The 1,153,433-nt window shown below is 39.7% G+C and overlaps 33 protein-coding genes and 8 long non-coding RNA genes across 79 annotated transcripts; 25 read left to right on the forward strand and 16 right to left on the reverse strand.

Moving 5' to 3' along the window:
* The first annotated feature begins 18,453 nt into the window (after positions 1–18,453).
* spryd7b (SPRY domain containing 7b) lies at positions 18,454–58,534 on the forward strand. Its single transcript, XM_047369561.1, has 7 exons — positions 18,454–18,583; positions 42,319–42,366; positions 48,106–48,224; positions 52,000–52,116; positions 52,505–52,671; positions 53,681–53,783; positions 57,489–58,534. The coding sequence occupies exons 2-7, from the start codon at positions 42,338–42,340 to the stop codon at positions 57,584–57,586; spliced, it is 633 nt and encodes a 210-aa protein (XP_047225517.1). The 5' UTR covers positions 18,454–18,583; positions 42,319–42,337; the 3' UTR covers positions 57,587–58,534.
* On the reverse strand, positions 45,225–47,231 carry trim13 (tripartite motif containing 13). 2 transcript variants are annotated; one of them, XM_047369559.1, is made up of 2 exons: positions 46,719–47,231; positions 45,225–46,633 (listed from the first exon to the last, which is right to left on the reverse strand). In XM_047369559.1, the coding sequence occupies exon 2, from the start codon at positions 46,628–46,630 to the stop codon at positions 45,446–45,448; it is 1,185 nt and encodes a 394-aa protein (XP_047225515.1). In that variant the 5' UTR covers positions 46,631–46,633; positions 46,719–47,231; the 3' UTR covers positions 45,225–45,445. The 2 variants fall into 2 exon arrangements, with proteins under 2 accessions (XP_047225515.1, XP_047225514.1); XM_047369558.1 differs by having other exon boundaries at positions 47,099–47,206.
* Positions 58,535–60,990: 2,456 nt separating the features above from the next.
* kpna3 (karyopherin alpha 3 (importin alpha 4)) lies at positions 60,991–82,207 on the forward strand. The gene is made up of 17 exons (XM_047370888.1): positions 60,991–61,186; positions 64,386–64,430; positions 69,318–69,407; positions 70,650–70,679; positions 70,799–70,851; positions 70,941–71,036; positions 72,081–72,166; positions 73,719–73,805; positions 73,883–74,052; positions 75,064–75,108; positions 75,207–75,338; positions 75,430–75,558; positions 75,823–75,927; positions 76,180–76,251; positions 78,127–78,289; positions 79,197–79,291; positions 79,374–82,207. The coding sequence occupies exons 1-17, from the start codon at positions 61,118–61,120 to the stop codon at positions 79,470–79,472; spliced, it is 1,566 nt and encodes a 521-aa protein (XP_047226844.1). The 5' UTR covers positions 60,991–61,117; the 3' UTR covers positions 79,473–82,207.
* A 3,638-nt stretch (positions 82,208–85,845) lies between these two features.
* LOC124871983 (RCC1 and BTB domain-containing protein 1-like) lies at positions 85,846–102,669 on the forward strand. 2 transcript variants are annotated; one of them, XM_047371633.1, is made up of 12 exons: positions 85,846–86,002; positions 88,565–88,725; positions 91,335–91,485; positions 91,572–91,738; positions 93,992–94,150; positions 94,226–94,333; positions 96,730–96,872; positions 96,948–97,138; positions 99,977–100,103; positions 100,198–100,349; positions 100,452–100,582; positions 101,562–102,669. In XM_047371633.1, the coding sequence occupies exons 2-12, from the start codon at positions 88,600–88,602 to the stop codon at positions 101,700–101,702; spliced, it is 1,596 nt and encodes a 531-aa protein (XP_047227589.1). In that variant the 5' UTR covers positions 85,846–86,002; positions 88,565–88,599; the 3' UTR covers positions 101,703–102,669. The 2 variants fall into 2 exon arrangements, 1 of the variants encoding a protein (XP_047227589.1); XR_007039174.1 differs by lacking the exons at positions 100,452–100,582; positions 101,562–102,669 and adding an exon at positions 99,748–99,870 and having other exon boundaries at positions 100,198–100,212.
* A 304-nt stretch (positions 102,670–102,973) lies between these two features.
* On the forward strand, positions 102,974–105,087 carry LOC124871864. The gene is made up of 3 exons (XR_007039135.1): positions 102,974–103,358; positions 103,714–103,927; positions 104,302–105,087. It is a non-coding gene; the product is annotated as an uncharacterized LOC124871864 (long non-coding RNA).
* A 426-nt stretch (positions 105,088–105,513) lies between these two features.
* Positions 105,514–129,517, reverse strand: phf11 (PHD finger protein 11). 5 transcript variants are annotated; one of them, XM_047371278.1, is made up of 19 exons: positions 129,296–129,517; positions 124,198–124,293; positions 119,732–119,836; positions 119,517–119,650; positions 119,409–119,437; positions 119,248–119,321; positions 118,983–119,056; positions 118,844–118,890; positions 118,682–118,743; positions 118,568–118,590; positions 114,712–114,788; positions 114,573–114,634; positions 114,469–114,491; positions 114,271–114,305; positions 114,130–114,194; positions 113,849–113,993; positions 112,996–113,418; positions 111,918–111,989; positions 105,514–105,970 (listed from the first exon to the last, which is right to left on the reverse strand). In XM_047371278.1, exons 1-19 carry the CDS (start codon positions 129,401–129,403, stop codon positions 105,894–105,896), a joined length of 1,731 nt encoding a protein of 576 aa, XP_047227234.1. In that variant the 5' UTR covers positions 129,404–129,517; the 3' UTR covers positions 105,514–105,893. The 5 variants fall into 5 exon arrangements, with proteins under 5 accessions (XP_047227234.1, XP_047227232.1, XP_047227231.1 ...); XM_047371276.1 differs by having other exon boundaries at positions 118,682–118,752; XM_047371275.1 differs by having other exon boundaries at positions 118,844–118,905.
* Positions 129,518–130,562: 1,045 nt separating this feature from the next.
* mcf2lb (mcf.2 cell line derived transforming sequence-like b) lies at positions 130,563–178,247 on the reverse strand. 7 transcript variants are annotated; one of them, XM_047371528.1, is made up of 33 exons: positions 177,340–178,247; positions 160,355–160,438; positions 159,197–159,311; positions 156,931–157,021; positions 153,401–153,520; positions 151,655–151,771; positions 151,232–151,381; positions 151,019–151,143; positions 149,933–150,047; positions 149,720–149,839; positions 147,980–148,171; positions 147,702–147,893; positions 147,297–147,456; positions 145,968–146,020; positions 145,786–145,871; positions 145,584–145,650; positions 145,382–145,497; positions 145,211–145,280; positions 145,031–145,123; positions 144,856–144,948; positions 144,642–144,767; positions 141,787–142,008; positions 141,601–141,693; positions 141,428–141,506; positions 141,226–141,298; positions 140,620–140,723; positions 140,273–140,365; positions 136,367–136,426; positions 135,920–135,985; positions 135,305–135,405; positions 135,004–135,116; positions 131,578–131,681; positions 130,563–131,483 (listed from the first exon to the last, which is right to left on the reverse strand). In XM_047371528.1, exons 1-33 carry the CDS (start codon positions 177,416–177,418, stop codon positions 131,404–131,406), a joined length of 3,552 nt encoding a protein of 1,183 aa, XP_047227484.1. In that variant the 5' UTR covers positions 177,419–178,247; the 3' UTR covers positions 130,563–131,403. The 7 variants fall into 7 exon arrangements, with proteins under 7 accessions (XP_047227484.1, XP_047227481.1, XP_047227485.1 ...); XM_047371525.1 differs by lacking the exon at positions 177,340–178,247 and adding an exon at positions 171,960–172,720; XM_047371529.1 differs by lacking the exon at positions 177,340–178,247 and adding an exon at positions 171,284–171,518.
* A 2,202-nt stretch (positions 178,248–180,449) lies between these two features.
* On the reverse strand, positions 180,450–227,043 carry LOC124871907 (phospholipid-transporting ATPase IH-like). 4 transcript variants are annotated; one of them, XM_047371532.1, is made up of 31 exons: positions 226,580–227,043; positions 214,786–214,908; positions 214,459–214,548; positions 213,255–213,335; positions 212,657–212,764; positions 205,968–206,096; positions 203,728–203,831; positions 203,571–203,621; positions 201,259–201,323; positions 201,088–201,169; positions 200,825–200,975; positions 200,533–200,730; positions 200,266–200,439; positions 199,259–199,425; positions 198,494–198,565; positions 197,779–197,852; positions 197,550–197,653; positions 196,469–196,650; positions 195,812–196,045; positions 195,525–195,702; positions 195,324–195,426; positions 194,673–194,818; positions 194,241–194,300; positions 192,156–192,283; positions 191,929–192,064; positions 191,431–191,454; positions 190,569–190,634; positions 188,754–188,857; positions 188,496–188,661; positions 187,558–187,674; positions 183,775–183,911 (listed from the first exon to the last, which is right to left on the reverse strand). In XM_047371532.1, the coding sequence occupies exons 1-30, from the start codon at positions 226,616–226,618 to the stop codon at positions 187,597–187,599; spliced, it is 3,417 nt and encodes a 1,138-aa protein (XP_047227488.1). In that variant the 5' UTR covers positions 226,619–227,043; the 3' UTR covers positions 183,775–183,911; positions 187,558–187,596. The 4 variants fall into 4 exon arrangements, with proteins under 4 accessions (XP_047227486.1, XP_047227487.1, XP_047227488.1 ...); XM_047371530.1 differs by lacking the exon at positions 187,558–187,674 and having other exon boundaries at positions 180,450–183,911; XM_047371533.1 differs by lacking the exon at positions 191,431–191,454.
* LOC124871909 lies at positions 226,813–251,365 on the forward strand. Its single transcript, XR_007039154.1, has 3 exons — positions 226,813–226,930; positions 238,047–238,113; positions 251,315–251,365. It is a non-coding gene; the product is annotated as an uncharacterized LOC124871909 (long non-coding RNA).
* Positions 251,366–251,522: 157 nt separating this feature from the next.
* Positions 251,523–258,856, reverse strand: LOC124871908. 2 transcript variants are annotated; one of them, XR_007039153.1, is made up of 5 exons: positions 257,739–258,856; positions 257,431–257,607; positions 255,217–256,313; positions 253,284–253,509; positions 251,523–251,658 (listed from the first exon to the last, which is right to left on the reverse strand). It is a non-coding gene; the product is annotated as an uncharacterized LOC124871908 (long non-coding RNA). The 2 variants fall into 2 exon arrangements; XR_007039152.1 differs by having other exon boundaries at positions 255,217–257,607.
* Positions 258,857–260,569: 1,713 nt separating this feature from the next.
* Positions 260,570–385,403, reverse strand: LOC124870763. The gene is made up of 3 exons (XR_007038882.1): positions 384,476–385,403; positions 384,075–384,400; positions 260,570–260,846 (listed from the first exon to the last, which is right to left on the reverse strand). It is a non-coding gene; the product is annotated as an uncharacterized LOC124870763 (long non-coding RNA).
* Positions 275,908–278,377, reverse strand: sox1a (SRY-box transcription factor 1a). Its single transcript, XM_047369554.1, has one exon. It carries the CDS (start codon positions 278,024–278,026, stop codon positions 276,995–276,997), a length of 1,032 nt encoding a protein of 343 aa, XP_047225510.1. The 5' UTR covers positions 278,027–278,377; the 3' UTR covers positions 275,908–276,994.
* Positions 385,404–388,501: 3,098 nt separating the features above from the next.
* Positions 388,502–441,629, reverse strand: arhgef7a (Rho guanine nucleotide exchange factor (GEF) 7a). Of its 5 annotated transcripts, XM_047370430.1 has the most exons (23): positions 437,816–441,629; positions 433,104–433,187; positions 423,348–423,432; positions 423,091–423,224; positions 422,627–422,828; positions 415,099–415,187; positions 414,517–414,611; positions 414,314–414,409; positions 413,933–414,055; positions 412,294–412,432; positions 412,152–412,211; positions 411,906–412,052; positions 403,930–404,016; positions 403,740–403,818; positions 403,525–403,664; positions 402,809–403,030; positions 402,604–402,697; positions 401,783–401,872; positions 400,747–400,919; positions 396,798–396,804; positions 394,571–394,670; positions 392,274–392,328; positions 388,502–390,344 (listed from the first exon to the last, which is right to left on the reverse strand). In XM_047370430.1, the coding sequence occupies exons 1-23, from the start codon at positions 437,978–437,980 to the stop codon at positions 390,222–390,224; spliced, it is 2,589 nt and encodes an 862-aa protein (XP_047226386.1). In that variant the 5' UTR covers positions 437,981–441,629; the 3' UTR covers positions 388,502–390,221. The 5 variants fall into 5 exon arrangements, with proteins under 5 accessions (XP_047226386.1, XP_047226382.1, XP_047226383.1 ...); XM_047370426.1 differs by lacking the exons at positions 396,798–396,804; positions 400,747–400,919 and having other exon boundaries at positions 415,099–415,191; positions 422,628–422,828; positions 437,816–438,066; positions 438,162–441,626; XM_047370427.1 differs by lacking the exons at positions 396,798–396,804; positions 400,747–400,919 and having other exon boundaries at positions 415,099–415,191; positions 422,628–422,828; positions 437,816–438,099; positions 438,162–441,626.
* Positions 433,105–434,182, forward strand: LOC124871261. Its single transcript, XR_007038987.1, has 2 exons — positions 433,105–433,251; positions 433,334–434,182. It is a non-coding gene; the product is annotated as an uncharacterized LOC124871261 (long non-coding RNA).
* A 1,077-nt stretch (positions 441,630–442,706) lies between the features above and the next one.
* On the forward strand, positions 442,707–480,379 carry aff3 (AF4/FMR2 family, member 3). Of its 2 annotated transcripts, none has more exons than XM_047369877.1 (19): positions 442,707–442,886; positions 445,019–445,063; positions 450,707–450,781; positions 460,838–460,871; positions 460,960–461,017; positions 463,477–463,528; positions 463,680–463,714; positions 463,863–464,055; positions 468,829–470,826; positions 470,942–471,066; positions 473,643–473,808; positions 473,891–473,997; positions 474,115–474,178; positions 478,245–478,381; positions 478,469–478,540; positions 478,637–478,730; positions 478,822–478,871; positions 478,984–479,189; positions 479,669–480,379. In XM_047369877.1, exons 1-19 carry the CDS (start codon positions 442,815–442,817, stop codon positions 479,788–479,790), a joined length of 3,705 nt encoding a protein of 1,234 aa, XP_047225833.1. In that variant the 5' UTR covers positions 442,707–442,814; the 3' UTR covers positions 479,791–480,379. The 2 variants fall into 2 exon arrangements, with proteins under 2 accessions (XP_047225833.1, XP_047225834.1); XM_047369878.1 differs by lacking the exon at positions 442,707–442,886 and adding an exon at positions 444,706–444,802.
* Positions 480,380–485,119: 4,740 nt separating this feature from the next.
* On the forward strand, positions 485,120–501,599 carry rev1 (REV1 DNA directed polymerase). Of its 3 annotated transcripts, none has more exons than XM_047370719.1 (22): positions 485,120–485,476; positions 486,108–486,183; positions 487,060–487,192; positions 489,687–489,855; positions 489,953–490,378; positions 490,511–491,364; positions 493,033–493,134; positions 493,251–493,367; positions 494,109–494,235; positions 494,308–494,436; positions 494,518–494,672; positions 494,762–494,881; positions 494,976–495,196; positions 495,279–495,451; positions 495,835–496,061; positions 496,146–496,315; positions 497,082–497,312; positions 497,663–497,762; positions 497,832–498,034; positions 498,136–498,280; positions 499,392–499,494; positions 499,593–501,599. In XM_047370719.1, the coding sequence occupies exons 2-22, from the start codon at positions 486,118–486,120 to the stop codon at positions 499,702–499,704; spliced, it is 4,083 nt and encodes a 1,360-aa protein (XP_047226675.1). In that variant the 5' UTR covers positions 485,120–485,476; positions 486,108–486,117; the 3' UTR covers positions 499,705–501,599. The 3 variants fall into 3 exon arrangements, with proteins under 3 accessions (XP_047226675.1, XP_047226674.1, XP_047226676.1); XM_047370718.1 differs by having other exon boundaries at positions 485,121–485,476; positions 496,143–496,315; XM_047370720.1 differs by having other exon boundaries at positions 485,122–485,476; positions 490,511–491,355; positions 496,143–496,315.
* Positions 501,600–506,993: 5,394 nt separating this feature from the next.
* txndc9 (thioredoxin domain containing 9) lies at positions 506,994–511,513 on the forward strand. The gene is made up of 5 exons (XM_047370729.1): positions 506,994–507,084; positions 508,325–508,515; positions 509,503–509,621; positions 510,590–510,844; positions 510,933–511,513. Exons 2-5 carry the CDS (start codon positions 508,345–508,347, stop codon positions 511,039–511,041), a joined length of 654 nt encoding a protein of 217 aa, XP_047226685.1. The 5' UTR covers positions 506,994–507,084; positions 508,325–508,344; the 3' UTR covers positions 511,042–511,513.
* A 544-nt stretch (positions 511,514–512,057) lies between these two features.
* On the reverse strand, positions 512,058–516,206 carry mrpl30 (mitochondrial ribosomal protein L30). Its single transcript, XM_047370731.1, has 5 exons — positions 515,935–516,206; positions 513,159–513,245; positions 512,715–512,861; positions 512,364–512,437; positions 512,058–512,247 (listed from the first exon to the last, which is right to left on the reverse strand). Exons 1-5 carry the CDS (start codon positions 515,974–515,976, stop codon positions 512,115–512,117), a joined length of 483 nt encoding a protein of 160 aa, XP_047226687.1. The 5' UTR covers positions 515,977–516,206; the 3' UTR covers positions 512,058–512,114.
* A 192-nt stretch (positions 516,207–516,398) lies between these two features.
* On the forward strand, positions 516,399–520,209 carry mitd1 (MIT, microtubule interacting and transport, domain containing 1). 2 transcript variants are annotated; one of them, XM_047370727.1, is made up of 7 exons: positions 516,399–516,712; positions 516,794–516,895; positions 517,710–517,846; positions 519,298–519,384; positions 519,473–519,588; positions 519,701–519,761; positions 519,854–520,209. In XM_047370727.1, the coding sequence occupies exons 1-7, from the start codon at positions 516,568–516,570 to the stop codon at positions 519,947–519,949; spliced, it is 744 nt and encodes a 247-aa protein (XP_047226683.1). In that variant the 5' UTR covers positions 516,399–516,567; the 3' UTR covers positions 519,950–520,209. The 2 variants fall into 2 exon arrangements, with proteins under 2 accessions (XP_047226683.1, XP_047226684.1); XM_047370728.1 differs by having other exon boundaries at positions 519,476–519,588.
* A 5,398-nt stretch (positions 520,210–525,607) lies between these two features.
* Positions 525,608–539,781, forward strand: cracdla (cracd like a). Of its 5 annotated transcripts, XM_047370517.1 has the most exons (11): positions 525,608–525,815; positions 527,839–527,897; positions 528,025–528,169; positions 528,261–528,393; positions 528,481–528,624; positions 533,805–534,053; positions 534,138–535,212; positions 536,493–537,394; positions 537,603–537,717; positions 538,369–538,493; positions 539,298–539,433. In XM_047370517.1, exons 2-10 carry the CDS (start codon positions 527,849–527,851, stop codon positions 538,485–538,487), a joined length of 2,931 nt encoding a protein of 976 aa, XP_047226473.1. In that variant the 5' UTR covers positions 525,608–525,815; positions 527,839–527,848; the 3' UTR covers positions 538,488–538,493; positions 539,298–539,433. The 5 variants fall into 5 exon arrangements, 4 of the variants coding, with proteins under 4 accessions (XP_047226473.1, XP_047226471.1, XP_047226469.1 ...); XR_007038996.1 differs by lacking the exon at positions 539,298–539,433 and having other exon boundaries at positions 537,603–538,256; XM_047370515.1 differs by lacking the exon at positions 539,298–539,433 and adding an exon at positions 527,705–527,740 and having other exon boundaries at positions 537,603–538,493.
* A 1,446-nt stretch (positions 539,782–541,227) lies between these two features.
* On the forward strand, positions 541,228–544,798 carry creg2 (cellular repressor of E1A-stimulated genes 2). The gene is made up of 4 exons (XM_047370518.1): positions 541,228–541,794; positions 542,268–542,437; positions 544,079–544,192; positions 544,275–544,798. Exons 1-4 carry the CDS (start codon positions 541,243–541,245, stop codon positions 544,414–544,416), a joined length of 978 nt encoding a protein of 325 aa, XP_047226474.1. The 5' UTR covers positions 541,228–541,242; the 3' UTR covers positions 544,417–544,798.
* Positions 544,799–548,882: 4,084 nt separating this feature from the next.
* On the forward strand, positions 548,883–592,707 carry mgat4a (alpha-1,3-mannosyl-glycoprotein 4-beta-N-acetylglucosaminyltransferase A). 2 transcript variants are annotated; one of them, XM_047371280.1, is made up of 17 exons: positions 548,883–549,470; positions 549,622–549,904; positions 574,078–574,245; positions 576,234–576,374; positions 580,313–580,446; positions 580,554–580,600; positions 580,713–580,826; positions 582,875–582,950; positions 584,309–584,423; positions 585,434–585,564; positions 585,656–585,763; positions 585,860–585,934; positions 586,069–586,187; positions 588,077–588,155; positions 588,453–588,513; positions 589,061–589,173; positions 589,297–592,707. In XM_047371280.1, the coding sequence occupies exons 2-17, from the start codon at positions 549,811–549,813 to the stop codon at positions 589,321–589,323; spliced, it is 1,602 nt and encodes a 533-aa protein (XP_047227236.1). In that variant the 5' UTR covers positions 548,883–549,470; positions 549,622–549,810; the 3' UTR covers positions 589,324–592,707. The 2 variants fall into 2 exon arrangements, with proteins under 2 accessions (XP_047227236.1, XP_047227237.1); XM_047371281.1 differs by having other exon boundaries at positions 548,883–549,271.
* Positions 592,708–592,889: 182 nt separating this feature from the next.
* On the forward strand, positions 592,890–595,655 carry LOC124871755 (cytochrome c oxidase assembly factor 5). The gene is made up of 3 exons (XM_047371286.1): positions 592,890–593,100; positions 595,038–595,121; positions 595,283–595,655. Exons 1-3 carry the CDS (start codon positions 592,999–593,001, stop codon positions 595,322–595,324), a joined length of 228 nt encoding a protein of 75 aa, XP_047227242.1. The 5' UTR covers positions 592,890–592,998; the 3' UTR covers positions 595,325–595,655.
* On the reverse strand, positions 595,653–599,772 carry si:dkey-4e7.3 (uncharacterized protein LOC402865 homolog). 3 transcript variants are annotated; one of them, XM_047371284.1, is made up of 7 exons: positions 599,754–599,772; positions 599,370–599,454; positions 599,083–599,270; positions 598,718–598,897; positions 597,195–597,306; positions 596,192–596,328; positions 595,653–596,074 (listed from the first exon to the last, which is right to left on the reverse strand). In XM_047371284.1, the coding sequence occupies exons 3-7, from the start codon at positions 599,260–599,262 to the stop codon at positions 595,727–595,729; spliced, it is 957 nt and encodes a 318-aa protein (XP_047227240.1). In that variant the 5' UTR covers positions 599,263–599,270; positions 599,370–599,454; positions 599,754–599,772; the 3' UTR covers positions 595,653–595,726. The 3 variants fall into 3 exon arrangements, with proteins under 3 accessions (XP_047227240.1, XP_047227241.1, XP_047227239.1); XM_047371285.1 differs by lacking the exon at positions 599,754–599,772 and having other exon boundaries at positions 599,083–599,273; positions 599,370–599,473; XM_047371283.1 differs by lacking the exons at positions 599,370–599,454; positions 599,754–599,772 and having other exon boundaries at positions 599,083–599,286.
* A 1,280-nt stretch (positions 599,773–601,052) lies between these two features.
* LOC124871753 (inosine-uridine preferring nucleoside hydrolase-like) lies at positions 601,053–611,137 on the reverse strand. Its single transcript, XM_047371282.1, has 8 exons — positions 610,983–611,137; positions 608,665–608,722; positions 608,454–608,577; positions 608,059–608,246; positions 606,144–606,323; positions 605,954–606,065; positions 604,324–604,460; positions 601,053–603,692 (listed from the first exon to the last, which is right to left on the reverse strand). Exons 3-8 carry the CDS (start codon positions 608,554–608,556, stop codon positions 603,345–603,347), a joined length of 1,068 nt encoding a protein of 355 aa, XP_047227238.1. The 5' UTR covers positions 608,557–608,577; positions 608,665–608,722; positions 610,983–611,137; the 3' UTR covers positions 601,053–603,344.
* Positions 611,138–618,747: 7,610 nt separating this feature from the next.
* On the reverse strand, positions 618,748–647,766 carry inpp4aa (inositol polyphosphate-4-phosphatase type I Aa). Of its 2 annotated transcripts, XM_047371406.1 has the most exons (24): positions 647,634–647,765; positions 639,768–639,988; positions 639,642–639,686; positions 636,998–637,116; positions 636,790–636,906; positions 636,603–636,682; positions 636,367–636,484; positions 635,946–636,036; positions 632,793–632,940; positions 632,360–632,490; positions 629,823–629,927; positions 629,613–629,721; positions 629,494–629,511; positions 629,176–629,362; positions 627,431–627,712; positions 627,195–627,342; positions 626,971–627,003; positions 626,611–626,783; positions 624,919–625,042; positions 622,986–623,253; positions 621,343–621,440; positions 621,106–621,218; positions 620,863–621,017; positions 618,748–620,781 (listed from the first exon to the last, which is right to left on the reverse strand). In XM_047371406.1, exons 2-24 carry the CDS (start codon positions 639,865–639,867, stop codon positions 620,649–620,651), a joined length of 2,895 nt encoding a protein of 964 aa, XP_047227362.1. In that variant the 5' UTR covers positions 639,868–639,988; positions 647,634–647,765; the 3' UTR covers positions 618,748–620,648. The 2 variants fall into 2 exon arrangements, with proteins under 2 accessions (XP_047227362.1, XP_047227363.1); XM_047371407.1 differs by lacking the exon at positions 626,971–627,003 and having other exon boundaries at positions 647,634–647,766.
* A 1,136-nt stretch (positions 647,767–648,902) lies between these two features.
* On the forward strand, positions 648,903–665,318 carry slc9a2 (solute carrier family 9 member 2). The gene is made up of 13 exons (XM_047370684.1): positions 648,903–649,369; positions 650,746–650,960; positions 651,032–651,280; positions 653,563–653,813; positions 653,911–654,128; positions 655,529–655,728; positions 657,835–657,924; positions 658,017–658,087; positions 660,290–660,457; positions 660,561–660,666; positions 663,003–663,119; positions 664,705–664,792; positions 665,098–665,318. Exons 1-13 carry the CDS (start codon positions 649,105–649,107, stop codon positions 665,316–665,318), a joined length of 2,259 nt encoding a protein of 752 aa, XP_047226640.1. The 5' UTR covers positions 648,903–649,104.
* A 4,971-nt stretch (positions 665,319–670,289) lies between these two features.
* Positions 670,290–680,531, reverse strand: mfsd9 (major facilitator superfamily domain containing 9). The gene is made up of 6 exons (XM_047369814.1): positions 680,401–680,531; positions 676,919–677,006; positions 676,280–676,323; positions 675,442–675,571; positions 673,231–673,440; positions 670,290–673,144 (listed from the first exon to the last, which is right to left on the reverse strand). The coding sequence occupies exons 1-6, from the start codon at positions 680,485–680,487 to the stop codon at positions 672,327–672,329; spliced, it is 1,377 nt and encodes a 458-aa protein (XP_047225770.1). The 5' UTR covers positions 680,488–680,531; the 3' UTR covers positions 670,290–672,326.
* A 4,730-nt stretch (positions 680,532–685,261) lies between these two features.
* On the forward strand, positions 685,262–692,386 carry tmem182a (transmembrane protein 182a). Its single transcript, XM_047369898.1, has 5 exons — positions 685,262–685,696; positions 687,025–687,151; positions 688,093–688,191; positions 688,265–688,402; positions 690,662–692,386. Exons 1-5 carry the CDS (start codon positions 685,538–685,540, stop codon positions 690,883–690,885), a joined length of 747 nt encoding a protein of 248 aa, XP_047225854.1. The 5' UTR covers positions 685,262–685,537; the 3' UTR covers positions 690,886–692,386.
* Positions 692,387–741,230: 48,844 nt separating this feature from the next.
* Positions 741,231–743,771, forward strand: pou3f3a (POU class 3 homeobox 3a). The gene has a single exon (XM_047371158.1). The coding sequence runs from the start codon at positions 741,827–741,829 to the stop codon at positions 743,096–743,098; it is 1,272 nt and encodes a 423-aa protein (XP_047227114.1). The 5' UTR covers positions 741,231–741,826; the 3' UTR covers positions 743,099–743,771.
* A 6,551-nt stretch (positions 743,772–750,322) lies between these two features.
* Positions 750,323–760,309, forward strand: gpr45 (G protein-coupled receptor 45). The gene is made up of 2 exons (XM_047371159.1): positions 750,323–751,421; positions 757,162–760,309. The coding sequence occupies exon 2, from the start codon at positions 757,250–757,252 to the stop codon at positions 758,417–758,419; it is 1,170 nt and encodes a 389-aa protein (XP_047227115.1). The 5' UTR covers positions 750,323–751,421; positions 757,162–757,249; the 3' UTR covers positions 758,420–760,309.
* Positions 760,310–761,329: 1,020 nt separating this feature from the next.
* c7h2orf49 (chromosome 7 C2orf49 homolog) lies at positions 761,330–765,083 on the forward strand. The gene is made up of 4 exons (XM_047371566.1): positions 761,330–761,490; positions 761,674–761,828; positions 763,743–763,989; positions 764,208–765,083. Exons 1-4 carry the CDS (start codon positions 761,380–761,382, stop codon positions 764,262–764,264), a joined length of 570 nt encoding a protein of 189 aa, XP_047227522.1. The 5' UTR covers positions 761,330–761,379; the 3' UTR covers positions 764,265–765,083.
* A 959-nt stretch (positions 765,084–766,042) lies between these two features.
* Positions 766,043–770,975, reverse strand: fhl2a (four and a half LIM domains 2a). Of its 3 annotated transcripts, none has more exons than XM_047371563.1 (6): positions 770,844–770,975; positions 768,568–768,743; positions 768,294–768,468; positions 767,013–767,182; positions 766,751–766,937; positions 766,043–766,670 (listed from the first exon to the last, which is right to left on the reverse strand). In XM_047371563.1, the coding sequence occupies exons 2-6, from the start codon at positions 768,721–768,723 to the stop codon at positions 766,519–766,521; spliced, it is 840 nt and encodes a 279-aa protein (XP_047227519.1). In that variant the 5' UTR covers positions 768,724–768,743; positions 770,844–770,975; the 3' UTR covers positions 766,043–766,518. The 3 variants fall into 3 exon arrangements, with proteins under 3 accessions (XP_047227519.1, XP_047227518.1, XP_047227521.1); XM_047371562.1 differs by lacking the exon at positions 770,844–770,975 and adding an exon at positions 770,484–770,622; XM_047371565.1 differs by lacking the exon at positions 770,844–770,975 and adding an exon at positions 768,847–768,958.
* A 23,407-nt stretch (positions 770,976–794,382) lies between these two features.
* Positions 794,383–839,910, forward strand: nck2a (NCK adaptor protein 2a). Of its 3 annotated transcripts, XM_047371352.1 has the most exons (5): positions 794,383–794,634; positions 825,324–825,475; positions 826,050–826,291; positions 833,653–834,422; positions 837,067–839,910. In XM_047371352.1, the coding sequence occupies exons 3-5, from the start codon at positions 826,066–826,068 to the stop codon at positions 837,259–837,261; spliced, it is 1,191 nt and encodes a 396-aa protein (XP_047227308.1). In that variant the 5' UTR covers positions 794,383–794,634; positions 825,324–825,475; positions 826,050–826,065; the 3' UTR covers positions 837,262–839,910. The 3 variants fall into 3 exon arrangements, with proteins under 3 accessions (XP_047227308.1, XP_047227307.1, XP_047227306.1); XM_047371351.1 differs by lacking the exon at positions 825,324–825,475 and having other exon boundaries at positions 826,028–826,291; XM_047371350.1 differs by lacking the exon at positions 825,324–825,475.
* Positions 839,911–865,460: 25,550 nt separating this feature from the next.
* ecrg4a (ECRG4 augurin precursor a) lies at positions 865,461–876,972 on the forward strand. Its single transcript, XM_047370380.1, has 4 exons — positions 865,461–865,615; positions 873,486–873,533; positions 873,633–873,802; positions 876,527–876,972. The coding sequence occupies exons 1-4, from the start codon at positions 865,546–865,548 to the stop codon at positions 876,668–876,670; spliced, it is 432 nt and encodes a 143-aa protein (XP_047226336.1). The 5' UTR covers positions 865,461–865,545; the 3' UTR covers positions 876,671–876,972.
* Positions 876,973–878,343: 1,371 nt separating this feature from the next.
* uxs1 (UDP-glucuronate decarboxylase 1) lies at positions 878,344–932,175 on the reverse strand. 2 transcript variants are annotated; one of them, XM_047370378.1, is made up of 16 exons: positions 931,972–932,173; positions 931,372–931,555; positions 927,237–927,264; positions 926,512–926,560; positions 921,429–921,472; positions 920,039–920,099; positions 912,930–913,110; positions 909,414–909,518; positions 903,761–903,820; positions 899,693–899,814; positions 894,801–894,920; positions 894,499–894,542; positions 881,116–881,176; positions 880,948–881,005; positions 880,339–880,442; positions 878,344–879,089 (listed from the first exon to the last, which is right to left on the reverse strand). In XM_047370378.1, exons 2-16 carry the CDS (start codon positions 931,460–931,462, stop codon positions 878,958–878,960), a joined length of 1,260 nt encoding a protein of 419 aa, XP_047226334.1. In that variant the 5' UTR covers positions 931,463–931,555; positions 931,972–932,173; the 3' UTR covers positions 878,344–878,957. The 2 variants fall into 2 exon arrangements, with proteins under 2 accessions (XP_047226334.1, XP_047226335.1); XM_047370379.1 differs by having other exon boundaries at positions 931,372–932,175.
* A 10,368-nt stretch (positions 932,176–942,543) lies between these two features.
* LOC124870791 lies at positions 942,544–943,100 on the forward strand. The gene is made up of 2 exons (XR_007038887.1): positions 942,544–942,928; positions 943,012–943,100. It is a non-coding gene; the product is annotated as an uncharacterized LOC124870791 (long non-coding RNA).
* Positions 943,101–946,630: 3,530 nt separating this feature from the next.
* tmtops2b (teleost multiple tissue opsin 2b) lies at positions 946,631–1,023,962 on the forward strand. 2 transcript variants are annotated; one of them, XM_047371572.1, is made up of 5 exons: positions 946,631–947,374; positions 963,870–963,956; positions 964,137–964,195; positions 1,011,233–1,011,466; positions 1,019,876–1,023,962. In XM_047371572.1, the coding sequence occupies exons 1-5, from the start codon at positions 947,008–947,010 to the stop codon at positions 1,020,026–1,020,028; spliced, it is 900 nt and encodes a 299-aa protein (XP_047227528.1). In that variant the 5' UTR covers positions 946,631–947,007; the 3' UTR covers positions 1,020,029–1,023,962. The 2 variants fall into 2 exon arrangements, with proteins under 2 accessions (XP_047227528.1, XP_047227527.1); XM_047371571.1 differs by having other exon boundaries at positions 963,870–964,195.
* st6gal2a (ST6 beta-galactosamide alpha-2,6-sialyltranferase 2a) lies at positions 1,011,536–1,086,872 on the reverse strand. Its single transcript, XM_047371570.1, has 7 exons — positions 1,086,605–1,086,872; positions 1,049,769–1,049,827; positions 1,048,631–1,049,687; positions 1,035,567–1,035,664; positions 1,034,144–1,034,245; positions 1,026,092–1,026,266; positions 1,011,536–1,017,028 (listed from the first exon to the last, which is right to left on the reverse strand). The coding sequence occupies exons 3-7, from the start codon at positions 1,049,604–1,049,606 to the stop codon at positions 1,016,781–1,016,783; spliced, it is 1,599 nt and encodes a 532-aa protein (XP_047227526.1). The 5' UTR covers positions 1,049,607–1,049,687; positions 1,049,769–1,049,827; positions 1,086,605–1,086,872; the 3' UTR covers positions 1,011,536–1,016,780.
* Positions 1,086,873–1,118,751: 31,879 nt separating this feature from the next.
* LOC124871540 lies at positions 1,118,752–1,120,523 on the forward strand. The gene is made up of 2 exons (XR_007039040.1): positions 1,118,752–1,119,107; positions 1,119,636–1,120,523. It is a non-coding gene; the product is annotated as an uncharacterized LOC124871540 (long non-coding RNA).
* A 5,804-nt stretch (positions 1,120,524–1,126,327) lies between these two features.
* On the forward strand, positions 1,126,328–1,127,931 carry LOC124871777. The gene is made up of 3 exons (XR_007039114.1): positions 1,126,328–1,127,192; positions 1,127,428–1,127,471; positions 1,127,643–1,127,931. It is a non-coding gene; the product is annotated as an uncharacterized LOC124871777 (long non-coding RNA).
* Positions 1,127,932–1,153,433: the final 25,502 nt, after the last annotated feature.

Raw genomic sequence — 1,153,433 nt, forward strand, 5'->3', positions numbered from 1 at the left:
CCCAATTCACAGTGGTACACAATTTTCTTAGGTTATGTCACATTTAACCCCAGTATCACACGCTGACGTTTTTGCTTGTAACATGCCACGTTTGAATATTTTCAGGGTGAATCAGTACTATTGCAAGATTCTGTAGTTATGATTTTGTTTTTCTGTCCACAAACCAGAGATGAAAACTGATTAAGGGTTGAGAATAAATTATTTTGGTACTTCTGGTACTTTTTTCAAATGGCCTGAAACGTACTAACTTTTTCAAGGCAATACATTATTCCTAGCAAACCTTTTCACAAAGCAAACAATAATTTGTCGAAACAGTTCTGCTTTCTGTGCAGCCGTTTACATAGGCTGAACAAAATGATTAAATAATTATGACCACAGCTGTGGACTGCAGTTAAAATAACTTACTTCTTGCACTTTCGCCCGCTCCTTCACTGGGCTCCCCCTTGGGCGCTGTGCCCAGTCCCTGACCTTTTTAAATACGTGGCTAATGTGAAGCATGTGGCGGCAAATTGGAAACACCAAGCTTTTAAAAGTTGTGGACTTTTCTTTCGCACATGCTAATTTCTCCCAGGAGATCCCATCAGATGAAATGACCCAAAACATGTCAATGTTAGGGGTGACAGTTGAGCTCACGGGGTAAGGGGGCAACAAGGTTTTGAAGAGTGGACAAAGATCAGTTGAAGGGCGAAGGATTGAGTTAAATAGGGTGTGTTTAATGGTCTCCTCCCTCTTGATCATGAACTCACACTAGCGTGCACAGAAACAGATATGGTTCCTACGCAAAGGTGGAGAGCCGTCATGCTGTTGTGAACTGTTTAAGGGAGAACTGTGTGATCTTTTTAGGGGAACAGGTGCATGCAATGCAGGAGAGCACATGTGCTTGTGCGAGTGTGTCTGAAAAAGATGTGCGTGGGGAAGTGCAGAGAAGCAGAGGGAGAGTTTGGCTGCAGAACACATCTCAGATTGGGTGGATTACTGCTCAGCCCCCTCAACACAACAAATGAAAACACCATTGTTATTCTAGCGCTTTCCTACTCCTCAAACCTTTTCCACATTTTGTCCCATTACAACCACAAACCTCATTGTGTTTTATTGGAATTCTATGTAGTGAACTGACACAAAAGAACATACAATTGTGAGAAGAAAGCACAATAATAGTTTTAAAGCTGTTGCGTGCATTTTAATTCAGTCCCCTTTACTCTGATACCCTTAAACCATAACTAACCAATTGTCTTCGGAAGTCGCCTAATTATTAACTAGAATCGAAGTGTGTGTAATTCTGAGCATAAATACAGCAGTTCTGTGAAGGCTTCAGAGGTCCATAAAACAACATCCTTGAACAAGCAGCACCAAGACCAAACATACCTGGAGGGTCAGACCTAACATTTTTAAAGCAGGGTTACCTTAAAAAACAATATTTAGACTCTAAACATGTCACATAGCACAGTTCAGTCTACCATCTGTTCATGGAAAGAGTCCAGCTAACTGTAAACCTACATAGACATGGATTTAAACCTAAACTAAGAGGCTTGGCAAGGAGAGCATTAATCATAGAACCAACCATGATTCCCATAGTATTTCTGGAGGAGCAGCAAGGAACCACAGCTCAGTTAATCTATTAACAGGGCAACTATTAGTGCAATACATAAAACTGCCTCTTACAAAAGTTTGGCAATACAAAACAGGAAGAACTTCTGTTTGGAGTCTCCCATGAGCAATGAGGGGGCACACCAAATATGTGGAGGAAGGTGCTCTGGTCAGATGAGAACAAAATTTGCATTGATGCAAAATGCTATGTACACCTAAGAAAAACCACACAGTTCAATAGGGTGGTGGCAGAATCATGCTGTGGGCATGTTTTTCTTGAGCAAAGACAGGGAAGCTGGTCTGAATGGATGGGAAGAGGGAATATGGAAGTGAAATGCAGGGAAATCCTGGTAGAAAACTTTTTAGAGGCTTTAAAAGACTTGATGCTGGGGTGGAGTTTCACTTCAGGACAACCTTAGGGCAATGACCCCAAATAGACAGCCAAAGCAACAATGGTATAGTTTTTTTTTTGTTTGTTTGTTTTTTTAACCGTGTCCTGTCCGACAGAGCAGTGCTCAGAATTGTTGTCTGAGTGCCAAGGAAAAAGACCAACAGATTTACTTTCAAAAGTGGAGCATTACAGCTAACGCTTTAAAGCTCTGCTTGATATTTATAAAAGAAATGTTATTAGAAACTGCTTTGGGATTATTTAAATTGCTACGGACACAGAGACAGAAACAAAAAGGAAAAAATAAGAAGCAAGACAGAGAGAGAGGTGGGGCAAAAGGGAAAAGGGGAAAGAAGGAGAAAAGAATGGAGGAGAGAAAGAAGGATGAAATGAATCCAAGATAACACCCTGCTTGCTTCTACACCTGCAGAAACCTTCGTATTACCAGTATTTTTACCAAAAAGTGCACAGTACTTGTCAGTGCAAGATGTATTTAGTGGTAAATGCTTCTCAATATAGAACATTTGTGTATCTGTTAACACCAGAATCTAAACAATGGTATAGTTTAAAACAAATCATATTCATGTCCTAGAGTGGCCTAGTCAAAGACCAGACCTAAATCTAATTGAGAATTTGTTGCAAGTCTACTAAACTCACCTTCACAGAGGCTTTCAATCCAAGGTGACCGAGTCTGAAGTTTTTTGCAAAGAAAAATGGACAGAAATTTCAATCTCCAAATGACAAACAGCATATTGCCATTTTTTGCGGTATGTATTTTTGCATATACTCACATTTAGCTCCTGAAAAAAAAACGTTTTAACGGTTAAACAGTATTTCATGCACTGCTAACATATGTATAAAAATAATCTTTAAACATTATTAGATTGCCATTAATATATATTTTCAGTCATTTGTTTAGGAAAAAATTGCTATAATGTATTAATGATTTTTTTACCATGAGGAAGCATAAACAAAAGAATGAAGTCAAGTCCTTCAGAAAACAAATTCAGTATTTAAACATATTATTTAATAGGTTTTGCTCTGTTAATTAAAGATATGTCAAACATTGTATGACAAAAAAAAGTTATTCTCAAAGGTTATGACACTTCCTGGAAGGGCAGCTACAAATGCCCATGACTAATCTTGTACTCAGGGTTGAATGTTAAGTTTGCATCCAATGAAACGTGTTCTTGAATTTCAAATTTCATTAGCGCTAATGCAGAATGGTGGGCAGAGCTGAACCAGACCTGAGAAGCTGAACAGTAAGAGCAGATTGTTTCTTTCTTCTTATGAGAGTGGCTTTTCTCTGGAACACACAAACATGTGGACGTAAATGTCACCTTCCACACTGAAATCAAGAGATAAAGGAGGTAAAGGGAGGATAAGCTTAATTTTTACCTACTTTTTTGCATGTGAGACCACTTACGTTTATTTTTGGGGAAACTGTGAACAATAGTCTTTTGAATGGAGGGACGTTTCACATTTTACTTGGAAGGACCAAGATACAACATCATCAGTTTAAAGATGTAACTGAAAAGAACTAAGGATGCGGTAGGACAAAGGGATTGATACATTTTGAGGAAAATATCTGGGAGAAGACAGGGAGTCTTAGAGTTGGCGTTTCATCTCAAGAGGTAGGGAGGACAGATGAATAAGGCAAGCATGAGGATGAAGGATGAGAGATGATGGAGGTTTGGGAAAGGCGTGCTGGATGAAGGAAATAAGAACGATGGATCAAGGAGGTGGGGATGAGGGATGTTGGGATGAAGGAGGGACGAGGGGTAAAAGGGGTGGGGACAAGGAATGAGGAATGACAGATGAAAGAGGTAGGGATAAAGGATGTAGGATTTAGGGGACAGGATAAAGAATGAGGGACAAATGATGAAGATGGTAAAAATGAGGAGTGAGGGTTGATGAATGAAGGAAGTATGATTTAGGGAAGTATGAGGGATACACAGGTTGGGAAGCGGGATAAAGGAGGTAGGGATTATGATGAGGGGAAAAGGAGGTTAGAATGAAGGTTAAGAAGGATGAAGGATGATGACGTTCATAAAAGAGGTACAGTTAAAGAATTAGGGAGAATGAAGGTGACAGATAGGGATTAGGGATGAAGGGAAAAGGCATGAGGTAAAATGGAGGTGGGGATAAGGAAAGAAGCAGAAAGAAGGTAAAGGTGATGGGTGAAACAATAAGAGAGGTAGAAATGAGGTATGAAGGTATGGGGATTAAGGATGACTGATGATAAAAGAGGAAATGCAGGAGGATGGAGGTAGAGATGAGGGATGAAGGATGGATTTAGGAATGAGGGATGGAGGAAGTAGAATTGAAAGATGATTATGAAGGGGTAGTGATGATAGATGGTGGAGGATGGATTGTGGGATGAAAGACAAGGAGGTTAGGAAGAAGAATGGGGTATAACAGGGCAAGGATGATGCATAATGGAAGTCAGGAAGAGGGATGAAGGAGTTAAGAATAAAGATGAGGGAGGAAGGATAATGTATGAAGGGGGATCAGGAATGAGAGGATGAACAGATGATTGAGTGAGGGTGGCATCAAAAGAACATCAACAGTGCTGAAGAAAATCAAAGTATAAATTTACTCTTGGGTAATTAGAAGTGCATCTGAGGCCATACCCAAATTCACACATTGACTCAATTTGTTGTTTGCTGCCTCCGATTTTTAAGGTACAGAGAAGGAACAGAAGATTCAAACTACTACTGAGTTAACCAGCAAAGAAAAACTCATCACTGTATTCAGTAAAGCTGTTCCCACTCTTTCCTGCTGTTTGAAAACACAATGACTGTTACAACACGACGTCTCTGCTCAGTCAGTGTCAAACAAGCAAAATGAAACAGCAGCAGCTTAATGCCTTACATGCCTTTTTCTCCATCAATATAGCACAACCAGTTTGTTAAAAAAAAAAAAAAAAGATCTTTGGCAGCTTTGTTAGTTTAAACAGACCACGTTCTTGATTTCTTGGTGAAAATATTTCAGGCATGGGTTGATAGACTCTTATTTTAGTTTCCTAATCTACACTAAGATTATCAGGTTAATCACCCCTGAACAGACTGTTGGAAACATAAGGACTGTATCTTTTTACATTCAGTGGCCACACACTGACAACAGCACTCTTCAGTGTGGACACTATTGCTGAGTGAGAAACATTTAGCTATTTTCAGAATGAGGGAGGTGTTAAAAATGAAGTTAGCAGAAGAACAGGGATGTAAAAAGTTATTTAAAAGGGAAGTGTAAAGTTCAGGCTCTGTGTCAGAGACCAATCTGGTTAAACATGAGGACACAGTGGTAGTTTTCCAAAGAAAATGGGTTTTATTTCCGCATAGCAACAAACTCAACAATTATTACAGGGCCCGTAAAATAGGCCAAATGAAGAAACTAAACTCAAGCCATAACGTAACACTATTCAAACAAAATAAACAGACAAAACAAACAAAGCAGACTTAAATACTGGCTGATCAGACCAGACTGACACACTTGGGAGGGAGGAAGGGGAATATCTATTTACAAATTTAACTAACAAAAAGGAACTAAATACACAATAAGTTCAAGAATTAACTTAAATGACTAATAACTAAGTTGACCTAATAAGCAAATCACAAAGCAAAAGCAAAAGATTATTATCTCAAAAGCTAGATGTAATAACAGTTCAAATTTCTATGGCATCTTGTCAAACAGAGCCGGCCTAAGGCATAAGTGAACTGAGCTGCTGCTTAGCGCCCCACCCAAACATCACATGGATCCCATAAAGTCTTGAATTTTAACACATTTGTTAATTTAAATTATTTTTTAACACCAATATTGGTAGGTAGACAGGAAGTGGGATGAACAGAGGGTGAAGACATGCAGCACAGGTCAGCATGGTAGGGACTCAAACCAGGGACAGCTGCATTGAGGACTGAAGCCTTCATATATTGGTAGCGTGCTCTACCGCTATGCTATGTACAGCACCTGAAGTTTAACACAATTTTAACTACTACTTTTCATTCATTCATTCATTCATCTTCTATAACGCTTCTTCCATAGTGGGTCGCGGGGGAACTGGTGCCTATCTCCAGTAGTATACAGGCGAGAGGCAGGTTACACCCTGGACAGGTCGCCAGTCCATTGCAGGGCAACTACTAGTTTTATACTTGTTTATTGAGAATGAGAATACAATTAAATTTTATTTCAGCGTAGATATTTTACAATATTTAAAATAATTTAAATTGAAGATTTAAAGTATTTGGCAAGTCAGTCATTTTCTACTGCTTATTCCATAGTGGGTTGCAGGGGAGCTGGTGCCTAACTCCAGCAGACTATGGGCAAGAGGCAGGGTACACCCTGGACAGGTTGCCAGTCCATCGCAGGGCAACACACAAACAACCATGCACACACTCATTCATACACCTAAGGGCAATTTAGAGTGACCAATTAACCTAACAGGCATGTCTTTGGACTGTGGGAGGAAGCCGGAGTACCCGGTGAGAACCCACGCATGCATGGGGAGAACATGCAAACTCCATGCAGAAAGACCCCTGGTCAGGAATCGAACCCAGGACCTTCTTGCTGCAAGGCAACAGTGCTACCAACTGCACCACCGTGCAGTATTTGGCAAGTTTTCTTAGTAAAATAAAATAAAATCTTGGGCTTGATGGAAACCTGGTTTTCAAATGAGCAAACAAAATGATACGGGCCCTACAAAAATATCACATTTCAGTCTATCCATTAGTTGCTCAGAATTTTCAGGAAGAAAAAGTAAGTCATTCTTTGCTGTTCCAGCCAGTTAATGATTCAACAGTGGATTCATAATGATAAACAATCTAAAAAATAAATTGAACGCTAAGCACTGGTAATAGATTTTTATTCCTTGTTTCTTTCTTTACCTAGGTAATACCATTCTTGATTGGCATAAAAATGAAATGCCTAGTTTTCCAATTATTCGGAGGACATACAGGTCCTTCTCAAAATATTAGCATATTGCGATAAAGTTCATTATTTTCCATAATGTAATGATGAAAATTTAACATTCATATATTTTAGATTCATTGCACACTAACTGAAATATTTCAGGTCTTTTATTGTCTTAATACGGATGATTTTGGCATACAGCTCATGAAAACCCAAAATTCCTATCTCACAAAATTAGCATATTTCATCCGACCAATAAAAGAAAAGTGTTTTTAATACAAAAAACGTCAACCTTCAAATAATGATGTACAGTTATGCACTCAATACTTGGTCGGGAATCCTTTGGCAGAAATGACTGCTTCAATGCGGCGTGGCATGGAGGCAATCAGCCTGTGGCACTGCTGAGGTCTTATGGAGGCCCAGGATACTTCGATAGCGGCCTTTAGCTCATCCAGAGTGTTGGGTCTTGAGTCTCTCAACGTTCTCTTCACAGTATCCCACAGATTCTCTATGGGGTTCAGGTCAGGAGAGTTGGCAGGCCAATTGAGCACAGTGATACCATGGTCAGTAAACCATTTACCAGTGGTTTTGGCACTGTGAGCAGGTGCCAGGTCGTGCTGAAAAATGAAATCTTCATCTCCATAAAGCTTTTCAGCAGATGGAAGCATGAAGTGCTCCAAAATCTCCTGATAGCTAGCTGCATTGACCCTGCCCTTGATAAAACAAAGTGGACCAACACCAGCAGCTGACACGGCACCCCAGACCATCACTGACTGTGGGTACTTGACACTGGACTTCTGGCATTTTGGCATTTCCTTCTCCCTGGTCTTCCTCCAGACTCTGGCACCTTGATTTCCGAATGACAAGCAGAATTTGCTTTCATCCAAAAAAAGTACTTTGGACCACTGAGCAACAGTCCAGTGCTGCTTCTTTGTAGCCCAGGTCAGGCGCTTCTGCCGCTGTTTCTGGTTCAAAAGTGGCTTGACCTGGGGAATGCGGCACCTGTAGCCCATTTCCTGCACACGCCTGTGCACGGTGGCTCTGGATGTTTCTACTCCAGACTCAGTCCACTGCTTCCGCAGGTCCCCCAAGGTCTGGAATCGGCCCTTCTCCACAATCTTCCTCAGGGTCCGGTCACCTCTTCTCGTTGTGCAGCGTTTTCTGCCACACTTTTTCCTTCCCACAGACTTCCCACTGAGGTGCCTTGATACAGCACTCTGGGAACAGCCTATTCGTTCAGAAATTTCTTTCTGTGTCTTACCCTCTTGCTTGAGGGTGTCAATAGTGGCCTTCTGGACAACAGTCAGGTCGGCAGTCTTACTCATGATTGGGGTTTTGAGTGATGAACCAGGCTGGGAGTTTTAAAGGACTCAGGAATCTTTTGCAGGTGTTTAGAGTTAACTCGTTGATTCAGATGATTAGGTTCATAGCTCGTTTAGAGACCCTTTTAATGATATGCTAATTTTGTGAGATAGGAATTTTGGGTTTTCATGAGCTGTATGCCAAAATCATCCGTATTAAGACAATAAAAGATCTGAAATATTTCAGTTAGTGTGCAATGAATCTAAAATATATGAATGTTAAATTTTCATCATTACATTATGGAAAATAATTAACTTAATCGCAATATGCTAATATTTTGAGAAGGACCTGTATGTTGTGTCCAAAAATGAGCTTCCTTGTTGATATAAATTAGTCGTGGTCCCCTCTGGAGGATGAAGCAGGTGGAGGTGATGGGGGTCTTGGCCTGTTCTCATAGAACAGATGGGCAAACACCATGACTAAAGCCCCAAACCTGACAGAGTTGCTCTAGGACTAATGAAATCCCCTCCTCAACACAAATACACATATGTCTCTAAAAAAACCATCATTACAATCATTCTGTGTTAAAGAATACAGCTGATTTGACTGTTAAACCACTTATGAAACATATTCTTTACATAAAAACCTCCAACCATGTCTCAATATTTTGAGACTTACAAGATGTAATTTGATGTACTTTTTGTGGGCACACTTCAAAGGTCATACTTTGTCCTTTGTAAATTAAAAAAAACACACACACGCATCATCACACGCAGCAAAAAAAGTAACCTACACCTTTATCTTAATACAGTAACTTCAGTACTACCAACTATGCTTATCTACACCATTCTTCATTTCAGAAACTTGCTGATTGCTAATTTGCTGGCCCATACACCAGAATGACATCACTGGTTTAAACAGTGCCAACTGTGCTCAATAAAACCCAGGCTCGTTTCAAAGTGGGAGTGCCTCTGCATGGAGACATATGAAAGATGTGAGTGAGACGATCTTTGCACCAAATTAGTCATGGCAAAAAAAATGAGAGAGCACTCAACGGACAACAGAGATTAAACTGAATCTTCAATGTCCTTTTAGGACTTTCAAAATTATTAGTCATTGAAGTTAAATGCGCACTGAGTAAGTTCTGTTAGATATCATCTGTGGACAGAGCTAAAGCTACACCAGACTTTCTGCGACGTATGTTTTTTTTTCTAAAGCTACATGTGTCTGTTAAAGCTACATGACATTTTCTGCTAAAGCAACACCTGCCTTTCTACAAAGAAATGATTGAATTCTTTCTAAAGGTACGCGTGACTCTGTGAAAACTACTGGTAACTTTCTATAAAAGCTACAAATAACTTTCTGCTAAAACTAGATGTGATTTTGTGCTAAAGCTACATTTAATTCTGTGCTAAAGCTATGTGCATACATCTGATAAAGTTCCATATTACTTTCTGTTGTGCGATTATTATTTATTTATTTATTTTGCCTAAAGCTGCGTGTTTCCATTTGCTAAGACCACATGACTTTCAGTTAAGGTTGCCTGTGATTTTGTTTCTAAAGCTACACGTTACTTTATGGTAAAGCTATATGTGTTTTTTTGTTTGTTTTGTTTTGTTTTTTGTACTAAAGTTGCATGTGACTTTCTACTAATGCTATTCAGGACATTCTGCTAAAGTAAAAGCGCTGAGCTAAACTAACTAGCTTCACACTGTAATGTCACCATGGTTCAAACGGAAAAGGGGTTATATAAATACGCAAACATTTTTAGGGTTTTAGTCTAGTGTTTTAAGTGAAATTGTCTTTTAACAGCCCCAAACCAATATTTTGCAGTAATGGGCTCCAGGGGGGGAAACATCTTGAAATGGCACCTTTAGTTTTTCACATAGATAGTCAATTTGCTAATTTTTGAAAACAGTAATGTGCTATGTCCTATGCAGACTTTTCAACTTAAAATGTACTTGTACCAAATCTTTTTCTCTCTTTTTGATGTATTTATCTGGCTCCCTTACGGTGCCTGGCATTGTCACTGTACCAGTAGTTCTTTGAAGACAGAAGATGTATTTTGTATACACGAAAAGGCAGCAATGTGTTAATAGATAGTCTACTGGTTGGCAGTTTTGTGCGTAAGGCTGATTTTATAAGGGCCAAATAAAAGTTTTTACGTAGACTTGAGTACTGCAGCTTTCACTATAGTGTGTGCATGGAAATGTCAGAGTTAAACTAAAACATATAGAATGCTTCTACACGTTTACCTCTGGAACACTGAAATTTAAAAGTCTCAGTTCAGACGTAATGCACCATTAGATCACAGATAAATACCCAAATAAGCCTGTGCTCCAAAATGCTGTTTTAGTCCTTTAAACTCGTTTGTTTACCAGAAATCTGAACCAGGTCATTAAGTCTTATATATAACTGTGTTAACAACAGACAATAGAGCCAAGAAGAATTCAGACAGTCTGTGGCACTCCTCCATGAGGTACTTTTTTATCTTAATGACAGTTTATGCCTTGGCTTTGTGGTGTTATAGTAGCAGCAATGTTGTGTAGTTAAACCAAATCGCCTCTGTAGTGCCCATCCCCTCTTCGAGTTCTTGCCACACCTCCACACTTCTTTCTCTGCCCTCACAGCATTACTACCACCACTCTAAACACCACTTCTCCTCCTTCTTCTGTGTATGAGTGTGTGTGTGCATGTTTTTGCGTTCCTGGCAGTCCGTCCGTTTCCCTCTCATTCTCCTTGACCCAAGCCCTTTGTGCAAGCATGGCAGTTTGGCTTATGGTGGGTGTAGCTGGCGTTTGTCAAATAGCGCCTTTCTTCTAAGGAAAGAAGCAGAGCTGCAGGATGAGGGAAGAAGTGTGTGTGTAAATGGGGGTGTGAGGTGAGGAGGGTGGGGGTACTACACGTACTCATACACACAGCACAAACACACATACACTGCATGGTGATGTCATCTGAAATGACATCATCTTATGGAGGGGAGCCAAGGGACCTGATGGGTTAGCATCCTCCAGTTAGTTAAAGGGAGAGAATAAGAGGGAGAGTGAGCGACTTGTAAATAAAGAGCTGGACAAATGAAGATAGACGCGATCAGGAAGACAAAGATTCTGTTCTGAATTGTCCTTCTTTGTTTTCTGTAAGACTGTTTCATGTGCGTTTCAGGGTTTCAGAGAGCATATATGCATTTTTTTCAAGAAATACTTCCTTTATTGCCATTTGCAGGTGTTACGATCTTGAGGGAAGCATGCATGAGTGCTGGTCAAGTGCAACTAGAGTGCAAGGGAATCAATACCAGAGAACAACAAAAACACTCAATCTACATGAGCACATGAACTCTCCAGAAGAATATGAACGTATGCTATGTGCACGGCAACATCTAAACATGTGTACACATGGCACCAGATTCATAAACATTTTCTGTCACACACTGGGTTCGTGGCAGGGACACCCGAGCCTCTACGTGCTTCCATTGTTGCCCACTTGGCTGTGCTGTGCTCCACAGTGTGCTCTCAGCATGCCTGCCATCTGAAACCAGACACCTATGGACCAGCATCCAGCTGGAGTGGTGTATGTCTCCGTCTCTGTAGCAGTTGAGGTCCACTGTGTGTGTGTGCTCGTGTGTGTGTGCGTGTGTGCGTGTGTGTGTGTGTGTGTGTGTGTGTGTGTGTGTGTGTGTGTGTGTGTGTGTGTGTGTGTGTGTGTGTGTGTGTGTGTGTGTTTGTGTGTGTGTGTGTGTGTGTGTGTGTGTCCCTTGGCTTCTTCTCTGAATTATGCCCTCCTCGACCAGCCTGTTAGTTGAGGTGGATGATGATGCATTGGTAGGTGCCACACTCTTAATTTTTGGGTGATGGATTGAGCATTGCTTTGTGAGATGTTTAAAGTTTGGGTAATTCAGATACTATTTCCTTGGTCTTCATCATGCTGTTTTTGTTCACTAATGGTCTTCCTCAAACTTCTAGCCTATAATGTTTTCTTCAAGGATTGCCCTGTCTTTAGCTCCATCCATCTTCTCATCAGCTCTGACCAGCTTCCCTGCCCCTACTGAAGAACAGGATCTCCACAGCATGATGCTGCCACCACCATGTTTTACCATAGGGATGGTGTGTTCAGGGTAATGTGTTTCAGGGTAATGTGAAGTGTCATGTTTCCACCACACATAGCATTGCAATACTCAGACCTTGTCCTGCTCTTGAACACTTAGACAACCACACTTTCCCTTTTAGAGCATATTGACAGTGGAAGATTTGTTTTGCTAATACATGATGAATCAATTTTCTTTATCACTCACTGCTGTCAGTGGAAAACGGACTCAACAGTATACATTGTGAAGCGTGTACAGGAGTGTGTGACAGAAAAGAGCAATGGGAAGTGAAACAGAGAGGATTCATCAGGACTTGAGGGTGTAAATCCACAAAATGAAGAAAAAAGTTGGCAAGGCAAAAGCTAACTAAAGAACCAGATAAAAATCAACATCTATCTTTCTTTCAGCGTTGGTATAAGATTAGATACTGGTGGAACAGAAAGGGGGGAAGCAGAAGACTTTAGCCACTACTGCCACTACTTCCCCTTTAACCATCTTTCAATGTGGTCTTTAAGTCCCTTTACTTCATTGTGCGTTTTACTGGAAGGACTGCAGGCTCTCTCTTTAGGTCTGCTAAAGAGCACATGTTATGCAGTCTGTCTCGTGAGCACAATAAGTTAATAATTCACAACCGCAGAAATGCATTTACGCACATATTGCACATGGCATTGGAATAACACTCTTAGCACTTTTACGCAACCTTCACTTAAATGTAAATGTTTACTGAAATGCATCCCACTACACACACGTAGCACTATTCTGGGTCTCATTTTTGGTGTGTCCGTTCCCTGGTCCAATCAAAATCACCCTGTTCCTACCCTCTGCCTTTTCTCTCCGCAGCATTGGTATGGCAACATTGGCACAGGCACACTCCTACTCTTTTCCAATCTTAGTCATAGGCCTCACTCATAAGACACCAGCCCCTCCAATAGTTGATGTGTTTTGTCACTTCCGGGTGTTTTCTCTCTCTGCGCCTTTTATCACCCTTGCACACGCATACTGTACAAATGCAAATGGAGCCTCTCCTTTTCCCCTCACTCATGAGTCCCACTCTCAAGTGAGAGGACAGAGAAACCAGGATTCAGCTGATGGCTCTGGACACCTTCTTTTTCCTGGTTTACAGAGGACATTTGCATGCATGTAAATAATATATAACTTGCAGGTGATTGAAAAGGAAATATATACCTCTGTGGTAAGTCACTATGTGTACTTTCTTTCTACTGTTTAAATTGTGTTTAGCTAGGTGAGGAAGGTTACTTGATGTTTCACATTGTGTTGACTGACTAAACAGAGCAAATCGAGGAACTTATAAGACAAGTCGTCCCTATAGGTTGCGTTTTGACCATACAGGCATCATACATTGAGGGTGTGTGTGAGTTTAATTTCCTGTCAGCTAGGTTATGCAGAATATGAATCAAATGAGGAGCAGATAAAAAATGCTGTTTTTCAGTAAACTTATATATTAACACATGGCAATTGACATCATTTCTGTGTGTAAACATGCCGAACATTTAATATAAGCTGCATCATTTAAGTGTTGGTACTGCATCAAAGGTGGTTTTGCTGTGTTTTGAATCTACCTCACAATAATGCAGTAGTGGCAACAGGAAAATGTGGATAGGCAATGGTAATGGCACGCATCGGGCAACATGTGGGTACGAACTGATAAATGGAGAGTTGACCTGGAGCCAAATAAATAAATAAATCTCGCAACTTAATGTTGCTGGTCTTATGTGTATATTGTTTTGAAAAAAAAATATTATTGCAACTCAAGCAGCAAGCTTGAGTTGCTAGATTATTTATTTGGCTCCAGGTCAATTTTCCAGTCACCAGTTTGTACCCACATGTTGCCATTATATCCCTTCATAGTTCAATTCATGCCCATTAATAAAGCCTTTCGTTCCAACATACACAGAAAATTGAATATTTGTTTATTTTCATTTTTAAAGTACTTTCATGGATCAAGGATATAAATGTTCATTTAGAAATCTCAAATTTGACCTTTAATTTAATTTAATTGTCCATTTCAGCCACCCATCCTTCCATCCATCCATCCATCCATCTATCCATCTATCTTTAAGTCCCATGTCACTTTTGTGCCCTTCATACTGAGCCGCTTCTGAATGTTGATCACTGATCACTCATATACCTAGAAAACTCTGACATTTCTAATGGCTTTCAGTTTTCGTGTGGTACCTGAAGATTACTGGTGGCCCCCAGCTAAAAGCCGGTTTAAAAAAACTCTCTATAGACACCCCTTCATTAATGCACATGTACTCATGTGCCATTTACATTTTATTTGGCATTAAAACTAAAACCTACAGATTCAGCTGACTCTTTCTGACCTTTAAAACCAGAAAATTCTTCTTCCCAGCAGAAGGGGTGTCTAGCATTCCATCGACCTTCTCTGTGCCCAGTTTGCAACAGTTTATTCAAGGGGACAAATGGAACAAACGGTTTCAATTATCCCCTCAACTGAAGGCAGGGATATTCTTTCTCCTGCCTTTTTCTCGCGAACTTTCGTACGTGTGCATGTGTGAGAGAAAATGCAGCATCGTTCCAACTCACCAACCAGTGGACTCTGTTGACCTACTTCCCCTCTGGACACAGGGTGCTTTGGAGGAGGCAGGGCCTCACCCACTGTCTCCAGGCCCAGAGACAACACAAGTTACGGACACTCAGAGAGATAAAAACTCTACACACATTGCCTTCCATAACCTCACTGATGTTTTGTCCATCAGGTTAATTGAGTGCACATCATTGATCTTGGAACATGTCCCCAGCTGACAAGTATATCATCAGAGTGGCAGTTGCAGTTTGCATGCAGGCGGTGCATTTTTAGTATAGATGACATGAGTGAGGAGTGTGCTATAATGTGACCTGAGTTGTGCAGTCCTAAGAGAGCTTTGGGATCTAGGCTGCATTTTGCATTGCAATTTGTTAAAGCAAATCAGTCACCTGATGCAGGACAGAAAATTCAGTATGTTAAGTGTTAAACAATTACTTTTTTTGTTATCTTATCCTTTAATCAAATAAAATGTCTGTGGGACTGGGAGTATGCGGTCAACGATTAAAGACAGTAATTACCACAAGCATAAATAAATAACTAAATAAATGAACCAACTTTTGACTTCTCTTACCTTATGTTACATTTATATAGTATCCGTATGAGACTGACAGGGGTTTGATGTTACCCTTCCCTTGAACCCCATGGTGGCGCCACGGGTTAAATCTAATCATGACCCACTTCAAGACTCTGCTATTAAATTTTGACAAAGTTCTAATTTCAGTTTTTGCTAAATTTGCATGTGTCTTGTCAACCATAACGTCTCCAGTGCATGGATTCAGCTAAGATGCTTATCTGCGCTATTTTTCACACGGCATAGCTTATACAAAAAACAAACACGCAAACAGACAAGGGTTTTTCGTTTTGAGTCAGGTAGATTCCTCCCACACAATATGACCTTTCAGTCTCTTCTCGTCTTATAAATATCAGAATTAGGTGAAAGAAAAACGGAGAGATGTATGATTATTTTCCTGTCTCATCTTTGCGCACTTTACTGCGCTGCTGTGATACGCACGGACAGGTTTTTCTCATGCAAAAAGCTTTAGAAGTTTAAACTCATAAAACACTAGCGCAGATGGAGAAGGCTGTTATGATTAGTCTTTAGTTGCTTCTCTCTCCAAACCGCTGACGCACAGTGCAGCATGTTGGTCTACAGAACTGAAGCCCGTTGGAGTATACAAAACCTTCAAATGCGCACTCTGCAATTCTGACCTAGAGGGAAAAAGGCGATAAGACACAGAGAGACTTGCGGGTTTTTTTTATTTTTTTTATTCAATATAAGAAACTATGTGATCTATACGGATTTAATTTTAGAAATCATAACATGTCTCCACAACTATTTTTGACGCTCCCCTTTGCAGCGTTTCTTGTTTTTCGTCGATGACCTTTAAGGGGAACCGCAGCCCAACAGATAATTGCGCCTGATTACGGTTTCTACTTTTGCATTCTGACTCTGCATCACCCACACATCGGGCGAATATTCAAATTTTGCTGCGTGTATAACTGCGAGCGTGACACTCCCAAACATAAAGACAGCAATCCTCTTATTGGTTTTATACAAACTTTTACTCATCTCTATCAGAACCAGTTTACAGGTCAGTGCTTCTACTGTTATGAAACTTTAGTGTGAGGAAATTTGCTTATTAAATGCAGGCGGGAAAGTATGTTGTGCGCCTGACCTGGGACTGATAACTTGAATCTTCAGTATGAACCTTAATGGACCTTCAAAACAGCAAATTATTTGGGATTAACTTGTTAAACAAGAGCTTCTTATAAAACAAAACCTTATAATTTTATATTTCTGTTATCATTTTTGTTCAGCATAAACATTTTACACACGTTTTTTTTTTAATAAACTGTGTTACTGAATCTAATTTAATACCATTAAACCTCTATATTAAAACATCACACATGCACATTAAAACCTTGAAGTTTCTGCAAGCGATCTATCAAGAAAAAAGGAAATGCAACGTGATTTACAAATTAACATTAAGCCCATGCATGGGCAGGATAGTTTGGATCATGCAACTTCTTTGATGAGAGAAAATGAGGAGTTTAACCTTCCTTTTTACGTGTTTTTGCATCAGAAACAGTTTTAAGGTGTCTCTTATGTCAGACCTAACAGCTCAACGGAGCGCGTTTTGTCTGTAATAATGCGCCACAACAGACAACAGCCTAAAGCGCTTTAGCCCTTCTTGCCGCCCTTCTATTTGCACGCAGATAAAAGTTGGTATTGAGAGAAATGCAATAGTAGCCTACTTAAAAAATGGACGCATCTTGTTTGTAATGAGATACTTTTCCAACATGATAAACTCAACTTTCCCAGCTTGTGACTGTTTTGCTCACAGCATGTTGCAGGATCTAATACTGTAACTGTTACTTAGCAAGTTTGTCATATCTTCTGAAGGGGCCTATGTCAGGCCTTGAACTTTCAAGTTGAAGTGTGCAGCGTATGATTTACTTCCTCTTCCTTTTATTTATTTCGTCGGCTAGAAGTTCAACATAGAACCCCTGCAAGCGCTCTGATGATGACAAGGACGCGTTTAGGAGCAAGTTGAGAATGATCTAAAGGGTCTCGGTTGCTGCTGTGTAGTGGCGGGGGTGAGGAAAATAGATGGGCGTACCTACCATAGTGATGGTGATTTCACTGACAATGGCAACTTCCTGACGCAACGCTTCTGTAAGAGCGAGGAAACGGCGCTCACCTTTTTATCCGATGAACCAACACGATCCTATTTCTGCATAGTAAGCCGTCTCAGCTGTCCCCTCCCTCCTAGTCCTTCACTTCCAAGAAGATTGGCAGGTACGTCGCATCAAAGAGTACCTTTCTCCTTGTATATATTAACTAATAGTTGTTGCATTTACTTTAAGGTCCTCTGAGACACACAACCTACAGGTGCTCTAATTGTTTCTTGTATATATTTTTATTATTATTTTCCTTTGTGTGCAAAAATGTAAACTTTCCTGCATTCTGTAAATGAACCTCTCTTGACAAGATCGATGTTAAAGACCGGATTCAAACGCTGTCTTTTTTGTGCGTTTAAACAATGATGGCAAACTGTGGTGCACCTCGCTGCCGCCCTGCGCTCTCCCTGAGAACCAGCAGAGTTGAAGTGGACGAGAGGCGTACGTGCACCACGCATTCTCGTTTTGACGACGCAAGAACTGAATGGCAGTGTACGGGATGTGTAACTCAGCCGCGCTCTGCAAATGCCTCCCCCTTTCCCTCCACCCTGTTCCATGCTCCTTCCTTCACTATGCGCACCGACCTGTGTATATAGGCTGATCTTGGAAAGCCTATCGGACCCGAGCAATTGAGCGCACTCTGAACGGGACGCTGGTCCAACACCCAAACACGTGAGCTGAGCTGATGAGACGACTTGATCGCGGATTTGGATGTGGGGGATCTCTCTATAGCTGTAGTGCGGTCAGATGTGTGTGTTTTTTTCCGTCCCTCTCACGGTGGCTCCGTGGATTCACCACCGCTCCGCCTCCTCCTCCTCCCCCTAACCTACACCCCCCCCCCCCCCCCCCCTCCTTTCTCTTTTCGCAACATTGACGCAACCAAAAAATACTGGAACAAAAGAAACAACTTCCTTGAAGCTTTGCTGAAACTGCACTTAGTCGGGGAATGGCAGCTTGTTGTCAACTTGCCTCGCTCGGGTGGGAAACATCGAGGTGAGGGGTGGCCCGGCTGGCAGCGACTGAGTGAAGAGAGAGAGATGCGGGCGATGACTCCAGAATAGACAACCGAGTAAGTACGGATGAGACAGACACTTGAGTAATTTCAACTTTTGCTGTGTGACCTCTCGAGTGGGTAGAGATAAAAGTGGACCTGATCAACTGTCTAAAGTCTCTGTATGATGTGTAACTGACGGTGCAGAATATTATAGTAACAGGCCGAGATATTCATTGTGTGCATGTGTTTTTCAGAATGAGAAGTTTGTCATTTTGCAGCCATTGACAACGGCGGCGCAACTAAACTGCCAACCCTAAATATGGCCTAGGGATATACTACACTGTTTAAATGACGCCTCTGTGCAAAACATAGAAATAAACAGACATTTTCGATTAAACGTGAATGTGTTGGTGAGATATACGTGCAGCAGCCGGTTGCAAGAGGATCCCAAACATGCCCGTAACATAGCGGCGGTATCCAAGCTATTTTTTAATTATAAACCCGGAGGTTTGTCGTGATTATAATTGAATTGTGCAACTTTGTTGCGAGGTTTGACGCGCGGTCTCCACGGAAGATCGCCGCGCTTCCTCGCCTCCAGTGTTTTTTACTGCACGAACAAAGGGCTGGATGGAGTAGTCGGCTCCTGCACAGAGCGTCGGTGGGAGAGAGCAGGCGGGCTGTTTACAATAATAACACGGCGGTGGTGACGTCACCGCGAGTGACAGCCACCTCGGCCAATGAGGGCGCCACTCGGCCATCAGCAACACGCTATATTTGGAAAGTGGTTACATCATCGAGGCGCAACAGTGGGACAACGGAAGGCGGGACTTCCGCGGGAACTCAGTTTGTAGTCCAGAAACAGGACAATAGACACACTAAGTTGTTTTTTTTGTTGTTTAATTTTGTTTCTTTGAAAACTTACATTTGTATTTATTACCTAGAGACTGTAATAAATCAGGGTTAAAAGTGCCACAATTCAATAAATTAACTAAATTGTTTAAAAATAGTATTATATGCTATCATTCGAATATGATTTGAAATAAATCGATCAAGTAAATAGATAATTGTATGAATTATCTTGAAATAAGGTGGTTTTAGGATTTTTATGTATCTTTCTGTTTTTAAATACTGTTAATTAGGGTTACATTGCGTTACACTTGGCTGTTTTAAATGTAGTCTATAAATAAAGTTGCATTGATTGAATGAAACAAATTAAAATAATTTATAAAATAATCAATTAAATGCATAAAAAATTATTGTTGAGTTGAGTTCATTTTGTGGTGGATATAAAAAGTCAACACACCCCTGTTAAAATGCCAGGTTTGTCGTGATGCAAAGAAGGGGAGGGGGGGGCATGATAGATGATTTAACAAATATTTTCACCTTTAATGTATCATGTACAGTATCATGAGCAAATGTGTTTGAGGGAAAATGTAAACATATAAATATACATATATAAATATACATATATATATATATATATATATATATATATACACACACACACACATATGGAGCAACAACACTTTTTTGTCAGAACTGGTTGTGTAGCACAGAAAATAACCAAACAGCTAGGCATGGTTAAAATCTTCCAGACCCTTGGGGGACAATGTGCTATGAGAGCAGGTTCCAAATGGTAAGTTTGGCACCAAAACTTCACAGCACATCACCAACAAAGCACAATACCATTGTAAAATGAGATAGTGGCAGCATCATGCTCTGGGGTTACATTTCCTTAGACAAAGATGGAACAAGCCTTTTTGTTAGGTTCGATGAAATTATAACAGGCCCGAAACGTTTAGGTGTTTAATAGAAAGCTCAACATCTTCACAATAAATCCAAGCATATCTCCAAATCAACAAAAGTTGATTTTCACTGAAAGAAAATTTATGTTTTCAAATGACCTGTCCAGAGGCCAGAACTAAATCTGGCGGAAGATATATGAGGTCACCCGAAGACGGCTGTGGACAAGGTATGTCCTCACAGTCTGATAGATTAGAAGATCTTTTACAAGGCAGAATGCCCAAATACCTTGTCAGGATGTGTGATGCTGCCAGACTCCTACCAAGTAAAACTGGATGCTGAAATTATATAAAATTTCCTTCAGCAATATATTATTTTATGGATGCACACACCTATGCAACCAGTTTATTGCACCTTTCTTATTTTTAAATTTTTTGGCATCAGTGGCCATTATTTTATTTTTTTTAATTCAAAAGTGAGTTGACAGGAAATAGGGTGGAGAGAGGAGGGAGGACATGCAGTAAACATCAACGGGCCAGGACCAAATCCACAACAGCCTTTGTCAAGGACTCAGGCCTTCATACACGATTTGCATGCTTTACCCCTGCACCACCGCCACACCCGCAGCTTTCTTTTTAAAATATTTTTTACTCTTGCAGAATTGTTTGTTTATCACTTGAACTGTGCAAGATATATGTCATATAAAAGGTTAAAATCGTTTTTAAATTAGTTATAATAGTCTCATGTTTTGACATCACAGACACTTGGAATTTTAACAGGGGTGTGTAGACTTTGAATATCCTCTATATTATAAGCATGGGATTTACACAGTATTACCTGGGGTAAAAAACTGGGTTTTTACTCAAATATTTATACAAATTATTTTTTTTTTCAACTCTTGTAGCACTAGTGGCCTGTATTTCATAGTATATGGGCAGAGAGAGAAGGGCGAAGACATGGAGCAAAGGTTCCAGGGTCAGGAACTGAACCCCAGGCGGCTGCGTCGAGGACTCATAGCCTCTGTATACTGTGCGCACACTCTACTTCTACACTGCGCCCCATCTTCATAACAAATTTAAAGCAAGAATGTAATGTAATAGGTGCAATTTGGCATGAGATGGTCGCATGTACCAAGGTTTTAAAAAGTCATGGTTTCAGAATCCCTAAAATGTTCCCTCATACTAATTCTGTGGTTTAAAGTCCTTTTAATGAGAGTGGCAGAGTGCTTGTCACCTGTGCAAATAGACAGACTAATTAACCAGTTATCTAAACAGTAAATACCTTTTTTATATGTGTCAAGTTTAGATTATGTTTATTCTATATATTTTTAAATCTCACTACATGTGGTTTCAGTTATATCATGTTATGCTTTGTTGTGCCAATACCATGATCCTATAAAACTGCTGTTTTTACTCAAGACTATCAAACTTCCTATACCTTGTTACACTAATGTTATCTATAACATTTATGTACTTTTAGACTATTCAACAAAATGTTTTTATGTTCAATGGGCAAACGGTTATTACTTTTGCCCTTCTCTCTTTGTAGAGTAACACTGAGATATGTAGTCGAGTTGTCGGCTCTAGCAGATCCCGCAGCCGGCAGACATATTGCTCACAGCTTGCCAAATGTAGTTTCAAAACTGTGTTACCTGAATGAATTTGATGCATTTTCATATGATGACATTCTGTTTTTTTGCCACAGTACTTTTTTCAGAAGAGCAGAATTTGTCTTTCTTGTAGTAAAGGTAAAGGACGGTAGCCTACTTTCAGCCAGCTGAATGGAAGTGTTCAGCATCAGGTAGGGGAAGGGGCAGTGCTGGATTACTCAATGGTCCATACAGCCACGGGAAACTTTCTCTGGCATCTCAAAGGGTCTTTAAACCATACTCTGCACACAAACATTTTACCAGTTACCTATCAAAGTTACTCGACACTACTTACACTGTTGTAGACAAAGGGATTGGTCTGCAGTGAAACTGCTGCTGCAGATTAACCAACCAAATGAGGGGGTCAACTTCAATTCACTCCAGTGTGTTTACATACTGCCAATTCACGACATACCTCATTTTAAGGCACTTCACAAGACAAAAAGATTTAATTGATATCCATAATGAATAATTAAATCAATCCAATACAGTCACACTGCACATAGAGAATAAAATTTAATTGCATACATTCCAATAGGGCCCTGCGATAGACTGGAGACCTGTCCAGGGTGCACCCCGCCTCCTGCCCATAGACTGCTGGAGATAGTCACCAGCTTCCCCGTGACCCACAATGGAAGAAGCAGTAGAAAATGACTGACTGCTTGACTGACTGACATTCCAATAGGATAGAATCAAATTCTGTCAATTGGTTAAGATCTTATCTAGGGAAGCCCAGCTTAGCAAACGGGTTGAAGGCATGTAGCAGCAGCAGAAATAAACGACTTCCTTTTAAATGGAAAGAACCTCCAGCAGAACCTGGCTCAGTATGAGGGCCATCTGCCATGACCGACTGGGGGCTGAGGGGACAGAGCAGATACAAACAAAAGAACCGTTGTATTTCAATATTATTTCATTTTGTATTTTAACACAAGAAATAAGAAATAATTACATGAATGCCTAAATAATAAAAAACACTTACTTACATTTACTTCAAATGTTGTATTACTTTTGCTTTTTACTGTTTTACCTTTATATCACGTTCCATGTTTCAAACAAGAAGATCATCGGTGGTGCACCGCCTCCAGCCTCCATTTTCCATGTAAAAAATGATCGTCTTCTCTGTAAATAACCATCCAATGCAAACCTGATGAGGGTTTAAATTTTCATTAAATAGCCTTTGCATAAACTACCATGACGTTTTTGTGACTAGGGTTGTTTTAATTTGGCAGAAGTCCACTTTTGCCCCTTTTGTACCAGAAGTTAAATTCAGCCTCTGGGTGGTTGAAGTTAATAACCTTTATACTGTACTACATTAAGACACAAAGAGAGTTATCTCCTGACTGGTACGCTAATAACTGCTTGTAACCTTTTAACAGAACTTCACCTCAGAAATTCTGGACTATCCCTTTAAGAGGATGCTAATGAGTAGTGAAAATAGGAATGTTGTTTGTGTCAATCAAACAGCAGAAGACTTCTGAAAGAAGAAGTGTGCTGAAGAATAATCAAAAACAATGGCACAATACTCTTACAAAGTGGGTTCTCACAAATATATTTATATAAGAATAAAAAAAATCTATAACTGACATAAATTATCTTACATTAAATGTGCCCAGTCAAGACAGTCAGTCATAAGTCAGTAAGTAAGCATACAGATTGTACAAGGGTTGCAAATAAAAATATGAATAATAATCCTACCAAAACAAACAAGCAAAAACTTCAGACCCTGGAAGAGAGAAGAATAAAGTGTGAGCCAGATGGAGGATATAAACAAATATTATCCAGGGAGGCACAGGTAGCTGGTGTTCTAGTTCTCTCTGAAGGCTCTTTCTTTTGATACATTTTATGTGATTCAGAATGTTACTGATAGCAAAATCTGGAATTGAAAGTATAGGACTGCTTGTAAAGGGTTAAATATGCTTGAAATGAAAATGTTTGAGCAGCTCTTTTACAGCTGGATTTTTTTAAATGTTCCAATTCATGCAGTGTTGCCATGTGAATACTATAGGTATACTTATTCACATCTTTTGGTAATTTGCTTTGATTTTGTTTCAACATTAAAAAAAAACATCAGTGTGTCCCTCTATTTATAAGCATTGTAATGGGCAGGTAAAATGCCAGAGAAATAAACTATAAAATCTTTTTTCAGCTTACATGGAAACAAAATGTTACTCGTAGATGTATTCTAACACCGTTTAACAAGATGCTTTGCCTCCGTAAGCTTTGTAAATGCCACCAGAGTGGGGTTTATCTCATACACTAATACAGTTATTACCTAGTCTTATTGTTTTGCATCATTTGCGATTTAATGTCATTTACATGAAATCTTTCTATTCACTTATCAGAACAAAGTTATGTTCTCTTTTGAAGCAGGTATTCACATGATAGCTTTTTTGCATTTTATTAGTGCAGTTGTACATTCATTCAGGGAGAAATCATTGAGCCTCAAAATGTCATTTGTTTCAGTAAAAAAAAAACTGAAATTCAAAAACTTTGAAATTTCTTCAAAACATTTTTCAAGGTAACTCCTCTGCCCTAGGATTAGGATCTTGTTTGTGTTGAGCTCTCTGTGTAATCCCTCTTAGCAGCTTGCCTTAATAAAGAATAAAATGCTCAAGGGTGTGGACAGTTCACTCAAGACACGAAAAAAAAGCTACTGGAACAGGAAGCGACATGAATCGTGTTTTGTTCTGGGATTTAAATCGTCACAAAAACCTTTCTGGGAATTGGGAAAACACTCACAACACCAGACAGGGCTCCGGGTGTTTGAATGAGAGTGCAACAAGGACCAGCCACAATTTGTTGGTCACAAATCTGTCACACATCATGCATGGCATCCTTCTGTGTTTTGGCACCTGACTAGATTAACTGTAAAAAAAAACAAAAAAATAAAACAACTCATAGAGACCTTGCAGTGCATTGCAAAAGTGTGAGCATACATCTTATGTAGTAATCCTCCTGAGTTTGTAGAACCACCCCTCGCTGTACTTACAGCTTTGTGCATCTTTTGAGGTATGTCTCTACCAGCTTTGGTCTAGAGGCTGAGGTTTTACATTCTTTTTTGCTAAATAGCTCAAAACGGGGCATAGCACTGGATGACATAACACATAGATTCTTGATTACATTTAGGTCAGAGCTTTAACTAGGCCACTCTGACACATTAATATGCTTTGATCTAAACCCATACATTGTTGCTCTGGTTGTATGTTTAGGGTCGTTGTTCTGCTGAAAGGTGAACCTCTCCATTAACTCTTACCAGCCTTCTGTCTTTGCTAAAGAAAAGCATCTCCACAGCATGAGTCTGGCTCCACCATGTTTCACATTGCGAATGGTGTGTTCAGGGTTGTAGTTTTCAGTGCATGATTAATAATTGTCTTTTTACCAAATTCTTCCTCCTGAGCTGTGGATATCTTCAGCTCCACTGGAGTTATCATGGGCCTCTTGGTGGCATCTCTGACTAATGCCCCGCTATCCTGGTCTCTCAGATTATGTGGGCAGTCAAGACTTTATAGGTTTGTAGTAGACCCATATTAACTTGGAATATTGTTTTATAACCTAACCCTGCTTTAAAGTTCTCCACAACTTTATCCTTGACCTGTTCCTTGGTCTTCAGGATGTGTTTGGTTCTATAATGTTCCCTAAAGAACATCTGAAGCCTACACAGTACAGCTGTATAATTTAAAACGTGTGCCCTGCACACGTTTTAAATTTTTATTTGTTCAAATTTAATGTAATCTTCCACTTCACTCTTATAAAATTGGCCCGGGTTCGAGAAGGTCCTGGGTTCGACTCTAGGCCTGGGGTCTTTCAGCATGTAATTTGCATGTTCTCTCCGGGTACTCCGACTCCCTCCCACAGTCCAAAAACATGACTGTTAGGTTAATTGGTCTCTCTACATCCCCTTTAGGTGTGAATGAGTGTGTGCATGATTGTTTGTCCTGTGTGTCTCTGTGTTGCCCTGCGATGGACTGGGGATTGTCCAGGGTGTACCCTGCCTCTCGCCCATAGACTGCTGGAGATAGACACCAGCTCCACCGCGACCCTGTAAGGGAGAAGCGGGTGTAGAAAATCGATGGATGGATACGTTAAAGTTTGTGGTTTTAACGTGATGAAATTTGGCAAGTTCAGTGTGAACAAATACTTTTTTCCATCGCTGTATATCTTAGAAATAAACCAACACAGTTATACATATCCTCTGTTTTTGATTTAGGGTCTCATAGCACATGTAATTAAACTTTTTACTTCTTCTCTGACCTTTTTTGGTAGTAAAAACAAATCTCAGTCCCTGTCATCACTCTGTTTTCCTTCCTAATTGTGCCTTATTTGTTATGTAGCCACAGCCTACTGTATAAATTATGCCCACTTAATTTGATTGCTATGCATCAGAATGTGTGCAAAACTGTGGTGCCTCAGTCAAACAAGGCTTCTTGTACTGTAAGATCTGGACTTGCTGCCCTGGCATGTAACGGTTTCACAGAACAGGCCTTAAAAGTGTTTTTTCCTCTCCTTTTAGTTCAAGCTAAAGTTATCCCGGGTTTAAACTGAGATTCGGTTAGTGCAAGATGTGTATAGCACCGTTTAAGACCAATTTCACACGTGAAAATTTGCATGTTAAAACGTGTGTGCTGTGCACTTTTTATAGCGCCCGAGGGTTAATGTGGCCACCTCGCAGCCTTTTGCGCTAAAAAGAGGTCAGAGGTCTCTGTTGTGTTTTCAGGATGACCTGCTAGTGACTATTAGCCATTGATGAATGTGATGTCCCACAAGTGTGCGGGACGGACTCCTCCAAAGGGGGAGGTGTCACAACACGCCCTACACTAACCTCCTACCAAACCCCACCTTAGCGAGTCCATACACACACCACACACACAGGCAAACACACACACTCTACCCTGCTGACAGGAGCACAAGGGGGCAGCTGCTACAGATGTCTGAGAGGGGGAGGGGAGCTGAGAGGACATCAATGGAGACTCTCTGTAGTACGGAGTTCTCTGTGGGGCTCATTGTGTTCTCTAGAGACCAAGACGAGGGAATAGCCGGTGTTAATATAGTAAGCTCATAGTCTTTCATACTTTGTTGCAGGGTGTAGTTCAGAATGATTTGTTGTTTTGGTCTCGAATGTCCTGAAATGTTACAAAGGTTGATAGTTTCTAAAATGGATGTCTTGCACCAAGACATTACTTCTAGCTTAAGAGGTGACTCTAATTCTTAGTTTAGTTAAATTTACCCTGATTTAATTTCTACTTTGGGAAAAGAATAAGAGTGGTTTTCATACCTGGTTGAATTGTGATGCCTATTTTATCTCAAGTATAGGGAGAGCTGTGGTAAAGGGAGCTAACAACGTGCGGAGCCATGAAAACAAACACCTCGTAAAATCACCTGCTGATGTTATTGTAAGTTGACAAGAGAGCGGCGAGTTGTTTTTTTCTGTGGAGAATGGGTGCATAGTCCAAGTTTAATTTTACCCTTGACACAAATAAATCAATTTCTGTATTTTTAGGGTGTCTCAAGAGTATTCATACCCCTTGAGGTCTTTCACATTTTTTGCTGTTACATGAGTGTATTTTATTTGTATTTTATGTGATGGACCAACACAAATTAGGGCATAAATGTGATTTGAAAGAAATGTGATTCGTGGTTTTCAGTTTTCTTACAATTAAGAATTTGAAAGATGTGTGGGATACATTTGTATTCAACCCCCTTTACTCTGATGTCCCCAAATAAACTCCAGAGCAACCACCTGGTAAATGTATCTGTTCCATGAAGGTCCCAGAGGTTTCCTAGAGAACATGAAAGAACAAACAGCATCATAAGGACCAAGGAACACACCAGACTGTTCAGGGAGTTATGGAGAAATGTTGAATGGAAAGAGTCTAGCAAAACTGCAAAAATACCAACAAATGACTATCCGTCTAAACTGACAGGTCAGTTAAGAAGAGTATCAATCGGAGAAGCAAACAAGATGACAATGGGCATTCTGGACAAGATGTAGAGATCCACAGCTTTATTGGGAGAATCTGTTGACAAGGCAGCTGTTAGTCATACACTCCACAAATCTGGCTTATATGGAAGAGTGGCAAGGAGAAGGTCATTGTTGAAAGAAAGCCATTGGTGATCTTATTGGCAGTTTGCCACAAACCATGCTGGGACACAACAAACCTGCCTAAAGGTGCTCTGGTCAGAGGAAATCAAACTTGAACTTTTTGGCCTGCATGCAAAACAATATCAGAGGCAGAAAATTAACAATGCATATCACCCTGATCACATCATCATCATTATGAAATTAGGGTGTTGGGAGTGTCATGCAATGGCTTAGTCAAAGTCCAGACTAAAATTTCATCTGAGAATCTGTGACAGGACTTGATAATTGATGTTCAAAGACGCTCTTCGTACAGTCTGTTTGAGCTTGGCAAGAAATTAGGCAAGAAAAACTCTATAGATGCACAAAGTGGTAGAGACATCCCCAAAAGATTTGCGAGCTGTAGTTGCAGTAAAATGTGGTTCTACAAAGTGATCCACTTAGGGAGCTAAATAATAATAACCTGGCAGCAATTCCTTCCAGTTTTTATTTGTAAATCATGTGTCATTTTCATTCACTTCTTAACTGGGCACTACTTCGTGTTAATCTGGGGGTATAAATACTTTCAAAAGGCATTGTATTTTCTAAACTTCAACAATAAAGAGCAATCTGTGTGTGCTGTTACCGCCTTTTACTCCATCGTCTGGCACCAAAATATGGAGCCCGGTGACACAAACAAGGGCCATGAAAATGTATAAAATTTACCAAGGGGGAGGCATATAACAGTCAGTCACCTGTGCATATTAGACGTCCCAACAAGAAATCAAATTACACTGAACTAAAACCACCCCAGCCTGGCAACTCTGCAAGCCGGGTTTGCCTGCTGTGGCCAAACACCGTAATACATGACACTGTGGCTGTTGTTTAGCTGGCCTATCAGAAGACAAGGGAGAGACCTTCTCAGTCTCAGTCCAGCTAATGAAGAGATGCATTATGATGTGATTTCATTTGCGCCTGCACAAAAAAAAGAAAAAAAAGAAGAAGAAGAAGCTGCGGTGCTTAGCTGCGCCTGAGTAGCATAGTTCATTTGTGTAGTAACATGTGACTTGTGTTTTCGTGAGTCATAAGGATCTCCTGCCTAATGGAAGGCAGTGTGCACTCATGTGACGCTGACACAATGCAAGAATAACTGTGTAGTATTCTCCACAGTCCCGTTTTGCTACTGTTTTGGTCGCTACGACTTTAGGCCAATGAGTGCGTTTCTAATTTTTATTGTGAAGCCAAACAAACTTCAAATACTGCTCAGGTTGCAAAACAATGCATTCTTTCTAAAAGTGTTCTTTCTGTACTTATCTGCAAAGCTGGAAGTATGACTTAAGTCTGCTGTGGATATTTATTACCACAGAATGTGGGACATGTCTAGGAGTACAGCGTGATATCTGTCCCATGGTCACAGTCGTGTTTTTGCTGTCTCATCCCTGTCTCTCCACATGCCTGTTTAACAACACAGAGCTCCTCCTTACTGGCTTCCTGTCCAAACCAGTTTATCAGTAAACAAGTGTGTTTTTTTCCTCTCTGCCCAATTGTCCACACTACACCAGAATGTATATGCATTGGGCGCCCTCTCTCTCCTAGTGGGCTTTTGTGCTCCAAAAGTAGAAAGCGTCATAGGTGTTTACGACAACACACAGATGTGTAAAGAAATATAGGGCTTGAGGAGATGATTTAGAAAGATTTAACACTTTTAGAATGTCACTACTTTCACTTATAAAAAGTGAATTCCATTAGTATTTATGTGAATGTGAAAGTTTGGCTTTTAAGCACACTTAAAATGATATTTTTAGTGCATGTTCTAAGAGGAGCTCTAGCCGATCAGTGTTTTGCGCTATATGTGCATTTTGCTTAAGTCATTATGCTAAAGTAGATGTGAAAGAGGCACGGTTGCTATAGAAGAGATATGTGTACACCACACCACACCACATTGGTCAGCTAACTTAAACAGTGTTGCCAGTGAGATCCTAAACTGAATGAAATAGTTATATTATAATTTATTCACACCAAATGTTCTCAATCCAAGTCCCATTTAAAAATGGATGTTTGGTCAGATGGAAAATTAGTGAAAATGTCGTTAAAACGATGCGACTGAAAATTAAACTTAATTAAAACTAGAGCGGACAGTGTGATGTCAGCATAATTTTAGATAAAGAAGAAATGTCCTCATTCAGACTAGGGGAAAATAAGTCAACTATAAAGTATGACTGAGAGAAAGAACTGCAACTTGAATGTCTGTGCTTACTGTCGCTTACACTGACTCTGTTTTATTTTAATCCTGAAAATATTATAGTCATTACTTCGCATGTTGACCTGACAGGCTTGGCACTGCAAGACAAGCCCAATATGCTGACGATAGATAACCAACAACTCTATATATACAGAACACATTTTAAATAAGTATTAAGAGAGCTTTTATCAAAAGTGTTGCTATTCATTTGGTTCTTTAATAAAGATGTGTAATAAAAAAATAACTGTTACATATAATATGTCCTTGATAACAGGATAGATCATGTTCGTTTTAGTTAGGTTCTGTTAAAAGGTTATATGCAGCTAATTTCTTACCTGCAGTATCTAAATCTCAAGATAAATTAACCCTTCATGCAGCGTAAATTCTAGATTAGTAAGTCCTGAGCCAAAAAGATTTCTGTTGTATGAAAATAACGGCAATTTTAGAAATGTCATGGAAGTTTATGCTATTGGTATTTTTTAACCTTAAACTTATCGACATGTTTGCATTAGGAGGTTATATACAGAGAACCCAATAGTTATTTACACAGAAAATAAAGGCAGGAGGGGTTGCCCCAGCAATGACCTTATGTGTGAAACACATACTGTGGAAGGATGATGTAAAGCGTGTTCGGTCAGAGTAACTGTCTAAAAGAAAAGTTAGGCAGCATAGAAATGTATAATAGCCATTCATGTAAACTGATATAATATTTTTGCTTTTTACGCTCGAAACATTTTATATTCAATTCTCAGAATGTGTTTTATACAGGTAGATTACTGGTTGTGCACTGCCCCAACCTCCATTTCCTGTGTATGAAATCATCAGCTTTGCTGTAAAAAAACATCCAATGCAAATGTGACTACAGTTTAAAGGTTCATAAAATAGTATTCACATACACTGGCATGATGTGTTTGAGATAGGAGTTCTTCAAAGTGATTCAAAATGAAAATACTTTGGTCTTGGTCACAGTCAGATTAACTGTTAGTTTCAACCTCCTGTTGACAAATACCGAGAATGGAACATGAAAAGCATTTCAGAGTAAGTGCCTGAAATAAAGGGGCCTAAAAAGCAAAAATATTATAAGAGTTGAAGTTTATGGTATTTTATTGATTTTCACACTGCTTTGCCTTTCTATCAAAATTACTCTGACCAAAAAACACTTTACATGTTATGTTCTCAGTATTTAGGTAGATCAGTGGCGCGCAGCCTCCTCATGTAAATGTTTATTGGCTTCTGTGTAAATATGCAGACATAAAAAAATTGTTTTCAAAAGGTTCATACAATAGCATTTACATAAACCACAGTGATATTTTTGAGATTTCATTGTTTTTAGTTACCTTTTGTCCTGCCCAATCTCAAGGTAACTGCTTCCACCTTTAGGGCCAACTAATCTGGATTTATGCCAAATGAAGATACCAATCTATTTATTTTAATTTATTCGTTTATTCAACAGGGATAAAGGCAGGGAATATTGCTATATATGTATAATGCAAAGTATATGCTCTGCATATAGGTTTCTAGCCAAAGCTAATTTCCAACCCCTGTCCCTGCTTCAAAAGTTTCTAAAAATTTGAGTAACTGCAAATGTCAGTCGTTTTCTATACTGCCTCTTCCATAGTGGGTTGCGGGGAAGCTGGTGCCTATCTCCAGCAGCCAGTCCATCGCAGGGCAACACAAAAACACACTCATTCATACACATAAGGGCAATTTAGAGAGACCAATTAACCTAACAGGCACATTTTTGGACTGTGGCGGGAAGCCAGAGTACCCGGTGAGAACCCACGCATGCACGGGGAGAACATGGAATTGAACTCAGGACTTTCTTGCTGTAAGGCAACACTGCAAATGTAATTACTAAAATAAAATAAAGTTAACAAAAATATGCTACAGTTATTTAGAATTCCAAAACCAAAACGAATGCTCACATGCTTGTTGAAGTTTTAGCCAGTGTAAGAGTTATCTACATCAGGTAAGATATTTCTTATGACCTTTTAACATAACCCCGATTTAAATATTTTCAGATGTTCCTCTGTTGTTGGTAATATGTGTTAGCAAGACATAGCTTTTTTATGTTTACATATTTTGAAAAGCTGTCCACACACTTGCAAAACAAATATGAGGTATGAATCATTGAGTGGAAATACAGACAGATGACTAATTTGTGTCTTCCTGGTAAAGTACAGAGTAGTGTAACAATGAGGATAAATAGAACTTTGCAGTTGTTTTGATGTGGGTCACTCAGTACACACCAAAGACTTCCAACAAAGTCACTGTATAAACAAGAGTAGCGTTAGGTGCTAAGAATGACAGAGACATGACAGAGAACAGCATTTGATGTTACATTATGTCAAGGAATTTGGTGCAACGTGAATACATCAAAAACAAATGCAGCAGTCTGGCCTGTTCATGACCTGTATCCTAATAGGGGCATGTTGTTGTTCTTATTGCAGTTTAAAATTTTCCCAAACTTTCAGCTGCAAATATTATTAAACTACAGATTGTGGCGTTCGTTTAGTACCCACATTTTGCTTTTTAAATGTTTTAACGTGATTCCCTATACGTCGTTTTGCTGCAAAAAGCCAGCCTGGGACTCAATCGGTTAAGCTGTCTGATTCAGCCGACCGCTGCGGTGAGCTGTGACATCAGCAGAGAGTGCATTTTCAGTGTCCAATCAGCTGCCCGAAATCCGCTTCGCATTCAGCCAATAGGGAGAATGGGAGGCTCTATCGAATTTGAATGAGGAGTGTATCTTTCGGCGCCATTTTCGAGTGAGCAGCGATTGCCACAACAGCTGCGGGGAAAGGATGCTGCTGCGAATATAGAGAGCTGTCGCTGAGACGGAGAGGGGGGGTCGAGAAGAAGCCAAGTGGTTAAAAACCTAACTGCGTTTTTAGAGAAGAAAATCCTTTATTTCAGCGGGAACACAGGTATTTGCAGCCACAGATGTGAACATACGTTTTTATTCTGGTTAGTCGGACAAATTTAAGGAGAGGAAATACGTGGAAAACGGGAGGGAGACCGACCGTGGCGGGGAGACGTTAGCCGTTTGGCCAGCGTTGTCAGCCTATACTATTCGGAGCGGTTAGCAGGCTAGCTTAGCGTGCTACCTCAAAGAGAGGGTTTTCTGACTTTCCTGCGCTGTAACGGTAAAGGAAAAATGCGCTCATACAGTGGATTATTTTATCCAAAGGGTGATGGGGACCACTTCAGATAAAATTAAATGCAAAGGCTTAATGAATTTATTTTTTATCACACCAAGGAGGTACTTAACTTTGCTGTTATTGATGAAAGTTGAGCTATATTGGAGATTTTTTTTCTGCATTGGCCAGTTTTGAGCGGGAGGTGCAGTGGCTGCCAGGTTCGAGGCAGCGGAGAGTCGCTAGTGTCAACAAATGCACACGGCACTTGCATTGGCCTGGGAGGGAAAAAAATCAAAATGAAAGACCGGGACGGACACGGTGCTTTTTGTACAAACTTAATTTTAACGATCTTGTTAGCAAAGACAGACATTTTGTCCGGGCTTGTGAATTACAATATGTGGACTTCTGGGGATAGTTGACAGAGGACACCTGGTAAGTTTGTCATTATGTCGTTTTATGACCTCAAAGTCAGTAATGGCAAGAATTAGACAAGGAGACGAATATGTTTTATTTTCTTAGTCACAAACTGATGGTAAATAATGCTGGTGAAAATTCGTTTTGTGTAAATTTAAGCCTTTTGGACGCTTCGCAGTCTTTTTTTTTTTTGTCAGTTTAAAAAGATGTGAATACCTTGGGGTGGACGTTAGATGATCTGTGTGGCTCTGCGCCAAGTGACAGTAATCATATCGTAACTTCATATGGTTTCACATAAATTGTAGCTGTCATAATCACTAACGATATGAATTGAGATTATCTTTTTTTTTTTTTTTCAAATGTCTAATGTCGGTGCTTTTATAGCTTCACTTTGATGTCTGAATCTTTGGCTTATCTTAGTTTGTTGAAGGACACTTTCTGACGTTGCTTTTTGCTTCCATCTGTCCTTTTTTTCACCCATTTTAGCATCGCTGCACTTTTTGTGTGTCTTGCACTCAGATTAATTTTAAGTGTAGGTAAAATACCTCGTGGTCTTATCGTAAAGGATGACAGAATGGACCCAGTCATGCATCATCATACCACCCTTAAATGGCGATACATTATGCAGCTATATACTATTTTTTTCTGTCTTTTCTGGAAATAAGAGGAAAACGGGAAGCTCGATGTATTTGATCGTCTAAACCCGCCCCTTTTACTTCCTTTTTACTTTCTTGCAAGTAGAGATCGATTTGATGTGTTACATAATGTGAGGCCTTTTTCTGTTTTGCAGTTTTATACCAATGTCGACACAGTTAATTACATTTGGAGTTTATAAAAAAAAAAAAAAAAAGATCTCAAATACTTAAAAATTGACACAAGGCAGCCACCTCTGTAAACTTGAACTGCCTTGTTTTTGTTCTTGTCCACCCTCATTACATCTGGAAGCGTGCTTACTAATAGCTTTTCATGTGCTATCATATTAAATACGTGATACACCGGAGTCGAACGGAAGTATAACTAAACAGCTCTGTTGTTTTCATTAGTATTTGCATGTGGTACTTTAATATAAAAGCTGTTTCTGAATTGGGGCAACATTCATTGTGAAACTGTTGGCTCATCTAGTCAGAATTTGGTTATCTTTGTGGGCATTTAGTTCAGAAAGAATTTGGCTAATCTGCTTCGATGGAAAATTGTCATGAACACACAATAAGTAAATTATTGTACAGTTACACTCTGTGTCTGACTTATAACAAAACTTAAATTGCAGGGTCAGGATTAAGCATATGTTACATTTTTGTTGATATCTTAAAGTTTTACATGTGTGTGATATTATGGTTCACAAACTATGATCTTTATATGGAGTAAAATGTATAAATCACTTGAATTTTAAGTTTCAATCGTACTCCTATAGCAAAATTGTGCAGACCACTATGCAAACATCTCACAAGCTTATGTTAAAATTAAAAAAAAAAAAAATTATTATTTATTGTTAATAAGTACTTTTGATATTCAGCATTAGCGAAAATGAGCAGTCAGGGTCCACACACCAAACTTGACTCTAGACAGATATGGTGTAAACTAGTGATAGTACAGTATTGGCATTGAGCTGTCAAAATATTCTTCAGCAAGGGCTTTTTAGCATATTTTTTTTATTGATACATTAAGGCTAAAGCCTTCCTTGTGATGTTCAGTCATTTTACCCACACTGTTGTTAAAAATCTTCTGAGGTCAGAAGGCACATTGCCAAAATGCCGTACACAATCTTGAAAAAAATGTGCTGACCTACATAGAGAGTGTCATGTGCATACAAAAAATATTTTTCAGCCATCAGTATTAGTCCATTTATTGAAATAAACAAGTATGACTTTAAAGGGGTGCATTTATTTTTCAGGAAAGGGAGCTTTACTGAAATAAATTCAGTTTGATGAAGTAATGCTCTAAAATGTTACCTGTATATTACATAATGTATATCTTTTCAAAACAAACCGTAGCAACCAGGAGTTGTGAATCATATTTGCATGTTTTCACTTGTGTAGTATAATTTTAAACAAGGTATCTAATGTATCCAGACATGTTGGTTAAATATTTTTGTTAGGAAAGAGGTGCTAATGTTGCTACATGATATCCCACCCTGTAGTGTTAATCTGCTGCAAATGCTACAGGTTGTTTCCCCTTCACACTGTGTTATTTGCCTTTTCACTCTCTTTGTAGAGCACAGTCGTGCTGTTTCAGACCGTTAGCATGACATTCTGTGACTCATCATTCTATCTTCTCAGACCCCTCTGGTAAAATGGGCTCCCAGCCCCATTTCCTGGTGAAACTGTTCCTCTCTTCTTGCATTTGCTCACGTGTTGTAGCCAGACTGCAGAGAACCCACCCTTCTCTGTCTTCTTTCTGCAGCACTCAGCATAAACTTTATAGTATTCCAATTTTGTTTTGACAAGAACAGTTTTCATGGGTCTTGTTGGTTCATGTCCAGGCATTGGCCATGGTTTCAGTTCTGCATCTGATTTGCATAAAACAGAAGCTGTCACATAGTCAGTCCCTTTTCCTACAGACATAATTCAAGTTCTGTAATCACTGGAACGGTGCTCTTTGTAGTCAAGGATTTACTGAAACTGCAAAAAAAAAAAAGTTAAGATGCAGTCCTGAAAAGAGCATTTTCACTTGCATGATGTTAGCTCAGGTTGTGGCAACACTGCATGAACAGATTATACAAAGTCCTTGTATGTCCTTATGTTTTGCTTTTTTTTATTTATTTATTCCTAAAATAACATAGCCAAGGCAACACACATTTTTGTATACAAGGATTTACTTGAAAGTTGAAATTTTATTTACTTTTATTTTTTCATAGCAATGTAAGTCACTGTCTGACCTGTATATATGCAGATTTACTGAAACATGATTTGGAAGAATGCAAATCCATAGTCTACCCAAAGTTTGGTTATGTGCTGTATTTAAGCAATATCTTTAAATGAATTTTCTTTTTTACAGAAAGTAAAGTTATTGTAAAAATTTAGGTGATAACTTGATAACCTGCAGAAGCACTGGCAGTAAAACACACATGGTGTTTTTATGGCTGCAGCTTTTTGGATGTTACACTAGTGTTATAAAAGTCATGTGTCTGGAAATTTTTCTTTTAATCCATAAAAATTAGGAATGCTTATCTCCATAGTTTTTTTGTCCTGGGACCATAAGTTGTTATAAGCAACATGTGATTGGAATTTTTTTCAGTTTGGTATTTTTATTTTATTAAATACAGTATCTTGTTCTCTTTAAACATTTAACATAACTTCCTTCTTCACTGTCAGTACTTTTGTCATCACTGTTGCATTTAATGTTGAACTGCAGATGTCTATTTGCCAGTTTAGAGCTGGACCCATTGTTGGGCCAAATATGGAACAGTTATACATTTTTGTAACTGCACAGCTTATAATTGTATCACCATACAATTCTTTTCTTTTCACAAGTAATATTGTTCAAAGGCAGAAAAACATTTTTAAGTCGCTGTATGGTCTAATTTTTTTAGCATAAAAGCTGCTGAGCCATGAGTGGAGCAAATAGTCACTTTGTTACACTCTGAATCAGCCCAGGTTTGGCATCTAATTTTTAAAATAACAGTTTGTCTTGTGTTTCAGTAATTGCTGCACAAGTGAATGGGGGTGTGAGCCTACTCTCACACTTTTGCCTTGCTTCCTCTTTTGCCTCACTTGCATATGGGAGTCTGCAAAAACAGCAGACTCACTTTCGTCCTAGTCTAACATTGCTGTACTTTTGCAAGTAGTGATATGCAGGAATAGCAAAAAATTAAATAAATAGAGGCGGCAGGAAATGTTTTTTTACTTTTTTTACCACTACTGCTTTTTCTTTTAGTTGCCTCTTTATTGGTCAAGTGTAAATTCAGTTCCCTGCTATACATGTAAACCTACATCCCAGTGTGCTGTGTTGCCTCCATCCAGTCTCTTTTATGTAAGAGTAAGTGAAAGCCTCAGATAATTGGAATAAAATTATTAATTGCCAGAGAGCTCAGAGATCTATTTGCTAAAGAGTGTGTCCCTGAAAAATTAGTCATTTTGTTGTGGGAATAGGTCGACTTCCTGAGTATTTGGATTAAATATTTATTTGAGTCGTTGGAAAAGCCTGATGTTTGCAGCCTGAATTTACACTGGACTTGCTAAAAGTATTGAATTACAATTAAGTGGTGATCTTTATCAGTGTTCTATAATATTGTAAGTCTTAAATTCATCAGCAGAGCAGGCTGAGAAATAAACGGGTACATGTTGCACCCAATGAAACAATAGGCAGATTTATTTATTTAGTTTTGCACTCAGGTTTTCCTTCACAAATTTTTAATTTTTCATTAATACAGTTTTAGAGTCTCAGGTATCACTGTTACACTAAACAGTACATGGAAAGGTTTGTGTGTACCTAAAAAGGAAGAACCTGCATACCCAGTACTGTTGTCCCATGATATAAATTCATCCATGTGTCTCTCACCTACTAAGCCAATGCTTGTTTCACTGGGTGTGCAAATGTTACTGGCATTTCTTGGATTAAGACTTCCTGTTTCTGCATTAAGCAGAGCAACGTTCTTTGGTTGTGTTGTTTGTTTTTTTCCCAAAACTTGTAAAATGTTAATTTAACAGGGCAAACAGCTGGTGTTAACCTGGCTCACATTTGTGTATCAAAAGTACCTAATTTGTAATTTTTAAAATGTGTATTTTAATTGCACACCAGAGTGAAAACAGAAAAGTCCCCTTTATTTAACAATTTGATTTTTTGATTTTGATTTTCAAACATTTTCTATTATTTTGTTACATGGATAGATTGGGTGTATGTTCCCAAGTGGTGTCTGTTCTTATACAGATTGAAGACTGTAACACCAACTAGAAGAGGCAAGCCCAGACCACCTGATCAGGGTGTTGATAGGTTGTCATGTCAATGTCCCTGAACCCAGCAGGGTGTAGGAGGTTACTTGACCTTTCAGCCTCAGGGTCAGGTGACTCTTTCAGGTCATTGTATAAGGAGCAAGTGTCAGGAATGGGTTAGAAAGGCTGAGCAGTGAAGGTGACTTGTCCAGGCACGCTTCTCTAAATGAGAAAGAGGAAGAAGAATAGGTGAGGTTAGTCACTGAGTTAGAAGGGTTTACAAATAGACTTGTAAAGTAATTATTAGCATCTAAGGAGGTTATTTGGCATACCTGATTTGTCCCTGATGAGCAAGGTGGAACATTTCTTGTTGGAACTTCAGTTTAAAATTTACATGCATGCACCCTCCTCTTTTACTGCTAAACACACTTGTTCTACATGCAGCTTTCCAGGGACCATTGGATGACTAGTTTTATTTGATTCATGTCTGTTTTTCTTTTATAAATAGTAGCCCTATAAAAAGAATTTATATCCACATAATCAAGAAGCACTTCTGGTTTCTTTTTCTTTTTGGGACTAGTGCTTAGATTTTTCTGAACCTCGGCACAGTAAATGAATATCACATCGTTTGCGCTTGGGTGCACATATTTTTCCCCTACAGTGTTTTAGATTTTTATATATATATTTTTCATACTGTGGCTCAAAGACTGCAACACAGCTGCCATTGTGCTTTTTGACAGGGTATGTGTTGTCTCTTAGCTTAGTGCTAACTTAAGATCTGTGTATGCAATTAATACAGAATAGCTTATAACAATGTTTTATTTATCTTTTTTCTCATATTATTTTCAGAAGGGCATGTGTGTCAGCATATATATATATATTATATATGTATTATTTTTTTGCTTGTTTGAGTTGAAAGCATTTTATCCCTTTCAGTATTTTCTTCCATGTTTTTGGTTTTAAGTTTTTATTTTGGCATCTCAGATATTGTTTGTTTTTTCTTCTTTTTCTTTTTTTTGTCTAATTCGCATATGTAAAGATTTAATGGAATTACAGTATTGTGGAAGTCAAATATCTTATGTAGTAATGCTTTTTACACTTTGGGATAGTACTGTGATGTTTATCAACATGTTTATAACACTTATTTAGCTGTTGTTTTTTTGTTTGTTTGTTTTTTACACTATTTTAAAATTGGTTTTCAAAAAATAGTGTTTTGGTAGGGAGACATTCTTTCAATTTACATTTTACTGTAGATTGCCATTGAGGGAGTAAAACATCTTTTCAAATCTTCTTCTTTAGACATCCACAGTAAAAGGCTAGGGGGGTAACATGCTGACCTCATTGGTCCTTAGTGTCTTCCAATAACTGTGCTACTGTCTGTAGTGCCAGGGTGTTAATACAGCTGTTGAACTTGTCTGGTCTGACATTCTGTCACCCAATAAATTTCTGACGCCTGTCACTGTTTGAGAAAGCATTTATGCCTCAAGGTAGGAAAAGAGTCACAGGTCCCTTATCTTTAAGTGTGACTAATGTCAGTCATAATAAAAAAAATTTTTAAACACTTTTCATGTGAGTTTTTTGAATGCTCTTATTAAAGTGTTATTAACATAAAAAAGATTAGTATACTCTGTGAACCGGTTACAATTGTCAGATTTAGAAACTGGTCAATGAATTTTGACTTTCCAGTGTTGTCGTTTCAAAAGGTTATGTACAGCGTCTGACCATGTTTCTCAGCTATGCCACCAAATATTAGATCAACCTTAAGCTATTTATTGGAATCCAGTGTTGACTTCTAAGTTCATTTATGCACATTGCTGCTCTGTCTTTTCCAGGACAGTAACATGCAGAGTATAAAAGTCTGTTTGTTTGTTTTTTTTAAAGAAAATATATTTTCCCATTAGGCAATAAAATTAACGTTATTTATTTGACATCCTTTGATTGTCAGACAGACAATATAGGTGTTGAACAAAAGCAGTACCTGGGTTCATCTAGGCTAGTAGCTTGTAATGTTGCTTTGCTCAAATGTATCCATCACCTACGATGTTCTGAAGTTTGTGTGACACAGCTAAGAGAAAGACCTGCATTAGTTGTCTGTGACATTAGAAACAAAAGTTAAATGTGATCTTATTAGATTCTGGCTATTGAGTCCGTTTAGGTCGGAATCACAGGTCCATTGAGACCTCTAGTGGCAACACAATCACCACGTCCTAACTCCACTGGGATTTCTGTAAAGATAAGGCATGTTGGAAGAACTTAAGAGCTTCAAGTATTTTGTAATTACTCACTTGAATGTTGTATTTCTCAAATACGCTGTTTTTGCCTCATGTATGAATCATGTGTTTTATTTTTTTTCCTCTTGTTATTTACAGATTCTGTATTCATTTTTAAACAATGAATTTTACACTTGTCAGGGTTATTTCTTTATTCAAACAAATCTCTTGTCCGTCACACATTTCTATAGATGCTCATTTGATTTTATTTATTTATTTTTAAGCCAATTACTTTCTAAATATAACCCCCACCACCCTCGTCAGTGTTTCATGTGTTTATCCTTCTCTGAATGTGATCCAGTACAGCAAAGTTAAAGACATACTACACTTCTCTTATAATATCTCATATTTACTTTTTAGTATGTGTTCGGAAAGAGCATTGTCACTATAGGTTTGGAATAGTTAATGTAGTTGAGTTGGTACAAAGCTGTGTGTGTGCGTCCTGTATGTGAGATTAGGAACTGATTATGTTCAGCTTTTTTGGAGAAGTACCCAAAGTTGTTTCATTTTCTGGGTTTTACCGAGCTTGTGAAGCAGTTCTGCTATTGCATTAGAAATGAAATCTAGAGTTGCACCAATCAAAAATCCTGGAGCCTAGAATCGGGCCAGTTTTCCCCTGATCGACTCTTTCTATTCATTAAACGCATCAAAACGAAGAACTCCCAGTGTTTCCAACCTTAGAACGCATCAAAAAGCTGCAAGTTCTTTTGAAACACTTTTTTTTTTTTTTTGGATTAATACGCATTGCATAAGGGATAGGAATTCACACTTTGATGCATAAATGGGGAACATGTAATTCCTTAATATTCTTAGATTCAAAACTACCACCTCTATCAAGGAACCTGTAATACATTTTTCCTACAGTGTGTTTTATGGCCATAAGCTGCTGCTCAGAATCAAAATGGAAAATCAGACCTTGGAGCAAACTGGAAATTGTGATCGTTACGTCTCTAATTAAATCACTTGATTTACTTCATTCGTCTTGATAAATGATCTGGAAAACACTTGACCTCACAAAATGAGACGACGTGGTTGCACCCTGCGGCCAGTGGAAACATCTCCAAGCTCTTAGGGAATCCATATATTGTATCACATAAAGATAATCTTTGTCTACACTGCTTCCTGTGTTGCGGCAACAGTTTGGGAAAGGCCCCTTCTTGTTTCAACGTGACATTGCCTTTGTGCATTAAGCAACTTGTAGGAGAAATGTATTTTTTGAGTTTAGATGGAAGGAACTGTACTGTTCTGTGTAGAGGCTGGAGCTCATCAAACAGCTCATGGGACACTGAGCCAAGACTTGACATCCAACATCAAAGCTGTCTCCTTGGGACCAAACTGCTGCAGCCAGTCTTTTGAATGTTATGAAAGTTTTCCTGAATAAAGTACATTTCTTCTGCAGAAGTCACTGAATTGTCTTTTCTTTGTTTCAGGTGGAGATCCTCCTTGCATATGAAGGGTGTAGATGGAAGACATGGAAGGTGATCATCTACACCTTGTTAGTTAGATTAATCCATCTTCATCTGTGAACGTGTGGATTTGAGGCATGGATAGCAAGGCAAGTGGAAAATGCAGAAGCAGAGCAACAGCACTTAACATCCGGTCATGTTGTAGCAGCACAGAATGGTTTGTGGGTTACTCAGAGATGCAGGCCATACCGTGCTGCCGCAATACAGCCTGAAAAATACAACATGCAGCGATCGGCTTCAAGTCCCTCCAGATGTCTTTGACAACCATTGGCTGCCTGCGTTAATATTATCTAGATAATTGTTTTCCTAATGGAGAACGGTGAAACGTTTCCATGGCATTTATCATTCCAATTTGCTGGTTGCCTTACTGTAGCAGCACGTAAATATTGGAGTTAAGACTAGCTGAAGTCTCCAGTATTGATCGTGCTGCTGAAGCAAAGCTGACCACTCACAACCCACCAGCTGAATGCTCTCAGACCCCCTCTAGGTAATCACAGGTACTTGGATTACAATGAATTAGATTTTTTTTTCTAATAAACTATTTTGTTTGAAGATTTTAAGACTATATATACATATTTTGTGTGTGTATATATATACACATATACATACATATTTTGAGAAATAAAATCTTTTACTGATTTCCTTTGTGATGTTTTTGTTTTGTGATGTTTTTGTATCACTATACTTTAATTTTCTCCTTTTTTGCCATAGTAATCCTAAACGCCTTACAACAGCTAATATTTTTCGCATTGCTCCAGAATAACAGCCACTGGTAAAGAAGAGACGCTCATCAAGGCCTCTGCTGCGCTGCTCAAGATGATCGTCTGATCAGTGAGCATGTCCGCTGCAAACTGCTGGATTATAAACACTCAATTCGTTTCCCCCTAATTCTTAGGAATTAAAAACTGGGTTTCATTTTGACAATCGTTTTTGGTTGTTTTTTTTTTTTTTATCTCGCATTTTTAAAGCGACGCAACACCCCGGATTTTTAGCCGCTGTAAGTCTTGAAATGTAAAGCTCTGCTGTTATAAAATCCCAGTGCCGCTAGCAGACTCCATTTTAAGCGCTGCTGGTTGCGAACGCGTTTCGGACATTTACCATGTGTCCAGAATATTATTGGCGATGATCTCAAATTTGATTCGCCGAAATAAAAAAATAGTTGCGTTTTAGACTGGGAATACTGCTTTTTCCGTTTTTTACTAAAAGTATATACTGGTACGAAATGGAGAGTAATCTGAAACCTGCTTCACAAATATTAAACTGGTTTAGGAATAACTTTTTTGGCTTGTTTTTTAAATTACATTTTCAATGAGAATCATATTTTTCCTAATGTAGTGTGTTGCGAGTGGGACCAATATTTTTGTCCACTTCCCAGCTTTTATTTTTACTCCGGCCCTTTCGGGCCTGTTTTTTTTTTTTTTTTTATTAAATATCAAACAGCCTACTTAAAAAAAAAAACTAATCCTATATTATTTAAGGAAATTTCTACTTTTTCTAAAAAAGTTTATGGATTCTTTTAATGCAGAAACATTTGGGATTTTATAAAATGTCCGTTTCACACTGAAGCGCATGTGTAGGAAATATGGCCTTCATATTTTAATTTTTTACTTTTAAGTAAGTACCTGTATTTTAGGTCGCTTTTAAATATATAAACACACTCTTAAATACCGACAGGATATCAACGGTCCACATATAAATATGGAAATAGAAAAGTAACAATTTCCTCTTGAGCTGTTTTTTTGTCGGTTTCCATATTCTCTGATCCCTTTCTTTTTCAATATTCTGTATTTTTATTAAAATAACATTTTCCCATCCAAACATGTCCCCTTTGGGTTCGCATTTACGCTGACAGAGGGAAACCAATGCGCCATATAGATATAGTAGGACTAAATTATATACTTCTGGTATGTGATCGGCACGCAAAGAAGTGCTGGATTCATCCTGACACAATAGGAATTAAAACATTCTTGGTATTTAAGGCCCATAACTGAGAAAGAGGCTTATTTTTAACGTCCCTATATGCGCATCTTTATTATAAAGAGTTTGCGCTTTGGTTTTGATATGCAATGATAATAACTTTACCGGGTAGTTTTGTTTTCTACAGAAAGCGTGTGAGGTTATATAAATGAAGGTGGCATGAGAATTAAAATATTAATACATCATCCTATATTTGCCTGGCAACAGTAAGCTATATATATATAATACGTGGGCTTATGTACAGACCTGTGTGACGTAGATGCTGAATCTTTGCTTACATCACTGTTTCACTTTATGGTCTTATTTTTGTTTGTTTATACGAGGAATTCCCTTATACTATATAGCAGAGTAAAAATAAATATATAGGTAAATGATTTACTCCTTGCTAATTTCATCTGACATATTTTCAATAAAGACCGCTTGTGGTGACCTGATAAATCCGAAATGTGGAGAATTTCATTGCGCTGTCACTGTCTATGTAAAGGAAATTCAATTTTAGGAAGTTAAACTATGGTTTGTTTTTAATAAGGGCGCACCTTGTTGATTCCCACTGCCTGCCGTGAAACCGAATGAACAGCAGAAGCTCGGATCTAATGTTATAAAAGAGCTGCTCAGCATTTGTTTAGTGCTGAGGTTGATCGTCTGACTTAAATGCAGCGATTTTATGTTTCATGGAAATAATAATAAAAGGAAAAAAGCATGACCGAGCAGAGTGTTTTCATACCTTTTCTCTGCAGCCCCGCTGAATATTTCACACGGGCCCTGTTACATAACGTTTGTAACCTTGAAGAGGTTGCAGCATCACTGTGGTGCGGGGAGCGCTGAGTTTCTCCCATCGTTACAGAAGCCTGAGTTTTACCCTGGAGCTCTGAAGGAAAACAATCAGCAGTGACTCGGGATTTTCCACATTTATTTTTTTCATAATCAAGTAAAAATAAAAAAGTGAGTGTACAAAATAACATAAAAAGTCTAGCTTGCAACCTCCGCGGATTTAGAGAGAATTCTGTTTGATTTTGAAGCTTCATTGAGGAACGAAGGCAAAAAATAAAAAAAACAACACAATGTAAACAGGTGTTTCCACTAACCTGCTGCTCTTTTGGAGCAATTAAGATCACTAACAACTGAAAATAGCGGAGAGAGCTGAAATGAATATATTTATCATATATTCCTGACCTGCCTTCAAACCTGTGCATATGTCAGTCATTCCTTGCGGGTACACAGCAGTGGGAGGGAAACATTCAGTGATCGTCGCTTGGATTTTTGAGGTCAGGTCGATTGAAATGTATGGCAATGACAGGAAAATGATAGATAGTGTTGCCAGGAAGAGAACCGGGGCTAAAACTACCCATTTGGACCATGTTATCCGAGAGCCACCTGTTTGGTAGGAGCCACTCTCGTGGGGGACTGAGATCTTATCTATTTCTCTGAGCTTGAGGGAATCCCACTTTTTCACGTCGAAATTGCGCACAAGGGGCCCAACGTCCATGTCTTTCCGAGAGGGCAGAGGGGTCTCCTTCAGGATCTTTATCTTCTCGCGGAACTCCTGCATCTGCTGCAGAAAGCACAGCGGCTCGGAGACGCTCCTGAAGGACTCTGCCAGTCCGAGCGCTCGACTCTGCTCCTCCAGTGCTGCGCTCAGCTTGGTGATCTCCGGGTCGTAAGCCTGCATCACCACCAGCTTTAGCGTTTCGAAATCGGAAAGGATCTCGCTCTTTTTGCACTCGATGGACCCGATGAGTTTGTCAAAGTAGTCGGCCACCTTCTCCGCGTCCCTGGTCACCGACTGAAGCGCCTTTTTCTTGCTGGCTTGCAGCGTCTCCAGGCAGGTTAGGGTCTCTGCACTCTGCCAGCTCTCCACCTCTCGAAGCAGCTCTCCAAACGCCCCCTTCTCTCGCTCATATGCGTCCTCCAGGGAGCTGAAGCAGTGCCCCTTGTGCTCGTCGGTCGTTGCGCACAATCCGCAAATGAGCCTCAAATCGGTGGCGCAGAACATATTAAGCGGCTGCCCATAGTGCTGTTTGCATACGGACGTCTTAGGCATCACTTTAATTTTGCTGAACTTGTCTACGATCCCGCGCAGAGAGTAGTTGATCTGCAGGCTATTTGCGCCGTTATGGGGGGTCTCTTTGCGGCATGTGGGGCATTTTAAAGGCGTCCTGAAAGCCGGACCTCGGTTCCCCTCCAGGAGTTCCTCCAAGCACCTCTTGCAGAAGCTGTGGGAGCACAGCAACATCCGCGGGTCCTCGAAGAGCCCGCAGCAGACTGGGCATGTAAGCTCCTCTTCCAGCTGCTCCATCATGTCCTGCAAACACATCATTACCCAGGGGTCAAACGTGCAGAAAAAAAACAATAAAATAACTCAATACTACAGACTTAACGATACGCACCACACGCAGAGGGATGCAGCTATGAAAACGAATTACAAACGACAACACGGTCGCAAAAGGATACAGGTTGTTTTTTTGGGGGGGGGTGGGTCAAGTCATGTTCCAGCTGTTTTTGATGCATTCCCCCCCCCCTGAAAGTGAAACTGTCTCGGATCGTTGTGCCCGCGTAAAAATCTGCCCACCGGCGCTCTGTTTGCGCATCTAAGGCTGTGCCACATCCTTAGGCTTTTTGGATAAAACCAGCACAGTCTGGTGAAAAATACCTCAACAACTTAGCTATTAACTCCTGCAACAAACTATTCCCTCTTGTTTTGCATTCCTTGTCAGTAGGACTGCGGTTAGCTGACAGCTGCGCTCTAAATCACAACGATTCTCCTCACCAATCCAATGCGACAGATTATCGACAGAAGTGGGGTTTGCTCCTGTTGGCAACGTACCGAAAGGAGGGCTGTGACAGATTTTTGCAAGCGCATAGTAACATGCAACTACTGGACCAAAAGAATCACTCACCCAGCTGCGGAGACGCGCGGCGCCACGCAATCATGGCGCTTGTTGCTGTGCAGACTTTGCTCTTTCCGGGTGTGCAGTTAACCGCTTCAGTGCCAAACGGAAACATGAAATCTGCTGATTCTACTTCATTTGTGCAAAAAAAAAAAAAAAAGAAAAATCAAACTTTGTAATTTATTGTGAATACATGTGTTCTGAATGGGTTCAGCATTATTTGTCAGCTTCGATCAGACATTTTTAAAAGCGTACGTTTTTGTCGCCATGGATTAATTTGCAGACAATCCCTAGCAGTCAGATGGGGGAGGGGCTGTTGCTATGCAAAACATTACAACGTGAAAGACTGTCAAGTAAGTTTTAGCATCTTTAACTCTGGACTACTTCAGTATCGTGTGCTGGCGCGAATGAATTTATGCAGCTGTTAACTTTTAACACTGTAAAGGTGTAGCTGCTGCGGCAGATTAACCGACACAGAGTTGTGGTTCTCTTGAGTGCATCCAGACACTGCTCCAACATCAATCCACATCGACCTGGCTGCATGCTCCGCGGTGATAAACAGCCATATTACAGATTGAACCCTTACATTGAACCTAATCCACTCTCTGTTTACTCGGGGTTATGTAACATCGACACCCAATAGTTACTGAGTCACGTGGAGACATGTTGACCTTGATTTTCTTCCCTTGTTTCCATGCCATCAGGAGCAACTGCCTATCTTTGCCACTATGATTGGATACACTAAAAAGGAACAGCCGCTCTTGTAGCTCCGCCCCTCTGGCGCTAGGTGTCGCTGCAGTGTCCGGGGCACTTCATTTTTTTTTTTTTTTTTGACGCAGCAACAGCACTCTTTGGTTTGACAGCCTCTTTCCGGATGTTTGGTTAGGATCGGGAGGAGAATGGCCGCGATGTTTACGTGTTGTTTCGGCTGCTGCGGAGAGGGCGGCTCGGGGCATATCCCCCTCAAGGAGATGCCCACGGTGCAGTTGGACACTCATCACATGGGTGAGTAGGTTTATATGATCTGGACACAGTCCGTTTAGAAACGGTTAACCATGTTTACATCAATCATCTAGCGGAACAATTGCTCCATTTAACCGAGCTAGTTAGCTTGTAGCTACGGGTGGAATTGTAGACTTTTTTCCCCTTTGTGTATTTTCCTTGTATTTGTTTTTAGCTTGAAGCACGTGTGTTTAATTGTCTGAACTGAATAATGTTGCATGTCTTCTGCAACTAAACCAGTTATCTAAAATGGTAATACTGTGTTTGAGGCTGGTAACTGGAATGAAAATAATCCACCTGGACACACGTAGACAGGTTCATTCAGCTTCATTCAGTGTACAGTCTTTTAAAAAGAACTACAATTATTATGCCATTTATTTTAAAGCAAAATGCTGTATATCAAAAACGTAATAAAGGGGAAAGATAAATCATCCCCTCGTGATTTAAAAAGCTTGCTCACTTAAAAAGAACATCCATCCATCGTCTTTCACTTATCCGACCCCAGGTCATGGGGGAACCAGCTCCAGAAGGGTTACACGGACATCCCTCTCCACCATGAGGCATCCAGATCAGATGCTCGAGCCACCAGATCTGACTCCTAGGGATTGGAGAAGCAGCGAATCTACCTTGAGCTCCCCTCAGTCGATGGACCTCCTCCATACTCTAAACAAAGATATCCTACAGAGGGAGTTCATTTCAGCTGCTTGTATCAGATACCTTGTTCGTTCTGTCTTGATCCAAGCAGCCAACAGAACTAAATTCCCTTAAAAAAAAAAAAGCACCCCAGACACTCATATATCTCTGACTATGCCTCGAGATCCTGTCTATGAACACCACAAACAGGATTGATGTCAAGGGGCAGCCCGGTGGAGTCCAGCTCGCCCTGGGGACAAGCTCAACTTTGGGCCAAGGGTGTGAACACCATTCTGCTTGATGGTGTAAAAAAGACCTGAGTGCCCACCCCAAGCTCCCAACACACACAAAACAGCTCAAGGGACATGGGTGTACCCCTTCTCCATATCCATCAAACACAAATGAACCGGACAGCCAAACTGCTGTGAGCCCCTCATCAGTTCAGTCAGGGTAAACATCAGGTCTATTCTTGCACAGCCAGGACAAAAGCCACACTGCCCCTCCTGAATCTGGGGTTCAACAATCAGTCGGAGCCTCCTATCCAAGGAGATAGACATAAAAAAAAACAATTACAAAAAACGTTTACATGAAAGTACTACATAAAGATGGCATAAAATGTTATATTTATATTCATGTCATTGACTACCAAGTAGATGACCCACAAATCTCCCTAAACAGGGCCACTAACAGAGCTAGTTCCAGTATTATCTCCATTTTCTTTCCCACCGAAGGTACTTCTGGACCTGTGTTGTTATTTAGTTTGCTTTCAGACCCTTTGTCAATTGCAGCCGCTCACACTGAAACACGTTCTGCAGGAGGTTTCTTCCTGTTAACAATGGATCAGAAAAGCACAACACTTCACTATTTCCACATTTGTAATGTTACAGCCTTATTCCAAAATGGATTAAACACAATATTTCCCTTAAAATTCTTCATGCATCACCGCATAATGACAATGTAAAAATAGTTTTGTTTTTATTACGCTTTTTTTAAATATATAGAAAAAATTTTAAAAAACAACTAAGAAATCACTAGACCTTTTCCAGATTTGTGCCTTGAGACTATCCTGTCTCGGGCGTCTCCAGACATTTTCTTTGGCTTCATGCTTGGTTTGTGTTCTCAAATGCACTGTGTGCCTTTCCAAGTCCGTTCCAATCAAATTAATTTACCCCAGGTAGACTCCATTTAAGCTGGTGAAACATCTCAAGGATGATCATTGGAAGCATGATGCACCTGAGCTCAATTTTGAGCTTCATAGCAAAGCCTGTGAATGCTTATGTACATGTGATTTCTATATTTGCCAAAATCTAAACAAAAATAACATTTTTCATGTTATTATGGGGTTTTGTGTGTCGAGCTTTGGGGGATAAATGCTTTTAATACATTTTTGAATAAGGCTTTAATGTAATAAAATGTTTAAAAAGTGAAGCGTTGTGAATACTTTCCAGATGGACTGTAAACAGGAGTTGCTCCTCTACTTGGTCAGAAGGAAGCATTGCCTCAAAGTTGAGGACTCCATGCGGTTGCCTGGGCCTTCTTAAATAGACTCCTTTTCTAATCTGAATTAGATGGTCTTATATTACATTTGGACAGTTACATGGACATAGATCGTATTGAAATTAATTTTGTTTTTTGTGTATTTTGCTTGTAAAGGACCTGCTGCTTTTGTAGTTGGTCGTTGGGTTTGCACACATTTCATGAGGGACTTTGGCCCACCCCCTTTCAACAGAACTCTCCTAAATCCTCCAGATTTCTTTGTCAGCTTAAAGCTTCAGCTCATTCCTCAGTATAGAGCTCTGGACACTGGCTAACCCCCACACCATGACCCTAATGTGCATTTTATTTGCTGCCCACTATCCATCCACAGTCTCTAGTGTTCTGCCTGAACAAATAAGGTTCCTGTCTAAAATTGTATGGAACAAGACCCTGACCACTGGCCCTTCAATGCATTGAAGTCGTACTCTTAAGCGGCTTGCACACCAAATGCGGCACCAGCAGAGCTGAGCTCTGAAATCTTCACTGAAAAGATTTTATTTACACTTTGCCCAGCGCAAGTGGAGTGCGGCTCCCACTTCAATGTGGAGGTGTGAACAACTCCGTGGAGCTCGCTGTACTTGGGTCAAAGTTGATATTTGTTGAACTTTGCCCTGGTTGCGCTGTGATGGATAGTTGCGATCAATAGAGACAGGATACCTAACAAACCGCTCCAGATCAAACAAGAAGCAGCCAGTCAGCATTGGAACAGAACTCCTTCACAGCACCACGCTGCTCTCTGAATCATCGTTTTCTCAGTGTTTTTTCTCTTCCTCTTTTTTGCACTATACCAGCTTTGGTTCTGTTGGTTGTCGCACAAGACAAATTGCAGCTTTGCAGATGAAACATAGCCATTATCTTCCTGTTATTTGGAGAACTCTGCCTCTTTTGCTTTGTAGTCTTGAACGGAGCGCAGTGCCATCGGTGTACTTTATCTCCACAGAGTTCACTCCAGACTTCCACGGACAGCTCAGTAAAGGCAGTTGTTTCTGTGGAAGCCCCTTTAGCAGGAAATCAGACCCTAAGCATGATGTTTTCACCTCTGTGCTTGACTGCGGGGATAATTATTTATGGCATATCTAGCATGTCTCTGTCCCTTAAGACAGCGGAAATTGATGCTAAAGACTTCCTTTTTAGTCTCACTTGACCAACGCATTTCCTGTCTCAAGAACAGTCATGAATACTCATTTAAAGAGCTGCTAAGTTCTCTGACCATCAGGGTATGCATAAAAAGAGAAAACTATGAAGGAAAAAGTCTATTATAGACAAAAACTGACTACTGCAATGTTTAGAAAAGGTAATAAATCAAATGAACCTTGGGAGGCTAAATCATGCAGTGTGTAAATAGAAAAAAGTTCATGTTTCAGGAGTTTATTCTTCTACCAGGATGGTTTAAAGCCTTGATTTTCATGTATCTTAATGAAGATATATTTTTGGGTTTCTTGTGTACAATGTACAGACCCTAAGAATGATGTAACATGGTTACATGGTAAGAGTACTGCACGAGGATGTTCACCAATACCTGCCTTGTGTCTGACCAGGTTTGATGAAACCAGAAGATAGAAGAGTAAGAGGAGTTGATGAATTTATTTGTAATGTTTTTGCTTTGCAGGCACAGATGTTGTCATTGTAAAGAGCGGCCGGAGAATATGTGGGACCGGAGGCTGCCTTGCCAATGCTCCTTTGCACCAGAACAAAAGCTACTTTGAATTTAAGATCCAGTCCAGTGGTAAGTCCTTGATTTTAGGTTTTTACTACATTCCTAGCCTGTTCTTCTACCTTTGTTTTCTGGTTTAAATTTCATTTTTGGGGCTTTTTGTAGTTTTTCCTTGCAACACTGTCATCCAATGCAAAGATAAAACCTCCATGTTTATATTTAGAGGTACTGTAACTGAACATGTTTTTTTTGTTGCCTGTATGTAGCTCCATGTTCATTTAATGATATTTTTATTTCAGCATTGACCTAAAATGCACTCAGTTTTGCTTGTGTTCTGCATTTTTGTATTATACGTAAGTGCATTTTGTCATTAATGCACATTAAGTATCAGTAGCTGTATTAAAAAGATTCCATCTAAATGTATATATATTATATAAATTGTTTGTGGGGTTTTTTTCAGGTGTGTGGGGGATTGGAGTGGCCACCCAGAAAGTGAACCTTAACCAAGTGCCTTTGGGCAGAGACACAAACAGCCTAGTCCTGCGACATGATGGGTCAGTGTACCACAACAACGAAGAGAAGAACCGTCTGCCTGCAAACAGCCTTCCTCAGGAGGGCGACATCATGGTAGGTGCAGTAACATACGTCATTTACTGTGTTTCAGTTTAAAGATGTGGTCCGCACCACTTTTGCACCTGTTATCAGTTTCACATGCAGTCTTAGTAGATCACCTGCAACACGCCCACTTTAGCAATTTTTTTGTTTGCACAAGCAATTTAGCTCTCCTTATAAGGGATCTCAGTAGATCAGGCCCCAATGCTGTAAACTACCACATCACACAGTGCATTGCAAAAGTATTCATACCCAATGAACCTTTTCACATTACATCCATGAACTTAAGTGTATTTTCCTGGGATTTTATGTAGTGGACCAACACCGACTACTGTATAATTGTGAAGTAGGGAACATAATATGTAGTTTTTAACTTCTGTTTAGAAAAAAAAGAATGAAAGGTGTGTGGCGTGTGCATTTGTATTCAGTCCCCCTGAGTCAATATTTTATAGAATAACCTTTCACGTCGTCCACCTTCCCATACACTGGAACCAGCTTCCCTGTCTCTGCTGGCAAGAAGTTTCCAGGTCTCATCTGACCAGATCATCTTTTCCACATGCTTACTGTTTCCCCTACATGGCTTGTGGCAAACTTCAAAATTGGCTTGTGGCTTTTTTCAACAATAGCTTTCTTTTTGCCACTCCTCTATAAAGGTCAATAATAGTTTTCCTGTTAACAGATTCTCCCACCTGAGCTGTGGATCTGTGCAGCTCCTTCAGAGTTACCATGGGCCTCTCTTCTGCTCCTCTGATTAATTCTCTCATTGCCTGGCCTGTATGTTAAGGTGGATGGCCATATCTTGATGGGTTTGCAGGTCTGCCACACTCTTTGCCATCTAGACGTTAACATGCTTTGTGAGCTGTGCAAAGGTTGGGATATTAAGAATATCTGGACAAATTCAAGGGATATGATTAATTTTTCAAGGCGTGGTATTTTTATAAATCCAGGAAAGTTTCCTTTTAAGAAATGCACAAGGTTTGCTGATGTTTTGCAGTGTATTCACATGTGTATTTTTGTTCCTCAGGGCATCACGTATGACCACGTGGAGATGAACCTATATCTTAATGGAAAGAACATGCATTGTCCTGCCTCAGGGATCCGGGGCACAGTGTACCCAGTAGTTTATGGTAAGTTGAAATTCCAAGTCTATTGTTGAGGGAGACAAACAGGAGTGTTTTAATTAACTGCTTCAACCAGGGAGGTTTGTTTTTTTGTTGCTTTGCACAAATGTGTATGAATATTTTTACAGCTTTGGATGATTTCAGTAAGTTGAGAAATTGAAAGCACAATGTTTTTATTCTGTGGCGGTGAATGTACTGTCTTTAAGTTGCAGTTCCGTGTACATTCCACCAGAGGGCTGTATATGCACTTATTTTTTCTTCACTCTTAATATCTAGCGTGGGGGAAAAAAACAACTTTATTTTGCTATTTGACAACATATCACAGTTTTAGGAAAAAACTTTAGATCAATCTGGGGCAGGATCATTCAGACAACGCTGAGTTGGTATAGGAAAGAAAACCAGACATGAGCAGTTTAGCATTCAGTTTTGTCCTCCCACTCTTCAGAAAATATTTCCAAGCATTTCTGTCCACAGCATTGTAAGTCATCCTGCTAAAAAGCTCAACAAAATGTACCAAACACATGGTCTCCTTGTGGTAGTCATAAAAGTAAACATTGAATCGCTAAAAATACCTTAACGTCACAAGCTATTGGTGGAGGTCTAAGCATTAGTAAACACGGCTCAGCATCTAGGAGAACAAGGTTTATATAGTAACAGTGGGAAGGCTAGATATGGAGTCTGCACACATTATGATGATTTTTAAGTTTTAGGCTAAAACAAAGATCACAACTCATTAACCGCTGTGCTCTGCCATGTTTTTTGCAACTCCAACAAAACGAAAACACTGCTCCATGGCACAAATTCCTCGATGGGCATTTGGATTCAATGAAATTAGGGATGTGCTATATTATTAGGAAAACAAGCGATAAGTAATAATACTGATGAATGTTGCGATAACTTCATGAGTGTTAACGGGGCATAGTGGTGGCGCAGGGGTAAAACTCCAGACTCATATTCAGTGGTTTCCGTCCTTGACGCAGCTTGTTCAACACCCAGCCCAGGCGACCTTTGCTGCATGTCTTCCCCTTCTCTCCACCCCTTTCCTGTCAGCTAACTGTTTAAAAATTGGGATAAATGAAGGTCACTAGTGCTGCGAAAAAAAATTAAAAATTCTTGCTGCTAGCAAACCTAGACCCCAGATAATGATTAGTCCTTCAAGGTACTAGAAAACCTTAACTAAAATTCTATCAAGTAATCACATTATTGTTTTAAATGTTATGACTTTAACCAGTACCCATTAGAAGACCCAGTCTTGCTGTAATTAGTTTACATGAAGTATTTCCATTTGTAAATTCAATTCAATTCAAAACTACTTTATTAATCCTGAAGGGAAATTAATTGTTGTAGCTCATTATGAAGGTTTCTTCAAAGAGCCGTTGTAGATGCTGATGGCTGTGGGCAGGAAGGATCTCCTGTAGCGCTCCGTCTTACAGCAGATCTGAAGAAGCCTCTGACTGAAGACACTCTGTTGTTGTAGGACAGTCTCATGAAGAGGATGCTCAGGGTTCTCCATAATGTTCCTCATGAAGAATCCTTCTTTCCACAATGATCTCCAGAGGATCCAGAGGAGTCCACAGAACAGAGCCAGCCTTTATCAGCTTGTTGAGCTTTTTTAAGTCCCTGGTTCTGATGCTGCTTCCCCAGCAGATGATGGCAGAAGAGATCACACTTTCCACAACAGACTTATAGAAGACATGCAGCATCTTGCTGCAAACACCAAAGGACCTAAGCTTCCTCAAGAAGTACAGTCTGCTGTGTCGCTTCTTGTAGATGGCTTCACGGCTTCACTCTTTGGTTCACTCTCATACAGTGAACCAGTTGTTTTTCTAGAATTTGCTCAGCTGTTATCTATGGGCATCTCCTCTGCATCCTCCACAGCTCATACTGACAACTGGCTATCACACAGTCTAACATTGCGGTTTGAGTAGGAGAAAGAGGTTGTGTCTCACCAGCACGATGAAAGATTATTTGCACAAAGCGTCAGTCACTACGCCAAGAGATTTATAAAGTTGTAGAAAAAAGATTTTGCCATTTGTAGATTAAAAATATGGTCCCACAGTTGTAATCCAGCAGATGTTTTTGTTAGTTAGAAAAAGAAAAAGCCCAGGTTTGATGGCAAACAATAACTACACTCATAAACGGGCACACATTGATACACCACTATGCAGGTCTTGGGGTTAAGTGCCTTGCCAAGGAGCACACCAGAGGAGGACGATGGAATACAGCACAACTTTCTGGTGGCAAGACAACTGCTTTTCCCACTAAGCCACAGTGATCCTTTTTCCAAAATGCATTGTAACATTAGAAAAAATCTACACCAATTTTTCACATTTTGCGGGGTTACGACATATGGCCAAAAATAAGTTGCCACCTGGATTTCACTAAGCAAATAGGTACGAGCCTCCCATTGGACTGCATGGACGATTATGTTTCAGCTGGCAACAAGTTATTTAACCCCAACTGATGCAATGAGTTGCTTCCCGTTTCTTAAACAACCATGTGGAAAGAAACATCCCGTGGTCGTGGAAAAGATGTCAGTGTTTCAGAAGGGTCAAATCATTGGCATGCATCAAGCAGAGTAAACATCTAAGGAGATTGCAGAAACTACCAACATTGGGATATGAACTGTCCAAAGCATTATTAAAAACTGGAAGGATAGTGGGGACCCATCGTCTTTGAGGAAGAAATGTGGCCAGAAGAAAATCCTGAATGATCGTGACTGGCGATCACTTAAACATTTAGTGAAATCAAATCGAAGAAAAACAACAGTAGAACTCCAGGCTATGTATAATAGTGAAAGTAAGAGCATTTCTAGACGCACAATGCGAAGGGAACACAAGGGATTGGGACTGAACAGCTGTGTAGCCTTAAGAAAACCACTAATCAGTGAGGCTAACCGAAAAAAAAAGACTTCATATAGGGAGCATAAAGATTGGACTCTGGAGTTTTGGAAAAAGGTCATAGGGTCTAATGAGTCCAGATTTCCCCTGTTCCAGAGTGATGGGTGCATCAGGGTAAGAAGAGAGGCAGGTGAAGTGATGCACCCATCATGCCTATTGCCTACTGTACCAGCCTGTGGGGGCAGTGCTATGATCTGGGGTTGCTGCAGATGGTCAGGTCTGGGTTCAGCAACAGTATGTGTTCAAAGAATGAGGTCAGCTGACTACTTGAATATACTGAATGACCAGGTTATTCCATCAATGGATGTTTTCTTCCCTGATGGCACGGGCATATTCCAAGATGACGATACCAGGATTCATCAGAGTGGTTCAGGGAGCATGAGACATCATGCTCACACATTGATTGGTCACCACAGAATCCAGACCTTAACCCCATTGAGAATCTTTGGATGTATTGGAGAAGGCTTTGCACAGCCGTCAGACTCTGTCATCATCAATGCAAGATCTTGGTGAAAAATTAATGCAACATTGGGTGGAAATAAATCTTGTGACATTACAAAAGCTTATTGAAACAATGCCACAGCGAATGCGTGCCGTAATCAAAGCTAAAGGTGGTCCAACAAAATATTAGAGAATATGACCTTTTTTTCTTGGTGGCAACTTTTTTTTTTGGCCAGGCAGTGTATGTAAAATATCTCGTATTCTTTCATTAGAGTGTAATGATTCCACGTTTCTACGGAACATGAAACCTTTTACCCTCAGAAGGTGAGGTGTCTAAACTCTAACCTTGTGCTTTCTGGTGTGGTTTCAGTGGATGACAGCGCCATCTTAGACTGCCAGTTTAGCGACTTCTACCACACTCCTCCACAAGGATTCGAGAAGATCCTCTTCGAACAACAGATCTTCTGAATGAGCGCTTCGGCTTCTCTTTGTGTGGCTGCCCTCCTCTGAATCCTACAGCACCATCTGTGTTACTACAGTTTGACTTTGATTGGGTATTATTTTGACGTGTAACTTCACTACATCTCATGTCATTTTTGTTAATTGTTATATGTTGAAGAAATGGATTTATCTGATTATTGCTCTGCTGTTGTGGGCTGCTACAGTCTGTGCAGGTAGAATACTATAAAATAATTGACCTGTTTCAGCAGTAATCAACCTATGTTAACTGAACAACTTTCACTTGCTGCTTACTTCCAAGATGTGTAGTTACCGGACAATTGTTGTAACAGTAAAATGTTCCCAGTTTCAGGATCAGAAGCTATGTTTTAAATTGCTTTATACCTATCTTTGTCAATTTTTAACCTTCTAAAGGTTCTACTGACATCTCAAAATGCATCACATATTTATTTGTATTTATTTCACTTTCATGTCAAAGTGAGATGTCTTTTTTTTGCATCACAAAACATGTAGTTGTAGTTGCAAGATAAGAGGTGTTAGTTTGTTTTAAGCATAGGGACATTGCTCTTTTAATTTTTGTTGAGACAGGGACGTTTTAAAAAGACTGACACCAGTAAAGCAGTTCACATTCCAGTTGTCTGTTGTTGCTGGAAACTGATTTGCAGAGAGAAGTATATATTTAGATTACTTTTCAAATCACTTTTCTGGATAATCCTTTTCTCTCTCCAAACCTTTGGAACCTGTTTATTCAAAGAAAAAATGTCTAGAGCTGGTGCTGGTTGTCTCTGATTTGGGATGTATCTACAAATATATCAGTAAGTAGTTCTGTACTGGCAAAGCATACCTGCTGCTGACGTGTAACAGTCAAATATGTCAACCGCTTGTCTTCGTTTGCACTAATAACGTTGTACCAATCCAAATATGGTTGATTCATTAAACTTGTGTTTTTGGAGGCGATATCTTGTGTCCTGTGTTTATTGAAAGGTTATTTATAGTTATACGTGGTATTTTTAGGTCTCCTTGTACTGGTAATGCAATCTATGTATGAAACAGACGTTCTCAAACACGAAAAAAAATATTTTCTCTAAGCTGCAAATGAAGAAAAGAAAAAACTAAAAATGTCTAAAGCTCAAGTAGTTAATACAAAAATCACAGAGTCAATCATTTTAGACATTGGGGATCAAAAGTATATACATCCCTGTTAAAATACCATGTCTTTCTGATGTAACAAAAAAAGACCATGGTAAATCATAAACTTTTTCCACCTTTAATGGAATGTTTATCCTGTAGAATACAACAGGAAAACAGACAAATCTGTCAAGAGAAGCAATGTATTGGGATTGGAATAACCTGAGTGCAAATGTTTGTACACCCTTAAACTAAAACATTAAAGCATTTTTGATTTAATTTCAGAACACTTAACATCAGTTAAAGCAAATCTGATTAATGTAAAAGTAGGTTCACTGTCTTGGTAGAATTTCTTTTTCTTTTAGGCACTAGTGGTCTTTGACACTTACCAGACAGGAAATGGGCAGATAGAGAAGGGGGAAAGGAATTGAACCTAGGACGGCTGCGTCGAGGACTATAGCCTCTGTATATGGGGTGCCCGCTCTTCCACTACACCACGCAATGCTCTTTAGGATTTTCTTCACATCTACTTATATGTATCCTTTAGCTACAGCTATTGTTTGCAGAGAATTTACAAAGGATCTTATGAACAAATGTATCAGTCAGGAGAAGGATACAAGAATCCAAAGCATCATACAGGTTTTGTCCAAAATGGATGAAAGCAAGAGACAGAGACTGGTCAAGTAGGCTTGCAGTAGCCCTGAAGGAGCTGCAGGAATTTCAACCAAGTACTGTTTTTTTTTTTTTCTACATGAGGCCTCTTCTTTCAATATCAGAAAGTAAGGTTGACACAAAAACAACAATGAACATTAGCAACAGAACACCATACCCTCACTGAAACATAGTGGTGGCAGTATCATGATCAGGGGTTACTTTTCTTCAGATGAAATTTTGTGTTGAGGTGAATGGAAATGTGAAAGTTCCAGATGCTGGTGAGTTATGAGTTAAAACCGTCACGTGTTTGCTAAAAAGTTGACAATGACAATTGATTTCATTTTTCAGCGTCACACTGAGTCCAAGCATACATCCAAATAAAAAATTTAGGGAAAAATGTAAGTTTTGGGCTGAACTAGCCAGAGTCCAGAACTAAATATGACTCAAAGATCTATGGGGTCACCTGAAGAGGGCTGTGGACAAGAGATGTCCTCACAACGTGAAGAATTAGGAAAACTTGTGCCTGTCAAAATGGGAAAATATTACCAAGTCAAATTTAGGATGCTGAGTGAGTCCTGCCAAAGAAGACTTGAAGGCTTAAATGTCATACAAAGGTGATTCCACACTGTGAATAGACCTTTTTTCAGTTAAGCTGTACAGGATAACTGTCACAATATTTTGGATAAAAGTTTTGAGATGATTTGACCTTTCCTGAGGGTTTCAACTGATAAAAGGACTCAGAGTGTATGCAGTATGTTTTGTGTGCATGTTATAAATGGCCCCCTCGAAAAACTACCTGTACAATATATCTATTAATTTCAATCAGGTGCTAATAGCCACATGTAAGAAAATCCTTGTGGCTGGAGTGCCCAGCGAGAAACCACATATGCAGAGGGAACAACATGCAAATTGCAACCAGAAAGGCCCTGTCTGGGATTTAAACCTAGAGCCTTCTTGCTGCAAGGTAACAATACTAACAACTTCTCCACCATGCAGCCCACAGAGTCCAGTAGTTTGTTCCTTTATTCCTAACCCACTTCTGACATTTTCTCTTGTTCGGGAATGGCTGATCACAAGGAATGCAACATATGTTAGCCCATGTCCTTTCTGCGTGAGGTGAGTTACTCCAGCTGCAAGGAACCTGTGAATCTCCTTTTTCTATCACACTTTTTTCTTCCACTTAACTTTCTGTTATTATGCTCGGATTAAAGCACTGCAAATAGCCAGCTACTTTAGCGAAGAGCTTTGTGGCTTACCCTTATTGTGGAGGGTCTCAATCACAGCCTGCTATAAAACTGCCGAGTCTTCGTCAGGATGGTGTCTGTCATAACATGAAAATAACATTTCTATATTAAAATATTTTTATTGGTCTTAATATAGTGGTGTTCTAAGAAAATAGATTTGAGGTTTTTGTTAACTGTAGCCATAATCCAAATGAATTAAATACCAGAACCTTTGATTATATTCTCAATTAGTGAGATGCAATTTATATGCTATGTCCACTCATATACGTGAAATTGGTTAGAAATCCGAAGGATTCCCTTTCTGAGTCTCTTACAGCCAGCTGCCAGGTGAAGTTAGAAGGTCCTGCTTCTCAGTGGAAACCAGGACAGCCCAGCAGGCAGGAGGAACTCCTCCCCTCACTGTGCGAGCTGTTACCTCCCCCTCCTGAGGAACTACCAGCAGCAGCACAGGCGCCGCCGTGCCTTTGACGGAGCAGATACAGTAAGCCGGAGTCAGAGCTACACCCGCACAGCCATGGCAGACAACGCCGGCTTGGAAAACCACCGTATCAAGAGCTTTAAAAACAAGGGGCGTGATGTCGAGGTGAGCTTATATGGGAACACAAGTACAAGTGATCTTTTTTGAATATGTTTCAGCGAATTAAATCACTGTCTGCGGGCCTCGTTAGGTAGTCTGGCCCCAGCTGAAGCTGCTTGCCTACCAGTCTGTCAGCTACCTAGCTAGTTGGGTAGCTAGCTAATTTTAGCTACCACAAGGAGTTCGCCATCAGATGTCCCACTAAAACACGATATAGGTGTTTCAGCTTGTAAATGCGAGTACTACGGCGATCTCCCAATTCGCTGAACCAGAGCGACCACTGCTTCTCAGCCGAAAGGTTCATGGCAGATGGTCCGTTGGAAGACTTCAGGGCAGGCGGTGTAGCTGTCAGGTTAGCTTGCTGGTTGGATGGACACCGGGTCACAAGCGAGGCTGGGCCTGCCCGGCTTCGCAGCCGTGACATTTTCAGTGTTATACAGCCAACATACGCTAATTGACGCTAATAAAAACAGACCAAAGTCTAACCTCAACGTTATTGTATGTGAAATAGAATAATATATTAAATTACTTGATGCTAGCTAACATCGTCAGGCTGCTACCCAATGCTAAGCCACTAAACGCTTAGCTAAATGAGAACGATATTTTTGTTTGACCTTAGTTTTCCCTATCGCTAACTATAAATAATTGCTAGTTCCACTCAATGGTAAAGGGGCCTTTACCATTGAGTGGACAAATAACAAAGACGACATTGACATAAACTAGCAGTGCTTGTAAAGCTAGCATTGACATGACATATTACATGCTTGAACGGTAATGCGCCAAACATACAAATCTATGACTACAATAATTGTGTGAGCATCCGTTTGATTCACATATTCTTAGAAAAAAAGAGTGTTTTGTGTTTGTCCCGTTTGCAAATCTGCATTAAAAAACGTTGCTAGCAAGATTTTTCTGTTGAATTGGTCATACTCTGTTTAGATGCTGTTTGTCACCTTTAGCAGTGGTTCTCAACGCTAGTCCTCAGTGCCCGCTGTCCTGCATGTTTTAGATGTTCCTCATATGCTACACAACTAACTAAAATAACTGAATGATTAACAGTCATCTGCAGCACTTGATGGCATGATGATGAGGAGGTAATCTAATCATTTGAATGAGGTGTACAGGAACAGAGACACATCTAAAACATGAAGGACAGTAGGCCCCAAGGATTGAGAACCACTGACCTATATAATAATGTAACGGGTGCAGTTTTTCACTCTTTATTCTGAGTAGTTTTTAATCAAGCGAAAAGCCAAGCACATATGCCTCCGGTGACATCACATAAGACATTAAGCATCTGATCAAGGCACTTTTGAGCATTTGGGCATTTCATTTGTATCAGACGTTGTAGCCCGGTTCTTGGATTCCCATCCAAGTTGAACTTGTTCTAGCTGAAAAGCGAAAGACCAGTGGGATTTGCTAATTGTTGTGGAACTAACTAACTAATAGCAATACAAGCAGATACTAAAGGTACATGTTGAAAAATTGTGGTTGTCCAGTACTATGGGAGCCATTGGTTTAAGGGCTAATTATTGCTTGTGTGGCCACCATATTGGATTCTGAACTCGAGCCAGTCAGAACTCTGACTTGGGTGAACTGTCTTGTTGAAATTCTGACTTTGAACTTGGAAAATTGGACTTTCTCGATTTTCCTTCTATAATCACCTGTTTTAAATATCTGCAGAGAAATGTTGAAGGAATATTTGGCATCATTAAAACACAAGTGGACTAGAGTAGAACTTGAACCCTTCAGGATCTTGTGCCAGAATCTGTCGACAGATATTTTTTTTTCTAATGCCAGCTAAATTATTGTGACACAAAGCAGAACAGTTGTCCTTTTTTTCCAGACAGTTTTTTTTTTTTTTTTTCGTGAAATCCTACATCTCTTAATTCTGTTCTTCATTACCTAATTGTTTTTATTGTTGGTGAACATTTGTTGGGGGAAACAAAAACTAATATCTTTAAACATACAAATATAAGGAAGCTTATTAAATCTGGGCTAAAGAATGACAAATCTCTAGATTTATTCTATTTATGCCTAATGTTCGAGCAATTTCTCAGGAGGTATTTTTCTCAGTCATGGGATTGTCAAACAAAAACATGCTTGTGCTTGGTCATTCTGGTTAATCCTGAGATAATCCCTAAACAAAAGTTTGTCCAAATTGGGGGTTTGAGTTTTTCTGTAAATGTTAACAAACACTAATTGGCGTCCCATGTAGGTAGTTGTTTTGAAACCAGGAATCTGGTTGACAAGCATGTGGCTACCATGATGCAGTCTTTGCCAAGTGCATTCCTGATGCTATTCCAGGCATCCAAACTGTCTGACCCAGGCCTTCCTAGAACCTTAGCATGAAATTGAGTTTTTGAAAATGGGTGACTTGGGCTTCAGCACAGGAAAAGGGTTTATCTTTGTTTATTTAGGTCAGCCACCCAATATTTGGTGTCACCTTAGAAAATGTTATTGAATTGCAAAACAGTAATGACAAGCACACTGTCAAAAGCCACGACAAGGTTTTCCAGGATATTTAATAGGTTTTTGTTGTTTTTTTGTAAAACCAACAATTCAAATGTTGTGAGTTTATAGTTAGAATGGAAATATGCAGTTCATATATTAGATATCAACACATTTAACTTCACAGATTCTTTCTACTAGGCATCGTTAATGTTCAGATTAGGCCTTTAGATGCTTTAGATGCTTTACTGTAAAGGGACCATTTTTGTTTGGGTCTGTGTACCAGTCCTTATGGCTGCTTTGCGGGACTTGGGAGATGCCTTTCTGTTCCCCTGCTTCCTGAGTTACGACTGCCCCGAATTACGTAAGAGGCTATTTAGGAAGGCAACATGAACCTTTTTAAACAGTCACAAGATCATAGACCATTTCCAACTGCTCTGAATGATCTGGAAACCCAGCAGACACACAAATACAGCAATTAGCTAAAGTGTGAAACTGTCCTTCATCTCTTGGACTGGTTTTGAGTTCATTCACAGACCTTTCTTTCCATGTCATCTTGACATGATTCTGTCACAGAAAAGTAAAATTTTGTCATCTAATACAAAATGTTTCACTTTCTTTGCTCATATGTTGTGATTATACCCACTGTACTGCATTACTCTGAAAAGTATGTAAACCATCCAATGTGTATTTTACCTCTCCTGTTAATATTTGTAAATAAAATGGCTTCATTCACTGTTTTTCTCTGTTGCAGACTATGAGAAGACATCGAAATGAGGTGACAGTAGAGTTGAGAAAGGTGAGAAATTAAAAACACTTTAATACATCTCTTAGATCAATCTGAACACAGCAGGTTTTTCCACCAAAGCAGTTTCAGTGATCTACCAGGGCTGGTGCTTTAACCAGTTATTTCCTGGTTCTATAAAAGAACACAGCCAGAGAGCCAGCTTGAAGCTCTGTCACTTTCTCACAATAAAACATTTATTTCAGTAAATGTTTGATCCTCCCTCTGTTGTATTCTTGATTTTTGTAGAGGATTACTGCACGGGGAAGCAATTTCACTAAACAAATCCCATTATTCATTTCAGTAACACTGCAAACAGTTGCCCTAATATAACCTGATTTAATTATTAATGCTGTTTTAAACATGTGGTTTGTGAACACTTCAGCCCTGGCAGGTTCATCTCTGATGTCATCAGCACCAGCAGCCTTGCAAATGGAAGTTGTATACAGCGAGGTTGTAAATGTGGTACTCTGAACATTGTGATTGTTTGCCTCTACAAGCCCGCCTTTAGTTAGTGATAAAATGGCTCTAGTTCTTCAGTTCAAGAGTCGGCGCGTGCAGTGGTGGAAGCACAACGGGTACAAGAGGGTGGGGGAAAAAAAACCCTTAAGGATATTTCCCCGGTAGTCCTGCAAGCCTAGAGTTTCCATGATTCCCTTGTTTCTCAGGTAATGTTAGGTTTTTATCACACAGTCCTATCCCCATTTTCCAAAATGGCTGACATTTGGGCGGTTCTTTAACACGAAAGTCTGCGCTAAGAATTTTTTGAAGTTGTCTTTTGCTTCCATCTACATGGCGCTTAGTCCGGCCTGCTAAAGGTTTAGTTGTTTTAGCTGTTTTGAGTCTTCTCTTTATTCTCTTGACACTGCCAGGATTTGTGTTACAACAGCCTCTACTGGATCAGAATTGGGGGAACCTTGGTTCAGATTTCACACTTAATAGTTGATTTATTGACTCCTATCCCATCCATCCATCCAATTTTTTTCCCCCACACTGATAATAATTGATATGTGATTAGCTGATGCTTGCAGCGTGTTGTCACAGACAACAAACACGTTTGCCAGAAGATGCCCACATTTACTACTGAAATCATTGTTAAATAGTACATTGAAGTTTTAAAGTAAAACGTACATTTAAATCATCATATGTAATTTGTTTTATAGAGCTTTCTAGAGCCCAGTCAACACAATAGTTTCGGGAATGTTTAAGACATTGGTACCTTTTTAAAACTTTCATTTCAAAATTCAGTGCCTCTTTGGGATTATTGTTTCTAAGAAAAGGTGAATGGAAGGACAGTTTATTTTTATAGCACCATTGATACACAAGGCAATCCGAAGTGCTTTACTGGACATCAAAGGAAAGACAAACAAAAAACTTTTGGAAATTGCTTAAAAGAGAGCCTAATATGTTCTACACTGTGAAGCATTGCATAAAAGAAATTGATGTTAAAATACAGATTTATAAAGTCAGTACCTAGCAGGAGTCAAAAACTGTAAAATTGAATAGAATAAAATTGAGTCAAAAGCATCAGGACTTCTTGTAGTTCTTGAAGATTTCTTCCCAAAGGTCTTCAGTTCTGATTCAGATTCTGCAAGAGGTTGAATGGTCTTCATGAATTAAAATAAATCCAGTTGCTTTTAACTCAGTTTTTTTCGACTACCTTGACCGGTATGACTGAGGATCAACACCAGTATGTAAAATTGAGGGGATATTTAACTGCAGTAGAAGAGCTTAGACCATGTATGTTCTGTAATAAAGAATACACTAACGAGAAAATAAGTGTAGTGGAATTTTAATGAAGTTGCAACCACTGTCTTTTAATCGAGAGCCTCAGCACAAACACCGAGAGGGCCAGTGAATGTAAAGCAATTACAACTCCAAACATCATGTCTCAGTCCAATACAGGACATGTCTAACTTGGAATCTTCTTCCTGCAGTAACAGCTGCTACACTGAAGAGTGTTGTGCTTAGCACGATTTGGTAACACCTGGGTATGGTTTGTTTGCTAACCGTGAAAAGATCAGATGTACAATAATTTAGATTATTATTCTAAAGTACTGATAAAAAAAAAATTGCCTTATAAACAGAATGAAGAAATATTTTGTTTCTGAGGTGTCGTATAAAAATGCAGTCACCTTGGTCTTATTTACCTTTGTCCATTAAATTAAAGGCTTTCATTTACTCAGAAAGTACTGCAGCCTGAACAGAGAATGAATAAACCTAAAATTGTGTGTTTGCAAAATAATTACTGACATTGCTATTTTACACTTTGCTTAGTTTACTACTGAGAATTTTCACTTCTCCTCTTGTTGGTGGCCAAAACCTGTGGCATTTTGGCTTTTACTTCTCCAATTTTCCTCTCATCTATGTTCCATCTTCTTTCATCTATCTCAGAATGCAGCCACATATTGAGATGGACGGTTTTGTGGTCTCACAGCATGTGACCATAAATCCTGTCCCCACGAAACATGCAACCACTGCGGTATCAAAACTGATCTAAAAACTGAAAATATTATCTTTCCTTAAAGTACAGGTCCTTCTCAAAATATTAGCATATTGTTATAAAGTTCATTATTTTTCATAATGTGATGATGAAAATTTAACATTCATATATTTTAGATTCATTGCACACTAACTGAAATATTTCAGGTCTTTTATTGTCTTAATACGGATGATTGTGGCATACAGCTCATGAAAACCCAAAATTCCTATCTCACAAAATTAGCATATTTCATCCGACCAATAAAAGAAAAGTGTTTTTAATACAAAAAACATCAACCTTCAAATAATCATGTACAGTTATGCACTCAATACTTGGTCGGGAATCCTTTTGCAGAAATGACTGCTTCAATGCGGCGTGGCATGGAGGCAATCAACCTGTGGCACTGCTGAGGTCTTATGGAGGCCCAGGATGCTTCGATAGCGGCCTTTAGCTCATCCAGAGTGTTGGGTCTTGAGTCTCTCAACGTTCTCTTCACAATATCCCACAGATTCTCTATGGGGTTCAGGTCAGGAGAGTTGGCAGGCCAATTGAGCACAGTGATACCATGGTCAGTAAACCATTTACCAGTGGTTTTGGCACTTTGAGCAGGTGTCAGGTCGTGCTGAAAAATGAAATCTTCATCTCCATAAAGCTTTTCAGCAGATGGAAGCATGAAGTGCTCCAAAATCTCCTGATAGCTAGCTGCATTGACCCTGCCCTTGATAAAACACAGTGGACCAACACCAGCAGCTGACACGGCACCCCAGACCATCACTGACTGTGGGTACTTGACACTGGACTTCTGGCATTTTGGCATTTCCTTCTCTCCAGTCTTCCTCCAGACTCTGGCACCTTGATTTCCGAATGACATGCAGAATTTGCTTTCATCCGAAAAAAGTACTTTGGACCACTGAGCAACAGTCCAGTGCTGCTTCTCTGTAGCCCAGGTCAGGCGCTTCTGCTGCTGTTTCTGGTTCAAAAGTGGCTTGACCTGGGGAATGCGGCACCTGTAGCCCATTTCCTGCACACGCCTGTGCACGGTGGCTCTGGATGTTTCTACTCCAGACTCAGTCCACTGCTTCCGCAGGTCCCCCAAGGTCTGGAATCGGCCCTTCTCCACAATCTTCCTCAGGGTCCGGTCACCTCTTCTCGTTGTGCAGCGTTTTCTGCCACACTTTTTCCTTCCCACAGACTTCCCACTGAGGTGCCTTGATACAGCACTCTGGGAACAGCCTATTTGTTCAGAAATGTCTTTCTGTGTCTTACCCTCTTGCTTGAGGGTGTCAATAGTGGCCTTCTGGACAGCAGTCAGGTCGGCAGTCTTACCCATGATTGGGGTTTTGAGTGATGAACCAGGCTGGGAGTTTTAAAGGCCTCAGGAATCTTTTGCAGGTGTTTAGAGTTAACTCGTTGATTCAGATGATTAGGTTCATAGCTCGTTTAGAGACCCTTTTAATGATATGCTAATTTTGTGAGATAGGAATTTTGGGTTTTCATGAGCTGTATGCCAAAATCATCCGTATTAAGACAATAAAAGACCTGAAATATTTCAGTTAGTGTGCAATGAATCTAAAATATATGAATGTTAAATTTTCATCATGACATTATGGAAAATAATGAACTTTATCACAATATGCTAATATTATGAGAAGGACCTGTATGTAGTTTGCTTATCTTCTCTTTTTGGAACATTACATTAAAGATATCTGATGTCTAGCAGAAATATTCCTACTTAATTTTTGGGTTCATCATAGGAAGTACGTGTTACGTAAATTTAAAAGACGTTTTGCCAATACCTTTTTTTTTGTTCAAAGATAGTCAGCATCTTAACACCATTCACAACCTGTAACCTAATGGTTGAAAGATGTTCAAGTCTACAGGCTTGTTGTGGCTCAGCAAAGAAAGATGCCGGGGAGCACAGCCGTCACCACATGACAGGAGAATGCTGGCCCAAGTAGAGGAGCTAAACATTCTCTACGTGAAGTACTAAAGTGGTTCTGAGTCTAGCACATTCCCTTTAACTGGATCGGAGCAAAAAGGAGCACTGCACCAGCTGATTAGTCATCAGTGACGCACATCAGCATGATGCACAGGAATGTAGGACAAGGGAATCTCCTCCTACCACTGACTCACATGCCTTGTAGACACACACTGAATCAATATGAGCCTGTCAGAGTTGCAGTGTGTTGGGATTTAAACTCAGGATTCAGTGTGTATCAAAAGATGAATCTGTGCTTCCTAACAGTTTCTGTCAAACTGACCACTTGATGTTTGGGTGAAAGTGAGGCTGCTGCAAAGAAAGTGATTATCCGAGTACAATAAGATTCGTCTATATTGCGTGTTTCTTTGAACATTCATGAACATAGGAACACGTTGGTTTCCTCTCCTCACTGCTCTTCTGTGTTTTTTCCTTTGGCCAGAACAAACGAGATGAACATTTACTGAAGAAGAGAAATGTCCCTCAGGAGGAGAGTCTGGAGGATTCTGATGTCGACTCCGACTTTAAAGGGGTAAGAGTGGGTTTATGTTGGACCGAGAGGCAGGGCTGTTAAGATAACAGATCATAGGGGTTTAAATTATGAGCCTGTTTTTGCACTTACTTAAATTGCTTTCCTTTATAATAAAAAGAAGCCCACAGTTCTGGGGTAAAAGGGTGAAAAACAAAGATCTTTAAGCAAGCTAAACATTTACCATACACCTGAAAATCAGATGTATTGCAAAGCATGAGAATGGCGAGCTGTGAAAGAGCTGGACATAATTCAGAAAACAGGGTAATTGGATCTGCTTAAAGGTGATTATGAAAAGGTTCTGCCCCAGTGGTGACGTGGGTGATGCTTGTATAAATTCACATGATGATGTGAGGATGTTTCATACCTCACCATCAATACTGTTTGTTCCCTGGAAGTATGTAATGTATTGTGATGATAAAACTGTAATAGTTGAGTCTTAACTAAATTGAACTTTGATACTGTTTAACTGTTTTGTTATTGTTGAATGATCTTCCTTTTGACAAAAAAATCAGTGAAGTCACTGTGGAATAATAATATGGCCTAAAATACCAGAGAATCTACAATAACAAGCTCATAATTCACAAAATATCTGTCTTTAACTATTATAACTTGAGAAAAACCCTCAACCTAAAACCAGACATGGACTCTAATGTACCAATGTGCTTATAGTGTAATTCAAAAACAGGAACTTTGTGTTAAAAAGTAACATTTTTCTGTCGTAAAGTAGTTTTGCTCTTCACATGAATACACACTAACATTAACTTCTCCATATTGGACAGAATTAGTACAACATTTTATCTCTTATGTAATATTTTGTACATGTGCGCAATGTATTACAAATACATCATCATCCCAATAATAGTGTCTGCAATATTAACAGACTCCCAATCTCACAAGTTCAGGTTTTGCACAGCAGAAATAAATTCAGCCTGTTGCATGGAGTCTTCCAGCAGTAAAAACTGTGGGAAGCAAAGATGAGAAAGAGAGCAGTGAGGAAAATGTGGATTTATTGCAACCAGCATCGTAATCGCAGTATTTTTCAGTAACGCAAATCTAGCCCTACCCTCTTAATACCCGTAGTTTCAATGTTGGTCTGAATTGTTGCAGTTTTGGTCACTAAATATAGCTCTGAGAATTACCATCGGAAAACTGCACCTACCATGAAATGCTCATGAAAAATAATATATGCATTGTAACTTTAATGGTCTTAGCTGTTAATGTTCTCCACTTCTTGTTTTGCAGCAAAATGTTACACTTGATGCAATCTTACAGGTAAGTGTTCAATTCATACTAGGATGGTTAAAATGGTCCCAAATACTCTAAATGTTGCAAACAAAGTGGATTATATAACCATATAATTATGTGTTTTATGTTTTATTTTATCACTGCAGAATGCAACCAGTGACAATGCAGTTATACAGCTCAGTGCAGTGCAAGCAGCCAGGTTAGTAGCTCTAAAACCTAAGAGTACATAAACTAAAACTACATGGTTTTTATTTCTAATCATCTTGACGTTTTCATTTGCTTTGTCAGAAAACTTCTCTCCAGTGACAGAAACCCTCCTATTGATGACTTGATAAAGTCTGGGATCCTGCCCATTTTAGTCAAATGCTTGGAGAGGGATGACAAGTAAGTCTGTTCTGATGTGGTGTAGCATTTACATAAGGATCTATTTATTTGCCCTTTTTAAAAAAAAATTATATATATTTTAATCATTTTTGCAAATCTGAGTCTACTGTAGCAGGTTTTTGCTGCGACAGAAGCTCGGTGTGCACTAGCCTTGTTGTTTCCCAGTGTGACCACACGTGAGAGTGTGTATGTGGAGGCATGCAGGACAGCTGGCTGGCTTTCTCAGCTCAGGCCAAGCCAAATATATCGACATTCCTGTCTCTAAGAGTTCCCCAATTCCCAGGACCTTGTGTTCACTTAGGGGAGAGATTGAATAGCTTGGTTGCAAGAACCTTAAGGACGAGGTGGTGTAGGAAATTATAATGGTATCGCACCACGGCTGTATTGTGGAGCACATTTCTTTTTCTGATCATCATGCAAAATGAATAAATTAATATTCAGTAAAATATTATTATTTTTCACTATTATGACAAGAAGCCAAGCCTGTATGGAATCAATCACCTCCTAACAAGGAAAAAACAAAATCATTTCTTTTTACGGATCTTTGAACTGGGCCTCTGAATGCTTGTTAGGAGAAAACGGACACCTTTAACTACCAGCAGGCTTGTCACACCATAGCGATGTGATGTTTATTTGGCATCCATGCTGAGGAGGAGTAAAACAAACAGTCAAGAATTCCAGATCATTGCTGGAGCCAGTTAAACATTTATTGTGGTAGATGGATTAATCACCCTTGACCACAATATGTTGACATTTTCCTTGTGTTGCATCAGTTTTTCTAAAAACAGTTTCGTTGTAGTGCGACATCATAAACACAGCCCCATTCTGCTAAGTAGTCTGAACTCTGAAGCTCTTAGCTGATTTCACTCCATGCAGAATGCAGCTTCTCCTACTGACCTTCTTAAAACCAATAGGTTTTTTTTTTTCCCCCAACAAGGAAAATATCCACAATATGTGGGTTTATTGATATTCCATTAATTCTTTTATATCTTAAAATGTCTTGCTAATATCTTCACCTGATTCAATTTTCTCTTAATTTTACAGTCCTTCACTTCAGTTTGAGGCAGCTTGGGCTCTGACCAACATCGCCTCTGGGACATCAGCACAGACTCAGGCTGTGGTTAAATCAAGTACGTAGTCCCTGCATCCTGTGTTACCCCCTTCAGTCTGTGTATATGTACTATCTGCAGTCTGAAGAGTGGGCATATTTTTTCATTTTTTAGAAAATGGGTTGTCAGTGGAACATAGATTATTGGTGCTGGCAGTGAAGGTAAATCTTTGAAACTGACTGCATGTTAAAGCTTTTCCTTGAAGTTAGGAAGTACACCTTAGGAATACATGCGATTTAGGATAGTGTTGGTGAGCAATAATTATGTTCATTGTAAACAGAGATCCCAGTAGTCTATCCAGAATAGTGTGGGGGGCTCATTATTTCCTTCTTTAGCAACATATTTTCATTGAAATTCTGTATCTGTCTACAGCTGCGATTAAGCAAGTTTGTTGGAGGTTCTTAATCTGTTTTTGTCAGAATATCCTCCTTAACATTCGCACCAAATCCTAATATTTATCCCGTGAGCCTTGAGGCCCTACCACTGGGCCCTGTGGCTTACTTAAGGGGTTAATGTCCTCCAAAATCATTTTCTGCTGCACTATACGAGCACCACCAAGCATGGAGTTCATGAATGCGTAGTAGTTGTATAATTAGCTCAAACGTATTGCAGTCCAAGCAGTTGTTGATATCGATGTGGCATACAGATTCAGGGTTCAGGTGTTTGAAATCCTTGAAAATGCTTGAATTTTAACAAGGTGTTTTCAAGGTTTGGAAAGTGCTTGATTTCTGTATGTTTGATCTTATAACTGCACAGTTTAGTAATAAAGATCACTTTAACAGTTTGATTAAAAAGCTCAATTTGATATTTTTATGTTAGAGGCACAAAAAGAGCAAACATTTTGCCTTAAATAAAGCCTCGCTTTTGCTCAGTGTGGGCTTCTTCCTTATCGTAATAACAGTGTGTGATCAGTAGACATCACCTGATGAAAAGACTAGCCGCTGAACCGGCAGCATCCTCTAGCATAGCCATGAACCAGCTTTGAGCATGCAACTGTGTCTTGCTAGTTGCCAGATGGTTATTGTTTTTATGACCACTGGCTTGAAAACGTTATGGCTGAAACGAGGACCAAATCCTCAAGTAGCTTCTTCATTCAGCACATGCAGGATGGACTTGCAGGTTTTTGCGATGGGAGAGTTGGCACTCTAAAGCATTAAGCCTAGTAGTGGTGGTAGTTTAATTTAAGCTAGCTGAAAACTTTGCAGGTAAACCAAGTTACTCTGAAAATAAAAAACTTGTCCAAAAATAATGATGTGTTGCAGACATGTAAGATTATTTTGAAACTGTACCAAAGTTTGCAGGGCAGAAACAAACATTCAGCCATGGTCCTGAGGAGAGAGGAGTGTGCACCCCAACCATTGCTTTCCTCATTTTAAACAGACCCAATGAATTATTTATGGAGTTTTTGTTGTCGCCACTGTTTGGGTTTTCACGTCATGTTCTGGGCAGGAGTTGCAGCAGTGGATTTGTGTTTATTTTGGCTTTTTTGCGTTCCCAGGAAAACAAGCATGTCTGCAGAGTTGCACGAGCTGTCACCTCAGGCAGAATTTTGATTTGTTGTTTGCATATCCAGACGCAGTGCCCTTGTTCCTGCGGCTGCTACACTCTCCCCACCAGAACGTTTGTGAACAGGCTGTATGGGCTTTAGGAAATATTATAGGTAAGTGTGACCCGCTGACAGATGTGTGCATAAGTAAGCAACAACCCAAGCTGACACATTTATTTCTTCCTGCTCAGGTGATGGTCCACAGTGCAGGGATTATGTCATCTCCCTGGGTGTAGTGAAGCCTCTGCTCTCTTTCATCAACCCATCAATCCCCATCACCTTCCTCCGCAATGTTACCTGGGTCATTGTTAACCTCTGCCGCAACAAGGATCCACCTCCGCCCATGGAGACTGTGCAAGAGGTGGGTGTGTCTGGAGGAGAGTCTATGCTTTAGTGCGTTTATCTGTTTAACTCTACTGGCTGCATCACAGATCTTTTTCAGGGAATTTTCTCTTGCCAGCTCCTAATCCTTCCCGAAGGAGGATGAGCATAAAGCTGTCATAATTGAAGTCTGGTTTTAAACCCGGTTTCTGCCTTTTTGCCTGGCTTTTCTTACTATGATGGTGTTTGTTTTTGGTTTGTTTTACACTGATGATAAAAACACAGCTGGAAATAAAATGTGGGTGATTTCCACGGCAGGATTTCACAATTTACAAAACAAATAAAAAAAAAAAACATGCTAAAAATCCTGCCATAATTAAGCTGTGTGTGATTTGGGTGGATTAGATAACAAGAGGCACAAGGATGGAGGTGATCAGCTGGCATTAGTGAACACTATAAAGTGAATGCAAGTAGACACCCTTTGAGGGAGGAATTTGATGAAAAAATAAGCAAAAATAGAGGAAAAAACAAGAAAAAATTTAAATGGATGCACTTAAAAGCTTTAAACAGTTGTGATGTGATGTCATCAGAGGTAGGGGAGTGGTTAAACTTGTTGTGGGAAGGTAGATTTTATCATTGCTAAACAACGAAATAGAAAAACTGACCGCGGCATGTTTTATTTGTCACATGCTATATCTTATGGTGGGATCTTGTTTTTTCTGATAAATCTGGCTAGTAAATTTAACTCATTCAGGATGTTGCAATGTCCGAGTTTCTTGAGAAAAGATGTTTTGTCCTAATGGGTGTTTGTTTCACAGCTACTTGTTAAAGAAATATCTGACCCCTAGAATCCAGCTACAGTCTTCCATAAACTTGTATCTTCGTAATACTGATGATTTTTTTCATGCAGATCAGTTAGCTGGACGGCTAGCCTAATGCTAGCATGTTTACTCTGTTTTGATGCGACTCGCAACAGATTTTGTGCTTTTGACCCTATCAAGCTGTTTTCTTCCTTACATCTATCTCTCAACCTGTTTCTCTATTTTCACAGATTCTGCCTGCTCTCTGTGTGCTAATATATCACACTGATATAAATGTAAGTGTTGCACTCAAATGCATTTGATCCAAGCAGACTTTGTTTAAATCGTACAAAAATTGTTCTCAGTGCTCACGTCACGATTGCGTTATGTTTAGATACTTGTCGACACAGTGTGGGCGCTGTCCTATCTGACGGACGGAGGAAACGAACAGATCCAGATGGTCATTGATTCTGGAGTTGTTCCATTACTTGTGCCTCTCCTTAGCCACCAGGAGGTGAAGGTTCAGGTAGGACAATGTTCTGCTGAACGTTTCTGTTTTGTTCTTCATGATTAAGTAAATGGATGTTGTTGTTGTCCCTTTATCTTCGAACTCGTAGACGGCAGCTCTGAGGGCAGTTGGAAACATAGTGACGGGAACAGACGAGCAGACCCAGGTGGTTCTTAACTGCGATGTTCTCTCTCACTTCCCCAATCTTCTCACCCATCCTAAAGAAAAGATTAACAAGGTATCAATGCTGCTCCTCTCTGTATCAAAATGGCTGCAAACATCTGTAAATGATAAAAGTTAACCCACTGTCTTGTTTTCATCTTGGTAGTGTGAACGTTTACTAATCAAAACCCAGCCTTGAAATGTAATCACAGAATAATTGCAAAAAATAAGATCATAGAAGGAATGGAGATGGTTTTAGATCCAGAAGTGATTGTTGTTGTTGTTGTAGTAGTGAGGTTTTGGGGATAGTTTTGACCATTTCTGATTGGTTTGTGTACAGGAAGCTGTTTGGTTCTTGTCCAACATCACAGCTGGGAACCAGCAGCAGGTCCAAGCTGTCATCGAGGCCGGGCTAATTCCTATGATCATCCACCAACTGGCTAAGGTTTGTTCACATAGAGGAGCTGCTCAGCATTCAAGCTTTATCTTTTCTGTTCTTCCTCACTTTTATCACAGGTGGTAACAGATCCGGCATTTGGAAAAATACATCGTTTTAGAGCTACTATGTGTTCTTACGTTCTTTTTTTTTTTTTTTTTATGACATATTATGAAATTATTACAGGAGGTAAAGGCAGTATACATTTTCTGTCTGCTCAGCTGTGGTAGGGTTTCTTGGTAACAGACTGGCTCTCCACAGGGTGACTTTGGCACTCAGAAGGAGGCAGCTTGGGCTATCAGCAACCTCACCATCAGTGGGAGGAAAGACCAGGTGAGTCTGGTTTTTGATCTACACCTTTTTTTGTTTCCTTACAATAAATTCCTTTTGGTGGTAAATACAGGTCCTTCTCAAAATATTAGCATATTGTGATAAAGTTAATTATTTTCCATAATGTCATGATGAAAATTTAACATTCATATATTTTAGATTCATTGCACACTAACTGAAATATTTCAGGTCTTTTATTGTCTTAATACGGATGATTTTGGCATACAGCTCATGAAAACCCAAAATTCCTATCTCACAAAATTAGCATATCATTAAATGGGTCTCTAAACGAGCTATGAACCTAATCTGAATCAACAAGTTAACTCTAAACACCTGCAAAAGATTCCTGAGTCCTTTAAAACTCCCAGCCTGGTTCATCACTCAAAGCCCCAATCATGGGTAAGACTGCCGACCTGACTGCTGTCCAGAAGGCCACTATTGACACCCTCAAGCAAGAGGGTAAGACACAGAAAGACATTTCTGAACGAATAGGCTGTTCCCAGAGTGCTGTATCAAGGCACCTCAGTGGGAAGTCTGTGGGAAGGAAAAAGTGTGGCAGAAAACGCTGCACAACGAGAAGAGGTGACCGGACCCTGAGGAAGATTGTGGAGAAGGGCCGATTCCAGACCTTGGGGGACCTGCGGAAGCAGTGGACTGAGTCTGGAGTAGAAACATCCAGAGCCACCGTGCACAGGCGTGTGCAGGAAATGGGCTACAGGTGCCGCATTCCCCAGGTCAAGCCACTTTTGAACCAGAAACAGCGGCAGAAGCGCCTGACCTGGGTTACAGAGAAGCAGCACTGGACTGTTGCTCAGTGGTCCAAAGTACTTTTTTTGGATGAAAGCAAATTCTGCATGTCATTCGGAAATCAAGGTGCCAGAGTCTGGAGGAAGACTGGGGAGAAGAAAATGCCAAAATGCCAGAAGACCAGTGTCAAGTACCCACAGTCAGTGATGTTCTGGGGTGCCGTGTCAGCTGCTGGTGTTGGTCCACTGTGTTTTATCAAGGGCAGGGTCAATGCAGCTAGCTATCAGGAGATTTTGGAGCACTTCATGCTTCCATCTGCTGAAAAGCTTTATGGAGATGAAGATTTCATTTTTCAGCACGACCTGGCACCTGCTCACAGTGCCAAAACCACTGGTGAATGGTTTACTGACCATGGTATCACTGTGCTCAATTGGCCTGCCAACTCTCCTGACCTGAACCCCATAGAGAATCTGTGGGATATTGTGAAGAGAACATTGAGAGACTCAAGACCCAACACTTTGGATGAGCTAAAGGCCGCTATCGAAGCATCCTGGGCCTCCATAAGACCTCAGCAGTGCCACAGGCTGATTGCCTCCATGCCACGCCGCATTGAAGCAGTCATTTCTGCAAAAGGATTCCCGACCAAGTATTGAGTGCATAACTGTACATGATTATTTAAAGGTTGACGTTTTTTGTATTAAAAACACTTTTCTTTTATTGGTCGGATGAAATATGCTAATTTTGTGAGATAGGAATTTTGGGTTTTCATGAGCTGTATGCCAAAATCATCCGTATTAAGACAATAAAAGACCTGAAATATTTCAGTTAGAGTGCAATGAATCTAAAATATATGAATGTTAAATTTTCATCATGACATTATGGAAAATAATGAACTTTATTACAATATGCTAATATTTTGAGAAGGACCTGTATACCTTTTCATGGTAATATTTGATTATTTCAGATGTAAATGTCACTCTTTTCAACAAGTCTCAGTTGAAGGATGCATCTAGTCAATATTCTGTTAAGATATTATTGTGAACGTTGAGTGCGATTCTATTACAGACCTATAACTGTGTACCTGTGTTGCAATAAAGTATGAATGTGGTGTGTATGTGTGGGTTTGTGTAGGTGGAGTTCCTGGTGAAGCAGAACGTCATCCCTCCGTTCTGTTACCTGCTGTCGGTGAAGGACTCCCAGGTGGTGCAGGTTGTACTGGACGGCCTCAAGAACATCCTCATTATGGCTGGAGACGAAGCCAGCACAATTGCTGAAATCATAGAGGAGTGCGGAGGTCTGTGTTCATCCGTTTCTTTGTGACTGTTACATCTCAGCATCTGGTTCACATTAGGGATGTCCCTGAAGAATAGACATCCGTAACTCTAGAACGAGAATGAAGAATGGCTTTCAAAAAATAAAATAGTTGGGTTGATTTGGGTTGAGGCACAAGCAGGTGTTAAAAACGTGCAAGAAAGGGGGTGGGAAAAAACAAGCAAAAATACAACATTCTAATAAACAACATTTCACGCATTGCAATATCAGATTTCCTTGACAGCAGAAACTATTTTGTCTCAACAGGATTTTCAGCTCTACTGCCATTTGTTTCTAAAGATATATCAGACTCTGAACATCCAGATACAGTCTTTGATAAACTTGCATCTTCCTCCTGCTGACTGTTTTAATGCAGATCAGTTTCCTGATGCTAATGCTAGCATGTTCACTCTGTTCTGTTATGACTTAATATGTTTCAGTTCTCTGCCAGTAGTATACTGAGAAATTTACCAGGCAAAGTTGTCCTCTTGCTTAATAAACTTGGCTCTTTGCTTTGAATGCTGTAAATTGTTATGACAAGTAGATCTGCAGTGGCCAACACAGTCTCTCTCTGACAGTGAACGTCACACAGAGTAAAACATACTTTGCATTAAACACTGAATAACACTGGGAAAACCCAAATTAGTTAGATCAACAAAATAATCCACCTGTCCTGAAACAGACTTTTGCAACGCCTATTTTGTGTCATCTCTGTTTGAAGTGTATGTAATCTGGTTTCAACTGTAGCTTCCTTTCTGTAACTGGAAAACAATGTAATTGACTTTTCAGTTTGTAAAAGTCAACTCTGCATGGCTTTTTTAAATTTTGGTAATAGCAGAAGAAATGTTTTGTTTGCATCATGTTGAAATGTTGTTTTCTTTGTTTCTAAGGTTTGGAGAAAATAGAAAACTTGCAGCAACACGAGAATGAAGATATCTACAAATTAGCCTTTGAGATCATTGATCAGTACTTTTCAGGAGATGATGTAAGCCGTCTGTCACTATAATGTGTCTTCTTTTCACTTGGTGTTCGCTTTAAATCTGTTTGACAATACCTATTCTTTTCAGATTGATGAAGACCCTAGCTTGATCCCTGAAACCACTCAAGGAGGAACCTTCAACTTTGACCCTGCACCCAACATGCAAACAAAGGAATTCAATTTCTAAAAAAAAACAGGATGGTACGGTTCCACCAGTTGCACGGGTACCTTGTAATCATCGCAGACACTCATCCATCTCCCCCAACAATCTTGGCAACCCGGTACCGAAGGATTCTTTAAACACCAGTCTCGCCACTAAAGGATTCTAATCACAGCCACTTCTGCACTGTGGGGAGCTTTTTCTTTGTCTTTTTTTTTTTTTTTTTTTCCTTCTAGTGCAACTCTTCATAGGAGCCCTGGTTGTTCATCTGGCACCCTGCATGAGGAGAACTGTCAGTGCTGCCAGTGCTATCACTCAAAGGTAAAATCAGATGGAGGAAAAAGCCTTCTTGGCAAGGTTGAAATTGCCAAATGTCAAGTCTTCACAAAGACAAAAACACAAGCACATTTTCAGATACAACCACGTACACACACACACTCTCTCCCACATTTATATATAAATGTATAGAAATACATATATATGTATGCACACTTTTCAACAATTTAAGATTTATGTGCATACTTCTGTTAGAAGCCGTCATATCGCATCTGGGGAAGAAATACTGCTGTTAGTTTGTGGTTTCATTTTACGCTTTCCCTCTCCTGGGTTGTCCTCGGCTATAACCTCACCGCTGCACACAAGCGAACGCACACACAGAAACACAAGCGCAGACCTGAACACACAAGATCACAATGTTTGCTGATGACCAGACGCACCCCTCTTTCACTCACTGAGAAGAGATGATTCCTGATCTATGCCATGATTTCCACGGACCCCCTCCTCTCTGTCCTCCAAGGAGGGTCCTTGGGGAGGTGTGAAAGGGCTCAACGGTAGAACAAGGAACAGCAGAGGAATTCATGGCAAACTGACAAGACTTCTGACTGAACTTTCTGTTTTCTTGGTGTGACCTCTGTTGACGTATATAAAACTTTAAAGAAATTCATCAAATGTGAAGAAAACGCCATATTTTTTTCCCCCTCAACACATAACAGTTGTAAGACATGTTAACGTCCTGCTTCAGATCCAGAGGAGCTTCTTTTTTTTTTTTTTTTTGTCAAAGGATGTAAATTTCTGTCATCAGGCGGGTGATGAAGGCGCAGAGACTTTCAAAAAGAGGGAGCACATCAGCTTTTTCATTCACCCCTGCCCCCAGGACACTCATATCCTACCCTGTACCCTGCAAACTGTTTTCCCCCTGAACTCCTCCTGTAATGTGAAAAATCTAATCTGAGGGGGATTGTCCATCAAAAACCTTCAAGCTGAAATGTTCAGAATCAAACCATGAGGTTATTTTTAGCTTCTTTTTTTTCATAAAAAACTAAAATCTCATTTTGAATAGATTAATTTCACATTTCAGCTTGGTCTGGTATAATCTGTGGCATTTCTTTGTGTTTTATTGGTTTGATTTTCCTCCAGTCTTATGCACACAATCGAAAGGCACAGTGATGTCTGGACGGCAGAAAAGGGACCTATGCTCATTGAATACTAGACTCATACAGAGTGCAGGTCCTGATCTTTATAGTGTAACTACTTTTTTGATTAAGAGGTCACATGTCATCAATCGATTTGAATAATTGTAAAAAAACAAAAAAAACAATGTGATGTGTATCTCTCCTTACCGCCTAACAAATATATGACTATATTTACATAAAGCCTGTACAAAGCTGCTGCAGCTGACGGTCATTGGATGGTTGATAACTGTCCCAGATGGCTGGGGAGGTTTTTTTTTTTTTGTTATTGGAAGCAATATTTTTTTGTTTTATTGTTTCTATTTTTAACTTGCAGATGTATTGTAATTACATGCTGTTGAATTGGAGTAGGCCGGGTTTTTGTTCGTCTTGTTTTTACCACTTCGCGGTGACGGCTGTTTGAAAGTGTACCGTCCCACGTTCCAGTTGGTGTTTAGATCCGGGGCTACCGGGTACTAACTTTAAATCCGACCCCTTGCCCCGGACTTGTAGATGATCCGCTGGTTGGCTGCTAACTATTGCGCTTAAAGGGGAGGGTGTTCAGAGCAGCGACTAGATCACAGTGGGGCTTTAAATATCTGGTAGGGCTGTTTAAAAGCAGCCAGGACATGTTTTTTGGGACTAGCTAATATTACTGAACAAAAGTATAGAGAAAGGTGTACAGTCATGAACTAGCAGACTAGACCGAGCCACTTTAAAGATTTACAATTTTGTTGCCTTGTATCCGATCTGGATACAAGCTTATGTTTGCAAGATTTTTACTTGCTAATAAAAAGCTGTTTTAAGTGAAATAACAAGAGGAAAAAAAGAAGCAACAGACAGCGTTTTGGCCTCTGATTGTTTGTATCTTTTTATAAATTTTAGATTGAATTCTTCTCTTTAAGGTGGCTCATTGATGCTTTCAGCTCTTGTGCATATTAAAGACGATAATGAGTTGAGAAATTGTTGTGCCTTTTGTTTTTCATTTTGAATACAAATAGATTTTTCTGAAGAGGAAAAAAAACGGAGCAACTGGAGAATCTTCACATGGGGCAATTTGTCGCCTCTCTACTGTTGGAGTTTGCCATGAGGAATGGTCAGTGCAGCTGTCAAAAACAGTTTCCTTTCATATCTTTACCCATTGAACAATGTACTACACCATTCCTACCCTCCCCGACACCACAAAACTCACTCATTTTGCCATAATTTCAGTTCACAGATTGTGGTTTCCTTTCTGATCTCGCCCTCAGGACACTGTGAACGTCTGTGTTTCTGGTTCCAACCAAAATAAACTTGCTGTTTAGCTGTTCAAAGTGTTTGTTTCACACATCCAAGAGCTTTTGTTTTTTAAAATTAGGTTTTTCGCAGAGAGGGTTTCAGACTGTTTATTTGATAAAGACCCAGTAGGCAATCATTAACTTAGCCTTAGACTTTGAATAGAGGTTTCCTGTGGAGTCGGTCCAAACAACGTGCCGTATAAGATAACGAGCTTGAAAAATGGAACTTTTATCCTGCCTGACCTATGTTCACATGCTCAGGTTCACTCTGGTACAGTTATATGTTTTTATCACATTAGTACTGCAATCTATTTGATAAACCAACGTTAAGTGACTCCTATATTCCCACAGTCTGAAAAGTGTGGAATTTTGTTTATCTTTTTTGTATGCTTATCCAGATCTGGAAAATGTTAAAGGAGAATGGGAAATGTTCACTTTTCTAGACTTCATTTCATATTCTGTCTAAAACATAAAAAAATGAAATTTCTAAAAATGCGTCATTTCAAAATATGATATTGAACTGAATTTTTATCCAAACTTATTTATTTGTTTTGGTTTTATAAGGCCTATAAAATCCATTGAAGTTTCTTGTTTTCTTTTTGTCAGTTCTACAGGTAGGATTATACCCACTTTGTTTCAATAAATAAGTGAATAAAACCTAGAAGAAAATGGATTTTGGGCCCTGCTTAAGAGGTGAGACAATCTGCTGATGGGAAAAATATTTCACTTCTTTCTTGGATTGAAGTTTTAGTCTAGATCTGTCTGTGTTTTAAAACTGGGTCTGGTGTAGGCTCCAAATTTGTGAACTTTTGCGAACAGAAAAAATGATCTTAAGTGTTTTTAGATGTCGTAGTTGATTTAACTTAATGAAAAAAAATCAAATTAAACCAGTTCGCCTTACCAGAAGTCTGGATTGGAGGCCAAGCTCACGATGTTTCATGATTAATGGGGAACATAAGGATAATAAAACAAAAAGTATTTTTTTTGTACTCTGTTTTCAAGATTGATTCTGGAAGATCATTGAATTTTGACAGGAAAATGTGTTAAATCCTTGTAATTCATAATGAAGGAAAAGGAGGCATAGGTTTCAACGTTCTTTACCAAAACAATCTGAAAAGTGTGGTGTGCCTTTCTGCTTGGCCCCCCTAAGCCAGTACCTTGTACTAAAACCCTCTTTCAGTGCGGTTACAGCTGCAACTCTTTTTAAGTCTATCAGCTCTGGATTTCAGGAAACTGTGAAGTTTGTCCTCATTCTTTTTAAAGTAACTCAAGTCAAATTGAAAGACCATATATTTTCAGTCTTTGTCACGGATACTCAATTGGATATTCGTGTGGACTTTGACTTGGCCACGATCTCATGGATATGTACCTTTTGTTTTTAAGCATTCTAATGTTGCTCTTCAGAGTCATTATTCGAGTGGAAGGCCCAATCTTGAGTCTTATTGTTTCCAAAAATACCCTCTATTTAGTTTAATCTTTCCATCAACTTTGACCTGCTTCCCCGACCCTGCTGAAGCAGAGCATTCCCACAGCCTAATGCAGCCACCATCATGTTTCACAGTGGTAAATTTTCCAAAGCTTTGTGTATTCTTATGTAACTTAACACTCAACTCATACCTGTTCACAGCTGTATCCCTGAACTGTCTTAAGTGTTCTGTATAGTGATTGACCTCTGAAGACAGTTGGTTGCACTGGATTTAAGGTTATACAAGAGTAAATAATGCACACTACACTTTTTAGATTTTTATTTGCTAGCAAAAAGTGGAAGCAATGATCAAGTTTGCTCTGTGATTTATGTAGTACTTTGTTCTTGTCTATTACGTTAAATCCCCATAAAGCACATTACTATTGCAAGGAATTTTATAAGTGGTGAGATCCATTCCTGAAGCAGAATGCTTGAGTCATACTGTATTCATACTCAACAGGGACATCGCATTGTCACACTATAATTACGGCAAAAAGACCCCATAAATAAATCACAGAGATGAAAAGTCCCTTTATGCTCTCTTGAAAAGCTGCAGAGTGCCACAGACATTTGTAGCTTGGTAACAACTGTTGAGGACACCAGCCGGCGTCAGCAGGTCATGCTGCTGAACTCTCGGGTGTCAGCATAGAGCGAAACTCTTGATCAACAGCTTATCTTCTCCTCTTCTACTTCTCTGTTACTGTTCTGTCTGCAATATCTGTCTAAATAGGTGTTAGAGGTGCTGGTGTCTTGAATAAGCTTCTACAGTCATGCTTCACAACAAAACATAACTTTCCAATACCACCTAATTTAAACAAAATTTGAAATGCATACATTAGAGGAATACTTTTATCAATTATTTAAATTGTGCAATTCTTGATCAAATACATAACCTAAATATGAAAATAATTCATTAGAACCTGCATTCATTGCCTGTTAAAATATTTGTAATTAAGAATGTTTATTTATTTTGGATTCCTGTGTGGCAGCATCTCATGAATTTACCTCATGTCTCAGCTTTACCCATCAGTTAGTATGCAGGGCTATCATTGCTAGAGACAAGGTGACTGGTGGTTAGTTAACACACTGTGTGTTACCTTATGAGACGTTATCTAAAGTAACAATTATGGTGTGTAATTCAAATTTCAGTTGGTGATTTTAGGTTGTAATTGTGTGCTACATAAATGTAAACATTTAGATAATTATAGAAACTATTGTGTTTAATGTATGTATTTCAGCTTTAATTTTATCACATAAATATATAAACAAAAACATTTGCAATGCATTGCAATTTTACGTAGATTATTAGATATAATAATAGATATATTGGCATTGTTCGAGTTGACTATTTTGAACATTTTCAACGTTTTATGCAGAACACCTTGTAAACCATGGTTTGTTTTGAAGTGCCCTAAAAATAAAGCTGGTGGTGAATGGTATGGTATTACAGTTAGATATAAACGGTTATCTGTATGAATATTTATATAACATAACAGTTAAGATAATTTTATTCCAATTTTAATTAGATTAAAACAATTTTATTCAAATTATTAAATGAATAAATATTTAAATGAAATCTATGATAAATTTTAGGTATGACGTGTAAATATTTTTATGGAATAGCGAGTCGTCAGTGTTTAATTTTTGCAGTTTTATTTATATGACATGTATGAATATGTACATTACATATACATGTATTTAACTAAATGGTTTTTATTACACTTCTATTTAATTACATGAATATATGTTTAACAAATAATTCAATGTATTCATTGCAATTTATTACTTTATTACTATAATTTATTAAATTACTTAAAAATAATATTTTTACAAGTTTTATTACAATTCTAATTAGATTACCTGCAAAATAGGGAAGAAACATCCATAATGATTTTATGCATTATTGTGTTTGCATATTATTACCATTTTATTTACATCATTTCGTATAAAAAAAATGTGTGCAAATTATTTATTCGGAGGTGGCTTTTTTTTTTTTTTTCTCGCCAGTAATATTAAAGCTTTTTTTGTTTGTTTGTTTTTAGCAATAATAAACAACAGGCTAGACTCAGAATGAAATATACATCATGAATAAAACATCTCCACCAAGAACGGGAAGAAATATTAAGTTAACTTCTATGAGATTTCTAGCTAACCGGAAGTCGAACTCTGCGGTCGATTGTTTTGGTCTCGCGGTCACGTGACGCGACGTCCTCTCACCGCGTCCCCAAACAAACGTCAGTCGGAGCAGCTGTTTTTTGTTTCGGCCCCAGCAGAGACAGTAAAAGCAGCGCAGGAGTCGACCTCTCGACATGCGATGGTGAAGCTGTCAGACGGACTAGCGTCCCCTGAACCAGACCCATCACTCAGGTGAGCCAGTCATGATTATCCTCTTATTTAAGGCCATTTTTCGACCTGAGATCCGTTTTTTCCTTTTAATTGCAACCTAGAATAGATCGGATTTTTCTTGCGGATCAGTCTAGCAGCAGCTCCCCACAGTGTTTTTGCTGACCGGTGTTTTGCTGAATAATGTTTGCAACAAAAGCAAATATTAACATTCAGCTGTCAGCTTGCAGTTCCTGTCAGTGTTTAGAGATCACAAACACGCGCACAGGTGAGCCAGATTCACCTTTACAACCATTTACACAACAGAACTCCTGTTTAGTCCACATTTGGCAGTAATCCTTAATCCGGCGAGGATAATGAGGTGTTTCATAAACAACTGTTAGAGCAAAACTGTAGTGGGAAGAGAAAGGGAAAACAATTTAAAGCTACAAGCCAGAGTTTTCTGTAAAATCATTCAAACTCACTTGTGAAACGGCTTATTATGATCCGTTTTTCCATTTGTTGGACAATTTTGTTGTCAATCATATTTTATTCAAGATAAAACTGACCCGTCCCAAAAAAAAAGCTTTTCCGGGGCACATGCCTCTAATGACATCACATAAGGTATAAAGCAACTTATGAGAGTTCTTTGGGGCACTTCCATTTGTATTTTTCTTCTTGAGCCATATTTAGGAACACTCATGTATTTCAGGAAAATTTGGTGAAAGTAACACATGAAAACAAGGTTTGTGAAGTACACCAAGGCTTACTGGAGTGGCCAGATTGCATTATGACCGATCTTCAGCAATCGTTTCTGGCCAAGTTGTTACGAAATCTGTTCAGCTTGGTTGATACTTGTCATAAATGCAGCCCTGAATGCTTCAGACTCCATCTAAAATCTCCCAGAAGTCACTCATGCACCACGATGTTTACCAATTTTACCTTATCAGCTCAATTTTTGCACCTCTTGTGATACCATTGACCCCAATGTCCACATAAGCAGAATTACCTTTTCTCCCCTTCTCCAGTAAGTTATTCAAAAACATTGAAACACTGCAGTGTAAATTTATACCATTATTACCCGACTGTGTTTATATTCTCAATGTACATATATCAGATAAAGAAAAACACCACTTTATTGTAAATATAATCCCAGCAAATTGTACCTCTCAAGAGGGAACTTTAAGGTGATGATGTGTAGAGCAGCCACGAACACAGATTTTGTAATTTTTCCAACTTTATTAAACAAAAGTCCATTGAAATAATTGCCACACATCATATGGTTGACTTTTGCAATCTTAACTTTTTTCTGTCACTTTCTTCTCCAATCAAGATCCAGTGTCCACCATTAAACAGTCCCAAACACTGTAGATGCACAATTGAATACTGAAAAGACAGTCACAACAATATGGTATATTACCCTTTTTAAACATGTATTAACAACATTAGAACCAAATAGAAGGACAGTCACTGCGTGTGTCTTTTGCACCACATAAGTTTGCTTAATGTCTGCTTGTTCTGTCGATGTCCATCTAGGAAACAACCCCAGTGAATGGAGGACACGTAGGACATTCAGCTGCATATAAGTGACATGTTACACGTACCGATCAGAGCATTAAATCTTTCAGCCAATGATTGAAGTAGGCCTTTTTTTTTTTTTTAAACCTAATCTGCCGGTAAAAAACAGAAAATTTTATTTGTGTTTTTTGCTGTTCAATAAATCCATCAAAACAGAAAACGTCTATTATCTGTAAAGTCATCAATAATGTGCCTGGACTTTGTCAATCACTGTAGCAAATAGCCATTTAAATGAAATAGAAATATATTCAAATCAAGCAAAAAAACAAAAAAAGAAAAGCAAGGAAATATCCCATGTTCATACACCAAACCAATGGAATTAAAAATATTGGCAAATGTTTTTAGTTTCACTAACATGCAATCATTGCATCATTTGCAGCTGATAGGTTGACACACGTCTTTAGAAATAAACATTTATTTGGGCAAATAAGCTTTTTAGCTGTCACATTTTTCTAGTTAAACACATTAGGCTGCTTTAAGATGATGTGCATTAGTTGCACATTTAATCTATTAGTAGTTTCTATTGTGTTTATTTAATGTTTTTTTAATGCACTGAACCCTTAAAATCAGATAATACATTTGTATTATGTTCTGGATTTACTAAAGCAATATTTACCTAACAAATTTCACATGTTCATATGAGGATCTTTGTGCAGAAAACTCTGCTTCTATATGACTTTCAGACACATTTATGCTTGTTTTCCCATCATGTCATTGGAGCTGAAACAGTCTTCCTGAAGATTAAAGGTTAAAGGAGACAGATTTTCACTCTTTTAAGGCTTTGCAGTGCTTATAAGCCCTTATCTCAGAGTTATTATGAAACCTTGTGATGCGGCCTATCTCTAATCTCCATTGCGTGTGTGTTTGTGTTCAGCTTTAGTTCATATTCAGCATTAATGTGTGTGTGGGAAGTTCTTTGAACAATATTATGAATCTGACAACTGATCCAAGTATCAGAGCAGGCTACACTTGTCAGGTGAAAAATATCTGTGATGTTTAAAAGTATGCAACCTCATCCACTCAAAACAGCAACACTGGGACCTTCTGGCCAATGTGAGCACATCATGGTGGACGTAACCAAATGGCCCATTTTCAGCCTGATGGGGCCGGAGGAGCTCTCATCTATAAGGAAGGTCTGCGTGTTTGGCTCGTCTGCTAATGAGGCCATCTACATCACCAATGACGATGAGGTGAGAGGTCAGAGGAAACCCATTTTTATGGTTTGGGGTTAGTTATGCGATGGGTGAAGTTTTAGAAAGTTACTGTATGTAGGATTTAACTTTACATGCAAGTTTTCTGCTGATGTATTTGCACAGACGCACATTTAATACACTGTTCAAATAAATAAAGGGAACACTTAAACAACAATATAACTCCAAGTAAATCAAACTTCTGTGAAATCAAACTATCCACTTAGGAAGCAACACTGATTGACAATCAATTTCACATGTTGTTGTGTAAATGGAAAAGACAACAGGGGGAAATCTTTGGCGATTAGCAAGACACTCAATAAAGGAGTGGTTCTGCAGGTGGGGACCACAGACCACTTCTCAGTACCTATGCTTTCTGGCTGATGTTTTGGTCACTTTTGAATGTTGGTGGTGCTTTCACACTCGTGGTAGCATGAGACGGACTCTACAACCCACACAAGTGGCTCAGATAGTGCAGCTCATCCAGGATGGCACATCAATGTGAGCTGTGGCAAGAAGGTTTGCTGTGTCTGTCAGCGTAGTGTCCAGAAACTGGAGGCGCTACCAGGAGACAGGCCAGTACACCAGGAGACGTGAAGGAGGCCGTAGGAGGGCAACAACCCAGCAGCAGGACCACTACCTCCGCCTTTGTGCAAGGAGGAACAGGAGGAGCACTGCCAGAGCCCTGCAAAATGACCTCCAGCAGGCCACAAATGTGCATGTGTCTGCACAAACAGTTAGAAACCGACTCCATGAGGATGGTATGAGGGCCCGATGTCCACAAATGGGGGTTGTGCTCACAGCCCAACACCGTGCAGGACGCGAGCGATCTGCTGCCTGCAACATCCTTGGATCAGCCTCTAGTGTGTTTTTCCACTTGAATTTTGTGTGTGACTCCAAATCCAGGCCTCCATTGGTTAATAAATTTGATTTCCATTGATGATTTTTGTCTGATTTTGTTGTCAGCACATTTAACTTTGTACAGAACAAAGTATTCAATGAGAATATTTCATTCATTCAGATCTAGGATGTTTTATTTGAGTGTTCCCTTTATTTTTTGAGCAGTATATTATTTTCATCACTATTTTCTGATCGTTGTGTTTAGTTTCTTGTTTCTATGGCTGTTATATACAATCTGTTTAACCTCTGTTAGCAGGAGGAAGAAAAACATCTTCACTGAAGAAAGAACATAAAATATTGACTTTTGTCTGCAGTTTACTGTAATGTTACAGCTGCACTTATCAATATGTCTAACAGTAAAGTCACATAAAATATGTTTCCCAGATGATGTGCAGAGACCAAAACTTTACATATTTTAAAAACAGGTGCTGGTTTATAGCTTTTTACCTACAACTCCAGTCATACATTTACGCACATCCGTCATGGGCATTGATGCCATCTTCATTTGGGGATTTTTTTTCTAACTCTTACCAAGGAACATTAAACTGGGGGGGTTGCATGTTGTAGCAGTAGGACAGGCGCCCCTTGAGACCTTGAAACCTGTGCTGCGTGTCTTCCCCCCCTTCTGTGTCTGCCCATTTCCTGCCAAGTAACTGTCCATGAAAGCCAGCAGTGCCAAAAAAATCTTAAAGAGAAAGGAACATTAAACAATATATTAGTGGGGGTGCATGTATACTTTTGACCCTGCATGAATTTGAGAAAATCCACAATAAATTTATTGTATGTTGTATTAAAAAACAGGCTCAAAACCATCATTGAAAGCCTGAAACATCAAATAATGTGACAATCATGCCGATGATGAGTTGATGCAGATATCTGACTGAAATGGCGTCTTTTTTTCCACCGACAGCAGTCAGACAAGATGGTCACCCCTAATTTGATATTAATGATTGAGCTAAAAGGAATCTGAAATTAACTTCAGAAAATCATCTGAAAATCAGTTGATAGCTTTGTTTTGAATTTGTAATTGCTTCCGTACCAAGTTTTAAAAAAAAATGTGAGTAGCTTCAAATATTTTGTCCTGGGATTTGGTCTCTGAAGCCATAATGACGCGGCGCATATAATGTTGAGCTATGATCCCTTCGGCACCTCCTGCTGGTGCTCATAATTGGCTGGAAAATGACCCACAACCTGCTCAGCTCAGTCTTGCTATCCAGACTTAAGAAGTCTGGAAAAAGTGAGGTGGAAAAACACAATTTAGGGGAACATACAGTAGTTGTTTCCAGACTGAATTCCTTATGTTTTATATAAAAGACAAAAGGCAGGATTTCTGAAATATAAATGACTTATAAATTGATATTTATTTATAGGTGACTTCTTATAGGTTCTAGATCAATTCATTTGTTGTTTGTTTCTTTTAGTCAGATCAATGCAAACTCCTTCAGAAAACAACCAAAAACAACATTTCACAACTTTAATGGCTTTTAGATGACCTGTGGTTCTCGTTTGGATGCAAAACCATCAACGCTCGTATTTTTTAAGTGTTTCCAAATAGAATAAAGGTGTTACAGATCACAAAATGCTTTACATAATCTGTATTTGGGATTTATGGGGTTTTAACAGGAAAATGCACAGGAACCCTAAATAGTGTCTCTGTTTAGCACTAATTGTTGCTGATCCCCATCACTTCTCCTGCCTTCTGTCCCCAGATCTTTGTTTTTGGCCTGAACTGCAGTAACTGCCTGGGACTGGGGGACAGCCAGAGCAGCATCATCCCAAAGAAGCTGGACTTTCTGAGCGGCAGGAAGGTGGTGAGCCTGAGCTACGGGAGTGGACCCCACATCCTGCTGGCTACAGATGGTAGCATCACAAAACCTGTAATCTATCCTCACTTTTACTGCAAAAACAAAACATACAGCAGACCTACGAATGTGTGTGTGTTACAGAAGGAGAGCTCTTTGCATGGGGGCACAACGGCTACAGCCAGCTTGGAAATGGGACGACCAATGTAGGAGTAGCTCCAGTGGTCGTATCTGCCAATCTACTCAACAAGAAGGTCACCGAGGTGGCTTGTGGCTCCCACCACTCCATGGCTCTGACTGACTCAGGAGAAGTAAGCTTCCTGGGATAAATACAACAAATTGTACATATTAGGTATTTGTGTTTAACCAGTGTCTGTAGAGAGCAGACAGCTTGCTGGCTGTGCTGAGCAGAAACCAAAGTCCAGTCACAATTAAACCACTCTGAGTGAAACCTGGAGAATATACTGCTCAAAAAATAAAGGGAACACTCAAATAACACATCCTAGATCTGAATGAAGGAAATATTCTCATTGAATACTTTGTTCTGTACAAAGTTAAATGTGCTGACAACAAAATCACACAAAAATCATCAATGGAAATCAAATTTATTAACCAATGGAGGCCTGGATTTGGAGTCACACACAAAATTAAAGTGGAAAAACACACTAAAGGCTGATCCAACTTTGATGTAATGTCCTTAAAACAAGTCAAAATGAGGCTCAGTATTGTGTGTGACCTCCACGTGTCTGTATGACCTCCCTACAACACCTGGACATGCTCCTGATGAGACGGCGAATGGTCTCCTGAGGGATCTCCTCCCAGACCTGGACTAAAGCATCCGCCAACTCCTGGACAGTCTGTGGTGCAACGTGACGTTGGTGGATGGAGCGAGACATGATGTCCCAGATGTGCTCAATCGGATTCAGGTCTGGGGAACGGGCGGGCCAGTCCATAGCTTCAATGTCTTCATCTTGCAGGAACTGCTGACACACTCCAGTCACATGAGGTCTAGCATTGTCCTGCATTAGGAGGAACCCAGGGCCAACCTCACCAGCATATGGTCTCACAAGGAGTCTGAGGATCTCATCTTGGTACCTAATGGCAGTCAGGCTACCTCTGGCGAGCACATGGAGGGCCATGCGACCCTCCAAAGAAATGCCACCCCACACCATTACTGACCCACTGTCAAACCGGTCATGCTGAAGGATGTTGCAGGCAGCAGATCGCTCTCCACGGTGTCTCCAGACTCTGTCACGTCTGTCACATGTGCTCAGTGTGAACCTGCTTTCATCTGTGAAGAGCACAGGGCGCCAGTGGCGAATTTGCCAATCCTGGTGTTCTCTGGCAAATGCCAAGCGTCCTGCACGGTGTTGGGCTGTGAGCACAACCCCCATTTGAGGACGTCGGGCCCTCATACCATCCTCATGGAGTCGGTTTCTAACTGTTTGTGCAGACACATGCACATTTGTGGCCTGCTGGAGGTCATTTTGCAGGGCTCTGGCAGTGCTCCTCCTGTTCCTCCTTGCACAAAGGTGGAGGTAGTGGTCCTGCTGCTGGGTTGTTGTCCTCCTACGGCTTCCTCCATGTCTCCTGGTGTACTGGCCTGTCTCCTGGTAGCGCCTCCAGGCTCTGGACACTACGCTGACAGACACAGCAAACGTTCTTGCCATTGATCTGCCATCCTGGATGAGCTGCACTACCTGAGCCACTTGTGTGGGTTGTAGAGTCCGTCTCATGCTACCACGAGTGTGAAAGCACCACCAACATTCAAAAGTGACCAAAACATCAGCCAGAAAGCATAGATACTGAGAAGTGGTCTGTGGTCCCCACCTGCAGAACCACTCCTTTATTGAGTGAGTCTTGCTAATCACCAAAGATTTCCCCCTGTTGTCTATTTCATTTACACAACAACATGTGAAACTGATTGTCAATCAGTGTTGCTTCCTAAGTGGACAGTTTGATTTCACAGAAGTTTGATTTACTTGGAGTTATATTGTGTTGTTTAAGTGTTCCCTTTATTTTTTTGAGCAGTGTATGTTCAGTATAAAAGAATCTATTGTGCTTCAAGCAGGTCTAGAGTAAAAGCTGCACTTTGGAGTAAAAGCAGGATATTCTACACTTAGATGTTTAAACTTTATTCTAAAAACTCTCACCAAAACGCTTTTGTACCTTCAACTGGCTGGAAAAATGACAAAGATTATTTAGTAAAAGTATATGTTAACATATTCTACAAACTTCAGTGTATTATTTCATTATTATCACTGGGATTTTATGTGACAGACCAACACACGATTGCAAAGCAAAACGAAATGTGAATCATTGATGACATCTTGCTGAATGGAGGAACGAGGCAATTCAGGAAAAAAAAGCTAAAAACAGGAAAATCCTGGAAAAAAAACACAAGCCTGTTGGAGGCTGTAAAACACCTGAGGTTCACCTTCTAACAGGTCAACAAAGATATTGAGTCAGTGAACGCTGCGCTGCCTACAGATGAAATCTTTGGTAAACTATTTAATGTCAAACTTGAATCGTTGCCTTTTCAACGTGACCATCTTGTCCTCCAGGTGTACGCGTGGGGCTACAACAACTGTGGTCAGGTGGGCTCCGGCTCCACAGCAAACCAGCCTATGCCTCGCAGAGTGTCCATCTGCCTGCAGAACAAGGTGGCGGTCGGCATCGTCTGTGGTCAGACCTCATCTCTGGCCTTAGTGGACAACGGAGAGGTGACTGTTTGGGTTGCAGGCAGAGCTGTTGCCATGCGGGCCCTGCTCTGACCCATTCTTTTTATTTCTCTTCAGGTGTATGGGTGGGGCTACAACGGGAACGGGCAACTTGGACTCGGAAATAACGGGAACCAGCTCACTCCCTGTCGGCTTGTAGGTCTGCAAGGTGTATGTGTGCAACAGGTGAGAGGTTCCAGACTTGGAACAACCTCAGTCAATAAATGCCATGAGGCAAATACACAGTGGTTTGAAAAGGTACTAACACCCCTTGACCGTTTTAGCATTACAACTACACACATCTACTCATTTTATTCACATTTTATTTGACAGACCAATCTAAAGTCATTGTAAGGAAATGATTAATTGTTTCCAGAATTGTTTACAAATAAAAGTCTGTAAGTTGTAGTCAATATAATCACTGCAATTTAAACCTGAAAGTCATTTGGTGTTTGTTTCTACTAGCTTTACGCATCTAGGCTGACATTCATCTTTACAAAACAGCTCACGCTCAGTCAGATTGGATGGAGAACATCTGTAAACATCTGTTAAAACAGATTCCCAACCAAATTTAGGTCTGGACTTTGACTAGGCTATTCTACCACCTCAATTTCCTTTTGACCTAACCCATTCTATTGTAGCTCTGGCTGTATTTATACGTCTACCCCAGCATCAAGTCTAGTCCAACCTCTTATTTCTAATCCAGTTTTCTTCCAGGATTTTGCCATATTTGGCTCCATCCATCTTCCCATCACTTGAATAAACAGCGCTCTGAATAGGAATAATAAAATAGCAAATGCAATGTTTTACTATTGTATTAATAAGACTTTAACCAACACCTACAAGACTGTTGTTGACTGAGGCATAATTGAGAAAGAAATTGTCTAATTATGAGGGAGAAAAAAAATCAAATAATCTGTATTATTCTGATTAAGGACCACAGTACTTTTAACAAGCGAAGAAGGACATCCCTTCATCTGCTTAACATTGGGGCCAGCACACATGGACTTCTTCCTAAAGAGGCAGGAAGGTGACCACAGGTCTATGAAGACTTTTACGCTGTCAGAGTGATGAAGAGTGTGAGAGCCGCACCATCATAAGCCTGTTAGCTAAGCAGAAGTTTCTAGAACTCATTCCGCTTGCTCATGAACACAGTAGGTAAAAATATAATATAGAAGAAAAACTTTAAATAGGTACAATAGCTAAAGTTTTGATGATTGGTCAAAAAACTAAAGAAAACAACAAAATATATATTTATCAACATTTATTTGTCTAAAACAATACTGTAAAAACTTTATTTAAAAAACTTAATTTTGTCTAAAAAAAACAAGAAGATTGCTTTTAATTAAAATTTTGTGTCATACAAAGTTATTCAATCCCTAAAACATAATGTAAAGATATGTAAGATGCATGAAGACTTCAGTAAAAATACCAAAAATTGGTATTTGTTACTACATTTTTTATAACAAAGACTACAGTCAAAATACAACAAAAAAACTTTGTAAAAGAACCTTCAAGATTTAAAACACATGGACACTAATTTTATCTGGCTTTTCAATGTGTGTATTTTGAGGAACAAATGAAGCTTTCAGTCTGCAGGATTTGGAGCTTTATTTATAGAATCCATCTGGATCTTCTCCTCAGATCAGGACAAAAACAGAAAGGGCTCACTTGGCCAGAACTTTGAAACAGCTCACGCATTTCATCCTGTAGAGGAGATCCTTCCTTCCCACAGATTCAGTCATAAAACACAAAAGAGAAGCAGGCATCCTGCTTCCTTGTAATAACTTAATGATCTGAGAATTTACCCATGATTCAATGTGACCTGAACTCTTCTTTAACTATTAAGAGGAAGTCGGGTTATAATTCAGTGTGGACCGGTTTCTGTTCTGTTATTATTACTGCTATCATTACTACTACTACTACGACTACCATTACTTTTACTATTCCTTATATTACTTATACTAATACTATTAGTACCACTACGACAATTAATATTACTTCTATTACTATGATTACTAACACTGCTATTACTATTCCTACTATTACTAATGCTATTACTATTAGTACTGTTACTACTTATACTATTATAATCACTATTTCTACAATTACTGTTACTCATATTTCTTTTACGAATAGTTGTCAAAATTACTATAATTACTGTTACAATTAATACTACCACTATTACTATTATTATCATTACTATTAGAATTTTTACTAATAATACTAATATTACTACTATCACTCATACTTTTACTGTTACTAAGACTGGTATCATTACAATTATTATCATTAGTATTACTATGATTACTATTATTCTATTAGTATGACTACTATTACATTACTATTACTACTAATACAACAATTACTATGACCTCTACTTGGCAACAATAAAGTCTAACAGCCTTATGTTAATCCATCTAAACTCATTAAACCAACCAGTGTAAGTAATCTGCATACAAATTTGCATACAAAAACAATACATTTGGTCTGTATTTAATAGTGTATGATAAAAATTCAGAGCAGTGGAGTTTGCTCTGTTTGTTGCTGTGTTTTAACATCTGAAGTTAATTTTTCCCCAGATCGTCTCCGGCTACGCCCACTCCCTGGCGCTGACAGACGAGGGACTACTGTACGCTTGGGGTGCAAACACTTATGGACAGCTGGGCACAGGGAACAAGAGCAACCAGCTGAGCCCGCTTCAGATCCTGACGGAGAAGGAGAGGTGAAGGAGTCTCTCAGGGCTCTCAAACTACGATTCCTGCTGCTGCTGCTTCGTCTGACTGCTCTTTCTGTGCAGAATCGTGGAGGTCGCCGCCTGCCACTCAACGCACACATCAGCCGCTAAATCCCAGAGTGGTCAGGTGTACATGTGGGGCCAGTGCCGGGGCCAGTCCATCATGCTGCCTCACCTCACCCACTTCTCTTGCACAGACGACGTCTTTGCGTGCTTCGCCACGCCCTCCGTAATGTGGCGGCCTCTCTCCATGGGTAAGACAAGATACAGGGGTTGGACAATGAAACTGAAACACCTGTCATTTTAGTGTGGGAGGTTTCATGGCTAAATTGGACCAGCCTGGTAACCAGTCTTCATTGATTGCACATTGCACCAGTAAGAGCGGAGTGTGAAGGTTCAATTATCAGGGTAAGAGCACAGTTTTGCTCAAAATATTGATATGCACACAACATTATGGATGACATAACAGAGTTCAAAAGAGGACAAATTGTTGGTGCACGTCTTGCTGGCGCATCTGTGAACAAGACAGCAAGTCTTTGTGATGTATCAAGAGCCACGGTATCCAGGGTAATTTCAGTATACCACCAAGAAGGACGAACCACATCCAACAGGATTAACTGTGGACGCAAGAGGAAGCTGTCTAAAAGGGATGTTCGGGTGCTAACCCGGATTGTATCCAAAAAACATAAAACCACGGCTGCCCAAATCACGGCAGAATTAAATGTGCACCTCAACTCTCCTGTTTCCACCAGAACTGTCCGTCGGGAGCTCCACAGGGTCAATATACACGGCCGGGCTGCTATAGCCAAACCTTTGGTCACTCATGCCAATGCCAAACGTCAGTTTCAATGGTGCACGGAGCGCAAATCTTGGGCTGTGGACAATGTGAAACATGTATTGTTCTCTGATGAGTCCACCTTCACTGTTTTCCCCACATCCGGGAGAGTTACGGTGTGGAGAAGACCCAAAGAAGCGTACCACCCAGACTGTTGCATGCCCAGAGTGAAGCATGGGGGTGAATCAGTGATGGTTTGGGCTGCCATATCATGACATTCCCTTGGCCCAATACTTGTGCTAGATGGGCGCGTCACTGCCAAGGACTACCGAACCATTCTTGAGGACCATGTGCATCCAATGGTTCAAACATTGTATCCTGAAGGCGGTGCCGTGTATCAGGATGACAATGCACCAATACACACAGCAAGACTGGTGAAAGATTGGTTTGATGAACATGAAAGTGAAGTTGAACATCTTCCATGGCCTGCACAGTCACCAGATCTAAATATTATTGAGCCACTTTGGGGTGTTTTGGAGGAGCGAGTCAGGAAACGTTTTCCTCCACCAGTATCACGTAGTGACCTGGCCACTATCCTGCAAGAAGAATGGCTTAAAATCCCTCTGACCACTGTGCAGGACTTGTATATGTCATTCCCAAGATGAATTGACGCTGTATTGGCCGCAAAAGGAGACCCTACACCATACTAATAAATTATTGTGGTCTAAAACCAGGTGTTTCAGTTTCATTGTCCAACCCCTGTACTTATGTCTAGATATTAAATTGCCAGATTTTCACTGATCTAAAGCCAGGCAGGTGATCCCTGATCAGTTCATGAAGCTATCAGGTGCCGAAGGCTAACCTAGTCATCCCTCTTCCCAACTGGTTTCTCCAGCTCAACATGGAGGTGTTTCCAGGCCAAAGTTCTCCTTCAAGTTGAACGTGCCTGAAAACCTCCAAAGGCAGGTGCCCAGAAGGAATCCTGATTAGATGTCCAAAACACATCAAATGATTTACACAAGAACAAAGGCTTTATTTCTGCCTGTGTCCAGGGTCTTATTTTTTGGGTCGTGAGCCATATCTAAAGACCATCGGTGAGGGCTGAGAGTTCTTCCATTTCACTTCCTTCTTCTCTATGAAAAACCAGCAGATCAGGATTAACAGCAGGGCAATTGCGCTGAGCTTGGTATATTTTCTTTCTTCCCCTGATGAATTAATGTTAAGGAAGTAGTATAGAAATAAAACAGGAGCTCGCCTCCATGTCTATGGCATTACACGCATTTCCGCCTCTGATCCTAGCCTTCCCACCCTATATTCCAGGTCATCAAAGCCAAATATAAATGTTACATCAGGTTTAATACAGATAACCTGTTGAGACATGTCCTCCAGTTGCACCTCGAGGCATTTTGGTTCTGTTAATGACTGAGCTTGGGAAACGAAAGTGAACTGAGCAGCTGCTGTTAGAGTTGTTATTAACCGCTACAAGCGGTTCTTGTTTGTTTTCATGCACAACCTTTATAGGACGCCAAAGCCGTTAAGCTGAATAGATTCATATACTCTGCAGCATCCAGGCATAAAAAAATTAAAAAAGAGCAGATTTAGAAATTTTTTAAGAGTTTAAATACACTGTATACACCTTTTTTAGGTCAGTTAGAATAAATTTGCTCAAATATGCAGGAATAAACACTGAGTGTGAGAGATTAACATATTTTGGTGCGAAATGTGCGAATCAACCCCAAAACAACAGCTAAAGGACCTTTTGGCTGAAGCCTGTAACAAAGTGTCATCATCCTAAAATAAACCAGTCTTGTAACAATATGGGTGAAAGGTCAATCAGAGAGGAAGCAGCTATCACCTAAAAAGTAACATAAACAGCTGGATTATGGTTTGCAAATGCACTCAAGGACACAGACCTTCATTTTTGTAGTCATGTCCTGTTGTCTGATGAAACTAAAATTAAAGTGTTTGGATATAATTTACATCCTTACGATCAAAGTAAAAAGGAGGAAGCTTTTAAGCCTGAGAACACCGTCCCGACAGTGAGGTATAGAGGTGGCAGCATCCTGTTGTTTGGGTGTTCTGTTGCAGGAAGGACTGGTGCACTTCACAACAGAGATGGGTTCATGAGGAAAGAAAAGTATGTGGAAATATTGAAGCAACATCTCAGGACATCAGCCACAGTTAATCCTAACTGACCTAAAACAGGAAAAGGTTGAGTCCGATTTATTGTCACACAGTGAGGAAAACAAACAATTTTTTATATAGTGTATGTAAACCTCTGGTTTCAACCATATGTGTGATGCTTTTCTCCCTCCAGAGCACGATGACTTCCTAACTGTGGCTCAGGCTCTTAAGAGGGAGTTTGATAACCCAGAGACAGCCGACCTGAAGTTCTGCGTTGACGGCAAATACATCTATGTCCACAAAGCAGTGCTTAAAATCCGGTCAGAAATTCTCCGCCCAGATGTTTAATCCCTGTTTAAATCCTTTGTGCATGGATCAGTTGTTTAACTGCTGTTTTCCATCTCTGGCGTCCAGGTGTGAACACTTCCGATCAATGTTCCAGTCCCACTGGAACGAAGACATGAAGGAGGTGATAGAGGTGGACCAGTTCTCCTACCCCGTCTACCACTCCTTCCTCGAGTTCCTCTACACAGACAACGTGGAGCTGCCTCCTGAAGATGCCATTGGTCAGACACGCACACACACGCACACACACAGTAGCCTGACTTCTGCTGGCGTTTGTTTGTGTCACGGTTAAGGGCTGATCCTGTCTGCGGCTGTTCCCTCAGGGCTGCTGGATCTGGCCACATCTTACTGCGAGGACCGCCTCAAACGTCTGTGTCAACACATCATCAAGAGGGGGATCACGGTGGAGAACTCCTTCTCTCTGCTGTCTGCCGCTGTGCGCTACGATGCTGAGGTTAGTCTTCAGCTTTACTAAGCCTCAAATAGAGGGCAAACAAAATCAACAATTAGTGTGAAAGTGTCCATGGTTGGTTCCAAAAATAATCTGTGAAATGCTGCTCATTCACAGCCTCCCTTCCTAATGCGTTGCTTTGAATCTTTCCTCCCTCTCTCGTGTCCCTTCACCTGTTCTTTCCCATTTTGTCCTTCCAACCTGGTGCCACACCTCCTTCTGAATGATCTATTCTTCATTCTTTTCTTATTCTCCATTCTTAATGTGCTCTGACTACCTGTTTTCTTATTTCCTTCCTTGTCTTCCATCTTGCCCTCCTTATGCTCCATCCTTCCTACTTTCCTTATGTCTTTTCTTCTTTCCTTCCTCATCTTCCAGATTTCCTTTTTACATGACAAAGTATAAAAAAAACCTTGGCCTTCCACATTTGTTGCCAAATCTCATAAATATGTATTAAACAGCTAAAAAAACCTGCTGAATTTAATGAGTACATTTAATAAATTGGAAAACATCCCAGATTTAGAAATATATATTTTTTTCTTTTTACTGAATCAATGAAATATGTGACAATGACCCATTTTAGTTTACCCCTAAAGGCCACCAGATCTTTATTTAAAACATCCTGATATTTCAAGGAGTTAATGATGCCGCTTTAATAAGGTTCCCAGGGCCTTTGAAACAGACCCACAGCATCACAGATCCTCCACCATACCAAACAGTGGACATGAGATTCTTTCTTTGTCTCCCCTGATCAGAGCACCTGCGTCCAGTTGAAGTCTGAGTTGAGTTTAGCAACTCTGGTGATAGGACAGATAAGGGTGATCTCCAACATAATCTCAACTGCAACTGCATTTTTATCATTTTTTATTCCTTGTACAATCCTGCTTACTGCTTGTAGCGGTAAGATGAACTCAGTCCCAGGAATTACTGCTCCACCATGAACCTGAAGTTCTTCTTTGTTGGTTTCCTCTCTTCTCTTTAGGACCTGGAGGAGTTCTGCTTCAAGTTCTGTGTGAACCACCTGACTGAGGTGACCCAAACAGCTGCTTTCTGGCAGATCGATGGCAATCTGCTTAAAGATTTCATATGTCGAGCAAGTTGTTGTGGAGCCTTCAAAAACTAAACCTGGACTGCAGGAAGTGATGGAAAACACATGCAGAGAGACCCCAGAGGAGCTTTCTTGGACACCTTCAAATCCAGTCAGAGAATGTTTGCGCAGTGGGAAACTTCACTTTCTAGCCATCTGTGTCAGCTTTGGGTTTGATCCCAGTCTGGACATGAGTGTGCATAAACTATATTTTCACACTGGGAACAGCAGCTGGTTTCCCATAGTGCCTTGCTTTATAATTTACATATATTGTGTAAGGCATGAGTTAGGAGTGTTATTGCTTTTATCGTTTCAGTTTAACTGAAGACTCTGAAATTAACTAAAGTAGCTGGTTTTGTTTTCATTTTAGTGAATTATTAAGATTTGCCCTTATTTTATATGACTGTGCTGCTCTTGGTTAGAGGGACTTATGATTTGGTTGCGCTGCCAATTTTGTAAGGTATGCAGGTTGAAGCTCTTTGTACTTGGAGATAATCGGATATGAGAAAAAAACAGACTGAAAACTCAGATCATGAATGTTGCAGCATTCATCGATGTAGGTCAAACTCCCTGTATGAGCTATTAGTGCCTTTCAGTCTGTGGTAAAATGATCCAAAGGAACCGGAGTTATAGGCTGGTCTCAGAACAGTCGCGTTCAGGATTAGATTGTGGACTTTTATTGCTTTGTTTCATTAAGGTGTGTTTTTTTTTCTCCGTAGTGTTAAATAATCATGTTTGTGTTGTTTTACCAAACAGTTTAGGCTGTGGTGATGGTCAGTGAAACTGTTTATTGGTGGATACAAGGTCAAATCTGCGACGTATGCTGACGATTACATTTAACAGTATTACAATTTCTAGTTTTTTGGAGTATTATGAAGTATTTTACTAATTTCTATGCAGGACATTGCAAATCAACAATTATCTCTGTATTGATGCTGAATAATATGTGCCAGTGAAACCTGACCTCTGAAATCGGATGAATAAATATTTCTATTTTCTTCAACGTTTTACTTATTACTGTAAAGGTGGAGAGATGTTCACCAGATCTTCTCAGCGTTGCTCCAAAGAGAGTATGACTGGAGTATTTTTACATTTCATGTGACACAATACTCCATAAATGTATCAGGGAGTAACACAGAGGGTCACATTTTGTTTGTAATAAATATTACTGCTACTACTTAGTCTTATTACTTACAGATATGAAGTCCAAGTATTTATGTATAAATTATAACTTTTAAAAAACAAATTCCGGGATTCTTTTAAACTGGGACCAATCTGAGTATGTCATAGAGGCAGCCAGAGTTTTTCAGACTCATCTTCACAGCACTCCCAGTACTTTGCAGTCATTTAAAAATACTCCAGTTTACCAAAAACGTATGGCCGATATTTTCACTGCACACAACTTTAAATATGGAAACGAGAGAAAACTGTTAGGAAAGAAAGAAAGAAAGGCAGGACAGAAGAAAAAAGGGTTGTTAGGACAGTGGGGAGAAACGAAAGAACATAAAAGAGGAAGGAAGGAATGATGCAAGGGGGGAGGACACAAGGAAGGGAAAAGAGGAAGGATATAAAGGGAGGGAAAAAGGAAGGACAAAAAGGCAGGACACTAGGGAAAAATAGAAGTAGGACATATGGAAGGATGAAAGGACACAAGCAATGATATGAGGAAGGAAGACAGACACAAAAAAGAAGGTAAGAACAAAATTTTGACAGTGGGATAGGGAATAGAAATGTTTCCCTTATTCTTTTTTTTCCAATACTTACTGTCACCTTTTCTAGACTGTATTAACACTACTATTTTTTTTGTTTGTTTTTCCATATTTGAGCAACGTCAAATGAACAGAAGCAACTCAACTTTAATAAGTAGTTATCACCAAAATATGTTAATACTGCATTTACAAAACACACTTTAAACTTTCGAAACAGGGATTGGTTTTCATTAATTAATAGTTTTACAGGATGCACATTTGAATAGTTCACACATTTTGTTTTGATAAATGTTTGCTGTTAATGGCACCTGGTTGTCATGTGCTGTTGCTACCACAAGGCGGCAGTTATGCACCAGATTCTCTGACGACGGCAGTGGAGCAGCTAAAGCAAACCACTTCTGCTGCATTTGAAATGGTTATGCAGAAAGAGATGCATGCAATGTCCCACCAAATACCACAAGATGGGAGAACTGCATGAGACTGAATGGAAAATGGGAGAAGTGGCCACTTAACTGCTGAGTTAAATCCAGTGCATCCGACTGCACTCCAACTGTGAGTAATTTGATCTCAGTATAAATCCAACTGTTCTGTTAAGGCCTCAGAGGTTTGTTAGAGAACTTGGTGAACAAGCAGCACCATTAAGACAGATGTTGCTTTTTCGTTGTCTGTCATTTTGACTGACTGGGAAAAAAAGAAATCCGGTCATAATCTATTTTTATCAGTCACTTTTATTGTGATAATAATTACACAGTCATTTTTTTGCCCATTCATTTTATGTAATATTCAGTCCAAACAAGCTGGACAGCGAATCCACATCAACTAAATGAATACATTTAACTTCTCCGCAGTGACAAAACCACTGACTGTGTTCCCAGACACTAAATATAAACAATAAAATTAAACAATTGCAGTTCAAATATGAACAGATCAGCTGCTGTGACCTGAACCACGTTGTTCTGGAGGTTGAATCTGCCGCCACACTAGTGACTGTAATTACAAGCGCAACGTCAGCCAAGGCAAGAACCAGGCGTCTCCTGATCCAGCAAGCACTCTGCTTCAGCGCCCCACCGGTAGCAAACAGGTAAATAATTTGCAAACTCGCCACCAAGTGGTCGAGGGTGTGAATTGGAATCTGTCAAAATGACGGATGGTCCTTCAGATTTTTCTGTCACTGTTTAAAAAAAACAGGTCAAAACTGTAAAATATTCGGTTAACGCGACCCCTGCTTTAAGCCTAAAGGACACAAAAGAACAGAACCTAACAGAACCCTTTTCAGGCTTTGCACATTTTACAGAGAAGCCTTCAACACATTCCTGAAAGTACAAAGACTATGGCACCACCGAAACGGACAGGTTGGACAAGGAGAGCATTACTCACAGAAGCAACTCTGGAGGAGCTGCTTGAATCTAAAGCTCAGGTGGGAAAATCTGTCAGTAAGACAACTTTTACACTCTTCAAATCTGTCCTTTATGGAGAAGTGGCAAAACTAATGAATTGTTGAAAGACAGCCACAAATCCACCCTGCAATTTGCTGCTAACCTCAACAGCAAACATGGAAAAAGTAGCCCTGGTCAGACAAAATTCAAATGTAACCTTTTGGTCTACATGCAGATCACTATGTGTGAGGGAAAACCAACACAGCACCCTGAACACAACATCCCCATTGTGAGACATAATGTGGCACCCTACATCTGTTCTGACTGAGAACGAAATGTTTTGCAAAAGCTTTAGTCTCTAGTTGTGTAAAGCTGGCAGAGAGATGCCCCTAAACACTAAACCCAACTGTAATTGCAGTGAAAAGGTGGTGCTGAAAAGTACTGACTCAGGGGGGATGAATATAAATGTGCACAAAATTTCACAGATTTATATGTCAATATTTTTTCTTTTTAAACAGTGTATAATTATTTGATGCACTACTTTGTGATGGACCCACATGGTTTAACAAAATAAAATGTGCAAAAATTAAAGGGGTATTAAAACTATGAGTCGGTAATTAGCAATGCAAAAGCAAAATGTGCACGAAGGGACAATATTTCAGGACTAGCAATTTTTCTTCAAATGCCCATTCCTCAAGTTAAATGGTTTCACATGTGAGAGCTTAGGAACCTGTTCACAAAATGCAGAGAATTAGCCTTCAGTTCATTTTTTATAAGAGTTTTATTAAAAGCACATAGACATTAATTCCTCAACAAACAGACATACATGCATCTGCCTCTGAGGTTATAGTTAAAACATTTCAGATCCTCAAATATGGTCATGTAAACAGTCAGTCGAGACAGTAAAATACAAAAATATTAAATACATCAACAGCCTTAAAATACAAACAAATTTGCACATTTAAAAAGATTGTTTTCACAATAACAGCGAGCCTAACATGGCTAGCTTTATTTCCTAATCACACACTTTCTAATGCAACTACCTTAAATACTAAAAGGTGTTTCAAACTGTGTGACCCTGTTAAAACATGGAGATCTCCAGTATAAGACTAGTACCTTCACAGTGGTACCAGTGGCTGGACTCATCTCCTCAGAACTGAGGCCATGTCCTTCAGAGCTGCCGACGCTCTCTGCAGCTCCATTCGTCTCCTGTCCAACTCTAAAATCAGAGTTTTCAGGTAAAAGTTAAACCCTGTTTGAAGGCGGATTCAATTGAAGAGCTCATTCAACCATGCCTTTCTCACTGGTAAAACACTGAATATATAAATCTTTTTTATTTCCCTTCTTCTATATATTTATATTTAAATTTAAAAAATAACCTTTTTAATAAAAGCTTATTCTGATAAACTTTGACTTCAAACCCAATTTCAATTGTTTTCGAAATTAAAACTTCCTCTATTAATTTACAGAAAAAAACGGTTCTTATTTTTCCTGCATTTGTGTCATTTGTCAATTTTCTGGAGTCTTTTAAGTGATGTAGACTCTCTGGATGAAGAACAAATGACCCCAGAGCCCACAAACCTAAAAACCACTGAAAGTGTGTTTTTGTTTCGTTTTTCTGTGAGGAATTTAAATTTCAAATGGGCCCAGCTGCGGCTCGGCTCATTTGTGTCTGCTGCAGGCACTGCTGGACAAGCTTTAATGGTGAAGTTTCAGGATGGAAGAACAGATTGACGTGTTCTTTAAAATTCATTAAAATTAGATTAGACCGAGAGGTCCAAACCTGTGAGAACACACCAAGCTAAGAGCGAAGCGAAGCCGACACATTTTGGAAAGTTTATTAATCTGGTTGAGAAAACAGCGAGCTTTCTCTGCTTGGTTCACGAATGACGACTAATGACAGGAGAATTTTAGGTTTGACGTCTCAGCGGTGGTTGAGCCTTGGTTTTTAACGCCACCGGCGTTGATCTTACAGGCATGGTGCACTCTCTGCAGGTTACCACCGTTTAAGGGGAAGAACATTTAAAAGAAAAAAAAAGGACTGCATCTAAAACAGAAATTTAAAAAAACGCCTATACTCATAGAAATACACAGTTAATATGTTTTTAACCAGTTACAGTGGCTTGTAAAAGTATTCATACCCCTTGAACTTTGCAGTTTGCCAGAAGCCATGTCGGGGACACAGCAAACATGTGAAAGAAGGTGTTTTGGTCAGACGGGCCCAAAATTTTACTTTTTGGCCAAAATACAAAATGCTATATGTGGCGGAAAGCTAACACTGCACATCACTCTGAACACAGCAACCCCACTGTCAAATATGGTGGTGGCAGCATCATGCTCTGGGGGTGCTTCTCTTCAGTAGGACAGGGAAGGTGGTCAGAATTGATGGGAAGATGGCTGGAGCCAAATACAGGGCAATTTTGGATAAAAACCTACTAAAGACCTCAGACTGGGGTAACACATATTAATTTGTTAGAATGGTCCAGTCAAAGTCCAGACCTAAACCCAATCGAGAATCTGAGGCAAGATCTGAAAACTGCTGTTCACAAACGCTCTCCGTGTAATCTGACTAAGCTTGAGCTGTTTGGCAAAGAAACGACTTCAGTCACTGGATGTGCAGCAAAAGTTGGTTCCACAAGGAATTTGCTCAGGGGGGCTGAATACTTTCGCACACTGCGAAATCATCTATAATTTTCGTTTCACTTCACAGTTGTATGTTTGTGTTGGTCTTTCACATAAAATTCCAATCAAATATATTTCTTTGTGGTTGTAATGTGATAATACGTGGAAATGTTCAAGCGGTATGAATACTTTTACAAGCCACTGTATGTGGATAACTACAGGTCCTTCTCAAAATATTAGCATATTGTGATAAAGTTCATTATTTTCCATAATGTCATGATGAAAATTTAACATTCATATCTTTTAGATTCATTGCACATTAACTGAAATATTTCAGGTCTTTTATTGTCTTAATACGGATGATTTTGGCATACAGCTCATGAAAACCCAAAATTCCTATCTCACAAAATTAGCATATTTCATCCGACCAATAAAAGAAAAGTGTTTTTAATACAAAAAACGTCAACCTTTAAATAATCATGTACAGTTATGCACTCAATACTTGGTCGGGAATACTTTGGCAGAAATGACTGCTTCAATGCGGCGTGGCATGGAGGCAATCAGCCTGTGGCACTGAGGTCTTATGGAGGCCCAGGATGCTTCGATAGCGGCCTTTAGCTCATCCAGAGTGTTGGGTCTTGAGTCTCTCAACGTTCTCTTCACAATATCCCACAGATTCTCTATGGGGTTCAGGTCAGGAGAGTTGGCAGGCCAATTGAGCACATTGATACCATGGTCAGTAAACCATTTACCAGTGGTTTTGGCACTGTGAGCAGGTGCCAGGTCCTGCTGAAAAATTAAATCTTCATCTCCATAAAGCTTTTTAGCAGATGGAAGCATGAAGTGCTCCAAAATCTCCTGATAGCTAGCTGCATTGACCCTGCCCTTGATAAAACACAGTGGACCAACACCAGCAGCTGACACGGCACCCCAGACCATCACTGACTGTGGGTACTTGACACTTGACTACTGGCATTTTGGCATTTCCTTCTCCCCAGTCTTCTTCCAGACTCTGGCACCTTGATTTCCGAATGACATGCAGAATTTGCTTTCATCCGAAAAAAGTACTTTGGACCACTGAGCAACAGTCCAGTGCTGCTTCTCTGTAGCCCAGGTCAGGCGCTTCTGCTGCTGTTTCTGGTTCAAAAGTGGCTTGACCTGGGGAATGCGGCACCTGTAGCCCATTTCCTGCACACGCCTGTGCACGGTGGCTCTGGATGTTTCTACTCCAGACTCAGTCCACTGCTTCCGCAGGTCCCCCAAGGTCTGGAATCGGCCCTTCTCCACAATCTTCCTCAGGGTCCGGTCACCTCTTCTCGTTGTGCAGCGTTTTCTGCCACACTTTTTCCTTCCCACAGACTTTCCACTGAGGTTCCTTGATACAGCACTCTGGGAACAGCCTATTCGTTCAGAAATTTCTTTCTGTGTCTTACCCTCTTGCTTGAGGGTGTCAATAGTGGCCTTCTGGACAACAGTCAGGTCGGCAGTCTTACCCATGATTGGGGTTTTGAGTGATGAACCAGGCTGGGAGTTTTAAAGGCCTCAGGAATCTTTTGCAGGTGTTTAGAGTTAACTCGTTGATTCAGATGATTAGGTTCATAGCTCGTTTAGAGACCCTTTTAATGATATGCTAATTTTGTGAGATAGGAATTTTGGGTTTTCATGAGCTGTATGCCAAAATCATCCTTATTAAGACAATAAAAGACCTGAAATATTTCAGTTAGTATGCAATAAATCTAAAATATATGAATGTTAAATTTTCATCATGACATTATGGAAAATAATGAACTTTATCACAATATGCTAATATTTTGAGAAGGACCTGTATTCATTTATGCATAAATAAGCTTTGTGGTACCACTAAATTCTTCACCTTCATCTTTAACCTGAAAAATCCCATTACAGTGGTGAGAAAAAACATTTGCCCCTTTCTGTTTTTTGTCACACTGAAATTCACCACAAATCACCACAGTTTAACATCAGACCTGAGTGAATAGAATATATATTTATTAGGGGAAAATGATATTCAATAAAAGGCCAAGCGAGTTTATTTGTATAGCACAAAAAGACAATTCAAAGTGTTTTACATGATGACCATACCATTTAAAAAAGTAAATTGCAGTGATATGATAAAGTAAAGTAAAGTTGGACTTCAGATTAAAATGAATGACCACAACTTTTAAAGTTTGAATCTTTAACCCATTCATTGATGCACCTGGTGCTTTTTGGCCCATATAAAACAGAAGGAGACAACCCCTTAGGACTGTTCTGACCCATTATGCATCCCGATAATGGGAGAATGTTCCTTTTAAAACTGGTCCACTTTTAGAACAAGAGTCAGAGACATCCTGGTGCTCTGTACCTTCCTCCTAACTTCTATGAGAGCCCAGCTCAGCCGTGGTCTGTCAGGGAGGGGTCTTTTACAGTGAACTGCTTCTCACTGTGGATAGCGAGGTCCTAGCTGTCTCTTCCAAGGTGGAAAATCCTAATTAACCTTTATCCTAAATAGAAATCTTTAACCAATATGTTTTAGTTAATGGTTTAAATAGAACAATCAAAAACAACTCTAAACAAATAGGTTTTAAAACTTAATTTAAAAGAACTCAGGGATTCAGCATTTTTCTGGACGTTTGTTCCAGATTAGAGGATGACAATTGAATGCTGCTTCCCTATGTTTGGTTCTGGTTTTGGGGATGCAGCGTAGACTTGAACCAGAAGACCTGAGTGGTCTGGAGGGTTAATGCAACAGCAATAAGTCTTTCATGTATTTTGGTGCTAAGCCATTCAGTGACTTATAAACAAACAGAAGTATTTAAAGTCTATTCTTTCAGATACAGGGAGCCACTGTAAGGACCTCAGAACTGGGTTGATGATCTATACGGTCTTAGTTTTAGTGAGGATGCAGGCAGGAGCGTTCTGGATCATCTGCAGCTGTCTGACTGACTTTTTAGGCAGACCTGTGAAGACACCGCCGCATTAATTAAGTTGACTTGAGATAAGCACATGGATGAGATTTTTGGGACATTATTCCTTTAGTCCTGGAAATATTCTTCAGGTGACAGAAGGCCAACTTAGTGATTGTCTTTGTGTGCCTCTGAAGGTTCAGGTCTGAGTCCATCCCAGATTTCAGACCTGATCAGTGGTTTCTAGCTGTAGTAACTGACGCTGTGTGCTGCCTCTAGAACGCTCTTGATTGCTTCTCCTTTGGTCTAAATATAATTACTTCCGTTTTGTTTTTATTCAGTCAGTCATTTTCTACCGCTTATTCCATAGTGGGTCGCGGAGGAGCTGGTGCCTATCTCCAGCAGTCTATGGGCGAGAGGCGGGGTACACCCTGGACAGGTCGCCAATCCATCGCAGGGCAACACACATACAACCATGCACACACTCATTCATACACCTACGGTCAATTTAGAGTTACCAATTAACCTAACAGGCATGTCTTTGAACTGTGGGAGGAAGCCGGAGTACCCAGTGAGAACCCACGCATGCACGGGGAGAACATGCAAACTCCATGCAGAAAGACCCCAGCCGGGAATCGAACCCAGGACCTTCTTGCTGCAAGGCAACAGTGCTACCAACTGCGCCACCGTGCAGCCCTTGTTTTTATTCAACTGAAGAAAATTATGGGACATCCACACACTGATTCTGTTCAATGCTAAGTTGTCCAGAGTACCACGCTACCGTTTTGAATGTTAGTATGATGTTCCTACTCTGAAATGCCAGACGGGTTTGCACACCTTCCAAGATGTTCCGGTTTTGTCTCGTTAGCCCACAGAATATTTTCTTGGGGATCATCAAGATGTTTCATGTTTTCTTTGGTCAGCAGTCATTTTGGCCTTGAATCATGAACGCTGACCTTAACTAAGGTGAGTGAGGCCTGCAGAGCTTCTTATTTTATTGTGGGCTGTTTTGTGACCTCCTGTGATGCACTCTTGCAGTAATTTTCATAGGCAGGCCACTCCTGGCAAGGCTCACCACTGTTCCATGTTTTTTAATTTGTGGAGAATAGCCTCACTGTTGTTTTCTGGAGTCTCAGAGATTTAGACTGAGAAATGTCAAAGACTGCGTTTCTCATCTGTTCTTGAATTTCTTCTGATCGAGACATGATTTGTTGCTTTTGGAGAACTTTTAGCCTAGTGAAACCAAAGCTTTATGGAAAATCACAGCTAATTCACGCTTTAGAAATCAAGAGCAATTACTTTTTTTATACAGAACTGGGCTGGTTCTGATAGCCTTTTCCCCTTAATAAATAAAATCATCATTTGAAAACTGCATTTTGTAGTTAATGGGGACATCTTTGTTTGATATTAAAACTGCACTTTATAAGTTAAACCTGCTTTGGCTAGAGCTACAGCATTGGGAGGTCAAAACAGAAAGAACTGGTTCCCAGTTAGGCACCTACTCTAAAGTGGCAGTATCTTTGTTTATAGGGAAAGCCTTTGTTTGTTTGTTTTGAGCATTCAAAATGAAGCAATAATGCCAAAAATATAAGGTTTTCTTTGATGATATAAACTGAATGTAAAGTCAGGTAGTTAACATACCTTCGTCCTGCTTGGTAACAAAGTCTGCAAGTCTTCCAGAAGCCCTCATCACTGCAAGTGCCCGGTCATAATCTGTGAGGAGAGCAAAGTTTGACTGTTTTAGTTATTAAAAACATATCCTGTGCTCCTGGTAAGAATTGTAAACAAGATTAAGAATCGTTCTTAAACACTGGTGCAACAATTATTGACTCCCAAACATATTAATACGTTGGAGGTTCTACTTTGTAGTACCTCCTATTGCCAATAGAAAAGCACGTCCTCTCCTTTCATCTCCTCACAGTTTTGCTATAGGATTTAGGATTTTATTGTCGCAATGATGACCCATTTTCAGTTTTCTGGTATAGTCCCCACAGATCCTCCACCATACATTAAGTGCTTTTACACATTGTTATCCTTTGTTTTAAACAAGACTAACAAGACTGTTTGTCGCTGAAAAGCTCAAAAGAACAAGACCACGTGGTTTCCATCAAAGATCCTCCAGCACTTAACCCTGGAGCGGTTCGCTTGCAGGGTGAATGCAATGCTGGGCCACAGTACCAAAACCAGGAAGAGAGGATGTGACGTAAGAGGCTACGTGGAGGAGTGAAGAGGTGCAGGCGCAGAACTACATGTGGCAACAGAAGCCCTGATAAGACGGACTTTCTTCTTCGTGCTTTTTGTCTTCTCCATTAGCGCAACACTGGAGCAATACTGCCCCCCGAAACAATCCGTTGCAACTACACGGCGCTGTTTGGCCCGGCCTAAAAATCTGTGTGAAAACAAGCCGGGCCAACTGAAGGTTTTTCTAACTTCTACCGATCCCTGGACCGGCCATGTAAATACACCCTGAGTGAATTCTCTGTCGCATCATGTTCATACACCAGGGAAACAGGAAGTCATGGGTTATAAATGACATGTTGATAGAAACTCTGATCACCTTAAACATAAAAGTATAAGTTTAACTACAAATTGTTAGTGCCTAAATGTGTGCTTTTGTAAAATTAAAAACAAAAAAACATTTTTCCTAATATCACCTTAGTTGTGTTTAGCAAAAAGATAAGCTCTTAGTTGTGTGCAGTATTTGTTTTCTCTTCCTTACCCTCTTGGCTGGCCTGATCACACTGGATTCTGCAGGAAATGTTGTTTATTTCTGTAATAAACTCAGTGAAGATGGCCTGCGTACAACCAGCCATGTTGCAATTTCTCCAGAATGTGGCTGAGTCTATGTCAGGCTTTGGGCCTGAGGGAGGTGTTTGGGTCGGGGAAACCTCTGCAGGAGAAGGCCTTTGGCAAAAGGACAACTCTGGGATAGGTGTAGAGGGAGGAGAGGGGGATGGAGATGAGAGCACAGTCATATGGATGGGTTTGTGCAGAGCGTTGTCGAAGCTGAAGCATGGCGCATGGCCGCTGGGCTTAGAGTGCTCTGGGGAAGGATCGGCAGCAGCGGGGCTCTGCTGCGGGACACAAGGTCTGTCGACGTGTTCTTCAGGACCTTGGACCAGACACTGCTCATAACTGGACTCTGAAAACAGAGACAGAGTTATGTCTTTCCAGCCTATTGCAAGATCACAATGTTTTAGTACGATGATTGATTTGTCCAAAACACACCTAAGGGTGAATGATCCTGCTTCATCCTAGGAACCGGGTTCAAACACAAACTTTCCTACAAGGCAATTTCCAGAGCCCTCAATCTAGGTCTTAAATATAAATACTGACAGTCGAACGAAGTTCACATAGATTGGTGGATGAACAAATGACAGATCAACAGATGGATGGATTCAACACGTCAGACCACAGAATAGGTAATCAAGTCTAGAAATAAAAGTATTTTCCACATTTATCCAGACCTGGAAAATAATTACATTCCACACTGTGTAGGACTAAAACACCACTCCTACCAACTTCCTAATATTACTGCAAGGAGACACCATACCAAGCTAGGGAGATTGTACCTTCAAATTCTCTCTTTATTGTCTGCACCTCCTTCTCAACCGACTGAACCTGGGGACACTCGTCAGGTACGGTTTGAGGTGGAGGATTAGAGTGAAGCTCAGCGCAGTTCGGCACTGGAGACAGCAAACTCTCGGACTCAGCATCCTGAGAGGAAACAACACATCTGACATCACAACGCCATTCTGCTGCTCGCACTCCCCATAAAAATCACATATTATAAACACAGAATCAGAAGAATTAAATAAATCTTAAAGCTGCTTGGAAAAGATTGAGATCTCACAGAATGTATGACTGTTTCATCCTCGTTGGTATTTACATCTGCTCTCACGTTCTCCACCTGAATCCCTGAAAAACCAAGCGAGGTTAAAAGAAGCATTACATTCTGCATTAATTTTCAACTAAAACTGCTGTGTGGGCTCACCTGGTGAGGAACCTGAAGGGTTTTTGGAGTGCTTGCTGTGAGAAGAGAACATTGTGGTAGTTATGCTCTAATGCAAACTCAACAAAAAGTTATGCATGATAGCTTACATTTATGCACAAATGAAAAATATAGGAGCCATTTTGTTTCATCAACATTTCAAAACGTACAATCAGGAAGTAAAAATACAGCATGTGGTACCTGATGAGTAGAGGCACAGCTGACTGAAAGAGAAAACATCCGATTATTAAACATCTTCAGGCTCCAGTAATCGCATCAAAGAAACAATAAAAGACCCAACCTACTTCATGCTCCTGCACACTTTCCTCTAAATCTGACTCTAATGGAGCCATAAGTCCCTCCACATCTGTAGAAGAAAGTGAATAAATATAAATACAATAAAAGGAATATTAGTTACTATTCTTTCATTCTAAAAGTTTTAACCTGTGTTTGAATGCTCGTCAGATAATATCCTGTTCCTTTTTACTGATTTCCTCTTGGATGCACCGCTCTCTCCTTCCCTGTGAGAAAGAGGTCAAAGGGATCATCATAGCTTTCAAGACAAGAGAACAATTAAAAGAAGAACATTTGTTTTGTAGGGTCCTGCCATAGGCATGGCTTTGAAGCATTGTTCATAAATTTAAATAGTGCTGTAGTTGAGGCCATTTCAGAAACTACATTTTAGGCTACTTGACTGGAATCAAATCTATGTTTTACTCACCTAATTGCTGAGTTTAGATGGAGTTAGAAAATTTAGAGCTAATACTCCGTCTTCATCATTCTACCCAGTACCACTGGCGGCAAAGCAGTCCCTCAGCATGATGCTGCCACCACCGCTCATTTTACCATAAAACGTTTCAGAAGACGTTAGTTTTGTCCATGTCGACTGCAGACAAATTCAGTCAAGCTCGCAGGTGTCCATTTTGAAGCAAATGTTTCTTTCTTTGTCAGCACTCTCCAATTACACGCCGATATAAAACTACCTTCACTGTGGACAGTGTTTCAGTAGTTTTCCAGTTTATGGAAGGCTTGAGTTTTGGTGGTTTCCTGAACATGCTGACCACTTTTCTTTGACCTGAGGGTGACAGAAGGGGTCACGTGACTGACACAACAGGACAATGATCCCAAACTCACACCAAAACCGTTTTTGGAGTGAATAATGCAGCCAGGATAATGACGGGGCCTTCCTGACTGTTTGTGTGTAGCTTGCTTAGTGGCATCTAGCCAAATATTTATGTGAGTGAATGTATAATTTTAATATGGGTATATAATTAAATATGGGTATGTAATGCAGGAGTAAACCAGTTGCGGTGGGCACAGCTAACCAAAAAGCTAGCACACAGCAGAGGACACATTTGAACTCATTTACAAAGATCGTGGAAGCATGAAAATCCTTGTTTGTTGTAATGTTTCCCGGTACAAAGCAGCATCTTTCTGTGTAAATCATATTACAACGTGGGACACCCGCGGCTTAACATCCGGTGCGGCCTGATGTACAAAATTGGTTTTCTTTCTAAAATTAGAGCATGAGGCTTTTAATCAGGTGCGCTCTGTAGTCAGCAGGTAATTATTCTGTTTTGACAAAACGTCCCAAATTTAGGTGGCATTTTAGCAGCAAGTTTATAAGGCCTTTTAACCTTACTTACGTTTGCTGGTCAGTGGTCTGCAATGTCAGGGCAGTTGAACTCAAATTCTTGTGTTTATAAACATGCAAGTTTTAACAGCAAAACATACTTCGTTAAATAGAGATTGCGTACCTGTGAGTTATCTTTTAAAGGTTGATTTTTAAGCTGTATTTTAAGATTTCAGGGAATTTTTTTTTACAAATACCTGGCATTGGACACCACCTCCTTTACCACAATATTAGTGTAACTTTTGTCACAACATTTTCCTCTTTAAGGCCAAGTTCTTAGAATGAAAAGGCAACAGCGCCTCCTGGGGTCACAAAATACGGTGGTCAGAGAAAGATATAATGTGTCGGGAGAGAGCAGATCTCTGAAGCAATCTTTAAAAATACGGACTTCGCGTTTGTCCGCATATCCCATTCTGCTGAGCTCTTTCAATATTGTGGCATTTTCTGACATTTATTTCCAAAACAGCCAGTGCCATTGTAGCCCCCCAAAATTCAGCAGTCAAGAGTTTGGACAGCTTCTTTAATTCAGATACCTAGACATGTCCTTTTGATCAATCATAATTAAGTCTGAGATATCAGTCAGTCAGTCAGTCATTTTCTACCACTTATTCCATAGTGGGTCACGGGGGAGCTGGTGCCTATCTCCAGCAGTCTATGGGCGAGAGGCGGGGTACACCCTGGACAGGTCGCCAGTCCATCGCAGAAGTCTGAGATATCTTGAATTGTAATTATGGATGTGTGACCCTTTAAATTACAAATCCAGTGACGTCATTTGAGATATCTTGAAAGGCATTTTGATCCATCAAAATGTGATTGAAGATGTCTTGAATTTTTATTCTTCTTGGTAAGACTGTAAATGGCAGATTTCCTTAAATGCCATTCCGGATAGTCAAAATGTGGTGGTGATTATTCAAAACAAATTTTTAGAAATCCAAAATGTATTTGCACATATTCAGACGAAGCAGATTTTATGTTAAAACATCCTGGCATAAATCTTCAGCTAGCTGCTGCTGTGTTGCAAAATGACGTCTTGTCACATGTACACGCACTAGTGTGCCTACCGGACTCTTCGGAGACATGGCCACAACAGAAAGAAACAAATTAAGGAACTAATCCATAGACGTAAAGTTGTCGAAACATTGCTGTACAATGTTAGGGAGAACGAGGTTGGTAGTCACACAAAACATTTTGATAGATGTACAGTGGCTGTCCTGGTGTACAGTTTGGGTGTGTCCACTTCTTGCACTGTGTGCACTAGACCCATGTGACAACCAACCCTGAAGAGCATGTTTTTCTTGCAGCTGTGCTAGCAGGCACATGCTGTAGTCTAGCAAAGAATAAACTCTCCCTTTGTATTTTAAATGATAATAAGCGTTTAATTATAAATATATTGTCTAATGACAAAAGAAAAGGAACAGAGAAAAAAAGTTACATTATGATGGGAAAACAGGTCAAGTCCTCAAGTCAATGTCCCGTATCAAACTGCTAAAATGAAAATTTCGTCAGTGAAAACTATTTTGAAAATTTACATGCAAACATTTTGTAACAGCGCCCTCTAGGAGATGAGTTTTGGCGACTGTGACAACCAACCGCGTTCTCCCCTAAGATGTATAAGAAATGTTCATTCTTCTCTACTTTTATGTGTTGTTAGTATGTATATTCAGATTTAATTATTTAGGGAGGCATATATGAATTGTTTCATATAGAAAGACTTGCAAATGTAAAGATGTCTTATTTTGTTTGTTTGTTTGCGTGTGTGTGTGTAGTTCTGTGCAGCTCTTTTTCCTGTTTTGTAAAAAAAAAACAACGAATAACTAAAAAATAAAAGTGGCAAAACCTAATTTAGCGGAGGCTAAATGGTCCGATAGCGGTTTGGAAAGTTAGCAAAAACGCTATTAGCTGCAAGGGGATTAATGAAACCATGCCCCAACAAAACCTTTGCAGTGGCACTTAGACTTCATAGAAATTTTACGGCAATAAATAAACAACATTTGTCAGTAGAGAGAATGGTCAATAACAGCATATTAATGATTATAAATTGTCTTAGGACAACCTACAACATATGACAAGAGTAATGCCATTGAATCTTTGCTCCTTACCAAATGAAAACCAAGAAAGTACTTCGTTTCTCCCTGCTTGACGACACCCTATACCTAGTTTGTTTTTCACTTGACCCCAGTCCATCTTAAATGAGGAAAGAGAGACACAGAGATGTCTTGTGGTCTTATTCTTCCCCCTCTTTGCATGGTTTGTGGTTGCAGCCACTATGTTCACTGAAAATGATTTTCCAACAATCTTCTGAGACTAAACAATAGTTCCCACCACATAGCTGACTCTTCTTTTTGCCTGAGGGCCAACATAAAAAATAATTCATATGGGTTTAAACGGTTTGTCTGTAACATTTAAAGATTTCATTTGATTTAGTTATATTTTTGAAATTGTAGCTGAAACCCTGAACATTTTACTAGATTTATAGAGAACAACAATGTTAAACTTTTATACTGTAAAAACATTTTACAGTATCCAGTTTGATATGATGAACTCTCATGTTTTTTGATCTCCAATTTGGACTCCACAGTGTTGTGAAACATATTATAAAGGAAAAAAAAAACGAATAAAACAAAGTAAGTAAGAAGATCTGATCCTAGAATGCACATTGTTACTTACGGCTCATTAAAATTCTGCTTTCTCTGAAAAGCAAAAACAAACAAGCACAAACATCGGATCGGTAAGAAATACATGGAATTAAAGGAAAAGTTTTAAAAATGTTAAATGTAATACCTCTATAGATTTAAGTGATGCGGTGGATGAGTCACTACTGGATGAGGACGACAGTCTGGCAGCTAAAGGATCTCGAGCAAAAAGGTTTAGAAGATTTAAATATAAATGTATGGAATAAAAAAAACAAAACAACAAAGGACGAAGCTTTGGAACGGCTCTCACCGGATTTCCTCTTACGTGATGAAGGAACATGTTTGTCACAGTACAACCTTAAAAACACAAACCTGTTCCGGTTACTTCTGACGCTGATGTGAACTGTAAGAAGTGGAAATAAAAGAATTGATGTATGTGAAATACTCACATAGCATTGCTGCTAGATAAACGGTCCAAGCTGATATTTTCTTCTTTCTTCTCACAGACACGGCAATAAATCTCCTAAAATTAAAAAACGGGTATCATAATTTCATAGAAAGGATGTGGTCCAGACCAGAACTCTTAAAAGGATTTGGATTTATATTTAATTAAAGAAAATTTAAGGGGAAATTGGTCCATGAATTAATACAGAAGGGACCGCAATTAAAAAGCTTATACTCAAATATCCACAGCTGATAAAAATGAATGCAAACCCCGGATGATCCGGTTCCACTGGGGTTCCTGGAGGACGGGGGCGTTTTGGGTTCATTTACAGAACTGCTATTTACTGGCCAGGAAAAAGAAAGGGTTCAATGCATCATGAATAAGAAAAACCAAAAGACAAACATAAAAACATGCAGCTCTGTCCCCTTACCTTGTCTACTGTGGTTTAGGCAGTACAGTCTGTTGCACAACAAAGGTGAAGTTAATAGACAAGAAGTTTCTCTAGAATGTGGTGCTATTTTCCTTGAGCCAAACCTACCCGTATGTCTCATTGTCATCATCCTCAAATGTCTTGGCTCCCTCTTCGACAGCACACGGATAATGGAAGGTCTTCTTGCAGCGTTTCACCTCGCACCCTGCTGTGGCACCCTTTCTCCTGCATCGGCCGCAAAACTAATACCGATAGAATGAACGCTGCAGTTAAAGCAAACAGGCAGGATCTGTTCAGATGTAAAAGGTTTCGACCGTCTTTACCAGTTTGCCTCCTCGTTTCACCTCTTTCAGCACGTCTTCAACAGAGAAGCCAAACAGGTCGTCAAACTGCGGAGTGTTGGTGCAAAAAATGCCAGACGAGTAGAGCTGGAAACAGATATGTGAAGAGCAAATATGTTATAAAAGTCAATTGTATTTGTTTTCACTGAGATTAGGTCGCTATAATAAAAGATGAACTTATTTCAAAGCTTATTATTGCAGCATGTACCGCACCTTGCAGAAGTATTCATACCCCTAGAGCTTTTTCACATTTTGTCATGTTGCAACCACAAACTACAATTTGGTTTCATGAGATTGTATGGGATAGACCAACACAATAACGCATGGTTTTCCAAATTACTTACAAATAACATTCAAAATAGTCTGATATGCTTTTGTATTCATCCCACCCCCCTTTACTTTGTTACCCCTAGAGAACATTGAGGAAGAAAAAGCATCATGAAGACCAAGGGACACAGCAGACAGGTTGGGAATGAAATTATGGGGTAGTTTAAAGCGGGATTAGGTTATGAAACATTTAGTTTTATAACCTACTCCCAAGTTTTGAACATCTTGCCCCTTCATCTGAAAATAGAGAAAGTACATCGCAACAGCAAACCTACCAAGACATGGCCGTTCACTAAACCTGATCAGGAGACTTCACATGTTTGACTTTCATTAGAGGCAGGAGTGCAACTACCTACTGTCTGAGGGGCATGCAGACACATTACAGGCGCTCCAAACAGCCCACCATAACCCACCCACCAGGCCGGACTTTCTTTTTTTTCATGTTAACGGCCGGGTATAAATCTTATTTATTCTCAGACTTTGAATAAACAAGAGTATTATTAAAGACTTTTATTTTCTGTTACATATTACAGGAGGTGATTATCTCAGTCAAAAACAAAAAAAAATGTATAATAATGTAATAACATGTAACAGCAGCGGCACCCAGTGCTCAATACATTCTTTGCAGTGAAAATATTTAATTCAATTCACTTCAATTCAGTTTTATTTATATAGCGCCAATTCACAACACATGTCGTCTCAAGGCACTTCACAAAGGGTTTGGAAAGGTGCGGGGTTGTTGGAGAGGTTAGATTAAACTGCTGAATGTTACGAGTTTGGTCATTGTAGAACGGGCTATGTGTAGGGGTACTAAGTAAAATAATACACTGATAAAAGTTGTCCAAAAGAGAGGGGGTCATACAGGTAGCAGAAATGGAGGGTGTGTTTGCACCTCAACCACAACTGAGCCGGTTTAGGCTAAACCTGACTCCCCCTTACTCCAACCAACAGGGAGGGAGGAAGGCGGAGGTAAAAATAATTGGTAAGTGTTGTTTCCTGTTGCATTGTGTGAAAGGTGGGTAACTTTAAAATGGGCTAAGTCAATTCAATCGAACCATATAGATTTCAAGTCAGGTACAAATATTCCAATTAATCCTAACTATCAAACAGTGCAGTCAGATTCAGGTATTTATTCAAATTGGATAAAAAGTTTTTCTATCTTAGGAAACCCAGCAGATTGCATCGAGTCAGTGACTTGCAGCATTCACTCCTCCTGGATGAGCATGTAGAGACAGTGGACAGTCACTGGCGTTGACTTTGCAGCAATCCCTCATTCTGAGCATGCATGTAGCGACAGTGGAGAGGAAAAACTCCCTTTTAACAGGAAGAAACCTCCAGCAGAACCAGGCTCAGTGTGAGCGGCCATCTGCCATGACCGACTGGGGGTTAGAGAGAACAGAGCAGAGACACAAAGAGAACAAAGAAACCCTGATCCAGGAGTACTTTCTATGGGAAGGAGAAGTAAATGTTTATGTATGTAGCTCCTTTAGTCGTTTCACCTAGAAAGAAAAAACAGATAAACTCTGAGGCAGTTTAGGGCCAACTTTAGAGTATGAGAGAGAGCACATACAGTTAGTCACAGTAAAAGCTCAGGCAGTAGCTACGTCTAGGAGAAAAATAGGGTTAAACACTAAAAGACAGGGCCATGTGGATCATCGGTAGAAGGTGAGCATTAAGTTGTTGGCAGCAGAAGCTTGGACGATGCCACCCTTCTAGGAAGGTGTCACAGGTACACACGTGGACAAAATTGTTGGCACCCCTCGGTTAATGAAAGAAAAACCCACAATGGTCACAAAAATAACTTGAATCTGACAAAGGTAATAATGAATAAAAATTCTATGAAAATGAACAAATGAAAGTATGACATTGATTGTCAAACATGCTTCAACAGAATTATAAAAAAAATAAACTCATGAAACAGGCCTGAACAAACATGATGGTACCCTTAAATTTGTATTTTTTTGCACAACCTTTTGACTAATTGCTGCAATCAAACGATTCCTATAACTGTCAATGAGACTTCTGCACCTCTCAGCAGGTATTCTGGCCCACTCCTCATGAGCAAACGGCTCCAGTTGTCTCAGGTTTGAAGGTGCCTTTTCCAGATGGCATGTTTCAGCTCCTTCCAAAGATGCTCAGTAGGATTTAGGTCAGGGCTCATAGAAGACCACTTCAGAATAGTCCAATGTTTTCCTCTTAGCCATTCTTGGGTGTTTTTAGCTGTGTGTTTTGGGTCATTAACAACGTCAGATGGTGCGATCTGACACTGATGTTCCTTGAGCTTGAAGTTCACCTTTAAGTTAAGTTTTCTGGGCTCTTTTGTTACCGTTCATATTATCCATCTCTTTGTTTGGTCATCAATTTTCCTGCGGCCACGTCCAGGGAGGTTGGCTACAGTCCCATGGATCTTACATTTATGAATAATATGTGCAACTGTAGTCACAGGCTTGGAGATGGTCTTATAACCTTTACCTTTAACATGCTTGTCTATAATTTTATTTCTAATCTCCTGAGACGACTCTTTTCTTCGCTTCCTCTGGTCCATGTTGAGTGTGAAACACACCATGTCACCAAACAGCACAGTGATTACCTGTAGCCCTATATATAGACTGATTACAAGAATGTAGACACCTGTGATGCTAATTAATGGACACACCTTGATTTAACATGTCTCTTTGGTCACATTATTTTCAGGGGTACCATCATGTTTGTCCAGGCCTGTTTCATGAGTTTATTTTTCAAAATAATTCTGTTGAAGCATGTTTGAAAAGCAATGTCTGACTTTCATTTGTTAATGTTCATAGAATTTTATTTATCATTACCTTTGTCAGATTCAAGTAATTTCTGTGACCATTGTGAGTTTTTCTTTCATTAACCGAGGGGTACCAACAATTTTGTCCACGTGTGTAGATACAGAGTCAGGCCAGGTGTAGCTTCTAGAAAGAGAAAAGAGAGAGACCATAAAGTTAAAAGCTGAAATAACAGCAAATAATCCAAATTTGGAGAGTAGTAGGATACTGTAGCACAGAGGGTGAAAGTGGTCATTATGTCCTCCAGCAGCCTAAGCTTATAGCAGCATAACTACAGAGATAGCTCAGGATAACCTAAGCCACTCTAACTATAAGCTTTATCAAAAAGGAAAGTTTTAAGCCTAACATTAAAAGTAGACAGGGTGTCTGCCTCACGGACTAAAGCTGGGAGCTGGTTCTACAGGAGAGGAGCCTGATAACTAAAGGATCTGCCTCCCATTCTACTTCTAGAGACTCTAGGAACCACCAGTAAACCTGCAGTCTGAGAACAAAGTGCCCTGTTAGGAACATATGGAACAATCAGATCTCTGATGTATGATGGAGCTAGATCATTAAGGGCTTTATATTTGAGGAGGAGAATTTTAAATTCTATTCTGGATTTAACAGGGAGCCAATGAAGGGAAGCTAAAATAGGAGAAATATGATCTCTCTTTTTAATTTTCATCAGAACTCTTGCTGCAGCCTTTAGAATCAGCTGAAGGCTTTTAACTGCATTTTGTGGACATCCTGATAGTAAAGAATTACAATAGTCCAGCCCTGTATTAACAAATGCATGGACTAGTTTTTCAGCGTCACTCCTGGATAGGATATTTCTAATTTTGGCAATGTTCTGGAGGTGAAAGAAGGAAATCCTAGAAACCTGTTTAATATGGGATTTAAATGACATGTCCTGGTCAAAAATAACACCAAGGTTTTTTACTTTATTATCAGAGGTCAATTTAATGCCATCCAGGTTAAGTGATTGACTAAGCAGTTTCTTTTTTAAAGACTCCGGTCCAAAGACAACAACTTCTGTCTTGTCTGAATTTAGAAGCAAAAAATGTAAAGTCATCCAAGCTTTTATGTCTTCAAGACATGCTTGTAGTCTATCTAACTGGTTGGGCTCATCAGGATTCATGGATAAGTAAAGCTGAGTGTGTTAAGGAAATAATTTAATAATTGCTTCCCAAGGCATTTACAAGCTGAAGGGGAAATGTGCCTGAACAAAAGGTGTTTTGTTTCTCTTCCTGTCCCTGGAACCCCTGCTGATCCAACAAACAATCAGTTGCAGAGGAGTCGAGATGTCTGCGTGAAAGTTAGGTTGATTCTCACCTCTACTCTTCCTAGAGGGGGTGCCAGCCTTTGTCTCATCGGATTCTGGTCTCGGCTCTGTTCAGTAATATGTCTGGTGCTGTAAGACCTGTCCCCCTTAAGGCAAAATTAATAAAGCTGATTGAATGGTTATCATCGTTCTCTTTCTTTAGAAAATAAATTTTTTCTACAACAAGTGTCATCAGCGTAACAGTGAAAATGTATCCCATGCTGCCTGATAATTTTACCTATTGGAAGTATAAATATAGTAAAGAGAATTGGCCCAAGTACTGAACCCTGTGGTACTCCACAATTAACCCTGGAGTTTAAAGATGATTTATCATTTACATGAACAAACTGGAATCTGTCAGACAGATAAGACTAAAACCAGCCTAGCGTTGTTCCCCTGATCCCTACAGCATATTTCAGCCTTTCTAAGAGAATATTATGGTCGACTGTATCAAATGCAGCACTGAGATCTAACAGAACCAGAACAGACACAAGTCCATTATCTGAGGCTAGAAGAACATCATTAGTGACTTTCAGCAGAGCTGTTTCAGTGCTATGATGAGCTCTGAAGCCTGACTGAAACTCTTCAAACAGGTCATTGCTGTGTAAATGCTCACACATTTGATTAGCAACTATTTTCTCAAGAATTTTAAATAAGAATGGAAGATTGGACATAGGTCTGTAATTTTTCAAGTCATCTGGATCAAGTGAAGGTTTCTTAAGTAAAGGTTTAATTACAGCTAACTTAAAAGCCTGTGGTACATATCCATTTACTAAGGATAGATTAATCATATCTAAAATGGGGCTGGTAATCAGAGGGAACACTTCCTTAAATAATTTGGTTGGGATTGGGTCTAACATACAAGTTGAAGGTTTAGATGAAGCTAATATTTCTGATAACTCAGGAAGCTCCACATGATCAAAACACTCCAAACACAAATCAGGTTCTGCAGTTATTTCCAATGTTGTGTCACTTGCTGAGGATGAAGTAATAATCTTCGGGAGTATGTCAGAGATTTTATTTTTGATAGAATCAATTTTATTTTGGAAGAATCCCATAAAGTCATAGCTGCTAAGAGCTAAGGGAATGGATGGCTCAACAGAGCTATGACTCTGTGTAAGTTTAGCAACTGTACTAAAGAGAAACCTAGGATTATTCTTGTTCTCTTCTATTAATGATGAGAAATAAGCTGTTCTGGCTTGGCGAAGTGTCTTTTTATACAACAGTAGGCTATTTTTCCAGATTAAGTAGGAATCCTCTAGGTATGTAGAGCGCCATTTTCTCTCCAATTTTCTAACATTGTGCTTTAAAGTATGCAGCTCTGAATTAAACCAGGGAGCTAGCCTCCTACAAATAATTACCTTCTTTTTCAACGGGGCTGCATCAACTACAGGTCCTTCTCAAAATATTAGCATATTGTGATAAAGTTAATTATTTTCCATAATGTCATGATGAAAATTTAACATTCATATATTTTAGATTCATTGCACAATAACTGAAATATTTCAGGTCTTTTATTGTCTTAATACGGATGATTGTGGCATACAGCTCATGAAAACCCAAAATTCCTATCTCACAAAATTAGCATATTTCATCCAACCAATAAAAGAAAAGTGTTTTTAATACAAAAAACGTCAACCTTCAAATAATCATGTACAGTTATGCACTCAATACTTGGTCGGGAATCCTTTGGCAGAAATGACTGCTTCAATGCGGCGTGGCATGGAGGCAATCAGCCTGTGGCACTGCTGAGGTCTTATGGAGGCCCAGGATGCTTCGATAGCGGCCTTTAGCTCATCCAAAGTGTTGGGTCTTGAGTCTCTCAACGTTCTCTTCACAATATCCCACAGATTCTCTATGGGGTTCAGGTCAGGAGAGTTGGCAGGCCAATTGAGCACAGTGATACCATGGTCAGTAAACCATTTACCAGTGGTTTTGGCACTGTGAGCAGGTGCCAGGTCGTGCTGAAAAATGAAATCTTCATCTCCATAAAGCTTTTCAGCAGATGGAAGCATGAAGTGCTCCAAAATCTCCTGATAGCTAGCTGCATTGACCCTGCCCTTGATAAAACACAGTGGATCAACACCAGCAGCTGACACGGCACCCCAGACCATCACTGACTGTGGGTACTTGACACTGGACTTCTGGCATTTTGGCATTTCCTTCTCCCCAGTCTTCCTCCAGACTCTGGCACCTTGATTTCCGAATGACATGCAGAATTTGCTTTTTCGAAAAAAGTACTTTGGACCACTGAGCAACAGTCCAGTGCTGCTTCTCTGTAACCCAGGTCAGGCGCTTCTGCCGCTGTTTCTGGTTCAAAAGTGGCTTGACCTGGGGAATGCGGCACCTGTAGCCCATTTCCTGCACACGCCTGTGCACGGTGGCTCTGGATGTTTCTACTCCAGACTCAGTCCACTGCTTCCGCAGGTCCCCCAAGGTCTGGAATCGGCCCTTCTCCACAATCTTCCTCAGGGTCCGGTCACCTCTTCTCGTTGTGCAGCGTTTTCTGCCACACTTTTTCCTTCCCACAGACTTCCCACTGAGGTGCCTTGATACAGCACTCTGGGAACAGCCTATTCGTTCAGAAATGTCTTTCTGTGTCTTACCCTCTTGCTTGAGGGTGTCAATAGTGGCCTTCTGGACAGCAGTCAGGTCGGCAGTCTTACCCATGATTGGGGTTTTGAGTGATGAACCAGGCTGGGAGTTTTAAAGGCCTCAGGAATCTTTTGCAGGTGTTTAGAGTTAACTCGTTGATTCAGATGATTAGGTTCATAGCTCGTTTAGAGACCCTTTTAATGATATGCTAATTTTGTGAGATAGGAATTTTGGGTTTTCATGAGCTGTATGCCAAAATCATCCGTATTAAGACAATAAAAGACCTGAAATATTTCAGTTAGTGTGCAATGAATCTAAAATATATGAATGTTAAATTTTCATCATGACATTATGGAAAATAATGAACTTTATCACAATATGTTAATATTTTGAGAAGGATCTGTAATGCATCACGCAATGATGAAGAAACACTATGAACAAAAGAATTTATTTGTGAAGGGGAAGAACCAAATTATTGCCCTCCACTGTGTTTTTCTGTGATAATGAGGAAATTAAAAGTGGAACAGGCTGTTTAAAGGTTGTAACAGCATTGTCTAATAATAATGTACTATAATGACATTTTGTTTCAGGTGTGGATTACTCAGTTAAATTCAATTCAAACGTTATTAAAAATGGTCAGACAGGACAGGGTTATGAGGAAATATTGTTATTTCTTTACACTCAATGCCATATGTCAGCACAAGGTCCAGAGAATGAAGACAAAGGTGGGTAGGTTGGTTAATGTTTTGAGCAAAGCCAATTGAGTCTACGATAGCATTAAACGCTATATTTAGGCTATCACTTTCAGTGTCAACATGAATGTTAAAATCCCCCACTATAATAACTTTATCTGTATTTAACACTAAATCAGATAAAACGTCTGAAAACTGATCTAAAAATTGAGAGTAAGGGCCTGATGGACGGTACAAAACAACAAACAGAAGTGGTTTTAGTGCTTTGCAATTTGGATGAGGAAAACTAAGGATTAAATATTCAAAAGAGTTGTAGCTATTGATTGGTCTGGGACTAATACATTTTTGTTTGATCAATCAGTATTTTGAGGTATTAGAAAATTTACATAATTAGTAGGAGTTGACTCATTTATAGTAACATAATCCTGTTGCTGCAACCAGGTTTCTGTGAGGCAAAATAAATCAATCTGATTGTCACAAATCAGGTCACTAACTAGCAATGTCTTTGAAGAGAGAGATCTTATGTTCAGTAAGCCACATTTAATTGTTTTCTTTTTCTTTTGAGTTGTGTTTATTTTTATGAGATTTTCATGATTTCCTTCTTTTAGATTACTTTTTGACCTCTTCAATTTTGACAATTATGACATCTGAACAATAGCTGTACAACAGCTTGAACAACATGTTGTGCCTTTTGCACTCGCCCATTTGTCAAGTATAGCATGACATAAAACGCGCCACACTGTTTAGAGATCACTGCTAACTGGGTCAAGCGACCGTGGCTCATACTCAAACAGTTTTAATAAGCTTCAGCTTGCTAAAGGGTCTCTCGGCAGGTGCAACCGTCAGAACCATTGTAGGCATACTTCACGCTTGCCTGTGTTCTTCTCCGCTGAGTCATGTGGCCAAAAAGACATTATTTATTAGCTTTAAATAAATTACACATCTTGCTAATCTACTTTGTTTAATATTAATAATGTTTAAAAGTTAATCACTTGGTTCCTACACTTCCACCTAACATTAGACCAACCTGTTGCCTTCCTCTGATTCTTTGTTCCTCTTCTTATATTCTTTCTCTGTGGAGTGCATCACTCCCAAGTTCTATAATTTATCTGTTTTGATTCACCTGAGGTAGAGGGATTATGGTATGGGATGTTCTGCTGCAGCAGCTGAAAGTGAGAAGAGGGACAAACCTTTCTCAGACCGATGTCAGGCACTGGTAGATGGTTACAAAAAATGAAGTTATTGTTCCTAGGAAACACCGTTTTGGTTATATCTTTTGTCTACTGATTAAAACGAGGCTAATTGTATATATCAAAACAGGATTAAACATAAATTTGTAAGCATTTTGTTTTATGGAGTGTCCTAAGGACGGTACCAAAACTTGCAGCTATATTTGCAGCCAAGGGAAGTTGTGGTAAGTAATCACTGAGGGAGGCCAAATAGAAATGCAAGCCACACTTCTCAGATTGTTCTTGTTAAAACGTTTTGAAAACCAACCTTTTCCTTCGTATCACATGAAATCCCAACAAAACATAGTGCAGTTGGGAGATCCAACCAGAACTTTCCCAAGTCAAAGTATGAGCCAGGAACCTGTTTGTGAACGTGTTTTTCTTTTAAAACAAATTAACGCGCTGCACTACTTTTATCTTCGGGCTTAATCATAAGGAAGATCCCATCTTTGATTTGAGTTTCCGTTTAAGTAACGGCTCACATCTACAATGTTGCGTCTGAAAGTTCATCAAGCAGCATTTAGCGTCATTTTATAAACCCTTATGGTTGGCTAATGCTATGACTGAAACAATTCAAATGGGATTATATTTACCAGGCAGTTCTGATGGGCCGTGACCTGGTCTTTCGTCGATAAATTTCCGGTTATTTCCGTCTCCTCGGACCGACGGCAGAGGACGCAACACGCCGTGCGGCTATTCATTTCTCCGCACTAATACTAAACAGCAAGCAGACAACTTTGAAATGGACCCGCTCGACTTTTCCTTCCTGGAGCAATTCACACTCCCCACGGCTTTCTTCCGGGGTTGCCAGATTTGACAAAACATACGGTTCCCCAGTTCTCGCGAGAACGGAGCTGTGCAGAACAGAAATGTCTAAAGTAGAAAATCAGCATGAAATTCTAAATAAGTCTTCGTTTGATAGTCTTAGTGTACTTCTCATAAGAATAATCAGTTGTCACAGAAAAATAAAAAACAGTTTTAGGAGCACCGCTTTCTTTAATTTGTCACCATTTTTAGAACTGGTGGTAGAACACAGAAAATGCCAAAATTACTATTGGTCATAAATGTAAACTATATAAACTTCACTTAAAATCTAAAACTATTGAAATACTTTTATTTGGAGGACAAAAGGATGGGAAAGACATAGTTTCATATTTAATAATAAGGTCGGTGTATTTTTATTGTTCCTAAAGTGAACACTGGGACAATGTTAGAAAAATGTTTCATTATTGCAGTCAGAGAGTCTTTGCTGCAGGTCACAAATAATTAACCGGTCCGTTATTAGTGATCCGACACAAATTTAAAAAGAATCCAGCTGTAGCCCCCCTTGTTCTCTGTCCCCCACCACTACCTGGCCTTTTTCCACTTTGTTAATTCTTTACTTTCACGTCCTAAAACCTAAACCTACTCCTAACCTTGACACTAAACCAACACACTCTAACCTAAATCACAAACTACATAGAGATTGTTAATTAGCCGGTAAGTCCGCCAAATTTAATAATAGCACATACACTTTATTAATTTATGAGTTGCCTAAACATGCATTTTAATACCGTTTTTATTTTGGATTCTATACGTTTGATGTCCTTTTTATTAGCAATAATGTTTTCCTCATAAAAGGGCTTAAGTTGTCCACTTTATTTTCTCTTTTGTGTAAAATTCTATCTTTAGGTTTGTAGAGGTAGGCCACTCTCTCTATAATCAAAGCAAACTTTGTTATTAAAGTCATTCTCTCCTTAGGTTCTTATTGTTCAGAACAAGTTTATGTGTATAAAACAAGGATCTGGCAACCCAGAACAGTGAGTTTCAGTTTCATTTCTCGGGATTCTGCATTGCGTAAAACAACCACACAGGTACTGGTTCATTACGATTTGTTTATGTAAAAAAATTAGACGGGTCACCAGGTAGTGACATCACCATACTCGGTGTACAATATAGCATTTTCATTAACAAATATGTCATGACAGACAGTTATTATTATTACATAATATCTACATTCAGAACATGGAAATAAGTTAGCACTATACAATGATCTTTGGGTGTTCACACAGAGAAAAAATTGTTATATTAATGAAAACTGACAAAGAGAAGAAAATTTACAGACAAAGTTTGGACAGCTAAAGCGGTTTCTACAGACAAGCTGGCAACAGACAAACAGCAGACGAGTGAAAAGGATGAGGAGGAAATAAATCTGCATAAATACTAATGGGTGTGGCTTACATTTAAATAAATGCTGAGCTGACAAAAGAGAAACATACACAGCAAGTAAGCTGCATGTACAAGTTTTTCCCCTTTTTTTATTAAAAAAACCCCAGAAAGATCCATTAGTGCTGATGAACATAAAGACACCGTCTTTTCCAGAAAAAAATCACTAACTTTTCCCTGCTTGAGATGTGAACATAAACAGATGCATTAACAGATCTCAGTCCTGCTGGTCCACTCATACATCTAAAACTGATCAGAAAAATACCAGATCACTTTACTACACTGCGGAGTTATTCTTGTGATGTTTACACCTTTACAAGATGGCGGTACAACATTATGAAACCACATGGTGTATGGATGTGATAGAAACAATGACAAACATAGAACTTTTTGTGCAAAATGCAGGAGTACTGATGTTGGCATTACAGCACACATGCAGCCATGTGATGCTTGCGTTCAGAAGGCCAGTTCCTTTACAGGAGAAGTCCAGAGGAGTTCAGGGTTTGGTGTCTGATAGGTTTGTGTAGGTCTCGCTGCAGCTGGACGATGTGCTGAGGTTCCCGGAGCCACTGCCTTCTGTTGGAAACGCAAGCAAACACTGAAGAGCGCTCTCAGAAGGAAATCAGCGCATGTTCATTCACTTTTAGGAGGTAATGCTTGTTTCAAATACCTGAACTACTGAGAGACTGACAGGACTTGGACTTCTCAATGAGGGTGATAAGATTAGCAGCAGCCATCCAGCCTTCCTTAGACGTGTTCAGGTTGCGAACAAACCTGGGCGCAAAAGTAGCATTACTGTTCTGGGAAAATCAACACTGCTGCAAGCTCATATCAACCAACTGGAAGCATCTACAGTCTTTAGTTTATGTGTGAAGTTTGTGAATCATTTATAATGATGTTACTGCTTGTTAAGCTATGTAAATCTGTGCATGGGGGACTATGTTCAAGTTCATTGTGCTCACTTACAGTTACAAGTGCATCCCAATAAATTCTAAAAGTAAATGTATTTCAGCAATTCAATTCAAAAAGTGAAACTCATATTATATAGGTTCATTATACACCAAGTGATACTTTTCTGTTAGAAAATTACATAAGATAAATAAAAGTACTGTGGCAGCCGCACCGATCCGTTTGTCGATCTCCCGCTCCATTCTTCCCTCACTCGTGAACAAGACCCCGAGATACTTAAACTCCTCCACTTGAGGCAGGAACTCCCCTCCAACCTGAAGAGGACAAGCCACCCTTTTCCGGTCGAGTACCATGGCCTCGGACTTGGAGGAGCTGATCCTCATCCCAGCTGCTTCACACTCGGCTGCGAACCACCACAGTGCATGCTGTAGGTCTTGGCTAGAGGGGTCCAGCAGGACCATGTCATCCGCAAAAAGAAGAGACGAAATCCACTGGTCCCCAAACCAGACCCCCTCCGGCCCTTGGCTGCGTCTAGAAATCCTGTCCATAAAAGTTATGAACAGGACCGGCGACAAAGGGCAGCCCTGCCGAAGTCCAACATGCACCGGGAACAGGTCCGACTTAGTGCCGGCAATGCGTAATGGGGACGCTGTGCCGGTCCGTTGTGGTGAAGAGAGAGCTGAGCCGAAAAGCAAAGCTCTCAATTTACTGGTCGGTCTACGTTCCTACCCTCACCTATGGCCATGAACTTTGGGTCATGACCGAAAGAACGAGATCACGGATACAAGCGGCTGAAATGAGCTTCTTCCGTAGGGTGGCGGGGCACTCCCTTAGAGATAGGGTGAGGAGCTCGGCCATCCGGGAGGGGCTCGGAGTAGAGCCGCTGCTCCTCCACATCGAGAGGAGCCAGTTGAGGTGGCTCGGGCATCTATACCGGATGCCTCCTGGACGCCTTCCTCGGGAGGTGTTCCAGGCACGTCCCACCGGGAGGAGGCCCAAGGGACGGCCCAGGACACGCTGGAGGGACTATGTCTCTCGGCTGGCCTGGGAACGCCTTGGGCTCCCCCTGGAGGAGCTGGAGGAGGTGTCTGGAGAGAGGGACATCTGGGCGTCTCTGCTGAGTCTGCTGCCCCCGCGACCCGGTCCTGGATAAGCGGAAGACGACGAACGAACGAAATAAAAGTACTTTTAAAACTGAAATGTTCACAAGCTGGGTAAGCCACACAAGGTCATTTTTGAAGGAGATGGTTGTTCACAGAGTGCTGGATCTAAGCATGATGATGGAAAATTGAACTGGAGGAAAAATGATGATAGACCAAGGAGCACCAGCAACAGGGATAGCCGCAGCCATGAGATTCACAAGGTGTGGACAGCCGCTGGAATCGGAGCTTCAAGAACCTCCACACACAGATGTATCCAGGACATGGGCTACAAATGAGGTAGAGTGGAGGGGCACAAAATCAACGTTGCTCGAAGTCCGGTCTAACGTTTCCAGCCAGTGCTGGTTTTTGGGTGCCATGTCATCTGCTGGTGTTGGCCCACTGTGTTTCCTGAGGTCCACAGCCAGTGCAGTCATCTACCAGAATATCTTAGAGCACCTCATGCTTTCATCTGCTAACAAGCTTTCTGGAGATGTTTTCCAGAGGACTTGGCACCGGCCCACACTGCCAGAGGTACCAACAGCTGGTTCAATGACGGTACTGTGGTTGAATGGCCAATAAACTGGCCTAACCCGAACTTCATAGAGAAGCTATGGAGGATTGTCAAGGGAAAGATGAGATAGACCAGACCCAACAATGCACATGTCCTGAAGGCCACTCTCAACGCAGCCTGGGCCTCCATTACACCTCAGCAGAACCACAGGCTGATCGCCTCCATGCCACGCCACATTGATGCAAAGATTAATCCAAAAGGATTCCTTCATTTCGAGTAGGCCCACATTTCTGTGTAAAGATCCTTTTTTAGTGGTCCTAAGTCATATTCGAATTTTCTAAAAGCTTCCTAAAAGTTTAGGTTTTTATTAGCTGTAAGCCGAAATCATCAACATTAATCAAATTTAAACTCTTGAAAGATGTTAATGAAAATCTTACTGTCTTGCTTAAATTCCTTGGTTTATGACCTGATGCTTTGCATGACCTGATAAAAGTATTCAACCCCCTTCAGTGCTGTTCTGTTACAGACTTGATCTATTGAAAGGATCAGGACAGGTGGTTCTGTTGAGTCTTAGAGAGATGGCTCCTCAGCTTTCTCCAGAGCACCTGTATGAGATAACATACATGCCACATTGTGTACGGGTCAATTTCTGTAGTCAACATGTCTAGGAGAGAATTACAACAGGTTTCACCTCGTCTCCCTCCGTTGTGAGTCTGCGTCCCATGAGAATCACATTAAAAGCTGTTATAGGGAAAATGTTTGCTTTGTCTTGTCAGAATGATTTGGCAGCACTTCGGAGCACATGTCCAATGCTGTAAAAAATCCTTCTCTCTTGCGAGCTTTTAATAAAGCTGATTCTGAGTGACAATCATCAGCTCTGTCTTGGTAAAAACTCATTTTTCCACAGCAAAGACATACAGTCATATTTAATAAATTAGAATATTCTTTCTGATGAGGCTCATTCGTCAGATTAAAGTTAGCATATGAAAATAATCTAAGCAGGTACTAAACAAACTTTTCATAAAGAACACATTTCTATAATAAAAATATTTTTTTAAAGGTCTGATGTAATATTCTAATTTAAAACGTTAAATGCAGTGTTTTTATTAACTGTAAGCAGAAAATCATCATAACACAAATACAGGCTTGAATACATCAGTCTTTGTGTAATTTATATAGTTTTACTTGGTGAATTGAGTTTGTGAAATAATTAACTTATTTCATATTATTCTAATTTATTGAATATGACTATATATCAGTCTATGTGTTAGGAATCTAAAAATATTAGTTTCACTTTTTTAATTAAATTACTGAAGAAAATTACATTTTCAACAATATTCAAATTCACTGAGATGTGCCTGTAAACAGGAGACTGATTTTATCACAAACAGTCAGAACACACATGGAGACATATTGTAATAAAGCAGTCAGCTAAACCTGATCCAACTCTGTTTATTTATATGTTCATATAATCTCAACAGAATGGCTAAAGTAGAAGAATTTTCTCAACATGTGCATTACAAGCTGCTCTCACCACTGTCCGTCGCCCCCCTCCTTCACCAGCTGCACCATGTCTCCACTCTTCACTAAAAGCTCTTCTGCAGCTCCAATCTCACAGTCAGCCATTACAGTGTATTTCCCAGCACACTGTTCATAGTTAAACACAAGAAGCAGACAATGATGCAGAATCAGACTGAAAAATCTGCAACAACCATGAGCTCAAAAGTAATTGTATCTAACAGGAGAATCATCTCCGTGAATGGTGTAAAGGAAACTCATATCTGGAGAAGAACACAAAATAAAAACTATTAAATGGCTTAAATCATATAACTCACCAGCTTCTTGATGTTTTCATCTTCTGGATCAGAGTTAAGAGGATCCTCAGCGCTGGAGTAGCCGTCATGTTCGTCCAATGACAGGGAGGTCTTATTCCATCCTGATCAGAAAGAGGCAAACATTTGTTTTAGTTTAAAAGCTAAAGCAGCTGTGATCTGCCATCAGAAGAGGGAAACGGTGCTAAACCCAGAACCCAGAACAACCAAGAGGTCCTAAGATTCCAGATACTGGCATGCATGTTTAATAGTCAAACAGGAAAAAGTCTCAGGCAACCATTCCCTTCATGTAAGTGGCTTTTCTATGATATTCACTAAGTCTGAAATGGGAAAGAGGCTCTATGTGAAAGGATTAAAACGGTGAAAGAGTGGGCCAAGACACAACCAGCGTGAGCAAGCTAGTGCCAAAATACCTCTCCACTTTGTCTGTAAGAGACTAGAGGTGCTGAACCACCTGGCCCTGGTCAGGTGGAGCGGAGGAGGACCTGAGGGACACGAGGTACAGCTGGTCACTCAGCTTGAGTTAGCTATACGTGGTCAAACTCATCAATGCTTAAAACCACGACTGTGCTTAACCATCAGCCAGTATAGGCCAAGGAGAGCAGCAGAACAGGGTACCTTTAAAGCCAAATGGCGTGGGATCGCTCTGCCGCTTGGTGCTGTGATCTGGGCTGGTGGGAGATCCTAACATCAAGGAGGAAATGGAGAAAAACACAGATGTTGAGGAATGAAAGACATCATCAGCAAAATATTACTCTTTCGAAGGTAACAGAGCAAACAGCACAACTTTAATCCAACCTAAAGAGCACACAAAAACAGGCAGGTAAAGGTAAGATTGCAGAGGAAGAAAACTACCCTTAATGAGGAGGGAATAAGAAATGTTTCATCTACACAGACATTTTTCACAGAATATGCTGGACAGTACATTTACTGTAACTTTAAGGTGCCATCCATTTAATTTGTAATATTTGTTAAAATGAGCATTAAATTACTTTGCTCATTGGGTGAAAATATCTGCTGTGAAAAAGGCATTGATTAGATGTAGGGTCTAGAGCTGCTCAATACCTGAAGATGGGCAGATTATCATGGGGAATGTATAACATTTGTCACCAGTGGTTGAGGGCTCTGCAGACAGAAACGTACCTTTAACAGTGACATGTCACGAGTAGTTTTTATCTTGCTTACTTAGTCCACAAATGAACCAAAGGTGTCTTTTAGACCTCCTTACACTGGATTAAGACGGTCTCCAAATTCGTCAAGTTTGAAGATCACTGGATCGCAGCAAACTTGAAAAACCGCTCTCTTAGTATACAGCATTTAGGTTTTTTATCCCTGCTTTTTTTCCAAATCTATTACAATACGTCCGCCACACTTGTTTCTTATTCTTCCCTATATAAATGTGAGGTTTCTGTATCTCCACCATTAGATTCAGCCTTATTGGGGGGAGGAAAAACTATCAGTAGTTTCATTATTTTATTGGCAGCATGAAAGTATGCACTGCTTGTACTCGTAGTCTTCCACTTTATCCAGGACCGGGGCAGGAAACTCAACAGAGACGCCCAGACGTCCCTCTCCCCAGACACCTCCTCCAGCTCCTCCGGGGGGAGCCCAAGGTGTTCCCAGGCCAGCCAAGAGACATAGCCCCTCCAGCATGTCCTGGGGCGTCCCCTGGGCCTCCTCCCGGTGGGATGTGCCTGGAACACCTCCCGAGGAAGGTGTCTAGGAGGCATCCGGTATAGATGCCCGAGCCACCTCAACTGGCTCCTCTCGATGTGGAGGAGCAGCGGCTCTACTCCGAGCCCCTCCCGGATGGCAGAGCTCCTCACCCTATCTCTAAGGGAGTGCCCGGCCACCCTATGGAAGAAGCTCATTTCAGCCACTTGTATCCAGGATCTCGTTCTTTCGGTCATGACCCAAACTTAATGACCATAGGTGAGGGTAGGAACATAGACCGACCGGTAAATCGAGAGCTTCGCTTTTCGGCTCAGCTCTCTCTTCACCACAACGGACCGACACAATGCCCCCATTACTGTGGCAGCTGCAACGATCCGTCTGTCGATCTCCCGCTCCATTCTTTCCTCACTCGTGAACAAGACCCTGAGATACTTAAACTCCTCCACTTGAGGCAGGAACTCCCCTCCAACCTAAAGAGGAGGGGAGTTCCCAGTATGAACTGCTGCAACTATAAAATTATATTATAATCCCAATAAGCTACTGCTCATGCGTTTTCCTTCTTCTCTGCCTGATGATTAAGGCAGCTCTTTAGCCGCAACATGTGACATTTTGCATTTGAACTGCAGCCTAAAGAAGTCACAACTTCCCTCAAGTACCAAAAACCTGCACACGTGCAATTTGGATGTGTGTGCACCTTTCCCCTGCTGTGACCAGATTCCAAGAGGGATGCAATGCACACCAACGGTTGTGCGCTTAGGGGAGGGACAATGATGCTAGTTGAGATCCTTTTTGTTGCAGTCACAGCAGTAGCAGGACCTAATACACATTGAAGCTGTTGTTGAGACCACAGCCATGGTTACAACGTGAAAGGCCAGTAGAGACTTTCCTGGAACTTTCAAAATAAATCGCATTAACCTACTTTCGGCACAGCCAGGAAACGGGGTAACTGCGGACTTCCTGTGACGTCACTGTCCAAATAAAAGCACCGCTCTTGCTACATCCTGTCTCTTCCATCGGGACTCCGCTGCGAGGCTGGCCGGAGAGACAGCACACTAATGTCTCTTTGCTGGCAAACAAACATAACTCTTCAACTGGATCCAAGGGTGTCATACGACCATCGATCATATGCATAAAGTTAAGTACGGATGAATTGCTGTATGTGTATCTGGTATTCATTCAAGAACGGGAATAATTAAGGTACAAGCATTGCCTGAGTTTCTCTCTGAGGCCTGCAGAAGCAAACTGTGTTCCAGAGAGTTCCCTGCAGACACGCTGTCTCTACAAAGCCAAGTGGAGCGGTTTTCCCAGTCTGAAGGAAGGACACCGGCACCGCATCACCGTGGTTACAGTAACTGTGCAGTTGGTTGGCGGACAGAGCGACCCGCCTTTCACCCACAGCTACGGAGGTTAGCTGAAGCTAACCCTTTGATCACAGAGCTTTCTTCAAACGTCGTCGTCGCCCGGACAACTCCTCCTCAACACAATTCAAACGAGGTTAGGGTTTGGGGAGAGAGATTTAGGATGAAATGATCTAAACGTTTTTCATTTTATGAAGTTTGGTTTTGTTTGTGTTGAACTCAGCTATCTTAGTGCTAGCAGGCTATCTGTTCACCACGTGCTCAGTTTTGTGTTCTGTGTTTGTGTGTTTTTAAAGTTAAGACAAACTTTACTTGAAGGGTGATTTTAAACAGAATATTGATCATAACGCGCCGTCCGCGCTTATGCATTTTACCCTTTTATTAACGGTATTTTAAAGGTGTGTGTTTGATTCTGGTGCTAAGCTGTCAGCTTCTTTTGTTAGCTTCAACTTCTAACAGGTAAGAACACGTGCTTGCATACTTAAGCCCATTTCTCCAGAAAGACTTGGTTCTATTCCAAAATACCTCCCTAAATATTTTACTATTTCTTTAAGTATTATTTCAATGAATAAAGGCAGCCAATGAGACACCATTGAGAATTAGTCATCCAGAAGGTTGGTTTTATTCAGCAGATCATTCTTTAAAACATTATTTTAATAAAATAATATTTTTATTTGATCTTGCATTGTGAATGGTTGTCTAAAGGTATGCTGATTATTGCCTAAGTTGGTCCCAAGACTAACTTAACTTCACTTCTAGGTTCTTCAAGATAATCCTTGGTTCTCAAACATAAACATTGCATGGTAATGTTGCATCACTGTTTAGGTCATGGTTGACTTATTTTTGTTAATAAATTCTTGTATTTTAAGAGATTGTGTGAATTAATTCCATGTGTGTGCAGAGTTTTGCTGTCCAATAATATCAGAGCTTGGCTCACCCTTTTGATTTTGTCCTATTACCACTGCCTTACTGGTCTGGTATTCACAGGATAACCCTTAACAGACCGAAATATTATGTGATAAAATATAAAATTATTAATATTAAATAATATTTTCAGATTCATAGTCACAACACTGTGGTGCCAAAAACAACACAATAAACTAGTTGACAGGCCAAAATTGATGAAAGGATAAACTGTTTGGTGCTGCCAGTCAGGTTTGGGTGTAATGAGGTTGTAGTTGTGGTTCCACATGACTACAACCAGCGAGGACAGTCCACATGCAAATTCTCAGATGAATAATCAACGCATGTTTGCACGCCACACCTAAAACTCCCACTACTGCGACCAGGCTGCTCCGTGTCACACGAACCAGATATACTAACAACACAATAATGAACCACTATGTTCTCAAATTAATGCTTCTATCAAGGGAATCACATATATACTACCATGTTTCTTCTTTCCTATGAAAATAGAAGGTTTTTGCAACTCCACCATCAGTTTCAGCCACACTGGAGGAGGCAAAACCAACTTTATTTTCAGCAGTTTCTACCATATGAGCTAATGCTCACACTTTTCTCCATGCCTTGACCAATCCATGCAGGTTTACGCAGGGCACGTGTTATAGATAAGCTTCAACCTCTGCTACCAGGCCCCTCCAAGCAGTGCCCAGGATGTGCTGACATCATGACAATGAACCATCGTCTTCTCCCATGGTGTGCATTCTCAAAACAGTCCAGGAACTCTCACACTCCATCACACATAGCAGGGAGGGAACTAGGTAATTGGTGCAGGGTGGAATACCTTCCTAAGACTCTGCAGAGATCATCCAATATTTAATTGCTTTTTAATGTCATGGTGCAGTCTTACTCCAGTGTAAAAGGGGCCTTGGGGATTTATGTTCAGGACTATTTGCTTATAAGAGGCCCACATATTTACATTAAACCCTTCTTTGGCTCTGATTTCATATGGTTGTTGAGAAAATGGGCTGAAAGTTACCTTTCTGAGTTTTGAGGTTACTGAAGCCCTGTAAAGTAAAACGCTTTTTAGCCACAGCAGCTCTGTCTGAGGTCGGACTCGTCACCGCCTCGTCTGACCCCCCAGGAAAAATCCAAAAGAAGGAAAATCAGAAGGAAGGAAGAAAGAAGGTAAGTTGAGCAAAGCAAATAAATCATCATTGAGGGAAGAAATTATTGGAAGACAAATAGTTAAAACGTGTCAGAAAAGGGAAATAACAAAAGTTGACAAATACATAGTTTTTATAATACATGCAATACAAATTATTGAGGCAGATTTGTTAGAACATTCAAAGCAGGACTGGTGCTTTCTTTGTTTTCCTAACTTACCTTTCCCTGTAATTTTTGGGGAACAAGACGAGATGATGTCAGGGCTATAAGGCTCAGCCTTCTTCTCCTCTCCCTTTTTAGCCTTCTGACTGGTCTTAAATGGACTGTAGGTACACAGAAGAAAAACCTATGAGTCAATGTTTGAAGCTTATAAGAAGTATTTATTTAGAAACATTAAGCTAGAGTAAATCCATTATTATCTTTGTCATGAAATTGTTTCTGACAGGAATTGGCCTCTGGTAGTAGGGGAGTATGAATAGATAGAGTCTAAAGATAGAGGGAGGCTGTTTGTTAAACAGATTTAGATGTTTAAAACTGTTTAGCTGATAAAAGTTGGTATTGTTGAAACAGATTTGATTTCTTGTATAGCACCACCCAAACTTCTAAAGAACAGTCCAAAAGGTGCTTTAAAAGATCAGAAAAGCTTTCAGAGATGGAATGAACTTGCCACATTTTCACATTTGTGTTTTGTTCTTCTTTAGGCCAAGTTATACAAAGTTGGATATGTATAAAAACTGCTGGAGAAACCAAAAATTTCAGTCCATTTATCAGAGTGTACAATAAATGAAGCAAGTTAATACATGAGATGGAGGAATACAAACTTACCTGAGACTTGCTGTTCCAGTTGGCGCTGGAGGAAACTGAAACACTTGGTCTGGTGCCCTCTGCTGGCTGGCTTCTGAAAGACAACACCAAAGTCAAAGCAGATTTTTAGGAGCATTATTACTGCCATCAAGAGTTTGAGTGCTTGTGTTTCCAATCAAACATATTTTGCATGTAGTAATAGTTTTTTTTTTTCTCTTTGCACCTCTGCAGGCCTCCAGCTGGGTTGTCAGAACCTTCCTGATCTCATTCACCCATCTGGTTTTTACCTCAGCAGTTGGAGCCTGAAAAACAGCACCAGAACAAATATTGAAAAGTAAAGTTAACTTAGAAACTGATTCATGCAAATGAATCAGGAATAACTATTTATTTATTTACCTGAACAATATAAACCTCTTCTCTGGAGCTTGACCAGATTTCAAACTTCTTGTTGTCTCCCTTTGCATTCTCAGTAAACCCCACTGCATTCATCTGTTTAGAAGGTTTGAAGAACAACATAAACCTATAATAATCAATCACTGAAACCGATGAGAGACAAACGTATGATTCTGATGAGCAACTCACACTAAGTGACTGTTTGAAGCTGTATGAAGGAGCTTTCTCGTAGCCCTCCCCGTTCTCCTCTCTTCTCTTGCAGAAGAGGAGAGCCTTCTCATGGAGAAACAGGTGTCTCTGCATGGGCTTGAAGCGAGCCAGGTCCTTGACTTTGGCGTGGCCTTTTTTGTGCTCCGTCCACACGCTGAATGACCCCTGCATGAGGAGCTTACCCAGTTCACTCAGGTTACCCTGAGAAAGAATAAACGATGTAGATAAATGATCTAAAATGTACAAACCATACCCTATAGTTCTGTCCAGAGATGATCATTGCTAATGCTTATAAGCTTTAAAACCTCTGTTCTGTATTATTCATCAGTGCTACCTAGAGGGTCTATATTCTAACAAATATTGATGCTGAAAAATGTGTTTCTTTGTTGGTGAATGGGAACAAACCCGTCAAATAATTTTTCTGATTCAAATTGGAAAGAAAACTGACTGATTGCCTGATGGAACTGAAATATTACATTTACACAACCAGAGCTGATTCTGGAAAAGTCTAGAAAAGTGTGAAATTTGACTGACGTACTCTCCAGATCTGGATAAGTATGGATAACTAATCTCTATCCCAATGTTTAAATCAAGGGTGTCCAAACATTTTGTCACCTGGCCCAAAATCGTCAAGTCGGAAATACTCGAGGGCCAAAGAAAATGTAATAATGTTAAAAACTAAAATCACTGAAAAAGATTTTGTGATTTTTTTTTCCTGCTCAACAATAAACTAAGCATGTAATAATTTAATTAAACAAATAAAGTAGTCAAAATTGGTGTAGTAAAGGGATGTTGTAGATCCAAAACCTGTTTTGCTTATTTTGAGAAAAACATCCAGTTTGCTAATTCTTTTGGGTCTACTCTCAGCAATAAGAACAGAACTTGTGTCATTCTTTCTTTGAAAAGCTTCCTGTATTATTTTCTTAATTTTTTAAAAGCAGATTTGGGTTCACCAAACTCTGCTTCTTTGCAGAAGTCACTGCATAGATGGGGTCCAATTTACTTTGAAATAAGTAAATGTTTCAAACATTTCCCATTGTGATATGATTTGAATTTGTCAGGAATAGGTTTGCCCTCAATAAAAATATCCATCCATCCGTCCATCCATCCATCCATCCATCCATCCATCCATCCATCCATCCATCCATCCATCCATCCATCCATCCATCCATCCATCCATCCATCCATCCTACTTCTGCCTGAAAGATGAGGAGAAACAACATATGGAAGAGGTGTGGATGCTACTGCCTTCTTTCTCTGTGTCTCTTCTGACTGACTGCCTCTTTCTGCAACATCGCCTGAGATCACATCCAGCTGGCTCGGTTTAAGTCAAGTTATCGCTTCAATAAAAAAATAAGATAAAGAAAGAAACACATAAAATCCTCATGCTCACATATGTGCACACAGGGAGTAATGTTTTATAGGTCTACAAGGTGTTCATGCTTCTGAAGGTGACCCTTAGGAGGAAAAACAGTAAGGAAACTTTTACAGCAATGAGACAACATCCTGCATCAGAGCCCCACACTTCAACTACTAATCATCCACTCAAATCCGTTGCCACACAGTCTCTATTTTTAACACACATGATCCTAATAAAATAAGTAAGCATGCTGTTCAGTTTTAAATAGGAGACGGAAAGTCCTGAGAAATAACGGGACTGTCCAGTGAGTTGAGATTAAAGTGCAAAACCCCATAAATATATATTTATAAATAAATAAATTGTCACTTATTTCATTTTCATGCATTAATATGTTTATTCACAATACACAAAGCCAGTTTCCCAAGTGTCACCCCAGTCGATGCAGATGCCCCATAAGTGGTTATGTGTGGCAGACGATTTCTATATTCCGCTCAATTCCTCCTGGCCTCTCCACCTCCAATTCACTGTGCCAAATGGTACATTTACATTGGCCATAACCCCAATAACCATACTCACAGGCAATGCTGAATGTGCAGGCAGACATTTTTGCTGTGAGGGGATGCAGACAGGTATAATGGGAGCAATAGATAGAAACCTACACCAGAGGCATCCATCAAACCAAACGACTCCATTACAGTAAGTCCGACGGAGGCAAACGGTAATGTGCACTGTGATAAACACTGGGATAATAGTCTGTTTATGGTCGTGGACACACTGTTTCTGCTGGGAAACACTGGCAGGAAATACAGATAAGAAACAGGAGCACCAACCTCTCTATCCATCCATCCATCCATCCATCTATTTTTTGACAGGAAAGTCATTTTGATAATGTCTTGACTGACAGAAACTAGTATAACCTTTTATTATATATTAATTGAAATGTATAATTGTATTCTATTATTTTAATATTATTTCTAGTTCTGTTTTCCTCTGGTTTTAATATAGGCCTTTCATAAATGCATTCTCCCTTCCTTTGGATTTTTCACCTCTATGTGGTACAAAAACCTGTTAAATCTGCATATCAAACAGGAACATTTGTTTGAACATAAATACCATCTGTAAGAGTTTTACATCCATCCACTGTCTATACCTGCTTTCCCTGGCCGTGTTGGATTAGATTAGTCGAAGCAGACAATATTCTCTACTGCGAGAACCTCAACAGGATAGTTTACATAAAAAATATATTTTTACCTTAATATTTTATCAGTTATTCTTTTCCCAAACCCTCTTCTCAGGTCACTAAGGTAAACAGCTAAAAAGCAAATTTTAAAATATTCTAAAATTATAGAAATGCTAAAACCACTCCAAATAGTTTGTTCATCCTCTACTGATAATAATCCAAGTTAATTCCACATTTCTTCAGGAATTGATATGTTGTCACGATCAACTTATTTGGTGCGTTTCAGTATTTCACCTCATATCCTGTGATGGCGATGAGGTGCATGGAGTCGTTGACAGCCTTGAGGATCCCCAAGATAGAGGTTAGCGCCTCCTGCAGGTCATTTGCCCCATCGCAGCTCTTACTGTACTTCAGCATTTCCTGCAGTCAGAAGCACACAAACTTCAAGCTCAAAGCTGTGACACAGAGACAGGCGGTTATTTCCAAAGAGACAAAAATCAGTTCTTACTTTCAGGAGCAGCTGATATTTGGTTATTCTCTGAACTGGCTTCAGCAGATATGAATCTAAACCAAGCTTATGTTCCAGCTTCTTCTGACATTCCTGAAACCGAAGAAAAGCAAAAAGGTTACCAGGTACATTATGAGTGGTAATCATTTGTACCATTGGAGCAGGTTAAATGTACCTGAAAGAAGGCGCAGTCTGAGCACTGCCTCCAAAGGCTCTCAGACCGAGGTTTATTGTGACAGTACTTCTCGTAGATCTGCAGGTCGGTCATCTGAGGAAATAAAAAAAAAAAATTAAATGTGCATGATAAGAAAAAGCAAGTCCTTAATCCTATCAGATGATTCCTCAATCAATTTACCCTCTCCAGAAAGCATCTTCCAACTAACTCTGGGCAGTCTGTGTATTGCTCTAACTCCCTCAGAAAGGTTCTGCAGTAGAACATGTGTTTTTATTAACGGTGAAGATGACGGCAAATAAAGATAATATCAAAAGATCACGTGCCGTTACAGGCATCATGGTGCTCATTTACCTTTTATGAAAGTGGTAAATTTCGGGCATGTTACCAAACAGAACCTCCTTTTTGTTCTGCAAAGCCGCAGGGATGAGTTGAGACATGGATGGATTGTCCATCTCAGATGCATATCCCTGTAATCACAATGAAAATAAAGCATGTAGTTACAGGCGCTGAAAAAAAAAAAAAAAAAACTAGGAAGTTTTGTGTTGCAGATCACCTGCAACACACAGAGTAGCTCCTCCACATAGGCCCTCTCAGTTTCCAGCAGCTCATTCATTACATGTCTGGAGACAGGATAAACAAGCAGAAACAAAGATCAAATATGAGCGGCTGTACTGATACGAGATAATGATGTCATGTTTTTCACACAGCCCATCTGCTGTGTAATTCGATTAAAGCTGAAAGAGCTGAACTCTCACCGCCTGAGCACTGCCAGGTTCTCCTCCTCCTCTGACTGAGACGCTTGTCTGCTGCTGCTGTCTTCGTTCTGCAGTTGGCCGTTTCTCTGGAAAAACAAAGGCAATGAAATAGGTCAGAGGGCATTCAAAAGAGGTGGAAACATTTCACACTTCAGCAAGCTAAACAGGTTCACAACACTTACTTTTTCACAGCTGATGTTGGACTCTGAATTTTTTTCCAGCTGTTCTTTGTGTGCTGTGTGAGAAAAAATACATTTTCAAATGACTGACTGTTAAAGAAATAGTTTTGTAAAGAAAATTTGATGATTTTTTTTACAAAACAAAACAACTAAAATCACCTGGTTTTCCTTTTTTTAATATCATATCTGACACATTAGGCTTCAACAGTCATGTAATTATTATGCCCAAAAACATACAGCAGGTTCTCCAAGCATTTTGCATTTTCATAAACAATGTGTAAACATATTTAGCAACATATTTACTCAATAATGCTTTTTTTTTTTTTAGCAAAGCACAAACTTTGTTAAAACACAAGACACAATTTTGGCATAAAATCTGGTGCAAGACATACAGTTGGTATTACATAGTTATTTCAAGTTTACAGTGTCAAAACCATGACAAATCATGACAAGCATCATGGTGTGGGATCTAACTGGACGACTACTCTGCAAAGAGGGTAAGATAACAGCAGTGACATACAGGGAGATTATTTAAGAAATCCTGCTCTAGAGTGCCTTGGATCTCAGACTAGGACAACTGATCTTCCAGCACAACTATGACCCAAAGCACACAGCCAGGATGACAAAGGAATGGTTTCAGGAGCAAACTGGGAAAACCCTTGAGTGGCCTAGCCAGATCCAAGACTTAAATCCAATTGAAAACCTATGAAAAGATCTAAAGATGGCTGTCTACCAAAGCTGCCCATCCAACCTGAGTAATCTTGGGAGGATCTGCAGAGGAGAATGATAGAAAGAATCTAAAAACAAGAGTGCCAAGCTTGAGACATGCCCAAGTTACTCCAAGCCTGTGATCTCTGACAAAGGTGATTGAACAAACCATTAAATCGTTGATATAAAGACTTAATAACAATAATTTTCATTTTTTTTAAATTAAATTACAAAAGTGTATAAAAAATGATTTTATTTTGGGAGCTTTGAACTTTTGAACTATAATTTTATTTTATTTATCTTACACCAAATATATTTTATTTATTTTATTTAATTGAGTACCTGTTTATCAGATTTTAATTATGATTATCTTTCTTTAATCCTGTTGGAGTTTAATGTACTCTTAATGCTTTTTGCCTTTTTAAATTAGTTTTTAGCACTATTTTACACACTCTACATACTTGATTAATTAATTAATTGATTGATTGACTGAATAACTGATTAAATAAAAGGGTTAAAAGTACAAAAAGTAGAAAATTACAGTCCATGCAGTGTATGGAGTGTTTTAATTATAGAAAACCACATTTTCATCCTTACTTCATGAGTCAACATGTGAAGACTCACCAGGCGAGCTGAGCGGTGATTTGATGAAGGCTTCTGGTCTCGGGGCTACTGGCTGCACTGGTCTGGTTTGTTTGGCTGCTAGCTTCTTGAGGCTGATCCTCCGCTTGTCAAACATCTCCTGCATGGACGCCTGCTTTTGGTAAACTTTCTCTACTTGCTCCTGTCACACAGAAAGCCATCAATGCGGTTTGAGCATCATCTCAGTCGGCAGATGCTTATCTGATGTATAAGCAGCAAGGCAGCTGTGACCCTCTAAGGTGAGACCTCACCACTCTCTGATGTTAGAGACATGACAATAATCGAGCCATAAGGTAGCTGCTCGTTTCTCCATAGCTGCATCAAGTTATAATTCCTCTGAGAGTGGCAGGGTGACATTTAAGGTGCAGCACATGCTGGTTTTCATACCCTGAACTGCTGGTTCAGCACCTCCTCATACTCCTTCCAGATGACGCTGAGGTCAGTCAGTTGGTTCTGGCCTGCGTTGTCCAGGTAATGCTCCAACTCCTGCAAGGCCAGCTCAGCCCCCTCGTGGGACTGACACTTGTCTACTGGCTGAGACGCCAGTAGATAAATGCCATCATCGACCCATTTAGATGTCTACACAGCATAGACAAGAAGCAAGAAAATGTAAAACGGTAACCAATCAAAGATACTATGATGGAGGCGCTTGTGTGTTTTCTCACCCTCTCCAACCGATGGTGCAGCTCCATGGCTTTCAGCAGGTAGTCCTTCTTGGCCCTGAGATTGCAGCTCACACTCTCGCTGACTGCTCTGAGCTCGCTGCATTTGGGCTGAATGGAGTCCTCTGCATAGTGGGAGTTCTGGTTAAGCTCATCGCCCTCACGAGACAGCACTGAGGCTCTGTCCAGAACCTCCTGCAGAACAGCAACATCAGTAGATTTGTCTACAGGTGTTTCCACAAATGATTAGTTTAAAATAATAAATTCATGAGCAAAACAGGTTTCTGATTATTAAATTCTAAAGCCTTGTTTTAGTATTCAACCAACCATGTTTCCTGTAAATTTACATCAGGTTTATTTAAGGGAAAAGGAAGTTATGCAGGACTTAAACCACCTCTAACCCTTGTTTCCACTTGGCCAGATTTTTTCATAATCCTAAAATGATCATGATCAACAGCTCTCCAGGCTTATAATAACACATGAATAACAGTTTGAAAAATAAAATAGTATTTCCGCATAAGTGAGGTAATACTTAACCTAGAAACAAGGCAAGCTGAAGTTCAACTGAACGTTTGGACTTTGGCTACGTTTTCATTAATTTCAGCAGCTCTTGTACCTGACTATGACACCATGCTTTGGAATATGTGTTTAGCAGAGCACAAAAGAGCTGTCAGGCATAAAAAACTATCACCAGCGGCTGGACAGTGTCTAGAAATTAGATCTTTAATGAACAGGACACATGGCATCAAACCTGAGAGATGCATCACGGTTCGGTTGATAATCTTTGGTTTGCCATGTTTTCAGCAATTAAATCCTTAGGAGTCACATTTTTAACTCTAAAATACTATTGTATGTGTCAAACAGTATTATTTCTATTATTTCATTAGATTCATTTAGGTAAAGGTGGTAAAAAGTTTGTATTTGTGAAAGTCTTCTACTAACCAAGTGCCTAAAGATGCAAAAACTGGTTCTTTACTAAGTTGTTTGTAGATGCACTGGTGGTTCAACTTTTAAGTAAGTAGCCTTTTTTGCCTAAATTATTAATGTCTTTGAATTTAGCGGCTCAATAAACAAAGAACTAAAAGAACCTAAAGAAAACCTAAAGATCTGTTGATCAAGAGCACTTTAAAAGATTACAAGATAGTTTCATTTGGAGCAGAATGTAAAGACATGAAACATGACTCAAGAGGTTTGGACCAAACTTCATTTTCCAATGAAATGAGAATGTTTTATGATACATATCCAGGTTCAGACCAGGACCAAAATATGTTTTGTCTCTTGAAAAAAATAAGCTAAACAGTCAAAACTAAACTTTTCTGTCTTTCTTACTTGGTTCAAATGCATATGTATATAAAACTAATTACTTGAAAGAGCAATGTGTTTTAGTAGAGATGCACAATATAAATGTAATCACAATCATCATTGCCCTCTATGTGTGCAAAATAGCAATCACAAAGAGGTACTAAATAGGCGAGGATAATAAAAGAGGAGAATGATGAATTGATGCTTATTGTAACTGATACCATAAACTGCAATATTACAAATGCATGTTTTGGTAATATTGTGCAGTCCTAATTAATATTATAACTGGTCAATAAGATGAGGTATGCCTAATATAAAGTAGTGCTGTTAAAACATTTAACTTGGCAGGCTAATTGTCATTTGCTAGTTTTGTGTTGTCTACAGACCTATAAATCTGTACTATAAGTCTGCATTAGCAGTGTTTTATGTTAAGTGACTTACACAGACTGTTTCTTCAAAGGAGGTGAGCTCACAGAAGATGTGGTCAGCATGGGCAGGGCTGATCCCAACCTCGGAGAAGGTTGCAAGCTTCTCAGACAGGTTATCGAGCAGAGCTCTCACCTTCAATGATAGGCATCATTTTCAGTTGTCACGTTTGCAAAAAAAATGGATTAGGTCGACTAAAAGAGCTTTTGTGAACCAGGGTCAGCTCACCTCTCTGTAGTTGTGCTCAAAGTGTCGCAGCTGCAAACACTGCTCCAGTTTGGTCTGATGCCTCACCCAGAACTCATCAAAAGCCCTCTCTGTCTCGTCCAGCTGAGACAGCAGTCTGAAAATTAAAAACAGTGAAATAAATGAAATAAAAAATACAAAAAGGAATGCAGAGGGTTTTTTGTGTGGGGTGGGGGCTGATGGTCCTTGTCTATGTCTGTATATCAGAATCAGAATCAGCTTTATTGCCAAGTTCGTACATAAAAACAAGGAATTTGACTCTGGTACACTTTGCTCTTTTGTTCTGTTTTTGCATTACAGAATATACAAATTTACAATGTACAATATACACATATATAATAAAAAGCCTATTGAGATAACCTGCATTCTGTTGATCGATCACCAGGGGGACCCCAGAGATGGTAAGTTTAGAGTTCTGCTTAACAAAGAACAATGGAACAGGATCAAATCCTGTTTTTTGGGTCTTATGTGATGTTCTAATTAAGTGAGAAAGTAAATTTTGTGCTTCCATAAGATGTAAGCCATAGTCATCTAAATTAACATAAATAAATGCTTGAAATATATCACTCTGTGTGTAACAAATTTGGAAAATATGACTCACTTTTTCAATTGAATTATTTAAATAAATGAACTTTTTGATGTTAATTTAATACGTTTTTCTGTTTTCTGTGGTCCTCAGTAGGATCCAGTGCTTTAAACAACCAATTTCAACAAACTTAAATGGTGACAGTCAAAGTTTTAACCACAAGGGTCAAAGATTAGTGCACTAAAATGCTTTAAATTGAAATATGGTTTGTTGCTGCAAAAGTCAGTTTAGGTTTCAACTAATAATGTTTACATTTGCTGTGCAAATGCAAAAAAAAACTATATCAAAATTTTACTTTACAAGTTACAACCCATCTCAGTTAATCCTAACGGACAAGTCCTCATTGTCTTGTTGAGTGGTGCCTGTAGATACGCCCAACATTTAAACTTTTAGCCCCTTTACCATTTATTTGAGTGTCTTTGTAAACAAAAATGTCTAAATTGTGTTTAAATTTTGGTACCTAAGATAGAAGTGTGACTGACCTTTGTACTGTGGCTAGATTTTCCAGTTCATCCTGGTTCATGTTGTGGTCAGGGTCCCGTATTACAGGTTCATTGATGTTCTCCAGCAGCCTGCTGCCTTGATTCAGAGCAACCAGTATGTCATCCTGGATGTACACAGAGACATGGGACAGCATTAATTAGCCAGAACAAATGAAGAAGCAGACAACAGCATGTGTTCAGAGCTGGGGATACCTTCATTTTGTCCCTCTTGCTGGTGTGTGTGCTAAGCAGGATGGTTGTCGTCTTAATTTCATTTGGGAGTTCAGTTTCTGCCAGTTCTGTCCCAAATGACTGCAGCGTCTGCGCCGTTCTCTTAACCACCAAGGCAAATCCCTCAATGGCCTGGAGCATGCAGAGATAACAGAGATTTTCAGCATGGACTCTCATCATTACGCTAAAAGGGATGTTTGAGTTTTTTGTCTGTTTTTTATGATATAATTCAACAGAATTTCTTTTCTAGCTTCAAGATATGAATAAATCCTTTGTAAGGCATGTTCTCACCACCTAAAAATCTCCTATCTGTTTATATTTTCCCGTATCTATCACACTATTCATTTGCCTGTAATGGACATTAAATCGGGTGCATTGCAACAGTGTCTGTGTGTGTTTTCATACAGTTCGATGTGAGATCCACTTCTCATGGCAGTATTCCTGCATCCCTCCCAGTTCCCGTGTCAGCTGGGTGCGGTCGATATAGGAGTGCAGCTCACTCACTGAGCTCAGCATGATCACCTGAGGAGAAAATATCCCAACACACACGTACACTGATGTGAAAAACGTAGGACACACCATAAAATATAAATATTTAGTTCACATATCTATGTCTAATCTTTTTTTGTGTGTCCGGAATAGAAAATTATTTAATCACAGGTTAAAACAGAAATTACATTAATTAAACAAGCAATATCAACCATAATGTTTATTCTAACTGGGGAAAAAGTTTGAACAGTATCCGACATAAGGCTGAGAAAAATGTGCCCCACTCCTCACTTTTATTTGTGAGATGTTTCTTGTATTTACAGCCCTTTGTGAAAACGCCCCACAGCACCTCAACTAGATCAAGATCTGGGCTTAAACCCGGCTGTTCCAGGACTTTGAGTTTCCTAATTCTCAGCCAGTCTTTGGTGGTTTTACTGCCATGTTTCTGTTATTAATATGTTGGGAGGGTCCAGTTCTGCTGCAGCTTTAATTCTTTCACAGATAGTTTCACATTTTCACACAACCTCAGATACATGGTAGAATCCATTGTGAATTGTATGATGATGAGCTGACCAGTTGCAAAAAAGTCCTCCACTTCCGTGCTTCAAAGTTGGTATGAGGTACTTTTCCTGGAAAGCTGTATTTATTTTATGTCTATTCAATTCAATTCAGTTCAATTCAGTTTATTTATATAGCGCCAATTCACAACACAAGTTGTCTCAAGGCACTTCACAACAGTCAGGTACATACATTCCAATTAATCCTAACCATTGAACAGTGCAGTCAGATTCAGTTATTCATTCAAATTGGATAAAAAGTTTTTCTATCTAAGGAAACCCAGCAGATTGTATCGAGTCAGAGACTTGCAGCATTCACTCCTCCCAGATGAGCATGTAGAGACAGTGGACAGTCACTGGCGTTGACTTTGCAGCAATCCCTCATACTGAGCATGCATGTAGCGACAGTGGAGAGGAAAAACTTCCTTTTAACAGGAAGAAACCTCCAGCAGAACCAGGCTCAGTGTGAGCTGCCATCTGACACGACCCACTGGGGGTTTGAGAGAACAGAGCAGAGACACAAAGTAATTCAGTGTGCAAAGGAATACATTTTAGACTCATCTGTCTGGGTAGCATTATTCCAGAAATCCTGCTCTTTTTCTGCGTTCCCTCTGCCAAACTTCAGCCTGGCCTTCATGTTTCGCTTAGAGAGCAGAGGTTTCTTCCTTGAGTACCTCCCACGAAAGTTAAACATGCAGTCCTTTCTGATTGTACAGACATGCACTTTCAACAGTAGCGGGAGTCTGCTGTAAGTCCTGTGATGACAATTTAGGCTATTTCAAGTCTTCTTTTAGCATCTTTTGGTTTGCTTTCAGGGTGAACTTGCTGGGATGGCAGGACCTGGGCACGTTGACAGTTGTTGTGAATGTTTTCACCATTATCTTAGACAAAATTTGTTCATATCATAAAAAACACATGTACACATTAATCTTCGATAGATAAATTCACTCTTATTTTTTATACAGTAATGACTTTCTGAAAGTGTGCATAAAAATGTTAACCCTCATTTCTAAGGGATTTGACTGTTAGGAGCCATATAGAAGACCACAAACTACACACAGAATACACAGCGTATTTATAGACCAGAGAAACTGGTTACACGCACCGGCACCTTCATCTTGAACTCATCCTTGTTGAATTTAAAAAGGATGTCTGAGAGAGTTCTCTGCAGCAGGGTGGTGGGCCTTAGAACCAGGACCAGCCGGAGGTTCCCGGGAAAGGAGCCCTGAAATTAGATCATTCGATCTATATTAGATCAACAATATTATTTACTGATAATTCCACATATTTCAGTGTTTTTTACAACATCTTGAAGTTTTGAGTATAAAACCTTTATTGGAATGTGTTTTTCTATATGTACGTTTCACAAATCATGAAACGTAAAAAGGCTGAACTTTGTTTAATGCTCTCCTGGCTTCTAGACCAACTTATACCACTTAGAGTTATAAGGACAGAGTTGTCTTATAATAAGTACAAAATGTTGAAAGCATTGTTTATCTGTGATAGATTTATGTTGTTTACTACACTACAAAAAAAGGATTGTCAATGTTGTGTTTTGCATTTCAATCAGATCCAGTTTAAGAAACTAAGGTCCATTTTTAAACCCTAATTTAAGATGGTCTATAGGTCAAATTTCTTTATGATTTTTGAAAAAAAAGTGTGCTTATATTTCTTGATGTGGCAAATAAAAGATAAAGAGCATATTCAAAATATAAATCAATGCAAAACGTACTTTATTCTTCATAAATGAATGTTTCCTTTATTTGTTGACAGTGGATTATGGAATAGAGTATACGTCTGTTTACATTAATTAGCCAATGAGCTAAACGGATGCCTCGGCTGATTGGTCCCTGTACAAGGAATGAAGGTAAATGCTGATGTAAGCAGAAGTGATGGTAAACATATTGTAGATATAAACCTCATGGGAAAACCTCTCTTAGTTGAATTAATAAATCAACTCAGTGTTTGTCCTTGCTTGGGGCTGCGAGAAGGAAGATAAGTGCACAGAAAGTGGTTGTTCACCATCTGGGCGGATAAAGCATACAATCTGTGGAATATGCCGATGTTTTTAAATTGCTTTTCAGTAGAACGATGAATAATCTATTTTTCAGGGTATAAAAGATTAATGGCTCTGACAACATTTTTACAAAATAAAATAAAAAATGGATATGTAAACTAAGTCTGTCAGGGTTTTAAAAATCTCTTTAGCAATAGAATCATATCTTGAGTAAATATAATGAACACGTCACAATAGTTATTTGCTTAGATTTCACTGTTTAACTAAAGAAATATTTATACCTTTACTTTCAAAGTAAATAAAAATAAAATACACTTTTCTGAGGATTTATTTTAACATAAAAAAAAAAACAAGATATATTTTATAGAAATGCACTAAAAACATCAGACAGTAACCAGAATCAGACTATTTTTTAGCTTGATTGTCTCTGGTCAGTAGCCTTTTGGTTGAAAATCAGAAATGAGTTATTTTCCCAGTCAGTGAATGTATCACACGAAGCGCTACCAGGTCACGCTGTGGACACTGAAACTGCATCAAAAATACTCCAAGTTAGCTTTCAGTATCAGCAATGTGTGAAGTCAACAATGAAGTCAAAGGAAGCACAGAGATGAAAGAAGCTGTTTAAAAGAAAACTGTTCTCTGTATGAAATGTATGTGAAATGTATAGATCTACATTCTCTGGAATATAGACACAGTGGCTGCTGTTTATGTTGTACTAGCTGTGCTGATCGCTACTATAAGATGCTGACAACACTTTAAAATGTTAACTGTAATCCTTTGGTCTTTGTTTTAAAATAATATAATAACCCTGTTTATTTCTGCTTCGAAAATAAACTATTAATGACTGCTTACTAACGGCAAGCTAGAAAAATAAGTATTATAGGTCTCAAAAAACTGACAAAGTTAAACAAAAATTATATCACTAGTTAGGAGCTTTACAAAAATCACAGATCGGAAATAGGTGGCAAATGTTTGATTGTTGTATCCCACAATCCAAAGTACACATCAATTGTTTATATGCATAGATGAAAAGACTAAAGCCCTTAAAAATAATTATGTTAACTAGGAAAAAGCTTATTAACTCACACATATCCCCACATCCTTGCAAATATAGAGGCTGAACAACCTCTCCTCAACAAAAAAACTTTCATCATCATGTATTAAGCAGCTCGGCTGAATCATCTCAAGCAGGATGTTAATGCAGGCCTGACTGAATGCCGTCTATTAAAGTCTGCCAACCTGTATAAGTCTGCCCTGTTGGATTAATATAGTTTAATTGAATTTGAAATAGCTGAGTGGGTCTCCAATGTGTCTATAAACAGTCGGCGGTGGCATTCAGCTCTGATTCCCCCTCTGTAATCCTTTTTTTTAATCCTATGTGTGATTCAGTATGTATGACTGACCTGAAGATCTTCTCAGCATGAAGCAATGCTGTTATTTAGCACACCAGAAGAAAACTGTTTCTTCTACAGTAAATTGCCAAATGTTTTAATCCTCTTTCTTAGTCTTATTTTACCAGGGAATGTCTACACTGGGGAGAAACAAAGGCTTCTCTGTGTTCATGAAAATAGAAAAAAACATTTGGCCAATCAGTAGTTCATTCTTTATAACAAAACCAAATGCGGGGAGACTGTTCAGATATCTACTTAATTAAATAGCTGTGAGGACATGAAATAAATATCATTGTTACAATGAAGAGTGAACCATGTGAGAAATTTTCCAGACATCCAGCGACTGGCAACAGTTAACTGGATGGATGGATGGATGGATGGATGGATGGATGGATGGATGGATGGATGGATGGATGGATGGGTGGGTAGATGGATGGATGGATGGATGGATGGATGGATGGATGGACGGGTGGATGAATGGATGGATGGATGGATGGATGGATGGGTGGATGGATGGGTGGATGGATGGATGGGTAGGTGGATGGATGGATGGATGGATGGATGGGTGGATGGATGGATGGATGGATGGGTGGATGGATGGATGGGTGGGTGGATGGATGGATGGATGGATGGATGGATGGGTGGATGGATGGATGGGTGGATGGATGGATGGATGGGTGGATGGATGGATGGATGGATGGGTGGATGGATGGATGGGTAGGTGGATGGATGGATGGGTAGGTGGATGGACGGATGGGTAGGTGGATGGATGGATGGATGGATGGATGGGTGGGTGGATGGATGGATGGATGGATGGATGGATGGGTGGATGGGAAAACACAAAATGAAACTGATAAAAACAAATTTTTCTTATGGTCTATTTTGTTTTATATTTATTCAGACTTGGAAAATACTTTATACTTTCCCTGACTGTACCATGGGTAATGAACTTAAATTTTAAAACAAAATAAACAAAAGAAGTCTGTTACTTTTCCTACAACTATGAAAACACATGATGGGCTGTGATGGGAGAACAGTAAAGGATGTGATTACACCCCTACCGACCCCCGAGGGTGAAAGTGATATTAGCAGTGAAACTGTGACAGAAATATGATCATTCTCGTACAACTCTCCATGAGATAACAGACACCTTCCACCCGTGAGAGTAAATGCTCTCATTGTTGGGACCAATGTAAGTGAGACCTGCAGACACAAAGGCAAACTTACTGCGATACGAAGTAGTGTCCCTTTGACAGCCGCCCATCGGTCCTGCCTGCGATCAATGACCAGGATAAAACCTACGTCTGTTGATGACAAGCTGCAACAAAAAACAAAGACGTATGTTTAACACAAAGCAACAATCCGACATGTCAGGATAGAGGATTCATGGTTGAGGGATTCAGGTGGGAAAGATCTGTTTGAATTAAAAGTCCTTTTAAACAACAGCTCAAAGAAGTAAAAACAAATAAAACATACATATTGTGTCCCGTGTGGCACAGATGGGAATCCTAAATGCTCACAGCCTGCTGCTTTGTTATGCTGCTCCTTATCTTCTTAGACAGCTGGTCCAAAAACAGAGATGCTCTGAAGCTTCTCCAGATTTTTTTGGCCACCTGCCTTAAACGTTCACATTTTTCCTCCGGCAACCCCTTCCTTTCTACAGCTATCCCGCGGTCTCAGAAGAGAAGATCGTGCACACACAGACAACTGCATGTGAAATCCAGCAGCAGAACTTGCAGCATATTTGAAAGCAACATGCACCGTCAGGAAAAGTACACAAAAGCCTCCCAATATTACTTGTTTAAATTCCTCAATCTGTAGCTGTAAACGACACAACCAGGTTAAAAAAAAAGCTTAAACAAAAGCCTTCCATCTGCAGTAGGTAAAGGAGACTGCGACCCACCGTGTTGGTAGTTTATGGAGCATAATGCTTCAGACAATAAAAGATCTGAGGGTATGCACCGCCCTTATTGCAAAACTAGACTGTCCAATGAAAGACTGGGAACAAGTAAAACTTAAGCCAATCATAGTGTTGCAAGTAAATAATAGATGGCTGTAGTAGCCAATTAGGAGAGAGTAATAGAAACAGAACAAATGATCTTGAGGTTTCAATCCTTCACTCTTTACTTTATGTTAACAATGTCTGACAACTTTAAAATATTGTTAACAGATGCACAAAAAAGCTGCATCAATAACACTATTTAGTGTGGAAGTTGTTGCTTAAGGAAGAGGAATCAAACTATGCTTATTTCATTTTCAGTGATGTATCTGAAAATGACCCTCTGTTGAATTGCCACCTTAACGTGGTGGAGGAGTTTGTGGACTCCTGGTATGGTCTCCCATGGCGAATTTGCTTCAAAGGAGAGGTTGAAGTAAGAGCCACTGACTGGATCAAATGAAATGGCAGACCACAAGAACAGGCGAAGGGGGACCAAGGGACTTTCCTGGAGTCTCTGCTCCTGGGGCTCGGCCAGGCTCAGAAGCAATAGGAAGTGCCCTCATGCAGGTCCACCACTAGCAGGAAGGAACATATTATGAACTAGCTTCTACAGAGGAAGCAAATAGGAAATTAGCTTCCTCTGTAGGGTGGCCAGACTCAGCCTCAAAAGCTCCCACATAGCCCAGCGTACTGTGCGCATACTGTAAGCCTCCTGGACTCTGCTTACAAGGGAATCTTAAGGCCCCAGAGTTGCATGACCCGCAGCAGTACCCCAACCCCAAATTTGCTGTACAAGCTTCTGTTGCAATGATAGTTCAGTTTCCCAGGACGAAGTGCACAGGAGCACTCTGAGCTGTGTGTTCCTCTTTAAAAAACAGTGTTAAGGGAAATGTGCTGCATGAATGGATTTGCAGACACAGCAATGGAAATTTTGTTATACACTCCCCTCCCCTCCTTCGTTACTAAGCCAACCATATCTCAGTGATTATAAGAGAATACAAAAATATTTTTCTGGACAAACAACCTGCAGATATCTAACAAACCTCTGTAACCCAACAAGGAGTAAGTTGATTATATGTTAGAGGCAGCCTATAACAATGTGTGAAGAAAAATAAATCTTTACTAAAATGAAAGGGATGGTTTATATTTTTGTGACCACAAATCTCTAGAACCTCAGTCTAGATTTTCTAAACATATAAGGCCAAACCTAATCTTAGTAAGCATATGAGTTCATATGCTTGCTAAGCATATGAGTATGCTTCATATAAGTTCACCAAACACCCATTTATGTGAAAAATAGGTCTGCTCAGTTGTGTGTATACATTATTCAGCCTCAACCAGTTAGACTCATTACAGTTTCTATTTTTACCCCGTTGGCTTGTCCAGACTGGATCAGGTAATCAGAGAGCAATGCACTATACTGAACCGTCTGTCCGTCTGTCTGTCCGTCTGTCTGTCTGTCTGTCTGTCCGTCTGTCTGTCTGTCTGTCTGTCTGTCTATCTAAAGAGGACAGCTGGGAATATCATCCACTGTTGGTTAGTAACAGACCATACCTGGGCACACTTGTGAGATAGGTCAGGACGTTGTGAAACTCTCTGTCCGTGATCTCCCCAAATGCAGGAAACTCTGGAAACACAATGATGGGACTGCCATTATCTCCTCTACCTCCTGAAAGAAAAAGAAAGAAAAATGTTGAAAAATTCTCTGTTGATTTTAAAGAAATTTTGTACAAGCACACTGTGTATGGGATCAATTAAACTGAATTTGTCATTTGACGTCTGAGGTCCTATTATTAGTCTGTAAAGGAAAATACTTTTAGTTTTGGAAAGAAAGGGAAGAATCAGAGGTCACAGCGACGAGGAGATGAGAAAGTTCTATGAGATTAAAGGAAAATAGTTTAAATCCTCTTAACGAGATGCTATAGAAGGTGCCAGTGTAACTAGAGTGTTTTCCATCTGTATCAAGATTTACGTAGTGCTAGACAAGAACTTCAGGTTTATGTGTGATTGGTGCATCACTAAATATTATTAAAAACTACCTTTCAAGTATCGGCAGACTCACACGAGTGAAGATGCAGAAAAGAGACATGAAATGAAACAGAGATGCCGCTGTGTTGCAACACTAAGCTTGTTGTTGACCTAGACGATCTCACCTCTTACACACACACACACACACACACACACACACATCTACCTCCCTCCTAGCAACAGCTGCTCTGTCAGCACATATGACCGGAATGTCAATCAGCCTGCCTTTTTTTCTCTCATTGTCATGGCAACAGCAAGTGCATAGTCATGGTTTCAATGTCTGCTTGGATTTTTCAAAATGTTTCTAGTGTCTGCTGCATCCACAAGGTCATAATGTAGAGGTGAATTTTGTATTTACTCTAGGAGTTGATGGAGCAGCTACATTAAAAATGAAGCATATTGTGAGCAAATGTTAATGAAATATATATAGATCTTGTAAAGAAGTGACAAAGCAGCAGCTATTTGAAGCTACATCCAGAGAGACAGTGAAGAGGAAAGGGACAGAAATGACATTTGAATGGCAAATATTAACTGTTCAGAGGGCAAAAAGGTCCATGTGAACTATGCAAATATAAATTAGATCAGTCAAAACACAAGTGATCACTAGAGGTGACAACAGCAACAGAGAGATAGGACAAGCACAAATGTAACCACTGACGGGAGGTAAAAACATGAAACCATCACCTGAAAGGAAGGCAAACTGCTTTCTGAGATCCAGTGAGATGTCAGCAGCACGGGGGGGATTGGTCTCCAGCTGCATGATCTCATCTGGAGAAGAGAAGCGAATTCAAATATTTAGTCAGCCCTTCAGTCAATACGAGAAAAACAATGTTCAACTGTTGATGATAAATAAATTCACATTTTGAGCACATTTTTTTACCATAGCCACAAATGTGGAGATGCTGATAATGTAGAGTTATGTAATCAGACAGATTATATAAACTCAGAATTATATTGATAGGAAATCTTGGTTCATTTGGATAAAATGTAAAGTGGGTCATTTTATTTAAGTCTCATTGTAATCTTACTTAAATAGAAAGTACTTGTACATCTGTGGTTCTGTATTAGCTGTGTCTCTTTCCTGGAGCGAGCTACTGACAAAGCTATTGATGCTAATAACATTGTGTAGCCCCCTACTTTCTTTGCAATAAAAAGTACCCCTTCTCCAGCTTTTCAGTTTTTTTCTGTCTATTTTCCATCCTTACAAACCCTAAGCCACTCACAAAAGATGGCCACCTATATTGAGCCTTTTTACTGCTGGAGGTTCTTTCCTGTTAAAAGGCTTAGTTCCTTTCCACTGTCGCCACATGCTTGCTCAAAATGGGAAGTTGCTTTAAAGTCATCAACTCAAAGCAATTGACTGCATTTTTTAGACAGATAACATTTTACCAATTGGCATATTATGATTAACTGAATTTGACTCTGTGCCATATGCATTCTGTCCAACTGTATATGAATTGGACCAATGTTTTTACATTTCTGTTGTAAATTGGTGCTATCTACAGTTTAATTGAACTGAAATTCATCTAGAAATCTACTGTTATTTACAGTGAAGGCCAAGGCAGTCTGCACCATGTTGCAGGTATTAATGTAATTAGCAAGATTGGTGTTAGTTAGATTGATAAAGCAGATCTCTGCTTCAATACAGGCCCCAGCAGAGGGCACATAAAACACTAACTGCTTCAAATCAGTTCACACAAATCACACACTGAATTTTACCTTTGAAGGAAACCATCATCCTGCAGGCACAGTTCTTCTAATGATTCTTTAAGTCTAAGTGTTACCCCTCGTTTTCCAGTAAGAGAGCCCATCACTGGTTATCATTGATTGTTTCATTTACAAACTCATAAACTGATTCACTGACAGGATTCATTCAGGAATGTTGTTCTGTCTCAATACTTCACAGAGAACAGATAACAAGAGAACATCAAAGGTTTTACCTAACCCCGAGGATTAGAAGAATGAATGAGATTATCATACTCACTTAACCCATTGACCTCTGCTAAAAGAATATGAAAAGTGCTTCAAATTACTGTCCAATTAGATAAAAAAAAAACAGTTTACATAACCATTTTTACATTTTTCTGCAAATATATGATACCTCGCATGTGCATATAGGAAGAAAAACTAAATGTCAAGCAAAACAGAAAGTTAATAACAAAAAAACAGTTTCAGGAATGTTGAGGAGCAAGGTAAAACAAATATGAGAAATATAAACACTTCCTGGACAAATCTGAACAGAGAACTATGCATTTATAACAGCTGATCTTCTGACCTTCTCTCCTGATGCACTGATCACAATCATAGAGCCACAGTCAATAAACTATTTTGACATAAATAAGACCAAGATGAGCTCTATATAATTAACATAAAGTGTAAAAAAAACCTTTAAAGTGGCACAATGGCGCAGGGTCCTATTAAATTGACAACAGTGAGATACCAACCAATGAGAGAAGCAAACAGCAACATGTGTTAACAGATTAGAAAACTAATGTTCTAATGAGCTGGTTTATAATGACTTTTCATCAGTTTGTAAGCACCTTTGGAGACCTTTGACCCAAACCGGCACAAAAACCAATTACACTTTACAGAAACAGTGGAAAATAAAATCTTCATAAAATAACATACAACAAAATAAAATTATTTTGTAGAATTCGTTTAAAATATTCAACTCATAGGAGAATTAAACTCATATGCTATAGTCAAGTACATGGGTACGTTACAGTTTTTGTACAGATATAAGGTGAAAGTAAGGTAGGAGAAAATGGCAATAAGAATTGTCCAAGGAAGGAACTGACCCACTGTGGGACCTCAGATGCTTTATCCAATTAAACCTCTGAACCAGATGGTTTTAAATCTTAAATGACAGCTGGAGATCACTGAAGTTGACACCTCAATTACTCTAATCTTACACAGCAAAAAGTAAATACACACATGTAATTGTGTTAACTTGTACATAATACACCTGAACACAAAATGAATTTCACAACTTTAAAACCAAGATAAACACCAGGAGCTAGAGTGCTCTTCAATCACTAGAGCTGTAAGAATAATCTACTTCTTTTTCTGCAATGAAAACACTTGTGTTTCTAAATCAAACCAAAGTCTACTTCTTCATAAGCCTGTTTGATTGTGCCTGTTTTGTGTTTTTAAACATAGTTTCCTCTTATTTTAATATTTTAACCTTTAATTCCAGAACCTTCAGGAGGTTTTCATTGTTTTTGTATCAGGGCTAACTAGATTTTTCCTGGTGTTTTCTAGTTAACGTGCCTCAATCAGGAACTGCTCACTGATAGTTCTCTGTATGTCAGCTGAAGCTCCATTTCTGCTCCAAAAAGGCGGACAAGCATGAATTAAAACAGATTCTCTGTGATGATTGCGACTTTGTGAAGCGAAGTTACCATGATAAAGAAAGGTCAGCATAGCCTTGGGCGTTCAGACACAAACTTGCAGCCTTTGCAGTCTCTCTCATGCTCTACATGAACTGAAGTTCATAAAGAGACCTCCATCAGTTTCCTCTCTCTGACCCAATATCACTTACTCAGCCAGCCACACCCTACCCCCAGAAACTCCCACGCATATCACATCAAAAACAGCCCCCCAATTAGGCTTGAAAGAGGCTATTCTGTTTCTGAAAAAGTCCCCTCACTAATGTCCAGTTTCAGCTTTAGCCCATTTTTGTAGCCATTTTCTTCATCAACATGTGTAAATATCCTTTCACCACACTGCTTGCTCAAATATAAAAGCCCAGAGGGCCATTCCTGTGAAACAAGAGCCAGTATCGGATGGTGATGTCGCAATAAACGAACGTTAAGCTCTAAAAAAACAAGACTATAGTGCACATCCCATACATCTTTACAGCAAATAAAATAAATATTGTGAAGCTTAAGAGTTTCTAAATATCCTTCATTGCAACAACATCTACTGGAACTTTATGAAATGATGGATACATTAAGAATATCAACAGTGAAACGCTGTCAATAAGTTTTTGCTCCCTTACAGATTTCACCTGTTTTTGCTTTTTTGCCACACTTAGTGTTTCAGATAATTAAACAAATCATACGGGCAAAAAAATTAGATTCGGGTCACTTCAAGCTGCAGCCGCGGACCCCGGCTGTCTTTCTGCATGGAGTTTGCATGTTCTCCCAGTGCATGTGTAGTTTCTCACCTGGTACTCCGGCTTCCTCCCACAGTCCAAAGACATGCCTGTTAGGTTAATTGGTCACTCCGAATTGCCCTTAGGTGCGTGTGTGAATGAATGTGTGCATGGTTGTTTGTGTGTTGCCCTGGGATAGACTGGCGACCTGTTCAGGGTGTACCCCGCTTCCTGCCCATAGACTGCTGGAGATAAGCACAAGCTCCCCCAAGACCCACTATGGAAGAAACAGTATAGAAAATGACTGACTGACATTTAAAGTACAGGCTGCACTGTACAATAATAGATAAAACAATCAAACGGATACTTTTGTAAGGCAATGTAGTGCGATTATCCATCCATCCATTGTCTTCCGCTTATCCGGACTCGGCTTGCGGGGGCAGCAGCCTAAGCAGAGAGACCCAGACGTCCCTCTTCCTAGCAACTTGGGTCAGCTCGTCTGGGGGAATCCCAAGGTGTTTCCAGGCCAGCCGAGAAACAAAGTCCCTCCAGCGCGTCCTGGGTCTTCCTCTGGGCCTCCTCCTGGTGGGACGGGCCCGGAACACCTCATCAGGGAGGCGTCCAGGAGGCATCCTAACCAGATGCCCGAGCCACTTCAACTGGCTCCTCTCGACGTGGAGAAGCAGCGGCTCCACTCTGAGTCCCTCCTGGATGACTGAGCTTCTCACCCTATCTCTAGTGTCTATAAAGATGGTAAAACGGTAAACCCTGGTGTTTTTAGGAAGGCTTCCCAGTGTTGAGATATGAATACTGAACAGCACCAGATTAATAATTTTAACTTTCTACAACTAAATAAAAATGCTTTGCTTTTTAGTGACGAAGAAATTCTTGCCTAAACACACACCCCAACCGCACACAGAGCTCAGCTGCCGCTTCAAGCGTTAATGTTCTTAATAAGGCTCAGGGTTTAAGATTAGTGTCCGCTTGGGCTCACATTTATGGGTGACGAGTCAAACGTTAGCGGGTCACGGTTGCATAGCGGGTCACGGTTGCAACACCTGGATCGCCTGCCACTACTGACACAGATTAAACAGGACCAGAAGGCAGGACTGAAATGTACTTAACAAAAAACTAAAATAAATGCTTACGGTAACAGAAAAAAAATACTCAAAACAGTTAGTCACATGTTTTCTTGCTTTGTGCAATGAAATGTTAAATAATGTTATCTACTAATATTCATACAAAACAGTTCAGTTCCAGTTTAGATGACCTTTGCCCTTTTGGATCCTTCATTTTGTTTTCATCATGCTGACATTGCTTTTGAGCGTCCATTCACTCCGACCTTTAACCTTCAATACGTAGCTGTGCATGTAGGGCTACATTTGAATACATTTATAAAAGTAATAATGACGCAGTTCATGCATATAAATGTAAGACACAAATAGACTGGTAGGCTTAGGCTATTTGGCTACACAATCAGAGGCTCAAAAATGACTTATTTAAGTAACAGGGCATATATTAACAGAGAAATGGAGGAGGCCAACAGATAGCAATAAGGAGAATTACAGCAATGACAATGAAAGAAGATAGAAAGAAGGAAGAGAGGCACAAATAAAGTTAACTGCTGTCTGCAGAGTGTTGACAGGTAAGTTCATCAATATGAAGGAACACAAAGGGTGAGACGGCTCCGATGGCAGCTCAAAAAGCCACCGTCTAATGTGATGGTGATGATTAACTGTGCTTATTGTGCAGATATTATTACTCAGAGTAATAACGGAAATAACAAACGAGGAACAGAAAAATAGAAAACTGTTGCTTGAAGATAACTTAGGATTTATTCAACCTTTTAATAAATATGGTAAATCAGAGTTCCATTGAAAATCGGCTGGTGATCGAACTTTTGAAATTCAAAATCGAATCTTTTTTAGATCAATGAAGTGTCTTTGCAGAGCAAGAAGACTCAATGTTAGCTTTTTTCAGTTCCAGTGAGGTTTCCAAAAATCAAGTCAGAGGAAGTGCAGATATGTAAAAAAGGTGTTTAAAAGATGTATTTTCTACACTTCAAGCCATGTCTTTGATTTATTTAGACTGGGAAAGAGAGAGAGAAACTTCTAACAGAAAACAGGAAGGCTCAGAAGATCCGTACTCTGTTTAACCCTTTTGAGTTTTCACCCTCTGTGAGCCATGGAATATACTTCCATTTGGAAATGTTGGAAACTTTTTAAAAATCCTTCTTTTGGAACCAAACAAAGACTGTTGTTTTTGTTGAAGCTAGCGGCACTAACAAGAGGAAAAGCGAAACTAAAAGCGCTAACTAAAGTTAGCATATATTTTTGTTTTTAAATAGTTACAACCTGGTTCTACAGACACTGCTCTCTCATACATGCAGTGTAAATAAATATTTATTGAACAGGCACAGCAGGAAGGCTAGAAAAATATTTTTATCTTATATCTTCATCTTTTATAGCTCTTAGAGAGAAACTGAATACGGCCAAAATCGATATCGGTGGGTTCAAAGCTTTTACAAAAATTGTCAATTGGAAAAACAACCACAAAATTCTGATCAATGCATCTTCTAGACTAAATCATGATTAAAATGTTTTTGAGCCACATTCATTTGAGCTATTTAACACTTACCACAGAGCCAGTGGCAACGACACGAAAATTTGTAGAAACTCTCCACCTCCTCAAGAGAAATCCGAACATGACATCCACGCTTTTTTTCATTGATCTCTTCCTCAGTCCGATTATCAGTCTTTTCTTCCATCAGTCGTTCAATCTCTTCATTCTTCACCAAAACTCTATCAGCCCCAATCTCAAATCTTTCAGTTTGTTTCTTTTCATCTCCTCCTGGACTCTCCTCGCTTTGCTCCTGACTTGTAGACAGAAACTCTGTCCATCCTGCAGTCACAAACCAATCCAAGACTTGCTTCTCTAGGCATTCATCTGAATCAACAATCATATCCTCTGCCAGAGCCAGCTCTGAGTTTGCCTTCATGCTAAACCCAGAAACTAACCCAGGGTCCACATCCGCCTCCATTAAGAAGCTTGAATTTGCCATCTGCTCTCCTCACATCTTTCTTCTGACCCACTCTACTCCAGGCTCGTGGCTCATCTGCAGCATTTGCTCCATGAAGCTATGCAGGAGTATCACATGAACCAGCTTCTCTCCCATGCTGACTCCACCTTTCCCCAAACCCTGCATGCAGCCTATGCAGGTGCTCCACAGCCTGCAGACATCAGTCACTGAAGGGACTTCCTTTTTCAACCTCAGGTTACCTTCCCTGTATACAAAGGCTACAGTGTAGTGCTCTACCGTGCCCTCCCTGACAACCCAACTACTTTCATCTATCTGCTAAAGAACAATGCATCCAACCTGCTCTTAAACCACTGAGTCTGACCTCTAAAATACATCCACTTATGACTGTCAGTGGCTACAGGAAAAAGATTCAGCTATCCCAGGTAAGATATGCTAAAACATGTAAATAATGTGACTTGGTGATCATTTACCTAGGTCAGCCAAACCTGGGACAGCCCAATGGCTTATCTCAGGAAATGTGCACCAAAAGTACAAAGCTCCCATTCTGCCCAGCCCTTTAAAACATTGCCTGCAACCCCATTTAACCATTCACTCCCTGTCAATTGAAAGCCTCTATTTTCGTTTACTCAACTCAAAAGACCCCATTCTTACAAACTCAGTGAAGGACCCTATTCTGAGAAGACTGCCCGAAGAAAGACACTGTTTCTAGACAGAATGTGGCAATTAAAATTTTATTTTAATAAAGCCCAGAAAAGATAGATTTCAATTAAAGGCAAGGCAGATGACAATAGTTTGTTTTTCAGTCCCATCATTATCTACTTTATGCACTAAATTGTTAGAGAAAGATATGTTTTAGAGTGGGTGTTTGTTATGTAAGCTTAAATTTGCATGGTCTTTTTTTAAGCAGTGTTGCAGGACAGACTGAATAACGTGTGTTCACTTTGTGACCAGTGGCATGCAGGAGGTTATCAGTGTCATACACATGGTTATAAAAGCCTTAGACAGCAGTTTCTAACAAATTTAATGCAAACAAGAGGCACAAAGACCACAGAACAGGAATGGCTTTACATTTTAAGGAAAAAGAAATCACTCAAATGGACTTTACTAAACTTGCTTGATCTATTAATTGACTACAGGACCACCTAAATCTCAAAAATATCTATCTATTATTTTCATCATATTGGTATACCAATTATTCATGGATTAATTACAACCTAAGCTACACATAAAACTAGCCAGTTTTCCCTTGGTTGGCTTTGACTCTCCATCTGCAGGTAAAAAAAAAATGTGACATCACTTTTTTTATTTTTTATTTATTTATTTTTTTTGGGCTGCATGGTGGCGCAGTTGGTAGCACTGTTGCCCTGCAGCAAGAAGGTCCTGGGTTTGATTCCCAGCTGGGGGTCTTTCTGCATGGAGTTTGCAAGTTCTCCCCTGCATGCGTGGGTTCTCACCGGGTACTCCGGCTTCCTCCCACAGTCCAGAGACATGCCTGTTAGGTTAATTGATCACTCTAAAATTGTCACTCTAAAATTGCCCTTAGGTGTATGAATGAGTGTGTGCTTGGTTGTTTGTGTGTTGCCCTGGACTGGTGACTTGTCCAGGGTGTACCCCGCCTCCTGCCCATAGACTGCTGGAGATAGGCACCAGCTCTCCCGTTACCCACTATGGAATAAGCGGTAGAAAATGACTGACTGACTTTATTTGTTTTCATACTGAGAGCTTGACCGTCTTAATCTGAAAGCCCAATGTAGTCTTAGGACTACACTGAGTTCTAAGACTACCAAGCGATGAAATAATTATAAGCTATATCCCTGAATTAGCCCAGAATTATTTGGATAAAGAAAGCAACTCCACTGCCATATCAGCCACTTCAAGCTTTTGGCATGCTGAAGCGAGTAACTCATAATCAATGCGGAGAGGGCGTGTGCATGACATAGAAGGTAATTTGGTCATTATCATTACTGGCTCATTGCTATGACACGTGGTTAGCATCTAAATACGTTTTGTAGCAGTGGAAGAAATAGTACATGCGGTACATATTGCGTCTATAAGTTGTGAAGCTTTTGCCAGAGAAATCTTTTGAGGTGTCCAAAAAAATCCATGGCACCATGGCTTAGTTTAGAACATGCCCAGAAAGGCGATACGAGAGGGTTGTTAACTGAAATCCACAGATCTTTGTACACCCTTGAAACATAAGGCAGATACATAATGACAGGGACTTTAAAAACAAATAAGAAACTACCAAAATTTTAATTAGTAGATTAAATCTGCCAACACGATATTGGTGTTTTGACCAGTAAAACCTTGTTTAGTGCATCTCCAATGTCAATACCAGAAGATGCTGATACTACAGTTACAGTACAGGACAGTTATGAAAAATGTTTTCCAACAATTTCATGTCTTCATTGCTTTCAAATAAATCTTTTTATACTGTGTTGAACTATCATGCATGGCTGTTGAGAGACAGATACTTCAGATTAATTCCCTTGCTGCTTCTTTATTGCCTCTAAAACATTTTAGAAATAAAATAAAAGACAAACTGAGGTACATATGTTAAGTTTTGGACAAACACATTAGTGTATAAAGAGATGTGGGCAGTTTGTTAAGCTTATCTTCTGGTTTAAAAGCACTGAGGGTCCATCTTTAGGGACAACCTTGAGTCTGCTGAACGAGACGGTAGACTGCAGCTGCAATACAAAAATCAATAGATTTATCCAAATATACACTGTGTTAATGGGCACTTCTTTGTAAATCACACATTATCAAATAACAAATACAGCTGGAAAGAATGAAGAAGCAAATGTTTACAGAATGCTCAGAAGGACAATGATGAATGTGTCACGTACCTGAGCACTGTTTGCAGTTGATTAAAACAAACAGGGGAGCAGTCATGGCTCAGGTGATCAAAAACATGCCGTTTTAACCACAACTGACCGATTAGACATATGGACAGTATATACAGTATAAAGTTCCCATCAGACAATGATGTGTAATGAAGGACATACATATTATTTCAATTTTTGGCTTTAAATTAGTTATTTTAAGTGATCTTTTTCATTGTGGAAGAATTATCTAACATGAAACTTCAAGGTCATTTGAAAGCTGTAACCAGGTGCAAACGTTATTATTGATTTCCATTTTTCTCTAGCCCACACAGGCTCGAATGCATACAAGGCCAAGGTCCTTTTTCTAAATAATAGGTTTAACGTCCCTTAGCATATTACTCGACCAGATACAACAATGTCATGCCTTAATTCTGACTGGGAGAATTGGTCAAATTCATTTATATTGGTTTGGTTTTTGTTTATTTTACCATTTAACATTTTATATATAGTCTTATTTTCAATAGGGTTCAGGTCAGGGGTATGAGTAGGCTATTCAGGACGTTTAACATTAGCCATTTAAAACTACTTTGGTGTGTTTGGGACCAATGTTCTGTTGGAAGATCTAATAGTTTTAACCATCTTAGTCAAACTCTCCTCCTGAATTTAAGAACAACCCAGGAACTCCCAAGGCACAAGCCACTCATTAAATGGCAAATAGAGCATTTCTGTGCCTTTCTACAGTGAAGTACATTTATTATCCACCAACAAAAGGCATTTGTGCTTACACCTACCCCATCCAGAATCACCTAGCCAAATGAGCAAGCCAAATGCACTCTAAAGAAAAACGTTTTGGTCAGCAAAAACAAAGATTGAACTATTTGGCCACAATGACTCTCTCAAGAAGACGAAGCTTTCAAACCTACAAATGCTGTACCACCTGTCAGGCACTATGCTAGCATCAACAAGTGTTTTACACTCAGTGGTAGTGTTGCAAGGTACAAACTGGGTGGAAAAATTAAGAAGGAGTACCTCTGTCCTTCAGCTTCACCTCAAATAAACAGCTAGAGGGCAGTAACCTGGACAGAGCTAGGTGTTCCAACAGGACAATGGCCCCAATCATTCCAGCTGTATGTATATATTTGAGCCTGTGTGGATTTAAGAAAATCCAAACTAAATTCAAACTTGTGTAATTATTTCTTTTGAGAAATGTTCCATTCTAGATTTTTCAAAATATGAGGTAAAAAAAAAACACTGTCTCAAAAAATGACTACACAAGAATGAATGATTTGCCGTTTAAATTCTTCTCATGTCTTCTTCAAGGATAACGACTTTTCCAGAGCTGGAAGGATATAAAGACCTTCACAGGAGACCATGCAGTATAAGCATTAACACAGTGCTTACGGACATGCTGTTGTGTCGAGTCGATGCTCCAAAGCAAAAAGTGATGCTTGTAAAATCTGTAATTATAAGCTATAATATACATTCATCCAGATACAGAACATGCACAGATGTCTGAGTGCAGCCTTTGTGAAAAATAAGAAACAGAGAGGTGGGTGTTAAAGGAATACTCTAAGCTTTAACTTATAAATGCAGCAACCTATAGTAAAAATGCTTTCAAATGCTAAAATTAACAGAAATCATCTACTTACTTGGCTTAAGTGGTACCAATGGTATCCCTTTCTCCAATTCAGATGAACGTTTCCTTGTTTTCCTCACCATTATTTTTTTGCTGAGCACTAGAACGTCTTTTTAAAATAGTCACGAAAACCAATGTCTCAAAGTGGAAAAAATCTAACAGGATGCCAAACTGAAACCCAAGCATTTTTAACCGGCAGTGTTTTTTACATTGCACCAGTCCTTCTCCCAGTAAGGTGCTGCATGCTGGGAGTACCGCATTTGCTGAGAAATCCTTTTTCTCCTATGGAAAAATGTCAGTGCAGCTGCAGGGATCTGTGAGCTAGAAAAAGAGGAGGCTATTTAAGCTGCACAGTCATGCCCCTTACACATACAAAGTGTGATACCACAAATACACAAAACACCCCAGTGGGAAACACTGGGAAGCCCATAGGAAACACTTTGTGGGGCTCTGGGCATGTTGCCTTGCAGAACTCTGGCCAGATGAATATATTACGCACAATACACACACACACACACGCACACACACACACGCACGCACACACACACACACACACACACACACACAGAGTGTCTCTGCATCCATGCTTTCTCCACAAATCTGCAGCACTGCAGAGTTGCAGCTATAGAAAGATAGGATTTTAACACAAACACACACAAAAAGAGAGGCTTTCCTACTCTCTGTCTTACCATCCCAGTCCCTCCAGGAGTTCTTGCGACTGGTAGGGCTGAATGGGAAAGGAGAACCCAGTCCTGAGATGTCCAAGTTCTGGATCAGATGACTGAGGCGATTCATGATCCGGCAGGATGCCTCTCCACCCTCCCGCAGAAACTCAGGCAGGGACATGACAGTAGGCCACTGGTCTTCACACTCAAACAAAAACTGGCATCCAAAGAGACCTCCCGCCGCACACTCCAAGAGACTACAAAACGCACTCCCCAAATCCGTACATGGACAGGAACCTTTTTTTTTGCCAAGTTTGTCAGGATCACAATGATAGGATCTCATGTGCATTCAGTGAAGAGATCTCTGCACTGGGTACAAGACCAGTCCAGCGTCTTCTGCAGTGCCACATTGGGGACCTGAGGAATCAGTGCTGTGCCAACCCGGCAGAATCGGAAAGAGCTGAGTCACTGTCTGCACAACTTCTGAAAACAAAACGGTTCACTCTGGAGGTGAGAATGGAAACACGTACACACTCTGACACTCATACCTTCACGCAAGTGACTACTGACTACTGACAGTTCAGAGCTGCAGCAGCAAGTAAAACAAGAGGGAAGGAAGGTCGACTGCAACAGAAGCAGAGGGCAGCCGGTGGAAGGCAAATCCCCTTCTGCTTCTCAGGCTAATTATACTCCACTCCTCAACTAATCTGCTTTTGAATCTGTAAATTCTTTCACACATCCAATGCCTGATGAACAACAGGATCATGTAAAGGCCTGAAAATTGCTAAAAGCCACTGTGTGCAAAAATAATGAACTACCAAACAATCTAAAAACAACAACAATGAAACTCTAGTTAAATGTAGTTTATTTTGCAGCGCTAAAACTGATTATTGAACAACATGCCTTGTACTGATTTTAACATCTTTAAATACTGGATTGGGATTCTGTATTGATAAATGCCTAATCATAAATGACTCTGATCAGTATTGGTCATTGTGGGGTTCTTGACACATATTCTGGGCAGAGCTTTCTTCCCGGGTTTCGTACAAGAAATAGGAAGTGGGTGAACTGTAGTGGGAGGGCCCACCAATGACTTCCCAGGGGTTCTGCTCGTAAGTGCTTGTGAAGTATGAAACATCTTGATCAAAAATTACTTAGCCTTGTCCCCTTGAGTGAATTAACAAATCTCTGTTCTGGTGGAGTATCAACAGGCCTTCAGAATACTCATTCTGCTGCACCTGAGTATGAAAACACTAACACAAAACTTAAAGATTCTTTCCTAATTTCTCCTGCCTGGTTTATTAAAGGTTAACTAAAATAGTACAACCTTCCTAAACACCACCAAATTGGAGGTATTTTAGCACTATGAAAAAAAAATAACTCTGGCCAAGATACTGTGTAATGTCAGCATACCACCAAGAAGGACAAACCACATCCAACAGGATTAACTGTGGACGCAAGAGGAAGCTGTCTGAAAGGGATGTTCGGGTGCTAACCCGGATTGTATCCAAAAAACATAAAACCACAGCTGCCCAAATCACGGCAGAATTAAATGTGCACCTCAACTCTCCTGTTTCCACCAGAACTGTCCGTCGGGAGCTCCACAGGGTCAATATACACGGCCGGGCTGCTATAGCCAAACCTTTGGTCACTCATGCCAATGCCAAACGTCGGTTTCAATGGTGCAAGGAGCGCAAATCTTGGGCTGTGGACAATGTGAAATATGTATTGTTCTCTGATGAGTCCACCTTTACTGTTTTCCCCACATCCGGGAGAGTTACGGTGTGGAGAAGACCCAAAGAAGCGTACCATCCAGACTGTTGCATGCCCAGAGTGAAGCAAGGGGGTGGATCAGTGATGGTTTGGGCTGCCATATCATGGCATTCCCTTGGCCCAATACTTGTGCTAGATGGGCGCGTCACTGCCAAGGACTACCGAACCATTCTTGAGGACCATGTGCATCCAATGGTTCAAACATTGTATCCTGAAGGCGGTGCCGTGTATCAGGATGACAATGCACCAATACACACAGCAAGACTGGTGAAAGATTGGTTTGATGAACATGAAAGTGAAGTTGAACATCTCCCATGGCCTGCACAGTCACCAGATCTAAATATTATTGAGCCACTTTGGGGTGTTTTGGGGAGCGTGTCAGGAGACGTTTTCCTCCACCAGTATCACGGAGTGACCTGGCCACTATCCTGCAAGAAGAATGGCTTAAAATCCCTCTGAACACTGTGCGTGACTTGTATATGTCATTCCCAAGATGAATTGATGCTCTATTGGCCACAAAAGGAGGACCTACACCATACTAATAAATTATTGTAGTCTAAAACCAGGTGTTTGAGTTTCATTGTCCAAACCCTTTATTTGTTTGTACAGAATCTTTTTTGTGTGGCAAATTCAGATTTGCTTGAGAAACATCCAAACAAATGATTTCTATTAAATGAAGAAATAGAAAACATAAATTAGATATCAACCATTCTAAAAATACATTTTACTGCAACTTGTCTTTAAGTCCTTGACTGACAAGCTGGGGACTAATAGCAGCCTGCTGGATCCATCTGGCTCTACACCTGCTCTGCCTTTAAGGATGATCACACAGGTCAGCTGACCTCCAACCAAAATAGGAAACAGAACTTCACACTATGTTCCCCAAAACAGTCCCATATTCATGTCTGATTTATAAACTTCCTCAGTGACCTTTATGTTCAGACAATGGCAGAAAGGTGAATCTGAAAAACAACAAATGGCTAAGATCAAAAAGCTACCTTTTACCCAACTGTCTCTGGGCTGCGTGAAGCTAAGATGAAACACTTTCTAGGTATGAATAACAATACGCCCATATAACATACTGTATTTACTTAATGCATAAAACAACCCTAACCTGTGTAAATGAACAAAATTCTGCTGGAAGAGCTTACTGTAACAAAAGCAACTGGATGTGTCCCTTTAAATACACTGGAAGTGGGTCAACTGTCCACTTAAAGAGTCATGAAAAAGCTGTCTGTTACTGTGGCTGCAAAACAATTACAATGACATTCATCTAACCCACTGTGGGCACTATCCCTCTTGATAAAAAAAAAACAAAAAAAAACTCAGCTAATAATAAACAAGAGATGCACAGAGAAATTGGTCGGTTACTGGGATCAGACAATTTTTATCTTGATCAGCTCTACTGTTCTCTCACACAGTGACATGATGCCGCCACTGCTCCTAATATAAAATATTAATAAATATTCGTAGAGGGAGGAAGGCTAAAAACAGATATTTTGATGCTGTACTTATCTCTTATATTTTAGTTTTATAGAAAGAGGAATCAGAAAAAAATCTGTCGGCACATCAAAGCTTTGCAAAAACAGTAAACAGTTAATTAGCCCCTGAATTCTGATTAATGTATTTCTAAGTAAAATAATCAGCAGTTACTAGGCAGAAGCACTGGCTTGAGACCCGAGAATAGCCTAGTTACAAGCTAAATCAACATTTTTGTCAGGACAAAGATCACTGACATTTTCATGTGTTTTGATATTTCCTCACATGCCACCAGCAGTAGAAATGTTCACTGATTCAACAATGTCTCACCACTACATTATTTATGGTGCATAATGAATGTGTGTACACTCTATTGTTACCTTTAGTATCAATAAAGGAGTCGATTTTTTCTAACCGGCAACAATCTTGCCTCTGAAATTCTGCATCCATCTGCTGAGCATTAAAGAAGTTTTGACATTTCAGTCATTTCTATGAGTTTTGTTTGTTATGCATGTTTGGAGAGCTCGAAACTTTCCTCATTACTCATTCAGTGCGATTTATAAAGGATTATGCCCTTCGTGTTGCCTGAGCCTGATAAATGACCATGATAAAATAAAATACCTGCCTCATTTCTTCAAATCAGAAAATAATGTTACAGTAAAATGGAAGTACAAAAACAGTGAACAATATGATACTGATTACAATGACCTACATCCATATTTCTTGCCTAGATTAAATATAAAATAAAATAAAAACTTTGTTTGTCCCCAGTGTTTTAAATGAGATGGGTTAAATATAAACTGGGTATGTCTGACTCTATTTCTACCTGACTACCATTTAAAAAAAGGATTATATCTCAGTCACCTGTAGGTTGGGAAGAAATATGATCGCCTTATTTGTTTAAATTTAGTTATTAAATATAAGTTACTAAATATAAGCTTGTGTAACAAAACAGAATGCCAAAAACCATAAGCCGAATCAGGTGACTGTGTGCTGGGTACGGTTTCTCTGGGAAATAAAATAGATTAAATATGGCTGTCTCTGTTTACTTCAACAAAATGCTTCTCCACCTAATTTTATTTAAGAATGCGAAATCATTCTAGTGACCCAGTTTTCTGCGAACCTCTCTTCATCACTCTCCCTTCCGCCCTGTCTCCTGTAGTCAGTGTCAGGTTCTCCTCTCTAAGCTGATTTCTGCTCTCATCCTCCTGCCACACAGCATTCATGTCACGTTTTCTTTAGGAACTGTTACTGGGCTGCTATGTTAGATTTGATGCCCCTTATTCAAGCTCTATCAAAGTAAACAAAGTGAAATGTGCCATATGGAGGAGAAATGCAACCTAAATAACACTGTAAGAGTACAGATTTATGCATTTTCATTCCTGTAGTCTGGCCATATTTCTCCTCCTTTCTCAAGTCCACCCACTCACTACTGACATGCTTTCACCATCTTTGATGCTGGGAAGAAATGGATGGAAGTGAAACCAAAAGCTTCTAAAACTGTATTTACAAATACCTGAAAGTGCTTCTTTAAACACGTTTTACACTTTAAAGTCAACAAAAGAAATCTAGCTAAATGTTTGTGTATAAGTGTATATGTGCTAGTGAGAGGGAATGGTGTGCCCACGCTGAATGGATCAAGGCAGGTTTCTCTAAATGGATCAGAGGAGATGGGAGACAGACTTCAGTTTTGGAAAGAAGAAGCAAAATAAAAATATGCTGTGACACTGGATATGTGGAAAGGACTCCAGTTTATTTAGGATCCTAAATAGCTACGAAGACACTATAAAAAGAAATTCCATTACAATGAGAAAGAGAAAAGGAAATGGACGGATGGCATATTAAAGAGCTATGATTAGGCATTAAGAATTAAAACTGCAGAGAACTTGTAATTTTTTGAAATAATCCAATTAAAAAAATCATTCCAGGGTTACAGATGTCAGTGAGGTCACAGTCTGTCAGTTCCTGACTTATATGTAAGATTTTAAAATGTCTAAGAGAAAGTCAGAAATAATTTAAATGAACACAAATAGCTCCCACTCTTTTAAAAAAAAAACTATCCCACAGGATCAAATATGTGATCCATTTTCTAAAGTGAGACAAAACAATAAATATGGTAACATTGCTGGCTTGGATCGTCATTGTTACCCACCTATGGTTTGGGCGACACTCCTTAGTCTCTCCAACAGCTCCCCAAGAGCCATTTCCTCTGTCTTCATCCACAGGAGCATCTTCCAGAGGGACAGTGGTAAACCAGCTGTCCAGCCAAAAAACACTTTCCTAGGAAGAAGAGACAGCTTGGCAGCTTTGGAGAGAATATTATGGCAAAGATGATGGGAAGTCGAGACTCTATGATGACGAGCTCAGGCAAGCAGAAGGGAAGAGGGGGGATGCAGCGGGGAAGAGTCACCGAGGATGTGGCAGCTTGGCTGATTTCGATTTTGGCTTGCAGATTCTGAGACAGGGGAAGAAGAATTTAAATAAAATGCTGTGTGCTCAAGCTTGGCAGACCCTGGATGCTTTTGAAAAATGAATGCTTTCGAGGGTGGAGAAGATGCTGCTAAAACAGAGGGTGGATGGATGCTGAGGCAGCCCCAGGAACGATGAAGAGTCGTCCACAGAGGGATGCAAAGCAGCGGATGGCAGTGGTGAAGACGGCGAGGACTTGTAGCAGGAGACAGCCTCATTCACACATGCATGTTTCAGCCTCAGCACACATGATGGTGCAAACCTGTGCAGACCCGCGCAGACAGACAGGGGGGAGGGGAAGTGATGATCAGCATTGCAGGTTTAAACAAAACAGCTAATGGAACAATGACATCTAGTGAGTGGGAAAGGTATAACAGCTGCGTCATGATCTGAAAACCTCCACAGTAATATTCCAGGCCATGCAGATATGCTTTATTGCTACCGGGTGATGACAAATGGTGATCCTCATGAATAAAACTGGGATTATTGACTGATGTTTACTCACATAAGTATCTCTTAAGAAACCCAGCTTGACACATACTTACACACCGCCTGTACAGTACTTTATACGTAAATGGGGGCCTAATTGTCTTCTAGATACTCTAACTCCAGAAACAGAACAATTGCAGGCACCACGGACTTGTTGAGTCTATTATAGTGTTTGAGTGAGAGCATCACAAGCAGCTAAAATTGGTAACCAGTTTGACACAGACGTCTGGAGAGAGTCGTGAGCACCCAGCGGCTGGCTGCAGTTATATCATGCCAACACATCTGGGCTGTAGCACAAATGACAATAGCAGCAGTGCATCTAAAGTGGTAATAAATGGTGCATTTAAGCCAGATCACATGAAATATTCATTCACGTGCACACATCGCCACAATACTCTTTATAAGTTACTTACCATTATTTTTCACAACACAGATGGGTTCCTTGCCCATTTTAACAGTGCACCAAAGGCTCTTTATGTTTAGTTCAAACTGCTTTTTCACTGTCAAACTAACGTTAAAATGAAAATAATAGGATAGTCCACGAAAGATTGCATTTTTAAGACTATGCCCAAAAATGTTTTGGCATATGGATATTTAATATAAATGTTTACGCCAATAATGTCAAGTACTAAAAGTAAGCCATTAAACTGAAGAAAGGACCTTTTAAAGATTTGTAAAATTTTATAAAAATGTAATTTCAGGTAAGGAATAAATTAGGACATCCACACATTTATTATCACTTAAAATGACTAAAACTCAACGTATGTGGACCACATCAGGGGCTCATGATTGGATCATCGTTACTCAGCACTTTGAAGGAAGCTTGTCCTGTTCACACCTCGGACATTTAGTTTGTTGTGCTCCTTACTGTTTAGGTGAGAGTGAACACTACAGTGAGGTGGAGAGTTACCTGAGGCCACGAGATAAAAGGGTTTTTGCAGGTTATGAGTCCAGTAATGGATTTAAAGGAATCTAATATCAGCATTTCCACTATACGGAAAATAGCCTGACTACCTGTTCGCTTGCAAGAAAGAACCTGCAAGATGGTAAAAGGTGTCCCCAAAAACCCAACAATATCATCAAAGGACCTACAGCATTGCCTTACTACTGATGAATGTGCATGCCTTTACAGTCAGAAAGAGACCGCACATGTTTACCTCTCATGGGATGTGTGCAAGGATGAAGGAAACCATTGCTCTCTAAGAAAAACATGAAGGCCAGACTGAAGTTTGGCAGATAAAGAAGACAAAGACCAGCTTCTGGAATAACGTTCCATGGACAAATAGTCTAAAATTAAACTCTTGGGACATCAGAACAGAGAACATGTTTGGTATTAAACAAGGAAAGGAACACCATACCATCTGTGGAGCATAGATAATGGTTTGGGTATGCTTTGCTGCAGATGGACCCAACCAGCTCATCGTCATAGAAGTCAGAGGGAGCTTGAGGAAAATGTGAGGCCAGCTGTATTAAAAATAAAGTTGTAGTAGAACTGGGCCCACCAAGGACTGGCTGAGAATGAAAAACTGGAATAGGCTGGGTTTCAAACCAATGTCAGAGGCTGGTAGATGACCACAAGGAGCATTTCAACACAATCAAGTTATTTCAAACAGAAGGGGAAACACAAGCTATTAGGGGTCAGGGTGTCCTAACTTTTTCCTTAGCTAGAAAATGCTTTTTTGTTCATATCCTTTGTGTAATTAGTAAAACAAGATTTATTTTGGTTTAAGCACAATAACTATTTTCTAGAGCTAAAAAACTGGACATAACATCAATGTGTAAAAGGGTGCCTCGGTTTACTCATGTTCTGTCTGTTTTTATTTCATTCTAATCTTGTATCTTATTCCTCTCTATCCTATTATACTTTTCTATGTGCTTTAATGTTAACCATAAAGTAGCTTAGCCATTTTCTGTCAAAAAGAAAACTTGACATATAACAAAATTAATATAGGAGACGTCAAGAAGGAAGTATATTTACCTGACCCCTGCACTCCTCTTTAGATTAGCATCTCCTAGCATTTTAGCTATCTAACCTTGCAGATAACATTTCTGTGTCTAAGCTAAGTCGGTTTATATTCACTATTGTTCATATTTTGCCAAGATGAAAAATTTTATTATTATTCCTTTACTTTTTAAGTTTTCAGAATAAAAAACCCAGATGAGTAATAAAAAGGCCTGTGCTTTAACTTTTCAGTTTGGCATGGTGGTGCGCATGCGTGGAATGGTTGACTGTAGAAACGGTCGCAGATCCATAATGGTGGACGTAGGACCCCTGCTGGACAGAAATTGATTTACGGGTCAGCGTTTGAACAACAGGAAAACATCTTTCATTCTTTATTACAAGCAGAATGACAATACAGTGCTTTGTCCTCATTTGCTACAGACAGGCTGGCAAAAAGTCAACAGGTGAACTTTTGAAATTTTTTATCCAAAAACAACAAAAAAAACAAAAACAAACAAGTGATTTGTCAAAAACTGTTTAGTAGTACAAACAGTGCCATACTAAAGGTACTATGGTATGTGTGCTCCCCGGAGCAGAGCAGTTGATGTTTCGGACCTTTGCCAATCTCAGGAGTGACCGGATGAGCACCTGCTGTTGTGCTGATGGACTTAGAAAAAGCAGTTTGACATTCTGATCTGCAATAGAAGGCTGGTGTGATAAACCCACTGAGACAGAGGCTGGCACCTACAGACAGTTCATTCCTAGTCAAGTCATTTGGTCACTTCTTTTTTTTTTTTTCTATTCTCACCCACTACAATCTTCTTAGAAAAATAGGTTGTGAGGAAGAGTGAGCTATAAACTCCATTTGACAGACCTTGTTGTTTTCTTTAGGGTAAAACTGATCTGTTGTAAAATAAAGTGCTGTGTATAGGACTAAAGGTAACTCTAACAAACCATATAATTTTAATTTTACTCTCACTTTGGTTACAAACATCAATGCGAACCTTAACAGTTAAAATATAGTCTTCCCTCTGAGATACAAAACTAGTGAACAAAATATGCACACGGGACACCACAAAAAATGACAAGAATGGTGAAAACTCAAATACTGAAACATAAATAACCTTTACAGCATTGCTGTAGTAGGGCTGGTGCACAATATGTGGAAGTATCGCAACGACACCACCACAAAAACATGAAGGTTTGACCCGAGGTGGCTCTTTTGGAGGTTTTGGGTTGACAACTGAAAGGGTGAATCTAAACTTTTCATTAATGTAATAAATCATCTGTGCCCCAGTAGAAAAATACTGAACACTTGTTATCAAATCTATACAAGTTGGCAGATGGTGATGTGTATGAAAATAAACTGTATAAACATATAAAAAATGCTTGAGAATGTCACATTCAAGACTTCCAGAGTCAGTAAATGTCTATGTAAGCAGACAAGATAGACTTTGGAAGAGGACTTCGGAAATGCTCTCAGAAATGTGGAAAAGGTGGTTCGTCCATTATGAGCTACAATCTTCAGATACAGAACATGATGGACAAATCAGTTGAACATTCTCATTGATTTTGATTGTGACGTCGCCGATTCAAGTCTCCCACCTATTACCTACAAACTGTATCCGCCATCAATAGACTATATATAGGAAAATCTTTGTCATTTACATCCATACATACAACACTGACATCAATAGTTTCATAGAGCATTACAGAAAAAATAAACATTGGAGTTAATGCAACACAGAGACGATCCCTAATAACACAGCTACCATATATTAGCATTCTGACGTTAACTCTTGCATGACACATATCATGGCAGCAAATGCACAAGCACATTGCAACAGGAAGGGATAGCAACATCCATTCATCCATCAGTTCCAGACTATTACCTCAGGCTGCCACACGGTGGCAGCAGAGGGAATGATCACTGATCAAAAATTAAAAAAAGAAAAAAGTGACTTGATTAATTATGTCTGCAACAAGTGGTGACACAGAAGAATAGTACAGCATGCAGAGACATTTCAACATGCTACGCTGACAGATAAATGAAAAGATGGCACAATTAGGAGGGTACAAAGAAGACAGGGGGATAACAGACACTGTAACAGACATCATATTCCCTGTGAAAATCCTTGTACTTTCATAAATGTCTTTAAAACTGACCTACTGAGAATGGTGTCTATGAATTAAGGCAGGGTGGCTAAAATACTGCACTTTTCCTCTCTTTTCATCACCTTTTACAGTGCCTTGCAAAAACATTCATAACCCTTGACCTTTTTCATATTTTGCTCCGATGCAACCACATACTTTAATGTTTTTTATTGGGCTTTTATATATGACAGACCAACACAAAGTAGGGAATAACTGACTAATTATACATGGTTTACACTTTGTTTAACAAATAAATATCATAAAAGTCTGGAGTAGATGTATTTTCACCATCGCGGAGAGAATTATTTGTAGAACAACCTACTTCTATAACAGAGTCTATTGGCATAGGGCTCTACCAGCTTTTTGACAACTAAAGTAGCTCAAGCTCAGTCAGACTGGATGGACAGTGTCTATGAACCCCAATTATCAAGTCTTGCCACAGATTCTTGGTATTTAGGTGTGGACTTTGACTAGGTCGTTCTAACCCACGAATATGGTTTGAACTAAACATTACCACTTGGACTCAGGCTGTATGTTTACGTGGCTTGTCTTGAAGGTTAACACCCACCCCATGAATTTTACAGCTTCTAACAGGTTTTTCTTCAGGATTGCCCTGTATTTAGTTCCATCCACCTTTCCATCAACTCTGACCGGTTTCCCTCTCCATGTTAAAGAAAAGCCTCTCCACAACATGACGCAGCCACCAACACGTTTCACCTTGTATAAAGGGGCAGAATAAATAAACACGCCTGACGTTTTTAATAAAAAAACAACCAAAAAAGAAATAGTTCTGCAAGGCACTGTAAAACTAATGAACATGTGTCTGTGTAAGGCTTTGTAAAACACAAATTCCTTTTCACGCCTTCCTCCTTTAGCTCCCATTTCTGTTGCATACCTGTAAGGCAAAGGTGTAAAGGTGTTTGTCACATACATACAAAAAAACAGGCAATTACATGCGTACTTGTAGAGTACATGCACACGCACTCGTACCTAAAGGGCTGAGCAAGACTGCTACCCCTTTACTTGGCCAGACCATAGAGTTTTCATGAACAGCGTTTTTAACAAACATTTACAAAAAGGAAAAAAAAGAAAGTGACAAGAAAGTGGATGAAGAGGCAATAACGCCAATAAAAACGAGGCCGAGTTTAAAAAAAACAACAAAAAAAGCATTGTTCCTCAAGGTTCCCCTTTAGTTCTCAAACTGTTCTGATTAGGAGCTTGACAAAAAATGATAAAGAGTCAGGGCACTACTATGTAGAAGTTTGTCCATTCAGGTGGACCCCAGAAAATGCACATGAGGAACTGAAGATGGAGAGTCCATGCTTTTAATGGGTGTTTCATAAATTCTTGATCCTTGCAGTGGAGATCTTAATGACACATCTTCAGATGTTTTTATTTCACACAGGGGTCTCCGGTCCGGGAGCGTAGTAGGCAAACCCGGCCCCTGAGAGACGGAGCATGTAGGGGCTAAGAGAGGACAGGTCGGACCTTCCTCCCTCTGACAGGTGAGCCAGGAGTTTCTGGGGAAGAGGACTAGAGCTGTGCAGGGACAGTGTTTCTGCAGCACCGAGGTGGAGGAGGGTGGAGTCTGTATTCCTGCCTTTGTGGGATCGACGAAAGGACAGTGGAGTCAACTCAGCCACGCTACCAGACAGTAGCTTCTCGTGGACCTTTAGAGACGAGGAAATTATTGTCAGAAGACAAATCCAGACTGAACCTGAGAAGAACAGAAACATGCAGAGCAAACAACCAAACTTGTAAACATTAACACACAAACTACAAATGAGCCTTGTAATGACAGAAATAAAAAGCATTTTTCCAAGACATTTTTTTCTTATGATTATGGGGGGTGTAATTATCCATCAACTGGTCATAGATCCCTGGGGGAAAATTAACATGAACAGACTGAAAGATTTCTACTCAGTAAAGAGAAACATTTACGTTTGTGTAAGATTTTGTATCCTTGAGAAAGAAAACTACATTTACACTTGCAGTACTGGTTTGTAACACTAGATGTCAGGAGAACACTTCATCAAAAGAGAGCGAGAGATTGGAAAACGTGTTTTTGTGTTGGATTTTGTGAAGTAGCAGTAAAATATCTCAATGTTGCATAAATACCAATGAAATTTGTACAAACCTCTAACATATCTCCCATTTCACAGCTACACCTAAGATCCAGATAGCAACATTTTGAGCTTCATTTATATGCCTGTAGAAAAATATATAAGAAACTGAAGTTTAAACAAGTTTGCATTTTATCTTTAATCAGGAGTAAATGTTTTAATTTCATTTGTCAGATCTTGAACTTCCCTCCTTTAAACCTCTCTCAGTGTCTTCTCTTGGATTTTCTCCACTTGCCTCTCTATTATGAACAAACCAAAACCCCTTATTTGCATGCTTTATATAGCGCTGTCTCATCGTGACTATGCTTGTGCTTAAAAGCATATCTTGCATTTTATTGCTACTTAACTGGCTTCAGATCTCCATGAGTGAGGAATTACATGGTGGTACAGATGAAGCCTGAACTAAATTAAATCTAAGAGCAGAAGCAGTTTTGAGATGCAGCAGAACAGCAAATGTTTTGTGTTATGGTACCTAAACCAATGTCCATTTGAAAATGACCTACTTGTACGCACTCCATTTTCCAGATTTTTATAACATGCGCTTGACTTTTGATTAAAAAACTTTTACCTAGCTAATCTAACTTTACTTTAATTTTCTTATCAATCACGTTATCATTAATCTTTGATGTTATTTTATTATCATCTTTTTATTTAATATTTTTTGTACTTTTCCAATTATGTTTCTTTTTTTATGTACAGCACTTTGAATTGTCTTGCTACTGAAATGTGCTATATAAATAAACTTGCCTTGCCTTAGCTGGGTTGTATTATTAAGTTGCCTTCCAATGTGGCAGAGACAAAGATGGTTGTTTGACTGCTTCTTTGGTATCTGGACCAGTTTAAATCAGCTTTATTGTAAGATTCCTGAAAGCATATACAGGTCCTTCTCAAAATATTAGCATATTGTGATAAAGTTCATTATTTTCCATAATGTCATGATGAAAATTTAACATTCATATATTTTAGATTCATTGCACACTAACTGAAATATTTCAGGTCTTTTATTGTCTTAATACGGATGATTTTGGCATACAGCTCATGAAAACCCAAAATTCCTATCTCACAAAATTAGCATATTATTAAAAGGGTCTCTAAACGAGCTATGAACCTAATCATCTGAATCAACGAGTTAACTCTAAACACCTGCAAAAGATTCCTGAGGCCTTTAAAACTCCCAGCCTGGTTCATCACTCAAAACCCCAATCCTGGGTAAGACTGCTGACCTGACTGCTGTCCAGAAGGCCACTATTGACACCCTCAAGCAAGAGGGTAAGACACAGAAAGAAATTTCTGAACGAATAGGCTGTTCCCAGAGTGCTGTATCAAGGCACCTCAGTGGGAAGTCTGTGGGAAGGAAAAAGTGTGGCAGAAAACGCTGCACAACGAGAAGAGGTGACCGGACCCTGAGGAAGATTGTGGAGAAGGGCCGATTCCAGACCTTGGGGGACCTGCGGAAGCAGTGGACTGAGTCTGGAGTAGAAACATCCAGAGCCACCGTGCACAGGCGTGTGCAGGAAATGGGCTACAGGTGCCGCATTCCCCAGGTCAAGCCACTTTTGAACCAGAAACAGCGGCAGAAGTTCCTGACCTGGGCTACAGAGAAGCAGCACTGGACTGTTGCTCAGTGGTCCAAAGTACTTTTTTCGGATGAAAGCAAATTCTGCATGTCATTCAGAAATCAAGGTGACAGAGTCTGGAGGAAGACTGGGGAGAAGGAAATGCCAAAATGCCAGAAGTCCAGTGTCAAGTACCCACAGTCAGTGATGGTCTGGGGTGCCGTGTCAGCTGCTGGTGTTGGTCCACTTTGTTTTATCAAGGGCAGGGTCAATGCAGCTAGCTATCAGGAGATTTTGGAGCACTTCATGCTTCCATCAGCTGAAAAGCTTTATGGAGATGAAGATTTCATTTTACAGCACGACCTGGCACCTGCTCACAGTGCAGAAACCACTGGTAAATGGTTTACTGACCATGGTATCACTGTGCTCAATTGGCCTGCCAACTCTCCTGACCTGAACCCCATAGAGAATCTGTGGGATATTGTGAAGGGAACGTTGAGAGACTCAAGACCCAACACTCTGGATGAGCTAAAGGCCGCTATCGAAGCATCCTGGGCCTCCATAAGACCTCAGCAGTGCCACAGGTTGATTGCCTCCATGCCACGCCGCATTGAAGCAGTCATTTCTGCCAAAGGATTACCGACCAAGTATTGAGTGCATAACTGTACATGATTATTTGAAGGTTGACGTTTTTTGTATTAAAAACACTTTTCTTTTATTGGTCGGATGAAATATGCTAATTTTGTGAGATAGGAATTTTGGGTTTTCATGAGCTGTATGCCAAAATCATCCGTATTAAGACAATAAAAGACCTGAAATATTTCAGTTAGTGTGCAATGAATCTAAAATATATGAATGTTAAATTTTCATCATGACATTATGGAAAATAATGAACTTTATCACAATATGCTAATATTTTGAGAAGGACCTGTATTATGATCTGCGGTTTATTTATTTTATTTTGTAATAATAATCACTTTTAAAAAGAGTTTTAATACTATGTTTGGTGTCAAAGATCCATAGATCTAAGTTTAAAATCCTCACCTAAAATGATTAACTGTGAGACGGTCATTCTTGATTTTTCAATGAGTTTACATTACTGGCAGGTTCTCCACTGATAACTCAGAAACCAAAACTATTAGTATGTTTCAAGAAAACTACTTTTGTTTTTAGAAATTCCTATTGTCTTAAGTAATAGAGAAAGGAATAAAGTTTGGAAACTTGGGTTAGTCTGAAACCAAATTATGTATTTTCCCAGACATTTCAAGACGGCACCAGAACCTTGTTAAAAGCAGGAAAGTATTTGCAGAAATTAAAGGATTTTCAACACAATAAACAAAACAGACTCTGCAAATCCAAAAGTGCCGTTTTAGGAAAGTTTGAATTGATAATATCTTTTTGGCAATTAAAAAACCAGATGGCAAAATGGCAATATTGAGGAATTAATGTGACCTAAAGTCAATGCAGGAAACAGGAAATGATGAGAAACAAAGGAATGGCAGTAACTGGGGTAAAAATCAGAAAACGTGTTGTCATCAGTGGTGGGTTAGTTTGCACATTAGCCAAGGTGACAAGCAGTTTGACACCGGGCCATGCCAGCATGTACACTCAAATGGGGGCTTAAAGAACAGAGTCACCTCCACTTCCTGCTCCTCTCTCTCGTCTCTCTGGGCCAATCAGAAACTGATTCTGCTGGAGGACTGAGAAAGCACGAAGATGGTGGACGGCTCCACAGTAAGGCACGGGCGGGTGGTCTGTGGTTACCAAGAAAGGGCAGGAGAGTGAAGCGTGTCACAACCACACAGAGAAGAGGAAGAAGAAGAAGAAGGGAAGACGTGATGGCAGGAGAGAGGAAACGGCAGAACAGGGTGAAGGAGAAGTGAAAGGAGCGACAGGGAACGTGTCAATATGGATGATGGAGGTCCATAAAGAGGAGTGAGGAGGGGGGAAAGAAGAGAAAGAGCACAGCAGGAAGAAATCAGTCAGACTTTCACTTGTTTTTTTCTTCTCCTCGTTTCATGGTAAAGCTACGCTACTGGGAAGAGGAAGTCAGAGCAAATCCAGCAGGTGCTTAAAGCTATTAGACACATTAACGGTCTTCCTGGGCGATTGATAAAGAGGAGGAGATGTACAGCTTCTAGGATGTCAAAAAATTACAGGTGGTTCAAACGATTTCTACTCACTTTACAGTCATATTCAATAAACTGGAATAATATTGAAAAGTTCATTTTCAAGCCTTTATTTCTGTTAATTATGATGGTTTTCTGCTTACAGCTAATGAAAATATGACATTTAAGATTAGAATATTACTTATGTATATTAATACATTTAATACAGAAATGTGGGCTTAAGGAGAAGTATGTTTAATAAAGATTGTTATTCCTGTAATTAAGCCTCATATGTATGCATTGTCTAATTTACTGAATATGACTGCTAAAGTTGGAATTTCTTTAGAAACTAAAAGCATTAATTAGTCATGTGTTAAATGGTTTTAGCAAAGTATTTTATTCCCACTATGAAACATCAGCAGAAGTAAAAATTTAAAACAATATAGATTTCTCTATGGGGATTTTACCTGTGCACGCTCGGTGGCTGTGGGACAAACGGCCCTGCAGAGGACCTTTTTGATGACATCCGGCAGGAGGCTGACGATAATAAGGAGGATGATGCTGAGCCAGGCCGGACCGCTGGACAACATCTGCATAAACACGTAGTACATCCTCTGGTAGTTCAGGAAGGGCCTGCGCAGCAACGTGGGGAATACAGAAACTTATTCCCAAACAGAGCCTATCTGCAAACACAAGGTGGATTGTAGTTTGAATCGAGGCCTTACCAAATGATGCCGCCCCAGAGAAGAGAGAAAATGACGTAGAAGAGCAGCGAGCCCCAGATGACAAAGTGGTTGATCCAAGTCCAGTGACGTGTGTCCAAGGCAAGCTGGGTCATAGAGAACAGAAGCAGTGTAAACCAACCAGTAAGTAGTCTCATTAGTAACTCTCCAGTATTTCTGAAGTCTTTCAAAGTTTTTATTTAGACTGGAGCTGCTTTTTTAACTGTCATACAACAGCATATTTTTACGTGTATGCCTTATAAAATGAGGAAAGTGGACAATAAAAAGCAAAAGAAGAAGAGTCAGGTAAAGAACAGAAGATGAACAGAATCTGAATCTTTTAGAAGCAGGGAAGTAACTGTGCCTCTGTTACACGCTGCTTTTACCTAAGGGTCCAGTTTAAAATTGGTTCTTTGCTAAGCTGTCTGTAGATAAAACTGGTTTATCACTTCAGTCCGGAAGCTTCTGTACGTCTGAGCGATTCAAACAAAGAAAACAACATTCTTCTGAAAGTGGTCAGGTACTGGACTAAAAACTAAGGAAGATGTCTCTTAAATTAATTACAATAAATAAATTTACCTTTAGCAAGCCTGAAGAAATAATGATTATGGCCTCTTCAAAAGATTACCAAAATATTTGACTTTTTGAAAGCAAAATATAAAGAAGAAATCTGGTTTACTTTACATTGTCACACAGGAGTCAAAGTAGCAACTGCTGTTAATTATTTAGTGGATTATAATCACATGTGGGGCTGATCCATTATCTGTATGGGAACTATACTGGTGCCGTTCTTGGATCGAATATTAGGTCGAGACCACTGCCCATGTTGCTAGAAGTAATGTTCTGGCAAGTGGAAGTTTACGCTTACAGCCCAAAACATGATGATCCATGATGTATCTTAGATATCAAGAGACATATTAAGACTCAAGACACAAGAGAGGCATATTTACACTTTAGAAAATACACAAATACACAGAAAGGCTGCTATTACACTCAGTAATGCTAACTGTGCTAATTGTGCTGACTGCTAATATGACCTATTAAAAATGTCTTTGAAACACCACCATCATATATTTTAGACATTCACTAAAAGAGTTGTGTTTGTTCATGAATAATTTTAGACCATTTACAGCAGAGTAGGCTTGTTAAATTACACTTTTAGCAAGTATTGTTGTTTTTGCTTGGGATGACATATGAGATGATTTTACTAATGGTATCTTTCCCTTGGAAAAAGGGCACAGAGTTGACAGCAGCATTTGTTTTCAGCTGCCGTTACATCCTAAAGCCGCTTGTGACCCCCGCCTACTCCCTCTCTATGGTCTGCAGTTCAAATTTAGCAGTTCTGCAGCTGACAAGAGAGTGAATATGGGCATGAAAGGATTGCTCTTAAGCGTATTACGTAATTATTGATTGTGCAAATATGAATACACAAAAAGATGCGGGCAAAACGTTCAGCTGTATAACTGACAGTGCCTGTGTGGTGTCAAATCTACTTTTACAGCAACAGGGCCTAAAGTTTTAAGCCAAAGCTTTCTAGATTGTAACATATTGGCATCAGCAGGTATTTAAATTCAGATGGATTGGACTGGAACTGAAAAATAAAACTCGACTGGTGCTCCACCAGCTCCACATCTGTTAACCTTTGTAGTTCAGAAAGAAGACCACTCTAACCATTGGCTCAGCCTGTCCTTTACATTTAGAAAACTCGTTCAGTTGTTACGCATGAGCTAACACAACTGAGGCAGTTACACTATATAACCAGCAGGATTTTCTCTTTCATTTTTTTCTGCCACCGATCACTCACTAACTCACACACACCTTGAGTGTTACGGTGAAAACCAGAACAGTGAAGATGAGAGTCCCAAACGTCCAGTTTCCGAACATCTGCGAGAAAAACAAGAAGCCGACGGTTAGCAGCCACACTAACAATAAGTTAATTACCAGTCTATGGCTGTACAAGGCATAAATGAGCACAAAGTATAGAACACTCACTCTCTGTTTTATTAACTGTGGAAAGAGGCACTCATTTAAAAAGATAGCAATTACAATAGGATTATGGCCAATAAACTAGAAGTTCTATTTTATTTGACAGAATTTACATGTTGCTACTTGTTAAAATCCTAGAAAGGTTTAGGCAGAAACCAGGAGTTAACAGATGGGATGGGAGTATGAGAGACGGGAGGAGGGCAGGAAAACAGGAAAATCGACTTATATAACAGCGAAAGCTGGCTGTTGGTACCAATAAAGCCTATCTGGAATTCCTACATCCATTACTACGACCTATCCTAAATGAGAAGATGGAGCAATATTAATAAAAGTACATAGAAACACAAGTACGCACAAACAGAAACACGGTAGACAGAAAAAAACCAAACAGATGTTGGATCTAAATCAGCAGCACATTTTAGATTCCCTATCAGAGCACAAGACAGGAATAATGTGGAGAAGCTTCTACGATTTCTACCATGTCAGCAGAGTGCTTAGGATCAGGTACGTTGCAGCAATCAGGGCGTTGCAGAAATTTAGAAGGGGGAATGTAAGCGCTAGGAATCTACACATCTAAATGGGAGTGCATGGATTAGGTGGAGTGAGGATGAACTGAAAGCATAAACAATACGACAGGAACTGAAAAAGGGGATGGAAGACAGAGAGAGCTGACAGGGGAGGGAGACAGGCTTACCATCTGTGTGTTGGTGGTCATAAGCTGAAGAAGAAGAAGAGGAGGAGGAGGAAGAGGAGGAAGAGAGGAGCAAAATAAAGATCGAGGAAGCAGAGAAAAGGAGGGGGGGAGAAAAGAGAAAAGAATCAGGACAAAGGATAAAATGAATTTCTGGATGTTTTAACTAAAAAAAAAAAAACAGGACCAAAGGCAATCAAAAACAGTTGACATGATACAAATTAACAATACAGAGAAAGATGCTATTGTGTTGTCGATATGAATGGAGATCCGATGTTCCAGGAAAGAAACTTAACTGGTACAGTACCATACAGACAAAACACGACCACAATGTCAAGTCGCTGCACCTAAAACGGCAAGAAAAGCCTCCGGTGAAGATGAGTTCATGAGGGTTCATGGTGACGTCACAATTCTCCCCCCACGACAGATGCCTCAGACCCCAAACCGTATGTGACTGCTGTTGTTTTTCCACTGTTCTCACGGGCAGATACAGAAGCTCACCTGGCCGTTGCTGGTGAAGGTGGTGTTGTCAAACAGGAAGTAGGCACCAAAGAAGAAGATGACTGCGTCAAACACACCCAGACAAGTCCAGTACAGGAAGACAGGCCAGCGGAGGAGGGAGTTCTTCGCAATATCCCTAAAACACACGGGCAGAGGCAAACTTGTTATGGCGGCAGCATAGTCAACAGCATACAACTTACAGCATCATGCAAATCAAACACCATCACCTGTACAAAGAGGGCTCCCTCTTCAGTGTGTCAATGGTCACGTGCTGCTCGACCAGGCTGTACAGGAGGATCGGGAGGGAGGTGAAGCTGATGTTGTACAGCGTCAAATATGCTGTGTCGTACAGAGGCTGCAAAGAACAGAGATGCTTTAGAGATCTGGAGCTAAAAGAACGTTTCTGTCAAAAAACGCAAACAGACATTTGTGTTTTTTAGCCAGAAAATCACACAAGGAAAAAAAACAATATTGTGAATTTTGGACCTTTATTGTGGAACCATTTCCTTCTCTAGCAGCTCCACCTCCAACCTCCCAAGACAAGATGCATTTTCACACTTGCTCTCTGACAAACCTCCAGCCCCAGCTGCCCCCAAAGCAGCTCAAGCATTGAGGACCACTCCAGCTACAAGTGGACTTAGGAAACCAGATCACGTTAACCCAGAGTAGGGCTGAAACAATTAATTGGATTATTTGGGATTAATCAATTATTGAGACTTTTTTTTTTTTACTGGATTATACAGACTCTAAAACATGCCATTTGCTGAAAGAACAACTCACTCAGAGCAGTACTTAGGCCAAAATTGTAAAAAAAATATATATAAATTTTGCATTTAAAATAAAAAACCTTCTCTGTAAATATGCTCTATCCAGACCTCCAGACGTAGCATAGCTTTAGTTTCACCTGGTTCAAATTCTGTCAAAAATCTCCTATTAAGCACTTTTTGCTCGAATAAATTGTCGGCAGATTAATTAATTAGTAAAATAATCGTTACTTGCAGTCCTAAACCAGAGGTTAACTCTTCAAGACAAGAAGCAACCAGATTCTTCTTCAAAGAGCAGAAACAGGACCAACCATAGAGACACACACCAGAGAAATGTTTTCTCAATATTTTGTTCACAAAAATGATTTAAAGACCTGTCTCAAATTTGCCAAAAAGCATCTTGATGATCCCCAAGATTTTGGGAAAGTATTCTGTGCACAGATGAGACAAAGGTGTAACTTTTTGGAAGGTGTTTATCCTGTACCCTCTGGTCTGAAAGTAACCTAGTATTTCAGAAAAATAAACCCATACTGACAGCCAAAAACAAAGGTGGTAGTTTGATAGTCTGCGACGGACTTGCTGCATCAGAACCTGGACGACTTGCCATAACCGATGGTACCATGAATTCTTACTACCACAAAATCCTGAAGGAGGATGCCCAGCCATCAGTTTTTGTCCTTAAGCACGACAGTGATCTGAGGCACACCAGCAAATCCACCTCTGAATGATGTGAAAGAAACAACAACACATGACTGAAGGCTTTGGAGTGGCCTAGACAATGTCTGGACTTAAATCCAACTCAACTTGTTCATGCTCGAAAGCCCTCCAATGTGGCTGAATAAAAGCAATACCGCAAAGAAGAGCGGACTAAAATTCCTCCACAGCAATGTAAAAGCTTCACCAGGTTTTGTAGACCCACAAGAGTGACACAACCAGTTATTAGGCTTAGGGTACAACTACCATTTCACAAAAGGTCAGGTTGGTTTGGATAGCTTCCCTTAATGAATTAAATCATTATCTGAAAACTTTGTTTTCTATTTACTCTAGTTATTGAAGTCTGATATTAATATTTGTTTGATGATCTGAAACATTTAAGTGTGAGAAAAGAGCACAAACAGAAGGAATCTTTAAGGGGTCAGCTACTTTTTACAGCACTGTAGTTATTAGTCACTGCCTTTCAGGTTCTTAATTTCATTAACAATTAATTGTCTTTAGAAAAGTAATCATACTAATAAATTATTAAGCTTCTGCAGAGCACACCGATAACTGTAATGGGACCATACTGGTCAAGCTGTATGATGATGTGCAGATATGATTATCTGGGTTAATCCAAACTTTTCCGATGTAAAAATCTGCTTGATGCTTTTAAACACAAGAATAATGAAGCATTTGTGGAAAATTTGTCAAAACACTAAGCAGAACAGAGGGGAAAAACAAAATAAGGAGATAATTCATTGTGCCTTCTGCTTTGGCACCCTTTACATTGCAGAGGGCCATTCTTGGAAATATAAAAACGATTTTTTATCCCACACAGTATGAAGGACCTACCTGCTGTGAGAACCCGCAGAAGAACTGATACAGGAACTGGGGGAAGATGAAGCACACATTCTGCAATGATTTAAGAGAAGGGGAAAAAAAAAAAAAACCCAGTGTTAAACCACTGACAAGTGAAACAAATCAAACGTCTAAAAAGGCATCTATCTACACATTTTTGTTTATGGTGAGATTGTGCCCTATGAGCTCACTTGAGTGGGCTGTAAAAAGGTAAGGATGCCAAATAGAAAAAGGTTGAGTCAGTTGGCAGGGCACCGCATGCTGTGGAAGCCACCCACGCTGATCATCACATCCGGAGATTCAGGAGAATGCTGCACCTTACTGGAATCCAGTAATCTGCTCTATTACTCATATTTCAGTTGAAATCACTATAATTGTGATCAACATCTGTGGGCCTCTGGTGGACACAAAGCATTTGGCCTTTACCTTGTAGAAGAAGTACTGAACAAGCTCTGCGATTCGGATGTAGTAATAGTGGCCGTGGACCAGCAGCATCTTCTTCAGGTGTTTAAATTTTGGGATGGCGTAGTCACTGTTTCTGGCTGCCTGTCGGCCTTCTTTACCCATGATGCCTGGCGGAAAGAAACTGTTTGGTTACAATCTAGAATGCAAGCTCAGAAATATCAAAGTGGAGTTCCTACTAGTAATGAACATTATTAGAAGAGTAGGTGATGATGGTATCATAGTTAAATATTGCAATATCATTTGCATCATTCCACATTTTTGCCCTCCTGTCTTTCTCCTTCTTCCTCCTCCCTTTCTTTTACCTTCTTGGGCACTAACAATTGTGTTAGATGTGGGTGTCTACTACAGATATTCCTTCCCACATGCAGAAAATAGTACTGGCAAGCAACTGATGAATTCCTGACACACTGAATGTATATATATATATTATATAATCCTTTGTAATATTATGTAATAATAATGGATGGATGGATGGAAACAAACATTGTTTCACGTTTTATATGTTTCTATTTTCTCAGATTTCAACCGGCCTGCCAAATTAGGATCGACACCAATAAAAACAGTTTGCACATGACTGAGAACATTATTATTTAAGGAGGCAATTGAACGCACCAATGCCAACATGTGCTTCTAGGATCATGCTGACATCGTTGGCTCCATCGCCAATGGCGAGGGTAATGGGGTGTTCCTTGGAAGATTTAATTAGCTTCACAATCTGTCAACAGGAAAACATTTTAAGCCAAGCGAAAGAGTTATTTAGACATATTTTACTGAGTACATTTTCAAAGAAAAGAGGAAGGAAGTCCCTGTCACCTGGGCTTTCTGCAGCGGTGCCATGCGACAGCAGAGAACAGCGCTACAGTTGCGACATATTTCAAGAAAGATCTCTCTGTAGTTCCCATGGCCAGAAACCTCTTGGGTGGGTTTTAAAACTGCAGAAAGAGTTGCCCCGTCGATAATTAGGCCAAAGTCGAGGCAGTCTACCGACAACCTGGAGTAAGACACCAGATAGAGTTTACCAAGGAGATCCATCTACACAAGAAACTAACCAGGTCTAGAGCTTGCACCATGTTCTCAAGAAAGCAAGCTAAATTCCCTACCCAGATATGGAGCGTTGCCTAAGAACCGTCCTATTCAGCTCGAACAGAACGTCGTGCAGGCTCTGCTCTTTGGTGCGTTTCTTGGTAAGCTCCAGAATCTGGGTGCGGCGACGGAACAGCTTGCTGGCGTAACACGTGGCGGCGGCCGTCTCCATCTTGTCTCCTGTCAGGACCCAGACTTTGATGCCGGCCTTGTGTAGCGATTCGATGGTGTCCGCAGCTTTCTCCTGCAGCCTGTTCATCAATGAGTCAATAAGTGTTTTAGGGTCTGCTCGGGTGGGCACAGCTATCAATCAAAGCTTAGGTTAATCCATTACCAACGGGTGATAACTTTTCAATGCAAGACTTCCCCCCTGCCATTTCACATCGGCAGTTTATCTGTTAGAAAATTAAACTGTCAAGCACTTGATCAATCAGTCAGGGACGAGGCTGGAGGCTGTTTCTTGGTGCACAACATATTCAGTTATTTCACATCCAGAGAAAAATAAAAAACAAAATAAATTCAGGCTCTGCTGAGAGTTCATACTGAAGTTTTTTTGCTAGCATGAGTCAGGACAATTGTCTGAATTTTGTCTAAAGCTTCATTAATCTTCACTTCTGTCTCCTTGATGCACCATTCCTAAATCTTTCCCTTCCTCTCCTCCTGCATTGACTAACCTGTCCTCCACCGCTGTAGCACCCAGGAGGACAAAATCTCTCTCGATGACATCATAGGCCTGGGCCAGCCTCTGCTCCCTGTCCTGCAAGGACAGCTTGGCTTCAGTCAGGTAATGACACGCTTCCTGGTACTCGGATTGTGACAGCTTTCGGTAGGCGACGCACAGAGTCCGCAGCCCCTCCTGGTTTTACAGCGGAGAGAGAGAGAAAGATGTAGAGGAATGCATAGACTATTAATATTATGCATTTTAAATGTGCTGGATAAAAGTGAATCTTTAGAGCATTCAATTTGTTCTAGCTTGTACAAAGCAGCATTATTATTCAGTTGTACCTTTCCTTGAGTCTTTGTCCCTTCTAGCCCAGGACAACATATAACAGTACTTTGATAAAGGCATAAACATAGGGACCACATAATCTGTCCACTTTCGCTCATACCTCCACACTAAAAAGCTTCCTCGCTCTCCTCCTCAGCAGGTGCATCTTAGAAATTGGCACATGTTTTAAGATGCTCTGCAGGGTCTGATATCTGGGTCATAGACAAGTGGAGCAATGAGAGGATAAAGGCAGGCAGAGCATTGCACATCTAGAGACTCACATTTTCGCCCATTCTTCTTTTCAAAACATCTCAAACTCAGTCAGACTGGATGGAGAGTGACCAGTAAGAACCAAGTCTGAAGTCTTGCCATAGTTCTCAATCAGATTAAGACCTGGACTTTGACTTGAACCTCAGCCCTAGTCTCATGTCCTTTGCAGCCACTTTGTACAAATCGCAAGGCAGACAAAGACCTCCAAATGTCCAATTCAATCCACTCAAACATGTGAAATCTGAAATAAATCTCTTTACAAGCTAGAAATGTTCTAGGGTACAGTCACACAGTTCTAATAAGGATTATTGTGGGATGTTTAACCCCTTTACCACATTACATTTTAATTTTCCTTCAACTATTTAAGGTTTTAATGTAAGAAAATACTCACTTGATTTGCTGCCCTACAGATATGACAGGTAACTAAACGTATAAATGAAGGCATGGATATAAGGTTCTCTCAAAGCCAGTCTTTGCTGGTGAAAAGGTTCACTCACTACAGCGTTCTGCTCCACGTGGGCTTTAACTTGCTCCACCTTTCCGGATACTACTCGAGGAAAAATAGATGAGTCTGCCCCTTTACAGAACAGCAGGTACTCTCCTGAGAGCACACACAGAAACAGAGAGCCAAACATATTGTTAGCACGCTGCAGGCCCAGTCCAGCATCTAATTTTGGACTTAATAATGAAATAAATGAAGTGCGGGCGCGTGTGCCGACATCCTACCTGAGACGGACTTTACTATGACGCTCATTCTCCTCCTGACAGAGTCGAAGTTCAGCACATGGAGCAGCTCAAACCTGAAGAAGGGATAGAGTTAAAATGTGCTTAGCTCTCTTCTAAATTGCTTCCTTTTAGATAAAGGACAACTTGTATAAACGGACAAAGTTTCTCTTTCCACATGGTTCCCTTTTTAAATGCAAAGCATTCACCTTTGAGTACACACTGTACTCCTATCTCTGACAGTTGTGTCTGCTGTGTTCCACCGCAAAAGTTAAAGCCAGAATAGTTATTTTATTCCTATGAGGCTTTCAGAGGTGGCCTTTGTTAAATAATGACTTCACTCCCCTTTCATTCATCTACAGAACAAAGTGACTTCCTAACACCTTTTCAAACTGAAGATGATCCCTAAACTTCTCAATCCAGTGAAATAAACCTCACATATACTGAACTTTGACAAAAACAAGGTTCATTTAAAAAAGTAAATCTAAGAAGACTTTAGAAACCAAAAGCAGAGCCCCCTCCTCTCTCTCCAGCTTCCTTAAAAATAGCTCCCTATCGACAGGCCGCTGCTGGCAGTGATGTACGGCCAGGTTGCTTACGCAAACACGCAATGGATCAAATCAGAGAATTTCTGTACATCCGTACGTAACTCCATCAGCTGGATTAATCCTGCTTTATCTTTTGTGGTGTAACAACTATGGAAACTTATTGAAATGACCTTTCGATCTCGTCATCTTTGTTGAGGATCTCCATGTAGTTGTCCTTCAGTCGCAGATAGGTGTAGCCCAGTCTGCCAACGACAGCAGGAGGAAAATGATTAATTAGAGTGTGGCAGAAAGAGGACATGTACATGAACAGTCACATCTGTCACAGGAGGCAAGACTGAAGATGCTGTGATGCATGTTGCGTAACTTAAGCTGAGAGGTTCGTACAGCGAACATCTTAAGCTGAGAAGTTCTAATCTGTGAAAGCTACAGCGGAAAGCAGATATTTACATACACTGTATAAATCAGACTAAGCACTTCCTGTTTCACGTCAGTTAGGATCAAATGCCAGAAAAATGAGTTAGCATTTTAATTACTTTCTCTAAATTCAGAAGTTTACATACATTACGATTACTATGCCTTAACACAATTTTGGGCTCAGCGGGTTCAATTATGGGAGATCCGAATAAACTCTGTCAAACGTATCCCATTCTAAAAGGTAAAACCTTTCACAGGTTTCAAAAATACGACTCTATAGTTTTAGAAAACAAATGCAGACCAGTTTTGTGCAATGCAGCCACGACTTTACTACCTATTTGTTTTTAGCAAAGCTGATCTCCCAAACTCAATCATTTCAATAAAAAAACTGCTAATATTACCATACAGACTTGTGTATTATATGTGATACCGCACATAGTCCCAACCAAATACCAAATAATAAAAAAGTGACTTCTGTAACCCTAACTTTGATTTAAGTTCACTAAAACTCATGATGTTACCTTTTCATTCCTTCCACCAAAGCTACTTCATCTGGCGACGAGGAAATGTAGAAGGAAGTGGGCCTGCCCTGATGGATGCCCCGTTTGATACCGTCCACCGTCTCCTCCTCCTTCACCTGCACCGTGTGACAGAGACACAGTGCCCGGAAAAACAGATCCTCGTACTCCTACACACACACAGGGAACAAAAAATAAAAAATCTTAACTGGTCACAGTAGAGTTCAGTTCAGAGCCCTGGTTACTCATCTTGGCATTTTCAGGACTCTGATGGTTTTGTTTAGTTGTGTGGGAGAAGGTGCTCTGTTCTACATGAAAAATGCTATGTGTGGTGAAAAGCTTACACTTCAAATAACTTTGAATATACCATCCCCAGTGTGATACATGGTGATGGCAGCAGCATGCTGTGAGAATGCTTTCATTCAGCAGGGACCGCGATGCTCATCGGAGTTAATGAGACAATGGATCAAATTAAAGAGGAATACTGGAAGAAAACCTATTAGAGGCTGCAAAAGACCTGACACCGGGGTGGAGGTTAACCATGCAGCAGGACAACAACGCTAAACATACAGCCAGAACTACAATAACATGGTTTAAATGAAAGCATATTCATGTGTTAGAATGGAACAGCAGAAGTCCAGACCTAAACCAAACTGAGAAACAAAAACAAGGAAAACTGATGATCACAGACACTTCCCATCCAATCTGACTGAGCTATTTCACAAAGAAAAATGGCAAAACAATTCAGTCTATAGATGTGCAAAGCTGTTAGAGATATACCCAAAAGGTCGTTGGGGCCCGATGCTGACAAAAGCGAAAGATGGCTCTACAAAATAAAACACTCAGAGGGGATACAGGTCCAAAGCACGACCCACTTTTCAGATTTTCATCCGTAAAATAAAAACATGTATCATTTTCCTGCTATTGTACAATTTTACACTACTTTTTGTTGGTCTATGACATAAAATTCACATAGACGTTTTTATGTTCAACATATAAAACACACTTACTCTCCTGTATCCCCCAGGTGAGGAGTCGATCATGTCAATGCTAGAGGCAGCACTGAGGATTTGGCCATTACAGATCGCATGTGGGATGTAGACATTGCCATCCACGCAGCATTCGATAAACTCCATGTTGTTCTCCGTCAGAGTGCCGGTCTTATCAGTAAACACATACTCCACCTTGAAGAAGGTAAAAGCAACAGCACGTTTACAGGAAGATTAGGTTCAGGAATCTATGCAAATGCGTCTGCTCTTGTGTGTCCAGCGACATACCTGTCCCAGCTCTTCGTTCAGGTCCGAGGTGTTCACTTGGGCCCCCTGCCCCAGCTCTTCATCAAACATCTCCTCATCCCAGGTAATGAAATACGAGCCAAGAAACTTCTGCATCTCTACGGTGACATACATGGACACCGGAATGATGTAATTAAACAAGACCATGAAGGCCAGGAAGTCTGTAAAGGCTCGGATCACCTGGGAAAAGGAGGACATATAACAGGTCTGTCGCTTTAGAGAAATTCTAACAGCTGCGGAAATGTTGTTTTAAATACAGGGAGTTTGGACAAACCACATGGCGCTGGCGCTCGATCTCAGTCCTGTGGTTGTACCAGGGCTCGTCCCGATCAGGGGACCACTGCCAGGCGTACTTCAGGACAGTGTTGATCACAGCTTTACTGATCAAGATGCACAAGTACACAATCAGGAAGGCGTTCATCGACCTGCAGAGTGATGGAGTGAAGAGGGGTCAGCGCCACGGGGCTGGGAAGTAAACCACTCCCCAAAGACACACTCTAAATCATGCAGTGGGTAGGACTTCATCATTAATCTTACTTCTCAACAGCAGAGCGCTTCTGAGATTTAGACTGGTAATTAAGTGCCATCTTGGTCTCCATGCCAGTGTAGACTGCAATAGCTAAGAAAAAAAACATAAGTGTTTTTCTGAGGTTTTTTTTATTATGAATGTTTTAACGATTATATGCAGGTTAAAGGTTACTGTCCTACCAAAAATATGTTGTGTATTCTTCAGCGTGGCTCCTCTCAGAAGTAAGTTCTCAGCTCCCAGTGTTCTGCAAGAGTAAAACATTTAAATTTTGTTATATAATTCAGAAAATCCAATTAAAAGGGTTAAATTATTAGGGTAGCAGCCCATAATACAGCTTGTAATTTCCTGTAACTTAGAGATGTCCATGAGACTTCTGTCTGTAAACTAAGAACCAAATTTAGTTAGTTCCTGAAACTTACCAGGTGGCTTCCAGAACTTAACAAGTAATCTTGTGGAAATTACGGGGTATTTTCTGGTACTTATCAGGTAATTTGCCTGAACTTACCAAGTACTTTCCAGAAGTAAACTACATGATCAAACTACATTAATTATGAAAGTTCTAGGAAAGCATTTGGTAAGATCCATGGAATTTCTGGAAATTAACCTCTCAGTTTCAGGAATGTAAGGGCTATATTATGAGGTTCTAGAGACAAATTTAAATCTTTAAGAAACATATCCTTAAAAAAAAAAAAAAAAAAAACATTTAGGGCCTGATCTTCAAAAGGTTCAAATCTTCAAAACCGCTCCGCAAACCTCTTTGCGTCAGCAAAGCCGATCTACAAACATGGTGGTAATCAGATTGTATGTGCAAAATCAGCGGAACTGCGGGCGCACACTTTTTAGCCTGTCTGCCTTCATGAATATGCAAAACATATAATAATGACCCAAACATACAAATTCAGCAAATTTAGCACGTTTGAAATGCAAGTGCTAACTGGGACGCAAAAACGTCCGCTGTCACTTTGGCCAGAAGGAGGCATAGATAGAAGGACAGCTGACAGGGAGACAGAATCTTGGTACATGTGCCAACAGATTTGGGTTGTCAAAAATAAAATGATAAAAAATAGATAAGAATAAAGGATTCTATGTAGGATTATCTAAGCTCTGATTTGGAGCCAATCAGAAACAAAAGCCATGATAGTTCTCCTGTGGTAAAACTCCTTACAACACTTCATTCAACATCATTAAAGCGTAACATCGCTGTCAGTGATCATCTGCTGAACACGCATAAACCTGATCATGGCAAAATGCGCACATAGCTGATCAAGCACGCACAGCCTGTAATTGCACATCATGCAAAAGACTCACTCTGCTTTGATGTTGATAATATAATTAATAGGAAAGAACTAAAGACATTATAAGGCAGATTAAATACTTCATTTGCAAATTGGATGCTAAAATCACTTTTTAGCAGGTGTAAAAATCACCATTTTAAGGCAGCTTTTCCATGTGGTGACAAAGACAGTGTATGTTTTAACCTTGTCACTAAACAAAACACATCGCTTTATTGACAGTAACGTTAAGTCATTGCAGGGCAATCGGAGCTGGATCAGTTTGATTACGTTGTTTAAATGCAAACATATGTCAGGGGAGGGTTTCATTTATGCAGTAAAAAATTATTTTGTCGCCAAAAAATAATTTAAACAATCAAATGTATATCGTTTAAATATTGGCAAAACAAACATAAGAATTTAGTAAAATCATTGGAAAATAATTTATTTTTACGTGCATAAATGTTCGATTTAACTTAATTTCACAGTTATGTGACGCTATGTTTTAAAATTAGCAAAGCTATAACATACAGATAGCCAACACCTACAAGAATCTCTTGTTATGTTGCAAATATTACGTTCAGGCTTAAATATTGTGGGTGTTTATGATAAACTCCAAACTCTTCAAAACACAGACTCTCAAAAATACAACAGAACCCGGTGAGTCTGAAAAGAATTAAAAGATCAAGGAAGGCAAATTAATTAAAAGACATATTTATCTTTTATATTATTAAAATTGATTGGCCAATTTGTTGCGAGCTACGTCAAGCAACATAAGAGTATTAATGTTGTCAGGGCAGATGACAGACCTGCTCTGAGTAGCACAACAAAAGCTAACTAACTGCAACAGTTCAAAAAAAGTGAGGGCTAAACAGAACAGAAGGAAAAAATCAGCAACTGGATCACTTATAATGATGCAGCGTAACAATCCCTGCATATTCCTAGTAACACAGCAGAGGATCTGTTTGCTTTTCCTCTTGTTCCAGCCAGCAGCACACGCAATTTCCTCATTTAAATAGGGCGGACTTCACCTGTTTATCCAATGCATGAACAATCTTTGAAAATCGCACGCCACACGCCTACTTATTGCACGTGCAATTTATTTATAGTAAACACAAATTAGCACCTGCCATTTGGGATCTTTTGAAGATCAGGCCCTTACAGTATATACATGTTAGAAAATATGCCACAACACAGAATATGCACTCAAAGCCTCCCACCTAGACACAGGCTCCTCTTTGTCCTTGTAAACGTTGATGCGTCCCACAAACCTGAAACAAAGTGGGAAAACAAAATTAAATCAAGATGCCTACGGCCATAATGTTACATCTTATAAAAGGTCTGCGTACAACGATCCATCTGCTGGGATGCACTCACTTGTAGAGGTCAGGCTGCGGTTGTTCACATTCAATAGTAGCATGTAATGAATCCACCTCCTGCTCAGTTTTAAAGGCCATGGTATCTGGTACAGCGTAATAGGTCTGAAACAGAAAGGTGGCAGAAGGCGGGGGAGCAAAAAAAGAAGACAGAGGAAAATGTCACCATCACACCTACCATGGGGACTAGATTCATTTGGGGTCTTAGCCGGTGTAGGTTTTCTAAGTGACCTCAACAATAAGCTGCAAACGACCAGTTATGAAACGTTTCCTGGGTGAGCAGGAAAATGTTAAGCTAATGTGGTGAGTACATCAAGTGTTTCTGTGAGGGCATCTATGGTGAATCAAGCGCTTTACTCTGCATCGCTGACAGTATACATGCTAGTGTGTGTGCCCACTCAGACATTAAGGATGAAACAGGAAATTGAGACAAGATGTGTGTCACCAATATCACCAGTAACAGATGCAAGACTGTGCTGAACTGAACTGAAACGTTTAAGGTCTCGTTTGGGGTTATTTTTATTAACTCGCTTTAATTGCTATTGATTCGACAGTTGAACACTTGCAACCTAAAGCTAAATTCTGAAATAGATGTACATTAATGATTGCATTTAAGGTGACACACAGTAAGGAAAGGAAATCTTTAGATTCATAAAACAGGTTTTTACTGGATAAACGCTACTAATACTGGAACTGCATGCTTTGGTCAAATGAGCTTTCTGGAGGCAAACACTGACAGATGGGTCGGAGATAAGACAAAGAACGAAAATGTTAAGATGCTAAGGATATGTTTCTCTTCCAAAGGCTCTGGGAACCTAGTTAGAGTGCATGGCATCATGAACTTGTTGAAATACCAGGATATTTTAAATTATGCAAGAAAACAGAAAATGTCTCATAAGCGGGTCTTTCAATAACATAATGACCCCAAACTTAACTCAAAAACACCACTGCGGCCGACGTTTTGCTTTGTATTTGGGTATGTAAAGCTTGGATGTAGCTGCTCGGGCATGGAAACCCATTCCATGAAGCTCTCCATGTACTGCTCTATAGTTGATCTGAAGGCCACATGAAGGTTGGAGGTCTGTAGTAATTAAAATTTGAAGAAAGCTGGTGCCTGCCTTAGTATCTGCTGACATTACTCTGTGATTTTATCACACCTGGACGTAATGCACGGGTGGCCTCCTGTCAAGGTACCACACTGGAATGGACGGAGCTTGTGAGAGAGACCCATTCTTTCACAAATGTTTGTAGAAGCTGTCTGCATGCCTAGGTGCTGGGTTTTATACACCTGTAGCCATGAAAGTTTCTAGAACATCTGTATTCAAGAATTTGGATGGTTGACCTGAAACTTTTGGCAATCTGGTTTTTGTGTGGCTCAAGTCTAGGCTGCAGACTTGCCTCACCATGTCTGATCAAGGATGCCAATAAGTGTGGAGGGTGCTATAAATGGCTAAACAATAAAAATTAAAGCACTGGTGGATTTTAAACTATGTTTGCAATTTGAAGTGTCAGGCTAAATACATGAAAAAGTGTTCATTAATTACATTAAACTCATGGTATTCAAGCACCTCTAAATAAACATTTTCAAAGAGGGGAGGAATGGAGGTTATTGTCACACTACGCCACCTTAAATCAGCCCCAGAATAAAGAAAGGTAATATAAGATGGCATAATTAATCCATCGGTAAACCTGTCCAAAGTAAGGAAGAACTGTTAATTGTAATTTGTTTAAATAATTTCATAGAACTCTTAGTAGAAATCAGGACATTGTGTCAGTCTCTGAAGAATAAATCTAAAATAAATCACTGCAAGCTGAAAGTGATCTTAAGATGGATAATACTGATACATTTCTTGCAATGATTCCAACGTGCCTCTTTTAATGCTTAACAATCTCTTACAATCCTCATATAACAAATATAAGGATTTGTTGTACATAATACAACATCAAAAAGGTCTGATGTAACCTGCATAGGAACAGCTTTGTTTGTTTTAGCGTTTTCATAGAGGCTGTAATTGAATTTATACTATTGCATAACTATTGCATTGTTCTGTGTGAGCAGGCATGCAACGTTATGATCAAAGGAGCCTAAATTATTGGTACTTTTAAGATCCTGAATGTAGTCTTTTAAAGCATCCATGTGAAATTACTCATGTTTTCAGTGATTTTAGATTACAACTTCAAATATATTAGAGCTTAAAACAGAACTGAGACGGAAAGTCATAATTTGTCTCTTGTGAGCACCTTGTGACTCGACTCCCCGTCGAGGCTGGTGGTGGTGACGTAGCAGGTGCCATCGTCTCGGCTGGAGGAGAGAAAGATGAGGTCACAGGGGAAAGTCTCATCCTCTCTCACCATGACAATGTCGCCTACCTGAAAAGTAGCACAGCAGCTCTCATATAAATAACAAAGCAAACGCAGTAAGATTAGAAAATAATATGTAAGAGCAAAACGGAAGAGATCTGCTGATAACCATCTGCTAATTTTTTTACTATTCCTTTCTTTTCAAAGGATTGAGAAGTTGTGTAACGGATTATGTGAGCAGAGCAGCTTAAACTCTTATAAATCCCATCTCTATGGTGACCATACACATAACACACACTCTCTGATTTCATATGATTAATGTATTTATCATTATTCCTACTCCCAATGCACGCTGTAATCCTCGCTGTTTGATCTATGGAAGAGAACAGAAAACGCCAGAGGACAGACAGCCAGAAAGAAGTGACTAAGGCCCCGTTTACATGACAACAATCCATTGAAAACAGTTTTTTTTTTTCTGTTTCTGTTAACACATCTACATGACAATGTTTACCATCTTCGTTCACACAACAGTACAACACAATGTGAAGATTGTAATTTCCCCACCACGCCACTAGCTGGCAGTATGTTCTCTGAAACTCAACTATATGCGCAAACACTTCCTGCTTACAAAATGTGGGAGAACATGAGCAATTTGTCGGAGGACCGTCTTTAGATACAAAAGAGTCAGCAGCACAAGTAAGTACTCTGCAATCTGCCGTTGTTATTGTTGATATCTTCATCTCTATGGGTTTTAAACTGGTTGGCATTCGTTATGTTGTGCGCGTGCGCATTAATTTCTACTGATTTCAGTGAGCTGGGGCTTCCTGGAAGAAAGATTCCATTTTTCACGTCTACACAACAGCGGAGACAGGCACGATTTCAATCATTACACACTGGAAACCGTTCTCAAATTATTTCAAAGAAAAAACGTGCGTCATTGTGGTGGAAATGAAGAGTAGAAAACCTAAAATTTTCAGTTTTCACCAGAAAACGTTGTGTAAGAAATATTTCAACCTGGAAAGACTCATATAGCGGAGAAACAACAAGAAGACGGTTAAAGAGTTTATTAATGAAAGATTATTTCTTTGGCGCTCGGACCCCTGAGGAAGACGTGAATGCTGAGGATGAAATGAGTTTGAATAAACATCTTAGGATTATGATTTGGTACATCTTCCCCCCCCGGGATCCGATCCTGGTGGTGACGTAGGCCTTGGTATGGAAGGAGTTGGGAGCCTATGGTGGAGAAGGGGTGGAGGAGGGTCGAAGCTCAGCAGAAGAGCGGTGTCTTCCATGCAGAAGGTCTTTCAAAGTGATGCCCTGGGAGATGATTGGCCGAAGAGGAGTGCGGGCGGACCTGCCGTTGATTGGAGCAGCCAGTCAGGAGTGATTGGACGAGACGGGGTGGTGAGTTTTCCATGTTGAATTTTCGTTTAAACTCCATTTCAACCTGGAAAGACTCACATAACGGAGAAACAACAAGAAGACGGTTAAAGATTTTATTATTGAAAGATTATTTCTTTGGCGCTCGGACCCCTGAGGAAGACGTGAACGCTGAAGATGAAATGAGTTTGAATAAACATCTTATGATTATGATTAGGTACGTCTTCCCCCAAAAGGGCCGAGGCCAGGCTGAAGCTGAACTGTAGGAAAAAGGAGAGTAGTTATGGATGATCTGAGACGAGTGGGGATTAGAAACTCAGACCAAAAAAGTTTTAATGGATTAGACTCGAATGGGCTTACCTGAGTTATGACTGAAGATACGTGGATGACCAATGCCAGGTCGGGTGAAGATGGGCTGCACCTGACAGGCATCAAGGTGGCTAGATGAATGCCTGACAAGGCATAGGATTGAGATGCCTGCCAAGGCATGTTTGTAAACGCCTGCCAATGGTGTGTGAGAGCCCGACGGCTGAATGAAACACCTGCCAATGGCGTGGATAGTGATGAGCCTAAAGAGGCAGGATTGCTATGCCTGCCAAGGCATATTTCGATACGCTTGCCAATAGCGTAGACTGATGGGCCTGAAAAGGCTGAATGAGGACCATGACAAGGCTTGGTTGGATATGCCTGCCAGTGGCGAAGATCCAGGTGCGTCTGAAAGAGAGAAAACTAAAAATAAAACTGTCTAAAAACATGGTAAATGAATTGAAATAGGAGAATAAAGTATGCTAATTTAAAAGGTTAGACCAGGAATGGAGAACGAAGATTAATAATTGATCTAGCTAGAGGAAAGGATGGATAAGGCCGACCACCACCAGAGTTCTTACCTAAGAACTGATAAATCGTAGAGTGGATAAGACAGATAGGAGGTCAGGATGGACATATGAAGAGAACGCTGCGGAGGACCAGCGGCCGAGGTGTTGGAGTGAAGCAATCGAAACTACTAGTGAGGCGGCTGTAGTGGCCGCCCCGATTCGAAATGAGTGACCTGAGAACTGACTTGGGGAAAGATTGCATTGAACTAAAATTTGTCTCAGATGGTTGAGAAACCAAGTAGCAGTCATGGGAACTCCTTCTGGAGTAAGGAAGAGGGGCAAGGAGGTTGGAAAGAGTTTATGGCGCTTGATGATGAATTTAAAAATGGCATGAAAAGGGCAGAATGGACCGTTTAAACGAGCAATGAAGATGAAGCAAGGACCTTTTCCTTTTGAATGTTTAAGATGAATTTTAAAATGATCGGGATAGAACTTTAAGTCAGAAATAGTTAGGTCTCTAGCAGGATCGAATGAGCTTGATGGGGTAGTAAATTCCCCTATTCTGAGGAAGCCATAAAAAGTTAAAAGCCAGGTGCTGGAGAGAAGACATTTTAGGTAGGATGAAGAAGGGCCTGAACGGAGCACTAGAAAGAGATCTTTTAAGATGGAAAGAGTGATAGGTTTCCTGGAATCTGGCTCAGGAATGCTATGATTTTTTAGACCTTTGAGTAAAAGTTTGATGGAATGATTTGAGAAAAGGCTTGGAGAGGGTTCGAAGAGATGGCCTTTTGAAAATAAATTTATGCCGGCTTATAAACTCTTAATGTAAGGGAGTTTGAAATGCCGGACATCGAAGCAGTAAGTAATAAAAGCTAAGACGGTAGGAATGCAAACAGGGTAAAGAGGAGTATTATGAGCGATGCAAAATTTTGAAAAAGTTTGCCAAGCAAAAAAATAAGACCTGAGAGTGAAGGGAGCCAAGCCTGAATTACAATAATAATTAGCTGATTGGAGTAAAGGAATGAGGGATGAGTTTAGTCGAGTATCAGGACTTTGAGAGGTGGTATCTGTGTTGGATGAACATTAGCTGAAGGACAAAGACGACGGAAGACCTGGAATTTTGAACGAGAAAGAGCATCAGTAAGTGAGTTATGATGACCGGGAATATTGCGGGCAGTAATGATAAAATTGTGAGTTACAGCTTGCCAAGTGATGCAGCGCATGAAGGGCATGATTGACTTAGAAGAGGAGCAGCCTTTATTTATTACTTCCACTACGGCTGCATTGTCGCATAAACGGTTATGCATTTTCTTCTCCATTGATTGCCCCAGACGCAGCATGCGATAGTGATGGGGATTATCTCATAAAAGGCTGATGATTCCGATTGGGGAAAAGAAGGTGGCCAGATGCCAGCGAACCATGCACCCTGAAGAAATCCCCCAAAACTGAATGGAATCTGCTGATTTTTTAAAGAGGGGAAGTGTAATAGATCTCCGGGAGTCAGGCTACGGAATGCAATGTTTTGAGATGCCTTTGAGGAAACGTTAGCGCGTAATGAGTGAAAAAGGCTCGGAGTGGGCTCAGAAAGATGATCTTTCGATAAAAATTGATGCCCGCTAAAAGGCTGCGGCTGTAGGGGAGCTTAAACAATGGTGTTCAAAACAATGAGTAATGAAAGCTAGGACTGAATGTAAACCAGGTACAATAACGTGTTATTAGCAAGGTAAAATTTTCAAAGATTTTCAAAGTTTTGCCAGGCGAAGGAATAAGGTTTGAAAGTAGAAGGAGCTAGACCTGAGAAACAGCAGTGTTTGGCAGATTGCGAAAGAGGAAGGAGAGAGAGAAATAATCGGAGTAGGGTAAAAGTAGGCGGAAGACCTGAAAATTATAAACGAGACAGGGCATCAGTGACTGAATTAGAAACCTGGAACATGGGAAGGATTTGTGATATTGATAGAAAAATCTGGAAGCCATGTTTGAAATGTAGGTTGACGATGAGGGATGGATAGGTATCGCGCTTTTTCTATGCTCAGATAACAGAGCAGAAGACGTCTCTGAAATGCTTAAAGGCGGACGGAAACTCGCCAAAGGGGATTCTTTAGAAAGGTGGGGAGTAGATAAATTAAATACAGCATTGAAGCCATCAGGGAAAGCGATACAGTGGACAACCTCAGGAGATAGTAAAATGAGAGAAACCAGTTTAATGAGCTGCCCCTGCTGGATTTGGAGCGGAGCCTGAGTGAGATGTTAGAATACATGGGAGTATAATATCTACCTGAGATCGGAGGAGAATCACTGCAGAAGCCAGGCCGGGTGACGCAGAGGCGGAGACGGGGTGAAGGCAGGGCGACCTCTGAGACGCTTAGTAGGAGTATTGGAGGAGTTCTTAAAGCGCCTTCCACATGCCCGGAGCTGAGACGAGGGAAAAGGGGCCATCAAGGCAGTAGGCCAGTCGAATGCTCCTACGAGCGGAGGAGGAGGAAGGAGGGCGGGATTCGTCATGAAACAGTGCGAGGAATCGCCAAGTCGCCAGAAACTAGTTGGACATGTCGCAGCTGATCATCGAAGCTCAGCAGAAGAGCAGTCTCTTCCATGCAGATGGTCTTTAAAAGTGATGCCCTGGGATAAGATTGGCCAAGAAGGAGTGCGGACCTGCCGTTGATTGGAGCAGCCAGTGAGGAGTGATTGGACGTGGCGTGGTGGTGAGTCTTCCATGTAGAATTTTCGTTTAATCTCCATGACTACATTGGTTGAAAAAATCTTTTTTTTGTATGTAGGTCGATGCAAGTTGCATCTCATTCACAGAAATCCAAACAAAACTACTGCAATGACAGGACCAACTATAGTGCTGAGCAGCCCTTTAATGCTTGGCAGCAGTGGTGGGACTATATATTCTGAGCTGACCCTGAACATCCCACACAGTCTCTGCACATTCACAGCGTGCAGCAGAAACTAGATGTACCAGAGCTCATTACCTACCTGCTGACAAAATGGTGCTACAAGTCTGAAATATAGCAGACCGGATCGATAGATCCGAACAGGAGGTGATGAGCTAGATCAGTCACATTATACAGTCTGACACTGTTTTCATTTAATCCTTGGATGGTGAAGAAATGATGTCTTCAAGGGTAATAAGCAACTACATGTGTCAGCTTTTAATGGTTTTTCAAAAGAAAATATAAAGGTCAGTACTGTTCCTGTTACTGGGAGGCACTTAAGTGTATTACTGCTACCACCAGTTTCTACATGATCATGTATTAGAGTACGGACTAAAAACTGACCTTGCTTAACTTTAGGTATGCCATGTACAGTGGTTGTAAAACTTTAAATTAAAAGTACCACTTCAGAAAATAGTTTTCTAAGACATTTTGAAATGGTAGTACAACAGGACATTAAGAAATAAAAACGACTGATTGATTAGTTGAAAGATTCCTTGCAATTATCCTCTATAGTTTTACTCAGGAGTGGAAATTTCCAATTATGAAGTTCTAAAATAAACAGAAAAGTCCCTCAATGTTGGACGTTTGAGAGGGAAAATCCGACTTCTCTCCCGAACACCATCATCAAAATCCAATACGGCAACTTTACATGCAAATCTTTGTGATAGCCACAGTTCATATCGGTCTTTTTGCACTTTTGACATTTACATCTCATTGAACCTTTCACACGTAGTACAACACATACACCGTACAACAACTAGTACAACAACTCCTTTAATGAATCTCTACTACAGTTTCAGAACCATGGACGCAGTCCATCAGTGGCATCATCCCATAAATATGGTCAAGAAATACAGATATTTAGTCTGGTGGTGTATCATTTTAGTAAAGCAGTTGGAAACAGACTGTCCAAGTTTATGAAAGTATGATAAAAATCTATGTTTGGAGAATGCAACAATATAGCAGTGGTCTTTATGCAGTGGGAGTGAATACAACTGTATGCTTCACCTTTCAGGTTTTTATTTGTAAAAAAATTTTAAAACCATGCCTTGTTTTCTTTTCACGTCACAGTTCTGCTTTTCCATGCTGGAATGTCACATAAAATCCACAAATGTGGACAGGTTCTAGGAGTATGAAACCTTATGCAAGGCACTGTGTTAATAATTCAATCAAGAAAACAATTCCACGTCACCAAAGACTGACCTGACCTTCATCAGAATGACAAAAGAAAACAAAAGCCGATGCTGACAAGAATATCATGACTCATAAAATACATCCGTACTGTTCATCCTTAGAGAAACCCTTGCAGGAGGGAACGATCTACAACAGCTTCACAGCCAATCACTGGTCAGAAAGACAAGGGAAACAATCAGAGAGCACTGCAGAGAGGAAAGCAAAGTGGGAGTGGGAATGACGGTTTTAGCAAAAGTAAGCATTGCAGCAGTGTTGCTTTGTGGCCTCAGGTGCAGCGCCGGCCTAATGAGGCCATTCTTACCCGTAGTTTGTGACTCTGCGTCCTCACCACCTTCCCCTGCTGCACCACATCCACAGGACACTCGTTTATGGAGCAGTCAGCTTTGTGTCTGAGCCAGTCTTCATAGCCCTGACAGAGTGGCAGCAAGAAACAAATAGGAAACGATCTTGTAAAGATATAAAAAAATAAAGATGTTTGGGCAGATTGTTAGGGCATGAGATACAAAGACAAGGAGGAGGGAGATTTCAGACTCTATGATTAATTATTATTGAGCTCTGTTTGCTTACTGACCTGTTTCCTATATTTTAAATGAAAATGCCATGTTTTAGATTAATGTCCCATAAAGTTAGAACAGCTTCATCTATCACTGATAGTACCCCATCTCTCAGTATTGGGTGATGTATCTCCCAGAGCCACGAGATCCTCTGCTCAAGTGATTAACAGAAGAGAACACTCATTATCATATTTTTCACATCACCAGACCTATTCAATAGTATGTCCTCTCACCAGGAGAGGAATGTGTGTATACAAAAATAGAGCAGCTGCAGATTGGTGTGTGTTTGTTTGAGGCCACTAGCTGTGGGGGCCGATATTTCCCAGAGATCGGCGCATGTCCTACCTGCTTTATGGCGGTGACGGTGATAACAAAGAAGAGGGGCAGGCCGCTGGTGACTGGGCTGGTGGGGGTGTCGATGATAAGCTGCGAGGAAAAAAGACAAATGTGAGAGAGGGAGAGGAGGGGGGAGTTTGAAGAAATGCCAACAGAATGGGGAGGAGGGAAAGTATGGAGTCAAGCAAAGCTGAGGTTTGAAGATGTAGCTCATAAAATTACTAAAAAAGCATCGAACTTTGTGTCCACGGTGTCGGGCTGCGTCCTTTAAAAAGGTGAAAATAACATTTTTAATAAACAGATTAAAAAAAATCAAACCGAGATTGAAGTGAATAAACAAAACAAAGAATCCAGCTAATGTGTTGTGACACACCCAGTTCCCCCCACTAACAGTGTTATATTTCACATGATACTGGTGGAAACAAACAGCATGAAGCAGTGGCTTCATGCTGTTTGACTTGAGGCAGCTGCTGGTTGGAACCTCCCAGGAATATGCATAAACACACATAATCAGTCTAAAAGCTTTTACTTTATGTTCCATTTTACAAGCAAATGAAAAAATTTGTTAAAAGAAAATTTTTGCGAGAACGTTTTACTAACCTAACTACTTTGTTCTCAAAGAATACACTTTTGAGTATTAACTCAGTTATATACTCAATTATAGAGAATTCATATCTTAAGTTACAGTACTATTAGAAGATGTGAGGCTTGTTTTGGTAAAAGAAAACAGCGGGCTGTGCTCTAATAAACCAATTATTTAAGGGAATTTGTCTTAGGTTTCCTTAAAACAACTCAAAAACCTACATGTCAATTACTGAACCTTTACAAAGTTCCAAATGTTGAAACATGAATGAAAACCAACAGTTCTGGCAGCCTTTGCCCAGACCCCAGAGCTCCCACTGAGTGAAGGAGCCTAATGAAGCTCAGAGTGGCCAGGCTAAAGGGCACTGCCATGGTTTGGTAGCTCGAGAGTTTGGCTACCGGCGTGAAACCAGCGTAGCCTCAATCACGATGTTTTATCTGTCACAATGTAAGGCTTTCTGATTTGAAAAAAACCCCATCTTTAGCAAAGTTAGCTTTGGTGAGTCTTTAACGCAAGCTAGCGGTCAAAGTAAAGGCAGTAATTTCCAGTAGCTTTAGAGGCTTCAGGATGATTTCTTTACAAAACTAAAAGCTGACATTATATGTTTTTCAACTCGAACACAAATCTTACCTGGACCAAAAATATGACCAAGAAGTAGAAGTTAGCGATTCTTCTGAACTGCTCAAACAAGTTCTTAGGAATGAAGCTCCAAAAGGTGTACTGTGGAACAGAGTGATGGGAAAAATGTTACTACGGAGACCTACTGAAGCTGTCAGAAAAACAACGACACTTCCTCTTCACCAGAGAAAACAGAGACTTCACAAAAAAAAAAAAAAACAAGAGAATCATTTCCTTTTTCAAAAATGTGACAGAAGACATTACATGGTTGGCTAGTTTTAAAACAGAAAAGGAGCACGAAGATAAACTATGTCATGGCAGAGACTGGGTATGGCTCACCTTGGAAGAGACGATGCGGTTGTCGGGGTAACGCTGAGGGATGTAGGCCTCAGCTCCCGGAGGGGGCTCTTTATGGCCGATATACACCGTCCGACTGTCCACCCAGTTCTCCTCCCCTGCACACTGACAACGATACCGAGAATGTCAGGATAAAAACAGCAACATAGTGATTTCCCATTTAAACTATTCCTAAAGTCTGGGCTTTGCTTCATTATTCTATCCATGACAGCTTTGTGTTTTTGTTTTAACTTTACAACGTATTCAATGCAAAACCAGTAGTTGTAACATAGCTGTTAACAAGCTGCATTACAACTAAACAGCTCCTTGGGGACAAATAGGAGTTTATTCCAGGGAATTAGATCAACAAACACTAACCCTCACCCCTCATTAAGCAATACAGCACTATTGTGGCACAAAGGTCACAAGAATAATAAAAGAATAAAAATCTGTGGTCTTAGAGGGCCAAGCCTGGGGCAACACAACCTGACTGACAAAGCTTAAAGAAAATATGGGGATCACAGAAGTACTGACCAAAAAAATAACGTGTTTATTTAAAACACATGTAAAACGATTTTGCACTATTATAGTGATGTTCTTAGTCCAGATGTAAAAGGTTTTCCGCTTTGATCTCATTTGATGTGTTTTAAATATGGCTTTAAAGGCTACTGTAGCATCCTTGTTAAACAATCGAACTGAATAAAAGACATAAATCACTTGGTGAAAAGCTCCCTGTGACAGATCTAAACTTATCCACTGTTTATCAACAGGAACCTGCCAAGGGGTAAAAATAGTGATGTCGTTAACACTGTAAGCTGAGTTAAGACCCCACCAAAGCTATAGCAGAGGCAACATGACCCCCGGTAGATACTGTGAAATGAAAACTGACGGGGGAGCACAGCAAGCGACAGGAGCAATAGAAGAAAAAGAGTTTACTGTAAAAGTGAGAAGAACAGATTGTGACAACATTAAAACTATTTAAAAGGCAACAAGAAGGACAAAGCTGAGGAAGAAATCTATCAGCTTCTTTGGTGCCATTCACAAGTATTCACATCCTTTGAACTTTTACATTTCTTGACATCTATTGACCAAAAACCTCAATGTGTTGTTTTACTGGCATTTTATGTGATAGACCAACACAAAGTAGCGCATAACTGTAAAGTGGATGAAAAATAATACATTTAATTTTCTTTTAACAAAGAAAAGAAAGTGTTCTGTGAATGCCTTAAACAGCATCATGAAGACCAAGGAACACAGCAGAGAGGTCAGGGAAAAAGCTGCGGAGAAGTCAGGTTATAAAACAATAATGGATCATCGTTTAATCCATTATCCAGGTATGGCACAACTGCAAACCTACATGGCCATCCACCTAAACTGACAGGGAGAAAAGAGCTTTAAACAGATATGGAGCCAAGAAGTAACTCTGGAGGAGCTGGAAAGATGCAAAACACTAGAGAATGGGGCGAATGATCACCTTCCACCCGGACAACAACCCTAAACAAGCTAGAATGGAGTGGTTTAGATCTAAGCACATTGATGTGTTAGAATAACCAAAGACTAGTGGCAAGACCTGAAAATTTCTCTTCACAGATCCCCTCTATTCAATCTGACTGAGCTTCAATTATTTTGCAAAGAAAAATCATCTGTGTGCAAAGCTGGTAGAGGAATACACCAACAGACCAGCAGCTGTATGTGCAGCAAAAGGTGTTTCTAGTATTCTGGCCCAGGGGCCTGAACACAAATCCAGGCCACATTTCTCAGATTTTATTTGTAAACATATTTGCCACCCTTCACAATTATGCAATAGATTATGTTGAACTAACATTTAATCTGCCAAAAAACATTGAGGTTTGTAGTAATGTGTAGTAAAGGGTATGAATAGTTTTCCTAGCTAGTATACATGTTTCTTTAATTATAACATTTCTATCCTAAATATACAAAATCTTCATATCTGTCACTCATCTCCTCTCGTTTCTGTCCGCACAGCTCTCTGACTTTGCTCCCACTATCTCCTGGCACTGACTATCACACCATGACAGAGGGGAGCTGCAGGACAGGGATTGGGAACGACAGAGAGACTACATTGTGGGCTTTAGTTATTTGGTCATTAATTCCCACTGATCTGGATCAACCTTCATCCCACTTTCCCCTCTCTACCTCAGAGCTCCATCAGACAAATTGGCTTCCTGCTCGGTTGCAGGACATGGAAGCTTTGTCTTTATCACCAAAGTGGGCTGATTTCACATCACTATCAATCATCAGCAGTGACACGATGTCTGTGATAACAGCGGAGCGTCCCACCACTGGCGCTCCCTTACTGTGCTGTGACACAGCTCTCTTTAGTAGTAAGTCTCTGTTTTAACTCTGGATTTATAGAGACAGCAGCAGGAGGCCTGCTATTTAAAAATTTAGAGATGTTGCTATAAAAAGCAATGAGAGTATTTCTAACTCTGGCATGGTCTTTATTTTATCTGCATGCTTCTGAAGATAGATCCCAAGAGAGTTTTCCAATCCTCCCTCATGAGGCGAGTCCTTTCTGTCACAGAACTGTAATAAAAGATTCCCACCATTAACTGGCCTGATTACGCCGTCATGCCTTAGACTTCCTCCCCTGTCCTGTTATGGCGAGCTGCAGAAGAACACAGCACACTGATCAGAGAACCCTCATTAACCAGCAGATCAGATCTCTCTGACTGAGCTTTAATGGACTCCCCGTGTTAACACAGCATTTATAAACAGCGGAAGACAGCTACTCAGGGCCACTCCACATCCGAGTTATCTCAACAATTTAGCAATCAGACTGAGTTTGAAATATTTAAAATATAAGTTTTTAATAAAGTTTGTTTTTACATACAATATTACTTCGTTGCAATTTCATGACGTTTTTGTTTTAAAGCTAGCAAGTCTCTACTAGATCAGGGGAGCAAACAGACACAGTTAAGGGTCAGGGTTAGGCTAGAGCAATGAATGGAAGTCGATGCAAGGTCCCTGTAAGGATAGCAAGACACTACAAGTGTGTGTTTGTGTGTGTGTGGGTAGCACTCCCTGTGGTCATTAGCCTCTTGGGAACTGTAGTCTGTGTCAGGTGAGGGCGTCCTGCAGGCTAAAGAACTTATTGGCATGCTAGATGTTTTATTCATAACCCTTTGAATACATTACCCAACCAATATTGCATTCCAATGATTTGAAATATTGATACTGATACTGCATTGAAAATATATTTGCAATACTGTGGTTTTTATGCTAATCTAATTCTAAAGGCTCTCACATAGTCGGGCGCACTATGAGCAGCGGACAGGGATTTTTGAAGTTTCATAGTCGAGTGTAATTTTCTACATTTCTAGTGAGAAATTTCTACATTTCCCACACTTTCTGCCATGGCGTCATCAGGCAAGTAGGAATAGCTAATTTGTCTTGTAGCTTTGGAAAAACAAAAAGAAAATAGGGCCATTAAACCACACTAGGGACAAAGAAGGGAAAACACCTGTCAGTGTGGCGCAGAGAGTGGCAGTGACATTGACCGTCCTCAAGACTGGTCGATCGGAGCGGTGTGTCACATATAAAACAGTTTGATTCTGAGAATTGTGATTTCTTGTAAAGATGATAAAGTCTAATAATATAACTACATTTCCTACTGTTGGTTAAATGAAAGCATTCATTATTGTCAATATATTTCAAATTATAATTGAATACATTTACTGTACACTGTTAACAGTACAATTGCACAATTTAATGCAACTGGTGTATTGAAGAAGCCTAAATAACGATTAACTTTTATTTTTAAAGCAGTATTTGTCTGTAGGGTTTTAATGTATGTAATGAGAGATTCATTGTAAAAAAAGGACTGATTTATTGTCTGATTACTTTTTATAGTCACTTTTACCATTATCACACATTACCACAAAAGATCATGACAAATCTTTTTGTTTATATTCCCCATCCTGACACAAAATGCAGTTTAAAATTGCTGCAGGTTTTTAATATTAGCCAATTAGCACCTTAAAAGAATTACTACCTTTTTAACTTCAAAATATGTCTCCTACATAGATTAAACAGTAAGTTAAGCATAGAGTATAAATCTTCATATCAGGGGCTTGCAACAATAACTTACACTTACTTCTTCCAGGCGAGAAATATTGGGAAGTAGCATCTTGTTCCACCCCTAAAGATAACAGAAATGGGAACCTTGCAGACCTACTGGCTGAAATTGCATGTCTCTACTGCTAAGTTGGACCCTTTGCTGGTAAATTGAAAGCAATTAAAAGCAATCGGAGAAGTCGTCTGTATGAGTAACAATACATCTAGTTGTAGTGAAACCCTGCAATGTTTTTCAGGGTTAGGTTAAGTAATTCCATTCTGAGTTTTAACTTATGCTTTACAGAAGATTTCATTTTTACGGTTCACTGCTACAGTTTAAGCATCTCATTAATTTGACTAATTGGGTTTTTTCAGAATATCTCTTTGAGGAGGCAACCAAATGTTATGAGCAAATACTTCTTGATCTTCACTGCAAAGTATTTTTTTTTTAAATCAAAAGCCATGCAATGATCGTGAAATTTAATATCACACCCAGCAAAGATAAAATAAGTTTCAGACATTAATGAATTAAAAAAGAGAGGCTGAAGATGCCTTCTGTTAATCACCATAGTAACACTTTCTCAGTCTGCGAGTTCATCTTTCAAAGAAACAAAACTAAATGGAAGACAGTTATTTTAGAAACTGTAAGCTGAGTATGTCTTCTCTCCTAGTGATGTGAAAATGGATTTTGAATGAGATTATCTAAGGTGGGACCAGCGATGTGATTCATGCATAAACAGTCTCTGTATCTTTGTTTTAAATGGGGTGTCTTGGGTTGTTGGAAATTAAATCCTAGGTCAGATCCTGTGCTTCCTTAACACAGTTGGTGGAAGGAAGTTGAAAGCCCTTCGTTTTTTCAAAAAGCAGCACATAAGCTAGCCAAATAATTAATTTCACTAAAGACTGATCTGGTGAATTGTTGCTAAACTTCCAAAAGCCATCTCTGCAAGTTGCCCAGTGTTAAACCAGGACACAGGAAACATTGTTGCTATCTCACATAGTATCTTAAAGGTGTTCAAGCTGTTTTTATAACTTTAATCTTCAGTCAGTTTATAATTAAAACAAAGTCACATTGTTCATCTAGGTTAAGGCGCTCTTGTAATCCCCTATCCAGTTGCAGGTAACATGACTCCTGAAGATGCCTCAACACTTTTAATCATTTTTTGCACAAAACAAAAAATGCTGATCGAGTGAAAGACAAAAGAGTAACAATTTGTAAGCCAAGAAACTAGAGAGGGATGCACTGAGAAATCGATTGGTGACAGAAAGGGCAACATTTTCTGGCCTTAATCCAATCTTTTTTCCAGTCAGTGAACACACCATACCAAAGTGCTAACAACGCCATTGTTGAACACAAAAGTTGTTACCAGACGAAGAAGGCTTGGTTTTAGGAATTTTGGCATTAAGAAGATGCTGTTGTGCCGACCTGGGGGGAATTTTGCATTTCTTTACTTCACTTCTTTTTCCAAAACAGTGAATACAAGGGGGCAAAGCGTCAATCATTCAGGATGTACCCCCTTTTACCTTAAACACAGTGAAATGGTAGGGAAATAACACAAACACAAATGGCAACAAGATGAAAATAAACATCAGTTGTTATTGGGCCACTTTTACTTAAGGGACCGATACCAATATGTTAAAGAAATTACTAACATGGGCCAGTACTGATGTTGATGTCTATATATCATGCATCCCCACAAAATATCAGCACCATTTTTGACATCAAGACCATTTTTATAAGAAATGACCAAACAAATCCTCAAATAACCTAAAGGAGCCGAGTTTATGTAGTGCACATCATGGAATCTGTAGGTGATCGTTTTTTTCAGCAGGAAAAAAATATTTTCTGAACTATTATTTGTGGATCTTAAAGAAAATCTGACCTGGCTAAGGTATCTACAAATCATCTGCTCTCACGAACAGAATGCATCATCACACCTCTGATCTACAACTGCCTTTGAGAAAAGCTATTGTAGGTCTTCAAAAAGGATTTTGCCTAGACCTTAATATAGTGCAACGTTACAGCTGTACACCCAGTGGGAAAGAGCTACCAGAAACCTGATGATACATCTGACAAAATACCTGGGACAAAATCAAAGCCTCAATATAACACTGTGCTTCTTAATGTCAACATTTGTATTCATGTATGATGTCCCAGCTTTCTCCCCCAATTGACTCGCTGTGATCCAACAGTTACATAACTCCTTAATCCAGCTGTGCCACTTCTCCTCTTCACTCCCTCTGCTCTCTCCTTTTCTCTCCTGCCGCCGTAATCTGCATTCCAAAAAAGCTCTCATTTTGACTGCTCCTGACGTCGACACACTAATAGAGGGTTGGAAATGGCTCTCAGAATAAACAAAAATGACATTCGGACCTTGCTAAAGAAGTCAAATATCGCCCTCGACCACCTGAACTTTAGTTGAAAGACCATGTTTCAGGACATTAACAAAGGGCCGGCGGGAAAACCTCTGACCAAGCGCACATTTTGCCTGATTTTACCACCTACCGTTGCTGTCTCCCCACCAGGGCCCCTTCACCATGTGGTGCACCGGACAGGAATAGCATGCCCTTAACCAATCTTAGCATTGGCAAACAGTAATGTAGCACACAGGAATCAGGCTTTCAACACACACCTTTTAACGTATATTCGCTAACTTTTCTCTCGTCTCATTAGCTGTGAGAGGTGACAGCAAGCTTACGTTTTATTCAAGGAAAGATGTAAAAGCCATGTGCATAGAACAGAAGCTGGAGGTCAAAGTCCAGATATTCGCCAAAATAACCTACAGTGAAACATATACAGGCCATGACCCCATACAGCTCTCACAGTCTGCACCAGTCTGAAGCATCACATCATCGCCATTAATACCAGGCAAGAAAATAGTGGGACGCACATCACAGATGCACTGACCCACTCATACGCACAACCACAACTACACAGGGTATGTACCCGGCACATTTTACAGGTTAGCATAATAATTAAGTCAATCTCTTAAAGCAATGTCCTGACCCAGGGTTGATTATATGGTGCTGGAGTGTGAAAGGACACACACTATATACAATATACCACACTAAATGAAGGCTGACACTTTCTAAACACCAGCGACACAAAACACTTGAAACTGATCAAAAAACAGGCTGATAAGCAGAAAGTAAAACACACATTTTCTGATTCATTTATTTTTTGTTTTTTCTGGAGTCATGTCTTCAATATAATAAAACTGGATTCTCGTCTGGCCTTGTAATGTAAATGTTACAACTAATGCTCTAACTGTTATTATGAGCAAGTTTGGGTGAGTGGGTTTGTTGCACCCCTTTCTTGATTTTATAAACATCGAGACATTTGCCTGTTCGCTTCTCCTTCCCATTTTGAGGACTGGCTAAAAAAAATGGGCTCCTGTGTCACGTCATATTTATACACCAGGGAAACAGGAAGTCATGGATTAGTAACTAAAAGTTCGTACACACTCTGAACTACCTAAAAAAGTTGTGTAATTTATACTTTCTTTTCTTTTCTTTTTTTTATTTCTTTTCTTTTTTTTAGTTTAAGTATGTGAGTCAGTTAATGTTTTACCAGGACAATTATTTCCTAAATGTGAGATATTATCCTCACAGGCTCAATGTACTCAAATTAAAGGCTGGCCTTCATTTAAAACTGTTTTAGCGTGATAATGTGCTATTGCAATAAATAATTCCTTTATTTTATTTTAAAGCTCTATACCAGGATTGCAAATACATCTAGAGAGCACTGTCTATAATTCAGTTTGCCTATTTTTACTTTTTATCCATTTTGAAGTCAGACATTGTTAACAGCCTTTCTGGATAACATTTAGGTAAGGCCAAACTGTACTGAAGTCAAAGACTTTACATTTTCTTCTCGCTAGCAAAGCATAAAAAGCTATAAAGTATTTCATTTAAACAAAATGGCCAACATGTGTGTTAACAAATTGAAGTAAAGCAGGACTTACCTAAAAGTTACTTTCCTCCACCAAAACATGAACAAGTTCTACCTGATTAAAGGGTAGAAATAGGAAGACAAAATACAACATACAAGCCCTCAAATGCGCTCTCTCTGGGGAAAGCTGGACTAAATTAAAAGACCATCCTTTAATGGCTGGAGATGATTTATTAATTCATTATTAGGCCGCGTTTGGGCTGTGACCTTGTTGGGAGCAGACTATTCTCTCCGTCTGAAAAGGCTTCGACTCGACTGCTTATCACATTTTAATCACCTTGCATGATGTAATGTTTGTTCTGCTGTGTAGTCCATTACAGGAGCATCTGCTCAGAGTGTAGGAGGGTTAACAGAAGGCCCGTACATCATCCTGCTCTCAAATTGTAAATCATTATCTTGATAATTGAAATAAAAATGAATACCTTGTTGAGTTAATAATACTGGAGAATTTGTCAGGATGCAAAGGCTGCGGGTTGAGGGATGAGGGGCGTGATCAGTGACCCATTTCCCCCCTGCCTCCTCCTCCTCGCCTCACAGTGAATATGATTTCCCTTGATACTGGCTCAACTTGAGCATCGGTCAAGCTCCCTGTTGTTCACACAGGCATACACATAGGGAATACAATTTACAGAAAACAAACCCGACTGTCCTAAAAGATGTCATCTTAACAGCACCAGAGTCTTATGACTAAAACCTTGGAAATGTGTGAAAACTGCTGAAAGCTTCACCAGGCCTGTCACAGTGGGTTTGAATAACCCACTGTGCATTTTTCTCTACTTCAGCCACCCACCAGCCAGCTGCTTCCTGTCCTGCCAGATAATCAGAGGTTGCTGAGGGCAGCGACCCATTCAGACCGGGCTACACAGTAATGTGGCTAATGCATAAAGTTCAGTTTTACACTGCCGTTGTTATGTGGATATTCCCAGCTTGCTACAAAGACACGCTTCTTTTCTTAAGCGTAGCAGTTTCTACCTGCATGAGAGACAGAGGACGGCAGGAACATCTGGTTACGTGTGAGTCCAAATTGGTCTGAAGGATGGATCAACACAATGCGTTGCATAATTGCGAGCAGAAGGAATTGGATATGTGGCTTCAAACCTTGTTTACAAATAAAAATCTGAAAAGTGTGCCATGCAAGGATATTTATTGACCTTTACTCTGTTACCACTAAAGAAAACCCAGGACAACCAACTGCCTTCACAAGTCATCTCAGTAAAAACAGAGTCAATCTGTGTGTAATTTATTCTAATACAGCTGTTCTGATGAGGTTTCAGAGATTTGTTAGAGAACATTCAGTGAACAAACAGCATTATGAAAACCAAGGAACACAGCAGACAAGTCCGGGGTTACAGATGTGGAGAAATTGGAAGCATGATTAGGTTATAAACCAACTACCAAGGCTTTAAACATTTCATGGAGAATTGTTGAAAGCATAATCATTTTAAAATGGAGAAACCTTAGCACAGTTGCTAAGCTACCTAGTCCACCTAAACTGACAGGACAGGCAAGGAGAGTATTAAGAAGCAGCAAAGAGACCCATGGTCACTCTTGAGGAGCTGCCAAGATCCACAGCTCAGATGGGAGAATCTGTCGACTGGATAACCTTTAGTCATCCAGTCTGCAATTCTGGCCTTTATGAAGGAGTGGCCAGGACAAAGCCATTATTGAACCTAAACCACAGTATGTCCTGTTTAAAGTTTGCCACTAGACATGTAGGGGACACAGCAAACAGGGGAAGAAGGTGTTCTGTTCAGATACCAAAACTGACTTTTTGGCCTACATACAAAATGCCATGTGTGGCACAAAACTAACATTGCACATCAACCTGAGATCGTCGTCCCCACCACGAAGCATGGTGGTGGCACCATCAGCATCATGCTGTGGGGATAGCTTTCTAAAGCAGGTCCAGAGAAGCTTGTCACAGCTGATAGGAAGATGGATGGAGCTAAATACAAGGAAACCCTGGATTCAAACCTGTTATAAGCTCCAAAAGCCTTGAGTCGGAAGTTCATTTTCCAGCAGGGCAACGACCCCAAACGTACAGCCAAAGCTACAATGGAAGAGTTTAGACAAAGTATATCCATGTGTTGGTCAAAGTCCAGGCCTAAATCGAATTGAGAAGCAGTGGAAAGACTTTCACAGATGCTCTCCATCACATCTGACTGGGCTTGAGGCATTTGCAAAGAAGAATGTGTAAAGCCAGTAGAGACATACTCCAGAAGATTCACAGCAATAGGCGGTTCTTCACTGACTGTGGGAAGCTGAATAAAAATGCTTGCCACATTTGTGGCAACAAATTGAGGTTGTAGTATGACAAAATCTGAATAGTTGGAGAGGAATTAATAGCAAAGCTTCTAAGACATGGCTGTCTACCTAAACTGATAGACCACAAAATTGGAGAATTTATCAGAGAATTGGCCAGAAGCCCCATAGCAACTCTGTGGAGCAGAAGTGGGAGTCCAGGTGAGAGAATCTGTTGAACGTACAAACATTAGTTGTGTACTTCACAAATCTGGCCTATATATCAGAGTGGCAAGAATAAATCCTTTGTTTAAAGATAGCCATAAGGAGTCATGTTTAAAGTTTGCCAAGAGCCAAGTAGGGTACACAGCAAACATTGTTCTAGTCAGAGACTAAAATGTAGCTTTTTAGTCAGTAGACAAAATGCTATGTATAGTGGAAAACTAAGATATCACCCTGAGCACACAATCGCCAATGTGACACATGATTGGAGCAAAAACATGGTTTGGGGATGGATGGATGGATGGAGCTAAACACAGGATGATCCTGGAAGAAAACCTGTTAAAGGCTTCAAAAGACTTGAGACAGAGACAGATTCACAGGAGAATGACCCAAATATAAAGCCTGAACTACAATAAAAGGACATATTATTATATATTAAGCTAGTTAGTTAGACTCTGTGTTTATTGCCCACACCAGATGTATGTTTTTAGTGACTGAGATGCTAGAACTTATAAAGTGTGATGGGACATTGTAAAAAGGTCAAAAAAGGTGTTTGGTTATTTGTAATTAAGACCATCATTACAATTTGCAGCAATAGTATTGCACTCCATGTTTAGATCAGAGCATACTCATGAGTTAGAATGGCCTTGTCAAAGTCCAGACCTAAATTCAGCTAAGAATCCATGGCAAGATTTGAAAATTTCTGTTCACAGACGTTCTCTATCCAGCCTGACTGACTTTGAGTTGTTTTGCAAAGGATGGGCAAAAACGTCCATCTCTACCAGATGTGCCAAGTTACAAATGACATGGTGGTCGTATGACTCAGGCAGCATGAACATAAATACACGCCACACGTTTCCCATTTTTTATTCCTAAACATTCTTGAAAACCATAAATCCTTTCCTTCCATTTCAAAATTATTCACTACTTTGTGTGGGTCTATCACATAACATCCAGACGTTAACGTTTGTAGTATAGGTGACGAAATGTAAAAAAAAAAAAAGTTAAAAGCACTGTAAATGGGCCAGCAAAGTTCGTATCTGTCCAACACATCTCCACAGTCATTACTGGATCTGCAGCTACTGGCACATTCTCATAGAGCTCCACAAAAACAGCAGCCAGGTGCCTGTCAGAGCTGATCCGGTGACATGTGCACCACTGCAGATGAACAAAGCGTTTGGCATTCTGCGTGTCACCCACCTCTGTGGGAAATCAATGTAAGGTTAGTTATTAAAACGTGTGTAACACACTGCAGGGCATGCAAACATCAGCGATAGTATGGCTGTGATTGACGGCGGCCCTTACGTATCTGCTGATGATGTTCCGGAGCAGGCTGAAATCCATCCTAGAGACGGCGCGACAGAGACGGGTCTGCTCTCCCTGGATCTTCGTAAGCGCTACCTAAAAAAGCGGATGTTTCCAGCTGGATCCATCTCTCTCTCTCTCTCGGCCACCACCGCCGCTGCCTCGTCTGTGATTGTAGCGCAGAGCAGCGGTCTCTCTCGCTCAGTTACTCCGCTCCTGTGATTTTCATGGCATCCCTGGAAGACCCACAAAGCCCCCCGAGCGTTACTCTAAAACCGTTCCTCCTGCGCCTCCCGTCACATTTCAGCAGGATTGTTCTCTTTTAGCTCCTCGCCTGGATTCAAACCTCCGGTTCGTATTGTTTTGAATTCACTGTCTGATAAAGTGCTTAATTCCTAAAAGAGATGCGTCCTGGTGTAGACTGTGTGTGTCTCCGTAGTGAGAACGGTGGCCCTCGGTGTGGCGCTGCGAAGCATCAACAGCGCGCAGCCGCGGCGCATGCGCACATACATTCCTGACGTCTCAAATTTAAATAGCACTGATGCAGCGAGCACCTGCTCATGTGGAAACAGCGGACTGCAGTGCATATTATATTTACGTCTTAAACCCTTTACCCCGTCTTCCACGCAAAATAGCTGCAGCTCAGTCAGATTGGAGGCAGGACATCTGTAAGCAGCCGTTTTCAAGTTTCACCATAGATTTTCTAATTGGACTTAGATTGGACTTAAACTTGGCCATCCTAAATCATTCCATTTTGTTATGAACGCTTTTATTTAGCGAGCTAAGATGTTTAAATGAGAGAAAAATCCTATATTCAAGATAGACCTGGCCGCAGAATACACAACAACAAATGCATTATATCTATTGCAAATAAAGACATCTGATCTTCAGCTTAAGCAAGTGCCCTACCTTGCGCAAAAAAAAAACAGAACAGTCATACTGATCAAGCAAACATCGCAGCTCTGCTGTATGTTTGAAGGTTAATTTCTGTTTCGGTTCCAAGAAGTTTGCGGCCTCTAACAAGATTTAATCCATAGTTAGGGTTCTGGTTTATGTGTATGTAGCTTCATTCACCTTAACTGTCTTTGCTGAAGAAAAGCACCCATTCAGTATAATGCTGACAGCAGCATGTTTCACTGTAAGGTGGTGAGTTTTCTACACACACATCAATTTGCATGTAGGCCAAACAATGCAATGTATATCACCTTCTTCCACGTGTTTATTACTGTGTTACCTGCATGGCTTGTGGCAAACTTTCAATAGGATCTCTAATGACCTCCTCCAGAGTTGCCATGGGCCTTTTGACTGCTTAACTGATTAAGGTTCTCCCTCACTTCCCTGTCAATTCAGATTTACGGGGCAAGTTTTGGTAGGTCTGCAGCTTTGCCACACTGTCTCTGTTTTCAGATGATGGTTTGAACAGTGCCCTATTAGATGTTTAAAGCTTGGAACATAATCTAATTATGCTTTCAGTTTTTCCACATCTTTACCTCTGACCTACAGGAGTTGGACAATGAAACTGAAACACCTGGTTTTAGACCACAATAATCTATTAGTATGGTGTAGGGCCTCCTTTTGCGGCCAATACAGCATCAATTGGTCTTGGGAATGACATATACAAGTCCTGCACAGTGGTCAGAGGGATTTTAAGCCATTCTTCTTGCAGGATAGTGGCCAGGTCACTACGTGATACTGGTGGAGGAAAACGTTTCCTGACTCGCTCCTCCAAAACACCCCAAAGTGGCTCAATAATATTTAGATCTGGTGACTGTGCAGGCCATGGGAGATGTTCAACTTCACTTTCATGTTCATCAAACCAATCTTTCACCAGTCTTGCTGTGTGTATTGGTGCATTGTCATCCTGATACACGGCACCACCTTCAGGATACAAAGTTTGAACCATTGGATGCACATGGTCCTCAAGAATGGTTCGGTAGTCCTTGGCAGTGACGCGCCCATCTAGCACAAGTATTGGGCCAAGGGAATGCCATGATATGGCAGCCCAAACCATCACTGATCCACCCCCATGCTTCACTCTGGGCATGCAACAGTCTGGGTGGTACGCTTCTTTGGGTCTTCTCCACACCGTAACTCTCCCGGATGTGGGGAAAACAGTAAAGGTGGACTCATCAGAGAACAATACATGTTTCACATTGTCCACAGCCCAAGATTTGCACTCCTTGCACCATTGAAACCGACGTTTGGCATTGGCATGAGTGACCAAAGGTTTGGCTATAGCAGCCCGGCCGTGTATATTGACCCTGTGGAGCTCCTGATGGACAGTTCTGGTGGAAACAGGAGAGTTGAGGTGCACATTTAATTCTGCTGTGATTTGGGCAGCCGTGGTTTTATGTTTTTGGATACAATCCGGGTTAGCACCTGAACATCCCTTTCAGACAGCTTCCTCTTGCGTCCACAGTTAATCCTGTTGGATCAGAATCAGAATCAGAAAAGCTTTATTGCCAAGTACGTTTTTGGACATACAAGGAATTTGTTTTGGCGTAGTCGGTGCAATCGGTGTGGTTCGTCCTTCTTGGTGGTTTGCTGACATTACCCTGGATACCGTGGCTCTTGATACATCACAAAGACTTGCTGTCTTGGTCACAGATGCGCCAGCAAGACGTGCACCAACAATTTATCCTCTTTTGAACTCTGGTATGTCACCCATAATGTTGTGTGCATTTCAATATTTTGAGCAAAACTGTGCTCTTACCCTGCTAATTGAACCTTCACACTCTTACTGGTGCAATGTGCAATAAATGAAGACTGGCTACCAGGCAGGTCCAATTTAGCCATAAAACCTCCCACACTAAAATGACAGGTGTTTCCGTTTCATTGTCCAACCCCTGTACAGTGCTGTTTTCTTTGGTCTTCATGATACTGTTTGTTTACTAATGTCCTCTAACAAACCTCTGAGGCCTCCACAGAACAGCTGGATTTATGCTGAGATTAAATTATACGCTGGTGGATTTGTATTTACTGGTTAGGGGACTCTTGAAGGCAATTGGGCAATTGGTTGGACTGGATCTTAATAAGGAGTATCAGAGTGTGGGTTGAGCACCAATGCATGCCAAACCTTTCAGATTTTTATTTGTATAAAGTGTAGAAAACCATATATCATTTTCCTTCCACTTTACGATTACACAATAGTTTGTGTTGGAGTGTGATATAAAGTCCTGATGACATACATTGATGTTTGTGGTTGTAATGTGATAAAATGCAAATAAGTTCAAGGGGTAAAAATGCTTGCCATACAAACTGGTATAGTTTCTATAGCTTTAAACGTGTTTGGTTGTAGGATTTTTTACCTTTTAGTCTTCTAAAGGTTTTGAGAATGAGCATTTTAACAAACACTGTCCTTACAGCGTTGTAGCGCTGTTTAATTATGTGTAACAATATTTTATCCTTGGATCTAAAGTTTGGGAACTTAGGTGAAATTTCTCCATGATATGGGCAGTACATAGTTACACAAGTCTCGAAATACAATATGAATATGAATATGTTGGCTGAATATGAATATTTTCTTTTTCGTGGAATAAAGAGTAAATCATGAACAAGTCAAATAGGTTTTTAAAGTTCTAAAGCAGCATTTTTAGGCCTATCCTAATTTTGTCAAAATGTCTTTAAGAAACTGGCAGACAAACATTAGCAAAATGCTGCAAAAAGGTTAAAGTAATATCCAAAAATACTTTGCGTTACTTTGTGCCCTTGTGCACTGCAGGTCTGGGTCTTTGACATCATTTTTTGCCATCGGTATATTTAACCTTTGAGTATGTTTGGTCAGAGACATTTCACATGCCCTGAGTGCCTTGAGTGCAAGCGGCTGGTTTCCACAACATGCTTTGTCTAAACAAGAGAACACCCATGTATTTCAGAAGTCAGTGTGACAGCTCTACAGTTGGTACAGTACTCTCCTCAACATCACTACCTGTCGAACATCCTTGCTGTATTTTTCTAAAGTGTGTCAAGGGTTCACTTTCTTTTATAGAAACAGCTTCCTAGAAAGAGGTTAAAATGTCACCCATAATGCGTTTCCGAGTGTTTGTTTAGTTTCTTAATAATATTTCAGAAACTAACATTCCCTTGGGTAGATTACATTTTTGTGTGCCATATCTAAATTATTGTTGCCATTATATTATAGCTATGCTGTTGCCCACCCAGTACTGACCTGAATCTGACAGAGAATTGTTAAGGGAGTTAAAGATTAGGGTGATGGCAAGGACATGCTCCATCCTCAAAGACCAAAGGTAAGGGGATCAATCATTTTAACATGCATTTTTCAATAAAATGTAAATAAAAAAAATGGACAGTCCTTTTATATAGTTTTATAACAGTTTTATAATGTTTTGGGAGATATCTGTCTCAGTTCTAATCAAAAACAAATGTTTAAGTGGAATAAAAATTATTTTAGATCTAAATCTGCCACCAGAATAAGGATTTTCTTAGCTTATAGCTTTTTTCTTAGTTGATGTAACATTATAGAAAGGCATAAAATATACCAAAGGAAAAACTAGAATCACAATGTAATACTTGATTTATTTCAATCAAGCAAAAACGCAGGAATCTAGGTGATTTGATAAAAACAGAAAACCTAAACATTAGAAATTATGTCAGTATATTTACATTTGGGGCCTGTATTGATAAGAAATGGACTCGAATGTGCCCATGCACCCATGTTGGTTGATAAGAATTTATCAATGATTGATTCAAATATATGATGTATAGCCCCAGTCAGAGAAAATATAATGCAGCCATGCTACTTGGAATGTGTTCTGTAAGTCAAACACAATGCAAGGTTCAAATATCAACTGCATAACTGATCGAGACATAATCCAAAATTAGCTCTGACCCCATCCAGACAAAGATCCTCTGAAAGCAAGGATGTCAGACCCAGGCATTTCATTTGCACTGTTAATACTGTCAATTAGCTCAGACCCTATAAGTATTGCATGGGGATACAGCACTTCTATTCTGACCTGTTAATCCTTGACGTGGTTGTTTCTCTTCGTCAAAACCCTGAGGGTACTCAGAACACTATGATGAGTCTGCATCAGTGGACAAATTACAAGCTTTCTGTTCATTAACTGCAACATTCATGTACATGTTTTAACGTAATGTTTATGCACACTATGCGGTCATTAAAAATGTATGTTGCTGAGATTCCTGCCATACTGAAGAGAAGAAATCAATTAGTGCGCTAATTTCTCCATCCTGCAATGTTTTTACATCAATTCCAATAATATTTCTTTTTCTGTTTCTGAAAAAAAATTACTTTGGTGATCAGCTTTTCAGATTTGTGAGCTGGCCTTCATTTCTAAGAAAACCTGTCTGAAATTGCTGCTTGGTTTGCAGCCAAGATTAATATTTACACAGGTGCTGTTGAGATTATCACATGGGTGACCGACTGCTTCGATTTCATCTGAGTGGAGGAAATGGGTCATTGTTCTTTCCTTGCTTTTGTCTTCTGTGTGGGCAATAAGGAGTTACTACACATATGGGGCAGTAGGGCAGTTACCTGAAGTCGCCATAAGGTCTGTGTGTGCAGAATCTATAAATCTGAAAATTAAATCATTTATTTGAACAATAACAGTTTTACTGTTAATACTTTGCACAACTACTTTTACTCCAAGACATTGTTAAGGATACCAGTTGTAGTTTCACTGCTGATTTTGTCAAAAACAATTATTTCCTTATATAGAACCCCCCCATGAATTAATGTCCTCGGTGTAAAGTACAGATTTTTAAGATTATGTTACTGCAAAAAAAAAAAAAAGTGATGAATTCATTTTAAGACTTTTTTCCACATAATTTAAATATTTTTAGTTTTTTCAAGAACACATTTTTTCAATTTAAGAGCAGGGTTCCCTCTTTGAACTCTCAGATATTATTCTGCTGTCGCACAAAACTCTACTCACTCTCAAAAAAAAAGTCTTGCTTTCTTACAAATATGTACGGCTCCCCGTTATTTTTTTTCTAAACTGCAACATTCAATTCAATTCAATTCAAAGATACTTTATTGATCCCCGAGGGGAAATTAGAAACATATGGTCTTTTCAGCTGAACTGGAAAGAATAATCCATGCATTTGTGTTGTCATGTTTAGATTATTGCAATGCCCTGTTTACTGGTTTGAATAAATCTTCACTTTTACGGTTCCAAGCCGCACAAAATGCTGCAGCCAGGCTACTTACACAAATCTGCAAGCGAGCACATATAAACCACCATTTAATATTCTTAACATTGGCTACCAAAAGATATTAGGATTCGTTTTGAAATTTTCACACTTACAGAGTACTAAATAGGGCCCAGATTGCTCATCTGAACTTCTCACAATATATACTGCTGCTCATTGTCTTCATTCAGAGGCCCAGAAGTTTCTAGTTTTTCATGCACCAGACTGAAGACCAAGAGGGACAGAGCCTTTCAGTCTGCGGCACCAAGGCTGTTGAACAGTCTACCTTTACAACTACCTTTAGCTGACTCTTTCAAAAAGCACTTAAAAAAGTATGTTTAAACATGTTTTCAATTTACTGATTATTTTCATTGTATGTTTCATGTTATTATTTTATCTTATCGTTTTGTCTGTGAAAGGCATTTAACAAATACATTTGTTTTACAGTCAGCTTTAATGCCTCTCGCACTAATATCTTTTGCCCCTTTTTGAATGAAACTCTTCTCGCTCAAACTTGCTCTGTTTGTGGGTAAATCCTTTGCTCTAAGTTCGGTTTTCTTTGCTCATGGGTCCCTCTGGAACTCCCGTGAGCAAAACAGGCATCTCAACCTCACATTGTTATTGCATTGGTTGGAGCTGTTAACAGGCAGAAATATGGTCTTATTACAAGAGTGAGTAATGAAAGTCTACACCTGAGAGCACAGATTCTGTCACCTACAGAGGAGGTTAAAGTCTGAAATGCTAAATTCAGACAGGAGCAGAATATATTGTTTTGGCCAGGAAGCATTAAACTGGAGAACAGAAACATATTTTTGAGAGGGAGCAGACCAAATTAGCAAGCAGTGATGGAGAGTTTTGAGCAAGAGCAGTTTCTCAAAGTGAAAATAGGTTAGCTCTACTCTCCAACTGAAAATGTATGGCCTTATGTTTTCAGAAGAAACATTTCCCCATAGAGTTCGAACTACACTCACATCTGTCCAACTGCTTGTTGACGCAAATTTCTAATCAGCCAATCACATGGCAGCAACCCAATGCATTTAGGCATGTAGACATGGTCAAGATGATCTGCTGCAGTTCAAACCGAGCATCAGAATGGGGAAGAAAGGTGATTTAAGTGACTTTGAACGTGGCATGGTTGATGGTGCCAGACGGGCTGGTCTGAGTATTTCAGAATCTGCTGATCTACTGGGATTTTCACATACTAACATCTCTCAGGGTTTACAGAGAAAAGTCCAAAAAAGAGAAAATATCCAGTGAGCGGCAGTTCTGTGGGCGCAAATGCCTTGTTGATACCAGAGGTCAGAGGAGAATGGCCAGACTGGTTCGAGCTGATAGAAAGGCAACAGTAACTCAAATAACCACTCGTTACAACCATGGCATGATGAAGAGCATCTCTGAACATACAACACGTCGAAGACCACAACGGGTGCCACCCTGTCAGCCAAGAACAGGAAAAGGAGGCTACAATTCGCACAGGCTCACCAAAATTAGACGATAGAAAATTGGGTAAACGTTGCCTGGTCTGATGAGTCTTGATTTCTGCTGCAACATTAAGATGTTAGGGTCAAAATTTGGCGTCAACAACATGAAAGCATGGATCCATCCTGCCTTGTATCAACGTTCAGGCTGGTGGTGGTGGTGTAATGGTGTGGGGGATATTTCCCCTTAGTACCAATTGAGCATCGTGGCAACGCCACAGCCTACCTGAGTATTGTTGCTGACCATGTCCATGTTGCTGACCATGTCCATCCCTTTATGACCACTTCTGATGGTTACTTCCAGCAGGATAACGCGCCATGTCATAAAGCACGAATCATCTCAGACTGGTTTTTTGAACATGACAATGAGTTCACTGGACTCAAATGGCCTCCACAGTCACCAGATCTCAATCCAATAGAGCACCTTTGGGATGTGGTGGAACGGGAGATTCGCATCATGGATGTGCAGCCGACAAATCTGCAGCATCTGCATGATGCTATCATGTCAATATGGACCAAACTCCCTGAGGAATGTTTCCAGTACCTTGTTGAATCTATGCCACGGAGGATTAAGGCAGTTCTGAAGGCAAAAGGGGGTCCAACCCGGTACTAGCAAGGTGTACCTAATAAAGTGGCCGGTGAGTGTATAATGTGCTGACTGCTGTGTTAACTGCTTATAGTAGGAAAATGAGTTGCAGTTGTTGTGTCAGTTAGAGTATGAGATTTTGCCTCTTCATTTCAAGGTATTTTTTAATAAAAGAAGCATGTGCTAACTTAAGATGGTTTACTCAACAGAAAAAGGAAAAATAGAGAAATCAGCCAAGCCCCATATGCTGACAAGTTGTATAGTGGCTGCTACATGCTAAAATATTTATACGGGAGATTTTCAGCACACGTCTTTCTTGTAGTTTTCATCAGAACAGCTCCTGCAAGCGGCTGACGCTGCATTGCTCTCAGCACAAATCCCGGATCCTATTATACTGTACACATAAAAATGATCTCTATATCTAGTGCCTCGCTTTGGAAAATTGTGAATATGAGGAATATTGCAGAGAGAAACAACAGCATCAATATTAAATGAGCAGTTGTCCCGTAAAGCTTTGGAATCAGCTATATATAGACTGAGTTATTAATGTAGCTGTTTATTGTTAGTATTTAGAATTTAAAGTCTGCACTTTGTTTTTTTTTTGTTTTTTTTTTGCAATTGCATATTTGGTGATGTGGGATGTGTGTTTAAGCTCACATTTAAATTGCTCTACATTATTTCCTGAACAATACAAACGAGTTTCAAGTCATTAAATGCAATTATCAACAGAAACCAGGTGCATGCTGCAAGCTGAGATCAGAAGATAATTGCATTAGGAGCTTTGACAATGGATCACAAGGTTTACCACAAATCCTCTGAGGGCATTAGTATTAGTTAAATCATTTCAGTGCACAGTAAAATTATTCATACACTGTAAGCTTTTTTTTTTTTGTCATTGTGTCACATTAAACCACCAGCTACCTCAAGGTATTTTGTCAGGACTTTAAAAAGCATAAACACAAGAAGCAGATGATAATTAAGAGGAAAAGAAAATGATACATGGTTTTTCAAATACGCATTGGACTTGTAATTAACCCCCTTCACTCTGTTACCCCTAAATAAAATTCAATGTGAACCTAAGAAATAACCTAATTAGTAAACACAGACTACCTTTGTAATATTTAATATCAGTATAAAACCACATGTTCTGTTAAAGGCCTCAGAGCTTTGTTAGAAAACGGAAGCGAACAAACAGCACCATGAAGGTCAAGGAACAACCCCGACAGGTCAGGGATTAAGTTATAGAGAAGCTTAAAGCTGGGTTATTCCACGCTTTAAACATCTTAGAGCCGTTTCAATCCATCATTTGAAAATGGAGAAGAAGTTGCTCTGGTCAGATGAGACCAAGATTGCAGTCTTTGACTAAATGCAAATGCCATGTGTTGCAAAAGCCTAACAATGAACCTCATCCAGAATTAACCAAATCAGTCAAAAATGGTAGTGGCAGCATCATGCTGTTGATATGCTTCAATAGGTATAGGGAACCTAGTTGGATTTGCTGGGCAGATGGATTTAACTCAACACAGGGCCATCTTGGGGGAACGGAGCAACAGCTCTAAACATTCAATCAGAGCTACAATGGGAAGTGGTAAAACTCAAAGTCTAGACCCAAATTCAGTCTAAATCAGTGGCAACACTGATTTAGATAAATGAAGATGCTCTTCATTTAATCTGACTGAGCTTGAGAAACTGACCATAAAAGTCTTGCAGCTGTACTTGTAGCAAAATGCGCTTCTATTGTTTTGACTTAAGGGGGGTTAATACAAATAAATGCCAAGATTTTCAAATTTTATTTCTAAAAAATATTTTAGAAACTACATATTATTTTCCTTCCACCTGACAATTGTGCACTAAATTATACATTAAATAATACATTAAACATGACAAAATGTGAAAAACTTCAAGGGGTTCATGAAATTTTATGAGACAGTGTTGGACAACTGAAGCGCTTGAAAGCAAACCCATAGGTATTTGGCGCCATCTAATGGACATTGTCCAAAATCACACACATAGGTAGACGAATGTAACATCCTCTTTACGCCCTCATGGCTCAGTTACTGTAGATCCAGGTAATTTAGCCACTAATTAATTTTCTAAGTAGCTATAATTGGAGGACTGGCAACGCTTTCCCTGTACCATGTGAGAGCAAATGAGGAGAAAGTGGCAATTAAGTGTAACATGTTTTGTTTTCAGTTTATTATTTGCAGAGCTTGAACAGTTGCAGTCACATTAGACTCATTTGTAGTTCACTGATTCACTGAATTTTGGAGTATGCTCAGTTCTGCTTGGTTGCAGATTTGTGTGACCTCTTGCCTCCTAGCAGAGGTTAGCCGTTGCATTTAGTTCATCATGCAAGACCAATATTTTGCAAGCGTGTGAGCTGCAGGACCTCAAAGATAATAGGTGCGTTTTTGTCACTGGTGGTGCTGATGCACGTCACATGCCATCTCTCCGTGCCCAGTCCGGGTGCCAAGAGAGGGGGCTTAAACCTGCGTCTGGAGATGGGAGTTGTGAGATCCCACGGAGCGCATGCTTGGCACTGTGAAATAGGATTTGGGAAGGACCGAAGCAATGAAGCGAGAGGGAGAAAGGCGACTGCCAAGTCCTCTCTAAGGATTTGGTAACCCCCTCCTCACCCCATAAACACATAGTCTGAGTCCTCACACAAACATGTGGGGGTATGAGAAAGAGGGGATTTTGAGGATGGAAAAGGCAGAGAGGGAAATATAATGAGAGGAACAGTGTTTGGAGAAGCATAGTGACCTAAACATGTGTTCCTCACCGCAACCAACTCCTACAACTCTAATCCTGCCAGAGCTTCTCCAGGTGCCTCCTGCCCACCTATGCAAACATATCCTTGCTCACATAGGCAGTGAGATGCATGTGCTTCTCTCCCACATGCAAGATCAGTACATCATTCTTGACAAGTGACAAAATAGACAAGGAACACACTAACTGCAGGAAGAAATGGGAAGGGGACATAAATGGGCGGGGCTTCTCACACAGCTGTCAAGAAGGTGATTGATTTTCCGCCCCCCTCTTATCGAGGCCAGCAGCCACTAGGACCCTGTCCAACACTTGCAGAGCTATCAGGAGCTCCGTGGGCTGAAAATAGGCCTATCAAGCCTCATCTGTCTGTCTCTCTGAATCACGTGGTCATTAGGAATATCTAATCTGTATAATTGTGTGTTTTTGTGTGTGTGTGTGTGTGTGTGTGTGTGCTTGCATGCAGGAGAGAGGCAGCCAGAGGATGCTCAGTGTGGCTGCACGCAGCAGAGAAAACACCATGGGAGCAGAAGGTATAATTGTATGAATGAAGAGAGTAAGTTAAATCTGTCTAAACTGAAGCTGTGGTAGGTTTTTCTAATTTCATAGTGATGTATGATAAAAGAAAATGTGCTGCTCTTGAAGATAAACTGTTGTTATTAAAAGTGGAAACATATTTTCAAGTAAAAGCTCTGAATCTCCCTGTCTTCACCTGCCCTCCCACTTCTTACCTTTTGATCCTCACCCTCTCGAACTCCCCCTGTTGAGTGATTCAAGCCCCCCTTTCCAATTTTCCACAAAAAGGACTTGTGCAATTTTGCCATTACTCATATTATTGCTGGTGGCTGCAAAGCGAGTCTTGGCTCTGTTCCCCCGGGGTAATTGGAAACTGCAGGTGTGAGAGGGCACATTAGCATACCCAAGCCTTGCACAGCATACTGCTTCAGCCCTAATGGCAACGTGAAAAATACATCTATCATGCTAATGTTGAAAAGATGGATGTGTGCCGCAGTTGCACCGCCGAGGCCAGTCATGAAAATGTGGTGGCCTGTGGTGTTGGTGAGCCACAGGACTCTTTCCCCAAAGTGTTTCGACAGTATGTATGTGCAAATACCCGGGACACGGTAAGAGAGAGAGAAAATTTAGTGGGCATCTCAGACTCACTCAATTATTTGGCAAACTCACCTTAGAAATGTGCTCCTTTGTTCAGTAAAAACATACAACTCTAGCATTTCAAAAAAAAAAAAAAAAAAGTTTTACATTGCAGGGTGAAGAGCATTTGACAAAGCACAGCTCAGCTTTAACATTCACTTACATTGTTAGTTTAAATAGCTGAAGGAGTTTTCAGATGTGTGGGGTGATTGAAAGAGCAATCACAGAGAAATTGTCAAAACAGAATAAAAGACAACAAATGACCTCTGTAAGCAATTTGAGTGTGGGTGACCTACAGTTGCATCTCCTATATACATATATTCAACAACCCACTGGAAGTAAAGTTAATTAGCAAAAATCGAGTTTCCTTAAGTGGTTGCATTGAAAAAGTTACAGAAATCCATTTAAAAAGTAAAACAAACAACTATTTTTACAAGGATTTTATCCAAATTAAACGTTGCATCCTACTTTCCTTGACTGCGTCTCCACACATTTGCAAATAAGTTGTGGTTTCAGGCACCTGTCAGGGGCTTCATTAAAGAGAAATCCACAAGTGCCTGGACTGTTGATCTAGATGTTATATTGAAACTATTTAAACTAAGTCAGGAAAATTATCTTAAAAGTTCAGGGAAGAGATCATAGCATTGCTCAAACAAGGGAAAGTAAGCAAACATACAGTACAAAGGCACTGTTACTTTGCCATACTGGAGGCATAAACAGTTCTTTAAATATTAAATAAATTTACAAATTTATTTTAAAGTGTAGAATGTATATTATCATTTGATTATCAATATTTGCATCAACTATATATATCCAAAATATATAATCATCCTTGAAAAACATTTAAACAAATATTTAAGATCAACATTATTAGCTAGAAGTCAAGTGCTCTTGTAGGCCCCCTGCTGACCTGGGGCCCCTAAGCAGCAGCTTAATTTGCTTGTGCCTTGGGCCGGCTCTGATCCTAAGAAACGGGCTGACGAAGAACGATAAAAAACATAATAAATAAAGATTCTTAGATCATATACCATCCAAGGTGTAGCCTCAATGTCACTCATTCAGTTATTAATTGTAACAACTGAAATAACCATAATCTAATATCTTTTTTTAGTTTTTTTTTTTTTTTTTGCATCTTCCAAATAAACTGACTAAACTACACCATCCTTTTCTGCTTTGAACATAAAAGACACAACAGTATAAAAAAAATCTCATATCCACTAAGACAGGGGTGGCCATCAATTCACTGCACTCCTGCCACTTTTAATTACATCAAACTTGCAATGTCCTTGAAGCATTCACTAAGGAAACTAAAATGTATTACTGCATGAAATTTGTTAATTTATTCAATGTAATTCTAGCAGGTTATAATTTACACATAACTTTATTTCAATGGAACATTTTAGGCTGCATTTTGTTGTTAAAGTATAACACACAAATAATGATTAAGATTTAATCAATATTGTTTTTTCTGTTATTAAACAAATTTGGGATTTAATTTGAGTCAAATTGAATTTATTTAATTGGATGGTATTCATTACTGCAACATGCAAAGCACACAGAAATTAATGAGCGGGGAATTGTCAAGATCTCCAGCTTCTAGTGCAGTTAACTTCTTTTACACATTTATACTGTGAAGTTAAAACATATTTAAAACAACTGATGTTGACATCATGACAGCTTCAAGAACTGCTCTTCCATCGTCACTCTGAGGCAAATAAAGCCAATAACTCTGCATTGACATTAAACAGTCCATTCCAATCTTACCTTTGATTTGTCATTGGATGATCAGCATAACCAGGACTTTAAATGGTTGACAAGAACATCACCATTGCAAAATATACTTTTTAGTAATTTATATTTGCACATACGATTTGAGCTATTAAGGGACAGACCTGGGTTCCAACTAATTATTGAAACTAGATACCTCTGCAATGCTAGCATTGAAGGGTCAGAATAGATATGACTTGTGCGAGTTAATCATTATTTATAAACAGAAAGTTTACACAAGAAAAATAATGAATCCTGCTTTGTAATTTTAGCTTTTCAAGACATGCAGCAAAGGACTCTAGGATTTCAACCCATGACGACTGTGCCGACAACGAATATGTGGGCACCGCCTAATCTACCTCTACACCACATGCCAACCTAGCTCTTCATAGTTAAGGGAATCATAAAACCACCAGGAAAACTCTCATTCCTCCATGTCTGTCAGGTTAAAACGGAAAATCAAATGCTCAAGCATTTAAAGAAATCTAAATTGTCAAATCTAATTGCAGTATATTTTGTGTAACTGGGTGTACAACGAGTCACCAGGACGCAGTTTTCCATCAGAAAAGAGAAATTTAAAGCAGAGCAACCAATTTCTTCTAAGGAAGCAAAATAATGACCCATTTGGACCCCCCACCAAGTGTGCATCAGGGTGTATACCCCTTTCAGCTTGCTAACCATGTTATCAAATTGAAGGGGCACACAAGTCTGTATGTGTTATTACCATATCCACACACACATGCACAAGCAAAGAACTGCACAGTCTCCCTTTGTCCTGTCTTCATTTTTTTTTCTTGTCTATACGGCAGAGCTGTAACAGCTTGTTAAACAGTGACATCCATTGACTCCCAGGCCCCCTGCAGAGCACATCTCCCTGCATTCGGGGCAGCGTGTACTCTACATGTGCCAGCCGTCACTCCACGTCTTTAGGAAAGCTGTGGTTACCCCACAGTGACAAGCTTGATCTGACTCCCAGATCAGGATCATAATTTTGAATGTAGAGAAGGACAACCAAGCAGGTTGAAGGCAAAAAAGATGGGAAACAATCAGAAAAAAAAAGATAGCTGGAGAAAGGTGTTAAAAAGACTGAACTCTACACTCTACATGAAACTAGATGAGCTAATTAACTGTTGTTAAATACATGTGCAGAATGTCATGCACTGAGCTGCCAGTAGCAAATGGCAGAAAATCTCCAAATTAGAATCACTACTTTTCAGACAAATTAAAATTCCATTTTCTTCAATGTTTTGATTCATAATAAATGCACAATATCAAGATATTATAAATATTGTGATTATGAATCTGAGAATATTATTATTATGAAGGTGCGGCCGCTCTGTGAACAAGGGTTAGCTTCCAGCTAACCTCCGTAGCTGTGGATGAAAGACGGCTCGTTGTGTCCACCAACCAACTGCACGTTACCACAGGATGCGACTCCTGTTGTCCTCTTTTCAGACCGAGGAAAAACCGCTCCACTCTGCTTGCAGAGACCGCGTCTCTGCAAGGAACTCTGGAACACAGTTTGTTTCTGCAGGCCTCAGAGAGAAAGTAAAGCAATGCTTATACCTTAATCTCCCTTTTATGAATGAATACCGGATTCTTTCAACAGTAATTCATCAGTACTTAACTTGTGCATATGATCGCGTGATCATATGACACCCTTGGATCCAGTTTGAAGAGTTTATGTCTTGTTGCCAGCAAAGAGACATCAGCGCGCTTGCCTCCCCTATCCGGTCCCTCTGGAGGCCGTGTGGAAGAGACAGGATGTAGCAAGAGCGGTGCTTTTATTTGGACATTGACGTCACAGGAAGTCCGCAGTTACCCCGTTTCCTGGCTGTGCCGGAAGTAGGTTAATTCGATTTATTTTGAAAGTTCCAGGAAAGTCTGTACTGGCCTTTCATGTTGTAACCATGGCTGTGGGTCCCAACATAAATATTAATAAAAAAATGAATATGCAGTAATTTCAGTGCATTTAAAATATGATGTTTTTGTGTATAATAAATGCCTTCACTATGCAGTATTGCATAAAATAATTGAAATGTATGGTCAAATTAAAACACATATGCTTTAAATTCCAGTTTAAAGGGTCTTTATTGTCTTGAAAACATGTTTTTGGGGGTTTTTATAACTGTTTTTTATTACCAAAGTTTCTATTTTGGCTTTATCTTTCTTTAACAAATAATCATATGATGAAATCTGACAAGTTTGCTTTGAACAATCTAAATAATCTTAGCAGCTGGTAAAGACCACATGTATTTTTTCCTGTTCAAATCGAGCCACAGATGTTAAAAAAATACATTTGTGATTTCAGCAGCAGATATGATTATGTGAACTGCCAGATCCTTACTACCAATGCCGAAGAGCTTATTCTGCTATTGGCTCTTGTTTTGTGCCATTTATTAAAATGGATGATTGATGTTTGAAGAAACAAGAAATATGGCCAATTTCACAATTTATAAAGTCAATCAGTAGGAAATGGGAGACCATCACACAACCACAACTGCTTGGCACCTGTTCATGCAGGTCACCAGCTTGGTAAAACACTGCTGTGGGATGGCATCCTATTCATCAGCTGTTGCAAGTTGGCCAGTGTGGTTGTGTTGGTCACCCCAGCATGACCAGTACACCCAAGCTGATCCCATTGAGGTCAGGACTGCAAAAACGCAATCCCATCCTCCACTCTCAAAGTCTGGAGTGGGTCTCTGATTACCCACTCTGTGGGAGCTACCATGAATATCTTGGTGGATAGAGTTCAAATAAATGATAATATGGGATTGCCACTGGTTGCAGAATCTCAACTTGGTATCTCTCTGCATTAAGATGGCCACTAATAATGACTAGCCATGTTTTTCCAGTGAGAGAGACATCTCTCCATACAATCACGCTGCCTTAAACAATAGCTGTTTGGTATTGGCAGAGAGAGGATTTTGCTGTTTTTTTAATGGGTGCAAGCCATTTACTCAACCTATTAATGCAAATTCCTTATAAATGTGGCACCAGGTAAAGGGAAATAAATAGACCTTCCAATGGTATAAGATTTATTGCAAGGAAATACTGTTACAAAAACAAAATGATCGACCAACCGCTAATTTCTTTACTTTTTGTCCAGATAAAATCTTACACTGAAACTGCTGTTGATTCTGAAAATAAATGAGATTCTGTTGCTTTTCCCTTTAGCCTTTGGCTTCTTGTTTTCCTCATTGCAGGAAATGGCTTTAACCAAATAAAGGTTTTCTCATTAGTTCTATTCATTTGGATTTATGAATCACACCATCATTAAAAGGATCCTGGACCTAAGCAATAAACTAGTGTTGAGTCTACAACAGACATCTTTTTTAGACTGTTTAGCATTTAAAAGTGGATGCTCAATGTTGCTTCCATTTGTGGGAAGTCAACTTGCAGTCTACAAACTTCTTTGGTGTAGAATTGGTTGTGTCAGTGCATTCGGAGATGGGGAAGGTATTTGTCACTCTATTAAAAACTGAGCAATTAAAACATTTAAGAAATGAAATACATTCCCCTAATTATTTAGACACAGTACTGACATGTTACAGAATTAAATTTGTTTCATCCAGAAAATAACAGAAAACCTGCCCTGAAAAAATCCTAAGAACAAATAAAATGTATTAATAACAATATTTTGCTATATTTTATGCTGAAGTCCAAATGAAATTGTTACAAAGTCTGAGGAGGATAAATGATTTTTAAACCAGATTCTAAAATGTGTTTGCCTTCTTTAAGCACAAGACTCTATTTTGTGAATAACTGGGATAAAATGTCTGTGATTTAGAAAAATATATGCCTTGACAGATTCTTTATGCTCACATCATCCTGTTCAGAGAAAGTGAGGGTCTGATTTCATCCCAAAAATATAACAAACAAAAAACAGGCTGGAAATCCGTACATGGCCTTAAAAAAAGTATTAATACCTCTTCAACCTTTTCATATTTTACCATGTTACAAAAGCAAACTTCAATGAAACATGGTTTTTAGTTTTAGTTTTTTTTTTTTTTTTTTTTTACAAATGTGTCAAGTATTTGTATTCATTCAGCTTCCCTGAGTCAAGATAGAGAAGAGTGACCTACTGTTGCAAACCTTCTGGAGTAGCTCTCTACTGGCTTTACACATTTTTCAGTTTAAATGTCTCAAACCCAGTCAGATTTGATGGAGAACATTTGTGAAAATTAATTTTAAGATCTTGCCACTGCATCTCAATTGGATTTAGGCCTGGACTTTGACTAGGCCATTCTAACACATGCATATACTAATCTAAACTGTTCCATTTTAGCTTTGTCTGTGTATTTGGGGTTGTTGTCCTGTTGGAAGGTGAACCTCTGCCTCAGTCTTCGCAGCCTGTAGGAAGTTGGCTTCAAGGACTGCCCTGTATTTAGTTCCATCCATCTTCCTATTAGCTGTGTCCCCTTTATGGCTTGCGGCAAATTTTAAACAGGACATCTTGTGGTTTTGGTTCAACAATGGCTTTCTTCTCACCACACTTCTATGAAGGCCAGAATTGTAGAGTCCATTCGACAGGTTCTCCTACCTTAACAGTGGATCTCTGCAGCTTCTCCAGAGTGACCAAGGGTCTCTCTGCAGTTTCTCTGATTAATGCTCTCCTTGCCTGGCCTGTCCGTTTAGGTGGGCTAGGAAGCTTTGCAACGCTTTGGACATTGTCTTGTAACCTAACTCTGCTTTAAACTCACCTCTTCATCCCTGACCTGTCTGCTGTGTTTCTTGGTCTTCATGGTGCTGTTTAAACACTTATGCTCTTGAACAAACCTCTGAAGGCTTTACAGAACAGCTGGATTTATAGTAAAATTGAGTTTTACACAGATAGACTTTTCTGCCTATGTGACCTCTGAAGGTAGTTAGTTACACTAAAGTTTATTTTAAGCAGTGTTTCTCAACCCTGGTGCTCAAGGCACACTGTCCTGCATGTTTTAGATGTCTCCCTACTTCAGCACACCGGATTTCAGCTGATGGCTGATTGGCAGGTGTTTGCTGACCTGCAATCATCTGAAAAAGGTGTTTTAAAGCAGGGAAACCTCCAAAACATGAAAGGCAATGTGCCTTGAGGACCATGGTTGAAAAACACTGCTTCAGAGGTATCCATACAGCGGACATTCCCACTGAATATCAGAGGCAGCAGGTGTGTATCCTCTTCAATGGTGGGCTGTCCTTTTATACTGCGGACTAGTGTCTCACACATTTTGTAATGTCCACAGATTTCCACAGAATTGTCCTGAAGGTGTGTGGAAAACATACACAGTATGTGAGCTGTTGCTCTCTAGGGTTTGCTTACTTATAAGTGTGAAAGTCTTCATGTGTTTTTTTTAGTACACGTGTTTGTGTGCATGTGCTTTCCTTGCAGGAGGTCAGGCGCTCCCGCTCTGACTGACTGTGAGGGATTATTATGGGATTAGCAGTTTCTCGGTTACCACGGTGAGATGATAATCGCAGTGGCTGTCCTCTGATCTCTACCGGGATAGCAGTGTCAATCAAACAGGAGGCTCTCAGAGACGAGGATAGGCAGCGCTATCGTGAGCGTGAACATGTGTTAGACGCTGTCTCTGAGCAGGGTGTTACATGTTGCGTTCATGTGTTGATGTTTTGTGTGAATCAGCTGTCAGCTGTTGAACGGAGGGGATAAAAAAGTTTTTTTTTCTCCCACCAGAAGATGAGTGAATTTATGTTATATGGAAATAAAATATGGCTCTCACTCCCCTCCTTGCCTCCAGATGGTCCCTGTGGAGAGAGGGTGATTATCTGGCCCATCTGAGCCAGGGAACCTGAGAGTGTTGATGTTGGGTGGGCAGTACGGTACCACGCCAAGTCTCCTGTCCCCAGGAGCCTGAACACGATCCCCTTTACCTGCCCCCCCTACCCCTCCCTGTCTTTCTGGTCCTCCGCCCTCCCTCCACCACCACACTACCGGCTTCACTTACTTCAGCTCGCCACAGCCCTCGTCTCCACCCTGAGATAGACTTTCTTGATCCTGGGAAGGAATGGCATGGATTACAGGAATACCTGAACATGCTTTAGAAGAAGGTGTCAGGTGAGACAAAAACGGGAAAAAAGCGAAGAGAAACAAGGGAGGTAACTTCTTAGGTGCAAAACAGTTAGCAGGGACAGGGTGGTAATTGGGAGCTTAGCAGAGCTGTCTGTTCCAAGCTGCTCTTTAGTTATAAATAAATAACAAAAGGTCAACATTGATGAAACCTTAATCTTTCTTTCTTTCTTTCTTTCTGTCTTTCTTTCTTTCTTTCTTGCTTGCTTGCTCCTGCCCACTTATCAGGCCAGGTCTTTGGTTTTCTTGCCTCTGTGTGATCTGAATTTATAAGAGCTGCCCATCAAAGCCACTGGGGTCGAAGAGTGGTTCTGTGGACCGGAGCACAGGCAGAGCCAAACAGCTGACAGATCAAAACCAGAACCAAAACCAAAAAGCTACAGCAGTGGAAGGAAAACATGATAAGCGGATATTATTACAACAAGGTGCTTCATAGTTTAATGACATCTAGGGTAAATGTGTTAATGGATTTTTAACGACTGATCTGTGGACCCCTTTAATTGAGTACAGCTCTTAAACAGAATGAATGTACTGAAATACTTTGAAATTTCATTAAATACCTCACAACTACATCTTGCACATGGCAGACACACACACACAGACAGTTTTAAAAATGTCTCAATGTATCGTAAAAGTGTATCTTTCAGTAGTTTGTGTAAGGTAGACATAATTGTCCTATCATTTAATATTTTCTTTCTATTTTCATTCATTAGCCAGTTATTATGACTTCCCCTTTAATGGCTTGACTCCTGAGACTTTTCCCTGAGAGAGTTGCTGTTGCAGAAAATAACACAGGTTACTTTTCAATGACAGGTCCTTCTATTCTAATTTAAATGAATTGATTAAATGTGTGTTTTGGTCTTTCCAGCAGTAACTTTTCAAAGCATTTGATATACCTACGAGAACTGAAATGAGTTCCATTCATCACCATGGAGATCTGGATTTACAGGATTAATTAAGCAAGAGAACTGAGGAAGCACGATGAGGGTCATACACAGATCCTATATTTAATGATTTTTGAAATACTTTGCTGCTATTATAAACGTTCCTGTTTTCATCCTTCGGGCCACCCAACTGTGTAATACCACCGACACCCCCATCCCCACCCACCCCCAACTACTCAAAAATCAATTTGTTAATATAAAATAATATGATAATATGAAATAAAGATAAATAATGTATTTGGTGACTTGTTACATTTATTTCTTTATTTATTTCTTTATGTTTAAATTTTATATTTAATTTTTTGTATATAAAACTGACTATTTAAAAAAAAAAAAAACTTACATGTATATAAATAAATAAAGAGCAAAAATTATCGTAAAGCAACAGCATCATAGAACTTCTAAACTCCTGCTCCCGGTTTTGGTTTTGGTGTGCCACTCCAAGTGGACCCTGTCTCATTGACCCCTTGAAATGTTCTGGATGCGTCCCAGCAATAAACATCTCAATCCAGTTTACAACTTTTAATGTAAGTAGCTGTTTATCACATTTGTTAATTGACTAGTTGTTCCTGAGAAAATTACTAACAACCTGCATAAAAATATCCGCTGGACATTTGTACGTAATTGAGCTTTGCGATACACAAGGCTTTCCATGATTCCTGGCAACCTTAGTAAAGGCGTGTCTTCAAATAATTCATCTTTTATTAAATAAATCCACCTTTTAATACGAATACATCACTTTTGGGTGAAAAAATCCTAAATTAAGATTTTAAGGATTTGTTTGGTTGTTGTAAAATCACTAGTGCCACCCCAAAGAACTCCTGTAAAATTAATGTAACTGAAACATTTTTAATATGGTTTACTTTTAAAGACTTCTTGTACTTAGTAATCCATGACTTGATTTTTTCTGTGTGGTATAAATAAATAAATAAAGCAAACAAATCACTCCCAGCCATGCTTCAAAAATGGGAAAAATAAGAGAACATGCAATTCAAGTAAAGCAGTTGTGTGTTGATCTTTAGAAGTCAGTCAATGGTAACAAAATAATATCTATTTTCTAAGGAATATTTAGAACTTTTAAAACAATTAGAACTTAAACAAATAAGACAAGACAGACAGGATGAGGGTAAGGGAGGTACATTTTCCAAAGCTCCCTGTGAGAGAACTGCAGCATTAGTTCTGTGTTTATTTTCACATCTGTACCAGGTGTACCAATAAATGTGAAGGGCGCTGAATACTGGTTATACGTGGAATTGCAAGATTTGACAGAAAGATGATGGTTTTATTTAGTTTAAAAGATAAATATGTGAAGGAAGGTTGCATTTTTCTCTAACATGTTCCATTTCACTTTTAACCACCACGACTACAAAACACAGTGTTGTTAAATTATATGCAGACTTAATAATGAGATTACTAAAAACAATTTAAGTGATTAAGTTTAATTTGTAAAGTGGTCAAAACACAAAGTTTTACTGTTAATTGCAATTATGGAACCAAAACTTGATACATTAAAGTATAGCAGCTTTTTCTATGTGCTTCCAAGGTGAGTTAAGCTGTTTTGGTGTAAAATATAAAATCAATTTGTCACAACCCTGTTTCTTTATGTCAGAGAGAGAAATAGAAATGCTGACCACGTTTCTGCCTCTTTCCTTTTTCTTTGTCTCCCTCTGACTGGAACAAAACCTGATTCTGCTGCAGATAAATATAACAAATCCCACAAGAACCTTTAATGGAATTATTTCCAGACAATTTGAATTTAAATAAATTAACATTACATCATACTTCAATTTTAACATACTAAGAATGCTTATTTAGTTCATCTATCCGTTCTAATTAAGAAATCTGAAAATTGGTAATTTGCCTGTATTTTCCACCTCTGCAGTGGTTTATTGAGAAACACTGCTGTGCACTCAAAAGAGGGCAGTGTAACCACACTTGCAGGTGATGCTTTTTCATTTTCCTTCATATAAATATTTTTTTCACACGAGCTTTAAATGTATTGTTTTTTGTTTTTTTTTACTTAGCAGCAAAGCGTCTCTTACACCATCTTGTTTTTTTTTTTTTACATACTTTTTAACTTTATTTTTCAAATGATTAATCTTTGGGTCGGGGCAAAACGGCTGGAAAATATTAAGTAGGCCTAATTTCAACAGACATTTTCAACAGTTAGTGAAAAACGCAGTGGTCAAGCTGTGAGGAAAAAAAAGCTGCACCTGGTAATTGCTGCAACACCCACCGACCCATGAGCAACGTGCATCAGCATACACCTAAGAAAATTGCTTCATAGTTAGCGCATTATTGTTTCAGTGATGGCGGTGAGGTTGCTTTGCCTGGCCCTGGGTGGCATCATTAACACAGGCTGGAGCAACACGTTTAAATCAGATGGCTTTGTCACAGGTGTAACTACTGCTGTTCATGCATGTGATTAATGTCCCCTTCTTTGATTAATTTCCTACGTCGGCTGAGAAGCCCTCGCATTTGTGATTAATGAACCTGCAGTCTAATACAATATAATGCCAGTCTGGTAAGTGCTTATTTATTTATTTATTTATTTTGTTTTAAACATACATGCATATGTGTGGATGTGTGCTCACTTTGTTGCCAGTATGCAGCATCCTTTAAACCCACAGTTCAGTCAGTGGGGACACCAAAATGTCAGTATGGAATAAATCATTCATGACAGAAAGAAAAAAAACATTCTCAAAAAGGAGAGTTTCTGTTACTTTAAAGCTGTGATGGAGTCAAACAGTAGCCTTGCAAAAGTATTCACCCCTTAAATTGTTTTACATTTTGTCAAATTACAAACTTCTACAAATTTTCTGAGATTTGAGTGGACGATGTGAAAGAAAAATGCCACATGGTTTTAAATTTTTACTTTTTAGTTTACAAATAAAAATCTTGAAAGTGCTGCGTGCAATAGTTTTCACCCACTTTTACTTACCCTCAAAAAGAAAATTCAGTGCAACCAGCTCTCCTCAAAGGGAAACAAATGAGTAAATAGAGCAAACCTTATCCTTAGCATGAATACAGCTGTTCTGTAAAGGCCTTGGAGATTTGTTAGAGAACATTAGTGAACAAACAGATTCATGAACACCAAGAAACACAGCAGAGAGGTCAGGGAGAAAGTTGTGGAGAGATTTAAAGGAGGGTTAGCAATATCCAAAGCTTTAAATATCTCATACAGCACTGTTTAATCCATCATCTGAAAATGAAACGAGATTGGCCCAACTGGATAGACATGGCCATCCATCCAAACCACCAGGTCCGGAAACAAGAGCATTAATTCGAGCAGCAGCCAAGAGGGCCATGGTAACTCTGGAGGAGCTGCAGAGATCTGAAGCAAGTGGAAGAATCTGCCAAAGAGACAACGATTTGTTTTGCACTAAGCATAATTGGTATTTTATGAACCAATAGCAAGAACAAACCGACTGTTGAAAGATTCGGTCCATTAATTATGAACTATTCTGTGTTGTGCTGTTACATCAAATACTTATAAAATACTTCCAGTTTGTGGTTTTAATGTGACAGATTGTGAATTGCTTAAGAGGCGTGAACATCTTTTGCAAGGCAATGTGTTTTTAATCTTTAAGATTAAAGATAAAAAAAAAGAACAAAGCTAAAGCTCACAAATCCACATCCACTGTCCAATCAAACATGTTCTGCTGTCGAAGGGTGCAGAACCTCACAGAACTTCAGTCTTTTTTTATTCCACAAGAGGAAGAAATGTACAGCTTGGTTTACCATCAGTGTTGACCTTTTGATATCTAAGTCGATATTTTCTCCTTTTATCCCCTCTCTTTTCAGGCCTCTTCTCTCCCCACCTTCGCCATTTTCCCAGCGGTGACAGAGACGGAGGACACAGGGATCTGTAATTAGCTGCTTGACCCGGGGGTTGGGTTGTGTGACCCCGGCAGCCGCGGAGCGCAGATCCAGGCTGATCAGATGAGTAGTTCTCAGGGATCAGTGGTTGAAAGACAGCCGCCTCCGCAACTCGGCCAAGTCAGTCACTCTAGCCAACCCCTCGCAAAGACGGGCACGGTTACAGGAACCCAGCTGCCGAGGCCCGGACAAGGTCTCAAACACCTGTCTCTGGATGGTGTACAAATATACAGACGCATGCTTTTCGACTTCCTCCGACGGTGATGTGCCTGCAAAATACATTACCTGTCAGTGAAGAATCGTGAAGGATGAAGGTAGGGGTGGTGGTGGTGTGGGGTGGGTAATTTGACCCTGTTAGGGGAAGGATAGGGAGGGAGGGGATGGGAGACGAAGGAGGAGCAGTGCTGGCCCTTGGTCAAGTGCCTTGTACTCCACAAACAGGACGCATCTAGTTACACTTTACCTGAGAAGCTGAGCCTGGGGAGAGGATTACAAAAAAGAAGCATGTAGACCACCCATCCTTATAACTGCACCTTCTTTGGCTAATACAATTTTTACTTTTATTAGCTACAATTACATTAAAAGAATGGAGTTTAGTTTAGATGTCCCATTAAGATCTTCAGGTCTTTATGAAAATGTGACAGAATTCTGTACAATTTAACTAAAAAGAAAAAATATCTGTCACAGGGAAAAATCTAAAAAATAAAGAAGGTTGCAAGTGTGCAAACCCTTAAACTAATAATTTGTTAAAGCACTTTTTGATTCAATTTCAGCATCCAGTCTTCTTTAGTATGACTCTGGCAGCCTTCCACATCTTGACTCGACTCCGTCTTGCAAAAGTTCACCAAATCTATAAGATTGGGACATCCTCTCTTGTTCAAATCCTCTTGGTGAAATGTAGAGTTGAGACATCTAAGCCATATATTAATGTTTTCTTTGAAAGAAATAGGGTTGTGTCTTTTAACCATTATTCTTACTCCAGACATATGGAGAAGGCAGCAGGCTGCTGTCACACGTAGAACACATCCAGTCCTAACCCTAAACTCCTGAAGCTCCTTAGGCATTACTGTCAGACTCTTGGCAGGTGCGATGACTAGTTTTCATCTTCTTGTCCAGTTTTAGTAATGTTACTGTATTATGCAATTATTGCTAACTGGTTTCACTCTGGGCTACACGGTGGCGCAGTTGGTAGCTCTGTGCATCAAGAAGGTCCTGGGTTAAACTCCTGGCGTGGGGTCTTTTTGCATGGAGTTTGCATGTTCTCTCCATGCATGTGTGGGTTCTTTCCTGGTACTACAACTTCCTCCCACAGTCCAAAACATGTTAGGTAATTGGTCTTTCTAAATTGCCCTTAGGTGAGAGTTGGTGTGTGCATGGTTGTTTGTCCTGTGTGTCTCCTTGTTGCCCTGCGATGGACTGGCGACCTGTCCAGGGTGTACCCTGCCTCTCGACCTTAGACTGCTGGAGATAGGCACAAGCCAGGTAATTGCAATTTATTTAGGTTTATTTTTGCATTTTTTCCTCCAACAGATTTGTATCAGTGGAAAAATGCTGAAAAACCTCGGATTTTTACCAGGGGTGTGCAGACTTTTCACATTGGTAGACAGGGAAGGAGTGCGTCATTAAGGACAAGTTGGGAGAGATGTTCACCTGAGACAGCACAGTCACCAATGCTCCGAGCACATTAGCGTGACCTAAATGCTGACAGTGTTTGAAGTTTCAAGAAAAAGCAACACAATAGCGTCTCGATCTGAAACTGTTGCCCTGGGGGGTAGGGTAGTGGGTGGGAGGGAGGGAGTGAAGAAATGGTAAGTAAGACAGTGAGGAGATGAGGAGAAGACAAAAAACTTTCCCACAGGCCTGCATGAAAGTTCAGCTCAGGCGTTTAGTATACCTGTTCTGTCGTCGTACTCCTCCTTACGTCTCTTAAGTCATCATGTTTACACAAGCTGTTACTGCCGTCTCCCTGTTGTCTAACCCGCCGCTGCTCTTCCTCCGTCTTTCCCGTCTTTCTTTGTCTCTTTTCCTGCTGGTTGGAAATCTGCGAGGCTTGCTCATCGGCGCCAGCGTCTGTTAATCCCCTCCCAAAGCACCTTAGCAACGCTAGGAATTTAGAGATACTAAAAAAACACAAACACACACACACACACACACACACACACACACACACACACACACACACACACATGCACAAAATGACAACAACTGTTCTTAACACTGGGCTCATATTGGCAAGAGTGGCCACATCTTTGAGATGTGTGTGTATGTGTTTTCCATAAGTAGTTGGTAACAATCTGGAAGGGTGTGATAACCAGGGATCTCTCAGGAGTGTGCATTTGTGTGTGTGTATGTGCAAAAAAGGAGCGTAGGTTTTTGTGGTAACACCAGAAACCTGGTAATCACTGCATGTAGTCACCTGAGAAGCTCATTATCTTGTCTCTATGCATGTTTTCGTCTTTGTCCATTTACTGTTCACCATACATCGGCATCAAAGAGAAAAAAAAAATCAAAAATAGGCAAATAATTACATGACTTATTCTATCGTGGGTGCAACTTTGATGTTGTTACCCGAATGCCTTTTCTAAAAAAAATGCAACTCAATAAAGCAAGGTTACAACAACTCACAGGAATTACGATGTCAGTTATTTTTCCATTTATCGGTTTGTAGTTTTTTTCACAGCAACACAGATCCCTCCATCCCTCCACCTCCTGCTTTTCTCTGCCCAAAATCAATTACTTAAGGGGCAATGGTAAAATAATTGAGGGCACATTTAGGCCTTGGAATTAATACATATTTTAAATGCTAAAACTTTTTTGTGTAACTTTTGACTTTGAGGTGTTAATTTACTTTTGAATTCAAAAGGATGTTTTTTTACATTGTTATTTTTAAGCAGGATGAAGATTTGACAGTCTATTTAATTTGTGCTTTTTTTTCCCTTCCTAAACCCAACCAAATGTCATCAGCTTGAAAACAAAACATTCGGCTCTGAATCTAAACCACAATCTTTGACATACACACTCACGCACACCAGAAAGATGTTAATTAGAACATAACTCCGTATCGAGATAATAAACACTGTTTCCTTTTTTCGTGTCCCTGTGAAAACCGACCTGCCAATGGTTTGTTTTTCTCCCTCTTACCACACTGACTGAGGGCCTTAGCTGAACAGAAAACAGACGGTAAGGTTGTGATTGATTCCCTTTAACAAGCACTAACTCTGTAAGTTGGCTGTTTCCTGTTTATACAATAAAAAGTAATATTCATAAAAGCTTTGTCACAAATTATATTAATATGAAAATGCAGCTAAACTTGCCAGCTAGGGGTTAAGACTATTCAGATGGTGAGGCTGTTTTCGGCAAAAGCAACAAGGAAAGGAAAGCTTTTGTAGGTAATTGCAAAATTATTCCCACCTTATGATTTTTTTAGGTCTTGTCACATTACAACTACAAATGTCAGTGTATTTAAATCGAGTTTATGTGATAGATCAGCAGAAAATAGTGCATGATAGTGAAGTGGAAGGAAACAATATCATTTTTAATTTTTTAATAAATAAAAATCTGAATTTGTATTGAGCCCCCCATAGTCAGTGCTTTGAAAAACCACCTGTTGCTGCAGTTGCTTCAGGTTCTTTGGGGATATATCTGGACCAACTTGCACACCTATGGGCCACATTTCTTGCCCTTTCCTCTCTGCAAAATGCATTAAGCGCAGTCAGATTGGAAAGCATGCATGAACATTAGTTTTCAATTTTGTCACAGATTCTCATGTTGTCAGATCTACAGAGGTGTGTGCTGGTTGGTGCTTGTTGTTGTGTGTCTCTCTTCACCTCTTCTTTGCAGGGTATGACTTGCAGGTGTGGCCCCGGAGCTGCAACTCGTCAGGAGAAAACAGGAGGAGCAAAAAAAGGAACAGAAAGCACAAGGCAGATGCCATTCCTTTTAGGAATGGAGGGGTAAATCCATAATCAAAAGAAAATACATAAAAAACTTGGCTAAAAAGGCGGAATGAAGATAAGAAAGGAAGAAATTTATACAAAATACAGAAATGGGTACTAACAAAGAACTATGGAGAGAGAAGCAGAAGAGAAGAAGTGATAATGATGAGAATGAGGGTAGGTCATACCTGTCTAAATGACATGCCCAATGTAATTGGGAGAAAAAAAACAATGATTAATGTGAGGGATGTTGAGAAAAAGAAAATGTTGAACATATATTGTTGAACTATAAAGTGTTTACAAATGAAAGAGAAAGATTGCTGGAAACAGTAACAGAGGCAGGACAAGTGTATATATATGTGTACATTTTAAAATATATTCTTTAGCAAAGTGTACCGGAGTCAAATTTCTTGTTTGTCTGTTCAAACTTGACAATAAAGCTGATTCTGATTCTAAATCTGAATGGAGTTTAGAAGGAATATTGGGATCTGAAGGGAACAAAGAGAAAACCAATCTATTTAGAAAAGCATTGTTCATAAATCTGTATAATATGAAACCAAAAAGCAGAATTTGATGAGTTGACGTTGTGGATGTTACACACTCATGTACAGTAGGTGGCACCTTTTAGCTGTTTGCGATCCTAGAAAAAAAGAAGAAGAGGCAGATGCCAGGTGGTTTGCTCACCAAGCATGGTAATCAGGGCAATCTTCTCTGCATTGTTGTTGTTATTCAGGTGTTTACTCTAATCTGTGTTTTGTCCCACTTTCCAGGAGAACCACTCCATGCCTCTTCTCAAGCTCTCACGCTCCTGTGCTCTGCATCCTCATTCCTGCAGCTATTGGAGAAATCCTCTCGAGATTCCCTCCACTAATCTCCTTGCAGTTCTTCTGGTTGTCCTCCTGATATCCACCCATCTCAACGCTCAGCAGCTTACCTCATACTCGCCTACCTGTCCACCGTCCGCTATTCGGTTGTCTACACTCCTCTTTCTGAAAGGAAACAAACAAAGAGACATCATCACCAAACCACTGTTCACCACCACCAGCCGAACTCCGCTTATTTAGCTCTGCCCACCTCTCCCTGGATCCATCCCTCACTGCTAACATTAAGGATCCTTCTCTATCTGTCAGTTCCTTATTCATCATCTCATGGTCAAGTCAATAATGCTTACATCTTCTCCTCAGTGTCCAACGAGAATCCTGCCGGTAACCCAGAAGATCCATTCTGCCATTCATTGTATTGGCTTAATCTGTTAAATTGCTACACGGTGTCTGTAATTGTTGTCTGAACTAGAGTCAAGCCGCAAACCAACATGACATTCTGACTCTGTGTCCCAAAATATGGACAGATTTCTGTCAACGAGGTGTTTTGCTTGGTCATCACGATTCCATTCTGCAGTCCCTCATACAACAACAGACAACAATGGCTCAAAATCTAGATTAGGTTTCCAGATGATTTAAGACTTCCGCCTCCTCGGACTAACCCCACTCCATGTATTTTCCCCTCTTTTTACACTAATCCCGCTTCTCCACCTGATGCTGCCTTTTTTGTCGTCCAAAGCGCTGTCTCCCTGACTTCAGAACTTTTTTCAAGGGAGCTTGGTAGATGTCGGGGTTTCCTGTTTCAGTGTTCCCTGGTGTTCTACTGATCTCCTTGCTCATTTCCCGATGACTCCAGTAATATTTCTTAGTTTATCGGTCTACTCAGGTACTAGGCTCAGGTGGGCGAAGGAAATCATATATATAACTACAATAAATCTCTTATTTTATGCTGAGTTTCTAGACCTCTTGAAACAGACCTTTGTGTACAAAGTTAGTGATGAGAAAATGGCAAAAAGATTATGAAACCTTAAACAAGGAAACAGATCTATGGCCATAGACTTCCGTACCCTGGTGGCAGAAGCAGACTAGAACTCACCTGCCCTAAGAGGAACCTTCCTCAATTCATTAAATGACAAACTTAAAGATGAATAAGCCTTAGACGTAGAGAGAGATCCATTATGAATGCCTTGTGATGCCATTTGGCCTAACTGATGCCCCTGCAGTCATTTAGGCTCTTGTAAATGATGTTCCTAGAGACTTTTTGAACATTTTTGTCTTCACCTACTTGGATGATATCTTGATCTCTTCTTGAATTCTAGAGGATCGTCGATCCCATGTGAGATTGGTCATCTAGAGGTCAGTCAAAAACCATCTCTTTGTAGAAGCGGAAAAATGTGAGTTCCCACTAAGTTGATAACCTTCCTAGACTTTGTTTTCCAGGGTGGACAGGTGATCCCCGACCCTGTCAAAAAAAAAAGCAGTACAAGAATCGCCCACTCACACCTTTAGAAACAGCTTCGTTTTTTAGCATTTGCAAATATTTGCAAACATTTCATCTAGGATTTCAGTAGCATCACCTTTGACAGCACTCACCTCCACTAAGAAACCTTTTCTCTGGTTACCTGAAGCAGAACACGCCTTCTCTGAACTTAAGGAAAGATTCTCCTCAGCTCCTATCCAGACCCATTCAGATCTTTCCATTAAATTCAGTTTGGAGGTCATCGCTTCAGATTCTGGCCTAGATGCTGTACTCTACTAAAGATCGTCCTCTGATTATACGCTCCATCCACGTGCTTTCTTTTAAAAACGTTTCTCGCCAAAGACATTATTACATTGGGGATTGGGTCCTCTTGCTATCAAGCTATCACTACAGTAATAGAGACACTATCTGGAGGGCACGGAGCAGCCTATAATTGTTTGGACAGACAACAAGAACTTCTCCTACCTCCAGACAGCTAAGACGTTTAATTCAATCAATCCCGTTGGTCACTGTTTTTTTCTTTTGTTTCAGTTTCTTCGTCACTTATTGCCCAGGTTCCAGAAACATCAAACCTGATGTCCTATCTCAACAGTTCTCCCCAGAAGAAACATCCAATGAGCTAGAACCCATCCTTAGTCATGCACTGTTCAGACCCATTTCTGGTATCTTGAGAACCTAATTCAAACTTTAAAAAAGCTTATTGCTTTTTTTTTCAACAACGGATTCCCTTCATAAAGGTCAGATTTGTGGAGAGCACAAGTAGGCATGCAGATTCTCCCACTTGAGTTCTGTATCTCTGTAGCTCCTCCTGAGTTACCTTGGACCTCTTGGCTGCTTGTCTGAATCATACACTTTTTGCCTCATCTGTCAGTTTAAGTCAGACGTGTAGGTTTGCAGTTCTGCTGTGATCTTTGCATTTCTGAATAATGCCTTAAAATAGCTTAACGGGGCATTCACAACCATTGTATTGTTTTTAAGCTTCTCCACAACTGTGTCCCAGACCTGGCTGGTGCGCTCCTATGTCTTTATGATGGTTAGTTCATCTAACTAAGGGGATTAAATACAAATGGTGCGGTCAGGGATGAAGACGATCACAGGCTTCAAGCAGTAGGAGACTGATGGATTTCCAGACAGAGCCAATGAACTAAACACATACTTCAATTGCTTCAGTTCAGAAACAAGCTCAGCGTCCTCCTCTCCTGCCCACAGCCAAACAGACATCCGACCCTCCTTTGACCCACAGCTTTACTGTCACACCTCAAATGTTTTATCTTCCACCTCATCCATGGACCCTTCTGCTTCTACATGTTTGCCTTCAACCAAATCAGAAGATGCTGATGCTCCTTTTGCCTCCCCCTTCCATCTGTGTGTCTCAAGAAGTCAGTTGAAGAGACAACTGGAAAGACTGAACCAGAATAAGGCTGCAGGTCCAGATGGTGTCAGCCCTAGAGTCCCGAAGGCCTGTGCAGAGCATAGCCTAGCCCAAAAGAAGGTTCCAGTGTTGTGGAAAACCTCCTGTCTTGTCCCGGCACCAAAGAAAACTCACCCATCAGTCATCGAAGAGTATAGACCCATTGCCCTAACATTCCACATCATGAAGGTCCTAGAGAGACTCCTGTTGGCCCACCTGAGTAAGCAAACAGTAAACCATCAGGACCCCCTTCAGTTTGCTTATCGTGGTGGAGTTGGAGTTGAAGATGCCATCATACACCTGCTTCAACAAACCCACTGTCATCTGGACAAAGCCAGCAGCACTGTGAGGATCATGTTCTTTGATTTCTCCAGTGCATTTAACACAATTCAACCTGATTTGCTTTGTCAGAAACTCCAGAAGACTCAGGTGGAGGCCTCAACAATCTCCTGGATCAAAGACTACCTGACAAACAGACCACAGTTTGTGAGACTGAAGGGTTGTGAGTCTAACCAGGTAGTCAGCAGCACAGGAGCACCACAGGGGACTGTACTCTCACCATTCTTTTTCACTCTGTACACCTCAGACGTCCAGTACAAGACAGACTCCTGTCATCTGCAGAAATACTCAGAATGATTCTGCAGTTGTGGGGTGGATCAGAGATGGACAAGAAGCTGAGTACAGGAAGGTGGTGGACCGCTTTGTGGCATGGTGTGGAAACAATCATCTCATTTTGAATGTGAATAAAACAAAGGAGATGATTGTAGATTTTAAGAGAAACAGGAATAAGTCATTTCTATCATGGGAGAAGAAGTGGAGGTGGTGAAGGAGTATAAATACCTCAGTGTTCACCTGGACAACAGACTGGAGTGGAGATGCAACTGTGAAGCCATCTACAAGAAGGGACACAGCAGACTGTACTTCTTGAGGAACCTTTGGACCTTCATTGTTTGCAGCAAGATGCTGCATATCTTCTACAAGTCTGTTGTGGAAAGTGTGATCACTTCTACCATCATCTGCTGGGGAAGCAGCATCAGCGTCAGGAATTTAAAAAACCTCAACAGGCTAACCAAGAAGACTGGCTCTGTTCTGGAGACAACTCTGGAACCTCTGGAGATCATTGTGCAAAGATGGATTCTTCATAAAATGAAGAACATTATGGAGAACCCTGAGCATCCTCTTTATCAGACTGTTGTACAGCAACAGAGTGTCTTCAGTCAGAGGCTTATTCAGATCTCCTGTAAGACTGACTGCTACAGGAGGTCCTTCCTGCCCACAGCCATCGGCATCTACAACAGCTCTTTGAAAAAACCTGCATAACACGAGCTACAGCAACATTAAAGTTCCTTTTGGTATTAATAAAATATTTTTGAATTTTGAAATTAACTGAAATGCATGCCACCTTTTTCTAAATTGCACTTGTAAAACAATTTGAAAACCAAGCATCCTTTTACGTCTGCCTCACAACTATGCAAAGGTTATGAATACTCTTAGAAGGCACTGTATGTGTACATAGTCCAGATGCTCTGAAAGCCCTTTTACGGCAAATATTAGACAACTGGGAAGAAGTGCTCATGTCATTAAGGAGTTTATATGGTTGACAATCACAGGGTAACGAGTCAATAGAGGAAACCTTAGGCTCTGACTGTCTCTAACATTTCTTTAAAGGTCCTCCTTTTTTCTGCTCACTGCACCCATCTCCTGGTACTTGATGCAATGATGGCCTGCCAGTAGAGAGAAGGGACAAGGTGCTATCTGTAAATCACAGTCTCCACTGTGTGATCCACATCCACTGGGGATGGTCACTTTGCTGGAAAAGACAAAAACAGAGAGAGGCAGATGGATAAAGTGTGAGTTTCAAACATTAAGAGTCGTTTACTCTCTCATTATGTTGTTACCATGATGCTGATTTATTAATTTATCAGCTCAATCAGTAATAATCCGGTGAATCCCATCTTAAACAGCTTAATATCTGGCATCAGTTTATTGGCTGTGGAAACTAATAGCGCACGGTTGTAATCATTAAGAACAATTTTTCTGTGCCTCTTCGACATTTTGTTGTGACATACAAATCCTTCACTTGTTCCAATCAGCCTTATCTAAATGACCCTGGTTGTTGATCACTAGATGCAGTCGAGTTCAGAGGTCAGACACTTCAAGCGGCTATCAGCGGGTTGCAGGTTGCAGCAGGTGCCATAAAACTGCTGTTTCTTATCTGAACTCTTTGACCCCTCATTAACCCCTCGCTGCTGCTTTGAGAAATATCACTTGACACAGAGGAAAAGAAATCCTTCACAGCATCCATTGAGCTTGTGTGTTTATGTGTTTCTGTGTGTGTCAGATTTCGGAAGTTAGTGAGAGTTGGCATAAATGAAAAAAAATGGAAAAGTATAGCAATTAAAATATTTTAGCAATTTCTTAAAGTCATTCAGTCAGTCATTTTCTACCGCTTATTCCATAGTGGGTCGCAGGGGAGCTGGTGCCTATCTCCAGCAGTCTATGGGCGGGAGGCGGGGTACACCCTGGACAGGTCGCCAGTCCATCGCAGGGCAACACACAAACAACCACGCACACACTCATTCATACACCTAAGGGCAAATTTAGAGTTACCAATTAACCTAACAGGCATGTTTTTGGACTGTGGGAGGAAGCCGGAGTACCCGGTGAGAACCCACGCATGCACGGGGAGAACATGCAAACTCCATGCAGAAAGACCCCTGGCCGGGAATAGAACCCAGGACCTTCTTGCTGCAAGGCAACAGTGCTACCAATTTCTTAAATAAATAATTAAATATTTAAACGTGAAAATGCCTACAAATTTAAATGCATTGTGTTTAAAAACATTTATAAGTATATAAGTATTTATTCAAGTCCTGTGTTGCAGTTTATCAGAAATGTATTTTATGTGTCATTGGGCAGAGCAAAGACTGCTAAGGACAGGATGATTGGTCAGTAGTTAACCTGCTATGCAGGTGAAAAATGATAAATGAAGGTCTGGACTTGTATAGAGCTTTATCATGTCCAAGAACTCTAAAGTGCTTTACATTACAATCAGTCATCCACCCATTTATCCACCCATTCACACACTGACAGTGTTAGGCTACATAGTAGCCACAGTTGCCCTGGAGTAGACTGACAGAACATACAATCTACCGAGCCCTCTGACCACCATCAGCAGACAAGGCGCATGAAGTGTCTTGCCCAAGGACACAACAAACTGAGACAGACAGAGCAGGGGTTTGAACGTGCAAACCATCCGGTTACAGGACGAACCCACCTCAGCCACTGTCACGTCTGATTGGTTAACCAATCAAAGGCGACAGGCACAAGTATAAACTCACACTTTTAGAACAAGACAGTCAGAGACCTCATACGTAAGGTCACAGACGCCATAGAAGAAAAAAATCCAGGATCTGGATCATAATCCAGATCACCAGCAAAATATAATAGATTCATACTTGGGCTAAGACACACCTCTGGTTAAACATTTAGAAGAATTTGTCTGTAACTTTCTCTGAAAAAAACTCAAACAGATAGAGACAAACAAACTCAACTGAAAGCATATGACTACATAAGGGAAAATAAACGTTTAATTTGAGTACATTTATACAGTGGAAACAGAAAAATAATGGCTATTAACAAAATCACTGCCGCCAGAATTAGTTGTACACCAAAGCCTTTTTTTTTTTTTTACCTTGATACACTATATTGTCAAAAGTATTGGGTCCCACCACCAAATCAATGAATTCTGGTGTTACAATTACTTCCATAGCTGCAGGTGTATAAAGTTTGGTGTGGACCTGACTTCAACCTTCTTGAACACCTTTAGGATGAAATAGAGCGAAGGCGGCAATTCTAGTTTTCTCCTCTAACTATGAACACACTCCTAAGGAAGATGTTTACAGAAAAGTTGCTTTTACTGGCAATGGTGGGTCTATCCACAAATTGGACCTTATAGATTAAAAAAAGGATGTCATCAAAGTTCATGTACAAGTAAAAGTAAACAGACAACTACTTTTTGCAATATAGTGGACTTTATTTTTTAAAGCTGACTACAGTGTCTAGGAACATAATTACCACTTAAATAAATAACCCATGACTTTCTGTTTTACCAAGATATAACTGTCCATTTCCTTTACACACTTATAAAAATAAGAAAGACAAGAGGTGCCAGGAGTGGGCTTTTTCAGTAATAATTGTTTTTGCAGCACATCCAGCAGATCTCAAGCAGATCTCTGGAAAGTTTGAGGACTACAGGTAGGTGCACATCTTGCACTTCAAGGTGTTTCTTCCAGGAAGCGGGATGCAGTGTGTTGCTGAAATGTGTCTGTGAAGTTGAAATATTTGGTCAAGAAAGAACCCCATAAATGGCTTGGATCCAATGTTTCCCATCATATTGTCACTTAAGGCAACAAACCAGCTGGGTGGTGAGCCATGTCTTTTCCAGATAAGAAATGCTATCAAACTTGTCTTAAAGTAAAAGTAAGCAAGATTGATCAAACCAGGGCACTCTGTCCCACCATTGATGAATACACCAATAATGGTTGGTCAACAGTTACACATCAGCATGTAAAAAAACACATTAGATGCATCTGTAGGGAGGCTCACTTCTATCGGAGCAAGGCTTTACATCTTCAGTATACTGAGTTTAGTTAATCTTTTTACAGGGTTGAACAACACAGCTCAGTGAATTTTGGCCATTTTGTTTGTTTGCCTCTTGACTTCATCTCTTTTTCTAGGTATGACTACTGAAGAAAGGGGACCATTCCACAAGAGCTGGAGTAGTGAAGATGCTATGACCTTGTTGTCTAGAAACCAGACATCACCTCAAAATCTATTAAAGTTTTCTGTCTGGTACTTTATCTGCAAGGACAGAATGTTTACTTGCTATCTAGTACATGCCACTCACTTCCAGCTAGAATCTCAATGAGACAATGTGTTTTCTAATGTTTTCTAATATGATTAGTTTTCAAAGAGCACCATAAGAAAAACAATTTCTTGTTAGATCACAAAATCTTAAGTCGCTTTTCTTTCTGCCAAAGTCATAGAAATATGAATGAAATGTGAATGCAACATATAAAGCAGTAAACATTTGTTTTCCATGAATGGTTTTTTTAACTAAAATTGGTCACCAACTGCTCTTATATTGTCCTATTACTAAAGCAAAGCAATAATATGAGAAAAAAGGAAATTAGCCACTAATGTAGTGTATTCATGCTGGAGAGAGTACTGTTAATTAACCAACCAATCAATATTTGTGTTGCATCTTCCATATAATATTGTGCAAAACAGTGCCAACTAACAAAAAACACTAACAAGCTCAATAATGCGTGACAAATATAATGAATCAAAGAAAAATGAAAAGTTAAAACCACATAATCATCAAAAATCACATAAAATGGAGCACAGGTTTTTTTTAAGGCCTCTGAAAACAAATGGGTTTTAAGTCTAGATTTAAAACAATCAATGAAAGGAGCAGAGCATATGTGGACAAGGGAGTTTGTTGCACAAGTTGGGCCCTTACATGAAAAAAAGCACAATCATCTTCACATCTTAAGCTGCTGGTTGGAACAGAGAGAAGAAACTGGTCAGCAGACCTCAGAGTTCCTGTTAGGAAGGAGGAATGAATGAGGTGAGTGGATAAGTTGAGGCTGCTATTATGTACATACTAGCAGTGCAATAACGCAGAGGGCTGAAGAAAGGCTCAACCGTATCATATATACATGCATGCTTATTACATATAGAGCCTGGCAATGCATTCAGATTCATATATATTCATGCCCCTTAAACTTTTGTCAAGTTACAACCACAAACTTTAAAATATTTTATTAGAATTTTATGTAAAAAGACCAACACATTTCTGTAGACAAAATGGTAAAGTGGAATTACCCTTTAGAACCATTTTCACTGCAGTTACAGCTGCAACACATCTGGGGTCTTCACCTCAACCATTGTTCTTTGCAAAAGCAGCTCAGGCTTGGTCAGATTGGATGGAGAGCATCAATTTTCAAGCTATGCTACAGATCCTCATTTATATTAAGGTCAGGACGTTGACTGGATCATTCTAAAACATGAATTTAATTTGATCTAGGCCATGCAGGCGTAGCTCTGGCTGTATGTGTAGGCCTGTTGTGAATCTCCACCCTACCTTTTGAGTCTAACAGGTTTTCCTCCAGGTTTTCTCTGTATTTTGCTCCCTCCATCTTCATCTTTTCATCTTCATCTTCAATTCCAGCTTCCCTGTCATTGCTGATAGAAACCACTCCACAGCATGATGGTGCCACCACTATGTAGGATGGTCTCAGTTATGTAAAAGTGTTTTTCATTTTACATGGCATTCCTTAATGCCCAAAGTACATTCATTAGAACTCAAAAAGTGGAATTTTAAGAGTGTTTTTTTGTTTTATGGAAAAAAAAAAATCAACAACAAAAGAAACAGTAAACTATTGCCCAAGGAAGTTTCATGTAATGTAGCATACCAGGAGACTGTAGGATACTAAAAGAAGTCATCTAATTCCCACTGCTCATTAAGCTCTGCAGGTAGGTGCGACAGAGTTTGATGGTTTGAAAAATAACTGTAATTAATGTGCTGACAAAACTGAACTTTTACAATTACAATACATTCTCCTTTCAGATTTATATAATAGGCCTGAACCATCGGTCTACATTTGAACTTTTATTGATATTAATCATTCATCCATCTATTTTCTATACCCACTTCTTCCGTATAGGGTCGGTGATCTCCAGCGGTCTGCAGGTGAGGTGCAAGGTACACCCTGGACAGGTCGTCAGTCCATCGCAGGGAAACACAGAGAGACACAGGACAGACAACCATTGATACCTAAGGCCAATTTAGAGAGACCAATTAATCCAACAGTCATGTTTTTGGACTGTGGGAGGAAGCTGGAGTACCTGGAGATAACCTATGCATGCACAGGGAGAACATGCAAACTCTATACAAAAAGACCCCTGGCCAAGGGTCGAACCCAGGACCTTCTTGCTGTAAGGCAGCAGTGCTACCAACTGCTCTACCGTGCAGCCCCTAATAATCATTATGTATTCAAAAAAGTTTTTTCATCTCTCACTTAAAAACATCATACCTATACATTAATGTACCAACAGAGATTCATGTCAGCAAAACGATTTTAAATAGGCTTCACTGATGGACATTTTATTAATTGGACTTTCAATTTTATTCAGTTACTGTAAAAAACACTGCTTGCTCATTTTTAGCTGTTATCTGAGTATCATTTCAACTGAAATTATGGTTTGTAACATTTAGGTTTTATGAACTATAGTTTTGGCTAGCTGTTTTCAGACTCCTGGGAACTAAATACAAATACATGCCACACTTTTCAGATTTGTACTTGTACAATTATTTGTGAACCATGTATCCCTTACATGTATTCTATTTTGGGTTGGTCTTTTATAGTTTGTGGTTTATCTGTGACAAAATATGAACAGTTTTAAAGGAGCTAAATAATTACAAATTAGTATACAGTCTCTAGCTACATCAATGATAAAATTGTTCTGTTAGCATGACATTTTATATTGCACTTAATAAAGTATGTCAAGGGGTTGTAAATGTGTCAATCATAAATAAACATTGTTATTTTTAAGCTTGAACACTCAGCTTATGAATGGTTTTCTGTGATGCATCATTTCGAAGGTGTGCCTATAAGAAGAAGAAGAAGTGGGCACAATGTAGTGCTCATCCCAGAATTTTTGGAATAGCCAAGCAACCTAATTAGAGATGACAAGGCATGTAATGCCAAAATATGAATGAAAACAGTACAAATTTCCAAGGAAATCTGAACCCTTTGCCAAGAGTTGAGCATAAATGTAAACCCAGTTCAGAAAAATTCAGACTGGAGTCCCAGGAGTCCAAACACTGCTGACAGCAAAGTCTTTTCAGCAACTACACTGTTGTGACTTTTCTTTAAAGCGATACCATGATTACATGTAAAGATGTGTATGCACTTTTTTTTGTACAAACATGTCTTGTGATGCTTTCCGTGAGAATGGCTGGATTTAACATGAGGCCTAAGACAGAGATAAGGTGCAGACCAACCAGGTGTTTATTCACCAACACTGAACAGGTACACAAACAGGCAGAGAGACCTGTTCAGCAAGTCACACGAGGTCTCCACAAAGTCTCCAATGATCTTAAAGGTCAGCCTTTCATAGTCTAGTACACTCTCTTATTAACAGACCTACACAGGGTTTGTTGTTCTGACTATGCTTGTAGTTATTGCCTAAGAACCATTTCCTGATTTATCAGAAGTTCACTTTTACTTAAATGGTTCTCTATTCTTACCCAGTTTTAAGAGTGGCTAAGAGAAAAAGGTGTTGCATCATATTTATGCCTCATGTGGCAGGAAGTCGAGGACCACTCTGATTAACAAAGATGTTTCAGATAAATTTATTTTAAAATTATTACCTTTGTCAGAAATTGTGGAAGTAATGATTTTATTAATAACAAAAACCTCTTAAAGTGGGACCTTTTCCTCAGTCATAAGATGTACTGTTTAAACAAGTTAATTTTTTTTTATTTTCAGTGTGAGATTTTGCTTCTTCAACAAAAGATTATTTTTTTAAAGGATTTATATGGTAAAGTTCATTTGATAACATTCATTGCAGCTTATTACCAACAGTAAATACAGTATTTTCTGACTGCTTTTATTTTAATATCAGCACAAATACCATTGTTCTTTGAAGGCCTCATTGGTAAACTGCACCATGTAGACCCATGAAAACACCTGATGGGTCGGGGATAATGATGAGGAGATGTTTAAGGCAGGGTTAGGTTATAAAACAACATATAAAGCTTTGAACATCTCACTGAGTGCTGATAAGTCCATAACCTGCAAACTCATCAAGATGTAGCCTCTAACTTAACAGCCAGGCTGGGCAATTAATTCATTAATTAGAAAATCATCCACAAGGTCCATGGGAACTCTGGAAGAGCTGCAAAGATACACAGCTCAGGTAGGATAATCTGTTGACAGGACAACAATTAGTCATCACCTCAACAAATCTGGCCTTTATGTAACAGTGGCAAGAAAAAATAAATTGTTGCAAAAAACTCAAGAAATCATTTTTGCAGTTTGGCACAAGCCTTTTGGCAGACAGAGCAAATGCATGGAGGAAGGTGATCTCATCAGATGAAAGCAAAATATAATTTTTGTCCAATGTCCAAAATGCTTTGCATTACAGAAAATGAACATTGCCCTGCACTCTGAACAGACCATTCTAACTAGGATACTTTTCCTCAGGGATGCTGGTCAGAGTTGATGGACAGATGGATGGAGCTATGCGATGTTATTCTGGAAGTAAAAGACTTGAAAGTGAGGTGTAAGTTCATCTTCCAGCAGGTCAACAACCCTAAAAATACGACAAGAGCTACGATAGAATGCCATACATCAAACATCAAAGGTTCATGTGTTAGAATGGCCCAGTCAAAGTCCAGAGCCAAATCCAATTGAAAATATGTTGAATACTTGAAACCTGATGTTCACAGATGCGTTCTATCCAATCTGACTGAACCTGAGCTGTTTTGAACACAAGAATGGAACATGAAGAGTGAAAATTTCAGTTTCTACATGTGTAAAGCCTGTTGAAACATTGCACAATAGATTTCAGCTGTATGTGCAGTAAAAGGTGGTTCTACAAAGTGCTGACTCAGGGGGGTGAATACAAATGCAGGCAAAACACTTTGCATATTTTTACCTGTGAAAAAGTTGGAAAACCATTTACCCTTTTCCTACTTGGTATCAGTAAAATAAATTCATATATAGAAAGGTTTGTGGTTGTGACATTGCAAAATATGTCAAGGTTAAAAAGGTATGAATGCTGAAATGGAAAAATATTTGAAACTGTAAGTTAATGATAACCAGCTGAGTAAGAAATAAGATGAGATTTATAACATTAGCCTGTGGTGGAAAGCACAAAAGTATATTGTTAAAGCTTGGGTTTGCTTTTGCTTTATTTTTGCGTGGCTACATTATGAACAAAGAGCTCTTTTGCCAGCTGCTGTGATTAACACTTGGGGTTCTTTTTATGCGATGAGCTAGAGTACCACCAAATGATGTTCATCACCCTTGGACTTTCTTTTAACTGTTTTTTTAATTGTTATTGAGACATTTAAGGAGTTCCTTTTGTAGTTGAGATGCAACATTTCACACACAATGATTTGTAAACTGCAATGCAAATTTTAGGATTTAAGATCCATCATAATCTGTGCAGAACCAGTGATGGCAGAACCGCTGCGCAGATGCGTAGATCTCAGTGATGCAGGTGAAGACACCTTCCGTTGAGATTGGATCGCTGTTGATATTTTGTAGAGCTGCAAGACCTGAGAGCATGGGATTACACATCTGCAGCCAAAGGGTAAAGTTTGTGTTGAAAGGTTGGTTTTTAATCATGTCCTGCTTCATATAATGCTTGTTTCATTACAGCACTTTGATCTAAAAAAAAAACAATCATTCATCCAGATTTCAGCTCCGTTGTGGGTGTCATTCAAATTAGTGAAAACATAGTAGAGGTGTTTCTAAGCTGCATATATGACACCAGTTCAGTCATACTTCACATCTTTATCCAAGTTTAATTTTAAGAAGAAAACAAGAAATAGTATGTTTGGCAGAAAGGCTGGAAGGGAGGCCATGATGCACAGGATTAATGAGATCCACGTTTCCTGCTGAAACTGGTGGAACATTAAGGTGCAGCCCGATAGTGTGACGGGGTGGAGAGGTGCAGCCTGGTTTACACAGCAGAACATTTTGACTTATTGCACCTCCCAGACTTTTATGATAACTCTCTTCTGCCATGAGAGAGCAGGAAGGGAAAAGATGGAACAATGCTGTTGGGACCACTGATAATACTACATTCAGTGTTTCGGAACATAGTAGTTAAAAAGGATATTTTGCATGTTTAATCAGTGAAGGCTTTACATTCACCAATCTAAAACTGTGACTTTTAGTGTGGTAAACATGTTGATTATACTTTTTAACATTTTGTCATTTTATGTGATAGACCAGCACAAAATTGTACATGATTTTGAAATGGAAAGAAAAAGAAACATGGTTAAAAAAACTTTTGTTAAATTAAAATCTGAAGTGTGGCATGCACACTAAGTCAATACTTTGTAGAACAACTATTTGCTGCAGTTACAGCAGCAAGTATTTTGGAGTATGTCTCTACCAACTTTGCACATGTACAGGCTGGACTGTTTTTCCTGTTTCTCTTTGTAAAATAGCTTTAGGTAAGTCAGACTAGTTTGAGAATATCTGTGGAGCTAAAATTTAAAGTCTTTCCTCAAATCCTCAGTTAGTTCCAGACTTTGACTAAGCCATTCTAACACATGAATAGACTTTCAACTAAACCATTTCACTGTAGCTCTGGCTTCATTCTTAATGTCATTATTCCCCTAAATTAACCTCCACTTTAGTCCTAATCCTTTATAGCTTCTAACAGTTTACCTTCTAAGATTGCCGCCCTGTATTTAGCTTCATCCATCTTCCTATTAACTCTAAACAATGTTTTCCTGTCTCTGCTAAAAGGCAGGGAAAGTTTTCAGGGTGAAGTTTTAGTATTAGTTTTCCTTCGCCCGTAAAATGTTGAATCTGGGCCAAAAAGTTCAGCACTTTCTTCCACATGTTTCCAGTTTTCTGTACATGGCTTATGGTAAATTGTAAATTAGGCTTCCTTCAGTTTCCTTCAACAATGGCTTTCTTCTTGCCACCTTCTAATGAAAGCCACATTTACCTAATGGTTTCCTTGTCAAGAGATTCTTCCACCTGAGCTCTGGATATCTGCAGCTCCTCCAGATGTAACATGGGCCTCTTTTCTGCCTCTCTCATTAACACTCTCCTTGCCCTACCTTTCTGCACAGGTGAACAACCATGTCATGGTGGGCTTGGACAGTACTCCTCATGTTCAAACTTGGGCTATTGTTTTATAAACTAACCCTGATTAAAACTTCTCCACAACTTCTTCACGATGCCGTCAGTTGACTAATGTTCTTTAACAAACCTCTGAAGCCATCGAAAAAGAGCTGTATTTACTTGGAAGATTTTATTTAGGGGCTTCAGAATAAAGGGGCATAAATACAAATGCATGCCACAATTTTCTGATTTTTATTTGTAAAGAATTCTGAAAAAAACCTGTACTCTTTTCCTTCAACTTCACAACTGAATGCTACTTTGAGTTGATCCATTGAATAACATCACAAAAACAAATAATGGGGTTAAAATGTGACAAAATGTAAAGTAGCTTGAAGGGTGTAAATACTTTTGACAGGCACTGTATATGTCTAAAAGAATAACAGCAAAAAGTCAAACCTGTGGGACAATGGAAAAGCTTAGAAGCATTTGCAAAAGTTGTGATGGAAGGTTTTGGACACATGACCCGACAGGATCCTTAATTGGAACCTCAGTCACTCTCTCTTTCACTCACAGACAGTGAGGCCCCTTAGTACGCTACAACCCATCCCCCTAAATTCACATCTTGTACACAATTATCTGCTTTCTCAACCTGGTTCCTGAGAAGTGACTGGTTGTGTGTGGTCCCAGGACTGTCCTGTTTTCATCACCACCCTGACGGGTTACCCCCTTGTACCAAACCTCATCCTCCACCCTTTCTTGCACCTGCATCGCTCCCACATCTCTACAGGAATGCGCTGGGGCTTGTAATCGCCTTTGTGGGGGCCATTGAGTTGTATACGGCTGACTGAAACTTCCCAACCTCACAGCGTCCTGCATGGCTGCTGAATGGGACTCAGCGTGGGGCGACTCTCCAACCCATGGACGCTGCCAAATTCCAACAGTGGCGCTCCACAATCACTCCCACACAGGCCCTGGTACACCGTCTGGCAGGAGGGAACGGGACAGGAAGGGAGGGAGGCACTGTGGGCCCGAGATGTGACTGTCATGAATGTGTGTACACTATAAAAACGAATTTTGGGGGGCAGTAAATATCAGCCATTAAAATTACATGAATTTTAATTGACCGTTTTAGTTTTTAAATGCAATGTTCTGACAAGATTAGCTACTTTATTTTGATAACAAATCCTGCTTAAACATTTTGATGAGTGTCCTATGAGTGTCCTATACACCCCAACTAAAGTCGGAAATGTCACAGTAAGTTTTTTTTGTCTACTTTTGTTACATCAAACCAATTTTCGCATTCAACGCACACATCATAACAGGTTCTGGTTCGTATAGTTGAGTATAGTTAAGTATGGCTAATGTGCTCCAAGTACCTCTGTTTGGATTTTTATCAGCGTTTTTAATTCACATTTGTTCTCTAGAGGGGCTTTCTTGTATTCTGTAGAAAATCCTTGAATCACAACTGGGTTTCCAGATGATTCGGTGACAAAAACACGTGGAAGTGGTTCATAAAAAGGACTATGTTACACCGGAATGGACAGATTTTATTTTCAAGTACCAACTATACATCCGACCAGGAACATGAAAAATAACATTATCCGCCACAGCTACCAAGAATGATCGCCAGGGAGATGGACTAGGGATGGTCTAGTCAAACCCAGCTAGCTTAAAGATGACTACACATGGAGCATGATCCAATGTATGCTAATCACAACATAGGGAGCAAGTGCAGAGTAGTGAATGCAGTAGACTATTTTGTTCTGCACAACAAAACAAAATCAAGCCCTCTAAACTGCTTCTTGTATATAACAGGGGAATTGCGCGTCGTCGCTACGACTGCTCTGCAGGCATTTTACACAGTTGAGTAGAAGCTCGAACTCGAGGTTTATAAGGGGTAAACACATGGCAGTCAGTCGAAAGATAAACGTTTAAGTATTTAAGGTGACCCTTATCCTTGTCTCTGCTTGTTTCAGCCTCTCGTTAGTGTTAACATGTTAAAAGTCTTTACTAAAGCCAACAAATTCCCCTGAAAATTGGAACCTTCTGCCTGCCCTCTTTGTTCACATTTGTTCTAATGCTCAAGTAATGCTTGTTAGCAAGCTCAACTTCTCAAGAGAGGAAACACTGAGGCTGTTATTGCCAATGAATGGTACCTTTTAACTGTGGTTGTCAGGGAAACGGTTTACATGCCACCTTTCCAGATTAAAAAAGTTATTCTCTAGTGTTTTGTACATTTATTACAAATACATTTTTATTTTTTATTTTTACTAGAGGGTGGATAAACCAGATTAGCCACATTATCTTAATAAAAAGTTAGATTTTAATAAATTGTTAAGTTTTCAAGATTGGTTGGGATGTAGTTAAATTATTTATTGTTTTTTATCTTTTAGACTTTGGTAATTTTTAATCCAAAGATAAAATCAAATCTATCCAAACAGAATGTATGTATTACACTGCTTGTTTGATCAGTGTAAGGTAAAAAAAAAAAAAAAAACTCGATAGAACTCCAAGAGAGACAGTTTCTGCTACTATTTAATCACCAAATTTGTGCTTAATAACGTGTCTCTTCAAATTTTGGTGTTATTATCACACTGATTTAGGATAAACTCATAACACTGACAACGTCTCACCTCACTCTTCTAAAACCTTCTGTAAAGATTCAATTCCAAACCCAGCGAAATCAGAACACTGAAATAAATGGAGAATAAAACAACACTTGGGGGGTGCTGCCGGGTAAAGTTAGAAAATAAAGCAGTTTTTCCTTAACTTTCGCCGTATTTTTTCTGCGTTTTGGTGCATTAGGTCTGTGCGCCGGCGTGCAGCGCGGTAGCTGTGGGTAGATAGAGCAAGCACTACAGGATTAAGAGGCAGCAAGATTGTTAAACATGTCAACGTGTAATAGCACGATAAGGCCCTTCCGAGGAATCCATTGGCCCAGCTGCTTTCTCTATTCCGCGCTAATCTCGCCCGGCACATTCGCTCTGTGCAATCTGTCTCCATAATCTTCTGTGACAGAGAGCAGGCTGCCTGGTAATTTTATATTTTTTTTTTTTAGGAAAAGAGGGGGGAGAGGTGGAGAAAATATGCAGAGGCGTGATAAAGTGACGCTAATTATCCCCATTTAGGACAGGGAGTGCAAAGGATCGGGGCTTTGCGAACAACCGATTGTGCGCCGCTGCTGATGGCCTCATAGCGCGGAATATATCGGTGTCCATAAGATAAGAGCAGCACACGGAGGAGAGATTTATTGGCCGGTCAACTAAAAGCATGCGCACAGACGTGCACAGGCGCACATTCGCGCGCGCAGGAAACCGGTTTCGCCACAAACCGAATCCCCCTGTATACGTTGCACTCTACACTCAGCCCTCTTTGCACCTCAAGGTGTAATTTATGCGGGTTAAATTTGCCAGAACGCGCCTCTTTTAACCTGGCGATGCGCCGTGACGCGCTCCGCCTCTCGGAGCTTTCAGCTTCTAATCCGCATCTCTTCACATCAGCAGATAAGAGAGGAAACAGATGCAGAAGCACATGGGCAGAGCCCTCCTTCGCCCCACGCTGCGCAGAGATCTCTCCATCGACGCACTTTGTTTTTGCGCTTTGGAATTTGAAGTCTTTATTCTTCCTCTTAGATTTGCTCCAACAGATTAACGCGCATCTAGACGTTTAACACGCTTTACTGTGAGGCCTAACAGGTTTAATCGACGCGCCTGGCAAGTCTTTATCAGTGTGAAATAGGCCCTTTAACTATGTATTTGAGAATTGATTTTTAAAATGCATAAGCAGGCATAATTTTCACCCTTATTTGCATGTGCATGGATATTAGTCAGTATCTTCAAACAAGGTCCATGGCAATCAAAACATGAACAGCTGTCAAAAATGAAGTCGTTTTAAGAAGCAATTTTCATTCTTAAATTACTTTTAAGAGGATTGAAACTTGAAAACGACGCTTTCCTTTTTACATAAATACGTCAGATCACTTCTGCGTTGTTCCTAAAAAATAACTGTAGTGTGAAATCAAACACGTGGTTAATTCAACAAGATTTGTCTTGTATTTCTGCAGCTGTAAAAGTTTTCTTCCAGCGTGCGCAGTAACATGCACACCTTTCTGTTAGTTTGTATTTTTAATGCCATTAAGATTTCCAATCTGGGCCAACTGTGCGTCAATATGTTCTTTCATTTGGGCCACAAACTGTTTACTGACTCCCACGTTTCTTGTTGTGGTTACATGATTGCTGCGCCTCAAGCACTTTACTTTCTTCTACTTTACCGAGTAAAGGCTATCAAGTGTCAAAAAGGAAAACTCTAAAAACGGATTGCAGCATCTGAAAATCACAGGATGCCAAAATGACGAAAGAAATCGGGTTATTTTTTTATTATAATGACTAAGATCCCAAATACAGTTCATGAATTGATCAAAATATCAATTTTTAAACTATTTGAATGTTCCTCTATTGTCGACTCTATTGTTGCTTGCAGGCAGTCAGGATATGGAAATTGCGCACCGCCTATAAAGCCTAGTTCACGGACAGGTCTCACAGTTATCAATTAATAAAATGCAAATAAACATTACTTGGTGGTATTAGTAGATGCTGCAATCTAGTTTAAAAGTCGATGGTTACTGTAGATTAAGACATTTTTTGTAAACCTTGTAGAAGTTTAAAATCAGAAAATTGTGAAACCAGAATTTCCAACCACATTCCAGAAAAAAAAAAATGTAGCTCAGCGCATCAGTAACTCCGGGAATGTCAGATTTTCGGCCTTTGTGGTTTTCATAGGAACGACCAAAATAACCTGAATTTAAAACAAAATCCAACACATTTTCGACAGGTTTTCAAATATTTTGGAGAGCACGTTTTGAAACCCACAGAAAAGAAAAGAAGTCTGGAAGAAATATGTAATTCTCAAAAAAAAAAAAAAAAAAAATCCCTTTGAATTAAGAGGGAATTTATGAGGCTTTATTTGAAATAAACGACTCAGATTATTTGGCTCTTAAGTGGAGGAAAACGAAAAAATTCCATGTAAATTTTAATTTAAAAAATCCAAATCCCCAACATGAAATGTTAGGAAAATTAACAGGTGGTTATCAGAGGCCTTTTCTGTATGAAATTATTTCATAAATTAAACAAACATGCACATTTTTATGAGGAGAGCATCGATATTAGCCTTAATTTAGGGTATAACATACATTTTAAATCTTTTAAAATATACAATAATATACTTAGGATGTGTGTGCAATAGAGGAAAGGGGTATTCCTTTTTTCTTTGGGAGCAAAATTCTGATTAAAGTAATACCTTAAAAATGATAAAACACATAGTAAAACTCTTGTTCCACAAATGGTCTCAAAGTGCCGGAGCAATTCGAAAAGAAGTATTTTTACTTTACTCGGCTAGAAAATATTCTTTTGTCAGAAAACGTGAATAAATAATCAATCTAAGACCGCCCTTTTAGGAATCAAAGCAACATCTTGCGAAATTTATTCAATTATTCTTCATTGCAATATCAGGGGCTTTTCACCCGCAGAAAAGCGCTTAAATTACAACAGCGGGTTGTCCGTCATTCTGTGGAAATATTAAAATTATTCACAATTTACATTAATTAGAATGTCACAATAAAAAGAGATGACCTCCAAGGAACTAAGACACAGGCTTCTGCAAATGAACACAAGTATTTAAGGAATGAGTTCTTCTCCATGTCTTTTAAAGCACTGTTTCATGAATATGACGTTTTCTCACTTTTAAATAACTTACAATTACTTAACTGAAAAATTATGTGAGAATTGAAGCAAATAAAAGACCCTCCTATGCATGGGAACCTGGCGTCCCCCTTCAAATAAGAGTGTGAAGTGATGAGCAAACAGATGGTAGCACAATTATTAATTTCTCAGCGTCATATTCGTTATATATATTTCCACTTGGGGGAACAGCCGAGATGATAATTATTTACCCATTCATTTACAATATCATAAACATTCTGTACAAAATGCATGGAGCTCTGGGGAGCGGGGTTATTTAGAAAAGAGGTAAATATTTGGTTATGTGTTCAGTAGCAGTTTGCAGGTATTTTCTGTCAGTTCTAAATGTGCGTCAGAGGGACCGTCCCGTTCACTCCAGCCGCGGCGCTCTGGTAATGCTGCGGCAAGGCGTGCAGTCTGCTCTGCATGGACGGGTCCCCCGGCTCCCCGGTCGGTAAATACATGCTTATCATCTCCCTCAAGTCTCCAGGGCAGGGACCCCGGGAGTGCGTGCCGCCGACGGGTGGACTCACACTCGGTTCCGTCTTCACCAGCGACCCCAGCGTCCCCATGGCGGCCGAGGAGGAGACGCCGGAGCCCTGGTGCTGCGTATAGGTGATCCCGCCGTAGCTGGAAGGAGAGGCGTTCATGTAGCTCTGAGAGTTCGAGATGGGGCTGTATTGCAGGGCTGTCATGTCGTAGCGGTGCATGGGCTGCGGGTTGTGAGAGTGGTGGTGGTGCGAGTGGTGGTGGTGGTGGTGCGCCCCGCTGCCGGGGTGCTGGCTGTAGGCGAGCTGCGCTTCCTGCATCATCGCAGCGGCCGCAGCAGCTGCGGCCACCTGCCCTGAGTAGGCACCGTTTGCCCAGCCGTTCATGTGCGCGTAGCCGGAGCCAGCGGAGCCTCCGTGACCCCCGGGGCTCTCTAACCTCTGTCCGACCCCGGATGAGCTCATGCCGACGCTTAAACCGACGCCACCGCTGGGCCCAGAAAGCAGCCCGCCGGCCAGTGAGTATTTGTCCTTCTTCAGCAGCGTCTTCGTCTTCCGCCGCGGCCGGTACTTGTAATCCGGGTGCTCCTTCATGTGCATGGCTCGCAGCCGTTTCGCCTCGTCGATGAAGGGACGCTTCTCCGCCTCGGACATCACCTTCCACTCGGCGCCCAGGCGCTTGCTGATCTCCGAGTTGTGCATCTTGGGGTTCTCCTGTGCCATCTTCCTCCGCTGGCCCCGGGACCACACCATGAACGCGTTCATGGGTCTCTTCACGCGTTCCTGACTCGCTTTGGAGCCGCCGTTCGGCCCCGTTGGCACCGTACTCGTGTTCGTTTGGGGGCCGGGGGAATGAAGGTCAGTCTCCATCATCATGCTATACATTCACCCTAGTTTTAAACTTCACCACCAACAGAGAGAAAAAAAAAAACTTGTTTTAAGATCAGGTCAGGCGCGCACAAGTTGGTACGGGGTAGCCGACGATGACTGGGTCACAAAATTATTATTCGCGCCCCTTAATGAAACAAACTTGAGATGAAAATTAATCCGAGAAGGCATAAATATATTTAAAAAAATATTGTCCACGCAATATTTCACTCAGGCTTCGGTCTTGGGGTCGCTTCTTATCCAAATGTGACAGAATGCGCCTTTGAGCCACTTTCTCTGTTGGAGTTGGAGAAGTTGGTTACAGCGGCGGCCATGTGATGCGCACTGACAGCGGTTAAATGAGCCACAAGCGGCCAATGGGGCTGCAGCAGCAGAGTGATTTGCATGGCATTTGGTCAGGTGACTATAGAAGAGCATGGAGGAAGAGGAGGAGAAGGAGGGGGAGGATCAAACCCACAAATAGCACGAGGCATTTGAACATTTTCAAATAGGCTCTCAGAGACTTCAGCAACAAAAATAACTAAGATTTGTTTGCCGTGATGGTGGGTTCTGTCAGTGATAGCAGTGAGTCACATTATCATGCTTAAAGATGATCAATAGTTTCTTTCATCTTAGCAGAGGCGTCTCAAGAAAGTTTTTAAAGGAGTGGCTGGATGGTATCTTTGTATGGCACCAATGGCGCCACCCGCAGGGACGCAACGGCCTCTGTCAAGTTTATAAATTTGCTGTCCACCTCACTTGAAGATAGAAGAGTACATAATTCGATAAATTGAAATGAAAGTCTATTAAATAACTGTATTTATTTTCATATATTGCACAGCTCTTTGCAAAAATAAGTACACTTTCAAATAAGAGATTGCATGTTTCAGTGAATACCTTGAATGGCCTGTCTTGGTTTTCTGCGTAGACCATTACAGAAACCCCCCACCCCCACAGCCCTCAATCTGCCAACCTCTGAAATCTTTCTAGAGACGTCCCTGAGTGGCACATCGAAACCAAAAGCCATAACTGAGTTTCGATAGTTTAATGCTGTTGTCCAGGGGTGGTCCTGCCCTGTTGGTTCAGGGGTGCCCTGCAAAAAAATACAATGCGTGCATGTATAAATAAATAAATAATTAAGTAAATAAATACAAAACCCAATGAGAATGAAAATTTCAGCAGGACACAAGGGATTAAAATTCAGGTTGGATTTTATTTAAAAAAAAGGCTACATTTTGGACTCTTGTAAACAATTTAAAAATCTCTTTTGACTTTGACTTTCAAGCACTTGTATACAAAACATCAGCTAATTCAATGAGAACATACTTGTTTTAGCCCCTGAGAAATGTAGTGTCCATGATTTTAAAATGATTTTTTTCATGATTTCTTCTCTTATTTTTCCACCAATATGTAATCCTGGCATCATTTGAGGGCGGCTCCAGCGGTGAGCAGGCACTAAGGAGAAAAACTGAAAGCAAATCAAATAAATAAATAAATAAATACATACATACAAAGTGCTACTTGTTCCAACTTAGAACATTTAATGCACAAAATTGTGTTTTAATTTTTTTCAGGTTATGTTGAATCTAATATGCTCGGTCATTTTACTGTACAAAACCCATCCAGCGTAAAAACACTCTACTTCATCTGATTTCCTACGAACCAGCACTGTAAAATCAACTTCCAGTTTAGAGCGACGTTTTTCTCTTTTCCCTCCCTCTCTCTCCCTCTCTCTCTCTGCTGTTCTTCCAGGTATGTAATTAAGGTATGTAGTAATACCATGTGTCAGGGAGAGAAAATGCACGCACTCGGAGCAGGAAATGATATGAAAGCGATTCTGTAAAGAAAGCAAAGTAAATGTTCCAAGGGGAGAGGCTCATAAAAAGGATAGCCGTTTAATGAGGTAAAACCAGAGGAAGGGGCAAAGCGCAGGTACCGCCGTCTGCTGGTGATGGTGATTCTGACAACATTTAACATTTACATTCTGCGTAAAGCATATAATGGCTCTTATTTAGGATTCCCTTTAAGTATATAGCCCGATGACAGAGCAGGCAGCAGAGAGGAGCAGTTTACGCTTCTTAGAGTGTGCGAGTACATAATCCAGATTTCACAGCTGACCTCCTCTGAAAAGCCCAATCAGCTTCTAATTGAAAGGGAAAACGAAATACCACTTCCCGTGGCGAGACTAACGATTTAATCATTTCTATCTTCCTTCGCTGTGTCCCCCCTTCAGCTCTCTGTTTTTTTAAAATAATTAGAGTTTAGTCCGATGTTGCTCTTTGTTGAGGGGTCTGAGGGAGCAGGATCTCTCGGACCGATCCGCGCGTCTTCTGGTAATGGGGTTAACGGGGATGTCGCAGCGCTCAGTGAACGCTTCCAGCGCTTCATTCCGGGGTGCCATGTGGCTCCGGGCCTGAGGAAGATGACAATGTAACAATGAGGTGAGAGCCAGGAAAGCACACAGTAAACACGCAAAGAGGATGGAGCGATAGGGAGAATAGAAGATATGTTTTGGGCGTCCAAAACATGAAATAAACAGCGAGATGATTTTGTGGCATTTTGCCATTTAAAATAGTTTGCGACTTTTCTTATTTAAAAAATCATTTCGTAATATTTTACGCATTTCGTTGACGTTTTAACAATTTAATTTGAATTTATATTTTATATATCGATTGTTTTATCTACCTTAAAGACTGCAGATGAAAATAAGCACATCATCGCAATAATAAATGTCAATATAGAATGGATTTGCGTTTTAATTTCTAATATTAAATTTGCTCATTTTTCCGATATACCAAGTTTTTATTAGGGTTTTGACAAAGTCTATCACACTTGCTTTCACAATATACTAAAAGGTAAAATGATGAAATGAAACAAATTATAAAAATGTCGAGAGCGTATTTTTTAATCTCCTGGGTGCAATCATGAAGTTGTCTAGATGTAATGATTAATACTGCTCTTTATTCTTCCTGTTGAGAGAGGATTTAGGAGTTGTACATGAAGGATTAGCCTTTAACACCGACACTAGGACCCCGGTGGCCCCCTGTTTACTTTCTCCGCCACCCCCCCTTCTTCAGTTCCTCTTTTAACAAACCTCCTTTTCAAACCTCAAACCTACACGCTCCTTTGTGGCCCCTGCCTCTGGAGGAGAATGTGTGAGCGCTGTCGTGACGGTGCACGACTGGGGCCAAGGGGTCAAAGCAGTTATACAACATAAGACCTCCCCCCCATCAAACACATACATGCTGCTCCCTCTATATATAGTGTATATATATATATATATATATATATATACACAAATATAAGCGAATGTTTAGTGAATGCAACCCTCATGCGCTTATGGGGGCGCAGCGGCCACCGCGTAATTGATGCCTTCTCTCGCAGTTTAACCCCAGTTGACGCATTTAATATATCTATATAGATATATCTTTCTGTTACGGTTTTTTTTTAAAGCAGGTCACCTGAGCAATATTTTTCCACACACGGTGGCCAAGTTATAGGTTTGATTGTTCGCAAGGCTGGCTCGAGTGGAATTGGATGGGAAGGGTAAAAAAGGCAGCGGATCATCCGGTCTTCACCTAAACGAAGTGAAGAGACAAAAGTGCGTCCGTTTGCGCGTAAATTTAAATCTAAAGATGTTTTGAACAGAACCCCCCCCCCCCCATGCAACCTACGCGCAACATGTCAGTTCATCAACCAACGAGAGAAAAAAAACCTCACGTTTAAATAATAAAATAAAGCTTTAAATAAAGCTTTAAATGTGTGTTTTTTTTTTCTTTTGGAAGTCAGATAAATCCACTCTTTTAAAAATCAAACTGAACCCGACTAAGAGCAACTGGTAGAAGGCGCAAACCTGTGCGCTCTCATGCAGTCAAACCCCCGAGGGACTCATTGGCTCTAAAATAAAACCAAAGCCTGCAGGTGCAACAGACAGGGCATCTGCACTGAACTGAGCACACACATACGAAACCAGACACGCCGAAATAAAAGAAATGTCCCACTAATGCGTTCAACACCTAAAAACCGATTTTAGCCACTAAATACAAGTTAATCTCAAAAGCCACCTCTCGTCTTTAAAAATTGTCGTGTGCAAACTTACTCATGTTCCCCTCGTCGCTTCTGCTCCAGACAGAGTGGGCATGATTTCTCCCATCCACCGTCCTAAACCCCTCAATCCAAAGCTCTGTGTAAAAGCCCGCCACACTCCCCACCACAGTCCCGGCCGCCTGAGTGCCAAGGCCATCCATGCCCGGTGCCCAAACCCACCATTCAACACACACTGAGGGGCCGACACAAGAAGAAATAACATTCATTATACTCTGTAAAAAAACCAGACAATTCCAAGTTATTGTTTCTCTCTGCGAAAGGGGCTTGCTTCTAACATAATGAACGTCTTTTGTGTGGCGCAGAACAATACAAAACAAGTATTCTAATAAATAGCCACTTTTTTTGATGGGGGTAGAGGGGAGTGGGGGGTGGAGGGGTGTGGGGGAGGGGGGGGGGTGGAGGGGAGTGGGGGGTGGACTCCAGTATGAATGGGCTGTAGCGGCGGGGTTCTGAAAGGCAGCTGTGCCGCATTCCGTGGAGGAGGGGCGAGGACTTGGCGAAGAGACCCTCCCGCCCACCTTTCCCCCTTGTCCTCCTGGATACTGACTCCCATTGCTGATCCCGAACCAGAAAAGGATGCAAAAAGGGGTGGGGGGTGTTAGAGAGAGGAGGTGGGAGAGGTATCGACTTATGGAGGCAGTTTGTTTACGGAGGACATACACAAGAGAGAATCATCAACTATTGGTTCAAACTGTGAGGTGCGAAGCATCCAATTTAGTGCATGTATATGTGAACCTGCGCAGCTTAAGAGCAGGTGGGTGTGACAACTTCAAGGTGGAGAAACACACACTCATAGCGCGCGCACACAGTATGCAACAAACTCACAAATGGGTTAATTAAAAGATTCCTAATTAAACAAAGGTCCACCGTTCTGTGATGCAGTCGAGCGTTTCTGGTTAATTTACTACTCTCATTAAGAATCTCAAAGATTAATTTCTTCTCAGCCCAAACCTGTGCACGTTTGTTGTGCAAACACGGCACAAAAAAAGCAGAGACCGCGGCCGAGAAGGGTCTGCTTTTGTTAATGAATCTTGCAGGCTGCTTTTTGCCTGTTGCAGCAGCATCCCGTGGCTTTACTCCTGTTAGACTTGACGACCCCCCCCCACCCGCCCTGACTTGTGGCACCTGTAGCAGGCAGGTGCATTTGGTGTCTAAAGCATCCTTCTGCTTAGCCTTAAGTTTTGTTTTACTGATCAGGGAACAGTAACAAAATAAGAATACCAATTGATCAAAGCCTGAGCATTTATTGTTAAATTGTTTTGACCATCTTGTGCATTTCTTTAAAAGCTCTAGAATGATCACACAAAGTCATCATAACGATTTAACTTTTTAAAATTTTTTAGCTGCAACTCCAAACTTCCATGTATTTAACTAAGGTAACCCACTGTATTGCAAGTTTACCGCATTGCAATGTCAATGTGCACAATATTAATATAGGAAAGCACTGTTAGGAATGCAATGTTTGTTGGATATTATATTCCATTTGTGAAGAATTCATGTTTCGAATGGCAATATTATATGATCTGTGACCTTTGCATGTTACATCAGTCTCATCAGCAGCAAAGGTCACAGAGTGTTTAAAGCATTGCACGGAAAGAATAGAAGAAAAGACTAAATGTGGATTTATCACCTCTGAAGTCATCCGTGCAACATTTAACAGCAGTATCACCATTGCATACTACTTTTTTTTATATGTTCCTGCCTTTTTGATAGGCCAGCACGAAGTAGCACATATTTGTGAAGTGGAAAGAACAGGAAAAATGGTTTTCAACAGTTTTTACACATTCTAATCTGAAAAGTGTTGCATGCATTTACATTCAGTCCCCTTTCAATAAAATCCAGTGCTACCAACCTTTCGAGCACTGGACATGCATGGACATTTTTAGGGCTATTTAAGGTTAGACAGTACATTGTTTTCCTTTAGCCTCGGAAAAAGGTGTTTAAAATATGACTTTTTTTAGTTCAAGCGTCTCGTCCAAATTTTGCCCAAATGAACAAGCTTCATCAACCTCAACTGCTTTGCAACAACATATTCAACAGAGATGTTGAAGTGGACGTCTTTTCACCTTTTAACCACAATCTCACATTGTTTAGATGGAAGGCAATGACATCTTTAATATCTCTGTTCAACAAAAACTTTCCTTTAGGGATTTGCCTTCAGAACTCACCTAATCAGGTTTAAAAATAGACCAACTCAAGGGAGCAAATACACATTAAGTGGAAGGAAATGTCTACATGTTTTACAAATACAGATCTGGATTCTGCCTGTGTGTGATTTAATCTCGTTACAGTTAGAGCTGTTCTGTGAAAGCTTCCAGGATTCTTAGAGAACATTAAAGAACAAACAGCATCATGGATGCAGGAGACGGGTCAGGCATAAAGTTTGTAGGGACATTTAAAGGTTTTTCTAAGCCTTGCTCATTATATATTTGAATGGTCAAATGCAACCCCAACATAACCCTACTGCATGTGGTTAACCAGCTTTTTCTTTTACTATCCTCAATCACTAAAAAACAGACTGCCTCCAAAGCTAAAACTTCTGCAAGATTACTTTTGCCCCTTTTAAACGTTGCAAAAGAAACCCATAAACCACATGACGAGATTGACACAGAATGGTTTGGCTAAGTAAATGTATGTTAGGTAAGTGATGGGGAGAGGAGTAGGAAATCAGCTAAGTTCCGGTCTAAAAAAGCAAAGGTCTTAACTCAGCTGCACTCTCACCCTCTTCAACACCATAACACAGTGCTTAAAGCCTTGAAAGACCCATAAATCAAAGGCAATTGATTTAGAAGGATAATAATTGGAGAATAAAGACTTTGCTAAATTGCATGGACAGAGATGCAGTGCAGATAATGTCAGACCTCAAAGCATATTTTAGAAAATAATGTAATGCATCTGATGCAGTTTAGAGCAGCGCAGAAACCTAAAAGTGCCAAACCCAAAAGTGTGCTTTTTATTTTGCAAGAGAGCATAACATGTCATTCAAATCAGGGCACTCTTGTCTACGAGCAGTTTGGTCTTTTGTTTGCTCCGTGTGCTCTATTTTCATCTTGTTCTCCTGCAAGAGAAGAGCACATGAGGGCTTCATGAAGTGGTGAGTCAGAGAAGGGGTGACACTGAGGGAGAGAAAGTGAGAGAAGGAGAAGAGGGAGACCATGGAGGCCAGTGTCAATCCCGTGGCAAACAGCGGCGGATAATCATGGGCTTTAGGAAAACACTGTGTCCATAATGCTATTACCCAGGATTACCTACTCCAGCGGAGAAGGCAAGACTCTCCTCACAATGTGCCACAGACCTTTCAGATAATCATCTTATCACAGATGACAAACCCAGAAGAAACATCCCATAATTCAAGAGGGAGTGTAAAAAATCCTGCAGCATGTTTGGATGAAGACATATTGTAAGCCTAAATTATTCTAGTAGAAAAGTATCAGATTTTGAAATTAGCAAAGCCAGTCACTTTCATACACTCTTCCTCTTTTTATTTCATTCTTTCACTGTCTCTTTCTCCCTGGGTGCTTTCTCTTTTTCCCCGCAGGGCAATTAGAGACAAGATTTTTACACATTGTTGAGCTTATCAATTAGCCATAACACCTTCCCCTCTGATTGGTCTGTAATGAACATAATGGTTTTAACAGTCAGGAGTTGCAACTCTTAGAGGTGCTGTGCTAATGGTGTCACCACAGCGATGGAGTCAGAGTAACAGCTTTGCAGAAAGGCAGAAGGAGGAGGAGGAGGAGGAGGAGGAGGAGGGGGGTTAAGTCAGCTCTCCCTAACACATCTCTAATTAGAGCTCACAGTCAGTCATTACTGATGTAATAGGGTGTAACACTAATGGTTATCAGGCAAGCTCCCACAAACAACTGAGGGGGGCTCTTGTAAGGTGAGAGGAGCTGAAAATCTATGGAGGAAGAGAAATAAAAGGAGATTACAGTGAGGAGGCAAGGCGAAATGGAACGTTGGAGCGTGGATGTGTTTGGATAAGGGGTCAAGGAATGATTTTTATAGAACGTCTTGCAGCAGAGAAGGTTTTTTTTTAAGCGAAGCTGTCAGACGAGGTCAGGATCCATTAATGGAAAGCCTCTTAGATGATGGGGAAATCTGTCATGTTAGTCTGGCCAGATGCAGAGACTTGCAAAACAAAAGAAGAAAAAGGACACAAAAAAAAGAAGGCACGAGCAGGTTTGTTTGTTCATGGGGAGGGGGGGATAGATGACTCATAGAGAAGCAGGAAAAGCGAGAAGCAGGCAAACTCGAGAGGCAAAGTTAATCACTTTGGCACTTAGACCTTGTTAGTGCGGATGCACTCAGAGGCCCATTCAGCTTCTGATGCATGTTTTTAGGCTTTTTGCGACTAAACTGCAGCATCTGTGTCAAAACAGAGCCAAGGGATTGAGGACAAATGATGTGGACATAAGGAAACCACTGCTTTAATTAAAGGGGAAAGTTCTTTCAGAGACCTGCGAGTACTCCTTATTGCCCCTGTGTGCACAGGGAAACCAAACCTGTGTTGGGCTACAGTTTATCTTATTCTGTCCAGAGATAATTGTGCGTTAGTTTTATTCATTTTGAGTGCACTTCTATTTCAGCTTGGGATGTAGAATACTAAAAGGATTTTATGTGACATAAAATCACAGAATAGTGCATAATTGTAAAATGGAAGGTAAAGACATAGATCTCAAAACACTTTATAAATAAAAATAAGAGAAGTGTGGCATGCAGTTGCATTCAGCCCTTCTTTATCAATACTTTGTAGAGCCAATGATTGCTGCAATTACAGTTGCAGTTCTATTGGAGTATTTCTCTACCAGTTTTGTACGTCTAGAGTGTAAAATTTATGCTCATTCAATTCCAGAATAGCCTAAGTCGTGTCAGATTGGATGGAAAGTGTCTGCAAACAGAACTTTACAAGATTATCAATTGGATTTAGGTATTGTCTTTGACTAGGCCATTCCAGGCAATCATTATACTTTGACCTAAACTATTCCATTGGTAGAGTTTTAACTTGAACTTGTAGATGTAGTAACGAACTGTGTTAACTGACAATGGTTTTCTGAAGTGTTCCTGAGCCCACATGGTGATCCATTACAGAATGATGTTGATTGCCTCCTGAGGGATCAAAGGTCATGGGGATTTAGTGTTGGTTTTTGGCCTTGTCGCTTGCATGCAGATTTCTCCAGATTCTCTGAATCTTTTGATGATATTATAGACTGTAGATGATCAAATGCCTAAATTCTTTGCAATTGTAAGTTGAGAAACATTCTCAACCTCACACAGTTCAAAAAATGATGAACCTTGTCCCATCCTTGATTGTGATTGACTGAGCCTTTTGGGGATGCTCCTTTTATACCCAGTCATTAAACTCACCTGTTACCAGCTAACCTGTTCACCTGTGCAATGCTCCAAACAGCTGTTTTTGAGCATTCCTCAAATTTCCCAGTCTTTTGTTTTTATAAAGCATTTAACGGGTTAGGTAAAAATGCCACTTCTTTTTTATAGTTAGAGAGCGGTCCCTCAGAAATATAAATGCCTTTAAGACAGATAATTGTGTAAAACTGCGGATATAAAATGACAAAACTATCTTATTTATATTGAGATAGTATTGAAAGTTTCCTTTTTAAATTTGCAAATGCTCTAAGGTGAAAATAACTAGTTAAATTTCCTTCTTTATCTGAGTACAATTGTCCAATTCATTCCAATCCAATCCAATCCAATCCAATCCAATCCAATCCAATCCAATCCAATCCAATGCAATAAGCACCGTAATGTTAATCAAAATGCTATACAGCAAAAATGGCATTCAAATTGAATAAGTTATGATTCTGAAAATATTTTCTGCAACTCTAAACTTCTTGTCTTCTCTCTTGCTTTCTGTGCTCCACTATATCTAAAGCATTTTACAGTCCAGTCTGTGCCATTTAGGGTATTCTACTGGCAAAGCAAGATACCCAAAATCTGGTTTTAATTATTCTTTTACTAAAGTTTACGCATATTTTTGGTCATCGACCACTTGTCGAAAACTCCCCCATGCAGTTTTTTTGGTAAACTACAACTCCCCTTTCATTTCTTTAAAACATCCTTGTTTCCCAAACTTGGTTCTCAAAGCAAAGCACTGCCCTGCATGTTTTGGATGTCTCATTAGGTGGACACATATGATTTTAGGAGATGAATAACCTAATCATCTCATAATCATCCTTTATTTGAACTCAGATGAAATTGACCTGCCAAGCACATGCAGCTTTCAGCTTCAGCGTTAGTAATGTATTTTATCTAGAATATAATAGTCAGGGGCACCAATTATTTTGGTACCAGTACTTACATACTTTTGTTTAATCTGGAAGTTATATGATGCATTTTTATAATACATGTTTTAATATTAATATTTTAAACTTGTTTAAATACTATATACTTTTTTCTATCACTACTTTGATTGAAAACGTTGTAATTATGCATAGAAAGTAAACCTTACCTATACAGTTCCAGTTAAAAGTTTGCATACATTCATCATGTATGCAAACTTGATGAGTGTTTCTATGGTTTCTATGTAGAATTGTAATATTTTTATCATCATGGAGGCCATATTAATTTTAGATTTCTGTTAATGCATTTGAACCAATCTTTTTTAGGCATGTAATGATGATGCAACATACAGCGTCACAGATTTTGAAAATCAAGAATTTGGTGCACAAATTAAAATTTTATGTAATATTTGTCAAATCTACACAAGTTCAAAATTATACATACAGGATAAAATATTTCCATACACCCTGTTAATATTAGGTTGTTGAGATGCCCAGCAGTTTTTCTAGAACTTTTCAAGAAGCTTCTGGCATAATTTGACCCCTCTTCTTATCAGAAATGATAGAGCTCATATAAACTGGTTGGTTTCCTGGCACGGGCCTGGCTGAAGCATAGTTCATAAATTTTCAATAGGGTTGAGGTCTGGGCCATTACAGAGGCTTATTGTTGGCCTGCTTTATGTATTCCAAAACAAGCTCTGATGTGTGTTTGGGATCATCGTTCTGGTCGAACAACCAGTAGTGTCCAAGTTTTAACCATTAAGCTGTTGGTTTACAGAGAATTTCAAGGTAATTCTCCTTCTTATTAGTCCACCCACTTTGTGCAATTTATCAGTACCACTGGCAGCAGACCCTCGGCATGATGCAACCACCACTCTCGACAGCTGATATAGTGTGTTATGTTTGAAAGATACAAATTGACTCATTAAGACATACTTCCTGTCATTGGGGCCAATAAGCTCAATCTTTATTTCTTCCAACCGTAAAACCTTTCTCCAGAATGGCTTTGGCTCATCCATAAGGGCTGTAAAATTCAGCCATGCTTCAACATGTTGATTTGTAAGCAGACTTGTTTTTCTTAGTAACCAACCACTTAGGTTATGTTGATGTTACAATCGATAGAACTGGTGTCCCAGAACCCTCCAGGTTATGTTGAGGTTCTGATGTGGTGGTTCTTGTATTGTTCCCATTGATTTATTTAGGAAACAGTCAGTCAGTCATTTTCTACCGCTTATTCCATAGTGGGTTGCGGGGAAGCTGGTGCCTATCTCCAGCAGTCTATGGGCGAGAGGCAGGGTACACCCTGGACAGGTCGCCAGTCCATCACAGGGCAACACACAAACAACCAAGCACACACTCATTCATACACCTAAGGGCAATTTAGAGTTACCAATTAACCTAACAGGCATGTCTTTGGACTGTGGGAGGAAGTACCCGGTGAGAACCCACGCATGCACAGGGAGAACATGCAAACTCCATGCAGAAAGACCCCAGGCTGGGAATTGAACCCAGGACCTTCTTGCTGCAAGGCAACAATGCTATCAACTGCACCACCGTGCAGCCCTATTTAGGAAACAAATTGGGTAAAATTATTGAAAGTTGGACACAAATGGGTGATCTAACTAGACAAGAATCTGAAACAAAAAAATTGGTTTTGGAATAGATAAAACAGGGTAACATTACCTTTCTGGCATGGCTCTGACCTCAGCCCAATTGAAAATGTTTGAATTGCACCTAAAAGGTCCAAGTCCATATAAAACCGATCAATATAAATGAGATCTAGCAATTCTCATAAATGAGTGGCTCAATCTCTAGCCAGAATTAGACCAGTATCTTGTTAATGGAAGAAAAACTGTGGTTTCTTAAACTGACTCAGTGTGGATTAGCGAAATTGTACAGTAAATTTAAACTTGTTCACCGAAGTCTTGTCTCAAAAAAATCCCTGAAGTTGTATGTCGGACAACTATTTAATCTCTGAAGAGGAGACTAATGTCACATTGATGCCCATGATATGTGTATGTACACTTCTAAGCAAACTGTTAAGGCTAATGTCTCATATCTAATATATGCAGTATGCAGGAAAGCACACACGTCCATCAGATACATGATGCTAAACTAATGCATGTGATAAAACTGTAAGCACTGAGCCCTGGAAAAGGATTTAAAGTGTGTAACCTATTCTGTGGCTCTGCAAAACAACAGGGGCAGCCGCTTGGCCTTTTAGGGGACTGCAGGACTTCAGGGGAGCTCTGCTTTCCTGAACTCAGCCATGAAGGCGGGTTTGATTATGTGTGCATGCGTGTATATCTGAGACTTTCGGACGAAGGTGGGAGGGAGATGGGGTCCTCAGTTACCTAAGTGTCATCCCTCACCTAGAATTTAAAATAAGGTCATCATCCCCAGGAGGCCTCAAGTCAAAGCATCCCTTCTTCACCTGCCCTTTAACTCTCTTCATCGTGTTCATTTTCTTCCTTATTTAGCTCTTCAAATCAGTTTCTCTCCTCTCTTGTCATGATTTCTTTTTCCTCTTTGTCTAAAAGCAGTTGCTCGGTTTGTCCCTCTCCCAAAGACAGTGTAAACACCAAAAGAAGAGTGTCTCAAAGAGTCAGCCTCTTCACTTGTACTCTTGTTAACTATTGTCTTTTACCTCAAAAGTTGTAACTTGTTCCTTTTTTCCCCTGCTTGTTTGATTCTATCCTGGTTTTAGCACCAAAAAGGAAAAAAAAAGAGCTTCCAATAACGTCATTGGCTCTTTAAACCATAATTTGATTGGCAAAATGAATTTTCTGGATTAGCAAAACAATAACAGAAATGGCATCGTGCGTTGATAAGGCAGGTAATAAGTGCATTAAAGCTTGTTGTCCAAGTGTGTGTGTGTGTGTATCTGTGTGTGTGTGTGTGTGTGTAGTAGCACAGATGCATATCCAACAGTACGCATATTGAGCAGGACAATACCTCACCATTCTTATGCTAATCAAGGAGGCCATTAATGTTTACATTTAAAATCAGGCCATGCAAAAGAAATACATTCACTGCCTGCTAAACTGGGATAATTAGTTCCCTCTTAAACCCATATTCCATTAACTCAGGTGAATCCATCTGAGTTTCATCAAATTTCTGCTTCATTTTGCATAATAAAACAATTTAAAAGATAATGACATATTCACTATTACTCCGGGAAGAGGAACGGCTGTAAGAAACTAATTTGTAAAAAGGGCTTTTTGTTCTAGTTCACCCGTACCTGAAAATATTCAAAGGGTTTTCATATGAGCCAGTAAATAATTTTATGTATACCTTAAATCTTCAGCCCTGTGCAGCTTATTGGAGATTAGTGACTTATGTATTAAAGGTTAGCTGTTGATATTTTAGGTGCATATTGTATACATGAAAGCTTGTATTATTTTTACACCTTAAATATATTGTGCAGTGTTTTTGAAGCAGTTGATATCTGTTGTAGACAGCTCTCTTGGCATCTTCATCCAGTATAAATATAGATTAGTTGGTGCCAGAGTCAGAAGTTAACTGCTAGTCTAAGAGGGACCAAGAACAAAGTGGACTTTTACCATTATAGAACAGTTCCTGTTTCAACAACACCATAGTAGTTTATGCAAATGCTATTTTCTGAACCTTTAAACTATTTGCATGGGGTGGTAATTTACACACAAAAATGATTGTAGTACACATTAATTTGACCTTTCACCTTCAAGAGCTCTTTTTTTTTTCCGGATCACTTCGAATGAACTTTGCCGCACTTAAGATTCAGATTCAGTCAAAACAACCACCAGAAAAGAAACATTTGTGAATTTGCCTCTATAAGTATTGGTTTCTATGCAGAATTGTAATATTTTTATCATAGTTTTACCCTGAAGTCCACACTTTTATTCAGATGTGACACAAGTCATTTGCTGTTTGGACTTACTTTAGATTTGTTTTTTCCAACCTTAAACTTTAGAAAAAACATCCTAAAATCTATCTAGTATATTGTAGATGCTAAAGGCTTGGGTTAATTTTGAGTTTCGTTGTGGAGTCTCAATTTATCCCCTCTGTTATTTTTTTCCAACCTTGCTCCTTGTTATTGTCCTGTCTGTAAATTGAAAGCTTCCAGCCCATATGTGAGTCTCTTACTATAGAACAAAGATTTTACTTAAATCCAGATACTTTTATAACAGTCCACAGTGAACCATACATCTCAAGATTAGTTGTTTATGTAAACTTTTTTACATCAGCCTGTTTTTTTGTTCAGTGGATTACATGTCTGAAATCATAAGCATCATAAGCTACATCTACTATAAGTTATTTCTACTTTTGTGTAAAGTGGACAGTTTTTCCACCACTTACACAAGTGAGGCTCTGTTGGCCTAACTGCAGCTTTTATTTTTAATATTAGTAATTTAATGTCATTGTGACCTAAAGTAAGGAACCCACAGACATCCCAAGCCCAGTGCCAGAAGAGATCAGTACCGCCTGTCAGTCTCACAGTGACCTCCGGGTTGACCGAACCAGTGTTTTGTCCATTTATTCAGAACAACCTCTGAGCCAATAGACAGAAGCGTGGGAGCAGCATCTCTATAGAGATTTAATCTGGTTCTGAGAGAAAATTAAACCAACAGCTGATGTGGTCCCAAGGTAAGACAATCTTTTTATATGTGTTTTGGCGGTTCTGCAACTGATGTATCGAGGCTAGTTCTTAGTCTTCGTATCATCTCCTTTTAGTGTTCTTTCCCTTGTTAAATAAAACATATGTAACCCATAAAAGGCCTTTCTATGAGGCTTCTCAGAGACTGACAAATTCTTAATTAATTTTAGGTCTTTATTCCGTTTTAACTCTTGTAGTTTGTGTGCTCATTTATTGATTATCAGTCATTTCTTTAGTAGTTTATAGATTAAATTGCGCTACTTTGTTTGTTTTGTCTTTGTTTTGTGTGTTTTGTGTAATGAGTAGTTAATAGATATTAGTTAATAAATAATACAACTTATTTTTGATTTTAGTTACTTGCACTAGTTGATTTTTCTTGTAATTTTTATTATGAGTATTTTTTATCTTTGTGCGATTCCAAATTTGCAAATTCACAACACATGTCTCAAGGCATTTTACAAAATCAGGTTCATACATTCCAATTAATCCTAACCATTGAACAGTGCAGTCAGATTCAGTTATTTATTCAAAATTGGATAAAAAAGTTTTTCTATCTAAGGAAACCCAGCAGATTGCATCGAGTCAGAGATTTGCAGCGTTCACTCCTCCTGGATGAGCATGTAGAGACAGTGGACAGTCACTGGCGTTGACTTTGACTTTGATTGGCTTCTGTGTACCCTAATGCAACATAACAATGGTTTAAAGGCTCATGAAATAACCTTAGCATAAACCTTGATTGTATTTTTATTTTATTTTAGCTGTTTTAAAACAGCAGAAGGCCGCTTTGGTCTTTGCTCATCTCTTACCAGCCATTAGCTTTATCCTGTGTGACCATTTAATTTGGATTTCAACTAAATGAAGACACCAAAATAGTCATCTATTGAAGGTGAGAAAATTTGCTACATATAACCTATCAACAGAAAGTTACTTAAATCACAGGTTTAGCTTAAATCTTTTGTCTTACTTAGTGTTCTTTCATTAACAGAGAGGCGCAAATGCCTAATAAAATGTATGCACACATAAAGCTGTAAGTCATTTCCATTAGGATGTGTTGCTGCAGTCATGCTTTGTTAGTTTGCAAGTTTGCATTGCCAAGAATTGTGCAATGGTGTGTAATGGTGAGTGTGCAATGTGTGCATCAGTCAATAATTTCATTCTTCAAAACAGGCAAAACACAGCAAATTTTCCTCTTTCATGTTACCCTTTAAGCAATATCTATTGTGTCTGTCTTTGTATCAGAGGCATTTATTGTGGTGAAAACACTTATGGTTTATACAGTTAGCAGCCTCACACGTCTCACTCTCGCACTTACTCAAGCACACACACAAACGCACACACGGTGTAATGGATAGGAGCTGGCTGAGGGCGTCTGTCAGGGGCGACTGTTCTAATCAGAGCAGTGGGGAGAGAGATAAAGGAGAAAATAATGAGTGTGGCATCGGGCCTTTCATAGCGCAACAAAAGGCCACAGGATCAGATAGACACACACAATGTGGAGAGGAGAGGAAGGGAGGAGAAAAAGAGAGGGAGAGGAGAGGGGGAGAAAGGGAGGAATAGGAGGAGGCAGAAACCCTGAAGGAGGGGATGGCCATGAAGAGGGTTTCCAAATAAGCTTCCTTGCACCATGGGTCATTACAAAATGAGTTAGTTCTGTCAAATTGCAAATGGTCAGTTATGTCTTGACTTTCCCTCGGAGGATGCCAACGAGCTGAGAGGATGGACGTTTCTGTGACAGCAGCAATCATTTGCTCCAGACTGGCATTTATAACATTAAACTTTTCCACACATTACGTTACTCCCACAAATGTCAACGTTTTTTTATTATTTCATGTGGTCGACCGGAACTGAATATAAACCTTTCTTTTAAATAAAACACTGAAAGATATGGCATACCTTTGTTTCCAGCCCCTTTTACCCTAATATCCTGAAATTAAATCCGGAAAAACCAACTAGTTCATTTTAGAGACAGGCAATCATGGAGTAGTTTATCGAACTCTGGAAAGAGGAATGAATTGTGAAGCATCTTTATAATGATCAACTCTAATTTATGAAAATCCCAGTCATTGACAGTATGGTTGGTACTATTAATTTTACTGTTTGAACATGTTTTTTCTTTTCTATTTCCATTATAGCATCAATAAAATCAGTATATCTTGAAATATTATTGAAGACAATAACTTTGTACTGTTTAGCAGTTTGGTTGCCCGGCTTAATGTAAATAATGTATTGGAGTACTCTATATGATAATAGGCATTTTTTGTGCGGTTTGTGAGGCTCTGAAAGCATGCGTAGTGATGCTAACAGATTCAATAGAATGGCTTAGATCAGACCATATTCATGTATCAATCAGATAAGCAGCCAAGAAGCCTGTGGTAACTCAGGAGGAGCAGCAAAGATCCTCAGCTCAGGTGGTAGAACCTGTAGAAGAGAAAGCTATTTGTCATGCAATCCACAATTCTTGCCTTTATGGATGAGCGGCAAGAAGAAAGTTATTTTTGACAGAAATCCATAAGAAGTCTAATTTAAGGTTTGCCCCAAGTATTGTAGGGGACACAGCAAATATGTTAAACAAGGTGCTCTAGTCAGTTGAGAGCAAAATTAAACTATGTGCAAAATGCTATGTGTAGTAGAAAACTAGCACTGTACATCCAGATAGCACACTACTCTCATTGTGAAACTTGGCAATGGCAGCATCATGCTGTGGGGAAAGCTTTTATTCAGTAGGGATAGCGAAGTTGTTCAGAGTTGATTGAGTATGGCTAAAGATATATAAAGGGCAAGTCTGGAGAACCTGCTAAAAGCTGCAAAAAACCTGAAGCTGGGGTATAAATTCACTTTCCAGCAGGACGTTGAGCGTAACATACAGCTACAATGGAATGGTTTAGATCGAAACTTGTTCATGTGTTAGAATGGCCTAAGGGGGGCTTTAGCTATTTTACAGAAAAGAGTGCAAAATGTCCAATGAAATAAGTTAAAATTTTTTGGTTTTAACAAGATAAATTGTGAAAAGTTTGAGGGGTATGAATACTTTAGCAAAAGACCGTACAGACTAGACAGATTTTTTTTTTTTTGCCTTAAAATACTTTTCTGGCCCTCTGCCCTCTTCCTCACTGCTGATTAGCACCACTTCATTTGCTGCATGTGATCATTTCCAGTCATCCTTTGATTATTAATGCTTAATTTAGCCTGATGACACCAATCATTAAACTGTGCACCAAACTGAAAGCAAACAACCTCAGCAGTCCTCCAGTGTACCGATACAGACTCATCTACAGATAATGATACTGTTCCGAGAGGCCGGTGAGAGTTAAGTCAAAGCCCACGTTTTTTCACCGAAACTCCCATCAAACTTTAAAGGGAGAAGAAATACTAATTAGAAACTGCAAGCTAGGAGAAATGAGCAGGCAGACTCAGAACAGAAAATCCTATTCAAAGACTTAATGAACTTGTCGAAGCTGAATAATTGATTTCTAATTCTAGCCTGCAGCCGTTGACCCAACCAGGGAGTGTTTTGAATGGATCTGAAATATGTTGCGCTCTGACTTGGAACCATCGGCTTTCTGGTAACGAACCCATTACCAAACCACTTCCACATCTACCTCACACCTTTATGTTTATTTTTATTTTTTTGCTTAAACCCCTTGATTCTATCCAGATATCTTTAGTGTCACTTGAACATTCATCACACGTAATTCCCCTTAGGTCTCAACGCTCCCACAGATCTTGTTGGATGTGTTCTTTTGACTGGAGGATGTTCCATTTTCAGCTGCAGAAAGTACGGCAAGGTAAGGCTCTCCCAGCGTTGGGAGCCGCAGTCCGTATCAGATTGTGGGTGTTTTATGTTTCGCTCATTTGCTGCAGAGTGATTCTTTGTTGCCCTGCGTGGACGATCATATCCTGGGGGGTTCTGGGGCAGGAGCAGCATAGAGCACCCTGTGTGTGAACCACAGCCGCCCAGCGTCCCTGTAAGATGACCTCACGGAAAATAGGCCTAATTATTACCGTGACAGCCCACGCTATCATATTCTGCCAGATCAGTCACTACACAGGAGGGAGAGGGCGGGAGAAAAATTAACAGAAATATATACCCTGGTGGCACCAACCCCCCCCAACACCACCCCGCCCCTCTTTCCTAAACTGAGCCCATTTATTTTTAATACCCTAATCAACGGGGCCCAAAGGTGGCCCAGCTCTCACTCACCTGCACAGACACAGGTGAGTCCAGGTAGGGCAGCAGGGTCAGGAAATGCAAGGTAACAGAGACTTGTGCTTGGATTAAGCGAATATGCAACTTCTGTTTTGTTTAAAACAACATTTCCAGTTTTTAGGCAAATAGAAATACAAAAAGATGCTGTGATTACCAAATCCAGAGATTAATGAAGACAGCAGTGATTAACTTGATGCCCATCCTGAACTCATGAAGCCATAGTCATTAGGGCTGGATCATTATATGATAGATTTCAGGGCTATTTGCCTGGTTTTGTTCCCAGGGACAGTATTCCAAGAGACACCCTGGGAATGGGACATACTACACCAACAGCTACCTCCGTGAGAAAAACACAGCAAATATCAGTGCTTTGCGGTGACGTGTTCTTGACGCTACTGTTTTAATGGGCTCACCACGAATCATGCAAGATGCTGCCTGAGCTCACAACATTGTTATACAAAGGATAAGAATGTCTACATAATAAAACAAATCTGAAAGATTGATCTTTTTCAAAAATGTCTATCAATTTCTTTTTTCTCAGCTATGTTATCGGCAGTGTGGCTTTTCAAAAACATGAATATTGTTGTGAAGGCTCACCACCCAGAGCGTCATTTCCTCAGGGGGTTGCAGGAGCATCAAAAACGAAATGGTTCAATTAACCTGCATGTCCAGTGCTCCTCTGTGGGTCGTCACATTGTAAACCAGGGGTCAACAACATTTTCAAATCAAAGAGTCACTTTTACCCATGCTACTACAAATATAATTTGTCTAAAGCTACAAAAAAAGATTTTATAAATAGATACGAAATGAGATTGGGTTGTTTTCAAAGCTAAGTAAATGAAACTAAAATGTGTTTCTTTTTTCAAATTTTAGAACAAAATTAATCATCTAACTTTTACACAGGAAAAAAAAAACCTTTTATGTAGAGTCCAGCTGAGGCCATCTGAGTGAGCCCTTTCCTTACATATGGAAATTGATGAAAAACCGGTAGCCCACTTAAAAATATAAAGCACATAGTTTGAAGCTAAATAGGCTAATTTATTAAATATGACTGTAAATGTCTAGATCCCGAGGTGTTAGGTTAGGGTTTTCATTTGTGTTCAGGTTTTTCAGCATGTTCCTTATTATGTTTTACATGTTTAAAAATATGAAAACAAATTAAACCATAACCAAATACCCCAGGATCTTGACAGTAAATGGCTCACATGCATAAAACCATTAACATTATTCCTTAACCAGGTATTTTTTTCACAACTTAATAAATGTACTAAAATGTAACTTATTTTGTAAATATTTTAGCTTGAGAACATACTACTTATATACATTAAAGCTTTAAGGAAAACCAGTTTTCAGCCAACTGAGTTAACTTGTGAATTTTTCAAAGCTCAATGTTTGCCTGCTCAAAATAGTAGCAATTTCACCATTTTATTTTAAACTCAATAACATGTTTCAATCTTTTTTATAGAATGACATGGTTTCATCTAACAGACTTTATTATTGCATAAACATCTCACTTATCGTGTGACTTTACTTTTCTATCACAACACCACACAGCTTGTTAAATAATATCATGAAAAGCAAAGGTGACCTTTCAAGGATTTTTGGATGTCACTCATTCAGGATAATTATTTTGAAACTACAGATTTTTTTGTGTTTAATCAAAATGTGTTAAATGTTATTACAAGAAATGTATACCTTTCATTTAAAAACCGGGAACCTCTGATTTTAAATTACATCTTGCTAGATGAAGCTATTCTTAACTGCTTCTCAACAATTAAATGAAACACATTTTTAACTATGAGGATTAAAAGTCTAAAAGAAATGGCAGCACATTTTTATTTCTTTAATCCTCACACTTTATCAACAGGACAGTTCGCCAAGTCAAAAACAACAAGCTGATCCTCCTGAAAATGTAAGGTCCCTGACAGAAATTTCAAGGCAAACATGCTCTCCAGCTTCTTCTGCTCAAGCACAAAAAAATGCCCAATGTCCGGGTCAAGTAAAGGAACCAGGTGCAGTAGACATTTCAAGCTGACTTCCTTTCAGAAACGGAAGATGCATGTTCAACAGGGGCATCATTTTGCAAGTGGCAGAATCAAGGGGAAACCCAGTACACCTATTTACACTTCAGAAAGGTCTGGCCAGAAGTGACTGCTTCCATGACCAGGAAACTACAACAGGCAGTATACACAAGAGCCAAAGAACTGGCCTGAAAAGAAAGAGCACGATGTGCTCTGGACATATGATAGAAAATCTCTGATGTTTGACTGTAACAGAGGGCAGTCTGTTGCTGCTGCAGGACTGGAGACAATACTGGTAGAAAACCTGTTGGAGGCTCACCGTGGGCCCGAGGTTCAATTTCTAGCAAGACAATGACTCTAAACATGCAGCCAGAGCTACAATGGTAATATTTAAATCAAAGCAACGAAATGCATTTTAATTACCCAATCTAAATCTACACCTAAATCCAACTGTCTGCGGCAATATTGGAAAATTGAAATTCGCACACTCCTTCAATCCAATCTCACTCTGCAATTTCAGATTTGATAGGTTTCGAAAGGTCCCTAATTCACAGCAATGATCCTAAATACAGGTCCTTCTCAAAATATTAGCATATTGTGATAAAGCTCATTATTTTCCATAATGTCATGATGAAAATTTAACATTCATATATTTTAGATTCATTGCACACTAACTGAAATATTTCAGGTCTTTTATTGTCTTAATACGGATGATTTTGGCATACAGCTCATGAAAACCCCAAATTCCTATCTCACAAAATTAGCATATTTCATCCGACCAATAAAAGAAAAGTGTTTTTAATACAAAAAACGTCAACCTTCAAATAATCATGTACAGTTATGCACTCAATACTTGGTCGGGAATCCTTTGGCAGAAATGACTGCTTCAATGCGGCGTGGCATGGAGGCAATCAGCCTGTGGCACTGCTGAGGTCTTATGGAGGCCCAGGATGCTTCGATAGCAGCCTTTAGCTCATCCAGAGTGTTGGGTCTTGAGTCTCTCAACGTTCTCTTCACAATATCCCACAGATTCTCTATGGGGTTCAGGTCAGGAGAGTTGGCAGGCCAATTGAGCACAGTGATACCATGGTCAGTAAACCATTTACCAGTGGTTTTGGCACTGTGAGCAGGTGCCAGGTTGTGCTGAAAAATGAAATCTTCATCTCCATAAAGCTTTTCAGCAGATGGAAGCATGAAGTGCTCCAAAATCTCCTGATAGCTAGCTGCATTGACCCTGCCCTTGATAAAACACAGTGGACCAACACCAGCAGCTGACACGGCACCCCAGACCATCACTGACTGTGGGTATTTGACACTGGACTTCTGGCATTTTGGCATTTCCTTCTCCCCAGTCTTCCTCCAGACTCTGGCACCTTGATTTCCGAATGACATGCAGAATTTGCTTTCATCCGAAAAAAGTACTTTGGACCACTGAGCAACAGTCCAGTGCTGCTTCTCTGTAGCCCAGGACTGGGGAATGCGGCACCTGTAGCCCATTTCCTGCACACGCCTGTGCACGGTGGCTCTGGATGTTTCTACTCCAGACTCAGTCCACTGCTTCCGCAGGTCCCCCAAGGTCTGGAATCGGCCCTTCTCCACAATCTTCCTCAGGGTCCGGTCACCTCTTCTCGTTGTGCAGCGTTTTCTGCCACACTTTTTCCTTCCCACAGACTTCCCATTGAGGTGCCTTGATACAGCACGCTGGGAACAGCCTATTCGTTCAGAAAGTTCTTTCTGTGTCTTACCCTCTTGCTTGAGGGTGTCAATAGTGGCCTTCTGGACAGCAGTCAGGTCGGCAGTCTTACCCATGATTGGGGTTTTGAGTGATGAACCAGGCTGGGAGTTTTAAAGGCCTCAGGAATCTTTTGCAGGTGTTTAGAGTTAACTCGTTGATTCAGATAATTAGGTTCATAGCTCGTTTAGAGACCCTTTTAATGATATGCTAATTTTGTGAGATAGGAATTTTGGGTTTTCATGAGCTGTATGCCAAAATCATCCGTATTAAGACAATAAAACCCCTGAAATATTTCAGTTAGTGTGCAATGAATCTAAAATATATGAATGTTAAATTTTCATCATTACATTATGGAAAATAATGAACTTTATCACAATATGCTAATATTTTGAGAAGGACCTGTATGTTGATATTCTAAATAAGAGGTGGTGAAACCGATGTTAGGAGTCTGAGAGGGCTTACTCATAACTGCAGCATCACTTAAAAGCAAGGTTACATTACACTCACTTAACCAGCAGTTATCCTAAGAGATTTCAAGGTGTCGAACAAATTGGGGTGAGTGTTGGGTTAAGTTACACTTTGTCATGTAAACTGGACAGGTTGGGTATCAAAGCTGCAACCTTCTGATCTTTATCTTTATGTTCTGAGCATCAGCTGAGGAAGCACATGAAGATGCAGGAAACACTGATTCAATGTGAATCCATAAAGAAGAGCAACACGTTTCCCTAACAGGTGATCAGGAGCAGATTAAGGGATTTAACTAGGTTTTATTTTCTTTTAAATGTCATAAACAGACCAGATTTAGGACACAGCAGGGACAGTACTGGAACGGCTCTTAAGTGTTTGAATTTCTGATTTTATGTTTGCACACACCTTTGTGTGTATGACTGCAGCTGTCGCCTTGTTTTATTTTGTTCAGATAGAAAAGAACACAGCAGTAGCCCTTGTAACCCAGCCCTGCCCTCCACCTCCCCGGACCCTCTCTCTGTCACTGGCCATGTGTAGTGCGTAATAGCCCCTGACAGTTGTGGTGCAGGTCAGTAACCCTGTGGCCCCGTCTAATTGAGGCTAAGGATCCAGGCTTGTCCTGCCATCTATAATTAACCGCATCATCTGCAGCCATATGAAAGATTCAGCTGGACCGGGAGTGGCTGACACATGATCCCACCAGTGGCGTTTATTCGCTTTGTGTGTACGAATACGTCTATGATGGATGCATTAGTGTAACTTTGAAGAATCTTGCCATTTACGGTGCCTGGTCACATTTTAATCACAGATTGTTGTGTATTTTATTTGGATACTCTGTGATAGACCTTCACAAACTAGTGCACAATTTTGACTTAAAAGAAAAATGATCATAGTTTACAGTATGTTTTTTACAAATAAAAATCGGAAAATATGGTGATCACATCTGTATTAATTTTTTGAGATAATAATTTGTAGAAGAGCAATTACAGCTTTAGTCTTTTGGTGTTTGTCTCTACCAACTTCACCCATTTGAACAATTGTGTTTTTGCTCATTCAGATTTGTAACATAGTTTAAAATCAGTCAGGTTGTATGTTCATAAACATCCCTTTTTAAATCTCACCCAGATGCTCTATGAACAGGCTTTAATCTAAGCTATGCCCCCGTTAGCTCTGGTTGTATACTTAGGTTTGTTGTCCTGTCTCTAAAAGGACAAAAAACAGTAATAAGTTACAGTATTTTACTCCATCCATCTTTATATCAACTCTGACCAGTTTCAGATCAAAAACAGTGTTACCACAGCATGATGATGCCACCTCTATGTTTAACATTAGGGGTAGTATGTTCATGGTGATGCGCTGTGTCGCCATTCTGTAATTTCTTCCAGGTTTGCTGTGCTGCGGAGATGGTTTATGGCAAACTTTGACAGGACTTCTTTGTTTCAGCAATGGCTGTCTTCTTGCCTTCATCTATAAAGGCCAGATTTATGGGGTGCGCAACTAATAGCTATCACGTTAATAGATTACTTCACCTGAGCTGTGGATCGCTGCAGCTCCTCCAGAGATACCACTGAGGTCTTGGATGCTTCTCTGATTAATCCTCTCGTTGCCCAAGCTGTCAGTTTAGGAAGACAGCTCAGACCTTTGAATGTTTCTTCATACTTTCTATTTTCAGATAGTGGTTTAAAAGACCTCAGTAAAATGTTCAGAGTTAGGGATGTTTTTCATGACCTGCTTTAAACCTCGCCACAACTTTATCCCTGACTACAAGGCTTTCACAAAACCGCTGTACTTATTTTGGAATTAATAAACACACAGATGGAATCGATTTATTATTTATTGGGTCATTTCTTATGGTTGTTGGTCGCACTGGATTTTAGGGTTGTCCAAGTAAATAAGAGGTCAATACAAATGCCCACCACATTTTTCAGATCATTATTTGTAAAACAAAATTAAAAAGCATGAAAAGCACATTCAAGTAAAAGACTGGCCCCGTCCAAACCTTTCAACGTGTCCAAAACTTAAGATCGACTGATTATCTGCAGCAAGACTTAAAAAAGTATGTCCACTCACAGTCTCCGTCCGATCTGACTGAACTTGAGCTATTTTTAAAAAGAGGTTATCTGTAAAAAAAAAAATTAAAAAAATTGAAAATCATGTATTATTTTCCAGCCACTTTGCAAACTACACTTTGTGTTGGTCTAGGTTAAGGGGTCTTAGGAATGAATGGGTGTGTGCATGGTTGTGTCTTTGTGTTGCCCCCGCTTTTCGCCTGTAGACCCCTGGAGATAGAGATCATCTCCCCCACGACCCTGAATAGAAGAAGCGGGTATAGAAAATGATGGATGGACGGATTGATGCATGTCTTTGATGCTAAAACCAAGGATTGATCATATTATTATCTTCAGTTAAGTTACTGGACTTGAAGCATTTAATGAATACCGAAAATCCCTGCTGTCTTCAAACTTAGTTTTTATTTCTTTAATTTGTCAGCTTTAGTTGTGCTGTGACACAAACTCAACTGTACCATGGTCCTTCAAACAACTTGGCTGTATCTTCCTTGCCCTTTTCTCCTTCTCGGCCTGCTCCATCTCCACCTCCTCCTCCTCGTCCTCCTCCTCAGCTCTCCCCTCTCACACTACCCCACTCAACTCCACTCTCTGTCCTGTCGATGCCTTTGAAATACGGCTTTCAAAACTGATGCTTTTTGAATTAATGAATCATTTTTCGCCAGGTGTCGTTGAGGGAGGAGGAGGCGGGGTGGTGGGGCCAAAGGGGGAGGGAGTGAGGGATAACAAATACAGAGTGTGGAGAGTCTCACCACTACCAAATCCTCCCCTGCTTTGCCCAGCACACTCTCTACCTCTCCCCACCCAACACACACACACACTTGCTCACACCCATTTGCCTTCCTCCCCACCCCACTCCTCCATCCACCTCCACCCCGGCCCTAGATGAAAGGCCTGGCTCGTTCCTGTACCTTTAATTTAAAGCTGAAAAGGAAAACGAGAGCGGGGGTGCGAAACACGCTTATGAATATGGAGAAAATTGAATGAGAACCATCCCTTTGAATAAATCAGTATGAATATCCCTTGGCCTTGTTGGGAGGAAGGTCGCAAGAGACCCTTGGATATACAGATGGAGAGCGGCTAGATGGACCGATGTGTGTGTGCATGTGGTTGTGCCACAAACCATGTGTGTTTTCATTATGTGTATGCAGATGATTTAAGAAACGGAGGCTGTTCATGATGCTTCTCAGTTTTCTAAATAAAAAGTGGATTAGAAAAACCCCAAACAACAGCCAATTGCTGATTAAATGAGACCCTGATAATTGGAATATGATTTAACGGCTGTAAAAGCATTATATGACCACATACAATATGAGCAAATACCAAATAAGAGAAGGACATTTTTTTAAAGTTCTACAAGATAACTATATAAACTCAGCAGAAGCCAGGCATACACAGGGCATTGTTATATCAAATGCACACCGAAAGCAAATTATAAGCAGAAAGAACAAGAAGAAGAACAGGGCTTTGCAAAAGTAAAATAAAAACTTTAATTTGTTACATTTGTTACCTCACAGCCACAAACTTCAGTGTGTTTTATTGTGGCTTTAAGTAATAGATCAACATGATTGATGATTTTTAACATTTTTGTTAAAAAAATGCCCAGTCCACCAATCTCTGTATCCATTGTCTGTACCCGCTAATCCCTGCCGGGAAACGAGAACCTGGTGACTATATCCAGCAGTCATTGGGCGACAGACAGGGTTAATTTCTTCTTTGCAAAATAATTTAAGCGCCGTCAGACTGGATTTAGAGTGTCTGTGAATATCTATTTTAAAGTCTTGCACAGGTTGACAGAAAACTGTATTTAGGTCTGGTATTGACTGGCTTATTTTAACACAATGATATGCTTTGATATAATACCAGTTCATTCCTGTATGTATGTTCAGGATTACTACCCTGGTGGAAGGTAAATATTCTCCCCCAGTCTCAAGTCTTCATCAGAGTAAAGAGGCTGATATTCACAATTATGCACTCATTTTTCAATTGGCCACATAAAATCCCAATGTAACACCCTGACGTTTGTTGTTGTAGTGTGACAAAATCCGAAAAAGGTACAAATGAGATGAATACCCCTGCAAGGCACTGCGGGTAAAAATTTTGATGAGGACAAAACAAAATGTCCCAAAATATGGCATCATCTGCTAAAAATGACACCAAATAAAGCAAGAATACAACCTCATCTACTGCCATAACCTCTTAATATTTCACATGGCTACATTCTAAAACAAAAAACATTTTTTTAATTGTTACATCGGCTTTATTATGTCTTAAAAGCACATTGTAAGCACATGCTTAGCCTCTCTGAGAGCTACCCTTCTTCACCACAGCTACTGAAAGTTAAGATCTTAACATTTAAAATGTGGAACATTGAGTTAGGAGTGACTTCATATATGTTATAGAGTGACACAGCTGTGTATACATTTGTTTATAGTTTGGTTGCCTATAATCAGAGCTCATCACTTTTGCAGGAGGATCAAACACTTTTCAGCGAGTAGTAGGTTGGAGGGGGAGCGACTCTGTCGACTTCACTGAATGAAATCGACACAAACTGCAGAACAGTTGAAATGTCAATAACTAACCGCCCAGGGGAGATTAAGGGTTTGGGGTAATTAGATTCTGGCAAATAAAGGTTCAGGATAACAGAATGGACACACTCCTAATGGTTATGTTGTCCACTATCTCTAAATAACTCTACAATTTCTTTAGCCAGTCATTTTTGAAAAAAAAAAAAAACATATTTTGAGAATCAGATCTTGAATACGAGTATTTTTCAGATTTCCAGATATAACTTTTGACTCTAAAAACAATATTTGTAAACTGATCAACATATAGCTAAATGCACTGGTCAGTCAATTATCTGAATGTTTTATGACGGAAAACTTTCAACAACATATAGCTTCAGTAAGGTCACTGGATCTTTCACTGCACTGACTGAATTTATTGTCCGCTGGTCATTAAGTTCAACAGAAATACTAAGTTTTTTATTCTAAAGAAAAATAACACGCTTTAAGTTTTATGATTATGGTTTTGTTCTATATTCCAACAAGCCGCTGACAACCACAGGCTGCACTGCATTCCTCTGAACAATAACTGACTGTAACCTTGACAAAAGTATACGATGTCATGCAGTTCACTGTACAGACATCTCTTTTTTTTTTCCTAAACTGCCCTTTATGCTGAGTCAAGATGAAACAAAGAATGTGGCATTCATGGTCAAATGGTAGACCATGGCACTTTCACTAATTTGTCCACACATCACTACAGAATTTATTGGTGAAAGAAACTCAGAGATACTTATGTTTAATTTAAATGCAAATATAAAGAAAATCTGAGAGTGCATCTTTTAGAATTCAGATTTTTAGGCAGCTATTCTATTAAGACTTTTGCATTTCTAAATTTTCTCAGATATTTTGCAGTTAGTAATCCAGAGAGATTTTATTATTTTTCAATGATGAAAAATATATTTTGTTAAGCTGCATTGTTTTACAACCAATTTTTTGTGTTGTTGAGGTGGCAGTTATTTTTCTTTTTTTTTTGGACAATTAAAAAAAACATAAATTATTTTGTAAACTGCAATGGATTCCACATTGCATAAAAATAGCTTAATTTGCACCTCTTCTTCATATGGAAAAAGTGAACAGCTTATTGCAATCTATTTATTTTCTTTGTTGATGTTAACCCCTCCTTGAACCGCCACCTTAACGTGGTGGAGGGGTTTGAGTGCTCGAATGATCCTAGAGGCTATGTTGTCTGGGGTTTAATTGCCCGTGGTAGGGTCTCCCATGGCAAACAGGCTCTAGGTGACAGGTCAGACAAAGAGCGGTTCAAGAATCCTTCATGAGGACTAGTAGATCGAGGCACATGACGTCGCCCGGTAAGGCGGAGTCGGGGTCCCACCCTGGAGCCAAGCCAGGGGTCGGGACTCGCCGGAGAGCGCCTGGTGGCCGGGTTGCTCCTCGCGGGACCCGGTCGGGCCAATCCCGAACGAGGGACACGAGGCCATCCCCCAGTGGGCCCACCACCTGCAGGGGGAACCGTGAGGGACCGGTGCAAAGAGGATTGGGCGGCGGACAAAGGTGGAGACCTCAGCGGCCCGATCCCTGGATGCTTAGGCTGGCTCTAGGGACGTGGAATGTCACCTCGCTGGAGGGGAAGGAGCCTGTGCTTGTGTGGGAGGTCGAGAGATATCGACTAGAAACAGTCGGGCTTGCCTCCACGCACAGCGTGGGCTCTGGAACCCATCTCCTTGAGAGGAGCTGGACTCTCTTATACTCTGGAGTGGTCCATGGGGAGAGGCGGCAGGCTGGGGTGGGTTTGCTTGTTGCCCCCCAGCTCAGCCGTCTCGTGTTGGGGTTTACCCCAGTGGATGAGAGGGTCACACCCTGTGCCTTCGGATTGGGGACAGGTCTCTGACTGTCGTTTTGGCCTACGGGCCAAGCGGTAGTGCGGAGTACTCAGCCTTCTTGGCGTCCCTGTCGGGGGTGCTGTCGGGGGTGCTGGATAGTGCCCCTCCCAGGGACTCCATTATTCTGCTGGGGGACTTCAACGCCCACGTGGGAAATGACAGTGACACCTGGAGAGGCGTAATCGAGAGAAATGGCCTCCCCGATTTGAATCCGAGTGGTGTTTTGTTATTGGACTTCTGTGCTAGTCACGGGTTGTCCATGATGAACACCATGTTCAGACATAAGGGTGTTCATCAGTGCACTTGGCACCAGGACACCCTAGGCAGGAGGTCAATGATCGACTTTGTTGTCGTATCATCAGACCTTCGGCCGCATGTTTTGGACACTTGGGTGAAGAGAGGGGCTGAGCTGTCCACTGATCACCACCTGGTGGTGAGTTGGATCTGCTGGAGGAGGAGAAAGCCGGACAAACTTGGCATGCCCAAGTGCATAGTTAGGGTCTGCTGGGATCGTCTGGCCGATCCCTCGTCCAAGGATGTATTCAACTCCCATCTCCTGGAGGGCTTTGACCAGATTCCGGGGGATGTTGGAGACATAGAGTCCGAGTGGACCATGTTCTCCGCATCTATTGTTGATGCTTCTGCCTGTAGCTGTGGCCGTAAGGTCTGCAGTGCATGTCACGGCGGCAATCCCCGAACCGGGTGGTGGACACCGGCAGTAAGGGACGCTGTCAAGCTGAAGAAGGAGTCCTATCAGCTGTGGTTGGCTTGTGGGACTCCTGAGGCGGCTGACGGGTACCGTGAGGCCAAGCATGCCATGGCCCGGGATGTGGAAGAGGCAAAAACCCGGGCCTGGGAGGAGTTCGGTGAGGCCATGGAGAAGGACTACCGGTTGGCCTTGAACCGATTCTGGCAAACCGTCCGGCGCCTTAGGAGGGGGAAGCAGTGCTTCGCCAACAGTGTTTACAGTGGGGATGGGAGGCTGCTGACCTCAACTGGGGACATTATCGGGCGGTGGAAGGAGTACTTCGAGGATCTCCTCAACCTGCCATCACGCATTCCCTGGTGGAAACAGAGGCTGGGCACTCGGGGTTGGACTCTTTCATACCCAGGCTGAAGTCACCGAGGTGGATAAAAAGCTCTGTGGTGGCAGGGCTTCGGGGGTGGATGAGATCCGCCCTGAGTACCTCAAATCTCTGGATGTTGTGGGGCTCTCATGGTTGACATGCCTCTTCAACATTGCGTGGCGGTCAGGGACAGTGCCTCTGGACTGGCAGACTGTTGTGGTGGTCCCCCTTCATAAGAAGGTTGACTGGAGGTTGTGTTCCAACTACAGGGGGATCACACTCCTCAGCATCCCTGGTAAGGCCTATGCCAGGGTATTGGAGAGGAGAGTCCGGCCGATAGTCGAACCTCAGGTTCAGGAGGAGCAGTGTGGTTTTTGTCCAGGCCGTGGATCACTGGACCAGCTCTATACCCTCTACAGGGTACTTGAGGGTTCATGGGAGTTTGCCCAACCGGTCCACATGTGTTTTGCGGACCTGGAGAAAGCATTTGACTGTGTCCCTCGTGATGCCCTGTGGGGGGTGCTCCAGGAGTATGGAATCGGGTTGCCATCCGGTCCCTGTACAAGTGGAGCAGGAGTTTGGTCCGCATTGCCGGCACTAAGTCGGACCTGTTCCCGGTGCATGTTGGACTCCGGCAGGGCTGCCCTTTGTCACCGGTCTTGTTCATAACTTTTATGGACAGGATTTCTAGGCGCAGCCAAGGGCCGGAGGGGTCTGGTTTGGGGATCAGTGGATTTCGTCTCTTCTTTTTGTAGATGATGTGGTCCTGCTGGCCCTCTCTAGCGAAGACCTACAGTATGCGCTGGGGCGGTTCGCAGCCGAGTGTGTAGCGGCTGGGATGAAGATCAGCTCCTCCAAGTCAGAGGCCATGGTACTCGACCGGAAAAGGGTGGCTTGTCCTCTTCACGTTGGAGGGGAGTTCCTGCCTCAAGTGGAGGAGTTCAAGTATCTCGGGGTCTTGTTCACAAGTGAAGGAAGAATGGAGCGGGAGATTGACAGACGGATCGGTGCGGCTGCCGCAGTGATGGGGACGCTGTGCTGGTCCGTTGTGGTGAAGAGAGAGCTGAGACGAAAAGCGAAGCTCTCGATTTACCGGTCGGTCTACGTTCCTACCATCACCTATGGCCATGAACTTTGGGTCATGACCAAAAGTAGGGTGGCCGGGCACTCCCTTAGAGATAGGGTGAGGAGCTCGGCCATCCGGGAGGGGCTCAGAGTAGAGCTGCTGCTCCTCCACATCGAGAGGAGCCAGTTGAGATGGCTCGGGCATCTATACCTGATGTCTCCTGGATGCCTTCCTTGGCAGGTGTTCCAGGCACGTCCCACCGGGAGGAGGCCCACGGGACGGCTCAGGACATGCTGGAGGAACTATGTCTCTCGGCTGGCTTGGGAACGCCTTGGGCTCCCCCCGGAGGAGCTGAAAGAGGTGTCTAGGGAGAGGGACGTCTGGGTGTCTCTGCTGAGTCTGCTGAGTCTGCTGCACCCGCGACCCGGTCCCGGATAAAGTGGAAGACGACGAGCATGAGTACGAGTGTTGATGTTACATGAATGCTGAAAAAGGGGAAAATACATGCGAAAGGTGGGGTGCACCCTGGACAGGCAACACAGAGCCAAATAGGACAAACAAATATGCAAACACAAATTTCACGTAAGGTCAATTTTAGAGAAACTAATTACCCTAACAGTCATGCTTTTGGACTGTGGGAAGAACCAAGAGTACCCACACATGCACAGAAAGACCTCAGGCCAGGATTTGAACCCAAGACCTTCTTGCTGCAAGGCAACAGTGCTACCAACTGCTCCAGCAAGCAGCCCGATTTCAAAATATTCAATATGGGAAAAACCTATGCAAGCCAATTTAGCCCTCATTGAAAAAGTAACTCTCTTCTTAAATCAGAATGTAACTATGTGTAACTATATTTCTTGGTCAGCTGAGTTTCACTAACCACACTGATTACTGCCTGATGAGCAGAATAAAGAGATTGTTGAAATAAAACATGTCTGAAAACATGAAGTGGACTGAAATATCTCAAAAAGCAACACAACTGAACAAATTTAAGAACAGATGAGAAACAAAGTCATAGGAGTGATCAACCTGCTGAAAGTTTTTGGAGTTTTACATCTGGTGCAAACCTAACAGCGTTTCAGAAAAAGAACATCATACAGAAAGTGAAACATAGTGATGGGTATATGAAGGTCTGGAGATAGTTCGCTTCTTCAAGACCTGACCGACTTAATGTAATAGGGATCATGAATTCTGCTTCCCATAAGAAAATCCTGAACATTAACTTCTGGGCATGTCTGGGGACCCTAAGCTCAAGCCCACCTGGGCTATACAGCAGGAAAATAATCCAAAACACACCAGAAATGATGTGGGATGGTTTTAAACAGGCTCTTACTCGAAAACCATCCAGTGTGGCTGATTACAAAAATAAAACAAAACTGCAAAAAAAGGCGACTAAAATTCCTCCCCACAAATGTTTTAATTTCACAGATTCATGAACAGTTATCACAAATAACTTATGCCAGTTGCTGCCCCCAGTTATTAGGTTCAGGAGGAAACCACTTTTTTGAATGAGACCAGGTTGGTTTGGACACCTTTTTTTTTTAACAAATGAAGTAATTTTAAAACTGCATTTTGTCTTTACTCAGATTTATATTGGTCTGGTATACATTTTTCTGATGACCTGACACATTTAATTGCAACCAAAAAGCTAATACAGAAAAAATCTTAACTGGGGTAAATATTTTTTTTCACAACACTGTTGTTAAAAACTGTGAGACTACAATTTGTTGCAGTGCTACTGTGCCGCTGAAGACCTTCCCAGACTCACAACCATTCAGCTTCACAGTGATCTGTCAGCAAGATAGATAAAAATCCATGCAGCTATACTTTATACTTGTGTTTCATCAAAAATGTCACTTAAAGTTGCAGAAAGAATCTACCTGAAGACACAAGACAAATTAAAGAATGCAATCCCCAAAAATTAACCATAAAAAGGGAGCTGCTCTAGACATGAAGTGCGTGTGCTGAAGAACAAAATATTATCAGCACAATCTAAGTGCAAAATAAAAAAGAAAAAAAAAGAAATGTTTCTTTAGTCTTATTGTACCCACTTATTTCTTGTAACTAATATTAAAAATGATTTGCAAAAATGTTTCTTCTCTACTATTTGAATTTCCAAAAAAAGTAATATTTGAGTTTATAAACAACAGTGGTTCCAAATCCCACAAAATGAACCCTGTGTTCATCTTACACTGATCCACACTGCTATCTTTACTTTTGCAATGGGTGGATGGTATTATAGTGACCAAGGTAATGTATATATTTGTTTGATGCCATTAGTTTTATGGTAAGGGTTAATGCAACCCAGCTTTGAACACACATACATGAGAAAGGGTCTTTTCAGGTGTTAATGGGGATTGCCTTTATTCAAGCATATTTTTAATGTGCCCTTTTTTTTAACACGGCTCACTGAAAGGATTGTGTGAAATGTTTTCCCAACCGAATCCAACATGTAAGATGAAAACTAGAGAAAAACCGAAATTACGAGCCTAAAACATTTAATTATCCTCTTTCAGTGCAGGATCTTATTGCATAAATATACATGTTCACAAAGTTTTATGTGTCCTTTAAAAGAACTTGCTTCTTAATTTGCCAAATCGCCCATTTCTCCTGAGAGTAAAGAGCAACATTTACTTTCTGGCTAACCCCTAAACAAAAATAAAATAAAATCATAACTTTTACAGAAAAATAAAATGAATGATACGGATAATTAGAAACACAATATTTATAGCATTTTTAAAATAGGAAAAGTGGATTAGTATATTTCAGACAAACATCCTACATAATAATTTCTAGCTAAAATCAAAATGATTCAACTCATTATGTTATGCATTCCAACAAGATTGCAACAGCATCCATCTCTCATCTTTATAAGAGTTATGATTTAGATTTTCTTTTTTCTTAGCAAAACCCAACAGCTAGACATCTTAAACTTGATGCGTAGAAAGCAGAGAGGAGGTAGGGGTCTAATACTGGGAGGTTAATTGCTTTTTCTGGTAAAAATATGAAAAAAACAATACATTTTACTGCAAAATGTTTCTAAGTAAAGGTTCAGGGAGAAGAGACGAGTCTATACTTTCTCCAACGGCTTGCCTTTCTTTTCTTTTGCATGACAAAACATTTCAATTGACTTTGCCTCCTGCTTTCTGCTTTTCGGTCAAAACTCTAAAAAAAAAGGAAATAAAAAGGGACACTTCCCTATGTAAACCAAGCTATAATCACTAAAAGGTCTCAACAAGGATAAAACTGAGTGGCAGAAATCTGTTAAGAAAACATTAACCTCAAATTCTAGTTTTAGTCATTGATTTTTTTAGGTCCAGCATACAATTACACCCATCATGGGCACGAATCTCAGATTATTCCGGAACTTAATTAATTTTATTAGTCCTTCTTTTTTAAAGGTGGAATAATCACACAAACAACGTCAATGACTTCTTAAAAGTAAGAATGGATTGTACTAGTGTGAATTTTCTGTGAATCTTCTGCAGTCCAGAAAATATTACAGTCTCAAAAACATATATAAACCACCACTAATATTGCCTTTAAATGTCCCTTAATAAGTTCCTCCTTCACTACACACTTTTTGTAGCAGTCAACAAGCTTCTGGCATTAATCTGGCTGGAGATTTAACCATTTTTACTATAAGAGTTAATTTCAACTATAATTTTGAAGTGGGGAGGGGGGGAGGGATAGTAAGCATCAATACTTTTTATGATTTGAATCTGAAAAGTGTGGTATTTCTTTGTGTTCAGCCCACCCGAGTCAACACTTTGTCAAACCACCTTTCAGTGCAACAAAGTGAAAGGTACACATCTTTTGGGTTATGTCTGTAACAGCTTTCCAGATCTAGAGACCGAATGTTTCCTCATTCTTCATTGCAAAATTATTTAAACTCACCCAGAGTGGATGGATATCATATCTGAATATTCACTTTCAAGTCCCTACTGAGTAAATTATCCCCAAAGCATGATGCCACCACCACCGTATATTACTGAGGGGAAGGATGTATTCTTGTGTCAAATTTTAAGCAGAACTTTGTATGGCTTCATTCCAACTTTGGTTTTCTTTTTGCCACTCTTCCATGAATGCCTGATTTGTGAAGCTCACATCTAATAGTCCTGTCAACTGATTTTCCCTCCTGAAAATCGGTTGACCTTGTTGTAGACCTTTAATGATTGGGATCCCAATCATTAAATTAATATGACACGCATGATGAGAGTATGTCAACTAAACTGCTTGCAAACAATAAATGTTACCTAAATTGTTTGAAAGCTATGAGTGGAAATTAATTAAAAAGGTGTACTTTGTGCTTCTCACTCTAAATCGAGAAGCTTGTCTCAGGGTCTCTCGCTCCTCTGCTAATTGCAACCTTATTAGCCTGAAAGGACTCAGGTGCTGCGGACTCCTTCAGCAGGGGACATCTGTGGCTGACAGTTCCAGGAAAGCTGTGTCATCCAGACTCAATAGCTAATGAACAGACACAAGGATTTTCTCTCAAATTCATTATCGTCACAATGAATGAATCCAAGGTCCCTTCGGTTGTTGTTCTCGGCATATTATCTTCCCATCAGCCTGTCCATCACCTCAGCTGCACAAACAAAACCAAATCCATATATACGTGAAGCACCAACACACCCAAACACACACACACATTCACAGAAAATCAGATCAGCTAATTAAGATGTGCTGGCTGAGTGGGAAGTAAACTCAAACAGGGCCGGACAGATGTCTCACTCTGCTGACTTCAAAAGGGATCCAAGGAACACAGGGCCATGTAATGTGATTTAGATATAATGCTTCCAGGTCAGGGGTGATGGCTAGACTGCTGGGCAGTGAGAGAGCAGCTGACAAGCGTGTAACTAACCATGACGGATGGGAATTCAATGGACTGCCTAGTCTATACACTTAAAGCTAGATGGGAACAAATTACATAGCTGACCACCTTGTCAGTTGGAGCAGAGGCAAAAATGCATCTGTTTCCAGAACAGTTTTTGACACATGTGGTCTAAAATCAACTCTGACAAGACAGTTTTCTGATTCAACCTGCCTTAATGTTGCACCTGCAAGTATAAAGCAGTGAGCTTGCAGTAACAACTATTGGCTGTGTAGCTTGTGGAACTTGAATTTGACTTAACAAATTAATGTGTCACCAGCGCAATGTTTCTTTCATGAGAAAAAAGTATCATAAATGCTTGTGGTAAAAAAGGATTTAGCTTATGGCAGGATTGTTTGAACAACCAAGGAATGCATTGACAATGCCGTAATTTATAAGGATCCTATGGGGAAGGATAGCAAGAGAGCCAGTATAGATTACACTACCGGTCAAAAGTTTTAAACACACTTTCTCATTAAAAGGTTTTCTTTATTTTCATGACCATTTACATTGTATGTAGATTCTCACCGAAGGCATCAAAACTGTGAGTGAACGCATATGGAATTATGTAGCAAACAAAAAATTGTTAAAGAACTTCAAATACGTTTATATTTTAGATTCCTTAAAGTAGCCGCCCTTTGCTGTGATGACTGAAACATTAACCTTTGACCATTTCTCATCGAATCCCTTGGAAGTTCTTTCAAGACTCTTTGGAAAACCATTTCAGGTGACCACCTCATGAAGCTCATGGAGAGAATGCCAAGAGAGCAACGCAGTCAACAAAGCAAAGCGTGGCTATATTAAATAATCTAAAATATAAAAATGTTTAGAGTTATTTTACACTTTTTGTTTACTACATAATCCCATGTGTGTTCATTCACAGTTTTGTTGTCTGAGGTGAGAATCTACAATGTAAATAGTCATGAAAATAAGGAGACCGATTAAGTGAGAAAGTGTATCTAAAACTTTTGACCGGTAGCGTACCTCTCTTTCAATCTTTACGATTCTTTGACCTTAGATAGAAAATGTTGCTTTTAAAATGACTGAAATCCCAGAAATAAATGTAATGAAGTTGTTGCGACCAGACAGTGGATTTCAGCGCCTCATTTTGCAAGCTCATTGTAAATATGAGCAATAACAACCTGTGACATAAAACCTAGGAATATCTCCAGTTTGGGATTTCGTCTTTGGGATTTTCTTTGCTTGACTTGGCTTTTGTCTTGCAGCTGTAATAGTGTATATGTTAATTGTCTGTGGGTATTTGTCCTTAGGAAGTTATGCCCATCTCCATCAAACTGATGCCAGACTCAGTCAGAGCAGAATACTTTGCTTTTCTACTTTAAGAGAAGTCCTCAAGAAACGATTAATTGAGAATCTGTGTAGTCTTGTCTGTTTAGTTTAGCTGCATTTGACTCAAACTGAGTTGACTGTATCTTTCAGAACAACAATAAGGCTGCATATTTGCAACGCCCAAGGAAAATACAAGTGAACCATGTACTAATAAGGGTCAGCAGTTTGTCTTTGGGTTTCTTTCTTTATTTTGCAGTTATTCAGGTTTTTTGAGCATTATGTTGCAATTACAACTCATTCATTGACATAGACACAATTCAAAAATGCGGTCTAAAACCACAAAACTTCCCAAATATTATTTAAGCTTTGTCTGTATTTTTTAAGTTACGCTTGTTGTGGATCAAAAACCTCAGATCAGGCAGAAGGTTGTCTCTGTGGATAGATGCTGTTGGTGAGGGCTGTTCTAACACAGTTTGAATGAATTAATCTTGGTTGTGTAGCAACATATAGATGAGTGGAAACATTTCTTCAACACTGGGTTGGAATTAAGAACTTCTTTCATTTTCTAGGCTGTTTCCGCACTCCCAGAACTTTTCAGTATGTCTGAATTTATGGAGCCCCTAGTATTTTATCACCCCGTATTTGATAGAAAAACACAATTATTACACAATTTATTTAATTTCAATAAAATCAGAGTCAGAAACTTTATCTATTCATGTTAAGAATTGTTGTTAACGTGACCAGCGTTTTACCAAAAGTTACTGTTACTCTCCACGATCAAGTAGTGTACAAATATGTTATCTTGACCAATCACTCAATTATTTACTGTACTGCCAAGTTACATATAACTCTCTACAAAGCTGCTATGTTTGAGTAGGAGCTAAAAAAGACCCTAAATGCAGTGGCATGACCCACAATAGTATGACTTCCAAAGGTGGGGGAACAAAAGAAACACATTGAGTATAGGAAGCATGAACAATTATAAGTCAGTTATTTACTTACAAACATTTATATTTTGATTTTGCTGTGAAAAAGAACTTGCATTCATTTTCTAATTTCAGTCTTGGCTGAAAGTAATATAGATGGGAATATTCAGTACATAATTTAGAATTACCAGAAGAGTTTCTCATTAATATAAAGCAACTCGGTTCAGTTTGGTATTAAAGTCATGCAGATTTAATCTCAGTGAATTGTTTGTAAAATGCTCTTCAGGAACTTGCTGGAAAATAAGCAGATGTGTTCATGTTACCAAGCTGTGCTTCTTCAATTATAGAAAAACGCAAACAGGGGAATTCATTTTTCTTTGGAAACATTGGAAATTCATAGCAAATCTCTCAACATTTACTGGTAAAAGCTATTAGATGTACATTTGTTTCATGATTACATAAAATAAACTGCCAAAACCTATTTCTGTCTAACAATGTGCAAAAAAAACTTTTGAAAATAGCTGTGTTTTAGTCATTAACAAATAACTAATATAACAACAGTTTTTTTTTTATAATCTTAGAGATAACAGACATAAATGAGTAAGAAACTGAGAGCTGAGGAGATTCATTATGCAAAGCATGCAGACATTAGTAAAGATATTAAGGCCCTGAAGGGTTAACATGTCTCTTATTGTGCCTCACTCCTACATGCACTGAGAAATTAATAAGAGAAATTAGCAAGGCAATTACCACTTTTAATTGGACTATTTCATCTGGTCCTGTCAAAGCTGCATCCAGAGGTAGTTTTAAGCTTCGTTGTGCATGTCTTCTTCGCCCTTTCACAAACGCTGTTATTAATTTCTGGGGCCTCTTTTAGCCTTTGACATCTGAACCATTGAGGGTGAACTGCTGTCAACCTCCCCCTTGATTATTATCTCGTTAGAATCTCTCTATCTCTTACATAGACGCTCTCCAGACCCTGTCCCTCTGTACTGTATCTTATTTTTATCTCCTATTCTGAAAAGAGAATGTCACACTGCTGGAAGATAACAGGTGTGATCTATATATAAGCTAAAATTTGTAAATTCTTTTTGAACACAGTTTTTCAAATGTAATACCATTGCTTATTTAAACATCAACAGACTGCTCAGTTGTTTGTTGCAGACATTTTTCTGTCTACGTGGTCATACTTCTTATTTGTATGCAACAACAGCTTTCCTTCTAATACTAAAACTATAGTACTACCTTTGCTGCTCCACCTTGTTTGTATGAACTGTCATGTCACTGAAACAGCTGTGCCAGACATAAAGATTAATCTGCTGGAGGCCACAGAGAATGTAGTGATCAGAAAACTAAATCCTATTGAATATTTGGAAACTATCTGGCTATAAAATGACCCTAAGTGGCTAATTAGGAAGTCAATATTTTATGAAAACAAACTATCTTCTGTTTTACCTATTTAGACCTATTTGCCAACCATTGCCAGCAATGTCTTTTAATGGGATTTTATGCAAGAGACCAATATTAAGGCCTGCAGAATTGTGAAGAAAACACATAGAAAAATGTACTGTCATTTATGTTCAGCCCCTATACTTTGTAGAACCATCTTTTAGGTCAAATTACCTGCAGCTGCCTTAAAGACAGGTGCAGGTAATATGGTGTATGTCTGTAACAAATTTGCACTTGCAGAGAATGATATTTATGCCATTATTTTCATTGTAAAATAGCTTAAACGCAGTCAGATTGGATGGAGAAAATCTGTGAGCATCAGTTTTCAAGTCTTGTCACAAATTCCTCCTTTTATATTTAGGCCTTGGCTTTGACTGGGCTATCATAACGCATGTTCTTTGATCTAAACCATTTATTTTAGCTCTGGCTATATGTTCAGTGTCATTTTTCTGCTGGTAGATGAACCTTCTTCCAGTCTCCAGTCTTTTGAAACCTCTTAACAGGTTTCCCTCTAGGATTTCCCTGTTTTTAGATCCATCCATCTTCATATGAACTCTGACCAGCTTCCCTGTCCATCCATCCATCCATCCATCCATCCATCCATCCATCCATCCATCCATCCATCCATCCATCCATCCATCCATCCATCCATCCATCCATCCATCCATCCATCCATCCATCCATGTGTTTTCAGGGTGACTCTGTAACACATGCCCAGGAACATTCATTTATATAGCGACAATTCACAACGAATGTCATATCAAGGGATGTTACACTACAAACATATCAAATTATTTACAGAAATATTCAGTCAAATTCAATAAATTTGAATATTTGTTCTGATGGTTTGTTGCCGTTTATCATATTAAAAAAACTTTTTGAAAATAACCTTTAGGCAGGTATTAGTAATGGCCTCAGGCAAACATACTTTGCCTGAGGCCCACATTTTTTTTATTAAAAATGTTTTTTTTATTTGTTGATGTAATATTGTAATCTTAAATGTTGTGTTTCGATTACTGTAGGCGGAAAATCATCATAATTAACAGAATTAAAGGCTAGAAAACATCGGTCTGAGTGAAATTAATCTATATAATGTGTTTAACTTAGAGAATTAAGTTACTGAAATAATTGCATGAATTAATCAAATATGATTGCATAATCAAGTCATTCCAATAATAAAGACCGACTGAAACTCACTTGAATACATTCCAGTTCAATCCTAGTTATAACACAGTGCAGTTAAGTTTATTATGCTAATTGGTAAAGAACTTTTCTATCTAAGGAAACTAAGGTGATTGCATGGAGGATTTAACTGTGCAGCAGTTCATTACACCGTGCACGTTTGTGGTGAAAAGTGATGAAAAAAAGCCTTTTGTCCAACCCTGTCAATTAAATTATTAAATGCTTGCTTTTGCAACGTAATTTAACTCGATTTTCTCCTTTTGATACCCTGTATATTTTGTAGCTTTCATGCATTGCTCTTGTGCTTGCTCTGTGATGTGACATTGGCTGTTTTCAATGGCACATGTAAATAAAATAAATACTAATTATTATTATATGTTTTCCCTTCTTCTGCTTTACTGTGATAGGACACATTTTTCTAAAAAACTCGTTGGTCATCCTTTCTAAAGCAAAAAAACCCCAGTCAAATTTAAGAGAGGAGGTTTGCTTCATTCAAGCAGGTTTTAAGGTTCATCCATGTAAGGTGAAAATTGCTACATTTAAATTTAAAGAATAAACAAATACTACTCATTCTGTCTTTGGTGAGGTTATAAAAGATGCATCATTTCAGCAAGAAAAAATTTGACACAGAATATTTTGTTAAGGGGCAGAGAATAGTTTAGTAAATTTATTTGAGAGGTTTAGGTTTTTTTAAAGAAACATAGTTGTATTTTTTTGTTTTGTTTTGTTTTAATTTTAAGCAAGCAGTAAAAGGATAAACAGTATCTGTGTGAAATGTAATTAGCTTCTTTCACCCTGATGCCATCTCTGGCTCTTGGCTGTTTCTTATATAGAAACCCATCAAGGTAATTTCAAGGAGGTTTATCACATGTACAGTATTAGCACGGCTAAAATCAAAGTTGCATTATTTGAATTTTACTTCTGTTGCAACAAATCTGGTAGACCTGGAGTTGAGGATTTTTGGAGCGGGTTCCGTAACATTAGTATCACTGGTTCATTGTTATAAGCTTGTTATTTATTGTCCAGTATTTAGTTTTGAAAGTAAGCAAATGACTGAGTTTTTTAAATGAGCCTGGTCTGGATATAAATATAAAAGTCCAACTGATTTTCAGATTTCTCCTGAGTGTCTTTCATCAATTTTAGCCCAAGGTTGTCTGGTCTGACGTTCCAGCTGTGGACCTTTAGCTGGCTAAAGTAGAGAGTTTTTTTTGGGAAGTTTCACAAAAGAGCTCAGCGCTTAAGAAATTTCAGCAGGACCTGGTTCAGTCACATATGATAAACACTTAGTGTTTTCTCAACCATGAGGATTGTATGGCTGGGTCGGTAATCATTTCTGGTATAGAAAGGAAAAAATATAAACAGAACATCTAAAAAAAAATGTTTTGAAGACACGGTGAAAAAATGGAAAATCATCTGTATACCTCATCAAATTAAATTAAATTATTAGCTATGTAGAGGACACAGCAAGCATGTGGAAGAAGGTGCTCTGGTCAGATGAGACTAAAATTAAACTTTTTGACCTACATGCAAAACCTATTTGCATTTGTTATGGAAAAATAACACTGCACATTACCCTGAATAAATCATACCACCAGTGAGACATGGTGATGACAGCATTATGCTGTGGGGAAACCTTTCTTCAGTAGCGAACAGGGAAACTAGTCAGAGTTCATGGGATGATGCATGAAGCGAAATACAGGGCAATCCTGGAAGAAGTAACCTGCTAGTGGCTGCAAGAGACTGAGGCAGAGATTCACCTCCCAGCAGGACAAGAACCCTAAAAATACAGTCAGAGCTACAAAGGAATGGATTAGTTGAAAGCATATTAAGAGTGGTCCAGTCAAAGTCCAGATCTAAATCCACTTGAGAAGCTTTGGCAGGATTTATAGATTTCTGTTCGCAGATGATCTCCATCCAATTGGACCAAGTCTAACCTCTTAAGCCCAACCCCCAGTACTGGGGGCAGAATTTAACTTTTTCTTCTACTTTCTTTACTGCAAGTTCCATTTGGTAAACATAAACATATGTGGTATCCCCAGAAATAGTAGGATCCTGGGTAAAAGCTGATGTAAACCATTTCTACAAACACCAAAAACAGTTAAAACTAAAGGCAGTTGAATCACAAAATAAACAAACTCCACAAAATGACATACCCGCAAAACTCGGTCTCAGCTGTTCCCCACACGGCTTCTACACACACAACCAGCATGTCTGCTGTAAGCAGAGAGCTCACAGATTCCAAAAAATAAATTTTGTCGCAATCCACCCAGGTGTTACTCAACCAGCAGGAAAGGAAGGCCAGAATTATCACTCCCATCTGAAAAACATAATTATTAACATACTGATTGTTTAGATAGTATGTCAATTCTCAGAAAATTTTGTTAGCTTTGCGCATGGTATTTCGAGCTCAAACTTCACAAAATGTCTTTGTGCTTAAGAGGCTAAACTATTTTGCAAAGAGGAATGGGTAAAAATGTCAATGCTGAGATGTGTAAGGCTGTTAGGAGCATACCCGAAAAGACTTGAAGCTGTAACTGCAGTGGAATGTGTTTTTACCCTCTTCAGTTTATTCTTTATAAAACATATAGAAAACCATTCCTTCACTTCAACATTATTCACTACTTTGTGTTGTTTTGCATAAAACCCATCTGTTTTGTCAGACAGACTATCCGATATCCAAGGACAGGACTTTCTGCAGTAATGTACAGCATCAGAGAAGTGTTTTACTTTCAACCCATAATAAGGAATGTGGACATCTGAAAGTGGATGAACAAAAGCTACATTAGAACTTTGTAAAGGATCCTTATATGTACTCAAATCTCACTCCAGTGCGCAGAGTACAAACAAAACAAAAGACATAAAAGGATTACTCTGATCTCCAAGGTGTCAGGAGACCTTCAGGTGCTGTTATTCAACACTACTTTCTGATACTAATCCATTGATTTGATTGATCCCCAAGTGTTCCACTTGAGATGTAGTCGGACTGTATTTTTCACTTGGAGGGGGAGAGAGACAGGAGCATCTGTTGCCCCAGATAGCTTTGACTTATTTGACTTTTCCTGACACAGAAAGATGGGCACCTGCTTTGAAGCTTCTCAGATACGTTAACCCCGGGCCGTAGCTACGATTCCCACAGGGGCCGCTCGCAGAATGTCCTGCCCCGATGTGCTGATGGGAATCAGGAGGAAATCAATAAGCAATGATGGACTTCTGCTGTCCACTCAGCTAATCCTGTTAGTGATAGCTGCGGATTTAATCGAATGGTTGCACAGGCCACAGACACACAGAGACGAGTGGGCACACGCACACACACACGTATCAAAGTACACTTAACACAATAACATTCTCGTGGATAAGATCTGTAGATCTTCCTCACACACTCTCTCTGTTGTCATTTTCTTGAAACAAGCAGCAAGTTAGCAGACAATTCATTCAGCGGGCAGAAGAAAATCAGTCAATTTATTAAATCCTTTGCTCATAGTCCATGTTGGACTGCAGGAAGATTTCCATTCAAGCTGAAGATGTGGAATAAAGACACATTTTGTCCCAATGATCACTCGATAAAGGGTGTCTTTTTGATATGGAGATTGGCACAATGCATGGCAGCAGAGTATGGGAAGCTGAGCAGAAACGGACGTCCTCCTGGCAAAAAAAGACAATCCTCCACACGTATACATATCAAAGTGACATAAATCCCGATAACTACTCTTAATACATGAGACACATATCTGTTGCAAAGTAGTTCTGGGTTAATACTTCAACTCCCTCCCCTCCACACTCCCATGTGTGAATAGAAATTATAAAAGCAGGCCCCAGTGGCACAAGTTTAAAGGTACATTAAGAGAGCACATCAATTGTAGATGACATAATCCCCAGCCCTCTTTTCAGTCACTCTCTCTCTCCTTCTTAATCTCTACGTTCTTTAACCCCCTCCCCATCATCTTCTAAGAGACTGAAAGCTCCCTTCATCTTCTCCTCAAGCTAGTCGAGAAACCATGAGCTGCCTCAGGAGGAGAAGACGAGGTATGACTGAAGTCTGATTCAATTAACACTCTGATGCAGATTTCTTGCCTTCTCCTCGCTCCTCTCGTCTTTCGGGCCTTTGAAAATAAGACGTATTCATTACAATGGGGTCTTGCCCATGTTTAACGTGTGCGTGTGTTTGTGAGTATGTGTAGCTTCCCTTCATTCAAATCGGTTTGTGTTGTGGAGTTGGGATAGTAATGAGAGCTTATCATGTCTTCACTGCACATATGCAATCTCTACTCTGTAGCAATAGAATTGCTGTTTTCTTAAGACAGAAATCATTCTTTGTAAAAGTCATTTGATTACAAGTTTTCCTCATCCAGATAGGAAGAGGTTTACAGTACCTTGTAATTCATATCCCGTAAATTTCATCTCATTTTGTCACATTACAACCATAAATGTCAATGAATCTAATTGGGATTTTATGTGACAGACCAGCACAAGGTACTGCATAATTGCCAGAAAATACATTGTTCAAAAATCTCCACAAGCAAAACATGCAACCAACTGAACTTCACAACAAACGCAATTAGTAAATGGGATCCATCTACATGTAATTTAATATCAGCAAACAAACAGATGTTCTGTGGAGACCTCAGAGGTTTGTTAGAGAATAAGGTCCATCATGAAAAGAAACAAAAGAACACAGCAGACAGATCGGGGATGTACTTGTAAAGTTGAAAGCAGGGTTTGGACCTTTGGGCCTACATGCAAACTGCTACAAACATGGCACACCATCCCCACAGTGAACTATGGTGGAGGCAGTATTATGCTGTGGGGAGCCTTTACTGTGAAAAGATTCAAAAGAGTTGAGGCTGCAATGGGTGTTCACTTTCCGACAGGACAAGGGCTCTAAACACACAGCCAGAGTTATGAAGGAATGCTTTAGATGAGATGGTAATCATCTGTTAGATGGTCCAGTCAAAGTCCACACCTAATCTGTGGTCAAATGTGACAACTGATGTTTACAGTTGCTAAATTTTCAGTCTGTATTTGTGTAAAGCTGCTTGGGACGTAGCCCAAAAGCTTTGCAGCTGTAAAAGGTGGTTCTGCAAACTCTGGGGGGGCGGAATAATAATAAAGTTTTGCATGTTTGATTTTGTAACATAACAAAAAGGTTAAAAGGTTCAAGGATTATAAATATCTTTACAAGGCACCGCCGTGCTTACAGCTCAGGTAGACTAGGTTCCCAATCAGACATCGGTCAAATCCTGTCTATTTGAAGATAATTAATCATTTCCACTGTGCTTGATATGGTCACTGGAAAGGTGACACTAATTCACAGAATACGGCACCTCATCTTGCAAGAAATAGATTCTGCCTCTGGAGATTATTAACTGTATTCAATAAGTATTGACCTAGACAGTATGAAGTTGGCGACTACAGCAGAAGAAGAAAGACATTTCTCCTACTGAGCAAACCTCTCCATCAAAACGTTGCATCTAAGAGTTTTCAGTGTCTCCCTAAATTTGATCTTAATTTATCAAGGGAAAAAAAGAGATACCATATGGAAATGGCGCAATTTTATTACTTTCGCCAGTTCAGTGTCTGAACCAGTGCCATTGTCCTGCTTCTTCTTCATTGACCCCATCCTGGCGCTGCCCATCTGCTCCAACAAGGTGATGTTTATCTCCGGCAAGAGGAAATTAAAGCCTTGCCTCATGAGCTGCAGATATGCAAATCTCATACCGTGCAAATAGATTGCGGGCTTACATGGCGGACGGTGTGCGTTGGCCTCCGACAATTTGAAATCAAGACATGTGGAATTGCAAGGCACACATGCAGCCTGCTGAATAAAATAATATTAAAATGACCATAAATAAAGAAGAGGGGATGCAGAAATAATGGAGAAGGGCTAAATTAAAAGAGAGAGAGAATATTTATTCAGCTGGTCTATCAGAGTAGATATAGTTTATTAACTGTTGTTGCACCACAGGTGGACGCTTATCAGAAGGGAGCCCATGGAAATATGTCCACTGTGATGTCCCCATTACATGGAAGATGTTCTTTCTTGAACTCCTAAAATTGGAAAGTAAGAGCAGCCGTGCAGAAATGCCCTGCAGTTGTGGAGCATGTAATTTTGATATGCATTAGTGCTATTGTCAGGCGGGCTGTATGGGATGTTTCCTCGTGTGATTGTGGGTCTCTGGCTTGCATTGTGGGAGGGGAGGCAGACAAGGGAAGATAGTATTAAACCTGTCCTTGCCATTCCAATCTGTCTGCATGTTTCTCTTTATCATTCCGCAGTTTCTATCCACTTACGCTATAATTAAGTTTTCTGACCCCTGCCTTGCAGCCTTAACTAGGCATTGGGAAATATACAGCCATTGCAGATCTTTTAGCCTGATGTGCTCTCTCCCTCCCTCCCTCCCTCCCTCCCTCCATCTCCTCTCCCGCCACCTTAATTTGTCTCGTTCCCGGTTTCAGAAAATATTTTTCTCCCACTTCTCTCTCTCTTTCTCTCTCTTACCCCTCCAAGTCTCCATAGCACAGTAATGGAAAAAGAATTATTAATTAAGTAATTGTGCAGAATACATTAGTTTGCAGAGAATCTCACCCTCTTTCATTTTTGATGCTTGATTATCATGCTGATGCGCTTTGTGTGCCCCTTCCCATCATGGCCTTAACCACAGCCATCCACTGGACTAGTTTGCACTCTTTCTCTGCATTGCATGATCCCATCTTCTTTATTTTAAACAGTAATATAGATTGTCAAAAAAATGCGTGAAACACGCTACGTATGCGTAGTGGCTATATAGCCATGATCCAGTTTTGAATCAAAGTATGGTGAGATTTTAAAAGGTTGTCGTTTCAAAAAATCAAAATGTTCCTTCATTCCACTCCTGCAATTTAAAGTCCTTTAGTGAGATGCCACAGAAAGTGTCAGAGTTTTCTCCCTGTATAGTATTTACCGTGACTGAGTGGCCTCCCTACCCCAACATATTGCTCCACACTGCCTGTCAGCTTGGTGAAAGATCCTACGCTTTAATCTCACTGACAAGACCACAACTCTATCATTTTGGCTCAAACTCAGATTTATGCCGTTAAGTTTGATGGATATGGCCAAAAACTAAAGGTAACATATTTTGGGGCTTTATAAAAGTTACCGTTCAAAACCAGTGAAACCTTTTGTCATACAATTTAAACTCCTCTTAAAGAGTAAGTGACCAACCAGAGATTATTACAGGGGTATCAGCAGTGCCCCTCCACGTTGCTGTGAACTGCTGGTCAGCTTGCTGAAAGGAGGCTAGTACATTTTTCTTTCACTTACAAGAAAGACAATGTCAGCTGTTTGGGAATGTTTCTGGTCACATAAACAAACAAAACGTAATGGTGTGGATACTAAAGGAGAACCGCCAAGCATTCTTATTAAGGTAAGTCTGTTCTAAAACTACAGTTGGCCTCCTGAATGGGGCAAATCTGTTGAGCATCTAACTGCAGGCTGGCTACCTGAGCAGATAGCCATACTAATTAACCAACTAAAATCAGCTGGTTGTACTTGTGTTACTCTGTAAAGAGCAGAATAGTGAAAAGGTATAACATTTTCACTACAAGCACAAATCCAGGTACATTTTTGTAAGTTAGAATATCAGTGAAAAATTAATTTAGTAATTAAATTTTCAAGAAACTGCAATAATACATAAGACCAAAATAAAAATAAAATAAAAATAATTTTTATTACAGACAACTTATTACCATATTATGGCCTACATTATCATGGGGAAGATTGCCAACTTCACAGTTGTTCGGCAGACATTCACCTCCGACTAAAGGTATAACTGTTGCCTTGATATCATTGTAAAGAAAAGCCCAAACAAGAGTTCTAGGGAGACTTACTCCGGAGTTACACAGCGTCCGTCTCAGCTACACCCTTCGCCACCATTCGTTCCAGTCCTGATTTACATTGCAAGCCCGAGGTGCTCCAAGAAGCATATACAGATATTGCATTAAAAGCCAGTGAAAATGTGGAAATCAGACCAAAATAACTACTTCTGTGGAAGTTAAAATTGTTTAAACTGCCTTACTTTTCGTTTTTCTGCATCCAGATATTTTCACAAGTTTTGTTCTACAAAGGATGAGTACACCGGGTAGAGGCTATATTTTCTTTTACTGATTTTGGTGAATTTAATGTTTAATCGTTAGGTTTTGATTACTTAAGATAATGTGTATATCCCAGTAATTGATCTAATGTATACAACTGCTAATACGCATATATATACAGTACTGTACAAACGTTTTAGGCAGGTGTGAAAAAATACTGTAAAGAAAGAATGCTTTCAAAAATGAAACTGTTAACCATTTATTTTCATCACTCAACAAAATGCAGTGAATGAACAAATCTAAATCAAATCAATATTTTATTTCTGAAAGCATTCTTTGTTAACAGCATTTTTTACACCTGCCTAAAACAGTACTATATATATATATATATATATATATATATATATATATATATATATATATATATATATATATATATATATATATATATATATATATATATATATATATATATATATATATATATATATTATCATTTCTAAGATAAAGCTGTTTATTAATTTTTCTGTTGGTGCAGTGTGATCTGTGTAGATTAACTCCAACCTGGCTCTGGCATCTGGCAAAAATAAAATGGGATCGAATATTGCCGAAAGGCTTGGCGCCCTACGCCGTCCTGCACCACCCTGAGCCGCTCTGTGAAGGAAGTGTAAATGTTCTCATTGACTATAAAGGGGGTGTAATTACTGCAGAGTTTGTTCCGTGGCGTAGCGGAGGCGGATGCTGTGTAAACTAGGGGTCAAAGGTACAGATTTTGGCTGGACTCAAAACTTCAAGAGCCACCACACAGGGACGTATCTAGGACATTGACTACAACTGTTGCATTCCTTGTGTCAAGCCACTAAAGATCAAAAGCGTCTTATCTGGGCTGAGGTGAAAAAGAACTGGACTGTTGCCGAGTTGTTCAAAGTCCTCTTTTCAGATGAAAGAAAATTTTGCATTTCATTTGTAAGTCAAGGTCTCAGAATCTAGAGGATGAGTGAAGAGGCACAGAATCAAGATAACTTGAAGTCCAGAATACTTTTTTCATAGTCAGTAATGATTCGGGAGAGCCATGTCATTTATTTGTGTTGATCCAGTCAATTTTAAAAAGTCCAAAGTCAGCACAGCCATATACCAGGAGGTTTCGAAGCAATTCTTCTTTCCTATGCTGACAAGCCTTATTGAGTTGCTGCTTTCAGTTTATTCTTGCACCTGTCTACATCCCAGTAGTACTAATATGTGGTTTAATGATCAAGGTATGACTGTACTTGATTAACACCTTAGCAGGGCAACAGGCTGATCGCCACCAAGGCTCACCGCATTGATGAAGTACTTCATGCAAAAGGAGCCCAGACCAAGTATTGAGTAAATATATTAAAAGGTTCATGGACATACTTTACAATAGGCTGACAGTTCAGTATCAATAATCCATTTTCAGCTAAATTGACTGAAGGAACTAGTTGAATTAGATCACCCTATTTGTAAGAAATCTCCATGATTTATGAGTTTTAACCTTGAGTTAAATCACTGTAATCGATTTACTTTTCAAAGATATTCTAATCATTGAGATGCATCTGTATATGTTATATATACAACAATAATTTCAATAATAAATGCAGTTCTCCTACTTTAAACAAAGCAATATTAGATGATGATGTAGATTTTTACGTTAATATGAAAATATCGTAGAGCCAAGGTATTTTTATTCAATGTTATAACACTATGACAATCTCAAGCAAACAAACTGTTGCAGATGAAAGAAAATTGTTGTAATATCCCTTTAACTTCCAGCCAAATTGTGCTACATGAAAAAAGCTGAATAAAAAGCACAGAAAATAACCTCCAGCACATCTGCAGACATGAATGACATAAAGCCGTCAACCCTAACATCAGAAACAGTCGTGCAGGCACTGACATTCATCATGGAAAAAACCCTCTTCAGTCATAATTAGTCTAATTAATTTAAATCAGTGTTGGATGTCTATCTAAATACAGTGACAACACAAAATGAACATCCCCCCTGCAGCCCATAGCCTCTGCCTATATACGTTCCCATAGTGAAACACACCCTCGTAGGATTAGAGCGGAAGAATAGGGGGATTATTATTTCATGACCTTTCAATCCGCTGCCTGTCAGGTTGAACTAAAGCCATATATGCTGCTGGAGGACTAATCTCTTTCTCCCTTTGTGTCCGCAAGGGATGTGTCATTTCTTTATCCCCTCTATCCAGATTTACTCCATAAAATAAACTTCCCAGCCTGATCTGATAAGAAGCCATCTCCTCGGCGGGATAAGGCTGCGGTGCCTCGTCTCCCCTGCTTCCCTGGTAGCCGTATTTTTTTTTTGGGGGGGGGGGTCAGATAACTCAGATGGGGATGGGAACAGTCAGGAAATGCCACTTTGTCTGTCTGGGGGCAGGTGACAACAAAACGACAGTGACTCTGATTAGAAAACACCCCCACACTTCTTCTCTCCCCCACCAACGCTACCCACCACTTTCTTTTTCCTCCTCTACTAATATCACACATTATCACTCCTTGCGTGGAACTGTGTTGAGACACTAACAGTTTCTACTGCTATTTTCAGACATGAAAAAACACACGTGCCAAAACTCCCTCCATCAAAGATCATCTTCAAGTTACCAGCCAGACTTTCTGTAAAATCAATCAAACTCACTTTAGACATAATCTATCACCTATAGAACAACATGAAGTGATCAGTTTTTCTATTTTGTTGTAAAACACTCAAACAACAATCAAAATAAAATGTACCTTCCCACAAACAATTTTCCATGGACACATGCCTCTAATGATGTCACAGGAGGCATAATTCATCTGATCAGACTTCTGTTGAATACATTCATTTGTAATTCTGTATTTAATTTTTCCAGTTTATTATTTTTGTTTGTTTGCTTTTTTTGAATCAAGTGTGTTATGCACATCTGCAGCACAATGTTTAAGAACTCTGTGTGAATTTCAGGAATGTTCAGCAACAAAAAAAGACTCATACAAACAGCTTCAGAAGAACAAACTGGAATGAAATTCAAGTTTTCTTGGAATCTGTCTAAATCTGCCAAAACTCAGTTTTGCCACAGCATCTACGAATGCCAGCTGATCAGCTTGCTTCTTGTAACTCTTGTTATGTTATCAACACAAACACACACAAAACAGAGCTGGCAATGTTGTGTTTGTCAGAGCACCTTTGAAACAACTTGCGTTTAGTTAAATCTTTCATTACCTTCATTATGCAGTAGAATATTTGTTGCCAGTGGAAATTTGCAAGTGGAAAAACACACACCACTGGATAAAATCTTCAGCATCTAAGCTCTATCTATTAGTTTAGATCTGCAGATCGTCACCTGTTTCAGTAAAAACAACCCCCTCCTGTTGCTCCTCCCTTACCTCCTGGTATTTTTATTTTCGTCCTTTTTTTTTCTACAGCCTTGACTCAAATATCCATTTGGATAGTTTTGTACAACCTTAACAAACCATTTCCAACAATTTTGCAAAATGTTGTTTGATATTTGATGCTGAAAAACATTTCAGTGCATCATCTTTGCGAAAGGACACAGCCTACAGGTGCCACAAACAAGCATGATGACCTTAAGCAGCTGAAAGCAATAAAACACTTTTGGTATATTAAAAAAGAAAAGAAATCTGAATTACTAGCACCAAAAAATATTATAAAGTAAACCATGCACCATCAGAAAATTCTCCTCTCTTGCAATTTACATGCCTAATCAAAACACAGATCCATTATTAGTCCTCACTCCGGAGAGCCTTAAGATTAAAACACTCTTGAAAACAACAGAGGGACCCAAAATAAAAATAAATGCTTGTAGAAACATCTCTGTCATGCTGTGCAACAATCAGCAGCAGGGCTCGATTTTCTGCAATTAAATCTCAGTAAATACTGGCAACTTAGTAAAAAATATGTGTCTTCAGCTTCTTTTTGAATTGCACTTTGTTGCCAGCATCATCATTTAAGACTTCATCTTGTTATTAATTGATTTTTTCCCCACCTTAAAAAAAAACCTAATATAGTCTTATATATGTCATGGTGTTTGCATTTACAGTGTTTGTTTCATGCTACAGAAACTGTAAAGCACTGTGAAGAAATATAGCCCTCAAGGACATGTTGCAGCACCTGCTGCCGTGGAATGGCCCATCTGCTGCGAACTGTACAACAACTATTCAATGGCCCCTGTTGAATCCAGTCAACTGCTCCATAGCTCCCAAACTTTACTGTGATTGGCTCGGCGCAGCATTTCTGCAAACCCCGCATCATCAAGGTTGTGCTATTCCTTCATCACCTCATGACTAAGAGTAGTTTTTATACACCAAAAATGTCTCCCACAAACATAAAGAAGATATAAACAGTTGCTATATAAAAAAATAAAACGCCAGGCCATCATAAAAGAGGCAGAAATGTCATTTTTTAATGTCACAGTTGAGAGGATAAGAATCATAGGGGGGAGCGGAGGAGAATTTGGTGAGAAGTTACTAATTACCCCATGGACCGTCCTGATAGTGGAGAACAATTACACCCACACAAAAGAACCTAAACCAGCATCTGAGTAACAAGAGCAACACTGTTAGTAGAAAATCTAATTTGTTCCCCCCCTCCTTCGTGTAGTGTCAAGGTAACTGTGAGAAAGAATTAAGGGTGTGAATATATATATATATATATATATATATTTGTGTGTGTGTGTGTGTGTGTGTGGAAGAACATGTATGATTGGAAAAAAAGCTAAATGGTTGTTTGTGTATTTACAAATAGGGTGTTGCAATAGCCAAACATCCAGATTAAGCCTCAATTAAATTAAAACAACTCTCATATATTTTTATTATATTGTCGTTGTCATTATTTCTTGTTCTCATTCTTATGTTTTGCGTCATTAGATAAGAACTAAGTAAAATACTTTTCTGAACACCTAATTATTTCTTTTGAGATTTATGAATTAATGGATTGATGAATTGAAAAAATGGCTTATAAAATGAATGCCTAATTAATGTGTTGAGAAGTTGCAGGAAAAAAAGAAAGCAGCAACCAAAGAGGCAATTCTGGAAAGTCAAATGGAAAGAAAAATTAATTAAGAGAAATCTTTCCTTATCATTCTGAAATGGATGCCTTTTTATCTTGGCCTATATAAATGGGCATATGCTAACTAACTATGTAGGCCATGCTACATGGAAACGGTGTTAAGAGCGCTTTAGAAGATTAGAAGATAGACACCCGGCCCACAGCAGGCTGAGAGGAGTGGGCTCCCCTCCAAGACTGCGTCCTACCTCCTCAGGACCGAAAAAAGCATCCTAATCCTTTACCTTTCATAGTGATCTAAAGCCGATTTGAAACTGTCACCATCCGAGTTTGTGTTTGTTTCATGTTCAACTGCAGCTCAAGGCGATTGCGCTCGCACACCCACTTGTGACATGTGCAAAAAGATGTTTGTGTGTGTGTGTGTGTGTGTGTGTGTGTGTGTGTGTGTGTGTGTGTGTGTGTGGGTGTGTGTGTGTGTGTGTGTGTGTGTGTGTGTGTGTGTATTAGCATGAGGAAGAAGCAGACCAGGAGGTGACAGGATGAAAACAGAAAAAGGAAGAGAGGGAGGTGCATGAGGCTAACTGACCAGTAGATGAAGAGGCACACAACTCCTGCAGGTGTGTGAACTGACAAGTTAATGAGCTTACGTTTTGTTTATAACCTTTTATTTAAGGTATTGCCAGACAAAAATCAAGTAATTCAAGCCCCTTCTATGAGAAAGAGGCATAAGCACACTTTCTGTAACAACCATAGGTACACACACACACACACACACACACACACACACCACACACACACACACACACACACAGTAACACGGTGCATTGACCGCTGAGCCTGCAGGCCTACAGGCATACTGCCTTCCTCTTCTCTCCCTCCTGCTCCTCAAGGCCTTACTGTATTATTCTGTAAGCAGCAAGAGCCCTGCATTGACAGAGCTAATCACTGGAGGCAAGAGCTCTCTCTTCGTCTCTCTCTCTCATACACACATACACAGAATGATTGACACACAATGGCAGTGAATCTATGCAGCAACCCCCCTCCTCTGTCTGCATTTTGCTTTCTCTGCTGAAAAGACAAGCAGGGAGGTTAGTGTGTGCGTGCATGCATGATGTGCATATGTTTGTGTGTGTACGCAGGAGGTGGTTCAGGTTAACAAGTAGTAATGTCCAACCCACCTAAAGCAGAGCCAGAAGAGAAGTGAAGATGGCAGAGAAAAGGGATGAGCTTTGTGACTAATGCTGCAGCTATCCGTACTCCTGTCCCTGTAATCCCATGCTACGGTTAGGTAGGCAGTCTCGAGAGAGTCTCAGCCCCTCTCATCTGAAAATGATCCCTGCACTGGCTGAGGCTCAGTGAACGGCTGATCCTGTTCTCGTCTAACCTGTGAAAACCTGAAGCAGGAAAACAGACTAAAACCAAATGGGTAAGGAGTGTAGAGAGTTATTTATTATTCACGCAGGTGTCCTATATCTAATATGACTTTTACCTTGGCACTATGAACCTCAACGAACCCCTGTCAGTGCTGTTTACATCAGTGGGTGGAACTCAGATAACTTAGGCTTCAGTAAATGTAAAGTTTGTGGCTTTCACTGAGTGATTTATGAATATCTTCCATAAATCTATTTTCTATAAGTGATTAATACTTACAAGGCCACTGAAGCTGTAGTGCCCATCTCTCTCCAAATGGCGAGAGGCAGGGTACACCCTGGAGAGGCTGCTAGTACATCACAGAGAACTAACAACCATTAACGTATTGATATCTGATGGCAATTTAAAACCTTCATCCACAGCTTCATCCACAGCTCCGCAGAGATCCCCAGCTTCACTGGCAAAATCTGTTGACTGGACTGCAATTAGTTGTGCTCTTTACCATTTATGGCCTTTATGGAAGACAGACAACAAGGAAGATTGATTTGTTGAAAAAAAAAAATAAAGAACAAATATCAAGACCTGTTTTCCACATGCCATGCAGAGGGACACAGCAACCATATGAAAGAAGTTGCTCTGATCAGATGAAATCAAATTTTTTGGCCTGACCACATGCATGGTGGAAAACTAACATTTCGCATCATCCTAAACACGCTAACCCCACGGTGGAACACTGTGGTGGCAGCACCCTGCTATGAGTATGGTTTTCTTCAGCCAGGACAGGAAAGGTGGTCAGAGCTGATGGGCAAATAAATGGAACTAAATACAGGGCAACCTGGCAAGAAAATCTGTTAGAGGCTGCCGCCGACTAGAGACCGGGGCAGAAGCTTTCCGTTGAACAAGCTAACGATAACAAGCATACAGCCACAGCTACAATAAAATATCTTATATCTAAGAAAATGTATGTGTACAATGGAATACAAGAATGTCAACACTCAATGTGTCTATCTTCTGTTTCGATGTCATCCAGAAGTACTGTTTCTTGGTATTACCGATTTCCACCATAACCCTGCACCCATCATCATGTTTTAAGCTTTCAAGCTGTGCACACTGATCATGTCAACTGATATGATTCATAATGGCCCAGTCAAAGACCAAAGCAGAGCTAAATATTACTGTGATGTTAGACTGCATCCTTCTAATTTGACTGAGTTTGAATTATTTTGCAAAGATAAATGGGTAAAAGTTTCAGTCTCTAGATGTGCAAAGCCAGTGGTAACAGCAAAAGGTCCAGGGAGGCTGCATTCAAATGCACGGCACACTTTTGAGATTTTAGTTTTAAAGAATCACAGTTATGCTCAACTTTGGTTTGTGTTGCTCTGTCACATAAAATTCCAAACAAATATATAAAAATACACAAAATAATGTGGGAAATTTCAAGGAGTATGAATACTTTTGCCAGGCACTGTATTTATTTCAAGATGAAAAATCTTGAAATAAATGAAAATTTGAAAAAAAATCTTGAAAAATGACAACCTCATGAATAAGCTAAAATATATCCTTTCTCTGTTATTACAGCTTGTTTTGACATATGCAAGCCAGACGTTTTTCTGGCTGACATGTGCGGGTTGCCCGAGGTGACAGAAGGCGATGTGGATAATTAAAGAGTGGCCAGCACTCCAGACTCCACTCACACACTCCTGCCATTGTTGTAAGCACCACTCTGATCACACACTCCCTTAAGAGTCATTACCCTCTGTGTTTTAGGGACATCCTAGGCATCTGCATGCCCTCAGGGAACTTCAAGCACACTTTGGTAGATCTTTTACAGAGAAGGACACATGGATGCACACAAGTTCACGCTCGCCATCTCCATATAGATTCACTCTGATAGCCATCAGATAACGCCCTATTCAGCTTGATATTATCGTTTCCTTTGCAAAGAGAAATATGAACCTGTCACATGAGGCGCCTTAAAGATTTGTTACATAGTTCTACTGTAGATAAACCCGACAATAGGGGCCAAGGCCTCGCCCCCTTCCACATGCGCTGCTAACAGGGCTGTAGCGCTAATCAGTGGGAGAAGATCACATCTGGCCTGACAGCAGCTGCATCACTGTTTAGAGGAGCTGACAGCATGAGAAACATGCAGGTCGATTCCCTTTTTTCCCTGGACAGAGTGGGTGTTCTTCTCATTCATTTCTTCTTTTTCAGTCCTTTCTTTGAGGAAGCCAATTAACCTGGGAGCAGTGCACTAATGAGTTCCCTCTGGTGGCTCTGCGGTGCTCATTGAAGAAGAGGGAAGAGCAGGGAGAGCAAAGAGGGAATGAAGAGACGGGTCAGGCAGGGGAAGCTTGGGGGGGTGCTTAAAGGTGTGAGGGGCAGGGAAGTGGACCTGGTGAAGGCACAGCGGGCATAGAGTTGGAGAAAAGAGGACTGATAATAGCGGTGAGGAGCGAGGGAGAAATTCGGGGCAAGGAAATATGCGACGGGATGATGCCGGAGAAGGGACAGAGCACCAGCCAGTTGGCCACTACGGCCTATCACCAAGACATTGTCACCCAGACAATGGGCTTATCAGCGTCCTTTTCACACCAGTCTGATTAACTGGGAGGAATGGGAGAAGAAGAGGGGAGGAGGAAGGGAATGTCCTTGTATGAGCCCAGTAAATGTCACAGAAAGAACCAGGCACCTAAGCTAGGCTTGAGCATAGATCACTGAGAAAACAGGGATGGTTTGAAACACAGTGTAAAATCTGCATCCTCCCCATATGTGTTTCTATTTATGGAGAAAGGAGGGGAGGTTGTCTAACTCTAATAAATCTACAACCTCTGTGAATCACTTACCAGAATAGCAACAATGTGATAAGCACCTTTGACAACAATTAGATACATTTGTGTGTGTCCTCTGCCTCACAAAGACTACAAAGGCCAGTCGGATGCAAGACACAAAAAGATACGTTAATGTTGGAACAGTAAAGAGAAAGAGAAAAATCTCATAACTTTCAGCAAAATGCACATAATATAATGGTTAGGGAAAAGTTTATTTATACTCACCAAAGGCGTGAATATCATTTTAAGTTTGTACCTTTAATGCTACTTTTTAACTATGCTTTTTTAAGGGTAGAATGATCACTTAACAAATCAATTCAATGATTTTTAAAAACTAAAACTAGATCCAAAAGTTTATATTTATTGTGAGTTGTCTATGATCCACACGGGGCCAATATAATAGATACATGTTTGAACAAATACAAAGAGCCCCACTAACATTTGGTTGTGATGTGCTTTAACATGTCGGACCGAAACCAAATACTTTCATGGTCATAACCAAGGTCTTCGCAGAACTCTAGTTTTTGACCCCTCCTATTTTTTTTTAACAGAACTGGTAGAGCTTAATTAAACTGGTTGATTTCTTTGAACAGACCTGGCTTTTAAGCAAAGTCCACACACTGAGGTTGGGGCCGTTCCACAGCTTAATCCCATCCTGCTTTATCTAGTTTCCACTGTTAGACCCTATCTGAAACCCGCAAAGGAATGAAAATTGGTTAAAGAAAAACCCAGACTCAAGACTCAAACCTGCCCTGAATTGGAAACTGTTGGAATACCAGTATTACTGTCTACAGCACAAAAATCTACACTCAAGTGCAAAATTATTCATACCCTGGCAGATTTAGGTTTCTAAGATAATCTTCTGGCTGGAAGCATTATTGCCATAGTAAAGTGGGTCAGCCTGAGTACTGACTGTTTAACTGAAGGTGTCAAATTTCTGACGGGAAATGACCGGGCATCTCTCAAAAGATAATAAAATAATGTAAAAGGAGTTTCAGTGCATGCTGAAAATAACTTCACCCTCTCAATAATGAATCGAAAAAGGGTTTACAGCAATTAAACCCTTGTTTTGTTTGAGTACAAAATGTTGGCATTACTTCCAATCAGAAGAAAGATGTATTATTTTAAACCTAAATTCGTCAGGGCAATGAAAAATGTAGGGCTTAAATGGGCTATTATAACAAGATGTATGCTTGGAGTCGAGATGGTGCTTTCAAACCTAAGAAAATTGTAACAACTGTCAAGCATAGTGGTGGCAGCATCATGCCGAGGGTCTGGTTTGCTGCCAGTGGGTAGAAGAAGAAAGAAGGGTGATTACCTCAAAATGTTATAACTTAGCCTCAAATCAACAGCTGGATTGTTAAACCTTGGACACAGTTTGTCATAATCTGCCTGTGTTTATTTCAGGTCATTCAGGATTATTAGATTCTGGGCTTAAAATAAAAAATTACTAAAAGCAGGCTTCAGTAAAATTGTTTGGGACATTGTGCAATTAGTCTCCCTAGATATTGATCCCAGCTTGTTTGTTTACTTGCTTAGAGCTTCCCATTTGTGTGGCCTTAAGAGCCATGTGTCACACAGAGAGAAAGAAGGTGGAAGGCAGCAGAGTGAATGGGAGAACAATTTGTTACATGCACGCTGAGTTCAGCAGGTGAATGGCAAAACTTCTGAGTGGAGACTTAATGTAATACAAGGGGAAGTGAGTGTGGCATTGACACACAGAGCATGAAATGTTCCTCAAAGTGAGCTTTTATGAAGAAAAAGAAAAAAAACACAGAACGCCTAAAAGCTAAGGTTCTTCTACCAATATGACACCAGTACACTGGAGACGTTCAGTTGGAGCAACAAGTGGTTGCAGTCTTCTTGTTCCCCATTTCCCTTTTTTCCACTAGATTTTTCCTCTAAAGAAGTATGCAGTAATTAGAGAGCAGGCCAGGTGGAAGTACACAACTCAAGAGCCCAGCACTTCCTCACCCTCTCTACTCCACAGGAAGATGGAAAGAGGGACGGAGATGTGCAGGAGGGCAGTAGAGGGTGAACGTGACTGGAGAGAAGAGATTGGCAGAAGAATACAAGTAGGTAAAAACGGGAAGAGAGGGGGAGCGGCAGCAAGGCTTGGGAGCATATCGGGTCAAAGAAAATAAAACGTGTCATTTAGCCAAAGAAAGAAGATGAGAGTGGTGCAGGGCGGTGAGTGGTGGGGGCTGGAGCAGGGATGGCTGGGCGAGGTGAAGGAGATGTAGAGGCTGGGTTAGCTGTTAAATAAGGTTGGGGTCAGAAGAGAGGGGGTGGATGCCCACCGTGATACAAATGAGGGTCTGAAGGCAGGGGGGCCACCCACGGTACAACTTGGCCAACAAAGGTGCTTCTGTCTTGGCCTCCCTCCTCCACAGACCTCCTTGAGTGGATGGGATTCCATTAGCGAGCTGCAGAACCTGGGGTCTATTCATAGGCCCTGTCCATACCCAGACTGAGCGTGTATGTGAGCACAGACTCACATGCACATGCGCCCATTCACAGTCACTCACCAACACATGCATACACACACGTATACACAAACACGGCTAATTAATCCTCAGATTACCCCGCCAATTATTACCACACTTGTACTAATTAGAAATTATTTAAAGCATTTCCCAATTAGGGTTTATGTGCTCAGTTGGGCAGGAGTCTGCCTCGGCAATCCAACTGGTGCAGCAGTGGGCAGAAAAAACGGTTGGCTCGTTCACAAACAAAATGCATGTGTGTGTGTACACGCACGCAAGGAGCTATCTTTCTGGGTCCGGCTGTGGTAATCAGGCCGTCTCGGTTCAGACGAGGGGGATGAGGATGGGCAGGAGGACGAAAGAGAGAGAAATAAAACAACAAAGACGTGCTCCTTTAGTGGAGCAGCAATACTGTAGGTCGCTCTTGTTAGGGCTGGGGACAGTGATTAGGAGAGGCCACAATGAGACCTGCTGGGGAACACATGCCAATTAGGTTACCAGGAGAACAGCAGGCCCTCATTGCTATGGAAAACCCTCCAGACTCCATGCAACACTGCCCCCTAACAGAAACATATGTAGTATATTTTCAACTCTGTGGATCTAAAATGGCATGGGGAAGAAGAGCGTTGGAAAACAGGTGTTAGCACTGCATCAGAGAGGAGCAACAAGTAGAGGTAAACATGGAAAAATAAAAGTTCAGGCTAAATCCTGTTTGTTGAAAAAAAGATAATCCTTGTTCCTCAAATGTCTCATCTTATTGACATACCCTTGTATAAACAACAGGAAAGTCAAAGAGATGGAGACATGGACCTACCGTGCTTTGAAAAAGTAAGACCTTTTATATAACCTGATATAATTATGGATACATATAAAATATGATTTAGACCAAGAAATATTTGTCCATTCTTCTGTTCAAAATAAGCTCAGTTTAATGACTGGGGAGCATGTGAACATGTGTTTTCATCTCTTGGCACAGAAAGTCTGGATTTTGAGAGGGTCATTCTAACACATGAACATTCCTTGATCTAAACCGTTCCATTGTAGCTCTTTAGGGTCACCTTCCTGCTGGGTGAATCTCAACCCCAGTCTCAAGTCTTTTGCAGCCTCTGATAGGTTTTTATTTTCTCAGGATTACCCTTTGATTCAATTCAAAAATACTACATTAATCCTAAAGGGAAATTAAATGTTGTTGTGGCTCATATTATACAGGTTTCTTCAAAGAGCTGTTGTAGATGCTGATGCTAAATGATTCACTCCATCACAGCGTTATGCTGCCACCACTATGTTTCACCTTGGAGATGGCGTGTCAGGTTGCTGTTTTGCATGTAGGCCAAAAAGTTACATTTGGTCTTATCTGACAAGACCACCTTCTTTCACATTTTTGTTCTGTTCAGCAAATTGCCCAAGGCAAACTTTGTGTCTTAATTTCAGCAATAGCCTTCTTCTCTCCATTTCCTCGTGAAAGCCAGTTTCACATGTGCATGACTAATAGCTGTCCTGTCAACAGGACTAATAGTTGTCAACTAACCGCAGAGATCCACAGCTTCACACATGAGCTTAGTAGCTTTATTGTTTGTAGTTTTATTGTTTTTCAATGTTCAGATGATAGATTGAACAGTGCTCTGTGAGATTTTTGAAGCTTGTGGTATTGTTGTATAAGCTGAATCAGCCCTTGAAAGATCTTCATGATGTTGTTGGTTCAATAATGTTCAAAACTCAGAGGCCTTCGCAGAACAGCTGGATTAATACTGAGATTAATTTACAAGAAAGTGGACGTTCTTTACTAATTAAGCGGCCTTTGAAGGTAATTGATTGAACTGGATTTTAGTTAGGTCGTATCATAGTAGGGGAGCTAAATAGAACTGAATGCCACACTTTTTAGATTTTTGTTATTAAAAACTGTTGAAAAGCATGTCTTGATTTCCTTCTATTTCCTATGTATGCACTACTTTGTGTTAGTCTATGACATAAAATTGCAACACAGCACATTCTGGTTGCAATGCAAAAAAAAAAAAAAAATGACAAAAAAGTAAAGGAGTCTGAACATTTTGCAAGACACTGCACAACAAGCAAACCGCTTTGGGAAAAGGGGGTCTTCAGGGGAGAATTATTGGCAGATAGAATTACAGGCTCATCCATGAGTGACGTGTAAGCCGCAGAGACGCACTCAAATGTTTACAGCACTCATATTTGCTCAACCGCGATGTTATCGGCTCTCGTTGTAATACTCAAAGCCTTTGTTCTGACTTGCATGTGTGCAGATGCAATAAGCAGGAGGGAGATAGCACCGGGACAACGTTGCCTGTGATTTTATACCGAGAAAGCAGTGACACGACCCACCCAGCCAGGCAGGCAGGCAGGCGGACATGGGGGGGGGGAATATTTGCGCTGATGTGATGATGGCTGAGATGTTGATTAATGTGCACGGTCCTTGTTATTAAATAAACAGGGTGAATACACAAAAATATTGAATAAATTACAGCGTGAACCGATCTCCTCTGCAACATCCAGCTCATTAGAATGCATGAGGAAATGATGTTCTGATTGCGACAAGAGTCACTTATTAAGCCATGTTTGTCCCCAGCCAGAACACGTAACCCCCCCCTTCTCTCAGGCCCAAAAACACTTACCCCCTCATGCTTGCTACATACTACACATCAAACTCCTCCCTGCTGCACACTAAAAGCTTTCTGACTTAACTTTCAGCTATTCCCCACGGACATCACCAACAGACCACAAACCCTCTTTTCACCTCACCCCCCCACTTCTCTCCACACACCCTCCATGAATATCCCCCCTCAACCATCACCACCACCTCCTCCTCTTCTCCTGCTCCTCTGCTGGGATCTGTGTCATCATTTTAATTAATTTCTAATCAGGCGAGAGTAAACTAATCAGGGGAGGCGTTAAACAATGACAGCTCTGCCTGCTCAGCCTCACACTGGGAGCTGCCACGGCTGCTCTGCATGCTGAGAGGAGCTGCGCTCTGATAAACAGCTCAGCACAGACAGGGCTATCTTTACTCATCTCCTCGCTTATACATGTTAATATGGAGTGCAGTGCAACACATGCACGACTCGGTTTGCAGACTGGGCAAGTTGCAAGCTCTGATTGATTGGTGCAAGATTAATTATATTTGTATTATCACCTTTGTTGCCATTATTGTTCTGCATTAAGGCACACAGATTTGTGACTGAATAAGCACATCAGTTCACAGACGTGTGATGGAAATGCATGTAAATGATCAGAATGGACAAATAAATAGCCTAACCCCCTCTGAATGGAACAGTATGTATGTGCTTAGAATGGCGTGCACAAAGACTGTAGTTATCTGTAGGCGGCCAGATCCCACCACCAAGGCTGAGCCATTCTGAAAAACAGACAGACGGAGGCAGGAGGGAGAGAAAGAGAGCACTTTTAGGCAATACATTAACAGAGAAAATGTAACAAGCAAGCACTGATTAACCTCTTCCAGGCTTACCTTGTGTCTGAAATACCTTAAGCCAACAGGAGCTAATCATAATTGGCAAACTCTAACTACGTGATTAAATCACAATGAGCCTGATGACAGATGATGACAAAAAATTAGGTTAATGACCACTATCACATCGTTGCCAGAAGGAAATGTAATAGGAGCATTTTTAATGTGGAAGAAGAGCGTGATTGGCATGAGCGAGGCCTTCCTTCTGCATGTGTTAGGGCGTACAAATGTGGTTGGATCACCCTGAAATAAACTAAAAGGTGAGTTCACAGACTCCTGCAAACAACTCTGCATGCATTGAGATGTTGTGACGGTGGCATGAAATGGCCAGTTTGTTTGATTTTGTAAATTTAAAATTAAGCAGGAACTCAATAGAGCGAGATATTCTCACTTTTAGTGCCTGACAGGAGTAAATGGTTTTAATTTAGGTAATTGATTTTGTCAAAACCTCCGGTGGCACAATTATTGATACCCCTTTGAAATAAAGCTAACTAAAGCATTTTGTAATTACATTTATTTTTTTAATGGTCAAATTTTCTACAAACTTTTAATTAATGACTTGATTTTTCAATAGGGTAAGAATACAGTATAGAAGCTCAGTTAGACAGGAACCCATATTTTATCTTGCTAAGTTGTGTGTGAGAAGGTAAGGGAGGCATAAAAAAATAACCCTGAGCTCACTAGAGTCCCATCAAAAACATGACATGCCAAATGGAAGGAAAAAGCCTTTTCTGTCCAACCATTGCAAGCAGAGTTTGCTAAACTTCATATTAGTCTTAGGATGTTAAAACTATTGTTGTTAAGAGTTTTTCAGCAACAAACACTCCAGGTGGGATTGGACTGAACCAAAGATTAGGGACCTATCTGAGTCCTTGCATCAGATATTTTCAGAAATACCAGGGCAAGTTCAACTCTGGTCAGATCAAGCAGAAAACTGAAACTGCTTCATCGCTGTTTTTTTCAGTGGGATATAGATCCTACAAATGTGGCCATATCAAAGCAGAAATGATTCACAAGACAAAAAAAAAATCAAGCCTCTTTTAAAAACCTGGATTTTTATAAAATATTCAGGCTATGCTACAAAGATAAATAATTGATCAATTGTTACCAGGTGGACCAATAAATGTATCCAGCACTCTATGGTTGAAAAGACTTGAGTTATTATTCTCTCTGTAGTGTGTATTAAGGCCATGTCACACTTGTTTTGTACAGACTCATCTTGTTGTGCAGAATACCTTTTTATTAATATTCTCATCTGTATATTTAAAGTTTGTAAATGTTGTTTCTAAATTATATGCATAATCTGCAATAAAATGATGAATTTTACAAAGTCCAGATGAGCCATTGTCCACGTACCCTGGTTACGCTGAAAGCCCTGAAATATTGGCAATTGGTCCCAGAGACATAGCCCTCATTAGCCTATAGCTGATTGGTTTCCAGACTCTTGAGGTTTGTCTAGGTGTTAAAAAGAAAGAGGCTTTTATGTCTCCCTCATCAAGGCTTTGTAACTGGACCTGATTTCTCCTCCTGCTGCTTCCACGGCAACCGATGACCTAATGACCAATGACAAGTAGCAGAACTACACAGCATGCAAGAACAGAAATGCACTCCTGCACGCTAACACTAATATCGGCCTGGCTCAGTTTGCTCTTGTAAAGTTTGAGTAAAGTAACGCAACATCAGGGCATGAGACTGGCAGTGAGCAAAGTTTAAATGAAGTGCATTGGAAATGAGGATATTTAGGAAAAAACACAGCAAGACAGAGTGTGTTTGAAAAGATCCTTTTTTTTAAACACAACACCCTACCCCCACCTCCTTCCCCTGCCCTCTTTGCCAAGTATTAGATTCCCATGCCAACCGCTTCCCTGGGATAGAATAAGGATTGCGGAGGTGGGAAGCTGAAACCCTTCCATAACATGTCAAACAACGCTGGAATCCAAAATGCAAGGGGGGTGGGGGAGAGGTTGGGTTAGAGGCAGATTTTCTATGGGGAGAAAGAAACTGTCACATCATCAGATTGGTTATTCTAAGTGGAGGGATGTGGGTATGGGGGCGGGGAGTGAGGGGCGGGGTGGCAGAGGCTTGGGCTGGCAGGATCTGGCACGGATACACGATGGCGGTATTTCCACTAAAATAATCGGCCCCCAGGCAACGGAAAAGGGTTGAGGAGGAGGGGGGTTGCAAGGGAGAAGAGAGACACAGAGAGGTTATGGATTGTAGGGGTAGGAGAAGAAGATATGAGAGAGGATACAAGGGAGGGAAAGTGGCAATATGGGGAGAAAGACAAATCTGGGAAGCCAACCAAGGAAATCCTGCTTCTCAGATATGCAGCTGTGGAATTAAAATTGGTATAAAAATGTGAGAACAAAAATATACTTCACACTTCACAAGCCTATTGAAGGGTGAGGGTTGGGGGGCGGTGTGCCACTTTGTGATGGCACTAATACCTCAGGCGTAAGGGGTAAACAGCTATTCTCCTCACTTCACTTTGTCTGGTGCTGTAGTTTCGGGGCGCATATGACTAAGTGCGGCGCCTGCTGGGGGCTCATCGGGCTACAGGGCAAGCTCAAGAGAGAGAACAAGAGCACGTCAAAGAATGCAAACACAAAATGTCCCATGACACAATTTGGACACCTCTGCTTTTCCCCTCCCTCAAGCGCATTGCAACGCACCAGCGAGGCATTGATTCATGATCAAACGACCGTGATCGTCACTCAAATTCAATAATAACAACCTTCACAATCCGGAGCACTCTAAATATACAGTACCTCCACTTCAGGCCAGGATTAGGCTCTTTCTGTGCACCCCGTTTATGTTGATGTGCTACATTACGGAACAAAGAACTATCAGAATTGGAAACAAGCATGCAAACACACAGATAAACGACAAATCAATTAATTTTTAAATATTTAAACTGTGCAAATAGCACTCTGCGTGATTAATGCAAGAAATTCTGCACAGGAGGGCACAAATGTACAGTAGTAGCACAGAAACCCCTGTTGTTGGTGCTGTAGCATGAACCAACCTTTACTTTGACCTTTTTTTTCCTGAGACTCAATGCTCTCCTGCCTACTTCAGATTTTATGATTTAGTCATAATCATAAAATCCATTTCAATCAAAGTAAAGTATATTTTAAAGTGCTAAACAATGATTTCCTTTAATTAAAAAGAACATGTATTTTGACCTTCCAGATTGTTGTTGTATCATTCTGTTTGTACAAAAGCCCTCTGCAGCTGCACTGGAACGTCTTTTGTCAAACAAAACATGGGATCAGAAGGTTAATCATCTAATTTCCTTGTAGTTAAAACAGTTCGAAAATCATCATAACGTTCACTACTAATGGTTTATTATGTTAAGGGGTAATAAGAGGAAATGCTACACATCTATAATTACGAATGTGTAAACTCTTCAAAATTGGTTAACTTGTTCCCCCAAGTTCCTCAAAAGCCTGCCTCTGATTGGCTGAGCAGCCCTGGTGCCAGCTCTAGTCCTAGACCTTTACTCCCAGAAAGTTTATTTTCACCACAGAACTTTGACCCAACTGAGTCCGAATCAGGATCTGGCTTAGATTGTGATAAGTGGTTGCGTTCCATCATACATGTTTCTCCGCTAAGTCCATTTACTTTGAGTAAGGCTGTATTTTTGTTTATTTTGGTATTTCCACCTATAGTGAGTATGTGCTTTGCTTCCTTCAGTAACAACCCAGTTCTAAGTCCAAAGCGAAGAACCTCAAGACATCCACACCTGGAGCAAAAGAGGCCACCATAGTTTTCCTATCTCACAGTGATGTCCATGGGCTGACAGATGCAGTGCTTTCATCAGTGTCTGGATGTGTCCCTGAGCCAGAGATGGGCATTAGAGAGACTCATATCTGTAGAGAGTGAGCTGTGAGCAATGGAAACAACAGATCATATTGGACCCAAAAGGACACTCTCTCCTTGTGTAGAACTGGTTTGGTTGCGAATCCCGGTGAGATCTATAGTTGTGCTGTTCTTCATGTTTTTCTTCTTCCATTTTCTTATTTTCAGCTCTCCTTTTAGGATAGAAATAGGTCACAAAGCTCTGAATTAGAAAATGAAAATAGCTTTCCTCTTTATATCTAAGAGTCAAACACATTCTTGATAACCTTTAATCAGCTTTAATCAGCTTCATGTACAAGAGAGCATTTGTTTTTTGATTAACTCTTCATGAATAGATAGCGTGTAACTGGAGTAAAAATAATGGGTTCAGTACCAAGTAGTTGGTTCACAGTGGACTTGATTTTTCCTTTGTAATCTTTTGTGAACATTTACATTTTTATTTATTATTTCTATAGATATTTAGCATTAAAATATACATAATACATTTTTCTACCTTATTAGTGCAGTTTTACTTTTATTCTATCCTTGAAAGGGAAGAAGAAGATCCTACAGGTAAAAATAATGATATTGATAATTTATGGAACTGATTTGATTCTTGACTGGCCAGTCAATGGACATTATAGAAAGTATTAAGCCACTCATGCAAGAACATCCATAAAGATGCTATTGAGAGGTTTTTATTTTTTCACTAACAAATGTGAACAAGCAAATAATGAAACAGCTGGGAAATGAAATGTAGATTTCCATTTAAGAATTTCACAAAATACAAAATCAACCTGATCAGCTTGCTCTACTAAACACCAGTGGCGGTTTTTGATATGCCCCATAAGGGCAGTTGCCCAAGGGGGCATTAGAAGGGATGGGAGCATGAAGACAACATGAAAAAAAACATTAGCAGCTGGGAACATTAGACGTGACAACCGTGAGTCCGAGTGGTTGATAACTCCAAACACGCAAAAGCAACAACCTACCGCTGGGCCAGCCAGACTCACATGCTTGTCTTCCTGCTCCATTTGACTGTGTATCTTTCTACCACTACTACTTTAAAGCACACCAACAGAAGCACACCTTTGGCCTTTCAAAATAAAAGCCCTTACACACTCTGCACATCAATACCATGGATATTAAAACATGTATTTATCATTCAATCCATGGCCCAATACCAATATAAGCACTGTCTGGTACTAGTCTGAGGCCTGGTGGTTGGAGACCCCTGGACTAGACCATATGGTTTTCATGAGAGCTTGGCTTGAAATATTCACTGAAGATTTTTGTTAATGTACTCAGTCTATCCTGACCTGTTTTGGTCTTCTTCACAAATGGCTTCCATGATTTTCTTTTTCACCAAATCTTTCAGAAATCCATGCAGTCTTCTCACATGCTACTCAAATGTTATGCTGTGACCATACAAAATACAGGAAAATACCTTTCGATGAGGAATTTGATCAATAATATGCAAATAAACAGGACAAAAACTTAACAAGAAAATACAAACTGACATATTTAAAAGAACTCCTATTATTTGCTATTCCAAGAAATAACAATTTACAACAAAATAGCAAAACAAATAAATAAAGGATGACCATGACATGATTGTCTTTAGGTGACAAACTGTTTAAGTTGGGTTTGATTGATTTTAAAGAAAAGTTTGGCCAGTACCTTTAGGTTATGAATATTAATCAACAAAACCAAACAACTTCTTTCATGATCTTCAGATGAAACAAAAAAAACAAAACATTATTGAGCTCTGAGAACCATGTTTTCAAATCCAACTTGTTGGAGTGTGATGCCACTAAAATAATACAACCATCAACCATAATGAGTGATTTAGAAAGTACCTCTCACTGCATGCAGAGCAAATGGTTGTAGCTGAGCATTGTGCTCTTTTCATCACTGCAGAGACTCCATCTTAATACAAATTTCTGCGTAATACATACCTATCCAATGAGCCTTGCATTTAATTATCACATGCTTTTTTTTTTGCAATATGATCAATTAAAATATCTTCTAGAGTTTATTTCTCACAAAATAATTTAGCTGAATGTAAATAAGCGTTTTTAACATTTTTAGGTAGATAAAAATAGAAACATTTCTTGCAATTTGCTCAAAGCTGAAAACACTGTTGAATAATTGTCAGTAAAAAGATGAACGCAGTGATCAATGAAGGAGAAGAGGGTTGAGGTCTGGCCTGTCAGTTAAAGCAGGGTTTTCCTTCCCGCTGTCGCTACATGCATGCTCAGTATGACGGATTGCTGCAAAATCAACGACACAATGCATGCTCGTCCAAGAGGAATGAATGCTACAAGTCAGTGATGAAATCGATGCAATCTGCTGGCTTTGCTTAAATATATTTAAACCTATTTAAATAATAAATTAAACTTGACTACATGTTTTAATACCTAGGATCAATTTGGAATATATGTACTTGACTTTAATCTGTCTATATGATTGAATTAAATTGACCTTTTCTTTTTAAAGTGCCAAAACTTTGTTGTAAATTGGCGCCATATTTAAATTAACTGAATTCACAGATTCAGGTTTATTTCTAATTATTAAATCACAGAAGACAGAAAAACGTGCCACATGAGGTGGTCATTTTGAACCAAACATAAAATGACGTAAATATAGGACTATCCCTATTAATGCTTCACAGCATTTTTCTTTAAAAAGAATAAATGCAGCTGTTGGTGCGTTTCTAAGCTGAAATTGGTTGTATAAGTGTAGATTGAACCAAGCTTTGGACTTTAAACTTTCATCTTTGGATAATGTTTTGATTTTCTGCCCACTTCAGCTAACCTGTTCAACTGTACGATAAAGCCTAACAAACTCAGCCAAAATACAGCATCTTTCTCACAGTGATAACTAATTTCCCAAAACAGAAAATATGTTGTAACCTTTCCAAGCTGCTGATGTATTATTCTGTTTCTATGAAAGTCACCAGCTTCTGGATTCTTATAATCAAGCAATCAGGAAAGATCATCATTTCAATTTATTCTAATTAAACTAATCCATAATTAATCTTCATAAAGTTCAATGCTGAATTTCACTATGTCAAATTTTTAAATATGAAACTGTTGTTATTCAGTAGAATTATGTTTAAATGACCTTGATTGAGCAAACAAAATTTTGTATTTAGTTTTAGTTAAGATAAAAAGTTGTGAGCAAGACCTCCCATCTATGAGTCTCTCTGTGAGAGAGGAAGAGTTCTTGTTGCTTGGCTAATCTTGGACTCCCTTTAACTCATTGGCTGCCTAAAGTGACACAGCTAAAAAGTCTGTTTCCGACTCACTGATTGGCCCTTGCTGATCAAGTCTGGGTGAAAGTGCAAGTCCAGGTGGAAGAGAAGTTCTGAGATAAACTCTTGGACAGCTCTTCTCCATCAAAGAAGCCAGATTTAAGACAGAACATATTTAAGCGGGGCTAAACAGTGCTTCACACGTGTCAGATGTGTGTTAAACCCTTCAATCACTTTTTTAAAGCATGCTCTCTTAGCATGAACAATCAGGTTCCGAAATCAAAGTGAAATTCCAGAAGAAAAAGAGAAAACCGCTACGGTCCGATGTTAAAATGCCTGCTTTTCCAACAGATATAGCGCTGTCCTCTGTTTCCATATGTGTTCCTAAACCAAGAGACGATTGAAAATGGTGGAGTTGTTCTTTTGCTCTCCCATTTTCAATGTTCCAATGTGAATTAGACAGAAAATCTAGTCAGAATATATTTTTTTCTTGGCATCTAACAGTTAAAAAACTCTTATTAACTATTATTTCTTTAATCAGATTAAATCATATAAAAAGAGCAATACATTGTGTGTAGCTGAGGGATACAATTAGTTGCCCATAATTTATTTAGTTTATTAATGGTAAATACACTAATATGAGACAATATTTTTCCCTCATGATCTCAAGTAAGATATTTGATTTTCCATGCTTACCCTTTGAATAAACATTATTTAAGATGAAAAATAAGTATTTTTATTTTTTTTAGGAATGCAAATGTCAACTATTGTTTCAGAAAAAAATTATTTTATTCCTAAATCTTGATACTGGAATGATTTTGGACAATGAGTGTAACTGGTTGCTTGACAGTCATTAAAGTTTCTATATCAGTTTTAAAGCATTTAATAGGAGAAGAATTTCTTTAATAGGAGAAAATTGGAGAAAAAAAACTTTGATCTTTCAATATTTGAAGAGCCAGTCAATGAAAAATTGTGCAATTACGATTTTTGGCCAATTGATTTGGCATCTGTAGTTTTGTTTTTATATCCTGCAAGGAAAAAAAAAGCCTCAGTACCGTGATGAGAATAGACAATTACTGAAGAAAAAGACCGAAAAAGCAAAGCACGTCATTCAGCGAGCTGTCGTTTTCTATTTTTTATTTTATGTTAAGGAGTATTCTCTACTGAATTTATCATCTTTCATTTCCTTTCTCTGACATTTTCTCTGTCTGACCATCCAAGGCCTCTCCTGAGACAGATGAGTGGAAGCAGAAGTCCAGAGAGAGCCATCAGGATTAGGATAATTAATATCATCTCATTTCACTGTGATCCTCTCTGCGGCCCATTGCACACACAAGGACAGGATGTAGAGTATATTGAGGCAAGAGGATCCAGCCGGCTGTCAATCTAGTTCACACAGCATCCCCCTCCTCTACCCACCCACTCCCACTCTCACACACACACACACACACACACACACACACACACACACACACACACACACACACACACACACACATGCACACACACATACACACATCCTGACTTATTCACATACAAGCACACCCTCTTCAGTGGCTAAATTGCAGTTTGAGAGATGACGGGGGAAGGCTGCTGTGGCGGCGGCGGTTGGGTTGTGGCTGGCTGGGGGGCCCACGGGACGCCATACAATGGAGCGTGCGGCTGACCAGCGTTCAGGTGAAATTGAATTGGAAATCTTCCACAGCTGGTTAGCATAACAAAGGACCTCGTGGCTTTAGACAAAGGCAGCTTCTCTAATGCACAAAATCAATCTCTCTGCGGGCTCGGTGCATTGTTCCTTCCCGCCATACAGGTGTTCCTTCAATGGTCCTTAATCAAAAGTGTCAAAACAAAGTTAAGAGTTATCTCTGCTCCTCCACATCTGCTTCTGCAGAGCAGAAAGACAGAAAGAGACAGGCACTCGGAGTGGCAAACAGCTGAGCCTGGGTGTATGCTAAATACATCCGCTGCATCCTGTACCAAAGTATGCTGGGAGAACAAAGTTAAGGCACAGAGAAACAGATGTTCTTCTTGGGCCATGACTGTATGCCTGTTTTACAGGAGAAGAACAGAGCAGTAGAGTTTTAAGCAAGCTGAAACATCTAAGTGTTCTAAGATGTTCTCCATGACGTCTCACATCTCAGCCTTCAGTTGCAAGATCTGATTAGTAACATTGTTAATAGCTGCATTTCTCCCTGAAGGTTGTTTAACAATGGGAAACCTCAATAACAGCTCTTACAAGCAGCTTCTTAATCTCCCCCATTTAACCTGCTTACTCCATTTCTCTGCAGGCCTGGGACCGTGACTCGTTAACAGTAGACTAAGTGCAGAGTAGTTAAATCCATAAAGGATATTTTCTTCCATTGCCCTTAGCTCCTAAATGTGAATGTCAGCTGACTCTAATTCATCTACTAGTGGGTGCTAAACATGATTTCTCCTTGGCTATGTGTACTGAGTCCTTGTAACATGGTACTAATGATAATCATACATGAGCTTTGCACAAAAAGTACTATGAAAGGCGTTATGTCAGGTCAGTCTCTTACCTGAACTAGATGGCTCCCAGAACAGCCTGCTTAAACTGTGATTTCTTTTTTTACCTAATTTGTGAAAAAATACGTCTACACGGGCTCTGTATTTCCCAAAAAAACTTTAATATCAAGCTTGTGCCAGTAGGTCATGACACTGTCAACATTAATTCAAAAATAATTCTGCAAAAGAAAATTTTTAGCATGACTAAAGCAGTTCTAGGTTCTGGATTTTGTTAAACAACTGCAACTTATGTTTTTCTTGACATCGTTTACTGTTAATTTTGTCATTGCATGTTTGTACCTTGAAGGCAACATACGAAAAATGCAATGAGAGTGTCTTTAAAACTATATATATATATATATATATATATATATATATACAGTACACACCAAACGTTTGGACACACCTTCTCATTCAAAGAGTTTTCTTTATTTTCATGACTATGAATATTGTAGCTTCACACTGAAGGCATCAAAACTATGAATTAACACATGTGGAATTATATACTGAACAAAAAAGTGTGAAACAACAGAAAATATGTCTTATAGTCTAGGTTCTACAAAGTAGCCACCTTTTGCTTTGATTACTGCTCCGCACACTCTTGGCATTCTGTTGATGAGCTTCAAGAGGTAGTCACCTGAAATGGTTTTCCAACAGTCTTGAAGGAGTTCCCAGAGATGCTTAGCACTTGTTGGCCCTTTTGCCTTCACTCTGCGGTCCAGCTCACCCCAAACCATCTCGATTGGGTTCAGGTCTGGTGACTGTGGAGGCCAGGTCATCTGGCGCAGCACCCCATCACTCTCCTTCTTGGTCAAATAGCCCTTACACAGCCTGGAGGTGTGTTTGACCTATTCTCTAATCTGAGCTGCTGTTAATCTGCGATTTCTGAGGCTGGTGACTCGGATGAACTTATCGTCCGCAGCAGAGGTGACTCTTGGTCTTCCTTTCCTGGGGCGGTCCTCATGTGAGCCAGTTTCTTTGCAGCGCTTGATGGTTTTTGCGACTGCACTTGGGGACACTTTCAAAGTTTTCCCAATTGTTTGGACTGACTGACCTTAATTTCTTAAAGTAATGATGGCCACTCGTTTTTCTTTACTTAGCTGCTTTTTTCTTGCCATAATACAAATTCTAACAGTCTATTCAGTAGGACTATCAGCTGTGTACTGTATCCACCTAATGCACAACACAACTGATGGTCCCAAACCTATTTATAAGGCTTGAAATCCCACTTATTAAACTTGACAGGGCTCACCTGTGAAGTGAAAACCATTTCAGGTGACTACCTCTTGAAGCTCATCAACAGAATGCCAAGAGTGTACGGAGCAGTAATCAAAGCCAAAGGCGGCTACTTTGAAGAACCTAGAATATAAGACATATTTTCAGTTGTTTCACACTTTTTTGTTCAGTATATAATTCCACATGTGTTAATTCATAGTTTTGATGCCTTCAGTGTGAAGCTACAATATTCATAGTCATGAAAATAAAGAAAACTCTTTGAATGAGGTGTGTCCAAACTTTTGGTGTGTACTGTATATATATATATATATATATATATATATATATATATATATTATATTACACTACATTACTTCCATCATGTAGTTAAGGCGCAGTGTCTTTATTTACACTTTCTGTTTTGTCACAGAGCTAAAAATGGAACATCCTCATCTTTAAGTAAGTATCCAAAGATTCCTGCATACAAGGATGATAAAAGACCATTCACATTAAGCACTATAAAAATGGACTGGAGTTGTGTAAGGATGGCAGAAATCCTGTCATGCTGTCTGCTAATAACCTTTCCACAGAACCTTACTAGACTAAATAAATCCAAAATATCTCTTCAATTGGCCTGAATATTACATATGGAGTCACAAAGTAAAAATGAAGGCAAAGAGATCCAGTTTCTAGATGCGCACCACTGTGTGCACTGTGTGGGGAGGGTGTAATTATTTGCCTTATTATTTTCAAAATATGAAATTCCCTACAACGCTGCTCGGTCTGTGGATTACCAAGTAAATAATAAGATAAATTATCTGTAGACTAATCCCATCGCCTAATAGGTAGCATCATATGTTGAACGCCTTCATTTGACAGCTGCCAGAAAGCCATCCCAGCAGCATACGTTCTTCACAACATTATAGTGTACCGCATGGTTTTAAATGTCAGTAGACTGGCAGTAAAAAAAGGAGTTTTATACTTTAAATGACATTTCATGACTGTCATTGTAAGCTGATAAAATCTTCCACCAAGGCTAAAAATATATATTGATATTTTAGTAAGAGTTTTTCCAATCAATGTCTGTTTCAATTTTGCCTGGAGTTTAGGAACCTTATGGTGGAAGCCCAGTCAATACATTGATATTATTAACTGAAAAGACGTTTTACCTTCTCAGAGTAAAAGAAGCACTTTCATGTTACAAATGTTACTTTTGATATAAAATGTGTTGCAATAAATAATTATCCCATAATGCAAGCTTTTACTAAAGGGAAATATTAGAAATATGTTAAAATAGTATATTCCTGCACAGCAATAACATAAAGGTAGAAATAAATCAAAGAATGTCTGAAGAATATTGAAATCTACAAAGTATGTTTTAGAAAAAAAACTGCTGAGAAGTAATTTTTTTAAAATCATAAACATTGGGCGTGGTGCTGGTGGCGTAGGGGGTTAAGTGCACGACCCATGTATGGAGGCCTCAGTCCTCAATGCAGGCTGTCACGGGAATCGAATCCTGGCCCGTTGATCCTTTATGCGCTCCTTTACCCCACTCTTTCCATACCATTTCTTATCTCACTACTGTTGAAAGAATAATAAATGCCACTAGAGGCTAAAAATAACTTTAAAAATAAATCATAAACATTTTAGTTGGTGACTCCTAGTGCACAGAATTTATTGATGTCCTGGTCAAAGGTATCTACTCAGGGTTCGCAATCATGGCATTTTGTAATTGATCTGTATCAGAGTAGCTTCTGTTAGTTTACTTTCTAGTTTTTATGTTGGCTGTACTTAAAACAGTGGACATAAAATAAAACATTGTGATGGAATGTGCCAATGACTTGTCTATGTCTGCTGGTGTGAAAACTACCACAGTTCAGTTACCACTTGCAAACTTAGCAGCTGAGGTATTTCTTGAGGTGGTAGTGAAAGAAATTCGCAACCGAATACAAGTTTGCCCAGTAAACTACAAAAGTAAAAAAGGTGAATCAAAAACTGTAGGATAAATTCTAAACAGAAGAAATAAAGTTTCTAAGCGATGCCAATAAGACAAAAGTTATTATATTATATGGTGGAAAGTATAGGTTCTTCTTACCTTTTGCAGCGGCTGGAGCCACTGTACGTCCTCCCCTCTCGTCACTGCATATAGTCGATTCATTGCTACCCAAGGAGGACAAAATGTTTACCAGCCTCCTAGGTGCGGTGTTATCTGATATGACTGCTTTGCTGCAGACGTTCTGAGGTTTGCCCAATGTCACCACTCAGCCTTACTGAATAGACCCCCTCTTAATTAACAACTCGTCATGTGCATGCCCGGACCTTTCATAAATTTGATCCCTCACACAAAATATTCCAAAATAGTGTTTCCAGGTTATGTTACGTGATAATGCAAGAAATAGACAGAAAGTGGTGGATGATGTAGAAATATAAAGTCTGAATTGCTTCAACCAGTGTTTGGACTGACTTGTCCAGGGTGTACCCCGCATTCACTTAAACTCAGTCAACAGCTGTGTTTAAAAGATTTGTAATTGGCACTAAGGGGGGCAAAGTGTCCAAAGAAAGTATCCTTCATACCTTAATACCTCCATCACCACACAGAAAAAATGACACAAGGCCGGAAGGATTCATTCTTTCATGTGGTTTACATAAAATTCTGACCCTACGATCATAATGTTACATTTAAGACGCATTGGACCAGGCAACCTTTTTTCTGTCTTGTATTGTCCAGTTTTGGTACGGATGTGTGAATTGTAGCCTCAGTTTCCTGTTGTTGGCTCACCCAGTGTGGTTTTCACTTGCAACAGCCCATCTGCTTTAAGGTTTGACGTGCATTCAAAGATGGCTTTGTGCATTTGGTGTATGAATGGTTTAAACTACAGGTTCCTTTCTATCATCTTAACCAGTCTGACCATTCTCCTCTGACCTCTTTCCAGACCAGCCTGTCTGAAAACCAACAACCATGCCATGTTAAAGCCACTTAAATCCCCTTTCCTTCCATTATGCTGCTCGATGTGAACTTCAGCAAGTCATCTCACCACACATAAAGTGACAGTTGAGTGTTTTTTTTCCTCTGTTTTCTTCATGAACCAAGAAAGTCGAGTAAATAATCACAATTTTCCCTAATCTATATGAATAAATGCACCAATTTCAATAAATACTCAGCCACGCAGAAAGGACCCAGTAGAGATTAGAACCTGTAACCCTCTAGTGAAGAAACCTTGCTAACTTAAAGAGTCACTGCGCAGATTTATTCAGACAGAAAATACTTGTGCTGTGTGAATATTATCAGTAGCGTAAATATATCAAAATGGTTATAATAGTGTTGGATAGTTTATTATAAGTTATTTTCTGCCAGGGAGAGACTGCTTAGGTCCAACATTAGATTTCATACTAAATGTAAAAGCTGCTATACCTGCTGAACATCTAGTAGATCTTAGCATGTAAGCAGGTTGGGTTTTGTTCTCCTTTATTGCTGTGCATTATGTGTAAAAACTTTAAATCAACCTTAGGATAAAAACAATCCAACCTCTATCTACGTGTAAATATTCAACATCTTAAATAAGCAGATCTGGAATGAAAATAACACTCAGAACTTTACTAAACAAAAGACTGAGCAGAGGGCCTCTGACATCCGGACAGTCCTTCAGCAGAAGCTGATGACTTCCAAGCTTAAGCACTTTTCAAGCTTTCAAGAGGAGTTTTCGAGCTTTTTCAGCACCTTGAATTGAAACAATGACTGTGATGAAGTTGTTTTCATTAAAGACCAAACAATCAGGCAGAATTCATTTTTTTTCTTTCTCCAAAGCAAATCTAAACTGATTACAGTTTCAAGTAGTTTTGGAGATTTCAAGTAACCCCAACCCCTCCATGCCCACACACACTCTGAGAAAAAAGAAATAGCTCTTTATAGATCGAATATGCTGCAATCAATATATCTTAACTGGATATTTTTTTTAAAACAGATGATTATTTAAAAAATCTGAGATGATTAAATAAAATGTCATAGGTGACTAGTCAGATGAAAACCATATTTAACTTTTATAAACTCACATGCAGTTCATATATGGAAATATTTAATGATGAAGAGAGGGAGACTGAACCAATCCTTTACAAACAATCTTAGAAGTCACAGTGGACAGCCTCACCCAATACTGTTTAACCATCTGCAATAAAGCTGTGTCGGTTGACTTTTTCCACTGTGGAAAAGTCCGAATAACATCCTCCAGGAAAGACTTGACATAAAAGTGGGATATATCTTACTGACAAAAAATAAATTCATCATTTATTTCTGTAGCATAATTGCACCTGGAAAATGTGTTCAAGTGATCTTTGGAAACATTTCTTCTCACTTCCATTTGCCTAAAACCTGTAGTTATTGATTTGAGTGTAGACATGGGCAGGTAAAAGGAAGCAGATATATTTTTCTGGAGGTATTTCCTGCCTTACTTGAATAGCATGTTCTCTTTTCCTTCCCATTTTGAAGCATGGCTAAGATAAAATACTGTCTGTGTCCCATCATATTTGCAACCTATGACACAGAAAGTCATCGCTTTCTAATTAATTTCTGACAGAGTATAAAGTATTCACTGCAAAACTGCTTTACTGACATGTATTTTGTAGGAATTGCTCTGGTGCTTAGAATTTGTAAAACAATAAACCAGTATTTCTCAATGTGTTAATTTTTTTCCCCACTAATTAAATGTATTTAAGTTATAGGTTGAATGTTTCCACATCTTTAAGTTTCAGAAAATGTTTCCAAAAGAAAAATAGTACTGTACTATGGCTGCTCTTACTAAAATTCACAATACCAGCAAATTTTCTCATTCCTTTCACTGTTTCATGTCTGTCCCACACTTGGTATCATCAGCAATAGGACCCATTTATTTAACCTTGTTTTTCTAAAACAGCAGTTTAATTTGCTGTTTGGTGGGATCAATAAGCCTCCAAATGACTTGAAAATAATTCTTAGTAACACAAACATTACGCAGTGTGTTAAAATGAAATATTTTTGTAAATTAACGTCTTCTGTAAAATTCTTGTTTCACAACTGATTGTCTGATCCGGTGTTCGCTGATGTGAACTAACCATCTAATAGTTTTTAGTTCTGTAAACGTTTTAGTTGTACAGGAAACAACCTTCACCAAACGTGTCTGAGGTGCTGCTTATAGGTGCACTGATATGAAGTATTTAGGAAAATAATTATAATTATAACAAAATGTATTTAGAATTTCTATGAGCATATAAACAATGAGAAGCATTTTTAATGTTATATTCAATAATGTCATTTGTCGGGAGAATATTTTGACAGCTTATTTATTTATTTAGTCATTAATTGTCTTTTGTCAGCTGTAGTTTTAAGAAATGTTTGCTATCTCCAGCCTAGCGCTCAGTGTCTTAAATCCTCAGCTGCTCAGGCCCCTGGGAGGACTCATGCAGGCCAGTTGATCAAGAATCACTTAGTGCAGAATCCAAACAAAGCTGTTAGCCCTTGGCTTGCCCATGGGAGAGATGTGGGAGAGGGTGGGGGGTGGGGGTTACGGCAGTTTGATTGTTTGAAGAAGACATTAGGAGATACTTAGCCGTTCAAGTTAGATCTGAAGCTGGTAAAACAGGGTAAACGCTATTAATATTAATCTCATTGTATTATTTCTACATTTCTACAGGTCTAAAAATGAGACATTTCTGTCCAGTAGCCTTGTGGTAATGCGCATGGTCATGAAAATCAATCACTGAGGATATTAAGTAACATTTAATTATTTAGATGAAGATACCCTAAATAACTGAAGCAGTAAGGGCCTCTTTATGAAACTTTAGGTTACACAAAAAGTAAAACTGAAATTTATATTTCCTTATATAAAAAGTGTCATTATTTTTAAAAGCTTCCCCTAAGGATGGAGGTCAAGCCAAGGGAGGTAGATAAAATAAAAAGATATTTCTAATTTAAAATGCATAAAGAGAAGTCAAATGAGTTGTATTCTTTACCAGCTTTATCAAAGTAATTTCTTATTGTTTTAATATTGTGATGCACTAGATTCAACATTTTACATTTCTTTTGAATCAGTAAACACCAGTTATGCATGTTGCTGCACATGGCAGACATTCACATATTATTGTGAAAGATGAGAATACAGGGCTGGACTGATGTGAATAAACTTGCAAATGACTGAATTTGACAGTTTAGAGTTTACAGTTTAGAGTCTACTTTTCAATGTTTTCTACCGTCATTTACACCATTGGTATACCCTATATCTATCTGACGCACATCCATAGATTTAAGAATATCACAAAAGAACATTAATGCGATTGACTGGTGACCTGTCCAGGGTGTACCCTGCCTCTTACCCGTAGACTGCTGGAGATACGCACCAGCTCCCCTGTACGGAAGAAAATGGATGGACAAAAGTACTTAAAATGAAAAAGCTACTATAATGCTCTTTTTGTGTTTTTACAAATAGAATATCATTTTTAAGAAATCAGTGTTTTAGAGAATCCACATCCAGTCTATAATTATCCAGTTCAGGTTTGACCAATTAGAAACTTAGAAATATATCAACCAAGTTGTAACACTGGCTGTTACTTGCTGTTCATTGACTTCTACATAAATCAGTTTGTTTCATGCCTACACCTCCAAAAAATTAACACAGACCCCCACACACACATATTCTGATGGGTCCACACAGGAACTGCTTTTTAACTAGACGTTTTTCAAAATGTTGCAAATAGATCTTAGTTATTTTATCTATTTGCCAGGTGCTCACGCCACCTGCAAGGCTTTGCCTCCCAGTGTGCTGAGCCATATTGCCTATATCAAAACCACCACCAGAGGTGGTTCCAAGTCAATACTTCCCAAGCCAAAAGAAAGTCTCAAGTCTTTATAGTCAAGTCTCAAGTCAAATTCAAGTCCTATAGTTTAAATTAACAAGTCATAATGAGCTATCCCTGATACACTATACTCAGAAAAAAACTAAAAAAGTGTTTATTCAAATTTCACTAAGCATCTAAACAAATGCTTTCTGTTAATGTTTAACTTCTTTCTGAATTATTCACTCTGTCGGATGAAAACCATGGAAAATAAATCTGCAATCTCACAATTAGCTACAGCTATCGACTGTTAAAATCTGTAAAAAAAAAAAGAGCATCTGCAGAACTACTGAAATGGAATTAATGTTAAGTTGAATAGCTACACAAACTGAATCATTAACCGATATTCGGCCAAAAAACATGAAAGCAAACATTGCTCTCTGGAAAACTAGCTTTAGCTTTCATTGTAATGTAACTGTGATTTACCATTCTTTGTGCTGCTTTAAATGTCGAACGAAGTTCAACATTGTCGTGTCTTGGTCAATAACACATTCTTCTCTGGAAACCTCGTAGTCTTTTTAACCAAATTAAATTTCCTTTGGAGTCAATTTTTTGCCACCACTACTCACTTAGTGACCGCTTCGTGACAGTCTCCTGCTATGTGATTGGACAAGGTGATCAGCTGATTTCGGTGTGGGGTGGGGGAGGGCGAATAAGAAAATGTTACTGACTTGAGGAAACAAATTATGTGGATAAATATTTTATTTTCATTATTATTTTGCGTGGTTTCTTTTTTCACTTTAATGAGAGCATCAACTCATTTGAAATACACTCAAGTTCAAGTCAAGTTACAAGTCATTGTTTTTCAAGTGAAAGTCGAGTCGCAAGTCTTTGCTAATACAACCAAGTCAAGTCTCAAGTCATCAAGTCTTTGACTTGAGTCTGACTTGTGTCAAGTAACCAAGTCAAAGACCAAGCCTCTGCTGTCTACAGGGGTTGGACAATGAAACTGAAACACCTGGTTTTAGACCACAATAATTTATTAGTATGGTGTAGGGCCTCCTTTTGTGGCCAATACAGCGTCAATTCGTCTTGGGAATGACATATACAAGTCCTACACAGTTGTCAGAGGGATTTTAAGCCATTCTTCTTGCAGGATAGTGGCCAGGTCACTACGTGATTCTGGTGGAGGAAAACGTTTCCTGACTCGTTCCTCCAAAACAACCCAAAGTGGCTCAATAATATTTAGATCTGGTGACTGTGCAGGCCATGGGAGATGTTCAACTTCACTTTCATGTTCATCAAACCAATCTTTCACCAGTCTTGCTGTGTGTATTGGTGCATTGTCATCCTGATACACGGCACCGCCTTTAGGATACACACATACGCACAAGTATTGGGCCAAGGGAATGCCATGATATGGCAGCCCAAACCATCCCTGATCCACCCCCATGCTTCACTCTGGGCATGCAACAGTCTGGGTGGTACACGTCTTTGGGCCTTCTCCACACCGTAACTCTCAAGGATGTGGGGAAAACAGTAAAGGTGGACTCATCAGAGAACAATACATGTTTCACATTGTCCACAGCCCAAGATTTGCACTCCTTGCACCATTGAAACCAACGTTTGGCATTGGCATGAGTGACCAAAGGTTTGGCTATAGCAGCCCGGCCATGTATATTGACCCTGTGGAGCTCCCGACGGACAGTTCTGGTGGAAACAGGAGAGTTGAGGTGCACATTTAATCCTGCCGTGATTTGGGCAGCCGTGGTTTCATGTTTTTTGGATACAATCCGGGTTAGCACCCGAACATCCCTTTCAGACAGCTTCCTCTTGCGTCCACAGGTAATCCTGTTGGATGTGGTTCGTCCTTCTTGGTGGTATGCTGACATTACCCTGGATACCGTGGCTCTTGATACATCACAAAGACTTGCTGTCTTGGTCACAGATGCGCCAGCAAGACGTGCACCAACAATTTGTCCACTTTTGAACTCTGGTATTTCACCCATAATGTTGTGTGCATTTCAATATTTTCAGCAAAACTGTGCTCTTACCCTGCTAATTGAACACTCTGCTCTTACTGGTGCAATGTGCAATCAATGAAGACTGGCTACCAGGCTGGTCCAATTTAGCCATGAAACCTCCCACACTAAAATGACAGGTGTTTCAGTTTCATTGTCCAACCACTGTACATCCCTGTTATTATTGGTGAAATGGATACATCGTTGCTGGGACATACATTGGATTTGATTGAAAAAAAAAAAAGACTTTAATTTTACAGTCATGGAAAAAATGAAAAGAAATCATCTTTAAAAAAGTAATTTTTTGCAAAACATTAATTTACCTGACAATTCATTAGCCTTGCAGTAATTTTAGCTTTCATTCACTCTTCGTTGACTACATCAGTTTGTCTCACGCCAACGCTTCCAAAACAATCGCTCCAATAATTAATTAACACACACGCACACACCACACACACACACACACACACACACACACACACACACACACACACGCACCACAGACACACACATCTGAGGGGTGATAAGTGTTTTTGCATCCAACAAAAGCTTTTAATCTAGAGATTTTTCAGTTTCAATTTTCTACTTTTATTGATCACTTGAAAGCATTTCTTAACAACAAGCCACAGTCACCCTTCCACTCAGAGATCTTTGACAATGTAAGTGTCTTGCCCAAGGACATGTCGACATGTGGTGGGGGAAGCTGGAAGCAGATTGACAATCTCCTAACTGCCAGACAGCTACATTTCTGTCTCTACCTCAAACACCATGTTTCAAAGTTTCTGTCTGAAATGTGTGAGTTTAGGAAGGATGTCACTTTTTTACATATTCACTTTTGTCTCCCCAGATCTTAACAGAAACCTGCAATCTGCACTGAAATGCACCCTGACCTTGATATTACATGGTCTATTTATTTTTCTGATGAAAGAAAGAAAATAAAGATCATTTTAATGGTATGTTTTGTTTGTTTTCTTTAGCGTTTCTTCCTCAGTTTTTTTGCAATATCCATAGGGACAGCCTTTTCCCCTCCTGCTACCCCACCCTGCTATTAGACTATTTTGCCAAAACTTTATTAGGATCTTAGTCCACCAGTTGGACAGTGGATAAATGTACACTGGCCAAGTCTTGTTTGCTAAGTATGAGAGTTCTTGATTCTGCCTGTGGAGAAGTCCACCTTGTGGGACTGTCTTCTCACAGAAAGCATGGCTTCTGTCAGACTGGTTTCCCATTGTACACATACAGTGGCTTCCTAGTCTTTATCTGCTAAACCCAAGTCAAAGCCTGTTTGCCAGAGCCAGCATCACCAAAGCCAACCACACCAAGCTGCAAAAGCAGCTTACCTGGTGTTCGGGACACTCTGTCCTACAGGTTTTACATTTTTAATACTCCAAAACCCCTTGTTTCAAAATAACAGATCAACTCAACACCTTCTCTTCAAGCTCCACATGTTTTGATTTATCCATTAACTTATCCAATATCTACCATTTGCAAGGCTATATACCTTGATTGGAAGAGTTGGGATGGACATTTGTGAACCAGCCAAACCAAAACCAATTTCCATGATCTTGATTGTTTTTTGTAAGACTTATATCCAGATCTTCACATTTAGAGGCTACATATAATTTAACTGTAGCTTTAATCAAGTTCTTGTTTTGATTTTATTTTCACTTTCTTTTTTTTTGCTGCCTCCAACCCAAGCTTTTGACTGACCTTGAACAACTATCGTTCTGGCCATGGTTGATGACACATTTAATGAAAATATAGTAAATAGTAATGTTCATGGTTTGGGAACAAGTAAAATATTTAGCTTGTAAGGCTGAGCACTCTGTGAACGGTGAAATATAAGGATATCTGATAACAATGGCAAGAAGAATGTCTAGCTGTGGCTTTCAAACCTAAAAACAATATACCAACAGTCAGACCTGGTGGGGGCACCATCATGCTGTGAGTATGTCTTGCAGCCAGTGGTATTGGTGCAATACATAAAGTTGATTAAATAATAAAGAGATAAGACAACATCCAAACTGTTCAACTTCACCTTAAATCACCACTAGCAAGTCAAAATGAACACAAATTGTTTTCCAACAGAACAATAAACCTAAATTTTTTTAATGAATAGACAGACTTACATTAAGCTTCTGGGCTGGCCCTGACGTCAATCATATTGGAAATTTGAGAATTTGTTTAGTCTGTGGCAGGAAACCAAACAATTTAGAGGAGCTCCACTAATTCTTCCATACTTACAGCCAGACATCTGCCAGATGCTTGCAAGCTGGTATGTATAATGTAGATTTTTTTGGTTTGCAGAAAATCCACAGTAAGTTCAATTTCAAACCCAATTCCTGTTTTTTAAATTTTAGTTATAAGTTGCAGTTTAGGTTGTGTGTAGTACAATTTCAAAATGTGAAATTCCAAAGTTCTAGATCATTAAAAGCCCAAAATTAATTTGACATTAATTTGGCCCGAGATGGGTGTGACCCTTTACTGAAACAATGTCAGCTTTCAAATCACACATTGCAAACACAAAGTTATTTAGACTCTGAAGCCATTACAGCACAGCATATGTTGCAATGCGACGCAGCTACAGAGAGCAGGAAAGGAAGCCAGACTTGCCAACAAATGATGAACGTTTTCTGGTTCGATACCAGTGTGATACTATGACATTAATTAGTAAGCACACATACACACAGGCATCATGCTGAAAATGCAGATTTGCTGAAAAGCACAGCTGCCTTTGACAAGGGCAGGGCAGCGAGGCTCCAACGGTTGCCTGGCCTTCATTAGCAGATGGTAGCTCTCAGTGGTTTTCCTGAAACAGACGAGCTAAAGGAGTGTTCAACCCCTCAATCATTATTCGTGTACTGCTCAGGGTTGTGGGACTTACTCCTTCTATGTCCTTCAGCAGGTACATCATTATGTTTAACAAGCTCTTTAACAAAAACAGATCAAAGCTGCAAAAAGCTTGACCTTCACAATCCATGCTTTGATGACATTAGTGAAGGTAAAGAAAAATCTGAGAGCATCAGAACTGTATTGATTTGTTCAATGCTTCAATGAGTATGGTTCACACAGGAATACCCAACAGTGACCTGCATAAACCTTGAAAACCATTTAGGAGAGGGTTGAGATCTTTCCCTGAGGAGAAAGTCAAAAGAGAAACTCAGAGAGTAAATAGTGAAGGACTGAAGTACAGACAGACAATAAGAGAGAGATAACATGTATGTGATGTGGGCAAAAAAAGAAACAATGAATACAGAGGTGTCCCATGCTGCATGAGCAAAGTCACCCCCTCAGATATCTCCACTGAGGCCTTTAAGGGTCAACTAAGGGCTAGGAAGCACATTAGTGTCCACTACATTGCTTGTTCAGATGACTGGAGAAGGAATGAGAGGAACACAGTCCTACCTAGTGAATTATACATACGTTCACACTCACAGACACACAGGTTACACTACGCCTCTCTCTTATGTCAACCCTTTCTCCTGCCACTGTAAGCCTCAACCTTATTTCTGCTGACCTGTATATGGAGGGGTTGACAGAGGTGCGCACACAATCTCCCGACGCCCCAAATACAGCGAATTGGATCACCCCTGGAGTGACCTTTTTCCTGAGCGACACCTTGCCTATCTGCACCTATTGCCGTCTCAGGGACCATTCAGGGAGATGACCCCTGTTTGGTCTCCAGGTCTGTGAATCCTCTGCCTCGGCTGCAGGGCAGCATGACAACCTTAAAGGAAACTGTCAAAATATGTGATTGACACGTCCCCACCCTCCTCCACCAACACTAACAAACACCACAGCAAATTATCCCCTGGAAAACCCAGACAGACAAACAAACCTTGGCTCTATATTTGCTCTCTTGTCATCCTCAACACAAGGAGAAAATGTGTCTTAAACACATCAACATGTTTCCTAGTAAATACATTTCTAATGGGGATAATAACAAGAAATCCACACTATATGTTGATAACAACCCAAGTATTCCACTCACTCAAAGAACTACAAACAAATAAATCCATTACGTTTTATGAAATTACATAGAATGACGTACAGAATAATATTGAACACATGAAGAAAACAAGTTGCAAAAAGGCATGGGAAGCCAAGAAAATAACTAAAATCTTGAGGCATTCAGAAAGCAATTAATGCAGGTTGGTTTAGTCCTAATTAATGGTTTATAAAAAGGTTGATACAATGACAAAATATAACAAGAATTATCTCATGAAGAGTAAAAAAGAGCTTTATCAAGACCTTTACAAGATTATTTCTGCAAAACAAGCTGATGACATTGGTTAAATATATATTTCTTAACTGTATAGAATGTTTCAGTGAGCACACTTGGTTCCATAATCAACAACCAGAAAAAAAATCCCAATAGCCAATCACTTAGAGCTCCAGGAAGAACTAGAAGTACAGTTTTGTCATAAAAAAACAAGTAATGCACTCAACTAGAATGAACTCTTAGCAACTCACCACCCAAGACTCCACTGCTGAAGAAAAAGCATGTTGATGCTTGTCCAAAGCTTAATGCACAAGAATCCAATGAAATAAGATAACACCAAAACTAAAGTGTGTAGATGTGATTGTACACAGTATGTTTGGAGAGGGAACGGCACTACACGTCCCCCCAAAAACATCATGTGTGGTGCTGGGCTGATTTTCAGCACATAGTGCTGACAAACTTTCATATAATTGAGAAAGCGTGAATGTAGAATTGTGCCGGTTCATTTTTGATGAGAATCTGAAGACTAAACAACAGGGGATTTGTCAGCAAGTCAATCATCCGAAATACAACCAGAATTAGGATCAGAGTCAGAATTAGCTTTACTGCCAAGTTTGTACAGAGGAACATGGATTTTAAGTCCGGTACAATTTTTTGTATATATATATATATATATATATATATATATATATATATATACCGTATTTTCCGCACTATAAGGCGCACTTAAAAACAGTGCGCCTTGTAATCCGGAGCGCCTTATATATGGATCAATTGGTTAATTGGTTGATCCATACTGGTTGTACACGGCACTCTGTCAAAATTTTTCAGTACGACTGGTAAACTACAAAGCCGCACCGCTTGCAGCATTACGGCTACCGTAGTCAGGGGTGTCGCCGAAGTAATAGCGGTAAACACCTGTACTGTGCTTACTCCTAGTCCAACACCACTTGTGTGTGTATAACAACCCCAAAATTGCACCTTTCAAGAGACACGCTTACGATGCTGAGTTCAAACTCAAGGCTGTCAGCTACGCAGTCGAACATGGGAATAGAGCAGCAGCGAGAGAATTCAACAGTTAACGCTACTATATTGTGAATGTACTAACGTTTGATTTAGTGCATCAAACTGTTTCTGTTACGTGTTTACTGAATCAGGGAAAAGTTCCCTTTCACGTTTTAACTAACGTTTGATTTCAACTTCAACTTCATAGACTCCAATGCATTCCCAACGTGCGGTTGGCTCTATTCAATAGATTTCTATGTAGAGGAGACCTTACCATGAGAGTGAATGGAGTTATCAGAACGCTGGTTTGTAGTGTATTAATAAAGTTTCACTGACTGACTTATCTGACTGTTTTGTTGACATTCTCTTTAGCACAGCTCCATCTAGTGGATGCATAACGCAACCCCAGTCAAACGTTTGACTGCAGTAGCTTCTATTCTATGCGCCTTATAATCCGGTGCGCCCTATATATGAAAAAAGTTCTAAAATAGGCCATTCATTGAAGGTGCGCCTTATAATCCGGTGCGCCTTATAGTGCGGAAAATACGGTATATATATATATTTATACTATATATATATATATATATATATATATATATATATATATATATATATATACATATATTTATACTATATATATATACATATATTTATACTATATATATATATACCGTATTTTCCGCACTATAAGGCGCACTTAAAAACCTTAAATTTTTTCAGAAAATGACAGTGCGCCTTGCAATCCGAAGCGCCTTATATATGGATCAATTGGTTAATTGGTTGATCCATACTGGTTGTACACGGCGCTCTGTCAAAATATTTCAGTACGACTGGTAAACTACAAAGCCGCACCGCTTGCAGCATTACAGCTACCGTAGTCAGGGTTGTCGCCGAAGTAATAGCGGTAAACACCTGTACTGTGCTTACTCCTAGTCCAACACCACTTGTGTGTGTATAACGTTTGAATGTACTGTTGCAGGAATTGCCTGAACTATATGTGATTAGAAGCTCAGTGTGTGGGGTGTATGTTTCGTGTGTGTGTATGGAAGATGTTGACATTACTCCTCCGGACAGAGGTGGCGCTGTGTGCTGCCGTAGCTGAGAATCAAGAGTGAAGGAGTGACGTCGGTATTATTGTGTGTGTGGGGTGGGTAGAGACGGTGACCGGAGCAGCGGTGTATGAGTCTGTAAGCCCTGTGTTTTTACATGCTGCAAAGTCATTAAAAAGAACCCCGAATCTCGTCAAAAACTCAGTGTTTTGATGCTGTTTCTTCATGCTCAACTCAGCAACGTATGAGTGAGGGAGTTAACCCCGAGGAAACTAGTAACTTCGGCCCTGGAGAAAGCGTCTCCCCTGTGTCATCAGACTACGGTCAGGGGACAGAAACAGGAAAGGTTAACAGTACTAACGTTTGATTTAGTGCATCAAACTGTTTCTTTTACGTGTTTACTGAATCAGGGAAAAGTTCCCTTTCACGTTTTAACTAACGTTTGATTTCAACTTCAACTTCATAGACTCCAATGCATTCCTAACGTGCGGTTGGCTCTATTCAATAGAATTCTATGTAGAGGAGACCTTACCATGAGAGTGAATGGAGTTATCAGAACGCTGGTTTGTAGTGTATTAATAAAGTTTGACTGACTGACTTATCTGACTGTTTTGTTGACATTCTCTTTAGCACAGCTCCATCTAGTGGATGCATAACGCAACCCCAGTCAAACGTTTGACTGCAGTAGCTTCTATTCTATGCGCCTTATAATCCGGTGCGCCCTATATATGAAAAAAGTTCTAAAATAGGCCATTCATTGAAGGTGCGCCTTATAATCCGGTGCGCCTTATAGTGCGGAAAATACGGTATATATATATATATATGTCAGTGGCAATTGCTCTAAGACTGCAAGGGAAGCTCAGCTTCCGCTAAAATGTCAAAAAATAAGTGATCAAATATATACTGTTGTGTGTACATGTCATTGACTAAATATGCGCTACAACGCGTTCAACTTTTGTTCAGTATCAGCTTCTTATCACTGGTAACGACGCGGCTTTCCTCTCACTCATTCCCGCAACTTCACAGTGCTTTAAACAGTGAGTTCAATAGAGAAGTAAAAATGGTGGGCTTTGTCCTGCCCATTGGACGCTCAGCGTCTCTGGGGGTCTATGGGGCAGTGGGATGGCCTCGGCTGGCCCGGACGCTCAGCTTCTGCATGATGATTGGATGATCTGTCTGAGGCTGAATCCCTTTTTGATTGACAGCGAAATGAGCGAATCAGCAAATCAACAATCTTGAAATTGAGCTTCCCCTCCTTGAAAGAGGAGGGGAAGCTCAATATATATATATATATATATATATATATATATATATATATATATATATATATATATAGTGGAATTAGAAAAAAAAATCTTGAGAGTGGAGAGGACTCTCAACTTGTTCCACAGAAAGAATACAAAGCTGAGAGAATAGTTTAGTTATTTTTAGTTATTCAACAAACGTGAATCCAATGGAAAATCTGTGAAAAGATCAAAGTGCATAGAAGAGGCCCCCAGAACCTTCAGCATTTCAAATCATTTCAGTGGAAAAATGGGTAAAAGTCCCACCTGAACAATGCACTCAACTAGTATGTCCTCGAAAGAGACATCATGAAGTTGTCAATACCAAAAAAGATCTTTTTACAAAAAAATAAATTCCAGGAAGTGGGTTATTCCCTGTGTCATTCCAAATGTTTACAGCTAGTTGATTAATGACTGATTTCTTTGTATTTATGGATTACTTGTGTTGCCACCATCTGATGTGAATTTCAGGTGAATAGCTACATTAGAAATATATTTACCAATTAAAAACAGTGAGGTGTTCAATACATATTATCTCCACTGTATGTTGCTCATGCACACACACTGGTCTGCTCTGGATTTATTGTGCCAAACAGCTTAGAACTGGATGATTTTAGGGACAGAAAGGGTTCACAATCAAGGCCACAAGTCTGGCTCAATCCATGCGAAGAAATAGGTTACATAGTGATGAAACCAGAACAAGCGCACTCCATGTGTTTTAGTCTCATCTATTTTGTCCATCTCATTGTGTTTGATTTCGTTAGTGCCACCGGGGCAGTCTGATCACGCACCGTTCTCCATAAATCACAATGTGTCCCATGCCTTCGCTGTACCTGCGGAGGAGAATGGTGCACAAAATAAACACAAACAAATTGCAGGCACACACAGAGGAAAGGGACCCGTACACACAAGCACAAAAAGAACCCCCCCCCCCCACCCCCCCACCCCTCCCTGCTGGGAGCAAAAGAGCTACAGTACTCCCTACACCGACAGTGGCCTAGATAAACACAATACACACAAAAGAGTCACCCCATGAAAATAACCCTCCATCTAAGCATCACTGCACTTATCTACTCATAAACATAGGGATAAATCAATTCAGTGAGAAACACATGTTTTTTTTCTCTCATTTGAAATTACAGCTGCGGGACCAAAGCTAGCATGATAGCATAGGTCAAATTCACTAACCTCGTCTCTCCATGGCAACAGTCTACCTCTCACAAAAAAAGCCTCTGTGTGGTTTGCTGAAGTCATTGAGAGAGAGTTTTTTTTTTCCTTTTTCTGACATGTGAATGTGTGTGCCAAAAGAGTATTGGTGTGTCTTTGCACAAGAAAGAGTGCATGCAAGTGTATACGTTGACATGATCGTATATATCTACAGATCTGTGCTCGAGCTGGGTGGCTGAGACGACAACCCTGTTATCACGGCGTCTGTATTAGCATCGCAACGTTTCGTCGCTTTGTTTTACCCTGACCTGTATAATCAGTGTCACATTAGCAACACAACAAATCAAACGGTGTGATTCCCCTCCTCTCCTCTCATACTCCCTCACCCTCCACCCTGCAACCTTTAACACACACACAACCACATGGACGCCACAAGTCCGCCTTCATGCTTCCAGCTGGCTACCATGTGGCGTCAAACAGATGTTAATTAATATGATAACTAATAGTTATCACTTAACACAGAGAGCTTCCAAAACAGCAGTTTAATACAGCCTTTTTTTAAATCAAGATACTTTATTTACAGTTTTAAAACATTATAAATTATCACAGCTTTATTTTTTTATTGTATATATTTTACCTAAACTTAATTGCATAATTTAGATAATAATGAAGAAAACAAATTTAGCATAAAAAATAAACACCAAAACTATTAAAACTGCAACAAAACTGCTGTAGTAATCTATACCATCTTCATTTCCACAAAATAAATACATAAAAATTATACTAAAAAGAAAAATAACAAAAAAGGAAGAAAATGGTTAAGAGGAGTAAAATTATCAAATACATCTGTTACATACCTCAAAATGAAAAGTACATTTTCCAAATCTAAAAAAGAATAAATGTCCCATTACAATGAAGCCGATGGGGGAGGAACTTTACCTATTTAGTTCTTATGATTTAAATATGTGTTTGTATGTTTATATGTTTTTGTCTATTTATGTGTTTCTATACCTTTTCCTTATACTGGCCTTTGAGCTAATTTTGTAAAAAAAAAAAAAAAAAAGATTTAAAATAATACATGTTAATGTATTATTAGAGAATATATTCAATTAGATTGTAAAATACATCTTAAATGTGAGTTTATTATAAGAAATTCATGACACAAGACTGAAATGATTTTTCATTCACTTTGTTTGTAAAACTGAAGCATTTTAATAATGAATTGTTGTCTAGCTAAATAGTAAAATTATGAAACAGTTTAATTGCTAAACTTTGAGTTTGAGGGTGTGCTCATTCAATCTATTATTAATATCACCTTACTGATTAGTTTAAAAGTCATTTTCCAATGTTGTGAAGAAAAAGATCAGCCAAAAGGTAAAATAATATGCAAAGAAATCTCAATGATCCGTTACAGCATAGTAATGCAGGAAAATCACACTTTATTTCTTAAATGAAATGGTTCTGATCATTTTGTTGCACAACTTTAGCTTAAACTAGGATCTTACACGTTTGCTCTTATTGGCTCTGAATGTCTCAACTCAAAGGTAAGCTTTCAATTTAACAGGCATTTCAACCAAATAAAGACACTCCTGACCATTTGAAAGTGAAAAAGATTCTACGATGTATGATTCCTTTTCTCAATATAAGATTTAGGAGGGAAGGACGTAATGTGCCTAATCTGTTATGATTATTTTTTTATTTTAAAATGTTGAGACATCATGTCACCATGAAGTTGAAAGACGTTTATACTCCCACAATGAAAAGAATCTACTGTGCTGTTAAGTAAGTTAAATAATACAATTCTGAAAGAATGTGAATCTTTGAGTTTGGGTATTAAAAGGTGATGTCTTCAGTTTTTGTGATGCTTGAAATACAAGGGAATCCAGATGATATAAAGTACATATGTCAATTAATTCTTAGCGATTAGCTGCAGCATATATATATATATATATATATAGAGAGAGAGAGAGAGAGAGAAAAAAAAGTGGGATTTTCTTTCTTAATATATAAATATTAAGAAAATATAAAATACTTGCTTTTGATCAAGTTGAACACACACACACACACACACACACACACACACACACTTTTTTAACATAGAAAGTATTCTCAAAAGACTCAAAAGAAAAGTTTTAATTACATGAGTGTTTTGATGAATTCAACATAGTTCCTAATATCTAAAAATGAAAGAAATTGCACATTTTTTCAAATTCTAAATATAACTTAAGATCCACGAATGAGAAACTGATAAAAGGTGCCATGCTTAATGAGATGCACACACAACCCTCAGAGATAAACCAATTGCGTACAAGAAAATTTTAATTTAAAAAGTGCACATTTCTTTTAAAAATATCAAAAAACCAAATGGAAAGCATGCATCCGCCCTGCTTCTTCTACTGTACAGCCTCCAGCCTAGCAGAAAAGAAAAGGAGAAGAAAGGGCAACGACTGGAAGGAAGAACTTGAGTTGAAGGGAGAAGAAGAGGAAGAAAAGGAGAGAGAAGACAGATTGTGGCAGATGGGCAAAAATACAAGTGCGGAAAAGGCAAGACGGGAAGAGGGGTCTTGAAAGGAGAGGGATAGGAGATAGAGGGATGGATTGAGGAAGGGAGAAGGAGGCATACTGTAGGAGATCCAGCTGACATTAACGGGTGAGTTTATGAGATGTGATGATTAGCTAAATCCTGCTAATCAATGACACATTCAAGCGGGTTCCTGCTCTGTTGCTAAACACTAATTGGTCTATTCTGCAGCAAATGGGGAGATGCTGTTTCCCACTTCACCGGGAGCAATGTGAGCTGACACGGGGGCACACATGGGTGCACACAGACATGTGTCAAATCTCGCTTGTGTGCACATACTGTACATCTGTTGCGGATTCTGGGACATAAAAGGTCAAATTGAGGCTGATTCAATTTGAAAGTGGATGAGGACTGGAGGATCCTGCTCAACAACCCCACCTTCCATCCCCCCAACAATAAGGAGAGAATGGGATCCTGAAGCGGGCTGGTTGAGCCTGCGGAGTGGAAGGAAGAGGTGCATGTGTGTGAGTGTGTGTGTAGCAGGAGTCCTAAATTCAATTTCACTTTGTTGAGTATTTAGATAATGTCCCCTAATGTAATGCTGGGCAGTGAGTGGATCCACAGTATAGCTGCCATTGTGATTAATCACAATGCAGCAGCAGCGCCATCAATGTTTGAACACAAGCACTGCATCAATGAGAAATCGACTAAAATAATTACACCTCGGAGAGATACAAAAGTTAAACCTGCACCTGTGTTGCAAGCACAACCACCTGAACAGAGGAAATTTATAAAGAACCCTGCTAATCACACTTATGAAAAGGTTTTGAACAAAAATGTACAAACCTTCAATCAATGTTACATCTGAAATCCAAGCAGGATGGTAGTCCAAATAAAGGGGTGCAGTTAACTGCTCTTATTTTCACACAGTTACATGGCTCTGTTCACATTAGCTTGATGTCAATTTTTATTCATTCTGAACCTTGTTCATGATGCACATAGAAGGTATAAAAAAACTGAAATTGATCTTTGTATATTAAATAAGCAGATAGACTGATAAAAATGACTTAGAATCACACCAATAAAATTAGCGTTGCAATTTGCATACATTTTATTTGGGTATTTCTGAGCAACAACGTTGACAGCTATAAAATGCCTAAATAAATTGCTCAGTTTCAAAAGCTATATTTGGTCAATTCTAACAACTTATTAGGATAATTTTTCTAGTTTGGCTTCCCAGGCAAAAAAAAAGATTTAGTGAAAAACCTTTTTAAACTATTCTAAAATGGTGTCATGCAAACTTTTTCCCTGACAACCACGGTTAAAATGTGCCATTCACTGGTAAACAACTGGCCAAAAAGCACAGCTTGCTAGTTTTTAAGAAGCATTAGTGCTGTCGCTGAGCTTATTAAGACATAAAACGTCACTGAACAAGTAATTAGATTTTAAAACTATTCTAAGAAGGTCATATATAAACATTTCCATGAAAACAGTAGGTAAGATGTGCCAATCTTTTGCAAAGACTGTCTCATGATTAAGAAGCTAAGTTTACAAGTTTAACTTTAGCATTAGCAAAGTTGCTTAATTATTGAAGGTATAAAAAGTTACCAAAATATTAATAAACTATTAAGATATGTTCTAAAAAGCTTTCATGTCATCCCTTTCCTTGACAACCACAACTAAGATTTACCAGTCATCAGAAATAACGGCCCAAGAACCTCAGCTTGTTACCAAGTTTGATACTAGTATTAACATTGCTGCTAACCTAGTTGTATGAAAAGCATTTTCCCTAACAACTGCGGCTAAGATGCAGTTTATTGACAATTACTGTTTCATGGTTAAATAGCTCTACTTACAAACGTGTTTGACATTAGCATTACCAATGTTTCCAAAGAGTCATAGCAAAATTAGTGACATATTAATAAATATTTTAAATATATTCTAAAAAAACAAAGAAGCCGTGTAAGTTGTTTAACTGAGTACAACAGCAATTATGTGCTGTTCATTGAAATCAACTGCCTCATTGTTAGGATATTCTCCTTACTAACAAGTTTGACTTTAGCAATAGCAATGTTGCTAAACTTTTCAAACCATAAAACATGAAATGAAATTTGGAAATCCATTCTACAAAGGTGAAATGTAAGCATTTCCCCCAACAACCACAGCTAAGCTACACTGTTTATTGACATCCACTGTCTTACAGTTAAGGAAATCAGCTTGCTAGCAAGTTTGACTTTAGCATTAGCAATGTTGCTAAACAAGTTGAAGATAGATAGTCAAACTTAAAAGCTTAATTTTTTTAGAGACACATTCCTAACTTAATGTCTTATGGCATTTCTGAACCGTCCTAAGTTGATATATTCAATGATAATCCAAAAAAATATAAACATATCAGCCTTAATATTCTCCACCAGACATGACCAATGAGAATAACATCTAACTGAGCAAACATTTTTAGTTAAATTCTAATTAAAATGTTTAGGAAACATTTGTTACCAAAATACATATATCATGATAGAATCTAACCCATTCAAAATGCATTTACCAACAAAGATTCTCAAAAAATGTTATAACTTTAATGGCCAATGTTTAATATACTCCAAAATTCTTTTTTATAGTGTATAAGTAAATACATTTCATTGTGAATATAGATTTTCCAAGTCTTATTTAAAATTGTGGCTTCAGTTATTTTGCAGTATATTAGTAAAAATTACGTTTATTCTTTGGCCTTGGGAAAAATTTACCAGTTGAATTATATTAATATTGTTTAATAGATTCATAGATACAGGTTAGGTGTAGCAAATGGAAAACTGAAAGAAAATGTAAACTATTAACACAGGTTATGTTTTCTCATCAGCAGAACATACTTCACATTTAAAGTGTTACAAATCAGAAAATGCTATCTTAAGAAGTCTGAAATTTGAATTCAACATACAATAAAATGTATTTGAAAAACAAAACAGAGTGAACAAAACACTTACACAGTGCATATAATCCTTAACCTTGGAGGATTATAGTTGTCCTAATATTTTCCCTCTCTCAAAGCACTAACTCGCTCACTCACACACACACACACACACACACACACAAACACACACACACACACACACACACACACACATTGCATCCAGAGCTCAATAAGTGTGGTCAACGTTCTCCTCTGAGAGAGTGCCGGTGGTTAACGGTGCTTGCGTTGAAGAGGAGGACAAGAGGAGGGCTCACTCCAACACATGACTGTTTCAACCTAAATATTAGTGCAGAGTGGGGACTCTCCCACTCTGCGAGCGCACATCTCTTAGTGTGTCTGTGCAATGGAGTAAATGCAATTTCGAGTAGATGAGAGGCAGTTTGGGGGTAAATAGAGTTGCTATTATTCTTTTAACCTGTTTGATTGTCAGCCTCGCTACAACGCACACAAATAGCTAGAGACCAGAGACAGACAAATAAGTACTATATTTAATGACAAGCAGAGAAGCACATTTAACTCAAAACTAAATGCCTTAATTTTGTTCATAGTTAGTTACTGTCAGAAAGGGGATTTTGGAGCTCAGTTTGAATAAATATACTTTTAAGGACTGTATGTCTTTAACATGAACCCTTGCAATTCAATATAATTTTCTCCATTCAGAATAATAACTGTGGTGCGACAGTAAAAAATGGTAAACGCAGGGCGGGAGGGGGGGCATTTATGCAGACATATGTTTTCTAACGGGTTTTATTTTGAAACCAATTTGGATGTGTAGGCCCGTTTTAAGGTAGATGATACTATTGCACCAACGCATGATATCCGAATGTGAAGAACAAACACATTGATTTAATATGTGGCGCACTTAATGTTAACAGCTGTTTGACTGAGATGAAGAAGCAAAGCAAGCAAACCATACAGTGTCCTCCAGATTATTGGCACCCCTAGTAAAGATGTGGAAAAAGTCTTCAAATAAATAAATTTTTCCTGCGGTTAGCATACCCTCAGATAGGACTTGAAACAAATCTAATTTAATGTAAATGAGAAATCGATCTTTAAACATTCATCCTTGTACAACCTCTCTATATCATCCAGAGCCCCACGTCTTCTCTTATGACATCTTCCCTTGAGATTTATATTTACTGAATAGGTAGAGATCGGCATGAAAGAAGTTTGATTTGTATCTGGTGAGCTACCTCTGTGCTGACATGGCCTTGGATCATTTTACTGCTGAAAGACCCATAATGACCCATTTTCAGCTTTTTGGGAGATGCCACATAAAATAATATCCTGCTATTTCAAATAATTCATGATGCCATATGATCTAACAAGGCTCTCAGTGAAAGAGAAACCGCCCACAGTATTACTGTGCCTCCACCATACTTAGTAATGGGTATGAGATGCTTATGTGCATACTGCCCACAGCTCCATTAAAGTTCCACCAACATTTAGAAAACTATCAAGTTTTTGATAGTAGAATCAGATTTTCCCTGGCATGCTTCCCAAGCAACTGGTTTGCGTGTAGATAGGATCTAATGGTGGCTACGGTGACTCAGTGACTCCAAGATTCAATTTAATTCAGTTTATTTTTGTATCGTTAACTCAACAAATATAATCTCAAGGCACTTTACAAAACAAGTCAATTCAATCCATTCATACAAACAGATTTGAAGTCAATTAAATATATTTCAGTTCGATCCTATTTAATTAAGTCAATTTCCGTTTATTATTCAAATTGGTGAAAAGTTTTCTATTTAATGAAACCCATCGAGTCACTGACTTGCAGTAATCACTCCTCCTAGATGAGCAAGTAGTGACAATGGACAGTCGACTGCACTGAGTCAGTAACTTTGCAGCAATCCCTCATTCTAAGCATGCATGTAGCAACAGTAAAGGAAAGGAAAACTCCCCTTTAACAAGAAATCCCCAACAGAACCAGGCTCACTGTGACCCATCAGGTGTTTGCAAAGATGCAGCTCTTTGCTGCAGTTCTCTAACAGGGAGCTTTTTGTTAAAATTGACGTAAGTTCTCACTAACATTTCCAGTTGTTTTCAATATTTTAATTCTTGTCCTGATTGTATTGGCAAGTTTGAACATCTGCTCTACTTGTTCTTTTGTCCTTCGCATTTTGAAGAGTTGCTAAGAAAAATTGGCTTCTGTGCCATATCTATATATATATATATATATATATATTCCATACCTCATGGAAATAGAAAGTTTTATAATATAGTTACAACTTTGTAAACACTGAAAACAATTTAATGAAGTATAAATTAAAATGCTTCAATAACATTTATTTTCCCGGATTGGTAGGTAAGCCAATAACTGTGACACTGGTGATTCGATAAGACAATTATTTCATAGCATGAGGTTATCCTACTCAAATAAAACATCTATTTATTTTAAGGCCTTTTATGTATCTTTACCAGAGATGCTAATAAATGTAAAATAAAAGCTGTACACTGTCAAATTAGAAAACAATTATTTTAAAATTCCTAGAATGGTTTTTAGGTGTATAATATTCCTCTACATTTTACAGTTTGCCACCCTACTTACATGTGGGCATGCACACAAAATGCAAATAATGTTATCGCCTCAGATCACAAGCTCAGCAGATTCCATCGACGTCCCTTACAATAACTCAACATATGCATGCACACACCTACACACACAGGCACAGAGTTCTTTGGCCTCTGTCAATAGGACGTTAAGGGTTTTGGCACTAATGACCAGTGTAGAGATAAGAGAGGAGAGGTTAATGTGTTGCTGTGGGTGATCAAGATAAGACCGATTCCTTCAAGCTCGCACACAATGAGACAGTGAGAGACAAAAGTGAGACTGGACACATAAAACAGAAGTTCCAAGACAAAACTGCGTTAAAAATATAGAGAAAAAAGCTAAATATTTTTGTGCGGGACCACTGATGTATAGTGATCAGTGATGTGCATTTAAACACAGACAACAAAACACACCCATAAAAATCTCAATAGCCACTGTCAATCACTGAATGGGTTATCAGTCCAGCTCAAAAGACAAACCAAATATATGACCCTGTCCTGCATACAAAAGGACTTTATTTGACTGCTATCTTTGTGCAAGTCAGGATATATGTGTTCACACATGAATAGGTCCACGTTATGTGTGTGTTTATCTCTGCTGATGTCTTTGCTCTGTGTATTGTTAGCGTCAGGGTGCAGGCAATTTGTTGTGATTGCTGTTTAAGGTCTTTTTTCAGTTTCAAAGGAACGAAATCGACATATATAGATATATGTATGCATCTATGTCCACAATGCACACATATTCCCACCCTATGAGTGAAAGAGGCATAAAATTGGCACACAAACACGCACCCCTCCTCCATTTGTGTGGCCAGGCTGGGTCGGCTGACATTTGGACACTTGTCAATCATCTCTTTCAATAGCCAAGCGGCAAGAAAAACGGAGTCAGGGGGTCAGCAACTCAGTGTATCGCCATGGCAACAACTGCACTGAAGTTCATACGCCTGCTGGGCCTGAAGTCCCGAGTGTACGCACGTTTGCATGTGTGTGAGAATGTCCATTTTGTTTCTGCACTTGAGTGCGTGCATGCGTGCGTGCGTGCGTGCGTGTGCCGGCTTATGTGTCCAATTGTTCCCCATCAGCCGGAGACAAATACTCCTCCCATTTTAGCTCTTCCACCTCTCACCTTGCTACCTCGCATGCAGCTTTAGCCTTTTCTACCCTCCTTCCTCTTGCTCAAGATTTTTTTAACCGCTCTCCTCTAACCAGCAGGTCAAGGAACAAGGCCCCGCAGGAAGTACAGCATCCAAAAAAAGAGAGAGTACTTAACCTTTCACCACCTCTGCCTCTCCCTTTGTTTGCCCCTCTGCCTCTTGCCGTTTTCCTCCTTCTCGCCAGTGTGTGTCTCTTTTTCTCTCGAAATCTAATTGTTTTCTCACTCTGCCACAGTTGTGCATTCATTACATTCGCCTGCGTTGTATTTGGCCTTTGTTTATGAGCGGGTGAGAAAAGCCTGCCCCATCTTGAGTGTAGGCAGTCTTGAGTGCAACCAAAGCACAAGAAAATAGAGAGAGTGAGCCACAACAAACTATGTTGAGTTTTCACCACCGGCGGTCTGTTTAGGGAATGAATGCAGAGGATAATTTGTGTTCTCAGCCTGTGGAAAATGGCTCAGAGGACAATCAGCAGACCTGTTTGTGGGACACTTATCGCAGAGAGGTTCACCGGCACCATTTATCCCTCTGGAATCCCAGCAGATACTCTATCTGCTCAGACTTTAATGAGAACAGGATGGGCACCGACAGCAACCAGACAATACAAACTCTGATAGGTACATAAACCTATAGCTATAGAAATAAAAATATCTCGCATGAGAATTAACTTATATTGCACATTTACAGTGCCTTGCAAAAGTAGGTATCCACATTTTGTCACAATACAACTAAAAACATTGATGTATTTTGTTGGGGTTTTATGTGATAGACCAACACAAGCAGAACATAACTCTGAAATGGATACTTGGTTTTCCTACATTTTTACAAACAAATCTGAAGGGAGTGGTGTGCACTTGCATTTAACTCCAAGTAAGCGGACACCCATAAATACAATCCAGAGCAACCAACTGCTTTCTGAAGGCACCTAGTTAGGAAATAGTGTCCAAATGTGTATACTTTAATCTCATTATACATCCAGCTGTTTCTGTAAAGTACATTAGAGAACAAACAGTATCGTGAAGGCCAATGAACACACCAGACAGGTCAGAGATAGGTGTGGAGTTTAAAAAGGGTTAGGTTCAGAAACAATATCCCAAACTTCAAATATTTCACTAGGTTTTGTTCAGTCCATCAACAGCACAACTGCAAACCTATGAAGACATTACACTCCACCTAAACTAGCAACCTGGGTAAGGAAAGGATTTATCATAGAAGCAACCAACAGCCGTATGGTAACTCTGGAGGAGCTGCAGAGATTCACAGCTCAGGTGGGAAAATCTGGTGGCATGACAACTATTAGTCACACCTCACAAATCTCATCTCGTACCTTACAAAGCCAGAAGAAATTGTTTTTGCAGCTTGCCACCAGCCATGTAGGGGACACAGCAAACATGAGCAAGAAGGTGTCCAGATGTGCTGAAAAACTAACACCTTAAATTCAATGTTCCAGCAGTGCACCATGGTGGAAGCAGCATCATACTGTGGGAATGCTTTTCTTCAGAAGTGTTGGAAATCTGGTCAGTGTTGATGGGAAGATGAATGAAACAACAAACAGGGCAATCCTGGGAGAGGTTGCAAAAGGATCCCTACAAGGCACCTTATCTAAGATTTTAGAGATGAAATGAAGAACTCTTTTATTTTTTACTTCTTTAAAAGCAGTAGACTCAGCAACAGGGATGTCAATTAAAAGATGCTCTTTAGTTTGTACTTCCGCTCAGCATAACCAGTGATTGTACAAGTAAAATCTGCTAATAGCAGTTTGATGTGGATTAACATGCTCCATTACCCCAATGTACCAACACTGCCAGAATCATTAGAGACATGCACACACTGTTGCACTACATGCAGATCAACACTGCTTCATCCAAATCTGCCCAACAGTTTATGTGTGTCTGCACACACACACACACACACACACACACACACACACCCCTACTCGATCCAATGCTCTCCCTCTTCCCATTTTCCATCAATGGTGACTGGAATGGCGTAATTCTGGGGGATAATTCATGGATAATTTTGGGATAATCTCCAGCAAACCATTCGAAGCGCTGCCACCCAGTTTGCCCACAGCCTGATTACCAGGCAAGGAATGCCAGCCACTTGTAGTGACCAGCGCCGCCAGCAACCACTCTGGTGCATGAAAATAAACAAAAACAAAGCAAAGAACACCCAGCGGGGAAACATCCAGCTCTGGTCACATAGAGAACCACAGAGTAATTAAAAACGCATCAAAAAGAAAGTTCACTCCATGCCATTACTAAGGTTTTGCCATATTCATCATTTGGTCTTTACACTGTTCTATAAGAATTCAAAAGTAACCTCCAGAATACAAAACCACGGATTCCAACAGATGAGGACAAAATTTAAGATTTTGTGAAAAATAAGTACACACCCCAAATGCTCTAGATACACAGACGATACATAAAAACCTTCATTTTATGTTTTACAGTGAAACAATTTAAACACATTTCATTATTTGCAAAAGCATCCATGTATGTAAAGCCCTTTTCAATTCTCCAACAGGGACCACTTCAATCTCACGCAGATAGTTAGGGGGATTTTCATTATACTTCATTGCCATCTTGTGGAGGAGTGACCATCATGGGATTAAAACAAAGTATAATACCCAAATAAATGCTACATTTTACAATTTTGATTCATTCATGACACATAGACAATTTCTAATTTTTTTATGAAACATGGGAATCTGCCTAATGATATTAGATCAGCGAAATGTATCGTTACAGTACCCCTGAATTTATGCCTTTGTGTGTTCGTGTGTGTCATGCAGTTTCCCGAAGCATTTAGTCTACAGGTGCTGGAATTTGATGCAAATCTTAATGCATGCTGCCATCTAGTGGATGAAATGAAGAACCTCACCTCGTCGTGTAGTAACAGCACTACAGCAAAACAATATCAGGAAGATTTTAACTCAGTTTAATGAGATTAATATTTGATGATCTTTCTTGTTTTTATCGGCTTGATTCTTTCTTTCTAATTTTTAAACGTGTCTCAAAATTAAGTAATATAATAGAAGTCCTTGAAAGAAAACTTTGAATTACCTCAAATCACAAGTTAACTATAAAACTGGATGCTATGTTAACATCTAACCACAAGTAGGAGTTTAATGAGAACTTAACTTTTAATTTGCTTTCTTTTACAATATAATACCTTTATATTATGCCATTAATTTTTTATTTACACGTGTGACCTCATCAAACATGATTATTCACACTGTTTGCTTTGCAGAGACAAGTTCTCTAAAACAGTTATAGTCTTTGAGAGAGACAACATTTCCTTACTGTGTGTGCAAATATGAAGAAAAACTAAAATCCACGAGTATGCAAACATCTGTTAAAATAGGTACAAAACAAAAATTGCTATTTCAGATTTACTTACCATTCCTAACATTTGAAAATATACTCCTCAATTCAAGTTTTTCTCCAGTGCTGCAAACATCTGTCCCTAATGCACTGCAGATTTTCATTTGAAGCCATATTTTCAGGTAGTATCCAGAGCATTTTCCAGGTATAAAGATCTCCTTCCCAGACCGATATTACATGTCACAGCAGCAAGGATCCACTACAGGAAGCGGGGGGTCTCCTCTGCCAGCCTGCGTCGCCACACAGCACTCATGTCCAGCTCTGTTTTCTTGAGTCCTTGTAAGTAAAAAACTCTTCCCCCACTTTCAGAATGACTGACCTCCACAGAGAAGGAGCCTTTACCTGCAGAAGTATGAATGACAACAGTAAGGGCATCATCTGCGCAGACAGATAAAGCATAAAAGAAACAAGACTCACCTTTTTCCCCCGGCTGTGAAAACCTTCCTGACAGATTTCAAACCTCAGCGGTAACACCATCCTCCTCACGCCACTGTTTCCTCTCCTCTATCCCTGCACTTGACCGCTCTTCTCTCTCAGCTTTCCGCCACTCTAGTTTTAATGATACTTTTACTCTCTTGGCTTCCTCCAAAACCAGTCACCTGTAGCCATTTCCCAATCTCCCGCCCACCACCTCTCGCCTCATCCTTATCTTGTCCATCTCGCCCGTTCCTGTCATTTTTACCTCCCTCACTTGCACTCACTTCTCACTCCTGCCCACTTAATGTCCTTTCACTTGCTCTATTAAATCCTTCGCCTCTACCCAACCATTACCAATTTTCCTTGACCCACTGTTTACTATTAGCCCCTGGTTTTCCTCCTCCCCTCCACTCTCCATCGCTGTCTCTGCCTATCCTCCTTATATATCCTCAGCCTTCGCTTTGCCTTCTCCCCATCTCCAGCGGCATGAATATATTATTATCTACACAATGGAGCCCTGCTTATTGTTTATGAATTACCAGCCTTGCGGCCAAACAAAGCCTATTTTCATAAGAAACCTCCATTTCATTTCAGCTCCAATTAGATTGGGGGCTAAAGAATAGGAGTCCTCAGGCCTCAGCCCCTAAGGATGGCAGGTCCATTCAGCTTCATTCAATGGGGCCTTATTGCTTTCCCATACAAAAGAGCACGTGGACGGGCTTTCAGGCTGAAACACCAACCAAAAATGACTGTGAGACAGTACTGTACAATAACAAATCTTTAAAGAAAGGACACAGAGTGCTTATCCTCCCATCCATCAATTCATCCCTCATTCCTCGCTTTCTTCCTCTCCTCCATTGGTACATTGTAAGACCTGGACATTAATGACAGACAGTTGAAAGAGAAAAGGAGAGAAAGAAAGAGAAGAAGAAAGAGGCAAAGCAGCTCAGTTTTTCACAATACATGTCAAGTCTAAATGATCACTGGCTGCTGAATAGACGAGGGGAAGGTAGAAGAAATGAGTCGTGTGCTTGGATATGTGTGTGTACAGCTGATTGATTCTCTGCTTTGCGGAGAGAGAGAAAAGACTGAAGGAAGGAGAGTGGAAGACCTTGATGCTTTTTATTCTTTTTTTATGAGCTCTACAACAGTCAGTAGAAGCCGGAGTCTTATTGTGGAGCAGCCGTGTTGACAAGCTGTCATTCCATCCTCGTAACAAGAAAGAGTCAAAGTGTGGAGATGGTAGGGCAGGTTCAGAGATTTGACAATGAGTCTCTTGACAGGGAGAAAAGGGTCCTCAGTTGGTTTCTGTAAAGTTGGAGTAATTCTGTGAACTGCATTTTTAATGTACAGCTAGCAAAAAAGGCAGGCATTTTTAGGGAAAGAGAGCTCTATGTACAGTGCCTTGCCAAAGCAACTTTGTTGCATTTTGTCACACTAAAACTACAAACTTATATGTATTTTAGGTGATAGACCAAGTAGAATATGATTGTAAAACGTCACAAAAATGATGCAAAGCTTTCTGTGTTCTGTACTTGTATCTAGTCCTTTTCACTGATACTGCTTCATAAAATACCGTACAACCAATATCTTTTCCAGAAGTCATCTAATTAATATAATTATAAAGGTTAGAAAGCAATGTCCCGAGATTTGAACATCTTAAAGAGAACTGTTCATTCTATAATCTTAAAATAGAAGTGTGGCACAGGTATAAAAAAAAATTAGCGGAATGACATACACTACCATGCTTGTCAAGAAGAGCATAATTCAGAGAAGTAGCCAACTCTGGAGGAGCACAAATATCCACATCTCAGGTGGGAAAAGACAAGGTGGCAGACTAGAATTTGTTGGAGGGACTCTGGAATCTTTGTGTCTTGGTTTCCCTTCTTAACCAGGATCTGCAACTGGATCTCATATGTGGGCGAGAAGGAGGAAAGAAATGGATAAAGCTTTATTTATGTAAAACATAAAGAATTGTGTGGAAATGCATCTTCTTGCCAAGTTACACTGAGCCTTGTATATCTGGGTAAGCTTCCAAATGTAAAGGAAATAGTTCATCACTGAGTGCTGAGCTGCAACTGGACAGCCAACACCTTCTGAGAGTCAAACAGCAAGGTCAAAGTGTGGCAAAACAGAAGACTTTATCTTCTAAGATCTGCTTTCCAGCATGAATGTGAATCGTGGCTTTGTTCCTATGAGGGAATATTCAACATGAAACAAAGGGGCCACTGTTTTCACTACCAGCGAAGGGGCAAGGTGAGAGTCCCAGTGAGAAGGTTGACATCTGTGCTTATTCATCTGGCCGAAGAATCGGATCATCTCTTTCACAAAGCTTGACACAATTACCTTGATGCACAATAGATTTCAAAGGCCTCCCAAGATAGGAAAAAAACACTGATGTTTTACACACACATAAGATGAAGTCAATGAGATAGCACATCTGTCTATTTGTCTGCACTTTAAAGGATTTTATTTAAACAACATGACCCTTTAAGGTCATTTTTTGTGTTTTGGCTTTAAGTTAATCAAGCCATGTGGATCTGATTTATAAAGTGTACGCTCAACATGGATCAGCAGCAGATAGCACAACAAATTAGAAAGTATAGTTAAAGCACTTTAATTACAAAGCGTTATCCAGGCAACAGTAATCCTGACCTACCAATGTTGGTTATCTCAGGGAACAAGTGGAAGATGCTATCTTAATGAAACGAAAAGGTTAAATCCATGTGTGTGCAGCAACAGTGTAATACATGGCATACTAAAACCAACTTAATATGACTATATGAATATATCATGCAACACGTGTTAAAAGTAATTAATTATTGATAACAAATCCACATTCAGCAATTGGGACATTTTTTTAGTTCAAATGTTTTTCAGCTGTGCCTATCAACTCTGGGTCCAGCTGAAAGACTTCTTCATTTCCTGAAGCACTAAACCCAATATTTCTACTCATTTTGCATTTTAAAATACCAAAGATTTCCAGTCTCACTTCTTAATATTTTAGTTTGGGTCATTTGTGGCATCCATGTAACCTTGGACATGGTATTTCTATACATTTTCACATAAAGTCATATCCAGGGAACATGTCTATTTTTAAAACTCTGTCAAAAGCACTTTCATTGTTTAAGCAATTAAGATTTCTTGGAAATCTTTTTAAAAAGTAGCAAGATTGTGGAAACTGAAATATTTACTCTATATGTGGGGTCCATATATTGATTCTGGAAGTCCAGGTTTCAAGAACGTCTTATTTAAGTCTTGAAACATTTGTCAGCACTGTCCGTTTAGGCAGTGGTTCCCAAAGTTTATGTTCCCACTGTCAAGCACCAAGTGGGGTGGGATAAGATGTACAGAAATCAATGTAGTTAAAGATGACTGATAATATATTGCAAACATTTTTGCAAAAGTTTTTTTTAAAACAGTCATAAGTAAAAAATAAAAAAAACAACTGAATCATGGGTGCAGCGGTCGTGCGGGGTAATATGACCCATATTCAGAGGCCTTAGTCCTCAGCGCCAGCATGAAAAATGGGTTTCAACATTTTGTTTATGATACTTAGAACAAGTATGTCTCTACCAGCCTTGCAAATCTAGATGCAGAAGATGTTGCCCATGGAGAGTATCTCTATACATTATTGTTCAGGCCTTACCCAGATGTTTAATTGAATTTAGGTCTGGACTTTGACTGGGCTATTCCAACGCATGAATATGCGTTAAACAGGATAATCTGCAGTTAGATTTCCACAACACATTTTTGTTTCCTTGCTTTTGATGTAGCTCAAAGTGTTACAATTTAGTCTCACATGACCAGAGCACCTGCTTTCACCTGTTTGCTGAATCACCTACATAACTTCAGGTGAACTGCAGACAGGACTTTTTATTTCTCTCTTCAAGTGTACCACTAATAGTTGTCTGATCAACAGATTCTACCACCTGAGCTGTTAATTTCTGCACCGCCCTGGTCTCCAAAGAGTCAGGAAACCTTTACATGACTGGTCTGGGTCATATTCAACAGTGATTCAAGGTCTTCATTTTAATAAACATTTATTTTCCAAAGAAAAAGGCTCATGTTTTAGCAGTATTTACATCAACACAGTACAAGTCTCATATCTGTACAATTCACGCAGAAAGTTGTACTGCAAAGTGGTCAAACAATAAAGACAAAATGAAAGAAACAAAAAGAGGGAAAAAAAATCACTTCGGCCTGAAAAAACATACTTAGCCTGTGTCAAATAAAGATCCCTGCAAAACTTATTTAATGAAACATTAAATAACAATAAGAGGTTATGAAATTGTATAGTTCAAGTAGCAACCTTTCCAAAGCCCCCTTTTCCATTGCCTGTACAAAAAGCCCAGGTCCGGTTTCAATACAAATTTACCAGGGTAATTTCACTTTTGCTGGGCTTTATTTTTTTAATTGCCCTGGTCTGGAGTAGGTCTTTCCAGCTTTCCCCGGGCTTTATTAAAGGAGCGGAGTTATATGAAGCTAGGCATGGCACCAGCAGCTTCAGTAATTACAGATGCTACTAAAGAAATTGTTTTTATACCATTAATTTGTCACAAAAAGTAGTTTTAAGATGTTTTTAATGAGAAAGTAGACCTCAAAACTTGGATCTGTGCAGTCAGTTAATCCAGAATGAGCCTATATTTAAAATTTTTTTGCAGTCTTCGGAGAAGCGGAGCTCCACTTACAGGCTGGTCTGGCCGCTAAGCTAAGCAAACCAGGCGGCTGGATGGGGATTTCCCCACTAAACGCTGCCTGTTCTTGGTCCGGCACTCTAGGAGTTCCCGCTAGCTGTTATTTGTTTGTGGAGGCTAACAGTTAAAATAAAGCGTTTAGTAGGTATGTGGTGAATAACTGCAAGTACAATAAAAAAAGCGGTATTTTTCGCTGGAAATTTGTGACGTTCTTAATGTTTCACCACAGTTCTGTAGGACAAACGTTTTAATGCAGTGCTGATGATCAGAGCACTAATCAGAGGACTGATTATCAGTTTGTTTTATTTTAATAAATAAATGTTTTACTAAAAACATGTTCTGCAGTTATCTGATATGAGTTCACCTGATGATAAAAGAAAAATAAATTTGTTAACCCGTATTTAGTAGTTATTGTGAATGAATCACGCAGTTGTAAAGCAGCAACTCTAGCCTGATGCTGGTTGGTTAATAATTTAATGTAAAATAAAGGTTTAAACTTTTCCTGCTTCATGGTCCATGGCGATGGAAAAGGACTGTATGAGATTCCCTGGGATTCCTTTTACCCGGGGAAAACAAATCCTGGGGCTTTATATCCTGGGGCTTTTGGTGGAAAAGGGTCTTTTGTGATCATTAAAACCATTAGAGTACCATTTATGTACCACATGAGGCCATCCCGTAAGACTGACAAAAGAAGAAAAAGTCTCTCTCATTATGTTTCCAGATGACCCTTCCTAAAACAGTCACAGACAAGGATAGTGGATGCAGAAATGATAAAAGGGTATGATTTATTTTTCTAATACTGGCTTTTTGCTTAAAGGAATGTAATCAGGGGGAAGATGGTCAACACACCTGTAAATTAAAGACAAGCAGTCTTTACATATCCACTGCAAGAAGGACCCACCTGCTTTAAATCCACTCTTTGTCTCACTCACAGAAGATATTTTTACGTTTTCAAGCAGGTGTTTACCTTCAAACGTTTGCATTAAGTCGAGAAATGGTACGTTGGTGGTTTTTTTGTCAAAGCTACAGACGGATGCGACCAATATAGCTCACAGGTTAGTCTCATCCCACGCTGGGTCATTAATACTCTTAAGCACTCTCCGCACAACTTTCTCCAAATCTCTTCGTGCTCTCTGCTCTTCCTCCAGTGACCTCTTCATCTTCTTATTGTCCTATGAGGATAAATAATCAGTTATTCTGAAAGACGCGTATGGAAAATGTTCAGTCCCTCACATAAAACTATTCAAATTTGATATGTAGCCAATAATGATTCCAAATATCATACTAAACCGGAATTGTTTTCCATATCTTAAAAGGTACATGGTTGTGGCTCAGATCACCAACATGTCCATATTTTTCAGTCAAGGAGCATTACTTTCTGATCTTCATTCTCTCTGATGGGTTTTCAAAGTTGCTCTTTGAAAAATCACAGCTTTTTCTCTAATTTCCAGCACTAAATAATCTAAGAGGAATGTTTGTTTTTGTTAATGTCACTTAATTCTGTCTTATGAATCATTCAGGCATTAAAAGGCTCCTAAACTCACCACACAAACCAGTGTGGTGTTAACAATTAACAGCCACCTTTGCCAAGGACCAATTTTAAAGGGAATCTTTTATCACCTTTTTAATAGCAATCAAAAAAAGACTACATAGGCATAATCTTTTAGCACCAACAAGGTCCCTTCTATTGGCTGAAAACTAGCTTTGCAGAATATAATCAACTTACACCCAATTTAAGGTCCCTGACTTGGCTGCCAGCACATTTTAAAATTGATTTCAAGTTGCTTTTATTGGTTTGTAGAATTACTAAGTCTTAGTCCAACATACCTAAATCATGATTAACTGTTATCCTACAAGCTCTCCAGCCCGATCAGGTTTCTGGGAAGGCTCTTCTGTTCGTACCAAATAGGAGAACTAAAATTCACAGTCAGTCTTTTTACTGTTACAGCCCTCACCTGTGGAACATACAGTACTGCCAAAAGTATTGCGTGAATCGCCTTGATAAAAACGTAAATTTCAGTGACACCCCATTCTTAATCTATAGGGTTAAATATGATGTCAACACACCCATTGCAGCAAGAACAGCTTCAGCTCTTCTGCAAAGGCTTTCTATAAGGTTTAGGAGTGTGTCTATGGGGATTTTTGACTACTCTTCCAAAAGTGCATTTGTGAGGTCAGACAGTGATGTTGGATGGCAGGCCTGGCTCATTGTTTCTGCTCTAAATCATCCTAAAACCATTGTATGAGTTTGAGGTCAAACGTGTTAAGTTCCTCCACACCAACATCACTTATGTCTTCATGGACCTTGCTTTATGCACAGGTGTACAGTCATGCAGAAACAGTTAAGGGCCATCCTCAAACTGTTGCCACAAAGTGGAGAGCATGAAATTGTCCAACATCCTCTCAGCATCTAATTTAACAAAAGTAAGTACGCTCGGGCGAGTGCGTTTGTCCTCCAGACCACTGCTAGCATGCTTCATACCACTGCATCCAACATTCCTGAACAAAGGGCTCCATGAAGTTTGAAGACCTGTAGGTATTGACTCAGCAGAAAGTTGGTCATCTTTATGTACCTAGGCATCCCTTACCCTGCTTAATGACTGAACCTACTGCACAGGTGGCATCCTGTCCTGATCTGCTTTTAACTTCTACAAACCAGTGTGTTTCACATGTTTGCATGAAATGTCTATAATACTGATTTATTTATTTATTTAAAGGCTAATGTGTCTCTCAGGACCTTTGCCAACTTGGATTCTTTTTTGGTTTCTCAAATCCATAATAGTGTTTATTTATTGTAGAGAGGTTTGCAGGTCTGTTATCTTTGCTTTGTCCTTAATTTCTCAGTTTTCCTTATTTTGAGTTTTAGTCCAGGCAAAACAACTGGACATAAAATGAGTGCAAAGGCAGCAAACCTTGATGACCTCCAGAAACCCAACATAACTACTATAAAGTCTACTTCAAATGACCACGAGAAAGTTTGGCAACTTTAAAGCAAAGTATAAATAAATTAGGGGTGCACAACGTTTGCATGTTTAATTTAAGGACAGGTAAGTACATGATTTACTGTCAGAGTTTATGATGAAACATCTGCAAACATTCACCTGTTTCAGCTCTTGAACCTCATCCCGCAGGGCGTATACCACATCCACCAAACTCCTTTAATGAGATCAGATTCACACAGACCGTTAAATAAACCAGCATCAGTCATGCTTAAATTAGGTTGTACAAAAGCTGTAAATATGAACTTAGAAAAAAAGAGGCCAAAGTTGGGCTTTGCATGGGTTTCGTGAAACAAAACATTCAATTCAATTCAATTCAGTTTATTTATTTAGCACCAATTCACAACACTTGTTGTCTCAAGGCACTTCACAACAGTCAGGTAAATACATTCCAATTAATCCTAACCATTGAACACTGCAGTCAGATTCAGTTATTTATTCAAATTGGATAAAAAGTTTTTCTGTCTAAGGAAACCCAACAGATTGCATCCAGTCAGTGACTTGCAGCATTCCCTCCTCCTGGATGAACATGTAGAGACAGTGGACAGTCACTGTTGTTGACTTTGCAGCAATCCCTCATACTGAGCATGCATGTAGCGACAGTGGAGAGAAAAAACTCCCTTTTAACAGGAAGAAACCTCCAGCAGAACCAGGCTCAGTGTGAGCGGCCATCTGCCACGACTGACTGGGGGTTTGAGAGAACAGAGCAGAGACACAAAGAGAACAAAGAAGCACTGATCCAGGAGTACTTTCTATGGGAAGGAAAAGTAAATGTTAATGGACGTAGCTCCTTTAGTCGTTTGACCTAGAAAGAAAGAACAGATAAACTCTGAGCCAGTTTTAAAGGTTAGAGTCTGAAAAACAGCACATAGAGTTAGTCACAGTAAAAGCTCAGTCAATTGCCATGTCTAGGAGAGAGAAAGGGTTAAACAATAAAAGACAGGGCCATGTGGATCATCGGTAGAGGGTGAGCATTAAGTTGTTGCCAGCAGAAGCTCGGACGATTCCCCTCTCCAGAAATGTGTCACAGGTAGACACAGAGTCAGGCCAGGTGTAGCTTCTAGGAAGAGAAAAGAGAGAACAAAGTCAAAAGCTGAAATAACAGCAAATAATGCAAAATTGGAGAGTAGTGTGAGAATGTAGCGAAGAGGGTGAAAGTGGTCATTATGTCCTCCAGCAGCCTAAGCCTATAGCAGCATAACTACAGAGATAGTTTCAGTTCAGATTATTTAGTTAAACATACCATGACCTATACTACTGGTCAGAAGTTTACATACACTCATTGGCATGAATGTAGTATACATCTTGGGTTTGTAAATGATGCGTTTGAACCATTCATTTTAGGGTGGCCCAATAATACAACATGCGACTTGAGTGATTCTTTCAAAGAATTGAGCGCACAACCATATTTATTGTGGATTTATTTTACATTTTCTTTATTAGGAAGTTGCATCTCTAAAACACAATGTTTGAAGAATTTTGATGAAAACAATTAAGAACAACCAAGGAACCTGGAAGGTTTAAGCTTCCTTCATAACCAATCAACACCTATTTACCAGTTTGCCCACAAAGTCAAGAGGAGAGTGAAGTTGAAGGTTTCACCACTAAAAACATTTAACCAACTGTCAACCATGGAGAAGGTAGCATTATCCTGAGGGTCTGTCTGGCTTTCAGTGATACTTCTACATACTGAAGACAAATGATTACTTCTACATTCTTAAATTTGCCCTTGAATCAACACTAGATGGCTGAAACAAAGCAGGCTAAAGTTGAGTTTCAGGTATAGCTCTGACCTGAACCATGTTGAAAGCTGATAGAGTATGCTTTCAAGTCTGGCATGTCAGGAAATCAACCAGATTAAAATAACTCTACAAATTGTTCCAGGAAACGTGGTCAAATATTGAGCCTGAAATATGCCAGAAGTTTCTTGACGGCTATAAAAAAGTGTTTAGAGTCGGCGCGGCACTGGTGGTGTATGGGTTAAGCGCGCGACCATGTGCACAGGCTATAGTCCTCGATACGGCTGTCCCGGGTTCGAGTCCTGGACCTGACGACCTTTGCCGAATGTCTCCCCCTCTCTTTGCCCTCTTTCCTGTCTACCTACTGTCGGAAAAATGAAAAAATAAAGGCCTCTAGTGCCGCTAAAAAAAAACGTTTGTAGTGTCTTTCCAAAGTGCTGATTTTACCAAGTTACCTGTATATATAAATTTGATCCTGTGTGGATTAGGAAAACCAATTTTTGTTTTTAAAAACACTTTAAGCTGTATTTTGAATTACTGGGCCACCCTGAATAAAGAATGGGTGAAATGCATCAGGCAAAAGCACAAAATGTGAACATGACATTCATGTTGAGGAAGAGTGCATGTAAACAACTTCTCAGCACCGTCAGTGACCCTTACTTTTCTTCCAGTGCACTTTGTCCATTGCGACCTGGATCGTCTACAAAAACTTTGTCCTCACCGGGGATGATCACATGCAGCCCTGTTTCCGGTCGCGATCCTGGGTCAAAACAGAGAAGGAAACAACCACTGGTACTTCACTATGTCTGAGCTTGTACTGGTCAGCGAGTAGTAGTGAAATAATTTCAGACTGCAGTCAGTGTGGACTTTATTGGAAGTATAGCACATTTGAACTAGTGTGTTAGTCATGACACAAAAACAAGAGTCAGAGGAAAGTAAAAGACATGAAAAGTTGGAGAAAGGTTCCAAACACAATCAGATCGGCTCTACAAATCAACAGAACACCAGTTTCTATCAACTGATAGATTTATTAAAACTCATAATACAGCATTTGGGAGTTTTAACACTTTAGCAGTGTAGAGCAAATACACTGAAGGCTGCTTTAAAAAAAAAAAAAAGGACACAGTCAGATGTGTGACTTGAATGCAACATTAGAGCACACTGAGGACAATGTTGGTCAAAGACATAGTTTTTTCACCCTGTGTCCAAGAGTTTGACCTGTTAAACCACAGAATACACCTGTCACAAAATTCAGCACATGACAGAAGGACAGCCATATTCCTAGATCAAATATTTTTTTTAGCTGCAAGACCAATACTATTTACAAAAACAGGACATTATGTGCTCTTTATATACCAAGTCCACTCTAACAGCCTTCTGAAGCTGAAATAGATTAACTCCGTCTTTGCAGTCTCTCACTTCTTTTGTTTTGTTCTTTGTTTTTTACCTTCAATGCCACCGAACCACCAAAGGTCAGCATTTACACTACAAATAAGTATTCACTTTACAATTACACTGAATACTTAAGTCTATCTTTAGGATTATATCATACAGTCTTGGTAGACACTAAAAAGAACAGAATTTCACGGAGTCCACAACCCCACTCCCTTTTGTCCGTTATATGATTGTGCAAAATAATTAAAACATTTCATTATTAATTGTAAACTTGAATACAGATCAATCGAAATGGATCAAAAGGGGTGCAATATTCTTCCAGAGATCATTTTGTAAACATTGCTGTACACAGTTTTAAAATAAACAGATCAATGAAAAAAATTATAAAATGTGTACAAAATCATACATACAATAAATAAATTATTAACACATGTGCATGTATGTATGTATGTATGTATGTATGTATGTATGTATTTATGTATATACTAAATATATATACAGGGGTTGGACAATGAAACTGAAACACCTGGTTTTAGACCACAATAATTTATTAGTATGGTGTAGGGCTTCCTTTTGCGGCCAATACAGCGTCAATTGGTCTTGAGAATGACATATACAAGTCCTGCACAGTGGTCAGAGGGATTTTAAGCCCTTCTTCTTGCAGGATAGTGGCCAGGTCACTACGTGATACTGGTGGAGGAAAACGTTTCCTGACTCGCTCCTCCAAAACACCCCAAAGTGGTTCAATAATATGTAGATCTGGTGACTGTGCAGGCCATGGGGTCCCTTTCATGTTCATCAAACCAATCTTTCACCTGTCTTGCTGTGTGTATTGGTGCATTGTCATCCTGATACATGGCACCGCCTTCAGGATACAATGTTTGAACCATTGGATGCACATGCTCCTCAAGAATGGTTCGGTAGTCCTTGGCAGTGACACGCCCATGTAGCACAAGTATTGGGCCAAGGGAATGCCATGATATGGCAGCCCAAACCATCACTGATCCACCCCCATGCTTCACTCTGGGCATGCAACAGTCTGGATGGTACGCTTCTTTGGGGCTTCTCCACACCATAACTCTCTCGGATGTGGGGAAAACAGTAAAGGTGGACTCATCAGAGAACAATACATGTTTCACATTGTCCACAGCCCAAGATTCGCGCTCCTTGCACCATTGAAACCGACGTTTGGCATTGGCATGAGTGACCAAAGGTTTGGCTATAGCAGCCCGGCCGTGTATATTGACCCTGTGGAGCTCCCGACGGACAGTTCTGGTGGAAACAGGAGAATTGAGGTGAACATTTAATTCTGCTGTGATTTGGGCAGCCGTGGTTTTATGTTTTTTGGATACAATCCGGGTTAGCACCCGAACATCCCTTTCAGACAGCTTCCTCTTGCGTCCACAGTTAATCCTGTTGGATGTGGTTTGTCCTTCTTGGTGGTATGCTGACATTACCCTGGATACTGTGGCTCTAGATACATCACAAAGACTTGCTGTCTTGGTCACAGATGCGCCAGCAAGACGTGCACCAACAATTTGTCCTCTTTTGAAGTCTGGTATGACACCCATAATGTTGTGTGCATTTCAATATTTTGAGCAAAACTGTGCTCTTACCTTGCTAATTGAACCTTCACACTCTGCTGTTACCGGTGCAATGTGCAATCAATGAAGACTGGCTACCAGGCTGGTCCAATTTCGCCATGAAACCTCCCACACTAAAATGACAGGTGTTTCAGTTTCATTGTCCAACCCCTATATATATATATATATATATATATATATATATATATATATATATATATATATATATATATAGGCATTAATACTATGAATTAACACATGTGGAATTTTATACTGAACAAAAAAGTGTGAAACAACTGAACATATGTCTTATATTCTAGGTTCTTCAAAGTAGCCACCTTTTGCTTTGATTACTGCTCCGCACACTCTTGGCATTCTGTTGATGAGCTTCAAGAGGTAGTCACCTGAAATGGTTTTCACTTCACAGGTGTGCCCTGTCAGGTTTAATAAGTGGGATTTCAAGCCTTATAAATGGGGTTGGGACCATCAGTTGTGTTGTGCAGGAGGTGGTGGATACAGTACACAGCTGATAGTCCTACTGAATAGACTGCAGCTATGTAAAGAAAAACGAGTGGCCATCATTACTTTAAGAAATGAAGGTCAGTCAGTCCGAACAATTGGGAAAACTTTGAAAGTGTCCCCAAGTGCAGTCGTAAAAACCATCAAGCGCTACAAAGAAACTGGCTCACATGAGGACCATCCCAGGAAAGGAAGACCAAGAATCACCTCTGCTGCGGACGACAAGTTCATCCGAGTCACCAGCCTGGACATTAGACATTATGGACATTAGACCAGTGGAAATCTGTGCTTTGGTCTGATGAGTCCAAGTTTGAGATCTTTGGTTCCAACCACCGTGTCTTTGTGCGGTGCAGAAGAGGTGAACGGATGGACTCTACATGCCTGGTTCCCACCGTGAAGCATGGAGGAGGAGGTGTGATGGTGTGGGGTTGCTTTGCTGGTGACACTGTTGGGTATTTATTCAAAATTGAAGGCATACTGAACCAGCATGGCTACCACAGCATCTTGCAGCGGCATGCTATTCCATCCGGTTTGCATTTAGTTGGACCATCATTTATTTTTCAACAGGACAATGACCCCAAACACACCTCCAGGCTGTGTAAGGGCTATTTGACCAAGAAGGAGAGTGATGGGGTGCTGCGCCAGATGACCTGGCCTCCACAGTCACCGGACCTGAACCCAATCAAGATGGTTTGGGGTGAGCTGGACCACAGAGTGAAGGCAAAAGGGCCAACAAGTGCTAAGCATCTCTGGGAACTCCTTCAAGACTGTTGGAAAACCATTTCAGGTGACTACCTCTTGAAGCTCATCAACAGAATGCCAAGAGTGTGCGGAGCAGTAATCAAAGCAAAAGGTGGCTACTTTGAAGAACCTAGAATATAAGACATATTTTCAGTTGTTTCACACTTTTTTGTTCAGTATATAATTCCACATGTGTTAATTCATAGTTTTGATGCCTTCAGTGTGAAGCTACAATATTCATAGTCATGAAAATAAAGAAAACTCTTTGAATAAGAAGGTGTGTCCAATCCTTTGGTCTGTACTGTATATATATATATATATATATATACACATACATACATACATACATACATACATACACATATATATATATATATATATATATATATATATTCCATGTATCATTCTTTTTGCCTACTGTAAGAGAATGTCAAGTTGTACTTTTCATAACAATAAGATACTGGAAAAATACTTCTTCATAAAAATAGGTATTAAGGAGAGAAAGAATGGGAAGCCTCACAATCTGGCAGCGGTAGTTGGAGCTGATGAGGCACCAGCATAGGTGCTAGTTTCTTAAGATTCCTGCAGCTAATCTTGATCTCACTGATTTAAGCAGTTTTTACTTTCATACTTAAAGTTATTGGGGTAATCTCAAACAACAGCATTTACAGACGTGATTTATTATCAGCTACCCTATTACTAACAAAATAAGCTCAGTTCAAGCTTATAGGTTTATAGTGCGGATAGTTTCCTGCAAATTCTAAATTTCAGGTTTATTAAATCAGTTCCTCTGGGAGGACTTTAGGAGGTATTTAATTCAATAAGTGGGTTTTGAATATATTGCATTACAGAAGTATTCATACCCCTAAGACTTTTCAGGTTTTTTTTCAAGTCACAACCACAGACTTTAATGTATTTTTCAAATATTTTAGGTGATTGGCCATGGTATCTCTGAAGGAGCTGCAGAGATTCAAGTGGAAAAATTGGTTGAGATGCCTGCACTCCACCACTCTTCTTTTATAGAAAAGTGGCAAGAAAGAAGTTACTGCTGAAGGTAGAAAGCCATGAAAAGTCATGTTTAAAGCTTGCTACAAGACATTTAGGGAACACAGCAAACATAGGAAAGAAAGTACTATGGTCAGATAAGACCAAATGTGAGTTTTTTGTACTACCTATAAGACACTATGATTTAAAAAAACAAAACAACTATTACTGCGCAATACGCTGAACTGACTATCCACATTGCAAAACAGGGTGGTGGCAGCATCATCTTTAGCAGGAATAGGGAATATGGCTGGGATTGATCGCAAGTTAGGCGGTGCTAAATAAAGGGAAATCCTGAAAGAAAAACAGTTAGAGGTCGCAAAAACAATTGCCTTTAGGAGTCATCTAATTCGTAAATACAGTGTGTGTAATAAAATCTCCATATAAATACAGCCACATTAAATACATTTTAATGTTATTCAAAGAACTCACACACATTATACACAAACTCATCTTTGTGTGTAATTAACTCAGCCTAGTAAAATGCATTGTAGTTTGTGGTTGCAACGTAAAAAAAATGAAGCCGAAAAAAATCGAAAGGGTATTAAAATGCCTATCCTTAGCCTCAATGCAATCAGACCTTTATTTTGTGTTTTCCAAATGAGATCAAAGTGCCCAGGACTGTGCCAGATCTCAACAGGGCCTACTACTTCACTAATAATTAATCAATCAAGGAATTTAACACAATGTTATGTTTCCCCTGAAATTAAGGAATTTGAACTGTAGGTTTTAGGGAACCTCAAGATAATTTTTGTTATAATGCAAAATTAAGATTAGCTCTCAGGATATTCCTGAGTATCCCAGTGGAAAGTGCCATAAGAGGACGCAATGATAAGACTGTATCATCTTTATGTTTAGCTATAGATTCGGTTATCAAAATCTGCTTGTTCCTACAGTAGTGTGTGTTTTTCATTTTTATCCTCACCAAGGTTTACAACAATAATTAAACAAGGGACCATGAAAGAATATATGTAAAACCTGTATTTGCTTCATTCAGCAGTGTGTGTGTGTGTGTGTGCCTGTTTAGCATCTCTGCTATGTTTGAGCATACGCACCTCAAAACCACATCACGAAAAATAATATGATAAACTGAAGACACTCATTCTTGAATTGCATCTGAATATCAGACAGGAAAAAAATAAGACCCCATCTCTCCCTCCCCTGGATCTCCCTCTCCAAAACTACATGCCAAAATACCCATACTCTCCAATCAGAGTCCACCAGATCTATGGTTAAACAAGGAGAACGGTCACATTCAAGATAAAGTAACAATAATTAGCTAACACTTACTGCATGACATCTACAGAAAGAGAGGAGGCACAAAAAAGGGAAAGGCAACAGGAAAATGCTGAAAACATCTTTGAACAAGCTGTCGGAAAATAAATTAAAGCAATAAATTACCCAAAATAAAAATAAATAGATAAATAAAAAAATCTATTTCTTTAATACGTCTACGGTAAAAGAGGTAAGCGCACTATACGTTACATTATAGTACAGCGTGGAAGCGCTGTACATTCTCTAGTTCTGATGCGAGATGCAACTCTTTCGTGGCACCGACCCCATCCTGTAACTGTGGGTGGTCCAGATGGAGTCGTAGTCAGAGTCCTCCGACAGGTCAGAGCTCAGTTCTGGCCGAGACACGCTGCTGCGGCGGCCTGGCGAGTCCACGCAAGACTGGTCCATGTCGGCGAGCACGTGGTTGTGCATCAGGTCGGTGCCCTGCCAGGCTGGCGAGGGCCAGGGTGACAAAGGGACGGGGGTGTTGCAACAATGTGGAGGGAGGAAATGGGGAGTCGAAGAAAGGGATTGGGGACGGTGTACGTAATGCACAACAGATGGTAAATCAAAAAAGAAATGACAGATGCAAAAAGTAGAGATGGAGGAAATTATAACGGTATGAAAAAAAAAAACACAAATATGGAAAAAGTTACTCAAGGTAAATCAGAAAAATGCCCAACAGGAGGAAACGGGAAAGAGAGAGAGATGAGATATTGTTAGAAGGAACAGTTCAGAGTACCAGAGTTAAAGACAGGCACTGAGTAGAAAACACAGGTAATGTTTCTACAAGGCACAGAATGGTTGATGCTATCAAAACATATCAAATTTAAAAAAAGCTACAGTTTAAAAAATGCTAAAACTTTCCAGCATACCAAAACCGGTCACTGTGTGAAAACTAGAGATCCCCCATCACACCGTGTTAAAACTACAGCAGACAAGCTACATTTGTAGAGAAGCTTTCTGCAGGTTCGAGTGCAGAACAGAGAGCCTCACAACGCTGATGGGAAAAATTATAGCATTATAACATTTGAAAGCTGTTGGTTATGATTAATTTTTGTTTAAACTATGTATCAATATCCATATAACTGTAAATAAATGCCTAATATTGTAAGTGTAATTAACAGGATATTATCAAAGCAGGAAAAAAAAGGTTTTCCTGCTTTAAATAAAAGCATTTGGATCAAGCCTGATGGCTTTTTTTTAAATGTTTGTTTAATTGTCACTCAGGGTTATCATACTAAAACAGCAAACACCAGTATGAGCCCCTCCTCTTTTCCTAAATGAACATTTATAAGATTTCCATTTCTCTTACTGGAGTTGAGAGTCTGCCTGGTTTTGGCGCTGGTGCAGTATGCCTCGATAACTTTCAGGATCTGGGCGTCTTCTTCCAAAGCAGCCGTACCTGAGAGGGCGAACAAACAAGTGAAAACAGTTTAGTTCCCACATTCTTATTTTTGACCATTTATTGATAACATATACAGTAGAGTGACAAAATTTCTATCACCCTTAGATACTACTGTATAGCATGTTTTGGATTAAATTTCTTGATTTATCACCAGAAACATTGGCCTGCAGCTCCCTTCATATACCCACGCAGTTAAAAAATCATATTATACAGAGAAGAAGGGACACCTTTGAGTGGTCAGACTTAAAGCTGTAGTAGGGAGTTCTGAGAAAACCGTGGACTTAGTCGGAGAATTTGAACAAGCACACCTTGTAGGTCCTTCCCCCTTGCTCTCTGATGTGCTACAGTCCTCCCTCCACAGCAGAGCCTGCCATGAACACGCAGGCTAGTAAGCAGGGCCACCGATGATGGCGGATGATGACACATTCCCTAGTAAGGACAAAACCTGAACTATATGCTTTACATTGACTATGGCCTGCCCATTCTTAGACTAAAATCATTAGCACAGAGGAATTAAAGGGGCTTAATTTTTTCATAGATTATCCGTTTTATATTCTGCTGTCAGGGCATAGTGACAGTTTTAACAAGTATGTAAAAAATACATTTTTACAAAAGTTACCTACTGCAGCCTTAATAAGAACAGCAATGATTAAACCTTAACTATAAAGTGAGAGTAGGCATATAATACAACAGAACATGAAAATGTCCAAGGCATATTGTACACATACTCTTCCTCACAGCGAATTCCTCTTCAGACTGCTTTCTCTCAGGTTTGCGTTTTGGAAGGAGCTTCTTCACACTCTTAGGACTTTTACTGAGATCCTGCAAACAAGAAGCAAATAGTAATTTCTTTTTACCAAAATGTATAATTTGAAACAAACAGCACTATTTAAAAAAAAAAAAAACATTGTATAAGAAAAAACAGTCCCTCACCTCTTTGTAGCAAAGTGCAGCGGAGGGCCGTAGCGGCGGCGCAGGTCGCAAGCAACTCAGGCTCCAGGGTTTGGGGGTGTTGGGTGGCTCCAGGGGGCCCCACGTCATTGTGCTGTGGGATGTTCCATGAGAGGATGGGTGAGGCAGGGTGTGGTATGTGGGGGCCACCGTCATGGCCCTGCTCTCAGCATGCCGGGATGGGGTGAGAGGATGAGATGGGAGCTGAGAAAACAAAAAAAGTAATCTCCATATTACAAGATGATATTTTTGTTTTTTCTCTCAAAAAAAATTTTCTTTAAAAACACACCCACAAGAAGCAAACATGTACTCTACAAACTACAGGTTTTGGACAGATCAAAGTTGGTAACTGATATACAACACCTAATGCTGCTTATTATATATAATTTATCATCCCCTTGATTTAGTCAACTTCAACACATTCTGCCAATAAAGTCGATTCTTATGCATTTCTGTTATTTCAAATCAGTTTGTTTATTGAAGGTATTCTAATGAGAGAAACAAACCACTTCACCGCGTCGCTGCAGTCACTTCTGATGATTGCTAAAGATCATGTAAAGCCAACCTCTCATAACATAATTGATTTCTAGGATCACAGTCAGCATGAAACCAACATACATATTCACAATGTTGGGCCCCATACTGGGCAAAGATGAATGGAGACCAAATGGGGCTGTGTGTATTGATTAGCTGCTGACCGTGTGGCAGGGGACGGTGAGCGGTTTGTGGCTGGGAGCCGTGGCGGCGCTGTGTTTGATCTGTCTCGTCAGGTGTTCTACCCAGTCCTGCAGGTCCTGCTGATTTGCGCACACCACCTGGAGACGGTCAAACATTGTGCCTGCACACAGAGGGAGGAAGTTTAAAACACTTTATGCATGTTCGTTGCCTTTTTGCTCCTCTCGAGAGGTCTTACCGTTCAGCTCAAAGGTATTTTTATGGGCTTCACAGTCTTCTAGTTTGGTCACTATCATGCCAGTCAAAGGCAGCTTTCCCTAAAAAGAAAAACACACGAGACAGAGAAGAAATATTGGCTCTCATCCACTAAATTTTCATTCGGGTATTTTAAAACGGATTGATGTACACAGACAACATGGATGTCTAACCTGGAATATGAAACCACTCATCCTGGGACTAGCAGACAGCATGAGGAGGACATGAGGAAACAGCATGAGGTAGCGCTCATTCTTCTCCTGATCAAAATGAAAAGAGAGAAAGAAGTGTAAGTGAGTGAGAATTTGAGGTACTGGTCTTTAAAGAAAAATGTCCTTCCGTTTGCTATCCTGGTTTAATCCTCATAGGATTACATGGGTGCTGGTACCCATCTCCAGCGGTCAACTGGCATCCTGAACAGTCACTACTGTATCATTTTGTAGTGTCCAGTCAGCCTAGAAATCATGTTTTTGGACTGCAAAAGGAAGGTAGGCTACCCAAATAAAACCCAGACATGCATGGAAAGAACAAACCAACTCTGTCCTGAAAGCCCCAGGATGGGAATCAAATTCGGGACCTTCTTGATGCAACATAACAATGCTCCCCCATGCCGCTTTAATAATCCATCCATTTTTCATATTGCCTTTACCTCTGAGTAAGGATCTCATCTCAGCAGCCATCAAGCAAGAAAGGAGACACAGTCGTGTTGGCAAATATTATACCCTGCAGCATCCTGTGTGCTTTTCTAACATAGTTCGATATCTGAATTTTTAACATCAACACAATGCTGAGACATCAAGCAATATAACTAAACAATAAAAACTTTAAAAAAAAACATTTACATTTTCCTGTGAAATATAATTTTAAAAATGCATCAAATCAGGAGCCCGTGGTTAGGAAATCATTACTACACTAACTTGAAGGAGGTTTGTGCTGTTCAAGAGGATATGTTTGGAATAAATACAGTTGTTTAGAAAATCTAAATTATGCATAAAAATCTTGAATTCACGTTTCAGAGGGATGCTTTGATTAAGTCTTTAAACAGCTAAAGATAATCTGAATGCTCATTCTCAACTCCCCTAAGTGGTTATATTTCATGTTTGATTATATCCTGTTAATTATTTAATCAATGTAGAGGTGTGATTACTAACACATTAATTGATCCTTTTAGTGACTACATGCAATACAAGCATTTACTTTACAACTGAAATGTTAGTTTTATGATTCTGAGAATATATATATATTTTAATAACCTATTCCTCTCATTTTAGATTTTAGAGAAAAGTACAGGTTTTATTTAATGAGACTGAAGAGACTTTTGATAATTAAGTAATGAATCAGTTGCTACAGTTAATGAACAATCATTTATGAGGCTTATCACTTCTATACATACTGATACTATTCATGCATCACGTGTAAGCTTCAAAGAGGCATTATTCATATCCTTTTAAACACACATATGTTATCTTGTCAATGTGTAAAAACGTAATGTTATGCATATAACTTGTGTTCCCTGAAGGAGAGTAACGAAGTACTACACATGAGTATGGCATATCACACCCTGCGTGTCCTGGCTGAAGCCACCTCTAGCCACTCGTCCTAGGCAAATGACGTGATGACGACAGGTGACAGGCCCCGCCTACACTATATACCTGTCCGTCATCACCATCATTACTTAGTTCGATAGCCGCTATTCACCGATCCCAGCTGAGCAGTGGGACAGCCATGCGTTACACTTTGTTACTCTCCTTCAGGGAACAGTAGTTATATGCATAACTTTACGTTCCCTTTCAGTCGATTCACTCAGTACAACACATGAGTAAGGGACATACTGGTCCTTCTCAAAATATTAGCATATTGTGATAAAGTTCATTATTTTCCATAATGTCATGATGAAAATTTAACATTCATATATTTTAGATTCATTGCACACTAACTGAAATATTTCAGGTCTTTTATTGTCTTAATACGGATGATTTTGGCATACAGCTCATAAAAACCCAAAATTCCTATCTCACAAAATTAGCATATCATTAAAAGGGTCTCTAAACGAGCTATGAACCTAATCATCTGAATCAACGAGTTAACTCTAAACACCTGCAAAAGATTCCTGAGGCCTTTAAAACTCCCAGCCTGGTTCATCACTCAAAACCCCAATCCATGGGTAAGACTGCCGACCTGACTGCTGTCCAGAAGGCCACTATTGACACCCTCAAGCAAGAGGGTAAGACACAGAAAGACATTTCTGAACAAATAGGCTGTTCCCAGAGTGCTGTATCAAGGCACCTCAGTGGGAAGTCTGTGGGAAGGAAAAAGTCTGGCAGAAAACGCTGCACAACGAGAAGAGGTGACCGGACCCTGAAGAAGATTGTGGAGAAGGACCAATTCCAGACCTTGGGGGACACTTTTCTTTTATTGGTCGGATGAAATATGCTAATTTTGTGAGATAGGAATTTTGGGTTTTCATGAGCTGTATGCCAAAATCATCCGTATTAAGACAATAAAAGACCTGAAATATTTCAGTTAGTGTGCAATGAATCTAAAATATATGAATGTTAAATTTTCATCATGACATTATGGAAAATAATGAACTTTATCACAATATGCTAATATTTTGAGGAGGACCTGTATATAAACGCCCCACAGAGCAGCCATCAAACCTGGGTCATGCACAGCATATTAGTGCAGCACTTCAGACCCAGCAGAAAGAACAGAATGAGTCACAGATGGGGCCGTCACATCCAAAAGATAAAACTTTACAAATGTGTGTGACCAGCTGGCTGCAGCACAAATGTCACTCATGGGCACCCCTCTTAATAGGGCCCAGGAGGTTGCTACGATCCTGGTGGAGTGAGCCCTCACAACACGGGGCATTGGGAGACCCTTGCTGCTTTCCCCCTTGCTGGGTTAGCAATACACACAAACAGTTGATTACACAACCTCACAGACTGTGTACGGTCACAGTAAATGTGTAAATGTACAGTGCACATAAAGGGCACAGGAAGTGTAACCTCCTTTCTTCCTCAGATGCAAAAGGAGATGGACAAAAACTAGAAAGCTCCATAGTCATGGAGCTTTAGTCCGAAGGTATAACATTAGGAAGATAAGCTGCATTAGGTCGCAAGGAGACCTTGGAACCATCAGGTGAAAAGTGTATGGAGGTGGGATTTACAGACAAAGCATGGAGGTCTCCAACCCCTTTGCAGAGCAACCTTATATGAAAGGAACTTCATATCTACTGACTCCAAAGGTTCCAATGGAATATCAGAAATAGCTTCTAGTACCAATGTGAGATCCCAGGAAGGAAAGCTGGGTTTAATCACAAGTCTGAGTCAATGAACCCCCTTTAAGAAGCACACAGCCAGAAGATGAGCATCTGGTGTGACTCTATTAAAACCAATATGGTAGGCAGAAATGGCAGCCAAGTAGACCTTTCTAGTTGAAGCGCAGACCAAGCACCTTCATTATGGGCTAACCCATCAAGATACTCCATATAATCTACCCAGCTGGAACCGGCGACTCTGACCCGAAAAGCCGTCCTCGTCGGAATCAGACGAAACCGTGTTTCCCGATTTGGAGAGCAGTGGGTCTCACCGTGAGACAGCAGCCTCTCCCAGCACCTTTTCGAGGAATTTAACCCGTCTCTCCAGGGTCGAGCGACGAAGCCGGCAAAAAAAGCACATGCTTCAGGCTCCGCCAATGCTCTGGGAGCGTGAACGATCCCAAGATAGACAGGACAAGCCTCATGCTGGTCCTTCTCATGAAGCAAGAAGCCGCATCCCTGTGGACAGGGACGAATAGACGACTTGTGCTTCGCTTGTGTTGGCTTTGTGCTCATCCCGAACCACAAAAGCCGGATAGAACTGCTTGAAATTAGTGCTTCGCATGCAGAAACGCTTACCAGCAGGTAGCAGTGACGAACTCCAACAAACGCAGTTGAAATACTTCTAAGTAGCCTTTCGAAAAGAAACACAGAGCAAACTAGCAGGAGCTGGCTAACCTGACTCAAAGAGGTGTTCTTAGCGGGGTGAAGACCATAAAAACTGAGTAATGACGGCAATGACGGACAGGTATATAGTGCAGACGGGGCCTGTCACCTGTCGTCATCCTGTCATTTGCCTAGGAGGCGTGATTAGAGGTGGTTTCAGCCAGGACACGCAGGGCGTGATATCCCATACTCATGTGTTGTACTGAGTGAATCGACTGACAGGGAACCAGGGTTTTAAAGCTGTGGCACAGGCATCACTGCAGGAAAGAGGGCTGCCTATTTAGGGTGAATCAGAGGAACCCTCAGTATCAGTTATTTGCATAGTTAATAGGAATAAACTAACCTATTTAGAGCTAACAAGCGCAATTGGACAAATAGTAGGGATGGTTCAAAGGTATTGATATTTGCTTCATCCTAAACTTTTAATCAGAGAAGTGCAGTAGAGACGATATCTAGAACTCCCAGTAGAAACTGAAATAGAAGACCAGAAACAGATGCATTCTGCCTACCTGTGCTGTTTTCTATAAGTCTGAACCTGGACCCAAGCATCAAAGCCAACTTTACTGTAATCCAGTTCCAGGTTTTTGCTAATTGAAACGCTCAGTGATTAGGCTAACTACAATTAGCAACACAAGCTGGCAAACAGTGTAGTTCTCAGCATTTTGGACTTTTAAATACTGTAGCAACATGTTTACTAAGGCAGGGTGTGTACTACCATGTATGAAATAAAAGTCAAAAGAAGCAGATAAGCTTTGTTTTTTGCTGTCACTATTACTAAGTTTTAAAGTCAGGGCAGGCATGTTGGATTTTTAGTGAGGATTGACAAGAGGCCTCTAACTTTCTAAATTGGACTGACTTCTAGGGATCTTTCCATTAATTATGCCAACCTTAACCAGAAAATTTCAACTTCTGAGTAAAAATCTAACAATAAATTACACTGTAAAGCTTCAACCAATCACACAGCACCAAAGAAGATGTTTCTTGTCTATAAGATCAAACTGAGAAGGCTAATTGTTGCATGATTTTAAAATATTAATCAATGTGGTGCTTTTTGTAAAACTCAGTATTTACTGATGTTATACTTATTATGAAAAGTTGGAAACCCCTTCTTTAAACAACATGGTGCTCTTTTCCTATATGTGCAATGTTTGTTTTTACATGTTTTTAAAAAGTTCGGGTAAGGATAGCGTGAGCTCCACCCTTCTTTGCGTTTGTCATTTGACTTAATCGGGTCTCTAATGATTCTTGCACAACTGCTTCAGGTTGTTTATAATTACTGGCCTTAATGCAGCTCAGTTTGCTGTCAAAGTTAGTCTGTTTCAAGTCGAAGATTAATCAATGAGTCCCAACACCTTTGCACATTCAACCTGAAGTGCTTCAAGCTGTGAGGCATCTGATTCAGCTGCAGCTTACTGGACGATGTGCAGAAAATCCTGATTTCAGCTGACATTACATAATGATGTGCTTAATGCCTCATACCTGAAGAGATTGCTAGCAGAGCACAGCATTTTGTCAAACACATATTTTATTCTTTAGATGCCTCAACTAACCTGCATATTTCTATTGCAGCCAAATACATTGCTCTGAGCCTAGCTTTCATCCACAAAGCCAGGCTACCTGTACACCACACATTCATTACTGAAACTGCAGCTCTGCATAAAGCCACAACTGATACTGATTTCCACTCCCATGTAGTACCACAAACCCATGCAGACATATTTCGAAATAACCATTTGTAGATATAAATGCTGCGTTTACAAGTTGTGGCATAAGATCATTTTAGCACCTGGAACAAAACAAAAATCACCAATGCAGGACTGAAATAGTGTTGGGATTACATTTTACTTTATTCTTAAGCAATCAAAAGTCAGTTGTTGTCTGCTTTTAAAATTTATAGTTTTAATGGTTCATATCCAAACATCCTTTGAGGACATACAACACATTACTGGCTTGCATGTAATTAAATAAATGTTCTCAGTGGGAGTTTAAAGGTGTGACCTAATAAATTAGAATATTATCACACAGACGTTTCCAGAATGTGACTACTGCCACATTCCTGTGTTAAGCCAAACCTGAGACCAGAGACAACATCAGACGTGTCTTACTTGGGCTGAGGAGAAAAACAATGGACTGTTTCTCATTGGTCCAAAGTCCTTTTTTAATAATTTTGGCAATTCATTTAAAAAAGAAAATTAAGGTCCCAGAATCTGGAGGAAGAGTGGAGAAGCAAAGAATCCATGTCGCTTGACGTCCAGTGAGACGTTTCCACAGTGATGACGCCATGTCATCTGCTCGTGTTGGTCCACTGTGTTTTAGTTCGAGATCAGTGCAGCCATTTACCATTTATTAATTACCTACAATACTGTCATTCAAATGCAACATATCTCCGCTCCAAGTTCCTTGGAGCCCAAAGAAAGCATGCGCGAAAGGTAAATTGGTTGACCCGATCGGAGCGAGACGAACCGGAATGGAATAGTAAATTGGAATTGGTTTCCGTTATTTCAAGGAGAACAACAGAGAGCGGGTCGGTCGACGGTGACGTTCGGAGTAGTCACAGAGAATGCGGAACAGTTCTCATTAATTAACATAACAACGGAGTTGCTCCGTCGGTCAGAACGGAACAGAACAAGAACGAAGGATGTGGGATTCTTTCGCCTCCCTCTACAAACAACTGTAGCAGCAGGAAGGAGCCGGCGGTGTCAAAATAAAGTTAGCTTTTACAGCTTCCTTCTGTTAATGTAGCATGTCAGCAACGGCAAGCCAAAATACGGAGAAATAACTTTAGTACCAGTAGAGACACACAAGCATTTAGCCAGCATTTCTTACCTGAGGATCTGGTAGATACACCGGGGGGAGGAGATGGTTAAAAAGGGTTGCTATTCCCATTTTATTTGAGTGGAACAACTACTCATTGCCTGAGAAAAGACCCGATATGTGGGACCGTAGGCCTCGGGAGGAATCTGCTGCTGCAGATCCACCTGTGGACCCTTCAGAGTCGGAGAGGTGGTCCTAAAGTCAGAGGGTGTAATACAAAGCCATTGCTTTTGGTGGTGAACAACCAAACAGGAAGTACTCGCCCTCACAACTTTCGATTAGCGGGTGGTGAGTAGCCACATCGTGCAACGAGCCAATGACATGTAGTGGAAACCCTAAGCTTTATGGACATGCTGATTTCATTTTCCAGGCGGTCCTGACGCCTGTCCACACTGCTAAAGATATCAAAATCTGGTTCAATGACCATGGTGTTAGTGTGCTTGATTGCCCAGCAAACTGGTCTAACCTGAACCCTATAAAGAATAAATAAAGGATTATCAAGAGGAAGATGAGAGGATGACCAGACCCAACAATGCAGATGACCTGACGATTGCTATCAAACCTAGGCTTCCTTAACACCTTAAAAGGCCACAGGGTGATCGCCTCCATGCTATGCTGCATTGATGCAGTAATTCATGCAAAACCAGGCCCAACCAAATACTTAGTCCATATGATGTACAATGCAGAGACAAAACCTATCGCTAGGCTGAATTTCAGTAATAAAAATTCATTTTTTATTGGCCTTATGCGTGGGTTCTCATCAGGTACTCCAGCTTCCTCCCACAGTCCAAAGACATGCCTGTTAGGTTAATTGGTCTCTCTAAATTGCCCTTAGGTGTGTGAATAAGTGTGTGCATGGTTGTTTGTCCTGTATGTCTCTGTGTTGCCCTGCGATGGATTGGCGACCTGTCCAGGGTATCCTGCCTCCCACCCATAGACTGCTGGAGATAGGCACCAGCTTCCCCGCGACCCACTATGGAAGAAGCGGTATAGAAAATGACTTGACTGGTCTTATGTAATATTTTAATTTGCAGAGAAACTGAGATTCAGGTTTTCATTAGCTGTAATCCAAAGTTATCAAAGTTTCGAGGAATAAATACACACCACTCTGTGGAATAAATCTATATATGAGATTATCTTAAAGAATGAAATTCAATAAGACTGATGTGCAGTGATATGCCATACAGACGGTAAAAATGATGGCTTGTTTTAAATTTTCACACCATAAATTTATATATGCTAATACTTTCAGTGACATTATTTTGGCATCTTCACCTACAGTTATTGATGTTTTCTGCATCACAGGAAAAACCTGACTCTGTCAGTGTGATGTGATGGTGTAGATACCTCAGACATAGGACTCTGGACCAAGACCTGGCTCATATATATCACCGAGCCCAGGGTCTTGATGTCGTCCCCCTCCCACAGCCGGATGGTCTCTGTAAGGATCTGCAACTCCAGCTCCTTCCGTTTCCGCACCTCCTGGCACTGAGCCTAGCAGAATCGAAACAGAAAACCGCTTTAGTATCTGCCTTCAACTCATTCTGCATCTAGATGCTACATATGACAGGAGGAGAAGAGCACTGAGCTTACAGAGAGACTCTTGAAAGACCCCATGCACTTCAGAATGTCTGGTCGGTCAGCATGATTCTCCTAAACCAGAGAAAATGTATAGTCATTAGACTAACAGCCTAACACGAAAGATCTGAACTAAATTTCAGGCCATAATACACACCTCCATATGCCTCTCCAGCTCTTTGAGCAAGGTGGGGTATTTGTCCAGTCTCATAAATGGTTTACTGAGGCCAGTGGTCAGGGTGAGGATCCCAGCAGTGCCTGAACCATGCCCCTCCATAAACTCCCCCAGTATTTCACTGAAGTTAGAGGAGAAACAGATGAGATTTACTGTAAACTCCTAATTCAAGCTTAAATAACTGCTATCTTTCATCTTTTGCAAGTCCTAGCCAACATGTTTTCCGGATGTTTGAGTCATATCTGTCTGTTTGTAGTGAGTGAGTCAGAGTGTATTGCCAAAGAAGATCAACCTGAAGCAGACAGTGCAGGATGGGTAATTTGTTTGTTGTTTGAAAAAAGTAAATAAGCTCATGAAATGTGGCGGGAACATATGATGAAGAAATCTAAAATACCTTCACAAAATGCTACAAGATTAAAGCATTAAAAGGTTTCAAACTATTCTGAATGCATACCAAGTAATTATAGTCCGTGTTCACTGAATATACTGAAACTTTAAACTGATCCAGTCTGATGAACTGGAACATTACATACCTCGGTTCTGTATCTTCTTCTTTTTCTGCTCTGTAGTTTAAGGTCTGATTACTGCTTTTTAATAACAGCCGAGTCTTTTTGATCCTTCTAGTTCACTGCAAAAGTGGTAAACCTGCAGAGTGGTTGACTTGGATTATTATCTTACCATAGATTTGACTCGGAAGTCAGAACTCTGTTTTAGTAACGGCACCACACCCGAATTGAGCGCCGTCTAGTTGCAATTTGGAAAACTGTTCTGGGATTAAATCCCAGCATTGGGTCTTTCTGCATGGAGTCTGCATGTTCTCCCCGTGCATCCAAGGGTTCTCTCCGGTTATTCCGGCTTCCTCTCACAATCCAAAAACATTACAGTAGATTATTCTGTCTCTCTAGATTGTCTTCAGGTATGAGTGTGTGTGCATGGCTGTTTGTCCTTTGTGTATCTATGCTGCCCTGTGATGGATTGGCAACCTGTCCAAGGTGCACCCCACCTGTCGCCAGTGCCACCTGCCCTCCTCCGCTACCCTGCACGAATAAGCATGTATAGATGCTGGATAGATGTATGGGATCAGGTGCAGATATAATCAAAGGAGGGCATCAGCTGAAAGTAAAGATGATCAAATCTTCACATTTGTCTGATATGGAAAAAACGTTTTCTTTAAAGAAATTAAAGTGTTGATCATGCCCCTATCCCCCACCCCTGCTTGCCTGCTTGTCCGGACATTTATGCGTTTTATTCATCTTTCATATGAATAAGAAGCTAGAAAATAAATCAAACAAAGAATGGATCAACAATGCAATGACAACAATAAATTATTCAAACAACTGTCACAATCAGCAAAAAGCTAGAAAACGTCCTTCTCCAACCATGATCACCTGAGACACATCAAGTCCATTCAACAATCAGAGCTGATTTACAGTTACAATCAGCAGAAAAAAACTAGTTCAGGTTCACCTAATTAGAATCAAATGTCTTTTTATCCTATTTAATTTATTGTTAAACCCTAATACAGCAAGCAGTCGTGCAGTCTTTTTAAATCCTGTCTTTCAGAATAAACGTGTAAAAAACCCATTTATCTCCAGGAGAAACAGCATCGGTGTGAACCTACCTATGTTGGGAAAGCACATTGACAGCAGAGGGATGGTTGGAACAGTAACCGACGTAGAGCGCCTTCATCTGTGGCATGAGGTTCAGAAAGAAGCTACCTACCCTTTGCTGGCTTTCTGGAAGCCTAACAAAAACAAAAAATATCACACACACACTACATGTTAGCCGCTGAAATACATGGAAAGGAGTTAAAATATGAAAAAACTGTTGGTAAGAAATTCCTTAAATGTATTCTGAAATCAAAAATGTCTATAGTAGCAACTTCTACAGTCTATAGTTTAATCTAGTCTGCACTAGATGTTTCTCTATTGCAACACAGGTTGCAGTAGGTGTGAGTGTTCAATGCTGGGAGACTGGGAAAGAGAGAGGGGGGGGGACTAACTTAGTAGATTCCTCCAACGACTGGACCAGCATCTGCTGAAAGGTGCTGATCTCCTCGAGGTTCGCCAGAATCAAAGCTACATCGGAGCTGCTCAGCCTGAGAGGAAGATATGATGCAAACCGTGTCATTGAAAGCCGAGTGATGTTTGTCATTTGTTTGCTGGCCAGATGGCCTGTTGCAGATTCACCAGAATCAAGTCGTACTTGTCAATGTTCTGAAGAGGTCGCAGATAGTTTGTAAGGAGGCTTTGAAGGTCCTTGGAATACTCAGTTTCTGTTTCTAAAATGTTCTGTAACACCTACAAAAATAGCAAAAAACAAAACCAATTAACAAACACGAGGTATCAATGTTTAAAGGTGATCGGTAAGCAGTTTTCTTGTATGTTTAGACTTGTCATTCTTTAGTAAATTACATGTTACAGCATTCAGAGGGTAAGCCACATTCATATTGATTATGATCTTGAAATCGCATCAGAAAGATACTACAAAAGTGCTCCTATCAAATGAAAACAACTATTAATTTTAATGGGTGTTTCGCTGTAATTAAAAAGAAATACAGTGCATTTTTCTCTACATCAGACTGACAATCATTCCTTTTTACACATCCAGCAAATAATGCTGCCTTACAGTGGTTTTAAATATCTAAGAAGACAGACTCTGTTGAAAGGGAGGAATATTTTATACAGACATCAATAAAAAGCTCCAACAGTGTCCATCAAGCCCAACAACTTAGATTTAGACAGTAAATATTTGTGAAACTAACAGGAGACATTTAGGCATCCTTACCAGGTTATAGTATGTCTTGCTGATAACGGAAGTGTCGAAGCCTTTCGGTGGGCTCTTCAGGGTGCCAGACTTCGGGGACACTTGTTTATCTGCGGCCAGAAGTAAAAGCAATGAATTATATTACCAGATGGTGGCAGTATTGCATGAAACTGAACTATATTTTTACTGCAAAAGGCGTTTTGAACGTCTTCAAGCAGCAGGAATTTTATTGGATCTAATGATACAGACAAAGTATAATTTTGGGTTCACAAGAACAAGTCCTGATGGGACTTCAGCAAACCTGGAGGGAAAAGTACATATTCTATTTTTTGTTTTGACAAATAAAAGCTTCAACAATCACAAACTGTTTTCAAGAATCTGTTGAAAACTGTTTCTTGAAAACTGTTTTCAACAGTGAAAACACTGTGGAATATTCTAGAGCAGGTTTGACAAGCCCAAATAGGTTTGCATATGTGTCTAACTCTAAAGCGGTCCTAAAGTAAAAAAGCTCAGATCCTCCCTTTCTGTGTTAAAACTAGGGCTTCACAATAGTCGGAAAATATTTGATTGAGGTACTATTATTGTAAATTGCAAAAACAATATAAATTACAATTAAACCCTCATTTTCCAGGCCTTTCTTATTTCTTTGCTATTACATAATGTCCCGCCGCCCGGAGAATTTCACATCTCAGACACTTGATGTAGGCATTAAATGATAGAATCTGTTTATCTGACCAAATATGGTTCAACACATGCAAAGTGTTAATGCATGACCCTGAAATATTATATCCTACCAAATGTTGCATTCAAGCAGTCTGTTGCGATTAAGATATTGCATACAATTATACTGATATGCCGATTGCAATTCAATATATTGTGCATCTCTAATTTAAACAGAGGAAAGTTGTTTTTTATTCATATTTTAAATTTTAAACCAGAGGTGATCAAATTCATTTCACAAAATAATATTTAAATTATTAATTAAAATATCCTTATAACAGATGGTTAATTAGGTACTACACAATGTATCTGTCTTTCCTTAATCACGTTTTCTTTTATTTTCAGTTTAATTTCATAGCAAACAGGACCACAAATATTGTTCTAGGCAGACTTATTCTAGGCAGACTTGTATTCATCAGGCTTAGCTAAATACAGCAAGATTTCATAAAACATAGTGATCCATTATCCTTCTTTATGGAACTGATGGAACTGTTTGCACAGGTCGTCTTACATGTCCTCTCCAATAGAAAAAAGCCTCCCAGACTATAGACAGCCTCCTTCTCACACCTTCGCCTCATCCTCCATTTCAGTTCTGGAGCCAAACACAATCTCCACACCATCCCATGCGGACTCATTGAGATACCTCCTGCCTCCCATCCAGCTGTCAAGTGGCGCAGCTGTTAAAAAGACGTAAAACTACTAGTTCCTGAATGTTGTGATTTTCACTCAAAAAAGGATCTAAACTCACGAATCATTTTGCACCTCCAACTGTTGTAGTCCATGAGAATGATGTTGTATAGTTGAAATAAGCATACCCTACTTATTCATGTGGAACATGAGAAACTTCATAAACCAATTAAAAGATGCAGGACAATAATTATCACGCTCTCGGTTACAAGACAGGTTTTCATAAAAGGTCTCTTCGGGGGGATTAAGGGAAAAAAACAGTATTTGATTTTAATATCAACAATGAATCATTTTGTTTTGCTTTCATCTCATTTGACAATGCATCTGTTGACAGAGATCCCAAAAGGCTTCACACCACAGCAGCTTATGAGCAATAGATGCGTCGCTGCATTACTGTCAGATTGGATAACAACAACAAAGGCTGTTGTGATGTTGGTAGCTCTGATAGGGATGTGACGAGGTTTATTCAGAACAATATCATTCACAAAGGCATGCACAGACAGGAAACCTATTTACATCACAAAGACAATCACAAAACCAAAGTCAATCCATTCATCTATCAATCTTCGACTGCTTATCTGGAGCCAGGCTGGTTCCAGAGGCCACAGACATTTTTGAAACTTCGTCGATAGGTGCCTGTCCTAAATGGCTTCTTTTTATGTGTAGGAGCAAAACATTTATTCTGAGCATGTCCTGAATGACTAGTCTCATACAAATGAAGTTTTGACAAAAATTCAATGTGGAAGACTCACATCCGCCACCGGCTCTGTACTATAATTCCATCATGGGTCTCCGCTCCAACCAATCAGCGTCAAGTCTGCATTCCTCCTCAGCCAATCACCCTTCAAGGCTTCGCTTTTAAGGACCTCCAACCATGGATCTCCCTGCTCTCCCGCCGAGCTTCGATTCTCCTTCTAAGCATCAACAAGATGCTGTAACCCGGCTCCCGCCGCAACATCACCCCGCCGTCTCCGGCAGCAGCTTCTCTTCTTAGCGATCATCCGGCACCACAGGCTTCCACGTCTTCTACTCCGGTTGTCCCTCAATCATCCTTGCTTCGTTCATTCCGTTCATGGATTCTCTCCAGCGCTCATCATCCATTACTCAGCTTCTCCGGGAGTTCGCCTCCGACTATGCCACGTCAGCACTTCCTCTTCTCCGCTCTGCCGACGCTTAACCGGCTCCTTGGCCCCTCCCACCGACATTCAGTCGCGCAACGCCCGTCCTGGCTCGCCTCTAAAGGTGAGATGTATCATTCTCTCTTCTCTATTTCCTCATTCATATGCCCTTCAAGCATGCTGTTTCCCACTCCTCTTCTACATTCAGGTAGATAATGTACTCCCTTGCATTCTAACACCTCACTCAGGCTCTGCTCCAAAATCCTGCAGGGGCAGCTCATTAAATTGGTTTCTCTCGTTGTTACCATCTCCTGAGGTTCCCCTGATGGCTGTACTGCTATGTTTGAATCATCTCATCCCCGCCTCCAGTCTCCTTATGAACTGGAATGGTATCTCTTTCTTTTACGGTTCTCTAGGCTGACCCGTTTCAGTTTTTTATGGCCTCTAGTCCTGGTCCAAAAGATGGCCTCTCGAACGGATGGTTCACAATCCTGTGTTGACAAAGCCTTGCATGTGAACACATCATTAGAGCTAAGAATATACAGAACATAATACCTTAGTAACTAACAATATGCTGCTTTTAACCTTTTTGCCTTATCATTTATAAATGAATTATTTACCTTAAATTATTACAACCCCCTTTAATGTTAACAATTTTTCTCTTGGATGCCTTTATCCTGTTTTACCACGTATATTTATTAAACTTGTAAATATCGCCTGCTTTATTTTCCGTGTACCATTAAACAAAATAATGCAACACAATTGTCTGTGACTTTACTTAGCTTATAATATTGAAACTAGTTAAAATATAAAAGCAACCTGTTAGCTCCGTAGAATATCAAAATATTCATTTACGCATTTGAACATTTATACCAACCTTGTTCCCTTATCATCAAGCGCTAAGGACCATTTACTGTTTCGATACAACTTAACTATACTTTTTCCCCGTTATAATCGTGGCGCACACTTTCTCTCGGCAGACCGGGTCGGCGCTGCTCTGTTCAGCTTGCAACAATCGATTTACAGCACCTTCCCGGACAAAGTGTTATAAGCATTAACTGCATTACTGCCGCAGCAGAATAACAAACTCTTACCAAACAATTTATGAATAGACAATATTAGTAAGGTCATTTCACTGTTGTAGCTCTTACCTCCATCGAATCCTGGCAGGCCTGTCATGTTCAAGGTTATTCTAATGCAGTCGCTGATGCCCTGTCTTGTTTTACATTTTCAGGTATTCCATCGTCTCTGTCCATCAGCCTACTTTCACCCTACTCCTATCATTCCTCTCTCTCCTTCCTCCATTGCAATCAGCCAAACATTGCTGTATCTCAGGTGTAGCTCCTTTCACTTTCATACCCCATTCCTTCGCCTGGCAAACCTTTGAAAATGTTGCCTTGCTATAACACACCATCGTACCTGGTTCGCATTGAAACAGCTCTAGCTTTCATTACTCATTGTTTTGAACATCGTCGTTTCAAGCTCCCCTACATCCGCATCCTATTAGCAGGCATAAATTTTTATCAAAAAATCATCTTTCTGAGCCCACGCTGAGCTTTTCACTCCGCACGCCATTAAACTTCTTCTCAAAGGCATCTCAAATCATTGCATTCTGCAGCCAGACTTATATTTTAGACAAATTTAGCCTTTTCAGACCTCAAGTTCTATCCAGTCCATTTTAAACTTTATTTTAAACACATCAAAGGCATAGGTCCATGTTTCATTTCCATAGCTCGCCTCGATGGCCTGTTTTGTCCTTTTCAAGCCATGTTCTCTTTTGTTCTCAAACATAACAAATCAGCTCACCCTTCATGCCCCTTTTCCTTACTCCAGAAGGAGTTCCCATGATCACCTCCTGGTTCCTCAAATTTGTGAGGCAAACTTTAGTTCAATGCAACCTTCCCCCTAGTCAGTTCTCAGGTCACTCATTCAGAATCGCGGGAAGCCACTTCAGCAGCTACCCAAGGAGTTTCACAGCTTCCCTACTACAACTCAGCCGCTGGTCAACTTCAGCATTCTCTTCATATGTCCGCCCAAACTTCCATTCTGTGCTCTGCTCAATGATCTATCAGCTCTTAGGTAAGACCTTCTGCATTATCTGGTGATGGTTGGCCTTTTCAGTTTAAACTTATCCTTGGTTCCCCTTCTTGCCTGTCAGGCACGACCAAGTCTTTCTCTCTGCCCGCCTCGTCAGGTTTACCAAGTTCCCATCCTCTTGCCTGTCAGCTATCACTTATTTTCTCCCTTCGCCAGTCGGGCTCGCCCACATCCGCATCCGCCAGGCCTAGTCAGGTTTATCATTTTCCATCCACGCCTCATGAGGCGCGTTCCAGCCTAAGCAGTTTATTCCATTCCCTTTCCAGCCAGTCTCCTTCATCTTTCTCCTTCACTTGTTAGGCTCAGCTTAGCTCTTATTCAACACTTCGTTATGTTTCCTTTCCCTTGACTTTGGCCAGATTCATGTCCTTCCCCTTCTTCGCCTGTCCGGCTCTTATCATCCTTTTCCTCCCCACCCTTCTCCTCCTTTCATAGCTCTTTTTGCTCGGCCTTGGCCTCGGTTTTGGGGGGTGACATATCTAATCCTAACTCCATGATGTTCAAGCCCTCTACGGGTTTCAGGTTAAGTATATTTAGTCTTCTCAGACTTCCAGTTCTATCCTGATCATTTCAAATCCCACCTCAATATACCAAAGGGAAGGTCAACGTTTCATCTCTATTGTTCGCCTCGATGACCCATTCAGCTAATTTCAAGTCATGCTCAAATTCACACTCAAACATCACCCATCATGCCCCTTTATCTCACTCCAGTGGGAGCCCTATGTCTGTCTCCTGGTTCCTCATATATTTTAGACAGACTCTAATCCAATGCAACCTGCCCCTGGTCAGTTTTCTAGCCATTCATTTAGAATAGGGGCAGCCATTACTGCAGCCACCCAAGGAGTCTCAACAGCTTCCCTTCAACAACTTGGCCGCTGGTCATCTTCATCCTTCTCATCCTATGTCTGTTCAGACTTCTTCTCTGTGTTAGCTGCCCAAAGATCTCTCAGTTCTTGGGTCAGAACTTCTTTCATTATCTGGTGATGGATGGCCCTTCATTAAATCGTATTTATCATCTTAGACAGATCGTCTTATCTTAATTCTTGTCTCTTATCCCTGTTTCTTCAAGGTCTTTCGTCAGCATCCGTCATCCTCATTCATTCATTCTCTCACCACCTCGTCATCTCTTCATTCTCCCCTTCATCAGGTTCAACTGCGTCATCAACCTTCGGTCTAAATCATGCTCATGCCTACGCAGGTTCACTCACCACAGGCATGCCTATGCGGCCCATTCTCCATTCTCATGCCTATGCGGGCTTACTCACCTGCATCCATTCAGCACTCTCCTGCCTTCGCGGCTCAATTCATTCATCATCCTTGACGCCTTCAAGGCTCGACCTATCGTTCTCATGCTTCTGCTGTCTCATTTTCCTCAGTACCTTCGCAGCTCAACTTCATCCCCTGTCCACCTTTGTAACTCTGTCCTTCATCTATTCAACTTGAATCATCTCATCCATCCCCGCTTGTCAGACCAGAACTACCAGAACTGCCATATCATTTATTTCAGCCTCGGCCCGGCCTCCACCCTTTTTCGGGGGGGAAGACATCTCTAATCCTAATCCTAAATCATTCATTCAAGCTTATGTCATTCATAGCATTCATGTCTTCCTCCGGGGTCCGAGCACCAAAGAAGTAAACATCTGCTATTTAACTTCTCTAATCGGCATCTTTGTGTTTTTATTGTGAGTCTTTACAGGATTGAAATGAGGTTTATTCAATCCAACTGTGCTTACAGGTAATTTCTTTACTCACCAACCTCATGGTCACTTGTGAGGTTGAAATTACAGGTCCTATTCACACCTGCATTTGCATGCGCCCTGGCTGATTTAAACACAAGTGTTCACACAAGACCATAAAATCAATCATAACTGAACTGATCTCTACTGTCCAACCAACATGCAAACAAACAAGCAGCTACAACACAGTCAGCTGCTACTCCGCTGCATGACGGAAGTCATATAAGGAAATTAAATCTAATATGATTTCAAGATTTATTGAAGAACTTCAAACTAAATGTCTGTGTTTTTTTCCATGAGGATTTGAAATTTGCATAGCACCCCTGGCAAAACAAAACAACAAAAAGCGCTGCTATATTAAGAAGTTAACACTGTAAACTGAGAAACTTTTATTACAAGTACCAGCTGGGGGTTTGCAGTCACAACAAAGACAAGCAGAGGATCCTTTCTGTCACTTCCAAATGTTCCTAATGTTGATCATCGTACGTGTACAGCAGTACGATGCGACAAGTATAGCAGAAATAAGAGCACAGATTACGTCTTCAAGTATTTTATGAAAAAGGAACAGCAACGTTGTGCTGCTTTGTCTAAATGTGGATAGTGTTATTGGGAATTCAGCCAATTCAAAATACAGTTTATTTGAGCATAGAGCAAAGGATGGGATCCAATAGGTGTAAATAAGCTGACAAATGACAATCAATATGTGAATTGGTGCATTATCAATATATTATTATATTATATTATATAAAAATAATAAAGTCTTATAATAAAGTCTTATATATAATATAAGACTGTATTTAAAAAATGAAGAAGGTATAGTAAAATGTTGATAATTAGAATTTCAGTCGTAAACTATGAACATGAATGAATTCAGTTTTAACCTGTGTGGGCAACATTTTGAAGTAGTTCTTGTGAAGTATGAACTTCCACAAAACTTATCTTAGTTCAATAATTAATAGGCCTGTATAATGTCAGCATTATAAACAACTCTGCCCCTGGTGCACTGTGCTGCGCTCATTTACAACTGAACACAGCATGGCAGAATATGAGCTTTCTGTCAGAACATTATTAGATTAACATCATAACAGGACATCCTAATTCTATTAAGATGTTAATCTTCCTCTTCCACATAATTTCCAATTAGGACGTCATTATTACCCATATCTCCGTGTCTGATCTCGTGGCACCTACCAGAGCCTTTGACCTCACGCACATAGTTGCTAGGAAACCACCCAGTCTTGCCATTGAGAATCCCCTCCCACCAGCCACCCTCCTCCTGACGGGTCACGCTGATGATGTCACCCTTGGTAAAGGTGAGCTCATCCTCGTTGGTCTGCTGGAAGTTGAAACGAGCCTTCACCAGAAGCTGCTGTCCACTGTTTTCTGACATGTCCTGATGAAGCAGGACAGAGACAAGTAAAAGACACACACCTACCCAGGAAAGACTTAAAAAACCTTTTTAAGCTCAGATGTGTTTCAATTAAAAAAATTATATATATATATATATGTTAAAAAGGGAGAATCCCACTATTTTTGACTTAGCTGTTAACAAGAGCTGTTTCAACAAACAATTTAATAGTCATAATAAATTACATATTAAAAACTAGGTTATGCATTTTCATGAAAACACTTGCTGTGTTGTGTGCAAACCTTACCAGACTTCGAAACTGGTTCTGCAATAGCTTGGAGGATCGGCCCAGTGAAGCCTGAGAAGACAGCGACTCGAATGACTTGATGCGGAGGGCGGAAGAGTGTCGGGCGCACACTGAATCGCTGCCCACACCGATATCTAGACAAATACAGCAGAGTATAAATAAAACAGAGCTGGCATCCGCAGTCAGCTTGCTGTTCTTTCATAAAAACAAGATGACCTCCTTATGTGACTCTAAACAGCACACGTATTTCAACCAACCTGCAGTGACTTTATTCAGCGCCACCAGACTGCTCAGCACCTTGGAGAAGTTCAAGCCCAGCAGAAGGTCACTGGCCTCGAACGGCTGTGGATGACAGAGGACAAAACATGAGCAAATGAATTTCCTTCGTGAAACAAGTTAATTATTGTAGTGCAGCAGGAGCATGTTATCAGTCTATCCAGTGCCAAGAGATCATTTTCAAAGCAGCAGAGAGGGAAACATACAAGCTCAGCAGACCGATACATCAATCGACAGCATCTACAAACACAACTAGCAGCTTCCCTTTTTTAATACCAATGAAAAGCATTTCCTTTATTCATAAAAGGCCATGGCTATATTTAAATTCACTGTGGCTCTAAATGTAAAGGCATATGTCAGAGATCAGAACATAAACCAAAGAATGAATACAGACATTTTTTTTATTTTAGCTTATAAGCTTAAAGTGACAGATTTACTGTTTCTCTAGCTTTTTTACTTAGTTAAGCCATCTAAGAAAAACATATCTATAACACAAAATATTTTTTTCCCACAAAAAAGCAATTCTTGCTATTACCTTTTTTTCTGACCCACAAATAAACATGTAAAGGCAGAGTGAACAGCAAAATTGTTTATCCCATTTGAACATCCCCCATTTTGTCAAGTTACAAAGTTACAAATTTATTTATATATCATTATGCTTTTATGTGATACTCCAACACAAAGTAGTGCATAATTGCGAAGTGGAAGGAAATGTTCATATTTTTTGTGAGGGGTTTATTTCTATTCTGCCTCCGTGAGTCAATACTTTGTGCCAACCTTCCGCTGCATGTACAGCTGTAACGCTTTTAGGGTGCATCTTTAACAGATGTGTAAATGTTTAGATTGATTTTTTTTTTTTTACTCATTCTTCTTCACAAAATAGATCAAGCTCTGTTTGAATGGATGGAGAGAACAGGAAAACAGTTATTTTTACATCTTAATTCAGTTTCTCAACTGGATTTAAAGCTGGACTTTTGACCGCCTTTCTAACATTGATTTTGGTTTTGATCCAGAATGGCCCTCTATTTAGCTCCATCCAATTGTCCTTTTAACTCGGACCAGTTTTCCTGTGCCTGCTGAAGGAAAGCATCCCTAAATCATGATGCTGCCACCACCCTGTGTAACAGTAGGGTTGGCCAGTTCAGTTTCATGTACAGTGTACAGTTTTTCACCACCCAGCTTTTTTTAAATGTAGGCCAAAAAGTTTAATTTTGGTCTCATCAAACAAGATCACTTTTTCCAAATATTTGCTGTGACGCCATACATGACTTGTGCCAAACTTGAAACTCTTTTTGAATTTCTTCTTTCCAATGTTCCAGAAAAACAAGATTTCAGGACGCCCCATTTACAAGACACGGTAATAAACACTCGTTAAACATTGCTCCTACTGAAAACAACACAGTTTTTTTTGCCATTGCCTTTTTTTGTTTTCGTCTATGTATCGGTGCATTTCAAAATCTTTAAATATTTGTGATTCCCAGCGTTTTTTTTAATGGATTGGGCTCTGATAACTAAATCTGGATTGCTCTTAAATATAAAATAAGCCAATGTTACATCTGTCCATGTAAACAGATGTGGAATAATGATGTTTATTCCACATGTTCCTTACTTTTTTCTTTCTTTTCCATCATTACAATTTTTCCCACCACTTTCTGTAAGCTTTAGCATCTCAGCCAATAAAAATATACATCTAGCAGGCCTTCAAGTGCAGTTAGAGAACATCTATTTGGCAAATAATGGGATTAGCATGCAGAGTGTTCATGAAGGCAATTTTTCTTTCCAACCAAATATTGGATCCAGGGAGTCCTTTATGATTGCATTATTGTAAACATTGATATTTTGATGGCAATTGCAATTGCTACTATTCAACAATGAAGTTGCATAAAGTCATTTTTTCATATATCGTTCGGCTTTATTTACACAAGTTTGTATATATGTTGTAACTCTGAGAAACAAAGAGCAGCCAAAATTGGAAGCAGCAGGTCGATTCGAAAAAAAAAAACTGAAATCAAACTGTTTGATAAAGATTTTCCAACACTCCAGGAGAACAACTGTTGTTAAATAACTGAATGCAGTAAGAGATGAACCATTGGACAGGTCAGAGATCAAAATTCACCAATTTTCCCTTAATCTGTTCTGATCAGTGATTGGTAGGTCAAATGCTGAGAAAAAAATTATTATTTAATGTATTAAAACTAAGAAATTTCCAGCACTTTAGCTCTATAATATTCCTTAGTTAAAAAAAAAATCTAAATCTGCAAAAATTTAAATTGGTAGGTCTGACCTGAAACAAACCATGAGAAAAGTAGCTGCAGCATCTTTATCACAATTTCTTTCTGGCCTCCCAGTAAGGATGAATAGAAGTGATTGAATCTGTTGCTGAGCATATCTCGCCTCTCTCTTCCTCTGTAAAGATGTCATGTGATGAGTTGCTGTTGCTTCACTGAGCGACAGGGAGTTACGATACCATTCATCTTACACTCTAAACAGACATCCTCAGGGAAATGTTTCAGTGATTGTGTTTTAGTGTGTGTGTGTCGAGCATGTGTGTAAGTGCTGTATGTGACTGCTTAAAAGCTGCGTGACAATTAGCCTTTTTCTTACAAAAGATAAAGTCTTATGCTTTTTTATAAATCTTATACTTGTTTATATGAGTCCACTGTTTTAAATAATAAGAATAAATAAGGTAAAGGCATCATGAGTAATCAGTTCTTAACATTGTTTCTGTATTTGCAAAGGCGGTTTCACCCGGTATAGCACAGACCAGAAACGACAGGTTTTATGTCTTAGCAAGTTCCCATAAGTTCACCAATCAGAAGTGATTTAACTTCTAGGGTTGATCTTTAAGAGACGCAATATAGTGACAAGCGTCAGTCAATATTACCCTTGAAAAGCCCTAATTAGTGATCGACCAGTCAGAAACTAAAACTACGATCTTTTTGGGAAAAGGAGTCAACGTTTGCTATTTTCAGTATTGGTGAGGTGTTACAAAATTAAGTGAGAGGAGGTACAAAAGGTGCAACATGGTTCAAAAAAGCCTACAGATGTGTGTCAGATGTTTATTCAGATTTCCATACAAGCTGGGTGACATCAGCAGATAACAGGAAGGGTATTACAGCACTGCTCTGATTTATCCTTTAGAAGAGTCCAGCCTCTGTAGGTTATGGAACATTTTAGATTAAGAAATGTTCTCTTGGAAATCTCAAGTAAAGTTCTACCTATTCATCAGGGAACAGCTCTGAGACTTCTGTTACTGTGCTAACCTCCCTAACAGTGCAATCACCTGTATAAGATGCTATGGGCAGTTTAAAATTTGAACGCTGTGATCATGTTGTGTTGTCTTTAGAAATATTAGTGCAATCCTGTTTAACTGCAGAGCTGTGTAAAGCCGACTGGCCTCTCTCACTCACACTGTGCAACGCCGTCTCAGTTCCTAATATAATAATGGATTATGACAGAAAGTGTTAGACGCATTTGTTTTTGTTTTTTTTGTTGAGATTATTTTGCAGAAAAAATATATATCTGTGTATAGTTGCACCTCTACATTTTCAGGTGTTCAAACAAAGAAAAAAAATTTGTGAGATATGGTTTGCTTTAATTCTTTTTAGTTCGGTTTCATCTGCACAGATACCGCAGTCTAATAAACTAGAAGATTTTACTGTATTTACAGATTTTCAGTGCAGAGAAAGACAGCTCTGTAACTTTGGGCTGCTTTTGAGGTACCCTCATCAAAATAAAAAAAGTACAAATTGCCCAATGGAGAAAATGGTTGAACATTATATCATTGGAACAGTTTAACTTTCAATTTATCTAGAAAGTAGAAGAACACATGTTGCGGTTATTTATATTTCTTAAAGAGAAATCTGAATGGGCTCATATTGAAACTCCGCAAAATTGGTTATTGGAAATCTGTTACAAAATTTCTCATTGGTGCATCTCCATTGCTTTCAATAAGATGCCAGAAACAGTGTGGGAATTTAATATTCATAACAGTCCCCCTGCCCCTCCCTCATAAATTTCTGCAAGCTGTCGGTTAAATTTGTTGGGCTGTAGAAGTGGAAAAACCCTTAACTTTTCTACCTCCGTATGACAAAATCAGCTGTAAAGAAATGTATTTGTGGATTTTTCCCTGAACTGAAAAACACAGACAATGGGTGAGCAACTAAAGGATTTTTATCATGATTTGAGGCAACACTGGTTTCAACCACCAATTAGAAACAAGCTGTCTGGTAAAATAAACAGCATGCTGTATGCTCATAACAGCTAGTGTCAATTTGTAACTGTCCCAATGTTAATTCACAAAGAGCAGAATTGCAGACAAGCTGTTATATTTTCATTTAGGTCTTATCACTGTGTACACCAAAAACACAACAGCATCTATTTAAATGCACTCATACTGGCTTATGCCTCTTTTAGGCCACGGAAGAACTTAGAGGCTCCATAAGGGTTTAGCATCCAATATTTTTCTAAATGTAAATACTCAACAGCTTACCATACTGTGGATGCTGAGCATGACGGTCTGCCAAACCCATTTGTGTGTATGTGCAAAATAGGCATGCAATGTGTTCAGTGTGCTCAAAGCAGAATTGCATGTAATTTCTGTGCATGCTACCCTACAGTAAAAACATGCTTAGCTTGGTTGCAGTTTTGTATGACGACACTTGAAGAAGTCCAGGCAGAAGAAATAGCACAAACACTGTGACATTTCTATGTTTATATCAATAACTTAGTCCCTCAAACTCAAAGACGTGATGCATCTTTAACCCCTTTCTTTCTTCTGATTTGCAAAGTAAAAATAGTTATTTCTCATAACACAATGAATGATGACTATTATGGTTTAGTAACGTAATAAGAATGACTAAACGTTCAAGCTTCGACTTGTCCCTTTTTCTCCAGCATCACAGTGAAGAACGGATCCTTCTGAGCAGGTTGAGACAACAGTGCAACACCCAACTGTGACTCAACATGATAATCATTAGAAACATGCATATATACCTCCATGTGGTGCTACAGCAGACGGCTACCATCAGGAGGTCACATTTTACACCTAAATCAAACTAAAACTACATTTAAAAATATGGGCAAAAATTACACATTTTTTGCAGCAAGTTCACTTTTATTTCCAGACAGTATTTAATTTTACTTTGACAATATATTTACCAGATTTTAAGACAGTCTTTACAGCCAGCAGCTTTAAAGACATGCTGCCGAAAAATCTGACCGTTTAGTCAATCATGCATTAAAGCTAAAACATGTTTAGTTTGGTTTATCTGGTCTGCGTGTATTGCCATAAAATCTGGGAATAATCTTTAAACACCGAAACATCACCAGTATAAGCTCCACAATAGTAAAACCAGCTACATAACATCAAAACTAGTCTGAGCTTATCGTCAAGCCAGAAGACGATTTAAAAATAAATGTGATCTACAAAGTTTTTCATTAATAAATGCAGAGAAATGTTGCACCTGTTTTTAATAAAGCTGCATCAATCTGGGGTTTACTTGCAAATACCAATCTGCAGTTTGTTTTGAGATTTAACCTGCCAATTCTGATTTTGTTGAGCCCCTGGGGTCTACAAAATAAAAACGAATTTTTGCAAGCTGTGCTTTAATTCAACAATTGAATTTAACACATATTGAAAATAAGAAAATGTGCTGTCGATTGCTCGATAGAGATAGATAGCTGTTATCAGTCGAACAGAAAATTAAGGGACTACATGATTATTTCCATTTATGCACCAAAGTGGAACCGCTCGGTTGCAAGGAAAAAAAGACCAGAGTGAGCATTTTAATATATGTTCATTTACTGTGCTTAAAGAACAAACTAGGAAAATACTTACAAAGTTGTACGTGGCCAAATTATTGTAATGACGATCATTTAAATGTTGATTATATTGTTTTAGTACCTTTTTTGGAGCCAAAACTGCACCAAACTTCAGACTGCACAGTTATACACCAAAGCATATGCCTCTAATCTTTATTTGTTTTTTTCCTGTCTATTGTTTGTTGATTTATAGACCATTTATTTATAGACCAAATATTAGGAGATTTCAGATGTAATAAATTCATTAAAAAGGCAATTTTGGGGGGGAAGTTTTTTTAGTATTTAACATAATCATCAATACCTGATCATGTAAATAATTTTTAACATAATTGCATTTAACAGCCAATTGCAATATAATTTTATAAAATAATTGCTGGAAACAATTAAAATTTGTAAAGAGTAAAAAAATTACCCACTTTTTTTTTTTAAATAACCACGGATGTCGCAACACCTTCAACTCAAGACTGTGGAGATGATGGTGGACTTTCGGAAAACACCACCCTCACATACCCCCCGCATCATCCTCAACAACACTGTGTCTGCTTTGGACCACTTCCGGTTCCTAGGAACCACTGTTTCTCGAAACCTGAGATGGTTCGCAAGAAGGCCCAGCAGAGACTGTACTTCCTGAGGCAACTCAAGAAGTTCAACCTTCCACAGGAGCTGCTGGTCATCTTCTACTCTGCCATCATTCAATCTGTCCTGTCTTCATCCATCTCAGTGTGGTTTGGCTCATCTACCAAACAGGACAGGTCCAGACTGCAACGAATAATCAGGAATGCAGAGAGAATCATCAGGGCTGACCTTCCCTCCATCCAGGACTTATACAGGTCTAGGGTCAGGAAAAGGGCAGCTAACATCTCTGCAGACCCCACACACCCCGCACACAAACTGTTTAGACTTTTACCTTCAGGTGGCGCTACAGAGCACTGTCTGCTAAAACTAGCTGCCACAGAGACAGTTTCTTCCCCCCAAGCTGTTTCTCTAATAAACACTTGGCAGTCAGAGTTTCAAAACAACACCATGCATATTTGGACTGATCTCATGTTATATTCCATTGTAAAGTCAATTGTGTACATATGTACATTTAAAAAGATATTCTTGATTATTGTATTATTATTGTGTACCGGAGTCAAATTCCTTGTTTGTCTGTGCAAACTTGGTAATAAAGCTGATTCTGATTCCCAGAAAGAGGGCATTTGAATATTTTCTTGGTGAAAAATTACCAAGTGGATCATAAACTATATGGTGTAATTGGTTCTATGACAAAATGGTTCAGCCTTACATTATAATCAACTAAAATTCAAACCTAAATACATGATTTTTATAACTCAAAATTAATCTGAGAAACCCAACACAACCCATATTGTTTCTTCAATTTACATTGTTTTAATTGTAATTTTTAAAAAAGATGTTTGAACCACAGTTATATTGGTGTATTAAAAGTATTTTTTTAAGTTTATTGATAACATAATGAGAATTTCACTTGGTAAGATGATAATGGACGCTTTTGTCAAAATAGTTTACCATATTTAAAAGTTGGTTATGCAACTGGGTGTTTTGTCATCACAAACTTTAACTTTTCCCATAGGTGATAAAATGTTTGTAATTAATCAAAATGTAGCTACTTGGATGAAGGTAACTGCCCACAGGCACCAGAGAGGTCATGGGAACAATCAAGAGAACTTCCTATGGTCGAAACCACAAGAGGTTAAAAGGTAAACATAAGCAGAGACGGAACCAAGTATACAAATTAGATGCAAAACAGATCATCTACATTTATACACTCTGGCAACATATGCAAACAAGTAAATTAACTCTATTAACAGCAAGCTGGTAGAGCTGCAAAAGTGAAGAAACGTTTCTTCTGTCTTTTAGATATTAAAAGCTATTCCTCTTATCTGCCACCAAAGCTAGCAGGGGTGGGAGCCAGCAGAGCTCTGGATGTTCTTTTTGGCTCTAGAGACTTCGAGCAGCTGACTGCCAAAACACAAATTACTGTAATCCTGCTTTGCCGACCTCACTAAAAAAAAGGTCACACGTATCTGATCAAAACCGTGCTTATGAGATCCCATGAAGTGTAGAAGTCTAAGACATGACTTCTATCAGCACAGAAAATAGTGCATCCAGCAGTAAAATGACTGTGTTAACACAGAGGACGCACATGGGTCGCCATGCGGTTCTTACTATTTGATAAGCCCCAACCCCCAGTACTGGGGGAAGAATTTAACTTCTTTTTTTCTACTTTCATTACTGTAGGTTTCCATAGTTAAACATGAACCTGTATGGTATCCACAGAAATATTTTTTAAATGGAGTTTGTAATTTCAGAAAAAAACCCAATTAGTTTTGGGCATGTTCTTCCAAGCACAAATTTTACAAAAACTCATAGTATCATGGTATTTAGAGAAAATTTAAAAGACTGTGTTGTAAGTTTTTTTTGTTTAAAAAAGAGAAGCAATAATTATTCTTACTGCTGCATTAAAATAAAAACATTGATCATTAAACTTACAAAAACATTAGTTATTATGTATTTGTTATTTTAATACACAGACTTATGCACAACTTTAAAATACCCACAAATATTATTGTATTATAGGTGCCTAATGTGGAGAATCGTATCTGTTTTTCCTCTTCTGCTTTTTACAGACCAACAAGTATAAAAAGCTGACATTAGTTGGCTAATATGTCAAGTTATCTGCTTGTGCAGCTAGCCTGCAGTCTGGTGCTTAACAGATGCCCAATGCAATACCATAGCAACATGATAGTTTTGGTTTAGTCTTACTTGAAAGCAAGGGAAATTGTAGCTGCCTTCTTTCAGCCAGCTGACAGGATGTGCTGCATTATGCTACATTCTACAGACACTACATTCAACCAGAGAAAACTCTGTTCACTTTGCCACTTTCTCCACCATGTCTTTAAAAGGACTTTAAAGCACAGGAGCGGGTTTGAAACCTTAACATTTTAAAACCTTGGTATAACATAAAACCAGTAACCATGCCTACAAAGAAGGAGATGAGATATGGAGTCACATCAGCAAAAATCTGCTGATTATTTCTCAACAATGCTTGTCAAAACCTGGCTTTACAGCACACCAAAACAAACACAGACCGTTACCAATAAAATAACGACACACTGCCTTTGCTTCTCTTGCATTTTGTGCTGTATAACTTCTAATTTGCATGTTTCACAAAGTCGGTGTGACAGAGCTCTGTGCAGCTCTGGCTCTTCTTGCTCAGTGGCCGGAGGCTCTGCAGGGAGAGGCAATGCTGAGGAACACTGAGCTGCATTGTCAGACTGGTTCAATGACCCATCTATGCACTGGCCAATACACAGGCATAAACAACAGTCTGTCCTTAATTTGCTTTAGACTGCGGTAGCACTCCCATTGGCCTTATAGACAGAAAACCAACACATTCCTATTAGGATCTACTAAACATAAAACATCACTTTGAAATAATATAGCTATAATTACAATGTAAGAAAAGCCCCAGTTATATATAAAAAAAAGTCTTTGTTCACAACTGCAGGGTGGAAGATGATCTACAATGGACAGAGTAAACTGCTGGTGACAATAAAACCAAGCACCAGTCCCTGGACAAAGCTTTGCATTCATTTAAAAAAGCGTAAACATTAACCAGGATTAAAACAGACCTCGTTTTAATCCTGTATTTAAATCAAGAACTGCTATTTGTACGGGAAGCAAAAAGCTCTCCCAGCCGGGCTATAGGTGATTGTCTCGGTTGCAAATTCACTCCTCCTCCCCCTTTTCTGTCAGGGGTCCGCTCCACAACACAGCGCTTTTATCTAACATATCCTCCCAAACATGCAAACTCAACGTTTCAGAAAGCTCCCTTTAGGCATATGTTGTGCAGAAAAGCGAAACGCAACCCCGTATTTTAACAATGTACTCACCTCGACGCGGAACGATGTGCAGCCCTTGAGAAACTCCTTTATGTTGCTCAGACACTCGCCGTCGTTCTTCGGCTCTGGATAAATCTGGAACAAAAACAAAGGGACGTGAACGCTGATGCTCGACGAACCGACCGTCTTCACGCTGCGGGTGAGTTGCTGCTCGTCATGCGCCTGTTTGTGAATCTGGAAGCTTTAAAGTGTCTTCTCCTTTTCAACACGCATTCTTACAGCTTCTGTGTGCATGGGGCCCGAAGCTCCTGGACGCTGAACACAAACCAAGCTGTGGGGAAGTAAAGGAGGCTGGAAGCGCTCAGTCGAGGAAATGACGTTGCCAAACAGGGATCCCCCACCGATGATGATGTTGCAAGACTTTTACGATAACCCCCTTTTAAACAAGTAGAAAATGCATGAAAATGTTCTGAGCTATTTGGAAGGACTATCATAGTACAACAGAATAGTGCTTCAAAATATGTTTACCTTTTATACAGCTGTACTCTAAATGTAGTTTTGACCGAATATATTCCCATAGTAGCCCAACACCCACCCACCCCTCCAATGTCAAGAGGATGTGAAGATGTGAAACATAAGGAAGATGTGGGAAAAGATGTGAAAAATTCAGGATAAAAACTTATCAACTCCTTGCTGTTTGCAACTCCACCACTAGAGGCGCGTTTCTCTAGCAGTAACCTTTTCAGGAACCAGGGTAGTTTTTCTCCCAACTGCGTTTCGACTGAAGGAACCACGATCAAATTAGACAAAAGCGGGAAGAAATCTAACCTGAAAACGGCCCTGCTAGGGAGGGAGCACTTTACCTGGATGGACCCTGATCTAAACAGTGGAGCTTAGTGGTGGGAGGATATTAAACATTTCAAAACTGGTTGAATAACCCCAGCATTTAATTGCAGTCATACCACAATTTATAATCCTTTGCATGTAATGTTTTCTGCTTACTTTAAATTCCGACAGGCGTTCTGTAAAAATATTTACAACCCAACATTTTAACCCAGCGACCCATCCAGAACATTACAGAGTTTTACATTGTTTGCATTCAATTACATTGATTAAATCTGCCAACCTTTGTGGAAATGTTTATTTAAAGGGAGCTTGAACTTTTCTGGAGATGAAGAGACAAAAAAGAAACCACTTTCATCGAAGCCATTTTTAGGAGATTTTAACCAGTAAACTAAAACTATTTTCAGTGTTTATGTTCTGAGAGCAATCACAACTGTCCAGGAATGTTCATCATTCACTGATTTTAAGTTTGAAAGGAGCAAAAACACTGCATCTTTTGTGCGGGTAAAAGATATGTGAATTATTACAAACTTCCGTCTTAGAAGTTATTTTATTCCAGTCTCAGAGCTTAACCGGTATGAAATTGTCGCAAAGATGTTTTTAGCTATCCGATTGTAATCCTAATCAAAGCTCTTTCGTATCTTTCTGGGAGTCAGGTTAGTTGCAGTTTTTTTTTTTAATCCATTAGATTCTTGGCCTGAACAGATTTAAAATAATAAGTCAAATTAAAATGAGGAGATTCCGATATTCATAACTTTTAACTGAGACCAACTGTTTCTTCTTAACTGTGCAGGAAATCATCAAAATATCTAATTTCAGTTATATAAAAGATTGAGCAGCTCCAGCACACGACAATGGAAGTTTCTCATGTGTAATCTGACAATAGTTGTCACAAATCTCTCCGCCCATTAAGTCAGTCCCAAGGATGACTGAAATAGCTGTAAACATCAAGAAATTTTATAATGAAGTATATCACTCATTCAGTCTGAACATTTACTACACCACTAAACAGAATAAAGCAAAATTTCACTTTATTTGTGTTAACAGACACAATTTGTGTGTCTATTTGGGTGATTTTCCAAGTAATTTGGGTCAAAGTTTTCTTTAGGTTTTTAGGACATGATAAGTGGGCCACTGTGCTTGCAACATGCATGACTATGTTTTTTATTTCACTACCAAGTCTACCCAGCTTTTGATTTTATGCAACTTATAAATATGGTTTTCATATGCATTATTATCTGACATAGCATTGTGCCCACTGGCAGGAGAGGTGACTGATCTTATCACAAAGCATGGGCCGGTCATCGGTAATAAAGGTAAACCAAGACTTACTTAAGTTACAATTTCAAAACTGCAGATGTCTTTCATCATACGGTTCATATGGTTTTTACCCGTTTTAGTCAAAGGCTAGAGAAAGAGGTGGATGGGGTGTTGGTGTTTTCTCTAGCTGTAGAGAACCACGACGTGTCCTGTCTGGAACCTGTTGCTGCACACTGCCAGTCAGTTCAAAGAAAGCTACTATATTTTTACAATGCTTTCAGGAAAAATATTTAGTGTAATGTTCATAAACGTTACATGTCAGATGCTGATAGGTACAAAATGGCCAAAACAACAGAGGTGGGAAATGTCAAAAGGGTGGAATTTACTAACCATGAGGCTAAGGAGTATTTAAACAAGCTGATAACAGTCTGTTTCTTAGCATTTTATACATTCAGATACTAAAGGGATATGTTTGCTGATAAATGTTGTGCAGAGATTAATACTACCATTACAATCGGGGTGCATGTTGGAGCAGTTTTGGCACTGCTGCCTTGTAGACAGATGGCCCTAGGTTCAGTTCCCAGCCAGGGTATTTCTGCATGCAGGTTGCATGTTCTCGCTGTGTATTCGTAGGTTCTCTCTGTGTACTCCGGCTTCTTCCCATAGTCCAAAAACATGACTGTTAGGTTAAATGGTCTCTCCAAATTGGCTTTGGTATTTCCCTATTAAGGAACTGGTGACCTGTTCAGGGTGTACCTTGCCTCAAGTCCAGTGGTTGCTGAAGATAGGTATCAGCCCCCTGCAACCCTGTGTGGATAATCGGATATAGAGAGTGGACGGCTGGACGAACAGGTGGATGGAATTACAATGAGTCTCTCACTATTAATACCAGAATTTCATGAGAAAACATAAAGATGAATATAACAGAATGAGCTGGATGACTTTAGACCAGCTGTGACAAAGGTTGTAATCAACTTGTACAGGTGCAATTCCCGGCTTATGGTCCTTTGCTCTGTGTGGTTGCTTTTACCTCCCTGCTCTCCTCCTGTCTACAGGCTGTCTACTAAAGACGTGGAAACTGGTCAGAGGTTGATGGGAATTTGGATGGACAGAAATGCAGGCTAACATTGAAAGAAAACCTGATGGAGGCTGGAAAAGACCTAAGACTGGGGTGGAGGTTCACCTTCCAGCAGGACATTTACACTAATAATACCACCAGAGCTAAACTGAAATGGCTAAGGTTAGGGTACCGCAATATTAGGAAAACATTTAATTTCAGTACTATTGATAGATTTTTTTGATGAATACATAAATTAAAGTTAACCAAAATGTACCTAGCTATTTCCTTATGTCACAAAATCTTCACCACTCTTTGCTTTAGCACTTCAACCTCCAAAAATGTACCATACATCCAGTATGGGCATAGAGGGTCATGAAAGTCAATTCAACAGGGCCAATATACAACTTGCATGCAGAATTTGCATGCATGGCATTTGAAATATAACATCCATCCATATATTGCATACAAGCAGTGCTTTGCAATTGTAATGTTGCACAAAGGGATATTGCAATGAGGATTTCAATTCAATTCATTGTGCATTGCTGGTTTAAAGTATATTAATTAGAATGGCCCACTCATGTTAGAATGGCCTAGTCAAAGTCTAGACCTACATTCAGTTGAGAACCATGTGGCAAGGCTTTCATATTGATCTTCACATTCGCCCTCCGTCCCATCAGGATGAACTTGAGCTATTTTTTTAAAGAAGATTTTGCTTTCTAGCCTGTAGATGCACAACTGTTAAAGACAAATCCTAAAATAAAACCTGCAGCTGATATTGCAAATGAAGGTGTTTCTAGAAGTGTTGACTCAGTGGTACTGCACATTCCATGCATTTCATACCTTTTCAGATTTTTATTTGTTAAAAAAAAAACAAAATAAACAAATAAACATACAATATAATTTCGCTAACACTTCACAATGCACGACTTGGTGTTGGTCTACTAAATCCCAATCAGACACATTAAGGCTGATTTTCCTCTGACAGATACAACCACTGCGCTGTTCCTTTAAATTGGGAGAAGAGTCCATCTCTGCCTGTGTGCACCTCTGCTGTCAATGGCGGCCTATTCCTACTGATGCTCTGTGTACATATAACATCCTGTCATCCCTCGCTGATCCCCAAAGGCCTACAGTATGTTTACCAACATGACATGCAAACCATGGATTATATTCTATAGGCTTTCACAGCTGGGGTTATCAAATGATGACATGCTTTATAATTTGCATTTTCAGCTTAATAATTCATTGAAAAAACACCATAAAGCGCCTATTAGATTTAATACTTCCTGACTGATAATATTGATAAACGTGAAGCAGCCTTTTTTAATGGCAGATCAATGGGAAACAGACGAGGCTTTCTGTTTTTACACGCTGACACAGGCAACATATGCGCAAGCTGCTGTAGCAGACAATAACAAGAGCCGCCGTGACCTACAAAAGAAATTCTGGCATGGATCAGTGGACAAAAAGAGAGGCCAGACAACAAACCGCCGCGTCGGTGTCACGGACGTGGACAGACGCGCCGACGGATGGACAGGCCGGGCGGCTGGGTTATACAGAGGAGGAGGAGGAGGAAGAAGAGGGAATGTCTTGCGCTTACTTTATCCGTAGAGCCCGGGCTGAGCCGCTCCAGCAGCTTACAGAGGACCACCCCATCCTTCAGGGAGCTCTGCAGGAAGGCTTCAGGGTCCGAGATGCTCTTCTTCGGCGACTCCAGCACCCCGAGCGTGATCAACCACGTAACCGTCTGTTCCGCCGAATTCATGTCCAGTTTCTGTAGCTACAGATCCGTCTCAACAAAGAGGTTGCAGTGGAGTGTTTGACAGCTCACCGCCCCGGTTATGCTGTCATCTGTGCGTTAGAATATCATCAACATCATTATTCCTAAAAAAAAAAAAATATGCAGTAGGTGAGGGTGGAAGGAGGCAAAGAGAAACCCTCTATACCTCAGCTGGATGCGGATAATGACGGCTGATTAGTCGAAATACAGCAGGTCTTCTGCTCTGTCCTTGAATGCTCCGTTTTCAGCCCGTCTAACCTGGAAAAGCTGTCAGCTCGCTGTGATGCGCTGAGGCAGCGGACCGCATACATATGCGCATCGCAGCCGCCAGCCGCTCATCGATTGGATGGTGAGATCACATCAGAGGGGGGACAAGCCAGTCCGACCAGTTGTTGGAGCGTTTCGGCTCGTCAGGAATAGGCGGCTTTGCATGCCCTGTTCTTTTATCCTTTTAATGTAGACACGCCGCAGGCTGTGGCTCGTTATCTGCTCCAGGCGCTGTTTTGTTGGTCAGATATCAGTTTAAAAGAGGAAGCAAAACTATCATGTTGATTTAGAGTCATATGGTTTAAAGGATGACTATGGTTCTTATATTTTCATGTACTGTATAAAATGGCACAACCGTTTTTCTAATTGCCTGATATTAAATCAGGGCACACGTTTACTGTTTAGGGTCAGTTAGGATGACCACAATTATTTCCTTTTATCAAATTCTTGAAAATTGAGACTGAGAAGTTTATATTCACTTAGAAATCTATGGTTTAAAACAGTTTGGGAACGCCCAGATGATAATTTCATGACTTTGACAGCTTCTTGTAGTTTGATTCGCAATATCTGAGTTTAACTGAGGCACAACTGCAGATGTATTTTAAGGCAACACCTCGCACATACTCTCCTTTGTGTGACATCATAAAAAACCATCACAGGTAACCAGCCAAGATATCAGGAAAAGAATTGTGGACTTTAACAAGTCTGGTTCATCCTTGGTTACCATATTCAAACACCCGAAGCTGCCACATTTATCTTTTCAAATAATTATATGCAATCATCAATACCTTGAGAATTTCCACCCATCATATGTTTAGAAAAGACACCTGAGATGAAAATGTTTTGGTGCAAAATGTTTGAATCAACCCCGGAACAAAAGCAAAAGTTCTTATGAAGATGCTGGCTTAAGCTGACAAGAGGGTGTTTGCCAATTGGACAGCACTTAATATTCACCTATAAGTCTTCAGAGAGTTGGAGCATATAGAGAGAGAGATCTATGACCAGATCTACCAAAGACCTGGGTCCTCTCTTATGCTCTCTTTTCCTCAAGTTGCCCCACATATTATCTATAGGGTTTAGTTTTTGTGGACCAAGTTGGGCACAGGAGATTGACTTGCGGTCTATCTCTGTGTTGATTTAGCAGAATGTTTATGGATCATTGTTGTTCTCAAAGACCCAAATGATGACCCATTTTGAGTTTTCTGTAGAGGCTGCCAGATTCTAACTTAAAATGCGCACGTATTTCAAAGAGTTCAAGATGCCATGCACACTAACACAGTTTCCATAGCCTTTGGAAAAGAAAAAAGGGCCAAAAGCATCACTAATATTACAACATACTTAACAATGGACAAGGGGCCTCTCCACATATTCATTCTTTGCTTCTACACCATACCCACCTGGAGTATTTGTAGTCGAGAAGCTCAGTCATATTCCACTTGAAGTCCCAGTACCATTTAGCAAAAACTCTACTTTTCTTTTGTGATGACAGGACAGAAACACATTTTTTCCTGGCATTCTTTCTTGAATTCTGGCTGGAATTAAGTTAGCATCTCATGGTTGTTATAGAGACTTGGTGACCCTGAGATGCCACTTTTTGCTGCAGTTCTTCAACAGTTTCAGAGATTGATTTTACCTCCCTTACCATCCTGCTTACACTGCAGATCAACCCCGGGCACCCCATCTCCCCTGTGAAACATGGTGGTGGTAGCATCATGCTATGGTAATGCTTTTCTTCAGCAGGGATGGACAAGCTGATCAGTTTTGATGGAAAGATGGATGCAGAGCTTAGAAAAGACTTGAGACTGGACTGGAGGTTCAGCAGCATCTCTACTGAATTTATATTCTGATCATCATTCATTTTGATTCATTTCCTTTAACTGGTGAGATAAAAAAAAAAATTTCTAATTATAAGAACCTCCAGTCCAATCTCCAGTCTAGATTCTTGTGATTTGCCTCTACATTTAAAAGTGTTACTTCATACACTGGCCACAAGATGGAGGTCTCGGTTCGTTTTGTTCCACTCTAATCCACCTACAGGTTGACAAACTCATCAGACCTGCTCCACAGATGTAAGGTCAGCAGGGTGCCCGTAGGGAGTCATTAATACCTGTGGTCCAAGGAAAAATATATCAGCATTCAACTTTTTATGAACTGTGAGCCACTGGTGACTGAGTTCAAAATAAACCCAATTAACGATATTTTTTCGGCACTAGTGGCCTTTATTTTTTATTTTTTGACAGTAGGCAGACAGGAAAGAGGGGTAGAGAGAGGGGGAGACATTCGGCAAATGTCGCCGGGTCCGGGACTCGAACCCGGGACGGCCGCTTCGAGGACTCTAGCCTCCGTATATGGTCGCGCGCTTAACCCCCACACCATCAGCGCCGCGCCAAAAATAAACCCAATTAAAGGAAGATTTCACATTTTTATAGTAAGTTATTTGGTAATCAGTTCGTAGATTCCTATATCACCAAAGATACCTGTACAGATATTAGACTTATGTAAAGAAAAATATTTTTAGGGGTTCTAAGCTTCTGATACCTGACGTTCTGACAGAAAATGGACACATGTCGTCTTTTTTGGTCTATAGCTACAAGAATCTGTATTTGGGACAGGATCAGTAAAGAAGCAAACCAAGCAGCAGGTCCAGGCAGTTCAAAAGTAAATCAGACTCACTGAAGCCGTCCTCACGCTTCCCTGTTTCCCTGTCTAACATTTCAGCATATGTGTGTGTAAGGGCAAAAAGAAATGCGTGCGTTGTCAGGAAGGATGACTCCTGAGGCTACATGTTTGAAACAAGCAGTGCCGGGGGATGCTGCTGGGCCTACGAGGTACTGTCGCCATGGGTCTGTAACCAGGAGTGCTATTGTGTGGAGAATGAGGTTGGCTCTGACTGAACTCTCTGTTAGATGCAGCCATAACCAAATTCAGTGTTTAATCAGTAGGAAGCATGTCACCTACTGTAATACTCCTGAATCGGAGTTCTAATGCATCAGTCATCATAAGATCTCCTTGCTGTTATCTCTCTCGCTCTCTCTTGCATCATGTCTGACTCAGGGAGATAGCTCGCATTTAAAGATGACAAATTAAAGCCTGTACAGCTCAGAGCCGCTTCACAGGCCTGAGCGCATTTAGCAGAATAACTGATGGAGCAGACATTAAACAATGACAGGATGTCTGGAAGAGAGATGATCAGATCTGCACTTGCTAACGAAAGGAAGCAGTCGACAGGAGGAGACAACAAACCAGATTCTGATTTTTGAAAATGTATTCTTGCATTTTGTACAGTGTAGGTACTCACACTTAGTGCGTGTTTAAAAGAACAATTCGAGCACTGAGACCTGAAGCTGAGTTGGATGATGAAGTAAAACATACAATTATGACAAGGTTTTACTTGCTATTGTGAAAAGGAGTCATGAATATGTTTCTGTTAATACTTGTGTTAATAAAAGTTCCTTATACTGTATTACATTTGTCTGATTACTGTTACATCTTCTTTCCTCCTGCCAGTGTTTATCTTCAGTGTAACCCATTCACGAAAAGCTGTGTCAGATATTTAAAGTATAACAAGCTTTCACTTTAATGAAACACCATGCAAAGGCGATGTACTTAAATTAAGCTGAAAAAAAGGATTACATACTTTACAACAAAGTCATGTTGCTTTAGTTTTTTATACATACAGCCCCCTCCACACTTGTTGCAGAATCTCTCTTGGTCGTCCACACAGTCCTGGTTGCCCTCTCTTCTCTTCAGCTCACTCCTGTGACACAAAGCTGTGCATAATTATGAAGTTAAATAAAAATAATGCATGGTTCAAAAAATCTTCTACAAATAAAAATCTGACAAAGCGGACACGTTTATTCCTTAATAAAATCCGGTGCAAACAAGACTACTGTTTAGTAGTTTCCGGTGTAGAAGTCATCTGTTTAATAATAAATACCACCTGCATGTAATTTAACATCCGTATTAATTCCGCTATTCCATGAAGGGATTAGAGTTTAATTAGAGAACATTAGTGAACAAACAGCATCAAGAAGATCAAGGAACACAGCATCAAGGAGAAAGGTAAGGAGAAATTTAATTTATTTTATTTATTTATTATTTCAGGACAAAAACATAAGAAGCACCGCGGTTTGTTGGGGAATTACACATTACACATGGTTTTACAGCTTTCTGCTCCCTCATACCATATTAATGAAGCTAAACTCGGCCATAATTTCAGGACACCTCTGAGAGTGAAAATGCATCATCTTTAAACCTTTCCCATCATCATCAGTATGCTTGCAGTGATGCCCTCTCTGTTCATCCTAAACCAAGCACCGGCGATGATCACAGCCAGCAAGTCGTGATCCCCTCGCGTGAAGCTCCGTCATCTGTGACGTTCCCGGCCCGCCTACGTCTGTGTCCGTCCGTCACAGGGAGGAGAAGGAGCGCCCACGGACACGGAAAGAGGGAGGGAGAGAGAGAGAGGAGCCCGGCCGGAGTGAAGCCAGGTCACTGACGCGCGTCCTCACTGATATGGACACCGGAGAAGGATACTGAACATCCAGGAACCATGCCTACTGTCCTCGGTGGCAAAGGGAAACTTTCCATTGTCTGCTTTTTGCTCCGATACGCATATTCTCAGGTGAGAAGCTGCACGCAGCCTGGAATAAAGCTTAGAAACAAGTTATATACTATTCGTCTACACTTCCTAAATGTAAGCTATACTTCATTAAATTGACTTGATCAGCTTTCTTGCATCAGAATCCTGCAAATTTGAGGTAATTAGTTTGAATAGGTTAGAGTTCAGTGCACAGATGCAGGAAAGATTACTTAATAAATAAAAATGTTTACTTAATGAATATAATTAGCTTAGTGTTTAACATGTTCTGCTTTAATAGATACATTATTTCAAACCAGAGGTTAAGCTGCTGCAATGATAAGCATAACTTTAGTAATAGGAAAGACTCTAAGAATGCAACAGCATGGTTATTGTCTGTATTGTTGCAGGTGTTATGATGGGTTGTGGTTTGTTTGGCCCCTAGGGTATGGGGGTTAACACACTTGGGTATTGCACCAGCGTTGTAGCCTGCAGCACTTGTGGCTCTGAATGTTTAATTTGTTGATGAGGCTAAAACTGAAAGAAATGAGAGGGTCAGAATTTTATTTAATGTGCAGAACCACAGGAAGCTGAAATATTGACTATAATTATGTGTAAGGCCTGAGATGTTCTCCAAAGTTGGATAATCAGATGATAAACATAAAGTGAATTGCAAAAAGTTTTCATAACTCTTAAAACTTAACTAAACTCCAGTGTATTTTATTGGAATTTACAATGAGTGCAACATAGTGCAAAACTGAGATTTATGTCACATTACATTTTTTACATATAAAGATGTGAAAACTATATGTATTTGTATTCAGCAACCCCCTACAGCAGTATCCCTACAGCATGATGCGACCACCGCCATGTTCCACCATTAGGGAGCCGTTGTTTAATCATACATTTTTCTCCACAAAGCATTTTTACATACCAAAAGTTCAATTTTTGTCTTATCTTACCTGAGCACTTTCTTCCACATTTGCTGAGTCTATTACATAGCTAGTAGCGAACTGCTAATGTAGCTACTGGCCACTCATTCATAAAGGCCAGATTTGTGGGGTGCTGACGTATTTTCCCACCTGAGTTGTGGATCTATGTTTTCCTTTGTGTTTATGATGCTGTTTTTCCACTAATCATCTCCAACAAACCTCTGAGGCCTTCACAGAACAGAAGCTGTATTAATACTGACATTAAAACACACAACTCTATTTATTAACTAAGTGACTACTGAGTGGTTGCACTCGATTTTATTTAGGGGAATCAAAGTAAATGGGGCTGAAAACATATGCAAGCCACATTTTACTTTCTATTGGTCTGTGGTGATCAGATAAAATAAAAAAATGACAGAAGAAATGGAAACCTGACAAAATATGGTAATGTGTAAGGGGTTTGAACAGTTTTGTAAGGGGATGTATTCCCTTTCTAGTCAAAAACATTGAGCAGTCAATCACTTAGTTGCCCATGTAGTTCTGATTGCTGTTTATATGACAGCCCTGCTCAGTAGATAAGGATTATGTTGAAATAAACAGGCTCTAAATTTCTACAAGAAAAACGAAAATGCATTATTTGTTGATTAGTGCCCCAGAATCCTCTGCGTCCACACAGATCAGCAGTGATTGCGCAGTAACGTGTTTGTGTAACATGGTATTTCTGACTTTTACCTGTGAGTTTACTTACTCAGAAAGGGATTTTACCACCTGAAGTGGAAACCGAAAGTAGCTTGCCTCAGTGTCGGTATCCGGCTGATCATCCTGCAGCTGTGATTACTAAGATATGAGTCATCAACGAGCTTCAGAAAGGCTCACAGTCACTGTGTGTGCATGCATGTAGGTGTGTGTGAAGCTGTCAGAGTTACAGTAAAGTGTTACAGTGGGTTTTGAATGCAGCCGATAAAAAAGGCGCGAAGGTGAAGGCTTTTATTTTAAGAGTCTGGGCGATAGAGTCTGCAAGATCAGATGGTGAGCAACAACTAATAACTGATCAGGTTTTTTACTCATTATGTGTGATATATGATGTGTTTGTTGACCAGCATGTCATGTGTAAATGTGTTCTGCATTTAAAATTTGCACCCAAAGTTACTCTAAGATACAATAAGCTCCCTGTCAGTGTCTGTCTTAAATGTCTTTAGGTGCGTTGCTCCTTTAAAAAAGTTCTCCATCCTTTGGTTTGTACAGGGAAAAAGAAGCCAACACAAGTACTGTGCCAAAGATATTCTCGAGGTAAGAAACAGATAAATTATTAATAATTAGACCAGTTTGTTTTATAATGACAACAACTTGGTCTCCAAATGAATCACCCCATGTTCAAGGTTTATTTTATGCTTTGCGAGTTCCCTCACCTTCATTTTTAATATCGCAAACGTTCTGTCATTTGAAAGTTGACTCAACGGACGATCCAGCTGTAGCTGCTTAGAGGAGGAAACAAAAGCACCAGCTTACATGGTTTTATGCATCAGTAAATTCTGACAAGAAGGTTTCTTTTCATGAATTTTCCAGGTGTTGTGAAAAAATAAGTTACTATTCCCTGTAGATAGTGAGTTAAATAAGTAAATCTCATTGATTAATTTAAATCTCTTTTGAAAGTTCCTTACACAAATACAGGTACATCTCAATAAATTGAAATATCATCCATTGGTATCTGGGACAATCTTCTCTCCAGTCTGGTACTTGGATTTTCACATCAAATGCTAAATTTATTTTCACCTGAAAAAAGAACCACTGAGCAGCAGTATGCTCTATTTCTCTGTAGCCCAGGTAGGCCGCATCTGATAACTTTAACTAAAGAGTGGCTTAACACAAGGAATGAGACATTTGCAGTCTATATCTTGGGTGTGTCTGTGTGTTATGGCTCTTAAAGCACTGACTCCAGCTGCAGTTCATGACTAGCGAATCTTCCCCAAACTCTTGAATGGGCATTGCTTCACAATATTTTCAAGTTTGCAGTTATGTGAGCTAGCTTGTTTAGCAATGACCTTTATTGTGGCCTAACAACTTTCAAGGCAGCAGTCTTTCCCATGATTGTGTAGGCTATAAGATTTCTGAATTTATGGGTCTTTTGTAATTTTCTGAAAAAGTAAATATTATGCTTTCATTAGATGTAAGCCCTAATCATCAAGCGCTTTTAAAACATCAACTTGCATGTACTGAATGTACATCAAGTGTGAGCTTTGATTTTTTAATAAATTACTGAAATAAATTACATTTTTATTGATACTATAATTTATTGAGATGCACCTGTACTTTTTTGATTCCTTCTCTGCCTGAGTGAACTTAAGTGAATGAGTAGAAAAGACAACACCTTAAACAGAGGGATTGGGGTGGGAAAGAGCAGGAGAAAGATGGTGTTCCACCTGGGAGACCTTGTTATTGTTGGAGGAGGAAAGCGGTGAGGGCCATTGCTGTGTCCTTGGTGACTGAGGAAGGGGAGATAATGAAGTGAAAAGGATGAGCACAGAGAGGAAACACTCACCCTCCTGGGTGCTGGAGAGAAGACTCAGAGAAATTGGCCAGGTTCACCAAATACTGAGCATATTTCAGGCCTCAAAGGCCTCACTTCAAGCTCCCCTTGGGGTTGAAGAAATATTTTGACTCATTGGGAAATATCCACAAACTGAGCCCATATGTTTGCTGTTCTAATTTAAATGAACAGATTTTAAAAAAAAGTGTCATGCAATGGTGAAGTGGAGGACCCAAATGTCGGAAGGAGGCAGGCATGTGAAACTAAGCTGTTTTACTTAAAAAAATTAAGAAAATCCAAAACTTCAAAAAAAATCCAAAAACCTAAATGACGAGAGGACCGCGAAGACATAGGCTAATATCAACAACAGGAGGATCTGACCAAGAAAAGACTTGCTGAGGAGAGACTTTAGTTGGAGAGGTGATTATTTAACGAGGAGCAGGTGGTTGGTTAATAACAGGGTGCAGCTGTGAGGGAAGTCAAGGAACTAAGGTTGAACTGAGGAAATGGGAGAAAATGACTGAAAAGTAGACTATGTGACAATGAGGCAAGGAAACTGAAATCAGAGAAGCATACGAGCCAAAAACACCAAACATCATAAGAAATACATTCAAACCAAAATGTGACAAAGGAACACAGAAACAGCAGCAACAGGAACAAATTGAGTAATTAGAACACACTTGAAGCAAATTCAGGTTTTCAAAATAAAGTTGGAAGAGCCACAGGATACAACCGTAGCTAAAGACTGCAACAGCGGTCTTTAGAAAGTAAATACATTTAAGTGCAGAACAAAAGCAGGAGGAATCTTCAAACTCAGGAATGAACTAAATATGAAAAGCAAAGAGTCAAAAATCCCCAAATAATCCAAAAACAAAACCAAAGTCCCAAAGATCATAAGAAAAATGGTTAAAAGGGATAAATAAAACAAGCAAATCAGAGAGAAAAGCACAAATTGTTGTCGATACATTTTCTTGTGTTTTAATTGTCAAACTCCACTTTCCTCCTCCTATTTGAGTTCTTTTTTCAGCACAGCAACTCTTTCACATAGATGCAGAAATTAAGATGTTTTTTCATTAGTAGTTTTCTCATTAGACAGTAAATAATTGCACATCTGTCAGTGCATTTGTGTGCTTGGAGTTTAGTGACGCAGTCTGCATGAATCATTTAAATAGTCGTTTCTTCTTCAAAGTTTGCTGTCTAAAAGGAAACTCCAACTTGTTCTTACGGAAAAGGCCCCAGGAAGAAAGATCAATAATTCAGCCAGTTTACTTCTGTGACTGGATATCAAATTAGACCCAGCTGAACTAGAACTGCAACTAACGATCATTTTGCTAATCGATCAATCTGTCAAATGTTTTTATTTATATGTTATTTAATTAATAATCAGATAGTAAAAGGTGCTTAATAGGAGCTGTTTTATAGAATTTGATCCAGGTTGACGAGTTCTGGATTGAGCATATTTACAGTCAAAGAAGCTTTTTCATCTTAAATGCAAAATGTACACATTTTTGTACAATTTTGGCCTAATTACTGCTCTGAGTGGCTTGTTCTTTCAGCAAATGGCATCTTTTAGAGTCTGTATACTCCAGTTAATTATTTGATCACTAAATGAGTTGACGATAATTTCCATAATCAATTAATCACAATTAATCTAATTAATTATCTCAGCCCTACGCTGAATGTTCTCATCAGGACTTGCTTTTTTGACAGATACAAAGTCACAGAAAGTGTGAGTCCAGCATTATGCAGTTGAAACCAGAAATTTACATGTCCTCTTTAAATAGACACCAAACCGTTTTTTCTAACCTTAAGTTAAACTAAATATTTCCTGTTTCCCGTTAGTTAGGATCACCCAAATTACTTATATTTGCTAAATGCCAAAGGAATGAGAGATATATTTTTTTAGAAATGTTCTTTTATTACTTTTTTCAAGTCAAGAAGTTTACATACATTTCCTCTGTATTTGGTAGCATTGTAGTTAAACTGTATGATTTGGGCCAAACAAGTTGGGTCTCCTTCAACAAGCTTCTCTCAGCAGTTTGACCCATTCCTCTTAACAGAACTGGTGTAACAGAGTGAGGATTGTAGGCCACCTTTTCAGCTGATACCTTGGCTTATGTATTTTTATTTTCCATAACGTCACATAAGGAATCCATGTCTCTGTGGGGTTACATCAAAATACATCCACAGGTATGACTCCATTTAACTTAAATGTTCTGGGTTCACCTATCAGTAGCCTATAAAGCCATGTCATTATCATCTTGGTTTCCTCTAATTGTTTCAAGGCATAGTAATATTAGCGTAAGTGTAACTGAATTTGAAGATAGTAATGCAAAAACATCTTAAAAATCTAAAAAAATATATAATATCTCATTATTCTGGCTTTTAGTAGCTAGAAATTATTTTTGGTAAAACCCTAACTGACCTAAAAGGAAATGTTTAGTCTAATGTACAGTCATGTGGATGTATTCTTAGACTCCTGTATTTTATTTACAGTACATAAGACTCATTTGGGGGATTTTCTGTGGAGAGGCACCTGGTGTTTAATGAACATACAACCTATAATTATCTTAAAAACAACTTTGGTAAAATATGAAAAAAAAAAATAAAAAATGTTTCCAAAGCTTCATCAGTGTTGTTGTAGAAAGAGGTTATTCCATCCCTAACCTTTATCACTGTTTAGCTCAGAGACGAATAACATCTGCAGAATTTGAAGGGTTCTCTTTTAAAAGATGTCTCTTTGGGTCATATTTCAGGGTAACAAGTTCATTTGGATTGGAGGAAGCATTGCATAGTTGCTTAACAGAATGAATTAACAGAAGAGGGATGGTTATTGTCTTTGATAAGTCATTGTTTCAGAGCGGAGTTTTGTGTAAATCATAAAATGTAATCAAGTTCAGTGTCTTTATCCTGGTAGGATTTTTACCTGTGTAAAATTAGCTATTTTTTTCAGGGTCTTTACTGTCTGTACATACACCACCACTTGATCTTACCTTTTTTTATTATTACTGGAGTATTATGTGACATTTAGCATTCATTAGACTATCTACACACAGTATTTTTCTTGGCATTTCTGGTAAAACCTATGAAACACCTCTTAAATAAATGTACCTTTTTTAGCAGCAATATAGTCTCACAATGGAAATACTTTTTTGAAAAACCCAACTTTTAATATAAGTGTATTTATTTTATGGCTTTTCACACATCTTCACTAGGGGTGCCATTAAATTGTCGTCATCTGTAAATGTTATGGAAGTAATTGATGCCTTTCCTGTTTTGGCACCTGTTATTGTCTTTATGTTTGCTCTGTTTTTAACTAGCATACCGTATTAACTAGGATAGGCGGCACTGCTGTATGTAAGTCAACGACAGCACAAGAAAACAATACAAGTGGATTACTATTACAACAAGAGAATGCTGGGAGCTGTTTCTCTCCTTTTTCTTTAATTCTGCATGGATAGTTAGTGTTCATTCAAGACCCTAATATCAATTTGGAAGTAAAAAAAAAATGAAAAGGAAAAATAAGTGCTACAATTAAATACAACTATTTAATTTATTGAAAACTCTTCTCAGTCTATCTCAAGGGCGTATAGTTAACTGAAGCAAGATGTTTATATTCAAAATGCTTCAACCAATAAGCATTGTTTTCCTTGTTTTGTGTGTACAGCCACAAATAGACCACTTTTATGTGGTTATGACAGTTGATGCACCTCTTTAGACAACACTTCTCACTGTAGATACCATCTGTGTTTCCTGTTTTAATGCACCATTGCAGGGGGGATGATTTTTAGAGTGAGTTCCCCCCTCTGAGTGTCCAATTAATTCAAATCTGCAGAATTAACATTTATTTTTATATAATTTTCTAAATGACTGCAGTTGAAAGCAGTTTAAGTCTCTAACTGCTGCACCAAAAACCGATTATGTCTAACTGACATCTTCCATATTTTGCATATCTTTTGCATGGTGGTTCACAGGTCCACTTACGCTACTGTATTACAAATCCTTTAGTTCTCCTGCTAAAAAAATGCCCTCCTCTTTTCATGTTTATGAGAACCAGCTTTAAATCCTCAGTGTGTGATTAGTTTCTTTCCAGAAACTGAGCTTCTGCACGGCTACATGAGCAGGTGCAGCAGTGGGGCTTTACCACACAGTCACTGATCACAACCACTTCAAGCATGTTATTCACGTCTCTGAGCCTGAACTAGACGCTAAAGTGAACACTCGTCTTCATCAGGGGAGGAGCAGGGCCGCTGATGAGAGTCAGATGTTGATCTCTGCTCTGTGTGTTTGTGAAAGGGAGAGGAAAGTCGGCCCAGTATGAAAGACAAATGAGGCAAACTGAATGTTGTTTCCTTTGTTATGATTGTCCAGTCACCTTTAACCTCACTCCTATTTCTGTTGTGCAGGACATGACCCAGTCCTGGCCATCCCAGCAAGCCTTGAGGGGGGACCAGGCTCAGCCAATCCTCTATAACGCCAAGGTGTGTGTGTTTGTCTCATTAAAAGGGAACTGTGCCTGATTTCATGAAAAATTCTATGGTTTGATGAAATATGTTTTTAAGAGGTGGAAAATTGCTGTAATAATGAGCTCAGGAAACAGTCAAACTATTAAATACTGGATCTGTTAGGGTGAAACATTTCCCAACTTCTTTGGCAAACAAAACACAGAGCATTGTGGGTAACACAAAGTTAACCAAGCAGGCTTTGACAAGGAGGAGGGTGTGTAGTTTACTTGTACTCGTACTCGTCGTCTTCCGCTTTATCCGGGACCGGGTTGCGGGGGCAGCAGACTCAGCAGAGACGCCCGGACGTCCCTCTCCCCAGACACCTCCTCCAGCTCATCCGGGGAGAGCCCAAGGCGTTCCCAGGCCAGCCAAGAGACATAGTCCCTCCAGCGTGTCCTGGGCCGTCCCCTGGGCCTCCTCTCGGTGGGACGTGCCTAGAACACCTCCCGAGAAAGGCGTCCAATAGGCATCAGGTAAAGATGCCCGAGCCACCTCAACTGGCTCCTCTCAATGTGGAGGAGCAGCAGCTCTACTCCGAGCTCCTCCCGGATGGCCGAACTCCTCATCCTATCTCTAAGGGAGTGCCCAGCCACCCCTACGGAGGAAGCTCATTTCAGCTGCCTGTATCCGGGATCTCGTTCTTTCGGTCATGACCCGAAGTTCACGGCCATAGATGAGGGTAGGAACGTAGACGGACCGGTAAACCGGCTCAGCTCTCTCTCCACCACAACGGACCGGCACAGTGCCCCCATTACTGCGGCAGCCGCACCGATACGTCTGTCGATCTCCCGCTCCATTCTTCCCTCACTCGTGAACAAGACCCTGAGATACTTGAACTCCTCCACTTGAGGCAGGAACTCCTCTCCAACCTGAATAGGACAAGCCACCCTTTTCCGGTCGAGAACCATGGCCTCGGAGTTGGAGGAGCTGATCTTCATCCCAGCCGCTTCACACTCGGCTGCGAACCGCCCCAGCGCATGCTGTAGGTCTTGACCAGCAGGACCACGTCACCTGCAAAAAGAATAGAAGAAATCCACTGGTCCCCGAACCAGACCCCCTCCGGCCCTTGGCTGCGCCTAGAAATCCTGTCCATAAAAGTTATGAACAGAACCGGTGACACAGGGCAGCCCTGCCGGAGTCCAACATGCACCGGGAACAGGTCCGACTTAGTGCCGGCAATGCGGACCAAACTCCTGCTCCGCTTGTAGAGATCGGATGGCCCCTAATAAAGGGCCCCCGATTCCATACTCCTGGAGCACCCCTCCACAGGGCACCACGAGGGACACAGTCGAATGCCTTCTCCAGGTCGACAAAACACATGTGGACCGGTTGGGCAAACTCCCATGAACCCTCGAGTACCCTATAGAGGGTATAGAGCTGGTCCAGTGTTCCACATCCGGGATGAAAACCACACTGCTCCTCCTGAAGCCGAGGTTCGACTATCAGCTGGACTCTAATCTCCAATACCCTGACATAGACTTCACCAGGGAGACTGAGGAGTGTGATCCCCCTGTAGTTGGAACACACCCTTTGGGTCACACTTCTTATGAAGGGGGACCACCACCCCAGTCTGCCAGTCCAGAGTCACTGTCCCGACGGCCACGCGTGTCAACCATGACAGCCCGCAACATCCAGAGACTTGAGGTACTCAGGGCGGATCTCATCCACCCCCGAAGCCCTGCCACCGCAGAGCTTTTTAACCTCCTCGGTGACTTCAGTCTGGGTGATGAAAGAGTCTAACCCCGAGTCCCCAGCCTCTGTTTCCACCAGGGAATGCGTGATGGCAGGATTGAAGAGATACTCGAAGTAGTCCTTCCACCGCCTGATAATGTCCCCAGTTGAGGTCAGCTGCCTCCCACCCCCACTGTAAACACAGTTGGCGAAGCACTGCTTCCCCCTCCTGAGGCACCAGATGGTTTGCCAGAATCGCTTCGAGGCCAACCGGTAGTCCTTCTCCATGGCCTCACCAAACTCCTCCCAGGCCCAAGTTTTTGCTTCTGCCACAGCCCGGGCCACGGCACGCTTCGCCTCATGGTACCCATCAGCCTCCTCAGGAGTCCCACAAGCCAACCACAGCCGATAGGTCTCCTTCTTCAGCTTGACAGAGTCCCTTACTGCCGGTGTCCACCACCATGTTTGGGGAGTGCCGCCGCAACAGGCACCGCAGACCTTAGATGTGGAGAACATGGTCCACTCGGACTCTCTGTCTCCAATATCCCCCGGAATCTGGTCAAAGCTGTCCCGGAGGTGGGAGTTAAATACATCCCTGGCCGAGGGCTCCGCCAGACTTTCCCAGCAGACCCTAACTATGCGCTTGGGCCTGCCAAGTCTGTCCAGCTTTCCCCTCTTCCAGCGGATCCAACTCACCACCAGGTGGTGATCAGAGGACAGCTCAGCCCCTCTCTTCACCTGAGTGTCCAAAACATGCGGCCGAAGGTCTGACAATACGACAACAAAGTCGATCGTTGACCTCCTGCCTTGAGTGTCCTGGTGCCAAGTGCACTGATGGACACCCTTATGCTTGAACATGTTGTTCATTATGGACAATCTGTGACTAGCACAGAAGTCCAATAACTTTGAGTTTTTTGCTGTAAAAATCTAGATAAAGAGACAGATAATTCATGAAATTAGTAATGCATCACGTTTCAAACGAACTGTGACAGGTAGCTCACAAAATGTTAAAAACCAGACATGAATTTGATGGAAATGATAAAAAAAAAAATTATAATGCTAACTGCATCAATAAATTAAATTTAGATTATGTGGTGCCAATAAATGTCTTCTTAAGGCACTTTATAAGAGAGACAGACCCAATTTATACATCTATTGCAGTTCAGTCCTAGTTATATCACAATGTAGTAAAGTTGAGGTTCTTATGGCAATTGATAAAAATGTTTTCTATCTGAGAAAAGCCAGGAAAAGGCATCAGGTCAGTGCCTTTGCCACAATCTTTAGAGGAATCATGTGGCGAGGGAGGAATAGATTAATGCATCAAGTGCTGTTTTTGATGCATCCACAGATTTAAAAAAAGGGGAATTTAAGGCTTTGATACATCTAACAAACAGAAAGAAATTCTCATTCACTGGTCAAAGCTGATCAAGGAAAAATGGTCTCAATTCAATAACTAGTCAATTTATTGGTGGATTACTGCACAAATTCACAAAATAAAGACCAGTTCCCTTTATCTGACCAGCGTTGTGGTAGGTCACCATGGCTACAGTTACGTTTCCACCATGGACTAATAAAAAGGTGATCTTGACTCTCATTGTACGCAGAATTGGATTTGTAAAAGATAATTGAGTTGTAATGATGATGCAACTCAACCAGAACCCAAAACGCAGCCAGACAAGAGAATGGTTAACCAAAAGTTTTAATATAAAAAATAATAATAATAATTGGGTAGAAGAGGTTCCACTGAAGAGGTCAGACAGGAAGGACAGGAATGGAGGTTTATCAGGGAATTGAAATCCAGCCAGGGAGGAAGGGGAAGTGGACAACAGGAGGTCCTGGGGGTTCCAGGAACAAACAGGAGACAGAGAATATTTCCACCAACCAGATGCAGAAGCGGGAGACAATCCAAGGTAAAGCACTGGAGGGTTTCAGGCAGGGATAGTCCAGTAATCCAGAGACAAAGTCAGAGACAGGCAGGTTTCAGCAACGTGAGGTCAGGACTTTTCCGAACAGCAGAAGGACAAGGCAGAAATCTGTGGTCAAAAAACAGGCAGGATCAGATAACCAGAAAAAAACTCTTGAAACATGAATCAAGGCTTGAAAGCTGTGACAGAGGCAACAGACGATCTCGCACTGAGCTGGTGACGAGCAGCTGATTAAATAGGAGCAGCCCAGTGCAGGTGAAGGCAATGAGTAATCAGCACAGTCAAGGTGAGCTGAAGGGCTGGAATCATGACATCACCCCCTCCTCAAGGGGCGGCCCTTGACGCCCCTGTAGGCTGGTCCGGATGTCGGCGATGAAAATCACGGATAAGGCCATTATCCAGGATCCGGCGAGAAGGTATCCAAGACCTCTCCTCAGGACCATAGCCCTTCCAGTCCACCAGGTATTGGATGCCACGGCCCCAATGCAGCAAGCGTTTTACAGTGAAGACAGGGGCTCCATCTATGAGTCGGGGGGGTGGAGGGGGTCAGGAAGGAGGGCAAAACCTGGATGACCTTACAGGTTTGACCTTGGAGACACGGAAAGTGGGGTGCACACGTAATGAAGAAGGTAGACTGAGACGCACAGCTAGTGGGTTAATGACCTTGGCAATAGGAAAAAGACCCACAAAACGGGGTGCCAACTTGCGATTCTCTACCTTGATGGGTAAATCCTTAGTGGATAACCAGACCTTCTGACCCACCAGGTATCTTGGAGCTTGGGATCTGTGACGGTTGGCATTACGGGCATAGACAGTTGAGGTCTTGCAGAGAGATGCTCTGGCCTTTCTCCAGACTCTGAGACAACGATGTGCTGTTAAATGGGCAGCAGGAACCTGGGTAACCCCTTCCTGAACAGAGAGAATAGGCAGTTGATAGCCATAAACAACGTGAAATGGTGACAGACCTGTGGCACTTGATGGCAATCCATTGATGGCGTACTCCACCCATGGTAAATTCTGTGACCAGCGACTGGGAGCATCCATGCATAGGATGCATAATTTGGTCTCAACTTCCTGATTCATCCTTTCTGTCTGGCCGTCCGTCTGAGGATGGAAACCTGAAGAAAGGCTGACGTCAATGCCAAGAAGGGTGCAAAACTCACCCCAGAAACGGGAAATGAACTGAGGTCCTCTATCTGAAACGATGTTACGGGGAATGCCATGAAGTCTAAACACCTCTCGGGTTATTACATCAGCGAGTACAGGAGCTGAGGGTAACTTGCGAAGAGGAATGAGGTGGGTCATCTTGGAAAATCTGTCAACCACAGTGAGGAGTACAGTGTTACCATGAGAAGGAGGTAGGCCGGTGACAAAATCCATAGAGATGTGGGACCATGGTCGGTGTGGAATAGGAAGAGGCCTTAGTAGACCGGCTGGAGGGCGTCTTGAGGGCTTAACTCTGGAGCAGGTGGTACATGCTGACACAAACTCTCGCGTGTCCTTTCTGAGTGTGGGCCACCAGAAACCTGACTGGACCACTGCCAGGGTCCTAGTAATACCTGGGTGACAGAAAAGTTTAGAGCCATGACAGAACTGAAGGACTTTAGACACCATTTCCTCAGGAACATACAGAAGTCCCTTAGGACACTGAACAGGAGGTGGTTCCCTCTGATGACTCCTCTTGAGCAGGCTTTCGATACTGGTAAGAGCTAGCCTGGTCTTGGGGAAAAGGATGTAGTCGTGATCAACAGAATCAGAAGGACAGACAGAAAACTGATGAAGTCTAGAAAGTGCATCAGGCTTGATGTTCTTGCTGCCAGGTCGATAGGCTAGGGTGAAGTTAAATCTACTAAAAAATAGTGACCATCTAGCCTGGCGTAGGTTACGTCTCTTGGCAGATTTGAGATATTCCGGGTTCTTATGGTCTGTCCACACAGTAAAAGGATGTGTGGATCCCTCAAGCCAGTGCCTCCATTCCTCTAACGCTAGTTTGATAGCCAATAGTTCTGTTCCCAACATCATAGTTTCTCTCGGAGGTCAAAAGCCGGCGAGAAAAAAAAGCACAAGGATGTAACCTAGCATCGTCTGAAAACCTTTGCGACAGGACAGCGCCAACCCCAGTCTCCGAGGCATCAACCTCCACAACAAAAGGGTTCGATGAATCTGGAAAACGCAGAATAGGAGCTGAGGTAAAGAGACGTTTTAGTTTGACAAAGGCCTGTTTGGCTTCTGAGGACCATTTGAACTGAGTCTTTATAGAAGTGAGTTGATAAAGAGGGGCGGCCATAGAACTATAACCCTTGATAAAACGGCGGTAAAAATTGGCAAACCCAAGAAAACGTTGAAGTTCCTTCAAACTGGATGGGTCAGGCCACTCCAGGACTGCAGCCACCTTTGAGGGGTCCATGTGAATTCTGCCAGGAGCTATGACAAAGCCCAGAAAGGATACAGATGATTGATGGAATGAACATTTCTCAGCCTTAACAAATAGTTTATTTTGGAGAAGCCTGAGAAGAACCTCACGGACATGTTTGATATGGGTAGAACGATCCTTTGAAAAAATTAAGATGTCATCAAGGTATACAAAAACAAATCTGTTTAGCATGTCCCTTAAAACATCATTAATCAATGCCTGGAAGACGGCTGGGGCATTGGTGAGCTCGAAAGGCATGACCAAGTATTCATAATGACCTGAAGGGGTGTTAAAAGCTGTCTTCCATTCGTCTCCTTCTCTTATGCGGACCAGATGGTAGGCATTACGCAGATCCAGTTTGGTGAAGACAGTACTACCTTGAAGGAGCTCAAAAGCAGAAGTCATGAGAGGTAGAGGGTATCTGTTCTTAACTGTAATTTCGTTTAGACCTCGATAATCGATGCATGGTCTAAGTGAACCATCCTTCTTGCCAACAAAGAAGAATCCTGCACCTGCAGGAGAAGAAGACTTTCTGATAAGTCCTGCCTTGAGGGCATCAGAAATGTATTCCTCCATTGCCTCTCTCTCAGGACCTGTAATGGAATAGATTCTGCCTCGAGGAGGGGTAGTACCAGGGAGAAGGTCAATGGCACAGTCGTACTCTCTATGGGGTGGTAGAGAAGTGGCCTTAGATTTGTTAAATACCTCACACAAATCATGATAAATCTTAGGGACCTTAGACAAGTCTGGATAAACAAGGTTGATCTCACGGGGAGATGTCATGATAGGGGCTTCCCTCAAACAATTAGTAGAGCATGATGGCCCCCAAGACTGAACCTCACCAGTGAGCCAGTTGATGACTGGACTGTGTTTGATGAGCCAGGGGCGTCCCAGAATCACAGGAATCTCTGGAGACCTGGTTAGCAGAAACATGATCCTGTCGTGGTGGTTTCCTGAAATGAGTACAGAAACAGGCTTAGTGCAGCGAGTTACTTGATCAATGAGATGCCCATCAATAGCAAAAATCTCACGTGGTCTCTCTAGAAGTTCCAACTCCAGTGCAAGCTTATGAGCTAGGCTGACATCAATAAAGTTAGCATCAGCCCCAGAGTCAATGAAAACAGGTACCTCCTTATTTTCAGGAGAGTCGGGAAATCTGATGGTGCACCGATTATGGGGAGGGTTCTGAGACCTGAGGATAGGGCTCAGCAAAGACCTCCCGAACTTTACTGAGCCTGCCCTTTTAACGGACAGTTAAAGGCCCGATGATTCCTCTCTCCACAGTAAAAACATAGGTGATTCCTGAATCTCCTATCCCTCTCTTCAGTGGAGAGTCTGGTCCTGCCCAGTTGCATGGGCTCCTCAGTGTTAACAGGAGGAGGAGTGAAGACTTGGGGCATAGTGCTTGAACTGACCTGGACGGTTGAGACTCGTCTTTGATAGTTAGATGATGACCTCTCCCTCTTACGTTCACGAAGGCGTTGGTCAATCCGTGTGGCCAGCCTTTCTAAGGCCTCGAGGGTCTTGGGAGGGTCACGAGTGGCAATTTCATCCTTGATATCATCTGACAGACCCTGGTAAAAAACGTCAAACAGGGCTTCATTATTCCAAAAACAACTAGACTTCAAGGCATGGAAATTGATAATGTAGTCAGTAACAGGTCGAGAGCCCTGTCTGAGAGAGAACAGTCTCCTGGCAGCCTCTCTCTCAGGTCGAATAGGATCAAAAACCCTCTTTATCTCATCAGAAAACTCTATAAATGAGTCACAGCAGTCAGCATCATTCTCCCACTCAGAAGTTCCCCAAAGCTTAGCTTTACCAGACAGTAGAGAGATTGTATAGGCCACCTTGGCCCGTTCCGAAGGAAAGGCAGTGGGCTGGAGTTCAAATAGCAGGGAACACTGGGTCAAAAAAGGTCTGCATTGTTCGGAATCCCCATTAAAACGCTCAAGGGGGGGAAGCTTAGGCTCGTTGTTTGCGTTAGCCGTCGGAGTAACAGTAGAGGGGAGTGGTTGAGCAACTGAGGAACTAGCTTGGACCTGGGTGACTTTAAGAGAAGAAAGTCCCCGTAAAAGCTCCTGGACATTTCTCTCTAGGCCAGTAATAGCCCCCTCTACTTTAGAACACCAATCGGGATTTGGCTGTGGGTTCATACTGGCGAGATCGTACTGTAACGATGATGCAACTCAACCAGAACCCAAAACGCAGCCAGACAAGAGAATGGTTAACCAAAAGTTTTAATATAAAAAATAATAATAATAATTGGGTAGAAGAGGTTCCACTGAAGAGGTCAGACAGGAAGGACAGGAATGGAGGTTTATCAGGGAATTGAAATCCAGCCAGGGAGGAAGGGGAAGTGGACAACAGGAGGTCCTGGGGGTTCCAGGAACAAACAGGAGACAGAGAATATTTCCACCAACCAGATGCAGAAGCGGGAGACAATCCAAGGTAAAGCACTGGAGGGTTTCAGGCAAGGATAGTCCAGTAATCCAGAGACAAAGTCAGAGACAGGCAGGTTTCAGCAACGTGAGGTCAGGACTTTTCCGAACAGCAGAAGGACAAGGCAGAAATCTGTGGTCAAAAAACAGGCAGGATCAGATAACCAGAAAAAACTCTTGAAACATGAATCAAGGCTTGAAAGCTGTGACAGAGGCAACAGACAATCTCGCACTGAGCTGGTGACGAGCAGCTGATTAAATAGGAGCAGCCCAGTGCAGGTGAAGGCAATGAGTAATCAGCACAGTCAAGGTGGAGCTGAAGGGCTGGAATCATGACATGAGTGGGAATTAGGTTATATTGCATCAATTCTTTTTAGCAAATTAACTTTTATTTAACAAGCACCTCTGATTAATTGGTCCAGCATCATTATCCCAGTATTTGATACCAAAATAGAGCATGAGCCAGACGTTTACATACACTCATCATCCCTAAAAGTGATTTAGGGATTTTAATTGTGCATTTAAACTCTTCTGTTTCCACAGTGGGACTGATGAAACATATACAACCTAAATCTTTAATGAATTTTAAAAACAAAAATTGGGTTCACAGGTGTGAATTTATTGTGCATTTATCTACTTCTCCAAACAGAGTCAAAAGAAAAATACATTTGTGCGATGAATGAGTAGCACTTGCAGCTAAACATTCCCACAATGCTCGGTGGTAGTAGCAATTCCTGCATGCAGACGTCTTGGTGTTGTCGCCAAACAGCTCAACCTTTCTCTCCTTGATGAAACAAACTTTTTTTTTGGATCTTAAAAGTGTGGATTTTGGAGCAGCGGCCTGTTTCTTGGCCTGCACCCAGTCAGTCCATGATGATGTTAAACCCACTTCACTGTGGACAGGGATTCTGGTGGTCTAGCAGCTTCCACTTTATGAAAGGGTTGAGCCTTGGTGGTTCCTGGAATGCATTTGAACATCACAACCAATTTCCTTTTATCTCAGGATGCCAGTTTAGGGCAGATGCTTGGAACTTGAGAGACGACTGGACTCTCCAATAGGACAGCGTTCTCAAGCACACATGAAAACGGCTTTTTATGACTAACATCAAACTTCTAGAATGGGCCCGATCTCAGCCTTTTAGATGACTTCTGGGCAATGCTCAAGAGACCAACCAGTTTAAATTAGTTCTACCATTTCTTATAACAAGAGTGGTTAAATATCCATCATTTGCATGACAGTCATGGCCATGATCATTGCATGCAAACCTCTGACTTGAGCCCTATTGTGTAGAAAGCCAATCTGAACCTTTGAGATACCAAACAGGACACATATATGAGTTTAGGGGAGTGATCACCTAACTACAGATATGAAATTAACCATGTTTGGTAACACCATGTCAACAAATCTCAAAGTCTGCAATATTGTAGACAACATTCAAATCAAACAGCCCTGCACCTCAAGGTTAATTTATATCAAGATGTTCTGTGATGTTCTCAGTGTATATCTGCAGAAAGGAGGAGCTTTTATATTCAGTAATAAGATATTTTTTTAAGACAGATTAATTTTTTTTCCTTTTTTTCCTAGGATGCAAAACATTCAGCCGCACAGCACAGGCAAAGTAAGAATTTACTGACTAATAAATTTGCACATTTGCCTGATGCAATGATTTCCAAGCAGTTGTTAATGGTTTCTCCCTTTGCTATCAGGTCGGGGGGATGCTCAGCAGCGAATGGCTTGCCATCCTTACGTTGCACCTCACAAATCGTAAGAAGAAACATGATCCGGCTGGAGTCATGTACCGTAAAACTCTGCTGTGCCACATGCAGGAATCACCTCTTATTTGATTTGTTTGTCTGTGTAACCTCTTCAAAACCCATTTGTGATATTTATCATCCGAACAGCTACAAGGCAAATTGAGGGAAGAACAGATGTGAAACTGGATACATTACATTAACCAGGCAAACTGTGTTTCAGGCAGTAGTTTGGGTCAAAGGTTACTTTACATTCCTGAATGTTGTCAGTGAAGACCGATGTGCTCCTGTTTGTTAACATTTTACATCCTGCTTTTAATCTGAAACACATGTTTTCGGGGGGTGGGCGTCAACTGCATGACTCGCATTATTTTTACAAGCTTTATTTTGAAACTGATTTTTTCACCTAAACTGTCAAAGACATTGATTTTATTTACTTATTTAAAGTTTTTGTAGGTTCTGGAAATCATTAAGAGATGTTCTATTTCCAGGATGATGACTCTATAATGTATGTTTACTGTATTTATTTCTTTTTAACTTTAATATAGAGAAGTCGCTATTATAGAACGCCAAAAAAATTTTCACTTTGATTTTAAGTTTGTTGAGATATAAAACATTATATATAAAAACAAGAACAATATAAGCTGCCCTAAAATCTGGTGGTAAATAGCAACTTCCACGTTTATTGGCATGCCAGCTACAGTGAAAATAAATGAGTCTTTTATGGCAATAGCATCATTTCTAATTGAAAATTAAAAAATATATATTTTTTGTGCATTGATTTTCAAGTAAAGGTATTTTGGGGTCTCCAGGTCTCCATAACCACCATTGGAGGCTATTTACATGATGATGAGTTATCTGGGAGAGAAGCCAGAAAAAATCATTTTTTGTCCTACTGTCACAAACATAAATATGTAGACTTCTTTCTTGGGTCCCTCCTTTATTTCTTTATTTCTTTTTGTCCTACATCTGTTTCCAAATTCATTTTCTCCTTTTTCATCTTGTGTCCTTCTTTCATTGTTTCCTTATTTCCTTCCTTGTGCCCTTCTTTTTCATTCATTCTGTTTCCTTTCTTCCTTAAATTCTTTTCTCTTTGTCTCCTTCCTTGTGTCTTTTGCTTCTTAATTTCTTCCTGCCTTCTCACTGTATTTATTGTCTTTCTTTTCTTTTCCCTTCCTTCTTCTTTCCTTCCTTCCTTCCTTCCTTCCTTTTTGCAGATCCATATTTAAAACCTGCCTACTGATGAAATATCTCCCATAAAGTCATTGTAATTTATATTTTAAAATGATTGTAAATGACTCAGAACCCATAAAAGTTGTGTCTGGATTTTTTTAAATTAAAAAAACCCTGTAGGAACCCTGTAAACTGGAAACATGTGCTTTAAGATGAGACCAACAAACACTTGGGGTGTGGTGGGGTGGGTCTGGTATAGTAAAACACATATGGTCATCATGGAGAAGAACTTCATGTCCACTTTTAAGTACATGAGAGGACATGTGATGCTGTGGATCTGTTTATCCTCCAAACCCCCTTGAAACTTTGTTAGAGTGCATGGCATTATGAACTCTTTGAAGTACCAGGACATTTGTTAAAAAAACTTTCTGACAGAAAACTGTAGATGGGTCATCAATGGGTATTTCAACAGGATAGTGATGCAAAGCATATTGGAAGATAAACACAGAAAGCATTCAGCAGTCGGAAAAGTTAACCTTATTTTATTGTAATTGTAGTCCTCAATCATAAAAAACCCTGGGACTCTGGATGATCTAGACATACAGGAAAGATGAAATATCTTTACCAGGGGTGGCAATAAGTGTGAAAGGTGCTACATATGTATTAGGTTATTTTATAAGAATAGGGTTTATCTCAGAAATATAAAATAGTCACAGGTTGCTGTTCCCTCAGATTTTATTATGTTTCCAGCATTCCACTCTTGAAGCTAAGATGTAAACAAGCGGCCAAAACAGAGCATTGTGGTTTTTAGGGTTAAGGAATAATGAACTTAAAATTGGTATTATTCTCCACCACATTACTCAGAAGCCTCTTCTAAACTTTCTGAGAAACCTAGTCTGATCTCAAGACTTCTTAAATGTTCCTTTTTTGTTTGAGTCAGGCTGTCGCTCATGTACAGAAGGGCTACCTTGTGGCTAGTTTGGCTTGCACACTGTCTTCTTTGACCAGTCAGATCAGAATGGACATGTCTTTGAAGTGGAGGTGAACAGAGCAGTCTGAAACACTGTCTGGTTGTTGCAGAAATGTACAGTTTACAGTTTAACAAACACATTTGACATGTTTTGAACTTTACACAAAAATATTAACTTATAAAAGAACATAGTTGAGTTGTTATCAGCATCAGAGTCTGCACAGATTTGTTCCTCAATATTAAGGAATATCTGTTAACATGAGTTCCCTGCAGTGTTTTATACAACTTTAAAAGCTGAACAGCTCAGGTTTCTGGATGTGTGTTCACAGAATGCTTGCTGACGACCTGAAGTTAAGCAGTGATGAAGATGACACTCAGAGGGTAGGTGCTTCTCAACTTGTTTGAATTTCAACCATATTTTTGACAATGATTTAATGGTTTTAATGGTCCTCCTGATGGTTGTAGTTATTCTGCTAGGTTTTTTTTACGCTGCTGCAGAGGATGATCAATTTCTGTGTTTGTGTCCCTAAAGGCCATTCATGAGTCAGCTTCCTGGGACAGACACAGGTACTCACACTGATTGCTATTTGGATGATTTTTTTGTTGTTGGTATTTTGGTTTAGAAATCTGTTTCACTGCGTGCGTAACATTGTTCCACTTGGCTCAGTGCCTCTGTTGAACTGTCTCTGATGTTTGTACCTGTTTTGACTGGCAGCCTGTCGGCACAGCGAGCATACACACATGGCAGGAGGGTGAGACATTCCAGCTCAGACTCCTCAGACTCAGACTCCTCTGCAGAGTCAGCCAGCAGCAGCAGCACCAGCCTTCATTCTCGCGGCCCAAGTCCAGATCTTCACCTAGATCCTCAGTCACCCACAAACACGCAACTACTATGCAACAACAAGGAGGTAAGGAATACAGCTGCCATGGGATTTTATTCAATTTTATTTATTTCTGTCCATGTAGTTCTCTTCCTGAGTTTGTGTACCTTAGGATGAAGTCTCCAAAAGCAGTGGTGGGCTAGAGGCGGTCGACAGCAGGTGTGGAGAGGGACAGAGCAATGAGGAATGCCTGTGACTTGGGGGTTAAGGGGGCAACTTTGGGAATTAGTGCCTCCCTGTCATGTCAACACTTTGAGTCTTAGAGGAAATCCCTAGGGGGTGGAAGTCTATGTTGACTTGTATAAAACAAAGTGTACAGAAGAATCTATTGCAGATAGGTTTTATAGGCTTAAGAGACGAGCAGAGCGTTTGGAGGTGCGGGGCATTGTGGGGGTTGAGATGTGTGCTGTGTATGCATTGAAGGAAGAAACCTGCTTCTGTGTTATGAATGGAAGGCCCTGTGCAACGTTGCACACTGTATTACTGAACATGCTACTGTGGGCCCCTGCAGAATGTAAGGGAGGGTGTTTGTTGGGGTGAGGGGGGTGCACCATGTGTTTTTCATTTAGGTGGAGTGTTTGAGTGTCTCCTTGAGAAAGAAAAAAGATGGGGGCAGCAGTTATGGAAGCAACAAACCAAGAGTTTCAGGTAGCGAGAAAAAAAAAAGGAGGGAGGGCAGTCGAGACGGTACAAGAGATGCAGTGTCTTCTCTGAAAAGAGAGTGAGGGATGAGGGGTGGAGGTGGAGGTAGAGGTGGAGGTGTGGGGGTCACTGTTTGACTTAAGGAGTCGAGGTTTAATTTAGCTCTTCTGGTTAGACCGAAAAGGTGAACGCGTGAGAGAAAAAGAAACCTGCTCTCAAGCTGTAAGTACATATTTGGTTTCTTTAATTTGAGTAAAAACTTCTGTTTATCTCAAAATTTGTATGCTGTTTAAACCAGTTTAGCTGAAAAAAACTAAACAAAGCTTTAGTTATACTGTAAGCACAGAGTGAGCCCGCTACAGCTGTGAGTGTACGTAATATACAGGCTATTGATAAGTACTACATTTTCTGTTTTATGTTTTTGAGATACAAATTATACTCTGGATTTGTTAAGTTTAATAAGTTTAATAATTTTTTTTTAAATTCAGGAACAAGTGAAATTGTTGTTCACTATATTTTTTAACTTAAGATGTTTTTCTCAACTCTGACAGTCACATTGGTTTATTATTTGTATTTGTATTTATTTATTTATAAAAGGGACAATGCATAGTCATGAACACAATGCAAATGTGTGAGATTATAGCCAGAGCTAATTTCCATCCAGTCACTCGGCAGGCAAAGCCAGCTACACAAAGCAACACAAAACGGTAACAAAAAGAGCAACGGAAGAATACTGAGATCTAAAAATTTAAAAACGCTATTACTAAACAGAAAACAAAATATAATTGTCCATAGTTTTTAAAATGAAGAATGCTAAAATGTATCACATATTCTACGAAATATCCACATAGTAATGGCAGTGCATATTCTCACAATCAAGTTTTACTTAATTATTCTTACACATTAATCTGATTAAATAGAAAATCCATAGAAAAACACATTTAGTAAAATCAATCTGACCAGTTTTTAAACAATTAACATGTTTAAAAAAAAGCACTGATATGTGCATTTAAAATAAATCCAGATAAGTTCATGTCAGGTTGTGGAAGCAGCTTTGACTCTTAAATAACCATATTTTTAGGTGCCTAGTAAATAATTTGAGTTATTTGAGTTGACTGATTACTTATAGCAGCAGGTATTATATTGCATGTTTGTGAAGCATGATAGGGGAATATTGCCTGTCCAAAGGTACTTCTCCTGAAAGGAGCAAAACAGTCACCCTTCAGACTTGCCCTGGTTGACCTGCTTTGATTTCTTTTTTGTTAATAAATTCTTGCAGTGGAAGAGGAGCTAGTCATTGAAGAAACTTAAACACCTGAATGGACTCTGCATATGTAATCATATTCTCCCACCTCAGTAAATCATGTTTGTTTAAGATCCTGCAGTGATGATACGTCTTTGTTTTTTTATTCAAAGATTTTAGTTCTTGTCTGTGTATTACTGATTGCAATATGGTTCTGTAGGCAGATGTCCAAGTTTTTATACTGTACATCATGTGTAACATAACCGTTGCATTTAAGTACAGCTTTGCTGCTACAACTCAAGTTGAGTATCTTGGATCATCACTATGGGATCTGTATCTTCCACATTTGATTGTTTTGAAGAAAATAACAACAGTTTTAGATATATTGAGAAGTAATTGAGAATTTTCCAAACAATCTGATACTTTTCTCATTGAAAGTGACAGTTCTTGAGCTGCTTCATGTTTATTTTTATCATGATCATACGTAACAGTATCATCAGCATACATTTGACATCATATGCTGGGTGGGAGGCTGCTTGCTAAACCATTTATTTTCAGACTAAACAATATTGGTCCCAAAACTGAACCTTGCGGGACACCTGAATCTAATTACTGCCTTTTTATTTGTGCATGTTTGAAGCTTAACAGATACATAGTTAGGACGAAGCAGACAAACAAAAACCTCAAAAAACAGCTTCACTGCTATTGTGGTTTTTTGCACAGAAAGTCAGAGGGGGCAAGTGGAAAGTAAGCCTCTGTGTCATTGTTTTCAATAATCTCCAGACAGCTAGTGCACAAATACACCACCAACGGAGACTTTTAAAGTCCCCACTTTGAAAAGCGGTTTTAAAAATGGCAGTTGTCACCAAAATCTCAATTTGAACCTGCAAATGCTGAAGAAAATGTCTGTTTTGCAAAATCTCTGGGATTGTTTGCCCTAGGCATGAGGGGTGTGTTTCATTTTACTGAGAAATGTCACAATCAGGAACCTTTGGTCAATGATACTGGTCCAAGTAATTAAGGAATAGGCCTTGTTAAGGTTATTGCCATTTAGATATGACTGAAAACTCAGTAGGTTTAAAGTTCAGCAAAATACCGGACAGATTTATTTGTATTACATCATCTTTGTTAGGATTGGTTTCTACTCAACTCACTCTCCAACGACGTTCCAGATGCTGCTGGATCCCCTTTTGTTCAGCCCCAAATATATGTTTCAGCAGGACAGTCATAGATTTCTAAACATATATCTCAACACAAACATCTGCAGCCTTCAGAAACGTCTTGGTACTGTTGATGATGTTTTCATACAGAGTAGTTTACTGAGGTTGGTAGCTTAATGCTTTCATGTTTGCTCTCTGTTTTTATGTGACTCATTGATAAGGCTGCTTGTAAAATAGTTGAAAGTAGTTCCAGTTAACCATGGGTGGAAAAAGCACACAGAAATAGTCTTTCCCTCGCTTTAGAAACTTGGTACTTTGTTTTGAACCTCATTATATTTAACAAATAACTTTTTAGTGGCTCTCCACTACAGCAAGAGCTGTCTGGGCTCAGCATCATGCAGACAGATAGGAAGGTGCAGCAGCCACTACAGTCTCTCTTTGACTGAGAACTTATTGCGAACGTTTAAAAATTACTTTGTTTAGGAAAAAGATTTGTTAGAGCAACAAAATAATGTGCATGGCTACATTTTTGCAACCGGTGGACATTAAATAATATGGAGGACCAATCCTGCCATAATTAAGAAAATATACAGAAATAAATAAATGCTCAATAAATAAATATGCATACAATTAAATACACAAACATGCAGTAAATAAATAAATGTAGGCAATAATTAAATTATTCAAAGACACATAAATGTATATATCGTATTTAATTAGCTTCTTTATTTATTCACCTTTTTTAATAATTACCTTATTTATTTATTATCCATTAAGTTATTTTTTATTTACTTATTTTTAAATGTATTTATTAATGCGTATGTTTTATTATTTTCTGTCTGTTTTATTTTTCCTTTGTATTTTGTACTTATTTTGTATTTATTTGTTCAATGCCATTTATTTATGCTGGTGCTTTTTACATTTCCGTATGCATGTCTGCCTCCTTATGCTAATGACGAGGGGCTGTGTCTTCAGGCATCAACTTCTGCCTATTGGTTGGTTAGCTTTAGCCTGCATAGCTCGAATCCACGTGGCTTTTCCCACCCGAAAAGCATTGTTTGGCAATGGCGAACTCAGCAGACAGACATTTGGTGTCCGACCTCTTTACAGTCTATTAGTCCTCCTGTCTATTAGAAGCTTCCCTGAAGAGCTCTGAAGCTTTTTAATGTTTTATTTTCTGATGTTAAGCTGACAGATTTAAGATTTACCAGATAAACATTATAATACATATTTTTTTTTATCAGGTTGCAAGAGTAAATGACAATTTTCCAATGACCGCATTAATGGCTTAATATTTTCCTATGTTTAACAAAGGTTTGTTAACCTTTGTCAGACATTGACTGCTTTTAAAATTACTTTTCAAAAAATTTAAATAGTTTTCATTTCTGTCCTTGTACTTGGGAAGTTAAAACTGGCTCTATGCCACGTCGGTTATTTGATCATATAGACCCGGTTAATCTTTTGAGCTTAAGGGTGTTTGTTGGCTTATTTTAAAACAAGATTTAATGGATTCTCAAAATAGTCTAAAAATGGCCGAGGACTGAACTGAAAAGCAGGACATTTTCAAAAGAAGGAAAGGTAAACAAATAATGGTTGGCACAGATATCATGGAAAACCAGGTGTCTGTTTTGCCAAGTATAAATGTAGATGTGCCTTCTTTCAACATTGCAATGTGTGTTAGCCTCATTGTTAGCACAAAATGTATATCAAATAATTATATGTGTCATTTTGTTTCTCTTTCTTTGTTTTCTTAAGACTGATCATCGTTGGCAGTTAGATAAATGGCTGAAAAGGTCAAAGAAAAAATCTGCCAGGACTGATCAAGATTTCTCGCAAACTATTGAAGAACCCCATGTCTCTCCCTTAAGTCAGAGAGCGCCTTCACCAGCCAGGTCATGGGACAGCAATCAGGAGTACAGCCCTAGCCAAACCCCCATTCCAAGTCCACAATTCAGTTACAGTCACAATAACAGCCCAATTCCCAGCCCTGGTTACAGCTACTGCGCAAGTCCCAGCCCATTCCCCAGCACCTGTCCAAGTCCTACCCCTAGTCCACGGCACAGCCCACTTCCAAGTCCAGTTCCAAGTGTTTGCCCTAGTCCTTGTGGAACTCCAAGAATCAGTCGAAGCCCAAGCCCTATACCTAAACATCCCCCAAGAAGTCCAAGTCCCAGTTTATCTGCTCCATCGAGGGGTTTTCACTACCTTGGGGGTCAGAACCAGAACCAGTCACATTCTATTCTAACGTCTACCCCCCACAGAACTAAAATAAGACCAGGGATTGCTCCATTGCCTACCACCAATTCAAAGAGTAAGCCCACAGGTAACAGTCAATTTCAACCATCTTATCAGCACAAGCCCAAGAATCACCCCACACAGGACCAAGTCCAAAGCCAAAGCAGGTTGAAAGGTTCTGTAGGTTTAAACTCCCAACCAAATCCCAACCAAAAATTTACACCCAAACCTACGTCATATCCAAGAACTAAACAGCTCTCTGACGGTCCCAAAACAAAAAATCTAACACATTTTGATCAAATCCAAGGCAACCAATCCAAACCAAAGCCACAGCCACCATTTCAACAGCCTTTACAGCACAGCCCCCAAAAATCAAAGCATTTAGTGCCCACTGGCCGGGATACCAGCACAGTTTCCAGTAGTCACCCCCAGTCTACTTGTAACACTACTAACAATTCTGTTACTGTGTCAAGCTCTAGACCCATTTCTAACCTTATACATTGGACAAAGCTGTGGGAGACTGCAGACCCAAACGTTACGCATGCAAGCAATGCCAAAACCTCACAAAGGAAGCTCCAACCTAAGATACAGGAAGTGGATCAGAGAAGAACTCATCTGACCCAAACAGAGAGGAGAATACAAGAAAGAAAGGAGGATAGACATCGTGAAAAACAACAAGGGAAACTAGAACGAAAGGAAGACAGAAGGCTGGCGGAGGAGCAGCTACTAAGACGTCCCTGGATCCAAAGTTTGGCAGAAGAAGGGGAGGAAGAGGAGGACAGAACAACAGAAAAGCACAGTGGAAGAAAGGATACAGCAAGAGGGGAAAATAGGAGGAAGGAGGAGCAGACAAAGGAAGAATGGAAAATAGTCAAACAACAAGTGCCTGCTAACAACAAACAGCACCGCCTGCGAGAGGGTTTAAACTCTCAAGTGAGGACAAAAAAGGGAAGGAGATGTGAGGAGGACAGAGAGGTACACGAAGACCTATCACCCCGAATATCCACACATCCTGCAACTCCCCAAAGACCATCCATCAACTCCTCTTCATCATTATCTTCCACAACCCCTTCCAATTCAGACTCTGAATCCGAATGTCTTCCTTCAGTCACCAAGGTTTCAGCTGAGTCCACTTCTCACAGAAGAGTTACCAAGACAGGGAACCTAGCTCCAGGCAGACCTGACACCACCAGGTCTAAGGTTGTACAGCCAAGACGACCTAGCTCAGGTAATCCATGTGAGGGGCAGCAAAGTGAGGCAAAGCAAAGGCTCTACACGCTGGTCCCATTTGGGCGAGGGGAAAAAGCTCCTTCTACTGCCCAGCGGGGGCTAAGAAATCTGGTGGTGCAGATAGACCTCTGTCTTCTCAAGAGAGTTCCGGAAAGCCCTACAAACTCCACTGCTAAAATCCCTTCCCCTTCCAAATCTTCTTCATCGACTAAGGAAAAGCCTAAAGAGGTTATGAAGCACATTTATGACCTTGAGACTTCAACTAAAGACAGCAAAAGGAAACGCAAGGTAGAAAAAATTTGTTTTCGCTTTTATCTCGAGAAATTACACCAAGAGTATTTTTTCAGACATTGATGTAACACAGAACTATTTTATGCCCACATCTTCATTGGTTTGTCACCAGCTGGAGAATGGTGTGACACAGAGAGAAACCAAAAGGAGTCTCCTTTATCCAAACGAGGCCCCAGGGCAGAAAGAACCTTCATCATTACCGGCTGAGAACATTGTTACAGAGACGGTGCACAATGGGTAAAAATTACAACACTTCACATCATGAATGTACTTCTAGTTAATGCTGCATGCCATTAAACTATCTATGTGTCAAATGGTTGTGGGAGGCATGGGAGGAGAAAGCAATTTCTGTCCTACCATCACAGACGTAAATTTGTCATTTGCTAAACTCTGCTTTACCTGGAACCAGGTGTTTTGGTCAGATGATAGTAAACCTGGGCTTCTCTCAACATTTCAGGTGGGTCCAAAAACATGGAAAAGCACCCCATGTCCACTGTTAAGTATAGTAGAGGCAGTGGCAGTTTTTGGAATGAGCAGTTGCCCCAGGTTCTATTACAATGGTGAGGAGCACAAGGAAGTTACCATCAGCTGCGCTTTAAACAAGTTTTCTATTGCTTTTATGCTGGTGCAAACCATAGGGAATTAGTGCCCCCCTGCTTGCTGCTGAGGATAGGGAAAGTATTATATGTGCTTTGTGCAATACTCTACTGCGTTTTATCCTCTTCCAGACTGGTTCGGTATTGGCAAAGGGTGGGGCTCGCCCAGGTCACCATTCATGAAAGAATCATCACTGAGTGGAGGATCTGTGATGCTTTGGGGCTTGCTTTTTATTCAGATACCCTGGAAACTGCGTTAGAGTGTATGACATCATGAGCAGTCTGAAATACCAACACTTGTTTCTTAGACACTTGATAGCTTCTGTCAGGAGTCTGAGAATTAGGCGTCACTGGGTTGTCCAGTAGAATAGAGATCCAAAACATCCAAAACCAGAAGAGAGCAGTGGCTTTCCAAAACACTGAAGCTGAATTTTCTGATGTTTTGAATGACACAATAATAGGTCAATCTGAGATCATCGGTTTGTCCTTTGTCAATCCAGCACTTTTTTTCTGTCATCATCCAGCTGAAAATGTGTCTCGCTTTCTAAATCAGCCTGGCATTAGTTGGAGATAAACATCATATTTTTGAATGTCCTAAGAGCTACACTCCTTTCGAGAACCAGACTCCATGTAACAGTCAATACAACAAGAATTGATTTGCTAATAAATAAATTAATTTCCCAAATCATAATCCTGCCTGTTACTCATTTAACTGTGATGGATAGATGTTGCAAATCTGCATACCAACATGTAAACATGAACCCCTTGCCTAAGACACACACTTAAAACACTATACAACACCCTGGGCCTTGTTCTCCCTACTATTGCTACCATATGATGCTTTTTCTAACTTATTACTCCAGTTTAAATATAATTGACTCATCTGCATGGAAATATTGGTCTACATCTAGGTGAAATGCTCTTTTAATCCGAAATAAATCTGAAACAGTTATTACAGCGTAATTATATTCATTATTTTATATTGTTCTAGTTCCAAATACACTTAAAAAAACTGTTGTATCCAAGAACACCCATTGGCTTTTACTCAACAGCAGAATGGGGTGCACCCATTTATAAACCTGGTGAAATAAAGCTAGCATTGTCAGTGAAAGAGTGACCCATATGCTGTTCTTGTTGCTGAGAGATAAAGAAAATAGGAATCAATCACCCCAAAACATTTTTAACAATGTGTGCTTTTTTTTTAAATAGGGAAAATGGTTAAAACACTTTTTCTGTTTCGGATCTACAATGATTTACGAATCCCTTTTCCACATAAATCTGACTATTTTGTAAGTTTCATTAAAATACTGAATGCTTAGTTAAATGTTGATCAAATGAAAATTAGATATTTTTGCATTTTTAATTATAAAAATTTTACTTTTTTTATGGCCTGGGAGTGCTTGCCACTCGGCAATTCTGGACACCATCTGTCTACAAAAAATCTAGAAAAGCACTAGAGCGCAGACCTCCGCCAAGGCAATATGGTCATTAACACATGTCAGCTTTTTTTTATACTGATGCGCTATACTCTGGATGACTGGATGTCAGCTTCTGATAGGGTGAGAAACCATATGTGAATTTCAAGTTCTTGCATCATGGTCTGGCAATGATAAAGAATCCTTCAGAACAATCCTAGATCCAGATGGTGCTCCACATCACCACCAAAATCTGATCATCTGTTTGTTGTCCTAATACATGCACTTGTCTAAAACTTTTATCCAAGTCCATTAATTACTTTTTATAGAGATATTTTGCAAACTGAAAGATGGACAGACGGACAGACAGACAGACAAACCAATGACGACAAACACATAACCTCTTTTGCAGAGGTACAAAAAAAAGGTTAAAAAAAAAAACCATAAATTAACAGTATCAAGCAACACATCACCACCAACCACCACCCCCTACTCCCACCAGCACCACCCCACCCCCATCAACAAGCTCGCTAACCCCACCTTGGGATCCACCTTGAGACAGATTTTGATAAAAGGACTGGAATAAGCTCCCTCTATCTGTAAGCTTAACTTAAAAGCTTAACTTTAAGGTTGGATTTTTCTGATTGTTTTTGTTTTAGTTTGAGATAAGTATGCTACAATAAAAGACTTGTCTATCGTAGCTTTTTAAACATCTTTATGATTGGTGCCCAATACGTTTTGGTGTATTTTGCCATGAAATGTGTTGGGTTTCAAAGGAATGTGTGGATATGCTTCCTTAAAGATACCTGGAGGAGTACTTGGACAACAAGAGACCAGTTTCTCCCTTGTCTCCACTGCCCCAAAGCCCTGAACCCACCAAGCCTGCCTCCAAAGCAAAGACAACAGCCGAACAGCAGCAGCCCCGCGCGAATAAGAGCAAAGACAAGAACAGAGATGTAGCTGTAAAGGTGACATCTTGACACACACATTTGTTTTTACTACTCTCCTCCTTGCCACATTTGGTTTTATTTTAGCATTTTTTTGGTGCAGCCTAAGATGGAGGTGGAGTGTGTAAAAGTATCAAGGCAGCCTCAGCCACCGTCTGAGTCCACCTGGGGACCTGCTGGCCACAGAGGGACGGTACCAAGCGAAGAAATGTGAGTCCACAAATGAGCCTCTGCACAGCTATCAGGTTACATAAAAAACTAAAATAATTCAACTTACTGGTGACAAAGCACCACAAGGTTTAAAATATGTGTTTGAATTTCACGTAGTTCTCACCATGCTGAATACTACTTACATGAAGCTAAACGGATGAAGCACCGTGCTGATGCTATGGTGAGTTTTTGAACTGCGATATTATGCAATAATTTTAAAAATTACAATTATGCTTTTTTTTACTTGAGAAGCATGCAGCAGTTTGCTGATTGTGCTCAATAAGGCATTCAAGCAGCAATGCTTAACAAAAACAATACATTAAAGTAAAGGACCTCATAGCAATTATTGGGCCATTAAGAAGCAGTAATTTTCATCTAGGATGTCTATTTAATTTCAGTGCGAAAACAACTAACTTTGGTTTAAGTAAACAGGAGGCATTAGAGTCTGATCTTTAAAACATGTACTGAACTGATCTCCCACATCACCTTCATAGATGTTCAAGAGAATGTGGGACAATTACAATTACAACATCTGCTTTTTACATGTTTATGTTACAGCAGGAAATTTGCTCATAGTGGCTTGCATTCGGTGTCTTGCTCTGTTGATATTCATACTGCATGTCTGGAAATATTCAGATCTGTGAGAAAAGAATGGAAAACTAAATTCATGTTAGACCGAAAATAGCAGGATGTCCTGCCAACGTACCGAGTTGCAGAAAATGCTTCAAAACATTTATTATGAAATCCTCACAATATCTTAACCTATGATGTTTTAGTTCATGCTACCAAAGGGTTGGGTGGCAGCTAAACCAAGACGTCTGAGGCTATTGATGGTGGGATTGCTGTGCCACTGTTTAGCTTTTCTAGAACATTTCAGGACTCTAGTATATTAAGAAAAAAAGGTTTTTCTTCCGAGCTACTGTAGATCTGAAGTAGAAACATGTAACTCAATAAAAACTGAGAATATCTGTGCATCTGCAGATCACCCAAAGGAACAATGGTGGACAGAATCGCTGTGCAAACGATTTCCATTAGAATTCACCAAATTAGGAAAAGGGACTCTACTCGTGCGTAACTCAGTCCAGCTGACCTCTGAAGGCCTCAGAGGTTTGTTAGAGAACATTAGGGATCAAAGAGCATTATGAAGACCAAGAAACAACAGACAGGTCAGAGATAAAGTTTAGGAGAAGTTTAAAGTAGGGTTAGGTATTAAACCAATATGCCAAGCTTTTCAACATTGTGCAGAGCACTGTTTAGTCATGGATGACATGGCTGTCCATCTGACAGGCCCACCAAGAAGAGGTAAATGAAAGCATCCAAGAGGCTCATGTTAACTCGGGAGAAGCTGCAGTGATCTCAGCAGGGAGCATCTGTAGACAGGATAGCTATTAGACCAAAATTGTACTTTTTGGTATACAGTACAGACCAAAAGTTTGGACACACCTTCTCATTAAAAGAGTTTCCTTTATTTACATGCCTATGAATATTGTAGCTTCAGACTGAAGGCATCAAAACTATGAATTAACACATGTGGAATTATATACTGAACAAAAAAGTGTGAAACAACTGAAAATATGTCTTATATTCTAGGTTCTTCAAAGTAGCCACCTTTTGCTTTGATTACTGCTCCGCACACTCTTGGTATTCTGTTGATGAGCTTCAAGAGGTAGTCACCTGAAATGGTTTTCACTTCACAGGTGTGCCCTGTCAGGTTTAATAAGTGGGATTTCAAGCCTTATAAATGGGGTTGGGACCATCAGTTGTGTTGTGCAGGAGATGGATACAGTACACAGCTGATAGTCCTACTGAATAGACTGTTAGAATTTGTATTATGGCAAGAAAAAAGCAGCTAAGTAAAGAAAAACGAGTAGCCATCACTACTTTAAGAAATGAAGGTCAGTCAATCCGAACAATTGGGAAAACTTTGAAAGTGTCCCCAAGTGCAGTCGCAAAACCCATCAAGCGCTACAAAGAAACTGGCTCACATGAGGACCGCCCCAGGAAAGGAAGACCAAGAATCACCTCTGCTGCGGACGATAAGTTCATCCGAGTCACCAGCCTCAGAAATCGCAGATTAACAGCAGGTCAGATTAGAGAACAGGTCAATGCCACACAGAGTTCTAGCAGCAGAACAACTGTTAAGAGGAGACTGTGTGAATCAGGTCTTCATGGTAAAATAGCTGCTAGGAAACCACTGCTGAGGACAGGCAACAAGCAGAAGAGACTTGTTTGGGCTGAAGAACACAAGGAATGGACATTAGACCAGTGGAAATCTGTGCTTTGGTCTGATGAGTCCAAGTTTGAGATCTTTGGTTCCAACCACCGTGTCTTTGTGCGGCACAGAAGAGGTGAACGGATGGACTCTACATGCCTTGTTCCCACCGTGAAGCATGGAGGAGGAGGTGTGATGGTGTGGGGGTGCTTTGCTGGTGACACTGTTGGGGAATTATTCAAAATTGAAGGCATACTGAACCAGCATGGCAACCACAGCATCTTGCAGCAGCATGCTATTCCATCAGGTTTGCGTTTAGTTGGACCATCATTTATTTTTCAACAGGACAATGACCCCAAACACACCTCCAGGCTGTGTAAGGACTATTTGACCAAGAAGGAGAGTGATGGGGTGCTGCGCCAGATGACCTGGCCTCCACAGTCACCGGACCTGAACCCAATCAAGATGGTTTGGGGTGAGCTGGACCGCAGAGTGAAGGCAAAAGGCCCAACAAGTGCTAAGCATCTCTGGGAACTCCTTCAAGACTGTTGGAAAACCATTTCAGGTGACTACCTCTTGAAGCTCATCAACAGAATGCCAAGAGTGTGCGGAAGCAGTAATCAAAGCAAAAGGTGGCTACTTTGAAGAACCTAGAATATAAGACATATTTTCAGTTGTTTCACACTTTTTTGTTCAGTATATAATTCCAGACCAGACGTGTTAATTCATAGTTTTGATGCCTTCAGTGTGAAGCTACAATATTCATAGTCATGAAAACTCTTTGAATGGGAAGGTGTATCCAACCTTTTGGTCTCTACTGTATATGCAAAACCCTATGTGTGGTGGAAAACTAATACTACAATTTAATATGAATGCACAATCCCCAATATGAAGCATGATGGGGGCAGCATAATGCTGGGGGGATACTTTTCTTCAGCAGGGACAGGGAAGCTGGTCAGAGCTGATGTGAAGATAGATGGAGCTAGATTCAGGGCAATACTTGAAGAGGATCTGTTGAGACATTTGAGACTGAAGGTGAAGGTTCACCTTTCAGCAGGGCAACAAATCTAAACATACAGCAAGAGCTACAATGGAATAATGTAGCTGAAACGGTATTTTTACTCAGCGGGTACTCCTGCTTCCTCCCACAGTCCAAAAACATGAAGAACTATGAGATAATTGCTTTCTCTAAATTGACCTTAGCTATGAATACATGTGTGCATGGTTGTGCAAGGATAGATGTTCAGATGGTCACCTTGCAATATACTTTGTATTGGTCTGTCAATAAAAATCTCCAAAGACTACACTGAAGTTTGTGGTTGTAATAATACAAAAATATGAAAAAGTTCAAGAGGTATAGATAATTTTGGCAGGGTACTGTAAGAAGCCAGTGCTTTACCAGAATCAATGTGGTACAATTTACATGGTTTTAATCCTGCTTTGGGTCACTTAGGTCACAAAGAGATGTCATCATTAATGTAACAACAAGTTCTGAATTACACATGTAAAATTTGAAGAGCAACTCCCCCGAAGGGATCAGTAGGTTCTAACAGATGATGGTAAAAGAAAATACGACTAATAATTCAGAATTCCTCATCAAAGTTCTGACATAAATCCAGTTGAAATGTTGTGGAAGGATCTTACTGTGCAGTCAGTGTTTATTAAATGTTTTAGAAATCCTTTAGTTTCCCATATTGCTGAATTTTGGTGTCCTACCAGCTGGTACAAGCAAAGATTCACATAAAAACATATAAAATTAGATAACGTTTCCATTGATAATAAATATGACATGAATAATAGAATTGCATAATTTGTTTAATTTATCTCTTTCTGTTATTTAGCTTTTTTCATAAATCCTGATTATCTATTTCTTGTTTTAAACACAACAGACAAATACAGAAATAACCTTGAATTTGTAACTGTTTAATATATTCTAGTCCAATTTATGTCTTGGACAGGACACATGAATGCTTGTCTTATAATTTGCCTCATTCTTGTTTTTGTTTTTTTTATTTGGTTTACCTGTATTTTCCAGGTGGACAAGCTCGGAAAAGCTGTTAACTACATTGATGCCGCTCTGTCCTTCATGGAATGTGGGAAGGCGATGGAGGAAGGGCCACTCGAGGCAAAGTCTCCATTCACCATGTATTCTGAGACAGTGGAGCTAATCAGGTGAATGACATTAACTAACAGTGCTAAAGCAGATGTGATTTAAAGTTTTGAATTTTAAAAAACCGACTGACAGCTACGTGTTTTAAGGTACGCAATGAGGCTCAAGAGCCACTCTGGTCCTGGTGTGAGACAGGAAGACAAACAGCTGGCGGTCCTGTGGTACGTTTGTCATACTCTCTGTTTATGCCACATCTGTCACTGCGACAAAGGACGTGCGTTTTGAGAACGGTTTGTGCGGTCTGTCTGTGTTTACAGTTATAGATGCCTTGCCCTCCTTTACTGGCAGATGTTCCGCTTAAAAAAGGATCATGCACTAAAGTACTCCAAAGTGCTGCTCGACTATTTCAAGGTATATCAAATGACACACAAGTCAATTCATGGTAGAATGGTAAAACTTTAGTAAGGATGGCTGCATACATTTTGTTTTGGTCTTAATATAGGGTTCTCCCAAAGTGCCTACAACACCACCCGGCTGGATGGACTCTGAGAAGTGAGTGGATAATAACTAGGCTTCTGTGTTTAATCCTCTTGGCTCCTCGGTTCCGACCTTTGAAATTATACTGACGGGCATCGCTCTGCTGTGCATGTCTTCTCACTCCCAGGGGTACAACAGGACTCTCGTCCTCACTGTCACCCACTGCAAAACACCACAGACGGGGTTCAAATGGGGGCAGCAGCGCCGCATCTCTCATAAGCATCCCCCAGCGCATCCACCAGATGGCAGCAAACCACCTGACCATCACCAACAGTGTCCTGTACAGCTATGAGTACTGGGAGGTGGCAGACAACCTTGCAAAGGAGAATAAAGGTAAAAAAATATATATATATATACAGTGCCTTGCAAAAAAAATCATACAGCTTTAAACTTTTTCACATTTCGTCACACTGAAACCTCAAACTTCAATTTATTTTTGTAGAATTTTATGTATTAGACCAACACCAAGTAGTTTAGAGTTGTGACTTGGAAGAAAAAATGGATAAATGGTTTCTCATTTCTGACACACAGTTTTATTCATCACCTTTAATCTGATAAGCTTAAATAATACCCCTAAATACAGTGGAACCATTAGAACCACCTTTAGAAGTGGAGGAATCTGTTAGTCCATTTCATATGTGCTTCTTTGTGTTGGTCTGTCACATAAAATCTAAAATAAAATGCATTGAAGTTTGTGATTATGTCATGTTTTTGCCAAGAACTTCTTGCATCTATTTATATGTATAACTTTTTCACAGACAAGTACAGGTTTTCAAAGTTTTTATGAACTCTGTTTATCTTTGTCATTACAGAATTCTTCAATTACTTGAATACCTTATCTGGGCCATTGACTCTTCACAGTAGCATTGCTCATGCTGTCCAATACACCAGGCAGGCTCTTCAGTGGATACGTATTAGTGCCAAACTGAACTGACTCTGGAAGAGAGGATTTCTCCTTAACCGACCAAGCTGCTCCTCAGACTTAATTCCACTGCAGAAGAGTACAAACTCTGCAGATCTCCGAGCCGCTGAGAGGACAGCACTGATAATCAATGTGGTGTGTGAAAATGGACACAGAAATAAAATCCCACCGAGCCACAGACTGTTCTTGCTGTACGTTGGGATGTGAACACCAGCATTATGTGTGCAAAGCCTTCTAAAGGACCAGTTTTACAACCTTCTCCCTCGCTGTTGGATTAATCTGAAGACTTGTGTGTTCTGCGGCTGATTGAGGCCTCTAAACCTTTGCCAAATGTATCCTGAATCTCAAAGAAGAAATGAGCGAGACATGTTTGTGTTTTAGACTTTGTTGTTGTTCAGCAAAGCTTATCTCTGGGTGCAAAACAAGAGAAAATGCTCAAAAAAAAAGACTGATGGACCATGTATGTCTCTCAAGGAGGGTAAATTCTCTAAGTGATTTTTCCTTTACAGTATATTATATTTTCACTTTTTATGTTTTTTACTGTGCAATATTTGATAGATCATCTTCTTTGTAAGAAAAAATAAACTGGATATGAAGAATATATTCTGTTGCTGTGAATCTTATGAGACAGTCATGATCTGGATTTGTTCACACTCAGTTGTCTAATGCACTGGTGACCTTGAAGCGTTTAATGATGCACTTGCATCGTTCTTTTTCCGGGAAGGAATTATCATATAACAAACAACTTTCAAATGTCTAGCAATAAGAACTGGATACACAGGTTTGTGTATCCACACAGTCAACATTATTCATACAGGCTCAAATATATACATAAATACCGTAAATAGTTGTTTAACTGTGCTTCCTTAACAATGTTTTTGACCTCAACCACACACTCCTTATCAGCATCAATAAGCTTCTGGCCGGGTTCTGGATGGATATTTGACCACACCTCTTGGCAACATCGGTAGAGTTCATTTAAATCAGTTGGTTTCTGGCACTGATGCAGCTTTTAAATAATAGTCCATAATTTTTCTCCAGCGCTTAGGTTAGGGTTTTGGGAAGGCCATCCCAGAAGCTTAATGTTAGCCTACATTGTCATTAACCATTTCAAAACTGTTTTGATGTGTTTAGAATCATTCCTCGGTTGTAGGACCCAGATGAGTCCATGTTTCAACCCTCTAGCTGTTGATTTGAGTTGAAGGTTAGGATTTTGAAGGGAGTTCTCCTTTTTCTGTATTCCATATACATTTACTGCAAAACAGCCCCACCCCACGGCATGATGCTGCCATTACCGTGCTTAACAGTTAGTCCGGTGTCCGTGGGTTCGAGACCCAACTTAGCTCCTCCAGTCATTGTGGCCAAGTATCCCAGCCTTTGTTTCCTCTAATCAGAAGTCCAGACGCCATTTTGTCTGTCCATGTGAGGAGTTAAAATTTCAGCCTTGCTCAAGGATACCAATTTTGGAGCAAGGGCTTCCTTTTTGGTCTACACCCTCTTAGTCCATGATGGTGTAAAGCCTGGCTTACAGTGGACAATGACACTGGTGTTCCTGCATTTTCCATTTCATGGCCGGACTGGAGCCTTGGTGGTTCATAGGTTGTTCATGAACATCCTAACCAATTTCCTTCTATTGGGCCGTGACAGTAATAAAGGATAAGTGGTTGAAACTTAGACAAAAACAAGAGTTAGCCGAGTCAGTGTCGGAAAACCAACCAGTTAAAAAGAAATGTAACAATTACACCAAGTGGTCAAATATCCAACTATGCCTCCTTAGAAAGCTTTCACTAAATGTATTTGAGGGGGGGATGTATACAATGCCTACAAAAAATATGTTTCTCCATTTAATTGCTAGTAGAAATGGAATCATAGTCATTACAGTTTAGCTTTTGGACTAAAAGCAAACCCTATTTAATATCAAAGTAAAAAACATATTTATTTACAAAATAATGTCAGTTAATTAAAATGTAAATGGTAAAGTCCGTTATTTCATTAATATTCACCTCTTTCTGGTATTTAATACATGCACCATTGGCTGCAATCAAAGCACAGTCTTTGTGAATATGTCTCAGTTAAGCTGGCACATGTGGACACCGTCATCTTTCTCCATTCTTCCATACAACCAAGCTCAAACTCAGGTCAGGCTGCTTGGGGATCAGGCATGAGTAGCTTCTATCAAGTCCAGCCACAAATTTTCAATAGGATTAGAATCTGGGCTATTATTCAGTTACTCCAGAATACATATGTCAAATAATTAATTATCTATGGCCCCCTGGATGATATTTAATTACTATTAGAACCGGCCCGCAGGCCACAGCCGCCCGCTGGCGTTTTGCACGCACCAACACTACATTCCCCACAATGCAACGGTAGTCCGCGAAGTCACTGTAGCGCGCACAAGCGGCTTCGTTGTTCATCAGCAATCACAGCAGAGATCAACTTTCAGGTACCCCCCTCCTCAAACATGGCTAAACGTGAGGTGGACGCTGAGAGCAGGGGGTTTCAAGCCAGGTGGGAGGCAGAGTACATGTTCACGGAGGCAAAAGGCAAACCTGTGTATCTTCTGTGTGGAGAAAGTTTGGCTGTAATGAAAGAATATAATGCAATATAAAGTTTATAATGCACACACTTTTATTTATGTATTCATCTTGATATTAAGAAACATACTTTGTTTTTCAAACCAATTAAATTTTTTGCTGTTTGCCTGTTGAAAATGTTTCCCCTTGAGGTTACTGACAGAGCCATGACAAAATATTGCTTTATTCATTTAATTATTAAATAATGTACTCTGTGCTAGGTCTTGGTTCAATAGGCTATGTGCAATCATTTCAATATGTTTTAATAAACATTGAACCAGGCTGGCCCTTGGCTTGTAGCAAATTTGTTTTTTTGGCTCTCGGTGTATTTGACTTTGACATCCCTGCTCCAGAACATCAGCCTTGATGTTTTTTTTTAACAATTTCTTTGTTGCTTGCGCTGTACGCTTTGGGTCACTATCTTGCTGCAGAATAAATCTCTCAAGCCGTGAATTTCCAGTTGTTGGAAATATTTTTGTAGCCCTGCCCTCAATTATACCGGAGACTCTGTTGCCATCACTTAGCTGGACATCTGTTGAATTAGATCAGTTACTTTAAAAGGGGGGAATATTTATACAAACCTTTGCCTTACCTTGTATATTTTCAACTAATTGACAGTAGTTTGAATAAGTCTGTCTTTATTAAAAAGTCGTTTATTTCTATAAAACTAAAGCCAAAGATCAAATCATATTCATGATTTTTTTTTTTTTTTTTTTTTTTACATATATATCCAAAGCGGGTGAATGATTTTTATAGGGATTCATAAATCATAACTCAAGTGTTAAAGTATAAAAAGTGTGATTTACATCATAAGAGTTTGGCTTTTGTACAGTCAAAGGACAGAGGATGTGACTGTAAGCAGGTTTCCCACAACATTAAGCGTAATAGCCCACAAGCGTCTACTGATTGTGTCATAGCCAGACCTGTGACTCAGTCCAGTTGCTCAGAGCTCAGCTGAGAAACCCAAAGCGCTCAGCATCAGATGTCTGGTGCCATAGCAACAAAGATCAACCAATAAGAGGGATTTTTGAGACGGCATCAAACAGCATCGTGACTTTTCTTTAGAATGTGAGTTCTAATTTACATGAATTCATCGTTTAGCTATTTAATTTTTCTTGAGTCTAATTTAATAACTAAAGCATGCAGCTGTGGTTTAGCTAAGTGGTTTGTCATCTTATTTCCTGCTGCCAGTCGCTCTGAGACAGCCTATAGATCACGTGTCCAAAACAAATCAGGCTCTGAGGAGGTTGAGCTCGATTCTTTCTTAAAAGACAGCACAAGGCTGCTGTCATCACGACAGGACTGCACGGTCGACTGACTGCTGACGTCTCAGGATTAATAGCTCCTAAAGTCACATCGAGTTACAACAAAATCCCTGACAAGACTGATGTTAAGGTGACAAAACAGGCAGGACCAATACAACCACACAGCCTCCACAGTAAGCGACATGATGGTCGCTTTCACTACAAAACCAGACGGTTAGTTTCTGCTTTTATGGATAGGGCTACAAGTGGTCAGATTCACAATGAACTAATGTGGTCCATTCAGAAGACATTACTTCGGTTATCCGCGTAGTGGCGCTATAACACCGAGTAAAGCTGCAAAAAAGAAGCCGGTGGAATGACATCTGTCAAGGTAACCAACGATCGTCACAACCCCGGAAGTTGCGTTTATCCTATTTTTGAAAATAAATGACTTCTGGGTTGTAGAAACGCCTTAGCGCCTCAAATAAAAATGTGTAAGACTTATTGAAATTTGTACTAAACCTCTACGTTTGCGTAGTAGTTGTTACAATACTAAAATGAACCGAGACAAAACGAAATTGTGAACTTAACCGAGACACTACGAGCAAAGCCAATGTCACTGGAGTCATTAGTCTCTCATTACTTGAGTAGATTTTTTATTGAATCTTTTTTTCTCTTGCTTAAGTCATTTTTTGGATGATAACTTTTTAAAATTATATTGAAGTACTGGTACTCTTACTTAAGTAAAATTTTTGGCTACTTTACCCATCTCTGCTACTACTACTACTACTAATAACAATAATTATAACAATAATAATTAATGGTAATTAATAGGGATGCAGCTATCGATTATTTTAGTAATTGATTATTCTAGGAATACATTTTTCGATTAATCAAATAATCCAATAAGATAGTTAATTATCATACTTCAACAAGTGTTTTGAACTTAAACATTAATTGCGCACTTTAAATGCATTGCAAATGGCAAAAATGCAAATATATATATATATATATATATATATATATATATATATATATATATATATATATATAGTGGGCTGCATGGTGCATGGAGTTTGCATGTTCTCCCCGTGCATGTGTGGGTTCTCACCGGGTACTCCGGCTTCCTCCCACAATCCAAAGACATGCCTGTTAGGTTAATTGGTAACTCTAAATTGCCCTTAGGTGTGTGAATGAGTGTGTGCATGGTTGTATGTGTGTTGCCCTGCGATGGACTGGCGACCTGTCCAGGGTGTACCCTGCCTCTCGCCCATAGACTGCTGGAGATAGGCACCAGCTCCCCCGCGACCCACTATGGAATAAGCGGTAGAAATTGACTGACTATATATAGTTTAAAAAAAGTCTGCATACTCCAGTTCGATTACTAAATTAGTTGGCGATTATCGCCAACTAATTTAGTAATCGATTAATTTGATTGTCTTAGCCCTAGTAATTAATAGTATTTGTTATTAATAACAATAACAGTATGCTTTTATTTTGAAGGAAGACACCAGAAGTCTTGTATCGCTTGCTTTCACCCTAGCAGAGAGAAAACAGAAACGAGGTAAATGGATCAGGCAGTTGAAATGGAGAGCGAAAGGACTGGGTGGGTGACCAGAAATATCCAGGAGACATGGCGTGGTTGCGTGACACAATAGGAAAATCTCACCCCACCAAAAACAGGACTTTTCTGAGGAACAAAGTGAAGGCCGTGGCTTCGAACTGCACGCCTGAAGGGTTTTCATTTCGGCTTGCTTTGGTCTCTTACCTCGTTTAACCCAAAACAGCAGCAGCGAGCAGCCCGCAACGTCTCTGCTGAGCGGTATCCGCAGAGAGAGGGACGTCTGTGGCCAGCAGCCTCGCCTGACAGCTTGAAAGGTACAACAAAGAGAACTACAACATGACTTCTGCTGGCGGGACCCTAGTTTGTTTGCACACATGTTTAAGGCTGCTCTGAAGTTACACAGCCACGCACCCTGGTCATTGTTTGGCAGCTAATTTCGCCTGCATTGCTGTGTTAGCAAATACAGTGAGAACATTTCCAGCGCTTCTTATTGAACTGACACGATATTAAAGCGACGTGCTGCTCTGTAAGGCACCGATTCTCAGAGCTAGGCTAATGTTGGCAGTGTGCTGCTGCTGCTGTTGTGACCTATCTGTCAGTGGGTGAAAGTCTGCCCAGACGTGCCTCTGGAGAGCAAGTAGCTCTCTTCAGGCCAGCCGAAGTCACAGCATTTGCCCTTAAATAGTATTAATGCATGCAAAGAGGTCACAACATTATTAAAGATCACTAAAAACAGTTATTAGATAGATATAGCAAATGAAAACAGTTAAGGATTGTTGACATTTCCAGAATGTCTTTAATGCAGCATCAGATCACTTATCATTCAGTTAAGTGTTACCAAATATGCCTCATTACTGAGTTTGAAGTGGTTTTGGTTTGGAATGTGAGTTAATATTTTTCTACTTTAATCCATTCCTGAGAATTGTGCTCTTGTTGTGTTTACAGGAAGCTCAGTATGAGTCGAGATGGTTGGATGAGAAAGAGAGCCAATGCCAGCGATGACAGTGGTTGGGGAGAAAGTGTGAGTACATCCAGCTGTGAAAGCGTCACACTGGACACGATCCATCACCTTTAAAAATGGAAAATATACGGCAAATCTACAAAGACATGGCTGTTGACTAAATGGATACGCCAGGCGAGATCAGTGAAGCAGCCAAGAGGGCTCATGGTAACTCTGGAGGAGCTGCCGAGATCCACAGTTTAGGAAGGATAATCTGTCGACAAGACAACCATTAGTTATGAACTCTAAAGAGAATCAGTGACTGTACTTGAGTTATTTTTGCAAAGAAGTCTTGTCTCTAAAATGCAATAAACCATGCATCAATTTACGTACACTTACGTTGTGTTAGTCCGTCACCTAAAATCCCAAAGAAGTACACTGAAGGCTGTGGTGGTAAAGTGAAGAAGTGTAAGAGGTGTGATTACCTCGGTTATTTAATGTATCCTCTGAGCAGTCTTGTTTAAGTCGGCCATCCTGATTCCCAGTTCCCATTATACCATATGTTCTAACAGCCTAAGAACCTAAAGGGTATACCAATTATTGTCAGAATAAAGGCATACAGCAGAAGATTTATCAGAACTACTTAGAAGTTTCAGTCATCACGTCAATTAAAATCAGACCAGTCTAAGTCGCAGAGCTAAAGTAAACTTTTAATAAACACATGACCACAAACCATCATGACTTGTTTAAAAAGGTCTGTCGGTAGATATATGGTGTGTTGTTTATGTTCCAGTCCTGTCTTCTGTGTACCCAATATTATTTAGTTTGATATCACGTCCTTTCTCCAGTAATTGTGTAGCTCCAACCAGTCACAAAATGTTGAATCATATTAGATACATTTGTGTCCCGATTTCTCTTTGCCTCACTCTTTTTGTTGCTGAATTTCTTCCGGGTCAGGGCGGCTACATGGCTGCTAAGGTTTCCAAGCTGGACGAGCAGTTCAAACTCAATGCCAACAGAGAAAAGCAGAAGGAAGGGACCAGCTCCAGCATCTTCAGTGGGGTGGCCATTTATGTCAACGGATACACAGGTAACACTGTGTACATGTAGTTTGTATGGCTCATGATCAGTCCGCCCCTTCACCAGGTTTATATCCTTCGCATTGCTGTTTCATCCAAAATAACCTTTATTTGTACCTGTAAACAAACCACTTTGTACCTATGTATTTAAACCATTGTGTGTCACCTTTTTTTTTCTTTACAGGTAAAAGTTTTTTTTAAATTATGAAGATAAATAGCGGATGGTGGATGTTGAGACCTTGCGCTTCTCCACCTTCAGTTTGAGGATGCCCCACAGCTACTCAACAGGGTTTAGGTCTGCAGACATGCTTGGCCAGTCCAGCACCTTTATGCTCGGTTTCTTTAGCAAGGCAGTGGTCGTCTTGGAGGTGTGTCTTGGGTCGTTATCGTGTTTAAATGCTGCTCTGTGACCCCGTTTTCTTCCATAGGTCACAGTACATGTTGGCATTCATAGTTCTCTCAATGGACTGTAGCTCCCCACTGCCATCAGCATTCATGCAGCCCCAAACCATGACACTCCCACCACTGTGCTTGACTGTAGTCAAGGCATACAGTACTGTGCAAAAGTTTTAGGCAAGTGTGGGAAAAATGCTGTAAACAAACAATGCTTTTGAAAATGAAAGTGTTAATTATTTATTTTCATCAATCAACAAAATGCAGTGACTGAACAAGAGAGAAATCTAAATCAAATCAATATTTGGTGTGACCACCCTTTGCCTTCAAAACAGCATCAATTCTTCTAGATACACTTGCACACAGTTTTTGAAGGAACTCGGCTGGTAGGTTGTTCCAGACATCTTGGAGAACTAACCACAGATCTTCTGTGGATGGAGGCTTTCTCACATCCTTCTGTGTCTTCATGTAATCCCAGACAAACTCCATGATGTTGAGATCAGGGCTCTGTGGGGGTCATACCATCACTTCCAGTAAGTCTTGTTCTTCTTTACGCTGAAGATGGTTCTTAATGACTTTGGCTGTATGTTTGAGTTCACTCACTTAGCATTTTGTAAACTGATAAAAATAAATCATTTGTATTTCTGAAAGCATTCTTTGTTTACAGCATTTTTCACACCTGCCTAAAACATTGCATAGTACTGTACTTATCTTTGTCCTCCTCACCTGGTTGCCACAACACATGCTTGACTCCGTCTGAACCAAATAAATGTATTTTGGTCCCATTAGACCACAGGATATGGTTCCAGTAATCCATGTCCATAATCTGCTGGTCTTCAGCAGACTTTTTGCGGGCTTTCTTGCGCATCATCTGTAGAGGAGGCTTCCTTCTGGGACGACAGCCATGCAGACCAATTTGATGCTGCGTGCAGCACACGGTCTGAGCACTGACAGGCTGACCCCTACCTCTTCAACCTCTGCATCAATGCTGGCAGCACTCATACGTCTATTTTCAAAAGACAAGCTCTAGATATGGCACTGGGCACATGCACTCAACGTCTTTGGTCAACCATGGTGAGGCCTGTTCTGAGTGGAACCTGCAGCTCAGTTTCAGGGTGTTTGCAGTCCTCTCAAAGCCTCGGCCATCTTTATGTATCGCAACAATTCATTTTATTCAGACCCTTAAAAAGTTCTTTGCCTTGAGGTGCCATGTTAAACTTCTGCCGACCAGTATGTGTGAGTGGCAGAGCGATAACGCCAGATTCAACACACCTGCTCTCCTTTCACACCTGGGATCCTGTAATACTAACGAGTCCCATGACACCAAGGAGGGAAAATGGCTAATTGGGCACAATTTGAATGTTTTCTCTTCAGGGTGTACTCACTTTTGTTGCCAGCGGTTTAGACATTTATGGCTGTGTGTTCTTATTTTGAGGGGACAGCAAATTTTCACTGTTATACAAGATGCACACTGAATACTCTACATTGTTGTACAAGTGTCGTATTTTCAGTGATTTCCCATGAAAAGATATAATGAAATATTTACAAAAATGTGAGGGGTGTACTCACTTTTTACAAGATTCTGTATTGAAAGAATAATTTAGGAAAATCTGACTTTTAGTTTTCAAAGATGATCGTATAAAATATCACATCTCATATTAATGCATCAATGTCTACATATTCAAAGGAACTAAACTATATATCTTTTAAAAAGCCTAAACACTAATAAACAAAACAGGACAAATGACCTTTTTCAAGATTTTCTGCTTTTTTGCTTTGGATGTTTATTGCTTTCGAATTTGGCGAGATCCCTGTTTTTTTTTTTTTTTTTTTTTGTCTTGGTCTGTTTTTCCGACTGCTCAGTGGTGGTTGTGATGGTGAAAACCACCACAAATGTGCAGTTCTAAGCTCTCCAAATGTCTGCATGGGTTTCGCTTCGTTCCAGTTCTTAAACATGCTCGTTGGGTTCATTTCTAATTGCAAAGACATGAGTGAGTGTCTGTGATGGCTTTGTGATAGCCTTTAATCTGCCAAAATGGTGGACTCTTCCTCCTGGACTGCTGGGTTAGACTCTAATCAATGAATGAATGACTGATTTGTTTCTCCAATCAGACCCGAGCGCAGATGAGCTCCGCAGGCTGATGATGCTGCATGGGGGTCAGTTCCATGTCTATTATTCGCGCTCAAAGACCACCCACATCATCGCCAGCAACTTGCCCAACTGTAAAATTCAGGAGCTCCGAGGAGAAAAGGTCATCAGACCAGAGTGGATCACTGACAGGTGTGTTTAGTCCAAGGCAAGAGTTTTTGTTTTTAATAGAAGTCTGTGGAGGATGAGCTGAAAATCTGTGTTCATTTTGTCATTTTGTTTTTTCCAGCATTAAGGCCGGCCGTCTCCTGCCTTACTTGAAGTACCAGTTGTATGCTAAACAGAAGAACACACTCTTCCCCGGCGTGATCCTGCGCCACACCTCAGAGATGTCAGAACCGAGCCACTGTCCCCTTCAGTTAAACACGCATCAAAAGCCTCTTATGCCAGCACACAACACTGAGCCCTCTGTTCCCCGCAGCGGGGGATCCTCAGACAACTCCTTCCCTGTCCCCGGCTTCAGCCAAGCTCAGCCTCAGTCCATCCGCCACAGCTCCAAAGGAAACTTGGATAACCACCAACCGAGTCATTTAAAATCCAGTCAACTCGTTTCAGGTGCGCCGCACATGAGCGGATCTTTACACAGGAACCACCTTTCCAACAAGCGCCACAAGTCTCCCAGTTCTTCACACATGCATGAAGAAGAGTTAAAAATGTGAGCATTTTCAGGAAATTATTAGCTGGACACATTTCATTCTTTTTCTTTTCATGCATGTTCAGCTTTTCAGTTAAATTAATGTGTGATGTTTATTCTAATTCATTTTCTTTGCTCTCTTTTTTTCTCCAGGAATGGAGTTCCACAGACCTCACTGGATACTTTGAGCCATTCTAAAATGAAGGAAATGCAAGAGCGTGGAGATCCTTGTCTTGTCGGGGCCTCGGTTATTGTGGAAGAAGCCCCCCTGACCAATGGACACGCTCATCTTTTTAACGGTGCCTTAAAGTCAGAGGACATGTCCCCTGTAGCAGATCCTTCCTCCCCTGACAGGGACGTGTCCACATGTAGAGCGAAGAGTTCAACAGAGAAACCTCAGAGTCCTGCAGTGCAGTCACACACCAAACCTGATCCATATGAGTTCCCCCCCAGCCCTCCAAAGCAATCAGACTGTTTTCCTATTCTTCTGGAGCCATCCAGCACACAAGAAGGAGGTGGTTATGAACCTAAACCTCTGCCACCCTCCCCTCACGAGGCTTCAAAAGCCAATAAACCCCAGCCCCCACTGAAATGTCTCCAACCTCCCTCTCAGGTTGAACAGATTTCTGAGCAGACTCCTCGATCTCCTGCATCTCGCTCTCTTTCACACTCTTCAGTTAGACTGAACGGAAGTCACCACAAAGTCTTCCCGTCTGACCCCCCTCAGCTTAAAACGGCCCATGACACAGCCAAGCTTGATCCTCCTGCCGAGGGGTCATCAGCCTCCACGTCCTCGGACCAGCTGCTGGAGCAGACAGGAGGTCTGATCTCGGAGTTCTACTCTCACTCCCGTTTGCACCAGATCTCCACTTGGAGGATCGCTTTCTCCGAGTATGTCAACGAACTACACAGCAAACGCAAAACTGAGGGGAGTCCATCGTATCCCGGGAAAGATCGAATGAGGAAATCTGTGGCACAGCGATCCACCCATGCACAGGGTAGGAAAAGTATGTCTACCTTTGCTGTAAATGTATGGCAGCTGTAGGATTTAACTGCAAAGTGCAATCATTGTGGCATCGCATCAACCCCGCCCATCCAGCAACTCATTGGCTTCAAGCGTAGGCTTAACCTCTACATCTGTCTTCTCCATTTGTTTCATAAAGTTTTCTGAATTGTCCCTAAAAATCAAGAAAATTAAATTTATTTATTTTTTTATTTTTTTACTGTTGAAGATGAATGTGCCACAAATACAGCTGGAACCGTAGCGTTTCGCTTTGGGGACAAATTGCCTCTGCTGATTGGTCAGTTGCTGACAAGCCTACTGGATTGATTGACAGGTCGTGTCATATCAGTTGAGAAACCCAAGAAAAAGGATACCTGATTTTCAAAATCTTTTCCTTATAAGTGTAGGTCACACTTTCCCTGAGTCAACGTTCATAGAACTCACCTCCACTGCATTCACAGCTGCAGGTCTTTTGGGGTGGGGCTTTACCAGGTTTGCACATTTAGAAACTGACATTTCCGTCCATGTTTCTTTGCAAAATAGCTCAAGCTCAGCCAGACTGGATGGAGAGGCTCTGAAAACAGCAGTTTTCATCTCTTACCACAGATTTTAAATTGGACCTGGGTACTTTGGACTGGGCCATTCAAACACACAACTATGCTGGGATCTAAACCAGTGGTGTTGTGGCCTTTTCTTCCAGTGTTGCTCTGTAATTGGCTCCATCTTTTCATCAGCTGATAAGCTTTCCTTTCCTTGCTGATGCTGCTGCTATCATGTTTCATGCTGGTGATTGTGTGATGCACAGTGCTAGTGCACTCTTAGCTATCTTCTCACATTGGGTTTTGCATTTAGTCAGAAAGGTTTGAGCTTTAATCTCATCTGACCTGAGCACCTTCCTTCTCTCTTATGGCTTTCTCTCAACGATGGCTTTGTTCATGTAGCTCTTCCATGAAGACTAGATGTGTAGAGTGTCTGATTAATAGTTGTCTTGTTGATAGATTATCTTACCTGAACGGTGGATCTCCGCAGCTCCTCCGGAGTTAACGTGGGCCTCTTGGCTGCTTCTCTCACTATTGCTACCAGTTCTGTCAGTTTAGGTGGACGGCCAGGTCTTGGTAGGTTTTCAGTTGTGCCATACGTCTTCTACATTTAGATGGTCTCGTGAATTTAACTGTGCTCAATTAGATGCTTAAAGCTTGGCGATATTTTTTTCTATCCTAATCTTTAAACCTCTGAACTGCTTTATCCCTGCCCTGTTTAGTGTGTTATTTGGTCTCCATGATGCCCCTTGTTCACTAATGTTTTCTAACAAACCTCTGGGGCCTTCACAGAACAGCTGGAGTTACAATTGGACAAATTTACACACGGAGGGGGGGGGGCTCTAGTTACTAATAAGCTGACTTATAAAGGCAGTGAGGGTGAATGGATTTTATTTGGGAGTGTCAGAATTTCAGATTTGTATTTAACAAATGTTAAAAAGTCTTTTTCCTTGCACTTCGTAGTTATACACTTCTTTGTGTTGGTCAGTCACATAAAATTCCCTGAAAAACACCTTAAAGGTTTCTGTATAACGTAAGGAAATGTGACGTGGTGTCAGTTAGTTTTACACTGTAAATATTTGTGTTTCGAGATCTAGGAAAGTGTTTGTTGCTTTAATTCTTCTTGTTTGTAGCAGGAACATCATCAGCAGGCGGTGTGAAATCCTGTATCTTCCATGTGGACATGGACTGCTTCTTCGTGTCTGTGGGGATCCGACATAGACCAGAACTTAAAGGCAAGTCTTCTTTATCATTTAGATGGACACCGGGAACAATGTTTATGCAAAACACATTGAATAAGAGGGAGATTTCTGGTCTCTGTTCCTGGCTAAACGTCTGTTATTGTGTGCAGGGAAGCCTGTCGCTGTTACCAGTAACCGTGGACTGGGCAAAGTCCCCATCAGACCTGGAGCTAACCATCAGGTGGAGCTGCAGTACTATCAGAGCAAATATACTCATTCTCAGCCAGGTGAGATAATGTTGTCCAGGTAGTTTATCATTTTATCAGAGTCTCTGGTACCCTCATAGAAACAATGCTTAATGTCTCCTGAAAAGTCATCCAAGTAAAAGAAATGGTTTAATTTATTTCTGCAAGCCTTTAGTCTGTGATAAACTGTACCATAATAAATGATTCATTGGTTATTTAACAGACATATGCCAGAAGGGCATTGGCATATTTGTTGTTATCCCTTTCAATCCTTGCATTATATTTATGGTTCAAACTAAATGTTTGACCTTAATTATCAGAAGAGGTGCCTCTAGGCTTTTCATCAGCCGTATTTTAAAAAGAACGGACGTGCTGCTGGGTAGTTTGGCACTGTCGCGTGCAACATACTGAACATGGAGCAGAGAAAGCAAAGAGGAAAGTTGTCTAAGGAGTTCAGAAGAAGATTATACATATCCATGTTAAAGGAAAAGGCTGTTAGACCTTCTCCAGGCCTGACCACCTCCCAGGACGTGGACACCAGAGCTAATGCAACCACAGGTTGGTCAGATGACTACTGTGGAAGGGCCTAGGAAACTCCAAGGCCTCTCTATCCACAGCAGTCTTCACAGCCGTAATGTGGTTCATGAAAGGGCTTCACTACTGTCACTAATGACAGAAACAACACTAAAGATATGCCGGAATTCACCAAATTGTCTCCATCTGTATTTCTTGTGCATCATGTCTAAGTTAAGCGTAACTAAATGTGATGTTGCTTTTTGTCAGAGAGAGCAGATGATGATCTACCTGTAACTCCCTCGCAAGACATTCCCAACTTCTACGGCAACAGCGTAGACCAGGATGCTGCTGCCCTGTCGATGGCAGAGATTGCGTCCTGCAGTTACGAGGCCAGGTGAGATATCAACATGATCATGGCTGTCCTGTACTAACAGAAATGTCAGGAAATGTTGTTTCCTTCTTACAGGCAAGTGGGTGTGAGGAACGGGATGTTTTTTGGCAAAGCAAAAAAACTATGCCCCTCGCTGCAGTCAGTCCCATATGATTTTGATGCATACAAAGAGGTGGCTCTAAACATGTATGAGATCCTGGCCAGGTAAGGAACCTTTAAATCCGTCTGTCTCACTTGAATTACAAATGATTTACAGTACATGTAAAGTTAAGTTTCTCTTCGCAGTTACACCCATGACATCGAGGCTCTCAGCTGTGATGAAGCGCTGATAGATGCTTCTTCTCTGCTGACTGAGGTGGGTGTTAGTCCAGATGATTTGGCCAAAGCCATCAGAGGAGACATTGAGGAGAAAACCGGATGCTGTGCTTCAGTGGGAATGGGTGAGCCCCTGTTTTTCCTCACAATATAAAATAAATCCAGGCAGCATTCATATGGACATCATTTAGACTGACTGCTCCGTTCTGTTCAGGGTCCAACATTCTTTTGGCTCGACTCGCGACCCGTAAGGCCAAGCCGAACGGGCAGTACTTCCTCAGGTCTGAAGAAGTGGATGATTTTATCAGGGACCTACCAGTGACCAGTTTGCCAGGTGGACACACTGCACTACATGCTGGTCTGCTGTGGAATCTGCAAGAGTTTCTGTGATAAACTAAAGGATTGTTTTATTCATGTTATTTTCCCAGGTGTTGGGCATGTTATGGCCAAAAGACTTGCTGTTATGGACGTTAAGTCATGTGGGGACCTCCAGCAAGTCTCTCTATCTCAGCTGCAGAAAAAGTTTGGACCTCGTACAGGACAAACTTTGTTTCGATTCTGCAGGGGCTTAGATGACCGGCCCGTCCGTTTTGAAAAAGAAAGGAAATCCGTCTCTGCTGAGATGAACTACAACATCCGCTTCACCGCGGTTAGACCTGCAAGGTTTATTCTGTCACATATATCTCCAGAAGTTGCTTGATTTCTAATCTTCTTGCCTTAAAACTCACCAGGTCGATGAGGCAGAGTCTTTCCTGACTAATCTATCAATGGAGGTGCAGCGGCGTCTAAAAGAAGCAGGTCTGCGGGGTCGTAGAGTTACTCTAAAGGTCATGGTTCGCAAGGTTGGAGCACCTCTGGAACCGGCCAAATACGGAGGTCATGGCATATGTGATAATCTTGCCAAGTAAGGACTACTGGCAAGCATTTACAGTTTGAAAAGTATTCATCTACACATTATATTGCATTACAGCCACCAACTACTGTGTATTTTGGTAAGGTTTTGTTTGTGATGGACCAACACACAGTAGTGCATTATTGGGAAACATTTCTAAAAGATGTTTAATTAATTTCTGAATTGATATTTCTGCATGACAAGCTGGTTTGTCATATGAAATCCATTATTAAATACATTAAAGTTAAAGTGTGCTTGTAATGTGAGAAAATGTTTTGGTCATTGAATGAAAAGGTAATGAATGGACGAACACGCGATGCGCTACATGTTAAAGATTGAGACTTGCATTGATCATTAGTGTGAAAAGGGATTTGTTTCTTCTTGCTTCCTGTCAGGACTGTGATGCTCGCTCAGTCCACCGACAGTGGCCAGCTGATCGCCTCTGCTATCATCAAGCTGCTCCACGCCATGAAGCTACAGGTCCAGGACCTGAGAGGTGTCGGCATTCAAGTTCAGCAGCTCGAGGGAAATCGACTTCAACCACAGGACTGCCGGGGATCACGGACACGCTCCATCAAAGACATGTTGTTAGGCCAGGGATCAAATCCCATCACTAACAAAGGTCTGATTTGTCGTCATGGTTTAATTATTGTGGATTTTCGTCATCTCAACTCCTGACTTAGTCTGTGTGTTACAAATGCAGCAGACACTCTGCTCGAGCAGACGTCTTCAACAGCAGGTAGCTCATCACCACAACCTTCAACACCTGGAGAGCCGGTCCCAGGAACAAGCAAAGAAACACCCGTCTGCAGACAAACGCCAAAACATTCCCGGACCCGTCTCAACTTCAGCATTGAAATCCCCTCCCCCTCCCAGGTAAGTCATGGATTTTGGATGTTGGGACCCGACCAGGGCAGGCATGAGATTCTTGCAGCGTTAGGGCCTTGAGGGACAAATACCACTATTTTACAGTATGGTGATCTTCGGACAAAAATGTTTTAAAACATTTACAACATGATCTAAATACTTTTATTTAAAGCAGAACTTTGCCTTCTTGAACATGAGACGCTGTGTGTCAATGAGTTTTACCTGTATACAGGTGTGATAATGTATAATGAACTCTCACTAAATGTAGTAGTTTAAGCAGAATCTAGTGTCTTTTTGCCATTCTGCTCTTTGCAGAGTAACATGTGTATAATAAGGTGATATTAGCGGGTTAATTCATTCTCTTATGTAGAGGCTCAACATTCAATCTCCTCACAGCTGCAGAATCAAAACAGCATCGTCTCAGTAAAATTGGATGGTGCGTGTTTAGTCTGCTCACCATCACTTTTCTTTTTTTTTTTTTTTTTGTTAAATCTGTCTATCCTCAAAGAAATGGGAATATCTAGAAGTCTTATTTCAGCCAGCTAAGCAGCAATAGGGGTGGGAGGGGGTAATGTTGCATTACTCTATGCTCCATTCAGCTCCTGCTTTCATCTGGCATGCTTATACTAGAGCTGACCAACAGTGTGTTTTTAACATATTCTACTGAAGTAGGTACCTTTTCTTAACCTTCTTTTATTTTTTTCCTGCATGTTTTAATTTCAATGGTTCAGTTGGCTTCCATTTTACCATATAGTGTTTCTGAACGATTCCCAAGGTGGATCGTTCTGTCCTGGAGGCCCTGCCAGCTGAGCTGAGGGAGCAAGTGGAGCAGTCGTGGACTAAGAGAGAAGAAAGACGGAATCACTGCCATTTACCTGATATGCAGCTTTCCTCTCCTAATCCTTGTCCCGCCCTGTGTGCTCCACCTGCTGGAACATTGCTGCTGCAGTTTCCAAACCAGCCAGACGGTCCGGGAATTGTACTGGAATTACCAAACTTCTCACAGGTAGAAAATTTGACCATCATGTTTGGTAGATCTGTATTAATCCTGGAATATCATAAAGAGGGAACATATCAAGTTGTGGTTTGTTTGTTAATAAATAATTGTCCATCACATCTCTAATTTAAGAAATGAGGATAATATACCTGTGGAAAGCCCTGAAAATGCTTCATCCACGTCTACATTTGCTAAAGAAGCTAAAAGACGCAGCATGACTGCTCACACTGCACCAATATTGCAGACAAAAGTTTACTGGTGGATATAGAGATTAATCATTGTTGTTTCCGATGAGTCTGAATAGTCTCTCCAGCAGATTCTTTATTTCTCAGACACTCAGCTTCTGTAACTAATCGCAGGTGGACCCAGATGTATTTGCTGCCCTTCCCAAAGAGCTGCAGGATGAACTGAAGTCTGCCTACAGCCGTGCAAACAATGCCCAAGCACAGGCAAAAATGGGTGAGTTGTTGCCTTCTGCTTCCACCACATAGATTTTTTTTTTTTTTTGACATTTCGGTTTGTTTCCAGCCGAGCTGAAGAATCCGCTGTTGCAGCTTAAACAGCCCACTGCAGGAACTGGCGTTGGACGGGTGAAGCGGCGCTACAAGAGGAAGAACGGAGTGAGTCCTGTTAAAAAAGGAACCTCACCCTTAAAGAGGCGTCAAGTAACAAACAGTCCAGCCAAAAACGTACCGCCGATAAAACCACAAGAACCTGTGAATGTACCAAAGGTGAATGTGTGGTTGCAGATATAAACATATTAGTATTTATTTTTATTCATTGTTATTTGGAACTGATCTCTTTGGCTTTCACTTCTTTTCTCGTCCTTCAGACTGACATTAACCCCTCCACCTCACAGCAGGACATTGTGGTGTCTGTGACAAAGTCATTTCCTCGTCCTGTTCCAACGTTGGCTGGAGCTTGTGACCTCACAGACATTAAAACACTCCTACGGGAATGGGTCACCACCATAACAGGTATGGTAGATGTCCCATGTCAGAACCCTTTATGTTCTACAGAATTTGTCACGTTGCAACCACAAACTTTCATATATTTGATTGGGATGGGATATGATCAATCAACACAAAATAGTACAAAATCCTGAAGTGACTGGGAAACACAAGGTTTTGTTTTGCAAATAAATATCTGGAAATTACAACTCGTATCTGTTTATCCACGCTGTCCCAGGACTTTGCAAGTCTTTTTGGGTGTGTCTATCACCTTTGCACATCTAGAGATGGACATTTTTGGCCTTTTCTTCTTTGCTAAATAGCCCAAGCTCAGTCAGATTCTCATTTGGACTTAAGTCTGCACTTTGACTAGGTCATTCTAGCACATAAATATGCTTTGATCTAAACCATTGGTCTCCAGAGTCGGTCGTCCAGGGCCAGAATGGTGCATGTTTTAGATCTTGTAGTTTTTTTTTAGTTTTTTTTTTTTACCAGGCTCCTGTAAAGGTTTATAACACATTGAGGAGATAATTCAAAGATTTGAATAAGCTGTACTGAAACAGGGGCACATCTAAAACATGCAGGAAACCGACCTTTGAGGACTGAAGTTGGACACCTTCCATCTGCCTAAACTATTGTAGCTCAGCCTCAAGTCTTTTGCAGCCTCTTAACAGGTTTTCTTTTAGAATTGTATTTAGTTCAATCCATTTTCCCATCAACTCTGACCAGCTTCTCTATCGTTGCTGAGAAAAAGCAATCCCGCAGCATGATGCTGCCACCATGTTTCTCCATACGGAAGTTGGATTTATGCTGAGATTAAATTTCACACAGGTGGACTCTATTGGCTAATATGGTGACTTCTGAAGGCAGTTGGGTGCCCTGATATTGATTTTAGGGGTGTTGGAGTAAAGTGGGATGAATACAAATACACTTCAGATTTTATCTGTAAAATCCTGACAAATATTATTTAAAATATGAATTATACTTTTGCAAGGCATTGTACAGTTAGATTGTACAGCTATGTATGAGATTTCATCTTTTTTGTTACCATTTATCTCCATAATTAATTTAATACTTGAAGTACATAAACAAAAATAAACTGATACACAGTGGCTTAACTTGTCTGTGGTTTGATTAGAACCAATGGAGGAGGACATCCTGCAGGTTGTTAAGTACTGCACTGATCTGATTGAAGATAAAGACCTGGAGAAGTTAGATTTGATAATAAAATACATGAAAAGGTCAGTGCTGTACATTTTAACACCGTGTGAGTGCCTGATTCTCTCTCATTGCCTTTTCACAGTTTGCTTATAGTTTTGTGTTGATCTTTCTCCTGCAGGCTCATGCAGCAGTCGGTGGAGTCAGTTTGGAGCATGGCGTTTGACTTCATCTTGGACAACATACAGGTGGTTCTGCATCAAGCTTACGGTAGCATCTTGAAGATATCATGAAAACAAGGGGAAAGAAGTACCTTTGCTGTTCTACCATGATCTACCATGTACCAAACGAATCATGACATCTGAATGATCATTTTATGCTTTCTTATCTTCTCCTGCAACATCTCCCTGTTTCCTCAGTGGCCAAGAAAATAATGGCAGAAAAACAAAGAGCCATCGTGGTATTTTTTTAAAAGCATGTAACGTATGTCACGTTTTGTACATATTCTTTTCCAATGTTGAAGCAGCTCAAACTGACGGACAAAAACACGTTCTCACTGTCTACTTAGTGCAGCTTAAATTGCTGATAATCATCACACCTTTGTTGTAAATTTGCGATTTGTGTTTCTCCAGGTGATTAGCACTGCGTTTGATTTGTCCCAGAAGTTTGGTCCGGGCATGATGTCATATCCAAGCTGAGCCCGTTCTGATTGTAGGTCAGTAAACCAATGAGATTACACTGTTGAGGTGCTACTTTTAATGTTACAAGCCAGGCACAGCTGCTTTGTTTCCCTTCTGTGGATGCAACATGCATGGTAATGGAGATTTTGATTTGTGTAGCTAGTTAAATTTGAGACAGATGGTTAGAAGTGCAAAGAAACAGGTTGTTCCTTCAACTTTAACCATGGTTTAAACGTGTAGGAGCCATATTGGATATTGAACGTGAAATGGCTTGGGGACCCCTAGATTTCCCAGTCGACGTTCAGACTTTGGTGTGTGTTCTGTTCCGATTTTTCCGAATCGCGACTTTCAAGTACAAATTGAACGCAGCCCAGTTCTGTTTGCCCACTTTTTATCTTGCCCACCTGTTCGGGCCCAGCATTGAAAAGTTTAAAGATAATTTTCTTTCCCGTTTTATTTTCAGCAGAGCAGTTGACTTACCTCACAGGTGCAGGTAGTAGCTTTGAATATGAGGCTCGTCATGTTTAAACACAAAACCAAACTCTGTGATCACTTTTAGCAACTGTTAACCTCGTAGCACTCCTCCTCCTTCGGTGCTCCGATCTAGAAGCACTTAAATGCTGCACTCTGTAGTATTTCTCTTGTCCGTTTCAAAATAAAAGTGCCAAACCTTGTTGTTATAAAGTGTAAATAATGTTTTGAAAGATATTTGTCAAATGTTTTAAAAACAAAATGTAAGTGGAGGAATTGCCTCTTGTATTGTTTACCAGTAGTGAATTCTTAGTAACCGTCTTTAAATTGTAACTCTGAAGTCTAATCGCCTGTAAGTGTTCCAACATGGAAATCTAAAGCTAGCCAAAGTATTTCACGGACGGTTAGCTTTTGATTCTGTGTAGCACTATAATTTGGGAGGGCAGCAACATTTGTCATGGCAATCAGTCAACCTATGCATTTCCTTTTTTTCCCACAAGAAGAGAGAGATCTGCTGGATATAATGAAACGTCCGTTGAGCAATTTTATTGGGAATAACTACAAGCTGTTTTCATTAGGTTCCAAATCTGTTGAAAATAATGCTGGATTTGCATAGATTCAGGTGATCCATCTTTTGTAATTCACTCTGGAAACACTTGTATGGCACAGGACTTTATTTCTGTATATATGTTCTGAATTTAACTTGTATGACTGGTGATTGGAAGCACTCATCAGACACAGCTGACTGACTGCTGATCCTCCTCACAGGAGACAATATGTATGTTGAAAAGTTTGCTTAAAGCAGTAACTCTATATGCAAACCAGATCAGTCTGAATGTAATTTGGAATGTGTGAGTTTTCACTTACTTTTAAGATGTTGCTTCTCATCACCTTTCACTTCTTTCCTGAAAGAAATGGCCACAAGTAAAAACTGGCCAGTGTTGGTTTTCTCTAAACTGGCTTGTGCCTGAAGACCTGAAGCTGTGAATTTGTTTGTAAGTTTTCTAAACCTTCCTAATAAACTTAAACTTCTAATACTTTACCTGTCCGTTTCAGTTATTAGAAGTTGCTGCTTAATACTGGAGAAAGGAAACTAAAAATTGCTAAAGAAGTCTAAAGTAAGTTAGTGTTTTTGTAGTGGGACAAAAAGAATGCTATTGTTAAAAGTAATAGGAAGTTCCATAAAAAGTTTGCAACCTTTTCCTGGAACATAGCCATGAACAACCATGAACCGTGGTGGTGGTAGCATCATGCTGTGAGATGCTTTTCTTGAGCAGGGATGAGGAAGCTGGTAAATGGAGTGAAGATGGATGAAGCTAATCAAAGGGAAATCAGGACAATGACCCTGAACATACAGCCAGCGATGACAGAAGGGCTTAATTTGTGTTAGAGTGGCCCAGTCAGATTTATGAACTACTTTTGGTTTGGTTTATCACGAAACATTTAAATATCATATACAGGTCCTTCTCAAAATATTAGCATATTGTGATAAAGTTCATTATTTTCCATAATGTCATGATGAAAATTTAACATTCATATATTTTAGATTCATTGCACACTAACTGAAATATTTCAGGTCTTTTATTGTCTTAATACGGATGATTTTGGCATACAGCTCATGAAAACCCAAAATTCCTATCTCACAAAATTAGCATATCATTAAAAGGGTCTCTAAACGAGCTATGAACCTAATCATCTGAATCAACGAGTTAACTCTAAACACCTGCAAAAGATTCCTGAGGCCTTTAAAACTCCCAGCCTGGTTCATCACTCAAAACCCCAATCATGGGTAAGACTGCCGACCTGACTGTTGTCCAGAAGGCCACTATTGACACCCTCAAGCAAGAGGGTAAGACACAGAAATAAATTTCTGAACGAATAGGCTGTTCCCAGAGTGCTGTATCAAGGCACCTCAATGGGAAGTCTGTGGGAAGGAAAAAGTGTGGCAGAAAACGCTGCACAACGAGAAGAGGTGACCGGACCCTAAGGAAGATTGTGGAGAAGGGCCGATTCCAGACCTTGGGGGACCTGCGGAAGCAGTGGACTGAGTCTGGAGTAGAAACATCCAGAGCCACCGTGCACAGGCGTGTGCAGGAAATGGGCTACAGGTGCCGCATTCCCCAGTCCTGGGCTACAGAGAAGCAGCACTGGACTGTTGCTCAGTGGTCCAAAGTACTTTTTTCAGATGAAAGCAAATTCTGCATGTCATTCGGAAATCAAGGTGCCAGAGTCTGGAGGAAGACTGGGGAGAAGGAAATGCCAAAATGCCAGAAGTCCAGTGTCAAGTACCCACAGTCAGTGATGGTCTGGGGTGCCGTGTCAGCTGCTGGTGTTGGTCCACTGTGTTTTATCAAGGGCAGGGTCAATGCAGCTAGCTATCAGGAGATTTTGGAGCACTTCATGCTTCCATCTGCTGAAAAGCTTTATGGAGATGAAGATTTCATTTTTCAGCACGACCTGGCACCTGCTCACAGTGCCAAAATCACTGGTAAATGGTTTACTGACCATGGTATCACTGTGCTCAATTGGCCTGCCAACTCTCCTGACCTGAATCCCATAGAGAATCTGTGGGATATTGTGAAGAGAACGTTGAGAGACTCAAGACCCAACACTCTGGATGAGCTAAAGGCCGCTATTGAAGCATCCTGGGCCTCCATAAGACCTCAGCAGTGCCACAGGCTGATTGCCTCCATGCCAAGCCGCATTGAAGAAGTCATTTCTGCAAAAGGATTCCCGACCAAGTATTGAGTGCATAACTGTACATGATTATTTGAAGGTTGACGTTTTTGGTATTAAAAACACTTTTCTTTTATTGGTCGGATGAAATATGCTAATTTTGTGAGATAGGAATTTTGGGTTTTCATGAGCTGTATGCCAAAATCATCCGTATTAAGACAATAAAAGACCTGAAATATTTCAGTTAGTGTGCAATGAATCTAAAATATATGAATGTTAAATTTTCATCATGACATTATGGAAAATAATGAACTTTATCACAATATGCTAATATTTTGAGAAGGACCTGTAGTGACATTTATGGTAGCAATGTGACAAAATGTGAAAATATTGAAGGGGTATTGACACTTTTGCAAGGCCTGGTGCTTGAATAATTGACCAAAGGTGTTACAAGGAAAATTCTGCCCTAATTCCTTTTAATACAACTTCTTAAGTTATGCAGATAACAGATGTGGTGTTGCTTAATGTAACGTTTAGGTTAATCAGTTTATGCTGCGAACATTAGAAAGATAAGCTTGGGTAAATGTATTTTGGTTCGGTTTAGTTTTGATAAACCTTGCTGCTATCTATTATTTCATTGTTGAAATAAATAAAGGGAACACTTGAACAACACAATATAACTCCAAGTAAATCAAACTTCTGTGAAATCAAACTGTCCACTTAGGAAGCAACACTGATTGACAATCAATTTCACATGATGTTGTGTAAATGGAAAAGAAAACAGGGGGAAATCTTTGGCGATTAGCAAGACACACTCAATAAAGGAGTGGTTCTGCAGGTGGGGACCACAGACCACTTCTCAGTATCTATGCTTTCTGGCTGATATTTTGGTCACTTTTGAATGTTGGTGGTACTTTCACACTCGTGGTAGCATGAGACGGACTCTACAACCCACACAAGTGGCTCAGGTAGTGCAGCTCATCCAGGATGGCACATCAATGCGAGCTGTGGTAAGAAGGTTTGCTGTGTCTGTCAGCGTAGTGTCCAGAGCCTGGAGGTGCTACCAGGAGACAGACCAGTACATCAGGAGATGTGGAGGAGGCCGTAGGAGGGCAACAACCTAGCAGCAGGACCACTACCTTCGCCTTTGTGCAAGGAGGAACAGGAGGAGCACTGCCAGAGCCCTGCAAAATGACCTCCAGCAGGCCACAAATGTGCATGTGTCTGCACAAACGGTTAGAAACCGACTCCATGAGGATAGTATGAGGGCCCGACGTCCACAAATGGGGGTTGTGCTCACAGCCCAACACCGTGCAGGACGCTTGGCATTTGCCAGAGAACGCCAGGATTGGCAAATTCACCACTGGCGCCCTGTGGTCTTCTCAGATGAAAGCAGGTTCACACTGAGCACATGTGACAGAGTCTGGAGACACCGTGGAGAGTGATCTGCTGCCCGCAACATCCTTCAGCATGACCGGTTTGGCAGTGGGTCAGTAATGGTGTGGGGTGGCATTTCTTTGGAGGGTCGCATGGCCCTCCATGTGCTCGCCAGAGGTAGCCTGACTGCCATTAGGTACCGAGATGAGATCCTCAGACCCCTTGTGAGACCATATGCTGGTGCGGTTGGCCCTGTGTTCCTCCTAATGCAGGACAATGCTAGACCTCATGTGGCTGGAGTGTATCAGCAGTTCCTGCAAGATGAAGACATTGAAGCTATGGACTGGCCCGCCCGTCCCTCAGACCTGAATCCGATTGAGCACATCTGGGGCATCATGTCTCGCTCCATCCACCAACGTCACGTTGCACCACAGACTGTCCAGGAGTTGGCGGATGCTTTAGTCCAGGTCTGGGAGGAGATCCCTCAGGAGACCATCCTCCGTCTCTTCAGGAGCATGTCCAGGTGTTGTAGGGAGGTCATACAGACACATGGAGGCCACACACAATACTGAGCATCATTTTAACTTGTTTTAAGGACATTACATCAAAGTTGGATCAGCCTGTAGTGTGTTTTACCACTTTAATTTTGTGTGTGGCTCCAAATCCAGGCCTCCATTGGTTAATAAATTTGATTTCCATTGATGATTTTTGTGTGATTTTGTTGTCAGCACATTTAACTTTGTACAGAACAAAGTATTCAATGAGAATATTTCATTCATTCAGATCTAGGATGTGTTATTTGAGTGTTCCCTTTATTTCTTTTAGCAGTGTGCATGTATGAATATATATATATATATTCATATATATATATATGTGTATATATATATGTTATATATATATATATATATATATATACACCTGTGGTCATTTTAGTGTGGGAGGTTTCATGGCTAAATTGGACCAGCCTGGTAGCCAGTCTTCATTGATTGCACATTGCACCAGTAAGAGCAGAGTGTGAAGGTTCAATTAGCAGGGTAAGAGCACAGTTTTGCTCAAAATATTGAAATGCACACAACATTATGGGTGACATACCAGAGTTCAAAAGAGGACAAATTGTTGGTGCACGTCTTGCTGGCGCATCTGTGACCAAGACAGCAAGTCTTTGTGATGTATCAAGAGCCACGGTATCCAGGGTAATGTCAGCATACCACCAAGAAGGACAAACCACATCCAACAGGATTAACTGTGGACGCAAGAGGAAGCTGTCTGAAAGGGATGTTCGGGTGCTAACCCAGATTGTATCCAAAACACATAAAACCACGGCGGCCCAAATCACGGCAGAATTAAATGTGCACCTCAACTCTCCTGTTTCCACCAGAACTGTCCGTCGGGAGCTCCACAGGGTCAATATACACGGCCGGGCTGCTATAGCCAAACCTTTGGTCACTCATGCCAATGCCAAATGTTGGTTTCAATGGTGCAAGGAGCGCAAATCTTGGGCTGTGGACAATGTGAAACATGTATTGTTCTCTGATGAGTCCACCTTTACTGTTTTCCCCACATCCGAGAGAGTTACGGTGTGGAGAAGCCCCAAAGAAGCGTACCACCCAGACTGTTGCATGCCCAGAGTGAAGCATGGGGGTGAATCAGTGATGGTTTGGGCTGCCATATCATGGCATTCCCTTGGCCCAATACTTGTGCTAGATGGGCGCGTCACTGCCAAGGACTACCGAACCATTCTTGAGGACCATGTGCATCCAATGGTTCAAACATTGTATCCTGAAGGAGTTGCCATGTATCAAGATGACAATCCACCAATACACACAGCAAGACTGGTGAAAGATTGGTTTGATGAACATGAAAGTGAAGTTGAACATCTCCCATGGCCTGCACAGTCACCAGATCTAAATATTATTGAGCCACTTTGGGGTGTTTTGGAGGAGCGAGTCAGGAAACGTTTTCCTCCACCAGTATCACGTAGTGACCTGGCCACTATCCTGCAAGAAGAATGGCTTAAAATCCCTCTGACCACTGTGCAGGACTTGTATATGTCATTCCCAAGACCAATTGATGCTGTATTGGCTGCAAAAGGAGGCCCTACACCCTACTAATAAATTATTGTGGTCTAAAACCAGGTGTTTCAGTTTTATTGTCCAACCCCTGTATATATAACCTTTATTTCAGGCATAAATTAGTCCATATCACTAAAAATCATAACATAAAAAAAAATCAAAAGGGAACAGGAGGTCATGTTTTGGTTCCAGTTTATCCTCTGCAGAGCCATCTGGTCTGCAGTATTGTAGCTGAAATATTCAATACATTTCACTGGTCTCTTAAAATAAACATTTTATTTTGTAAAATACCCGGAAGAGATTTGCGTGAGATCGACTGGGCCCACTTTGACGTCATATCCGTTGTGGCTGTTTCACGCACGAACTTAAGTTGATCATCTACCAGTTTTTCTATCTGGTAATGTTTTGTTTAGTTATTATATTGTAAATGTCTATTTCTGCTGAGCACGTTACTGAAGATATTATCGCTCTAAACTCTAACCTTTTTTAAGTATGTAATATGTAAGTTATATGGAGAAGGTAGCGTCAGCTAGCTAGCTTAGCAAGCAAATGTAGCGTAAATAGTGGTATGTATTACGAGCTTCGTGTATGTTTTGCATTTGTGATAGCTGGCTAAAATTTGTAGGACTGTCCTAATATGCTTTTTTATAATGACGCTCAGAGTTCGCCTTTTATTTAAAACCAGTAAATCAGCGTCATGGATAATTGTATAGACTTCACACACACTACAGTGAAAACAAGGCGTGTCCTGTGGTTACCTTTGCTTTGTTAGCTGCAGGTTTGTGAGATTCACTGCTTCTGAAAGATGTACATGTTTTTCTTTTGACCTGCGCAGATGAATACAATTCTAGACATTTTGAACAGTGTTTTAAGGAGTTCAATGTGAGACAGACGCAGTCTGGTGGACAAGTTATCTCTTTGTCTGGCGCTTTTAATCAAAGGAACGGTCAATTTAAACAATTTAAACATTGTCTTCTTGGGACCAGCTGTTTATTTGGCCACACAATGGTTCCAAACTTTTGCAGTATGTATTGAAAAATTAAAACATCCCAATTGATTGCGCATCAATTCAAATAACAGAGGAATATTAGAAAAACAGCAGGAAATATCCCTGGATCTCACTGTAGATCATTATGCTACACTTTTAGTTTGATGAGTGCAAGTCTAGCTTCCGGCTGCCCTTTAAATGCATTTTATTGAATAATTTGTTCAGTTTCCCCAAGGTCTGGTGATATTGATGAAATGAAAATGAAATAAGAACCCCTGCAGTGAATGCTGACATTCCAAAAAGCACCTTCAAGTGCTATCAGCTTCGTAGTTTCTTCTCTTTTCACTAGTATAGTATATTTAGTGTTTTGTACTTATAGCTGATTTCTAGCTTAACCATTAGTTGGGCTGTTTGCTGCCTTAGTTTCTACACCAAAACCTGCCTTGATTTACACAAATGGAAATGTTTCTTATCAGCAAATGAAATGTGTAGTTGGATTTCTTTCAACCAGCTGATTGGCAGTGTGCAGCAATGTGTCAGGAAAGGGTCAATCCTCCTTCAGTCACTTGCTTACCACCCCAGGCGTAATCGTACAACGTTGGCGTGTCTCAGTTTACTCTACTTGTCCTTTCCTCCTCTTTAAATTCAGAGTTTTTGACACTGGCAGCCATGGCCAATCCCGTTGAAATCATCAACAAGGTGATGGAGCAAACAGCGAAGGCTGTAGAGGAGCAGGTGGATGCGCAGTTAAGCAAACTGAATGATATGGACGACGATGATCTGGAGAGGCTGAAGGAGAGGCGGTTGGAGGCACTTAAAAAAGCACAGAAGCAAAAGCAGGTGAGATTTAGCCCACCTAGATAAATCTTACTTGTTAACATCATCAGTTATTAGGATTCATTATTTTGCCAGTCTGATACTGAACTACTGTTTCCTGTCAGCAGAGCTACGGTATCAGCCGCTGCGGGATTTTAACATTTTATCATTTTTGATGCATAAATGCCAGACAGATGCTTCATTATTAGAAGGAACAATTGCTTGTCTGAAGTCCTAATGATGCAGGTGCAGCTTGTGAATGCGAGTTTAAGAGACGTAGAGGAAATGGAGGCTGTAATTATTTGAAGGAAGCTAGAGGCACTTAAAACCATTCAGAAACAGAGACACGTGACCGGAAGTATAAACTGCATAAATGGCACAGATGTTTCAGGTTAAGACAGCAACTGTGGCTCGATGATCGATGGAAATCAAAGCATAGTTTAAACGTGGTGAGAGATACCGTTATAATCTGGTGAAGGCTCTTGATTTACTGTCAAATGGTAAATGGCCTGCACTTGTATAGCGCTTTATCAAGTCCCCAGAGACCCCCAAAGCGCTTCACACTACAGTCAGTCATACACACATTCCCAGTGGTGAGCTACATTGTAGCCACAGCTGCCCTGGGGCAGACTGACAGAAGTGAGGCTGCCATACACAGGCGCCACCGAGCCCTCTGACCACCATCAGCAGGCAAGGCGGATGAAGTATCTTGCCCGAGGATGCAACGACTGAAACAGACATCGCGGAGGCTCGAACCGGCAACCCAGCAGTTACAAGGCGAACCCCTGCCACCATCGCCACGGTCGCCAAAATGTAGAAAATAAGAATGACCTACAGTTGTGTGATTAAAATTCATGATAGGAAACCCCAGAGAAATCTTTAAAAAATATGTATGTTTACTACACTGAGACGTATCTTTCTTATTCAGCCTAGGAAAGTGATATTGGTGTGTCACCACACTTAAAACTAACAGACTTTCTTATTTCCTGTCCTGTATTTTCTGCTTTGAAGGAATGGCTGTCCAAAGGCCATGGGGAGTACAGAGAAATCTCCAGTGAGAGAGACTTTTTTGGCGAAGTGAAGGAGAGCAAGAATGTTGTCTGCCACTTTTACAGAAATTCAACCTTCAGGTAAATCCATACATACCTCAGGAATCATCAGCATATTACAAACATTTGACCTTTATGGACGTTTATTGTTTTACCGCAGTGTTGGCTAATAGCTGTCGTATCAAACATCAGCTACTTTCTTTATCAGAGAGTACAGCGAGTGAAGCTGGGCACTATCTTTTCTGATAAAATCATCACCAATGAAGGCAGCCCCCAAGGTGCTTGTTATTTATTCTGTATACTGTCAGCTGAACCAGTGGCCGTCCTGGTAGGTACCTAATCAGGTTTGCTGCTGATGCAGCCCTGGTCAACCTTCTCTAGAACAGAAGAATCAGCTTTATTTGCAAAGTTTGTGAACGAAATCAAGGAATTTGACTTCTGTTTTGCTTTGCTCTGAATGAAGACATTTAAAATATAAAATGAGTGAAAACATGGTCCGGTGTTGGATGAGTTTCTAAAATGGTGTGAGAAGTCCCAACATAGATGTTGATCAATTTTAGACAGAACCAGATTGTCACGTCCGCAAGTGTGACAATTATTAGAGGGCCTCCAATGAAGACTGGTAATGAGTGTGAGTATCTCTGGGTGGTTCTAGATAACAAACTGAAGTGGGACAAACACATAGAGCTTAATCAGATAAAGGGAACGCAAACAGTTTATTTACTGAAAAAGCTGCTTTTATTTGATGTCAACAGCATAATGCTAAAGATGCTTTACAGTGCTTTGGTGGGGAGTGTTTTAACTGGACTCATAAGTAAGAGATTCCTCACAGGTTTGTTTATTAAAAGCGTCAACATGGAAAATCTAACAGTTTAATCAAGATGATAAAGAAAAAAATCTAGTTCAATACGGACTGAAACTAAACATGTCAGTTTTACTTCTCAGCTCAGATTAAAAAGAAACATTTGGTCAAAATTCAAAGGTTTATTCTTGCTGCATTGATAATAAAATAATTTGCCATTCTGTCCTCCTTATTTTGTGTCTTGTAGATGTCAGGTCCTGGACAAACACCTGGCTATCTTGGCAAAGAAGCATGTTGAAACCAAGTTCATCAAACTGAACGCAGAAAAGGCCCCGTTTCTGTCGGAGAGGCTGCGCATCAAAGTTATTCCTACACTGGCTTTGCTTTTAGATGGAAAAACAAAGGATTATGTAGTTGGATTCACAGATCTGGGCAACACAGATGAATTTTCCACTGAGATGCTTGAATGGAGACTTGGACGCGCAGATGTGATCAACTACAGGTGAAACCTACAGAGAAGTCACTGTAAGATTTCAGGAATGAAGAATCCCATTCATTTTAATGTCAACCTGCCTGTTTTGTTTTTGTAGCGGTAACCTGATGGAGCCACCAACAGGAACACAAAAGCCTGGTTCAAAGTTCACTAAAGTGGAGAAGAAAACCATCAGAGGCCAAGGTTACGACTCCGACTCCGACTGAAAAGCTTTCAGACGCGGCTGGTTTTCTCTCTCAAGGCTACCTCACTAATATGCTCAGCAGACCGCCCTCTTTAATTTTTACCTCTCATCGTTCATTCGTTTCTTTGTACAAATTAAAAGATGTGATTCTTTCTTTTGGTCCAATTTCAAGTTTTATTTAATGAAAGCCGTTTTAATATTTGTCAGATTATATCCTTGAGCAAGAAATCACACTATATGAAATTCACTGTTTATGTTTTTATTCTGTCTTTTCACGGCCTAAAAACTTCAAGCCTTCTCTTTAAATCACAGGCTTGTTTGGTTCATTGTTTTTATGTGGAGTGTTGTGTTAGAAGAGAGCCTGTGATGTTTGCGGGTGTCAAGATCAAATGTGTTCGGTTTTTAGCATCACAATACATTTTTACATGACATGACCTTGTAGCAAAGAGTTTAACTTACATACTGGCGTAATAAAAAGCAGTGGAAGAATTTCACTTTGCTTCTGTGATTTTCTTTTTTGGTACAATTCTTTATAAATAGGGTCCATAGTATGTAATTTGACAGGGTGGAGACGCAGACTGGGGAAAAACTTGATTTATTTTGCATGAAGAATAGATGTAGGCGTGAAAACACCAAGCAAAGAACATTCCTTTTGCAGTGGACTTTCTACCATTTTTCCTTCCACTCAACTTTCCATTATGCTTGAACACAGCAGTATGTCAACACTCCGCTTCTTTAACAACGAGCCTCTTTGTGAAGGGTGTCGTGACTGCTGGACATCTATCAAGTAAGCAGTCTTCTCCACCATTCGTTGTAACCTATCGTTTTCCAAATTAAACACTTGAAACGTGTGTAATGAACCTATATAAAAAACCAAACTTTTCAATCATATTCTGACCTATTCAGATGCACCTATAGTTTTAAACTGGGCATTTCTGTTTCAGGTCAGATTTGCTGAAAGATTTCAAAGTAATCTGATCTCTGTACTCTTATTTCATGCAAGATCAAAGGACACCTTAGAAAAGAACAAGACAGGAATCTATCTTATTTTTTAATATTAACAGCTGGAATTTGAACAAACATCACAGAGCAGAATTAAGACTCTACAGCCTTGTGGTCGACAGGTCGGAGAAGGCGACGCACAATCAGCTCTCCTTTGGTGTTGATGTACGTGTCGGCCATGTCCTCCTCAGCAGGGAGCCCATGTGGAGTTTTCAGTGGCTGTATCCTTCATGCATCAGGAAAATGGAAAAGATGGGAGAGAAGTCGCAATCATACATTTATAACTTTATAATGAAGCTAACAGAAGGCTTAGTGTTACTTTGCATTTTCCAGTAATCTTACCTTACAAGGTGTTTGATAAACTTCAGTTGGTTATTAACTGAATGTGTGTTTTTATGGATTACAGGCTGGTGGGCCTAAGGGAAAGAGAGAGAAAAAGAGAAAATCAGTACATTGTATATGCATTATACTACACTGTTATTTATAGTTATGAAAGCTTAAGGGATATGTTGACACACTGTGTGCTTATCGTGCTCCTAGGCGGTTAGTCTGCCAGCTGTTAATAATAAATAGTTGGAGTTTATGATCTTATATTGATAAGTAAACATAAATGCCATGGAGATGTTCAGTCTGGACTTGATCCACATGTGCAACCTTCCTACCTGCTAGTTTTAGATATGACAGTTACAGTACCTTTTGAAGTCCAAGGCATTTCACCATCTCCTTCTCCCAGTAGGGCCTTCTGATCGCACTTTTGACCCGGGTCACTATATGCAGTTTGTGAGGTTGCTCCGGATCGCCCCCATACTTCTCATGCTCTTTTGACCTCTCATTAAAAAGCTGTTAAATGGGAAGAAATATTTAAGTTCTCACGATTGACAAACGAGCAGCAGAAGACACGTTATCCGGTTGGTTTTGGGGCAAGTGAGACAAGCACTGAAAATTTTTAAATATCAATATAAAAAGTCATTCGAATAATAAATATTAAAATAAAAAAAGTTTTCTATTTCATATTTTATTCTAATGATGATTAAAATTTTAGACCAAAAAAACTGTAGTTTTTTTTAATGTAATTATTACCACCACAAAGTGACAGGGTGAGAACATTTAGCTTTTTTTTGTGGTGTTAATTCTTACCTCTTTTGGGATTCTTGCTTTGGAAAATTTGCTGCGTGCAGACACAAACCACCCACAAGATGATAAAACTGTTGCTTCTTTCAGGGTCTGTAACATAAGATTAAATACAAATTGTATTATACCAATGTGAGCTAAGAGGGAGGTCCCTTTTCTGATGCGGAAGATTTTGTCAAAAGTGCTCCACAGGACAAGTTTCTGCTACATGAGATTATCATCCATATACAGGTCCTTCTCAAAATATTAGCATATTGTGATAAAGTTCATTATTTTCCATAATGTCATGATGAAAATTTAACATTCATATATTTTAGATTCATTGCACACTAACTGAAATATTTCAGGTCTTTTATTGTCTTAATACGGATGATTGTGGCATACAGCTCATGAAAACCCAAAATTCCTATCTCACAAAATTAGCATATTATTAAAAGGGTCTCTAAACGAGCTATGAACCTAATCATCTGAATCAACAAGTTAACTCTAAACACCTGCAAAAGATTCCTGAGGCCTTTAAAACTCCCAGCCTGGTTCATCACTCAAAGCCCCAATCATGGGTAAGACTGCCGACCTGACTGCTGTCCAGAAGGCCACTATTGACACCCTCAAGCAAGAAATTTCTGAACGAATAGGCTGTTCCCAGAGTGCTGTATCAAGGCACCTCAGTGGGAAGTCTGTGGGAAGGAAAAAGTGTGGCAGAAAACGCTGCACAACGAGAAGAGGTGACCGGACCCTGAGGAAGATTGTGGAGAAGGGCCGATTCCAGACCTTGGGGGACCTGCGGAAGCAGTGGACTGAGTCTGGAGTAGAAACATCCAGAGCCACCGTGCACAGGCGTGTGCAGGAAATGGGCTACAGGTGCCGCATTCCCCAGGTCAAGCCACTTTTGAACCAGAAACAGCGGCAGAAGCGCCTGACCTGGGCTACAGAGAAGCAGCACTGGACTGTTGCTCAGTGGTCCAAAGTACTTTTTTTGGATGAAAGCAAATTCTGCATGTCATTCAGAAATCAAGGTACCAGAGTCTGGAGGAAGACTGGGGAGAAGGAAATGCCAAAATGCCAGAAGTCCAGTGTCAAGTACCCACAGTCAGTGATGGTCTGGGTTGCCGTGTCAGCTGCTGGTGTTGGTCCACTGTGTTTTATCAAGGGCAGGGTCAATGCAGCTAGCTATCAGGAGATTTTGGAGCACTTCATGCTTCCATCTGCTGAAAAGCTTTATGGAGATGAAGATTTCATTTTTCAGCACGACCTGGCACCTGCTCACAGTGCCAAAACCACTGGTAAATGGTTTACTGACCATGGTATCACTGTGCTCAATTGGCCTGCCAACTCTCCTGACCTGAACCCCATAGAGAATCTGTGGGATATTGTGAAGAGAACATTGAGAGACTCAAGACCCAACACTCTGGATGAGCTAAAGGCCGCTATCGAAGCATCCTGGGCCTCCATAAGACCTCAGCAGTGCCACAGGCTGATTGCCTCCATGCCACGCCGCATTGAAGCAGTCATTTCTGCAAAAGGATTCCCGACCAAGTATTGAGTGCATAACTGTACATGATTATTTGAAGGTTGACGTTTTTTGTATTAAAAACGCTTTTCTTTTATTGGTCGGATGAAATATGCAAATTTTGTGAGATAGGAATTTTGGGTTTTCATGAGCTGTATGCCAAAATCATCCGTATTAAGACAATAAAAGACCTGAAATATTTCAGTTAGTGTGCAATGAATCTAAAATATATGAATGTTAAATTTTCATCATGACATTATGGAAAATAATGAACTTTATCACAATATGCTAATATTTTGAGAAGGACCTGTACAGTACAGGGGTTCCCATCACTTGTATTTCCTTATTTATTTGGACCATTGCAGACAATTTTAATAAACAGGGCAAGTATACAACTAATAGGACATGTAGGGGGTTGTGTTTCCCAGTAACAGTTGTATTTGCTTTTTTCCATGAAAGCAGAAGTGGATGTATGAATCTCTCCTGCAAGTTCTGGCTGTGCCAGGGGGTTTACTCCCAGTGGGGTATGCCCAAAATACCTCTCCAAAGGGCCAATGAGGCATCCTAATCAGTCCCCTGAATGCTAAAATGAATTTCTGTGAAATACAATGTTGGATTATTTGATGACTGTAATTTCCTCCCAGGTCTGAGAGTGGGCATGAACAGTTGTCCCCCTTAAATGGGTGCTGGACCTCTTGGCCGTTTCGTTCCCTTGCAAAGTTGGTCATTTTGTGCCCAATTTTTCTGTCACAAAGAAGAGCTGTTTACCAACACAGGAGATTTCGTACCGATCAAGACTCATGCCTACCTTGACGGCGTTTCGTACCCATTTTGACAACTGTTCATTTATACGTTTTCTGTGAGAAACCTTTTTTTGATAAGATTAATTATGTACCAGTAGAAGTTATTTTGGTTTGATCAGGGCTCATAATCTGTCATATTCCATAAGAGTCGACTGGTCCAAACAGAGAATAGATCTATCTACAGAAATATGGTGTAATTTAAAATATTTTAAAAAGAAGAAAAAAATATATATACGTAAGATATGACCATTTAATGTTCCCAAAACTCTTTTTATTTATAACCCCTTATTGTGTAATCATGTGTAAACCCTTCTGTGCTGACATAAACAGAAAAAAACTATATAAATAATAATAATAGTTGAGGGAGATCCATAAGCATCACGATTATTTCCAGGATAGCAAACAGCGACATCTGATTTCTAAACTCGGATAGACAGAATCAGAATAAAAAAATAAAAAATACACTTACGTTAATTGTCAGAAAGCTCACAGTGCGACACACAGCTGACATGTTGAATTTGTGAGACACAAGATGCTCCTCCGGCGCAGAAACGCCAAGGTTACAACGCAACTGATGGCTAAATCGGAACAAAATGACTAATATTTAGATCGCAATTAAAAGGTAACAACGAAGGGCTTAATTTTTAACAATAGTCACTAAATTTACCACCGAAACATCTGTATGAGAAAATAAAATAACACAAAAAAGCTAATCACGTTTGTCCTGAGTTTACTTTTAGCTCAAGCTAACCGGAAACGTGGAGTTACATCTAAACTGCACCGGTGGGAAAATACTAATTTCTTTATTTATTAAAAACATATTTTTTTTGTAGTTAAAATGTGAGATTAACATAAAAAAAAATCTATTAAATAAATTAGCATTTTTTACAAGTATTTTTAAAACTCGGTCTCATCTGCTTATCGTAAACTGACAAATGAGCCGTTATGTTTTCCTGGGGATTTCTTTTGCAGAAACACTTAGGTAGCTGTCAACATGTAGGTTGCCTTCAACTTTTTGTTCAGGTGTTTTTCTATTACAAATGAACAATGAACGAGCAATAATATAGTATAACTATTTAAAGGAAAAAAAGCATAAAGGAAAATGACAGACAACCATGTGTCCGGCATGGAGGCTTCGGCCGTGTCCGTCCTGAAACGGGCCGTGGAGCTGGACCAGAGCGGCCGCTTTCAAGACTCTCTAGTCTGCTACCAGGAGGGGATCCAGCTACTCATAGACGTGCTGAAAGGTATCCGATTATTCCTGATATAAACGTTACGACCCTAAAATTTACAACCCCCCAGTTAACATTTGTTTGCGGTTTTAACAGCTTTAAAGGATGAGTCAAAGAGAGGACACTACAGGGAGAAGATCAAGGGCTACATGGACAGAGCAGAGCAAATCAAAGCTCATGTGAACCAGATGAAAGAAGGTACAGTCATTTAACGCTGAAGGGTCCAATGTGACGTGCCTTCCAGAACTATCCAAACTCTTTAAACGTCCTTCCAACTAGTTGAATTACAACTTTAATACAAGCACAAGTTTTACGTTTGCTGTGTCCCTACATGCCTTCTGGCAAACTGCAATGGATACTTTATATGGCATTTTCTAAAAATTGCTTTCTTGTCACCACTACCTAGAGGCCAAATTTGTGAAGCACACTACTAATTAGTTGTCCTAATAAAAGATTTTCCAACCTGAGCTGCGGACCTTTGCAACTCCTCCAGAGTTACCACAGGCCTCATTGCAGGTTCTCTAAAATAATGCTCTCCTTGCCCGGCCCAGTCAGTTTGTGTGGATGGCCATGTCTTGTTAGACATGCAGTCGGGTCGTAGTTTTTCCATTTTCAGATAATGATTGAACAGATCTTCTGTGAGGTGTCCAAAGTTTGAGATATTGTTTTATAATCTCACTCCGCATTAAACTTTTCAACAACGTTCTCCCTGACCTGTCAGCAGTGTTCCTTGGTCTTCATGATGCTGTTTGTTCTCTATTGTTCTCTAACAAACCTCTGAGGCCTTCACAGAACAGCTGCATTTAGGCTGAGATTTAATTAAACAGAGGGATGAATAAAAAAATTAAAATAAATCTTGTGAATATATATTTTTTCGCTTCTCAATAATTTGGTTGGTCTATCACACAGATTTCTATAAAAATACCTTGAAGTTTGTGGTTGTAACAACACAAAATGTGGAAAAGTGGGAATAGTTTTGCAAGGCACTATAGTTTATGCTTTTTCCTGACAGATGGTAAATATCACGAGCAGATAAAGATCCCAGAGGATGCCACAGGCTTCAGCTATGAGGCTCTGTTTAAACCATACATCAGCAGCGCTCTCTCAGAGGTTTGGGTGGAGGATCCATACATACGTCATACCCACCAGGTGTGATCCCTGTTTCTGTCCCTGTGTTGGCTTCTGCCTGCTGCATTTTAAACTCTGTATGATTCCTTCATATTAAACCTTGCTCAAAGAACAGCTTCTTATATGTGTATTCTGATAATTAGTCATCCTAAGTGATTAATTTTAATTTTTCTTGGATTGCAATACAATGTTTTAAAAGAAACAAAGTTTGGTGCATTGGCATGCATGCAAATTCTGCTCTGCAATAGTATATTTAACCTGTTGGAGGGACTTTAATTCCCATTAATGCCCACCCTGGAACCATATTTTAGGCGCTAAAGATGCTAAAACTGACTACGATTGGTGGGGATTGTGATAAAGGAAAGTATAGAAAAGAGTCAGGAAAATGTTGGCTAATCATCATCAATGTCATCATCTCATATTCAGTATTAGTATTACAAATGCATGTTTTTCCTGATATTGTACAGCCCTACGGATTCCTTGTAATACACATTTGATGTGATTGTTAGACTTTAGGTCAGTTTTTAAGAAGGTTGACAGTTTATTAAAATATCACCTTCCACACCTATTGGCACCGCTGGTAAAGATGTGTGAAAAACATTGGAATAAATTTCGAATTTATTGTAGCATCATAATCGCCTAATAAAACTTGTACAGCACTTAGTCTTCTCCTGTAAAATTCCACAAAGTTGGAGCATACAGAAAAACAAGCCACTGGCAATTCTTAACACAAGCTCTCTAGATCTCTTCTCTTCAGCTCATTCCGCTGGCTTACCGAAGGTTTGAGGTCTGGGGGATCCTAACCCTAACCTTGGGTAGATGTTAGGATCATTATCTTGTTGAAAGACTTTGTTACAGTTCCAGAACCTTTAAGCTTTTTGACTCTTGTTCTGACTGTAAATATGGGTAAATTTAGGCGAGCAGCTTTTTTCTTGCAGTATTATTTTAATTTATAAAATCAACGAACATCTGCCTTATTTGAATGGTATGTCCTCTTGTCTTAGTTGCTATGAGAAAGGGACACAAAAAACAAAGTTTTTGACAACTAATTAAAGTTCCTAGAAACTACAATAAAGTAAAAAAAAAAAAAATCTGTTACATTTGTTTATCTGGATTGTGGATTGATTGCGGCTCAAAAAATTGTGGAACCATTAATTGTGTAAAAATAAATAAAATGAGATTTAGTTTTTTCGCTGCGAATCGATGTACCAAAGTTAAAGGTTGGATTCTATTTCTTTTGTTGACTTTTTGAAGGTTCTTTAAACATTTTTAATGTTTTATTTATTTATTTTTCCAGAAAATTGATTTTCCTACTCAGCTCTGAACACAGAGTTATTTTTAAATCCTATGAATCGTATTCCGCCCACCTTTCACCTTTGGTTTGAGTTAGACTCCATACTACTGAATAGCTTGAAGTCTCCTCTCAGCCCATACATGCTGTAAATTAAACCAGCACCTCTCCTCTCCACCAGTTGTACAACTTCCTGCGGTTCTGTGAGATGTTGCTAAAATTGTGCAGCAAGGTGAAAAGGATCCACCTCCTCACATCACAGGATGAAGTAGGTTACCTAAATAATGAGGTGACGTTGTGTGATGAGTGTCTAGCAGCCACAGATGTTCGTGCTGCTGACGGATTGTTGTGTCCAGCAGGCTGATAAAACCCAGCAGAGCAGCGCTCTGTCCGAGCTGAGAGACAGTCTGGGTGGTCAGGGGGTGACTTTGGATGTGCAGTACTCCTCCACCATCCATGACAGGGAGATCAGGTATATCCTTCACCTACATGTTGTTCTTACTTATTTGCTTTCAGTTTGAAATTAGTGTGTAAAAAAATGTTTTTTGTGTTCGAGGAATTACTATTTTTGGATTTACTCGTAGGTTGGACAATGGTTGGATCATAAAAATCGGAAGAGGGTTGGACTACTTCAAAAAGCCACAGGTGAGACTGCAGCTTCATGCTATAAGTAATAATTCCTCTTTTTTTTTTCTGATATTCTCCAGATGTTAAGTTCTGATTGTTGTGTCCAACAGGGCCGGTTCTCTATCGGATATTGTGACTATGACCTCAGACGCTGCCAAGAGACCTCTGTAGACATTTTCCACACAAAACACACAAAAACTCTATGAGATTCATCCTGCTCTAAAGGAACATTGTCCTCCAACTCCGGAGATTGACGTCAGAACCTAAAAAGTAATACATCTGCAATGTTTTTTTTAAATTTCGCCTTAACATACAGCCCCTCATGCAGAGTTGGGATGTAGAAGTTGTTCTTGCTCTGGAGTTTCATAGCCAAAGCGGACTGGACCAATAAATCTTTTTTTTATGCCTGTTATTCTCTGCTGTAACTGTGGTTGTATTTATTAAAGATGCTTTTATGGGTCTTGTACCAATGTGTGCTGAGATAAACTGTTAAAATGTCAGTCAGTCAGTCAGTCATTTTCTACCGCTTATTCCATAGTGGGTCGCGGGGGAGCTGGTGCCTATCTCCAGCAGTCTATGGGCGAGAGGCGGAGTACACCCTGGACAGGTCGCCAGTCCATCGCAGGGCAACACACAAACAACCATGCACACACTCATTCATACACCTAAGGTCAATTTAGAGTGACCAATTCACCTAACAGGCATGTTAAAATGTGCTATATATATAATATATTTTGTAAAACTGGTTAAATGTGCTTTTATTGATCTAAAGGCATCACTGTCGTTTTTGCTGTTAATTTAAATATGAATATAAGTGAAATATACACTTAAACTCATAAAGCCATAATAAAAAATAGCATAAAAGCAATGAGATTAGAAAAAGGAATTTTTTTTTTATTATTAGTTAACAGAAAATGTCCTATTAAAAATAATCTTTTCTCTTTCAGTGATCCCTGGTCAGAGTGGCAACAGAGACTAAAGCAGATAGCAGAGTCATATGAATTTTCCATTACAGTAAAATCATCTTAAATATTAATCCAATGTTCAAAGAAAAGGGAGATGGCATATACAGTGCCTTCCGAAAGTACTCGGCCCCCTTGAACTTTTCAACCTCTTGCCACATTTCAGGCTTCAAACATAAAGATATAAAATTCTAATTTTTTGTGAATCAACAACAAGTGGGACAAAATCATGGAAGTGGAATGAAATTTATTGGATGAGTCAAACGTTTTTAACAAATAAAAAACTGAAAAGTGGGGCGTGCAATATTATTTGGCCCCTTTACTTTCAGTGCTGCAAACTCACTCCAGAAGTTCAGTGAGGATCTCTGAATGATCCAATGTTGTCCCAAATGACTGATGATGATAAATAGAATCCACCTGTATGTAATCAAGTCTCCGTATAAATGCACCTGCTCTGTGATAGTCTCAGGGTTCTGTTCAAAGCACAGAGAGCATCATGAAGACCAAGGAACACACCAGGCAGGTCTGAGATACTGTTGTGGAGACGTTTAAAGCCGGATTTGGATACAAAAAGATTTCAAATTTGGTGGTGGCAGCATCATGGTTTGGGCCTGCTTTTCATCAGCAGGGACAGGGAAGATGGTCAAAATTGATGGGAAGATGGATGGGGCCAAATACAGGACCATTCTGGAAGAAAACCTGTTGGAGTCTGCAAGAGACCTGAGACTGGGACTGAGATTTATCTTCCAACAAGACAATGATCCAAAACATAAAGCCAAATCTACAATGGAATGGTTCACAAATAAACGTATCCAGGTGTTGGAATGGCCAAGTCAAAGTCCAGACCTGAATCCAATCGAGAATCTGTGGAAAGAGCTGAAGACTGCTGTTCATGAACGCTCTCCATCCAACCTCACTGAGCTCCAGCTGTTTTGCAAGGAAGAATGGGCAAGAATTTCAGTCTCTCGATGTGCAAAACTGATAGAGACATACACCAAGCGACTTTCAGCTGTAATTGCAGCAAAGGATGGCGCTACAAAGTATTAACGCAAGGTGGCCGAATAATATTGCACACCCCACTTTTCAGTTTTTTATTTGTTAAAAAAGTTTGACACATCCAATAAATTTCATTCCACTTCACAATTGTGTCCCACTTGTTGTTGATTCTTCACAAAAAATTTGAATTTTATATCTTTATGTTTGAAGCCTGAAATGTGGCAAGAAGTTGAAAAGTTCAAGGGGGCCGAGTACTTTCGCAAGGCACTGTATTATACAAATCTGTACCACTGACTAGCTTACCTTAATTCAATTCTTAAAAAAAGACCTGTAATAGCAGGAATGCTGGTCATATTTGTAGGATTTTTCCATGTAAAGAAGTCTAATTCTGGCCTACAAACATGGACCAGATTTAACAGGTTTTTCATCAAACGTGCATTTCTTCTTTTGCTTTAATCAAATCCACCCTGAAAATTCACATTAGGTGAGTGAGCCTGCATCTGATACAACATCTGATACAGAGTCTAATTCTGCTGAATCCAATCTTTTAAACACAGATGCAAAGGCTTACATATCAAATAATGCCATTGTTTTCCCAGTGAGAAAGCAACCATTGCACCATATGATCTTCAAAGTTAGTGTTTGTTTTCTAAATAAACCCCATTTCTAAGTTTTTTTTTTATTACAAACCAGAATATGAAAAGCAAACTTTTTTATCTAACAGTTTTTGTGAAATGTATTATTCTTCTAGTGTTTAAAACAAAAGGATGAGTTATCTTAAAGCATAAAAACATAATTTTTTTTTCTTGTTTATGAATTTCTCTCCTTTTAAGATCAGTCCCATAGAAAGATTTGCTTGTAGCATCAGGGTCATTTTCCATTTGGAAGACCCATTTGTGGCAGAGCTTTAACCTTCTGGCCGATGTCTTGAAATGTAGCTTAAATACTTACAAATCATCTTCTTTTCTCATGATCCCAACTTTTTATAAAGTGCACTGGTCTTTCCTGCTGCAAGACACCCCACATCATTATTCCGCCACCACCTTACTTCACATTTGTGTTCACAGGCTTGCAAGCTTCTTCATTTTTTTTTTTTTAACAAAGAACAATTATGTCCAAACATTAATGTAATTTTCTGTTTTCAAGTTTCTGGTTTAGTTCCTGTGCTCAGATCTTTTAAAACTACTAACTCAAAAACACAGCTGTAACAAGATTATTGTAAATTTGTTATGCTCCAATCTAGCGATCACTAATTTACAGAAAAATTACTATTTATTAGGTTATGAACACTTAGTGTAACGGATGTATAAACACAAACACAACACAGGCTGTTTATAAATGCAGAGTTTAAAACTAATCCCATGTTTCTCAATGAATCTTATGTTGGGAACTAAATTTCTTGGCTGTGCTAAAGGTGTATCTTTTCTCGCATAACATCTGAGGCAGCCCGACTGGTTTAAATGGTTAAGAATTGTTTTTTTGTTGTTGATATAATCTCGAGCTTACCTCAAGGCACACCCACGCCAGCTCTTCCACAGACCTTGACCATATTGCATGGACTTTATCAGCAGGCTGAGCTGTTACACATCACAAAGTTATTCTCAAGTTATTCTATGCTATATAGTTAATTTACATTTACTGTTTGATATTAATATTACTTTTAACAGAAGTGTAATCTTTTAAAAAACATTTATCGAAATTTACAGTGTTAGGTTTGGCTTTAAAACTCAAAGAAATCAGATCCTCGTCAACAAGCTTTATTTCTGTTACATGTTTATTTTTCATTTAAAACTGACAAGGATGGTGGTTTGAAAGGTGGAGCTTATAGAAAATTCTCCGCTCGTTGCACTAATTGCATTCATGATTTACATAAAGTTCTAAATCACTAAAAAAATGTAAATACATAAACACAATTTGATTTTAAACCTTTGCATAGTGAATCCCTATAAGAAAACCAGGCTACGGTGCTGCGATGCATTCTGTTGAAATGTTGCATTTTTCTGATTGAAATAAAAATAAAACAAATCTAAATTTTCATGGGAAACCCTTTGCTTGACTGAACAGTAACTCTCATGGGTCCACACAGCTCTCTGATCCGATTATCTATCAGCCTTAATCTCGATATGCACAGACCTCATCTGGGATCAGAGATGAAGAAATTATAATCTATGAGGAATCAAATGAGACAATCAAATGCATTAAATAAGGTCTGTTTCTTTCTGTTTATCCACAGCAAGAAGGGAAAGAGCTGCAGTCAAAGAGACAGACAAAAAGGTGTCATCATGTACCATGTAGTATAAATGTCTTTGCACCCCTGCTGCTATCCCTTACTGTTGCTAAGTGGCCCAGGTAGTGATTCCATGACACATTTAATATATTTTCTGTTTTTTTCCTATTTACAAATAAAAATGAAAGTGTTACAAAAATCTGGAGCTCAAAAATAAATCAGGGAGATTGTAGTTACAGTGCATGTTGTCAGAATCCCAACCACACCTGAACTAGAATTATATCAAAATACCATTAGGAAATAAAATCTGAAACCTTGCAGTTAAATGTACTCAACTACTGGCAGTTATTGTTATGCTATTTCTGTACTAAAGCCTCTAAAAATGTCTTAATGTGCGCAGCAAAGTATTTGCTGCTGGTTGTATTTCAAGTACATCCATTTTTATTTTAATCCTACAGTTGTTGTTTTTTTCAACATTGTTTGCTGTCTATTGTTGTGCTACTATAGATTTAGGTTGCTGGAGGTCTTAACCATTCTTTCTTACTAGCTATGTCCGTCTACTACTCTATATTTATGCATTATTTGCAGCTAATGTAGCCATTGCCTTTGTGCTCCCCCTCCTCCCCCTCTGTGTTGCTGCTGTTTTGCTTCTGTATTGTCGCTGCATCTTCCTCCTGGATGGAACAATTTTCAGAGCTTTTGCTAGTTTTTCTTTCCCACAGAACTCCTAGTTGCTCAGTGCTTCAATCCTTCCCAGCGACTACTTCCTGTCCTTTCAACACACAACTGGTCACACCAGATGGTCGCTCATACTGAGCCTGGTTTTGGTTCTGCCGGAGGTTTCTTTCTGTTAAAAAGGTGTTGTGCCTCTCCATTGTTGCCACATGCTTGCTCAGGATGAAGGACTGGAGCAAAGTCAACGACTTCATTCAGGTGCCTCAGCCAATTAGATGAATACATTTGAACTAACTGGCAATATATAATCAGTATGTATTGCAATATAATTAATGTTGGATTCTTAAAGCAAATCTTTACAAAACCAAATTCAATTTAATTGCATATAAATGGGCGAGTTTATATTGCTTTGTTATTTGGCACTGCATAAATGCTGATTTTTATTGCAAGATTTTAGCATTTTTAGAGCTGTTCTAAACTGTTAAATTACCCTACATGGACTGTTGTCCAAAACTGCAAAACTAAAGGGACATTGAATTATTTTTATTTTTTTCATTTTTACTTTTAGAAAATTCTTGTTTTTATGCTCTAAAAGTATCTGAAGGCAAAACAATTATGCTTTTAAAAAGAATTAAACATTAGTCTTATAGTTTACTAAGCATATGAGATGACTAATTTACAACTGACAATTTAAACCTTCTCATTGTTTTTGTCCCAGACATCCCCCTGTATTTATGTGGGAGAGCAGATGACCCAGTGTGGTTTATGAACCATCTCAGGAGCCATGATTCCTGTATGCATGCTCTTTCCAGCTGGACTGGAGCTTTATTTTTTTCCCTCTACTCTCATTTCTGGGCCTAAAAATCAGGTTAGCGTTTTATAAGGAGCTTAGCGCAGAGGGCCACAGTGTGCCACTAATGTAATAGAGTATCCCTCCCTTTCCCTCTCTCTCTCACACATTCTCATCTGTCCTCTTTTCTCTGTGCATTTGCTTATCCTGTCATGCAGTGACCTTCTCCCTCTGACGTCCATTCTTTCTTTTCTCCCAGCCTGTTTTTTCCACTTTCCCCACTCCTTTGCCTCTGCTTGAACAGATGTGCACGATGTCAGCCTGAGGGTTAAACATTAGGTTTGTCACACGGCTGAGAACTCCGGCTGGAGAGGAGGACAAACAAGGAGGGAGTGAAGCCGAGCTGCTGGCTTGGTTGTTTGGTGAGTTTCAGACTAGAAAGAGAGAGAATGTGTGTGTTTGTGATTGTCCAGGTTATATTCTTGGAAATTTTATGTTTTTGAATGCAACACTCTGATAAGCTCTGTCTGTGTGTTACTATTGGGTTTTGAAATCTTACAAGGATCTCTCTGCAATGTCAATAATCCACCAGATTATCCTCTGTCTCTCTTGTGGCTGAGGTTTGGCTCTGTAAACATCACAACTTCAGTTCACTATGCTTTAATTTTAATCAACTGTTAATGCTAAAAGCACAAGGCAAATTTTATTTTAGGCTTACATTTTTTTTCTGTGATTGTTACACGAGTGTCAGGTGATTGTATCCTTTTAAGAAGGTGTACTCCATGCGAGCAAAAGGTGCAGTATGGACTTTGTATGTTTGTCTATAACCTGATCTATCTTGCGTTATCAGTCAGCCAAGCAAGATTACACTCTGTTGACTCCTTGATGACTGAGGCACAACAGAATCACGAAGTGTGGCTGTAGCCTACACAGACCAGACCGAAGTTAAAATATAGAAATATACAAAACGAAGTAAACTGACCTCAATCTTGTTTCTTATGTTAAATCTCCCCAATTTGGGTGCTTATGATTCTTTAAAATGGGTTTAGTGTTTATAAAATAGAGTTTCACTCTGTCAAATGTGTTTAGACACCTTTTTGCCACTTTAAAACAACAAACCTCACTCTGGAAGAGCTGTGGAGAACAACATCAGCAAGACAAAATAGCAGTGGTGCACTCCTCAAATCCGATCTTTGTGGAAGGTTTGCAAGAAGAAAGACTCCATTGAAATAAAGAAATGTGTAAAACAAATGCGTAAGACGATCCTCTGATCAGATTAGACCATAATTAAGCTTTTTTGCCTACATGCAAAACACTATGTATGTCAAAAAAAATTACCCTGTTCACCCCCCTGAGCACTCCATCCCGACAATAAAAACGCTAAAACATAGTGAAACTGTTTAGCAAAACTGACCATCCAACAGGAAGATGACCCTAAACATACAGCCAGAGCTTTAATGGAACGGTTTAGAGCAAAGCCTATTCATGTGTTTGAATGATTTGAATGACCTAGTCAAAGTCCAGATTTAAATAAAGCAGAGGATCAGTGGTACGAGTTGAAAGTTGACTTTCATAGATGCTCTCCAGTCTGACAGAGCGTGACTAAACAGAACCGTAAGTCTTTAGATGTGCAAAGCTGGTAGAGAATTACCCCTAAAGACTTGCAGCTGTAAGTGCAGCTAAAGGCAGTTTAGATTTAGATTTGTAAAACAAAAAAAAGAATAAAAACCATGTATGTTAGTTAGTCTATCACATAAAACAAGTGGCTGAAAACAATTGCATGCCACACCTTTCTGAGTTTTATTTGTTTGTTTAAACCATCTAACATTTTCCTTTCAATTCACTATTATGCTGCTTTACATTGATCTATAACATGAAATCTCAATTAGTACACTAACGTTTTTGGTTGTAAAGAGAAAACGTGGAGAAATTAAAGGTGTATGAAATCGCACACCAGACTGTGTTGTTTTTTTTTGCCCCTACTACCATTGTACTATCTTAAGCAACATTTTTAGTCATTTTAAAGATAATTGGATTGTTAGACTGTTTGTTATTAACTAAAAAAAAACAAAAAACTAAATAAGGCTACAAATTCATTGAATGACCAGCCTTGATAGAATATTAAATCAGTTCCTCTTAATAATGATTGCATTTTGCTGATGAGGACAAGGTGCTGGTACCCATTAATGCCTGGTTTACAGTGAAGGTTTTTTCTGCTACTGATAATCACTGTAATAAACCTTTGAACTGCACGTCTGTATTTATGCTTGAGAACAAAGAGCACGCCACTGCTCTGTTTGTGCCACTTTAGATGTCCTCCACCATGGGACGACAGCCTGCAAACATGGTATGCCTGGACCTTTTGTTGAACCAGGTACTTTATGTTAATGTTTCCTTATCGTTAAAACATATTTTATTCTCTATCTTGTATGTTTTCTTCTGAAGCATTGGGCGGATGGAGTCTTTCTTTGGAGACAATGAAGAAAGCACAGAGGACATTACAAGTGAGATTGTCTCTAGTAGAAATTTTAAGAAGTGTTCATTTGAAGCGACAAAAAACGTGATATTTTGGTGAAGTGGTTGTATGCGTTTTGTTTGAATAAACCTGAATCTGTTTTTTAACCCTTGCAGAACGTAAAAGCTCCAAAATCAAGTCTCTGAAAACTCGTTTCTTCAGGAAGAGTAAGAAGACGGGTGCAGAAGCTGATGCCAAGCTCAGCCAGTCAACCAGTGATATAACTGCTGGAAAAGTGTTGGGTTCAGATGAAGATTTAGCGTGAGTGCACAGATGAAAGGAAACCTCTGCAAATATTACATCTGTTTCACGTTCCTTATTTGCCTCGATCTTCTCTTCTTTGTCATTAAAGCTCTCAGGGTGCGATGGGATCCCGAGCGTTTTCCCATGACAGCATCTTTCTGGATGATCAAGTCCTTTCAGACCCTGATCCAGTCAGGGTTTTATCTCAGGAGAATGTTCACAGCAAAATCAAATCTCTGCAGGTATGTTCTCTTTGCGTTTCTCAAAACCAGGAATTTGAGTCAAGAGTAGCACATTTAACAGCAACATCCCGTGCTTCACTATCATAGATTAAACTCCAGCTGGAGAAAAGGCATTTTGGGCCACCCCCGATGGTTCTGCCCACCAGGAGTCCAGAGAACACGGCTCACCAGTCAGAGGACTTTCCTTTCCATAACTCTAATGAAACCTCAGAAGAAGGAACCCTCACAAAGGTAATTCATCATCTGATTTTTGTAGACTGAACATATAAAAGCATGCCATGCGGGGGTCCCTAGAATTAATATTATCTACAATGTAAACAAAAGGTGGAAGAAATATGCTCATAATTTAAACATTGTATGCAACTGATAACAACTGAGACAGAATAATAAAAACTAAAGAAATTACTGTTGACATTTAATAACAGCAATATATTTAAGCAAGACTGGTACACTGGACTTGGCCTTGTTTTGCATCATCTTGTTTTACACAATGTGTTTTGTGGATTATGGGTCTAAATGATTGGTTTTAAAACATGAAATAAATTAATAAATGTTGCCCTAACCATTGTTATAAAGTTACTCATGCCTAGTTTCCTTCGTTCGCAACACATTGATGACTCTGTTTTTTAACTGTACACAAAGTCCACTTCTATGGTCCCTCTTTTATACTATAAATAGTTTAAGAATTAAATTGAGAAGATAGGACAGGGTAAGGTAGAATTCAGAACATTTTATCATTTTGTCACATTACAGCTACAAGCCTAAATGCATTTAACTGAGATTTTATGTGACAGACCAACATAAAGTAATGCAGAATTATGATGGAAAAGTATTTTATGGTTTTCTAAACTTTTTAGAACAAACAATCTAAAATACATGGCATGCCTTTGTATTCTGCCCTGTTTTACTCTAATACGATTAAATAAAATCAAATGCAACCAGCTGCCTTTAGAATTTGCCCAATTACTAAACACTCGTACTCGTACTCGTCGTCTTCCGCTTATCCGGGACCGGGTCGCAGGGGCAGCAGACTTAGCAGAGACACCCAGACGTCCCTCTCCCCAGACACCTCCTCCAGCTTTTCCGGGGGGAGCCCAAGGCGTTCCCAGGCTGAGAGACAGAGACATAGTCCCTCCAGCGTGTCTTGGGCCGTCCCCTGGGCTTCCTCCCGGTGAGGCGTGCCTGGAACACCTCCCGAGGAAGGCGTCCAGGAGGCATCCGGTATAGATGCCCGAGCCACCTCAACTAGCTCCTCTCGATGTGGAGGAGCAGCGGCTCTACTCCGAGCCCCTCCCGGATGGCCGAGCCACCCTACGGAGGAAGCTCATTTCAGCCGCTTGTATCCGGGATCTCGTTCTTTCGGTCATGACCCAAAGTTCATGGCCATAGGTGAGGGTAGGAACGTAGACCCACCAGTAAATCGAGAGCTCCGCTTTTCGGCTCAGCTCTCTCTTCACCACAATGGACCGGCACAGTGCCCCCATTATTGCGGCAGGTGCACCGATCCGTCTGTCGATCTCCCGCTCCATTCTTCCCTCACTCGTGAACAAGACCCAGAGATACTTAAACTCCTCCACTTGAGGCAGGAACTCCCCTCCAACCTGAAGAGGACAAGCCACCCTTTTCCGGTCAAGAACCATGGCCTCTGACTTGGAGGAGCTGATCTTCATCCCAGCCACTTCACACCCGGCTGCGAACCGCCCCAGTGCATGCTGTAGGTCTTGGCTAGAGGGGGCCAGCAGGACCACGTCATCTGCAAAAAGAAGAGACAAAATTCAATGGTCCCCAAACCAGACCCCCTCCGGCCCTTGGCTGCGCCTAGAAATCCTGTCCATAAAAGTTATGAACAGGACCGGTGACAAAGGGCAGCCCTGCCGGAGTCCAACATGCATCGACCGGGAACAGGTCCGACTTAGTGCCGGCAATGCGGACCAAACTCCTGCTCCGCTTGTTCAAGGACTGGATGGCACCTAATAAAGGGCCCCCGATTCCATACTCCTGGAGCACCCCCCACAGGGCATCACGAGGGACACAGTCGAATGCTTTCTCCAGATCCACAAAACACATGTGGACCGGTTGGGCAAACCCCCATAAACCCTCAAGTACCCTGTAGAGGGTATAGAGCTGGTCCAGTGTTCCACGGCCGGGACGAAAACCACACTGCTTCTCCTGAACCTGAGGTTCGACTATCGGCCGGACTCTCCTCTCCAATACCCTGGCGTAGGCGTTACCAGGGAGGCTGAGGAGTGTGATCCCCCTGTAGTTGGAACACACCCTCCGGGTCACCCTTCTTATGTAGGGGGACCACCACCCCAGTCTGCCAGTCCAGAGGCACTGTCCCCGACCACAACGCAATGTTGAAGAGGCGTGTCAACAATGACAGCCCCACAACATCCAAAGACTTGCGGTACTCAGGGTGGATCTCATCCAACCCCGAAGCCTTGCCACCGCGGAGCTTTTTAACCACCTCGGTGACTTCAGTCTGGGTGATGAAAGAGTCCAACCCCGAGTCCCCAGCCTCTGTTTCCACCAGGGAATGCGTGATGGCAGGATTGAGGAGATCCTCAAAGTACTCCTTCCACCGCCCGATAATGTCCTCATTCGAGGTCAATAGCCTCCCACCCCCAACAGTGTTGGCGAAGCACTGCTTCCCCCTCCCGAGGCGCCGGACGATTTACCAGAATCGCTTCGAAGCCAACCGGTAGTCCTTCTCCATGTCCTCACCGAACTCCTCCCAGGCCCGAGTTTTTGGCTGTGCCACAGCCCGGGCCGCGGCACGCTTGGCCTCACAGTACCCATCAGCCACTTCAGGAGTCCCACAAGCCAACCACAGCCGATGGGACTCCTACTTCAGCTTGACAGCGTCCCTTACTGCCGGTGTCCACCATCGGGTTCTGGGATTGCCGCCGTGACAGGCACCGCAGACATTACGGCCGCAGCTACGGGCAGCAGCATCGACAATAGATGCGGAGAACGTGGTCCACTAAGACTCTGTGTCTCCAACATCAATCTGGTCAAAGCTCTCCCGGAGGTGGGAGTTGAATACATCCCTGGCCGAGGTCTCCGCCAGACGTTCCCAGCAGACCCTCACTATGCGCTTGGGCCTTAAGTCTGTCCGGCTTTCTCGTCCTCCAGCGGATCCAACTCACCAGCAAGTGGTGATCAGTGGACAGCTCAGTCCCTCTCTTCACCCGAGTGTCCAAAACATGTGGCCGAAGGTCTGATGATACAACAACAAAGTCGATCATTGACCTCCTGCCTAGGGTATCCTGGTGCCAAGTGCAATGATGGACACCCTTATGTTTGAACATGGTGTTCATTATGGACAATCTGTGACTAGCACAGAAGTCCAATAACAAAGCACCACTCGGATTCAGATCGGGGAGGCCATTCCTCCCGATCACGCCTCTCCAGGTGTCACTGTCGTTTCCCACGTGGGCCTTGATTACTAAACACAGTGTGTGTCATTTCAGCTCAGTATATAACCAGCTGTTCTGTGAAGGCCTCAGAGGTTTGTTAGAAAACATTGGTGAGCAAATAGTATCATGAAGACCAAGGAGCACAGCAGACAGGTCAGGGATGAAGTTATAGAGAAGTTTAAATCAAAGTTAGGTTATAAAACAAGATTTTAAGCATAAAACATTTCACAGAGAACTGTTTAAAGGGAATACTCTGGCACAGGTGTTGACCTACATAACCGGCAAACCTAAACTGCCATGTTGGAAAGTGTAGGTAGCTTTGAAGGAGCTCCAGAGATCCACAGCTCAGGTGGGAGAGTCTGTTGACCACAAAACTATTAGAGATGCACTCCACATATCTGACCTTTGTAGACGAGTGGTAATTGGACGAGTGGTAATTGAAGAAAAGCCATGTGAGGTGTTGTTTGCAGTTAGCCACCAGCTATGTAAAGATGTGAAAGATGGCCCCTTAGTCAGAAGAGAACAAAACTGAACTTTTTGATCTACATGCAAAATGTTATCTTTGGGAGGAAATTACCACTGCACATGAAACTGGACATATCTGTCATATTGGTGGGTTTAAGACTCTGATAACACACAATCACGAGAAGCAGAAAGTATGTTTTGAAACGGTTTATTCTTAAAGCCAGGGTAGTGGATGAAACAGAAACCAGGGCTGGGTCAGTGGATCGAACTGGAATTAATCTAGGCATGTGGGAGAAGGAGACAAATTTAGATGGATTCAGAACTGGAATGTTGGATCTTGCAGGATTGGAATTTATTGGAAGACTTACTGAGTTGGTGGTTTGAGCTAGACGGTGGGGGAATAAGTCCTTCTCCACAGTGGCTGTGGTTGGCAGGCCGCCAGCAGGCTTGTTCCAGTAATCTCCAGTTGGTGTTCTCCCTTTTTCTGCAGCGAATCTCCGCTGTGACTTGAGGGGGACATTGGAGGGTGGACAGGCAGGTGAATACTCCTCTGAGTTAGGTTTGGTGAGGCTGGGCTTGGAGTTGGAGAATAGAGCACGGACCATAAGTTGAAGGCGTTGTGACTTTGAGCTGTGACACTCCTTCAGAAACGACTCCAGACTGCTGGTGCAGAAAAATCCACGAAACACCCGACAAGGCTGGATCTGTAGATCAAGGAAGACAAATGAAACGATTAATTTTCAAGGATAACGAAACTGCATAGAAGCAGGGGTCGAGCCGTTTACCACTGAGTGAACAACGGGCTGATGCCTTCCGCTGGCTCTCCGCTCCCTAAAGAAGCCCAGCTGATTGCTGACAGATGAGGTACACCTGTGCAGAAGCACCTACCCGTCACACCCTAAAACTGGAGAAACAGAAAAAAACAGCACAGCACACACATAACCTGCACACAGCCACCGTGGATTCTGACAATACCATTCCCACCACAAAACATAGTAGTGTCAGCATCATGCTATTGGGATTATTTTTTCAGCTCAGACACCAAAGCTGTTCAGAGTTGATTGACAGATGAAGCTAAATTAATGACAGTCCTGGATGGGAATCTGTTAATGGCTCATAAGAGTGGGGCAGAGCAGGAGCCAGAGCCACATGACAAGAGTTTAGACCAAAACATATTCATGAATTAGAATGGCTGAGTCTGAGACGCTCTTCATACAATCTTAAGGAACTTGAGCTATTTAAAGAATTTAAAGAATTGGTAAATTTGTAATTCTCTTGGTGTACAGTATGAAGCTTGCAGCCATAATTGCAGTGAAATGTGGTTATAAAAACATTTGTGTTCAGGTGGGCTGAACACAAATGCACACCACCCTTTTCAGATAAATTACTTTAAAGTTTATGATTAAAATGCAACAACACCTGTGTAAAAAGTCTAATTATTGTTGCAAGGCCCTGTAATCAATGAAATATTTTAAATACCAATAATATTATGAAAGGTAAATGTTTCTGTTGCCTTTGCCTTTACAGACAACATCTCAGCCAACCACTCCTCCTGTCTCACCAATCTCCAGACTGTCTCAAACAAGATCTCAGCCCCAAATTCATTTTTCTCCCCTTGGATCCAACTATCCCTCAACAAGTACAGTTGAGGCCCCAGTAGACTTCAGCACCCCAGCTAAATTCAGCACCTCCTTAGATACATCTGCTGCCCGCCACAGGATGTCCATCAAACCTAGAAACCAGAGGGCCCTTGCTAAGAAGAAACCATCTTCTGGGGTGAGAATCTGCACTCTCACAAATACAGCACTAAACATATGTTTCACTTACATTCTCTTAATATTATTTATCTTCTCTATTTAGACTCAACCTGCATCTCCTATATGCGACCTTAAAACCCCTGAGTGCTTTGAGCTTGTGCAAGAACAAGAAATGGAGGTTGTTCCTCAAGAGGGAGAAGTAGAGGAGAGAGATAATGCCAATCTTTCCCAGCTTTCTCCTTTAAAATTTGAAGAGGTGTCACCAGTTTTACCTGAGGTAGCACCCAAATTACCCACTCAAAGTTTTACCCAACAGGACAAAGCTCTTCCTGAGACTGACGCCTTCCCAGTTCCTCGAGTCAAGCCTCCTAGGCGATTGGATACATCGTCCAGTAAACGGCCGCACTCTTCCTACATCGAGTCAGAAATAAAGGAGAAAAAAGAAGCCAATTTGGAAAGCCAAGTAGCATCCCAAAACAAGAGAAATACTTTTAATGTCAGTATGACTGAAGTCTCCTCTGACCAGCTCTCCCCGTTCAGCTCGTTTTTGGCATCCAAGGCATTTTCTGCTCAGCAGCAGCCTCTCCAAAGGGATGAGGACACCGCAACAAGAATAAAGAGACAATCACCAAGATCTGGCTCTTTTCATGGGTCCAGAAACTGTGAGGAAGAGAGACCTCGATCAGGCAGTTTCACAGGAGTCCCGCAAAATCCTGAAGCCAAAACTAAAACGTTTGGAGGAACAGAAGAGAAAATCACAAGAGAAAAGGAGGAACAAAAATGTTTACAGCCTAAAGGAAGCCCCTTTGCTGCAGAAAGACCCAGTAGCTCATCTCTTCCATGGGAGAGAAATTTCAGCTTTAAAAAAGCAGAACCAGTGTCACCAGCCAAAAACGCACCCTCAGACACATTCACCTTGGAGACAATGAGAGTGGACAGCACCCAGGAGCTACTGGATCAGGCAGAAGAAGCAAAACAACTTCCAAAGGATGAAACAAAGACACCTTTTGGTATTAAGCTTCGTTCCACATCACACTCATTTAAGTTCCGCTCTGAAGCAGGTGCTCAGCGCCAGTCAACAATGCTGCCGCCTGATGACCAAGATGATAAAAAGAAAAGTTCCACTCAAATGTCTGAAAGGCTACTAGCAAACACGAGCTGCATGCTCAAATCATCAGGTGAGTAATCCCTCACTGAACAAATGTGCAAAACAAAGCCTTTAATTTGACTACCTTTATTTAGAGGGGAATAAAATAACTCCTGTTAGGAAATTATTGAAAGAGAAAACAAATACCTGGTGCTCTTCCAGTTGAGAAAGACATGAATACATTCTAGTCAGGTAAGGCAGAGGTGTATTAATCTTCACAAGTCAGGAAATGGCTGCAACAAATAGCTACTGGCTTGAACTTGTTTTTTTTTCCACAATTAGAGAAAGAATGGAAAAAGTACAAAATAGCTGGAACTATGAGAAACAAGGCTGAAGGAAGCTTATTTTGCAGTGAAGATGAAAGTGAGGGAGGTATTTCAAAAGCTCACTATTAGAGAACTGCAGCAATGGCTGACATCTTTGGGTCTCCAAATAAAAAGACACTATCCAAATTTCAACAGATCGTTTGGTAAGCATGCCAGAAAAAGCCTTTTCCGTCAAACTATTACAAAACTTAACATATGTAGTACTTTATTGGGAATCGTGTTTTGTTCAGATGTAATTGATGCTTTTCAGCAACAAACACTCAAGGTCAACCTGGCATAAAACCAAGGACAAATATATGGGGAAGCACCTCAAGCCCAGTGTTAAGTTTGGTGAAGGATCAGTGATGCTGTGAACTTTTTTCTCCTTCTGGAATCCTTTTTAGAGGTCATCAAATCATGAACTATTTGAAATCCCTGAACATTTTGATTAGAAATCTGGTGACCTCTGCCAAAAAAGAGAAAATTAGTCATCATTGAGTCTTTTAGTAGTGTAATGATCTGAAACATATGACCAAATCAACAAAGAAACGGTTCATCGGACACAGAATCAGCTTTGTTCTATGATATCAGTCCCCAGACTTTAATCCTATAACAAACATATAATGGCAATAAGAAATATTTTCTTTTATGGCTTTTGATGCATCTGTGAGCCAATAAGTGTCTAGGGTGTTGTATTTAAAAAATATATAAAACTACAGGAAATGGAAAAGATAAAGATAACATTTGCATTTTGATGAGATAAAAGGGGTTTTAATTGCAGACAGCTGACAATGTATGCACTTTAACATATGGTGTGGCTTTACAGCTTTTGCAAAACTTTAGTATTCTAGTTAAATATTGTATGATGTGCTGCTGTGTCTTCATAACAAGAACATGGTAAATGATCAATCCAGAAAGATAAGGCTTTTTGTAATCACACAGGAACTTTGCACTCATTTAAATACCACTTGGCTAACATATCTAACAGAGTTGTGTCACTCATTAGATCCAGCTCCTTTTGGCATCAAACCTTCACTCAGGCATACCACTTCACTTGAAGAAAGTCCTCAAACCACTCCCACAGAAGTCCAAACAACCTCCCTAACCCCAAGGGAAGCTGAAACTACCCCCCTGGAGACTCAGCCTAGCCCCCAAGCAGCCTCATCTGAGGTGTCCTGGATGAGTCTGGCCATGGAGAAGACCAGGAGCCTCCAACTGCTTTTTACCAGCAGATTTCAAAGAGATTTTACTGGAACACAAACTGCAGCTCAGCCTAAAAGTCAAGAAGAGACAATGACCGGGTCTCAGATCCAAGTCCAGACGGTAAAGATTCAACAAAGCACAACACAGCCATCATCGGACACACTGAAAGATGAATCAGTTCAAAGCAGTAGTCAAGAGCAAGCTGCCAAATCTTCAACAACCGCAAAGCAAAGGAAGATGACCCTGATATCTCAGTTTGAATCATTCAGCGCTAAAGACTCTCCGATGTCTAGACAAACGAGCCAATCAGATGTTCAAACCATCCCAAAAACAACCCAGTCTCTATCACGCTTATCTCCTCAAACAGGTACCACATCTCCATTTACACGAGGGAATGTGTCCCAGTTGCTTGGACCATCTTGCCTATCCTCAGTTCAGCAGCAAACCTCCTGGAGCAATCGAGGTCTCCAACCTACCACCCAGCTCAAACCTGCGCCTTCAGCACCGGAGTCAGAACCTGCAGTCATATCAGCTGCAGCTCCTACTCTAAACTCTGCCTTGGAAAGAAGAGAAAGAGAAGCCAGTGTTCCTAAAGAAAGTCCATCCCTCTTAAGCAAGAGGGTACTTTGGAGTGGATCAGTGGCCGACAGGGCTGTCTTTCTGGAGAAACGGGCAGAGTGTTCAACGCTGCCATTGCTAAAGGAGGTTAGTGGCACTTTGGAGCTGTATCTCTCTTGTAAAACAAATAGTAAAGAGACTTTTAAACAATTGGAAATCAGACAGTTGTATAGAATGGATATATTGACATTGATTCAAAAATGTAATTAGGTGTTAAAAATTTTTTATTTCTTTGAATAGTAAAATAAGTCTCCTTTTCTGAAAAATGAACAAATAATTTTGTTTTTTTTCTCAGGTGGAACAGAAGAAAGTTCAAACACAAATGCCGACCTCAGGTGATAACACTTTGGGTAAACTTTTCCCTCTAAGCAAAGATACAGTGGAAATTAGGCAAGTGGCAAAATCAGCAGGTATGTTGGCACACATTTGTCATAATAATGCAGTTCCTTGCAAAAGCATTCATACCACTTCACAATTTGTCACAGTCCAGCCACAAGGACTTTATGATAGACCAGCACATAACAGCATAATCAGTAGAAAGAAAAATAATACATGGTTTTCAGATATGTTTACAAGAAAATCTGAAAACTTTGATGTGCATCTTTATTTTGCCCCTTTGAGTCAAAACTTTGGAGAACCACCTAGAGGTATAAGTGGTTAAAGAGCAGGTATAAAGGTATAAAGAGCAGCATGTCTTCTGGGGTATGTCCACTACCAGCTTTGCACGTGACTTTTTTCCTCATTCTTCCGTGCAACATAACTCAGGCTTAGATGATATATAGAGTTTCTGTGAAAATCTATTTTTAGGTGTTGTCATAGATTTTTGGTTGGATTTAGGTAAGGACTTTGACTGGACCATTCATGAACAAGAATAACCTTGGATCTAAACAAGTGGTTTTCAGATTTTTTTTATGACAAGAGTCATCTCACGAAATACTACATTTTCCAGGTACCACAGTATTGTCAAGACATTTCAAAACAGTTGTACTTTTCTGCTTGTTATTTTTTTGTCATATGACAGCAAAAAAAAAAATTTTTTCATTTGTATTTCATGTTTGAAGTAAATGTTCCAGGCTGGAAAGATAAACTGAAAGGGCCCAGGAAGTTAGAGTTCCAAGTGGAAAAGATGAAGCTTTCTCACCAGCCCCAACCCGTGTCCCCTGCTGTGTCTCCTACATGACTTGTGGTAAAGTGCAAATTGGATTTCTATCTACAAAGGCTCTCTTCTTGCCACTCCTCCATAAAGGTCAGATTTGTGGAATGCCCAACTAGTTGTTCTGTCATCAGACTTTCTCACCTGAGCTGTGGATCTCTGCAGCTCCTCCAAAGTTACCATTGGCCATTTGGTTGCTTCCCTGACCAGTGACCTCCTGGTGTGGCCAGTCAGTTTAGGTAGAAAGACATGTCTTAGGTCTTTCTTTTACTGTTGAGCCATCATACACGGAACAATGTGCAGTGAGAGGTTCAAAGCTTAGGATACTGTTTTATAATGAATCCCTCTTTAAACTTCTTCAGAACTTTATCCCTGCTCTGCCTGCTGTGTTCTTTGGTCTTTGTGATGCAATTTGTTCAATCATTTTCTCTAACAAACCTCTGAGGCCTTCAGAGAACCTTTACATTTATACTGAGATTAAATCACTCACATGTGGACACCATTTACTAATTAGGTCATATCTGACAACAGTTAACTACATTATTTTTGTTTGGGGCATCCGAGTAAAGGTTAAATATAAAGGTGTGCACCAGATTTTTTCAGATTTTTATTTTTCATTTCTGGAAGCCATGTGTCACTTTCCTTCTACTTCACAATTCTGCACTACTTTGTGTTGATTTATCTCAAAGATCACAACAAAACACACTGAGGTTTATGGTTGTAATGTGGCAAAATGTAGAAAGGTTCAAGGCACTGTAAATGTACAGATGCTTCACTAATATTCAAAATGGTACGCTGGGCTGTGATGTAGAGTTTTCCTTCTCTTGCATTTTATAGAATCAAGCCCCTCCAGGGTTTTAGAAAAGCCTCGTGAGGACAAATGGACCCGGAAAAACGTGGAGTTGCCCTCATCCCCATCTTCTTTACGCACTCATTCGTCAGAGCTGGAGTCTGACAGTGGCCAGCCCTCCTGGATGGAGCTGGCCAAGAGGAAGTCAATGGCTTGGAGCGATAAGAGCATGGACTAAGAAGAGAAACTGAGAGATATACAGGTTCTGGAAACAAGTACTGCTCCGAATGTGAGAATAAGGCAGAAGTTCAGTGAAGCTGCCTGGAAGGTGTTGATCAGATGTAGTGGGTTAGGATTTTTATTTAATCACAAAGTTTCAGTGTTTTAGCAACAGAAAGAGAGACTTAATAAAATTCATTTCATTATAACCCCACTTTATAATAAGATGTGTTTATGGATAATTTTTAATAATATTAAACAGTTTACAGCTGTAAAATGTTTATACTAAACAATAAAATGTAAATTAAATTAGTTTCTCTTGTTGAGCATCTTATTTACAGAGTAAACCAAAAAAGTTGTTAGTTTCTCTTGTATTATGTCTACACATTTGGCCTACAACGCCACCTACAGGTCAGTCTAACAAAAGAACTTCGTTTTAACTATGATCCTTATCCTATTTGTAGACCTTTTTTTGAAGTAAGAAACTTAAACATCAATAAGAAAAAGTGAAAATGGTTCAAATCCATTTAACTGCTTTATTTACAAGCTCCAGACATTGTGCGTGTATTCTCTCATAATGGCTTTCTCTGATATTTTATTTCAAAAAAGCTTTTGAGAATGTTACTAATAAGATTCAAACCTTACATGCTCTGATAAATGAAGGTGTTTCATGGATTAAAACACTCGTACAGTCGTACAAGTGCTCCGATTTTCTCTGACTTTACATCCCTGAAGGACGATGTGGTTGTGATTGATCAGCATCTTAATTATTCATTTTTAATCAGCCGGTATGCATAATTAGCACCACAGGTATTATAAATTGTATAAGGGAAAGGATGTGTAATTTTTTTCTTTTTTATGCATATTTTCAATATGGTACAGTGCTTAACAAACAAAGTTCCTATGTGAACGAAATGCCTCTTGTTCCACATTAAAACATCACAAGTGTATTAAATGACATTTGTAATGTGGAACTTTATTTTATTGACCAATTAATTTTTGATAATAATTGGTGTAGAAGAGCAAACCCTTTCCATTGATGGAAGACATCCATCAGTAGTTTATGTACCTTAAATGTTTTCCCCGTATGACATGTCAAACTGTGTGCTGTAAAATAAGCCAAAACCAATAATGATTTATTTCTCAACCTTGTTAAAAGTGTCTTAAAGACAAACACATATATACACAAAGCTGTACTGAGAGTCTAGGCTAACAAAACTACAGATTTTAAACACTATTATGCAAAATTGCCTGGTCTTTAATTATTACCACTTACTATTTGTTTCTCATATTACACAGCTATTTCTTTGAAGGACAAAAAACTCCCATTATGTATTTTCAAACATCATGTTAGGTTATGTTACACAGACAAGTAGCTAGACTAAATAATTGAAAGTATCACCACTTTTTTATGTAAATGAAAGTTTAGATCACTGCAATTAAAAGATGGGTTGTTGGCAAGCAGGTACAGAGGGGAAAATAAGACATAATGATATGACTCATTAAAAAGTCTGACAAGATGAATGTCCTGCTGGATATGCATAATTTATAGTGAACAGAGCAGTGAACTCTCCAGATGGATGTGAGAGCATACCTAAAGAACAGGAAGCACCTTTATAATTCTTATACTCCATAATCATACTTTAATACCCTCACAATCCTAAAAAAAAAAAAAAAGTGAACAGTGCGCATGTGTTAACATAGTTTATATAAACTGAATCTAAACTGGAATTCATAACATTAGCTGATTTTTGCAAGTCAAATCGCCGTTCGATGCAGTTGCACCTGACAGACCACCAGAGGTCGCTGCAGAAAGCTGCCTCTGCAGCTGAACGTCCTCGTGTTTTGGACTCGCCCACACGTGAGTTTGTAAACACCAGAGTGGATGTGGACAGCCATCCTCCTAGCTCCATGAGGCCCAGTTACTTTCCCCTGGCGCTGTGTGCCAGCCTCCTGTGTCTGTGCTGGAGCTACACCCTCAGGAGCTCCGTGTCCTGGGTCGTGTCTTCCAAAGACGTGGATGTAGAAGACGCCGACCTGTCCGAAGAAGTCGCCCCGGCGCTTCTGGTGGACGGCGCGGGGCTGTGGAAAGCCAACGTCCTCGGAGACCGCCTGGAGACTCCCGGACTCGGAGAGCAGGTGGAGCCCGAAAGCGAAGAAGCGGCGCAGCTGTCCTCTCGCCTCTTCTCGTATCCCGTGGAGAAGGTGAAGAAGTCCGGCAGCAGCAGCTCGCCTCCTCCACACCAGGAAACCGCCAGGACTGCCAGATACATCGCCCACTACAGCGACTGGGGTCATCTGGCCACCATTTCCACTCAAGACAAGGTAATGCTTTGTGGACTGGTCCTGACTGGGTGGGTAGACTTCACACAGCCCAGCAACAAGGCTGGAATGTTCCTTCTACTAAGGTTAAAAACCCAAACACATTCACAGCTTTATTAAACTAACAGTGCATTGAAAACGTGGTAATCTTAGAAACAGTCAAATTAAATCTGATGCTCCATAATGTATTATGTAGCAGATTATTCAAGGTCATCATGTAGAAGAAAAAAATACGGAAACCCCGGGGTGCAAAACACCAGAGAAAGAACTTTTTACAGAACAGAAACATGTTGATCATGCGATGTAAGAAAACCCTTTTGGAAAATGCTACATCGTGGAAAGCTGCAAAACAGATCCAGGAATCAAATTTTAATGCTTCTATTTTTTTTTATTGTTGCCTTTTCAGTCAAGGGTCGATTGCTTCAATATTCCAAAGATTTTAACAAGATGCCCTTTGTGACATCTGTTTTCCGCAGATCAGAGGTCTTCCCTTTGGAAACATCTTATCGGTCAGTGACGGACCACAGGACAACAGCACTGGAGTCATCTATTTTTATGTGACTCCAATGGACAACACTGTGACGGACCTGAAAAATAACCCGTATGCCTCTCTCACGTTCTCAGAGGCTGAAGGGGACTTCTGCAGGCAAGTCTAAGCTTACTGAAAACACACATATATATATTATATATGTGATGAAATAACACCAGTCTTACAAGTTATGGCGCACTGATTGCAGTTTTCTGGACGATCTTTAAAAAGCCTGACCTGCCGATACAGATTTTTTTGTTTTATGACTGAGACTGTCAGGAGTTATAAGGTCACAATACACCTTCAGTTTTCTAATCTTTTTTTTTTATTGAAAAACATTCAACAATACCCCTGAAACCAAACAAACTTGCGCTGTCAAATATAAATGAAACGTTTAGAGCACTGCAGTTCCATCAGTCTTTCATTTTTTTTTTACATTTAAAAAATAAATAAAACGTGCACCACATGTTAGACATGTAGATAAGATCAGTGAGATCGGTTTCACGTGTAACGCACTGGCTGATCGCAGGTCACCCCAAATTAAGGAAATGGGGCCAATCGATCGGTCGGTGCAGCCCTACTGACAAGTTTTCCTTTTTAATACTTTGACTAAAACCACATGAAGTATACATTAAACAAAGCTAAAAAAAAAATGACTTACCAGAAACTGTGACTTCGGTTAACTCATCTGTCGGGCATTTGATGTGACACCCTGTAAAGAAATTGTATGTAAAGCTAAAAACACACCAGGAAGTTCAGAACAATGTGCCAACATACCTCATTTGACTACCATTGAATTGTGCTGCTAGGGCTTAAAAAAGTGTCCATCTGCAGGGTACTTCTAACTAGACATTATGATTTATTTTGACATTAACGTTGTTTCTGACCTTATTATAGATCTAGGTTTTGGAAAAGTTAGAAAAATACACTTTTTGATATCAAGTAACATTCTGAAAGTGGCAGAATAATCTGCAAAATAGTATTTTTCAGATTGTGTAAAGCCTTTAAAATCTGATCTCCCCCAATAACAAGAGATGACTGCGTTTACCAGCTTCTGTCAGCAGGTGGCAGAGTTTCAGTGGGAATAAAATCAGAGGTTCTTAAAAGATAAAATTAAAATCTTATCCTTTTACAATCGATTGTTCCCTAATATATATTTTTGATATATGATTCTATAAACAGTTTTATAATATATAGTATTTCTAATGTTCAGTCTGTGTGGATCCTTTACATGGAGGGGCTGTCATAATACAAAATAAAAATCTTTCATGGAACATAGGAAGGTCCAGGTTTTCCACGTTTTGCAGCCTGTTTTACCCAGCATTCACTGACATCTAATGAGCAGGACAGAGGCAGCACCTTCATAAAAAAATTTGATCTGACTCGGTACGCAAGGAGACTTTGACAGCAATTAAATCATTCTAACCTTTTTTCTCCTTTTCAGTTTACTTCTGGGAAACGTTTGGCCAACATTCCTTCCTCTTTGCTGCGTTTGCTTTATTCTGTAATCTTGGTATACCTTGAGAGCAAATAACAAACTCACACCTTGTTGAATTATATCGATATTCAGCTTTAAAAGAATTTCTTGTAGTGTCATCAAAACAAACACACATTTTTCTGATTAGCAATAAAGCAACATTTGAAGAAAAATACATCAGTTCTTGTTACCATAGACATGAAAAGAAATTATGCCACCGCATAATATAGTTAACTTAAACCTTTTGGTAACAAAGGTGTCCTATTCTGCTGTGTTTCAAGGCAAATGGTGTATGATCCAGAGGATCCCAGATGTGCTCGACTCACACTGACAGGCAAAATGGTGGAGGTGGCCCCAGAGGAGCTCGCTTTTGCAAAGGAGGCAATGTTCTCGAGGTGCCAAAGCTAAAAACAACTGTAGTGTGCTAACAGTACATTTGATAAGTGTAAACTCAAATGTTGCTCTATTTTAAAACAGGCATCCTGTGATGGCAAAGTGGCCAGTGGGACACAAGTGGTTCTTTATGAAGATGGATTTGATTCAGGTCTGGCTGCAGGACTGGATCGGGGGAATATCAATCATCCCACTGGAGGACTACTTTAAAGCTACGCCCTTCTGAGATCCTGCCTCGCCTCGCTTCGTAACAAACACATATCAGTTCTGCTGCATGCGCCACAGTTAATACTCGGCACGGTCTGATAACGAAGTGGCGATGTGCTAAGACTATAAATATAAAAGTGTGTGCGTGTTCATCTATTGCTTTTCAGAATGCTGCTGCTGTTTTAATTAGTGAGAGTGAAAAGTTGTCGCATGTTTGCCTCCCGTTCCCTCCCAGCTTGTCACACAATAGCAGGTATAGGTTTTCCTAGGCTTCCTGTGTGAATGTATGTATAGTGTTTTAAATTGACTAATTATATGTAAGTGTAATGTTTATAGTGTATTTTATGGGTTTGCACTACAATAATGGTGTTTAAAAAATAAAGTTAAATTTCCTATTTAAATTTGTACTTTGATGTTAGTACTCCAAGCATTTTCTTCTATGGTTTTAAATTGCTTCTATAATCATATCAAATTTCTATGAAAATATGCCAAACGTTTTTAGTAATTGGGAATATTGTGAAAAAGACAGGGTTCCTGAAATTAGGGTGAAATTAGTATATTTTGAAGTAATGATTACCCTTATCTGACTGGCTGTTGCATAAGGTGTTTACACAGTGATACACGCTGTGTAAAGCTAACAAATTTACATTTTTGTACGTTTACAAACATATTAATATGAAATCTTAATGTGTATTAAGGGTCCATTTCTTCTAATATAATTTTCTACTCAGAGGAAGTGGTGTAAGTAATGCATTATTGATGAGTTGTATACCACATGTTTTGCAAGTTATGCACAAATGCAAAATAAATAGTAGCAATAAAGATAAGGTCTGGGAAAATGGGATGTAACGCCATCTGAGAGTTTATAACTGCAGGTATATCTAACAAAAGTTTAATATGGTGAAAAAGTTCAATATTTTTTCACTCATTTCAAAAAGTGAAACTCATATAGATGCAACGCACATAGAGTGAAATATTTCAAGCCTCTAACTGGTCTCTCAGTCTGGGGCAGTCAGCTACACAATCATGCAGCCATCTAGATGGAAATTTTAGAACACTTCATACTTTCTTCTAACAAGCTTTATGGAGATGTTGATTTTATATTCCAGCAGGACTTGGCACCTGCCCACACTGCCAAAGGTATCAAAAAAGAGGTTCAGCAAACATGGTGATACTGTGCTTGAATGGCCAGCAAACTGGCCTGACCTGAACACTATGGTGAATCTATGGAGGATTGTTAAGAGGAAGATGACAGAAACCCAACCCAACAATGCAGATGACTTGAAGGATGCTATCAAAGCAACCTGTGCTTCTATTACACCTCAGCAGAACCACAGGCTGATCGCCTCCATGCCACGCCGCATTGATGCAGTTATTTATGCAAAAGATGCCCGGAACTAGTATTGAGTGCTTAGAAATGAAAATACTTTTCAGAAGCCTTAGATTTCTCTCTAAAACATCCTTTTTATCAATCTTATGTAATATTCTAATATTCTGAGACACTGAATTTTGATTTTCATTATCTGTGAGCCATAATCATCAAAATTACAAGACAAAGGCTTGAACTATTTCAGTATACAGGTCCTTCTCAAAATATTAGCATATTGTGATAAAGTTCATTATTTTCCATAATGTCATGATGAAAATTTAACATTAATATATTTTAGATTCATTGCACACTAACTGAAATATTTCAGGTCTTTTATTGTCTTAATACGGATGATTTTGGCATACAGCTCATGAAAACCCAAAATTCCTATCTCACAAAATTAGCATATCATTAAAAGGGTCTCTAAACGAGCTATGAACCTAATCATCTGAATCAACGAGTTAACTCTAAACACCTGCAAAAGATTCCTGAGGCCTTTAAAACTCCCAGCCTGGTTCATCACTCAAAACCCCAATCATGGGTAAGACTGCCGACCTGACTGCTGTCCAGAAGGCCACTATTGACACCCTCAAGCAAGAGGGTAAGACACAGAAAGAAATTTCTGAACGAATAGGCTGTTCCCAGAGTGCTATATCAAGGCACCTCAGTGAGAAGTCTGTGGGAAGGAAAAAGTGTGGCAGAAAACGCTGCACAACGAGAAGAGGTGACCGGACCCTGAGGAAGATTGTGGAGAAGGGCCGATTCCAGACCTTGGGGGACCTGCAGAAGCAGTGGACTGAGTCTGGAGTAGAAACATCCAGAGCCACCGTGCACAGGCGTGTGCAGGAAATTGGCTACAGGTGCCGCATTCCCCAGACCTGGGCTACAGAGAAGCAGCACTGGACTGTTGCTCAGTGGTCCAAAGTACTTTTTTTGGATGAAAGCAAATTCTGCCTGTCATTCGGAAATCAAGGTGCCAGAGTCTGGAGAAAGACTGGGGAGAAGGAAATGCCAAAATGCCAGAAGTCCAGTGTCAAGTACCCACAGTCAGTGATGGTCTGGGGTGCTGTGTCAGCTGCTGGTGTTGGTCCACTGTGTTTTATCAAGGGCAGGGTCAATGCAGCTAGCTATCAGGAGATTTTGGAGCACTTCATGCTTCCATCTGCTGAAAAGCTTTATGGAGATGAAGATTTCATTTTTCAGCACGACCTGGCACCTGCTCACAGTGCCAAAACCACTGGTAAATGGTTTACTGACCATGGTATCACTGTGCTCAATTGGCCTGCCAACTCTCCTGACCTGAACCCCATAGAGAATCTGTGGGATATTGTGAAGAGAATGTTGAGAGACTCAAGACCCAACACTCTGGATGAGCTAAAGGCCGCTATCGAAGCATCCTGGGCCTCCATAAGACCTCAGTGCCACAGGCTGATTGCCTCCATGCCACGCCGCATTGAAGCAGTCATTTCTGCAAAAGGATTCCCGACCAAGTATTGAGTGCATAACTGTACATGATTATTTGAAGGTTGACGTTTTTTGTATTAAAAACACTTTTCTTTTATTGGTCAGATGAAATATGCTAATTTTGTGAGATAGGAATTTTAGGTTTTCATGAGCTGTATGCCACAATCATCCGTATTAAGACAATAAAAGACCTGAAATATTTCAGTTAGTGTGTAATGAATCTAAAATATATGAATGTTAAATTTTCATCATGACATTATGGAAAATAATGAACTTTATCACAATATGCTAATATTTTGAGAAGGACCTGTATGTGTAGTAAATCTATGAGTTTCACTTTTAAATGAGTGAGAAAAAATATTGTATTTTTTCACAATACTTCCACTTTTTAAGATGTACCTGTAATCATGAATGTGTGCTATGTCCAAATGTAAATATGGTTCGCATTGTGTAAATGAATATCTGGACCATAATATTTACCAGTCTTTCTTGTCACACGTTGACACCTACAAGGTGATGCTCTTCCACACAGCCATCAATTGTCTATAGCTCCTTGCAGGGTCTGTGTCAGGGGGCCTACTGCAGCTCATCTCCAGTAGTCATTGCGGGCGAGTTAGATCCTGGACATATTGCCAATCTACCACAGGGCAACACAGAGACACAGGCATGCATGCACACACTCATACCTAAAGGTAATTTAGAATAATGAACTAACCTAACCTGACTGAGGGAGGAAGCTGGAGTACCCAGAGTTAATCCACGCATGCACAACAGGATCATGCAAACACTATGCATAAAGATCTCGGGATACAATTCAAACACAGGACCTTCATGCTGCAAGAAAGCAGTTCTACTATCTTCTCCATCATGCAACACCTGTTGGATAACATGGGAAAGTAAAACCTGATAATGTAAAAACTGGTAAAACCGACTGGTAAAGAATTTTAATATCACAAAACAAGCCCAGCTTTATTCGTAAACATTTTGAGAAACTAGAGATTCTAGATTGATGGCTCTCAACGGATACTTCTCAAGAGAAACATTGATACTAATTATTTGTAAGGTAAAGACAAACAAATCATGGAGTGGATGATCCTTTCTCAAAACACCGAAGCCATCCTGAGGTGCCTTCTTCGCATCTTGTGTCATGTGATTTCCTGACCTTTGAGGGCCACGAGTAACGATAGTAGTTAGATAGCCAAGCTGGCAAGTAGGTCTGAAGTGGTATCTTGGGGGACGGGCCCAACATTATAACCTAGATGTTTTTTGACTCACCGGTTCCAGTAGTGGAACCCAGAGAGTCACAACATGTGAGTTTTTACTTCTGTGTAGAAACCGATGACATCATTATACTACATCCTTGCAGTGCATACGAATGTTTTTTATTTTGTTTAATAACATAACACAACAAAAAAAGCCCTATTCCTGTTGTACTGCTGTTTTAACACATCAGTGAAGATGGTCCTACTCGAAAAGCTTGGTCTTACATGAGGTGGTGCTTCTTGTAAAAGGTCTGAAAAGCACTGTGCTAAATAATTCATTTTAAAGGTGTAAATTATCTTTGAACAGTTTCATTTCTAAAAATGGACAAAAACAATTATTTTAATTTGAAACATTAACACCTGAACATCAGGGGCTTTATTTTGAAAGTTCCCATCGGAAGACATGTTTCTGTTAAACGTCAGACGTGACAGGTGGACCCATTAGGAAGCTACTAAAAAACATTACGTCTGGGTTTTAAATGAAGTATGGAAAAAAAAAAACTGGATGTCCTTCCGTTTCGGTGTGTACGTTAACAGAAACGGAAAACGCAAAAATGATGAATTATTAGCCCACAAAGAGTGAAAAGAGTTCCTGGTCCGGTTCTCGCAGCTTTGGTTTGGTGACTGCAGGTTGACCGACAACCAGCTGAGTTTCTTCTTCATGTTAGCTCAGTAGCTAACTAGCTTATCGGAACATTGTCGAATTGGACCGGGGCTCGGCTAGCTGGTAAAACTTGGCGGCGTGCTTCTTTTCACGTTCCCCGAGGAGGCAGCAACACGTAGGTTTCTACTGCAAACCCTCCTTTATCTGTCGGATGGTTGAAGCGGAATCAACGTGATTTGAGGCGTAGCGTCCCGCACAGCGTCAGAGCTCCAGCAGCCTATCCCTTCACTTCAAATGCTTTTACTTGGAACTTGTAGCTAACGAGCGGTGGCTGTAAATATCAATATGGACCGTGTGGGCAACTAGGTGATCATGTAAGCTATCTTGTCGCGTAAATCGTTCGAATTGTCGCAGATCGCAGTAGAAAGGCACAAGAAGAGCACGTTTCAGTCCTCCGACAAACACCCGACCGGAGAAAACGTTAGACCAAGGTTACATCTGAGCACTGGTCTCTCTCTCTCTCAGGTGAGAAGTCGGCGATCACCGTGTTGTGAACTGGGCCGTTTCACCGTTTGAGACCCCCCCCCCCCGTATGCCCTCGCCTACGCCCGTCTCGACATCCTGAGGGCAGGAAGAGGAGGGCGGAGAGGGAGGCAACGGTAGCTCCGGGGTTCCCCCCGACACTCAGCCGAGAAGAGGCATCGCTGAAATGAGATGAGGCTCAGAAATGGAACTGTGGCCACTGCGTTAATTTTCTTCACGTCCTTCCTCAGCCTGTCCTGGTACACAGCATGGCAGAATGGCAAAGGTAGGTTCAATACAACTCTCATCAATGGGCTTATAAAGGGCCAAGACTTTCTGCATACAGGAAGTGTTCTGTTGGTTTAACGTGTCTCAAAACTGTGTATACTGCAAAGGTTTTGAAGCATTCATTCACTTAAGTTGTTATTTAGCTCTTGCCATTTGGATTTATTTGCGTCTTGTGCCCACTTATGAGAGGTGCACCTATCAGCCTTTTTAATGGTCATTACTCAGATTTTCTTTAAGGCCTGACTTACAGATTCCAATTTATTTTTCTCTTTAGACCTTGACTTATAAATAAGCAAAAAGTGTGCTGTAGTTCTTTTTGAAGGATGTAGTAGTTCTGAGAGAGAGGAGATGAGCTGTCAGCCAGAAGGGTAGTAAGTAATGACTGGCCACCACTGCTGACCCACCAAAAGGGTGTGTGTTACGGGTAAGGGCTGAAGCATCCAACGAATGTTGGCATCCATCTGAAAACAAACCCTACTGGCTAAAGTCTGTAGAACTTGTTGAGCAATGACTGAAGGAGAAGCATCCCAGGATGGATGCAACCATGCAATAAAATGAATGAGTTATCAGATTATCCCTAATTATACTTTACCGTTATCTGAGTTGCTACCAAATTAAAACAATGCTCCTATTAGCACGCTATTAGATTGATTAGTCTGTTGAGAGAAAATTGTGTAAATTCTTAGTTTTGATGCTTGAAATGAATTTAGAGGGAAATAAACATAACAGAGCTGATCAAGGCAGTGTTTGCAGATTCTGATTTCTGGCAGATTGTTTGGCACGTTTCGTTTTTATAATTTAACATTTTTAAGGATTTCCTGGATACTTTTTTGTGGTGTTTTGTGGCCTCCTTGTTTTGTGTCTTACTTTGTCATAGTGTTGCTGTTTTAATTAGTGAGAGTGAAAAGTAGTGTCATGGTATTTATTATCCAAAATGTGGTTTCCTGATTGCATTATTTGCTTTTCTTGCTGTTTTCTTATGCTTGCTGTCACATTTGAATTTTCATATTTTATAGTGCTTTTCATTATTCCCTACACAGTCTAGAAAGATTTGTAAAAGAATGGAATTTGTCGTGATGGGATAAGTATGGAAAAAAAACCTGAGTCTGGAAAAGTGTTTAAATTTCCAGATTTTATTCCTTACTCCTATCTGGGGGGGAAAAAAATCTATCTCTAAGAAATTAAGGGCTTTTATGTTGATTTATTTTTGAATCTTTGATTTGTCGCATCAATCGAAGTCACTGACTGAGCCCGCTGATAAATAAACACATGTACAATTTTTTTTTGTTACAGCTTTTTGGCCTTTAAACCCTCTTAGATCAGGGTTTTATACTAGACTTTTGGTTCTTCATTTGAGTCTGGTTTAGATGCCACAAGTGGCACTTTACAACAAACAAGGTGTTATCGAGAGCAACCTGTGGTGTAATCTACTGCATCCCACATTTTACAGCTTCCAGCCTATGAAATAACACTGAAAGAGACTATTGACCCTGGTTGAGTATTTCCATTAAGTCAGTTAAACAGAGGAATGATGACACAAACAGCATTAACTACCAATACATTTGTTTTATATATTTCTGTTTTTTTATCACTTCTAAGATTCATACTATAAATGTTTTTTCCATGATCAGTTTGGTGCTTTGAGAGGATCTCAAGACCCCACAGTTGTTTATTTGCGACCCAAAGTAGGGTCCTGATCCTAGCTATTACAAAGAATGTGTATTTAATGTTGTGTAATCTAGTTCAGATTTTACAAGTCGAAAGTATTATTGAATTTTCACACAGAGCTCATGTAAGGTGGTCCAGATGCCACAAAAGCACGGAAATAACTGTTTACCGCTCTGGTGAAACCAAAACAAGCTTCAGCATTATTTTATTTGATCAGTTCTAACACCCAATCTGGTAACTGGTTTGTAATCGAAAGTCCAGTCATGAAAACTGTCAAGAAAAATCAAAATGCGTAAGCCAGGAATAGTGGGGCGATTTTGAAGTGGGAAACTTACAGGAACCCTGTTTTGTGCCTCACTTTGTTTTTGTATTTCTTAACTTGCTGTTAACATCTGCCTCCTAATATTATCAGTGGATTTTGCTAGGTCTCTTGCTTAAATATTACTGTTAAAGACTCTTCCTGCCTCTGTGGGATCAGTCCTCAGAGCACTGTTTTAGAGCTGCTCTGTGCGGGTGTAGCTGCTGTGGCTTTGACACAGTGTCCAGATGAGGCATGGTTAACTATCTGGCTGACAACAACCTGACATGGGGCCAGGTGAATATTGTAAGAGAGCAGATGCTGCTGTGTATGTAGATTCATAAAGTTTTTCCCGATTAGCTTAGCCTTTACAGGGAACATACATAATCTCACTTCATGCAGGGACACAAAACCCACTTGAAGGAATTTTAGTCATTTTGAGTCTTTTCACTGATTTACATGGGAGTATACAAACCTCTGTTAACACAGTGGATAATTTCCTAAGCAAGATAACTTAACTTATCTATGTGCATTAGTCAAAGCAACATGTAGCACAGTTGCAATGCCTACTGCACCATTGAAATGCAGTTTGCTTTCAATGAAAACCTTGATGCCTTTCATCAGATCATTAATTATATTTAAATATGTCCTGTCAACGTTTGAGCATAGGATTATGTCCCTACCTGCTGAATCTTTGTTTTGGTTGTGCATTGGAAGGAATGATATCATGCTAACTCAGCATATGTCGGAACGGTTAAGGACCTCAGTGTCTTGTTATCAGCAGAGTGCAAATAATTGCGGCTTTTAGATCAATTACCAGCCACTTCACGGCTTTGTGTTGTGATATCTCAGAAGCTTCGGTTAGATGGCATGTTTTCCATTAAAGCCAGTCCTAGTGAGTGGCAGCACTGAATGCAAGCAGCGAATACTCACGATAAGCAGCGTTTAAGAGATTATGCCATCCGCTCTGTCTGTAGCCACTGTTAATAAAATGTGTCGTGTAAGTGACATTAAGAGGGGGCACTTCTGCTCAGTTTAATATGAACATCACATACTTGTCTTATAATGCCTGTTTGCTCTTAGACTCTGATGCTGACTCATTTTGGAGTTCATTTGAAACAATGATGATGACTAACCTTAACGGTGGGGCGGGGCTCTACTGTAGCTGCTCTTTTATCCTATATGCAGGCTTCCTGGATACAGAGATTCTCAGTTCTCAGAGAACCTGTTGTTCAAGGAAGTCTTGTGATGTAGAAATGCCACCTGTGAATCAAATAGGCCTCCAGGAATGATAAAAATACCTTGAATGTCGAAGCCCGTGGATTAGCCAACAAGGCCCTGAAGCTAAGTATCGCTTCTGCTGCTATTGAAGGCACTGTGTGCTCCAAGTTGGTGTGGCTCAGACATGGTTCACCTTGATCTAGCAAAGTGATGGCTGCCAGTGGCGTCACACTATTCAACTGGGCTGCAAAAAGGGACATTGTGCAAAAATGTACTGAATTAGGCCAACAAAGGTCGGGTAATTTAGGCAGCAATTAAATTAAATTGAACAAATCTGGATTTAAAATTAAATTACATTATTTAAAAACGAAAAGAAATGCTGCTAGTTCTATGAAAGCTGAACTATGTTTTTCAAAAGATATAACTTCTAACGCAGGGGTCACCAACCTTTTTGAAACCGAGAGCTACTTTATGGGTACGGAGTCATACAAAGGGCTACCAGTTTGATAAACTCTTCTGAAAAAACAAATTTGCGCAGTTTGGCTCTTAATTATACATTATTAATGAATAATGACAATCATCTATATGAAGACGCGTCACGTTAATGATTTCTCACAATCATCGGCAATGACAACAAGGCGAGGAACAGATATCAATATTCAAAACTTTATTAATCACAGTAATTGATACATTTTCAGATAATCACTTACATCACTATATTTTGTAGAAACAATTTCCCATTTTCATAAGCCAATAACAAATCCTTTTAACTAACTATGTACTATGTTTCAGAAAGTTGTAAATTATATAACGTTAAAGGAAAATAAAATATTTATAAAAATCACATATTTCATGAATACATATTTTTAAATAAATCTTGTCACATTTTGAACCAATTACTGAATCTGATGCATTTTCAAGAAAATTATAACTTACATGTCATGAACACATGTTTAAATTGAACAAAATTCTTAAGTATTTTAATTTATATTTGCCATGGCAGTGCCATGTTGCCACTGACATCTGGTCCTTGTTAGTGGGAAGACTGGCATTGCATGCTGTTCACCAGTGCACTGTAATCTGGTGTGTAACTTGACACTGCAAGTGTGAGTGAGTCTTTCAGATGTGCATCAGTGAGGCATGTTCTGTGTTTGTGCTTAATGAAGTTCATGTCAGAAATGCTGATTCACAGAGATAGGTTGAACCAAACAGGCTGGCAACCTTCATAGCTGCTGTGCATACACCACTGTACTTCTCTGTGTCAACAAGGCACCAAACGTTTGGTCCAGCCTTGTGGGCTTTGAGGTGGAGGTCATTTTGCAACGTAATGATTTTAATCTCCACCTGTCCAGCATCCAAGAAAACGAAAAAGCAATGTCTGCTTTGTTTTCTTTTTGATTATGGCATGAAATGTGCAGTTGTGAAGAAGAAAATGCAAATAGGATGATTGATTACTAATTTTATTTGTAGGTCACATAATGCAGCCACATTCTTAAAATGAAAAAGCATTTCTGGAAATGCTTTTTCATTTTCAAATTTTACATTTCAAATTGAATTTTGGTATCTATTTGCTGGGGTACATTTTGAAAAATAAATCTCAAATGTCTTTTTCATTTTAATTAAGTGAAAGAATGAGCAGTCTTGAAGAAGAAAATTAAAATGCAAATAGGATGATTGATAACTAATTTCATTTATGAGTCAAACAATGCAGCCACATTCTTAAAATGGAAAAGCATTTCTGAAAATGCTTTTTCATTTGAAAAATGGTAATGATTTGCTTCCATATTCTCCATCTGAAAATGCCTTCTTCTTCATCAGAAAACGTGTAACTCTAAACGAGGCTTCCGTTGCTTTTTGTGACTTTTTTGTCGGTCTTGTTAAAAAAGACTGTTGCTTACCCAAAGCTGCCTTTATCTCACAGGCTTTTTCTGTCCGTAATGCGCTTCCCGGTGGGTAGTTAGCATTGTAGCTTTCATGACATGTAGTGAAGTGTCTCTCCACATTGTGCCACTTCGCTGTCGCCACAGTAGCCCCGCAAATAAGACACACACAGGTTCCTTTCGCAGTTGTAAAAAAGAACTGCTCCTCCCGTTCGTTGTGAAAATGATAAGTTTTCTTTCTTTTTTCTGCCATTTTTGGGGTGTAGGAAACTGCATTCACCGATCACCTTTGCAGCACCCGCTAGCATACTTTTCACGACCACTGATTGGCTCACACAATACTGCTCTTTGAACTAGATTAGGTCAGAGTTCACCGAAGCTTACATTTTAAAAAATGTACAATGAACATATTTTTAAGATAGACATTTTTAAATATATATAAATACAAAAAAGAATAACAACTGAATAAAATGAAATTTTAGATGCAGCTCAGTAGTGAGTTGTGCTATTTTTAGAACAGGTCTACGGGCGACTCAAATGGTCCTTGGGGGCGACTGGGTGCCCGCGGGCACCGTGTTGGTGACCCCTGTTCTAATGTTTTTAAAAACTGCCCACGTTTGTCCCAGCCCAACAGTTTTAGATTTTAGTTATTTACGCTATATACTGTTACTTATATGTCGTTGGCAAACTAGTGAACGTATAAATTTTTTGTACTTGTCTTTTTTTAAGAAAGGCTTTGCATTGACCAAATATTGCATTTAAATAGGGAAAATAAACAAACAAAAAAAGAACTATGTATGTATAGTCATTTTTTTAACATATTGGTATCGGGCCAATATTAATAACCTGTGTTTATTTCCATCTTGTTGCGGTTTGTGTATGTGTTTCGGGAGCGTGAGGGGAGGGTTTTGGTCATGTGGTATTTGAACAAGTTTTATATTCATGTGATAAAACGCTATATTCATGGATACTGGAGAATATTCACAAGAGTTACTGGTTTTATGTTTGTTCTGAGAGCTGCGATTCGTCAGTTTGTTCTTAGTCCGTCAAGAGTGGAGTAAATCTTTTGATTTTGCAACAGACTGTTTTATGCAACAGCATTGAAGGTGGTATGTTCTTGTGAAAGTGTGTACCTTTCAATATCCGCTAATATACCATTGTGCCTCCTTGATGTGAACATTTCAGTTTAAATTACTGTTAATAGCTAAAACAAAGGCATATCTGACCAGCTAATTGTTAGGTAGCTAATAATGATAGCTTCACAGAACCTCTCTAGAAAATTTCAAAACCTTCCCTTCAAGGTCCCTACATATCTTAACCTGCCCTTGAACATGAGCTGATGGACCTCGCTGATGTGCTCGTATTCATAGTATTTATGGACTGTTTGAACCACAGTGGTCTCCTTGGAGATGTACAGTTTTCGCCACTGTGATAATACGCCGCTTTGTCAACTGTCTCCTCGAAAGCAGAAAAAGATGAAAAGAGATTAAAAAGAAAAAAAATTTTATTTCTCACCAGGATATTAATGCGGTGTTTCAGTTATTTTGGTCTCTGAGAAAGAGGGAGAGAGAGCATCATTGTTTTTCTTCTGTGATTTGATTCATAGTTTTGTTTGCTGTAGGTTTGACTCCACTGTTTGAATTGGAGTTTTATTGCCACTGTTGCCACGTGCTGTCACAAAAAACCAAGTATCTGCATCTGTAACAATTGAAGGCTTAACCTAAGTATAGCGAAATACGTGATTGGTGAGCATGTCACCATGGATGTATCTTTTGCTTAATGGTGTATTTGATTAGCTACATTTCTATATATATATATATACAGGGGTTAGACAATGAAACTGAAACACCTGGTTTTAGACCACAATAATTTATTAGTATGGTGTAGGACCTCTTTTTGTGGCCAATACAGCGTCAATTCGTCTTGGGAATGACATATACAAGTCCTGCACAGTGGTCAGAGGGATTTTAAGCCATTCTTCTTGCAGGATAGTGGCCAGGTCACTACGTGATACTGGTGGAGGAAAACGTTTCCTGACTCGCTCCTCCAAAACACCCCAAAGTGGCTCAATAATATTTAGATCTGGTGACTGTGCAGGCCATGGAAGATGTTCAACTTCACTTTCATGTTCATCAAACCAATCTTTCACCAGTCTTGCTGTGTGTATTGGTGCACTGCCTTCAGGATACAATGTTTGAACCATTGGATGCACATGGTCCTCAAGAATGGTTCGGTAGTCCTTGGCAGTGACGTGCCCATCTAGAACAAGTATTGGGCCAAGGGAATGCCATGATATGGCAGCCCAAACCATCACTGATCCACCCCCATGCTTCACTCTGGGCATGCAACAGTCTGGGTGGTACGCTTCTTTGGGGCTTCTCCACACCGTAACTCTCCCGGATGTGGGGAAAACAGTAAAGGTGGACTCATCAGAGAACAATACATGTTTCACATTGTCCACAGCCCAAGATTTGCGCTCCTTGCACCATTGAAACCGACGTTTGGCATGAGTGACCAAAGGTTTGGCTATAGCAGCCCGGCCGTGTATATTGACCTAGTGGAGCTCCCGACGGACAGTTCTGGTGGAAACAGGAGAGTTGAGGTGCACATTTAATTCTGCCATGATTTGGGCAGCCGTGGTTTTATGTTTTTTGGATACAATCCGGGTTAGCACCCGAACATCCCTTTCAGACAGCTTCCTCTTGCGTCCACAGTTAATCCTGTTGGATGTGGTTCATCCTTCTTGGTGGTATGCTGACATTACCCTGGATACCGTGGCTCTTGATACATCACAAAGACTTGCTGTCTTGGTCACAGATGCGCCAGCAAGACGTGCACCAACAATTTGTCCTCTTTTGAACTCTGGTATGTCACCCATAATGTTGTGTGCATTTCAATATTTTGAGCAAAACTGTGCTCTTACCTTGCTAATTGCACCTTCACACTCTGCTCTTACTGGTGCAATGTGCAATCAATGAAGACTGGCTACCAGGCTGGTCCAATTTAGCCATGAAACCTCCCACACTAAAATGACAGGTGTTTCAGTTTCATTGTCCAACCCCTGTATATATTTATACATGTACATAATACAAACTGACACCGTTTTTAATATAATTCTGAAACACCAACTTTATTAAAGAAAACCGCATTATTCAGGAGGAAAAACGGGGCCAATTGAGTGAACCAATCAACATTGTGCGTAGAGTCCTGGTGGACCCTAGTGGACAGGTACAGATCATAAAATGTTTGTTGGACAGTCTTCACAGTCAAGTGAACAGTAGATTGGATTGAGACAAATAATTACATCTTTAGGCTTTATTAAGTCTTTCAACAACATTCTTGTCAGGAAATAAGCAACAGATGCCAAGCAGTGCAGTCAGGTCTGCACATTATTCATACATTAAAAAATGCATTTATTGTTGATTTATTATTTATCAGCTTTATCCCCTGGGTGTGTTTCATCATTAGTCAAAGGTTACATTACACTTTGTTTAGTTCATGGCCTTCAATTATACCTTTATCCTACACGAACCAAATCTTTATTTATATACTCTGGTTTGTTTTACATTAACTTTTGGATCTTTTGATATTCACTGGCTTTCTTTTGTTTTTAATATATGGCTTCCTCCTCTTGACTACGCCCATGGTGGGCGTCACTGCAGTAATAAGTCATTTTGAAAATCACTGTTCACAGGAAGCGAATCTGTATTCACTCACGACAGGGCATGTAATTAGAATTTTGTCGTTTTAAATTATGTTTTGCTATGAGACGGTTGAAGGAATAATGTTTGATATTTTAGTTTTTTTTAATGTATTACTCAGTTCTGTCAGTCTGTCTTCTTTAGTTTGTTTGACTGCTGTTAGAGCTTTATTTGTCAGCTGTCCAAGCATGCTTTGGTGTAGGACTCTCCAGTATATATACTTTCTGACAGGGTCTCCGTCATCTTCTTAGCGGGGAGGTTTATCAGTGATTATATCACAAGTAGATTTAGACAACATTTACAAACAGAATAAGTAGAACTTAGATTGTAAGTTGCTGGTAAGTGCACAGAAGAAAGTAACTTTTTTTCATAAGCTGACATGGATTCCTTCGGTCTTTATGTAAAGTGTGCTTCTTTCTTCCTTGCAGCTGTTTTTAGGGGATGTTGTTGAAAAGTAAGCTGCACTCCTAGTTTTTCTGCTTTACCGGGTGTAAAATTAGAACTCACAGCCTTCTATATGCGGCCTGACATTTTGGAGCATTAAGCAGACTATAGATTACCACTCTTAAGAAAATGTTTTTTTTAATTCTTATGTTTACATTCTCTAGTCTGCAGTTTGGGTATAGATACTAAGGTTTCATGCTTTAGGCATAATGCTATTGTGAATTGTGTTTTTCACTAGTCCTGGATATTAAACCCATGCACTGTATACTACTTTTTTAAACAATGAAAAGTCGGATTTTCTAGGTTTTCTAGATTAAAATTAAGCTGAGGAAAAAAAAATTATATATCGCTCTGAAAATGTATAACATGACAACAGCAACAGTTTTATAGTGTTTGATTTTCTTGTGATTGAAGCCATCCAATTAGGTGCTAATAAGCACTGTTAGCTTTGATCAGGGTTACAAACTCAGTGCTTCCCAAGTCAGAGTATACCTCCACCGCTTTTACTGTCAAACTGAAGATGTGCAACAACATTTGACTGCTAACCTTATCTTACCACATGTTGCACATGATAAAAGTGTCAGTTTGAGTCTGTTTTATCACACTGTCTGAATGTCTCTATGTTCAGGAATTCATGTTTATACAACTTTTTCCAGGAGATATTTAAAATAAAAAAAACTGTCCAAGCAAACCAAACACTGCACCAACAAAAGTTAATATCATAAAGCACAAACACTCAATTTACAGTGAGGAATATGAACATTAGTGGAAAAGCAGTTTAAAATGTGCAGATAGATTAATGGCTCTGAATCTAATTTTATTTATTTATTTATTTTTAAATAGTAGTTGGAAGCTTCACACTTTTTAGCAGTTTAGACCTTTATGTTAGCTTAACAAAGGTTTAAGCATTTTAGAGGATATTGAAAATATGTCTGGGCCAGTTACAGTTAAGGCATATTAAGAACATTTAGGCTAAGTTAGTGGTTCAAAACTACAACAACTTCCTGTTCTACAGTTTCTACAACTTGTTTCAAAGCTCTGGAGTGACTGGAGATTTATCAGCATGTATAGCGTTCCCTCCCTACCCCGCCTGGTCAGCTGGCTGAAATAAGGTTTTATTATGTTTCCTGTTGTGGAAAAGGACAAACATGCCATAGTATGGGAAGTAAAATAGCTACCCAAGCAGATAGCCTGACTAATTAACCAGCTAATAACGGCTTGATATACTCTATAAAGAGCGTAATGACAAAAACGTATAATACTCCGCACAATAGGTGCTTCAGAACTGCTGCATTTTAAAGGTGATTATTCAATATTTAGTATGCATAAAAATAATCAGTATAACAAATGTTTGTAACATTATACCTGATATAATAAATATGATTTTACCAGTGGTAGGTATATTGATGCTTTTCTATTTTTAATCAAAGCAATCAGACCACAGTATACATTTGTTTTTCTATTTTTGTTGTAATTACCATAAAATTGTGATACATCGGTTCATAAAACTACTTTGTACTCATGAAATTGCATATTACCTTTCTTACTTCTCTTTTTTACTCATAAACAAATTAACTCGTACCCATGAAATTTTAACTGAGTTTAGTATTTTTCTCAAAGTACAGGGATATTACTTCATTTCACTCAACTGACATTGAATTTTATTCACTTCTATAACATCATCTGGGTTGGTTCTTTGGGTTCTGATTCCATTTAGACCGGTTGTCTCGGGTGAAATGGGATTATGACTCAGATCAATCCAAAAAAACTCTGAATGACTTCTAATGGTAGATATTATTTTTTGCAGCCACATACACATCTTTACAGTAGACTGTAAGAAAATTATAGAACATTTATTTGAATTGCCTGATGTCAAAGCGGGTATGAAGTGGATGCCTGAAAAAATAGAAAATTAAACAGACTAAACCTCTAAGGTACGAACTGGGTACGGGGTTTAATGACCAGCACACATTTTTATTCCAAGTTATCATATCAGGAGAGCTTCAGGACAACCCATGTGTGATTTAAAAGCTTACTGACATAACAATGTGCTAGTTTTCCGCTTTGTGATTTGAACGTAACTGTTTGGCAGCTTTTCTTGCAATAGAACAATAGCTGTTGTGCTTTAATATCTTCTAAATTTAGCACTGATCAGCTAGCCACCCCAGAGTTATGATTGCAGTCCTAAACGGTGAATGACTAAGCTCTGTGGTAAGTGCTACATGGTAGATGTTTTTTCTGGTGTGGGAGCATGATCTCACAGCTTACATCATCCACGTTCTGAGACGAGCATAGTGGACTTGTTTTTGGTCTTTTTTTTTCTGTTCCTAAAATGTTAAATGCTTATATAAAAAAATCTGCTGGATATTTTAGGTTCAGTTGCTTTAAGACATAATCAGAATCAGCTTTATTGCCAAGTTCGTACATACAAACAAGGAATTTGACTCCGGTACACTTTGCTCTCTGGTTTTTGTGTTTTTGTATTACAGAATATACATATATACAATATACAAATATACACATATATAAATAAAAAGGTGCATTTGCAACATCTGTATGCTGTTGTTTTGTACTTTATTCAATGTTCAACAGAGAAACAGCCTGGGGGAAGAAACTGTCTCTGTGGCGGCTGGTTTTAGAAAACAGTGCTCTGTAGCGGCGGCCTGAAGGTAAAACTCTGAACAGTTTATGTGCAGGGTGTGTGGGGTCTGCACAGATTTTAGCAGCTCTTTTCCTGACCCTAGACCTGTATAAGTCCTAGATGGAGGGAAGGTCAGCCCTGATGATTCTCTCTGCAGTCCTGATTATTCGTTGCAGTCTGGACCTGTCCTGTTTTGTGGATGAGCCAAACCACACTGAGATGGATGAAGACAGGACAGACTGAATGATGGCAGTGTAGAAGATGACCAGCAGCTCCTGTGGAAGGTTGAACTTCTTGAGTTGCCTCAGGAAGTACAGTCTCTGCTGGGCCTTCCTTCGAACAGTGTCTATGTGCAAAGACCATCTCAGGTCCTCATAGATGGTGGTTCCTAAGAACCTGAAGTGGTCCACAGCCGACACGGTGTTGTTGACAATGGTGAGGGGGGTGTATGGGGGTGGTGTTCTCCGAAAGTCCACCACCATCTCCACAGTCTTGAGTGGGTTGAGTTCAAGGTAGTTCTGACTACACCAGTGTATTAGCCGATAATGTGCTGCTTTTTAATATAAGAGTAAGGCTTTCTCTGTGATTTACAACAGCAGGCAGCTTAAGAAGGTATACAGTATATTTTTCTTCCTTCTCCTTTTTGTAAAGGTTACTTCCCTCCACTTTCCTTGCACATTTACCGCCCCCTTCCTTTCTCTTTGGTGTACCATCACATCATTTCAAATACAATAGGCCAGAAATAGCTTGTCTCATTGCAGCATAGGAGGTAAATGAGGCAACAGATGCTGTTTGAAAGAGTAGCCACTTAATAAAGCTTGGGATAGTAAAGGATGTGACTTCGATATGTTGTGTTTTCCTGTTTGTGGTCACTCACTGTTTGACTGTGTATATGTGTGCACATTTAAAGTCTGCGCAGTTTGACACAGGGTGGTTTTCAAGCCAAATGCCAAATGGCCTGGAAGGCAAAGGAGAAAGTATGTGAGGATCCTGAGGTGCTATCTGTATAATGGAGAGGGAAAGGCTGTGAATGCTGACAAGGCAGCGGAGCAGTATGGTGCAGACATACGCATTTGTCGTAGTCCAAAGCAGTTTTACTCCATTTAACCGGACAACGTCAGCTGTTAGTGAGTTAACATTCGCAGTTGTTTGCATCCTCGTGCTTCTTTTGGCTTCCTCTGTGCTTTAGTGCTCGCTATTCATTTGAGCATTTTCCTTCTTTAATTCTGAACAGCATTCTCAGACAGCACACAGTTTCCTTTCAGTAAGTGAAGAGAGATGGCTGTTGTTAACCTCTAGTAGTTCTCTGTTCTCTTAACATTGAGCTTTGGAGAGTTATTTTATTTACTTTCTCTACCACTCTGCTCACTGTGTGTCACGGAAAGATAAACATGGGTTCCCATCAAGCCATATTTTTCACAGTTCTAGTTATTTTAACCATTTCATTTTTGCTCTGACTATCAATATGTGCAAGCCTGGGTCATTTGCCATTTTCTTGTAGCCATCTCCTGACTTTGGAAGATTAGCACAAATCTGCCGTACGTTAATGGCCTGTGCTCTTGTCTTTCCCATTCTGAAGAAAAAAATGACAGGTTATTTTTAGAATGTACTTTTAATCTAATAAACATTTCTCATCAGAATGCATATTATAATTTATTGAATATGACTGTACAAGATGAGCAGTTCTGCTTCTAAGCTATACACTATTTAGGAAAAGTTAATCGATAAACTAACTCTCTTTTGTTTTAGAATTCCTTCTGTCATAAAATCCAGCTGGCTAGCTGAAGTAAGCTGGAGAGCAAAGAGTCTATGGAAACGAAAGGTCAAAATCCTAAGAAATCCACAGCTCTTAGGTGCTGTGGATCACAGGCCCTCTACGCTTACACATGTACACTCCCAGGTGGCAAACTCGCACTCACACAAACCCACTCAAGACAAACACACTTATTTTTACACATATGACCACCCACTATCACACACACGCACCCACCCCTGCACCAACACATGATTACTCTAAACGGTTGACGGTCATACAAATGCAGGTTACTATAACATCTATGTGGCCTGCCTACTTTGATACTAGATAGAATCTGGATTTAATAAAGTTAATCACGTAATTAGGAAACTGTCTTTAGATATCTTTTTTTTGTAGGGCAAAACTGCCCTGGCATATGTAGGCAACAATCTGCTCCGTACTGTATGCCTGAGACACAGAGACAGGACAAAAATCCTTGTCTTTGCTTCTGGCCACAAATGTGGCTCACACAGCTCCTCAACTGAGGGGAACAAAAGCCCACTGCCAACCAGTGTATGGCAGTGTTATTGCAGAGCATAACCAGCTTTAATGGCAACAGGGTACTTGCATTGGTTCTGCATAGGAATACTTTCATTGTTTCGGTCTGGTTTAAATGTAGCGAAACATTTACTTATTTAGAACGAGTCATTTTTGACAGAAGCTAGACTGAAATAACATTAGATGGGTTTCTCCAATGAAATGCACCGTAATAAACATGACGACATATTTTACTGTAAGCATCGTATAATTTAATGTTACCAGAGCTGTGCATTAATATTTCTGCTTTTTCTGATACTGCTGTGAAGTTAATAGTTTTATTGTATAGATTTATAAAGCCACTTGATGCATGAAGACAGGATGTGCAAACTCCATAAAGCATTAGTTATGACTGTATTGATGGTAATGTAGATAGTAATACAGGAAACTGATTAGATCAGTTGAAATTCTATCAGTGAGTGGAAATCTGTCTTTTAAAAGAAGTTCAGTGTTGCCTTAGATCATGTGGTGACACACACTGCTAGCTCTCACACACTGAAAAGCAGCCGATTGTTTTTATGGACGTTGCTTAAAGGAATTAACCTCTAAAGAGTGTGTGTGGTATAATGGATCAATATAGACAGATTTGCGAACTTTTCAGATGTGATCTACACATCACTGTCTTCCTTGTGCTTCAGATATGACTGGTTAAGTTTTCTTTTGTACATATATAAGCTGTTCTTTAAAACCACCACCATGGGCGAGTGCACTACTTCGTATATGCAACTGCATGCAGATTTGCTGTTCAGCAGCTGGAACAACAAAAGGGACTGGACAGTTTATTTGGTTATATAGCACAGCATAAACAATGCAGCCATACATTTAAGGTAAATTAAATACAATATGTTAGTAGGTGACCACTTTATTTAGTTAAATATATATTATAATGTACTGCAAAAACATACATTTGTGACAAAGATATTGAGGCAACTTTTCTGTAAGTTGGGTTATGTATCATTTGAATTCGCTCTGTTATTAAGAACTAAAAACTTTACATTTTTTCAGTGCTTTACTGTTTAAGTAATCAGAGATCTGACTGATCATACCTTTAGGCTTCAGCAGATAAATCAACATCCAATACTACTGTGTGTGTATGTGTGTGTGCGCTTGTAATTGGGTTAAATTACCCCCTTAGCACCGTTTCTGCTTCACAGTTTATGTTGAATCATCTGCATCACTAGTAAGATTTAGCTGAGACTGTGTTTTAGGACACTTGGCTCATAAATCATCCATTTTTCAGTAGCTCTTTTATTTTGGAACTCAGTCTTAACCTTCTTTCCCTGCATGTATTCATTTCATATTAATTTGTCTTGATGCTACTAATAGGTGACCAGTTGCGAGTTGAAAAGGGAGAATGTGCTTGGAAATGTGAAACTTGGTTTCATCACTTACATTTGCACATTCTGTGCTGCATCTCTGATACTTTGGTACTCAAAGATCCCACCTCAGCACTCATGAACTATCTATCAGCACACCAGAATCAGTGAGAGGCAGGTTAACTGTGCAGACTTTGGGTGAACAGATAAATGTGCTGATACAATCTTTGTCAGTTGGGTTTTTATGAAATATTTTCCATCACAAAAATACCTATTTTGCTTTGGTTTGGAAATTAATAGATTTGTGATTTAAAAGTTTTATGCATAGAAGAAAGGAGCTGAGGCTGTGATTTAAAGTTTATCTCAATGAGTAATTTGAGCACTAACGGTCCGGTAACATGAGCACAATTTGTTTTATCTGTGTTTTCCCTTCATCTCCCCTCATTAACCTGCATAAAATATGTCTGCATTGTCTTTATAAACGTGCTAAATTTTGTCTCTATAATCTCAGATGCTAATGCAGAAGCTCTACTAATGAGACAGTAGCCATGATTATTTCTACAGTGTTTTACATGGCTCGTTCTGTTTGCGCCGCCATCAGTCGTAGAGTTTGTCGACTGAATTATTTTAATTTGAAGTTGAAGTATTTTATTAATACATTCTTGTATGTTGTAGAGGGGTGGTTTATGCTGTATGTGTTTGTAGGACTTGCTGTTCGAGAACACCAGTGTGTGATTTCTATCCTCTTTCTGTAGTATAATACCACATCTCACCTGGCAGGTATTCATAAAACAATAACTGACTGAGACGGAAAGCTTGTTGGCTATTTATTTATTTAAATTCATTCCTGCTAATCAGGCAGTACCAGGTGATTTTGATGCCTTTGGCACTTGTAGTTCTTCACATCCAAACCAAGCCTACTGTTGCACAACACAGTGCACAAGAAAACTGTTGTGCAAGCCGCTGCATGGCATGCTGGGAGTTCAGCTGACATATAATCAGTACACCAGCATCTGGTATTGGAATTTGAACTTCGTCTGGAACTCAGATACCGATCATTTACAAAATGGCTTGACCAGGTCTATGACACTCAGAAACAGACAGAAAATAAGTAGTTCCTTTCTTTCTGTCTGAAACTGACATATTTTATTACATGAGAGCCTTAGATGAAATAGAAAAGATCTTAGCCTTCCGTTTCTTGTTGTGTCACCAAACTCAGGCTTATACAGTTATACAACCCTTCAGGTAATTTTATTTTAAATATTGAGCTGAGCAGAGCTATGCTTAAGATAACAGCTGAATATGGGTGATAACTGAATTAATGGACCAACCATTCCTTCACCAAGGCATTATTATATGGATTTGAGCAAAACTATGAAGCCACAAGGGGTAACCTAAATTGACCTCACTGATTAGAATACAATGAACTGAGCTCATAGTGCCTTGATATGGCAACACATACAGTAATTTGACATGAATTCTACATTTAAGACCCTCATCCTGACTCTGAATTTCTGCTTCATAAGGAACAGTTTTAGAAACCTAATGCAGCAGACATCGTGGAAATGCACATGTAACTCTCCATTAAAACCAGATAGACTTAATTAATTAGCTGGTGCATTCAGACACTTGAGAGAAGTTTTAGTTACACAAGAGTTGGCATGAGAACTTCACATTTATTTTTTTTGAAAACAGTTCTTTCATATTGTGTTTGTGTCCTTGTCGGTATGTGTGACTTTGATCCAGCTTGCTTTAAAGGCTAGCTGCTGAACATCCATTTACATATCTGCCCCCTCATTCCTCCCACATGTCAAGAACTAATAAAATATACTGGCCAAAGGAATCAAGGCAAAATACAGCAGGAAATAGCTTTTACAGTACATTTTTTGTTGGGGTTTTGTGCCATAGAGCAACAGTTGTCCAAAATTTGGAAGAGATGCTCGTACTCGTACTCATCGTCTTCCGCTTTATCCGGGACCGGGTTGCGGGGGCAGCAGACTCAGCAGAGACGCCCAGACGTCCCTCTCTCCAGACACCTCTTCCAGCTCCTCCGGGGGGAGCCCAAGGCGTTCCCAGGCCAGCCGAGAGACATAGTCCCTCCAGCATGTCCTGGGCCGTCCCCTGGGCCTCCTCCAGGTGAGACGTGCCTGGAACACCTCCCGAGGAAGGCGTCCAGGAGGCATCCGGTATAGATGCCCGAGCCACCTCAACTGGCTCCTCTCAATGTGGAGAAGCAGCGGCTCTACTCCGAGCCCCTCCCGGATGGCCGAGCTCCTCATACTATCTCTAAGGGAGTGCCCGGCCACCCTACGGAGGAAGCTCATTTCAGCCGCTTGTATCCGGGATCTCGTTCTTTCGGTCGTGACCCAAAGTTCACAGCCATAGGTGAGGGTAGGAACGTAGACCGACCGGTAAATCGAGAGCTTTGCTTTTTGGCTCAGCTCTCTCTTCACCACAACGGACCGGCACAGCGCCCCCATTACTGCGGCAGCTGCACCGATCCGTCTGTCGATCTCCCGCTCCATTCTTCCCTCACTCGTGAACAAGACCCCGAGATACTTAAACTCCTCCACTTGAGGTAGCAACTCCCCTCCAACCTGAAGAGGATAAGCCACCCTTTTAAACAACAACGTAAGTTATCACTATGCAGACGACACACAGCTATACGTTACGATGTCACCGGGTGACTATGAACCCATTCAAGTGCTGGGTAAATGCTTAGAAGAAATCAATGCATGGATGGGCCAAAATTTTGTTCAGCAGAATCAAAACAAAACTGAAGTAATAATCTTTGGACCAAAGGAAGAGCGTTTAAAAGTTAGCACACAGCTTCAGTTAATACAGCTAGAAACCACCAATCAGGCTCAAAACCTGGGTGTAGTGATGGACTTAGATCTCAACCTTTAGAGGCACATAAAGGTAGTAACTAGGTCGGCCTTCTATCACCTAAAGAACATCTCCAGGATTAAAGGACTAATGTCCCTCCAACCTGAAGAGGACAAGCCACCCTTTTCCGGTCGAGAAACATGGCCTCGGACTTGGAGGAGCTGATCTTCATCCAAGCCGCTTCACACTTGGCTGCGAACCGCCCCAGTGCATGCTGTAGGTCTTGGCTAGAGGGGGCCAGCAGGACCATGTCATCTGCAAAAAGAAGAGACGAAATCCTCTGGTCCCCAAACCAGACCCCCTCCGGCCCTTGGCTGCGTCTAGAAATCCTGTCCATAAAAGTTATGAACAGGACCGGTGACAAATGGCAGCCCTGCCGGAGTCCAACATGCACTGGGAACAGGTTCGACTTAGTGCCGGCAATGCGAACCAAACTCCTGCTCCGCTTGTACAGAGATCGGATGGCACCTAATAAAGGGCCCCCGATTCCATACTCCTGGAGCACCCCCCACAGGGCATCACGAGGGACACAGTCGAATGCTTTCTCCAGGTCCACAAAACACATGTGGACCGGTTGGGCAAACTCCCATGAACCCTCGAGTACCCTGTAGAGGGTGTAGAGCTGGTCCAGTGTTCCACGGCCGGGACAAAAACCACACTGCTTCTCCTGAACCTGAGGTTCGACTATCGGCCGGACTCTCCTCTCCAATACCCTGGCGTAGGCCTTACCAGGGAGGCTGAGGAGTGTGATCCCCCTGTAGTTGGAACACACCCTCCGGTCCCCCTTATGTAGGGGTACCACCACCCCAGTCTGCCAATCCAAAGGCACTGTCCCCGTCCGCCACGCAATGTTGAAGAGGCGTGTCAACCATGACAGCCCCACAACATCCAAAGACTTGAGGTACTCAGGGCGGATCTCATCCAACCCCGAAGCCCTGCCACCGCGGAGCTTTTTAACCACTTCGGTGACTTCAGCCTGGGTGATGAAAGAGTCCAACCCCGAGTCCCCAGCCTCTGTTTCCACCAGGGAATGCGTGATGGCAGGGTTGAGGAGATCCTCGAAGTACTCCTTCCACCGGCCGATAATGTCCCCAGTCGAGGTCAGCATCTCCCCACCCCCACTGTAAACAGTGTTGGCGAAGCACTGTTTCCCCCTCCTGAGGCGCCGGACGGTTTGCCAGAATCGCTCTGGGGCGAAAAATTCTAATATGACCAGTGCACCACCTTTATTATGTTGGCCATCTCCTAGAATTTGTGGGATAGTTCAAACTGTATTTTTTTTTTTTATGGCTTTCTTCAACGATGGCTTACTTGTTGCCAAAACGTTGTTGTTCCTGAATTAAACTTTGCAAACCATGTATCTTCTTCTACATCACGATTAGGCACTACTTTGGGTTGGTCCATCAAGTAAAATTCCAAAGAAGTACACTAAAGTTTGTGGTTGTAATAAGACAAAGTCTTAACACTTTCACAATGCTTCGTTTGTTAACTAGTTCAATTTTTATGGTCATGTATGCATGCTCTGTGTTACATATTTAACTGCTCGATGGGAAAAAGTCTTTACATCGAACTGTTTTATATGTGACACACTGCTCCTATAGACCAGTCAGACCTGCCACTTTCTGCGCCGCACTGACTGGTGTATTTCCCTTCTTCGTCTCTAGTCTGGTTTAATTAACTTGTATACCACATTCTTTTCTTTTGTGTTTCCAAAGCTACAAGGCAAATTAGCTTCTCTTCCAATGACGCCATGCAGAAAGTGTTGGAATGTGGGAATTTGTCACAAGAAATGAAGGAAATTGGTGCACTTGACTATAAAATCACAAACGTCCATGAAAAGTGCCCGCGGAGTCCGCACTGCTCACAAAACACACACAGTATGCCCGACTCTGTGGGAGCCTTATTCATTCCACTATACCTATTGTGCTTGAAAGCAAAGTACAATGGCATTTTAGAAATGAACTTCAGACCTATGAGGTTCTACTTATTTAGCTATACATATTGCCATATGATGATTTTAGCGCTGTAGAGTAATATGTTATGTCAACCTGACTGAAGTATTTTCTCTTTCATCACAGACGTTTTTGTCTCTGAAGGCCAGATTTTGCTCAGTATTGATCCAAAGTAAATCAAAGATGATGCAGAATGAAACCTCATGCAAGCCCTTCTATGTGTATCTATGTATCAACATGTTGCTCTGGGGACACCCTTCTTCTAAAGTAAAAATTTCCTGTCTCTTTAATGAAAAAAACACTGTTTTTACCTTGTAAATACATCAGTACACGGTGAACCTCTAGTTAAACAGAATAATTTTCTATGCCATCTTTCTGTTCCTGTGCTGCTCGGTTTTTGATCCTTTCCCGTGTCAGAGTACAGTTGGAGCTTCATTTCAGCAGCATCCTACAATTAAAGGTTTGGGAGTGAAGATGAAAGTCTTGTATGCAGTTTGAAGTTGCCCTTTCCTTGAAGTATGGGCCAAATGAAAACATCTATGTGAGACTTAGAGATCAACATTCAGGGATGAATAACATACTTTTGTGCAAAAAAGAAAAACAATATTGCTACCACAGTGGGTGGACAACAGCTTATTTAATAGAGTGGTGGTGTGGGAATGATGAAGGGATCCAGTGTTTGTTTTATTGTGACCACACTGTTAAAGGCCACTCTAAAGCTGAAAGAAAGGGAGATCAGAGACAAGCCAAACCCATATTCCAACTTCTCAACACCCACTCACACTGGAGCCTGAAAGGATAATGCTCATCTGTATCTTCAAGTCAAATTTATACTCCTAGTACTGGCTCTGAAACTTTCTTTAATCATTCTTGAGTCAAACATTGTTTTCAGTGCTGTAAAGTTTTAGTAGCTTGCCAGCTGGACTCGATGCAGGTCTTTACTCAGCTGTGCACACGGCAGCCGTGTATGTGCATAAACTTAATGTCCCTGTAGGTTAAATTGAAGAAAAGGATTTAACAATGCAGTGATTTCAAACAATACAGATAATACTAAAAATGCTCAAAACATAAATTACACGATTTACGTCCCACTTACAGTGCTTAGTATTTCACTGATTTGCAAAAAACGTTTCCTGTTCCTTATGATTCAAATCAGTATATCTAGTAGACGCCAGCTTTGTTGTTATATTAAACGTGCCTGCAGCTGTGCCTAACCTTTCACCTTTCTAGTTTTACTTGTATGTAAGCTCTCTTGACAGTGAATTTTTTTGAACTGTTGACGGCATCTTTAGTTTTTAGTTAAAGTCTCTTTTCAGAACTTACAAACTCCCGTTTTCAGTTTTGTAAGTTGTAGATTTTTCATATCAGTGTCTAGATACAAAGCAAACGTTATGCCAATTGCCTCTGAGGGAGGTTTCCGTGGCCTATTTACATATCCAGTCAACAGGAATGGGTGCCTCACCCCCTGTTGTGTACACACTGAAAGAAAAGGCACCAACGTCAGTTCAGTGCAGGTGGCTGTTGATGCTAAAGTTAGTGTCTGATTCACAGGTTTTTAAATGGTCTGGGCTGGATTTAATCATCTCCAGATCAAAATGTTGCATGTCATACTGGTCGTAATTACACTCTGAATTTAATTAATTAAAAATTCATTAATTCATTAAAGTGTGATGTTTTGAAATCTTTTAATCTTTTTTGTAGAAGCACAAGAACGGCATTTCCATACAGCCAATGAAAAGCGGTTCTTTGCGATTAGAACCACCTTAGATTGAGGCAAACATAAAAAGCACAAGCTATCAACTGGTCAAACCTGGGCTAAATTTTTCTACATGGAGTATGGATGCTCTGAAAACAGTGACTTGCAGGAAAATATGGGATTTTCTCAAAAATATTGAAATTATGCTATCATTCAATTCATATCAGATCAGTGTAATTTACCAAGTGTTGCACTAAGAGTGCATGGTGTTGGACCACTTGTTTGCTGAGTATTGGATTATCTGCACGTTGTTGGACGTCACTGTGCCCCTCCAATGGCATCGGCCATTTTGCACCCAGGACAGCCCGCTCCTACATATCCCATCGAGCATTGCGACTGATATGACTGGGCATCCCCAGTCTGACGTCACAGGGCGCTATATAGGAGGCGCTCATGTTTGAAAACTTGCCTTCTGCTAGAAACCGGTCTAGTGATTGAAGCGCGTCACTTTAAGAGAAGAACTCTTTGCAGAGTTCATTCATTCTCTCTCGTTGGACAACGAACAATTCATAACTGAGGTTTTTGGACTAAGAAGGCCAGAGATTTCACTTTGCCGATCGAAGACGTGAGTTAACACGTAACTGAGAACACGGAGTTTCGGAGAGACGAACCGCTATCGTGTTTCATTTTCAAGTCGACTTTGATGGTCAGATCATATTTTTCCTTTTTGTCAAGAAGACCAAAGGACGAAGACTGACCGCTCCCCTGAAGTTGATTGTGGACGCACAATTAACTTAACCCCACTTTTCCTCGCTCGAATTCCCTCACTTGGAAGAAGACGACAACAAGTAAAACCAATCTTTTTTTTTATTTTATCTTTTATTGTTTTATTAGAAGGCCTGGGCAGGGTCAGAGGTTGTAGAAGCGATCAGAATCGCTGGTTAGGATCTCATGTGTTCTGAATAATATGTGCATGTAACCTTGCTTGTTGAACTTTGATGTGTTATGTTGATATCGGGATCCGCCGTGTTCCCCAGAGCTGTTTGTGTTTACTATCTGAACGCGGGTGCGTTGCAAGACTGGACTGTTAAAACGACCTCATGGTAAAATTCTCCATTTTCCCTTTGTCTTCAATCTCACTGTGCTAGCTTGCCGCCAAAAGTTAGAATCCTTTGTGATCAGGAGTTAGGGGGAAGTTTTATGATCAGAAGACCATAAGGACAGTCGGAGCTGCGGCATCTCCGGCAATAGTTATTAATTATTACGGAGTATTCAACGGTTGTAATTGTCAGAGGCGTTGAGCCACAATTACAACACCAGAAACATCTCTGGTCTCGATTCATAAATGAGGATTTTATGTTAAGAAATTGATTTTGTCAGATTATGATTTGTAATTATAATTATTGATCAAGATTAATCAATCAATAATCATAAACCTAACAATGGACATACCTTTAACAAAATGCTCTGTGAAGCATACATTTGTTGACTATTTTTATGAAATTTCAATCAGTACCAGATGAAACATTAAGCTGCTAAATGACTATGTTTTACCTCCTCTTATTCACAAACCCAGATCTCGCTGTGCCATCTGTTATACTCATGTACTCCTCTGCTCCTGCTGTTGTTTCTTTTCTCCCGTACTGCTTGAAAAAAGGATTTAGCCATAATTCAAACAAAGTCCAATTCAGCTTATTTTTCTAATCATGTTTAAATGGGTGAAGCAGAACACCGAGATAAAAGATCAGTGCTCCTTCTCAAACTGAATTTTAGACGTAGTCGTTACATTCTGTGGATGTAACATCCACTCCTTAAACTTCAACTGATGTTGCATGAAAATCAGAGAAAAACAGCTTAGTTGGGGTTTGTCTAAGCTGAAAAAAAATGCATTTAGGATTACAGCGCCAAACATATATATTTAAATCAGAATTTAGATCGGTTAGATATGCTGAAACTGCTAGAAAACATGGCTTCAGTCTTTTATTTTCAGAGTTTCCTTGCTAGACCATTAAAGGAACTTACAGGAAGAGCTGCTTTTGGCGAAGCTTGTATCTTGTGCTTGATTTCTTTTTTATATACAAGTCATCACCTTTGAATGCATACAGTTTAAGTCCCTTTTTTTATCCGTCTTTCTAGAGAAGCTGATCGCATACCAACGGGAGTTCCACGCTTTGAAAGAACGGCTTCGTGTTGCAGAACACAGGACTCTGCAGCGTTCGTCTGAGCTCAACCACATTCTGGAGCAGTTCAGACGGGCCATCGCCGAAACCAACAACAGCAAAGATGCGCTCACAAACTTCTCAGGTAAGGGGCCGGCATCACATACAGTACACGCACTAGTCCCATCTGAGCCTTGACGGGCAGTGTTTGCATTGTTGTTTGAGTCTAATCTAGCATTCCTTCTTGTATTTTCTATATTATTTCGAGTAAGAACTAAAAATTCAAAGATTTTTCCACTGCTTGATGTGACGCAAGCTATTTTACACTTGCTTGATAATGGATTTCTTAATATTGCATCACAGTGCGGTGAAGAAACGTTTTTTAGTTCAATAAAAAATACATAAAACCCACTAAAAACAAGGGATTATTATCAGGTTTACAGCAGTGAAAAATTTAAAGCACTAAAAACCAGGTAGCCCTATCTATCTATCTATCTATCTATCTATCTATCTATCTATCTATCTATCTATCTATCTATCTATCTATCTATCTATCTATCTATCTATCTATCTATCTATCTATCTATCTATCTATCTATCTATCTATCTATCTATCTATCTATCTATCTATCTATCTATCTATCTATCTATCTATCTATCTATCTATCTATCTATCTATCTATCTATCTATCTATCTATCTATCTATCTATCTATCTATCTATCTATCTATCTATCTATCTATCTATCTATCTATCTATCTATCTATCTATCTATCTATCTATCTATCTATCTATCTATCTATCTATCTATCTATCTATCTATCTATCTATCTATCTATCTATCTATCTATCTATCTATCTATCTATCTATCTATCTATCTATCTATCTATCTATCTATCTATCTATCTATCTATCTATCTATCTATCTATCTATCTATCTATCTATCTATCTATCTATCTATCTATCTATCTATCTATCTATCTATCTATCTATCTATCTATCTATCTATCTATCTATCTATCTATCTATCTATCTATCTATCTATCTATCTATCTATCTATCTATCTATCTATCTATCTATCTATCTATCTATCTATCTATCTATCTATCTATCTATCTATCTATCTATCTATCTATCTATCTATCTATCTATCTATCTATCTATCTATCTATCTATCTATCTATCTATCTATCTATCTATCTATCTATCTATCTATCTATCTATCTATCTATCTATCTATCTATCTATCTATCTATCTATCTATCTATCTATCTATCTATCTATCTATCTATCTATCTATCTATCTATCTATCTATCTATCTATCTATCTATCTATCTATCTATCTATCTATCTATCTATCTATCTATCTATCTATCTATCTATCTATCTATCTATCTATCTATCTATCTATCTATCTATCTATCTATCTATCTATCTATCTATCTATCTATCTATCTATCTATCTATCTATCTATCTATCTATCTATCTATCTATCTATCTATCTATCTATCTATCTATCTATCTATCTATCTATCTATCTATCTATCTATCTATCTATCTATCTATCTATCTATCTATCTATCTATCTATCTATCTATCTATCTATCTATCTATCTATCTATCTATCTATCTATCTATCTATCTATCTATCTATCTATCTATCTATCTATCTATCTATCTATCTATCTATCTATCTATCTATCTATCTATCTATCTATCTATCTATCTATCTATCTATCTATCTATCTATCTATCTATCTATCTATCTATCTATCTATCTATCTATCTATCTATCTATCTATCTATCTATCTATCTATCTATCTATCTATCTATCTATCTATCTATCTATCTATCTATCTATCTATCTATCTATCTATCTATCTATCTATCTATCTATCTATCTATCTATCTAAATAATTAAGAAAATATTTCTATAGGATCAGAGGGCTTCAATGAAAACATTTCTTTTAAAGTCATAGAATATTAGAGTATTAAACATGATCACATTTTATAGTTGACCACTGACAACTAGATTATCACCATTTTGATGTGATCTAGCTTTCAACCTGTTTATCAGCCAGTAATGAATTAAATGATGTAAGCTGCTGTATATGGATCTGTTTTCAGATGAGACACAGAAACTACTGAAGGAGCTCACCAACAGGAAGCCTCTCCAGGTGCCAAACATCTACCACCACCTGCCTCACCTCCTGAACAATGAGGGCAGCCTGCAGCCGGCAGTGCAAGTCGGTCTTGGACGCACAGGAGGTGAGAAGCGTATTTATATATTTTGTCGACTAGGCATTAAACCAACTTATGATGGCCCTTTTCCCTCTGCACTGTAAATGATTAACAAGCACAGTACAACCCGCAGACATCGTCGTTCCACCGGGGAGATGCTCAAGTCTCAACACGTTTTCAGATTGTTACTTGTTCACAACAAGTATCCTCTCAGGATTTAGCTTTCCAAGAGGATTTTTGAGTAAACATACATTATAATTTATGCATACTATAATTCTATGTTTATTTTTGAGTCTCTTATGTTTTTTGAGATTTACCTTATTAAATTTCTATCCTTACTATCTCTTCATTTTTTTTTTTTCATGGCTCTTATTTTTCTAAAAGAGCATTGGCACAAAACGTTAGACAAGAACATCGTAAAACGTATGACACAGTGAACCCTCCAGTGGAGTATTTTCTTTTTACTCTTCCTTACATCAGTATTTTTTTATGAGCTCACAGCTCCAGACAATGCATGTCTTCTCCCAGTTATTGGGAGACTTTCAGTCTGTTTTCAGTCTATTTTGCGACTGAGAGGTCATTACGGCTTAGCCTGAGAAGCAGCAGGCTTTCACGTTTAAATAAGTGTACAAGTACTTCCTCTCAGCCATGTTTGAGGACAGTGTTGCTCTCTTTCCAGAAGTGAAAGAGGTTGCCCACTCACAGACAATGCAGCTTTTTGCATCAGTGCCATCAGGTTTCTTCTCTGAATCACTTTTGGACCTCCACACTATACCAGCAATCCCTTCGATCAAGATACCAGCAATGCCTGTAACATTCCTTTCGCTCCAAGTCTATCCTAACATTGATTTCTGGTTTCACTGCCAGTCTGAGCATGTTTGACACTAGGCTATTTATAGCTATACTAATCAGTACACTATCCAACTCAAAATTAGAACAGTTCTTATGAAACAAAGCAGTGGGCGGAACTTCTGAAACAGGTCGAGATGGATAATTATGTGCCTGCTGCTTATATATTCATGTTCTTAGATGTTTCTAATTACAAAACATATGACAGGGAATGGATGACCTTATCCCTACTCTTTAATGCCTTCTCACTGTGCAGACACTCAGACCGGACAGTTGGAGTTTCCAGTGCCTTCATATTATTGTTATCTTTCATAAAGTTCTCACTTACTAGTTCTGAGAACTATTATTCTTGTTGTTGTAAGGACCCCAGATTTGATCTCTCCTTTGGTGGGCGCCTACTTTGATTACCAAATCTCCGTGACAGATTCTGATCTCTGGAAAAAGACAACATTACAACAGTGGGATCAGTTGACAATCCTCATATTTGCATCTAATGCTTTTTTGTTTTCTCATTTACATCTCTTAGGTTTCCTGATAATCAAGTCATGGCTTGGCTTTTTTTTTTTTTTTTTTACTAATGCCAGAACAGTTCTTGCATTTTAGGACTACAGGGACTGTATGTCTTAAAGTTATATTGAAACCAATACTATGAAGTGATGTCAAGCCATGATGCATAGCAGAGAACCAATGGACAAAACCTTCCACAACATGGCTACCAATTCAAACCCCTCTTTAAGGCATTGTGGTTGCTAACAGATGAAACAAATGGTGTGAGGATGCAGCCACTGCTGTTATTCATGGTCTGCGTAGAACAGTGGCTTTAAAAAGCAATAAGTAATATTCCTCGTCGCCTTATTAGATATTGAGGTTTTTACATGGATACCTAAAACTGTCTCCTCAACAAGCAGCACATCATAAAACAAGCAGGCTTTTAATAATAAATACAACCAGAACATTAATATGTATGAAGAGGGTTAAATAAGTATTGAACACATCAATGTGATTTTTTATTGACATTAAATTCAAAGCAGATGCCGTTAACAACCCAAGCTATCCAAAAATCCCAACAAATCATATTAGTCTATAAATTATGTATAATGAATAGAATAGTACAGGGAATACCTACCAAACAAATGAACAAAGTATGCAAAAAGCAATAGAAAATCAAGAAACCTGTTTGTATTTAGAAAGTATTCCTGTTGTGGGTGTGGAGGAATGGCTCAAAAGTACATCTGAGCAATTCATGTGACTAGTTTCTCAATTCAAGAGATGTCTTAAAGTTGCCATCTTTACAAAAAGGCTTTTGAGCAAAGTATTAAAGTATTGAATACTTTTTTTACTATTTTTTTCTTTGTCTTTTAAAATTCTCTTACCATAACATTATTTGCGGACTAATTTGGTTTGATTTCAATTGTCATTGACTTGGTTTGTTACCAACACCTGGTGTACATTTTCATGTCAGTGGAAATATTAGAAATATATTTAGAAAGAAACTTTGATGTGTACAATACTAATTTTAGGAGCTGTAAATGTTTCAGTTGTATTTTCCACAGTGTATTTGCTTGTTTCATTTTTTTTTTGTTCACACTTAATGTTGCTATTTTTCAAACTAGATAAACTGTACTCATAGTGTCTGCGCGAACAAAAATTCATGCACATTCATGCTCATTTTCAGTAAATAATTAAAAAACAACATTTTGCAAAACACTGGAAACAGTACCAACTACCATTCCTTTTTGTGTGGCATGCCAAATGAGTTGTTTTCACTGATCTGACAGAAGTGCTAAAACATGTAACATGTTATATATTTTTTCCTCCTGCCATCTGGAGGAGTGAAAAGGACAGCAGAGTGGAGCAGGCTAGCTGATCAAGGAATGAGGGGAGGTGCAGTCCTGGAGTCAGTCCTGCTGCACATGCATGCATTATCCCTTATCCATTGTCTGCCATCCTTCCTTGCAATGTCACTCTTGTGTTTTCTCCTTCCTCCCACATTCTCTTTTCATCCTCGACCTACTTTCTTGGTGGTGGTGGGTGTCGCTATACAACATGGAGCTCGGTGCGGAAAACACAAAAGCAGAAGTAGGACAGATTCTCCACGCTGCGCAGATCACTCTAGAGGATTTCAGTCCGCTGTGCTGTTCGCTGATGCTCCACCATAAGTTTTCTTGCGTGCCTTTACTTGGGCCCCATGTGTCCCCTGAATCCTCGCAGTCAACAGGTTCCCCTTTTAACCCTCCTCCTGCTCGATCATACACACAAACGGTCTTCTTTCCATATTCATATCTAGTGATTTCTGTCCCAGTAAAGCAGCTTTTCTACAGAAATCAGACTACTTTCCTTGTTTCATTAAAAGATTTTATGTTTAGTTTTATTGTTTAAAATAAAAATATATATATTTCTTGCTATTTTCATTTTTAAAAATGATACAAATTTTGTGACTCCCTGAGTGCTTTTGACTTAAAAATGTTTGCCCCATGGCGAACAGTTTGGACACCTCTGCAGTAAAGCAAGTCAGTTTAACCTACCCAAAGCAAAGTGTTGCACTTCATGTAAAACATGCAAACTGTGCTGAAACCTTTAATACTGCGATTAAAGAGAAAGCTGCATTTCCTATAAAGGAAGAAATGTTAACAGGATGTGTTGATTAATGTAGTATTTTTGAGTTCATAGATTTGCAGTGGTGTTTTAACTTGATTTGACACAGCAGCTAAACAGGAAAAGATTTATTTTAGCATTAGACTTTTTTTCACAGTTAGTGTATACGTTAGTGTTATACAGATTTTTTCTTATGAAATATAGTTTTATTTTAAAATCTGATGAAGATTACCATAATGTAGTTTACAGTATATCAACCTAATTAGGTATTTGTTGATTAAGTCTCTCATCCCTGGCCATGGAGCTTTAGCCTTATTCTCCATCTCTCTGGGGAAAAATACTAATAATAGAAATCCCAAATTTTCCGTCTGTTTGCCTTGACACAAATTTAATTTCTTGTGGATTTAGGTCAACCTAATCTGTCATTGTCTGCCTCTAAAGATTATTTGTTTTGACCCTCTCATTGTTTTAATAAACCGATATCCTTCTCGGCCCTTTCCTGTTTCTCACCTCACTCCCAGTTACCATGGTGATGGGGATCCCCACAGTGAAGCGAAAGGTGAAGTCATATCTGTCAGAGACGCTGCGTTCGCTGATGGACAAGCTCTCACCGGAGGAAAAACTTGATTGTGTCATCATTGTGTTTGTTGGGGAGGTGAGAACTTGAGTTGTGGTATGATACTTTTTCTCAACCGATTCAAAAAAAAAAAAAAAAACAGTGCCGCGTGGGTGTAATGTTTCTTCCTGGTGCGATCTCTGCAGACTGACCTGGACTATGTTCACAGCATGGTTGCTGGCCTCGAAAAAGAGTGAGTACACTTCTCTGCAGACAGCTTTTAAGCTCAGAACGCTAACATTTGTTCACTGCGACCCACAGAAAGCTTCATGTCTCGTCTTAGTCCAAACCGTTTCTTTCGTCAGATTTTCTACAGAGCTGAACTCGGGCTTGTTGGAAGTCATCTCCCCACCAGCTGCTTATTATCCTGATCTGAACAACCTCAAAGAGACTTTTGGAGACTCCAAAGAAAGAGTCAGGTAATAAAAGCATGGCTTTAGCAGTTGATAGGCTATGTTAATCCCTACACATATAATCAATTATTACCTAATCTTTCACAAACTTGTCCAAAAGATGAATTCTTTGACTGTCAGTTTATCAAAAAGTCAAAGAAGCAAGGACAATCAAATCAAATATGATTACACTTCAAGTAAACGCCACTAGAAACAAAGCCACTGGGAGGTGGTCATTAGCATAATCGAGAATTAAACTTATTATTAATCAAACTTTAATTTTTTTAATGATGTAATTATGTTGAAGAAATGCCAACATAAATGGTACAGGGAAAAGTGGAAAGTATTTCGGAATAAGTAAACTGATTAAAAAGTTAAATTTTAATCAAATGTTTACTGATCTCTCAGGAGTTTAAAGAAAGAGCAGAAATTTTGAGTTCTAATACTCAATTCTGGTATTAAGGTGCAGTTTGAGAAAGAAAAATAAGAAGGGGGGAGCAATTCAAAGTCTCCAAACCACTTTCAAATGGGAATTTCCAGGCACCAAAAAACCACCTGAACAGAAGAAGAAGTAGAACCCCTTGCCTTGGTCCAGAACGTTTTCACCAAAATGGTCTTGGTGCCTAACCAGGGCTGATGCTAGAGCCAGAGTGGTGCTACTGCTTACCAAGCACTGACACCCATCGCTCATCTTAGTTGAAGGGAAAACTCTTGGTGATCAGTCCTCTGACTCTAACCTAGTTGGGAAATACTACATACTGGGTTCTGTGGTTCTGTTCCTCTATGTGATTCTCAGAACTCCACTGCTCGGGAGCTTGCAGCTTCCAGGTTGTTGGTCGTTGAGAAGACCTGATCAGCCAATCAGAAACAGAGTGTGGGTAATGGTTACTAGCTAGCCAGTAGGAAAAACCAGGAGTGAAATTTAATTTAATGTAAACTGCCCCTCCTTGTGTATAAAACTATCTAAGCTTTTAGCTGCTTTCACATGTAAGGTTTTACCAATGCAATCATTTTATTGAGTTAAAAGACAGGTATACATTAACTAATTAAGGATTATCTTGAAAGCTTTCTGAATGAGCAAAATAAGATAATTCACATATACAGACAAAACACACCGATCATACCACTTAAGAACCCACACAACATTCATTTGAAGACTTGAAGAGTTTGAAGGAAGCAGTTAAATGACGGGTCTCATCTGCGATGTTTGTGTTCTCCACCTAGCTTATTTTCTTCAGCTTATAATTAATAAAATTAAGACAATAACTAATGAGGTCAGTTTTGTAGAACAAAGGCTCTGATGGATTGTAAAAGAGCTGTGATGAGGAATGCAGAAAAACTAGAGAGATGAGTCAGGGGAAAAGTGGGGAGGGAGTAAGTGAGAGCTTTTAGGTGGCTTGATGGGGACGCTTAGTATTCCACAGGCATTTGTCAAAGTCAGATCAAGGTCATCAGTAGCAGCACTTTATATCGCTGTCTGTAAGCAGGGCTCCATCTGATCCAGCGGGCTTATCTTTTCTTTGTAGCCGAATTAATTAGAAATCTATTTGCAGTTTAGTGCAGACTTGTATGTGTTCACATAATAGCCTTCAGGATCACTTCACTCTGTGTGTGGGTGTTTGTGGGCATCCATGTTTCAGATTGCATGCAGTTCAGCTTTAGTTTATATCAGCTTGGACTGAATTGGAATAAGTGACCAGCCATGCTTACTGGTGTGTTATAAGCATCCATCTATGTGCATATATATCTACAACAGAGAATGTGCAATCAGAAATATATCCTTGACGGATCTCGCACAGAAACGCGTGCAGTCCTCTGCTAACAGTCTTATCCCAGGCTTCTACATCATTTGGATCAAACAATTAGTATGGCAGCTGGGGTTTATAAATTATTCAAGGAGAGTCTGCTCTTGCAACTTTGTGCATATACCTGGGAAGAGGTTTTGCTTTTTCCCTGTAAACCAGTTGGTCTGACATTCGTTCCACAAATAGATTCCTTAACATGCAGAAAGATGGATTCAGCTTTCATGGGTCAATTTTTATATTTCTGTTTCAATGATTTGTGTCTTTTTTTAGATGGCGAACAAAGCAGAATCTGGATTATTCCTTTCTCATGATGTACGCTGTGAACAAAGGGGTTTATTATGTCCAGGTATGTCCTAAAGTTTTAATGCAGACATTTATTGATACAGTTCAGTGGGAGTATCAATATAGTATGTTTGATGCTGCAGGACATAAATAACATGCTTAAAATATTTAATCAGAAAAGCTTATTTTGGCTGACTGTCATTTTACACTCTGAAAGGTAAATGAGTAATAAAATACTACCACAATAACCCTTTGTGTGCAAATATTAAATTTCAATAAGATCAGTGTATAATATTTATTACTTATTCAGACTACAGTGCCAGCTCCATTTACTGGCAGCCCTGCTAAAGGTGTGTGAAATGTATCGTTTTTTGCAGTAGCATAATCTCACACTGAAATTCTAAAAACAAAATCCCACTTTGCTTAAATTAACAGTAGTCTGCTTTCAAGAGTTTTTACAGCCCAGTTTTACCAATAGAACGGTGCTTACTGTTCTTATTGAACAGTTCACAAGATTTGTTCAGAGTCCTGGCTCACCCCACACGTTTTCTATGAGATTCAGATTGACTGACTTTTGTGTTGATTTGGCTAAAACTTCGGGGATAATTATCCAATTTTAAGCTCTTCGTTAGAGACAACCAGATTGTTATTTAAACTGTGCTGGTATTTTAAGGACACCATCGTGTGATGCACTATTGGGGTTGCCTTACAAGGTTGTCTTGGCCTGTAATAAAAAAATAAAAAAAACAGGCCCACAGCATCACATATCCTCCACCATACTTAATAGTGGGCCACCACCTGGAGTGTCGGTTGCTTATAAATTAGTACTTCAATCCTAGTTTCATCTGAACAAATCACATGGTTCAAGTAAAGGTCCTGATTAAAAAAACAAACTTTTCATCCATTGTGATGAAAGGACACAAAAGTTTTTTTTTGTGTGTCATCAGGGATATTGTTGCAGTTATATTTTTAATGTGGGATTTTTTTCCCCCCACTGGTGCTGTTTAAGATGGCAGTGATTTTCACTCATTAACATAATTCTCCTGGCCTTCTCCAACTCATAGCTCGTCTTATCTAGAAACACTGTTATGATCATGATGAAGTCAGAAAACTATTGACGGACCTGTTCTGCTGTGTTAAAACCTCCTTTTTCTGTCTCGTCCATGAAATGTCATTTCTATCTGCTCTCATGTGGAAGGAAGAGGTATTGTTTATGAGTAAATCATTTCAGTAGTCTTAGTGTAACCTGCTACTTTAGTTTGGTGTAGCTGATTGTTTCCTAGCTCAGCTCAGACAGTGTTAATTATGAAAATAGAGGAGTCCTCATGCTCCCACCCCTCCCCATCAACAATAACGCCTCTTGCATCTCACACAATGTGCTTCTTTTCTGCTATTTATTATTCTGTGTATCGTTTCCTGTAGCTGGAGGATGACATTGTGGCCAAGCCCAACTATTTTGCCACTATGAAGAACTTTGCGCTGCAGCTGTCCTCAGAGGACTGGATGATCCTGGAGTTCTCCCAGCTTGGCTTCATTGGTATTACCCTCTTCAGATCAACAATAACCAAACGCAGCGTGGCAGAAGACCACAGATGCAACCAGATTTTTACTATTCATTTTCAAACCATGTCATTTACATTCTTAAATACTTGGATAGAGTAATTAATCGGATTAACTAATTAACTGATTAAGACAATGCAATAAAATATGCTGACATAGCTTCACATAACATCACTGCAAAATTACAAAAATTCTAAATATAACAAAATAAAATCAAATAAAATTAGTCAATGAGATGATTATGAAATCCTGGAATAAGAAACATGTTGTATTTATGATTCATTCAGTTAATGACTCTGGGTGGTTCGTTGAGCTCCAACTTTCCCAGTCTGAATTTCGGCTTCAGCGAGAAGTGAACCTTCTTGTTGTGTTTCCAACTGGGAAAAAGAACACACTTTTCTACACAGTAACCAATAATTAATGGCTGCTGGTTTGTTGCATCTCAAGACTTTAGGTTGACAATTTCAAGTCATGTTCCCTGAATAGTGCTTTTAATAATGAAAATATTATTAGTAAATTAATAAATCAATATACTGGGATGGACTGGTGCCTCTTGGCCAGTCACTGTCAGAGATGGGCACCAACCCAAACCTCCTGCTGCCATCAGGCAAAATTGCACCAAAACATCAAAGCAGAGCCACCAGACAGCTGCCTGGTTTTCTGCCTGCTCTTAAACTGCTGAACTGCTGTTACTATTATGCACCTTATAGTATAGCACATATTTCATACATTTTTTTAAATCTGTTTAGTGTTTTTTCTGTTCAGTAATCTGTTGAAGATCCCACACAAACATTCTTGTCATGTTGTATTAGACTGTTTATACAATGAAATAATAATAGATTGAATTTTTTTATGTTTTTACAGTTTGGCTACATGGCCTCTAAGACACACCTTGATGGTTCTAATTATCTTGTTTCTAGTTACTAGTTATTCTTGAGCTCCTGTGGACAAACAATGAACCTTCCTGAAGTTGTTTTCTCCTTACAGGAAAAATGTTTCAGGCTCCGGATCTGAACCTCATTGTTGAGTTCATCTTTATGTTCTACAAAGAGAAGCCCATCGACTGGCTGCTGGACCACATCCTCTGGGTCAAAGTCTGCAACCCCGAGAAAGATGCGGTATGTCTTGTCTATACTGTACAAATGACAGACTCCGTACTAAGGGGGATGGATGTGATTGTTCTGTCATTTGTTGCTTTTCACCCTCCAGAAACACTGTGATCGGCAGAAATCCAGTCTCCGCGTGCGGTTTAGACCCTCATTGTTTCAGCATGTTGGACTCCATTCTTCTCTTGCTGGAAAGATTCAGAAACTCACAGTGAGTTCTCATGTTCTGACCGTTGTTGACTTTCAGAATCAGTTGGATCTGTTTCCTGTACAGAAACAATGGTTTCCTTTCTGTTTGTTTCTATAGGATAAGGACTTCCTGAAGCCGCTACTCCATAAGATGCATGTTAACCCCCCTGCAGAGGTCTCCACGTCCATGAAGGTAACGCCCCAGTGTTCATGTACTTGTGCGCTCTTATTGTTGTCAATTAAAATGAAATTATTATATTTATTAATTCCATTTTTCATGATGTGTTTTGTTTTCATAAGTAAATATGTTTCTCTTGCATGATGCAGGTTTATCAGGGCCACACTCTGGAAAAGACGTACCTTGGGGAAGACTTCTTCTGGGCCATCACCCCTACCTCTGGAGACTACATCCTCTTTAAATTTGACAGACCAGTTAGCATAGAAAGGTAACGAGCACAGCTCAAGCAAACAGCCACACACACATTAACGTTACAAGCCTAACATTTGTATACACAGGCACATGCAGAAATCTTTTCACCTACTTTTACTTTCTGTCCTTCACTAAGTGAGGTCTAGCTTTACAGAGTAGATGTGTGTGGATGTCTCTGGAGGTCAGGGTGAGCTAATGAGAGCGCTCTAAATTCAGCGCTCTCAGGCTGCTTCTCTGCAGTGGTGGGCCAGATAAGAAGGAAGATGGTGGCGTATAAACTCAGAGTAGAGCAAGCTGCAAACCTTTGTTCATGTTTAGTCAATGTAAGATAAAGCTATTTATCGGAAAATAATATCACAACAACGTGAGTACACTAATACAACCTGATACGTTTCTGGTTGCCAATTTTCTCCTATTGCGACAACTGTTTTACATTTAATATAACAAATAAAGCCATGCAAATAGTTAAGAAGTGCTTCAAATATTGATGGCGCGGTTGTGAGCTTGCCACATGGCTGCACATTTCCTCCAGTTTATTAAAGGATTTCTTTGAAATCTGCACGAGTTTGAAGTGTTTACATGAATAAAGAAGCAGAGAAGGTGGAATTCATAATGCTAGGAAACGGTTTTACATTTAGTCACATTACAGCAACAGCCTTCACTTTATTATATGATAGACCGACTCAAAGTGGCACACAATTGTGAAGTGGAAGGAAAGTGATGCACTGTTGCATCCATTTGTATTCAGCCAATCGAGTCAATACTTTGTAGAACCACCTTTTAGTTACAGTTACAGCTGCAAGTCTTCTTTCTACCAGCTCTGTACATCTAGAGACTTACATCATTGCCCATTTGTTTTTGGTTGAGCTTGTTATTTAAAAGATTGGTTGATTTGAAAATGAACTTGCAGATCCTTCACTCATCCACACTTGGATTTTAGTCTGAGTTGTGACTGGGCCATTCTAACACATAAACATGTTCTTCATTGTAGCTCAGGTTGTATGTTTAGGGTTGTTCTTCTGTAGTAAAGGTTAACCTCCGCAGTCTTGAGTCTTTTAGAGCCTCTAACAAGTTTTCTTCCATATTGAGCCCCCTCCATCTTCCCATCAATTTTGACCAGCCTCCCTGTACCTGCTGAAGAAGAGCATTCACTCAGCATGATGCTGCCGCCACCAGGTTCATTCATACAAATGGTGTGTTAAGGGTAAGGTGCAGGGTTACCTTTCTGCCACATATAGTGTTTTGCATGAAAAAGTAAATTTCTGGTCTCATCGCACCAGGTCAGATGTTCTTCCTACGTGGCTTGTGGCAGCCTGGACTTCTGACGGCTTTCTTCCTGAAAGGGCCAGATTTTTTGCAGTGCAGCGCTAATAAATGTCATATCTGTACTTTTTCCCACCTGAGCTGTAGATCTCTGCACCTCCTCCAGAGTTACCATGGGCATCTTGGCTGCTGCTTTAAATAATGCTTTTGCCCAGCCTGTCAGTTTAGGTGGATGGCTATGTCTTAATTGAACATCTGGATAAATGACGCACAGGGGGGACTTTTACTAATTAGATGGAGTTTACAGAAAACTGGTTACACTGGATTTTATCTAGTGGTATGAGAGTAAAGGGGGGAAATACAAATGCATGCCACACTTTAAAAAAAAATTTATTTGGAATAAAAAAATTGAAAACAATGCATCATTGTTCTTTCCACTTTCACTTTGTTGTGGTTTATTTTTGCAAAGCACTGTGTGCCTCTACCCACATGTATCCAATTTCACGACATAAGCATTGTAAAGGTTAATGTCTACAAAGTATTTGGACGGTGTTTCAGTACTGACGGTACCTTGGAGGATGAAGTCATCAATACTTATCCAGGGATGTAAAAGTTACAATTAATGCATGATTTAATTGGCAGGTTCCTGTTTCGCAGCGGGAACCAGGAGCACCCAGGGGACAAGATTGAGAACACCACAGTGGAAATCCTGCCTTCCCCGGTAGGGAAACACCTCCTGCCCCGCCCCCACACACACACCGTCACGTCACTCTGGAGAGAAGTGCAAAAGGCCCTGATTAGATTACATTGAGTGGTTGCTCTTTTGAGCGTAGCATATTGATTTTTGATAGTAATGTGAGCATGACAGAATCACTGACCCTGTTTCTTTCGGTTCAGTCCAACTACGCAATTTACATCTTTAGTGTAAAAACCTTTACCTATCAGCACATTAGGTGCTGATTAAATTGTAAGTTGGATGTGAGTTTATATTATTTTATTTTTTGTCTTTAAATGTTAGGAAAGTGGACTGCAGACCAAAGAGAAGTACAAGCGAACTGAAGATCGATTTTACAGGATTGGTAGGAGCTTTTGATATTCTGATTCTACAGCACAGTAGCTCGATTACTGGTTCCCTTGACATTCTTTTTAATGTAAATATCCCCTTTAACAGCAGATGAGGGGGCCGTTCTACATATTCATCCTTTCATTTGTTGCCACAAAGCTAAATTTTAGATTCATCTAACCAAAAGACACAGTTCCAGATAAAGACCTAGTAATTTCTTAGAAAACTTCATGTTTACAGTTTGTGATGGAAGAACATAAAAAGCTTTCTTCTGATATACCCAAGAGAAACAGGCCTTGTGTCGCAACATACTTATACCACAGGGAAACAGGAAGTCATGAATTGATAATGAAATGATTCTAGAAACTCTGATCAGAATGTTTCAGTCATTGTTTTTAAAGACTTTCTTTGGGGAAGGTAATAAACTGTAAAATAGTTGATGGAAACACACGAACATCATGATGAGGTGTCTGTGTGATTTAAAGGTCTGTATTGTTCTCAGTCAGTGAAAATAGCTAGTATTCCCATTACTTATTTTATATGTGTTCTATTTGAACGCTTAGGTCATTTTGAGAAAGGTGTGGCAGAGGGGGCTGTAGATCCAGCCTTCAACCCCATTGTTGCCCTTCGGCTTTCTGTTCTGAAAGACTCGGCTGTGTGGGCCATCCTCAGTGAGGTAAGTCTGTTTTCCAGGTCATGACATATCTTTTTTTTTTTTTTCCAGATGTGGAATCCCCGTATTGTTGCTACTTACTGAGGCAAATAACCAAATGAAAACCGGTGTGCTTTCTCTTTGCAGATTCATATAAAGAAGTTATCTGGCTGATTGCTCTGGAGGAGGTACATGAATCATAGCCCCTGGAGGGCCAAAATCTCCCAGACTGCTAATGCGGGGTCTCTAGTACCTAGCAACCAGCAGAGAAGTCATTAGAGCTTAGAGTTGTCTAAGAAATGCCAGCTCTCTGTCCTCGTTCCTTCTGATTTGCTATATTTTTGCTTCTTATTTATCAGTTTCTCCCTTTCTTCCTCCATTACACCCACACTCTTGTGAATTCCCTTTATTTTTAAGAATGTGAATACTACTGTCTGCGATCAACGAGGAGGGTGTGAAGACATCTGCTCGCAGCTCGGGCTCTCAAAGCGACTGTGTTGCTGAGCAGCTTTGAAACCAATCAGATAATTGCTGGATGAACGAGGTTGCATCCTTTCAGGTGGAGAGAACCAGTCCACCTGGCCAGTGGTGGAGATGCTGCCAAATCTGTCTGTTACTGAATGCTGCCACACCTGGGTGAGCAGGGGCATTGCACTGTCTTTAGTGCCTCAGCAAAACCAGTTGATGATCAAGAATGTCGACGTCACTAATGGCCAGTTGCTCTCCGTTCTCAACAGAAATGGTGGAGTTATTCCATCAACTAGCACATGACTCTAGATCAATACAAGCCCAAACAAATATCTTTTCTTCATTCCAATCAAACAAATACCTGACCTGTTATCAAGCTGGTGAGTGTATTGTTCTGAAATCCATCTGGGTGATATTTGACTTTAGGGCAGCCGAATGATCCATACAGAAAATCAGCACCACGGTGTCAAATCTTTCTCACCTCTGTCTGATATGCTGTTTGACCTCGAGGTTAGTTTATAGTCAACTAACTTGGACACGTTAATGCCTGGCAACGTTTTCTCGAAGAAATATATTGCTATACTGATGCATTATTATTACAGCAATCACTGACGATCTATGAAGTTGACTTAATTTATTGGAAATAAATCTTTAATTTGTATAAGAGGTCAAATATATTTTTATTCTAAGAGATGTTTACGGTAGTTACGAGTCTGTGTTTTTATGTACTTTTTTCTTTTTAATCTAAATTGCTTCTGTACATTTTATAATCATGGTATGCATCTTGCAAAGTCCCGAATCAACAGGTTCATTTTCATTGGATAGAAATCTAAACGATAAGAGGGTTGCACTGGATTCTGTTTTAGTTGCAGGGTTCCTACACATTCCTGAAAAAATGTGGTTTGATTTAAGCATTTTCAATATGTATTGGCTTGGACAAAAGGTAGAATGCAGTATCTTGAGATAATGAGGTAATGATGCAGTTATTACATCAAAATGACTAAAACTCTTTATTTTAAGAATTTATCAGGATAGGATGAGGAACCCATGAGCAAAATGATCTTGAAATCTTGATTTCGCTTTAAATAACGAGGCGCTTAACCTTATAAAGCCTGCTATTTTGAGATCATGTAGCTGTCGTGACAAAAAAAAGCTTGAGAGCTTATTTCCATTTAACGAGACTAGGAAAATGGTTGTACGTTTAAAAAGGCCAGAACCTTGCTATTTCAAAGTATTTGGATATTTAACGGTTATACAACTAAAATTAGCTCTAGTTATTACTTTATCAAGGTATCAAGAAAACGTGCTGAAGAACTTGATCTCAAGATGATAAAATGTATAACAAAATGATTATGAGATCCTTGTGTCTCGATATAACAGGATTATAAACTAATCTCATTAAAACGTGGTCTTAATCTTGGTATCTCGATATATAGACAGTTGTACCACAAAAACAAACTTGAGATTTTATTTTCTTGAGGTAAGCTGATTAGGTCTTCGTATCTCGATATGAGAAACTAGAAGCTAAAGAGCTTGTTGTCATGAGATATGGAAACTTATGACCGAACACGCATGACATCTTGGTATCTTGATATAATGAAATAAGCTGTTTCTTAGTTAAAATATCTTAATTTTAAAAGGATAATGAAGCTGTTATTACCTTAATACAATAGCACAATAAAACCACTTTTATGCCTCTGTTTCTTAAGGATAATGGCTCTCAGTTTCCTTAAGGATTGCGTCTTTTTGCGGGATTTACTACAATAGCTGGACAATTGAACAACTCCTCTCGTGTTTCTTAGTTTTTGAGTTCCCGATGGAATATCTATAGCCAGCTGCACTCATACAGCTTCACTGTGTGTCATTGGTGGCTGTGCCTTCTGTAATAAAACAAGTTTTAATGTTTGGCGCACACTGATACTGAACCCCAAAGAGTTTTCAAAGAAAATGAAAGCAGTTTACCCTAATTATTTGTACTTGGTTGAAATTGCAGAAAAATGTTGACTATTAAAAAATGTAAGTCTGAGAACATCTATAATATTGAAGTTAAAAGTGTAGGAACCCTGTGGTTGTAGATATCCATCTGACTGAAAAATGTGCCTTATTAACATGGTTATCTTGAAATTGCCCCAAAATCTTTTCTCTCGGTTTCTTGCCTATACATGATATGAAAGCTGGATATATTAATATTAAAAAATACTGAGTAAAACCCAATGTCAAAGATATTACTGCTGACTGAAATTAGTGAGTTTCATCAGTTTACCATCTGACAGCGATATTTGCACTGCTTTGTTTTTTTTTTTTTACATTTTTGTTTAAATCACTGTTTTCATTGTACCTCACATTTCACTTTCACGCATTTTTGAAACAAATTCAACAACTAATTAAGTCAGTTTTTTTAATGAACAGGACGTGATGACTACTGATCGTTAGAGTGCAACTCTGATTGTATATACATTTAAAAATTAGATATTCTATCACCTTTTTCCTATTTTGACGTATGCATTGTCATGTATCTGGGCAACTATGTCAGTGGAAACTATTTGTAAGTGAAACTTGAATGGTCTTTTGAATTAGTGATTGTTGTGAAGGGATTAGTGAAGTGCCTTTAGGTGGGAATGTTTTCTAATGATTTGATTTCTGGCTTATGCTTGTTTGCATTCATGATTTTACTTCTAATTTATAAGCATTTTGTTTAGATCTTAACAGGTTCCCTCTACCCTAACGTGCTCTGTTCAATCTCTAGTTCTTCTTTAAATTTGGAGACACGAGCAAAGCCTCATGACCCGTACTGTTTGAAAAGGACGTTATTCTGCTAAGATGTTTTCTCTGCTTTCATAAACCGAACATGAATGCTTGTATGGGAAACATGGTCATGCGATCCTTGGGATTTCCCCCCAGTCCTTTTAGGGAAGGCGGGACAGTCCATAAAAAACACAAAGGACCTTCACCCAACAACCTCCAATGCCCATCAGTTCATGTGCCTTCATCATGTTCATGTGTTTGCCTGATTCTGATGATCTTCTTTGGCATGAATTTTTCATGAACCTAACTTTTAAATAAACAGCTGAACTGGGTAGAGGTAATGACCATTTTGTGTTGTGATTTTGTTCTTCTCTCATCTCCCATCCCATCTGCATTGCCAGGTTTTATTTCAAATGCTTGAAAAGTAACATATCTGGCCAGAGATTCATGATTGAGTGCATTCAGGAAAAACTACAAGCCTTCCCAGCATGCACGTGTACTTCCGTCTTCCCATCATGCTTTTTTTTTTTTTTTTTTTTTTCTCATCATGGCGGCTGACAATATCACCACTGTTTTGGCGTGAATTACAGCAGCTCTTGGGTGTATCTGTGCTGTTATTGGAGTGAATGCTGAACAATGCCGAAATATTACGAGGATAAGGAGGAGGACAGCAGAGCCTGCGCTGGCATCAGAGAGGACTTCAAGGCTTGTCTCCTCCAGCATGACTGCGTCGTGAAGGTAACCTCGATCCACAGGCTGAAACAGCTGCTGGTCGCTTCAGGCAAAAATACTGACATTATAGAGGTCCTAAAGCTCACCTGCTGTTTAAAGCTGTGCTGAGTCCGAACATCCTACACTATTACTAAAACTAGTCCATGTATGTTTTGGTTGCTGGATTTCCCCATAGGAATACAATTATATAATATACAAACAGAATTATATATATATATATATATATAAAAACTGGTCATTTTTGTTTGTTTTAAACATGAAGAAAAATTCAAGCAAAACTTTAAAACTTTAGATGCTTCTCATCCATGTAAAGTGTCTTATTTTAAAACAGAAACCAGATAACCTCTTTATTTTTATTGTTCATTACCGTTTTCTGATCAGAACATATTCTGATATTTTAAACGGCAAAATCACAGCCTTATTTTAGGACGGACAACTTCACACTAAAACATATTCCCTCAGGGAAATTACAAGTCGAACAGCAGTACAGCATAACATTTAAAGACAAAAAACATATGTCCATAGATATTTACCATGCCTTGCAAAAGTATTCACCTTTTGTTACCTTCCAGTCTGTAATTTAAATGTTTTAAATCTTATTTTATGTGATGGATCTGCACAAAATAGCTGACACTGGTGAAGTGAAATGAGAAAAAAAGTATATACAAAAATTACCTTCAAAAGTCACATAATTAGTGAAATTAAGTCCACGTTTGTTCAATCTGATGTTAGTCTAAACATACCTTTTCTGGATGGCCCAGAGTCTGCAATACAACTAAGCAAGAGGCATGACACCATGAAGACCAAGGGGCTCTCCAAACAAGTCAGGGACAAAGTTGTTGAGAAGTACAAGTCAGGGTGAGGTGATAAAAAAAATAAAAACAAATCTAAATCTTTAATGTTCCCTGGAGCACCATCAAATCCATCATTTTCAAATGGAAAGTCCATGGTACCACAACAAACCTGCCTGGAGAGGGCTGCCCACCAGAACTCCCAGACTGGGCAAGGAGGGCATTAATCAGAGAGGCAGCACAGAGACCAAATGTAAACCTGAAGGACCTGAAGATTTCCACAGCAGAGACTGGAGGATCTGTCCATTGGACCACAATAAGCTGTACACTCTATACAGCAGACATTTAAATGAGTTGGAATGGCCTAGTCAAAGTCCAGACCTCAATCCAGTTGAAAATCAGCGGTTAGACTTAAAGATCCATGTTAGGGGGGGGTGAACAGTGAGGCGTTGTGAATGTTTTTTTCTCCTGTTCGTTATTTTTCACAGTAAAAAAAAATATATATATACCTTCAAAGTTGTGAGCGTGTTCTGTAAACGAAATGGTGCAAACTCTCAAGCAATCCATTTAAATTCCAGGTTATGAGGAAACAAAACATTACAAATTGCGGGCGGGGGGGTGAATTATTTTGCTAGGCCTTGTACAGAAATAACCCCCCCCCCCAAAAAACAGCTTACGTATTACAGTTATCAGTTACCGCACCATAATCAGATATGGCCCAGGTATCGTCCAGTTTATCAGTTTTCATGCTGTCCCTATTTCCTGTCCTTTTTCTTTAATTACTCCTTATCTCCCTGAGTGAGGAGCTGAAGAGTTTGGGGGAAGAAAGAGTTTTATCACATTCCCCCAATGTAAAGTCAAAAAGGCACGTACATCGAGCTCCTTTCTGAACAAAAAGCTAGCTGAAAACTTGTTACCTTTCAGGATCTAATCTTGCCACATCGTCCCCCCTCCTTACAGTTGATGTCTTTCTCCATTTATAAAACTCTCCAAACTCATCCCATTGTTGTTTTTTTTTTTTTTTTTTACCTGTAAGCTAACTAGAACGGCAGTCAAATGTTCGTGCAAAGACCCAATACCTATGATAATGCAATCTTCTGAGTCAAAAATATTTAAAATAAAACAATTGAAACAAGTTCCTTTATCTACCAGGAGGGAAAGATGCCCAGTGAGTGTCTGAAGGAAGGTCACTGCAAAGCCCTGCAGACGTCATTCTTTGAGTGCAAGAGGTCCATGGTAAGTCTAATTACTCTGCTGCAGTGCACTGATGTTCATACAAGGCGTTGAATGGGAAGCTTCGGGAGGTTAAAAGGAATGCTGCATGTTCCTCTCGAATTATCTGCCCCTATACTGTTTAACAAAAATAACCTACTTCATGAACCATCTTCTGTCCACAGCTGGACGCAAGGTCAAGGTTCAGAGGGAAGAAAGGATACTGATGGGGCTGCGCTGCTGAGCTGAGACCAGATTGAACAGCTGAATGTACTTGTAGTGACTGAAATCGATGCTGCAGCATGTGTGACAGCACATCTTCAGCATCGTCAGCATCTCATCTGGATCGCAGGTGGCGAATGTGAAAGACCCCACAGGAGAGGAATACACGTTGATCTTTAAAATGTGAGGCTGGGAAAAGACGAGAGCTCTGATTGGTTGGAGCATTTAGGAAGTTTTTTTTTTCTCTTGTCTTCTAAGAATATTTTATTATCTTGGGTGAGTGTGTGATGTTGAATGAAAACCATCAGCTTAAATAAATGATGACCAAAGTCAAAAGTTTCACTCTGTTTATAGTAAAGTAATCACAGCATTGAGGTAAATATGCAGAAGAAGAACAGTTCAAAATCTCATTTCAGAGCCGCCATCATCATCTTCTTAAACTTCGCCATATCCACCTTCTTTATGATAAAAGCTTTGTGCGTCTTGTTCAGTAAGCCCAGAGTGTCTACTATCATCATTCCTCTGGTGTGAGTGCCCACCAGCTCCACACTAACTGGGAACTGGTCGCTTTCTATGACGAAGGAGTCATCAACAGCGGCCGCCATGGCGTATGAGTCACAGGAAATAAGGCCCGAGCCAGCGATAAACTCTCTTTCGAAGCGTTCAGTTTTTGAGGCCTCTATGCTGTGGCGGAAGATCTTGGCCATGAAACGAGCTTTGTGGGTTTTCTGCTCCAACCAGGCGTCGCAAAACTCCTGAAGAAACGAAAAACATTCACAAGCTGCAACCTTTACTGTAGATAAATGATGGAATCCCTCAGTTAATGAGTCACATTCATCCATATATGAGAAGATGCGTAAATGAGAGATTACCCAAGACAGCTTGTTGTAGCAGGTAAACTCCCAGCAGGCCAAGTAGGTGGGACACTGGTAATCATTCAGCACGATGTACGCAGCTTCTGGATCGGCAGTGAAGTTGAACTCTCCACACACTGAGGTGTTTCCTCGGGCTGCACAACAGGAGAACCACAAAACAAGCAAAGATGAAGCTGACTGGCCTAGATGTTAAAATGGCAAAGATGCATTTGTTGGTGAAAACAAAGTAAGATCTTAAAGCAGGGGTGTCCAAACATTTCGCTACCCGGGTCAAAATTGCCAAAAGTACTCAGGAGCCAAGCAAATTCAATTTCTTTTATTTTTTAACAAAAATGGCAAAAAAAAAGTTAAATTTTTTTTTTTTTTTACCTTCTCAACAATTAACAAATCATGCAATACTTTAATTAATGTAGTCAGATTTTATGTAGGGAACAATGTTTTAATCAGTAGTAGATCTAAAGTAGATTTAAAGTAGATTTTGCTTTATTAAAAGAAAGGCATCTAGTTTGCAAGTTATTTTGGGCTCGATCAAAAGAAAAGATAAAATCTATTCTTAACAATAAAAAACGGATTTAGGTCACTCTTTCTTTGAAAACACCTGCTGTATTTAACAAAGTTTAACAAATGAATTAAAAGCACATTTGGGTGCACCAAAGTTGGCTTTTGGAGAGATGTGGTCCTGTTTACTAAGAAATCAACAAGCCTGGCTAATAAAAGACAAAATACTTTGTGTCGAATCTAATATTTAAGATGATTTTAATTTGTTAGTGATACTTTTGCCCAAATAAAAAGTCTCCATCTGCAGCCCGCCCTGGGCAAATGTCCCCTGGGCCGTGCTTTGGGCACTCCTACCTTAAAGTCAAGATTTGCAAAGACGTGCAGTTCTACAGCCTCCCTGTTCAGTTTATTTAATGAGTGAAATGAAGCTGCATTGAGTGTTTTTTAAATAGAAAGACATCCTGCCTGCGTTGGGACTAGATGCTGTCTGTGTTTCACTCACACTCCGTGTTCCCTCCCATGATGTAGAGTCCTTTGAGTTTTCCCGGCAGAGATGGATCCATCCTCACAGCCAGAGCCAAGTTGGTGAGGGGTGCCGTGGCAACCAGAGACACCTGGGAGATTTAGATGGACATGAGAAATTTAAAGTACAGTCATGTGAAAAAATAAGGACGCCCTATAAAAGCCTGTTTTTTTTTTTTCTTTTACATATTATACAGATATTTAATACAATAATTCAAAAATGTAATGTAAACAGGCTGAGGCAAACCCCTTTTAAAAAATGTGTTAAGTGTAATAAAAAAAAATGCAATTTCTACACCCTCACATTTACTCCCACTAAACATGAGGAAAATTACATTGAGACACATGATGAGAACGTTGTTACTGAGTAAGGTGAAGGTTTACCTGAGACATTTAGTTTGATTGTAGTGGGTTTTAAAGAGGTCTCAAAAGAATTTGAAATCCACTGCACAGAAAGATGTGTACCAGTGGAAGATATTCATAACAGCCCAGCAGTGGCCATGTATGCAGGTTCACCCTGATGATGATGATAAAGATGTTCACAAAACACCCAAAACTCTTAACATGTCATTAATTGACCTACAGCAGCTCTAAGCTGTTATTATGAAAGTGTATACATGAACAACCAGAAAGAGATGGCATAGGTTTTACTGTCATGGGACGTGTGCAACAAGGACACCTTTCCTCTCTACTTATACGGTAAATACTCTATAGAACCACCTTTCCCTGCATTTACAGCTGCAAGTTATTTGGGATTTGTCTCTACCATCTTTGCAATTCTTTGTAAAATAGCTCAAGCTCTCAATTGGATTTCAGCTTGGACTTTGACTGGGCCACTTGAATATGCTTCGAGCTAAACCGTTCCATCGTATCTCTAGCTGTAAGTTTTGGATCATTGTCCTGCTGGAAGGTGAACCTGCACTACTGTCTCAAGTCTTTTGCAGCTTCTAACAACTTTTCCCCTGGGGTCCACTCATGTTTCTATCCACTCAGTCTCTGTTGTAAAAAGGATTCCCTTTGGCATGACTCTGGCACCACCATGTTTCACTGTGAGGATGTCATGTTCAGGGCTGTGTACTGTGATAGTTTTCTGCCTCACATGATGATTTGCATGTAGGGCTAAAATGTTCAGTTCAGTCTTGTACAACCAGAGCACCTTCTGCAATGTCTGCTTATGGTAAACTACAAACAGGATCTCTAACAATCTTTCCTTCAACCACAGCTTTCCTTAGTCACTTGTTCACTGAAGCCCACAAGTAATACTGTCAATAAAATTTCCCACCCAAACGGATCTCTGGAGCTCCTCCAGAGTTACCATGGGCCTTTTGGCTGCTTCTCTGATTAATGTTCAGTTTAGGTGGATGGGCATGTCTTGGTAGGTTTAGTGAGATCAGCTTACACACCATTATAACCCTAACTCAATGACCATGACCACACATGAGGAGGAAACAATCAAATGCAGAATGTGGATCTGACTGGACCCAACTGTTCCGCGTCTCTCACCTCTCCTGGGTTTTCGTTAACAATCCTGATTATGGCCGACACAGCGCTCTCCTTCTGAAGCTGGTCCAGACCTGGCATGTTGGCGTCAGGAGCATCACCCAGGCCGTCCTTCCCGTGGAAGGTTCCCGCTTTGAGTCTGTTCCCAAGGATAGACCTGTCAGCACCTTTAAACACTGGGATCTGATCCAAAAAGATAAATGAAGACCGCTGAATATAAGGCAAACAGAACATTTTTAAAACACGCAAACACAGAACCACAATAAATATATAGCACAGATAATTCAGAATATAAATGCTAACTACTTGGCACCACTGGGTCAATAAGACACCATGTTAAGAGACAGCACACTGCATGTTTGGCCCACCTCCAGTTTATTGCAGGCCTGCAGAACCCGCAGAGTGTTCTTGCACACATTCTCCACTGCGGTGTTTCCGTGCACGCAGGTGATGCCCAGGAGCTCCACTTTGGGGGTGGCCAGCGCCAGCATGATGGCCTGAGCATCGTCAACACCGCAGTCCACGTCCACTAGGAGCTTCTTCATCATCCTGAACCCTGCTAGAGCACACATTTCTGGCTGACTCAGAAACAAAGACCTCAAATGATTAATTTTTAATACAATAATCTAAATGTTACCATCGAACAATCACTTACCTGCAAGATGTTGTAGGGAAAGTAAAACGAACGTAGTTCCTGACAAAATGCAGCCGAGGACAGTCGGCTGAAAACAACCTTTGAGCTACAGAACAAAACAGCTGAATCAGGAATAGGCTACGTGAAGAGAGCCACAAAAAAGGAAGCCAAAAAGTTAATAATCTACTGAAAAGTAGATTGTGTATGTGATATGGACTGTGAATGAAAACAATGCATTAGATGCAGAGCTAGAGAATCCATTACTGATGACAGCCTTACAGATTCACAGTTTTCAGTTATATTCTAAAGATCATCATGTGTTAATACAGATAAAATAAATCTAGATCCTTGCAAACAAACTGCCATAAGGTGCAAAGATCAATTTGCATGATCTTTGTTCAGTACCTGCACACACCCAGAAACGTCCAGAGTCTCAGATCTCCTGCTTTTAGGTTGAGGGTCAGCACAACATCGTGTCTGCTTCACACTGCTGCTCCAGCTGTGATATTACCGAATATCATTCACAACGTTGCTCTGACTCCGTCACCACAAAATACAGAAAGATTTTGCTTCTTCCTCTCACAGAAGTTTAGGTTCCTTTTAGGAAATTTTCAGCTGGCTGTCAATTTATTTTTATTTTTTATTAAGTATTGATAATTTACAGCAGAACCTTTTTAAATAAAAATCATAAAATGCTTTATAAGATACACTTCTTTGTGTATTTGTGGTGGCATACAGTTCACTCACTATAACACCTTAAAGTGCTGCTAAAACCTATTTCCCCCTCAAAGAGTTCTTCTGTTTTTTGCTTTTTTAAACATGTAACAAATCTTAATGACAATAATAATCTGAGTTAATAAACAATGACTTAGTTTACTGAGGGAATAAAAGTGGTCCACAACGACCTGACCTTATGTGAAAATGTAATTGATCTTGACGGGAACAACTGTCATGTAGCGTTTATGGTAACTGCCGTTTACATCACTGGAGGAATTTTGACCCACTCTTCTTTGCAGCATTGCTTTATTTTAATGACATAGGAGAGTGTTTTTAGCATTAGCAACCCGTTTAAGGTCACCCCACAGGATCTAAATCAGATTTAAATCCATTAGGCAACTCCAAAACTTCTTTTTTGAGCAATTCACTGATGGACCTAAGTTTCTGACATTTTTCTTTAGGAGTTCCTTCTAGGGAGCAGACTTCACGGTTCCATCAACAACAGCAAGTCCTTTAGGTCCTAAAGGCAGCCCCAGACAATCATGCTACCATCACCATGCTTGACTATCTGTATGAAGCTATTTTCTGAAATCCTGTTTGCTTTACACAAGGTGCAGCGGGATGCACACCTTCTAAAATGTTCCACTGTTTTCATGTCAGTTCGCAGAGGTTTTTCCTTAAAGTCTTGGCGAACATCAAGACACTCAAGTTCTTTTTGTTCAGCAGTGGCTTTCACCTTAAAGCTCTCCCATGGCTTCCATTTTGGCTTAGTCTCTTTCTTATTGTTGAATTACGAACACCAACCCTAACTGAGGCAGGTAGATAGTGTTTTGCGACATCCTGGATGGGTCATTGAAGCACTCTTGGGAGTAATTTTGGTAGTCTGGCCCCCCTGGAATCCCAAAGTCATGGAAGTGTCGGGTGACGGATACTGTTTCACAATACTGTAGGTGTCACAGTGGAGGAAAAATCATTTTTGATAAGAGATAAGACGAGAGGTTGAGATTTATTGCTAAAAGATAAAGGACAGTAAAAAAAAACAAAAAAAAACAGCGATGGATTTCAACCATATGACAAAAACTGTCAACTTTAAAGACCTTAAAACATGAAACAAAAAGGAGAAAAGGACATACCTCAAGTATTTCTAAATGAGCAATAAATTTGGCCATAACACATCAAACTACTCCAATATCTACCTTATTAGGGTTGTTTCAAACCTTTTGATCTTAAGAACCATTAAATCACATCTCACCCTGCCTAAAGAGGGCAACTGGTCATTCTTCCAGTTTAAAATGAAAACGTCTCAGTGTTGACAGGGAGGAGTAGCTTTATTCAAGCTTTCATACATGGAGATCTTTCTGACAGTACTGATGAGTACAATAAAGTGACAGGTATCGATGAGTTAGACCCGATGCACTCTGCTCTGCTTGTTCCTTGTTGACCAAAGAAATTAGAGCTTAAAAATGCTGCTCGGTGAACCAGAGCATTAATGTTTAAATCTCATTAGAGGCACAAAGCGGTTGGACAATTGGAAAAAAATGCCATAAATGTAATTATTTATGGAAATAAATTTACGAAAAAAACAAAATAATGCTACCCTTAATTTCTTTATTATTTTCTTCCAAGTAGGCAGGCTTTCTTATAATCTTTTAAAGTCGTCTTAATCAATAGACGACTGTTTTCTGAAGAGTTTTGATTTGGACTTTGGTCATTTTTTCACTCTCCGTCTGCCCAACATTGGAAGGCATAAAGAGAGTTGTCAAACCTGTAAAATTATCTAAAGCAGATGAACGTCATAAAAAAAAAAGGCACCTCAAACAGGACCTGGGAGATGCTTCATCTCAGCTGCACGCTGTTGATATACGGAGGAATCCAAGACGAGCCTGAAATAAGGTAACGCTCTGACCTTTAAACCACGAAGGTCAAACTTCCTGTGACAGTTTCTACAGTTGGAAATCACAGAAAACATGTTTTATTCACCCCACCCCTGGATTGTTTTGTTTCATTTAGCTGCACATGGAGGGCTGGAGATGAACAATTTACAATTAATATTAATCTATAAAATGCACACCAAGTAGTTCTTAAAAGACAAGATGCCCTATGAAACCTTCAGGCTTTCAAAAAACTCTGAAGCCAGGCCCATAACATCTTCATGCCTCAGGCAACACAACGGGGCGTTAAATTACACCTGAAGTCCTTACCTTATGCCTCTAAAGTGCGATAAGGAGAGGTAGCGACAGAGTCCAGTTGGTGAGAAGGTGTGCAGAGCTCCATAATTATAAAAGGTACTGCTGTCACCTGCTTTTGTCTGTCTAATGCAAATTCATTTGTGTGAGCATTCGTCACAAAATCATCCTTTAATTTATTGAAAATGTTTTGAGGACAGTTTTCTTTGGGGCACATTTTGGAGGATTCACAAAGGGATTTCAGCATCCAATCAGAATGCCTCAAAGGCACATCCTACTGGGAGGAGGCCCCAAGGCAGACCCAGAACTCGCTGGACAAACTACACATCTCCTCCGCTCTGGAAACGACTTTGGATGCCCTGAAATGAACTGGAAAGCCTTGCTGGTTAGAGGGATGTCAGAGTTTACCTCCTTGACCCGTTACCGCTGCAACCCGTCTTGTATAAGTGGAAAAAGATGGATGGTTGTGAATAATAAAAAAAAGTCACAAATTGAGTTTTCTCTGTAGTTTTATGCTTTTTCTGACTGTATTTAGGGTGATTGCACCACTGTGCTTCATGTGTTGTAAAATATCTCCCCCCTCATCACATAACATGAACCCTAACATGTTTTTGTGTGTCTTGCATGTTCACACAACTAATCTCGTGATGCTGTGCAACAAATGTGCAGGGCAGCCGACTGCTGTCAGATGTTACACGTTTTAACAGGTTAAACTCTTGGCTGTTTTTATGCTGACATGGAGCTTTTTGAAGCCACTCATTTAATTTTCTTCTACTTCTCTCGTTTCATCTCCGCTAAGCTACATTCTTCACCTCATAAAGAGGTTTGTAGCCTAAATACCTCCAAAATAATGTGATTGAAAACCATGTTACTCAGAATACTCGAGTGTCTAAAGGTAAACGTGATGTGGCCGACTCATCAGCATACCCGTGGATGCCTTTCCAGTTTGTTGATTGGTTGACCACCCTCTCAGTGATGCAGCTGAATGAGATCTGATCATTCATGATGGATGTTTAAGCCAGGTGCAAATTTTCAGGATTTACTCTGTCCACATTTAACTGAACAGGAACTCGGTTCACTCCATTTACAGCGGTCATTTCAAAGCTGCCATCATCATCTTCTTGAACTTCTCCAAGTCCACCTTTTTCATAATAGAAGCTTTATGTGTCTTCTTCAGAAACCCTGAAGTGTCCACGATCATCATTCCTCTGGTGTGAGTACCCGTCAGCTCAACGCTAACTGGATAACGATCGGTTTCTGTGATGAACGACTCGTCCACAGCGGCCGCCATGGCGTACGAATCACAGGATATGAAGCCCGTGCAACCCAGACACAGGTCCTGCAAGCTTTCTTTCTTGGCCTCCTCCATGCTGTGGTGGAAGATCTTTGTCATGAAACGAGCCTTGTCGCTGTCCTGACCCAACCAGGCGTCACAGAACTCCTGGAGAAACGAGAACAGGTACAAACTGCAGCATTTACCGGTTATACATAAACAGATGTAGCACAGAGGTCATCTTAAAAAGTAAATATGAGCTTTTTTGGTTTTTAAACTTATTAAAACTTCTAAAAGCGAATAGAGAAAAAATCTGAGCGTGGAGTTCATGTAGGATGTGTTACACTATGACTGGGTTACTCATTCGACCAGAACAAAGCTGAAATGAAGAAGCAGTGTGAAGAAATCACTGATTCCTGCTTTAATAACAAGCAGCATGAAGCCACTGTGAATAAAACTGATCCTCGGGACTTCTGAGCTGCAGTTAAAAACGAACATAAGATGCTATTCTACAGCAGGAGAAGAAGGAGAATTCACAGGAGAAAAACTAGCGATTATCAGAGATGCACTGGTCAGATATGTTGAGGCTAATTCTAGTTCAGACCTGCTGATACAGATTTTACTTCTAGCAAACAAATAAAGACAATTTTACATGTAATTCAGTTGTTATTTAAAATCAAACTAGATTAAGAATTTAATAAGGATTAGATGTATTTGTGTCCTGATTAAAAGATCGTATTTGTATTTTCCCCTTTTCTTTTCCATGGCTCTTTTTCCATAGGTGTAAAACAAGCCTTACCCACGGCAGCTGACTGTAGCAGGTAAACTCCCAGCAGGACAGGTGAGTGGGACACTGGTAATCATTCAGCACGACGAATGCAGCCTCTGGATCAGCAGCAAAGTTAAACTCGGCACACACAGAGGTGTTTCCTCGAGCTGAACACCGGAGGAAACCGAAAAGATCAGACAGATGCACAATACAACAGTACAATACAGTACAAATAAAAACATTATGACCACAGTTCAAACCGGGCTTTTCGGGTGACCTAATTCATCTTATTTCTGCAGTATAAGGAGGATCGTAAACAGAGACGTTTGGGTCAATCCAGTCAGTTCTGAGCAGCTTTAAATAAATCTAATTTTATGTAAACCAAATTACATTAACAGCATAGATTACATCTGTTACAGCAGTAGAAAAATCAGACTGAAGGAGGAAGTAGGTTGTTGCACAATACCGGGTTTTCACACAGACCGTTGCTGCAAATCCTTCCTGGTCCTTCCTGTTGAAACATTTCTTACTGGCTGAATATTACAAGCATTTTGTTCCACTCATTTCTCTTCCAGTTTTTCCTCCTCTAACTGTAAATTAAACAACAGGAGTTCTTTATTTTTGTTTAGAAGCAGTAAGCCCAGCCACCTATGCTGAATATCAGGGTTTTATAGTGCCTGCATTCAAATACATGGATAAAATCAGCCAACCTCAGTGTAAATAATTAAAAGAAAAGTGGACTTCAGCTTTTAGCACGGTGGAGCCTTCCAGACATGTTAACCAGTAAAGATATAATATCTTACAGAGTTTGTGTTTTCAGATACAGATTACAAACTTCCTCTGAGGTGGAACTGGTTTTTATTCAGTTTCTGTGCATGTGCGCCATTAAACTGTCACAGATTCTGTTTTTAAATAGCTGATTATAACCCAATAGGTGCTCTTCTTTTTCCTGTCTCTCCCAGTTCGTTTAAAATCCATCCTACCAACACATTTCCCCACAGTTTGGAGTGGCAGTAAGTGGCTTTCAAACATAACCTCTGTGAAACAATCTGTTTTGGTCTGATTTTACTGTTTTCAATCACATTCTGGACTCTGCTGATGCTGTGGGTGGAGATCATTGCTATGGGAGGAGAACCCGTTCAGCTTCGGGGTACCAAAGCTACATAAACGTGCCCGATTTTCGCACCCAACAATGGTAATGATCCTGGGAAAAAACTGTGGAAATGAGCCTTAAGATATTGTTCTGGGCTCTTTTGTGACTCCCTGGAGGAGTCCTCACGCTCCTGGAGTAATGTTAGTTGGCTGGTCACTACGTGGGAAGGTTCATCACTAGCCCATGTTTTTTTTCTCTCAATTTGTGGGAAATGGCTTTCACTGTGGCGTCCCAGAGCTTCCCAGTTTGAAAGATGTCACTGACTCGGTTTCTCATCTGTTCTTCAATGACTTTAGGTCATGATATGTTGCTTTTTGAGACCTTTAGCCTACTCCGTTATCAGACGGGTTCTATTTAAGTGATTTCTTGATTCTACAAGTGTGGCAGTCATCAGTCTTGGTGTGTGTAGCGAACTGAAATCATCAGTTTAAACTGCCTTTCGCATTTCCTCTTTGATATAAAACTTGTTTGACAATCTGAAACATTAGCTGTCTGTGTTTCACTCACACTCCGTGTTTCCTCCCATGATGTAGAGTCCTTTGAGTTTTCCTGGCAGACATGGATCCATCCTCACAGCCAGAGCCAAGTTGGTGAGGGGTCCCGTGGCGACCAGAGACACCTGGGAAGCATACACAGACTTAGGATATGCAGAAAAAACAGTAATACAGTTTACACCCAGCTCTTCTCCATCTTTCACCTCTCCAGGATTCTCATCAACGATCCTGATTAAAGCCGACACAGCGTTCTCTCTCTGAAGCAGGTCCAGACCAGGAGCGCTGGCGTCAGGGGCGTCTCCTAGGCCGTCCTGACCGTGGAAGTTTCCCACGCTGATGCTGGTCCCAAGGATAGGCTTATCGGCACCTTTAAACACTGGAATCTAGTCAATGAAAACAAGACCGCTGGTGATAACTTTACTGGTGCAAATCTACCACATTCTGACACAATACCAACGTTGTTATAATATAACTATACCAAATGGTTTGATAATGATAATGCAGGAACTTGAACGTTCTCAGAATAGCAGAATGTCACATTTCAATCACTTCCTTTTTTAAAAACCAAACTGAAGGTCTGAAATGTTTCGAAGGTTTTCCACAGGTTAACATGAGAGAAGTCAAAATGCCCAGTGTTCCCTCTGGACTTTTTGTAGACAAGTCTCTTTCCATCGCCTTTTGAAAACGTCAGACAATCAGCAGGTGTGACTAAGTGAAAACACAACAGCTCTTCTTCCAGAAAACATCCTGCTATATCGTCTTACATTTTTTTCATGCTAAAACCACAAACTTCAATGCATTTTACTGGGTTTTAGGTGATGGACCAACACAAAGTGCATAATTGTGAAGTGGGAGGAAAATGATACAGTTTTCAGCTCTCTGTAAAGTCACCCTTCACACACCCTGCACATCCAGAAACTAAAGGTTTCTCTCCACTCAATAATGGACAAAAAGCATTTGTGAACAGCTGTTTTCAGGTTTGCCACAGATTCTGGGTTTGATTTGGGTTTAGACTTTTATCTAACACATAGATGTGCTTTGATTTAACCCATTCCCTTGCATCTCTGCTTGTATGTCCAATGTTGTTTTCCTGCTGGAAGGTCAACCTCCTCCAGACTCAAGTCTTCTGCAGCCTCTAACATGTTTTCTTTATATAGCCTCCTGTGTTTGGACCAGCTTCCCTGTGCTTGCTGAAGAAAAGCATCACCACAACATGATGCTGCCACCAGGCTGATGTGCAGTGTTGGTTTTCCGCTGCACAAAATTCCACTTGGCCCCATCTGATGAGAGGCCTTCTGAGAACAGCTGGATTCATACTGAGATGAAACACAGGTGGACCTAATTTACAACGAGTTGACTTCTGAAGACAAATATTAAGACTGGTTGAGATGGATTTTATTTAGAGGTTTTAGAACAAAGGAGACTAAATACAAATGCAAGCCATGCCTTTTCAGATTTCCATTTAGAAAAGAAAACTATGTATCATTTTCTTTTCACTTTCTCATTCACCACTTTGCATTGGTCTATCACACAAAAGTACAACATGTTACTCCATTATAAATCTCAGTTTAGTCTTTAACACCTTTTTTTTAAACTTTATTTGCTCAGGAAGGAAGTTGTGTAATACCGGCACATACAGAATTAACACAACTAGTGTCTGTTCTAGAAAATCCAGGGAACTTGTTGTCGACTTCTTTCTCTGCATCGTGTGACTTCAGGAATTCATTGTTGGGCAGAAAAATTAAAACAGGCTGACTTCCCACATGACACCAACGACTGCAAATTATTGTCATGCAACACAATTAGTAAGAACATTGTGAAGGACATTCCAGAAACTTCACATTATGGATGCGGATCAGATCAGATGTTGATGAGCTGGATCAATGTCAGGTATTTAACAGAGCAAGTGCTTAATATCTTCCACCACTGTTAAAATCAATTGCAATATTTTATTACTTTCAACAGCCAAAAACATAAATTACATGAAATATGAAAATGTCTCAAATTCTACTCCTCCTGACATTACAGAAATGAATGTTATTCTTTAGCACACAGATTTTTCTTGACATCTACATAAAACAAGAATAAGACGTTCAATCACAGCAGCCCAGCACCTACCTCCAGTTTTCTGCAGGCCTGCAGAACCCGCAGCACGTTCTTGCACACGTTCTCCACTGTGGTGTTTCCGTGCACGCAGGTGATGCCCAGGATCTCTACACTGGGGTCACCCAAGGCCAGCATGATGGCCTGAGCATCGTCCACTCCACAGTCCACATCCACCAGCAGCTTTTTATTCATCTTGACCCCTGCAACCCATAAAACCGACACATTTTCTCTGTTGCACCCCACAAATAACTGAGTTAGCTGAACGTCTTTCTTCTAGGCAGAAAAAGGAAACTATCAGTCCCTCACAGTCAAACATGTCCTTCACAGACATCTCTCAAGTTCTGATTTTAGCCTGAAGTGAGTTTTGCTTCTAGACTGAAGCGTTAAACCCCGGGAATCCTTCTTACCTTCTTCCTGACTATTTTGAAGACCTTGCGGCTGCTTCTCCTTGCTGCTCTGCTCAGCCTTCATCTGAAGCATCCCTCTCCTTTTTTTGCGCAGGGATGACATCAGACGGGAATGTGTCTGTCCCTGTGTGAGCAAGAAAATAGGAGCATAAAGACACATGAGGAGTGTAAACTGAGTCAGAGTTGCACAGTGAAGCCTGACCAAACGTACCTGCTGCTGAGTGAGGACGCCTCAGCAAGCCGTTCTCACAGGACGGAAACTTCAATTACTGAAGCATGAATGAAGAGAGGAAAGACACCAATTAATTCGGAACAAAACCAAATTAATAAACAGGTTTAATTTATTTTAGGTTGTATATTTAAAAAAATATATAAAGACAGCCTCTGTGTAGGCTTGTTGAACTTAGCTTTGTTGCAGAATGATTTTGCATTCTGGCCTTTTTCAACAGTATGATATCTATGACAATGCTCTAACAGTGCTTTACCAAAGTATGTCTATCCTATGATACTATGTTACTTTACAACTACAAGCTTGAGTGTATTCATTAACATATTATGTGAAGGCAAAGTAGCAAATGACTGAATATATAACTGTCAATTCATTAGGAGCCTTTAACAAGTTTTCTTCCAGGATTTTTCTGTATTAAATCCATCCATCTTCCTGTCCTACTCTGTCCAGCTTTCTTGTCCCAAATGAAGAAAAGCGTCCCCACAGCATGATGCTGCCACCACCATATTTCACAGTAAGACTGGGTTGTTTAAGGTCCTGTCCAGTGTTTTTCTCTACACGTTTCCTTTGTCCTCTGACTCATGGAAAACTGCACACCGGAATGATTAGAAACACGGGGAATATGCTCAGTTTAGATTAAGGTGACTCTTTTGCTGTGCATTTTATTTATGGGGGTATCCGATTAAAGGGGGCGGCAACACGCCACACTTTTCAGGTTTTATTTGTAAAACCTTTTCATTTTCATAATTATGTTCTCCATTAATCTATCCATTAAAATACCAACAAAATACACTTAGGTTTGTGGGTGTAAAATGCGGGAAAGATCAAGCGGTTTGGCACCGCAATTAGCAAAGATCTATTGAAATTAAAATCAAAATTAAATAAACAAAACAACTGACTGGCAACCTGTCACAGCTTTTAATAGGACTAATCCATAGACACTAAGTAACTTATTTTAACGTTTTAGAGGAGATTTGGACTCCTAGATAGACTGATTAACTACTGGACTGATTTTTCCTTAAGGAAAAAAAAAAATACCACCACTATAAATGGAATGTAATTACCGGTAGGTTAAAGGTGAACACATTCTATTTGTGACAAGGATAATGCTGCACAATCTGAATAGCTATAGTTCAACGTAGGCACCTGATGCTAATATCCCATTTCTTTTTTTTTTATTATTAAATGTGGTTCAGATCAGCCAATCCAGATCCAAGAGATCTTGTTCATTTACACTCAAGGCTTGGACATTTAAAATAGGTTACAAAAAAACAACAAATTATATAATTGTCTAATTAGATGCTGGGAAGCCCAAGTTTAATGATAAGACATTGGGAGCAATAATACCAGGTTTTTAAAATTAACTCTTTAAGCAGTCAAATGACAAAATGGTTCATTATTTAACAAAAAGATATTCTGTTTCCATCTGGTGACTTCAATTTAACATCATCATGACATTTAACTATCCTATAACAGGTTAGATAATGTTCATCAGCTTTATTTAAAGATAAACACCTCATCAACATTAATTATAGATATAAAAAGCAGTTAAGTAACTAAATCTGAAGAAATGTGTACCTTCGTATAGCCATTTGTATATTTCTGGACGTTACACATATTTTAATCTGAAAATCATTTATTTTGGATGCTTGTACGGTTTGGTTTGACTACATGTTTTGTACACATTCAGTCACTCTTAAATTCATTCACTCTTAAATTAAACCCTTCAATGAATCATTGAACAACAAACATCATGGGCAAAATGGGCAAAATGAATCTATAAACATTCATAGTGTAAATTTAGGTCATATTATTCAGAATGAGCTTTCTTTGTTTAGTAGACTTATAGAAACTATCAGCTTCATTGCTGTCAATGTTAGAAGAATGATAAACATTTTAACTGGTTATGTAGACCTAAACAGCTGCACTGGTAAAGAAATATTAATATTAATAATAAAAAAAGGCCTAAAATAGAGCTTCTCCAAATTTTTCCACATGAAAAAAGGACAATTGGCGGGAGAGTCCTAAAACTCCCGGGCTGTACAGTAAATCACTTTTAATTCTGAGTGGAGACAAAAACCGAAACCGGTTTGGATTTCAAAATTAAACAATGAAACCCACTATTTAAATGCTTTATTATCTGTGAACCAAAGTTATGTTAAAACGTTAGCCTGACATTTCTTAAGCAAGATATGTAGCTCAACCACCAGGAGGTTAAGGATGATGTACAGTAAAAAGGACAGTAAAACTTTTTCCGCCATTACTTTTTATCAATGGATGAATGTATAGCGTCGTCTCACCTGTCCACTGAAATGTTGATAATATGAGAGGCTACGGACGTTAAAAACCAACTAAATAACATTTAAAAACAAAGATTAAAAACTGCAATCTGTCACCGTCGTCTGTTCCTTTTCCGGGTCGAGCTTCTTCTACATCGTTTGAGTTTCCGGCCAGCCGGCGCCCAGTCACTTGCATTGCTGCCATCTTCTGGATATGGTAAGTATTGCATATTTTTCTTCATTTCCATGGATAGTTCGGGATTTTCAAAATTAGATTCTCATAAAAAAGTTAAAAACTAATTAATATCAATGTTCTAGTAAATAACACTCTGGGCGTCTTTATTTTGTACAAATCCAGAGTAGTTGGCCCTGGATGAAGATAATTGACTTGTCTGAAGTGGGCCACAACCTAAGCGGACTTCTCTCATCTACAACAAACTGTTCATGCAATACAATTTAATGACCCTTTAAATAGTTGTCACATTTGCAATGAGCTGCCATTTAGACCAAGGCCCATAATTATTTACACTGAAAATGGAGGTAGGAGACAGCGGGCCACCAGTAATCTTCCTGTGTTAAACATGTAGTAAATATTGAACATTTAAAATATTCATGGTCAGAGTAAAAGTAATTTACACCAACTTACTTGTGTCAGAATGAATTTCCTAGGAGCTTTATATTATAAGAACAAGTTTCATACTAGAAAAATATGTTTGGCACACCATCTTTTATCTCCCTTTCTTGTGCAAATAATCGTTGTTTGGTCAGGTTTGCAGGTTTTTGCTTTACTCTACTTGGATTTATACTTAAATCAACTACAATTTTGGATGGCAGATTGTTGTGAGAGATGCTCAAAGCTTGGGATGTTGTGTATTACCTTGTACTCGTACTCGTACTCGTTGTCTTCTGCTTATCCGGAACCGGGTTGCGGGGGCAGCAGACTCAGCAGAGACGCCCAGACGTCCCTCTCCCCAGACACCTCCTCCAGCTCCTCCGGGGAGAGCCCAAGGCGTTCCCAGGCCAGCCGAGAGACATAGTCCCTCCAGCGTGTCCTGGGCCGTCCCCTGTGCCTCCTCCCGGTGGGACCTGCCTGGAACACCTCCCGGGGAATGTGCCCAGGAGGCATCCGGTATAGATGCCCAAGCCACCTCAACTGGCTCCTCTCGATGTGGAGGAGCAGTGGCTCTACTCCGAGCCCCTCCCGGATGGCCGAGCTCCTCACCCTATCTCTAAGGGAGTGCCCGGCCACCCTACGGAGGAAGCTCATTTCAGCCGGGATCTTGTTCTTTCGGTCATGACCCAAAGTTCATGGCCATAGGTGAGGGTAGGAACGTAGACCAACCGGTAAATCGAGAGCTTTGCTTTTCGGCTTAGCTCTCTCTTCACCACAACGGACCGGCACAGCGCCCCCATTACTGTGGCAGCCACACCGATCAGTCTGTCGATATCCCGCTCCATTCTTCCCTCACTCGTGAACAAGACCCCGAGATACTTAAACTCCTCCACTTGAGGCAGGAACTCCCCTCCAACCTGAAGAGGACAAGCCACCCTTTTCCGGTTGAGAACCATGGCCTCAGAGTCGGCTGCGAACTGCCTCAGTGCATGCTGTAGGTCTTGGCAAGAGGGGGCCAGCAGGACCACGTCATCTGCAAAAAGAAGAAACGAAATCCACTGGTCCTCAAACCAGACCCCCTCCGGCTCTTGGCTGCGTCTACAAATCCTGTCCATAAAAGTTATGAACAGGACCGGTGACAAAAGGCAGCCCTGCCAGAGTCCAACATGCACCTGGAACAGGTATAACCTAATCAATTCAATTCAATTCAAAGATACTTTATTGATCCCCGAGGGGAAATTAGAATTCCAGTACAACCCATCCAAACATACATCATGACACAAGACAAGGGGGGGACGGGTCACCGAGGCTTTGCTGCCCACTCACAGGCGCTGCCCTTGCTAGATGAGAAAAGAGGCCACATTAGGAAAGTAGAGGGAAAAAAAATCATATTTCACACTTTATCCTTAGCAGGATACAGTTTGAGATTGCAAAAAAACCTCAGCACAAAGAAGCAACAGTTGACAAAACAACATCATGCCGGGAACGGTGAAGGTGGTGTGAGGGGGTGCATATGTTTATCTTGAGCATGTGTGTGTGTGCAAGTGAGTGTGTGCAAGTAAGTCCATGAAGCACTGTCACAGAGGCCATTGTCCTTGATGGTTCGTTGGAATGTTCATCAACCGGCCACAAAGTTCTGAGCAGGTCCACAGATGTCCTCAGGGAAGGGAGGGGGCAGAGGGAGCAGAGCGTCATGTTTACACAACTTCCAGGAGAGGTTGAAGATAGCCAGCCATCAAGGCCGTGCAGGGGAGCCATATTCAGAAAAACAGTAATTATTTGGGTTAGGCTGACTCTTAATTTTCCGTCAGCCTTGAGAATCTCGCTGGTGCTTCTCAAAGGTGAATCCAAACAGCCAAATTCCTGGTCTTTCTGCCAGATCCGAGCGAACAACTTTCTCCAAGATTTATCCCATTTCACCCCTGAGTCCAGGAACCGCAACCTGCCTGCGATCCTGTGTAAGGATCACATTCAGTCTGCAATTCAGCTCACGTAACATCTCAGTCTGAGTGCTGATCGCTCTGAAGATCCCATCATACATGCCAGGCAGCCTCACAATGGCCAGAACAGCTGCTGACATTCTCCGAATTTCTCGATATGCCAGGTAACCGCTGACTCCAAAAAGCAGAAATCCCGATATCAAACATCCAATTATATACACATCTTCCACATCCTCGACTGACATTATCGACAAACATACAATCCTCCACTTCTGCCAGGAGTCCATTGTGTATCCAGAGAAAAACACCCAGTCCGGACAAGTTGGGGTCTCCTTCACCCTGTCTTCTCCTCGAGAAAATTTGATCAATTGCATTGAGAGACCAGCTGACCAAATCCATAACTAAGAATTTGGAAGATATGCAAGAAGAGGTTCCAAAAAGAAGACAAGACACAGAGCTGAAGCAGGGCAGATATGGGAGGGTGTGGGAGACAGAGAAAAAGCGTCCTCCTCCACCGAGAGCAGAAAGAAAGACAAAGGGCAGCCCTGAAAGAAAGAACCTGACTAGCATGGTGCAGGTGGACTGAATGACACTGATTTCTGTTGCAGAGGCAGAGAATGAAAACAAAACATGATACGTCTACAGGTCCTTCTCAAAATATTAGCATATTGTGATAAAGTTCATTATTTTCCATAATGTCATGATGAAAATTTAACATTCATATATTTTAGATTCATTGCACACTAACTGAAATATTTCAGGTCTTTTATTGTCTTAATACGGATGATTTTGGCATACAGCTCATGAAAACCCAAAATTCCTATCTCACAAAATTAGCATATCATTAAATGGGTCTCTAAACGAGCTATGAACCTAATCATCTGAATCAACGAGTTAACTCTAAACACCTGCAAAAGATTCCTGAGGCCTTTAAAACTCCCAGCCTGGTTCATCACTCAAAACCCCAATCATGGGTAAGACTGCCGACCTGACTGCTGTCCAGAAGGCCACTATTGACACCCTCAAGCAAGAGGGTAAGACACAGAAAGACATTTCTGAACGAATAGGCTGTTCCCAGAGTGCTGTATCAAGGCACCTCAGGGGGAAGTCTGTGGGAAGGAAAAAGTGTGGCAGAAAACGCTGCACAACGAGAAGAGGTGACCGGACCCTGAGGAAGATTGTGGAGAAGGGCCGATTCCAGACCTTGGGGGACCTGCGGAAGCAGTGGACTGAGTCTGGAGTAGAAACATCCAGAGCCACCGTGCACAGGCGTGTGCAGGAAATGGCCTACAGGTGCCGCATTCCCCAGGTCAAGCCACTTTTGAACCAGAAACAGCGGCAGAAGCGCCTGACCTGGGCTACAGAGAAGCAGCACTGGACTGTTGCTCAGTGGTCCAAAGTACTTTTTTCGGATGAAAGCAAATTCTGCATGTCATTCGGAAATCAAGGTGCCAGTGTCTGGAGGAAGACTGGGGAGAAGGAAATGCCAAAATGCCAGAAGTCCAGTGTCAAGTACCCACAGTCAGTGATGGTCTGGGGTGCCGTGTCAGCTGCTGGTGTTGGTCCACTGTGTTTTATCAAGGGCAGGGTCAATGCAGCTAGCTATCAGGAGATTTTGGAGCACTTCATGCTTCCATCTGCTGAAAAGCTTTATGGAGATGAAGATTTCATTTTTCAGCACGACCTGGCACCTGCTCACAGTGCCAAAACCACTGGTAAATGGTTTACTGACCATGGTATCACTGTGCTCAATTGGCCTGCTAACTCTCCTGACCTGAACCCCATAGAGAATCTGTGGGATATTATGAAGAGAACGTTGAGAGACTCAAGACCCAACACTCTGGATGAGCTAAAGGCTGCTATTGAAGCATCCTGGGCCTCCATAAGACCTCAGCAGTGCCACAGGCTGATTGCCTCCATGCCACGCCGCATTGAAGCAGTCATTTCTGCCAAAGGATTCCCGACCAAGTATTGAGTGCATAACTGTACATGATTATTTGAAGGTTGATGTTTTTTGTATTAAAAACACTTTTCTTTTATTGGTCGGATGAAATATGCTAATTTTGTGAGATAGGAATTTTGGGTTTTCATGAGCTGTATGCCACAATCATCCGTATTAAGACAATAAAAGACCTGAAATATTTCAGTTAGTGTGTAATGAATCTAAAATATATGAATGTTAAATTTTCATCATGACATTATGGAAAATAATGAACTTTATCACAATATGCTAATATTTTGAGAAGGACCTGTAAGCAAAGAAACAATGACAATGAAAGCAAAGGATAAATCTTAAAAGTAGCAGAACTAGAATGCACCATAATCAGAACTAGAACTAAACTTAAAGGAAATGAACTAAAGCACCACATGGAAAACATAAGCAATCATGAACAAGGTCCAAAACTCTTAAAATCATGACAATGTACTATAGTACTATATTTTTACATTGTGACTTTGGACAACAATTGTGTCGCTTTTTGCCCTCTGACCCTTAACTAAACACCCAAATGCACCTTTTTTATACTATTTTCCACAGGACAATGAAATTCAGCATGTATCAACATTTTCTCATTTTGATAAATTTTTTTACATCTTTGTCAATTTAAGCAAAATATAGTTACAGCAAATGCTCAAAGGAGGCCATGCTCTAACAGGACAAATCTTCAAAATATCTTCAAGCAGATCCTCATCCACTGATTCCCATTTCGTGAATATTGTGTAAATAAAAGCTAAAACTCTTATTTGTAAAAGATTTAATTTGAGGCACTGACACTTAGCTGGCTTCAACAGTCATTTATTTATTACTCAGTTTTAATCCATTCTCTGGGTAAACCACCATGCTATATTATTATAATAAGGCCAAATTTCAGTGTGTAACAGCTTAACATACTCTTAAAAGAAAAATCTCAAAATACCATGCATAACTCAGACAAAATATGTTAAGATATACTGAAAGTAAGAGCTGATAAATGAGATTTTTATTGGTGCTTGTTGTATTGAAGCCTAAATCCGTGTTTTCAAGTTTTTGGATAATCTGAACAGCAAAACAACTGTAGCACTTTTTTGCAGCCATTTTTTTATCTTATGCAAGTTGAATTGATTACATTTTTATCTTGTCTCAATCAAAAAAAATCTGGTAATTTAGAATGGAAACATAGTAACTTATATGAAGCATACTTTTATTTCATATAAAGAAAATATGACATAGTGACATAGTCTCATCAGGCTGAGTGTTCAGCAACGTTGTACATCACTCGGTGCATCTGCTATAAATCCTGCCTATTAGTCAGGATTTGCTGGTTTGACTTTTTATTTTTGTCTCATTTATTTAATTTCTAGTTTTCATCCATTCTGCAGCAATCTAGTGTACACAGTGAATGCTGGTCCCAAATAATGCTTTCCCCAAAAAGGTTTAAATTGGAATATGTTGTAAGATTAGACTTAAAAATATAAGAAGAAATTAGGGCATCCCCAGTCAAAATTTAGGTTACAGTAACTAAGTAGAAGACAAACTCTAAAAGCACAAAATTAAATTTGGAATCAAACAAAAAAAATTGGAAAAAAAAAACAAAATTAAAAACGAGCGGCGTAACACAATAATTTTTTTTTTAGACTTTGGATAACTTTTTGCAAGAACTTGGACTTTAAATAACACGTCATTGACATATGGGCTAAAAGAATACAAATTTTAATGTATTTTGAGGACTGCCCGACATCATACAACCATACAAACGATATCTATTGAGGTCCGGTGTTTGGAGGGAAGTTCATGCCAATTTTGAAACTTAACAGAAACGTCAATTTCTTATACTTATCATTTTTCCTCTTAGAAAAGAGATTAAAGCTACAATGCAGTACTAAACTGTTTTTAGTTCTTCATCTTCTTATAGCTTTTAACATCTGAGAAGTAATCCATTAAGGCGTAGAGAGGCTTAACACTTTTACAGTTTACAATAAACGTAAGCTTTCTGGAATGGAAAAAAAATAAGACTTGAAATATACCTTCATGAAAATGTCAATATAAGGAAATCCTTTTGTTCACACAGAACTCAGCAACATCAGTTTGAACTAAATCTTTTAAGAAGCTTGACGCTTTGTTTACTTGACCTGTGGACAATCAAACTGAGCAATCATGTATTGGACTTGTGTTGGTGACAATATCTCTGGGAATATTTTGCAAGGAGAGGAACAAATATGCTGATCGTCGACTTCATTAAGTAAAGCTTGATAGTACTGGGTTGGACCCCTTTTTGCATTCTGTATTGCCTCCACTCTGGCATAGTTTTACCAAGGTGTTGTTAAATCTATGCCATTCTTCAGCAATTTTGATTCATATTGAGATGAGACATGCCTGTGTGCACAAAGAGGCCCAAAGGCTGCAGAACAACAACATCACCTAAACCACTACACCTCCACCAGCAGCCTGGACAGCTGACATGAATAAGGATCTTTTATGTTTTTTTTTTTTTTTGGGGCAAATCTTACTATGCCATTTAAATGTCATAACTGATAGCAAGACTTACAGCAACGCAAGGCAACTCTTTTCCAATCTCTTATTGTCTAATTCTGGTGAGCAGGGGAAGATTGTATCCTCTGTTTACTTTGTCTTAGCTTAAGGGAGAAGCACCAGGAGGGGCCTTATGGTTTGAACAGCTGTGTATTTAGATATGGGATTCTTCATTTTTTGGTTGTAATAAGTGTTTATTTGAACTACTTTCTTGAACCAGTCCTTCCATTCTCTGACCTCTGACCTCAACAGGGCATTTTCATCTACACAACTGCTCTGCATTGAATAATTACTCTATCTTAGACTATTCTCTTTAAACTCGTAGCGATGTTTGTGTGTTAAAATCCAAGCAGAGCGGCAGTTTTTGAAATACTGAGAGCAGCACTTCTGACACGTTCTGATGCTTCGGATTGAACTTCAGGAAGTCATCTTGACCACATCTAGATGTTCAAATGCATTCAGTTGCTGCCATGTAATTGGCTAGCTCATCATTTGTATAACAAACAACTGACCAGCTGTACCTAATAAAGCAAACAATATATCTTCAAATTAAAGAAGATGAAGACAAGATGGATTCTACGAAGGAAAACTATAAACCCCACAATTCAATAATTGAATAGAGAGAGAGAGGAGAAGGTTCTCTGCAACCTTAGAGCCTAAAGCATGATTAAAATGTAGGGAATACACCTTAAAATAGTAGTGCAGAAGGCCAATCAAACGTTTGCCTTGGGTTCTTTAGTTGAGTTTATTTTTTAAACTGCTACAGATGCAAATAAACTGAAATAACTTATTCAAAATGCCTCTATTAACTTTATGCAGTTGGTGATTAATCTTTCAAACAAATCAGCTATGCACAATAACAGATATTTTTACTTATGAAGAATCAAGTCAGCAGGTCCGGCAGGTTGCTCACAAAGCTCCGTGACAGTTAAATAAGCTATATAAGGCTTTTGTTAATGCATGTTGAAAATAGAAAAAAAAATATCAACTGAGTTGCTATACCTGCTATTATGACGACATCAAGTAATAACAGTGTTGACAAGTACAAACAGATGCCATATACAGCGCAGTGAAAAAGTATTTACCCCCCTTATTTATTCTGGGTTTTTTTTTTTGCAGATTATCAAACAGATTTTAATATCACCCAACTTATAAAAAACTGTTTTTAAATTATTTTATTTCATCAAATAAGGAAAAAAAAAACCATCAAACCAATCTGGCCCTATGTGAAAAATTATTTACCTCTAAACCTACAGTAGTAAAGGATGTGCCATCCTTGGCAGCAATAACTGCCATTAAACATTTTCATGAAGTGGCAATGAGTCTTTACATTTCTTTGGAAATCATATCTTGCCACATTTTCTTTGCAGATTTGTTTTTATGTCAGCCACATTGGGGCATTTCTGACTTTGAGGTCACACACAGGATCTCAATCGGTTATAGGTCTGGACTTTAAATAGGCCACTCTAAAACCTTTGTCCCCCTGCATAAGTGGGCTTGGGCTTAAAGTCACAAACTGATGGCAAGATGTTCTGTTATGGGATTTTATGTTAGAGAGAAGAATTCATGGTTCCATCAGTTGCAGCAAGTTGTCCAGGTCCTGAAGCATCAAAGCAACCCCAGATCACCGCATTACCACCACTATGTTTGACTGGTGTTATGATATTTTTCTGAAATGCTGTATTAGTTTACACTAGTTGTAAGGGGATCTTCCAAAAAGTTCCACTTTTATCCAGTCAGTCAACAGAATATTTTCCCAAAAGTCTTGAGGATCATCAATATGTTTTTTGGGAAAAGCCTCTGTGTACTGTTTGGTCAGCAATGGTTTTCACCTTGGAGCTTTCCAATGAATGCCATTTTTGCCCAGTTTCTTTCTTATTGTTGAATCACGAACATTGACCTTGAAACTGAGCTCTGCAGTGCTTTAAATGTTGCTCTGGGTTCTTTTGTGACCTCCAAGATGAATGATAGATGTGCTTTTGGGATCATTTCAGGTGGCTGCCACCCTTGGTAAGATTCTCCACTGTTCCATGTTTTTCCCAAACTACATTTAATTTATTCCCTTAATAAATGAAATCATAATTTTCAAAACTGTGTTTTGTCTTTACTCGATTTATCTCTGTCTATTATTAAAATGTATTTAATGATCTGAAACTTTTAAGTGAGACAAAAAAAAAAAAACAACCCAGAAGAAATCTGTAAAGTGGTTAATATGTTTTCCAGTACTATAATCTGTCTCACATATAGATATATTTTACATGTTCTCAGATAGAAATTAGAATATATTTAACCCAGCATGGCTGCAAACCTCCAGATGCTACAGCTGGTGCAGCCACGACACTGTCTGCACACAGCCTACAATGTGACACAGAAAGCTAAATCTGAGCTAATTTTGGCTGTGAATTGTGATTCTAGCAAAGCTGAGAGGGGGGAATCACAGCTTTGAAACAATCTAGCAGCACTGGCACTTGGACAGTGATTATCCTAGCACGGACTAAACACAAAACCAGGGGATGTTGTGGGAGTTTGTCTGGTATTTTTGTGTCATATATATATATATATATATATGTATATATATATATATATAATTTCAGTCTCTTGGTTCAAATATGCAAATATGAGTCCATTTAGGTCTCAACTTTCCCATATGTCCCCTCTGGGGGGCGATACTGTTTTGGGAAGGCCTTGAGCTGAAGAGCATTAAAGGCATATTTTCGACATCCCACATTCTTCATGGTGTTCTCTCTCCTGCAACCCTCACTGTGGAGAGACATAAATAATGTTTATTTTCTTGGACAAAGAATATTTTTCTCCAGGTGAGCCACAGGAGATGGGACTGACCTGCGCATACAATCCAAGGCCTGGTAGAAGACCTGCGGTGCCATGGCGTGCTCCTGCTGCAGGATCTGACACTGCTCCAGGGTCAGGGACATGGCTGTGCGGTCCTTGGCACTTTTACAGCTGGTGAAACGCACTCCGTTCAGCCGGCGACATGCCTTTAAGATGTGAAGAAGCAGACATGACACACTTTTTATTAAATTATTATTTTAAGGCAATGTGTAGAGGAAAGGGGAATAAGTCCACCTCGGCTGCCTGCCACAGAATTTCTACGTTCTTGCTTTTCTTGGTGTTCACATTCTGACTCAGCAGCTTGAGGATGTCAGGCAGGGTGGTGGTGCTGCGGGACCGAGGGAGACCTAAGGAGATATCAGAGGAGGAGAAATGTAGAAGGAGATATCTGAGAAAGGTAAATATAGATATTGTTTTTTCATTCTTAGATGTTTGTTTTTGATATAAATTGACCCTGTGTGTTTGACTCACAGTCTTCTGGAAGGACTTCTTTGAACTGATCATAGTATGAACTGAGACGAGTCATGCTCTCCATGTTGATGACATCTTGGAGAGATGTGTCTCCAAATCTGCACAGATGCAAGCTTTAAATTAAAGCCTCCAGCTTTCCTCTACGTTCTCATTCTGTTCTATGTTTAATACTTCCCTTTACAACAACTAATTTATGTTTTTATTACTACTTTCAGAATTTTCAGAACCTTTTTTGAAAGCAACCAAAAACATAAATCTGTAATTTGTCCCCCCATATTGTCATTGACCAAGTCATTATATTTGAACAACTCCTTTGTTTAGATGCACAGAGACATCTGGTGACCAGCATCAGGTGTTTTTCAGCATGATGAGCCCTGACCAAGGACAGGCTGGTTGGAAATTAAAAAATCTGGTATTTTTTATGAACAATGAATTCACCTAACCTAAACACTGCCAGGGTGGGATAACAAAAAGTATGTCCAATGTGGATGCTGTTACTCAATGATTAATAGTTATCTTTTTTCAGCATCCATGAAAAGTTTTTGCAGACGCTGTTTAAAAGTACACAGACCTGTGGTTCATTCAGGTTGCTAGACAGCAAGAGAGAGCATCCCTATTAGGAGGTAACAGGAAGACTTAAAGCTGCAGTAGGGGGTTCTAAGTAAACGGTGGACATAGCCTGGAAATTTGAACAAGCACACCTTATGGGTCCTTCCCCCTGACTTTCTGCTGGGCTATAGCCCTCCCTCCGCAGTGGAGACTCCTGTGAATGTTCAGGCTGGTAAACAGGGCCACCGATGACAGCGGATAAACAGCTGTGGCACATTCACTGGTAGGGACGAAACATCAACCATATGCTTTACACTGACTACACGAGCTAACTGCTAAGACATTCCTCCTGGGTTTGATTGGCTATTTCTGACCGGGATCGGTGTATTTCTGCAAATGGCAGAGTAGAACGATTGGGAGGAGTCAGAGGAGCTTATTTTTTCACAGATTACCTGTCCCATATTCTACTGTCAGGACATGGTGACAGTTTTAACAAATATGTTTAAAAATAAATTTTTACAAAAGTTACCCCGGCAGCTTTAAGGTATGACAGCAAAATCTATCTGTGTTATCTTTTTCAGTTAATATAGGGATCTATATTGTCTTATATATGGAAACAAATGTTTTTATCTAGTGACGCTATGTCACTAAAATAAAATATGCTAAAGAGCGTTTAAAATCTAATGTGTCTCTTTGTCTTTTAATTAAAATTAAATAAATTATAATTGCATATAATTGGGATCAGTAGGTTAAACCTTTACAAAACCTGGTGATCAGAGATCTGCCACAAAATTGTGAAACTGTAGTTCACTTACATTTACTTTATAAGAACTCCTATTGGTACCAATAATGTACAACCAAAGCTGTAAATTCTCAATATCCTTTTCTAATTTTTCAATGTAAAATAGTTTCTAATATTTTCAAGAGGTGCCAATAACAGTGGAAGGTGTTGTATGTTAATTAGAATGGCATAAAGTTTTGTCATGCATTGGCTCATGAGTGATGAAGGGTTAACCCCTAACCCTGTTTCTTCGAGTGGTGAGGAACAACAGTGTCCACAAGTGTATATATATTTGTCATTGTCAGTGACTCACTTCTCAGCCAACGTCTGCTGCTCGTTGATCCCCACGTTGAACAGGACGGGCTGCACCCGAAGCAGCATCCCATTCTGGATCTCTCTTGGCAGTGTGTCGAACATCACGCCTGGCATGGGAACCCTGACGTTGAATCCAGTCCTGTTTCCTGTGATCAACGGCAGCATGTCAGGGCTGAAACCAGAGGTTGCCTGGGTAACCTTAAAGGTGACATTTCTCAGGTCCATTACGCCGACACTCATGTCCTCCAACATGGCCAACTCCTCCCCTTTAAGAAACAAGGCGTTACAAAGGACACTTATATTAACAATTCATAACTTGACTACAATGGTTTCATTAACAATATGCATCATTGACACCACCAAATTACACTGTTGCTTGTAATGGTGAAATATTTTTGTTTTGAGACACATTCCTCTTCTTATTGTGGTTCAGTTTTGCTATATGTTTGAAGGAGCCTGATCAATAAAAATCAGACAAGACATGAACGTCATCTGTCATAATGAATCAATTGATTACAGTGATTTGTTGAGAAGAGGTAAAATATTCTCTTATCCAACCTTATGAGCCATAGTGCATCCTTATTATTAGACTTCAGGGATATAAGATTCATAGTATTTGAAAATATGCTCTTTGCATTTTCTGCCACACTTGCATGTTTTTAAACCACTAATGCCTGTTTAAGCATATTCCACACATACCAGGGATCATATTGGAAGCAACTTGCCGCCAACTAGTTGCCAGAGCCAAATTTTGTCCATTGGCGTCACATCTATTATATGTTATATATTGAAAATAAGAATCTCGATGTAATTTAGAAACTAAAACACAAGATTTTATTAATAATATTTTTATTTTAATATTAATATTAAATAAAAAGCTCTGTTAGAGCCCGCTGACTAAAAGCACACTTTGTTGTGCATGCTATTACTTAAGCTAACTATTTTCATTATCACTTAGGTACTTAAAAATTTACCAGAAGCACAGAAATATAGGACATTTAAAAAGGAAACTACTTTTTTTTTTAAAAACATGGTGAGATTATCCGTGGAGGATGTAGGAGAGAGCCCAACCTTCAGTAGAAAGCAGGAAGGCTGAGTGTGTTACAGCAAAATTGCCTTGTTTTGAAAATAATTAATATCTATCTGTCTTTAAAAGAGCCTTGGAAGGACACTTGCTTTGTAAATTGACGGTACATAAATGAACTGAATTAAATTTAATTCTAGGCTGCATGGTGGCGCAGTTGGTAGTACTGTTGCCTTGCAGCAAGAAGGTCCTAGGTTTGATTCCCAACTGGGGGTCTTTCTGTTTTTTTGCATGTTCTCCTTGTGCATGCGTGGGTTCTCACCGGGTACTCCGGCTTCCTCCCACAGTCCAAAGACATGCCAGTTAGATTAATTGGTCACTCTAAATTGCCCTTAGGTGTATGAATGAGTGTGTGCATGGTTGTTTGCGTGTTGTCCTGTGATGGACTGGCGACCTGTCCAGGGTGTATCCGCCTCTCGCCCATAGACTGCTGGAGATAGGTACCAGCTCCCCCGTTACCCACTATGGAATAAGCGGTAGAAAATGACTGACTAAATTTAATTCTTTGACCTCTTTCTGTCTTGGAACATGCTGGATTTAGGATTGTTGGCAGACCTTTGGAGTAAAGGTAAGGATCTGTATTCTTCAGAATGTACACATGAAGACTGTTGTTTAGGTAATTGTAGCACTGTCACTGATCTACCCAAAAACGTCAATGATGATTTAAAGGCTAAGTGAAATGTATCTGAGGTTCGATGATAACTGAATCAGAAACCACACCATCATGTAAAATACTTGTTTTTAAAAATATTCTTATTAGAATATACATATATTGGGTAGCAATGGTGAAAGCTGAAACATAATAGTTGTGTGAAGTCATGCTTAAAAACAATCTCACACAAGTTACCGTAGGTGCTGAGGAGGCTCTCATACTGAACCAATAAGCCAATGGTGTGCAGCTGCCGCAGAAAGCCCGAGTCGCAGAGACAGTTCCTCAGCTTGAGAACGAAGCCACTGATCAGCGCCGTCAGCTGAAAACAAACAGCTCACATCATTACATTCTTTAGTCAGGTTCACAGCATTCAGGTCTGCTGTTTAAATGCCTAGAACTCCACACACACACACACATATATATATATGAGTTTAATGAACAGTGCTGAAAAACAATGTTTGCAACTAATAAGTTTCCATCGTTTTTTGTCACACTAAGATAACCTGAGTAAACGTGAAAGCTGTTTTCCAAAAATAATTTCATTTTAGTAAAGGGAAAAAGTTATCCACACAGAACTGACCCTATTTAAAAAAGTAATTATCCAAATAACTGGTGGTACAACCCTTTGTGGCATACACTGCAATCAAACATTCTGAATAATTTGTAAAGGGTGTTAAATTGCTGTGGAGTAATTTTGGCCCACTGCTCGTTGCAGAATTGTTTTAATTCAGCCACAATTGGACAGTTTGACCTCAACAACATTGTAATCAAATCCAAAACCATCATTTTACTATTTTTAAAGCTATGTGGACATTCTGTAGTGTGCTTCAGATCATTGTCGTACTCCATAATCAAAGCGTAGCGAAGCTTCAGGTTACGAACCGATGGCTGAATATTCTCAATCAGCAAGCAAATCTTCATGATTTATTAGTTCAATTCAGCCAAATTTGAAGGTTTTCAACCATGGACAGCCTGTTTCAGGTCATGCCACAGCATCTCAATTGGACTTAAGCCCTTACCAAAAAATTCAAACTAATGGCTGGGCATTGATTATTTTGTGGTAGAGAGCAGGTCCTCAGGAAACAGAACAACCCCAGACCATCACACTACCGACACAATGTTGACTTTAGGTATGATGTTTTTTTTGGAGATCCTGAGTTATATGCCAGATGTAACAATACACACACCTTGCAAAAATGTCCGCCTTTGTCTCGCCAGTTTATAGGGTTGCTTTCTCAAAAAGTCTTGTGGATTAAAAAGATGTTATTTTGGCAAATGTGAGACTTTGTTTTGGTGAGCAGAAGTTTTTGTCTTAGAGATCTCCCATGTATGTTGCTTTTGCCCAGCTTTTTTCTTATTATTATGAATAATGAACTCTGAACTTAACCGAGATAAGATCTTGGAGTAATTTTGGTAGGTCGGCCACTTCACGGAAGGTTCACCACTGTTCCATGTTGTCTCTACAGGTGGATAACGGCTCTCCCTGTTGTTCACTGGTGTCCCAGAACTTTAACAATTGCTTTCTAATCATTTCAAGACTAAGGTCATTGACTGGGTTCCTTATCAGTTCTTCTTTTAGATTGTAACATGACGTGTTGCTTCGTGAGATCATTTAGCCTACTTCATGTTGTCAGACGAGTTCTATTAAAGTGATTTCTTCATTCTACAGGTCTGGCACTAATACGGTTTGGGTGTGAATAGTGAAACTGAACCCAGCTTTCTTTGAATAAATGAGATCTTGAAAACTTTTGTATTAACTGAGGTTTTCTTTTTTAAAATTTGTTTCATGATCTGAAAAATTTAAGGGACACAAAAAGCATACACAGAAGAAATCTGTCACTACTGTACGTGCGTGTCTATGGTACTGTCTTGCAGGAGCTGACTGACCGTCTGGCAAAAAACAACGTCTCGGCGATACTGCATAGTGAGGCTCATGGCGATTGTGGGGGCGCTGTCCTGCATCAGCAGAAACACCAAGGCTTTTTTTGCTTTGTCGCTCATCAGAGACACACATTCTGTCAGGGTGGTTAGAAGGGGATACAGCACTTCGTTCCATTCACCTGTAAGAGGTAAATATGGGACAAGAACACTGTCAGAAATTCTGAAGAGCTCCATTTCAAAATAAAACGCAATTTTTATATTGGCCTAAAAAACTTTTAATTGCTTTCTTAGGCATTGTTTTAGTGAAATTTAGGATTTTTGCAAAGATTTCAGTGCCATTTCCCATAATAAAAATAAGAATTTCACCAGGAGATTTCTTGTCAACTTCTAGACTGCTTTCTAAACAAAAAAAGACAGAGAAGCAAGTTTTTACACAAATCTCATTCAGCTAAATATTTTGAAAAACTGATGTCAGTGGTGATCAACAGGACAGAAAGGAGTCCAGAGAAAGATGGTGATAATGAAACTTTAATTTGAGTGGTCTGCCACATGTTGCATAATCAGAACACCCAGCAGATTCGCTACCTTACCTTTCTTGGTGTTACTCGGCACCTCATTGGCGAGCAGAAAGACGTCCTCAGAGCTGCTGTCGCTTTGGAGTTTGTCTCTTTGTAGGAGCCGGTCCACCGTCTGGATCACGCACTCAAGGTTTTTATCAACATTCAACCAAACCTTCTCCTGCAGGTAAACAGACATCATGGGTGAAAATCAAATGAGCAAATTCTAAATTAAGCAGAAAACAGCAGAGAGATTACTCTCCACTCACCCACTCTTCCTCGTGATAGTCCGACTGCGTTGAGGCACGCTTGCTTTTGCTCTCTTCACTGCCCTCTGGTAGAGTTACATGCCTTGATGGAGAGGTGGCAGGGCGGGAAGGTGAGGTGGGGTGGCGAGAGGGGGAACAGGATGGAGAGCGAGAAGAAGGTGAGAGGGAAGAGGAGGATGGAGACGGAGTGCTTTGCTGAGAGAATTGGGGGCGGGCGGCGGCAAGGGCCACAATGGCTGATGAGAGCAGCTTGGAGTCGCACACTGTCACCAACTGACGGGTCTGCAATGGGGGGGAATGGAGAAACAGGTTATTCTGCGAAAACATGATGTATAAAGAAATGTTTGTGTGACTTTAAACCTTATGTTTTAAATCAACTATGAATGACGTATCCTTCAAGCTAAAGAGAAAAGAGAGCATTCTCCCATTCATCGGCTCACAATTTAATTTCCCTCTGCCATGATAGGCATGATAGTTTCATAAGAGCAAAATTTCATTTCTTGTGAATGAAATGAAATGGAAGTAGAAGTTTCATAGTTTTAAATTTATTTTGTCCAAGTAAAAATCTTTAAGCCTGGCATTTATACTCAGCTACATTTGTCCAATACTTTGTAGAACCAACTTTTGATGCATTTGTAGCTGCAGGTCTTTTGGAATATGTCTCAATCAGCTTTGCTTATCTTAAGCAACCTAAGCAATTATCCCTCTGTAGTACTGCTTCTGTGTTTAGTAGGGGTGTAATGGTCCTAAGAAAATCAAGATTCAATTTATATCCAGAATTTAAAGGGGACATATGCATTTAAATCCTTCCTTTCACCCTTAAATCATTCAGTTGTTGTCTATATAAAGTGGAACAGCAATGCTTTGGTCTGAACTCCTTGTTATTGTAGCTCCACAGGCTCCTCTTTTCCCCATGTTCTGAAGTGTGTCTGAGAGCAACTCATTTTGGTGCCATCTCTTTAAATGCTACTGAGGAGTTTTAAATCCCGCCGCCCTACAGGTCAAAGTGCACTCCATTTTAACCTGTTCGGCCCTTTTTGTAGTTTGATAAGAATTATCTAGTGACGTAGAAACAAGACAAAAACAGCAAAACTGTTTATGTAATAATATTCAAAACCCGTCCATGCCTTATCTAACTGTTTGGCAGCAAATACTGTGACCTAACAGTTGGAGAAACGTAACAGATGATAGAAAAAACTGAATGGACTGAAAAATATGACCCAAATAGAATATAAAAATATTTCTGCAACTGAATTCAACTTAAACAAAATATATTTAAAGGCTACAAAAATGGATTTTACATGATAAGTCCCCTCTAAAGTCACGGTGAAGTATGTTTTTGGAACATTTTAATTATGAAAAATAAATAAAATTAATAAATGTATGATTCTTTTTTTGACTGTAGTCAGCAGTAAACAAAGAATCTTTTTCAATTTCCGAAAGTAATTTGACTTTATCACGTTTTAAAATTAAAAAAAGAAAATATAGAACTTACTGGAGAATTGGATAGATTTTTTTCAATGAACAAAGTAGTATAAGCAGGCATACAAGATTGTCTTATATTTAGCTCCATCCATCCACAGAGCACTTTACAAGATTATTGACAACCATAAAATTGTTCCTTTCACTTCACAAATTACATGCTACCTTTTGTTTATCTATCACATAAAATCCTAATAAACTGTATTTGTGGATGTTATGTGACAAATATGACGTTCCCCTAGTTTCTTTCAGCAATGTTTTACCTTCTCTATTAAGATGGCCAGAGTTCTCTCTAGAGCGTTGGCTGAGCGTTCCTTGGCAGCTCTGGACAGACGTTCGGTGTAGTAACACACTTGCGTCTTCAGCGTGTTAATTTGAGCAATCAGCTCCTTTGCTTTAACAACATCCTGAGGCTGGTAGGTCATTCCTTTGGAACCAAAGCCAGCAGAACTTTGGGTGTGTGTCAGTTTGTCCACATATGAGGAGATAGAGGACAGAACGAGTAAACAGAGGAAGCAGTGTGGCCAAATTGATAAAACATTCAAAAAAACTCTTTGTAGACAACTGCGTATAACCCTTACCTCTCTTCCTCATAAGTGCTGATTGAATGAAGGACAGAAAATCACACACAGGAATGATTCATGAAAAAGCGCAAACCACACAGCTATTAAAATTTTTTGTTTTGATTACAACCACTCACTGTTTCCTGGCTTCTTCAAGCTTGTGTAGCAGTTTTCTAAGACCACAGCCTTTAAAGCCCTGATGATGTGCTGCAGGAGCCCCTATGGTCACAACGTCGTACGTCCAATCTAATGGGACAACATAAACCAGCTGTTAAGTGATTGTACTGAATCAGCTATATTATTAGAAGTCCCAGGCCTGTTTAAAAGATTTTTACACAATTAGGTACCATAACCCGTCTCTCCTTGTACTCTCATCCTCTGGACGTGAAGGTTGGTGGGAATGAATTCCAACTTCCTCTCAGCTTTTAAGGTGCTGGGCTTAAATGAAGGTCCTGGGGGACAACAAGAGACGAAGAGACAAACAGATTATGGATATCTTCATAAAAAAAGCTGAATACTTTAATATATTATACATTTTATAAAATATCATATATAAAGTTTATCACACACATCTATTTTGAATAAAGTTTCTTGAAATATTTTTACATTTCTGTGTGGGTCCTTTTAGACATTTTAAATAGTCATGAAAGTAAAGAGACCCATTAAGTGAGAAAGTATCTAAAACATTTGACTGGTAGTGTAAATAATTTATAAAGGTATCTTGAGATATTTTTTCCTTTACCTATTAATTGTAAGCTATAGCAGCTATAAACCCAATCGTATGATCAGTGCAGTGCTGTTATTGTGGTGGGGCTGCAGCTAAAAATCTCACTTTCAGCTAAAGCATTCTCCATACTTACCATCATCACTGGTAAAGGTCGGCAAAGGGCCTTAGAATAAATTCATCTTTAATTGCAATAGCGCAATCTCACACTGACAATAGATGATGACAACATTTCATTGACCTTAACAAAGGAAAATGCATGCTATCTACATGCTAACTGGTTGTTTGGGAAAACTTTAACTGGAACCATGGGCAGATGACTAAGGTGAGCCCCAGGTGAGTTTGGTATGACACAAAGGATTAATATGTGGAAAATTCAAATTCAAACACTTCTTTATTAATCCCAAAGGAAACTAATTGTTGTTGTAGCTCATATTATGCAGGTTTCTTCAAAGAGCCGTTGTAGATGCTGATGGATGTGGGCAGGAAGGATCTCCTGTAGCGCTCCGTCTTACAGCAGATCTGAAGAAGCCTCTGACTGAAGACACTCTGTTGTTGTAGGACAGTCTCATGAAGAGGATGCTCAGGGTTCTCCATAATGTTCTTCAATTTATGAAGAACCTCCTTAGCACAATAATCTCCAGAGGTTCCAGAGGAGTCCCCAGAACAGAGCCAGCTTTCTTTATTAGCTTGTTGAGCTTTTTTAAATCCCTGGCTCTGATGCTGCTTCATCAGCAGATGATGGTAGAAGAGATCACGCTCTCCACAACAGACTTATAGAAGATATGCAGCATCTTGCTGCAAACAACGAAGGTCCTAAGCTCCCTTAAGAAGTACAGTCTACTCTGTCCCTTCTTGTAGATGGCTTCACAGTTGCATCTCCACTCCAGTCTGTTGTCCAGGTGAACACCGAGGTATTTATACTCCTCCACCACCTCCACTTCTTCTCCCATGATGGAAATAGTAAAATGGATAATATCCATTTATTAGTAATTTTATTATCAATTTTATAGTAAAATCAATTCCCGACCAAAAAGCGCCTCATCCCTCATTGCTACACATGGTGAAGGATCTATGGTGCTGTGGATGCTTTTTTCTTCCAAAAGCCCTGGGAACCTTGTTGAAGTTCATGGCAATAAAAGTTTTACTTATTTGATGGTGTTTTACACATCTTTGCAGATGCGTAAATAAAAAGCACGGATGGCCAAATTTAGACTTAATTCATATTTTGTTTAAATGTTCCTTAAATACTTTGGATGCTGGATTTTGGGCTTGAGACAGAAATGGTTTTATACAACAAATTATTTTTGTAAAACTTGTATTTGTGCAGTTTTCTTTACAAAAACACAGTGTACCTCCACTTTTCAGTCTGATAATCAGTCACTTTAATTAGCTAACCTCGACAGAGGTTAGTGAATCTGTCCAAGAGCAGCTCTCTTGGACAGATTACTTGTTTTCGGTCTTAACCTGACCTCCACGGTTTCACTAAGCCACAATGTACCGATTATTAAATAAAATGACCACTACCGTAAAAGCCCCCATAGGTGTTTTCTTGCAAAAGATCTGACATGTCAAACTGTTTATAAAACTTTCAAAACAGAATCAACTGAGTTTTTCAGGAAGGACAGGAAACAACTTCTAACAAAGGTGTGAAAATAGTAAAACCTTAATGAGTTTGAGCTCTTGAAGAGATCAAAGTTCTGGAAGATAAAATGCAAATGCATGGGGCATGGCGGCGTTTCATCACTTTGCACTGTGTTCGTACATAGGCTACCTTGACTGTCAGGTGCACAGGTTTAGCAAAGGTTTTTGCAGAACTTCTGCTGACAAACTGTTTTTCCTTTATTTTTCATATTAACTATTATTGACTTTATTAAAAGAAAAAGTAAAACAGAAGTTCTCCATTCATTAAAAAACGGTTTTGTGCATCCTGGATGTCTGGAGAGATTATGTGACGGCCATTTCTGACTGGGTTTGCATTCAGAAAACAAAACAACAACCCTGACAGGCTCCCACAGGTCACAATTAGTTTTTCTAATATTATTTCAAAGATGTTCACACAGAGAGGTCCCCCCTATTCCAGCGCCATCAACCTAGACCCAATTTAACATGTTATAGTTGTGTGTTGTGCCATGTGCAGAGATGCGTTCTGTTTCTGACCTTTGTATTCATGCAGGTCACTTATGGTCTCCTGGTATGTAAGGATGATGGTCTGATACTGAGTGATGATCTGCCTCCTGAGATTCTCCCGACATGGAGCGAGCTCACCCAGCTCCTCCAGCTCACACACCCTGTGGACCAAACACACACACTGTAACTATCAGGATATTCAGCGAAGTTACAGAATATATAAACAACTGTGTTTGGTTTTTGTTTGGACGCAGGATGATCACATAAAAATCTCTATAAAACACACTGATATGTGTGGTTGTAATGCTCGTCAAACTGGTTATATCTGAACAAAAAATATATATAAAAGTTTTTATATTTCAACTGTATAAGATTTATCTACATAAGCTACAAGAAAACGATAAAACATTTAAGAAGTGTCTAAATTTTCCCTGATATTCTGACCCCAGTTTTAAAATTATACCTCACAGCATCCTCCTCCAGAAGCAATTTCACAAACTGTCGAGGAATTTGCAAGGAGAGGACGCTTTCGGCCATCTGCTCCAGGACGCGCAGATGGTTTCCATCCGTAGTTGGGAAACGATAAGTGCGTGACATGACGTCTCCAAAAACTTAAGACACACAGAAGTAGAAACTAAAAGCCATAAGATACTCAAATTCATAAGACCTGAGGGTTACTATGATACAATGTCTTGCAAAAGTTTTCATCCACCTTAAACCTTATCTAATGTTCTCGTTAAACAACCCCAAGCACTTTGTTGGGATTTTTGTGATATATACAGCTGTTCTATGAAGGCCTTGTGGTTTGTTAGAGACCATTATTGAACAAACAGTGTCATGAAGACCATGTGAAACAGTAGAGAGGTCAGGGATACAGTTGTAGAGATGTTTAACTTTAACAATATCCCAAGCTTTGAAGATCTCACAGAGTGGTGTTCAATCCATCATCTGAACATGGAAATAGTTGGGCACAACTGCAAACCTACCAAGACATGTGGGTTCACCTAAACTGACAGGTTAGGCTAAGGAGGGCATTAATCAGAGAAGCTGTCAAGAGTAATGGTAACTCTGTAAAGACTGATGCAAAACGTGCAGACAGGGAGACTATTAGTCATTCACTCCACACATCTTGCCTGTAAGGAGGAGTCGCAAGATTGTATTTATTTTTTTAACTTTGTACGATTTATCGTGGCTGCACGGTGACGCAGTTGGTAGCACTGTTGCCTTGCAGCAAGAAGATTCGACTCCCAGCCGTAGGTCTTTCTGGATAGAGTTTGCATGTTTTCCCCGTGCCAGAGGGGACACGGGGAAAACATGTCCCACAGTCCACAAACATGACTGTTAGGTAGATTAGTCTCTCTAAATTGCCCTTAGGTGTGAATGAGTGTGAGCATGGTTGTTTGTCCTGTTTGTCTCTTTGTTGCCCGGTGATGGATTCGTGACCTGTCCCGGGTGTATCCCGCCTCTCGCCCATAGACTGCTGGAGATAGGCACCAGCTTCCCAGTGACCCACTATGGAATAAGCGGTATAGAAGATGAATGAAGGGACACACTCCTAAGTATAGTCTTGTATTACAATGGACCAGTCAAATTCTAAACCTAAATCCAATTGAGAATCAGTGGCAAGACTTCAAAATTGTTATTTACAGACTCTCTCTCAGCAGTCTGAATTACCTTGAGCTTTTTTATAATGAAGAATGGGCAAATATCAGTTGCTAGATGTGCAAAGTCCGTTGGGTCATACCCCAAAAAACTTAAAGCTATAACTGACGAACAAGATGGTTCTGCAAAGTATTGATTCAGATGGTGGATCCAAATTCAGACATGAACATTAAATATTTTCCTTTATCTTTAAAGTATGAAAAACTTTGTGTTGATCTATCACATAAAATCCCCCCAAAATAACAATGAAGTTTTTGGTTGAAATATGACAAAATGTGATAAAGTTTATTGTGGTAAACACTTTGCAATGACCTGTACAGGTCCTTCTCAAAATATTAGCATATTGTGATAAAGTTCATTATTTTCCATAATGTCATGATGAAAATTTAACATTCATATATTTTAGATTCATTGCACACTAACTGAAATATTTCAGGTCTTTTATTGTCTTAATACGGATGATTTTGGCATGCAGCTCATGAAAACCCAAAATTCCTATCTCACAAAATTAGCATATCATTAAAAGGGTCTCTAAACGAGCTATGAACCTAATCATCTGAATCAACAAGTTAACTCTAAACACCTGCAAAAGATTCCTGAGGCCTTTAAAACTCCCAGCCTGGTTCATCACTCAAAACCCCAATCATGGGTAAGACTGCCGACCTGACTGCTGTCCAGAAGGCCACTATTGACACCCTCAAGCAAGAGGGTAAGACACAGAAAGACATTTCTGAACGAATAGGCTGTTCCCAGAGTGCTGTATCAAGGCACCTCAGTAGGAAGTCTGTGGGAAGGAAAAAGTGTGACAGAAAACGCTGCACAACGAGAAGAGGTGACCGGACCCTGAGGAAGATTGTGGAGAAGGGCCGATTCCAGACCTTGGGGGACCTGCGGAAGCAGTGGACTGAGTCTGGAGTAGAAACATCCAGAGCCACCGTGCACAGGCGTGTGCAGGAAATGGGCTACAGGTGCCGCATTCCCCAGGTCAAGCCACTTTTGAACCAGAAACAGCAGCAGAAGCGCCTGACCTGGGCTACAGAGAAGCAGCACTGGACTGTTGCTCAGTGGTCCAAAGTACTTTTTTCGGATGAAAGCAAATTCTGCATGTCATTCGGAAATCAAGGTGCCAGAGTCTGGAGGAAGACTGGGGAGAAGGAAATGCCAAAATGCCAGAAGTCCAGTGTCAAGTACCCACAGTCAGTGATGGTCTGGGTGCCGTGTCAGCTGCTGGTGTTGGTCCACTGTGTTTTATCAAGGGCAGGGTCAATGCAGCTAGCTATCAGGAGATTTTGAAGCACTTCATGCTTCCATCTGCTGAAAAGCTTTATGGGGATGAAGATTTCATTTTTCAGCACGACCTGGCACCTGCTCACAGTGCCAAAACCACTGGTAAATGGTTTACTGACCATGGTATCACTGTGCTCAATTGGCCTGCCAACTCTCCTGACCTGAACCCCATAGAGAATCTGTGGGATATTGTGAAGAGAACGTTGAGAGACTCAAGACCCAACACTCTGGATGAGCTAAAGGCCGCTATCGAAGCATCCTGGGCCTCCATAAGACCTCAGCAGTGCCACAGGCTGATTGCCTCCATGCCACGCCGCATTGAAGCAGTCATTTCTGCAAAAAGATTCCCGACCAAGTATTGAGTGCATAACTGTACATGATTATTTGAAGGTTGACGTTTTTTGTATTAAAAACACTTTTCTTTTATTGGTCGGATGAAATATGCTAATTTTGTGAGATAGGAATTTTGGGTTTTCATGAGCTGTATGCCAAAATCATCCGTATTAAGACAATAAAAGACCTGAAATATTTCAGTTAGTGTGCAATGAATCTAAAATATATGAATGTTAAATTTTCATCATGACATTATGGAAAATAATGCACTTTATCACAATATGCTAATATTTTGAGAAGGACCTGTATGTACAGCTAATATCAAGACACTCACCTGCTTTTAGCATCGGATCTTTACATAAAGACGAAGACTTGGATTTGATACTCGTGGATCCAGTCAAGCTTTCGTCGACAGGGAGAACCATCTAACAAAGCAAAAACAGCAAAAACAAGAACTTTTAAAGTAAAGCCTTTATATTTAAACATACATATATTTATATGTATATTTAAACATTTCTTAATCAAGAAATCAAATTTGATGATCACAACCCCATCATATTGGGACTTAATTGATGGTTCTCCCAATAACTGTACAGAAAACAATTTTTTATACTCCAAAAGAAAAAAAAAAAGATTTGTCTTTAGTTGCTTAATTGCTTAAATAAAACAATTAGATTCAATAGCATCAGTTTTAATAGATTAAATTAAAAACGAGAAAATATAGAAAGTTCTAAGAAAATATCTGCTTATTTTACCCTTCCATTGACCGTGTCCCCCCTTTGTAATCTTGCAACTGGTGCCCTCTGTTCACGCTTCTCCTCTATCTGCCAGGCGATGACGGTGATGTTGCCCACACGCTCATTCTCTGCTGACCTATCACACACACACACACACACACACACACACACACACACACACACACCATAACATCATGCCATATGCAGCCATTGTAAGCATTTTGCATCTGTTTTGTGATATTTCTCTTTGTTACCTTAGAGTCAAGTGCAGCCTGTGGTGTTTGTCCTGCAGCAACTCCTTTACAGAAAACATGGATGAACCAAGCATGTACATCTGTCGTGTGAGAGCATAAACACGCAGGATTTAAAGAATTTAATGCAGATAAAAGTAGACCATGAAGGATTTGCATTTGAGGTAATAGTCATTTTTTTAGATATTACCGTGCCCTGTGATCGGTCCTTTACATCATAGACGGAGAGTTTGACCTGAGTCTGCTGAGTGATGAGAGAGTCCTGAAAGAACGCTATGCTGCTCAGGTAGATGGGATTACTGGTGCCCTGAGGAAAGACAGTGATAAGGAGAAAGGTGAAGGGGTGGTAAAAGTCTCACAGAGCTTCCAGGAAGTAAGAGCAGACAAATTACATTTACCTCTATGATTTCAGTTTGAGCGTGTTTAGTCCAGAAGGCCTGTGGTGGAGTGGTGCAGCTGACGGCCACAAAGCTGGTTGGCTTGCGGTCCACAGAGGGTGTAACCAGCTCACTGCAGGCTGTAGCAACATGGCAACACAAGAGATTAATAAAAGTGGGATTTAAATGGTTGGATGGCATATAATCCCTGCAAGAAGGGAATCATATACAGAGCTTCAGAGTTGTTAGTGCTTTATAAGCAGATGTTACACAATACTTTGTTACTCTGAACAGTAACATGACCATTTTCTCTTATCCTCAAATCTGACACACGTTCACAGCCAGCCATGGTTCACCGAATTCCTTTTAGCTGTTAGTTTAGAAAACGAACCAGTTTTAAAACGTTTTCAAGTTATTTGGTGGGCTTTGTGTTAGTTTCTGATTCTTATTTATATAGTTTTTGTATGCTTGTAGTTATTCTAAAAGGTTATGTTGCTTTCCTTGTTTTAATGCTTTTGTACTATGATTTGTATCCGTATTTTAGTTTCATAGTTTTCTTGTTGTTTGAGCTGAATCTTCTCCCAGCCATTGATGCACTTCTTGTCCCCACTTATTAATCGCTTCACTGCTTCCTTGTTTCAGTATAAAGTCAATTATGGTAAAAAGAAAGCCCGCCCTTTGTACATTCTAGTGTTTTAATGTATAGGGGAGACCGGGTGTGGTTGTCACAAGGGGAGAGTTGTAACACCAACATGTCCATTAGTCAGGGATGAGAGAGGGGTCCTATGGTAATTTCAGTGTTTACCTGTATGCCCCTTAAACTCACATGGTGGTTGTCAAGGCTGGAAAAAAGTTCAGAGAGAAAACTAAGAAAAATGTCTTCTACCTGAACAGTGGAATAAAAAGACAATAAGGTGTGCCTGATGGTTTGTTCCGGTTTATTCTTTTCTCGGAAAATAATAAACCGGAACAAACCAGCACATAAATTTGACACATATCTTATGGTGTGGTGTCTTTTTGGCTTTTTTGCCATCTCTGAGCCTCATGTGTAACAACGCATGCCATTAACGAAGCAGGTTGTAACAAAGGAACAGGATGCATTTCACATTAACATATGAGGTCTGTGGCTGTCTTGCAAGGTTTTGAATTGGTGTCATCTGCACTAAACACATGTGAGTGTTTTATGTAAAGGTTTGAGATCTGTAGCTCAAACAATCAGTGAGCTAGAGGGACTGACGCAAATGGTTATAATCAAACCTGGTCTCCTTTAAATGATCTGGTTCTAAAATGATACACAGGAACATCTCAGTACATTCTGATGAGGTTTGTTTGTCAGATTAAAAGTAACTCTTGAAAATAAAAACCTTTCAGCCGGTGATACATATATTTATAATAAGCTCCCATTTCTGTATTAAAATGTTTTTATTGAATTGATGTAATATTCTACCCTTAAATGCCATATTTCCATTAGCTGTAAGCAGAAAATCATCATAACTGACAGAAATAAAGGCTTGAAAACATCACTTTGCGTGTAATCAATCTATATAATGTGTTTTACTTAGTGAATTTAATTACTAAAAGAAATGAGATTTTTAGATTTACAAGCACTTACAATTCAGTCTCACGTGGTAAAGATTAAGCCAAACTTGAAATATTTGTTAAAAACCAAAACACTGCAAAATCCTAACACAAAATATTATTTGGGGTATCCCTTTTTTTTATGACTGCCCTTGATATCTTGCATCTTTTTTGTCAGGTCCAACCCCATGGTGACAGTCCCATGTAAGAAGTGAACCATCTTTTTGTTCCTTGACTTGAACCTGAAGCTAATGCTGCTCCATGGTTAAGGCCCCAGGACTAAAAAGTAAATTGAAAACAGGCCCTAGATGCCGCTTAAACCAATGCTGTGGTCCCGTTTTCTGAACTTTGAACCTTATTGCCATCATAACTTAAAACTAAGTGAAGTTCAGAAACAGCACATTTCAACAGTTTCACTAAAACCAACTGCAGAGGGGTACTAGAGAGGTGAAATAACTTGTTTTCCATCAGATAGTTGCTAGTTCAAAAAAAAAAAAAATATATATATATATATATATATATATATATAATTATTTTTTTCACTTTACAAACTTAGACTATATTGTGCAGATTCACCAGATAAAATGAGATTAAAAAACACTTAAATTATTAAATAACAAAATAGGTACAAAGCCAAGGGAGGTGAATACAAGGCACTGTATAGTATTGCTCTTGGTCAGCTTGTTTTTATCAGATTTGTTTTATTAACCTATGCTTGAAGACTGGCGAACACAGTGGCTGCATAGTTGCCATCCGATATACATGCATCAGTTTCAATACTTCCCACCGAATCCAAACAAGACGGGGTACAATTATATTGTACTACATTGTCCTAAGCTTTTATTAATATTAGTATAGTTAGTATTAGTTTAGTATTAATGCAGCCTTTAAGCGTAATGTATGTTATTTTATCATTACGACTCAGATGATCACATATAAGCTTACTAATGTAGCTAACCTTAGAAGAATCAGTATTGATCTATAGGATTTATTAATGATCAAATAATTTGTTCAGCAAAATGTAAGATTTACTTAAGTAAAACTGTTGAATCTTATAATCAAAAAAGAATGATATTTCTGAACATACCCACACTGAACTCCAGAACTGGTTCATCTGGATCTTGACTGTTGCCTGTGATGTAGACAAAAAAACAAACAAACACATGAGCAACATTTCTAACAGTGGTTACCATGGTCCCAGTTACTTAGCTACCTGAGAGAGCAAGCCCCATCATTTCAGCAGAAAGATCAAAGGTGTTGGCCCGGTAGACCGACCACGGCCGATGGCGGGGGCTGCGCTCCTTCCCAGACATGGCGGGCTCGAGTCAGCGCAGAGGATGGATTTAGAGGAAAGAGCTTGAGGAGCAGACTCAGAGATTAAAACTGGTTTGTGCTTTGTTGCTCTGTCTTTTCAGGTGCTTGATTGTGATATATCTAGAAGACAAAGAGAAAAGCTAATTAGAGTGAACACTGTTTTTAGTAGAAAATTCAGCTGAGGCACAAAAATAACTCCTGCTGTTGATTTCTGTCATTAAGACTGCAACAAAAATACAACATTAAATCCAACTATTTTGTAACAAGCACGATGTCTTTTACCAAGTTGAACAAAATTAGTTCTTGGATTTTGCGGGTGATAACAGATGCAGTGAGATGAATCTCGCTGTGAATGTGAGACATTCACACAGCTGTTGGCTATGAAACTCTGCAAACACTGCAGCAGATTTAATCTACAGCTTCTCTTTATGCTATAACTGTACAGAGCTGTGAAAAATATTTGTACCCCTTACAAATTCCTTCTGTTTTTTTATTACACTTAAATGCTTCAGATCATGAAAAAATGTTAATATCAAAGATAACCTGAGTAAATACCACATTAACAATTTAATTTCTTAAGGGAAAATAAATCTCCATCCATCCATCCATCCATCCATCCATCCATCCATCCATCCACACTTATCAGTTCACGGTCGTAATGGAGCTTATGCCAAGCTCCAGCGGTCATTGGTCGAGAGCTGTAGTACCGTACAATTGTCCTTCATGTTAAATCGTGATTTAACTGAGAATAACCACAAAAGCAAAGTTCAATTTTACTAGCCACACCTAGACCTGATTACTGCCAGACAGGAAATTGATCAGATAGAAGTTGTCTGACAACATGAAGTAAGCTAAAAGATCTTAAGTAGTATTACTTCATCCCCTAATCTAAAGAAATTGAAGAACAATTAGGATACAAAGTCATCAACTTATATCTGGAAAAGTTTGGAAAATATTACAAAGCCATCTCTAAGAGTTTGAAAACCACAATAAGAGACATCATCCACAAATGGAGAACCCAGGTAACAGCTGTTTACCTTCCCAGGAGAAGGTGGCCTGCCAAAGTATTCCAAGTGTGCATCAACAGCTGTTCCAGAAGGTCCTCAATGAACTCAGAACAGCATCTAAAGCATTACAGGCCACACTTGCCTCACTTAATGTCAGTATTCAAGATTCAACAAAACAATAGATAAAAATGACAACAATGGGAGAGCGGAAGCTGCACACTAAAAAAACAACTGGGGCCATTTTCACATAAAAAAAACCAAAGTGTCTTGATGATTCCCAAGACGTTGAGGAAAATATTCAGCAGACAAGGAATGCATCCCGTAAAATCTGGTGTAAAACTAACACAGCATTTCAGAAAAAGAACATCATACCTACTTTGAAGCATGTTGGTGATGCTGTGATGGTCTGAAGCTGCTTTTCTGCTTCAGCACCTGGATGACATGCTATAGTTTATAAAACCATGAACCTCTGCTCTCCAACAAGAAATCCCGGAGGAGAATGTTCGGCCGTTTTAGTTTTTAAGTCTAAGTTCAAGCACACTTGAGTTATGCAGCAGAACAATGATCCGGACCAAGTCCCTCTTAGAATGGCCCCCCAAAAATGAAGGCTTTTGAGTGGCCTAGTCAAAGTTTGGACTTAAATGAAATTGATTTATTTTAAACCGACCCTATTAAATTAAAACAATTCTTCAAAGACAAGGGGGTAACAATTCCTGAACAAGGATGTAAAAGATTGCTTGCCAGTTATCCCAACACCTGATGGAAGTTGTTGCTGCAGATCCATTATTATTATATGTACCTTTAGGAGGCAATTACTCTTTCTCATAGTTGGGTAAAAATGCTTTTTCTCCTGAGATTATCATGTATCTTTTTGTAATTACTCAAATTATCTTTGTTAATCAAATTAGATAATCTGAAACATTTAAGAGTGACCAAAAAACAAAAGCAGAAAAAATCTGTAAGGGGTCAAATACTTTTCAAATACTCAGTGTTGCTTTTGACAAGAAAACTTTAGCTTATTATTAATTGTTTCTAGTTTGGTGTGTGCTGCGTGGTGGCGCAGTTGGTAGCACTGCAGCCTTGCAGCAAGAAGGTCCTGGGTTTGATTCCCGGCCAGGGGTCTTTCTGCATGGAGTTTGCATGTTCTCCCCGTGCGTGCGTGGGTTCTCACCGGGTACTCTGGCTTCCTCCCACAATGTAAAGACATGCCTGTTAGGTTAATTGGTCTCTCTAAATTGCCCTTAGGTGTATGAATGAGTTTGTGTGTGGTTGTATGTGTGTTGCCCTGTGATGGACTGATGACCTGTCCAGGGTGTACCCCGCCTCTTGCCCATAGATTGTTGGAGATAGGCACCAGCTCCCCCGCAACCCACTATGGAATAAGCGGTAGAAAATGACTGACTGACTATGGGCCAAGCTTTAGAACCATTTTGCTCCATTATGCCAGAGGAATGATACAATGCAGTGAACATAAAACAACATTCAGTCTCTGCAATGTCTCTATGTAGCTGAAAAATACACCAGAACACAGTTTTTATAAAAAAGCTAAAACAATGGGACTTTTACTGTTAGTAACATTCAAATATCTGGTATTTATTATGACTTTGCTTTGTTTACTCACACAAAGACCATAGTTTTAACCCAAAATAATCATTACCTCGAAAATTACTATCCAGCCATCAATGATGTATGTGTGCTCAGGGAAAACTGAAGCCGATGAAGCAATCTTGCTGCACATAAGGTCGCTCATCAGGAGCAGGAACCTAAAGCTGTGCCAAGTGGGCCATAACTGGGGAGTTGGCAGTCAACAGTCAACCTTTGTAATGTATTTATATTTTTTTCTATTTCCAAAACTCAATATAATAACTTTAGAGGTATCAAAAAATAAGATTATACAGTTAAACAGATGTTTGTTTTTCAAATGTGTTTAGGAAAATAACTAGTAAAATAACTTAAAAATAAAAATCAGCTAATTAAAAATACCTGCAGGCCACAAAAAATCAATTATTTAATCAAAAATGAAAGAGTAATTCTAGCATGTTTTTTTTTTTTATTCTTTCCTGCTCAACAATAAGCGAAGCATTAAATATTTTAATAAACTTTTCTTTTTCAAAAAAAGGCAAGCAATTAGTTTACTATTTTGTTAGGCCTGATATTTTTTATACTGTTTCAGCAACAAGAACGAGACATGGCTCATTCTGTCATCAAAAATGCTTGCTCTGTTTAGTCAAGTTTAATGAATGGTCAAGCCTGAATCTCACACGGTGTTTGTGGGCCTATTTACAATAAAATTAAGATGAAAGCAAAAAAAATAATAAGACACAGTTTTCTACCAAACATTTTCTGTTTTAAGAATTTAAATAGTAATTTGCATCTTGTTTGAAAAAGGTTTGCGTCAGAGACAATTTTGACCTAAAAATTGCAAAAATTGCCAATATGCATCAACTGACCGGTTCTGGCGTGGGAAGTTTACCTGTCCTGAAACTCAAAATCATTCAGGGGGTTCATTTAGAGGGCGTTGGACTCCCCTGGAACAATGAAACTATTTGGCAAATTCAAAAAGCTGTTTGTGAGTACTAAAGATGTTCAAACCAGAGTTTGTGTACCTGCTTAATTCACAAAGCACACAAATCTCTCTGCACTGGTGCAGTTTGCCTATGTTTTAATAACACATTATGCAGACATTCAGAGGTAAATCCACACATATATTTATGTAAACTACAGCCAGAGAAAATAATGTCTAATTATCAAAGATCAGTGCTGTTTAGGTCACGCAGATCTTGTGAAATACTCATTTTCTATTGTAAGTAATTATTAAGTAATTATTTATAGACTACATGTAAGAATGATACACTACAATATATTTGTCACTGTAACCTGTGCTGTTTAATTTTTCATTTTCGAGTTTATTAGTTAAAGTCTGTTTTAAAATAAAAAACGTCCATGATTTAGAAATACCATCTGGAACGTGATACCAGCCAGGTGTTTGACACTGCTGGAGTGTGAATATTATGAACAAACCAAATCTAATGCCTGCTTTTTAACACATATGATGGGAACTGAGTCGCAGTTCAGAACCCTTCTTTTGTTCAGATAAGTTGTAAATACTGTAAGCTTCTCTTTTGCTACTCATTCAGCGAGATGGAGAACAGGGACATGGTGCAAATATAAAATGATGTCATCTGAGTTTTACACACTCAGGCCTTCATGTGCAGCGGTCTAAGAGGGGGCAGTGGGAGACGCTTCATTTGAACTGAATGGTTGGCGACTCAAAAAGACAGAATGATTCAGAAGCTCGGATGGTCTTTTCTGATGAAATCTATAGTAAAGCAAAGTGTAACAATGTTGTCATTGAAATACCTGATTCAAGTGTAGGTCAACAGGAAATTAGCATCATCACTGCCTGGATAAAACGAGTAACCTCAGGCTTGCTTCTTAAAAAGAAATAAATATAAAAACAAGTCTTTGGAACGGTGCATTGACAAGAACAGTTCCCCAAATTTCGGCTCTGTTCAAAGAGCTGTAAATCGCATCTCTACTACTGAGAACATTTCTGTGGTCCACAGTATCAAATGCTGCACTGAGGTCAAGTTGCACAAGCACAAAACAATTCCCAGCATCTGCAGCCATCCAAAGATCCAAAGGGCAGTCTCAAAGAAATGCGAAATGTTAAGAGGAATGAAAAGGACAGAGCAAGTGGTGTGATGGCTAACATGAGTAGCTACTATTTGAGCTGACATGTAAATGTTTACATTTCCTGTGGCACGTCACGCTTAGTTAACATCCACACTCTGGTATATGTGTCTGCCCTTCAAATACCCAGCCGCCTTTGCTCAGCGTGATTAAGTTTTCCTCCTCCCTCTCAGTCCTGATACACACAAATCAGGATTAAAACACTTGTGGGTCTGCCACAAGTCTATTCAGACATATTTCTGATTGTCTATTTGATGCTGTGCATTCAAGCTTAAAGACCTCAGCAATGAGGATCTATTTTTACTCATGAATCTGCTATGACATCACGCAGCACGTGCAGAAGAAAACACTAGCTCTCCCAATGACACATATACAGCGGTCTAAGAACTCTTCTCTCAGTCCCACACCATCCATCCATCCATCCATCCATCCATCCATCCATCCATCCATCCATCCATCCATCCATCCATCCATCCATCCATCCATCCAGGCTCTGTTTTGGCACTGTCAAGCAAGACCGAAACAGATGTCAATTACACCATGGATGCTGCGGCTCATTAGGCTGAGTGGGAGTCTGTCAGTGGGAAATGTCTTTTAACACGCTGTAATATTCACTGCCTTGGGCACTCTGGGAAGCTCTATAGGAAACAAGTGCTGGAACTAATGTAAAGCCACAGCGATCTATGGATGCATAAGTCTGAAATTATTGTGGATTTTATCTAAACCACATTGGGTCAAAGCTATACATACAGGCTTAAATATGTACATACCCTCCCACCAATATTTAGTAAAATGTCTCGTACTAAGTTGCAGAGATGCTTCTGACATAATTCTGGCTGAATATTTATTACTCTTATGATCAGACTTAGTAGAGCTCATATAGATTGGTTGTTTTCTGGCATGAACCAGACTTGTTAGCCATTCCAGGAGACTAATGTTGGTCTTTTTTATTTATTCCAAAACCAGTTATGTGTTTGGCAAAAGGACTGAACTGATAGCTCTTTTCTGGCCACTTGAAGCACTTTTAAAATACTATCAGTTTTACCTGTCTGCACACACAAAACTCACACAACTATGCACCGAGACCTGGTATCGGTAGGAAATCTTAGGTTCAGTGTCTAACACAAGGACATTTCTAGTGTGGAGGAAAAGAGCTGGAATCAAACTCGTATTTCTGAACAACTGCTCTTCCCACTAACCCATATCCATCACGAACGTTTGATACCACTGTCCTACATGAACACCTAATTGTGTTCAAGTTTCATCTATCTAAAGTTAAGGCCAAAATTATTCATACCCCCCTGACAGATTTAGGTTTCCAATGGTTTTTTTAAGTTCACCAGCATGTTCCATCTGACTGAAGGTATTATTCATATTTGGAGCTCCCCAGCCAGAGTCCTGTCTTGAATCTCATAGACAATCTGCAGAGGGAGCTAAAGATTAGGGTGGTAGGGAGGCCTTCTAACCTCAAAAGTAAATGGCCAAAGAGACATCATCCAAATACCAGCGGAAACATGCATAAAAAACAACTTGTCTCTTCCAAACATTATTGTTGTCATTGTGACCAATTAGATCAGTCTTGGTGTCATCTGACCATAACACCTTTCTCTCTAGGACGTTGGCCAGTCGATCTGGGCAGATAAAAGTGTTACGCGTGCTTAAAAATGTCTAATCTCAAGAAAAATACCATACGCAAAAGTGGTGGACCATGCCTAAAAGCTGGATGCATGCCTGCAGAATTCAGTCAGAAGTTTATGGGTGGCTACAAAAAGGGTGTGGTTGAGGTTCAACTTGTTAAATGGTGTGATCTGTCCGCGTGCATAATTCTTAACCCTGTGTGGATTACAAAAAATCCAAAACACAGTTGAATGATGCACTTGGTTCTCATTTAAAAAAAAAAAAACACTGAAGTTGTATGCAGTAAATCCATCTATCCTGGAAAACAATGCATCAATAAAAGCCAAAAATTATTTACATTCATGTCCACAATGAGTGCATGTAAACATCTCAGCAGAGCTGTAGCAGAAGAGCAAAACAGAGCTCTAGGTGGTCTCTGGTCCTCTAGGATGGTCTGGAAACAAAAGTGACCCAGTTTGTTGGGCTGCCTGTGCACAGCTGGGCCTCCTGCAGATGCTGTCAGCAGCAAATGTACTGCAGCTCCTCTCTCTCAGCCCTCCTGCACGTAATTCTGAACCTGTCTCAAATGACTCTTCTGCTCTGTCATCACCCCTGTCTTCACATCATTTTGGCACCAACAAACTTTCTCACCTCCATCACACTGTGTGCCTGTTTATTTCAGTTTATTGATTTAAGGATTTAGTTTGCTGCTCATCAGTGCAACATCTGCAGTCCATTAAAATCTGATCCAAACAAGTGTGTAAAAATTTCTTGTTAGTAAAAATTAAACTACAAATAAACTGGGAACAGACCTTTGAAAGTAAGAAACTGAATGTCAGTATAGCTTTGATTTTACACTGTTTACGAAAAGAAAACATAAAGTCAACCTGCTGATCAAATGTATTCCTTTGGACGCTTTAGCAGCAACGTATCACGCATGCAATGGCGTGACACGTTGCTTTACAAGGCAGCATAACTCTGCTATTCAATGGAGGAGGACAGTAATATTTCCTTTTAAACCACAAATAATTATTCCTCTATTTTGTAAGCCACTCATGGAGTGTGCTTAACAGGCTGGTTGGACGTGAATAGATAGAAAATACCCCAGAGTAAATCTTTTTTTATGGCAGCATTAGTCATTATGTTTAATGTCTATATTTATTCAGGTACAATAACAAACATTGCGTCATAATGTCCGCTGAAGCTCATCCTCTGGTGCGTAGGGCTGCATGATATAACACTACACTCCGATCAGTTACATTTAAACCCGCCTTGAATAAAAGAAACCATCGACATTTGGACTTCTTGCTATGGCTGTGAACACGTCTCATTGGGATCAAGCCGCGAGCGACGGCGTTATAAGAACATATTTCTCTAAGAACAAACACCAGCAGCAAATAATTACGAAATCACGTCAAAAACACGCTCTGAACAGGAGTCTGTCATACCTTTAGTTACAAGATGAAGGCTTCTTGTCACACTGATGCGCATCCTGGTTGCAATGACGATGCCTGCAGTCAAGACTCGCCCTGACTCCCTCTGACACATCCAGACGTAATACCCTGATGGAAGCAAGGCTTGCTCCGTCCACTGGGGGCCGCTGTTGTCATTCTTGCGAAATGCAAACCTGTATGGAAAGCCGATTTATAACATAATAAACTCTGGAGAGCTTTAAATAATTTGACAATAATATTAAAATACATTTAATTACATTTTCTTCTGGCAATAATAGTGTTTACAATCACTGTTGTTGCTATATATAGTCAAAAGACATTGGAAAAATGCCAAAGTTTGACATCAAGAATTATAAAGGAGCGCTATTTTGATGCCTGTAAAAAGGATTAAAGACAACAGTGTGATTTTGATTATATATAACAACAGTCAGCTGTAACCGCACTACAATGGTGACCACGCCTGGGGCTGTGCGTGGTGCATAGATGGGGATGCAAACAAAACAGATGAAAATACTCAGGGAACATTAATAACTAACCTAAGCATGAATCAAATTTATCACGTGGACTTGTTTACATAAAATAGTGGGAGAAATCGAACAAAGTAAAAAAAAAAAAAATACATGAATACATAAATCTGATACTCAGAGTAAATAAAGAGCACTAACATGCATGTTAACCAGGGAACCGTGGGAACACCAGATTCTTTATCATTTAAACCATTCACTACGTGAGAAATTAAAGAAAGTCATTTCGTCTACGTTTATTGTAATAGATATTGTGTACCTGAAGATATGGATAAAAAACATTACTAAGAAAACACTTTAAATATACAATTCAGTGTTAATTAGATTTCACCAAAAAGTCTGGCTAGTAGCTTCCAGTCTTTCTGTGAACCCACTGAGCGCTTTGATACAGTAAATGGAGAGAAACTGACATAGTTTGGTTTTTATTTCGTAATCTTTTTTTATTTATTTACTTACCAGCAATCAAACATTTCCATATCAGTCGGAATAAGCTCGAATCGCTCACACATTTCTTGTTCAGTCTCTGGAGTTAAAGCACCGCAGTAGCTGTTTGATTTTTCTTGTGGAGGCTGCGACCTCGATGAATGCCTGTATACAACGAAACTGCTTACTATGGCGCAAAAACACAGCAGGTGACACCTTCAGGTAACACCCGATCAGAGCGGAACTCATTGACTCAGGTGAATCGCAGGCGTGCAACCCAGCAGGGTGAATGAGATTCAACCACGCTCATCTCCTTGTTTCTTCGTCACTGTTGCTGGATTATCTGAAGAGGTTTCCCTCACAGTATGCTGCAATCTTAATTACTCTCAACTAGAGAAACTTAAAGTTCGTTTTCATTAAACCTTTCTAGCATTTTTTGGGAACTAACGATGGAATGATTGTGTTTCAACCTCCTAGGTATTCATACTGGAGCATAAGAACTGCGTCTTTTGCGCACCATGAATCATATCTACACCAAACGAGCACTCTCGGTGCTTATTATCTGCGCATTTTTAAGTCTTCCTTATGGCTCCAGTGGAGAAGCTCCACCTAAACCAGGTGAAGGGGTCACGATTTTGTCCCCTGTTAAGCCTGATAATGGACCCCAGGTTTATCCAGAAGATGAAAAGTCTAATTTACCTGTGTTCACTATGGACTATCCCAGAATACAGATCCCGTTTGAGATCACTTTATGGATGCTGCTGGCTTCGTTCGCAAAAATAGGTGAGTAGTTTAATATAGACAAGGTGAGATCATCAGAGGTCAAATATAACCTGCATAAGAAATTTGAATCAAAATATAAACTTGTTTAAGTAATTTAGAGAAAAAAATGGTGAAATTCATCCATGTATGTTCTTAAAAAACAAAGGGGTTTGTTTAAAAGGTTTATTGCTGTTAATTTTGATGATTGTGGCTTATAGATCAAGAAAATATTGCATACCTAGGAAGTTAGAATATTACACAAGACCAATAATATTTGTAATACTAAAATATCAACCTGCTGAAAAGTATATCTGCTGTATGTACTTGTGCAGCATACGCATTCATTACTTCGGTGGGACACTTTTCCCATGAATTATTACATCAGTGTGGTGGCATTGAGGTGATCCGTCTGAGGCTCTGCTGAGGTGTTAAAGAAGCCCAGGTTAATTTAATAGTGGCCTTCATATCGTCTGCATTGTTGGGTCAGTCTCTCATCTTCCTCTTGATAATATTTTATAGATTCCCCATGGGTTTCAGGTCAGGCCAGTTTGCTGGCAAGTCTGTCACATTGGTACCACTGGTAAAGCAGGTACTTTTGGCAGTGTAGACCAGGTCTAAGCCCTGCCGGGTAATGAAATTGGCCACTTCATAAAGCTTGTCAGTAGAGGGAAGCATGAAATGAAGCATGAAGACATGGCTTACCAAATCATCACCAACTGTGGAAACTTCACACTAGACTTCAAAAAACGTGGATTAGGCGACACTCCAGTCATCCTCAGGGTCTGGGACATTGATTTTTCTGAAAAAAGGGGCTATGGACCACTAAGCACCAGTCCAGTCCTGGACCACCTTATGACTCTTTCACAAAACACCTGAATGTGCTTTTTATAATCCTCTGAAGGCTGCGGGAATCTGTTGCTTATGCAAGTTTATTTACCACACTTTTTCCTTCCACTTACTCTTCCATTAATATGCTTATATACAGCACTCTATGAAAAGGCAGACTTTTTAGCAAATATCTTTTGTGACCTAACCTCCTAGTAAAGTGTTTCAGTGACCGTCTGGTACAGCTGTCAAGTCAGCAGCCAATGGTTGTGTAGATCATAGCAATACATTTCTGTATAAATAATAATTTTCCTTAACTGTTCTTATTATTCTCATTTTCTGAGAAAACTAACTCGGTGCTTTCAGTAACTGTAATCCACAATGATCCAAATTAACAGAAATAAACATCTGAACTATATCATGAAGCTATATAATATAGGAGCTTCACATTTTTTATTTGATTTACTGAAACAAACTTTTCAATGATTTTTTTAACCTATTAAGATGCACCTGTATGCAGAAAGCACTCCACTTTTTTACACCAAACTCACATCCTCCTCCTCATTTTTCAGGCTTTCATGTGTACCACAAGATAACCATCTGGGTGCCAGAGTCATGTCTTCTAATAACCATCGGTCTGATTGTTGGAGGCATTATGCACTCAGTCAAAGAGGAGCCCCCAGCTGTTCTCACCAGCAATGTCTTCTTCCTTTACATGCTCCCCCCTATCGTCCTTGACTCGGGCTACTTCATGCCCGCCAGGCCTTTCTTTGAGAACATTGGCACAGTGAGTAACAACTCATCTCCTTTCTGCACTGATATGCATGCAATGACATATTTTCTTCCTTCTGTGTGCAGGTGTTGTGGTTTGCAGTGGTGGGAACCCTGTGGAACAGCATCGGCATCGGCATGTCCCTGTTCGCCATATGCCAGATCGAAGCGTTCGACGTGCAGGACATCAACCTCCAGGAGAACCTGTTGTTTGCAGCTATCATCTCGGCCGTGGACCCCGTGGCGGTTCTCAACGTGTTTGAGCAGGCTTCTGTGAACGAGCAGCTCTACATTGCGATTTTTGGAGAATGCCTCTTCAACGATGCCATCACTGTGGTGGGTGGGAACGCATGAGGTCTTTACTGTTAAAGTTGAAACTTGCTGCCCTTATGCGGATTGTTCTGGGTCAGTATTTGTTAAAAAAACACAATGTGCATTCGTGGAGTGGCATTAGTCTTCACAAAAACACAGCAAAATGATGCTTTGCAGCCCAGCTAGTCTCCGAATAGATTAAGTCTATTTTAAAACATCTTAGTCCTTCAGGAACATTTATTTCTTTATATTATTTCAGAGGTTTTAATTTAATTAATTATTGTCACCCCTTTACCCTCCTGGCATTTAAAACCCTTTAAGCACATGGAACAACAAATCTACTATTGTGCTTTGAGCAAGTTTTTCTATTCTTCTGCATTCAAAAGGTTTAACTCAGGTTTCATCTTTATTTTAAGACTTCCTTCATTCATTTTACTTTTTGGGTTAGGATGCATGCATGACAACATAATGTGCGTGGGAGAAACATTCACCCACAGGCACAATAACTGGACAGATAAATGTGGGAAAAAAGCAAAATGATGATGGAGAATTGGAACGAATGTGTACGGTTACAGAGCCATGAATGTTGCATTCAGAGCCTGTTTGCTCACATGCTGCCAAACCTGTTTCTGAGGTCACAGTTGCATCTGCAGTTGGTGTCATGGTAGGAGTCACACATGTGACCTACCCAGCTCTGTAAACCAGTTCTGTTTGCACTGAGTTAGTTTTGTATAGTACACAGTAGTATGTAAAATGGAGAACAAACTTTACACAGGGTTATTATGGAAGCCCTGGAGAGGCCCGGACACAGCAGACGTTACAGGATGTAAACTTGACAAAATGTTTATAAGCTAAAAAAAAAAGCAGCAGCGGTGCAACAGATGAAATTCTCTCAGGACCTGTATGTTCCCACCTAGTTGGACCCCACCTTTAACAACAGGGTAATTTTGTTTTGAGGTTCTCCTTTTGGCTAAAAATGTTTTGCTTATTGTGTTACGGAAACTGATATGTGAATCTAAAAAGACGACTAAGAGCACTGCGGTTAATACTCACTCAGAGATAGGATGAGAAAGACGTCCTCTTTAGAAGCTGATGAGTTAGGAGTGTGTTTTAAAATATCAGCAAGACCTGCTGACATGTCTTTTTTTCTTTGATGATAATGTTAGACGAAAAAGATTATTTATGAACTCAAGCCAACAGTTCTACATGAAATGTATTTATTTATTTATTAGTATTTGTCAGAGGTGCTTACCATCCTGTTAAAGCCTTTCACAAAGATTTGAAATTATCTTAAATAATATTTAGATCTCTGGGATAAAAAAAAAAGAAATGTCCCAAATGGCAATATGTGGATATGCAGGAAACTAAACTTGATAAAAACAAGGCTGAGTGTTGTAATTTTAGTAGTTGTAAAGGGTTAGATGGGAGCTCGTACATATATGGTTCATTCTCTTTTGTAAAGTGGAAATTTCGAGTTTCCAGTCAGATTTACAAGATGGCCACATTAAGTCGGAAATTTTAATTGGAAAGTTGGAGGTTGCCGAAATGTCCAAAGTTTAGTATCTAGTATGACTGATGTATAAAGAAAATATAGATGAGTTGCAGGCATAAACTACTCGTTAGCATTTCTGACAGTTCGCATGTGAATAAACCAGGGTCACATGTAGTGCTGTGCAACCTCTATTTGTGAACATGTTTGATGATCTTCTTGTGTTGCTAATAGTGGTTCACACCAAAGTTATTTGTAAATTAGACAGTTTTTCTGACTTGCAGCTAGACCACATTCTACTCAGGTGTGACATAGTTTCCAGAACCAAACTCCGACTTTCGAGACACATGGAATTCAGTATTTGTTAAATCCATTTAATACCACAGCTTCGGAACGGCTGAATACTTTTGCAAGGGAATGTATTGTGGTTCTTATGACTGTTTAATTCCAAGATGGTCCCGATGCCAAAAAAGTATTGAAAATGCTCCCTTTTCGTGTTTTCAAAAGCACAATATTTCCCTGTTCTGTTTGACCAGACTTAGTATTTTAGATGTTGAGCTTAAAGAAAATCTGAAATAGCTCTTACGTTTAGGACTAAGAGGAAGCAGATGGCAACTTCTGCATCATTGGCAGCTAATCCCAGTGTTCTCACAGTGGTTACAAATCATTTGTATCTTGCTTATTTTTTTATGATCCATTCAAGAGTCTTGGTTGAATGAGATCTCTACAATGTAACCTTCACATGTTATAACCATACCCAATGTCTCTGAGAGCTCTCATATTTGCATGTAAAGGACATGTGCGCGCCTGTTTTCAGGTGCTGTACAGCATGTTCAGCTTTGTGGCAGAAATGCCAGTGGTGGACCCGGTGGACGTGTTCTTGGGAGTGTCGAGGTTCTTTGTGGTCGGCCTTGGGGGGATGGGTTTTGGCATCCTTTTCGGTTTTGTGGCCGCCTTCACAACAAGATTCACCTCCAAGGTCAGAGAAATTGAGCCCCTCTTCATCTTCATGTACAGCTATCTGGCGTATCTGGTGGCCGAGCTCTTTGCCATCTCATCCATCATGGCGTGAGTGTTTTTAAAAATGTTTAAATATGAAAATGTTTGAAGTATAAACTGTTTAAGCCACAACGTATGAAATAATTATAATTGTTTGTTCATACAGCATTGTTTGCTGTGCCCTCACTATGAAGAACTACGTCGAAGAGAATGTTTCCCAGCGTTCTTGCACGACCATCCGGCATGTGGTCAAAATGCTCGGCTCTATCTCGGAGACCCTTATCTTCTTCTTCCTGGGCGTCGTCACCATAACGACCGAGCATGAGTGGAACTGGGGCTACATCCTGTTCACGCTGTTGTTTGCCTTTCTATGGAGAGGTCTGGGTAGGCAGAGGGGAAGGGAGTGTTTGAATCATGTTGCTCAGACTCTGACTTGGAATCTGTGAAATTGCAGGATTAGTGACACATTTAAAATTTACATTAAAGTCTGACTAGTGTTTGAAATTTGTAGTCTGTGTTTATTCCCATTGTCCATTTTTGAAACTAGCTAGCAAAGATAAATATTAGAAATAATTGCTTAATTTAAGTCCCACCCTTTTTCACCTGGGAGTTGGTTCGATCTACTTCACAGCATAAAACTTGCGTCTTCTTACGTCATTTCCTCAGTTGGACAATTTAAAACAATGGACAAGGAAGGTAAAATGAACTGAACATTAACCAGCTTTTAAAATCTGATAAAATACAGTAGAAAGCGTTTCACTGTGTTGCAGGTGTAGGCTGTAAGTAACTCAGCATGCCAGTGGGGATGGGAGGGCTGTGGTAGCCGGCACAAGTGGGAGTGGGGTGGAGGGTTGTGGGTGTGGACACCCTGTATTTTTCCAAATTCGCTCCACCATCTTACAATATAATCATGTACCCATTGCTGGATTTAATCTGATCAGTTTTTGGTTCCATTAACTTGTAGTTAAATTCAACTAAATAGAGCTGGTCTGAAGTGTAAGACTGTAGACTTCACTGTTGTACATTTGAAAAAGATGACAGATTCCTTAAAATAAAAAAACTTGAGAAATGTGGTTTGTATGACACTAGCCTCATAATCCTAAAAAGTGAAATGTTTTTCTGTTAATGATGAGTGAAGTCATTATGATGTCAGCTGTTGGTTTTGGATTGTTTTCTAACGACGATTTCATTGTGCTGCATCTGTTTTGGTCTTCTTGAAAAAGTTTGAAAGACTTACTGTAAGTCGTAGTTAAGTTTTTTTGAGTTTGAAGACTTCTGAAAATATTTTGTAAGCCACACTGATAGAGTTAATCTACCTTGGTAAGTGGTACCAGTAGGGCTTGTGAGAAAGGGGTCAACAGTAGCCAGATTTTGGAGATCAGGAGTCAAACCTTGGTGGCCATTAGTTGTACTCTACATTCAGGCACCTTCCATCACCTTTCCTTCTCACTGCAGGTGACTTTGTGCATAAACAGCAATTTTAGCTGGCTATTAGCTACTAACAATGGACATCTAGCTATATATTTACAGACAGCTGTTCTGATGTGTTTACTTAAAGGTTCTTGCTAATTCTTTTCTTTTTTGTTTCAAGAACAAACATGAGGCTAAAGGTTTCCTTTTCAAGTTTCAATCTTATCCATATGGAGGCTAGAAAGGGTCCTTCAATGAACTAAAACACTGTATTCATGCACATTGTATTGACTTGATTAAAATTGCCATAACATAAACCTTTATTTTTGCTTACATCAGCAGCATGTCATATTTTTTTATCCCTCCTCTCCTAGGTGTTTTGTTGTTGACTCAGATCATCAACCCTTTCCGAACCATCCCCTTCAACATGAAAGATCAGTTTGGTTTGGCCTACGGAGGACTGCGAGGTGCAGTTTCATTTGCTCTGGCCTTTACGCTACCTGACCACATCGGCCGAAAGCAGCTGTTTGTCACTGCCACCATCGCAGTCATCCTCTTCACCGTGTTTCTTCAGGTAAGAGTTTGAGTTCAGTTTTAGGAGCAAGTCTGTGGATAAAACTGTACTGTCTGTAGTGGTTGATGTTTGATAGTTTGGTTGTTAAAAAGTTTTGCAAATCATAATTACATCTGAGAATTGAGTTAGTTGGTGAGTCATGAGATAATTTATTTATATAGCGCTTTACAATAAACAAGTTGCACCAAAGTGCTGCATAGCAAGATCAATAAAATAATAGAAAGGAGTAGATAAAAGAAAAAATAACACAAAATACATGAATTAAATAAATAATTAGTTTAATTTTGACTGACTGTGATTAACTCTAACAGCTTTTAAGACATACAGGGGTTGGACAATGAAACTGAAACACCTGTCATTTTAGTGTGGGAGGTTTCATGGCTAAATTGGACCAGCCTGGTAGCCAGTCTTCATTGATTGCACATTGCACCAGTAAGAGCAAAGTGTGAAGGTTCAATTAGCAGGGTAAGAGCACAGTTTTGCTCAAAACATCATTATGGGTGACATAACAGAGTTCAAAAGAGGACAAATTGTTGGTGCACGTCTTGCTGGCGCATCTGTGACCAAGACAGCAAGTCTTTGTGATGTATCAAGAGCCACGGTATCCAGGGTAATGTCAGCATACCACCAAGAAGGATGAACCACATCCAACAGGATTAACTGTGGACGCAAGAGGAAGTTGTCTGAAAGGGATGTTTGGGTGCTAACCCGGATTGTATCCAAAAAACATAAAACCACGGCTGCCCAAATCACGGCAGAATTAAATGTGCTCCTCAACTCTCCTGTTTCCACCAGAACTGTCCGTCGGGAGCTCCACAGGGTCAATATACACGGCCGGGCTGCTATAGCCAAACCTTTGGTCACTCATGCCAATGCCAAACGTTGGTTTCAATGGTGCAAGGAGCGCAAATCTTGGGCTGTGGACAATGTGAAACATGTATTGTTCTCTGATGAGTCCACCTTTACTGTTTTCCCCACATCTGGGAGAGTTACGGTGTGGAGAAGACCCAAAGAAGCGTAACACCCAGACTGTTGCATGCCCAGAGTGAAGCATGGGGGTGGATCAGTGATGGTTTGGGCTGCCATATCATGGCATTCCCTTGGCCCAATACTTGTGCTAGATGGGCGCGTCACTGGCAAGGACTACCGAACCATTCTTGAGGACCATGTGCATCCAATGGTTCAAACATTGTATCCTGAAGGTGGTGCCGTGTATCAGGATGACAATGCACCAATACACACAGCAAGACTGGTGAAAGATTGGTTTGATGAACATGAAAGTGAAGTTGAACATCTCCCATGGCCTGCACAGTCACCAGATCTAAATATTATTGAGCCACTTTGGGGTGTTTTGGAGGAGCGAGTCAGGAAACATTTTCCTCCACCAGTATCACGTAGTGACCTGGCCACTATCCTGCAAGAAGAATGGCTTAAAATCCCTCTGACCACTGTGCAGGACTTGTATATGTCATTCCCAAGACGAATTGACGCTGTATTGGCCACAAAAGGAGGCCCTACACCATACTAATAAATTATTGTGGTCTAAAACCAGGTGCTTCAGTTTCATTGTCCAACCCCTGTAATTTGCCTTTCTAACATTCATTGGTAAGGTTAGAGGCCAGTTCTGTTATGTATTTATGAACTACTGGCTGTGATATTTGAACTTTTCAGAAATGTTGTGAGGTTTGGATTTAATGACATTGGATTCTCAATGTACAACACTGAGTTAAATATCAAGCCATTTAGAGGAACCTTTTAAACAAAAACGTTTTACATAGTAAAATTATAGAAAACTATTTATTTATTTATTTATTATTTATATTTCTCTTGCTGCCATAATAACATACAATTTTATTAGAAATATAATCCCGTTTGTTATTTTGATTTTGATGCATAGAGTTGCTCAAAATTATACAATAAACAGATATTTTACACAGCTAAAGCTTTCTCTGGTATATCTTTTAAAAGCACTTTAAACCACAGGAACATATTAACAAGATTGTTAGTCAGGCCTTGATCTAACCAAATATATGTTTACATTGCATTCAAAACTCTGCCTTTCAATTCAAATATAAAAAATCATATGCTTTGCCTTTCTCTCTGCAGGGAATCAGTATCCAACCTCTGATTGAGTTCATCAATGTTCGCAGAACCAACCGCAACGTGGACACCATCAATGTAGAGATTCACAGCAGGGTATGACACTGGCTTAATTCACATCATGGACAGTGTGTGTGTGTGGGCGCTCACAAGGAATGCTCAGACACGCTCTCTTTCTTTACTTTCAGCTCATGGAGCACACAATGGAAGGAATAGAAGATCTCTGTGGACAGTGGAGTCATTTCTACTGGAAGGACAAGTGAGTATTTTTACAACTCTCGTCCTCTAATCCTGCTTAAATTGTTGTTTATCAAGCTTTGCCAAGACTCCTTGTGTGTTGAAGATCTGGCATTGCTTAATGTTTCAAACTAACAACACAAAAGAGAAACTGCTGCAAAAGACTTTGAGGAAGATTATATTTTAGAGGATGTTTTGCAGTTTGTGTTCATGTTGCAAATGTGAGGAAATGTTTACAGTTGATCAGATGTTGGTGTCATGTTCAGTTTCAGCAGTCAGCTGAAATTTTTGCTATATTCCTTATATTTGGGAATATTACTACCTTAGTTCCTCTCTTTTTATAATAAAGGTGATCATTAAGCATTGCAAGTTGTCACTACATGTATACTCTAACAATAGTTATCTTTTTATATATGCTCCTCAGTTCATCTTCCTTTTCCCTTTATTCCCCCTTTCATGCTCTTCATCTTGGCTTTGCAGACCTTCTCCTAGCCTACCTCGTGAGACGGGTTTCTCAAGTCTCTAAATGCAGATTAGATTTAACCAGTCAAAACATGCTATGAACATGTCTGTTACATTTAGATCAGTCAGGTTGTATGTTTGCTTTGGCCCAACAAGTTTAGCCTGAGCTATGAGGACCTCTTAGATTACCCCTACAGGACCCGGTTTACTCTAGCTAGAGTATAATACTGTTCTTAAACTTACAAAGAGTGTTTGACATAAGGGTGTTTGAAAATATAACATGATACATTGACTTAAAAATAATTCTAACCCCCAGAGTCTATTTATGCTGAAACATCCATCCTTCAATTTTATTTACCTGCCTATTCTTGCAGGGTTGTGAGGCCGGGAGGCTGGTGCCTGTCTCTAGCATTCATTGGGCTTAGAGGCGTGGTACATGCTAGACAGGTTGCCAGTCCAACACATGGTGACATACAAGACAAACAACTGTCTGAATTGCATACAGGTTCATACGTAGGAGAAAAGAGAGACCCGCTGTAGAGAACAACGGCTCATGTGGAGGAATGTGTTGACTTTTAGTGGTGCACTCCACAAATCTGGCCTTTATGTAAGCATGGCAAGATGGGGAGAAAAACAACTATTAGTTCTGTTTTTGCAGTTTGCAGGAGAAACAAAAACATTTGGACAAAGGTGTTCTGGTGAGATGAGACCAAAATTGAACTTTAGTCAGCATTCAAATCCTATCTATGGTGGAAAACTAACGTTGGACATCATTCTGAACACACCCTCCACACGGTGAAACACAGTAGTGGCAGCATCATGCTGTGATAATTTCTTCTGCAGGGACTGGGAAGCAGGTACGAGTTGATAAGAGATGAATGGTGCTGGAAGAAAACCTCTGATGCTGCAAACTACTTCAGACTGGGGCTGAAGTTAATCCTCAAGCTGGATGGCATTGACTATACCATTCCAAAGATACAATGGAATAGTATATGTTGAAGCATATTCATGTGTTCGAATGGTCCAGTCAAAGCCCAGATATAAATCTAACTGAGAATTTGTGTCGGGGCTTAAAAACAGTTGTGTAGAGATGCTGTCCATCATGCCTGACTGAGATTGAGGTGTTTTGCAAAGAACTGGCAAAACCACAGTCCACATGTGCAAATCTGGCAGCGACAAACCCCAAAACACTTGTAGCTCTAATGGCAATGAGTGTTTGTTTTACAAAGTGTTGAATTAGAACGCCTGACTAGAAAAGAGTGTCACAAATGTAAGATATTTGTGTGAAAAAAATCACGTTTAATTTTGCTACTAAATCACAATCATGTTCTACTTCAAGAAAATGTCAAGCGAGAGCAACTTTCAGAAGAACTACAAAGCTCAGATGTGTCACTTCATAAAAAACAAGAGCTCTCTTCAAACCTTAATCTAGGTAAACCCTATGAAAAGCTGTGAGAATGAATGTGGTCTTACTGATTTGAATACAAATGAATTAGAATGTAGTGCCACAAACCGGTTGATATGTCTGTCTAAAAAGATACAAACTAAGTCTACTAATATCCTTGTTTTGTCTTTGATGACACTCATTGTTTAAAATTCAAGAATGAAGGTCAGCATGTGTTTTCTTTTCAAGTTTACTCAAATTACATGTTCTTTTTTTGTCCAGTTCAAATTCAGCATGTGTTCATGCATCGCTCTGAGGACAGAAAACTTGTTTCATAAAAACACAAAATTCACATTGGGCTCCTATATCTAATTTTAGGTTCATGAAGTTTAACAACCGAATACTACGCCGGATCTTTATCCGAGACCGCAGGGCCGAGTCCAGTATTGTCGCGTTGTACAAGAAGCTGGAGCTGCAGAATGCCATGGAGATCCTGGACACGGTGCCTGGGGACATCAGTGCTGCTCCGTCCCTCGTCTCCCTCCAGTATGAAACCTCAATCATGAACCACACAGCCTCATTATTGACAGATCAACAGGAGCCTTAGTAGTACCTGTTTGTTTTTTTAACATGTCTTTTTGGTATTAAGGGACGAGAAGAAGGAATCTCCTAAACCAAAGAAGATATACATGGCCGAGGACCTTAAAAACATGCACAACATCCTGTCCAAGAACATGTACAAGATCAGGCAGCGGGTAAGATGAACACTAATTAGATTTGGTGACTGTTATTTATTTGACTCAAGCAGGGACAGGCAACCCTTGTAATGTAAAAACACAATAAAAATCACATACATTTAGCTTTTAATGCACAACTATAATGTCATACAGAAAAATTGAAAACCTAACACTTGGAAAGCTTAACCTGTTACGAAATAGGTTTTTTGTCAATTGCTGGAAACGCTGAACTCTTGCAATTAACACTTTGTTCCAACCCCGTTTTTTTTTTTTTTAAATAAGACAGCACATGTTCTTCTCCTGTAATATTTTACAAGGTCATACAGAGAAAGAGATCTTTGACCTGTCCTCTTTGCTATTCTCCTGTCCTTCAGTTCGTTCCGCAGAGTTTCTGTTTTGTTTTTACTCTAGCCATGGAATGAGTTTGATTTAATGTCTGGAGATGCATTTTTGTGTTGATTTGATTAAAAATCTTGCTGGAAGAACCCACAGGTTCATCCTTTGTTTTACACCAAACAAACTGGGAGTTTTTGCTTTCAAAAAGCTCTTATCTGACCAGAGCACAGAGTTCCTGTTAAAGACCCAACGGACTTTAGCCAACTCTTCATGTTTACATTTGCAATAGTAGGACAGAGAAGGCTTTTGTATTTTTGCCATCACTGCCGAACAACTTGTTTGCGTGTAGATGGCATCTGATGTTAATGATGGACACTTGGACGCTTCTCTAACTGTGAGCTTAGGCGATGTAATTTATTATTTTGACTTCCATTACCATCCTGCTCACACTGTCTGGAGTGTAGAGATAAACTTGGGTCCCCGTCCAGGCGGCCAAGGATTAAAAGAAATGGGCCTCTGTGTCATGTCATATTTTTACCCCAGGGAAACAAACTGGTAGATTACTAATGAAAGGTTCCTAGAGACTGGTAAACTTACCAAAGTAAAGTATAAATAGCAAAAATGCTTCAGGTACATTTATTCTTATGGAATTGTTATTGATATCATTAATTGTGACTCAGCACACAATATTTTCTACTTTCTTAAGGTGGGGTTTATTTCCAAATGAATTATTCAACTATTCAACAAATGTTAGATTTAAAACATGCACACATACTATGCTAGTGGCATAAACAGTCAGTTTTAAAGCTTTGACAGTTTTATTGCCAGGACTGCCAAGAAATGTGCCCGTGTCTGTATCAGTGATGGAAAGTAGCCAAACCAGGTTCCTTAATAAAATACAGCTTTAAATTTTGTGTACTTTTCCTGTTTTGTTTTCTGTTGCTTTATCTTAAACTTAACTCTGTTTTAGAGGGAAGGTCCTATACTTTTACATATCTGATCGTTTATAAAAGACACCCCATTCATTTTAATATGTATTTTATGATTTATAAAATACTGTAAAGCTTATCTGTAGCAATCAAACATTCAGCTCAATAGCTGGGGATTTTTCACAGAAACAGCATCTTAAATTGACTGAGCCATGCAGCCAGAGTGGAGCAGAAATGTCCTTTTAAAACAAGTGAACATTTTCTGAATCTATCTGTAGGCAACAAAATTATCCAGATCTGACTCACTCCAGTAGAACCTCCTAAGAGACTTTCAGAAGTGTGTTAGGTCCCATGAAAACACTGAAACCGGGCTTTGTTTTGCATAACGGCAGCGTGCCACCGGCAGTACTTTTCCACCAGTGACAATGACATCAGTCTTTAAAAGACTCTTTGTTGTGCAGGCGAACAGGAAATGTGTGCTGCTATGCTGGGTGGGGAGTTTGTCCATTTGCATTATGCTTTATTTTACATATTAACAGTACTGTGTTGTACAGTACGTTGCCGTCTTCTTATGTCTTTGTTACTTTCTTTCTAAATCCTGTCCATTATGTGCTAAACCATCATAATTTTGTCAAAATCATATCACTGTGGGGTTATGACATCGACCAGCCCTAAACTAAAAAAAGTGATTTTGATTCAGTGATGCGCCCATATATCACAGTAGAGGAGCTTTTCTGTTTAACTGTTTTGTTTATGTCTGATGGAGACAGTAGTTTTGTAGCATGGATGATCATTTTTTTCCAGGTTGAAAAACAAACACAGAAACTTCCTACTTGTTGCTCAGACAGGTGTGGTCAGTTTTGGTAATCTGAGCTTTAAAGAATGCTGTCTCCCCTCAAAGCACTTTAGGGCCTATTTATCAGAAGTTTGGATATCTCCAGAGGATGATGCAGGCAATAAAGTTGTAATAATGATTTCTGCAAATGTTCACAGTATCCAAACTTGGTCAAATGTTTTACAAGAAATTTCATAAATTCCTAACCTATGTGAGTAAAATTGTCTTTTCCTTTTCTTTGTTTATGTATTCAGACGGTGGCATTCACGAGTAAGCATGCTCTGCCCAATGACAGCCAGCCAAGAGAGATCCTGATCAGACGCCACGCCAGCATCCGGCGAAGCCTCCGTCCTGGCATCCTTCAGTCAACGGTAAGCTCAAGTTCAGGATTTCAGTAATTCTTTAAAAAGACAAGGGTGCCTTTTTTAAAATCATTTGTTTTACCAATATAAATATCACAATTTTTTTTAAATACATATGACATCAGCAGAGACTCAACTAGGAGTAAGTAAAGAAAAGCTAATAAAATTAATGATATCTGAAAACAATCTAGGCATAATTAAAACTTAACTGATCAGGTGACTTTATTCAGTCCACTTCCAGACATGTTCCCAATATCATACAATGTGTTATTTTCTAATTTGAATCGATAATGTTCGGTGATTTATGATATTTCTGCTTATTTAGAGGTATTGACAAAACCAAAATTGCCTTTTAACCGTTTCGTTTTTTCTTCAGGTTATTTCACAATTGGTTGACAGGCAGAAGATGGTATAATTCAAGGTTCATGTGATGAACATTGGCCAAAGTCTTTTTAAAATTTCTTTTTAGAAACCTTCAGTTAGTCATAAACACCTTGAACTTTCTTTTTTCCCTGCAGCCCTGTCAGTTTTTCAGTGTTTTCATTATTCTTAAACCGTGTATATAAATGAAATCCTGCAGTGTTTACAGCTTTTTCTCTTGAAGTGGTCTTTATTGTTGACTCCTCCCACAGAGGGTAACATTGGTCGTGAATTTTTCTTTATTGTACCAAGCCTGACAATGGTTTTTGAGAAAGCAGACTCATCAAAGTTGTGGTTCTGAAAGCTGAGGTTAGGACAACACTCTGTGCTTTCATAATTTTCCAATTATGCCACCTTAGAGTATTTATAGGTCTAAAGTTGTATCATATAGAGCTATTGTCAGTCTTTTTTATAGTATTATATAACTTTTATCTGTAATTTACTTGTTTGTTCTGCTGTAATGCCTAAATTTCAGTAGAGGAACATCCTGTTCCTTTACTGATCCCCAAGGGGGAAATTTAGGAACTTACTTTAATGTAAAGGTATTGTATTGTTAATAGGCCATACATTTTAAAAAAAATTAAACTTTATGTATGTAGATTAAAAAATATATGTGTTAACTTCTCTGGTTGGCATCATAGCAATAGTTGCTGTCTTAACTGACTTTGGTAAAATTCAATTATAAATGATATAATAATTTAATAATAAAGTACAATTCATTGGTAAAGAGTTGCTTAATAGATTGCATTAATTCATTGCCTTGCATCAATCCCTTATCCTGAGTTTGCACGTGGCAAACGTTTAAATTCTCAACATTTTTTGTCAGGCTTCAATTTTGACCCTTTTAGAAATAGATTTTGCAGATCTGAATTTTTTGATAATGTCTGAATCAATTGGAGAACTTAAGTATATTTGAGGATTAAATATTTTAATTGTTTACAGATGTGTAAAAACTATAGATTTCCTCTACAAATTCACAGGAGTTTCTTTTTTAACATTCATTTAGTCTTTTATGGTTCACTCATGTTTAAGATCACTTCTGTAGAGATTCAACAGGTTCGAGCACCTATGTAGCTTCTCACACTTACCTAAATGTGATGTAGATCAGTGAAGGTTAAAATACAAACCCTTGCAGGCAGGATAATTGTCTCTTATTTGGTATTTCCATTCCCAGATGGTTCCAAAGTCACAGAAATATTTCTCACTTCCTGCTGCACAGAATTTGGGGTCTAAATATCCTTCTGTTAGGCTGAGTTATGCAGGTAAGCTTCTCAAACTAACCCTCCACACCTAGGTTTCATCTGTCATTAGATATAAAATTAAGTAGGCAAATCTTTATAACCCCTTTGATAACTTTTCATACATTTTATGTAACAATGTAACATCAGCACCAACTGTGTATTAAAATTTTGTGAGACCAACAAATAGAAGAATATAAAGGTGAAGTGGAAGTAGAAGGATACAGTTTTACACTTTGAAACTTAATGTAAGAAGAGTCACACGTACCTGTTCCTTTGATTGCTGCTTTATTATATTTGCTTTTTGTTTATCCTCCTTTCCATCTCAGATGACCACGAAACCATGTCGGACGTAGCCTATCCTACCCGGCGCTCTCGATTCAGCCATCCCAAGCGCTCCTCGTCTGGTGCCATGATGCCTCTTCACAGGCTGGGCACTCTAAAAGAAGTCCCCTCTACTGATGTTCTCAATGAAAGCGAGGGAGAGGGTGGCAGCAAAGACTGTAGCACGCCCATTGACCCACTGCTCCATTTTTCTGGGTGGTTGTGACTTGAGGTATAAAACTGAATTAGAGAATCTAATTATTTTGAGGAAGGAAGATAACCATGGGACATTATAAGATTATTTTATTTGATCACTGTTTTAGGAAATGGTTGTCCAGCTCCAGTCCTCGAGGGCCAGAGTCCTGAGAGTTTTTGATGTCTCTGCACCAACACAGCTGATTGAAATGGTCCAACTACCTTCCATACACAAAGCTCTGCAGCTGAACTATCTGGTAATAAATCATTTCATTCAGGATACTGGCCCTTGAGGACTGACTTTGAACATCACTGTTTTAGTTCAACTTTAGATTGGAAAATAAGTAAAGATCATAACAAATGTTTGGATAACCCAGGATATTTAAGTTCTTACAATATCTGGAAAAAACTCCACTATTAAGATTTAAGGTCAAGGTTTATGTCACTCATCAGTTTTAAAATTGATATCCAGTGGTTCGCTAAAGTACGTAAATGAAAACGTTCACTTTTTGTATTAACTACAAAATTCCGAGCATTTTATCAGGATTTTATTTGGCAGGTCAACACAAAGTAGCTCATAATTATGAAGTTGAAGAAAATTAATCCAAATGTTTTCACACTTTTTTAGCCCCTAGGTGAAGCCCAGTTGCCTTCAGAATTTGTAAACGGAGTCCACCTGTAATTAATGTGTTCTCAATATCTATGTATGTATATTGGTTAGAGAACATTGAAAAAACAGCATCAGAAACACCTACAGAGGTCAGGGATGAAGTTATGGAGAGGTTTTGATAGATTTTCAGAGGTGGTATAAACAGCCTCAAAAAGACCTACAGCTGTAATTGAAACAAACATTAGTCCTAAAAAGGATTGTCACGGAAAATGTGTTCCGCAACTTAAACATTTTAATTGCGAAGATTTTGAAAACCGTATATCATTTTCCTTCCAATTCACAATCATGCACAAATTCTTTTTGATCTACCACATGAAATCCCAAGAAAAACACATTGAGATTTGTGTTTAAAATGTGAAAAAAAACATCAAGCTCAGGGGGTATGAATACCTTTATAAGGTGCTGCGAATACTAAAACATTGATCCATTCAACACAGTGATGAACCTTTATGAACACAAACCCCTGTGTAAAACTTAGAAGATAACTGAACAACGACCCGATTAAAATACAAACTCAGACACTATTTTACTTAAAACAGAAGCTGCACATTTAAAAGAACAAAAATAGTGAAGTCTCTGACAAAAAAACTCTTCCTGTGCCCGGAAACTACCCAGCCAACATTTAAACATGAGAGCTGTGGGTGAGTCCTGTGTTCCAAAGGTTTACATGATTTCTCAAAATCGAGCTAAGACCTACAGGTCCTTCTCAAAATATTAGCATATTGTGATAAAGTTCATTATTTTCCATAATGTCATGATGAAAATTTAACATTCATATATTTTAGATTCATTGCACACTAACTGAAATATTTCAGGTCTTTTATTGTCTTAATACGGATGATTTTGGCATACAGCTCATGAAAACCCAAAATTCCTATCTCACAAAATTAGCATATTTCATCCGACCAATAAAAGAAAAGTGTTTTTAATACAAAAAATGTCAACCTTCAAATAATCATGTACAGTTATGCACTCAATACTTGGTCGGGAATCCTTTGGCAGAAATGACTGCTTCAATGCGGCGTGGCATGGAGGCAATCAACCTGTGGCACTGCTGAGGTCTTATGGAGGCCCAGGATGCTTCGATAGCGGCCTTTAGCTCATCCAGAGTGTTGGGTCTTGAGTCTCTCAACGTTCTCTTCACAATATCCCACAGATTCTCTATGGGGTTCAGGTCAGGAGAGTTGGCAGGCCAATTGAGCACAGTGATACCATGGTCAGTAAACCATTTACCAGTGGTTTCTGCACTGTGAGCAGGTGCCAGGTCGTGCTGAAAAATGAAATCTTCATCCCCATAAAGCTTTTCAGCAGATGGAAGCATGAAGTGCTTCAAAATCTCCTGATAGCTAGCTGCATTGACCCTGCCCTTGATAAAACACAGTGGATCAACACCAGCAGCTGACACGGCACCCCAGACCATCACTGACTGTGGGTACTTGACACTGGACTTCTGGCATTTTGGCATTTCCTTCTCCCCAGTCTTCCTCCAGACTCTGGCACCTTGATTTCCGAATGACATACAGAATTTGCTTTCATCCGAAAAAAGTACTTTGGACCACTGAGCAACAGTCCAGTGCTGCTTCTCTGTAGCCCAGGTCAGGCACTTCTGCCGCTGTTTCTGGTTCAAAAGTGGCTTGACCTGGGGAATGCGGCACCTGTAGCCCATTTCCTGCACACGCCTGTGCACGGTGGCTCTGGATGTTTCTACTCCAGACTCAATCCACTGCTTCCGCAGGTCCCCCAAGGTCTGGAATGGGCCCTTCACCACAATCTTCCTCAGGGTGCGGTCACCTCTTCTCGTTGTGCAGCGTTTTCTGCCACACTTTTTCCTTCCCACAGCCTTGATACAGCACTCTGGGAACAGCCTATTCGTTCAGAAATGTCTTTGTGTCTTACCCTCTTGCTTGAGGGTGTCAATAGTGTCCTTCTGGACAGCAGTCAGGTCGGCAGTCTTACCCATGATTGGGGTTTTGAGTGATGAACCAGGCTGGGAGTTTTAAAGGCCTCAGGAATCTTTTGCAGGTGTTTAGAGTTAACTCGTTGATTCAGATGATTAGGTTCATAGCTCGTTTAGAGACCCTTTTAATGATATGCTAATTTTGTGAGATAGGAATTTTGGGTTTTCATGAGCTGTATGCCAAAATCATCCGTATTAAGACAATAAAAGACCTGAAATATTTCAGTTAGTGTGCAATGAATCTAAAATATATGAATGTTAAATTTTCATCATTACATTATGGAAAATAATGAACTTTATCACAATATGCTAATATTTTGAGAAGGACCTGTATGTAGTGTTGCCCAGCAGTTTTACTTGTATTAAGTGTATTTATTCACCCCAATGAGTCCCATCCAAGAGCCCATTGCAAGCTCAGACCAATTTGGCACCCACCTAGATTGATATCCATACGAGGCCCACAGACCTTAGCTGGGGTACAGCTATGCAGAGGGGAAAAGAGGCCAAAATTAAATAAAAGATATCGACTCTTGGATTGCATTTCTTTCACAAAATGGACTTAATTTAAGACTAAAATCATTATTTCACAATGTAACTTTATCTAGACAAAAGCAAAACGTGAATTTGCTTTAAATCTAAAGGATTATGCCCAAATGTATTTTACTAATTTTCATTCATTTAAGCAATGCCCTAAATACAGTTGAAATTTCCTATCTAGTACTCGCAGTCTCAGACTGTTTATCCAAAATCAAAAACCGTAATACAGGTCCTTCTCAAAAAATTAGCATATTGTGATAAAGTTCATTATTTTCTATAATGTAATGATGAAAATTTAATATTCATATATTTTAGATTCATTGCACACTAACTGAAATATTTCAGGTCTTTTATTGTCTTAATACGGATGATTTTGGCATACAGCTCATGAAAACCCAAACTTTCTATCTCACAAAATTAGCATATTTCATCCGACCAATAAAAGAAAAGTGTTTTTAATACAAAAAACGTCAACCTTCAAATAATCATGTACAGTTATGCACTCAATACTTGGTCGGGAATCTTTTTGCAGAAATGACTGCTTCAATGCGGCGTGGCATGGAGGCAATCAGCCTGTGGCACTGCTGAGGTCTTATGGAGGCCCAGGATGCTTCGATAGCGGCCTTTAGCTCATCCAGAGTGTTGGGTCTTGAGTCTCTCAACGTTCTCTTCACAATATCCCACAGATTCTCTATGGGGTTCAGGTCAGGAGAGTTGGCAGGCCAATTGAGCACAGTGATACCATGGTCAGTAAACCATTTACCAGTGGTTTTGGCACTGTGAGCAGGTGCCAGGTCGTGCTGAAAAATGAAATCTTCATCTCCATAAAGCTTTTCAGCAGATGGAAGCATGAAGTGCTCCAAAATCTCCTGATAGCTAGCTGCATTGACCCTGCCCTTGATAAAACACAGTGGACCAACACCAGCAGCTGACACGGCACCCCAGACCATCACTGACTGTGGGTACTTGACACTGGACTTCTGGCATTTTGGCATTTCCTTCTCCCCAGTCTTCCTACAGACTCTGGCACCTTGATTTCCGAATGACATGCAGAATTTGCTTTCATCCGAAAAAAGTACTTTGGACCACTGAGCAACAGTCCAGTGCTGCTTCTCTGTAGCCCAGGTCTGGGGAATGGGGCACCTGTAGCCCATTTCCTGCACACGCCTGTGCACGGTGGCTCTGGATGTTTCTACTCCAGACTCAGTCCACTGCTTCCGCAGGTCCCCCAAGGTCTGGAATCGGCCCTTCTCCACAATTTTCCCCAGGGTCCGGTCACCTCTTCTCGTTGTGCAGCGTTTTCTGCCACACTTTTTCCTTCCCACAGACTTCCCACTGAGGTGCCTTGATACAGCACTCTAGGAACAGCCTATTCGTTCAGAAATTTCTTTCTGTGTCTTACCCTCTTGCTTGAGGGTGTCAATAGTGGCCTTCTGGACAGCAGTCAGGTCGGCAGTCTTACCCATGATTGGGGTTTTGAGTGATGAACCAGGCTGGGAGTTTTAAAGGCCTCAGGAATCTTTTGCAGGTGTTTAGAGTTAACTCGTTGATTCAGATGATTAGGTTCATAGCTCGTTTAGAGACCCTTTTAATGATATGCTAATTTTGTGAGATAGGAATTTTGGGTTTTCATGAGCTGTATGCCAAAATCATCCGTATTAAGACAATAAAAGACCTGAAATATTTCAGTTAGTGTGCAATGAATCTAAAATATATGAATGTTAAATTTTCATCATGACATTATGGAAAATAATGAACTTTATCACAATATGCTAATTTTTTGAGAAGGACCTGTATAGTCTCATTAAAATATAAGAAACGACACAGGTACAGAGCAATCTTGCTACATGAAAGCATGTTTATAAAGCTAAAAGGAGGAAAATAAATGTGTCCACTAAAGAGCATAGAACTTGAGTGTGATGTATAGATCATACCATGACCTCTCTCTGCATTCAATACTTGTCAATCTCCTGTCATCATATCCTCCATTACAATAGGTCTGTTTTTTTTAAATAATAATAATAAAGATAATAACAGATATGCATCTAAAAATCTACTATTTTCAGCTTGATGGCCCTGGCCAGTGACTGGCCTGGTTGTAACTCATAAATTCAGTCAGTACATGAACCCCTATATTTACATGCATAAAATTTTACGATCTGATTAAAACGTATTTGGATTAAAAAACAAAAAATAATTGGATTGTACCGTTTATATGGACATTAGTGATTCAAATAAAATGGCCGATTGGACTAACAATGTGTCATTTGCTAATCGGAATATTCTGTTAGCGACTAGTCACTCAAAGCAGAAATACGTCATGTTGACGCGTGGGGGACATGCGCACTCCTGTCAGTTTGCCTTCTTCAGAATAACTTGATCCAGTCAAGTGTTTACATGCATGTTGATCAGATTGTCAGTCGGCATAATCCACCCCTCTCAATCGGATTAGAATTTCATTCCGATTGTGCCAAATCCGATCAGAATATTCCGACTAACATGTTTACATGACACGTTTTAAGTCCGATCGGCCGTTTATTCCGATTACTAATGTCCATGTAGCTAGTGTTAGGTTCCACCACATCACATTCTTCAGTGTGGAAGTTGTTACATAGTGAAAATAACTCAAAGTTAGCAATTTTCCGTATTAGTGAGGTGCTTAAAATGAAGATAAAGGAAGTGCAGATATGTAAGAAGGTATTTTTACAACATGTCTACAGTTATTTCCACCTGCAAGACAGCGAGAGAGAGCAAGACTAACCCTTTTACATTAGTCTCTAGATTTGGACTAAAACTGCCTCGTTTTAATGTAGAGGAGGAGCCTGATGATGCATAACCTACATACATGTAGGATCAGATTGGAAGTATGTTCATGCCATCTAGTGGTCAGATTGTGCACAACACATCGGTTGTGATTTTGCAGTATTAAATGTTTGACAAATACTGTGATGATGGAACAGCAATGAAACGTTTTTAATTTAGATATGTGATTGTTTAGTTACTATTAATCTTAATTATGTCTTATGTCGCTAATTTGAATCATACCTAAATATTAATTATACGGGCTATATTTAAATGAACAATTTTTATTCCATTTAGCACTTGCTTGTCGGTAAAAACACAAAATGTATTTTATTTAACAGTAAATAAATTGGGTTAAAGCAGATAAAAGGAAATCTTAACAGATATGAAATGTAAACTCCAATATCATCATCATAGTTTTTAAAAAAAAAGTAAAACCCTTTTTTATGACTGCTCTCTCACAAACACCGTGGTGTCACATCTATTCCTCATATAAATAATTAATGACTGCTATCAACTTAAATATTTCAGAGTTGGATGAAATCTTTGCAAAACTTTCCAAAAACCGGAGATTGGGAACTGGCCAAAAGATAATGATCAGCATATCTCTAATAACAATAATCTCAGTGGTGTTTTCCCTCCTCCTGTACCTTTATAAATCAGTGTTTTATTAGGTTTGTAGTGAACCATTAGCAGACTTCTAATTACTTCACTGAATTCGAACCCGATAGTGCTTACAGAACTAAATTAACAGAATGGCCCTCACTTCGTGTTTCTTTTTGATAAAATTTCAGCATATTTGGAAGCACAATAAGCTTTGCAACCTTTTCAGCCACTAATGATTTTTGGTTCCACTGTCCCTGAGAGAAGGCCTGTGGTCCTTGTGCCGTGTCACGACATCAGTAGATACATTTGGTGGAGGCACCCAGGAAAAAAACACATTTCTGCATGAAACACTGTTCTCACCGAGGGCCTGCTGTTCATAACAGCTGCCAACTGCAAATAAGAGCACTTCTCCAAGTGGTAGAGTAGCACTGATTTATAAAAAAACATAATTCAGTTGCTGGGAGTTTTCAAAGTTTTACAGTTTTTGCCAGCCCTCTTCCATCCCATTTTGGGATTCTGATGAGAAGCAAACCTACAGCTGCCAGAGCAAGCACAACCCCCAGACTAGGAGGACCACAGGGGCTGATCTCCTGCATCAGACCAGAAAGGAGAGGGGCCAGAACTCGACCCACAGCCGTCACCGACTGGCCCGCTCCAATCAGAGTCCCACTGGCGTGGACCCCTCCGCTCTGAAGCTCCAGATCTGTGATACACGTCCGTCCGATAGAGGTAGAAATGGCAAAGAAGGTTGAGGTGAGCAGCACCTGCCACACACTCGGAGCGGTAGCGTAGAGGAAAATTAGCAAACAGGTCAGCACAGTGGAGTGAAGCAGCAGAGCGGGCATGTTGTTTCTGTAAAGCTTTGTGACGGGCCCCACCAGGAACCCGGCCAGGGCCCCCAGGGTGCTGCTGTAGCTGATCAGATAGCCCGTCACCTTGGGTTTCAGCGAGAAGCGCTCCTCCATGGCCAGAGAGAAGTTACTGTAGTAGAGCATGATGGCTATGGCCATCAAAAGACGCACGAGAAAGAGGTCCCACATGTCAGAAAAAGCCACCATATGAATCCTGGAGCTGACTGAGGTAAGCTGTCTCCATGCAGGCTGAAGCAGAGACATCTCGCTCAACCTGAGGCGAGGCTTCCCAAGAGCTCTGCAGTCTGCTTTGGTCTCTGCGGTCAGCACTGAGTGGTGGTTGTTTGCATGAGAGCCGTTTTGCACAGACTTGCTGCAGTTAGTTTCTTTTTGATCAGTTATTTTCTCGTTCCATGGCAGCATCCACACCAGGCCTGAAAAGCACAAACTCAACATCAGACACTTTCTTCACACACAAGGATTACAAAATCTGTTATGTGTTTTAGCATTTTTGGCTCACCAGCATTGATAAGAAAGATGGCTGCACATGTAAATGAGGAGGTGTAAAAGCCTCCTTCGTGCTCATTGAGGTAGCCGCCTACTACAGGACCTAGGATGAAGCCGACACTGGAGGCTGCATTGAAGTGTCCCATCACAAGAGGGCGCTCTGATTCAGACACCAGGTCTGACAGCAAGGCTCTGCAGATGGACAAGGTGTGCTTGAATAGCCCTGCAAAAAACCACACCAGGAGTAAAATTGTTGTTACATTTCCTACATATTAATTTGTAATATATAACACAGAATAGCACATAATTGCAAGGAAAATGGTGCAGGGGTTTTTACACTTACACTTGAAATATATCAGTCTGTGTGTATTGAGTGAATATAATATACAAGTTTCACTTTTTGAATGGAATTTTTTTTTTGATATCCATGATATAATTTTTTCATGATATTCTAATTTTATGACCAGCACCAGTACAGCTGGATAGAATGGCTTTTATCAAAGCATATGGATGTGTTAGAATGACCTAATTAAAGCCAAGACCTATAGGGGCTGGACAATGAAACTGAAACACCTATCATTTTAGTGTGGGAGGTTTCATGGCTAAATTGGACCAGCCTGGTAGCCAGTCTTCATTGATTGCACATTGCACCAGTAAGAGCAGAGTGTGAAGGTTCAATTAGCAGGGTAAGAGCACAGTTTTGCTCAAAATATTGAAATGCACACAACATTATGGGTGACATACCAGAGTTCAAAACAGGACAAATTGTTGGTGCACGTCTTGCTGGCGCATCTGTGACCAAGCTGTGACCAAGACAGCAAGTCTTTGTGATGTATCAAGAGCCACGGTATCCAGGGTAATGTCAGCATACCATCAAGAAGGACGAACCACATCCAACAGGATTAACTGTGGACGCAAGAGGAAGCTGTCTGAAAGGGATGTTCGGGTGCTAACCCGGATTGTATCCAAAAAACATAAAACCACGGCTGCCCAAATCACGGCAGAATTAAATGTGCACCTCAACTCTCCTGTTTCCACCAGAACTGTCCGTCGGGAGCTCCACAGGGTCAATATATACGGCCGGGCTGCTATAGCCAAACCTTTGGTCACTCATGCCAATGCCAAACATCGGTTTCAATGGTGCAAGGAGCGGAAATCTTGGGCTGTGGACAATGTGAAACATGTATTGTTCTCTGATGAGTCCACCTTTACTGTTTTCCCCACATCCGGGAGAGTTACGGTGTGGAGAAGCCCCAAAGAAGCGTACCACCCAGACTGTTGCATGCCCAGAGTGAAGCATGGAGGTGGATCAGTGATGGTTTGGGCTGCCATATCATGGCATTCCCTTGGCCCAATACTTGTGCTAGATGGGCGTGCCACTGCCAAGGACTACCGAACCATTCTTGAGGACCATGTGCATCCAATGGTTCAAACATTGTAACCTGAAGGCGGTGCCATGTATCAGGATAACAATACACCAATACACACAGCAAGACTGGTGAAAGATTGGTTTGATGAACATGAAAGTGAAGTTGAACATCTCCCATGGCCTGCACAGTCATCAGATCTAAATATTATTGAGCCACTTTGGGGGGTTTTGGAGGAGCGAGTCAGGAAACGTTTTCCTCCACCAATATCACGTAGTGACCTGGCCACTATCCTGCAAGAAGAATGGCTTAAAATCCCTCTGACCACTGTGCAGGACTTGTATATGTCATTCCCAAGACAAATTGATGCTGTATTGGCCGCAAAAGGAGTCCCTACACCATACTAATAAATTATTGTGGTCTAAAACCAGGTGTTTCAGTTTCATTGTCCAACCCCTGTAAATCTACTAGAGAATCTTTGGTAAAATTTTCACAGAAGCTCTATATCCAATGTGACTGAACTAGAGCTATTTTGCAAAGCACAATGGGGAAAAAAAGTCAGTCTCTAGAAATCCGAAGCTTTGATTGCTGCAAAAGTTGAGAATGTGTCTTAAATCAGCCATTTTATTCAGAACAATTTTTGAAAAAGCCGATCAGAGGCGGTCATTGGGCACAATGATGAGTACCAGCCCCCTTGCAACCATGCAAGAATAAGCAGGCATAAAGAATCGATGGATGGATTATCCTTCCACTTCACAGTTACGCAGTACTTTGTGTGTTGAGTCTGTCACATGAAATCCCAATAAACCCAAATGTTTGAGGTCGGAACATGATGAAAAACATGGTCTCTAACTCACCCACAGGTATTCGTGCGAGGACAAACAAAGTGATGCTTGTAGAAATCCCCAGGAGGCCATAACCAAAGGCACTCAGCAGGATTGAAGTCAGCAGAGAGTAGCGCCGCCCCACCACATCACTCCAGCTGCCCTGCCAATCACACACCGATCCATTCATTGACACATCTAAAGGCCCATCAAACCTTGGATTTTACTCAGCATACACAGCGACTAAATGTGTAAATGTATTTCTTTTATAAAACTATGTTAGCAGTGTGCTGACAAATCACATGACTGAGAATAATGAGCTACAACTCCCAAAACTCCAGATGCCCTCTGTGCCAAGCAGATGAGGTTTTATTAGATTCGCGCCCTGTCTCACTCTCTCAAACTGACACGCAACAATGATGAAATAATGAAATTAGGAGCATTTGAGCTGCTCTATGTTCTGGATGCAAACTTTTGGGATTGCCATAGTCACCCAGCTGTTCATAATAACCCTACTTTCCAGGGGATCCAGCCGGTCTGCATGAAGGGACCAACAGATGACTCTTTATGTGTTTAATTTGTCGCATGACCGCTGAAAATTAAACTAATTTCAGGAGCTGAAGGGAGGTAAGAATTCAACTACATATCCCAAAAAGAAGGATTTTATGGGTGACTAGGAGTAGTTTATATGTGTTAAAGTCTGCACAATGAATCCACTTTGTGATCACAATCAATCTATAACAGGCAGTGTTTTTTGTTTCCATGAAATACCAGAAATTCAACCATTTTGGTCACTAAAGTGGGCTTGTCTTGTTGAGGAGGAAATCCTACAGAAAATGAGGTTAAAGAGAGAAACAAAGTCAATACTCACTATAATCGTGCTGGAGAAAAGCTGCAATATCCCATACGTAGATCCTGCAAAGGTGTTACAATTGTTTTAATTTGTACGTTAAATAAAGAGCACAGAAGAGAAGCTTGTGGATCAAATTACAAATAAATAGCTTTTAGGCACAAGATCAAGTCAAGTCTTGCAGATATACATTTTAAAAAGTACCAGTTTTTGACTAATTGTTATCTATTATCATTTTAGGTGCCTGTAAAATTGGTTTATAGATTATAGTTTACATCTGCAATTGTAAACTCAAGAGCTTTCATCTCTGGTTCGGTCAAATTGTTTAAACCTATTAATTCACAGCAGTCAGAAGATTATCCTTTTTTTTTTTACATTTCCTAAATGTTGCATTTAAATTGCATCTACATGTTTCTTGTCAATCTACACTCAATAATCCATAATGGACAGCTAAAACAACAACAACAACAAAAGAAATCATTAGGTTACTATTTTAAATACTCTGACTGTATTAGTTTTTTTTTTTATTCTCCTGTAGTATTGAGTGAAGCAGGATGACATTAAGGTTATTAAAGTCAGTTTGACTCTGAAGGTTGAGCTCAAAGAACACTCAGCTACATAAATAAAGATATTACTAAAAAATATGAAAACACAACTTACCCACAATTCCAGCCACTGTGGGACTTGCTCCAAGAGCCTTTACATGGTGGCTCAGGAGCGGGATGATCATGCTCACCCCAAACAAGTCCTACAGAAAACAAGAGAAGATCACAACAATGATCTCGTCAAAACAGGACAGAAAATATAGAAATAAACAAAAGATAAAACCAGAAATTAAGAGTATAATTTTCTTAGATATGGTTTACTGTGAGCATGTGTCGGAGTGCAGAAATGTGGGGTTAATGAAAAGTATGTTGTAGTGGGAAAAACAAAAATCATCAATTACCTTTAAACAATAAAATTACCAAAGGATGAGAACAGTTTATTAATACTTGCATCAAGTGAGAACAACTGATTACAAAGTATCTGCTCCTGCAGTCAGAGCTCAAACACTCATATTTATAACATAGTTGTTTACAGAATGGGGTTTCTTCTTGTAACACAAAGACAATTGTTAGTCATGAGATAAGCTGGGCATGTGCCCCTTACTAGAGTATTCAGTTTTAACAATGTGGGTGAAACTTTTCCTCCAACAGAACTTGTTCTGTAACTGGGCAGTCTCATCAGCATGTTTACTGCATGCACACAGTGGGTGTGATTACTTTAGGGCACACTATAATTCCTGCTTAATACCTGCATTTTCAAAAGGTACTTTTAATCTGTCAAACAAGCCTCATCTGAGTGCATTTTCTAATTCCCTAAATAAGACTGTATATAATTTTTGTAGAATATGTGTGAATATTTTAATCAGTCAATCTTTATGTATATAGAGCTGCAAAGTGCTTTTTAAAAGAAAACCAACCCAGGATTGAAATGACTTCCACATAATAACAATGTCAATAAAAATAAAAAACACATATCCAACTGAAATATACATGATATTTACAATTATCACAGATACTTTGTGGAATCCTGACATAACACAACACAGCTAAGCTTTCTTACCAAATAACAGGAGCAAACTATACAATAAGCTGTGAAATTCATTTATTTATTAAAAAGGACAAAATAACAAAATAAAAATAATTACTCATAGTAATAATAACATTTTTCCACTGAAAATATAAATGAATAAATAAAAATCAGATAAAAACAAAGTAATAATATACAGAATGCTCTTTTACAGGTAAAAAACTAAATAGAAAAAACTTAACATGAAGGACACCATTAGGATAAATACAGAGAAAATAAAATTTAATGATTGTATTCTCCCAGAGTTTGGACTTTTGGTGCTGTTGAAATAAAATCAGCAACACTGCTAATCTAAGTGAATGTATCTGAGGGCAAAAACACAAAAAACAGGAAAAAATAACAACTTATTTACCAGAACTTTTACCTTTTTGCTTATTTATTTATTCATTTCTATTTATTAAATTATATTTCATTTCATAAAAGAGCAAATAAACATAATACATTTTAATATGAACAAAAAAGACAAAAAAGAATGAATGAAAAGCAGAAGAAAGAAGAAAAAAAATCAAATTTAATCTACCCCTATATATTGTCTTTGGTTTTTTTAGACACATTATTCCACAGATTAATTCTATAAACAGAAATACAATGTTCCATCAGATTAGTTCTGACTTTAGGTGTTTCAAACATTTCTGATCCTCTCAAATTATAAATAGAATTTATTTTAATAAATCTTTTTTTTTGCTAGTTTTCTGATATGTTATTAGGTATTTTAAACATAACTTGTAAAATATGATGGTCCGATAGTCCACCAAGTCATAAAATGTCATCAATTTAAAAGAATATGGATTTGTTGGATCACGATACCTGTTTCTACTTACAGGTCTTTTTTCTTTTTTTGCAAAACAAACATGTTACTAGTAAACATTTTACAAGCATTTCCCTTAACCCCTACACAATAAGTCAAGTAAGGAAAAATTCCTAAATCATAATATGTAAATAAAGCTTAATTATTTAATGATATCTTTGATATTTGTATCTTTAAATTACTGATGTGTTGTATCCAGTTTGTATTTTTATCAACAATAACACTCACTCACATGTTTAATCACATCACCATCAACATCAATCAATATATCATTGGAAATCTCTGTTATTAAATATCATAACGTAATTTTTTGACATGTATGGATAATTTATTAATATTCAACAATATTTTTGTGCTTCTCAAATCCTTTTTAACCACAATCAACACGTCTGTCAAATTTTCACCACAGTATAACAAAGTGGTGTTCTCAGCAAACAGAGTGCTTTGGAGATGTCTGGATACATGAACAAAATCATTGATGTATAAAATAAAAGGTTTTGGCCCAAAGACGGACCCCTGGGGTATTCCACATTTAACGTTTAGCTCTTCAAACTGTTTTCTAAATAACTGGAAACCCATTCTTGTTCTAGTCGTCTCATACCATATTTTCTTAACTTTTCCAGGAATATGTGGTTGATGGTATCAAAAGCTTTTCTAAGATCAAGAAAGATGAAAAAAATTATTTCTCAAATTTTATATTTAGGAAGTAAAGATACTGGTTTGTAGTTGGCCAAAAATTGTTTGTCACCTATTTTTATAAAATAAACAAACATGGAAACATGAAAAAGTAACAACTTATCCACCAAACATTTTACCAAAATACTCTTACAATATATTTTGCAGATATTTGTAGGAAATCTTTGTAAAGACGCAAACTTCTGAAGAATACTGTTCTGTGTCGTACGGAGTATGTGGTGGAGGGCATGGATGTTTCTGACAGCAGATCCGCTTTCTGCAGGAGGGAGGAGTCTCAGAAATGTGACAACCGGTAGGTTAGAATCAGGTGAAATATACAAATAACCTACAGCTAATATTTTCAGTATTCAGTGCATGCCTGGGTGTGTCCAGCGCAACCTGAACACACGCTGTTTTTCTGCATTGCTGAGATTGAAGCAGCTTTTGCTAAACACTTAATTGGAGGCACACAGCTACTCATAAAGCGCCCTAACACAATCCATTTATGGCATTTCTTTTTAAGATTTCTGTATTTTCCCCTATGTCTGAAGTCAGAGTTTCTTGAATTATTTTAGTCACTTTAATTAGAAGACTGAAAGTTTGTATGTTTTTAAATTTGAAGAATCTGAGGGGCGACTCAAAACTTCCTTATTTAAAGAGCTTCAATGAATTGATCAGGAGGTGTTGGTAAATTAAATCCCCTCTGCAACTTCGCAGCTTGTTAAAACAATCAGAGGTGGGAGAACTTCTCAGATTTCTCCATGATTTGCATATTTCAGCCGCAGTGGTTAACCAGCGTCAGCGGAGATTCATGAAGCTTCAGCCTGACTGTTTTTATTATTATTATTATTTCTGTCAAAACTGGCCTATGTTTTAATTAATAGAGCAGACTGAAGCAGTTCCAACCTGCTCTCGTACATGTTTGACACCTGAGTCATGAAAGCTTGTCCAGACTGTCAAGTGTCATGGATTTCACATCTCACCCAGATACCCGAAGCAGCATGAAGCCCCTCAGTTCCTGACTCACCATGAAGCCCACCACATAGATACAGTGTATGATCCCCCTCCGTCCTTTCAGTTTCAGGAATGCAGAGCTACATCTCTGGTTGTTCATCCTCCCGCGGTGACAGCTCGCTTGCAGCCGAGGCGGAAGCTCCCATCCGGCTCTACTGTAAGCAAACCCGGTAGACGTCTCCGGGCCGGCGGGCCGCTCCAGCAGCCACCGGGGGGGGTTGGGGTCAACTGTTGGCGAGGGGACAACGTTTGTTGGATCATGTGGAAGCTACTGGGTTAAAAGTAAGAGTTTATACTCTCAGTTCAGCGTGTATTTTTACTACAGGAGTCAACGCTGAATTATTTTGTTTAGATGAGTAATTCTGGATGTGGAGATTCCCCCATGACTGCCGCAGAGATGGTATCATCCATTCACGTCACAGATGTGTTTTTTTTTTTTTTTTTTGTTTGTAGGAAAAAAAATATATATTTTTTTATTGTTTTTACTGGTAAGACTACTACGGAGCCCGCGAGGGGACATGGGGGATTTTTCTTTTTCTTTTGGACGCAAAAGAAAAAGATTCCCTCATGTCCCCCCGGGGAAATCAGCGCTTGTTTGAGCTTTTTTTTTTTTTATTCATGAACAGATCACAAAATTTCACTTGAAACTGCCGTATCAGTGTAATCAAACTACATGATTAAAATAGCATACTAGACAGCAGCTGACTGCATTATTGCCTTTAATACTGGGGCTTAATAAAAGGGTCATTCATTTAGTCACTCAGGTACCTCTTTTTTGATTTCTCCAATGACCTTTGGGTTACAGACTGTGTTTATTTGTCTGCCACCTACTGGGTTATCCAGAGCACTGCTAATAAATAAGACGTATGTCTACAAACGTGCACAATAAAAAATAAAATAACCATCTCTACAAATATTCTTAAGATTGTGCCATTTAGCAACCAAAAAAGTATTGGAAAATTGACTTATAGAAATTAAAGTAATACTAAAAACAAACATAAAATAAAAAAATATATAATCTCTGTCTTTAACAAGTTCTTACGCAAGCATCATCTAGACATTAAAAATGTACAAGTAAAATGAAATAGGTTAAAAACAATCAAAGAAAATATAATCGTTGTTTCTGAACAATGAATTACTCAAGCATGGATCACATTGATCTTAAGAACCAGCTAGGTAAATACAACATACTGAATTAGAAAAATATTATAAATTAAGTTAAAAAGAAATAATTAAATACAGTCAAATAAAATGTATATAAAAGTAAACGTGAAATGGACCTAAACATTTGCGAGGGAAATTATTTATACTAAAAAAGAGCTAAAATAATGAAACCAAATAAAATATAACTAACAAAACTTAAGTAAAACAGAATACATCAAAATAAAACACAATTTTGTCCATGAAAAAAATCTGTGCAGGCCTCTTGCTTTAAGAACACGTTTAAGAACGTCCCTTTTAAATCAAAAAGTAGTCACAGTCCTCAAAAAGCTACTGATGCTGTTTGAGGTTCATTTTCCAACAAGACAAATTGAAGACAGCGTCAGGCTTATTGGTACCAATAAGGGCTTTGAGAACTGACAACCACCATTTCTACATCTGCAAGTAAACAAGATCATGTAAGTTACATAGTTTTATTTACTGATGGCTGATTCAATGCACATTTATTTAAGTATTGTCCTGTTATTCTTTTCTTTAATGACATTTATAAGAACAGAGGTTGTATACGTTGATATGCCCCCTGCTGGATCATCAGGATTACTGCTCCTTTTGGAATACTATTACTATATAAACATGCACCACATGGACCATAAGTCCCAGTGAAGTACGATATATTGAAATATTGTAAAAAAATATAATAAATAAAACAACAACAAAATGAAATTGTCACTAAATGTGTCAGGACCTCAGTCTGTAGTACAAATTTCAAAATATTTCAATTTCAAACCTCCCTGTGGTCAATATTCTCAATAAACTTATCTAGTTAATCAGTAAAGGTTTAACATCTAACAGCACAAAGTAAAGATAGCATCAGCCTGATACAAGCAAGCAGGTATTAAGGGTTTAGAGGACTAACAACCCCTACATATACAAATCTAGTGAGCACGATCCATTAGGCGTTCTGATTTCTGTTCAGGCAGGCATATTATGACAAATTTTTTAACAACCACTATTGTCCTGCCTATTAATACTAAATCCAGGTTTGAGTTAGAAAGCAAATAATACACCTTTGGAAACAACCAGGCTGCACTAAGTTTCTATACGCACAGATTTTAGGTTATAGCTTTTTTGGTGAATCAATAGACAGAGTGGAATTATGTTTTTGGTTTGTTGAAGTTAGATTTAAATCATTTTATAACCTGGAAAAGACCAGATCACTTTTATAATGTCCCGATACATAAAACCCTAGCATTTAAAGGAGGAGTACTTTCTTTCTACAGTGACTGCATAAAAGAAAGTAATAAGAAAAAACAACTCAAAAAGAGATTTTAATCTCAATTAGACCATCTTTCTCCCCAGATAAATAAAGAATATGATGATAAATATGTATCAGTCAGAGCTTGAAGGTAAAGAAATAAAAAACATTTCCTAAATCCTAAGAAAGAAAGAAAGAAAGAAAGAAAGAAAAACCCTAAATGGCAATGGATGTGAATAATTATGGTTTTATTTATCATGCAAACAACTTTTCTGCAGTTTGATTAAAGTTAAATTTGTCCATTGATGAAATTGGAAATATTTCGATAGGATTTAGAATAAGATTTTGCTCTGTTTCGAATGAGCTTTGACAAAGAAAGACTCCTGGCTTCTACGGGTTTTGTGTTGTTGCTTATGCAACAACAAACTTGTCCTCTCATACGCACTGTCATGTAACAGCTTTGTTCGAGAGTCAACAGGTCACACAGGCTTGTTAATTGGAGAGTCCTCATATGTAGACTCACTGCTAAATATTTTACTTTAGATGGTTATGTGAAGTGAATGCAAAAACAGTGCAAAAGCCATAAAAAAAAACAAATAAGTAAAAAATATATATCTAGAAAAAAATGGAACTACAAAAACAAAGGCAGTCACTACAAGTGGAGAGGGAAACAAAGTGGAGAAGCAAAGGAATTACAAGAAGGATGAAGGACTCTAAGTAAAGACAATCTAGAGATTTGACAACATAACAACAGAAAGAAGAACTAGAAAATGTGCTCTCCATCCAGTCATTGAACATGTTTATGTAGGACTCCAGTGTTTTATATACAACTTATTATCATATTCTTATTATTTGTAGTACAGTGTGTTATGGTAATGGATTCAAGTATGTTGTCCACCACGGCTGACATGTAATCCAGTACTCTTAACCTCAGCATATATTGCATCTCCCCCTCCACCTTTGTTTTTTTCTGTTTGTGCATCAGAATTCATAACAATCGTGTTTGGAGTCAGTTCCCTTGTTTGTGCCCACCCGGGTTTCAGAGACTGCTATAATGTTGAATGGATGTAAGAATGTGTGCATTTAGGCCTTTAGATGGTTAAAATTAGCATACAAACTTCTGATATCAAAGTGGATGATTGACAATTTGTCATCTGTTGTGAAGTACTGATTAAATTGTTCATTGGTGCAGTAACAGTAGCTGGTGTTTTAACTTTTGTTCTGGTTATTAATCGTTATTTTCTTTTTTTCTCTTTTAAAAAGCATTGATGACATCTCAAGAAGAGCAACAGTCCAGGTGATCAGCTGGCATTAGCAAGCATTATGGTGAACAAGCAACCTTTGTCAAACTTTTACATCAATTCTAATGCCTTTGAGTTGCCAGATGTTCAACCTCTTGTGTCAGAGCCAGAGTTTGACTCTGATGACCCCTAGGCCATGAGGGATACTGCCATAGAAGATCAATTTGAAGCGAACAGTGATTGTCAATGATTGAAACAATGACTGTAAAATTACAATGATCGTCTTCAGAGCTGGTATAAATTTGATAATATTTCTGTTTTCTCTGCAGGTTCAACAGTGGTAAAATGAACATATATTCAGCTTTTAGCACCTGGAATAGTCACAGGATTTGGCAGGACTGTGGTGCTGCATGCAGAAGTTTTTTGATGATTCGTGTGTTTAGTCCATTTAATCCAGGGCACATACATTGTAAAGCACCAATTTTTCAGGAAATATTGTTAGGATTGAGTATCATCTTACTTGTTTGTAACAGCTTATGGTATTTATCCTGATTTGAAATGATAGCAGATCATATGTGATAATTAAATAGTATGAAAGAAATCCAATCGGCCTTGTTCCCCTCCACAAAACTATTCTATGTGTTTAATTGTTGCTATATTTTCTTGTATTCCCACACAGCACTTAAACATTCTGCTACGGTTGTACAAAATACAAGGAAACACTTTTGAATCAGGAATCTGATTAAGAACATGCAAAAAAAGAGACAAAAAGCAAGGAAAATACATATAGAACTCTGATTTAGTGCCTCATGTGATGTCACCTGAGAAGTGTGCGTGTGTAGCAGCTTTTCTTTGGTAGGGTAGATTAATGATTTGAAGCAAAATAGCACAACTAAAAGGAAACACTGATTGTATGTTGTTTTATAGGTGAAAACTATATCTAAAGTGAGCTTGAGAGATTTTACAGAAGAAACTTGCTAGTAGCTTTAAAAGTTGTTATCCTTGTGGCATCATCACCTTGTTGTCCTGCAGGGACGAAGGGGTCTGTGTTGTTGGATTATTTTCTCCTTTGCTGTCATTTCAGTCTCACCTCACTCAGACATCCTCTCTCAGATGCTGGGTGTCCAGTTGCCTAGTTATTTTTGCGATAATCCCCCTCCCCTCACACTCTCCAAATGCTCCATGCATTCAGCTCCACAGCGGAGAGGAGCAGCCGCCTTCGGTCAGACGTCAAAAATAGCCTAGGGGCAGGGAGGGGAACCGGGCTGGTTTCAGACCCCAGCGGAGGGTCCAAAGGAATCATGTGGACAACTTTGTCTTCCCATAACAACATTGTCCTCCCTCAACGGATAGTGAAGAGGACTGAAGATCTAGTGACCCAATAAAATCCAACTGGACAGGGTAGCAACCCATCAAGCTCATTGGATTTGAATCTATTTTAAAGGAAACCAAGTGTGAGAATCTAACACGATTTTCCTTCACGATTCTGGAATATGAAGCTTGGCGTGGCATTGTGTTTTGCGGGGGTATTTGGGGCTTTGGCAGCAGTGTTTATCTTCCTTTCTTTTGGAACTGATTACTGGCTTTTAGCCTCAGAAACCTGCTCCCCAGACGTTAAGGAATCTAAAGACACAGACGGTCTGACAATAACGGTGAGTGCTGGACTCTAAATTGTTGCAGTCAGTGAGAAAACGAGAACACCCAGATTTATTTCAAGTTTGGACTAGTTGAACCATCAGTGAGGCTTTAATAAGTTTGAAATGTAACTAAAGTGAGACAACTCCTTGGACAAGAAAACGTTTTCTTCTTTGTAGTATCTTCATATCACTGTATTAGATTTCTCATTCAGTCACTGAAATAAAACTAGGTCTAAATCTGCTCTTTAAGACTGTGATCTTCTGCTCCGATTACTTTTTCAGCAGCTGGACTGCAGAGTGAGCGGGATCCCTTCATGTAATTCGACTCTGTTAAATGTAATGTGTGTGCAGCTATGCAGTGACTGAGGCAGAGCTTGTACGATGTGCCTCTAAAATAGAAATACAAGTCCCTGTAGTCACAGAGGTATGATAGCATATTATATATCACTGAGTAGAGCATACTTGGCTTCCCAGTTTCCAGGGTGGGTGCTTGTACTGACACCGACACTGGACTGCAGGACAACAAAACCAGTGTACTGATGGGTATGCATGCTACACTGAGATACACTACAAGTGTAATCACTTATTAAAGCTTTAAGTTGATGTCAGGAAGATGGAGATATGTACCTTAACGTTTTACATATTTTGTCATGTAACAGTCACAAACTTAAATGTACTTCATTGCAATTTTATGTCATAAATAATATATATGAGGTGGAAAGGAAAGACAGTTTTCACATTTTGTGCCACATTTTTTGGATTTTTACTATGAAAACAAATCTCACTATTTGTTCCTAATGTATTTGGTGAATGAAAAGCCTGCAAGCTCAGTTGGCACCAAAGAGGACCAGAGGTTAATGGGCCTTGCTCAGCTCAACCCTTGACCTGCCTTAACAGGTGCCCTGTGTTGGAGTGGCAGCAAGCCCTGCAACCGTACCTCATAAGTTTGAGAAGGCATTCTGCCAAACATTGCTTATACAGTGCCTTGCCAAAGTATTCAAACTCCTTTAGTCTTTTCAACATTTTGTTATTTTGTAACCCGAAACCGTAACGTATTTTATCTGGATTTTATGTGATAGAATAACATTAATTAGTACTTAGTTGTGAACTGGAAAGAAAATGACACTTGTTTTTTAACATTTGTTACAAGAAAGATATCTGAAAAGTGTGGCGTACATTCACCCCCTTTGTCCTGATACCTCTAAATGAAATCAAGAGTGATTGCACTATATTTTAATGGGTATAAATAGTTTTACGAGACACAATATGGACTATGAAGTTCAGAGAGCTGAATATATTCAATATATATCTTAATTTCCCCCATTTTGTGCATCTCATTTCAGCTAGCCGGTGATGTGGTGTACGACGAAAGTGGCAAGATCATTTCAGTACATTCTGGTCTCTTCTGGTGTTGCTATTTTGGACTCAAATTGGATGAAAATTTCAACCAGACATGGGCACAATGGATCTGTGAGTGAGCTGCATTTAATTGTTTGAACTGGTCTTTTTTCATTGTTTTACTCTTTTACTTTAAAATATTTAGACCAATGACTTATTTTTGACAGCAACGATACATCAAACACACGAGTGTCTATAAAACTTTAATTGTTCAAAACCTCAAAAATGTAAATGAATGATATAGAATGAATGCACTCTACAAAAACCCAATACTTTGATTTCTGAAGAGGACCTTTTGCACCTAAACAACTCTTCTGAAAAGTAATGCCATTTCAAATCAGTCAGTCAGTCAGTCATTTTCTACCGCTTATTCCATAGTGGGTCACGGAGGAGCTGGTGCCTATCTCCAGCAGTCTATGGGCGAGAGGCAGGGTACACCCTGGACAGGTCGCCAGTCCATCACAGGGCAACACACAAACAACCAAATACACACTCAATCATAACCCTAAGGTCAATTTAGAGTTACCAATTAACCTAACAGGCATGTCTTTGGAAATTAACTGAAATATTTTTGTGTCTTTTAAAGACCCTTAAACGAGGTTAAAGCAGCAATAACAGTCTGCCATTACTGATAGAATCCCCCTAAACTCTCATGTGACTTGCTGAACGAGGCAGCACCATGTGATGTTATTCATGTCGTCTGTCAGCTGGTTATGTGTCATCTGTTTTTTTTTAATGGTGACTTTGAATAGAAAACTATTGCCAGACACAGTTTGCAGAAATATAATGCACCCTCTGAGGGTTTATGGAATTTCAACATGAATAGTAAGGGGGTATAAAAACATAAGAAGAAATGTGCAAAGTTTATAACTTACGGAAAGTAGGTTGCAAATCTTCAAGTAACAAAACAACCTGTTGTAGTTTATCAGATTAGTAAAACTAATTGCTATTAACTTTCATTCCTTTTTCTTTAGTTATGGCCCCTAAAATATGTGCTTGTCTCATTTCTGCAGCTCACAAGTCCCCCCTAAAAGTCTGCTACCCTGCCTACCTGTACCCATTCCCTACGGCAAGTCCTAGCAACAATGCAACAAACGATAATTCAGCTATCAGTGAGTATTATTTATATAGTTTGCGAAATGATACAGCGCTTCTGTGCAGCAGACTAAAATATCCGCTGTCCAGTCTACAGAGGCTTTTGGAGCGTCTTCATGCTCATTAGTGTGGCAGCGGTTGCTCTCGGAGGGTTCTTCATCATCTGTGCGGCTCCGTTTGCAAACCATTGCCTGTACAAAGCAGGAGGTGGTCTCTTCCTGACATCTGGTGAGTTTCATCCAATGGGTAGGGACTAAACACCAAACCCCTGGAGTAAATATCAATTTCTTTATGAGGTACTGATGTTCACAAGCACGTCTAGCTTCACACAGATTGTACAGCAGGGGAAAAAAAAAAAACAACACTCAACAACATTTGCATGTTCACATCCTTGGCACTTTATCTGGCAGGTAGGATGAAACTCTCACCTCTCACTCTCACAAAGTCTCATGGGTTATAAAATCAAATCATGTATATTGTAACTAAAATATTCCATCTGAAGTATGAATTCACTCTTTTGTGGCAGTTAACAATTGACCTAAAATGAAGAGGAGATGTCCTATATTTCCATATGAATAATATTTGTTGAAAGAATCATGAAGGAAAAATCTACAGTTCATTAAGTATTGTACAGGAAGAATCAAGACTAATGTTATCCAATAATCAAGATTCAAGTTGGTGTTTTTGTAATCTGGATGCTTATGTTATTTAATATTTAATTCAATAACTATTCAATCTGTCAAGTATTGTCATTGGAATATTAGTCCAATATGGCGGTGGTATTAGGACAATAGATGAAAGAGTGATTCGAGCACTGGCATTCCTATACAGCAAACTCTGCACACATATGGAAAAAATTCACAGCGACTTATCTCCAAAATATAAGAATTTATTAACAGAAACAATTCAACTCCACGTTAAACATATTTCAATTAACAAACTATTTACTAAGCTAGAACAATTCACCTAAAAATGAAGGAATAAAGTTAACTAATGAACTATGTACAACAAAGGAACCAATAAAATTGATGATAATATCACAGTTCAATGTGGAATTATGTTTAAGAATCAAGTTTTATCTTGAGGAACTTGGGAATGAAGTCAAATTAGTTTTAGAAGTATTTAGGGACAATAATAGTTATGTCTTCAAACAACCAGTTACAATGCAAAATCATATGAGTGGAAAAACTATTTTAGCATAATATTATTTTAAAGAAAGATTTGCTGAATAAGAAAAAAACCCGTCTGGATCAATGAGTCTTATTGTTGTTTAATTTCCCATACATAGTGACATAACATTTAAGAAAATATCATTTGTTGGATTATAAACCAATAATCTTTGGGACAATTGATTTTAACATTTCAACTAGCCAACACATGGAGTAATAGACTACTAAAATGGCGGGGAGGAACGTCTATGGACTCAAAAAAAACTTAGCAGTAAATATATGACCTGCCTGGCTGTAGCATTAGTAAGGAAAGCGTATAGCGTGTTCACCACTTCTTTTAAGTCAAACATGTACTGTTAACCATCATTGATATACATATTAATGTGTCAGTTCAGAACTGGATAAAAACAGTTAATAGTCCATGTTTTTATCCATGCTTTTATACATGGCAGGGGCACAACATTGGGCCCCACCTAATAATCAACAAGACAAACAATTCTACTTCTAAGCTACATGCAGTTTATTTAGGAAGAGCTAATCAGAAGGCTAATGCTCTTTTCTATTAGAAGTAAAGCGGAGCTAAATGTTAACAAGAATCTGTTTGAACCGATGATAAAAAGAGAGTTGTTATTTCTATGGTTTAATTCAGACATTTATGATCTACTTTGGGATAATTTGTCAGCTTTCCGTCTCTGATAGTTTAGTGAAGGACGTCTTACTTTTGGTACAACATATGCAGTTGTTCACCTCCCTTTTATAGGCCAGACAGTCTTGCAGGCCATCACTGACAAATAGAGAACTGTTTGGTGTACAGTGCCTCCAAACCTTTATTGCACCTAATCTACACAATATCATCAGGCCTTATGACGTTTTGGCTTTGGCTTCTTTGATGGAGAAAAGTTGATTAAGTTTAGATTTTGAAGTATTTATGGCGAGTTGATAGCAGAAAAAAAACGTTTACAAAGATTGGACTACCTATATGTTATCTGAGAAAAAGACATTGTGCAAAAGAAGAATATTAAAAATAAATCACAATAAGTATTCTCAAAATAATTTTGAGATACAAGGTTGTTCGTATGACAACACCCCTCTAATGGCTAAACTAACAGTTCATTGTGTCTAAATCATGAAGTTCACCCAACCGGTTAAAAGACTCAGGAGAGCAAAATCTTTGTTAACAAAGGTAAACCAGGTCAAAAACATAACTGTCCAAATAAGTATTTAGTGTTTAGTTTAAAGCATACATTTTTCAAACACTGCTTGAAATTACAGTTTACAGACTCAGTCTCACCTATCCAACTCTCCTCTGTACCAACAGGTTTTTTCCTGCTGTGCGTTGTAGTGATGCAGGTGGTGTGGCTTCATGTCCTGGATGTGTTCCAAACCTACATGGAACAAAAGCGCTTAACCCATTGTCAAGACTTCTCCATGACCCTAAGCTACGGTCCGTCCTTTGTGTTTGCTTCCATTGGTATCTTCTTCTCCCTCTTGGCGGGCCTTCTTTTCCTGCTCATTGGTCGAACTGTCCAGATTCACCACTGAATGTAAAGCTCACAGTTGTCACTCCTGGAAAGATACTGTATAAACATGACTCTGTAGCTTCTCCTTTGGTTGCTCTGTGGTTTTATTGATCTGTCAAACTTGAACAGTTTGGTCCCCGAAAACATTTGTTTTGCTTTTTTATGTGGAGCTAAGAAAAGTTGGCCTGAGAAATAGTGCCTTAAAAATGTATTTATTCCCTTTAAAAAATGTTTTTACATTTTGCCATGTTATAGCCTCTAAAGGCTTTGTTTTAGAGTGTATGTGATAGACCAGCACAAGATAGTGCATGACTATGAAAAGAAAAGAGAAGAATAACATTTTACAAATAAAAAACCTGTAAGTGTGATGTGCATTGTATTCACCATCCTTTACTCTGTTACGCCCAACTGCCTTCAAAGTCACACGATTTGAAAATATAGCCCACCTTTGTGTGATTTCATCTTAGTATAATAGTAGAATAGTCCAGTAAAAGTCTAGACCTAAATCCAACAGAGAATATCTGACTTGAAATATTTAGAAACTGACAATCTCCAACTAATCTGACTGAACTTGAACTATTTTACAAAGAAAAATGGGGAAACTTTGGTCTCTAGCTGTGCAAAGCTTGACTACTGGAGGCTGAGTATAAATGAATGAGACTCTTTATTCTTCAAGTTTTTATTTATAGTAAACTTTGAAAATCATTTATCATTATCATTCAAATTCACTGTTGTCCATTGCATTTTTTTGGTCGGTCACATAAAACACAGTGAGGTTTGTGCATTAAAGGGTTGTAAATTGTTTCTCAAAGCTCTGTACTTTTAGGTTACTTTTACATTAACTACAACACAGTTTGTGTAAAAATCTGTGTTTTTTTAATTTTAATTTGTTGATTGAAGCTCAATTTGTGTGCTTTAGAAAATAAAGTTGAAGGACTAAATTTCTATATACATATTTCTCATTTTATAGCATTGTCTGTCCAAAACCTGGTCTAGGATTATCCCTGTGGTAAACGTTTTTCAACCTGTATATTTTCAGCTGTGGACACAACAATATCTATATTTGTTTTAATCAAAGAACATGTCAGTGTGTGTAGCAGAGTGGCTTAATATGAGACCCGCATGATGTAAAATATGAATATAGAATAGTTATAGACATAAGGTTTCAGTTGTTTCATAGGTGTAACTGTTGGAACACTATATACAGAGCTAAAAGGAGCTTTCTTCTTCTTTTTAAAAAGTTAATTAATGTATGTTTTCAGCAATAAGAATACTTTTAATTCATCATGTAATGTACAAAATTAGTTTAAGCCTATCATGCTTAATAGATTCCCCATTTTCTGAAGAGTTGGATTGATAATGAAGATGAAATCGAACATTTTCCTGGTTATATCGTTCTGATTTGATGATGTTACTGGCCAAGTATAGGTTGGTTCCTGTCTGAAACAATAGTTTTATGTTGACACTGTTACGCTATTTACTATAAATGATTTTGTCACAACTTCAATAAATATTAGACTGTGTTACATGTGTGTTCTTTGACTGTGATATTTCTTGTTTTCTGTATCCTGTTTGCCCATAAAAATGACAACAATGAAACTCTATATTTTAATTTGTGCAAAACATTCTAACAAAGATTAACCCTCATTGACACTCTGACACTGTGTGACAAGAAATTAAATTGCAACTTTTTACATTTCTCAGACAGAGACAATACGTTTAGATGTGACTATGAGGTAATTAATCTGGTATGAATTTTATTTCCTTTTTTTGTAAATAATGTGTGTATAAACATCAAAATTAAAGAAATTACAGCACTTTATTATAACTTTTATTAAAGCTACAAAAACCTACAGAAAACAGATTCTGCATTATGTGGCTGTATTTAAACTCATAGTGTATGTGCAGTACTGTTTTTATCACTTTATCTCTATTATTATATATTATTGTTTCTTATATTATTGTGTCTTTTAGCTCGTAATGCTATTTGCACTCAATATACCCTTGTTGACTTGACTTCGAACAGGGGTACAATCCAAAGAGCCGTGCTTGGCCTCACTTAAACTAAATTAAATTTGCCTACAGCTGCAAAACCAACAAGAACCCCTTGAAAAACATATTGCTCACTAAGTTTTATACAGCTGAAACCAGCTATTTTGCATACACTTAATAAAAAAACTTTTTTCCTCTCAGTGGTTAATAGTAAATCACACTAATCCTTTCCTGTTTTATGAGTTAAAATAATGATAGAAAATGTTATTTTGTTTTTATTTTGTAATACTTTATTCAAATTACTAAAGCTTGCATTCAAATATATTACTTTTTGAACAAGGAAGTTAAGGGTAGACTGATTTTGTGTGGCCCTCTCTCTCCAATGCAAGAATGATGCAAATTTGGCCTGTTTGCACAGATGGTTGATGCAGATCGAGATATTTCATATTTAATTAGGGCAATATTTGTATCGCACAATTAAAATGGTTTTACAAGGGAACATGTAATGTACAATACAAAGAATTTGTCTTTTAATCACCGCACATATTTCACTTTAATTTTATAGTAAATATCCAGTGACTTTTACTCAAAAGCAGACTTTGGTTCACCCAAATTTCCTTTTAATTAATGTATTAAATTTGGCTAAATACATTAGTAGTTTTGACGTGACGATATTGTCCCACATGTCTAATACCGCTGCTTTAAGATATAGTTCAGCTTTTTTTTTTTTTTTTTTTTGGATTCCTCTAAAGGGTTATCAGCAATAAATATCTTATTTGCAGTATATGTACATAACTCTCCTAGCATTTTCATTTTGTATAAACTGATTAGATTGAAGCTAGTGGCTAATCAGAGTGGGGCCAAGGGCTAAGTGGATTTCAACCATCTTTAATAAATAAATATAAACAAATTCAAAAAACTGCGGAATTAAAATTTCTAAGCTACTCAAGGACGTGCTATTTTATGAATAATCACACTGCCATTGTTGCCTTGTTTTCAACAAGCACATTAAGGACATTTTGACGTTCTTAAGGTCGATCATTTGAGGTTTTTTTTCTTCTACAAAATTAAACCAGAGGCCTGAAACGTCGTTAAACATTTCAGCGACATGCCACCAGGTGGCAGTGTTTTCTTAGGAGATTCCCCCTGCACGTCTACACATCCTGAGAGGCAGAAATCCCATTTTGCTTATCTGAGGTCTGTGTGGAGAGTACGTGGCGTTATGCATTTAATCACAACTTCAGAGCTCGGATTTGCAGATGAAAGAATTCACACCTCGGCTTGACAGACGGATGGTAATTTCACTCATGAATGGAGCATTTGATCAGGATCTGAATGTACTCCTGTGTTGATTCTCGTGCGTCTGCATCAACTCTGTGCCTTTCAAGATTTATAATGTACTTATCACACGTGGGGAAATGCATCTGCAGTTTGCCTCAGAATGCAGGAGGGAGTAACACAATGTGAGGCACTGATTATTTTTGTGAGACTGACTTTACCCCACACAAAAGACTAATGATGAAAGTTCCCATTTCTACAGTTCTGAGATTTTTTTTAAATTACTGCCTCCACCCTGTGCAGCATCATTTTCAGCTGAGCCATGTGAGAATCCACACTGTGGTAAACCTCTGCGGGTCAGGTGGGCAAATGCAAATAAATTGTAAGATAAGATCACAGGATTTGTCCTTTATGAGGCAGGAGCCGTCTTTTCAGCCAAGTCTCTCCTGGAAAAGAGATTTCTTATCTTCTAGGACTTCCCGATTTAAATGAAATCATAATTTGATAAAAAAAAAAAAAAAAAAAAGAGACTAATAATTTCTTCAAGCATATCCAAGTAATATAGTGTGATTAGAAGGGTGAAAAAAATGGAGTAAAAGGTGGAGGTATAATGCATGTGCTGAACAGCCTAGCTCCTGGAGAAGTGGGGCCCTGCAGTTGGTAATGTCATCAGCGTGGGAGTCCCAGCTGAATCCAGCGCTGTTCTGCATGATCGCCCATGATAATTGTGTGTTGATAGGGAGCGCCGGAGATGGAGTATAATTTCCACCGAGAGATTCCTAAACAAATACCTGTGCTCAGCAGAGGGATGGAGTGCAGCAGGAGGTGAGGAGAAGAATAGCGGATGAGGGGAGATAGAGGATGAGAGGGTAGCACTTGCAGAGAAGGGAGATGATGAGCAGGAAGAGGAGGAGGAGAAAGAACAGGAGGAAGTGGTTTCACTGCGAAGTCCTTTACACAAAAATCTGAAAAGGAATATCAGGGTTTCTAATGGGACAATAGGAATCCTGAGCAGAAACCATTTAAAAGAAGGACTCAGAAACCATGTAGAAAGGTGGCTTATTGTGTACATTTATGAAAAATATATAATTTAATGGAGGTTTGAGAAATAGAAAACTAAACAGTTGTTGTGGTTTTTAGCGTAATCAGCAAAATTAATTCATTCTGATCACAGACACCTCAAAGTAAACTATCCCGTAATTATCTTAATTTTATTCATTCAATTAGTATTTACTTAGTATAAACAGGCATCATTCATTTGCAATACTCCTCCCTATATGGGCCTTTTGGTTACATACAAGACACACAGCTGCATCTCAAGAAATTATAATATCAAATATACTGTTGATTTCAGTCATTCAATTAAAAAGAGAAATTCAGATTTATTGCACACAAAGTGATAAATATCTATTTTGATGCCATTAGGGCGTACAGCTCGAGAAAACTGGTTCTGTACAGTATATGCACTCGTTGGTTGGGGAACCTTTTGCATAAATTAACGTATCGGTGCAGCACGGCATGGAGGCAATCAGCCTGTGGCTCTGCTGAGGCGATACGGAAACCCAGGTGGCGTTAACAGCGGCCTTTAGCTCTTCTACATTTTCGGAATCAGGTTTCCCTCATCTTCCTCCATAGTCTCTGTGGGATTTAGGTCAGGCGGTTTTGTTGGCCAACCAACCACAGTTATATCATGGTTATTAAACCAGGTTTTGGTACTTCTGACAATGAAGGCAGGTACCAGGTCCTGCTGGAAAATGAAATCAGCAACTCCGTCAAGCTTGACAGCAGAAGGAAGCATGAAGTGTTCTAAAATGTCCTGGTAGACGGCTGCTCTGACTTTGATTAAACCCAGCGGACCACCACCAGAAAATGACATGGCTGCCAAAATCATCACTGATTGCAGAAACTTCAGACTGGATCTCAAGCAGTTTGGATTCTTTGTCTCTCCACTCTTCATGCAGACTCTGGAAACTTTAAATAAAATTCTAAATTTACTTTAATTTAAAAAGAGGACTTTGGACCACTAAGAAGCAGTCCAGTTCTTTTACTTCTTACTTCAGGTAAGATGCTTCTGACATCTCTTGTCCAGAAGAAGCTTACCACGTGGAATATTTCAGTTGTAGTCCATGTCCTGAATATTTGACTCTTGAAGCTCTGACTCCAGCTGCAATCCTCCCCCCTCCGCTTTGCTTTAATCCTTTCAGTGCTACGGATTATCCCTGCTGCCTGTGCACCTTTTTCTACCACATGTTTTCCTTTCACTCAACTTTCTATAAATATGCTTGGATATAGCACTCTGTGAACAGCCAGCTTGTTTAGCAAGGGCCTTTTGTGGCTTGCCCTGTTGGTGTATGGTGCCAGTGACTGTTTGCTGGACAACTGTCAACTAAGCTGTCTTCCCCATGATAATGTGGGTCATAACATAAAAATAATAAGTATCTTCTATTGGTTTTATGTTCTGTTAAAAATTTCTGAGAAATTAAAATTTAGGTTTATATAAGCAGTAAGCCATAATCATCAACTTTATGTTAAATAAATGCTCGGACTATAATTTTCTATGTGTAATAAATCTATATAATAGATGAGTTTCACTTTTTGAAATGAATTTCTGAATAAAATTTACTTTTCTGTAACTTTTAAATTTACTGTGAGGTGCGTGTAAGAGACAGTTAGCAGAAACACAAGTTTGTGCCTAATAAAGTCAGGCAAAACAAGCAACATTAATATACATTAACATCTTGTAAAGATTGGGCTGCACGGTGGCGCAGTTGGTAGCACTGTTGCCTTACAGCAAGAAGGTCCTGGGTTCAATTCCCAACCAGGAGTCTTTCTGCATGGAGTTTGCATGTTCTCCCTGTGCATGTGTGGGTTCTCACCAGGTACTCTGGCTTCCTCCCACAGTCCAAAGACATGCCTGTTAGGTTAATTGGTCTCTCTAAATTGCCCTTAGGTGTATGAATGAGTGTGTGCGTGGTTGTATGTGTGTTGCCCTGTGATGGACTGGCGACCTGTCCAGGGTGTACCCTGCCTCTCGCCCATAGACTGCTGGAGATAGGCACTAGCTCCCCTGCAACCCACTATGGAATAAGCGGTAGAAAATGACTGACTGATCTTGTAAAGACAAGTACGTGTAGATAGGTAGAAGTAGAGGTCCAAACCCTTCGACATGTGGGACAAAGACATCAAGTTAAATCTACTATAGTTAAAAAAAAACTCATATCACAAAAAATTTAATTGGGATTCTTTTTACCAGCTCAAAAATAAACTAATATTTTAATAAATATAAAGTAGTCTGATTTTTTTGCAGTAAGGGGATATATAAATAATTGTAAATCCAAAACTTAAAAAGGGCTTTGGACATTTGCCTTATTAAAAGAAAAATATCCAGATTGCAAATTTGGAAAACATTGAAAAAAAATTATAAAAAGTATAGTTAATTCTCAGCAAAAGGAACAAGATTGGGTCACTCTTTTGAGTTGCATTTTTGGTATTTAGTCAAGTTTAAGAAATTAATTAAAAGCAGATTTGGGTGAACCAAACCCTGCTTTTGAATGAAAGTCACTGAGTGTTTACCATAAAAGTGCAAAAAGTGTGGTTATTAAAAGACAAATACTGTGTGTTGTACCTTTCATGTTCGCTTGTAAGAAGATTTTAATTGGTTGGTAAAAATATTGATGAATCTGATGTAGCTTTAACTTAAAATTATTTCTGTCAGAGTTCAGATCAAGTTCTTTAATTAGGAAACTTGACATATTCACTCTATATTCAGATAACAGATGTTTATCCCCGAGAGGTTTTATCTCACTGTACTTTAAAATTTTAAATAAATACTCCAGTTACAGAGCCAGTGATTCTACACTGAATACCAGTGAAATCTGATTATGAAAATATTTAAAAATAACTTTGTGATTAAAGATTGAAATAAAATATGATTTTAAATAAGTGACCTAAATGGCTCAAAATATATAAAAAAAAATAAAAAATGGCATCAGCTGTAGGATCCATTTATGTACAATAAATATTTGTGAGAAAAAAACCCGGATGTAGGTTATATAAAAAACCTGAGTAAAATAAAAGTTAGTTAGTTTCAAGCTAATTAAATTAAAGAAATGTAACTCAGAAGAAACAAAGATAAAACAGAAAATTTACATAGGGTCCTCTCCTCTTCTTGAGAACATAAAAAACCCAAAAATTAAAACCATTTTTCTTCATGATTTACCAAATTTATTCACTGAGTCAAAAGAGTCAACGAGCAAAAACTCCTTCCACTGACTGCGGTGGTTTTAATGCACAGGATTACATATTGTTTTAATGCAGTGCTAAAAAATGAACAGAATAGGCTTCAGGCATCTATTTAATCAAACAGTTTGCAGGAGAAGGACGAGTCAATGCAAAAAGATAAATAAAGAAAACTCTTACACTGTCGAACTTGCAACTACAAGATCCTGTTTCAAGTAGGAAGTGATTCTGAGTGTCTGATGAATAACATCCAGATGTCAGAACAACAGGGTGTTCACAATATACAGAACTGTTAGTGCTGGAGGATAAACAATGTGCTAAACAATGAACCTCTAGACTGTTCGAAACAAGGGTTTCTCAGGACTTCCAATACCTTTAGCCCTATAATGTCTTTATGCTTTTACAATTAAATACATGTTTTTATTTATTGCACTTTTGGATTTTCATTTTCTATAAACCATGTTTAATTTTTGTAAGGAGACCAAAAACATCTAGCCATGTGAGAAGCAGGTATAGTCACAGCAAAGCAGGTTCTTCACTTCTGTGGTCAAGGCATGATAAGCTCAGCTCTCAGTCATCCTTTTGCTGTTTAACCTTGAAGGAGGTTTGAGCTAATTAGAAACAGCCTCTGCCTGAGTGCACACACCTTATGGTATGTATTGTAGTTATCATAGCTTATCTCGCGACTGCATCATAATCCCCCGCGACATGCAAAGTCGGATTTCATTTAAATCTGATTGCTTTCAACTCTCCGAAAAAGCAAAAAGTATTTGAATTGCATGAACAATATGGCAAGTCATATTACACGCTGCTTTCCTCTTTAGAGGTAGTTTTACATAATTTCCCATTCGTTTGAAATAATGAATAGACAATGGGCCGCATAATTGTGAGAATTTACAATTCAGAGGACTGTGTCGTATAATCAACATGCATAATTCAGAGAGTTGAGCGCATAGGTCAGCGTTGGCAAGCTCGGGTCGTCAAACACAAAAAGGTAAAAATCCATACGTTTATCTGGATACAGCAAAAAAAAACAAAAAAAAAACGATCTGGACAAAAGTTCATAGAACCACATCGTCCAGTTTCTCTAACACGGCTCTCATTTTCAGCTGAGAGACTCTTTCAATGGAGTCTGCAAGTTGAGAAAAGCTCACTGATGTGTAAAAAAGCGCCGGCAGCCTAAAAGCGGTTATTACATTGTTGGCCAGTGAAAGCTACACCTGAGTGGATCCTTTCTGGCCCCCTAACATCATGCAGCCTCACCTCGGCTTGTGCATATAAATGACATTCCAGAGAGCGTAAGGACGGCTCTTGTTCGTACACAAGATCTCTTGTTTCAAAGGCATGCTAATGTCTGTCGCTCCTCTCAGTGGCTCTCTGTTTTAACAGCCAGAGCAACCGTGAAGGGTATGATTGGGACTCCACGGCTACCTTTTACCTCCTGAATATTCACATGTTCCTAACGGCGCATATGGATCCACAAGTCCTAAACAAAATGAAAACTTCAACGTTGGTGCCTGTCTGAGAGACGATTTCAGGTTTAGTGTCTTTTTGTGGGAAGGTATTGCTAAGCACGAACGTATGTGCAGAGAGATCCATACCGCACATAAACCCTCTAGTTCTCCCCTTTTCTAACTTTCTTTGGGATTCGTGTGTTTCAGCTTTGAGAAGTTCAACTCTGCATTTGGGTTTCGCTTCCCCTCAAGCCATTAATTAATGCTTCAGTACAAACAGCCAACGGATTTGGTCATGAATATTCAAATATGGCTCTCTTGCATATAATTTCTCATGCAGTGTTCTAACACCGAGCGCTGGTGAGCTGCAGACCCACAAAGGAGTAGGCTCCGTGTACCATGTGTATCTGTTTCAGTGTGAACAATAAACCTGCGATCTACACTGTTGGGTTTTTTTTGTCAAGTGAGACTTAACACAATGAAATGTGATATTCTATTGCTGCCTTTATTTTTATATTTGTGATTGCTGTAACTTTGTCTCTGATTTCTTGTGTAACTCTTTAAAGAGTATAGACTTAACCACACCTTAAAAAATGACTTGATTTAGGCAGAGTCTACTTTTATAAAAATTGGTCTTGGAATATTAGACAAATGTGTCAGATGGCATAGCTTATTATCTATTTTTTTCAATCCAATAAAAAAAGATTTCTGGGAACTTTCTTTACATTTTTATGGGGTAAAGAATCTATGGCCGTAAAGTGCAGATGAGAGATTTAACAGACCTCTGTATTTGATTTGCAGCTAAAGGTTCAGTGATAAATTAAATGGCCATTTCAGTATTTTTAAGACATCTGGACTGCATCTGATCACGTGTAGTTCACAATAGCGCTATCAGCCAGGATTTTATTATTCTACAGATTCTTTAACACACTGGTTCAGGGTTACTCTCAGCACTTTCTTTTAACAAACATTTTCTCTATTAGACAACCTGGTTAATATTTTTCCTTGTTTTATGCATTCGGTATTATTATTATGTTTCCCACTTGTTTATTTGTCTATTTACTCTTTGGAAACTAAAACACTTTCATTCATTGTAATTGTTCCGAGAGGAAAAAAGAGGATTTCATGTTGCACTAATAATATCTATAAATATGTTTATTCTCCCTGAAATGGACTGGCGACCTGTCCAGGGTGTACCCTTCCTCTTGCCCGTAGACTGCTGGAGATAGGCATCAGCTCCCCCGTGACCTACTATGGAATAAGCGTTATAGAAGATGAATGAATGATTGAATGAATGAATGAATGTTTCTTCTCCCTCCAAAAAATAGCCAAACAAACATGGGTTTTTAAGCATTACACTTCAAAAAATTATGTAAAAGATGCAAACTAGTAAATGGTTGTCTCTTAATTGAGTCTTGTTAAAATATTCCGCTAAAGGTTTGTGGGTTTCTTAATGATTTGACTCAATAGATTAATAAAAAAAGGGATGAAATTTTTTTTAAATACAAAGCCCAAAACTACTGTTAGTGAAGGTTATTTTTGTTTCTTGATTAACTTTAAAGTATTCATTTAACAACCTTTTTAAATGTATATATTTTCAAATTTGGTAAAACTATTTAACTTCTAGCCTCATATTTTGGTAAACATGAAAGTAAAACGTTTGATGCTTTGTTCTTTTCAGTTAAGGCTGAATAGTCTGTTTTAACAGCATAGATGTTTATTAATGACATTTTTCAAGAGGGGGGCGCGTCTGTCATATCTGTTAGTGTTAAACGTGTCAGTGTGCGTAAAAGCATTAAGAAAATAAGCAGGCACAAGCTCTATTTACCATAATTAATAGAAAATAAATGTACAATTCTAATGTTGCTGTTCAAACGATTCCTACGCTCCTTGTTTCCCTCTTCATGTGTATTCATAAGCAGCTCCTCGTATGCAACCTCATTTTGTCACAGAAACGTTCATGAAAATGATGCATTGAAATCGCAGCAGCGCTAAGACGGGCCTGTTATTAACACTTGAACTACATCTGAGCAGAAGTCGCTTTGATTGGAACGGGGGCGATGTTCTTCTAACAGCAAAGCAGCTACGGACTTCCTTTAGGCTCAGGTTTCCAGAGAACAGGGCAAAACGGCACATCTTGATGGTGCAGAATAGTCTGCAGAAGGTTAGAGAGTCACTGATGAAAAATCTTAAATTTCATTAAGAAAAGTTTGTGTCAATCAAGCTACAAGCCAGAAGTTAAAGACATGCAGGAAAACATAAAGATATGCAACTTGCACTGCAAAATAAAATACATGGCAAAGTTATCCTTTACCTGCAGATTTCCTTTACTATCCCACAGGAGCAAAATCCATATTTGGGCTGCAGCTTAAAATGAATGTAAAGACAACTAATCCCACCATCCTTTTACATCAGCACTGCTTCAGAAAAGGCTCCACATGTGTCCTCCTCCTGTGGGTGCTGCTGATCTTTTATACCAGTTTCAACTTGCAAAATTATACCTTTGACCCCAAGTGAGGCTGACATTCCTTGAAAGTAAAATCCTGTATGGAAAACACGTTGCTTTTGTTTGCAATGGTAAAAGTAGACTTGTATTAATTGAAGTATAATCATATCCGTAGCTGGGACTGTGCGGAGAGGAGAAAGCAGTGAATAATGTATCTCTATGCAGATAATGAATATGTTCATATATTCATTTATTAATTTATACATTTGGATTGGCATTTAGCTTTCTCATATCTTAACCTTTATTTAAAACTAATCTTGCTTTACTTTGTCATTAAGGTTAATCATTGCAACACTAAATTACATGTTTAACTTTGGTCCTTTAAACTTTTTCCATCACACAATACGAGGACAAAATTCCATCGTTTCAAATTAACACCAGTAATGCACAATAACATTCACCTTCTTGTTTTTATACAAACTCAATATTTTTTATTCATATCTGAAGATGATCTAGGAGAAGCTGGATAAACAGGGCACAAAGTTCGGCAGAGTTTCCAAAGTTTAAAAGGAGACGCCAGAGTGAGAAGGTTGCTGCCGGTCTAGCAGGCAGCTGAGAACACATGCCAGAGGGACCAGATGATGGCTGAAAATGTTACCGTTGATAAATAAACATTATTTAAAAGATCTGTCAGCTCCTGTTAGAAGCAGGTTGTGGTTCATTTGTTTCGCTGCTCTCAGGGTATAAAGAATATTTAATTGCTCTCCTGAATGACATGAATAATCACAAATAGCATTTTACTGAAAGCCACAGGCACACACATACACACTTATACACACACTTATACACATACTTATACACACACACACACACACACACAAACACACACACACACACACGATAACTTGTACATACTGATGATATGAATTTATTTGCATTAGCAAAATAATGTTAAGTTTAAATGTAACTTTTTTTGTGAGTATGAATTACTTTAAAATGAGATTTTAAACGCTAAACAGTTAAATTAAAAATAGTTAAGGTTAGCTCTATTATTTTATAATCAGATAACAGACCAAATGTATTTGACTACCAAATGTCTCGAATGTCACCTACCTAGTGATAAAAGCGAATACAAACTCTAAATTTTACCAGTTCAAATGTAGCATGATCAGTAGATTCCTGGAAGTGTAACTTAACTGAAAATATTTGTGAAATAATTCAGTTTAAAGAAATCTCTGTTTTTGTATTTAATTAAAACAATTTTGATGTATCTTCTTAAAACATACTATTAAAAGATATTCATTTTTTTCTATTAAAACAATGAAGTGTAAAGGAACTAGTTTAAATCATGATAAAAAAAATCTGTAAATCTAACATTTTATTTTTTGGAGCATATCCTTTGCTTGTTAATTGTGGTACTGTAAAAAAGGAGATGTAAAATTGACTATATGGGATTACTTGGATCACTGGAGAACAGGATGGCTGCCTTTACAGATCTATCAGCAGTGATAAAGAGAACATTACGCAGCAGAAAGACAAGCAGGAAGCCAGTTCCTGCACTCTAACACATTAGGATGACATGAGCAACTAAAGCAAAAATAATCAACCAATAAATGACAAATCATAACAACATATTTACAATAATTTTACCTAAGTCAACACACTTTACTACAAGTTAACTACTTGATGTATGTTCATAATAGTCAGTCACTTGTCTACTAGACATATATCTAAAATGCTTGGTTAGCATATTTTTCATTGTTCCAATTTAGTAAATGGTGTGAAATGTAAACAAATATGTAAAAAAATATATAAACAAAATAATGTAAACAAATATTATTTAATTTGCAGAAAATGCTACTTAAAGGCTAGTAAAGTCCACTTTTTTAAATTAAACTTAAAAGAAACTTCATCCATTCGTCCATCGATCGTCTTCCACTTATCCATGGTCGGGTTGCGGGGGCAGCAGCCTAAGCAAAGAGACCCAGACTTCCCTCTCCCCAGCCACTTGGGCCAGCTTGTCCCAAGGCGTTCCCAGGCTAACCGAGAAACATAGTCCCTCCAGTGTGTCCTGGGTCTTCCTCTGGGCCTCCTCCCGGTGGGACATGCCCGGAACACCTCACCAGGGAGGCATCCAGGAGGCATCCTAACCAGATGCCCCAGCCACCTCAACTGGCTGCTCTTGACGTGGAGAAGAAACGGCTCTACTGTGAGTCCCTCCCCGATGACCGAGTTTCTCACCCTATCCCTAAGGGAGAGCCCAGACACCCTGCGGAAGAAATTCATTTTGGCTGCTTGTACCCATGATCTCGTTCTTTCGGTCATGACCCAAAGCTCATGACCATAGATGAGGGTAGGAACGGAGATCGGCCGGTAAATTGAGAGCTTTTTGACTCAGCTCTCTCTTCACCACGACAGACCGGTACAGTGCCCGCATTACTGCTGACGCAGCACCAATACGTCTATTGATCTCCTGCTCCATTTTTCCATCATTCATGAACAAGACCCCAAGATATTTGAACTCCTCCACTTGAGGCTGGAACTCCCCCTTGGCCCAGAGAAGGCACTCTACCCTTTTCCGGCTCAAGACCATGGCCTTGGACTTGGAGGCACTGATTCTCATCCCGGCCGCTTCACACTCGGCTGCGAACTGCTTCAGTGACAGCTGTAGATCATGAGCTGATGAAGCCAATAGGACCACATCATCCCCAAAAAGCAGAGACGCAATCCTAGGGCCACCAAAACGGATCCCTTCAACACCTTGGCTGCACCTAGAAATTCTGTCCATAAAAGTTATGAACAGAATCGGTGACAAAGTGCAACCTTGGCGGAGGCAAACCCTCACCAGAAACGAGTCCGATTTACTGCCGGCAATCCGGACCAAGCTCTGACACTGGTCGTGCAGGGACCTAATAGCCTGTATCAAAGGGCCTGATACCCCATACTCCTGGAGTACACCCCACAAGATTCCCTGAGGGACATGGTCAAATGCCTTCTCCAAGTCCAAAAAGCACAAGTGGATTGGTTGGGCAAACTCCCATGAACTCTCCAGGACCCTGCTGATGATGTAGAGCTGGTCCAGTGTTGCAGGGCCAGAACGAAAACCACACTGCTCTTCCTGAATCTGAGGTTCGACTCTCTGACGGACCCTCCTCCTCAGAACTCCCGAATATATCTTACCAGGGAGGCTTAAGAGTGTGACTCCCCTATAGCTGGAACACACTCTACAATCCCCCTTTTTGAATAGTGGGACCACCACCCCGGTCTGCCAATCCAGTGGAACTGCCCCCGATGTCCACGCGATGCTGCAGGGTCGCGTTAACCAACACAACCCCACAACATCCAGAACCTTAAGGTACTCCGGGCGAATCTTATCCACCCCCGGGGCCTTATCACCGAGGAGGTTTTCACTCACCTCTTTGAACTCAGCACCAGAGATTGGAGAGCCCGCCCCAATGTCCCCAGGCTCTGCTTCCTCAGTGGAAGACATGCTGGTGGGATTGTGGAGGTCTTCAAAGTACACTGCCCACCGACCCACAACGTCCCGAGTTGAGGTCAGCAGCACACCCTCCCCACTGTAAACAGTGTTGGTGGTATACCTCTTCCCCCCCCTGAGACGCCGGATGGTGAACCAGAATCGCCTCGAAGCCGTACAGAAGTCGTACAGAAGTATGCCCACACCAGCTTGGCGCCTCTCACCAAGGGCAACTTCAGGGTGGAAGAGTGTCCAAACCCCTCTCAAGGAGACTGGTTCCAGAGCCAGAGCCAGAGCCATGCGTTGAGGTGAGCAGGACAATTTCTAGCCAGAACCTCTCTACCTCTCACACCAACTCAGGCTCCTTCCCTACCAGAGAGGAGACATTCCATGTCCCAAGAGCCAACTTCTGCAGCCGAGGATCAGACCGCCAAGGTTTCCGCCTGTGGCCGGCACCCATACCACGATGCACCCGACCCCTTTGCCCCCTCCCAGGGGTGGTGAGCCCATCAGAAAGGGGACCCAGGTTTCCTCTTCGGGCTGTGCCCGGCCGGGCTCTATGGGTGAAAGCCCGGCCACCAGGCGCTCGCCAGCGTGCCCCACCTCCAGGCCTGGCTCCAGAGTCCGGGTGAGGGAACACTGTTTCCATCGATGTTATTCGTCATAAGGGGCCTGTGGGCTGTGCTTTGTCTGATCCCTCACCTAGGACCTGTTTGCCTTGGGTGACCCTACCAGGGGCATAAAGCCCACGACAACATAGCTCCTAGGATCACTGGGACACTCAAAACCCTCCACCACGGTAAGGTAGCAGCCCAGGGAGGGGTAAAAAGAAACTTAGCAAAGTCTATCTGCATAGAATAGAATAGAATAGAACAGAATAGAACAGAATAGAATAGAACAGAATAGAATAGAACAGAATAGAATAGAACAGAATAGAATAGAACAGAACTGAACAGAATAGAATAGAACAGAACAGAACAGAATAGAACAGAATAGAATAGAACAGAATAGAATAGAACAGAATAGAATAGAATAGAACAGAACAGAATAGAATAGAACAGAATAGAATAGAACAGAATAGAATAGAACAGAATAGAACAGAATAGAACAGAGTAGAATAGAACAGAATAGAATAGAACAGAATAGAATAGAACAGAATAGAACAGAATAGAATAGAACAGAATAGAACAGAATAGAATAGAATAGAATAGAACAGAACAGAACAGAATAGAACAGAGTAGAATAGAACAGAATAGAACAGAATAGAATAGAACAGAATAGAACAGAATAGAATAGAACAGAATAGAACAGAATAGAATAGAATAGAATAGAATAGAACAGAACAGAATAGAATAGAACAGAATAGAATAGAACAGAATAGAATAGAACAGAATAGAATAGAACAGAACAGAACAGAATAGAACAGAATAGAATAGAACAGAATAGAATAGAACAGAATAGAACAGAATAGAATAGAACAGAATAGAACAGAATAGAATAGAATAGAATAGAATAGAACAGAATAGAATAGAACAGAATAGAACAGAATAGAATAGAACAGAATAGAACAGAATAGAATAGAATAGAATAGAACAGAATAGAACAGAATAGAACAGAGTAGAATAGAACAGAATAGAACAGAATAGAATAGAACAGAATAGAACAGAATAGAATAGAACAGAATAGAACAGAATAGAATAGAATAGAATAGAACAGAACAGAATAGAATAGAACAGAATAGAATAGAACAGAATAGAATAGAACAGAATAGAATAGAACAGAACAGAACAGAATAGAACAGAATAGAATAGAACAGAATAGAATAGAACAGAATAGAACAGAATAGAATAGAACAGAATAGAACAGAATAGAATAGAATAGAATAGAACAGAACAGAATAGAATAGAACAGAATAGAATAGAATAAATCTTTATTGTCACTGGAACAAAAAAAGCATTAAGAACAGGCTAAAAACAGTGCTCCTTTTCAGTAATACACACATTAGTGACATAAGTCTGCTAAGATGAAAAGATGAAGTTAATACCTGAATAAGTGATCCTTTCAACTTCCTGATGGCCAATATTAACTGAGATCAGGAACCAAAAAATAATAAACTGTGATAAATACTGCATATTATAATGATTTGTGTGTAATTCTGCTATTGTTTACACAATGTTAACATAATGTCACAGGACAAAGTAAACAACCTACATGGATTTTATATGTTATACAAATCAATCTTTTTTTATTTGTGTAAATGGTAAGATACTATTTACAGAGTTAACGTACTTATTTTATCATTGCATTAGCAGTTGGGCCTTTTCCTTCTTTAACTCGTCCTGCTGCGACAAATTCAACATTTATAAGTTTGGGTGGTAGTATTGTTTTTCCACTGTAAAATTAATAAGAAAGAAGAGCACTTACGTACCAATCAACTAAGACGGCAAAATCTAAAACCTTTGTTTTATTATGTAAAAAGACTGAAAGTTAGTGTGCAGAAATGTTTTATCCCATTTGTGTGAGAATTTAATTAAGGACTTTTTTTGTTTCTCTTCTGAACAGCTTACAGGCTTATAGTGCTGCTGATCCTACTGAAGCAATTAGAGTTTGGTGGCTGATTTCTGAACTCCTTTTTTGTAAAGCTTTCAGCTGCAGATACCAATTATGGACAATTATGACTTCTCTTGGAGAACTATGATACAAGAAATTATAAGAACATCATTCAAAATATTTTTTCTGGTCTTTCTGACGAGAGGTCATTAATTATTTATATTGTAAGCAGAGGTAACATCACACAACATGTGAGAATGCAGTCATAAAAGGGGGTTTACTATTCTTTCAAACAAATGATTAAAATCTCAAATTTTAAACTGTCTTTAGCATCTTGTATGAGTGATTTTTTCAGTTAGCACAGCTAGCACCAAATATTAGTTACTGTGTGATATAGTTACTTACTTTAACTCTAAGATTTCCTAAAAGACTACCAACATTTTCAAATCCAATCCAATATTAAAATAAAGCACCTTAGCTGTACTCTGTTCACCCTTCCTATTTTGTGTTATTTTCTTGCTCTCTCTAGTTCTTTTGCTGCCTGAACGAACCACAGACATGACCCCACATGCAGTAGAAAGTAGTTTCCTTTCAAATGTGTGATGTCAAAATGTGTTGTAATTATGAATATGAATATATTATTTAATATTTGATATTAATACTTTAATATTTTATTAAATACAATTTTGGTCAGTTAAGGGTTGTCCTGTGAATACCAGCCCAGTAAGGCGATGGTATTAGGACAAAATAGAAAGGTGTGAGAAGAGCTCTGACATTATTGAACAGCAAAACTCTGCACACACACATAATGAATTCACACAATTTCTTAAAATACAATAATTTATTAACAAAAATAAGTCAACTCAAAGTCAAACATATTTCAATCAACAAACTGTTTACTATGCTAAAATAATCCAACTAAACTACCAAGCTGAATTAAAGAATAAGGAAGACTAACGGGCTATGTACAATATAAACAAGTTGATTAAAGATGATTGAAAATCATGACCCAAAGAGTGGTGCAACATTACCATGCAATATTTATGTTTGAGAACCAAGGATTATCTTAAAGAATCTGGAAGTGAAGTTAAGTTAGTTTTGGAACCAACTTAGGTAATAATTGGCAAACCTTTAGACAACCCTTCACAATACTAGATCAGATAAAATATTATTTTAATAAAATAATATTTTAAAGAATTATTTGCTGAATAAAACTAACCTTCTGGATGACCAATTCTCAACGGTGTTTAATTAGCTGCCTTTATTGATTAAAATAATATTTAAAGAAATATTATTAAGGAAATAGTAAAACAATATTTAAGGAAATATTATTTTGAATAAGAACCAAATCTTTCTGGCTAAATTGGGCTTAATGGTGTTTACTTAGTTTACTTAGTTAACAAGTTTAGTAAAATAATATTTAGGGAAATATTATTTTGTAGATTGAAAACTAACAACTTTTTTTGGGTAAATATTCTTTAGCAACAAGCACGTGTTCTTAGCTGTTAGTAGTTGGAGCTAACAAAATAAGTTTATAACTTATCATCAGAATCAAACACATACGTTTAAAATACCACTAATAAAAGGGTTAAAATGCATAAGCATGAACGGCACGTTATAGCTGATCTTCTGTGTTTAAAATCACCCTTTAAAAACGTTTGTCTCAACTTAAAAAAAAAACACAGAACACAAACTGAGCACAAGTGCTGAGCAGATAATCTGCTAGCATTAAAATGGCTGAGATTCAACACAAACAAAACCAAACGTCATAAAACGAAAAATGTTTAGATTATTTCATTCTAAACTGCTTCTCTCTGACCAAAACACAACCTCTTACATGAACCGTGCTGAGGAAAAGTTGTCCGTGGCGACGAAGTTGAAGAAAGTATCCAAAGGGTTAACTGGCAGCTAACCTCAGGAGCTGTGGGTTGGGGCAGCTCGTTCTGTCGGCCGGCCATACTGCACGTTACTGCTGTAGCCACGGTGATGCGGTCCCGTTGTCCTTCCTTCAGACCGGGAAAAACTGCTCCACTCGGCGTCGTAGAGACAGGGTCTCTGCTGGGAACTCTCTAGAACATAGTTTGCTTCTGTCGACCTTAGACAGAAAGTCAAGCATCGCTTGTACCTTAATTACCCCCGTTCATGAATGAATACCGGATACACAAACAGCAATTCATTCCTACTTAACTTAGCGCATATGATCATGTGATCGTATGACACTCTTGGATCCAGTTTGAAGAGTTATGTCTGTTTGCCTGCAAAGAGACATTGTGTCCCTCTGTCCAGTTCCACTGGGGACCTGCGTGGAAGAGGTCAGTTTGTTGCAAAAGCGGGGTTTTTATTCGGACAGTGACGTCACGGGAAGTCCGCTGTTACCCTGTTTCTGGCTGTGCTGGAAGTAGGTTAATGCAATTTATTTTGAAAGTTCCAGAAAATTTCTTACTGGCCCTTCATGTTGTACCCATGGCTGGGGTCCCAACAAATGTGATTCTTTGGCTTTACTTTTTTGACACTTCAGTGATACCGAAAATAGCTAACTTGAGTTTTCTTCACCCATTGTCAACTTTCACATTGAGGAGTGTTTATGTCACCACGAAAAAACGGTACTTGGCAACAATCTAAAATCAGCATGAGAGAACTCTGAATTGTTTTTGCTATTTTCCTTGTGTTAGGTCATCAATTACCCCCTGTTCACTCCCTGCTCTGCCCCTCCACAATCAGCAGAAGATGTCACGTTAATCTCTTGCCCATTGGCACAAAGGACACCTACATGTTGGCAAGCTGTTGTGAGAGTCTGTGGGACAACCAACGGGGCATCTGTTTGGCAGACAGAGAGGCTGAACGGGTTGCCCTTAGAAACAGGCTTTGAGGAAGGCCTTAGATTGGCCTTGGAAACATTTTGGATATCTATCTATCTATCTATCTATCTATCTATCTATCTATCTATCTATCTATCTATCTATCTATCTATCTATCTATCTATCTATCTATCTATCTATCTATCTATCTATCTATCTATCTATCTATCTATCTATCTATCTATCTATCTATCTATCTATCTATCTATCTATCTATCTATCTATCTATCTATCTATCTATCTATCTATCTATCTATCTATCTATCTATCTATCTATCTATCTATCTATCTATCTATCTATCTATCTATCTATCTATCTATCTATCTATCTATCTATCTATCTATCTATCTATCTATCTATCTATCTATCTATCTATCTATCTATCTATCTATCTATCTATCTATCTATCTATCTGTAGAATGTGTTTAAATTAAATGCAAATTTCAAAGTCACTGAAGTATGAAAAGTAAATTGTTCAGACACATTAACTTGTTCCTTTGAAAGAAAATCTTCATTCATGAGTCTGAGCCAAAATGAAGAGGAAAATCTACAGTATATATTATGTTTTTCTCTCCCTGACCTATTCCTAATATAGTTTTCTTGCAGTTGCTCAGCTGTTGTTTTTTTCCTTTTCTTTGTGCAATCAGTTTTAATAAAAACAGAACGTTGTTAAATACGAGAAGATGTAAAAAGTCAAGTGAATGATACATATCAATTTTCGAGACGCAGTCTTCTCCTTTTGTAACCTTCACTTAATGCTTAAGCAGCATTTTATGCTCATTTCTAGTCCCCAGGAATACATTTTCTCACAGGGAGTTTAATATCTGTTTTTGCATTACGTGCCACAGTGATGGATTATCTTGACTGTAGATCCGAACACTGGCAGGAAGGAGGTGGGAGAAAATGCAGGATAAACCATCTTTTAGAGGCATTTGTCCAACTTTACAGACTTACCAACGCACGACAATAAATCTTCCTGGGGAATATTTATACATGACAATGTATAGTGTAGCTTGAAGGTTAACAAGGTTTTATTTGTAAATCTGTCAAAAAGTCTACAGCAGTGTTGGTTCATTCAAACCACTTATTTATATTTTGTACAATCGACATTTGCCGATAGGAATTCATTTAATCCTCTCCTGTAACATTTCACAAGGGTGGAGCAAACAGAGAGTGGGATCTTTGCACAGTCTCTTCTTTTATAGTCCTGGGTCTTCCTTTATACCATCTTCTCCTTAGCTCACCCACAAGTTTTCTGTAGGATTTAGGTCTGGGCACTAAGATGGCCGTGGAAGAAGGGTGATTTTTTATGGTATGTTTGGATCCTTATCCTGTTGGAAGGAACCAATGAAATTCCATTTTCAGTTTTTTGACAGTCTGCCAGATCCTTATTTAACACATATTTTAAGGAGTTCATGATGCCATGCACTCTCGCAAGGTTCCCAGGCCCATTAGAGGAAAAACAGGACCACAGAATCATAGATCCTCCGCCATACGTAACAGCGGGTATGAGTTACTTCTCTTATTCTTTTGTAGAAAAACAACCAGAAATGTTTCTTGCCAAAAAGCTCATTCATCATCTCACCTAACCAAAGGACATGGTTCCAGTTAAAGTTTATTTAGATATTACCAAACCTAAACTTTTACATTTATGATTCAGGAGAGACAATAATGTTTTTACTCCTAAATATATTTGTTTTTTACCTCCTGCTTTAAAATCCTGCTTCCTTTGTGGTGGAAAGACTTGTCCTCATCTGCTCTGATTGAGCAAATAGACAAATGTAGGCAAGTGGGTATTTCCTGGGTAGCTGTAAGACATCTGCCTTATAGGGTTTCCATTTTAAAGAATGGTTCAAAGGAATGGGGCTCTGTGTCACATTTATACCCCATAGAAACAGGAAGCAATACAGGTCCTTCTCAAAATATTAGCATATTGTGATAAAGTGCATTATTTTCCATAATGTCATGATGAAAATTTAACATTCATATATTTTAGATTCATTGCACACTAACTGAAATATTTCAGGTCTTTTATTGTCTTAATACGGATGATTGTGGCATACAGCTCATGAAAACCCAAAATTCCTATCTCACAAAATTAGCATATTTCATCCGACCAATAAAAGAAAAGTGTTTTTAATACAAAAAACGTCAACCTTCAAATAATCATGTATAGTTATGCACTGAATACTTGGTCGGGAATCCTTTGGCAGAAATTACTGCTTCAATGCAGCGTGGCATGGAGGCAATCAGCCTGTGGCACTGCTGAGGTCTTATGGAGGCCCAGGATGCTTCGATAGCGGCCTTTAGCTCATCCAGAGTGTTGGGTCTTGAGTCTCTCAACGTTCTCTTCACAATATCCCACAGATTCTCTATGGGGTTCAGGTCAGGAGAGTTGGCAGGTCAATTGAGCACAGTGATACCATGGTCAGTAAACCATTTACCAGTGGCTTTGGCACTGTGAGCAGGCGCCAGGCCGTGCTGAAAAATGAAATCTTCATCTCCATAAAGCGTTTCAGCAGATGGAAGCATGAAGTGCTCCAAAATCTCCTGATAGCTAGCTGCATTGACCCTGCCCTTGATAAAACACAGTGGACCAACACCAGCAGCTGACACGGCACCCCAGACCATCACTGACTGTGGGTACTTGACACTGGACTTCTGGCATTTTGGCTTTTCCTTCTCCCCAGTCTTTCTCCAGACTCTGGCACCTTGATTTCCGAATGACATGCAGAATTTGCTTTCATCCGAAAAAAGTACTTTGGACCACTGAGCAACAGTCCAGTGCTGCTTCTCTGTAGCCCAGGTCAGGCGCTTCTGCTGCTGTTTCTGGTTCAAAAGTGGCTTGACCTGGGGAATGCGGCACCTGTAGCCCATTTCCTGCACACGCCTGTGCACGGTGGCTCTGGATGTTTCTACTCCAGACTCAGTCCACTGCTTCCGCAGGTCCCCCAAGGTCTGGAATCGGCCCTTCTCCACAATCTTCCTCAGGGTCCGGTCACCTCTTCTCGTTGTGCAGCGTTTTCTGCCACACGTTTTCCTTCCCACAGACTTCCCACTGAGGTGCCTTGATACAGCACTCTGGGAACAGCCTATTCGTTCAGACATTTCTTTCTGTGTCTTACCCTCTTGCTTGAGGGTGTCAATAGTGGCCTTCTGGACAGCAGTCAGGTTGGCAGTCTTACCCATGATTGGGGTTTTGAGTGATGAACCAGGCTGGGAGTTTTAAAGGCCTCAGGAATCTTTTGCAGGTGTTTAGAGTTAACTCGTTGATTCAGATGATTAGGTTCATAGCTCGTTTAGAGACCCTTTTAATGATATGCTAATTTTGCGAGATAGGAATTTTGGGTTTTCATGAGCTGTATGCCAAAATCATCCGTATTAAGACAATAAAAGACCTGAAATATTTCAGTTATTGTGCAATGAATCTAAAATATATGAATGTTAAATTTTCATCATGACATTATGGAAAATAATGCACTTTATCACAATATGCTAATATTTTGAGAAGGACCTGTATATTCACAATTTAAGATTGTAGACACTGTGATTAAGCCAAAAAAACATAAATTATCAATTTTAAAAATATTTGGTTTTTAGACCTGTCCATGGTGTACCTCGCCTCTCACTGAATGACCAGTGAAGATAGGCACCAGCCCAGTGAAATAAGACTGCATACTTATTATCTGTGATCTTACTCAAGTCTGAAATATTTTGGAGGTCAAATATTTGAAAGCTTTTATTTTCCTTTTGATCAAATACAAAACCTTTTAGATTGTTTACTTAGGTTTGTAGGTTGTTGGATTGAGCACTTATTAGAATAATTATCTTTTTGCTTTTGGCTGATGATACCGGCACAACTCAGAGAATATATCTACAATAACTATAAAAGGATAATTTGTTTAAAGTCTGATTTACTTACTGAACGAATCGGAATGAAAGTTGATTTAAATTGAGTTTCCTTTCATTTGGATGGAGTAAGGGGGAGTCAGGTTTAGCCTAAACCGGCTCAGTTATGGTGCAAACACAACCTCCATTTCTGCTACCTGTATGACCCCCTCTCTTTTCCAATGGTTATGGTCAATCTGACAGAGAGAGGTATCCCAATCGTTGTGGTTTTTAGTATAACAATGGCCATCAGTGGGCTCTAGATGGACAAACTGTCTACTTTTAAGGCTAGGCTTAAAACTGTCCTTTTTAATAAAGTTTATAGTTAGAGTGGCTTAGGTTATCCTGAGCTATCTCTGTAGTTATGCTGTTATAAGCTTAGGCTGCTGGAGGACATAATGACCACTTTCACCCTCTTCGCTACATTCTCACACTACTCTCCAATTTTGCATTATTTGTTGTTATTTCAGCTTTTAACTTGTCTTTTCTCTTCCTAAAAGCTACACCTGGCCTGACTCTTTGTCTACCTGTGACATCTTTCTGGAGAGGGGCATTGTCCAAGCTTCTGCTGGCAACAACTTAATGCTCTACATCATGTGGATCATGTGGTCATGTGGATCATCGGTAGATGATCCACATGACCCTGTCATTCAGTGTTTAACCCTTTCTCTCTCCTAGACATGGCAACTGACTGAGCTTCTACTGTAACTAACTCTGTGCTCTCTTTCATACTCGAGACTTGAAAACTGGCTCAGAGTTTATCTGTTCTTTCTTTCTAGGTGAAACGACTAAAGGAGCTACATCCACTAAGATTTACTTTTCCTTCCCATAGAAAGGACTCCTGGATCAGTGCTTCTTTGTTCTCTTTGTGTCTCTGCTCTGTTCTCTCAAACCCCCATTCGGTCGTGGCAGATGGCTGCTCACACTGAGCCTGGTTCTGCTGGAGGTTTCTTCCTATTAAAAGGGAGTTTTTCCTCTCCACTGTCGCTACATGCATGCTCAGTATGAGGGATTGCTGCAAAGTCAACAACATTGACTGTCCACTGTCTCTACATGCTCATCCGGGAGGAGTGAATGCTGCAAGTCACTGACTGGATGCAATCTGCTGGGTTTCCTTAGATAGAAAAACTTTTTATCCAATTTGAATAAATAACTAACTCTGACTGCACTGTTCAATGGTTAGGATTAATTGGAATGTATGTACCTGACTGTTGTGAAGTGCCTTGAGACAACATGTGTTGTGAATTGGCGCTATATAAATAAAACTGAATTGAATTGAAAACTGAATTTTATTTAGTGTCTTTATTGGCCCATTAATACATTTGTCGTGTAAAACAAATCCTGTAAACAAAGAATGCTTTCAGAAACATAAATGATGATTGTTTATTTTTATCAATTTACAAAATGCTAACTGAGCAAACCCAAACATACAGCCATTAAGTCATTAAGAACTACAGGGGTTGGACAATGAAACTGAAACACCTGTCATTTTAGTGTGGGAGGTTTCATGGCTAAATTGGACCAGCCTGGTAGCCAGTCTTCATTGATTGCACATTGCACCAGTAAGAGCAGAGTGTGAAAGTTCAATTAGCAGGGTAAGAGCACAGTTTTGCTCAAAATATTGAAATGCACACAACATTATGGGTGACATACCAGAGTTCAAAAGAGGACAAATTGTTGGTGCACGTTTTGCTGGCGCATCTGTGACCAAGACAGCAAGTCTTTGTGATGTATCAAGAGCCACAGTATCCAGGGTAATGTCAGCATACCACCAAGAAGGACGAACCACATCCAACAGGATTAACTGTGGACGCAAGAGGAACCTGTCTGAAAGGGATGTTCGGGTGCTAATTCGGATTATATCCAAAAAACATAAAACCACGGCTGCCCAAATCACGGCAGAATTAAATGTGCACCTCAACTCTCCTGTTTCCACTAGAACTTTCCGTCGGGAGCTCCACAGGGTCAATATACACGGCCGGGCTGCTATAGCCAAACCTTTGGTCACTCATGCCAATGCCAAATGTTGGTTTCAATGGTGCAAGGAGCGCAAATCTTGGGATGTGGACAATGTGAAACATGTATTGTTCTCTGATGAGTCCACCTTTACTGTTTTCCCCACATCCGGGAGAGTTACGGTGTGGAGAAGCCCCAAAGAAGCGTACCACCCAGACTGTTGCATGCCCAGAGTGAAGCATGGAGGTGGATCAGTGATGGTTTGGGCTGCCATATCATGGCATTCCCTTGGCCCAATACTTGTGCTAGATGGGGGCGTCACTGCCAAGGACTACCGAACCATTCTTGAGGACCATGTGCATCCAATGGTTCAAACATTGTATCCTGAAGGCGGTGCTGTGTATCAGGATGACAATGCATCAATACACACAGCAAGACTGGTGAAAGATTGGTTTGATGAACATGAAAGTGAAGTTGAACATCTCCCATGGCCTGCACAGTCACCAGATCTAAATATTATTGAGCCACTTTGGGGTGTTTTGGAGGAGCGAGTCAGGAAATGTTTTCCTCCACCAGTATCACGTAGTGACCTGGCCACTATCCTGCAAGAAGAATGGCTTAAAATCCCTCTGACCACTGTGCAGGACATGTATATGTCATTCCCAAGACCAATTGACGCTGTATTGGCCGCAAAAGGAGGCCCTACACCATACTAATAAATTATTGTGGTCTAAAACCAGGTGTTTCAGTTTCATTGTCCAACTCCTGTATCTTCAGCATAAAGAAGAATTACTGGAAATGATGATTTGGCCTCCACAGAGCCCTGATCTCAACATCATGGAGTGTGTCTGGGATTACATGAAGAGACAGAAGGATGTGAGAAAGTCTACATCCACAGAAGATCTGTGGTTAGTTCTCCAAGATGTCTGGAACAACCTACCAGCCGAGATCCTTCAAAAACTGTGTGCAAGTGTACCTAGAAGAATTGATGTTGTTTTGAAGGCAAAGCGTGGTCACACCAAATATTGATTTGATTTAGATTTCTCTTTTGTTCATTCACTGCATTTTGTTGATTGATGAAAATAAATTATCAACACTTTCATTTTTGAAAGCATTCTTTGTTTACAGCATTTTTTCCACACCTGCCTAAAACGTTCGCACAGTACTGTATGTATTATAATGTAGCAAAACTTCTACCTATACTTAATGTAATTTTGATTTTCTTCTTTTGACAGAAGAAACTGCCTTATAATTGCGGGATTAAAATACTGATCCGCTAACAAGGTGTTTGAGCCACAAATCAGAGCCTTTTAATTACTGAAGGGGTTTATTTGCTATGGCTCGTTTGCTGAACAGAGTAAGGCCACACAGCTTGGATTTTCCTGTTTAATCAGGGACTGACTAAAACATTCGGTCCCTGTGGTTCTAACATAATATGTTAGTGTTTCTAACTCGTCAAGGGATAGTATGTAGGATTATTTCAATGCTGCTTACTAGGTTCTTCACAGTATAGATATAAATGTGTTTTTGATGTGGGTTGTCTATGTTGCAGTGCTTTATCCAAAACTAAAGATTCACCATCATTTGGAAGCATTGTTCTTTCCCACAAAGATTAAGCAACATCAGGTTTGACTCTAAATAATACATAACCTGCTTCCTCACATATAGGCCCCTGTGGGACACTAAGAAGAGCATGCAGGTTCAAACATCTTTCATCTTAAGAAGTTATTTCTTTATCTTTGCTGCAGTCAGAGTTTCTGCAAAGAGATGGATAAAATAGGGATGACGACAAAAGAGCAATGCCTCTCTGTTGTACTCTATAGTTCTTCATGTGAGTTGTTGATAGTCTAGTCTGTGTCTGTTCAAAGTTTTCAGCTTTTGTATCCTTTGATGAATTCTCTTTTTTGTTCTTGTCTTTTTTGTACCAGTTTCATTTCTTATATTCTGTTTTTCTCGGTTTTATCTTCTGTGTCTGGTCTTTGGGAACTTCTCTTGTCTATAATTACCTACACTGGTACCTCGCCTTCCCCTCTAAATACCAATTTTTAGCCTGTGTCTTTTATCAGATCCTCTCAAGTTTGTTTCCTGATTGGAATTTTATTATCATGCATTTTGTGTTCTTCTAAATTACACCTAAAAAACAGTATTTGTTTCCTAACTTAGCCATGTATGCCATTGTATTAACAGATGTATGTGGGTCAAAACGTCAGGAATTGAGCAGGATTTTGCACAACTTTGAGTTATGTCAGATCTTTTAAGTATGTTTGTTGGTTTTGATGCACTTCTGTTCTGATCTGCATATTTGCAGACCATGCACCAGTGTACACTGAAATATTTGAGATTAACAGTGTTCAACTGTGTCAGGACATGGTGCGATACTTTTACTGTGACTTTTGTCTTCCCATTGCATTATTCTTTTTTCTTTTCAACTATCAATCGGGGAATGAAATTTCAATGTTCTAAGTGTCCCTATGTGGTCAGATAATTACTAGCTGAGTAAAGCAGAAAGTAAATTACACCAAGTTTTACATTCAGTTTTAAGCATTCATCCTGAGGTGAGTGAGGCATCTGCATTGTGTGGTGTGAGATTAAGTAAATTTAGTTTTGCTGTGATATTTGAGTTGTAGTTGGACTGTTTTTGTAGCAGTGGTGCTTATGTGGTGGAATTGTTTGACATGTCCAAAATATCCATTGAAGCCAAGCTTATAAATTATGTATGCTGCTGTTTTAAATGTGTAGGGAGGTGAAGAGGGAGCATTATTTTTGCTGTCTTCCAGCACCAATAGAATGATGCACAATGGTGTGGTGTGGGTTTAAGGTGTGACTGCCTAAGTGAATGGCTGGTTGTCTCTGTGTTGCCCTTTGATGGACTGGGGACCTGTCCAGGGTTTACACCACCTCTTGTCTATTGTTCGCTGGAGATAGGCACCAAGCACCTCCATGACCCTAACCAGGATTAGGCAGGTATAGAAAAGTAATGAACACACTTCTGCTTTTACCTCCTAGATCTCCTGCTTCTTTGACTCTCTTAGTTTTGTTTATAATATCGGTGTTAAAACAATTTGTGCCTTGTGACTTTGAATTTGGGTCTTTCCACAACCATTCATGATGTTTGTCATGTTGTTTGTCATAATTGTAAAAATGCTACTTCATTTAGGTACTTTCAGTGATGATCTGCTGAAGAACAGTTGAACTGTAGTTAAAACATTCCATTAGATTCTTACATTTTTGAAATCTTAGTGTAATGTGGGAGAAAAATGCACCAAAATAAAACCAAATATTGAACTTGGGTTATATTCACACTGCAGGCAAAAAAAGCCCAAATCTGCTTTATTTTTTTAACCTCAGACCCAGCCCACTTTTATATGTGGACTTGATTTAGTATCTGGTGTTTCCTAAAATGCCATCAGTCTAAATTGTTATTTTGCATTTGGTTGAACGTTTAGCAATGTGTTTATTGGTTTCTCCAATGTCAATGACACCAAACCTTTAGTTGCATCTCTTTATTTGCATTTAGTGCGATGCAGCTTAAATGTACGTCAAGCTAATCCCAAGAGAAAGTCTTGTACTCCTTCAAAGTAAATGTCTGAGTGTAACAGCATCACAAACATTACAGAAGACATCACATTAATCCCAAATTAAAACCTTTCAAATTCAACCTGGCATATTTTACTGCTCCTATAATAATACAAAGTCAAATATTGGGTTTCATGTAGTCTAAATGCCATTCTTATAGATTTTGAGGCAATGGTGCGTGTCGACTGATGACACAATTGTGGGTCTTTTTGCAAGTGGTGTTGGATATTATTGAGTGTGGTGAGTCAAATATGAGACAATACAGTTAAATATCAGAAAAACTACATGACATACCACACACAAAATAAAGCAATTTATGATGTACTGTATTCATAATACATAACAATGGGATATTCTATTTTACCTAAAATTAAATGTTTCATTATTTGGAAAATATATAGAATTTTATTTCAGATGCAAGGCAACATGTAATGATTGTTAGGTTGTGTTAGAATATAGATGTAAGATCAACCTTAACTGAAATACAGTGCCAGGACTTGGTTTGTGTTTGTTCTCTTTTCATTGTCATTCAAAGTGATATTACTGAACTTACCAAACTTAGTTGTAGAGAATAATCATCTAACCTCTGTTGGTGGAGAAATTCTGCAAGAAATGCAAAATGCTAATTGAGGTACTTGTTATGTTTCCCTGTCTGAATCCTGGTCACTAGATTAGAATAAAATAATATGTCCTTCTTCTTCGGCAGCGAGCGAAGACCCAAGCACAGAGGGCAGGCTGGCTCTGTTCAACTCACAGAGCTGCAGCTCTTCGCCTGGTGATAAAGATTCAACCCGTTCCTTTAGCTCCAAGGGTAGTCATGTGTATAATTGCTCTGGGACTGGAAACGCACCACGTGTGAATATAAAGGAAGGGCCATTTAATAGGAAACACTGTCCAAACAACATAGCTCCAGTTTGTCTAAATGTCCCATGTTACTGAGAACCTGCTAAGGATGGAGTGGCTCATGATAGTGGCTGCAAACGGTGAGAGCTAGGGAAGCTAACAGGCAAGAAACAATTAAGTAGATAAAAAGTGAAAAAGGAAAGCTAGTCATAACAAGGAGAAGGAGGCAATTCAACAGGGGTAAAAAGATAACTGAGCAAAAAGGGTGGCAAAGCCCCAAAAGTACAAAATGGACAACAATAGGACAAATACAGATAGAAGAGATGGCCAAACTGGTTAAATGAAACTGGTTGAAGGACAGTGAAGTTTTATCCATTAAAGGTTAAAGCAACTCATCATCAGCATAGAAAGAACAGACAGGGCAAACATTTGGATAGAAATTATATTAGAGGTTGAATTACCATTGTCCAGAGGTAAAATAGATGATGATGATGATGAGACTGTTTTTCTCAAAATGAGTTTGTGCATATCAAACCACACTTACATATATAATCTTTGAGCTTCATATCAGGTAATGGGCCGAGGAACATTGCATTCTCAGTAATTATCATCAAAACTTAGCGATTTAAAAAAAAAATCTTATCAATTAAAGGTAGGTTCGGTGATCATGAGGTGAATTTTAGGGATGATACTGCCTTGATGCACAGAGAAATAAATAATCTTCGACATACTCAAAAAGTGAATCTATCTAAAAAAAAATTTTTTAAAAAGCAGAAAAAAGTTCTCTTCAAGTTAAATAAAAAGGATGTACTGAAAAAATGTATGTCCTGCATGAAAAACACAAAATTACTGGGAGGCAGAAGGGAAAGGACAGCTGTTGTAGGACAATGACAATCATATAGGCCACAAATATTGGAGGTGTGAAACATGGGGACACAGGGATAGGTATGGGGTGACTGAGCACAATGTAAATATTTCATCAATTCCTTGACCAAAGCAGAAAGAAAACCTCCTCATATTGATCTACTGAAGGCCAAGGGCAGGATGATGCTATACCAAGACAGTGACCTCCGCCCTCATGACCTTGGCCTTAAGCCAGAAAGCTGCCTTTTAGTCTTCATTTTTTTACTTTTAGCCCCTGCAGATGTGACCTCAACAATGTTGTGGTGGATATCTCAGCAGCAGTGCTCCTGGTGCTCCATTCTGCAGGACATCATCAGTAGAAACATATGGATAAAGCAGTTGTAAGGTTGCCACCATAGTATTGGTGTCATGATTCAGTTATTTTAGCCATTTTGTAATATAAATACAGATGCACAGACATAGCGCTTGGTCCCTGTACTGTGTAGCAATAAATTTCTGAGTTTACTGCTGTAATAATTCAGTATACTCAACACAGTAATTCCTATAACACTGAAGCAAAGATCAGTTGTTTCTTAATATATCATCCTATCAAAGAATCTTTAGTTAAGATTTTTGAGGCAACCTTGTGATTAAAAAAATAAGTTGCAAATATACTTAGTTTATAGTTACCAACAATCATTTGCAAAACTATAAAAAAGGCAAATTATTCCAGGCAAAATAGAGGTAATCAATTCTAAAGTTAGTGCCCTTTATACTTTGTGAAGAACTGAGCTGAGAGTTTATTTTTATTTATGGCATAACTTTAAAACTGAAGTTTACTTCAAAAACCTTTTACAGTGTATATACACTATATTGCCAAAGTAAGACTGGCCTGACCTCAACCTTCTTAAACACCTTTGGGATGAATTAGAGTGGAGGCTGCAATTCTGGTTTTCTCATCTAACTATGAACACACTCCTAAACCTTGTGGAAGATGTTTACAGCATAGTTAAAGATGCTATTGCTGGACAACAAACTGGACCTTATTGATTAAGAATATGATGTCATCAAAGTTCATGTACAAGTAAAAATAGACAGATAAGTACAATTTTTTTTAGAACAAAGCAGATAGTTTTACAAAATTAGAAACTTTAAATTTAAATTACTGATGTTCAGAAAACTTGTTCTAAAACTGGAATGTTAACAGGCAAATCCTTAGCCATTGTGGACGCTTAAGTATCCTTGGACTAGACCCTTGACCTACCATATTGGTTCTTAAAACTGTGGCCAAAAATGGTGAAGAACTGAGCTGTGTTTTCAAAAAACAAAGTCGAATTTTAAAAAATAAAAATTGTATCAGTTTTTCTGTTCCTGCTTCGGCACTTTCACTGGAGTGCACCTGTGGTAAATTTCTGTAGCTAAGAATGGTACACCTGTCTATAGTCTCAGAGGTTGACAGCACATATCAAAGCAGAACCCAAGGAGTAAAGTAACTGTAGACCTCTAAAACCAGATTGTTATCTGTCTAAAGGTGCTTATAATAAAAGGTGTTTATGTTTTTAATATTGTAAAAAAATTGAATAAATTTCAACATCCTCAATACTTAAATCTATTTTGAAATAAGTCTGTAAAATAGATGTGACCCAAACTAACAGGTACAACACAAGATCAAAAAAGAAACAAAGCGAAATAATAGGTTGCATTTCAATAAATGATAACCACCACAGAAACATGGACTCTCTTTCTTCATAAACAGGGAAACAACAAATGAATACACAAATGGCTTGCCATATCCATGCTATTATATAAGCATTGGGATTACTACAAATTTACTTCTGCTGTACCAGAAATTGTAACATTTTGCACTGCTGCTTAAAAGCAAGCATGCAGATCTTCAGCCTCCTGCATCCAATTTGACCAGCCAGTTTTGCATTAATATGGCATGAAGTGGTTTAGATAGTAAAATAATCTAATTAATAAAAGTAATAAAAATGTGTCCATTCTTTTGTGAATTAAAGTGACAATGGAATTTGACTGATCTATACTAGATCTGACTGCATGTATCCACAAGTGATGTCAATATTGTAATGGTTCGGTATAAATGCATGTACATGAAAAACATATCTTTGGTTCCAGTTCTTAAATTTACTGTATAAAACCCTGCAGTGGAGTTACACTGGGGCTCATGACATAAGATGTAAGGCAGTATAACTTCAAGCAATTAAATTAGCTGACCCTTTTAGTCACTCCTGCAGCATGAGGGACTCAATTACATTCTTTTTTTAAAGAAATCCTAACAATGAACTCACTGCTAATTGTGTTGTTATGAGGTGCTGGTGTGGTTGCATCCTTCTACTGCAAGTTCACAGTCTAGTCCCAGCTCCAGTTGCCTCACGGTGTGGGCTTATTGCCTTTATCAATCCACCGAAGCTCAGAACAAAGACCTTCGTGTTCAAACACCAATTACTCCCTCATCTCCTGAGGCATCAGTGCAGGCCTAATTGGATTTAAATGAACCCCCAAATTTCCTTTTGTTACAGAAAATAATATGCAGGGCTTTTTAATTAAGATCCGATACAGGCCCATGTGGAGGGTCTGTGGTTGCTTTCATGTACAACTCTACAAATAGAGGCTCGGGCTCGCGTAGCGGACAGTTTGGCACAGGATCTGGCACAGCAGGAGGTGGTTTGTTGTTGTTGTTGTGTGTTGAGACTGCGTATGGCTGTGTGTAATGGGGAGGCCCATTCAGAGAGGTGAAGAAGTTAATTAAAAGAGCTGCACAGTGATTGATCAACTTATCAACTTGTTCAGTGTCAGACAGAAACTTTGGATTTCAGCTTGAAATTTTATTGTATCTTGGAGAAAGCTGTTGCAGATGTAACTGTAAGAAATAAACTATAACTGTGAAACTGGCATAACATTGTTTTAATCATTTGAGAACGTTTAAGATGCTCACTATAGGGAGCGCACCTAAACTGAAATGATTTCCAAAATCAGCCATGTGGAGACACTCGGTCTAGGCAGGAAGTATTATGTGAAATGCAAAGGAAGTACAAGGCTGGTCTGCTGTTGATAGATCCATCAGCTATCGGTGGCTTACACAAGTTTTATGCCTCCCATGACAGATTACTCATCATCAGGGAAAACATTCTGGAGGGTTCTGTTAATTTACAGATGTTGATATAAGAAAAAAAACAATATTCCACAGGATTCCACGTCAGATGGGCAACATTCATTTCATGGTGACTCCTATGAAAAGCCAACCCATCACCTTTTACAAGCTGTTTCTTACATTGTGAATAAACCACAATGTAACAAAAATATATACTCATTTTATTTCATTCAAATTTTTCACCACTTCATCTGGGAAAAGTATCATAACAACTGGTTGCTGATTTTTAATGAATAGTTGGAAATTACAAAAGGTGACTTTTGCAGTTCTGTTGTCACTGATGTTCTTGAACAAATTTCACAAAGTGGTGAAGTTTTTTTCATATCACATAGGGGGAAAACAAACTCTGTGCTCACTGATTCTTTAACCAGATAAACTTGCTCTAACAGCTCTAATATTTCCAGCAAAAAACAAGTTTGTTAGGGATAGTCTTACAAGGTTAAATGTGTTTTTTCAAAGCTTAACTATTTAGACAGCATTCTGAACATTTTAGGTTTTAAATTATTAGGTTTTGGGTTCAAATGCTTTGTGATAGTAACATTTTAGATGGAACTGAATGACTTTAAAAGTTTACTTATGTCTGTTATACATCTTTTTCAATCCGAATGACATTTGTCATTGCAGTGTCACCATTTTTTTGAGTGTTCAGTCCAACCATCATGTGCAGCTCAGGTGTAATTTGAAGACGTTACATATGTTTAACATGTGTTGCTCCACACACAGTATCCTTTGCCTCTGGCAAAAGTGTAGAATTGTGGTGAATCTGAACATTATAGTAAAAGCTTCCAAACAGATTAGAGTAGATTAGCAACTAAAGAACGTTCTTGGCTAAACGGTTCATTATTGTATTGATCTGGTGATTGTGTCATCCGATAGAAAGTAGCACCAACAGCGGCTGGAACAGAAGGTCATTGGTCAGACGACTGCTGCAATTATTCATCTACTATTTCACTTATTTAGGTGTTCGAATCATCTTTGGCCAATCATGGTGAGATCCATGAGAGGGTGAATGTGACACGTTAATAGCTTTCTTTTGCAGCTTCAATTATGGGCTGTCCATTTCCACTACAAAATAGCATAGAAAGGTGCGATTAAAAAACACACAGCTGGGGCAGTCTATCAGAGCCGTGCAGCTAAAGGAATGGATTAAATTCTCCCACGGCTCAGTGAATGAGCAGAGGAAAGAACAGAAGATGATTGAAGAACGTAGAAGTCATCTCTCGTTTGCTGATAGCACAACCCTCTTTCTCAGTAACTCTGCACACAGTTTAGGTCATTTCCATTACCACAGCTGAGACTTTGGAAATTGATGATAGCAAACTGAGTGGAATACATATTCACACTCCACTTTCCTGATCTGTAATCCTCTTTTTTCCGCTGAGAAAGAGGTGGACATAATAAGTTAAGCGAGAAAAATATTAGCCGGGCAGAACATGGCGAGCCGCAGTAAGCACAGATGTATATTTTTTTTGTGCCCGCTGTTTTTTTTCTTATGTGTGCAGTCAAATTCATATTCCCTGTTCAAACCTGCGCTAACGTGCAAATCCAATTACAGCCACCACTCTATAATCACTGGTACCGGTTGCTTTTCTTCAGAAGTGCAGTGTTTGCAGAGGAACCTTTCGAGTGTTGGCTTTTTAGAAAACACAGAGCAAATAGACATCCAGCTGAAACACTGTTTCCACAGGCTGATAAAGAGTGATCGGGACTTTCTTGTTCTCTCTTTTCTTTCTCTTTTGATGTTGGGAAAATTCATCTCTCCTTCCAAAATGTAAAGTGGAACAGTTCCATGTGGTTTGTGAGTGAATTAATCATGATGATTAATAGGCTTTCAAGTTAAATATCCAGTGAGCAATGTCAGACTGCCAGGTTAAATTGACAGGCCTTTCAGAAGAAGCAGATTGATTTACACAGCAACTAATGAATACCCCTTCACCCAGAAAGGGAGGAAAGGTAAACAAGTCTTTTCTTTCCCTTTCTGCCATCTGTTTTGTTCAAAATGCTTTCCCCCTCTCTGCTGATCTCCAACCTGACTCAAAGACTTTTGATAAAAATACATATTTTCATTGCTTTTCTACAATAATAGCAGGACGGTTTAGACAAGATAATGAAAATGTGTTTATTTTTCAGTGATAGAGGTGTTACCCAAGCAAACGTGTTTTGTTGTTATAGCGGTAACTGTGCTGTAGAGGTGCAAATTTCTAAACAGTTTCAGAGCAATTTGCATAAAACCCATGTTTTTTTGACATTGTTAGATTTGGCCTAGAGCAGTTACCAACTTTTGAAGCTATAATCTAGTTTTAAATTTGTGTGTTAGTGGAGCTCACATTAACAGGGATTTTAGGAACAGAGGGGAGATTGGGGGGGGATAAAGAGTATTATAAATAAATAAAGCATTGTTCTTATTTTTATTTTATTGTATTTTTAAATACAAAACTAAAACATAGAATATAGTGGGTGGAGTTATACAATGATGTACAGTAGGTGGCGGTATGCACCTCTGAACTTGTTACGTACCGCCAGCAGAAAAAGAAGAAGCAGGAGCAGTAGCGCTAAAAGAACGGACCAAGAAACTACGGTACAAAGCCAAGTAATGTTAAAAAGTTTATATATGTCTTAATGTCATTGATGCTTTCCTTTGCTATTCCTTCTAGAATGAATTATCTCCCATTACCTTTTCCCGTCGTCCAATACAGGTGTTACGTCGATTCGCGTTTCCCCATCAGATACGGTTTCCCCAGCGTCTCCTTGCCGCGTGCTTGTTGCAGGCTCGGAACCGTCGCGCTGTGCTCGCGCCACAGGGGAACTACGGTAACCCTGAAAGCTCAAATGTCATGTTTCGTAGAAGTCGATCTACATTTGTTTAGCTAGTGTGTTGTTATTAGATAAATTAATATATCATCATTTTACAGATAGATAGATAGATAGATAGATAGATCTATCTATCTATCTATCTATCTATCTATCTATCTATCTATCTATCTATCTATCTATCTATCTATCTATCTATCTATCTATCTACCTATCTATCTATCTATCTATCTATCTATCTATCTATCTATCTATCTATCTATCTATCTATCTATCTATCTATCTATCTATCTATCTATCTATCTATCTATCTATCTATCTATAAAATGATGATATATTAATTTATCTAATAACAACACACTAGCTAAACAAATGTAGATCGACTTCTACGAAACATGACATTTGAGCTTTCAGCGTTACCGTAGTTCCCCTGTGGCGCGAGCACAGCGCGACGGTTCCGAGCCTGCAACAAGCACGCGCCTTTTTGCCGCGTGAGCGGCAAGGAGACGCTGGGGAAACCGTATCTGATGGGGAAACGCGAATCGACGTAACACCGGCACTACATTTACTGGCAGTGAGGAGTGTGACAGCGCATGCGCAAAGCAAATTGACTAACTGCGCTCCATTAACCAGCCAGAGATCACGTGACGCCAAGTCGCTGATGTAAATTCGTATTCTCAAAGAAAATAAATCGTATTCACAAACTGTTATACCATATTGTATTCATAAAGAATAAACCACAACTGTAAACTTGAACTTTGTGTTTGTAATTTCTTGAAGCTGTAACATTTTATTTTGTATTCTTATAGAGAAAATATACAATATCTCTTTTGGATTTTACTTATGCACAACTATTGACTAAAATGCACACATTACCCTCTCTGACAGCGTTCTTACCCCATAACTGTGGATCCCCACAATCTGTTTCATACTTTAGTACAATCCCGAGAAGTCTTAAGGATCCACATTTATCCATTAGAGCTACTACATGCAAGTAGAAACACCATCGAAATATCCAACTATCGAACCATTCAAGAGATGGTTTCTGTGTCCCGGAGATGAATGGGTTTTAGGGCAAAATGTGCAAATCAACCCCAGAACAAAAAACAAAAGACCTTAAAAAGTTGGAAAGGGAGTGACATTATTTATGGTGAAACAAATCCTATACCGACATGGGCTGCAAAGCTACTCGGGGTAGAAGAGGCCATCACTCCAAAAGCAACATAAAAAGTCAGATTATATTTTATGAATGCACTTAGGGACGAGTCTTTTTTGCACAATTTTTCCAAAATGTTCTGTGGTCTGAAGAAACAAAAATGGAAGTGATTTACCATTCTGATCATTGTTATACTTGAAGGAAAAGGGAAAGGAGAGAGGCTTGCAAGCCTGAGAACACCAACCCAGCTGTGAAGTACAGGGGTGGGACCATCATGATGTGTGGGCGTTTCTGATCTTCATAAAATAAAAGTCATTATGAGGAAATATTAAAGCAACATCTTAATACAGCAGCCAGGAAGTTAAAGATTTAGTGCAAATGGGTCTTCCAAATAGGCAATTATCATAATCATACCGCTAACATAGTTAATTGATTAGATTTAGACAGACAACGGCTTGGTTATGTTGAGGAGACAAGGTTTGCCGATGTTGGGAAACCAAAAATCTTTGGACATAATCATGAATCTTACCTTAAAGCACAAAGATGTCTTGGTCTGTTGGTTGTTAATATTTGTCCCAGCTTTATTTAGCTTTAAGTGTAGTATGTTCTTTCCTGTTCTCTCTCAGAGAAAAGGTTGATTTGCCTCTGCTCTTGTTTTGCTCTGGCCTTGCCTTTTTCTGTGTGATTTATATTAAATATATTTCATCCTCTACTAATTATTTGCTCTCCAGGTCTAAAAGCTTGTTTTGATCACAAAATCTCTTACATGTCTGCATTTCGGTGCTATGCTTTATTACACACTTATTTCGTGCAATAAATGAAGATATATGAATTATTCATTTTAAAAGTTCAGCTCTGTTTTTATTCATAACTGTTTGGTGTTCAAGCAAAGTAAAGGACCCCTGCAGAGTGAGAGCTGGCAGCTTCTACACACTAAAGCTGTTAAACTGATTATAGATGCTCCAATCACAGATTTTGTGGCTGATTTCTAGTCAGTTTTATAGAGCTCTGACCTATCAATTTTTCTTAAAAACTATAAAAAACGGTCTGCAGTCAAATATATGGAGAAAGGATGAAACAGAGCAACTCTGTTGCAATAGGTTTAGTCTTCTGGTTATCTGCTACTGTCTTCGTTCCTGTTTAGGTTAAGTAGCAGCCTAGATTTACTGCCAACGTGCCCAGGATTACTTCAGGTTACTTCAAAAATATAACTGTTTACAATTTTAAGTAACTTAATTTATTTGTAAGTCGGGACTGCGATCTGCATCAGGATGGTCCAACCAGACCCAGCCCACATCTTCCTTTTAGGGCAAAGACCCAACAGACAGCTGGAAGAGATTTGAACAAAGTCCATCTTTGATAATTGCGACATTCATTACGATGTTAATGATAAGAACACGGCTGGTATCGAGAGGTATTTGAGACTTTTCAGTTGTAGCTTCTAACCTGTGTAACAAACATCAGTCTACTGTCAATGGTTTTAAGTCTCACCTTAAAACACATCAGTATTCCCTGGCTTTTAATACAGCATATACAGCATGGGAATTAAAAAAATCTCCTATTATTTTATCAGCTTCATTTTTCTCTTTTTAAATTGTCTTTTTTGTTCTTTGGTGTTTTTCTAGGTACAGCATTTTGGCCAACGTTGCAGTTGTAATTAAAGCTGCTGTGTAAAAAAAACTTAAACTCTTAAACACAATTAATTGGAACAGCAATAAAACATGTAATGAGCCAAATTATCAATGAGTCATATCAAAAGAAGGCCGCAACTGAGCTACTGCTAGCAGCACCTCAGCAAACGTACCTTGTCAAAGATCCTCAGCAGAGTCAGATGAGTGTTTACTGAAGACTTTTTCTAGTCTCATGGACTGAGTCAGACAGTTCTTTATATGTAAATGACAAAGCTTTACTTGTTTAAGTGGAAATCCTGTCAAACCATTGTAGCAGTTTTCTAAAGCATATTTAACTCTGTGTTGGGGCCAAGAAAACTGCCTAGAAACTCCAAGGCGACAAAATATCTGTCCCTTTCAAAATAAAACAAAAAAAAAAGCATCCTGAGCATGAATATTGATAATGTGGTTAGATAGAGCACAATCACAATTATGTAAACTATGTAATTATGTAGACTATGCAATACTTACTAAAAAACTGAATATTAAGTTTACATTTGAGAATGTTCTTTACTTTTCTATGAATCACTTGTTTTTTCATCACAAAAATTCTCATATATAACTGACAGGTTTTTATAAGCCTTTTAAAAATATTAAATTATTTCCAATAACTGCAAGTTATTTTTCTTTTGAAATTATTTAGTTTTAGACTTTAATAATATGATTGGGTTAAATTTTATGGGGCCTTAGTTTTAAGCCGGATATTTAAGACAGTGACATTTCACCGACAAAGTCGCGATTTATTCTGTCTCTGGGTATCTGTAAGTTTTTTTTCAGTTGTTTACATTTTACTGTGCTTTTCTTTGTTGAAGCATGAAAAGTAATCAAGTAGATTAAGTTTACCATAATATTTCTAATGAAAGTAGAGCTCTAATATAGCTTTTTCTTGATGGAATACAACTGCTTAAACGTGAAGTGTTTAAGCAAATGTAACAACTTTTTCCAAACCTTTGACCTCCTCCAAATCCCAGATTTGTACTTTTGAACATAACGCTTGAAAACCCCTGATCTACTGTGACATAAAAAAAACTGAGGACAGAAAGTGTTTTTTCACAAAGCTCAAAAACTCAGAGCAAACTTTTGAAGACTACCAGAAAGACTTGCTCGACCAGGTCAGAGGCTACTGATCATGGGAAATGGCTCAGTTAAGCATGTTTTGTAAAGCTCCTGCAAGATTGTGTTGCGTTTTTCTTCATACACACTGAGAAGGTTCCGTCAACTTAACCTAACTTAACCAACCAACTTAAAAAAGTGGAAGTTTGTATCATGGTTTATAGGTTTTGGTTCTCATTTTTGTTTGTGTTCTCATCATCTTCCTATTGTTTATTCTGTTCTGTAAAGTCTTGCCATATCCTGTTTATTTCTCTGTGTTCATTTGTGTGAGATAGTTCTCGCATTATTAGTTCATTTCTTTAAGTTTAGTTTCCAAGTTTATTGTGTTGTGTTCTTTGTACAATTGGGATTATTTCTTTTATTTCTTCATTAGACCTTTTCTCTTGGTTTGATGGTTTCTTGGTGTGTTAGTGCAGCTCCACTCGTGTTAATTAGTCTCCCTTCCTAAGCTTCCCTGCTTACCTTCTGCCTCTGTCTTCTGTTTAACACACCGGCATCCAATGTCATTCTCCACATCTCCCTCAGCACATCAGCTCTTTGGTTCTCTTTGTTCTCTGCTGGACCCTGCCATTTTCTTGCCTGTTACAATTCTCATTATTTAGTTGCCAGCCAGTTCCTCCTCTTTCAACCTATCCTTCTGCCTGTGTTCCTTGTCCGGTTTTCCTTGTGCTCCTCCTGTAAGTTTTTGCTTATTTTATATAAATATTGCCCATTCCATGTTCTTGTTTGCGCCAGGGTCCTACCCCAAACGCACACCACATGACACTTTGTGTTCCAGTTGTGTACCTCAAGTTTATTTCTACTTATTAAAAATAGAGTACATGTTTTTATGTGGTTTTGTGTGGATGGTTTTGCACCATTTATCTCTAACAGTGAATAGATGACGATTATCAGTTGTGGCCATGGAAGATGATCCTCTATCACTGGTTATATTTCTTTCTGTATTGTTTTCTTTACAGCACAAAGTCAGAGTATCTAAGTTGCCTGTTTACGTTGTATTTAAAGGTCAAGGCTGGCGAAAGGCAGAAGCTGTGGAGCATTGGCTTTGTTTTGATGTTCAGCGCTACCTATTCTCTCCCTGTGGCCCCCCCTGAGCCCCTCTGATCTACTCGGCAGCTCATTAAAACACCCTCTCCACCTCCACATTAGCATCAGAGTCATGGTCAGACTGCTTTGTGTTATAAAGGTGGAAAACAATATCAATAACAACAACAAAAACAATAGTAGCCTTTGGTCCAGGGAGGAGAGGAGGAGAGAAGGCCTTTGATAATGTACATCAAAGACAGACGCTGAAGTGGGTTGTGTTGTTGTTGCGTGTATGCCAAGGTCGTCTCTGATCCTGCTCGTGTGCTGCGAGCATTCAGGCCAACTGGATGGCACAAGGTGAGCTGCAGGGTCTGCAGGGATGAGTTCAACGGGAGGGGGGGGGGGGTCAAACACTGTAACCAGCAAAGCTCTCCAACAGGTTCAGTACACAGCCCTCATTTGACACAGATTTCCCTTGGCTCAGAGTGAGCACATGTGAGACGTTGGTGTGAGGTTAGATATCCTCACATCTAGACGTCGGTGCAGTTAGTCTGAGTTGGTCCCCACCTAAAAAGCTGTGACTCGTCTTACCGCTCAATACAAAACTATTTCTTACTCTTTCTGTGAAATGTCCCATCAATGAGAAAAATGGACATCAGCTTTTGGTCCGGTGAACTTCCACAGAAATACTCTTTCACCTGTGAGCTGTTCTTTTTGTCATAAAACAGTAGAAATACCAAAGTTATAAAGTTGTAGTTCAAAAAAATACACCATCTTAGTAATGCAGAGTACCATTAAAAGGTGAATTTATTTCAACAATTATATTAAAATATAAAGCTTATATAATTTCACAGAGTATTATATTTAAAGGTTGATGATTAGGCCTCACAACTAATAAAAACACAAAATCCAGTTTGTCATGAAAATTTCACTATTACAAAAGCCAACAAAAAAAGTATGACAAAAATGTCAGGCTACTGAAATACCCATGTGCTGTATAGCACAGTAGCTCTCTAAAGTTTAGACACCTTTGTTAACATTTCAGGTTTTAAGAGAAAACATTGAGACCTTGATAAAGCCTTACCAAATCATTTCGACCTCCAATCTGAAACTAAAAAAGTTGTAATAACCTGGTTGGGTATGTGTCTACATTGTTAAACTGCAGCTTTGTTTGGATTTTATCATTCAGAATGTATTATCATGCCACTTCTTGACTTGACAATATTTGCCCACTTTGCCTAGTGAAGGTTTTCCAAAATGATCAGATTGTAGTACCATCACTTGTCCACATCCCTCTTCAGGAGACCCTACAGATCTATCTCAGGTGTAGATTTGGGCTAGGTCATTCCAAATCTTTCTTTGTTCTGTTGAACCCATCTATTTATTAGTTTTGTGAGGGTCAAAACTGTTATTTGGAATTATTCAGGATTTCATTTAACTCAATCAAAACCATAATTCCATTTGAGGAAAAGTGACCCCAGATAATGATGCTGCCACCGCCATGTTTCACTGTTTGCATGGTGTTTTTCTAGTAATAACCAGTGCTAGTTTTGTGCCAAACCAAAGTTCTAGATTGGTTCCTTCAGACCATAACACAATCTTCCACAAGATTCTGGTATACTTTAGTCAGGCTTGGCTGTTTTCACGGGTAGAAAAGACTTCTGTATTTGCTTCTTAGTCCAGACCTAAGTATAATAAAGGACTTTCTTTTTACATGTAGAGGTTGGAAACCACTGAATATCCTACTGTGTTATTGTCAGCCTCTTTTCAGCCTCCCTGACCAGTTTCCATCTTGTGTTTTAATCAGTTTTGGAAAAACAGCCAGCTTTTTATCACTGTGGACCCAAATGTTCTCCAATTTTTGATGACTATCCCTCTGTAGCACATAAACATACAGTATGTAATGCTATATATCATATATATATTGAAAAATCTATTTGTTTTTCTATTCTTACCTCTGCAAAATATGGCTTTACCTAATAGTTGCATATGAGCAACTTTCAAACACAGACAAAATCCTACAGCAGAGGTTTATTTCAGGTTAAAGAGATTCAGTAGAATTGATGGCACAGGTGAACTCAAGAAGAAAATTGAATCAAAAGGTGTTTCAGCAAAGTATTACCTTAAGGGTGTGAAAATCTGTGCAACCATTTACATCCGTTACCTTTATTAGCATTCAACTTAATCATTGAATTTTTTTGATTTTTTTTAATGTCTCTTTTGCGCTTATGATCCAGGAGCCAGTGTAATGCAGACAACAGAACCATGTAAATACCCCACCCCGTTCTGCTACTTGTATCAGTCACTTAATATTTCTCTATGTAATACTTCCTTCTTTTCCTCCAAATCCACCAGAGGAATCATCTTAACTACAGAGAGCCTTTATAACCGTGTGGACGGTGGACCCTGGTGGGAGCTTCAGAGAGCGGTTTCTGCCTTTATGAAAGGCATAGGGCCAGCCAGATTCAGCCTGGCCTGGCCTGGCCTTCAGAGACACAGGCTGTTTGACTTGGCTCTCTCTCCACAGCCCGGCACAGGGCTACAGTTGTCTGTAGCCATAAACTGCAGAGCTGCAGGTATTTCCTGACTAAATTTCTCTGTCATGCTGTTTGCAGTTGTATTCAGTAAAGGAAACTTTAGAAACAGAACATGGATGAATCTGAGCCGTACAGGAAAACATAAGGAACAACCGCAGATGCACCATATTTTCCTACTTCTTATTCTGCTCACGCTTTGCTAAAAACCTAAAAGGAAATTAGAAAACCCAAAGTCATCTTTTCCCCAACCTGTCTTACGTGTCTTATTTTCTGCTGCAGTTTAAGCGCAACATTTTTCATGCAGGTCGGGACTTTATTTGTATGCTCCAAAGCGGAGAGTCTCATCTTTTAGCAATTTCCTCTGTTTTTTCCCCCTGTGATGGCCCAGATGTTGCTCTACTACATGTTTAGTTTAGCATAAACATTAATCATAGACTTCTACGCCATCGTTTCTGGAACACCTCTCGCCATTATGTTAATGAATACAGACACTTAGAAAGAGGCTTCAAGCACCTGCAAACACCTGGGTGCACATGGAAAAACAGCAAGAGTGATGCCTTTCTAGGCTGTACTCTGTCTCTGCATCACTTTCATCCCTTTAAAATTATCTGTTGGGATTAATTATTGTAATTTTCACACATTAACTACCTCGCATTCACACGTAATTGGTCGACACACAACTGTGTTTTCCCAGTGAATTTATCCATTGGGTGCCTTCCCTTAAGCTGCAGCCAGGTTTGGGACTGACGGTTGGTCCAGTTGATTTTCTACATTATGTTTGCTGTAAGAGATGAAGGACTAGTCAACAGAAAACCTTCTACACTGTCTTTTAAAGTACTGATAAACCTTGAACTTTTTCAGATTTTGTCACTTTACAACCACAAACTTCAAAGTGTTTTATTGGGATTTAATGTGACAGACCAACACAAAGCTGTGCAAAATTGTGAAGCTGGACAAAAAATAATAAATCGGAGAACATTAGTGAGCAAGCTATCATGAAAACCGAGGAACACATTTTTCCTTTGATAAAACACGGTGGTGGCAGCATCATACTGTCAGGGGTGCCCTTCCAGAGTTGATGAGAAGATAGATAGAGATCATTCATTGGCACTTTCTTGCTCCAAAGTAGAAGAAACTTTAGTACATGTCCTGCGATACATGTAATAAACCACTGCAGTCTACTACAGTCTTTTTATACCTTTATACTTTTCATACCTTTTATACTTTTATACCTTGCTTATACTAGCAATATAATGATCTCCTACACTGTGCTCAAGTTTGCTAATGTCAAAAAGGGACCTCAGAATTCAGAAATGAATTCTGAACCTTGGACTGCGCACTGCAACCCAAATTTAGGGCAGTTCTTGAAGAAAATCCTGTGAGAATCAGCAAAGGACTTGAGATTGTGATGGGGGTTCTGCTTCCAGCATTATAACAACACTAAACCTACAGCCAATGATGGTTTAGAATGCCCCAAACAAAGTCCAGGCCAAAGTCCTGTCCAGTCCAGTCTCCATCCAATCTCACATAGCTTTTCTGCAAAAAAAAAAAAAAGGCCAAAACCATTCATTCTTTTCCATCTATTTTACAATAATGCACTTTGCATTGGTTTGCCAAATAAAAATTTTTTTAAAAAACACACTGAAGTTTGAGGTTATAACATAAAAAACTGGCTTTTAACCTGGCTGAAACATAACATCTCGGCTCACTACAAAAAATGTCTAAACTTTAAAAACATCGATCACTAAAGATTAGTTTTCTTGGCCAGATTAGTCTCTTATTTCCCAGTCTTTGCAAATGAGGACCTTGGATATAAATGTTTGTTGATAATTTCTCTTCCATCTCCTTTTGCTTTTCATTTTCTCTGCACCATGCACTACTGCGGTCTGTCTGTCCTGGTGTCTCTCTCTTCCCTCGGCTCCCTCTGCTCCTGATTCAAGCACACACGCAGCAGGGGTTTTTTGGGCATGGGGACCTCACGCTGTGAAGGATCTCTCTGGCTCAGGCAGAGCTGAAGGTCAAACACACTCATGATCAGAACCGAGGGACAACACAGAAGAGGTGGAAGATAAAGAGTGCTCGAAGATACATAAGGCCTGTTTTCTCTTTGCAATGTTTGCTGCAGACAGTCTGTTCTGTAAAGCCATATTTAAGAGCCCAGAGCAGATGGCAACAGTTTCCTCCGTTTTATAGCATCTACTGTATGCAAATGTGCAAAATGAATGAGTTTAAACTGCCCTACATCACCAATTCTATTGGGAGATTTTTAAAGTCTTTGCAGAAAATAATTAGTAAAAAAGGGCAACAACAGTCATTGTTAAAAAAATATCTTTGCTTGTTGCGTTTGCCCTGGTGGTTCTTCACTTAAGTTACTTTGGCCCTTGACTGATAAAACAAATCAAACAAAAACACCAACAAGGACAAAAGAAAATCATCTGTTTCTGTGAATGGGGAAAAAAACCTCCTGGTGGCCAGGTGAAAGCTTTTACTTTTCTCTTTCACAATTTTTTGGACGCATTTACATATCTGAAAAGTCCACCAAAGAAAATAGCCCCGGGGACAGAAGTGGCTGATCTACATATTGAAGACTGAACAGAGGGCGAAGGAGAAGGGGGAGGGGTGGGAGGGTGACAGTGGGAATCTCTGCATACAAGATCCGAGGCTGATCTTAAAGAAACAATAATGTCAATTAGCTGACGGTGTCATCCTCATTACGCTGGATTAATTGCAGCATTCCCTAACAGATTATAGTTGTAGTTGTCAAGCAGCTCCCTGGTTGAGAGGCTGAAGTGGGGGGGAGGTGGGGGTGGTTGGGTGGGGGCAGTGAGAAAAATGTGCATCATAAGAAGGCCTCTTCACCCAGCTTCCTTCATGAATAACAAATAGAGGAGCTAGAGCTGTGACCAGGCAGCACAACACGTGAAAAACATTACTGCCTTCCCTGATTCGTCTAGTTTTCACCACATTATGGCGCAACATGTGAAAGACTGGTGCTTTTGCAGCTTGGTAATGAGCAGATTTCAAAAGCTGTAGAATACTTTTTCTTTACCCGCACAATGTCAGAATGAAGTTTTTGCTGTTTGAAAACTTATTACTGTGATATATTCTTATACTTTTAATTTAGCACAGATTTCATGAGCTTTGTTTTTTCTCATATTGCAGACTTTCATAGCCCCAATGACAGTCCAGGTGGTTATATTAAGTATAATTAAATTGCCTCCCTGTATTAGCTGTATAGACCCCAGCCATAGCCAGTTTTGACCACTTCCTCAAACAGAGTCAACTTTAAGTGCAGTGGTATCAACTCAGGAAAAGATTTGCTTTAGTTCTCTAACAGTGGGCTATGGAAACCTTTTAACCTTCATTATCCTCCTCCTCACTGTGGATGTTGGAAAGATAAACTTGGATTTCTCATCCAGCTTTGGTTTTCACACTTCACACCAATTGTTTTGAACTTTTTAATTATTGCTCTGTCTCTATATTTAGGCAAGTTTGTTGGTATTTTTTTTAAGCAAATGAATTGTAAAAAACAACTTACTTAAATGGCATATTCTCTAATCTTAATCACCAGGGCAACATTTACCTCTGTGTCACGGACCTTTTGACCCTGTTGTAGACCATTGCTGGCCTAAGCTGTCACCTAAGGCCTTTTTCACCTCATTTGTACACACCAGGGAAACAGAACGTTTTGGTTTAGTAATTAAAAGTTCATCGACGCTCTTAAAAAACTAATTCTTTACATATTTTCCCCACAAACTGAAAAGATATTACTCAAGTAAAAGTTTAATTTTTCCATTTTTCCATAATACAGGATTATATTACTGTAATAAAAGATAAAGTAGTTTGAAGCTTTTTAAACATCTTCACCAGGAGCATTATGGGTGCTAATAAATGCAGATACATGGTATATGTTTAAACACGCACGCACACACACACACACACACACACACACAGACCATAGCGTCTAAAAGTTTTTTTATATAATTTCTGCCATTCAAATAACTATTTAAGGCTTCAGTTATTAAAGGATTATGTATTTCTAAAACCAGAGGTTTTAACAAGAATTTGGAGATTAACTGCACCTTTTTGACTTTACTTTTAAATAGGTGCAATAGAAAGAGACTGGTTTGAATCGGATTAAACTACATGAAGTGGTTATTGTTTTTGTTGCAAATAAAAATTATTTCCTTCATGTCCGCAGCTTACAGTGGCCTATAAGAATATTTTAGGACTTTTGGCTTCTCTATATGTCTGATATATGAGGTGCTTGAATGTTAAAGAACAGTAGGACTAGATGCATTCTGATATGTTGCAAACATAAAAATGAATAAATTTTCAATATTAAATTCCTTTTATTATTCCTTGTGAGTTGTCCTGTATCTGCACCACAGTTATTTGACCCTAACAACAAAGTCCTGTCGTGGATTTTTTTTACATAATACGTTTTGGCGTCCTATCTAAAAAAAATAATGCTGCAAAAGGTGTGTGATGCCAAGGACTACTTGTAAATAAAAGAAAACAACACAAAAAACATCAAAAGCCAGTACATACATTGTTTCTATCTGTTCTTATCACACATAATTATAACATAAATCTATCTATCTATCTATCTATCTATCTATCTATCTATCTATCTATCTATCTATCTATCTATCTATCTATCTATCTATCTATCTATCTATCTATCTATCTATCTATCTATCTATCTATCTATCTATCTATCTATCTATCTATCTATCTATCTATCTATCTATCTATCTATCTATCTATCTATCTATCTATCTATCTATCTATCTATCTATCTATCTATCTATCTATCTATCTATGACAATCTCAAGACCACACATATTGATTTGCAGCCCACAGTGGGGTCACACCACTGCCATACTAAACTAAAAGTAACCCTATTGGTCTCACCTAACAGAGTTTGGCCAAAGCCCAAGATAAATCCAATGAAAGGTATAAATGAGCAGAGCAGAAAGTTGACTGACCAGCACCTGGCTGTCTCCTCCAGAAACAAATCTCCATGTGTCCCAGTACATGCCTTCCATTTGCTCTCCAAACAAAATCTCCCTTCACCCTTTATGTTTGAGGTTGCATCTATACACTGAGGCAGTGGAGTTGGTTTTTGTATTTCGGTCTTGGAAAAAAGTGAACGGCGAGAAATGTTTCAGCATAGCTCTCTGGTGCGGCGCCACAAGGTTACAGCCGGCAAAGGGGTTGGAGGGCGAGGGGGAAAGAGGGGGTCCATTAGGGATGAAACAGGCGCGCAATCACCTCGTTTATACCCGAACCTGATCCGAGTACTTTTGATTCCAGTCTAAACTGCTTCAAATTACATGAAAACATGGTCCAGTAAATAATAACAATAATAAACTAAAGGCAATAATAGAATTTTATCAAATCTGCTCTTTTTGTTCTATTTCATCACTGAGCACCGTCTCTGTGTTTGATTTTATTTTATGTTAACATTTTTTTTTTTTTACAGATTGTTGCATCTTTACCTGAAAGCAAGAACTCTGTGCACCGACCACACGAACACATAAACTTCTCTTTCAGCCGAGCGTCCAATCAGCGGGGGGGCTCTGCGCAGCCCTGCTGTTGTAATTGGGCGGAGATGGTGGGAGCAAAACGCAGCCTTGGCACAGCGTAAACTCACAATCCGTCTCCGTGGCTCTTCGTAGAAGACGCACCGTGTCGCGCACATGCAACCTGGGGAAAGCAGCAGTTATTGTTTTAGTTTGTATTACTTCTTGCTTCTTTAATTTCATGATAAAAGATCATCTGATTGACACGGATCAAAGAGAAGGTGTTTTTTTTAATTATCATCTGCACAGTGGATTACACCCAGCGGGACTGGGACTTAAGAAAGTTGTCAACCCCTCCGGAATACACAGGGAAGTTAACTTTATGAAAAGCTAAAAGAAGATATATCTTTTCGTAAAATTTGTATTTCTGGAGTGTTTGGCCATTTTTAATGCAAGGCCTGTGCCAAACAGAGTATTACAATATTTTTTTATGGATTAGAACAAAGTAAAACTTCAACCAAACCGCAAAGGTGAAGCTTATCTAAAGATTTATGCCTTGGGGGATGGCAGCAGCCACTTCCAGTCCGTATTTGGGCAGCAGCAGGATTTTATCCGGTCCGATCTTGCACTCTGACCGGAGAGGTGCTGGTATGCAGTCGGGCACCACCGCCGTGACCACGGTGTCCGGCGGATACAGAGGGGACCCTTCGGTTAAGATGGTGCAGAGTGCAGACTTTATGCATGGGGCCATGGTGGCGAGCAACGGCGGGCACATGCTGAGCCATGCCCACCAGTGGGTGACATCGCTGCCTCACGCAGCGGCCGCAGCGGCGGCGGCAGCCGCAGCAGCTGCAGCAGCGGAGACCAGCTCCCCGTGGCCCCCGAGCTCCCAGCCGCAGGAGGTGAAGCGGGACAGGGATGACCTACACTCGGGCTCCGCTTTGCACCACAGGTCCCCGCATCTAGGAGCTCATCAGACGCACGCTGGAAGCTGGGGAGGCAGCTCCGCGGCGCACATCAGCAGCATCAGCGAGGGGCAGCAGCAGCAGCAGTCTCTGGTTTACTCCCAGCCGTCAGGATTTACAGTCAACGGGATGCTGAGCTCTCACACCGGGCAAAGCCTTTCTCATTCGGGGCTAATGCGCGGGGACTCTCCTGAGCTGGATCACCATCACCACCACCATCACCACCAGAGCCACAACCATCACACGCACCATCACCAGCACCACGGAGTGGGCCACGACCCGCAGTCCGACGAGGACACACCGACGTCGGACGACTTGGAGCATTTCGCCAAACAGTTCAAGCAACGTCGGATCAAGCTGGGCTTCACCCAGGCGGACGTGGGCTTAGCTTTGGGAACCCTGTACGGCAACGTGTTCTCCCAGACCACCATCTGCAGGTTCGAGGCGCTCCAGCTGAGCTTCAAGAACATGTGCAAACTGAAGCCTCTGCTCAACAAATGGTTGGAGGAGGCCGACTCCACGACCGGGAGCCCCACCAGCATCGACAAGATCGCCGCGCAGGGGAGGAAGAGGAAGAAGCGCACGTCCATCGAGGTGAGCGTGAAGGGCGCGCTGGAGAGCCACTTCCTGAAGTGTCCCAAGCCCTCCGCGCAGGAGATCAACGCGCTGGCGGACACGCTGCAGCTGGAGAAGGAGGTGGTCCGGGTCTGGTTCTGCAACCGCAGGCAGAAGGAGAAGCGCATGACGCCGCCTGGACTGCCGCGCACCCCGGAGGACGCGTATTCTCAGGTGGGGAGCATCGGTCCGGACACGCCGTCCCCTTCCATAGAGTGCAAGAGGATGTACAGCGACACGTGAAAACAGCCAGGATGGACTGTCAGACAAGAAACTGAGAGCAAAGGGGAGGCAAAATCGTTTCATAACTCACCACAATTTCTGGAGATTTGTTTTTAATAACATAAATCTACCCACAAATTTAGTGTTTTTCAGTATGTGTTCATTTCAGAAACAAAAATTGTCTTCCGTTGTGTTTTTTGGATATTTATCTGTAGTCCCTGGGACAGAAAACATTGCAGCTAATCTAGAAATTCCACAAAAGCAAGAATAGACTTTAAAGATAAAGTGAAAGAGAGATAAAGACTAAAAATTAAACATTTTTTTCTAAAGTGTACAAAATACACGTTTTCTTTGACACTGCAGAATTTCATGTCCTTCCTGTTAGACCTGAAAGAAAGACTTTTATTTAATTCACTTTATTCACTCCCAAGTTGTTTTTGTAAGCCAGCAATAATAATTTAATCATCTCCCTTCCATATTTTGTCTTGTGTATAAGTGGGATTAAGTTGTGACACAAAAATTGCAAAACGTGTAGTTTAACTCTCGCTTTATTCAGTAAGGATTTAGCACAAATTCCCCAAACTGTATGTAAGGTCTGCTGTGTGCTCCTGTGTGTAGATACACTATTTATTTTTTCCCCATGTGTCTATTTTCATGGAAGACCAATTATTTAATAAATTTGACATAAAACCGTGTTATTGTATGAGATGATCCTTATTTTTGCTTACATTCACACGTTCTCACATTTCATCAGCACCATCATTTTATGAACAGATCATATGTTTATGGGTCAAAGAAGGCTTGATTAATCAAAGTAGCTCTGGATTTACAGTTTAAAATATAATTTTTGATATTGAGAGATAACATAGAGATATTTTGCACAAAGGTACAAGAAAATCAACATACAGTCTGTTTGGTCAGACTTTTTTATGTTAATTATGTTAAGATTTTGTCAGTTATTCAAAAACAATGAAGCAGTCAAGGCAATTTTTTAGGATTCCTTGTCTGTTTATGAAGACTGAGGAAGAATCAGATGATCTCATAAGGAAAACCAGCAGCAATACATTTGTCAAAACAAATGGGTTTGCTCTCTAATTGAGCACAAATCTGAATAATCCGCCTCATGTTTCTGTTAGAGCCCCACTGACCCCATCAATGAGCCTGTTCGTGAGGTGATAAACCGCACATCAGACCAGCCGGTGTGGCAGTGCTGTGGACTGCAGCTCCGTGGAAATCAGCCAGTGGATGAGGTCGGCTATCCCAGATGGCGGTTCACCACGGCAGCGGTTGCTAAGGTGACAGCGAGATGGAGTGACACCAGACAGCAAGCAGATCTTTTGCCACAGATGATGGGTTTGGGAAGACGGGAGCCGGGTGAGTGAGTGTGAGTGCTGGAAAACGGTGTGTGGCTTCATCTCCTTCCCTCTAACTGCCACAATAGTCCATGAGTTGATGTTGGACAACTGATGATGCTGAAGGTAAGGGGACAAGCTGCAGAAAAAGTCCCACAGGAAATCTGACCCTGTGCGGGAGGTCAAATGTTTTCAGCTACTGTAGCTGCTGGGAGTTAAGCACCAACCAGGAAGTTAATGCATCACTTTTAATTACAGATGTGTCTGCGCTGGCATGCAAACAAAACAGTACCTTATACACACGTTTTTCTGGGGACTGTCCCTCCGTGTGCAACATATTCGAAATCAGTTTTTTTTTTTTTATATATATATCTGTTGCTGCTGGAGGAGCTTGTCACATAAATCTGTCAAAACACAGAAGCAGCCAGCAGAAACTGTACAAGGTGTTCATTTGTGTGTCCTCGCTGGGCAGCTGGCAGCGTTTCAGGAAAAGTCTGGACAGACTTTGGACAAACTGCAATAAGAAAAACCAACAACGGCACACTGTGAAAAGAGAAGCAAAATCAAAGGAGGACAAAGCTTCAAAGGGGTTTTCAACAAAACACAGCAACAACAATACAACATTTTTAATCGGAATTTGTTCAGAAAACAGTAGCTTTTTCAAGGTATATTTCAGTAAAAGACATTAAAGACCAAAAACACAACAGTAGGCCTATGTCTTCTGTTGTCACAATATTTTATTTTTTTAACGGAACTTTGCTTTTATGTTTTGTTAATTTTGTTTCTGTTTTGTTTTTGTTGTCTTAATTCCAACATTTTCAGTTTCTTTTTAATCACTATTTCTACTAAAAAAGGTTGTCTTTGTTGTTTTTTTGCTGACATCTTTTAACGTTTTACCTAGTTGAAGATATTTCCTGTGTTATGTTTTATTAACTCTCTCATTTGCCTTGCTTTTATTGCCTCTTCCAAACATTACGTTTATATTTTTTGGTACAGTTTCCGATTTGTTTGGAAATACAAGCAAAGGTTATTTTGTTTTTATGTTTCACTGTGACATTTTTTGAAATGTGTTTTTAAATAAAAATACATTTCAGTTTTGCTGCTTTTTTACTTTAATCTCTTTTTTGACTCGTCTTTCACATTTTTTAAATTAGCTGTTTGTTTTTGTGTTAGAAAATGTTGTGTTTTCATATTTTGAGAGTTTAGGTTTTTGACTAGAGATGTGGTTTTATTCCTGCTATGTTTTGTTAATATTTTTCCATATTTTGTCTTCTGTGTTATTGGTCTCTTACCTCTAACATTGTCTCAGTTTGTTTGTTGCTTCTTTTTCTGATGTGCTTTTGTGTCACAAAAAGGTGAGCGACTTTAGCGTTTTGCTGTATTGTGCTTTAAAGTTTTGAATTATTGATTACATACTAGTTTCATGTCAGTTATGTTTTGTTTCTTCTGTCTCCCTTTTGATTTTGGTTGAGATTTTTTCTTTTTTATTACAGCTGTACTTTTGATTTGTTTCAGAAGGACATCGCAGGGTGTTTTATTTTTCAGTTTGCAGATACATTGAAATTTTGGGTTTTAGTTGGAATGTTTCTTTTATTATCTTTTTAAAAAAAAATTTCTTTCTCTTTTTTGCTGTCTTTACCTACATCTAATTAGTTGCTTGGTATTTTTGGCAACTTTGTTACCGTTTCTTTTGTTTTTGTGTACTTTTACATTTTGCTACATTGTGTAGCAAAATGCATTATGATTTAATGGTTTTGGTTTTGCATTTCTGAAAATTATGTTGTGTTTTCTGTTTTCTTTCCTTTAATGTTTGGTAAAATGTTTATTTTTCTTCTTCTTTCATTTGTTTCTTTAAATTTGTTTTGCAAAAATCCTTGTTATATCCATCATTGACAACTATCATTTCTTCCTGAGATATTAGAGAAAATAGTTCAATCAAAAACTCAGGAAGAATGTTCCTGAAAACAAAACAAAAGAAAACCAAAACTTAGATGCAACTTTGCACAAGTTGACACTGTTGTACTTTTACGAAATGTTTTTCTAGAAAGGATGCGATGAAAACAGCAAAATAAATCACTAAGCACATTCTAGCAGTGGCCTCCCTCAGTTACAGTGTTAATGGTCAACATCCATCCTGATCTGTTAACATAACATCTTCTCTCTTAGCTGCAAGAAGAAAATGGAGGTATAACATACCCTTGCAGGATTGTGGTGTGATCCTCTCAAAGCCTGGTGATGCCAAGATAAGTCTGGAATTAAGGGACTAAAAAGAAATTTAAAGGGTTTTGTCATCACATGGCGCTCTGTGAATATCAATGCTGGGATCTGAAGAGAACACGCAAACTCCTCAATCAACAGAACAGGCACAGCTTGTATGAAAAACATGCAACATTCATGTGAGGAATAAAAATGTGCCTGTCTGCTGAGCTCAAAAGTGACATCATTCATCAATAGATTATTGTTTCCTGCATCTCTGAGCCATGTGGTGATTGCAGTTGCACAACGAGGATGTTATTACCTCCTTGCAGTTGAAACTACTAATATGATTGCTCATAATTGCTCTTAAAGCCTTGTTCAGTGGTACTTTACATGAAGTAATTACTGTGAGATTAATCCCCCTCCTTAATACTTGTTGTTTGTGTCTCACAGTTTGCAGCACAGCCACACATTCAACTAACACCTGCACCTGCATCCAACTAATCATTTAACAGCAGCAAAGCCCCAATCTGCAACTGTTTCAATCCAGTTTGAATATTATCAATCCCCACTGCTCTGTGTTAATTATTTTTTACAACAGGGAGATTGGTTAACCACCACGTCTAACACTGATTAACACACTGTGGCATCCACAGAAAAAGAAAAAACTTATGAGGTGAGTCATGATTTCTTGGAATCAGAATATCCCAAAAAGTGCACCTTTTTAGTGCATGTTACACCACTTTAAAGAGTCTGACTTTCCCCTCTAAAAACACCCCTGAACACAGCTCAGTGTCCTCTCTTCTGAAGGTTCTAATCAAAAGAGATTTTTTTTCACTTTGCTTGTGTTTGCTTCTTTTTTTGCTGATTGATGGAGCAACTACCAAAGTCTCCCAATCAGGAAAGAATTAAAGCAAACATCTGTGGAACGACGAACAGGAAAATGAATTGTCTTTCCAGCAAGCTTTGTTGTGTGGCTGCCACTGAACGTGACAAGCATGCATGTGCCAGACCGCTGGAGTGGAACTCGTTTGATGGGCATGTTCACCACAAAGGCACGATGCCAATTTAGACAAGCATGCCATTTGAAAGAATATCGGCCTGCATGCAAAGTGACTCAATATAACTGTGTTTGTATGAACACACCAGATATCTATTATAAAAACTGAATCATTTGTGGAAAACCTGTTTGTGAATGTGATATTTTACTCTCCCTGGCCATTCAGTTAAAAATCAATAAGGTTTGAAGGGAAATAAGATATTTATTGTATTAATATAGACAGATATGAAATATATTTCAGTAAAAAAAAAAAAAATACAGTAAATCAATTATTACCTGAACATACATTACAATGTAGAGTAGCTTCACCCAGAAGTCAGCAAGAGGGCAATGCTGCCATCTTCCGGACAGAATTAGCAACGCATATGAGTTTTTTTAACGGTTCTGGAAAAAAAGAGAAATGAATAAGAAAATAAATCCTCATTAACTTCAACAAAAATAAATAACTAACTTATTAAATAAAGCAAAACAATTAAAGCAACGCCTTAACAATACAACGGGTGATGGTAAAACGAAGTAAAACCAAGGAAAACTATTTATTAATTTAAGTGGATAAAGAAAAATAAATTAGCTTTGGAAAATCTACAGTACAGACCAAAAGTTTGGACACACCTTCTCATTCAAAGACTTTTCTTTATTTTCATGACTATGAATATTGTAGCTTCACACTGAAGGCATCAAAACTATGAATTAACACATTTGGAATTATATACTGAACAAAAAAGTGTGAAACAACTGAAAATATGTCTTATATTCTAGGTTCTTCAAAGTAACCACCTTTTGCTTTGATTGCTGCTCCGCACACTCTTGGCATTCTGTTGATGAGCTTCAAGAGGTCGTCACCTGAAATGGTTTTCCAACAGTCTTGAAGGAGTTCCCAGAGATGTTTAGCACTTGTTGGCCCTTTTGCCTTCACTCTGCGGTCCAGCTCACCCCAAACCATCTCGATTGGGTTCAGGTCTGGTGACTGTGGAGGCCAGGTCATCTGGCGCAGCACCCCATCACTCTCCTTCTTGGTCAAATAGCCCTTACACAGCCTGGAGGTGTGTTTGGGGTCATTGTCCTGTTGAAAAATAAATGATGGTCCAACTAAACGCAAACCGGATGGAATAGTATGCCGCTGCAAGATGCTGTGGTAGCCATGCTGGTTCAGTATGCCTTCAATTTTGAATAAATCCTCAACAGTGTCACCAGCAAAGCACCCCCACACCATCACACCTCCTCCTCCGTGCTTCACGGTGGGAACCAGGCATGTAGAGTCCATCCAACAAGAAATCAGATCATAGTTCATGGGACCATAGTTCCACCAGATTGGGTGGAGCTAAAAAAAGGAAAATCCTGGAAGAAAAACTGTTCAGTGAGCGTATCAATAAGCAAATCCAACTGCTTTTCTAAAATGGAACCAGATTATGGCTACATTTGGCTTGATGTCATAGAAGTCTGGACTTCAGAGGTAAATGTAACACAACAGAAGCAGCTACCAGCACCTGTTTCTGGTTTACTGTCTGCTACATTAGACCTAATATATTTGTATTTACCTTGCTAATAATTCAAACAAAACTTTCTTCCCAGTATAAAAAAAGACAGAGGCTGTGGTTAATACCACAACTGGAGAACCACGAGTTTAGCTCAAAGCATGCCCATCTGTTTGAATGGTCTAGTCAAAGTCCAGACCTAAATTTAGGTGAGAAGACTTAAAATCTAATGTTCACGCTTTCTGTTCAAATCTAACTAAGTGTAACCTAATTTGAATTTAATTTCATATAATTAACAAACATAATATGAACAAAAAAAATTATCAATGTTAATGATTGTTTTTACTACTACTAATAATAATAATAATAATAACCATAGTTTGGCATTTATGCATTAATTTCATGCAATCTAATATAATCAACTGTCTTAAAATAAATCCAACTGAATTTTATATTTTCCAACTATTTATTTGAAGATCAATAGATTATATTTCTCTTCATTATAGTGTGTGTGTGTGTATAACTAAGTTAGTTGTAGACAAAACACATTCTGTCATGTTCATGTCGTTATTCACTGGGTTAGTAAGACAGCAGGATAAAATACAGGTCCTTCTCAAAATATTAGCATATTGTGATAAAGTTAATTATTTCCCATAATGTCATGATGAAAATTTAACATTCATATATTTTAGATTCATTGCACACTAACTGAAATATTTCAGGTCTTTTATTGTCTTAATACGGATGATTTTGGCATACAGCTCATGAAAACCCAAAATTCCTATCTCACAAAATTAGCATATTTCATCCGACCAATAAAAGAAAAGTGTTTTTAATACAAAAGACGTCAACCTTCAAATAATCATGTACAGTTATGCACTCAATACTTGGTCGGGAATCCTTTTGCAGAAATGACTGCTTCAATGCGGCGTGGCATGGAGGCAATCAGCCTGTGGCACTGCTGAGGTCTTATGGAGGCCCAGGATGCTTCGATAGCGGCCTTTAGCTCATCCAGAGTGTTGGGTCTTGAGTCTCTCAACGTTCTCTTCACAATATCCCACAGATTCTCTATGGGGTTCAGGTCAGGAGAGTTGGCAGGCCAATTGAGCACAGTGATACCATGGTCAGTAAACCATTTACCAGTGGTTTTGGCACTGTGAGCAGGTGCCAGGTCGTGCTGAAAAATGAAATCTTCATCTCCATAAAGCTTTTCAGCAGATGGAAGCATGAAGTGCTCCAAAATCTCCTGATAGCTAGCTGCATTGACCCTGCCCTTGAAAGTAGGGTCTGATGTTCCTGATTCCTTGTTTAAGAAAGATTATCTCACCTCGTGTGTGTTCTCCATCAGGTTGTCCTTGTGTTCTGGATCCCGTTCCAGCTCGTTTCCTGGTTCCTGAGCTTACCAGCATGAATTCACGTTGTTTCCTTCGGACTGAAGTTTGCGGCTGGCAGCGGGCTGACTCCCCCTCCCTTGGACTCTCCTGTGATGAACCCTGCTCACCCTCCAACCGTGTTCACCTTCCAAGCCGGTCTGCAAGAACCCATCACGCTTTGCCAAGCTCATCTTCCTCCTGGATCAAACCAACCTTCAGAGAAGCAGTCAAGCATCACTGCACACCTTCCTCTGGCTGATCACAGACTCTCAGACCCCACTCATTCTTCCCTGGCGGTTCATCATCTCATCCCCTGTAAGCACGATCTCAAACTTCCAAAATCCTCCAGCATTATAGCTAACCTTCCATGTCCAGTTCTCTGCTTCTGATTTTATTGATCAGATCTGCTACAATAAACATTTTAAACCTTTTTTTTTTTTTTTTTCTGTCTCCTGAGTGTGTTCTGCATGTGCAAATGTGTGTGGCAAAAACGATGACCACATTGTCTTGGTCGTGTTGGACCATTCATTAAGAAAACGATCAACATAAATTTAATTTATCTTCACTGAACTAATACAGATGGGCGTAGTAGCCTTAATTCTCCCTTCTCATGGTAGCAAAGTTGCAGTTAGAGGACCCAAGCCTACCTGAGTTGAACAATTGCTGCAACATGGTAAATGTGACCATAAGGAGGAACATCGTGGAGATAAATTTCCTGCCTGGCTGCTCCTTTAAGTCAGACACCACCTGCTCCTGTGGCGTCAGCGGCGCCCACGATGGCTGCACGATCAATCCGGCAGAGAAATGTTGCAATGTGACATCTTCTAACAACACTGGCATGCGCCGGATGAAATACCCGGAACGGCTCCTTCAAACCTCTGGTGTCAGGTAAGCCACTCTGCGCAATATTTAAACAGGTGTTGGTTTATTCTCCTAGATGACTCCTAGAGGAAAGAGGGCATTTTCTCCCCTGTCACTCCTTCGGTTTTTATAGTACAACATGGATGCGGACAGAAAGTAAATCATATGTGGGGAAAAAATCCGTACTGGGGGGTGTCAACCTGAGAACATGTTGTACGGGGCTGAGTGGCGGAGCTGTGTAAAGACTATTCATTAGCTACACGGTGAAAATGTTGGGAGGATCCAATTGTCTTAAAATCAGGGTGAACACGAAGCAATACGCGGATCTAACCCAGGGCACTCGCATTCAGCTGTAGGACGGACCACATCTGATAACTGTGACCCTAGCTGACACCTGGAGATGTTGGTGTTTATTTGGCTTTCATTCATACGGAGACGAGTCTTCTGCATCGGTCTGCGCAGACAGGCTGATCACGGCTATCGGTGCTGTGGAGGATTTCTTATGGACAGTTGTGCACGGCGGATGAAAGTCGGAGCTGCTTGTTGCCATGGAACTGCTGACCTTGTTTCCATGGCAACAGCCAGCACCAGTGACTTGAAAGGAGGGTTTCTGATCTGAAATCATTTTCGTTTTGCTGTTTTTAATCGTGCGGGTTTTTTCTTTCGTCTCTTTTTTAGAAATACCAGTTTGCCCCTTCATTTGACTGACATAAATTAGATCAGCATTTATCAGCCATTACAAATACTGAATTATTGCTGAATTGGATTCAGATACTTCAAAGTGGGTATGCTGTTCACATCGACTCTTTATACGGTCTACTACTAAAGAAATATAAAAAGACTTCAAATAAATTCATCTTTTATTGCAGTATCATTATCTCACTTTGGTCATATTTATAACAAAAAATCAAACCTTTTTTATAAATTCATATTCATCGTAAACTGTTAATTAGTAATGTATGACTTCCTGTTTGCCTGGGTTATAAATAAGACATGACAAAGAGGCCAGTTTCTCATAGCCACTCTTCAAGATGGGTAAAATATGAGAACATTACATTCTAGTAAGGCAAATGCATGTTGATCTTCATTAGTCAGGATTGTTTTTCTACTCTCGGTGGAGGAGGACGCTTTTCCTCTGTCTCCCGCATCCCTCCCATATCTGCCCTGCTTCAGCTCTGTGTCTTGTCTTTTTGGAGCCTCTTTTTGCACATCTTCCAAATTCTTCCAAAATATGGATTTGGTCAGCTGGTCTCTCAATGCAATTGATCAAATTTTCTCGACGAGAAGACAGGGGTCGGGAGAGCCCACTTGCCCGGAGTGGACGTTTTTCTCTAGATACACAATGGACTCCTGGCAGAAGTGGAGGATTGTATGTTTGTCGATAATGTCAGTCGAGGATGTGGAAGATGTGTATATAATTGGATGTTTGATATCAGGATTTCTGCTTTTTGGAGTCAGCGGTTACCTGGCATATTGAGAAATTTGGAGAATGTCAGCAGCTGTTCTGGCCATTGTGAGGCTGCCTGGCATGTGTGATAGGATCTTCAGAGCGATCAGCACTCAGACTGAGATGTTACGTGAGCTGAATCGCAGACTGGAAGTGATCCTTACACAGGATCGCAGACAGGTTGCGGTTCCTGGACTCAGGAATGAAATAGGATAAATCTTGGAGAAAGTTGTTCGCTCGGATCTGGCAGAAAGACCAGGAATTTGGCTGTTTGGATTCACCTTTGAGAAGCCAGCGAGATTCTCAAGGCTGACGGAAAATTAAGAGTCAGCCTAACCCAAATAATTACTGTTTTTCTGAATCTGGCTCCCCTGCAAGGCCTTGATGGCTGGCTATCTTTAACCTCTCCTGGTAGTTATGTAAACATGACGCTCTGCTCCCTCTGCACTCTCCCTTCCCTGAGGACATCTGTGGACCTGCTCAGAACTTTGTGGCCGGTTGATGAACATTCCTACGTATCATCAAGGACAATGGCCTCTGTGACAGTGCTTCATGGACTTACTTGCACACACACACATGCTCAAGATAAACATATGCACCCCCTCACACCACCTTCACCGATCCCGGCATGATGTTGTTTTGTCAACTGTTGCTTCTTTGTGCTGAGGTTTTTTGCAATCTCAAACTGTATCCTGCTAAGGATAAAGTGTGAAATATGATTTTTTTTCCCTCTACTTACCTAATATGGCCTCTTTTCTCATCTAGCAAGGGCAGCACCTGTGAGTGGGCAGCAAAGCCTCGATGACCCGTCCCCCCCTTGTCTTGTGTCATGATGTATGTTTGGATGGGTTGTACTGGAATTCTAATTTCCCCTCGGGGATCAATAAAGTATCTTTGAATTGAATTGAATTGATGTAGTTACGAGAAAGGCATTCAGTTGAAATCTGATATATCTACAGTCAGAGCAATAAGTAAAATGTTAACTGTGACAAACAGATAGCTTAAAGCTCAGTATTGGAGAACAGGAGCAGCACCAAGATTGAAAAATCAACCTTTCTCACCGCTTCAGTAATAAGATATAAAGAGCTGAGGAGAGAACCCAGGACTCTGGGTGATGATTGTACAAAGATGAATGGTCATAGATCCCTCCGTGTGTGCTGCTAGTTTGCGAAATATGAAAAAGTGCTCACTTATTGGAAGTGCTGTTGAAAAAAGTATTAAAAGCAGAACAAACATGCCTTGACTGTAAATATAAATAGCAGGTTCTCTGGTCTTTTCAATTTGAAGAGTGGCTAGGAGAAATGGGTCTCAGTGTCATGTCTTTCACCTTTGACGCAGTGAAACAGAAGGTCATGGATTACTAGACACTATGATCAACATAAAAATTAAAGTAGATAAAACAAACAAAATGGTTCAGCTACATTTATTTGCAGTTTTCTGGCCGATCACCGATTACTGATCTTTAAAAAGCCTGACCTACGGATTCCGATTTTGGCTGATACCGATTTTCTTTGTAACTAAAACTGTCAGGTGTCATAAGGTCACAACACACCTTTAATGTTTCAATCTTATGTTGTCAACAGTTGTGAACCTCACGCGTGCAGACTTGACCTGGTGGTCAGTCAGTCAGCCTCTCTCACGCCAAAGCAAAAGGGAACAGTGGGTGATTTTCAGACCTTTGAGGAGGTAGATAAGATCGGTGGACAAGATCGGTTTCACGTGTAATTAACGGCCGATCACCGTTCGCTCATAATTAAGGAAATCGGGGCTGCTGATCAATCAGTGCACCCCTAATTGTTAGTTATTGTTGGGGTTGTGTAGCACCCTGGTATGTTTATAGCAATGTTTTGAAATGTTTCAAAACCTATTTCAACTATTTTGTGTTGAATTATAAAATGTAGCTGGACAAATTGAAAACACAAACGCAGTTAAACATTTATGTACTACAGGCATCTAGTATGTATAGAAATATCCAGAACAAACTCCACCTGAACTTATTTTCGAAGTGATTTTAAAAACGCCCACCCATGAATTTTTCTTCTTGTATTTAGTCTAAAAAAAGAACAACAAAAAAACAGTGTAAGCCTAGTAACTGAATTAAAGATCTTTTTCTATCTTTTTCAATTATAGTTCATCTGATCAAATAAGATGTCACCTTTGTTTTTACTCAAATGTACCACAAACGGCCATCTTCTAATTTTGCAAAAGTGTTTAATGTTGGCAATAATGAAAATATGTTTTTTTTACCATATAAACAGAACAGAAGCCTCAACTACCATGACAAATAAAACTGATGTAATAAACGTTTGATCATGCTGTGAGTCAGGACGTCACATAAAGACTGTCATGACTCCCTTCTCCACCAAGTGAGAACACCATCTGAGGCCGGAATGTCAGCCTATTGACACAGAGTTTAACAATTTAACAGCAGAACTTTATGAGTTCTGAAGATACATTTGACTCAATAAAGCTGCATCATCATTATCCAAAAAAGCAACCCGGAGGGAATGCGGATTAAGATGACGGCTGACTACACTGTGGGTGTGTTGTAAATGTGTGTTCCTACTCGTGTGAAACTCTGCAGCTTGGCGGTTAATCATCAACATCTCCATGCCAAGCTCAGGGATACATTTCCCTCCAGTGTTGTTGGCTTATTAACAGCAGGTAAAAAAAAAAAAAGTATTAAACCATCAAAGCGTTTTTCATTAAATATATTTCTAACATTTCTATTGACTTGAAATTCACACCAAATGTTGGCAACAATCCAAGTAATCCACACATTCAAAGAAATCAGACCAAATTAGTTCTCAAACGAAGATATGCGTAAACAAAATCTAATTTATATTATGCAATATTTTGTGGAGAGCATTGACCATAAGGGAGTATATGTACTAAGGAAGAAGGGAGAATGGACCAATGAACCAAGGAAGTTAATCAGAGGAGAATCAGGATCAGCTGGTGGGAGAGAGACTACAGGTAACTGAGGGAGACTGACTAATTAACATGGATGAGCAGGGAGGTAACATGAAACTTTTAAGTAAACAGAAACAAATAAGACTAAATAAAGAACATTAACAGGGGGAAACCAGCTCTATAAGAAAAATATAAACTAACACGTCTAACACCAGAATGAAACTAATAAAGCTGACTGAACTGAAATAAAGCAAGAGAAGAACATGGAAGTGCAAAAGTAAACAAAACACAAAATCAAACACAGGCAGATTATGACAAAATCTTTTTGCAGGGCATTAGTTAATATTAAACCAGCTGATATTTATGTGCAGATAGCACCAGAAATACTTTCTAAATACTGACAGATTTCATCTAGTGTCTTGGCTTTCTATTTCTTTTTGCACGTTCTTTTTATTTGTTTAATGCTTGTTTTACCTGCTTGACCTCTTTCAGCATTTTTTCAAATGTACTTCAATATCTGAGGGTTATGTGATCGACCAACATAAAGTAGTGCATAATTCTGGAAGGAAAAGGATAGATGATTGAAGGGATGTGGAAAAGTGTAAAGCAGGGTTTGAATATAAAACAACATACCAAGCTATGAACATTTCATGGAGTACGGTTCAATAAATGGGAAGAGTATGGCACCAGTGTAAACCTAGAAAAAGAGAGCCATCTATCTAAACTGAGGCAGTAATTCTGGAGGAGATCCTCAACTCCGGTGGGAAAATCTGCTGAATGAACAACTATTAGTCATGCACTCCCCAAATCTGTCCTTTTATGAAAGAGGTGAAAAATTATATGTTTTAAAAAGCAAGCTATAAGTCCCGTTGCAGTTCACTATAAGCCAATTAAGGGGACACAACAAACATGTGAAAGAAGATGCTCTGGTCTGATGAGATCAAAATTTTACTTTGTCTCTATACCACGTGCTATCTATGGTCAAAAGCTAACAGCACATCCCCCTTACTGCATAATGCCCACAGTAAAATATAGTGGTGGCAGCATCATGCTGTGGGAATGCTTTTATTCAGTGGGGAAAGGGAAGCTGGTTAGAGTTAATAGGAAGATTGATAGAGCTAGATGGATTCTATTTACTAATAAGATTACCTCTGAAGGCAGACAGTTGAACTGGATTTTATTTAGGGGTACCAAAGTAAAAGGGGAAGAAAACAATTAAATGCCACACTTCAAATTTTATTTGTAAAAATGTTGTAAACCATGTTTTCTTTTCCTTCCATTTCTCAAAACTCAAGACTTGTTGTAATGTGATAATATCTAAAAATATTGAAGTACTTCAGTAATGCAGTACTTATTTAAAAAAAAATCACATTTTTTTATTCTTGTCTTGTATTCTTTCTGTCCCAGGTTTTGCCAGAAAACACCAGTAGTTGGAACACTGTTTACATTGACTGTAGTCAGCTATGTTCTTCTTCTCTTGGGCTGACTGTGCCTGATGAAACCTGCTATGGCTTTTTGTAATGAAAGCCTGCTGGACGACTGTGACCTCTTGGAGCCGGATGTGGAGGAAGCAGCTGAAACGCTCCCACCAGAAGCTTCGCCGCCTCTCATATCGGTTACTCTCCGGGTGACACTGGCGGCCATAATGATCTTCATGATAACCATTGGTTTCCTTGGCAACGCAATCGTGTGTCTTATTGTTTACCAGAAGCCTGCCATGCGCTCTGCTATCAATCTCCTTCTGGCCACATTGGCCTTCTCTGACATAATGCTCTCGCTGCTCTGCATGCCCTTCACTGCCGTCACCGTGGCCACCTCAGACTGGAGCTTTGGGAGCGGCTTCTGCCGGGCCTCCATCATGCTGTACTGGCTTTTCGTCCTGGAGGGTGTGTCCATCCTCCTCATCATCAGCGTGGACCGTTTTCTCATCATTGTGCAACGGCAGGACAAGCTGACCCCACACAGGGCCAAGGTGCTGATAGCAGGTTCCTGGGTGCTGAGCCTGTGTGTGTCTCTGCCGTCTGTGATTGGGTGGAGGACAAGTGCAGCAGGGATTGGGGGCACCTGGGCGCCGCAGTGTGTGCTGGGGTACAGCGAGTCTATGGCAGACCGAGGTTACACGGTGCTCCTGGCTGTAGCAGTGTTCTTTGTACCATTTGCTGTCATGCTGTACTCTTACATGTGCATCCTCAACACAGTGCGACGCAACACCCTGCGCATCCACAACCACACCAGTGAGCCTTCCTGTCTGCCCGCCCTCAACCAGGTCAGCAAGATGAGGCTCAACGGGCTGCAGCGGCCACCTCACATCAAAGTGGACATGAGCTTCAAGACCCGAGCCTTCACCACCATCCTCATCCTCTTCGTGGGCTTCTCCGTGTGTTGGCTGCCCCACACGGTGGTCAGCCTGTTGGCCGTATTCAGCCGGCAGTTCTACTACAGCCCCATCTTCTACCCAGTGAGCATTGGTGCTCTGTGGCTCAGCTACCTGAAAACGGTGTTCAACCCTGTCATCTACTGCTGGAGGATCCGAAAGTTCAGGGAGGCCTGTCAGGAGTTCATCCCCAAAAGCTGCAGGCTGTGTCCTCGAATGCCAGGCAGGAGCCACAGGAGAGTGAGGCCCAGCAACAATTATGCTTGCAGCGAGACTCAGTCAGCCGTGTGAAACAGTAACTGACCTTGCTGCCAAATGTTTTCACATTTTAACTGCTCACCAAAACAGGATGTTTGTTTTAAAACAATATACCACTAAACATAGCCTCAATAATAAACACTCCATCTAAACTCCAAACCCTTGAGCTTTTTCACATTTTTTTGGTTTACAACCACAAACATTATGTGATAGACCAACGCAAAGCATGTACAGTAGAGACTGACATTTTTGTCAATTCTTTTATGCCAAATAGCTTAATCGTAGTCTCACTGAATAGAGAGCACCTGTGAACATTAATTATCAAATCTTGTCACAGAGTTTCAGTTAGATTTAGATCTGGACTTTGAATGGGTTGTCCTAAGACATGAATATTTTTTCATTTAAAGCATTCCAGTATAGCTCTGTCTGTAAGGGAAACCTCTACCCCATTCTCAACTCTTTTGCAGCCTCTACAAAATTTTCTTCCAGGATTGCCCTTTATTTAGCTCCATCTGTCTTCCCGTCAACTCTGACCAGATTTGTTCCTGCAACAGAAGAGTCTACAGCAGGATGCTGCTACCACTGTGTTTTACAATGGAGGTGGTGTGTTCAATGTGTGTACAGTTTTAGTATTTTTATCTCATAGTATGTTCCATGGAGGCCAAAAAGTTTAATTTTAGTCTCATTTGCCCAGAGCAACTTTTTTCAAGTGTTTGCTGTGCCCCTTTCATGGCTTGTGACAAACTTTGAGTGGGACTACTTATGGTTTTCCAAGCAATAGCTTCCTTTCAGCCGTTTCATCCATAAATGCCAGATTTGTGGAGTGCACAGTAAAAAGTTGCTGTGACTACAGATTGTGCCTCCCGAACTGTGGGTCTCTGCAGCTCCTACAGTTTTACCGTGCTCTTGGGCGCTTCCTTGTTTAATCTGTTCTTTGCTCAGTCGGTCTTTTTAGGTGGATGGCCATGTCTTGGTAGGCTTTTAGTTGTACCAAACTTCTTATATTTTAAGGCGATGGTATGAACAGTGCTCCATGTGATGCTTAAAGCTTAGGATAATTTTGTTTACCACAACCCTGCATTAACTTCTCCACAGCTTCATCTCTGACCTATCTGTATCTGTTGTTCATTACTGTTCTCTAACAAACTGCGGATGCCTTCACAGAACAGCTGGATTTATACTGAGATTAGCTTACTTGCAGGTGGACTCCATTAACTATTTGGGTAACTTCTGAAGGCAGTTTGTTGCACTGGGTTTTATTTAGGGGAATAAAAGAGCCTCAATGCAAATGTAAGCCGCACTTTTCACCTAGTAAAAAAATTAAACCATGTATCCCTTTCCTCCCATTTCTCGGTTATGTGCTACTTTGTGTTGGCCTATCACTTAAAATCTCAATAAAATACATAAGTTTGTGATAGTAACGCTGGTGTGAATAACCTTGTTGACCCAGTTTGTCCTTTCCGTGCACACAAAGGTAAAAAAATGAAAACAGAAGAAAAACATCAGATCTAAATACCTCCTAAAAACATCTTGTGTAATATATTGTCTGTTTGTTTGCTTACTTAAATAAATATATGTTCAGTTTGCTGATATTCCAATAATTACATTCGTTCCACCTGTTTTACATCTTCCTCTGTGGGCTGTTGGTTTGACTTGTCCCAGAGCTGTTCTGCTGTTACAAGCTGTAACCTGTCGATCTGAAACAACTCATTGTTGGGAACAGACGTGTGATGGTGAGGGGTTTACAGAAAAATCAAACAGTATATTGTATTAAAAAGTTTCAGTAAGCTATTGAAAAAATAAAATCCAAGAGGAGCAAAATTGTTAATATCAAACTGTTGTTTTGTCAGTTTTAAATGTTTATTGAATTAATTATAATTTCTTGAAAGATAAAGCCAGATTATTAAAGATTTTTTACATGAAGTTACAGTAAGTGTGTGTGTCTTTCCTGGACTCAGAAAAAAACGCTGTCCAGCCCTTTTTCCATCCGTCCATCTTCTTTACTTGCTCAATCCTTTTAGGATCCTTGCAGGGGGCTGTTGCCCTCCCCCAATGGTTCTGGTAGTTTATGGTAAATGGAAATATAGTGCAACGTTGGTGCGCTGAGTGTATTCATAGATAGGCTTACCTATTTGACAGTTTCATCATAAAAGGTAAGAATTTTACTGCATGTAGTGATTTAGAACAACATAATGAAATTAATCCAGCTCCATCTTCCCCTGAAGATTCTTATGGTTGTCCTAACCACAATGGTAATAAAAAGGTACTCAACACCTGAATCTGAAAAAAAAATTTCACGTTTTTAATATTCACAGGCACTATTTAGTTCTTGTTTAATTGTGTTTAGATTGAACTGATCTATGTGGAGAAAATATTTGTTACCTTGCAGATTTCTTCGGCTTTTGCTTTTTTATCACACATAAATCTTTCAGATAAACAGATTTCATAAAAAAAATTATTTAATCCCTTTAAGGGTAATTTGTTTACAGCTACCCAGTCCGTGTACAGCGTAAGAAAGGACGGATAAATACAAATGCTATATAGAAAGTAATTCTAAAGTGCCAGTTCCAGTTAAACCCAAACCTGCAGCACAGTTGTGTACAAAATGCATCAAACAATTTTTACAACAAGACAATCTGAGTAAATACAAAATACAATTTTTACTTTTTCTAATATCTTTGTGGCACTAGTTGCCTTTATTTGGAGAAGTCAGACAGGAAATTGGCAAAAAGAGAAGGGGGGAAAATATCCTTATACATCAACCAAAATAAAGTCAGAAACGTTTAGGTTTGTTGTAAAAAAAAAAAAAAAAAAAGGTTAAAAAAATTCTATTTTGAAATTAAAATATTTTATTGTAATGTTTTCTTTTATTTATTTAAAAGAAAGAAAGAAACTGTCTGGCTTCACTGCCACTGTGTCCAGCAGGTGGCAGTGAAGCGGCTGCAGATGAGAAGCTACCGTTGGTAATTCTTCAAAGAAGAAGAGTAGCAACAATGGCTGCTACCACAGGACAAACTAAAAAGAGTGTTTCAGCCTCAGATGCGGATCTCTTACTGCACCCCGAGCTTCTATCTCAAGACTTTATGCAGCTAATTTTAAGGCAGGTGAGTTAAACGTGGAAGAGAGATGCGAAAGTTACCCTTCATTGTGAAAAAAAAATTTAAGAATATTGAAATTTTAGCATCAGCTAAACAGTCTTTTACTTTAGCTCTTTCTCTGTGTTCGGAGTTGATTTTATATTGGACTCAGAGGTTTGCTGCCAGAGTGTTTTCTTTGTTCTGAACCAGAGAAATGTCGGTACCAGAGGCTGCGAAGACAGGGACCGGCTCACAGAGCTCTACCTGCGGCATATCATCCCGCTACCGCAGAGGAATCTACCCAACAGCCGTTGGGGACGGAAGATGGAGAAGAGCCGGGGGAGACAGACGGCCGCTGGACACAGGTCAGAAGGTTAAGGGCTCATGCGAACCCTGTCTTAGGGCAGGACACTGATGTGTTATGTGGAGGAAACGTATTTCTTGCTGTCTGCTGGGCTACTTTTGCGCCTCTAGATCGATTTAATGTGTTGTTCCACGTGTCTTTTACAGCACAAAATAACAAGAATATATAAAATGAAAAAAGTTGTTGATTAGATAGAAGATATTGATTAGTCTTTAGTCTGGACAAAGCCAAGTATAAAATGCCTATTTTTATCACAAGGTGAGGGTTTAAAAATTTTTTATCTTGAGCATTTGCCAAAGCACTAATTGCTTTTTTACGATTATGTTGTTATTATTTATAATATGAAGGCACAGATATCAGATTAATCCTAATAAGATAAACGTTACATAAAAAAAAGAACAATTACATGATTTTTATGTAATGGCAAACAGTTGAATATCATACAAACTACCAACTTTATTTAACTTTACGTGTAAATCAGATATTCCAACAAAACCAACTATACAGAGTTTTGTTAAACAATTAAATGGCAGAGGCAAACAAAGTGCACATGGATGAAATAATGTTATTTTTACAGTGTTTTATCCATCACTTAAAAAATTATCTAAAATATTTCCAGGGTGCAACATTTACGGTTCAGGCCTTTTCGTACTCCATGATTTCGGGCACAGAAAGGATCCTTCATACTAGCTGTGCATTAAATCGGACACATCCTTTTGATGTTTCATAACCAGATTGACAGCTGATGAAGTGAATATATTTTAAGTGAATATGTGCCATCGGGAGGTTGCTCAGTGTTATTTTGGTTTTTAACAGTTTTTATTCCTTTTGTATCTTCATTATTTATCAAATTACTTGATTACCAAGAGTAATACACTGATATTTGATGGTTAACTACAATGTTATGAAAAAGTTTGTATACAGGTACAGCAATTTTCAAAGAATTAACCAAGATACGGGATTAACAAGTGAAAGTGGTGGGATTGAATTAAATGACCGAAAGAACTGGCAATACAATATAAATAGACCTTCAGACTTTCATATCAATTCGTTCAATATGCACACATTTTTTTCTACACGTTGACAGATCACGGTCTTCTGGATTGCAAAAGCTTGATGCTCAGTGTCCAGATAGAGATGCCTTTGTTTGTGGACGTTGGATAGAAATGCTAGTATGCCAAAATTGTTACTTCTGGGGACAGATTGACATCGAGGAACTTTCAATGAGCCATTGCTTATGCTCGCTGATCTATCTCCAGCAGTCATTGGGACAACCTTGACAGGCCATCAGTCCATCGCAGGGCGACACTGAGACACACAGGACAAAAAACCCTTTTCTAAGGGAAACCAATAACCTAACGATCATGTTTTTGGACTGTGAGAAAGTGGGAGAACCCTCGCATGCACTTGGAGAAAATTCAATTTCCATAAAGAAAAACCCGAGGCTGAGATTTGAACCCAGGACCTTCTTGCTTCAAGGCAACAGCGATACTAACTCTGTCAGCCCTGTTGATGGCCCATATTTTGGGCCATCAACAAAAAATTCACTGCATCTGTATGTTATTCGGAGATGCAATTTGGAATAATTTTAACAAAATGAAATAATTTTTTACTCTTTGTCAGACTGGATTAACTGAAGTCGATATGCATCACAGAGGTGGGCATTTACCATACCTGTTGATCAGTCATCGCAATGTCTTTAAGCAGGCCCTTTTAAATCCCAGCTGGGATCAGAGGTCAATCCCAGGACAAGAAATCATGCACCAGAAATGTAAGATGTTAATAATAATTGCTCGACAATAAAAAAAAAAAAAAAGGGTGTGAACTGTTTAAATGCCTATCTAATGAACAGCCCACATATCTGCAAACATTTACCCATTCGTAAAGATACTGATAATTTTGTCTTGTTTTCCAGTTCCAGTAATGACCAACATAGGAACAGGCCTCTGATTGTTTTTGACGGGAAGTCCTCTCAGTCGGGCCCGCTGAAAGTGAAGAAACCCGAGAGCCCGACAGGGCCAGCCGGAGCCACAGACAGATTAAAACCTCCTCCATCTGCAAATCTGTCCAACCCCATCCGTAAACTCTCAGGCACGTCATCGTCGTCTTCCTCACATCGCAGCTCTGACACCACAAACCTCAAACGGGACGCAGACGCCTCGGTAGGAAATTCCTCTCATCAATGGACAAATGTTTGTGTTGGTTTTAATTTTTTAAGATTATGGAGGTGGAAATTCTTAAAGTAAATGCATGATATCGTACTATAGCAACTAATGCTATTTCACTCTAAGGAAAATAAATAATAAATAAATACTGTTTTTAAAGACCAAAATAATGATTAGCAAATGTGTTATGAATCCTTTTTCTTTCTTTTTTTCAGGGTGCACTAAAATCTCCAGAAGTGAGGAAAAAGATCCAACACATAACGTGGCCCTGACCTTTGACCCGGGTTGGCAGATCAGGCTCATAGATCTCTCCCCCATCATCCCATTCACTTCACACAGCCCACCGCCGTATCACCCACGGTTACAATTTTCAAACTAAAAGATGTAAAGAACCACTTTCAGATGTGCATCAAGACCCCTTTAATATTCTAATTCATGGTGGACCGTCAACACACTAAGGCGACGCTCAGGTGATCAACCCTTCTTGTTGAAGTCAGGAGCTTCCTTGTTGCTTTTTTGCAACCTCAAGTGCCCTTTTTGTCCTCCTAGCCAGCATCTCCCATCTTGTGTCGTTTTATAATAAGATTTTATGGTTTCATGTATTTAATATAAAGGTGTGAGTTTCCTGGTTTATAAAAAAAATGCAGCAGAATATAACACTTTGATAGGGATGGACATATTCATGGCAGATTATCCTAATCACTACATTGTTGAAGTTGTGCATTAAAATGTTTTGAAGCGTGTCGTTTGGTAACCAATGGATACTTGTCACTTGTTGCTATAATTCCACTAAGACCAAGATTTTATTTAGTGATATTTCTAAATTCTTGATTGAAATAATGTGGGGTCACCCATTTACAGAGGGATCATGTTTCGGCATTAAACGGGTGTGGGAAAACTGTTGCTACTTTTGTATATTAAACATGAAGTGAAGCGAGCATAGATCCCTTTAATGATGTATTTATTGGTTGGGATAATTTTACTTTGCAACTGATATAATTGCTTTAGACAGAGTTCATTAAAAACACAGGAAAAAGTGTTTTCAACATTTGTACAAACAGTTTCTTAAAATAAATTCTCAACACAAGGAATCAACTTTTTTGCCTCATTTCATGGTTTCGTATGTTTTTACATAATCTTTACAGGATGAATGAAATCTGAAGAGTAAGAAATTTTGTTGACGCATCATAAAAAGCTACAAAAACTAACTAGTGTTAATTACCTTGGATGTTCTCAACATGTTAACTCTTTATCAGGCCTAAGAAAGTGACAATAACGATGTCAGTACAAACATTCAAGAACTAATATATCATTTATGAAATTCCTTTTTCTACTTATCAATGATTTCTAGTGAGCAAGCCGGTTGTTTATTAAATATGGTCTTATTCAAGTTTGCTTATAGGCTAGTAGTACAATGCAAATTTCAGCCTCAGTTCCAGTTTATACTGTTTAATTTGTATTGTATTGCACCGACTACGCCAAAACAAATTCCTTGTATGTCCAAAAACGTACTTGGCAATAAAGCTTTTCTGATTCTGATTCTGAACTTGAAGTCTATAAACATACATTTTCAAATGTTGGCACAGATCCTAAGTTTGGATTCAGGTTTGGACCTTGAGTCATTTTGACATGTGAATATGCTTTGATTTAAACCGCTCTGTTGTAGCTCTGACTGTATCTTCATCGTTGTAGAGCCTCAGCTCCAGTCTCAAGTCTTGTCCAGGCAGGTTTTCTTCCAGGATCCTCCTCTGTCATCATGGGAATGGTGTGTTCAGGGCAGTGTGAACTTTCTACCACATATAACAGCTCATGGCAACTCTGGAGGAGCTGCAGCTGCATCAGTTTAGGTGGGCAGCTATTTATTTACAGTTGCATCGTACTCTTAACATGTTCATGTGATGGATTAAAAAGGGCTAGGTGAGATGTTTGGAGCTTGGGATATTGTTTTATAGCCTAAACCTGCTCTAAAATTTTCCACATAAAATCACGATAAAAACGATTAAAATTTGTGGTCGAACTGTGACACAATCTAATAAAAAGCACTGTACAATTCAGTTTTTATTTATGTTATTTATTGCTGTGTTTTGTGACTAAACATTCATCTGTCTTTCACTCCTAGTGAAATGTAACGAGAAGCAGAGTTCAGATGTTGCATTTGAGAAAACTTTGTAGTCTTTATTTCTCGAAGACGTTACAAAACTTTGATTTACTCACGTAATGGTCGGCCGCTCACAAAATTCTTATCAAGTTAAACTTCAAAGCTGACAGTTTGCATTAATGTTGTTGCTTTATTTTAGCATGCAACTCTTTACATTCATGCCTACAGTTACTTTATTAATATTTCTGAAGGAACTTACATGTAACTTTGAATAAGCTTCACAATATCAAAGCACATCATTAGTTTGCAATTCAGAGCTGAAAACGACGTACATTCCTAGTTAAACTACAGACGCTATGCTTTGTGCTCTAATAGCACTTGTTGAATTTTTGCCGTTTGTTGGCAGCATCGTTATCCCTCAGGCTGGGTTAGATATCCTTGCCACATTCGGGACACAGGATATCGTCCCGTTCAGTCAGGAAGCCACGCCCGACCAGGGACACGGAGCACTTCTTGCAGTTGAAGCAGTCGTTGTGCCACTGGCGCTCCTCGAAAGAGATGTATTTGCTGCCACCCAGGCCTGAAGAGAAACATCAAGTCTGCATCAGTACACCTGAGAAACCAGTTTAGGTTCAGTTAGCGCAAGGAATTTTGTAATACCACTAATAGGGGTGGTGCAGGAGGCGCACTTCTTAGCGTAGAGGTTGCAGAAGCAGTTGAGGCAGTAGGCGAAGTCGTCTCTGGAGGTGAACCTCTGGCCGGACAGCTGCTGCTTGCAGCTGGTGCAAAGGAAGCAGTCCTTGTGCCAGGGCTGGTCGCGGTAGGTCACCCCACCAGTGGTGATGGGCTAATCACAATAAGCAATATTACTAGCCTTTCTTGTTTCACAAGTAAACATAGTATGTTGAACTGGAAGTCATACCTTTTTGCAGTGCACACACTGCATGGCAAACTGCTTCTCATAGCAGGGCACACAGAAGTTCTGGTTGTCCTTCGGGATGAAGCTCTTGGTGCCGATTGGCTGCTGGCATCTCTTGCAGGTGAAGCAGGTCTCGTGCCAGCTGTTCCCCTTGTGCTCCATCTTCCTGGAGCCTTCCGGAAATTGAGATGTAAGAGAACACAGGAGGTTAAAAAGATGACAAAAAGATCCGTTGCTGAGAATGATAGGAACCACAAATATGAAGCTTTGAATCCAGACATGATACACTGCAGATGGAAATATCTACAGTTCAGTTTGGATATGACTGGCTGCACTTTGGTGTTTCATTCCATCTTATTAAATTTCAACAGGGTTATACCAGTGGACAAGTAAGAATATTTAAGGTACATTGGTGAAAGATTGAACATTAGTTCTCATTTCTTCACTATTGTGTAGTTTTAAGAGCAAATGTAGACGTATTTGATATTTTGAAGGACTACTTACAGTCGGTTTAATGAGTTGCTTATTGTCATGGAAGGCTGCTAAAATAGATTTACGTTGCTATTATTAATAATATATTAGCAACGCCTTCTTTTCTAGCTCATGCTTTCCAGAACCGGCTCAGTGTAAGATCGGGGAGGGTGTTAACAAAAGTTCCCGCTCTTCCAACTGGACACCAACCACGTAAAGTAAATTGAAACTAAAGATATTTTTTCCTGTTCATGTTACAAGCTAATAGAAGCACTGCAGCACAGCTACAAGCAGCAGGAAGTTAGTAAAGTAGTCATATGTTGTTTTGTTTTTTTATATTTTCCATGTGGCAAACCTGTTGATGGGTTTTTGATTGTTGATTGTAGGAGTTTGTGCAATTTTTACTATTGATGTTTATGAGGACACCAATTTAATATTAACATTTAATTGCCCCCACATTAATGTCAATTCACCCATTAACACCTGCATTGATGATGTGGGTAACATGCACTCAGAAGAATTTTTTTAAAGTCTTCATGAGTTGCTTGATCCCCAAATGAGTTTTTAATTGATTACCTTGGTGGAAGGGAGCCCTCATGTGTTGTGGATAGTGCAAGCACTAATCAAGCTTGCAGAAATAAGGGCTCACTTACGGCATCAGTAATGCTAGAACTGCCGCTGCTCACACCAGAACTCCCAACCCTCAGGAAATGTCCCCCAGTTGCCATATGCCTTTGATCACATCAAAGCTTTCCAAAGACAATTATTTTTGCATGAAAATCTAAAATCTTTGTAACTCTGAGACCGTCTTACCTGGCATGATGGTTTTCTTGCAGTCGTGGCACTTTGAGGAATACTCATTGGAGTAGCACTCGGTGCAAAGAAGCTGCTCATCCTTGGTGGAGAACGGCTTGTCCACCAGGGGGCGCTTACACTGGAAGCACTTGAAGCAGTCCTCATGCCAGTGACGGTCCTTGTAGGACAGATCCTGCAGGAATGTCAGACAGATGAGGCCAGGAGGACACTTTCTCACAACATCTTGTACATGTATTGTACAAGATGTAGTGGTTTTTATGTAATCTCTTACCCTGGTGTTACAGCCAATGGGCTTCTTACACTCCTCACAAGTGTTGGAGTACAGGCTCTCATAACATTTCACACAGTAGGGATTCTCCTCTCGAAGAACGTACTTCTTCCCAAACAGGGACTCCTTGCAGTAGTGGCAGTCGTAGCGCTCGGTCATTTTGACCGAGAGTCACTCACCTGAGAAACGAAAGAGTGCAGGGTTTATTTTGTTAGTAAGTCTGGGCATAAATGTTTCCTAATAAAAAAGAAACTGTTTTTTTTTTTTTTTTTTTTTTCATACAGCTTTTCCCTAATCTTGCCGACTTTCATTTTGTTCTGTGCATCAGGAGCACAGAGTGACCGGTGAGGAGGGTATTTATAACTACGATCAGCCCTGCTTAGAGACAGTCAACACTTGCCCTCACTGCATACCAACGCCCACCATGCAAGTGTGTGCTGACCCATCCAGGGCCTCACCTACAACTGTCAGCGCCAGATCCCGGTTTTCCCGGTCATTGTGAGCGGCACTTGTAGTAGTGACTATTAAAAACGAGCAGCTGCTTGGGGTCTACCTTTGCTACTCGAATAATTTTGTCTGTCGTCTGTAGTTATTATTTAAAAAATCAGCCTGTTTTGTCCATTCTTCATGTCTGACTCTTAAAATGAGACCTGTGACTGATTGTGGGATCCTCCTGGACTTGAGGAGGTTTCCATCTTTTGTCTGGTCAAAACGGAGACTTTTAATCCGCGCAGTCGACCCCTCCCACATTCCCTCATTGTCTGCTGCTCCCACCATGACTCACCTAGCTTATATTAGGATTTATCTGGCTCCTAAAAATACGGAAAGATAATCTGAACAGCCACAAATAAGACCTACAGCTATTTGGATGTACCGTTCAGCTGTTTTGTCAGATTCTGGGGTCTGCTTTGATGCCCACCCATCTGGGAGACAGACTGAGATACAAGGAATTTAACCTCAATGAGCTTCAACTCTAAAGGAAGTGTGTCTGCCTTTGAAATGTGAGAGCTGCTTTCAACTCCTTTGCATAAAAAGTTCTTCAAATTTAAAATAAATCTTAGAAATTTTCAGAGAAAGAAACGGGAGTAAAAAAATCTCATTTGCGCAACTCCCAAGTTTCCAGATGTTTAATTAATATTGTTTTTATTCCAGCTTTGAAATAACGCCCTTACTTTTACTTACTGCGACTGAGAAGTTTTCTGGCTTTTCTTTCTGGCTTTTCTAAAGCAGCAAATTACGAGGGCATTCCTTCTCAATTAAACACAATTTGACATCAGCACATTAATTGCAGCCTTTAAAGCGGATAATGGAGTTAAATGCGAGGACAAATTAAGCTTTAATTTGCAAGGGTTCTTTTGAATTTTGAGCTTACGTTTATACTTTAATAAAACTCAATTTGAAAAGTAAATACCTCCAAATATTAAATATGCAAAACAGCATAATTTGCTTCATATATGCAGCATCTTAGGTGTAATACTCACTAGAAGTAATTTTTAATGCCCAAACCAAATATGAGATGTCACGGTAATACTTTATTATGAACAGCAACACAGCATCAAAGGATAGTCACCACTTTTCAATTTGCAAGAAGATTACTAAGGATGATGGGAAAACAGGAGGGAAATGACTAAATTAGCTCCATAAACTTAGATAAACAGGTCCTCAGAGGATCTATTTTGCACAGAAATGGAGAAGAAAGTGGAGCGAGGGATGAGGGAGAGATAAACAATTAAGGATCTTGTGCAACTGGAAAACAGAAAAACATGAGTGGGTGGAAAGGGAGGCACATACGAGGATGCCAGTGAGCAACAATGTCTCCGAATGGAGGACATGGTAAATGAAGACCAGTGAAGAAGACAGAAGGATGGACAGGTGAATGGATAGATGAGTGGAGGAGCTGAACAGAGTTTGGCTCTTACCTTCCTGTGTGAGGAGTGTGCGCCTGTGCTGAGTCTGGGTCAGACTGAGAGAGGAGGCTCTGAGGGCTGTAGTTACTCCTGATTACATTAGCCGACCCATCACGGGCTAATTGGAAATGGGGGATGGGTGTAGGGGGTGCAGCGTGGGGGCAGGGTTTCTTTTTTTTTTTTTTTTAAATGACCTATAAATACAGCAGCACCTCCGTGAGATAACCCTCAAGGCCCCCTTTCGTGTCCTCACTCAGTCACCACCACGACCATGTAGCCTTTTAAGGTCACTCAGTTGTTCTTCTCACTCTCTCACACACTCCGGGGGTTAACTCACTCTACAATTTTCCTAATATAAATTGATTTGCTTACCAGAGTTTTTCCGTCATGTTTCCCATATGTGATTGTGATGATGTCATGGATCAGTGAGGATTTCCTTTGCTCAGGTGTCTCATCTGGCCCCAAGTCCTCTTACTCTACCAAACAGGAGACACAGTCCCAAACCTCCAGTGTGATGGCTACTGTATCCAGGCTTGCTAACAACAGAGACACACACAGTTTCTAGGAAAGTTTTAGCTCTGTTGCGTACAACCCCACACTCTCCCGTTCACATTTAGGACCCTTTCATTACGTTCTTCCTCACTCTCTTTCTGCATGTGGAAGGTTTCTCAGAATATCCGTCACCACGGATTCGCTTTGATGTTGGTGCTACATTTGTATGACATCCCAAAGTGTGTCTGTCCTTCTTGATGGTGGCTATAGAGTGTATATTGTTATTTTTACAACTTTCGTTTTAAGTTGTATTCAGGCTTGTAGCTCAGGATCAGATGTGTGTACTAACTAGTTATATTTACTCTGTACCATTTACTTGAGTAACTGTATAAGAAATATGTACGTGTAGGAGTAGTTTTACTTACTTTTGACTTTTCTAGATTTCATATAACTTTTGAATTGTGGTTTAAGAAGCTCACACAGTTAATCAGTTACAATGTTATGTTTCCAGAGTAAATGTTTACATATTAAGATGTTTAATCCACAACATCAGCATTTTTTAAAGCAGGCGCTATAATCTGTTGTATCTGCCTTTGTGTAACTTACTCTGATTCAGGCATCCTAGCTTCTGATTGGTTAACTCATGTGACCCAAAAGGAGGAAGTGAAGTGTGTATACATTTATTGAAGTATGAATAAAGGACAAATAATCTGTCCCCATCGGGCTGTTTCTTCTTACTTAGAGAGACTTTACCACGTTGTAACTTCTGCTCCAGTTCTGACCGGCATTGTTACTCTGATGTGTTGTGGGCCAGCACTTTCCTTCTTCTGAACAGCACATTAGCAGTGGTTGTGTTTAACATATGAAACCATATAACAAACTGAAAAACCCTCCCACGGTTACCAGGGAGGGTTTAGCTGCAGTGAAATTAAGTCTTTGTGAGAACATCATGTGAGAACATCATGTGAGAACATTATGTTGAAGCCGATGTCTGTCTCTCCACTTAAACTATGTGAGTTAGTTTACAGTTTAGTTTTCTTACCTGTCGTTTGCTTCTGAAATAAATCACTTCAAGTTAGAGCTACACATGTAGTGGTTGGAAGTGGAGTTAAAATACCGATATACAATCTGGTCTTCATTTGGCACTGATACTGAGAGGAAAACTCAGTGTTGAAGCTAATTATAGTAGGTTTTGTTTTGTACAGACAGGGGGACATTTCTTACCTAAGAAATTCTATGCTCTCAATCAACACCATTGGTTGCATTGAACGTTGGGGTGCTAACTAATAGCTAAAGCTATCCCTTATGGCCTCGAAGCCAAATTTACAACTGTTTAAAATTCTGGTTTAAAATAGCAAAAAATGGAGAGACTGTTTTTGTCAATCTAACCAATTTTTTTGATCTCATGTTTGTCCTGTGACAAACATGTACTCACACACACACACACACACACACACACACACACACACACACACACACACACACACACACACACACACACACAGGCTCACTCCTAAGGGCAATTTAGAGAGAACAGTTAACCTGTTAACCTAACCTTTCTGGGACTGTGGGAGGAAGCCGGAGTACCTGCAGAGACCATACAACCACCAACAGAACATGCAGACTCTCTGCAGAAAGACCCAAGCCGGGTTTCGAATCCAGGATTTTCTTCCTGCACCTTTAAGGCAACAGTGCTACCAACTGCTCCATCGTCCAGTCTCTGTCAACAAATGAACATCTGAGAAAACATCTGAGAAAATTAGTATTTTTCCATTACATTTGTAAAATAGTTTATTCTAAATGTTTACTGTTTGTTTTCACATCTTGCAAAATTTGCAGAAACCCGCTGACTATGATCAGAACAAAACAATAAGGTCTCTGGATTTTTGGTTGGTACTTTTGATATGAAATTTTCTCCAATCATCTGTGTAGAAATGGTGCAGAAATCAGAAGAAAATTCTGCTCTTCAGATTTTCATTTTGGCGGATTTTGTTTCCATTGTGACTTATACATGAATGAAAATAACAAAACATTCACTGCATAAACTGGTTAGTTTAATTTCTAACAACTGATGTAGTTGTGTTGTTTTCTAAAAAACAACGCTAAACGTATTTATAAACATATCAGAAAAAAGACTGATGCAGTCCAAATTCCGACAATAATTAAATTAGTTAAGTGTTTAATTTCCTTCATTTCCAACCATATAAACTTGTCTAGTCTCTTTGTATGCTGAGGAAGCTGAGGACCAAGCAGTTTGAACAAAGTTTGAACAAACAGGAAGTTGTCCCGTCTTGACTAGTACTGTAGGTAAAATTGAAGTCAGATGATAACATCTCAAACAGAAGATGATGCTCTGGTAAAGCGGATAGATGTAGAGTTTATTTGATTCTAATAAAACTTTAGCGGGTATTGTTTAACCCAGTCAGTTCTGTCCAGTTAATTTCAGACATGTGGTCAAATTATTACCTCAAGGCACAACTCTGTTTTAATGCCCACCTGAAATAATGCCCCTTGCTTTCCCTCTCTCCTTGGTCCTTCTGTTTTCCATTCAGCTAGTAGAAAGCGACCCCTCCTCCATCCTGCACACTCTAAACCAGGGCCTCCACCTCAGCTGCTAAGGCCAGTGGATAAAAGTGCAGCTGTCTGCTCCATCATGATGGTAAAGCCCGGTACTTACGCCGGCCGCAAATACAGCTCGCGTGAAAAGGTCAGCCCAGGCAGTCCCCATCATCACTGGAGTACTGTTAATCATTAATGCCACAGTGACCAATTGGACTGGAATTACTCAGGGTCATCCAAGATCCAGTATCAGCCCTTTGGAAGAACTTCACTGCGCTTCCTGTTGAGCTTTTCGAAATGGACCCTAGCAACCAGCTTTAAAGAACGTGCAGCGTCATAATGAGCGTCTCAGAGGGGCAGTTAGAGCTGATGAAGACGGATACAATCATTTGGGGTTTCCACTATGGGAATTGGAAAGCAACTGACCCTGTCTTGACTTGACGTGAGCCTAGATGCTTCACATGAGGCTGCAGTCATCAGGTGGTTTAGCTAAGCAATAGACAGGAAAACAGGGGAAAATCCCATCTCTGTCATTTTACCAACCAAAAGAGCAAACCTGAAAATGGAATGAAGGGAAAGTGTTACCTAATAATGTGCCGATGCAGTGATGGAAAAGGATCCTTACAACTGTACTGGTGAACATTGATAAATTAGAATATTGTTGAAAAGTAAATTTTATCCATCAGTTGCATCTAGCCCCTTGTCCCTTTCAGGGTTGTCTGGGAAAAAAGTTGATTATGTCAATAATTCAATTAAAAAAATTAAATTCTTAAAATTAAATTAAGTTATGTCTTGCAAATGTATTTCTGTTAAATGTAATAACTATAGCTTAAACCTAATGATTGGTCTCACGTAAGACCAATGTAAAAATTGTTAACAACATAGAAATGTTATTTTATGGCTAAAACAGTCAGGGGAAGACTGCTGACTTGACAGTTGTCAAGAAGCAGACAGTTACTGAATGCCCTGCACAAGGAAGGTCAGGTAAGACACACAAGGTTCTTGCTAAAGAAGCTCTCTGTTCACAGAGAGCTGTATGTCTGTGAACAAACAGCTTATGAATTGAAAGTTTATTGGAAAGAAGAAGTGTGGAACAAAAAAGGTACACAACCAGCAGAGATAAGTACTACCTTTAGAGGATTGTGAAACAAAGCCCTTTTCAAAAACTTTGATTGGGCCATTCTATCACATGAATATGCTTTGTTTTAAACCATTCCATTGTAGCTCTGACTGCATATTGCTCTGTTCTCAAATTTTTTTAAAGCCTCTAACAGGTTTTCTCCATTGATTCCTGTGTATTTTACTTCATCCATCTTCCCAACAAATCTTCCCAGTTTCCCTGTCCCAGCTAAAGGAAAGCATCCCCACAGCATGATGCTGCCACCACCATGTACAATGAAGTTGGTGAGTTCAGTGTGGTCTGCAGTGTTAGTTTTCCCCCCACACCCTGTTCCATACTTCCACTCTGGTATCTGCTCCTTTAATTTTATTGAGTGAAGGTTCTGAAGGATTTGTGTGTGTTATTTGTTTTAACAAAATGAATATTAAACTACAACATGTGACTTTTTTACGAATCTAGTCAGTAAACAAAAAGAAAGGGAAACATTGTGATCTTGTTAGTGAGAATGAATGATATAAGGAGCCTTCACATAAAAATCATTCTCACAAGGAAAAAAATTAATAAATCTCATCCTCACATGACTGCAGTGGCACAATTGCAAAGACAAACATGTAATTGCTTTCTGATTTAGAAACATTTAAGATATATTACTCCTGCTGTGGTTTTGACCTCAGACTCTTGCATGTACAGTTTTTCACACTGAAACACCCGTCCACTCGACACTTATTTCTGCTCTGGTGGGTTCTTTTTCACCTGAGGATGAAATTATGAGCATGATTAAAAGCCTCCTTAACTCATTGTCGCTCTTTTTACACTTGGTGCCACTGCGGTGATGTGGGTCTAAATATGACACAGCAAATCCTCTGTCATTTAGCCTGGTGTTGTGTTCCTTGGCGACTAAATCCCCTGCAGAGACTAGGGGGGATATTTCGACACCAGCTTTGACCTAACACTTTATTTAGATTCTGAAATCTCTCTTTTGTCTGATGTTCTTCCTGGCCTGTGTTGTTTCCACACAAAATACTTTTTGCAGTTCCCATTTCTTGACATTTTCACTTGTTGCTGTTTTTCCAGTTCACCGTAGATCATCTTAAATCGGAGTCCTAGGAGAGCAATTGTACATTTGGATATATTTTTTAGTACTGGCTTTACTTCATAACAAATAAGATCTTCAATTATTCATATTTTGATCATTTCTGTTTACCTAAATTATCTTTGTCTGATATTAAAATTTGTTAGATGATCTTGAACGTGTTTCCAAAAAGCAAAAACAGAAGAAATATGTAAGGGCATAAATACATTTTTACAGCACTGTAGCTGATATTGTGCACTCAGATGTAAATATTAACAACCACATAAAGTATTTTGTTAAATAAGCTTGCTAATGTCTTAGAACATGTCCTTGCAGGTCTGTGAAAAGTCGGTCAGGCAGCGTATCCAAAATGCTGCAGCTAATGTCCTGACCTTAACTGAAAAAGTGCATCACGTCAAACCACTTAAATCACTAGCTTCCTGTGTCTCAAATGATGGATATAAATGTCTTTATCTGTCTTTAAAGAACTGACTGGTCTCAGATCTAAATCATGGGCAAGTTTAGGTTCTGACCTTCAGGGGTGCTCAGCCATCATTGAACAGTTGACAAAAACATTTGTTAAATAGTGTCTAATTTTGTTATATCTTTCTACAAGCATTGACCTCTCTTCCCAATGATCCCATTGGATAAGACTGTAGTGTGACCAGTTAAGCCCCTCCCCATTCAATAAATCCATTAACATTTAGAACTCACATTTTTTTCTCTGTGAAAAGAAACCAAACCACCAGAAAAGGTTACAAGTAAACAAACTCGTAAAATGATCCTGGCCAAGGAAAACGAACTACAGGTGTAAAAATGCCCTTAGAGCTGCTTGTGAGATATGAACCATAGAAACCCTCAAGACATATTAGACCTATACTTTACATATACCTTACTTTGTATTAATTACAGCTCCTGAATGATAATATTGTATTTGTATTTGTCATTTAATAATTTGTTCATGCAATGTCCAAACCATTTTGTATTTATAAAAAAAAAAGAAAAACATGTTTGAAAGAACCTGCTGGGTGTTTCCATACACAAACAGGTGATTAGAAGCTGCATTGTTGCTTGTTGAATGACAGCTGGCCCCTCTGGCCAAATTTATCTCACTAAATATGTCTGCTGCAAAAAAAAAAAAAGGACAGCTGAAATGATGACTAATCTGACAGCTCATACAAAGCCCACACTCTGCAGGACACGGATCCAGAAAATCTGTCGAGGAGAGGGAAGACCGAGTCTGGTGGTGTGGTAGCAGCTGAGGGCCAAATGTGCCCAACAATCCCAGTTTGTCAGACTCATAGTATTGAGATGCTTTGTCAGAAAAGGCATTAGAATGATTATACTTAGGTTTTTACTTGCGGTCAGGTTACTATTGTATTTCCAAGACGTACATTTCTTATTAAAACATCATTACTAATATTTTCCACAGAAAACAGGTCGAGAGTACAGAAAAATAACAGAAGCAACCAAAAAGATGTTTACTAAAGTTCTTAGGGGAATAGTTTGTCAAAACTGCTGTAAACTCTGGGAAAGTGATGAGGAGCTGTAACATCATTTAAAGAAGGAAATGTAGGCCATCACATATTTAGTTTTGAGTTTCAGAAATAAAAGTCAAAATGCCTCATAAGGAACAGCTCCAATGATTATTTAATATGAAGCCATGACATTTCTGTTTGATTGCCTAGATACATTCATCCACAGTAACTAAAGAAAGACTATAGCATGTTTAGATGCAGTAGAGATCTGAGCTGCATTTCCCAGTGTGATTAAGGACAATGTGACTAAAGTTAACAGGGGGGTGGTGGGGGCATTCTTGAGGACAATCTGTACTCCTGAATGGTGAAACAAAAGGAAGAGAGACAAAGAAAGAGAAGATAAACATAGTTTCCAAATATCTGTATTATTTGCTACCAAAATAGGGCTTTAGATGTTCCCTTTTTGTCTTAGCATCAATAGCAAAATTGGGTTGTAGGATTTATCCTGTCCTATTCATTGTGGGAAAGTTGTTCCCTTCACCAATCTACAGTTGCGTCCAAAATGATTCATACCCCTGGCAGATTTAGGTATAAAGTCATTGACCAACAAGTTTCTTCCAACATGAAGTAGGGCCGTCAAGCCACAGTACTGACGAAAATCTGATAAAAATCTTGTGGAGGGAGATAAAGATTAGGGTGATGGCAAGGAGGCTTGCCAACCTCAAGGACTTGGAGTTCATTACCAAACATAAACTGTCAAAACACCAGTGGAAACAAGCCAAAAGCTTGCTAGCAATTATAACAAGGGTTTGATTGTTTAACTAATAAAGCCTTCTGCACTGATGATTGAGAGAGGTAAAAATAATAATATAAACCTCCCCTTGAGAGCTAAACATCTCCATGCGTGACACAAAGACACTACTAAGGAAGAAGACAATGACTCGGAGCTGCTTGCTGTATAGCGCCTGGTTCTTTTTCCTCATACATGGCTCAGCAATAGTTTAACTTCCACTGACTGAGTAACATGCCACCTATATCTAAAGGTATGCATGAACATTAATAGTTAGTTTTACTTATCTTCTTACACCTTAACTTCTTTCTGCACTAACAACTTCCACACAGAAGAGTGTTGTGGTTCCCAAACATGGATCTGCATGGGTGTAAGTGCATTCGCTGGTCGGAAAAGATTGAATGTTTGACCTTCCAACCAGCCAGTCATCTCTCAGGGCCTTTTAGGCTGAAAATGTAACAATTTTGTTCAACTGCCACTTTTTTGGTGCATCTGCACTCTTTAGAAGTTTTCCTGTGTCACAGTCTGTGTGTTTTCCTGTGTGAGTTCCTGTTGTTTCACTGAGGAGCGTCTGCTGGTGGGCGTGGTGTGCAGCCCTACTGCACACCTGCAGACAATCATCTGCAGGTGCTTTTAAGGGAGCTGCGGGACGAGCATTCTCCGCCTGATGATCCACGTTGAGTGGTAAACTCAAGCTTCTGCACTTTAGCCGTGAACCCCCAGTGTTTTGAGACTCTGTAGAGCTTTCTGACGACCTTGTACTTACCCAAGCCTGTCTTACTGCTTCCCCAGGTCTCCGTGACCTGCAACCCTGGACCTTTCAACCACAACCCTCCGACAGCTAAACCCTGGACACAGTGTCCGGATCGTCCTCGCAAGAGCCACCGCATCAACCTGCCTGCCCGCTCTCCAGCAAGACCTCTCCGTCAATCACCCCTCAGACTACTAGGACCTCAGATAACACACTCACACGGACCGTGTATGGCCCCCAAGCCACCACCTAGGATTTTCCGAACCTGGTCGCTGAGTTCCGCTGGTCAGATCCAGCCTTATTGTTTTAAATAAAACTACCAATTCTGTCTTACCTGTCCGCCTCTGATTGTTTCTGCATGTGGGTCAAGAAACTCTCGAGTAATATGACAGCCTGCAGCAAACAAATATTGATATATTTTATATTTTGCTATGTTACAATGTTTACAGTTAAAAGAATTTCCTGAAATAAGCAGTTGTATGGTTATGTTAAAATCACTGGTGGCCGTGAAAAACAAGACAATGTGCTGTGTGTAAAGTTTAGTTAAATACTGCCTTCTGAGTAATTTTGGCTTTTAGTAACATCTTGTTACAATTATGTTTTTGTGTTGTCTACTAAAACTCCAAAACGTCGTGTGTGCAGACAAAATCATGTGAAGGTACCCAGTGTGAGCGTCATGAGTTTAAAAGCATCTCTTTCAAAAGTAGAAGAACTGGCCTTTCACATTGCAGACTGTTTATTTGGAACATTGACTTTAATCCAAACTAACTAACTGCATCCACAAGGTTCTGTTAAAGATTCTTAGAAAAGTGAAGGCTGAAGTAAGACGTTGCAACAAAGAAAATAAAAACAGAAACAACTAATTATTTAGCTAAATTAATTTTTATGGCATTATTTTGTGTTTAAAGAAATAATATTTTGCAAATAAATATCTAAATTTTTAAGAAGTGGGCTTTTGTGCCTAACTATGTTAAGCAAATTCGGAAAATGGCTTTTATGACATTTTCTTGCTAAATTTGATTAAAATTAGATTTTTCCTAATAAGAGCAATTCATTTCAATATCCTCTGTGGTTATTATTTCTGGTATTTTGCACAAAGTAGGCCTGTATCCAGTCATAGGTTTCAGATTAGTGGCAAATATTTGATCTATTGCGTTTCCAAAAAAACAATACAGTAGATTTTTCTACCAAGAATTTGCTTTCAGAGATGGAACAAGGCACAGAGTTGCGATAAACCTTTGCAGAAAGCGATTCATAGCAATATCAGTGTGAGCAATATTGGTGTCTTAAAGGACTGTTTAACACACTCCTCAGCCTCCCTGGTAAGGCCTACGCCAGGGTAATGGAGAGGAGAGTCCAGCCGATAGTCGAACCTCAGCTTCAGGAGGAGCAGTGTGGTTTTCGTCCCAGCCGTGGAACACTGGACCAGCTATACACCCTCTACAGGGTACTCGAGGGTTCATGGGAGTTTGCCCAGTTCGTCCACAAATGTTTTGTGGACCTGGAGAAAGCATTCAGCTGTGTCCCTCGTGGTGCCCTGTGAGGGGTGCTCCAGGAGTACGGAATCGGGGGCCCTTTATTAGGGGCCATCCGGTCCCTGTATGAACGGAGCAGGAGTTTGGTCTGCATTGCCGGCACTAAGTCGGACCTGTTCCCAGTGCATGTTGGACTCCAGCAGGGCTGCCCTTTGTCACCGGTCCTGTTCATAACTTTTATGGACAGGATTTCTAGGCGCAGCCAAGGGCCGGAGGGGGTCTGGTTTGGGGACCAGTGGATTTCGTCTCTTCTTTTTGCAGATGACGTGGTCCTGCCTGCCCCCTCTAGCCAAGACCTACAGCATGCACTGGGGCGGTTCGCAGCCGAGTGTGAAGCAGCTGGGATGAAGATCAGCTCCTCCAAGTCCGAGGCCAAGGTTCTCGACCGGAAAAGGGTGGCTTGTCCTCTTTGGGTTGGAGGGGAGTTCCTGCCTCAAGTGGAGGAGTTCAAGTATCTTGGGGTCTTGTTCACAAGTGAGGGAAGAATGGAGCGGGAGATCGACAGACTGATCGGTGCGGCTGCCACAGTAATGGGGGCACTGTGCCGGTCCATTGTGGTGAAGAGAGAGCTAAGCCGAAAGCGAAGCTCTCGATTTATCGGTCGGTCTACGTTCCTACTCTCATCTATGGCCATGTATTTGGGTCATGACCGAAAGAACGAGAGCCCGGATACAAGCGGCTGAAATGAGCTTCCTCCGTAGGGTGGCTGGGCACTCCCTTAGAGATAGGGTGAGGAGCTTGGCCATCTGGGAGGGGCTCGGAGTAGAGTCGCTGCTCCTCCACATCGAGAGGAGCCAGTTGAGTTGCCTCAGGCATCTATACCTGATGCTTACTGGACGCCTTCCTCGGGAGGTGTTTCAGGTACGTCCCACCGGGAGGAGGCCCAGAGGACAGCCCAGGACACACAGGGGAGACTATGTCTCTTGACTGGCCTGGGAACGCCGTGGGCTCCCCCCGGAGGAGCTGGAGGAGGTGTCTGGGGAGAGGTGATGTCTGGGTGTCTCTACTGAGCATGCTGCCACCGTGACCTGGTCCCGGATGAAGCTGAAGACGATGGCGAGGACTGTTTAAAATATAAGTCATAAATTCAGTGTATGTACACACAAGGCACACCAGGCACAGAACACAGAGCCCAAGATGTTAAAGCTCCCAGAGTTGCATGATTCTAGAGTTTAGTATGTGGTCATTTTTGGGTTTGGTCCTTAAAGATGTTTCTTTATTCAGGTAACAAGGCTCCCTTAGACCAAACACTACCTAGATGTCTCCACTGCTCATTTATAACTGAAACGCAACTGGAAGAAGCTTTCTGAAGAAGCCCTACCTAAAATGTGAAATGTTACCTTTATGATTGCTGATTGGAAGATTTTGTCCCTTTGAACAGAGCATGTTTACTGTTTTCCTATTGATTTCAGTCATTGAGTTTAAATAAAATAACTTTCTAAAACATCAGAGCTTAAACAAATACAGAAATGGACAGATTTGTTGAGACCTGTTCAGTATATGTAAAAACGTTATTGCTGGAGTACATGGCATCATAAATTCTTCAAAATGCTAGAATATTGTAAATAAACTACCAGAAAACTTAAAATGGATCATCATGGAGCATTTTAGAAAGATAAGGACATAAAACATTTGGACATTTTGTAAAGAAGAATGACCAAAAATCTCTTTCTCACTATAAGCTGTCAGTTGACAAAAGGGATTTAACAAAGTACACTGCTCAAAAAAATAAAGGGAACACTTAAACAACACAATATAACTCCAAGTAAATCAAACTTCTGTAAAATCAAACTGTCCACTTAGGAAGCAACACTGATTGACAATCAATTTCACAGCTGTTGTGCAAATAGAATAGACAACAGGGGGAAATCTTTGGCGATTAGCAAGACACTCAATAAAGGAGTGGTTCTGCAGGTGGGGACCACAGACCACTTCTCATTACCTATGCTTTGCACAAACGGTTAGAAACCGACTCCATGAGGATGGTATGAGGGCCCGACGTCCACAAATGGGGGTTGTGCTCACAGCCCAACACCGTGCAGGACGCTTGGCATTTGCCAGAGAACACCAGGATTGGCAAATTCACCACTGGCGCCCTGTGCTCTTCACAGATGAAAGCAGGTTCACACTGAGCACATGTGACAGACGTGACAGAGTCTGGAGACACCGTGGAGAGCGATCTGCTGCCTGCAACATCCTTCAGCATGACCAGTTTGGCAGTGGGTCAGTAATGGTGTGGGGTGGCATTTCTTTGGAGGGTCGCATGGCCCTCCATGTGCTCACCAGAGGTAGCCTGACTGCCATTAGGTACCGAGATGAGACCCTCAGACCCCTTGTGAGACCATATGTTGGTTCTGGGTTCCTCCTAATGCAGGACAATGCTAGACCTCATGTGGCTGGAGTGTGTCAGCAGTTCCTGCAAGATGAAGACATTGAAGCTATGGACTGGCCAACCCGTTCCCCAGACCTGAATCCGATTGAGCACATCTGGGACATCATGTTTCGCTCCATCCACCAACGTCACGATGCACCACAGACTGTCCAGGAGTTGGTGGATGCTTTAGTCCAGGTCTGGGAGGAGTTCCCTCAGGAGACCATTCGCCGTCTCATCAGGAGCATGTCCAGGTGTTGTAGGGAGGTCATACAGACACATGGAGGCCACACACAATACTGAGCCTCATTTTGACTTGTTTTAAGGACATTACATCAAAGTTGGATCAGCCTCCAGTGTGTTTTTCCACTTTAATTTTGTGTGTGACTCCAAATCCAGGCCTCCATTGGTTAATAAATTTGATTTCCATTGATGATTTTTGTGTGATTTTGTTGTCAGCACATTCAACTTTGTACAGAACAAAGTATTCAATGAGAATATTTCCTTCATTCAGATCTAGGATGTGTTATTTGAGTGTTGTGTTTATTTTTTTGAGCAGTGTATATTTGTTTCTCTGCATATTTCTCTGCATATCTGTATATTTGTTTCTTCTTTGTGATCCTTGTCCTGCTGGATCTAACCGCTACTTTCGATAGCATTTTATTGTCACGCTTAGAGCACCTAATAGGCATTGGTGGCACTGCTCTGAAGTGCCTTAGGTCCTATCTGGCAGACAGAACATTTTCCATAAAGGTTGAAGGGTTTGAATCATCTTCTGCCCCTGTGTCATGTGGGGTCCACCAGGGCTCAGTTTTAGGGCCGTTGCTCTTTTCTTTGAACCTCCTTCCCTTGGGCTCTATTTAAAAAAAATATGGCTTCTCCTTCCATTGCCATGTTGACAATTGCCAAACCTACGTGCAGTTAAGGCAAGGTGATGTTTGGTCCATCAAACCTCTTTTATCCTGTCTTAAGGATAGCTTTACATTTCCTGAATTGTAATAAAAAAAAAGACTGAGATACACTACCGGTCCAAAGTTTTAGAACCACTTTCTTGCTGTTTATTTTATGATTATCACCAAAGGCAACACAACTATGAATAAACACACATGGAATTATATAGTAAACAAAACGTGTGAAATAACTCTAAACATTTTTATATTTTAGATTGTTCAAAATAGCCACTCTTTGCTTTTATTACTGCTCTCCTCTCTTAGCATTCTCTCCATGAACTTCATGAGGAGGTCACCTGGAATGATTTACCAAAGAGTCTTCAAAGAACTTCCCAAAGGTTCATTGAAAGATGGCCAAAGGTTAATATTTCAATCATCACAGCAAAGGGCGGCTACTATAAGGAATGTAACATTTTTAACATTTAAGAAAAATATCAAAGGTACAATCTATTATTTCAAGGCAACAGTTGGAAACAGTAATCTATGAATTCATTTCATCGTGGCTGGATTATTGCAGCTAGTTCAAAATGCTGCTGCAAGCCTTTGCACAGTAAACACCTAAAAGGGAGCACATTACTCCTGTTCTGGCTTCCCTCCACTGGCTGCCTGTGTATTTCAGAGTCCATTTTAAGGTCTTTCTTTGTTTTTAAGGTTTTACACATCCCAAAGTTTAGAGGGGATATGGCCTTCTCTCTTAGGGTCCCTAGGATATGGACTGCTTTACCTTTGCACATTTGATAGGCTTCTTCACTGTCCATTTTTAAAACTTGTCTAAAAATGTACTACTCATTGGCCTTAAACACAACTAAGACTTGATTTTACTCAACTTTTATAGGTGTTGATTTAAGCTGTTTTATTGTTTGGTTTTTACTATGTTTTGTATTGAGTTTTTAGGTTATTTATATTGTTGTGTTTAGCTTTGTTATTTTATTTGATGTTTTTTCTTATCTTATTTATCCCCGATGTTCAGCACTTTATTTTAGCTATGGCTGGTGTTAAAACATTTTATAAATAAAGTTGACGATGATGAACTCTGTGCATCCGAAAAAGCAAGTGAGAAAGAGGTAAAAATTCAGCTTCGGAAACGCAACCTTGAAGGAAGTGTATGAACATATCAAGACTTGCTCCTCAGGAGATCTCTGGGGGTTAATGGAACGGGGGAGCTCCAAGCATATCTTTGTTTTATAACTTTTTGTGTAGCATCAAAAATAGGAACACTGAGTTGATCATAATGGTTGTTCAGAGGGAGGTGGATCAATGAAAACAGCTTTGGAAATGTTCCTTTAGTTATATGCTCAGTGCCCCCCTTTCATCACTGTTGCTCCAGTTTCCCATGTTTTTTGTTCCAGGTTTTGGAGACTAAAGCTTCTTTGTTGTTTATTGGAGATATTCATTTTATCTGTTTATCAAATTTAAAGTAAGTTTTGCTTTAAATAGGTTCTTCTCACTTTTAATATGATTGTAATTGCCTATTGTTTTACATTTCATCATTAACTAAATGTAATATTAGGTTTTGTGTTCCTTTACAATTTCTCAGTTTTAGAGTCTGAATGTTTTTCAACAATGATGTTGACCCTAATGGAAGAAAATCTGCTCCTTTCAATTTAAAGCTAACAAAGCTCCCATTAAAATAGGCTTATGAACTGCAACCAGCCATTCTTGTTATGGAGACACAAACGATGGGTTAAAGAGGTAGAAGTAAGTTTATTTTCCATACATCTAATGAAAAAGCAAAGCAGTGAAAAAAAGCTTTACTTTGAAAACATACATTTACATTTACTGTACATAGTCTGGATTTGCTTAACAAATTCCATTTCTGCAAAACACAAATGAACCATATCTACAGGTCCTTCTCAAAATATTAGCATATTGTGATAAAGTTCATTATTTTCCATAATGTCATGATGAAAATTTAACATTCATATATTTTTGATTCTTGGCACCCAAAATTCCTATCTCGCAAAATTAGCATATCATTAAAAGGGTCTCTAAATGAGCTATGAACCTAATCATCTGAATCAACGAGTTAACTCTAAACACCTGCAAAAGATTCCTGAGGCCTTTAAAACTCCCAGCCTGGTTCATCACTCAAAACCCCAATCATGGGTAAGACTGCCAACCTGACTGCTGTCCAGAAGGCCACTATTGACACCCTCAAGCAAGAGGGTAAGACACAGAAAGAAATTTCTGAACGAATAGGCTGTTCCCAGAGTGCTGTATCAAGGCACCTCAGTGGGAAGTCTGTGGGAAGGAAAACGTGTGGCAGAAAACGCTACACAACGAGAAGAGGTGACCGGACCCTGAGGAAGATTGTGGAGAAGGGCCGATTCCAGACCTTGGGGGACCTGCGGAAGCAGTGGACTGAGTCTGGAGTAGAAACATCCAGAGCCACCGTGCACAGGCGTGTGCAGGAAATGGGCTACAGGTGCTGCATTCCCCAGGTCAAGCCACTTTTGAACCAGAAACAGCGGCAGAAGCGCCTGACCTGGGCTACAGAGAAGCAGCACTGGACTGTTGCTCAGTGGTCCATAGTACTTTTTTTGGATGAAAGCAAATTCTGCATGTCATTCAGAAATCAAGGTGCCAGAGTCTGGAGGAAGACTGGGGAGAAGGAAATGCCAAAATGCCAGAAGTCCAGTGTCAAGTACCCACAGTCAGTGATGGTCTAGGGTGCCGTGTCAGCTGCTGGTGTTGGTCCACTGTGTTTTATCAAGGGCAGGGTCAATGCAGCTAGCTATCAGGAGATTTTGGAGCACTTCATGCTTCCATCTGCTGAAAAGCTTTATGGAGATGAACATTTCATTTTTCAGCACGACCTGGCACCTGCTCACAGTGCCAAAACCACTGGTAAATGGTTTACTGACCATTTATCACAATATGCTAATATTTTGAGAAGGACCTGTAGTACCAGAACTATAGATCTACTGTTGTTCTGTTTGAAAATAACCACCCACATCAAAGCAGTTAGTGTTTGAATAAACCACTTACAATTTGAGAGTATTTTTAAGATGATGGAAATCTGCTTTGGGCCTTGGTCTCAATCTGACCGAATGTTATCTGAAAATTTAACCTCTAACTCATCAAGGTTAACATACTGACAGAGCTTTGTCCCTCTGATAGGATGTTGGCTGCTTGTAACTTCTTTACACACCTGACAAACCTCCACTATACTCTGTGCTATCCCTTTAAGAACTGCACCTAAAACAACTTTTATGCAATATCTGATTTTATTTATTTTTTCTAGAAATGAAATGTGTTGGATGTAGCAGTTTGAAAGTTTTTATTTGGTTTTGTTCTAAAATTTAAATAGTCATTTTAGTCGTGTTTTCTTTGGAAATGCGCAGTTTAGATAATTGGTCAATTCAAACATAACAACATAATTTCATCCAGAGCATTCATACACTGCATAGCCAAAGATGCAATTAAGTACAAAAATTGTGCAAAATCTTACTCCAAGCCCCCCAAACACCCACTAAAATTAGCATAATATACACAATAATATGCAATAAATACTTTTAAGGCAGACACAAGTGTAATAAACAGTAACAGTGATGCTGCAGCAAATAGAGGGCATATCAACACACAGACAGAAAATATAGAGATCTAATTGTTAATGATGGTCTGAATAATGCAACGATGCAAAGTCCAGTTGGAATTTAAGCCATCTTGATCAGGGGTGCCTGAAAGAGGAGATGTTGCATCTGAATTAGATAAATAAAAGCAAAACCAAAGACAAGGGCCATGAAATGAAGCCAAATTATAGTCACAGTTACATTTATTATCAAGTTGCCATCTCTCTTAAACAGCTCATTACTTAACAGGTAACTAAAATGCTGCTATGTTAGTTTTCAGCTATATGCTTATAAATAAATTAGAAATTCAAGAGTGTGTTAAATCTTAGATATATTTCGGAATCAGATAAATAACTTCATATCTATGTGGATCATATGAACAACTTTTCATCATGCACATAATCTACATTTCATGAGATTCACGTTTCAGGAGGAGTGGGACAGAAGGCAGAGAATAGCAAACATAGCACAGGAGCTGTCAGTTCATAACATACATCATCACGTCCAGTCAGGTGGACTTAAGGACAGGCGCCTTTCTGCCAAAATAAACATCCAGCTTCATCAGTGCTGTAACTATAACTGAGCTTTGCTGCAGGCCTCTCAACAAGCAGTCTCTCAGTGGGACCATATTGTGCACCTGGTGAGAATACGAGAGTTGTGGATCAGAAATGGAAGACATCCTAGTTATAGCAGCAGCAGATAGAGATGTTGACATGTGTTCCCCGTTTGATGAATTAGTCAAGCTTACATTAAGGCTTAAGAGGAGAAGGGTACCAATGCCGAGCCATTCCAATAACTGCTCATTTTCAGTGCAGCTTTGTAGACATTGTATCCCACTGATGGTCTTATGCAATGACACATAATGAGGTTTCCATTAGATTCAATTAAACTCAGCCACAAAATGAAACAATGGTAACTTTGAGTCTGTTTGACACACCACTCAGCTCTTTCCAATTTCCAATCAGATGTCTGAAAGCAAGTTTCAAGGGAATTGTGTCTCTTCAGCTGGCAATCGTGTGCATGTACCTATCTGGCTGAGCTGATTCTTGAATGAAAAAACCTGATAGCAGTGATTCAACGGAGGAGTGTAAAGCTTGTGGGTGAAACAAACACAGTTTGGCCAGTTATTCCACATCCTAGCACCTTAGTAATAACCTGGTGAAACCTGGTATGGGAGAACTGTTTGCTTGAATGCTCTGCCCCCTTGTGACAAAAAACCCCAGGAAGCATGTAAAATTTATTCCCAAATGTGCTGTAATTTTTCTCACAGTAATGCAAGGTAAAAACAAAGTTTATTTATATAGCATTATTCATACACAAAGCAATCTAAAGAGCTTACAGGACCTTTAAGAATTTACTTGAAAAAGAGACATTGTTAAACATTTTAAAATACAGATTTAAAAGGCCAGTTTGTATCCAAATTTAAATTGAAATGAACTCATTAAATTTAAATCCAAATCGCATCTTCAATCTGTGTTTTCAAACAGTTCATCATTTTAGTAGTCCAATTCTATCAAAAGCTGCTGTAAACGTTTTCAGTCCTGATTTAGAGGAGCCAACAGTTTCCTCACATCTCAGGTTTTCATGGAGTTTGCTCCAGAGCTGAGGAGTATAGAAACTAAATGCAATACAATTATTTAGTTCTGCTCTTTGTTGAGTTCCAAGATAAGTGGAAATTGTGAAATAAAACATAAAAATGTGTGGGGACATCTCAGTGCTGGTCAGGTTACTGCCTGCAACAGATCAATGACATGAATTATGTATAAATAGTGATTAAAATGACTAAAAGATATTAAGAGATCTATGGATGAACAAAAAACTAAAAAAGATTTAAAATAATTCATTAAATTGTTACAACAATTTTTTGTTACAATGATTTAAAAAAATACTACAAACTATTTTAGTTTTTATGCCAATGTGACCCTTTGGTCCACCTATAGAGAAAAGTTCACTTTGAGAGATTGCATGGTCCAACAATATATAATATACTACGACTCAATGGAAAATAATAAAGACCTAATATGGAGTGCACATTCACATAATATCTCTAAGAAATTCAGTGAACCTGTAAATAATTGACAAAAAAAGCCCAAAACTGTTGTTGCATGGTTGTGTTTTTTTGGTGCTGAGGCAACTCTGTGCAGACACAATTTCTTCACTAAAGATGAGAGCTGCCATTCAACTGGTCTTTAGTACTGATGGTATGTGAATCTTCTCAACCCTGAAAGCAAAAGAAAAGTTCACTAATAAAAACAAATTTTATAGTAAATACAAAACTGCCACTCAGATATTTTTATTGTAGCAGGAGACAGACCAACAAACTATCATCTACACACAGCTACAATCAGGTGTTTTCATTCACTGTATAGAAAGACTTCTTCTCACACTTGACATTGAAACAGACTAAAGCTTTAAAATTTAAAAACATTCTGAATTTAAAAAAGGTTCGAAAAATCTGTCAAAAAATGTTTCACTAATTGCTCAGTATTTTTGCATTTAGTAAATTTCAAGTAAACAATCTTGATAATCTTCACTGGCAAAAAACAGGAAATGCTTAATCTGCTTTAATGTCAAACATAAGAAAAAAAAAAGTTGTTTTTCTTACAACATATGTACGGTAAATGCCTGGTGCATGATCAGTTATTGTAAAGAAAATGACAAGACAAGAGTAATACAAAATAAGCAAGACTGAAAACATTTACACACCTTCTCATTCAAAGAGTTGTCTTTGTTTTCATGACTATGAATATTGTAGCTTCACACTGAAGGCATCAAAACTATAAATTAACACATGTGGAATTATATACTGAACAAAAAAGTGTGAAACAATTGAAAATATGTCTTATATTCTAGGTTTTTCAAAGTATAGAGTGATGGGGATGCTGCGCCAGATGACCTGGCCTCCACAGTCACCGGACCTGAACCCAATCGAGATGGTTTGGGGTGAGTTGGACCGCAGAGTGAAGGCAAAAGGGCCAACAAGTGCTAAGCATCTCTGGGAACTCCTTCAAGACTGTTGGAAAACCATTTCAGGTGACTACCTCTTGAAGCTCATCAACAGAATGCCAAGAGTGTGCGGAGCAGCAATCAAAGCAAAAGGTGGCTACATTGAAGAACCTAGAATATAAGACATATTTTCAGTTGTTTCACACTTTTTTGTTCCTTATATAATTCCACATGTGTTAATTCATAGTTTTGATGCCTTCTGTGTGAAGCTACAATATTCATAGTCATGAAAATAAAGACAACTCTTTGAATGAGGTGTGTCCAAAGCTTTGGTCTGTACTGTATATAGTTCTTCTATGACATGCTCATCCAGGAGGAGTGAATGCTGCAAGTCACTGACTGGATGCAATCTGCTGGGTTTCCTTAGATAGAAAAACTTTTTATCCAATTTGAATAAAAAGCTAACTCCGACTGCACTGTTCAATGGTTAGGATTAATTGGAATGTATGTACCTGACTGTTGTGAAGTGCCTTGAGACGACATGTGTTGTGAATTGGCGCTATATAAATAAAACTGAATTGAATTGAATTATGCTGTGGTAGCCTTTGCTTATAAATAACCAGAATTGTTACCTGTAGAACCGTATGTTCAATATTTCATCAGGACAATATACAAGGTTACACCTTGCTTTTTCCATCATATTTTAGATGGTAAGTAGCAGCCATGTTTTGGAGAGCAGTAGTTTTCATAGTTTGCTGGTTTGGAACACAGAAATGTGGCTTAACCCAATACCCAGACTCAAACAATGAGCCTGTAATAGCACTTGTTGCTTCCCCTCAATCATAAAGCCATTACCAAACAATTTGAAGTCTGTCATTCATCAACATTGAGGAAGTTTATTCATCAGTGGAAAGCATTTGAAAACAATTGCCAATCCTACCAGGAGAGGGCATCCCAGAAAATGTACCCTAATGTCAGCTCAGAGAAATTACAGAAATCACAAGAGCTACATTTCAAAGTCAACAGACCTAATTTAGAAAGCTAAATTTTATCACAGCACAAAAATAAATAAATTAGTCAATGTGGCTAGACTGGAAGGATTACCAGTAGAAAGCCACTTACTTAAAAAAAAAAAAAGAAGAATATGGCAGCACAACCTGACATTTGGACAAATGAAATCAAAGTAGAGATGTTAGGCCATGATGCATAACGTCACATTTGGTTAAGTTCAACATAAACATGTAATACCCAATGTCAGGTATGGTGGTGGTCACAAGATCTGGACAGTTTGCAGTGATCAAGTTGACCACAAACTCCTCTGCAAATAGCAGTATTCTAGAGTGAAATGTCAGGCCTCCTGTCTGACAGCTAAAGCTTATCCAGAGCTGGATGTTGCAACAGAACTATAATTCTAACAGTAATACAAAACGGTAGGGCAGAAAAAACAAAGACTCAGTACGCTGCAATGGTCCAATCAAAGTCCAGACCCTGATTTTAAAAGCTGTTGTGGGACTTTGAGTGCTTAGCACAAATAAATGTCTGCTAACCTCAATTTACTGAATGACTCCATAAAGAAAGGCATTATCCAACTACTTTACCTGTTTCTAAAGTTATTTCTTAAAAAATGCAAAATGTAAACAGTGCCTGCTTTCACTCTACTGTAAATATGAGCACAGGGTTTAAGGAAATACTTCTTTCATCCAGACAAGTATTTTTGGTCCTGCTTTTGTTGTTGTGACACTTGCATGAAATAACTGAAGTCCCGATGACATATAAAAGATGTGGGGGAGTATTTAAAACCAAGCTGTTTTGGTTATCTTGTCACACAGTGTGTTAGATGTTGGAAAGACTTAAAATAAAACCTCAACAGGAAACAACTTTTAGTATATGACTAAATACATTTTAGTTATGTATTATGACGTGAGCTCTTGACTTTTAGCAGTTTATCTTCCTGTGAACAATCAAAACATGTTTGTATTTGGTGGCCTGTAAGACTTAATATAGTCTTTCTGTAAACTGTCCACATCAATGAGGAATAAAGGGTTTGATGTGTGGGCATCGCCTATATCTCACTGTCATCGCCAAGGGGCGACACAATCTGTCCCTTCTCCTCCGGCGTTGTCCTGTACTGGTCCCGGCGTCGGCAACGTCACCAACTGGACCAGCGATAAAGCTGAAGGAAAACTGCAACGTCACGCCGGAAATGAAAAGGACTTCCTTTCAAAATAGGCGCTTAATACCTCCAAGTGACTTCAAAGTTCGAAAACAAAGGAGAAAGTAGAAGCAATGGAAAATAATGTTGAAAATTAAAAAACAGAAAACATGTTTTGTTAAACTATAACGGAGTTGCCATTAGGTTTGAAGTTTTCTAAAGAAGCGCACATTCAACAATTGACCACACCAGCAGTTTGGGTTGACACCATATGCAGTTTAGTTTTACAACTCATCCTAAGTGAAACGATCATGCACTTAACTGGGCAAATTAAATCAAGGCTGGATGAAAAAATACAGTGAATCACATGTTTGAATATAAAAATTGTCTATATGTATCTTTTTGCCCAGCACGTTAGCTCTGGTGTCATGGGATGTTTCCTCTTTTTTGGACCATTCTCTGTAAACCTGAGAGATGGTTTTATGTGAAAATCCCAGTAGGTAAGCAGTTTCTAAATAACTGAGATCGGCCCATCTGACACCAAAAACCATACCAAGTTCAAGATCAGTTAAATATAATTTCTTACCCATTTTGATTCCAAGTCTGAACTTCAGCCAGTTTTCACAACAGATGGATGCCCATTGAATTTACTTGATTGTCTGATTCTCTGTTTATGTTTGCAAGTGATTGAACAAAAGTGCCTAATAAAGTGGTCTGTCACTTTTCATCATGCACTGATTAGGCATAACATTTTTATTACCTGCCTGCTTGTTGGTTTACCTTTTGATGCCAAACCAGCCCTGACCTGTCAACACACAGACCCCTTGAAACCCCTCAAGGTAGGTCTTTACCAACATGTTGGCATCAGATAAAGTCCTGTTAGTTGTGAAGGGGGCCGTCATGGATTACACTTGTCTGTCCAGCACATGCAACAGATGCTCAGTTGGAATGAGATGTCTCATGCTCCCACTGTTTTATTCTTTAGGTGGTGGACAGGCGGCCCCCAAACTGCTCTGCAGCTTTGCAGCCCCGTACACGACAAATTGCAATAGAGTGTGAATTCTGACCAGCATCATATTTTTCAGCAATATGAGCTAAATTAGTCTGTCTTTTGGGTCACATGGGCCAGCATTTGTTTCCCAGGTGAATCAATGACCTTGTTGTCATTTCGATGCTGTTCTTTGCTTGGACCACTTTTGATAGATACTGATTCCTGCAGACTGGGATCACCATAGGGTCCAGCGTTCGATATTCTCTGAACCAGTTGTTAACCCTTCACAGTTTTGCCTTTCTTAAACTCCCTTAAATCCTTATTATGGAGAATGCAAACTTTGAACACAATGTTCACACTTGCAGCCTAATATATCCCACCTGTTAACAGGCGCAATAATGAAGAGGTAATCAGGATTATCTGATTACCTCTCAGCGCAAATTATTTTATGTATGATTGGTATATATCATCTTACTCAAGCTAGTGTAATACAGTGTAGTAGATATGGTAAGAAGTATTCTTCATTATCATCCCTTTTTAAATTGAAATCTCTGCTATTGCCATTATGAAAGCCAGCTTCAGCCATTTTGATGATTATCTCGGGATAGTGAAAGTACCTATCTCCTGATAATGGAGTAATTGTCTCTTTTTTAGGGAGGAAGTGAAAGTTGCTTTCTCATGACAACTAGATAATTATTTCGTTATCTCAGGATAGTGAAAATCCCTATCTCATGAATAATAGAGTAATTGTCTGTTTTTTAGATGGAAAGCGAAAGTTGCTTTCTCATGATAAATCAATAATTATCTCTTTTTTTGGAAAAATTACAGTTGTTTTCTCATGATAACGGGATAATTACCACATTAACTTGGGTTAACAAAAGGTCTCTCATGGAATAATTATCTAGTTAGGATAGCAAACCTCGCTATTGGGGGAAGGGACGTAATAGTTAAGAAGTGGTACTTATAGTATTATTTTTTGTAAAATTGTGTTCTCGTTTATTTGTAAGAAATAGCCTATACATTGAATTCCTTTATTAATGTAAAATATTGGCCAGTAACCATTACTGTTCTTCTGTGTTTTTATTTTGAAAGGTCTGACCGGAAGTTGGTAACTCACCCTAGCTAGCTTGAAAACAGTGATCGAGGTGGAGGAAGGCAGTCAGCCTGCGACGGAAAAACACAAGCGAGGACAGGTCGGGCATTATATACCCAGTCCATGTTTTAAAAGAAGGAAAAATTAGTTAAAGTCAAGGATATGTGGATGTGAGTGGGATTTTTGTCACTTCCCCGCGGGCTCACTTACTTATTGTTTGGCTCTCGGGCTGTGGCGGTGGCGTGTTGAGCGTGTCGCTGTTTGCCCATTCTCACTGGAGTGAACACTAAGGTAAGAGCCTGCAAATCGCAAATGAACTGTGTTAAGTTGGTGCAGTTGAACCGGATCCTTTATTCACTTTTGTGTCTTTATGGTTTAGTTTGGTCTTCCTTTGAAGATGCCTCAAACTGTCGTAAAAGTTGGGACAAAGACTGCAGCCTACTGGTGTCACTTTCACGCTTTGACGCCTGCTCTTTGTCCACTCAGATGAGGTTTAACTACATATCGAGCTCAAACCTCACCGGACCCCTGATTTTTCTCTTTTCCACCTCATCTGTAGTTGTCTTTTCTGTTGTTAAAACAAAAACAAAAGCCTTACATTGATCTATATAACAATCCCCTCCATCATTTTGGTCGGTGCCACTTAATAAAGGCCTGCAAGCGAGGGATTCAATCCACACACAGGTCTTGAGAAATCTCATGTAGTGAGACGTCTGCTCTTTATCAATAATGTTCCACATATTTATTGTCTGTAATAAATTCAGACAGGCGTTTTCTCATTCATTTAATGATAATGCGCCCTGGTGTGTGCTGGAGGTCCTGTTGAAGCCGCAACAGCTTACACAATGACCCACACTTCCCAAAACACTGGAGATTGGCGACTGGTGCCACACGCCTGGCTTTGGCAATGGTTCTAGTGGTTTTCATTGGGAACTGCACCATGGATGCATCCCTCTTGATTACATATGTGGGCAATAATTTCAAGGGTTGTTCTTCAAAACAAACGACTTGATCTAAACTGGCAATAAAATAACTTTCAATTAACGCCAAGCTCATGTGTGTAGCTTGAATATTAATATAGCATTTTAAAATGTGATATTCAGTGGTATTTTATTTTGAAATGACGGAAAGGTTGTAATGCAAAATAACAAAACCAATGCTTTATTTAATAATATGTATATATTTAAAAAATGTCTGTTAATTAACTTGTAACTGTCGCCTTATTCAGCCAACAGGTGACATTATTTGTTGCAGAGCATGTTTTTACTATTAATAACAGTGAAGGAGAATATGGTCTTTTGACGTAGATTATAAATAAGTTCTGAAGTTGAATAATTTTACATTTTTGATGGAAACTGGGCACTAAATAAGCATGTGCGAACACTTCACATCAGTTGATCATGGTAATAATAACACCACAAGAACACCCCATTTAGAAACTAACATTTACCATCCAATACTTTCCTGTAGCGTATATGTATTGAACGTTGCATGTATAACCTGTTTATCCGTTTATCAAGGCTTATAATGGGTTTTAGTCATCTTCTCTCAGTAACAGCTTCCTCTGTGAAGAGGGTTGCTCTTATGGCAACCTGTTGGCACTAAGTGTCATAAATACTCTTGCTGTAAATGATTTTTTTTAAAATAGCATCTTTCTCAGTTCCCTAATTTCTGGCCATTGGTAAAAAAAAAAAAAAAACTGATGCTCAAACTGTAGGTGATATTAATGCACCAGAAAGGTGCATGGGATGTAATGAGAGCTGCAGTGTTTCTAACCTACATCATCACCTCAGTGCCAAAGATGCTGCTGTGAGCGTAGGCTAACGTAAGCCACGACAGTCCTGGTTCAGGTTCAAGGCCAACATAATTCAATCCACATCTGACGTGACCGCTTAGGTTCACCCGTTTCTCTGTTTATTGGTGCAGTTGTCAACCAAAAAGTATTAGAATCGAAAAACGTATATTGTCAAGTATTGCTATTTGATAAAGAAAATGCAATTCGAAAACCTCTAATTGATGTTTTTTTTTTTTTCCAACTGCAGCACACCTGCAGTTTGAACACATGAAAACAAAGGGAGATGTACTGTCACCAGTTCGTGTTTCTGACTGTTGTTCGGCTTGCAGATTTAAAGCGTTTAACCTGGGTGTGTCTTCAGGCCCAGCGCCGACTTCGGAGACTCATCATAAGCCCAATGCTGCTAACAGTATTTGTAAAAGAAATGGATGGCCCAATGATCTGTTTGTGTCAGTTTATTTTATCAGTTGGGATTTTAGAAACTATAACCCAAACAAGTAATAGAAATATTTTAGGGGACAACCCAGCCGGTAGCCCTATCACCAATCGAGGGCCTGGAACGAAAATGGCAACTAAAGCCTTGTTGATGGTTACATACGTAACTTCTGTGGATTGTAGGCTGCAGTAATTGTCATGAATTAATCAGCCTTTTTCTGAATAGGTCTAAAGTCAAACTCCAGGTTTGCAGTGTTAATGAAGGGGTTACAGGTGCTAGGAAGCATATATTCCTATATTCAGTTACACTTCCACGGCACACCCATTCTGTAGACACACCCTCTGGGAGCACCACATTATTATTTAGAGACAAGGTTCACTCAGCTGTGATCGCTATGTGAAAGGCAACGGCACACACTGGACCTGAATTACAGAAACTGCTGTTACAACATGTCAAGCAAAGAAACTTTGAGTTTGAATGCTTAACATTTTCCGCATTTCAGAAAGCTGAGTAAAGGTACAGAGGTTACTAATGACGACGTAACTCAGATCGATCTGGAAGAGTAACTTGTGTATTTACTTTTCCAGGTTCACCTCTACATTTCCTAGAATGAGATTTCTCTGAATCCTTTTTTGAAGCCAGGGCTTCAGATTCTGAATTAGTTAAAAAAGAGATGCACTAATCAGTGTTTCAAAAGTATATTTTTCTTGCTTTCCCACCATCAGCAATCATTATGTGTACAAGAAGCAGATGTGAAGCCACACAATGTGTTGGAGAGGAGTGACTATTAGCATTTGTAACTTTCTTTTAAACATCTCACTGACAGCTGGCTAGTTTTTAGTCATCTTCTCCCAGTAACAGCTTCCTCTGTGAAGAAGATTGTTCTTATTGCGGGCTGTTGGCACTAAGGCATGGTGTGTTCACTGACCGTAAATGATCATTTCATTTTGTTTTGTACCAAAGTTTCTGTGTACAAGAGTTCACTTCTGTTTTTTTGTTGTAAGTTTAAAGTCTTAAGCTTGACCTGACGTTCTTCTGGTTGATAATACATTAGAAAGATCAAATTAAAATCAAAGTGTGGTCAAATATAGACAACTGAAAATTAAACAACACATCATATTTAAATTAATAGCCCTTACTGGATAAATAGTTTAACTTTTTTTAAGTTCACGTTAATTTTTTCAAGGCCTGCTTCTAGTTATCACAAATACACAAAGTCAAACATTATAAAATAGTAACCATTGGGTGCGTACCAGTTCGTTTAGTGCTGGTTGAATTATTGGGATATAAAACACAACATGATTAGTACGTAGATATCTTCTGTGTTCTGGTACATGGTGTGCTGAAGCTTTTGTAACAACCAGTGTGTAATGGTTAGGTAGTGCTTGGCCTTGCTTCAATATTTAACATAAAGCATCCACAAGCATCATACTATCTTCCTAATTTTGGTATTATGTGCTCACCAAGCTGCTGGATTTGTTTCCTTTGAGCTCACAAGATGCAATTTATATACTTATAAGTAGGAATACACAAAATATCTGCTTTAACATCGGCATCGGTCAATTTTAGTCATTTTGTCATTTAGTCATTAAAATATCAGTATCGGACCGAATGGTAAAACTGGGACGACATTAATAAACGATATATTTTCATCTTGTTGCTGTTTGTGTTTCGGGAGGGGAGGACCTTGGCCATATTTGTTTGGGCATGTGATACAGCGCAGGACTGTGGGATGTTTAACTGATGCAAAGAAACAAATATACACTGCTCAAAAAAATAAAGGGAACACTCAAATAACACATCCTAGATCTGAATGAATGAAATATTCTCATTGAATACTTTGTTCTGTACAAAGTTGAATGTGTTGACAACAAAATCAGACAAAAATCATCAATGGAAATCAAATTTATTAACCAATGGAGGCCTGGATTTGGAGTCACACACAAAATTAAAGTGTAAAAACACACTACAGGCTGATCCAGCTTTGATGTAATGTCCTTAAAACAAGTCAAAATGAGGCTCAGTATTGTGTGTGACCTCCATGTGTCTATATGACCTCCCTACAACACCTGGGCATGCTCCTGATGAGACTGAGGATGGTCTCCTGAAGGATCTCCTCCCAGACCTGGACTAAAGCATCCGCCAACTCCTGGACAGCCTGTGGTGCAACGTGACGTTGGTGGATGGAGCGAGACATGATGTCCCAGATGTGCTCAATCGGATTCAGGTCTGGGGAACAGGCGGGCCAGTCCATAGCTTCAATGTCTTCATCTTGCAGGAACTGCTGACACACTCCAGCCACATGAGGTCTAGCATTGTCCTGCATTAGGAGGAACCCAGGGCCAACTGCACCAGCATATGGTCTCACAAGGGGTGTGAGGATCTTATCTCGGTACCTAATAGCAGTCAGGCTACCTCTGGCGAGCACATGGAGGGCCATGCGACCCTCCAAAGAAATGCCACCCCACACCATTACTGACCCACTGCCAAACCGGTCATGCTGAAGGATGTTGCAGGCAGCAGATCGCTCTCCACGGTGTCTCCAGACTCTGTCACGTCTGTCACATGTTCTCAGTGTGAACCTGCTTTCATCTGTGAAGACCACAGGGCGCCAGTGGTGAATTTGCCAATCCTGGTGTTCTCTGGCAAATGCCAAGCGTCCTGCACGGTGTTGGGCTGTGAGCACAACCCCCATTTGTGGACGTCGGGCCCTCATACCATCCTCATGGAGTCGGTTTCTAACCGTTTGTGCAGACACATGCACATTTGTGGCCTGCTGGAGGTCATTTTGCAGGGCTCTGGCAGTGCTCCTCCTGTTCCTCCTTGCACAAAGGCGGAGGTAGTGGTCCTGCTGCTGGGTTGTTGCCCTCCTACGGCCTCCTCCACGTCTCCTGGTGTACTGGCCTGTCTCCTGGTAGCGCCTCCAGGCTCTGAACACTACGCTGACAGACACAGCAAACCTTCTTGCCACAGCTCGCATTGATGTGCCATCCTGGATGAGCTGCACTATCTGAGCCACTAGTGTGGGTTGTAGAGTCCGTCTCATGCTACCACGAGTGTGAAAGCACCACCAACATTCAAAAGTGACCAAAACATCAGCCAGAAAGCATAGGTACTGAGAAGTGGTCTGTGGTCCCCACCTGCAGAACCACTCCTTTATTGAGTGTCTTGCTAATCACCAAAGATTTCCGCCTGTTGTCTATTTCATTTACACAACAGCTGTGAAATTGATTGTTAATCAGTGTTGCTTCCTAAGTGGACAGTTTGATTTCACAGAAGTTTGATTTACGTGGAGTTATATTGTGTTGTTTAAGTGTATTTTATTTTAGCAGTGTATAGACTTTGTATATCGGCGCATCCATGCTCTTACGTCTTCACAGTGGTTCTGTGTTCGGACATAGAGATCCATTGAGAAGCATCTTTACCGATGAAGTCCTACTCTTCACTTGTTTGTAGATGCAGCTATAAGATCAAACTTATTGCTCATCATCTGCTTAATGCGTGAAATGTCCTGAGTCACTGCTGCTGTTCTTCTGATGGTTTTCATTAGACATTTCAAAGCAGTTATCTGTATTGTTTGTGGTGACCTTTTCAAAAACATGTACAAAAAAACCCTAAAAACAGCCTATCTTGTGACTTATTACTATTTGTAAGTAAACAGATAATTTTTTGTGTGCTTTTTTGCAGTTTAGGATCGAAAGCATTTGTAAAACACCCTCTGTCCCATAAGAGATGGATGTCTTTGTTTGTTGGCTTGCTTTAAAAAATACAAAAATTTTATTTCAAGCCTTGTCTTTGTATGAAGCAGAGATAGGAAAGCATATTTAGGAAGTGGAGAGCTTTTTTTACGTGTTATTTTTGCTCTGAGGAGAGCATCATGTTTGTTTCCCTTTGGGAAAATCTGAGCTCTGTAGTAGAGAGAGAGAGGAATTAATAAGCGTAGGAGCAGATGGGCAGTCAGGAGACAGACTATTACTCATAAAGATCATCATGCTGATAACAAAATAAAGGCCTTTGTCATGGTGGGCATCTGTAACCTGGTGAATGGATGACCATTAATGTGAGGGAACAAGCAGTTATAAGCTCAACCCTTTCCAATGACCCTGTGATCTAGTCCAGTATTTGTACTGGAAGAGATATGGCAACTATTGCACTGTGCACATTTGTGTTGATGGTTAAAAACGTTCTGTGCTTGGGTTTAGAATTTCAATGGGATTTTTGTGTGTTGTGATTTCTTTAAAATGTCACGTGCATCTGAGTCACATCAGGTTGCAGCATTTATTGAAAATGTAATGGATTGTTGTAGGGATTAGTTTTAGTTGGACCCAGCAGCTTTTGTTAATATGTTGACCTTTTAAGTTAAACGTTTTCCAGAAGTTATTACATGGATTTGATGTCAACACAAATTCTTCGGCAATCATCTCCTTTCTCTCCACATATATGCTGCCATCCAACGCTGAATATCATCCTGGCTCGTTGTTTCAATTCTGACTGAATATCAACAAAGAACTGAATCATTTCACACGGCTTACAGCTTATTTAAAGCACAATTTATCCTTTGTTAACCCGTTGTTATTTTTGTGAAAACAATAAAGGATTATTTTAATGTTTTATTTAGTGTAGTGTCCTCAAACTCCAGTCCTCGACAGCCAGTGTCCGCAACTGTCTCAATAGCATGCACCCAAGCTTCACAGAGCTTGGCTAATGAGCTAATATTTGAGTCAGGTGTGTTGGAGCAGAGATGCATCTAAAAGTTGCAGGACACCGGCCCTCAAGGACTGGAGATTGAGACCACTGAAGCATAAACAATGTTTGCAATTGATCTGTTGCTGCTGGTTTAGTGTCAGTCTAAAAAGCTGTTTCACTTCTTTTGATAAAGTGTAGCTCAAAACCTAAAGTACTTGGACTTAGAGCTGAAACAATTAGTCAGATTAATCACGATTAATCCGACTAATTGAAATAATTAACTTATTTAGTAATCGAATGATTGTTAACTGGAGTATACAGACTCTAAAACATGCCATTTGCTGAAAGAACAACCGACTCAGAGCAGCAATAAAGCCAAAACTGTACAACAAATCTACACTATTTGCTTTCAAAAACATTGTCGATAGATTAATCGATTAGCAAAATAAGCGTTGGTTGCAGCCCTACTCGGACTGATTTAAATTTGAATAGAGGATCATAGAAATCTTCTCACTGGAAATCTGAGATATGTGAAACCACAAAAATTTAGGTTTTACTTTATTCTGTTAGTCAAAAAAACAAACAAATCTTGGTTTTCTTAAAAATTTGTCTCTTCATAAACCCGTGTGACCCCTACCCAGGGTTCTCTTACTCTAGTCGTGAAGGGCCATTGTCCTGCAGCCTTTATATGCACTCATGTTCCAGCACACCTGGATCAAATTAAATGCCTTTGCTGAACTTGGATCCAGATGTTTTGAAGCAGGGATCCAAAAATTGCAGGAAGTGGCTGTAGAGCACTGCAGTTGGAGACCTCTGGTGTATTGTCCCATTGATGGATTTTTTTGTTTTTTTTTTGCCACTGAATGGGGATAAAAGGGGAAAATATGTCAAAATGAAACGCTTTATTGTGAGTTTGCACATATTCAGATTAATGCTGCATAAATCTATGGATGTACATAATTCAAACTTATATTGTTAATGCAGTATGACTCTTCCGTATAACCATTTGCAGTGCAGTATTTGTGTCCTTTTATGTCCCAAGTGGCTAATTCCCTATTTGGATGCTAATGACACATTCATTGTGTTGAAGTATGGAGTCTCGCTGCAGTAGATGCTCACACCTGGCACAGATGGTGATGCCTAAGATGCTAATAGTTATGGAGGAAGCACCGTCATGATAGATGAGAAGGAAAGGGGTGAGGAAATTGGAGATTTACTACAACTGAATTAGTCATCTCAACATTAATGTTGCAATGATTTCCTGACGCACATCTCAAATTAGGATGTATGAACTGTGAGTAAAGAGAAAATTGTTGGACACAAACAGCAGAATGTAATGTGGATATTCAGTGGTTGTGCTTCGAGGTAACTATAAAACTAAATTTATCAACTTCATTGTTTTTCTTTTACTTCAAACACCAAAAAACAATAATAAATGAATGCATTTTTGGGAAAATGAATCCAACTTTCAGATGATGAACAATAAACTGACTCAGGTTTAAACTGCAATTGTTCTTAGTGAACTTACACAACACTGAGCACTGTATAGTGATTAAATATTGAAGTAACATTATAATATTAGACAGATTATTTATGAAAAAAATCAAGCTTCTCTGGCTCCTCCCAATGGTCCTACTGCCATTTGCAGAAATACACTGCTCCCAAACAGAAATAACCATTCAGAGCCAGGAGGAATGTCAATCAGTGTCAATTACACCCGTGTACAAGATATTACAAGATTGCTGGTGTGCTGCAACTGTGCTATTGGTACGGGCAGCCCATTGTCATTGTAAAGCGTGTCATTGATGTTTCGTCCCTACTAGTGAATGTGCCATAGCTGTTTATCCACCTTAATAGGTAGCTCTGCCCAACGGCCTGCATGTTTACAGCAGACTTCGCCGTGGAGGTGGGCTGTAGCACAGCAGAGAGCAAGGGGGAGGGACCTGTAAGGTGTGCTTCTTCAAACTTTTGGGCTAAGTCCACAGTTTTCTCAGAGCTCCCTACTACAGCTTTAACAGTTCATTCTCACACTATAGGCTCATCAGACATCTTGGTGCACTAACAGATTATTAAAGCCAGTCGAACTATAGATCTTACTGGGGACCTGTGCTGGGATCATCTGATGTTAACAAGTTTAGTTTGCTCTACATCCATTTGTGGGAACATGTAGGTTTTTGGCAGTCTAAAGTTAACTTGATGTATGTTAAACAGTCGTTTGAAACACAACTGTTGATCATTGTTTTACAGCCTTTTTGTTGTTGTCTGAACTAACATTAAACGCGTTAGACCGGATTTAAATTTAGATATAAATTCATTCGGACATGGCATGCTCTATATTAACCTCTATATTAAAGACTTTTTCTGCTTCTTATCTGTCGTTTTCTCTTTTCAGAGCTTCTCCATTGTTTCTTCTGTTTATCCTTTTTCCCTTTCTCGACCTTCTTCTCCATCATCATCTTCCTTCCCCAACACCCAGACCTGAGTTCCCATTTCATCCCAAACAACTGGTCTCGGTCTCCTGGCCTTAGTGTCCCTGCTTCGCCGCAGGGCAGCGTGTCTAATTCTTGGGATTGGTTGGGAAGGCAAGAAAGGGCAAGAGCCCGGGAGGAGGGGTGAGGTTGTGAGTGAATAAATCTGGGTATAATACTGTGATAGAACCCTAGTTTTCATTGCATTTACATAGTTGACACAGAAAGAAAATGTTGTTTTTTTAATCATGTGTGAGATGACCTAAATAAGGCATTTTCCCCAGTAAATTATTTGAAGGCCTACTCTCCTGTGTGTTCAGAATCAGAATCAGAAAAGCTTTATTGCCAAGTACGTTTTTGGACATACAAGGAATTTGTTTTGGCGTAGTCGGTGCTGCTGGAGAAATGCAAAGTCTGTCGGCTTTGTTGCTCATGGTTGTAATTCAGTAGAAAAAAGTAACTCGAAACATTCATTGGGGAGAGGAAAAACATCTGCTATGGACATCCACAGGATGGAAATGAGAAACTTTCTCTTTTTGGTATTACTTTCATCTCTGGGGATCTGTGGGATATAATATCTGGGAAAATACCTGGCTGTCATGGGAGGGTTTTCTTAGACCAGCAACTGTGAGTCACGTCATGCGATTCTGCAATGCTGCTTCCTTCTGCTTTTAGATTTTTAAACTTGAAGAACCACTTAAACCAACATTTGAGCTTAATGAGTTGTACCCTTTCTTTGCCCTCATTCTTGTCTTACCAAATGCAAATCAAAAAGGAAGCGAGGAACCCAGGCAGTGATGGATTAATGTGAATCTGTGGTCCGAATGAGGCTTTCTAGAAGATCTTCTTGCAGATTGTAACCTCATCTTCTCCTTATTCGAGGGAAAATGACCATAAATTCATAAACGGGCAGAGAGCGGCTCGTTAAACTGTAATTAGGATTAAACACTCCCCCCACTCTTTCCTTTCATGTGTTTGTGGATTGTTTTACATGGCAAAAATTTGCAACTTGGGCAAAAAGAGACATGTGAGAGTGAGACCTAGTCTTAAAAGGGATTTTTAAAAGTGGGACAAAAGTTCACAACTTTAAGGACCTCTTTACAAAAATGAAACAACCTGGAAAGGGGTAAAAACATATTTAAACAGCCGTAATGCAGATAATTAGATTAGTTTTTAAAACACAGGGTAAAAATGTTAATTCTGCAAGACCTTACAAGAGCTTTTTTAAAGTTTTTGGCAGATGGATTGCTTTTATTGTAGGAGTAGTTTCGTAATCCCATCAATCTGGATTTGCATTGTCTCTAAAACGATACAGAGGAAGAGATTGTGGCTTGTCTGCCTCATGAAGAGTTCAGCTTTTGTTTTAGAGTTTGTTCGATTCTGTTGTTCCCTGCAGATGCTTTGAAAGGCCCTTCACGCTCTAATTGATTTAATTAAGTGGACGTCTACCCCCCCTTTGGCTGTACCAATCCACGAGCTGACAGCATGCGGACACGCATCATGTTATCGCAAACTCCAAAACATGAGCTGTGCTTATCTGTATTTTGCAGAATGATGCAAGTTTCCCTCCAGAGCATCCCAGCCCACATAGCATCAATCCATCTGTGGTTCAACCTCATCGACAAGCTCAGACCATTCCTGTTGATGCTGCAGAAGGCATCAGCCCTCTAATAAATGTGAAAAATACATTGGATTTCTTTCATTTTCCTCCTTTTTTGTGTGAACACATAAGAACAAGTGGAGAAGAATAAAGACCAAAGATAATATGAAGATAATCACAAAAAATACATTTTATCAAGTTGGATTTTTTATTTATTTTGTTTTTAAGGGGTTGCAGTTACACAATGGCATAGTAATGATCATAATCATGATTTCATATTCTGTCTGCATCATTGTTATATAGTTGTATTTTTTTCAGCACTTACCTTTCTTGGCCTTTATGCTCCCGTTTGTTAAAAGTTACTACAAAAGCGCTGTTAGTTGATTGTAAGGCATCTAACACAACGTTTAGGTGTAACATGATGCAACCACGTTAGTTGGAAAATGCTTGCATTGTTTTCAGAGAGGCCTTGATTTGCTTTGGATGTGCATTTAATCTGCAAACTACACATTTTCAGTTATTGGTCATTTTCTAATGTCGGTTAAGAATGTGGTGAAGGATGGAAAGACCTGGATTTTATCCACTGATGAAAAATTACAAATCATAAAAGGAAGTAACTACGTCGTTATGTCTGACACCTGAAATCATACCTTCTCTGCCCCCAGCAATGCTGGTAATCCTTCTCAGAAGGCGACGAGTTTCTTTTTCTCTGGTGCTTTGTAGTCTAAGCACAAGTAGTGTATTTTCATTATCCCTGGGATTGAAAAAAAGTACACCAGCAAGGCTTTTTGTAGTGGCCATACATTTATACTCTTCAGCCACAATGGTTTTGATTTTTCCACTGTTGGTAACCAATGGAAAATAATCCACTGATTGCAGGAATAATCCAGTTTCCCTTTGAGTGCATGCACCTGCACCAGCTGAAGCCACAGGTTATGCGCTGTCTGATTAAGGGTGCAGCCACAACAAGTAGGCTTGTTCGAAGATGTGATTATTGTAATTTGTAAAAAATAAGATGTCCAGCCAACCACCTTAAAAAAAAAAAAAATACAGCTCAGCACATATGATTTGATTGAAAAAAAATGCATTACTGCAGATTAGTGAAATATTTTATTGATATAGTATCTTTATCTTAAAGTGAAAAAAGATTCCCAAATAGCTGGGCCAATCGTAAGGCTTTATCTGTGATCATCTAGTTATTTAGTTCAACAAGTTTCAGAGGCTTAGGCTACAGCTGAAGTTTAGCAAACCTCAATCCAGAAATCTGCTTCTTTTCTAGTATTTTGATTTTGTCTTTTGCATAGTCTTAGTCCTTCACTGCTCGAGCATGCATTGTGCTCCTAGATTACATTAGACTCAGTTCAACAGTAATTCCAAGTATTATCTAAAAGATCATTGAGAAATCCTTGTGATTAAGGAAAGTACTGGGACTGTACGCAGGATAAAACAGAAAGTGAGTGTGTACAAACAGTGCATGCCTGTGCTGAGGCATGAATTATGCGAGGGAGTGTGGATGGAATTCGACTCCAGTGTGAACCTGCCACCAGCCCCACCGCTTCCACAGCAAGGCCAAACACAGTTGCGGGAATTGCACAATAGACGTGACAAGACACAACAGCAACCAGCCAACCGATTGTTGCTGCTTTGTTGTTGGTATGCATGAACTCTGACCTACCAGGTTGTCTTTCTTCTCATTATTAATACTCTTTACAGCCCATTATGGAAACTCAGCATATTTCTAAATCATGAGAGTTTTTTTGTTATGTGATCAAGACACTCCATCAGGGGATTCCTCGGTTCTGCTCCAATCCCAATATCTGAATTTAAATATCTGCTTTTAATAGTTCTGATTCTCACTGGTTATTTTAAACATTTAGTTTTGTTTATTTCCTTGTGTTGTGAGTGAATATGAAAAAAACTCACACAGAGGCACTGTCAGCATTACTGTTGCAAATAATACCCATAATTTCACTTCTAATAACATTCATCAAAATAACAAATATTGAAAAAATGTTACAGATATGTTAAACCTATATACAGACTGGTAAGAGTTGGGACTAAGCATTAGGATGGTTGGCACAATAATCTTTAGAACATAAAAGTAGTTTATAAAAGGCTCCTGCTGGCAACCCTGGGGTCTAAATGTTGGTAAGTTGGTCTTTAAAGTCATCCAGTGACAAATCCTTAAGTAACCTTTTTCGCAGCGAACCCTCCATTAATTATAAGCAGAGCCGTTACTGTGTGTACATGATGATGAGAGAAGTCACACAAAACAGCTTAATAGTGAAGCAGTTTTAGTCAAACAAGGTGAAATGTTTTTATTGGATATAAACAGCTAAGCGATAAGCACACTAGCTCAGTTAGCATTCTGTTACAGCAGCCTCCCTCTATTCTAGATTAAATCAATTTCGATCCAATAAATGAAAAGTAAACATTCCTACCTGTGTTTTACCAGTAGAGTAGTCTGCCAGCATTTCAAAATAATTTAGAGGTTAAATAAATAATCCACCAGGGTGTTTAAACTTCAAATAGTCTATTACATCTAAAAAATATATATACTGCTGGTCAAAAGTTTCAGATATGCTTTCTCACTTAATGAGTCTCTATATTTTCATGACTATTTAAATTGTAGATTCTAACCAAAGGCAACAAAAGTATGAATGAACACAGATGGAATTATATAGAAAACAAAAAGTGTGAAATAACTCTAAACATTTTTATATTTTAGATTCTTCCAGATAGCCACCCTTTGCTTTGATTACTGCTTTGGTCTCTTGGTATTCTCTCCGTGAACTTCATGAGGTGGTCACCTGAAATGGTTTTCAGGTCTTGAAAGAACCTCCCAGAGGTGCATTGAGAGGCGGCTGAAGGTTAATATTTCCGTTATCACAGCAAAGGGCGGCTACATTAAGGAATCTAAAATATAAAATACATTTACATTTCTTTTACAATTTTTCGATTGCTACATAATTCTGTATGTGTTCATTCACGGTTTTGATGCCTTTAGTGAGAATCTACGTACATATGTATGTTATTGGTCATGAAAATAAAGAAAACCGTTGAATGAGAGTCTTTCTAAAACGTTTGACTGCAAACTACATTTAGTCTAAATATGACATCTAGAAACACAAAACCATACAGACTGGATGTTCTGGTGGCTTCAGGTTGATACCCGATCCAGGAAGGATGTTGTGTTGGATATGATGCTGAGATTTGATCAGCTCGGCTCCATCTCAATGATAAACTAAGACTTGACTTGAGGAGTTTACGAGGTTTGACATGCTTTGCTGTTTTTGGCAAATTATTTTATTTTCTATTCCAACTTGAAGACTTATTTTTATCTTAAACACGTTTTCCCCATTATGTTGTTTTCACAGAGAACAATCACATGACAAAATGTAAGTATCTGTGTAAATACACATCATTTAACCGTCTCACATACATTTTAGTGAACCTTCTGGGCAGTTTGGGTCATTTTTGACATTTCTCTAAATCTATTCAGTAATTCAAATTATACTATTTATTCGTATCCATTTGTGCAGTCTTTATGTCCTTTTTAACAGGCGTACAGACACGCACATCCACATGGCTGCAGGTGAACTGAATCCTGCTTTATTTATAAGGTGTATAACACAGAATGTCCCATGATTCTCCTGAGGATTCAGGTTTGCACGCTCTGTATTCAGCTTGTAAGCATCCCCTCCTTGCTCTCCGTCCCTCACTATCATATTTGCTTGCCACAAAGCATCTGTTTACCCTTTGTGCAGGTTTAGCTTGGCAGAACTACAGCTGTTTGAACGTGACCTTGGTGGTTTACAGGGAGCTGCCAGCAGACATTTGCTGACTGACACTTCTCGGTTTTATGTGGAAGGAGGGATATCATCTGCCTGTCACAGAGGCACAACTGCTTTTGTGTGTTCAGGCCACAGCAAACCAGCTGTGAGAAATGTCAAGCTATGGAATCCAGCAGTGCAGAAACCATCTTGGGAGCAGGAGGTCTTAAATGGATTGAATTATCAGTCATAGGGGTGGACAGAGAGGAGACCGCATTAATGGGATGGCGAGACAATTGTCTTTTAATGAAGGTTATGGGGGAAATTTATTATTATTATTGGGGAGCTTTCAGCCAGATCTCACTTTCACCTGAGGCGTAAATTTGATTTCAAATTAGAAAATATTCAGAAGGTCTCCAGAATATGAATCAGATATAATGGATACCTTTCCAATGGTTTTCACATTGATTACATTCCTGTGTATAACGCAAGGTGTTTGGCTGGTTTTGACAGGTTTTTAATGGGAAAGCTTTTTTTTTTTTAGGTCTGTCCTGCTGGTTTTAGCCTCTTCCAATTTGTTTAAATCTATTTTACTCTAAAAAGTATAAGAAATAAAAATGTAATGTTAATCTAATACAAACTGAAGTTTCTCCCTTTTTTGCATCTATGTATATGTCCTTAATCTCCATCTCATTCTTACTAAACTCAATCAGAGAGCCTAAAGGTGGTTAATGTGTTTTAAGACAGAAATGGGGGGAATTCTTACCTAAAATGGAAAAGAAAAATATAGAAATTTTATTATTTAACAAGCTGATGACCAATCAGAGCTGAACAACAGATATGTGGCTAAACTGATCTGTGGCCAGTTGGTTGGTGCATCTCTAATGGTGGTCAGTTTACTGTTTTAATTGCAGATATCATTTAGGGGGGAGTAACCAGAAGAAATGGACTCTGATTACATATAACAGAATATTAATCTGCCTTGTCCCACTTCTCTGCTACAGACAAGAGCAGAGGTAAAATTCCAACTCAATTCATCATCAGATTGTGCTTTTAAATCATCAAGAACCCATTAGTTGTGTGGTGGACAATTTTTTCATACTGTTGGTAGTAATTTTCTGTTTTAGCCTCAACAATGTGAACAGGGAGGAAAAGACTGGGATCTCATGAACTAATGAATTATTATGTTATTATGTTCTTCAGCCACATCCGTCTTTATTTCTCATCTGTTGGTAACCGATAGAAAATAATCCACTGATCTCAGGAATAATCCATCTTTAACACGCACCAGCTGATGCCACAGGTTAAGCTTCATTTGGTTAAAGGTGCTTGTCTTTAGGTGAATATTGCACGAGACAGAAGAAAGATGAATGTAGCCTATGTGCTAACCAGTTACAGCACAAGTCATACCACAACGAACCAGAGCATTATCAACTGTCATTACTGGATAACATTATTTCCTAGTGTTTTGCCCTTCACTAACCTTCCTGCTTAAACAGTGGTTGCTGTCACTAGTTTAATTTCTCTTTAATGTAATTAAATGTACTTTCTACATGTATGTATAGTTTTCTTTTTGACTTGCTGTTTAGAGCATACTTATACTTTCTTAGAAAAGATCTAAAGAATGGATTAAACTGACCTTTAAAATCTTTACTTAAAAAAATCCAACTGTATTTCTGAACAACAAATGAAATTGTTTGATATTTAGCTAATGAACAATCCACAAGGCAACACCTTTAGGTGTAAGCCCGATGTTTGGATTACTGGAGCTGTTAGTAGTCTGATTTTATTATATCTGCATCGAGGCAGGCAGGTTCACTCGTGTTTTTATGTTAAACTTAAAACTGCCTGACAAAGTTGAGCCTTTTATGCCTTCTAAATTACATTAAAGATGCATTATCTATGCCTTTACTTAAACAGAGTGTAGCCGTCATGTTTTCACCATAGTTTTGGTGTGTCCCTTGTGCCTCCCAGGTCAAAATTAAGTTGTGCAACAAAGGCAACTAAACATGAGCAGCAGAATAGCAGCAACAACTCCCTGCTCAAATTCGCTTTGAGTAAGTTCCCATGTGTATCAGAAACTCTGGTTAAATATAGATTGTTTTTCTCTGAAGTCAGTCATGGAACATTTCATTCATGAAAATAAAATGGTAAAAATTCCATTAAAAAGACTACCATGTTGCAAGTAATTATTCTCATCTAGAGTTCGTATTTGCTATGTTAAAATCTTATGCCATGCCTAGGCACTGTATTGATGCAAGAACTCACAGATTCATCCCGGTTGTGTTTTTGTTTTTAGTGTCCCACGGTTTGCTTCCTAAGTGCACTAATGGGATTAATCCCATGCCGTTAAAGTAGCGAGCACTTTCCTTTAAGTCTGAGTCCCAGCAGAGATGCAACACAAATTTTTACTCTAAAATACAAAAAAATTAATGCTTTATTAGCATTACCACACACAAAAATATTCATACATCAGTTTGTGTAACCTCCATTTTATGTCCAACACATCTGCATCACTTCACACTGCTCTTCTGGTATTATTATTAATACATTGGACTGTTCTCTTCTGGGAGCCTGAGAGTAAAATCTGATCAAAGAGAATAATTCAGGTTTATAGCTGAGGGAGGAGTAGGGAGAGAACCACTGGAGCAGAGGGTACAAAGAGAAGGTAAATCTCAGCCCAGAATTTTAGTCAGCTGGGGTTAGTGTTACACAAGGAGTGAAGGAAAGGAGGTAAGGATTTCAGAGGATGATGCCTGGATTGTTTTCTTGTCTCCAAATTAGTTAAGTAAAATTTTCACACGAGTCTGTTAAGAATATGTAGAAATTAAATAGATCTATTAACCCATCAGGTTGATAAAATTACATCATTTGGGCATTTGTGATGATATGTCCTGCATTTTGATCCTTTATGCTACAAGTAAGGAATTTATACTGATAATGCATCCTTCAGATATGGTTGGTTTGGTTTACCTCCCATGGTACCTCATTAACGGCAATCCCTGCATGTTTGTTGCTTGTGGGGAATCTGACAGATGTATATAAATGTGTATTACTGACTTCAGCTCACCATATGTTGACATCTTTATGACTAAAACACTTTATTTTTTCCTTTCTCCAAATATTCTCCTAATATTCCCAATCAGGCGCGTAGTTAGACCTGGGCTTCCGGGGCAGAAGCCCCGGAGGTTTTCTGAATAGCCCCGGACTTCTTGATAGAAGAAATTTAGAAGTATTAAAAAGATGCAGCCACAAAATGGTATTGGACTTCACGTCCCGCTCCACCGAACCTGACAATGAGTTAAAAGGAGAAGACAAAAAATACTTATTTGTGCACTCGCAGCATCGCAAATGCGCAACTACGCGCACAGCCAGAGACGGACTCCATTCTGGAGAAGTCCAGAACAGCAGTTTACTGCAGGTCAACCTGCCTCCTTCATTACCTGAAAAGTTACACTGAGCGCCTCAAACAGGGCTCATTTCAGAGCAACCGTGGAGCCAACCAAAGGGAGGGAGCCTGGTGGGTGTGTTCAGGAACAGGTGGAAGCAGAGCGGTATAACCCAGGCGAAGATGTAAGTTACAGCTAATCACTGATTCACCCAGCAAGACATGAGGTGGAGGTTCACTCTAATGAGCATCTTCAGGGTCATGATGAGGAACTTTCACCTGAGCTCCAGGTAAATTTAAATGATCTGGCTGTGATAGAAAACAGTAGCAACCTTCTCTGTGAGCTTCTAGCCGGATTTGCATCATAATGTGAAAATATCTGGTCCTTTACTTCAGTCAAAATAAAAGCCTTTAATCCTAACATATTTGAACACATTAAAAGGTCCTTCAGATCAACACATTGATCTCATGGCTGCCGCCAGTCTTATAGTCTAGATCTACATTTACACAGAATCAGGTGTTCCTCAATAAACCAGGAAAATATCTCCTGGTTCCAGTAAGACGTAGTAGAAAGTTCAAAAGTAAACCTCCCTCTTCTCTTTTCATATCTTCTGTGCTGATTCTAAACATGCAGCTCTGGGTTTAAAGATGCAGTATAATTAAGAAATAAATCATAGCAGTTAATCACAGGTGGACCATTGATTAGTTAACTATTTTATTTTTCTGAATTACACATGTAATATTATATAAACTAAACGAATTAAACAAGGATGGAGTTTTACTGAAGGTGAGACATACTTACCATATGTATACAGTTATTAATAACTAATATTAGTACTGATACGGTCCAGGCTCTATGCTACATTTTAAACACCACAAGTTAACACCCTTTCCTCTCAAAGTGTTTAATAGTAAGAACTGAACTAATGTCTCTTATGCTCAGTGCAGAACAAAAGACTGTTGAAAAATGTTTCATTTATTATTTTTTGGCAGCCAAATTTCTTCAGAAGTGGAACGAAGGGCTGAAAAAATGGCGATAAAAGAGAACAGGTTTATAAAAGAAGGAACAATTTTAATAAAATGTTTCAAAGGTCTTGGCATAATAAAATAAATGTGTTTTAAGATTTTACCATTTGACTAAGATTTAGGAAAATCAACTTTATACCACTTTCCTTTTTTGAAATATAAGAATAAAGACAATGGAGCCTCAGGAGTGGAACACTTTGATGAGAATGTAACGTTTAAAAAAGGTTATTTATGTAGATGACAAAAGAAGCACATTTATCTGGCCCAAAGTAAACATCTGAGTTTGTGAAGAAAAACGTTTGTCAGCAAAAATTTAGATTAAGTTTTTTTCTAAATACCTCAAAATGTGTCATTATTTGCTTCAGCAAAATGGTTTTTCTTCAGTCCTAAACTCTGTTTCTCTGTGTCCTTCATTCAGCTTCTAACAAAAATAAAAAGTAAAATTATTGCAAACCTTTTTTGTTTGATTCACAATAATTTACATTCAGTCAAAAACCAGCTGAGACAGAGAACTGGTACAATATGTCCTATATTATTTTAACTTTAAATTACCTATAAATTGTCTTATTGAAATCTAAATGTTTTGGATTTGGGCTAAAGCCCCCAATGTTTTGAGACCCTAAAAACGCCCCTGGTCTGGGCTGACCAAATCTGCAGACTGTATGTACTTGAATCCAAGGTTTCTTCGAAGATGCTGTCTTTTTCAAGAGGTGTCCTGCAGAGTTTGCTGCAAACAAAGAGAAAGAACATGCTTCTGCGCAAAGTTTTGAAGCCCTATGACGTCAATGGGATTCCAGCTGTAACTCCTCCATCCTGGGAGCTATGCATTCAAATGGGTTAAAACTGTGCATTCTGGGATTCAAGGCTTTTACCAGCATCTGCTGTTCTCTGTGTGAAGTTCAGTCCTTTTTGTTCCTCCCATGGCTGGGCCCAACACTTCTCTACTGTAATGAATTAGGGGAGTTTGCTGTATGCGGTACCTTGTTCAAACAATGTTGTCAGCAACAAAGTGCCCGAAAATCGACTTACAAGAAATTACAAGAAAGTCAAACTGCTTGGATTGAAAATATATAAAAATATAAGGAAAGCAAATAGAACTATGGACAGTACTATATGTGATTTAGATCATAAACTAAGTAGGAAATGGGTAATGTTTTCCATGCTAAGAAAGGACATCCTCAGTGGCACACTGAACAATAATCTGCTAATTTGACCTAAAAAGGATTCTTCACTTTTTTTTTCTGTCCATCACTCCCCCTTTTGACTCTGTTGTCATTTCAAGTGCTTTTACGTCTCCTCAACTGAGACAACGGTGTTCTACTTTTCTACTTTTGGCCTGCTAGATACAAAACTAATTTTTTGTTTTTCTAATGAATCATCTGGTACAAAATCAAAAGTAAAACGATACAAGGAAATTTATTGTGGCGAGGAAATCTGCAAGGCAGAGGGGTTGTGTACAGAGAAACCAGGTTATTGCATCACTGAGAACATGCTGCTCTGTAGGAGCGTCAGGGAGGTGTGCAAAGGGAACAAGCACTGTGCTGTTAAGCAAGGAGTCAAACGTAGTATTAAGAGGTAGAGAAAGCATCCCAGGATTTAAGACCTCTGATTTTAAAGGCTTGTGTTTTTATACATTTTTAATCCAATCATAATGGTGGAAAAATAAACCAGATTTGCATGATGCATCCTTCTGTGTTGAATTAACATTTTAATCAAAAGAGAAACTTGCATAATGTCATCTCCATCATGCTGGTGAGTAAAGTGGTGCTTTGCTTCAGTTTATATCCACACTTTAAAATTCATGGAAAATAAAGTTTTATTTAATGTGTTTGTCCGTGGTTATATCTGTCTCAACGAGTGAAAATTATTTGTTCTAATTGGTATATTTAGGAGTACATTTATGGTAAATTAAAACTAAAATCATGTTTTCAATAGAGCTGCACGATATAGCAGATCAAATCACAATATAAGTGTTGGCAATTGCAAAGCACTGCTTGAGTGCAAAATCTGTTTTAATATCCGACTTCAAGTGTTGTGCATTTGCCCACTGCATGCTAAGAATATATTTAAATTCAAACTATTCAAGTGCATGTAATTGTGCATTCACACTCTGCATGCTGATAATGTTTGACTAAATGGGTAGACTCTAACTGCCCCTGAACACACCATATGTATACTTTTAATGTCTGGGATCTTAAAGCTCACAGAAAGTATTGAGGAAAATGTGATTATGAAACAAAGGGTCATTAAAATATGGGTTATCAATATCATCATTGCAATATTCATCATAATTTTTGCAAGTATGAGTTTTTCTGATATCTTGCAGCCCTAATTTGGGATTTCATGAAAAACCCTGGTAGTACGCACCCTGTGGGAACACACCAGCTCTTTAGAAAATGCTTCATCAACATTTTGAGCAGAGGCTCCCAAAGGGAATGATCTGATTTTAATGTAATTTGGGCTGCATGAAGACCGGTGATGGGCATGTTAATGATTTGATTTGCAAGAAGCCGAGCCATCTCTGAACTGCAAGCGGCAGCACCAGGAGTTGAGTGATCCATCGCAGGGTGTTGTGATGTCAGTTTTTGTCCGACATGACGGACACACTATTCACAACACGGCATCTTTAACATCTTTATGCCCTAGAATTGCACGGTCCGACAACCTGGCCTCATTCAAACCCACAAAGCATCACCTGTCAAACTCTGTTAGGACCCTATGCAGGAATAAGGCCTCCTCTGTCTGACCTTCACTCACTGCTTGGACTGAGAATCAGATGGTCCAGTAACTACCTCTAACAGCTCAACTGATGATGTTTCCATTTAATGCCTCTAGTACCTGTTCTAGATGAGAAAGCTCTTTGCAAATCAAATCATTTGGATACCGGCCTGCATTTGTTTTAAATTGTTTCCAATCATACCATTCTGTCTGGGTGCTAAATTTGATGCTTTACAGTTTTGATGATCAGTGAGTGTGTTTAGGGCTATTAAGAATATATATATATATTGACCTCTTCAGATCTATTTTAAACATAAGCTGACATTTGTTTTTGTTAGACATACCATAAAATTCATTAGACACAAGAGCAACTATTGAAAGGAGGAAAATAGTTCCTCTATTAAAAGAAAATCATTATTTCTTAAATTTGTAATCTTGCATCGATAATCTAACATTATGCAGCAACACTTTGTACTGTCTGGCTCATTCTTTTCCCCTTTCCTCTGCAGCTTGTGACTCTACAGCTTTGATTTGCCTTTGTGTGACTGAGGTTTTGTTCTTTAGAAAGGAAGTATCTAGAATTGAAGAGTGAAGGGATAAATTTAAAATTCATAAGGGAACAACGCATGTGAAAAATGATTATCCATTTTTTGACATTGAAACTGTCTGAAGAACCCGCATTTCCCCTTGAGAGACAAAGAGACTGAAGTGATGACAGGAAATGAAAGTGGAATTGCTCTCATTGAGTGCATGGAAACATGGAAATTGAAGTTGTTTTTTTTTTAAGCTTTTTATGAAGTTTTCTGGAATTCAGTGTGAATTTGTGACACAGTCACATCAGGGGTTAACACTGCTGACCTTTTAGATCTGCGAGACCCATTACTAAATAGGTACTGCAATATAACCATACCTTAGTTCAGGTCTTAAGGTACTATGTAAAGAGTAGCAATGTGAATTGTAGCTTTGATATTTTTTTAAGTGTTAACTTAATTGATTGCATGGTAGGAATAAACACACTAACCACAATGGGATGTTTCACATGTTTTGGTAACCTCACCTCCACCTGTGATGTGACTAATGATAAATGTCACATATATGATTTTAGCAGAACTAAAGAGTAGGGTTTTTAAATTAATCAATATTTTGATGCTAGAAAAATGCATCGTTCAAATTAACTAATTTGCGTCCATATTGATGTAAACTGATCCATTCACATTGTCCAAATTGTGCCAATTCTTAAGGCAGCAGCACTGCAATAACAGAGACACTCCCCTCCCTGCAACCTCACCTGACCAAAACAAGGAGCTGTTGCTGAAATTTTAAACTCTGCTAACATGGTGAGAAAAAAAAACAAATGCCCAACAATGCCATGTGCTAGCTATGCTAATGCTACAAGCTAACATTAAGACACTGATGATTGAAAGAAACTTAAAACAGGTCAGTGAAGCTTCTGTATCTGCAACAGTGAAGTAGCAAGCCTCCCGGACCAAGTAAGCTAATGCTACCTGTTTAAATATTAGCTTCATGGACACGGTTCTGTCGATCAAGATGCACTTCCCAGGTGCGCAATTCTGAACCAGGCAACGCTTCGTTCTACTATTCAACTTACTGCAGGAAAATGTTATTGAGCTGACAGCTCAGCCGGCTACTAAAGAGTGCAGCAATGAAACAAACCAGTTTATCCCACTCCATTACTTCTTTAATTGTAAAGGCGTTGTAGACTAATGAAACTAATAATAACAGGTTATGTTGGAGCCAGACTGAAGCTGACAATTAGAGCAGAAAACAGTAGGAACCGGTAGGAACCTACCCTGCTGCTGTGGTTGATCATTCAAAATATTATGCAAAATTTTCAGAAAGACAGAAATTGTACAGGTCTGCTGCTGAATACATTTGCATGGACCAGATGCTGATTTACATTGTAAAATATGTTTTGTGTGCACCAGATCCATGTTTGTGTTATAACACAATTTATTTTATTTGCGTTTATAATGATCTTTTATTTGTCCCTCAGTAGTAACATATATTTGTTTCAGCAGCAAATTGACATCCAAGTGGAAGCTTGCAGTGGCATACTGAAGAAAAGCCATTATAATTAATAAAATAATTTCACAACTGACTCAAAGGTACACACTTCCATAAAGGTTATTAACACTTACACAAAATATTATCTTGTTCTACTGTTTTGCCAAACAGGCAAGTGACACTTTTAAACGATAGATTTTTCTAAATGAGGGCTGAATTGTCCCCTACACTTTGGTTTTGTCCTAATTAGGTAAGTTTAAAATATTTTCAAATTGTAATTAATCATATTTAGAATTTACAATTTTCTCTTAGCTAGAAAGAATCCGGTGCATTCAAAAGTTTTGCAGTGGTATCAAAAATGGTATTGAGTATTTTTGTATCAGGTTTGAAATTTTATTGTTGTGTCAACCCTAAGAGTCATTACTCCTAGTTATTAAAGACCTTGTCTAAACACAAGCCGACTTATTTAATGTCTGTTTATGCTACCACTTCCTCCACCTTTTTAAATGTATTCAAGTCACTGCTTGTTCTTCTGGCTTTGTGAGTTTGTTTTCCGTACACTCATCACACGCACTGAAAGGCTTTAATGTAAGCTGACATGTTAGGTTTGTTTGAAGTTCTTTCCCCCCTTAGTTACCACTCCTTGTGAACTTTAGCATCCCAGCCTCTAAAGATATACATCAAGTCCGGACATTGAGGGCAGAGAAAGTCCAGATATATTATTGTCATGCAGAATTTGCATGCATACCGCTTGAATTATGATATCCTACCAAATAATGCGTCCAAGCACCGCTTTGCAGTTGCAGTGGTGCACAGTTGGATCTTGCGATAACTTTGATTTGATATACTGTGCAGCTCTGTTTTTTGAGAATAAAAGGCTATAAAGTGAAATTTCACTTGATTTTGTGTACCAAATTGTCTGCAACACAGTTTTGTAAATCTGAGAGTAAAACTTACTATGAACATGCAGGTAAATTAAATCCATTGGATCACACATTTGAGCAAAGTTGTGTTAACAGAGGAATTTTGTTTCTGCATTTTACAATTTCCTAATCTTGTTGGGACAGAGCTACTTTCTAGGATACTGTTTTTATATTTCATGGATTTGCTGTTAAAACCTTGAAGCATGCCTGACTTTTAGAGTAAGCCATTTTTCCCCCTTTCTTTAAATAGCCGAGTCTGAAGAAGCCTCCTCTGACGGCTCAGTTTTTGTGGTCTGAATGTGCCCACTTCTCTGTCCTATTTTGAGCTGACAACAAGAAATGCTTTTGATGTTGTCCTGTTGTGGTTTGAGCGTTTTATTTTATTATTATGATGGCATTCATGTGTCCAGAACCTATTTTTGTCCTCTGAAACCAAAGAGGAGTGAAAAACAACCAGGCCATGGAGAGGCAGAGGTTCTCCTCATACACAACACACTCTGTTTAAGGATCATTTAAAAAATGGACTACTAATGTCTGAGGTGCAGAGTGAAAACTTGTCTGAGGTGTCAATTCCACTTCTATGTTTTTTAACTCGTAAAATGTGAGGAAATGTATCAGCAGACATGTGGATAACATCTTCATTTTTAATTGCATGTGAAAGGTATCCAAGTCTGCCTCGGCATGTGTTTGTTGTTGGAGATGAATCATCTTGCGAGGACGAGAGTTAGACCTTTTTAAATCACAAAATGCCTTGTCCGGGGTGGCTCTTACATCAAATCTGGCTTCCTCCTCTTTCTGTGTGTTGGGTTCGCTCTAAATGTTTCCGACACTGATCGCCAGTAGGGAGTAAAGCGGTCCTCCTCCTTCCTGTGAGAGGCAGCTACTGCAAACATTGTAGAGAGGAGGGGGGGTGGAAATAATCCTCTATTGGTTGAAATTTGGCAGCCTTTGACCTGAATGTCAAACACAGAAAGCTCTGCCAAACATTTTGGTTTTTTCTTTAAACCGTTTCGTCTTTTCATAATCTTCTTTTATTTTCTCTCTTCCTGTTTGTGAGCTGCTGAAAGAGCCTCTGAACGCTCCCCCCTCAGAGAGGGGAGCTGTGAAGTGTTTTCGAACCCCAGCTCAACTCAGCAGTCTGTTGCTCATCTTTCTCTCTTTGTAGAGGAACACAGGGGTCATGAGGAGTTTGAGCTATAAAGCCTTCCTCTTTTTCTTTAACCCGTATCATCCAAATTAGTTTGTTGGGGTGCATTCAAAGAGCAAAACGATTTTAAATAATTGTATGGTGCTAAAGAGGGAAAATTTAATCCAATAAAAAATTACCTTTTTTTTAACATAGGCAGGTTCTCTTTTCACTGGTGTTTTGCTTGCTGCAGATAGATTTCTGATTGCCTTACTGGGAGTGAATCAGGAGTCAGAAAGAGCTGTCTGATGTGGGTGATTGCCGAGAGAATAGTGGTCATAATTTGGAGTAACAGCTACCGCCACACCGAATGAGCAAGACTGTTTAAAGATTCAGAAATCAATATCATAGCTGAAGAGAGGTAACACTGACATTTTCACGGTCAAAATCATGCTAAGAACCAAAGTATTTTAGAACAACAAAAGAAGGCACAATAGTAGAAGAGTTTAAAAGGGTTTAAGTGAATTTTATTAATTTCTAACACATGTTGGGCAAAAACGTCAACCAGTCTCGGGTACTTTATATTGGAATCTGGACAGTAGGTGCTGTCTGAAGAGACAGTAGGTGTCCAAGAGTTTGTCACATGCCCTTTTATACGCACATAGTTGAATGTGACCTGAATTACTTCTTGGACTGTGCATGCATATAATGATAGAAAAATGAACTATGAGGAAGAAAACCAACATTACGCATCTGAACATCCCTTCCCTATGGGGAAACATGGTGGTGGCCACATCAAGCTGTGGTGATGCTTTTCTTCATCTGGGGTAAAGAAGCTAGTCAAATCCTGAAAGAAAACGTGGTGCAGGCTGCAAAAGATTTAAACTGGGGTGGAAGGTTTACCTTCCAGCTAGAGCTGCACAAGATATGGCAAATTTGTCACTACTGCGATATTTGTGTATGCATTTATTCCAGCAATATATTTGGTGATCCTTGTTGTTTTTTGCAGCGGAAACTGTTTAAGGTGGACATTAAGATGTCCTTGAAACTATTGCCATGCAGCAGTGTTGTTTAATTACCAAAACAGCAGCTTTAGTAGTTTTACTTTTTCAGTAAAACAACTTTGCTTCAATGGAAAATATTAATTTATATATTTTTTCCAGCGTCTGATTCCCCTACTCCCTGATTTTGTGTTTGCAATTAACCCAAAGCAAAAAGACATTAATGCTGTAAACCTAAGTATTTCTTTATTAACTCATATCGCCATAACAACATTGACCTTAATTATTGCATTTTGCATCTTTTCCAAAAGAACAGCATCCCTAAACATACAGCCAAAGCTACAGCCAGTGATTTAGATTGAAGTATACATGGGCATTTGAAAGGCCTAGTCAAAGCAGAGACCTAAATCTAATTGAAAATCTGTAGCAGAATTTGAGACACTTTGCATCCAGTCTGATTAAATTTGAGCTATTTTGCAAAGAATTGGCAAAAATATCAGTTTGCAGCTAGAGACAGAGGTTTTGAAGCAAAAAATGCAACAATAGTGGGCCAACTACTGCAGGCAACACATGAAAGTTTTCTTTTTAAATTTAATTCTTTCCAGTTTGCAGTTGTGCAATACTGTTGGTAGTTTATCACGCAGAATCAGTCTAAAAAAACCTCAAGTTTCTGTTTGCAGCAAGACTAAATGTGAAATTGTTAAAGGACTATGTGAATAGATTTACAACACATTGCAACAATGAAGTGGATGTCAAGTTTTATCAATCCATCTAAAGGAGGAATAAACGTTGTAAAACTGAGTGAAAGTTGTAATCTGGTCTAATCCAGCTGTTACTGCCAGAGGCACAGAGGTCAAAGCACACTCACACACCTCCCATCTCTTAGAAGAGATGACATCACCATCCCTCATCTTGTCATAAATATGTCCTCCTGATTCATATTCTACCTCGCTCTAAAGAATCCCAGCTGTCGCTTTTGTCCCCTCCGTAAATGTCACACTAACCCACTAAATCTCAGGTCTTCTGGTGGCCTTGTTGCTCCAGTGAAAAAGTCACACATCCTGGAAAGTTGAGCAGTTTAACTTGTTGTAAACTTGGCACAAACTCTTCACTCTTACACAACTCCCCTCCTCTCTCCTTCTCTCGGCTATCCCTGTCCCGACCTGCGAGGCGAGAGCCAGTTTGACAGCTTTTAGTGACGGCAAGCAGAGGCGCATCGTCTGAGCTGCTGTCTATGGGGTAAGAACGCTGTCAAAAACAGTGTGTATGTAAAGACAGAAATGTGGGCATATTAGTCAATAGTTGGTATTGTATATTTTCTCTATAAAAATACAAAATAAAATGTTACAGCTTCAAGAAATTACAAACACAAAGTTCAAGTTTACAGTTGTGGTTTATTCTTTATGAATACAATATGGTATAACAGTTTGTGAATACGATTTCTTTTCTTTGAGAATACGAGTTTACATCAGCGACTTGGCATCACGTGATCTCAGGCTGGTTAGTGGAGCACAGAGTTAGTCGATTCGCGTTGCGCATGCGCTGTCACACTCCTCACCGCCAGTAAACGTAGTGCCAGAATGGGAGATAATTCAGACTAAAAGGAATATTAGGAACAGAGGGGAGAAATCAAGAGTATTATAAATAAAGCATTGTTCTTTGAATATAGTGGGTGGAGTTATACAATGATGTACAGTAGGTGGCGCTATGCACCTCTGAACTTGTTGCGTACTGCCAGCAAAAGAAGAAGCAGCAGCAGCACTAGCGCCAAGATGACGGACATAAAAATAAGAACAATGCTTTATTTATAATACTCTTGATTTCTCCCCTCTGTTCCTAATATTCCTTTTAGTCTGAATTATCTCCCATTCTGGCACTACGTTTACTGGCGGTGAGGAGTGTGACAGCGCATGCGCAACGCGAATCGACTAACTCTGTGCTCCACTAACCAGCCTGAGATCACGTGGGGCCAAGTCGCTGATGTAAACTCGTATTCTCATAGAAAAGAAATCGTATTCACAAAGTGTTATAGCATATTGTATTCATAAAGAATAAACCACAACTGTAAACTTGAACTTTGCGTTTGTAATTTCTTGAAGCTGTAACATTTTATTTTGTATTCTTATAGAGAAAATATACAATACCAACTATTGACTAATATGCACACATTTCCGTCTTTACATACACATTGTTTCTGACAGCGTTCTTACCCCAAAGCTGTAGAGCATCTATTAGGTGTTCTCCTGCAGTGACAGAAACTGCTGCTCCAGAACGATCAGTAGGGAAGTTTTCAGTGATCTCTGATTCTGCAGTTGTAGCCCAATTGAAACTGAGATAAATCTAAGTGGCTAAGGAACAAAAAGCACCATTTTCCTCTGCCCCTCTTACTACGTATTAATAAGTAATCTATGAAGAAGAGATAAATCGTTTTACGGCTAATGGAATCTTTTTATAAGGTCTAATTTAAGCAACTACTCTTATCATGAGTCATGCTTCCTTTATTTAGCCTTTACCTTGGCTCTCATTAAAGGAGAAAATGTAAATAATTAAGTTATTTGCATCTTTTATGCAAGCTAATCTGCAGTTTTTTTCTGTCCAGACTGTGTAAAACTGTCTATTGTTCACATACACTAAATATGCATGGGTAATCTCACCCACATGCTCCTCGAATCAATGCTGCTTTCCATTTTAACCTCAGCAGGGGTTTCTGCTTGAATCAGTTAATGACTGAACATTTCAACATGGCGGAAAAAAGCTCGCTGCGTATCTATTATTTCCTTTTATGTGGAAGACTATTTTTGACTCCGTTTAACGGTTGTTTGCCACTATGATCTAATGGTTTAATAGCTGATCATAATGTTGCTTGAGATTAGACATTAGGTTTTATTCACTGCTCTGCAAAGAATTGCTCATAAAAAGATCACACAGTCATGAGGTCGTTTTAAATCTTATCTTTAAAGGTAAAACATGACAAAGGAGGGGATTGTTGTACTGACAATTTCTTTTGCAAATTTGTAACAAGTGATTTAGTCAATCAGGAAACAATTTCCTTTCCCCTTTCTGTTGTAATGTTCTTGTTTTCAGTCTCCCAACTTGAAGGTTACCTAAATATAAACTGAATTGGTCAGATGCTTTTCATAGCATGAGGTTGCATTTATTACTAAAGGTTTTCCTAGAGCAGTCTAAGTCAAACATTTCTTATGCCTACATGCATAGACTCAGGACTACACTTCCTGAACAGTAAGGTGGTCTGGCTGACCCATGTCGAATGACCTTACTCAAAGCCCGGAGAAATAGAGCATGTGATCGCTCACTGCCTGTCTAAAAAAAAAAAAGCCCCAATATTCAAGGTGTGTTTGTGTATTTGTGCACAAGGCTGGGTGCATAAATTGATTTTTGTGTGTTTGTGCTGCTCTTTGCCATAATAACCCTCTTGGAAATGCTTTGATGCCTGTAGAGCCGTAGTTCCTGTCATTAAACCAGTTGTGTTACCTGGCATCTTCTGACACAACAGATCTTTACTGCTAGACGTATTTGAAATGCTGCCACAGTTTCCATTTAAGGAATTATAGGCTTAATGTCAGTTCATGCTTAGAATATTATCATGAACATTAATCTTGGTTATGTAACGGACAGGAAACCTCTCCTGGCTTTATCCGGACTAATTCCCAGCGTGAGCAGGGATAAGCACTTTAGCTATTCTACACAGGAATGAATGCGGATCATTTTTTAATGACTTCTTACTTGTGACAGCAGTGCTGAGCCCCTCAAACACTGCTCACGGTTCAAAAGTATTCACACCCCTTGAACCTATTCACATTTAGTCACGTTACAAGCACAAACCTTGGTAACTGGTTGAATTTATTATATTGGGATTTTATGAAAGAACAACATAGCAAGTGATGCATGCATCTAAAATAAAAGTAAACGAATACACTTTAAAATGTGGTGTGCATGTGTATTTAGCCCCTTGTACTTTGATACTCCTAATTACAATCAAGTCCATTTCTCCCAGGGTTACTCTGTGTTTTTGGCTCTATTGATCTTCCAATCAGCTCCGACCACCTTCCCTGTCCCTGCTGACGAAAAGCATCCCCACAGCATGATTGCCACCACCGTGTCTCGTGCGGACCAGCTGTATTTGCTCTGCGATTCAATTACACGCAGGTGAACTAATGGGTGATCTCTCCAGACTGTTGACTGCACTGGTTTTTATTTAGGGGTATCAGAGTAAAGAAATAAACAATTCACACTTTGGGCTTATATATGTAAAAAACAAATCAGCCATAAATCTTTTTCCCTCCACTTCATAGTTAATGCACTACTTTGTGTTGATTTATCACATAAAATCCGAATAAATACTTTGAAGTTTGTGGTTGAACGTGAAAGAATGTAGAAAACTCCCTTCTGTGTTTGAATGAGGGCTGGCTCGTTGATAAAGCTGAAGAGTTCTCTAAAAAACAATGTTTAGTTTGTCCTTTCAGGGCTACTATACAAATATCAACGCGGCAGATCTTTTAAAGGAGCCACCGTAGAAATGTCATATCAGTATGACCTTATTGAAGTGCACTTATTTATGACTGATTAGTTATTAACTCAGTCTACAGCCCACTATCAGCCTTTGTTTTTTCGTGTCTCGAGGAAAAATCTTGATTGTGTTTAAATTTACAGGTTGCTAAGCATCATATGTTTGTCACTGATTTGTGACTCACTCCACAGCCCTCCTCCTTCTTCTTCCCAGGAGGACTCCATGAAAGATGACAGAAGAGGTGATTGTTGTAGCCAAGTGGGACTACACGGCCCAGCAGGACCAGGAACTTGACATCCGTAAAAACGAGCGCCTCTACCTCCTGGACGACTCGAAGACATGGTGGCGCGTCCGCAACACCGCCAACCAGACGGGTTACGTGCCGTCCAACTACGTGGAGCGGAAGAACAGCCTGAAGAAAGGCTCGCTGGTGAAGAACATCAAAGACACACTGGGTAAGAGGGATTCAGCTCGCTGCTGTGGAGAATAAGGTCCCCTGAGTGCATGGATTATTGCTCCTAAAGTTTAGCAAGCTTTTTCATTAAAAAGTACATCTGTGTCCCAATGAATGAATAAGATGAGAGTTTGTTTTTAGTCTGAAATTTCATAAGGAGTAAAACAATTTTCTCGCTGTGTTTGTGTCTTGGCTGGAAGCTGTCACCAAGCTCTCCAGGGAGCCTGTTGAGTCGGCCATTGCTCACAGCTGTCAGCACTCTGTCGCTCAGTGTCCCCGGCCATGACTTGAATATATTAGTCTCCGTGTGAGGGTATAGCTTTCAGCTTAGGGGAGGGGAAAGTGGTGTGTATAGCAATAGTGAAAGGAAGTCTCTGCTTTTCTCAGATTAAGTAAGAGGAAAATAGAGGTCCTACTTCTTTTGACTGGCAATGAAAGTAATAACATATAACAGATTATTCACAGAGACTTTATGCAATAAAATGTCCTTCACCTTGCAAGTCAGGCACACAGAAGACACCAATTATCGTCTGCATCAAAGGTCATTTTCCATCCCATTATTAAGTTATATATTTTTTAAGCCTGACAGAAATAGAAATATCTGCAGTAAAATCATAATGAAGTTTTGCTTTTATCCGTTAATAATTGGCCTAAAGAGATAGAGAATTATTTGTAGCTTGGAGAAATATTAATTTGGAAATAAAAACGGATAGAAATCCTGATTGGTGTAATGTGATATTTTATGTGACAGTGGGCCCTCTGGTTACATTGTTGTTGACTTTTAGGTTTCTTAAAGTAAGCCTCGTCAGGCCTTTAGGTAGATTGTGACCTAATTTATTTAGTTTGAATTTGGACATGTTGGCATGAAATGAGTTGGGACCGTGGCACTCTGACACCCACTCAGATGTTTTCTGTCTGAAGTGAACAAAAGTCACAGATGTCACCCCCCAGCAAGCATCCTCGACTAGCTAAATGACTTCAGTTAGTTTTTCTGATCGTTGATTCTCAAGTCAAGGAAGCCAAATATGAAAGGAATTCACTTGTGCTCTTATTCTACAGATGGTTGGCAAAGCAGCCACTGAAATGAATTTGTTTTGATGCTTTCACTGTGAGGTACCTTTTCCCCTGTCAGACTGGCTGGGGACAGGAACGAGAGGAACCTAGGCAGGAAATGGAAACGTCTGGTGGAAATTCCAGCAACACGGGGATCACAAAGTTTACATGTAAATGAAGTATTAAGTGTGTGGTTTCTAAAGGCAGCCACAGTTGGAGATGACAGAAGGTTGACTGAGGTCAGCTTTAATGCAGTCAGTGCTCTCAGCTCTGTGGACACACACCCTCAGGGGACTTGCGGCTGCATGTCGGCCACCGTGGCGCAGCCTGCTGGGTCGGTCACCTTAACCAGACTTCACAAGGTGCAGAGATGAACCCCTTCTTCCTCTGTTCCTTGCTCCAGCGCCATTTTCATCAGCTTCTTTCTCTGTCACTGTGGACTTCTGCTTTTCTCTTATCAGTAGTTAAGCTGCAGGACAGATCAGGCACCTAATGGCTGTATCAGAATGATGGATTACCTCCCTGTTCTCTGACTGAGTTACGTATCGACTACAACATTATGGCCCCGTTCCATTCCAGTCTGGGTAGCATCCTTCCTGCCAGGAGCTCTTTCCTGTTAAAAGCCTGTGAAAATTCAATAGGCGAGAACACTTTTATGATGAGGTGATGAGAATTAGGTGAGGGTCAGGTGCTAATGGAAGTTAATCACACACTTCAACAGACAGTTTGATTGGTTGAGAGCTTGATTACTTCATCTGATTTCTTTTTTCCATCAACCACAGTGAGTTCACACTGTGGTTGTTTGAGCATTTTGATACCCTCTCTTTACTGTTATCTCCAGCTTTTCCTCTCCATGTATACTGCTTTTTAGAGCAGTTGTATCGTCAGCATCCATCAGAACAGAGTCTTAACTATAAATGGCTGCCTGCTGCTCGGTGTCCCACTTTCTTCTCTTTGCAAATAAAAAACAGCAATGGGTAAAGGAAATAAGCATAGGCCTTACTATTGGAGAAACTGGGTCAGTACTCACCTGTAAAACTAACGAGAACGTTACATTTCTGTCCATCTGAGTTTTTAAAGAATACTGCACACTTGGTCTCATTCATTTAAGGTATGAGTTTGAGTGAACCACTAGGTCCTGATTTCAGGTATAATGTGTCATGGGTAAGGGGTGTTTTACATTCATTAATCTACTGCAGTATTAAAATGGTTATAATTGTTGCTTCTTGTTGTTCTAATTCATTGTACAAGCCCATTAAAACTTTCGAAGCTTTTTCACAGCTTTGAAGTAGAAGTAATCAAGTGCAAAAAACTGGAAAACAAACAAATCTATCAGAGGAAAATTAATAAATATTTTTAAAACGTCGCCATAATCTGGTTGCGTAAGTGAGCACACCCTTACAATAATACTTTGTGGAACCACATTTTGATAAAGTTTTAGCACTTGTTGATCAGCATCCCACATATAGACTTGATGCCTGACAAAAGTTCTCTAAATCTGAGAGAATATAATCTGTCCACAGCCCCTCTTTCTGTGAGTCCACAGATTTTCCGTCGGATTGAGTTTGGACTCTAAAGCGTTGATATTCCTCACATTAGCTCATTGTTATGTCGATTTGGATGTTTCAAAAACCACCATGTTTCACCGTGGTCATGGTGTTTTATTTCTGATGTGCTGTTTTTATGCCAAACATTTCTTTGTGTACAAAAACGAATAGTATTTTGTTCTCATCAGACCATAACACATTGTTTGGAAGAAAATGATTCAATCTTGTATTCACAAGATTTTCGAATTTAGAACACATCCAGTTGTTGTTGGAAAGTCCTGCAGCTCTTTCAGTTTTGCTGCTGGCCTCACTGACCAATTTAAGCATCGTCTGTTTGGCAGTTTTGGAGAAATGGTCCAGTTATGTTGTGGTTACCGTTTTCCCATACTGCCGAGGTAAAGTGAAGCGTGGCCTTGCTGGAGACTTGGCTTCTCCGATGGTCCTTGCAGTTTCTTCCTTCTCATTTGTAGCAATTTAAGCTTTGTGTTTCTTTTTTTTACTGGACAAACCTTTTTACAGCCTTACCGACGTTACACACAATACGGCATTAAGACCTCATGGCACTTCGATTAAAAACAGAGCCACACTGCTGGGGACTCACCTGTGATTCACTCTCAAAGTGCTCTTAAATCTCGGCACCTGCTGTTTCAGAACTAGCATTTCACTACAGGGTCATGTTGTGCTTTTTTGATTGCGGACACATGTATCTGGTGGGTGGTACGGTTTTGCAAGGACTCGCTTAATACAGTGACTTCCCTGCTGCCTTTCAGGGGAAGTAAGAGTGAAGCAATATGCTGCAACCTTTGAGTCTTTCATCAGTTCACTTACCTCAGAGTTGAAGCCCTCTGGGCTGAAAAATCAGGTCTACTTTCACAAGATGAAGCGGTAGAAGAAGGTTCAGAGTGAGGGGAGAAGTTGTCATGCTCCCGCGCTAACAGGCAGGCCAGTGCCTTGAAGTGGAAATGAAGGTAGGAGAGAGGTGTGTGGAGATACAGATGTTGTCGCTAAGCTCAGAGGAGTGAAGCATCTCAACCCCATTTCAGTGGCAGTTTTAGTTTTTCTTTTCTTGACCTTCTCAGGTTGTCCCAGATGTCAGCCTTGCTCCTCACTCATAAATACACTCAGCCATCAGATTTATGGGATCCACAGAGCATAAACACGCTCTGCTTGTTATTCCTACCTCATCCTCCTGCTTTGCATGTTTGTCAGCTGTGGCCTCTGATGTGTTTGGTCTCTAGCATGTGTGAGAAACAGCTGCCAAGAGACCCCCCCACCCCTTTCTTTCTCCACTACAACCCTCTTCCTCTCTCTGCCAACAAGTTTCATGCTACACTGTATGAACCCTGCAGTTTTCAAACAAAGTAAATGCTCTGTTCAGCAGTGACATTTCTGTGGCACAGTCTGGGAAGAGGAGCTGTCAAGATTTCTCTCTTCCATCACTGGCAGCACACACGAGCTCATATTGACACCAGCCTTAGCTGTCAAGTAAACGCTTTAAAAGCTGTCAGCTGCACTGCGTGTAATTACTGTTTAAACATCCATGTGAGGAACAAGAGGAAACCTCCTCCGTTATGTTCAGCTGAGTTTAAAAAATGTTCGTGTCTCACTGAAGTGTTCAAACACTGTTAAACACCCGTCTTTGAAGGTACATGGATGCCGGAGTCAGAGGCAGGTAAGACTGGGCCTGACTTTGATCCTGGATATGCCTGTCATTATTAAGCCCATGGTGCCTGCTCCACTTTTCACTCCCTCTGTGCTCCGTCTATTTTCAACCTTTGGGTTTATATAGAGGTGTATATGGTGTGTAGATGATGGCATCTGAATGCTGAGTAAAGAAGAGCTATAGTTTCATTCTGGAGGAGGTGTTGCTCGGTGCAGGACATTTTACAGCAAAAGCCTTAGCAGTTTCTCGATTTCCATCTTCTTCATATTGAATATAAGGGATATCCCAACCAGGACCTTCTTTTTGACCCAAATACCAATTCAAATAATTTTAGATGAACCTTTTGGACGGTGCCGAATCCCAGTCCATCATTAAATGATTTAAATGGCATTAAACCTAGGGATGCAATTCTTGTTCTTGTTGGGGTTCACTGGGGGTGGGATACTCATGGGGTTGAGATCAGGGCTCGTTGGGGGGTCGGGACTGCTCCGACATGGGGCGGCTTCGGTTGGTGGGTTGCTTTGGGCCATGTGGACCCCTCTTTTGTACATAGCCCCCTCTCCGGAGGTGGATGGGGGTTGTTGGGGACTGGGTTCGGGGCAGGGGGGCGGGAGCTGGTCACCCGGGTCTGGACAGTACCGGCGCTGTCTGCCTGCCTCTGCTCCAGGAGAGAAGGGGACTACCTCCTGGGTCCGGGGGCTGGTTGCCCTGAGGGGGTACAGGCGCCTGGACCTGGGAGTATAGAGTATGCATGGGGAGTGTGAGTGAGTGTATGACGTCCATTGTTGTTATCCTTATGTTGGGTGTGAGTGATTTTATGTGTATGCATGAGGGTGGGAGTGGGTGATTGTGACTGTGTGCCTTTTTTTTTTTTGCGACAGGTTGGGTCTTGGACTGCTCCCTCTCCTGGATCAGCTTCCTCCCCGCCACACCGCCTACCGGTGGTTGGAGTTTCTGCCCACTGATGTAATTGTGGTTTTCGGTGTCCGCCGCCAGGTGCTTTGGTGTGTGCTGGCTCACTTCCGGTGGCTGCTTGCCAGGGCCTGGCCCCCTGGGCTCTGTCGGGCCTCTGCTTGGGGGGAGGTGTGTCCCGGGGTCTTGGGCCTTCGGGTCCATGGCTGGATCTGCTCGGGCGTGGACCGCTGCCAGCGGGGCCTGTGGACTCGTCGCTGCGGCTCCCTGGGGCTTCTGCACTGTCGCTGCTGGGTGGTTCCCCTGGGACTCTCCACTGCTCTTCTCTGGGGGGGTTGCGGTAGTCCCGGCGGTGGTTCTCCTGGCGTTCTTGTGCTTTGGGGGGCTTTTAGATGTCTGTGACTCAGATCTCCTCAGTGTCCGTCCAGGGACCATGAGGCAGGCTTGTGGGTCCTCACACTCTATTGCATATTTTTGTGGAGAAACCTTGTATACAAAAGCGCGTCCACACCCATACTCACAGGTGTTAACCTTCAGGTGTTGACAGATACACAGATGTTCTATTTTGGGCTGCACTTCTCACTAAGTACATTTTACATTCAGAATTACCGTGTACTATTTTGTTAAAAAAACAGATGTAGGTGTATAAGCAAGCAGGGTGTAATCTTGTATTCTCTTCATCCTTCTTTCTCTCCTCCACTCTTTCCTCCTTTTCTCCCCTTTTTCCCCATCTCTCTCTTTTTTGAGCTTCATTTTTCCTTTTCATTTCAATCTCCGTGTCTGTAACAATTGAAATATTCCCAAAGAAGTTTATAATAAAGTTTCTTCTATAAATATCAAGCAGAGCTTTAAAGCATTAGCTGTGACGCTCTGCTTGTGAAAGTAAATCTGTTGGGCAATTTCTTGGTACTCAGACAACAATTCTGAGCGATATTCTGCCGGACAGGACACGGTAAAAAAAAAAAAAAAAAACTAGGGATGCAAACAAATAGTCGACTTATGATTAATTGTCAAATGATGGTTTATTGGATAAAAATGTGTTGGATTTGATTAACTGATAACATCTGTTTACCCTGTCTTTAAATGAGTTATACATCCCTCTGTTCATGGGGGATTAGTGGTTCACATATTTTAGTAACTGTTCTGTAACCCAATAGGTTCCTGTTTTGTTATATTTTATGAATATGTCTAAATTTATTAATGTGATAGAAAACCAAGATTTTTTGTTTATCCAGTCAGTGTTTAATACAGCTGGCACAATAATCTGTTAGATTTAGTTCATTATACTGCATAAGATTTAGCCCTTCACATTATGGAAAAACCCTCTTGATACAAGAGAAAACTCGTGATTTTAAGAAAATGCCCACTTATCAACTAATTGTTAGTCGATCGATAAGATTAATCACCTTTAGATTAACTCATTAATTGATAACTTTCATCCCTAATTGGTCATTTTAAATGCTTTAAAACAACACGCTACATTTGATCAGTACTTGAGTATCAAAGATGCTTCAGACATACAGTTGCTGTCTTCAATTCAGCCGCATCTCTCTCCAGCTGAGGGTGATTTCCCCGGATCAGTTTGCTGGTGAAGTGCTAGGCTAATGCTAGAGTGAGTACTCTCTGTTCTGATTCATTGATATTCAGGCTCTTAACATATTTCAGCGCATTTCCAATTAATTATGTATGAGAAGAACTTCCAGAAGACGTTCTCTTGGCGCTTTGGTTTGAACATCATAACATTTATTAGCTTGTGTTTCAGCTACTTTCTGCTCATCTCTGTCCTAAATGAAAACCTGTCTGAGATGTTCGTTTACTGGATGCTGGAGTGTCATATTTAATTCATATGGTGGCTATGAAGGGTCAAACAACTCCTAAAAAGTATTACACAGAAAATAATAGCTGTTGTGTGGGAAATATAACATTGTATTTGTTTTTATTTAAAATAATACTTTGATTAAAAAAAAAATCCCAGGACTTCCGGATTGTACGAAAAATGTTGCTTTCTTGGTTGCAAACCATGTAGACAACCAGTTCTTAATGCATTATTACACATGTTTACAGAAAAAGGAAAGTCTAATGAAACCAAACATGATCAAATCAAATTTTGTCAACAAGAGTTGAGCGTTACAGAAATTCTTACTGCTGCGTCACCTTTTCTATTTCTCTTTCTGTGATTGTACGCAGGTTTGGGAAAGGGTAGGAGGAAGCCAAGTGCCCGTGATGCCTCCCCTACACCAAGCTCAGATACAGAGTACACTTCCAATGGCAGCGGGGGAGGAGGTGTGGGAGGAGCCGCGGAGAGGATCTACGACCTCAACATTCCCGCTGTGGTCAAGTTTGCATACACAGCAGAGAGAGAAGACGAGCTGACGCTGGTCAAAGGCTCCAGGGTGATCGTCATGGAAAAGTGTAGCGACGGCTGGTGGCGTGGTAGTCAGGCCGGCCGTGTCGGCTGGTTTCCCTCGAACTACGTCCAGGAAGAGCTCATGGGGGTCGATGACAGAGAGGGAGATTCCTCGCGGGGTTACCTTGGAGGATCTCAGGGAACTCTGCTGGCCAACGGGCGGGCAGGCGACCAGGACGTCGTTCTCCATCTGGTTCAGACGCTCTACCCCTTCAGTTCTGTGACAGAGGAGGAGCTGAACTTTGAAAAAGGAGAAATCATGGAGGTGATAGAGAAGCCCGAGAACGACCCAGAGTGGTGGAGGTGTAAGAACTCTCATGGCATTGTGGGCCTGGTGCCTAAAAACTATGTGATGGTGCTGGACGAACAACCCGGCCTACCTTCCTCTACGTCAAGCTCCCCACAGAACCGCTTTGTGGCACCAGCGCGCTCAGGGAGGTTCGCCGGGAGGGACTGGTACTACGGCAACATCACTAGACACCAGGCTGAGAGCATACTCAACGAACGAGGAGAGGAGGGAGACTTCCTCATACGAGACAGCGAGTCATCGGTGAGTCATTTAGGCGTCGTCACGACAGAATGACGCCATGTAGTTCCGAAAACTACAGAGAAAGTATTCATCCAAAGTCAAGAAAATAAGAAACCCTAATTATATACGTGTGGCAAATTTGGACCCATATTTAAAAACAAAGAAATCTGAGTTTAAAAGCTCAACTGAGTGGTGAAAAGATTTTAATGCGGAGTTAATCCGTAACTTTTCAGAGCAGATCTTAAAGAATCACATGAAAATGCAACTGAGGTGTAGGAATTTAACCTACATCTGCTGTCAACAATATTTTCTATTGCACATTGTAAAGAGATTATTTACGTGCAGCTGTGACTGAAGACGAAGCAGTTAGGTTTGTACATTCTGCATACAATTTTCCAGTTAATCAAGTTCCAGTAAACTGGAACAATCCATGGTTACACTTGGTTTCATCAGACTGAGGAAAAGAATGCGGATGCATATTTCTGCCTTTGTGCATTTTACCATTACTTAATAGTCAATATACAGTTAGTTAAACGGAATTCAATATTTTAGGTTGAAATATACTTAATATTTCTTAATTTTCCTAGTAATCACTATTACAGAGGCTACCACAGAGTCATAAAAAGTCCCGAACAAAGGCCTGCACACTCCAGAGGACCTCAGTCTCCTCAGAAGGTGGAGGTGACTCTGGCCCTTCTTGTACAGGGCGTTGGTGTTATGGGACCAGTCCAGTTAATTGTTGAGATGAACACCCAGGTACTTAAAACTGTCCACTGACTCAATATCCTCCCCCTGGATGTTCACTGGTGAGTGAGGTGGTGTCCTTCTCCTGAAGTCTATCACCATCTTCTTCATCAGTGAGGTAATCAATGGTCCAGGCAGCAAGGTATCCATCCACTCCCGCTTCCTCCAGCTCCCCCTGCAGCAGCGCCGGTCTGATGGTGTTGAAAGTGCTGGAGAAGTCAAAGAACATAACTCTCACTGCGCTCCTGGCGGTCTCTAGGTGGGTGAGCGCCTCTGCTTCCTCTACTCCAATGTTGAGCCTGTAGGCAAACTGCAGCGGGTCCAAGGTAGGGCTCACCCCAGTGCGAAGGTGGGTGAGGATGAGCCTCTCCATGGTCTTCATCTGGTGGGAGGTCAAGGCGCCTGGTCTGTAGTGGGCTGATTCCTTGGCATGTGTTGTTTTAGGAACCGGAACCACTCAGGAGGTCTTCCACAGGACAGGGACCTTCTCTAGACTGAGGCTCAGGTTGTACATGTGGCTGAGGATCTCACAGGGCTGGTCTGCACATGTCTTCAGCAGCCTGGGACTGATGCAGTTTGGTCCTGCAGCTTTCCTCTACTTCAGCCACCTCAACTCTTTCCTCACCTGGCCTGATGTGAGGGAGAGGGGGGAGAGATTGGGGGCGCCTTTGGATGAGTGTAGTCGGGGGAAGGGAGGAGTGGCAGTTGGCCGGGAGACCTGTGAAGAGGAGGAAGCAGGAAGGAGGGCAGAGGGAGTGAGGGGAGAGCTAAACCTGTTGAACTAACAATTTAATTCATCTGCCCAGCACTGGTCTCCATCAGCCGTCCCTCTGACACTCTGTCCAAGTCTAGAAATGTTCTCAAGTCCACTCCACATGTCCTGCACGTTGTTCTGTACAGGCCGCTCCTCCAGCTTCTTCCCGTAGTCCTTACACCTCCTAATCCTCTACTAGAGCTTGTCCTGAACTGTCCTCTGCTCCTCTCTGTCCCTTGAGTTGAAAGCTCTCTTCTTCTGGTTCAGATGGGTTTTAAGCTCAAGGGTCACGTGGGGATGGTTGTTGGAGAAGCACCTTACCTTCCAGGTTGGCACAATGCTGTCGACACAGAAGTTAATATAGTCTGTGATGCAGTGGTTCAGGCCATCAATGTCCTCACCATAAGAGCTGCAGGGATGTACACGTGAAACACTATTACCTGCCCAAACACCCTCGGGAGGTAACAAGGCTGCATACCCACAATAAGCAACTCCAAGTCCTGGGTGCAGAGCTACTCCTTCACGTGGACATGCATCCCGTTACACCACCTCTCATTCACAAACACCGCCAGCCCTCCTCCTTGCTTCTTACCCCTCTCCGCCCACACTTTGGTCTGCACACAAGTTTGAACCCGTCTAGGGAAACCACTGAGTCCGGTATATGTCCATTTAATCATGTCTCCGTAAAACACAAGAGGCTGCACTCCCGGTACTCCCTCTGGAGTTGTGTCAGCGCAGCCAACTCCTCGGTCTTCTTGGAGATGGAGCGGACATTTCCCATAATCACGGAGGGCAGACATAGTCTGTACCTCCGCTTCTTACTTCTTACAACCTCTCTGCAGCCTCTGTGTCTCCTCTATACCTCTGCAGGAATCTCCAGCTTAACTCCGGTATAACTTGCTGCTGTTCACACAGCGCCATCTGTCAGCAAATGAACTTTTAGAATATTCAGGGCCAAATTGTAAGGAATCAGTGCACTTTTCAGTAGATTTCTTATTTTAAAGTTTTAAGAGTGCAGTAATAATGAAGGATTTGGCATTAGTTTGCAGTTATAAGTGTGACAATGGTGCCCCCTGCTGGCTGTTCTCAGTCTGCCCTTTGTAATCCTGTGTTCCTTTTTCTCTCCCTGTTCTTTGTCTTTTTTTTTTTTTGGTTTTGGTTTTTTAGCCCAGTGATTTCTCCGTGTCTCTGAAGGCGGCGGGGAAAAATAAGCACTTTAAAGTGCAGCTGTCAGACGGGGTGTACTGTATCGGCCAGCGCAGGTTCAACTCCATGGATGAACTAGTGGAGCATTACAAGAAGGCCCCCATCTTCACCAGCGATCACGGGGAGAAGCTATACCTGGTGAAGGCGCTGCTGTGATCTACACATCTACACTGGATCTCTCACACACTCTGACGCACACATGATCCCCGACTGTCTTAACCCAAGCCTTAGCTGTGGACCCTCCCGCTGTGGCGTCTGTACCACATCCAGATCCTCAGATCTCTTGGATTTTCCAAGTGAAAACCAGACTAACTTTTTTTTTTCTAGCTCTTCGCTGTTTTTGCAGACGACCCTCAGACAGCCATCACCGAGCCACATAGAGAACACAGTGTGTACCGAGCCTCTATTATCTTGGATGTGCTAACCTGCAGTGACCAGATTTGCTGCTAACAGAACGCCTGAGGCCTTGTCGGGGGTTGAGCTCTCCCTCTGATGTCATACGTAATGTCTATTTACTAGCACGCACGTTGTAAATTACACCATTGCTCTTAATTCACCCAGGAGAACAGACGTTTACCAGTTCAAAGAGGGACTTAGACCTCAGTGGGACCTAACTCTGTCATGTCTAATTGCAGGCCATGTTTTATTTTGTTTTTTCTCTTTCTTTTTTTAAAGAACTGCTTGTTGGCAAGTTCACCTTTTTTTTTAAGCTAATTTAATTCATCTTCGTTGAAGTTTTGTACAGTTACTTTTTCACAAAGTGACCAGAATCACTGTCTTGCCTTTTTTTTTTTTTCCTTCTAATTTTCACTATTCCTCCACCCAATTGGTTTTTCTATTCTACGTTTTTTTCTGTTTCTAGCAAACAATTCATTGCTAGTGATACTTTAAATGTGGACAACACTCACTGTAGTATTTCTACCAAGCGGTGCAATAGAGGAGACCTCAGAGTCCCTGTAGAGGTTGAATGTTGATCCATGTAACCAAACGTGCCACCCTGTACCCATTACTACTGGCTCCAGGTCTGCACTGCACTCTCAGACGAATCCCTGGCTCAGTGATCATGCTTTATATCGTGTCGAGTTGAACATGTTACCGTTCTCCAGTACGTGTCTGTAGTTACATGAGGAAAAAACAATAATAAAAGCTTTTTTTGTTTTGTTTTGGTAAGGCTTCCTGAGTACCTACACTTGATCTGTTTCTTTAATGTGATGCAGTTCAGAAAGAAAAGTACCTCTTCTGATGGTATCTTTGCGTTTACAGGAAACTTTGCAAGAAATGTATATGGAAGATTAATCAGTAACTATATGAGACCCCGATTTAAACAGAAGTCTATTAAGGGATGTGTGTTTTTGAAGCTATCTTTATAGATCAAAGTAATTTAATTTGTTTAGGCACTCCAAAAACAGGTTTATTCCTTAGCTGAAGAGTTTACCCCCTGGTTAGCAGCAATAACAGCTCTGTTAGGCCTGAGTAGTTTAAACTAGTAACATAATGTTAAAGTTGCAGACACCTGATTGTGAAAGTAGTGCTGAGCTGCTGTATTTTAACATTCTGGACCCTCCAAGCCTCTTGACACTGCTGCTAAAGATGTGTAAAAAGGAAAAAATAAAGTTTTCTAAAGGTGATCTGTTGATTTATTTTTTACCTCATGTACTATCCCACCCACCGTGACTGGTGATGAGATGGACTCGGCCCCTCATCCAGTTCTGTTTCCCTCAGTTCTTGTAAAGGTTTTGGTTACTGCTCTGATCGGTGTGGTCACATTTAGGTGAGTAGTTGTCTTTCTTGTATCCATTTCATGACTTTTCTGATCAATGCACGTCTACCTTAATTAAATGACACATTTTCCGATCTTTCCCATTTTATAGTGGGTCTCATAAGAGGAATTGTCTTCTGTCACCTCATATTTATGCCCAAAGGAAACGTAAATCAATCTCCAAATAGTAATTAAAAGTTTGTCGACACTTTGGTCAAAAACACTATGCTTCACTTTAATAAATGTATAATTCATAAGAAATGTTGGAGCCGATGTTGGCACCGGTGATGTAAAAGAAAAAAAAACTTTTATCGTGGGATTTTTTTATTTTTCTCAGCAGAATAAATTAAAGTTCAAATGTTTTCTTGCCTTTCCCATTTTGAAGAGTGACCAAGAGTAAATAGGCCTCAGTATCATGTTTTTACTCAATGGAAACAGTGAGTCATGAATCACTAACAAACATTCCTGCTCAGATCAATAAAAACAAATAAATTAGGCAATAAAAAGTTCTAAAATATGTTAAAGACATTTTTTTAAATAGGAATTTATTTGTCCAGTTATGGGACCAGCCTTTGTGATAAAATATACATTTTCTTTCAGGCTTTTTACACATCTTTAACAGGGGGTCCAATAAATGGAGGCAGCTGTAAATGTGGCCTAAAATTAGCATTTTGCAGGCATTGTGTAGCAGCCCGACCAAACCTTGACCTGGATTGGTTCAGTTCAGAAGAAGTCATCCTTCATTGTGAAGAAACCAAATCCACCCCCCTTGGATTTAAAACTAGAAAACTAGTAACACCAAACATTCACCTGTTTCTGTTCATTTGTTTACCAATGGAAGTGTTGATCACGGGGTCCTCAGCTTTTATATGATATATCTGAATGTCATTGAGCACTGTTATTTAATTCGTGTGTCCACTGTATGTATATATACCAATAAGAAGAGGTGCATATATGAATCATTAAGTTCCAACCTATGGTACTGTATCACCGACAACATGATGAGGATTGAGATACTTTTGTTCAATAAAAACTTTTGACAAAGACTTGTGATTGGTTAATGCAGCATTGATGGTTCTGGGTTTTCTTTTCTGAAGCTCTGTTTTAGTTCAAGGTTAAACATTTTTACCAAGAAAGCACGTCTTTGAAGAGCTTGAAGTTTTCCACATGGACCGTCATTAATGAGTCTAACTTTTGTTAATATTACGTTCAAAGATCTCTCATCATGTTTCTGATACTACTTTTAACTGTTGTGTGAAATATTCTTGTAAAAGAAAGTTTTTTTTCATGCTACTAAATTTAAATCTTTTCACCACAAAGACTCACTCTGAAAGTCGGTCTGATCTGCTGCTAAGTGAAGTTTAGACGTTAAATTAATTAGCTAGTTTAGCAATCTTGGCTATATTAAGTAGGCTATTTCTATACTGCTTATTTTACTCTCAAATTTTAAATGGGTATTTACTAAGAATGTCCTGATCCTATCCCAAGTATCATATCATGACCCTGATCAAGGCATTTTTAGGAGTCCATAACTAAACTAAACTCCTGAATCCTGATAGACACCAAATTTATTTTTATGTAATTTAATATTCTCTGGTTAGAACTATTCTGGATAAAAGTTTAAGGGCCTGATCTTCAAATGATTGGCATGTATAAAAACGTGCAAACTGCATTGTGTGGGCAAAGCTGTTCTACAAACCAGCTGCAAATTGAATTGCATGTGAAAAATGAGCGGAATAGCAGACGCAACACTTTTAGCGTGTTTGCCTTCAGGGATATGCCAAAATATGATAACCCAAACGTGGCAATTTACGGGATGAGGATATGCAAATGTAATATCCTATCACCTAACAGCGTCTTTACTGAGCACTTTTGAAAGCAAGACGCAAACTGGCATATTTGCGGTCAAATGTCAGCGGTCATTGTGGCGAGGAGGAGGCATGGAGGATCTTCTGTACAAGTCATGTTTTTACTGTCAGAAATAGTAAATATATTCTCAGCAGGATTATCATTCATTTACCTGAACTGTTGTCAGGTTTTATGAATAATGTCTGCACCACTTTTGCACCTGTTATCCATTGCACACACAATCTTTGTAGATCGCCTGCAGTTTTTTCTTTTTTGCGCAATTTAGCCCTTCTCATTTGGAGTGTTTAAAGATCGGACCCTTTAGAATGATGATTTATGGTGAAATGGGCTTTATTGTCTGCTGCAGCTCTGTGCATGTGAGCTGCAGTGCATGCTGAGCTCACAAAGCCACCTGTTAGGAACAGGAGTAATTAAAAAGCCAAGTTTATGAAGCAGGAGAACAACCTTTTTTGTGAAGTGCACCATTCTCTAATGCAACAAAACTTTCCCAGAGCATGATGCTGCCACTCTTTTACTTTACAGTTTGTGTTCACAGGCTTGTGCTTCCCTTTTTTTCGATCAAATGTATCAATGGCCATTGTAGTCAAACGCTTCAGCTTTAGTTTGACCCGATAACAGGACATGTCTCCAGAAATTAAGGTCTTTGTACCTTAGTGCATTTATAACTGTAATCTGGCTGTTCTGCTGCTCATGCAGTAATTTCTTCTTCCTTACTGATTGGCCTTTCAGCTCATGTTGATATAGGACTTGTTTCACTGTGGATAATGACACTCTCTGACCAGCTTCAGCCAGGATCTTCAAGGTCGTTTGCTTTTGTTTTGGTGTTAATTTGCACCAAACACGTTCATCTCTGGGACACAGAACTCACTTCCCTCCTGGGTTGCATGATGGTAGGACATGTTTTTAGCGTTTATATCATTGTTTGAGCAAATGAACGTAGGTGTTACAGGTATCTGCAAAGGATGAACCAGACTCATGGAGGTCCACATTTCTCTTCCTGATTTCCTTTGAATGTTTCCATGACAGCAAGCAAGTATTTTAAGCCTTAAAATACATCCACAGGTTTGCCTCGATTTAACAGTTGTGAAGTACTGAGAAGCTTACAAAGTCATTACATCATCATCTGGGCTTTCCCAAATGGTTGTAGCAACATAGTGATCTTGGTGTATTTAGTATTCAGAATTTGAAGAAAGTAATAAAATAATTCTCATTATTCAGTTATTCGGTGAATAGATGTTCTTTTGGTAATCTTAAGTGAACTAAAACAGCATGAAGTTTATTCTGATTTAATGTCAGACAGTGAGAGAAAGGCTGTGTGTTTTGTATGCATTGCAGGTAAATAAATGACCCACGATCCAAGAAAACTCATCATCAAGACGGGAGTATTAAAGTTGTGAGTGGAAAACGTTTAGAAACAGAGAAAGTATGCACAGTTTAGATGTGAGAACATTAAGTTGCTTTTTTTTTTTTTTTTTTTAACCAGGTTAAAGAAGCAGCGTGTCGCAGCTGTCCTGCATGAACTCCAGCTGATACCAAATATGCAGAAAATCTAATAGTGCAGCTTCTTGAACACCATTCTGAGTGAGTAAAGGGGGACTAAATCACAACACTTAATGCAGATCATGCTATACTGATTTAAAGAAAGTGGTTGTTTTATCGAATTTTACAGCTACTGGATCTTCAACTTTTTACACGACCTTGATTTTTTTTTCCTTTTAAGATATTTGTTCTGAATTATTAGTCATTTTTACTTTATACTTGCAAATGACTGTTCTTAAATGAATTGATCGTTATTGGGAACAAAAAGCCCTGATCAAGACATTCTTAGTAACTAACAAAGACAAAAATCCATAGAGTCAATCAAAATGGCTTTTTAAGATTTGCTGATCTCAAATGATAAAAACAGCTGGTAAAGTCTTCTTGTGGTGCATATGTGGGCCTCACTTTAATTTTTCCTGCACTCAGCAAAAAGTGTCATATTCAATGTGGGCTGGCTTGACAGGTTTGAGCTGTTGTTACCTGAAGACTGCAGGTGCTGCATATGGAAATTAGGAACTGATGGAGAAAGCTAAAAACAACACTTATCAACTGTAATGGGTGAAGGAATTAGCCAAAACACTTGATTTAAACTGAAATAAAAAGAGAAACGGCATGCAGTGTAAACATTACAGCACAGGTTTTTTTATGTGGCGTTGAAAGATGTGGTTGTGCTAGTTCCTGTTTTGGTGTTAACCCTTAAAGCGGATTTCCTGTAGTTCTTTTTAAAGAGCTCAAATCGGAGGTGTGACCTGTCTCTGAGGGCAGCTGATTCTTATCAGACAGGTTCTTATCTGTTACTGAGGTGGAACCGGAGTGCTGCCGATGAAGGTGCACACCTGACTGGGAGATGTTTAGCTGTCTCTGCTTGTTGCCATCCAGCTGAGATTTCATATCTTTGTGTGAGAATGAACAGCTTCACACACTTACAGTAAATTCAGATATAACAGACCTGTTGCCATTTGGAATGATGTGTTCCTGATATATTGTGGAATATCTTTTCAGCACAGAACAGATTATGGTTATTAAAATGTGTTCACTTACAAACTATCTGAAGCATTTGTTGCATTAATTCAAATTATCCACATGGGTGCAGTATTGACCTTTCTTCATCTTTCATCTGTTAACTGGTTAGATTTAATGTGTGGAAAAGATTTCTAAAGGGACAAAAACTGATAATTGCCTTAGCTGAATAATTAAAATTTCCCCTGGTTCGATTTAATAGTTTTCAGCCAATTGTATCCAGAGACTATTGTTCCTTGTTCTGTAAACAATATGTGGATGAGGGAAAAAGCTTTAATTTATTAGCAGCGCCGGCATTTTGACAATTGTTTTAACAGTGAAACATTACTTGAGTACAAAATGAACGCAGAAACACACATGAATTGGAATCTAAAATAGGTTTCCCACAAATGCAGGTCGATGTTAAAATATGCTTTCTAAATGTGCTTTGGGTCAAAAATAAACGGGTCTGTAATAACTCTTCACAATAGATCATCTCTGGTTCAAATTTGAAGCGGTTATGGCACAGTTATATTTTAAGCACTTAAAAAGGATCTACCTTGTACTTGCATTTCATTTTCCAAAATAATAATGTTTTTGATCAATATTGCACTGCAAGGCATGACATTTTAATCAAGGCAAAATAAGTTGATAGATATATTTAATTAATATAATAAATATCCTCTGAAATAAAATATGTCTACAATAAATCCTAATAATTATTAAGAAAAACATTAACAGGAAAAAAGTTCTATACCTTTTTTCTTGCTATGTTAGTTTCAGTTTAGTTAGTTTTATTTATATAATTAGCAAAAAGTAAGATATTTTATATTAAGTTTATTGTTTTTGCTTTCTGTATGTAACAATGCTTCTTGGCTGCTGCTGTGCCTCAATTTTTTAATAAGAGACATTGTCTCAGTGTAAGAGATCAGCTATGAAGCTTTCATGAACTCCCTGTAATGTCAGGAAGAAAAAGCTTTAATTAGCACTACAGCAGAGCTTACTTCAACAGGAAGTTAGAAAAGCAATGGTTTCATACTCCCAGGAGCCATTGTGGGATTGCATATGACGTGTTTTTTGATTTTTGAAGGACAGCAACCATGAACGTTTCCGAAGAACAGGCCCAGATAATTTTGCAGTGATGCACCAAAACCCACAATTTAGAAGGTTTTTCAAGCTGTCATCATATTTAGGTGGCAGGCTTATAAATATTAATTAAAAACAAATGAATTACTTGAAACCTTGTTTTCCTCTCCCTTAAACTTATATTCATGCAACATATAAAGGAAACCATATTATTGCCATGCTTAAAGTGCAGGACATGAGTACCAAATCCATGTTCAGCCTCCTGTTAATGTGCCTGTTAATATACTTTCTCATATAGTTCAATGCAACATTATTCATTTCCCTGGCAGATTCAGGTGTCTTTTAATTTGACCAACATTTTACTTTTGACTGGAAGTTATGTTAACATTTTTGAGTGACCCAGCCAGTGTCCTGACTCTAACAGATAATATGTGGAGGGAGCTAAAGATCAGGGTGATGGCAAGGAGGCCTTCCATCCCCAAAGACTTGGATGCACAAAGCTTGTCAGCAATTAAAAAAAGGGTTTGATTGCTGTAATCGGAATAAAGATTTTTTCCATTGATTGAGGAAGGTATAAATATTTTTGGACATTTCATTTTTAGACCCCTTTAAAAAAAAATTAAATGAAAGCAGATTGGTGCTGATTGTGGGTAGCTAATCATGTCAGCTGTATTTTTTGAAGTAATTGGTTTGCAGTTTATCTAAATCACATGCCTACACATGACTGCTTGTTGCCAATATAATCAGACAAAGTTTAACGTGTTGTCAGCAGGTGGATCCTTACAGTGAAAGGAGAATATTATATTATATTCTTGCTACCAGTGGATTATTTGTCTCTGCTCTGTTTTTACACATAATTGCATTTGTTCTTATGAAATTGATCAATAAAGTAGTGTTCCTTTTGTATTTGATGTTTGCTGTTTTACTGCCCTTTATGGCCAGGTTGCTCTTGGAGAAAAAGTATTAAGCTTAGTGAAACTTTTATCATGTTAGCAAAGGATTAAAAAAATAATAATTTTAAATTTGTCTCAGTATAAAAGAGCAGGGAAATTTGAAAGTTTCACAAGATGAGAAATAAAAAAACTTCCAATATGTAGAGTTCAGGAAAATCAAGACAGTGGTTTGAAATGGGTTAAATCTAAAAAGCTCCAACAGATGATGTCAAAAAGCCTTAGAGGTGAACTACTCTAATCTTAACCAACCTGGACCTGTGCGTAGAAAATGATGGCTTTCTTGTTATTTCATGAATTAACCTAAATAGGGAATCACATAACTAGAAACTGTATGACACCATGAAGCAGGCTAAATGATTTTATAAAGCAACATATTATGCCCTGACCTAAATAAAATTAGGAACAGGTGAGAAAAACACATTGACATCTATCAGTTTAGGAAGACTGATAGATATCCCATTATCCACAGATGGAGAAAATAAAATTACTCCAAGAGCCCACTGACAACTCATCCAGGAGTTCAAAAATGAACCCAGAACCACATCTAAAGCTCAACAAGAAAACGACTGGACAAAAATGGCATCCATCCAAGGCAAAACCTACTGTTGACCAAACATAACACAAAAAGATCTCACGATCACCACCAAACAACTTTATGACCCTCAAGACATTTTGGGAAAATATTCTGTGGACGGATGAAACAAAATTGAAATGTTTTGGAAGGTGTGTGTGTCATGTTACATCTGTTGTACAACTAACATCATTTCAAAAAAAAGAATACAATACTGACAGTGAAACATGGTAAACGTAGTGTGATGGTCTGATTCTGCTTTGCTCCTTCAGGACGTGAAATTGATGGAAGCATGAATTCTGCTCTCTGTCAAAGAATCCTTATGGTCTCGACTCTGGAGTTAAGAAGCAAGACAACGATCTGGAACACAGCAAGTCCATCTCTGAATGGCTCAATAAAGAAGTCAAAGTCCTAACTGAAGTCTGAGAGGTTGTGGTGTGACTTTAAACAGGTTCAAACTAGAAAGACTTCCAATGTGGCTGAAGTTACAACAATCATGCAAAGTAGAATACACTCACCGGCCACTTTATTAGGTACACCTTGCTAGTACCGGGTTGGACCCCCTTTTGCCTTCAGAACTGCCTTAATCCTTCGTGGTATAGATTAAACAAGGTACTGGAAACATTCCTCAGAGAGTTTGGTCCGTATTGACATGATAGCATCACACAGATGCTGCAGATTTGTCGGCTGCACATCCATGATGCGAATCTCCCGTTCCACCACATCCCAAAGGTGCTCTATTGGATTGAGATCTGGTGACTGTGGAGGTCATTTGAGTCCAGTGAACTCATTGTCATGTTCAAGAAACCAGTCTGAGATGATTGGTGAACGTTGATACAAGGCAGGATGGATCCTTCATGTTGTTGACGCCAAATTTTGACCTCACCATCTGAATGTTGCAGCAGAAATCGAGACTCATCGGACCAGGCAACGTTTTTTCAATCTTCTATTGTCCAATTTTGGTGAGCCTGTGCGAATTGTAGCCTCAGTTTCCTGTTCTTAGCTGACAGGAGTGGCACTTTGGTGTGGTCCTCTGCTGCTGTAGCCCATCCGCCTCAAGGTTCGACGTGTTGTGCGTTCAGAGATGCTCTTCATCATGCCTTGGTTGTAACGAGTGGTTATTTGAGTTACTGTTGCCTTTCTATCAGCTCGAACCAGTCTGGCCATTCTCCTCTGACCTCTGGCATCAACAAGGCATTTGCACCCACAAAACCGCCACTCACTGGATATTTTCTCTTTTTCGGGCCATTCTCTGTAAACCCTAGAGATGTTAGTATGTGAAAATCCCAGAAGATCAGCAGATTCTGAAATACTCAGACCAGCCCGTCTGGCACCAACAGCCATGCCACGTTCAAAGTCACTTAAATTACCTTTCTTCCCCATTCTGATGCTCGGTTTGAACTGCAGCAGATCATCTTGACCATGTCTACATGCCTAAATGCATTGAGTTGCTGCCATGTGATTGGCTAATTAGAAATTTGCATCAACGAGCAGTTGGACAGATGTACCTAATAAAGTGGCCGGTGAGTGAATATCCACAGCAATCGAAAAGACTCCTTCCCTCTTATCAAGCGTTAGCTTGATGTTAGTAGTTGGCACAACCACTTATTAGGCTCAGGGGGTGCTTGCTTTTTTTAAAGAGGTCCAGCTTGATTTTATGTAGTATTTGTCCATTAACAAATGAAATCATCATTTGTGAATATTTTGTATTTACTCGGGTTATCTTTGATGCTGAATTCTGTTAGATAATATAATATATTTAAATGTGCCAAACAAAGTAAAACTAGAATAAATCTGGAAGAGAGGAAATACCTTTCCTAGAGCACTATAGTTGTAGTCTGTTTATCCTTCACTCTCCAGCTCTGTAAGTCCTTTAACACTGTTTATCTTAGCACCCAGAAAATTGTAAAAGCACTACAATGGGCCACCAAATAAAGAGTAACTATTGATTATAGTGAATATGCAAAAATCCAAAATACTTTCCAGATGTTGGTGCCTTCAGTACACAGGAAGGGGTTTTATGTTACCTAAAGAGCCAAATTAAAACAAAGGCTATCAATTTTCCCTTATCAAAGAGGCAGGTTTCAAAATGCTTGATTCCAGTCACGCTGCCATTCATCAACCCCCCGGCTCCAGCCCAGCAACGTGACACTAAGTCACACTAAGGTGGGTTGGGGAAAAGTATACTGTTTAAACTTGCATGAGACAAAGTCTGATGTGCTTCGAATAGAGAAATACAAGAGATGGGCTGGTTGAGGCTACTGAGGGTCAACTGCTGTGAAAACAGTCTTAAATACTTTTAGAAAGTAACTTACAGATTGAAGAAAGAAAAAAAAATCCATCCAACACTGGCTGCTGCCAGGAGTTAAGAAAAATATAGATGATATATGTTGGGGAGAAAGATGTTTTTGAAGCTATAGTATAATAAATAAATCTTGTTACCTTTTGTTTCTTATTTTGTTTTATTTTCCCAGCAGTCAAGATGACCACTAACAGTTTTACACTTTTACTGCAAGTATGCTTTGAATCTCAATTACATTTTTGTTGGAAGGACTAAAAAGCAATTTGTCCCTGCTGCTCCTGGATTCTGTTCTTTCTATGTAAATGATGTGTTGATTAGTATGATACTTATTTCTGGCTGTACAGGAAATTGCCTGTTGGGGATAATACAAATGACTGGGGAAAGGCGATGCACCTTGTGTTTAAAGTTCTTATAAAAACCTACGGATTACAATGCACACTTTGACAGACCAACACAAGGTAGTTGGTAGAAGAGTCAACACTTTGCAGAATGATTTTTAGCTGCAGGTCCTTTGGTGTAGGTCTCTACCAGCTTGTTACATCTCAGGAAAAGCATGTTCTCAGTTTAATACTCCACCACCCCAGCCTGTTGGTTAGGTGAGCGGCCATGTGTCTTTGTGTTCAATCCATCATTTTCAGATGATGGATGGAGCTCTGTGAGATGTGCAAAGTTTAGGATATTGTTTTATATTCTAACACTGCTTTAAACTTCTCCACAGCTTTCTCCCTGACCTGCCTGCTGTGTTCCAAGATCTCCACAAAACAAATGGATTCATACTGAGATCAAATTATACCTTATGAATTAATTAGGGGACTTTTGAAGAAAATTGGTTGAACTAAATTGTATTTGTGGCTATCAGAGTAAGGGGACTATACACACCCAAAGTAATATTAAAGTCATATTTGACAGAACACTGTTGTTTCTATGACCTGGGTCCTTTCATACTGTCCCTTAAAGCTGGGACGGATCTGTCCTCTTTGTAAAGAACTGAGTTGGAACAACTGATACACCTCTGAGCAGAGAGTGGAAGTATACAGAACGGTACTGATGAGGATAAATAGACCTCGGCGCTCAAAGTTGAAGGCTTCCGTCGCACATCTGATTTTTCAAAAACATATCTGGAAACAAATCCTCTGTTTATGCAATGTGAACCGACAACGGTCAAGAATGGTGGCCTCACAAGGTTATTTTTATTGCGCTGAAATAACATGATGGCTGTGTAGAAAGAGCTGCAGACAGGTGGCTCCTGCTCTTTTTTTTTAAACCATGTCCCAGCACTGACTTCCCAGTTTATGCTGTGTAACTAACTGGCACATCCAACCCTTTGACTAACAGGGGCACTGCTGAATAATGTCACAAGAGCTGCTTAGGAGATAAAGGCTGATGCAATCCTATGATCGCTCCCTGAGTGCAGTGACCTCTTCTGACAGGACACTGTACGCTAACACACTGCAGAAACTGCTTGAAAGAGACATGACAAATAGCCCAAGGCATTTATCTGGTTTTCAATCTTCCCAGATCACACTCCGATTAAGTATCTGCAGAACAGGCCAAAACCGAGCATGCACTCAGGCTCCCATCCTGCAGAATACTGGGCTGAGATAATCTGCTGCCAGCATCCTAGTGTCTTCCCCTTCGGTCCTGTACAATATGTGTCCATGATCTTCTTTTCTTTTCGCTTACAGAATAAATTGTAAATATTAAGATACAAGTAGAACTATGACTTCATGAATAAAGTCAAAAGGTTGAGAAGATGGTCTAAATTCTGTTTTCTGATTAAAGGGGACTTATGCAAAATCCACTTTTTTAGCTCTTAAACACATTTTTGTGTATTTGGAGTTTCTGAAAGTCTAGAAAATTTTAATTTAGCCGCTCCAGGTCCTGTGATGATATAGTTAGTAGCTTTTTGGGTCATATTTGGTCAGTCTGTTGAGATTTTTCCATTTTTCTGTTACTTTTCATTCTCTATTACAGTAGAGAACACAGTATTTTCTGTGGAACTTCTAAAGATGGTCATGGATTTCCGGCTAGCCAATCCAGCGAATCCGTAATTTGTTTCTTGAAGGTTGCCGAAGCAGCAAGCAGAATAATCTAAATGTTCTGTTGTCGGGTATATTAACCCACAGCAGTCATTACACCGTCCCCCAGGATCAGAACCTCTTCGGAGTGCCTGGTTAAATTTTCTTTTTCATGGAAACATGCCGACATAAGTAGGGAAAGTCCTCTTCGTTTGCGCGAAGCACTTCAGGGTGGAGTGTTTCAGCAACCTCGGCCAGGATGAAGGAGGATTAGCCGAAAGACTCAGTCTGTCTGAGGAGTTAGTTCCTTCTGTCTATGGAAGTGACGGACAGAGCAAAGAGGTTAGCTGCAGATAGCGGTAAAATGACAGCCAGCTTGATTGTTGAGGTGTTGATATAACTCACTGGCTGTCGTTTTGATAGCATAGTGTTGGAAATACTTAATAGGGTCTGCATTGCTATGCTCAAGTTAGGTTTAATAATGTGTGAAATAAAATGTATTGTGTAACTTAGTGGCTTGCTCAAAACAGCTGTGTATGTGTGTGTCTGACTTAGCTATAATCTGCCCGGCACCAGTGAAGATATTTCTGTACATGTCTGAAAATAACAGCCAAAAGTAGAATAACAGAAATGTTGTGAAGGTCGAACAGACAGCTGAATGCCAGGTGTAAGAGTTCAACTGACACTCAGCTAGAAATATGTGTTTTTTCTTTGTAATTGTACACGCCTTGCTTTTGAGTAAAAACCCTGTTCTGGGGAGGAAAAGTCAGAAGTGTTTCTGGTGACTCAGCTGGAACATCTCTCCTCGGCCGGGCAGAAGAAACTGTGCAGACTCTGTGCTTCCTTTTATTATTTAGTTTTACTAAAACAGTATAGCATAGGACTTAGTTTTTCCAAAACAAACGAGCACGTAGGAGTTTCTGGGAACAACTCCATCAATAGCTTCGTGCCTCCTGCTAATGTTAATGCTTTTAGCTCCTTAAGGACTTCACTTTATTGTGTGTTTTGAATAACAATATTAAACAAACAGTCTTGCAATCTGTTTGGTTGCCCTTTTTGCCTTGGGAAACACATGATCCAAATGCATTCAGTGATGTTCTTGATGCTAGCATTAGCTAACTCGTTAACTGTGTTGGGGTCTTGTTTAAAAGTTCTGTTCATTCAATTTGTGGTAGCATTAACATTTTTAAAGGTATCTTACATGCAGTTTGCGTACAAATATTGTCAGTTACATTAGTAATGGGATTAAAGCTTTTGTTACTACTGTGAATGCTTTAACCTTTCTCTGCTGTTGTTTAAGAATTCACATTTTTCATGTAGCGAAAAACGGGGTGGAGTGGAAGGCGGGATGTGAAATGCCTCAATTAGATTTAAAGAGACCGCAGCAAAACGAGACGGTCAAAAAGGAAGATTAAAAAATTTGTAAAATGAATGCCTGAGGAGCTACAATGACAAAAAATTCAAACCAAAGCATTGCATTTCCACTTTATACAGACCACATCTGAATGACTTAAATAGGAAAAGGAAGGATTTTAAAGCATGGCATGTCCCCTTTAAAGTCCAAATAATGAGAGTAGAGTGGTAATAACATCTTGAGGTAAAGACAGAATACTGAAACTGTTCTTTCCAAGCAGTTTGGTATGCATTGTCTGTCCACAGGATGCTTAGATGCTAAAAGAGAAATAATTTATTTGTTATTAAATCTTATTCTAAAGTATATAGTTTCAAACTTATTCACACAAGTGATGGCGGTAGCAGGTCTTTGCAAACGTTAGGTTTAATGGTTACACTTTTATCTCAATATACCAATTTTATTCATAACATTTCAACATTATTCCTGAAATACCTTTCTGACTTTTCTTTATCAGTTTGACGTAAACCCTAAAACGGGTAAGCAGCAAACAAAAACTTTCTTATTTTCTCCATCATACAGCTGTCTTAACAACACAAAGAAGACATGCAATGTTGGACATTTGGTTTTATCACCATGTTTTGCATTGTTTGCCCATTTTTGTTTGCTCTAAATTTGCCTATAAACTCTATACTGTCAGAGTCTGTTCTTCCACACTGCCTGCTGCTGACCTTCTTCCAACGCTAAGGTGGCGCCGAAGCTGGGTTCCGAGAGACCGACAGGTGTACATCGCTGCCTCATCAGCTGGTGGACTATATGAGAGTGGCTCGCCAGCACTTCTACGCCTGAGTGTTTTTGCCCTCTGCGGTAGTAATCACCTGGCCGGTACCTCTGTTACCTTGAGGATATTTAAGACGAAGTACTTTGACTAATAGCCTGTGTTTTTCCTTCATCCTAGGCTTGTAAACCAAACTCCTCGCTGAGGACCTTCTTTGGAACCACCTTCAACTGAATCTGGATTTTTTTGGATCACTTTCTGGCCTGGCAGCCGCCCTTGCGATTCCACCAGTCTGATCGAGCGCACCTGCTCACCCTCCCACGGATCCGTCTGGACCATCCTGAATGCTCCTGCCTAACCTGTGCAGCCACGCAGCCAGACTCGCATCTCTCCCCCTGGTGGATCACCCCCCCACCTGAACTGTGAGCTTAGTTTCACTGTAGTTAGTTCTGACCTGAATCCTTGCTCATCTTTGCCGTTTCCTTTACACCCTGACGTCCGGTCGCCTAACTCTCCACGTCTAAATTCCTGAAGCTGTGAAAATAAATCATTGAGCTAAACGGTTCTCTGTTTGAGTGTTCTCTCTGTATGTGGGTCAAGTCGGCCTTAAAGAAAACGATGACATATACCCTTTACTCTTACTATTTCAACGGCCGCATATCAATATTCTGTTACCTGAGGAAAAGCACTGATCTCTTGCTATTCTTCTGTGAGCATATATACAGGTCCTTCTCAAAATATTAGCATATTGTGATAAAGTTAATTATTTTCCATAATGTCATGATGAAAATTTAACATTCATATATTTTAGATTCATTGCACACTAACTGAAATATTTCAGGTCTTTTATTGTCTTAATACGGATGATTTTGGCATACAGCTCATGAAAACCCAAAATTCCTATCTCACAAAATTAGCATATCATTAAAAGGGTCTCTAAACGAGCTATGAACCTAATCATCTGAATCAACGAGTTAACTCTAAACACCTGCAAAAGATTCCTGAGGCCTTTAAAACTCCCAGCCTGGTTCATAACTCAAAACCCCAATCATGGGTAAGACTGCCGACCTGACTGCTGTCCAGAAGGCCACTATTGACACCCTCAAGCAAGAGGGTAAGACACAGAAAGAAATTTCTGAACGAATAGGCTGTTCCCAGAGTGCTGTATCAAGGCACCTCAGTGGGAAGTCTGTGGGAAGGAAAAAGTGTGGCAGAAAACGCTGCACAACGAGAAGAGGTGACCGGACCCTGAGGAAGATTGTGGAGAAAGGCCGATTCCAGACCTTGGGGGACCTGCGGAAGCAGTGGACTGAGTCTGGAGTAGAAACATCCAGAGCCACCGTGCACAGGCGTGTGCAGGAAATGGGCTACAGGTGCCGCATTCCCCAGGTCAAGCCACTTTTGAACCAGAAACAGCGGCAGAAGCGCCAGACCTGGGCTACAGAGAAGCAGCACTGGACTGTTGCTCAGTGGTCCAAAGTACTTTTTTCAGATGAAAGCAAATTCTGCATGTCATTCGGAAATCAAGGTGCCAGAGTCTGGAGGAAGACTGGGGAGAAGGAAATGCCAAAATGCCAGAAGTCCAGTGTCAAGTACCCACAGTCAGTGATGGTCTGGGGTGCCGTGTCAGCTGCTGGTGTTGGTCCACTGTGTTTTATCAAGGGCAGGGTCAATGCAGCTAGCTATCAGGAGATTTTGGAGCACTTCATGCTTCCATCTGCTGAAAAGCTTTATGGAGATGAAGATTTCATTTTTCAGCACGACCTGGCACCTGCTCACAGTGCCACAACCACTGGTAAATGGTTTACTGACCATGGTATCACTGTGCTCAATTGGCATGCCAACTCTCCTGACCTGAACCCCATAGAGAATCTGTGGGATATTGTGAAGAGAACGTTGAGAGACTCAAGACCCAACACTCTGGATGAGCTAAAGGCCGCTATCGAAGCATCCTGGGCCTCCATAAGACCTCAGCAGTGCCACAGGCTGATTGCCTCCATGCCACGCCGCATTGAAGCAGTCATTTCTGCAAAAGGATTCCCGACCAAGTATTGAGTGCATAACTGTACATGATTATTTGAAGGTTGATGTTTTTGGTATTAAAAACACTTTTCTTTTATTGGTCGGATGAAATATGCTAATTTTGTGAGATAGGAATTTTGGGTTTTCATGAGCTGTATGCCAAAATCATCCGTATTAAGACAATAAAAGACCTGAAATATTTCAGTTAGTGTGCAATGAATCTAAAATATATGAATGTTAAATTTTCATCATGACATTATGGAAAATAATGAACTTCATCACAATATGCTAATATTTTGAGAAGGACCTGTATATATATATATATATATATATATATATATATAGTACAGACCGTGCATGCGTGGGTTCTCACCAGGTACTCCGGCTTCCTCCCACAGTCCAAAGACATGCCTGTTAGGTTAATTGGTCACTCTAAATTGCCCTTAGGTGTATGAATGAGTGTGTGCTTGGTTGTTTGTGTGTTGCCCTGCGATGGACTGGTAACGTGTCCAGGGTGTACCCTGCTTCTCGCCCATAGACTGCTGGAGATAGGCACCAGCTCCCCCGCAACCCACTATGGAATAAGCGGTAGAAAATGACTGACTGACTGACTGACCAAAAGTTAAGACATACCTTCTCATTCAAAGAGTTTTCTTTATTTTCATGACTATGAATATTGTAGCTTCACACTGAAGGCATCAAAACTATGAATGAACACATTTGGAATTATATACTGAACAAAAAAGTGTGAAACAATTGAAAATATGTCTTATATTCTAGGTTCTTCAAAGTAGCCACCTTTTGCTTTGATCACTGCTCCGCACACTCTTGGCATTCTGTTGATGAACTTCAAGAGGTCGTCACCTGAAATGGTTTTCCAACAGTCTTGAAGGAGTTCCCAGAGATGCTTAGCACTTGTTGTCCCTTTTGCCTTCACTCTGCGGTCCAACTCACCCAAAACCATCTTGATTGGGTTCAGGTCCGGTGACTGTGGAGGCCAGGTCATCTGGCGCAGCACCCCATCACTCTCCTTCTTGGTCAAATAGCCCTTACACAGCCTGGAGGTGTGTTTGGGGTCATTGTCCTGTTGAAAAATAAATGATGGTATATATATATACATATATATATATATATATATATATATGTATATATCATAGCTCAGGTGGGAGCATCTCTTGATTAAAAACTAATATTTCCAGCTCCTGCAAGTGAAATAAATGACAGAGGAAACACATGGAAGATGATGCAAATGTAACCTTTTTGGCCTATGTGTAAAATGTAATGTGTGGCAGAACACTGACTCCATTTCCCACTAAACACACTTTCCCCATTCCAAAACATGGTGGCAGCATCATGCTGTGTGGGGTCTTTTCGTCATTAGAGAAAGGAAAGCTTGGCTGAACTAATGAGAAAATGAATGGAATTAAATACAGAGTTATCCAGGAAGAAAACCTGTAAGGAGGCTGCAAAAGAAAAGTGGTGTGGAGGTTCCAGCAGGGCGGCCTAAACTTACAGCCTGAACAACAAGGGAATGGTTTAGATTCATGCATATGCCTTTTTATAGCCGATATGCCCAGATCAAAATGTATTTAAAAAGCTGTAGCAAGACTTGAGAATTGATTGTCAGACGCTCCCCATCCAGTCTGACTAAATGTGAGCTTTTGCAAAGAAAATGAGCAACACCTTTATTCTCTAGATTAAACCTAATCCTAACCTGTAATACCTATTCCACACACCTGCCCCTGTACATTTCTAGGGCCACTCACATTTGCTTTTCTGCCCATTCTAATTTGCCTGTTTTCTACCATAGAAGGATGTTTTATTCTTCACAGCAAAGGACACATCTAGTGGCAAGAAGCCCATAAAACGAAGGACAGAGCCAACGTGACAGTGATGTGCACTGTGCTTTTATTGGAAGCTTCAATATAAGAATTTCAAATATCTCAAGAACACTAGGGCTGAAACAATTTATCAGATTAATCGTGATTAATCAATTATTGAAATAATCAACTAATTTAGTAAGTGGCGTCTACAGACTCTAAAACATGTCACTTGCTGAAAGAACAACCCACTCAGAGCAGAAATTAAGACAAAACTGTATAAAAAATACATTTTGCATTTAAGATGAAAAACCTTTGTCTGTAAATATGCTCTAACTTTTCACGTGGCATTGTTGGAGCTTCAGCTGGTTCAAATTCTGTAAAAAATCTCTTAAGCACCTTTGCTATCTGATTGTAAGTCAACTAATTGGAAAAATAGTCAACAGATTAATCGATTTAGCAAAACAATCGTTAGTTGCAGCCCTAGAGAAGACCCAAGCTCAGGCTGTAAATGTGAAAAGAGATGAGCATCAAAGCCAGCCTTGAAAACACCTGTTGCAGTAGAACTTGATTAAATAATGTCACTACACACTCATATAGCCACATCAGAATCAAAATGACTGAGATTACAGTATTTATGTATGAAGAGTAAAAACAGAGGGAATGTAGGTCCTCGACACCTAAAACTGACAACATAATGGCTGCTCCATCTTGTTCTTAACATTTAATTCTTCTCTGATGCATCTCCTTCATTTTCAGTCCCTTGTTACTGTCTTTTCTTACAGACCTGTGAAAAGCCTCTGTGCCACAAATCGAATATCCTCCTCACTGCATCTCATATTGATGAAAAGGCTTTTAACTTGTATTCCTCCTTATGGTTTCTCATAGTTTTTGCTAAGATCCAGGCTTTTTGAAGATGAGGTTACAAAAGGTACCTTGTGATTTGAGATTTTATTTTCTCTGCTAATACAGCTGATTATGTTACTTGTATAGATTACAAAAAATGTATGTTTCTGGAATGGAACTGGATTCAAATGTGATTGTTTCAAATTAATTTGGATTTGACTGGATGCTGTTAAAATCTGACCTGTTTATCCTGTACAATGAATGATATGTGAGGTGATGGACAACAGAGTCAAAAACAGAAAACAAACAAGTAATTGGGGATAACATGACTTTCTAACTGCATACATTTCTTTACAAGCAATTTTCCAGCTTCTGATGCAGAAAGATAAAAACAAAACGTGGTTTCTGTTTTCTGAAGAGCCTTTAACTACACATTTTGGAAGTTAGAAAAGTGAGAAAATATATACAGTAATATTTTCATAATTGTTTTGTCAGAGATTCATCCCACTGTCAACATGTGCTTCCTAAGGACAAATGATTAAATCTAAGTCAAGATAAGTCTGTTGGTTTCTTTATACTCTGTTTACATTTTTGTGTATCAGCATTCTTTTCAATAGCGTAGCAATTACTATGACATCTTACCAAGCAGTAAACACTGTAGCATTCACACAGACTGTAAATCTCGCTCTTTTATGGGTGTGCTCATGTTGAATCATGTGTGATATGCTTCCAGAGATGTTACCCTTCAGTATGTAGACATAACCTTGGAATGGTTGTCCCCAGGCAGTGGAGGGTGAGTGTTTGTATTCTGTCATCTTCCTCCCTGTTTTTTTCCATCTTCCTTTATATTGTTCCAGTCAGTCACACTTGTGTCTAATTATCTCCCTCTCCTCTGTCTATATATTCTGTGTTCTGTGCCACTTTATCTTCATTCTCTGTGACAGATCAGTGCAGATCTCCTCTTCCCTGCTGTTTTCTTAACTTCCACTTTGGATTTGGACATTGCCTTAGGTTTGTGATTTGCACACCTCACTCTAATTGAACTCTTGTGTATCGACCAAGCCTGATTAAATCACTCACTTTGCATATGTCCTAACATGAGTCACACATCTTGGTTAACGTTATGTTAGCCAGCGTTACACAGAAGGGGACATAAATGTCCAGGAGATTTTGGTATGTTTGCGGGATTTACTCACAGTGACACGATCTAACCTGCTGGTGTTGGAAATACTTTATGCATTTTAATGAGGTTTATCCTCAGCCTGAATTATGTTTTTCTTCTGTTCAGTAGTCGCTGCTCACAACTTTGCTTCTGCAGTAGATCTTTTTCTCTGCCAGTGTCCTGAAAAAAAAAGAATCCCAACATAAAAGCTAAGCAGATGACAAGATTACATAAAGAAAGCTTTGAACTGAATTTATAACCATTGATTTTATTGTAGGACGCTGTGTCTGGATAGCAGGCATGAAACCTGTCTGGAATTTGATTCTTTTTATCTGCATTCACCACATGTTCCTACTCATCCCTTAATGGATTTAACAGTATAGTTTAACAGTGGAAAATGTTACATGGGTCCTTCTAATTTTTGTTTTATCTTGTTCCCATTTTGATAAGACATTGGTAACTAAACATTATTGGGTATCCACACAATATGAAGATATTTATTTTTGTTTTAGTTTGTTTCCTATCATTCCTATCATCCTATCATCATCACAATCCACCTGTGTTAGGTTTTTGAGTTTGTGTTATGTTTACTTTCTCTGTTCAGCCAGGATCTATTCTGTTCATTCAGGTTTATTAGATTGCTTCTGTTTAGTTTTGTTACTTCCCGGATTCCTATGTTTAGATCTGTTAGTTTATATTTCCTTATAGATCTGGTTCCCCCTTGTTAAAGTCTTTTAGTTTAGTCTAATTATTTCCTTGCTTCAGTTCATTTAGATCTGTTTCTGTTACCTCATTGCATTCCTGCTAATCAGTGATTATTTGTCACAGTCCCTCATTTCCCTGTAGTCCCTTGGTTACCAGCTGTCTCATATTTTCCTGATTAGTTCTTCTCCTAGTTCATTGCTCCGCTGTCCACTTCCCCTCGTATTTAAGTTCTCTGGTTTTCATTGTTCTTTACTGGTTCCTCCTGGAAACTACCCAGCATGTTACCCTGTTGCTGTCTGAGTCCATGTCCTCTGAGCCCTTGCTCCTGTTGTTATCCTGCTTTTTCATCTACTCCACAATGCTCTGCATTTGGGTCCCATCTTCATACACAGCATGACAATTAATTGTAACATCAAAGATAAACTGGGTAAATACAGAAAGCAGGTATCAAATAATAATTTCATTTATTAAAAGAAAAGCCATCCAAAGCAACCAGGTGCTATGTGAAAACCGCCCCTCTCGAGTAAAATCATGTAAACACTGTGATAAATCACTTTGGTTCAGTTTCATTAGCCATAACAAGGCCTGATTACTACAGGGGAATTAAGGGATCCCTTGAAGAGAACCTGTCTGGTAACATGAAGTAGGCCAACAGATCTCGAAAAGCAACACACCGTGACCTGATCTAAGAAATTCAAGAACGGATGAGAAGCAAAGTCATTCACTTTGTTTCAGTCTGGAAAGCCGTAGAAAGCCATTTCTAAAGCTGGCTAAAAATAACATTTGTTAGGGGGCTTCAAGAGAAAAATCACTGCAGACCAAAAAGAACATTAAAGCCCATTTCACATTTGAAATGAAACTTCTTAATGGCCCTCAAGACGGGAAAATATTTTGTGGACTTGTGAGACAAAAGTGGAACTTTCTGGAAGGTGTTCATCATGTAACATCTGGCATGAAACCAAGATAGCATTTCAGAATAACATTATACAGAAAGTAAAACATGGTGGTGGAGTTGATCATCTGTGTGCTTGCCATACTTGATGGAACCATGCAATCTCTCTGCTACAAAACCCTGAAAGAGAATCTTCAGTAGTCAGTTCATGGTTTTAAGCTCCAGCGCATTTTGGTCATGCAGAACGACAATGATGCAAAGCACACTAACTTATAAAGTCTGAACTTAAATCCAATTGAGGTGCTGCAGTATAGCCTAATACATGATGTTTACATGCCAACGTCCTCCAATCTGGTTGAATTTAAACAATTCTGTAAAGAAAAGCCAACATTTTTCCAGTGACGTAAAAGATTTATTGGCACTTACTGTCTTTCAGTGTTCAACCCTGTCTCTCCTGAACATAGACTGGTGTCCTCTCTTTCATCCTATAGACACGAAAACTGGCTCAGAGCTTATCTGCTTAGCTGTGTTTCTCTCCTAGATGAGGCCACTACTGCCATCAGTTATTTACTTTTCCTTTAACATAGAAAGTCCTGGATCAGTGCTTCTGTGTTTTTATGGGTATGCTCTGTCTTTCATGACCCCCAGTCAGTCATGGCAGATGGCCGCTCACACTGAGCCAGGTTCTGGTTCTGCTGGAGGTTTGTTCCTGTTAAAGGGGAGTTTTCCTCTCCACTGTTGCTACATGCATGCTCAGAATAAGGGAATGCTGGAAAGTCAACGACACAAAATGACTGTCCAGTGTCACTACATTCTCATCCAGGAGGAGTAAATGCTGGAGTCGATGCAATCTGGTGGATTTCCTTTGATAACATTTTTTTTAACCAATTTCAGCAATAAACTGAATTTGACTGTTTTGTTTGATAACTTGGATCAAATTAAAATGTAGCCACTCAGTTGAATCTGTCTGCATGACTGGACTGAATTAACTTTTTTTGTAAAATGTCACGCGACTATATTTGTTGTGAAAACAAACACATCAAATAATAAAAAAAAAAAAAGATAATAATATAAAATAAGCAATTAACTATTTTAGAGAAAATTAAACACGCAGAGCAAAGCTGAGAAAAACAAATATACCCAACCTCTACTAGAGTGTAAATACATTCAGAACTCAGAAAGAAGCACAGTCTCCAGAGCTGATCTGCTATGAAAATTTTTCATTTATATGTAAGATTTTATATGGCAGCTTTCTGTCTGTCTTTCTGATGTTGCGTCCTCATAATGATGTTTTTACATGCTTTGTAAGACTTTAAATAATTGTTTTTCGGATCAAATCTTCAGAGTTACATCTTACACAGATTTAATCAGGATTCATGCTTTCTTTGTTTCTGTGCAGTGCTGCTCTGCCTGCATCCTGCTGGTTTGTCACTTATATATCGCATATGTGGAACTTTGAAACCACTTAGTAGGTGTGAAACATTTCCACATTTCTTAGTTTCGCTACCTTATTTGACAGGGACAGAGGAAAGTGAGACAGAGAAGTGAAGTGAAGTGTAATTAGATGTGGTCCTTGAAATTTGTGAACAGTTGGGTGAACTGCAGCTGAAGATGAGAGGAAGAGTCTGGTCTGCAGCTGCTGGACTAACTTTCCCCTTGGGTTTTGAGAGCTCTGAGCACCATGCTCAACTTGAGCTGTGAAAAGTGTTTTGATGTTTAAAGGTGAGAATATTTATAGTAGTTTGATGTTTTTGTATGTAAAAGAAATCTAGCAATTGATTTTATTTGGTTTCCTCTAATCTTAATTAATCTTAATGAACAGTAACATGTCAGTCAGTCAGTTTCTACCGCTTATTCCATAGTGGGTCACGGGGGAGCTGGTGCCTATCTCCAGCAGTCTATGGGCAAGAGGCGGGGTACACCCTGGACAGGTTGCCAGTCCATCACAGGGCAACACACATACAACCATACACACACTCATTCACACACCTACGGACAATTTAGAGTGACCAATTAACCTAACAGGCATGTTTTTGGACTGTGGGAGGAAGCCAGAGTACCCGGTGAGAACCCACGCATGCACGGGGAGAACATGCAAACTCCATGCAGAAAGACCCCAGGCTGGGAATTGAACCCAGGACCTTCTTGCTGCAAGGCAACAGTGCTACCAACTGCACCACCGTGCAGTCATGGTTGGAAATATTTTCTGAGACCGACATAAGATTTTTAGAAGTTTCCGTTCTAGGATTTTAATTTTAATTTTCTCTACATTTTCCTACAATGTTATTATAATTCTACATTTGCCCTATGCATTAGTTCAAATATTCAAACCAAACATCTCAAAGAATGCCTCATGGCTACTGAACCATAAAGGAACCTTCGAAGTGAACTGTAAAACCTCGAGTTCAGTTAAAATAATCTTTTAAGAAAATGTGTTTTTGTTGTACTGCCTTTTTTTTTTTTTTTACTTTGGCATTCATCTTTTGATGGAGGAGTTTTCTCCAGGTCTGAGAGGCTTCTGGGACATCTGAGTGCCGAGGAGTCTGCCCTGGGTCACAACACACTGCCCAGTCAAATCAAGTGCGACTGGAAGTAGACGGACGACATGGACACAAACAAGGACAAAGAGAGTGAAGGAGCAACAGGAGAAAATTGCATTTAAGGGGCAAAGAGTTTTTTCTAATCCTTTGATGTTCTGATTCCTAATTTCCGGGGAACTAAACTCAAAAGCGTATAAGTACATGTGAGGGTTATGTTTCTGTTTTATCTTTTTTCAGGAACTCTCTCAAACAGAAATGCTCATTTCATGGGTATGTGGGCAAATTCTGAAAAAAATCCTCTGTTCTTGAATCAGAGACTTTGTGCACAAATAGTTTTTCAGCCTATTCTGGGGTACATTTGGATGGGTAGGTTCAAAATAGTTAACAGATGAAGGTTTTTGTTGACTTTGAATTTTATTTACCCTGTCCGTAATTTGTTCTCTCTCTGGCCTTCATGATTTTTATTTGCTCTTTCAGTTTCATTTCTGGCTCCAGTTCGCTCCCTTTCTGAGAATTATAGTTGGCAACTGAGTGGAACAGGAGTGATTACTGTGCCTGAATCCACAATGTGGTTTTACGCTTCAAGCAAAATGTTGTTGAAGCACCATCTCAGATACTCAGTAGGTGGTTCTTAAGAATTCAGACATCTGTTTTCAGGGTTGTGTTCCTTGTTTGATGTCATTTGAAATATGAAACCAAGGACAGTGAATCCTTGAAAAGAGAGTAAGTAAAAATGGGCCTTCTAAAACTATGAGGAATGATTTCTATTGACTGACAATGGAGACTTGCTGCTTTCACTGAGCTCCACAGCTTGAAGCCGTGACACAGACAGTTCAGTTCAGCCCATTTCAGAAGAGGCAACCTTTTCTCTTTTAATGATCAGAGTGGGCTCAGAGATGAATGCTGTGTGGAAGAGCAAAAGCTGCTAAATTACTTTTTTTAATAAAGATGACCGGGTCACTTCCAGCAACAATGAATTAAGCGACTTGTTTACATATTCAGCTGATCTTTTGGTCATTTTAATGATTCCTTTCACTTTTTCCCTTTTCTCCTCCATCTGCTTCTCATTTCCAAAGTGCTCCCTGCCAGCTGGTAGCTTCCTGCATTCCAGTTCAACTCCATAGACACACAGGCTCTGTTGGTAGCTCCAAGCCAAACATCTCTGCTGTCTGACAGATACATTCTTCATAATTCACGACAACTTAAACAAGAGTTTCTGAATAAACTTTATTTTTATATTTACTGTTCTACCTGGCGACATACACCCTGTTTACCAGGAGATAACATGCATTTTTAGAGCATAACTTTTTAAACCCAATGGAAATGTTTCATTTAGGAAATAAAATATATTGCTACCTCTACCGGTGGCAACACTGTTCTTTTGAATTGAAAAGTACTTAAAAAGAATAGTTGAAATTCTCGGGGGGTACGGTGCAGAAATGGTGTCTGGAAAGTATCTGACTTTGTAAAAGGCTGTCAAAAAAACAACGTTTAAAACTGGATTCAAGAGTGCAGAGTTTTGATGTCCCAAGCTTAGTTCATTAAAGTAGTGGCTCTTATGGAAAAGACCTTCATCACAATCTGGGACCTGATAACTGTTAACACGGTGATGTCCATGGATCTAAATTAGAATGACTTTCCTTATAACTGAGTTTTAAAAAAGTGATAATTTGCAATTTGATTCCAAAAAGAAAAGATGTGGGATTATCAGGCCTGCTCGTGTTTGTGAATTCTGGAAGCTCTTACAGTTTAGCGTCCTCTGCAAATCATATTACCCAGACAGCACGACAGGAAAGAGGGCAGAGACAGAAAACATGCAGCAAACGGCCCGAGAATTGAACCCAGAAAAACCACATCTAGGACATGTTTTATTTTGGAGCTACATGCTAAAAAGCAAAGTTTCTTTATAGTTGTCGATAGATAAAATAAACTTTAACTATTTATAACACATAACAGGCATTTTGTTATGGAGGAGCTGCATGACCAATTGCTGAGGAAGCAGCCAGCTGACCAAGAGAGGATCCACTAAATGTGGTGAGCTCGGAGAGAGAGACTGGTCAGCAGAAGAAATCAGCAGAAAACAACCACCCCCGCCCCTCTAGTAATGAAACGATTATTTGTTTAAGGTATGTTGAACTCCAGCCCTTGAAGCCTGACACTGGGCACCAATGGCGTACTCTATGTTTGTTTTTGAGCCACTGCTGGCAGTTATTTCACTGGTTTTTAGACTAAAGTCTCCTTTCTTGATCTATATATTTTTCTTTCAGAGTTGTACAAGCTGCTATAAAATTATCTGAAAGTATACAGAGGGGTATAACCCTCCCTAACAAGATGAAAGACCTTTATTACCCTGTTTATCAACTTCTGTCCTGCATGTGCAATGCAACAATCCTTGAAGCACTGTCACTTGCAAACACTGCAGAGTTCTTGTGATTGCCCCAAACTGAACCTGTTCCTGAAGGTTGGTCCAAACTGAATGTGGCCATTCATCATCAGACTCATCAATGAATCCTCACCATAAAGGCACTGTCACAGCATACAAGTCCAACAGATTACCTGAGGAAACTTTCTGAATTCCCTCCCTGACTATAGGTTTGAATGCACATGACCAGGTATCTGAATTCCTGATATAACTGACCCCATCCATCTTCTTTGAAGCTCTGAAATTTTTGTGTGGCGAATGCCTATTGGTTGTATATGTTTACTAAAGTCTTTAAGTGAGCTTGTAAGTGAAGTAGATTCTACACAACCTAAACAAAGGCATGAGACGGTGAACTGGTGGGCGGTTTCTGCAAACATTTGCATCTCTTTTCGGCAATCAAAGTTTCTAATTTTCTGAAGGGACTTCTTCCTATAACCACCCCCCCCCCCCCCCCCCCCCCAAGGCACAATCAGGTGCAAAAAGGTCTCCTGTGGAAAGAAAAATAGCACTTAATGATTATGAACCTGCAAATTGCCACATTTTTAAATACATGCATGCTTTTTCCTGCTTCTTTTGTTGCATGTTTATTTATTGAAAAGTAATTTAGATCCCGAATTCCTTTAAGAAGTGAAAAAAGCTCAGTTGTAGTGTTGTTTGTGTAGGCAGGGAGGTAAAACATTCCACTCCCACAGGCCAGTTTCCATTTGGAAAGTCTGGGCTGCCTCCCTCCCCTCCCTTTATTCCTGTAGCAGTTTGCGAACAGTTATTGCCTTCAAGGAGCCCTAGAAAGAGTCGATGGCAACAAGATGGCATCCCAGCGGCTCTGTTTGAGACTTATTGGGTTGGTTGCATTGCTGACACTAACAACTCTCGGAGGTGAGCATATTCTATTTTATTTCTTTGGCTTGGATTTTGCTTCAGTAAAGTTTTGGCCTGTTTCATACCCTTTCTTCACATTCGCCCACTCGTGTTTTTTCTCTTTCCCTTTTCTTCTTTGTGTGGCTGGGTGTCAGAAAATGAGATAAATGTTTTCTCTTGGAAAATATAATTGGGGAAAAAAATTACTCAAACACTGAAATGATGAATAATTTCTACTTCTTTCTACTGCAGCCACATACATTTTAAACAGTGTAACAATGTGTATATTTATTTGGAGTTAGATTTAATTCATACATCTGCCCCTATTATTATTATTTTTTTAATGCACAGTGTTCAAACACATATTGCTTAAAAAAAAACTTTGGAAGAAAGTTTGGAGTTCGGAAGAACTTTGAAAATGCAAAGACTTTAATATTTGACTAGAGGAATAAACCATCCCAGTCAAATTTCTGCTATTGTCAGAGTCACCACACCAAAATTTACCTCTAATCATAAGTCTGAACTGCACTTCCAGTAACACATGCATGGTGGTCAAATAAGTCAAAGTATGAAGAGAAGGTGGATCCGTGTTCCTCACATTTAAGCTGCTGTTTGGAAAAGAAGACTGAGGTCAAAATAGGAAAATCTATCACATACACGAGACCAAGTTCAGGTGAAATCCAACAGGTTGGGATTTTTAAATGAGTTTCTGTAAAGTTTGCATCAGTAATAAATGTCCTTATTTGTACATATCCTTGTATGTATCGTATTAAGTTGGGTGAAAACTGACAAACATCTCAGAGTCATGGAGGAGTGACAGCTATAGGGAGCCCATTCATTGACAATGGCACCAATAATATAAATCAGGGGTATACAACTCCATATTGGTGAATTTAACTATCTACAATTTCACGAGAGAAATTTGTTGGCGTTTTTATCCATGCTGCTACGTTTGCAAAGGCTGCCCAGGGGTATCAATCCATCTTATCAGCTGACTAGAAATTATCCACAGGTACCTAGGAGACCTGGATAAGCGCAGGGAATAACCATCCTTGATCCGGTTACACATTTAACAATCTGTTGCATAATCCAAACGTTTACTCCTCTATTGGCAGCTGCAGCTCATCCAAAATGCTCCAGACCAACACCAGGAAAATAGATTATATCACACCAGTGCTTAAATCAGAACACTGGCTCTCTGGTATCAAATAATAGGTTTTAAAATGTTTCTATTGGTCTATGAAGCACTAAATGGTCCTGGGCCAAAAAACATGTCTGTGTCACTAGCCAAGTATGAACCATGTAGATCCATCAGGTCTTTAGAGAGTTGCTTACTTGGTGTTCCCAGGAACAGAAGAAAACAAAGCGAGGCAGCATTTTCTTTGCTTCTCAGCTCCGGTACAAACTCTGAAAACCTTTAAATGGTTTCTTTAAATCAGGAATGGAAACATTTTGTTTACTGAAGCTTTTGAACAACACATTTGACTAATTAACTATTTGAAACATTTATTTCTTCAGTGCCTTTAATATATGTATTTTAATATCTGTTTCTTTATGCAATGCTTTTATGCTTTGTTATATTCTTTTAGTTTTTCATTTGATGTCCTGTAAAGCACTTCAGATTCATCTTTGTATTAATGATGCCATATAAATAAACTTGCCTTGCAGATGTATTCCAATAAATATGCCTGACATAAAATACCCCTGAAACATATCAACATTGGAGTGACCTTGATTTAGCTCAGATTTGCCAATTTATCAAAATTAACAGCATCTTACTCATTGCTATTATATCCAGTATTGAAGCACCCCCCTCAGGTGTTTTATTAGCTTGCATGTCAGTAATACATATGGCAAAATCACAAAACTGATGATAAACAATATTGTAACTTTAATAGCAATGTCCCATTTCTGGTTTAGATTTAAACTTTGTTAACTTTTGTTGCAAGTAGTTGTGCCATAGTGCTAATGCTAGCTTGTATACAGAAACAAGCAGAGTTTCAGTTTCGGCTGCATTAGTCTTACTTCTGCTCTCCGGAACAACGGGGCTCTGGATTAATTTGCCCCTTCACTAGTTTGGATCCAGCATTTTTTCCCCACCTTCTTCAATTTCTTACCCATGAACCTTACCCTTACATATGAGTTTGTTCTCCTGTTAGTTGAATATTTAGATGAATAGCTATGTAAGTTACGTAATCATAAAAATGTTGTCTGGTACATTGCAATCTAATTGTATATTATTTCCTGTTGATTTTATATTTTACTCTTACTGTTGTTCTGACCCTCTAGGCCAGCTGACTTTAATGAATTATCACCTCGAATAGAATAGAATAGAATAGAATAGAAATATCCTTTATTGTCCCACAGTGGAAATCCAGGTGCATCAGCAACAGAGTGAAAGGCAAATGGAAGCATGCAGTTTCAAGGTAAAAAAATATAAAAAAAGAAACTGTACAATAAGAGAAACATTTACAACAACATGAGGAAAAAATGCTGCCCATGAAATGAAATATGCAACTGAGTAGGGTGACTTTGAAAATGTAAAAATGTGCATGTATAATTGTGCTTAAAAGAAGGACAGACTATTTACAAGAAATGGAAAAACTGTGATAAAACAGCAAGGATATCATAGTGGTGGCTTCAAAGTCTAACAGCTGCTGGGATGAAGGATCTGTAATAATGCTCCTTTGTGCACCTAGAATGCAGCAGTCTGTCACTGAAGGAACTCAGAACAAGACTTCTGCAACAGCTTCATGCATAGAATAGAGGACATTGTCCACCAGTGATGTTATTTTTGCAAGAGTCCTTCTGTCTCCCACCACCTACAATTGGTCAAGGGGGCATCCTAGGGCACAGATGACCTTCCCAATGAACTCATCTAACTTCTTCCTCTCAGCAACTGCTGCTCCAACAGACAGGACCATGGAAGCTGGCTGATGCCACCACAGAGTCAAAAAAGGTCTTAAGAAGTGCCCTGAGCACTCCAAAGGATCTTAGTGTCCTTAGCAGACAGAGTCTGTTCTGACCTTTCTTGTAAAAAGCATGAGTGTTGTGACTCCCATCCAATTTACAGTTCAGGTGAACACTCAGGTACTTATAGGAGTCCACTATCTCAATGCCAGTTCCCTGGATGTTAATTGGTGTCTGTGTAGTGGGTCTGTGCCTGCAGAAATCCACCACCAACTCCTTGGTTTTCCCCATGTTGATCAGGAGTTGGTTCCGCTGGTAACAGTCCTGAAAGTCCTGTGTCCACTGTCTGTACTCTGAGTCATCCTCACCTGTGATGAAGCCGACTATGGCAGAGTCATCTGAGAACTTCTGAAGATGGCAGACAAGGGAGTTGATGGAGAACTCTGCAGTGTAACGGGTGAACAGGACACGTTCCAGCACAGTTCCCTGCGGGGGGCCCACATGACAGACCATCCTGTCAGAGACATAGCCCCATGTCCTCATATACTGGCTAGTGAGGAAGTCCAGTATCCATGGGGACAGATGGTTGTCTACTCTTGACACCTTATTCCTTTAGAAGTCCAGGTTGGATGGTAGTAAAAGCTCTGAAGAAATCAAAGAACATGATTCTCACAGAGCTTCCACACTTTTCCAGGTGGGTCAGAGCTCTGTTCAGGAGGTAGATGATGGGATTATTCACCCTGATGCCAGGGTGCCGCAAAAAATGACCTTGAAGTACCGGCAGCAGCAGATGAGGCTGGGGAGCATTTTTTCCGGCACAAGCTCAATAAGCACCGGCGCTCCCCAGGGGTGTTTTCTCTTCCCACTCCTTTTTTACCTCTACACAAATGACTGCATCTCAGTAACCCATCTGTCAAAATACTGCAGTTTAAAGATGACACCACTGTCATTGGTCTGATCCAGGATAGTGATGAGTCTGCATACAAGTCTCCTGCCTGTGGATCGGCTGGTACACTGGTGTCGAACCCACTCAAGACTGTGGAGATGACTGTGGACTTTCGGAGAACAGTGCCCCCAGACCATCCTCAACAACACTGCTGTGGACCACTTCTGATTCCTAGGAACCATCATTTCTCACAGTGTGAGGACCATCAGGGTTGACCTTCCCTCTTTCCAGGACCCGTACAGGTCTAGGGTCAGGAAAAGGGCAGCTAAAATCTCTGCAGACCACCCCCCCCCCCCATGGGACCTACAAATTATTTTTCCTGGAACCAATCTGGGTACCTCTTATCCCCAAAACTTACCAAGTTTGTTCCTGAGACTTGGAGGATAATTTTCAGAAATTATGTACCTAGTGTATTCCTGGGCCTGCCAGGTACTTTTCCAGAATTTACAAGGTAGTAATTCATTACAACCTATGATACTGCCTAGTTTCTGAAAGCGTGTTGCATGAAAGTTACATGAAAATACCTTGTAAGTTCCTAAAAGTCCATATTGGAATAACAACATAACATGATCTTGCCATCAAAACAAGACAGTCAAAAATATAAAGTTATGACAAAAGTCTGGTATTTCTACAAAAAAAACTGTGGGTAAAAATAAATAAATAAATAACATCATTACAAAACAAATTCATGCAGAACTCATAATCTGTTTGTTGTATATTTGCTTAACCTCAAAATGGTTTCAGCAGACTTAGCAGATTGAAAATGACATTAGAGAACTTTCACTTCAACACAAACTGTCTATGCATCTGGTGCATCTTTAGTTAAATGCATTTATTCATCTTTCAGTGAAGTAACTGAAGGTGGGTAAAGTAGCCAGAAAATGTATTAAAGTAAGAGTAGTTTTACTTTAAAATAATATTACTCAAGTAGAAGGTAGGGTGCAATAAAGGACATCCTATAAGTCCAGTTTTGTAAAATGTAACTCTAGTAAATGTAACTGAGTAAATGTAACTAGTTACTACCTCTGTTAATATTTGTACACTTTTAATGTGTGAAAACAAAGACAAATTCCTTGTTTGTGGAATGAAGCTGACTCCAATCTTGGTTTTGCAACACTTTTCTGTGTAATTTCACTCCTTAAAGTCAATCAATAAACCATTGAAAGTGAAATGACAAGTCAATAAATTCAACTGTTATTGCAGTATTTGAGTCTGAACCAAAAATAGTCTTTGTTTTTCAAAGAGAAATGCTGCCACAGGAGCAGGACTAAAACAAAGAGATCACCGATTCAACACGGCTCTTTTGTTTTTTTTTTAACCATTCTGAGGTTAAGCTGCTTAATATATTTTCACTGATGATTTCAGGAGAACATATTTTTAAAATGCCTTTAAAACAGCTGAGGGAAGGAAAAACCACAGTGTTTTGTTTCAAAGCAGACTGTACATGACTGTTGAAGAAATAAGCTGTTCCTTTATTCTCTCATTCATCTGCAGAAAAACCTGGGGATAATGAACCTCCTCCATATGTATAACTCTGACCACACGGCGAAAATGTTCTGCTCACTAGCAGATGGACGGAGAGTTCGAGTTGATTTCTAAGCAGTGTCGTAGAGTTTACCCTGTGGTAGTTTTCTTCGAGTCTGTCTTGATTTTTAAAAAAGCCCTCAAGACAAATTCCATGTAGAAACACTGAGTCATTTGCACTTACAAAGTATAAAAAGGTCATCCTAATTGACTGTTGGTGTAGTGAAGTGGAAGATGTGTTGTTGGTACACTTACAGGTCCTTCTCAAAATATTAGCATATTGTGATAAAGTTCATTATTTTCCATAATGTCATGATGAAAATTGAACATTCATATATTTTAGATTCATTGCACACTAACTGAAATATTTCAGGTCTTTTATTGTCTTAATACGGATGATTTTGGCATACAGCTCATGAAAACCCAAAATTCCTATCTCACAAAATTAGCATATCATTAAAAGGGTCTCTAAACGAGCTATGAACCTAATCATCTGAATCAACGAGTTAACTCTAAACACCTGCAAAAGATTCCTGAGGCCTTTAAAACTCCCAGCCTGGTTCATCACTCAAAGCCCCAATCATGGGTAAGACTGCCGACCTGACTGCTGTCCAGAAGGCCACTATTGACACCCTCAAGCAAGAGGGTAAGACACAGAAAGACATTTCTGAACGAATAGGCTGTTCCCAGAGTGCTGTATCAAGGCACCTCAGTGGGAAGTCTGTGGGAAGGAAAAAGTGTGTCAGAAAACGCTGCACAACGAGAAGAGGTGACCGGACCCTGAGGAAGATTGTGGAGAAGACCTTGGGGGACCTGCGGAAGCAGTGGACTGAGTCTGGAGTAGAAACATCCAGAGCCACCGTGCACAGGCGTGTGCAGGAAATGGGCTACAGGTGCTGCATTCCCCAGGTCAAGCCACTTTTGAACCAGAAACAGCGGCAGAAGCGCCTGACCTGGGCTACAGAGAAGCAGCACTGGACTGTTGCTCAGTGGTCCAAAGTACTTTTTTCGGATGAAAGCAAATTCTGCATGTCATTCGGAAATCAAGGTGCCAGAGTCTGGAGGAAGACTGGGGAGAAGGAAATGCCAAAATGCCAGAAGTCCAGTGTCAAGTACCCACAGTCAGTGATGGTCTGGGGTGCCGTGTCAGCTGCTGGTGTTGGTCCACTGTGTTTTATCAAGGGCAGGGTCAATGCAGCTAGCTATCAGGAGATTTTGGAGCACTTCATGCTTCCATCTGCTGAAAAGCTTTATGGAGATGAAGATTTCATTTTTCAGCACGACCTGGCACCTGCTCACAGTGCCAAAACCACTGGTAAATGGTTTACTGACCATGGTATCACTGTGCTCAATTGGCCTGCCAACTCTCCTGACCTGAACCCCATAGAGAATCTGTGGGATATTGTGAAGAGAACGTTGAGAGACTCAAGACCCAACACTCTGGATGAGCTAAAGGCCGCTATCAAAGCATCCTGGGCCTCCATAAGACCTCAGCAGTGCCACAGGCTGATTGCCTCCATGCCACGCCGCATTGAAGCAGTCATTTCTGCAAAAGGATTCCCGACCAAGTATTGAGTGCATAACTGTACATGATTATTTGAAGGTTGACGTCTTTTGTATTAAAAACACTTTTCTTTTATTGGTCGGATGAAATATGCTAATTTTGTGAGATAGGAATTTTGGGTTTTCATGAGCTGTATGCCAAAATCATCCGTATTAAGACAATAAAAGACCTGAAATATTTCCGTTAGTGTGCAATGAATCTAAAATATATGAATGTTACATTTTCATCATTACATTATGGAAAATAATGAACTTTATCACAATATGCTAATATTTTGAGAAGGACCTGTACATCCAAGAGTATTTTAAACACAGAGCAGCATCAGTCCTCTGAGGTCTAAAACAGCTACTGGAAGCAAATGCAAAAATAATATTTATATGAAAATAAGCCATTACTAGCTTTCACCAGCATCTTCACAAGGTCTTTTACTTTTGGTCCGGGGTTGATTTATGCATTTTACTTCAAGACACGTCCACCCCTGGAACACAGAACCCATCGGCTTGCTAAACAGTACAATACGCGGGCATTCCAATGGTGTTTATACTTTCATATAACAGATGAAAGTGTAGCACCTACAGAACTCTGAAAAGTGGCTTGTGGAGGTCCACAGTTCTCCTGGTTCCAACTGTAAATGTTATAATTGTGGCATTTTTCTGAACGCTTCTACAGTAGGCTTATGATGCCAGTTTGGGAAAAACAAGTCACTGTGTGTTTTTATGTCTAAAAACGGAGTCTAAAGAAATACATTTTTGTTGTTTTTTGTATCAATGCTTGTGAATGCTTTATATTTGGAACACAACTTATTTCATGTGAAATATTCAATACAATTGCAATACCAAGTATTCTCAGAACACTTAAGCAAGATATTATATCTGAAGGATGACTTGACTTCAGAACAGCTTTGAACTGAAACTATTTCCGTTTCTATTGACTCTCCGTTCCAGATGTATCCAGCGAGAGCCCCCTGCAGAAGATCTTAGTGAAAAGAAAAGGTGAAATACAGACAACACAAATTTACTTTATTAAAACGGAATTGATTTCCAGTCTGCTTTCCAAAAACAGCCTTTTAATTTGCCTGTTAATTCTTTCAGTGGTAGAAGCTGAACATGCCCCATTCGAGTCTTCTGTTGCCATCCCTTCTTCCAAGGCTCAAGAATTTCTGTCCAAGCTGAGCAGAACAAAGAGGAATGTTTGGGATGGCAACAGACCAGACGTCCAACAGTGGATTATGCAGTTTATGCAAATGGGATTTGATGAGCAAGTAAGTTTTTCTTTTTTCACATGAAAAAAACCTTAAATCATTTCCTAGCAGAGCCACCAAAGTGATAAAGGCATAGGAATTCAAAACAAAACAAGGAATAGATTTGAAAAAGAATGAAGAATCAGACTATATCCCTGAAAAGCAAAAGCGCTACATGCACATACCAAGCAGAAATGCAAAGTTTTTCTCATCTTTTAGGCTCCAGGGGTTAAACTACAGCCCAGCTGACCATAGCGTCAGGCGTTTGTGGCCAGATGAAGAAGATCCAGACCTTTAAGAACACAATATACTTGATTTGGCCTGCGCTAATTAAGTTCTGTTTGATTAAACCCAACATCATTTTCTATACCCACTTCTTCCATGGGTAGCTGGTGCCTATCTCCAGCAGTCTACGGGCGAGAGGCGGGGTACACCCTGGACAGGCCGCCAGTCCATCGCAGGGCAACACAGACACACACAGGACAAACAACCATACACACAACGCCATTCACACCTAAGAGCAATTTAGAGAAACTCAACAGTCATGTTTTTGGACTGTGGGTGGAAGCTGGAGTATCCAGAGAGAACCAAAGCATGCACTGGGAGAACATGCAAACTCCATGCAGAAAGACCCCTAGCTGGCATTCGAACCCACACAACATCCACTTATTTTTTAAGGGGAATGAATAACAAATAGTTTTAAATATGACTATATACAGGTCCTTCTCAAAATATTAGCATATTGTGATAAAGTTCATTATTTTCCATAATGTCATGATGAAAATTTAACATTCATATATTTTAGATTCATTGCACACTAACTGAAATATTTCAGGTCTTTTATTGTCTTAATACGGATGATTTTGGCATACAGCTCATGAAAACCCAAAATTCCTGTCTCACAAAATTAGCATATCATTAAAAGGGTCTCTAAACGAGCTATGAACCTAATCATCTGAATCAACGAGTTAACTCTAAACACCTGCAAAAGATTCCTGAGGTCTTTAAAACTCCCAGCCTGGTTCATCACTCAAAACCCCAATCATGGGTAAGACTGCCGACCTGACTGCTGTCCAGAAGGCCACTATTGACACCCTCAAGCAAGAGGGTAAGACACAGAAAGAAATTTCTGAACGGATAGGCTGTTCCCAGAGTGCTGTATCAAGGCACCTCAGTGGGAAATCTGTGGGAAGGAAAAAGTGTGGCAGAAAACGCTGCACAACGAGAAGAGGTGACCGGACCCTGAGGAAGATTCTGGAGAAGGGCCGATTCCAGACCTTGGGGGACCTGCGGAAGCAGTGGACTGAGTCTGGACTAGAAACATCCAGAGCCACCGTGCACAGGCGTGTGCAGGAAATGGGCTACAGGTGCCACATTCCCCAGGTCAAGCCACTTTTGAACCAGAAACAGCGGCAAAAGTGCCTGACCTGGGCTACAGAGAAGCAGCACTGGACTGTTGCTCAGTGGTCCAAAGTACTTTTTTCGGATGAAAGCAAATTCTGCATGTCATTCGGAAATCAAGGTGCCAGAGTCTGGAGGAAGACTGGGGAGAAGGAAATGCCAAAATGCCAGAAGTCCAGTGTCAAGTACCCACAGTCAGTGATGGTCTGGGGTGCCGTGTCAGCTGCTGGTGTTGGTCCACTGTGTTTTATCAAGGGCAGGGTCAATGCAGCTAGCTATCAGGAGATTTTGGAGCACTTCATGCTTCCACCTGCTGAAAAGCTTTATGGAGATGAAGATTTCATTTTTCAGCACGACCTGGCACCTGCTCACAGTGCCAAACCCACTGGTAAATGGTTTACTGACCATGGTATCACTGTGCTCAATTGGCCTGCCAACTCTCCTGACCTGAACCCCATAGAGAATCTGTGGGATATTGTGAAGAGAACGTTGAGAGACTCAAGACCCAACACTCTGGATGAGCTAAAGGCCGCTATCGAAGCATCCTGGGCCTCCATAAGACCTCAGCAGTGCCACAGGCTGATTGCCTCCATGCCACGCTGCATTGAAGCAGTCATTTCTGCAAAAGGATTCCCAACCAAGTATTGAGTGCATAACTGTACATGATTATTTGAAGGTTGACATTTTTTGTATTAAAAACACTTTTCTTTTTTTGGTCGGATGAAATATGCTAATTTTGTGAGATAGGAATTTTGGGTTTTCATGAGCTGTATGCCAAAATCATCTGTATTAAGACAATAAAAGACCTGAAATATTTCAGTTAGTGTGCAATGAATCTAAAATATATGAATGTTAAATTTTCATCATGACATTATGGAAAATAATGAACTTTATCACAATATGCTAATATTTTGAGAAGGACCTGTATAAACATAACCTCTGTTTCTCACACATAAATTTAAGCCCACTTACTGATCCAGACACAGCTTCCTTTCAGGTCATTGACCACCAGGATTTCACCAGGGACAGTAAGGAACAGAGAGCAGAATAACAGAGAGGGAGGGGAGCTGACAGCCACTGTTTCCAACAGCTGACAGCATGTCACAGCCAGCCATAGCAGCATTTCTCCAACACTCACAAAACATAACACCTTGTGCATATGCAATTTGTTGATGCTTCCTTAAAAGGCCAAACCCATCAAACAATTGGCCTTTTCAAACTTTATCTTTCAAACGTGTTTATTATTTGCCGTAGCAGTGCCTCCCATCAGTCTTATCAGTTGCTGGTTTGTCTGCTTTTGAGTTCCAAAAATATGCTGCGTCTGAGGTGTCTTTTTGTCACCAGAGGCTGGAGACTGACATGCAGTACTGGATAGACCACGCCCGCTCCAATGACCAGGGTCGTCAGCATCACTATGATGAAAACGCTCCCATCGGCCCACGGTCTTCTTACAGGCACGGGGCAAATGTCAACTATGACTACTATTAACACCGCCCACACACACTTTCTCAGTTGTTAGAAAGTAATGAATTGTGATGGATTTCATGCCTGCCAACCTCTTCACAGGAATCCTGCCAGTTTATCTTGATTGCATCCATCAGTTAAACCCTGCCTGTCTTTCTCCATTCCAACTATGCAGCTTTGAATTAAACTGTTTTAGCCTCGAGTTTGAGCACGGGCCTTTGTTAGAATTAAAGATAAAGTCTGTACTGTCTTTGTCCTGTGATTTTCTTTTTTGTATCTGCAGCCATCAAATATAAAAGCCCATCTCAATAAATTTCCACAACCTGGTTGTTGCAACATTATTTTTTATATTGGCTGCGATCAAGTGGTTTTGTTTAGACATGGTTATGGCACGCTGTGGCAGCACTGACTTTGTTTAGGTAACAGAGGAAATCATTCAATGTGAATAAGTGAATAAGTTTGAAGGAATTTTCTGAAGTTGTAGTGTTTCAATAGAACAAAATAGAGGGTTTTTTTGTCAGCAAAAGAGATAATCAATTCTTGGTAGATTTCTGGGCCCAGAAGCTTAATAATTTTCAATCAATACAAGTCGAGGACAGAGAGAAAGTGTAAAATGTACAATGCTGCCAAAAGCACCCAAAATATAATTGCAGCTCCTAAAGATCTGAACTGACTCTTTTTTCCCATTTGAACTAAGTGATCAATGTCACTGATGTTTTAACTGTTAGTCCAGTAAGAAAATCAAATATGACCAGTCAAGCACAGTGAGATCCTGGTCATTAAAGCAGGTATTGTTACTTCTATCGTGTTATTGTGGGCAGGTTCCAAGTCCTGCTAGAACCTCCATAAAGCCTGTCAGCCTCATTCACCGAAACTATGAGCTAACAAGGTGATTTTCAAATGAATTAAACAATAAATATATAAATAAGTTTGCATTTTTTTAATAAAAGTACTTAAAAAAACAAATCTTTTAATAATTTGTGAAAATTGTGCACTTCTACCATCTGAAGAAGCTATTCTCTGTTTTTCCTGATAGATTGTTCACCAGTGCTCTCAACAACAAACATTTAACCTCTGACCTTCACAGAACAACTGGATTCATACTGAGGTCAAACTATACAAAGGTGGCCTTTGCCAATTATGAGATTTCTGAAGGCAATGGATGGACTGGATTTTATTCAGGAGTATCAGTAAAGGGGCTGATAAAATATGCAGAGAACTTTTTAGGGTTTTTACTTTAAAACATTTTAAAACCTTTCCCATCCTTAATGTTATTACTTTGTTTGGTTTTGAATGTAAAATGCTAATAAAATAGAAAGTTGGTGGCTTTAGTGTTTACACTAAACACAAGGGTATGAATACTTACAGTGGGTGTTTTACACTAGCTTGCTATGTGTTCTCACAGTTTCTGGGTATCTGTAACCTTTACTTCAGCTGCTTTATTGTTAAAGTGTCTTGTTGCACTTTAAGTTCAGTTTATTTAATGTAGTTAATTCTTGCATCTAAATAGGATCACTTTGTTGAGGTAACTATGTTCACATTTGGGTCACAAACAATAAAATAAAATTTATTTTGCTTGTCAGAAGTTTTCTTATCACTAGATGTTCTGAACCTTCAAACTAATCTAGAAATCAGTTAAGACCTTTGAACATAAATTAAAAAAACTCCTGATCTAAAGTGTCAACATCACACGCAAATTATTGGAAATATTTTATTAAAATAGCCTCTTCACATCAATATGATACTGCACACCATGACATGAAAATTTCACAAACACGATATCCTTAAAAACAATAATGGCGCCGTAAACGGTTGTTCTGGAGGATTTGTCCATAACCTGCTGTGCGCTGCAGGTCTGGCAGATTGACACAACAAGACGTCCAGTGGAAAAACAAACCATGGCAGCTCCTCTCCAGACACAAGACACCATGAAACTAATGGACACCAATTGCTTCTGCAGGGTCTGAGCTGCTTACAGGATTTGCATTAAATAGCAAAACACAGCACAAAATCCACAAAATAAACCCAAACATAGGTTGAATTTTAAATTCTTTGCTCCAACTTGTTGCCTCTTTGATATAGGCTTGTCCATCAGCTCTGAAAGCTTTATTGAGGGAGGCCTCATCAAATCACAGCTGCCACTCTGACACAAGGCATCAACACCTTTCAAAAGACAGCTCAGAGAGAAAGCAGTCTGTGTGTCCCAAAAAAGGAAAAAAATGACTGTACTCAGCAGGGTATGTCAAAGAGAAGCTCCTCCGAGAGTCTCTCTGATGGTAGAGGAGTGTACAGCAGAGCAGACAACTACTTCTCAGTTGTGTCTAGGCCTTCCTTTCTTCATGCGGGCGGCTTTAGGTTTGGGGATGTACTGGTTGTTGGCCTGGTGTTCTAGTTCTCTGCTGAAATACTGAATAGTTTTGTTCAGACCTTCCTCCAGCGGCACCTGCTCACACAAGACACAAAACATTATTATTATATTAAGAAAAGTGGTTAATATGGACATAAACAGCAAATGCTACAGACAGGTTTAATTGCAAAGAAAATTAAATGACACTTCAGATTTTTTAAGGCTCTGTTAAGCGGTTCTGAGAGGTTCAGATCTTAACTTAAATAAACTTCCTTTGATGAAACTGAAAATAGTTTTCAATCTAGTGGGTAGTCAGCATTAAGTCAACGCAAAAACGGATTTTTGACATCTTTCTCCAATTGCAAAAATTAAAAAAGTCATTGTGTTTCCTCCGTACACCAGTGCAACCATGGCAGCTTTAAACCTTTAAACTGCCATTACATTCGTATTAGATGGTTATATATAGAGATGTATGGAGAAACTGACTGGTGACTGGAGTCAGACAATGCTATACCTCACCAGTCCTGATTGGCTCTCGCAAACTCAAAAAACCCAAAAACAGAAATGATTTTTTTCCCCTGATCAGCCAATGTCTCATACAAGCACTAAGCGGTGACGGTAACAGCAACACTTGTTGGTGTAAGAACTTAACTCACGACGATTTAAGGTTAGACATTTTCAGTATCAAAGAAGTGTTTAAAAATTTAAGCCAGATTAAGAATCAAAGTTCTACAGATCTTTAGAAAAGACATTTTAGATTCTAGGAGGCATGCTGGCTCCTCTTTCAGGCTGACTATACCCAGGGTTTCTGCTACATGTAATTGACCGCCACGGCAAAATAAAAGCCGCCACATCTTCAGAATACATTTTTTTAAATATATAAATATTAAAAACGCTGGGCGTCATGCTGTTCAAAATGTATCTGAAACATTACGCATTAAGGTAAAAGTTATATTAATTACCTACATTATTGTCATTCAAAGGCAACATACGTCCGCTCCAAGTTCCTTGGAGCCCGAGGACAGCATGCGCGAGAGGTGCATTGGTTGACCCGGCCGGAGCAACACGGACCGGAATAGAACACAAAATTGGAGTTGTTCCGTAATTTGATGGAGAACGACGGAGAGCGGGTCTGTCGACGGTGACGTTTGGAGTAGTCACGCAGAATGTGGATTCTGGTCCGTCTTGCTCCGGCCGGGTCAACCAATGCACCTCTCGCACGTGCTTTCTTCGGGCTGTCTGTTTTACAGTTTCACGGCAAAAAGCCTCCAAGGATTAGGTATGTGAGCTTTAAAGCAACTTTTATGTCAACAACCAAAGGCTAAGTATGTGGATGTGAACTTACCACAGGTTCCCAGCCAAGCATCATCTTGGCTTTTCGGATGTCAGGTCGCCTCCTCTGGGGATCGTCCTGGGCTTCTGACAGAAACTGGATCTGGCTTCGGCTCACTGCGTGTCCGTGGTTAGTGTTTGGACACAGAGAATGAGATGTTCACAGAGAGAAAACAGTATTTTGTGTTTGCTAATGTGCACCATATAAAAAGGATTTATGACATTCCAGATTCCAGAGAGAGCGCAGTTGATTATTATTATTTTATTTTTATTTTTTTTACTTTATCTATTCCAATTTCATTTAATACATATAAATTGGTCCAATAAAACAGTAGTGACCAAACTGATCTCATGTTTTCACATTATTACTCAGTGATTAAATGTTCACCTTAATAGCTCTCCATTCAGATGAATGCCAAATTAAAATGTCTATGTGCCCGGCATAGTGACAGCAGGGTTTAAGGTTTCTACTCGGTGTGATATGAATAGTGACAGCTCTTGTAGGCATTTCTCCTACAAACTTAATTCAGTCTGTGTTTGTCTGTACAAGAGTTAAGCAGGAATGAGGGATTACATAAGTCAGGAGTCTGTACTGACACAGTGAGGAGGATTACTGTCTTACCAACAAGACTTTTGATGAGTTGGGCAAACTCCAGTATGGTGTGTTCTTCTGGGTTTCCCTAAAATTCCAACATATAACTTGATTAAATCAGTTTATACAAGCGACAAACACATGAAGCTGCTGATGTTCTACCTCAGATTTCAAAACTGTTGCAGTTTATGAACTCACCAGATTGACTGGACTGCTGATGTTGCTGTTCATCAGTAACACAAGGCCATTTACCAGGTCGCTGCAAAAAAAATTAAAAAGAGACAATTTTGTCACCATTAAAAATACCAACTTTACATCTAGATACAGTACAGACCAAAGGTTTGGACACACCTTCTCATTCAAAGAGTTTTCTTTATTTTCATGACTATAAATATTGTAGCTTCACACTGAAGGCATCAAAACTATGATTTAACACATGTGGAATTATATACTGAACAAAAAAGTGTGAAACAACTGAAAATACAAGGGTTGGACAATGAAACTAAAACACCTGTCATTTTAGTGTGGGAGGTTTCATGGTTAAATTGGACAAGCCTGGTAGCCAGTCTTCACTGATTGCACATTGCACCAGTAAGAGCAGAGTGTGAAGGTTCAATTAGCAGGGTAAGAGCACAGTTTTGCTCAAAATATTGAAATGCACACAACATTATGGGTGACATACCAGAGTTCAAAATAGGACAAATTGTTGGTGCACGTCTTGCTGGCGCATCTGTGACCAAGACAGCAAGTCTTTGTGATGTATCAAGAGCCACGGTATCCAGGGTAATGTCAGCATACCACCAAGAAGGACAAACCACATCCAACAGGATTAACTGTGGACGCAAGAGGAAGCTGTCTGAAAGGGATGTTCGGGTGCTAACCCGGATTGTATCCAAAAAACATAAAACCACGGCTGCCCAAATCACGGTAGAATTAAATGTGCTCCTCAACTCTCCTGTTTCCACCAGAACTGTCCGTCGGGAGCTCCACAGGGTCAATATACACGGCCGGGCTGCTATAGCCAAACCTTTGGTCACTCATGCCAATGCCAAACGTTGGTTTCAATGGTGCAAGGAGCACAAATCTTGGGCTGTGGACAATGTGAAACATGTATTGTTCTCTGATGAGTCCACCTTTACTGTTTTCCACACATTCGGGAGAGTTACGGTGTGGAGAAGCCCCAAAGAAGCGTACCACCCAGACTGTTGCATGCACAGAGTGAAGCATGGGGGTGGATCAGTGATGGTTTGGGCTGCCATATCATGGCATTCCCTTGGCCCAATACTTGTGCTAGATGGGCGCGTCACTGCCAAGGACTACCGAACCATTCTTGAGGACCATGTGCATCCAATGGTTCAAACATTGTATCCTGAAGGCGGTGCCGTGTATCAGGATGACAATCCACCAATACACACAGCAAGACTGGTGAAAGATTGGTTTGATGAACATGAAAGTGAAGTTGAACATCTCCCATGGCCTGCACAGTCACCAGATCTAAATATTATTGAGCCACTTTGGGGTGTTTTGGAGGAGCGAGTCAGGAAACGTTTTCCTCCACCAGTATCACGTAGTGACCTGGCCACTATCCTGCAAGAAGAATGGCTTAAAATCCCTCTGACCACTGTGCAGGACTTGTATATGTCATTCCCAAGACGAATTGATGCTGTATTGGCCACAAAAGGAGGCCCTACACCATACTAATAAATTATTGTTGTCTAAAACCAGGTGTTTCAGTTTCATTGTCCAAACCCTGTATGTCTTATATTCTAGGTTCTTCAAAGTAGCCACCTTTTGCTTTGATTACTGCTCCCCACACTCTTGCCATTCTGTTGATGAGTTTCAAGAGGTAGTCACCTGAAATGGTTTTCCAACAGTCTTGAAGGAGTTCCCAGAGATGCTTAACACTTGTTGGCCCTTTTGCCTTCACTCTGTGGTCCAGCTCACCCCAAACCATCTCGATTGGGTTCAGGTCCGGTGACTGTGGAGGCCAGGTCATCTGGCGCAGCACCCCATCACTCTCCTTCTTGGTCAAATAGCCCTTACACAGCCTGGAGGTGTGTTTGGGGTCATTGTCCTGTTGAAAAATAAATGATGGTCCAACTAAACGCAAACCGGATGGAATAGCATGCCGCTGCAAGATGCTGTGGTAGCCATGCTGGTTCAGTATGTCTTCAATTTTGAATAAATCCCCAACAGTGTCACCAGCAAAGCACCCCCACACCATCACACCTCCTCCTCCATGCTTCATGGTGGGAACAAGGCATGTAGAGTCCATCCGTTCACCTCTTCTGTGCCGCACAAAGACACGGTTGTTGGAACCAAAGATCTCAAACTTGGACTCATCAGACCAAAGCACAGATTTCCACTGGTCTAATGTCCATTCCTTGTGTTCTTTAGCCCAAACAAGTCTCTTCTGCTTGTTACCTGTCCTCAGCAGTGGTTCCTAGCAGCTATTTTACCATGAAGGCCTGATTCATACAGTCTCCTCTTAACAGTTGTTCTAGAGATGTGTCTGCTGCTAGAACTCTGTGTGGCATTGACCTGTTCTCTAATCTGAGCTGCTGTCAACCTGCGATTTCTGAGGCTGGTGACTTGGATGAACTTATCGTCCGCAGCAGAGGTCACTCTTGGTCTTCCTTTCCTGGGGCGGTCCTCATGTGAGCCAGTTTCTTTGTAGCGCTTGATGGGTTTTGCGACTGCACTTGGGGACACTTTCAAAGTTTTCCCAATTGTTCGGACTGACTGAGCTTCATTTCTTAAAGTAGTGATGGCCATTTTATTTTCTTTACTTAGCTGTTTCTTTCTTGCCATAATACAAATTCTAACAGTCTATTCAGTAGGACTATCAGCTGTGTACTGTATCCACATCCTGCACAACACAACTGATGGTCCCAACCCCATTTATAAGGCTTGAAATCCCACTTATTAAACCTGATAGGGCACACCTGTGAAGTGAAAACCATTTCAGGTGACTACCTCTTGAAGCTCATCAACAGAATGCCAAGAGTGTGCGGAGCAGTAATCAAAGCAAAAGGTGGCTACTTTGAAGAACCTAGAATATAACACATATTTTCAGTTGTTTCACACTTTTTTGTTCAGTATATAATTCCACATGTGTTAATTCATAGTTTTGATGCCTTCAATGTGAAGCTACAATATTGATAGTCGTGAAAATGAAGACAACCCTTTGAATTAGAAGGTGTGTCCAAACTTTTGGTCTGTACTGTATATATTTAATGAAAATACAGATTTAATCAGTGAGTTCAATTTAACTTTGCCAATTTCATAATCCCAGCCTTCCCAGGGTAAGTTTATATACATTGCCTTAGTGACTTGGGTCAGATGTTTTGAGTATTTTATCACAAGCCTTTCATTCACAATAGCTTACTTTAATTTAATTTTGGCCCGTTTCTCCAGACAAAACTGCAGAACAATATAGTGTGGCCCAGTGAAGTCATCATCTTCAGAAAGCAACAAAACTCAAAAAGGTAGGTTTGGCACCAAAACACCTTGTTAGCAAATGCAACATCCACCAAAAAACATCCAGCCAACAACAAAATATGCTGGCAGCATCATGCTCCATGTTGTCTTTTGTTTAAATGGAACAAAGCTTTTTGTCTTGGTAGATGAAACTATTAACAGCTGGAAATACAGTTTTCTACCGAAACCTTCAGGTGTCTGCTGGAGAAAGCTGCAGAAGAAGAAGCATCGTTTTTTACGACTTCATCCCGAGTCCTACCATACATCAACTAAATTTCATGACTGCAGTCATGAAATATAAAGGCCCATCTCAATTAATTTCCACAACCAGGTTGTTGCAGCATTACTTGATTTCATTAGACATAATTATATTACCTCTATCTACCAGCTTGGATGTACTAATTTTGTTTAGGTAATAATCAGAAGAAATCCTTCTATTTGACTAAAGGAAATACTGGGAATGGTAGCAGATTGCAGGGCTAACCATCTGTTTTAAAAGCCAATCTGTAATCCGTGTTGGGTTTACGCTTTAAGATTGGATTGAAAAACTTGTGGTTAACCACCACGAGGAAAAAAAAAAAAGCTTGAGAAAACGGATGTTGTGACACTTGGTTAAATAAGAAAATATTTTGTGCTGCAAATTTCAGGATGCACTGAAAGTTTGAAGGAATTTTCTGCAGTTGTGTTTCAATAGCACAAAATGGAAGTTTTTTGTCAGCAAAGGGATTATTGTGATGTTTCTTGGTAGATTTTTGGGTCTTGAAGCTAAATAATTTTCAATCAATGTAGGTTGAGGACAGAGAGAAAGTGTTAAGGATGTGTGTAAAATGTACGATGCTGCCAACAACACCCAAAAAATAATTGCAGCTCCTAAAGATCTGAACTGTCTCTTTCCCCCCCATTAGAACTAAGTGGTCATTGTCACAGCATTACTTTCACAAATGGCCAGATGGCTGCCTCAGAGGAATCAAATCAGATTTTATGAAGAAAAAATGAAATCACAAATGTAATTTAGGGCGATCATAAACCTTTAAATTTTTGTCAGAGTTTATGACATTGAACCCAACAGTAAAAGTGACTTCTGATGTTACAGTAAGATAAAGAGATTTTCCTATCGTTTTCTGACATCCTGATAGATTTGGATCAGTTAAAACACTTACTACTTAGACAAAGGTCTGCATTAAATTATCCAAGATTAAATACAGACCCTTTAAAATACATTTTTCTTTTCAGTGATACCCTCATTTCACAAAATACCTAAAAGTAGGAATTTCAATGCTATGTTTTATGTACAAATTTAACCGTGGTCAAGAACTTTGGATCCACTAAAAACCCACAAGTAAAAGGATCTCCAGAGCTCAACAAACAGAGAAATTATGAATGAGTTTTCCTGTCAGTAACCAAAATGATTACTGAGTTGTGATTTGGCCATCAAAGACAATCTGAATATAAATCAACATATACTGAAATAGGAAACAATCAGATGACTCAATCTTTATTCCATACTCAATTTATACTGTTTTACACCAGGAAAATGATAAAACTCGTACTCATTCTCCTCGTCTTCCGCTTCATCCGGGACCGGGTCGCGGGGGCAGCAGACTCAGCAGAAACACCCAGACGTCCCTTTCCCCAGACACCTCCTCCAGCTCCTCCGGGGGGAGCCCAAGGCGTTCCCAGGCCAGCTGAGAGTCCCTCCAGAGTGTCCTGGGTCATCCCCTGGGCCTCCTCCCGGTGGGACGTGGCTGGAAGGGGTCCAGGAGGCTTCTGGTATAGATAGACAAGCCACCTCAACTGGCTCCTCTCGATGTGGAGGAGCAGCGGCTCTACTCTGAGCTCCTCACCCTATCTCTAAGGGAGTGGCCATCATGACCCAAAGTTCATGGCCATAGGTGAGGGTAGGAACGTAGAGCTTCACTTTTCGGCTCAGCTCTCTTTACCAAAATGGACCGCCACAGCGCCCCCATTACTGCGGCAGCCACACCGATCCATCTGTCGATCTCCCACTCCATTCTTCCCTCACTCGTGAACAAGACCCCGAGATACTTAAACTCCCCTACTTTAGGTAGGAACTCCCCTCCAACCTGAAGAGGACAAGCCACCCTTTTCCGGTCGAGAACCATGGCCTCGGACTTGGAGGAGCTGATCTTCATCCCAGCCGCTTCACACTCGGCTGCGAACCGCCCCAGTGCATGCTGTAGGTCTTGGCTAGAGGGAGCCAGAAGGACCACGTCATCTGCAAAAAGAAGAGACGAAATCCACTGGTCCCCAAACCAGACCCCCTCCGGCCCTTGGCTGCGCCTAGAAATCCTGTCCATAAACGTTATGAACAGCACCGGTGACAAAGGGCAGCCCTGCTGGAGTCCAACATGCACCGGGAACAGGTCCGACTTAGTGCTGGCAATGGGGACCAAACTCCTGCTCCGCTTGTACAGAGACCGGATGGCCCCTAAAAAAGGGCCGCCGACTCCATACTCCTGGAGCACCCCCCACAGGGCACCACGAGGGACACAGTCGAATGCCTTCTCCAGATTCACAAAACACATGTGGACCGGTTGGGTAAACTCCCATGATCCCTCGAGTACCCTGTAGAGGGTATAGAGCTGGTCCAGTGTTCCACGGCCGGGACGAAAACCACACTGCTCCTCCTGATAAAACGAAATGTCATATTTTTCAACACTCTGAAGGATTGTTATGTTTAGGATTACTAAACATGATAGTTTCTTCAGTGTCTGGACATCATATTAAAATGCCTTCACACATAATTAAAACTGGGGTGTGATATCAAAGATCAGCAAAAACCAGAAAGGTCTCGGCATGGCTTGTTTATACAAGATTGTCAAATTGTTAGAAAGCAATCTACCAAAGATATGATGAATGACCATGTTAAAGGGGTATATCATAGCCTCCTTTGATCTTTCAGGGCACTGCTACACCCTGATGTAATCCAAGAGTCATGGTAGACCAGGGTCTGGGGGTCAGTGCAATGCTAGGGGTTTGCGCAAGGACTGTTCAGAGAAAAGGCTGCTTATGTATTGTGTCATTAGGGTGTAGCGGAGCATTTCAATAGCAATGTTGGACCACTTGTTGCTGAATATTGGACTACTTGCACAGACACCAGGCCTCATGATGCTTGCGGCCATTTTGTATCGCGGACAGTGCGCGCCTCCATATCCCGTCGAGCATCACGACTGTTATGACGGGGCGTCTCAAGTCTGACGTCACAAGACGCTATATAGGAAGGCGGGCATTTTAAAACTCGCTTTCCAGCTGGCAATCTTGACGGGGTCGCCATGCAACTGGAGCGTCCTTGGAAGTAACAGAGATCCCACGTGGACTTCAGTTATTTATCTCGCTCGTTGGCCAACGAACAACTCATAACTGAGGTTTTTGGACTAAGAAGGCCAGGAATTTCACTTTGCCGATCGAAGACGTGAGTGGACACGTAACTAAAACACGGAGTTCGAGGAAACGAACCGCCATCGTGTTTCATCCCTAGTCGACTGCTGATGGTCAGATCCTATTTTTTTCCTTTTCGTCAAAAAGACCAAAGGACGGGACTGGCCGCTCTCTTGGTGTAACTGCGGACGCGCAACAACACTTAGCACCTTTTTTCCTCCCACTCGCTGCCCCGAAGGAAGCTTCAACAAGTAAAACCCATCTTTTATTTAATCTTTTATTTCTTTATTAGAAGGCCTGGGCAGGGTCAGAGGTTGTAGAAGCGATCAGAATCGCTGGTTTGGATCTCATGTGTTCTGAATGATATGTGCATGTAACCTTGCTTATTGAAACTTTGATGTGTTATGTTGATATCGGGATCCGCCGCGGTCCTAGAGCTGCTTGTGTTTACTATCTGAGAGTCAACGCGGGTGCGTTGTAAGACTGGACTGTTAAACGACCTCATGGTAAAATTCTCCATTTACCCTTTGTCTTCAATCTCACTGTGCTAGCTTGCCGCCAAAAGTTTGAATCCTTTGTGCTCAGGAGTTAGGGGGAAGTTTTATGATCAGAAGATCATAAAGGACAGTCGGAGCTGCGCTCCAACCCCCCACCACTCGCCACCACACCACTCATATTCTCATTTCCTTCGTCTGTTGTGCAATAAACTGCTGGTTGATTCAATACATACCCACTACCGTTTGTTGAATTTTGCTTATTTAGATGTGTTACCCCTGTGTTTGTAGAATTTTGCATGTTGAGTAGGTGAAAATTAATAAATATTCTCTCTCTTTATCTATGTGAACATAGATAAAGAGAGAGCGTTTTGTGTTCATTGTGTGCGAAAGTGATTCATCAGTCAAAATAAGGTTAACGTTCCACACGTTTCGGCAGAAACGGTCGATTAAACAGTGACATCTCCAGCAATAGTTATTAATTATTACGGCGTATTTAACGGTTGTAATTGTCAAAGGCGTTGAGCCACAATTACAACACCAGAAACATCTCTGGTCTCGATTCATAAATGAGGATTTTGGTTAGGAAGTTGATTTTGTCAGGATATGATTTGTAATTATAATTATTGATCAAGATTAATCAATCAATAATCATAAACCCAACAGCAAGAACAATAGGAGAAAGAGCAATTTAGCTAGTAATAAAAGTAGCAGTGTCCGGATTGCCTTCAAGACACAACAAATTAAACAACTTACAAATAGATCAGATTTAGTACCAGTTATTGTTTGTTGCACAGTCCTATTCTGGCACAACACTAAAGCAGTGTTTCTTGTTGAGACCTGATAATTTATTGCCTTGAATGCTTAGACAGGCATCTAAAAGTTTGGGCCTTGTTCACAAATAATTAAGAGAAACATTGTTTTTAAGTGAGCACATTTAAGAGCCAAGTATTCAAATAAATCTCACCAAGGTTTTTGAAATGCTATTCACTGCTAGTTGCTGCTTTACAGTAAAAAAAAAAAAAGCATTAAATGTTGTTCTAAATTCAACTCCTGGAAAGGCTAATAGGAGAGCGCAGTTGTTGATTGACGCAGGCTGGATGGATGTGTGAAAGAACAGACTGTGTTTATGAAAGTTTACTTTGAATACCAGAAGAAGATAACATCACAGTATTGACTGCCAAGCTACCCATTTAATTTAATGGAAGAAATCGGAGACGATCCTCAAGCTCTAATCAGAAGGCTTCATGCAACAAGCATGTACCAAAACCTTTTGCAGCTCTTTGTCTGAACTGCTGCTAAGTATTAAGTTACCAATGGGTAATGCAAGAATATTCAGATCCCTACATTCTCGGGAATTATGTCTGAAATAAGTACTTAGATGGCCAGTGGTGTAACAAGAAACACATTGTGTCGGCAGTAAATTAGAGAGTCCTGGTTATAAACAGACTTGATTGACTGTGACTATTTTAAGTTGTACTGTCCCAGGAAAACTGCTTTGTTCCCTGGTTAAATAAGCTGATACCTTATTCCAAACTGAGATTTTAGCCAATGGTCTGTTAACTTCTGACATGCAGCTATTCTCTCTCTAAAAGCAGCTAATGTTAGCTTCTGAAACTTGTGAGCATAATTACGTTAATGTTTTTGTTGTCCAAGGAAAAATTGCAATTTCCAGTCATATGATGCAGATTACCTTTTGAGAGACTTGAACCATTATGTGACTGAAAAGCCTTGTTAGGTCATGATGTCTGTGAATTGAAGATTCAAAAGACACATGAGGTTTAATTCTATATTTTTTAGCTGGCATCTTCACAGCCATATGATGATGGTGAGTAAATTTTTCAGAACATACACTTACTGGTCACTATTTTAGGCACACCCTTAATGGCACCGGGTTGGACCCCTTTTACCTTTAGTGTCAAACATTCGCCATTGTGGTCTATATTCCCAATATGTCTTCAGTAAACCACCATCTCACTTCTGCTGAGGATCTTTTTACTGGGAGGTTCTGTTTTTAAATAGCAGGCTACCACCAGCTCTTATATTTTAATAAAACTGTACCATGATTTGGTTTGTTTTCTTTGTGACTCCAGCTGAACATGGAGAGTGGTTCTCCTTTTTCATAAGCTAACAGCTTTGCTTTGAACATCGTAATTTGTAACGTTTACAGTTAAAGCAGCCTACTGAGATTTGTAAAAAAAAAATTTTTTTTTAATGAAAAATCAGAATTATAAATGGTTTGCTTTTTTTCCATATAAAAACATCCCTTCTAGGTTAGTCGGGTCGCTATCACTATCCGCACACATCACAATATTTATAAAATGTTTGGAGCAAGGAAAACACATGAAACTAATTTAGTTTAAAAACAATTCGCTTAATGTAAATGTTCCTATCATGGGAAGGAGAACCAGTGAGGGATGCAGTTGTAGGGGTCATCCATTTTGATCGGATTGACCAACTGGGCTGTGCAGTTCAATACGCGCAGCTCAGCCTTCGTTGCAGTGATGGACACTGAAGCTGACGATATTAGAGCTATAAAAGCCGAAGAAACAAACATTTAAATTGCCATTTCCAACGTGTCTCACGGGACGACGCCACAGACGCGCATATCTGGAGAGACAAAAGCTCGCAGGCGAACTTTTCCACCTCACGGCGATTCCTGGAAGAGCTTGAGCCTAGAAATCTGTCTGATACAAGAAGGTCAGAAGATTCATAACCAATCGAAGACCATGCCGGTTTTCACCGTCAGCGCAGGTGCAAATCCGCAGAGGTTTGTTTCTAAGAAGAGGAGTTTTTCTCCTTGCTGATTCAGTCGACTGCAACGGTTCCTCATATTTTCCCCGTTTTGGACAGATGAGAGGTTTACTGTTTTTGAGTTGATCCCCCCCCTCCTTTTTTTTTTTAAACCTACGACCCATCCTCAACCGGTGGAGAGAAGAAATCAACGTCAAAGTAATTTCGCTCTTTTTTATATTAAATGGGATAGGTATATTTAGAGGTCTGGGCAGGGTGAGGGCTAGTTAAGATGATTTAGAATCAGCAGTAGTTAATCCAAGGTATCAACTTGTTGCATGCAGTACTGATTGGAGTGTTTAATGCTGAGCTGCTTTGATTTGCTGTGCAAGTGTTGCTGAATCGCACGGTGAGGATGCAATCAGCAAAGTGTGTGTGTTTTTGTCCGGCTGATTCCAAATCAGCCAGGAGTTAGAAGTTGCACTTTTAAATTTTTCCATTTAAAGCAGATGCGGTCTGGGACTCGTGGTCTAACCATTCCTTTGTCCCAGTTTTATTACTGGAGTTTTTCCACTGAGTTCCCGCGTCAGAGTTTTATGACCCTTTGTTTGAGATTTGGGGCAATCAGCTGCTAGAGACTAAAGGGCACAGCCCACCATTTACCAGCTGATCGCAGAAAATAAAGACATCAGCACACCAGGAGGACTTCTCTTTCCAAGTTAACCCAAATTGCACATTTCGTTCATAAAACTGCTGGTGTGATCTACGCAAACAGATGTTTCACCGTTAGGTGAAGCATCTGATTAAACAGTGACATTTAGCGTGGTTTTGGTTAATAATGATCAATTATTAATGATAATTAATTAATTGTAATTATTAAGTGCTTCGAGCCCATAGTCACAACACCAGAGGACATCTCTGATTTCTATTCATAAGCAATGATTTCTGGATAAGAAAATTATTTTTCCAAATTATGATTTTTCATTATAATTTTTGATAAATATTCATTAATTATCTTTAAAAATTATCTTAATTTGTTTAGTTCTGTTAGTGAACCTCAGTGGATGGTACAGATGACTGCAGGTTCTCAAGGTTTATGAAAGACCAGCCAGAGTTAAAACAGCCACTACTGACTTGCTGTGATTATAGGAAATTAAACCATTACAGGTCATCATTTCCAAGTCCAGTCTCAAGTTACTACATATAACAATCGGATTCTTTCTGTAGAGTCTGGATTAAACAAGGAATCGCTGTAGGCAAAACATCATCTTTACCTATAATTTAACACATGAAGGGATTGGAATTTCTTTAGGGTTACACTATTTCAGGAACACTTGCTTGAAATTGCATTGACCATATCTATTATTATTATTATTAGCAATTAAGGGTTCACCGATTACAGTTTTCTGGCCAATCACCAATTACCAATCTTCAAAAACCCTGGCCTACCAGTTCTGATGTTGGCCGATACTGAAGGTGTCATAAGGTCACAACACACCCTCAATGTTCCAATCTTATGTTGTCAACAGTGAACTGCGCGCATGCAGATGTGACTTGCTGAGCGGGTCTGTCAGTTGGCCCTCTCGCACCGCAGAGCAAAAGGGAGCAGTGGGTGATTTTCAGACATTTGCAGAGCTAGATAAGATCAGTGGATAGGAATGATTTTACATGTCGCCCGGTCATGATCACCCAAAACTAAGGAAATCGGGGCCAATCGATTGGCCGACCGATCCATTGGTGCACCCCTATTAGCAATTATTATTCCTGACCCTTTATTTACCATTATACAATGCATACATCAGACTGGCAGAGTCTATTCAAACTGCCCAAATATGTTATGTGCAGAGTGTGAATGCATGGCGCTTAAAAGATAGGAACCCACCAAGTATTGTACACTGTGAACTCTTGGACACACTTATGATGATAATTTCCATTTAATATAGTGTGCAGCTGTAATATTTTCAGAACGTCAATAAGGTGAAATGTTCATTCCATTAAAATATAGATGTGCACTCACATTAGGAGAAAACTTTAAATGGGTTAACACAAGTTAACGTCAAGTTTCTGAATGACTAAATCAACCTGAACAGGAAAAGTCTTTGTAATAACGATAGTTTGACAACCAAGAAATAAGATGTTGAAGGTAAGTGAAGCTCATTTTGTTCTGATACGACTTGAAGTCATTTAATGCAGAGTTCAGTTTTAGAGATATCTGTGTGGCCTTCGTCATAAAGCTACACAAAATATAAACAGGTTTTTACTGAACTATTAAAATGGCACAGTCTGCAAACCCCCCCCCGGTTAATAAATCAAACGCACCCATTAACAGGAGAATTTGCATTTCTCTGTTGGAGCTGATGCCCGTGGCTGACTAACTGTAACGGGTTGCTCGGTGCAACTACACCTAATGGCTTACTTTCCCCCTGACTGCATGAGATACTTGTACAAGACTCACAATCCAAGTGGAATTTCAAGTCGTTAGAGCACAAGTCTAGCTAAGTCATAAGTCTTCGTTTTCGCAGGTTAAATGTGACTTGAGTCCAACTCGAGACCCTATCTCTGTTTTGGAAATGCCATTAGAACTTGCAAATCCAAAGAAAAACATACACTTATAGAAACCGTGCCTCTCAAAATAAGATTTTTCCCAAGCAGCGTCCAGTGGGGCATAAATGAAACATCACCCATCCAACAATGTTTTTATAAACTAACAGTGTGAAATAAACATGAAAATATTCAATTCAAATACATCTAACACACAACACCTGAAAGCAGATGTTCTTTCTAAAGTACATACCAGACTTGTTTTACATTTTCTAATTGGAGCTAATTAGAGTTAACACCAATGATGTCAAATGAATACTACAATTTTACACTGTAGAAAGCTTTTTATATTAAATAAACTAAACAAAACCCTTCAAATATGATAATTTTCCTAATAAGAAGTTTAACTGTAAGTAAAGATGCCTTTAGATGTAATTATGTTGGTTTATCCAAAGGTTTCAAGTTATTTTTTATTTCTTTGGTGACTCACACCAGTATAAAGTTTACCAAACACAGTTTGCAAAACACCAAAGTCACAAAGGGCAGCAGGAACATGGTTTGATAAGATAGGAGAACTTCAAATGCTTTGTGTCTCTGATCTCTCTCTGTCCAGCTGTTGAAATGAATCTCCTCATCTTTCACAAACAAACCGATAATTACTGTTTGAACATGGAAAATGTTGATATTTCAGAGTCAGGCCTGAAGCCCTTTGAGTCTGCCTCAGACTGAAAGAATTTTGATGAATAAGTCTGATTTGATTTATACACCAAAAGAACAAAACAACCTGTTTTACATTAGTCTTTAAAGAATGGAACCAGCAATGACAATGTTGCAAAAAACCTCACCAATAATGCATGGTAAATATCCCATTATTCCAAAAACATTGCTTCAATATTTGGGATTAAAAAGTACAAAATATGTTTATTTTGCTTACCTTACATACTGGAAGGCTCTAGTTTGGGATCCAGCACCATACACCTGAAAGAACATAAATTGGCTGTGTTACCATGAGTAAAATAACCCATCAGGATTTATTAAGTAGTTGCAAAGACCGGAATTTGAATAAAGAAATCTGTTATATTCAGGTGGCTGCAACCTCAGCCATCCATATCAAACACCATGTGGGGGCTCTCCAAGTGTTCACTAAATAAAAATGCAAGCATAGCTATTTGAGAGGAATCCGTTTGTCACACCAAAAAACGAAAGGAGATCAAGTAAAAAGCTCAAAATGCATACAGTGAGAGGTTCTCCTTGTAGCGCCTGAAGGATGAAATTACTGACGACGCGTCCGTCATTCATGTGCATCCGGGAACCAAACGTGTTGAAGATTCTTGCCACTCTCACCTCTACACCTTCCTGCAAAGAGAGAGAAAGGAGAATAATTTTCTCCAGCTTCGTTCAGTTTATCTGCAGGAACCAAGGGGCTAGTTTCAGGGAAAGTGTAGTCCTGCGTCAGCACGTACTGAACATTCGCATATATAGCAGCAGATTTAAATAAAAAAATAATTATCACAATCTCTTAAAAAGTAAGTTAACTTTGCAATAAAGATAACATTGTTAATCTTCAATCATTCCAATCTATCACCCACTAGAAAAAAAAGATTTGTTCAACAAACTGCAGTGATTTTTGCAGCCGAATAAAAAAGTGATCCTCAAGAAACAACAACCTTCCAAGGTGCAAAGATGGACAACCCCTAGAAATGTGTATCTTGATTATATTTAAAGTGTATCCAGAAAACAAATGTTCATCTGCACTTATGATGGCTTTTATCTCATATAATCTTCACAGACAGGCCTGATTCAGTGAATGTTTCAACAGTGTTTGAAAGTCCAAAATGAATACATCGTTATTGGCTTGGAACTGGAATACAGTTAAACTGGGTTTGATGCCTTACTTAAAACAAAGTGTGCAGCATGTTGTGACGACCGTAGTACCCGATCAATTTCATTTAGTAGTTTACGTTTGTAGGGATGAACCTTCGGTATCAAAAAATATTGAACACTACAATATTTAAGTCTAAGCTAATTTTAGAAGCCTGTTCCAAGTCGGACATTGGATTGCATAAAAAAAAAAACAGTACTATATAAAGTTTAAAATACAAATACAAAACAGTAAAAACAAAACGCTCATTAAGACCTAACAATAAAAAAAATTAAAACAAAAAAATAACATAAGTAAAAGTAAAAAATAGTGGGAATTATTAGTAGTTCCACATATTGCTCCACATATTGACCCCTCCTAACAACAAGGCTGTTTCTTCCCATATATGCTGAGAAGGTGATTGGCTGCAGTCTACTGTCGCTCCAGGAACTGTACACCTCCAGGACCCTGAAGCGGGCAGGGAAGATTCTGGCTGATCCCTCCCACCCCGGTCACAGACTCTTTGAGACTCTCCCCTCTGGCAGGAGGCTGCGGTCCATCCGGACCAAAACCTCACGCCACAAGAACAGTTTTTTCCCATCTGCCACCAGCCTGGTTAACAAAGCCCGGAAACCACCCTGACACTCTCCCTTTCCCCCACACCCCCCCTGTGTTTGCTGACAGGACACCTGTAACCTGTAACTCTATGCGTTACATTAACGCTCAGCTTGGACTCCTGCTTACTTGCACACTGATCACCTGCACTGTTGTATTGCTCTTGCATCTTATACTGCTCTATATTTACTCTCACTCACTTAAAACTGTGCACATATATTTATATTATATTGTAGATATGTTTGTACTGTTTAATTTGTACTGTATTGCACCGACTACGCCAAAACAAATTCCTTGTATGTCCAAAAACGTACTTGGCAATAAAGCTTTTCTGATTCTGATTCTGATATATGTTTTACATAAGGTCTTCCTTCAATGCACATTGGATGATCAATAAGTTAGTCAACCTGCAGTTCTAACAGCAACCAAAAGGTCTCTGAGCAGCCTGTTAGCCTTACCATGTAGACCTTTGATCTGTTTATGCATGTTTCAATGTAATGTACATAAAAGTGGATTTGAAACATGACAAACAGGCCACAGGTCACACAACAGGGCCGAAAGAAGCAGACTGGCGCAGTTAACAAGAGGTAAACATACCAGGAAATCAATCGCATAAAAAACCTGAAAATGGAACATAAACAGAGTTGTACCAGTTTAGGTTCTGGAGCCAATCATTATCTACATCTTCACTCCTTGTTTCAGCATCTCATTAGGATCCATCGTGGCTCATGGATTATCAGTCATATTCTGGCTCAACAAACACAGGCTGAACTGCTTGCAGCAGCAACGCTTGATCTGTCGAAGCTGTGTTGTTTCATTAAAAAGTCCGACTGGTTGGAAATGCTTCATAAAGACCCTTGTCCCTCATAACGCTTACTAAAGCCATTTTCTACTTTAATTTCCCTTTCTGTTTTGATGAAATCTTGTCTCAGAAGGTCATAATTCTGTCTCCTCTGTCTTACAATAATGGTACAGTTATTGAACAGGGAATGTGCCTCCGGCAATTTACTTATTCAGTACATACTGCATTTATTTGTGAGCTAGAATTTCATAAAAAACAAAAAACAAACAAACAATGCAATCTCAGCCTACAATAGATATTCATTCAATTGCTTTGTGTGTCATATGTCCTAAACACAAAGATCCACCTAAATGTGTCTAACGTTGTATTAATCAACACCGTTAAACATTAGTCACGTACTGTAAAGGTTCATCTGCTTAAAGGGAATGATAAACTGTTAAAGAGCTTTACCTGCCAAGCTCAGAATGCTCTTTATATATATTACAGTGTCAATATTGTCAATGGTTTTGGTCACCTAAAGGTTTGGAATGGGCTTACTGGTAAATATTGGAGTAGTCTAGTAAATCCAGGATCCTTCAATTAAAATCACCCCTCATCACCCAAAATGAACTATCCCACATTACACAAACACAAGTTTCAGTGTACTGTAGGAATAGTTTATACAGTACTTCTGTTTTCATTATTCCTTCTAAAAATGGTAACTTTCAGGGAAGAATTCCCAGGAGTAACGTAAGAAAGAAAAAGTAGTGTCCTTTACTCAGGTCAGGGTAAAGGCTGATCTGTTATGCCAGATCTATATCAGCACAACAAAGTATTTCTATGCAGACAAATAACTAACACAAACAAAAAAAGATATATTGTAGCAGGGTAATAACTTCTTTACTTGTACATTTTTGCCTGTGTTGAGGAAAAAGTCAGCAAGAATAAAACATTGCACGCGTCTGGTTGTTTAGTCATTTAACAGAACATTTTCAAAGTAAACTTCCTTTAAAAGGAAATTTTAACTGAGTATATTTGATTTTTCCTCTTTTATGCCCATGAGCTACAAAAAGCTGCCTTTCATTCAAGATATAAATTCATGAAAAACCTCCATTCATGAAAAGAACAAACATTATGCATAACACATGAACTGAATGCATTAGACACATAAGAGAAATTTAATTACACACATTTTTTCTAGGTTAATCTGATGCCCTGACTGTGACAAACAAACAGTAAGTCAGTGGGAGCCCAATATGTGATGGATACACATTATAAAACCTCTGTTTTTATGATCTGTGGCCTTCCTAAAGTCAGCCTCATGCATCAACAAAAACACACTTTGGATGCTAAGTGGAGCCATGTTTGGGAATGAATAAAAACATGAAAATTATGTAAATCATTCTCTTGAATATGTGGATCATAAAATTCATAAGACCTGACTTGTAAAGAAATTCAATAGGGTGACAATCAAGGACACAATGCAGAGAACATGCTGTGTTACTAAATACTCCATGTAGCTTTAGAAAACTCCGGGCACTTTCTTGGTCATCCTATTAAAGCAGGAGCGATTATCAAATCATGACTTTTTATATCTTGAGATCTGTATTCATCATTTTTACTGATGAGTTAAAATAGTTTTTCAGTGTTTCCATCCATTTAGTTTTAGATAAAGCAAAGGCTGAAGAAAATTCTCTGTTTTTCATTATCAACATTATCATTATCAAGAGATTCATTTTCTTGCTGCTTTTTGAATTCTCAGGCTCTACATTTAGATCTTGATAATTAATAAGATAATTATTTTAGTCGCGGCTTCCCGTAGCTGCTTTTGAATATTTCCTTTTTGAAATATTCATGCAATTTGCAATCATTTGCAAACCTGACCAATATTTTATATTTTGACTGACTCATATAATGAATTTCAAAACACGCTTACAAACATATTTAATTTCATAGTAAACTAAGTAATGTACTCAATGAAAGCCAGTTTTCATCTACATGAAACAGAGTACATAAAGCTCAGTACTTACAGCCAAAAAATATAAAATTTCATCAAATCAGATCATAAACAAAAAAGGCTTTAATTTGTTTTGCAGCTTTGAGACAAAACGATACAGAATTTGTTCACATCTTTTTGATACAAATAGCAGAATATTCACATGGAGAGGCACAACTGAATAGTGATATCTCTAATCACCATTAATAACTAGCAGTCATCATAAAATAAATGTGGATTATCATTTCTAATGATAATAAAAATCATTAAAATCATGTAAGCCATGTTTTTTCAACCCTTGCACACCCCCGCACCATCTTCCCATTTTAAATGCCAATGGCTTTTGATTATCTGACTAGACGGTAGATGTGATGTGCGATATTCTTGTCCGTCCTCACAGCTGACTGACAGCTGGAGCTTTTTTAAGGCAGCTGTTTCTGAGAATTTCTCTAGCAGGTGTGAAAAAAATAATGAGCAGCTGAGGAGGAGCAGGAGATGGGGTAGATAAATAAATACCACCTGCCTGAAGGAAAGGCGAAAGGAGTCGGTCATATCTGATCATTAAAGGCTGCTGCCACTCAGGTCATTATAAAACAGGCTTTACATAACTGAAATGATTATGAGTTGCACTGAAGGTTGTTCATCATCACTTTCCATTATCATATTCAATGATAATAAACTACGCTCTTAAAATAACTATAATTCCTTTGCTTATAAGCTTGTGAAATTAATACCACTGTTGCATATTTTATTTTTAACCATATGGACTTAAGAATAACAACCAAATCGTTTTAATCCCTGTTTTCCAAATGCTTCCATTAATCTTTTGATCTATTGGTCTCAATAAAGATAGAAGAAAAGATGAGTTGTGCTACCTGCTTCATGTAGGCATAGCACATCGTCTCCGCTACACGTTTCCCCTCGTCATAGCACGCTCGAGGACCAATTGGGTTCACATGGCCCCAGTAGTCCTCATTCTGGGGATGTACCTCTGGATCTGAGGGAAACATATGTTTTTAGATTTTTTTGAGTTTTTATTTTATGCTAAGAGAATTAAACACCTCAGAGATGCTTTTTAGATTCTTGGTTTCTACAAAAACAAAAACAAATTTTAACTCAAAGTCTCTACTGAAAATTTTAAGTATTTAGAGAAAAAGCTCAAAAGAATTAAACCGCTATGTAGCGTGCAATACCAATATAAGCAACTAAAATGAGTTTTTTGTTACTGAATATTGATTGGGTTTTCTGTTCAAAAACAAGATGCTTCCTAAAGACAGCTGCTGCGTCCAAAATCAAGATCACTAAATCCTGCTATCAGCTGCTCCCTTCTGCCCGTCTGCAAAAGCAGAGAAAGCAAATTGCAGCGAACGGACAGGTTCCATGTAAATATGAGGCTGTTAGATTTAACAGCATTGGTGATGCCTTGACATTTTAAAACTGCTGCAGCCACACACACCTGAAAAAAATCCCAGGTCTTTGCGACGTAAAGAAATGAAACTATGACAAATCATTTAAAAACCTTTTCCGCATATGTGAAATTTATTGCATATAATTCAAATGTAAGACCAACAAATGGTACCTTCTCATTTAATTTCAGCATTCAAACCTCTTGGTTAGGAAATAATCAGCATCCCGCACCTTAACTTGCCGATATTTGCCAATCTGCCTTGCAGAAATCTACCAAAAATCTCTTGTTCACATTTGTCTTCAGGTTATCGCACAAATTTTCTGTCAGATTTGGTTCAGGACTTTGGCTAGGCCATTCATGATTTTTCCCATGCAGAAAAATACGTGTCTTCATCTTTAGCTTTGTAGCAGACTCCTGAAAGGGTTTTGAAAACGACGGTATTTTGACCCCTATTTCTTTTGAACAAAAGTATGTGCAGATCATGATGCTAAGACACATATATTTCACAGTGGATATTATGTAACTATGGTAATGTTCGGTGTTTTTTGTGTTGTGGTCCAAAGTTTAGGTTAGATTTTGTTAGTCCAAGCACATTCTTCCACAAGATTGTAGAGGATTTTAGCCAGGGGTATGATGTTTTATTTTGGAAGAAGTTTAAAACGCTACTCCTTCATGGTCTCTCGGGAAACAATGGAGTTAGCTAAGAAATGAAAATGAGCAAATGCCAACAAGCTTCAACCAGGTAAGCTTGAGCTTCATATGCTCCCAATAAGACTGAAAGCTAAAATTACATCAAAATCTGCTTCAACAAAGTGCAACCAGCCTATTTCAGCTTTTTTATACTGGATACATCGTTTTAAGGGTGGAAAAATCTCTGCAATGATTTATCATGGTGTCATTTTGTACATTTTTAACAGTTGCTGTCTTTTTTTTCTATTTATTACAACACAAGAACACCTTTTTACAGCAACTATGTAAAACAAACATCAAGCACCTCGATGGTCGCTGCAAACTGCAGGTAAACACTGAAAGGCTAAGAGAGTCAAGGAGCTAATTATCACAATAGTGGCCAAACATCTACATGGGACTGTGATCAGAAAGACTTTCCAGATAACAAATTAAAACGTATGTTAAATGAAATTATTTGGCTTAAAGTACACCTGATGTTGCAGGTTTGTCAGCTTCTTTAACTAAACCTTACTTATGTGAAAATGGGACATTCACAGCTCGACAGGTGCAATATAGCTGTTGACGGAGCTGCTAACTTTCTCATCTTAAACACTATTTAGCCTTTCCACCTGCTGTCACACCATTCTTTTTTTTTTTTTGCTTTTTAAAACACCTCGCCGGGTAAATGTTTTAGAGTGAAAAAAGGAGACTGGCAGCTCACAGACAGAAGAGATGAAGCACGATGCAGCATTGATCCGTCTGGATACAGATTACAGCCTCTCAGTAAAGTCATCCTCAGATTTGTGCATTAAGAGCATTTGATGTAAGATGCAACAAGTCAAAGACGAATACAATTTTAAAGTAGTCATTCATTACTCCTGTATAAGACTGTTATATCTAAATGTTACAAATAAAACTAATCTTTATTTATTTTGGATTTGACCTATTAATGTCCCATTGAGACTGACATCTCTTTCACAAGAATGACCTGCCCAAAAGGTCACAATCAGACATCACAATAAAATCAAATACAAAGACGATTATAAACAAAGTTTAAACAGGCCATTATTGGTCAATATTTGGAATACCAGGTAGCAAAGCTGTCATCAAGTTACACAGGTATGCTGTTAAAAACTTTTGTAAAAATGAAGACAGTTACTATATGAAGGAGTGAAAGTTTCAGGTGGGATTGGGTCAGATATTATTAGTGTGTAAAGTATAAACTGTCAGTAAAGTAGTAAGCAGAGGAGAAAGCAAAACAGAGTTTCACCAAGTCTGAACTACCAAACTAAAAAGAGATACGTGACACGGGAAAGCAATGCATAATGGCTATTAGTTTTTTTTTTTGTAGCACAGAGCATAGATAAGGTGAACCAAACCAATATTTTCTACTACCGGACCAAGATGACCTGAATAAATCCAGTTATCAAATTACAAGCTAACTGACCCGGAACCAACAGCAGATACCAGTAAGGCTGGAATCTAAAATATACTACATCAAAGTTGCTCTATTTGATCTTTTCAGCGTTTAATCTCTGTCTGTTTTGCTGGTTTTGGAAATGTTGGCAACCATCTGAAAACATCAGAGTTAAGGAAGGAACAGCTTTCTCTTAGAAAGACAGGGAGTTTACAGAGTTTAAAGATAGAGAAACTAGTTGCGAACGTAAAAATCTAGAGACAGTGTAAATGTTAACTCCAAATCATTTTTCTTATATTAGTAAATTGTTTTTAATGAGGAAAATCTGGTTTAATTAATGACTGAAGGAAAACATACGTTGACCTATGTTTAAATATAGTTCTTAAAACAACAAAATGTATTTTCTTGAAATAAAATAAATTTACAGCATTATTGTATAGCCAAGACCTACAGCATGTGCTGAGGCGGTTCGCAGCCGAGTGTGAAGCGGCTGGGATGAAGATCGGCTCCTCCAAGTCCGAGGCCATGGCTCTCGACCGGAAAAGGGTGGATTTTCCTCTTCAGGTTGGAGGCGAGTTCCCGCCTCAAGTGGAGGAGTTTAAGTATCTCTGGGTCTTGTGCACGAGTGATGGGAGATTGACAGATGGATCCGTTGAAGAGAGAGTTAAGTGGAAAAGCGAAGCTCTCGATTTACCAGTCGGTCTACGTTCCTACCCTCACCTATGGCCATAAACTTTGAGTCATGACCGAAAGATCGAGATCCCGGATACAAGAGGCTGAAATGAATTTCCTCCATAGGGTGGCCAGGTACTCCCTTAGAGATAGGGTGAGGAGCTCGGAGTAGAGCTGATGCTCCTCCACATAGAGAGGAGTCAGTTGAGGTGGCTCGGCATCTATGCTTCCTCGGGAGGTGTTCCAGGCACGTCCCACCGGGAGGAGGCCCAGGGGACGGCCCAGGACACGCTGGAGGGACTATGTCTCTCGGCTGGCCTGGGAGCGCCTTGGGCTCCCCCCGGAGGAGCTGGAGGAGGTGTCTGGGGAGAGGGACGTCTGGGCGTCTCTGCTGAGTCTGCTGCCCCCGCGACCCGGTCCCGGATGAAGCGGAAGACGACGAGACAACAATGTATTATTGATTTTTCTCTGCCCCTTATTAGATAATCATAAATTAAACTTTAAGTGGTTTTAGTATTTAGTAAAAAGAAATCCAAAAAAAACCAAACTTATATCAAACGGATGAAAACTAGGAAGAGAATAACAGCAAAACACTGCATTAAAATGTGAAGCCAGCTCAAGCGACATTGTTTATGCATTAGCCATCTGTCAAAATGCCTATAAACTAATTGATTCTAACTCAGTTCACTTAAACTTTTAGAATAAATTACATGCCTACACATTCTTCCAGTATGTAAATAGTAAAAACCAGCTCTGGTTCAGTTAGATCCGTCTTACCTCCATAAACCTCAGAAGTAGAGGCCAGCAGAAGTCTTGCACCCACTCGTTTGGCCAGTCCTAAAAGACAAAGCAACACAAAGTCAACAGTTATGTTTTAAAAAGCATAAACGTCAATGGCCTTCTGCACAAAAAAACACACAACTTAAAATAACGTAAGACAATATCAAACCATACTGGATGCAGTGTATAAAAACCTACCGACATTCATGCGAGTGCCAGTGAAACCAGTAAACCCTGAAGGTTGCGCTAAATGAGGCTGATGTTACTCCAGAAGACATTTCACCGTTCTAACTAAAAAGTATTTTTATCTTAACCTATCTGCAGGGCAACATTTGACCAGCCATCCGTCAAGTGAGTCATTAATGTCTCATGAAGCAGAGTGAGGAGGGTATTTAAGACTGTGCTTTAACTGGTTAATAGAGTTGTTGACCTCACTGCCCTGTGTAGTCTGTCAGTACAGTGTGTTGTAAAGTTGATTAATGTGGTTATTTTGTGATTTACTACAAGTATAGCAATCACAATTACAATAGGTACAATGATGATTTCAGTGGTTTTCACTAATGATTTTAAAGATAATATTTGTTGATAATTTAGTCATCACTGCTGTCTGCCCTCTACGCTGCACACTACTGCTAGGAATCTGCGTCAGGCAGAAACGAAACACAAAGCTCCTGGTTCTCCACAAAGATAAAGGGTATTTCATAAGAGGTATGCTCTTACTGGCAGAATATCTTTGACACATTCTTTGTCTCGGATCAGCATTGGTTGTTTTTAAGGCACTTGTGGTGTTATTTTTTCATTCTCCTGAGACGGACGGGTTGATAGAGGTGTCAATTAACCAAGCCGATCAATGGGGGTCAGAGATACTTACCACCACAGTGATTTTTCATTTACAAGCTTAATTTCTGTTCTTTGGTCCCTTTTGAAAAGGAAGATATCCATAGAGTCTGAATAAACCATCTAAATGAGCCAGAAGCAGTTTGCTTTAAAGGAAATGTAAAAACCAGAGTGATATACTAATGAAATATGATTACATTCTCCAGTGTGGTATGTGAGAAAGGTCAAATGGCACAAGATCTGTCCAAAAGGCACATTTGTTAGTTCCAAGTGAATAATCCAGCGTTACAATTTAAATGCACACGTTTACTTGTTAGCATTTAAATCGTTACTTTAACTCACTGGATGTTCCTCTAAGAGTTTCAAGATGAATTGTGCTTTTATCATATGATTCAAAGGTGGTTTTCTCTTTAAGTAAAATGTTTTTTGTTTTTTTAAGACAGATCAAAAAATAAATTTTTTACAGTGTTCAATGTAAATTTTTTAGTACACAGCAACACAAATCATCATTGTGAGGCCTTAGTAGTAATCTCATGTCTTAGTTTTTTTTTTGTCCTACCAAGATTATATGTACAGCCCTCATAGGTGGAAAGATATGCCATTTTTGATTGGGGGGGATCATTCTGGACAGGAGGATTTGAACCATGAGAGTTTCTTTGATAAACACTTTGATGCACGGACCTCTGACACGTGCCCCTAACAGCACCTCAAACTCTAAAATGAAGTCTATTGATGAAAGGCATTCACTCAAATTTATGTACAATTTCAACTTTCTGTACAAATACACCCAGTGCAATGTTGGTTTAAGTGCAGCTCTTAAACACACGAGGACCACCGCAGTTAGAAAAGCAATTTTCACTTAATATTTGCTGCGCAGCCTTGTGCGCATGGGGTAACGACTGCTACAGCACAGCTTATATAAAGAAAACATAAAGGCTGAAGACCGATTCTTTCTTCTCTCACTGGCTGTATAAATAAAACATTTCATTCAGACCTTTGCATTCGTAAGCAAAAACTGAACAGGCAGCACATTCAATGTGAGATGAGGCATTATGAGACAAATTCTAATAATTGTGCAGGCCGTCAGCATCATAAAGCAATTAAAAGACAAAACTGTCAATATTGTAGCTTTTACAAAGGCAGAAACACTGCTCTTGAACAAGCTGGATTCATGCCCAGATTCCTATACTGGTCTACAAAGTAAATCTCTTTAAGCAATGATCTTGTGTCTGCCAAGGTTGAAGCTCTCCACTGAATATCACGGTCATTTTCCTTCAGTAAGAATCCTCCATTGCACTCCGAATCCTTGATGTCAGCTTCCAACTTGTTCTCATCATTTATCTAAAACAGTGGAATCTATTTTTACTAACGACTATCTAATGTAGAAAACACTTTTTGACTGAGCAGCTGGCGCACACTGAACTAGAAGTACCAAATCCATCCAACAGACAAGCTTGATCTACTTGTTTAAAACTCAACTGTGTTGTTTATTCACTGCCATTTCCTGTAATCTCTCATCAAGGTAAGCTTTCTATTCACCAACAGGTTTGGTTCTGAACTCCAAGAGAAGAACGGCTAAACATCCAGCAGCCTTCCAGCCTCAACATGAACTCCCTGGGTGGACAGCGGCTGTGTGAGCCACGGCTGGAGTAAGAGAAGCTCCTTTTCTACTGCAGGGACTTTCAACCATTACCCGGGATTTTGAAAGCTCTCCACAGGGTTTTGACACAATGTTAGCAGAGTTTCCCAGGTGCACACTTTCGTGACTAAAAGGGCCTGGTCTGGGGATGGGACTTTCAGATTATCCCAGGATTGTTGGGCGGCGGGGTTATGTGCTGAGCAACGAGGATTGGGTGCATGCTTAAATTGTCGCAACTCATTTAAAATCCAAATTATGAGCATCAACTGTGAGTTTATTGTTCCAGAGAGAGAGCCCATTTAACAAGGCTGAATCTTTGTGAACTAAAGAAAACAAAAACATTAATTTTCAAACGCTTTCAGAATTTCCTTTAAGCAGATTTCATGTTTATTTATGCCTTTTTGGTTAATTAATTATTATATTAAGGGGATCACTCAGTTTAATTACTGATTCTTTTAGTGACAGTATCCACTATAATCCATTTCTATCTGTGACTCGAGCGATAAATATATTTTCATAATACAGTTCTCTATTTCCTTTCATGAAGTTTGCAATTGATACTCCTATACTCTCTATACTTCGTACAGATGGATATTTAACTACTAGAAACTGATGAAAGCGTTTTATTTAATGAGCCTGACCTTTCTAAAACGTACTGATTCATGCATCGTTTATAAATTAAAGGTTAACCAAAAAAGTATTACCTATCTATTTAATGGTCTTATCCCAGCTGTCTTTTATAACCACAACTCAAAAAGAAATACAATAAACACATTTTAAAACTGTATGCGTTTAGACAAAGACAAGTGGGTTAAAAACATATTTTAAAATCCCATTATAATGCTCACCGTGACCATATAAGGGAAAATGATGTTGCATGAGGACAAACCTGTGTTGCTAGCACAGTGAGACACATGGAGGATTCGTGATTTTTATCACATTCATCCACAAAAGACGTTTTTTTTTTTTGCTTGTTTGTTTTATTGAAAATATGCCAGAACGCCCTCCCATTGAGTTTGTTAGAAATTAAAGAATAGTGTGAATAAACACAAATAGATCAGTATCTGCCACATCTCCTGAGTTTTTGTTCTGCTTTCCTGAAAATGACAGGAGGCGTTTCTGGGCTGGTAATTGCACATCTTCAGTGTGGAAGCCGTTGACAAGTTAACAAGACAAAAAGACTCAAACTATGCTGCTGGAAAGTTGTTTTCTCCAATTATTGATTTTCCTCATCGATGTTACAAGGCCATGTGTAGAATCTTCATCTTCTATTTTTTTTTTCACGAGTATAGTTTTTATTACTTTGTATATTTAATATTGCTGTACATTGTTTATCATTATTTTCAAATTTAGGTGAATCTGTGTGCTTTTCATTTTCCTTTCACTCTGCTGCTAATATACTGAATTTCCCCTGTGACGGACAAATAAAGCATTGTTCTGTTCTATTCTATTCTATTCTATTCTATTCATGCTCAAACCGCCATGTTTGTTTGGAGATAGTAATGCAGTAAAGCAGCCAATGGCTGGAGCTGAACCACTGACTTAATTAAAAAGGTACTGGCATCAATATGCGCGATCAGTGAAACGTTTGGAGACACCTTTGTCATTTAATGACTTTACCTTTTTTTTTTATTACTTTCTACATTGTAGATATGTAATGAAGACATTAAAAGTGTGAAGCAAAAGAATATAGAATGATGTAGAAAACAAAAACATTGTGAAATAACTGAAAACATCTTTTATATTTTCAGATTCCTTAAAATGACCCTCCTTTGCTGTGGTTACTGCTTTGCAAGCTCTTGGCTTTCTCTCCATGAGTTTCCTGAGGTGGTCACCTGAGATGGCTTTCCAACAGTCTCGAAGGAGTTCCCAGAGGTAGAAATAAAAACAAAGACAAACCATTGAATGAGAAGGTGGATTCAAACCTTTGACTGGTGGTATACGTACTGGGGAAGACTAACTGCACAGAGAGCGCTTTGAGAAAAATTGTCATTACCTTTGTCAGAACCAAAAACATAAATAAAAAAAGACAAAACAATAATAAGAAATATGTGTAAACTAAAAATATTTAAAGTCAGAGCCATCGATGACGTCCACCCGATCACATTTCTAACAAATATGAAACAAAATGGAAACGTTATATGCAGAAATACTAAGTACATCCGCCGTTTCTGCAGGATTTCACAAGGTGCTTGATTAATTGCTGATCAGCAACTACTACCACCTCTATAAAGCAGGAGATTTAGCACTTTGCTGGTCTGGACCATGCAGGTGAGTGTTAAAGCCATGCTAAAGAGGAAAGACAGTGAAAAAGATGTGAGAAAGAACACAAGGTCAGACAATCCAGTGCTCAGAGAAATGAATATAAACCCATTAATTATATGACAAAAAAACAAGAGCTTCATCTCAGAATCCAAAGGCCTGTCAACATGTTAAATGGTTACATTTAGGAAGGAACAATTAGACTGAAACCCATTTCCTACAAGGCCTTTTCCTTACCCCTTCCTCTACTCCCGAAAAAGAAATAAAATACTACCTCCTTAAAAGGCAGGGTTAAGGGCTAAGAGTGAGAGGCAATGGGTGAAAATGGGATTCAGCCTGAGGACATGACAAAATTAGTATGCCCTATGAATCCTTGCCTTGCTTCAAAGGGTTGCCAGGAACCCTAAAAATAATATGGCAGCATGACTTAGATTTGCAAAGTTGTAGTGAATTACTCAGATGACTTTTTGGACAGATGATACTAAAGTAGAGATGTTTGACTAAATGCACAGCACCATATTTGGAGATAAGTAAACATATCAGGACAAACACCTCATACCAACTTTCAAGCAGGAGTGATTATGTGGGCTTGTTTTGCAGCTACATGATCTGGGTACCTTACACTCCTTTATTCCCTCTCTGTATTGCAAAGTATCCTACAGTCAAATGTGAGATTATCTGTGCGACAACTGGCTCGGCCTGAACTGGTAATGCAATATATTTCTATTTTTTTCTTTATAGACATAAAGTAAGTTGGCTTTTAATTTGTACAAATCTATCCACGCAGTAAGTTGGAACATTTTCCATTTGAGCTTTCAAATATACTTTTAACTTTGTGCCATACTGTAGAAAATGTCAATTTTTGTAAAGGTTTTATGCAGAAACTGAGGTCAAACAAACATGATTACTCACCGAGCATGTTCAGAGTACCAATTGTGTTCGTCTTTAGTGTTTTGATGGGATTGTACATGTAGTTAGGAGGGGAGGCTGGAGATGCCAGGTGATAGATCTGGTCCACTGTAAAACATCAGAAGAAGTGCTTGTTGATCTCACCATACACTTATACAAACCTAATAAAATCTTACTAGAAAAAAGGTAAAAAGAAATGCTTTGCATGACAGTCATATTTGAGGTCTGCGTTTCATATGAAAGGCAAAGACGATTTAGAAGAACAGGAACATTTTTCTAGAAAAGTTCGAGTTGACTGAAGCTGAGATATTTAAGGCTAAAAATACATGTCATATTCAAAACATGTATCATGTTCATTGAGAAGGATCTGGGGAAAGTTTTATTTGCCCTTATTTCTCATTTTTAAAATAGCTTAAACAAGCCCAAAGCAGGCCTCATGTCCAAGCAAACAGGAAAGACAGAGCTACAGGAAAGAAAAAGCTCAGTGGAAATTTGATCTGTTTAACACTTTCTGGGTTTCTAAACACGACTCCTCTTGGTTGACCTCAGCTAATTTCTAACTGGCTCAGTGAGCTACAATCACTACCCAGCCTGAAACTGACCAACTGTGATCACGCCTGTAATGAAGATCAACGGTGAGGTACTGGCTGCTCAAGAAATGACGCTTTGCACACCTTAACCAGTTGAAATGAATTCAAAACCACAGAAAGTAAAGATTATCAAGCAGCATAAGTCAACATGTTCAACACAATTCAGAAGAATCTACTTTTTAAATCTCATTTTAACACAAAAATCATGCGTCTTGTAATAAAGATACAATCATGGCATGATTATAGTTCACACAATTTTCTATACGTTTTATTAATAAATAATATTTGATGTTTAAAATTTTTAACTCATCAAAAGGCTTCATCTAAAACTTAAGATTTTTCTTTTTCAACAAACTGGCCAAGATTTTGCACAAACGATAGCACATTATCTACTTTTTATTTTAATTAACTAGGTGCACCCCCATTCTTACCTTAGTTCTTCTTCCTCAAAGTTTCTCATCTGCTCTGTAGTCCAGTTTTTTGATTTAAAGCTTTCAAAAATGACCTTCACTCATTTCACTACCACTGATCTAACTTCAGTCCTCATTTGACAGTAAAAGTGCACTAAGAAATATCGTTGGAATGGTCGGAAACTTCAGATATGTCTGATATTGGAAAAACATTTTTATAAACTCACTTGTAAACTATAAGGAAATTAACTAGAATGAGCAGGGATATTTTATTAATGTCTGACTGATATCTTCCCCATAACAACATTGAAGCATTTATACTCTTTATGCATTCAATTATTCAAAAGGGTCTAGTGCAAGGTCTTCTTACCATAAACATGAGTGAATCTTGAGAGACAGTTCAAGGTGCACAACCCATGTGAGCTTGTCATACAAAGACACTGACAATTTATCACAGCAAACATTCACACGTGCTCTGCAGTGAGTTGTTTTTCATGTTCCTTTAGTCCTCCCTGACACTGATGTTTACACAGCAGCCAATAGATGCCACATTTACACACAAGTCGAATCGCTGGGTATGGCTATGACAGAAAGATAGCAGCTGGTCAACAAGAAAACCACAAACAAAGATCCAAACAGCAACTGCTGGTTCAGTCGAGGATATCTCTGAACTCAGGCAATTTGGAGAGCGTACTTAGAAAGATTGGAAACTGATATGGTAGCCTTGTGATAATGATAAAATAAATAACACTTAAACGCCAAGGCAGCATGTTCAAGTTCAGCTAAATGTATTTCTGTACTGAAAAATTAAAAAGTAGCATTTTGAAATTTCCCCTAACTAACCTGTAAAAACCTGCTCCTTACCAAGTTACATGCGAAGCTGCAATGTAGTGCAGCTGTAATGTAAGCATATTTTGATATCAGATGCAACATGTGCTTCTGTGTGTGTTTCAAACCAAGCAACATTTGCATCCTTCCCTTTGTCATAATCTTAACAAAACACCGATTACCGACAGTTTTCACCTAGTGATCAACAGAAGGGGAAATTCATTCAAAACAAGCCAAAAGTTTCAGTGGTTGGGGGGGGGGTCAATGTTGTAGAGGTGATCAACAAATCTGCTAAGTTATTTTATTATTACCACAACCCAAATAGCTTAAAAAGCAGTTTTTAAACATTTTTTGAAATGTTCTTCTCAAGGAAATAAGTACATCCCCAGGAGCTGGAAGATACAGCAATACCCTGATCACTCTCTGCAGTGAAGAGAGTTTTATTTAGACATGGACTGACAGGCTGCAGATCAAGAAAGAACCCCTCTTACTACACTAAAAACATTTAAGCTTTACTTAACTTCAGGGCGGCCCACATGGATACGCCAAATGCATTCTAGTGATGGTCGGTGGAGACTGAGATTAATCTGTTTGGCCATGATGGTAATGTGTATGTTTGGAGGAGTCAAGATAAGTTTCTAAATGCTGTCCAGCACAGTAGAGGTAGGATCATGCATGGGTGCAGTTTTACAAACACTGATGCTGTTGTACTCCACAAAGTGTGTGGAATAATGAAGGACAAAAACTCTCTACTTCAACTTTTCAATTTCCCTTCAAAATCATCAGCCTTAACCCTGTTAAATTGTTAATTATGCTGAAAATGCCAGCCTGTGGCAAACAAACGAACCAGTTTAGATAAATCCAACCATTTCTGATAAGAGGAGTCAAATATCAGAACTGGTGATTTAAATAGGATTGCTAATCTCATCCTAGACTCAACAGAAGGTTCCCCTGCAGCTTGCTAAGGGTCATTTATTCGAATATTAGTGTGGGTTTAATTTTGTTTAAGCCTGTATGTATAGTTTTGGCCGTTCGTGTATTAGAGAAAATTCAAATACATTTATACTTGTCAAACAAAGCTTTGTTTTTAAGAATTATCAAAGGTGGATGAAGTGGGAACAGTGAATGCCTCTGAGCAGAGCTGTATGACAAATTGACTAAATTATGTAAAAAGGTACAAAAAAATACCTCAGCTGGTAAAAATGTTTCAAAGAGAGCATAAAAGATCGAATAAATTTAACAATTTTAATCTTAGGTCAGTTTTGGTGTCAGAATGGCTTTTAATGGAAACTTTGGCACAGAAGAGTTATTATTACCCTTTTAAAGGAGGGTGACTGTTTAATAAAAAAAAAGGTAACTATTTTCAATAAAAGTCAAATAAACCAATGGACAATTACCTAGTAATCAATAGAAGAATTATAAAAGGTTTTGAGACACATTTATACTAAACATTAAGCATACTAAATCACAGTAGTTAGACAACATATTTTGTAATGGAAATAAATTTTAACTAAAATTACAAATATTTTGTCATTAGAATCCAATGCCATCTTTTACTCAATAAATATTTTTACTTCTTTCTTCAGAAAGTTTGTAGACTTTGTAAGACTTGAGTTCAGCTCCACAGTAGAAGCTGATGTGTAGAAGGTAGAGAACGTAAAATATATCATGACATGACTACGTTTTCTCACCCTCTATGTAAAGCGGCTCCACCACGTCGTGGTTGATGAGTTCAAAGTTTTCGTGACCGATCCAGTGCTCCACGTTTCGTTTCCTGCCGGTGAAGAAGTTGTCGACCACCGTCACCTCGTGGCCGTCCATCATCAGCTTGTCTGTCAGATGGGAACCCACGAAACCAGCCCCTCCTGTGATCTAGAGGACAAATAACCACATATGAAGGGATGAAGGATGATACATTTTGCTTAGTCCTCTTATGTTTTTCTTATAAGTTAATTCTATTAGAAAGCACTAAAACACAAAATGTAGTTTAGTGCAAACAAATGAACTAAAGTAACAAAACATGAAATTTCACACACCAAGAGTTTTCTGTTTTTGCAAGAGAAGCTGTATGAGTTTACTTTGGAAAAAAAAAACAAAAAAAACAGCTGTGCACATTTTTACTTTAAGAGTTTGGTAGCTAAAACCTTTCTAAATGAAAATAATTCATTAAAATAAAATGGCCCATTAGTACCAAAGAAAATATATATATATATTGTTAAAAATTTCATGAAAGATCACTTGTATTTGGCTCAACAATGATAAAGAGATGATTTGGGGTTTTCTTTTTGTATTTTAGAAAATTCATTCGGACAAACAATATACACTGGTGACTCATGCTGGGCTGAAGAACACATTTTCCTTCTGAATATTAAAAATGTCAGCAGAGCGTACGCAGCGTGTGATACAATGCCTGCTTAAACCACGGGAGCAGCCTAAGTGGGATGGTGTGGGAGTGAACACTGAACAACTAAAATGAAACATCGTTCAAGTGAAACAACGGCGCTCAGAGTTTGTCAGCTGTGCACTGCAGTCACTGAACATTTTGCCAATTATTTAGAAAACCATTTTTCATTTTTAGGTCACAAACTGCTCCTTTCTTGGCTGTACAGTTTTTATGGTAACTGAAGGAAACCAGGTAGTTCATAAGTTTATTGCAAAATTCATCCATATATCGTTCACCTGTTTGCTACAAGAGTGCTTAAATAAAAAGCATAAATAACTTGCCCAATTTTTAAATATTAGTAATAAAATATGATAAATATTTTTCTCTCCTTGAAAAGTTAAGGACACCTTGATTTTTCATATACCCGATATAAGTCCTGTTTTATCATGTAAAATGGCAGAATGCTCAAAACAGCATGTAGTGAAACGTTTGTTCAGTCTGAGAACATCAGTTTCCCTTTGATTGAATCCACTTGAAACAAGCGAGTGATTCTCATTCAAAAAGCAGCTTTTGGGTAAGGCTCAGAAAAACAGGACTTTCCCCTAAAGAATGTTGCGAACAGATAAACAAAGATGTACACTTGAAACTGAATGACTTTTTAAGTTACTTGGCTGCTTTACATATGACTTTTTCACATTATTTGCTCAAGTTGTTTGATGCAGAATTTATTTGTTTTTATTTAACCAGGTAGGTCAGGTGAGAACTAATTCTCATTTAGAAAGACAACCTGGCCAAGAGGCAGCACGCAAGGCAGATACAAATTAAGAACACAAGAACATACGACATAAAGTTAAGAGATGAGTGAAATATAAAATACATACACTATATTGCCAAAGATATTAGGGCCCACCACCACATCGATGAATTCTGGTGTTACAATCACTCCCATGGCTGCACGTGGATAAAGTTTAGTGTGGAGAAACTGGACTAGCTTCCACAGAATCAACCTTCAACCTCAACCTTCTTGAACACCTTTGGGACCAATTAGAGCAGAGGTTACAATTCTGGTTTTCTCATCTAATTGTGAACAAACTCCTAAACCTAGTGGAAGATGTTTACAGAATAGTTAAAGATGCTTTTGCTGGCAGCAGTCACGGGTCCAGATCTCGGCCCATTGACCTTTGCTTTGACTTTCCCTCTCTCTCTCCACCCCATTTCCTATCATTCAACTTGAAAATATAAGGCCACTAGTGCCACAAAATAAAAATAAAAAAAGTAGACGGACAAATACTCTTGGCAATATAATCAAGGTACTTGGAGTTAGTGTCTGTTGTAGATGATTCCAGTCAACTGCAGCAGAAAAGAGGAAAGAAGTGTGATCAAATGAGGTATGGGCTTTGAAGACAAGAAGACTGATAAGGCTACTAGAGAATAGACTGCGGTTTATGCTGTGAAATTTAAGAAGTGACTGTAGATTTAACCAAGGTTTCCTAAGAGGTTTTTTTTTTTTTATGAATTGGTGCCAGTGGATTTGCCTACAAGAATGAAGAGAAAACCAACTCAGCAGGGAGTAGAGATGGCAGTGGTGAGTGTTAAATGAAGCTCCAGTAACAAAGAGGATAGCCACATGGTAAATAACATTCAGTTTGTGGAGGAGGGTTTTTAAAGCTAATCTGTCACCATAATCCAGGATTGGGAGCAGTGCCATTTTGAACCAAAGTGTTTTGCAAGATGTCTGAAGGATAAAGAAAAAAAATTAAATCTGGATTTGACCTCCATGAGTTTCAAACGAAATGCCAGATATGTGTAAGTCTTGAGAGGTCAATTACAGAGCCATCTGAAGAAGAAATTTCAGGGGGACAATCTGGTTGTGGTATGTTTCTGTTAAAAATCAAAAGATTTTTCTTTTGTTTGTGCTCAAAACTAAGTGAAGGCTGGAGAGGGCACAATGGAGGCTGTGAAAACTGGTTATAAATAGGGACAATGCAGTAGTCACGGAGGTATTGGACAAATCTTGGTGTCATCAGCATGTAGATGTACACGGGAACCATCTGTGGCAAGGATGACGTCATTAACATAGACATTAAATAACATAGGACCCAGTACACTTCCTGGGGGGAACCCTTTGGTTAGCGGTAGGGGATCAGACAGAAGACCATCTACCCTCACAGACTGTAGACAATCGGAGCTGAAGTTCATGAACCAGTTCACACATGTCTTTGAAAGTCCTATATCTTTTTGGCTGTTCAATAATAATCTGGGGTCCACAGAACTGAAAGCCTTTAACAGATCGATAAATGCAGCTACACAGTACTCTTTGTCAGTGGCACAAATTATATCATTGAGTACGTACACTGAGTGTGGAGGTGATGCAACTGTGTCCAGACTAAAAGCCACACCTGACTGTGTTAAGAGCAATATAAGTCTCCACATGGTATTTGAGTTGGTTGTTGATCAGCTTCTCTAGGATTTTGGAGAGACGGGGCAAGATGGAAATGGTTCGGTAGCAATTCAAATCTAAACTATTGAGAAGGAAAATTCTTCGATTCCCTTATTTTAATAGTATCCCAAAACTGAAAAAAGTGGATATATTCAAAGGGAAAGTTTTTAAATCAAATGCACCGGTCCACAATAAGTGATCATATTTAAAATTTTTAAGTACTTTTACTTGTGATACATTTGAAAAAGCAGTGCTTAGTGAATCACACTTTATACGTGTACTTTTGATCAGTATTTACCTTTTACGTGTTTTGTTCATGTACAAAATGTATTGACATTTTATTTGCTGTTAACGACTCTCACCCCAATCTACATTGTTATGCAGGAAGTAGTTCAGCTAGTTATTTACTAGTTCGTCGTCATACTTTTCACTACTCAGGGAGGTGGGATACTGCTTTTTTCAACTGTACGTTGTTTATATTGTGACTTTTGTTCAATTCTTTACTTATTAGGAATAAGCTAAAGGTAGCCTATCAAAGTAATGGCAATACTGTTAAACAGTTAAGCAATGGTTTAGATTGCGTTGTCAACCATTTTCTCTCCTTTGCTACGTCCCAAAAGGAGTTTGGATAACATTTGTCATTTAGGGTTTTATGTCTTGGACTAGATTAGGGATCTGCAATGTGCAGCTTTAGTGCCATGTGTGGCTCTTCATAAGTTTGGGTAAAAAAGGTTATAGAAATAACCAATGTTGCTATATACCTCAAATCTAATAGGAAGAATAGATGTATCAGTTATTTTTCTGCATGGCACATCTACAGCTGAAGGATGATAAAGGTACAGGGAATATTTTGTTTAGTCCTTCAATTTGTTTAGACTGTAAATGTTTTTATTTTTATTTTTTTCATTTTATTCTAATTATTAACTTTTCATTGTTTCTTCATTTTCTGAAAAAATGAAAATGATTCAGTTGGCCTTGTTATATAAAATAAGGTTTCCCCTCATAAAATCAGTAAAAAATTGATTGTTCTTTAATTTCCCCACAAAAACCATACACATTTTATTCAGTAGGTAAAATAAAATTATAATTTGGTAGAAACCAGGGCAAACATAGCTCTCTGTACTGTAAAGATGGCCTGCTACTAGACCAGGGGATGTGCGTTTTACATAATTCACAAGAAAAGTTATTTGCTTTTGCTAAATTCGTGATTTTATGTTTAGGACTAAAACTATGGACAGCAGTTTTCTTTCTAAGAGGCTTTTGGGGGTAAAAATAACAAATATCTCCCTGGATGCTTGATAGATCTGCCTGAATGCCTCACAGGCAGGACAGATTTTAAATTTAACCAGTCAGCCAATACTTTATTACCACCAAACTGAGAATTTTCACAGAAAAATGTTTTGATGGAAAAACTGCGTCTTGGCATTCACACGGATATCTGTTTAAGGTCTATTCATACAGTCACTGCGTTTCGTGATTCGGACAAAGGGATATTTTGGTTTCATGTGGGAATTACCCCTCTGGTGCTTTTCAGTGACATCCTGCAATGAATATCTGATTAGGGCTGACCAAGTAACATGTACATCTCACTTTATATGTGGCACAAGCCTGCGGCGTTGCAGACACATTAACAGACTGACTTACACAGCTGCGCCACTTTAATGTGACCTCTGACTGACTGCTCAGAGAATCAGTCTGCTCTTCTTTTCTGTCCCACTTATTTACGTCAGTGAAGTTTCAAAGAAACTAAAGAGCTATTTATTAGTTTAGAGTCTGTGACACCTGTGATATTATTCTGTCATGCACACGAGTCTCAGACTGAAGAAAAACCTTTGTACTGCCGCACTTAACTTTAGGTGCTCTTCCACAACATTTACATAAAAAGCAGATTAACCATGATAACATTATAGCTTAAAATGTTACCCTTCTCATTTCCCACCCACATCGACAATGTGCAATTTTCTGGATTTGTGCCAATAGTTACACTAACACAAAATACGCAAAAATGTAATTATTTTGCAACAGAATATAAATTGTTGATGTTTCATACTCGATTTTTTAAAAGCCACCCTTAAACCTTGATATGGGGGTGGGTAGTCTAGTTGTTGGTGGACATTACTCCTTTGACCTTGTTGCACGCAGGCTTTTCCATTTCATCCCAACCTACCAGGGGTGGAAATTACATTTCCATCAGTCCCTAAAAACTATTTGCAAGGCCACTTTTTATATTTACATTGGTTGCAAAAAAAATACACACACAAAATTTTATATTGTTGAAAAATATTGTTAATTTAGTTACTATAAAAGAAACGTTACAATATACCAAACATGCACTTTAAGGCGCCATCATGAAATCAGTTTTATTTCTTTTGATTCTGTTGCATTTCTGCTATATTCTATTTTTTCTGAATTTTAAATTTTACAAAAGAAATTCCTTCACCTGTATCATTTCTATAACGATGTGGTTTATAAATAATATGTACGTTATTTAGTTTAATTTAAATAAAAGAACAGATTTAATGTAATTAACTAAATGTTTTTACAATTGAAAATCTGCTTGTTAATTTTCTGAGTACTTTTGTTAATTAAAATATCACCTGCATTTATTACAAAAATAAGAAAGCTACCAAAATCTTGCAATTCTTTATGAATTACTTTTAAAGGATTCTGCAAATTTGGTAACTAAAAGTCTTCAGTAATAAGCTAGAAACAGGTTTTCGTGTTGGTTCCAAATAATCACACAGAAAACTCACAGGAGGCGCCGTTCTTCTGCTTCATAAAGTAAGTGCTTTAAATGTTTACTGTTAAACATCTTAATCTCAGCTGTTATGCTCTGTGCTGAGATCTCTCCCATACAGCTGCTGATCTAAAGGAGACATGAGCCTCGGGTGCTCAGGTCACGTCACAATCAGACAGATAGCCCTGTTCAGGCACACTGCTGCCCCCCACAGGTCGTGGTGCACTACTTCCTAAATTTACCTGCATTTTGATGGTGGCTGGTGCTACTTTCCACCCCTACAACAGACTGCTTTTTGTCTCCACATGAGACTGCAGCCCACAGCACAAAAGTATAAATGTATCTGTTCAAAGGATCAGAGCCAATCAGAGGTAAATATTGTCTCCTTCTTTGCTCTTGACTGGCTTTAGGTTTGAAATAATTCATCCCCACGTTTGAGCAGCGAAAACACTACAGAAAAAACAAAGAAAAGTCACATTTAACATTTTAAGAAAAATGTGCAATGAAATTAGTTGCACACTGTAGACCTGGATCCGTAGGAGTCTTGGTGGTCTTTGCTATGTTGAAAGGATGCAGCCCCGGTTGTTGAAACCCAAAGACCGTGCGTGCTAAGCAGGACTACATAATATTAGGAAAACATGCAATATGTGATAATGCAGGTGAAAGTTGCCATAACGATGTAAGAAGCAATAAATAAACAAATAGACCCCAGGTAACGAGTAGTCTATCCAGGTAACAAAAAAAAAACAACATTTCCATCTCAAGATTTTATTGAGAAAGTTCTTTCTGGACGACGTCTACAATTTTGGCAGTGAAATACTGTTGTTGCACCTTACAACCTCTTTACTTTATAGAACATTTTATGCTGCATTAAACAAGAAATGTCACCAATTGGATTACAGGCAAGAAGAGCCTAAATGAATGGTACCTAAACACTTATTGCATTCCAGGCAGTAAAACAAACATCAAATAGACAAGGAGGACACCAGATCACATCAAGAGCATGACTACAACCACGTGTGATGGTGAGATCCAGAAGAAGCATTCAGCTTTCCAAATATCAATATATGGCATGCCATGGTACCTAAGGAAGACGGTTTGAACACAAACTCCCCAACTCAATATCCACATGACTTAGATGTTCTTTCTCTCAGTCAGAGCTAAGATGTGACCTCAATAAAATTACAATTAAATCTTTGGAAGTGAAATTGTACATTTGAAATGGAAGTTTTTCACTCACCAAAATTCTCTTTCGATCTTTTTCGGAGAGAAACTTCACCGGTGGATATTTCTGAGAAAAACTAGGAGAAAATACCATATTTTTAATAACGCAAAGTCAAAAGAAAACCACAAGGAGAATAAAAAATAAAAAAAACAGAGTAAACAACAAAACAATTACTATTACCTGGGGTTTCCAGAGAAAACTTGCTTTTTTAAATTCACTACAGATCAAACATTTTAGATACACTTTCTCACTTGTTTCCATGACTATTTACATTGTAGATTCTCACCAAAGGCAACAAAACTGTGAATGAACTGAAATGGTTTCCAAAGAGTCTTGAAAGAACTTCCAGGAGGTTCATTGAGAGACGCCAAAGGTTAATATTTCAGTCATCACAGCAAAGGGCGTCTACTTTAAGGAATATAAAATATGTTTAAAGTTCTTTTACAGTTTTTTCGTTTGATACATAATTCCATATGTGTTCATTTACTGTTTTGATGCATTTAGTGAGAATCTACGTACAATGTGATCAGTCTTACACATAAAGAAACCAGAAAATGAGAAAGTGGTTCTAAAACTTTTGGCCGGTGGTGTATATAAATAAAGTAATGTGAAGTTTGTTTTTTTTCTCTTCTGTTGCACTTTGGAGTCTTACAGATATCAGCAGCGGTTACTGAATATAATGCCAATCATTTTTAATCCACTTTTTCTATTTACATTCACTGCATCTTTGCTTTAGATACAAATCAAGAAGCTGGTGAAAACACCAATATGTTTTCATCATTAACAGATGGAGCAATATTTAAATGTGACAAAAACAAACAAGGTGGTCAAAAAAAACAAACACAAAAAGACCAAAAATATCTATTCTCTCAGCATTCATGGCAAACTAATTTTAGGAAACTCTAAAACCTCAGGAGCTGTTCAGCAGCAGCAGCACGACCACCACAGGAAAGCAACGCCTCCAATCTTTGCTAAGCTTGTACCCACACAGCTGCAAAGCTAAACCACATATAAAGTACTTTGTTTTCAAAGGGTCCTCTCGTCTTGTAATGCAGTGCAGGTTAATAGAGTCAGGACAAAAGATTTACAATATAAACAATTGCTTCTGCATTCTAATAATGCAGACATCATTAAAATTCGTGGCATCAAAGATCAATAGATATATGTTTATAACAAGTTAAACAGGATTTGTGACTCAGTCAGTTTTACTGCAACATTTCCTGCTGCATTTCTTGTGAAATATCCATTAGATGAAGGAATTTTATGCAAATCTCTGACACTGCTCACTGTCATTCTAACAACATGCAAGGTACAGAAAATGTCCTTGTCTTTTATTACTTAAAAATACATTGATTTCCTTAAAAGCTTTGAATAAGACAAGCTGTAAACAAATAGAGATGCACACCTTTGTTCCAGATCACGAATCTTCTCTCTCAAAGGAGCCACAGCCTGAAGAAAGTTGAGAAGCAAATTATGCATCAGATGTCAGCGCACAACCCAAACTACATTGATCCCATTGTGTACAAATGTTACCACAACAGCATGTTAATGCAGGTTTGTGAATAGAGTCCCCCTTCTTTATGGTAATATATTCCTTTGACCCGGGAATATGATCAGATACACCATCTTTAGATACATTTGTTTTATTTTCGAATCCCTTTTCCTCAGAATTTGAACAATATTTCCGCTCTTTTGAACCAAACAGTTATGGACGAGCTTTGATTTGTCCAAAGAAACTGACAACCCTCATATATCCCCAATACTGTTGAGCTAAATATATTTTATTTTTTATACAAAACACAAAAACATCTGATAGCCTTACTTGATGAAGTCAATGACTGGATATATGATTACAATAAATAAAACCCCATCTGAACTGGTAGCAGTGAAAGGAAAGGGAGATATGAGCATTATTATGCACAGGCTCATGTTTGTAATAAATGGATAAGGAGGTAAAACCTGTTTAATTACACCAGCAGTGTAACGTTACTCAGCCCAGATTTGGTCAGCCCAGACCAGGGGCGTTTTTAGGGTCTCAAAACATTGGGGGCTTTAGCCCAAATCCAAAATATTTAGATTTCAATAAGACAATTTATAGGTAATTTAAAGTTAAAATAATATAGGACATATTGTACCAGTTCTCTGTCTCGGCTGGTTTTAGACTGAATGTAAATTATTGTGAATCAAACAAAAAAGGTTTGCAATAATTTTACTTTTTATTTTAGTTAGAAGCTGAATGAAGGACAAGAAGAAACAGAGTTTAGGACTGAAGAAAAACCATTTTGCTGAACTTAATCTAAATTTTTGCTGACAAACATTTTTCTTCACAAACTCAGATGTTTACTTTGGGCCAGATAAATGTGCTTCTTTTGTCATCTACATAAATAACCTTTTTTAAACGTTACATTCTCATCAAAGTGTTCCACTCCTGAGGCTCCATTGTCTTTATTCTTATATTTCAAAAAAGGAAAGTGGTATAAAGTTGATTTTCCTAAATCTTAGTCAAATGGTAAAATCTTAAAACACATTTATTTTATTATGCCAAGACCTTTGAAACATTTTATTAAAATTGTTCCTTCTTTTATAAACCTGTTCTCATTTATCGCCATTTTTTCAGCCCTTCGTTCCACTTCTGAAGAAATTTGGCTGCCAAAAAATAATAAATGAAACATTTTTCAACACAGTCTTTTGTTCTGCACTGAGCATAAGAGACATTAGTTCAGTTCTTACTATTAAACACTTTGAGAGGAAAGGGTGTTAACTTGTGGTGTTTAAAATGTAGCATAGAGCATCATGCTGGACCTTATCAGTACTAATATTACAGTTATTAATAACTGTATACATATGGTAAGTATGTCTCACCTTCAGTAAAACTCCATCCTTGTTTAATTAGTTTAGTTTATATAATATTACATGTGTAATTCAGAAAAATAAAATATTTAACTAATCAATGGTTCACCTGTGATTAATTGCTATGATTTATTTCTTAATTATACTGCATCTTTAAACCCAGAGCTGCATGTTTAGAATCAGCACAGAAGATATGAAAGAGAAGAGGGAGGTTTACTTTTGAACTTTCTACTACGTCTTACTGGAACCAGGAGATATTTTCCTGGTTTATTGAGGAACACCTGATTCTGTGTAAATGTAGATCTAGACTATAAGACTGGCGGCAGCCATGAGATCAATGTGTTGATCTGAAGGACCTTTTAATGTGTTCAGATATGTTAGGATTAAATGCTTTTATTTTGACTGAAGTAAAGGACCAGATATTTTCACATTATGATGCAAATCCGGCTAGAAGCTCACAGAGAAGGTTGCTACTGTTTTCTATCACAGCCAGATCATTTAAATTTACCTGGAGCTCAGGTGAAAGTTCCTCATCATGACCCTGAAGATGCTCATTAGAGTGAACCTCCACCTCATGTCTTGCTGGGTGAATCAGTGATTAGCTGTAACTTACATCTTCGCCTGGGTTATACCGCTCTGCTTCCACCTGTTCCTGAACACACCCACCAGGCTCCCTCCCTTTGGTTGGCTCCACGGTTGCTCTGAAATGAGCCCTGTTTGAGGCGCTCAGTGTAACTTTTCAGGTAATGAAGGAGGCAGGTTGACCTGCAGTAAACTGCTGTTCTGGACTTCTCCAGAATGGAGTCCGTCTCTGGCTGTGCGCGTAGTTGCGCATTTGCGATGCTGCGAGTGCACAAATAAGTATTTTTTGTCTTCTCCTTTTTAACTCATTGTCAGGTTTTGTGGCTGCATCTTTTTAATACTTCTAAATTTCTTCTATCCCTTCAAATTATTTATTGTTCCCAGTAATCAAAAATATTTGATGCAACTCAATGGGATATACAGAATAAATGGTTTTCTAAACTTCAAAGGAAGCCAATCCTCTGGGAAAACGTGCCTAGAGGATCCAGAATATCTGTTCAACTGGAGTTATTTTTCATAACTATTTGGCAAAACAGAAAGATCCCCTGAGCCGTACCATCATATTTAATCTGAGGTGAGTAGGAGGGCAAGGAAAATCTGACAAAAAGATCAACTTCTTTGCCTTTGATTTTCCTTGACCAGTGTTGTTTCTATGCAACATAGATAATGGCAAACCACTCTTTAAAATAAAAAAAAGAAGCATCTTCTCTTTAGTTTATGGTACTTGTCCCTTAGACTTATCCACATGTGGCTTTAGCATCCAGGTTAAAATGACTATCTGGTTTCAACTTGCAACATTTATTCCAAGTAACCTTAGTGGAACTGTTTTCAACCTGTGAACCAATGCTGCCTGAGACTCTGCAAAACGCAACTTATTGCAAAAGCTAATTCTTGATTCAGGCAGGCCTCCTACTTTAACTAGTCAAACACATCATGAAGTCTGCTTGCAGACATATCTCTTGTAATTATCAAGATATGGAGTCCCCTTTGATTTGTGTATTTGTACTTCAAATAAAAAAATGCCAAAGCTGCATTACATCCATCACAGGCAGACATGTGATATTATTTCAAAGGAAAGCTAAGGTCAACATGATAATAAAGTAATTATTTCTGTGAGCACCAGAAAAAATGCTGAATATGTTGTCAGCAGCGGTTCAGAATTAACTCTGCGCTCACCACTATGTGAAAAACTGCTTGAGAATCTTAGGTAAGGGTTTCAATTAAAGCTTCAACGACTTACTAATAAATCACTGCATTCTAGGATCCATTCTAAGATCCGACATTGAAAACTGACATTCTGGTACGCAATGTTCAATATGATTACTCTGCATGTCGACCTCAACTCCTCTGGCTGGTTGAAGCTGGCTTTTAACAGTCATATTATATCTGTGTCATCCAGTCATCAGGGTCTTCGTCACAATCTGGTGTCAACAAAAAACCTTGGTGGTTCTTTACCTGCAATATTTACAATAATGAAAGCTTCAAACCATTGGCTAGCTGATATCTTATAGCAATCAGAATGGGAGACATTTCCTGCACAACATTTTACTAAACCGTTCTTCACTTTAAAATTCCTCTCTGAACCAACTTCTGTTCTCATTCCTCATGCAATATCCAGGCTGGTTTGGCCTTTTCAATAGATGTTTATTAAATGCTTTCAAACTCTACTAGCTAACCTATATAATATACAGTATTTGACTATGTTTATAGTTATGCTGCCAAGTATGAGATATAAGACACGTTGTAGATAGTGTAGCTCTTACTTGTCCCTTACAATCAAAACAGCACATAGCTCATAATTAAGGATGAAAAACAGAGAAAATCAGCAAACTAACTAGCGTGCCTCCTTTTATGACCCCTTCAGTGTGGTGAACAAGCAGTTTATTAACACTAATAAATGATCTGTTGGTAATGAAACAAGTTCAAATGTGAAGATTTTAAGTCCTCATTTCCAAATTCTTTAATAATCCATCTATGCTGCATTCAATGGACAGTGAGGGGAGTGGGACTTTCTGGCTGCAAAAAGAAGGTAAAATGAGACCTTTGTTCTATATATGTGGCATCTATGCTCACTGATGTCATGTGATAAGAAAAAGAAAGGGTGGCATAGTTGCATGGATACTTGTACAGCATTTGTTGCACTGTTGGATAATGACTAACTTTAGATAAAGGCTATTTATGAGAAAAGCAAATTACTTAAAATGTTTGGAATCAATGCTTTAAAATAAGAGGCCCAACAGGTGGCTTAATAAAAATCCTATGAAATTTTATGGCTGAACTATCTTTTTTTAATATCTGCCAAATACTAACAATTAACGCTTAATGTTGACCCGACAATATTTCTTTATTTGACATGCTCAGTAAATAAAGAACAATAAGTTTCCTGTAATGATCCTGCGTTTATTTTACGGTATAAATTATTTATTAACCGACTTAAAAACAGAAGAACGTCCACCTTTTTTCACACAAGTTTAATTAAGTAGGGAAAAAAAAAAGTACTACTGCAAACTTCTTGACATTATGTATCAAACTATAAAGTTTAACTTCTAAGTGCCGTGTTTGAGGTCACAACACCGCAGCCTGTGGAGGGATAAAAATGCTCTTCAGCCACAGATGTGAGCCTCTGGGCTCGCTCAGAGCAAAGTGACTGCTGCAGCGCTACAGCGGATGATGTTAATTTAGCTGATAAAAACAAGCCGATGCTGCATGCTCTATAGACGTTACCAAGGCTTTTGATGACATCAGTCACAATATTCACTAATACCTCGCTCTGTAGGTTTTTAGACTTCTTCAAATTTGTGTTTTATTATAAGTGACAAAACAGCAAGCATAAAAGGAAAAAACTTTTTCCAACAAACCAAATCAATTAGGAGTTTTATCTACTTACTCTGCTGTTGCAGCACTGATTCGTTTTACCTACTTTTGTGAAATGTGAAGACGGCAAAACTTGAGTTTTAAAACGTTTTTAGCCTGTATTTCTTTACCAGGGTGTAAATAACAATAGATAGACAGATACATTTTAACACAGTGAAGAAAGTATGTTATGCCAAACTTACTTCATCAATTTTCTGCTCAATCTTCAAATCTCCATTTTCTTGTATTGATCTGATCGAAACAAAAGAAAAGACAAAACAGAAGAGGAGAGATAAAATTAAGACCTGAGCGACTTTTTCCTGTACGAGATGAAACAACGTCAATCATCCCAAACCCATTCTTTAACAGAGGGAATTACAAATAAAAAGCTTTTACATAACACATTTGAAATGTAATCAGTACTGATTTCAAATCCTACTATTCTGCATACAATAATCCACAATGGTCACACAAGACGTTCATGTCAATAAGCCTGTTATGTGTTTTGGGGTAAAGCCATTAAAGGCTTGGAAATAGAAACAATTTTAACATCACTCTGGAATATTGAGCCATGGTGGGACAGGAAGCCTGGGTGCAGCTGCTTACATGACCCAGGTGTCGACAGGTGTGCCTTTCTAAATGTGGATTAGTAGATATTTTCGCCACTACATTGCAAATTCACTCGAGAAGCACCACATTTTCTTAGTTTTCAGCATCAAATATCATCAGTTATCCACAACTTGAACAGGAGAGCTAATCAAACTGAAACTAGACCTAAAATGAAACTCAATGTAGAAAAAAATAATGATAAATACCATGATCTGCTACTATAGTTGCAAGGCTTTGGCATATTTTACATCAAGCAGAAGTGTAAAACTAAGATACAAAAGAAATGCAAAAGATAAAAATAAAAAAAAACTACTTTTACCTCATATTTGTATATGTTCCCCAAACAGCTGGAAGAGAAAAGACAAGAACAGTTTCAGAGAAAGCTTTATGGCTGCAACACGTCTTAAAGCCAAGCCTTAACCAAAAGATCTCCACTTTTTTGTCAAAAAAGTACATATTCTATACCAATACCAACTAATGCATAGATTTTCAATGTTGTGACCCAGACTGTTACACAATTAGGAAATCCCTGTTTCCATGGTGACAGGACAATGCATTTCAGTAGATGGATTCATAACACACAAATTGATATATTAAGTGTTTGTTTAAAATAATTTTGATGACAGCTGAAGGCACCCCAAAATGATTTTTTTCAGAACATTAGTACTACATAAGAAATTATTTTGGGAAAAAGAAGGATTTTCATTTAAGAAATGTTATGACTGCTGACGTGACAGCAGTCATAACAGCAAACATTTATTGACATCCTCCACGATCTGTATGAAGTCCATAGTTGACGCAGCCGCCTACTTGGGCATTTTAAAGCATTTCTTGCTTCCCTCTACTGAAAACCTTTATGGAGATCCTGGTTTCATTTTCCAGCAGGATGGAACCTACCCACACGGCCAAAAGTAGCTGCTTTAGTGACCATGGTACCACCGTTGTGCTTGGATGGTCCACAAACTCGCTTGACCTGAACTCCATAGAGAATCTAAGGGATGCTGTCAGGAGGAAGACCAGACCTAACAAACCAGACAAACTGAACGTTGCTTTTAAACCAACCTGTCTTTTTAATTTTCTAATTTATTAAGATGCACCTGCATATTAAATAATTATTTACAAATGCTGGTTTGGATTTCATTATTGAGCAATGGATTAGAGGGGTTAGTTACAGAAGAATCAGTCTTCAGGTCGTCAGAAGTGGGGCATGTTTTTTCTACGGAAGCTCATTTAAGCCAAATAATAATACCACGTTTATCTTCTGTTAGGTTTAAGGCTCCAATGACGCCATCACCTGACAGCACATGTTCCACAGAGATTATGTTGATGTGTTTGTAAGCATGGTGCTGCCTTTCAGAATGTTCCCACAGCCTAATAAACAGCTGGGGATCTTATAAATAAGATATCATGGTGCAATGTGGTAAATTATTCCCTAGCCTCCCCAGGAATAAAAAAGTAGAATCATAAAAATAGGATAAATGACCTGATTACAGGTTAAGTAGGTCAAATCTGATCAGTCAAACTAAACTTAAAAGACGGTTTGTTTTGTGCACTCAGAAATGTCTTCGACCCACACAGAATAATTAGATGGGTCAATCAATCAGTTGTTACAGCAACAGACTAAGTTAATGTATGAGTTTATTATTTTTTTTCAATATTTAAACTATTGAAATAATTCTGTTTTAAACAAAACAAATGAAAAAGTGAAGACGCTAAAGCCAAAGCTGATAAATACACATCCTAAAAGGTCTTAGAGTTTCCAGGCATAAAAAGAAAAAAAAAAACTTTAGCCACAAGACATATTTTAAATATGCCATATCTTTCACCTTTACGGATCTGACACATATAGGAAGAAAATTAACAGAAGCCTTATAGAAGATTGTATGTATTATTCTTAAAGCTCTTTTTTAAGTTTAAATATTAGATCCAGATTTGTTCTATATACATCCCCCCCAGCTTTCAATACAATAAGACATACTCTTCCACCTAAGGCAACTGCAGCTCTAGTGTAAAGCGCTTTGGAAAGGTGCTGCATAGGTTCAATCCATTTACCCTATACAGTGGGGAGAACATTATTTGATACACTGCTGATTTTGCAGGTTTTCCCACTTGCAACGCATGTAGTAGTCTTTAATTTTTATCACAGGTACTCTTCAATTGTTAAAGAATCTAAAACAAAAAACCCGGAAATCACATTGTGTGATTTTTAAGTAATTAATTTGCATTTTTTTGCATGACATAAGTATTTGACCACCCAACAACCAGTAAGAATCCGGCTCTCACAGGCCCGTCTGAATGACCATCTGGATGATCCAGAGGAGGAATGGGAGAAGGTCATGTGGTCTGATGAGACAAAAACAGAGTTTTTGGTCTAAACTCCACTCGCCATGTTTGGAGGAAGAAGAAGGATGAGTACAACCCCAAGAACACTATCCCTACTGTGAAGCATGAAGGTGGAAACATAATTTTTTGGGGATGCTTTTCTACAAAGGGGACAGGACGACTGCTCCATATTGAGGGGAGGATGGATGGGTCCATGTATCGGGAGATCTTAGCCAACAACCTCCTTCCCTCAGTAAGGACACTGAAGATGGGTCGTGGCTGGATCTTTCAGCAGGACAACAACCCGAAGCAAACAGCCAGGGCAACTAAGGAGTGGCTCCGTAAGAAGCATCTCATGGTCCTGGAGTGACCTAACCAGTCTCCAGACCTGAACCCAATCAAAAATCTTTGGAGGGACCGAAAGTCCGTATTGCCCAGCGACAGCCCCGAAACCTGAAAGATCTGGAAAAGATCTGTATGGAGGAGTGGTCCAAAACCCCTGTTGCAGTGTGGGCAAACCTTGTCAAGAACTACAGGAAACATCAAATATCTGTAACTGCAAACAAAGGTTTCTGTACCAAATATTAAGTTTTGATTTTCTGATGTATCAAATACTTCTGTCATGCAATAAAATGCAAATTAATTACTTTAAAAAAAAAGTGACACAATTTGATTTTAGTTACAGATTCCATCATTCACAGTGTAGGAGTATCTATGATACAAATTAAAGACTTCTATATGCTTTGCAAGTGGGCAAACCTGCAAAATCAGCAGTATATCAAATACTTGGTTCTCCCCACTGTATGGCCATACAAGACAATACATACAAACACTGCCAAATCAGGTTCAAACTGTTTATGATGTATAATCACATCTAACAATCTTGTTTAATTGTCTCTTGAATCTCAATAACCTTTAAATTTTGCATCAAAAAATGTTCTGAGGCCTGTTTTCGACATAACTTCTTCACATTAAGATTTTGAAGGAGCAGCAAATGGTCAATAGTGCCAAAAGGACTTCATTACAACAAAACAGGCCTTCTCAACAGCTGTTACCATTATGGACTTACACAGTACTTTTCAGCGAACCTTAACCATGCTGGAGGCATGGGGCAGTTACTGACATTAAGGAGGATTTAAGATTTTAAAAAGTTATGACTTCAAAATGAATTGCTGTCATAGCTTTGCTATTGTTTATTGTGCTTTTAATGATGCAAGATAAACTGCTGGAGTGAGTCTTCCCAGGCTGTTTAGAGCATAGAGTAACGCACCAATGCTCCTCTCCCTACATCTTGCAGTACACTGCCAGGCAGCGGGCTGAAAGAAGGTTACTACATTTTTCCCTTGTTCACAAGAAAGCCAAATCCAAGTGTTTGGAAATATTCTCGTTGCAAAAAACAAGAATGGTGATGGTGTGGAAAGTAAATGGAGCACCACCCATCACTTTTATTAAGATAACTCTATTTAAAACTGAGTGGCATGTCTGTCAGGGAGCTGACTGGAGACTGGCCAGACTAACTAAACAGCAAATATCAGCTTAGTAAATTTGTCTTGGTCAATAAATAGCATAAAAGCAACAAATATTTTATGTAATCAACACTAAAAAACTACTACATTAAGTGGGTGCTTACCATATATCTTTGCTTAAGGTAAAATATCAAATGAAATCACAATAAATATTACAGACAACCATAATAAGATGCTGTATTATACTTAGATCGATAAGAAAAACTGCTGCATTTCTGTTTCTAATAAAAGGAATTGGATATCCATGTTTGTTTTAAAACTTTTGTATAAATACTGTGATACTGTAAAACATAATTAAAACCCTAGCCTGCTTCATTTAGTCTTAACTTAAAGTTCCAGTTTAGCATGTAGCTCAAACAAAATGAAAATGTTTCCGGGAAACCATGCTAAAAATAAACCAGTGCTTTTCCCACCTGGAAGTTTTTTTGCTTGCCTAAAAGACTTTCAGGCTTTATCATTTACAACCCCGGGGGCCACTACGCTGAGTTACAGTCTGTGTTGTTGGAAGTTCCCACAGGAGTGTCGAGGTGTTGAAAAATAATCGTTTTTTTTTTTTTTTTTATCATTTTATTTAAATCAAAACAATTGGCAAAATAATATACTCACAGGCAATGTAGGCGATCAAAGCGAGGGCAAAAAGTAGCTTCATCATTCTTCTGTTTAAGCCTGAAAGCAGCCAGAAGACCCGCTTCATCATCCGCTCCAAGAAGCAGCTCCAGGAAACCAGTTGGCCACCCGTTCAAGTCCAGCTAGTGCATTTTGGGTCGATGTTATTCTCACCTGATGAATTCTGGGTTAATATAAATGGTGGGTGTCACTTAAAATGCGAATAGCTGCTGGGGAGGACTGGCAGCCTAGCGGCTCCTGCTACGTCAACACCAAGCAGTTTACGTGGCTAGCAGCGTCATGTACAGATGTAGCAAACAGTTAGCTGTCAGATGGCAACGTACGCTGCACAGTGATGACATTCAGACCTACGCCAAACCCTTCTTAACATGTACTCCCAAGTTGGAATATGGTTTACTCTAGATGGAAATATCTCTTGGGTAAATGTGTTAACACTGTGGATACGAACTTCGATGACAAAACAGAAGGAACCCAAATAGTTAGCCGTTAGCTTCACGTTAGCCTCGTCTAGCTAGCACGCTACTAAAACACACTGCCTGTTTTCTTACTTTAATAAGACAAAGTAAAGAGTCATCTCACGTTTGGACTTAGGAGAATAAACACAACAGCCGCTCATTTTACCGCCACGCAATTAAAAACATGATGGAGTTGCTCCTCTCAGCTGGGCCGAGGAATGGCTGATGAGCGAATATTCATCGCTCGATTTAGCAGCCTGTATGACGTTCGCTTCACTTTAAAACTCAATAAACCTCTTGTTTCAGGGTCACGCCGCTTAGAGCGTTCTCGTTTTACGGCGTTAACAGCATGGTTTTGCACAGCCCTTAACATTAAGGGAGTAGTTTCAAGTTTCCAAAAACACAGGTCGAAATCAGTGGATACAGAGGCTCTTTTATACCATTAGCCCTGTGAATTAAGACTTGTGTAGGTTTTGATGTTCCCATTTCAGCCAGTGTGGTCTGTTCATCGCTTTAAGCGATTATTATAATCCAGCCACGAGTTACTGACATCAAAATAAAAATATTAAGTATTTTTTTAGTCTCATTTTTAAGAGTAAGCACAAAACTATTAGTGAAAAATAAACATTATTGCTGGTGAACAGAGGCTTTTTAGGATCCTGGAAACATTGGGGGCTTAACTCAGGCCCAAAAGAATTAAATTTTCAAGTGAGAGTGGCCCAGTTTAAAAGTACTTTAAAATTAGAATAATATAGGAATGTTTGTACCAGCTCTCTGCCAAAGCTAGGCTATTAATCAATGGGGATTGTGAATTAAACAAATAATGTGTACAATACTTAGTGTAGCTAAAGTGAAGGAGAGAGAAAAACAGATTAGGAGGCTAGTTCATGTTTCCATCAATTACAACCATTCATCCAGGTTGTAACCAGCGCCAGACCATCACACTACCACCACCATGTTTTACTGTAGATATGGTTTTTTTCTTTTTCTGACATCCTTTGTTAGGTTTATGCCAGATATAACAGGACACACACATTTTTCCCCTTTTCTCTCATCAGTCAACAGAATATTTTCTTTAAAGTTTTGCCAATCATCAGGATCTCTTGGTAAAATGTGAGATGAGCCTCTGTGTTATATTTGCTCAGCAGTTGTTTTTTTTTTTTTTTTTTGGAACTCTCCAAAATATAATTTATTTTGCTCAGTCTCTTTTTATTGTTAAATCATGAGCATTGACTTTAACTGAGACAAGTGAGGTCTGCAGTGCTATAGAAGTCTTTGGTTTTTGTGACCATTTGAATGAATTGTCCATCCAAGCTTTGAGTAAATTTGGTAGGCCTGTTCGATGTTTGCTCAATTTGTTATAAAGGGTCTAACTGCTGTTCACTGTAGTCTCAAAGCCTTAGAAAGGGTGTTGTAACCCCTTTCAGACTGATAGTTGCCATTGGCTTTTGTTTCTTATCTGTTATTGAATTTCTTTAAATTGGTCGCACAGTTGTTGCTTTTTGAGGTCTTTTAGCCTACTTCATCTTGTCAGGCAGGTACTGTAGACGTTTCTTTTTGTATGTCTTGCAATAATCAAACCTGATTGTAGCTAGTGTAATTGTACCACAAGATGTGGTGAATCATAGTTAATGGTATAACAAAGGGGACAATATTTTTTCCCTCCACAAATGTAATTATTTGAAAACCACTTTCTCTATTTAATCAGGTTCTTTGGTTTGATAGAAAATTTTCTTTTAAGGTCTGACAAAAAAGCAAAAACAAAATAAATGTATATTAGGACAAATACATTTACACAGCACTGTATGTGTGCCTACAGCTGGGCCACAAAGTATTCTGCAGTGTACCAGGATCTTGTGAAGTTCAGGCTTCAAAGCCTCATGTTAAAAAGTTCCAAACATATTCAACTTTGCTAGGTTATGTCTTGCTCTAGGTATTATATAAACTGTCTGGTTTTACATGTTGCTTTGTACTGTCCCTTTATATCATCTGGGCTTACTTTGCTCTTCATGAACTGCACCTTACCACAGCTAAATTCACAGTAAAGCTTTTCTCATTGACACATTTTCTGTTTCTATTTGTACTCCGCATCATTTGCCAAAGTTCTGATTTAAGATCAGCCCAATCAGACATTTGTTTTAAAAGCACTACGAGGCAAATGTCAAAGAAAGATCATCTCAAGTGCTTAAGTAAGAGACAACTGGACTTGTCTTGTTCATGGAGACATTTCGCCTCTCCTTTTGGGTTAGAGGAGAAACAGTTGCCTTCTGCTTAAGTACTTCGGAAAGTCATGTCCTGGATGACTGAGAATCTACACTAGCGCACTGCCTCATCTGTTAAAGGTCTAATTCACGTATGTGAAAGAAGTTTGTGTTGTATTTACATGTGCAGCAATCAGTCAGAGAGAAAATTAGAAGTGGCAGAATGTCTTTAGTTTTGTCTCTAGGCAGCTACTACGCTTCTTGTCATGCCTCCTCGTCTCTCATCCATCAGCCCGAAGCTCTTCAGATGTCATGTCTGTCTGTGTTTTTACAATTCACAGCAACATTAACAAATTTCTCTCTCTGCCTAATACTACACCCTGAAAGTATTTCACAGCTTTATGAAAGTGCAGCCTTTCAACCAGAGGTTGTTAGATCTCTGGTGATAATCTTTATTACATTTGTAAGTGCTATGTTTTCAGATTTGTATTTTTATGCTCAAAAAAAGCTTTTCTGTCTTTGCCACAGTGGATATTAAAAATGCACTGATTAAAGCAGCTAATGTCATTAGTACAAAAGTTAAAATTAATATTTTATGCCACTGCCTTATATGCACAATGTGAAATTCAGTGTATAAATCCAATCAGACTTCTTTAGAAATGCTTCCCACAAATTCCTCAGAGAAATGTAAACATGGGCAACTAAGATTACTTAATTGATTTTTTCAAATACCTGCTCATAGTCCGTAATGAATTTGTGAGGGAGCACTGAAAAAGAAAATCTTTTATTGGTTAATTTCAAACTACCTCCTTGAACACTGGTGTCCTTCTTGTGTGGACTCAAAGTTTTCTTTAAACCAAACCTATCATGAAATGCTTAAAAAGTGATGAAAGCTTCTGAGACAGGGTTGTCTTGAGCTGGCGTAGCTATTTGTTAAATTCTTTCAGAGGAAGCACAATTTTATTTTTAATGATACACATATACATATGTTTTAATATAAGAAATCGAAGTAAGATTCTTCAATTTGTTCTGCTCAAGTTTGTGGGGTATGCATCTGATGGGCAACGACCCAAGACAAACAACTAAGTCTGTAGTTTACTGTAAAATTGATGTGTGGTGTTTGAATATAAAGCAACATTTGTAGAACAAGTGTAAATAAACAGTTTTATCAATCAATATGTAATTAAACAGGGCCGCAGTGAGGCCTTTAAATGGTTGATTGTCCTGATACGTGTATTTGGTTATGCTTTGACGCTTTGATGTAGTCTGTCATTTTGTGATTGTGTAGTTGATTTGTCTGCTGTTGACCTATGATCTGTTTAGTTGTCTTCTGGTTTGTGGTCTTTGTTTTTGCAGTCTTACATTTAGTGGATTCCTTTGTGAAATGTTTTGCTGTAGTTTTCTGACCTCTGCGTTTTTTTTATCCATTTAATCATTTAGTTAATCAGACTTGGCTGTTCATTGTTGCATTAATTACTCTGCACTGTATCTTCCCTCCTGGTTAGCTTCCCAGCCTGGTCCAATCCACTGGTTACCCTCTACGTGACTCACCGGCTTGCTCCCTGTTCTTCTGCTTTCTTGTTTGCTGCAGCGTTTGGAAGAAAGTTTTCTAATCTTTGTTAAATTCTTTTGTCATCCTGCTTCCTGCTATTACATTGCTTGGCTCTTTGAGTACTCCACAAAACATGACACTAATAACAATCTCTTACTTGCAGGTGTAAACAAAGGCTGTGGTGCAGTTGGTTCCTGCTGCTCATTTACCCAGCCTTCTTCACTGAGCACACCATATTTCATGCATCCTCACTAGGTCAGCTCAGTCAGCTGGCTGCCTCCTCGGCGGTTGGTCATGAATCACTGCAGTAAGATGCCTGGACAATTGATGTAATTCTATTCAGTTTTGTTTAGACTGTTGTGTAAATAGGAAGAAATTGTAAGAGGAGATTTTGTTTGTTTTTCTCCAGACTGTTTATTAGATGTCCAGGGTGTACCTGTCTCCCGCCCATAGACTGCTGGAGATAGGCACCAGCTCCCCGCGACCCACTATGGATGAAGCAGTATAGAAAGTGACTGACTGACTGACTGTTAGATTGTTGCTGTCAATTGTAATCCTCACTCACATCATGGTCACTCTTCTTTTCTGTTTTTGACAAAACTTGGATTGCCCTGTCAGCTAGCACCGCTGGAGGCCTTGTCTTCATCAAATGTGCATGCACTAACGTTGCTTGAGTGGGTTTTCACTTTAATCTCTGACTTCCATTCACTGTTCACTGACTTGTTTCAGGTTATTTTGTGTTTCTACCCTGGTGGAAGCTGTGTTTGTCTGAATTTGTGCTAATCCGTCTGACAGAGCACTGCAGGTAAAGGGTGTTCTCCACCTCTTACTTATGGTCTGGTGGGACAGTCACTGACCCCTGGACGTCTTTGCAGGATAATGGATGGCTGAAAATTACATTGTTGTGAACATATTTTACATCCAGCCATTTTATTGCTTGTGTCCTGTCTGATTTTGCAACCTGTAAGCAGAAAAAGGCAGTTCACGTTCCAACAGGGACATCATAATAAGCTGCTTGATAATTCCATTTATGGAGACTGGATGTGGTGCCTGACAGTGAACAAGTTGAATAATTTCATTTTATTTAGGCGTATAATGAGCGCTCAGTATAAGATATTTATTTGAACAGTGTAATTCAGTTATAATTTTGTTGAGCAGCAGCTATACATTTGATGTAATTAATCCAGCAGAATCTGTTCACCTCGTATGGGTGTTAAACTGAGTAGACTGTTTACTTTAAACCTTAACATAATCCGATGGTGTATTATCCCTGCAGGAACCTTTTCTGGGAATCAAGGTATATTTCTGCAGCAATTCTTTTTCCTCATCATGTTTATTTAAAGTACAAAATTAAAGTACCATCTCTGATCATCTCCCAATTTTAACTTCTCCAAAGGTTATATTTTCTGCAAACTTTAAGTTATATAATAGTAGTAGTTGGTGCAAACACAGCATTACACTCAGTTCTGGAGAAATCCAGAATGGCTGTCCGGTCCAGGGTCATCAGACTGCCTTGTTCATTAGCCGAAAAGTTACACTGAGCCCCTCGGACAGGGCTACAACAGAGGACTCATTTCAGAGCAGCCGCAGAGCCAACAGGAGAGCGGGAGGCTGGTGTGTGTGTGCGCACAGGAACAGGTGTTTCTGTGAGCATAACCCAGATTAAGGTTAGCAGTAAAACCTGAATGCTGACTAAGAATAGGCTACTTGAAGGTTACAGCTTATCACTTATTCACCCAGCAAGACAGGAGGTGGAGGTTCACTCTAATGAGCATCATCAGGGTGATGATGAGGAACAGAGAGTAGAGGGACTTTCACTTGAGCTACAGGAGCTCCTAAATAACCTGGCTGTGATAGAAAACAGTAGGAACCCGCTCTGAGTTTCTGGATTTGCATCATAATAACAAAAATATCTGGTCATTAAGTTCAGTCAAAATCAAAGTATTTAATCCTAAAGTAGCTAAACACATTAAAAGGTTTTTCAGATGACCACATTGCATCTCATCGCAGCAGCCAGTCATACAGTCCAGTTCTACGTGTAGACAGAAAAATCTCTCCTAGACATAGCTGCTGGCTGTGCTTCTACTGTGACTAACTGTTAGTGCTCTCTTTCATACTCTAGACTTGAAAACTGGCTCAGAGTTCACTTGCTTAGCTGTCTTTTTCTCCTAGATGAAGCCAGTAAAGGAGCAACAACCATTAATGTCTTACTTTTCTTCCCCTCTAGATCCTGGATCAGTGCTTCTGTGTTCTTTTTCTGTCACTAGTTGCGTTTCCATTGACCATCAAATTGTGCAAATTGTAATACCGATAAAAAAAAAAAAATCACTTAATGGAAACATGGCAATTTTGAAAAAACTCCTGTTTTTTAATATAAAGTTTTTGCGCTAGGATGAGGTGTTTTTTTTGGCTGTATCGAAATTGGTGTATTTCGCAAAATTGCAATGGAAACACTTTTTTCGCATCACACGAGTCACGTGATCAACAACCAGATGGTACTACTAATAGATGACAGGAAGTAGTAGGAGGATGATGGCGTGGCATGTTTGGATTCACCAGCAGATGGAGCATTTTTTAAACTTAGTTTGCTGCAGGGGCATTACCAGCATTTTAGATTCCAAGCAAAGAAATGCAAGCATTTACCAAGATCTTGAAGCGTCCATCTGTCACCGCCATGTTTTTTAATGACTTATTGCGTTAGCAAACTTATTCACGTGTGATTTTAGTTGTATTTTTTATTTAATGGAATCACCGGAATTGCAAAATTGGGTTTTTTCGACATTGGCAGGATATCGACAAAGTTTTGCACACATTTGTAATGGAAACGCAACTTCCGCTCTGTTCTCTAAAACCCCCAGTCGGTTGTGGCAAATGGCCGCTCCCACTGAGCCTGGTTCTGCTGGAGGTTATATACTGTTAAAAGGAAGTTTTCCTTTCCACTGTCGCTGCATGCTGTTGCTGCATGCTCATCCAGGAGGAGTAAAGGCTGCAAGTTACTGACTTGATGCAATCTGCCGGGTTTACTTAGATTAAAATACAGCCTTTTAACCAATATGAGCAATAAATTCAATAAGACTGCACTGTTTGATAGTTATGATTAATAGGAATGTATGTACCCGACTTGAAATCTGTACTATTTAGATGAATTGACTTTGTAAACTGCCTGGAGACGTGTGTTGTGAATTGACGCTATATAAATAAAACTGAATTGAATTGATTCTAAACACATTGCCTTGGGTAGTTTAAAGGTGCAGTATTCATAAGAAAGAACTCAATCGAATTATTCACAAGTGTACCATTAACTAGTCAACAAATTCATTTCTTTAATCTAAACTAAATAAACAAGGATACAGTTGTTGGGTTTATGATTATTGACTGATTAATCTTGATCAATAATTATAATTACAAATCATAATCTGACAAAATCAATTTCTTAACCAAAAATCCTCATTTATGAATCGAGACCAGAGATGTTTCTGGTGTTGTAATTGTGGCTCAACGCCTCTGACAATTACAACCGTTAAATACTCCGTAATAATTAATAACTATTGCCGGAGATGTCACTGTTTAATCGACCGTTTCTGCCAAAACGTGTGGAACTTGAACCTTATTTTGACTGACACATCACTTTCGCACACAATGAAACACAAAACGCTCTCTCTTTATCTATGTGAATATTTATTAATTTTCACCTACTCAACATGCAAAATTCTACAAACACAGGGGTAACACATCTAAATAAGCAAAAATCAACAAACGGTAGTGGGTATGTATTGAATCAACCAGCAGTTTATGGCACTACAGACGAAGGAAATGAGAATATGAGTGGTGGTGTGGTGGCGAGTGGTGGGGGGTTGGAGCGCAGCTCCGATTGTCCTTTATGATCTTCTGATCATTAAAACTTCCCCCTAACTCCTGAGCACAAAGGATTCTAACTTTTGGCGGCAAGCTAGCACAGTGAGATTGAAGACAAAGGGGAAATGGAGAATTTTACCATGAGGTCGTTTTAACAGTCCAGTCTTGCAACGCATCCGCGTTCAGATAGTAAACACAAACAGCTCCAGGACCGCGGTGGATCCTGATATCAACATAACACATCAAAGTTTCAATAAGCAAGGTTACATGCACATATTATTCAGAACACATGAGATCCTAACCAGCGATTTTGATCGCTTCTACAACCTCTGACCCTGCCCAGGCCTTCTAATAAAGAAATAAAAGAAAAAAGAAAAAAAAAGATTGGTTTTACTTGGTGTCGTCTTCTTTCTGAGCGAGGGAATTCGAGCGAGGAAAAGTGGGATTAAGTTAATTGTGCGTCCACAATCAACTTCAGGGGAGCGGTCAGTCTTCGTCCTTTGGTCTTCTTGACAAAAAGGAAAAATATGATCTGACCATCAAAGTCGACTTGAAAATGAAACACAATAGCGGTTCGTCTCTCCGAAACTCTGTGTTCTCAGTTACGTGTTCAACTCACGTCTTCGATCGGCAAAGTGAAATCTCTGGCCTTCTTAGTCCAAAAACCTCAGTTATGAATAGTTCGTTGTCCAACGAGAGAGAATGAATGAACTCTGCAAAGATCTCCCCTCTTGAAGTGGCGCACTTCGATTACTAGTCCGGTCCTAGCAGAAGGCGAGTTTTCAAAAATGAGCGCTTTCCTATATAGCGTCCTGTGACGTTAGACTTAGGACGTCCAGTCATATCAGTCGCAATGCTCGATGGGATATGTAGGAGCGGGCTGTCCTGGGTACAAAATGGCCGATGCCATTGGAGGGGCACAGTGACGTCCAACAACGTGCAGATAGTCCAATACTCAGCAAACAAGTGGTCCAACACAGTTTTACTCAAAGTAGTGCATACATACCATTTTATGTATACAGTTATTAATAATTGTACTATTAATACTGATAACTGGACAAAAGACGAGAGTCCAAGAAAGGTCCAAGATGAGGCTCTATGTTATATTTGAGGAACCACCAGTTAACACCTTTTTAATAACAAAGACCCACATGCTCAACGGAGAACATCAGACTGTGTTGTAAAATGCTTTACTATTTTTGGCCGACCAAATTGAAAATAGTTTCTTCATAAGTAAACTGTAGGGCTGGAAAGACGGCAGGGTCTTATTTCCACGAAGAGTGGGAACTGAATTTTTGTTCAGTTGTTTTGGTGTGTGTGTCTGATCTGTGCAGCGAGCCTGGCAGTTGTCAAAAGAAGTAATATTGAGCCGCGTTTCTCCAAAGTGCACGGCAACTTCTGTCGGGACTTTCCGATGGCAAGTCCCCTTCATAAAGAGAATGTAAAAGAACTGATGGGTGCCCTACAGAAACAACAATCTTTGTTTATAAAACCTATAAAAAAAGGCCAGCGGATCAACTGAGGCATTATTTAAAGTGTCACACATCTAGACTAAACGCAAAAAGCTATTCACTGATGGCAGGATTATTAAACAGCCTATGACTGCTGTGGCAAAATTTTTATTCTGGGACCATAGAAATAAAACGGAGATTCTGTCTGCCATTGCTGAGGTCCAGCTGGGTCCAAACATTGTGGCTCGGAGGCTGAGTGAACTGTCTGCAGATGCTGTTATAGTCAGACCTGAACAAGTGCTGCTGGTTCTCCCTTCAGTGTGCTAAGTCTGTGGATTCCACTGATATAGCACAGCTGGCTCTCTTTGTGCAGATGCTGTTTGAGGCCTTTTCCACAAAAGAGGAGTTTTTGACTCTGCTGTGAAGGAGTAGTTTGTGGAATAAAAGGTTTCCACTGAAAAACTGGTCTCCATAACAACTGATAGGACACCAGATACGGTGTCACTCAGGATTCATTGCTCACTGCAAAATGGATCTGGACTTAAATTTCTGAACTACCATTGCATCATCCACAAACAGGCTATTTGTGCAAAGGTTTTGGGATTGGATCATGTCATGAAGCCTATTGTTAAAATCATCAACTCTGTTCATGCAAATGCCAAGCAGCACCAAAGCTTCATGCCTTTCCTGGAGGAATGCTCTGCAGAACATGGAGATCTCCTTCTTTACACTGAAGTCAGATGGCTGAACAGAGGTAAAATACTGCAGCTCAATGACCTCAAGGTTTTTGTGGAAATGACAGGGGAGGATAACACATTACTGAGTGATGCTGAGTGGCTGCTGGATCTTGCTTTCTTGGCAGATGTGACTGAAATGATCAACCACCACTAAACCTGCAGCTGAGAGGTAGAGACAAAAAACTATGTGATATGATCAGTGCTACAAAGGCATTTAAGGCAAAACACACATTGTACATCCAGCAAATAAAAAACAAAATATTCCAGCACTTCCCCTCATTTGCAATAATGTTGGAAAGCTACCCAGCACTAAGTAAATCGCTGAAAGTACACAGACATTGTGATATGCTGCTCTCAGGACAGATGGAGAAACTTTTCCGTGTTGACCCAGTGGAGATGGAGATCATAAACGTCCAAAAAGAATTTCCAGCTTAAGTCTCACCAGTTTACACAGTATTTCTAAAGTCTGGTTGACCCAGAAAATAATAGAAATCTTCACGAAGTTGCTCTGAAAATGGCTGCTTTCTTTGGGTCAACATATCTTTGTGAAACCGCCTTCTCTGACATGAATGTGACTAAATCCAAGTTCAGAACCAACCAGTTAGATCAGCATTTAATGTCTCATTCAGAGTGAACCTCAGTGGATATTCCCATGCATACAGCTCTCTGGTTGAATCCCTGCAGTGTCAGCCTTCCTACTGGCATTCACCACATAGTGCCCTGTCTCTGTGTTAGTGCACAGTTTGTGTGTATGTGTGTTTTTTGTTTTTTTTCCCCTCTGCTCTAGAGCGTTCCCTTGCAGGTGCTGCTGATCAGAGTCTAATCACTGGGCTTCTTAAGGAGCTGAGACTAGGAGGGAGACCTCAGGCCGTTGCTATGTTTTGAGTGGTAATGACCGTGGTGTGCAGTGCTTTTGCATACATTTTCCTGAGTCTAATCAGGATTTTTTCTTGTCTATTTCTCCCCAGACCTTGCCTGTTGGGTTTTTAAGGCTCCTAGTCCTGTGACCTGGCTCTAAGTGGGCTTCAAGGTTTGTTCCTCATTTCCTACTGTGAGTCTCCCTGCCTCCTCAGCTTCTGGCCCCGGCTTGGGAAAGGTTTCATGCGGAGAACCTTTCTCCTGTTGTTACCTGCCTGTCCACCCTCCTACGTGGGAATGCTCAAGCTGAGACGTCACTAGAGAACTAAGGGAAAGAAAAGAAACTGCTGCTGACCACACTCATCCTGCCAACCTCCATCACAGAGGAAGAACTCTCCTCCCCAGCGAAACCACTACCACTCTGGCTGTAAGTCCCTGAATAAATCCTCCAGAAAGAAACACCTTCTAATTCTCCTGGGATATCAATAACCCTGTCGCCTTCCTTTCCAGAGAAGAACCAGTCCCCTGCTGTTGTTGTCTGGATACCTGTCTTACCTCTGTTCATTTTTCTTCACAAAAATAAATCTGTTAAAACGCTACCCTGAGTTTGTAGTTGTGTTCTACTCGGAGTTTAAAGAAACGCTCCATTATGTAGAAGGGTTGAACTGATGGTGAATGTACGTATGGTTTAAAAAAGTTGTGTTGTTTGTTATTGAAAAGTTGTGACAACATGTAGATTTAAAATGGGTCTAATCATTCCAAAATACTGCATTCATATTATCCAAAACCAGAATATATGAATGATCAGTTTTCATAATCTTAGTGCCCCATATTAAAATCTTTGAATTCTTAAATGTTTAAACTTTTTAGGAGTGCGTACATAGCTAGATAGCTCTATTTATGTTAATTAATCTCCGTCAGTCTTCCTGCCCTCCTTCTGCCACAGCTGCTTCACATATTCTTGATTGACTCACATCTGCATTCTATGCCATTCTCCACCTGTCCTACAGTATATATACTTACCGGTTCTCACCTGGTCGGATTCTCCCGTTATACTCCCCGTTGTTGTGCCTGTGACACTGCCCGTGGTCTTCATCATGTTTCCTTGTGCCATCTTGTCAGTTCTAAGTCTTTATTAATATAATTATCATTTTCATCCAGTCTTCCCATCAGTGCCTGGGTCCTACTCCCCACCCACACAACATGACAAACAGGTTGATGAAAGAAGGAACATATTTAGAGTATCAATTTTAACCAAATGTTTGGAAAGCTGTCAGCATAATTAAAATAAATGTGTTTTTAGGATGTTACTATTTGACTAAGATTTTTCAAAAATCAACTTTATACCAGTTTCCTTTGTTGAAATGTAAGAAATTATGACAATGAACACTTTGAAATAAATAAATAAAAAGGTAATTTACGTAGATTAAAAAGAAACATATTTATTTGACCCATAGTAAACATAGATGAAATGAGCAGAAATTCAAGTTGTTTATAAATGTGTCAGAAAATGTGTCATTATTTGCCTTAGCATAAAGTTTTTTTCATCAATCCTAACTCTGTTTTTCTTCAATCTTTACATTACCTACTAACAAAAATAAAACCAAGTAAAAATATCGTAAACCATTCTCGGTCATATTCACAATGATTTATTTAAAAAAAAAAAAAAAACAGCCAAGTCAGAGCACTGGTACATGTCCTGTGTTATTTAAATTTGAAATTACTGGGTCACAGTAATTTTGCCCCAGGCCCAAAAATAAACTATTTAAAAAAAAATTGTTTTGGGCCTGGGGTAAAACCACCCAATGTTTCAAGACCCATCCACAACCCCTATAAACAATATGTGGTTGCTTTCACAAAGTAACTTCAATATGTAAAAAGGCGCTTTAAAAGGTTTACTTATTCGGGGGACATGCTGACAATAAAAAAGTATTTGGTGTCATGTGTCATAAATGCTAGTTTAGTGCATTTCAAAAAATTCATCCTTATCAGACGTCACTCATTCACTGGACAAAGCGGACTTCTGCAGGAAAATTAAATGTCAGCAACAGTGAGGCAACCTGGTCATTTAAAATGAAAGACATTTATGAGGACCATTTAAACTGGATCATCTTTGACATGTTTAATGTGGTTATATAATTACATCCCTCAGGGATGATTTTCTGAACAACCCATCTGCCAGGGGAGCTGGGCCATCTGACAGTTGTTAATAACTGGAATTAGCACAAAAATGAGCAAACATTTGCCTTGTACGCTCAGATCCTGATATTATCAAAAACTCTTGCTATGTAGCAACATTAAGTGAACAAATTAGCATTTTTCTTTAGCAATCTTTATTTTGAAATATTGAGCAAGAGACTGAATACCTGAATGTTCCTTTAAAACCGCATGAAAAGATAATTTATGGGGTCATGCCACATCTCTTGTGGAGATATTAAGCAAATTCACCCACAGTTCTATAACCCTGCTGTTTTAGACACAAACATGCATAATGAATCATAAACAAGTTAGATGGAGATGAAAGCAAATAAATATGGGGAATATGTATCACAAAGCAACAGTGTGCAGCTTTGACCAGAGTTGGACTGTTTAACAAATTTGCTAACAAAGGGGAGGTTTGAGTGTACTTTTTAAAGAATATACCTTATCCGCCCAACAAGGTTGACAGTAAGCAATGGCCTTCTGACAGAAACATGGACAGCATCCTGTCATTCTGAGAGATATGAGGACCTAAGAGAAAGATGTAGACTTCTTGATGTGCTTTGAATCATTGTCCTGCTGCATAACCAAAGTGCCCTTTAGCTTAAGGTCATAAACCGATGGTTGGACATTCTCTAGTAAGATTTTCTGGTAGAGAGCAGAATTCATGAATTGAGTGAGTTTTGCAAAGTTTAACCCCTCAAGCTCCAATGCCTAAAACCAGGGACCTGGCGAAACAGCCCCAGGGCATGAAGCTACCATCACAATGCCTTACAATAGGTAATGTGGTGTTAGATTTCAAATCTAAGCTCACAGTTTTAAGGGGTAGGGAATGAGCCTGCAGTTAATATCCTTCCATGTAAGTGAATCCAACGGGAAGAGAATTATATTTAAAGTGCAGGAAGATTCATAGGCCTGAATTAACAATGGGTCCTCACAAGGCAGCAAAAACAGCCATTATCTGTACAAACAGCTGAACTTCATCTCTGGTGCCTGTATACACACACACACACACACACAGTCGCTCAGCACTCACCTTGAGGGGAAAATGTTGTGACTCTTTCTGCCTCAAATATCCAACATTTGCCTTTAAACACACAGTGTAAATCCTTTGTTCACCCAAAAATAGAGCACTGTTAAATTATGTTGAAAATATTTAATGGCCCCTCTAAATCCGTCGTTGCCCATCCTATCCCTTGATTCATTGCGGGTCGTAGTTGTACCGGAAGTAGTAATGGCAGAGGAGAGAGAAAAGCTGTGAATAAAGTTGGATATATTACGTTTTTTGTGAAACAAAATTAAGTTTTACAATGTTTTTAGGCGAGAATGTAGCTGTATAACTGAAATATTTCTTTACCAAGATATTGCTATCTCGCCAACTGTCAGCTTCACCAATGAGCGGTTATTTCATGGTTATTTCATTTGAAAGGCTATACAAATGTTTATTTATGTATTCATATTAAATAAAAAATACTGTTTAGCCACTGGGCCCCCCCAGCTAAATTCCTCTGGGCCAGGGTCTGATTCACACAGCTGATTGTGTTTTGTTTTGTCATTGTTTTGTTGTTTTTTTTTTTTCAGACAAATGCTAAACTAAACAGTACCAAATTAGATATGAGTCTACTCTAAGCTTCTTTCGGTTGTTTTTTTGTTTGCTAACCTCAGTGTGCACAAGGCTATCTAGATTTCTCTTCCTGACCAAATCTGCACCCATCAAAAATAAGAGAGTGAATGATATAAATTAATAGAAATGTCTTCATTTTAAATGCGTAAAATTAAGAAGTATTTTTAAAACAAATATCTGTACAAAAACACAGAAACACGCACGCAGGCGCCCCCCGCACCACAGTCTTTCGTGACGTAAAAGCAGCCGTGCTTTTTAAGCTGCAGGAGGAAACCGCTGCACTGTTAATCCTGCTGGAGTCTGCACTCTGAGGACGGATTACAATCAGCTAATGCACTTGAAGATGACAGACCTCCCCGAAGCATTAATACAGTAATAGCCCAATTTAAACTGAAATAGACTTCTCAACATTAATTTATAAATTGCGAGTGGACCACAGAGGGAGTGATGCATTGACACAGGTGGCATTTTTGTTTTGCCTTGGAACATTTTTTCCATCATCAGTGGAGGTATGTGCGTTCTGAACGCAACATGAGACTCTCAGGCTGTGCAAGAAAAATCATTGCGGGAAGAAAACTCGAAAGAGCTTCTGCTTTGGTAAACTTTCCACCTATGAAATGAGTTGCGCGGTTGTTTTATCCAGAGCGGCCAAACTCCTCCAGAGCAAAGACAGAGTTCGATGAATGGACCGCAGGATGTTTTCGGGTCAGAGTGGTGTGAATTACAGCTTCAACCAGAGCGATGACCTGGAGCCGGGGGACGCGTCTGCGGGCGCGGCGAAGCTCTCCCCGGTGGGCTTTGTTGTGCTTTCAGTCTTCTTGGGATTCATCATGACTTTCGGCTTCCTGAACAACCTCATAGTCCTCCTGCTGTTCTGCAAATTCAAGAAGCTGCGCACGCCGGTGAACATGCTGCTGTTGAACATCAGCGTCAGCGACATGCTGGTGTGTTTGTTTGGCACCACTCTCAGCTTCGCCTCCAGCATCCGGGGAAAGTGGCTGCTGGGGCGCGGCGGCTGCAGCTGGTACGGCTTCATCAACTCCTGCTTCGGTAAGTTTCTTCTCATTATATCAGTCGTCAGCAGAACATATGCAAAATTTGTGATTTAATGTATCGACTTTTAATCATAAAACAAACAAAAATTCCCAATGTAACTGTCTATCCAGGGGCGCTACTAGACATAAAGCCTACATGGGGACTAGATCTAAATGTAAAGTCCATACTTGCAACCAGGGACGTTCTTAGGGTCTCATAACATTGGGGGCTTTAGCCCAAATCCAAAATATTTAGATTTCAATAAGACAATTTATAGGTAATTTAAAGTTAAAATAATATAGGACATATTGTACCAGTTCTCTGTCTCGGCTGGTTTTAGACTGAATGTAAATTATTGTGAATCAAACAAAAAAGGTTTGCAATAATTTTACTTTTTATGTTTGTTAGAAGCTGAATGAAGGACAAGAAGAAACAGAGTTTAGGACTGAAGAAAAACCATTTTGCTGAAGCAAATAATGACACATTTTGAGGTATTTAGAAAATAACCTAATCTGAATTTTTGCTGACAAAAGTTTTTCTTAAACTCTGAGATGTTTACTTTGGACCAGATAAATGTGCTTCTTTTGTCATCTACATAAATAACCTTTTTTAAACGTTACATTCTCATCAAAGTGTTCCACTCCTGAGGCTCCATTGTCTTTATTCTTATATTTCAAAAAAGGAAAGTGGTATAAAGTTGATTTTCCTAAATCTTAGTCAAATGGTAAAATCTTAAAACACATTTATTTTATTATGCCAAGACCTTTGAAACATTTTATTAAAATTGTTCCTTCTTTTATAAACCTGTTCTCTTTTATCGCCATCTTTTCAGCCCTTCGTTCCACTTCTGAAGAAATTTGGCTGCCAAGAAATAATAAATGAAACATTTTTCAACACAGTCTTTTGTTCTGCACTGAGCATAAGAGACATTAGTTCAGTTCTTACTATTAAACACTTTGAGAGGAAAGGGTGTTAACTTGTGTTGTTTAAAATGTAGCATAGAGCATCATGCTGGACCGTATCAGTACTAATATTACAGTTATTAATAACTGTATACATATGGTAAGTATGTCTCACCTTCAGTAAAACTCCATCCTTGTTTAATTAGTTTAGTTTATATAATATTACATGTGTAATTCAGAAAAATAAAATATTTAACTAATTAATGGTCCACCTGTGATTAATTGCTATGATTTATTTCTTAATTATACTGCATCTTTAAACCCAGAGCTGCATGTTTAGAATCAGCACAGAAGATATGAAAGAGAAGAGGGAGGTTTACTTTTGAACTTTCTACTACGTCTTACTGGAACCAGGAGATATTTTCCTGGTTTATTGAGGAACACCTGATTCTGTGTAAATGTAGATCTAGACTATAAGACTGGTGGCAGCCATGAGATCAATGTGTTGATCTGAAGGACCTTTTAATGTGTTCAGATACGTTAGGATTAAATGCTTTTATTTTGACTGAAGTAAAGGACCAGATATTTTCACATTATGATGCAAATCTGGCTAGAAGCTCACAGAGAAGGTTGCTACTGTTTTCTATCACAGCCAGATCATTTAAATTTACCTGGAGCTCAGGTGAAAGTCCCTCATCATGACCCTGAAGATGCTCATTAGAGTGAACCTCCACCTCATGTCTTGCTGGGTGAATCAGTGATTAGCTGTAACTTACATCTTCGCCTGGGTTATACCGCTCTGCTTCCACCTGTTCCTGAACACACCCACCAGGCTCCCTCTCTCCGGTTGGCTCCACGGTTGCTCTGAAATGAGCCCTGTTTGAGGCGCTCAGTGTAACTTTTCAGGTAATGAAGGAGGCAGGTTGACCTGCAGTAAACTGCTGTTCTGGACTTCTCCAGAACGGAGTCCGTCTCTGGTTGTGCGCGTAGTTGCGCATCCGTGGTGCTGCGAATGCGCAAATAACCATTTTTTGTCTTCTCCTTACAACTCATTGTCAGGTTAGGTGGTGTGGGATGTGAATATATGGAACACAAATGAAAAGATTTTTATTATTTTTAAATAAAAATGTGAAGTCCAATACCATATTATGGCTGCATCTTTTTAATACTTCTGAATTTCTTCTATCAAGAAGTCCGGGGCTATTTAGAAAACATCCGGGTCTAACTACGCGCCTGCTTGCAACTAATAAAAAAGATTAATAAAAAAACAGCGTGACCTTTTTGTTAAACCACATTTCCACTTAAAATAGTTATAATACGGCTAACTTTGGCTGTTTTTATCTCCAGCATTTCTTAAATGTTACACAAACACACTACCTGTCAAAAAAAAAAAAAAAAAAAAAAAGAGGGGCTTCCTCCATTTAAGAACAAAGCAAATAGGTCCCTTTGGATAGTAATTGCATGGACGATAATGTTTCAGCTGGAAACAAGTTATTTAACCCTGACTGATGCAATGAACAGCCTCTCATTTCTTAAACCACCATGTTAGAAGGCACATCCTGTGGTCATGAAAAGAAGTTAATCTCCTTCAGAAGGGTTTAAATTATTGGCATCAAGCAAAGAAAACATCTAAGGAGATTGCTGGGACTACTAAAATTGGGTGAAGAACCATCCAATGCTCTATTTAGAACAGGGAGGATAGTAGGGACCCATCATTCTTGCAATAAGAAGTGTGCTGGGAAAACAAATCTTGAGTGATTGTGATTAGCGATCTCTTAAATGTTTGGTGAAATTAAAAACAGGAGAACTCACGGCTATGTTCAATAGTGAAAGTAAGAGCATTTTCACACAGTGCAAAGGGAAATCAAGGGATTAGGACTAAACAGCCGCGTGTCTTTACGAAAACCCTTCATCTGTGAGAGTAATGGGGAAGAAAGGCTTCAGTTTGCTTGACAGCATAACGATTGGACTCTGGATCAATGGAAGACGGTTTACCCTGTTCCAGAAGAAGAGAGGCAGATGAAGTGTTGCACCAGCCATGCCTACTGCCTACAAGCCTGTGGGGACAGATCTGGGGTTACTGTATTGAGGCAGCAATCTGAGTTATCTGTTCGAGATCTTGATGAAAAATTTATGCAACTCTGGACGCAAATAAATGGCACTTGACAAAAAACGTTTTGTTGAAATTTATTTAATTATTTGGTAATTAGATTATCACAGTGTAATAACACTGAAAATACTACAGTTTTACATCATCACAGTATAGGCATAAAAATTAAAACAAAATATATAAAATAGTCTTCAAAACAGCATTACTTTAATAAGAGTGAAAGTTGGAGCTACTTTGGTTTCCACTCAATGACCGGCTGTGTCTTTAATGGCTATTTTGAGGTGAATTTATCTTTCTTGTGCAAGGTAAAGGTGTAGCAGTCTTTTTTCAGCAGGCTGACTTGCAGCGACAGGTGGGGGAGGGAGAGTGCAAAACGGATTAACAGAAAATTGTCTACAGAGGCGTAGAGACCGTGGCGGCCGGCGACGGCAGCGGGAACCTACAGGTTGATCAGTCAGTTGGCTCAGGAGCGCAGCACGTCAGCTCAGGAACATTGTCAGTCAGGCCTGGAACACAATCAGTCTGGCCTGGAACACAGTCACTGGGCCCTGGAGCTATGGTCATAGGCAGTCCACCCGAGGACCCCTCTGGCACAGGCAGTAGAGGTGGTTCGTCTTCGAACCCCTTTCGAAAATCAGGAACATGGATGGGAGGCGGTTCATCCTTGAACCCCTCTCTGAACTCTGGAGGCTTGGAGTCAGGCGGCGCCCAGGAGTCAGGCTTCAGTTCCACGAACAACCCCCAGAGGAAACCTAGGAGGTGCTCAGGACCAGGATGTGGAGGCAGCCCGCCCACGGGCTCCTCCGGAACATGACCAGGCGAACCCTCAGAGGCTGAAGCAGAGCCAGGCTAACCCTCAGAGGCTGAAGCAGAGCCTGGCTAACCCTCAGAGGCTGAAGCAGAGCCAGGCTAACCCTCAGAGGCTGAAGCAGAGCCTGGCGAACCCTCAGTAGCTGAAGCAGAGCCAGGCTAACCCTCAGAGGCTGAAGCAGAGCCTGGCGAACCCTCAGAGGCTGAAGCAGAGCCTGGCGAACCCTCAGAGGCTGAAGCAGAGCCAGGCGAACCCTCAGAGGCTGAAGCAGGGCCTGGCGAACCCTTAGAGGCTGAAGCAGAACCGACGGGACCCTCGGAAGCCAGAACGAGGACAAGCTGCACCTTGAACCCTCAGAGACAGGATCCGGCGACACTTCCTCCTCGAAACCTTCATCACAGGGTTCAGGAACTAGGACGAGGACCACTTTGTCGTCCTAGTTTAGCTTAGTGCAGGTGAACCGAATAAAGTTAATTGACAGACAGAACACAACGTGACAGGAGCAAAACAGAAATTCTAGGATACAAACTAATAGAAACATAACTAGAAAAACATGAAACTAAGGCATAACCAGATCCAAAAACCTAACTTGACAAAACATGAACTTGAAGAAAAAAACTAAAGCATGACCAGGAAAATAATAAACAGAAGCATGATTCAAAACCTTAACTGTGAGAAACATATAAGGAAAAATCCGAAACCAAACAACCCCAAATCATAGCAACGTTTTCAATAAAGCATGACCCAAAAGGAAAATTCATGCAGTAAATCTCTTAAATTGTCAAACTTAATTAGATGCTGCTTTGAAAGTATTTTTCTCTCGTTGTACAATAGGGACAGTGATGCTTACGGGGATTAGAGGCAATACAAAAAGTTCTACTTGGGTAGTAATGCAATTGTAGAGTTGGGTTGAATCTATTACATTTTTTAAGGGGTTTTTATTACAGAGCAAGATAATTTTTATTAACCACATTGTTTAAGCTGTGATGTACAAACTATAACTGCGACAGTTTGAAAATGGTGAAAAATCACTTTAATTATTTACTTATCAGCTGACAGTCAATCAAAATGTCTGTGCTGGTGAATACCTCAAATTTGCTTTCAGTATATAGAAAACTATTGTCAAATTTTTACGAACTATCTCACAGTTTTCAAGAACACCGTCTACCTTTTCTTATCGAGAAATGCTGCAAGAATAATTTTTCTTTAAGAATGGCCAACAGGTCTCAGCCAGGTATATGTTTTAATGCTGATGTAAAGGATTGCAGAGCTCGTGGCCGGAGGCTTTTGTTGTGTCTTGTGTGACAGAGTAACAAATTGGATTCACCAGTAACTGCCTCTGGAAATATGAGATAACACTGTTTAGCTCATTGCATTCTTGTTTGCTGCATTTACAGAGATACTAGTTGAACAAGTGATTTCAATATGAAGTCCCGGGAGACTGTAAAATCAAGTATGAGTGGATAAATAAGCCTGAGCTTAAACTTAAGCTATATTGTACGACCCCAATTCCACTGAAGTTAGGTCGTTGTGTAAATAAAAACAAAATACAATGATTTGCAAATCTTGTTCAACCTTTATGCAATAGAATATACAACAAAGACAATATGTTTAATGTTCTGATTGATAAACTTTATTGTTTTTTTGCAAATATTCACACATTTTGAACTTGATATTTGCAATGCGCTTCAAAAAAGCTGGGACAGGGACATGTTTACCACTGTGCTACATAGCCTGTCATTTTAACACTCAATAAGAGATTGGGAACTGAGGACATTAATTGTTGAAGCTTTGTAGGTGGAATCCGTTTCCATTCTTGCTTGAATTACAACGTAAGTTGCTCAACCGTCTGGGGTCCGCTGTCATATTTTGCGCTTCATAATGCGCCACACATTTTCAATAGGAGACATGTCTGGACTGCAGGCAGGCAAGTCTAGTACCCATTGCCCCATCTTTGCTTGTGAACGACTGAGGCTTTTGGGGATGCTCCTTTTATACCCAATCATGACACTCACCTGTTTCCAGTTAACCTACCTGTGGAATGTTCGAAACAGGTGTCTTTTGAGCATTCCTGGACTTTCAGTACAGAATGCCCCAGCTTCATTGGAATTGGGGTTGTACAATTACTTGTAATGCCCCAAAGCCTATTTCTTCAGAGCACTCACCAGGAGAAAAACCTTCTGTTCAGAGCCATCTTCACTGAAAGAGCTCCAAAACGGACATTGCCCTCTGCTTGATCAGAATCAATAGACAAACAGAACAGTCATTTACTTATAGTTAAATTACAGTGAGTTGGTCATTTGTTCCTTGATGTTAAATGTAATTGCAAGGGTCTTTATAAGCACTTTACGTACCATTTCTGGAAATTTTACTTATTAAACTGTCATTTTGTTATGTTAGATGAGAGGTAATATTGGGCTTGAGCTGCAAGTGAAAAACCAGATATCACTCTAAAATTTTATAAATAGATTCATTTAGCTGGTAAGTACAACAGGTGGCAGCAAATTTTCTCATTTCAAGGCTTTGATAATTCACTTGTTGAGATGGATTAGATAAGTTCCTCTTTTTACACATATAAGTGGAAGAATTGTACTGGCCACAAACCTGAGTCAAAGTATTTTAAACATCTTGCTGCATACTACCACTCCTTCTTTATCTTTTGAATTGGCACACCAATACTCAAAAGTGAGTACTGAGCTTGTGCATCAGGTAAAAATGCAAAGCGACAACTTGACAAGATGCAGGTCTTGAGCAGTTTCCATTATATTAAAAAATGCCAAAAGCATGACCCAAATGTGTTAAAATTGACTCAAATGGCTTGTTAACTTTGTTTCTTTTAACTGATATACAATGCCTTGCAAAAGTAATCATACCCCTTGAACATTTTCACATTTTGACACATTACAACCACAAACTGTCATATCCACAGAGCTGTGTGCAGTTTGTTTTGGTGTTTTCCTTCATCCTCCTTCCAGGTTGTGACCGGCGGGTGCAGGCTCTGCAGCTGCCGCTCATCAGGAGGAGCTTAAGGAACAGCTGACCTTTTTGCCTGCCTGAGGGAAACAGGTCAGTGGCTGAGAAGGCGATTGATTTCAGCACCCTAGTGACAGTGGGGTTGGAATTCACTGGCTCTTAAAGGGGCTTTCCTGAATGGACTGGCTAACAGAGATGAGCTACAGACTCTAGATGCTATAAAGGAAATGGCAGGCAAAGTCCAGCAAAATGATATTCCCCATTTCCAAATTCACTCTACCATCCAAAACCTTAGTATTCTGGATTTCATTAACCGATGCATTATTCCCCTCCACAAGTTAACCTCCGCAGTCTTTGACTGTCCTGTTGGCGAGGGGGTGGACAAACGGGTCTCTGGTCCTGGAACCAGAGGGGGCCCAGTCTTGCAGTGTGAAAGCCAGAGTGGAGCAGATAAAAGTGACGCAGGAGTGGCTGCCTGCCTTGGAGGGAGAAGACACAATCAGGCTGTGTCGCCAACTCCTTGTAATGGCTGAAAAATGTGAACACCTCTTCAATAACCTTTCTGGGATATATTTTCGAGGGTGGACAGGTGAAAAGAACCCTGAGAAGATCTGATTAGTGCAGGAGTGGCCCACACCCACCTTCAGGAAGCAGTTAAAATGCTTCCTGGGGTTCGCCAACTTCTACCGAAGGTTCATCAGGGATTTCGGTCTCACTGCTGCTTCTCTAGGTTTGGAATAAGGCTCAAATGGCCCTTGATTGAACATCTGCCCAAGAATGCATCCCAGCCCCATTTATGCACCTGGACAGAAGGTCTGGTTCCTAGCTAAAGACTTTCCACTTAAATCCTGCATTCGCAAATTGTCTCCCTAATTCCTTGGTCTATTCAAAATTAAATCCATTCTCAGCCCTTCTAACATCCGTCTCATACTTCCGTCGTATCTCTGTGTCCACCCTGTCTTCCATGTCTCCCAGATAAAACTTATCAAGTCCAGTCCTTTGTGGCCTCCTCAGTGGGGATTTTGAGGAAGCATTATGATAATTTCACAGACAAAAAGCTTTCTATATTTCATGTTGCCTTCAAAATGAGTAGGTGTTCGGTCTTCATTTTGGCTGGGGCTTCTATACTGAGCTGTGCTGAAGGCACATGTTTTTTTTGCATGTACAATGCTATGCTGTTGTATATTCTGTTGTGTCAGGGTACTGGAAAGTGTGGTGGAAAACAGGATATGTTTGTTAAAAATGAAAGTCTTAGAAATGCTTTTTTTTGGCTGAGGTTGAGATGGTAACTGAAATAAAGCTGTCACTGTAAAGTCTTATGACATTTTACTAATCAGTTCCCCTTTTAATGAAGCTGTACACAATCAGTCTCACTTTTTGTAGGTGCAAATCAAAGATGATAAAGCTTGACTTTAATCATTTCCTCTGTGACATATCCATGCTATTGTTCTTGCTCTGTTGTTTTTACTTCAGATAAGATTGCAGCCAGAGTAACCAGAGAACAGGAGCCATACTGTAAGAATAATTTTATTGCAATGTCGTGATTTATCTCTAAGGCTTCCTCAGGCTTGATTCAAACAGTGATTAAATTCAAACAAGACACACAAAGGCTCTCATTCATTCTCCGAAGGAGCGGCAAAGAAACAGAAATCTGTCATATTTTCCTAACATCTGTGTCATATCTGTTCTACTGTGCAATCACCTTTTCAATATGTTTACCTTTTGGTTTTCTATATGATACCAAATGCCAGGAGCCGGCATGAGTGGATGAATCATGCTCGTCTCACTTCATTCTTCATGTCTTGTCTTTTGTCTTCTCTGTGTGAGCTTCCTGTCTACCTGTTGCCAGCTTACACTACATGCCTGTCTGCTTATAGTGTTGGTTTCAAATGAGCACATTTGTTTTTTAATTAGATGGTCTTTTTTACAACTTGGCCCTGCGTTTGCATGTTTCTCAGCGGAATATGTGATTACAGATGATTTAAACATAGCTAAATGCTGTAAAAACATAGAATTGCACTTTTAAAGGCACTGTTTTATTGTAATTTATATTATTGATATTATTTTAGAACATCTCCCAGCAGCTTCTTCCTCACTGTCTCAGTTTTGTTCCCCGTATCCTATTCATGGCAAATCTGCTCTTGGGAGATGTAGTTGTGATACAGGGAAAGAGCCCGAATCTACTGCTTACACGGGAAAATATCCAGATGAGCAACTCATACATTTACCACTTCAATCGTAGAGGATTTCCGGCAATTGTTTGGTTGCAAATGTCTGACTTTTAATTCTCAGAAGACCTTTGACTTTTTTCCCTCAAATTTCTGACTTTACATTGTTGAAAATATATCCCTTTAATCATGGGAAATTTTCATTTCTTTCCTGCAAATGTACAACTTTTTTGTTCTTGCATATATGTGAAATTAATATAGAAATTTCGTTTTTGGTAGAAATTTACTCCTTCGAGGCCACATTTTTTAGTTTTGAAAAGTTTGAGCAATATTTGGACAAAAGTTAATTTACTCATCAAGAGGCCACCCATCCTACACTGTGCCAGCTATGCTTGAGGTCTGGGCCCAATCTGTTTATTAGAACAAATGAATTGTATGTTAACCCAAGTCATCTTGGTTGTTTGCTATTGCACGTTATGCAGTTTGTAATTTTGGCCTGCACAGCTCAGAGGGTCACCCATTTCCTATTATTTAGACATGCCAATAGGCAATAGATAGATTACCTGGTCAGGTAAAAGAGTCTATCACAAAGTCTTACATCAAGCTATTATGTGAAACTTAAAGTATGATGTTTAAAAGCAGGACAGCTTCTGGGCAAAAACATGAATGAACTTATTGTGTAAAATTAAAGGGTCGAGAACAAGAAATGGACAGAAGTTGCAACAATTGCTACAGGAATTATGCATTTCAATAAATGTTTGTGCTGCTTTTATACCCTTTAAATTTCCCTTATGTGTTATGTTTTCAATTTAAGCCCTGGCAGAGTTAAATGTTGCAGAGAGCTGATAAAAAACAAATTAAATAACGCATGTAATTGGTAAAGTCTTTTCATCTGCAATGTCAGGCCACCACAGAAAGTAAAATAATTTCTGCAGCATCAGAGAGCAACTAAAACCTTTTTAAAGGTATTTGTTATGTGAAAAAAAAGTCATGTTACCTGGGCACTTTATAAACCGCAGACTGCTTGAGAAAATATGCTGTATATCCTCCAGCTCTGCCACAGACTTCCCACTCTGGGTTTACCCTTCTATTAGTCAAGCTTTCAAAACAGTCTTACTCTGATTTTGCATAACGATGTATGCCATCGATGGACCGGCGATCTGTCCAGGGTGTACCCTGCCTCTCGCCCACAGACTGCTGGAGATAGGCACCAGCTTCCCTGCAACCCACTATGGAATAAGCGGTAGAAAATGACTGACTGACTGACAGACTGACTGTATATTAGGCTTGTATATAATGCTATGCAGTTTTAAAATCTGATAAATACAACAGTTATCCCTTTTACTGATTTTATTTCCTCTTTTGTCTGATCCCTTTATTGATTTAGAGGATAATTTAGGTCTTTACTCTTCACAATATAGATTCATAAATGGTTACAGTACAGCAGTAAAGGTTAAGTTACTATTATCTACATGTAGTGAGACAAACTAATGTCCTGAATAATGTTCTCTGTCAGTGGTGATGATAATCAACAATATTTTGGTTGAATTTGAGATTTTTTGTGTTGCTGTGATGGACCTGTTAAGAGATTACCTCTCATCAGATGTGGATGATTTAGGGTCAAGGCTGCACAAAATTGACCTGGATGAGTAAGGGAGGGGGTTTATTCTTAATCTAAGGACTTCTTATTGTCTGAAGATCATCAATATAATTAAGGCACAACAATGTAATTAAGTCAGAAAGGCCTGGAGTACCTGCCCTTTGCTGTGTTCAGTTGTAACTCTGGAGAAGACACAGATAGCTTTGAATCGTTAGTGTTCATTAGGATCGCACAATAAAGCTGAAACAGTGAGCTACAACCCTTTCTGCTATTTTAAGGACCTTTTATGGCTTTTTATCATCAATAACCTTCTTCTAAATGCTGGATTTATGGGCTCCATGACTGCCTGAAGACAGATTCGCCCAATTAAGCTGTGGATCTATGCACCCCTCCAGCGAATGGGTTAAAATCTCGTACACTAGATGTTTAAAGCTGGTAGAGAGAGATTCCAAGCAGCTTACGGGCTGGACTGGAGTGATAGGTGGCTCTAGAAAATATTGACTCCTTGGGAGCTGAATCCAAATGTATGTCAAAGAGATTTTTATCTGTAAGAAATGTTGAATACTATGTAGTCCTTCTATTTTTCAATTATGGGTTATGTGGGTTTTATTATGTGAGTTGTGTCCATCTAAAATTGTATTAATTAATAAAAGTTAAAATAACTAATAAAAACTGTCCTCAAATAAAAATAGTTGTTATAAAAGTTTCACTTCTACTATTTAATAGTTCTACACTTTTCTGATGTTGTTTAACTTCCTCTTTTAAATACCCAGCATTGTCTGGTCTTGGTCTGGTCTGTGTTGGAGGTTCTGTTGCTATAAAAGCCAGTTCCTTTCATTACCCAGTGGTTTTATGGATGCATCACTCCTTCCCTTTTCTGACCAGCAACCCATAAGTTTAAAAAGCTAAAAAGGGTCAGAGATCTTTGTGAAAGTTGCCTGAGTAATCAAAGCTAGTGGGACACTTTGTCTGAGCAACCGCACCCTGTAGGCCAGAGGAATGATTACAGAGATCAGCGCTGAGGCTCCCGTCTTGGACCGTCGCCGTCTTTGAAAGGATGACAAAGAGCCCCGAACGAAGGTCAGCTGTAGTTTTATATCTGGCACTCCAATAGATGTGCCCTCCCTCAGTGTTTATCAGCAGACTATGTGTCACAATGGTGACACATAGTCTGTGTTTACGAAACAATAAAAAACACATAAATGCTGTTAAGAAATTTTTCTTAACTTCATGCTTTAAAAAAAAATCATTAAAGCCCTGTCCTAACCCTGTCTTGAAACTTCAAACGCAAAGTCCTCCATTGTTGCTTTAAAGAAGCCAATATCTGTTCATTTCCTCAGTCTGGTGAGAATAATCCTCAAAAGACTATAGACTGACCACCTGCAAAGTGAAACCTATTTTCTGTTTGCTTGTTTTTCCTTTAGTTGGATTATCTTCTCCTTTGGGGTTTTATTGAGCCTTTGCTCCTCTCACCAATTCTTTATCAAAACAAAAAAAGAAAGGGAGAGACAGTAGAGGACTTTTCCAGCAAAATGAAGACAGAGATCAGCTGATCCTGTTTTATCTTTGGCTAATGTTAGTGCCTATATTTAAAAGTCAGAGTAACTAATAGCTCATATTCCATTTATTTATTTATTTTATGTAGTTCGGCTGATATATTTGTTTGTGATATGTGTTGTTTCTTTTTTACTTTGTTTTACCACAAAGCTGGAATGATATGGTTGAAGTTGTTACTTCAGTCTGGTAACAGCTAAAGTCATTCAACCCCCAACGCAAATTAAGTTCACTGGCAAAGTGTTCTGACAAGCAGCTGTAAGCAGCTGTTTGCATTAAACTACTCAAAGCAGAAAAAGGTTAATAGCTTATTTCAATGAATGTTACAGATAGTTTCTCCAAATATAATAACACATGGCATGTGTAATTACTACTTCACGGCAAGGATCTTTAGAAGAGCATCATTTAGCCAGAATCCAGCTTCCAGCAGCGTTCCTGAGGAATCTTAGTCCACTCATCCTGGGCCAAGGCCTCCAGTCCATTAATATTCTTGCATAATTTTCCTTCCACTTTACTGTTATGCACTGATTTGTGTTGGTCTATCACATAACATACCACAAAAATATGTTGAAGTTTGTATTTAATCTTATCTTATTTTATATGTTTATTTATCTAGGACCATTTACAGAAAACATTGAGCTTTGTAGCAATAAGAAATGCACCAAATCTGACCTTGAACCTCCTTGTGTATGCACAGCTCCACACACTGGCCTGTTAAAAAATTCCTTCAGGTGACATTTGATTGAATTGGGTCAAATTTTTATTCCAAATACTTAGTTTTCCGGTGTTTGTACAAATGCAATGATTATGAAGTTGTTATGATGTCATACTTAAAACATTTGATAAAACTGAAATGCTCTGTAGAGTTAATAATTTTTCCTCCTAAGCTCAAAACTCTTTTCCTTTGAGTGCATGGGATACCTTGAAGGAATACACTGGCTCCAGACAGTGACACTCTTATCTGGTATGTTATCCATACTCTCTCTGTGAAAAGGAAAACAAAACTAGAATCGTTTATCAAACTCTCTTGACTTCTGTGTGCTTCAGAGAGCTGGATAAGTGGTGTAAAAGATATGAAGGGAGACAGGACAATGGAGGACTGATGAGTTACACACAGGAACAAGAAGTTTGATCCACCTGTTTAAAATTTGTTTGCCTTGCTTTTCTTCACCAACCTTTCTGGCTGAACAGCTGTGTGTTGAAATATTCCCTGAACCGCACCAGTTGAGGTTCAAACTCCTTTTTCAAATACAGATGACATCAGAGCCTGAAATCAGACCACAGTGTGCTGGTCTTTACCTTCAGATCAAAGTGGCTCACTTTGAGTTAATTCTTCTGTTTCTCTTTTCCAAAGCCTACCCTGAAGTAAATCAAGGTTTTTAAAGTATTGAAAAATGCAGAAATGAAACCATTTCATTTATTAAACTGCAAATAGAATATGGTCTTGTAAAGATTTTTATCAATCGTAACAAAGCTCGCCATGAATAGTAAAAGGAAGAAAAGGTTCCTTGTAATTTACTTGCTTGCATTTGCATGCCAATGCTGTTATTGTATGATGGCAGATTTGACTGATTGACAAAATACTGTAGCATCATTTCATTATGGAGAAAATTTTTTTAACAGATGGTACTGCAGATCAGTGATTAACAGTCTTGCAGCACGGAGGATTTAAGCCACACTGTGCTGCACTATGACTGCGATTTGTTTGGTTACAAGGCAAATAATACTTACAACTCATGTTGTACAAAAAGGTTTTGAAAATTCAGTAAATGTATTTTATCCTTGCTGACTGATAATAAAGAAAAACTTTGTAAATCCAGAAATGAAAAGGACTGAACAGGTTCTGCTACCCTCTGCAACACGTATGCGCTGGGTGGAACCCAGTGGGAGGCCGCAGGGGTGGGAGATTTCATTTTTAATCAGCCACAGACTAAAAAGGAAAAGTAGATGTTTCCAGTAAAAAGAAAAAACTCAGCAGCTGAAGCTATACAGGCAGAAAATATGACATTATATACACAGAGCGATATCACTTGTGAAATAACTGAAAATTAATGTTATCAAGAGAACACCAATAGCTGCAGAAAATAAAAAATAAACAAAAGAGAAAATCAGTTGAAGCCATTTATTTTTTTCTTTTGATATAAACAGCATCTTACTAGCTTGCAGGATGTTTAAGAAATTGTCATTGCAGGTTTCAAAGTCTCCCAAGGCTGCATTATGTGTATGTGCCGCACTGATGTTTAACAGCACTCTGTGTTGAGTTCAACCTATGCTCTGTCGTCCTGAACTTCCAAAGCATACTCCTGTTTTTTATAAAACAAATATGCCTAAGGCAGAATGAATGTTTGACATTAATCTTTATTCTACTTGACAGCATTCCTAGTAGAGTCTTTCCCAGAAATCAGGGAGGTACCAGGCACCGGATGTGCACAGATCTTGTATCGCTCTCCAGCCAGACCTCTGCTTACTCTTTCTCCATGGGGCGTACACTTTTAAAACCTTTAGGAACAACAGCTAAGCTGAGAGCTGCTACGAGTTGTAAAGAACAGGACAAAGTGAAAGAAAATTAGTGTTGTAAAGTTTATGTACAACTTTGCACTGCAAGAGGCTGTGGCTTGCATAGATTAAAGAGGAATGAAATAACAGGAAAACCTGTTGCCAGTGATCATCAGATTTGAAGCTCTAGCTCCCAAGAAACCTTCAGATTGGACCCTGGGGCATCAGAGTAGCAGAGTTTAGTCAATGACGAATCCACCAAGGTTTCCAGGGGTCGACTTAGGAATTTGGGGTTTGTTTCCTGAACAAAATGCCTTATCTGTTAAAACTGAAATAGTTGGGATTTTTTCTTTGATAGCTCAGAAAAGGAAATAAATGTCTCATGGTTGCAAAGGTCTTTCAATTTAGTTATCCCTTTGTCAAACCAAGTCTGAAAGCTCAAGTCAACAGAAGGGGGCAGAAATAGATCATTGTTAACAAAGGAAGAGAGATCTTAATCCAAGTGGAGACCTAGGCTTTTCCTAATTTGAATCCAGATTTAGCTACCACTGCGTTTAAGGTGAAGTTGGAGTAGGTCACAGGAAGTTGGGAGCAAACCAGAGAATGAAGAGAGAGTTTAGAGGAGGCAAATTACATATCCACCCACATGGGATGTTGTCACAAAGCCCAGATCATCTCAAACTGCTTACTTGACAATAAATCTGCTGTACTCTTATCGCTTTCAAAGTCAGCAGTTCTTAAAGCACCTTGGGGATGTCGTGACATGGGAGATTCCCATCATGTCCATCTAACAAATATGCAGCAACTGTGTGATGTCATCATGTCAATATGGACCAGCGTCTCAGAGGAATGTTGCTGACACCTTGTTGAATTTATGCAATGCTCTCAAAGTTCTGAAGGCAGAATGGTGTCCAACCCAGTCTGGAAGAATGTGTCTAATAAAGTGTCTAGTGAGGGTATTGTCAGCTATACTGTCTATCCATTTGTATTTTCTGCCTGTTTTTCCCCTTTATTTGCACGTTTCTATTCAAACCCCTACTTTAAAAGCAAAATGCTTGAGCCATATGTGAGAGCACTGCATTGATTTCAGGAAAACTGAACAATAATAAAGCACATGAAAGCTGTTGGTGGTTTCAAGTCTCAAATATATTTCCTGCAGAACTGCTGCATCACATTTGAGTGCATCTGCAGTACCTTGTATACCATCACTACCATCAATACCATTCCAGTCACTACCAGAGTAAAGAAGTAAGGAAATTATCACCCTACACTGCACTCAGAAAGAGAGAAGTTGCTGTTCAGTATATTAAACATCAGGACATGGCAACATCACATGCTTGTCTTGGCTCCTCTTTTAAAGGTTTCAAGTCAGTGAAAGAATTTTCTAAATATGTATCAAGTCAAAAGGCTTCGTTTTCACAGTTTCCAAACAAAGGCGAGATAACCTGTTACAGAATGGAGTTTGAAAAGAATATCACTGTTAATCAGTGCATGTGGCAATGATGAACCAGGTTTAATTTATTGCTCAGTGAGCAATCATTAAGTCAAGCAGCAGTAAAGGCTTTCTGCTAGAAATGCTAGCAATGAAGGAGTCAGCCGATGGTTGAGTGAAGCTGTTATTTAAATCACCTGTCATGAGAATGTTTTCGTTGCTCCTGAATCCAAAACCTCTGTAATTGTTAACCACATATCTGGAGGTTTAGTGAAGTATCAGCAGCAACGTCCTCCATGAGTGAATACTCGGGGGGTTGCAAGCTGTCTAAACAAGGGACGTTTTGCACTTTTAACCATTGAAAAGATCAACAAGAGCCTTTAAAGTACTGTGTTAATTATGTTGGTGATCTGCAACCCACTGTCAGTACCTCACACCTCCATCTCTCTGTCTTTCTTCCTCAGGTATTGTTTCGCTGATCTCACTGATGATCCTCTCCTACGACCGCTACAGCACCCTGACTGTTTACAACAAGCATGGACCAGACTACCGTAAGCCCCTGCTTGCCGTTGGGGGCTCTTGGCTTTACTCCTTGTTTTGGACAATGCCTCCCCTGCTCGGCTGGAGCAGCTACGGCTTAGAGGGGGCAGGAACAAGCTGCTCTGTCTCCTGGACAGCCAAGACCACTCAGTCACATGCCTATATCATCTGTCTGTTCATCTTCTGCCTAGGTCTGCCCGTCCTCGTGATGATATACTGCTACAGCCGTCTGCTCTTGGCAGTGAAACAGGTAGAGACACGCTGGGTATGCACATGTGCCTGTTTGTAAAGGAACATTTACCCTACATCATTCTACAGAGTTGAATTCATTGGCTCCAAATATTTTCAGCTACCAAACCCCAGTGCAACTGTGTCTAAGAATAGTATCCCCTTGCTATTGCTGGTGAACATTGCCAATGACCTTATTAAACCGGAACATACTGCCCCAGAGCTTAGTATTTTGATCTGTTTATCTTTTTTATTCATTTTAATGAATAAATCTGCAGTTTCGCAGCAGTTATACTAAAATTCTGTCTTTTCAGGATCTGAACGATTAAGACTAGGATGCCATCAATCAACTGGCGATATACGATAGATAGATAGATAGATAGATAGATAGATAGATAGATAGATAGATAGATAGATAGATAGATAGATAGATAGATAGATAGATAGATAGATAGATAGATAGATAGATAGATAGATAGATAGATAGATAGATAGATAGATAGATAGATAGATAGATAGATAGATAGATAGATAGATAGATAGATAGATAGATAGATAGATAGATAGATAGATAGATAGATAGATAGATAGATAGATAGATAGATAGATAGATAGATAGATAGATAGATAGATAGATAGATAGATAGATAGATAGATAGATAGATAGATAGATAGATAGATAGATAGATAGATAGATAGATAGATAGATAGATAGATAGATAGATAGATAGATAGATAGATATGTTGGGTTTATGATTATTGATTGAATAATCTTGATCAATAATTATAATTACAAATAATAATCTGACAAAATCAATTTCTTAACCAAAAATCCTCATTTACGAATCGAGACCAGAGATGTTTCTGGTGTTGTAATTGTGGCTCAACGCCTCTGACAATTACAACCGTTAAATACTCCGTAATAATTAATAACTATTGCCGGAGATGTCACTGTTTAATCGACCGTTTCTGCCGAAACGTGTAGAACTTGAACCTTATTTTGACTGACACATCACTTTTTGCACACAATGAAACACCAAACGCTCTCTCTTTATCTATGTGAATATTTATTAATTTTCACCTACTCAACATGCAAAATTCTACAAACACAGGGGTAACACATCTAAATAAGCAAAATCAACAAACGGTAGTGGGTATGTATTGAGTCAACCAGCAGTTTATGGCACTACAGACGAAGGACAATGAGGATATGAAAGGGGTTGTGGTGGCGACTGGTGGGGGGTTGGAGCGCAGCTTCGATTGTCCTTTATGATCTTCCGATCATAAAACTTCCCCCTAACTCCTGAGCACAAAGGATTGATAACTTTTGGCGGCAAGCTAGCACAGTGAGATTGAAGACAAAGGTAAAATGGAGAATTTTACCATGAGGTCGTTTTAACAGTCCAGTCTTGCAACGCACCCGCGTTCAGATAGTAAACACAAACAGCTCTGGGAACACGGCGGATCCCGATATCACATAACACATCAAAGTTTCAACAAGCAAGGTTACATGCACATATCATTCAGAACACATGAGATCCTAACCAGCGATTTTGATCGCTTCTACAACCTCTGACCCTGCCCAGGCCTTCTAATAAAGCAATAAAAGATCAAATAAAAAGGTTGGTTTTACTTGGTGTCGTCTTCTTCCAAGTGAGGGAAGGACTTTAGGATTTTCTCCACCAAATCCAGCGGGACTAGGTAAGTGGGTATCCGTCCTTCAGTTAGGCTGTCTACCGATGAACCAACTTCCCTAATCAAGTCCTGCATCAAATCTCTTACAACCTGTGTGTACATCAAATCATTCCTGACCACTTCTGTGAGGGTTTACAGTGCATGCAGGGTATTGTTAATAAGGGTGGAGTGTAAGTTTACAGTAACCACGGTGCCCTGGAGGGTCTTGGTTTGTATGTCTAATAGTCTCTGTTGGAGGAGGAGTCTTTGTTGGATTTCTGGCATTTCGTCGTCCAATTCTTGCACGTGTCTCTGAATAGTTTTCAGGCTAACGAAATTTGCTGCTGAAAGGCCAATGGAAAACAGAGATCCCAGCGCCGCAGCTGAGGCTATCAATCCACCGAGGAAACTCTTTGGGCGTTTACTGCCGCTGAGGTCCTCTTCGGTGACCATGAATTTCTGCAGTTGTTTGAGGATATAGATTGTAGTCTGTTTGGCATGGTCTATGGTGTCGGGGGTTTGAGTCCCCTGAGGTCTTCCTTCAGTCATCAGTGGCGGAAGATGGATGTGTTTACGGTATACGTCCCACAGGTCTAGGCGCACGAAGACCCTCTGCGTGTGGAGTCTACATCGCGTAATAAGGAGCCCGGGGGTGTCTTGCAGGACTGTGCTGGTTGGTGGTCCTATCTGTACTACGCCGGTTGGTAGAGCAAGTGTGGAGCCAATAAGAATGCCAATCATCCAGATGACCTCCATCCTGCAACAGAGAAATCCTGATTATAGAAGGGAAAAATGTATGGATGGAGTTGTTAGTGGTTAGTGCATGTTAGTGTGGAGTTTATTTACATGCACCGATCTGACTGACCCTATGCGCTCCCCTCTCCTCCCTCAGTTCCAGAAGGGAGCCCTGTTTCTGTGGAGGAGAGTCTGTGGTAGGGTTTGATCTGGTTCGCGTGAACCCATTTGTACATCGGGCCTGTTTGGATTTTGAGATTCTTATTCTGTAGGCCACTGGTGAGAGTTTACCTACAATTTTGAAGGGGCCAACCCATTTTGGGAGAAATTTTCTGGAGCGTCCGGTTGGTAGGGCAAATCTGAAATAAAAGACTTTTTCACCCTCTTCGTATTCACGGTGGGCTGCTTTTCGGTCATAATATGCTTTTGCGCCCGCTACGCTGGCTTCCAGGTTTGTTTGCGCCCAAGCGAATGTTGATCTGAGGTGCTCCTTCAAGTCTGCGACATATTGGTGTGCTGTGTAGGCAGTTGTCACACTCACATCTTCTGGATGGTACAATAGATGGAGTGGGAGAGTCATTTGCCTTCCAGTCATCATCTCAAAGGGTGTCACTCCTGTAGAGCGTTGGGGGGTGGACCGGATGGCCATCAGGACTAAAGGGAGTTTGATGTCCCAGTCCTTTCCATTGCCGCTAACATACTTCTTTAGCATGGCCACTATGGTACGGTTCATCCGCTCCACCTGACCCGACGATTGAGGGTGGTAGGGAATGTGAAATTTTACTTTCACCCCAAGAATGTCAAACAGCGCTGTCATGACGCTTGAGGTGAAATGCGTCCCTCTGTCCGAGTTAATGGACAGGGGAAGGCCCCACCGGCTGAAAACGTGGTTCAGTAGAAGAACAGCTGTGGTTACAGCTGTGTCGTTCGGTGCAGGTAAGCATTCAACCCGCTTGGTGAAACTGCACGTCACGTTAGGAGGTATTTGTTACCTCTGGCCGATTTGGGGACTGGTCCAACCCAGTCGATTTGCAGGTGGGACCACGGGAATGTGACCCCCCTACGCTGAAGTGGTGCCCGACCCAGTGGTTGTGACGGTTGGAACTGACAGCAAGTCAAACATCCTTGGATGTAGATTTGGGCGTCGTGAGCCATCGAAGGCCAGTATGCCACCTGTTGTAGGGTGTGGAGTGTGGCTTTAAGACCCCTGTGACCCCCTACAGGAGAGTCATGAGCATAGGCTAACATGACCCCCGGGGCGTCCCGCACCCGTTGTGGGTGTAGACCAGCAAACCTTTCTCCGGCTTCAGGTGGGACAGGTTACGTCGGAGGGTTCTCAGTTCTTTGGTCTCGCCCGTCGCCAATGGCGACGTTTCCGTTGACCGACCGTTGGCCACTAGTTCTCTAATGGTGGGGAGGTTTGGGTCTTGGTCCTGCATGGTTGCCAAGTCTGTGTCACTGGGTTTTCGCCCAAGGTGGAGAGTCTCCCCAGAGCTTTGGGGGTTTTCACGCCTCTCCTTCGTCTGTCGCCGAGTAACGGCACAGATGACATGGGTATGAGAGGTAGGAAGCTGTTCTTTTTGGAAACTCCATGGGGTTCCACTTTCAGCTCCCAATCGGGCTAGACGGTCTGCCTCATCATTTCCGTCCTTCTCTGGGCCCAACGTCCGGGAGTGACCTTTCACCTTTTTCCAATACACTACCATTCCCTGCCCTGTGGTGAGATGGTCACATGCCAGGAAGAGTTCGGAGTGTTTTACCTCTTTATTCCTGGCATTCTTCATTCCATTCTCTTTCCACACCGGGAGATGGGAGACGAAACTGTGCCGGGCCTAGTTGGAGTTGGAGCAGATCACCATTTGTTTAATGTCCAGGGTTGTAGCCTGCTGGAGGGTGATGAGTACTGCTGCGATCTCTGCATATTGGCTTGTTTTCGGCCCCAGTTGGTAGTGGTTTGGTTCGGTGACGTGGTGCCCAACCCAGATGATGCCCACACCGGCCTGTAGTTGACCTTCATGAAGAAAGGCGCACCCGTCAATGTAGGCTCTTGGAAGCCCTTCGCACATGTTTTCATCGAAATAGCGGTGATTTGAGGAAGACTGGGAGGTGGCCGGTTTGTCAATGGTGGCCGCTACGGTGTCGCATTCACAGTGCTGACATTCTGCTAACCCTTGTCCCAACACCATTTTGTTATTCTGACCGTACTTGACTTCAACGTCATAGCCTTGGAGTGCCATCATCCATGTTGCGATGCGGCTGTTGGACACTCTTCCTTCTCTCAAACGTTTGCTGTTCAAGAAAATGACCGGTTGGTGGCTCGTCTCAATAATGACTTTCTGCCCCCCAATGTAACTGCGGAAATGTTCAACTGCCCAAACTGTAGAAAGCAGAGCTCTCTCACAGTCGGAGAACTTAACCTCTATGTCACTCAAGGGTCGGCTTGCATATGCGACAACTCGCATGTCCTGGTTATGTTTCTGCTTCAAAGCAGTACTTAGACACTTGGAGGAGAAACCCGCTTCCAGGTAGAACTCCTTGTCCTTATCTGGGTAGGCCAGGCAGGGAACAGAACCAAGTTTCTGTTTCAGGAGTTGGAAGGCATGCTCTTGGGGTTCCCCCCATGTAAAAGGCGTGTCTTTGCGCAGGAGTTCTGTGAGGGATCTGGCCATCTCCGCATAGTCCTCAATAAACTGGCGGGAGTAGTTACAGACCCCTAAGAAACTCCGAAGTTCAGACACGTTCGTTGGAGCCTTTATGTCTTGGATGGCACGGATCCTGCTGGCTTGGGGCTCAATGCCGTTTGGGCCCACGGTTAAACCGACGTATTCCACCTTTGTCCTGCACCATTGGCCTTTGGCGAGTGCTAGCTTAGCCCCTGCCGCGCCAAGCTGGTCCAGGACGTGCCGAAGTTTGGCTAGGTGTTCTTCGAACGTCCTGCTCATCATAAGGATGTCATCGCCGTAAATGAGGTTTCCCTGGGTTGCGGCATCGGATATGGCTTTGTGAAGGAAGATGTTAAATTCAGCCGGAGAGTTCGAGTACCCAAAGGGGCACCTGTTCCAGGTATACTGGCGGTTCCCGAAGGAAAACGCCAATTTGTACTGGTCGGCCGGGTCTACCTTCATTGTCCAAAAGCCATTCGCCACGTCCACTGTGGAGAAGAAGCGAGCGTCTCTCACCTTAGCCAGCTCCTGGTCCAGATGAATCATGGGCCAGCGTGAGAGGGGTACCTGCTTGTTCAGTGAACGGTAGTCTATTGTCAGACGCCATTTTCCGGTCGGTTTCAACACCGGCCAGATTGGGGAGTTGTACGTGGAGTTGCATTCACGTATTATATGTTTCTCCAACAGCTTGTCGAGGATCTCTTGAATCGACTCGTAAGTGGCCAGAGGTATCTTATATTGACGCACGAACGTGGGGGGTGCATTTGGGTTCGTTGGAATACGAACCATGTGGAGGTCGGTGACCCCACAGTCATGGGAGTCCTTCGAGAGGACTGACTGGTATTCATAAAACAACTTCTTAAGAGCCGTTCTTTCCTCTTCCGTGCTTAGCGCATTGGCTTTTCTCCAGCTGCTCGCGGACCTCGGTCTCAAAGCCGGGGTAGGGCTCGCTAGAGGAGTCCTGGGTCCCAGGCTCTTCTTGAGCTGGCTGCTCTGGGTGTGTCGCCAGTGCGTACACTACCAGGTTGCCTTCAGGCCCCAGGGTAGCACCACAGGTGGATTTGGTTGTTAAAACCTCATGTCTCTCAATTGTGATCATGCCCGACGGGAACGTGGACACCACGTCTGGAGAGTCCTGTCTATCGGATACAAATAAGGGCATGTCTCCAATCACGGGGATGGTTAGCTCGAAGTCATGATCAGAACTGTCTATGAGCATGCCCAGGGGTTTCCTTGCGGCTACCTGGATCGGCACTTGAGTTGGATTCTCCACCAAAAGATAAGTCGAACGGTTGTTCAACTCAAGCATGGGCATGCCACAGACCACCAGGTTCAAGTCCCGGAAGTAGGGAAGAGGTTGGAAGAAAACGTGGGTGTTCTGAAGCTTCTGTCCGGTTTTGACCGTCAGTCGCATCGGTACCCCTGCTGTTCGCTGCGGTATTAGTGACTCGGTCTCACTGATGGCCTGGCAGGCCTGAGGGGTAGTTTGTCCCGACAGCATGACCTCAGGGGTTCCCAGGAAGGGGCTTGAGGGAGCGTTGGCTCGGGCCCAAACAACCTGGTTAAAGGTGTCTAACTGGGCGCCCAGCTGAACCAGTAGATCTGCCCCGATGAAAACCGGTGGGTGCAGATGTTGAGCAATACTGAAGGTATGGGCGAGCTGTCTCACGCCCAGCTGCACCTTGAGGATGCAGACTCCGGTTGCCTTCAGTAGGCGGCGTGGCCAGCCTGCTAAGAGCAGACTGTGGCTATGTTGCGCCTCAATTAGATGTGGGTTTTCTTGGGACAGACGGTCATATAACTCCCTGCTGATTGCGAACTTCTCCAGCCAAAGTGCTAAGATCACTTCCGGTGTGAAGGTGTCCTCCAGGTGCACACCTTCCACTATTTTGGGGTTGTAAGGTTTCACCCCTTTGTTTTCCAGCGAGCAGAGAAACGAGTCATGACCGCGAAGGACAGTCCCCTGGGTGTTTCCGGATGCACTTGTGCCCCACAGGTGCCCGAGACTGGTTCTGTCGAAGGCATAAGCTTCGCCAGAGGTTCTTTGGGACCCTCCACACTGGAAACTTGGTTGGTGGAAAAGGGCGGTTTACTGCTTGTGCCCAGGGGTTTTGGCGTCTCCACCTGGGCCCAGAGTTGGCCCTGGTGGCAGTCAATGAGCGGGGCTAACCTGCCCAGCAGGTCCTGGCCGACAAGTAGAGGCTCTGTGTCCAGTGTGCACATGTAAATGGGGTGGACCAAAGTCATGTCTTGGAATGAAACATCCAACCACACCCGACTGGTTATGTATGAGCGGTCTTGGGTGTAGCTGGTTATGCTTACATCGCAACCCTCAATTTGAAATGATTTACCGAGAGCGAGCATAGCTCTACTCACCTCCTTAAACAGGGTTGAGCACATCAGGCTAATTTCTGATCCGGTGTCCAAGAGTGCGTTCGCCTTGACGCACCCCCCTATAATTGTCGGATAGTATAGGCGACCGGCATGTGTGGTGTGGGTTAGTTCACCTAAGAATTTTAGGAAGGGAGTCCGGGGTGTTTTTCCTGACGAGGTCTCAAGAGGTACTTGAGGTTTCTCAGGTTTTTCTCCCCACCCGACCAGATAGACTCTGGTTGCCGTGGAGGTGGAATCTATGCCTAGTCACGCTGACGGGGGTTTCGGATCTGGTTTATCCAGGTGGTTGGTTTTGCGTTTTGAAGATGGTGGGGTTGCGGTGGCCTCACGCACCGCTTCTGTTACCATCTTGCATAAGGCCTCCTTCATCTCTCTCCCCATAATTCCCTCTGCAAGTCGGTCCCACCCCTTTCCATCAGTCTTACCTTTCGGCCTCGCTTGGTAGTCAGGGCGCCTGTTGGACCTAGGGTTATCAGATTTACCAGGCTTTGCTTTGGGTGCCGTTCATTGCCACCCTCCGGTCCTGCGGACTAAACCTACGTTGTTCCCTGAACCGGTTCTTGGAGTGGGTTACTGCTGGAGGTATTTCCTGACCTTCTAACGCAAGGCTGGTTCTGTCAGTTTGGACCTGTAAAACCCTAGCCTCGCTCTCCGATCCCTTGGTCGGGCGAGCACGTGTTTCCCACGGCATCTGAGCATATTTGCGGATCTCTTGCATGCTCATGGCCTTGGTTCTGCAATACATAGTAACATCGTATCGCACACTTTCATGAAGGTTGTGGAGGAACAGGGATTTAAAAGCATGTTCCTCCTCAATGCCCGGCGCATTGCGTCCTTGGAAGTAAACGGCTCTCAAGCGCCGGTAATACTCCCTGGGTGCTTCCCTTTTCTTTTGCTGGATCGTGAAAGCACCAAGTGTGGCTGAGGCCCGGTCCGTGTACACAGAATATTCTTCCCTTAAAGCTTCGCAAAGGGTTGAATAACGGTCTCGGACTGCGGGTGTCAGGCTCTCCATGAAAACATGGACGCTCCTGGACGTTGTCTTCCAGATGAGCTTCAGTTTCTCCCGTGCTGATGGGCAGTACAAATCTAGAAGACAGCGTTCCACTTCCCTAAGGTAATCATCACTGTTTGATTCTGCCTTATTAGGGTCGAAACGCTCTATGTCTTTAGCAAGGGACTCAAGCTGGCGGGTGCGCAATCCACTCTCAGGGATTGGTCCCGGCCCATCTGAGTCATCATCGGAGAGTTCACTCCGGCTACACTCAGAGGGTATCGGTGCATCGCGTCACTTCTCATCCTCGGAGGAGGCAGTGGAGGCTGCTCCCGGTATAACTGTGGGCCCTGTGCTTCCCGGACTCGGGTCCTGGGCAGCGGTTGAGGGCGGTAGGAGCCACCTGAATCCCAGGGGCGGCACTCCTGTCGCCGTGGCGGAGGTGAGGGATCGTAGAGGACCGTACTGCAAGTCACGTTTGACGGCTGCTCGCATCTGAACCGTGAACTATTTACACCTGCTGGGTCCCCAGCCAGGTACCGTTCATGGCTGCTGATTGCAGTGGGGTGGGGCACCACACCACTGAACCTATTCTGACTACTTACCCCTGTTCTTGCCTCGGTGGATGCCTGGGGAACCCTATGAGCCTGGAAAGGTAATCTCTGGAGAGCAGCTTCTACATCCTCCAGATCTGACCTGCAGGTTCTCTCAGGGTTTCGCAGGTGTGGCTCACCTCCAAAGGTTTCAACCTGTGAGGTGGGTTTCGGTTCGTCCCCCCATTCTTCCAGGGGGGGCGGGGTGGCATGGCTACCCTCTATTGCTTCCAATCTATTTCCCACTACTGGTATTTCACCTCTAAGGACATCCACCGTCTGCAAAGTGTCATTCAGCTCGAACTGCAGTTTAACACGCTGGTCAACTTCCAACATTAACCTTCGCTGATACAACAGAGTGAGCTGTCCTAACACATCTAAGACCCGTCTGTCCTTTGGTGGGTTTTTAATGACTTGGAGCAACTCCTGAATCCTGGCTTCACGTTGCTCAATGCCATAATCATTGAGGCCTTTATGCTCCTCGGGGGACAACAGAATCAATGACCCAATCACCTCTTGTTCCTGCATTCCTATGGGGTCCTCCACCATACACACATCTCCAGCTGCAGTCTGGGATGTTCCCTCCATCTTTGGCCCAAAATGCACAATGCACGCACACAAACTGTTTATTTATGAACCACCACTAAAGAAATTAGCAGCAATTCAACAGGCTAAGCTATTCAGTGATTAATGATTGCTAAACTTAATTAGCTGCACACAAACAGGCTAAGCTGTTCAGCTCGCTGTCTGATTCATACCTGTATCTTCCAGGTGTATGGGTTTGCTTAAAATGTATGGGTTTGCTTAAAATGGGCACAAAGGTTTGACCGTTCAAACTGTGGCTTATCCAAGTCTATGCTTTAATGGGGTTAATCAAGCAAACACGCAAAAAAGGGGAAGAAGGGAAAGAATTTTGAAATAACCCAGAAACCAAGTTCAAAATAAAAATTTAAAAATGGGAAAACGAAACTAAACATTCAATGCTGTTCTTAGCTTCAAATAAATGTTAGTGTTCTCTAATATGAATCACCTACCTTCCTGTTAGACAACTAAGTTAGTTTTATGAGTCAGATCAAAACATGCTTCACACAATAAAAACCCAGCAAAAATGCTTAAATTTTATCCAAAAGTGGTAATGAATGATCTGTAACTTCAACGTTCAACTTTAAGTTATGCCCTTTTGATCATAGGTGATGGAATTATCTGCCTGTGTTAATGAACTGAGTGATTTAAAAAAAGTATCAAAGTAGGAAATGCAATTCGCACTAGTGACCACCAGATGGTACTGAGTGCAGGTCTGCGGTTTGGGAAATCCAGCTGCAATCTGTAATCTATTAAATGGCCACCAGATGTGTTGTTCTCTACCTGACTGGGAGAATGTTGGTCACAACTGTAATTACGCCCAGCGGACACTGGGGCAGGTCTGCTGCTTATCAGCGCTGCTTTTTACAGCTGCAGCAGCAGGCTGGCGACTGGAAATTAACTTTAACTTTTCCACAAGTTAAACCAACTTTCACCTTGCATCCACAACAAACGCCTCTGAAAGCTAATGTTATCCTTTGCAGTAGAACTGAGCACAACCTCATCAAAATCCCCTAATTCACAAACGGTCTAGTTAACGGAGATCACAACTGTTCATTCTGTGCAACAGTGATTTGATGTCTGTCTTTTTAAGGCCCGTCAAAGGGACGCCATATGTTGGGTTTATGATTATTGATTGAATAATCTTGATCAATAATTATAATTACAAATCATAATCTGACAAAATCAATTTCTTAACCAAAATCCTCATTTACGAATCGAGACCAGAGATGTTTCTGGTGTTGTAATTGTGGCTCAACGCCTCTGACAATTACAAACGTTAAATACTCCGTAATAATTAATAACTATTGTCGGAGATGTCACTGTTTAATCGACCGTTTCTGCCGAAACGTGTGGAACTTTAACCTTATTTTGACTGACACATCACTTTTTGCACACAATGAAACAACAAACGCTCTCTCTTTATCTATGTGAATATTTATTAATTTTCACCTACTCAACATGCAAAATTCTACAAACACAGGGGTAACACATCTAAATAAGCAAAATCAACAAACGGTAGTGGGTATGTATTGAGTCAACCAGCAGTTTATGGCACTACAGACGAAGGACAATGAGGATATGAAAGGGGGTGTGGTGGCGACTGGTGGGGGGTTGGAGCGCAGCTTCGATTGTCCTTTATGATCTTCTGATCATAAAACTTCCCCCTAACTCCTGAGCACAAAGGATTGATAACTTTTGGCGGCAAGCTAGCACAGTGAGATTGAAGACAAAGGTAAAATGGAGAATTTTACCATGAGGTCGTTTTAACAGTCCAGTCTTGCAACGCACCCGCGTTCAGATTGTAAACACAAACATCTCTGGGAACACGGCGGATCCCGATATCAACATAACACATCAAAGTTTCAACAAGCAAGGTTACATGCACATATTATTCAGAACACATGAGATCCTAACCAGCGATTCTGATCACTTCTACAACCTCTGACCCTACCCAGGCCTTCTAATAAAGCAATAAAAGATAAAATAAAAAGGTTGGTTTTACTTGGTGTTGTCTTCTTCCAAGTGAGGGAATTCGAGCGAGGAAAAGTGGGGTTAAGTTAATTATGCGTCCACAATTAACTTCACGGGAGCGGTCAGTCTTCGTCCTTTGGTCTTCTTGACAAAAAGGAAAAATATGATCTGACCATCAAAGTCGACTTGAAAATGAAACACGATAGCGGTTCGTCTCTCCGAAACTCCGTGTCTTCAGTTACGTGTTAACTCACGTCTTCGATCGGCAAAGTGAAATCTCTGGCCTTCTTAGTCCAAAAACCTCAGTTATGAATTGTTCGTTGTCCAACGAGAGAGAATGAATTAACTCTGCACAGAGTTATTCTCTTAAAGTGACGCGCTTCAATCACTAGACCAGTTTCTAGCAGAAGGCGAGTTTTCAAACATGAGCACCTCCTATATAGTACCCTGTGACGTCAGACTGGGGACGCCCCAGTCATATCAGTCGCAATGCTCGATGGGATATGTAGGAGCGGGCTGTCCTGGGTACAAAATGGCCGATGCCATTGGAGAGGCACAGTGACGTCCAACAACGTGCAGATAATCCAATACTGAGCAAACAAGTGGTCCAACAGATAGATAGATAGATAGATAGATAGATAGATAGATAGATAGATAGATAGATAGATAGATAGATAGATAGATAGATAGATAGATAGATAGATAGATAGATAGATAGATAGATAGATAGATAGATAGATAGATAGATAGATAGATAGATAGATAGATAGATAGATAGATAGATAGATAGATAGATAGATAGATAGATAGATAGATAGATAGATAGATAGATAGATAGATAGATAGATAGATAGATAGATAGATAGATAGATAGATAGATAGATAGATAGATAGATAGATAGATAGATAGATAGATAGATAGATAGATAGATAGATAGATAGATAGATAGATAGATAGATAGATAGATAGATAGATAGATAGATAGATAGATAGATAGATAGATAGATAGATAGATAGATAGATAGATAGATAGATAGATAGATAGATAGATAGATAGATAGATAGATAGATAGATAGATAGATAGATAGATAGATAGATAGATAGATAGATAGATAGATAGATAGATAGATAGATAGATAGATAGATAGATAGATAGATAGATAGATAGATAGATAGATAGATAGATAGATAGATAGATAGATAGATAGATAGATAGATAGATAGATAGATAGATAGATAGATAGATAGATAGATAGATAGATAGATAGATAGATAGATAGATAGATAGATAGATAGATAGATAGATAGATAGATAGATAGATAGATAGATAGATAGATAGATAGATAGATAGATAGATAGATAGATAGATAGATAGATAGATAGATAGAGATATTCAAAGAGTTCATAATGACATGTGCTCTAACAAGGTTCCATGAGCATTTGGAAGAGAAACACACCCAAAGCATTATAGACCTTAGGGCCTTAGGTGCTTTTCCTCAAATTCATCCTCATATTCATGCCATAACCTTAGTCTCATTTGACAAAAGAACATGGTTACACTTAAAGCCCCATTATTGTTTAGCAGCTCCACATGTTTTAATTTGTAGTGTTAGAGCAGAAAATGTTGCCTACCAACAACAAGATGGTATGGAAATAGTAAATAATTGCTTTTATGAAAACCTGGTTACCCCATGAGGCCATTCTTTGCTACAGTGCTCTAACAGTGAGATTTGGACATGTTTTTTACTTCCCTTGCCATCCTCGTGATATTCCATGGTGGGGAAGTACAATAGTGTTCTCACCCAGCCTTGTTTAAACTTTTAAATGATTGCTCTGACTCACAACTTTATGCATGTAGCTTTTGTTGCAGTTATTTCCTAACTTGTTAAGAGATGTATCAGTCTTGGTTGAGCTGCCTCCACTTGTTTGTCCCATTTGAAGAGTAGCCAACCAAAATCGGCCTCTTTGCTACATGATATTTATAACCCAGGGAAACAGGAAGTCATAAGCTTTCTGATCAACTAAAAAAACTTAAATATAGATTGAAAAATGCTTAAGTGAGTGATGCAGAGAAACAGGCACCTTGTATACATTGACTTCTGACCTCGAGACCTTTGGTACATGTCTTCCTTCTTCTCTCTGTCCATTTCCTTTCTGTCCACTAGTGCCACAAAATCTTTAAAAAAATGAAATGTTTCAGTTATATTTCTTGTGCAAGAATTGTTAGAAAAATATTTGGTCAATTAAATAAATGCATACACCACAAACTGCAAAACATGTTCAGAATGAATTGAAGCTGTGCTCTTAAATCACCTTCTATTGCAGACCTGATTGCTTCATTATGAGTAGGAAAGCTTAATTTTGGAGCAGTATAAAGTCTATAAATTGCTCTTGCAAGACACTTTGGACAAGTTTGTGAGGAACTGAGTTGTTTTGATGGTTTCCAAATTAACTGCATTACAATAGATCTCACCTTTAGTGAGTGGAGATACAGTATGTATAGTCTTGTTGCGATTGTGTTTTTTGGTTGTAACATACCAAATACTGGGATGTGTTCCTCCTTCTGCACAGATTTTGCATTCCATGCTCAGTGAATTGTAAACTGGAGGCTTGGACTGCCATTCTTCTATTTTTATCCACTTTAAGGAAGGAAGGTTGTTGGTGCATGTAGGACTTAAGATGTGTCCAGAAATGTCCATTGTTGAGCAATGTCCCTGTTATTAGCCTATATTCAAAGTCTCGTGCTGACAATCAGCTGTCAGTCATCTTGTCACCTCACCATGCAATGATGGTTTGATTAGAACCTTGACTGAGTTAGTATTTAGAAAACTGCTTGCTGTAAGATGCCTGAAATACTGGAGAACAGAAGAAAAACATAATCACTAAAATCTGAATAAAGTCCCATTAAGTTGAGATGTATTACCCTCTGTAATAGAAAAACACCCAAACAAGCTTAAAGGGGAGTTTTATGCCTGCATCCATTTTTTTTGATAAGATTTCTGCATCCTAAAGGCAAAACTTAATATGAATAGCTTGTGGAGGAGGGTGCTGTTGGTAACTGCCTCAGTGAACTGGAAATTTACCGCTCCAAATCCTTGTGAGGTTGTAATCTTCTAGTGTTCGGATATCCATAGAGAATCGAAAATAAACATATTTCCCTGCAAAATATATTTGTGCAAAGAAACCAGTTTTATTTGTCTTTGTGTTGGTTTAAGAGTTAGGGACACTGCTGTATATCAAAGCTGCATGACACGTTATATAGTTGTACATTTATTAATTTTTTTGACTTACTTTATTGCAACAGTCAAAAATTCTAAAGTGTTATCCCTTTTAAAAAAGAAATATACAGATAAAAGTGTCCACTGTCCTCTTTTGAAAACGTCTACTTTCATATGCGCATCTGCTCCTGCACTGCATGTGCTGTCTGGAAAGCAGAGTGAAAATGGTCCGTACAGTTGTTGGACTTTTCTAACTCAGATAAAGGAGGCAGAGAAAATGACTAATAGAAGCTAGCACATCTGATAGCTTTTGAATTAGACAAAGTTGCAAAATAACAAATGTTAATGAGAGGAAATAATTTAATCAGAATGGGTTAAGTGCATCCAGCTACAAGGAGGGGAATAGATTACTGACCTGAATTTGTTGATGCACATTAGGAGAAGTGATTGGTTGGAGTTGTACAGTAGAGTGGATCGTCATTTGTGTTAGGTACCCGAAAGCTGTTGAACTCCCAGTCATTTATTTCAGAGAGCTGTGGAAAAAGTAGCAGAGAGATTTTGACTTCTATCTCTTTTTATGTAACAGAATTTTTATGGATAGATTTCAGTCAGGTTTTGGGGTCTGTCAGAGTATTGACTCTGCATTTTTAGCAAGACTGGAATAAGTTGTTCTTGTTCTTAGACATCTATGTGTTATTTTAATTTTATTAGATCTCTGTCCCTCAACATTGTCTCTAGGATCGGGGAGGATATCACGTCATATTTATCTGGTAGATCATTCTCTGTTAAAAATAAAAAGGTTTTTTCTCTGCCTCAAAATATCCTGTTAGTTGTGGAGCTCCTCAAGGATCCATCTTAGGACTGATTTTATTTATGCAATACTTGCTTCTCTTGAAAAGCATCTTCTGTTAACACAATATTAAATTACACTGTCAAGCAGACAGTGCACTGATTTGTATGCTCTTGAGTGCTGAAGTATTTCTTTTTAACAGTTACACTCCTGATCAAAATGCAAGTTTTTGAATAAAGAAGCAAGCAATAATGGATAAAAAAAGTTAATTGTTTCACTGTAGCTATAAAAGAACATATTTATCCTCCTGTTACACTTATCTCTTCATCTCTTTCAGTCATCTATCAGAGTGTTTACAGAATTTATACTGTACATTGTCAAACAGCAATTTACTGTCATCATTACTTTGACAGGTCTGGTACCTGTGCCTTTTTTATGTCAGAATACAACGTTTTTGCAAAAATATTAAGAAAATAAAGTGCTCCAGTGTTGCTCTGAAAATAGCGGGTGCTGGACAGAATCACCTACTAGTGAACCTGCCAGTAAACCTTCACCACCTCAATCTCAGCAAACCTTTTGTGTCCCCTCGTCATGAGCTAGGGGGACACTTGAGACACCTGTTAGATCTTTGTTTAGCTTTTCACATGGTTGGTCACGACATTCTTCTACATTGTCTCCTGGATCAGGTTGGGATACAGGATATTTTCCTTAATTTTGGTTTACATCCTAATCATTTGCTAGATTCTTATCTGTTGAAATTGGATTTTTCTGTTCCTCAACACCCCCTGTTAGTTGTGGAGTTCCTCAAGGATCCATTTTACGGCTCATTTTATTCAGACTGCACATGATTTTGTAGGGGCATATCATCCCTAAATAGAATATTTTGGTATACTTTTATGGAGTCAATACATCAATTGAGGTGCTCCTGAGTCCTAATTGCCCATTAGCTGTTTTTCATCCATCCATTCGTTGTACATACTAACATATACATGTAGAGTTGTAGCAGGGCTGGTGCCTGTCTCAGGCAGTCATTGGATGAGAGGCGAGGTACACTCTGGACCGGTCACCAGTCCATAACAGGGAAACAAAGCGACACAAAGGACAAACAGCTATGCATGCACACAGTCACTCCTAGGGGCATTTTAGATATTTAACCTAACGTATATTTGTACAGTGAAAGCAGGCTGGAACACCTCAAGAGAAACCACACACACAGGGAGACCATGCAGAGTTCATGAAAAGTCTGAAATTTGAACCCAGAACCTTTTGCTGCAAGGCAAGAACAACTGCACCATCATCCAGCCCCATTTTGATAAATCTTAGATTATTTTTCCCTTGACACTTCTTTCGATACACATTAGTAAAAGTGTCTTGATTGAGTAAAACGTCTGTGGATATGATTGGTTGGAGTATTACCGAGTTTTAGAGAGGACCATCATTTGCAGGTCCTTATTTCAGAGAGCAGTAGAAAGTTGCACAGGGATTATTGCTGCCTTGCTCTTCTGACAAAATCTAAACCGCTCAGCCATGTTCAGAGGTTTGGAGTTTTTTAATCCACTGTAAAGCATATCTGAATCTCAGGCTGACCCACCATACAAAGTGCCTTATCTTAACTTATTACATTTATAGTCTTTCTCTTTGAGCCATCTGTTCACTAATGTGAAATTGGATAAACAAGTGGATTTGATTCTGTTTCACTGGGATTTCACCTTCTGTTCTAGAAGATGCATGCATATGAATGGAAATTATAGTAAGAGCAATCCATATAGGTGGGATTTATTTGTCATGCACTTTGGTAATTCAGTATGAAGTCCATTAACTCTTGTGTTTCTCGTGCTGAATTTGTTTTATGAACTTCATAAATAAAAACAAGGAAATATTTGCTAATTAATCAGCAGGTAGCGGCAGCAGAAGCTTTAACCTTCCTCAGTTAAAGCTGTTAGATTTTCCAACTCAACTGACAATTTATTAATCCTATGGGCGGCATTAGCAGCACCATAACTAGGAATAAGTGTACCCAAAATCCCTTTCCAATGTGGAATCCTAGCTCTCTTTTGCCATTTGAGCATTGTCTTCGTTTCTAATAATGGGGTGATTGAATCATATGTAGTGACTGTAGGTAGTAAGTGAGCTAGATAACATACTCCAGACCAATTAGCAGGTAGATACAGATATGATCTAGTTCCACACATCCAAACCATATTCTTAGTACACAAGTACCCATCTCTAGTAGGAAAAGTAACAAGAACCCTGGTTAATTTACCTGCCTGGCGATACAATTTACTTCCATTCGGTAAGGCTGTCAGATTAAGGGTTAACACAAAGGCTCTGGGACCAAAGATCCTGAAATGGTATAAGGATCAGTTCTGATAGAACATGGATCAGATTTATTTCTGTTGGTTAAAGCACATGAAACAGGTATAATAGTTTTGCAACCGTCTGTCTTTCCAAAGAAATAAGGTGTGTTTTCCTCCTGAGCAATACAAATACCTGGATCCCTTATTGAATTCCTATTACCCCAAAATCTATAAAGAGTTCCTGTAGTAGCACATATTAAATTAGTCTCACTAGAAAATGTACTAACATTTCTGCTTTGCCTTACGGTATAATTCCTCACCCAAGGAAAAATAACCTCCACCAGCCAGTTATTGTGACCTTGAAGTGGAATGTCCTTTCTTCTGGTACTGAAAGCAAACAGTTTTTTTTTTTTTTGTATTTTTCAGAGAAAACAAATCAAACAAAATTTTAAAAAATCCTGCTGCCTCTTCTGAGTGGCTTCTACGCTTCAAGCTGCTCTGTTAACAGTCTGGTACAGGTGGGCGGTTGAAGGAAGCCCCTCTAGGCAGGAGGTTCAGAACCAGGATGCTGCTCAGGTGGTGTTCCCATGAACACCTTGCAGTGTAGCATAGACCCAGGTAACATGCTCTGCTACCTTGACAGTGGTGTAGGTGACAAGTAGGATCTGATATGGGCCGTTCCAGCATCTGGACTTCAAGTGTTTTCTCCTGGAACCAAGGAGTGGAGTTTGGAAGTGGCTGTTTCCAGTAATGCAGCCTTCACAGTCTGTGAAACTTGAGAAAGCAGTGGACAGGTTTTGACAGTAAAACAACATCCTCTCTTCACACAAAGATGTGGAAGGCAGAGATCTTAGCAATATCCCCATGTCCAACCTAGGAGACCTGTCAAACAGCACTTCAAAAGTCTCAATCTCAAGTAAGTGAGAACAATAAGCAGAGCCTTCACAACCCTTGGCTAATTTTTTATTTCAAAGTCCCATTCTCAAGCCTAGGTGCTTAATTACATGAACTTCATCAAAACATCCAGCAAAACCAAAAGAATTGATCTTCTGACTCCACCTGGTATTCTAGCAGTGACCATCAGCTAAATATTCTGAATATTAAAAATGTGACATGATGTTTGAGGAAGGCCTGATTACAGGTCATTATTTCCATAGTTTCAGAATACCCAAAGAAAATTTCAAAAATGGTCTAATCGGTGGAGATGTAAAATTTCACAAAAGAATCAACACCACACCTTCAGAGAGGTTTTCTGAATGTGGTCTTAGGGAGCTATGCACCATTTATATAAACAAAGTACGTCTCTCTCGCATTGTCACTAAGTCCTCACTGGAGGTATGAGCTACCCTTTCTCCATGAGTGATAAAACCTTTTGTAACCTCATGTTACTTTATTCTTTAGTCTGACATTTCCCCTCTTCTGGCGCAGGGTCCAACCCATGCGACAATCCAGCAAAAAGTAAAAAAAAAACTTCTAGTAACCAGGATCACGTTACAAAAAACCAAAGAAATTAATTCGGATATACAGGTCCTTCTCAAAATATTAGCATATTGTGATAAAGTTCATTATTTTCTATAATGTAATGATGAAAATTTAACATTCATGTATTTTAGATTCATTGCACACTAACTGAAATATTTCAGGTCTTTTATTGTCTTAATACGGATGATTGTGGCATACAGCTCATGAAAACCCAAAATTCCTATCTCACAAAATTAGCATATTTCATCCGACCAATAAAAGAAAAGTGTTTTTAATACAAAAAAACGTCAACCTTCAAATAATCATGTACAGTTATGCACTCAATACTTGGTCGGGAATCCTTTTGCAGAAATGACTGCTTCAATGCGGCGTTGCATGGAGGCAATCAGCCTGTGGCACTGAGGTCTTATGGAGGCCCAGGATGCTTCGATAGCGGCCTTTAGCTCATCCAGAGTGTTGGGTCTTGAGTCTCTCAACGTTCTCTTCACAATATCCCACAGATTCTCTATGGGGTTCAGGTCAGGGGAGTTGGCAGGCCAATTGAGCACAGTGATACCATGGTCAGTAAACCATTTACCAGTGGTTTTGGCACTGTGAGCAGGTGCCAGGTCGTGCTGTAAAATGAAATCTTAATCTCCATAAAGCTTTTCAGCAGATGGAAGCATGAAGTGCTCCAAAATCTCCTGATAGCTAGCTGCATTGACCCTGCCCTTGATAAAACACAGTGGACCAACACCAGCAGCTGACACGGCACCCCAGACCATCACTGACTGTGGGTACTTGACACTGGACTTCTGGCATTTTGGCATTTCCTTCTCCCCAGTCTTCCTCCAGACTCTGGCAGACTCTGACCTTGATTTCTGAATGACATGCAGAATTTGCTTTCATCCGAAAAAAGTACTTTGGACCACTGAGCAACAGTCCAGTGCTGCTTCTCTGTAGCCCAGGACTGGGGAATGCGGCACCTGTAGCCCATTTCCTGCACACGCCTGTGCACGGTGGCTCTGGATGTTTCTACTCCAGACTCAGTCCACTGGTTCCGCAGGTCCCTCAAGGTCTGGAATCGGCCCTTCTCCACAATCTTCCTCAGGGTCCGGTCACCTCTTCTCATTGTGCAGCGTTTTCTGCCACACTTTTTCCTTCCCACAGACTTCCCACTGAGGTGCCTTGATACAGCACTCTGGGAACAACCTATTCGTTCAGAAATGTCTTTCTGTGTCTTACCCTCTTGCTTGAGGGTGTCAATAGTGGCCTTCTGGACAGCAGTCAGGTCGGCAGTCTTACCCATGATTGGGGTTTTGAGTGATGAATCAGGCTGGGAGTTTTAAAGGCCTCAGGAATCTTTTGCAGGTGTTTAGAGTTAACTCGTTGATTCAGATGATGAGGTTCATAGCTCGTTTAGAGACCCTTTTAATGATATGCTAATTTTGTGAGATAGGAATTTTGGGTTTTCATGAGCTGTATGCCAAAATCATCCGTATTAAGACAATGAAAGACCTGAAATATTTCAGTTAGTGTGCATTGAATCTAAAATATATGAATGTTAAATTTTCATCATGACATTATGGAAAATAATGAACTTTATCACAATATGCTAATTTTTTGAGAAGGACCTGTAACTATGTGTCACTATGAAATTACCAAACGCAACATAAATACAATCCAGTTGTTTTTAACTGCAATTCAGTTCCATTAACAACAAAACACAAACTTCAATTATTCAGTTCATCATTGTCTCATTCAGAAATAAGTCACATATCATCCTGATTTGTCTTGTATGAAGATGAATATTAGATTAATGGACATCTAATGTAATTTTGATGCATAAACTCTACAAATTGAATCTAATAAATAATTCTCACTAAGTTTGAAGTCATGACTCAGATTCTTTATCAAAAATATATTCCTTACTTTTGGCATATCTTGAACTGTCAGCTAGTTTAATGGCACCAGGGAAAACTTTCAATCTAATAAATCACCAATAATTCTGCATGCAAAACTAATTCTTCAAACTAGTTTAAACTATTTCATGAACCTTTTAATAGTAAAACACATAAATCTAAATGTCATGCTACATCCTTAATTATTATACAAAAAACATGTTTTTAAGGCAACAATCACTACAAGCATTTTGATTTTTTGCCTCTTAAACAGTGTTAAAACTCAGGAAGGGAGGTGCTGAGCGTTACCATGAAAGTGAAGGTGTGTACAAACCTGGTAGGTGGGCAGAGTCAGGCAGAACTAACCTCTGATGGGCAGCCTATGGGCGGACCCACAGTTTCTTCATTCCAACCCATCTTAGTGAACCTTAAACTACAAAACTGTTAACATGCACCTACCTCAGAAACAAGCTGCTTCTTAACTCTCCTGAAAACTCAAAGTTTTAATCAATCTGGGATTTAGAAACATTATTCTAAACATGGATTATTGTTTCATGCAACATATAAACAAACATTCATTCCAACAAAACAAAGACAAAACATCAAAGACAAACAAATGGCCAAATTTGAAGCTTCAAGAATTCAAAGAAATTTTTAACAATCGCTTTTCAAAATATGTTTTCTCAGCCATATCTCTTAATGCTGTAATTGATAAATTTTTTTATGACAATCGTCAGGATCCTTTTTAAAATGAGTGCACATAATCCAAAGATATCTCAAACTATTTAGAAGCACAGCAACAGTTTTCATTAACATGAATCCAAATTTACTGATGCTGAAACCTTTTGCCAATTCTTTGTTCTGTAACTCTGTAATAATAATAACTACAATCCTGAGAGTTATTGTTATAATTCTCTTTTTGTTTGGCTCAGTTTGATCGCAGCTGCATTCAAGAATTTCTCTACTCAGGTTAAATGCAAAGAAGTATTTTAAGCCGGCGTTGACATTTTTATGCAGTGTTTGACTTAACCAGAAATTAAAGTAAGAAGTTTGACTCCAAACTGGACTTTGTTCCCACATAGTGTTTCAAAAGGAGAACAGACATAATTTTCTTTAATTTGGGCTATTTAAATTTTAAGAGTTGGGGAGAAAATTATTACTAGAACCCCTCTTTTACAATCCAAATGCTGATAAATGTTCCAATATTTTATCTCTTAGTAATCTGAAATTACCTTGTGTACCTTTCTACTCCTAGGTATTCTTTTAATCTTTAAACCCTAAGAAATCAAACAAGGAAACTGGAGTTTGAGCCGCCCTCTTTAGTGTTGAGAGGGCCTTTATTTCTTTTCTTTTCCTAAAATGAAGGATTTTACTCGTCTTTATTCTGTTATAAAGAATCCTAACCTTGGCTCCAAAACAAAACTCTTCAACCCCTATCTGTGTTCCCCAGAGTAGAAAGTTTGAGTATTATTGCATTTCAAAGCCACCAAAATGACTGGAACTCATCATTGGCTTAGATCTGTTTTAAAAGGTAATCGGTCTACCTTTAATTAAGTATTATTATGTTATGGACCCAAAATCTATGGCTCACGGGCTTCAGGAGTCCGGGAACCACAGGTTGAGGACTGCCGCATTGAACAACGATGCTAGCTTTCTGCAGAAATTGAAGGATTGGCTAAATATCCCCAGACCTATTAGTGTATTATTTCTGGCTTGGACAATAATCAGATTTAAAAATTACTAGTTCACAGCTCCTAATTTGCCTCAGATCATATTTGCTCCTAACCCAGTTCATAAGAAGCTTCAGACAAACATTATGCTAAAAAAAAACAAAAAAAAACAAAACAAAAACACACATCTGTTTTAAAATAAAGGAAAAGCATGCTTAAAAAATTTTGTACTGTGGTGAGAAATAATTTCACAGTTTCAAAGGACTTTTCTATGCAGTCTTTTGGGGAACATGAGATTAGTTTATTTTCGTGTGGTACCACTGTCCAATCAGATTCTTTCTTACCTTCAAAAATAACCACATTTTTCCCATTCCTATGTTAAAGGTTTGTTTTACCAAAGAAAATGTGTTTAACAAAACCAATTACTCTCAAACGTTTTTAAAGTTTTAGCTAGTGATATCTTAGAAAACAACAAGTCTTTCAATATTCCTATGCAGCAGAGAACTGATTAGGTTTCTCTTTCCTTCCCCAGAGGAAAACAAAAAGAAACTGCAGAACCAAGCCTTTTATAGTTTTTGTCAGGACCTGATATAAGGTACAGTGTAAATAAACATGCTGCATGAATCAGAAGAGGGAAGAAAAAAAACTAATATAACTTCTTCCCAGCAGCTGCTGTGAAAAACAATAAATTTGTACTTTCCATAAGCGTAAGTTAGCACTTGCGGACAAAAACTGCACCCCACTGTAAGTACTGTGTCAGAGACTGTATGAAGACTATCTGCAGTAAAACTAAGCCTGTTTTAATGAGGTCTCTACCCATTAGATTTATGGGATACAAACTCTGACAACAGAAAACAATGCCTGAAGGAGAAGCCCATCAGGTGTTACACATGCGCTGGGTTTTAAAAATACTCCTTCATGAGATCTGTCCTGAGAACAACATAGAAACACTTGGTTACTGCTGAGTTTTGGAGATGTAACTTCCTCTGCTTTTAATAACTTTTAATAACTAGAATAATTGACCCTGAATATTCCACTACGAAAGAGAACTTGTTTCTCTAAAAGTATTAACTGGAAAGTATCAAATGAGCTAAGTTACCACCCTTTTGAAAATACTTTTCTAACCCTAAAATAATATTTTAACCCGCTATATCTGTCAACGTCAAGCAAGCGTGTCACATGAGCAGCGATTAATAAGCGTTCTTCATTGCAGAAAATAGGAAAAGATTTATGCAAATGTGTGTGTGTGTGTGTTTGTACGTTACCCCCATCAGTTTCTTAATCGCTCCAGAGTCAGACTGTTATGGCACACAGTCCTCTATCAGTCCAAAAAACAACCCAGGCCCTTCCCAGGTGTGTTGGTGGGACATTCACTCCTTCCTTGTCCACTTTAACTTCTCCAGGAGGGAGACAGAAGAAACTTTGCTCCGGCCTTTTTCTCTTCTGCCTGCATAAGATGTGCTTTCAATATAAATCCAGTGTATCGCTCTTCTGGCTCTGGCAAACAGCATGGATCGTTGTCCATCTCGGTGGGTTTGGGGCCAGATTTCTTCTGAGTTTCGTTCTGGTGGAAACTCACACTGTCATTTGCAGCAAGCAGGCAGACAGGCCCTCTCTCTTTCAGGCCATGCTGAAGAAGCGTCTCTGGTGGGGTAGCCATGGGAAGGGCAGGTTTCTAAAGTCCAGACTCAAAAACGCAGATGTTGCACTCAAATTCCATATATGTGTGTGTGTGTGCGTGTGTTTGTGTGTGTGTGCGTGTGTGTGTATGAGAGACAGAAGAAAAAGTTTAGTATAGATTCAGATTTTGCACACAGAAATATTATCAGTCAGTCAGTCAGTCATCCACATGCCTGTCACTTCCTTCCACAACATGCACTATACTCCTTTCTAAAACAACTTTTTCCCATCTATAATGTCCCTTTTCACTTTTACCTTCTTTTCCGACTGATTGCAGTATTTAAGACAAACTAAACTTCCCGCAGGAAAAAAAACTTGTCTTCCCAAATTAAAGCACATTTAACACAATCATCTCCACCTTTTCCATTCATTATTTTATAAATCACAGAGTCTGGAGAAGGACCCACCTCTGATGCCTTTGAGGTTCCGGAACCCATTTTTTTACCCGTTCAGCGACACGTCGGCCGTCTGGCTTTTCTCCTTTATAAGGTGTAGAAATTGCAAAAACCACCTGCAAAACCCTTTGTTTTGCTTTATCTTATTGTTACCAATAAGAACCTCCCTATATTCCTTACAGGGTAACCTGGCCCTCAGTCAATGTTCTCCTTCTCCTAACTCCAGAACCTAATTAATTAGTTAGGAGATGATGGTTAATGTGTAATAAAAAATAATATATATTATATCATACAGAGCAACTTCTCAGCCAGATATATTTGCAGATCAATAGTTCAGATCTGATCGGCCAGAAGCTGCAGGCAGGCACCAGGACTCCCCTCTGTTAAATAGAGGTGGAGTGAGGACAACTTAGTCTCCAGGCTGTCCAGGCGTCCTTAATCCCCTCGTGCGGATTCCTCTGGCCTGTCGGATCCTGTTCGTGACGCCAAATTGTTGTGGATTTTCTTATCAAAGTGGGAGAGAAATCAACTCATTAACAAGAGAAAGACCGGACTTTATCTTTATAAGTTTATTCAAAGGCTTTTAGCGTTTGAATGACTCTGTCACTGAGTTTAGTCAGTGAAGCAGAGCAACAAACAGAAGTCACAAACAGTATTTATACCAGAATGAGTGTGTTATCTCAACTTGAAAGAGTTTAGAAATATGGCCCCTAGACCCCACCCCGGTCAGAGGTAACCAGGTTATTTATGAGTGCACCCATCTACCATCCCTTTAGATAAAACATTTCAGGGAGTGTTAATCATAAAACTCCCGATAATGAATTTAGAGCCCATCTGCTCTTAAGTAACCAAAACACAGAGGTCAGAGGGGAGAGAGGTAAAGAAAAGTTATTTTTCAATTAACATGGTAGTGTGCATCTTTTTCAGAGGCTTTGATGGTCCTTTAGATGTAACTTTTCAAAACTATGTCATACTGCCACATTCCTATTCCTGAAATTGGCCTTCTCATGGCAACCGTTCCAAACAAGAGACATTTGTTGGATCTCTCTTAATTTGTTAGGAAGATTTGCAGCTGTCTAAAATGTTTTTTGTACTTCTAAAACATATTTTTCACCATAGAATAAAATACTTCAGCTTATTGAGAAATTGGCTCATAACTCAAAACACTTGCTTTTATAAGAGGTTTTCACTCTTACTAATGTTAAGTTAATCAAGTTCATTTCATCAGCAGCAACTGGCTGCTATACCTGGCTGCTACTTCTTTTTTCTATCTTGGATTTAGTTTTCTTTACTTTTGAACCTGATACACAGATTACACTTTATAACAAATTGTAACAGTGATTTGTATCACTGATATTCTCATCAAGCAAAGCTATTGGAAAAAAGGGAATTTAGAGAAAAATGGAAGTGTGTCAAGAGACCACACAGAGCATTTCTTAGAATAAAAAAAAAAAACACGAATATGGTAATATCACCATAATATATAATGGCTCAGATGATTCGATACTTGGAAAAACACAATTTCAAATAACTTAACGCCATAATTCTCTAACTGAAGTGCACTTGCTACTGGTGGTACGTGGGATGCTTTAGTGATACTCAGAAGAAAACCTGTTATTTACAATATAAAGCAAGTTACATGACTGGTGTAGCTAATAAGCCATAATAGCCAAAAAGTACTTATACTGAAGGTGCATTGAAGATTATTTAAGAACCCTGCAGTAGAAACAAAAGCAGAAAACGGATTTGAAAAGTGAAATGATTGGTGGTAGCACTGAGGGAGGATGACAGGAAAGCAGAAAGGAAAAATCTAAAAAGCAGCATCATAGCTGTGTTTAGACCAGGATAGTCAAAAGTTTGGCTGGGGGACTCTTTGGAATAATTGTGACCTGTTGGGGGTTATGATTTTTGATTGATTAATCTTGATCGATAATTATAATTAAAAATCATAATTTGACAAAATCAATTTCTTAACCAAAATCCTCATTTATGAATCGAGACCAGAGATGTTTCTGGTGTTGTAATTGTGGCTCAACGCCTTTGACAATTACAACCGTTAAATACTCTGTAATGATTAATAACTATTGCCGGAGATGTCACTGTTTAATCGACCGTTTCTGCCGAAACGTGTGGAACTTTACCTTATCTTGACTGACAAATCACTTTCGCACACAATGAACACGAAACGTTCTCTCTTTATCTATGTGGATATTTATTAATCTTCACCTACTCAACATGCAAAATTCTACATAACAAGGGTAACACATCTAACTAAGCAAAAATAAAGAAAATAGCAGTGGGGTGTATTGAATCAACCAGCGGTTATGGCAAAATTGAGAATATGACGAAGAGGTGTGGTGGTGAGTGGAGAGTGGGGGGGGGGCGCAACTCCAACTGTAACTCAGTTATTCTGAGTCATAAAACTTCCCCCAACTCCTGAGCAGACAAAGGGTTATAAAACTTTTGGCGGCAAGCTAGCGAGCAGTGATATTGGAGACAAAGGAAAATGGAGAATTTTACCATGAGGTCATTTTAACAGTCCAGTCTTACCACACACCTGCGTTGACTCTCATGTGGTAAAACACGCACAGAGCTAGCACAGCAGCTTCAGACATCAACACAACACATCAAAGTTCCAATAAGCAAGGTTACATGCACATATCGTTCAGAACACATGAGATCCTAACTAGCGATTCTGATCACTCTACAACTTGTGACCCTGCCCAGGCCTTCTAATAAAGAAATAAAAGATTAAAATAAAAGATGGGTTTTACTTGGTGAAGCTCCTTCTGGGGCAGCGAGTGAGAGGGAAAGAGGGGGGGGAGGGGGTTTGAAGCGTTGCTGCGCGTCCACAGTTAAACTCCAAGGAAGCGGTCAGTCCCGTCCTTTGGCCTTCTTGACTAAAAGGAAAAATAGGATCTGACCATCAGCAGTCGACTAGGGATGAAACACGGTGGCGGTTCGTTTCCTCGAACTCCGTGTTTTTAGTTACGTGTTAAACTCACGTCTTCAATCGGCAAAGTGAAATGTCTGGCCTTCCTAGTCCAGAAACTTCAGTTATGAATAGTTCGTTGGCCAACGAGAGAGAATAAATGAAGACTCCACGTGGGACCTCTTCTTCTCCAGAGGATGCTTCATTTGCGTGGTAACCGTGTCAAGGTTTCCAGCTGAAGGCGGGGTTTTCAACACGGAGCCCTTCCTATATAGCGTCTTGTGATGTCATACTTGGGACACTCGTCATATCAGTCGCAGTGCTCGACGGGATATGTAGTAGCAGGCTGTCCTGGATACAAAATGGCCGATGCCGTTGGAGAGGCACAGTGACGTCCAACAACGTGCAGATAGTCCAATACTCAGCAACAAGTGGTCCAACATTCCCCCCTAGGTTCAAACGGTGAGATGAATCGCAGTCTTTGAAGCTACTGGGACCATTCTGTCCTTTGCTGACCAATCAGTGATCCGTGGCGAAGCAGAACAAAACAACACTGTGTTCCTCAAAACCTATGACTGGGCAGAGTAGAGGTTAGCCTGGGCAGGACTAAACTCTGACTAACTCATACCTTTCTACATTGTTCAATGAGAAAATACAGGACAATACATTCATATCATCATTACATTCCTTGGTCATCAGCTTTGGTAACCCTGAGACAAAATGAAACAGCAATAAAAGATGCCGTACATATATATGTATATATATAAAAAGAAAACAAAATCATGGTTCATAGCTTATTCGTCCAACTTCTACTAGGCACTGGAACCTGGCTGTGTTATTGGTAAAGGCGGTGCTATGAACCGTGGGGGTATGAATGTGAGGGAATCAATCCTGACCTGTAAACGCTTAACCTGCTGGTTTGCAGTGTATAATAAAAAAAAACCGAATGTTTAAAACAGGTTTAGGCTTAAACCATTAGCTCTTCCGAATGATGATGGGTTCTAATATGACTCCTGTCTCTAAAGTATCTAGATGTGAAAAGAGGGAGAAAAAGAATAAATGAATTGCAGTACTTAGGCTATAAGCCAGGTGTGTTTGTGGAGGTTGCAAGGTGTCTGCTGTGGTGGACTTAGGATTTCTCTACTAAGTTCAGCAGAACTGGGCCAGTGGGTATCTGTGCCTCGGTGGGACTGACTACAGATGAACCAACCTCCTTTAATAAGATTTTGCATGAAATCTCTGGCAATGTGTGTGTCCATTACATCATTCTTAAACACTTTTGTGAGGTCTGCTGTGCATGCAGAGTGTTATGGAAAAGTATCGTGCCAACTTACAGTTTAAGACTGTGTCCTAGAAGGTAGTTCTATGTTTAACTATTTCTGTTGAAGAAAGTTGTTGTGATTAGTGCATGTTAGTGTGAGTTCATGAAACATGCACCTATTTAACGAGTCCTACGCACTGGTCTCTCCTTTCCCGGACATGGAGACAAGCTCTGTTCTTGGGGAGGAGAGTTCGATGTAGGACTTCATCTGGTTCAGCAAAAACGCAGCAGCTGGGATGATGTTGTCAATCTTTTCTGACAAGCATCCAACCCACTTAATGAAGCTGCATGTCACAGTTAGGATGAATTTGTTACCTCCTGTTAATTTTGGAGCTGATTCAACCCAGTTGGTCTGAAGGTGGAACCAAGGTAACGTAACCCCCCTTCGCTCAAGCGGAGGTTGACTGGTTGGCTGGGATGGCTGAAACTGGCAGCAGGTTAAACATCCTTTGATGTAGACCTGGGTGTTGTGAGACGTTGGAGGCCAGTGCGCCATCTGTTGGAGGGTGTGGAGTGTGGCTTTGTAGCTCCTATGGCACCCTACAGGAGAGGAATGGGGGTAGGATAGTGTGACCCCCCTTTGGTCTGTTGGAACAATGTCCACAGCGTGGGAGAGCTGTTTGATGCCAATCTGCACACTGGAGGTGCACACTCTGGCTGCCTTGAGGAGAGGGCAGAGCCCATCTGCTAAAAGGAGTGTGTGGCTGTGTTGTGCCTCAGTTACAAGGGGGTCTTTTTGGCACAAATGGTCATACCGCTCTCTAATGGTTGATGAATGTCCCAGCCAGAATGCTAGTAGCACTTCTGGTATGAACATGGTTTCCAGGTGTACACCTTCCACCACTTTGGGGTTGTAAGTGTCCACACCTCGGTTCTTTAAAGAGCCAAGCAATGCATGACTGCATCTGGCAGGAGTTTCCTGGATGGCTGGGTGCAGCTGTGTCTCAGAGGTGCACATGACCGACTCTGATGAGGGCCTGAGAGGTTCTTCGGGCTCCTCTAAGCTGGTGATCTGGTTGGCCACAAAGAGTGGTTTGCTGCTTAAACCCAGTGGGTTTTGCACCTCTGCCTGGACCCAGAGTTGGTTCTGGTGGCAGTCAATGAGTGGGGCCAGCCTGTCCAGCAGGTCCTGGCCACCAAGAAAATGCTCTTTGTTTAATGTGCACCTATAGATGGGGTGCACCAGAGCCGTGTCCTCGAGTGTGATGTCCAGCTCCACCCAACTGGTGGTTCATGATCGGTTTTGGGTGCGGCTGGTGATGCTTACGTCACAAGCGTCGGCCTGAAATGGTTCATTGAAGGAGAGCATGGCTCTACTCACCTCCTCCAACATGATTGGGCGCATCAGGTTGATCTCTGATCCTATTTAAGAATAGAAACTCAGTTGGAAACGTCCTCCTATCATGATCACACAGTGTAGACGACGTGCATGTCCATTTTGGTTCAGTTTACCTGAGAACCTTGGAAAGATGGTTTGTAGTGTTTCTCCTGGGGAGGTCCCAAGGGGAACTTGGAGATTCCCAGGTTTGTCTCCCCATCCGATCAGGTAGACTCTGATGGCTGTGGAGACTGGGTCCACGCCTAGTCATGCTGACGGGACGTTTGGTTCTGGTTTAACTGGAGCGTCGGCTTCCTGTTTCAAGGGTTGTGGGGGCATGGTGGCCTGACGCACCGCTTCTGTCACCATCTTACGTAAGGCCTCCTTCATCTCTCTCCCCATAATCCCTTCTGCGTGTCGGTTCCACCCTTTTCCATCCGGTTTACCTTTAGGCTTCACGTGATGGTCAGGTCGTCTGTTCGACCGGAAGTGGTCCGGCAACTTTGACTGTGGTTGGTATTCAGTACCACCCCCCCAGTCCATCTGACTAAACCTATGTTGTTCCCTGAACCTGTTCTTCACATGGGTTCTGGTTCAAGGCATTTTCTGACCTTCTAACGCAAGACTGGTTCTTTCAGTCTGGACCTGTAAAAACCTAGCCTCGCTCTCCGATCCCTTGGTCGGGCGAGCACGTGTTTCCCACGCCATCTGAGCATATTTGCGGATCTCTTGCATGCTCATGGCCTTGGTTCTGCAATACATAGTAACATCGTATCGCACACTTTCATGAAGGTTGTGGAGGAACAGGGATTTAAAAGCACGTTCCTCCTCAATGCCGGGAGCATTGCGTCCTTGGAAGTAAACAGCTCTCAAGCGCCGGTAATACTCCCTGGGTGCTTCGCTTTTCTTTTGCTGGATAGTGAAAGCACCAAGTGTGGCGGAGGCCCGGTCTGTGTACACAGAATATTCTTCCCTTAAAGCTTCGCAAAGGGTTGAATAACGGTCTCGGACTGTGGGTGTCAGGCTCTCCATGAAAACATGGACGCTCCAGGATGTTGTCTTCCAGATGAGCTTCAGTTTTTCCCGTGCTGATGGGCAATACAAATCTAGAAGACAGCATTCAACTTCCCTAAGATAATCATCAATGCTTGATTCTGCATTATTAGGTTCGAAACGCTCTATGTCTTTGGTAAGGGACTCAAGCTGGCGGGTGCGCAATCCACTCTCAGGGATTGGTGCCGGCCCATCTGAGTCATCATCGGAGAGTTCACTCCGGCTGCACTCAGGGTGTATTAGTGCATCACGCCTCATCTTCGGAGGAGGCAGTGGAGGCTGCTCCCGGTACAACGGTGGGCCCTGTGCTTTCCGGACTCGGGTCCTGGGCAGCGGTTGAGGGCGGTAGGAACCCCCTGAATCCCAGGGGCGGCACTCCTGTTGCCTTGGCGGAGGTGAGGGATCGTAGAGGACCGTACTGCGAGTCACGTTTGACGGCTGCTCGCATCTGAACCATGAACTATTTACACCTGCTGGGTCCCCAGCTAGGTACCGTTCGTGGCTGCTGATTGCAGTGGGGTGGGGCACCGCACCACTGAACCTATTCTGACTACTTACACCTGTTCTTGCCTCGGTGGATGTATGGGGAACCCTATGAGCCTGGATAGGTAATCTCTGGAGAGCAGCTTCTACATCCTCCAGATCTGACCTGCAGGTTCTCTCAGGGTTTCGCAGGTGTGGCTCACCTCCAAAGGTTTCAACCTGTGAGGTGAGCCTCGGTTCGTCCCCCCATTCTTCCAGGGGGGGCGGGGTGGCATGGCTACCCTCTATTGCTTCCAATCTATTTCCAACCTCTGTTATTTCACCTCTAAGGACATCCACTGTCTACAAAGTATCATTCAGCTCGAACTGCAGTTTAACACGCTGGTCAACTTCCAACATTAACCTTCGCTGATATAACAGAGTGTGCTGTCCTAACACATCTGAGACCCATCTGTCCTTCGGTGGGTTTTTAATGACTTGGAGCAACTCCTGAATCCTGGCTTCACGTTGCTCAATGCCATAATCATTGAGGCCTTTACGCTCCTCGGGGGACAACAGAATCAATGACCCAATCACCTCTTGTGCCTGCATTCCTATGGGGTCCTCCACCATACACACATCTCCAGCTGCAGTCTGGGATGTTCCCTCCATCTTTGGCCCAAAATGCACAATGCAAACACACAAAATGTTTATCTATGAACCACCACTAAAGAAATTAGCAGCAATGCAACAGGCTAGGCTGTTCAGTGATTAAGGATTGCTAAAATTAATTAGCCGCACACAACAGGCTAAGCTATTCAGCTCACTGTCTGATTCATACCTGTATCTTCCAGGTGTATGGGTTTGCTTAAAATGGGCACACAGGTTTGACCGTTCAAACTGTGGCTTATCCAAGTCTATGCTTTAATGGGAGTAATCAAGCAAACACACAAAAAGGGGAAGAAAGAAGAAGGGAAAGAATTTTGAAATAACCCAAAACCAAATTAAAAATAAAATTTTAAAGATGGGAACCGAAACTAAACATTCAATGCTGTTCTTAGCTTCAAATAAATGTTAGTGTTCTCTAATATGAACCACCTACCTTCCTGTTGGACAACTAAGTTAGTTTTATGAGTCAGATCAAAACATGCTTCACACAATAAAACCCAGCAAAAATGCTTAAATTTTATCCAAAAGTGGTAATGAATGATCTGTAACTTCAACTTTCAACTTTAAGTTATGCCCTTTTGATCATAGGTGATGGAATTATCTGCCTGTGTTAATGAACTGAGTGATTTAAAAAAAATATCAAAGTAGGAAATGCAATTCGCACTAGTGACCACCAGATGGTACTGAGTGCAGGTCTGCGGTTCGGGAAATCCAGCTGCAATCTGTAATCTATTAAATGGCCACCAGATGTGTTGTTCTCTAACTGACTGGGAGAATGTTGGTCACAACTGTAATTACGCCCAGCGGACACTGGGGCAGGTCTGCTGCTTATCAGCGCTGGTTTTCTACAGCTGCTGCGGCAGGCTGGCGACTGGAAATTAACTTTATCTTTTCCACAAGTTAAACCAACTTTCACCTTGCATCCACAACAAACACCTCTGAAAGATAATGCTATCCTTTGCAGTAGAAGTGAGCAAAACCCTAGTCAAAATATCCCCTAATTCACAAATGTTCTGTGCGAAACTCAAAAGTCTCACAATAAAACGTCTAGTTAACGGAGATCACAACTGTTCATTCTGTGCAACAGTATTTTGATGTCAGTCTTTTTAAGGCCCGTCAAAGGGACGCCATATGTTGGGGGTTATGATTATTGATTGATTAATCTTGATCAATAATTATAATTACAAATAATAATCTGACAAAATCAATTTCTTAACCAAAATCCTCATTTATGAATCGAGACCAGAGATGTTTCTGGTGTTGTAATTGCGGCTCAACGCCTTTGACAATTACAACCGTTAAATACTCCGTAATAATTAATAACTATTGCCGGAGATGTCACTGTTTAATCGACGGTTTCTGCCGAAACGTGTTGAACTTTACCTTATCTTGACTGACAAATCACTTTCGCACACAATGAACACAAAACGTTCTCTAACTTCCCCCAACTCCTGAGCAGACAAAGGGTTATAAAGCTTTTGGCGGCAAGCTAGCGAGCAGTGATATTGGAGACAGAGGAAAATGGAGAATTTTACCATGAGGTTATTTTAACAGTCCAGTCTTACCACACACCTGCGTTGACTCTCATGTGGTAAAACACGCACAGAGCTAGCACAGCGGCTTCAGACATCAACACAACACATCAAAGTTCCAATAACAAGGTTACATGCACATATCGTTCAGAACACATGAGATCCTAACTAGCGATTCTGATCACTCTACAACCTGTGACCCTGCCCAGGCCTTCTAATAAAGAAATGAAAGATTAAAATAAAAGATGGGTTTTACTTGGTGAAGCTCCTTCTGGGGCAGCGAGTGAGAGGGAAAGAGGGGGGGGTTTGAAGCGTGGTTGCGCGTCCGCAGTTAAACTCCAAGGAAGCGGTCAGTCCCGTCCTTTGGCCTTCTTGACGAATAGGAAAAATAGGATCTGACCATCAGCAGTTGACTAGGGATGAAACACGGTGGCGGTTCGTTTCCTCGAACTCCGTGTTTTTAGTTACGTGTTAAACTCACGTCTTCGATCGGCAAAGTGAAATTTCTGGCCTTCCTAGTCCAGAAACCTCAGTTATGAATAGTTCATTGGCCAACGAGAGAGAATAAATGAAGACTCCATGTGGGACCTCTTCTTCTCCAGAGGATGCTTCATTTGCGTGGTAACCGTGTCAAGGTTTCCAGCTGAAGGCAGGGTTTTCAACACGGAGCCCTTCCTATATAGCGTCTTGTGACGTCAGACTTGGGACGCTCGTCATATCAGTCGCAGTGCTCGACGGGATATGTAGTAGCGGGCTGTCCTGGATACAAAATGGCCGATGCCATTGGAGAGGCACAGTGACGTCCAACCACCTGCAGATAGTCCAATACTCAGCAACAAGTGGTCCAACAGACCCATATCCCGTTCTTGTTGCTAAAAATAGACAAACTTTTTATAGACCAAGGAAATTCAAAGCAAACTGATTGGCACAATTTAGAACATTGTATAACTTTCTAGTAATAGGGCAAACAGGAAAAAACATGTTTATGTCTTGCGTCTGAATTAATTGACAGATCCCTTTTTTTACAAAAATCTGACAATTTTCTTTGTTTCAGTAAAATATTCTGTGTTCAGTTTATTGCTGATGAAAGAAAAAAAAAATAAGAAAATTATTTTTGCGTTAGAAAAAAATCTGAAAAATTTTATGCCATGAGTCCTTTCAGCTTGACAATTTTGGCCCACATGGCAAAAAGTTTGGACTCACTGCATCCAACCAAAGCACAGTTCTAGTCTAGTGTGTGGAGGACTGCATGGATTTACACAAAACAAACAGTCAAATTTGGCACACTGGTGAGAATATTTATTTATGACAATATGCTCAAGTTAGACAATGTGGATGTCAGTATAAACATTTTCTGTTTTCTCTTAGCTGTAGGATCAACAAACATTAGGTGTGGCAAAATAAAAAACTGGTTTTAACCAATAAAGTAACAGTAAGTGAAGGAGATGAAAACACCCTTGTTTCAGGCATCGTCTCTAATGTGTGCCGAGCAGATCTACTATAAAGTAACTGAATCTGTCCTCCACTCTCTCAAACCAAAGATGTTTCACTCTCTCTGAACTTACAGCCAGCAGCTCTTAGTAGACTTGTTTCCTTTGTACCTGATGATTTTTAAGAATTTAGTGTTGACAGTGAGCTCTGATGAATACTGTTGGAACTCAGTCCAGTCTCCCTAGCAGCATGGTTTATGTTTGATTCCTCAGACTTTATTTGAAGTGGATCCTTTTAGTATTTCAGCTTTGTCTCTCTCTACCTCAAGTCGTCCTCTGCTTGTTATCTACCTCTTCCTTGATCTTGTCTTGCGTGGACTCCTTTTCATCTTCCTTGTATTTGCACTCCATCTATTGTTGTTGAGCACAAGTGAACTCACATGCTGCCCCTTTTTTTTTGTGATTTTACCTAATTCTTGGTGATTTTTGCAAAAATGAATGACGCAAACCTTGTGCTCAGGGCTTTGTGAATTGTGGGCTGCTGGTGTTTTGCTTATTGAGTGAGAGTTTTTGTTAACTGTGGAAGTTTTTCTTTCTTTAATGTGTACACAATCCCAAAAACTGTAAGAAGAAAATCAGGTTGGCACTGGAATAACATGAAGTCATTGTCCCTCATTCTGCTGCTTGTCTTAAGACATAGGCAGTTTTGGGAGCTTAGTTTACAAACACTGTTGGGTCTTCTGAATAAGTTGATGTATTTAAATCCCCCTTAAAAGAGTGATTGTACATCAGACTAACAATGTCAAGACCACCATTTATTTATATACTATACATTATATAAATATATATATATATATATATATATATATATATATGTATGTATGTATGTATGTACAAAGCCCGACTAAGAAACAAAATCTTTGTTTTCAAACTTTTAAGAACAAAATAGAACATGGCACACATGAAATTGGCAAAAAGAACATTGAAAGGAATACGAATGAAAAAAAAGATACAACTTGAGTATAACTTTAGACATAAAATGCCAGGGGTTTCAAAAATTTTAAACACACAATGTTGAAAAAGGGCAAGAAAGGGTTAAAAAAAAGTTTTTATTATTGAGAAAATAGAGTGTTTTATATACAAAAGTAATTTAGTGAAATTTGGCTTATGATTAGTATATGAATATAGAATTTTCACAGTAAGGTTAGCATGTTAATAATATAAAAGTGAGAATTGAGTTTACTCTCAATATAATAACAAGACATTCTTCTAGCAAATGGAAGATTTGAGTAATCGTGATCAGCATTAAAACGTGAAATGCAATATCAGAATAAAAAAACTATGGTTTACATATCGGGTTCACAAAAAGCACACTTTATATTAAAAAGGTCTCTAGTGGTTGGTGGGATAGAACCTATGAAGCATTTTTCAGATCTATCTATCTATCTATCTATCTATCTATCTATCTATCTATCTATCTATCTATCTATCTATCTATCTATCTATCTATCTATCTATCTATCTATCTATCTCCGCTTCTTCCATACAGGGTTGCAGGGGAGCTGATGTCTATCTCCAGCAGTCTATGGGCGAGAGGCGGGGTACACCCTGGACAGGTCGACAGTCCATCACAGGGCAACACATACAGGACAAACACCCATGCAAACACTCATTCACACATAAGGGCAGTTTAGAGAGACCTATAAAGCAGTCATGTTTTTGGACTGTGGGAGGAAGCCGGAGTACCTGGAGAGAACCCACAGATGCATGGGGAGAACATGCAAACTCCATGCAGAAAGACCCCTGGCCGGAAGTTGAACCCCTACTTTGCTGCAAGACAACATTGCTACCAACTGTGCCACTGTGCAGCCCTATTCTTAAATCAGTAATTGTATTCAATTTTCCATGATACTTTTGTAACTTAAAAATTTAAATGAATTTTGCTCTCCTGTCTCTAACATTTGTATTCAGCCCCTTTTACTCTGATACTCTTAAATACAATTTAGCATAATACCCTTCAGAGGTTTCCTATTTGGTAAATAGAGCCATTGCAAAACTACCATGAAAGCCATAGGAAGGCTCATTTAAAGTTTGCTACAAGCATGTTTGAGACATCAAGCTCTGTCCAGATGAGACAGAAATTCATCCGTTGGGTCAACAGGTGACTGAAAGCTAACAGTGCTAACAGTGCACCCTGGACACACCAATTACAACAGAAACATGCTGGTGGTGACATCTTTCTAAAGCAGGGACATGGAAGCTGAAAAGAGTTTTTTAGAAATGGAGAGAGTTAAATAAAATACTGTTAGAGTGAAGATTCACATTCCAGCATGACAATGACCCTAACCATGCAACCAGAGCTAAAATGGACCTGAATCAAGTTATTTTACAAAGGAGAGCAAAAATTTCAGTATTTAGATCTGCCAAGGTGGTAGAGATATACGAGTCAGTACTGCTACCCTCACCCCAAGTTGCTGTGGATTTATGACAGATCTAAAAAAATATGAACAAATTGAATTCTTACCAGCAATCAATACAGACTGTTTTTTCTTGTGATTCCTGACAGATACATGATCCTGATTGGAAAAAAAAATCTCCCAACTCCTTGTGTCTAAAAGAAGCAGGATGGCGCCAAATGTCAGTACTGATTCCAGTTAGTCCGTTAAGAATCGAGTATGTAGCTGAATGACGCGAATCAGCGATGTCTGCCATCTTTCTGTTGGTCCACTTGTTCGCCTGATGCATGCCGCTGCATTTGGATCTGAGCACCTAGGTTGAAGGAAACCCTGGATTTATAAATCCTTATTCAGTGCAAAGATTCAAATCATTAATCCTGGTGATTTAGGACCTGACCTACTCAACATTCACAATTACATACTTTTATGTGTTGGTCTATTACATAAAATCCCAATAACATACACCAGACACATTGCACATTCTTAGCTTCCCATTCAACAAACAATCCTTAAACAGATCTGAAAAATAATAATTTGTTGTTATGTTAGCAAGTATATTTTAAATTTAACTAAACATGAGAGTTGGTTGCCTTTTTACAGTGCAGTTTTATAATCCTGAAGGATTAAGCTGAAAAAACAAATGTGTACAAGCAAACACATGCATGAACATTAGAGCTTAGCAAAGTCAACAACAAGCTTCTAACACCCAGAGGAGAGCTAGATCAGTTGGCACTAAAAGCAAAGTTTTCTTTCTCAATTTTTTTATTTCTCTTTATAAAAGATCTATAACTTTAAAACCAGCACTGGCATAAATTCAGTGACTCCATTAAAAGTACAGTAAAGTACAGTAAAGTAAGCAAATTATGGAAGAGTCACTAAAATATTTAATTAAAAAATATTTATTAAAAGAATATAATAAGAGAGAAGGGAAGAATAATATGATAATAAAGAGAGAGGATACTTGCAGGAATGAATTTTTATCAACCACTCAAAGTGTGTGTGATTCATTACATTCATTCACCAATACACAGATCTGTAGGTAACTCACTGGTTTAAAAGCCTTGCCCAGGGGCAAATTGACATGAGGGAAGCTGGAATTGAATCAACAACGTTTGCAAGACAACTAGTCTTTCCCCCAATTGATAAAAATATTTTTGATTAAAAAAATAGAAAACTTACCACCATAAACTCTAACTTACCTCACATTTCTTTAATATTTGTTTTTATATTTTGTTGGTTACATGTCTATGCTGTAATTTTTCCACCAGGATAATGAAGTCAGGATGGAAGATCCCAAAAGATTGCCTGTATGATGAGGGTCTGATCCTCAGTGGACATGTGAGAAATGGGGTTATTCATGCTGCTTGGCTTTCGTCCGTTTAAGTTTGACCCAGATGAATTCTGACACACTGAAATGTCTGTCTGTTGCAAGGTAGTGGTCTGTTTTGGGATAAACCATCAGTATATTCAGGAAGTCATCTGACTTTCCTTTTAGAACATGGCATAGCTGAACTTTGACCATGGACCTCAATGAGAATCAGTGCAACACTTAATTGGACTTTGTTCTTATCCTGATCCATCCATCATTTTGGAACAGCATGAATCAGGAATCATTTAACTACCTGACCTTTAACTCTGGTTCCAGCGATCAATCCTCCTTGGTCTATTTTAAATGGTTTGATTTAAAAAACAGATTTCCCAATAAAAGTAGCATTTCAATACATTTCACGATCACAGGACAGTTAATTTATTTTAATAATTGAATTTGAAAAGAGAAAATAATATATTATACATATTCAGTAGCCTACTCACAATAGTATGAATGCGGCGTGGCATGGAGGTGATCAGCCTGAGGCTTTGCTATTGTGTTAAGGAAGCTTAGGTTGCTTTAATAGTAGCCTTCACCTCATCTGCATTGCTGGGTTTGTTCTCTCTCATCTTTCTCTTAATGATACTCCATAGATTCTCTGTTTGGTTTAGGTCGGTTTGCTGGATAATCTAGCACAGGGATACCATGGTGACGTAGCAGCAGGCGTTGGAAGGGCGGGCAGGTGAAAAGTCGTGCTAAAATAATAATTAAAAAAGAAATCAGCATCTCCTTAAATCAAATGGAAGCTCTAAGTGCTCTAAAATGTCCTAGTAGGCAGCTGCCCTGACTTCGAAATTGATTAATCCCAGTGGACAAACACCAGCAGATGACAAAGCCCCCCAAATCATTAATGACTGTGGAAACTTCTCACTGGACCTCAAAATAACCTTAACACAAGGGATGCAACAAGTGTAGTCCATGTCCTGGATATGTCTGTGTGGTGGCTTCTGAAGCTCTGACTCCAGCTGCAGTCTACAACTTGTTAACCTCACTGTAGTTCTTAAAGTTTTGTTTAGCTTCACAATCCTCAGGACTGTGGTTACCTATGTTGCTTTTTTCCACTAGATTTTTTCCTTCGTTTGATTTTCCATTTATATCTTTGGATTCAGTACTCTGTGAACAGCACGGATCTGTACTTACCTTAGGACGGCAGTCTTCTTAATTGGTCTTCAATATCCTGAATTTTGGATTTTCATGTTTTATATGTTAAGCCATAATCATCCAACTTAACAAAAATAAATTCTTGAAATATTTGCCTCAACTTTTTTAAGTTAATTACTTAAGTAAGTGACCTTTTAAGCAATGTTCCAATTTGTTTATATGCCCTTATAGTGTCAGTAGCTTAATTCTCTTTGTAGTGTGCATCTGAGACTTATTTAACTATAGTTCACCACCATCCTCCCTCATTCACAAATAGTAGGAGGGAATGTCTACAAGAGGTGGGATTTAGGTCAATGTTGGATAAGCCTTCTAGAATGAAGAAGTAGAGGCACTACTATGCAGCAGCCCATGGCTAAACAAGGTTGTTGGTAAGCTTGTGCTTGAGATTTTGATTTAAAGATGGGTTTTTAATCCTATGGATCAGAAAAACCAAGAGGCTGTGAAACGTTTTTAATTAACCTTTTCTTAGTGTTTCAATGAAAAAGCACATTTAGGACTTGTCTTTTACGTCATTTTAAAAACAGCTTACTGCAAAACCCACTATTAAGCTTCCAAGATAAGGATAAGGGGCCCATTGTGATTTTTCATTACCTCACAATGTTCCCAGGTAAATGAGTGTCATTTTGCCAAAAGTAATGCTTCTTATCTGTTGGATAACATGCAACAAAAGGCTCCCTCTGGCTCACAAAAATTGGCTGTATGCATGAAATATATAATAGCTTTACACCCAAGTATTATTGTTCAACCAGAAAAAGCAGAGAATAGGTGACATTTCAAACTCACCTATGAATCGGTAGTGTACTGGACATCAGCAGGTTTTCTGTTCCTGTGGGAGGTATCCTGCGATTAACCGGAGCTCACCTCCTGTTGGCTCGGGATGAAATGAATCCCGGGAGGTATTTAAAATATAGGAATGAATGCTCTAAAATATCTAAAATGAATCTGTGAGAAAGTACTTGGTTGTGTAAAGTGTCTGAGAAACTGAGAAGGGAAAACCTGCCTGCTTTGCTTCAGTTCATCTTAATTTGTTCTAATAACAGGAGTTCAGAGATCAAAGGAGAACCAAAATGTGATTGAAGAAGGATTCATGTCATCGTCTTTTGATAATGGTTTCCATTTTATCTTTGAATGTCAGTGAGCTATGAGTTAAATTATTTCTCACTGAAGGAAAATTCTTTACAATATAAGAATATTGTTTAATGAAATAATGGCACCTAAAATACAGAGTACCATAAGGTTTGCTGCATGAATTTAACCCACGGCTATGCTGATAATTCAGTGCTCTATATTACCATGTATTATACATTTAAATCCAAATTAATGCTTACTCCTGGCAGATTTAGATTTAAAAATTATTTTCATTCACCCAAGAAGTTTGTTTTTGATACAAAATGAGACTGTCATCTCTTAAAACATAGTAAAAATATTGTTAAAGGAGTATCACTACTAAACAAAGCCTCTGTTTTTGTTAACATTTGATTAAAGATGGCATGTCAAAAATTATTTACACATCTCAATAATTCTTACTTTGTTTTATTTCATCAGTCAAACCATTCTACAATGAGTTCTTTTAATTCTACAAGGGTTGCAAGGCCATCACCCTAATCTTTAAATTAGTCTACAGATTTTAGTCTACAGTTATACTAATGATACACAGCCTTATATAGACATGTCTCCTGGAGACCCAAGACCAGTTGCTGCACTTTAAATGGACTGTATTTTGGATATTAATCAATGGGTGGAAAAAAAATTATTTCATTGAGTAAAAAAACTAACTCTTAATTATTGATACAGATATTCAGTGGAAGAAACTCACAGCACTATTTGAATTGCTGGCAATGATCCATCGGACCAAATACACCTAGGCATCATGCATAATTCAAATTTTTGTTTTACAAACCACATTAAAATGTTATGAATAATGCATTATATAATCTCAAGAACATTGAGTTCTCCCCTTTTTCTTTCAGTCCAATGTAGAGAATCTGGTACCCACTTTTATAACTTGAAGAACCGATTATTGTAACACAGCTTCCCTAAGGAGGGAAGAGAGCTGCAATATTGCTAAGAGAGATCAGAAACTAAGCTAATATTACAACAGTTTCAAAGATTTGTATGAGAAGCTTAGTGAACAAACAGTATCATGAAGACCAAGGAACACAGCAGACAGGTCAGGGAGAAAGTCGTGGAGATGTTTAATGAAGGGTTAAGTTAGAAAACAACATCCCAAGCTTAGGACATCTCACAGATCTCTGTTCAATCCATCATCTGAAAACAGAGCATCGGACAAATGTAAAGCGCTCTGGTCACATAAGACCAAAATTGAATGGTTTGGCCTTCATGCACATCCCTATGTGTAGTGTAAATCTAACAATGCACATCACCCTGAACACACACGTTTTCTGCTTTTCTACAGCAGGGACAGGAAACCCGAACAAAGTTAAAGGAAGGATAGCTAAAGCTAAATGTAAGCACACACTCACTACTAAAGGCAATTTAGAGAAAGAATTAACCTTAAACATATATTTTTGGACTGTGGTTGGAAGCTGAAGGACCCAGAGAGGACCCACACATGCACAGGGAGAACAAGCAAACTTCATGCTGAAGGGATCCTGGCCAAGAGTCGGACCCAGGACATTTTTGCTGCATGACAACGAACATGCTAAGAAGTACGAATGATTCTGTGCTGTGCATGGACAAAGACAGCTGTCACAATGTTGTCTATGTAAGCCAGTGTGGGATCTGTTGTGTGTTTTTGTGCACTTAATGTACAATTTAAATACTTTTAGAACCTGGTGAGGAACAAGTCTTTTTTAGTGTGTCTGGATGTATTTTATTTTGACCATTACTGGCAAAAAAATGTTTTGCCCCTAGTTTTTATTCATTTTATATGAATGAAAGAAGGAGGCGGTCATAAACCAACTGGTTTCCTGTGTTGAGATGTTTTACTAACCCTTGACAGCCTTTAGTTTTAAAACAAATTAACTGCATCCACCTGGGATTCTTCGATGTTGAATGTTCCATTTTTCTTACAGAGATCATTCTGCAACCATGTTTAAAAAATAACATTATTATTTTTTGTATCTGAGAGGCATTAGAAGCCTTCTTATACACGTCCAGGGGCGTTTTTAGGGTCTCAACAGGGCTCATTTCAGAACAACCGCGGAGCCAACCGGAGAGAGGGAGCCTGGTGCATTCACATGCCTTGCTAATGATGCTGTGGGTGGTATAAGTTTTAAGAATCTAATTCGGCTATGATTTGTAAGGCCTCTGGACTGCATTTCACTCACTGTAATTGAGAATCTAAAACACTTGGATTGTTCAAACCTAAACTGAAATATTCCACAGCAAAGATGGAGGCTTTTAAAACCCTGTTTACATCTTTTTAGGCCAACCACAGAACTCCTTTAGATTAAGTGAAACATGAAAACCACAATTAATAGGTCCAGAAAGAATTATTCTGTTCTGATTAGATGTTTGTTATAAGATTTGTGACAGGCAAAACCTTTATCCTATTAAATACTTGACTAGATCTCACCCAAAGCAAGATTCAAGCTAGTACTACACAAATGTTCATAAAGACTTGAGTAAAATCAAATATGTTGTTGCTGTCGTTTTAAATTAGGGTAATCAGTTTTTTAATGTTTAGTATTTTTGAATTATTTTCTCAGCATTGGTATGAATTGTCTCATATCTAACTCTGCTCTAATGCTATAATAATAATAATCATCATTTGAATATAAACCTGTCTTTTATTTTTAAGAGTAACACCTAAATAAAGTTAGGATTAGGGTCTCTTCGGTGCAACTTTACATCAAACTATATTTTTAATTAGAATTTGTGATAAATTAGGGACTGGAATACTAATGTTTTACAAGTTTTAAGAATTGCATAGGCTTCAGACTCTAGATGTTTTATGTATTTGGTGATAAATTGTATTGGGACAAAGCAGAATAGCTTTATAGAGTATCTGCAGGTTCAGCTCTGGCTTTCAACTTTTAAAACAGGCACCCTAGAAAATAAAATGTAAATGGGAATAAATTAAATTGTCATGGTGCAGTTTTGGTGTGGACCAAAGTGCAGACAAGGGCTTGGATGCAGCATTGCAAAAAAGCAGTCTTCCGCTTTATTTAAAGGATTCCAAAAAACATAATGACAACACTGCAGGTACAAACATGAGTGAATCCAAAACTTACATGTGTACTCATTGCAGGAACGAAGCAAACACCGAACTAAGTACTGGTGTAGCGAACGGGCAGAACTTAGTATAGACAAACAGAGGAACCAGCAGGGAACAATGAAACAAAACCAACTAATATGCAGAGAGAGAACAAAGGCAGGTAATCAAAGGAACTAAGGACAGGTGAGGCAAGGAGGCAGGAAGGCAGAGGGAATAGGTGAACCTAATAAAACCAAAGCATGAGGAGAGGGACTAAAGACAAGTAATTAACAAGACACCGAGCAAACCTAAAACAAAACTATAAACAAAGATAAATAAAACATAAGAATCAAGGATAAACATGAACTGAAGGAGCCTGAGAAACTAAAGGGAACACAACAACCTAAGCACTTAGCAAAACAGAAACCATAAGGAAACCCAGACTACAAAAGTAAAGAAACCTTAGTAAACAATAATTAAAGCTAACCTATAAAGGAGAGGGTAGAAAACAAAGATGAACTAGAGGAACAAAGCTAAGAAGAACTGGAGAATAAAGGAAACTTAAATTGAGTAATAACTAAAAAGGGAAAAACAAATGACGAGAGGAGTAACAGAAAGGAAACTAATAAATGAGAGTGTAAGGGAACCAGAGAATTAAGAGAAATAATAATAATAATCATAAGGAAACCATTCTAAGAAAATAAAAAGGAAAGCAACACCAAGGGAAATAGGAGAACAAACTGGGGGGCAGAATATAACCCAAAACAGAACCCACAACTAACATGAATACAAAACACAAGTAAGAAACATCTAACTAAAAGGTAAACAAAAACACAAAACCATAAACAGAGTCCAAAACATCACATCCTGACATAAATAAATATTTCAGTGGCATAATCTCACTCTGAAAACACTGTGGAACAATCCAACCTTTATTTAGTGGAAAAACTAATCCCACATTCAGACAAGATTGTTTTTAAAAACTTTACCACTAATTTAACATTTTATGTTTATGATATTGTTCTTTAACCTAATCCTGATTAAACTGTCTTCCTGACCTGTCTGCTGTGTCCATTGGTGTCCATGGTGCGGTTTGCTCACCAGAGTTTTTTTTTTAACAAACCTCCAAGGCATTCACAGTTGGATTTATTCTGATATTAGTTTACACACAGGTAGACTCTATTGACCAATTGGTGGATTTTGGATGATTGCACTGGATTTTATTCAGGGGTAATTGTGTAAAGAGGGCTAAAAACAAACGCACACCAAAATATTCAGATTTTTCTTAGTGGAAAATGTTGAAAACCATATTTTTGCTTCCATTTCACAATTACCTAGTGTGTATTGGTCCACTTACTACATAAAATCTCTCTAAAATAAATTTAAGCCTGTGGTTGTAACGTCGCAGTGTTTAAACGTTCAACTTCCATCTCTTCTTCAAGGACAATGGCTTCTTCGTCAGTGTTGACAGTCTAATTCTTTGCACACATCATACTTAAATATTGGCACCCTCACGAGTCCACCATGCCCCTGCAAAATCTTTGCTTATGTGTGTTGCTTTCCCATGCTCCTTATTTTTACTTAAATGTGGATTTCGTTTCTTCATTTCTTCTCCTTTTCATATATTTTTTTAGATTGACCAGTGAAAGGAAACTAATACTAGTCTCTTAAAAATGTGAACAAAAACAGTTTTTACACCAGTGACCCAGATTCCTTAGTTAGAACTCAGTGATTGCTTAGTTAAATTTGAATGGATGCAAATGACTTATTAATTTTTTGATTTCTCAGAAGGGTTGTAGTATCATTTGATTTGTTTTTCTATGTCTGTATCTGTGTTTATTTTCTTTGTGATATATATGGGGTATTGTAATTGTATGTACAGCGCTTTGAGTGTCTCGTTACTGGAAAGCGTTATATAAACTTACCTTACCTTACTTATCTAACAAATCTTGCTAGAAACTGCTTCTATTGTGCTTTAAAAATGATTCACTGGTGTTTAGTTGCTTACCTACAGTATTTATCTATTTATATTCTCAGCATACTTGCTGAACTCATTAAAAAGAAAAAGCAAAAATGTCAAAAAATTTAAAAAGCCTTGCTTTTTCTTTTTCCTGTATTTGTGCTGTGTTAAATTAAAGTAACTTTGACCCGTTTCTCTGTGATCGTCCGTCAGGTTGGGAAGATCCGGAAGAATTCAGCCAGAAGGAGAGAGTACCACATACTGTTTATGGTTCTAACCACAGCAGCCTGTTACCTGTTGTGCTGGATGCCGTATGGTGTTGTAGCCATGATGGCAACATTTGGCCCACCCAACATCATCAGTCCTGTCGCCAGCGTGGTACCGTCACTTCTGGCCAAGAGCAGCACTGTCATCAACCCTGTCATCTACATCCTGATGAATAAACAAGTGAGCAATAGTATATTTTTGTTATGTTATATAATTTTGAAATTATTAATTAGACACTAAACATTTTGCCATGTTTCAACAATTTTATTCACACAGTGAAAGAAAATGACAGAACAGCTCAAATCATACAAATCTTCAATTTAAATATTGACGTGTAAAATGAAGACAACTCACTAGATAATTAAAAATTAAGATCACCCTAAGGCTGCTGGAAGGGAAACGGTGCTTCCTGTCATACTGAACTGCAAGTAGCTGCAGATGGGAAATATAAAATAAAGTCAAATGCTGAACAATCCTTAAGAGGCAATGTGGTCCAGAGGTTCCCATCATAGTAAATCCAAACAAGATGTGAAAAGTAGGCCTCAAGAGAAAAAAAAAACTGGAAAAAAGCAGGAAAGCCTTTATAATCAAAGTGTCTTAAAAATGTTCTCTTCGACCGCTTAACCACAAGTGAATGGTGATTTAACACTGGCAATAAAAATGTTGTCCTTAAGTGGACAAAACAAATCTATTCAATTTGACCTTAATGGTCCCAGAGAGAAATCTTAGTTTCCCAGATTTCCTGCCTTTACTCTTAGCCCTCGTTCCACTTTTAACCATCTGACACACAATTTAAGGTGGAATTTGGCACAATATTAAAATGCAGAAAAGTTGCCATAAGACATCAGGGAACAGCTGAATGCTACACCACAATTCATTGTGGTCCATAAGCATGCATAAAAGAAAGATGCAAAAAATTATGTAATAAAATCAAGAAAACCTTAAAGCATAGTTGACTTCTACAACATTGACAATGATCTGCAGCACAACACAGCACACACAGTTTAAGACTCAGCCCTACGTTTGCATGCTATGTGCAACGGAAAGTACAAATGTACAATATGTTCGGGGCTTTTTGCACGTTCGGTGTGCTACAATCACAACCACTTTAACACCCTTTGCAGCAAAGCTGAAAACCTGAAGCCTGCAAAAACCTTCAAGCATCATTTCCTTCAGTCTTTTTACTTGTCCCATTACTGGGGTTCTTTAAACTGACTGGGGCTGGGCATCTTAAAGAAACAAACCAACAGTTACAAACCATCTTGTAACTGCATGTGTACCATCAGAAAGAGAGAAAACATCAAATACAATTTCTACTAGACATCAGATTATTGGACTAGAGTAAAAATATTATGGTTTCTCATAATAATAAGTAAATATGAGTATAAAAATGTATAACATAACCTAATTGCTTTTATTTAAAAACAGAAAAGAAAAATGTTTTCATACTGCTGCTAAATCGACATATTTAATATTATAGCTGTAACATTACCTATTATATTTTTAATAATTACTTTGACTTAAATTTACTGAAGTAAAAATACAGAATAAATACGCAATAAATTCAGGTGTGATTTTTAAAAGATTGTGAAGAATTTTATGTCTTCTCGCAATATATCTCTTTAGAGAGTAACACATATAAAAAGGTGTTTTCCTACTGCTTGGGGGTAAACTTTAAAAGCCTTTCATCCAGCAATCCAGCAGTGCACTGCTGGATTGCTGGAAGTTAGGCTAACTTGCTAGGTGTTTGCTTTCAACCTATTTAAAATCATAGTTTCAAATTGATTAACTAACATGAAACCTTGGTATACATTTTTATCAGCTTCTGCCTAATTTTTCCAGAAACAGCTCATCACTTCACAATATCTCGTTGTAGTAAGCGCTTCCATGGTTACATAACTTTGCATCAATGTGATGAAACACTTGTTTCTCTAGCCTCTAATTCACTGAATTATTCTTTGTCATATGCTTAGTCTACTACGCATTTTTTCATACTGATCACGCACAACATTAAACCAAAAAACACATGCAAAAGTAAATTGCCCGAATACACATTAGGTTCTGGTAGTTGGAAAGAAATTTGCCTTTCAACCAAATCTCTATGCAGGTCAACTGCACTCTGGGCCGTGCCCTCATTCCAGTGAGGGCTTGAAACTGAATTGATAAAGATCAGCTGGGCTCACTCTGATTGATGCATGTGTTGCCTGGAAGCAACACTAACCATTAACAAAAGGAATGAAGGTTTCTTCTTAGTGAGGATAAAACTGACGAAATACAGGGTTGAGATGGAAAATAAAACCTGAAAATTCTCTGGACATCTAAAATTTGAGTTGGAAGCAATTTTCAGAAAATACCGAAACTGCTTCATCAGAGGAGGCTCTGAAATTAAATTTATAGGAATCTGAGATGTTTTGGAGTCACATCTTGATGCGTTTGAGTGGTACTGCATTTGAACCATAATCCAGACTATGGATAGGATTTAGCTGCATGAACATTATTTATGCAGTAATTTAATTGTAGTGTTAACTGGGCACATAAGATAGGTTGCTCTTTTATATTTGGGAAAATTGTGGCACTAGTAGAACTAACTAATAATGGTATTACTGTAGAGGTAATGTTACATATTCATGTATCAATAGCTAACTGACGCTTGCTGTTTCTTATGTTGCCAAGTACAGTGACTCTCAAACGTCTATACACCCCTGTTAAAATCCCAAGTTTTTGTGATTTATGAAATAAGACCAAAGAATCATTTCAAAAATATTTTCATATATAATGTGATATTTGTCATGTGCCATTCAATTAAAAAACAAATCTGCTTAAAGGAAAAAATAAGATTAAAAGGTGTAATAACCTGGCTGCATAACTGTGCACACCCTTCAATACATCGTTTTATTTTTTCCATGTTAGTGTTGCTGTCAGTTAAAACCACTTAATGCACTTGTCATGCTAAGATGATTCAGCCATCATTAGTGCAGACAGAGGGTGTATGATAGCTATAGCTGCCTGTCTGGTAATCAAATAGGCTACATATGCTATTAATATGAGATGCAAAGAATGGGGATGCCGCAGTGTTAGTTACCTATTCCCTACTTTATCTTCCTATGGTACAGTCCTGTAGTAGCACGATGAGGAAATTTACAAAGTACCCAGAAGCAAGGCATTTACAAAAGAAATTGGTTTAAATCAAGCCTTAAAATAAATGATTTACCAAAATGAAAAGCAAGAAAACTTGGCAAAAAACCCCCATAAAGTCTAGGATGAAATTCCAGTAATACTACCACTACTTCCACAAACACTGAGAATATATGATGGAGGAACTTGTCATTGTGGCCATCCGTCAGAGTAAAAAAAACAACAACAAAAAAACACTACTGCTGAACACATTGGCTACAATGAGTATTTGGCTATATAGTTGTCACATGGTAAAATGCAATAAATGATCACAATAGGTAATGTTAAATAGTTTTAAACTGCTATTTTTCTAACTTTCTGCAGCAGCTAGCTGTGTTGCAAATCCAGAACTACAGAAGTAAAAACATGTGGATTCTGTTTCCGGTGTAAATCCTTTGTCTTTGATTCAAGTCTACAGTACTGCTAATTCTACCTTCATATTTTGTTAGCATTTCTCATCTTTAAAAACTGAAAACATAAAGTTACTATAGTTTCAACCAACAACAATAAGGGCCTGCAGCCACTAAGTAAGAAGAGAATCACTTCTCTGAATCAATGTCTCAGAAAATAGAGAGACTGAAACCACAACTAGAGGTCCAATGTACATCCTGTAACCATTCGGTCATAACGGGATATCTACAGAACATGAGACAGATGGTTTTAATTGTTGTGACTGATCAGTGTCTAATAGTATTTACAAAATCACAAATTTCAATTAACACATCATGTATAAAACACAAGAAGTGAAAAATGGCCCAAAAGCAAAAGGGTTTTCATTTTTTTCATAATAAAAAGCCTGAATAACTTTCAAAAAGTTGTGTGTTTGTATATATAAACACATACGAACACATACCCAGCCCAAGTCGAACCCCAGAAACAACTTTTTCTACTACTCTACTGCACTCGTCATTTTCTTCACATGCAACGCAACATTCCTGCAACACTTTAACACATTTGATCAAACCACTACCAATTGCACACATTTATGAAAACACCAGTTTTAGGCCAAAGATTTTCACAGACCTTCATTCCCGTGCTGACTTAAAACGTCTATAGCCATCTCCAGATGTGGCACCGGCTCACTGTAAACATACAGAACAATCTAAATTTGGACACAAAGTAAATCTGGAGATGCTGCTGGCCCAAAATCCTGGATGTTTGGTCGTCTTCGTTCTGACCCATGGAGAATACTGGAACTATAAACCATGTATAGTTGTAAGGAATGCACTTTATCCAAAGTAATATCCCTGTGGTGCAAGTATGCAGACAATACGGCTGAGGTGAACTCCAGTACAGGTTTGGCCAAAACAGGAAGTGGTAAAATTACATTCAATAAAGGGTTAACTGAAAGAAGATGGGGGGAAAAATAAAATCTCGGGGGCTGGTGATTTCTGAGGCAGAGCTGAGAAGTGCGTGACTGCAGAAAAATCCGCTGCGCCACATGGCATCACAATCAAAACCGATTGGCATTGCAGTCCTGCCACAGAGTGTACTGCATTTGACTAAACAGTGACAAGGCAACCCGAGGAAAGTGTTCAGCTGACCACCAGGCACGGGGTCATGTGTGTTCTGAGCACCTGTTTTATTTTTGGCCCCTGTTTACTTTCATTTTACAAAGCAAGTGCACTCTGCAAAACCTAAACTGTGACCGGACTGGACGCTTTCAGTCATTGTGCAGAGGACAGTGATTTTAGACCAATCATAATGGCATTAGTGAGAAATTATTCCCTCGTGACATGAAACGACTTCTGATTGTGCTGGAAGATATGTACAGTGATTCTGACAATCGGTCTTTAAAGAACTGCACATTCTTTTGCAAGTGTTGCGGCTGTATGTGTATACTTTTCTGACATTCAGAGTGAATCTTCTCTTTATTTACTCAAACCACTCTGGATTGTTAAAAAAGGAAAAAAATATGAAGTAATAAACAGTGGCTTTTCCTTTAAGTGGATTACCACCCATACAACTGAGTTTTTTACATGACTGATAACACCAAGTTATTAAAAACTGACTTTCTATCTAAAACACTGATTTGTTGCTACCCTAGTCAGCTCCAAAGCTAACGCGGCTCAGCTAAAGCATTTTTTTTTTCTATCTCCAGTCTCTGGTCAAGTAAACTATTATTAAACACAAGGTCTTTAGACAACCTCCGAGCTGATCCCTCCCAGGAGGGCTATGGCTTATCCTCTTTCTGGGGATTATTTGAAACAAGTTAGCTTCAGCCTTTTTGTCTGCTGTGGCTTTATTGCAACTCTCCCTTGGTCAGCCAGAAAGGGCCAGTGTATGCGTTTTTATTTTCAGGCTCAGAGAGTTTCATATTTCAGATGTCACAGTCAACAGTGCTGAAGCCCGGAAGAGTTACACGTCCCTTCCTCCGGAGGTCGCTCTCAGGCCCCGTGTTGATGCGCCGGATCAGGATCTTCTCAAAAAGGAGGGGGTGATAAGCACCCAGAGTGCAAGCGGCATCGTAATATCGTTCGTGGTAGTGGCACAGGTCGGACTGCCTCACGGAGGGAATGTACTCGTATACATGCACCTGCTCACACAGCGTCATCATCAGGAGAATGCCTGCAATGTTAACATATAAACAGAGAAAGTCATGGGTTTATGTTTGAAATATTTGCAGCCTTAAATATACAGCTTGTTGTTAGTGGAAATTTTCCACATGGCGTTTGTCAACAACCTTTTTTAAGTTTTAAAATGGTGATTTTTTATTTTATTATTATTATTATGGGAAAAAATCTATTTAAACCAACCAATCCTAAACCTAATGGCTGTGCCACCCTCGGCAGGTGTTCATCAAGTGTTTACAATAACATGCAACAATCCTTTCACGTCACTGTGGAACATTTTTGCCTCACTTCTTTGCACAATTGTTTCAACTCAGGCCCATTGGAGGGGTTCCTAGTTTGAACGGCCTGTTTAAGATTATTCTACAACATCTCAACTGAATTTTAGACCATGACTAGGCCACTCTAAAACCTCCATTTTTCTTTGTCCCAATTTATTTATTTTTTTTACCTTTCGGACTTTTGATCTGCTTGTTTTAGATTGCCATTATATTTTCACATAGAGTCAGGTTGGTTTACACAGTTTTTTTTACTCCTTGTTAGGTGAAATGATCGTTTGGAAAATGCTTTTTGTATGCAGTCCAGTTATCCTTGTCGGATATAAAAATTTGTTTGATCTGAAACATTTAACAACATCTTGGAATATGGCAAATCATTTTTTGTGTAAATACATACATTTCTTTAAAGATATAAGACTCTAAAGTCTAAAAGGGGAATGATTGATCCACTAAAAAGTTGATCACTCATTGCCTTGATATTTTTGTTGAACAAACTTACAGATTTTGTCTACTACAACTAACATGACTTAGCTATAAAACAAAATAAAAATGAGCTCAAAGCTGGTGGAAATGGGCTCCAAAAACTGGTTATTAAAAGGTTCAATTGACCAGAAGGCTAGATTTGATGACTTTCTTCCCCTAGAGCATCCATTATAACCTCACGGTTACTCTCATCCACACCTGAAAGCTGCCGGGTATGAGCAAAGCTAAACCTGTTAGCCACAGAGCAGCACCTCTGAACAGCTGGTACCCTATCTCAGCTCAGAGCTCAGATCTGATGCATCTTTGGAAACACTGAAAACTCCAACAGATAAGAAGTACCAAAAAGTATTTTCAAGTAAAAAACACACCTAAGCTGTGTTTTAAGAAAAAAGTATTTTCTGGGAAGAGATGACAGAAAACAAATCACAGCAATGTAGGAAGAGTGAGTTTGGCACCCACATTGTGCTCTGCAGGGGAGCATCTTGCTGTGACGTGGTGGGAACACAAGTAGCATTCAGCATACATATATATTAGTTGTTAGTCACTCATTGCTCTGTACTGTCCTGCTGATTTCTGTTTACCATTCAGTTCCTGGTGGTTGTTATGGTGTTCGCAGCTCTAAACATCTGCATGTATCTCCATAGCTTCTCCACTGCAGCTCTCTCCTGTGTGAATGTTTTCAGTATACTGCCCTGTGGAGATATTTAGTAGGGCAGTTTTTTTTTTTTTTTTGAGCAAGTCACTTCTTTAAAATAATCTTCCCATGATGCTAAAACTCTACATAGGTTAAAAAGGTATTGAACACATCAAACGTTTTTCTCCGTAAATGTATTTCTAATTAGGCTAGTAACCCAAACACACAACAAGTGTGTAAAGATTGTGTAATAGAGTGGAGTGACACAGGAAATAAGTACCAGACATGCTTAATGAAATGTATTTAATTGTTAGTAGAAATGCCTTTTGTGGATTTCACAGCTTCCAGATGTTGCCTATATGTAGAAACAGATGCATTACACAAGTGTGACTTTGACCCACCCATACACACAAAATGTCTTTACATCTCAAAGGCTCTGAGGACCTCTTCTTTGCACTTTTATGGAATTCAAGAAATGGCTGGTGATGACTGGTTTATGGATAAAATTATGTTTTTTCCACTTTTCAATTGTTACTCAAGTGAAGGTCACTGAACATTAACAAATATAGAAATATGTCTCAAGCGGATGTCCATTGTTGACTTTTTTGCCGCAATGAAGAGCCTTGATAGAGCTCTTAAAAACAGCTGATATTAACTTGCACTAATGGAGACTCTTCACTCTTTTATTACTTTCTATTCCTTTTTGCAGCTTCTTTGTGTGTTCAGTACTTATTCTCAGTGTTATTCCACTGTATTAAATATACCTTAACTTATGAATGTACTGGTGTTATTATTTATCTGTATGTCTGGATTACTTATGTTGTTACTTACATCTGGTGGGAATTTAATGTCAATAACCTCATTAGAAATATATTTACTGAGAAATGAATCGATGTGTTCTTTGCAGTACCTCATTAGCCTGTATTGTTTCTGAGTTGCGTAAAGTGCATAACAAAACAATAATTAACTAAACATAGCAAAGTAATGTTTAAAAATTTGCATTTTCTTCATGTTTCCTGCTTTGTCCTCTTTGTTCTACGCAGTTCCAGTATATCTGGAAAGGAAAATGCTTTCATCTTCATGACATGACCCTGAAGAGACTTTAATCACAACTTATTGTTAATGTCTTTTTTAAGTAATTTCACTTTTTTTGAAGAACTTTTTTTCACAATGTAACCAGTGAACAATGAAAGCCTCTTCTGCACTTCAGGATTGTTTGCTGTTATTGGAAAGGCTGACAAAGCATTGCCTTGAGTTGTAATTTGGAAGCAAAAAAATAACAAGCAAAAAGAAAAATATTTTTCCAAGAATACTCTGCATAAACAGTGTTAAAGTGAAAAACAAAAATACTACCAAACCACTGACAGACAGAACTGAAGATCCCTTCATCTCTAAAGAAGAGGAAAACTCTGAGTGTGTGTTTTCACCTTTTTGTCCTTCTGCCTCTCAGTTCTACAGGTGTTTCCTGATTCTGTTCCATTGCGCTCACTGGTCATCAAAAAATGGAAACACTTCAGTGCCCTCCAAGACCACAGTAATCCCTTTGAACCGCAGAGTCTACAGCAACACAGTGGCGCAGATCTCTACAGATGCTCTCAACTAGTCCTACTTCAAAGATTCATCTTCCCTTTAACGTCATGACCCAAACCTGAAAGTCCGTTCCTAAAACATCCACATCCATGACAGCTTCCACAAGACTTTCCACAGGATTTCAGAGGGCGGATACAGGGATTTGCTTCCTCTCTGCTGCGAGGCGATGCTTGGTGACATTGTCTGGCACGCAGTCAGCCTTATGATTTATCCTGAACATGTTACACTGATTGAGGTCATGGCTTTCTGTGTGCACTTTTGATTTTCTTTCATGCCAAATTTATTAATGCCAACAATTTGCTTGCTAGTACAGAAAACGATCTTCTTCTGAAGTTCTCTGCAACTGAAACCAGGAAAGGCATGTGAACAATTGTTTTGCAAAACTTTGTTTCTCTGTAAAATAATAACATGATTGATGTTTACTGGGCTTTTTCTGAAGTGTACTTGCTTGTTTTTTTCATTTCTCATGCCATCTTCGATATTTCTCTCTCAGTGTACATTTCCCAGAATTCAAAGAATCTTTAGCTATTTCTTAAAATGCAGCTAGAGTAAACAAAAACAAATCCTATTCATGCGTGCTGCGATATTCACTTTGAGCCAACTCCCCCTCCACCAATTTATACACCAATTTGTACCTATGCATTACCATTTCGTCCCAACCTGCTTTTCATACCTGTTAGTAAACTGTGTCCAACCCATGTAAGCTACGTAAAAATGTGTACCAGTTTGTTTCTCTGTTAAGTATTTTGGTGAATAATCATAATCTGCCACATCAGACAAATATTTTTTTTTTATAAATGTCATTACAATTTATATTTTATTTTTATTGATTGTGATTGTAAGTAAAAAAAACTGTATTTGACTGTATTATTTAAATACCACCTTTCAAGACACACAAAGTGCTGCTGAACACATTACAATCAAATACTATTAATTAAATAAAAGCTATTTTAAAAACATAGGGCTTTAGCTTCAGTGGAAAAAGCTTTTTAACTTTCATTTTCAGCCTTGTAAATGGCACAGCCAGCAGGCCCTGTTAACAGGACCTCAGGGACCCGCTAGGTATATCTGAAAAGGTTCAGAGATACACACCAGTGCTTGTCAGTGAAGAGCTCTTCAGAACTGGGGTCATATAGTGAGCTCTAGAGTGGATAGGCAGCGAGTGAAGCCCGAAATAATGTGGAGTACTGGGAGAAAACTTTCAATAGTCAATCCAAACAAATAAGTACAGTACTGTGAAAAGATTATCAAGAAATGAACGAATTAAGTGAGATCAAATTAATTTAAATACATAAACAGCCTTCAAATGATGTTTTTATTTATTAAAGCTGCAGTAGGTTCAGACAAACATGCAAAACATTTTTTTTACATATTTGTTATAAGTGTCATTATGTCCTGACAGTATGAGAGAGATTATCTGTGAAAAAATTAAGCTCCTCTGGCTCCTCCAAGTGGTCCTACTGCCATTTGCAGAAATACACCGCTCCCAGTCAATAACAACCAATCAAAGCCAGGAGGAATGTCTTTGCAGTGTCAATCATGCTCATGTACCAGCTGCTCACAACCTTTCCCCCGCACGGCGCATAACGTCATTCAAGATTTCCAGTGTTGCAGCTAAGCTAATGGCATTGTGCTAATGATCTGAGAACCAGGTTTGTAGTCAATGTATGGGCAGGCTACTAAGGAATGTGCCATAGCTGTTAATCCGTCATCATTGGTAGCACTAATTACTAAACCTGCGCGTTCATGGCAGGCTCTGCTGTAGATGAGGGCTGTAGCACAGCAGAGAGCCAGGGGGAAGGACCTGTAAGGTGTGCTCGTTCAAACCTTCAGGCTAAGTCCACAGTTTTCTCAGAACTCCCTACTGCAGCTCTAAGTGAAAAAAAAAGTTGTGAAAACCTACCTCTATGTGAAAGAGTAATTGCCCCTTGCCAAATCATAAGCCAAATGTAAGTAATCACAAAAGCTATGTTTAATTTAATTAGCCATACCCATGCCTAGCTACTACCAGACCCGCAGAATCAATGAATGACTATAAAAAAATCTCAAAAGTAACATATTGTTGCCAAGACTGAAGAAATTCAGCAGACGTCAATGACATCTATCAATCTGGAAAGGCTTCCAAAGCCATTTCTAAGGCTTTAGGACTACAGCAAGCCAAAATGAGAGACACCATCTACATAATCGAGACAGTGGTGAACATTCCCAGCTGCTTTGATGCTTCAGGACCAGGATGACTTGCCATAATTAATGGAACCCTGAATTTTGATCTCTAAAAAATCCTGAAGGAGAATGTCCAAGCATCAAATTTTGACCTTAAAGTAAGGCACACTTGGGTTATGCAGCAGGGCAACAATCTAATGCTCATCACCAAGTGGGAATTACCTCTGAATGATTAAAAAAAAATGAAATGAACATCTGGGCATGTTGTGGCATATCCTCGTGTGGGGCTGAGTTAAAGGAAATTTGTGAAAAAGAGTGAACTTAAATTGCTCTACAGTGACGTAAAAGACTTATTGCCTGTTATCAGAAATGCTTGATGGTTGGTGTTGCCTGATGTAGATTTAGCACAGGTGTCAAAATGGCCAAGAGTTTGCATAACCAGAGGAATAATCTCATCTGAAGCACACCCAATGCTTTAGTCCTTACCTCAAGAACATTTTCAGCCATTCAACATTTAAAAGTTAATTTAGCTGCAAACATTGTGAGGCTTCAAAGGTGATTACTTCTGACTTAACAGATGTCTAGAAACAACTGAAACTCTCCACAAGGAGGGTAGCCTAACATTCTTATTAAAAATAAAAAATTTTTTATTGATCTTCAAATTTTCTGAGACACTGAATTTTGTGTTTTCATAATCTGTCAGTCATAATCATCACAATTACAAGAAATAATGGCTTAAAATATTTCACTATATGTGTAATGAATATATATAATTTATTACTTTCATTTTCTCAAATGACTGATGAAAGAACTGAATTGAACTTTTTTAAAATATTCAAATTTTTTTTGCTAAGTTAATAGTAAAACAAAAAGAACAATTTCTTTAGAATAAGCTTTACCTGATTTGAGAAGCAATCTGCTTTACCACCACCTTTTCTAAAATCTTAGCAACATATGGTAGCTATGATCTTCGTTAGGCGTAGTTGACGCTTATTAAATATAAATAGTTACCAAAAAGGTTACCAAACAGTTCAGTGGTGAACGGTTCTGAAAAAGCTGAGTACTGCAAATGTGGGGAAGGGGCAAAACGACCAACACTCGACAAAGATGAGGCCACCTTTTTCATTTAGCCTCTCTATATGACAAAAAGCAGCCTTTGAACAGAACAGATCTCTGTGTAGAACTGTACTAGCATTAGCTTTGTTTGGTGTTACTAAGAAAACTTTACTTAAAAGGGTTCTGTCAAAACACTACATTAATCCAACAGTATTTCTACATTTGATCAGTATTCCCATACTGTAATCCCATTAAAAACATGTTTCAGTAAGGGTGAACATAATCTGTCTCTCATCTATTTTCAGTCATCAAGTAAAACTGCTGAAGTTCAAGGACAGTTCAAGGACTCAGGTTGAATATAATTTCCTTTCCTGAAACAAACATGCCACTGTGGCTAAATTATTAAAATACTGCATTTGCTTTTAAATGTTACTTCCCATGAAAGACTCCAAAAAAACTGAAGCTTGTGGCTATTGTTTGTTGCCTTGCAGTCAGTTCATCATTGTGTCACTGTAAAAGCTGGCCAATTAGAAGCTTCTGCTTTGATCATTTGTGTAGTTTTAAATTTTGGGTGGGTATATTTAAACTACAACCTGTTCGTAAAATGTCTCCAGCTTGTAGACATTTGATTGTAAATAAAGCAAAATATTAAAAGGGATCACAAAAACTTGTTCCACCATCTTTTAACTTGTACATACCTAAAGCCTAATAAATCTGGTCTGCATGTATTCTTGTCTTGTCGCTTAATTTTCTTCCTTCCTCAAAATAGCCTCCATTGTAGTTTTCACAGTATTTTTGCTTTACGCTGCTTTTTTAAATCAAAGTCTATATTTACCAGATTTACATGTATTTGGATAAAAAGTCCTACTCTACTGACAAGCAGACATTGGAGAAAAGCTGCAATGTTTCACAGTGAAATACACCAAATGACGAGCTAAATGTGCTAAATATGATATCTGTAGGGGAGTCTACAATCTGAGGCTGTGATGCAACACACATAAAGAGTGTTTAAGGAGGTTGTACACGCTTCCTACATATGCATCTTTGGGGTTATCTTGACTTTGTTCACAAATTTCTCCAGTAGAAAGAAAAGATAAGACCCAACTGCCTTAAGTGCACCGATTCAGTAGGGACTAACAGAGCGAAACATTTAGAAAGTCGTCTGAAAGAAACAAATGTGACTGACAGGGTTTTGGTAAAGATGAGGTTGTTTCTCCCAGATTGATACAACAATGATGCCTGAAGCCAAACGAGTATTCTGACAATGTGACATGAGTCTCTATGGAAGCTCTTTACACTCACTTATTTTGCTTTTTGTGTTTTTGGTTTTAAAAAAACCTGCCTGCTGTGCAAAAAGACATCCGATTTTTGCATTTCTGAACTTTAAGAATGGTTCCTGTAATTGAGTTATGAGAGCAAAAAATATCTGACAAGGGGAGTTTTCCCAAAAACTAGAATTAACTGCTACTGACCAAAATTTAAGCTTTTTGTTTAAAACGTTTGTTTCTTTAATAGTATCGTGGATTGAAAACTGGAATATATATATTTATTGTTCACATGCTATATTTGTCTAAAAAATAAAATCCTTAAGTGTTCATTGAGGGTCTTTGCTTTAAGGCTTTAAGTGTTACAGTCACTGCTGGGGCTGAAGATGTATAAAACTCCACCACCTAGGCTTGCAGGCTGCTTCAACAAACATCTAAGAATGGGTCAGTCTCGGGAGCTCAGTGACTTCCAGTGTGATGTCATGATAGGATAACACCTGTGCCATAGGTCCAGTCATGAAATTTCCTTCCCTAATAGACATTCATCAGTGGCATTATAACAGAGTTTAGGAATGACAGCAACTCAGCCATATGGTGGTAGGTCAAGTAAAACCACAGAGCAGGGACAGGAGATACTGACACGCATAATGTGCAGCAAACGTTTTGCAGAGTCAATCGCTACAGACCCCAACACTTCATGTGATCTTCAGATTAACTCAAGAACAGTGTTTAAAGAGCTTTATGGAATGACTTTCTATGGCCGAGCTGCTGCATCCAAGCCTTACATCACCAAGAGCAATGCAAAGCACTGGATGCAGAGGTTTAAGAGACCATACAGAGTCTTGACCTCAACCTGAAAGAACACCTTTGGGATGAATTAAAGCAGAATGTGAGCCAGGCCTTCTCGTCCAACATCACTGTCTGACCTAACAAATGAACATCAAGAACAAAGGTCAAACATTCCATAAAAACATTACTAACCCTAGGGGAAAGCCTCCCCAAAGGATTTGCAGTTATAGCTGCAAAAGTTGGTAAAATGCCATATTAAAGCCTTTGCAATAAGCCAGGATATCATTACAGTTCATGTGCATGTAAAGGCGGAATAGTTTTGGCAATTTATTGCATGTCAATATTCTCTTATATAATTATGAGCCTATGAAATGAAAATAATTTGCATTAATATTTGTTTTTATCTTTGCTTTATTTTACTTCATAAAATCAATAGTAAAAAGTACTCAATTTTATTGATAATACAGTTTAATCTCAATTAGGTTAACTAGTTAATTACCAGTTTTTATGAATTTCACTTATATTTTCATTTGTAATTAAAGTCAAATGATTTTTGACTGATGCTTAATAAACTTAATCTGATAAATATTCCAAAATCTTACTTTGTTAAATTTGTGATAAATTAATGGTAGAAAAGAAATCATCCCTCAGACGGATTTCTTATTGATGATTGGGCTTAAATAGTGGGATATACATGTGAGTGTGGTTCTGCCCAAGGCCCAGAAGGTTGAAAAGCATAAAGGTGACTGCAGGAATGGCAAATGACGCCGCATCCATATTTAGAGGTATGTGTTTGTACTCGCCTATGAAGCCAGACGAGGGGGGATTGGGCTGGATGTTATCCTGAGTGTTGCTCTGAATCACATCCCACAGTCGCCACACATAGCTGGGATGAAGAATGTAGAAGGGCTGGTCTGGATGGGCCTTACGGTGATCTACATATGGACCAAACAGGTTGTAGTCCGGACTATCATACCACTGACAAGAGAAAATAAAAAAAACACCTCAGTTAGAGTTAAAGAAAATATAAAAATGACAATGATGACATTTACTAACACTGTTTTAAAAATGGAAATGACTATATAACCCATACTTCTGACATTATTTTTTTAAGGGCAGTTGTCAAAGTGTTTACTCAGTTGTTGTTGGATTCCAACAGAAAATTTAATCTTTTGAACAAATCTCTCGTGTTAGGCTGTATTTATATCACTAAAACATTTATGCATTACCTTTCCAAGTCTAGAAATTATTCCATTAGATTATCACCAGTACAACATTATTTTATCATTCAGATTATTATCAACTATTATTTATTTAAATGGTAAATGGCCTGCACTTGTATAGTGCTTTATCAAGTCCCCAGAGACCCCCAAAGCGCTTCACACTACATTCAGTCATTCACCCATTCATACACACACATTGTAGCCACAGCTGCCCTGGGGCAGACTGATAGAAGCGAGGCTGCCATACACAGGCGCCACCGTGCCCCTAGGACCACCATCATTGATGCACATTATCTTTTATTCTGGTTTAATTTATTCAGGTAATCTTAACAAGACACAAAGTCGCATTCCTAAGCTACAATATATTGTTAAAACAGATGATAGTACTACTAATAAAAACTATGGTGAAGGAAAACCGATAGATGCTACATACTGCACTATTACCATGCAATAATACATTTATGCATTTTTATATACTATGCAGACTTTCAAATATATTTTTCAACCATTTTAAACAAATCTGTGATATTTATGACTGAAGAACTGGCACATAAATCAAGAGATTCAATTTTTTACATCATTACACCCTAAAAATATTACATGTATACAAGGAAGAGTTCATCTAAAATTTTAATATTCTTTTCTCATTTTAATTATGTCAGCAAGTTATCTTTATATAGCCAATCAAATTATCTACCAGCCAGATGATTTTAAACGGTTTAAGAGAACCATTTATTTTATCTTGAAGATGAGCTGGCGCTTCAGCTTCATCTTCAGCCCTGATGGACCACTGGAGCTGAAAACAACAGGAGGTTGTGAATCTTAATTTTTATCTGCTGGTATGTCTCTGCACTGACTTCCTCGCTCTATGGACACACAAACCAAGCATCAGTTTTAATGAGTGTATGTCACGTTTGGCTTTGCACTATATTAGATTTTTATTTATTTTTTTCGTGTGAGTTGGTAATGTTTTATTCATGTACAGCTTGTTAGCCTCGGAGATTAATAACATAAGACGGCTGAAAAAGACAGACTTCAAACTGTTTTTTTTAAGTAAAAATTCACCATAAGCCACAGTGCTGCCTACTTCATGAGGAATGGGTGAAGAACAAATTAGGAAACTGCCCAACAGCCCCAGTTAAAATGTTTCCTGGAGGGTCACCCTATTTTGGAGATGTTCCTATCAGCCATATGTGCCTCAGCGCTCTCTGAGGTCAGCAAACCAGATGTTTTTACTGATCCCACGCACATGATACAAGCTCAGAGGTGACAGAGCTTTCACTGTTACAGATCCAAAATTATTTATTACTACATGTCAGGCAGGCTCCCTTTCTAGCTGTTCTTAAGACTCGTTTAAAAACACATTTTATTCCCCGGCCCTCGAACCTGTGAGTTCTTCTTAACCTCATTGTGTTTTTATTATTCCAATTATTGTGACTGCTCCTTTTTTATTTTTACTACAGCTTTTTTTAATGAGTCGTACCAGATCAGCTCAGTACAATATAACTGGACATGAATTACTGTCAGTGATGCGTGGATGCCAAATAAACAACTTCAACATTAGACAGATTACAGATATGTTCAGTAAAAGTATTTGGGAGGGGAGGTGCTCTTTGTGAAGCTGTACTGGTAAAAAAGGGTCTTTTTTGCATACATATAATACAGCACTCCAGATCTAACCATGCTCATACACAAGCTTTTGGCATGACAAATAAGTAAGTCAAACACTTCAACAATACTTTTTTATACTTTCTGGAGAACATGAAAATGTAACTGTACTCAAAATACCCACATTTATAGAGCTGTCTCAAAATGTGACAGGCTTTTTCTACAATATCAGTTCTAAATAAATGACAGATCAAACTAAATATTTCAATGAATAAATGAATGATCGTTCAATCATTCATTCATTCATTTCATCCAAACTTTTGCCACGCAAGCCAAAACCGGTAAGTTGAAAGTACTAGCAAGCGGCAAATACTTTTTTTATTAATACAAATCTAAATAATGTTCTTATGATCTTTTTATTTAACTGCTCAACAATATATTAAAAATGCTTTGTTTTTATGAAAGCAATAAAGTCAGATTTTTGTTGAAAAGGGATCTGTGAATCATTTATCCAAAACATACAAATGGTTCTTGAGTGTACTGTTTATTGAAAGAAAGGCATACACTGGCCCACATTTTTGGGTCAAATAATTTTAGGTGCAACTGTCGAAAACCAGTTGCTGTTTATTTCACAGTTATTGGAGTGGAAAGGCGGAGAGTGAAAGAGAAAGGGAAGAAATGCTGTGAAAGACCCGGGTCAGGATTTGAACCCTGGACAGCTGAGTTGAGGTCCACAGATGCAGAACCTCCATAATAACCTGAGCGGCAGCCAGAGTTTAGGGTTTTCACCCATTCACTCTGTGCATATCAGAGCATCTACTGTAGCTCCTTATTATAATTAAAACAACTCTGCAGCCAACTGTTTCAAACATCTGATCCATGGACCTGCTTTGTTTTCTAAAGGAAGACTTGCATATGAAGAGACAATAACCGAGATTTTAGCATTTTGATGTGCTGGCATTACATTTTATTTTTATGTTGTTTTTATTTTATATGAGGATACAATAAACAACATTCACCTTTGTTATTCACTTTTGTGTTGTATTGCAAATTGCATGTTTTTGCATCAATATTATGCCATTTTTACCTCCATTTTGCACTGTTTTCTTAACAGTTTGGATTTTGTCTAATCTCTTCGACACGAGGCCTACAGGCCGTTTAAAAACAGTTTTTCATTGCCTTGAGCAGATATAAAAACCAAACACTTTTTTCATTAGATTACAAAAACATATACTTGCTAAATGTGTTTTTTTATTATTATGTTGTAATTATGAGTATAAATATACTATTTAATTTTAATACTTTAATATTTCATTAAATAATATTTCGGTCTGTTAAGGATTGTCCTGTGAATACCAGCCCAATAAGTCGATGGTATTAGGACAAAATAGAAAGGTGCGAGACGAGCTCTGACATTATTGAACAGCACAAACTCTGCATATACAGGTCCTTCTCAAAATATTAGCATATTGTGATAAAGTTCATTATTTTCCATAATGTCATGATGAAAATTTAACATTCATATATTTTAGATTCATTGCACACTAACTGAAATATTTCAGGTCTTTTATTGTCTTAATACGGATGATTTTGGCATACAGCTCATGAAAACCCAAAATTCCTATCTCACAAAATTAGCATATCATTAAAAGGGTCTCTAAACGAGCTATGAACCTAATCATCTGAATCAACGAGTTAACTCTAAACACCTGCAAAAGATTACTGAGGCCTTTAAAACTCCCAGCCTGGTTCATCACTCAAAACCCCAATCATGGGTAAGACTGCCGACCTGACTGCTGTCCAGAAGGCCACTATTGACACCCTCAAGCAAGAGGGTAAGACACAGAAAGAAATTTCTGAACGAATAGGCTGTTCCCAGAGTGCTGTATCAAGGCACCTCAGTGGGAAGTCTGTGGGAAGGAAAAAGTGTGGCAGAAAACGCTGCACAACGAGAAGAGGTGACCGGACCCTGAGGAAGATTGTGGAGAAGGGCCGATTCTAGACCTTGGGGGACCTGCGGAAGCAGTGGACTGAGTCTGGAGTAGAAACATCCAGAGCCACCGTGCACAGGCGTGTGCAGGAAATGGGCTACAGGTGCCGCATTCCCCAGACCTGGGCTACAGAGAAGCAGCACTGGACTGTTGCTCAGTGGTCCAAAGTACTTTTTTCGGATGAAAGCAAATTCTGCATGTCATTCGGAAATCAAGGTGCCAGAGTCTGGAGGAAGACTGGGGAGAAGGAAATGCCAGAAGTCCAGTGTCAAGTACCCACAGTCAGTGATGGTCTGGGGTGCCGTGTCAGCTGCTGGTGTTGGTCCACTGTGTTTTATCAAGGGCAGGGTCAATGCAGCTAGCTATCAGGAGATTGTGGAGCACTTCATGCTTCCATCTGCTGAAAAGCTTTATGGAGATGAAGATTTCATTTTTCAGCACGACCTGGCACCTGCTCACAGTGCCAAAACTACTGGTAAATGGTTTACTGACCATGGTATCACTGTGCTCAATTGGCCTGCCAACTCTCCTGACCTGAACCCCATAGAGAATCTGTGGGATATTGTGAAGAGAACGTTGAGAGACTCAAGACCCAACACTCTGGATGAGCTAAAGGCCGCTATCGAAGCATCCTGGGCCTCCATAAGACCTCAGCAGTGCCACAGGCTGATTGCCTCCATGTCACGCCGCATTGAAGCAGTCATTTCTGCCAAAGGATTCCCGACCAAGTATTGAGTGCATAACTGTACATCATTATTTGAAGGTTGACGTTTTTTGTATTAAAAACACTTTTCTTTTATTGGTCGGATGAAATATGCTAATTTTGTGAGATAGGAATTTTGGGTTTTCATGAGCTGTATGCCAAAATCATCCGTATTAAGACAATAAAAGACCTGAAATATTTCAGTTAGTGTGCAATGAATCTAAAATATATGAATGTTAAATTTTCATCATGACATTATGGAAAATAATAAACTTTATCACAATATGCTAATATTTTGAGAAGGACCTGTATATGGAATGAATTCACACAATTTCTTAAAATACAAGAATTTATTAACAAAAATAAGTCAACTCAAAGTCAAACATATTTCAATCAACAAACTCTTTACTATGCTAAAACAATCCAACTAAATTACCAAGCAGAATTAAAGAATAACGACTAATGAACAACTATTCACAATGCAAGATCAGATAAAATATTATTTTACTGGATTGAAAACTAACAACTTTTTTTGGGTAAATATTATTTAGCAACAAGCACGTGTTCTTATCTGTTAGTGGTTGGAGCTAACAAAAGAAGCTTATAACTTATCATCAGAATCAAACACATACCTTCAAAATACCACTAATAAAAGGGGTTAAAATGCATAAGCATGGACGGCACGTTATGGCTGATCTTCTGTTTAAAGTCACCCTTTAAATAAAGTTTTTCTTAACTTTAAAACAAACACAAACACACAAACTGAGCACATGTGCTGAGCAGATAATCTGCTAGTACTAAGATGGCTGAGTTTCAACACAAACAAAACCAAACTTCATAAAACGAAACAATGTTTAGATTATTTCATCCTAAACTACTACTCTCTGCCCAAACCTAACCTCTTAGGTGAACCGTGCTGAGGAAAAGTTGTCCGTTCAACGAAGTTTGGAGAAAACATCCACAGTGAACAAAGGGTTAACTTGCAGCTAACCTCAGGAGCTGTGGGGAGGGCCGGCTCGTTCTGTCGGCCGGCCAAACTGCACGATACTGCTGTAACAACGGTGATGCGGTCCCTTTGTCCTTCCTTTGTCCTTGTAGAGACAGGGTCTCTGCTGGGAACTCTCTATAACACAGTTCACTTCTGCAGACCTCAGAGAGAAAAGTCAAGCCACGCTTGTACCTTAATTACCCCCGTTCATGAATGAATACCGGATACACAAACAGCAATTCATTCCTACTTAGCGCATATGATCGCGTGATCGTATGACACTCTTGGATCCAGTTTGAAGAGTTATGTTTGTTTGCCAGCAAAGAGACATTAGCGCGCTGTGTCCCTCCTTCAAGCTCCGCAGGGACCCGTGTAGAAGAGACGGGATGTAGCAAGAGCGGTGCTTTTATTTGGACAGTGATGTCATGGGAAGTCCGCTGTTACCCCTTTTTCCTGGAAGCTGTGCTAGAAGTAGGTTAATGCGATTTATTTTGAAAGTTCCAGAAAAGCTCATACTGGCCATTTATGTTGTCCCCATGGCTGGGTCCCAACAATTATTATCATTTTTATTATTATAAATGCATCTCAACATTGTCACTTATTTTATTGTATACATTTTTTTAATGACTGAGTATGTCAATTTAAAATCTGGGAAATAAAATGGGTACGAATGTTGAAATCCTTTATAAGGTATTTAAATGATTTTTTAGGCGGAACTTAAAATAAAACAAGAAACAAAACAAAAACACAGAAAATAAATAACAGGAGACATTGCAAAATGATCTGGAATTTCAAATTAAATCACAGATACTTAATAGATGTTTACACTGATGTGATGTCCTTGAAGAAAAAGCAATTAGTCTTAAATGACAGGCTGCAAAGAAAAATACACTTTAACTGAAACAGAGCAGACTTTTAATGACTCAACCATGAAGCTCAAGCTAAAAGGATTGTGAAAACTCAGGAACACAAATAAAGACATAATTCATTTATATAGAACAGGAAGGCCACATAAGAATACAGATTGGATAGCCTTTCCAGATGCTGGAAAATACACTGAAGTACCATTCTTGATTTCATAAGTTCAGAGCTTTAATTATTCATGTCATCATTTCACAACAGCAGAGGAGGAAAGGCTATGGAGAAGAGAGTTAGAGGGCTTCCACAGCATCATGCCTTTTACAAAAATCTCATCAATCTTGAAAATTATGCTTCTCCCTACTCTGTCTCTGAGAGAGGTTGTTGTGTATCACACCATCTCAAGGTGAAGCTCCAGAGCACCACTAAACACTGCTTGAATAAAGTGAACTAATTAGATTATTTTATTTAACTTTTCTTCAAGTTTCTCTGATTTACAACATTTGCTACAATTGTGGCATTGTTAGATGTGGTCATTGTGTGAAGCCACAAAAGTACAAAGAGTGAAATTATTTCCTTCTGTTTCATCACAGTCAGAATGAAAAAGGAAAAGCTAGTTAACAATGTAATGGATTTTTTTTAAAAACCCTGAATCTTACTGAAGAATAATTAAATACATTAAGAAAGCAGACCACCCACAGCCTAAATACAAATTAATTTTAACTGCAAATCTGAAAGTAGAAGGGTCCTTACAGAAGGTGAGAGCTGGAGATGCACCGATCAGGCTTTTCCTGGCCAATACAGATTTCTGGATTTTTTTGCAGTCTGATTTGTTGTTATTCCAATTTTGACCAGTTGCAATATTTTATCCTAGGGACTATACCACATAAAACGGCAGAAATTAGCCGCAGGTTAGTTTTTCATGCAACGGAAAAATGAAGGAATTGCAGGATTATCCATATTTAAGCATTATAGGATATGTCCATAATTTATTTTTTATTTGACTTAAAAAATGCATTGATGTAAAACTTAAAAAAATAAAAATAAATCAAATTTAAGTTTTCACGAGATTTAACTAATCCGTGCATCTCTGCTGAAAACCCACACTTCCAGAAAAAAGTGACGAAGGACCAAAGAAGAAAGTATAAAAGTAAAAGCAAAAACAAATCAGAGCTTGTTCAAAGGCACACAAAAGTCAGAGGAGAGTTGTTGCGGATATGAGAGTGAGGAATGAAGAGTGTGTGATCCACTCTGAGATTGATAAGCTCTGAGGTCAGCTTTGAACTGACCTTGGCAACGCAACAGGGAAGAAGACCATTTCTATGGAATGTGTTTCACACATTAGATTCATCAGATGTTCATCAGATTTTTTATAGTTTGCTATTCACGCATCGCTGCGTCGATCTTTCTCCATTCATGTTCGTGTTAAAACCACTGATGCATAAACAGCACAGAGCCGCCCCTCCTCTAGGCAACTTACTTACCTTATGTAAGTCAACAGTGTAAGGTGCAGGATCCCAGGCCACCAGTGTTACATTCTTATAGATAGAGCTTGTGTTGAACTCATGCTTGGGATTGGCCAAAATCTGCAAACAGGAAACATGAAAAGTGAGGGGTCTTTTTATGACAATATCAAACATAATGCTGTATTGAGCCTTTTTTGTACGAAACGAAATCCAAATTAATTGCTTAAACCAACATAGTTTGTCAGGTTGCTTATTTCTTTTATTTATACCAGAGATGCGCTGATCAGCCTTATGCTGGTTGATACCAAATTTCTGTTTCCTTTGAGTTCTGATCTGCTGATTTGAGTCAGCTGTTGTCTGCATCAACAGTAGACCCAGAAGTTTGATTTAAGACATGTTCTGGTGTCAGACCCCTTTGGCTGATGCAATCATGGTAAAAAGAAAGAACGCACTCTGTCCAGTCAATGACTTTAAATATAAGGACATCATTAAACAGATCTGTGCTTCTAAAATTATTTAATTTCAATGAAATTTAATTAAATGAATCTTAAGTGTTGAAAAACACACATCACATTCCACAATGTCATGATTTATTCAACAAAATGGAGGACTGAACCATCAGTCTTTTACACTGATGTGAAGGGGTTCTGGGCGACTCTTCTTTATACTGCTTCAGTTGTCAGACAGATGATCTCAAATTTGACAACTACTTTCTTTTACAGATTAGTTTATGATTAACTCAATGACTGCAAGGTCCCCAGCTCGCGTCGCTGGTAAACGAGTCCGAATTATCGCATATGCAGATATGCTGTGCCAGGTTTTCGTCTAGCATTGGCATTGTGTTTCACCTCCAGATATATCTACGTTAATGTCAAGGAAATTTGCTCAGAAGTATTCTGGTAAAAATGTGCTACCATATTCATCTTTAAGAGAAAAGTTTATTTCCTGGAAATGTATTCAAACAACCCACGCCAGTTCAGTCGTTCTTTATTAAAGCTGGTATTAATTAGTCTGTAGTTTTTATGAGCATGCTAAGGTCAGAACCTCCGGGGCTATCTAAATGTTTCTCACTGCAGAATAACCTTTCTGGTAGAATAAAAGACTTCAAGTTGTTTGAAAATGGTCTCATAACTTTTCTCAGATAGAAATTATGTAACAATTGCTTCTCTAAGGCCAATGCTGACACATTTTCTCTTTGGCATTGTGTAACACATTCCTGTATGTTCTCCAACAGAAACAACCAGATCTCCTGCTTGTGTAGCTTTTTCTTTTTTTATAAAAGCTGCTAGTTTTCTTCTTAATACACATCACACAAAGCCCATGAATTTTGCCTGTTTTTGTTTAGTAAATATGTTTTCAAGAACATCAGAAAACTTAACAGGTTTGAAGTACAAAATTATTTAGACTAAATTAAGTCATCCAAGGCCAGATTTTGACTTACCTGTGAATTGATGATGCGGATGGTAGTTTTGTTTCCCACATCTTGCTCGTATCCCTCTGTAGGGGCAGCATTGAACCGCAAAACTGCATCATGAGTGTCTGAAACACAAACCAGGACCCTAATCAATAACAGGACAAGGCAGTAATTGAGCTGATCTCGAAGTATGCATGATGTTATAAGAATTAAGAAACACATAGAGGTGGTGCTAACAGAGGATCCGTGAAGGATTAGAAAAAATGAAAGCTGCCAAAGAAGAGAGACCCTTAAATCTTCTAGAAAGCACATTCTGTGCATTGCAGATGTTTGCTCAGATGCTTATGTGGCAGGGATTAGACTGCGTCCTGATTTTAATGATTACCATAATAGTATTACAGTAGTATTCTAATTAATGTAATTGCCATTATAACCATATTCAGTGACTGAGTTTTTGATTTACTAACAACATCTCAAATGTGCAGCAGCAGGCACACAAGGCAAAACAGGGATATTAAAACACAAAAGGCCACTAAGTGTCCAATGTAGCTGAACTTTGGACTTTTGCATCGAGTCAATTTCTGACTCAATGCAATCTGCTGGGTTTCCTTGGACAGAAAAACTTTTTATCCAATTTCAATAAATAACTGAATCTGACTGCACTGTTCAATGGTTAGGATTAATTGGAATGTATGTACCTGACTGTTGTGAAGTGCCTTGAGACGACATGTGTTGGGAATTGGCGCTATATAAATAAACTGAATTGAATTGAATTAACATCTGTCTTTTAAAAATGTTACTTGTTACCAGCTGGTCAGATTTATTTGATTGCCAGCACTGTATCTGAAACAAACCTTCACAATAAAAGCCTCTGAACCTCAAATATCATACAACTGATTGAAACGGTGGCAACACACTGGTAAAAACATCTGAATGATGGGTGCATTGTGTGTTCAGGCTGCATTTAATTTCCTGACAGATATCAATTAATATAGAAGGCACTCTGTGTTGATGAGACTGTAATCAAATGATGACAAATATAAATACTACTGCTGACGCTAAAGATAAACTGATAACTGTGAGGAATTTTCACACAATAATCATGATATCAAATCTTCATACTTTTACATATAGATTAGGGGGAAAGAATGGACTTTATTTGAGTGTTTTGTTTTGAGTTAAAAAAAACAGCATAGGAAACAGTGTGCTTTGTGTCTTAAGCATAGCAATATATTTCTTAAATATCAATTGTGTTTGAAACAGTTTGTCAAAATGATGCAAGCTGATTAGAATAGGGTTAGAAATGCTCTTTGCCATAAGTTATGTTGTGTCATGTCTTTTTCTAAGAGCCATGATATTTTATTGGGAAATCATGATCAAATCTAGATCAGAATTGTAATGGAAAAAAAATGGCAAAATCATATAATCATGCCGTATCGCCAAGCCCTAGCAACAAGTATAACTGGTTCAAAGAGATGAAGCTCTGTCATGTCAGATAAAACGACTGTCTTCCATGTCAGCAAAGTGAAGAAGAACTGCCCCCCTCCAATCAACATCTTAAAATAATAATACTTGTTCCTCTGATTGACTAATCCAGGCACAGTTTGAAGAAATTGTGTCTCAACTGTTCATCAGTGACAACAAGCAGAACTAGAGCGCTCCCCAGTGGTTGGCTCAGGTAACTGATGGGTAACGAGTTTACTGAGAAATATAATCACTCTGCATGGCTGTGAAACGACTCATTTGACGTCCTTTGTTTTTTATTAGCCTTTGTTAAATCTCCAACTTAACAGATGGCACAACATAAACATACATTTCAGCCTATTTGCTCATCGATTAAGTTTCATCTCATGATCTGACACTCCATCATACATATAAACCTTCAGCAAACAGTTGAGCCTGGCCAGCTGCTCTAGTCTTGCAATATAATGCTCAAAACGTGTCTCTTACACACAGAGCTTGACTTTAAATGGACATTTCTCAAAACAGAGATTTTTATCTCCATCAAGATAAAAACTTTTTCTGAAGTCAGAATCTAACATTTGTGTTTTGTTCTGCAATATCTGGTGGCACAAAAAACAAAAAACATAGAAAAGTAATTTAGGGAGATGGTTACGACAAAAAAAAGCTTTAGTCAAAGTGTTTCTGAAAGTCAGTGAATTCTACAGTTCATACAGTGTTCATGTACAGTGGAGGGAGAATCGTGGTTTAGCATATCATAGCTATTTAAATGGAAAACAGCCTGTGCTTGTGTAGCTCTTTATCAAGTCCCCAGAGATCCCAAAGCACTTTACACTATAATCAGTCATTCACCCATTCATACACACATTCACACGCTGACAATGGCAAGCCAGCACAGGAGCCACAGCTGCCCTGGGGCCGACTGACAGAAGTGAGGCTGCCATACATCAGTGCCACCGGGCCCTCTGACCACCATTAGCAGGCAAGGCAGGTGAAATGACTTGCCCAAGGACAATGACTGAGACAGACAGAGCAGGGGTTCAAACCGGCAACCCACCGGTAATAGGATGAACCCCTACCACTGCTGCCACCATATTTAAGCACCTCAACAGAGGTAACAGTACCTAGGTTATATCATATACAGTACAGACCAAAGGTTTGGACACACCTTCTCATTCAGAGAGTTTTCTTTATTTTTATGACTATGAATATTGTAGCTTCACACTGAAGGCATCAAAACTATGAATGAACACATGTGGAATTATATACTGAACAAAAAAGTGTGAAACTAAAAATATGTCTTATATTCTAGGTTCTTCAATGTAGCCACCTTTTGCTTTGATTGCTGCTCCGCACACTCTTGGCATTCTGTTGATGAGCTTCAAGAGGTCGTCACCTGAAATGGTTTTCCAACAGTCTTGAAGGAGTTCCCAGAGATGCTTAGCACTTGTTGGCCCTTTTGCCTTCACTCTGTGGTCCAGCTCACCCCAAACCATCTCGATTGGGTTCAGGTCTGGTGACTGTGGAGGCCAGGTCATCTGGCGCAGCACCCCATCACTCTCCTTCTTGGTCAAATAGCCCTTACACATCCTGGAGGTGTGTTTGGGGTCATTGTCCTGTTGAAAAATACAACAAACACAAACCGGATAGAATAGCATGCCGCTGCAAGATGCTGTGGTAACCATGCTGGTTCAGTATGCCTTCAATTTTGAATAAATCCCCAACAGTGTCACCAGCAAAGCACCCCCACACCATCACACCTCCTCCTCCATGCTTCACGGTGGGAACCAGGCATGTAGAGTCCATCCGTTCACCTCTTCTGCGCCGCACAAAGACACGGTGGTTGGAACCAAAGATCTCAAACTTGGACTCATCAGACCAAAGCACAGATTTCCACTGGTCTAATGTCCATTCCTTGTGTTCTTTAGCCCAAACAAGTCTCTTCTTCTTGTTGCCTGTCCTCAGCAGTGGTTTCCTAGCCGCTATTTTACCATGAAGGCCTGATTCACACAGTCTCCTCTTAACAGTTGTTCTAGAGATGTGTCTGCAGCTAGAACTCTGTGTGGCATTGACCTGTTCTCTAATCTGAGCTGCTGTCAACCTGAAATTTCTGAGGCTGGTGACTCGGATGAACTTATCGTCCGCAGCAGAGGTGACTCTTGGTCTTCCTTTCCTGGGGCGGTCCTCATGTGAGCCAGTTTCTTTGCAGCGCTTGATGATTTTTGCGACTGCACTTGGGGACACTTTCAAAGTTTTCCCAATTGTTCGGACTGACTGACCTTCATTTCTTATAGTAATGATGGCCACTCGTTTTTATTTACGTAGCTGCTTTTTTCTTGCCATAATACAAATTCTAACAGTCTATTCAGTAGGACTATCAGCTGTGTACTGTATCCACCTCCTGCACAACACAACTGATGGTCCCAACCCCATTTATAAGGCTTGAAATCCCATTTATTAAAACCTGACAGGGCACACCTGTGAAGTGAAAACCATTTCAGGTGACTACCTCTTGAAGCTCGTCAACAGAATGCCAAGAGTGTGTGGAGCAGTAATCAAAGCAAAAGGTGGTTACTTTGAAGGACCTAGAATATAACACATATTTTTAGTTGTTTCACACTTTTTTGTTCAGTATATACAGGGGTTGGACATTGAAACTGAAACACCTGTCATTTTAGTGTGGGAGGTTTCATGGCTAAATTGGACCAGCCTGGTAGCCAGTCTTCATTGATTGCACATTGCACCAGTAAGAGCAGAGTGTGAAGGTTCAATTAGCAGGGTAAGAGCACAGTTTTGCTCAAAATATTGAAATGCACACAACATTATGGGTGACATACCAGAGTTCAAAAGAGGACAAATTGTTGGTGCACGTCTTGCTGGCGCATCTGTGACCAAGATAGCAAGTCTTTGTGATGTATCAAGAGCCACGGTATCCAGGGTAATGTCAGCATACCACCAAGAAGGACGAACCACATCCAACAGGATTAACTGTGGACGCAAGAGGAACCTGTCTGAAAGGGATGTTTGGGTGCTAACCCAGATTGTATCCAAAAAACATAAAACCACGGCTGCCCAAATCACGGCAGAATTAAATGTGCACCTCAACTCTCCTGTTTCCACCAGAACTGTCCGTCGGGAGCTCCACAGGGTCAATATACATGGCCGGGCTGCTATAGCCAAACCTTTGGTCACTCGTGCCAATGCCAAACGTCGGTTTCAATGGTGCAAGGAGTGCAAATCTTGGGCTGTGGACAATGTGAAACATGTATTGTTCTCTGATGAGTCCACCTTTACTGTTTTCCCCACATCCGAGAGAGTTACGGTGTGGAGAAGCCCCAAAGAAGCGTACCACCCAGACTGTTGCATGCCCAGAGTGAAGCATGGGGGTGGATCAGTGATGGTTTGGGCTGCCATATCATGGCATTCCCTTGGCCCAATACTTGTGCTAGATGGGCGTGTCACTGCCAAGGACTACCGAATCATTCTTGAGGACCATGTGCATCCAATGGTTCAAACATTTGTTGTGGAATTTTCTTATCAAAGTGGGTAGAAGTTGACTCATAACAAGAGAAAATCCGGACTTTGTCTTTATAAATTTTATTCAAAGGCATTCAGCGTTTGAATGACTCTGTCACTGAGGTTAGTCAGTGAAACAGAGCCCCGATCAACATTTACACACAGTATTTATACCAGAACATGACAGTGTTATCTCAACTTCAAAGAGTCTGTGTTTTATGACCCCAGACCCTTCTCAGGTTCAGAGGTCACAAAGTTCTCTGGGAACCCATCTGTCCTTCCCAACACATCATCCTAACTGTGGGTTTTAACCATTAAACTTCTGATAAAGGCTTTTACAGCTTACTCCCTAACACAGATGTTCACAGGAGTGAGGTAACCCAAAGGTCACACACTTTGGAACACTTAATAAAATAATTTCCATTACACATTGTATCCTGAAGGCGGTGCCGTGTATCAGGATGACAATGCACCAATACACACAGCAAGACTGGTGAAAGATTGGTTTGATGAACATGAAAGTGAAGTTGAACATCTCCCATGGCCTGCACAGTCACCAGATCTAAATATTATTGAGCCACTTTGGGGTGTTTTGGAGGAGAGAGTCAGGAAACGTTTTCCTCCACCAGTATCACGTAGTGACCTGGCCACTATCCTGCAAGAAGAATGGCTTAAAATCCCTCTGACCACTGTGCAGGACTTGTATATGTCATTCCCAAGATGAATTGACGCTGTATTGGCCGCAAACTCAGCAACATGTTAATGAAACACCATTTCTGCAGGTCACTTTGCCTTTTATTCTTATCTGACTAACACATAAAAATGATGCGATTACCTCTCCTGTTGCTCTTTTTGCACGCTGCTTGTTTGTTCAGTGATCAGAGGTCCTGCAGGTTAACAGCGGTCAAAGACTGCACAATAGAAAGTTTTATTTAAGAAGCATTTTCTACATATAAACAGTGAAAATGGAAAACCATCTGATATTGAGTAGATGATTTCACAAACTACTGTTTTTTTTTTTTAATGGTTTTTGTGTCCAGGGTCAGCCTTGCAGAACATAGGTACACCTAACCAAGTAATACTGGAGATACAGAGAGACAAAAAAGGACAGAAAATAACATTTATGATGCTGTTGTTTCCAACCTCCTCAGTGTCATATCTGATGCTACCAACAGAGGGCATTCTGTCATTAGTTCATTGAGACTTATAATTGTATTCAGGGTTGAATAGGAGCTAAGCTGTACCCTGTTGCATCATAATAAATTAACATATTCACAAAATATATTTGTTTCAGATTTTTTTATTATGTAAGTTTATTACATACTAAGTGATATATTGGAGGCATATGTCTCTAATTTTGATGATTATGACTTATAGTTGAAGAAAACACAAAGTTCAGAATGTTACCTCAGACCAATTAACTAAAAAGGATTTTTAAGACAGAAATAACATGCTATGGCCCACACAATGATCGGACAGACTTGTGGCCCGACAGTCACTGATGCTCTCTACAAAGGTGGTAGCCCAAAAAAGATCATTCTTAAAGAAGCTGACTGTTTACAGAGCGCTGTGTCCGAGCAGATTATTGGAAAGTTGAGTAGAAGGACAAAATGTGGTAGAAAAATGCTGCACAATCACCAGGACATAGAGATTAAACAAATTTTGGAGGTGATTCACAAGACAAGGAGCGCAGCTGGAGTCTGAGCTTCAGAGCCACCACACACAGACGCAAAAAGGAAATGGGCTACACCTTGTGCTTACATTGTGCTAATTCATTCCTGAGCCAAAAGTGTAAGAAACATGTTGCCTGAGGTAAAAAAGAAAAAAGGACTGACCTCTTTCTCAAGTACATTTAACATTTAATTTTGAATTTAAGGTCCTTGAGTTTGGAAGAGATGTGGAGATTCACAGACTAATCTGCTTGACGTCCAGTTAACTTTTTTCAGTAACTGACGTCCACAGTTACTGAAGATTTGGGGAGCCCAATTTTCTGTTGGGTTTAGTCCGCTGTGTTCTATTAAGTCCAAAGTCAGAGCAGCCATCTACCAAGAAAACATTTAGAGCACTTCATGCTTCCCTCTGTTGATAAGCTTTATGGAGATTCTGATTTTGTATTTATTTGTGTTTAATCAACAGGACCTGGCACCTGGCCTCACCATCAAAAATGCAATGAGCTGAAAAAGCAACTTGGGCCTTTTTAGGACCTGACCAGAGCCACTGGCTGAATACCCACATGCCATGGTGCATTGATGCATTAATTCATGCAAAAGGAGCCCCAACCACGTACTAGTGTTTATACTGTACAATACATGGACATATTTTTAAGTTGACGAGCAAAAAATATTTTTTGTCGTCCTTGGGTAATGTTCTAATTTTTTACTAAACTACTTTTGTTTTGTGTTGGTCAGCTGCAAGCCATAATCATCAAATTTTACAGAAATAAAAGCTTGACTAAATAATTCACATTTACAGCAACATTCAAATTTTGGAATGTTCAGCTCTAAATGGGGTGAGAAAACACATCATGCAGCATGAAAGGGCTCAGACAATGTCTCACAATGACAATGAATCCAAATGTTCTTTCGTCTTAATAATATGACTTTTAAAAGAATAAATGACATTTTTTTCCACACAGTCATAAATCATAAGTCCCAGCAGCCCAACACAGGAATGTCTTCCTCATGTTTCTGCATCATTGGATGACCTGCTGCGCTAACATGATTCTCTTTGCTCTTGGATTGGGTGTTGCCCCCTCAATCCACCAGACGATGGCAGCCAGACACCATTTCACATCCACACACTTGCCTAAACAGAGTAACAAACCTTTCACATAGAGGTTTCAGCCAATGACAACACTGATGTCTAAATGCCAGAAAACTTGCATGTGAAATGAAAAAGAAGCAAGATTCTCATTTATTTTGAAGCATATTAAATACTAAAAAAGAGCCGCATAATGCATGCTGAAACCGCCTTTTGGAAAGGAAGGTGACAGTAAGTCGAGAAAGATCAATGCAGTTGGATTTCCTGTTGAGGCTAGACTTGATAATTACCATCACGTAAAGGCAAGCTCTTCCAGCACAATAAGGCTGTTTGGTTACTTTGGCCACATGACAGTTGTCTTATTTACGGAGTTGCATCAAGTATCTTTAGCCTCTTTTATCGTTTGAGAAATGAATACAAAGATGATGACACAGAGCCAATACCTCTGATGTATGGAATTAGTCTGTATGAGAGACTTTTGTGAGGAGTAACATAAATAATTTCATTTAATATTTTTGTCTGCTCCCATAAAGACGAAAAAGTCTTCTTAGAATGTATTTTTATAAAGATGCAGCTGGAACCAGATATTTACATACACTGTAAAAAAAAAAAAAACAGTGTATGTAAACATTTTATTTTCACTGTCAGAGATTAAGTCATACTGAACTTTTTCTGGTTTTGGTCAGTTAGGATTACCACAATTACTTATATTTGCTAAATGACTATAGAATAATGAGAGATATAATTAGTTTGTTAACGTCTTTAAATACAGGAGCTCTCAAACACTGAGATTACAATGCCATTAAGGTATTTGGGATAGCCCAGAGGCAAACCTGTGGAGGTTAGAGGCAACAAACATTTCTGGTAAAATAAATAAAGTTTAGTCTGATTTCATGCCAGATAGTGGGTAAAAATTGTTTTCACTGAGTGCAGGTAGGCGGCATCTGGTTTTAACTGTATAAAGGCTCCCAGAGTCAAGTGGACATGACTACTCGAATGTCCGCGTTACTCAAGGTGGACGCAAAGCAGACATCCATCGGACAAGTCTGTGCAAAGCTCTATTTTTACGACCGCATCCACGGTGTCAAACAAACTGCTCATTCTTGACATCAAACAGTTTTATATGTGGCACACTGCTCCGACAGACCTCATTGACAGGTGTATTCTTCTTCTTTGTCCCTAGTCTGGTCTAATGGCATTGTATGCCACCTTCTTTTCTTTTGTTTTTCCAAAGCTACAAGCTAAATTTGCTCTTCCTTCTCTTCCTAATGACGCCATGGCAGAAAGTGTGGGAAATGTAGGAATTTGTCACCATAAAAGGTGGAAATTGGTATGTTTGACTGAAATCTCAAACATCTGTGGACAGTGCGTATTGAGTCTGCCCTGCTCACAGTACGCCCGACACTGAGGAAACCTTAAGAGTTGAGAGTGGATCTGGATTATGGAGACATAAATGAAGCGAACGTGAAGCTACCTCTATTTATTTGCCAAATGAAGTCAAAGTCCTTCAAGGAAATAGGAAGAGAAAAATCCCCCACAAGAAAAAAAAAAAAATTACCAAACATTCAGTCACACACTTTATGGTATACTGGAATAAGTATTTAGTCAGCACTTCTGTGAATGTGCAGGAAACCTTTTAGCACATCGAGCAATTTCACATTAAGGAGAGCTGTGGACAGACTAAAGTAGTATGACTATTACTTTCACTGACACAGCACAAGTCAATTCCACTGTGAATGCAAGATCAATAGCAAAATGCAGGTTTACATCACCTACATCGGATTTTCCAAGAAATATGCTTAGTCAGTTCCTCTTTTTGCTTGGAGAAGCAAATGATTTATAAAAATGTGTCAGAGTACAGAAATGTCACAAGAATGAAGATGAGAACCATAAAGCTCAAGCCGACCTAATTAATCAGAGTGCTTGATCTGAATAGCTGAAGTCTCAAAAATGCAAGGAAGCTATATGTGATCCGAAGAAGGCTGATTAGCTACTGGAGGGGTTTTTTGTTTTTTTCAACTCAGCCATCTGTCGCTGAGTTTACACTCCCTGCTTACCATGGAGCTGCCATTGGCAGCTCCATGGTAAGCTTATGACCAAGAACACACACGTTCTAATGCAGAAAATATATGAAACCTTCAAGGCACACACTCAACTTTCAGCACGATCAGCTTGACAAAATTATCTGTGAAAACCACAAGAAACCAGAACACTGCTCAGACAAAAATAGCTCCTGTCACCTTACCACAACAAACCTTTGTGCTTTTTAGCAGACGTTTACGTGATAGATCAACACAAACTTGCACATAATTGTGAAGTGGAACGAAGGAGCTACATTGTTATCAAAAGGTTTCTCGCTGCAATACGATTTATGCTTTGAGTAATGCTTTGCTGATTTAGAGACTGAGATGATTCCTAATTCTTCTTTAGAAAACAGCTACAGTTCTGTCATATTGGACAGAGAGTGTATTTGAATATAAATTCTGAACACTGATTCTCAATATAACATTGCATTGCAAGTCTGGCTATATATAAAGAGTTGTTGTCCTGAAGGAAGGTCAACCTCCTCCCCAGTCTCAGGTCTTGCAGACTCTAGCAGGTTGTTTCTTTCCTGTATTTTGCTCTATCCATCTACCAAGCAAGCCTTTTGTCTTCATCGTCAGTGCCGAAGAAAAGAATCCCCACCAAGATGGTGTGTTCAGTGTGTTGTGCAGTAATACTTTTTCTCCACACATATGGTTCATTTTGGTCTCATCTGACCAAAGCACCTTGTACCACATATTTGCTGTGTCCTCTGCATGGCTTGAGGCAAACCTCAAATGGGATTTCTTATGGCTTCCTTTCCTCTTGTCAATCTCCAATAAAGGTCAGATTTTTGGAGTCAAAATTAACACTTGTCCTGTTGACAGATTCTCCCAGTTGAGCTCTGGATCTCTGCATTTCTTCCAGTCTCCAGGCAAGAGATCCTTTACGGGCTTCCAATGAGCTTCTTGGCTGCTTCTCTCTGGTTGAGCCTTGATTTAAAACCTAACCCAGTTAAAAGTTTAAAATAAAGTGTTTCTTGGTTTTCGTGACGTTTTTTGCTCAATAGAACAGTAGTGAGGACTTCACAGTACAGCTGGATTAAAATCAAAATTTAATTAAACCATTTACCCATTTAACTAGTGAGGTTACTTCTAAAAGGCAAATGGTTGCGTTGGATTTTATTTTTGGGTATGAAAGTACACGTGGCTAAAAACAACTGCACACCACACTTTTTAGATTTTTATTTGCAAAAAATCTTGAAGATAGTACTTAATTTCCCTTCTACCTCGCAATAATGCACTACTTTGAGTTGTTCTATCTAAAAAAGTGAGAAAGTACAAGGAGTACTGTTGCAAGACGCTGTATTTTTAACTTCATGATACCATTGTTAACCAACTTCTTGTTGAACAGTTTGTTTGCTTTCTCATACACTATAAAACTGATTTTCCTTGCAAAGTTCAAAGAAACTAGGTTGGACAACATTTTAATCTCAGTATCGCAGGTTCATCACAAATTTGCATGAGAACTTTAAGTGTTTTTCCAATGTCTTTAGCCTAATTCCACCTGATCTGCCATACGGTGCCAAACCGTGCATAAGAAACAAACAAACAAAAACAAAAAAAACTGAAAATGACTGAATACCACTCAGAATAATAATTTTCTCACCCAGGAAAATAATTCTTAGTCGCTGAATACAAGATTTTCAAGTGCATTTTAAAATGTCCCATTTTAATTTCACTACCAAACATGGTGCTTCTTGTTGTTTTACATTCAGTGCATGATGAAAATCACTTCTTCCAGTCCTGCAGTCATGTTGTGCAACAACAATGGAATTTCCCCAAAAAGTATGTTTTTAATATTCGAGACAGTACAGAGATTTCTCAAGGACATTACTTTTTCTCCAGTGCATTACATTACTTTCCTATGCTTGCAAAATGAGGGAAAAGGGTATTGTCTATATTGTCATGTAGTTTAATAAGCCAATTTCACTGAGAAAACATGACATCAAGGTAGCCACTATTTGCTAATAGGCAATAGATTTTCACATAATCTATCTAAAAGGGTGCTTTAAAAGATTAGATTTTAAACGTTTTACATGGTGGTGCAAAATGTACGCAAAATGTAGAATAACCACCCACAAAGTGAGCTGTTGCAATAGTTTTAGCAACAGCTAACTACAGCTTTAACATTTTAGCAATAGTTTTTGGGTAAACATGTCTAAAATGTAATATGCAAAATATCCCGCGTTGTCATTCTCGTTTATATGGAGTAACGCGAGGAGTCTAACAGGAGTCTGATTGGGTAGCTAGCCTGCAACTGCTGCTTTACAGACATACTACCAGCAGTTTATTGTACTCACAAAAAAACAAAAATTTAATGAAACTGATTGGAGGCCTTAAGTTTCCTGCAATAGCTTTCTAAACAGCTAACTTTGTCTTTCAGGTAAACATGGGAAGAGCCTAGGAGCAACCGGCAGCACGCAGCAAAATGTGGGGGAGTGGCAGTACCCAAATACTTTATTCTTCAAACAGTTCGTCACTCCAGCACATTTTCTGACATCTTATTAAAAGCACTTTATATTGTAAGAAGGGTAAAATTAAGAATGATGTAGCTTTTAAACTGCTAAATCTTTTAATCTAATACCCATTTTATACCTTCCAGTTTGCTCTGCTGCTTGATCAACCCTGAAGCCTGTGTGATGTAAAAGCCTTAATCTGTAACTGCGCACTATGGTCAACTAAGGCTCTCTGCAAACGCTCAGATTTTCTGCTGCTGCTTTACATGCTGGCTGGGACAATAATACCCGTCAGAGGGTGGTCCCGAAAACACACAGGAGACAAGGAAAACGCCAGAGCATGAGAAGAAGAAAAAGAACTCGGCTTTGTTTTTAAGAAATACAGGAAGGAGAAATCTGCTATTTTCCTAGTGTTAGTAATTTATCTCTCGGCAGCAACAACGATACAAAATCTTACTTTAATATAATAGCAATCCCTTTAGTCTTTTTTCAGTTGTGTGCTTTTTTTCTTTCTCTGAGTAGACTGTGTTTAAACCTCACCCCATGAAGCTGTAGTAAACACTTTATATTTCTGTTCAATATCGCCAAAATGGGTATAAATAAGAGGTTGGGGCGGTTGTCTACGAGGTTCAAGTAACTGTCATTTGCAGACAGCAACAGTCATGCCGCTGTCTGCAAAAGTTCAGTTTATGTCCTGAATCTACCACACAGAAGAGTAAAGTCTCACATCAACAAGTTAAAATCATAAACCAGCTTATAATGAGATTCCTCATAACCTTCATAGTTATTATCAATCTTTGTTTTCATCACTCACCTATTTCCTTGCCCAGTCTAGAGCGCAGAATGGCACCCGCAGAGGTAACCACTGCACAGCTTTTAAAGCCACTCCTGTACTGTTCTCTGTTCAGCTGCTCCAAGTGAAGGGATGGCACAATGTCGGCCCAGCTAAGAGACGAGAAGGGCTCCTCCAACCCATCCACTGTTTTCAGCTGGGCCTGGGCTTTCATTTGACACAGCAGCTCTTTGGCACTCTGAGAGCCTTTCCGATGTCCGTTGTATGAAACATGGTGCTTGTTGGCGCTCACATAGTCCTTCATGGCACGCTGCAGCCGGGGACTCAGCATGTCGGCGGACACTCGGCCCTTCCATAGCCGCTGGACCACAGAGGCAGATTTGGAGAAATAGTAATGTTCCAAATCTGTGGACTCTCCACTGGTTCTCCTGTCTACTGCAGTCCTAATTTTTTTTCCAAGATTTAGATCTTCATTTTCTCTGTCATCTTCTTCATCCTCACCACCGTGGTACTGAGTGGTACTGACATGGTTCTGGTACATTCTCTCACGACTCTGGACTGCAGGGTCTGAATGAGAGCCCACATTCTCTGTACCGAAGGAAGACCAGGCAGCCAGGCTCTGCGGGTCCAGGTTGTCCTGGCGACTTGTCTCCTGGCTACCGTAAGTCACATAAGGGCCCTGGCTTACCTCCATGCTGGTCTCTGGTGTTATGAAGCTGGTGGAAGGTTCTGGCCCTGGCTCGTCTCTGAGATAGGTTGTAGTTAATTGCAAAGCGAGCTCAGGTCTTAAACCAAAGATGGCATGTTGCTGATTGGAGGCTTGTATGGAGGCCAGTCGCCTGGTGTCAGGATGCTGGGAGAGTAAAGAGCCAGCAGAGGTCAGAGGCTCATCCACACGAGCATCCAGGAAATGGGAAAGTAGAGCAAGAAAGACCAGAACCCAGGCCAGCATGGCCAACAACAACAGCCTCCGCCACTGCTTCATGCTGGACTTCATTACCTCTCGCTCACATAGACACCCGTCAAGCTGGCCCACCAACAAAGAGCCAGGACTTTACCCAGAGGTCAGCTGGGGAGCCTGTAAAACAAACCTCAAAGTTACTGCTCCAGGGAGGAGGGAAACATGTGGACAGTTGCAGCAGAGTTGTGAAACACTCACCTGATCCCTTTATTTCTTCCTGTCCATGTGTCCGTTATGTGTCCAATACAAACAGGACCCTGAGGAGAGGATTGGAAACAGTAGAGTCAAGAAAAGCGTTTGAGAGTTTGAGTCCAAGAAAACATTGTTAACACAGTCAGATTCGAAAAAAGAAAAAAAAAACATGTTTGCAAGAAGTATTTGGCTGCTTTTCACACACACAACAAAGATCATTTGTCAAGACTCGGAACAGCTACAAGCACAAACCAATCTGTACAGCTTCCCTAATGACGATTTACTCTAATCAAAACTACAGTGATGAATCAGAGTCTGGATGTTCCCACAAGCACAATTTGAGATTCATCAAGTTCAAGCCCATCCCTGACCCTCGTCATTCCCAGTTGCCTTTACTTTGTACGTGTACACAACTCTGAAAGTGAGCTATAAAAATATTCTATAAATGAAATCTCATCAGGTATTAACAAGATCCTATTAAAAGTGTCCTTTAATGAATAAATGAATGACACAATTGTGTCCTGGGAGTGGTACACATTCTTACCTTGAAGCAATGCCCTCTGCAGTTGGGAATGTCAAAACCACTTGCCTGACCTATTAACTCCCAAGATTCCAATCATCACGCCACAACAAACTCAAAATATTGAGCAGCCAATCTCAGCTTACAAGACTCCAAAGCCTCGCCACCAAGATCCAACCGCATGTTCCCAGACAACACAAGATATACCCCGAGGACTCTTGTCCGTGTCTGAACATCCTCAGTACCAAAAGGAAGGTCCACCCACCACAACTCTGTCACAAGTGATTTTTTATATAACCCATCACATATTCCAAAAATAGAAAAAAACAAATAATTTCTCCATGTTTATTTACAGTGCTGGCAAAAAGTATTTTATTTACTGTTTTTTCCTCTTTGTCAAGTTAAATGTTTCAGATCAAACAAATTATATTACCAGACAAATGTAACCTGAGTAAATACAGACTGTAATTTTCAAACAGGTCAAACAAGTTATTTGGACCAACTATGCCCTATGTTTATAGATACTTTCCCGTATAAACATAAAAAGCGGTTGCACCAACCTTGACAGCCAAAACTGCCATGGATCATTTGCCATTACTGCCAAACAGTCTTTTACATCACTGTGGACAACGTTCGAACAACTATTTTTTGCAGAATTGTTTAAATTTAATGGAGGATTTTCTAGCACGAGCGACCTGTTTATGCATCTCAATTAGTCAGCATTAGTTCAGACTTTGAATAGTCCACTGCAAAACCTTCATTATATTTTTTATTATCATTTAGAGGTGGAATTTCTTGGGTGCTTTAAATCCTTTTTATACTGCATAACCCCAATGCACTTCCAATGCACTTCAGCTTAAGGTCACAAACTGTTGGCTTGACATTGGCTTTCAGGATTGTCCTGTAGACAGCAGATTGAAAGTAGGATACCAGCCACATTCCACCACCATGATTCGCTTTGGTATGACGTAATAGGACACTTTGTTTTGGTCTGCAATATTTTTGGTCAACAAAAAAAAACTGGATGCACCAGAAACCTTCAAGGTTTCTGGTGCATCCAGAATCTGCATCTGGAAAGATTCACCACCATACCATATTTTCTCCACTGTGCTCCTAGGATGCTCTGGCTGTACATTTAAGGTCGTTGTCCAACTGAAAGGCAAGCCTTTGTCCCAGTCTCGAGACTTTTGCAGCGTCTGTCAGATTTTCTTCCACAATGACAACTTCATTTGGTTTATCACATAAAATCCCAATAGAATACATTAAAGTTTACATTGGTAAGGTAAAAAAGATACTATATAAACTGAAATGTATCAGCAAACCTATCAAGTTTTAAACAATGAAATATTTTCTTATAGACAACAATTATCACAATTAATTTTTGATCACTGATTTATTTGAATCTCACATAGATTTTTTTGTCAACAAACCAAAACTAAAAAAAGTTTATTCCTCGTGTCCTTAAATGAAAACAATTCTCTGAAAACATTAATATACACGTACATCTGACTGCATTTATTTCCTGTTTCTTTTTTTGACACTTTGCCATTATTACTGAAGTACAAGGTGGTCCAGTGCTTCAGTAGGATTGTTATTAACACAATGTCAATCCAGAGCATGACACTTGTTTTTTTCCCTTGTTGCACTGAAACCCACAGTAATTACTAACTAACAGCATCATTATCTGACTGGCTTACTTTTAACAACATCTTTGACAATACTCTTGTGTACAATGTGTTGGATGGATTGTGGGAAACACACAACAACAAAGGTGAATAAATGAAGCATAAATTGCTAGATCTGTGGTCTACAATCCTCTCAACCGCATATAATTATGAGCTTTGGTCTCCTAATGCTAGAGCATTGTCAACAGAAAGACAGAGAGAGGGGAAGAGAGGAGTAGAGCTGGGCAGGAGAGTGTTAAGCCTCCTCCAGTCCTAATTACAGTTTCCTGTCTCTGTAGCTGTCAAGTCCTGCAGAGTACAGCAGAAGTGATATCAGGTGGCGCTGTAGCCTGGCCTCTTTCCCAGACTCTTTCCCAGGGTCACACAGAGGACCAAAGCTCGTCATGCTGACCCTGGACTCAAAGGGAGAAAAGCAGCGGGGAGCAACTGAGCTAAAGAGAGTGGTAACAGAATGGGAGAAAGAAAATAATAGACGGAAACTCGTGCAAGCTCAAGTATCTGCACAAACGCATGTGACTGTGGTTGGATGGATATATCTGGCACATACAGATGAAAGCAGATATTCATATAGACTGTATAAAGAGACACATAACCTTTCTTCTTGTGGTTTACACCCATCTGGACCTTTACCTTTTGTCACCTGGGATTGCCAAAATAGTTTTTATTTGCTAAATTTCTGAAAATTTTGGCTTTTTTTTAATATAATATTTCTGATATCCATCTTCAAATTCAGAAGTTTACATACATTTTCTTACTAGTTGGTAGCATTGCCCTCTAAACTGTATGAATCATCCATCCATCCGTACATTGTCTTTGGCTTCTTCGAGATCGAGTCGCAGGGTCAACCGGTCCAGGATGGAGCCCCAGACATCCCGCTCCCCAGTGACATCCTCCAGCTCATTCTGGGGGATCCCAAGTATTCCCAGGCCAGATGGAATATATAGTCCCAAGTTCCTGGTCTACTCTGGGGTCTCCTCTCAGTGGGATGTGGCCAGAAAACCTCGAAAATGGAGGTGCCCAGGGGGGATCATGATACCCAAATAACCTCAGCTGACTCCTTCCGAAGCTCTACTTTGAACTCCCCCCAGATGACGGAGCTCCTTACGCCATCTCTAAAGCTCAGTCTAGCCATCCTCTGGAGGAAGCTAATTTTAGCTGCTTGTATCCAGGATCTCGTTCCGTCGGTCTTGATCCATGTCTCATGACCATAGGGGACGATCGGAACATTGACAGACGGGTAAATCGGGGTAAGCTCTTTCTTCATCACAACAGAGCATGCATTAGTGCAGATGAAGCCCCAATCCAGCTGTCCATCTTCTGTTCCATCGTACCATCTCTCGTGAACGAGACAAGATACTTAAACTTCTCTGCTTGGGAATGAGCCCCAACCCAGAGGGCTTGGAACACACTCTCCAGTACCCCTTTCTCAAAAATTGGGACCACCACTCTAGTCTGTCACTCCAGCTGGTCCTCCATGCAAGGCGTGTCAACCAGACCCTTCAGAAACTCAGGCTGAATATCATCCCCACTTGGCGCCCAACGCTTGACAATTACCTCAGTCCGGATCCACAGCTCCCCTTCCAATGTACACACAGCTTGGGATGGTCTTAGTTTCCCTTTTCTGAGCCTTCAAACAGTTTCCCAGAACTTCCTTGAGGCCACCCAAAAGTCTCTTACCACAGAGTCCCCAAATTCCTCCCATGCCCAGGTTTTTGCTGCAACAACCACTGAAGCTGCAGTTCTACTGGCCACCCGGTAACTGTCAGCTGCCTCAGGAGTCCCTAAGGACAACAAATATCTAAAGGCGTCCTTCTTCAACCTGACGGCTTGCATCACCTCTGGTGTCCACCAGCAGGTCCTCTGGTTGCCATCTTGACAGGCACCGATATCCGTCAGGCCACAGCTGTGGGAAACCAGGTCCTAAAAATGGTCCATTCTAATTACAAGTTCCCAACCTTCCTTGGGACGAGGACGCAAAAATTAAAAGGTATTTTTCCCATTTGCAAACCTTTTTGGCTTTTTTATTGCTCTTGGAGTAATAGCTTCTTCCTTTCTCAGCAGGGGTCATTTACTGTGAATAGTGACACTTAAGCAGGTCCACAACTCTCTTCTCGATATATTGCCTGTTTTTTTTTTCATGATGTCAAGAAAGCAGAGAGCAGTGTGTATAAGGCTTAAGGTGTCTTAAATACATCTACATGTGTGCCTCCAATTAACCCAGGTGTTATGAATTAATGTATGAGAAGCTTAGAAGCTATGGGACCATCTGGGCTGTTTAATGCATTGTAATCTTAGTGTATGAGGCTTCTAAGTATGAATAAAAACTCAAAATCCAACAAGAAAATATCCCTGTCATAATTCTGGCATTTAACAAATAGAAATAATTTTGCTAATCCTAGCTGACTTAAAACAGGAGCCGTTTAGTCCGATGCACTTTCAGTGAGAGAGTGTTTGCAAATATCTGGTTTCAACTGTATTTATGTAATCTGCAGTATATCAGTTGAAGATGTGTTAGCAAAAAAGGGGCTAAATGTTACTCAGCTTTAAATGTTGCATTTACCACCAGGAAATTACACGAGTCTTAGCAAGTAAAACATGTAACAGGAAAAAGACAAGCAACATAACACAGCTGCCTTGTGGCAATATTGCAAACAAGCAAATGTCATCTGTATGCATTACTGCTCCATGGCACCCCAATGGAGCGTGTGCCCCACGGCGTGACGCACAGGCATGGGTGTGCGTTGGTAGGTCGCCTCACCTAATGGCGATCAAGATGTGCGTTTCTGTTACTGTGATGAAACAATAAACGTGTGGGGCACAGATGGAGAGGCGGAGGTGGAGAACAGAGCTTCTCTGGTGAGCACTCCACAAAGAGACAACAAAACAGGAAGCGTGGAAAGGCGACATTGCCAAACATGAAACGGAGACTAAATGACTTGGCAGGAAATGGTGAGCAACAAAAGGAGCCTTTTAGGAATAAAAATGCAAATTGATTGAAAAAAAGATTGTAGTTTTAGGAAAAAGGATGGATTTTTGGTTCACACACAATCAAAGAAAATATCATAGCACATTTGATGATACCTATGATACACAAACTGAGAGAAACACCAACAGACGTGTTGATAAATTCATAGAGTGGAAACTTGACCAACCACCCCCTCTCATGAGACAGACAGTAGGAACGAGTGTGTCCAAATACGGTTGTGGTTGCCTTAAATTGACTCTTATTGCTCAGGTCAACCAGTCATCAGTGGGGCAAGAAACTATACATCATGGAATTTATACAATGCCTTGCAAAAGTATGTGCAACCCTTGAACTTTTTGACATTTGGCATTTTACAACCAAAGACTTTACCAAGTGTTGTGGCTATCGTCAGATTAGACCAAGACATGACTATTTTTGTTTTTAGGCATTGACAGGAGAGCTGTTTCAAGTTGATAGGAAGATGGATGGTGCCAAATACAGGACAATCCAGCAATTAAATCCAATTACTGGGGCAGAGCAAAATAGAATGATTTTTTTTTTTCTGAGCCCTAGGACTGCCAGTTGTAAGGCAAGAGACACTAAACCTCCATGTTTTTGGTTCCACCACTCCTCTAACAGAAAGATGCAATGTTGTGAGGGTTGAGCTTGAGAGTTTGTGGAACACTAAACAGAAACTTGAGATAGAAGCTATAGAGACCCCTGAGGTGTGTACTGCTGTGATAAAGGTCCCAAGTGAGCCCATTCAAGCAGAGATTAAAAAAAGAGGGCTGCAACTTGCAGAGGGTGCTAATGAACAAGAGTTGCAGGTGTTAAAAGGAGCAGACTACTACTAGCAGGCTGTTACTGGAAAGGTCCAAAGGGTCACAAATTCACTAGTGCGGTTGAAAGCCTTTTTGGATGGGTTTTACAGGGACCAGTGACTACCTCCAGTATTACTGACACCACGTGTATGCACATCAGTTTGACCGAAGACACCCAGCTCTCTAAGCAGTTACATGCATTCTGGGAGGTGGAGTCCCTTGGTATTGTAAACAAACGGTCAGGACTCAGATATTCTGCAAAGCTTTGAACAGACAACCACCTTTGAAAATGGATGCTACCAAGTTGAGTTACCCTGGCAATGTGACAAAGACCAGCTTCCAGACAACTTTAGGGTAGCAAAAAGACACTTAGAGAGCTTAATGAGAAAGCTGAAATCTGATGCAACCTTGTTCGGCAGGTACAACTGTGTAATAGAGGACTACCTGCAAATGGGTATCTATGAGGAGGTTTCATATGGCAACCCAGTGGCAGTGAACCAAGAGACTGTGAAATATTACATGCCACACCACGCTGTTGTAAAACAGGACAAGACCACAACTAAACTCAGAGTGGTATTTGATGCATCTTCATATAATAAAGGCAGCCCATCCCTCAATGACTGTCTGCACACCGGGCCTAACCTGAACCTGGACTTCAAGCATGGACTTCAAGCTAAAGGCCTTGAAAATGAAGTACGTGTCCTGAGAATGAACAGAGTTGTTTTTGGAGTGTCTCCAAGCCCATTACTGCTTGCTGCCACCATTAGAAAACATCGCAAACACTTTGAAACAGAACAGCCAAGGATGGTACAAGCTCTCAGAGAATCTATGTATATAGATGACTTCATTGCAAGCTCACCTACTGTGCAGGAAGCTCTACATGTGACAACTGCAGCAAAAGGCATCCTCTCTCAGGCCGGCATGAACCTCTGCAAATCGGTTACCAACTCACCTGACCTGAGAGCTACGTGGAAAGAGACTGGAGTAGAGTGCACCGGGGATAAAGAGTCCTGTGGAAGTGTCCTTAAAATGCTGGGACTAATTTGGAGACCTGAACAAGATAATTTTGTGTTTGATCAAAGAGGGCTAATGGACATTTTAAAGGACAAGGGAAATACAAAGAGAAGTGTACTACGGACATCAGCCCGCATATTTGACCCTATTGGGTTTCTTACTCCATTTACAGTCAGAGTTCCAAGAAATTTGGGAGAGAGGGCTCAGTTAGGATGAACCATTCCCCACTGATTTGGCAGAGAAAGGGGAAAAGTGGTGTACAGAGCTACCACTGTTCCGCCTGGTGGCCATCCCCAGGTGGTACCACATTGAAATTCACCAAGAGTCCGTCAATGTAAGGTTGCATGTCTACTGTGATGCAAGTGAAAAGGCTTACAGTGCTGTGGCGTATCTACAAGGACAAAATGACCAAGGAGAGACTGTTACCAGTTTCGTGGCCTCCAAGTCACGAGTTGCACCACTAAAGAAGATGACACTACCTCGCTTGGAGCTTATGGGTGCACTTATTGGAGCAAGATTAGGACACAGCCTTCTTAAACCACTGAACATGGAGAAAACTCAGCTCAATATGTGGACGGACTCAATGATCACTCTTCACTGGATCCGCAACTCAGCCCAGCGATGGAGACCATTTGTGGCTAACAGAGTGAGTGAAATACAAAGGCTCACAAACCCAGAGTTGTGGTCCCACTGTGCTGGCAAAATGAACCCTGCCAACCTGCCTTCGTGGGGTCAGCATGTACAGAGCCTTATTGAGGGCCAGCTGTGGTGGAATGGACCCACTTCACTGTCCACTGATCAAAGGGGACTGGGCATTTATAATGACTATGTAATAAATGAGGTAAACACTGAGCTGAAATCTAAGTATGAGACTGTTGTACTGGCACTGAGTAAGCTGAACCTCTGTTAAACCTAGACAGGTACAGCAAGCTTAAGAGTGTGCTAAGAATTACTGCATGGGTAAAACGATTTGTTACCAACACAAGGTCTTGTCAGAAGGTTCAGGGAGAGTTAACTACAGAAGAACTTATTGCAGCTGAAATGTAATGGATAAAGGCCACACAAGAGAGTTGTTTTAGCTCTGAAATATCCCAGCTAAGATCAAAGAAGAATCTGAAGGCAGTTTCTAAAATCAAAGATTTTAAACCATTTTTAGATGAAAATGGTCTACTAAGTGTTGGGGAAAACTGCGGAACTCAGATCTTAAGTTTCAGAGAACAACACCCGTGGATACTACCAACAAATCCAAGGTATTCTGAGTTATTAGTCCAGTTGTGTCATGAAAGGGTGATGCATTCTGGTGAAAGAGACACATTGATCCAAGTAAGAGAACAATACTGGATTTTGAGAGGGAGACAGCTTGTAAGACGCATTGTTTCAAGCTGTTACATTTGCAGAAAACTAAAGGTTAAGGCAGCCCAGCAGATTACTGCTCCTTTACCTTGAGACAGAGTAACTGAATCACCTCCCGTTGAGGTTACTGGAGTAGATTTTGCTGGACCCTTGTATGTTAAAACTAAAGGGGAGCCAGTAAAGGCATAAATAGCTCTGTTGACATGCGCAGTAACAAGAGCAGTACATTTAGAGTTGGTTTCAGATCAGACTACTGAGAATTTCTTATTGGCCCTTAAGAGGTTCATTGCAAGACGAGGGCTATGTAAGGTCATTTACTCTGATGATGCCAAAACATTCAAAAGGGGAGCCAAAGATTTAAGTGAGTTATGGCAAAATATCCAAGGGTCAGCACACAGAGTTTTTTTTCTGACTAGGGAATAACATGGAAGTTTATTGCTGAGCAAGCAGCCTGGTGGGGTGGCTTCTGGGAAAGACTTGTGAGATCTGTAAAAACATGCTTAAGAAAGGTATTGGGGAAGGCATCTTTAAACTTTGAGGAACTCACAACTGTTCTTACTGAAATTGAGGCTGTGTTAAACTCTAGGCCTCTGTCTTATGTACCTTGTGATGCATTAGAACCCCAGCCACTTACCCCGTCTCATTTCTTAGTTGGTAAATACTTGACTTCCTTGCCACCAAAGCTTATTCCCTCACCTCACCCAAATCAGGTACTCACTGCAAACCGTGAGCAGCTAGGTAGAAGGTGGAAATACCTTTTGACTTTTGAACAGCTTTTGCAGCGGCTGGCGCAAGGACTATTTGATGGACTTAAAATCAGCTCACAAGGTGAAGACTCCTACTCCAACAGCACTTAAAGTAGGAGATGTTGTTCTCATAGGGGAGGACAATACACCCAGACAAACATGGAAACTGGGAAGAATCATGGATGTCTTTCCAGGGATGGTCTCCTACATTCTTGTCATGTCCGTACTTCTACAGGTGGTCTGTTACGAAGGCCTATTCAGTTATTGTACCCTTTAGAAGTATGTTAAAAATGTCAATCCTATACTGATGAACAGTTGTTCATCGGGCGGGAAGATGTTATGACTTATTTATAGTTGTATGTTGTTAAATATAAGTTACTTGATTATTATTATTATTCACTGAATTTGACATGATTGTACTTCAGGTGTCAAGTATGATTTATTTTGGAAAAGGGAAGAGTTTTATTTTGACGAGTTCCTAACAGGATGTTGTTTATGTCTCTGTGCTATCTTGTCAGCGGTTCTGTGAATAGTGGTTGCCTTGCTTGTTCAATACAAACCGAACATTAACAGTTCAGAAAAAGACATCCTCTGTCATGATTGAAGAAGCTTTCACTACGTAACACACCTGTTAGCCTCATTTCCTTTTCTGCTGTTGGCTTTAAATAACGCAGCAGTGAACTGTTGGCTGACAGGCTGATGCCAGTGTCTCCTGTTAGTCCTTAAAATGGCAGCAACGATGAACTTGTTAAGTGACACAAACAAGATACTTCAATGTTTTTGGGGACTCATACTGCAAATGCTAAGATATATACAATATAATATGATGAAAGAGATAGCCATTTTTAAGAGGAAATGAAGAGGCAGTGGCTTGTTTGGTGTACACAGGCGACATCTAACATCTGGCATATACAATTTTTTTTTTGTCTCTGCTTGCCTACCTGCATACTGATTTTATGCGTATGCAACAAGCAATTAACCTGACGCACCAGATGGTCTGCTATACTGAACCACCTGGGAGATAATCGACAGATACTGCCAGCACTTTCAAAGACATTTTTGTCAAAGAGCAAAATTATTAGCAATACTCAACAAAGCCATTTAGCTGCTGTTTTTTCTTGGTTTTGATTTTAAAACGAACCCACCTTTTATGATGTTTTTTTTTTTGAAGCACAACTTATAAATAGATTTGACTGGTAAGACAATCCCAACATAAATTAACTATTCCACTAGCTAGACAATTTTTAAATAAAGTTAGGATTTGCAATGTCTAGGGTATTTTTTAATTCCACACTTAATATGCATTTAATCTTATTCAAAAGAAAAATGGTTATCTGAAGTGAGTGATTTTTGTTTTATTTCTGCCATTTCCCTTCAAATGGCAGAGGAGGATGATCAACATGAAGGATGAATTCATCTTTGAAAAAAGGACAAAACAGTTTTATTTAACTCCAGCCTTTAATTTGGTTCATTCATTAAGTGATAAACATTTTAAATTTCAGAGTGAATGATCCCTGACATTAATGATGCTGTCAATATTTTGGACAATCCCTGTTTGCAAACGGAATAGCAATTATTCTTCTCCTATAACATTTGAAGCACACAGAGAGATGAATCATCCACTCCACTCTGAACAATTACATTCGATAATCCAGAGTCCTGGATCCTCACATGCTCTCTTCAACTCATGGTTTCAGCCAAAGTCCAACTAGTCCTCAGCTAACTCCACGGTTTACATTTGTGATGGTAGGATAGAAAAGGCTTCTTCCATCTCAAACAACCAATGGGCCAGTAGATACTGTCTAATGGTTGTTATGGAGACTTTGTGACACCAAGATGTAACCCTTGGCTGCAGTTTTTTTTTTAATCTAACTTATCTTACTTCTCGATGTGGACTTTAACAAAATAATATGGCTCCTTCTTCAGCCTTGTTTGTGCCAGTTCAAGCTGTTTTGTACTCTAGGTATTGATGTGACTGTAGATAAGGGTAAGTTTAGCTGAGAAGCCATTTTTGTGACTTATTAACATGCCAATAACTGCGGAGGACACTGTATACTTTACACTGAAACGTTTACCTGAATCTGTCCCAAAACAGAATTAAATGCAGACATACAAAAGTAAATAATAGATTTGCCTTTGTTTAAGCTGTTATCCAAGTCCCAGCATGTTCTGCATCAGACTCCTGTAATATTCTCCTTGCAGTTAACCTCGGATACAATTCAATTGCAAATACCGAACTCAAAGTTTATAGTCGTCAGCCGTCTCAAAGAAAATTCACTTCATGATGGCCTGCTAAGAAACCAGTGGGGGAAAGCCATGATCTAAATACTTTAACGACAGTCACTTTGAAAAATTTATCATGTAAATAAAAGCGGTTCTGTGTTGAAGTTTGATCTTAACTTTAGTTTTTTGGGGCACTAGAGGACTTTCTTTTTTTTATATATATATTTCCAACAGTAGATAGACAAGAAATAGAGGGGGAAGACACTCGGCAAAGGTCTCCGGGTAGGGGAGTCGAACCTTGGACGGCAGCTTCAAGGACTGTAGCCTCTATATCTGCGTTGCATGCTTAACCCCTACACCAGCGCCGCGCCTGATATGAATGTTATTTTAACAAAAAAATAATTATTAATAACAAATTACACTGGGTAGTTAAGAGACATAAGGCTAGAAATAATTAGACTCTTACATTTACGGAAGCAAAGAAAAAAAACAGAACCCAAAACCGCCTCCTACAATCACATCTCTCCGGTCCTGAAGCAGCTTCACAGACTTCCGATGAAATCTTGTCTTATTTTCAAAATTCGTCTTCTCACTTTCAAGGTCATCCCCAATCTCGCCAGTTCATGTCTGACCTTTTACATGTCTCCATCCTCTCCTGCTACCTCAGATCAGCCTCCTCCCTCTGTACCCTCTGCTGCATCACCACCATGGGGTGCAGGGCCTTCAGTCGCCCTGCCCCTCGACTCTAGAAGTCTCTTCCCCCCGACCAGTGAAACATCACCTCTCTATCGCTGTTCAAAACTGGTTTGAAAACCCATCTCTTTAGATCAGCCCATCTTTCTGGAAATCTACTCACATGTATTATCCATTTTTCTTTCTTCGTCGTCTTCCGCTTTATCCGGGACCGGGTCACGGGGGGCAGCAGACTCAGCAAAGACGCCCAGACGTCCCTCTCCCCAGACACCTCCTCCAGGGGGAGCCCAGGCCAGCCAGAGACATAGTCCCCCCTGCGTGTCCTGGGCCGTCCCCTGGGCCTCCTCCCGGTGGGACGTGCCTGGAACACCTCCCGAGGAAGGTGTCCAGGAGGCATCCGGTATAGATGCCCAAGCCACCTCAACTGGCTCCTCTCGATGTGGAGGAGCAGCGGCTCTACTCCGAGCTCCTCCCGGATGGCCGAGCTCCTCACCCTATCTCTAAGGGAGTGCCTGGACACCCTACGGAGGAAGCTCATTTCAGCCGCTTGTATCCGGGATCTTGTTCTTTCGGTCATGACCCAAAGTTCATGGCCATAGGTGAGGGTAGGAACGTAAACTGACCGGTAAATCGAGAGCTTCGCTTTTCGGCTCAGCTCTCTCTTCACCACAACGGACCGGCCCAGCGTCCCCATTACTGCGGCAGCTGCACCGATCAGTCTGTCGATCTCCTGCTCCATTCTTCCCTCACTCATGAACAAGACCCCGAACTTGTCCACTTGAGGCAGGAACTCCCGTCCAACCTGAAGAGGACAAGCCACCCTTTTCCGGTCGAGTACCATGGCCTCGGACTTTGAGGAGCTGATCTTCATCCCAGCTGCTTCACACTCGGCTGTGAACCGCCCCAGTGCATGCTGTAGGTCTTGGCTAGAGGGGGCCAGCAGGACCACGTCATCTGCAAAAAGAAGAGACGAAAGCCACTGGTCCCCAAACCAGACCCCCTCCGGCCCTTGGCTGCGCCTAGAAATCCTGTCCATAAAAGTTATGAATAGGACCGGTGACAAAGGGCAGCCCTGCCGGAGTCCAACATGCACTGGAAACAAGTCCGACTTAGTGCCGGCAATGCGGACCAAACTCCTGCTCCGCTTGTACAGAGACCTGATGGCCCCTAATAAAGGGCCCCTGATTCCATACTCCTGGAGCACCCCCAACAGGGCATCACGAGGGACACAGTTAAATGCCTTCTCAAGGTCCACAAAACACATGTGGACCGGTTGGGCAAACTCCCATGAACCCTCGAGTACCCTGTAGAGGGTATAGAGCTGGTCCAGTGTTCCACGGCCGGGACGAAAACCACACTGCTCCTCCTGAAGCTAAGGTTCGACTATCAGCCGGATTTTACTTTTTTAATGTTTGATTTTATTGATTGTTGGTCCATTTTTGTAAAGTGTCCTTGAGTGTCCTGAAAGGCGCATATAAAACAAAATGCATTATTATTATTACTATTATTATTATTATTATTATTAATATTATTATTAGAACATGTGAAGGTTCAGTGAAGACAGAAAAATTGAAGGACTTATTCTACAACAAGTAAAAAAAGTCAATATGTTATTATATTAAAGAATATAATTTCAATTTCTGTAGCCCAGTCCTTTTTTTTGCCACTTTTCTTATTTCCTTAAACTTATTCTTATGCATTTTCCAGCAGTTTATTTAAATCACCTTTCATTTTCTTAAATTGGTATTATGTTCTTCTTAGACTGATTTTTTTAAATTCTCAAAGCTTAATTTAGATTATGTACATGTGTGTTTCCTTTAAAAGCCCTGCTTCATTATTACAGTGTTTACTCAGCAGTTCCTTATGAATTGTTCAGCGCCTCTAAGTGGAGAGATTTCTTATCATAAAATATCAACATAAATCAGTAGCGGACCAAACATCCCTTCCTGTTGCATACAGTTTGTTTGTTTAACCAAATGTGATGACGTGACATATTGTTTATTGTATTAGAGGAGTTTAAATAACAGGTTATGTTTTGATAGTTTCAAGGTTCAAGCACTGATGACATAAGCAAATATCTTGTTGCTTGCTGCACAGTACTAAGAAAAACTTTAATAAGAGAACCTTGAAATATTAGTATAAATAGAGAAATAAATTGGTTAAAAGAATATAAGTAATGCTGTCACCATCCTCATGTTTTGTTTAAGACTATGGATAGTGATGTAGAGCAGACCATTGAACTAGAGGCCGAGTTTGAGGGAGGCGAGATCAAGTCTAAGACCAAGACTAAACCAATGCAAGACTATTTTCAAGGCCTCTGCTGAAATCAGAATAATGCAGTTGCTGCTGCAAACGCTGGAAAAAAAGCAGAAATGTCAAGGTTTTCTAGGTGAACAACTTTTCACACGACTTTACAGTAAAAAAAAAGAAGAATGTAGTTACCATGCTCTTAAGAAAAAAAATCCAGAGTCAAAATGTAGTCTTGACCAAGACAACACCAAGACTTTGGAAATGTGCTCTCAAAGTTGGTCTAGGTTACCACAGCACTATTAACTGTGGTCATAAGTCTCCACAAACTAGTTGCATCGGCTTGTCTTCGTCTTTAATCACATTATGGTTATGATTGTAACTTTATATTTTCTGCTCTGGTGGCTGTTGCTCTTGCATTTTAGGATCTGAAACCTTTGCTCTTTTGTTTGAAGGCATGGGTGGGTATCAGGTACTCAGCATTACATTGATGGAGATCCTACTAAGCAGATAAAACCTTTCAGAATGGATTGGAGGTAAAGGAAAAGAAGCGTTGAAGCTTCGGTTGCATGTCTGGCATATTTACCTGAGCCGATGATGAGCATTAAATGTAAAATTGTCAAAGTGTCAGTCCTTTGTACCATTGCAATCAAAATATTTGCATAGTAGCTAATCTGAAAAGCAAAAGATATCTTTGGTCCCTGAGACTGGAATTTCTGTCTAATGTTCCTTGTAGAGAAATTGGTATAAATACAAATACAGTGTGGGCTTCTTATAGTTAGGTTTTCCAGTGAGGTGCTACAAGAGGGTGGAAAAGGGCTTCTGTGGGTGCTGAGTGGGAGTATGCGCAGTTCCAACTTGGAACCAAGGTTATTTATGGCCTGAGTAGGGATTTTTAGGTTGACAATGCCAATCGTACTTTAGGCTCACATATGGGAGCTGGATTATTTTGCTTCATCAAAGCTTTTTAAGAGACAATCAAAAAAAATCACAGCCATCCAACTCCAGACTGTTTGTTTGAAGTGTAACTGGACTTTCAGAAAAAGATTAACTAAAATTTACACCCCAATAATCTAAAAACAGCCAACTTAATGTCAGAAAAGGAGACTGGACTAATTTTTCCCCTTACAGGACTCCATTTACATTAAGTAAAAAAAAAAAAAAAAAAAGACTTTGGACTTGACTTGGACTCGTGCTCTAAAGATTCGATACGTGACTCATACTCGAGGGTTTGGAGTCACAAAGGGGCTGTTAGTGGTTTATAACAACTTGGTTATGTTAGTGGTAGCTCCATAATAATGAACTAACAAATGACATCAGGGATGCCTCCAGTAGCCTATTCTCTCACTGTTAAGCTAACTTCATTACAGGCAAACGTCCAGCTTTCCTAAATAAAAATCCTTTCTGTTCTATTCATTTAGCAATTTGTCATTATTTGCCATTTGCTCACTGTATCACATCTTGCTCTGTTTTCAGTCATTTTTAACATATCTTGGAATATTTACTGGACAACTTCACCAGATTTTAATGCAGATTAGTACACAATTCCCTTTTATTTTTGCAAATACCCTGACTGTGATTGTAAGGAAGAACTGATCTCCTCTGATAGAAAACACCATATGCAGTGCACAAAGGAGTGTACAAATATTGCATCCTGGCAGTCTTTCGCAACTACAATATTGAACAATTGATGTATATTTTAATTGGATAAAATACTTAAGTTTAATTTGGGGATGTTGTGATAAAGGAGAAGTAAGAAAGATCCAGAAAATTCACAATAATTATAGTTATTGTTATTACAATGATCACCAATAGTACTGAAATAACTTGTTTTCGTGAGACTGTGCTGCCCAATCATGTACCATAATACCACATTATTAACAGATCACGGTGCAGAAGCAATGTTTGGCATTTGTAAAAAAAATTATTTGAACTGTTGCATATATGTTGCTCACATTTGCATACAGAGATATAGTTATTTAGGGATGGTTTTTTGCTTGTTATTAGTATTAATTGCATTCATGAAGCAGAGTTGCTATCACAAAAGTTTATGCAGTAAATACTGTTTGGGGATGCAGAAACCTACTTTTAATTGTTAATTATTCAAACTTTACAGGCAGCATAATTTTAATGGAATGTCCACAATTGGTAGTGTTGATGTTTTTTGTTTATTTTTTGGTCACGGTGAAAAGTCTAGGAAAAAGCTTGCCATCATCGTTTATTCCTGACTGTACATAATGGCTCCCATCCTGATTTTAAACAAGACAGATTTCAAAAGGCAGCAGATTTTAGACATGTCAGGGGCTCTGACAAGCCCTTCATTTAGCTGCGGGGTTACGGATCCTCAGAAATTGCTCTAAAGATGTGCTGTCTTTGTACATCAGAAATCAAATTCTTGGTCGTTCCCAACGGGCTCTCTGTAAGCTGAAGTGAAAAGCCGCCTGTCAGAGATAGTTGAAGATTTTGCAATGGTTTCTATGCTCAAAAGGTACAACAACAGAACTGCGATCTTGTTATGATTTGGGGTTGTTTGGTTTTTGGTTTCTGGTTTCTGTTTTTTTCCTCATGTTTTTCACTGCTCCAGTCTTTTATCATGTCTCTGATTATTATTTTCCTAGTCATGCTTTAGTTTTTGTCTTCTAGTTCATGTGCGGTCAAGTTACGTTTTTGGATCTGGTTATGCTATCGTTTCATGTTTTTCTAGTTATGTTTCTATTAGTTTATTTCCTTGGATTTGCGTTCTGTTCAAGCCATGTTTTGCTCCAGTCACGTTTTGTTCTGTCAATTAAGTTTATTTGGTTCACCTGCACCATGTTAATCAGTTTTGTGTTCCACCTGTACCATGCTCCATTTAAACACACCTTGTTCAGTTAGAAACATTTTTCATTTTCATGCTCATGTCCTGCTGTTCACACGAAGCCTGTCTTGCCAAGCCTGCCCATGTCTGTTTTTGCCGTCACCTCCTGTGAGTGAGTTTTTTTGTTATTAAATATTTTTCCATTTAACATCATGCTGCCTGCTAGTCTGCATTCTGGGTTCGTCCATTGCTCAAGCCGTAACAGATCTATTCGTCACACTGGTTCTCTTCTGTGCAATCATGCCACTTGTTTATATTTTACAGCCGGCGTCTTGCATAGTTTAAATTAACGTATAAATTCTTTATTTGTATTTCAGACAAAGTTCATTGTGTACATCTTTAACTTCATAGCTTCACCCATAGCATATCATGTAGGAACCCTAAGGGTAAATTTAAATTGCAGTGTTTGCCATTTGTGACAAGTCAAGTGAGGTGTGATGCCAAAGTCTATAAAACAATAAATTATTAATGTACCTCTTAATAGAGGCACATCTCAAGAACTCAGAATATAACTAAACAGCTATAACACTTACTTAATTCAAAAAGTGAAACTTATTATATAGAGTCATTACACAATGACTAATATATGTCAAGGGTCAATTTCTGTTAATTCTGATGATTATGGCTTACAAGCCTATGAAAACCCAAGATTTAGTTTTTCAGACATTACGAATATTAAGATTAATAAAAATATTTTAAATACAGAATGGGTTTGTCATGTGTTATATGGCCTACACGATCATTGGGAATACTGCTGACTTGTAAGAAACATTCAAATCCTCAGAAAGGAGTATAAGCCACAAAAGGCCACTGAAAAATAGGCTGCTGTATCCAAGCATACTAATGGAAAGTCGAGTGAAAGGAAAAGCTATGAGAGAAGTGTGGAAAAATATGCACGAGCAGCAGGGAAAACCCTCAGAGGATTGTAAAGCAAAATCTGTTCAAGTGTTTTGGGGGAATTCACAGGGCGTGGACTGCAGCTGGAGTCAGTGCTTCAAGAGGTACAGCACACAGATGTATTAAAAGGGGTCTTATCTGGGTTAAGAAGAACAAAGACTGAATTGTTCCTCAGTGGTCTAAAGTCATCTTTGCAGATCTATCATCATGTTAATTGAAAGGCACTTGAAAATGAATGTCCTAGAGTCTGAAGACAAGCGGAGAGGTACAGAATAAGTTCCAAAGCGAAATTTCCAGTTTTAGTGATGCGTTTGAGTTCTTCCCTCTCCTAACAAGATTGTAGACACACTGCCAAAGTACTAATGCCTAGTTTGATGATCATGGAATAACTTACAATTTGGTCTGACCTGTTCCTTTAAATTGTGGCTAAAAACATTTATTTTAGTCTACTTTTCTTTACTTGCCTATATTATGCCACAACAATGCAGGTTTCTTTCCTTATGCTTGCATCATGTAAAGCACTTTGAATTGTCTTGTTACTGAAATGTGCCATACAAATAAACGTACCTTGCCTTAAACCCCATAGAGAATCTATGTAGTACTGTCAGAAGGAAGATGAGACACAGACCCTAACAATGCAGATGAGCTAAAGGCTGCTTTTACAGCAAGCTGTGCTTGGTTAACACCTCAGCAGAACCACAAGCTTATTGAATTTATTCCAAGCTGCATTGGCATCGCAGTAATTCATGCAAGAAGAGCTCTGACTACTTTACTGCTCACATTTTAGGTTTTCATCTGCTGTAATAAATAATCAACTAAATAAAATCACTGTTTATAAGGAATCCACATAATATAAGTTTAACTTTTTGAAATAAATTACTGAAATAAATAACCTAGTCAATGATGTTCTGAAACATGGCAAATTTCAGCAAGAATACAAACATGTTTTCAGGGGCCAACCAAGTAAAGGATGGGAGTAATGAAAGTTAGTGGTCAATGAAAAGGTAGTTTCCATGCTCTGCAAGGTTTGCAAGGTGCCATTGTTCTCTTACCACAACAGGAAAAACTTAAGCTTTACAGAAGGAGACACAAGGAGGCAAATGTACAGCTAAAATAAAACACAGCTACTGTGGGGTTTTTTACTAAATGAATCCTATGCATTCAAAGGTTAGTGTTGGAAATAAACTGAAGTAAAATTAATTTGCCAATTTTGGAGATTTATAGGAAGAATGATTGTTTAGATCAATACATTTATTAGCCAATTCACTATATAATATTATAATATAATATATATTATAATAGATCTAAATATAGTCATTATTGGCAGACACCAAATAAAACTGTTGTTTTCCTAAATTTAATCTTCAGCACTTTAAAATCGGACTTAAATGCTCGATAGGAAACAATGACGTCTTTTTAGTTTGAACATTATGTATTTCAGATCTGAGGGTGACCAGGATAACATTCTGAAGTCAGGTCACTGTGATTGTGTTTGTTTTTCCCTGGCTTAGACTGGTTCTGTCAGAGAGCACAGCCTCCAGTGTTATCACACCACAGATAAACAAAAATAAAAAGGTGTTTGCTGCCTTTCCAACTGTGGCATTCTTCGCTTTCAACCTGTACATTTTGATGAAAGACTAATTACTAATACAGATAAAAATAAAAGTTTGTGTTTTCAGTTCTGTCTTTCAATAATCCAACCATGATTGTAGTTAATATGCCTGTAGTTTCTACTCATTATGATAAAAATGTTTGGCTGGATTGGTTAATACGCCAGTGCGGGACACCTGTCTATTTTATTGCTTATTCTTACATCGCCGCTTATAAAAAAAAAATGCATAAAGTGATCTGCATGAGTCCCCACTTCCTTCAGATCAGCAAGATTTAAGTTTTTCAAGCAGGCTTTTTTCCTATCTGCCTCATGGACCGAAGAAGCTTCAAATTAATCCCTGTGCGACACATTAAAGGGCAAAGCTGAAGAACCTATAAAGAGTTTAATTTTAATACATGAACTGCATTGTATGAAGAGAGAAATGGATATGGCCCACATCTCTTGAGATGCTTCTAAAATGTTTTGGGTTTACAGTGCCTCTGCAAAGCGTTTGTTCCTCTGGACATTTTCACATATTTCAATGTGTTTCTGGGGATTGTATGAGATGAACCAACACAAAAGAGTTCATAATTGTGAATTATTTTCAAATGGCTTTATAAATAGAAATATGAAATGTGTACAAATGTGGCGTATAATTGCATTTAGCCCTCTTTATTTTCACACCCCTAAATAAAATCCAGTGAAACAAATTATCAGAAGTCACCAAATGAATAAACAAACTGTGCGTAATTAACTGTCAGTATAAATCCAGCTGTTCTATGAAGGCCTCAGAGGTTTTTTAGAGAACATTAGTGAACAAATAGCATCACAAAGACCAAGGAACACAGCAGACAGGTCGAGGAGAAAGATGTGGAGGAGTTAAAAGCAGGGTTAGGTTTTAAAACAACATCTCATATTTTGAATATCTCACAGAGCACAGTATAATCCATCAATGGAAAATAGAAAGAGGATGATGGATATGTTGATATGCAACTGTTGGTCATGCACTCCAAAAAGCTGGTCATTATCAAGAAGTGGCAAGAAGAAACAATTGTTAGAAAAAGGCTATAAAAACTATTCAGCCTACATGCAAAAAAAAAAAAAACACATGCCAGAAAACAAACCGAGCACATCACACAGCGCACACCATGTCTTTGGAGGAAAATGGTGGTTGCAGCATCATGGTGTGGGAATTATTTTTTTTTTCGGCAGGGGCAGAGAAGCTGATCAGAATTGATTCGATGGATGGAAAATACAGAAAATACAGAGCAATCCTGAGGAAAAAAAAAAACTGATAGAAACTGCTAAACACTAGAGACTGGCCCAGAGGTTTACATGTCCACCCTGCTTTATCCTCTGGAGGCAACGAGGCTCTTACCATGTGGGAGAGCAGACTTCACCCTGTGCAATTATGCTGGCAGCATCTGAGCTCTCCAAAGGCTCCGCTGCACTTCATTACATCTTTAAACCCAAAAGTGCTGCTGTTAGGAACAGGCATTAGACTGAAACTAACTAAAGCACAGACACATGAGCAAGTGCAGACACGATATTTTCTTGCTGTTACAAAAAAAATTGCTGAACTCTTTTAACCAATTTTCTATTATAGTAGGGGTAAACAACATCTTTTTCTGTACAGCATCTCCAATAACTGGACATTTTGTTTTTCCTACAAAGAAAAGGCTTAAAATTCCAGGCTTTAAGCTTCCCTATAAATCCTGCCCCAATCCTACAACTGTTCCAACATAATGACATAGTGAAAGACTTTCTCCTCCCATCACTTCCTGAGCTCACCTTCTTTCCTTCCCCCACATCTTCCCTCTGATGTGACCTACATTCAGCTGAGACGATGTGCATGTGGATATAAGTGCACACACCGCACCACTGAATAAATTTGTGCATGCTTGCTCTAAAGTATTTTAATACCAAACCATATCCAGACAAAGAATAGAATTTCCTACAGAATTCAATGTTGCAGTGACAAAAATGTGTGCAGTCGCTCTACTACTGCTCAACTGGCCAGATTTTCTATCCAAATGTGGCTTACTACCAGCAGCAGATCAGCCATCTCCTCGCCACGGACACCTAGCATGAGGAGGTGAGAAAACACTGCAGGCGATGTAGCTCATTCCAGCCATCCAAGTGGCTGCCAATCACAAACATTTGGGCTTGCAATCGAATGGCTGCAAGCATACAAAAACACAGCAGTGTTGGGGGCAAAAAAAGATACATAGATAGCAATAAAAACAATGAAACAACATATGCATTTAAGGTATTTCTGGAGGTAAAATGGAACAGAACAATAAAGAGTCTGCCATGCAAAGCTTTATCTGACAATAACTTGATTTGCAAGTTACATCAAAAGAGGGTTCTATTGTCCTTGTCCACAGTAGTGAGAAGTGATGTCAACACACAGAGTAATTGGCAATTTCCACATATCAGCATAGACGCGCAACAATTACTATATCAAGTTGTGCTAGATATACACAGCAGCATACCACTGCATTCAACTTCCTAAAAATGGTTTTAATAGACTTCCTAGATTAAAGAAGTGACATGTGAGAACAAATATGCCCACATGGCTGTTCGTCGTAGTGATCTATTACTGTCGGACTGTTTACAACTTCACCTCAAGTGAAGAGGTAGTTGGTTGATACTCCCCTGTTTGGCAAAACAGTACATAAGATTAAATTTGGTATAAGCCTGAATATTCTTTATGGAAGTGTGTACCTTTGATTCAGTCAAGTAATTATTTTATTTATTATAATGGCTTATCTTTAGTCTACCACTGTATGCTTCCAATTGCCTGTAAATTTGTTGCTGATGTTAATAAATGTTACTGCTGAGGAACAAATAAAGCATCATTCGAATTACTTTGTTTATAAAGCATCATATTTTCTCAATTATTGCCACTAAGAATAAAAAGGCCTTAAAAAAGTGTCATCTTTTCAAACATTTTAATATCATTTAATTATCTTTAATTTTGTGTTAGAATGATTTGAAACCCCTGGCATTTTGTACTTATGTAATACTTAAATTGTATCCTTTTCATTCATTTCATTCGTATTCCTTTCTGTGTTCTTGTTAACTTGACGTGCGCCACGATCTATTTTGTTATACCTTACAAAGTTTAACAAAACAAAATAAAATAAAAATATTTAAAAAAAAGAATGGAGCTTTGCATGATTGAAACTGACAGAGAACTGTCATCGGGCTGCCCATGAAGCTAATATTTAAACAGATAGCGTTAACCTGTCGTCTGGGAGGTTTTCGGTCTATATAATTGGGAAAGGACCTCCGAACAACGCTTTTGTGTTGTCGCCTAAAGAGATTGGCATATGGTTGTTTCCAGCTTGTACTTGCCATGTTAGCAGAGTTTAAGGAAGTGGCTTAGTGCCTGCACTGCGGCTGGAAATAGTGTGATAATTTGGGCCGAGTCAGTTTGCATCAACTTTGACACAAATGAGTATCTCTTAATAATTCATTTTAAAATATTAGTATTTCAAAAACCCTAGGCTGTACCAGGTCTTGTTCTTTATCAACATTGAAGATGTTTGTTGAATTATCATTCCAGCCTGGATAAGAACAGCCCAAATGTGTCTTTAAGAGCCAAAAAGAACTATATTTATGCCTATGATGAGTTTATGTAAAGTTCAGACCATCGCTGATTTGTCCAGAAACTGCTTTCTAACTTCTGCGTTGTCTTCTGAAGGTGGCTTTGTGAAGGAAAGGACATATATGCAATAACAAGAAAAACAGAGTTGGAAATCATTAACTGGAGATTAAACCTTGACAAAAAACTGAACAAACTGTTTGGAGACTTTTATGTAGTTAGAAACAGTCTAATCATTCTTCCTGTGAGAAAACATTGACTGTTGACTTTGTCATGTGTCATCATGTGAATGAACAATGTTTTTTTTTTATTTGCTTTTCATAATCAACTTTATTTAATGCAGTCCTTTTAAAATGACCTTAAAAAACTGGCTCACGTATAGTTAATGACTATAGACACCAAGGGCATGTGCTGCAACATACACTCAATGATGCTTCATCTTCAATATTTTGAACTCCACCACGTTCTCCATTAAACATACAACTGTCATGTGTGCATATGAGTAATTAGAGAAGTGACACTGAAATAAAAACATTTAAATATAACACCAAAGTTATGATGTGAAATAAAGAACAAGAAAATGGAACTAAAGATATTTTATTTTACAAAGTTATTTAATGTATTTGCCTGTGGATTAGGAAAAGTTTGTTAACCTGATTTATTTATTTTTTTTCAGTTTCAGCTTAAAACTAAAACATGTTGAGTAAATACACCTAGGACCTCATTCTGTGCACCATTCATCGAGTTCTATGATCACAAAAATCTTTTGACAGAATGTTTTTTAAGTTTTGGAGATCACATTAAGCATTGGACCAAATTGCTCATTGTTTAATTTGGATAAGCAGCTTATATTCATACTCCATGTATTGGGAAATGGATGCAGACTTAAAATAAGGCAAAAACTGGAAAACAGATCAATAATTTCAACCAAATTAAAAGGGAAAATATTTTTAAAGCTGTCTACTGTTTTAAGAGTATTTGATCATCGTAACAGCATAACAGATTATTTTGCTTCCCTACAAAAAGGCTCTGTAAATTTTGGCTTGTTTTATGTTGCATCCTTTGTGTTCCTGGTACAAACAAAATTTCTACTGATGCTCTGCTTATAAAACTAAAGCTGCTTTTAGATCGTTTCTCATCTCGCCACATAGGCCTGCGCATCTAAAAACACTTTACGAGGGTCCAAACATAAAGGCTATCTGTAGCTGTATTTATATATATTGTATGTTAAATTTAGATGTAAGGTGAACAACTTAAGTATGCAATGTTTTATTGTGCTTTCACATCTCGTTTTTGCTTTTTCCCAAATATCTAATGATCATCTGACCACCTTGGGACAAAAGTTTAAATCTCTATAGGTAGTCTTTGAGTTCAACTAAGTGGTTAAATATTTTTATCTGATTTACCTTAACCTCCCTGCCATGTCAGCAACTCCAAGCATTGTGCATGCTGAGGTTGATGAATCTTCATCAGTACAGACAGTGCCTCTTCATAGTGCAGTAGGAGATCAAGTAACATTGTTATAGTGCCATTGGCGTTACATCTACCTAGCACTTGCATAACTTTCCATAGCAGTGGCTCATATGTGCAGTGTGTACGATGGCTCTAAGATCGGAGGCTCGGGCCACAGACGTTTTTTTTTTCATGTGCAAATAAATCCATGACAGCCTGTCCTAACTGGAGAAATCATTATGTATACTATGTGCATAGTAGTTGAATGTTGCAATACGTGTTAAAAGAATGAAATCCAATTCAAGCAAACATCACTTTAAATGCTGTTTACAGAATGATTGAGCTGGATGCATATTTAGTAGGTGTGCATGTACATTATATACTGAGCACTGAGACATTTAAAAGCTGCCATGGTGTTGTTAATTAGGACTATGAAAAAGATAAGTTAATTACTGAGCCAAAGGTAGGCACTGACATGTTTCTTTCATAAAATCTGACAACCCAGCATGTAGTATGTGTACAGCAAAGGTACCACTTAGCATTAAAATCAAAATCTCCAACAACCTCTTGAGAACCTCAAGTCAATAAAGAACCTGCATTAATTGTGGAGAGATGCAGTGCAGAAAAAAACCCTTGAAACTTATACTTACATATCCAATACCAGATAAATAAATTAATCAATAAAACACTTGAATAATATAATACTCTGAAGCTGCAGCCTTGATATACATATAAAAAGGCTAATACATACACTCTAAAGCTGCAAATTTTTGAGCAAAGCTTAAAGAAAATCTAAGAGTAAAATGTTCTTAATTTCTGTACTCCCATGGTGATAAAGAGATCGTGTTTATGAGAGACAGCCTCACGCGGCTGTAAAGACAGGTCCTGCAAGGTCAAAGCAGAAGAACCAACTCCATTAAAGACTGACTCCGCTGAGGCAGATTAGGCCTGTCCTGTCCTCTCTATCCTCCTGCAGCTCCAAGAGTGATTATATCAGTGAAGTAAAAAAAGTCTATTTTGGTAAAGTCATGCTTAGAAGATCATTAATCTTGATCTAAAGGACCATCTACACCCAAATATGGCAACAGTGCAGGAAGGAGGAAATCTGTTACCTGCAGGCACACACAGGCACGTCATAGTCCACCGTGTGGTTAAAAGAAACCCACATATACACCCCACCCCCCACCACAGCAGATGAACACAATTAGCTTTTAGTTCTACTGAGAGAAATGATGCAACGTTAAGAGTGAGATAACACCTGGTCCTGGTCACTGAACCGTTGTGCATGCTAGTATTATCTGAGCACCACATAACATGTTCATGCACGTTGCCTCTACATGTGCATGTGTGAAACAAATTGATTTAAACAGAGTGAGAAACAGATGTAAGAAAGTCATCATCCATACTAAGGAGTGATTGTTCATTGTGGAAAAACAAAATCACTTAAAAGTACTTGCCAAGTTAAACAGAAACTACATTGGAAATTAAACTGGAGCTTTTAACAAGTAGAAACATCTGACAAAAACCTGTTTCTGGGAAGGGTTGAATCATTGTGTGACCTAAGCACAACTTAGGATAAATCATCCAGGGGCAGTGGTTCTTGATGACTAGCTTTCATTGCAAACCTGGGCTGTTTTTAAGTATGAAGTCACAACCAAGGTCCTATGAAGGAAATTCAGCCCTACAGCTCACATTATGGCTGCCAAATACAGCTGGAAGCACGAACGCACACAGCTAGCTAGGCATGGGCTGGTGTGAGATGATCATGCTATGAAAACTTTGGGTAAAAATACTCATATTACCTGAAAAAAATAGAGCTTCAAACTTTTAGCTTAAAACTCCTTTTATTAAAACAAAAATGCATTTCTTCCTAATGCTGATAAAATACCTCGTTTTATTTTTTAATCACATAGTAATACAAAACTGAAGCGGTATTTTCATGTTTTCATTTATGTTTAATTTTTGATACTACTATGACAAAAAGATGGATGCAATACTTTCACCAAGAAAGGACTGCCAGGGAAAAAGTGGTTCGGGGGAATGTTGAGTCAATGTTTTGGCAAAGCACACCTTCTGAAATTTTGAAAAACTTTAGCAAAAATATAAACTCACTGGCTAACGGTAGTTTTCAAATACCTAATGTGTTAAATATCAATTTCTGTTATTATAATCAGATTATTTTAGCTGGTTATTTGTTGTGTAGCTAATGGATAAGCTTGGGGGGGACATGCCATTGCTAAATGTAGCTTTAAAACAGAAGTATCAAACGAGAGTGACGGGTGGCACTGCTTCAGTTTCCGCACCAGTAGTTAACTGAAAAAAAGAACATTTTAAACAACCGAATTTTTGTTTCAGTCGGCTGACTGAGAGAGAGCATCAACAGGCGTGTTTGTGTGTGGGAAGGGAGGGTATATAGAGGGAGTTATTAGACATTATACATCATTGCAGATAATAAAAAAAAAAAACTGATAAGTGTTACTTTTAGAAGTTTTGTGTTTTTAAGTGTATGTAACACTTAGCAACAAATATTCCATTCGAGGTTATATTCAACCATACATTTACTCACAAAACAAACACGCTTTCAGACTCTTACCCATGCTGATGCTCCACCACTCAGGTTGCATGTGGAAGGTTACAGAAAGGGTATGTTATGGGCGAGAGGGAGAGTCGTCATCTGACAACTGAAAGGCTGTGGGTCCAATTCCACCTTTCTCAAAACCTAGTCGGAGTGGGCAAGTCACTGAATCTACCTGATTGCCTACTGTCCTGGATATCAGGGTATGAATGCGTGCTTGCAGATCGATGAAGATGACTTGTACAGTTAAAGTTTAAGTGTTTAATAATACTAAAAAAGTGTTTACTATTCACCACCACTGGTCAATTTGACAGAACTCCCCTCCTTTCGATTCAGTGTGGTTGTTTCTGTCGTGAAGCCCTATTTGTTTGCCAAAAATTAGTTGTATCTCAGTGCCCAATGCAGCTGGAGAAAACGGATACTCATCAAAAGGGAATCTTAATTTGTATAACTAAAATGTTTTACCAGTTTGAAACTGATTTTGAAGTGAAAAAAATGGCAACATCTACCTAAACATCATACTTGTTTTGGGTTTTTTTGCCACTGGAGGTTTAAAACGTAACAATCAACAGGTAAAATGCTATGTTGTGTATTTTGTTTTTATCATTATTGAACTTGCTTTCTAAGACATAACAAGAAAATAACAAAAATAAATAAATAAGTAGGGTGAAACTGTAGACATTATAAGACCCAAACTTGGTAAGATCACTGATGGGGGGATGTTTCAAGTTAATCTTAATGTGTGTACTACTGCCTCGTGGGGATGCTGACAGGACTCGTTCACATCATCACACCACACCATTTCCTATGTAGGCTGCTGCTTTTGTTAAATATTCATGTCCAAGTGTCTAGAGAACAAGCCTAATAATCTGCAGCGCCACAGCCATTTTCAGAAAGCTTAACTTCCTTAAAATCTATCTGAACTCTGGACACTTACTTTTGCACACAGACTGAGATTAAAAGCAGCTCAATAGTTTACAGCAAGACTATAAAAGCAATGCTGCAGTAAGCTGCTGAAACACTCTTCGTCCCATTTTGAGGAAGACACATCATCGGGGTGGGACTACGAGCCTCGACAATCTCTCATTTCAGGAATTTTACCATCTTGTGAGGAGAGATAATTACAATGGACATGCATCTGTTTCTCATGTCCTCTAAATGCTTGCATACTCTGCCAGAAGTGAGCCCAGCACAGCTGGCCCTGATGACTCAAGCACTATGGCTTTTGAAGACTGAGCTCAGATAACTGCTGGCCTCATCGGTTAGATTGCCTATGAAATTACACCTCCAATTTCCCTCAGTGCCCACAGATTCCCACACACTCGATATACATACAATTGGGGATGAAAAAAATTAAACTGTACCTCTAACTACAGCCAGCAGTAAAATTATATGACCTTTCTAGGCTTACCTAAATGAGATATGAGGTGTTTACCCAGTAAAGCCATGCTGAATCATGAGATCCTGAGCCCATGGACCTGAAACAAGTTGCTAACATAAGAAATCACTGCGATGGATGGATGGATGGATGGATGGATGGATGGATGGATGGATGGACGGACGGACGGATGGACGGGTAAATCCATGTTTTAAAAGACATTTAAAAATCCGAGCTCGTTCCCCCCTCCGTCACCCGTTTCTGATGCGTTGTCACTTCTACACTTTTGTCTTCCTAATGAAAGAGACAACGTCGCAATTTTCGAAAGTGCAGAAAATAAGGGAACACTACCAATTACTCCTAATAAGACAACACTGCTACTGGCAATATGCATAATTAGTTTGTTTTTTTTTGTAACCAAGATAAATGTACTACAACAGTGTGTTTGAAGGAGAGGCTTGTAAAGGTTTTGAGGGGATGATAAATTTGACCATGAACAGCTTTTCTGATGCCACATAAAAAATCCCCATTTAAACGCCAATGAACAAGTTAAATTTAATTTCTTGGGTGACATTTGGCAAATAATTCAGTTAAAACCAAACACCAAGATGCTATTCTTTAAAGATGTATAACCTCGTAAATTTAAATTGATGATTATGTAAGTAAAAGAATAAAAAGATCTCAAGAAGCCACCCAAGTGTGATAGAACAATCTTGATGTTATGTTTTGTTTGAATTAAACCTTTCTGGCGTTTTCTGTGAGGCTTTATTTCCCCAAACAAATTACTGAGGGAAAGAAGATGACTCTCTGACACAGATTTCTTCTTTTGTTTGTCTTTACATCAACCAATCTAAAATATCTCACACTGACACAAATCAAAGACCAAAAATTTAATCAGGATGATCTTGCGGAGTGTGAAATTTAATAACCGTACGCCGTTGTTGCTGGTTTCAATTAAGCTGATGGCCACCGAATGTGTGAGCATTATGTCACAATGAGCACCCCAGTGCTTTTCATTTTAAAACCGCAACCCATTCATATTAACAGGTTTAACGGCATGCTGCCCAGCAGCGTAGTCGCAATAAGAAAAATAATGTGCTTATTCACGTCTGATGGAATTTGTCATTAAAGAAAACAGAGAGGAGATGGTGGAGCAAAGTTCATCAAGCTTCGACAACCAGTCGCCTTGCAGCTGTAAAGGGCAACCAAACCTTCAGGAGTAAAAACCTTTCAAGGAATCCCTTTATTCTCACTAGGAATGAGCCTTTATGAGATTCTGACAGTATGATAACCTTGAGCAGAAATATCACATTCTCAAGATATCACTGTAAAACAAAAACAGGCGAACTAATGCAGAGAGAGTGATTAAACTGTTTTATTTACTGTTGCAGAAATAATACCTTATACTGCTACAAGACTTATTATTTAGCTAATGTAGATATTATGCCGCACAGGTACACGGCAGTGAAAGACCACAGGTGGGTGAGTATTAACAGTATCAGAATCAGCCATAATCATCCTAAACAATTTACTAAAATCAAGGCTGAAATCAAAATCCAACCTAAAACTGAGGGTTTCAACCTAAAAGCACATTTTTTTATTATAAAATGTACACCTACATAAACAATACCAATTATATCCGCCATGATTAATCTTCATAATCGTTGACAATTGTAAGCCATCATCTCGATGTTTTTTTTTGTTTTTTTATTAATATCATTTGTGTGAGCCGCGTATGTTGGCCGAGTTTGGCTCCAGTCATTGATGCTTCCACCTGAGCAGTTACAAATCAAACATGGACAATAAACCATTGATTTTACTTTAGAATGAGCCATAATTTCTGTTGTTTTTTTTAAAAGTCCACTCTGTAAAGTTTTGTTGCATACCATAACAGCACAAGTGCGATCCCTTAGTCTCTTCATATTTGGCATTTTAAATATTTGTTCATTATTTCTAAACACATAAATAATAAAAGCTTCATTTTACTTATTTTAATTATCAGGAAGTGGACCATTTTAAAACTTTAAAGTGAAAACATTTAATTTCATTTCATTTGCTGGATGAACAAAAGTTTGATTTCAATTAATCTCAGTTATTTTTACAGCGCAGATTCAACAAATGTCTCAATGCACTTTAGAAAAGAAAAACATGATCCAATTTATATAATGAATTAATAAAGAGGAATGTATTATGAATAAAATACAGATACATTTGATTTTAGGAAAAAAAATTACTAAGATACAATGAAAATGATTGTCCACCGCTTGATAAAAAATAGAAACACTGGCTGCCTTTCCAATTATTTCTTTCTAGAAGCTTTAATTGACCTTAAGGTAAACTATAAATTGCAAAAAATACTTCAGTTACAGCCATTTTATAGAAACTATGATCTTTTTAAAACTAATTATTTTTTAACACTAGGTTTTTTTCTTGTGAATAAATGTACTGAAATTAAAGTTAGATTTTCGCATTTTTTCCATATTTTCAGTGTGAGATTATGCCTCTGCATGAAAAGATTAACTTCTTATAATGCTTTCTTGCCCATCTTTAGCAGGGCCAAATAAATGTGAAGGGTGCTGTATGCAGCTTGTTGATTTATGGAAACTGTGTAAAATATACAACCTGGATGAGATGTGGTCCAACCTTTCGAACAAAATGCAACTGTTCTATGTGTAACAATACAAGCCTGCAAAGCCAAGACACAAACTAAAACTATTTCTTTAATCATGATTAAATTGAGATGAACATGCACACAAACAAAGAAAGGTTTAATGTGGTTTTGGCAATATAGAAAGAGGCTCCATTGTTGTTGGTGTGTACCCAGAGAACAGTTCCCTTGCGCACCTGAACGCAACTGTTTTCGATTTGCAGACACAGAGGGAGGGGATCTCATTTCAGACAATAAATATCCAGCTGCAGCGTCAAAGAGATCCCAGACAGTAAGGTGGAGTAATTAGATAGTACTGAGATAGACAAAAAATTGATATTTTGGTATGTTTGAAGTGCCTTTGGGTGATGTGCTTATCAGTAGTTGCCTCAGTCTTTGCAGTACAGGTCCGACGGTGCGATCTCAATATAGAAAATCATTAAAGACAATCAGTCCATTGTTTTATGTAAAAGTGATGCTGTGTAACAGGCTGCAAAACTCTGTTTGAAGGCAGAAGTTCAGCAATCGCCAACATGCAAGGGCGAGAGGTGAGGAACACCCTGGACAGTTGACCAGTCCACACCTTAGACAGAGATCTATGCATGCAGACACTCCCATCTGAGGACCATTTAGTGCAGCAATGCACAAGCTGTTGATTTTATCGAACAGATTATCGATCGGCCTGGATTGGTGATGGGAAACAAAAAATACAATCATTTCCCAATCAGTGAACACACCATACGAAGCAATACAAACCCACACTGATGACATTCTCTGTATACGTAAGGGGCTTAGAAATGAGTCAGCGGAAGCCGTGAACATGAAACAAGCGTTTTGGTAGGAAACTGTTTTCTACACTGTACTGTGTGCGTTCCACTCATGCTGCTATATTAAAACAGGACGTGAGAAACAACCATGTAACAGGAAGCTGAACTTTTAACTGTAAAGTTGCCCTACTTACCCTCAAATATCAAATTAGACTTGGCTGTTATCCATTTTAAATGGATCTTTAAGGGAAAAACAACATACTGTGATAAGATGCATTGCTAAACTTTGAGGTGTGTAATAAAAAAAAAAACAAAAAAAAAAACAGTGAGCTGTAATCTGTCTTGTTAGGAGATGTGCTACTATTCCTTTGGTTGGAGTTTACTTATTGATACCTCCGTTACAAAAACTGGAGGATTTTACTGTATTTGTATTTTTCAGTGATGCAGACAAAGCTTTTTAAATTTGGACCGATTTTGAAAAATCATTGTCCTATTTTACTATATTACTATATTATTAGACCCGAGCAGGAAGGCCTGCAAGGGCAGGAAGGCCTGCAAGGGCCTATTGTAATTGCTCCGTTTATTATTCTTCCGAAAGAGTCGCCTATTTGGCAGCTTTAACATGTTCAAAAACTCACCAAACTTTACCCAAAATTGTCCTCCTAGTGAAATTTTACTTCTTTAATGTTGTCATCTGAAATTTGGCACACAGGTAGAGCTCCTCAAACCAAGAAAAAAGTCTCTTGGGGGTATGCCCTAAAACGCACAGGAAGTCAGCCATTTTGGGTCAAAGGCCAATTTTTGGCAGTTTTTCACTTTTACTCACCTCGAACTTTAACAAACTCTTCTTAGAGAGTTTGAGCCATCGGCTTCATATTTGGTCAATATGTAGTTAAGGGATGGGGGATTAAAAGTTATCAAAATTGTGACTTTTCGTGTATGCTGAAGGGGCGTGGCCGGGTTACGAAAATGGCATTCGCACCCAATGTGAAAAAATGCAATAAGTTTCCCAAAAAAACGCCAAATCACACCAAAGTTGGCATGGAGGACCTCCGGGTTCCCGACGATCCTATGGGTCATATGCTGACATCATCAAAGCCACGCACCCTGAGAACAGGAAGTCACTTTTTTTTACTAGGAAAGGTCACTATCTGGCTGTCTACACTCAAACAATTTGAAACTGTGTCAGGTGATTGATAACTAGTGGGTCTAACTTCGTTTGAAGCACAGTGACTTTTCATAAAAGGGCGTGGCCGTGGTGGCGCGGCAAAGTTGGACGTCACGCCATGGCCATACGTTTGGCTTTAATTTCCACATACATCATCTGATCTGCACCAAATTCAATGTGATTGATCCTAGTCCAGTCCCCAACAGAGATCTGATGACATATTTGGTGGGCGTGGCCTAATTCGTCCACAGCGCCCGTAGAAAACAAAATAATAATAAAATCAGCCCCAAGCCATGTTTGACCAAGGAATCTGAAATTTGGTACACATATGTATCTTGTTGGGACCTACAAAAAAGTCTCTTGGAGCATTGGTCCAAACCCAACAGGAAATCGGCCATTTTAGATTGAAGTTGCCATTTTGACCCTGTTTTAGGCGTTTCTAGGGCACCTATCTGAGCGAACTCCTCCTACAGCTTTTGACTTAGAGACTTGAAAACTCACTCAGTATACTCTTAAAGCATTGGGGATCAAAAGTTATCAAAAGCTTTTTGATATATTAAAGCGTGTGGGCGTGGCCACGCCTCAAAATATGACTTCTCGCCATAAAAGACGAAATTGATATAGCTCCCACAAGGAAAGTCACAGAGACCTGAAACCTTCTGAGATTGATCTGCCTCCAGGCCTGAACAATATTCACTGATCAGATGCTGACATCATCGAAGCCCCGCCCCCTGAGAACAGGAAGTGTCACGTTTTCCTTTAGAGAGTGAATTTTTGATGTTCTTCACCTAATCAATGTAAAACTGTCCCAAGTAACAGATAACATGATTGTCTAAGACAGTCACCAGTATTGACTGGCTTGGCTGGAGGTTGTGGCTGTGGCGGCGTGGCGAATTCTGATATCACGCCATGGCCATCCGTTTGGGTCTAAATTACACATGCATAGTCCGATTCACTCCAAAATAAATATGGTTGATCTTTCTCAGGCTCCAAACAGCTCTATTGGATTACACTGGAATTTGGATCAACAGCGCCCCCTAGGAGACTTCAAGGGCTATATCTCCCTCATACATCATTGGATCCACTTGAAATCTAGTATACATGATCATGAGATAATGATGGACATGTTGACACAGTCAATTGATGACATCACTTTAGCCCCGCCCACTAATGAACAAATGAGTGTAGCTTCCATATGGAAGGTCCGATTCACGCTTAACTGAATATGGTTGATGTTTGTCAGTTCCCAAACAGCTCTATTGGATTACATTGAAATTTGGTTCAACAACACATTTCAAGTGCTCCATCTCCCACATACTATCTCCCTCATACATCATTGGATCCACTTGAAATGTAGTATACATGATCATGAGTTAATGATGGACATGTTGCCACAGTCAGTTTATGACATCATTTCATCCCCACCCACTAATAAACAAGTGAGTGCAGCTTCCATCTGGAAGGTCGGATTTCCCCCAAATTTTGAATACTTCTCGCCAGACTACAAGTCTGCATGAGTGAAGATCATGACATGACGCTCACAGCACCACCTAGAGGCGACATTTGGAATTGAACGGCGGGCTCATATGTGGTGTGCAGCCAACGATGCCAGGCTCCCGTGGTCGCTGCACAGGCCAAGTGGCGCTGAGGTGCAAGGGTCTTCAATGCTGCTTGCAGCTTTAATTGTTATTGTTATCCATAAGGAAGAAAAACTGTGTTTAGATGTTAGAGTTACTGGAAAAAGCTAATATGTGAATTGGCATGTAAGGGCATCATCAAAATCTATGACGAAAAACAAAAACTCTGATTGGCCAAATTAACCTAACAACACTTGCATGTTTACATTTTAAATGTACCGTTTTTATTTATTTATTTATTCTTGTTGGTTAAATAGCTGTACACATTTTGGTAACTTTCTCATCAAAATCCAGTAATAAAAAAAAAAAAAAAAAAAAAAGTTTCCTTGTTTCATATCATGTAGTGACCTGGCCACTATCCTGCAAGAAGAATGGCTTAACATCCCTCTGACCACTGTGCAGGACTTGTATATGTCATTCCCAAGACAAAGAGACGCTGTATTGGCCGCAAAAGGAGGCCCTACACCATACTAATAAATTATTGTGGTCTAAAACCAGGTGTTTTAGTTTTATTGTCCAACCCCTGTACTTTATGACTGCATTGTATTTTCTGATGTGTATAGCATTTGGTGCTTAAAGTGCTTTATAAATAAAGTTGGTATGGTATTTGTAATGTCCATTTTATTTATTTGCAATTAAAGCTCATCTGAAACAGTTTCATTCTTTTTCAAGTTAGATATTCTGATGATTCATATGAATCAGAAAACCCAACAGACACCTTGATTATTTTTTTTTTAAACTTTGTATTCACATTGCGAGTCTGATGTTGACGGTGCGTCCCATTTTTATATAGACGTCCCCCAAAGTTGGAATTACATGTCAGAAAGTCGGAGCAACTGGACCATACCCGAGTAAGGCATTCAAGATGGCTGCTACTCTCATCAACAGTGTAAAACGTTCTTACTGTGACTGTTTTTAGCAGTTCTATATTTTTTATGTTTCAGTGTTAATTAGGCGTGATATTTCAGTGGTGTTTGTGTGCAATAAATATCGCATAGAACAGTGTTTATTGTCAGTGTTAAAATTCTCAGACTGCTGTTACAGTCGGTAGTGATACGAACAGCAAGCATCACTATAACTCAAAATGATGTAAACTCACATTTCCCAGTTCCGACTTCCCAGGTTAATGGAAATGCACTGTAAAAACACTCAGCCCTACCATTTATGGGCAGTGATGTCACAGTGAAGTATATAGGCCTAGTTTGCCAACACAGATTGAGGAGTGGGGGTGTCACAATATTAGAAAAAAAAAAGAAAAACTTCTAATCCATTTTTGAATTAAAAAAAACCAAAACACCCTGCATTTTAGAGTAATATTTGGTGTTTTAAAACAGATTAAAACCACTGGTATTTTTTTTTTTTTTGTTTGTTTGTTTGTTTATCAGTACTGGGCTGTGATGGGACTTCGCAAAACATGACCTCCCTTTGCAGTTAATAATGGCACACCTTAATTAAATGTTTTTGTTTGTTTGGTTTTTGCTAATTTCTGACAACGTAACAACTGGGTTTATTTATATTCAAGTACCGATGGGACCATAAACAGCCTGTCCTCAAGTTCCACAGAAGTGGGCAGGCCTGGCTTCACTATGAAGCTATGAATGAAGTCACTTTCTCCAGCGTGCAGAAAACCCCATAATGATCCATTGTCGCCACACAGAAGAGCGACAGTCACTAACTGCAAAACAGTGAACTCTCTTGCTTGTGTCAATAGCACCCTAATGTTTGATTAAACCATTTGTCTCACTGAGCCAAAAGCGATTAAATCAACCACCGTGACTGTAAATAATAAAAAATAAAAAAAGATCCGGCAAAGTAAGGAGATCAAAACGCGTTTTCTCCTGGTAAAACCCTCCAGAGGTGGATGTATTTATCACCCGAACAGGCAGATCACCGCTTAATGTTGATTCCGCGTCACGAAACAAAGCGCAACGGAGCACCAAAAACCGGAGCATACCGATCTGCATGGAAATCAAGCGGAGAGCAAACAAAGCCTCACCTAAACATCACCTCGGTGCCCTCTGGATGCTGCTGGCCGCCGCTTCATTGTTTAGCTCCCGTACGCCTTGTTGCACAGCGAGCGTGCGGCTCGGCTCGGCTCGGCTCGGCTTGGCTCGCCTCTGCCCTCCCTCCGTTCGCTGAAGCTGATATCCTCTACAACTCCGAGCCGAGCAGCTGTGTTGTCTATCACATTGTTGCTGCGCTTTTTCTCTCGTATCCACATCCGATTTTTTTAAAAAGAGGCGGAGTCCGAGAGAGACATTTTTGTTCCTTATCAGCGAGGCACCGAGGTGGCTTGAAAGGAAGGAAGGGAAAGAGGGAGGGAAATGGAAAAAAATATGGTTAGGCAGAATAGTATCTCTTAGTCTGCAAATGTCAGAAAAAAAACTGACAGTTGCAAAATATTCCAAATTCTCCTGTTTCCAGTAGGCTTATTTTGCTCAAAGCAGACCTTTTTAGCAAATATTGTTTTATCCGTGAAATATTTTACAATAAAACATGGATTGGTTGTTCAGTAAACACAGCTGCATCTCAATAGATGTCTTTTTATTTCAGTGATTATATTTAAAATCTGGTCATTTTCTAATTTTGATTATTGTGGTTTACAGCTTACGAAAGTCCAAGATTCTGTTGTGTTCTGTTACGCCCTACACAATTCACGGGAAGACTGCTGATTTGACAGTTGTCCAGCAGACAGTTATTGTCACCATCCACAACAAGGCAACAAAGGGTACTGGCTGTTTACAGAGTGCAGTATCCAAGCATATTATTGGAAAGTTGAGTGGAAGGAAAAAGTAGGATAGAACATGTTGCACAAGCGACAAGGTAATGGTACTTTTACAGTGTGGGCAATTGCCGATTACTACCGGAAAATTATATCAGCATCTCTATAAAGCTTGTCAGCAGAGGGAATCATGAACTGTCCTAAAATTTCCTGGTAGACGGCCGCTGTAACGTTCGACCTGATTAAACATTGTGGACCAACACCAGAAGATGACATGGCTCTCATAACTGAACCTCAAGCTACTTGGATTCTGTACATATTCAACCCTTCTCCTTGGCCAAGCTAAGATGCTCTGACGTTGGTTCTCAGGTTTTTGACACAAGAAATGTAACAGTTGTAGCCCATGTCTGTGATGTGACTTCAAGCACTGACATCAGCTACAGTCCACGTCTTCTGAATCCCTACCAAACTTTAAATAGGCTCTTATTCATATTGCTTGTGTAGCTTTGTCTACCACACGTTTTCCCTCCATTCGTCCTCCTTTAAGCATCAGCATCCATCGTGGTATGTTCATGTTCTTCTCAGAGCTCAGTTGTTTTGTTTAACCTTTGAGGATATAATTAATTTAATTTAACAAGCCAACCTGAGAGACAGAGCTGCTGAAGTCAGAATTGGAGCAGGTTGGTTTCCAAGCGAGTTTTACCTGCTTTTCTCAGGTGTGCCTTCATTCCCAGGTCTGAGCTCTGACTTGAGGAGACCAACAGCTGTATTTCGAAAAGGAAAAGTTTTTGCTTTTCTCTCTTAACATTAATTTCAACATGTTTTGTTGGGGACATGCCTTTATTTAGGATTTTGATTTGACGATAGCATATGGCATCTCAATGATGCCCTGAAAGATGCTCATTCAACCCTTTTATTGTGTACTAATGTAGTCCTACACATTCATGGAGACTGGCTGTTTAAGTGTGAGCTGATAGAACAATATACTGTGTGGTTCCTAACTTCTTTAAGTAGCATGCAGTGTCCACTGTTTTTCAGAAGTAATTTTAATATTGCTAAGAAATATTGCTAAGTCAGATTCTCAAAAGCTACAAAAACCAAAGTCCAAACCAGGGAAAGTCATTCTCCTCAACTAAAAATATTGAGTCCAATAATATTCAAATGCTTTGTTTTTATTTGTTTGCTATTACCTAAATCATTAATGAACAGACACCTGTCAAATGTGTTTCGTGTGTTTTCCAGCTAAGAAAACAGCAACAAACTTAACAATGGTCCCTTATGATGATGTAGAAGGTTAATGTTCATTGATAGAGCTTTGCCTCACATAGAAATATGCTTTTTCCATAAATAGCTAAAACAGAGGCTGCCATCTGACTAGCAGCCACCCTTTCACCACTCTTAGGATTGCTTTACTTTACAAATGAAACAAAAATTATTTATATAGCACATATGAAAATAACTGACATTGGCCACTTTGATGTACACCAAAACAACAAATTACAACAATACTTAAAAGTAAAAAAAGAAATTAACCAATAAAACATCACGCAGCAAGATAAAATGAAACTATAAGTCAACCCTCGTGCTGTATGAAAAGCCACAAACTCACAACAATGTGACATGTTTCTGCAACAGGAAACTATTACTGGTCATAGCTTTACAGAACCTCAGCTTAAAACATTTAAACTATTCAAATCACTTTAATTTGGTATATTCAAAATGCAGTTCAGCACATACAAAATCATTATCCTTTAATGGCCATCTTAGGCCTAATAAATCCTATCGGAAACCCGTGCAGTATGGAGGACCGATCCTGACAAAATTAAAAATAAAAGCACCAATGTATATATTTTCTCTTTTCTTTTCCTTAGACATGCGTTTTCATCAAGAAATGTAAATATTTTCTTTTTCCTTTTCCTTACACATGCCTTTGTTCTTTTTACATTTCCTCATCTGTCTTTTTCCTTTACCGTATGCATTTCTCCTTCATTATGCAAATGAGGAGGGCTGCCTTCTTCTCTCCAGCTCCTCTACTATTGGTCAATAAACAGGAAGGAGGAAGATCCATGTGCAGGACGAGGGTGTGTCCCAATTCAGCGGCTGGATCCTTCTTGCAGGCCGATTACGTCACAGCGCAGCGCGTAATGTCTGTCAAATGCTGCCGACAAATGTGTCCTTTTGCCCGATTTGAAGGATGGGTTGTGAGTATCCTTCGCGGTCCATCTTTTCCCATGATTCATTGCGGGTTGAAGCGTTTTGGTCAAGCAGGGGCAGCCATGGCGGACCACAGTGGCAAAAGCTGTGAGTAAACTGTGAAAAATTACACTTTCTGTGACACAAATGAACTTTTACAATGCTTTTAGTGCGGGAATATAACTGTGTAGACGTGAAAAATCTGCTTGATTTATCAAGACATCGCTTAATTTCAAACGTGCTCCGACGTGTTCGGAGTTTTCCGATCCGATAGTAACTGCCGGTTTGCCTCGCCAGACTGTCGGCACTGAGTTCCGCTGCCAGTTATCACAGTGAACGTTAAACACAAGTGATTTATATAGTATTATTTTAATGTAATGTGTCATTTGTTCATGTAAGTCGATTTGACATTACAGGTGATATTAAAGTTAACCTGAATAAATGGACGATTTTATGTAATCCTACCGTATCGCTGAAGAATGTGATTGAGAATAAATAAGCTTTTAAATATTCATTTTTGATGAAGAAATGTGCTATATGTGTTTTTAAAAGTATATTTATAATTCAGCTAGCATTATAATTTGTGATTCCAGCTACAGCTGAAGAGAAATACACTTTCAAATGCAAGCAAATCTCAGTAAAGAAGTGAAAAGTTTGAAAGAACTTGTTTTAGGCATTTGCATAGAAATATTTTAATATGTTCCGCAAATTAAGACAAATGTAAAATTAAAAAAGCTTTTTTTTTTACATTCTCAGGGGTGAGAATGACCACCTTTTTACTGGAGCTAAAAACTCAGCCACCGTGGCTTGGAGGTACAATAACAACATTCTTTGCAGTCAGTTTCTGTCCAGTTTCAAAAACTCCTACCTTTCTAACTTTCATAAATATCCATCCAGTGATTAACATACTTCTTTTAGTTTTCCCTCTTTCCTTTTGCTTGTTTAGGACAATTCTGGAGAAGATGGGCCAACAGGTGTCTTTATGCAGCTAACGACCTCAAACAGGTGCTTCTAATTTAGAATAATAAGTGGAGTGGAGGTGGACTTTTTAGAGGCAGACTAACAGGTCTTTGAGGGCCAGAATGTTTGCTGATTGGCAGGTGTTCAAATACTTATTTGCATCAGTAACACACAAATAAATTATTTAAAAAGTCATTGTTTTTTTTTTTTTAGATTATGTCTCTCACAGTGGACGTGCACCTAAGATGAAAGTTTCAGACCCTTCCATGATTTCCAAGTTGGAGAACTTGCAAAGTCGCAGGGTGTTCAAATACTTATTTTTCTATCTATCTATCTATCTATCTATCTATCTATCTATCTATCTATCTATCTATCTATCTATCTATCTATCTATCTATCTATCTATCTATCTATCTATCTATCTATCTATCTATCTATCTATCTATCTATCTATCTATCTATCTATCTATCTATCTATCTATCTATCTATCTATCTATCTATCTATCTATCTATCTATCTATCTATCTATCTATCTACTGCTCAAAAAAATAAAGGGAACACTCAAATAACACATTCTAGATCTGAATGAATGAAATATTCTCATTGAATACTTTGTTCTGTACAAAGTTGAATGTGTTGACAACAAAATCACACAAAAATCATCAATGGAAATCAAATTTATTAACCAATGGAGGCCTGGATTTGGAGTCACACACAAAATTAAAGTGGAAAAACACACTAGAGGCTGATCCAACTTTGATGTAATGTCCTTAAAACAAGTCAAAATGAGGCTCAGTATTGTGTGTGGCCTCCACGTTCCTGTATGACCTCCCTACAACACCTGGGCATGCTCCTGATGAGACGGCGAATGGTCTCCTGAGGGATCTCCTCCCAGACCTGGACTAAAGCATCCGCCAACTCCTGGACAGTCTGTGGTGCAACGTGACGTTGGTGGATGGAGCGAGACATGATGTCCCAGATGTGCTCAATCGGATTCAAGTCTGGGGAACGGGAGGGCCAGTCCATAGCTTCAATGTCTTTATCTTGCAGGAACTGCTGACACACTCCAGCCACATGAGGTCTAGCATTGTCCTGCATTAGGAGGAACACAGGGCCAACCGCACCAGCATATGGTCTCACAAGGAGTCTGAGGATCTCATCTCGGTACCTAATGGCAGTCAGGCTACCTCTGGCGAGCACATGGAAAGAAATGCCACCCCACACCATTACTGACCCACTGCCAAACCGGTCATGCTGAAGGATGATGCAGGCAGCAGATCGCTCTCCACGGTGTCTCCAGACTCTGTCACGTCTGTCACATGTGCTCAGTGTGAACCTGCTTTCATCTGTGAAGACCACAGGGTGCTAGGGGGGAATTTGCCAATCCTGATGTTCTCTGGCAAATGCCAAGCGTCCTGCACGGTGTTGCTGGAGGTCATTTTGCAGGACTCTGGCAGTGCTCCTCCTGTTCCTCCCCGCACAAAGGCGGAGGTAGTGGTCCTGCTGCTGGGTTGTTGCCCTCCTACGGCCTCCTCCACATCTCCTGGTGTACTGGCCTGTCTCCTGGTAGCGCCTCCAGGCTCTGGACACTACGCTGACAGACACAGCAAACCTTCTTGCCACAGCTCTCATTGATGTGCCATCCTGGATGAGCTGCACTACCTGAGCCACTTGTGTGGGTTGTAGAGTCTGTCTCATGCTACCACGAGTGTGAAAGCACCACCAACATTCAAAAGTGACCAAAACATCAGCCAGAAAGCATAGGTACTGAGAAGTGGTCTGTGGTCCCCACCTGCAGAACCACTCCTTTATTGAGTGTGTCTTGCTAATCGCCAAAGATTTCCCCCTGTTTTCTTTTCCATTTGCACAACAACATGTGAAATTGATTGTCAATCAGTGTTGCTTCCTAAGTGGACAGTTTGATTTCACAGAAGTTTGATTTACTTGGAGTTATATTGTGTTGTTTAAGTGTTGCCTTTATTTTTTTGAGCAGTGTATATATATACACATTTGTCAGACGCATTTGACAGACCTTCCGCACCGCGCTGTGACGTAATCGGCCCACAAGTACGGACTTGGAAGGATCCAGTCCCTGAAGTGGGACACACCCTTGGCCTGCACATGGATCCTCCTCCTTCCTGTTTATTGACCAATAGTAGAGGAGCTGGAGAGAAGAAGGCAGCCCTCCTCATTTGCATAATGAAGGAGAAATGCATATGGTAAAGGAAAAAGAGAGACAAGGAAATGTAAAAAGAATAAAGGCATGTGTAAGGAAAAGGAAAAAGAACATAAATACAGGGGTTGGACAATGAAACTAAAACACCTGTCATTTTAGTGTGGGAGGTTTCATGGCTAAATTGGACCAGCCTGGTAGCCAGTCTTCATTGATTGCACATTGCACCAGTAAGAGCAGAGTGTGAAGGTTCAATTAGCAGGGTAAGAGCACAGTTTTGCTCAAAATATTGAAATGCACACAACATTATGGGTGACATACCAGAGTTCAAAAGAGGACAAATTGTTGGTGCACGTCTTGCTGGCACATCTGTGACCAAGACAGCAAGTCTTTGTGATGTATCAAGAGCCACGGTATCCAGGGTAATGTCAGCATACCACCAAGAAGGACGAACCACATCCAACAGGATTAACTGTGGACGCAAGAGGAAGTTGTCTGAAAGGGATGTTCGGGTGCTAGCCCGGATTGTATCCAAAAAACATAAAACCACGGCTGCCCAAATCCCGGCAGAATTAAATGTGCACCTCAACTCTCCTGTTTCCACCAGAACTGTCCGTCGGGAGCTCCACAGGGTCAATATACACGGCCGGGCTGCTATAGCCAAACCTTTGGTCTTGAGGACCATGTGCATCCAATGGTTCAAACATTGTATCCTGAAGGCGGTGCCGTGTATCAGGATGACAATGCACCAATACACACAGCAAAACTGGCGAAAGATTGGTTTGATGAACATGAAAGTGAAGTTGAACATCTCCCATGGCCTGCACAGTCACCAGATCTAAATATTATTGAGCCACTTTGGGGTGTTTTGGAGGAGCGAGTCAGGAAACGTTTTCCTCCACCAGTATCACGTGGTGACCTGGCCACTATCCTGCAAGAAGAATGGCTTAAAATCCCTCTGACCACTGTGCAGGACTTGTATATGTCATTCCCAAGAAAAATTGATGCTGTATTGGCCACAAAAGGAGGCCCTACACCATACTAATAAATTATTGTGGTCTAAAACCAGGTGTTTCAGTTTCATTGTCCAACCCCAGTACATTTCTTGATGAAAACGCATGTCTAAGGAAAAGGAAAAAGAAAATATATATATTTCTGCTTTTATTTTAAATTTTGTCAGGATCGGTCCTCCACAGTGCAGTGGCATTTTCAGATGGTTTCGAAATGCTTGGCTAGATAATCAAAATCAAACCGAAAACATATGTTTTGGAGTTTTATTGTGCTGTTTTATATATATATATATATATATATATATATATATATATATATATATAGGGGTACAGAATCAAAAGGGGTGCAATATGTAGAACAAAAACAGGCACAAGGATGAATTAATAAAAAATAGTTCATTCACAGGGGCAACACAGTGAAATGGGGAGAATAAATGCATCCTATATGCAAAACAAGGTCATACGGAAGTACTGACAGCAGACGTACCAAACAGAATGGCATCTGGGATTTTGTTAAAAACAATTATTTCTTTAAATGGGATTTTTTGTCCCACTAAAAAGGGCCGGATGGTGTTTGTTGTAATTTGTTCTCCAATTAAAGGTTGAATTTTTGAAAATTCTTTCAGTGTGAGATTATGCAACTGCAATAAACTAGTTGTATATTTTATCTTTATCGCTGGGTGCACTAAATATGGAGGACACTGTAACATGTAAAAAAAATACTTAACATGTTATCTTTAGGGTAGATAATCTGACTTTAGATGGCATTTAGCTTCATCTGGGTGTACCTTCCTGGATTTGTGTTTGTTGTGTTTTGCAATTTGTCATTTGCGGGTGCAAAAAAACACTGGTGCATAATTCCTAAAACATAGCACACAGTCTTGCTGACCTTTTCACAGATATGCATTGCATATGTATTGCAATACCTTATCTGCTTTCAGTATGACAGAGAGCCTGAGTAACAGATATAGAGATATTGTATTTTTGGTTGACCCTGGTGCAATGCAAGGTGTGTGTTTCCTCCTTAATTGCCTCATCAGTAAATGTCAAACGTTCAAATGGCTCCAAAATCTAGATTTATTCATTTATTTGTGTTTCATCGGATGCAGGCACTCTGGCTACATGCTGCAATTACTGCGGCATGGCTAAATGTGGCAAATAATAATAAATCACAGCACAAAGGGGCCTAAATAGCTGTCTGTGAACTGTAAGATCAGTTGGGGAGTAAGATTGCAGTGGATGTTGTTTGCTCTAGAATCATTCCCCTGAAGCGCTGCAGGGATCCCCGGACGCCTTTTCAGAGAGCAGTGTATGGCAACCAAACAGTTAAATATTCTCAATAAGCAACCACAAACACACAAAGAGCCCAAAACGCATTCATATGGATTAGGAAGTTAAAACAGACACTTCACATGTTGCCTTGAAATAACCACAGGCATTGGTTGCTTTGCACACAAGCTGTTCATTTTAAAGTGAAGCTCCATAGCAGGAGTGTTCGGAGGCAGATGACTCACAAGAACCTGATGGTGTGCTCAGAGCCCGTGACTGAAAATTGGAGATCGGGAAGGGGGGCTATGGGAAATGTGTTTCTGGCCCCGAGCAATATGTTAAGACCCTCTTTCTAAAATGTCTCCTACTGTCATACTCAGCCGCCCCCGAGCAGGTCGGCAGCTCTTTGTTCAACATCTGACTCAAGTGCTTATCATCTTCCTCCAGGTGCCCGTCAGTCAGCTACACTTCATTATGCTGTGGCTTTTGTACTGCAAAGCTAAGAAGAAATGAAGGAGAGAGTGTGTGAAGAAGCATGCTTAACTTTTTGCATAAAAACAGTTTGTTGTTTTTGGACAGCTGCAGAGTCATAATCACTCTCATTTGATATTTTATGTTCAGTGACTTGCAAAAGTGTTGATACCGCCTGAAATTTGGTCTCATTTCAACCACAAACCTAACTGGGATTTTAACACAAAGTAGCATATATTTGTGAAGTCAAAGGAAAAAGGATACATAGTTTTCTTTCTTTTTTTAAATACATGTAAAAATTGCCCCTGAGTAAATACTGAAATCCACATGTTTGTGCAAGTAGGCATACAGCTTTTGGACAATACCTTCACCAGCTTTGTACATCTGACACTTTGGTCCATTTTGTCCAAATTCCCATTTGGATTTCAGTTTGTAATTTGACTGAGCTATTCAAACACATAAACAAGCTTCAATCTAAGCCATTCACCAATCGCTCTGGCTGTATGTATAGGGGTTTTATTCTGCTGGAAGGTTACCCTCTGCCCCATCAACTGTGTCCTTGTTCCTACGGAAGAAAAGCCCCCCCATAGCATGATGCTGCCACCCTTTTCAGCATTCAATGTGTTCATTTTCTTGCCACATATTTAGGACAAATGCTTAATTTTGGTCTGATCTGACCAGACCAGCTTCTTCCACATGTCTGCTGTAACTCCTACATGACTTGTGACACCTGATACAAAACAAGTTTTGGATTTCCTTGAACAATGGCTTTCTTTTTCCCACTCGTCCATAAAGTTGATTTTTTGGGGCTCACAATAATAGCTGTGGATCTCTGCAGCTCATCCAGAGTCACCCTGGGTTTTTCAACTACCTTTCTGAGTAATGCTCTTTTCCTACCCAGTTAGTTTAGGTGGACAGCCATGCATTTGTAGGATTCCACTTTTGACATACATTCAGGCGATGTTCAACTTCATTTACTAATTAAAGTAGCTTCTCAAGGCAATTGGTTGCACTGAAATTTATTTAGAGAATTAAGGGTCTGAAAAGACATGCACACCACACGTTTCTGATTTTTATTTGTAAAATGATTGGCCTTCACATCTATGCACTACATTTTCTTGGCTTATCACATAAAATCACCAAATAAAGTCCAAGGGGTATAAATCTATCTGCAAGGGACTGTATAAAAAAGCAATTAGCTGTAGTTGTAGTAGTAAGCCTTATATTGGCATTCCTTGCTTCTTTTCAGTTTAAAGATTTAAAGCGTGGAACAAAAAAGGACACCTCTCTAAATGATACATCTTCTGTTTTTGCATTTTTTCTTCAGAAATAATCGTCCCAATGCTTGTTTTGAAGGTCATGATTCTTCACATGTTGGGTCAGTTGAGCACTTACATTCTCACAGATGTTCACATGTACTGCAAGCTTTTTGGCTGTGCCTCCAGCACTAATGTTTTCAGTGGCACCCGCATAATCATCACTGAGGCTCATAACTGATCTAGATGAATCAGAGTGTGGACAAAATGCTGTTCGCCGCTGTTAAATTCATACCTGAACATCTGGCCCTGTCTCTCATCTGCCTACTTTGTTGTTGCTTTCAGTTAATTGTGGGCATTAGAAATCTGCGAGAGCGTGACGGTTTCCATGGTGATCCACTGATGTTGCTCGGGTGTTTCAAGCCTTCTGTATCTCGGTCATTTCACGGCATCTGTCTCTCTGTGTTGCACAAGCTTGACCGATTAGGGAGTTATGTGCGTAAGCAAATCCTGGGAGCCTTAATGGGCTCATTGAGATCAGCAGAATGTGGATATTTGATTACATGTTTCCTGACAGAAAGATGAATAAAGCCCCTAATATTTGTATTCTGTTTTTACATGCAACACATCAGTCAGTCGCTACATGACGTGATGAAAAACAGCAGGAGGCTAACTCTTATTTTGACAGAGTGTAAATAAAGAAAATTGTGTGAACTGACTTTAGGCGACAGAAAAGGTCTGACAAAATCACGGCTGTCACATTAGCATTGTACATGACAATAAGAGTCTGGTTGATGCATCAGTGAAGGCGGTAAGAACATGTGATCTGCAAAAATAAACATGTAAATGAACATGAAAACAGGGACAAAATGCCAATGACAGACACTACTTTATCTGGGACACAAAAATGTGATGTAACCTATCTTATAAATTTTTACCTTGAATATGGGGGCTAGGAACACACAATTTGATAGACATAAGAGAAGACCTACAATATTTTTTATCTTGCTCAAGTTCATTGTGCTCAGTTATTTTTCTTGTAATTGAATTGAATTGAATTTGTAAATCTAATGAACTAAATACATGTAAATGTAAACAAGTCCAATAAGTTCAGTAACTTCTAGCAGCAGGGTATGCTCTCAGCCCTCTAAGTGTCCTCTCAGTCACAATGATGCAGTGAAGTCATAGGTCATTTATTTTTATGACCTTTAATAAAACTAAATTGACGAGGTGAACTCAACATTTTTAATACTTTTAACTGGAGAAATAATATTGCAATTGGGTTTTAAAATCAATAAGTGATTCTGCAGAATGTAAAAGATAATGAAATGATGCGGCCTCTGCTTTAATCAGTATGGTGGGTTTCCCGTTTGGCTTTTTTTGAGCTTGTTTTCATAGAGCTGGTTGCTTGTTTCTATCGCGAGATGTGGCAACACCAATTCTGATCCCTCCCACGTTCGAACTTCCCCCTGAATTGTCGGTCAAGGCTTCAGTGAGTGGACATACCAGGTGAGAGCAGGTTATGAAGAAAGTGAGTGGTAATTTTCACAAAATCCGGTGGTTCAACAGCTAAAGGGTTCATCTTTTTTTTTTTTAAGAAGAAAATCCTTAAACAGCTCATGAAGACATACTCTTTATTTGCTTCTCTGAAGCTGTCAATGAATGTTGTTTGTCAAGATCCCAGTTAGCATAGCAGGCAGGCTAACGTTAGCATCGGTTAAAGTACATTAACTATACTTGTGTAATGTTTCTTTGCTGTTATTTTTAATCTGTTAATTATCATACTTCAATCGAGCTGCACTGAGAGTCACAGATAGCCAATTTTAGCTGGAGGCATTATGTAATAAAAACTGTGTTCATGTCTGCGAACTAACTAGCATCGCTGCTAGTGAGTTAGCAGACATAGATGCATTACATATTGCTTCCAACTAAATTAAGCATTCTGTCATGCTCACTGCAGCTCAATAAAAGTGTAATAAATTGATAAAAGCTTGACGAACATTACACAAGACCATTTTAGGCACTTTACCTGATGCTAACCGGGAACATAGCACACTATATTGACAGCTTCAGAGAACCAAAAAGTCTGTCCTCATGAGTTGTGTAAGGATTTCAATCCTGTAAGACTCACAATGAAAAGACACATAGGTGGCAATTCGAGAAATTTATTTACAAATATTTATTGCTTTGGCGCTCGGACCCCGGAGGAAGACATGAACGCTGAGAATGACGTGAGCTTGAATGAACAACTTATGAGTAAAATTAGAGAAGTCTTCCTCCTGTGTTAAAATTTTTTCTTAGACTCTGGGACTTTCATTTTTTGTATTTTCCCCACTTTAGCATGATGCCGTCTTTAAACGTCAAGTCAAAGCTTGCAGGCCAATGTACGATAGTGTAGCCTATTTGAACGTTTTACCCAATTTAGGGTGTTTACAACTGACATTGACCAATATCATTTCACAGTGTCATTTGCTTAACCAACACTATTACTGATTACACTCTTTGAGTTCAATCAAAAACCGGGAGCACTGAAACCAAAGGTTCAAGATTAATAACCAAAGGTTTCTGACATGCACAAATAAAATAACTTTTTTACTTTGTAAGAGAAAATAAATGACTTGAATTAGAAAAATAGGTTTGTAAACAAAACTTCACTTCCAAAAATAAAACATTTCATTGCAATTTTAAAGTTTTGAAGTTTGAATGTTTTTTTTAAATTACTTTTTGTTTGGAGCTGCACAGTGGTGCAGTTGGTAGCACTGTTACCTTGCAGCAAGAAGGTCCTTGGTTTGATTCCTGTCCGGGGGTCTTTCTGCATGGAGTTTGCATGTTTTCCCGTGCATGCGTGGGTTCTCACCGGGTACTCCGGCTTCCTCCCACAGTCCAAAGACATGCCTGTTACGTTAATTGGTAACTCTAAATTGCCCTTAGGTGTATGAATGAGTGTGTGCATGGTTGTTTGTGTGTTGTCCTGCGATGGACTGGCGACCTGTCCAGGGTGTACCCCACCTCTTGCCCATAGACTGATAGGAGATAGGCACCAGCTCCCCCGCGACCCACTATGGAATAAGCGGTAGAAAATGACTGACTAACTTTTTGTTTGATTAAATAAATAAAAAGACCAGTTTCCGTACAGGAGCTGTAATCTGTACGTTCTACTCATTTTATTATTAAAGCACTCTGTTTCACTTCAATCAACCTGCATTTGGGTCCTACACAACCCTCATCATGACAATTGAAATTAATCTAGAAAATTATAGGCTTGGGACAATATAAATATCCCAAGAAAATCCTACTTGTTTTGCCTTATTGTCTGCTAGAAATCCTTCCCTGTCTAGCTCTGTCCTGCTCCTGCTCATATTCTCACCATTCCTGAGCTCCTGCCTTAATGCTCCTCAACTGTTTCTCATACTCACCTGATGCCTCTCACGTGCTCTCCATGCCTTTTCTCCTCATTATTCTTTACAAGCTGTCTGATTTTCTCCTCTCATTGGCTGGAATTGTCTGTTACTCCTGTCTCAATGCTTTATTGCTCTTTTCATGGTCCATCATCCTGCCCAGTTCTCCTTTTGAGCTCCTTGTGTCAGTGTTAGTCATTTTATTGTTTATAAAACATTAATTCACTTCACCTCTCGGCCTCTGCGTAGATCTGCACTTGGACCCTACTACAAACTCATCATGACACCAATGGTATCAGTTTTTGATATGAACCACATGAGCAGTTTTCCAGGGTTAGAAAGACAGGTGCACAAAATATCAGCTATCTGTCCGTTGTGCCCTGAACAAGATTTCTATTGCTTTTATGCATGTGCAACAAATGGGTAGGCGTCGCCTGCTTGCTGTTGAGAATAAGGACAGTAGCTTAAGTGTTTTGTGGAGGACTGCAATGGATTATATCACTATCCAGAATCTCATTTCCTTTTTTTAATTGGTTAGGAGAGTGGCAGAAAAAAAGACCAAATTTCTTTGTGTTGATTAGAAGTTTAAATAGATGTTAACACCGTTTGTTTGCTTTGATATATCAAAGTTGTGTATCTAAATAAAAATTTATCTAAATTACTTTATGGCTTACCTTTTGTTGTGGAATTTTCTTATCAAAGTGGGTAGAAGTTGACTCATAACAAGAGAAAATCCGGACTTTGTCTTTATAAGTTTTATTCAAAGGCATTCAGCGTTTGAATGACTCTGTCACCGAGCAAGTCAGTTGAAACAGAGCCCGATCAACATTTACACAGTATTTATACCAGAACATGACAGTGTTATCTCAACTTCAAAGAGTCTGTGTTTTATGACCCTAGACCCTTCTCGGGTTCAGAGGTGAGAAGGTTACCTAGGAACAACCATCTACTCTCCCCGAGGCATCACCGTAACAAATGTCCTTAACCATTGAACTTCTGATAATGGCTTTTACAGCTTCCTCCAATAACACAGATGTTCACTGGAGTGAGGTAACCCAAAGGTCATACACTGTGAAATGCCTACTGCAAGAATTTCCATCACACTCCCTTCTTCTGATTACAAGATAATCACAACTAAAGGGAAATTCTTAAAAACCATCACCCTCTCAGCTAACAGATAATCCAAAGCCATTCTAGTTTGCAAACTCATCGTTCTAATAGCTTAGGCTGATTGAAGTATAAGTCGTGACTATAGGTAGTAAGCGAGCTAGACAACATACTCCAGACCAATTAGCAGGCAGATACCATTATGCTATAATTCCTCCCCTCCAACCCATGTTCTGAGGACATGAGTACCCATCTCATAAAGGAAAAGTAACAAAAACCCTGGTTAATTTACCTGCCTGGCCATACAACTAACCTCCATCCAGTAAAGCTGTAAGATTAAAAGTTAACACAAAGGGATCAGGAGCCAAAGATCCTGAAATAGTAGAAGGATCAGTTCTGATAGGACATGACACAAATTTATGTCTGTTGATTAAAGCACATAAAACACATATAATAGCTTCGCAATCTACTGTCTTCCCAAGGAAATAAGGTCTACTTTCCTCCTGTGTAATACAAATATCTGGATCTTTAATCGGATTTCTATTACCCCGAATTCTATAAAGAGTTCCTGTAGACGCACATGTTAAATTAATCTCACTAGAAAATCTACTAACATTTCTGCTTTCCCGTACACTATAATTCCTCACAGTTTTGATGCATCAGTTGTCACCAAACATTATCAGTATGATCATAGTAGTCAGAAAAGTGATGAATCTCTCTTCGAATCTGCTGATGAATATTATTAGTCAGATTAACCACACATTGTCTTTGCTGTACCTTTCCCAAAATGAACACTGAACACAAGAATTATAAAAAAATACTTGCAATAGCAATCATTAGCATCAGAACAAGCCATCTTCCATATAGCTGCATCGTGACCTTGAAGTGGAATGTCCTTTCTTCTGGTACTGAAAGCAAACAGTTTTTTTCCAAAGAAAACAAATTATAAACACAACAAAAAAAAACAACAATTCTGCTGTCTCTCCTGAGTGGCTTCAAGCTGCCCTGTTACCAGTCTGGTACAGGTAGGCGGTCGTAGGAAGCTCCTCTAGAAATATATTTAGAAACAGGAACTCTAACCTGCTGGAAGTTAGGCTTCCATAGTCCAACTAAACAACAGTGGAAATGAACACATTCAAATTTGTAATAATACCATAATGATAGATATCAAGCAATAACCATGAAAGTTAGATAAAAGCATCCGAGATATCCTCCTCAGAGTCAGTCTCGCTGTCAAAGTGGGAGGAAAGAATCTCTCACTATGGTGTGTGTGCAGTGAGGCAAATGACCTTATGATTTCTAACTTTCAGGCAATGCGATGGCCTTAAGTAGATTCTGAAATAATGTTGCACTGCCCAAGAGATTATTGTGCCCTTGTAAGAACAGTGTTCTTCAACCACCTCTTCAATCACTCGCCAGTGATCAGCTTACAGTTCTTTGTCTTGTGGTGGTCTGCTGTCCTCAAACCTTTCAAGCCGTGGATGATCTAGTTGGAAGATGACTTGTCCTGGAAGCCAGATGAAGCTGGAGGAGCTAGAGCTTTCCTGCAGCTTTCCTGGGTGTCTAGTAGGATCTGATATGGGCCATTCCAGCCCTGGACTTCCAGTGTTTTCTCCTAAATTCTCTGACCAGAATCCAGTCCCCAGGAATAAAGGACTGGAGGGTGGAAGTGGCTGTTTCTGGTAATGCAGCCTTCACTGTCTGTGAAACTTGAGAAAACACAGTGGACAGGTTTTGACAGTAAAACAACATCCTATCTTCACACAAAGATGTGGAAGAAAATGATCTTGGCAATATCCCCATGTCCAAATTAGGAGAACTGCCACACAGCATTTCAAAAGGACTGAGATTTGTCTGTGTCCTTGGTCTCAATCTCATATAAGTGAGAACAATAGGTAGAGCCTTCACAACACTTGGCTAATTTTCAATTCAAAGTCCCATTCTCAAACCTAAGTGCTTAACTACATGAACTTCATCAAAACATCCAACAAAATCCAAAGAATTGATCTTCTGACTTCACCTGATATACTAGCAGTGACCATCAGCTAAATATTCTGAATATCAAAAATGTGACATGATGTTTGAGGAAGGTCTGATTACAGGTCAACATTTCATAGTTTCAGAATACCCAAAAAGAATTTCAAAAATGGTCTAATCTGTAGAGATGTAAAATTTCACAAAAGAATCAACACCATAATTTCAGAGAGGTTTTCAAAATGTGGTCTTAGGGAGCTATGCACCATTTATATAAACAAAGTACAACGTCTCTCTCGTATTGTCACTAAGTCCTCACTGGAGGTCTGAGCTACCCTTTTTTCCCATGAGTGATAAAACTTTTGGAACCCCATGTTACTTTATTCTGACATTCCCCTCTTCTGGCGCAGGGTCCAACCCATGCGACAATTCAGCAAAAAGTTGGTACAAGAATGTTCTAGTAACCAAGATCACATTACATAGAACCAAATAAATCAATTCTGACATAACTATGTGTCACTATGAATTTAATGAAAGCAACATAAAGAAAATCCAGGTGTTTTTAACTGCAATTCATTTCCATTAACAACAAAACACAAACTTTAGTTATACAGTTCATCAATGTCTCACTTAGAAATTAGTCACATATCATCCTGATTTGTCTTGTACAAAGATGAGTATTAGATTAATGGACATCTAATGTAATTCAGATGCATAAACCCTACAAATTCGAATCTAATAAATAATTCTCACTAAGTTTGAAGTCATGACTCAGATTCTTTATCAAAAAGATATTCCTTACTTTTGGCATATCTTGAACTGTCAGCTAGCTTAATGGCACCAGGGAAAACTTTCAATCTAATAAATCACCAATAATTCTGCATGCAAAACTAATTCTTCAAACTAGTTTAAACTATTTCATGAACCTTTTAATAGTAAAACACATAAATCTAAATGTCATGCTACATCCTTATTATTATACAAAAAACATGTTTTTAAGGCAACAATCACTACAAGCATTTTGATTCTATTGTCTCTTAAACAATGTTAAAACTCAGGAAGGGAGGTGCTGAGCGTTACCATGACAGCAAAGGCGTGAACCAACCTGGTAGGTGGGCGGAGTCAGGCAGAACTAACCTTTGATGGGCAGCCTATGGGCGGGACCCACAGTTTCTTCATTCAAACCCATCTTAGTAACCTTAAACTACAAAACTGTTAACATGCACCTACCTCAGAAACAAGCTGCTTCTTAACTCTCCTGAAAACTCAAAGTTTTAATCAATCTGGGATTTAGAAACATTATTCTAAACATGGATTATTGTTTCATGCAACAAATAAACAAACATTCATTCCAACAAAACAAAGACAAAACATCAAAGACAGACAAATGGCCAAATTTGAAGCTTCAAGAATTCAAAGAAATTTTTAACAATCGCTTTTCAGAATATGTTTTCTCAGCCACATCTTTTAATGCTATAATTGATCAATTTTGTTATGACAATCTTCAGGATCCTTTTTTTAAAAATGAGTGCACATAATCCAAAGATATCTCAAAGTATTTAGAAGCACAGCAACAGTTTTCTCTTAAATGAATCCAAATTTACTGATGCTGAAACCTTTTGCTAATTCTTTGTACTGTAACTCTATAATAATAACTATAATCCTTAGAGTTATTGTTATAGTTCACTTTTTGTTTGGCTCAATTTGATCGCAGCTGTATTCAAGAATTTCAGGTTAAATGCAAAGAAGTATTTTAATTCAATTCAATTCAAATTCAAAGATACTTTGTTGATCCCCGAGGGGAAATTAGAAAAGTCGGCATTGACATTTTTATGGTATACCCAAACAAAACAAAAACTGCAGTGTTTGACTTAATCAGAAATTAAGATAAGAAGCTTGTCTCCAAACTGGACTTTTTCCCACATAGTGTTTCAAAAAGAACAAACATCATTTTCTTTAATTGGGGCTATTTAAATTTTGAGAGTTGGAGAAAACTTATTACTAGAACCCCTCTTTTACAATCCAAATGCTGATAAATGTTCCAATATTTTATCTCTTAGTAATCTGAAATCACCTTGTGTACCTTTCTACTCCTATGTATTCTTTTAATCTTTAAACCCTAAGAAATCAAACAAGGAGACTGGAGTTTGAGCCGACCATCCTCTTACTGTTAAGAGGGCCTTTATTTCTTTTATTTTCCTAAAATGAAGGATTTTACTTGTCTTGATTCTGTTATAAAAATCCTAACCTTGGTTCCAAAACAAAACTCTTCAACCCCAATCTGTGTTCCCCAGAGTAGAATTTTTGAGTATTATTGCATTTCAAAGCCACCAAATGACTGGAACTCATCATTGGCTTAGATCTATTTTAATAGGTAATCGGTCTACCTTTAATTAAGTATTATAATTTTATGGACCCAAAATCTATGGCTTACAGGCTTCAGGAGTCCAGGAACCACAAGTTGAGTACTACTGCATTGAACAATGGTGTTAACTTTCTGCAGAGATTGAAGAATTGGCTAAATATATTATTTCTGCTTGGACAATAATCAGATTTAAAATTATTAGTTCACAGCTCCTAATTTACCTCAGATCATATTTGCTTCTAACACAATTCATAAGAAGCTTCAGACAACATTATGCTAAAAAGCCAAAAACAAAACAAAAACCAGATCTGTTTTAAAATAAAGAAAAAGCATGCTTTAAAAAACTTGGTACTGTGGTGGAAAATAACTCCACGGTTCTGAAGGCCATTTCATGCAGAGTCTTTTAGGAAACATGAGATTAGTTTAATTTTTGTGTGGTACCACTGTTCAATCAAAATCTTTCTAAATAACCCCATTTTTCATTCTCGTTTTAAAGGTTTGTTTTACCAAGGGAAATGTGTTTAACAAAACCAATTACTCTCAAAAGTTTTAAAAGTTTTAGCTGGTGATATCTTAGAAAACAACAAGTGTTTCAATATTTCTGTGCAACACAGAACTGATCAGGTTTCTCTTTCCTTCTCCAAAGGGAGAAAAAAGGAAACTGCAGAACCAAGCTTTTCATAGTTTTTTGTCAGGACCTGATATAAGGTACAGTGTAAATCAACATGCTGCATGAATCAGAAGAGGGAAGAAAAACCCTAATATAAACTCATCCAAGCAGCTGCTGTGAAAAACAATGAATTTGTACTTTCCATAAGCGTCAGTTAATACTTGCGGACAAAAACTGCACCAAACTGTAAGTATTGTGTCAGAGACTGTATGAAGACCATCTGCAGTAAAAACAGATGTTCACTGGAGTGAGGTAAACCAAAGGTCATACACTGTGGAATGCCTACTGCAAGAATTTCCATCACACTTTTGACTTCATTGCTGTGGCTACCATGTTTATTTCCACTACTACTAAAAAGAAAAAACACTGGGCATGCACAGACAATTCATGCAAGGTAAACACAGCAACATGGCGACAAAGAGGCACATGTGGGTTTCAGTGAGAGGTGGAGCTACAACATCAATATTTCAGACAAGATGTGTTTCACATGTGCAAATTAAACACAGAACCAGTGCTTTGAAATCTTTCCGCTTTGGGACCCGGTTTCAAAAATGATAATTTCTGTCTCAGAAATGCCGGATCCATGTGGAGGCAACACCTAAATAACAAAAACAAATAAACTCGTCTCCGTGTGGATACGGCCTAAGTTTTAAGCAAGAAAAGCGGTAGGATCTGTTCATTGTTGTGCTCAGTTACGAGGCTAGGTAATACTCACTGCAAGCTTGTAGCAATATTGCTATGCATTTAAGATGTTTAATAATATAGGTGTACAGCATTTTGCATGATGGTGTGATTCAATAGAATCTGAACTGACAAATAAACATCTTTAACTGCTTTCATTTAAAGTTGAAGCTGTTGGCAAACCTCCGACTTTACCAGATGGAATTGGGATTTTGGGACGAACTTAATTTGATTTACAGCACCCTCAGGATTCATTGGTATTTCTGGAAAGACTTGGTAAAAATACCTTAAAATTACTTAGTGTTTTATTGCAGTTGCAAAATTACACACTGAGAAATTAAGGAAAACCCAACCTTTATTTAGATCACATTCTGTTGAAACAATATCTCAAATGAAGAAATAATTGTTTTTAATAAAATCACATATGCCTCAAGGGCTGGAGTGGGACTCGTATTTTGTGTGTGCGTGTGTGTGTGCGTATTTTTCTTTAAGTTTTAAAACTTTAGCATGCTTGCTAAACTTCATAATAACATGCAAGTTTGCATATTATTAATTACATTTTCAAGATAAAGGGAAATAATGTCTCTTTAGTTTTATTTTTTACCTTTTTGCAAGAAAGTATTTTCTTGCCATTCACTTGACTTCTTGATAATAATAAAAACCAGTCCTTATAATAAAATAAAAATCAATTCTTCAGACTTTCAGACTGAGATGCGACACTGTTTAGGTAAAATTTCAGTTGCATTCATTTCCATTATGTTTTCTTTCAGTAGCGTGTTTACTTACCAAGTATGGTGTTATGGGGGGCATATAAAGTAGTTATGGTTGAGTTGAACTGACCTTGTTATTTTTCACATACTACAATACAGTTGACCTGTCCTCTACAGAGACCAACAATTTTTCTGAACACATTACTTCCTCCAGATTTGCTTCTGACAACACATTAAAAAACTGTCATTACTTTTAGCTCAATCCAGCCTTCATTAGAAACATTGCTTCTCTCAAAACATTTTGTTATCCCTGAGCACTTTTTAACAAGTCAGGTTTTATGACTGCAACTTGGTTCTGTTTATTCAGCAACAGCAGCCTGGGTTGGAGTATGCATCTGCTTCTAAGGGCCTACACGACCAAAAACGTATTTTGTTTACATTGGGTTACCATTTACTGTTTGCGAAGTACTTGTACATTACATCCTATTACAACAAAATGTAGTGTTCCAAACCTGGAACAGTGGCAACTCTGAATTTAGTAATCCTTCTGGTATCTCTGACAGTGTATATCTTGCCTCAAAGGTGGCAACGATAGACAAATACACAACCTGGGAACTGGTGCAAAACATTACAAATAAGTCATAAGTATTGTGCATATCATTACCACTATGATCAGTCATTTGTGTAAACTATGGTAGCTCTGCTGCAACATCAGGTATAATTTATTCAATTGTCTTCACTTTCACTCTTGAACAAAGGGCTATTATTTAAAAAGCTTTTTTTTTTTTTTTTTTAGGACAAAGAACACGGATATTTCTTTTTTTCCCTAGGGTATGAATGTTGGGCCCAGCCATGAATGGAGAACAACCAGGGAACTACACAAACAATAGCGACTGGTACAAACTCTGAATCCCAAAATGCACAGCATTACCCTATTGCATTTTGAGGACAACTCCAATGAAGGAGCAGTCCCAGCTGTAAGTCCCATGACATCATAGTATAAAACTCTGATGCACAGCATCATTTGCCCTCCTACCCGCAGCTCTTCCAGAGCAGCAGAAGAAGAGACACATGCATGAGCATGTGAATGTCCTGACCTTGCTGGTTGAGTATAAGAGTGCATTCTTCAAAGAATGGACCCAAACGTTAAGTACAGTCTACTGTCTGTCTACCCAAAGCCAAAAACAAGTCTAGTTGCCTTAAACCTTTCGGCCTGATCCTCTGCAGAAAATGAATTTGCGCCAGAGATTCCTTAAGAAGAGATGGTGTCTCTAATCACGTTGAAAACTCTGCTTTCCTCCTTCCTGCCTGAAAGAAGACTGCAGAGGAACCGCTTGTGCCAATCCGAGCAGAAATAAATCCCAGCCCAGCGAACTGCCCGCATGTGGTGGACCTCCTGTCATCCTGTTCACTAGAACAGTACATGTAAGATGTTGTGTCTGGGCAAAGAAAATTAAATTAGGCTAAAACAATTCAGAAGTTGTTTATTCTCAATGTGTTTTATTTTCAGATGTTGACAAAAAAATTATAGCATTTTTTAGTGATTTTGTTCAAAAGTAACTGTTAATTATAATTATTAATAGTTTCTAACAGTTTACTCAGGTTTCCTAGCAATAGTGCTCTGATTTGTTAGTCTGACTGAAAATTTAATATTCTAACCTTCTTAATTTTTTAATAATTGTTCATTAATAGTTACAATTATTAATAGTTGCTAATAGCTAAACCTATTGTTGCAACAACAAATATCATGTGACAAGGGATCCGTTCGTTTACCTATTCTTCAAAGAAGGAAAGACGAGAACATGCTGTCATGATTCTCCTGTGTTAGATGTTTGTGTTTTGAGTTTATTCTCTGTTTGGTATGAATCAGAAAAAGGCAGACCCAAGATTCAGCCAGACACAGTACTGAAAGTTTAAAAGGTTTATTCAGCCACAGGAAAACGTCACACAGGTAACACTCCTCACAGCTTCCAGGAATCACTGAGGCAGAAAGAGGGATTAGTGACTTGTAGTCTCTCCAGATTTTGCAGGGATCAGAAAAGTTACTAACCTGCTTTTGTCTTGAGTGGAACTTGAAACCCAGAGGGGAAACCTCAGTGGGCGGCAGGCGGTGATCTCCACAGCACAGGTAAGAAGTGACTCCAGGCTGAATAATCCGAGGGCTAGGCTGGCTCAATAATCCAAGGACAGAAACGGGGTCAACGATCGGAACAAGAGGCGTCAGGCAAGGGGCAGGCAGAGGCATAAACCAGATGCAGGAAACAAGGTCGACAACCAAAATCCAAATAGTCCGACAGGGAGCAGGCAGAGGCATAAATCCAAAAGGCAAGGCAAGGTCAAGAACAATGATCAGACAGGAAGGAACGTTGGATATCTACTCACACGATGGCTTTCAAAAACCTGGCACCGTCTGCTTGTCAGAGTCGGTATATATCAGGGAAGACACAGGTGCTTGGCATGCCACAGATTGCACTGCATAGCAACAGCCACCAGGTGTATCTAATCTGCTGATTGCAGCCAGGGAGACAGGGTAGAGCAGACGTGCCAGAATCATAACACTGTTCCTCTGCACTTCCCTGTTTAGTTGCTGTTATTCTAGTTTTTCTTATTAGATTAGGTTTATGGTTCATTCTTGTGTTTCGATATCTATGTTACTTCCCTGAGACTCCTTTGTATTCCGGCTCTTCTGTGTTATTATCCTCCCCCCATCAGTTGCTCTGTATTCTCCCTGCCGCCAGCTGCTCCAAATTTTATCAGATTTGCCCTTTTAGTTCATTGGTTGTTTCTCACACCAACTTTATTTATATTCTCTGGTTTTCATTGCTCTACTGGATCCTCCGGTTTGCTCTTTATCATGCCCATGTCTGTGACTGTTATGCACTGTTGTACTGTTAACTATCTACTCCAAGTCTCTGCCTGCCTGTTCTATGCGTTTCATTTCCCACGTCTCCTTGCAAGTATGCGAGTTAAGTTCTGTCACTATTAAATACTTTGAACTCACCATGCAGCTCAGACTCTCCTGTTTGCACTTTGGTCCTGCAAAACCCCACCAAAATATGACACATGCAATTTAAATAAGGCAGAGGTAGAGATAGATACTTGGCTAAGGCTGTCCAATCTACAGTCGGATCAATAAATAACAGGTTTGAAACAATTAAAATGGGACAAATAAGGCTGGAAGAAGTGTCCATAAAGCGTTCCACCACCCAAAGCATGCAGGATGGTAAGTGAGATTAAAGCTCACTGCCATAGTAATTTTTTACAACAATGTTATGCTGCTGCAATGTGGAGGGTGCAATATCTATATTAGTAATTTAGAAATTATAATTTAGGGGATAATTGCTTGTTTGTTTGTTCTTGGTGGCAAGTAAGTGTGCTCTTTGCAGAGCATCATGAATTGCAGGGCTTTGTTCATAAATGTGAAAATAATTTAAACTCCTGTCTTTACTATTTCAAAGGTAGACATTTACTGCTGCTGTTGTATGTACCTCAAAAATGCTGTGTCAAAATACCTTTTTAAATACTGACAGAAATAAAAGGGAATAAAAGTTTGATAATAAAAACCATACCACGTTAAAAAAGAAATTCAAAACACATTTTTCCTAGTCTGTGGTAAAAGTGTGAAAAACTGCTGTTAAACAAAGCCTCGGAGGAATGAAACACAAATGAAGGAATCTACACCTTCAGTCAACAGCTGAAATGTGTTGTATTAGTTTTTATTTTGAAGTTGACCTTCTGTTCAAGCTTATTGATGTTATAATACTCCCTGTACCTGTACATTGTCATTTATTGACAACTAACCAAAGCCATCAGTGGGTGTTCTTCCTAAAATGAACCTTCTGTGCATTAGCAGGATTTGGGGATGTAAGGGTGGGACTTTATGAATGTTGCATACGTAAGGTATGGGAATTATTAAACCAGTACAGGACTTCTTCTCAGAACTTGTAAATTAATAAAGTCTTCTCCAGACCTAGGGGAATCTAAGAGATGTGATGTTTTATATTATTAATGTCTTGTGTGCCTCATCTTCAGCAATTTAGTACTATACCTCTGGTACCACTTAGGGAAGACTTCACCTCCCGCTTACTGATGTTGCAAGGAGGAGCTCTGCAGTCTCTTTATCCTTAATGAAACTGTTTTCGCCAAACTATCAGATCTTCAGCGAATAAGTAACTAATAATAGCAAAATACAAAATAAAGTTCTTTTATTGGTCGCATCTCTATGTTGTTTCTGAACAAATAGTACAGAAAGCATGAAAAGGAACACTGAACACGTTGAATCAAAAAATTACTTAACAGAAAGGGAGTCATTCAAAACCACAATGACATCTGAAAGTGGACATAAAAACCACAGAATGACATTTACTATACTAAATTGTCCCAAAGGGACAGCAAACAGGGCATAAAGGGTTTTCTTTGGATAACATTTTAATTATTCAATGATTTGTGACTCATCTGAAATCAGTTTACCTCTATTCTCACACTCTATATATTTTTCCTTCAACACTTCATGTTAATAGGTTAACGAAATCTTGCAGCAAGACCAGAATAACACAATATTCCTGGTGTAAGTGAAGTGTGCCCAGTTGTGCTCTCCAGTTTCTGTGAGCATATACTTTGTCCGAAGAAGTAAGTGTAAGTCATTATTAGGGCCATTTTGGATACTCCAATATCCAGCCTGAACTGGATAATTATATCCTAGCAACAGCTTTCTTAAAACACAGTATAATATTAATGAAACCATTAACTCTGTTTAAACACAAAAAAGGGATAGGAATGGTTTTTTTGGACCAACTTGGATAAAAGTGTTAAGCAGCACAAATCTAAATCAGCTTCTTTAAGTCTGAGACCATGGTTGTCAATCAGAAAAAGGTGAATTGATCCCTCCAGTTAAGTCAGTGCTTGGCTTAAGTGGAATAGTTTACGTGTCTTGGGGTACTGATGACAGAAAGGATGAAGCAGGCAATAGATTGGGACCTTGTGTGCAATAATACAACCGCTGGTGTAGAAAAAACGTCATTGAATGGCTCAGCTCTGTCTTAGAAGAGGGTGAGGAACTTTGTTGTCCGGGGGAGCTTGGAGTAGAGAAGCTCCTCAAGATTGAAAGGACTCAGCTCAGGTGAAAAAGGCATGTGATCAGGATCCCACCTGGGCGCCACCCCTTCAAGGTTTTCTGGGCACGTTCCACTATGAGGACATCCTCGGGTAGACTAGGAACTCACTGAAGGAACTGGATGTCTCTCCTGGCCTGGGAACTCCTTGGGACCCACTGGAGAATTTCTCTTGGGAGAGTGATTCCCATATATTCCTACTGGACATGTTACCCCTGCATTCTTACCCAGGATAACCACATTTAATACAGAGATTGGATGAATGGATAAAAATAATGTGCAGATTCTTAGTCTCCTCAAAAATCTGCTAAAATCTTTTTAAGTTCTTGTTCGCCTGACATACTGTGCCTTTTGGTCTACTGAACTGAATGTGTTGTTACACCCTCGACCCAATATATTATCTGTTACAGTTCATCTACTTTCACTGATTATTTATTTATTTTTTTTGTTTTTTCTTTGCACATGCTTTTGGATGAATACTGGATAATGGGGACGTAATGAAAGCAGTAAACATCTGCTTTTCTCCAGACTCCCTCCGGTGCTTTAAAACGTTGGATGAACTCGCTGACCTGAGAAGAGGAAGAAGCCTGCATCATTGCAGGAGCAGACTGCATGATGTCCAGATGTGTAAAAAGCCCCAGGGTTTCTCCTTAGTGGGCATGGTTATACCTTCTGATTTTGTTCAACCTGGTGGACAACAGCAGCTACATGACGGATTGAAAGAAAGTCATCCAGGTTGTGTTACTAGGTGCATGGGAACCTTTTCCAGGAACCAGCAATGTTTTTTTGGAATTATTCATTACCTTTCTCCAACTGCACTGCATCTGCCAGGCTAAAAAATTATTATCCAGGTAGGAATTTACCCTTAGAGAACATCCCTGGTAGTGAGGTTATACTTTTCAACCTACCTTCAACCTTTGGGGTGAAGCTTTGTGGTGGGATAGTGAGAAGCATTTCGAATGGTAGAATATCACAACATTATATCTCCTACATACAAGTTTAATCTCATGTACAGTTCATAATCTTTCACAGGTATAGAACACGCAACTTTAAAATAACCAGTGAACCACAACTAGTTCATTCATAAAAAAATAGTTCAATTATGATTTTTGATATGGTCAACATGGCTTTCTGTTTAGGTTGGCAAACCATGAAGGTAGAACTAAAAAAATGATCTGTCAGTTTCATATTGTAAAGGTTTCTATTACTTATTTTTCTGTGCAGTCAATTTAAACAGGCTTCATCAATGAAGAAGAACCATAGCAGCGCCTGTTATTGTATTACATTTCCTCTTGAATTTGAGTTTAATTATGTTTTTTTCATCTTTTTAGGAACAACTTTACATAAGCTATAAAGTAACATGTATTTTTCCTCTCTCCCTCACACAGCTGTAAGCAGTCTACTACTTTATAGGAGGAGTATGTTATGATTTTTGTGTCGTGAAGCAACATCTTTGGTCTTTGTTGTGGTCTTGTGTTTTCGAACTTTCATTTAGTTTGGGTTTTGTCTAAGTTCCTTTAGTGGTTTCTTTTCTATTATTTGTTATGGTTTTCTTATGACTATTATTATATTCGTTGTTATTCTAGCTCCTTTGTCTTCCTTCCTTGTCTTGTAGTTTCTAGTTTAGTTTCCCATTTAGTATATCTGTGTTTATTTATGTTTTGGTATTTGTTCACCTACACTCTTTGTTTACTAGTTTCTTGTTTACTAGTCCCTGATTGGTCCATTCTCCACTTCCCTCTGTTCACAAGCTCTCTGTTTTTGTTTGTTCTTCGCTGGTTCCTTGGTACGTTCACCTATCCTCGTCTAAAGCTTTGACTACTATGTTCCTGCAGAGTCAACTCTGTAAGTTTTTGGAGTTCCGACTTGTGTTTTTGTACCTGCAGTGATTTTTGCTACGTTCTTGCTACGTTTGGAAAACCTTTTGAACTTATCTTTGAATAAAACAAGAAGACTCCTTTAAACATGCAGCTGCCGAGCTCTTGTCTGTCCTTTGGTCACTCTAAACCTCAGAACGCGACATTGTGGGTGTTTTTGGGTTTTGTTGGTATGTTTCACAGTTAAGGTTTTGAATTGTTCTTCTGTTTATTATTTTCCTGGTTATACTTTAGTTTCTTGTTTTTCTAGTTGTATTTCTATTAGTTTGTATCCTCGGATTTCCGTTCTGCTCAAGCCACGTTTTGTCCTGTCAATCTACTTTATTCGGTTCACCTGCACCAAGTTATTCTGTCTTCTTGTTTCACCTGGTCACATTACATAAATACACAACTGTTCTGTCATTCGGCACGGAAACATTTTCTGGATCAGGCTCATGTCTTGTTTTTCGGATCATGCCATGCTTGTCTTGCTTGCCTCGTCTGCCTGTTTTGTTCCTGCCTCTTCTGTAGTGAGTTTTTTGTTAATTAAATAATTTTTTACTTACCGTCATGCTGCCTGCTTGTCTGCATTCCGGGGTCCTCCATTTGCATGTCTTAATAGAGTGACTATTCTCAGCATTAGTGGACATAATTCACATTAACAGCAGCGATGGTGAAATTGCATATAACAAACGGCACAAAGGAAGGTTCAAGGTTAATTTGGGGATAAACACTCATGGAAGCCCTGTCCAGGGTGTACCCCACCTCTCGCCCATAGACTGCTGGAGATGGGCACCAGCTCTCCTGCGACCCACTTTGGAATAAGCGGTAGAAAATGACTGACTGACTGACACTCATGGAAGCTTAATCGATGGCTCTTTTTGTCACGACCTATCTAGAGTACTATTGATAATACAACACAGGCAGCAAGGTTAACCTAAAGTTCAGAGGGTAAGCGTTGATTTTATAGTTTAATTAAAATAAATAAATAAATAAATAAATAAATAGATATTATTTTAGTTTAATCAAAATAAAAATACTTAAAAAAGAAGTAATTTAAATTGTAGTATTATATAACATATAAAACCCAGATTCAAATATTTAAGGAGAACGCCATGAATTTTAAACCTTAAGTTTTCAGCATCAGCAACTGAGCTATGCTGTTGAGACCAATGGATAAAAAAACAAATGTTAAAATAGAGGGTTTGTGAAAGATGGACAGATTCACAAATGTGCACAGACTTCCAACATGTCCTCCTTGTCACAATTCCGTATTTTTCCAGCACTGAAACTGGTTTCTTAAGGGTTTTTATAAGCCTTATTATAATTGTTGATTTGGCAACCCTTGCTTTTCTGATGATTTTAGATCTAAGTTAGGTCTTTCAGGTCTTTGCAACACCATTCTTGAGCCATTTCTATTATAAAATCACTCCTCTGTCAGCAATCAGGAGTCTTAATTACCAAATAGGAGCTACTCAATCCAGATAGATACTTATTCCTAAGCTGCAGCACTTCATACCTGTGGCCAGTCTGATTTTCCTTATATATGTTGCCCCTATAGGGTCTATTTTTAGAAAATATAATATCTCTCTCCAATGTTTTCCTGATGACATTCAAATCTATCTGCCCATTCATGAAAAAGCGTAAAACTTTTTGAAGTTGTTATTGGACTGTCTTGCCATTATAAAGGCCTGGATGAACTCAAACTTCCTTCATCTCTACAATAGTAAAACGGTGGTTATGATATTTGGGATTTCAGGCCTTTGCAACACCATTCTTAAGCCATTTCTATTGTAAAATCACTCTTCTGTCAGGAATCTTGGCATATTCTTTCACAGCTTTTTTAAATTCACAAAGCCAATCAGTTCAGTTGTCAAGACAAGCTTTTTTCAGCTTCATCTTCTTGCTGAGGTAAAGCCTTTTTTTTCCTAAGGATTTTGAAAGACTGATCCATGTTTTCTCAATTCGCCTATATTATTTTAAGACCTGTTATGTCAGTCTAGATCAGTCATCCTTTCACTGCTTGCAGCTTGTAGAACATGCTGCTGCTTGTCAGGAACTAGAAAACGGGAATATGACTCCAGTTCTGGTTTCACTTCACTGGCTTCCTGTTCATTACAGCATTGATTTTGAAATTTTGCTACTGGTTTTTAGGCGTGTTCATGGTCTTGCCCCATCACATTTACAGGATCTCATAATGTGCCGTGCACAAAGTGCTCGTTGATATTCCGAGATCTAATAAGAACATTAGAGGTGACTGTGCCCTCTCTGTTGCAGCCCCAAAACTGTGGAATAATCTACCGATCCATAAAGAGCAGCTTATAATCTCAAGACATTTAAGGTGGTTTTGAAGACTAACCTCTACTCCCTGGCTTTTGAATTAAATAGAGTTTGATATCTTATTATTTCTATTTTTACATTATTTGTATTTCTTTTTCAAACAGAAGAATTATTTCAATTAAATCTTCTGTTTTCTTTCATTTTTCATTTAATATTGTTCTTGCTGTGCAATACTTTGGTGCAACTTTGTTGTAAAGTGCTATGATATTCAACTATTAATAATATTATTATTATTATAACCCTTATTTAACCAGGTAGATCTCTTTTTCAAGAGAGACCTGGCCAAGAACGGCAGCAACACACATTACCAATGTTGGACCACTTGTTTGCTGAATATTGGACCATTTGCACGTTGCTGGACGCCACTATGCCTTTCCAACGTCATCGGACATTTTGTACCACAGGATAGTCTGTTCCTACAATTCCCAGCGGGCACCGCGGCTGATAAGATGGGGGCGTCCCAGTTCCGCTGTCACAGTAACTATATAACGGACTATGAGACTCCCCACCCTTGCTTTTCAGCTTAGGACCTACACACGGTTACCGGCATCTGAAGCAGCATTCTGGAGAAGAAGTCCGACGTGGATTTTCATTCATTCTCCTCGTTGGCCAATGAGAAAACTAAGCAAATTAAGTTTACAGGAATAAGAAGGCTTGTAAGTTTTCAACTTTACCGATCGAAGACGTGAGTTTAACACGTAACCAAAAAACCATGGAGTTTCAAGGAGACGGATTTCCACCCTTGTTTTTGTTCCAGTCGACTGCTGACCGTCAGATCATATTTTCCCCTTTTGCCAAGGAGACCAGAGGACGAAGTTTGACCGCTCTTCTTGGAGTTAACTGCAGACGCGCAGTAAACCCCCCCCCCCTTCTCTCCCTATGCTCAGAGAAGACTTCAATAAGTAAAATCCACCCTTTTATTTCTTTATTAGGAATAGCATGGGCAGGGTAGAGTAGGTTTTAGTGCGATTTAGAATCGCCACTTATAGTCTAATGTGTTCTGAATTGTATGTGCATGCCATTGTTTTTTAAACTTGATTGCTGTTGAACTCTGAAGCCGCCGCGCTTCTCAAGTTGTGTTTTTACTGTGTGACACCTGGCGCAGCTGCGCTGTTAAAATTGGACTGCTACAATAGCTTCATGGTGAAAATCAACCATTTTCTTTGTCTTCGACACTTCATGTTTTATTAGTTGCCCCCAAAAGGTTTACAACCCTTTGTGTGCTTGGACATCCCCAGCGGTGGGGGATGTTTTATTGTTCACAGTAACTAAGCTACACTTTCTGGCGGGCCGTTCCCCAAAGCTCCGCTTAGCGTCACATTATCACTTGTTTGCCATAACTGCTGGTTTGATTTCATACACACCCACTGCTGTCTGTTTTATTTTGTTTGGTTAGATATTTTACCCTTTTGTGTAGAACTTTGCATGTTTGATTAGCTAAAGATTATTGAATCGGAAAACGTATTGTATCAGGGCTGTTGATTTAATAAATATTCACATAGATAAAGAGAAAGCGTTTGTGTTTATTTTGTGCAAGAGTGATTTGTCAGTCAAAATAAGGTTAAAGTTCCCCACGTTTCGGCAGAAACGGTTGATTAAACAGTGACATCTAATAATAGTTACCAACTATTACCAATAATTTAATAATTGTAATTATCAAAGGCTTTGAGCCACAATTACAACACCAGGGGACATCTCTGGTTTCGATTCATAAATGAGGATTTTTGGTTAAGAAATTAATTTTCTCAAATTATGATTTTTATTATAATTCTTGATAAATATTAATTAATCAATAATCATAATCCCAACACCAATTATAAAACCATTGCCATCAAAGCAGAATTAAAATACATCTTAGTAAATAAAAGAAGAAAAATATCACAGAAGAAAGACACCCATAAAAGTAAAAACACAGCAAAAATATAATTCAATATAAGTCAAAACATTTGCAACAAATGCCTAATTTTCGAACTGATGAAAAATGGCCTGATGTGGCAGGACTTAAAATGTTTCTTCTCATTGTGAAACACATTTTTTACATATTCCAACAAACATGACAAAAAGACAAGGAAGTAACAGCCAGCAGAGTTCAGTGGCGCCGTTATAAAGGGAAACGCCCCGTTCTGATGTCACGTCCTCCTTGTTGTTGGCTGTGCATGGCTGGAATAAACAAATGACTGATTCAACACGAAATCTGATTAACACCTTATGTAAATCTTCCCATACTCATTGGTAAGTTACTTTACAACATGATTGTTCAGACCGGTTGGGTAAAGTCGTCAACTTTTCTGCTGAAGTTCCTTTTTAATGCCGCTTCGCGAACAGAAGTCCAGAACACAGTTATTTTTAGACATTTATGTTCATAAAGTTAGTTACGGTCATAAATTATGACCGTATATTTGTTTGTAGCAAATGTTTAACAATTCGGCTGCATTTCTATGGAATTATGCAAATGTTTTGGAACGTTTTAACACTGTTTAAATATTAATGCTGCTAATGTTAGTAGCAATGTCAGTGAAACACCTACTGCATGCATGGCTTCTTTTAGCTTTATGCTACTGTCTGTATTTTGTTGAATTAATTGAATCTAGCTGCGCAGCTTATTTTGAATACAATGATCAATGAATTAATTGTGAATCATTTGAAATTCTGAATTATTATTGTAATTTCTGTATGTACAGAATGCAATTCAGAGATGTTACTGGTAACCTAATGTATTTTTCCAGATGCTAATTGCATGTATTTTGACCTTGTTTATAGGTCAGGTTTTTTTTGGACTCCCTGAACCTCTTCTAGAGTGGCGAGCTGGTGGGATTATTTATTTTTCCCTTTTGATTCGGGACCTTGGACACTGTGAGAGTCCTGTTTTTTTTCCCCCAAAAGGAACTTAACTAAAAGAACATGGACAATAACTGAACTTTCATATTTAGTTTGGATAACCACAAACTGGACCATTTTGAACTGAAAAGGATGCGAAAGTAAAAAAAATAATAGTTTTGCATTTGAATGACTGGATACTTGTCTAATGTAATCTTGTCTTGACACAGATATCTGGTGTCTGTCTAATTATTTGTTTGTTGTAATTTAAGTTAAATATATATTTCTGAATCAGATGAGCATTTTCTTTTTCCCTTCCTCTGGTTGTCTTGGTCCATCCCAGGCTCCTATGACGAACTTCATTTTCTGTTGTCAGTTTTGTTAATATCTTTGCGATAACTGGTCCATACCAAAAAAACATAACCCATACAAGCATATTGTGTCAGTGTTACATCAACATCTCCCATCAAACAAAAAACAAACAAAAAAAACAAGTATTTGATCTGCTTATCCTTGTGTTTATGGGCTCTCTGTGATTGTCTGCCATTTCCCATCTTTACCTTGACCTTACACATATCATGTCTAAGTCAGGTTCTTCAATTGAAACTTGGTGGTTTCTACGACATTCATGAAACAGTTTGCCATGTTCTTTTACACAATCAGAGGTGGGTACTATTTAGTTACATTTATTAAGTTACATTTACTTCAGTAACATTCTGAAGAAACGCTACTCTTACTTTAGTAAATTTTCGTGCTATTCTATTAAAAATTTCATTATCTGTAAGCCATAAACATCAAAATTAGAAGAAATAAAGGCTTGAAATGTTTCAATCTATGTGTAATAAATCTACATATTATGAGTTTTATTTTCTGAAATGAGTCACAAAAATTATTGAACTTTATCAGAATATTTAAATGTTTAAGATGTAACTGTATGTGAGTAAAATCATTCTGATATGTCTTCATCTCCGTTAGTATGGCTTACCATTTTCTGAAGGCTAAAATTTTCAACTTAGAGAAGATACCTGTGCCTGTGAAGAGCTGTTGTGTCTTAAATGTTCTTCGTAATGGATACACATTCATTTCAGTCACATTTATTCTCCTTCACTAGTTAAACGGTCTGTGTGCAGGTTGTCATTTTTCTTCATTCAACACAATCTTCTAGCCTTCATTGGATAAATACTGTATTTCCGACCCAACCTGTTGAACAAGGCAAGGCAAGTTTATTTTCAGCAACAAGACAATTCAAAGTGCTTTACATGATGGAAAAAAAGGATATTGCAGTGACAAAAAATAATTTTTAAAGTATATTGCAGTGGCATAATGAAGAAAAGTAAAGATAAGTAAAATAAAGTTGGTCTACAGACTGAATATAATGAATGCACTCGAAGCTTTTAAGCCCATATATTTTTTAACATAAAATCAAACATTTCTCCTTGGGGAGGAGGCAGCCCCTTAGGACTGTTCTGACCCATTATGCATCCCGATAATGGGAGAATGTTCCTTTTAAAACTGGTCCACTTTTAGAACAAGAGTCAAGAGACATCCTGGTGCTCTGTACCTTCCTCCTAACTTCTATGAGAGCCCAGCTCAGCCGTGGTCTGTCAGGGAGGGGTCTTTTACAGTGAACTGCTTCTCACTGTGGATAGCGAGGTCCTAGCTGTCTCTTCCAAGGTGGAAAATCCTAATTAACCTTTATCCTAAATAGAAATCTTTAACCAATATGTTTTAGTTAATGGTTTAAATAGAACAATCAAAAACAACTCTAAACAAATAGGTTTTAAAACTTAATTTAAAAGAACTCAGGGATTCAGCATTTTTGCAGTTTTCTGGAAGTTTGTTCCAGATTAGAGGATGACAATTGAATGCTGCTTCCCTATGTTTGGTTCTGGTTTTGGGGATGCAGCGTAGACTTGAACCAGAAGACCTGAGTGGTCTGGAGGGTTAAGGACTTTAGAACTGGGGTGGTGTGCTCCACTTTCTTAGTTTAGGTAAGGATGCAAATCCTGGAGATGTTTCTCAGGTAACAGAAGGTGAACTTAGTGATTGTCTTTATGTGCCTCTGGAGGTTCGGGTCTGAGTCCATCACTACACCCAGATTTGAGGCCTGATCTGTGGTATCTCGCTGTAGTAACTGAAGCATGTGCTGTGTGCTGTCTCATGATCTCCTCCTTTGGTCTAACAATAATTCAGCTTTGTTTCTATTCAACTGAAGAAAATTATGGCACATCCACTCAGTCATTTCTGCTATGCATCTACCTAACGCATGTATTATCTGCATAGTTATGGTAAGTTATCTTGTTGTTTGTGATGATCTGAGTGTGAAGCCACAGACTGGGGACCCGAAAATTCAGTCGAACACAGAGAGCGTTTTAAAATGATTATTGCAAAAATATTTCTGGTGGAAAACAGGAAAAAACTAGAAACCCTCATAGGAAATGGTTTCTCAGAAGCTGGGATAAGGCAGATGTCTTGTTTGCAGTTCCTGGGGCTCGGTCCCGGTCCCAATGAAGACTGACGTGGAATTGATGACGTCACGGTTAGGAGAATGAGAGCAGTAAAGGCAGCTTTAACTCCAAACAGAGAGATGGAGACTGAGGCAGAGAAAAAGCCCTTACTTTAGGCGAGGGTCAGACACAGTGAGACAGAGGCGCAGATGCAGCGGGTTGGCTTGATTGTGCTACAGCAGCAGAGTTAACTGGTGAGAGCAATGATCCAGATTGTCTAAGGAGAAAAAACAGAACCTGCAGATAGCCAAGCCAGAATCATAACACTGAGCTATGGTGAGTATGTAGATATTGAATAGGATGGGTCCCAGAATGGAACCCTGCTGAACCCCACATGTGATTTCTGTCAACTCTGATGTAGTTACCTATTGACACAAAAAAGTCCCAGTCCTTCAATTTAGACTCAAACCAGCCAAGTGCTATACCAGAAAAGCCGACCCAGTTCTCCAGTCACTCCAGTTATATACTGTGATCAACATTGTCAAATAGTGCACTGAGTTCCAATAAAAGATGTCAAAGCAGCTGGTCATTGTTAAGAAGATATTTACTGATTTATTGGCGATTTGAGACGGGCCTGTAATTTTGCAATATCAGCTAGCCCAGATTATTCTTTTCTAACAGTGGTTGTCATACCTTCTTGTGTTTTGAGTTCTTGAGCTTGTGTTTTTGTTATTTTACCTGGTCTAGTCCTTTGTTTTCTGTCTCACTGCACCCCAAGCCCACACTGTTTCTGTGTTTTCCCCTGATTGTCTTGTCACATTTGTCATTGGTTCCCCCTGCTGTTCAATTTTGTATTTAAGTCCGTTTGTTCCCGTTGTTCCCCGCTAGTTCCTTATGTGTATGTGTATGTGTGTTTCCTGCTGCATGCTTGCTACCCTGTCTGTGTCCTGCCATGGAAAATAAAGACTTGTCTTACCTTCAAACCTGGTGCTTCAGGAGTTCTTCCCTGCATTTTGGTCCATCAAAAACCCAATTATGACAGTGGTTTGATAATTCCTGTTTTTGAAGTCTGGGGAAAACACCTGACAAATAGGACAAGTTTATAATTTGAAACTAATCAGATGCTATGACAGGCAAAACCTTCTTAAATAAAGCTGTGGGTAAAATATTGAGACTTCTTCTAATTTTTGTAGTTGATTTGGTACAATTGTGTCATGTTGTCAGAATTTGTTTTGGTTGGACACAGTATTGTTGCTGGACTTGAAATTGATGTACATAGTACTCTTCATATCTTTGAAGAATTTCCTCAGCAAAGAAGTTAGCAAATATATAGTAGGTCCTGGTAGAGTGTAGTTCAGATGCTACAGCCACAGGAGGGTGTGTCAACCTGTCGGCAACAGCAAACAAGACAAGAGCATTATTCATGTTTTTATGGATGATTTCAGAAAAGATACCTTTGCATTTTTCAGTTTTAAGTTATCTGTGAAGTCTCTCCTTATAGGTGTCAAAGTGAACCATGACTCCAGTCTTTTCTCACCTCTGCTTGGCTTTTTCCAGAGGGATTTCTCATTACCTGAGACACCTTCACCCTAATGGGAGCAAATGAATGAATGAATGATGTCTGAACCTTTGAAATGGAGGTTATCTACTAGCTCATTTACCGAGTTACAGGAAGTGGAAATGCAAGAGTAAACTTGGTTAAATGTTTCAGTTGCACTGTCCTTAAAAATGTGTTGTTTTGTTTTTTATAATATCTCCTGGTTAGGTACAAAATATATCCCCTTTTGTCTTTTGGCTGTTTAACATCCTTAGTCAAACCAAAATCTTTAAGTGTATCAAATAGTTATTTTGCACCTTTGTCTTGAGGGTTATTAACAGGAAAGTCTCCCACAATGATTAAACAATCATAATCAACACATATCAGATAGAATGTCATTAAAATCATTGAAAAAGTTTGCTTTGGATTTTGGAGGCCTGTAAACATTCAGAAACATGGCTTGAGCAGGGCCCTTTGCCTGGACAGTCAGATATTTAAAAGAGTCAAATTTGCCCAGTAACACATTAGTGAATCATGAAACAAACTGGCTAACCCTCCACCTGTCATGTGCAACCTGGTCTCACCTAGAAATTTGTAATTGGGAGGCGTTGACTCTATCAGTGTAGGTGTCTCACTATTTTCATCTAACCATGTTTCGGTTAAAAATATAACATCAAGATTATGCTCAGCAATAAGGTCATTGAATATTAACATTTCTGTGGATTGTAAGTTATAGAGTTTAGGTTTAATTTCTGTCTATTGTTTCTTATGTTAGTAGCTTTCTTTTCTCTGTTACTGTTTAGCACAGATATCACACTTTTCTCCCATTGGGGGCCCAAGGTTTTCCTAGAGGTAGTCATTGCTGGTAGTCACATTGGCCTTGTTCATATCACAGTAATGTTTCTGGAACATCCTCAATTAAAACAGGCTTGTCATAAGTTGGACGACGATGGGGGTTTTGAGGAGAAAATGTGAGATTTGGGCACGGACTAAGCTGTATTCCAATCTTGACTAGGTTTTTCATGTTGTCAGTGAAATCCAGGAGAGTGGGAGTCTGGCTTTAATGGAGATAAGGAAGATCTGGCTGGGGTCTGGCAGGAAGAAGGTTTGGGTTCCTCTGTTAGGGTTAAAGGAAGGTCCACTTGTCCTGTTAGAGTCTGGGGAGATTCCATTTGTTGTAGCGAAAGTCTCTTTCTGTGTCATTTTTTTCTCCATGGTTCATCTTATTTCAGCAGGCTGCTGTTGTCCTTCACAATGCCGTTCTGTCAGTTGTTTTGTACTCTCTTGTCTCCTGTTTGTGGCTGGGGCAGCTGGTGTCATATTTATGGACCAGTTGAATCTACCGCAAGCAACAATAAATAGGGCATAGTTGAGGTTAAACAGATTTATTGAAACAAGGTTAGATGTGGACAGGCAGGATTCTTGCAAGGAGGTGATCCGGAAAAGAGGTAAGTACCTCCTTGGAGCTTGCAGGTTCTAGGAAGCTGAAGGACACTCTTGGTTGGTGGAGCACAGTGAAGTACCTTCAGCCAAGTGTGAATCTGGGTTCGGAACATCAGAAAGGAAGAGTCCAGGACCAGGTCTTCGGAGTTTTTTCCACTCTAGGAGAGGAGAACAACATGAGGGTAGCAAGGTCAGGAAACATGAAAAATAGAGCTAAGTCTGCTGGTCTGATTATCACTCAGGTGTATTAACAATCTGATGCTGCCGATTCCTGCTGCTTAATAAGCTCCCCTTGATTAGCCCAAATGATCTTCAGCTGTGTGGCTGCACCTGCTTGTCGCACCTGCAGGAGGAGATGAGAGAGAGAAAACCTACACATGCACAACACAAAGCTGCGTTCAGCTCCGTGGCATGACAGGTGTCGGATTCACAGAATAGAAAATGTTAAAAGTGAAAAATTATACTCCAGACAAAATCCATCTTTCTTGAAAAGTTGCCTTCTTTGCATGAAAATATTAAAATTGTTCAAAGGTTCACAGATTTTGCAGCACATGCTTTTTAAGCCATTTGTCATATTGAACTTTGTTCAGCAACTGAATGAAATCTTGTTTCAAGATTTCTGATTTTTGCTTCACATCAAGTGCTCCTCTGTGTATGATAAGGTGTTTCACTGTTTGATGCTTTTCCATATTTATCAATATTTTTTCTGAGATATCAAACACCATGCTATTGACAAAACTAAGTACTTTAGTGTTTTTCTTGCTGCAAAAGTGTTTCATTTCATTCACAGCTCCATCACCCACTATTAGGGTTTGGAACCTGGTGGCTGGCACTTTTAGAGGATGTTTAGGAGAAAACTGTTAAGAGGGCAATCTGATCTAATGCCTCTCGCTGGTGAACAATGAGCTTTCCTTCAGGGGGTCAGAGTCTTACAGAAGTGGAGCAAATCTGTTTTCTAGCGGAATTCTTGTGTTTTCAGTTGGTTTCTGTTGTCATGATTTGTGGGTGTTTTTGGGTTCTTATTATTATTATTATTATTGTTCTTGATAGGTTTTGAATCATGTTTCTGTTCATTATTTTCCTGGTCATGCTTTAGTTTTTGTCTTCTAGTTCATGTTTTGTCAAGTTAGGTTTTTTGGATCTGGTTATGCTTTAGTTTCATGGTTAACTAGTTGTGTAGGGTTAGGGTTAGGGTTAGTTAGGGTTAGTTTGTATTCAAGAGTCTCTGTTTTGGTCCAGCCACATTTGGTTTTCTCCTATCTGACAATTAACGTTATTCGGTTCACCTGCACCTAGCATTCAGTCTCCTTGTTTCACCTGGTTCTTGCTCCATATATACACCTCTATTCTGTTCATTCCTGGCGGAAACATTTTTGATCATATCACCCTGTTTTCAGCTGGTAGTTGTGAGTGAGTTTTTTGTTTTTCTAAGATTAAATCATATTACTCGCCACCGATGCATGCTGTCTGTCTGTATTCCGGAGTCCTCTGGCATACCAAGCCTAAGATGCTCCTGTAGTTTGTTGTGAGAACAGTACACTTTTGTTTACTCCTTTTTGCTGAGGTTGAAGAGACTTTTTCTTTATTGGATGCCAAGCTGTTTCATCTAGGTACAGGGTTCTTCCTGTTAGCTGTCTTCCCAGATCCGGAGGAAGGGATTTATTCTTTAACTTTGCGCAGAGAGAGTTCCATCGATACAGCTGTCTGTTGTTTTGGATTGTTGGGCCTATTTGGTTTTTACTTCCCTGCTCCTCCTTGTGAGTTAGTGTTTTTTATCTTTAGATCTAGTTTCCCTTTGGCTTATTTTATAGTTTAGTTTCTCCAGTGTCCCTGTGTCTCCCAGTCACCATTGTAATCATTCATTCCCTCAGGCTCCACAGCCAGTTCCCGCACCTGTCCCTAATTCTCCTCTAATTACCTTAGCTTCCTCTCATTGGTCCACTCTCCTCCTCTCCCTGCTAATATACCTGGTTGTTCTAATTATTCTCCACTGGTTCCTCACGTCATGCATGCCATACTTCTCACCTGTTTACCTGAAGTCTCATGGTTCCTTATCGTTGTTTGACAATTCCTGTAAGTCCTTCCTGTAAGTCTTCCTTAGCAACAGTGGACATGTTTATTGTTAAATAAGAAAGAAGATTTAATCTTCAATGTGGCTCGCTAGTGCTTGCTTGCATTTTGGTCCAAACCAACTCCGAACATTGACAGTTAGGTGTTTTAGTTTGAATGTCTTTAAAGATCTGTTTCCTTCTTGTTTATATTAGTTCATTCCATTGTTTACTTATTTCTCGTATTCCTGTACCTTCAGCTGTTTGATATCCTCCAGCATTTCCATGTCCCTCCTTATCTGTGGTAATTAGCCTCCCTCCTTCAGTTGCTGCATTCTCCCTGCCACCAACTGCTCCACATTTCACCTGATTAGATCAGTTTTTTGAAACCCCTTTCTTCTAAGTTTACTATTCCGAAGGCACATTTCTACATATAAAGTCTAACTCATTCATTGATATATATTTTTCTTTGCAGCTAATCCACAGGGTGTTTGGGCTGTGCAAGTCGCTGTCTCACACAACTGTTATATTAATCTGTGCTGCTGCTTTCCCAGCTGACCCCAGGAGGCTTGCCTGAGATCTCTTCACACTGTACCTGTCACTTCCGAGGAAATGGCAGCTGCACTCCCACAGGCTCACTGCACAGCAATAGCAAACTGCCTCAGCTCACCTTTTGTCACTTTATTGCTCTCTCAAAGTCTCCTGTGCTTCAGGACTACGCTCTGTAGTTTGTATCCCTCACAATAAATTTCTCTTGGGCTTCACACTTTTTAAAATGGCAATTAGTTGTTTTTGGGTTGTTTTTTTTTGCATGGATTACAATGTGTGTTCACACTCATCACCAAGCTGGTGAGTTTTTTTGTTTTATTTTGTTATATCTCACATTTGGGCATATCTTAGGAACATAGATATTCAATCTTAGTCTTAGTTTATCTGTTTTTTATTAAATGTGCATTTTTAAAAACTACTTATGCTCTATTTCATTTGCTCTGGTAGGTACAACTCGTAAGAATGAAATCCCATCCAAACCATGTTTCATTTGTAAACGGTGAGAATTGTGAGCTCACTGACCATCCACTATTAGCAACAGTGGACATGTTTACAAGCAGAGGTTGTACAACACTGTCTGCTGTGTATTATAGACTTCCATGAGGTACATGGAGCATCATGTCCTGGTCTTAGCAGTGGTGTGTGTTTGATATGTCACCATTTTGTACAGTCCACATATTGAGATTAGGGCTATAACCAAAAAAGTTTCCTCACTGCCTTTTTACATTTTTTTTTCTATATTTAAGGATTAACTGACCATCTGGGACTGTCCCCTGGTTCTACCAGTAGGTGGGCATGCCATCTGCTCAACGGTGTAGCATGTGGATTTTCATCTGTGCAGACAGAGAGTCTGAACAGCATAGCATGAAATTAAGTAATATTATTATTATTGAGTCTTTGCTGGAGCATAGTATTGGTTTTGCAACAGTGGAGCACATGTGGTTTGCTAAGCTTTAACCGGAGAAGGCTTTGGGGTGTCCAAAGAAAAGTGTAGCAACCCAGTTATTCAGGATAAAGTCAAATGTGTAGGAGGGAAATCCTAACCATTATTTTCTTAGAGCTGCAACCATTCAAGCTTTTAAATATTGTAGTCTCTGTTTACAGTAGTTTTCAATATCAGTGCTGCTGTGATTGTTAGGGCGAATAAATAGGTACCATTGTAAGTACTCTAATATTCTGTCAGGGTCATTTAAATGTCAAGGAGTAAAGAAGCTTAAGGTGTAGAGTTCTGCAATTAAAATTCTAAGTAATAAACACCCTTAGAACCCATTGTTAAGTACACCACCTAGGCCAAAAAAGTAGCCATCCTGCCCATTTGTTTCAAGGTGTCCTCTCTTTCTATACGTGTTTTTTTTTTTTTTCTAGCACTACATCTCCTTTGTTTCATTGATCTGGCAATCTCCTTGTTATCTGACTGATGTAAGCAGGATGTAACACCTTTAATGACTGCATGTTGCTGATTACATAGATCTTCTTGAGCTCTTTGGAAGCCTCAATGTCATCCTCTCTAAAACTACTTTAACGTCTCCTGAGAAACATTGGAGAAAGAGTTGGGCCTGTCTATTTTAATAGGAAGTAGAGGTCACAGCACTGCCGTGAGCACGTAACTGAGCCTGCATACTGTAACTTTGTCCTGTGCCTGTGTATATTTCTGGTACCAGAGGCTGATGCAGTGTCACATTCCCTCTCCCTGCAGTTCTATTCTTTCTAACTGGTAAAGACAAGGACGAGGATGGTTGTAAAGCAGCATATCCCCAGGCATGCAGGCAGGCATGGCTCAGTCTGGTCCATTATGTTACCACACCCGCTTGGCGCTAATTTGGAACTAGGTTGTTTCCATGACAACCAAGTATTTGATGGACAGGTCTGTGCGTATGATGCCCAGTCTGCCGTGTAAATGTGCAACCCTCTGCTGTCTGCTGAACAGGATGTTAAGAGTTGGCATGTTTGAATTTCTACTCATTAATATATTTAGTGCACACACAAGGCCCTGCTGAATGCATACATGCCCCACGAGGCTCTCACTCTCAGGCCAAGTGTAGGGCTAAAACAATTCAGATCCAGCCAGCATTCGGCAAATCTACTTTTAGATACAAACGCCTACTCCATACTTCCTAACAGCCAATTGCAGGGCTGCAGACACAAAAGAATTTGAGTGTCTGATGTGTGAAATTTGGCTTGTGCTGCCTTTTTTGTCTTATCCTCCCAACAAGAAAATAGAAAACAAAATGCTCCCAGATTCTAATGTAGGAACAAAATTATTATACCTAATTAAATGAGCACCACAGGAGGCAACCATTGAATAACACTTAGAGTACAGTTTGATCAAGATGGGCCCAGTCGCTGCCTGCTGGTCAGAAAATTTCTCCTGTTAAGCCACAGGACTCAATTGAAAATTGTATTTCTCCTGCATGCTGTAATACATGAGCTGGAACTCAAATTTAATCACAGATTACTGTAAATAAAAAAATGTTACTGTATTTATCGTTTTTTAGCATTGTGTGAATAGGACAAATATTGTAGCTGGTCTTTTAAAGGTGCATCAAAATGCATCAATAATGAAATAAAGATATATATTTTAATATGATACAATATGCATAAGAAAGGCAATGTATGTAAGGTTTTTATATTTAGTTATACCTGTTGGTCTAGAATTTGATAATTACTGTCATGATGTAGGGTTGTTTGGTTTTTGGTTTCGGGTTTCTTCTTATGTTTTTCATAGTTACGGTTTTGACTCGTTCTTTTGTTATTATTCTTCTTAGATTTTGAATCATGCTTCTGTTATTTTCCTGGTCATGCTTTTGTTTTGTCGTCTTGTTCATGTTTTGTCAAGTTTGGTTTTCGGATCTGGCTATGCTTTTGCTTCATGTTTTTCTAGTTATACTTCTGTTAGTTTGTTTCCTTGGATTTGCGTTCTGTTCAAGCCATGTTTTGCTCCTATCACGTTGTGTTCTCTGTCAATTAAGTTTATTCGGTTCACCTGTCCAAGTTAATCTGTCTCCTTGCTCCACCTGTACCATGCTCCATTTATACACACCTGTTCAGTTAGTCATTGCGGAAACATCTTTCACTCTCATGCTCATGTCAAGTTTGATGCTCAAGTCTTATTTTTTGATCATGCCATGCCTGTCTTGCCTGCTCGTTTGTTTTGTTCCTGCCTCCTGTAGTGAGTGAGTTTTCGTTATTAAATCTTTTTCACTTACCATCACGCTGCCTGCTCGTCTGCATTGTGGGGTCCAATATCAAGATAGAACCGTGACAGAATGTTTCCGCCAAACAAGGACCTCGCGGATGAGCAACAGGCTAGCTCCATGGACCTCTTTACTTTCCTGTCTCGGGAGGCAGAGAAGTCGTTGCGCCGTTCTGCGGGGCTGTCAGTGCCGCAATCGGCTTATGATGGAACCAGGTTGGCGATTCCAGTTCCGGGGACAGGTCCCCTTCGTCGCCGTTCTCCGCCTCCTCCCTTGGTTGTGCACTCTGGTCCGGCAGTGAGGCCCATGTCCTCCTCCGGCCGCAAGAAACGCCGACGTGCAGCGGTTCCAGAGGTGGTTTCCCAGCCAGCCTACGTGAGGGCTGCAGCAAGTGATTGCCCGCATCGTCGTCTGCCACAGCACTGTCTCCCAGGCTCGCTGCACCTCCGCCCATGCCGTCTGCGCTCGCTCCAGCCTGGTGTTCTGCGGCAACACCTGCCGAGCTGGAGCAGCGCTTGAGGTTCACTGCAAGCCAAATCAAGATCCTCAGGACGACAGGTCTCCTGTATTCCTCTCCTGAGCTGATGGAGAGGATAAGGCAGATTGAGATAAGAGTATGAAGTGGCAGTAAGGCTGTTTTACTGTCATCCTCCATCACCCCGTCAGGACTCCAGGGAGCTGCTGCTGCTGCTGCAGAGCAGCCCACGTCAGGTCCACAGCCAGACTCCAGGCCTGACACACCACAGCCAGACTCCAGGCCTGACACCCCACAGCCAGACTCCAGGCCTGACACACCACAGCCAGATTCCAGGCCTGACACACCACAGCCAGACTCCAGGCCTGACACCCCACAGCCAGACTCCAGGCCTGACACACCACAGCCAGATTCCAGGCCTGACACACCACAGCCTGACTCCAGGCCTGACACACCACAGCCTGACTCCAGGCCTGACACACCACAGCCAGATTCCAGGCCTGACACACCACAGCCTGACTCCAGGCCTGACACACCACAGCCAGACTCCAGGCCTGACACACCACAGCCTGACTCCAGGCCTGACACACCACAGCCAGATTCCAGGCCTGACACACCACAGCCAGACTCCAGGCCTGACACCCCACAGCCAGACTCCAGGCCTGACACACCACAGCCAGATTCCAGGCCTGACACACCACAGCCTGACTCCAGGCCTGACACACCACAGCCAGACTCCAGGCCTGACACACCACAGCCTGACTCCAGGCCTGACACACCACAGCCTGACTCCAGGCCTGACACACCACAGCCAGACTCCAGGCCTGACACACCACAGCCTGACTCCAGGCCTGACACACCACAGCCAGACTCCAGGCCTGACACACCACAGCCAGACTCCAGGCCTGACACACCACAGCCAGACTCCAGGCCTGACACACCACAGCCAGACTCCAGGCCTGACACACCACAGCCAGACACACCACAGCCTGACTCCAGGCCAGACGGCGCAGAAGACATCGTAAGAGGGACACCCCGGCTCAAGTCATTGGGAGACCCGGCGACGCCTCAGCTCCTGCTCACGTCACAGAGGATCCCGTCGACGCCTCAGCTCCTGTTCCTAGTCTGCAGGAGTTTAAGGAACGTTTTGTCCTCGTTCTGGCTTTTGAACCCAGAACTGAGGGTTCGCCAGGCTCTGCTTCAGGGTTCCACAGAGTGCCTGGGAAGTCCTCTACTCTGCTCAGTCGGCCTCCACGTCTTTGGTGCAGGCCTGGTCGCTCGCCTGAACTCTGTGCCTGCTCGGGACGACCTCCTGGTCGCACGTCTGAACTCTGTGCCTGCTCGGGACGACCTCCTGGTCGCACGTCTGAACTCTGTGCCTGCTCGGGACGACCTCCTGGTCGCACGTCTGAACTCTGTGCCTGCTCGGGACGACCTCCTGGTCGCCCGTCTGAACTCTGTGCCTACTCGGGACGACCTCCTGGTCGCCCGTCTGAACTCTGTGCCTGCTCGGGACGACCTCCTGGTCGCCCGCCTGAACTCTGTTTTTGTTTTTGGCCCTCCTACCAAGGCCCCCACCACTACACTAGTTTTTTTTGGTCCATATTGTCATGATCTCTTCATTCTTTTTCTGCAGATTTGTTGCCTGCAGATCCATGTACTACATCCCCCCAGAGTACAGTGTTATTCTAAAGTGCAAGACATTTTCTCTTTTTTGAGCCATTCCCTGTAACCCTGAGAGATGGTTGTAAGTGAAAATTTCAGGAGATCAGAACTTTCTGAAATAATCACACACAATCGTTTCACACTCAGTTACCTAAATCCTCCTCCTTCCTCATTTTGATGCTCACTTTTACCTTCAGCAAATCGTCCTCACCGCATCTGGCACTACTTACAATGAATCATGTATACCGTATGCACAAAACAGAGATATAAACTCACTGGCAATTTTAAGTTATTGCACGTTGACACATATGGTAAAGAAGAAAATCACATAGCATGAAACAAAGAGCTCTAAGCCTCGGTAATAAAGAAGCTGTCTAATCCATCAGAGGGTTTTGAGCAATGAGGATTTGCATGACAAAACAAATATTGTGAAATACTCTTAAGATGATTTGAAGGACTGAAGAAAACCAGCCTGGCCTGCTGCATAATTTACCAGCACGACTTCATCTTGTTATGCTAAAGCACCCCAAGCGCAACAGGTAGGCAGCAGATACATTTATGTGCAGTGTGATTGGTTGTCAGCCGTGCTGATGTTTAATTCAATACTCATGTGGCTTTCTTGGGAGCACGCTGGTAATTATTTTCACATAAGTGTTAGTATCAGACTGATGCTTGTTTTGCATTCACAACATGTATGCATTATTATGACCCCGCATACAGATGAACCCAATGTGTGACCACTTTGACTGCCAAAGCAGCCACTGTTGTTTTATGAGTGTGTGGTTTGAGCAGCGCTGTGCAATTTCACTGTAGCTCTGTTTGGGCTTTGAAGACTTGTTTCCTTTCCTCCCAAATTGGCCAGACTCCCCTAAGTTGTAATGAGGGGGAATTGGAAGCCAAACTACAGATTTGAAATGGTAATTAGTAAGACTCCCTGCTACTGAGAGAGACAGAGGGGCTAATTTAGCAGAGCAGAATTAAAGATTGGAGGATAGTACCAGGATCCATTTAGATGACTGTGGTATATTTAGCAGCGCTACCCAGAAGCAGGATTGGAGTAAAGTCAGATTTTAGCGCACTGTAGAGAAGATCTACTTATTCCATCAAAGATTACTAGACTTAGACCATGCTCCAATCCACTCAGTAAAGAAAACTACTATTCTTCTGCAGAACATTGCCTTGCTTTACCCTGTTCTGACAGAAGAAACCACATTCATCTGGGATTGTTTGTGTGGTCGATATAAAACAATGAAGAAGAAGGCCTCGTCAAAGTGAATACCACCCTGGTTAACAAATTATTTTAATATGCATGCCTGCTCTGTTTGTGTTAGTACAGCAAATACCCAGACAGAATGTGTGGGATAATAATATGCTTCACAGGATGTTGTTAAGTTCATGTGACAGTACATTTCTCCCCAGCTAACTGTCTTTTCCTTTTTCACTTTCGCTCTAGTTATGAAAGTATGTAGGGCGCTTAGAGTCGGTCTGCTCGGCATCGACACATTAACTGTCCCGTCTACTCATGAAAAAATAATGATTCTCCCATCGCTCCTTTGTAATCCAAGTCTGAAAATAAATTTATTTTTAGCTGTCTCAAGTGATTCTCTAACAGCATGCATTTGAAAGCATTATAATGACTCATATCATATTCTAATTATTAATATAAGGCCATCTCTTCAGATAGTCTATCAGCGTACTGAGACTCTGCAAGCAGACATTGTCCTGAGCTTTGTTTACTTGGCAGGAAACATGTTAGCACATTTTGTGCTAATCCTGCATCTATTAAACTAATGCAACAGAGGAGGATAAAAGTAAACGTAAATGCTTTAGTTGCTTTTGGCTTACAATTATATGTTCTGAATATGTTGCTGTTGGATAATAATGGTCAGCAAAGCAATGCTTCATCATGTACTGTACTTCAGGTTTTACTTTGCCACATTTTATTTGAATCCATACAATATTAATGAAGCAATTTTACATCAACAAAAAGCATCTGAGTACCACGGACATCTTTATTAAGGTTGTATCGATATTTGCTATAATAATTATTTCAGTTCCTAAAGTCCTGTGAACAATATTTTGTCCCCTTACAGATTCCATCTGTTATTTCTTTTTTTTGTCACATTTAAATGTTTCAGATCATTAAGCTTATTTCAGTAGCAAACAAAATAACCTGAGTAAATACAAAAAGCTGTTCTGAAATGGTGATCTCATTTAGTAACCCACATTAGCTTGAGCCTAAGAAGAATGAATATTCTCCTTCCGTATTTTTCAAATAATTACAGCAAGTTGTCCAGGTGCTTTGTTAGTTTTACTCCAGATGTTATAGGCTGCACAGCTTCTAAACATTTAACTATTCTCTAGTCAGTACACAAAAAACTTTCCAAAAACCTTTGCTGATTTTCAGGATTTCTTTCTGGCAGATGTGAGTAGGCGTTTGTATTTTTGGAAATCAGCAGTTGTTTTCACCTTGGAGCTCTCCCATAGATGTCTTTTTTGCCCTGTCTTTTTCTTGTTGAACAATGAACTCTGACCTTAACTGAGGCAAGTGAGGTCTGCAGAGCTTTAGATGTTGTTATGGTTTCCCACTGTTCCTTGTTTTCTCCATTTGTGGATCATGGCTCTCACTGTGGTTCACTAGAGTCTTAAAGCCTTAGAAATTGCCTTTGGCTAAAAGCTGATATAAACCATTTCTACGAACACTAAACACAGTTAAAACTGCAAGCAGTTGAACCAGAAAAGTAAACTCCACAAAATGGCATCACCGCAAAACTCGTTCTCAGCTGTTTACCACACGGCTTCTACAAACACAACCAGCATGTCTGCTGAAAGCAGAGATCTCACAAATTCACAAAAATGTTTTGTCACAATCCACCCAGGATTGACTCAATCAGCAGAAAAGAATACTAGAATTATGACTCACGTTTGAAAACATAATTATTAACATGATGATTATTTAAAGAGTTTTGTAATTTCTGAGATAAACTCAATTAGATTTGGGCATGTTATTTCCAGCACAAACTTCACCAAAACCCCTTGGGGTTTAAGAGGTTAATTCTGAAGCTCTGGCAATAATCATGCCTGGGTGTGACTGGAGTAATTGCACCAGAAAATGTGGTTCATCACAATTAATTTATTTAAAAAGGGAGGTTGATTGGGATATCTTTTTCATTATATGAACTCATTATTTGAAACTACCTGTATGTTTTCTCAAGGCTTTCTTTGTCTGATAATCTTAATTTAGGTGAGACAATAATGCAAAAACTGAAGAAATTCAGCACAGCACTGACTATGCTGAACATATAAATTCTAGAGAAGTGCAAAACCAGTGATGCAAATAAAAAGGTAACACCAACTTGGCTTCATTTTGTTTTTAGTAGGCCTATGCTATGGTCCATTTCCCTCGTTGTATAGGACTCGGATCAGTAAATGGTGTCACATCAGTTGAAACCTTCTTCCAATTTCAAGCCAGAAAGTTAGTGGGGTTTGCTAACGCTTGTGCTCAATGACCAGAATAACTACTAGTAACTTTATAACTCAATAAATAAGTATTTTTCTGCATTTGAAAACTGTAGCGAACCTCCATGAGGAGAGGTTATGCTAAATAATCAGTATATTACTGCAGTATGTCTTATATATACAGAAGCTACTGTATATGTTGGATTTCGAGGCATCTGAAAAATCTCCAGCTTTTCAAGTAGAGATTCCAGTTTCAGAATGGGTTAAACTTAATTTTTCCAACTTGGAACTCAGAGGAGAACACACCACTAACCCTGACTTAAGTATATAATTTTTTCATTGATTAAACAATTGTCAATGGTGATAAACACCTTAATTAGCTGCCACATCTGACAGTTCTATTGCAACAAAGTAATCAGCTGATGCAAACCAACTCAAAGTGGCAAAAATAAATGTTCATATGAACTGACTGATTGCTTTCTTGGTCAGGTACTTGCCATAGAACACGAGGTCTAATTACTCCCAGAAGTTGTGTGCTCCCCTTTCCTTCTTCCTGCAGCAGAATATAACCAGACTAATACAAACTTGCTTGTATCATTGTTTTGGAGACATTTCTTGGCCAGTTCTTCAAAACTGATTTCTGAAAATGTATTAGTGTTCAATTCTCAAATGTGTTCAAAGTCAGTAAGTTTAAATGCAGATAAAGACACTTGATTTACTCAGTGCACTTGCATTATTCATGCTTCCAAGTAAAGCATAAAGGAGACAGAAAAACAGTAAGATTTCTTTTCAGATTTTTTAGATTATCAGGTGTTTATCTGCAAAAGAAGCCTCCTCTCCTGACTTTATAGTCTTAAATTCATTGTACTCCACTGAATATATAATTGGATACAAAACTTTGGATAAAAGATGTGAAGAAATTAATCATTTTAAAAGGAAAGCATGAGCCAATTGGCACCCGAGTGATCTGATGAGCATATAATCTGAGTATAAACTGCAGGATTAAAGCTGATCCAGAACATCTGTCAAAGATTCATCTTATGTGTCCGTTTCTCTTTCCAATTATCTCTTAATAACACATCTGAAAGCTGCAACGAAAGAAAGAACAGCTGTTTATACAAAGTAGTTGTTTTTTTTTTTGCTGTTTCTTTCTTATTTAAATTTTAGTTACCCTGAAATCAAGTGCAAAACCAAGTAGAATTTGCTTCATGTTTTTCAGTCAGTACTTTCCACTTAACCTCCATCAGCAGAGAAAGATTCAGATGGGAGCACATAGATTTCCCCACAGCTGCATGAAACAACTCCCAGCAGATTTCAGACGTTAAACCACAACAGCGGGAGGCTGAGTTTGTGAAACTGTCAGTACAAAAACCTGTTTGAAACAAAGGAATACCAAAAGGAAAATCCATATAAACTGCTTCAACGACCGGGTTTTTAATGTGTCTGCATGTGTGCTGCATTATGTGAACATGCAGGGTGAAAACTTTGTCCAGCGAGACCTTGCACCTAGTTCTACTCTATGTAAATGCTACAGTCAAATATTTCAGTTTTTCTTTCATCTCAAATGTTATGTTTTTATCGAACAAAGCTTAAAATGTTATCAATAATAAAAGTACTTGAAGTAATAGGTGTACAAACTAAACATACATTGCCTAAAGTTACATTAGTTCATTAAACAAGGGCTTGTTGCTTACTTTTAAACCATATTTTGGACAAGCAAATGCCAAATTAATTGAGGAAAAACAAGTTCATGTGTTACTTGCTATTATTTATGTGTCTTTTCAACTTGCATAAAAGGGTCAGATAGAAACTGAAAGTATCTACCAAACTGTAAATACAGCAAAAGTTCACAAAGCTACTTTTGGACTTTGTCAGCATATCTTTCACAGATCATGTTTACTGACAACAAAGGTCAACGTAAAGAGCAAAACAACACATGTAGACTCATAATAAAACACTTGGAGTTGAGCTCTGCTGTGTTTATACTGCAGGTCCCAGAATGAAGATTTACATTTTCATAAATGTATCACAAATAAGAGCCTTCTCGTTATTTAAAAGCAAATTTCAATTGCAACTATATACTTTACTGGTGTTAACTCATTACCCAGTCGGCCTGAAAAAAAAGATTTTAAACGTGACAGATGTTGAAAATTTGGCTATAATTTATGTTATTTGGGCCCCTTGATAATTAGTTATATGGTTAGTTTCTTTGGTTAAAGTTAATCTATCTGCTACATTCAATTCATTTTATTTATTTAGCGCCAATTCACAACACATCATCTGAAGGCACTTTACAAAGTCAGTTCAATCGAATCAGGCAGACAGATGTCAAATCTAGTACATGTATTCCAATTGATCCATTGTGCGTTTCAATATGCAGCTTTGAGTTAATAACATTCCTACATCACCTTTCTACGTATCTGACAGTTTAGCGTATGTAATTTAATCTCCAGCTAAGCCAGGCTGCCATGATTTTTTTGGACATGATGAAAGATTATGTGGTGTGAGCATCACAATGTAAATTTCACACAAATATTGTAGCAATGACCCTAGAATTATGCAAATTAATTTCAAGTATGCAGTGGAAAATCTCTGTGTGGTTGTTTCACCTCAGCACACCACATGCTTAAAATGTCCAACACGACATAGAGTTGGAACCATTTACTGTACCAAGTAATTTAGTTAAGAACATCTTATGATTTTTCTGCAAGTGCTACGCAAATGTCACAGCCACAACCTGACAAAACCATTATTTACATGCAAAACTATTCATATGTTCTATCTGCACTGATGAAAAGTTGCCCTTATTTTCTGATTATTTTTGTGAACACATTTTTGGCCACCTAAGAGTACTCATAGTACTCAGTATTATGTACTGAATGTAAAGTGAAAAATGTCACAGCATCTGTTTTCTGACCTCATACAGTACCACACCATTTATCTTAGATTATTTATTCCAATACACACATGTACAGTAACAGGGGTGCATCATTATGGATTCGCATACTTCACATATGTGATAGAGCTTCCGTTTTTTATCTTTAGATTAGTGTAAAATGCATTTTAGGAGGTACCAACATTTGGGAAAACAGAATCACGACCTCTGAACAAGTTGGACACAAGCAATCTAATACATGTGTAATGTTTTACTTTTTGTTTCAATGAACTATCAAAAACTCAACTAACTATGTAGGAACTACTTGTTTTTTTGCATGTAAGTGTGATGGTTAAATCTCTACTCTAAAAAATTAATTTTAACCATTTTATAGATGATTTCTTACCCTCTATAAAATGGTTAAAATCAATTTTTTAGAGTAGAGATTTAACCATCACACTTACATGCAAAAAAAAAAAAAAAAAGATTTCTTACCCTCCCCCAGTGGGCCCACCACCTGTAGGGGGAACCGTGAGGGACCGGTGCAAAGAGGATTGGGTGGCGGACGAAGGCGGAGACCTCAGCGGCCCGATACCCGGATGCTTAGGCTGGCTCTAGGGACGTGGAATGTCACCTCGCTGGGGGGGAAGGAGCCTGAGCTTGTGCGGGAGGTCGAGAGATATCGACTAGAAATAGTCGGGCTTGCCTCCATGCACAGTGTGGGCTCTGGAACCCATCTCCTTGAGAGGGGTTGGACTCTCTTCTACTCTGGAATGGCCCACGGGGAGAGGCGGCGGGCTGGTGTGGGTTTGCTTGTTGCCCCCCAGCTCAGCCGTCTCGTGTTGGGGTTTACCCCAGTGGATGAGAGGGTCGTATCCCTGCGCCTTCGGGTTGGGGAGAGGTCTCTGACTATCATTTCAGCCTACGGGTCGAGTGGTAGTGCAGAGTACCCGGCCTTCTTGGCGTCCCTGTTGGGGGTGCTGGATAGTGCCCCTCCCGGGGACTCCATTATTCTGCTGGGGGACTTCAACGCCCACGTGGGGAACGACAGTGACACCTGGAGAGGCGTGATCGGGAGAAATGGCCTCCCCGATCTGAATCCGAGTGGTGTTTTGTTATTGGACTTCTGTGCTAGTCACGGATTGTTTGAACACCATGTTCAAACATAAGGGTGTGAGGCCAAGCGTGCTGCGGCCCGGGCTGTGGCAGAGGCAAAAACTCGGGCCTGGGAGAAGTTTGGTGAGGCCATGGAGAAGGACTACCGGTTGGCCTCGAAGCGATTCTGGCAAACCGTCCGGCGCCTCAGGAGGGGGAAGCAGTGCTTCGCCAACACTGTTTATAGTGGGGGCGGGAGACTGCTGACCTCGACTGAGGACATTATCGGGCGGTGGAAGGAGTACTTCGAGGATCTCCTCAATCCTGCCATCACGCATTCCGTGGTGGAAACAGAGGCTGGGCACTCGGGGTTGGACTCTTTCATCACCCAGGCTGAAGTCACCGAGGTGGTTAAAAAGCTCCGCAGTGGCAAGGCTTCGGGAGTGGATGAGATCCGCCCTGAGTACCTCAAGTCTCTAGATGTTGTAGGGCTGTCATGGTTGGCACGCCTCTTCAACATTGCGTGGCGGTCGGGGACAGTGCCTTTGGACTGGCAGACTGGGGTGGTGGTCCCCCTTCATAAGAAAGGGGACCGGAGGATATGTTCCAACTACAGGGGGATTACACTCCTCAGCCTCCCTGGTAAGGCCTACGCCAGGGTATTGGAGAGGAGAGTCCGACCGATAGTCGAACCTCGGCTTCAGGAGGAGCAGTGTGGTTTTCGTCCTGGCCGTGGAACACTGGACCAGCTCTATACACTCTACAGGGTCCTCGAGGGTTCATGGGAATTTGCCCAACCAGTTCACATGTGTTTTGTGGACCTGGAGAAGGCATTCGACTGTGTCCCTCATGATGCCCTGTGGGGGTGCTCCAGGAGTATGGAATCGGGGGCCCTTTATTAGGGGCCATCCAGTCCCTGTACGAGCGGAGCAGGAGTTTGGTCCGCATTGCTGGCACTAAGTCGGACCTGTTGGACTCCGGCAGGGCTGCCCTTTGTCACCGGTCCTGTTCATAACTTTTATGGACAGGATTTCTAGACGCAGCCAAGGGCCAGAGGGGGTCTGGTTCGGGGACCAGTGGATTTCGTCTCTTCTTTTTGCGGATGACGTGGTCCTGCTGGCCCCCTCTAGCCAAGACCTACAGCTAGCGCTGTGGCGGTTCGCAGCCGAGTGTGAAGGGGCTGGGATGAAGATCAGCTCCTCCAAGTCAGAGGCCATGGTACTCGACCGGAAAAGGGTGGCTTGTCCTCTTCAGGTTGGAGGGGAGTTCCTGCCTTAAGTGGAGGAGTTTAAGTATCTCGGGGTCTTGTTCACAGAGGGATCGGTGCGGCTGCCACAGTAATGGGGGCGCTGTGCCGGTCCGTTGTGGTGAAGAGAGAGCTGAGCCGAAAAGCAAAGCTCTCAATTTACCGGTCGGTCTACGTTCCTACCCTCACCTATGGCCATGAACTTTGGGTCATGACCGAAAGAACGAGATCCCAGATACAAGCGGCTGAAATGAGCTTCCTCCGTATGGTGGCCGGGCACTCCCTTAGAGATAGGGTGAGGAGCTCGGCCATCCGGGAGGGGCTCGGAGTAGAGCCGCTGCTTCTCCACATGAAGAGGAGCCAGTTGAGGTGGCTCGGGCATCTATACCAGATGCCTCCTGGACGCCTTCCTTGGGAGGTGTTCCAGGCACGTCCCACCGGGAGGAGGCCCAGGGGACGGCCCAGGACACGCTGGAGGGACTATGTCTCTCGGCTGGCCTGGGAACGCCTTGGGCTCCCCCTGGAGGAGGTGTCTGGAGAGAGGGACGTCTGGGCGTCTTTGCTGAGTCTGCTGCCCCTGCAACCCGGTCCCGGATAAGCGGAAGACGACGAACGAACGAACGAATTTCTTACCCTTGTTTTGTTTGAGAGCAAGCTGTAAAACAGATGTTAGCAGCAATGCAGTTGATGTCTACAATAGCAAGTTACTGAGTTATTTTACTCAGAATTCTCAGTTTTATATAGCACAGTTTTAAAGAATAATAAACTTCTAACTAAACACCACGTTGCCGATATAAAGTATTTTTTGAGAGTGCACAGGTTTGCACCAACCCCCTCCCCTGCATTCTTTATTTTCCCTCACAAGATTGATTTCAGCCTTGGCAGCGGCTCACACTGAAGAGAGAAAATCCATCTCCAGTAACACAGCAACACCAGGCTGGAGGTTGGTGTTCTAGTCTTGATTTTTGCTTTTCATGTGAATTCCTGCTTCAGGCTCGCCAGAGGAGGCCACTAATGACTGGAACAGGCGTTTTTCTATGCACTCGTCCAAGTGTGAAGATGGCTTGGGAAAGAATGATGCACAGGTCATTACTGATCTATTTAGGGCCTGACACTAGCTGGTATCACTTGGCATGATACCCTGAAAAGATTACTGCTGTGTGAGAAAACAGTTTTACAAGAATCTCATGCTTGGCCTGATTGCTTTGGGTGCAGGATGACCAAATTAAGAAAGATTTGACGACTGAGTCTGAAATAAGATGAGAGAAAGAAAGAAAAGATGAACATCATCACAGGCAGACTCCCTTTCAGCTGTTATTCCTTCTTCACTGCGGGTGTTTGCCTTACCACTGTGGTTTTGTGGTGGTTAATTTCAGGGGTGTTTTATTTATGGATTTATTCTCTCTGAAGACAAACGTGGTGTTTGGCGAATGTCAAAGACTTTGGTTACATTATTTTTACCACAAATGTGGTTTTTACTAGAATGTAAAAAAAAAAAAATGGATTGTCTTGCAATATAAATAAGAAAAACATAAAACATGTAAGCAGTAATGATGCTAATAATCAAGGCTGTTGTTTTTCTGCATATTACTACATCTCAATAAATTAGTATGTCATCAAAAAGTTATTTTATTTCAGAAAATAAATTCAAAAAGTGAAACTATATCAGAAGAGCTCATTACATACACGGTAATATATATTAGGTGTTTATTTCAGGTAATTATAATGATTGTGGCTAACAACTAATGAAAACCTAAAATGAATTTTCTCTCAAAAAGTATATTATTATTATTATAATTATTATTTTAAGGCCAATAAAAAATCATTTTTTTATTCCCAGTAGTTCCCAAACAATTGATGTTTGAGCTTCCAACCCATAAAATAACAGATAAGAGACTTGTGACCCTGGAGAAACTTCAAACTCTTCAAAATGCAAAAAAAAACTATTAACAAAATACTTCAACTCAACAAACTCTTTAAGTAGGCTAGTAACATTCAATTAAACTACCAATCTACAAAGAAAAGAGCTACAGAGCTTTCCTCTTGGTCCCACAAGTAGTTTACATATCATTAATACAAATAATGTGTTTATGAGTTGTGGCAACCTGCTATGAGGAATATGTGGACATATTTTATGCAGGTTATCAGGAGGAGATGAAGAAAAAACACTGGTAAATAAGCTCACATTGCAGGAGTAAAGTGACTCTTTTCAGTCATCAACTTTACAAAACAAATTGGTAGCATCAGGCTCAGTGGCCTGTTAGCACTCAGGTTAAGCACCAAAAACAAAGCAAAACACAATAAAATAAACAATTTTAAAAATTGTTTTAACCGGAATTAATTTTCTCTGCCCAGAGACAACCTCTTATTTGAACGGTTCTGATGAGCAGAAGGATGCCTGTTAGGGCCAACGAGTTGCATGGCAGCACCTCACTGCCTAGAGGCTGGGATGAGCATCTGCTCGGACTGGCGCACCTGGGGGCAGCATGAGGATCTGCGGTTTCAATGCTGTCTTCTTCAGGAAGTGGTGAAGAACCACTTCTGCATAATTAAGGACACTGTCTCTTCTTGGGGAATCTATAATCCTTTCAGATTATTTTCTGCAGGAGCTCAGACAGCCAGGTTCAGGCGGCTAGTCCTATTTTCGGCCATGGTACGATCACCAGATACACAAACAGCAGACTGTACTTTACTTTGGACCCAAGGTTTCTTCAAAGCGAGATCAAGACGTTCATGCATGTGTCCCCCCCAATGCAGCCTGTGGAGAACTCCAGGCAAAGCGAAAGAAAAGCTGCAGCAGGCATAGTTTTGTAGAAACGTTTGAGGAAAAAACTGTATTATGTCATAAGGATTCCAGCTGGGACCCCTCTTCCCTGAGAGCTGTTATAAAAATGGGTTAATACTGTGCATTCTAGGATTCATTGTTTTTATCAGTCTCTTTTGTTCTCTGTGTGCAGTTCTTTCCTTGTTCTCTATTCACGGCTGGGCCCAACAGTATCACACTGCTTGTTTGGCCAGCAGACATACCTTCCCTAAACCAAACAGATAATCTATGGTATATTGTCAAAAGGAAGCTGAGAGACACCAGAACCAACCATGCAGACAACCTGAAGGTTATTATTAAAGCTACCAGGCTTCCCAAACAGCTGAGCAGAGTGACAGACTGATCTGCTTCATGCCACCCAGCACTGATGTACTAAATTATGCAAAAGGAACCCTGAACAAGTATTGAGTGCATATTCTGCACAGATCATAGACATACTTTGCAGCAGATATTTCTGTATAAAAATCCTTTTAAATTGAATTTTGGGGTTTAATTAGCTATAAGCTCTATTCATCAAAATAAATAGAAATAAATCAAGTTGTGTGTGGATTTCAATGTTTAAATTGATATCAAAATACAACATTTTTTTGATGCTATTATATTTTATCAAGATCTGACTGTATGTCCCCATGCAAACAGTGTCAACTTTATTGTATTGTATTGGTTTATTTGTCATATGCAGATTAATACACAACCAACAATGCAATGAAATGCTTAGGATAAGAGGAACAGTTCAACTCTGAACAACTTTGTTTTATCCACAAAGATAAACATAACATAGCTGACAAATCCCTATCAGATTCAAGGTTTTTCTACAGAATACGCTGTACCTATATTTAAACAATTTCAGAATTTCTGATAAAAAAAATATATTTTACATTGTCAAGGAGAAAAAAATTCAAAGCCACAAATGTATCTGTGACACCCTCCATAGGGGTGTAATGCAACTTTAATAAACAACTTTAAATGTTATAATCAAGCACATCCTTTGATTAATAATGCACACATTAGGATATTATTTTTTAAAAACGAAATTAGTATTGAAAACCAAATGTGTTGCAAAGTGCTCTGTGTTAGTTTAACTACCTTAAATTCAGTTCCGAAAACACAGCAGAAGCTATTTTCATATGAAATCACCTAAGCAAGAGAGTTGAACTGAATTGCACTCATGTGACTTCAAAAAGGGGAACAGAAAATAAGTGACCGTTACACTGAAATTATTTTGAGCCAGTGAAACTGATTGTGAGATCAGAAGATCATTTGAATGTTTTCATTTGGGACTTAGACAGAAGTACACTTTTACTGATGGTGCTTTGCTTGATAGTTTTAAATCGGTTTCTTTGAAAATATCTAACTACGATGTGTGGACTTTGTCATAATGCAAACGTTGGATGGATTATGAGATATAAAACAATAGCCAGTTTTTAGGTTCATGAAATAAATATGTCTACATAGGTTAATTTGATTTGTACCACCAATATTAGATGAACTGGACACCTGGTTAAAGATTTTTTTCAAGGTGTTAAAGGGGGACATATCATCCTTTTAAATCCTACCTTATCACACTTAAATCATTCAGTTGTGGTCTATGTAAAGTGGAACTGCAATGCTTTGCTCTGAACTTCTTGTTATTGTAACTCCACAGGCTCAGACTTTTACCCTTGTTCTGAGTTGCGTCTGAGAGTAACCTGTTTTGGTGCCGTCTCTTTAAATGCTACTGAGGCACTTCACACCCCGTCCTCCTCGAGGTCAAAGAGCACCCTGTTTGTCCATTTTGTTGTTTGAGAGCAGAGGTACAATTATCTAGCACCGCAGAAACAAGACGAAAACAGGAAAAACATTGCAAAACTGTTAATGTGATAATACTATTCAAAACACGCAATACAGTTATGTCCTCAAGGAGCTAAAAGCAACACTCAGCATTAACATACGCAGAAGGCACGGTGCTACTGCTGTTAAAACATCGGCCAGGACGTCATATCAACATACAATATATTCATGTGTAAAATGAAGTTTGCTGTCATTTTAGCGTAATTTGCAGCTTACTGCTTTGCTGCATTTGTCGTTTCCATAGACAGAAGGAACTGACCCCTTAATCAGCTGAAGTCTGAAGTCTTTTGGTAAATTCTTCTTGATACCGGCAGAGGTTGCTGAATAACCCGTCTTTGAAGTGGGGAAATAGGAATTTATTCACTGATGTGGGAACATTTCCATGAAAATTTAACCAGGCACTTCAAGAGGTTCTGATGCTGGGGACCATTGTAAGGAATTGTGTTGATTAATACACCTAACAACCAAATATCCACTTGCAGCTTCTGCATACTTAAGCTTGGACTATAAAATCGTAGTGAGAAATAAAAATGGTGGATACGTGAAATTGATCAGCCGGAGGTCCATGGCCTTGGTTAGTTGTTCCGCAGCAAATACTGTCACGTAGCAATCTAAAAAACATAACAAATGATAGAGAAGACAAAACGGACAGAAAAATATGACCCAAACAGAATATAAATATCTACACAGCACCTGGAGAGACCAAACTCAACTTTTCTGCACTCCTACAGACTCCAAGTACGCAACAAAATATATTTAAAGGCTAAAAAGGTACATTTTGCATGATATGTACCCTTTAACAAACTAACTTCTCCCACACAGAAAAGCAAGATCTTTTTTAAAGATTATATAAGATAAAGGTCTAAAAAAAAATCATTGACATTTGAGGTTGTAATGTGACAAGATGTGAAAGAAGGGGGTTGTAAATATTTTTTCAAGGCATTGTATCTACAGGTAGACCTCCATAAAGCTGTACATGAAAGAAAGTAATAGGAGAAGGTAATAAGAAGCTGTAGTTTAATTAGATTTTTTAATTATTTTTTTTATTAGACTTTTGATACACTAAAAGATTGAATTAAAAAGAACATTGCTTAAGAAAAAGAACAAACCAGGTCATTTTATTCTCCCATGTCTGGTTGAAAACAAAGGTGACAACGTTTTTTGTTTTTTTTAACTAAGCTGTTATGTGGTTATGAAACAACCAGTCATACGCATTTTCTGCTGATAATTTGATCATCAGTGCCCCATCAGATATGTCTTGTGACTTAGATTACATAAAAGTTCCCTGGGGATTTTTTTCAACTTACATGCAAATAAAATACACAGACCTAGATTATCAGCTGTGTTATGTCTAATACTGATAAACAACAAAAACCCAAATTCTGCAGGGAATCAGATTGCTGCTGCTAAAAGGAGTTCAGTCACATAAATGAGCAGCTGGATGAGGTGAACGTTCCCTCAATGTACGCTGGCTGCTCCTAATACTCCCATAGATCTACTTACATAGATCCCATAGAGGGAAAGCTGAATAAGCAATAAAATAGGCTGAAAAACATGAGCTTAAGGTCCAGCTCATCCACAGCAGTGACCCCAGCCAGCCACAAGAACGCAAACAACTGCTTGCTGCTGCTCTTTAGTTGTAAAACAGATTGCGTGCCTTTTAAATGGCCTCGTGTATCATTTCCGGAGCTGATTGAGAGGATAACCCTCTTTGTCTATTATTTTTTTAACCTTCCACTGTAATATCATGTTCTCCATCTGCTGGAGAAAGAATGTTTGTCATTACAGCAAATATGGGCTTCCTGTTCAGACAGGACACTGATCAGCAGTGTGTGTTTGTGTGTGTGTGTGTGTGTGTGTGTGTGTGTGTGTGTGTGTGTGTGTGTGTGTGTGTGTGTTCATGTGTGTTTCATGCAGGGGACCAAAGTCTGGCTCCAGGACTGATATTGCAGTGCTGGTTTTATGAAGTTTTTTTGTTTTTGTTTTGATAGAGACTTTGTTCAAGGGGTAACAATAAGGGTGACACTCATCTACAGAATATCAGAATATAACTGAAAAACTGACATGATGACCTAGTTCTGTGTTAAATTTATGGATATAGAAAACCAAACTGGTTCTTTGTTGTTATTTTGCACCAGTCCCGATTTAGCTCCAGTCCAAGTTTGGCAGCCTTTCGATGGATAGCTGCTGCAGGACTGAGTAATTTACTTAACTTTTTCAATTACTTTAACAAAGTAATGTTACTAAATATATTTAACTACTTTTTATTATTTTTAGTTTGGATATCCCGTAGGTGGGTAGCAATATAAACTAAAGATGCTATCTAATGAGAAGAGATGGGATCAATGGCTGATTGGATAAGTTCAAAAGAACCTTTATTTTTTATTTTTTTTTTAAAAGCCAGCCTGGAAACTCATTTTATTTGGGATGTAATCACTGGAAAATACTGACCCAGACTTCCATCCACCCATTTTCTATTCCTGCTTAGTCTTGCAGGTTCACAGGGGGCAGGGGCCTATTTGGTTCCTGGGGGCTGTTGCGGTTATTAGGCATCGTCGGGGTGCATTAAGCCTCTCTGTGTAGCCCTGCAATAGACAGACATCGCAGGACACATGTAAAATGTAGTTGTTTTTTTTTTTTTATGATGTCAAAAGTTATCCAAACCAACTTGGACCTATGTGAAAACTTAACTGTTGTGTTATTGCTGTGGTGACTATGATATATTAAGATGATGACGAGATGTTGAACAGACATCATTACATCAAGATGGTTAATATTTCGCTAATATCCAATGATCCGAGGATATCAACCCACCCAGGAAAATACATGTTTCCTGTTTGAAACAAAACTAAATCTGTTTCCTGTGTTACTTCCTGGATGGTGGGAGGAACAACGACCTGTGACAAAGGTTACAAATCAGTGATCCTGAGGCCTGTGAGAGGATGGAATGCACTGGGTGTTGAGAGGGAGGTTTTTGAACAGATGGGGAAACAGAAAGTGGTAAACAGCCAGGAATGGCAGGCTTGTGATGTATGGGCAAGTAAAACAAGCAAGTGCCAAAGGTCGACAGACAGAGATCCGACTGCGTAGCAGAGTCAGGACCTCTAGATGTGGAGGAGGAGCTGAGTCAAATGGAGATATAAATAAACAGCAGATGTTGTCGGGGGAAGAAGTGTTGCTAGAAGGTCTGTGTGCTCGCAAAGTATAGGCAAGAAATGTTACCTGGGTGTAATTTTTCCTCTTAGGTTTGTAATCTATGACAACAATAGTTTACATCCTTGTACACTCATAAACAGAGCTTTGTAAAAGTAATCATAACCCTACATCCATAGACTTGGCAACAACATTTTTTTTTAGGATTTTATGTTATAGATCAACACAAAGTAGAGTGTCATTGGGAAATAGCAGGAAATTTACAAATAAATATCTGAAAAGTAGTGTCCTCTTGGTAATAGCCCCCTTTAATCTGATACACCTAAAAAAAAAAAGGTCTGGTGCGACCAATTACTATCAGAAGCCACCTAATTAGTGAACTGTCTAAAATCCATCCATGCATCCATCCATCCATCCGTCCATCCATCCATCCATCCTTCCATCACCCATCCATCCGTCCATCCATCCGTCCATCCATCTATCCATCCACCCGTCCGTCCGTCCATCCATCCATCCATCCAAGAAAACATTGGAAACAGCTTTTCTGCGAAGATAGAAGATCAAGGTTCAAGATAAAATTGTGGAGAACTTTAGAGTACAGGTCCTTCTCAAAATATTAGCATATTGTGATAAAGTTTATTATTTTCCATAATGTCATGATGAAAATTTAACATTCATATATGTTAGATTCATTGCACACTAACTGAAATATTTCAGGTCTTTTATTTTCTTAATACGGATGATTTTGGCATACAGCTCATGAAAACCCAAAATTCCTATCTCACAAAATTAGCATATTTCATCCGACCAATAAAAGAAAAGTGTTTTTAATACAAAAAACGTCAACCTTCAAATAATCATGTACAGTTATGCACTCAATACTTGGTCGGGAATCCTTTGGCAGAAATGACTGCTTCAATGCGGCGTGGCATGGAGGCAATCAACCTGTGGCACTGCTGAGGTCTTATGGAGGCCCAGGATGCTTCGATAGCGGCCTTTAGCTCATCCAGAGTGTTGGGTCTTGAGTCTCTCAACGTTCTCTTCACAATATCCCACAGATTCTCTATGGGGTTCAGGTCAGGAGAGTTGGCAGGCCAATTGAGCACAGTGATACCATGGTCAGTAAACCATTTACCAGTGGTTATGGCACTGTGAGCAGGTGCCAGGTCGTGCTGAAAAATGAAATCTTCATCTCCATAAAGCTTTTCAGCAGATGGAAGCATGAAGTGCTCCAAAATCTCCTGATAGCTAGCTGCATTGACCCTGCCCTTGATAAAACACAGTGGACCAACACCAGCAGCTGACACAGCACCCCAGACCATCACTGACTGTGGGTACTTGACACTGGACTTCTGGCATTTCCTTCTCCCCAGTCTTCCTCCAGACTCTGGCACCTTGATTTCCGAATGACATGCAGAATTTGCTTTCATCCGAAAAAAGTACTTTGGACCACTGAGCAACAGTCCAGTGCTGCTTCTCTGTAGCCCAGGTCAGGCGCTTCTGCTGCTGTTTCTGGTTCAAAAGTGGCTTGACCTCGGGAATGCGGCACCTGTAGCCCATTTCCTGCACACGCCTGTGCACGGTGGCTCTGGATGTTTATACTCCAGACTCAGTCCACTGCTTCCGCAGGTCCCCCAAGGTCTGGAATCGGCCCTTCTCCACAATCTTCCTCAGGGTCCGGTCACCTCTTCTCGTTGTACAGCGTTTTCTGCCACACTTTTTCCTTCCCACAGACTTCCCACTGAGGTGCCTTGATACAGCACTCTGGGAACAGCCTATTCGTTCAGAAATTTCTTTCTGTGTCTTACCCTCTTGCTTGAGGGTGTCAATAATGGCCTTCTGGACAGCAGTCAGGTCGGCAGTCTTACCCATGATTGGGGTTTTGAGTGATGAACCAGGCTGGGAGTTTTAAAAGCCTCAGGAATCTTTTGCAGGTGTTTAGAGTTAACTCGTTGATTCAGATGATTAGGTTCATAGCTCGTTTAGAGACCCTTTTAATGATATGCTAATTTTGTGAGATAGGAATTTTGGGTTTTCATGAGCTGTATGCCAAAATCATCCGTATTAAGACAATAAAAGACCTGAAATATTTCAGTTAGTGTGCAATGAATCTAAAATATATGAATGTTAAATTACATTATGGAAAATAATGAACTTTATCACAATATGCTAATATTTTGAGAAGGACCTGTATACTTAGGTTACAAAGGAACACCCCAAGCACAGAACATATAGAAGAACACTTCAATCCATCATCTGAAAATAGAAAGAGGATGGCACAAGTGCAATCCTACCGAAACATGGCCGTCCACCTCTCGGTGGAGGAGGATGCTTTTTCTCTGTCTCCCACACCCTCCCATATCTGCCCTGCTTCAGCTCTGTGTCTTGTCTTCTTTTTGGAACCTCTTCTTGCATATCTTCCAAATTCTTAGTTATGGATTTGGTCAGCTGGTCTCTCAATGCAATTGATCAAGTTTTCTCGAGGAGAAGACAGGGTGAAGGAGACCCCAACTTGTCCGGACGGGACGTTTTTCTCTGGATACACAATGGACTCCTGGCAGAAGTGGAGGATTGTGTGTTTGTCGATAATGTCAGTCGAGGATGTGGAAGATGTGTATATAATTGGATGTTTGATATCAGGATTTCTGCTTTTTGGAGTCAGCGGTTACCTGGCATATCGAGAAATTCGGAGAATGTCAGCAGCTGTTCTGGCCATTGTGAGGCTGCCTGGCATGTATGATGGGATCTTCAGAGCGATCAGCATTCAGACTGAGATGTTACGTGAGCTGAATCGCAGACTGGATGTGATCCTTACAAAATTAAGAGTCAGCCTTACCCAAATAATTATTGTTTTTCTGAATATGGCTCCCCTGCACGGCCTTGATGGCTGGCTATCTTCAACCTCTCCTGGAAGTTATGTAAACATGACGCTCTGCTCCCTCTGCCCCCTCCCTTCCCTGAGGACATCTGTGGACCTGCTCAGAACTTTGTGGCCGGTTGATGAACATTCCAACGTACCATCAAGGACAATGGCCTCTGTGACAGTGCTTCATGGACTTACTTGCACACACTCACAAGCACACACACACATGCTCAAGATAAACATATGCACCCCCTCACACCACCTTCACCGTTCCCAGCATGATGTTGTTTTGTCAACTGTTGCTTCTTTGTGCTGAGGTTTTTTGCAATCTCAAACTGTATCCTGCTAAGGATAAAGTGTGAAATATGATTTTTTTCCCTCTACTTACCTAATGTGGCCTCTTTTCTCATCTAGCAAGGGCAGCGCCTGTGAGTGGGCAGCAAAGCCTCGGTGACCCGTCCACCTTTGTCTTGTGTCATGATGTATGTTTGGATGGGTTGTACTGGAATTCTAATTTCCCCTCGGGGATCAATAAAGTATCTTTGAATTGAATTGAATTGAATTGATGGCCAAACTAATGATCAGATAGTGTTCACTCTTAGGTCTCCACTAGTTTATATTTAAAACATTTTGAGCTCATTAAACATAGAATAAATCTGTTTTCTGCAAACCATGAAGCATGTTTGTATTCTAATAGGGAGCTTCATGATTTATTTATTGCAGTTACTTCTTGTTCTTGATATTTTTTACTATATACACAAAATCATCGGTCAGCTATTTAGAAAAAAATATTTTGTTTATTCATGCTTTTGGTTAGAACTCGAAGCACGTTTTCCACTTTCATCAATATTTTTTAAACATGTACTTGATCAGTACATGTAACAGCACAGAAAGACAGAACTTGCTCTACAACATTTGGAGAAAGCTCAGCCTATACATGTGGAGCCAAGGGCAGGCAATGAAATCTATGATGGATGCAGCGAGACAAAAGTGACAGATGGCGAGAGGAAAAAGAGAAGAATATCTGATAACATATCC

This window comes from Girardinichthys multiradiatus, chromosome 7 (genome assembly GCF_021462225.1).
Source record: "Girardinichthys multiradiatus isolate DD_20200921_A chromosome 7, DD_fGirMul_XY1, whole genome shotgun sequence".
Lineage (NCBI taxonomy): Eukaryota > Metazoa > Chordata > Actinopteri > Cyprinodontiformes > Goodeidae > Girardinichthys > Girardinichthys multiradiatus.

Coding starts and splice junctions, on each gene's coding strand:
- pou3f3a (XM_047371158.1), top strand. CDS start 741,827: ATGCCTTGGGGGATGGCAGCAGCCACTTCCAGTCCGTATTTGGGCAGC.
- mitd1 (XM_047370727.1), top strand. CDS start 516,568: ATGACAGACAACCATGTGTCCGGCATGGAGGCTTCGGCCGTGTCCGTC. Junction 519,385..519,472: donor TCCTCACATCACAGGATGAA/GTAGGTTACCTA, acceptor TGTTGTGTCCAG/CAGGCTGATAAAACCCAGCA. Junction 519,762..519,853: donor ACTACTTCAAAAAGCCACAG/GTGAGACTGCAG, acceptor TGTGTCCAACAG/GGCCGGTTCTCTATCGGATA.
- mfsd9 (XM_047369814.1), bottom strand. CDS start 680,487: ATGAACAACCAGAGATGTAGCTCTGCATTCCTGAAACTGAAAGGACGG. Junction 676,324..676,918: donor CACAGTGGCTGGAATTGTGG/GTAAGTTGTGTT, acceptor ACACCTTTGCAG/GATCTACGTATGGGATATTG. Junction 673,145..673,230: donor CATCTTTCTTATCAATGCTG/GTGAGCCAAAAA, acceptor TGTGCTTTTCAG/GCCTGGTGTGGATGCTGCCA.
- tmem182a (XM_047369898.1), top strand. CDS start 685,538: ATGAAGCTTGGCGTGGCATTGTGTTTTGCGGGGGTATTTGGGGCTTTG. Junction 688,192..688,264: donor AAACGATAATTCAGCTATCA/GTGAGTATTATT, acceptor TCCGCTGTCCAG/TCTACAGAGGCTTTTGGAGC. Junction 688,403..690,661: donor TGGTCTCTTCCTGACATCTG/GTGAGTTTCATC, acceptor CTGTACCAACAG/GTTTTTTCCTGCTGTGCGTT.
- aff3 (XM_047369877.1), top strand. CDS start 442,815: ATGCCTACTGTCCTCGGTGGCAAAGGGAAACTTTCCATTGTCTGCTTT. Junction 464,056..468,828: donor TACTATGCAACAACAAGGAG/GTAAGGAATACA, acceptor TGTTTTCTTAAG/ACTGATCATCGTTGGCAGTT. Junction 479,190..479,668: donor CCTTGCAAAGGAGAATAAAG/GTAAAAAAATAT, acceptor TTGTCATTACAG/AATTCTTCAATTACTTGAAT.
- gpr45 (XM_047371159.1), top strand. CDS start 757,250: ATGAAACCTGCTATGGCTTTTTGTAATGAAAGCCTGCTGGACGACTGT.
- st6gal2a (XM_047371570.1), bottom strand. CDS start 1,049,606: ATGAAGTCCAGCATGAAGCAGTGGCGGAGGCTGTTGTTGTTGGCCATG. Junction 1,034,246..1,035,566: donor TCCGCATCATCAATTCACAG/GTAAGTCAAAAT, acceptor TCCTGTTTGCAG/ATTTTGGCCAATCCCAAGCA. Junction 1,017,029..1,026,091: donor CCCCTCGTCTGGCTTCATAG/GCGAGTACAAAC, acceptor TTAACATTGCAG/GCATTCTCCTGATGATGACG.
- LOC124871983 (XM_047371633.1), top strand. CDS start 88,600: ATGGTGGACGTAACCAAATGGCCCATTTTCAGCCTGATGGGGCCGGAG. Junction 94,151..94,225: donor CCTTAGTGGACAACGGAGAG/GTGACTGTTTGG, acceptor ATTTCTCTTCAG/GTGTATGGGTGGGGCTACAA. Junction 100,104..100,197: donor AAAGCAGTGCTTAAAATCCG/GTCAGAAATTCT, acceptor TCTGGCGTCCAG/GTGTGAACACTTCCGATCAA.
- txndc9 (XM_047370729.1), top strand. CDS start 508,345: ATGGCCAATCCCGTTGAAATCATCAACAAGGTGATGGAGCAAACAGCG. Junction 509,622..510,589: donor TACAGAAATTCAACCTTCAG/GTAAATCCATAC, acceptor TGTGTCTTGTAG/ATGTCAGGTCCTGGACAAAC. Junction 510,845..510,932: donor GCAGATGTGATCAACTACAG/GTGAAACCTACA, acceptor TTGTTTTTGTAG/CGGTAACCTGATGGAGCCAC.
- mrpl30 (XM_047370731.1), bottom strand. CDS start 515,976: ATGTCAGCTGTGTGTCGCACTGTGAGCTTTCTGACAATTAAC. Junction 513,246..515,934: donor TGAGCTTTCTGACAATTAAC/GTAAGTGTATTT, acceptor CTTATGTTACAG/ACCCTGAAAGAAGCAACAGT. Junction 512,862..513,158: donor AAGCAAGAATCCCAAAAGAG/GTAAGAATTAAC, acceptor CCCATTTAACAG/CTTTTTAATGAGAGGTCAAA.
- rev1 (XM_047370718.1), top strand. CDS start 486,118: ATGAGTCGAGATGGTTGGATGAGAAAGAGAGCCAATGCCAGCGATGAC. Junction 495,452..495,834: donor ATATGTGATAATCTTGCCAA/GTAAGGACTACT, acceptor GCTTCCTGTCAG/GACTGTGATGCTCGCTCAGT. Junction 498,035..498,135: donor AACCTGTGAATGTACCAAAG/GTGAATGTGTGG, acceptor CTCGTCCTTCAG/ACTGACATTAACCCCTCCAC.
- slc9a2 (XM_047370684.1), top strand. CDS start 649,105: ATGAATCATATCTACACCAAACGAGCACTCTCGGTGCTTATTATCTGC. Junction 650,961..651,031: donor TCTTTGAGAACATTGGCACA/GTGAGTAACAAC, acceptor TTCTGTGTGCAG/GTGTTGTGGTTTGCAGTGGT. Junction 660,458..660,560: donor CCGTCCCTCGTCTCCCTCCA/GTATGAAACCTC, acceptor TTTGGTATTAAG/GGACGAGAAGAAGGAATCTC.
- nck2a (XM_047371352.1), top strand. CDS start 826,066: ATGACAGAAGAGGTGATTGTTGTAGCCAAGTGGGACTACACGGCCCAG. Junction 826,292..833,652: donor GAACATCAAAGACACACTGG/GTAAGAGGGATT, acceptor GATTGTACGCAG/GTTTGGGAAAGGGTAGGAGG. Junction 834,423..837,066: donor TACGAGACAGCGAGTCATCG/GTGAGTCATTTA, acceptor TTGGTTTTTTAG/CCCAGTGATTTCTCCGTGTC.
- fhl2a (XM_047371563.1), bottom strand. CDS start 768,723: ATGACCGAGCGCTACGACTGCCACTACTGCAAGGAGTCCCTGTTTGGG. Junction 767,183..768,293: donor CAAGAAAACCATCATGCCAG/GTAAGACGGTCT, acceptor AATTTCCGGAAG/GCTCCAGGAAGATGGAGCAC. Junction 766,938..767,012: donor AGTGTGTGCACTGCAAAAAG/GTATGACTTCCA, acceptor TATTGTGATTAG/CCCATCACCACTGGTGGGGT.
- sox1a (XM_047369554.1), bottom strand. CDS start 278,026: ATGTATAGCATGATGATGGAGACTGACCTTCATTCCCCCGGCCCCCAA.
- mcf2lb (XM_047371523.1), bottom strand. CDS start 166,827: ATGGCAAATTCAAGCTTCTTAATGGAGGCGGATGTGGACCCTGGGTTA. Junction 159,312..160,354: donor GCAGTTTGCCTTCCTTTCAG/GTGATGGTTTCA, acceptor TTTTTCTTTCAG/GAGGTAGAGGAGATAATGGC. Junction 151,382..151,654: donor AGTGGATCTCACATCGAACT/GTATGAAAACAC, acceptor TGCATGCTCCAG/GCCATTGAGGGATTTGCCTT.
- creg2 (XM_047370518.1), top strand. CDS start 541,243: ATGCAGTTGCACCTGACAGACCACCAGAGGTCGCTGCAGAAAGCTGCC. Junction 541,795..542,267: donor CCATTTCCACTCAAGACAAG/GTAATGCTTTGT, acceptor TGTTTTCCGCAG/ATCAGAGGTCTTCCCTTTGG. Junction 544,193..544,274: donor AAGGAGGCAATGTTCTCGAG/GTGCCAAAGCTA, acceptor ATTTTAAAACAG/GCATCCTGTGATGGCAAAGT.
- spryd7b (XM_047369561.1), top strand. CDS start 42,338: ATGAAGGGTGTAGATGGAAGACATGGAAG. Junction 42,367..48,105: donor GTAGATGGAAGACATGGAAG/GTGATCATCTAC, acceptor ATGTTTGGTTAG/GATCGGGAGGAGAATGGCCG. Junction 52,117..52,504: donor ATTTAAGATCCAGTCCAGTG/GTAAGTCCTTGA, acceptor GGTTTTTTTCAG/GTGTGTGGGGGATTGGAGTG.
- LOC124871907 (XM_047371530.1), bottom strand. CDS start 226,618: ATGGATTTCAGCCTGCTCCGGAACATCATCAGCAGATAC. Junction 200,976..201,087: donor AAGCGCTCTGCTGTTGAGAA/GTAAGATTAATG, acceptor ATCACTCTGCAG/GTCGATGAACGCCTTCCTGA. Junction 195,427..195,524: donor CACCGCTGCAGAAAGCCCAG/GTGACAGGGACT, acceptor TCCTGTTGACAG/ATTGTGAAGCTAATTAAATC.
- LOC124871753 (XM_047371282.1), bottom strand. CDS start 608,556: ATGTCATCCCTGCGCAAAAAAAGGAGAGGGATGCTTCAGATGAAGGCT. Junction 608,247..608,453: donor TCAAAATAGTCAGGAAGAAG/GTAAGAAGGATT, acceptor TATGGGTTGCAG/GGGTCAAGATGAATAAAAAG. Junction 604,461..605,953: donor CATGGGAGGAAACACGGAGT/GTGAGTGAAACA, acceptor TCCGGTGTTCAG/CTCGAGGAAACACCTCTGTG.
- cracdla (XM_047370515.1), top strand. CDS start 527,849: ATGGAGTCTTTCTTTGGAGACAATGAAGAAAGCACAGAGGACATTACA. Junction 534,054..534,137: donor AGAAGAAACCATCTTCTGGG/GTGAGAATCTGC, acceptor TTCTCTATTTAG/ACTCAACCTGCATCTCCTAT. Junction 535,213..536,492: donor CTGCATGCTCAAATCATCAG/GTGAGTAATCCC, acceptor GTCACTCATTAG/ATCCAGCTCCTTTTGGCATC.
- si:dkey-4e7.3 (XM_047371283.1), bottom strand. CDS start 599,286: ATGTGTGCTCTAGCAGGGTTCAGGATGATGAAGAAGCTCCTAGTGGAC. Junction 597,307..598,717: donor TTAACGAAAACCCAGGAGAG/GTGAGAGACGCG, acceptor TAAATCTCCCAG/GTGTCTCTGGTTGCCACGGC. Junction 596,329..597,194: donor CATGGGAGGGAACACGGAGT/GTGAGTGAAACA, acceptor CCTGTTGTGCAG/CCCGAGGAAACACCTCAGTG.
- inpp4aa (XM_047371406.1), bottom strand. CDS start 639,867: ATGTCTGGGAAGGAGCGCAGCCCCCGCCATCGGCCGTGGTCGGTCTAC. Junction 636,683..636,789: donor AGGACCGATCACAGGGCACG/GTAATATCTAAA, acceptor CTCACACGACAG/ATGTACATGCTTGGTTCATC. Junction 620,782..620,862: donor GCCTTGGATTGTATGCGCAG/GTCAGTCCCATC, acceptor GTCTCTCCACAG/TGAGGGTTGCAGGAGAGAGA.
- ecrg4a (XM_047370380.1), top strand. CDS start 865,546: ATGGCATCCCAGCGGCTCTGTTTGAGACTTATTGGGTTGGTTGCATTG. Junction 865,616..873,485: donor GACACTAACAACTCTCGGAG/GTGAGCATATTC, acceptor TCTCCGTTCCAG/ATGTATCCAGCGAGAGCCCC. Junction 873,803..876,526: donor AAATGGGATTTGATGAGCAA/GTAAGTTTTTCT, acceptor TTTTGTCACCAG/AGGCTGGAGACTGACATGCA.
- mgat4a (XM_047371280.1), top strand. CDS start 549,811: ATGAGGCTCAGAAATGGAACTGTGGCCACTGCGTTAATTTTCTTCACG. Junction 580,601..580,712: donor GTTGCTGGCCTCGAAAAAGA/GTGAGTACACTT, acceptor TTCTTTCGTCAG/ATTTTCTACAGAGCTGAACT. Junction 582,951..584,308: donor AAGGGGTTTATTATGTCCAG/GTATGTCCTAAA, acceptor CGTTTCCTGTAG/CTGGAGGATGACATTGTGGC.
- kpna3 (XM_047370888.1), top strand. CDS start 61,118: ATGGCAGACAACGCCGGCTTGGAAAACCACCGTATCAAGAGCTTTAAA. Junction 75,928..76,179: donor TCATCCACCAACTGGCTAAG/GTTTGTTCACAT, acceptor GGCTCTCCACAG/GGTGACTTTGGCACTCAGAA. Junction 79,292..79,373: donor AGTACTTTTCAGGAGATGAT/GTAAGCCGTCTG, acceptor TATTCTTTTCAG/ATTGATGAAGACCCTAGCTT.
- arhgef7a (XM_047370430.1), bottom strand. CDS start 437,980: ATGAATTCGGCGGAACAGACGGTTACGTGGTTGATCACGCTCGGGGTG. Junction 415,188..422,626: donor GCGTGAGGTCAAAGGCTCTG/GTAGGTGCCACG, acceptor TTCTGGCCGCAG/ATAAACAAGTGTCCCCGAAG. Junction 412,053..412,151: donor GGTCTTTCAAGAGTCTCTCT/GTAAGCTCAGTG, acceptor CGATTCTGCTAG/GCTCAGTGCCAGGAGGTGCG.
- phf11 (XM_047371274.1), bottom strand. CDS start 129,403: ATGAATAGCCGCACGGCGTGTTGCGTCCTCTGCCGTCGGTCCGAGGAG. Junction 114,492..114,572: donor AAAGTGTGCAGGAGCATGAA/GTAGGTTGGGTC, acceptor TTTCTCTTTCAG/TCAGCTGTGCCTCTACTCAT. Junction 111,990..112,995: donor TGATCAGGCCAGCCAAGAGG/GTAAGGAAGAGA, acceptor CTCTCCTCACAG/ATTATGACCGGGCACTTGCA.
- uxs1 (XM_047370379.1), bottom strand. CDS start 931,462: ATGATGAAGCGGGTCTTCTGGCTGCTTTCAGGCTTAAACAGAAGAATG. Junction 903,821..909,413: donor TGGTACTCTGAACATGCTCG/GTGAGTAATCAT, acceptor TTTGTCTTTTAG/GACTGGCCAAACGAGTGGGT. Junction 880,443..880,947: donor ACTCATCAAAAGTCTTGTTG/GTAAGACAGTAA, acceptor ACGGACACGCAG/TGAGCCGAAGCCAGATCCAG.
- tmtops2b (XM_047371571.1), top strand. CDS start 947,008: ATGGACCGCAGGATGTTTTCGGGTCAGAGTGGTGTGAATTACAGCTTC. Junction 947,375..963,869: donor CTTCATCAACTCCTGCTTCG/GTAAGTTTCTTC, acceptor TTTCTTCCTCAG/GTATTGTTTCGCTGATCTCA. Junction 964,196..1,011,232: donor TGCTCTTGGCAGTGAAACAG/GTAGAGACACGC, acceptor ATCGTCCGTCAG/GTTGGGAAGATCCGGAAGAA.
- LOC124871755 (XM_047371286.1), top strand. CDS start 592,999: ATGCCGAAATATTACGAGGATAAGGAGGAGGACAGCAGAGCCTGCGCT. Junction 593,101..595,037: donor AGCATGACTGCGTCGTGAAG/GTAACCTCGATC, acceptor TTTATCTACCAG/GAGGGAAAGATGCCCAGTGA. Junction 595,122..595,282: donor TTGAGTGCAAGAGGTCCATG/GTAAGTCTAATT, acceptor TTCTGTCCACAG/CTGGACGCAAGGTCAAGGTT.
- c7h2orf49 (XM_047371566.1), top strand. CDS start 761,380: ATGGCTGCTACCACAGGACAAACTAAAAAGAGTGTTTCAGCCTCAGAT. Junction 761,491..761,673: donor TGCAGCTAATTTTAAGGCAG/GTGAGTTAAACG, acceptor GTTCTGAACCAG/AGAAATGTCGGTACCAGAGG. Junction 763,990..764,207: donor AACGGGACGCAGACGCCTCG/GTAGGAAATTCC, acceptor TCTTTTTTTCAG/GGTGCACTAAAATCTCCAGA.
- trim13 (XM_047369558.1), bottom strand. CDS start 47,191: ATGCGCTTGCAAAAATCTGTCACAGCCCTCCTTTCGGTACGTTGCCAA. Junction 46,634..47,098: donor TAATCTGTCGCATTGGATTG/GTGAGGAGAATC, acceptor ATGTGTTTGCAG/GACATGATGGAGCAGCTGGA.